The 1,091,101-nt window shown below is 45.7% G+C and overlaps 7 protein-coding genes, 6 long non-coding RNA genes and 3 pseudogenes across 37 annotated transcripts, besides 89 other annotated features; 8 read left to right on the forward strand and 8 right to left on the reverse strand.

The window, feature by feature from the left end:
- Window positions 1-34,110: 34,110 nt before the first annotated feature.
- LOC124904158 (uncharacterized) lies at window positions 34,111-37,136 on the reverse strand. The gene is made up of 2 exons (XR_007066026.1): window positions 37,035-37,136; window positions 34,111-35,165 (listed from the first exon to the last, which is right to left on the reverse strand). It is a non-coding gene; the product is annotated as an uncharacterized LOC124904158 (long non-coding RNA).
- Window positions 53,374-53,633: an enhancer, noted in NCBI's record as "active region_861". NCBI's record gives its function as "activates an Ori minimal core promoter by ATAC-STARR-seq in GM12878 lymphoblastoid cells {active_cell/tissue: GM12878}" and the evidence as "EXISTENCE:reporter gene assay evidence [ECO:0000049][PMID:35858748]".
- Window positions 54,043-65,790, forward strand: LOC124904159 (uncharacterized). Its single transcript, XR_007066027.1, has 2 exons — window positions 54,043-57,300; window positions 65,606-65,790. It is a non-coding gene; the product is annotated as an uncharacterized LOC124904159 (long non-coding RNA).
- Window positions 62,450-62,744: an enhancer, noted in NCBI's record as "tiled region #968; HepG2 Activating non-DNase unmatched - State 13:Ctcf, and K562 Activating DNase unmatched - State 8:EnhW". NCBI's record gives its function as "activates a minimal TATA promoter and a strong SV40 promoter by Sharpr-MPRA in HepG2 and K562 cells {active_cell/tissue: HepG2 | K562}" and the evidence as "EXISTENCE:reporter gene assay evidence [ECO:0000049][PMID:27701403]".
- Window positions 65,031-65,200: an enhancer, noted in NCBI's record as "experimental_8062 CRE fragment used in MPRA reporter constructs". NCBI's record gives its function as "activates a minimal promoter by MPRAs in K562 erythroleukemia cells, with activity observed for both the introgressed and non-introgressed 1:41799595 variant alleles {active_cell/tissue: K562}" and the evidence as "EXISTENCE:reporter gene assay evidence [ECO:0000049][PMID:34662402]".
- Window positions 75,653-75,712: an enhancer, noted in NCBI's record as "active region_862". NCBI's record gives its function as "activates an Ori minimal core promoter by ATAC-STARR-seq in GM12878 lymphoblastoid cells {active_cell/tissue: GM12878}" and the evidence as "EXISTENCE:reporter gene assay evidence [ECO:0000049][PMID:35858748]".
- Window positions 92,033-92,102: an enhancer, noted in NCBI's record as "active region_863". NCBI's record gives its function as "activates an Ori minimal core promoter by ATAC-STARR-seq in GM12878 lymphoblastoid cells {active_cell/tissue: GM12878}" and the evidence as "EXISTENCE:reporter gene assay evidence [ECO:0000049][PMID:35858748]".
- Window positions 92,170-92,464: an enhancer, noted in NCBI's record as "tiled region #246; K562 Activating DNase unmatched - State 4:PromP". NCBI's record gives its function as "activates a minimal TATA promoter and a strong SV40 promoter by Sharpr-MPRA in K562 cells {active_cell/tissue: K562}" and the evidence as "EXISTENCE:reporter gene assay evidence [ECO:0000049][PMID:27701403]".
- Window positions 92,170-92,922: a biological region, named in NCBI's record as "Sharpr-MPRA regulatory region 246".
- Window positions 92,263-92,922: a silencer, noted in NCBI's record as "silent region_744". NCBI's record gives its function as "represses an Ori minimal core promoter by ATAC-STARR-seq in GM12878 lymphoblastoid cells {active_cell/tissue: GM12878}" and the evidence as "EXISTENCE:reporter gene assay evidence [ECO:0000049][PMID:35858748]".
- On the forward strand, window positions 92,627-114,783 carry FOXO6 (forkhead box O6). Its single transcript, NM_001291281.3, is given in 3 exon segments — window positions 92,627-93,537; window positions 112,809-113,401; window positions 113,403-114,783. Coding segments are annotated over 3 exon segments (1,479 nt in total). The 5' UTR covers window positions 92,627-93,123; the 3' UTR covers window positions 113,875-114,783.
- Window positions 93,123-93,342: a silencer, noted in NCBI's record as "silent region_745". NCBI's record gives its function as "represses an Ori minimal core promoter by ATAC-STARR-seq in GM12878 lymphoblastoid cells {active_cell/tissue: GM12878}" and the evidence as "EXISTENCE:reporter gene assay evidence [ECO:0000049][PMID:35858748]".
- Window positions 97,449-97,508: a silencer, noted in NCBI's record as "silent region_746". NCBI's record gives its function as "represses an Ori minimal core promoter by ATAC-STARR-seq in GM12878 lymphoblastoid cells {active_cell/tissue: GM12878}" and the evidence as "EXISTENCE:reporter gene assay evidence [ECO:0000049][PMID:35858748]".
- Window positions 98,059-98,108: an enhancer, noted in NCBI's record as "active region_864". NCBI's record gives its function as "activates an Ori minimal core promoter by ATAC-STARR-seq in GM12878 lymphoblastoid cells {active_cell/tissue: GM12878}" and the evidence as "EXISTENCE:reporter gene assay evidence [ECO:0000049][PMID:35858748]".
- Window positions 101,769-102,668: an enhancer, noted in NCBI's record as "H3K27ac-H3K4me1 hESC enhancer chr1:41836248-41837147 (GRCh37/hg19 assembly coordinates)". NCBI's record gives its function as "activates a minimal SCP1, AML or CMV promoter by ChIP-STARR-seq in naive H9 embryonic stem cells {active_cell/tissue: H9 hESC(naive)}" and the evidence as "EXISTENCE:reporter gene assay evidence [ECO:0000049][PMID:30033119]".
- Window positions 102,669-103,567: an enhancer, noted in NCBI's record as "H3K27ac-H3K4me1 hESC enhancer chr1:41837148-41838046 (GRCh37/hg19 assembly coordinates)". NCBI's record gives its function as "activates a minimal SCP1, AML or CMV promoter by ChIP-STARR-seq in naive H9 embryonic stem cells {active_cell/tissue: H9 hESC(naive)}" and the evidence as "EXISTENCE:reporter gene assay evidence [ECO:0000049][PMID:30033119]".
- FOXO6-AS1 (FOXO6 antisense RNA 1) lies at window positions 106,197-106,862 on the reverse strand. The gene is made up of 2 exons (NR_135817.1): window positions 106,718-106,862; window positions 106,197-106,445 (listed from the first exon to the last, which is right to left on the reverse strand). It is a non-coding gene; the product is annotated as an FOXO6 antisense RNA 1 (long non-coding RNA).
- Window positions 113,430-113,479: a silencer, noted in NCBI's record as "silent region_747". NCBI's record gives its function as "represses an Ori minimal core promoter by ATAC-STARR-seq in GM12878 lymphoblastoid cells {active_cell/tissue: GM12878}" and the evidence as "EXISTENCE:reporter gene assay evidence [ECO:0000049][PMID:35858748]".
- Window positions 118,263-119,243: an enhancer, noted in NCBI's record as "H3K4me1 hESC enhancer chr1:41852742-41853722 (GRCh37/hg19 assembly coordinates)". NCBI's record gives its function as "activates a minimal SCP1, AML or CMV promoter by ChIP-STARR-seq in naive H9 embryonic stem cells {active_cell/tissue: H9 hESC(naive)}" and the evidence as "EXISTENCE:reporter gene assay evidence [ECO:0000049][PMID:30033119]".
- Window positions 126,126-126,695: an enhancer, noted in NCBI's record as "H3K4me1 hESC enhancer chr1:41860605-41861174 (GRCh37/hg19 assembly coordinates)". NCBI's record gives its function as "activates a minimal SCP1, AML or CMV promoter by ChIP-STARR-seq in naive H9 embryonic stem cells {active_cell/tissue: H9 hESC(naive)}" and the evidence as "EXISTENCE:reporter gene assay evidence [ECO:0000049][PMID:30033119]".
- Window positions 150,150-150,444: a silencer, noted in NCBI's record as "tiled region #9429; K562 Repressive non-DNase unmatched - State 13:Ctcf". NCBI's record gives its function as "represses a minimal TATA promoter and a strong SV40 promoter by Sharpr-MPRA in K562 cells {active_cell/tissue: K562}" and the evidence as "EXISTENCE:reporter gene assay evidence [ECO:0000049][PMID:27701403]".
- Window positions 150,150-150,444: an enhancer, noted in NCBI's record as "tiled region #9429; HepG2 Activating non-DNase unmatched - State 10:DNaseD". NCBI's record gives its function as "activates a minimal TATA promoter and a strong SV40 promoter by Sharpr-MPRA in HepG2 cells {active_cell/tissue: HepG2}" and the evidence as "EXISTENCE:reporter gene assay evidence [ECO:0000049][PMID:27701403]".
- Window positions 154,630-154,924: a silencer, noted in NCBI's record as "tiled region #3622; K562 Repressive non-DNase unmatched - State 20:ReprD". NCBI's record gives its function as "represses a minimal TATA promoter and a strong SV40 promoter by Sharpr-MPRA in K562 cells {active_cell/tissue: K562}" and the evidence as "EXISTENCE:reporter gene assay evidence [ECO:0000049][PMID:27701403]".
- Window positions 155,077-155,634: an enhancer, noted in NCBI's record as "H3K27ac-H3K4me1 hESC enhancer chr1:41889556-41890113 (GRCh37/hg19 assembly coordinates)". NCBI's record gives its function as "activates a minimal SCP1, AML or CMV promoter by ChIP-STARR-seq in naive H9 embryonic stem cells {active_cell/tissue: H9 hESC(naive)}" and the evidence as "EXISTENCE:reporter gene assay evidence [ECO:0000049][PMID:30033119]".
- On the forward strand, window positions 157,574-196,182 carry LOC105378678 (uncharacterized). 3 transcript variants are annotated; one of them, XR_007066029.1, is made up of 6 exons: window positions 157,574-159,481; window positions 159,871-164,494; window positions 185,370-185,445; window positions 186,464-186,509; window positions 192,278-192,541; window positions 195,732-196,182. It is a non-coding gene; the product is annotated as an uncharacterized LOC105378678 (long non-coding RNA). The 3 variants fall into 3 exon arrangements; XR_007066030.1 differs by lacking the exons at window positions 157,574-159,481; window positions 159,871-164,494 and adding an exon at window positions 180,933-181,560; XR_007066028.1 differs by lacking the exons at window positions 157,574-159,481; window positions 192,278-192,541 and having other exon boundaries at window positions 164,393-164,494.
- Window positions 159,095-159,285: a silencer, noted in NCBI's record as "fragment chr1:41893573-41893763 (GRCh37/hg19 assembly coordinates)". NCBI's record gives its function as "represses an EF-1alpha promoter that drives an FKBP-Casp9 reporter gene in an ReSE screen in HepG2 liver carcinoma cells {active_cell/tissue: HepG2}" and the evidence as "EXISTENCE:reporter gene assay evidence [ECO:0000049][PMID:32094911]".
- Window positions 163,833-163,942: an enhancer, noted in NCBI's record as "active region_865". NCBI's record gives its function as "activates an Ori minimal core promoter by ATAC-STARR-seq in GM12878 lymphoblastoid cells {active_cell/tissue: GM12878}" and the evidence as "EXISTENCE:reporter gene assay evidence [ECO:0000049][PMID:35858748]".
- Window positions 164,630-165,261: an enhancer, noted in NCBI's record as "H3K4me1 hESC enhancer chr1:41899108-41899739 (GRCh37/hg19 assembly coordinates)". NCBI's record gives its function as "activates a minimal SCP1, AML or CMV promoter by ChIP-STARR-seq in primed H9 embryonic stem cells {active_cell/tissue: H9 hESC(primed)}" and the evidence as "EXISTENCE:reporter gene assay evidence [ECO:0000049][PMID:30033119]".
- Window positions 165,360-166,144: an enhancer, noted in NCBI's record as "H3K27ac-H3K4me1 hESC enhancer chr1:41899838-41900622 (GRCh37/hg19 assembly coordinates)". NCBI's record gives its function as "activates a minimal SCP1, AML or CMV promoter by ChIP-STARR-seq in primed H9 embryonic stem cells {active_cell/tissue: H9 hESC(primed)}" and the evidence as "EXISTENCE:reporter gene assay evidence [ECO:0000049][PMID:30033119]".
- Window positions 182,267-182,826: an enhancer, noted in NCBI's record as "H3K4me1 hESC enhancer chr1:41916745-41917304 (GRCh37/hg19 assembly coordinates)". NCBI's record gives its function as "activates a minimal SCP1, AML or CMV promoter by ChIP-STARR-seq in naive H9 embryonic stem cells {active_cell/tissue: H9 hESC(naive)}" and the evidence as "EXISTENCE:reporter gene assay evidence [ECO:0000049][PMID:30033119]".
- Window positions 194,256-194,756: an enhancer, noted in NCBI's record as "H3K27ac hESC enhancer chr1:41928734-41929234 (GRCh37/hg19 assembly coordinates)". NCBI's record gives its function as "activates a minimal SCP1, AML or CMV promoter by ChIP-STARR-seq in primed H9 embryonic stem cells {active_cell/tissue: H9 hESC(primed)}" and the evidence as "EXISTENCE:reporter gene assay evidence [ECO:0000049][PMID:30033119]".
- Window positions 198,130-198,221, reverse strand: RNA5SP45 (RNA, 5S ribosomal pseudogene 45; annotated as a pseudogene).
- Window positions 208,125-208,831: an enhancer, noted in NCBI's record as "H3K27ac-H3K4me1 hESC enhancer chr1:41942603-41943309 (GRCh37/hg19 assembly coordinates)". NCBI's record gives its function as "activates a minimal SCP1, AML or CMV promoter by ChIP-STARR-seq in primed H9 embryonic stem cells {active_cell/tissue: H9 hESC(primed)}" and the evidence as "EXISTENCE:reporter gene assay evidence [ECO:0000049][PMID:30033119]".
- Window positions 209,968-215,876, reverse strand: EDN2 (endothelin 2). 5 transcript variants are annotated; one of them, XR_001737015.2, is made up of 6 exons: window positions 215,731-215,876; window positions 215,240-215,396; window positions 213,659-213,781; window positions 212,288-212,386; window positions 211,894-212,068; window positions 209,968-210,695 (listed from the first exon to the last, which is right to left on the reverse strand). XR_001737015.2 is itself a non-coding variant. In NM_001956.5 (5 exons), the coding sequence occupies exons 1-5, from the start codon at window positions 215,792-215,794 to the stop codon at window positions 210,602-210,604; spliced, it is 537 nt and encodes a 178-aa protein (NP_001947.1). In that variant the 5' UTR covers window positions 215,795-215,876; the 3' UTR covers window positions 209,968-210,601. The 5 variants fall into 5 exon arrangements, 3 of the variants coding, with proteins under 3 accessions (NP_001947.1, NP_001289198.1, XP_016856001.2); NR_126098.2 differs by lacking the exon at window positions 211,894-212,068 and having other exon boundaries at window positions 215,240-215,305; NM_001956.5 differs by lacking the exon at window positions 211,894-212,068.
- Window positions 213,148-214,134: an enhancer, noted in NCBI's record as "H3K4me1 hESC enhancer chr1:41947626-41948612 (GRCh37/hg19 assembly coordinates)". NCBI's record gives its function as "activates a minimal SCP1, AML or CMV promoter by ChIP-STARR-seq in naive and primed H9 embryonic stem cells {active_cell/tissue: H9 hESC(naive and primed)}" and the evidence as "EXISTENCE:reporter gene assay evidence [ECO:0000049][PMID:30033119]".
- Window positions 216,983-218,182: an enhancer, noted in NCBI's record as "P300/CBP strongly-dependent group 1 enhancer chr1:41951461-41952660 (GRCh37/hg19 assembly coordinates)". NCBI's record gives its function as "activates an origin of replication core promoter dependent on BRD2, BRD4, P300/CBP, MED14 and CDK7 cofactors, with strong dependence on P300/CBP, by STARR-seq in HCT116 cells {active_cell/tissue: HCT116}" and the evidence as "EXISTENCE:reporter gene assay evidence [ECO:0000049][PMID:35650434]".
- Window positions 218,620-218,869: an enhancer, noted in NCBI's record as "active region_866". NCBI's record gives its function as "activates an Ori minimal core promoter by ATAC-STARR-seq in GM12878 lymphoblastoid cells {active_cell/tissue: GM12878}" and the evidence as "EXISTENCE:reporter gene assay evidence [ECO:0000049][PMID:35858748]".
- Window positions 225,224-225,754: an enhancer, noted in NCBI's record as "H3K4me1 hESC enhancer chr1:41959702-41960232 (GRCh37/hg19 assembly coordinates)". NCBI's record gives its function as "activates a minimal SCP1, AML or CMV promoter by ChIP-STARR-seq in primed H9 embryonic stem cells {active_cell/tissue: H9 hESC(primed)}" and the evidence as "EXISTENCE:reporter gene assay evidence [ECO:0000049][PMID:30033119]".
- Window positions 227,348-227,896: an enhancer, noted in NCBI's record as "H3K27ac-H3K4me1 hESC enhancer chr1:41961826-41962374 (GRCh37/hg19 assembly coordinates)". NCBI's record gives its function as "activates a minimal SCP1, AML or CMV promoter by ChIP-STARR-seq in naive H9 embryonic stem cells {active_cell/tissue: H9 hESC(naive)}" and the evidence as "EXISTENCE:reporter gene assay evidence [ECO:0000049][PMID:30033119]".
- Window positions 227,420-227,609: a silencer, noted in NCBI's record as "silent region_748". NCBI's record gives its function as "represses an Ori minimal core promoter by ATAC-STARR-seq in GM12878 lymphoblastoid cells {active_cell/tissue: GM12878}" and the evidence as "EXISTENCE:reporter gene assay evidence [ECO:0000049][PMID:35858748]".
- Window positions 227,750-227,799: a silencer, noted in NCBI's record as "silent region_749". NCBI's record gives its function as "represses an Ori minimal core promoter by ATAC-STARR-seq in GM12878 lymphoblastoid cells {active_cell/tissue: GM12878}" and the evidence as "EXISTENCE:reporter gene assay evidence [ECO:0000049][PMID:35858748]".
- Window positions 233,654-234,154: an enhancer, noted in NCBI's record as "H3K4me1 hESC enhancer chr1:41968132-41968632 (GRCh37/hg19 assembly coordinates)". NCBI's record gives its function as "activates a minimal SCP1, AML or CMV promoter by ChIP-STARR-seq in naive H9 embryonic stem cells {active_cell/tissue: H9 hESC(naive)}" and the evidence as "EXISTENCE:reporter gene assay evidence [ECO:0000049][PMID:30033119]".
- HIVEP3 (HIVEP zinc finger 3) lies at window positions 237,558-767,127 on the reverse strand. Of its 4 annotated transcripts, NM_024503.5 has the most exons (9): window positions 649,606-650,115; window positions 432,109-432,188; window positions 359,942-360,140; window positions 310,930-316,511; window positions 306,737-306,882; window positions 255,928-256,103; window positions 249,595-249,681; window positions 244,009-244,943; window positions 237,558-242,459 (listed from the first exon to the last, which is right to left on the reverse strand). In NM_024503.5, exons 4-9 carry the CDS (start codon window positions 315,988-315,990, stop codon window positions 241,644-241,646), a joined length of 7,221 nt encoding a protein of 2,406 aa, NP_078779.2. In that variant the 5' UTR covers window positions 315,991-316,511; window positions 359,942-360,140; window positions 432,109-432,188; window positions 649,606-650,115; the 3' UTR covers window positions 237,558-241,643. The 4 variants fall into 4 exon arrangements, 2 of the variants coding, with proteins under 2 accessions (NP_078779.2, NP_001121186.1); NM_001127714.3 differs by lacking the exon at window positions 432,109-432,188 and having other exon boundaries at window positions 237,558-242,456; NR_038261.2 differs by lacking the exons at window positions 237,558-242,459; window positions 244,009-244,943; window positions 249,595-249,681; ... (3 more) ...; window positions 359,942-360,140; window positions 432,109-432,188 and adding exons at window positions 578,382-579,638; window positions 580,064-580,282; window positions 767,000-767,127 and having other exon boundaries at window positions 649,606-649,717.
- Window positions 244,221-244,721: an enhancer, noted in NCBI's record as "H3K4me1 hESC enhancer chr1:41978699-41979199 (GRCh37/hg19 assembly coordinates)". NCBI's record gives its function as "activates a minimal SCP1, AML or CMV promoter by ChIP-STARR-seq in naive H9 embryonic stem cells {active_cell/tissue: H9 hESC(naive)}" and the evidence as "EXISTENCE:reporter gene assay evidence [ECO:0000049][PMID:30033119]".
- Window positions 247,366-247,545: a silencer, noted in NCBI's record as "silent region_750". NCBI's record gives its function as "represses an Ori minimal core promoter by ATAC-STARR-seq in GM12878 lymphoblastoid cells {active_cell/tissue: GM12878}" and the evidence as "EXISTENCE:reporter gene assay evidence [ECO:0000049][PMID:35858748]".
- Window positions 249,951-250,000: an enhancer, noted in NCBI's record as "active region_867". NCBI's record gives its function as "activates an Ori minimal core promoter by ATAC-STARR-seq in GM12878 lymphoblastoid cells {active_cell/tissue: GM12878}" and the evidence as "EXISTENCE:reporter gene assay evidence [ECO:0000049][PMID:35858748]".
- Window positions 252,537-253,131: an enhancer, noted in NCBI's record as "H3K4me1 hESC enhancer chr1:41987015-41987609 (GRCh37/hg19 assembly coordinates)". NCBI's record gives its function as "activates a minimal SCP1, AML or CMV promoter by ChIP-STARR-seq in primed H9 embryonic stem cells {active_cell/tissue: H9 hESC(primed)}" and the evidence as "EXISTENCE:reporter gene assay evidence [ECO:0000049][PMID:30033119]".
- Window positions 272,153-272,367: a silencer, noted in NCBI's record as "fragment chr1:42006631-42006845 (GRCh37/hg19 assembly coordinates)". NCBI's record gives its function as "represses an EF-1alpha promoter that drives an FKBP-Casp9 reporter gene in an ReSE screen in K562 erythroleukemia cells {active_cell/tissue: K562}" and the evidence as "EXISTENCE:reporter gene assay evidence [ECO:0000049][PMID:32094911]".
- Window positions 273,261-275,341, forward strand: LOC100418723 (vir like m6A methyltransferase associated pseudogene; annotated as a pseudogene).
- On the reverse strand, window positions 316,499-360,009 carry LOC128125817 (uncharacterized). Its single transcript, NM_001415000.1, has 2 exons — window positions 359,942-360,009; window positions 316,499-316,511 (listed from the first exon to the last, which is right to left on the reverse strand). Exons 1-2 carry the CDS (start codon window positions 360,007-360,009, stop codon window positions 316,499-316,501), a joined length of 81 nt encoding a protein of 26 aa, NP_001401929.1.
- Window positions 354,319-354,408: an enhancer, noted in NCBI's record as "active region_868". NCBI's record gives its function as "activates an Ori minimal core promoter by ATAC-STARR-seq in GM12878 lymphoblastoid cells {active_cell/tissue: GM12878}" and the evidence as "EXISTENCE:reporter gene assay evidence [ECO:0000049][PMID:35858748]".
- Window positions 354,569-354,738: an enhancer, noted in NCBI's record as "active region_869". NCBI's record gives its function as "activates an Ori minimal core promoter by ATAC-STARR-seq in GM12878 lymphoblastoid cells {active_cell/tissue: GM12878}" and the evidence as "EXISTENCE:reporter gene assay evidence [ECO:0000049][PMID:35858748]".
- Window positions 393,296-394,175: a silencer, noted in NCBI's record as "silent region_751". NCBI's record gives its function as "represses an Ori minimal core promoter by ATAC-STARR-seq in GM12878 lymphoblastoid cells {active_cell/tissue: GM12878}" and the evidence as "EXISTENCE:reporter gene assay evidence [ECO:0000049][PMID:35858748]".
- Window positions 402,018-402,608: an enhancer, noted in NCBI's record as "H3K4me1 hESC enhancer chr1:42136496-42137086 (GRCh37/hg19 assembly coordinates)". NCBI's record gives its function as "activates a minimal SCP1, AML or CMV promoter by ChIP-STARR-seq in primed H9 embryonic stem cells {active_cell/tissue: H9 hESC(primed)}" and the evidence as "EXISTENCE:reporter gene assay evidence [ECO:0000049][PMID:30033119]".
- Window positions 403,791-404,380: an enhancer, noted in NCBI's record as "H3K27ac-H3K4me1 hESC enhancer chr1:42138269-42138858 (GRCh37/hg19 assembly coordinates)". NCBI's record gives its function as "activates a minimal SCP1, AML or CMV promoter by ChIP-STARR-seq in primed H9 embryonic stem cells {active_cell/tissue: H9 hESC(primed)}" and the evidence as "EXISTENCE:reporter gene assay evidence [ECO:0000049][PMID:30033119]".
- Window positions 409,524-409,573: an enhancer, noted in NCBI's record as "active region_870". NCBI's record gives its function as "activates an Ori minimal core promoter by ATAC-STARR-seq in GM12878 lymphoblastoid cells {active_cell/tissue: GM12878}" and the evidence as "EXISTENCE:reporter gene assay evidence [ECO:0000049][PMID:35858748]".
- Window positions 409,754-409,953: an enhancer, noted in NCBI's record as "active region_871". NCBI's record gives its function as "activates an Ori minimal core promoter by ATAC-STARR-seq in GM12878 lymphoblastoid cells {active_cell/tissue: GM12878}" and the evidence as "EXISTENCE:reporter gene assay evidence [ECO:0000049][PMID:35858748]".
- Window positions 421,739-422,239: an enhancer, noted in NCBI's record as "H3K4me1 hESC enhancer chr1:42156217-42156717 (GRCh37/hg19 assembly coordinates)". NCBI's record gives its function as "activates a minimal SCP1, AML or CMV promoter by ChIP-STARR-seq in primed H9 embryonic stem cells {active_cell/tissue: H9 hESC(primed)}" and the evidence as "EXISTENCE:reporter gene assay evidence [ECO:0000049][PMID:30033119]".
- Window positions 430,108-430,187: an enhancer, noted in NCBI's record as "active region_872". NCBI's record gives its function as "activates an Ori minimal core promoter by ATAC-STARR-seq in GM12878 lymphoblastoid cells {active_cell/tissue: GM12878}" and the evidence as "EXISTENCE:reporter gene assay evidence [ECO:0000049][PMID:35858748]".
- Window positions 430,268-430,487: an enhancer, noted in NCBI's record as "active region_873". NCBI's record gives its function as "activates an Ori minimal core promoter by ATAC-STARR-seq in GM12878 lymphoblastoid cells {active_cell/tissue: GM12878}" and the evidence as "EXISTENCE:reporter gene assay evidence [ECO:0000049][PMID:35858748]".
- Window positions 430,508-430,557: an enhancer, noted in NCBI's record as "active region_874". NCBI's record gives its function as "activates an Ori minimal core promoter by ATAC-STARR-seq in GM12878 lymphoblastoid cells {active_cell/tissue: GM12878}" and the evidence as "EXISTENCE:reporter gene assay evidence [ECO:0000049][PMID:35858748]".
- Window positions 430,578-430,627: an enhancer, noted in NCBI's record as "active region_875". NCBI's record gives its function as "activates an Ori minimal core promoter by ATAC-STARR-seq in GM12878 lymphoblastoid cells {active_cell/tissue: GM12878}" and the evidence as "EXISTENCE:reporter gene assay evidence [ECO:0000049][PMID:35858748]".
- Window positions 430,868-430,927: a silencer, noted in NCBI's record as "silent region_752". NCBI's record gives its function as "represses an Ori minimal core promoter by ATAC-STARR-seq in GM12878 lymphoblastoid cells {active_cell/tissue: GM12878}" and the evidence as "EXISTENCE:reporter gene assay evidence [ECO:0000049][PMID:35858748]".
- Window positions 430,938-431,007: a silencer, noted in NCBI's record as "silent region_753". NCBI's record gives its function as "represses an Ori minimal core promoter by ATAC-STARR-seq in GM12878 lymphoblastoid cells {active_cell/tissue: GM12878}" and the evidence as "EXISTENCE:reporter gene assay evidence [ECO:0000049][PMID:35858748]".
- Window positions 452,364-452,413: an enhancer, noted in NCBI's record as "active region_876". NCBI's record gives its function as "activates an Ori minimal core promoter by ATAC-STARR-seq in GM12878 lymphoblastoid cells {active_cell/tissue: GM12878}" and the evidence as "EXISTENCE:reporter gene assay evidence [ECO:0000049][PMID:35858748]".
- Window positions 452,454-452,503: an enhancer, noted in NCBI's record as "active region_877". NCBI's record gives its function as "activates an Ori minimal core promoter by ATAC-STARR-seq in GM12878 lymphoblastoid cells {active_cell/tissue: GM12878}" and the evidence as "EXISTENCE:reporter gene assay evidence [ECO:0000049][PMID:35858748]".
- Window positions 459,550-459,619: an enhancer, noted in NCBI's record as "active region_878". NCBI's record gives its function as "activates an Ori minimal core promoter by ATAC-STARR-seq in GM12878 lymphoblastoid cells {active_cell/tissue: GM12878}" and the evidence as "EXISTENCE:reporter gene assay evidence [ECO:0000049][PMID:35858748]".
- Window positions 464,451-464,952: an enhancer, noted in NCBI's record as "H3K4me1 hESC enhancer chr1:42198929-42199430 (GRCh37/hg19 assembly coordinates)". NCBI's record gives its function as "activates a minimal SCP1, AML or CMV promoter by ChIP-STARR-seq in naive H9 embryonic stem cells {active_cell/tissue: H9 hESC(naive)}" and the evidence as "EXISTENCE:reporter gene assay evidence [ECO:0000049][PMID:30033119]".
- Window positions 470,203-470,352: an enhancer, noted in NCBI's record as "active region_879". NCBI's record gives its function as "activates an Ori minimal core promoter by ATAC-STARR-seq in GM12878 lymphoblastoid cells {active_cell/tissue: GM12878}" and the evidence as "EXISTENCE:reporter gene assay evidence [ECO:0000049][PMID:35858748]".
- Window positions 470,383-470,602: an enhancer, noted in NCBI's record as "active region_880". NCBI's record gives its function as "activates an Ori minimal core promoter by ATAC-STARR-seq in GM12878 lymphoblastoid cells {active_cell/tissue: GM12878}" and the evidence as "EXISTENCE:reporter gene assay evidence [ECO:0000049][PMID:35858748]".
- Window positions 481,644-481,773: an enhancer, noted in NCBI's record as "active region_881". NCBI's record gives its function as "activates an Ori minimal core promoter by ATAC-STARR-seq in GM12878 lymphoblastoid cells {active_cell/tissue: GM12878}" and the evidence as "EXISTENCE:reporter gene assay evidence [ECO:0000049][PMID:35858748]".
- Window positions 483,044-483,203: an enhancer, noted in NCBI's record as "active region_882". NCBI's record gives its function as "activates an Ori minimal core promoter by ATAC-STARR-seq in GM12878 lymphoblastoid cells {active_cell/tissue: GM12878}" and the evidence as "EXISTENCE:reporter gene assay evidence [ECO:0000049][PMID:35858748]".
- Window positions 483,564-483,753: an enhancer, noted in NCBI's record as "active region_883". NCBI's record gives its function as "activates an Ori minimal core promoter by ATAC-STARR-seq in GM12878 lymphoblastoid cells {active_cell/tissue: GM12878}" and the evidence as "EXISTENCE:reporter gene assay evidence [ECO:0000049][PMID:35858748]".
- Window positions 531,123-531,182: an enhancer, noted in NCBI's record as "active region_884". NCBI's record gives its function as "activates an Ori minimal core promoter by ATAC-STARR-seq in GM12878 lymphoblastoid cells {active_cell/tissue: GM12878}" and the evidence as "EXISTENCE:reporter gene assay evidence [ECO:0000049][PMID:35858748]".
- Window positions 535,679-535,738: an enhancer, noted in NCBI's record as "active region_885". NCBI's record gives its function as "activates an Ori minimal core promoter by ATAC-STARR-seq in GM12878 lymphoblastoid cells {active_cell/tissue: GM12878}" and the evidence as "EXISTENCE:reporter gene assay evidence [ECO:0000049][PMID:35858748]".
- Window positions 537,199-537,278: an enhancer, noted in NCBI's record as "active region_886". NCBI's record gives its function as "activates an Ori minimal core promoter by ATAC-STARR-seq in GM12878 lymphoblastoid cells {active_cell/tissue: GM12878}" and the evidence as "EXISTENCE:reporter gene assay evidence [ECO:0000049][PMID:35858748]".
- Window positions 537,289-537,358: an enhancer, noted in NCBI's record as "active region_887". NCBI's record gives its function as "activates an Ori minimal core promoter by ATAC-STARR-seq in GM12878 lymphoblastoid cells {active_cell/tissue: GM12878}" and the evidence as "EXISTENCE:reporter gene assay evidence [ECO:0000049][PMID:35858748]".
- Window positions 537,699-537,748: an enhancer, noted in NCBI's record as "active region_888". NCBI's record gives its function as "activates an Ori minimal core promoter by ATAC-STARR-seq in GM12878 lymphoblastoid cells {active_cell/tissue: GM12878}" and the evidence as "EXISTENCE:reporter gene assay evidence [ECO:0000049][PMID:35858748]".
- Window positions 554,549-555,066: an enhancer, noted in NCBI's record as "OCT4-NANOG-H3K27ac hESC enhancer chr1:42289027-42289544 (GRCh37/hg19 assembly coordinates)". NCBI's record gives its function as "activates a minimal SCP1, AML or CMV promoter by ChIP-STARR-seq in naive H9 embryonic stem cells {active_cell/tissue: H9 hESC(naive)}" and the evidence as "EXISTENCE:reporter gene assay evidence [ECO:0000049][PMID:30033119]".
- Window positions 601,513-601,592: a silencer, noted in NCBI's record as "silent region_754". NCBI's record gives its function as "represses an Ori minimal core promoter by ATAC-STARR-seq in GM12878 lymphoblastoid cells {active_cell/tissue: GM12878}" and the evidence as "EXISTENCE:reporter gene assay evidence [ECO:0000049][PMID:35858748]".
- Window positions 619,307-619,516: a silencer, noted in NCBI's record as "fragment chr1:42353785-42353994 (GRCh37/hg19 assembly coordinates)". NCBI's record gives its function as "represses an EF-1alpha promoter that drives an FKBP-Casp9 reporter gene in an ReSE screen in K562 erythroleukemia cells {active_cell/tissue: K562}" and the evidence as "EXISTENCE:reporter gene assay evidence [ECO:0000049][PMID:32094911]".
- Window positions 622,650-622,949: an enhancer, noted in NCBI's record as "active region_889". NCBI's record gives its function as "activates an Ori minimal core promoter by ATAC-STARR-seq in GM12878 lymphoblastoid cells {active_cell/tissue: GM12878}" and the evidence as "EXISTENCE:reporter gene assay evidence [ECO:0000049][PMID:35858748]".
- Window positions 636,267-636,356: an enhancer, noted in NCBI's record as "active region_890". NCBI's record gives its function as "activates an Ori minimal core promoter by ATAC-STARR-seq in GM12878 lymphoblastoid cells {active_cell/tissue: GM12878}" and the evidence as "EXISTENCE:reporter gene assay evidence [ECO:0000049][PMID:35858748]".
- Window positions 649,051-649,345: a silencer, noted in NCBI's record as "tiled region #8090; K562 Repressive non-DNase unmatched - State 20:ReprD". NCBI's record gives its function as "represses a minimal TATA promoter and a strong SV40 promoter by Sharpr-MPRA in K562 cells {active_cell/tissue: K562}" and the evidence as "EXISTENCE:reporter gene assay evidence [ECO:0000049][PMID:27701403]".
- Window positions 649,397-649,446: a silencer, noted in NCBI's record as "silent region_755". NCBI's record gives its function as "represses an Ori minimal core promoter by ATAC-STARR-seq in GM12878 lymphoblastoid cells {active_cell/tissue: GM12878}" and the evidence as "EXISTENCE:reporter gene assay evidence [ECO:0000049][PMID:35858748]".
- LOC124904160 (uncharacterized) lies at window positions 712,725-728,211 on the forward strand. The gene is made up of 4 exons (XR_007066031.1): window positions 712,725-712,866; window positions 712,980-713,160; window positions 713,347-713,469; window positions 728,056-728,211. It is a non-coding gene; the product is annotated as an uncharacterized LOC124904160 (long non-coding RNA).
- Window positions 733,602-733,681: an enhancer, noted in NCBI's record as "active region_891". NCBI's record gives its function as "activates an Ori minimal core promoter by ATAC-STARR-seq in GM12878 lymphoblastoid cells {active_cell/tissue: GM12878}" and the evidence as "EXISTENCE:reporter gene assay evidence [ECO:0000049][PMID:35858748]".
- Window positions 766,615-767,384: a silencer, noted in NCBI's record as "silent region_756". NCBI's record gives its function as "represses an Ori minimal core promoter by ATAC-STARR-seq in GM12878 lymphoblastoid cells {active_cell/tissue: GM12878}" and the evidence as "EXISTENCE:reporter gene assay evidence [ECO:0000049][PMID:35858748]".
- Window positions 771,738-774,038, forward strand: HNRNPFP1 (heterogeneous nuclear ribonucleoprotein F pseudogene 1; annotated as a pseudogene).
- Window positions 776,416-782,971, forward strand: LOC124904161 (uncharacterized). The gene is made up of 3 exons (XR_007066032.1): window positions 776,416-776,491; window positions 779,825-779,916; window positions 782,285-782,971. It is a non-coding gene; the product is annotated as an uncharacterized LOC124904161 (long non-coding RNA).
- Window positions 811,864-812,762: an enhancer, noted in NCBI's record as "H3K27ac-H3K4me1 hESC enhancer chr1:42546342-42547240 (GRCh37/hg19 assembly coordinates)". NCBI's record gives its function as "activates a minimal SCP1, AML or CMV promoter by ChIP-STARR-seq in primed H9 embryonic stem cells {active_cell/tissue: H9 hESC(primed)}" and the evidence as "EXISTENCE:reporter gene assay evidence [ECO:0000049][PMID:30033119]".
- Window positions 812,763-813,661: an enhancer, noted in NCBI's record as "H3K27ac-H3K4me1 hESC enhancer chr1:42547241-42548139 (GRCh37/hg19 assembly coordinates)". NCBI's record gives its function as "activates a minimal SCP1, AML or CMV promoter by ChIP-STARR-seq in primed H9 embryonic stem cells {active_cell/tissue: H9 hESC(primed)}" and the evidence as "EXISTENCE:reporter gene assay evidence [ECO:0000049][PMID:30033119]".
- GUCA2B (guanylate cyclase activator 2B) lies at window positions 884,603-887,013 on the forward strand. Its single transcript, NM_007102.3, has 3 exons — window positions 884,603-884,733; window positions 885,873-886,059; window positions 886,728-887,013. The coding sequence occupies exons 1-3, from the start codon at window positions 884,644-884,646 to the stop codon at window positions 886,787-886,789; spliced, it is 339 nt and encodes a 112-aa protein (NP_009033.1). The 5' UTR covers window positions 884,603-884,643; the 3' UTR covers window positions 886,790-887,013.
- Window positions 887,014-893,882: 6,869 nt separating this feature from the next.
- Window positions 893,883-895,938, reverse strand: GUCA2A (guanylate cyclase activator 2A). Its single transcript, NM_033553.3, has 3 exons — window positions 895,831-895,938; window positions 894,596-894,803; window positions 893,883-894,163 (listed from the first exon to the last, which is right to left on the reverse strand). Exons 1-3 carry the CDS (start codon window positions 895,903-895,905, stop codon window positions 894,099-894,101), a joined length of 348 nt encoding a protein of 115 aa, NP_291031.2. The 5' UTR covers window positions 895,906-895,938; the 3' UTR covers window positions 893,883-894,098.
- Window positions 895,798-896,762: an enhancer, noted in NCBI's record as "H3K4me1 hESC enhancer chr1:42630276-42631240 (GRCh37/hg19 assembly coordinates)". NCBI's record gives its function as "activates a minimal SCP1, AML or CMV promoter by ChIP-STARR-seq in naive and primed H9 embryonic stem cells {active_cell/tissue: H9 hESC(naive and primed)}" and the evidence as "EXISTENCE:reporter gene assay evidence [ECO:0000049][PMID:30033119]".
- Window positions 903,611-903,905: an enhancer, noted in NCBI's record as "tiled region #9331; HepG2 Activating non-DNase unmatched - State 18:Pol2, and K562 Activating non-DNase unmatched - State 14:Gen5'". NCBI's record gives its function as "activates a minimal TATA promoter and a strong SV40 promoter by Sharpr-MPRA in HepG2 and K562 cells {active_cell/tissue: HepG2 | K562}" and the evidence as "EXISTENCE:reporter gene assay evidence [ECO:0000049][PMID:27701403]".
- Window positions 904,256-904,473: a silencer, noted in NCBI's record as "fragment chr1:42638734-42638951 (GRCh37/hg19 assembly coordinates)". NCBI's record gives its function as "represses an EF-1alpha promoter that drives an FKBP-Casp9 reporter gene in an ReSE screen in K562 erythroleukemia cells {active_cell/tissue: K562}" and the evidence as "EXISTENCE:reporter gene assay evidence [ECO:0000049][PMID:32094911]".
- Window positions 904,256-904,927: a biological region, named in NCBI's record as "H3K27ac-H3K4me1 hESC enhancer GRCh37_chr1:42638778-42639405".
- Window positions 904,300-904,927: an enhancer, noted in NCBI's record as "H3K27ac-H3K4me1 hESC enhancer chr1:42638778-42639405 (GRCh37/hg19 assembly coordinates)". NCBI's record gives its function as "activates a minimal SCP1, AML or CMV promoter by ChIP-STARR-seq in primed H9 embryonic stem cells {active_cell/tissue: H9 hESC(primed)}" and the evidence as "EXISTENCE:reporter gene assay evidence [ECO:0000049][PMID:30033119]".
- Window positions 907,741-1,067,073, reverse strand: FOXJ3 (forkhead box J3). Of its 16 annotated transcripts, NM_001198851.2 has the most exons (15): window positions 1,066,118-1,066,148; window positions 1,054,877-1,055,020; window positions 1,046,539-1,046,648; window positions 1,042,243-1,042,303; window positions 1,009,541-1,009,865; window positions 996,308-996,382; window positions 959,076-959,159; window positions 936,955-937,056; window positions 930,295-930,423; window positions 926,083-926,257; window positions 922,496-922,912; window positions 920,496-920,597; window positions 919,930-920,121; window positions 913,110-913,217; window positions 907,741-911,018 (listed from the first exon to the last, which is right to left on the reverse strand). In NM_001198851.2, the coding sequence occupies exons 4-15, from the start codon at window positions 1,042,284-1,042,286 to the stop codon at window positions 910,903-910,905; spliced, it is 1,869 nt and encodes a 622-aa protein (NP_001185780.1). In that variant the 5' UTR covers window positions 1,042,287-1,042,303; window positions 1,046,539-1,046,648; window positions 1,054,877-1,055,020; window positions 1,066,118-1,066,148; the 3' UTR covers window positions 907,741-910,902. The 16 variants fall into 16 exon arrangements, with proteins under 16 accessions (NP_001185780.1, XP_024309931.1, XP_047305430.1 ...); XM_024454163.2 differs by lacking the exons at window positions 1,046,539-1,046,648; window positions 1,066,118-1,066,148 and adding an exon at window positions 1,066,819-1,067,073; XM_047449474.1 differs by lacking the exon at window positions 1,046,539-1,046,648 and having other exon boundaries at window positions 1,057,787-1,066,148.
- Window positions 945,751-946,045: an enhancer, noted in NCBI's record as "tiled region #10195; HepG2 Activating DNase matched - State 5:Enh". NCBI's record gives its function as "activates a minimal TATA promoter and a strong SV40 promoter by Sharpr-MPRA in HepG2 cells {active_cell/tissue: HepG2}" and the evidence as "EXISTENCE:reporter gene assay evidence [ECO:0000049][PMID:27701403]".
- Window positions 990,637-990,686: a silencer, noted in NCBI's record as "silent region_757". NCBI's record gives its function as "represses an Ori minimal core promoter by ATAC-STARR-seq in GM12878 lymphoblastoid cells {active_cell/tissue: GM12878}" and the evidence as "EXISTENCE:reporter gene assay evidence [ECO:0000049][PMID:35858748]".
- Window positions 1,065,403-1,066,360: an enhancer, noted in NCBI's record as "NANOG-H3K27ac-H3K4me1 hESC enhancer chr1:42799881-42800838 (GRCh37/hg19 assembly coordinates)". NCBI's record gives its function as "activates a minimal SCP1, AML or CMV promoter by ChIP-STARR-seq in primed H9 embryonic stem cells {active_cell/tissue: H9 hESC(primed)}" and the evidence as "EXISTENCE:reporter gene assay evidence [ECO:0000049][PMID:30033119]".
- Window positions 1,065,403-1,066,464: a biological region, named in NCBI's record as "NANOG-H3K27ac-H3K4me1 hESC enhancer GRCh37_chr1:42799881-42800838".
- Window positions 1,065,945-1,066,464: a silencer, noted in NCBI's record as "silent region_758". NCBI's record gives its function as "represses an Ori minimal core promoter by ATAC-STARR-seq in GM12878 lymphoblastoid cells {active_cell/tissue: GM12878}" and the evidence as "EXISTENCE:reporter gene assay evidence [ECO:0000049][PMID:35858748]".
- Window positions 1,067,074-1,091,101: the final 24,028 nt, after the last annotated feature.

The following is a 1,091,101-nucleotide window of genomic DNA, read 5'->3' on the forward strand; positions in this document are numbered from 1 at the left end:
TCCCCATTCCTTTTTCACCCAGTCCACTCCAACAACCTCCTAATCCATTTCCCTGCTTCCATTCTTGCACCCTAGGCTCTGTTCTCTACAGTGATCTTGTGAGAAGGAAACCAAGTGGCAGTATTCTGCCTTTTTGCCGTTCAAAACACTCCAATGCTTCTGATTCCAATTTGAACAATGTCTGAATTTCTCACCACAGCTATGAGCGGTGCTGTGCTGGTAACAACCAGTTCTCAGAGGCAGAGAGCCCTGATATGTAGCATTTGCTAATTGTGGTGCATATTCTCCCTCCATGGCCAATTTCAAGCTTCCAAGGTAACATCACTGAGCTCAGAGTTGAGAAGGGATGTAAAGAATCGAGACAGAGCCAGTCTGAGTTGACACCAACGCACTGCTGCACCAAGGCTCCACACATAAGATCTGGCCTCAGACGCCTTCTCCAGACAACCCGCTTATTCTGCTACCCCTGTTCACTCTGCTGGATCACTGGCCTTCTTGCTGTTTCTTGAACATAACAAGTACATTTCCACCTCGGGGCCTTGGCACTTGCTTTCCTCTGTTTGGGATGCTCTTCCCCAAAAATGTGCATAACTTGCTGCGTCACTTCATTCAGGTCTCAGCTCAAATGTTACAGAGAGGCCTCCCCTGAGCATCTTCCCTAAGACATCCTACCCACTCCCACCCTCCATCACTTTTATTCCTTGCTCTGCTGTATTTTTTCTCTAAGGGCCTCAATCTCTATTTAATAATAAATGATAGACATTTAAACTTATTTGTCTAGGTCAGGACTGGATGGCCATCCCTAGAACAGACCTGACTCAAAGAAAGCACTTAATACATATTTGCTGGTTGATAAATGAGTAATTACTTTTCCTCTACATGTAATGCCTTTTTTTACTGCAATAGCCTTGATGTTTTCTCTTTATTCTTGATGTGCTATCGTCTCACTACACTGGGTCTAGGTGTAAATTTATTTGTTCTGTTCAGCACTGAGTGCGCATTTTGAATCTAAGCAATGTCTTTCTCTCATTCTGGACAATTCTCAGTCCTTATTTCTGTAATCTTGCTTCTCCTGCACTCCCTCTGTTCTGGAACTCCTACATAACAGTCTGTCAGTCTCTACTCTGTGTTTCGTAACTGCTTGGCATTCTATAGAATGCCAGTTGTCTCCCAGTGTCTATTCCACTTTTTCCTTAGTAATAGAATCTCTAACTTTCAGCTAGGCACATGCCTACTTGGGTTAAAAATGACATTTCTTGGCTGGGCGTGGTGGCTCATGCCTGTAATCCCAGCACTTTGGGAGGCTGAGGTGGGCAGATCATCTGAGGTTAGGAGTTTGAAACCAGCCTGGCCAACATGGTGAAACCCCCTCTCTACTAAAAATACAAAAATTAGCTGGGTGTGGTGGTGGGTGCCTGTAATCCCAGCTACTTGGGAGGCTGAGGCAGGAGAATCACTTGAACCCAGGAAGCGGAGGTTGCAGTGAGCTGAGACTGCGTCACTGCACTCCTGCCTGGGCAACAAGAGTAAAACTCTGTCTCAAAAAAAAAAAAAATTTCTGAGTCTTCCACTTAGCTACATTCGGGCATATAACTGAGTTCTGAACAATGAGTATAAGCAGGAGTCTTGTGGAACCTCCTTGTAATGTCTTTTAAGCAGGGGAGTGTGCTATTCTTTGTGCCTTCTTCCTGCTATCTGAAAAATACACGAGGTGGCTGGAGTTGGTGCAGCCATCTTGGACTATAGGGTAGAAGTCAGATAGAAGGAGCCTGGGTTTTGATGGCTTTTATGAGACTGCCCTCTTAGCTTTTTTTTTTTTTTTTTTTTTTGAGACGGAGTCTCACTCTGTCCCCAAGGCTGGAGTGCAGTGGTGCCGTCTCGGCTCACTGCAGGCTCCGCCTCCTGGGTTCACACCATTCTCCTGCCTCAGCCTCCCAAGTAGCTGGGATTACAGGGGCCCGCCACCGCGCCCGGCTAATTTTTTGTATTTTTTTTTTTTTAGTAGAGACAGGGTGAACCGTGTTAACCAGGATGGTCTCAATCTCCTGACCTTGTGATCCGCCCACCTCTGCCTCCCAAAGTGCTGGGATTATAGCCGTGAGCCACTGCGCCCGGCCGAAACTGCCCTCTTAGCTTTAAACTTCCTAGTGCTGGACCATTCCATGAGAGAGAAATGGACTTGTATTTTGCTTGAGCCATGGTTATTTTGCTGTCTTAGTTTGGGTATCCCAAAAGCAGGACCCAAGAGAAGGATTTGGATGCTAGTAGTTAATTTGGGAAGTGCAGTGAAGAAGTGGAGATGTGAGGCAAGGAAAGGAGAAAAGCCAGTAAAAGATTTGAACATGAGCAGTTTGCTGCTGGTGGCCAACGGAGGCTCAGCCCTGGTGTGGGGCCTGTGGGAGACTATGTGAAACAGACCACATAGTTGTCCTACCAATGGGAAAGGAAGCTGGAGTATTTATCATGAACTAATAATGCCCCTCTTGGTTGAGGGTCTTTGTTGGAACTAACTCCCCCAGGAGTCCACCTGTCCTTGTGCAAGCTTGAGCATGCTCCTGTGGCCAGAAACACTTAGGCAGAGATGTAGGAAGCTGTCTTCGTGTACAGAGCCCATCTTCAGGTGACTGCTGGGGTCAGCCAAGGGAATGTGGGCTGGGCATTAACAGTGTCTGCAACTTGTCTGCTGTATTCCAACCTCCTCTAACTTCTACAATGCTCTTTCCTATCATTTATCTCTTGTTGCAACGTAGGTGAAATGCACAATTCATTTGCTTCCAAATAATTAATCCTATCTTCTACCATGTCTAATCTAGATTTATTCTTTCTCTCCAGTTTAGTTCAACAACTATGTTTCTCATTCCCAGTGTTTCTAAATGGCTTTATTTAGTTTCTGCTTGTTTTTAATTTATAATTTATTATTCTTTTGTATGTATGGATGTTATTCCTGACTTTATTTGAAGAGTCTAAACATATTTATTTTGAAATTGTTTTCAGATAATTCTATTATTTCACTTTTGTCTGTAGTGGATTCATTCTGCCAATTATTAGTTTTGTTGACTGTCTACATCTGCATTCATTTTCGTCATGTGTTTTGGAATTTTAGTTTGCAGGCTTTTTTAAAGTGGGATTTATTTTTCTGTACATACTCACTCTGCTTAGTGGGTTGATAGCTTCTCCCCACACTCCTGGGACCCTGTCTAGAGCCAGGTTTTAGGCTGCTGACTCAAGGCTTTCATCCTGTAATGGTGGTGGGAATTTCACATGTCCAGTCACTGAACCAGCATCATGAGATTTGGCCCTGGCCTCACAAGGGTCTCATTTAGCCCCTCAGGCAGTGAGGGAGTCAAACTCCTGGCTGCTTCCCCTGCTTCTGGTGCCAGACCCCTGGCTTCCACATTATGTAGCCCCTTGTGTTTCTATTGAAATTCTGATCCACAAAAATGTTGATTCTGATTTTGAGCATGGCTATTCCTGTTTTGAATCTATCTTTTTATATAATTGCTGTGAGTTTGGTGCATGAATTTACAGCACCATCTTGATCTGAAGTTTCTGGACCCTTGAATCTCCCCAGGGAAGACACTCTCTGACTGCAGATAGGATTTTTTTTTTCCCCCAGCATCCAGGCTTGCAGATACAAGAAGGAAAGGAATCTGCCTTTATGGATCCTTCTCTTTTATTCCCCAAGGTGACTCAGGCCCTGGAGGATACAAAGAGCCCCCTGTAAAAAGTGTCTTTAGACCTCTTGGCCTCTAGTCTCCATCACAGGGCTTCCTGCCAACACTCCATCTCAAAGGTCTTCCCTGACGTGGGGCTTTAGGTGTTCACAGCCATATTTGCATTTCAACAAGGGACTCATAAAGATGTTTTCATCTTTAAAATGTACAGGCATGGAATTCAAATCGCGGAGTGACAGGCTGTGTGTGGGGCTGATTGTCTGGGTCAGAGACATCACAACTGGCTGGTGAGGAGAGCTTTCTGACAACAGGAGCTGTCCAACAAGGAGTGGGCTGCTGTCACCGAGGAGCTGAAGCGGCCGACGGCTGACCTTCCACTGGGCACTAGGCAGGGCCTGGATGGAGGGAGTCTTAAAGTAGGAGGGAGAAGCCAAGGAAATAGCTCTCTAGAAGCATTTTGTACACTGAAAAGTGTCATTGAAACGCTGTCACAGTTCTAAGAGGAGACATTGCTCCTCTGAAAACCAGCCTCACTCCCTAAGCTGATGTATTTCCAGAAGCAGGGCCTGAGCTGCCACATGCAGGCCCTGAGGACTTGAGGCACATCGTTCTTTTTTTGGGTCTCATCTGTGAATCAGCCACTCAAACCTAGTGGCTCTCAGCCTGCAAGTTCATTCATGCAATGCAGGGCTTCTCCACTGCTCCCCCAAACCTCCTCAGGCCACCCCTGCGTGTGCACCCACCGATATGGCCTGTTCTGAACAGGTGACCCTCAGCTGCCAGCATCACTGCCCTTCAAAACCTGACTTATCTCTCGTGTTTTACAGTTACCATAGCAGAAAGATTTATCTTCATCTTTTACCATTTAAAAATACTAATGGAATTACTGTTTTTGTCTGTTTCTGTTTTGAAGCCATACGATTTTTCTCTCACTGCCACCACATTTGTGATGGCCTTAAAAATTATTCTTAAAGATAAATATAATTCTAGAAAAACCTTCTCAGGGAAAAATGGGTATTTGTTTCCAACTGTTGTGGGGCTGAAAAACTTTTATAGCATGCTTGGTGGCATATATGGGATTCTAAGGGCCTTTCAGCACCAACCTTCCTTCCTGGTCCCAGCAGGTGAAGGCAGGGCCCTCCCAGGCCAGTGCACCTGTCACAGCCCTTGGCTGGCTCGAGGAAGGAAGGGACTTCACATCTATTGAATGTTGTGTGCTTCACAAGGGCTGTCTCCTTTCATCTGCACAGCAACTCATTGTACAGATGAGGAATTTGGGCCCGGAGAGGTGAGGTGACCCACCCAAAGTCACACAGCCAGGAAGAAGCAGAGTGCACTTCCCTCTCAATCACACTCTCCAAATCCTCCAGTTGGTTCCTGTTCAGCCTTCTGAACAGGGTGGATTTTTGCTTAAGACTTTCTATATGGATTATAACCCTTAAATTATGATATTTTGTCATAACTATTTTAGCTTTCATCTGTGTGGTACTTAACATTTTAGCATAACTTTTTGACTATAAGAAAAGTACACGATCTATTTTTTGTAACTTTTTTGGGGGGTGACTTTTAGTTTAAAATTATTATAAGTTCACAAGAGGTTGCAAAAATGGTATACAGAGAGGTCCCATGACATTCACTCAGTTTCCCCCAATGGTACCATATCAAAATCAGGAAAGTGACATTGGTAACTTGTGTGTGTATAGTTCATTGTCATTTTATCCCATGGATAGATTCATGTAACCACACTGCAATCAAGATATAGAACTGTTCCATCACCACAAAGGTTTTCTTCATGTTACCCTTTTTAATCATAGCCACCCCCTTCCCTCTCACCATCCCTAACCCCTGGCAACCACTAATCTGCTCCCCATTTCTACAATTCTGTCATTCCTAGAATGTCATATACATGGACTCATACTGTATGTAACCTTTTGAGACTGATGTTTTTCACTCAGCGTAATGCCCTTGAGATCCATCCAAGGTGTCCTGTGTATCCATAGTTCATTCTTTTTTATTGTTAAGTAGTATTCCATGGGTGATCTGTTTTTTGAACACTTGGAAACACAGAGAATATTTTTTAAAAATAGAAAAAAATCAAAACAAACTCAAACCTCCAGTTAGGAGGAGGGAAGTCTCCTGGTTTCCTTCTTGCTCATGTCCGAAGTGGCTTAGGCCCTGGGCTGACACTTTGAAGACCCAGGTGCAAAGACAGGAGAGAAAGACAGGGAGAAGACAAAGCCATTTGCCCCAAGCCTCTCTGCTCCCAATCTTCTCCTCGGTGGGACTCCATCTGGCTGCTGCGGACTCTCTGTTTGCATCTGTCTCTTTCCGTTTTTCCCCTCTCTTTCTCCTCACCCTGTGTGTCTCCATCTGTCTCTCTGAGTCAGTCTCTCTCTTTCTCAAACCACAAAACATGGCTAAATGCAATTTCCATTGAGTGCAGAATCTTGTGTCTGTGCTTCATTATTCTGTCTGGATTGGTACATGTTTTCAATTGCATAATTCCCCTCCTTCCTCATTTTCTCCCCAAGACTTTCTCCCACATAATATGAGCATTTGGGGGCCAGCTTTTGACAGTTCTGCTTTTGAATGCTGTGAAAAGTAGAGCGAGTGCCTTTTTCAGTCCTGCACCACCAGGGAAGCGAGGTTGGCAAGTTCCCCCAGGGTTCCTGCCGAGCTTTGTCCCTTAGGCCAGTCTTTGGGAGGAGTGTCCCTCTGCCAGCATTCTCAAAGCCAAGGCTCTCCCTGCAACACCTGCCTTGGGGGAGGGTTCAAAGAGCATTTTGATGGCCTGCTCAAGACCTTCCACCCACATGGGTGACCACGGCATCAGATCCAAACTTCCCTCTCTGGCTGTTCACACCCTTAAACATCTGGACTGACCCTATTCATTTATTTCTTCATTTTTATGTAACTGGGCAGTATAACTTCTTGCCCTAACAGCCATTGCAGTTTTGAAATGGGGTTAATAGAAAGTGATCTAAATATTCAACAAGAAGAGAATGATTAAATGTATTATAGGATGTCCCACATGACCAGACATTACAAAATCATTAGAAATCATGGTTTGGACAGTTTTCAGAGTGGGAAAATACTCATGATATATGGTACTGTTAGAACCCTGATGATATAAAAATACATAGGCATTGAAAAATGGCTTAGAGAAAAGGACCAAAGTGTTAGCTCTTATTTTTGAATAGTGGGATTGCAGATGACTTTTTAAATTTTTCTTAATGTTCACAATAAGCATGTTTTATCTTTATAATCAGAAAACAAATATGCATTATTAAAACTAAATGAACTCTATTGGACAAAACGTCTTGTCTACAGCCCTTTACTCAAGGGGTGTTATAGGGATTCAGCACCTCTTCTTCCCCATAACTCCATGGGAAGGCAAACCACTGTCCAGGCCCTTTTCCTTGAGCTCAGGCGCCTGCCAGGCGGGTGGAAAGCCATGCTCTGCATTGCAGTTGATGGCTGCCCTGTCCCTGCCCCCCGGCCATATTTTCGAATGTGATTTGCAGAATGGACAGGTCCTGGTTGATGTCCCCGCAACTCTGCACTGCATTTCCAAAGCGGGGTACTGCCTCATCCCGTGAAACAGTGTCCTTGTTTCCCCTCATCAGATGATCCCTGTGGCCCCTGCATTCCCAGCACACACCCAGTGCACAGAGCAGCCACGCATTCTGACCCCTGCCGGGAGCTAGCACAGACACTGGCCTTCCAGACCATGTGCATGGAACCCAGAGCTCCCTGGTTCCAGCCCAATGTACTAGAAAGAGCACAGAGTTCTAGAAGCTTCAACTCTGCCATTAACTCCTGCCTGAGAGAAGAGGACCAACAATCCTATTTGCCATATGGAAAGTTACATATAGTGTGTAGGACACATTTTTTTTTTTTCAAATGGATTTTTGAGCCAGTTCTGAATACAAGCAGCAGTTAACAGTTCAGCTGCTTCAATAATGGTTTGGGGTTGGGCCCTGTGTGCCTTGGGCACCTTGGGCAAGTTTTCCCCCTCTCTGTGCCTCTGTTTCCTCATCTGAAAAACAGAAGTAATAATATTACCTACTTCATAGGATCATCATAAGGATTAAACAAACTGGTTCATGTGAAGTCTTGGTGAAGTGCCTGTCTGAAGTAGCCCACAGTCAATGTTAGCTACTATTGTTTTTATTCCGAGATGCAGGATATTTGACATTAGGGCTCTCCCAGAAAAACCCAGATGTAAGTCTCTGTGATGAATGCCAAATGAGGATTACCAATTAAAAGCCCTGCCTCAAGTCTGTTCCCGAGTGAGGTAGGAGGTATAAAGAAACGCAGGCTGCTGTGTGAGGGGATCGGGGGGTGAACATGGTGAACATGGGAGGGCTGCTCAGAGGGAGCACCCTGTGCTTGGCCTCTGTGGAGACAAAAGTGACTCCATCTTGGATGCTAATCCTCCATGTTGACTTCTGATTAGCTCCAGTCCTGTGAATGCCCCCGATTCCCGTTTTATTTACTGTCCTTTGTGTAAGAAAGTCAACCTTGATGTTATCATACAAATTATAAGCTATCACACATACAGCATCTCACCTGTTTTAGAGGGCTGCCTTTAATAGTCTTGCTGAAGCACGTATACCCTTTTCCTGTGGTATAGAAGCTCTGGGTCTGGGGGGTTGCTGGGTGGAGATCCACCTATCTTGTGGCCATCCAAGACCATGCTTCTGTCTATAAGTTCCCATAATCAATTTCACAGTACCGACAAACTGAATCTGTCTGCCGCCTTTGGTTTCTTGGCTCCTTCAGTATTTGAGGCTGCTTTTCATATACGGCCCTTTCACGGAACAGCTTTGAAGGAGGAGAGTAGGCAAAGAAAGGGGCTTGGCTGGGAAGGACAGGAGAACCCCTGGAGCAGAGGGGGCTGTGGCAGGCTTCCTCGGAAATTGTGGAATTCCGGCTGGGGCAGGGGCCCGTGGGTGGGATTGGGACAAGGGATATTTTTGAATCCATACCTGTGATGTCTACCCTTTTCCCAATGGTATCTTTTTACAACCACCTTGCACAGCAGGCTTATTTATAAATGAGGAAGTGAAGGCTCAGACTGGGCAGTGGCTTGCTCAGCACTCTGCACCTGAGAGGGAGGGAGCTGAGGTTTGAATCCAGAGTCAGGGAGCCCACTTAAGGCCTGTGTTACTGCCTTCCCCAGGGCCACGGAAACCTCTGCTCCAGGAATGGGGTAGGGAGGACAAGGCCTCAGAGGGAACATCTCGCTGCAGGGAAGAGGGAGCGGCTGAGGGAAGCCCGGCCCCAGGTGTGGGAGAGACACTGGGCAGCCACGTGGGGAAAGAGCAGAAAGTAGGTCAGTCACACAGGAGACGGAGCATGAAATTAATGAGCGTGCGGGAGCTGGAGTAGTCACCTTCAGGGAAGGCAGAGAGAGGAATGCAGTGCCTTTGGGAGAGGTGGTGGGGCCCCCCCGGAGGGTTTGGTGCAGGTGAGAGAAGCAGGATTGTGTTTTGGTGTTTTCTCTCCTTGCCCCCAGCATTGGGAGGATGTCTGTGGGGCAGGATGGGGAGATGATGGGAGAGTATAAGGGGTAGAGACTGGCAAGAGGTACTGACAGAAGCTCTATGAGGGCAAGGATCTTGTTTATTTTCTTAATGCTGACTGATTCTTGCTGCCTAGGCCAGTGCCTGGCATATCACGGGCAGATTTGAATGAATACATGATTAGAGACAGCTCTGCTATGGACGTTATTGTGTTATTGTGTGAACTGAGGAAGTAAAGCTTTTGTTCCTTATTTTTACCAAGGAGCACCAGCTGAATTCAGTAGCCTTTGCAGAGTCCCTGCCATGTGCTAGCCTGAGCTAGGTGCAGGGGAGACGGGAAGATGTAAGGTAGAGCCCTTTCCCTTACAGAGCTCACCATCCACAGGAAAGACAGGTTTGCACATGACTGTGACATCATGTGCTGAGCACATAAATGGATGGATAGTGGGGATGCAGAGAAGGGGCAGTTTTGTTGGGGGTGTGGAAGGTTTGAAGGTTGAGGACAGGGCTACATTATGATTTTCTTGCATCCTAAATCATTTTAACTTTGTGGACCCTTTCCTACACATACACACACACACACACACACAGACACGCACACACACACATCCCTAAAAAGTATATTTACAACCTCCTTGGTTTAGAAAAAATATATCAATATTACATTTTTTTTTGAGACAGAGTCTTGCTCTGTCACCCAGGCTGGAGTGCAGTGACTCAATATTGGCTCACTGCAACCTCTGCCTCCGAGGTTAAAGGGATTCTCCTGCCTCAGCCTCCCAAGTAGCTGGGATTACAGGTGTGCACCACCACACCTGGCTAATTTTTGCATTTTTAGTAGAGAAGGGTTTTGCCATGTTGATCAGGCTGGTTTCGAACTCCTGGCCTCAAGTGATCCACCTGCCTTGGCATCCCAAAGTGCTGGGATTACAGTCATGAGTCACCATGCCCAGCCTAATATTACATATTAAAACATGTTTTTTGACCTAAAATTTTTTTTTTCCTCTAATTTTAAAAGAAATTAAAATATTTCTGTGGACCCCTAACAGTGTTGTTGACCCCAGGCACTGGCCTAACATATAAGTTGGTCTGGGTGAGAAGGAATGTGTATGGCCAACAAGATGGAGACAGGTATTCCCGGGTAAAGAGAGTAGTGTGTAGACACAGAGGTGCGAGGTGCCAGAAAATTCTAGGAACAGCAAATTGTCCTGGTGAGGGGACAGTAGGTATTTGAAGAGACTGGCAGGAGATGGAATAGGAATATCGGATGGAGACACATGACTTTGAATGCCCTGCTTGGCACATCCTTTCACTAAGGGTTTTTGCCTCTATCAGGGCCTCTGGAACAGGGTTCAAAGGTTGTTGGTGAGAGGGGCAGACTCCTGGACCTCAACTCCAGAAGCTCTGCCAGGAATGTGGTAGGTGTCCCAACTCTAGGGACTCCTCACACTGGCTAGGACATGGTTGGGGGTGAGGGGTGTAAGTGAGAATCCTGGCTGGCTCCCTTTGTCTCTCCACGGTGCAACATGGGGTTCCTTTGGGGTTCCTTTGGGGAGACATCTTCTGGATTGCCTCATTGGGGCTGGTCTCTTGCTGATTGTGGGTGTGGATGTGGGGGTTCCTGCTCCTGGGACATCTCAGTTGGCCGTAGCTTGACTGATGCCATGGTAAGCAGAGATTCTCCAGGAAGTTATCTTCTCCAGCTGGGGCCCCTGAAGCTCTCAGGATTCTCCAACTGCAACCTGCCAGCTTGTCACCTCCAGTAGTAAGATTTTCTTCATGCTGGTTCAGTACTTTGTGAATATTCACAAAAGTCCCAGTGGGGTAGAGCAGGGATTACGCCCCTGGCTTACAGATGAGGAAGAGAAGTGACTCCCAAGAGCACACAGAGTGAGTGCACGGACAGATAAGATTTGAACTCATGTTGGTCTCATTCCAAAGCCCAGCATCACCACTGAGAACAGGTGTGAGTGGGGGCAGAGCTGGGGGCTGTGAACCTAAGGGAGATGTGGCGCCACAGGGAACCCCCTTCTCCTGCAGATGCCCCTGACCTCCAGCCCCAGGGCCATCAGCCCTGCCAATGAGGAGTGTGAGGCCTGCAGGGTAGAGTCAGAGGGTTTAAATCATAGACTCCTAGAGTCAGGACAGACCAAGAGGTCTTCTGACCTGGCCTGTGTCCATCAGCAAACTCTTACAGGTGTCTTTACAGGCGCCACATTGGGCCCTGGGTGTGTAGAAAAGGCTCTGACACTTCTCACCCCTCCAGGGACTCATGGTCCAGAGCATGGCTTCTCTGCTTAGTACTGTTGACACTTTGGCTGCATAATTCCTGGGGGCACTGTGCATTGTAGGATGTGTAGCCGCATCTCTGGCCTCTACCCACTAGATGCCAGTAACATCCCCATAGTTGTGACAACCAAAGATGTCTGCAGACATTGCCAAATAGTCCCTGTCAGATTCCTCTTAGTCGAGAAGCACTGGCTTAGGGAGAGGGGCAAGCCAACATATCCACACAGAGCTGAGCATCCTGCAGCTGGGCAAGACAGGAGGAGCTCTGGGGAATGGGGCCTGCCGGGGGGAAGGCCATTTCCCGATGGATTTGGGATCCAATCTCAGCATCCCTGTTCTTTTCTCCGTGACTTGGCTCCTCTGGTGGAAGCAGCTTCTGCTCTGGGAGGCTAGCCATGCTGCTTTGATCAGTCTGGCATTCTGTGCCCTGGATTCGTCTCTTGGTCTTGCTATGGCAAGAGCTGGTGCCCAGTCAGCTTTCATGCGTGTTAAGAAAGGCTCTGCTTGTTCCTTGGGATAGCCCTCTAAAAGCTGACTGGGTGGCCACTTAAATACTGTGCTTATTCAAAGAACAATACTTCAAGCAAGTGCTTCAGCATAAGTACCTCCAGGTCCCCCACTCCACGGAAGCTGCAGTGTGGGAAGACAGCTCTGCAGCTCTCAGCCTGGAGACTGGGTTCTCCTGGATCTTGCCTTTACAGTGACAAGACCCGGGCAGAAGTCCTTCGATCCACAGAGCTTCCACTTCCTTATCCATGAAGGGCATGGCCATCCCTTCCCTGTCTTCTCACAGTGTCCTGGGGTAACATTTATTATTTCACAGGAAAAGATATTGTAAATGGAAAAGTATCATACATGTTACCTATCTTCTGAGTTTCCAAGTGGCATTGGGGGTCAGAGTTTTTTCTTTCTTTTAAAAATTATTATTTGAATAGTCATTCACACATTTAACAAATGTTTACTGAGCTCCCACTATATGCCAAGAAGTCAGCAATGAGCACATCAAATGGGAGGAGATAATAAATGAGTGAATTACATTCAGTGTAGTAGGTGAGATGGTCACAAAGGCTGAGGGGAAAGAAGCAGTCATGTGGAGGAGGATGGATATTGAAATTTTAGATAGGGAACACCCCTTTGGAAGGTGCTATTTGAGTAAAAACCCAAAGGCAGTGAGGGAGCAGGTTATGCAAGTGTTATTACAGGCAGAGGGAACAGCAAACACCACACCCAGGGTGTTCAGGAACAGTGAGAAGGCCAGTGGTGGGTGGTGGGTGGTGGGAAGGGGACAGGGCAGGAAGTGAGGTTGGTGGGTGGAGAAGGAGGAGAAAGGTTGTCGAGGGGGCAGGGGTAAAGGAAGGCAGGTCATGGTGGGGACTTCGGCTTTTAACCTGGGTTTGGAGGCTTGTGGGGGGTTCTGAGTGGAGAAGAGATGAGACAGTTCCGGCCATGGCATGTAGGACAGACCTATTGACACCAACCATGTGTTTCAGGAGTCACAAAATTTGTTAATAATCCTCCCAAGAACCCAGTAAGAAAGTTAATCCTGCATTGCAGCTAGTTCAGGGACTTGTTCCTGGAGGGGACATAGGGATGGCCCAGCTGTGTCCTTGATAGAGCCAGGACTTGGTCCCCAGTCTGTCGGGCACCCTAAACCCTAAACCTAACCCTAACCCTAACCCTAACCCTAAAAAGCTCCTGGTGTTTCCACTAGGCCACTTCACTGCCTGTTGTCAGACCTGTCCCATCCTAAATCCTTATTGAAGCAAACGAAAAAGTCTCTCTGTGATTTAAGATGACCTCTGTCCTACCAAAGAGTTATTGTTGAAGACTTGCCTCTTTTTAAAAAACTATTTAAAAAATTTTATAGAGACAGAGGTCTCACTATGTTGCCCAGACTGGTTTCAAACTCCTGACCTCAAGCAATCCTCCTGCCTCAGCCTCCCAAAGTGCTGGGATGACAGGAGTGAGCCACTGCACCCAGCCTTTCTCAGAGATGGAGTCTTGCTCTGTCGCCCAGGCTGGAGTGCAGTGGTGCGATCTCCGCTCACTGCAACCTCTGCCTCCTGGGCTCAAGTGATCCTCCTGCCTCAGCCTCCTGAGTAGCTGGGATTACAGGTGCCTGCCACCACGCCTGGCTAATTTTTGTATTTTTAGTAGAGATGGGGTTTCACCATCTTGATCAGGTTGGTCTCGAACTCCTGACCTGAGGTGATCTGCCCGCCTTGGCCTCCCAAAGTGCTGGGATGACAGGTGTAGGCCATCGTGCCCGGCCTTTACTAATCTCTTACGTGTCAACTGTCACTCCACCCAGATGTTCACTTGGACTGGAGGTTGGTATGGGAGGTAGAAAAAGCTTGCTGGAATCAGGAGGCCTGAGCTCTGGTTTGGACTCTAACACATCATTGCTGCTTCACCTTTTCAGTTTCTCTGTCTTCAAAATCCCCTGCTCTGCCCGCCCTTCTCAAGGTGACAGTGAGGACCCCGAGGCAGAGGAGGGTTGGGAGAGCTCTGGGAGGAGAGGGGAACCCTGGATCGCACCTTCCTCCTCTACCAGGCTGCAGTGGGGGCTGAGTGCCCCTAGGTGGTGCAGTTTTCCCAGGCTGAGCTCCCAGCAGCTGCTGCCAAAGGGGGCTGGAAGATCTGGGGGAGACAGAGGGGCAAAAGTGATACCGAAGCCCAATAAAGTGGAAGTTTGAGGTAAAAGCCTGCACTGAGGATTCCTGCTGCTCCTCCGATGGGCACTATGGGGATTAGTGATGCAGGGCCCTCTGGCTGCCCTGGCCACCAGATTCTGCTGTGGGATGTTGGCTGCAGTCCCTGGAGTTGTGGTATGAAGGCCAGGGGTGTATACAGTGTAGCGCCCACTCTTTCACAGATGAGGAAGTGGAAGGCTAGAGAGTGGGGGGCTTGCCCAGTCACCGTGGGGGCAGGGATAGCTGCTGTGGAGCTGGGCTGTCTGCGGAGGAGTTGCTCCCTGGCAGGACCCTCTGTAGACAGCATGTAGTGCCGCAGCTTTGATTTTGGTCAATTTCTCCTAGCTGGTGGCCCACCCCTCTCTGGCATCTCCTTTTGGGCTTGCCCTCCTTCCCGCTCCGTGGACACTCTCAGGAAAGGCCAAAGGAGCAGTCATTTGCTTCTCATATAAAGAGCTGTGTCCCAGGGCAGTGGAAGAACGCCGCGCAAGGGTCAGGAGACGTGGGTGTTCGGAGGCTCTGTCGCTACATAGGGCCCATGGCTCTTCTCTCTCTGGCCTTGCTTCCCTTATCTGTAAAGTGGGGTGGGCAGGAAAGAGAAGGTTGGAGAAGGAGAGGGCTGGGCTGGATAGCCCCAAGGTCACTTTCTAGCGTGGACATTCTGAGTAGCACTTGAAGCTTCCCTTCTGTTCATCAGGGGACAGGTGGGGGAAGGAAAGGCTTCAGTTCTCTCATTTAAAAAACACAAGGGAGTGGACGAGATGATGTGTCATTCTGGCTCTGACATCCGGCTCAGCGAAACTGAGAGGCAGTCATCAAGGCCAGAACCAGCCCCTTGGAGCTGCCCACACTTGATGGCACCTGTCTTGGGAGGTGCAGACCTGCTTCCCTCAAGGTGGACCGGCATGCCCCCCAGCGAGACCGGCCTCCTTCCGAGCTGGCTCCTGAGCCACTGCAGAAGTTCTTCCTCCCCTGTAGAGCTGAAGCCCATCTGCACATCCAAAGGGTGTTCCTTCCCGGGCTTCATTACTAACAGGCTGCCTCCCTGGCCAGATGAGCCTCTCGGGGACCTTGGGCTCTTTCCAAAATCAAATCTTCCTTCAAAGAAAGTAAGAGATTGGTCACCATGGAGGAAATTCAGAGAATGACAGCTGGAGGATTGAGGGGAAGGGGAGAGAACACCCACTTATTGTCAGCCAGCCATGCGATAGGCACCACTCAGTCCCCTTCCTGTATATTAACTCAGTTCATCCTATCAACCAGGAATTTATTATGATCATCCCCTGTTTGCAGATAAAGAACCACTGAGGATATGAGTTATTCTTCCTACAGTTGTACAGCTTGTGAACAGTAGAGCTGGGGTCCGAGCCAGGTCTCTGACTCTGCAGCCTACCCTTGTCCTGCTTGAACACACTGAGGAAGACAGGAATAACAGGACATGGGTCAGAAGGCTTGGCTTCTGCTCCAGCTTTGAAGTTGAAGGATTAGGTGACAGCTAACACTTGATAGTATTTTATGGTTTCAAAGTGATAACCATGTAATATTTTAATTGATTCTCAGCCCATTTTGTAGATGAGGAAACTGAGGCTCACAGATCTGATGACTTCCTAATTGTGGCAAACTACCAGCTACACAGTAGCTGGGCTGGCTTCGAACCAGGTCTTTTGACCCCAGAGTCTGTGCAGCTCACAAATAAAGCTGATTCTTTGACAAGTTAAGCCTCTTCTCTTGGATTCATTTTTCCAGTCTGTGAAAATGAGGGATTGGATTAGATTAGTAGGCAATCACTAGTTCCCAGGCCCTTTTATTTAAAGAAAAAAAGGAGAACCCATAGAGTCTGGCAACTTAAACTTTTGCTAAGTATGAACACTTAAAAAAAAAAAGAACATTTTGTCTTCAAAAAGCTAGGGGGATATTATCTCAGTGTAGTGGGGAGAAAAAAAATAGTAACTGAGAACACAATTCCTCTTAGGAATTAAGTGAGCTGTGTTTAGCATAACACTTTGATGAACCATTGTGGTTGTACCAAACTGCTCTCTGGGTCTGGCTGGAGCGGGCCAGAAGGGAAATGGAACTAGAATAATTCTCTGCAAAAGAATTGATTTGCAGTGGGGATTTGGAAGGCTGAGCAAGCTAGTGACATGAAGAGGAGATGCTGAAGGAAAGTCCAGATCCAGGGCAGGGATGAGAGTCCCAGAGACGAGCAGCAAATGTTCTTCAGGTGGGAGGCAGAGAATGAGCAAAGGGCCCTAGGGAGAGGAAGGTCTGGTATTCCATTTCCACAGGGAGGTGTCTGCTTTCCTGGTGTCAGTCAACCTGTGGATACTCTGGCTCTCTTGTCAAAGTGCCCTTGCACAGTGCAGGAGCTTAGTGAATGCAACCTTGGCAGTGTAAGTTTAGGGAGCCCTTGGTTAGGAATCATCCAGATCTGGCAGACCCGAGTTTGAGGCCCATCTCCATCATTTGGAAGTTCTATGAACTCTTTAATCTTCAGTTTCCTTCTCTGAAATGGATATAACACTCCGCACCTAGAAGGCTGATACAAGAAATAAGTGCGACCATGGACTTAGTACTTGGTGCTCAAGCCTTCAGTAAACAGCTACTTAGCTGCCTGTTACTATTAATCATGGTTATTTGGATATTCACAATTTTACTTACTGTGGCAAGCTTGTAGGAGGTTTTTGTTCTGTTTGGGAAGCGGGGTGGCTTTTGCTGCTGTTAATTCAGTGCAGGATCGGGCAGGAGTATCATCTGGAAGGGAAGGGAAATGGGTGGGGTACTAAATTCAACACCCTCAGCCCTTTCAACACTGCCAACACCAACCTCAGCCCTTTCTATGTTTTCAAGGCTGAGCACTGTCTACATCTGAGAATCTGCTTCCTTGGAAATGACAGCATATCCTTCCAGGGCTAAGCTCAGAGGGCAGATCTCCTGCCAAGGACAAGCTGAGGGCCAGTGGGGTGGGGGAAGACACAGGGAAGAGGAGGGAGAGTGAGTAGGAGGAGGTGTGAAGAGGAAGGAAAAGTGCTTCCAGGAACTGACAATCACTCACAGAAGCAGAGGGAGGTGCGTGTGTGCATGCACATATTTGCACCCACATAAATATGTAATCACAAGCATGCATCAGGTAGCAGGTGCATGCGACGTGTATGTGTAGGTGTGACTGTGTGTGACTGAGTGTGCGAGCCTGTCCATGTATAAGCATGTCAGTGTGTGACTCTGCCTGTAAGCGGTTGGCTCTGTGTGTGTGTTTTTGAGAAGTTCATATGTACATGTACCTCAGGTAAGCTTGGGCGTGCTGGACTGGAGTGTGGGGTTGGCTCTGTGACTCTCTGAGTGACAGTGAGAGGAGGCTTCTGTCCTGTAAGAGTATCTTGGCAGCACTCAGGGTGTATGTGTGCCCCTAATGCATGTGGGATGTCTAAAAGCAGGGACCTTCTACAGCTTCTTTGGGGAGACCCAGACCCCTCACCCCACCCCACAGCAAACTATGTCTCCCTTCCAGGTCCATACCAGCCCCACCACTGACACCTCCTGCTGGCTGCTGGCCTGGACAGTGGGGTGGGGAGGAGAAAGGGAGGAATGGAAGGAGTGAGAGGAGTGACCAGCCTCCTAGCCCCAACCCTTGGTGCTGCCAGGGAAACATCCTCCTCCCACCCCCCATCCCCCAATCACCGTGATTCCTGCTGTGAGGGAGATAGGAACCCTCCGTTTCCATGGCAACATAGCAGCCCTGCTTCTCAGCCTGAGCCCAGGCTCCTCTGAGCCATGGAAGTAGTGGGAAGAAAGCCCCTCCTCAGGTTTTTGAGCCCCCACCAAGTGCCCTCACCTGTATACTCCCTACCCCTACCCCAAATATCCCCCACGCTTCTGTAATATTCATGACCCTGCTGGGACTCCTGAGCGCACACCCACCACTGCCTCCACTCCCAGGGTCTGGGGACTGGTCTTGTAGGCAGGAAAGACCACATGTGAGTTTGAGCCCTGGAGAGTGGCAGGATGGAGTTGAATTCCAGTCTTCACCTGTAAAATGGTACTAACATTACTACCTCTCAGGGTTCTTGTGAGAGGCAAATAAGACGGTGCTGTGGAGGTGCTTTGTAAATTCAGGGTACGGGATGGGTGGGTGTGTCATGCACTGATGAAATGTAAATTGACTCTGCTTCTTTGAAGGGGCAACCCTCCCTCATGACTTCACTTCCGGTTCTCTCCCATAGAAACACACATGTGCTCAGAGAGGCTCACATGGGATTATTTGTTGCAGGCTGCTCTGAAATAGTGAAACTTGGAAACAACCCCAATGCCCACCAATGGAGAAGCAGTTAAAAGAGTCATGGTGCATCCATAGACCTACAGCTCTTAAAAAAGGCATCTATGTGTGCTGATGGGGCACACGCACTAAGACACGTTTCTAAGTGAAAAAAATCAAGTTGAAGAATAGATACAGTATGATCCTATCTATTAGGCATGGTTTTTAGCATGTGAGTACATGTATGGTCAGGCCAGACTGTTGGCAGTGGGAATGGGACTGGGGAGCAAGGCAGTGAAGGGGAACTTTGATTTTTTTCTTCTATGTGTCTGTCATCTGCTTGCTTATATAGCAAATGTAATTGAAAAGTTCTGGCCAGGCATGGTGGCTCACACTTTTAATCCCAGCACTCTGGGATGCTGAGGCAGGTGGATCATTTGAGGCCGGGAGTTCAAGACCAGCCTGGCCAACATGGCGAAAACCCATCTGTACTAAAAATATAAAAATTAGCCGGGCGTGATGGCACGAACCTGTACTCCCGGCTACTTGTGAGGTTGAGGCACGAGAATTGCTTGAGCTGGAGAGGCAGAGGTTGCAGTGAGCTGAGATAGCACCATTGCACTCCAGCCTGGATGACAGAGTGAGGCTCTATAAAAACAAACAAACAGACAAAACTTCTGTGTCACTATTGTTATAGTTGATGAGAGAAAACATACAGGAGACAATCGGAGAACAGGGCAAGAGAGTATAGAATCTAGTACCAGAAAAGCTTGGAGGAGAGAGGGGGAAAGTCAAGAGAGCTTCCAGGAGGAGGAGAAAGGTGAGCTAGATCTCAGAGGATGAGGAGAACTCAGAGACTTGAAGCACAGAGGAGGGCAGTCCAAACAAAAGTGAAAACTTGGAAGTGAGGAAGTGCGCTCCAGGCAGGGAGGCTTGGAGGTAGAAGAAAGAGCAGAGGTCTTGGCATCAGATGCCTAGGGGCTGATTCCCATCTTGGCCACATCCTGAAGCTACAGTTCTGGGTAAATCACTTGCATTGTCAGTGTCCTCATCTGGAAATGGGATAATAGTGCATATCTCACTAGATGGTTGTGAAGATTGGTTGATGTCGGTATAGAGGAAACCGTAAGATATCATATAGATGTGAATTTACTGTTGTTGGTTTCTCCCAGGGGACAATGAGGCACAGACATGACTATAGTCTACCTATTTGCCAATGCTTGGTGAACGCTAGTCAACCCTTTACCGATCTGGTCAGGTTCAGGCCCACGCTCAAGGTGCTGGGAGATACAGAGCCAGCATGGATTCTTCAGCAAGGGAGGGAAGAGAAGATCTAAAAATGACAAAAACCCTTGATTAGGACCCACATTATGCCAATCATGAGCTGGGTATTTTAATGTATTTATTCAATCTTCTCAGGTACTTTATGAGATGACTGTGCCTATTTTTCAGGTAAGGAAAAAAATTCAGAGAAATTCATTCATTCATTCATTCACCAAATACTCATTGAACAGCTTCCATGGCAGACACCATTCTGGTTGTTGAGTGAAGGAAAATCCCTCCCCTCATGCAGTGTACAGCCAGCCTGATAGGGGAGACAGACAATGAAACTAACAAATCTTTGAGGTTATGCCAGGTGATAATGAGTGCTTTGAAAACAAAGCTGAGAGCATGACGAGGTGGTAGGACAGGTCACTCTGACTTTTTTTTTTTTTTGAGATGAAGTTTTGCTCTTGTTGCCCAGGCTGAGTGCAGTGGCATGATCTTGGCTCACTGCAACCTCTACCTCCTGGGTTCAAGTGATTCTTCTGCCTCAGTCTCCCTAGTAGCTGGGATTGCAGGTGCCCGCCACCACGCCCAGCTAATTTTTATATTTTTAGTAAAGATGGGGTTTCGCCATGTTGGCCAGGCTGGTTTCAAATTCCAGGCCTCAGATGATTTGAGGCCAGGAGTTTGAGACCAGCCTGGCCAACATGGCGAAATCCCATCTCTACTAAAAATATAAAAATTAGCCGTCCTCCCAAAGTGCTGGGATTTCAGGCATGAGCCACTGTGCCCGGCCATGTCACTCTGACGTCTAAGCAGGGAACTGAATGAAGCCCATGTAGACCATCCTGAGCAGAGGCATAGCCTGTGCAGAGGCGCTGGGGTGGGGGCATGCTTGCTGTAATGAGGGCTGGGTTGGGGAAGGAAAGAAGGCAGGTGTGGTAAGAGAGTGGCTGAGGTTGGAGAGAAGTGAGGGATGTGGAGGTGCATATTATATGGGACTTTGGAGGTCAAAGCTAAGACTGTGGATTTAATTCTAAATGGGTTGAGAGGTCATTGGAGGGATTTGACCAGAGGTGTGACACCATTTCAGAGTTAGGTTTTAAAACAATCACTCTGGCCATGGAATGCAGATAAGACTGTAGGGAGCATGCATGGGAGCTGAGGGGTTAATTAGGAAGCTGCTGTACACGTCCAGGTGAGAAGAGAAAGACAGAGCACAGTGGCAGTGTGGAGGTGGTAAACAGCAGTCAGCTTTGAAATATATTTCAAAAACAGAAGCAACAGGGTTTCCTATTGGATTGAACGTGGACTATGAGCTAAAGGGAGGAGTAAAGCATGACTCCATGACTTTGGTCCTGAGCAACTGGGTAAATGTCAGTGCCATTTACTGAGATGGGGAGGATGGTGGAGGAGCAGGTTTGGGGGCAATTAGGATTCACTTTGATTTTGAGATGGCTTTAGACATCTAAACGGAGATGTCAGGTGGGCAGCTGGATGTATGTGATGGAATTTCAGGGGAGATGTCAGGACTGGAGCTATAAATTGGGACATTGTCAGCATATAAATGCTGTGGAAAACCATGGGATAGGATGAAATCGCCCAGGGAGAGCGTGCAGCTGGAGGACAGAAGAGGCTCCTGGGTGCTTTGGCTTTTGTAGGTCTGGAAGATGCATCCTCTTGGGAGACTTGCCTGGCATCTCCCTGGAAAAGATGCTCTCTTCTATCTAGGCAGGGAAGCCTGTGCAGGGCAGGGGTTCTCAGAAACACTCAGGCTTATGGAAACACATATTGCTAATCCCAGCCCCATGGGTCTAGGGAGACCACACTTTTAGGATGACTGGTCCAGCGGGAGAAGGACTTGCAGCGAGACCATAGATTTTGGAGCCAGGTAGAACTGGTTTCCAAACCAGGCTGTCCCACCAATTTGCTATGTGATCTTGGGTGAGAGTGCCTGTCCCTGAGCCTCGGTGTCCTTTTCTGTAAAATGGGAACAATAATACCAATTGCTCAGGGTTATTGTGAAGGTCAAACAAATTAGCATGTTTTCAGCTTTTAGGAACAGTGCATAGACAGGTGCGGATTGGGAAATGTCACATCTATCCTCTGAAGAAGCCCTGGGGCAGGCAGGAGTGACTGGTTTCTGTCCTCTCAGATGGCTCTAGGTTGTCAGCTGGAACCCTGGTGGGGGCAGCTGGGCAGACAGATGTCCCTGTTTTGATGCCTTGTCTCAGGATAGCTCTGAGACTTGAGTCCTGGAGGGAAGTAATGTCCGGCAAGGCTGCCTCACCCCTGGGATCCTGCTGTCCCCTAAGCCCTTCTGCTGCCCACTCTGTCTCTGTCTCCATGTTCCACCACAGGACCCTTCCAGTCCTGGTTCCTGAAGAGCTCCCGATGTCCCTTCATCTCCACCTGTCTCCAGTGACCAGTGACCACTTCCCCTCTTTCGCCCTCACTTCCCCTCTTTCGCCCTCACTCTCCCTCTTTTGCCCTCACTCTCCCTTCCTGGACCTTGTCACTCAGCTTCCCTAGAAAGGGAGTGTGGCCTGACCACAAGAACCTGGCCAGGAGTCAGGCAGATGAGGGTCCAGCTGCCAGGGACAGGAGCAAGCTGTCATCTCCATGGCCCAGCAAAATGGGGGTGATACGTGCCTGCCTGAGGGTCAGTGGGGGCCAGCGGGAGACAGCGTGTGCAAAAGCACTCAATTTCCAGCAGGGATGCGATACATGCTCCTTTCTTTTCCTCCTGTTCTCCACTCTCTCCCCACCACATGCCAAGAGCCTCCCTCTCCCATGGCTGCAGAGCCAGCCCAGGTCTGGATGCGCCAAGAGGAGAGAGGAGGCTGCCTCCACCCTCCCCGCTGTTGCTATTTAATGCCGCTAACAATGGATTCATTAACTGGGATTAATCTCATATACCAGCTCTCTATCCCCTTGGCTATTAATCACTCACTTCATTAACAGGACAGCATTAGCCAACCTGGGAGCCAAGACATGGTGCCCATACCAAGTACCTGTGTCTGCACCTCCTCATCTTTCCTCCTCACTGGTCCATCTTCTCCCTGCCTTTCTGCCTCTGGCCCGGTTCCTGTTGCAATCAGGCAGACACACGTGCCTCTCTCCCCATGTTTGCCACTGTGGCCTTGCTTCTGCCTCTGATGCCTTCTAAGCATCTGTTTCTCTTTTTCCTCCTAGCTGGAGCCTAACACGTAGTAGGGTCTCTTTACAGGCTGGCTGAACAAAGCACTAAGAGATACAAATAAGGAGATGCCAATTCCAGGAGGCTCATTTTTAAAAATTGCCTTTTCTGTTTACAAAGATAATATATGCTCACTGTACAAAATCCAAACAACACAAGAAAGGAAGAAAGGAGAAAATAAAAATTCCCTGAAATCTCCGCCATCACAAGATAATAACCTTTAGCGTTTGGTGAGCATCCTCTCAGATCTTGAGTGATATATATATATAGTTTTACCTAAATGGGATCATACTATGCATGCTGTTTTGCAACCTGCTTTTCCACTCAACAATATGTTGTCGAAATCTTTCCGTATCAGTGAATATAAATATACATCATACTTTTTAATGGTTGCATAGCATTCTGTTTTATGGAAGTAACATAATTTAGTCAATGGATTTCCTATTGAACATTTACATTGTTCCCATTTTTTCACTGATATATTTGACATACAGAACAACATTCTTATATATACATCTCTGTGCATTTGCCTAATTGAGTCCTTAAGATTAATTCCCAGAAGTAAAATTTCTAGGACAAACGATTTGAACAATTGACATTTTGGTATGGAATAGCATAGGAGAGCCACCTGCCTGGATTCAATAACAATTTTGCCATTTCCTAGCAAAAAGATCTTGGGAAAATTATCTTTAACTTCTTGGGCTTCAGTTTCCTCATCTGTAAAATGGGAATAATAACAGGATTTACTTTATGAGATTACTGTTTGGATGAAATAAATTCTTTATATGCAAAGCACTTAGAACAATGCCTGGTATGTCATAAAAGCTATATATATTAGCTATTGCTGTGGGGTCATTGGCCTGCTGGCCTCCAGAAACAATGAACCTTCCCACGTCTCTCCCACCATCAGCAGTGTGGGAGAAAGCCCCCTTTCTTACACCATTGTCAGTTTAAAAAAACTGGGCGCAGTGCCTCACGCCTATTATCCCAGAAATTTGGGAGGCCAAGGTGGGTGGATCACCTAAGGTCATGAGTTCGGGGCCAGCCTGACCAACATAGTGAAACTCCATCTCTACTAAAAATACAAGATTAGTTGGGCGCAGAGGCAGGCACCTGTAATCTCAGCTACTGGGGAAGCTGAGGCAGGAGAATTGCTTGAACTCAGGAGGCGGAGTTTGCAGTGAGCCGAGATCACACCACTGCACTCCAGTTGGGGCGATAGAGTGAGACTCTGTCTCAACAAACAAACAAACAAACAAACAAACAACTTTTGCCCACCTTATAGGTGACAATTGATACATCCTTCCACTTGCATTTTTCATCGATACTGAACTAGGGCATATACTTGGTTCTTAATGGACAAATGGACATTCTTACTTCATCTGTGAGTTGTCTGATCATGTTCTTTGCCCATTTCTCTATTGGAGTATTTGTTTTTTTCTTATTTGTGGGAGCTCTTTCGTAAGTTAAAGATAGTATTCCTAATATTTTTCTACTTCATCCTGACTTTCAACCATATGTATTTTTTGTCCCGCATAAGTACTTGATTTTTATGTAGTTAAGTCTGTAGGGTTTTTTCCCTTACTGCTTTTAGAGTTTGTGCTGGGCTTAGAAAGGCCCATAATACAAATATTCACACTTTGCTTTAGTACTCGTGTGGTTTCACTTTTTATACTATATGTTTTTATCCTTTTGAGTTTATTTTTGTGTAAAGAGTGAAGGACAATTCCAGCTTTATTGTTTTCCAAATGGTTGGTCAGTTATCCTGACAACATTTGATTTTCCATCTTTCCCCCAGTGAGAACCAGAGAGGGAAAAAGGGCAAATCAATACTGTTCCAAGACAGAAAGGGGAGCTAATGGGTCAAAGGGCAATTCTGGACAGTATTCCCCAGAGTCTGTTAGGAGTGAATCCCTGGGGGGATCCCTCTTCACTGTAGTTCTGCTTGCCCTTCATGGGTGGAGGCTGGGGGGTGCTGGGTGGGCTGAACCAGGCCCTGCAGTATTACAAAGCCCCTTTAGGAGCCTCTCATGTGCAAGCCAGTCTTGTTCCCAGATCTCAGAAATTAAGAAGAAAATCTGTCCTTCCCATTTTGAAGTCAATAGCCTTGTAACTTTGGATCTTTGTCCTCTAACCTCACCCCCATTATCCCCCCAGCCACTCATCCAGAGCCTCCATACTAGCACATCAACATATATGTAATCCATCTTGTCTTTCTCACCAATGCTGCTACTTGTCCTGGCAGGGAGCCCCAGAGATGATTTAGGATGCCCCCCCTTGGAAGGCAGCCCAGAGTCACGGCAGCCTGTGTGTATGTTGGAGATGGAGAAAAGGGAAGGCTAGGTGATGGGAACTGCAGCTTCCAGGTTGCCTGTGGAGGAATAAGCCTGGATTCTCACCATCGGTGCCTATGCCCCAGGTTTGGGCTGCTTGAATCCTCTTTGCCAATTTGTTTAAGGCAGCTTGGATTTGACTGTGGTCTAGGCAGAGAGAGGGGTTTGTCCTGGAGTTCTCTGGCCAAGTGCTCAGCACCGAGGATCCTGGAAGACACAGGGTGATGGAAACATCTCTGTGGTCCACTCTGCAGCCTTGCTCTTTCCTGGGAGACCCAGCCCTTATATGACCTCAGATCCCCAAGCCATCCCCAGCTCAGGGACACAGCTTGGCTATGAGGCCAGGAGGACAGGCACAGGCAAGTCCAGAGTCTGTGTCAGGCAAAAGGCCAGGCTGGGCAGTTATCCTGTGGGCACAGAAGGTGAATTATGGCACCAGCACCCATGGAGCAGACACAAATCACAGGGCTGTCAGGAACAGGGGAAAGGCAACGCCCGCCATCCTCCCCAGAAGGATTGATGGATTCAGGTCCTGGGTCTGGGTTCAAAATGATTGGACTTTATGATGTTTCATTTCCCCAGATGCTCCTGGTGAAAAGCTTGTCACCTAGGACTGTATGTGTGAGTGTGTGCATGTATTTATCACCATACATGCCTTGCTGGGACTATGCAGGAGAGTGACTTTCTACAGAGCTCGCTGTATGGTTCTGATTTTATTTTTGTGTGATTGAATTGTGTGAATGTTGTAGGAGTGTGAATTTTGTGTTAAATAGGACTTGGTGTGGCTCTTCACAAGGATGAAACAAGTTTTGTATGTGGCTATACAAGACTGTGTGTGTCTACTGGAGAATGAGTTAGAGATCTTGAGTTGGTGTGTCTGGGTGCTGATGTGGCTACAAATCGAGAAAGGGAAAAGAGGAGTGAAAGCAGATTGGGAAGGACAGTTTTGGTTGCAATGAGTCTGAGGTCTTGGCGGAACATCAAGGGGAGACATCTAGAAAAGTGGGACAGGAGCTCAGGGGACAGTAAAGGGCAGGAGGGCATTGGCTCGGGCTGCCTTCCAAACCCTTTCAGATGACAATGCCTTGGGGTGGTGGTATTTGGCTGGAATGAGGAAAACACACTCATGTGCACACGTGTGTGCACACACGCTTACACTCTTCTTTGAAGACTAAAAGGATACATGCTATAATTTCAGCTGGACAGAGCTCAATAGGAAATTTCCAAGGGTTGCTGGATGCGCCCGAGGGTGAGAGTCAGGGAACTCTTCCTGGCAGTGGTGAATATTCAAGGGAATCTCCTTGGTGCCCTCAGGGAACTTGTTGTCTATACACCTTGCTAGATTGCAGGCTTCTTGAGGTCAAGGAAGGTGTCTATTGTATGGTATGCTCTGCTGGCCTTCCTAAATGGTGCTTGGCAGACATTAGGCATTTGATAAATATTTGTTGAATGTATGAATGAATGACTCCTACAATTAGGGACAGGCTTGGTTCTGAGCTTTGGGCAGGGTTAATGGGTGGGGAGTTGATGAGGAGCCTGGTCTGTTGGAAGCCCCTGATGCTCTCTGAGCACAGAAATGATATGACCACAATGGGCTCAAGGGCAGTAAGGACACCAATGTGCACAGGAGGGGTAAGAAGGTCAGCCGGGACCCCGTGCTCATCATGTAGGCATTAGGTTCCAGCTACAGAACCAGTGTTCAGAGAATTGGCAATGCCGTTATGAAGACATGATAGGTTGAAGTGGTGAGTGTTGGGGGCAATATCTCTGAGTCGTGATGTCAGAGACCTATTGCAAAATAAGGATGGTAATAGCATCTACCTTACAGGGTCACTAAGAAGAGTACACAAAGTGTCCAAAGAACTTAGTCTAGTGTCAAGAGGTGCTCAGTAAGTAATTAAACCTTGGCTTTGCCTTTGCCAGTTTGTTTGTTTGTTTGTTTGTTTGTTTGTTTTGACAGAGTTTTGCTCTTATTGCCCAGGCTGGAGTGCAATGGCATGATCTTGGCTCACTGCAACCTCTGCCTCCAGAGTTCAAGCGATTCTCCTGCCTCAACCTCCTGAGTAGCTGGGATTACAGGCATGCACCACCATGCCTAGCTAATTTTGTATTTTTAACAGGGACGGGGTTTCACCATGTTGGTCAGGCTGGTCTCAAACTCTAACCTCAGGTGATCCACCCGCCTCGGCCTCCCAAAGTGCTGGGATTACAGGTGTGAGCCACTGTGCCCAGCCACCAGGTTCTTAACCTAAGCAATTTACTGTTCCAGTCTCCATCCCAAGGTAATTGTGAATTAATCCTGGTTCTTTCTCATTCCAACAAGAACTCCCAGAGTGCGATACACCAGGGCTATGCTCTCTGCAACTCTTTAACTTTCCTGAGCCTCTATTTTTTTTAATCTAGTTAAATGGGGGTAGCCTCCATTTCTTTATCTAGTTAAATAAAAGGGGGTAGTAACACCCTAAAATGTATTATATTATTTGACCCTCATATCCCCTAGCTGATATGAGGGTCAAATAACACATCTCAGTGTGCTTTAGAAACTGCAAAGGACTGTTAACATGTGAGGAATTACTGTTCCTAATATTTTGTTGGAGTTGGGCTCATTCCTGGGCCTGGCATCTGCTTTGACTTTCTCAGTTCCTGTTTCTTGCCAGTCTCCGTTTTCTCGTAGCCACCCACAATTCTGGCACTGACAGTGTAAGGATATAAGATGATATCCAGGGAGTCTGAATGTAGAAAGAAAAAGAAGGAAAGTGACAACAGCTAGCAGCCCTCTCTCTTGTTCCCAGGCTTACCACCTTTCCAAGTCAGCAGACCCCAAACCCGGGCACCATCCATGTGCCAGTTAGCTATTGCTGCATAACAAACCACTCCAAAACTCAGAGACTTAAAACAACCTTTTATTATCCCTCATGGCTCTTGGGGTTGATTCTAATGGGTAGTTCTACCTTTCGGACCCTTGTAGAATTGTAATCAGAGGGTGGTTGGGGCTGGAGTCCTCTGAAAGCTTGGCTGGACTGGACATTCAAGATGGCTTCTTTCACTCATATGGCTGGTGCCTGGGCTGGAATGGCTGGAACAGATCAGGGCTGGCCAGCTCTCTCTCTCTTTTTCTCCATGCAGCCCCTTTATATGGCTTCTTTGGGCTTTCTCATAGCATAGTGGTCTTGGCATAGTTGGATGTAATGGCAACTAGCTTCTCCCAGAGTGGGCATTCTAGATGACCAAGGTGGACGTTTTATGGCTTCTTCTGACCTAACCTCAGAAGTCACAAGGCCTCACTTCTAATGCATTGTATTAGTTACACACGGTCAACCCCGATTCAATGTGGGAGGGGAATACACAAGGGCATGACTACTGTAAGCCACAGCTCATCGGGGAGCTGTCTTTGGAGACTAGCTAGCAAGATCCTTGTCTGGTAATTGAAACACTGCTCCATGGTGCCCTCTCAGAGGCCAGGGTTTGGGAGGGGGGCAAAGCAGGCAGCAGTGAAGCACTGAGCAGCTAGGACTCCTGGCCCCCAACTTCATTTAATATGTATTTATTATTAATTATTATTTCATATTTTGAAGTTTTACAAAGAATTTAATGTAAATTGAAAGTCCTGAGGCTCATTTTGTCAAAGAGATACAAATGGTAAATAAGAATATGAAAATATGCTCAACAACATTAATCATTAGGGAAATGCAAACTAAAACCTCAATGAGATATCACCACACACCTATTAGAATGGCTAAAGGGATAGTAATTTTTAGAAAACCGATAATATCAAATGTTGTTGAGAATGAGAACCACTAGAAATCACACACATTGATGGTGGGAATGCAAAATGGGGCAGCCGCTTTGGAAAACAGTTTGGCAGTTAAACATACACTTACCATATGATCCAACGAGTCCACTCAGATATTTAGAGAAATGAAAAGATACATCCACACAAAGACCTGTACACAAATGTCCCAGGCAGATGTATTCATAATAGTCCCAAACTGGAAAAAAAAACAAACCGATCCATCAACTCGTGATTGAACAAACCTGTTGTGGTACATCCATACACTATTCCATTTAATACTTCTCAGCAATAAGACAGAATGAACTACTGATACACACATCTGCATGGATGAATAGCAAAGAAACTGAGTCAAAGAAACTGGATTGAAGGCTGTATACTATACAGATCCGTTACGACAATCTCTGGAAGAGGCAAAAGGGCTGTCACAGAAGGCAGATCAGTGGTTGCAGGGCCTGGCAGTGGGCTTAGGTACAAAGGGACACAGGAGAACTTGCTGGGATGACAGAAATGCTCTGTGACTTAACTGTGGTGGTAGTTTCGCAAGTGTTCACATTTGTCAAAATCCGTCAAACTGTCTACCTAAAAAAGGTGAATTTTTCTGAATGTAAATCATACAGTCCTGCAGCTAACAGACTTTGAAAATCCAGACTCCTCTTTCTCCCGCATGTTCCCTTATGCAGAGCAGGGCCTGTCTCTGGCCTCCAGTACTCCTGTGCGCCGCACAGTCCTGCCCTCTACCTTGGAGCCTTTGTGCGCTGCTTCCTCTTCATGGATTCTTTCCCATCTACTCTTCCCTACTGCTAACTCTTTTTTTTTTTTTTTTAAAGACAAGGTCTGGCTCTGTTGCCCAGTCTGGAGTGCAGTGGCACGATCATAGCTCACAGTATCACAGTAGCCTCTAACTCCTGGGCTCAAGCAATCTTCCTGCCTCAGTTTCCTAAGTAGCTGGAACTACAGGTAGGCACAATGATGACCGGCTAATTTATTTTAAATTTTTTGTAGAGACAAGATCTCTCTATGTTTCCCAGGCTGATCTTGAGCTCCTGGCTTCAAACCATCCTCCTGCCTTGGCCTCCCAAAGTGCTGGGATTACAGGCATGAGCCACTGTGCCCACCACTGAACTCTTATTTATCCTTCAGGCTTCAGCTAACTCTCACTTTCCCAAAGTGGCCTTTTGGCCCTTCCAATCTAAATTAGGTGTCTATTTTTACATGCAGATAACACACTTGCTTTTCCTTTCCTCTATTAGAAGGTAAGCTGTGTGCAGACAGGGACAATGCTTTGCTCATCTCTGGCACACAATTAGTTCTTAGTTTCATGAATTAATAAACGTGAGAGGGATATCCACATGTTCCTCTCTAAAGTTCTGTATTGCATGAATTTGTTTATCTACAAGCATGCACTACTTTTTTCATTTTCACTGTTTTAAACCTACTTGTTAAGAATAGAAATAATTCAAAAGTACATAGAATAAAAGATGAAAGTCTTCCCCATACATGTGTAGAAATCTCACTTCTTTTTAATAGCTATGTAATGTTCCAAAGTATGGTTATACCATTTAAAACATTATTTAATCATTAATGGGAGTTTTGGCTTCCCCACCCCCCACCAGTGTTTTAATGTTTTTCTATTTAAAGTACTGCATTATACCTTGGCACATATTATGTGATTGTTGCTGAAGGTTGGATTCTTAGAAAATTCAGCTATTAGGAAATAGGTCATGTGTATTTTAGATGCGGAGTTCATCTGTCTTATTCCAAAAAGATGTATGCAAATACCTATTGTCATTGCAGCAAATGAGAGAGCCCGTGTGGCCAAACTCTCATGAACTTTGCTTTTTTTTTGAGATGGAGTCTCACTCTGTCGCCCAGGCTGGAGTGCGGTGGTGCGATCTCTGCTCACTGCAAGCTCTGCCTCCCAGGTTCACGCCATTCTCCTGCCTCAGCCTCCCGAGTAGCTGGGACTACAGGCACCCACCACCACACCCGGCTAATTTTTTGTATTTTTAGTAGAGACAGGGTTTCTCTGTGTTAGCCAAGATGGTCTCGATCTCCTGACCTCGTGATCTGCCCACCTCAGCCTCCCAAAGTGCTGGGATTACAGGCGTGAGCCACCACGCCCTGCCGAACTTTGCTTTCTTTAACCAACTGTGGATAGCATCAACCTTGCCAAGTTTCACCACTCAGCTTAAAATGCTACCTCATCATTTTAATTTCCATTCCCTGCAACTGAGGTTGTACATATTTTCTTTTTTTGTGGGGGAGGGGGGTGGGGGACAAAGTCTCACTCTGTCACCTAGACTGGAGTGCAATGTCATGATCACGGCTCACTGCAACCTCCGTCTCCTGGGTTCAAGGGATCCTCCCACCTCAGCTTCCCAAGTAGGTGGGGCTACAGGCGCATGCCACCACGCCTGGTTAATTTTTGTACTTTCAGTAGAGACTAGATTTCACCATGTTGGTCAGGTTGGTTTTGAACTCCTGACCTCAAGTGATCCGTCCACCTTGGCCTCCCAAAGTGCTGGGATTAGGTTGTGCATATTTTCATATGATTATTAGCTATTTGTGTGTCTTGTGCTGTGAATTCCTGGTTATACTCTTTGCCCATTTTTATTTTTTGCTTTATTGATTTGTAGTAACTCCTTATGTATGTATGACATGGAAATAATTCATTGGAAAGTTATAAATAACGTTTAGGGGTGATGGGTATGCTCATTCTTTATTGTAGTGACGGTTTCACAGGTGTATACTTATGTCAAAACTCATCAAGTTGTACACTTTAAATATGTGAAGCTTATTGTATGTCAATCATATCTCAAAGCTGTTTAAAAAGAAAAGTTACAAAATTTGTAATATAAATATTGCCTCCCAGATGTCCTTTTTCTTTAGACTTCACTAACTTTTTTCTGTCTATAAAAGTTTTATAGTTACATGTCAATTATTTATATTTTGTTCTGGAGTTATCTTAGCTCTGTGACTTTGGCAAGTTACCTAACCTCCCTGTGCTTCAGTTTTCTTACATAAAACAAGGATAAGAGTACTTACTGCATAGGGTTGTTGTGAGGATTAAATGAATTAATACACATTAGAAGTTCTTAGAATGGTAATCACCACAGGACATGGTGCAATAAATACTAACTATTACCATTTTCTGTGATCTCAGATCTATCTTACTTAGGAAAACGTTCTCTGCCTCACTATTATAAGATATTTTCCTTTATTTTCTTCTGGTAATTTTATAGTTTCTAATGTTTAGTTCTTTTAGTCCATTTAAAAGTTACTCTTGTAGATTGTGTGAGAAACAAGTAAAATTGTGTTATTTTCCCAGTGGAGAGACACTTGTTCAAATACTATTTATGGCATAATCCATCATTTCTGCACTACTTTGAAACATCATCTCATTTAAATTATGCATGTCTATGTACAAGATGATTCCTACGTACAGATGTGTCATTTGCTGTGTATGTTCATTCCTCTGCTAATGCTTTCTACCGGTAAATTGGAAGAGCTTCTCTCCAATTGTAATTCTGCCATAATTATTGGTAATTTCAACATTCAAATAGACAATTTTCTGGTACCTTGGTGCTATGGTTTGAATGTTTGTGTCCCCTCCAAAATTCATAGGTTGAAACTTAATCCCCAATGTGATAGTGTTGGGAGGTGGGGCCTTTAAGAGGTAATTAAGTTAAGAGGGCAGAGCCCTCATGAATGGATTAATGCCATTATAAAAAAAGGCTTGAAAAAGTGGGTTCACTCTCTCTTATCCTCTAGCCTTCCACCACGTGATGACACAAGAAGGTCCTTGTACGATGTTGGCACCTTGATCTTGGACTTCCCATCCTCCAGAACAGTGAGCTAATACGTTTTCTTTTTTTTTTTTTTTTTGAGGTGGAGTCTGACTCCATCACCCAGGATGAAGTGTAGTGGCACCATCTTGGCTCACTGCAACCTCCGCCTCCCAGGTTCAAGCGATTCTCATGCCTCCCTCCTGGGTAGTTGGGATTACAGGCATGTGCCACCATGCCTGGCTATTTTTTGTATTTTTAGTAGAGACGGGGTTTCACCATGTTAGCCAGGCTGGTCTTGAACTCCCTGGTCTCAAGTGATCTGCCCGCCTTGGCCTCCCAAAGTGTTGGGATTACAGGTATGAGCCACTGCATGCAGCTAAATTTCTGTTCATTATAAATTACTCAGTCCCAGGTATTCTGTTATAGCAGCACAAAACAGACTGAGACACTTGATCTCTTGGTTCCTTGACTTCCTCTTTCACTACTGGTCCTCCACCCTGCTTCATCCACTCAAGGCCATCATTTTGCTATAGACCTGATCATGACCAATAGCTCTGACATCGCTATAACCTCAATGTAAGCAATTTACCTCTTAGATTGCCACCTCTAATTTTTCCAGCTCATTCCTCTTTTTCTACTCTGACAATTATTCAACCCACCAGGACCTATAATCTAATGACCTTTCTATATTTTCATTGCCCTTATATTCCACTCTAACCAGCTTATGTTCTATGGTTCATCATTGTCATTCCCTTGCACACTTCCTCAACTCTTGTGCCCTTGACCTACTTCTTCATATCACTTGGGCAACTCTCGACCATAGTTAACTCCAATTGTCCATATGCTCCCTGCTTTTCCTGTGCAACTGAATGAGTTTGGAGAAAAGCACAAGACAGGCTGACTAGTCTCATCTTATATTCATGGGCACTAAGCTCAAGTGGACCCTTGTGGTTGCAGGTAAAGCCCGTAATCCATTGACCCTCCTGTCCCATTTAACACTTTCTTATCTCTCCTCAAAAGACTTGAACAACCACTTCATAAAATAAAATATCCAAACAGCCATGAACTGTAGGAAAATATGCTCAACCTTATTGGTCATCAAGGGAATGAAAATCAAAACCGTGGTGTGGCACCATGACACAATCATCAGAATGGCCAAAATTTAAAAGGCTTATGACAGTACCAGGTGGGTAGGGAACAACTGGATTGCCCTTCTGTAGGAGTGGAAATTGGTACAAAACTTTTTTGGTGCAACAAGTAATTGTGGTTTCGAACCGTGAATTTTAAATCATTGTAACTAGACTCAAACACATTTTTATTAATCAAAATAGGAACCATTGCAATCAACACATTTTTGCCAAAGAGAAATAAATTTAATCCTGTAGCATAAAAATCTGTCCTTTGGAATTTGACAAACTCTTGGAAAGCATTTTCTGCATCCTGCTCATTGTGGATTGTCTTCCCTGCAAAACGTTGTTGAGATGTTTGAAGAAGTGGTAGTTGGTTGGTGAGAGGTCAGGTGAATGTGGCAGATGAGGCAAAATTTTGTAGTACAATTCGTTCAACTTTTGAAGCGTTGGTTGTGCAATGTGTGGTCGGGCATTGTTGTGGAGAAGAATTGGGCCCTCTCTGTTGACTAATGCCGGCTGTAGGCATTGCAGTTTTCAGTGTATATCATCACTTTGCTGAGCATACTTCACACATGTAATGGTTTCGCTGGGATTCAGAACTCTAAAGTGGATTAGACCAGACCAGCAGTAGACCACCAAACAGTGACCATAACCTTTTTTTGGTGCGAGTTTGGCTTTGGGAACTGTTTTGGAGTTTCTTCTTGGTCCAACCATTGAGCTGGTCGTCGCCGGCTGTTGTATAAAATCCACTTTTAGTGGCATGTCACAATCTGATCGAGAAATGGTTCATTGTTGCATAGAATAAGAGAAGACAACACTTCAAAATGACAATTTTTTTGATTTTCGCTTAGCTCATGAGGCACCCACTTATTGAGCTTTTTCACCTTTCCAACTTACTTCAAATGCTGAACGACCGTAGAATGGTTGACACTGAGTTCTTCAGCAACTTCTCTTGTAGTTGTAAGGGGATCAGCTTCAATGATTGCTCTCCATTGGTCGTTGTCATCTTCCAACGGCCTGCCACTACACTCCTCATCTTCAAGGCTCTTGTTTCCTTTGCAAAACTTCTTGAACCACCACTGCACTGTACATTCGTTAGCAGTGCCTGGGCCAAATGCGTTGTTGATGTTGCGAGTCATCTTCTCTGCTGCTTTACGACCTATTTTGAACTTGAATAAGAAAATCACTTGAATCTGCTTTTTGTCTAACATCATTTCCATAGTCTAAAATAAACATAAAATAAACAGCAAGTAATAAGTCATTAGCAAAATAAAAGCGAGAAATGCCCATTAAAATGATGTATAACATAACTACATTTATTTGAGAATGTATTCCAATATCAAATGGCAAATTCCGACAATGCAAAAATCTACTAAAGCCAAAACTAAACTTTCCTTATGATCCAGCAGTTTCATACATAGTTATATACCAAACAGAAATGCATACATTTGTGTACCAAAAGACATGTAGAAGCATATCCATAGTAACATTAAATACTGTAGCACAATCATTAAACAGGCCAAATGCTTATCTATCAAGAATAGAATTGGGAGGCTGAGGCGGGCAGATTACCTGAAGTCAGAAGTGTGAGAACAGCGTGGGCAACATGGCAAAACCCCATCCCTACTAAAAAATACAAAAATTAGCTGGGTGTGGTGGTGCGTGCCTGTAGTCCCAGCTACTCGGGAGGCTGAGGCAGGAGAATCACTTGAAACCAGGAGGCAGAGGTTGCAGTGAGTCGAGATCACACCACTGCACTCCAGCCTGGGTGACAGAGTGAGACTTCGTCTCAAAAACAAAAAACAAACAGAAGAATAGAATGGATATGTAAATTGTGGAATAATCATACAAGGATATGCTATATGTCAATGAAAATGAATGCACTGTCGCTACATTTATCCCACAAACAACGTTGAGTAAAAGAAGTTATACTATATTATTCTACTATATAAGTTTCAAAGCAGACAACAATTAACTTATGGTTAGAAGAGTGGTTACCTTTGAGAAGGAATGAGTGGGTAACACCTGAGAGGGAGCATGTGGAGTCTCTGGGATGCTGGCAATGTCTTTTTTCCTGATTTAGGTAGTGGTTACATTAATATGTGAACTTGTGAAGACTTCCTGTGTTGTACATTCATGATCTGTGCACTCCTTTCTATGTATGTTACACTTTAACAAAAAGTTATTATATATGTGTGCATGCATATATGTGTAGTATGTACGTATGTATATATATAATGTTTTTATATTCCTCTCCCCACTTGGAAATGACCCACTTTAATTTCCAGCTATTATGTCATTTATCTCCTTCACTTTACAGCCAAACTTTACAAATTTGCTAATGTTTGCAGTCTCCAAGTTCTTAACCCCAACATTCTCCTGAAATTGCTCTTGTCAGGGTCACTTACCAATGACCTCCATATTGCAAAACTCGCTGGTCAATCTCAGACCTTACTGTACTTGACCCGTCAGCAGAATTGGACACATCCAACCCCTCTCTTAGGCACATCTTCCTCATTTGACTTTCAGGATGCCACTCTTCTGGTTCTCCTCTTACCTCTCTGGACTCTCTTCTCAGACCCCTGTGCTAGTCTCTCTTCATTTCCCAGGCCTCTAAATATTGGTTTACTCCAGGGTTCAGTTCAGTTCAGGACCTCTTCTCTATCTTGCTCCATTAATGTCATCGATGGTCATACAGCTTCTACCTCTACACTGATAACTCCCAAATGTATACCTGCCTCTCAAATAAATCTCTTTCCTGAGAGGCCTCATATATATAATTTCAACTTGATGTTTAATAGGCATCTCAAACCCAGCATCCTGAAGAAAACTCCTCATATCCTCCTATCCCCTCAAATCTGCACCTCCTCACTAAGGGCTGACTCTGTTCTTCTAGGTGCTCAGGTCAAATACCTTGCAGTCATCTCTGACTCTTCTCTTTCTCTTACTTCCGAAATCCAGTCTATAAGCAAATCATTAGTCTCTACCACTTCTTATCACATCCACAGCTGTTACTCTGGGGCAAGCCGCCTTCATTGCTCTCCTGGACTGTTACATTCACCCCCTAACAGGTCTCCCCCTTTCTATCTTACCTCCTTCTTTCAGTCAGGATCCACCCAGGAAAACAGAAGCCATTCCATGAAGGGATGCAGTACTGGAAACTGGTTACAAGGTGACAGAATTGCTGAGATGCCAAACAGGGGAGGGGAGGCCACCCAGCGATCACCAACAGCAGGAAGTGGTGACCACCCCTAGGCTGTAGAGATAACAGGAAAAGGTGGCGTTACCCACACCCAGGGGCCAGAGGGACTCTGAAAGAAGCAGAAACCCAGGCAGGCCTCTTTAACAGGAGCTGGAGGCAGCAAGCAGAGACCAGGAATGCCTGGCTGCAGAAAGGAGGGAGGAAGAGCCAAGACTCCCTTCTCCCAGCCCTCTCATCTACTTTGGCCTCTCATTGGCCAGATGCTGTCAAACGGCAGTGGACACAGGATCCCTGGAAACAGGCCACAGGGTCAGTTCCCTGCCATAGAGCAAGAGAAGGGTAAGAAATGGATCCAAACAAAGACGCCAAGGGCTAGCACCCAACCCCAGCCATAGAATGCTCTTCCCCAGGGGATTCAGGTCTTGTGAGGGCTTAAGCACATGACATTTTTTATGGCCCTCACTAATAGTTAAAAAATGAAAAACAGTAAATTAGGCATGAAGGTAAATATCTATTTAAGATGAAAAAGAAATCACAGAAAATTACAAAATTTTTAAAAGCAGGCAATACCACAAATATCTTACCTAATCCGGAAAAAAGAACATAGTCTTTTTAATTTATTAATTTATTAATTGCTTGATGTATTGCTATATTACTTCTTCCCTTATATTTTTTGCCTTCATATTCTTTCATCACTTGTTTGTATGACATGATTTGTAATCCTTTTTTTTTTTCTTTTTTTGAGACAGAGTCTTAGTCTGTTGCCCACGCTGGAGTGCAGTGACGCGATCTCAGCTCACTGCAACCCCTGTCTCCCGGGTTCAAGTGATTCTCCTGCCTCAGCCTCCAGAGTAGATGGGATTACAGGCATGTGCCACCACACCCAGCTAATTTTTGTATTTTTAATAGAGACTGGGTTTTGCCATATTGTATTGGCCAGGCTGGTCTCTAATTCCTGATCTCAGGTGATACACCCACCTCGGCCTCCCAAAGTGCTGGGATTATAGGTGTGAGCCACCATGCCTGGCCTGTAATACATTTTTTAATAGAAAGAATACAAAAGTTTCCTCTACTGTAGTTGATTAAAGTTCATTTTTAAAATTATTATTATTAATAGCTTAGAAAAGTTTCCTCTACTTTCACAATTTGTTAATGGCAAAGTTGGATAAATTTTTAGAATTGTCAAACCTGAGAGAGCTCTATCAAGATTCTTTTATATATGAGCGGTAAGATTTCTGGGCTTTTCAAGTTTTCTTGTGCAGTGACTACTAATTTAAAAACTTCTGTGAGCTGACAACACTCTATTAAAGCTCTCACATCAATATCCTGTCGACAGAGTGGGCGGTGGGAGGGTTCCTGGAAGCCAATCTTGCTCCAGGATAGCTGGTAATAACTTCCAATAACATGGAAAGAGCTGTGAAACACACAAATATATCTCAGTAAACTCCAACTAAAGGTATCCCCAGCTCAATTTTTTCTAACTGGATCCCAAAAATATCTGTACCCACTCCAGCACCAAGAGAAGATATGGTAGAAAAGTCAAGAAAGAGATCAAGTGGTCTTAACTAATTGTGGCTAAGATATCTTACTTTCGTAAATTTTACAAAACATATGACCACCTGATTGCATGACTGGGGTCTTGGAAGGGATCCGTGCAAGCATAGAGTTCTGGGATTTGGGCTTCATTAGCTTTATGGTGAATTCACCCCGGTCACCCACAGCAGACAGTGGTGCTTTTAAAATGTAAGTCAAATTGTGCACCACTCTGCTCTAGGCTCTCAAAAGGCTTGGTGTCTTGTCCAGTGTAAAAGCCAAAGCCCTCACAATCACTTCTCAGGCTCACCGTGGGCTGGCCTCATCCCCATCACTCCTTGCTGACCCATCTCCTGGTCCCTCCTCCTGACTCTGCTACTCAGAGCACCTTGCCCTTTTGCTGTTCCTCTAGCATTCTTACCACGGGGCCTTTGCTCTTGCTTTTCTCTCCATCTGAAACCCGATTCTCCCAGATACTTGCTTATATTGCGCCTGCTCTTCCCTCAGGTCTTCATTCAAATATTACCTTCTGTATTCATCTCCAACTGCGGCTATAGCAAATTACCACAAATTTAGTGGCTTAAAACAACACAGATTTATGATCTTATCATTTCAGAGATCCGAAGTCCAAATTGGGTTGACAAGGCTGCATTCCTTCTGGGGGCTCTAGGGTAGAATCCATTTTTGTGCCTTTTCCAGTTTCCAGAGGTCACCCACATTCCTTGGCTCATGGCCACATCGCTCTGATCCTGACTCTCCTGCCTCCTTCCTTTCCCTTGTAAGGATGCTTGTGATTGCATGGAGTCTAGTTGGATAATCCAGGGTCATCTTTCCCCTTGAGATCCTTAACTTCCTTATACCAGCAGAGTTTCTTTTGCCATGTTGGGCAACATGTTCATAAGCTCTGGGGATTAGGATATGGACATCTTGGGGTTTGGAGGCACATTATTCAGGGTACTGTATCTTCCAAGTAGAACACTCCCTGACCATCTGATATGGTTTGGCTCTGTATCCCCACCTGTATTAGCCAGGCATTAGTCCATTCTCATGCTACTAATAAAGACATACCCAAGACTGGGTAATTTATAAAGAAAAGAGGTTTAATTGACTCACAGTTCCACATGGCTGGGGAGGCCTCAGGAAACTTACAATCACAGCAGAAGGGGAAGAAAACACATCCTTCTTCACATGGCGGCAAGAGGAAGTGCTAAGCAAGGGGAAAGCCCCTTATAAAACCATCAAATTTTGTGAGAACTCACTCACTATCATGAGAACAGTATAGGTGTAACCATCCCCATGATTCAATTACCTCTTACGAGGTCCCTCCCACGACATGTGGGGATTATGGGAACTGCAGTTCAAGATGAGATTTGAGTGGGGACACAGCCAAACGATATCACCACCCAAGTATCATGTTGAATTGTAATCCTCAGTGTTGGGGGAGGGACCTGGTAGGAGGTGACTGGATCATGGAGGCAGATCTCCCCCTGGCTCTTCTCATAATTGTAAGTTCTCACGAGATCTGGTTGTTTGAAAGTGTGTAGTACTTCCCTCCTTGCTCGCTGTCTCTCCTGACAGCCATGTGAAGAGCATGCCTCCTTCCCCTTCCCCTTCCGCCATGATTGGAAGTTTCCTGAGGACTTTCAAGTAGCTGATGCCTGTACAGCCTGCAGAACCATGAGCCAATAAGCATCTTTTCTTTATAAATTACCCAGTCTCAGGTATGTCTTTATAGTAGTGTGAGAATGGACTAACATACCATCCCTTCAAAATGCTGGGCATAGTGGACATCTTATCTTGTCCCTGCCTGAGAAAGAATGCTTGCTTTCTGGGGCTCACAGATATGTATGTTTTGCTGCAGTTATAGACCTTTATCAGTTGGGGTCCTACCAGACAAACAACCACTAGGACATACATATTAAGAGATTTATTTCAAGAATTGGTTTATATGATTGAGGAGGCTGGATAGGCATGTCCAAAACTTATAGGGCAGGTGGTCAGGAAGGTCCTGAGCTGTAGCTGTAGTCCAGAAGTTGAATTTCTTCTGGAAAGTCTCAATACTGCTCATAAAGGCTTTCACCTGATTGATTCAGGCTCACCCAGATTGTCTAAGATAATCTCGCTTAATTAAAGTCACCTGATTATGAACTTTACTTACAGCTATAAAATATTCTCACCACACCTAGGTTAGTGTTTGATTGAATAACTGGGACTATAGTTTAACCAAATAGACTCATAAAGCTGACCATCTCTGGATCCTTTATCTGGCTAAGGAAGCTTATTACAATTTTTTAAGCCATCTATAGAGAAGATAATTTAGTATTCTCTCTTTAATGTATCACTATAGTAAATTTTAAAAATAAAATTTTGTTTGTAATGTTAAGATCTATGCTAAATTCTTGGGATATACACCTATTTGCTCATGATTTATTTGTTTTATAATGTATAGCTAAATTAACTTTGCTACCATTTTATTTATGGGTCATATATTTATGTAATTGTGATTGGGCTATACTTTCTCGTGTGTGTTATCTTTGTTCCACATTGGTATGTCAGGGTTAGTGGCTTCAGCTGAAAATGACAATCCTGGCTGATTTAAACATTGGTTCATGGAGCTGAAGGGTATGGGGGGAAAGTGTACTTCAGGCGTGGTTGCAGTCAGGGCTCAAATGCTGTAATCAATGCTCATTTTTCTCTCCATCTCTTGGTTCTGCTTTCCCTTTATGTCCACTTTAGTCTCAGACTACACAAGGCAGGCAAATGGCTATTCCAGGATCTACTGCCTTAGTTTCAAGAGCAACTTTTTTTCCAGAAGTCACTGAAAAACCTCTTGGGTTTCATTACCCTTGGTTGGATTACATGCCCATCTCTGAATCATTCACAGTGGTGGGGAAAAACAAAGCTTGTTGAGGGTTGTGGGCCCAGTTCTGGAACTAGGAGTGGTGTCAACTTCCCTGGAAATACATAGACACAGAGTGGGGTACAGTGGGTTCCCTCCAAGGAAAATCAGGGTGTGGTTACTCGAAGGATGAATTAACACTGAGGAGCAAAAACAACAGATGCCTACTACAGTTGTGCTAGCCCAGCAGAAGGGATTGGGAAGTTTTCTGCCTTTGTTTTGAGCTCAGTAACAATTTAAATAACAGAATGTATTTGTTCCCAGAAGGTTTGATACAACTCGCCCTTAAGTCCATTCTGGGACTGATATCATTTTTAGAAGTAGATCTTTGCTGATTTGATTTTTTTAAAATGGTTATTAGTACTTTTACCTCTTCGTGAGCCATAAGGGGAATGACTAAATGAAAGAGCCAGCATTTGGTTTTATTTACCAAGTCTACATTTGTTTCTTGTTTCATTAATTTTGCTTTTATCTCAACTAATTCCTTCTTTCTATAGTTTTTTTCCTTCTAGTTTTCTTTTTCCCAGCTACTTGGATTCAATTCCTCTTTCCTGTTTTCTAATACATATGTTCAAGGCTACACATTTTCTACAAATACTGCATTGGCCTTGACAATTGGTTTCATCACAGGGTGCTGTCAGTAGCATTCATTTATAACATAATCTGTTGTTTTAATTCTGAGTTTCTCTTTAACCCAAGAGTTATATAGAATGGTGTTTATAAATTTCCAAATTGTTATCATATTGGTTTGCTACTCTTTTGTCATTGATTCTAGCTTTTTACATTGTAGTCAAAAAATGCAGTCCATATGTTTTTCACTTTTTGGAATTAAGATTTTACTTGTAGTCAGTTTTAGTGAATTGTCCATTTTTGTAAATGTGCCATAGATATTAAAAATGAATGTGTAAAGGTGTATCTTTGGTACATTGTTATATAAATCTCACACCAAAATTTTAAATTACTGTATTCAAATTATCCTATCACTTCACTTATTGTTTACTTGATCTATCAATTTCTGGGGAGGCATATTGTAAAAATCAAGTATCACTGCAAGTTTCACTTTCTCTTTGTTGTTCTAAAGCTGCTTGTCTCTATATTTTAATACTCCATTGTTTACTATGAAACTCACTTCATTGTCATAACTTCTTGGTAGATTGTACGTTTTATAAAGTCTCCTTTGTTCCATGTAGGGTTTTCATTTTGATTCTATTTAATCTGATATTAATATTTCTATGGCTTCATTATATTTTGTTAGCATATATTAATTTCTCATTCTTTTTTTTTTTTTTTTTTGGAGACGGAGTCTCACTATGTCACCCAAGCTGGAGTGCAATGGCGCAGTCTTGCCTCACTGCAACCTCCACCTACTGGGTTCAAGCGATTCTCCTGCCTCAGCCTCCTGAGTAGCTGGGATTACAGGTGTGCACCACAACACCTGGCTAATTTTTGTATTTTTAGTAGAGACAGGGTTTCACCATGTTGGTCAGGCTGGTCCCAAACTCTTGACCTCGTGATCCGCCTGCCTTGGCCTCCCAAAGTGTGTGAGCCACCACGCTCGGCCTCATTTTTCATTCTTTTAATCATTTTGTATCGTATTGTTTTAAATGTGACTTTAAAAAATATCTGCATTGTGTGTTGACCTGAGCATATACACATCTACTTATGGATGTTGGTGAGGGTTCTTCCCTGATTCTGAGAGTCTCTGTAGTTTAATAGGAGAGTTGAATCCATTAACTTTTATTACAATCTCTGATATGTTTGAATGATTCCTCTGCTTTTTGTTTGATTGATCAAATTTTCTTTATTTCTGTTTTTCTCTATTTGTTGGCAAATTATATATTTGTATGACACACCTATTACACTATTACACTAATAGTATGCATTATAGTATTTTATTTTTCTAGCGTCTTACATTTTAAATAGAGTTATTTAATTGTTTTTCTTCCAATAGTGTCTTAAATCTCCTCCTACTGCTCATACTTTGTTGAAACTTTAGTTACAAATGTTATTTTATTTTATCCCTATACTTTTAAAAGAAATCATTTCTTAAACACTGTATGAGGTTTTATAGATCCATTTTCATGTATTATTCAGATTTTAGATATTTACTGGTTTCTTTCAAATTTTTGTAACCCTATGAAATTCTGTTTCTCGGATTTCTTTTTTGTTTTCCTGCAGTACCTAATTATTTTTTCAGAAGCAGTGCATGGATAGTAAATTTTCTTTGTCCTTTATTATCTGAAAATATCTTGGATTCGCTTTCATGCTTGATAGTTTGGCTGATATAGAGTTGTAGGTTCAAAATAAGCAGAAGCATTGAGAATTTTGTTTTTATTTTGTAATTTAGAAATGTCACCAGGATGTGTGTCTTTTCAGTGTTTTCTGCTTAGCATTTGGTGGGTCTTTTTATAGTTTGAGGACTCAGATCTTTCTCTAGCTCTGCAATATACTTTAAAAATTATATTTTAAATTATTTTATCACCTCTAGTCTCTCTGTTATCTCAGCCTAGAACCCCATAAGGCAAATAGTAGGTCTTTAATTTCTCATATTTTGTATTTCTTTGTAATTTCACTCTACCTTCTAGGAGATTTCCTTGACTTTGTCTTCGTGTTTTTAATTTTCAAGGATTAAAATTTGTTAGCTTCTCTTCCATAACAATCTACTCTTATTTTATTAAAGCAAATTTCTTTTGGGTCTCTGGGAGGATATGACCTAGAACTCCTTTAAAGTTCCCTTCTGTCTCCCACATTATCTCCATTTCCTCCAGGATGAATCATTCTGGTTTTTCATCTTGGTCTTTCTCATATTCTTGATTTGCTTCCAATATCTGGTGATCCATAGTGGTCATTCAGATTTATAAATTAAAAACTAGGTGGACAAATGTATTTAAGAGACTGGCGTCAGTTTCTTTCCTAGTTGTGTAGACTTGCTTCCAGGATGGGTCTTTTCCTTGAAGGGAGGCTGCCTGCAGCTCTGTGCCAGGGAGAGTGGGAGGAAGAATGAGGGAACAGCACACAAGCAGGCCTCTCGATTGCCAAAGTCAGGCAGACTTTACTCTGTGTGTGAGGTCCTGAGCAGCACTGTGTCATTGGCTTTGCTTTTTCCCCCTTTTCTAGCATCCATTGCAGGAATTTAGCTCAGTTCTGCTTCTCTGGCCTCAACACCCAGATAGTCATCCCTCCTATATCAGCTGTCTAGTGCCACGTAACAGAATTCCCCATAACTTAGTGCCTTAAAACAACAATAATTTATACTTCTTTTGATTTGATGAGTTTCCTGGACTTGTTCTTCTGTTCCATGTGGCATTGGCTTGCCTTACTCATGGTGCTGCATTCAGCTGGCGGCTGGATTGTGTGGAAAGGCCCAAGGCTTCACACACGTGTTTGGGGCCTTGGTGCTGGCCGTCTGCTGAAGAACCTAGTTTCTCCACTAGGTGGCCTCTTTTTCCACATGGCTTTTTAGCCTCCAGGAGGCTAGGGTGGGCTTCCTTACAGACGATGGCCAGGTCCCAAGAGGACAAGCCCCAGTGTGCACGTGCTTATCCAGCCTCTGCTTGCATTATGCTTGCTAAGGGCCCGTTGACCAAAGCAAGTGAAATTGCCCATTACAAGGTCAATGTGTAGGGGACTCCACAAGGCTGTGAATACTAAGAGATTTGGTTCATTGCCACCAGTGTAACCATTTACTACACTTCCTAAGGTGATCTTCCATTTTGCTCAGAACGCAGTTCACCAGGCTTCAAGATCAGAGACAAAAGCCACAGCCAGGCATTGCATGTATGTTGGGAGAGGAAGAGGCTAGCTGGCCCATTGGCTTATTCAATAGTCCTTACCTGATGGTCGTGCTGTGGCCTGCTCCTTCTCCCCTGTACTTGGAGTTTCTCCAAGGTTCTGTTGAAAAGAACAGTTTACATCTCCTTAGCCAATTTCTTCTGTGCTGATTTAACCATTCTGGTTTCCTCTGTAGATTTGATTCTCTCTGCTTTTTATCTTCTAGAAAGTCCTTAAAATTTTCTGATTGACAGATGCTGCAATTTCTAGTTTGGGATGGAGGGCTTATATGAATGTATTCATTTTATGTCTCTGTTATTTCAAGGAAATATGTCTTGTAAAAAGGAAAAGAAAGCAGTGAGATTCCTGTCACTATAGGTCTGCTCTCACACGACAGGAATGCTAAAGGGAGGTGGTGGTTAGACTAGATGACTCTTGCTTTTTGCCAGTTCTGAGATGTTGGAGACGCCATAGCTTCAGCCATTTCTTCCTCAGGATTCCAGGTTGATGGAGCTAAACCTGATCATTGTGATTCAAGCACCTGCTGGGACCAGAACTGAGAACTCTGGAGCTGGCTTTTTAGATCATCGAATTCAGACTCTTGTGTTGCAGTTAAGCTATGGGAACAAAGGTCATCCAGCAACTCAGCTGCAGAACTGGGGTTGGAACATGGGCCCCCGGACTCCTGATCCCATGATCTTCCCTGCATCTTGCTCCAGTTTGCACTTCTGAGCACCCCTTAGAGAAGCCCAGGGTCTTACTTCTTGAGTGGGATCAGGCTGTGTCTCCACCCCAGGATACTCAGGGTTGAAGGACTTGAGGCTAGAATTGCCCCCAATGAGACAGATGTCTGTCTGGCCCCTCCTCCCAAAAGGCGATTATTTGAGCTAGAGACGCCAGCCGCGTTTGAATCCTAGATTCTCTTTCTCCCTCCAGCGCCCTCTCTCTCCCACTCGGTTATCTATTTACCTATCTATTTACGTGAGCTACCCCCCACCCCAAATGAATTACGTCTGCAAGGCAGTAAAATGTTATGTATTTGCAAGGCCCATAATCTTTAAAAGCCCAGTGATGCCAGCTCCAGACAGCAGCGAGCTCCCTCCAGTATGTTAATAGATAGTATTAGGGCAATAATGAAAACACTTGAGACAAGTAAGCTCCTATCAAAAGCTGAGTAATAGGGCTTTGCCGAGTGAATCACAATGCAGAAGAGATTAAGACGTCTGCCGTTGTGCAGTGTCTATTCAGACTAACAGCTGCTCTGTTTCTGATTAAAATGGGGTTGGGGAGACCTTTTCGAGCGAGTCCCCTTTTTATCCTGCACTGTCCTCACCCTTCCCACCTCCACCTCCAAGCACAGGCACCTTTATTTGCACTTAACTACTGCCATTCATAAACACACACACACACACACACACACACACACTGGAGTCTCAATCATGCATTGCATCATCACACACACGGAGCCTCAGAAGCACACACAGCCATTAGCCGACACACAGCTACACCGATATATCCAAGCACGTACACACAGTCACATCCTCACACACCGGTGCACAGTCACGCATGCAACCAGTCTCTCACACACTCATGGCCTCAGCCAGTCTCACACGCGCATTAAATTACAATCTGTCACAAACACAGTCTCACATATGCATTAAATTGCAATCTGTCACACATATACTCTTCACACACAGTCACAACCAGACACTCAGAGACAATCTAATCAGTGTCAAAAACGCACACATACCTGGCTGGTCATATCCACGTATGGCAAGTCCTTCATGTGCAAAATCACACTTGCACACTCACACTTGTGATGACTGTTTGTCATATACACACAGCCCTTCACTCACAGACTGTCATGTGCTCTCTTACCCACACACAGTCACCTTCATAAATAATCACACATGGCCATGTGCTCACTCACACATGGCCACAGCCCAGGCTCATATGAAGTCATGCTTTTCCTGCACCAAGATACAGAGCTAGTCTGCACACCTGCAACTCCCCAGCCACAAGTGTGCATGGAGTGCAAGGCACAAATACATATAGGCACACAGGCACAGACACCACTCTGCACACCCTCCAGGTGGTGACCCAAGATGCGAGACTTGACTATGAGCCCGATGGATGGCCCCGAGCTGGTTCAGCAGCCTCATAAAAAAGAAAATCCTCAGAGGTCAGGCATCAAGGTCACCATTCTCCCATCTCTGCAAGGCTGTAGTGTGAAGGGAGAAATGGAATCGTCTCTGTGGAGCCTAAGAGCACAGAGCTCTGACCTTGATTGGAACTGCAGATTTAGACCTAGGAGAACGCAGAGCTGTCCAAGAATAAGATGGCCAACTTCAAGAGAGTGAGTGCCCCATCAGTGGAGGTGTGCACAGGGATGCTGGATAGTCACTTGGTAAAGAGGACGAGAAGGGACTCCTGCATTGTACAGGAGTGACCTGGATGCCCTGGAGATCTGTCCCAGTCCAGATTTTGTGTCCTGAGGTCTGTGTATCCTCTTCCTCAACCCCTGTCCCATCAGTGACTCCCTTCCTCCAGCCCAATTCTCTAGACAGAAGCCAGGAGTCCCGGCCTTCTGCTTCTCTCCCTTATGTGATTTTTCTTCCAAGATCATCTTTAAGGTGATGATTCCATTTTTTTTCCCCAAACCTCCATGGCCCTTGCTCTAGGCTAAGAGGGAGATGCAGGCTAGAATCAACTCTTCTGCCTTCTGTGCTCTCACAGCCATTGCCCACCCCCACCCCACCCTGCACTGCTAGAACACAGCCCATCTCTCTTCCAGCCTTGGGGCTGGGTCAGGCGGGGTGGGAGTGCTCCTCAAGGGGATGGGAGTGGGAGGGGCCCAGAGCTGAGTTGAGAGGCCAAGTGGTCAGGAAGGAGAACCCGCTCCTGGCAGAGCAGACCCAAAGGCATAGGAGCTCAGATTCAACTATGGTGCCGATTTGGGGGCTGGAGATTGAGCCTGAAGGAGCTGCCTAGAGTGGGGTCCATTGGCTGAGGTTGCCTGAAGTGGAGGAGCTTGTTCTGTGGCCCAGAAAGCCAGGATCCTGAGACATCTCGTTGTCATGCCAGACCCTTATTAAATCCAGTAGGGATGGCGCCAGGTTCAAGAGGCCAAGGAAGAGACTCAGAGCCAGCCAACAAGACATGGGGTTTAATTAGTGGGAACTTACACACAGAGCAGACCAGCAGGGTGGGTTAGATGGAGAACCACACCACCTGTGAAAAGCATGCAGTTTATATAGCACCTTCCCTTAGCACCCTCCCCTTAACAACCTCCACCTGGCCACCTTCATTTAACCCAAAACAAAGGGCCTGGGTACCCTGTAGGGCCCGCATTCCATGGGACAGGCTGGGAGTTTAGATGTTCCTCATAGATAAAAATGAATCACTGGGTTGGCCACTCCCGGATTCCTTAGCTCAGAACTCCAAACACACATTCGGGTATGTCTCCCACACGGGGTAATTCTCCGGGTATGTTTAAGTGATGCTACTGCTGTCGGGTGTGTCTGCCATACACTCTTACAATGGAAGCAGGACCAGGATAGGACTGCAATGGGGGTAGGTTCAGAACAAGCTGTGGGTGTCCAGCATGCTGGCCAGGAGCTTGGTTGGACCTTTAGGGGCCTGTGTGAAGGACTGAATGACTGCCTTAAAGTGTCAGCGCTTAAGTGGATTCCAAGGGTCATGTCCAGAAGATCAGATGGCCAGAAACAAGAGAATTAAGAAGTGAGGTCAGAAACCAGAGACTTAAAACCTAGATGGCCAGGAAGAGCCCTTTGGACATAAGCTGATTTTCTTTCCATGGGGCCTGGTAGGATCTGGGATCCAAGAGCTTGTCAGGGCACTTAAAGGAATCTTACAAGGATGGCAGATACCATTATCGTGTGTTCCACTTCCCCATCCTCTGTGTCTTTCCCCCATTAGACAGGAGTCTCTCTGGGAAAGACCTTGTTTTATGCCTTTGGAGTCTCCCTTCTATGCTTCTCACAGTACCTGGCACAGAACACATCTCAGCAGGCTTTGTGACAGTTGAATTCTGCCTCTTGACTCTGTAGCTGTGGTCTAGACTCAACCTTCAGGCTCCACTGGTCTCTGAGGCCCACCTCCCTCTACAGCCATCATTATCTGACTCACCAGCAGTGGGTCTCCTCCCTAGTTCCCAGGACTGATCCTTCCTGGCCTGAGGCTGGAGGGGGTTAGGGGACCCAACCTGGCCCTGGATGCTGGACCCCAAGGCCCCTTGGCTGTTGCTGAACTGGGATCACCTTATTCTCTACCCATGTGGCCAGGTCCCATTCCAGATTCCATCTAACGCCCCAGTTCTGTTGATGGATTTTCAGTTTATTCTGTTTGTTCATTCAACAAATATTTACTCCTCGTCATTATCAGCCAGTTCTAAATCTTCATCTTACCTGAGCTGTCATTATCCTTAAGGCAGATGATCACCTCCTCCCTGAACCCTTTCAACTAGGGCACCGCACTGGCCTGGTTTTTCTCTTCCCTTCCTGACCAAACCCTCTCAGCCTCTACTGTTGGTTCCTCCTCAGCTCCCTCCTTCTTAATGTTGCAGTCGGTGCCACAGGTTCAGTCCTTATCCCTCTTCTCTTGGCCTACCCTCACTTCCCAGGGGATCTCCTCCAAGCTCATGGTTGAAGGACTCTCTCTCTGCCAGTGACTCTCAAGTCTCAGGTGCATTTCCTCAGCACACACCTCTGCCCTGAGCTCCAGACTGCGCATCCATTGGTTTGCTCATTTCCACCTGGATGGCTATAAGGTATCTCAGACTTTAACCAAACCCTGGATTTCCACCCCTAACCTTTTTCTCCCATAGTCGACTCAAACTTGACAAGTGGCAGCTCCATAAATGGTAACTCTTCAGTGACTCTCACCAAAGACCTAGGAGTTACCTCTCAACTCCTCAGGAAACTCAGTCCAAGCCACTATGATCTCTTGTCTGGGTCACTGCTGTGGCCCCACTCTTGTCTCCCTGCTTCTGCCTTTGTCTTCATCTCCCCTCAACAGCCTCAGATTGGAGGCTCTGCCACTTGCCCTGTTCTCACCTGCCGTGCCAGCCACAGACTGACGGTCTTGGCCCAGTGCTTTTCCCTTTCTCCTGGGTCAGCCCTGACCTCTCATTCCCATAGGCCTGGCTCCTGTTCCTACAACACTAGACCTCCTGATGGTGACATCAGCTCAGAAGTGACACAGACAACTCTTCTGTTCCTACCCATGCTATCTCTTCTATCTGTCCTCTGTCACTGCAGATCCAGTATTTTTGTGTCCACACTTAGTAGTCCTGAGGAAAAAAAAAAAAAAAAAAAAAAAACAGCCAGGCCTAAATCTCTAGGCCCTTGGCCAATATCTGGGGCTCAAGAGCCTGCCAGGAGCTGAAGGTCATGGGGCTGGGGATGCCAAGAGGGTGGGGTATTTCTTTTCTGTTAGGCTTTCACATTCCCTGTCTCCTTTAATTTCCCCCAGATCCCTGTGAGGCAGGAATAATTTCCCCTCCTGTGGGTGAGGGGAAGGAGAAAAGAGAACTCACTTGACCACAGCTGCACAGTTAGTTGGGATCAGAACCTGAGCCACCTGGCCCCATGCTCCTGAAGCTTTGACCTCCATGGTCATTAAAGACCAAGTCATATTCCTCCCACCCTTCATACCTCCCCCTCCTCATTTTTCATTTACAGAAGAGGTCACTGAAATCCAGAGGTGGGGAGGGCCTTTCCCAAAGTCACAGAGTGGCTCAGTGACTGGGCCTGAAGGAGTCCCAGGCCTCCAGGCACTGCTGTTCCCCAGTGGCCCAGAGGCAGGACGGGCACACACCCCAAGGCCGGCCCTCCCCCCACATGGCTCAGTTCCTGCCTCCCAGACTGAGGTCTGGAGCCCTAAATAGAACAAGCACCACCGTCTCCCTTCTCAGGGAGGGGAAGCCAGCTGTGGCAGTTGTGGCAGGCGGAGAGAAATTTTCCCTTTCTGTAGATTGGATCAGTCACTCTCAGAATTGATGGCAACGGCTTCATCACAAAGATCTAATGCTTTAATTATGTTGTGACATGACCTGACATGGGGGTGGCATTTGATGGATTCTCTGGTGTCATCAGCATGGCCCTGACATAGGAAAGTGGCAGAAGGCAGGGGGTGGGGAAGAGGAAGGGCTCTCAGTGGGAGACGTGTCCTTCCAGGGCCCCCTACCTTCCCCTGCTCTCTGTCTTCCAAGGCAGTCCTGCAGTAGTGGAGACTCAGGAGAGGAGGGGGAGCAGCCCCTGTGCAGGGGAGGGTGGCTGCGCCCTTCCGGGATGGACTGGATCCTGGGGGCCCCGTAGGAGTGCATGTGTGTGTGTACCTGTGTGCATGTGCCTAGATACACAGGGACATGTCGGAGCGGGTGAGAGGGATTCAGACCCATGTGGTAGAAGTAACAGCTGCACTGCTGTCTGGCCTGCAGAGGACTAGGAGGTGGAGGCCAGGGCAGGACACCTGGCTGGTCTGCATGTCCTGGGCTGTCGTGAGCAGAAGGAGCAGATGTACTCAGGCAGCCTGGGAGCAGGCTTAGCTCAGCAGAGAGAGGGCTCCCTGGCCAGGGAATGCACAGCTTTAAAAGGCACTGAGCAAATGTCTCTGGGAAGGACTGAGGGGTTGCTACAGAGCAGATCTTTTCCCTTGGTGGGCACTTGGTGACTCCCTACCTCTGGGGCTAGGATTGCATGTATCTGTGGGTGAAGGGGTTTGCCTCCCTCTTTTCCTCCCACCCCAGCTGCCTGCTCAGAGCCTTATGGGGCCTTCGGTGTGGCAAGAGTGAGAAGCAGGCTGCCGCCACCCGGCCAAGCTCATTTCCAGGATGCTGGCACACGCGCCCCTCCTCTGTCCGCCTTCCCATCCGTTCCTGTGGCAAGCTCTTCTTCCCCAAGGCCGGTGGGCTCTAGGGAGTCCCACTTCTCTGCCAGCCAAGTGAGAACGCAGGCTTGAAGGGGAAGGAGGAAGAGAGACTTGTTGGCGGGGCTCCCGCTGGGTCGAGAGCAGTGCCTTCTGGAGGGATGCAGCGTCTTGAGGAATCCTCATGACTACAGATAACAGGGGGTGAGCTGGTATCTCTCTCTTACACTGGAGGACAGTGAAGCTCAGAGACACGAAATTGCCTGCTTAAGACTACACAGCTAGGAAGGAGTGAATTGGTTTCAATTTAGCAAATGTTTGTTAAGTGACACCTGCACACCAGGCCCTGCCGAAGAAGTTGCAGGTCCAGACCCTGTCCTCAAGCAGCACAGCATGCCCGCAGCTGTCCCTGATTCCGATGACGCTGCCCCTTCCACTGCTCTGCTCTGCCTTTGCCAGGGGTGTCTGTGGTCAGCAGCCCAGGGTGGGGGGAAAGCATCAGAGCAGGTGACCAGGGAGTGGGGTCTGGCTCTGGCGCCTCAGTCACCAGTCCTGGTCTTTGGGGAAAGTACAGTTTGAGAAATATAAGACCGGAGGGTCCTTTCAAGCTCAGTTTAGTGCTCTCCTCCCGCCCCATCCCCATGGTGCAGAAGAAGAAATTGAGGCCCAGAAAAAAGACTAGATGGGCCCAGGGTCACCCAGGAAATTAGAATAGGAGCCAGGATTTCGACCTGGTTCTCCTGACTCCTGGGTCAAACTTGACCATGGCTGTACCCAGGGGCCGGTGCTACCAGGCATGGTCAGGAAAGGCTTCCAGGGGAGCCTTGCATTTCTTCTAGAAAGATAAGTTAAAGAAAGACCAGTCAGAAAGGAAACTCCCAATGCCTGGGAAGGTTTCACAGCCTGAAGAAAGCTCCACAAGCCCATGCTCATTCCTAAACCCACCCCAACCCAGCCTCAGAGAAGGGTGTGGGAGGAGGCCTGACTGGTGAGGCCCGAGGTTGCTTGCTGCTGGGGCTGTGTCTCAGAGATGTCAAGGTGGGGAGAAGGCAGGAGCTGTGCCTTGATTGGTCTCTAAAATCCCCTGCAGGACTGGATGCTCGAAAGTGATGCTTGAGCAAGACAGGAGAACAGAAGGGCCTCCCTGATATAGAAGCAGCCGCAACATGTGTCTGGACATGCACAGAAGCAGGTGCTTCTGTGTGTAGCCTGGGAACTGACTGTCCCCGGGTGGCAGGAAGACTTTTTTAGTAGCCCCATGAATGAGGAACTGACGGTCTGCACAGGTGAAGGTTTGTGAGCAAGAGCTGGGTCAGAGAGGAGGCACCTGTTCTTCCAGAGGGGCCTGGGTCTGGGTGTGATGGGGTAATGCAGTGTGTGTGGTGCGCCGCTGCTGGGTGACTACCCAAGGCTTAACTGTGGCTGGGTGTTGTGGGTGTCTGTGTGTCAACGTGTGGTCAGGTATAGCCATATCTGGCCAGGCTGGTATGGACACCTGTTCCTGTCTTCGTGTCCCATGGGTGTAGCTGTGTGTACCAACCCAAGTGTGAGTCTGAATGGAGCTGGACTTTTTTTTTTTTTTTTTGAGATGGAGTTTCTCTCTTGTTGTCCAGGCTGGAGTGCAATGGTGTGATCTTGGCTCACTGCAACCTCCGCCTCCCGGGTTCAAGCGATTCTCCTGCCTCAGCCTCCTAAGTAGCTGGGATTACAGGCATGTGCCACCACGCCCAGCTAATTTTGTATTTTTAGTAGAGATGGGGTTTCTCCATGTTGGTCAGGCTGGTCTTGAACTCCCGACCTCAGGTGATCCGCCCACTTCCCAAAGTGCTGGGGTTACAGGTGTGAGCTACCACGCCTGGCTGGACTTTTAGTGACTGTAGCTCCAGACATAGCCATAGCCCCCAACAGCTCTGTGTGCTGGAGCTGTACCTTTGTGTGGGTGTGTTGGAGACGGCCTCTGGGGTAGCCTTGGCCCTGTGACCTGGGCTGTTGGAGCTCTGTAGCAGGTGGCCCCCATCACAAGGGGGCACTGTGCATCTTCCTAAACCATCACCGCCGCTGGTGGCCAGTGTGTGGGCAAGGAAGGCTGGGAACTGGCACAAAGATGCCCTCAGCCAGGCCCAGCGCTTCTGCCCCTATTTCTCTGGGCAGTCCTGGCTCTCCTCAGAGTTTTTGCCCTGGGGGAAGGGAAAGGATGTCATTAAAAATCCTACCTAGTAAGTCTCATGGGAGGGGTCCATAGCGATGTCTCTCCCAACTGCCTCATTTGACAAGTGGAGAAACTAAGGTTCAGTTGGGAAATAACCTCTCTCAGACCCAAGCCCGGGATCACTTCCCAACCCTGAGATAAAGCCACATGTGCAACATGTTCCAACATGTGCAACAGCTTCCAACACAGGCCGTAAGTGCCCATTGCAAGACGGGTACTGACAGTGCATGTTGGAGCTGCTCTGGCCTGGGTTTCTGGTTCTGACTCCATCACTTACCTGGCGTGTGACTCTGAGTCTCTGATGCCTTTCTCTGGGCTTCTTTTTCCCATCAGTAAACTGAGAGGATTGATGCCTTTGCTCTTCAAGCCCCTCTTTTCCAGCATGGGCCTTCTAGTTCCTACAGGTTAGAGGTCAGTGTGACCTGGGAGCAGTGATGGTTCTGTGCACCTGGTGGGTAATTATCCTTGTTAAAGACGGCTGGGCATTAAGCATAGCCCAGAGAACTTAGGGTCACACATGACTTAGTGGCTGAGTCAGGATGAGAAGAAAGTCAGGCCTCCTGGTCCCTCACCAGCGCCCGCTGCCCTACCCCAGCACCCCCTGCCCTACCCCAGCAGCTATCCTGACCCTCTCTCTGGGCATAGGTATCAGTGCTTCATTGATACAACCCTGTGTTCCTCCTTGAAGTTGTCTTGCCATTTCCCAAGTCATCTGCCTCCCATATCCATGCCGGGCAGGTCCTGTGCTGGAGACTGTCCTCTCCACTCCCTTATTGAGTCCTAGGAGAAGCCCCATTTTACAGATGGGGAAACCAAGGCTTGATGGAGTTAAGAAATAATAGAAGCTATTATTTTTAAACCTTCTCTGTCTCAATGCCAGACTCTGTGCTGGACACTCACTAAAGTGGGCAGAGAGTGACTAGTCCAACCTCCCAAATTTTCCCCCAAATGGTGCCGAGACCTGCCCGGGATCTGCCAGCCTGATTTAGACAGCAATTTGCATACAATTTACCCAGAAAGCTGCACTGTGAAAAAATATAATTACTTTTTTAATATTCTCGCTCTGATGTGAATGCTTACTGCCCGGTAATGAATTACTTGCTTAATGAAGATAAACCTGAATTGGAGATGCACTTCGGACGGCTGCTGCGGCGTCCGGTTTGATGCCATCATTTGCAGCTGTTAATTTCTGAAATTGATGCCCTTGTTGGTGGGATCATAAATTGAGGGGGAAATCTATGAGCTCCAGCACTTCCAGTTTTTTACTCTGTGGCATTGGTGGAGCTACTTAGCCTCTCTGTGCCTCAGTTTCCTCATCTATAACAAGGGTATTGGGGTAAGTTAGAACTATATAAATGTGGGTCCATCTCACAGTAAAGTGATCTTTACTGGAGAATGATTGAGCATCTACAATGTGTCAGGTGAGAGACAGAGGGGAAGTGATTTATTCAAAGACACTCATGGACTCAGAGGCTTCTGAACTAGAATGAGTAGCCACAGCTTTGTGTCCAGGTGCTACACTTGGATCTCTTCTCCTAAATGGCCTTGAAGATGCCTCCTGACTGCTGGTGATGGGAAAGAGAGCCAGGCTGAAGTCAGACACTGGTAGGAGAAAAAAAAAAACAAAAAAAACTGTGGAGGTGTGGCCACTGGAAACTCTACCCGTTCCTTTACCTGATGCTAACCATGTCTGGGGACTGATCACAGAAGAGCACAGGGCTGGGGGCCAGCACAACAAGCCAACGATTCAGCAAATATGTAGTTACTGCCATCTATGGCCATATGTTTTAGGCTCCTAGCACACAGCCATGAGTAAGACCAGCAAGGTCCCTGCCTACATGGACCTGAAATTCTAAAAGGTGTGGTGAACACATAGCGATAATAGATGAGTTAACTAAGAATAAAGATAAAGTCAGATAATGATAAGTGAAATAAAATTTTTTAAATAGATAATATGAAACAGATCAATTGAGGGGGTAATTTTGACTTGGCCTAAAAGACTTCCCTAAAGAGGTGACACCTGGACTGAAATGTAAATGATATTAAGTCCCAGCATTTTGGGAGGCTGAGGCAGGAGGATTGCTTGAGCCCAGGAGTTTGAGGCTGCAGTGAGCTATGATTGTGCAACTACATTCCAGCCTGGGTGACAGAGCAAGACCCCATCTCTAACTAACTAACTTAATAACTAACAAACTGAATGAATGGATGAATGAATAAATGATATTAAGGAATCAGCCCTGTAAATATTAGAAATGTGATTCCAGGTGAGATCAGAAAAGTAGGTAGGAGGTAGATCATAAAGAGCCTTATAGGTTGTGGAAGGGACTTTGGTTTTATTTTTTGTGCAGAGGGAAGCCACTGAGGGCTTTCATAAGGGGAGTGATATAATTTATTGGCATTTATGAAGATTATTCCATAAAAGAAAATAGAAAATCTGGAAAACGATATCTATTAAAGAAATTGAATTTATAATATAAAAATTTCCCACCCAGATGGTTTCACTGGTAAATTCTATCAAATATTTAAGGAATAAATGATACCAATCATACACAAACTCTCAGAAAATATACGAGAGAACATACCCCAACTAATTTTACGAGCCCAGAGTAATCCTCCTGCTGAATTATTTAGTTCTCCATAGCTAACTATGCTGATAAGTAGTGGCTTAAAACAATAATTTGTTGTTATTATATCTCATGATTCTAGGGTCAGGAATTTGGACAGACCACAGTGGAGATGGCTAATCTATGCCCCACGGTGTCTGGGGCCTCAGCCGGGGTGACTCAAAGGTGTCTGTGATATGTAACAATTGGAGGCTGAGTAGGCATCTTTCTCTCCTCTCCAGGTGGCCTCTCGGTGAGCTTAGGTTCCCTCACAGCATGGCGGCCTCAGGGTGGTTGGATTTCCTACATAGCAGCTTGGATCTCCAAGTATGAGTATTACAAGAGGCCTGGGAAGAAGCTTCAAAGCTTCTTACAACTTTACTTTGAAAGGGCACTTCTTCTTCTTCTTTATTTTTTATTTTATTTCATTTTATTTATTTATTTATTTTTGAGACGGAATCTCACTCTGTCACCCAAACTGGAGTGCAGAGGTATGATCTCAGCTCACCACAACCTCCGCCTGCTGGGTTCAAGCGATTCTCCTGCCTCAGCTAGGTAGCTGGGACTACAGGTGTGCACCACCATGCCCACTATGTTTTTAGTTGAGATGGGGTGCCACCATGTTGGCCAGGCTGGTCAACTTGAGCAACTAGGCCATGATGGTGTGTGACTTACTGAGATGGAACAACTGGTAGAGGAATGGTTTGGGGCGAGAGGAATCAAGTCTCTGTTTCATATGTACTAAGTCTGGGAGACCCATGAGGCCATATGGAGAGGTGTTAAGGAGGCAGTTGAATATATAGGTTTGGATCCTGGGAAGAGATCAGGACTGGGGATTTATATTTTAAAGTCAATGTGTAGATGATATTCAGAGCCAAGAGGGTGCCAGGTGCAGTGGCTCATGCCTGTAATCCCAGCACTTTGGGAGGCTGAGGCTGATCATTTGAGCCCAGGAGTTTGAGAGCAGCCAGGGCAACATAGTGAGACCCCATCTCTGCAAAACATAGAAATTAGTCAGCTGTGGTGGCGCAGCCTGTAGTTCAAGCTGCTTGAGAAGCTGAGGTGGGGTGAATGCTTAAGCTGGGAAGTTGAGGCTGCAGTGAGCCACGACTGTACAGCCTGGGTGACAGAATAAGACCCTGTCTCACAAAAAAAGAAAAAAAGAAAGAGAAAGAAAGAAAGAAAGAAAGAAAGAAAGAAAGAAAGAAAGAAAGAAAGAAAGAAAGAAAGAAAGAAAAAGTGAGTTAAAGCCATGGGGCAGAATGAGCTCAGCTGGTGAGGGAGACTAGATAGAAGAGAGAAGAGAGCCAAGGCTTGTTCCCTGGGCCACTCCCACTTTTAGAAGAGGGGACGAGCAATAGAGTTTAACACAGGAGCCTGAGAGAGGTAGGGAGATGGACAATTGGGAGAATGAGGTGTAGAGAAAGTCACTGGGCTTGGGGAGGGGAGAACGGGGAATGTGGGAGGGGGCCTAACCCCCATTTTCCAGTGTCTTCTATGTGCCAGACGCTGTCTTGGGAGATTTACATGCACTCCTTCAGGACAATGTTGCCAAGTAGGGATTATTGTTCCTATTTCATGGATGATAAAACTGAGACCCAGATTGGTGAAATGACTTGCCCAAATCATACAAATAGGGATGGAGAGCCTGGATTAGCAGCCAGATCTGTCTTTGAGATTCTTTCCACCACCCTCCAGCAATCATGCCTCCAGCAGGGGTTGCAGGATTGGGGGAAGCCACTTATGGTTTCTCATCTGTAAAATGTTCACCTTTCAGGGTTATGAGGATAAAATGGGATAATCCGTGTTAAGCACCTGGCAGCGCTTAACCGGGTGGGCCCTTAGTAAACAATAATGACTGTGGCTATATGTGCAGAGTGCAACAGAGTCTCGCAGACAGTGACTGGTACTGGGGGGAGCTAGGGGGTGACGGGGTGAGGCTGTGGAGTAGGCTTCCTGTAGGAGGCCCAATGTGAGCTGAGGATTCCGTGGTTTGAAACACTGATCTGTGACAAAGTTTCCAGTGGTTCATGGGGTGAAATGAGAAAAAGGACAACACAATGGGTTTTATGTAAAGCTAAATGTGTTCAATGTAAAGGATTACTCTTTATCCTGAGATTATGTCCTTCCTGCTTTGTTGGTATTAAAGCATCCTTTTTATGAAACGATGGTGGTTAGAGGATGGTAGTTATATTTTAAATATCTTTACTAATGAAATGAAAACTTGGCAACCTTCGATCATTCCCCACACTTTCTTTTGAAGTTTTTAACTGATCCATGAAATTCAAAAGTCTGACAGCCACTGACAGCTGGAGCAGGGAGGGCATTCTAGGCAGAGAACTGCATGTGCAAGGGCAAAGTTGGCGGGAGAGGCACAGGCTGGTCTGGAACTGCAAATAAGTAGCAAGAGCAGTAAGGGCAGCTGGGAGGTCCAACAAGGAACCAGGAGGCCCCATCCTGGGGTGGGGTGGTCACCCTGTGAAGTCCCTACCCTCTCTTCCTGCTGCCCAGCATGGCAGGAGAATTCCCTGTGCACTAAGGCTGCTCCCCAGGGCATCCCATGACCATGTGCAATGTGTGCGTGTGTGTGCATGCGTGCATGTGTGTGTGCCTGCATCCTTGGTGAGGCAAGGAGGCCAGCCATGGACTGACGGGGTCTTGCCTAATAAATCTTGAAGAGACATACAGGATGGAAATAGAGATCAGGAAAGACACTGGGGAGAAAGACAAGAAAACCCGGGACTATCTGAGTAGAAGGAGCAGTGTCTGCATGTTGGGGCACATATGTGCATGTGTATGTGTGCGTATGTCCCTGAGAGCATGTGGACCGGTGTGTGTGTGTACATTTGCATTGTAAGAAAGTGTGTGCTATTTCTGGGTTATCCATGTGGGCAGGGGGAAAATCTCTGCTGGCTCTATTAGGCTTTGGCTTGAGTGTATGTCCAGTGTATGTTGGGGTGCTTTGCTGCTGGTGCAAATGTGGCACTGTTGTGCATACTGTACATATACAGATATGAGAGATAGGTGAGAGGTGTCAATACTGTGTAGCTCAGTGTGTCTGTGTGCTGTTAGGTGGTCTGTTCAACATGGGTAATGTCTCTGGGCTGTGTGTGTCTGTGTGTGGGCAGGAGCCACGGTGGGCGTGTACTGATGGTACTGAGTGTGAACTGTGTGTGTCTGTATGTGGGGAGGGAGTCTATGGTGGGTGTGTGCTGATGGTACTGAGTATGAACTGTGTGTGTCTGTATGTGGGGAGGGATCCCATGGTGGGTGTGTGCTGATGGTACTGAGTGTGAACTGTGTGTGTCTGTATGTGGGCGGGAGTCCATGGTGGGTGTGTGCTGATGGTACTGAGTGTGAACTATGTGTGTCTGTATGTGGGCAGGGAGTCTGTGGTGGGAGTGTGCTGCTGGTATTAAGTGTGAGCTGTGTGTGTCTGTGGGGAGAGAGTCCATGGTGGGCATGTGCTGATGGTATTGAGTGTAAGCTGTGTGTGTCTGTATGTGGGGAGGGAATCCGTGGTGGGCGTGTGCTGATGGTACTGAGTGTGAGCTGTGTGTGTCTGTATGTGGGGAGGGAGTCCATGGTGGGCGTGTGCTGATGGTACTGAGTGTGAGCTGTGTGTGTCTGTATGTGGGGAGGGAGTCCATGGTGGGCATGTGCTGATGGTATTGAGTGTGGGCTGTGTGTGTCTGTATGTGGGCAGGGAATCTGTGGTGGGTGTGTGCTGATGGTATTGAGTGTCTGTTGGAGCCCAGGCTCCCCTCCCTTCCCCCACTCTTCTGATGACCCAGGCTGCCAGTCTTGTTTATTTCCATATGTTGTCTGTCTCTTCCAGGCCTATGTCTGACTCTGACCAAGGGCTCATATACATGACCCTTGGAGATGGAGATTGGTACAGGCAAAGTCCTTGCTCCCTTCCTCTCCAACCCTCCCAGGCTCCGGTCAGCCCTAGGCTGCTAAGCCTCAGGATCCTACTTTCTGACCTGAGGAGGAAGAGGCCTTGTGGTTTAGGGATGGCCATTGCCAACCCATGTTACCAGCTTACTTTGGTCCTGTAGAGGCTCTCCATGCCTCTCTATATCCTTCCCATTCCCTGGCCCCGGCCAGCCTGTATTTCAGCTTTCTCCTGGTCCCTGTGGGGAGGCTTGGGTCAGCCTGCTCATCTCCAGCCTCCTCCATCATCCTTTCTGCCAGCCCCAGGCCCCTTCTCCAGCTTGTTCAGATTCAGGTTTCTGGACCAGGCTGGCTCATGGGGAACAAGTGTCTTCCCCAGTCCTGCCCTTTCCACAGGGGCCACTTGTCCTCTGCCCAGGAGCCTGCTGAGAGAGTTCAATGGAGAGAAAGAAATGCGGTGGGGGTGAGACAGTGTGTACAATGTAAACAAGGGTTCCCCCGTGAGTGGGTGTTTGTGAGTCTCTGCAAGTTGGGGCGTAGGAGGGGGGTGTCAGTGCTGCTGCCAGGGCCCATGCATGCAGCGTGTGCAGACAGACTGGGTGGGGGCGGGGCCTCACATTTATCCAGTGCTCACTGCTCGCCAGTCAGGATGCTAAGTGCTTTACTCAGATTATCTCATTTAATAAGTGTGACAGTGTGTGAGAGGGTGACAGAGACGGGGCAGAGAAGGGCAGGTGGTCAGGAGGCGGCTGCTTGCAAGTCCCTGGCAGAGTATTTCCTTAATCCATCCCAACAGCGTGCCCTGCTGGGTCTGACCCAGGCCTCAGGCTGGGGAGCAACCTCTTAGCCCCTCTCCATATGGAGACACAGGAGGTGGGAGCAGGCTATGCCCCAAGTTCCCGGCCCACCTCCCTGCCCTGCCCTCAGCCAGAGGATGTCCCCTCCCAGAACAGAGGGCTGCCTGCTCCTTTCCTTTTCTCCTGCGTGTGCTCAGTACAGGGCCCAGCACTGCAGGTGCCTAATTGGTCCCTACCCCTTAGCAGAGGCCAGGCCGACCTGAGGAGTTGTCTGTACATTCAATCAGCCTAGTCCCTACTCTGTAAATCTCATATAGAGGAAATGAGAACCCCCATGGTTCAGAGGAGCCAGGCCCCAGATATGAAGGAAGCAAAGGGGTCCAAGCTAAGGCCAAGACAGCTCACCGGTCATTCCACCGGAGGGAGCAGGGCTGCAGGCCCCACCAAAGTCTCGGAGTCCTGCCTCTGACACCCACTGCTTCACCTACTCCAATTCGTTGCTGGCTTTTAGGTAAGCTAATATTTGCCTGAGGATGCTTAGAAGTGAGGACTGGGGTCTCTTGTCATCCAGGTGGGATCGTCGCAGAGGTCTGATGGCAAGGATGCCATGGATTTCTAGAGGAAGAGGGACAAGGAAGGAAGGGAGGAGGGAGGGAGGGAGACCATGAACATGAATGGACTCCCTCCTATGCACAAACTACCCCAGGGGACCAAGCGGCTACCCAGAGACACTCAGACAAGTATCAGAAGACCGACCCTGAGCCGCAACAGGGGGAGGGCTTCCAGGAGGAAGTGGGCCTGGGACCGAAGCTTGGAGGGATTGCCATGGTGAGGAACACTGGGGGAGGAGCTGTGGGAGTGGCAAGCCCAGAGGAACACAGCCTTTCCGAAGAGCACAGCGCCCCCACCTTCCCCGGAGCTGCAATGATAACAGTAGCTATGAGCACCAAATGTTTTCGGGAAAACAAAAATATTAGCCATTATTTAAGGAGTATTTTGGGGAAAATGCCATTATTATTCACCCAAAGTCTGTGGCACCACCAGGTACTCAGGCTGAAAACCTCAGTCACTGTCCACGTCCCCCTCCACAACCCACTTCCACCCACTTCCAAGCAGTCACCAGATCCTGAGTATCCTCTTTCTCAGGGATTGGGGTCAGACAGACCTGGGTTCCATCCCAGCTCCATCACTTGTCTGCTGTGTGATCTTGGGCAAGTCACTTAACCTCTCTGTGCCCCAATTTTCTCTACTGTACTGAGAGGATGATAACAGTACTTACAGGTTTGTTGTGAGAATTCAACAAGTTAACACATATAAAGAGCTTAGCACAATGTCTAGCAGAATAGACACTTAGGAAACATGAGCTATTTTTATTTCCACTAAACTATGTGTTTCCCCAGATCAAAACTGTGCTTATAACACTGTCCTGCTGAGGAACCTGCCAGTGCTGCCTTGCACCTTGCAGCCCAGCAAGGTGGAACAGTCAGGTCTTCCTAAATGCATCATGCTACCTATATTAATTAGTCTTCCACAATGAAATAACACAGGCTGAGCAGCTGACACAACAGAAATTTATTTTCTCACAATTCTGGAGGCTGGAAGGCCAAGATCAAGGTGTTGGCAGATTTGGTTTCTCCTGAGGCCTCTCTCCTTGGCTTGCAGAGGGCTGCTTTCTCACTGTGTCCTCACATGTTCTTCCTCTGTGCACATCCAGCCCTGGTATCTTTTTATGAGTCCAAATTTCCTCCTTTTATAAAGACACCAGTCAAGGCCAGGCATGGTGGCTCACGCCTGCACTCCCAGCACTTTGGGAGACCAAGGCGGGTGGATCACTTGAGGCCAGGAGTTCGAGGACCAGCCTGACCAACATGGCGAAACCTTGTCTCTGCTAAAAATACAAAACTTACCTGGGTGTAGTGGTGCATGCCTATAGTCCCAGCTACTTGGGAGGTTGAGGCACAAGAATTGCTTGAACCTGGGAGGCGGAGGTTGCAGTGAGCTGAGATCGTGCCATTGCATTCCAGCCTGGGTGACAGAGCAAGACTCTGCCTCCAAAATAAATAAATAAATAAATAAACCAGTCAAACTGGATTGGGGCCCACCTTAGGGCCTAATTTTAATGTAATCACCTCTTTAAATGCCCCATGTCCAGATACAGTCACATTCTGAGGAACTAGGGGTTAGGGCTTCAACAAATGATTTTTGGGGCTGGGCATGGTGGCTCACACCTGTAATCCCAGCACTTTGGGAGACCGAGGCTGGCAGATCAACTGAGGTCAGGAGTTCGAGACCAGCCTGGCCAACATGGTGAAACCCCATCTCTACCAAAAAAACATACAAAAATTAGCTGGGCGTGGTGGTGCACACTTGTAGTCCCAGCTACTGAGGAGGCTGAGGCAGAAGAATTGCTTGAACTTGGGAGATGGAGGTTGCAGTGAGCCAAGATTGTGCCACTGCACTCCAGCCTGGGTGACAGAGCAAGACTCTGTCTCAAAAAAAAAAAAAGAAAAAAAAAAATTTTGGGGGGGGTCGTAATTCAGCCCATAGCGCCACCTTCCTTCTCTGCATCTTTCTGCATGTTGCTGTTCTCTCTGCCTGAAACACTGTCCACATTTTCTCTTCTTCTCCCAAGAAGTTCTCCTACTCATCATCTAAAACCTAGACAGAGCGTCACCACCTCCAGGAAGGCTTCCTAGCTAGACTGCTGCCTCCTCTGGGCTCTCACAGCCCACTGTGTTGACCTATATCATGACATGTATCACACTCTAAGAACTGTCATTTGCTGGGGTGGATGCCTGTTGTTTTGATCTGTACAGCATCCCATTCCCCCTCTGATAACAGCATCTTCTTCTCTTTGAAGAAGTGACGCCCCCTCACCCCCTCCACTCCTGTGACTGTGGCTCAGATGACTCAGTAAATTACAGTTGCTGCTTCTTGCCGCAGGAATGAGCATGTGATGAAGCAGAGCCAATCAGAGTCCTTCCCTGAGATTTTTATCTACAAATGTTGGGCAGGAAAATGCTGATCTTTCCTCTGGGGTCCAGAATGACGTAAACTTGGAGCTTTGTGTGGTCATGGCCCAGATTTGTCCTGCCAGGAAGGACGTCTATCTGCAGGGGAAAGAATCAGGCCCACGCCCAAGGGAAGCACCTATGAAGAGCTGGTCACTCTATGTAAATTTTAAGCTTTTCATATATAATTTTTTGTGTGTTTTGGGCAATACATTTAAAAGGTTCAAAAATCAAAATAATACACACAGCTATACAATAAAAAGTTTCAGTTTTATCCTTGTTCCTGTTAACTCATCTCCTATCACATGGATAATCATGTTTTAATATTTCTTGTGGGTCCTTCCTATGGTTCTTTATGAAAATATAAGTGGCCGGTCACGGTGACTCACGCCTGTAATCCCAGCACTTTGGGAGGCTGAGGTGGGTGGATCATGAGGCCAGGAGATTGAGACCATCCTGGCCAACATGGTGAAGCCCCGTTTCTACTAAAATACAAAAACAACAACAACAACAAAAAATTAGCCTGGCGTGGTGGTGCATGCCTGTAGTCCCAGCTACTCTGGAGGCTGAGGCAGGGGAATCACTTGAACCTGGGAGGTGGAGGTTGCAGTGAGCCGAGATCACACCACTGCACTCTAGCCTGGTAACAGAGCTAGACTCCGTCTCAAAAAGAAAAAAAAAAAAAAAGCAAAGAAAATACAAGGAAATAATAATATATATTATTTTTCTCTCTTCTTGGAAAAAAGAATACTATACATTCTGTTCTACACCTTGCTTGTTTTTATTCATTTAGCAATATATCCTGGGGTACTTTCCATAAATTACTCTGTGACCTTTCTCTCTCTTTTCACAGCTGCATAATATTTCATTGTATGGATAAACTACACAGTTCCCAGTGATGAAGACCAAGATTGTTCCCAATCTGTTTGCTATTATAAACAGTGTTGCAACAAACAGGCTTTGTGTGTATCATTTCATATGAGTACAAGAGTTTCTGTAGACTTGACAATAAAAAGATAACCCAATTGAAAAAACAGACAAAGGATTTGAATAGTCATTGCTCCAAAGAAGATATGATAAGTATATTAAAAAGTTGCTCACCATCATTACCCATTAGGGAAATGCAAATCAAAACCACAGTGAGATACTGCACATTCACTAGGATGGCTATAATCAAAAAGACACATAATAACAAGTGTCTTAGTTCATTTCAGCTGCTATAACAAAATATCGCAGACTGGTTGGCTCAAACAACAGAAATGTTATTTCTCATGGTTCTGGAGGCTGGGAAGTCCAAGATCAAGGGGCTGGCTGATTTGGTTTCTGGTGAGCCCTCTCTTCTGGGCCTGTAGAGGACCACTGTTGCACTGAGTACCTAGGACCTTTTTTTCCTCTGCATGTGTAGAGAGAGAGAGACAGAAAGAGAGCACACAAATGTATGCTGGTGTTTCTTTCTCTTTTATTTTTATCAACTTAATTTAATTTTTAGATTTCAAATTATGAAATATTTAAAGAATACAGTAAAGTACAGAAAAATATAATTGACCTCTATATAGCCCATTCACTTGATTTAACAAATGTGTGGTATTTTGCCATGTTTACTTCAGAACTCGCTCTTTTTGTAGAAAATAAAAATATTAAATACATAGCTAAAGCCCAATCTCATCCCTTCCCGCTCCCTCTCCTCATGTTAACCACTAGCCTGAAATTATGTTTTTATACTTTTATTGCATATTTGAATGAGATCATAAATAATACATTGGCAGCTTTTTTCCAATATTTTTATTGTGCTAAAATACATACAACATGAAATTTACCATCTTAACCATTTTAAAGCATATAGTTCAGTGGCATTAAACACGTTCATAAAGTTGTGTGACCGTTACCCCAATTCATCTCCATAACTCTTTTCATCTTACAAAATTGAAACTCCATTAAACAATAACTCCCCATTTCCACTTCCCCCTAGCCCCTGGAAACCACCATTGTACTTTCTATCATTATGATTTTGACCACTCTAAGTACCTTATGTAAGTGGAATCATACAGAATTTGTCTTTTTGTGGCTGGCTTATTTCACTAGTATAATGTCCTCAGGGTTCATCCATGTTATAACATATTGCAGAATCTCCTTCCTTTTTTAGGGCTGAGGAATATTCCATTGTATGGACATATCATCTTTTGCTTATCTATTCATCCACTGATGGACATCTGGGGTGCTTCCACACTGTAGCTATTGTGAGTAATACCGCTATGAACATGGGTTGATAAATATCTTCCTCTTCTTATAAGTGCACCTATAAGAGCCATATTAGGGCCTCACCCTTATGATAAAGGTATAACCTTTATCACCTTCTCACAGGTCCTATCTCTAATACAATGACATAGAGCTTCAACACATATATTTTGAAGGGACACAAACATTTAGTCCAAGACAATGGATGAGAATATGGAGAAATTGGAACTCTAATACATTGCTGGTGGGAATGTAAAATGGTACAGCAAATTTGGAAAACAGTTTGGAAGTTCTTCAAAATGTTAACATGGAGTTATCATGTGACCCAGAAATTATCCTAGGTATACAACTAAGAGAAATAATAACACGTTCATAAAATTGCACAAAAGCTTGTACATGACTGTTCATAGCAGCATTATTCATAATAGCAAAAAATAAAAATAATCCAGATGTCATCAACTGATGAATGGATAAACGTGGCATATTCATATGATGAAATATGATTTGGCAATAAAAAGAAATGAAGTACTGATACAGGCTACAACACAGATGAACCTTAAAAACATTATGCTAAGTGAAAGAAGCCAGTTGTGAAGGATCACGTACGATTCCATTTATATAAAATGTTCAGAATAGGCAAAACTATATACAGAGAAAGTAGATTAGTGGTGGCCTAGGGCTGGAGAAATTGGTAGAAAATGGAAGTGACTCCTTAATGGGTATGAAATGTTAGGGGAGAGATGAAAATGTTTTAAAATAAATTGTGGTAAAGGTTGCACAACTCTGAAAACAAACTAAAATTTGTTGACTTATACACTTTAAATGGGTGAATTGTGTGGTATGGGAATTAGATCTTAGAAGAGCTGTTAAAGAAAAAAAAAGTTTCTTGTAGAATAAATTCCCAGAACTGGGACTGTTGGGTCAAAGGGAAAATGCATTTAAAATTTTTTACATTTTTACCCTCATCAGCAATGTATGAAATAGCAAGGCAGGTACATTTTATGTAGGAGGAAACTGAGGCACGGACAATCCAAAATCACATAATTAATAACACCCGAGCTGTGACTGAAATCAGGTCTGTTGGACTCCAAAACATGTGCTCTGCTGCAGACAATTCATTTGGTATTTTTCCAATAGTCATTTGATCTTCTTTAAAAAAAAAAAAAAAAACGTAACTTTTGATTGCATTGATTTTCTTTGTTGCTTTTTCGTTTTTCTATATCATTTATTTCTGCTCTGATCTTTATTATTTCCTTTTTTTCTGCTGATTTTGGTTAAATTCACTCTTCTTTTTTCTATTTCTTAAGATAGAAGCTGATAACACTATTTGAGACCTTTCTTCTTTTCTAATATAGGTGTCTAGTCCTATAAATTTCCCCCTAAGTACTGCTTTAGTGGTATCCTACAAATTCTGATATGTTGCATTTTTATTTTCACTTGGATCAAAATACTTTCTAATGTCTCTTTTGATTTTTTTTTAACTTGGAGGTTATTTAAAGTGTCTTATTTTGTTCTCAACTATTTGGGGATTTTCCAGATCCCTTTTTGTTATTGATTTGTAATTTAATTCCACTGTGGTCAGAGAACATGCTTTGACTAATTTTAGATGTATTGAAATTTGTTTTATGGTCAGAATATGGTCTATCTTGATAAATGTTTTTATGTACACTGAAAAATGTGTATTCTTCTGTTGTTGGGTAAAGTGTTTTATAAATGTCAGTTAAGTTGGTTGATAGTGTTGTTCAAGTTTACTATACATTCTTGATGATTTTCTGCCTGCTTGTTCTATCAATTATTGAGAGAGGGACATTGAAATATCTCCAACTGTAATTGTAGATTTGTACATTTTTCCTTGTAATTCTATCAGGTTTTACTTAATGTATTTTGAAACTCTGCTATTAGGTGTATAAATGTTTGGCACTGTTATATTTTCTTAATGAACTAAACACTTTATCATTATGAAATGACTCTTTATCTCTGGTAATATTCTTCACTTGAAATCTACTTTGTATTATATTAATATAGCCATTTCAGTTTTCTGTTGATTATTGTTAGCACAGTACATCTTTACTCATAATTTTTACTTACTTTAACTTATTTCATATTTAAAGTGGATTTCTTTCTTTCTTCTTTTTTTTTGAGAGGGAGTCTCGCTGTGTTGCCTAGGCTGGAGTGCAGTGGCACAATTTTGGCTCACTGCAACCTCCACCTCATGGATTCAAGCGCTTCTCCTGTCTCAGCCTCCCAGGTAGCCACCACACCCAGCTAATTTTTGTATTTTTAGTAGAGACAGGGTTTTGCCATGTTGGCCAGGCTGGTCTTGAACTCCTGGCCTCCAGTGATCTGCCCAGCTCAGCCTCCCAAGTTGCTGGGATTATAGGCATGAGCCACTGAGCCCAGCCTAAAGTGGATTTCTTAGAAATCCACTATGAATCAAGATTCATAGAATTGAATCTTGCTCTGTACAAACAATCTGACAGTTTGGCTTTTTAACTGTGGTATTTAGACCATTTATACTGAATGCGATTATTGATATGATTAGGTTTAAATCTACCTGCTTGCTATTTGTTCCATGTATTGTTTCTTCTCTTTTCCCTCTTTTTCTGCCTTTTTTGGATTGGATATTTTGTGACTTCATTTTATCTCCTTTATTAGCTTAATTAGATACAACTACTTTTTAGTGGTTACTTTTGGGTTTATAGTGTACATCCTCAATCCCAAACCACTTTGAGTAATATTATACCACTTCACACAGAGTAAGAACCTTACAACAGCATGCTTCTCTTTCCTCCTTCACAACCTTTAGGCTATTGTTGTCATGTGTTTAATTTCTATATATGTTATAAACCCAGAGTACTTGTTGTTTTGCTTTAACCAATAAATTATCTTTTAAAGATACTTTCAAAATAAAAAAAATTCAATGTTTTCTCACATAACTACTTTTCCAGAGGCCTTTATTCCTTGGTGTAGATTAAAATTTCCATCTGGTGTCATTTTTGCTTCTGTCTCAAGGACTTTCTTTAACATTTCTTGTAGATCAAGTCTGCCATTGATGAATGTTTTCAACTTTTTATTTTGGAAAAAGTAATCATTTCTCCTCTGTTTTGAAATATATTTTCACTGGGTACAGAATTCTGGGTTGACAGGTTTTTTCATTATTTTTTTACCTTCTGTACTTTAATGATGTTATTCCACTGTCTTCTTGCTTGAAATATTTCCAATGAGAAGTCTGCTGTCATTCATTGTTCTTTTGTATATGATGTGTCTCTTTTTCTCTGCTACTTTTCAGATTTTCTCTTTATTACTGGTTTTAAGCAATTTAATCATTACATGCCTTGGTGCTTGATGTTTGTTGGTATTTTTGAATCCATGGTTTATGGTTCGTATCAAATATGGGAAATTATTGGTTATTTATTTAAATATTTTTATGCTCCTCTCCTCTTTGAGAGACTCTTAACTACATATATGTTAGACTGCATAAAATTATCCCACAGCTCACTGATGAGCTATTCACTTTATATATATCTATATATATCATTATATATTTTTTTCTGTATTTTATTTTAAATAGTTTCTATTGCTATGTCTTCAAATTTACTAGTCCTTTCTTCTGTGTTAATTCAAATCTGTATTAATTCAAATCTGCTGTTAATGCCATCCAGTGTCATTTTTCACTGCAGACATTGTATTTTTTTATATCTAGAAGTTTGATTTGGGTCTTTTCTCCCCTTTCTCTCTACTTAACATGATCAGTCATTACTCTAGTTTTCTGAGCTTATGGAATACAGTCATTATAATTGTTTTAATGTCTTGTATACTAATTCTATCTTCTGTGCTATTTTGGGGTATGTTTCTTTTCTTTTCTTTTTTTTTTTAGATGAAGTCTCACCCTGTAGCCCAGGCTGGAGTGCAGTGGCGTAATTAACCTCTACCTCCTGGGTTCAAGCAATTCTCCTGCATCAGCTTCCAGAATAGCTGGGATTACAGGTGCGTGCCACTGCACCTGGCTAATTTTTTGTATTTTTAGTAGAGACAGGGTTTCACCATGTTGGCCAGGCTGGTCTTGAACTCCTGACCTCAGGTAATCTGCCTGCTTCGGTCTCCCAAAGTGCTAGGATTATAGGCGTGAGCCACCACACCTGGCCAGGTATGTTTCTATTGCTTAATTTTTTATCCTTATTATCGGTTGTATTTTTCTGTTTCTTTGCATGCCTAGTAGTTTTTTGTTGGATGTGAAACATCATGAACTTTACCTTGTGTGCTGACCATTTTAATATTCCTATAAATATTCTTAAACTTTGTTCTGGGATGCAGTTAAGTTACTTGAAAAGTTTGATTTTTTGAGGCTCACTTTGCAGCGTTCTTAGGCAGGACTACTATGTTTCCTCCCACTGTTAAAGCAATGCCCTTTTAAGGAATCTGCTTGATGCTTTGTGATTTATGAAGTTTTCCACTCTGGTTGATAGGGAGGCAAACCACTCCAGGTCTTCGGAAACTGGTTCCTCTGCTCCTTTGGGATATTCTTTTCTTAAACCTGGGTAGTTTCCTCACATACAAATACTGTTCGATATTCACCCGAAGGCTTTCAGGGGGCTCTCTGCAGATCTTTGGAGCTCTCTCTCTGGGAAGCTCTCCTCTCCAGTTCTCTGCCCTGTGAACTCTAGTCATGTTGGCCTCTCAGCCTCTCTGTTCTGTCTCCTCCACTCAGGGAGCTATAATAGCTTGGATGCTACTCCTTGTGCTGCAGCCTGGAAACTCTCCCCAGGTAGAAGCTGGCAAGTGTAGGGCTTACCTCATTAGTTTCTTGTCTCGGAGGAATTGCTGTTTTGTATTTGCCTTATGTTCAGTGTCTGAAAACTGTTGTTTCATATATTTTATCTAGGTTTTCAGTTGCTTTAGGAGAGAGGGTGAATCGACTCCCTGTTATTTCTTCTGTCCAGAAGCCCTGTAACTACATTTCCACACTTAATTATCACACATATCTTGTATATTAGGTATGATTATCCCCATTTTATAGATGAGGAAAGTTGAGTCTTAGGGATTAAGTTGTAGTATACTAGAGTTGAGAGGTAGAATAATGTAACAGATAAAAAGATGGACTGTGTGGCCAATCTGGGTTTCAGTCTCAGATTTCCCACTTCTTAGTTATGTGACCTTGTGCAAATTAACCTCTCTGTGCCTCAGTTTCCCCACCTGTAAGAATTCAGATGCTAATAATAGAAATGACCTATAGAATTGCTGGGGGAATTAAATGAGTAAATATATAACTGGCTCATAATTACTATATATTAGCTATTATTAACAGAGTGAGTAGTTAACCATCTTCAGCTGGGTGACAGGAACACCCATTTTGAACTCCAGCTCCATCACTATCTTACTCTGGAAACTTGGCCATGTGTATCAGTCAGGTTTCAATTAGAGAAACAGAACCACTAGGGGATTCTAACCTGAAACATACAGGAAAGGGAATTCTGGGAAACGTAGTTCAGCTGAGCCTAGTTGACAATTACAAAGACATCACACCATGCTACCTAGCTGCTCTGAGGGCTTATTTCCTTGTTGGTGAGATGGGACAGTAACACCTCTCTTTGGATTAAATGGGATAGAACACATGAAGCATTTGGGTCTGGCACAGGGAAGTGTTCAATAAATGGTTCTTAGCATAGCTGCTCAGGATCCCACAGATAATAACTGCCAGAGGAGTGATCTGAACTCACAGTTGTTGTCCCTAATGCCTAATGCTCCTCCCACTTCACCCTGCCACCTCCTGTGCTGGGCCTGAGAGTGTGGAAATGAGTAAGACAAGTCCCTGCTCTCAGGATCCCATATTTCAGTAGGGGGTAAGCCAGGGACACAAATAAATACAATATAGGTCAGGAAAAGGAAGGCAGACACCATTAATGGGGGATTTCTATAAGACTAGCTCTGAGCTGGATTCCCTATACAGGGGAAGGGAAGGATGCAAGGGTTGGGGGGTGAATGGTTTGCTGCATAGGTCCTCTGTGCCAGGCTCTGTAGTAGGAAGTTTACGTGATGATCACATTTAGTCTTCACAATTAAAGAATGAGCTAGATATTATCCCCGCAATACAGATAAGAGAACTGAGACCCTGAGAGATTAAGTCATTTGCCCTAGGTCACAGAGTGACCAAATGACAGAACCCCTGCATCCCAGGAGATGGCTAGAGTGCAGTGGAAGCTGCAGCTCAGGGTCTGTCCCCCGGGTCACTGCCAAAGAAGGGTACTCCCCCTGAGCTCAGAAGCCAGGGCTGGCTATTTAGCCCCCTCCCGGGCCTGCCCCTTGCACCTGTGTGTGCCCGTGGGCGGTGGGCCCGTGGTGGCTGCAGTGCCGTGGTGGTGGCAGCAGTGGCGGGCGGCAGCAGGGAGACAGTCACACCTCGCTGTTTTGTAAACTGTTTCTCACAGCTTGTTTGTTCCGGGTTAGGGCTGGAGCGGCACCGTATGGAAGTGTGACTCATTGTTTAATGTGGCAGCTCATTAGCAGAGCTTGTTGCTGCCTCTGATTTCTCTGCTCTTGCTAATTGGAGAGCCCAGTGGGGCCCTGGCTTCCCGTGAAGAACCAACCCAGCTTCCCCAGGGCTCTAGCTGGCCCTTGCCCCTCCAGGCTCCCTGAGGAGGCCACCCCATGCCTGTGGGCCCTGGGATCAGCCAGACTGGGTTCAAATCCCAGCTCATCCTGGCTGTGTAACCTGGGATAAAGCATTCCTCCTCTCTGAGCCTCAGTTTCCTTATCCACCTAATAATTGGGAAATAGCACCCACTTCCTCGGGGTAGGCTAGAGACACAGTAATAATGTGTGTAAAGTCCCCTGGTATGTATAGATGCTCAATAAGCAGTTTTGTAGTGTTATTATTATTAGGCTGAAACCTCAGAGAGCCCCTCTGTTTTGGCCTACCTGGGGCAGCCACCCAGCCCAGAGGTGCTCCAGAGGCTCAAGGTGTGAGGACCTCTTCCACTGCAGATAATCTAACACATTTCTTTCTTCCGTGCTTCACCCCTCCCAAGGCAAATCTGCCAAGGGGCCCCAAATGCCATTCCCTCTCTGTGACCCCAGAAAAGGAAGCACAGCCTGGCTTTGGAGGGCCCTGGGCCTTCCTTAAAGTGGAAGTCTGCTCCCTGGAGCTCTCCCTCAAATTTCAGCTCTCCTCTTTGAAGCCACACAGAACACATCTGTCCCCAGTGTCCCGTGACTGTCCTTTGCTATTTGAAGACAGTGATCACATCCCCTCTCCAAGTCTTCTCTCCAGGTGGAACATGTCCAGTTTCTTCAACTGTCCCTTAAATGACATAGCTCATATGCCTGCTGGACCATACCATCAGTGGTGACCTTAGAGTTGTGCAATGCCGTGACCTCATTCTGAGTCCCTTCCCCAACCTCCTCATGCTCTGAGTCTACTCCTCTTTGCTTAGGTGCCTCCTGAGATGTGCAGTCTAGAATTCAGCTCAGTCCTCTGAACACGATAGGGCAGCCCCATCTCCTACTACGTCAAGACCTGTGCTATCCAGTGATAATATAATGTGAGCCATGGGTATAATTTTAAATTTTCTAGTGGCTGCCTTAATAAAAGGAGCTGGGCATGGTGGCATGCGCCTATAATCCCAGTGCTTTGGGAGGCTGGGGTGGGAGGATTGCTGGAGCCCAGTAGTTCAAGGCTGCAGTGAGCTATGATTGTGCCACTGCACTCCAGCCTGGGCAACAGGGTGAAATACCATCTCAATAAATAAATAATAAATAAGCACCCATCTTTTTTAAAAAGTAAAAAGAAATAGGTAACATTAACTTAAAAAATATTTTCACTTAACCAAATGTAGTCAAAATGTTATTTCAGCATGTAATCAGTATCAAAAAATCATTCATGAGATACTTGAAACCTTTTTTCATACAAAATGTTCAAATCCGGTGTGTTTTTATACTTAACAGAACATCTCATTTGGACTAGCCACGTTTCAGGTGCTCGGGAACTCCACGGAATTAGTGGCTCCAGTGCTGAGCAGTGCCGTCCAGACTCTACCTTTGTTAACATGATCTGAACTGCTGTGGTGTTGTAGCTGACACATCACTCTGGTTCAGGAGGAAGGAGTCATCAAGTGCCTAAGGGCTGGGGCCTCTGGGTGGTAGGCAATCGCGACCCCAGTCTTGGTTTCATCATTAGTTCACTATGTATGTGATGTCGCTCTTCCTTTCCAGGCCTCAGCATCCTCATCTGACAATCACGAGGTGGGAAGAAGAAAGCAGCGCCTGCTCGGTGCCAGGAACCCCCCGGGGCGCTCCCCATGTGCTGTGTTACATGTTTCTTGGAAAGCCCACTGTTTTAGGTTTTCTTATCTCTGTTTCATTCCCACTTGACCCTGAGACTTCCTCCAGGGCCTTGTGGACTCATAGCTGGTGTGTTGGTTGCTTCTGCCCTCCTGGCCACCATGGATACCAGTGGGCTCAGTTTTAGGCATGCAGCCCTCAAACCTCTTCCCTTCCTTGTCATGACTCTTTCCCTAAGTCGTAGACTAAGGACAGTGATGGCAGTGTTTTGATACGTGTCTGCAGGTGGCGGGCTCCTGCTGGATGAAAACGCCTCTGCCTGCCCAGGTGTCTGGTCTGTCACTTGCAGAGCCGTCCCTTCATGGTGGTGGTTGTGAGGCCAGGTCCCAGCCCCTCCCTGTGCCTGGTACTGTTCTGCTAGAATGTATTAGAGTGAAACCCAGACATCACATTGCCCACAGCTTCCTCCCTCATTGGCTTCCTCCCCAACTCCTCACATCCAGCTTACTTCTCCTTCCTGACCACAGGCACTCGTTCCCGTCCAAGAGCCACCTGTGTGACTTTGAGAACATCACTTCACTTGACAGAATCTCCGTGTCCATGTGTGAGATAGAGGAGAATTCCACCTTCCTCCTGAGGTTGGTGAGAATGACAACTGAGACTGTGTGATATGTGATATGTGACCGTGCCTCGCTCAGTACTTGGGGTAAATGTTAACTGTGACTGAATCTTTACCAGTCATTTTAAGAACAACTTAGCCTTACTCTCCTAACCTGAACCCTCTCTGGGGCTCCTCTGTGAGCTCTGCATGGCTTTCCTCTCATTCCCCAGCCATCTGGGTCTTTCTAGACTAGCCGGGAAAGCACCCCATCACTTCTGAACAGGGAGCTAATTGGCAGATGCCCACTTCCTTCCAGGAAAAGCCACTAAATCATGGTGCTGAAGGGGAGCTTGGTGGTCATGCTGGGGATACCCCATCACCAAGACAAACCGTCTTCGAAAATAAGACAGATGTGACTTCTACTGTGAATCTGTCTTTTCTTTTTCTTTTTCTTTCTTTTTTTTTTTTTTGAGACAGTCTGACTCTGTCACCCAGACTGGAGTGCAGTGGTGCGATCTTGGCTCACTGCAAGCTCCACCTCCCGGGTTCACACAGTTCTCCTGCCTCAGCCTCCTGAGGAGCTGGGACTACAGGCGCCTGGCACCATGCCCGGCTAATTTTTGGTATTTTTAGTAGAGACGGGGTTTCACCGTGTTAGCCAGGATGGTCTCAATCTCCTGACCTCGTGATCCGCCGGCCTCGGCCTCCCAAAGTGCTGGGATTACAGGCGTGAGCCACTGCGCCCGGCCTACTGTGAATCCTTCTAAAGTCCATTATACCCTTCCCTGTGTTTCCAAAAGAAGGGTAACTGACCTGAATGTAACTTTTTCTTGGTGATTCAGGACCATCATTAGGGATCAATATTTTTATATTAAAATAGTGGAGAACACTAACCTTTGAGTGCCCATTGTATACTGGGTATCTTATGATGTCATCCAATTCTTATGCAACCCTGATATAAAGTTTGGATATTATCTCCTTTTTGCAGATTAGGAAACTGTCTCAGAGCTATTTAGAGGCCTGCCAGGGTTTCACGGTCTCATACAGAGAGGTTCAGCCCCTCTCTTCCTCTACATTGCCTTTCGAGAGCCTTGAGGTTCCATTTTGAGGGCCCCTGGCTGACTCACAGTTCTTACGTGAGCTTTACAGGTTGGCCTTGCTTGGCTGGGCGCTGGTAGTATATACTCAGGGCAGTCACTGCCTCACTTTTTGGCCTGCACTGGCCTGAGAAAGCATGTACTGTAGCATATGCTTTTAGGCCTTTGATTTCTTGACCTTTCCATGACATATGTGCTATTTACTAGTTCCTTCTTTAACCACTCTCTTCTGGTTCTCATGAGTTCACTCTTTCTGAGCTTACTGGCTGCTCCTTCCCAGAAGCTTCCAGTCTGCCCTGGTTTTGCTCCCCCTAACATCTTGGTGTTCTTCAGCAGCCCCCTTTGGCTCTCTGTTCTTTTCATATTCTGCTCCAGCATCACCCTTGGGGTCTTCACTCCCCACCAGCCATGGTTTCACCACCTCTGTGCCAAGGACTTCCAAGTTTACACCTCCTGTCCAGACCTTTGCTCAGAGTTCCAGACTGTGGCCTCATGACCACTACCATATCAACTGCCTGCCAAATGGACTTCTTCCCTGGCTGACCCACTGGCACACAAACTCAGCTCCCCCAAACTGAATCCATCATCTTCCTCTGAAGCATCCACCCCTTCTTGTGATCTCTGTCTCAGTAACCACCCCTTCCCTCTGCCCCATGCCTTATAATAATACCGGCTAATATTTCTCAAGGGCTTACAAAATGCAGCCTCTGTGCTAAGTGATTCCATGGCTCTCACTTGATCCTTAATCAATCCGGAGAGGTTGGCATTATTTGATTGTCATCCTCATTTCACAGATGAAAAGAGGGAAACAGAAGTTCCTGGCACATGGTAGGCACTTGACAAGTGCTGGTTCTTTCTATGGCTTTTTGTTTCCCAACTATCTAAATTCATAAATTAAATCCACTATTCTCTTTTTTTTTTTCTGGGTCTGTTTTTTTTTTTTAATTTTTATTTTTGGTTCTGGGGTACATGTGCAGGATGTGCAGGTTTGTTACACAGGTAAACGTGTACCATGGTGGTCTGCTGCACCTATCTATGTATTAAGCCCGCATTAGCTATTCTTCCTGATGCTCTCCCTCCTCCAATCCACCCACCGACAGGCCCCAGTGTGTGTTGTTTCCCTCCCTGTGTCCATGTGTTCTCATTGTTCAGCTCCCACTTACAAGTGAGAACATGCGGTGTTTGGTTTTCTGTTCCTGTGTTAGTTTGCTGAGGATAATGACTTCCAGCTCCATCCACGTCCCTGCCAAGGACATGATCTCATTTCTTTTTATGGCTGCATAGTATTCCATGGTGTATATGTACCACATTTTCTTTATCCAGTCTATCACTGATGGGCATTTGGGTTGATTCTAATGTCTTTGCTGCTGTAAATAGTGCTGCAATGAACATATGCGTGCATGCATCTTTGTAATAGAACGATTTCTATTCCTTCGGGTATACACCCCGTAATGGGATTGATGGGTCAAATGGTATTTCTGGTCCTAGATCTTTGAGGAATCACCACACCGTCTTCCACAATGGTTGAACTAATTTATGTTCCCACCAACCGTACACAGCAGCTGTTCCTACCTGGGACATCTCTGGGTGTCCAGCTTGCTCAGTGACTCTAGCTTGGTAAATGAATCACCCAGGCTGGCTTCTTGTTCTGAGATATCTCATCCAAAGATCTTTCCCAGCTGAACTGAGACTCTGCCTCAGGAGGCAGCTGCTGTTGGTGAAGACAGGCAATGTGCAGAGAGTTACACAGGAACCCAATATGAGGCATGCAGCCACTAAACCTGCCCTTCCTCTCTGCCACTCCTCCCTCAAGTAACACCCTCAGGCAGGTGATAGCAGTTTTCAGGGTGTTTTTTCAGGTGGTGATCTGCTAGATGAAAACTGTTCTACCTACCCAGGTGTCTGGTCTGTCACTTCAGAGCTGTCCCACCCCGATAGTGGTCGTGAAGCCAGTTCTCAGCTCTTCCCCTGTTACTATTACCACTATTGTCACTGTCATCCTCACGACAATCCTGTGAAGTAGGTTTTTTTTTTTTTTTTTTTTTTTGAGACAGAGTCTTGCTCTGTCCCCCCAGACTGGAGTGCAGTGGCATGATCTCGGCTCACTGCAATCTCTGCCTCCCGGGTTCAAGAGATTCTCATGCCTCAGCCTGCCAAGTAGCTGGGACTACAGGCACTTGCCACCATGCCTGGCTGATTTTTTTTGTAGTTTTAGTAGAGACAGGGTTTCACCATGTTGGCCAGGCTGGTCTTGAACTCCTGACCTCAAGTGATCCACCCGCCTCAGCCTCCCAAATTTCTGGGATTACAGGCGTGAGCCACTGTGCCTGGCTGAAGTAGATATTATCAATGCTACCTTATAGCTAAGAAAATTAGGGCTCAGAGAGGCAAAGTGACTTTGCCAAGGACACAGAGCTAGAGCCAGGATCTAAACCAGGCCTGTCAGGCTCAGAGTATGTATGCTTTCCACATTAAGTTTCAGGGAGTTCATTTGGTCAAGGAGAGTAAAACTAAGTTATTCTTAAACTGACTGTAAAATGTAGGCATCCAAAAAAAAATAAGTCTTGTGAAGAAAAAGTCACAATGAACATTTACCCTAAGACGAGCGTTGTGCAGACACTGGGCAAGACACGTTCACGCATAGGGCCTCACTTGTCACTCCCACCAGCCCTGTGAAGAAGGAGGAATTCTCCACCATTATCCCAGGCCTGGAAATGGAGATTCTGTCAAGTGCAGAGATTTGTTCAAAATCCCACAGGTGACAGGGGATGCCCTGGGATTGGAAGGTGAGTCTTTGAGACTCCAAGCCCAGTGCTCACTCCTCCCACAAGACTGTGGTCAGAAATGAGGAGCTATGGCAAATAAAGTGGAAGGGGGGAGGTTTGGATGACGTGGTATCTGGAGTTTTACTTTATTATTTTTTAATTTTTTATTGAAACAGGGTCTCACTCTGTTGCCCAGGCTGAAGTGCAGTGGCACAATTATGGCTCACTGCAACCTCGACCTTCTAGGCTCAGGAGATCCTCCCACTTCAGCTTCCTGAGTAGTTGGGACCACAGGTGTGTGCCACCATGCTCAGCTAATTTTTGTAGAGACAGGGTTTTGCCATGTTGCTCAGGCTGGTCTCAAACTCCTGAGCTCAAGCGATCTGCCTGTCTCAGCCTCCTGAAGCACTGGGATTACAGGTATGAGCCACTATGCCCAGCCTAGAGTTCCACTTTAATATATCTGGTAGAGCAGGAACAGGCACAAAAATCAACTTTTTTAGTTAGGGAAACTGAGGCTTAGAGAAGGACAGCTGGAAAGTAGAGATGCTGGTATTTTGCTTGAATCTGTCTGACTTTTAGGCTTTTGCTCTCTTCACCACTCCACACTGTGGTTGCCAAAGCCAGACACCTCCTCCTTCTGACAATCTCTTCTCCAAGCCACAGCCTGAGGTCCACTGGGAACTCTGGGTCTTTTTCTCTCAGGTGGAAAAGATTTGAGCCTCTTTGCCTTACAACCCCTAATAGTGTCAGGCACTGTACTAGGTAATTTACAAGCATTTATTCATTTAATTCCCATAACAAGCCTGTGAGGTAGAAACTACTATTATCCCCATTTTTATGATGAAGGATCTCATGCCTGGAGAGGCCATATGATTAGAAGTGAGGGAATGGAATTTGCATTGGAGACTGACTCCAGACCAAGTTCTTCACTGCCGGGGTTGAGTGTAGATTTCACTCTCTGAGGTATATAATGCATGAGACCTAAAGACCAGAGTCCAAAGTCCCAGCTACCCTGTCCCTATCCATGAATTCCCACCCCCTCCTAAAGACACCCCTCATGCCCATCTTAACACCATGGATTAAGTCCTACTTCAGTTAGAGACTTCCTTTGGCCACCTTCGTACCTAATCCAGCTCTCACAATTACCCTCAAGAGAGGCATTATTGCTTCCATTTTCCTGAGGAGGCAGTTGAGGCCCTAGGGTCTCACAGCGTGGGTGTCAAGCTCCGAAACCACCTGTCTCTCTCTCTAAGACTCTTGCTCTCCCTGCTGGGGAGCCATGCGGGAGCCTGGGAAATCAGCTACTCCAAATCACGATTCCTGAATTCTGCCCCTGCCCATGTGCCTGACCCCCTCCCCACACGGAGGAGGGGCATTGGCTCAGTGATGTCCAAGGCTCCCTCTTTATCTCACAGCATTGGGTGCTGTCTTCATGACTCCATCAGGGCCCAGCTCTGGCAGAGGACCAACCTCCTGAGTACATACGGCTGACCTTCAGGCAGCTCTGGCCACCCCTGTGGCTCCACAGGGGTCCCAAGTCACATCCCTTCTCAGGGGAGGCCAATTCCCCTACCTCTGATTTCTGTGGGACCCTGGGACCTTCTCCAAGGCCCTTTCCATCAGACTCCATGTCTTCCTATCCCTTGCACTCATCAGGCCTGTCCTGGGGCGGTGGAAGTCACAAGGCCAGGCTGCTGGACCACACACTTGGCACCAAGTCACTGGACTTTTCACCGAGGCTCTGGTTGGGGCACTCATTCATTAATTATTCACTCAAGTACATGCCTTCTCTAGCAACTCTTCTTTTTCCCTTCAGTATTTTTAAATTTATTATAAAAATATTCAACAATATAAAACTATATAAAGTAAAAGGGGAGGCTTTCCTCAATCCACAATATCACTCTTGATTGGAACTAACTACTCTTAACAGATTTGGGGAATCCTTCCAGAAATGTCTATATGTGTGCATATATATGTGCAAATATAATGCACATGTGTAGTATTTACAGTCATGTAATCATATGACACATGTTACCTAGCATGCAATAGGCACTGTGACTTTTCCATCACTTCCTTTCTTCCTGAGTGTTGTCTCAGAACCACCTTTCTGTGTTAGTCCATAGAAGTCTACTTTATTACTTTTGAGGGCTGCGTAGTTTTTCTCTGTGTAATTGTGCCAACAGCACAATCTCCTTCAGATGACCTTCAGTGTTTTCCTATTACAACTATGGCTGTCACTTCCTGAGTTCCTATCATGTGCCTGTCACTACGGGAGGCCCTTTATGTACTCTTTTTTTTTTTTTTGAGACAGGGTCTCGCTCTGTTGCCCAGCATGGAGTGTGCAGTGGCTCACTGCAATCGTGACCTGCTAGGCTCAAGTGATCCTCCCACTTCAGCCTTCCAAGTAGCTGGGACCACACGTGCGCACCACCAAGCCTGGCTAATTTTTGTATTTTTTGTAGAGACAGGGTTTTGCCATGTTGCCCATGCTGGTCTCGAACTCCTGAGCTCAAGGGATCCACCTGCCCCAGCTTCCCAAAGTGCTGGGATTACAGGTGTGAGCCACTGTGCCTGGCCTACATACATTTTTTTAATGATATGGCATTCTTATTCTTGGATACTTCATGCCCAGCATATAATAGGTGCTCAGGAAATTACTGGAAGACCTAGCTCAAATGTTTCACCTCTGTGAAGCCTCTTATATTCCCTTTCCCTGTTCCCTCCCATCTCCCATTCAGGTCCTGCACTGGGCCTGACAGAGGAATGAGCAAGGCAAAGACCCTGGCTAGAGAAACTCACAGACTATAAACAGGCCTGGAAACAGAAAATTACAGCAGAGAATGGGAACAAGAAGCATACACCAGGAACATAGGAAGACTGACTGATACATTTGTGATGGTTTCTCGTATGTGTTAGCTTGACTGGGCCAAGGGGTGCCCAGATGAGATGTTATTTCTGGGCGTGTCTGTGAGGGTGTTTCCAGATGAGATTAGCCTCTGAGTTAGTGGACTCGGTAAAGTAGATTGAGCTCCCGAATGTAGGTGGGCATCATCCAAACTGTTGCAGGCCTGATTAGAACAAAGAGGAGGGAAGGAGAGGATTTGTCTCCTTCCTGCCTGCCTGCTGCTTGAGCTGGGACATCGGTCTTCTCCTGCCCTTGGACTGGCATTTATACCAGCAGTTCCCCTGGTTCTCAGGCACTTGGGGTTGGGCTGGAAACAATATCACTGGCTCTCCTGGACCTCCAGCTTGCAAGGGCAGACTGTGGAACTTTTTAGCCTCCATAACTTCTCAGTCTCCATAATTGTGTGAGCCAGTTTCCTCATTATCTATCTATCTATCTATCTATCTATCTATCTATCTATCTATCTATCATCTATCTATCTATCTATTCATCAATCAATCTGTTTAATCTATCTCCAGTTGGCTCTGTTTCTCTGGAGAAACCTAAGGCATCATCCAAAGTGATCCAAGGAGGCTTCTTAGAAGAGGTGACAGACAAGCTGACTTTCAAAGGCGTTGGTCAGGGATGTGAGAAAGCTGCCTGAGTTCTGTCTCACCCTGTATGTGGATTGACTTCCTGTATCTGTACTACTTTTCCTCCCTCATCATTTATGCCTCTACTTCCATAAAAAGGGATTTGGGTAGATTCTGATTTTTATAAAATGACACATACAATAAAAATACAACCATTAAGTAAGGAAAAGAAGTAAGAACTTTGTAATACAACGGGAAAAGAGAATGAACTACAAACCTACACTTAGAATAGTTCCTGTGTTTGATACAAGATTTAACTCTGTGCTTCCCAGCAGGCAAGAAGGTAGCATATCTGCACACATTGCAATGTGGGGACGGAGGGCCCATCCAGTGACATCAGGAGAGCGCTTGCTCACCCACCCCCTCTCTATTGATTTGTTCACTGTGTTAATGGCTCCCTTTTGTGTTTGGCTGGTCAGTGTTTTGAATTGGTCTTTAATTATATCTCATGCAAATGACTAAGGCATATGGAGAGGTTGTGGAGCCAAAAGTTTAGAAGCACCTATTATGTGCCACTCCTACTACTCTTCTCTGCAACATAAATAGAGGAAACTGAGGCTCGGAGGAGTTAAGTAAAACACTGGTCAAGTTGGCCCAGGGGCCCACATCTCCTGACCCCAGCATAGGCTCTTTATGAGTTTGGATGGATGAGATCTTTGGATGAGATATCTCAGAACAAGGAGCCAGCCTGGGCAATCCGTTTGCCAAGCTAGAGTCACTGAGCAAGCCAGACACCTACAGATGCCACAGGTAGGAACAACTGCTGTGTACTCTAGCTCAGCTTGAGAATAGTTGGTTTAATTTATGAATTTAGATGGTTGAAAAACCAAAAGCCATAGAAACAATCAGCACTTGTCAAGTGCCTACTATGTGCCAGGAACTTCTGTTTCCCCCTTTTCATCTGTGAAATGGGGATGACAGTAAAATAATGCCAACCTCTCCTGATTGATGAAGGATCAAGTGAGAGCCATGGAATCACTTAGCACAGAGGCTGTACTTAATATGTTCTTGAGAAATATTATTGTTATTTTCTTTTGTCTCTTTTTTTTTTTTTTTTGAGATAGAGTCTCGCTGTCACCCAGGCTGGAGTGCACCGGCACAATCTCAGCTCACTGCAACCTCTGCCTCCCAGGTTCAAGTGATTCTCCTGCTTCAGCCTCCCAAGTAGCTGGGATTACTGGCGCCCACCACCAGCCTGGCTAATTTTTGTATTTTTAGTAGAGACAGGGATTCACCTAAAGTGCAGGCGTGAGCCACCGTGCCCGGCCCACCTCAGCCTTCTGAGTAGCTAGACCACAGGCACTGGCCACTGTGTCTGGCTAAGTTTTTGATTTTTTTGTAGGGACATTGCCCAGGCTTGTCTGGAGTTCCTGGGCTCAAGTGATCCCACCACCTCGAGCTCCCAAAGTGCTGGGATTATAGGCGTGAGCATGTTGGCCAGGCTGGTCTCGAACTCCTGACCTCAAGTGATCCACCTACCTCGGCCTCCCAAAGTGCTGGGATTACAGGCATAAGCCACCACATCCAGCCTGTCATTATTATTATTATTATTATTATCATCCTCACAATAGTCCTGTGCTGTTGCTGCCAACGCCAGTGTTGTCTTACTGCTAAGGAACTGAGGCTCAGGGAAATGAAATGTCCAAGGTCACCAAGTTACAGCCGGGATTCTAACCCAAGCCTTTTGGGCTCAATTCCTGCACTCTCCATGTTAAGGGACAGAGGCCAGGAGATCAGGAGATAAAAATGAAGGTTCAGGAAAAGCATGTTAGGCAGGTAGGCCTAGGATAAGCACGCACGGCATGAGGTCTTTCTACTGGGTGAGAGGGCCTCTGAACGGCAGCTGCAGAGAGAATGTGGGCGGCACACGTGGCTGGCCTGGGCCCTGCGGGTAAGAGTTGTGGTCATAGTGGTGGGGCCCTGCTCAGGCCATGCCTAGCACCCAGAGGAGCAGCAGAGAAGTGACTGCAAAGCAGCCTGGGGCCGGAACCAGGTCCCAGGGCGGTCAGACCAGCTGAGGGACTATCGGCTGGTTGATGAGAGTTTACAAAGGGTAGGATGACAGCATTGGTGGGGACCACATTTTTGGCTTGTCCTCACTTACTCTAACCCAAATATTAAATTGCAGTAATTAAAAGTAGAAGTTAAGGGTGTGGGCTAAGCATGTTTCACACAACACAAAGGGGAGAAGAGGGCATGCCCCCTCTCTGCCAACCTGTCTGCTCCATTTGGCCTGGGAAGTCTGTGCCCCACTTATTTGGCAACACCCACCTGTGCAGGCAGCAACCAGGTGAGAGAAAGCAGCTGTAGCCATGAAAGCGTTGGCTTCGGGGCTGGAAAATATGGGCTGAGGTTCTGGCTCTGTGACCTGGGGAAATTTATTTTACTTCTCTGAGCCTCTGCTGTCCCTTCTAAAATAATCCCAGGCTCTAGGATTAATTTAGGATCAAGTGAGAGCCAGGGACTCACTTTGCATAAAGGGTGCACTTAGTAAGTGCTTTGATACATTATTTTCTCGTCATTGTCTTAGTCACGTGGGCTGCTATAACTGGGTAGCTTATAATCAACAGAAATGTGCCTCTCACCTTTCTGGAGCCTGGAAAGTCCAAGATCCAGGTGCTGGCAGATTCAGTGTCTGGTGAGGGCCTGTATTCTGGTTCATAGACTTTGACTTTTTGGTCCAACCTCACATGACAGAAGGGGCAGGGGGTCTCTCTAGGGCCTCTTTATAAAGGCACAAATCCCATTCATAACGGCTCCAGCCCCAAGACTTAATCACCACACAAAGGCCCCACCTTCTAATACCATCACCTTGCAGGTGAGGATTTTAACATATTAATTTTGGGGCGGACTTAAACGTTTCGACCATAGCAGTCATTATTATTATCATTCTCACAATGGCACTGTGAAGTTTCCTCAGGAGTGCTGCCTCAGTTTCCCCATCTGCAATGGGAATAGCTGTGGCTACTCCAGAGTGTGGCTTTCAGGATTAAATAAGATGGAACACACAACACAGTGCCTGGCACACAGGAGGCCTTTCCTCCCTCCCTCCGTCAGCCACTTCTGCAGGGCTGGTTGTTCTAATTATCTTAATTCACCAGGAGGCGCCAGCCTCTCTACCAGGGTTCCCTGTGTGGTGGGGCCCTGAGACCAACAGTCAAGTTGAGGAGGTGGTGACGCTGGCCATGCATCTAGAGGACACAGGGCAAGGCCAAGCTGTCAGCCAGAGAGAGAAATACTTACAATTTTTCAGAGGCCACATAGCTCCTTCCCTACCTCATTATCTCCTTTTATTCTTGTACCTCCTCTGGGGGAGTGGGATAGATGTGATCTTCATTTTGCAGATGGGGAAACTGAGGTAAGTAACCATTCCATGGCTACACAGTGGGTCCTTAATGGAGCTGGTACTAGCTACCTCCTTCCACAGTCACCTACCAGTGCTGGGGCTATGGCCGCCAAGGGGAGAAGCAGCAAGTCTGGGGGGTCCTCACAAGTGGAGGCTTACTGACTTGGGAAGGTCCACTGCCTCCATGGCCTGGTGGGGATTGGGAGGGCCTGGTGGGAGGAGGGAAGCTGGAAGGGGTAGCTTTCTCCTAGAAAGCTCACTCCCTTTTCAGTGACTTCTTATAGTGATGGTTGTGTCTTTAGAGTTCCAAACTAGTATTTTGCAAGGAGGTCTCAAGACTCTGTGAACATCACCCTCAGATGGAAGCTTCGAGAGTATCTGCCTAGGTCCTCCACCCATTTGACTGATGAGGCAACAGAGTTCCAGAAAGAAGTGACTTAGCCAAGAGCAGGGCCAGTAGCAGAATACTGCAGCCCAGTGTTTTCACACCACTGTTGGAGGCCCTGGGGACAGGACAATCCAGAGGAGAGGACATTTGGGCAGGACATGGCAGGCAGTGAGGCCACAGTGAGATACTAGGTCTTATTCTGCCGGGCACTGCCATCAAATCATCACTTATCTTTTCCCTGCAACAACCCTGGGAGGTCGAGGTTGTTGTCCTCACGTTACAGGGTAAGAAACAAGACGACTCAGAGAAGGCCAAAGTCAAATAGCTTCTTCGTGAAGGAGGCAGAATTCAAATCTGGACCTGCCTGTCTCCAAATCCTACACATTTTCTATTACATCTCTTGCAATGGGTTCCATAGTGGCCCCCCAAAATTCTTGCCTTTCCAGGAACCTCAGAATATAGACTTGTTTGAAAATAAAGTCTCTGCAGATATAATTAGCTAAGTTAAAATGAGGTCATTCTAGAATGGAATGGGCCCTAAATCCAATATGGTAGGTGTCATTACAAGAATAGGAAAGATACAGAGATGGACAGGAGATTGCCATGTGAAGACACAGGCGGGGAAGAACACCATGTTGAGACCGAGGCAGAGACTCGAATGATGCGTCTACAAGACAAGAAACATGCAGGATTGCTGGCAACTGCACGAAGCTAGAAGAGGCAAGGAAGGATTCTCCCCTAGAGCCTTCAGAGACAGTGTGGTCCTGCCAACACCTTGATTTCAGACTTCTAGCTTCCAGAACTGTGAGACAATAAATTCCTATTGTTTTAAGCCACCCAGTTTGTGGTACTTTATCACAGCAGTGCTAACAAATTAATATACCTCCTTCCCATGGTACAGAAGGGGGGTGACATACAGGCATCTTAGCTCCCAGGTGTGGTCCTGCCGAAATTTAGACTATCAGGACAAACCCAAGGCAGAGGAGGAGGACGAAGGACATGTGATGTTTGACATACTCTTTGCAGGGCTTTGTGCTTGGCACTTCACATATGGGATCTTGATGTAAGTGCAGCCATTCCCATTTCCCAGATGAGGAAACTGAGACTTAGAAAAGGGAAGTTACTTGCCCCAAGCTCATTTTTTCCCTGCCCCGCGGTGCTATGCAAGGAGCAAACCCAGACTCTAGTTTGAGTTCCAGGGAAGTAAGTTACTCACTTCCCTTCTCTCAGCCTCACTTTCCCCATCCAGAAAATGGGAATAATACTTTCTGCCTCTCAGGTGGTTGTGATTTCTTTTCACATCCCTTCACTCAACAGATATTTACAGAAGGTCTCCTCTGTGTCAGCCTCTGCTCTAGGCCCCAGAGACACAGCAGTGAACGAGATGTGCCCAGTTCTTGCTCCTAGGAGTCTGATTCTTTTGGGTAATGCCTGTCAGGTGCTCCACAGGGGCCAGCACTTAGTGAGTGCTTGGGGAACCTTATGGGGATAAGAATATAGGATTGAATGGGATGGTGTGCAGAATGGGCTTGGCCTGTAAGAGGAGCTCACTTTGGCATTCATTTCTTAATCACTATGCCAGTGATTCTCTACCCTGCCAGTGGTGGTACAGCCTCCTGGACAAGGAAGGTACAAGGTCCTTTGGGCCTGGGCTCCATGTTCTTGGGCACCCAGCAGTCGCTGCTGTAAGCTGCCTCCCCAGAGCCAGCAGAACTCTCTGCCCAGGCCTGGTCTGTGGTCTGTGCAGGCCGCCGAAGGGGCCTTGGGTCTTCTTATAGGGGCTGCATTGCTGCACTGTCCCCCTCAGCTGAGCCTCCTCAGCTCAGCCCCACCCACTCCCTGTCACTGTCCCTGCAGGGGCCAGGCCTGAGCCTGTCCTGGAGGCGCTCCCAGCTGTCCTGATATCCCCTCTGGCTTCTGCAGACACTCCCCCTTTCTGCCCCTGGAGGCCTCCTCTGGTCACCAGCCCCTTCCCCTCCCCTCCAGAGGTGTCCCCAGACATCATCTCTGTGCTATTCCTTTTTCCTGGCAACGGTGGCATTAAATATCAGCCAGGCTCTGCTCAGTGCTGGCAGGGTGGGGGTTCTTGATAACCATGTGGTTTAGGGGAGGGTCTTCTCAAGCTCCTGCATGATGGGCTAGGAATGATTGGGTTGATTGTGGTCTGGCTCTGTTCCCAACTCACTGCACTTCCTTGAGCAAACCTCTTCCTTCCCAGACCTGGGTTTCTCTGAGAGGCAGCCCTCTCTGCTTTCAGCCGGGGGTATGAGGACCAGGGCACACAGGTCCTGAGCAAGTGGCAGCAGCCAATCCCAGGATGGCTGACTTTTTCCAGGTGGGCTCTGGGGATGCAGCGCAGCTATGCCCATCAAGCCTCAGAGAAGCGCGTCCTCCTGTCCTCACTTGCCCTGAGTGAGCCGGGAAAGCTGGCAGCAAGCACTGGGAAGCAGGCTCTGGCGGGCCCTGATGGCTCAGCGGTGGCAGCAGCAGTGGTGGCAGGGGCTATTCTGAGCGCTGGGAGGGGCTGGGGAGCTGAGACTGGAGGAGGGGAAGTGACAGGGAGGAGACAGTCTCTTGAGGGCGAGGGGAGTGCCACCTTAGCCCCGGGTGGGGGGTGTCTGCCGATGGCAGTGTGTGTTGGGAGAATTGTGTGGTGTGTGCTCCTCACTGGGAGTGGGCGAGTCAGCTGAGGTATTGAGGCATGCGCTGGGATTGTTTGAGTGTATGTGTACAAGTTTTGTGATCCAAGCACGAGTTGAGTGGGTAACGCGCACATCCACCTGCCTGTGGGCAAGTGAGTGCGCGTGCACTGGAATGCGAGCATGTTCCAGTGTCCAGGGAGGTGTGAGTGAAGAATATGTGCCTGCATGTGGAAAAACGAGGAATGAAAGGGGAAGCAAGTGGGGGCTTGTTTGTGAACAGAAATGAATGTGGGCGTGGTAGGGAGGGTGGATGGGAGCTTGAGAGCCAGCCTGGGGGAGCGGGGAAGGGTGAGAGCTGGTGGTCAAGGGAACTGTAGGTAGAAACCATGGGTCTGTGTAATTGAGACACAAGCGTGAGGCACGTGGCGAGTGTGCTTGTGAGTGAGCCTACATGTGTGAGCGGCTGTGAGTGTGTGCATGGTAAGAGCAGGTGGGACTGTATGAGCTGGGCAAAGTAGGAAGGGAAGGTATGTACACACAAAAGCAGCAATAAAAACAGCTAGCATTTATTGCGCGCTTATTCTGAGCCTGGTGCTCACATTCATAAATGTATTTAATTTTTCAAATATCCTGTGAAGGTAGTGCTATTATGGTAGTCATTTGTAGAGTAGGAAAGAGTGGCTTTGAGCAGTTATGTATCTTGCCCATGCTCTTAATCACTATGTTATACTGCCTCAAAATGAATGTGTGAGCAGGGGCCAAGTTGTGAGTGAGAAGAATGTGAGTGTGTGCCATTGGGTGTGAGTTTGAATGTGTGTGTGTGTGTGTGTGTGTGTGTGTGTAGGAGCTGAGTGTACCAGACATGGGCCTCAGAGGAGAGTCCAGGCAGCAGCTGTGGACACCGGGCAGGGCAGGGGCCTGAGTCAGCCTCTAGTGCATCTCTGCCAACCTGGCTTCCCAGACCCATGTTGGCAGCCTGTGCCAGGGCCCCCAGCTAAGGATCCTCCCAGCAATGGTATGGCCCTCAGCAGGCCTCTGCCTCACAGCTCAGAGCTGGGCCAGGGCCGCAGACTGGCGGGAGGCTTGCTCGGTCTCCAGGGTCCCTTAGGGGAGCAGCTCCCAGTATGGACTCCCCAGGCATGGAGGGCATACGAGTGATGTGGTGGTGGGGGGTGGATTCAGCAATGATTTCAGGCTCCTTGTGACTCTAAACAGAATCACCTGGAGGATGTGTGTATGTGTATGGATCGGAGGGGTCGTCAGCCAGCACTTCCCATGCCCACCCTTGCCTTGGGATATGACTCAGGCAAATGCCACGCCAGGCATCTGCAAGCAAGTCCTGCTCCCACCCTGGGGAATGAGGAGGGGCTCCTCCAGCCCCACCCCCACCCTCACCCTTGGCCCTGCTCCTCAGGTCCTAAACTGGAAGGAAGAAATTTTTGAGAAAGGAGGCCATCTCCCATGGCCTGGGCTCAGCCCTCCCACTGCCCAGAGACCTTCGCATCTCCAGCGTCCTCAGGAGCAAGGTACTGGCTGGTAAAGAAATCAGGAGCTTGAGATTCCAGTCCTGGCCATGCCACCAGGGGAATCACCTGCTCATTCTGGGCCTCAGTTTCCTGATTGGCAAAATAGGAATATTGTGCTAAAGGGGCACAAGGTGTTGCTGGCAGCTCAACAAGTGGTCTGGGCAAGCAGAGAACAGAAAGTGTTGGGAGTTGGGGCTAGAGAAGGTGTCAGGGCTAAGTTGACATTTGCACGGAGCTTTGAAGAGTGGGAGAATCTCTGATGAGGGCCTTGCGGCGGGGAAATGGTGTTCTAGGCAGAGGGGATAAATACCCTGAGCGAAGGCCAGCAGGTGCAGTGGTGACTGGGAAACCTAGCTCAGCAGCCTGTAGGATGAGGCCACGGACTGCCCAACCTCTCGGCTAGCCTCGCCCTTCTGAGCTCATGTGATGATCTGATTAGCATCTGACTCCTGACTAGTCTATGCAGTAGGGGACCTCATTTGTTTCAGTTGCTGCTCTCACTGTAGAGCCCTGGACAGTGCCTGGTGCGTCAGAGGTGCTCAATAAATATCCAGGAACTGATTGAGAAGCATCTCCCCAAACACTGTGAACTTTAGACAAGTGCTTGTTCCAACAACCGCAGTAAGAACCTCCCACAGACTCTAAAACAATGGTTTGCAAGGTGTGGTCTCTCGTGCATCACCTGGGAGCTGGTTAGAAATGCAAAGTCTGGGGCCCCAACCCAGACCTGCCGAATCAGAAACTCTGGAGTTGGGGTCCAGCAATGTTAACAAGCTCTAGGGGATGATTCTGCTCTGCGTCAAACTTTGAGAACTGGAGCTCTAAAACTATGACCACAGGCACCATGAAGAACATGTTTGCGGATGGAGGAGCGAGAATTGTGGCAAAGCCTAGCCTAGAACCCAGGTATTCTTGACCCATTCTTTTTCCCCAGCTCAGTCCAGGGCACAAAGAAGAGCAGAGTTCGATCATCCTCCCTGTCAGAGTCCTGGAACGGAGACTTGGGAACGTCAGGAGTCTACAAACAGAGGGCGGGGCAGTCCTCTCCGGAGTAGAAGGCGGGGCCAGTGCCCTGAGCCCCGCCCCATCCCGTTGCCCCGGGAAACCCCGGGTTGTAACAATAACCGGTGACGCGCTTCTGGGAGGGATCCTGTCGAGCCCATGGGCAGGACAGTCCAGCCGCGGACCAATGGGAGTGTTAGGGCTCCGCCCCCTAGCCCCCCCGCCTCCGCGCCGAGCAGGGGGCGGGGTCGCGCCAGCCGCTCCGCCCCTGCTCCGTAGGCGGCGCTGTTGCTTGCAGGGGCTGCGGCGGGGTCGCCCCGAGCTGGGAGCTCAGCGCCCGGTCTCCCAGCCCGCGGGCGGGGCACCTGGGCTGGCTGAGGATTCCGCGGCCGCAGGCGAAACGCCCCGCCCCCTCCCGCGTCGGGCCCGCCCCCTCCCCGTCCCCCGCCCATCCCGAGGTGCAGCCGGCGCTGAGCGCGGCAGGCGCGGGAGCTGGCGCTGGAGCCGGAGCGGCGGCGGCGGCAGCATTCACCGGGCGGCGGCGGCGCGGGCTCCGGCACCGGCTCGGGCTCCGGCATGGTGCAATCCGGCCTCGTCCCGGGAGAGCAGGGCCCGTGCGCAGGGCCGGCGCCCGGGGAGCGGCGGCAGCGGCGGTGGCGGTGGTGGCTGCAGGCGCAGGCAGGCGGCAGGTGCTAGAAGCGGGGCTGGGCGAGGTGTGTGCCCGCTGGGCTCCCGGGCCGCCGCCCCCTCACTGCCCAGGTCTTTCCCTCCCTTCGTGCTCCCCAGCGCGTCCAGCCCCCTGCCTCCGCGCCTCGGCCCATGGCGCCCCGCGGCTGAGACAGCGCCGCCAGGGACCCCTCCCGCGGGCCTCCCCGGGGCGTGCAGATCCCGGAGCCGCCCGCCCACCCTCCGCGAAGCCTCCCTCCCCTCCTCGCCCGAGCCGGGCGGGACCATGGCTGCGAAGCTGCGAGCGCATCAGGTGGACGTGGACCCGGACTTCGCGCCGCAGAGCCGGCCGCGCTCGTGTACCTGGCCCCTGCCGCAGCCTGACTTGGCCGGCGACGAGGACGGAGCGCTGGGCGCAGGGGTGGCCGAGGGCGCCGAGGACTGCGGGCCGGAGCGCCGGGCTACGGCCCCGGCGATGGCCCCAGCGCCGCCCCTGGGCGCGGAGGTCGGACCGCTGCGGAAAGCGAAGAGCTCTCGGCGGAACGCGTGGGGGAACCTGTCCTACGCCGACCTCATCACCAAAGCCATCGAGAGCGCCCCGGACAAGCGGCTCACGCTCTCGCAGATCTACGACTGGATGGTCCGTTACGTGCCCTACTTCAAGGATAAAGGCGACAGCAACAGCTCGGCCGGCTGGAAGGTGGGGGCGTCCGGCTGGGGAGGGGGCTGGGGACGCCGACTGGGGCTTCCAGGGGCTGCTAGGTGTGTTGGGCTCCAGGAGGGCCGTCAGAAGGAGGGCTTTTTGGCACCCCCCGGGGTCACAGAGTGTGCGCCCAGGGCGTGGGGCCGGCCAGCGGACGGGCGGGGGCGTACTGGGAGCAGCTGTGTGCGTGCTCCCTTGCGGGGAGGGATGCGGGGTGGGAGGTCTGGTAGGGTGACAAGGGACTGCCGCTTTGAGGCGTCCCCGAGGCACGTCCCCACCCTGTCCTTGGGGGCATAGCAGAGGAACCCATTCCCAGGCCGCGGACATTGGGGAGCCTCCCCCTCCTCCCCCAAGTCTGCTTTGTGTGACTCTTGTTTTACCCTTTCCACCAGGGCACCCTTCTTAGAGCGCTGGAATAATGACTTGGGGCCAATGCCGGCTTTCCCTCCCAAATCTCTATCATTGCGCTTCCTGGAGCTGTCCCCAGGGTGAGGAGTGTGACCATGGGCCCACAGTTCTTCTTGTGGTGCCAGAGTTCACCCTAGGGCACCAACCAGCCTGGAGTGGGGAACTCGGCAGGTGACCTGAGATCTGAGTTCTCCATGGGGTGGCTGCTGCCCCCCTTACCTAGATCAGGATGGGGGTCACTGGTGATGGCCCCTGCTGGTGTGAGGACAGGGTGTTGAGAGCTGGGGATCTGTCCATACCCACCCAGGATGCTTTTTTCCACTTCCCTAGCTGTCGGAGCCCAGATCCATTTAGGGGCTGGGGGAGGGGCAGGGTACCCCAGGGAGGCCTCAGTGCCAGCCAGTGGAAAGGGGGGAGCCACCTTAGGAGGGGACAGGGGCTTGCTTGGATTGTGGCCTCTCGACCCAGCTCCTCCCCTGGCCATCTTGTTGGAGAGTGGGGATAGTCTATGCCTTTGGGGGAGAGGAGGCTGGAGACCCCTCCTGTGCCTAGGAGGCGAACTGTCAGCCTCCCTATGGGAGGAGTGGCCTCTGTGAGGGAGGCATGCCTATGTCAAGGGAGGGGGCTGTGCCCTGTGGTGCCTGTGAGCTGGGTCAGAGGAAGGAGGTGTGCCAGTGGAGGAGGGGAGACTTGTGGGCATGAACAGCTCTAGATACCCAGGGGCAGCATTGTAGAGCCAGGGTATCCTGACCTGGGAGCCCATGGCTCTCAGGGTTAGTGCTGGCAGCTTCTGTCCCTCACCGGCCACTGTGGGGCAGGAACACAGGCTGGAGGAGTAGACCTGGGTCTCTTTCCGCATCCCCTCTCCCATCCCCTTGGGCTCAACCCCCACCAGAACACATTTCCCCCAAGTGTGTCCTGCACTCCCCATGCCCTGGCTTACTCCTCCCTGTAGATGTATTCACTGTCCTCAAGGGTACAGAGTTCAGATGCCTCCTCCAGGAAGCCTTCCCTAAACCCTTTTTAGCTAGCTTAGGACTCCCCTTTCTCTGGCCCTCTCCCTGCTGGTAGCAGGTTTTAGTCATTTGTGTTCTGTCTCATTTCCCCTCTCTACCCTGCTTTTGGAAGACAGTGGCAGTGTCAGAACCATTCTGTGCCCACAGCACCCAGCATACAGTCTTGACACCAAGAAGCCACCAGTGTGTGTCTAGTGAAAGAGTAGGGAACTGAGTGGATGGTGCAGGATGCTGAGGCAGGGGACAGTACATTGGGCCAGAGTGGCTGGGAGGGCTTCTTGCAGGACATGTAGCTCCAGCTGGGCTTGCTGCATCAGGCAGCATGGGGAAAGATGGGAAGAGGGAACATGAGGCTGGAAGTAAGCAGAGAACTGCAGTTCATTGAAGGTCTTGGGGCCAAACACTGTGAGAGGCACCTTGACACATCTGCCTTTAACGCTCTCAGCAGTCCCTGAGGTGGTTTTACTGTGACCAAATGGTCTCCCTCCAGGGTCTCCAAAGCCGGCATTGGCCCCAGGTACAAGGAAGGCCCTGAGGCCCGTATTTAGGAGTGAACTGGTCACACAGTTAGTAGATGGGAAAGCTGGAATCCAGCCTACATGTGTCTCCCTCCAGGGTCCCCAAGCACCTCTGGAACAGTGTCCTGCTGGCGGGGGGGTGGGGGGGTGGGAGGGACACACTGAAGGCTTTGAATATGGGCAGGTATAAATCCTAAAACGTGATTGAGAATATGCTTGGAGATAGTTTAGACCCATGAGTTCATTTCCCAGACGGTGAGACTGAGGCCCTGGAAGGGGATAGGAGTCTTGCCACCGGCATCACTGAGCAGCAGGCCTTGGATGAGGGCCCAGGCCTCCCGCCTGCCCATTGGATGCGGTTTCCACAGCACCACACTGCTAGGGACACACCGATTCTCCCTGTGCCTGGGCTCCCAGTCACGGGCTGTGTGTTGGAGAGGGAGCCTAAGGCGTGGGCTCCTGACCTAGGTTTTGGCAGAGACCACCCAGGCACTGGAAAGGGGCCTGCCTGATGCTGTCCCCTTCCACTTCACCCTCTACCCAGCTCCCCAGCAAGCCTACTTCCCCACTTATTCCTGGAGCTTCCTGCATGGTGCCCTTCCCCATTCCCAGTCGTTTCCTCCAGAGGCCTGGTGAAAGAGCCGTCCCAGCTCCCAGCCAGGCTCAGGTTGACAGACAGAACACCTCAGGTGCCAGGCCTGGGGCCAGGGCCCACTGTTCTCTCCTCATTCCCCTCCCCTACAAATATACTGCAATTGAATCCCTGGGGTGTACCAAACCCTGTGTTAGATGGGGCAGGGGACCAAAGGAGAAGGCATTAATTGGATCTATTTCAGAATAATCAGGACTTAGCCAGTTCCACACCCAGGCTTGTGTTTTGTAGATAGGAAAGGCTGGGGATGGGGGTAGGGAAAGGTAGGGGAAGGGGAGTTAGATACCCTGGGGGAGCCAGGGAGGTCCTCACAGAGGAGGTGGCACTTGGACTGCACTGCCTTCACTGGGGAGGGGAGAATTTGGGAGATAGTCTTCCAGGAAGTATTGACTGCATTCCCAAAGGCAGGGAGGTGAAATTGTGCATGTCTGATTTGGGGACAGTTTGGGTGTGCCAGACTCAAACCAAGGGTGTCCAGGCAAGACAGGGAGGTGGCATGGGAAGGGTGGAATGGGCCAGATCAGGAAGGGATGACATGCTTAGCCTTATCCCTGTGGTCACACCTGTGATGCAGGGAGGTGGCTGAGTGGTGCAGGACAGCAATTGGAGAAGACAAGACCAGCAGCAGGCTTGGGGACACCCAGACTATGCTGAGGCCTAGAGAGGCTGGGCTCATTGCTGGGAACCCAACCAAAGGGGCTGGTCATGTTCCCCTCCAGGCCTAGGATGGGGGCTTGGATAGGCGGTGCCTCTACAGCGTCCCAAGACTGAATATCCAGGTAGAGCCTCCTACTTTCTCTCAGATGCTCCAGTCTCACTTTCCCTTGGCCCTGGACTCCTCTGGGAAGCCTTTCAGGCTGCTCTGAGTTCTGGCACACCTTCCACTTAGTGCCCCTGGAGTTGTTCTGCCTGCTTTTGTGTTTCCTGGCTGCCAGCTCCACTGGGAGCTCCCAGGCCAGGCCTGGGCGCCTCCCATTCCTGTCCCCAGAAGGAGCACTCTGGATGGGAACTTCCCTTCTCTCCCAGGGGCTGGGGCAGCCTGGGTGATGAGAGGTGGGATCAGGAGGGGTGGCACCACCCCCATCTGGCCCAGTAAGTTCCAGGTGGGGTGGGGCTGGAAGAGAGGGACTCATCTGAGAGGGTGGGGGCAGGGTCCTGCTACAGCCCTGAGCAGTGGCTGTCAGCTGAAGCCACCCGCTTCCTCTCCCCCCAGCCTGCTCCAGCAGGGCTCCCTCCTCCTCCTTTGTCCTCCGGGGATCCCCAGCCCCAAGGGCTGATGGGGGTGCGGGAGGAGGCGGTGTGAGCCCCGGTTGGGGGGTGTCCTCACCCCCCTCACTGCATGAGCGGGGGGCTGGCAGCTGCCCGCCTCCTGGGCACGAGCCCGTGCCAGCCGCTCCTGGCACAGTTGCTGGCACGCCCGGCAGACTCCCACGACCACCTGCTCACACCCACCCACGAGCGCTGGCGCGCTTCGGGCCCTTCCGGCTTCCCGGGCCTCCCGGCGCCCCTCCCCCGCCGCCGTGCCCAGCCCCCCCACCCCGCTCTGCTCCCCGCGGACCCCCTCGCTCCCTTCCGGCCCCACGGCGGCCGCCCCCGCCACACCCCCCGCGCAACTTAGGGAGCTGAGGAGGCGGGGCTCAGGGAGGCCCCTGGGGCAGCCACGCGGCGGGAGAGGAGGGGGCCTGGAGGCAGACAGACCGACAGACAGGGTGAGGGCCCCGCCTGCCACCTGGCGCCGCTCCAGCGGGACGATGGCGGGCAGCGCCGTGCCAGGCGGTAATTGCAGACAGACTAATTTAAAGAGATGAGACGGTTATTTTTAACTCGCGTTAAGGTAATGAACGGCGCGGGGGGTTTGCGGGTTCGAAAGTTCAGCGCCCCCAGCCCCCACTTTCTGCGGGTCTGGGGGGCCCCTCTCTGCACGCCCCGAGGGCTCCAGCCAAGGGACTGACTAGAGGGAGCAGGGAGGTTGAGGAACTGGAGAGGCCCTGCCAGAGGGGCGGAGGGCTGAGGGGGCCGTGACAGAGGCGCCCGCCGGTCCAGAGCACTCCCATCAGACCCTCATCGCCACCCAGGCGGGCTGGCACCCCTGTGTTCCAGGTGGGGAAGTGACTTTCCCTGAGGTCGCTACCTGTGAAGTAGTGGACCTGGGAATTGGACCCCAAGCTCGAGCTTTTTCTGTTCCATTGGGTAGGATTGAGGTGGGGCAGGGGCTGGAGGGAAGGGCTTGTTTTCGACTCTGAAAGGCTTCAGGGCTTGTTCCCTGCCGCCTACCTTCCCTGTCTTTGAGTGGCAGCTAGTGGTGACCACCACATGGGGTCCTATCTGTGACTTGTAAGGGTTGAGGGGTAGTCAAGTACTGGGTGGGATGTGGGTGCATCAGCTACAGCAGGGGGAGCCCCTTCCTCACCTCAGTTTCCCTTACCTCCCAGCAGACTCACTAGATCCCCTTCCCAACTCCCGTTTACCCAGAGTTGGGGGTGCCTCGGAAACAGGAGAGGGTGGGGCTGGGCCTGCCTATGCATTGGTGCCTGCTCCCTCACGTTCAGATCAGACTTGGGTTCTCCAAAGAGCTGCAGAGTCCTGGAACCCAGTCTCTGCACCCCTGACTCCTCCCCAGCTCAACCCCCTCTGACACACTCCCAGCGACTGGAAACTCACCGTCTCTGGGATTGCCCATTCTGTTGCTAGACAAGTCTTTTTTTTTTTTTTTTTTTCTGAGACAAGGTCTCACTCTGTCACCCAGGCTGGGGTGCAGTGGCAGAGATCACTGCAGCCTCGACCTCCTGGGCTCAAGTGATCCTCCCACCTCGGCCTCCTGAGTGACTAGGACCATGGGCACAGGCCATCCCACCTGGGCTAATTTAAAAAAGATGTTTTTGTAGAGACAGGGGTCTTCCCTATGTTGTCCAGGCTGGTCTTGAACTTCTGGGTTCAAAGGATCCACCTGCCTCAGCCTCCCAAAGTGCTGGGATTACATCGTGGCATGAGCCACCATGCCTGGCTGCTAGGTGAGTCTTAAAGCTTTTAGGACTTATTTCCTTCTCCCCAGCAGTACCCCATCCCCTTTCAGCATCACACAGGGTTTTCTAGTCCAGCCCTTTGGTGTCATTTGGAGTTAGCTGTGGAGTCAGGAGTAGGTGAGGGGCTGGACAGAACACCTACCTGTAGGGAACCTGATCCATTGCATGTGTGAGCTGGAGCAAAGTTCTCTCCCATTCTGGTTCTCAGTGTTCTCATCTGTGTCCAAAGGGCCTTAACTCAGTCTCTTACCGGTTCAGTGCCGTAACTGACAAGCACACTGGTTCTAGGAGCCATGAGGGGTTCATTGGAAAGAGGGCACATAGTACTGAGAGGACTTCTCCCAGGTGGACACATGTGAGTACAGGTGTGGGTGGACTTGACTTTGGGACTCCTGTTTAAAGATGCCTGTCCTGTCTGTGGCAGTACCCAGGTGGCAGATATGCTCTGGGTACAATGAAAGGAGTGTTTATGGCAGTTCCAGCTGGCCCCCAGAGCAGGCAGATGGGGGTTCAGGGTGTTGGGTGGGCATGAGCTCAGGCTCTGGGACCTGGGTAGGGTTCTCAGGGGGACAGCTGGATCTGGAGCACCCCCCTTCTCCTGGCACCCTGGTTACCATAGAAACCAACTCCTGTTTGGGAGGGTTTGGCTGTTTGCTGCCTCTCCCCACCCCCCAACCCATATGTGGAGGTGGGAGGGGGGCCAGGTGGCGTGTGGGGGACACCCTCCCCCAGGGGCCTCCCTCTTTGCAGAGAGAAACCTTTCTGGTCTCTAAGTGGGGGTGCTTCTTATGGAAAGGAGAAAGAGAGGTAAGAGAATTAATGTTTGGGTGCTAGGCAGTCAGTTGGGCAGTTCACATAAATTCTCTCATTTCATCTTCCCTGGATCCCTCTAGGTACACATTAATAACCCCATTTTGCAGTTGAGGAAACGGAGGCCCGGAAAAATGAGGTCATTTGGCCAAGGCAGCATAGCTGGGACAGGCGGAGCCTGGATTTAGCCGCGGACCCGTCTGTCTCTGCCACATTTCTGCATCTCCCCATGCTGGTGCTGTCAGCTCCACACGCCAGCCAGCCTTCCTGCCCCCAGGCTCTCCTGCTCCAGAACCCTCCTGGGCTCCTTGGTTCACCTGGAAGTCAACCAAGTACCCAAACTGCTCTGCTGGGACCCATAGGCCCTCAGCCCACCTTGTCCAGGCCCTGCCCTTCCTCCCACTTTTCCTGCTTCCTCTGATCTCAGGTCGCCCTGGCATCTGCACCTTCACACCTGACACTGGAATTCTCAACCCACACCCCACTGCCGTTGTCACACGGTCACCAAGGCACCTATTGATTCTCCTTGGCTGATCCCTCGGGATACCCCTCAGAAACTAGGTGGGGTCTTGGGTGGTTTGAACAAAGCCCTACCTTCCAGGTGATTCTGGAACGCAACACTTCTGATTGAGAATTCCTGCCTCAAGTCCTTAGTTGTTTGCAAACCTGGCTGATGATCAGAGTCACCTAGAAGCTCTGACAACACAGGCTTCCAGTCCCCAGCTCAGATCCTCTATATCAGCATGGGCTCTGGAATCTGTGTATGGCTGGTGACAGGTCATTCTGAACTGATGCCTTAGAGGGTGGTTTCCTCACCTCCTGCCTGTCCCCCTGTCTCTTCCTCCCAGCATGGACCAGCTTCTACTCCAAGCAGGCTGCCCAGGTTGAGGCTACGCCCCTCTTCCTCACTCCTTCTGGGTCCTCCAGAGTTCTGAACCCCATGCAGTCAGCACCCAGGGACTGGGCCACCACGTCAGCATCATGCAGCCACCCCATGGCTTAGAAATCACACTGTATAGGACATGGATGAAGAGAATGGAGCCACAGCCAGGGCTGATATGCTTTGCTACTAGGAGCCTTTGCTGCAGGAGGGAGGGAGCCCCTGGGGACAAGGCCAGAGTCTGTGTGGTTGTAAATACTCAGGAAGCCTCTCTGGAACTGGAATGGTGAAGAAACTAAAAGTCACAGCCGGGCGTGGTGGCTCACGCTTGTAATCCCAGCACTTTGGGAGGCCGAGGCGAGCGGATCATGAGGTCAGGAGATTGAGACCATCCTGGCTAACACGGTGAAACCCCGTCTCTACTAAAAATACAAAAAATTAGCCGGGCGTGGTGGCGGGCACCTGTAGTCCCAGCTACTGGGGAGGCTGAGGCAGGAGAATGGCGTGAACCCGGGAGGTGGAGCTTGCAGAGAGCTGAGATTGCACCACTACACTCCAGCCTGGGCGACAGAGCGAGACTCCGTCTCAAAAAAAAAAAAAAAAAAGTCACAGCCCCTGCTCTCAGAGAGCAGAGAAGAGGGAGAGAAGAGGGTCATGTGTATAGCTGCTTAATCCAGTCCTGGGGCCTTAGTAGGACACTTAAGGCCTGGCCACCAGCCCTAGTCAACCTTTCCAGCCACCCTCCCATCTTCTGACCCTTGCCCTAGCCACACTGAACTATTCCAGCTCAGGATTCAACCTGCCATGTGCCATTACGTACATTCTTTCATTTAATTTCCCAGCAACCCTGTGAAGCTGGTAGGGTTACTTTCCCCATTTTGCAGGTGAGGAAACAAAGAATGAGAAAAGTAAGCAGCTTGAACAGTACCCTACTCTAAGTGGCAGAAACGAAACTCTCCAGGACTAACTCCACCCTAGCCCAGGGCTCTGACCTTCCTCCCCTCTGCCCCTTCCCCCTCCCAATCATTGTCTCTCTGCTATCCCTTGGAGTTTGGCCCTCAGGCTTCTGGCCTGGGGAATGGCCCTGGGGTCCCTGGCTCCCATTCCCAGATAGAGAGCACCCTGAAGGTGGGGGCAGACCAGCCTGATGTTCCCCTGGTCTGCAGCCCCCAGGGCTGAGGCAGCTCCCTCCATTCCGTGATCCAGGGCTACATCCACTGGGTACCTATTATGCAGGGCTGCTGGGTGGGGACTGGACTAGCTCCTTGACCTTGAGATCCCAGCCTGCAGGGGTCAAGCTAGGGAGATAAAAGGAGGACACTGACTCTGATGCAGGGTAAAACCTGCTCAGGGTCATGATGGAAGGCCAGATAATGAGCTGAGTGTTTGGAGGTAGAAGAGGGGAAGGGAGACAAAGCAGACAAAGAGGGTCAAGGCCTCAGGACTGTGTGGGGAGCCGCAGAGGGTCTGGCTGTGCTTATGTGGGGCCCAGCAGGCGTTGAAACTGGGAAAGCAAGTGAGTGGCCTTGAAGAGCAGCATCCCACGCTCTGGGCTTCTCACTGCGAATTCTCCATGGGAATGACATGGGCAGAGGTCACTCAAGGGTGCTGTGGGGAGTGGACAGGAGGGAGAGGCTGGCCCAGGTGCCCAGTGTGGGCCTGCTACTGGGGTCCAGGGGAGAAAATGAGCCTGAGATAGGGCAGAGGCCCAAAGAGTCCCAGATATCAGGCCTGGCATAGGCAGCACCCCTTGGTGCCTTGAGAATCCCTTAGGTGAGGCCAAGCTGTGTGGTTAGGAGTCTTGGAGGCAAACAGGCGGGCATAGCCTAGCTCTACTTACCCTCTGCGTAGCCTTGGGCAACTGAGCCTCAGTTTCTTCCTCTATAAAATAGGATAATAATAGGGTCCTTCCTCTAATGCTTCCCTTTCTTGTCCCTGAGACCGAGGTGTCAGATATTCAGGATGTCCAAGTTCCCTCCTGCCCTTAGGTGGGCCCACTGCTTTCTAGCCTCCAGAGCCTTCTCCATAGCCTTGGATGACAAGCAGGACAGGTTTTAGGCACCCCATTTTCACAGATGAAGGACATGTCTTGTTCAAGGTCACCCTTGAACCCAGGACTGCCCGCCCCTGGACATTGGCTCCTCTTTGCCCCACTGGCAAGCTGTGTGACCTTGGGCATGGCCCTTCCCTCTTTGGCTCTGAGTTCCCCTCCCCCAACACTCTGGGAAGCTGTGAGGCCTCTTCCTTCTCTCTCCTGTCCCCTCCCTCTGTCCTCAGCTGGCCTCCTCCTCCTCCTCTTGTAACCTGAGCTGGGGCCCTGGGGGAAGGGGCTTGCCCTCTTCCTGAGGCACCTGCCAGCTGAACAGATGTGCCGAGATGGAGGGCCCCGGGAAGGGATTGAGGGCTCTTAGCCAGACAAGGCTGGGGCCGGGGCTGGGGGAGGCAGTGCTCAGCACATCCTACCCTGGCCTCTGGCCTCTGCCCCTAGGGCTTACTCTGATCACTTGTTCATTTTCCAGTGGACATTTGAGTGCTCCAACATGTCCTGCAAGGACCTCTCAGTCTCTAGGAGAAGACAGATGGCAGATGAGGGCTGGTGCCCCGGTCTGGGTGGGCCGCCCTGGGCTCCTGGAGCCCCTTGGCATGGGGACCAAGGGCAGCCCCTGGGGGCAAGGCCAGTGTCTGTGCGGGTGGCCATGCCCCTGGGAGAGCAGATGGTTCTCTTGGCACCATGCCCACTCTTCCTCTTTCTCCCCCAGGAGCCAGCCTGCAGGGCTGGGGCACAGCTGCTGGGCCCTCCCCAGAGCTGGGCTCAGGGCAGGGCTGGGTGAGGTCACTGCAGCTGCTCCCAGGGCCTGGGGCAGGGGAGTGGGGAAGTGCTGCCTGCAGAGGGAGGGAGGGGCTCAGACTGAGAGGGGAGATGGAAAAGTCTGAATGCTTTGCATTTAGGGGTTCTTTTTAATCCCGAATGAAGGAGGGTCTGTGAAGGGGTTGCTGAACTAGTATGGAGAGTCCCCTTGCCCCTACCCCAGGCTCACGCTGGAGCTTCTGCTTGGCTTTGGCTCCTCTCTGGAGGTCTCTCAGGGCAGGAGAAAGAGCAAGGGCCCTGGGTGTAAATTCCTGCACCACCACTTACACTATGCGACCCTGGGCAAGTCAGTTTGTCTCTTGGAGCCTCAGTTTCTCATCTGTAAAATGGGGACAATAAACCAACCAGAGGGTTGTTACAAAAATTCAATGAGATAATTTTCGAGTGGCAGCACAGGGCATGGCATGTGGTCAATGTCTCAGAAGCAGTAGTCCTTCCCCACTCACTGCCTCACTTTCCCAAGGAGGCAGGAAGTACTGGGGTCAAGTAAGGAGGTGGCAGAGGCAACAGGAGCTGCAGGAGAAAGCAGCAGGGAGGAGGGTCAGACAGGACCCTGGTAGAGGGTGGGCAAGCCTTGGAGCTCTGGCCTGAGATTTTGCTGAACAGAAACTACACAGAAATGCCAGGCATGAGCAGCTCGTGGCTACTGAGGGCTCCATCCTATCTCTTGACTTCTCTTGAGCCAAGGATTGCCCCACAGAGTTCGAGTAGGGAGGCCAGCTCAGACACCACTTTGCTCTGGTTTGCTGTTAGATCTCTACAGGAGCACTAAGGTGGGAGCATCTATCTTTGGGGCTTGCATAGGGGATGAGGAAGGTGCCACAGAGCTAGCCTTGATGGAGGAACAGGAACTGATAGAGCAGAGAAAGGGACAAGAGTAAAGGGAACAGTGTGCAAAGGCACAGGGATGGGGACATCCAAGGTGGTTGGAGGCCCAGATGGCCCTAAGGGAAGGGGGCGATGAGGCTGGAGGACATCAGAGGGCTCTTTAGTATCAGCCTGGTTTTGGACCCAAGCCCGCAGGTGACAAGGACGAATGGGCATTGGAGCAGTGTGAGGTTGGACTTTCGTTGGTGGTTTATTTGCTGCCGAGCCTGGGTGTGTGGGCTCTGCTTTCTCTGGGGGGTGCCAGAGCCTCATGCCTTCCTTTGGATATTGGTTCCTCCTGGCCCCAGGCTGCCCACTCTAGGATCCGCTGCTGATCCTGAGCCCACTCACCTGGAGACATCTGTGTCCCATGGTCCCCAGCTGCCCTTCTATCCCTTCTCCACTGCAGACCCTAGTGCCGAGGATTTGCACATGGCCTCGGGTCCCTGGCATCATCCAGGTCACATCTTTTGCCAGGAAGAGGCCTGGACTGAGAACCTGAACTTCACCCCAGATGGCAGGGCAAGTGACTCTCAGGGTGTCTGTGGCTCTGTCTGACACAGGTGTGTGTTCCTAGGCCAGGCTGGGGCCCCAGAGTTGGGTGGGGGCAAGGGGTAGGATGGGGAGGCTCCTGGGGCTCTGAGACAGGGATGGGATGACATTCTTGACATGTGAGGTTTCATCCAGGTCCCATATGTCCCTGTGGATGCTGGGATTGTTATCTTCGTTATAGTGGAGGCCCACTGTCACATGGATGAAGTTGGGATTCAGTCTCCTGTCTTTGACCTCTCCGTATGCAGGAAGGAAGGCCAGGAGGGAAGGAGGAAATGGGAATCATAGAGGGGATCAGAGCCCTCACCACAGCCCCACAGGAGGTCACTGCAGTAACAGGTGCTGGGTCATTTTCCCCATCAGGTAGTCAGGGTCAGTCTCCTGAGGGAGGGGCTGGGCTGAGCCTTTGACTGTGATGCAACCTGGACAGGCATCCACACCTGACCTTGGGCTTGGGCTGTGATGGGTGGACACAAGATGCAGGGCCGCACTTGGATCCTGAAAGACCCCAGGTACCAGGGAGGCCAGGAGGTAGCACAGGGTTGGTGGTAGGTGGGGGCACAGTCCTTGTCCCCTGTCTCTGATGAAAGCTAGGAGAGCTTGGGCTTGAGCGTCAAGGTGGAGATGGCCACTGGGGTGGACAGCAGAGTGTCCCCTGCCACATTAGGGGTAGGTGTGGGAGAGCTCTGGCTTTGGAATCCAGCAGCCCTAAGACCCAAGCCTGGCTCCGTCATTTCCCAGCTTTGTGGCCTCAGGAGTCATTTAACCCACCTGAGCTTCAGTTTGCCCCCTTTGTAAAATCGCAGTACCTACTCACAGGATGGTTATCAGGATTAAAGGAGCCTAGCCTATGTTAGGCATGTAGTAGGTGGTGCCCTTCTCTGGCTTCAGCATTTGAAGCACATGCCAGTGGTGTGCGAGAGCTGGTTTGCACTGGCTCATGAGGGCTGATCGTGCACACTTCTTCCCAATTCTGCACTCGGTGACGTCATGTGGCAGTTTAAAATTGGCTATGATGTGAGTATCCGTACCACAGAAAGCAGCAACAGCTACAAATCAAATCAGGTAGGTTTTTTTTTTAACTTCCAGAAGAGCTGGTGGTTAAACATTTGCCAGCACACCACTAAATGTGCCCCAGAAAAGGTAACTTCCCCTAGTCCCACTGCCCAGGATCAGAAGAAGATGGCACAGAGATGGCCAGGCAAGTTGGCTCACACCTGTAATCCCAGCACTTTGGGAGGCCGAGGCAGGAAGATCACTTGAGGTCAGGAGTTTGAAACCAACGTGGGCAACATAAGAAATCCTCCTCTCTACAAAAAATATAAAAATTAGCCGAGTGTGGTAGCGCACACCTGTGGTCCCAGCTACTCGGGAGGGTAGGGCGGGAGGATCACTTGAGCCCAGGAGGTCAAGGGTACCATGAGCTATAATTGCACCACTGCACTCCAGCCTGGGTGACAGAGGGAGGCCCTGGCTCTAAATAAATAAATAAATAAATACCCTGGCAAGAAAGAAAGAAAGAAAGAAAGAAAGAAAGAAAGAAAGAAAGAGGAAAAGAAAAGAAAAGAAAGAATGAACGAACCTGGCTATAAATAAATAAGAAGATGGTACAGCAACCATGAGTCCATGTCCCAGAATCCATCCTGTGGGCCCTCTGTAGCCATGGTGGGGACAGAACAGGAGGCAGGGCAATAGTGGAGTTCTGGCTTGGCCAAGCAGCCTAGAACTCAAAGTCCATGGCCCCTTCTGGGCCTGGAGAAATTGGATGGTTATAGCACCAGGCAGCCCTTGTGGGTGGGGGACAGCAAATGAGGGACCTCTCTTTTCTCTACACTCTCCTTTGGCTCCCGGAGATCTGGCAGGCCCTGGCTGGAGGCATAAGATTAGATGAGGTTGAGCTGTTGGAGAATGAAGCTGTGTTGGGAGAAGAAATGAGGTTGTACCGGAAGATCAACGAGGTTGTGCTGTCAGGGAATGAGGTGGTACTTGGGGGCAAGGTGAGGCTGCATTATTAGATAAATGAGGTTGTACTGTCAGGGGATGAAGTGTACTTGTAGTAGAGATGACGTCCTGCTGGATCAGTCGGCTTTTGCTCCATCAGAGAACACAGCCACACCACAGGAGGAAGGAGAGTGTCCGACTCAGAGGATAAATGAGGGTGTCCTGCTGGATAAATGAGGGGGCCCGTCAGGTGAATGGAGTGCTGTTAGCAAATGAGGTTGTACTTGCTGGATAAATGGGACTGGTGTGCTGGATAAATGGGGTTGTGCTGTCAGGTGAATGCATTACTGCTCGTGGGTGAAGGGCATCCTGGGAATAGATGAGGGTGTCCTGCTGGATAGATGAGCTGCCACCACCAAATGGATCAGACCCTGTCCATGAGGGAGGCACCATCAGCAACGACGAGGTTATCCTGTTCCCACTGGGGCTCCTGGAGCGTCTTCTGGCCCAGGGGAGACCTCGGTGTGTGCCAGCCCTGGGTTATCCAAGTCTCTCTGGGGAGCAGGGTGGGGGGCTGGGGAGGGCAGGCAGCTGCATTGTGCACCGTGGGACCTCTCCTTCACCCCCAATGGATGCCCTACTCCTCTCCCTGGCACCCCTCAGTGGGTCAGACTGCTTCGGACATTCTCACCCCACTGCCTGCTTCTCATCCTGCCTGTGTCTTCTTTCTGCCCAGTTTGGAAAAGCCCCTATTATGTGTCAGCCACTCTGCCCAGTCTTATTTAATCTCCCTACAACACAGTATTACTCCTCCTTGCACATACACACTTTCTCTTATTCATTCATCCATTCATTCATTTGACAAACATTTAAGTGTCTAGTATGTACCAAACACATGAGGTACAGTTTTAAAAAGGATAAAAATCACTGCCCTCATGAAACTTATATTCTAATATAAAGATAGGATAAATAATGTATTAATTTAGAATGTGAAAATGCTTTAGAAAAACATAGAGCAGGATCAGGGGGCCAAGAAATTCCAGGGAAGAGGAACAGTTTTTAAGAGAGGTCAGGATGGGCCCCGTTCCAAGAGATGGCATCTGAACAAAGACTGGAAGGAGAGGAGCGATCTCTGTGGATATCTGGGGGCAGGCGGGACCATGCCTGGCAGGTTTGAGGATGGGAGGGAGGGATGGAGCGGGGTACCTGCATGGTCACTGTGGGTCTTGTGGGCCATGGCAAGGCCTTTGTTCCTCACTGTGAGTGAGATGGAGGGTGTCGGAGGGATCTGGGCAGGAATGGACGTGATCTCGGTTATTTGAAGGGTCACTCTGGCTGCTGCGTGGAGTGCTATAAGGAGGTGAGGGAGGGAGCAGGGAGCCATTTGAGGAATGGAGCTTGAAAACATCTTGCCCCAGGGTCATAGCACTCACAGGTGATGGGGCTGAAACGGGGAATCCAGTTCGAACGCTACAGCTGATGTACTTTGCCCTACTCTAGCCTCCTCCCTGGTGGGGGAATCCCTGGGGGCTGGGCTCCCTGGCCCAGGTTCTGAAGGAGAACGGGGTAGGCATGAGATATAACCCACTGTCCTTTCCCTCTGCCCCCAGATGGTCTCCCTCGGGCCCTGAATCAGGTATGTCCTGACTCCCCTAGCAACATGCTCCAGGTCTGGATGTAGGTGTGGGAGGCATGAGGCCCCAGAAGCTGGGCCCAGCTCTGGGCACCTGGGGAGCCCGGGCATGCCAGGGCTGTGGCTGTGGTGGTGGGTTGCTAGGCGACTCTAAGAGGGAGCCCTGGTTACTGCTGCCTGGCAGAGGCATCTCCCTCCTCTGCCTCTTTCACCTCCTCCATGGCCTCTGGCCTCCCAGGAGGCCTTGTGGTGTGAGCCAGAGCTGTGATCAGTGCTTGCCACTGGATCTGGCAGGGAGCTCTGATTGGTACCAGGTGGCTGGGCCCTGAGGAGCCAGACTGGGCTGCAGGGCCTGAGCTTCTCTCATGGGGCACAGCCCTGGAGCATACCTGGTTCAGAGCCCAGCTCAGCAGTCAGAGGCCTAGGTCATCGCTCAGCTCTGAGCCACCTTGTCTGACCCTGAGCAAGGCATGGCATCCCTCTGTGCCTCAAAGACCCCATCCATCTGGCCTGCAGAATCCTCCCCAGGAGCTTCATTTTCTGTGAAAAAGGGTGCTGAGTGCACAGGGATCCAGGTACTCCTGTCCCCACCACCATTGGCTTGAGTGTGTAACGCTTAAGTTTTGCACTAAATCTCATTTACAGAAAGAGTTCCCCTATTTAAGAAAAATGTTTGAAAACCTCTGGACTGAATGATTCTAAGGATTTTCATTGTCAAACTGAAAAGGTTCCCAGAGTACAACTTGCCCATCTCCTTAGTTTATAGTTCAGGACACTGAGGCCCCCAAAGAAGGAGAAACTTCATCTAGGTCAGGCTTGGTAGAGTGGGAGGAACACGGGGCTGGGGGTCGGGAGGCCTGGGCTCACATCCCTGCTCTGCCACCAGGTCTCGGACAGCCTTGGGCAAGTCCTTTCTTCCCCATGGGTTGGGCCAGCCATGGTTTCAGGCTGAGGCCTGAGCTCCAGGGGTACCTGGCTGGATATGGGACAGAGCAGGGAAGGATGCAAACCTTCAGAGGCCTGGAGCTTGTCTTGGCGGTAATTCTAAAACATGTGAATAATGTGTATAAAGAAAATGTGGGTGGATTATGAAGTCTATGCAAAATTTCCTTGAAGTCTAAAAAGGAAGCTTAGACTTGCAGGAAATTTTGACCTGTGCAACATGCCCCCAGACTTCCCCTGCTGCCAGCTTCTAGGGATGGTTTACATGGAAAGTTTGAGGAGCACTGGAATACTGGCTTCCTAAGATTCTTTGGGATTCTCAGACCTGTTTCTGTCTTCCATGGCAGAATGTGATATCCTTTAGACTTAGAATAAGACCAACCTGTAATCCCAGCACTTTGGGAGGCCGAGGCGGGTGGATCATCTGAGGTCAGGAGTTCAAGACCAGTCTGGTCAACGTGGTGAAACCCCATCTCTACTAAAAATACAAAAATTAGCTGGGTGGCAGTGGCACGCACCTGTAATTCCAGCTACTTGGGAGGCTGAGGCAGGAGAATCACTTGAGCCTGGGAGGCGGAGGTTGCAGTGAGCTGAGATCGTGCCACTGTACTCCAGTCTGGGCTAGAGTGAAACCCTGTCTCAACAAAACAAAACAAAACAAAACAAAACAAAACAAAACACCAACCTGAAATCAATACATGGCACAGCACTTAAGCTGTGTGACCCTGGTAACTCACTTAACATCTCTGAGCCTCACTCTCCGGTTATGAGATAGGGATCACAATCCCTGACTTGTGTGGAGTTCATCTAATGATTACATTTGATAAAGTACTTAGAGTGCCCAGGGCTGAATGGGCAAGCGCTTGCTAGGTGCTGGTACCTGGTACTGTCCTTCCTCCAGGACATAATGACATTGATAAAGAGGTGTTGCCTGAGTGACCTCCAGCTGGAGAAATGGGGAGGTGGGAGGTGGAGCCTCTTGTAAGCCAGACAGTCCTATGGGGGAGGAGAACTGAGGCCTCCTAGGAGGCTGAACACAGGTGTTGGGGAGGGGCTGGGGAGCCAGGTGCAGGGGTGGGAACAGGAAGGGGGTATCTACTTGAGGGAGCACTGCTCCCTGGGGGCCCAGCTCCCCTCCCCTCAGGGTCTCCAGAGAACCAGGCAGGGCAAGGCTGGCAAGTCCCAGCTGTTGCCTTCAAAGGCCAGAAAGTGCCAGAGACAGGGAGCCTGGGGCCCTGAGGAGTCAGATCAGTGCCTGGAGCTGGGGGTGAGGGGTGGGAGGGTACCCTGGGCAGCAGGAAGGACCCCTCCTCCAGGAGACTGGTGGGAAGGAGGCAGGAGGGAGAGCCTCACAGAGCAGTGGCTGTGAGTGTGGCTGGGTGGATTCACAGGTTAAGAGCAGGTCCATGAGCTGGGCAGAGCTGGAGTGGTACCGGGCATCGTTGCCTAGCTGTGGGGCCACGGGAAGTTACATCATGCCTCTGGGCCTCCGGTCCCTAGTGTATGAAATTGGAGAATGCCAGCTTCCCAGAGTTGTTGGTGCCCAGCACAGTTGCACACAAGGCATGATGTTAAAGAGATGGAAACAGCAGGTCTGTTGGGGGACCGAAGGGGTGAGAGCTTCTGGCCAGAGTGAGGATATAACCAACGTTTATAAGCACCTGGTGTGCAAATACTTATTCATGCACATGTAATGATCTTACAGCCTTAAGAGGTAGTTACTGAATGTAGCCCACTTTTTCAGAGTAGTTCACTGAGGCTCACAAGAAACTGAGTAAACACCCCATGGTCACATAGCTAGGCAGCCAAAGAGCCAGGCATCCTGTCCCACCCTCTGATACCCAAGCCCCTGCTGTTTCCATAGCAGTACCTGGACCAGGAAGTTGAGGCCACCAGGTGGGAGGCCCCAGAGGTGGGGTGCCGCAGGCCCAGCAGAAGTTCTACTCCAGATTCCAGTGGGGCCAGTGGACTTCCTGCCTTCCTCTGTCCTCAGAACAGGCCTGGCAAAAGCAGGCAGTGACATGGGGAGCACTGGAGACTGGCACAGCAGAATTAAAAAGAGGATGTATGGAGAGATGGCAGAGGTGAAGCCCAGGGAGGAACCGAGGGACAGCAGAAAAGGCCACCTTGGGCAAGCCATTCCTCTCTCTGAGCCTAGGTCTTCTGGCGTGTGAATGGGGACTTTGCCACACACTGTGGGGATTTTGAGAAGGCTCCAACAGCAAGGGGCTTGGAGGGCAGGCAGGTGGGTCAGGAGAGGAGGGCAGGGTGCAGCCCAAAGGGCAGGCAGGAGAGCTGGGCTGGCCTGAAGGTGGGCACTGAAGAGGGTGAAGGCTGAGGTCTCTGTGGCAAAAGGATGTCTTTTGAGGGGCCTGCTGGAATCCAAACCCTCTGTGGAGTTCACAGCAGCTAAGAGGAGTTGGGGTGATACCTCCGAAAAGTCTCAGGCCTGGACCCACCTTGGGGACCCCAGCCTACTCTGTTTCCCCTGGCCAGGCCCTCCCAGCAAAGGGTTAACAGTCTTCTCTACCTGCAGTTGCATTTTAAAGACACGAAATTAAAGCAGGTAATTTATTCTCCCCACACACGAAAGAGCAATTAGTTCTAAACAGGGCTTAATCAGTCACCGCGAGATTGATTTCTGGAGCCCTGGGTTTTCGGGCTCCTGGCGCCACGCCAGGCTGGAGAGGGAGGGGGGCGGACAAATGAGCCGCGGCGGCATAAGCCCTTACGTAATCTGCTGGGGGCCCTGGCAGCCTGGTTAGCCCCGCGTGGGGCTTGGCTGAGCTGGGGAGACGGGGTCCTGCTCCCTGCTGCAGGCCCCCCGCAGGCTCAGAGTAGCCCACAGGGTTGGCCATGCCCCCAGGGAAAGGCTAGGCCCAAAGCTGTGGCCTCACCCTCTGGGCAGTCTCTGTGTGGGAGTGGGGAGGGATGGGGGGTGCAGTTCTGGGGCAGAGGGTGGGTACTCTGGGTTTGTCCAACCCGGTACTTACACCTGTCCCCTCCCTCTCCCAACCCCCTTACCTCATCCTCATCCCTATCTCCCTCCTCCTCCTACACTCTCTTATCCTCCCCCTCTTCTTTCCATCACGTCCCCTCTCTCCCCATGGCCTCCTCACCCCCCGACTCCCACCCGCGTCCTTGTCTCTGGCCACAGAACTCCATCCGGCACAACCTGTCGCTGCACACCCGTTTCATCCGCGTGCAGAACGAGGGCACCGGCAAGAGTTCGTGGTGGATGCTGAACCCCGAGGGCGGAAAGACAGGGAAGACCCCGCGGCGCAGGGCCGTGTCCATGGACAACGGGGCCAAGTTCCTGCGCATCAAGGGCAAGGCGAGCAAGAAGAAGCAGCTGCAGGCGCCCGAGCGAAGCCCGGACGACAGCTCCCCGAGTGCGCCCGCCCCGGGGCCGGTGCCTGCCGCAGCCAAGTGGGCCGCCAGCCCCGCCTCGCACGCCAGCGACGACTACGAGGCTTGGGCCGACTTCCGCGGCGGCGGGAGACCCCTGCTCGGGGAGGCGGCCGAGCTGGAGGACGACGAGGCCCTGGAGGCCCTGGCGCCATCATCGCCGCTCATGTACCCAAGCCCCGCCAGCGCGCTGTCGCCGGCGCTGGGCTCGCGCTGTCCGGGTGAGCTGCCCCGCCTGGCCGAGCTGGGAGGCCCGCTGGGCCTGCACGGCGGCGGCGGCGCGGGGCTGCCCGAGGGCCTGCTGGACGGCGCGCAGGACGCGTACGGGCCGCGGGCCCGCGCCCAGGCCCGGCCCGGTGCTGGGTGCGCCGGGGGAGCTGGCGCTGGCGGGCGCAGCCGCCGCCTACCCCGGCAAAGGGGCGGCCCCGTACGCGCCGCCCGCGCCCTCGCGCAGTGCCTTAGCCCACCCCATCAGCCTTATGACGCTGCCCGGCGAGGCGGGCGCCGCGGGCCTGGCACCGCCGGGCCACGCCGCCGCCTTCGGGGGCCCGCCCGGCGGCCTCCTGCTGGACGCTCTGCCGGGGCCCTACGCTGCCGCCGCCGCCGGGCCGCTGGGCGCCGCGCCCGACCGCTTCCCGGCCGACCTGGACCTCGACATGTTCAGCGGGAGCCTCGAGTGCGACGTGGAGTCCATCATCCTCAACGACTTCATGGACAGCGACGAAATGGACTTCAACTTCGATTCGGCCCTGCCTCCGCCGCCGCCGGGCCTGGCCGGGGCCCCGCCCCCCAACCAGAGCTGGGTGCCGGGCTGAGGGCCGCCTCCCGCCTCCGGGCGCCCCGTCCCGTCCCCAGGGGGCCTCTGTCTTCCCATCCTGATTCCCGGGTCCCTGCCCCCGACTCTAGCTCCCCAGGAGGCGGCCCCAGCCCAGCTAGGGACCCCTCTCGGAGGCCGGCCGCCGGGGAAGGGGAGGGAGGGGCCGGGGCACCCCACTGCTCCTGCCCACACTCCTGAGATCCACCCCCTTCTCCTGGGCAGGAAGCCTGGGAGAGGAGGCTGAATTCCAGGCTGGCTGGGAGTAGGGAGGAGCGGGGTGGGCCGCCTGGTGTGGACGGTGGTCGGGGAAGCCAACTAGGAGATGGGCCAGGGAGCGTTTACAAATCTTCAGTTTCATTTGCGGAGGCCTAGCCGTGACCCCGCGCCCACCCCAAACACGGATCTGATTCCCACTTGACACACTTTCCCACTGGTCTTAGTCTCACCCACCCGAAGCCAGCAACCCTCTGCGGAAAACTCACACCTACCTATATCCATCCACCCTGAGCAGCCCTCCACCCCCAAATCGCCCTCCGACGACCGCCACCCCCACAGTTCAGTCTCCCCCTCCCATCCCTGCCGGCCCTCGCTTCTCCCCTCCCCCGTCGGAGTCAGTCCCTCTCTTCAACCGCCCCCACCCCCTAGTACTGGTCTCAGCTTCTGCAGCGGGCCTCAGCCCCGTCCACCCCCAACCCCGACGCCCCTTTCTCCGCGCCAGTTCTGGCCCTTCTCCCATATTTATAAGTGTCCGGCCGGGACGGGCGGTGGGCGCGGCGTCCCCGGCGCGTATCGTAGGCAGTGTACCGTGGCCGTGCCGTCAGAGTGTGCGTGTGCGTGTGTGCCGTGTCGAGGCTGTGTAGAGTGCATTGTACAGCATATTTTCATGAATAAAATTGTTTTAAATATTTCCCGCGCCTTGGGCTAGAGGAAGGGGAGTGGTGGCGGAGGATAATTGACAGGGAACTTGGGGCAGGGGGAGGGTTCATGTGCCTGAGTCACTATTGTGGCTTTTTGTCTGGGTACTCGTCAGCCTTTGCTAAACTAATGCTCCTCTGCCCGGCACATATTGGTTAAGCGCCTACTGAGTCCCCCGTGCTGAAGATGTGCTTCGTCGAGCTCTGCACCTGTTTCTGTGAACATGTGCATGCACGAAGTTTTGGCCCAGGAAAATGCGTCCTAAATAAGCCTCAGAGATTGGGAGAGGATGCACAAATATTTACTGAGAACCTTTAGTGCCAGGCTCTGTGTTGGGCACGATTTTTGTTCCCATTGTACAGATGAGAAAACAAGGTCAGAGAGAGAAAATGACTTGGGAAGGAGGGTAGAGATGGTGAAAAGAGATCCCTTTGAGGTGCACAGACTGCTGTTGGAATCCATTTTCTACAGTTTGCCAGCTGTGTGACCTCGGGCAAATTTTCAGCCTCTGAAGCCTTGTCTTCCTGGACTACACCATGGAATAGTAGCATCCATCTCATGAACTTCTGTCAGGCATGAGGAAAGGTATGGAAAGTGTTCAGCGCAGGTCCTGCACTCGTTCATTCCAGGAAGATTCGGTGAGCACCTGTTAAGTTCTTATACCAAGCATTGGGGCTGCCCTAGAGCCACACGGACACAGTCTCTACTCTTAAGGAACTTAGAGGCTCCTGGGGAGAACAGGCCAGCAAATAGGCGATTATAGATCAAAGCTGTGCTGATCGGAGGAGGAGCTGGGGGCTGTCGTGGGAATGAATGATGGGGCAGCACTCATCTTGGACTTGAGTCAGGGAAGGTGCCTGGACTGGTGCTGCCTCAGCTAAGCTTGGTAGGAGGAACTGGCATTGGGAAGGGGATTTAGATGAAATGGCATGTTCAAAGGCCCAGAGTCAAGAGGTGTGTGGATTCCAGAACCAAAAGCAGTTGAGTGTGGCTAAAGTTCAGAGAGGGACAGATTACTGATGGCAGGGAGGCTAATGGGCCAGAGGGTTCAACAGTGGAAGAGGGACAGTGTGGCCCAGCCAGAGGTGCTGATGTGGCTCAAACCAAGTTATGGGGGAGGACAGTGGGGCTGCAAGGGAAAGGATGAATTCACATCTACTTTGGATATGGAGTCATTGGGGACTTGGTTGTGGATTGGACCTGGGGGATGAAGGACAGGGAAGCATCAATTGATGCTTGGTTTTTGTTTGGGTATCTGGGGAGACAGGGCCATTCCTTGAGATGGGGCACACCAAAGCAGGAGGAGCCCTAGGGAAATTGATGTGCTCATTTGAGCTATAGTTCATGAGAATCTTTGGGATTTGGAGCAGAGGGAGGGATGTTCAGGAGCATACACACTGCGTGAAATGACATTCTCTGGCACTGGGCAACATAGTGGCCCTGAGGTGTCCACTTGCATAGTGGGGTCAGAGCCCAGAAGGTGTCTGGGCTGGAAAGGGAGGTCAAGAATCAGGAACACAGAAGGTGTCACTGAGGGGTTGGAAATGGCTTGGGAGGGGGAGGATTGCAGAGTTGGAAGAGCAGGAAGTCCAAGTCTGCTTTGATGAACATCTTGGCACAGGAGGGACCCACTGGCTGAGAGGAGAAGAGAAGGAAAACCAGGACCCCAGGGGATTGGGGACGGTGTCCTAGAAAGGAATACCCAATGTTCTTGCCTTCTGGAGCCTCACTTTCTCGGTCTGAAAGATGGGGCAGTAGCACCTGTTTCACACATTTGTTTTGAGGAGTAAATAAGATAGGAATTATTGTGTGAGGTCACACTATTGGCAAGGGCCAGAGCCCCTGAGTGTGTACCTCCAACACCCAGGCTCTCGTGCAGCCCCCACTGCCTCTGATGAGGTGGCTGAGAGCAGAGGAGCAGAGGAACTCAGAGCCAGTAGAATCCGCACAGATTCTGGGCTCTGAGTTGGGGCTGAGACCCAACCTGGTATGGCGGGTGTCCCTGCCAAGTGGGGAGCACATAGAGGCTGATGGCCCCTCCCCTGGGACAGATGCCCCAGCCCCACCCTACAGCCAGCCTCTGAGACAGCCCAGCTGGGTGTGGGCTCCATATGGGCTGCAGAACTGCCCCCACCCTAGGCTGACGGAGGGTGGGCCGCTGGTGTGTGTGCGCAGGGCTGTGTGTTTCCATGTAGTCCCATATGTGTCTGTCTGTGTGGGCCTGTGTGTGTGTGTCTGTGTGTGTGTTAGGGGTTAGTGAGTGTGCTGGGCAGGTGGGGTGGTGCTTGAGGTTCTCCCTGCCGAGTGTGCACATGGCTGGGCGTGTGTGTGTGTGTGCGTGTGTGTGTGGTGGGAATGACAGTGGATCTGCCTCCAAGTGTGCCCACACAAGTGCCGGGGCTGTGCAGTCCATGCCTGTGTGAGGTGCTGTCTCTGTCCCCACATGTGCCATGCACACCCTCCTCTCTGGGCTTGCCTGCCTGTCTTGGCACAAAGCTCTCTCCGGGAGCACCAGCACTGGTGTTCCCCTGCCAGGAGTGTCTTCTGGGCTGCTCTGCTGTCTGTCGGAGGGGAGGGGAGCAGAGGGACACTCCAGACCCTGGGATCCAGCCCAGCTTATGAGCAGGGAGGAGTGGGACCACCTCAGAGCTCTGACCGAGCTCTGCCTGGCTCAGGCCAGGGATCATTCCAGACACAGCTTCTGTCCTGCTGGGTCTCATCAGGAGAAAGGGGGCAACACCCCTGTGGCTGGGGGGCTGCAACTGGCTCTTCCCCATCAGCTTTGGAGCCCAGCAGACGCGCTCCCCTCTATGCCCACTCCCTGGGAGGCGTCTGACACATGATTTATTCATAAAAAGCCATTATTTGTGCCAAAGAAGAACTGAGCCGCTGGCTTTTTAAGTGCTGATAATGCTTTCAGCCTCCCTGCCTCTCCTCCTCTCCCTTCCCCTCCCGTCTTCTCTCTTCTCTCTCACCTCCTTCCTATCCTTTCTCCTCCTCCCCTTTCTTCCCCTTCCCCTCCGTTCTTTCCCTTGATATTCCTTGATTGTTCTCCCCACACCTCCTCTCCTATTTCTTTATAGACCTCCCCTCTCACGCCACTCAGCTCCTTCTCTCTACAGTGAGGCTGGGTCAGGGAGGCTCAGAATCAATTGTCCCAAACTGGGTAAGGCCTGCACTAGCCTGGAGCCCCAAGGACCCCACCCCTCCACCTCATCCTTCACCTCCAAAGGACCAGAGGAAGGTTGGGAGGAGGGGGGCCAGGCTGAGAAAAGTGGCGGGGTGAGGGGGGTCTTTGGAGGCTGTCCTGACCAGCTCCCCCTATGCTAAAGGGTGTGATTTCAGCACTCTTATTAGCACCAGTACCCCAGACTCCCAAGTAAACATTCAGTCTTGGTAAAAACAATGCACTTGCTATACAGGTTCAAGGTAAGCCCCTTAGAATGCCTTTCTCCCCTAAAGAATGCCCCCATATAGAAATTCTGGAGTCACCATTATTGAGGTGGTGCCAGGAGAGGATGGCATCAAGGGAGGCACTTGGGCCCCATGACAGAGCATCCCCTGTTCTCAGAGAGGAGGCAGCAGAATGAGTGTGTTCACAGAGCTTGAACATGGACCCAGGAAAGGTTCTTAGAAGCAGACACCATAGACCTACATGTGTGTGGCTTCGAACGTGCACATGCACACACAGACCAGCATGTGCATAGCTGCATACTTGCTCAGGCAGATGCAGAGCCATTCCTCACCCCTTTCCAAAGCTTTCCTCCCCTGAGCACCTGCAGCAGGGGCTGGAACATTTTCCCCATTCAGACACTTGCTCATTCATTCATCCATTCATTCATTCACTCCATGAACTTTGGTTTTATGCCCCCTCTGTGCCAGCCTTTGTGCTGGGCACTGGGGAGGCAGAAATAAACATTATTGGGCCCTAGAGAGGGGGACTGGAGCAGAGAGGGCACTACAGGCCCTCCCCTGCAGCCTTGGGCTGGGGGTTGGGGGCCCAGCAGGTGAGGGGTTAAGTCATTTGGCATCCAGAGCTGGAGCCATTAGGCCTCCTAATTATGAAATTATCGAGGTCCTCAGGTGACTGCTAATTTCACACACACTGTTCCTCTCACGGCTAATGAATGCCCGCAGAACCCACACCTTGTCTTTCCTGCTGAACGGTGACCTGCAGTTAATGAGCTCAGGAAGGCAGACAGGCCTCCGGCTGGGTGGGTGGGGCACCAAGCCTGAGGAGGGGCCCACTCACCCCTCCTTCCCCTCCCGGCTCCCTTTGCTGGCTGCCTGCCCCAGTGAAGACTCCAGGGCCAAAGCCCAGCCCGCAGTTTCTGCAGGACAGGCTAGGCCCAGCGCTCTTGGGAACAGGGAGAGATAAAGATTTGGGAGGGCTTTGGGTCATATGATCCTGGAATGAGCGTGGGCATAGTGAGGGAGGGATGGACGAGGCAGGAGTGAGAAATGAAATGTGGATGGTGGAAGAGGACCATTTCTGCTTGATTCTTGGGCCATGTCAGGGACATTTATGAAGGGTGAGGGAGTCATGACAGCTTAAGGGGTGGGGATTTGCAGGCAGGGTACAGTCACACCCTGATGCTGGAGACGACGATGACTTTGGGGGATAGTGATGCTGATGATACTGGGGATGTCAACTGGTGAGGCTGCCGTGCTGCTGCTGCTGGTTGTGATTTGTAAAGTTTAAATTTTTTAAATTAAAAAAGTAACATAAAACATGTACCCTGCAAACTAAGAAGGATAAAAACAAGGGACACATACTAGTTGCAATCTTAGGTGGGGCAGTGTGGGAGCCCACGTCTAGAGGCTGTGTTCCCCCAAATGGAGGCACGTGGATCCTCTGGGCTGACCACCAGGTGGGTTTGAAGGTCCTGTGGCCTGCCCATGGGGAGAGCCCTGCCCTAGCCATGACCCACCAGCCAGGTCAATACCGTTGAGTGGCAGCATGGTGAACGAGGACAGCAAGACAGTGAGAACCCCAGTCTGGGACATAAGCAGCCTTGTTCTAGCTTTCTCCTGCCCTGTGGCCTTGAGCCAGCTCCATTCCTTCTCTGGCCCTCTGTTTCTTGGTAAGTAAATGATAGGGTTAGACTAGAGCTGTGTGTTTCGATCTGTGTTTACAGAGAGGCAGGGCTGGGCTCCCTGAGGTCCACACTCAGCTTGCGGCAGGCACCCCGGGCCAGGGTCAGTGGAAGAATCCCAGGTTTAGTATTTGTGCACGAGGCACATTAGAAAGGTGAAGCTGCCCCTTCTCCCTCAGGACTCAGAAGGACATCCTGGATTCCCACCAGCCTGGCTGTAGGCTGTGTCTGCTGACAGCAAGTTTCCGTTCTGCCACCAGCTTGCATCTACTTCTGCACCTCAGTTTCCCACATGTCAAAGGTAGGTAATAAAGTGAGAACTCTCTTTGGATGCAACAAAAATCTCAGAAGTCCTGGCTGTCACTGTGTGACCTGGGCCCAACCAGGCTTTTCTCACGATTCTTCCAGTTCTCTCCCCAAGTGCCCACAGGGTGTCTTTCAGGCAGCTAGCTACATGATGAGGCCAGGAAAAGTGTCTGCACTGTGGGTGTTCCCAGGGAGGGGGGAAGCATAGGGAGAGAGGAGAGTCTGCCTGTCTGCCCACAGGCTCGCCCCTGCATCCTGCCAGCCCTTGAGATGAATTATCCCATTTGACCTGCACACCAATCAGAGGAAGATGCTTTTATTATTTCCATTACAGATGAGAAAACTGGAGATTCAAGAGGTTAAGTGACTAGCCCAAAGTCACAGAGCCAGAAAATGGTAGAGCCAGGTCTCAAACCCAAAGCTGATGGGCCACTGACTAGGTTAAACTTTTTCTCTCCATGCCAGACACAAATGGCCAGGTACACATATGCTTGTATATACATTCACACTAAGATACAGATAGACACAGAACTTCACTAATCGCCACATCTTCCCTGTATTTACACAAACAAGTTTGTTCTCCCCTGTGCTAAGGCAGGCAAACCCACACACCCATAGGCACAGTCAGACATGAATATATTCCTCATTCGTAGACTTGTAAAAATTCACATGTACATGCCCCCAGGCAGATGTTTGCACACAAACATACAAAGCACTTCTGCACATGCCTAAACACACGAAAGCACTATTGCATGTGCATGCAAACACTACCTAGGAAAGTGTGCATACACACAAATTCACACTCCCACGTGCACAGATGTTAGTGTTTACCCATGCACATGCACTGACATACAAACACAGAGTTGTACAAGAAATATCCTCAAGGGAGCATTTATACACATAGGTGCACATAGGTGTGCCTGTACAGGCACATATTCTGCACATATGAAGGAAGGCATATGAGTACTCTCACATGTGCATGCAGGCATGCACACACTTGCACACATGCAGAGAGCACACAGGCCCGGGTACCCTGGTACAGCAAGGTGAGCAGCTTCCCTGTACCCTGGGTGTGATGGATGGACCCACATTCTAAGTGACTATCAAAGTGTCGTGGTGTGTGAGGTGCAAACACCAATTAGTGGGGCCTTTGAAAGCATCGGCTTGTTAGAGGGGAAGCAGAAGAGGCTGGAACTGGCATAAAACATGGAGCTATTTAACTCTCACAGGGCGGGGGTGTGTGCACTGTGGAAAGGCCTTTGGGCAGAACTCCCCCCTCCATTCTGCACTTGTTACTGGAGAAGGACCCTCACGAGAGGCCTTGGCAGCCGGCTTTGATGCTCCTTGAAAGTGGGGGGTGGTGGGGGAGCCTCCTGCCAGCACTGGGCTGGCACTGAAAGAGCGGGGGCTGCGCCAACTGGCGATCAATTTCATGCACATCGTAAACCTAAGTGCTTTCTGGAGAGTCGGGCAGATTGCACATAAAGTCCCCCTTCTGTCCCTAGCACACGGGTGGGCGGGTGAGGCAGAGGCTCACCCTAGCAGGCAGACCTCCACCAGGCTGCAGGAGACATGGGTAACCTGGTCCCCAGTAGGAGGTGTCCTTGGGGATGTGGGGAGCTCTCTCAGGAGGGCTGGCACTCTGGGGGCAGCTGGAGATGTGGACAGTGCATGAATCCAGAGTCTATAGGATTCTACTACTTGTTGGCTGAATGACCCTGGGCAATTAGCTTCTCTGACCCTTAGTTTCTTCATCTGTAAAATGGGTTTATGTGGGAATTAAATGAGCTCATGTCCTTGGCATGAGGTGACACAGAGCTGCAGAACTGATGAGGACAAGTAAGGTCATATTTACATTTATTCTTATGCCCAAATGACCCAGGATCAGAGTCCCCCCATGCTCACTGCAGGGCCTTTGGCCACCACCATTCCTGGCAGGCTTTGGGCGGTATGAGTGGGGGATCTCCCAGGGGGGCATAAACCTGTCTTTCATTAGAGGAGCCCACCTATTCTTCCATTCTGTTCCTGCCCAAACTCCTAACTGCTATCCTTGAACATGTCTGGAGAAGCCATCTCTCCCATCATGAAGTACTAATGCCAGCATGTTCTCCAAATACCCTGCCCTTTGGATGCCAAAGAGTGGTTCTGGGCTCTGCATCAAGGCCAGGGTGGCAGGGATGGAGCAGGACCCAGTCCAGAGCTTGGATCCTCCCCCAAACCCAACTACTGCCAGCCCAGGGGTCGACCTGAATGTAGCCATGCAGATGCCTGGGCCCCATGCTTTCTGTGGCCTGAGAAGGAAAGAGAGGTCTGCAGGGCCTTTCCTGTACTTCAAAGGCACCGGTCACACCCTCAAAGCAGGGTCTAGGCAGAGGGAAGCCTGGTTTTCGCTGGGCAGTCCAGGTCTCTGGTCACACAACAAACACTGGAACCTGAGCATAGACCGGCCCAAAGGGAGACCAGGATTGAAGCCAGGCCCCCAAGCCCACCCCTCACAGTCCCAGCTCCAGGCCCTGGTGGCCCCTGCGGGGCCTAGGCCACCCTGACATTCACCTAATTGTCTTCCTGCTTTGATGAGTGGATCCGCAGAGGCGCCGCCACGGATCAAATTAAATGTGAGCCAAGCCGGCAGCCCCGATGATGGGAGGGAAATACCACATTTACATAGCCCAGCACAGGGGCAGGGAGACCCAGGCCCAGAGTGACAGAGACCATGGACCCAGGAGGAGGCAGGGGAGGAAGACAGAGGTGGGGCTGAGGTAGGGTGGGCAGAGGCATCCTCCCCAGGGTCGCTGTCACTGTTGAATAAAGGGCAGGTGGGGAGGGAGGATCAATACAGAAAGAGGCTCTTCCCACCTCCAGGCAGGTGACTGCCTCTCTGCCAAGCCCAGCCCGTTGGCCTAGAGGTGGGAAGGTGGGGCCCAGGATGCAGCCTTGTGCCCCTCCTATACCAACTCCCATCTGGGTTTCCACACAGCTCCCTTCACCCCAGCCCAGACCCCACAGCTGGGCTGCAGCTGCCTCCCTCAGCACAGCCCTGGTGGGTGCGGCCTTGAGCTTCTCTTAGGTTCACTCGGGGACATCCTGGCTGCCTGTCCTGGGTGTGCGAGAAGGAACGGGCCCAGGAAGGGTGCGTGGGTGTTTGTGTGTGTGTGGGTGGGTGGGGGTGTTTGTGTGTGTGTATGAATGTGACAGAGTGATCATGTGTGGCACCTGTATGAGACCTTTGTGCAGGTGTGTTGGCTGTCACTAGGCCTGGGCACCTGTCGGACATTAGTGAGCTAGGTCTTCCCTCTCCTCGATGTGGAGTCAGGCCTGAAGGCTCTGGGTGGTCTGGAGGCATCCACCTGTAGACACTGAGTCTGTGTGTGGGACGTGTGTGGCACTGGTGTCCAAGTCAGAGTGATTGTGCCAATGGCCCCTCCACCCCAAAAGCATGTTCCCAGGTGCAAAGCACTGTCACAGCCTGCAAACTACCCTGGGAGGTAGGTATTATCCCCACTTTACAGAGAGGAAAACTGAGGCTCAGAGGGGGAAGTGGAAGCATCCTGATTCGTACCAAGGGCACAGCTCCAACACAAACCTAGAACTGTCCCACCCAAACCCAGTCGGTCTTTGCCTGCTCTGCTGCTGCCTGTCTCTCTGAGTATGAAGGCTGGGCCTGATGGGTCCAGAGCACGCAGCACAGAGGGCTTGTGCTTAGTAGGGATTGACAAATGCTTATTCATCACTTCCTTCAACTTCCTAAACCTATTCCCTCCCGAAACACACCCTACTTTCCTCCTTTAGCCTTGCAGGCATGGACTGGACACCTCATATAGTATTTTCATCATTAACACCATTTACTGAATGCATGCCATGCAGCAGGCAGGAGCCATGCCCTTTCCACATGTGTCCTTGAACCCTATGCAGTAGGCACCTTCATCAGCTTCCTTAACAGATGTGGAAATGGAGGCTCACACAGATCAAGGAAAAGCTTTTTTTTTTTTTTTTTCCCTTAGACGGAGTCTTACTTTGTCACCCAGGCTGGAGTGCTGTGGCATGATCTCAGCTCACTGCAACCTCTGCCTCCCTGGTTCAAACGATTCTCCTGCCTCAGCTTCCCAAGTAGCTGAGATTATAGGCGCTCACCACCACGCCTGGTTAATTTTTGTATTTTTAGTAGAGAGGGGGTTTCGCCATGTTGGCCAGGCTGGTCTCCAACTCCTGACCTCAAGTGATCCACCCGCCTTGGACTCCCAAAGTGCTAGGATTACAGGCGTGAGCCAGCATGCCTGGCCCATTTTGTTAAGAGTTAGGCTGTGCACCCAGATGTGCAGAGGCGTGTGGAAAGAGAGGCTTCCCATACGTGAATGTGTGTGTGGGCTTACACATTCACACAGTCGTGTGTGAGCACGTGCACCATGGTGTGAGAGTGAGGCCAGGGCAGGAGCAGGCAGGACCCCTTGCCCTCTGCCGGTCGCTGTGAGATGCTCCCACCAGCTCACATCATTGGCTGCTCACAACAACTCCACTACCTGAGAATTCTTAGTCCCCCATTTTTGGAATGAGCAAACTGAGGGTTGAAAATGGGAAGAGACGGCAAGTAGTACCAGGGCTGGTCCTGAGAGCCAGTAGCAGCCTCTAGATGCTGGTTCTTTCCAGAACTCCAAGGCTCAGCAAGGTGCGTCCTTTCCTTCCTGCCATCTTGGTGGGGCTGAGCACTGGGGTGGGGTGCATTCCTCTGTCTCTACCACCTGCTACTTGGCACTCCCTCACACCAGCTTCAGGGGAGCTAGGCCCACAAAAGTGCCTGTTGGCTCCACTGAGAAGCCCTTCCCCATCACCCACGGGGTCCAGGGCGGCTTTTACTGGGAAAATAATTAGAAATCTAATTCTTATTTCTCCCACTCTGCTAATTGTCTGTGGACAATTTGATTGTAACAGTCGTCACTGAAGCAGAAAAACCACCTTATTTCTGCCAGACATCCTCCCTGCAATTAACACTAGCAACTGCTTTGCTCTCTTCTCACCTGCAGAGACCCAGGGCCCTGAGGTTCCCTCACCTTTCTGCCTCCCAGCTCTGGTAAGCACATCTGGGGACCAGGCGTAGCCACAGGGTGGGGGGATGGGGCAGAGGCAGGGTGGGTGTCCAGGGACCTAGAACCAAGACGACAGAAAGAGAGAGAGAGAGAGAGGAGAGAGAGAGAGAGAGAGAGAGAGAAGATGAATAAATATGAATATTTGAGCATTTGGATAAAAAAGGGAGAGATGGAGGCCTAGGCCCAGTGGGCGACAGAGAGCACTGGGCCAGACCTGGGTCAAGAGAGATGTGGGGAGAAGGGAAGGCAAAGGAGGGAAGAAAGTGCCCAGTATGGGCCAGGGTGACAGGGCAGGAGCCCAGACTGTCCCTCTGCCAAGGCAGGGGACAAAACTTCTCTGAGACAAAACCAGACAGTGTGTTTAGGAGCTGGCTGTGGAGGGCTCCCCAGAGAGCCCAGCCCCCTGTGGGATGTGGCTGATTAGGAAAGGAAGGAGCTCGGGAGGAGGGGATGGGGCACGAAGGCGATGGGGGGATGGGAAGGGGGATGGATCCGGACCCAGACAAGACTGCAAATGGCAACGGCACTGAGAATGAAACAGCACAATCCTGGACTGACCTGTTGATCAAAGCTACGAGGCTCCATTCTCCGGCCGCTACCGCCCTTCCCTCGCTGGGAGCACAGCCCCTCTGGGGAGAGGGTGGTGGGTGCCCTCCACTGTTATGACCCCACTGTTACTCCTCACACATCATATCTTCAGATCCCCCAGCCCTGTCCCGGTCCCCCACTCTGCCTCATATCTCCCCTGCTGGCAGGACCCTGGCAGGGGTTCCCACATGGGTTGAGTCTTCCCTCTTAGGACACAGGGCAGGCTGAGAGCTTAGCAGTCCCCTCAGCCTCTGCTGAAGCCTGGTGCAGAGGGCAGGAGAGAGCCTGCTGACTGTTGGCGCCAACCTGGGCACACTAGTGCCTGCTGCTCTCAGATGCCTGGCTCAAGGCATCTTCCCCAGGGCACCTGCAGGTGCCATGGGATGACTCGCTGCATGTTCTGTGAAGGGGGCAGGTGTGGGCAGCTCAGCTCAGCTCATAGAGGAGCCCTGAGCAGCGTCCCCTGCCTTCACCCCAGGGCTGCGCATGCCTGGTGAGGGCTCTGACCCAGCCTTTTCTCCCCTAGCTCAGAGTCTTGTGGGGAGAGTGGAGGGAGAGTGTGGGGGCTGGCAGCTAAGTGGAGGGGCCTGGGGCCTGCAGAGGGGTGATGGAGTGAGAGAAAGAGAAAGGGGAGCTTCATCCCAGAGCCTCCTCTGTCTCTTCTTCCCTCTGCCGTCTCTCAGCCCTCCCCGCTCCTCACTCCCAGTCTTGTCAGGGGAGGATGGGGTGCCAGGGGCTCCTGTCAGTCTGGAGCTGGAGAGCTCCCCGGGCTTCATTAACATGCAAATTAGCAAGTTCTGACTGGCTGTGGCAGCGACAGGCAGCCACCCCTCCCAGCCCCAGGAGTGTGTGTGTGTGTGTGTGTGTGTGTGTGTCTCCTCTGCGGCAGGGCTGGATGGAAGTGGGGGAGCAGCTCTCATTGCCCTGGTCTCCACAGACAGCAGTGCATGTGTGTCTAACATACATACACACACTTATACACTCATACCTACAGAAAGACACATAATACACAGCTACATACAGCCACACATCACACAGTCTCAGGGACATTCATGGACACACAGTTACGCGTATAGCGTCACACACACAACTTCACACACAGTGGTCACACCCTAAACTGTCTCAAATAGGCATACCCTTTCCAAACACACTATTTTTCACACCCTCACCACAACCCTGCCGAGGAACAAACCCACAAACACACCACCCCCTACACAGCCACACACATACACACATAATCTCAGTTACACAAAATCACACACAGGCACAGTCCAGGGAGAGAGCGGGGCTGAGGCTCCACACTCAGCCTGGGAGAGCAACTGCCTCCACCTGGACGCCCTCCATGCCCACCTCACCCACCTTCCCTCCACCTGAACTGGCCAAGATCAGCCTGTGTCTCCCCCGGTCAGCTCTCAAGGTTGAATACTGTCTGGCCCCTCTGCCTGGATGCACCCTGAACTCCCTCACCCGGTCCACTTGCACTGTCTTCCAGCCATCACCTCTCCTGGCTGCCTGCCCTCACCCTCTATCCGTGGGGCTGGGCCCCTGCTCCGGCCGCCCAGGCTTCCCTTGAGAGTGGCCCTGGTCACGCTGCATTGAAATTGCCCGTTGATGTGTCTGCCTCCATCAGGATGGGAGCTCCAGGAGGACAGGACCGGCGTCAGTCAGTCTTGTTTATGGCTCTGTCCCAGCGCTCAGCTCACTCTGACCTGTCCGTGCTATTTCCGCAGCAGATGGAGCGAGGGCCAGCAGTGTTAACAACGGGAATGGCTAAGATTTTTACATGGCATTCGCTCTGTGCTGGGCCATATACACAACAGCCCTACGAGAGAGTTTCTACTATTCACCACCCCATTGTCACAGTCAAGGAAACTAAGGCACAGAGGGCTTAAGGTGCCTGAGCAAGATCACCCAGCCAGAACTGCGGTCTGAACTCTGGTTCCCCAGCTCAGAATAGCCCTGTACATGCTCTTCCCAGGACTCTAGGCAGAGATGTGGGGTGTTGAGGGCGGTCACAGGGGGCCAGAAACATTCCTTGGCGAGGGGAAGAGCAGCAGGAGGAGATTTCAGTTCCCAGGAATAGACGGAGGACACTAGATCTCTGAGAGGAAGGTCTGTGGTCACTCACCACCTGCACGGAGGCCCTGGGCCATGGGATCCTGGGACATCAGGGTTGGGGAGATCGAGCAGGACATCCATTTTAGAGAGGGGTTGACTGACGCCAGAGAGGTCCTAAATCACACTTGCCTTCCATTTCTCGAATATCTGTAAAGTGTGCCAAGCACACTTGTTTATCTACTTTAACCCTTGAGACAGCCCAGTGAGGTTGGCACAATAGTTAGCTCCATTTTACAGGTCAGAAAAGTGAGGCTCCATGTATCTCTATATGCCCAAGGTTGGTGTGGATATCTGTGGTTTTGTCTACAAGGAATCATTTTCAACCCATGTTAACCCTGATTTTAGAATGGGAGCTGCCATCGTTTACAGAGCCTACCCTCCTGGGCAATGTTGATTGGCTCAGTGAAGGACACGTGATTCACACTGGGCCAATCAGAAGCCCTGGCTTGAGTTTTTTTTATTTTATTTTATTTTATTTTATTTTATTTTATTTTATTTTATTTTATTTAGACAGAATCTCACTAGGTTGCCCAGGCTGGAGTGCAGTGGTGCCTTCTCAGCTCACTGCAAGCTCCGCCTCCCGGGTTCAAGTAATTCTCCCACCTCAGCCTCCGGAGTAGCTGTGATTACAGGCATGTGCCACCATGCCTAATTTTTGTAATTTTAGTAGAGACGGGGTTTTTCCATGTTGGCCAGGCTGGTCTCCAACTTCTGTGATCCGCCCGCCTCAGTCTCCCGAAGCATTGGGATTGCAGGCGTGAACCACCGCGCTCGGTCCTGGCTTGAGTTTTGAATTTAGGGTCAAGGTGAGCCTCTGGAGTTTTCAGCAGGCTGGATACTCCTCTGCAGTAGGAAAAGAGAAAGGCAAACATGCTGAGAACAAGGGAGGGAGGTCCAGCTATCCCCTGCCTGTACTGGAGCACCTTAGGGTGCTTCAGCACATGTTTTGTTGACTGGGCAGTCTCCCAACTAGCTCCACCTTCCCACATCTCTCCCCCACCCTTCCTTGTCATCTCTCTGCTTGTCTAGGGCCCCACACTTACACAGGGGGCTCACAACAAGTGTACTAGGGTGCTGAAGAGGGGCAGGAGGGGGCTCTGCCCATTGGATAATCCCGGTGGGCACTGAGCCAGGATTCAGGGCACAGACCACCTCTCTTCTGCTGGATGACTGGCGAATAGCCAGCTTCAGTCACTGAGTGGTCCTCATCCTCACACTGCCCAAGGCCCAGGCCCTTGTCTGCTTGTTCACTCTGCCCAGAATAGTGTCTGACATACAGTAGGCACTCACTGTCCATTTTTGTAATGAGTGGATGGATGGATGAATGAACGGACTGACATATGTCCCTGTCCCAGGCCCTGGCTGGGCCACAGAGCTCACTCAGCTGTGTGGAGTGAGCCTTGTCATTGGGCACACTTGGTTCCCATGTGGCTCCCTGGCTCTGGAAACCACTGGAGCTTCTGGGTGCAGCTCAGTATGTGGTCCTCCCTCTGACCTGTCTGTCTCATCCCTTTCTTCACCTTCTTTCAGGCTTTGGAGTCTTTTATCCAGTCTAGAGTGCAGGGATGTGGAATCTGTGGGTAGCACTCTCAATGCAAGCTGCATCCAATTTTTTTTTTTTTTGGTCTTAACTTAGAAGAGTATCTTTTGAACGTAAAAGGCCAACAGTACACACTTTTGTTTCTTTTGTTCCATGCAGGGGTGACCCCAGTGTCACTGTGTATGGTGGAGCAGGCTATGAATGGCACCCCCGTGTTGTGTAATGTAGCAGGCTCAAGACTGATGGCCTTACTTCCAAGGCTGGGAAAGACCCTTGGGGAGCAAGTAAAGTCGTTTGGTGAGAGTTGGTGGGAGAAAGAGTGGCCTATTAATTAATAACTCAGAATGTCATAAGGCCACATCAGCTATTGAGCTAGGGACTCCAACCTAAGGCTCCTGACAACCCAGGACTTCCAGGCCCTCATAGTTGCCTTTCTGAATTCCCCAGAGAGCATTCTTAGCAAATTTGACCATTTGCTTCTGAAGTTAGAATTGTCAGGGCTTTCTGAACGTGGCTGGATGCATCTTGCCCTGTCCCCTGGGCCCTTGTCTTTCCCAGATCCAGTGTGAGGCCCATGTAGGGCTCGGCTGTGACCTACCATCCCGGTCTGAAGGCCACTGTTAGGCCTGTCTCTTCTGTTCAGAGGTTTTTGAGCCAGGAGAGGATCCTAGGTCTCTAGAGAGAGAAAAAAAGTCCAGGCCTGCCTGTGGGCCAGAGTCCTGAGTATGCTTCAAGGCTGACCCCAAATTCCGCCGGGTGGAATAGAGGTGCTTGCGTTTCTGGCTCTGGTTCCTCAGCTTGGCAGCTGCCATGGGCATCTGGCACAGAGAAGACAGAAGCCAGCATGGCCAGCACACCAGGGCAGCCCTCCCAGCCCTGGAAGCAAAGGGTTAACAGGCTAGGGAAGGAGGGAGCAGCAGTCCTTTGGCTAAGGAGCCTTGTTAATTGATTCCCTCATTCCCATTTGTTCCTGCTAAAGAGAGACAGATGAGACGGAGCCCGCCAGGCCCGTCTTGGCACCCGGCAGCTTGGCTGGGCACAGCTGTGCTCATGGCTCTGGTGTCTCTGTGGGGGAGGGGCCGGTCGTAGCGGAGGTGAGGAAGTGGGGCAGTCCCATCGCAGACCCCCCGTGCCCCTCTGCTCACTTCCCTACAGGCAGAGATGATTTCAGAGCTCTTTGGAGAGGACAGATCTTCTACTTCACCTTGTGGCACCTCTTTGATCTTTCTGCCTGCGCTGTCACCACCATGGGCTGGGAGCCCAGCAGCCAACACCGGAGGCAGCTCCCTCACCATGGGCTCCTGGTGGGACCCTGCCAGCCTGAGGCCCAGGCAAGGTTTCTGCCTGGAAGAGGGTCAGCTCTGGTCCATGAAGTTTAGTTCTGTGCCTTGGTGAGGCAGGCTGAGGTCTGTGTCACTGAACCTCGCCATGGCTGCAGGCTCTGTCTGAGCCCCCGGGTCCTGACCTGCTTTAGACCCAACTTTTTATCTGTTCCTGCCTCGTCTTCATCTCAGCCAAACTCGCTGATGCCTATAAAATTGGGTTGTTTTGGATTGTGACAGACGAGAGCCTGCCAGCTTCCCCTAAGAGAATGAAGTCTGAATGTCACCATGTAGTCAAGCCTGAGACCCTGGGGTTCACATGTCTGCCATGCTCTACCTGCATAACTTGGTCAGGCCATTTTTACCTCCGTGAGGCTTGATTTTTCTCACAGGGAAAATGGCAGTGATATTAGTACCTATCAGTGGTAGATTGCAAAAGTCGCCACAATTCCCCATCCCTCCCTGAGTGCGCCTCATGGCAGTAAAATTTGGCAACTTCTCTCATTGCCTTGAATCTAGGATGATCTTGGACTTACTTTGGCCAACAGAATGTGGTGGAAGTGACAGAGCCAGTTCTGAGCCCAAGCCTAAAGAGGCCTTGTATGCTTTCCTCCATTCTGTTGGAGCCCTGCCCAGCTGCTGTGTGAACAAGCATGGGCTATCCTGCTGGATGAAGAGAAATGTACGGCTCAGTCACCCTCAGCATGCAGATGTCAGCCAGCCAACCCCCAGAAGCAGAGCCACTTAACTGACTAGCAGCTGACTGCAGATGCATGAGTGAGCCCAGCAAAGGCCGGAAGAAGAGCTCAGCTGAATTTCCAAACCACAGAATCATGAGCTTAATAAGCAGTGGTTGTTTTAGCTATAAACATTGGGGTAATTTGTTATGCAGCAAAAGCTAACTGATACACTATCACTAATCACTGTCGTGTGGATTAAATGAGAAAATATAGTAAAGGACTTAGCAAAGTGCCTGGTACAGAACAGATGATCAGATAATAGAGCTTCTATTACTGTTGCCCAGGGTAGAGTCATTGACCACATATTAAAGCCTCTTGTATTTGAGATTGTTCTCTCATTGGCACTCAGAAGTTAAGAGACCTATCCCCTCCATACACTTTTGTAGCAGTGATGAAAATAACAGATAACATTACTGAGCACTTACTAAGTTCCTGGCTCTCAGGCTTTGTAGCAGGTGTTTTTTTTGTTGTTGTTTTGTTTTGTTTTTGGTATTTTTTTTTTTTTTTTGAGACAGGGTCTCACTGTCACCCAGGTTGGAGTGTAGTGGCATGATCATGACTCACTGCAGCCTCCACCTCCCAGGCTCAATTGATCCTCCCACCTCAGCCTCCCGTGTAGATGGAACTACAGGTGAGCTTCACCACACCCAGATAATTTTTGTATTTTTTGTAGAGAGGGGGTCTCGTCATGTTGCCCAGGCTGGTCTTGAACTCTTGTGCTCAAGTGATCCTCCCAATTTGGCCTCCTAAATTGTTGGGATTACAGGCATGAGCCACTGCACCCAACCTGTAGCAGGTGTTTTAGATACATTTTCTCTTCTAATCTTCACTCAACCTTAAGAGACAGGCAATCATATTTATATGTTATTTCATTTTGCACACCCATCATTTTATTTTTTATTTTTTGTAGAGATGGGGTCTCACTGTGTTGTCCGGGCTGGTCTCAAACTCCTAGGGTCAAGCGATTCTCCCACGTTCGTCTCTCAAAGTGCTGGGATTACAGGTGTGAGCCATCATGCCCGGGCAACTCATCACTTTAAACCCAAGCAAATGGAGGCTTGGAGATGTGAAATCTAACTTGCCCAAAGTTATACAGCTAGTGAGCCTAGCAAGACCCTTTCACTCTTCCGAAAGCAATGGACTATCCTTTACTTTTGTATGCTTTGACAATTCAACTCCAATCAGCAGGCATATCCTGGTAACCCCAGGCTCTGGGCATATCGGAGTCATCCTCACACTTTCACCAGATGTTATAGTTAAGCTCAGTTAGATCCCCACCCCACACCCCACCACCCCACCATCCCACCATCTCACCACCCCACCACCCCACACCTGGACGCTGCTGAAGCTATATTCTTTTCTCTGTCAAGACAATGCGTTTAATCCTCTGTTCTCACTGGATGCCTTTTGGGGGTCACAAACTCTTCTCTGGCTGCCCCTCCTGGACCTCCAAATGACAAGTTACTGAGTTTTCCACCCTTCTGCAAACTTTTCCTTGTTCTCATGGTTTTGTTCCATCTCTCTAGTCAGAACTTCAGCTGACACTCAAGGCGTATAAGGAACACTAGGGACATTATCTGCTCAGCACCCTTCCCTTCTCTTGGGAATCACAGCCCATCCCAGCCCCCTCCAGCCCTGTGGTCATAGTGTGAGCTGCCAGGCTCTTATAGGAACCCCACTCCTGGCCACAGCTGATTGGCCCAAGAGGGGCACATGGTTGAAGCCCCGCCAATTAAAGTTCTCCAAGTTTTTGGACTGGAAATGCAAGAGAATGTCTTTCTTTTATATCCTATAATCATATACAAATTGAGAGGATGCCATTATGAATTTTTCCATATTTCCTTTTTCCTGTTTCAAAGGAATTTCATTGCTTTTGTGTGTGAATAGTTTTTAGATTAGTACATCTTTCTTTTTTAATATATGGATTTCTGGGGTAGTCTTTTCCCTCTTCACAAACTATACATTATCACATTTCTTCACATTTTTAGGCCAAAGGTGGCCAGGTCGGCCCTATTGAAGAGAAAAAGTTTAAGATAAAATTTGATTCTGATTTTCAAAAAAATCTAAGGGACTGTGGCCATGTGTCCTGGCTTGGGGAAGAAGCGGGTCTGCAGCTGGGAAGGATGAACTGGCATTGGAGAGACTCTAGAGGAGCTGCTCTCTGGGCCATTCCTGTGGGTTAGTTCCATGGATTCTGTGAGCCAGTAAATCCCTCTTCGTGCCTATGGGAGGCTGAGTAGTGTTTCTGTCACTTAAAAACCAGAGTTCTGATCGGGTTCCCTGCCATATAGCCTTTCCATACATTTCTTCCAGAGTGGCCAGGGCAACCCTCCAGAGAGTGAAGGCAAAGGGCAGCCAATGAATGTTCCTCCCCTGGAGAGAGAAGTCCCATAGGCTAAAGTCCCATCTTTAAAGATGATTCACAAATCACTCCTGTTTCCCAATCTTAGAAGTAGGCACCAGGCCAGGCACGGTGGCTCACACCTCTAATCCCAGCACTTTGGGAGGCCGAGGCGGGAGGATTGCTTGCACCTAGGAGTTCAAGACCAGCCTGAGCAATTTAGTGAAATCTTATCTCTAAAAAATAAAGATAAAAATAAGCAAATCCAGGCATGGTGGTGCTTGACTGTGGTCCCAGCTACTCAGCAGGTGGAGGTGAGAGAATTGCTTGAGCCCGGGAGGTCGAGGTTGAAGTGAGCTGTGTTTGCACCACTGCTGTGTTTGCCTGGGTGACACAACAACAAGACCTTGTCTCAAAAAAAAAAAAAAAAAAAGGAAAAAAGAAATAGGCACCACAACCAATCAGAGACCCAGATGTCACACTCTCCCCTTTCTTTTACCATCCATGTCTAGGCCATGAATGAGTCCTGGCAATTCTGTCTCCCTAAATTATCTCAAATCTGACCACCTCTCTCCATCTCTGTCACTGCCCTGGGCTCACAGCATCCTCATCGCGGCTCTGAACCTCTGCCGTGACTTCTACCTGGGCTGTTCCCTGAGCACGTGCATTCTCCACAAGCCAGCACAAGTGTCCTCAGCATGCCCATGGAGATCAAATCACATTGCTTCTTTTCTTAAAGTGCCAAGACTTTCCACCTCCCATTGCATCTGGAATAAAACCTCCCGTTCACACACACCCATTTGCCCTGCTAAATCCACGGTGGTCTCCCTCCTGTACTTCCAACACAGTCCCTTTTCTCCCTCCCCAGGACACTGGCCCTGTCCTTCCCTGGGCTTGGAGCTCTCTCCCCTCACGGAGAGTCCAGCTCCTTCTCTTTGCTTAGCTCTCACAGAGTCCATCCCGATCCTCCTTCCTAAAGTAAGCCTTCTCCCCAGTTATTCTGTGACCCTGTCTCTTGTTTGTATTCATCACAGCATCATTACAACCCAAGTTATTTTGTTTGTTTCCTTGCTTGGAGTCTGCCCCTCTCACTAGAATGTAAGCTCAGTGAGGGCAGGAAATGGGTCAGCCTTGTTCCTAACATAGCACTTGGTACATAGATGGGTTTGAGAATTTTTATTGCATGACTAAGTGAGTAGTTGAAACCAGGCAGGGAGGCAAATTATCCCCATTCCACAGAACAGAAAGTTGGGGCTGGCACAGAACCAACAAATAGCAGCAAGGGGTCTGAAGCCCGGGTGTGTGTGAGGAGAGAGCCTCTGTGCTTTCCAGAACAGCCAGCATTTGTGTCACGTTTGAATTTACAAAGCAAGCCCATGCCCGTTATTTTAATTGATGTTTCCCACTCAGTTCATTCTCCCAATCTTATAAATGAGGAAATGGGAGCTTGGAGGGGACTCATGCATGGCTGGTCCAAGGGGCTCTGCCTTCAGTGGGAACTTCTGGGGTCTCACAGGTTTCTGGTGCCCCTAAGCCTGTCATGATTGGAGGGACTCAGCCGAACTCCCCCTGCCCAACCAGGATCCCTGCCTACAGGGCACCACCTCCCTCTACCCCTGTGCAGCCCGCCTGCCTGTGTCTGTCACATCAAGTTCAAGTGATTCATGTGGCAGCAGCTCCTGGTCTGCCTGTCGGCACGTCAGCTAGTCCTGGTTACCATGACAACAGGATGCGAGGCACCAGGGCATCAGTGGGCTGTGGCTCTCTGAGGGGCAGTGCCATAGGCGAGGGAGGGGGCTTGTTTCTTCCTCCTGTGGGAAGCTTGGCAAGGGCTGCAGCCGCTGGGGGCTGGGTGGCCCCTCCCTGCCTCCGTGCCTTGGCATTTCCTTCCTGCCATCTGTGCTGGGAGCTGGGGGAGGGGCTGGAGTGCCGTCCCTGGTGGGAGGGGTCTGGGAGCAGATGGGTAGGAAGAGCAGCCCTTCCCATCTAGGCTACGCCCCCACCCCGGTTCCAAAGACTCTCCCAGGGCCCTCAGCACACCACAGCCTTTCTTTCCTTGGCATAAATGGGAAGTTCAAGACCCAGTGCAGTCAGAAAATTGGTCTCTGGTCTTGGAACAGAGCCTAGTGAGGGAGGAGGGGCTCTTCGCGGGAGGGTCCTGAGGGAGCTAACCTGCTCTGTGCCAGAGCCTGGCTGGGACCTTCTCTCAGTCAGTCTTCCCAGCAGCCCTGTGGCTGAGTGTCACCATATCCCATTTACAGAGGGGAGACTGTGCTTCAGAAATGACAGCTGGAAAGTGGCAGCACAAGGATTCAAACCCAGGTCCACCTGGCTCCCAACCTTGTTCTTGCTGGAACCCTTGCTGCTGCCTTAGAGAGGGAGGGACTCCTCCCTGCTCAGCCCCTCCATCTAGTCAGCCCACCCCTACCAGAGAGGTGAAGGCTGGGGGCGAGCCCCTGGAAGGAGCGCTGCTCTGCGATTCTGGTGCCTGGGTTTGGGTCACAGTTCTAGAGCAGGCTGTGAGACCCTGGCGGGTCTCGGCCCTGCTCCAGGCCACATTCCCTTGCCCAGGAACTTTGAGATGGCTGGAGGGGAGGTGAGGTGTTGCTCAACAGTGCATATGGGGCTATTGTCCTGTCCCAGGGAGAGGGCTGGGGCTGGGCCTAGGATAGGTGACAGGGACCGGGATGTGGCCAAAGAAGGAGTCTGAGTTAGCAGGAAGAGCAGTGGTTTGCATTCACAACGGGACGTCCGAATGGAACACTGCTCATTTGGAATTGCCTCTGAGAGTCATTGGTGCCCCAAACCCCCATGTTCTAAAGTGAGAGGCAGATCTCTTCAGGCCTCGCAAGACTGATGACCTCAAGCTGGTGTGGCCCATGGCACACACTTCTATGCTACCTTAAGGTAGGCGAGAGTGACAAGTGTGGGGAGGGGAAAGACAACAAGGATTCCTTGGTCAGTATGCTCTACCTGGGGAGGGGTGGGGTGTGCCCCCCTAACTACTCCCACCTTAATTTGGGTGAGGGGTGGTGCTTCAGGAGAAACACTGGCAAAAGCTGACAGAAGTGTTCCCTAGAATTTGCCCCTGGCTTGAAAAGAGTCTAGATGGGGGTGGTGGCTTGGAGCCCAGACTCCACCAAGCCCAGGTTCTTCCACGGGTCAGAGTATCCGTGGGTCAGAGTGGACGAGGCACACTGCACAGAAGGTTCTACCTGCCTTGCGAGGTGACTTCTTGGAGTCTGAGTGGAGAGAACCCCAGAAACAGGAGCTGGGGCAGGAACAGTGGGGTGATCTCTGCTGCAGACCCATTGCCCACGTCAGGGAAATGCCGGTTGAGAATCTCAGTGAGGGGCTCTGCAGAGGTCCCACAAGGAGTGCTCTGCAGAGAGGACCCCTAAGCCCTAAGCTTCCTGGAGGACCAGGCCTCCCAGCCCCATCACCTCAGCTTTCTCAGCCGTAGCCAGGCCTGGGCTAGAGAGAGGAAGGACTCTTTAGATTGAATGAGACATTGAAGTTTTGATGCTAGATGAGATTGGAAATTCTAACTCATCAAAATGAAATTGACAGTGCCTGAGAGTGCCCAGAAAAATGATGGGATCTGCCCCAGGAGCAGGACCCACAAGAGCAAGCTGTGAAGAAGCATCTTGGGCGGTGCTGAGGAAGAATCAAGGGGCTTTCCCATCTGGCCCTATTAGGGCCAGCCATTCCCGTAAGCTGGTCCCTTCGGTGGGTGTCCTGAAGAGGTGGCGATTTAACCCCTTTCCAGGCCCCTCGCCCTCCCGCTACTCCTCGCCTGTTTCCTCCCAGGACTGAGCCTAAACTAGGAGGGATCCTGGGGTGGCTGCCTCTCCCCTTCCACTGCCCCCCACAGGGCTCCTTTCGGCTCCCTCCCTGCTCCTCCATCCAGCCCCCAAATCCCCCAGCCACTCCTCCACTGGCCCTAGGTGGCTCTCCCTTTTTCCTCTTCTCCCCCTGCCCACTCTAGAGCTGATTTTGGCTTCTTGGACCTGAGTTCACCTTCGAAGTTGGGGCAGGCTGGGTCCCGTATTCACAAATGGACCAATATATCTAATGGTCCAATAGCCTCTGTTACAGATAGGGAGATTGAGGCCCAGGAAAGCAAGTGAACTTCCTAAGGCGATGCTGCAGCTATACTCCTGGCAGAGGCGGGTTAGAATCTAGGCCTTCAGCTCTTCTCCTGGGCTCAGCGGAGTATCTGGGGCTCCCTGGGAGAGATGGCTGGGCCAAGTCTTGGACAGATCCCACTCGCCACCCCTCCCTGCCTTGCAAAAGCACATCCAGAAAAATCATAGAGGACAGAGGGCTAGAAAGATCCCTTCCCAGGGGGCCTCAGGCTCCGTCGGCATTGGCAGAGATGTCAGCACCTGGCAGTCACCTACGCCCCATGCCCAGCCCTGAGGTTCAGTGGGCCACTGAGACCCTTGGGGAGCTGGCTGTCAGAGCAGCTTCTGCCAAGGGCTTCCGCAGTGCCTACTGCTGTGGACTCCAACCAGGTGGGGTTTAAAAGCACAATTCCTGGAGTTAGATCTGAGTTCAAGTCCTGTCTCTACTGGTTAGAGTTGTACCTCCGTGGGCAAATCATGCCACCTCTCTGAGCCCTGTTGTCTCACAGAAAGGAACAAGGCACTGGGATTCAGTAGTGAGGATAATGAACTGATGCACCCCAGGCAAGTATCCCAATGTCTGGCTTTCCAGGCATCTTCTAGTCCCCTGAAAGAGCTCTGTCATGGCAGACTTTCCTTGTGAACAGTATGGTGGAGATCCAGGGTTGTGGCTCCATCCATCCTTCTCATGTTCACCCTGCATGGAGCCCCCAGGGTCAACCCATCTATTTTAAAACTTCTTTTCCTCCCTCTGTCCCACCATTTCCATCCATTTTATCCCCCTCTCCCTTTTTCAGAAATGACATAATTAGAGGGGTTTAATGTTCTGCTGCTGAAATCTTCATTTTCTTGGGTAATTTCCACTATTTCATCAAGGAATAATTAATTGCATTGTCTTTAATCAATTGTTTGACAAATCCAGCAGCGGGAGGAATTCTCCCACCATCCCCGCAGCTGCTCTCCCCTCCTGGGTGAGGCGCCAGCTCATGCCAACAGGAGCGCTTGGCTGCCAGCGCTGGGGTGGGTGAGTGTAGAGGAGGGGCCCCCAGTTTCCCCAGCCTCCTGTGGGGGAGGGGAGCCCAGGCAGCCAGGAATCCACCCAGCAGCCACACGGGGAGCACCCAGCTGAGCTCAACTGTGAGCTCGGCCTCCTCAAAGCCCAGTCAGGTCGGCGGCGGTGGGGGGTGGGGGGATAGATCCCATTTAGCAGATGCAGAAGCTGAGGCTTGAGGAGGATCACAGGGACTGAGAGATGGAGAGGGACTCAGGTCTCTCGGGCTCTGAGACGCAAGACAGGGAAGATAAGATCCAAAACTGAATCTTAGAGATGGAGGCTGGTTACCAGTAACTGGTAACCGGGAGAGAGGAAAGAGGAGAAGGGAAGGACGTCCCCAGGCAGAGGGGGAAAGTGATAGTAGTAATAGCGAATGTTTTTATGGTACTCATGAAATGGCAGGTCCTGTTCTAAGTATTTTATCATCTCAATAACCCTGGGAGGTGGCCCCTCTTATAACCCCCGACTTACAGGTGAGGAAGCTGAGGCTCACAGAGGTTAAGTGATGTGCCCAAGGTCACACAACTAGTGAGGGGCGTAGCAGTTGTGCATTTATTCACGAACAGTGCTGCTTCCCCCAGCCACCCTGTGACAACAGACGAATCCTATTTCACTCGTGGAAAGCCCAGCCCCACTGTGGCCAACCACGTGCCCTCATGATCTCCCCTTCAAATGCCTCTTTCTCCTGTCCTTCCCACTGGCCCATTGCTCCAGCCTACTGATCTCCTTACTCTCCGCCCGCCCCAGGGCACTTGCTCCTCCTTCCAGGCTCTTCTTACAGGATTGCTCCCTGACTTTATTTACATATCTGCTCCAATGTCACCTTCCCAGGGGGACTCAGCCAGGCCCTCATCTCAATAAGTATCAGCCCTCCCTCTCCTTACGCTATTTTATTTGTCTTCCTGGTACTGATTCATGAATCTATCCATGGTGGGCGTTAGTGCTTTCTGCCAAATACGTCCTGCTCCCTATCTTCTGGGTATGAGTAGGACTGTACTTTCCCTCCCCTCAGAGATGAGTGTGACTTGTGATGGAAAGTGAAATAGGACAGACGTGTCCTGTATCATTTCCAGGGCTTCGGATGGGGCTTTTGGAACGATTGGGCCATTTGCCTTGTTCCCTGTTGTGGAAGTTGGGGATGGAGCCTCCTTCAGCCTGGGCCCTTAAATGAAGACAACATAGAGCAGACTCCCCTGCGGGGAACCCCCAAAGGGCATGCAATGTGAGCGAGAAACAATTTTTCATGGCTTTACACCACTGATCAAAAACATTGCCCATCTGACTGATCCATTACTTAATACATTCTCATTCATTTTTCTTTCTCCGTGAGAACAGGGGCTTTGCTGTGTTAGCCACCCTATCCCCAGTTCCTAGAGCATGGCCTGGCATGCAGTAGGTGACCAGTAGATATTTGTTGAATGAATGAATGAATGAAGATCATGTTCTCTTGTGCAGGACTTTGGCATTTACCAAGTTCCTACATCTATATTACTTTATCTTCCCTCCAGCACCATGATGTAAGAAATACTTCCATTTTATAGATTCTGGAGCTGAAACCCAGAGGGGTTAGTTGAGCTGTTCCTTGACATGCAGCTAATAGTGGAGGGACTTGAATCCACATGTCTTAGTTCACTGCTCCCCCTCCTGCCCCCATCCGTAAGGGGCCTGAGCTATTCCTGCATCCCCACCCGTACAGTGGTACTCTTCCCTTTTTCCCTTACACCAGGCATTTGGCCTCTGGTGGGAGTGTGTGGGAAGGGGTGTTTCCTTCATGTAGAACCCATAGGTCCAGAGTCTACCCCTTTCTCCTCCCTTGTGGAGTTACCTGCCCATGCATGGGGTCACCTGCCTGTAGGATTGCTCTGTTGATGAACATTTCACCCAATTGAACAACCCCTTCCCTTCCATCTCTTATCCCTGCACCTCTCATACCTGGAGTACAGCAGAGAATGGGAGGGTATGCAGAGCCCCTGCGCTCACGCCACGCTCCCCATGGGAAAGGCACTCCCAGATCTAAGTCCGGAATCATAACCCTTCCTTTCCACATGGCTCCATGAACTCGGTTATCTGGTGTTCCTGCCTCCAGTGGGTCAGGAATAATAATTAGAAGGATAAAGTGGGAACAAACACATGGGTACAGTGACAAGCTGAGACAGGAAGATCATAAAAACACGGAAAGACTGGAAGAACACGGACTTTGGGGCCATTTACTGCAGGGGCAAGGCAAGGGCTCTAAGCTCTTCAGTAAAGCAGGAAGCATCATTTACTGTAGCCCAGACATTAATTAAAGATCATCCCACAAGCTGCTTTCCTGGGAAGTTACTTGATCTCTGTAGCCTTGAGATCCCTCCACTACTGGATGATCTCCAAGGCTCCTTCACAAAAGCTCGGCATCTGTATTGACACAAATCATACAATCAGACAAGGTTAAGTCATGTCCCATGTACTGTTTTTAAAAAGCAGGGGAGTCTATAATACCTTTTAGCAATATATCCATTCAAAGTGGATTTTAAATGCATTGACTTTAAAGGTCAACCTAAAGGTCTTCCATTTTAAGAACTTGTATGGGCTTTGTATACTGGCCACTGAGCAAAGCACTGGCGATACAGAGAAAGACATATCCTGCTTTCGAGCTGTCAGTCTAGTGGGGTGCAAGGCATATAAACCGATCAGTGCAATCCAACAAGATGCAGTGGGGCCAAGAGAGATACTAGAGCTTTGTGGTGGATCAGAATGGCTGGGTCTTGACATATTGGTAGGAGTTTTCTGGGCAAAGAAGGGGAAGAATATTCAGATACAGAGAACAGTGTGAGCAAAGGCACAGAGGCATGAAAATCTCTTGTGTTCAGAAATTAGAGGTGGTTCAGTCTTAGTGGGATATTAGAGTTGAGACAAACAAAAACTAGAGATCAGGCTGGAGAGGTAACTGGGGGCAATGATAAAAGGTCTTAAATGCCAGTCCAAGGGGTTTGGACCTTATTCTGTAGGCAACAAGGGAGCCATGGAAGGCTCTAGAGCAGGAGCAACATGATCAGATCTATGTTTAATTTTAATTTTTATCTTTTTGAGACAGGGTCTTGCTCTGTTGCTCAGGCTGGAGTGCAGTGGCACGATCTTGGCTCAGTGCAGCCTCAGTCTCCAGGGCTCAAGCGATTCTTCTGACTCAGCCTCCTGAGTAGCTGGGACTACAGTGTGTGCCACCATGCCCCACTAATTTTCTTCTTTTTTTTTTTTTTTGTAGAGATAGTTTCACCATGTTGCCCAGACTGGTCTTGAACTCCTGGGCTGAGGCAATCTGCCTGCCTCAGCCTCTCAAAGTGCTGGGATTGCTGGGATTACAGGTGTGAGCCACTCTACCCAGCCCGGATCTATAGTTTAGAAAGTCCTCCCTCCAGCAGTCAGTGTGGAAGATGGATGGAGAAAAGATATTGGCTTGGGACTGCAGTCATCTGCAGGTTCACCTGGGTGAAAGCATCTGCTTCTAAGATGACTCATCACACACCTGCAGGCTGGAGCAGCTTGCTGGCAAGAAGCCTCATTTCCTTTCCACTGGGCTGCTTGAGTCTCCTCACAACATGGCAGCTGGCTTCCCCCAGAGAAAGTGATTTAAGAATGAGTGAGACGGAAGCCTCACTGTCCTTTTGCGACCTAGCCTAGGAAGCCACACTCTGTCACTTTCATAATATCCCATTGTGTACAAAGATCAGCTCTGTTCAATGACTACACAGGGATGCAACTACCAGGTGATGACAAGCACCGGGGACTTCTTGGAAGCTGCTACTACAGACAGAGGTCATCTTCTTCAACTCCTTTGTTTTTTGGATGAGGAAGCTGAGACCCAGAGATGGGTGGGGACTCACTCAGGGGCACGTAGCAAGTTTGGGCCATGACCAGGGCTACATGGTGGAGTCTACATAGGCCTGGGGGACTGGGATCTTCTTTCCTGGAAGGCCTAGAAGGAGGAGAGGCCCAGGCCAGGTGTGGTGGCTCATGCCTGTAATCCCAGCACTTTGGGAGGCCAAGGCGGGCAGATCACTGGAGGTCAGGAGTTCAAGACCAGCCTGGCCAACATGGTGAAACCCCATCTCTACTAAAAATACAGAAATTAGCCTGGCATGGTGGTGGGCACCTGTAGTCCCAGCTACTCAGGAGGCTGAGGCAGGAGAATCACTTGAACCTGGGAGGCAGAGGTTGCAGTGAGCCGAGATCGTGGCACTGAACTGCAGCCTGGGCCACAGAGCAAGACACTGTCTAAAAAAAGAAAGAAAGAAAGAAAGAAAAAGAAAAAAACAAGGAGAGGCCATCAGGAGGCGGATTCAGCCCCTGCTCACTTGGGAGGCTGAGGGACTGGCCAACCTCTCTGAGAGCTGGCTGGGGAGTGGGACCTCCTCCCTAGCCTGTCCCTGGAGTATGAGCACCAAGCCAGGGCTGCTTCCGCCTGACCTGGGCAGCATCTCCCACCCTCCCCACCATGCAGCTCTTTGGCTGTGCAGGTGTGGAGGAGGCACATCTTGCTGGTTCATCTCTCCACTCTTTATTTATTCAACAAGGTTTTACCAAAAATCTCCTATGTGTCTGGCATCTCCAGGACCAATGTTGGACATACATGTCCCTTGACTTCATGCATGAAACTTACCATCAAGTGGGGTAGACCAACAAAGACATAAAGACATATGTTTGTACAAATTGTGAAACGTGCCTGTAGGAGAATAACAAAAACACTTCATTTAGATGAGGTAGTTGGGGAATGTTCTCTGAGGCAGTGACATTTAGGTCTAGACCTGAAGAAGTCAGGCAGACAAAGAGTTTGGGTGACAGGGTGGGAAGGGTGTTCCAAGCACAGGGACCCCAGTGTGCAGAGTTGGCTAGGAGGGGTGAGTTGGGGCAGTGGACCTTCAGGGGTGCCCTGAGCGAGTTGGAGCAGGGCGAAGGGGCTGATGTGGAGAGGCCAGGGCCGGTCTGGGCTTGCCCTGCCACCAGGCTAACCTCAGTCTGCCTGCTGCATAGCAAGTGACCCCACGTGGCTCTGGAAAGGAAAACATGGGGAGTGGCATGCAGGCTGGACTGTCACCGAGATGGCCCTGAGCAGGACCCTTCGCCCTACAGGATGAACAGGCAGACCTTGCAAAGGACAGAGATAAGGCAGGTCTTTCAGCAGGCTGCTGCCAGGAAACTCGGGTGTGGGTGGAGGCAGGGGGCGTGGAAAGGGGACTGCATGGGAATTTGGGGCCCCAGAGCTCTGGTGGAGAGGAGACCCCAAAATGTCAGAGCCCTAGGATCATGAGCCTCCCCTGGGGAGCATCCCAATGCATTTCTTGTTCCCTGTGGCCTCAGGTGTGGGTGACGCCTGAGCTAAGCCAACTCTGGCACTGTCCTGCTGTGTGACCTCAAGGAAGCCTCTCTCTCTCTGAGCCTCAGTGCCCTTCACTGTCAAAAGGGCATTAAAATCCCCTTGCAGAAAGTTGTCAGGATCAAAAGATATAATGGATAGGAAAGGGTCTTAGTGGTTGAGAAGTGACCCTCCCAACCCCCACGAGGCTGCTGGGTTCATCGTTGCTAATGAACTGGTTGGGGGCTGGCTTGGACGCCCATTAGCCACTGCTCTGCCTCGGTGCCCCAGGCCAGCTGAGAGCAGGCAGGGGCTGCTCCCACCAGGGGGCTGTGGGGTTAAGTGGGAGCTAAGAGGATTAGAGGGTCCTTGTGAGTGGTGCAGCGTGATCATCTCCCACTCACCCTTGCCTCCAGCCTGGGCTGTCTACATATCTGGCTGCGGGGCCAAGGAAGAGGGATGGAGGGAGGAGGAGGGAAGGAATCAAAGGGAAGAGGGATTCAGAGGAGCCAGGGAGATCTGCTGCACCCCCACGTTCATGCACATGCACAAAAAGTACACGCACAAAAAATACACACACAACTACACACAAGAGCACATAAACACACACGTATGCAGTGTGCATATAGGTGTACTCGCAAGGATACACGCATGCATACATATTGCACACACATGCACATGAGTGTGTATGCAAGTACATATGCATGTGACAAGCATACAGCATACATGTGCACAGACACATGTGAGCACACATGCACATGCCCCGCACACCTGTGCATACTCACATGCATGTGTGGGTGTGCACAAACACACGTACACACTGGCCGGGTCATGCCCTCCCCCGCTACCCCAGTCTCTCACGCAGTTTGAGACCCAAGGCCTCACATGTCCCCAGGTCATAACTGCACTTCGGATGCTCCTTCAGTGTTACATCAATGACACACATAGCCTGTGACTTGCACAATGTCTCACAATGCTAGAAAGGGCCTGAGCCAGGATCTAAACTCATTTTGGAGGGTGGCGGGTGTGCCTGTATGGAGGGATGGAAGGTGAATCCAGGAGACCCCAAAGGGCTGCAGCCCCAGGAGCAGGAGGGGGCTGATGCTGGTAGAAAGAGATATTACACACCTGGCATGGAACTGCTCGGACATATGGTTACCAGTGCCCACCCCCCAGGCTGGCACATCACCTGCCCTCTGCTTCTCTCTCCTTTTAGCTCCCTGGACCCAGTCAGAGAGCTTCTAGCCAAGGGCCTGGTGTCTCATGAAGCGAACGGAGATCAGGCTGGCTGGGTGCCTGGTGCCCCTGAAGGAAGGAGGAAGGGAGCTGGCATCTGTGGAGGACCACTTCTGACCAAGACTGCCTAGTGAATGCTGGCCACTTTCATCTTGTTAAATTTTTAAGTGAAAGGTCAAGGGACTTGCAGGGTTCATGGGGCTGGAGCAGGACAAGGTGGGCCTTGACCTCAGGCATCCATCTCCATATAGCCATGGGCATGGCTGGACAGACATACAGGTTGGAGTGGCCTGGGCACAGCTGCCAACAGCAGCCCCCCCACCCAGCCCCGACTGCCACACTGCATGTGCTGTCCCTGCTGAGGCTGGGGGGAATGAGAAAGTGGAGTGAAGGCATGGAGAGGGCCTGGGTAAGGGGCTCGGGGCTGGACACCCTAGGCATAGCCACAGGTCCTTGAGCTCCAGAGTATCCTGGTGATGCCTGGGGCAGTTCTTGGGTCTCCCCCAAGAGACTGCTCTGGGGCAGGGTGAGCGAAGTCTCCCCCACTGGATGGCATGCTCTGAGGCTTCCTGGAGTTGTCCCCTGTGGCCTGCCAGGGGCCTGGCCGGTGCTGCAGCCTGAGATTTACAAGCCAGCCTGAAGGCGCAAACAATAAATCAAGCTTGAGTCTGGCCGTGGACTTGTCCTCCCACTGCCTTCCAGGCCTCTCACCTGCCATGTCCAAGCCAGGCACTAGAGCTGGGATGGGAGCATCGGGGAGGAGCCCTGGCCCAGCCTCCACCTTCCTGCTTCTCCCTGTGAGACCCTCTCTCTGGGTTTTCCAGGTACTGAGGCCTGGAGGTTAAGGGCTGGGGCTCTTGAAGCTGTCAGCCTGGGTCCAAGCACCAGAGCCCCTCTATTCCTGGTTGGGGAGCTTGTGCAGAGGCATAGCTCTGAGCATCCATTTATGGGGATAATGGTCACACCAGCACCAGGTGCCCTTGTGGGTTTGCTAAGGTGCTTAAAACAGGGCCTGGGAGGTAAGTTGCTCTTACCTGAGTCCCTAAAACAGAACAGAGGGACAAGGGTGTGGCTTTGCCTGTGCCCCAGGGTTTATCCCTCATTGTGTCTGTCCAAGTGCCTTGGGGAGAGGTCAGGGCAGCCCTTTCCCTAGAGGCTGCTGTGAATCACTGGGCTCAAAGCAGGGCCAGGACAGGGCTGACTGGGGAGGTGCTGGGAGGTGCCCCCAGCCACAGCCCTGCAGGCTCAGGGACAGGAACAGTGATAGAAACCAGCCTTTCCTGTCCCCTCTTCCCACTGTGGCTTTTCCTCCTCTGGACAACCCTATGAAGCAGATACTGTCCCTGTTTAAAGATGAGGTTGCTGATCTCATCCTTAGATGAGGGAGAAGAGGAGGTATGTGACTTGCCCAAGGTCACACAGCTCGTAAAAGGCAGGTGGAAATTTGAACCAGCCTCTCTGGGTTTTAGTGTCTCTCAAGAGCACACCAGGCCCAGTGGCTGGGACAGGACAGGACAGGGTGCTGGGAGTTGGTGAGGCCTGGCAAACCACAGGTGCTCACCAAGTATCATTCCCTCTGCCTTCGGAGGCTAGGGAGAGGGATGAAGGGTGCCTCTTCACTGCACAGGGGCCTGTAGGATGCCCAGCAGGGGCCCACCAGGGCTGAGTGGGGCGGGAGCTCAGGGAGGTTGGTGCCCCAGGTGAGTCCCAAGCCCTGCCCTGGAAGAGGCTCAGGAGATAAGCTGGGGCCCTAGGGCCGCATCTCCTAGCAACATGGCCTTGGGGACCCTGCCTGTCTGCCTCAGGTGCCCCAGGGAGCCCAGCTCAACCGCCATCCCCAGGTGTCTGGCTGAGGAACCTGCTGGGTGGGGGCGGAGCAGAGGGCGAGTGCCAAGCCTGGGCTTAGCCCCCAGGACAGGGAAAGAGGGTCCCCTCCTCCAGCCAAGGGTGAAGCTTCTGGGGTGTGGGGGGCTGTGGGGCTGAGAGGGGAGGGGTTTTCCTCTTCCCCTTCCAGCCGTCTCTCTGTGTCTGTCCCCATCTCTCTTCCTAGTGTGCTCCCTGCATCTGGGAGCTCTCCCTTCTCCCTTCCTCTGCCTCCTGCGGCCGCCCTCACTCCCCCACTTCTCCCTCAGGGTTCGGTTTCTCTGTCTGTCCGTCTATCTCTCTTCCTGTCCCACCCGTCTCTTCCGAATGTCTCTCCCACATCTCTCTCGTGCCCCCGCCCTGTTTCCCGTGTTGCTTTGCTCTGCCTCCCTCTGCCCCCCGCCCCCCTGGCTCTCTCCATCCCTTATGCTGAGGCCTCCCCACCCTCACACTTGTGGCTTCCCCTGTCTCCTGCAGCCTTCAGGGAGCCAGGGAGGCAGCGTAGGTGCTGGTACCCCAGCCTCGGTTGGGAGTCATACCACGGATGCTTAGGGGGTGTGCAGGGAAGCCAGCCTGAACAGGAAGACAAAAATTCACTCATGACCTGGGGCTGATCTTGCCTTCTCTTGGGCCTCAGTTTCCCCATCTGTGAAATGGGTCTAATGGCTTTGGTAGGAAGTATCCGTGTTCTCTAGGCTGTTGTGGATCACAGGCTGTGATAGAAATGGACAGAATGTCAGGCTGAGGTGGTGTAGGGCATCTTCTGGAGAAAGGGCTGTGGTGGTGGAAGCCCTTCTGGAGGATGGAGGCTCATCCTTGTCCTTCTGGCCGGCAGGCTTTGGCTGGCACTGCCCTCCTCCCTCAGGAGTGGTCTTCCTGGGGTGAGTCAGGGAGGCCTTGGCGCACTTGGCTGCATCATGGTGCCCTCTGGTGGCATGCGGCAGAAACTGCTGCCACATTTTGCTCTGCCCTCTGGTCCTGGGCGGGTGTGGACTCCAGGGCTTGCTGAGTGACCCTGGGCCCTGGGAATGCCAGTAGGAGCTAAACTCTACTGTGCACTAGGTGAGTGCCAGGCTTCTCTGCACCACAACTGCTTCTGTGCACTCTCCTATTTCGTCTTCACCCTGCCCCACTATTATCCCCATCTTACAGATGGGAAAGTTGAGACCCAGGGTTTTAACCCAGGCAGTTGGCTCCACAGCCAGCACTCTTGACACCACACTTGGAATTCTGCCTCTAAAATGACTCCAGCAGATGCTACAATCCCACTATCAGTGAAGACCCATTCTTTGGGGCTATTTATTTGTCTAACAAATATGTATTTACACTTGCTATTTTCAGAGCCAAAGGAGCTCACAGAATGCACTTAGCCTGATTGTGTCACTTTACAGATGGTGAAACTGAGACCCAGAGAGGGGGAGTGACTGTCCCATGGTCACATGTGTGAGTATGAGGGTGTATGGTAGGACTAATGGATGGCAGTGCGATTGTCAAGCCCAGCATGTGTGAGGCAGTGTGGGACGGGCATAGGAGACAAAACACGATGAGTGCAGTGTTCTGGGGTGAGGGAGGCCACAGTGGGTAGGAGCTAGGGGCCACCCCACCCTAAGTGGGAAGCACCGCTGGAGGAAATGCATGGGGCAAGGGTGGGTGTGAGCTTGGATATGGGCGTGGCTGGGGTCAGTGTCTGAGCTGTGTGAGGGAGAAAGCGGAAGGGAAATGTCTAGGAGCCAGTGGGAGCCACTGGAGGGGGCCACAGTTTCCCAGCACCTGCCTGGTGCCAGGCAATGCAAGGAGTAGGACAGCCTGTCCTCATGGAGCCTGCATTCCAGGGGCTGAAAGCACAGATCACTCCAGAAACAGGCCTCTCACATCCCATCCATGGTGATGGACTCAGAACAGTGTGGGAGGCAAGGCAAGGGGTCTTGATGGGAGCTCCCTGGGGTGAGTGAAACGGTCTAGAGCTTAGCCTGGGGGGTAGTGACCCGGAGGGTTCAGAGGTAGAAATACATCGAGCTGTTCACTTCAAAATAGTGCCCCTTACTGTATGCAAATCTTACCTCAATTAAAAAAGAAGAAAACAAAAAAACCTAGCCTTCTGCTTTGGGTGGGAGGGAAAGTGGGAGTGGCCAGTAATTGTGGCCTGGGTGGAGAGGACCTAGACAGAGAGGTGCTGGCAGAGAATTCTACGGAAAGTTTGCTGGTGGGAGTGAAAGCTGGAACTCGGCTCTAGGTTTCTGAGGAGCCCCAGGGGATGAAGCTGCAAAGATGTGGGGAGGCTCAGGGATCCTGGGGCATCCCATCTCTGGAAGAGCCTCCCCTCTGCAGAAGTGGCAAGAAGCCCTCCGAGAGTGTGGGTCTGGGATGCTTTTTGTCAAATCTGCAGGTGCCTGGGTCCGCAGTCTACTCCTCTGCTGGGGGTGGAGGGGATCCCCTAGATCTACATTTTCACACATTCCCAGGGTAATTTTGACACTGTCAGCTGCACACCAGTATTAGGAAATCACAGCCTGAGGTTCCTTCCAAGCCCTGGCTTCTGTGAATCCAGATTCTGAGATTTCCTGCACTGGAAAGTCATTTTAGCTAGGCCAGCACTGCCACCGCTGGCCATGGCGAGGCTGAGTCCCAGGGAGGGGAAGTGACGTGCCCATGGACTCACAGCCAGCTTGCATCCAGAGCTGTAACCGGAACCCTGCCTAGGCTGCCAGGCCAGGCTCCCAGCCCCGGCCCGGTCAACTTTGTCATGCCCAAGGAATTCCCAGCTGTCAGAGATGGGCGGGGACCGTAGGCAATGGCAGGGAGCCTGGCAGCTGTAGGTGGGCCCCACCCACCCTCCAGGTGCCCCAGGTCTCCCGGGTTGGTTGGGGGCCATCTCAGGCTGTTGGCTGCTCGGGGCTCAGGCCCACCTCCTGCCTCTGTGGCCCCAAATAGAGCTCCTGGGGGCACTTGGCCACCAGGGGAGGAGAGCAGAACCCTGACTCTGTTCCTAGCAGGGGGAGGACCTGTTGAGTCCTGTCATGTGGGAGTGCCACCCCAAACTCCTGCCTGCAGAACCTCATTGGGATGCTGGTGGCACAGGCTGAGCCGGCAAGGTCACTGGAGAACAGAGCGAGGGTGAGGGCGTCCACCGCCAGCCTGGCACTGCCCCCACTGGCGCCTGTTGGGTCTGAACCTCTGCCTAAGGCAGTTGCTTGCACCTGGCCTCACCTCTGCCAGGGCGTCCTCTGCCAATGACAGCCCTCCCTTCTGTTTTCTCTCCTCCTTCCCTTCTCTACCCCTCCCTCTTCCTTTTCTTGCCTACAGGATTGGGGCCCCATCTACTCCTCTTCCATCCTGAGCCCTTTGGAGACAAGCCGACCTGGTTTGAGCCCCAGCTCCTGCTCCTTCTGCTGCTTAGCTCTGTGACCTTTGGCAAGTTGCTAAACCTCTCTGAGTCTCAGTTTACTTATCTGCAGAATGGGGGGTAATAGATCCTATCTCATGAAGGGCTCGTGAGGATCTTTAAACTGTCTAACCTTGGTTGGGCACTTACTCTGTGCCAGGCACTGTGTGTGTGTTTTACCTGAGTTATCATCCTCATTTTATAGACAGGCAAAATGAGGCTCAGAGAGAGGGGGCAGGCTTGTTCCTGGTTGCTCAGCTGTACGTGCAGAGTTGGGCTTTCTGGATCTAAGATCTATGTTCTTCCCTAGGCAGGTTGGCACTGAGGGAGCAGGCAGGGCCATGGGCAGAGCTGTGACCTCACCACATAGGGAGGTGCTGGGCCTGGGTCACATGCGTAGAGAGATTACGATCCTGGGTGTTGTGAGTCAGGTATCGTCTCCATCTGTAGAATGAGGAAAGTTGTAACCATCCCTAGGTGCGATACCTGAGACTGGATCCAGCTTCCTGCAGTCTCCCTTGTCCAAAGCAGGGACTCTTGAGTTCCGTCAGTAGAAGGGGAGCATGACTCTGTCTTATGGAGACAGTCATACATAGCAAATGTTGACTGTAACCACTATCACAAGTCCTGAGATCTTTGCCTGAGGGATGAAAATGGGGGCGCACAGAATTTTAAGTCCTCACTTAAGGACTTGAACTTACCCCTCCTGAGTAGTACATAGTAGCCCCATCTCCAGAGGAAGAAACTGCTGCTCAGAGTGAGGCCCAGCTTTGTCCCAATCACACAGCCCAGTGGTGGGCAAGGTCCTGCCCCCTCCCAGCAGGCCTCAGAGGGAAGGCCAGGCTGGCTCTCTCCCCATCAGCGGCCGCCTTCATTAGCATTCCGAGGTGCACTGCCCAAGTTGCCATTATGTGGTTGGGTAGATTCACATCTGTAGGTTCTAATTCACCCTAATTGACCCTGCAGGGAATCTTCCAAACTCCTGGGTTTTTACAGCTTCTTGGAGTTTTATTTTGGCTTTTGAAAAATAGTGCATTCATGCCAAACACACAGGGCTATAAATCGATGCTGCTCTGATTGATAAAGTATAAAAAGGCCAGCATGCTGCGTGGCCAGGCCCTGGGTTGTCTGTGTATGTGTACATGCATGCATGTATGTATATGTTTGTATATATGTGTGGGTATATATGTGTGTGTCATAGCAACACATAGAAGCTGGCCTTCATTGAGCATTTCTGCGTTGAGCTCTGTGCTAAGCACTTCACAGGCATTAAATACAATCGCCCAGGGTCCAGCTGCTACTAATTGTCTGATCCAGAGCCCAGCTTGGCCAGGAATAAGAAGGTCAGGGCAGAGTCAGTGAGCTCATTTTGGTTGTGGCAAGTCTGAGGTTCTTCTGGGATATTCAGGGGAGGGAGCCTGGTAAGCTCTGAGGCTTACCTGCTATTTCACTTCAAGCAAATCGGTTACCCTCTTTGTGCCTCAGTATCCCTTCTACAAAATGGGGATAATCAATCACAGTACCTACTTCACAGGGTTGTTGTCAGGCTGTCTGCCTCTTGGTCAGGGTGAGAATGGAAAAGCACTCCCTGTATTTAACAACAATGTGTTGAGTGACTCAGTAAGAACCATTTTGGTGGAATACGGGGTGGACAGCAGCAGGCCTGGGAAGCAGACGGCAGGTGCAAGAGTGAGACTGGTCATAAAGGTAACCCTGGAATATGTTTTGCTGGGAAGGGGGAAGAAAGATGGGTCCTGGTTGGAGCCAAGTGTAGGGCTTCAGAAGGGTTTTTTTTTTTTTCTTGTTTGTTTGTTTTTTGAGATGGGGAGTCTTGCTCTGTCGCCCAGGCTGGAGTGCAGTGGTGCCATCTCAGCTCACTGCAACCTCTGCCTCTAGGTTCAAGTGACTCTCCTGCCTCAGCCTCCCAAGTAGCTGGGATTACAGGCACCCGCCACCACGCCCAGCTAATTTTTGTATTTTTAGTAGAGATGAGGTTTCATCATGTCGACCAGGCTGATCTTGATCCCGCCCACCTCGGCCTCCCGAAGTTCTGAGAGTGCCTGAGCCAGGCTGAGGTGCAGTGGTGCCATCTTGGCTCAATGCAGCCTCAATCTCCTGGGCTCAAGCGATCCTCCTGCCTCAGCCTCCTGAGTAGCTGGTACTACAGGCAGCTGGGACTATAGGCATATGCCACCACGCCCGGCTAATGTTTTTGATTTTTAGTAGAGATGAAGTCTCGTTTTGTTGCCCAGGCTAGAGCATGTTTCTTGATGCAGGGAAAGAGAAGGTGAAGAAGGGGGATAGATGGGAGGAGGGAAGGGTGGAGTCCAGGGCTCAGGGCACAGATGGGCTCCTCGGGGAGGGCCGGCTGGTTTATCCCATGGTTGCATCTTTGCAGAGTGGCAGGGAGACTTTTGCAGGGTGGGTGCCCAAGACTATCGCTATAGAAAGGCTCCTTGGGGTCCAGGTTGGAGAGGGAGGGAAGTGCCCCCAGGAGGAGAAGGAAGGTGCTGTGATGAGGTCAGAGAGCGAAGGAGGGCTAAGTGAAGGAGGGCCATGGATACAGGCCAATATGGGGTTGGGAGGATATGGGGTGGGGGAGGTAGTTCTGAGTGAGGATACCCAGGCCATGGCATGGGTGGGGTTGGCTGGGCCAAGTACAAAAGAGGGAGAGAGTTGTTGGTGATGAGGGAGAAGTAGGGGGTTGGCCAGGTCGTCAGGGGTCCAGGGAACTCCCAGGATGAAGGCAGGTGTTGGTGGAGAAGGCCAAGTCAGGCCTCAGGTCCTGGGGGCGTGGAGGTGTGGAGGGAGGCGCGGGGAAGTGGAGGAGGTGGCTGAGGGACGGGGAGAGGGAGGGCGGGGCTGAGGATGAGGGGTTCTTGCCCCAAAGTGGTGGCAGGGTGTCCTGGCTTGCAGCTTGAAGGGTTTTTATATTTTTGGCTTCTTGATGGGAATCTGGAATTAGTGATGGAATTGTGTCATGGATCAGGATTCTGTATTCACAGGGCCCTTAATGGCCCACGTTGCCCTGAATGAGTCCCCTGCTGTCTTGTCTGACTTCTCCTCTGGGTGAAGTCTACGGGGCTGGGCTATGTTGTCATTTACCTCTGCCGCCACCGAGCAGGCGAGAAAACCGCATCGGATGAACAGTTGGAGAGACGTGGCTAGGAGCTCCTTCCTGGAAAACAGTCTCCAGGAGATGTAGCATGGTGAGGGGATTGTGGGTTCCCAGGGCCAAAGTGTTCCAACCAGAAGCTGTGTGGCCTCTGGCAAGTTCTTTTCTTCCTTCTCTGTAACCCAGGGCACAGTGATGCTTCATGAGAGCGTAAAGTGTGTGGCAGTGGGTTCCTTCTTGTTAGTGATTACTATTACTCAGTGCTGACCAGAGAGAGGCCTGGTCTCTGTGGCAGAGGGGGTCCCTGGAGGGGCCCAGGACCAGGGTTTTGTCCCTGCTCTGAGCACTTGGGTGCTGGTAACGCCACAGGTTGTTTCTGGTGCTTTCTCCAAAGCTCTGTGGCAGACAGAACCAGGGGCATCACTGGCTCCATGCCTACCAGCTGTGTGACCTGGGCAAATCCCTGTAGGCACAGAGCTGCCTCCTTACTTGTAAAACACTGATTATTAATAATACCTCCTTCACTTCATTCATTCATGTGTGTACTCAGCAAATATTTCCTGAAGCAAGGTAGTGCTGCCATCAGATGAAAAGAGATGAAGAGTGGCTAAGGGGTTGCCTGGGGGCACACACAGGTAGTCTGCCCCCTCCCGCAAGATTCAGCTCCAGTTCAACCCCAACTACTCTCAGCCCCTGAACCCCACCTGGAGGCCTCTTGGCCGCGGCTCCCTGCTGGTTGAAGCTCAGATGCCCTCTTGTGGCCGCGGCCCCCTCGCACGTCGCCCTGCGCCCGGGGACCGGAATCCCCGACAAGGGGTGGTCAGCTCAGCGGCAGCACTGGACCCTCTACCTGCCCCCGCCCCCCGATTGTACGGAAGTCTGCAGCGTGTCTCAGGCCACACTGCGAGTTGGGGGTGGCCCTGGCCGCCAGCCTGGTGTCCTTGCCTGGAGGAAATGCGAGGTGTCAGATGACCCTGCCCGCCCTGCCCCTCCCAGGCCACCCTCGCAGAGGACGCCTCTCCCTGGCAGGACACCCTAGGGCCGTCTGGGCCCAGCATGCCCGCTGGCTCGTGAGCTGGCCCTGGAAACTAGCGGCTGGCGCAAGTGGGCGTTCGGCGGCACTGCTGGCTGCCAGCTGCCAGCCCCACACCCCACAGGCCCCTGCCTGGCCAGCCCCGGTGCACTCCTGGGATGTCCCCTGCAGGCCCAAGTGTCTCAGGCCCAGCCGCTGCCTCGGGGCTGTGTGCCGCTGGCAGGACACACAGCCTCCCGAGCTCAAAAAGCGGCTCTGCCCTTTCTTCTTAGGTTCAGGCTAAGGCCGGCTGTGCCGGAGGGGCACAACACCTGAGTGGAGATGAGCAGCCCAGGGGCGCCCTGCTGGCCCGCACCCTGCCCAGACCACATGAAGGCGAAGAGGTTGCTGAGTGAGTGGCGGGGGTGTGGGATGGAATTGTGTACGTGGTGTGGTGTGTGTGTGGCGTGTGTTGGTGCGTGTGTGGTGTGTGATGTGTGGTCTATATCTGTGTATGTGGTGTCTCTGTGTAGTGTATATCCATGTATGTGGTGTGTCTGTGTGTGGTGTGTGTGTGCATGTGTGTTTTGTGTGTGTGCTGTGGTGTGTCTGTGTGTGTTGTGTGGGTGTGGTGTGCCCTATGTGTAGTATGTGTGATGTGTGTGTGGTATGTCTGCGTGGTGTGTGTACATGTGTGTTGTGTGTTATGTGCGTGTGTGTGGTATGTGTGGCATATAGCTATTTGTGGTATATGTGGTGTGTGTGGTGTGTGTGTGTGGTGTGTGTGTGCGCACGTGTGTTGTGTATGTGCATGTGTGTTGTGTATATCTATGTATGCTATGTGCTGTGTGTGTCTGTGTGTGGTATGTCTGTGTGGTGTGTGTACATGTGTGTTGTGTGTGTTATGTGCGTGTGTGTGGTATGTATGACGTATAGCTATGTGTGGTATGTGTGGTATGTGTGGTGTGTGTGGTGTGTGTGTGCATGTGTGTTGTGTATGTGTGGGTGTGTGGTGTGGTGTATATCTATGTGTAGTAAGTGTGGTGTGTGTGTCTGTGTGTGGTGTGTCTGTGCATGTGTTGTGTGTGTGGTGTGATGTATATGTGTGGTGTGTGTGTCTGTGTGTGGTGTGTCTGTGTGTATTATGTTATGTATGTTGTGTGTGTGGTGGGTGTGGTGTGGTGTGTGTGTGCATGTGTATTGTGTGTGTGATGTGGTGTATCTGCATGTGTTGTGTGTGTGGTGTGGTGTATATCTATGTGTGGTAGGTGTGGTGTGTGTGTCTGTGTGTGTCTGTGTGTGGCGTGTCTGTGCATGTGTGGTGTGGGTGTGTGTGGTGTTTGGTGTGGTGTATAGATATGTGTGGTGTGTGTGTGCATGTGTGTTATGTGTGTATGTGTGGTATGTATGCATGCATGTATGTATGTGTGTGCATGTATGTGTGTGTATGTGTGTATATGTTTGCGTGAATATATATCTGTGTATGCAGGCATGTGTTTGTATATGTTTGTGCAAGCGTGTGTGCTAGTATGTGTGTGTGCACTTGCTGTGTACATATGTGTATGTGTGTTTGTGTGCATGTGTGTGTGCATATGTGTATATGTGTTGGTGTATATGCGTGTGTATGTGTGTGTATGTGTATATGTGTCTATATTGTGTTTATGTATGTGTGTATTTGTGTATGTGTTTGTGTATATGTGTATGTATATAGGTGTGTGTATAGATGTGTGTATGCATATGTATATGTCTGTGTATATGTGCATGTATTGTACATATGCATATGTGTATACGTGTATGTGTGTAGGTGTTTGTATATTTGTGTGTTTGTATATGTGTCTGTATTGCATCTGTGTATGTGTGTGTATATGTGTGTCTGTGTATGTGTGTGTGTGTATTGTGTATGTGCATGTATGTATATAGCTATATGTATAGGTAGCTATATGTTTATGTATATAGCTGTGTGTATAGATTGTGTATGCACATGTATATGTCTGTGTATATGTGTGTAGGTATATGTGTATAAATGTGTGCGTATGTGGGTGTGGGTGTATGTGTGTGTATGTGTGTGTATGTGTGTGCTAGCAGGGGATATGCTGAGCAGGGAAACATGACAAGGACCTGGCAGCAGTCCCAAGGGGTGATAGTGGTGGCCTGGATTCTGGTGGGCTGGGGGTGAGGAGCGGATGGATTCCGAGAGTTCGGAGGGGCTTGGGCAGGACTGGGTGGTGGTTTGGAAGTGAGTTCGGAGGGGCTTGGGCAGGACTGGGTGGTGGTTTGGATGTGAGTTGGGAGGGGCTTGGGCAGGACTGGGTGGTGGTTTGGATGTGAGTTCAGAGGGGCTTGGGCAGGACTGGGTGGTGGTTTGCATGTGAGTTCGGAGGGGCTTGGGCAGGACTGGGTGGTAGTTTGGATGTGAGTTGGGAGGGGCTTGGACAGGACTGGGTGGTGGTTTGGATGTGAGTTGGGAGGGGCTTGGGCAGGACTGGGTGGTGGTTTGGATGTAGGAGGTGGGCAGGAGGAGGCAGCAAGTGTCTGCTGTGGGAACCCGGGTAGTTGACGGGGGCTCATTCTCTGAGGTGGGAGAGAGGAGCAGACGGGGAAGGCAGTGAGTTCAGCCCTGTACCCGACATGTGGGGCAGAGCTCCTGCTTTCTGGGGGTTCTGTGGCCTTCTCTGAGTGACGCCCACACATGCACATACACACCTACTTCCCCCAGTGCACCTGGGCTATTCCCCAGCTTGGCAGCTGATGGGAAGAATCAGAAAGGGTCTGGAGGGCAGTGGCTGCATCCTGCTTCAGCCCGAGCTCTACCTTGACCAGTAAGTCCTGAGCCCCGGCCATTTCCGGGCTGTCCCCGGGCCTGGTGGGAGGAGGAAGACATGGCCACCATTCTATTAGAGGCCTGGCTGTGGCCAAGCTCTCTGAGGGACAGGAGCCTGTAGCACTGGACTTGGTGGCCCAAGCCCCCGCCACCGGTGGACAGACGTGTACCTCAGAATCCAGAACTCAGGTCCCAGCACTCTGTTCTAGCATTTGAGGCAGCCTCATCCTAAAGCCTGGAGTCCCTCCTCACCTCAGCCTTGGGCCCCTCTGGCTGGATCGCAGGGTGCTAGCGTCTTCCTCTTGGCAGAAGGCCAATGGAACCCCAAGAGGCGCTCTCTCTGCCCCCTCTTTTCAGCCTCTCTAAGTGTCCCTCCTCCATGCCCACTGCAGAGCAGCCCCCGTCTGATTTGCTGGGTCATCCTTGTCCCCTTGGAGCCTCAGTTTCCTCACCTGTCCATGGCAGAGCCATAGTGGGGGAAGTCCCCATGATGAGGAAGGGGCACATTCCTCAGAACAGGGGCATCTCTTGTCCTCCTGTCGGGGTCCCTGCCTGCAGTGTGGGGGGCCGCCTATGAGAAGGCTCTGTGGGCCCCTCCTCTGGGGCCCTCCCTGGCAGGCGGCCAGCAGTTCTTCTAGGCTGAATGAGTTATTTTGAAGCCAATGTGGGAGGTGGATTAATGAGCAGTTGGCTCTGGAACTGTGATCGGTGCCAGCCCCCAGCTCCCACCCTTGTGCCCACTGGCTCTGGAAATGCCACCGAGCATGGGCCTCCCTCCCCAGGGCTGAGCAGCAAGAGGCAGGCTAGGAGGCCCACTGTCCTGTCTCACCCATCTCCCATCCTCAGGCCTCCGGGGCAGGAAGGGGCGTGTGGTGGTTCTTCTCAGGTCAAGCCGAGCTCCTAGCGGGCCATCCTTGAGAGTCCCCAGCAGGACTTCGAGGCCCCTCCGAGGCTGCCCCAGTTCTCTGCTCTGGGCACAGTGCGTTGGTTGTCCAACATTCCTGTGAATCTTTAGCAGCAACAAAAGTTCGGAGCCCTTGCCTGCCACAGCCAGCCGCATTCCAAGAGGGACATGCAGCTGGGGTTCCTGCTCCCATTTAGCACATGAGGAGCAGGCGCAGCCAGTCACACAGCCAGGGGGTGGGGGAGTCCAGGAACCCATCTCCTGTGCGTGCCCGTCTACCATGACGCTCCCTCAAGCCACAAATGCTCCCTCCTCCCTCTCTCTCCCCGCCTCCCCGTCCTCCTCCTCTCACTCCTTCCTCTGTGGCCCTCATGCTTGCTCTGTCCCCCTTCTGATGACCCCAAATCCTTTCCACCCTCTTCCCAGGGTTTCCTCCCCATTGGGCCATGACCTCCACAAAAGCAGTGGCACAACAGACCCATCTCAGTCACCCCAGCATCCAGCACAGGGCTGGTCACAGCAGCATCCACAACTGTCCACTGTCCACTGAGTGACCAAGTGAATGAATGTGTGCAGCCCAGTGCGACCCGGAGCTCCCTTCCAAGCAATCTGTTCCTCCGGCTTGCATGCCTCTGGCTGTGGGAAGCTCACTTCCTTATGAAGAATCCGTTTCCACCTTTAGATGGTTCTGTCCATCTGGAAGGCTGGCCTTATGGTGAGCTGGAAGCTGCCCCTCTGGAGCTGCCCACATGAGCCACACAGAACAGACCTGCTGTCTTTCCCCACTTCATCCTTTCATCAAAACCCCACTGCTTTGTGCTCCAGGCTGAGCGGTGGAGATCTGGCTCCTGCCCACTAGCCTGGGTCACCACATCCCGGCCCCTGGCTTCTTTGCTGTTTCTCGTGCACATCATGCCTGATTCCCCGCCCAGCACCTTTGCACCCCTAGTCTTGGTGGGCCCCTTCTCCTCCATCAAATCTCCGCCCAAACATGTCCTCTCCAGCGGAAGTCAGCCCTTCCCTTGTTCTGTTGCGTCCTCCTGTTTATTTCCTTCACTTGCCAGCTCATCTCAGCTTAGCTCATCTTACTTCCTTAATTTGCAGTCTTTATTTCCAGCCACCATGAGAACAGAAGGTCTCTGGAGTGGGGACCTCATCTCTAACCCTGGAGCCTTCCACAGGGCCTGGTACACAGGCATTAATAACTGTGTGCCCAATGACATCATCCCCATCCCCATCACCATTCTCTTCATAGAGGCAGAAGAGCCATGAAGCGGCTAAAAACCAGGCCTCTGGGCCATACTGTCGGGCGCTGGGGCTGAATCCGGGACTCAACCAGTGTTTCCAAGCAGCCTCAGAGATAGAAGCAGGCAGGGCTGAGAACGCTGATTCCCCACTGCTCAAGCAGGCATCTTGATTTTGCCCAGAATTTAGGCTTTTTCTCTTAAATCTTTCTCATTCCCCTGTAAACACAGAATCCCTTCAGGATCTGCAGGGGAAAGGAAATTCATGTATAATGAACATCTCCTGTGTGCCTCGTGAGTTTGTTTGCTCTTCCTAACAACCCCATGATTGAAGCCCCTGCTTTACACATGAGGAGCCTGAGGCTCCTCAGAGAGGCTGATGCACTTGTTCAAGGACACACAGCTGGGAGAGATGAACCTGGGACTGCACCTCAGTGCTGTGCGACCCCAGGATCTTGGGGTTTGGAACTGGAGGAGTTCTGTGGAAGTTGGAGCCAGCATGTTCTGTAGAGCCAGAAACAGGCTTTGGCTGCCCCTGAAGCCTGATCCAAAGGTAGCGAGTTCCTCCACTGGAGGATACCAACAACATGCCGAGTAAGCTACCACGAAGCCTGTGCAGTTGACACGTGTTGGCTCCGTTCCAACAACTTTAGGAGGAGGGAACCATGCTCAGCCCTATTTACCCTGAAGAAATGAAGACTGAGAAGTCAGTGGAAGGCTCTGGGACAGAGTGGAATGAATATGCAGTGGAAGTAGTCATTACAGCAGTTCCAATGCGTGCGTCACTGCTTACGTGGGACACCGCAGTGGTGTAGCCAACCCTGGGCTCAGGGTGCTGCAAACAACACTCCACTTAATGTTTACAGCAACCCAAGGAAAGCCAGTGCCATTATTGTAGCCATTCTCCAGATGTAGAAATGGGTTCAGAAAGGTTAAGTAATTTGCACAAGGTTACACAGCTTGTCAGTGGCAAAAAAATGACAGTCACATGACCGACTTCAAGCCCCACGAGAAATCCCCAGCCGATGGGGCTGCTGCTTCTGAGATGAAGCAACTGTGAGCCTCTGTCAGGGTCAGGAGCCCCAGTCCTCTTTCTAGGGCCACTTGTGACGTCCCCATCCTTGTGGGCCTCAGCAGAAGGGAGAGTATCCCTGGGGATGTCCTCTGGCCATTTCAAGGACAAATTGTAGAAGGCTCTCGGTTTGAGGGGCCATCTTTCCTGTGACCGTCTCTGGCTCTCACAGGTGCAAAGAATCACCCTTTCAAGAGGGTCTTTGGATCTAGAACCTTCCACACTCCTCTCCCATCTGATCAGCCATACCACTCTGAAAAAGCAATCTGAAGGAAATATTTTAAAATTTGAGAACAGCTTTTGGCACAAAGGTATGCATCACAGCTTTGTGCAGAATAGCAGGAAACAATTTTCAGATTGTGAGCCATGGGATCAGCCTCTTGGAGGAGAAAGAACTTAGAATGAAAGGGAAATGCTCATGAAATCTTACATGTACTGAGCAGGAGACGACAGAGCACCATCTAAAGCACAGGGGTAAGCAAAGGAACAAAAGGATGTCAGCGAATGTCGAGGACGCTTGGGGTGAGACAGAGCTGGGGACTTTTCTATGTTTTTTCCTTATTGTCATATTTACCAAGTTTATTTAAACAAGCATTACTTTTATAGTGGGTCAGTGGGGAGAGAGATAGAGAGACCTCTATTTTATGCAACTAAAACCGAAACTGCTTCTGGATGCAGACAAGAACCAGGTGTGCCACCATGGCCAGGGTGCAGGCTCTCCCACTGCCAGATCCTGTGAGGCTGACAGATGTTGAATTTTCTAATGCTGCCCTTCTCTGAGGAACACTGGACATCTCAGTTAAAAATGTTGTACCTGGGTTGCCAGAAATTCTTTCCAAAGCACTTACAGTCTTACCTCAGGCTTGGCTGTGGGGCGTCTTGGCAGTTCTTTTGCCTGCAACTCTTGCACGTATTTTCCAAAGCACAGAATCGTTTTTAGTGGAAGTAGTAGCTTTCCCCTATAGGATCTTCAGCGCAAGGGCTGGGGAAAAGGTGGGCAGTGGGTGTGGCATTTCAGCTGGCTGATGTCCATATTCACATGAAGGGAGTTCATCTGATCCAATGGGCTTGACCAGGGAATTTAATTATTATTTGGGTGTACCAGGGCTGAGGGCCCTTTCCAAGCCAGGCCAAGTCTGCAATGTCCCCTGTGGCCAGGGGAGCCCCGAAGGTCCAGAGACCAAGGAAGGAGCCCAGAGCAGGCCAGGGTAGCCCCTGGTCCTGGGTCTCTTGTGCCCCCAGATGCTGTTTCTCCCCAGCTGGAGCTGGTCTGCTGAGGGCCTTCAGGAATCCTCCAGGGGTGCCCAGCACATCAAGAGAGCATCTCACTCTGGGCGCCTGTGTCCTTAATCTTCATGGGACCATGCCCGTGAGAAGGTGGAGGACCCTTCAGCACAGCCGCTGCCTGCCCCTGGGTGGGGGCTGATCCTGAGGGTGGGTCTTTGGAATGGAGCAAGTAGAGGTGAGGAGTGAGGGGGAAGGGGGTGTGCTCTATCCTGTGCTTTGTGATGAACTCCTAGCCCCATCCGAGGGAGGTGAAAACTGAGGCTTGGTACAAGAGACTTTCCCAAGATCATCCAATCTGCAGCAGAGCCAGAAACCCAGGACATGAGGTTTCTCAGGGGGCATCAGGACCCCCAAGTGCTCACTGTGGAAGGTTCTTCCAAAGCCTCCTTCTGGTCCTAGATGGGCCCATCATAGAGAAGGAATAGTGAGTCAGCTCTAGGCAGTGTGTACACTGGAAAGAACATGGGCTCTGGAATCAGATAAACTCGGTTTCTACTGTGTGATCTTGGGTAAGTCACTTAACGTCTCTGAGCCTTCCATTTTCTGTAGCTGGACACCAATACCAACCTCATGGGGTTAGTTTGAAGCAAAGGAGCTTTCCTGGGAATGACAGGGAAAGAGAAGTCATTGACACCAGGGGATACTCAGCCGGTCTCAATGCAGGACAGATGCTCCCAGGACACACCAGCGGGAGGTGCCCCCTGCCGGGGTCTGGAGGGCAGGACCAGCATGCCTCCTCCCCTGAAACCTCTGCGCCTGACATTGCCTGGCACGAGGCAGGGGCTTGATAAGTGTCCGCTGGTCAAATGGAGCGGATCTGGCAAGGGGCCAGCCCCATTCCTGGTGTTCTCCCTGCCTTCCTGGCTCTGGAGCCCCCTCCTGCTCCGAAGGCTCCGCTCTGCCATAAGCCAGGTCCCTACCCTGCCCTGTGTGGCTCAGGAGACGTGGACATCCCCGAGCTGGTCCAGATGCCTGCACCCCTGCTTTGCTCCTGGGGGAGGACTTTGCCTGTTTCTCATGGACGCTTACACCGTGCCAGAGGCTGGGCCTCACCTGCACGATCCCGTTAATGCCTCGCAACCCCACAGGGCAAGCGCCTTGAGGATCTTCACTCTACAGAGGTGGCAGCTGGAGCTTTGGAGGAAAGGAGTTGCTGCTGCGGACTGAATTGTGCCCCTGCTGCCCCCACATTCATATATGGAAGCTCTAACCCTCTATGTGACTATATGTGGGACGCGGTCTTTAGGAGGTAATGAAGGTAAAATGAGGTCATAATCCCACAGGACCGCGGCCTTATAACAAGAGGAAGAGGGACCGGAACGCTCTCTCCATGTGAGTGTACAGGGCAGGCCAGGAGGAGGGCCCGCTCCAGAAATGGCCCCGCGCCAGGCTGCCCAGCCGCCACCGCTGGGAGAAATGAGTTTCTGTTGCGAGCTGCCAAGTCTGCAGTACTGTGTTATGGCCGGGGCTGACCGTCACTCACCCAAGGTCACACAGAGAGGAGCAACCAGGATTCAAGCTCAGTCTGTTCTTGAGAACTCAGGCCTGTTCATGACCCCACAGTGGGTCTCCTGTGCTAGGGCTGTGCCTCAGTAGCCGGGTCTGTGGAGTGGGTGGCTTTTTTCTGCCCTGCTCCAGGGTCATGAAGCCTGAGTAACCTCTGACTCACCTCAGGCTCGGCAGGCTCCCTGCTGGCCATGGGGCCATTTCTGCTGCTGCAGCGCCCCCTGCTGGCCCAGACCACGTCTGCCTTGTGCCTGTCCCCTGGAGTTCGTTCCCCTCCCTCCAGATCTGGCTCTCCAAGCCCTGCCCCTTCCGTGCCATCCCTCAGGTTCTGCAGGGCACTGGCCACTTCTGCACAGCCAGGCCTTCCCACCCTACCCCCGAGATTCACACAGCAGGGTCCACTCCCTCCCAGGCTTGGCTTCCCCAGGCTGAGGGCTGGGCATTGGCACCCTTCCACAGACCACATGAGTCAGCTCCCTCCCCACCCAACAAGGCCAGTGCTGGCTCTGTCTGAGGTCCCTTTGTTCAGGTCTCTTCTGAAGAAAGGCACCAGAGGCTCCAGCTCTGGCCATAATGCCCCAGATGAAGCTTGACAGGAGAACTGGACACAACAGGCCAGGTGGGGATGGGACGCCTGGATACTGCCTTGGGCCTGAGTGGGCAGGGAAGAGGCAAAGATATGCTATCGTGGATCCTAGGCTGGCTACAAGGCTCTCAGATGCCAACCCACCTCCCTCCTGTCCTTTTACACTCCCTGGGCCCCCTGCCCCCTGCAGCCCAGGGCCCCTCACTGCCTCCTCCACCAGCTGCTCACTGAACCCCTTGCAGCTCTTGGAGAGGGCAAGCTGAGATTCTGGAGCCAGAAACTCCTGGGTCCTTTTCTACACTAACTCACTTTGTGACCGTCTTCTCTCTTGGCCTTCATTTCCTCAACTGTGCAATGGGAGCAGTGCACCCCTCTTGGGTGTGAAGGGCCCAGCAGAGGGCCCAGTGCAAAGCTGGCATCAGTGCATGTTTGTGCGATGGGCAGACGGGTTGGGGGGGTCAGTAGCCTTGACTACAGGGACAGGGACTCTGCTCACCTCCAGGCTGTCTTCCTTGCCTTTCTTTCCTTGAAGGGAGTGGTTCCCTCTGAGTGCCTATGCTAATGAGCTCCCTGCAGCCCCATCTGCATAAGGAGCTTCTGACTCGGTTTCTCTGGGTCAAGCTCAGGCCATGGAGGCATCTTAAGGTCAGCTTCAGGTGGGAAAAGTAGGTAGGGGTGTTGGGAGGCAGATCCAGTTCCAATCTTGATTTCACCAAGTTCTTATCGAAGAAACTCCTGGAAAACTGTTTTCCATTGTCTGAGCCTCAGTTTCATCTTCTGGAAAATGGAGCAATGACACCCTGTTAAAGGAGCTCCATGAGAAGGTGCAACTCAGAGTAGGTACCTCGTGCCCACACCCACCACAGTCTGGGTTGCATCTACACTTGCCCTCTCACCTCTCGGTCCCTAACTCCTCTGAGCTGCAGTAGCTCAAAAGCAGCTCAAACTCAGCTTATCTCACCCTCAGCTCCTTACCCCACCCTAGTAACTGCCCACCCTCCACTCACTGCACAGACCAGAAACCCAGGTGGGGTTTCCTTGATTCCTTTCTCTCCCTCAACTCCTTCCCTAGTCCCCAGACCCACAGCCCCAGAAGATTCCATCCTCACACACTCCTGCTGCCTCCTTCCTTGACTGCCCACTGGACTGGTGCAGGAGCCTGTTGGCGGTTCCCACATTCGTCTAGCTCCTTTCCAACCCTTTCCCCACACTGCAGCTAATGACTTTATCAGGCTCACATGTGGTTCCTTGCTGAAAATCCTGCAGGGGCTTCTCAGTGCTTTTAGGAGGAAGAACACATGTCTCTGCTGGAGGTCCTGCATTATCTGGGCCCTATGACGACCCCGTTAGATTTCAGGGCGCCTTCCCCTCACTTGGAGGTCCAGCCATCCTGGACTTCCTTTGTTGACCTTTCCCTCTGTCTGGAGTGTTCTTTCCCATCCCACCTCATTGCCTGGTTGCCACCTACTCACTCTCCAAATCTCAGCCCAGGCACAGCATCTCTAGAGAGGCTTGTCCTGAGCCCCCGGCAGGGTTGAATGCCTCTGCTGCAAGCTCCTGGCAGTCTGCGGCCTCTTCTTTGGGCCCTTTCTTGGTTATTACTAAACAAACCTTTGGGTGACCCTATGGCAGTCTTCTCTGTCCCACAGACCGCAAGCTCCCTGAGAACAGGGTTGCCTCTGTGCCTGCTTGCCTTGGCAGCTCCAATCCCTGCAGAGAATTTGGGATGAAACAGATGCTTGATAAATATGGTCATATCCTCCTTGAACCCCTGGAGGCGTTCATTCTATGTCCTGAGTTTTGCACAAGATGTTCAGGCTGATTATTGGTTGGAGAGCTCACGATGTGGTGGAAAGAATCTTAGTCTGGGATTTCTGGGATTCAGGAGTCTTGAGTTCTAGCCCTGGTTCTGCTGTGTGACTCTGGGCAAATCACTGCCCCTCTCTGAGTCTGTGTTCTCACCATAACATCAAGGGGCTGTATTGTGCAAGATCAGAGCAATCTCTTCCAATCGGATTGGTACAGGAAAATTTCTTGAATAAGACAGGGCCTGTGCAGGGTCTTGAAATAAGAGCAGGACTGAGTGAGGTGGAGAAGGAAAGGCATTCCAGATGGGAGGAACAGCATGAGCAAAGGTGTGAATTCCATGTGTGGCTGGATGGAGGGTGGGAGGTGAGGCCCGGGTGAGCAGGAATGGTGGGGAGCAGGGACTGAACTCCCCTTCCCAAAGTCCTCTGGGGCCCCCAGCTGACTAGGATCCCAGTCCCAGCTCTGAGAATGGCTGGTTCAACCTGAAGCTGCCTTAATTGCAAGGCCCCTCAATTATCCACCCCACCCAGCACCTCCCGCCTCTGGCGTGGTGGGTTAATTTCTGGCTCTCCAGAGTTGTCCTGTTAATAGTCTTGTCTTCCTGTAACCGACAGCTCCCTCATCAGATAGCGGCAAGGACGAGTCCTCCCGGGGGGAACCAGAGGCTCCTGCCTGCCGCCCTCTATGGCTAGGGAGATGGCGTCACCGCCCAGGAATGCTGCACCCAGGCCCCCTCCCCATTCCCAGCAGCTTATCTAGTCTGGAATCTTGTGTCTGGCTTTGTCATCTCCTGCCCTGTGCCGCCCCCTGCCACCCTCAGCCCACACAGTGTCCCCTAGAGCCGGCTCCTGTGGGGTTTTGGGTTAAAAGCCTGCCAAGATTGGTTTCTTGGTGCCTCGTTGGGCCAGGTCTGGAGCTCTGGCTTCTGGGGGTGAGGCTGGGTGCCGGCATCCTGGCTGAGGGATGGGTTGAGAGGCAGCAGTTCATGTGCAGGATACTGCAGGCTGGATTAGCAGGCTAAGATTGGGATGGGTGGGAACTTTTCCTGCCAGAAAGAGCCCGGGTCCCTGAAACAGTGGGGACTACGGGATGGGAAGCAGGGATTTCATCCTGAACAATCAGCCCACCCAGTGGGCCCAGCATCGAAGCAGTGGGGAGAGACTGGGTGGGTGAGATCAGCCAAGTGTTTGCAGCAGGTGCTGAGTCCTGGGGTAAGGTTTGCCCCTTGTGGTCACCTAAAATGAAGTGCCCATCAAAGGCAAGACTTCAAAGGCCACTGGTGCCAGAGAACAGAATTAAGGGCAGAAGGAATTCAAGGACTGTTTTTAATGGTACCAGACAGCTTAAAGAAAGGAAATGCGATGAAAAATCCCTAGAGCCTTAGCCCAAGGCATGGACCCAAACTCGAGAACTTTCTACGGTCTGGAAAAAGAATCTCATCTCCTATCAAGGCAGGGCAGACACGACCAAACACCAGATGCCTACTTTGATCTGGTGGGTTGCTGAGTTACAATATTAGTTGAATTCCCAAACTTTGCAGGGTTTTTACATAAATATCAGGAATTAATCCAGAAGAGGTGAGAGTTGAGAATCAGAATGAGGTAGACAGGATGGTGCACTCAGAGACCCAGACTTCCAAGCCCTACAGAGTGTCCCATGCTGGCCAAGCTGGCCCTTCTCCCCTCTTAAAGGGGTTGTTCTAGCTCCAGTCAAGATTCCTTGCCTAAGGGTATTCATTTGCAAGGCAGAAAACAACACTCCCTGCTTGTGCTTCCAGGCTTGTGACTAGATCAGATTCCAGCATGTTCCTGTTGACCAATTATAAAGACAAACTTTGGAGGAGAAAGTTTACTTACCAACAGAATTACAAGACTTTACTAACTTGTCTTGGCAAAATCCTGGGCATACCACATGCGGATGGTTTATCAGAAGGAATATCATTTTAGATCTGATGTCAGGAATTAATCCAGAAGAGGTGAGAGTTGAGAATCAGAATGAGGGCAGACAGGATGGTGCACTCAGAGACCCAGACTTCCAAGCTCTACAGAGTGTCCCGTGCTGGCCAAGCTGGCCCTTCTCCGCTCTTAAAGGGGCTGTTTCAGCTCAAGTCAAGACTCCTTGCCTAAGGGTGTTCATTTGCAAGGGGGAAAACCATAGAAAGTTCCCGGGTTTGGGTCCATGCCTTGAGGTAAGGACCTAGGGATTTTTCATCCCTGTTTTCTTTCTTTAGGCTGTCTGGTGCCATTAAAAACAGACATTTCAATTCACAGTTCTAGAATTCCTTCTGCCCTCAATTCTGTTCTATGGCACCAGTGGCCTTAATTTCTTGATGTCAATGAGCCTGTCTGAGCTGTGGATTCAATATGCTGGATTCAAAACTCCCAGGAGCTGGGAGAGATTTCTTGATGTAAGAAATTCAGGAGAAAGATGTCCTCCTATCCCAAACCCTGACCCTTAAGAGACCCCAGAAGTTACTCCCTTGTCTAAGACCTTATACATTATCATTGAGGAGGGGAGTGCCAACCTCTTTGAACCCCTCTGCCCCACCCAAAGGCTGTTCTCTGTGTATTAGGCATGCTGGTGGTAGTTGCCATTGTTAAATAAACCCCTTATATCAATGGAAAATAAGCCATTACAATAAAAAATGTCAGACCCTCACCCCACTCGATATGTCGTACCAGGCTGGGCACAGTGGATCGTGCCTGTAATCCCAACAGTTTGGGAGGCCGAAGTGGGAGGATTGCTTGAACCCAGGAGGTTGAGAGCAGCCTGGGCAATGTAGGGAGACCCCATCTCTACAAAAAAAAATAGAATCATAAAAATTAGTCAGGCATGATGGCATGTGCCTGTAATCCTAGCTACTTGGGAGGCTGAGGCAGGAGGATCACCTGAGCCCAGAAGGTTGAGGCTACAGTGAACTGTGATTGAGCTACTGTACTCCAGCCTGGGTGACAGAGTGAGACTCTGTCTAAAAAAAAAAAAAAAAAAAAAAAAAATTCGGAACCTGGATCCCTTGAATGGAGTGGTCAGCGTTGAGGAAACACTATCTAATAATATAATTTAGTTCCTTAAACCTTCTCTTGTTCCTCTCCAAAAGGACCTGTGGCCATATTTCAGAATAACAGTGTACTGGCGAAGATCCTAGATCTCTTGAAAATTAACCCTGAATTAATGCTAATTTCTAAAGACCCAGATTACCCAGAGATTTACCAATGAGAGTGGGGGTTTACAGGGATCAGATGCTGAATGGAATGTTGATCTGAGTCTGCTCCCTGAGAGGCAGCAGTACTATCAGTGGGTACTTCCCCAGGTTCTCAGTACAGAGTTAGAATAGATACTCTCCGGATTGGCAGATTTACTGCATGGTTCCCTGACCCATAGAGCAAGGACAGGCCAAGGGAAAGCCACTATAGGTTCCCAAATCACATCAAAATAGTAAGTCAAGGGCACTAATGCATATTAAACAGAACCACAAAGATAACATGACTGTGAAAGAAACATGCAGGGATTGTGCTTCCAGTTAACTTTCTAGTTTGGCCAGCGTGTAAATTGGATGAGTCTTGAAAAATGAAAATGGATGATTATAATTAATCAGGTGGTGATTCCAATTATAGTTCCACAATGTTCCAAAAGCGGTCTCATGATTGGAACAAATTAATGTAGATTTGACACCCAGAAACTATTTTCCCTCCTATATCCTGATCACCAGAGAACATCAGAACTACTTTATTTTCTCATGGCAGGGACAAACAACAGCACACCTGCCATCTTGCCTCAGGGCTGAGTCAACTCTCCAACTCTATGCCATAAGTTAGTTCATGGGGACCTTGATCATTTCATCTTTTTATAGGCATCACACTGGTGCAGTACACTGGTGATGTCATGCTGATAGGTCCTAGAGATCATAAAACAGCAGGTACCTTGAAATACAATTGTTTTCCAGAATGAGGGAGGAACAGCCTGTGAAAATACAGGGGTCTCAGTTAAGTTTGTGGACATAATGTCTTAGGAAATTCAGAATATTCCCTTCAAAACGAGGAACAAATAAATGAAGGTTGTTGAACTTTGCATCCCCGACCACTAAAAGGCATATCACTGGGTGGGCTATTCTAGATTTTAGAGGCAACATATACCACATATGTGTCTGCTACTTCAAACTATTTCCTGAGCAATCAAAAGTGTCTTGCTTTGAATGGGGTCAGAGCTGGCTAAGACTCCAAACCAAGTCCTTAGGATCCATTAGATTCAATGGTGCTCGAAGAGTCTGTGGCAGACTGTGATGCTGCACGGAGCCTTTGGCAAGGCAAGATAGGAGAACCGCAGTAAAGGCCCTTCATTTTTGGAGCAAGGCCATGGCTTCTTTGGCAAATAACCATTCACCTTTTGAGAAACAGTTCCTGGCTTGCCCCTTGGCACTGTCAGAGGCTAAGCATCTGACCATAGACTACAAGGTAACCATTTAATCCAAGCTACCCGCTATGTCGTCTGACCCACCTAGCCATTAAACTGAGCATGCCCAGCAACGCCCCTCTCTCAAGTGGAAATGGTATAAATGGGTCTGGCCCTGGGCACATCCTGAAAGCACAGGTACATTGCATGAGCAAGTGGTTCACTCTTCCAGCATGCTGTGGCTTTCTCAGCCTACATTTGTGCTCACAGAAATGCCCTATAGCCAACTTATCGAAGAGAAAAAATTCTGAGCCTGGTTTACAAAGGACTCTGCATGGTATGCTGGCACCAGCTGGAAGCAAGACCTTGTGATATTATAACCCCATTTAGAGTATCCCTGAAGGACAGAGTAGGGAAATCCTCACACTGGGTAGTACTTTGAGTGTTATATTTTACTCTCTTGATCTGGAAGAGCAGAAGGCCTAAGTTCTGCAGTGATTCATGGTAAGTGGCTAATGATTTGGACAGATGAACAGGGACTTGGAAGAGACAAGACTGAAGGATAGGTAAAAAGGAAGCTTGGAAGAGGCATGTGGTTGGACTCTTAGAATGGATCCAGCATCATACGCATACTTACATCCCATGAGAGCACTCACCAGACGCTCCTAACAACCCTGGAAGGATCTTAATGAACAGATGGACAAGATGTGACCCACTTTGTGGATGCCAATTAGCCTCTTTTCTCAGGCACCCCAGTATTTGCTCAATGGACTCAATAAACAAGTTGGCCAACAATGTCACTGGTGGTGGATGGATGACATCAGACTCCTTTCTTCCTGGAAGGGGACTGGGATCTGTCCTCACTGGCATAATCACTTATTCTGGATTTGGATTCGCTTTCCCTGCCTGCCATAATCCATAATTCTTCCAGCAGCATCATCTGCAGACTCACCAAATTCCTTCTCCACTGTCAGGGTGTCGCCTACAACATTGCTTTGGGCCAAGAAATTTATTTTACACAGAGAGAAGTACATCAGTGGACTGAAGCCAATTAGATCCATTGGTCATACTAGGTGCCCCATTGCCCAGAAACAGCTGGACCAATAGAATTACAGAATGACCTAATGACGAATCAATTCCAGAAGCAGATGGAAGAATACAAACCACTGTGAAGCTGCAGTGCCATTTTACAGGATGCCATAGACACTCTTAACAAAGCTAGATCCATGGCCAGGGGAGCCAGGAAGCAGAAGCAGGGTGGTGCCTCTCACAGTTCCACCCAATCACTCCTGAAACTTGGGGCTTAGAAGGGCTAGTACCCAAGGAAGGAGCACTTCTACTAGGGGATGTAAGTTGAATTCCAATTCAGCTTCCACTGAATTGGAAGTTGAGAATGCCAGCTGGTCATTTAAAACTCCTTATGTTGCTGAGTGAACAAGCAGAGAAAAGGAGTTATGATTTGGCTGGGGTTATTGACTTTGACTCCTAAGAGGAAATCAGCTTTCCCATGCTTAGTGGGAGCAGAGAGTAACAGTATGGAAACTGTTGTAATCTAAAAGTAACTGAAGACCTTTCTAGCTCTAGGTGGGCAGGCCCCGCCCAGTCTCAGATCCATAGGAATAACTGTTTAAGTCATCTTGCCAGGTAAAGGACCCTGCCTGGGAAAACAGGAAACTAATAAATGCCAACTGTTATGTGATAACCAGCAGCAGAAGGAGATGTAGTATTTCCCTTCATTTTCTTTTTCCTACCTTGTCATGTCTATGTTAGTATATTTTAACCTAGTGCTTCTTAATCTCTAATGTACATGCCAATTATCTAAGGGATCTTGTTAAAATGCAGATTCTGAATTAAGAGGTCTCAGTTGAGGTCTGAGATTCTGCATTTCTAAGTAGTCTTTCCTGACCTCTTTATAGAAAGCAGTCCTTCCTGAGCCACTCTTTCTATTTACCCTGCTTCCCCCACCTTCGTGACAGTGATCCTTGAGATTATTTATTCATTTATACATCTGTTCATTTATTGCCTGTCGCTTATACTACATGTAAATTGCATGGGGAAAGAAATCTTGAATTTCTTATTTATCTTCATATTCTCAGCACCTAAGACAGTATGTGGCACATAGTAGGCACTCTGTAAATATTCATGTAGGCTGGGCGCAGTGGCTTATACCTGTAATCCCAGAACTTTGGGAGGCCAAAGAGGGCGGATCCCCTGAGGTCAGGAGTTTGAGATCAGCCTGGCCAACATGGTGAAACCCTGTCTCTACTAAAAATAAAAAAATTGGCTGGGCGCGGTGGCTCACACCTGTAATTACAGCACTTTGGGAGGCTGAGGTGGGCAGATCACGAGGTCAGGAGATTGAGACCATCCTGGCTAACACAGTGAAACCCTGTCTCTACTAAAAATACAAAAAATTAGCCGGGTGTGGTGGCAGGTGCCAGTAGTCCCAGCTACTTGGGAGGCTGAGGCAGGAGAATGGCATGAACCCAGGAGGCGGAGCTTGCAGTGAGCCGAGATCACGCCACTGCACTCCAGCCTGGGCGACAGAGCGAGACCCTGCCTCAAAAAAAAAATAAAAATAAAAATAAAAATAAAAAAATTAGCCGGGCATGGTGGCGCACCCCTGTTATCCCAGCTACTCGGGAGGGGGAGGCAGGAGAATTGCTTGAACCCAGGAAGTGGAGGTTGCAGTGAGCCAAGATCGTGCCACTGTACTCCAGCCTGAGCAACATAGTGAGGCTGCATCTCAAAATATAAATAAATAAACAAATATATATATATAAATGTAAATATTTTTGGAATGACTGAATGTGTATAACTCATGCAATCAGTTGTATTTCCATGTGTGCCCGGAAACACCCACACACATACATAAGGGCAAACTCTCATGTGCAGCCACATATAAAATTAATTAGGAACATACACACACAAAATAATTGTAGATATTCACATACACAAACACACAAATACGTGATGCACATGTATATACACACACAGATACACAAACTCACATAAACACATGCCTTCTCCAGGAAACCGATGCCCACATCAGAGTCGAGGTGCCACTGGCCACCAATACAGTGACTCAGGCTAGGCCCTTCTTTGCCACTTTCTGATCCCCTGTAGCTGGTGAGAGTTTTCCTCACCAGGGCAGAGAAAGGGCTCAGAACATGGACCCCTCCCTGACCTCCTCAGAAGCAGCTGTGCCGAGCTTCTCCCTCCACCTGTATTGGTGCCCCCGAAGGCAGTGTTGATGGCTCCTGTCCCCCAGTGCTGGCCAAGGGCAGCATGGGTGTACCACAGGTCTCAGTCTACAGATGGGAAGCCTGAGGCCTTGCCCACCATCACCCAGAAAGGTGGAGGGAGCCCCAGAGTCTCAGAGGTGCTGAGTGGGACTGGTTCTCTCCATGACTCAGGGCCCTGGTGCCTACTCCTGCGTGCCCCACCCAGGGCCCCCCTACTATACAAAGGGGTGGTGGCTGCTGCCCAGGCCCCAGTCTATTTTGTTTGCAATTATCTGGCCAGTAAGCCAGGAAACTGCAATGAGCAAGTTTTGGCAGATAGACCCATGTCTCTGCCCAAAGATTCCTGCTCCTGATAATCCCCCAGGAAACCCTGCTGCTTCACTCCTCCTTGGAGCTCCCTCGGATCCCTGCTCTGAGTTCCCGAGCAGCTATAACCAGGCCTGATAGGTGTCCTCTATCTGTTGCCGGAGTCCTCTCTCAGCCTGCCCAGCGGGTTTTCAGGGTCTCCTGGTATCCACAGGTGCGGGAAACTCATTGCCTTTCACGGGGCCCAGTTCCTTCAAATCATGGATAGGCCTGCCTTTATTAAGCAACTCCTCTTTCAGCTTCTTTTGCTCCAGGTCCACCCTTCAGAATTCAGAGACAGAGCCTATGTCTTCCCTGAATCTTCCAGTTCCCCTTGTGACCATCTCCATATCTTTCACTTTATCCAAGGAGGACATATTTTTTTTTATATGGGGTCTTACTCTGTCACCCAGGTTGGAGTACAGTGGCATGATCATGGCTCACTGCAGCCTCCACCTCCCGGGCTCAATCAATCTTCCCACCTCAGTCTCTCAAGTAGCTGGGACTGTAGGTGCACACCATTATGCCTGGCTAATTTTTGTATTTTTTTTTTGTAGAAACAGGGTCTCACTTTGTTGCCCAGGCTGGTCTCAAACTGCTGGGCTCAAGCAATCCACCCATCTGGCTCCCAAAATGCTGGGATTACAGGCATGAGCCACCGCACCCAGCCCAAGGAAGACATTTTTTCAAGTTCCTATTATTCAGCTATTCAGTCACTCACTCACAAGTGCTTGCTGGGTCCCCACTATGTGCTCAGCACTGTGGGGTGAGCAAAAAAGATAGTGTGCTGGTAAACAACAGCAAAAAAAATAGTGTGCTTTTCCCCATAGGGCACACATTCTCCCGAGAAAGGCAGGCCAAAGGGAATTTTAATAATCATGCCTACTACCTACATACTTCCTCAGGCTTCAGTTAAAGTAGGCATGATTATTCTTATTAAATATATAAGGAAATTGAGGATCCAAGAAGTCAAAAAGCATGTGCAAGTTCACACAGCTGTTATATGTCAGACCTGAGGTTGGAATTTTCTCCTTTTAGTGGTTGACAGGTAAGGGCAGCAACCTGAGGTCAAGCAAGAAAGGGTCTTGGGAAGAGCCAATGAGATGGTCAAGTGCTCTGCAAGTGTAACCAGAATCACCTGCCTCACTAGCTTGGGAGTATTGTTTACACACATCTTAAAATTTTCCAGGTACTTGCTCAAAAACCTACCTGCACACTTAAGAGATGTCCTATACCTCCTGATCAAAGCCATTAACTGCCTTTGTCTGAATGAACCCAGGAGATTTCTCTGACCAGAGGAGAGACTCCTGCTCCTAATGCTGAGACTTGAGAAATTCTAGTTCTCATCAGCCTATCAGCGTTTCTGCTTCTATTGCTGCCGCATGGGGTCGCTGTTGAAGACATGTTCTGCACAGCTTTGTGAACCCTTGTCTTCTGTTGCAGTGGAGCCTGTGCTCCTGTGATCTCCACAGGTTGGCTCCAAGGTTATAGCTTCCTTAGACTCACATCTGCACCCTTGATGACTGGCCCCCAAAGCAAATTACTGTGCCAGGCCAAGAAGGGCTTCTAGCTTCAGCCATGTGGAAAACCAAAACCAGCCCTCTACTAACATCCCAGCCCCTGAACTGGGCCAGTGCCTTATTTCAGATCCTCCCTGCACTCGTGGAGGGCAGGAAGGTATTTAGTGTCTTCTCTGGACAATGGATTATCTCAACCTATAGGAGAGAACACTGAACATGGAGGATTTTTGGTCACTATGCAGACTTTCCCACCAATGCCTCAGAGACCAGCTCTGCAAACAAAGGGGGAGTGGGAGAAGCCTTTTCCAGGCCACAGTAAGTCCTGTCACATCCTTCCCCAAAACCACAGGGGCCTCCTGGCTCTGTCTGGAGAGCTAAGAGAGACATGCCTTCCCCACACTGGTCAAGTGACACTTCCCTGAACAGGGAAGGTTTGTTCCAAGAGGCAGCTCTACTTACACTTCAACAGAGAAATAGCTGGCAGCTTCTCTCACCACTTGCCAACCCTAAATTAAACTCTTCTTTTCCAGGCACTCTGGTATAGAAGCATCTTCCTCTTTCATCCTCACAAACCACCCTGTGAAGAAGAAGCTGTTGTGAGGATTAAATGGAATGATGCATGATTTGTGGCAGGAAAAGAGTGGCTACTTAAGGAATGATGGGTGCTTTTCTGGATGGAGTTTGGGTTCCTCTTCAGCACTGAAAACCCATCTTAGGCCCCTTGCTTAAAGATTGCTTGACAACTACTTTCTTGATTCGATGTAACTCCCTCCCTGGCGGGAGGATAAAACAGGCTCTTTAATGCTTCCCCAGGCAAGGCAGAGGTTGCAGTGAACAGAGATCGTACCACCACACTCCAGCCTGGGCAACAGAGCAAGACTCTGTCTCAAACAAACAAACAAACAAACAAAAACAAACAAACAAACCATGCTTCCTCAAGCTTCAGTTAAAAGGCCTTTCCCCCCTACTCCCCAACCATCGTGCTCACCCTGACCCCTCTAGATGGCACCACCAGGTCTGCCTGAGCATCTGGGAGAGGGAAAGTCTGTGGGCAAGATGTATCTGGAGTGGGTAAAAGGGAAACAGCAGAGCAGGCACTCCATCTGGCAGACAGGTGGGCAGATGGAGCCCCTGGGCCAGGCTGAGCAGAGGCCAGAGAGCTGAGCCCAGCTAGAGAAGGTGAGCAGGCAGTGCCCTGCCTACCTGGCTCCAAAGTCCTCATCCCTGCAAGATCTGAGTTGTGTTTGCAGCACTTCCCTGGATGGACTGCAAGTGGAGGCTGTGATCTGATCTGCCCTGTCATGGCATCACTGATGGGCAGTGCCACCCTGAGCTGGAGGGGGCTCATCCTGAACAAATGGCCTCCTGACAACAGGCCCTATGTTGGCATGGATGCCTCTGCCCTTCCCCCTTCAAGATCCCCAAATTTGAGCTTTTCCAACCAAGGCGGGTGACCTCTGAGTCCGGGGGTGAAGGAGCAGACACCTCTTGGTTCTCTGAAAAATGTCATTGGTGACAAGGGGTAGAGGGAAAGCACCAATTTGCTCTATGGCTTATCCAGATCCGGTTGCCTTCACAGGCCACAGTGCCCTCTCTCCAAGAGGACTGTTGAAGTTCCTTCTGGCTCTGACATTCAGTGGCAAAATAACAATGACCAACCTTTGGAGCACTCATCTAATTAAATCCTCCTGAGCTAGTACAAATATTATCCCCAATTTATTGACAAGGAAACTGCAGCTTAGAAAGGATAAGTAGGCCAGGTGCGGTGGCTCACACCTGTAATCACAGCACTTTGGGAGGCCGAGAGGGCGGATCACGAGGTCAGGAGATTGAGACCATCCTGGCTAACACAGTGAAACACCGTCTCTACTAAAAAATACAAAAAATTAGTCGGGCGTGGTGACGGGCACCTGTAATCCCAGCTACTGAGGAGGCTGAGGCAGGAGAATGGCATGAACCCAGGAGGCGGAGCTTGCAGTGAGCCGAGACTGCGCCACTGCACTCCAGCTTGGGTGACAGAGCAAGACTCCATCTCAAAAAAAAAAAAAAAAAGAAGGAAAAAAAGAAAGGATAAGTAAGTTGCCCAAGGTCACCCAGCTGCTTGGTGGCAAAGCCTGGATTCAAATCGGAGGTTCTCCAACTGTAGAGTCCAGCACACTTAACTCTTCTGCTATGCCATCCGTGCCCCCTTTGGACAGTGTGGAGATTAGTCAGTGCTAGTCTAGGCTGATGTTTTGCTGATGACAATGAATTCATCCTCTGTTCTGGTTTCGTGCTCTGTGGCTTTAAGAAAACTTTCTTCTCTTTCTGCTTTAGTTTCTGAAGAAACTGGCCAAGCTGGCTTCGAACCGGCAGCCAAGAGAACTCCGTGGAGTATGTCAAGCAGGATCTTGCCTAAGAACACAGATGTGCGTGTGGAGGGGAGAGCCCAGGGAGTAATTAGGGCAATATCTCGAAGGGGGAGACGTGCCTCCTCTCGGGGGAAGACCGTGAGCCCATCTGTCAACAAGCCCTCCTTGACTCCTTCTCTGGGCTGGGCACTGTGGGGGGTAGAGGGATGCAGGAGCACAGAGCTCCCTCCCAGGTCTGAATGCTCTGACATGAAGACACCCCTTCTGCTCTCCTTCCCCAGAAGCCCCAACCCCCATACCCTAGAGCTCAAATCCTGTGAGGAGAGATAAGATTTATACATGTGAAAGTGAAGGAACAAAGGGATGATTTGCTCCAAGTGTGTGGTCTATTGGCTCTTTAATAAGCATTGATTGAGCTTTTTCAGAACCAGGACAGGGCTAGGCAAGGGAGACCCAGAGATGGAAGGGGCTGAGTCTCCCCTCTTAGCACAGGCCAGATGGAGGACAGGCTTGTTAGCCAATCAGGGCCAAAGAGAGGAAAGAAGCTTAGAAGCTTCACAGTAGCACGCAATAGGTGCCCAAGCACTTGCTTAAATACTTACTGTGGATTTTTAAATTTTTAATGTTCTTAAAAATGGAGATGGGGTCTACACTATGTTGCCCTGGCTGGTGTCAAACTCCTGGGCTCAAGCGATCCTCCTGCCTTAGCCTCTCAAGTAACTGGGACCACAGGCATGAGCCTACACCCAGTTGGATTTCCTTATTTAATCCTCATAAAATTCTATGAGGTGGGGGCCATTACTGCTCCCATTTTATGCATGAGGCAGCTGAGGGTTTGTAACTTGTCTAAGACCCTGCAGCTTGTAAGAGATGGAGGCAGGATAGGAACCCAGGAAACATGGCTTTGAAGGCTAAGTCTTCGAGTGCTGGACTCTGGAGAGGGCAGACCTCAGCCCAGGGGCCAAGGACGGCAATTGGAAGAGAGAATGTTCGGGCTGGTCTCAAGGAGGAGTTTATCAAGGAGGGATGAGGGCCAGAGCCATCTGGGCAGGGAGTGTCTGGAGGCATGAAGCAAGGAGCATGTTTGGCAATGGGGCATTGCCAGAGGGGATGGGTGTTTATTGTGTGGGTAGTGTGGTGCTGAGACAGTAAGTGGGGATGGATGAGGAAGGGCCCCAAGTGCTTTGTGACTTCGTCCTGGAGATAGTGGAGGATGCTTGAAGGGATGGTGGGTGGGTGCTCTGTCGACCCAGGGGAAGATGGCTGTGTGGTCAGGAACGGAGGTGTCGAGGAGGATATGGGCTTGGGCTGGCTAGAACATCCAAGAAAGAGAGAGGAGGGGAAGTGGTGGGAGCAAAGGGGGGGAGGGGGAGGTCCCCAGTCTGGATAGGGGGAGGCATGTGGAAAGGGTTAGGGCCAAGGAGCGCTGGAAAAGTGGGTGGAGTCCAATCATGAGGCCCTTAAATTCCACACTAAGAGTCTGCTCCTGGGCCATCAGCACAGGCTGTATGGACAGGGAAGCCTGGTCAGCTGGGGCTCTGCGGTGCTATGGGCCAGGCACAGTGTGGTTGTAGAGTAAGCAAGACAGACATGGCCCCTGGCCTTCATGGAATTTGCAGTCCAGGAGCCGAGACAGACATGAATCAAGCAGCCTCAGGCACCCATGGCTGACTGCAAACAACCTGGCAGCTGATGGAAAACTCAGGGGCCCCAGGGGAGTGTGAGCTGGTAGGAAGTGCAGAAGCAACTCTAGGCTGCATCTCTTGGGGATGGGGAGAGGGGGAAGGAAAAGCATTCCAGGCAGAGGAACCAGCAAGCGCACAGCCTCAGAAGCAGCAAGGAATGGAGGCATTGAAAGAAAAGCAAAAAGGCCAGGGAGGCTGGAAGGCAGAGAGCTAGGGGGAGGGAGATGCTGAAGATTTGGGGGTTTGACTGGAGAAGAGTTGGGAGATGGTGAAGGGTTTTAAGCAGGGAAATGACCAAAAGATCTGTGTTGTAGAAAGATCCCTGGCTGCTGTAAGCAGAATGGAATGAGGGGGAAGTATGGCTTTGAGGGACCAGTTAGGCAGCTGCTGCAGACTCTCAGGAGCAGCTGGAGAGCCCCGGCTCAGGTCACAGTGAGGGAGTCAGAAGCAGGTGGGTGGCCCACACAGTGCAGGTGCTTGGAAGATGGATTCAGCAGGACTTGGTGACTGGCTGGGGAGGCGGGTGAGAAAGAAGAAGGGGTGGATGGAGGGGCTATCTACGGAGATGGGGGGGTCGGGAGGGAGGGGGTGGTCTTGAGAGAAAGAATCATGAGACAGTTCTAGCCAAGCTTGGATTGAGGTGCCTGAGAGACACCTGAGTGCAGGCAGCTGGGTGCCCAGGCCTGGGGCTCAGGAGGCGGGTGTGGGATGATCTAGGAATTATGAGCTAGAGATGGAAAGTCAGCTATGGGGGAGGCTAGGGAGAGAACATGGGAAGAGAAGAGGGCCCAGGACACAACGTCAATGACTGTTGGAAGAAGAGGCACCAAGGACACCGAGAAGCTGCTGGCGGAGCAGTGGGGGAATATCAAGTCAGAGAATCCAGAAGGCCCTTGGAGGGTGTGGTCTGCAGGTGTGAGGAGGCCGAAAGCCCAGGCAGGTTGACGACTGTAAAACGCCGGTTGGATTTAGCAAAATGGAGGTCCGGGGCCTTGAGCAGGAGCAGGTTGAGTAGAGGGTGGGGAGGGGCAGAGACAGCCTCGTGGGAGGTGAAGCCTAGGAGATGGGACTTGGAGATAACAGGTTACTGCCAGGAACTGGGGCTGAAGGAGGAGGAAAGGAATGGGACCGAGTTCAATTGAAGAGGATAGACAGGCTTGATTTGTTTGCTTGTTGGTTTTTAGGGTGGGAGGAACTGGGCATGTTTAAGAAGAGGGAGCCAGTCAGGAGAGAGAGGTTCAGTGTCTTTCCCAGAATAGACCCTTGAGGCTAAGAACAACAACAAAAAATCCAGTAGAGCCCCAGGAGGAAAGGAATTTGGCTTTTTAGCTGAGTAGTGAAAAGGCAAGCTGGCAATTGCCCTTTGGCTCTGCCAGGGAAGGTCAGAGAAAGGCCTCCCCAGTGATGGAGAGGGGAAGGAAGTGAGGGGGAGAAAAAACAGTGGAGAGATAAACAAGCCTTGGCTGGAAGGAGGAGAGAGAAGCCCCCTCTGAAGGTACCTAGGGGTATTAAAAGGGGGAAGTTAACAGTGAGAACAAATAATAAAGATTCTTATATGTAGCCAAGGTTTGCTCTTTGTGTACTCTGAGACTACCATACGTAAAGGCTGGTGTTTGAACTTGGCTCCTAGCAGTGGCAGCTTGTTAGGGAAGAGTTCTGGCTCGGGAGGCAGGAGATCAGGCTTCTGGTCTAGCTCTGCCATTAACCGGCTCTGGAGCCTGGGCCGCAGTGTCCCATATTTCAGTTGGGCTGGAGGTGAGTGTTTCTAATACTTTCATGGGGTTTTGTGAGTTGGCAACCTCGTTACATGGCTGGTGGCTTGATGCTCCAGAAAGTGTGTTTGCTGCACGGGACTGCATGAGGTAATAATAGTGTTGATAGTGATAATAATAGCTAAAGTGTACCGAGTGGCATCTCTGTGATCTGCACTGTGCCAAGAGGTTTGACTCCTGAGGAGGGATCATACTCCCCATTTTACATCATGGAGATGCTGAATGCCAGGTTGAAGGGTCTGAATGGGAGTATAAGGAAGGTTTGGAAAGAAGGGTCGGCAAACCGATAGCAGGATCCACACAAGACGGGTGGGACAATGCTGGAGTCCAGCAAAGAAGGAAGGCAAGCAATAAACCCAGAGGCAATCTGTGGATGAGTCTGCATGGGGGAAGAGGCAGAAGGACTGGCCTGAGGGAGGCATCAGCGTCTCCAAGTCTAAGCATGGGCTGCCCACTTCCTTGGAAAGGGGCAGAAAATCTAAGCAAGGCCAGCTCTGAGCCTGTCAGAGAGTTGGGTTGGGACACGCCCGGGGGTATTTGGCTCTGGGATTTTGTTGTCTGTTTACTAACCGCTCTCCTGCCTCTGGCTGCAGCGGTGAGCTTGCGAAAGTCTTGGCCTCACTGTGTCTCTGTCTCACCGTTGCTGGAGGAGCCCAGTGGGTTACCTGGCCTCCCCTCCCTCTGCCGGGTCTCAGTTCCCTGCCACCTGCCCTGCAGGGCAGGTGGCCACTCGGACCCCAGTGGAGACTTGTCCCAGCCTCAGCCTCCCTGCAGCCCCTTCATGCCACATCTGTGTGTTCCCTGCCACCACCCTTCTGTGCTGTGCCTCAGGGAGGCCCCAGCCTCACTCCACATTTCCACTGGTTTTCTTTCCAAGCAAGTTCCCATCTATTATCCAATTTAATGCTCCTCCAACCTTGTGAGATCATCAGCTGAGCCATAAGCCCCTGAATCTGGGTCCCACAGCTGGTTGTAAAGCTGGACCAGAGGCAAGGCTCCTCCTGGTTAAGTGCCATATTGGAAAAAGGCCTGAGTGACAGGACTCTGGATTCCATTTCTGGCTCTGACATTATTCCCTGTGTGACCCTGAATAAGCTCTTGCTCTCCTGTGCGGAAAGGAATGGGGTGGACGAGGTGACCTTTACTGTCTTCCCAACTCTGAAAGTCTTGGAAAGATTGAGCCGAATCCTTTAGTCAGCAAACATGCCTTGTCCCTTCCAGTGAGGCCAGCCTGGGCTGGAGCTGGAACCACTGTAGCAGGCCTGCCTTCTGGGTAGGGGTAACCCTAGCAAAAGGCCTGGTCCACAGATAAAAGGCCTGGCCACAGTCAAAGGGGCAGCATACAAAAGGCCTCTGAAGGCCTGGCGTGGTGGCTCACACCTGTAATCCCAGCACTTTGGGAGGCTGAGGTGGGTGGATCACAAGGTCAAGAGATCAAGACCATCCTGGCCAACCTGGTGAAACCCCATCTCTACTTAAAATACAAACAATTAGCTGGGCGTGGTGGCTGGGCCTGTAGTCCCAGATACTCAGGAGGCTGAGGCAGGAGAATCGCTTGAACCTGGTGGGTGGAGGTTGCAGTCAGCCGAGATCCATGCCACTGCACTCCAGCTTGGGGACAGAGCGAGACTCCGTCTCAAAAAACAAACAAAAAACCAAAAGGCCTCTGAAAATCATCACAGAGACTGCCAAGCCCTTCTCATGGCCTCTTTCTGTCCCCCTAAATTCTCTCACACCCACCCTGTCCCCAGCCTCTCTTTCACCCCCAACCACACCATCACATAAAACCACTCTCCACCCCAAGCCTGGACGTGCTTCTGCTTACATGATGCCATTACTGTTGGCCAGAAACTCACTTAATCCTCGCTACAGCCACCCTATGCCATGAACATTATTATCCTCATTTTACAGACGAGGAACCAAGGCCTAGAGAAGCTAAGTGACTCATCCAGGTGTTCCCAGTGGGAAGTTGCAGTGCAGGATGTGGTCCCAGAGTGCAGGGTCCCAGTGCCTGAGGTCAAACCCGAACTGTCCTGCTCACCAACTGTGTGGCCTTGAGCAGAGGCCCCCTCACCCTCTCTTGAGTTTTAGCTTCCTTCCTCATAGAACAGATCTCCCCATTTCTACCTTTGGGTGGCTGTGAACAGACCCATGTCTGTCACCATCTGTGTACTCTCGCAAATCGCTCACCCTCTCTGAACTTAGAGGTTTTGTCTAGAAATGGGGAAAGCAACACCCACTTCACAGGGTTGGTGTGGGGATTATGACAGAGTATTGAGAAAGAGCTAGTGCTCAATAAACCCCAATCTCTGAAGCTGCCTAATTGTAAAGCGAATAGGGCCCTGTGGTTGGACAGACAGATTGCTTCTGATTATCCGCCATATTGTAAATATGGCTGCAGGGAACATCTTTTTGGCTTTCTTGGATTCATTCCTATGGATAAAGTCCTGGGGATTGATTGCGGCCCAGGTCAAAGGTCATGAACACTTATTCAAGTTGGCAGCTTTTTGTTATGGAGCAGGATTCCGGAGTCAGATAGTCCTGCGGGTGAATCCGCATTGGCCTATTTCCTAGTCACTAGCCTTGGGTAAGTGACTCCACCTCGCTAAGCCTCTGATTTCTTATCTGTAAACCAGGGTAATAACATTAACTGTATTAAGGGATTGTTGCCTGACATGAAGTACTCATAAACCCTACCTTTTATTACGGTCCTGACTTGCTCTGATACCCATCCTTAGTTAATCAATACGGAAGCCGAGGTCGAGTGAGGGGAGTAGTCTCCTACCAAGGTCACAGTCTGTGTGCAGCTGGTAACCCAGATCTATCTGGGGCTAGTTTCAGCATCTTCTTTGCAAACCCTGTCAGACTCAAGCCAGGGCTGGAATTGATATGGTGCAGGGACTATGGTGGCCCAAGACCTCATCCAGGTAGCAGAGGGAAAGTTCCAAATTGCTCTCCATGTCCTAAACAATGCCTGGGTGAGCCCCACTGTTTTCTTTCTCACCTCTCACCTCCATGCTTTTGCATCTGTTGTTTCTGCTAGAATGTTCTCCCTGACCAACCCACTTTAAACTGCATGACCTTCTTACCCACTGGACTATGATGGGGCCCTGCCTTCATCTCTGTCCGTTGATTGAATAGAATGAACTTGGGGAATTTCAGAGCTGGTCTGGATCAGTTTCACGTTTTCTAATGGAGAAGTGGACGCCTTGCCCAAGGACGCATGGTCTATCCACGAATGCATTTCTTGTGTGCCTACTAAGTATTTAGGGTGGGTGCAGTGCCCAGCCAGGAAGTGTCAAGGTATGGCAGAAGGAACACGTGTTTGGGGATCAAAAGACTTCAAGTCCACTCTCTCTCATTCCTTCGCTGGGACCTCAGGCTTGCTTTGGCTCCTCTCTGGGCCTCGGTTCTCCCACCTCTAAAATGGAGGTGATAAGCTCACCCACCTCTTGAGGCTAGTGTGAGTAGGAGTTGGAGACGCTGTGCCAGTGTTACACCCAAGTGTCATGTGGCAATGGCCCCAGCTGAGAGGGGGACTTCCAGGAGACAGAGAGCGGGGTCAGGCCTGGAGTCAGGCAGGCCTGGGACCAAAGCCTGGATCCTTCACTTACAGCTGTGTGACCTTGATTGAGTCACCTCCCTCCTCTGAGTTCAGTTCCTCCTCTATGAAGTCACCTCCTCAAAGTGGCCTTCCTTGGCCCACCTCCCACCCTTCATTTCTTCCATACCTCTGATCACAGGCCACAGTTCTCTCATTTGTTCTTTTTATTGTCTGTCTCTTCCTTCCAGAATATGCATTCCAGGAGAGCAGGGATATTTGTTTTGTTCCCCGATGTATCCCCTGGATCTAGCACAGGACTGGCAGGTAATAGGCACTCAATGATATTTGTTGAATGAGTGAATGGATGAATATGTGAATGCATTGGAGTTAGTACTTCCAACCTCCCAAGGGCGTTTAGAGGCGAAGGGCGAGATGCATAAGGTGTCCGGCCCAGCACATAACAGGCTCGCTCAGTGAGGATGGAGCTGCTGTTACCATCCTGAGGAAAAACTTTGCAGCTGCCTCCCAGGAAACTGGGCTCAAAGTGGGGGGCGGGAGAGCTCAGCAACTCCCACAGTGTAGCTTCCACTTCCTGGCTGGGGCTGAGCCCTGTAATTGCTCCCATCTCCTTGGCAGCCTCAGCAGCTGTCTAATGAGTTTGCACCCGGCTGGCCCCTGGGCTTGGCCGCACAGCCCAGGCCTGCCTGCCCAACTGCAGGCAGACAAAGGCCCTATGTCCCTGGGATCTGCTTCCTGCCCGCCCACTGCGTCCCTGACAAACCGAGGTCCCCAGCTGCCAAGCTCTGCTTCTGCAGTGAAGGAGCCCAAGATTCCCATGTGGGCCAGGGGCACAGAGCAGTGGAGAGGGCATTTGTCCTGGAGGATGGAGCCCTGGGTCCACATCCCTGCTCTTCTCCGGCTGAGAGGTGCTAGGGGAGGCGGTGGGATGTCATGCCCAAGAGCCTGACCAACAGGGTTGGAACCACGCCTCCACCACCTCTAGCTGTGTGACCTTGGGCAAGTCCCAGACTGCTCTAATCCTCAGTTTCCTCATCCATCAAGCAGGGGTAGATTACAGGAGCTCACGGGTGTACAGCTGTCAGCATAGGTCTTGGCACATGGAAGAGCTATTATAATTATTGGGGACCCCGTTTGATCCAGGGTCCTTGGTCTGCTCATCTATCAAATCAGGATTGCTCAACCTTGGCACTATTGACATTGGGACTGGATGATTCTGTTGGGGCTGTCCTGTGCATTCTAGGATGTTTAGTAGCATCCCTGGCATCAGCTGACCCAGTTTCAAGGTTTCTGTTACACTCTGAAATTCCCTGATTTGCTTTAGGAACCCCAGATTCTTCTCCATGGTCGGAATCATTGCAAAATAACTGGTAAGTATTCCTTCACTGCAAAATAATCTCCCTAGTCTAGGGGCCCCAAATGCCTCAGGCTGCTCACAATGAGCATTGGACATGGAGGATGATGGCGACGTCTTTAATTATGCAAGAGCTGTAACAGGACCCAACCCTGAGCATCCTGGAAACTCCTTGAAATGTTCCCCATAACACTTCTTTGGAGCCTCCCATCTTCCCCCTGGAATACACATGGCCACCAGCCCATTGTCTTTGTGCCCCACTCTGCTCTACATCCTGCTGCAGTCCCCATCTCAGACTCTGCCAAAAGGGCCCCTGTGCCCAGCATTCACTGCTTGTCCCCATCTCCCTAAACATCCTTTCCCACCACACCGTCCCCTGCAGTTGCCGAGCTCTCTTTGTACCCTCCATCCACTGTGCCTTTGCTGATGCTGTCCCTTCTACCCCTAGAGCTCTCTCTCCACCCCTCCCCTCCCTCCAGGCCTAGCTGTGAAGTTGCCTCTTCCTGAGGTTCTCCCAGATTCCTACATCAGAACAGCTCTGCCTGCCCTGGGCACCGGAGCCAACCCTGAGCTCACCACTCTGCTGGAACACATGTCTGCCCAGCATGGCATCCAGTTTATTTATGAGGCTGTCTGTCTGCCCCCCGTCCCAGGAGCCCCAGGGCAGGGCCCTGTCTGATTCATTGCCAGGCACAGGGTCTGGCCAGCATCAGGGAGCATGTGTTGAGCAGTACCGGTGAGAGCTGTCTCTGGGAGGAGGCATTGTGGGGCTGGCTGGCATGGAGCACAGGCCCAGGGCTGTGGAGTGGCGGGGCCAGGCCAATGCCAGTGCTGCTGGAGAAGGCTGAGGGCCCTCCTTCCCAGGTTCCCTCATCTTGCCCTCTCTCCTCCTCCCCTCTGTCACTGACTCATTCACTCAGCAACTTCTCTTGCTCATTCATGCATCTGCGTGCTCCGTCACAGACTCATTCACTAATAGGGGAGCTCATCCATTCATTCACTTTTATATTTGTCCATTCATTCATTCATTTCTTCACTTACTCCTCTATTCATCCAACAAACTTTCCTGAGCTCTGATATTACACCCCACTCTGACCTCTAGAGAAGCCCTGGAGATTCAGCGCTAAAGACCTTTTCTTCCGGAGTGGTGGTGATGGGTGGTACACACGTATAAATGAACAACTGCAGTCAGAGTGAAAGGGGCTATGATTGAGGAATACGTGATGTGACAGCAGAGGAATCTACACAGGCTTCATGCAGGAGGTGGCATTTGCATAGGGCCTTGGAGATTAAGAAGTCCCAAGCAAGGCCTAGAGAGGCTGGGCTCTGAGCTCCGGGATGGGGAGGAGATGGTTTCTAGAGGACTTAGGGACTGCTTGGCTGGGTGCCTGGGGAGAGAGAGGAAGGGACAAGAGTTGCGTTCAGCCCTCATCCTCCATCCAGAAATCCCGAGCGCACAAATACATATTCAGTGCCTGCTGTGTGCCAGACAGTGGCTGGGGATACAAGAACAACACGGACAAAGCCCTGCCTTCAAAAAGCTTACATTTGAGTGTGGGGAGGCAGAAAACTGAAATAACTAATAAAGGATGTAATGTCAGGTGGTGCTAAGTGCTTAAGAGCCGGAGAGCAGGGGATGGCTTGCTAAGTAGCTTGTTCGTGGAGGGCCTCCTGACAAGGCAATGCTCATGAGCAATGCAGTGTCTGGTGAGGGTGTCCAAGCAGTTTCCTGCTGGGAATGTCTTCTGCTTGCCAATTCAGTATCATACCAGCAGCCAGCATTGGGCTGAGCACGGAGTGGCTGTGCAAGCCAGGGCAGTCCTGGCTGTGTTTTCCTCTGGGTCTCGGTCTGCCCAGTCCACCGGGCTGAATCTTCATCTGTGAACCCTCATGCTCAGCACAGGGCCCGGCATGTGTGGCCTCCCTGAGGACCAGGAAGCAACACAGGGGTCGAGGTGGGACTGTAAACCCTGGGCAGCTGCTGCCCATCCAGGCAGGTGTCAGGGTTGGATGGGGAGGCTCAGGGGGCCCAGAGGGTTCCGGGTGCCCTGGGGGATGGGGCATCTTGCAGTAGGAGCCCAGCCCTTCACTGGGGAGGGGAGCATGGGGGAAACGGGGCAAAATAGTCAGCCCTGCTTTTCAGGCCTGGCCTTCCAGACCCATCCCTGCTCCCAGGAAAAGCAGCAGGGGCAGCCCCGAGGGCCCCCATTCCAGTCTCTCTGAGAGTGGAGGTTCTGGAAGTGGGGCCCTTGAGGTACTCTCTGAGGATCACACTGAGGCTTTTTCTGCTCCTGGAACCAATGGCTCTGGAGAGGGACAGAGTCCAGGGACCAAGCCTAGAACTAGGCCCAGGGAGGAGAGGGAGCTGGGCAGGGGTGAGTAGATCCTGTGGAGCCCCTCTCTCCCTAGCTCTTAACGTCTTTCTTCCTCCCCTTCCCCAAGCTCTGAGCCCAGCCTCTCCAGCTCTTACTTGCAGGTATGGGTCAGCCCTGGGCTTTCTCCTGGCTAGTGGCAGAGGCTCCTTCCACCCACTCTGGGGCTCCTGGGCTCACCCAGCCTGGGGGAGTGTCAGAGACAGTCCTGCCTGCACTGCTTAGGACTAATCTGAGAATAGAATCCTGAAGCCATGGCCTTAGGGAGAGATGGGGACCCTGGGACAGAGCAGAGCACACAGGGGCTCTGGGGTCTGGGGTGTGGCCTCTGGTCCCCAGCGTCTGCAGACCCCTCCAGAGATGCTAAGGGGCCTCAGCTCTGACCAAGGAGAGCACACAGCACTGGAGGGGGTAGCGCCACTCCTGCAGGAGGAGCGTGAGCAGAGGTTGGAAATTTGTGAGGACACTCAGACTTCAGATGGGTGGGGTGCCTTCTGCCCTGAGACTCTGCGATGGGAGAGGAGGAGGATCCAGGCCTTGGCTCCCAGAGCCACAGCCCTGCCTCGGCCCCCAGGAAACAATACTAAAGTCCTACAAATCCCCATGTGGCAAAGTTTTCGTTGAGGCTTTCCTGTGGCAAGGAGCGTTTACTCTTCTGGACCAGCTAGGATCAGGCCATTGTAAATTGTTGAAAATCTATGTCTAAATTTTAAAGAAATATTGTTGCTTCTTGAGTCATTTCTTTGTCTAGCAGATAGACTTCCTGCAGAGCAAACACCAAGGAACTCAGGATGTTTTGGATTACTTTTTAATCCTTAGGATTTTAAATTACAAGTGTAATTAAAACTTACACTGAACAGTCAAACATTTTAGTCATACACAACCTAGAAGGGGAAATCTCTACCCCCACTCCCCTACAAATTCTCTTCCCCAGAGATGACCACTGTTAACAGCTTAGAAGTTCACCCAGACTTCTGTCTGAATATTAGTGTTATGTGGATAATTGCTCTGACATAGCAATGCATATTTCCTCCCATAGTTCTTGTATGAGATTTTCCTCCTATTCAGCCAGAAGCATCCATTTGCTTCAGAGAGGATTAAAATAGATAGACAGTGATATAAAGAGGACTAATGAACAAGGCTCAGTTAAAAATGAGATTCAAAAGAGAATCTCGAAGTCCATATGAGACAAAAGTCTTGAAAGCTGGCTTTGTTGATTAACATTTTGGTTAGGATGCTTTGGCTGCAGGTAACAGTAAGTACAACACAAACTTGATAAACAATGAGATACATTGACTCAGGTCCCCAGACTCCAGAGACAGACTAGGCTTCAGAGCTGGCTTCATCAGTGACGCTGGCCCATCTCTCTAAAGTTCCCTTGGTGTACCTTGCTTTGTCTAATGGCTTAATCTGTGGGATGGCATCCCTTAGAATTACCATGTGGCTGGACAGTACAATTATTCTGAGGAAAGGGGAGCACATCTGTTCTTAAAAGCAAGAAAACACTTTCCCCCAGGCTCCCAGCAACTCTCCCCTTGCATCGTGGCTAGGGTCACATGCCCATTCCTGGAGCCAAGAGTGTGTCCTGCAGTGGGGCTTAGGCCTGAGTTTCTGGACCAATCACCATGGCAGATGGGGTGGGATTTCATGGCACCAGTTAGAGCTGCCCTGGAACTGAAGTTGGGGTCAACTTTCCCTGAAGCTCATTGGTGATGTGAGGATGGGCTGGATTCCAGATTAAAAACTGGGGCATATTCAAGAAGAAGGACAGGGAAATCGAAGAAGGTAGAGAATCAACATCACCTACTGTAAGAGAGAGAAAGCAGATTTCTCTGTTCCCAAAGCTTCCCTGTAGATATTCACAACAAATCTTGGAGGACAGGACATGGAGTTTTACCCTAAGCCACAGGTAGAGAGAATTTAGGAGGTGATGTAAGGGAAGTCTCTACCAGCTCAGGAGGAAGTAGGGAGTCCTTCCACCTTTCAGAGGAGCCACCAAGGAGTTGGAAAAATGAGGCAAAAGTGACGTAAAGCAGCTGCCTGAAGACCCAGTGCCCCATCCTTGCCTCTGAGCCCCAGCCAGGGGAGGGATTGTGGGAAGATAGAAAGCCCAGATGGGGGCTTCTGCCCATTTCTAGAACTCTAGAACTCTGTAGAGTGCTGTCTGGAAGGATGCTTGGCCCATGCCCACAGGAGACTAGAAAGGGCAATGTGGGGTGTGTATCCATTTCCTGAGGGCTGCCGTGATGAATGACCACAGACTTGGTGGTCTGAGACCCAGGCGTCGGCCGGGCTGTGCTCTCTTCGAAGGCTCTGGAGGACAGTCTGTTCCCTGCCTCTTCCAGCTCCCCTGGTTGTCCTGTGGCTGCATCACGACTCCAGTCTCTGCCTCCATCTTCCCATGGCCTTCTCCTCCATCTCTGAGTCATCACCTCTGTGCCAAGTCTCCCTCTGACTTTCTCTTCTAAGGGCACTTTTCATTGGATTTAGGGCTCACCTGGATAATCCAAAATGAGCTCATCTTGAGAGCCTTCATTACCTGGGCAGAGACCCTTTTTCCAAATCACATTCACAAGTTCTGAGAGTTAGGATGTGGACGTATCTTTTTGTGGCCAACATTCAACCTCCTACGGGGTATTTAGGCAGAGAGAAGACCAGAGATAGTGCCCCTAGACTAGCTTGTCTCCTGTGTGGTGTGGGAGGAATGCCCCAAGGTCCAGTGTCTTGACAATGGGGGGACACAGAAGGACACTGAGAGCTCTGGTAGGCTGCTTGTCTGTCAGGACCCTGGCAGGGTCACAATGACCCTGAAGTCCCAGCCAGATCACAGGGGATTTGCCCTTGTGGATCCCAATCAGGCCAGCTGTGCTGGAGCTCTCAGTAGTCCTTGCCCAAGTCAGAACACACCCCAGGTTCCACTTGCTGCACTGGTAACAGCAGCTAGGACAGAAACCGACAGGATGAGATGCTCCAACAGGAAGATGACTTGAGGCCTGGAGGCCCTTGCCTTGATGCTATGAAGACACCGAAGTTTCCAGCTTGCAGACCCCATCTTAGGAGGGGGACTCCTTGTGAGGGGGAAACAGCTCTGATGGGAACTGAAGTTTACATCAACTGAATCCCCCAAAGAGAATGAGTTACCTTTCATAGGTCAGTTTAAAAAAAATTTTTTTTTTTAATTTAGGGTCTCACTCTAGCACCCAGGCTGAAGTGCAGTGGTATAACCTCGGCTCACTACAGCCTCAAGCTCCCGGGCTCAAGTGATCCTCCAGCCTCAGGCCCCTGAGTAGCTGGGACTACGGATCAGACGCATGCCACTATGCCAAGCGATTCTCCTGCCTTAGCCTCCCAAGTAGCTGGGACTACAGGCACGCATCACCACACCCAGCTAATTTTTGTGTTTTTAATACAGACGGAGTTTCACCATGTTGGCCAGGATGGTCTCTGTCTCTTGACCTCGTGATCCGCCCGCCTTGGACTTCCAGAGTGCTGGGATTACAGGCATGAGCCACCACGCCCAGCCTTGTTTTTGTATATTTTGTAGAGACAGGTCTTACTATGTTGCCCAGGTTTGTCTTGGAGCTCCACTCCAAGGTGGAGCTCAAGCGATCCACCTGCCTCAGCCTCCCAAAGTGCTGGGATTACAGATGTGAGCCACCATGCCCAGCCTTCATGGGTAAGTTTTTTTTTTTCCTTTTCTTCCAAATATATAAATGGTAAGTCTTCTGCAAATAATAGGGCCTCCAGGTTTTACTTGCAAAAACAGGCCCATGCTATACACATCATTCTGCAAACTGCTGAATACACTTCATACATTACAGACATATTTCTGTGACAGTATATTTTAGAGCTACCTTATTTTTTTTTAAATCCACATATTATAATTTGTTTAACCAGACCCTTATTATCATTATTTTTTAGAGATGGGGTCTCACTCTCTTGCCCAGGCTGGAGTGCAGTGGCACAATCATAGTTTACTGCAACCTCGAACGCCTGGACTCAAGCAATCCTCCCACCTCAGCCTCCTGCATAGCTAGGACTACAGGTGTGCACCTCCACACTCAGCTAATTAAAAAAAGTTTTGTTTTTTTTTTCAAAGAGACGGGGTTTCACTGTGTTGCCCAGGTGGTCTCCAACTCCTGGGCTCAAGCCATCCTTCTGCCTCCTCCTCCCAAAATGCTGGGATTACAGGCATGAGCCGTCACATTCAGCCAAACAAACCTTTATTTGATGAACATTCAGGTTATTTGTTGAATTGGATTGAATTAACAAGTGAATCGGTTAAACAATGTGCAACAATGCCTATTTATGCTGAGGTTGTAAAAATGAAGTATTTCTTTCCCTCTCTCCTAAATCTATATAACTCTGACTTCACATTTCAGCAAGTGAAAAAGTAGTTAAATGACCCCAGAATTATTAGTCAGAAAAATGCATCGCAGCCCTCTCCACCTTCCAAAACACTCCAGAAAGTGAGGTTGAGGGTAGCTTGCCAAGACTTGGCCCTTCTGGTGTGAATGACATTCTGGACTCTTGAACATAAACTGCTGGCAGTGTTAGCTTGCTTTGCATTAGCCAATTGTTGCTTCTCAAAGAAGGGCAGCAGGATGTGGATCTTTGCCTCATTACAACATTCTAGTTGCAGTGGCCCTTTTGAAAGGAACTCCCTGCAATCTTATGTATCTCTGGGATATGAAGGTGCAGACAGGGCTTGGCTGTGTTCTCACTTACTGTTTCAATCAGCACCCTTTAGACTGCAAGTGATAGAAACTCTGATCAAACATAAACAGAGCAGGATATACACTGGCTTATGTAAACAAAAAGTCCAAGGACTTTCAGTCATGGCTGCATCTGGGTGTTTAATTGACATCATTAAAACTCTTTCTTTCCATCTCTAATTTATGCCTGCCTATTTTTGCCTTTTTTTTTTTTTCTGGGCAGATTTTCTTGTTGTGATGCAAGATGTCCACCAGTTGCTACAAACTCATCCTTACAGCTCACAATCTCGAAAGAAAAATTTCTAGAGCGCACTAGAAAAAGTCTCAGGGAAGACTCCTATTGGCCTGGCTTGGGTCATGTGTTTATCCTTAAGCCAATAACTGTGCCCGGGGATGGGTGCTCCAGTGGCCAGTCATGGCTCAAGAGTTCCCCCTGCCTGGCTGTGTGGGGAGGCTGCCCCACTGAGCCACACACATGAACAGAGCAGGATTTATGTTTGTTTGTTTTTGCTTTTTTTTTTTTTTAAGGTAGGGTTTCACTCTGTCACCCATGCTGGAGTGCAGTGGAGGGATCATAGCTCACTGCAGCCTCAATCTCCAGGGCTCAGGGGATCCTCCTGCCTCAGCCTCCCAGGTAGCTGGGACCTCAGGCCTGTACTACCATGCCCAGCTATTTTATTTTTATTTGTAGAGATGGGGGTCTCTCTATGTTGCCCAGGCTGGTCTCAAGCTCCTGGGTTCAAGTAATCCTTCTGCCTTGGCCTCCCAAAGTGTTGGGATTACAGGCATGAGCCACCACACCTGGCCCAGAGCAGGATTAATGGGGGAGGGAGACATGCCTTGTCAAAGAAACCAGGTGCCCACTGTGCCTGTCCTCCATCAGGTTCCATCAGGACCACACCTCTGTCTATGGAGAAGATGCTTGTTGTTTGGATATAGAGTTGGATATGGCTTGGCTCCAAACCCATAGCTATCCAGAGCAGTTGGACCCTGCTCAGACCTGTCTTAAGTTCTCACTTCCCAATCTCCCTCAGGCCAAAACAGTGGTGGTAGTGGGGGTGAAGGTGGCCCCTCCAAGCTCACACTCCTGGGTCCAGCTGTTCCTTGATCCTCGGCCTTCCCTGTGCCGTCTCTGCAGACAGCACAAACAGAGGCAACTTCCTAACCTGCTAGAAGACCCCAGAGGAGAAGCAAGGTCTGAATTCAGGAGGCTGAGGTTGGACACCAAGTGGCTGCTTTTTGGTGTTTTAGGATACCCTCTACCTTGGCTCAGTCCTTTATCAGGCCCAACCCTTGCGGTCAGCCCCTGACCCCCCTGAAGTCTAGGCTGTGGTCTGGCCTCTGAGGGAGAGGAGCATCTGCCACCACTTGCCCTCGGGCCTGGGAAGGGGCCAAGTTTGGATCCTCTGCTGGGGAGATATCTGTGTCTCCTGGGTGCAGGAGACCTTCTTGGATTTGGGAGTGCTTGCTGTATGAGGAGCTGAAGTGGGGACAGTCAGAGGCAGGGGGGCAGGAGGGTGTCCCAGGAAGACAACATTCTTAGGGATAGGCCAGCTTGGGCTTCTGAGCAGCTAGGTACATAGATGGGGCACCCTCTCCAGAGCTCTGCTGACCCCAACCTGGTCTCCAATCTTTCCCCTTCCCTATGTAGCTGTAGGCTGGACACCGTGCTTCCTCCATCCTGGCCTTTGTCATGTTCTTCCCCTGCTGCAGTGCCTTCAGCTGCCTGGCCCATCAATATTCACTCTTCAAAGTCTAGCTCCACTGGATAAGTCACTTCATGACAGCCAGAATCCGACGTTGAATAGTGAAGCCACCCTAGCAGTGTGCTCCTTGCAACCGCCAGGGCCTGCAGCACTGGGCCCGAGGGTGTCTGGGGAGGCTGCACTGCTGCAAGGGCCTGAGAGTTAACACCTCTCTCCCAAGATCATGTAGAGATACCTTGAAATTGACCTCAATCCATGAGCAACATGAACTGGTGCATGATAATCCAGCTCCCATACTCATGGGTCAGAGAGCTCTAAGGTGTGTGGTTTGCAGTTTCCCAGAGGCTCCCTGTGGGATTAAGCTCCAGATGGCCAAGGTGACCACTTGCTTGTTAGCACACTGGCCTCCTCCTTTTCCTTGCTTCACTTTCTCATTTCCCTCTAGGTTTCCCTAGGATCACCAGCTGTCATGGACTGATTTGTGTCTCTCCAAATTCATATGTTGAATACTTAACCTGCCATGCGATTGTGATTGGAGATAATTCCTTTAGGGAAGCAATGAAGGTTAAATGAGGTCATAGGTGGGAGCTTAATCCAATGGGACTGGGGTCCCTACAAGAAGAGGAAGACACCAGAGCTCTCTGTCTCCACACACAGAGAAAAGAGGCTGTATGAGGACACAAGAGAAGGTAATAGCTGTCTACAAACCAAGAAGAGAAGCCTCTCCAGAAAATGAACCCTGCTGGAACTTGGTCTTGGACTTTCCAGCCTCCAGAACTGGGAGAAAATAAAGTTCAAAATAAAGTTCTGTTGTGTAAGCCCCCGAGTCCATGGTATTTTGTTATGGCAGCCCTAGCAGACTAATAACACCTGCTAATTAAACTGCTTGTTCTCCACTTGTTGTCTCAGGGTCTGTTCCTAGGGAACCTGGACTCAGACAGATGCTCTGCTTAATTAGACCCCAGGGAAATGTAAATGAAAACCACGTGTGATGCCATGTCACAAGTACTAGGATAACCAGAAGGAAATCTGACCACATCGGATGCTGGTGAGGTTGGGAAGCTGTCATATTTAGCTGACGGAGGTGTGAGTCGGCAAACCACTTTGGAAAACTGTTTGTCAGTATGAAATAAAGCTAAAGCTATGTAAACTATATGGCCTAGCAACTTCGCTAATAGGTACGCCTCAGCAGAAATACATACAGACGTTCACCAAAAGACAGGTGCAAAAATATTCGAAGTAGCACTCTTTGGGGTAACTCCAAATTGGAAGCAGCCCAACTTCCATCAGCAGACTAGATCAACAAATTGTGGTATAGTCACACAATGAAACACTATACAACAATGAAAAAGGAGAAACTTCTGTTACCTGCTAGGACACAGATGAATCTCAAAAATACAGTGTTATTCAAAAGAAGCCAGATGCAAACGAGTGCACACCGGAAGACTCAATTTATGTAAAGTTCAAAAGTGTAAGAGTCATACAAAAGAGGATACAAAACATTAATGTACAGCCCAGTGAGATTCACAGGCAGAAAACACCCATGTAGCTTGCATCTAGGAAAAGAAACAGGCTACAGCCACGACTCCCAAAGCCCCTCCTGCCCTCCTTTCAGTCACTGACTCCCCAGGGGCATCACCGTCCTGACCTCTAACACCACAGATTACTTTTGCCTGTATTAAAACTGTATAGAAAGGTAATGGTAGGGTATGTGCTATTTTGTTTTGTACTTCTCATTTGAGAGATCATCTACATGGCTTTCTGCAGTTGTAGTTTAATTTATGTAGTCATTCTACTATTGCTGGGCTTTTGAGTCATTTCCATTTGGGCTACCATAAATCATGCTGCTATGAACATTCTAGTACACATTGTTCTGGTGAACATGTCTAGGCATTTCTTTTCAGTATATACCTAGAAGTGAAATAGCTGGTCCATTGTTGGCTTTGATTTCATTTTTCACCTACCCATCTTCCCATCCGCACCATTTTTGCTTTCCTGGTTCCCACTTAGGGGAATCAAGGAGGTCTCTGATTCCCCTTCCAGGTTAAAGTCAGAGGGCCTCAGTTTCCCTCTCTGGCTAGGGCATGCCTGCTTACTCCAGGTGCTGTGAGGCTCCAGGACCTTCTTGAGTGAGCAGGAACAGCTTGTAGTCTCTTTAACGCCCTGGCCCAGTTCCTGGCATACCTGAGGCCAAAGGTGTCCCAGAGCATGGCTGATAACGGCAGGTGCAGCTCCAGCTGCTCCATGGGCCAGGTGCAGGGAGACAGGCAGTGGGTGAGCCTCGGGTCAGGGCCAGGCCAGGCAGGGGAAAGGCTGGAATGGACAGGGCTTGAGCCAGGCTAGGTGGTGGCTGGGGCTGAGAGGCCCAGGGTTTCCTGGGTCGGGGCTGGATGGGTCTGGGAACTCTGTACCTACCCAAGCACGGCCTGGCTTCCTCAGTGCCTGCCTCCTCTTCTCTGGGCCTTCTTCTGTCAATTGGGAATCAGCGTTGCTTCCTTGCCTGAGTAAGGATTAAAGGAGATTGTAGATGCTTACTTGGGGTCAGCAGGGCACTGGCTGCCCATTTCACCATCAAGGAAGTTGAAGCTCAGAGAGGTTAAAGGGCTCCTCTGAGTTACACAGAATTTGAACCCAAGTCCATCCGGCTGTGATGTAAAGACTGCAGTCTTCTAACTTCCTGAGGCAGCCTTGGGGCTGACATAGTGTGATTTGAGGAGTCTAAGGAAGGTCAGTTCCCAAAGTCAAGCTGTGTCTTTCCCAGTGCTCGAGTTTCCACCATGAAAGCTTCATTCCTCTGGGTTAATGAATGCCCTCTGCCAAAAGCATATAGGGATAAGGGGCAAGATCTCTCGTCCAAGTACCAACCAGGCTGGACCCTGCTTAGCTTCCGAGAATGGACGAGATCAGGCATGTTCAGGGTGGTATGGTGGTAGATGTGGGGTAAGATCTAATGTGGCATGTACAGATGACTCTGGTGGAACTGAGGAACGTGAGCTCTTGAAGGGGTGCTGAGATCACTTCATTCACTTTCTCATCCCAACCCAGGTCCTGTACCCAGAGAAGGGCACTGAGTTGCTCATACTCACATCCAAGGTCTTACCCCAGGCAGCCTCCCTGCACTCCCTGGAAGGACCCAGGCCAAAGGCGGCTGAGCCAGAGAGGGTTGCTGAAACCCGGGATTTTTCAGGTGGAGTCTGCCCTGGACCTACAGGGCATAGGTGCCTGGGGTGCACTTCTGGAGAAAGGAGGGAAGCCTAGGTGTGGTCTCAAGCCTGAGATAAGCCCTGCCTCTCATTGGCTGCCTGGCTTATGCCCATAGCACATGCCCATAGCTCATGCCTATGCCTTCTCTCCCTTGCAGCTCCACAACCCAAACTGACACTGTGCACAGCCCGGGGCTGCAGCTGGGCTGGCCTCACGCCTGCCAGCACTCCTGGGGTTTGCCCCAGACCTCCACTGAAGTGCTTCAGACCCTAACCAAGTCCCATGTCCTCTCTGAGACAGGGGCCCTTTTGGACCAAGGTTTTCTTGGCTGCTCAGGCACACATAGTCTCTGCACCTGCTGCTCCTCTGTCTTGGGTTGGGGGTCCCTGGAAACAGACCAGAACTAGGATTTGAGGGCAAGGAGTTCATTTGAGAGGTGATTCCAGGAAGCCACGAGGGATGTGGGAAGTGAGACAGGGAAGGAAGCCAGTATAGGCAAGTTCATGAGCAGCTGGCAGGCAACCGGGGCCCTGCCCACTTGGGACCTCTGGGAGACAGGAGATGGTGCAGAGCAAGGCTCAGAGCTGTCCATTCTGGGGAGGGAAGAAGCTGGGGCATTTATCCACCAACACAGATCACTTATCCATCACCAAGGGCGGTTCCTGAGCCCACAAACTCTGACCTCTGAGAGCTTTCAGGAGTCCTTAGGGCAGAATCACAGATACCTGCTTAGTGCCAAGGGGATGTGGGTGAGGCTCCGTAAAGGAGAGGGAGAGCCTGCAGCAGAGAGAACCTGAAGAAGGCCTTGGAGAGCTTGAATCTCAGGCAGCTGCTGACTCGTCTTCTCCGAGGGTTAGTTTCTAGAAAATGGGAGTGAAATACTGCTTTCCTGCAGGTGTCAGGTAAGGATCAAAAGCGATAAGGCCTGTAAACAGCCTGGGTGCTGCCTGCACGGGAGGAGGTTGATAAATGATACTCTGTCTGCCCTCCTCCGGGGCAAGGGCCAGGCTGACTCACCTGGTCTGGGGGCACCCAATGACCTGCTGTTTGTACCAAACATTGCCGTCCACAGAGCCCTCACCCTCCCTTCTTTTCCTTCTTTATCTTTCATTAAAAAAAATCTAATAGTGACTGCTATCTAAGGCATGCCAGGCTAGAGTGGGCTGTGGAGACCCAGGAGTGCCCTGAGCCTGTCCTTACCCTCAAGAGTTCACAGTCCAATTGGGAAGTTAGACGAGTATGTGGCCAGCTGGTGACACGGGCGTGGGCTTTGACAGGTGAGTAGATGTTTATGAGGGGCAAGGAGGCAGTGAAGGCAGGGGTGGGGTGGGTAGAGATGGTTCTGGGGACAGAGGGAGGTGAGTAGAGGAAGGTGGGCAGATGGCGGAGCTTGTGTTTTGAGCTCCTGTGCAACAGAAATCCCAGATGCTGCAGGTGAGGCAGCGGCCAAGCCTGGCCCGGTTGCTACCAGAGCAGGGCTGGCCTGCGGCCTCCTGATTCCCAGCCAGGGCTTGCCTGATACATCCCTCTCCCACCCTCCCTTGAGCCACGGGAGGTGAGGATGGAGCTGGGGGCTGGGCAGCCCAGGAAACTGAGGCCAGGCTTTCTGCCCTGGCTCCTCCCTCCTCTTCCCTGCCTAACCCCTGCTTGAGCTTATCCAGCACGGTTCTCCCAGATGCCCTGGAGGTTGGGGTGGGAAATCCATGCTTTTTATTCAAATGCCATCCGAATTTTACGTCTATGATATAGACATGTTTTTTTTTTTTTAAAAGAAATAACAGTTATAATGACTTACTAATTACTAGAATAATGAATCTACATGTAAATAAAACAAGATGTTCAGAATTTATACAGTGGTGTTGTTCCTCAGGGTGAGTAGAGGTCCAGGCCAGGGGCAGATGGGGGCCGGAGGAGTTGTCCTGTCTCACAGACCCTGAGGTGTCCTCTCGGGGGCGTCCCTCACTCACCTATGCAAATGCATGCTTGTGTGTATTCACATCTGCTGAGAGTCATGGGGCAGTATTGCCATACATAGTTAGGTCCACACGTGTACTCAAACACCTCTGGATCCACGTGCTTGGGTGCATGCCCCAATGCACACCCCAATCTACACTTATATATACATCACGCATGTGCCCTTACACATACTCAGACACCCTCCCTGGTGTGTGGGTTCATGTCACTCACGTGCATCCACACACCAGCAATCATGGCCTTTCATGCACATCCCACAGGTGCGCATGCATCCTCACCCATGCACACACATCTGTGCAGCCATAATCAGGCAAAGACATGCACATTGACGACACTCACATGTACATGTCAATATGGACACACATACACATGCAATAGGAAATACACATATGTGGGTTGTGCATGTGTACCCATCACATGAGACACAAACCCACACGCCTCTAGACATGCAGAAAGATCACCAGCTGCATGTACAGGAACTCATTTTACACACAGGCCACTCCTATGCGCATGTGTGCTCACACATGAATGGCTCGTATGTGCACAAGTACAATCTCATATTAGCCAGTTGGGACACTACCGTGCAAGGTGGTAGGGAAGGAGTTTCAGATTTCAGGCCCTGAGGGGGCATGGGTGCACTTCCTTCCTTTGCCCTCTCCGCCCCTCCCCTGCCCTCATCTGCCACCTCCCAGGAGGAGCCCTCCTCTCACTCTGAGAGTAATTATTGTGTGTGGCATGTGAAGAGACTTTAGAGGGACAGATTCTGCACCTACTCCCTGGAAGGAATGTCCCCAGTCTTGCAGCTGAGGTGGGAACTTGGAACCCATAGGGGACAAGGACCTGCCTGGGTCTACACAGCAAGGCCTAGGCAGAGGTGAGACTGAATTCCAGCCTTCTGCAACAAGCCAGTTTGGACTACAGGCTGAGAGGCAACCAGGACACACCATGCTCCCTGCCTTCAAAACACCTGCAGGCTCAGATACCCTAAAGTCCCCTCATTGCACATGCTTTCAGATGAAGATGTTGTCCCCAAAAGGTCCCTGTTAAAAGGCATGTTTATTATGGGAGGTGGGGTCAGCTGACAAGGAAGACAGGCCAGTCCCTCCTCCATGCCCAAGCTGCCCTGGAGGGAAGGACTGAGAGACAGAGGGGCTGAGAGCTAACATCAGCCACAGAGGGACAGACCTGCAGCCAAGCAGATCCTAGATACCAGCGCTGGAAAGCTAGAGGGATAGAGGGATCCTCTGTACCAACTCAAGATGGAATAGGACTCCATGCCCCTCACTCCCTCCAACCAGAATCCAACCAGGTTGATCTTTTACACATCAGGATTCCATGTTAATAAATGCTTTCCTCCTTAGATCAACAAATAAGAGATTGATAAAACCCAATGCTGGAAAGGCCGAAAGGAAATGGGCATTTATCCCCAAGTGGTGGTAGGAGTGCAAACAAGAGCCCCATTTCTGGCAGGATATTTAATATGTGGTGTCCTCTGACCCAGTGATTTACCTCTAACAATCTGTCTTTTCTGGACAAAGATGTATAAACAGGTGTTTACCGCAGCATGTTTGTAAAAACAGTAAATGAAGTCCATCCAAATGGCATCAGTAGGCAAATAGTTAAAACAAACAACAGTTTGTGTGCACTGTGGACCACCATGGAGCTGTTGAAACAAACGCTGAGATGGAGCCGTATGTACTGGGCCAGAACGAGCTCTGTGGTGTGAAGAAAGCAGGTCGCAGAAGCGTAAGATTTATGTTTCCATTTATTATTTTAAAACACGTCTAAAAAGTTAGATATAAAATACATACCTGAATCCATAGAAAAGGGCTACATATTCTACTTTTGGGCTGACAAGGCAAGGAGACTTTATTTCTTTTATTTGAGACTGAGTTTCGCTCTTGTTGCTCAGGTTGGAGTGCAGTGGCACCATCTGGGCTCACTGCAACCTCTGCCTCCTGAGTTCAAGCGATTCCCCGCCTCAGCTTCCCGAGTCGCTGGGACTACAAGCTTGTGCCACCACACCTGGCTAATTTTTTTTGTATTTTTAGTAGAGACGGGGTTGCACTATGTCGGCCAGGCTGGTCTCAAGCTCCTGACTTTGTGATCAGCCTGCCTTGGCCCCCCCAAGTGCTGGGATAACAGGCGTGAGCCACCGCGCCCAGCTGAGACTTTCTTTTTAACCCAGGTATTCCTATATTCTTTGCATATTTTTAGCAGCAGCTTTTGTTCATATATTATGTCACCCTTATAATTAAATAGAAAGTATTAAGCATTCTCGTCCCATTATTTAATTGATGAAGGCCCAGAGGAGGCAGAGACCTGCCCAAGATCATGCTTTGTGTTGTGCTGACTAGGACTGCAGCTCAGACCTTAACCTCACCCAAAGATCTACCTCTGCTGCCCGGTGGCAGGGCGTTGGGGCCCAGAAAGGAGCAGCCACGGCTTCCTAGGTAGGAATTGGTGGAGGGATGAGGTCTGGGATGCAGGCCAATGATGCTCAGTGGAGGGAGCAGGCCCACCTGGGTGTGAACGGATGTCCCCTTCCTAGGAGAATCACCTGTGTGCTGAGATGGCAATTCTTTATCACTTGTCCTGACATCCTTGTCCTAGCTTAGGGTCCTGCCTGGCAGCCTCTGGCTCTGCCACTTGTAGAAATGCTGTGGAGAAGTGCCACGCTTTGCTAAGTGCCCACCGAGTGCCTCCTTTTGTGCTGACCTCCATACACTGTGTTACTTTGACTGAGGAGGCAGTATGGTACAGTGGTTAAGGCCATCATCTCCAGAGCCAGACTCCTGGGGCAAATCTCACCACTGCTACTCACTAGCTAACTGACCTTGGTGGGTTACTTAACCTCTCCAGATCTCAGTCTTTTGTCTATAGGACACTAATAGAACCTCCCATAGGGTCATTGAGGTTTCAAGTAGAAAGAACCCAGATGTCTATTAACAGATGAATGAACAAAATATGATCTGGTGCTAAGATGAAATATTATTCAGCCATAAAAAGGAATGGAGTACTGATACATGCTACAACATGGATAAACCTTGAAAGTATTGCGGTATGTGAGAGAAGACAGACACAAAAGGCCGCATCTGGTATGATTTCATTTATATGAAATGTCCAGAGTCGGTGAATTTATAGAGGTAGACGTAGATTAGTGGTTGCCTAGGGCTTGGGAGCGGGGTAGTAGGGTAAAGGGAGTGACTGCTAACGGGTAAGGGATTTCCTTTTGGGGTGGTGAAAATGTTCTGGAACGAGACAGTGGTGATCCTTGTATAACTCTGTGAAAACAATAAATCCACACGTAACGTTGTTGATAGGTTCTTGGAAATGGTGACTTTAGCGGGAAAGAAATGTAGAGTAGATCCTCGAATAATGTTTCCTTCAATGGAGTTTTGTCGTTACATTGATGAGAAAAACATTTCGCTTGATGTCACAGTCCCTTAGAACCTATCAACGATGTTAAGTGAGGATTAAAATCCACTGAATTGTGTGCCTTGAAAGGGTGAATGTTATAGTGTATAAATTATATCTCAATTTTAAAATGTAGCCAAACAATAAATAGGGAATAAATAGAAAAATTTATGTACAAGTGTACCACACAGTGTTATTTTATTGGTGGTGTAGGGGAGGAAAAAAATTGTTTTCCTGTATCCTTTTATAGACTGTGACTGGGGCTTGCAAATTAAACTGACAAAAGACTAATGAACAGGAGAAAAGGCATACAGATTTTATTTGATGTTCCTACTTTAATTGTGATGTACATGAAGGCATTGATTGCATTCATAGAAAAGAAGTGAAGACCCTTTGTTAAAATGGTATATAAGCCCCCTACCATTTTAACAAAGGATGATACATTTGTGGAGAAATGACAAGATAAAGGAAAAGGGCTTTGTGTTCCTAGGGGTGGCAAATTGTGGGAAGATAAATATGTGGGGAAATTAATGGAAGATCAGGGTGATTTCAGCAAGATTGGTTTGTGCAGACTCGTCTTCTTACTGACTTTTTGTCTTCAGTGCTAACTAACGGTTGTTCTCTTCCTGCTATAAGAGAGGGAAGGAGAAGAATCTTCCCAAAGGAAAATTTATGTCCCGCTTTTGGGCAGATGTGGGAGGGCAAAGAGCTCTTTCTACACGTGCAGTTTCTTAATTGCCTTTAGCTCAAAACAATCCTGATGCAAAAGTGGCATATTTGGGGTGGCACGTTCTGATCTTCTTCAGTGGGAAATTGGACAAACTTAAATATACACCTACAGGGTAATACATGCCCACATATGGTATTTTATGGGGCAGCTGTATCATGATGTATTATGTAGCTATGAATAAAATTTTGGTTTTGGAAATTAAAAAAAATTAAATAAAGTACTTAGGACAGTATCTGACATCTACTAAGTGCCTTTAGTGTTGGCTGTTATTAATGAACCCGAGGACAATCCTGTAACCTTGGGCTCCTCATCCCCATATGGCAGATGAGGAAACTGAGGCTCGGAGAGGCAGCATGACATGGATGTTCTGCCCCTCCTTCCGGTCTGCTGTCAGGGAAGGGCAGGGTCTTGGCATCAGGCTATTCTGGAGCCCGCCTAGGCTCTGCCACTTTCTAGTGGCAAGGTCTTGGTCCAGCACCTTCCTGCACCACTCTGAGCCTCTGCTGGCCTCAGTGTCCTGCCTGTGGAGGGAGTCATAGCGTTGCAGAAGGATTCTCTGAGCATGTGCAGACTAGCCTGAGACTCCTTGGGTAATGTTGGTACTGTGCTTCTGTGACAGGCCCCAGGCAGTGGAACTAGGACCAAATAGGTAGAGACCCCAGAGACAGGATCACTTTCCACAGCCTGCCTCGCCTGGAGGTAGTGAGCCAGACATCCCTCAGGGGGACCTGCAGGCCAGGGAAGGAAACTTCAGGAGGAGGCAATTCAAGCAGAGGCCAGGGGCATGGCCTTTCCCCATCCAGCCAGTGTCCCCAGGCCCTTTTTAAGCCAATTGTCCTTGAGAAAGACACCCCGCCTCCCCAGGGCCTCAGTTTCCCTTGCTGAACCAGTCTAGCATGGTGGTTATGATTAATACAGTCTGGGGGCCCAGATTGCCTGGGTCCACATCCCAGCTTCCCTGCTTTTGCTTTCTAACTGCATGACCCTGGGCAGGGAAATTCGCTTCTCTGAGCCTCAGTTTCCTCATCTGCAAGATGGAGATGAGAGCAACACTTATCTTACTTCTTGTAAGAAAAGTGAATGCAATGTTCTCACTAGTACTCAGTGTACTGGCAGAGTCTGGTGCTCTGACAGCCTCAAGGCCTGTTGGCTATTACAGTTACTATGACTGTTTTATTAGCTGTGAAGGGACTGGAGGACACGTGTGTGCCTGGAGGCAGGGGCTGGCCCCCCGAGTCCCCGTCCCCCAGTTCCCAGCCTGCAGTCCCCCTCGCTGCTTTCAGCACCAAGTGATCGACAGGCTGGGCCAGTGGCATCCTGGCAGGCCTGTCCTGGCAGCTGCTCCCACAAGGCGAGGCCCTGTGAGCTGCAGAGAATTAATTAGGCTGCATTCCTCTTCCAGGGCTCCTGGCGGGCCCGCACACGGCCCCCTTCTTAGCTGCCGAGGGCTTTTGGCTTGGATCCCTGGCAGGCCAAGGCGAGGCCCACACTCTGCTCTCCCCTGAGAGGGGCTGGGAGGGCCCTTGTGAGCTGGAAGCATTGGCCGGGAAGGAGCCAACAATAAACCAGCCACCCAAGGCCAGCTCCCGTCCTGGCTCTCCCTCGTTTAGCAACCTTCGCTGGCTACCTATCACTCAAGTTCAAATTCCTGGCATCGGATGCTATTCCCAGCCTGGCCCCTGCTGATCAGGCCTGCTGCCCCTCCCTGGACTCTCTCATGCCCTGGCCAGATCTGCCTTACACCATTCCCACCAAGCCCTTTCCCTCATCCCAGCCTGCACAAGCCTTGCCAGTCCTTCACCCCCCATCCCACCAGCTACAAGGCCAGCTCCACCTCTGGACCTTCGTTTTGCTCTTGTCTGTCTTCCCTGCCAGGCTGTGAGACCTGAGCGGGCAGCCAGAGAGGTTTCCAGAGGCCTGAAGCCCTCATGGAGGGCATGCTGGGCATGGTAGTATTTTCCAGGGAGGCATTTTCTGAGGCTGTGGTGGGGGTGAAAGAGGTGGTGGCCTCTGCTTCCTAGAGCACCCCCATGCCAGATGCTCGGGGCTTGGTCTGGTGCTCAGGCATGCACTGCCCCTTCCTGCCTGCCCCTTCCAGCCGTTCCCAGGACCTCTCCTTTTACTCCCCAAAAGAGGCTGGGAATAGCTCCCTTCCTATGAAGACAGGAACCTTCACCTATGCTGTTTCCTCTGCCTGGAATGCTCTTCTCCACCCTCTTCCTTGACCGACTTCCCCCGAGTTGGCCTAGATGTCCCCATCTCCAGGAAGCCACCCTGGGCTCCCCCTCCTCAGGGGCTCCATCACAGTGTGGACATACCCTATTAGAGAGGTAGGATAGCACGGAAGTTAAGAGCCTGGGGTTTAAAACCCAGCTAAGCCACATCCTAGCTATATGATTTTGAGCAAGTTACTAACCGCTCTGTGCCTCAGTAACCTTTCCTATCAAATGGAAATAGTAATGACAGAATTTGCTACATAAGGTTGCTGTAAGGAACCAAGGAGTTAATATGTGGAAAGCACTTAGTAAGTGCTCAGTGAATGTTTGCTGCGATTCTTATCTTCATATTTAACTGTTGTTTTCTTGAATGACTGTCCTCTTGGCCTATGAGGCAGGAACTGTGTCTGTCTTGCTCACGAGAGTCCTCCCAGGGGTGATTATTCATAACTGTTGAATTAATGGATGGCCACATTCCAATAGTTTGTCACCGTGATTAGGCAAATGACTTTTCTGAACTGAAGACTTAGCTACCTGGACTCTATTTTCAATGAGAGAAAGAGAGAGAGAGAGAATTCCACAGGGCTCTTTCCTGAGTGAGGGCTGTGGAGAGGCTGCGAAGGGCCCCGTCTGCAGCCTCACAGCCCTGGACACAGGACCTAACTGCTCTCTGCCTCAGCTTCCTCCTGTCCACATAATCCGAATAAATCTGGGTCATCCTGTGCCCCCTTCTGGCCTGTCTCTGCCTAGTGTTCCAGTTAAAAGGAACACAAATTTGACTCAAAAAGCCTTGAAAAACGCTTGTTCTATATTTATGGAAAAGGCAGGAGGAGGGGAGATTTTGTCCCAGAAAACCCAAGTTTCCTGAAGCTTAGATGCCTTCTTCCCAGGGTTCGGTTTGACCTGGTAGCTGCTCCTTGTAGCTTTTTCTCTACTTCTTTCCAAACTCTAGCCCACCTTCCCCAACATGGCTGAAGTCCCAACTACCTGGAGTGTGGGCTGGAAGCAAGGACAGACTTCGGACATATGTGGCCCTGTGGCCCTGCAAACTTTTTGTCCCATAGAGAGGTATGGCTGGATGAGGGCCAGAACAGGGCCCCCCTGCAGTGCAGGGCCCCAGCCAGAGGCCCCTGTTTCCAAGGTGTATGGGTCTAAAGGACTGTAGTGTCACCCTTACCTGTCCCTGCCTTCTGGGCCTCCTCTACTACTTTAATCATCTCTGTTGCTCAATCATCTGGGTCACTGATCTCTGAACCCTGGCCAGGGTCCCCGGGGCCTGTGCCAAGGGCGGTGAATGCTTCCCTCCAACACACCCTCCGCCAGGTTTTCCTCATGCTGCTGCCAGGCCTCTGTCATAGCTGCGGCCCTAAGGCTGCCTTACCCAGCTGCCTGGCCTGGCCATGGGCTGTTGCATTTGAGTTTTTCAGGGGCAGGGTCATGTTGAATGGGAGCCTGTGATGCACTCCCAGGGAGCGAGGCTCCCCTGGCATCAAGCTCAGCTGAAACGTGAGAGGTGCGCTCTGGCCCTGGGCTGGAGTAGGCAACAAGTGCCTGGGCTGACCCCGTGACACCAGCCTCATCACCAGGATGCGCGGAGGATCCCTAAGGACTTATGATGACTGCTTCTCTGCCACTGGTCTCCTCATTCACTCAGCTCTGGCCAGCCCTCTGTGGCATATTTCCAAAGCTCAGCTCTGCCGAGGTCCCCTGCTGCTCACAGAGCTTTGTGGCTTCCTGTGGCCCACAAGGGGAAGTCGAGGCTCCTAACCTTGACCTTCAAGGCCTCTCTGGCTTTGTGTCCTGCTGCTGCCCCCTTGCCATGGTCCAGACACCTGAGGCCCCTCCTAAGGAAGCTTCTTTGTTACTCCCACTTCCATACTTTCATCCTCCCCGCTCCCTCTGCCTGGAATTCCCTCCCTATTTTCTTTCTATGTATTCAAGTCATTTGAGTGTTTCTTTTTCTTTTTCTTTTAAGCCAGGTCCTCCCTGTGGTGCCCAGGCTGCAGTGCAGTGGCACGACCATAGTTCACTGTAGCCTCGAGCTCCTGGGCTCAAGCAATCCTCTGGCCTCAGCCTCCTGAGTAGCTGGGACCACAGGTGTGCACCACCTCACCCAGCTAATTAAAAACATTTTTTTTTTTTTGTAGATACAGGGTCTCCCTATATTGCCCAGGCTGGTCTTGAACTGCTGGAGTCAAGTCATCCTCCCACCTTGGCCTCTTAAAGTGCTGGGATTATAGTCGTGAGTTGCCACCCCTGGCCTCTTTTGAGTCTTTCTATTTATTTTGCATATCTTTTGAGGCCACAAGAGTAGCACCTTTGTCCAGACTCTTCCTATGACCACCCACCTCCACCCCAGCTAGCCCCCATCTTGCCCCCCCATCAGGCCCCTTAGTTCTGTCCCCGTCCCACTCATTCCATAATCACCATTGCCAGCCCCACAAGCAGCCTCTGCCTCTTGTCAGGCCTTGGGCTGAGCCTGGTACCATCACTTCTCTGCTTAGTGCCCACAGCAACTCTGCGACGTGGGGACAATTGCTTCCCATTTTCTAGATGAAGAAAACTGAGGTTCAGAAACTGAAAGAGATTTGTTCAACATCATACTGCAGTGGTGACTCATGAATTCAATCAGCAAGTATTTATCATGTCCAAAGCCCAAGGTGAGGGGCCAAGCCAGGGCCAAGCTGTGGCTCCATCACAGCACCCCTCACTGACCAGTGGGGCACCCACAGCCTTGGGGTTCACCTGGTCTTCTCCCTCGCTGGACAGCTTTGCTCTGAGCCTTACTGTCAGCCTCTGCTGGGACAGAGCCGCTGGGGCGATGAGTCCCTCCACCCTCGTGTCTTGGCTTCTTCCACACACGCTCCTGGAAAAGGGATGGCCGTTGATTACTGGCCTGATGAGAACATAGCTCCTGGAATCCTGACGTCACAGCTGCAGGTGGCTGTCGAGGCACATGACAGACAAAAGCCCAGAGAGGGCAGGCTAGCAGCCAGAGACACCCAGCAAGGGTGGGAGTGGAACCCAGCGCTCTAGCCACCTGCCCCAGCCCTTTCCTTCTTGTGTCCTCCAACTTCCAAGCGGCCCCTTCTTGAGAGAAGCCTCCAACACCCTGCCTTGGCCAAGACAAAAAACCAGAGTATGTTTCCTCATTTATTATAAACACAAGTTCGCAGGTAAATAGAGGGTCTAAAAAATACATTAAAATAAATAATTGGGATTCTCAAAGTTCTTAGGGCAAATAAGTTATATACAGACAGGAAAAGCAGAGCAGGCCCTTCTCACTGGGAGGGTCCCGAGGGAATGAGGGTGCAAGAACTCTGGGGAGGGAAAGCTGGAGAGGACACAGCCAGCCAGGATGCCAGCCTCAGGGGAGCCATCCAGCCTCCAGGGCTGGCTGAGGCATGCGTGTTCGTGGCTGCACGGTTGCTCCTGGTTTGTAGCCCAGCAGACAGGACACTCCTCAGGACGCAGCCTCCAGATGAATGTACTCCCCATGCAGTTCTTCCAGCAGAGCTGTGGGCCAGCAGCCAGCACTGGAGGCTGCTCCGCAGTCTGGAGGCCGAGGGCTTCCCTGGGCAGTGCGAGGACACAGAACTGCCTTGGACGAGGCTCCCTCACCAGGGAGCTTGTGCCAATCCTGGCAAATGGGTCCAGCTGTCTGGGACCAAGGCCCCGGTCCAGGAAGCAGGCAGAGAGTCCACAAGCCCTGGCCACTTCTCTCCTCCTCTCTCCCCGCGGGCTTCCTTCCCAATGTTCCTCCAGCTCACGACACTATCTCTTCCTCCACCTGGAATGTGTGGACCGAGGCTCCCGCATGGCCTCCTGTTGTCGCTTGGCAAAGAGGCTCTTGACTGTGGAAATGTCCCTGGGAATCAAGAAGGGTCAACTTAGCATCTCAGGAGATATGGACTGTCCAAGAGCTCCCCATGAGAGCAGGGGCAATGGGGCTACAGCCCTTGCCCAGATCCTGGGGTCACAGCGGCCCTGGGGTCAGACAGTGACCACAGCCTGAAAACAAGGTCTGCACAACCAGCGCAGGCCAGCCCAGGCGTTGAAGCTTCTCTGCACATGGGGGCTTTGACAGAGCTAAGGTTCAACATCAAATGCTGCCAGAATGAGTGGACAGCCAAGCACAGCCCTGTGGGTCTCCCGTCATCTGCCTTCCCACTTCTTTCCACAGCTTTCCACACCTTTGCTCCTGCTCTTCCCTCCAGGCTGTGTGTATTCCCCTCACCCAGAAGCCACCTGCTACAATTCTACTCATTCTTCGAGGTCCAGTTCAAGGTAGTCCAGCCCAGAAAACAGGGCACCCCGCTGCCCTTTGAACCTGGCTGGGTGGCCACATCCTGGCTCAAAGAACTCTAAACTGGGAGCCAGGAGGCTGGCTTCAGTTCCTAGCTAAGGAAACTTGGGCAACAATCTCAGCCTCTCTGATCCCCTTTCTTAGCTTGTAAAACAAAAACAGGCCTGAACTGCTGAGAATGAGTACAAGGTTGGCCGAGCCAGCTCTGCACACTATGAAGTGTGCGCTTTTGAAAAGTCTTGTACTCATATTTTTCATTCTCAGAAAGTTCCTAAGTATATGTTGGGTCCCGTCCATCCCACCATCCTGCCTTTTCTCCTGTTTTTCTGCCGCCCCCAAAAGGTGAGAATCTCTGAAGGGCTGAGCTGGGCCCTGGGACCTGGCCAGCTGTGAGGAACCCTCAGTGACAGAAGTGGGAATGGCAAACCCCTCCACAGCTCCCACGGGCACAGACCCTGGTCTACACACTTCATGTGCGTCCACTCATCTGACCTCACAGCAACCCCAGGCGGGGATGGATGGCACAATTTCCCTGTTTCTCCTGTTCAAATCATAGGAACTAGAGGCACAGTGAAGTTGAGGGGCAAACCCAAGGTCACAAAGCTTGTACCAGGCTGGGCTGGGGTTCAGATCAAGCAGTCTGCCCCAGAGGCTGCCCCTACAGCCACTCTGCTGCCCGGCAGGTGCAAGTGTCTGTTCTTGAGTTGGTTTGGTTGAACAAGCATTCGTGGGCACCTCCTGGGGGCCAGGTCTGACTCACACTGAGGCACCAGGGAGGAGATGCAATCTGGGCAGCAGAGAGGGAGCAGGCTGGGCAGTTGGCCCCTCTGGACCCCAGCATGTGTGAGATGCTCCATTCAGCACAGCCTGAACGAACAACTGTGGTCCTTCCCAGTCATGAGCCTTCAAACCCTCTAAAAAGTCCACTTCCAGGCCTAGTGGTAACAAAGAGCACAGTGGGTAAGAGCACAGACTCTGGGGTCAGCCAGATGCCGCTGACTGCTGTGTGACTTTGGGCAAGTGGCTTTCCCTCTCTGAGCCTCAGTTCTCTTTGCTGCCCAATGAGGACCCAGGCCTGCCTCACATAGAAAATATGGGAAATGTGCAAGGCATACAGGAGGTGCTCAGTCTGTGCATGTGTCCCACGCCCTCACCTCAGCCTTTGGAGAAGCTCTCCTGTAGTGGCCCCTGTCTTGCCAGTCTGGAACACGTCTGCAGGGGACTTCCGGCTTGGGACTGCCCCGGCTTCAGTCCTACGTGAATAGCATTAGGGCCCAAGTGATGGACTGCCCAGGGCCCTGAAGCTACCTGGCTGCAGGCCCAGCCCAGCCCCCACCCCTTCCCCATCCCCACCTGCCTGCGGGAGCAGATCCATTTCCACCCCTGTGCACCTGGCATCTTTCCCTTTCCAGGTGGGGTGGGGACTGAGGAAAACTGAGCTACCAGGAATGTGTTCTTAGCCCCAGAAAGAGGCAGCTTTTTTGGCCTTCCCAGAATCTGGCCACCTGCAGCTGCAGGGGAAACTGAGGCAGGGGCGGGGCCTCAGCTTGAGACCCAGAGGAGGAGTTTCTCGTAAACCATCATGGGAACTGGAGCTTGGGATTTTTTTTTTTTTTGAGACTGAGTTTCACTCTTGTTGCCCAGGCGGGAGTGCAATGGCGCGATCTCGGCTCACTGCAGCATCTGCCTCCCAGGTTCAACCGATTCTCCTGCCTCAGCCTTCGGAGTAGTTGAGATTACAGGCGCCCGCCACCATGCCCAGCAATTTTTTTATATTTTTAGTAGAGACAGGGTTTCACCATGTTGTCCAGGTTGGTCTTGAACTCCTGACCTCAGGTGATCCACCCGCCTCGGACTCCCAAAGTGCTGGGATTACAGGTGTGAGCCACCGTGCGCGGCCGGAAGCTTGGGACTTTGAAGCCAGTTTGGTTTTCCCAAATTCTCCATGTGGGTGAGGGAAGGAACAAAGCCTCCCACCACTTTACAGATGGGAAAACTTAGGCTCAGGTAAGATAGGAGACATGGCAAAGGCTCCCCAGCAACTCTGGGGCCACCCTGGGATGGTGACATGGCTTCCCAACTCCAGATGCCATTTCTTCCCCGAGCAAGCTCCAAAGTCCCCCTGAACCTCAGGTCGGAATCCAAAGCCCAGTAGGACTCGATCAGACAGACTCAGGCCCAAGGCCTGGCCCTCCTTCTGACAAGCTATGCAGCCTGACGTGTCCTGCCCCCTCTCTGGGCCTGAGCTGCCTCAGCTGTCACTGGCAGACTCTCTCCTGCCCAGGAGTGAGGACATGAGTGTTCCCAGAAGCCCCCAGAGCTGGGCACCGGGAGGCCCCCATGGGTGACTGGTTCCTGCAAGAAGGGATGGTGCCATGGACCCAAAGCAGCCTGTGGGCCCCTGGGTCGCTTCTCACCCCCAACTTGCCAGTTCGCTCCTCTGCTAGTCTCCCAGACACCTGCTCCCCAGGGCATGCCCGGGCTTGCAGCTACCCTATGCCCCTGCAGGCTGGGTGCCCACCTACCAGGGCCTTCGAAGGCAGAAGGTGGCACAGGCGGGGTCCCTGGCACTGGAGCACTGACAGCGCCTTGGCAGGGAGCGGCGCCGGCGTCTTGGCGGGTTTCCCAGGCCGTAAGGAGCTGTCTGTCTGTGGGCGGGCAGCCAGCAAGGTAGTGGTGTGGGGTGGAGAGAAAGAGAGAGAGAGAAAAAAATAAAGAGAGAGAGGATTAAATAAACCACAACCATTGGCAAGCAGGGACTGTCCACACTGCCCACTGGGACAGCCACCCATGCCAGCAGGGTGCCAATGAAAGGTGACCAGCCCTTGACCTCAAGAAGTCACACCACTGAAGTCACAGGCTACTCCACAAGGGTCCTGGTAGCCCTTGGCAAGACCCTCCCCTTCTCTGGGCCTGGCTTGGCTCACTGAGAGCTCCCAGCATGGGGGCAAGGAAATCTGTGATCCTACCTGAAGTTGGGAATTGGGAACCTCCTAGTCTCTCTCCCCTCTCAGACAGGCTGGTCCCCCTGTTCTCAAAGAAGGCTCTCAGCTAGCTCTGGAGGAAGGGCGGCCACTCCATCTCACAGAAGTAAACACAGGCTCATAGCTAAGCTGCCCCCATCTGGTCCCCACTTGCCTGGAGGGGTAACACATGTGCCTTAGAGGCTTGACTTGAAAGTGGGGTGTGTGTGTGTGTGTGTGTTCAGATGGGATTAATTTCAGATTCAGAGTCTGATCAAGCGGGCCAGGGGAATGGCAGGGGCCCTGTGGCTGGCTAGACCAGCACTTTCGAGTGACAGAGCTAATTTTAGATGGTGTGGTTGGAGTCGCAGTGACTCCAGGTAGACTCAGCACGCAGGGACTGGCAGGGTTCCCGCCCTAAGCAAGTGTTTGGATGCGGATTAGCTTCACACACGCTTACGTGCAGGGCTTCTCTTGCCTTTTGCAATTTGGGGAGGGGAAAAAATCACAAACACACACAGAAACTTCAACTGAAGGTATGCAGTGGCCTGGAGGCAGTGCGGGTGCAGGCGGAACAGACAGCACGGGGCTCCCACCCGGGTGTAGCCAGTAGCACAGGGCAGGTTCTCATCTGTCGTTTGAGGGACTATCCTGCCTTATGGGGAGGATGGGGGGGCTCCTGAGATGATCATGCACGTGCAGTGCTTGGCAAAGAGCCTGGCATAGTCAAAGCACGGGTGCTGTCACTAATCGTATTATTATTGGAAGAGCATGCAGAGGCAGCATGACAGAGACTGTGAGCTCCGGCATTCCCCAACCGAGGATGGTGCCTACCCTTACAATTACCTGTGTGATCTTGGGGGAGGCGCTTAAGCTCTCTGAGCCTCAGCACTTGAATCTGGAAAACGGGGCCAACACTTGCTTACCAGGCTGTCTTAAGAATTCTCAGAAGACAGCCCTCTCTATGGCTCAGGTGGTCCCCACTCAGGAATTGAAACAATTAACTATTGATATTAGCCAGTGCCTCCATCTGGAGGCCCAGGGAGAGATGGAATGTGTCAACGTTCCCTAGCATGCCAGTAGCTTCCACCCTGACACCCTGCCCCAGAGCTCCCCCTGCCCCCAATCCCCATGGATGCTCACTCAGGAGTGTTCACCCAGATGATGTCCAAGTGGCAGAAGTAGACGCACTCCTTGTCGAGCCAGGAGCTGCAGGAGCAACGGCGAAGCCGAAGGTGGGTGCCTTGGGCATGAGATGAGGACGCTGGCTGCTCCAGGGTGGCAGCAGCCTGGCCCTTCCCTGCATGCACAGGAGGGAGAGAGAGGTGGAGAGGTGGGTTGGGGTGCCTGGCACATCCCAGAGTGGGGGACCCACCATGCCCCTCCTCTTGCATAATCGAGGGAGTTGGCACTCTTGCTGCTCAAGAGCTCCAGGCCAGCCCAGGGAAGTCCCAGCAGCCCGTGGGGAGCCTGGGCACCTCTGTATTTGCAGAACCTTTCCCCTGCCACCACTGCCGCCAGGCTCCCGCCCCTGTCTGCCCCCAGCTGGCTTGGGAGGCACTGCAGCCCTAGAGGGAGACAGAGATAGGCAGACCCAGGAGCTGTAGGCAGCAGGTGAGGCCAGGGCAGCTCACCTTCATGCAGGGCCACGAGCAGGGCTAGCGCAACGGAGCACCAGGTGGTAGGCACGGAGACCATAGCGGCGGTGGAGCGCGCAGGCTGGACTGGAGCAGGGAGTGCCTGTTGCCAGCGTCCTGCTATTAAGCTGAGCAGATAGCTCATTGCCTCGGTGCCCTGGCTGCCTCTTATACCAGGCACGGTGCCCCACCCCTTCTGGTCCAGCCCTGCCCCGCTGCACCGGCGGGCTGGGAGCCAGGGACACCGCCTCCTCCCCGGGCGCCTGGCCCGACCCAGCCTCTGCAGTGAAGGGGGGAGGGAGATGGAAGGCCCATTCCTCCCTCTGTGCCTGGAGCACCTCTGGGAGTCCTGAGGCTCCCTGGCAGTCCCCAGGGGCCCCTCGCAGTCCAGCTGGACTTCCTCAAGTCACCCCCAGCTGCCCCGAGCCCCCTCCCTCACTCTGTTGGCGGCTGCTCCACAGGTCTCGCCCAGGGCTGTGAGTGTGGAGGAGGAGGTTCCATGAGCAAAACCCCTCTCCTCGGAGAAGACTCTGCCATCTATCCTGCCTGCCCTCTGCCAACCAGGCTGAGGATGCCCCTCTGTTGTGTGGGATGTGAAAGGCCCACGCAAGGCTGTGTGGCCTTGGGCGAGTCAGAGCCCTCTCTGGGCCTGCCTCCCTCTGTGAAGGACACAGCTCATGCCTGACTTCTGACCAGCCTGGAACTGCTTCATCCCCACCTCACCCAGGAAATGCCCCCCTCAACCCCTGCCCTGTCACCCCAGGGCCTGGGGCAGGAGTTCTAGTCCCTTCCAGAAGCTGTTCAGCTATGCAGCCATGGCCAAGGGCATCCTTCCTGGGCCTGTTTCCTTGTTTGCAAACAAGGCCAAAACAAGAAGGTACTTCACCTGCTTGGCTTACAGGCTCCTTTGAGACTAAGAAGGTGGCTTCAGACCCCTTTCCAGAAAGATGTCCCTGAGGACACACACACAAAGCGCCCCTTGAACAGTCTCCTGTCCTGGCCATGACAGGATGTCTTGGCTTCCACCGGGGGCTACTGTCTGCAAAAGAAGTAAGCCAGGGGACTTCTCTGGGGACTGGCATTCTGCTCCTGCCCCTCTGCTGGCCCAGAAGCCTTGCCGGGGAGGGGAAAGCAGGGATGAACCACAGCTGTGCTGAGCAGCTCAGGGAACCGGCAGGCACCCTCTGTTCCTGCCCTGGCTGAGAGTCCACTTCCTGCTGGAGTCTTCTCAGGGACCCTGTCTCCAGGCACAACAGGAAAGGCCCTCTCGTTTCTTGGAATTCCCAGGGCCTGTGCCTCTCGTGCCTGCCTGACTCATCCCATTGCACTTATCTCCCCTGCAATCTCAAGGTCCAGAGCCCCAGAGGAGGCAGGGCCTGACACCTACCCTGCACACAGTAGGGGCCTTGCGAGTGCTTCCTGAGGGCAGGGGGGTCAAGAGATGCACACCTGGCTTTCCACTTACAGAACCCAGGATGCCCAATGCTCAGTTCCTGTATTCAGCAGCTCCTTTGTCCTTGGACATTTATGAAGGGGACAGTAGGTGACCACCAGGAACAGGCAAGTTTGCATCTTCCTAGGGTGTGCCCAGAGCAAGCGTGCATGTGTGAAATCCTGGAGAAACTGGCAGAACTGATGGAGGGTGAGAGCAGGATCTTCCTTCCTGGAGACTGAGCTGGCTCCTGTGAAAAAAACAAACAAATGTTTCCTGAGCACCTACTACGTGCTTGGAGCACTATCGACTCTTCCTCACCACAACCCCAGGAGGCAGCTATTATCACAGGGGAGTCAGCTCAGGACTGCCCACGAGGCTCAGAGAGGAGCAGGGCCTGGTCAAGGCCACCCAGCGGGCAGGTGGCTTGGTCTATCAAGCAAAGCACAAGGGACTCCCCGTGAGGTGCTCTCTGCCCTCCCACGTCGTGCCTCTCGAAGAATTTAGAAGAGTATTTCTGGAATGAGGTGAGCAATACTCACAGTCATTTCTATCAGCCTCTGCAAGAATATGAATACGGAATTAAGCAGGGCTGGGGGCTGCTTGGGGGTGGATAGAGAATTCAAATCGCTGGACCGTGAAGAGAAGAAAGAAGGAAAAGCAGGTCAGCGGGGAGACGGAGGGGGTCACGGTGGGGAGGAAAACAAACAGGGAGGCAGATAAAGACAGGCAGGGAGAGAGGGGGAGAATGAGGAAGCAGTGCGTAGCCAGAAAGAAAGAACTCAGATTTGAGAAAGTAAAAGAGGGAAACCATAGGGAGAAGAGGGAAGGTTATAAAGCGTCTAATCTTTACACAAATGCAAAACGCCTGCTCAAGACAATAGGGAACCAGAGGCTCCGAGCCGGGGAAACATAATAGAAGCATTAAATGAACCCAGAGACAGGATCCCTCCCGGGTGTGAAAGAAGGGTGACTACAAGGCAGGGGCTGCTGCCCGAGCCCCGCAGGGTCAGCACAGCCAGCTGCGAGCTGGGCCGGGCTCCGGTTTCTCTCCTTCTCTGCCCTCTGCCTGAGCTGAACAAGCAGGGCTCCTGTGAAATGGAGAGGACTGGCCCAGGAACCTAAGCGAGCACAGATCTTAGGGGATGAAGCCATTCCCGGAACAGCGCTGCTCCACTGACAAGAGTTAGTTTCCAGGTAGGGAAAATTAAGCTGAGTTAAAAATAGCCCCATCTCCCTGGGTCGCTTAGCCTGGGCCTCTGTCCGTTGCCTCTGCCCCTCGTGGCTGGTCGGACTGCATGACCCTGCCACCTATAACTGTCCTGGCCTCACTGTCCCTGTCCTTTCTAGGTGGCCTGGCTTCACGACCCCCTGGCCCCACTTCTCTGGCCCTGGCACCTGCCCGAGTTTGTTGAGGCTGCAGGGGGAAGGGCAGGGAGCCACCGAAGGTCACCCTCTCAGAATTTGAAGAGAATTGCTTTACTCGCTAAGCGATTTGTTTCCCTTATGCTTGCAGCAGCCCAATCCAAGAAAGAGGGATGTATGGGGAGGGAGGGCTGGCAGAAGAGAGCAGTTGAGTGTATTTCTGAGTCAGACACTGGGCTAGAAACTTCCCCCTAGAAATCCCCGTCTCCACTCCCATTTGGTAGATGAGATAACTGAGGTGCAAGAGGAGGAGCAACTGGCTCAAGACACTGATGGGGCTGGGTGTGTTCTCTTGGTTCCTAACCTGCCTCACCCTTTCCTGTACACCCGTGAAGCTCTCCCAGGGGTCCAAACTGAGCCCAGGATCCTGGGTCCCTTGGAGAAAGGCCGTCAGGAAGGACCCCACTGGCAGGAAGGCTGGGGCATTGGGATGAGGTTAGGCTGTCTCTCTGTGCACCCCAAAGCTCCCTCTATAGTCCCAGCTCTAAGAGCAAATATGGTCCCGTCAAGCAGCTGTCCAGCAGCTGTGGACACTGAGCTGAATGGAGGTTGCATGGGAGTGAAGACTAAGTCTCCTAGTGATGCCTGACACAACAGGGCTGGGCTGCAGCAGGTGCCTGGGATTGCAATCGAGGCCCTGGACCAGGAAGCTTTGTCCCAGCTCTGCTTTTCATGACATGTGGCCTAGGGCTCCTCTCCCTGGCCTCAGGTGTCCCGCCTTCCCATTGATGGCGAGAGATGCTTTCACCTCTGACTGCCTGTGACATTCAGGATCAAGCTGACCTGAGTTTAGAGCTCCCCAGAAGGAGGCCCAGGAGACTCCAGCAGCATGGCTCTTGCAGCTTGAGCCCTTCTGCTCCTTCACCTGTGCAAAACCAGTCATTTCCCCATCGACACCTGGCCCCACCGGGTTTTGGGAAGTTCTGTTTGCAGCCCCAGTAGAAGGGACACAGTGTCTTTGCTGCAGGCACACACTGTGCAGACGGCCTAGCAGAGCGAGCAGCTGGGAAGAGGGGCTGGCCGGGGGAGATGACAGGAGCTTGCAGGGGCTGGGGGTTGGGGAGGGTTTGGCCCTGGAGCCGCCTGGGCTGGGGCTTAGGGACTCAGGAGACTCAAACATTCCCATCACCACTTGTCCCAAATGCTGTGGGTCGGGCTGCCCCCACTCAGGCCTGGGGCCACTCAGCCTCAGGGCCTCTTTCTGGTGGGTGGTCTGGGCTTCCTGCCATCAGCCATAGCTCACCCTGAGCCAGTAGGACCAGCCACTACCCACACCACTGTCCTCAAACTGGGTCTTTGCAAGGGCAGCCTCAGCCTGCGGGGCCGGCTCCCCTGGTCTCCATGGCTTCCCTTGGAGGACACCCTTGGTCCTCTTCCCTCTGTCTCAGCCCATTTGGAAAGATTTATATCTCCCACATAAACTGTACTTTCAAAAGAATAATTCATGTGCTCTCTTTGTTATCAGTCTAAGGGTAATCAGAGCAGGGTCAGCCAGGCCTATGAAACTGCTGGAATTTCAGCCAAAAGCAAACATGGTTCAGTCAAGACACTCTTGTTAAGAGGCCATGTAAGTCCTCCTGGACTTTTTGAAATGAGGAAACTAACTCAGGACTCAGCATCTAGGATGGAAATCTCTGGACTCCAAGGCTTTGAGTTACCTCTAATGGGCTAAGGGCCAGATTCCCCACTTAGCCTTTTAGGAATAGAGGATAAATAAGCATTTATTGAGCATTGAATATATTCTGAGCCCTGTGCTAAGTGATTTAGGTATATTAGCTTCGTGAACTGTCACAACATACCTGTGGGGTAGTTACTATAATGAGTCCCTGTTTTATAAATGAAGAAACGAGGCTCAGAGAGGGTGACTTGCCCCATGTCAGACAGCTAGGAAGTGGCAGAGCCAAGGTTAGAAAGCAAGTCAGTGTAGCTCCAAAGCCCGGCCCTGAGCCTACGTGTCCCCAGTGTGCTTTCCTGACACCCAGCCCTTGGGGAGCCCTCCCGCCTCACAGCAACTCTTCTCCAGGGCACACTTCCCTGCTCTCAGCAGGCAGAGAGCCCTAGGCAAGAACTTTTCCCCTTATGCTTGTCTGCTATGGGACCAACAATCTATACCATGCCTATCCAATGATCCTCCCATCTATTCACCTACCTACCCATCTATCCATCAATCCACCCATCCACCCGTCCATCCACCTTTCCTCCCAACCACCTTCTTTCTATCCATTGATCCATCCATCCATCCATTCATCCATCCATCCGTCTACCCACCCATCCATCCACCTTTCCTCCCATCCACCTTCTTTCTATCCATTGATCCATTGAGCCATCCATCCATCCATCCATCCATCCATCCGTCTACCCATCCATCCATCCATCCACCTTTCCTCCAACCCACCTTCTTTCTATCCATCGATCCATCCATCCATCCATCCATCCATCCATCCATCCATCCGTCCATCTACCCACCCATCCATCCACCTTTCCTCCCATCCACCTTCTTTCTATCCATTGATCCATCAATCCATCCATCCATCCATTCATCCATCCATCTGTCCACCTACCCACCCATCCATCCACCTTTCCTCCCATCTGCCTTCTTTCTCTCCATTGATCCATTCATCATCAAACCTTTTATTCATCCTTCCGTTCACACATCTACTCAACCAGCCTCCCATGCACCCATCCTCCTTCATGAGAAACAAGATTGGACAGATTAGGAGGGTCGAAGCTTGAAGAGCTTTGAATGGTATATTACGCTGTCCTGGAAACATTATTTGGTTGCTTCCTAGAGCTGGGTGTGTCTCCCCATTGATATGATGAGCTAACTGAAACATGGTCTTCTCTGGAATTCCCGCCTCAGAGCCTAGCATGGGCCTGGACCCATGATCTGTGCCAAACACTGGGGTGAAATGAAATGCAACTAGATGGCTTCATCTCACCAGACAAAGCTTTGCATAGACACCCCTTCTAAGGAGGTCTAGGCCCCTTTTCCCATCTGATGCCGTTCTTCAAAATGCTCTAATGATGAAGACTTGAGATCATATTTAAGGAAAAAGTCAGAGATGAAAGGGCCCTTGGTCTACACCCAGATGATGAAGCTGGGGTCTAGGGAGGATGCTGCCAGAGGTCTCCCTGCCAGGCCTGGGTCCTGGAGACCCAGGATGTCTGCATGCTTTTCTCTCTGAGGCCTAGGCCCCTGTGCTCAGAGGGGCTGGAACCCCAACCTTCTCCTCTATCCCACCATCACCACCAGCCAAGACACGTAGCTGGTATTTTTTCAGAGTCACACCCACTGTGTTGCTTAGAACCGATGTTTTCCAAGGCGCACCCAGGGCCCCACCAGGAGACCGCCTTTCCCCTCTGGGAAAGGGTGAGCCACCAGGAGGCTGGGCCACGCAGGAGTACGGTACTTCATGCTAGAATGAAATGTCAGCTAAAAATAAGTGCTTGGTGCCTCTATCATCAGGATAACTTGGTGCCCAGGAGGCAGGCAAAGCCAGGGTTCCCACTGTGATTTTAGGCCAGCATTCCTAAGCAGAGGTGTGCCTGGGGCACCTCCTTGCCTGAAGGCCTTGGCCTTCCTGCGCAGCTACTGGGAATCCTGAGCCATGAATGACCTAGATGGGCACAGCTGGGCCCTGGTGGACAGAAAGGTGGTCAGGAGCTGAAGCCACTGTCCACAGGGAGCTCAGGGTGTGGGGGTGAGTCAGAGGCCAGCCCACCCTTGGCACCTCTGAGGGTTGGCAGATCCAGGTTCCAGCTTCAAAGCTCTGTGACTCAGGCTTGAATCCCTCCTCACCCACTGTCCCATTATGGACAAGTGCCTAAGACTGTGCCAGGCCAGGGGGTAGTCTGGGCTGGGGTTTTCCAGTCTGGGGGCTGGTTCTGTGGGTCACTAACCGTGTAACTAAGGGCACACCATGGTTTAGTCTTCCTGAGTGTCAGAGGCCACATTTGTCAAGAGCATCGAAGAAGAAAAATCCCACCTGGCAGCTGCTGGGAGTGCTTCATGGTGGAGCCAGTGTGAGAGCTGGCCTCTGCCTGGCTCAGGAAGGCACTGCCCACCCACTTCTGCTTCCCTTCCCCACTCACCTTGGGATGCAGGGTGCTGTGGGCCTTGTAGTGTGGACAAAGTCCTGGAAAGAAGTGGTGTGTGTGTGTGTGTGTGTGTGTGTGTGTGTGTAGGGTGTTATTAGAATGTGCCATCTTCATGCCAGGGACCAGATCCCCACGACAGGTCCCTCCTCTGCTCTGGGTCACCAAATCCCTCCAAGGCAAGTGGCCACCCTGGCTTCCGCTGCCCACTCATGTTTGCTTTGGCACACCATTCAGCGCCACACCAGACGAGAAGTGTGCGGAGATTTGGGAGGTTTCTAGGCAAAGCTGCCTTCCTGCAAGAACCAGGCTTCAGCTTGAAATCTGTGGTCTGATCCCAGCTTGGCACCAGGGTGAAATGTCTCACCAACTCGAAATGCCCACCCTGGCATTGGACCTGCCTGGGTTCTGACCCTCAGCTGTCTTTCCTGCCTCATCCCACTAAGGCTGATCTGGGTGTCCAAGACTTTAGTCCACCAGACCCCAGGGTGGGCCACACTCTGAATGCATAGCGGACTTCCTCACCTTATGCCTCTGGGCAAGCTGGGGCCTCCCATCCTCTTTCCATTCCTACTTACTTGGTTTACTCTGACCATTCTTCCAGGCCCGTCTCAAATGTTACCTCTCCCAGGAAGCATTCCTAACTCTGTCCAAGCATCTTCAGTGGACAGATGAGCTCTGAGACTCCTAGAGGGCCTTCTTGAGACTGGGAAGTGAGGGTGTCCTGGCTCCAGGCAGGCAGCTCCCAGGCTGGGAAGAGGGGGACATGGAGTTGCAGGCTTGGGCTTGGCTTCTGGCTGGGTGGCTGCTGGCAAGCCCCTTCTCCTGTCTGAGCATCAGCTCTGTCCTCCATGAAGTGACGTGGCCCTGGTGGTGACTTGGGGACTAAAGCGTGAAGTCAGCAGCAGCCCAGACAGACTTCTTAGAGCCTTTGCACCTACCTGGGTAAGTTTAGTGCTCGGCCTGCAGAGGGCGCTCCAGAGGGACAGAACCCCAGAAGCCCTTCCCTGATGCTACTCCATCAGCAACAGGAGAGGCCGGCCATCTACTCGCCACCTCCCCATCGTGCACTGAAACCAACCTGGCCTACTGTGTGCTATCATAAGAATCTATGTGAATCATAAGAATTCATCATAGCTACTGTTTACTGAACTTTCCAGTGTGCCAACACTTACAAAACCCACTATATAATACATATCATCACAATTAATCATCCCAGTGGGAAGGCACTTAGTATTATTCCCATTTTATAGATGAGGAGCCTGAGGAAGTGAGGAGACTCAGGAGGTGAAGTGGCTTGCTCAAGGTCATTTGAGTCTAGATCTCCCTGCTACATGGCCTGCATTCTTATCCACTATCCCAGCACATATGATCCCAGGTAGAATTTTCATAGGATGCAGCTTATTATTACCTTTAGTTTTCAGATGGGTAAACTGAGGTATCTTGTCCATCTAGCAAGAAAGGAGCTGGGATCTGAACCTAGGTCAGCCTGAGTTCTTGGCCTCAGCACGAAACCTCAATTTGGATTTTCTTGTCAGAACCAAAGAGTCCCCCAGAACAGGTCCTGGGGATCGACCTCAGGGCCTGAGTCTAGGGGCAGCAGGAGAAGTTCCTCCATCCCTCAGCCTGGTCCCAGCCTCTAGGAGCACGATCTCTGGGAGCTTGCCAGGAGGAGCCGGCCGTTAACGCAGTGTGCTGGGTGGTGAGGTGAGCAATGACTCAGGGTGGGAGGCCCTGAGCGGGGAAGGCACACAGTGGAGACAGTACTTGCCTGGTCACACCAATCCTGGGGTCCCCTAGGAGGAGGAGGTTTGGGTGAGGCAGGGCTGAGTCATGGCAGTGAGGTCAGACAGGGAGCTGGGGTGGCCCAATGATCTCACACCTTCATCTGGGCCTGTCAAGGGGCTGTGGGCCCAGGTGGGCCTGGTGGGCCCAACCTGGCAGAACAGGCACACCCCCTCCTTGGTTGTCCATAGCCAGGGGGTATCTGTGAGACCAGAGGGTCTCCCTTTAGGCTTTCTAAGGCCTCTGTTGCTGGAGCCCCTAAACCCTGCCAGATTGGGGAGGCAGCTGGTATAGGAGGCAGAGTGGGGAAAAAGGGACAGAATCTCACTCTGCCCCTTAGGATGTGTGCCCTGGGCAGCAATCACAGCTCCTTGAGCTTTGGCTTCCACTCTGTCCCATGGGTTCATGTGAGCATCTCAGAAGCTGATGGTCTTGTCCAAGCCCTGGCACATAGCTGAAGCTTGGGAGAGGCAGGTGGAAGAGGGGATGGCCATCACCAGCCAGGAGCCCACCAGAGAATGGGGGGCTGTAGCAGACTGACCTCGACCACCCTGGCCCAGTGCCACACCCCAGTGTCCTGGCCACTGCCTGTGTGGCCTTGGGTGAGAGCCTTCCAATCACCGGGCCTCAGTTTCCCAATGTATCAAATAAAAATAATAGCCTCAGACTCTCAATAGGAGATAGGGGATGATGTCGCAGGGTTCCTGAGAGTTCCCACCAACCCTGTGTACCAGATATGGTGGGGGTGGGGCGGGGGCGAAGAGAGCCAGAGCCAGAGCCATTCCTCTGGGGCCCAGATGCAGTGGGTGAGCCCCGGCCATGCCACTTGGAAGTTAAGCCTGGGAGCCTTGGGAGTCAACCGCTTGCCCCCCACCCGGCACTCCCCAAGGCTGATCCAGAGAGGCTGAGGGTGTCCAAGGTCACACAACAGCCAGCTGATGTCCACCACCTAAGGGGAGGGGGCCTTTATCTCCCCAGATAAGAGGGCCTGAGTGGGCTGGGAAGGCCTCGTGGCCTCAGATATGGGTGGAACCTGGGGGTGGGGAGTGGAGGGCCAGAGCCTGGCTGACCCATAACCATAAGGCAACCGCTTCTCCTGGTACCTCCTCGGCCTGCGTCAGCGAGGGGCTGTGGATGCTTCTGAGTTCATTGCCTGCCACCCAGCCTTGGAACCCAGGCCTCAGGCACAAGGGAGGTCTGTAATAATGACCCGGTGAGAATGACAGCTGTGTGGGGAGCTGTGCCCACGTGCCAAGCACTCTTCTTGCCTTCATTCATCTGGTCCTCCAAACAGCCCTAGGAAGAGGGCAGGGCCTGGGAGTGAGCTTCAGAGAGGCTGCATAAGCCGCCCAAGGTCACACAGCCAGGGGTAAAGAAGAAGGGTCTTCAGCTCCACGGCTATGCTTTCTGCCATCATGCAGCAAACATGCCAAGCCCACTCTGTGTCAGGCCCAGGGCTGGGGCTGTGGATCTCTGGCCCAGCTGGGATTTGGGGAAAGGTACCCCAAAGGCATCACTATTTGCCTGGGAGAGGGAGCTGGGAGTGTGTAGGGCCTTTCCGTGCTTGGCTCTTTGTTGGCCAAAAGGGAGGGACAAATATGGACCTGCAGAACCCCGGAGGAATGAGGGATGCCTCTGCCTGGAGACTCGGGAGGGCATTCTAGCCAAAGAGACTTTGAGCGAGGCTGTGGAGGTGGAGCGCGCATTCCTGGTAGAGGGATGGCCCAGGCAAAGGCCGGTAGGCCTGAAAGGGCATGAAGTACCCCAGGATAGGGAGTGAACAGCCTGAGGGATTCCGTGGTAAGAGAGGAGGTTGAGGCCAGACCACAAGGATCTTGAATACCAAGCGGAGGACCTGACCTTTTCCTGAGTTCAAAGTGGAGTCAGAGGAAAAGGTGAGGGTGGGGGCAGTGGCCTTGCATCTGTTCTGTTGAGGCCTAGGCCAGGTGGTCTCCAGCCAGTGGGCGTGGGGTGGGTTCCTTTGGACTCTCAGAAGGGCCCCAGGTGGGTGACGCCACAGCCCAGTCTGTCTTGGCATCTGAGAACAAGGCCATCTGCTGGCTGCCTCATTCCTGCAAACTCAGGGTCAGAGGACCTCTGATGAGCCCAGCACCCCACAGCTCCAAAGAACTCCACGGTCTCTGAAACCAGGCTGCAAGGGCGAAAGGGGAAAGGCTGGCAGAGACATCCTGGGCAGGGCCCCTCCCACTACCTCATTTTCCAGCTCTGACAAGTGCTTACCCTGTGGGGGACAGGCAGCTCACAGCTCGGAAGTCGCCTGGCTGCCCTAAGGAGGCCCATCCCAGTATGGCCCTGCCCGGCGGGGCTTAGCTCGCCCTTCTCTATACTTTGGTGTTGCCCGTATCACCGGAGGGTGCTGGGGACGCAGGTTTGTTAAACCCTTTCCCTCTTCCTTCCACCAGACAGTAATACTTGGATCCTCACTTGTGATTTTCCCAACAACCCCTGGGGGGCCCCCTTCTGCCGGCACCTACTTGATGGGTAAGAGAATGGAGGCTTAGAAAGGGACGCATCCCGGAGCCCCACGGACCAGTCTCAACCACCAAAGGGCAGGGAGCCTGGAACCCTGCGGGCCACAGGCTGCGCAGCTCACTTGAGGGGACACATGTAGATTCTGAAACCTTACAGCCCGGGTTCAAATCCTTGCTCTGCAGCTGACTAGCACCTCACCTCAAGCAAGTCAGTGTCCATGTCTCATTCCCTGCCTGGAACCGCCTTGTGCCTCAGTTTCCACATCTAAAATGGTGATGCTAATAGCACCTTCCTCGGGGTAGGTGTGCGACTTAGGTGAGATAACTCATACCAAGTCCTTACAGCCGTGCCTGGCAAATGCCCCCTCGGCAGATGGAGAAAATGAGGCTGAAAGAGAAGAGGGGCCCCCCGGCAGGGATTCGCCCCCCGCCACGGGCCCCACGGCCGGGCGGTTCCTGCAGCTGCCTCTCCCTCTCCGACGTGTTTGGGAAATCCTCGGGCTGGGGGCCCGAGCGCGAGCAGCCGCGGCGGACCTGCAGGCGGCGGCGCTCGGCCCGCCCTCGCCTCCCGACCAATTTTGGGCAAAGCAGGGGCGGCGGCGCGCTACGTGCCGGCCATGAGTCAGCGCGCAGGAATGCGCAGGACGCTTTGTTCCCTGCGCGGCGGACGAACGTGCTGGGACCGGGGCGCGGCGGGGCCTGACACGACCGCACGGGCAGTACGGCCACGTGCGCCCCCAACCCCACCTCCGAACCGCAGGGCCACCCGCGCCTCGCCTTCCCCTGGGGCCCGGACCCCTGCGGGGGCCCTGAAAGCCCAGCCCGGACTCCAGCAGTCCCCGGGGAGCTCCGGCACCCTCCCTAAGCCTCGGGCCGGGGGGGTCTGGTCTGAGTGGTCCTGGCCGCCCAAGCCCCTGGGTGGCTCGCAAAGAATCAGCAACTGCGGGGAGGGCTGCCCAGGAGGAGGGGGGGAGCTGCCCCAGAAAGACTGGTGGGAGGCACGGAGACCTCGAGCGGCCACAGCAAGACCTGACGCTGCCCTGGGGAGGCCGTGTGGGGCCCGTCACCCCTTCTCCACATGGAGGCTGGTGTGGGAAGGAAGCGGGGGCTGGGTCCCCCAAGTCCTGCCTCCAGCTTGCGGGGTGTTTCCCTGAAGCCACTCCCCTCTCTGGGCCTGGGCCTGTCCAGTGGGAAATGGGATGACCCTGGCAGTCTTGCTCTTCCCCAGAGTCCTGGGCTGTGTAACGAGGTCTCCAGCCCAAAAGTGCTTTGGAAAGGAGTGTAACCACCTTGAGAAGTCTTGGCAAACTCCAGATGGCCACGCAGAGGGCCTTTTGCGGGTGCCAGGCTATGTCTGGATCTGACCGGTAACGCTGAGTGCTGGGCATTGCTGCTGTGGAAATGCAGGTGCAGAGGGGGTGACGTCATCTGCCCCCAGCCACGGGAGGACTGGCAGGGCAGTTAGAGCCCCAGGGCAGTTTGACTGGGCACCCCTTCTCCTGGATGGGTGAAGACCCTTCTCCTGGGGAATGGCGGGGTGGCTCCCACAGCTGCTGGACGCTGCCGACCGTCAGCCCTGGCAGAGGGAGTGGGGAGTCTTGAGGCTCCACTGCGGGCTGCTCTGAGAGGGTGCGGAAGCTGCTGGAGTCGGGGTCCCTCCTGCCCTGTGTGGCCTTGGGCACCACTTGCCTTTTGGGTACTCCTGTGACTGCTCTATCTTCACAGGAGGAATTCCATTTTAGCTTCCCCATCCCTGGTGGGGGGCAGCGACTAAATGGCCAAGTCTGAGCTTAGGACGGGAGGTTCCTCGGAATGGGATTTTTTTTTTTTTTTTTTTTTTTTTTTAGAGACTGGGTCTCGCTCTGTCACCCAGGCTGCTGAAGTGCAGTGGTGCTATCATGAATCACGCAGCCTCTAACTCTTGGGCTCAAGCGATTGGATGGAATTTTTTAATGCTGTCTTCCTTCCCCCTCATCTGCAAGATCCCTAACACCAGGGCATAGCAGCCCACAGTTCTGCCCAGCAAACAGGGCTGGAGCATGGGGGTCCCAGCTGGCCTGGGGGCCCTTTGCAGGAAGCCACCTTTGTCACCCTTGGCCTCAGGGACTCCGCAATTGAGCAGGTCCTCACTGGGGTCCTTGCCAGCCCCTGGGACTCAGTGTATTCTGGAACTCTCTGGCTTCTGTCCCTCTTAGGCCACATGTTCTATATGGGGGACATGGATGTCCTCTAAAGAGGATGACCTGTCTTTACACCAGGTCCTATCTTTCATGGCCTTGTTCATACCTTCATGTCTGTCCTCTCTTGGTACCCTGACCTGGTCTCCACCCAGCCTCAGCTGGCCCCCTGTGACTGGCACTGGTAGAAGAGGCTGAAGCCCCCCCGCCCCTCCCTCCCCGTAACCATTGGCTCTGCCTGACTCCTCCCTGTGTGGTGGTCTTACCCATAGATAGCATGGCTGCACCTTGGGCAAGGTTGATGCTGTAGGGGATGGGGAGGCTGCTCTCCTGTCTGGGGCCAGAGGTCCCTGCATTTGGGAGAGTGTCTTTCATTCTGCCAGCAATACCGAGGCCTCATTTGCAAACCTCTCTGCCAGGGTGTGAAATGTGCATGGAGGCAGAGACCACACAGCACAGTGGTTAGCTGCTGGGCTCTGAAGTCAGCCAGCTCTGGGACAACACTTCTCTGCACCTCAGATTCTGCATCCATAATTGGGGGGCCAGCTCCCCTTTGTGAGCATCCAGGGAGTCAGTAGATGCAAACATCTTAGAACACAGTGATGAGTCAGCGTGAGTCCCCGCAAGCCTGCACCTGGAGTGTTATAGTGACTTCCACATCATCTTTACCATCTCTCTTGACTGGAGTCAGTGACACCAGTCCTCCTCCTGTAAATCTCTGTGGTCATAGATTCTTCTGATTTCCCAGCAAGGAAGACTGCTCGGTGTGGCCCCTAACATCTCGCACTGTAGCCTAGAGAGCGGCAGAGCCCTGCCACATAGCATGGCTGGGGAGGTAGAACCTGGCCTCTGCCCCCGGTACAGAATGGTCTCTGAGCCCTTTTGACCTCCAAGTCTCAGAGACTCTGAGGACACAGGGTGACAGGAGAGACTGGAGCAAGCAAGTATCTGCACGTGCCCCACCCCCTGCAACTACACAATTCCTGGCACTCACGGGCCCCGCCTTGGCCTGGCACGCCTGCTTGGGTTTCTGCCCGTGTGGTTTCCCCTTGGCCTTTCTATCACGTCCGCTGGCAGAGCATCCCCAGCTGTCTGCATTCCTGTGCCATGAGGACGGCCACCTTGGGGCCAGGCCTGGCTAGGACGCCCCCTGAGAGTGGAAGCGTGTGTGCTGGCCAGGATGTGCAGGGACATAGCTTCAGGCACCTGCTTCTCCATGCTTGTGCATGGCTGTGCCCGTGTGTCCGTGTGTGCATAGGTCTGTGCATGCATTGGCAGGTATGCACAGAGTGGACACAGACAGCTGTGTGGATACACATGAGTGCCATGCAGTGGAGGCCTATGTGGGAGGAAACATACAAGCTCCTGGGGGCCCCACGGGCCTGTGAGTGGGGACCTGCACTCATGCATGATGGTGAGGCACGCATGTTTCCCATACCTGAGGGCCCTTGCATATGTGAGGGTCATGTACCCAGGTGTGGCCCTTCTCAGGTCAAGCTCACAGCCACAGGAGGAAGTTGGAGGAATTGAAAGAAGGGGGTCAGGATGAAATCAAACGCAGAGAACCCATTTGCCCAGCAGAGCTGGAAGCTTCCCACATATTCCCCTATTTACTCTCATACCAATCCCTGGAGGGATAAATGCGGGAGAAATGGCCCTCTCTGAGCCTCTCTGTTTGAAGTTAGGGTTAGGGTTATGGCTATTTGAGGCTCAAAGAGGGACCAGTCACTTGCCCAAGGTCACACAGCCTGTAAGTGGTGGAGCCCCTGCCAACTGTGTGTCTACCTGACTCTAGAAGCTGTCAGTCAGGGAAGGGAGGCAGAGGAGCTGCTGCCAGGGCCTGAGAACAGCAGAGACCTGTCCACTGTGTAGCCCAGGGCCCAGCAGGTCCTTTGGAAGATGAGAGCCTCTGAGTGGCCTACCCAGGCTACGTGCACCCTGGACCCCAGCTGCTACAGCTGGTTACTATTCTAATAAACATGTGTAGCCGTTGCTCTGTGCCAGGCCCTGGTGTAAGTGCTTTGCACACAACAATGCATCTAATTCTCTCTAATGCCCTAGGAGGCCAGTGCTATTATTATTCATTATTATTATACTATGTATAAGATTTATATTATGTGATATGTAATAATAATTATTAATAGACTATTATTATTCTTATTTTTAGAGATGAGAAACTGAGGCACATTAGGTAAAGTAACCTAACTGAAGTCCCACTGCTAATACCTGGCACAGCTGGGATTCCAGCCCATGCAGCTTGGCTCCAGGGTCCGAGGGCAGCCCCCAACACATGCCACTCTGACTGGCATCTCCTTGTGCGTGAGACAGAACCCGACCTCACCCTCTTTCTGCTGGGTGGTCTCTACATTCAGGCCCAAGGAAGTTGAGGGCTGGGTGCACCAGCCTCTTACCTCACAGACGGGGAAACTGAGGAAACTGTGTCTGTACTGGTATAGTGCCTGGGCCTTCAAAGGTACTCCCGGTGCCCAAGCAAGCGCTGACTTTGTCTGTTCCTCACTTGCTATGGGAGTTGAGACAAGTGCTTGCCCAGTTCCCAGGGAGAGCAGGTAGGAAGGAAGTCCTGAGAGGAGGCGGGGCAGGCCTGGCAGCGGGCACTGCGTGGGCAGGCCAGTGAAGGCGAGGCTGGGCCAGGGCTGAAGTCAAGGCTCTGGAGCCGGTTTTCCCAGGCTGTATCTGAGTAATCCTGTGTCTATATTTATCTCCTCCTTTCCTGGGTGAGCAAACAGAGCCTGATGCCAGCCAGGCCCGCCAACGCCCCCCCCCCATGCCAGCACGTTTCCTTCACCTGTAGGGTGGCCCTGGAGAACACCGCAGTCTTGGCCCTCAGTTCAGCTTGGCCTATGTAGGACACACAAAAGGGTGCTTGAACCCAGTGGCTTCTGTGAAGAATCTAATTGTCAGAGGTGGCCAGGGATTATCCAGTCTGGGTTGCTGCAGACATGGGCAGTCATAGCCTGGGCAGTGTCGGTGCATTGGAGGCCTGGGAAGCACCCTCTACTCTCAGCACTCAGGAACAAAGGGTCCTCTTATCTCAGATGTGTCAGACATGCCTTTCATTCCCGCATTCACACGTTGCTCTAGATGTTGGTCCCATTTCCCTCCAGGATGGTAAATTCCAAGAGAAGGTCTGCGTGCCCAGAGGTCTAGAACACAGGCTCTAGAGTCAGACTGCTCTGAAGCTGGATCCTGGCACCCTGACCTTAAGCTAATAACCTCTTCATGACTCTATTTCCCTGCTTGTTAAATGGGACCCAATACTTCCTACCTTCCAGGGATCATATGAGTGTTAAGTTAGAGGCATTATGCGCTGACAGATTGGATGGGCTGTGCTGGGGAGGGGCTGTCTGTCCCCACCTGCAGGCCACAGGGGACATACACACATGGCTCTCACAACAGGCACACACTAATGGATACCCCTACTTTTGAGAGGAACATGCGGCCTGAACCCAGGGTGGATTAAGTGGGTTGGAGCTTGATCCCTGGGAAGACCCCAGAAGTTGCAGAAGCCGGATACTAACTTTGCTGAGAGCCTCTTCAGAGGTGGAGGAGGCAGGCTAGGTGGCCATTGTCAAGAGATGATGCAGCGTGGACCAGGCCTAGGTGTCATCACCCTGGACCCTCGCCAGGATCACCATGGCTAGCTAAGCCCCTGCCCTGACTCTGGCCTCTGCCCTGGTGGTGCCACCTCCCTGACCTTGGAGCGGCCTGGGTCTGGTGCACGTGCACGGCAGGCCCATCTGCTCCCAGGCTGGATTAGGCAGAGTCCGAGGACGTGCCGGGCTGGCAGGCTCAGGGGCGGGGCGGGCGCTGGTGCTGGGGCTGCCCTATGCCAGCTCAGGCCTGGGCTGTGGCAAAGCCTTTTATGGCTCTGGCGGAGAGCTCAGCCGGCAGCACCCATTGGCTGGACTGGCACTCCCAGCTGGGGCTGCCCAGCCCCAAACCACGGGTAACTAGAGACGCCGGGAGCAGGTGGATTAGCATGCCCGCCCGCCCGCCTGCCCGCCCGCCCCAGGGCTGTTCTTTTCCTTTCCTAAAAAGGCAGAGCTGGGCAGGAGAGACGGACAGTTGAACTCAGGCCTGGGGTAGAGGAGGGATGGGTGGGGTGGTGCAGGTGGCTTTGTTGAGGGATCGGGAATCACAGCCCTGACCTTGGGCCAAGCACTTCCCAGCTCTGGATGTCAGTTTTCTCATCTGGAAGGGAAGCAGTAGGCAGCGGGGTCCCCCTGAAGTAGGTGATGCCTGGAAAGGACCGAGGAATATGCATGTTGGGGTCCCCCAGCCCCAACCCAGGTTCCAGGGCTGCTTAGTAGCAAAGAGGCCCAGATTCTCTTTCCATAGGAAGCTAACCACTTCCCAAATATCGGGACCTGGTTTCAACTCCTGGCCCTGACACTTACCATGATGTCCTTGGGAAAGCAGTGTCACCACTCTGGCACCCTGAACCTGGGCAAATAACTTCACTGTGACTCAATTTCCTTGCGTGTTAAATGACGCTGATACTTCCTACCTTCCCACTCTAGAATAGATAATGAGGTTATAAGGCATCTCCTCCCAGGGTCTCCTGAGCAGTGCCCATAATGAATCCCAAGAAGCACAGCCCCATCTGCACCCTCTTCACCTGCTCTCTGTCCTCCACCAGCTCTTCCTTCTTCTCTGCACTCCTGCCCATCTCAGGCTGGCCCATCCTATCTACAGTGGCCCACACCCCACCGGAGTCTCCAGGACAGAGTGTGGCCTCCAGGTTCTGAGCCCAGAGAGGACCCAGGCCTAAGGGTGAGTGTAGGATCCCCGAGTCCTGCATCCCCAGCCCAGACTTGGACTTGGACCCAGACAAAGCTTGGTGAAGGCCTCAGCAGCAGCCAGCAGTGGCCACCACCCTCTGAGGCTGGGGTCAGGGGGACAGGTGAGTGGTCCTGCCACTTGCCAGGGTGTGATCTTGGGCTCTCCCCTTCATCTGCAAATGGGAGTGTGCACCCTGTCCTAGTCCACTCCAAATGGGAAAGTGCTTCATGAACCTCAGAGAGCAGCCTGGGAGGCCTGCTGGCCAGCGATGTGTGAATGATTGGTGGGCCTTGGGCCTGTTGGCAGCCAGTGGAGGAAAGAATTCACAGGCACTTTTCACGCTCTCAGTTACTGGAATCTAGGCCCTGGTGTCGGCTGGTCATTCCTTGCACCTGTGGCCTCAGGCACAGGGACCTAAAATGGCTACCAGATGGCCATACTGACAAGTCAGGAGGCTGCTGGAGAGAAGCCCCAGCTGGACCCTGAGTGGTCACAGCTGGACAGTCTGAGATTCCGGGCTCCCCTGGAGCCCGAGTGTGAGATGGGAGGAGGAGGGAGGACCTCAGTTTCCCTGAAGGACTACATGGGAGCCACACAAGGGTTTTCTAGTCCTCATACTGCCCCTACCTAGCTGTGCACCTTCGGCTCCTGGGGGCCCTTTGGAGCTTCTGTTTTCCTCTCTAAAAATGGGGACAGTAACTCTCATCTTGCTGGTTGTTGTAGGGACTACAAATCAAATTTGTAAAATGCTGGACACTGGGCCTAGCACATACTATGCTATTCTTCTTCTCCTTCTGGGGCTGATGCGGGGGGTCTACTTCCCCACTGGCCTAGACTGAGACATGCCCCCCGCATGACCCAAGGACGTGCTCCCCAGGCACCTGCTCCAACGATGGCTCTTCGTCCTATGATTCTAAAGCCAGCTGCCACGTTTGCTCCCAGGGCCTCTTCTGAACTGTATTTTTTTCACTCACTCACTGTAAAAATCCAGCACCTTTGAGGCTAACACTGTCAGGCCCTCCTCCCTCCCATCGCTGACATCTGCTCATCTCCTCTTCCAATTCTGAGAAGTCCTAGCCTTGTATGATTATCATTACGGCTGTTTCCAATTATTCTCATTCTCCTTCATTAGGCATGACCACGTGACTTGCTTTAGCCAGCAAAATATGCATGGAAGGGATAGTTGTAGTTTCCACGTAAAAGCATTTACTTGCCAGTAGGAGGCCACGAGTACTGTATTTGCCTCAGCCCCTGGGGTCATGGAAGCACAGGGAAGGAGCCTCTATCAGTTTAGGTTTCTGACTAGGATAAGCATAATTCCCCTGCTGACCCACAGTGAACATATAGTGAGGGAAAGAAATACACTTCCCTTTGCATTCAGCCACTGAGTGTCTGGGTTGCTGGTTTCTGCTGCGTAACAGAACCCATCCTGACTGTTAGGCCTTGGCTCACAGCCCGGATCTCCACTTAAGCCCTGCAATCCTCAGTGATGGCCTCATCTGCCACCTGCACAGCCCACTCAGCACCCTGGACTCTCACTTCCTGATCTCTTTCATCGCACCTCAGCCACACCTGTGGCTGACACGGTCTTCATCCAACGAGTTAAGACAACTCACAACATTTTCCTGTTTTCATCCAAGTGGTCACTTGACCACTGGCCTTTCTCCTTATCAACCAGGCCTCTTTGTTCCCTTCTCAGCGTGTGGGCTCAGTGGCTGGTGGCTTCAACCTCTTCACTCGCCAGTGACTCACCTCCAGTAACTCATTGTCCTTGTGTCCCATGGCCTGGCTAACCCTGGGCCACCTTCCCCATGCCTACAGCCAGCGGCTGAGGACTGCTGGAAAAACCACACCGCTGAGCAGACAGAGGGCAGCCGGCCCGTGATGCTATGCAGGTGCCTTCCCTGTTTCCCTGGCGGCTTCCTCTGGCTCCCCTCAAAGGTCATTCACTCCTACTCAGGTGTCTTTGATCTTCTCACCCAGCAGCTTCCTCAGGTGACTTCACTCTATTTCCCACATACAATCCATTCTTAAGAGTGTCCTCAACTTCCCGTCACCAAATAGACACACTGACTTCATCTGCACTTCCTCCCTCCCCTCCTTTTAGGCCACTGTGGGAGAGGAGTCTACATCTGCTCTTCATCAAGCCAGGCTGAATTCTCATCTCCTCACCAGCCAATCACACACTCAGCTTCCTTTCCCTGCACTCCACGCGCCCCCCAACAACTGCCCCAGCTCTCCCCTGTCTCTAGCCTAGGCCCCTAGAAGGTGTCTGTGTCTGCTACCTCCACTTCCCCACCTTGCCCTCACTCCTCAACCACCACCATCCACAGCCACCATTTATTCACTCAACACTCAGCAGCATCTATGAAGGGCCCACTGTGCGCCAGGAACTGTACTAGTCCAGCTTTCCCAAAAGCCGGCAACAATTCATCCTCTGATTGCTTTGAACGAACAGACCCTCTTAGGCTCTTAGCACTAAACTTCTGGACGGCGTTTACCCTGAGAATCCCCCTTGATCGTCCATTAATATCTCCTTCTCATGGCTCCCTTCGTCCTCCCGACCCTTAGGACTTTTCCAAGGAAAAGTCCCCTGGGTGATGCAGACTCACTCTGGATTAGCACTGTCATTCTCTTCCACCACAGCAGTGATGGCCGCTGTGATTGAGTAACTGATGATGGCCTCCCCTGCTACAATGTGAGCTCCTCGTGGTGGATCTGTGTCTGTCTTGCTCGCTGTTGTATCAATGACTGCCTCTCGTTGGCACTCGGCAAATCATTGCTGAATACAGAAGGTGAGGACTCCCTATCTTTTCCGCCCGTGTAACCCCAGAACCCTGTGCAAAGCCTGCTCGGAAACAAATTGTTGAAGGCTTACTATGTTCCAGGCTGTGTTAGCCACCCTGTATATGCCATCTCATTTAATCCCCACGCCAGCCCTTATAGATGTGGATCATGACCCTCCACTTTACAGATTAGGAAACAGAGGCACAGAGAGGTTAGGTGAGTTGCCCAAGGTCTCACAGGCAGTAAGCGCTGTGCCTCCCCCACTGCCAACACTCAAGAACCAATTCACTACTCATCTTGAAGTGAGGTGAATGGGGGTCCCCCCGAAAGTTAAGTTTATGTCCTAAAGCCTGGAATCTGTGAAAGTGGCCTTGTGGAGGCAGGGTCTGGAGTGATGAGTGTATAAACCAGGGAAGGCCAAGCATTGCCTGCAGCCACCAGAAGCTAGGAGGGGCATAGAATTGATTCTCCTTCAGAGCCTCCGGGAGGAATCAACTTTGCCAACACCTTGACTTTGGAGTTCAGGCTTCCAGAACTGTGAGAGAATAAATTTCTGTTGTTTAAAGCCACCTAGTTCGTGGTGATTTGTCACAGCAGACTAGGGAACAAATACAGGCCCCAAACCACATGGTGCTATATCTGGTGCTTCCTCGCGAGGCCTTTCCAGGGTCTGCAAGAGTGTCCTGGGCTGTGTGACCGCAGCCTAGTCACCTCCGCTCTCTTGGCCTGACTGCTCTGAAGCAAAATGAGCACTTGGGATGCCAAGTATCCTTCCAACTCTGACATTGTGGAACCCTCTAGAAAAACCATGAGCCAGGCAAGCAGGGCTATGTTGGGATTTTCAAATTTATTCCAACATGCTAATTCTTTTTTTTTTAAAAAATATCCTCAGGCTGAACACTCAGCCAGAGCTGTAATAAAGGCAATTATTATACTTGTAAAAACTTCTCATTCACAGTACAGATGTAATTTACAACAAAGGTCACACACATCAATACTGAGCATTTTTCCTTTTGTACGTCAGACTCTGTGCTTTAGACCTGCGTGGATTTTTGTTTTTTTTTTTTGTTTGTTTCTGTTTTGTTTTTTCTTTTGCACTGATATATACCATACCAACATTGCAAGATGCAAGTGTGGAAACTGGAGTTTAAATAAAATTACAGGCAAAACTACCCCATCCCAGTGCGGTTGCTGTACATATCTACAGTACAATTTTTGGAATGTATTGCCATTTAAGAACATAGAAACTTTCTACAGACAATTTCACATACAGAATACGTACACCTTTTAGAAAAAAAGGCAAATATTTATCTTACAGAGAGCATTGTATTTTACATTTGCCTGCACGTTTCTTTTTTCTGTTTCTTTTCTTTCTTTCTTTTTTTACATACTAGATTTATTAAAGTGACCATAAGTGCCGAAGCGGTTTTCTAATGGAAAGCAGACTGGATTCACAACACAGAAGCAGAATTGGTGGAACAGGCTTTCGGGAACTTTCTTCCCCTGGTCACACGGCAGATCGGTCCCCAAGGACAGGTGCTCAGCCAGGACTTTTGCTTTAAGAAGGATTTGTCTGGAGAAAGGACTAGAGAGAAATCCAGCTCAGATGTATTGCTCATTCCTCTTCAGAAGGACTGGGTGGGAATGGAGCAGGGGCTAGAGGAATCTGGAAGCTAATTCTTTTAGGCTTTTTCCAACAGAGGGAAGCAGAGGGACTTCTGGGTCTGGAAGTTGGAGCTTACGGAGGCGACAGTGCAGGCAGCTGGCTGCTGTCGGGCTCCTGGAGGGTTGCAGGGGTTGAGCCCAGAGTGAGAGCCACAGGTGCGGGCGGGAGCAGAGAGGAGTGGGGTTACTACCCAGGATGGCCCTGAGATTGCCAAGGGTGAAAGGCATCGTGGAGCGCAGGCCTGGGGGGCAAGGACTCACCAACCAAAGGCAAGGTTTGGCTCTGAAACCTCGACCAGTTGGTTCCTCCCCCACTGCCCACACCCAAGGACCAGGACTAGTCTGTACCGAGGAATGGCCACCCCGCGCATTTCAACAGAGCACGTAGCAGGCATCTGTGCCAAGTCAGCCACTGCCTCCTCTGCTGCTTCCCTCAACAGGCACAATAACATCACAGGCAAACAGGAAGCTTGGAAGTGACTGGGAGCAGGGCAGAAGGCCCAGAGGAGGGCGTGCATGGGGCGAGCGTCTTTCTCCAAATCATGAAGGTGTACCTGTGGGCTGGGGGCTCTGTGCGCAGAGGAGCGGGACTAGAGTCCGGAGGAGGGGGTTAGAGCTGTGCCCAGTGACATATACCCAGGCTGGTGGCATTGGTTCTGTCCCTCTGGGCACGGCATCAATGTGGAGGCAGCCCTTTGGTGAGATTCTATTTGTGCATTTACCCCCATCATTTAGAAATAGTCTCCAGTGACTCCTGGCCCCTGTGGCTTCTCTGCCTGAGCCTGACGGGCCCGGTGACTGCCGGGCCTCTGCCCTGCCGGCTGCACTGTTCATTGCTAGGCTGCCCAGGGAGGAAACCTTGGGTGGGTAGGCTGTTTGAGTACAGGGAGAAAAATGCCCAGGAGAGCTGGAAGGCAGGGTGGGGTGGAGTGGTGTGGGGCCCCCCACCAATGTCAGGGGCTAGTCCACCAGAGCCCCCGGTCTGCTGCTTTGTAGGTCTGGGGCAGGAAGAGCTTGCCCAGGCAGATTTCTAACCTGGGCTGAAGCAATGCCCTTTATGCAGCTCCCAGACCTCAGCCCTTGAAGTCTCCAATCCGTGGGCAGTCCCATGGGTTAGGGCTGAAAGGCAAGGATGAGAAAAGCCCTGGCCTCCTGGGACTTGGAGGAGTCACTTTCTGTCAGGCCACTGTCCAGCAATATGGACAGTGTGGTCCAGGCTGGGCTTGCTGCTTCTCTTGGGGAGGATGAGAGCCCTAGTCTCTGAGGGAAGCAGCCAGGAGCTGCTGGCTAACCCTGATTCCCCAGAACCCTGGAGCACAGTGGACTCCCAGGGAGCCCTGCCTTCTGTCTCATTTTTGTCTTAGCTCTGAGGCAAAGGAGAATGAGTGAACAAGGTGGTCTGGCTGCAGGCTGGACTGTGGCTGGTTTGTCTGTCTAGTAGGGACCAAGCAGGGAAAGGCCACGAATTGGAAGAGGCAAGTACAGCCCCGCACAGGGAACTCACAGAAGGGTCTTAACCCTCCCCACCTACTGTGTCCTGTACCCAAGCAGCTTCAATAGCTCAAGAGCCCTGGGGCAGGCACTTGATTCACACAGCCTGGCTGAGGACTGGGGATTAGCCAGAGAGGTCCCTGCTCTGTATAGGGTGGCATCAAACCCAGCCTTCACGGGCCTCAACCGTAGTCCCTGTGCTGCCCTCCCTTGTAGAAAGTAAAGAAAATCAGTTCTGAAACACTGGGAAAAAGCTCACCTCTCCCAGTTGGGGCGAACACGCTAGAGTTCAAGTTCCATAGTTCAATTTGGGATTTAAATTTCTGGTCCTATTATTTTTCTTACAAAGTAGAGTTTTGCCCCAGGAAATGCAGGGCAGCTTCTTGAAAGTAGAGATGTGGGTAAGGAAGAGGCACTGGCTCACACTGATTGCTTTGGAGAATTCCAACGAGTTAGGACAATTCAAAAATCCTCTAGGTCAAAAGAATCTGTGGTGGCTGGGTGAAGTATCAAACACCATCCTCTCTCTTTTTAAAAAAGAGGTGTAAGACAGCAAACAGGTCCAGGCCGTATCCACCAGCCACAGTTGTGGGTATTTCCTTGGGGTAGTGGAGACAGGGGCAGGGACGGGGGGAAACGGTCCTGTGGCAAAGTGGTCCTGAAACAGTTCCCCGCAAACCTCTGCTGTGGAGAACTGGAAAAACCCAGCCATGAGGGGAACAGGCTCCCTTGTACCCCAGGGACCAAGATGAAACAAAACCCAAAACCCAGTCTCAGGAACGGCCGCTAGGGCTCGGGCCCTGCCACTTCTGCCTTTGTGGGTGGTTTGGTGGTTTTAGAACAGAGGAGGCAACAGGAGAGTGAGGCCTCGGTCAGGGGCTTGGGAGCCAGGGACGGACAGTCAGGGCTCCTTCCCCAGCCCAGGGGGCCAGGGTGGGGTGCAGAAGGGAGGTGTCTGGAGTGGGGGTGCGTGGGTGGGGTGGCCTGCCCACCTGTGGAGTGCCAGGATGGGCCCATGACTCAGACTACCAGAGTATCCAGGAGCCCTTGGGGAGCCAGCCCTCCTCCTTCTACCTGCACCTATTATTTTGTGTTGAAATCCTAGGAAAAGTATCATTTTATTTTCTTGCAAAAAAAAAAAAAAAAAAAAAAAAGGAAAAGATTAGTTTTTCTGGGCCTGCCTGCTGGGGCCTGGGTGGGGGTCACCTGCCTGTGTTTGTGCCCCTCTGCCTGGGGACACTGGCCTTTCTGCTGGCAGAGAGGGGTGGCTACGAGCTGGGCAGGGGGGTGAAGTGGCAATAAACAGGAACCTTGATCGCATCTGTACACAGGAGTGCTTCCTTTTACATTTAATTCTATATTGTTTGAAGTTTCCTTTTCCTTTCTCCCTCAGTGTACCCCTTTCCCTCTGCCAGCCTCTGGGGTGGGTGGCTGCCAACCACAGCGGGGAGGGTCAGGAGGCTTCACCATCAGCCTTTCCCCAAAACCATAAACTATTCACAGCCTCAGACTCCTCGTGGGTTGTTGTTTTTTTTTTAAATGTATGTATGTGATTTGTTTTGTTTCTTTTTAAGCAACAAAAGGTGTAGAAAAAGGCACAGGTAACTGCATACATGGGAAGGTACAACAGATGGGGCCGTGAGAGCTCCTGGACGGAGGGACAGATGGGGCTGAGGAAGTGGGATGATTCGAGGAAAGTGGCTGGAAACGTCTGTTGCTGGACACTGGAAGCCAGATGCTGAAGCAGTTGGAGAGAGGCTAAGCGTTGGGGGGAACCCTGTCCTCAGGCTGATGTGGATGTGCCCTGGGCTCCCCACTTCCTGAGGGCTTGGGGGAGTCCTGCCTGGTCCTGGGTTCCCCGGAGAGGTTCCTCGTCCGGGCTGGGAAGCGGGCAGAGGCCTCTGCCAGGCAGCCCACAGAGCTGCTGCGGTCCAGCGGCGGGGTGGCAGAAGGCTCGGGGTTGGTCGGTGCACGCGGGGACTCCAAGCGGGGGCTCCAGGACTGCGCTGCCCGGCGTCCCTGGGGCGGCCGGGGCAAGGTGTCGGGTGGGGTGCAGGGGCTGTGCGTGGGTGTGGGCTCTGCAGGTGCCCCGGTCCCATGGGGTGTCCAGTCAGGAGGCCTGCCCGGGCCTCCGCCGGTCCTCTCCCTCTCCTTGGGGTAGTCCCCGCCCTCCAGCTCTGAGGAGAGTGTGAATTTGGAGACCTTAGCCACAGGCGACACGGAGGCTGACGAGCTCTCAGTGGGACTCCAGCGGCCTCGCTCCTGGGCCTCCCGGGCCCCTGTCAGGTCGCTGCCACCCCCGGAGAAGCCACTGACCCAGGCTGCGGTGGGCCCTGGCAGCAGGGTGGGGTGGGCTCCTGGCCGGGCCTGCACCATCTGGATCCCACCGATGGGAATCAAGGGACATGGGGCACGGGTCAAGTGCTGGGAGTGCAGAGGCAGGTGGCTGAAGATGTTCTCCTCTGTCCGGGCCAGGATGTGGCCGTGGAAGTCATGGAGGGCGGAGAAGGGTCGGGAGGAGAGAGGATGAGCAGGGCCGGGTGAGCAGGAGGGACTTCGGGACTCGGCCTTCTGCTGGGGTCAGAAAACAAGACAAGGTAAGGTGAAGGTTACATGCTGGGCACATGGGGAGCCGAGGCCTGGAAGTGGGAGGGGGACTCGCCCAAGATCACAGAGCGAGTCCAGGGTCCCGGCTGAGCTGAGCCCAGAACCAAGTTCCTGACTCCCTGCCCACAGATGCTGAGCCAGCTGCCATCTCTGGAATGGGCCATCTCCAGCTCGACAGTGACCATGAGTATGCTCAGGCCCCATGGTCTCCATGCCTCTAGCCAGCATATCTGTCTTCAAAGGAGGGGATACTTGAGCGACGTGGGGCCCTGTTGTCACCCATGAGCCTGGCCTCTATGTGGGTCTGCTGCCTGTCCTGTTCCTAAAATGGTCTTCACCCAGCTTCACTCTTGGACATGAGTTCCCACCTGAGGCTCTTTGCCCTTCTGCTACCTCCAGGAATTTGAATGTGAACCCAAAATTAAAAATCAAGGAAAGATTCCTAGATCAGTGTTCCTCCAGGAGTGACAGGGCTGGGTCATGGCAACACGGGGACAGAGAAGGTGTCGGAAGGGGGTCAGCTGACAATGATGGTGCTATCGGTGGAGGGGTCATGGCAGCTGAGGGGACAGGGATGGTGACTGTGCTCATGGGGTGGCAGCAGTGGTGTGTTGGTGCAATGGTGACAGTGGTGGTGCTGGCCATGGGGATAGTGCTGATGGTTGACAAGGATGATATTGGTTGTGGTGTCTCTGAGAGCACTGGTGACAGTGATATTGGAGATGGTGATGGTTTTGGTTAAGTTGTGCCATCTGCTCAAAGAACACAGGCAGATGGGGATGGGGTGGGGGATGGGGAATTGCACGAGTATTTACAACCTCATCCAAGGCCACACCCCTTGCAAGTGATATGATATCGTTTGGATATTTGTCCCCGCCCAAATCTCGTGTTGAATTGTAAACCCCAGTGTTAGAGGTGGGCCTGGTGGGAGGTGTTTGGGTCATGGGGACGGATCCCTCAGGGCCTGATACTGTCCTCCAGATAGTGATTTCTCATGAGATCTGGCATTTTGAGCGTGTGGCACCTTTCCCCCAACTCTCTCTCTTGCTTCCACTCTGCCATGTGAGATGCCTGTTCCCGCTTTGCCTTCTGCCATGAGTAAAAGCTGCTTGAGGCCTCCCCAGAAGCCGAGCAGATGCTGGCACCACGCTTCCTGTACAGCCTGAAGAACTGTGAGCCTATTCAACCTCTTTTCATTATAAATTACCCAGTCTCAGGAATTTGTTTATAGCAATACAAGAACGGACTAATACGTGGTAGAACCCATTTCCCATGAACTCCAGAGTCCATGCTCTGTGCTTCTGAGGCTAAAATAAAGTTTAATAAGCCAGCTGATTTAGGGCAGCCAGCATGGTGCATGGCACAGTAGGTGCCTAATAAATGTTTGCGAAATTATTAATAACTACTGAGCTGGCAGAGCTGTTTAGTTCCAGGTGTGATACCCAGGAGGGTGTGAACTTGCAACCCCTGCACCCACAGGGGAGAAGCGGCCCAGCCACCAGGGGCAGGAACTCACCCACGGGGAGGCGCAGGTCTCTGGGCTTCTGCTGAGGAGCTTGTGAGGTAGAGGCGCGGGCGGGAAGAGAACCCGTGGGTCCAGCCCCAAGCCTGGGCCATGCTCCCCCGCTGAGGGGCTGCCCGGCCCAGCCAAGGCCCACTTCCCTGGCGGCGCTGACCGTGGTGGTGACTCGGCCTGACCTGGAGACCATCTCCTGGTGGGCGAGTATCTGGGGAGGCCTGGGTCGGTGGTACCCTCGAGTTTGGAGAGCACATGTGCTCGAGGGGCCAGTTCTCTTCCCAGGGGGCAGAGGGTGAGAGGAGACAGCTGAAGTCTTGGAGACCCACAAGGGAGAGCGCCCATGCCCCTTCCTGGGTCCACGTGCAGGCCAGGTGGGCTTGGGGCTGAGGCCTGTGGTTCTCGGGCCGGGGAGCATCGCTGGGGAGATGAGTCGTTTTTGGTTAGCGAGTGTTTGCGGGCTAGTGGTGGACGGCTGCCTGCTTCTTTGCTTGGGGACCACGGTCTTCTTGGGGACACAGGCTTGTAGCTCAAGGCTGAGCCTGTGTCTTTCTCCACAGAGCCCAGAGGGGCCGGTCCCAGCCAGGGGAGGCCCGGCATGCTCTGGCTGGACATGGAGCAGCTGCTGGCTGTCAGGCGCTCAGCTTCCGAGACCGAGCTGCCTCGTGTAGCCTCCGTGCCAGAGGCGGGGGCATCTGGGGGCTGAGGGCCCAGGATGGGTGAGGAGTCTGCCCGCAGTGCATGTGGTGGGCCAGGCGGGGGCGCCTCTGAGGATGGTCTGGACAGCTCATCCTGGCTCTCCTCCTCATCCTCATCCTCGTCTTCGTCCAGGTCTGAGTCTGAGTCCGAGTCCTCCAGGTCCGAAAACTGGTGCTCCTCCACAGCCTCTGAACCCTCTCGTCCTTCCGAGTCCTGGAACAGGTCGTCACTGGTTCCTGAGGGCAAACACAGAAGACCCAAGGTCACAGTTGGGCCTTGGCCCCACTGCCCACACGGCTGCTCCTCTCTGAGCCCCAGTTTCCTTGCCTGCTGACTGGGCAAAATAGCCATCGCAAGGGCACAAGATTGTTGGGACAACCAAGAAACGTAACAGATATGGGAGCGCTTTGTAAATAATAATGAACAATAATTCCCTTATGCCTAGAATGTGCAATGTTCAGTTCTGAGAGCTTTAGGTATATTTATTCATTTAGACCTCAGAGAATCCTGTGAAGCTGGTACTGTTCTCATCCTCATGTTACAGATGAGGAAACTGAGGTAAGAGAAAGTAAGTAACTTGCCCATGGAAGACAGCAGTAGGGCTGGGATTGAGCCATAGCAAAGAAGACAGTCTTTGTTTGTTTGTTTGTTTGTTTGTTTGTTTCACTAGCATCTCAGTGCTGGCTTCACCATGGGCAACTTACCACCTTGCTCTGCTTGGTCTCCCCCTTTGTCGAATGAATGTGATGGTCTCACCTCACCAGGTTTTCTAGGAGGACTAAAATGAAGGCCTGGCACATATTGAGGGCTTAAAAATAATTATAGCTACCATATTAATACATTAATGATGAAATCTGTTATTCCAGGACAGGGCAGTCACACTGGCTGGTCCAGCAGCACAGAGCCATCCGTGGTCAGTGTACACACACATCTGCCACGGTGACCAGGCTCCCGGTGGCTGGCACAATGGCATCTGGCAGGTGGCGGACTCTGGCCTCTGTGGGCGGCTTGACTAAGCTGGCCTCAGGCTGCAGAGCAGGTCCCCATCCCAGCCACGCTCTTATCTGAGGAGCCACTGCCCTTTTGAAGTCCAGGCTGCCTCTAGCCTCGGGGCCCTCCCATTGCCTGCCAGCCCCAGCTCCACCCCATAGTTTTCGACCTACATGTGGCTGAATGCCCACTTTTGTCCACTTTGGACATCTGACTGCTGCATGTTGAGTGACTTGGAAGCAATTGTTCACAAGAGTAAACAAAAAACAAAATTGTGATACTTGTTTCAGATATTGTTGGACATTTAGGTCACTTGCACTCCTTAAACAGACTATAAGAATAATGACAGAGTTATTGAATAGAGTCTAAAAGTGGGGGTTAGGGCTCTGGAATACTAGCCTCCTGGTCTGATTCCTCTGGGATGACCCCAACCAGTCGGGTCACCTCTAACATGTCAGGAGTCTAGTTTGGGCATCTCTGAAATGGACAGCAATCCGGATGCTGGGGAGAGCTCCGCTAACATCTGGCCTGTTCGCTGGCCCATCACTAGACCATTGGAACCTGTTTCTGGTCTGCAGAGTGAGGTTGCTGACAGGTGGGTTGAGCTGGCCAGCCAGCCCCATCGCTCACACATATCAGTACTGCACCCACCTGACCAGGAGGGCTGGCACAGAAACTGACTCAGGCCGCTGGGGCAGCTAGGCTTTGGCTCTCAACCATGCCCAGCTGCCCCGGGGCCAGAAAGCCCGGAACTAGCACTTCCAAGTCACTCAATATGCAGCAGTCAGATGTCCAAAGTGGACAAAAGTGGGCATTCAGCCGGATGTAGGTCAAAAGCTATGGGGTGGAGCTGGGGCTGGCAGGCAAAAGGAGGCCCCTGAGGCTAGAGGCAGGGTGATGAGACCAGAGGAGGAATGAAGGATTAGGATGAGAGCAGGGCTGGGGATGGGGGTGAACTTTGTAGTTATGCCCCAGGCATTTACCTCCCTTGCCTAGGACTTTGGGAGGGGCCTAATTCAACACCTGTTCACCTGGCCCTGCCCCTCATTTACATACAGCAAAATCCAGGCACAGATGACCCAGTGAGAGCTGGTGGCTGAGTCAGAACTAAGGTTTACAGCCCTTGCATTATTACGCTGACAGTTTAAAAATGATGTGCTGCACTAAGAAGCAGGGAATGGTCGGGTTTGAATCTCAGCACTACCACTTCCTTGCTGTGTGACGTTGGATACTTTACTTTCTGTGTGTCTGGTTTCCTCATCTGTAAACTGGGTAGCAATAAAAGCACTCTAGGAAGCTGTTCAGAGGACTGTGAGGGTCTGGCACACAGTAAGTACCCAATAAACTTCAGCTCCTGTCATCCCATGATACCCTGTCCCCCCAGTCTCAGCAGGCAGGTAGCTGGGGTGGGATTGTCAGCATTTTGCAGATGAAGGTCACAGGGGTAGTGTTAGGAGTGAAGGAGAGTCAGGACCAGCGTCTCCTGATGTCCAGCAGGGAGGGCTCCTAAAGATCCTCTTTACTAATGTGGAAGTTGAGACCCAGTGGGGGTAATGGCCCGTCCTGGGCACTCAGTGCATGAATGCTGGAAGCCAAGAGTCCCCTGCCCAGCTCGGGGCTGGCCGGGGCCTCCACATCTGCGTTCCTGCAGGGCGCTGAGGGAATGCCCCTGGCTGGGCGGCCCCGCCCCTGCTGGGATCCAGGCCAACGCTCCACAAATGAGAGAGCTTGAGCGCGCGGCGGGCGCCGCTGGGAGAGGCCACACGGTGGCGCTAGCGCCCAGCCTGGCCAGCACCATGGGCAGGGCCGGGGCGCCTGGCTCCTTCCAGGCAGTTCTCCCACGCGCCACCTCGCGTCCCACAGACACGAACTCCTGCCGCTCCCCCCGGCATCTGTCTCGTCGCGGGAAGTGGAAACTCCATCCTTCAGTCTCTTGGGCCGTAATCCTTGGAGTCCTCCATGGCTCCTTTTCGTTCTTCCCCCTCTCTTCTGCCCCATATGGGGTCATCTGAGCCTGTGGGCTCTCCCTCCGGAACCTCCCCAGAATCCCGCCGCTTTTCCACCTCCTGAGCACACCCGTGCTCCCCGCGCCCACGGCACAGGCCAGAGGACGCCCTGCCTCTCTCCTCCGCTCCAGGGCACCCCCCCATGCCCTTCAGCCCTCAGGCTCTAGCTCTCTCTGAACCGGCTGCCCCCGCGTCCAGCGGGCTCCAGCACGCGGGCCAAGCGCCGTGGCCCCCGGGGACCCCACACCTGCTGCTCCCTCTGCAGGAGAGCTCCTCCCTGACCCCACGTGGCTCCTGACCCCGGTTCCTCCGGGTGGGTTCTCTGCTCACACCGCCCTGTCTAGCACAGCGGCCCTCCCCACGGGCCCCAGCCCTCACTTGGCTCTTCTGCTTTCTCTTTGGCTTCACAGGCAGGGCCCCTGCTCTACTCCACCATCGTTCCTTGCCCAGCTCCCCTGCCATGCCGACTGCCTGAGGGCAGGAGCTGTTTTATTTATTGCGGAACCCCCAGCACCCAGAACAGAGCCAGGCACAGAGACTGTGCCCAGTAATTACTTCTGGAATGAATGCATGGATTTCGTCCTCCGAAAAGTGGCTCTGAGCATCCTCGTTTGCTCCACTGGGAAAATGAGGCTGGGGCAGGGCAGGGACCTCAGGGGAGGGCTCTGGCTTAGGTTCAGGCTCCCCTGGTCCAGCCCACCAGGCAGTGGACTGGCATGCAGCCAGGGTTTTTGTGTGACCTTGGGCTATTTTTACCTGTCTGAGCTTTGACTTCCCTGACTTAACATGAGTGACACAAGTTTCTGCCACCTGTTTTGAGGACTCAATGAGACAACATGTGCATATGGCCCAGTGTATCCTTGACAAGCATAGTGAACCCCATTCTAGCTTTGGGGGGGAACAGCCCCAAGTTCACTGTGTTCTCCTCTATAAAAATGACTTATTCCACCTAAAAGGAAATATGACTTAACTCTTTTTTGTAAGACCACAAATACATCCCCAAATTGGAAAAACAAAAACAGAACAAGACACACAGTGCGTGCATACACACTCCTCTCTGTCACACTCTAAGTCCTGGGGCTGATTTCAGGGAATCAGTATGCTTCCTGCTTTGCTTGGTGCTGGCGAGATGGCTCCAGCCTCCTTCTGTTGGAGGGACTGCCGTCCACCACCAAAGCCCCTCTGGCCACCTGCCTGACTGCTGAGGCTGGGCAGTGCTCAGCCAGACCCACTGGCTTCGACTCCTCTGCCCTGTCTTCTCAGAGACTGACTCTAAGATGCCTCCTGGGGATTGACCACCATGGCCGGGGTGTGTACGGGGATGGGGCTGGGAGGTGACAAGCGGCTGTCAGGTCTGGTTTGGGCTTTTTTGAAACTCTCCTAGCTCCAAAAGGCCCATGTGTCAGGCCCATGCCAGAGTGTGTAGGCAGGAGTGTGGGTGTGGAGCTTCGGAGAGTATGTGTCCCACAGTGTCACTATGAGGGGTTGGCTGGGATAATTCAGGGCATGCATTTAGAACCCGCCTGACACATAGTGGGCACTCAATCAACGTTGGCTGTAAGTTCTCTTGTGTGCATTTATTCAGTAAACATTCACTGAGCACCCATGGGTGCCAGGCGCTCCACCTGCATGGCAGATGGTAATGCATGATAGCTAGGGCTGCAGAGCATATCCTATCAGCATGTGGGGAGGTGGCTCGATCATTCAGGGAATTTAACCTTTGTCTGATACTTGGGAGAACTGAAGGTGAAGCTATTGGAGGGAGAGAGGGGAGGAGGGGGAATGGGGCAAAGCAGACAGAAAGGAAGCAGGGAAGGCAAGCAGGAAAGGTGGAGGAGGATAGGGAAAGCGGACAAGGGGAAAGGGGACGGAGAAGGTTGGCAATTGTTACCTTCTTCGGCTTCCAGCTCCTCCAGCACCCCTGTCTCTTGGCACTTTTTGCTGTGGGCCTTCGACTTCATGTGCTTAGTCAGATTCCCTAGAAAGAAACGAGAATACTTAGGCTCTGCTATGGGGCAGGAGGCCAGGGCGGACCCAGGGCTCATGGAGGTAGCACCTGGCCGGCAGGCCATGGTTTCTCAGGCCAGTCAAGGCCCTGCCAGCTGCAGGGCTGGGCAGGAGCTGGGGTATCCCTCTGCCCCGGTGCTCAGGCCCAGAAGTGTAGCCACAGCTGCTGTTCAGGGCAGTGCACAGCAGCTAGGTGGGGTGGGCGAGGGCTGTGAGGGGACAGACAGTATAATGAGGAAGTGAGATGCTGGTTAAAAAACAAACAAAAAAGAAATTAAAAGACAACTCAAGTGCAATAGGTTTTTTTTTTTTTTTTTGCTTCTGATTTAAGTCTGGCCCTAGTAGCTGGTGACACTCATCAGGCAGGACTATTGGCCATCTCAAGTGTGGGATGACGTGGGAGGCTCCCATTGACCGGCATGACGGGTGAGGACTGAGCATGCCCTTCTGGCTGAGGACACCTCTAGGGCAGCTCACAGGGCAGAATTCTAAAGTGTAGGTAGAGAAACCAGGGCAAATTTAATATTAGGCATGGCGAGAGGGCAGAAGGTGAGAGTAGGGAAGTCTACTAGCCAGGGACTCAGGAGCCACAAGGCTGGGGGCCCAAGCTTGGTTTCCATAGAGAAGTCCCATTTCTGGGCCTTCAGTTTCCCCAGGCCAATCTACAGTGCAGACACAGGACCAGGGTGGTTCAGGGAAGGCCTGGGCAAGGCCTCTGTCCTGCTCCATGCCTACAAAGCCCTCAGAGGGGAGGCTGACTTTGCCCCAAGTTGTAGGTCCAGCCCACAAGCTGAAGAGTGGAGGCAGCAGCTCTGTGGAATCAGGGAACAGTAGCAACAGCTTCAGTTCCCCAACAGGTGCACAACATTTCACAGGCCACACAGCTCTGTGGACAGGAGCGTTCTAGGAAGGACAGGCAGAGCATCCCAGCCTGCCCCAGAAGAACACAGGCCAGATGCCTCAGGATATTCCTTTGGGCCCAGCAGCTACTCCCAAACCGTGATGTGCTCACTGTTGCCCTGGGGATGGCTATATTTCCATATGGTCATTAACATCATAAGTCATAAGTTCCCTGAGTCAGGTGCTCTGTCCCATTAGTCTAATGAATTGGTAAGTTTGAATGGATGGATGGAGGAGAGAAGAATGGAAAGAGCTAAGCCTCCTGGAGTGGATGAATAGAGCGATTGGTGCGTGGATAGATAAAGTGGATAAAGGAAATATAAAGAGAATGAAGAACAGGAAGAGGATAGACAGAAGGATGGAACGCTAGATGAGCAGATAAGGAGATGAATAGGCAGACGGAGGATAGGTGAGTAGATGAAAACAAATGGAAGGATAGATGGAGAATGGGTCAATAAACAGATGAGATGATGGAGAGCTGGATGGGAGGACAGAGACGTGGATGAATGGAAGAATGGAAGAATGGCTGGTTGGATGGATGAATGGATACATGCACTATTACATGCATGAGAGTACAGACAGAAGGATGAAAGAATGGGAAGTTGGATGGGTGGGAGGACAAATGGGAGAATGGTAGGAACAGATAGGATGAGCAGATAAATGAACAGGAAAACAATTAGATGAGATGGATGGATAGGTGACCAGGGAGAGGGCCCATGGATGAACTGAAGGGTGCTTCTTAATCATTCCTAGAATTAGAAGAAATATTTAGGGTTTTGCTAAGAGGTTAATGGGGGACCCTTAAGCTGGGATTCCCTGAGGTGTCCAAGTCAAGGGCAGCAGGGATGGGAGGGGAGCTGTTTCCTTTCCTCTTTCTTCACCTTGGTCCTAGTTCATGACTCTATCCTTCCCAATTTGGGTTTTCCTCCTACAACCGGAAATAAATCTGGATGTCCTACTCCTGGCCATAGTGGGAGCAAAGCCATAAATTTCAGAGTCATCTTGTAGCCAGAGGGTCCTCAGAGGTCCCTATCCAACCTTGTGGACTTCGGCCCTCATTGTCATGAGAAGGCAAAGCCAGAGTAGGACAGTCAAGAGGTGGGAAAAGGCAGCTGGGGTCTTCCGCGGATCAGAGATACCCACTGTCCTAAGGTCGTGGAGCCAGGCCCACCCTACCCTGACTACCCCAGGCCACAGGGCACTGTGGACACTGCTCATTCTGGCTATTACCTCACTTGTTGCACCTGTTCTGCCTGGAAGGTTTAGGTCTCTAATGAACCAAGCTAGACGCTGGGCACACAATGGGTGTACAATAGCCATGTATGGGAAATGCCCTTGTCATCGCAGGAGGAAAATGTTGGAAGGAGCTTCAAAGTCCATGTAATTCAACCCCCGCCAGGCTGAGGTTCTCCCTGCTTCTGATCTGACTCTGGGCCCAGGTGCTGATGGCACCATTAGACAAGATCACTGGCTGTCTTGGATGCTGGCAGGGCTGCTTGAACCAACACAGTGAATCAAGTGGTCCACAGTCACAGTGCTGGTTGGTGCCGAGTTCCATCTAGACCCAGGTCTCAAGACTCGGGGGGCCTTTCCCACTCCATGTGGAGGCAGAATGGAACCTAGATGGAACCTGGCAGCCTTGGGTTTGACTGTGGGCTCTGCCACTTGCCAGCTGTGGGCTCTTGGGCAAGTTCCTCAACCTTCTGAGCCCTGGTTTCTGCAACCGTGAAGTAATACCTACCTCGTGGGGATGCGGGAGGACTTGATGAGGTGACACAAGTAGAGTGGCAGCAGAGTGTGCCTGGCAGAGAACAGACCCCTGTCCCCATGTGAGTCACTCTATTGAGCAGCCCAGGGGCTCTGCCACGCACCATGCTGGGTGTGGAGGAAGAGATGCTAAGATGATGCTTTTGGTGAAATGGTTTTACCTTTCTCAGGAGAAGGCACCAGGGAGCCCCCCATAGGCCTCCCTCTCCTCTGCCCCCGCCACGGGGGTGCAGGGAGGAGTCAGGATCGGAGGTGACTTTGCGGGTCCAGGAGTGGACACTGGATGGGCAGCCCTGAGTGCTGTCCGGGTCCCTCTGTGACTTCCCCTCTCCAGGCCTGTCTCCTCCTCTGTGAAAGGGGAAGGTGGGGCACACGGCTGCAGGCACAGCCTGAACACCACTTCCCTGTTGAGGGCCAGGGCCTCAGCTTGTCAGGCAGAGCCACAGCTTCTCACAGTCATCCCAGACCCCACCAAAGCCTGACAGGCCTGGAATGAAGAGGAAAGGCAAGTGAGAGGTAAAGTGATGGGTGTCGGGAAGAGGCGGAACCTCCGATAAAAGGGCATCCACCAACAACCCTGCCTGCCTCATTTGGCTTTGATCAACCGCTCTGTCCCTGCCCCTGCCGCTGGCAGACCTGAGGCCATCTCTGTCCCCTGAGGCGATCGGTGCAAGGGCCTGGACATGGCACAGCCATCCGCTGGCCTCTGGGAACCATCTGAGAAGAGGAAATGGGACCCCCAGCCACCACAGGGCCACCCACAGGCCTCCCCAGCCCCACCTACTGACGCATTCCTTAGCCAGTTTCCAGAGGCCTGAGCTGCTGCCACGACGTCTGACACAAGAGACGAGACACACACGGCAGACAGAGACAGACAGGAAGGCAGGAGGGGCTCCCCAGGCCCTGGTGTAGCCGGGTGGTAGGGTCGGGAGGGCTGCCTGGGGCAGGCCTGGAGGTGGCCCAATGGGGAGGCACACAGCCCCGGAGACAAGGGGCCTGTGTTGTCTGAGCTGATGGCTGACGGGGCCCAGCACTCCACAAAGACACCTGGCCCCAGAAACAGACAGGAGCTCCAGCGCCCTGCTCTCCCTTCACCCCCATACTGCAGAGAGAGTTAACAGGGAGACTTCCCTGCTTCCATTGCCACCATCCCAACCTGGCCTTCCCTCTATTAGTCAAACAGTTTCAGATTCCACCATTTCCCATCTGCTCCCTTCGTTGGTTCTGGAAGGTTCTAGTCTTCTAGAAGCCCCTGTGAACAGTTGAGGAAGAGCTCAGGGCACTGCTTGATCACTGGTTGAGAGCACGGCCTCACAGCCCTGGCCTTCAGGACAGCAGGGGCAGCCTTACCTCGGGGGATGCTCTACACCCCTGGAAATGGGGAGGGCCTACAGCCCCTCTGTTCAGATTACGCCCTCTGGACCCTCCAAAGCCCTCCAGGGCCCTGGCTCTGTGCTGGCTCAGAGAGACCCAGGAAGGGACTGCAGACAGGCTCAGTGTGGCTTCCAATGAAGGCATCTCCTAGAAAGTACGGGCTCCTGCTAGGGACCCAAGGCAAAGGGAATTGAGTGGGCCCCCTGTGGGAAACTGCTTGGGCTGGAAACTTCCAGTCTCACGCGGCAGAGTGATGGTTTCCTGAGGCGATGGGCAGCCCAGGCTGCGTGTGGGGCACAGGTGTGCTCTGCATGGCCCTGGGCTGGCAGTGTGGTCCCCTGGACACAGGCCACTCCAAGTGCAGCTTTTTGCCACCCACTCCAGGGAAGGGAGGGAACTAACTGCTCACAGAAAGGAAGATGATGGGGTGATGCCCTGGAGCTCGGGGCCCGTGTTCTAGTTACAGCTCCAGCATTAACAGTTATTCTGTTTTCTGGGATCACTTTCTTCACCTTCAAGGGGACTTGGGTGATAAGTTTTCCACTTTTAGAGTTGACGACCGTCCATTGAATTGTCAGTCAGTTATCCCCGTCTTGCTCTTCCATAAAATCTCGACTGGCTGCAGAAGGCCAGAGGAAGTGCGGTTGGAGGGCGTGTCAGGGACAGCCCATGTCCAGGGCGACGCATGCTGGGCAGGGCTGCAGGGATGGAAGACACCTTCGAAGCACCCATGGGGTGGGTGGGGAGTCCTGGGCCAATGTGCCCTCTCTGGGCAACCTTTGGGACATTGTTTATGAGACACCAAGAGAGAAGAGGATGGGGGAAAGGCAGTGGGAGGGCAGGCACCTCTGTTTAAACCAAAACCTTGACAGGAAAATTTGAGCTCAACTTGCAGATGATGGCGAGGGGACAGAGGAGGGCAGGGGTTCAGTTAATGGGGTGAGGAGACCAGAAATGGGAACACAGTCAGAGAAGAGGCCACTCTCCCAGGGGATGTGATAAACTGGCCCCTGACCTGGTATAGAGAGAACGGAAGGGGCCAAGCAGCAAGAGCACGGAGGAAGTGAAGAAGGGTAGGGACCCTGCTGGGCCCCCTCCAGAGCAGCTGCCCAGCCTCGCTTGCTGGGAGCAACTTTGCCAACAGAAGAAAGGTCAACAGGTGGCACAGCTGAAGGATGCCCTTGAGTTTCACCCCCTGAGAAACCGTGGGGCTCCCAGAAGCCCCCAACTTGCTCAAAGGAGAAGACAGGACCCTGATGTCCAAACCCTGACCCAGGAATCTATCAAGCTCCAGAGGCTGAAGACACTGGGGTGCCGAGAGCCCTGGGTCTCCCTCCAAGGCGCTTCAGTCTGCAGTGAGCAAGCTGCCAGGACCTTCCCTGCCTATCCTGCAGTAGGAGAGTGCAATCCAAGAATCTCATGGACTCAGCTCCTTTGTCCACACCAGGGGCCTGGCCTGGGTGGCTGTGGCAGGCCAGGCCATGCCCATCACCCATCACAGCTCTCTGGGATGCATGCCTTTCACAGCAGGCCCCTCCTTTCACCAGTGACTGCCAGAGCCTATCCTGACCCTGATGTGGGGTGTGGCTGGGGCAGGGGTGACAGGGCTGTCAGTCTGGGAGTGGGGGGCTGGCCCTGTGCTGAGAGGTGCAGAGAAGCTGGGTGGAGCAGGGGCATGGTGGGAGTGGAGAGGTGGGTGGAGGTCGGCGCGCTCTGGCAGGAGAAGAGAGCATGCGAGTGTGTTAAGCAGCTGGGAGTGGAATGGATTTCCAAATGCAAGAGTGGCAGTGACGAGCATGGATGCTGGAGTGTCTCAGATCAGTGGATAAACGGCTCAGGAGACATGCAGAAGGGAGGGGAGATGAGAGAAGATGCAAAACCATGAACGGTGAGCAAGAGTGCCGCACCAGGCTGGGCAGGCCAGGGCCGGGTGGCCACAGGTGCAGGGGCTGTGTGTGTGTTCCAGGAGGATGGCTGGGGGCAGCCATGGGGAGCCACAGGCCAGTCTGGAGCCAGCTGCTCTGCCACTGGGCACCAAGCTGGGTGGGAACCCAGGAAATGGGGCTGCTCCAGGCCCCCTGCAAAGAGGTCTGGGCACCTGAACTCTGTGCTGGGACTCCCAGAGGGGAGCTCCCTGCAGCGGGCAGGGGCAGTGCCCCAGCTGACTCTCTCTTACCTTTGGTTTTAAAAGCAAAGTGACAGTGCTTGCACACATAGGGCCGGACGTCAGTGTGGGTGCGGATGTGTTTCTTCAGCATGCTGGGCTTCTTGCAGCGAATTCCACACTCCTCACAAACATATTTCCCTCGGCCGCGGCCTCGCACATATACATACTCTTCGTTTGATTTGTACCTATGAGCAACAGGCGTCATAGTAAAGGGAAAAAAAAGGAGAAGAGGCAGGTTCCCACCTCAGAAGACGCACGCGCTTCCTAGATTCATCCAGCCCGTTACAGACGCAAGGAATGGAGGCCACGGAACCAGAGAGGACCACGAGAGTGGGAGGAACTGAGTCACCCTGGTGATCCACTGCGGACCCCTGCGCCCCTCCCCCTCAGACGGGGGGTTGCACTATTCTTCCTCCTCCAGAGCAGCAGACACTGGCGCTTCCCACTGAGGGGATGTGGAGCTGCAGGGTGCCAGACAGCCTCCTTGGCACAGCCAGCCCAGCTACAGCTTCGCCCACAAAGAACAGCCACCGCAGGCCACCAGAGTCCCAGAGAGGGAATGATGATAATAAAACAGCAGCAGCAGCTCGGGCAGCCGCCATTCACCAAGTGCTCACTCTGCCAGGCACTTTACCCAAATCAAAGCACAACCACCTCACCATGGAGAGCCTGTGAGACCCCGAGATTTAGAGACAGTGAGAGACTTGTCCAAGATCCCATAGCCAGAAGGGGCCAGAATCAGGCTTTGAACCTGCCTGCCCCAAAGCCTGTCCAGTCTGCCAGGAAGCCGCCTTGATATTCATGGGAGGAGAAGGAACAGGGACCACCATTGCTTCCCTGGCTTCAGAGTTTGGAATGAGGAGTCCTGAGCTCTCCCCCTCACCTGCACGTCAGCCTGCAAGCTCTGCAGGATGCAGGGTCCCAGCCACCTGCCACATCGCTTGGGGTTCTATCTGGAAGTGCCACCAGCTTTCAGAAGCTGCGCCTGAAGCACGAATCAGAATGCTCTTATTTCCACTTAGAAGGAAACCCACGAGTCCCACATGCGCAACAGGATCACGATGAAGCTGTCTTGTTGGTCTAATGCTATACATGTGCAAGTCTCAGATGCGGTGGGGAGGGTGGCAGGGGGCGCGCCAGGAGAGGGGACCCTGGCATAATTCCAGGAGAAGAGCCTTCTGACTCCTGAAGCCTGAGAGGCCACTGGCACGGCACGTGGAGGAGGCGTGGCTTCTCAACCTGTGGGGCGCACCTTCCAACGCCAGCCAGAGTTGCCCTCACATACTCACGCCGCACCACCTGCCCCTGCCTGGTTCCAGCACAGAGGGGCAGGAGGTGGCTGGGAGGAGGTGAGCAAGGGACAGCGTGTCGGGGCGGGGGGGCTCCACCCTGCTCCAATGGGGCCATCAGCTTACAGCTGAAAGGACTTGGGAAGGAAGGGCTTGGAAGAGGGGACTTGAGGGAGAGAGCCCGCTGGCAGCAACAGAACCACCACCACCACACCCCCACCCTCACACTCGCCCTCACACATGCTCACACCCACACACTCACCCTCACACGCTCACCCTCACACACACTCACCCTCACACGCTCACCCTCATACTAAAACATGCTCACACCCCACACTCACCCTCACACTCACCCTCACACGCTCGCCCTCACACTCACACATGCCCACACCCCCACACTCACCCTCACACTCACCCTCATACGCTCACCCTCACACACATGCTCACACCCCCACACTCACCTTCACACTCACCTTCACACTCCACACCCCTGCCGTCACACTTGCCCTCACACATGCTTACACCCCCACACTCACCCTCACCCTCACACACCCTCACACATACACCCCCACACTCACACCCTTACACCTGCTCCCACCCCCACCTTCACCCTCACACACACCCTCACACCCCCACACTCACACTCCCCCTCATACCTGCTCGCACCCCCACACTCACCCTCACGCACACTCACCCTCACACACACCCTCACACACTCACCCTAAAACGTGCTCACATCCCCACACTCACCCTCACACTCACCCTAACACACACCCTCACACGCTCACCCTCACACATACACCCCCCCACACTCCCTCACACCCGTTCACACACTCACCCTAACACGCTCACACACAGCCTCACAAGCTCACTCTCACACTAAAACATGCTCATATCTCCACACACACCCTCACATGCTCACCCTCACACATGCTCACACCCCACTCATCCTCACACTCACCTTCACACTCCACACCCCTGCACTCACACTCGCTTACACCCCCACACTCACCCCCCACCCTCACACACCCTCTTCCTCACACACACCCTCACATGCTCATCCTCACACACACCCACACACCCACACTCACCCTCACACACCCTCTTCCTCACACACACCCTCACACACCCTCACATGCTCATCCTCTCACACACCCACACACCCACTCACCTTCACTCCCACTCCCACACATGCTCACCCTCACACACTCACCCTCACACACTCACCTCACACACACACACCCTCACATGCTCACCCTCACACACCCTCACATACACCCTCACACCCTCACACTTCACACCCCTGCACTCACACACACATCCCACCTTCACACTCACCTTCACACTCCACACCCCTGCACTCACACTCGCACTCACACTCCACACCCTGCCCTCACACTCACCTTCACTCACACTCCACACCCCACCCTCACCCTCACACCCCTGTCCTCACACTCACCTTCATACTCACACACCACCCTCACACACACTCACACACCCCCGCCCTCACATGCTCACCCTCACGTATACACCCCCACACCCTCACACTCTTTCACACTCCACACTCAAGCACTCACACTCATTCGCATACTCTACTCCCCACCCTCACACTCGCACTCCACATCCCCACCCTCACACACCCGTTCTCACACATTCACACATCCCACCCTCATGCTCACCCTCACACACCCCCACCCTCACATGCTCACCCTCACACATGCACCCTACACCCTCGCATTCACCTTCACACTCCACACTCCTGCACTCACACTCGTTCTCACACTCTACACCCTACCCTCCCACTCAACTTCACATTCACAATCCACTTCCCCACCCTCACCCTCACACCCCTGTCGTCACACATTCACACTCACACCCCACCCTCATGCTCACCCTCACACACACACCCCTGCCCTCACATGGTCACCCTCACACATGCACCCCACACCCTTGCATTCACCTTCACACTCCACACTCCCGCACTCACACTCCACACCCCGCCCTCACACTCACCTTCACATTCACACTCCACACCCCCCTCACTTACCTTCACACTCATACCCTTGCCCTCACACCTTCACACTCACACCCCACCCTCACACCCTTACCCTCACCTTCATACTCCACACCCCTACACTCACACTTGCCCTCACACTCCACATCCCCACCCTCACCTTCACACACCCCTGCCCTCACACCTTCACACTCCACCCTCACACCCTCACACACTCACCCTCACACCCCTCCACCCTCACACACCCTCACATACACCCCCACACTCACCCTCACACTCACCTTCACACTCCACACCCCCACACTCACACTCGCCCTCACACTCCACACCCCGCCCTTACACTCACCTTCACACAGTCCACACGCCCACCCTCACCTTCACACACCCTTGCCCTCACACCCTCAGACTCACATCCCACCCTCACACACACCCCACCCTCACCTTCACACACTCCACACCCCCACCCTCACTCACCTTCACACTCACACCCCTGCCCTCACATTCACCCTGACTCACACCCCACCCTCACACACCCCACCCTCACACACCCCACCCTCACACACCCCACCCTCACACACCCTCACACTCACACCCCACCCTCACACTCACCTTCACACACTCCACACCCCCATCCTCACCTTCACACTCACACCCCTGCCCTCACGTTCACCCTCAGACTCACAGCCCACCCTCACACTCATCCTCACACACCCTCACATACTCCATCCTCACACTCACCTTCACACACTCCACACCCCCACCCTCACACTCACCTTCACACTCCACACCTTGCCTTCACACTTTCACACACCCCTGCCCTTACACTCACCTTCACACACTCCACACTTCCACCCTCACACCTTCACTCCACACCCCGCCCTCACACCTTCGCACACCCCCGCCCTCACACTCACCTTCATGCTCACATTCCACACCCCCACCCTCACACTCACCTTCACACTTCACATCCCTGCCCTCACACTCACACCACTGACCTCACACTCTCCCTCACACATGCTCACACCCCCACCCTCACCCTCACACTCACACACATCCTCACCCCACACCCTCACACATGCTCACACCCCCACACGCCCTCACACAACTCACCCTCACACACACCCTCACCCTCACACATGCTCACACCCCACCCTCACACTCACATGCTTACACCCATACACTCACACCCTCACCCTCACACATGCTCACACCCCCACTCACACTTACCTTCACACTCACACATGCTCACACCCCCCACTGACACACCCTCACCATCACACATGCTCACACCTCCCCACACCCTCACATTCACACATGCTGACACCCCCACACTCACACGCTCACCCTCACATGCTCACCCTCCACACACATGCTCATACCCCACACCCTCACACACACCCTCACACATGCTCACACCCCACACCCTCACACTCCCCCCAAACTCACACCCCATACTCACATACTCCACACCCCATCCTCACACTTATGCTGACACCCCTACCCTCACACACCCGACTCTCCTCCCCCCACACCCCACCCTCACACATACGTCCCCACCTTCATACACATACATACACTCACATCACTCACCCCACACCCCCCACACCCTCACACACCCCACACTCACGCCCCTACACACTCCCACAACCACACTTGCATCTCCACTTGAATACTCATATACCCCATATTTACACATACACACGCCACCCTCACAACCATCCACACACACCCCCAGACTCACTTCCACATCCCCACACACTCATACATACACATAACCCCACAATCACACACCCCACACACCCCCACATTCACAGTCACCCCCACAGTCACACTTACATCCTCACACTCCCACTGATGCATACTCCCACAATCAAACCCACACACCAACACCCCCCACCACACGGACATGCACCCCCCACCCTAACACGCTCACAGTCACACACGCTCACACCCATGCACACACACCACACACTTAGACTCATTTGCACACTCAGACCACACTCACGCTCATACACTCTCCTGGCACACTCACCCTCACCTCACACATGGACTGCTGTCCACCAGTACAGGTGGACCCTGTTTTTTTGTCACCTCAGATTTGGCCAACTGATGCCGCCAAGGAGTCTAAAACTGCCCCTTCTCCACCATGGCTGCCCTGACCAGCCAGTTTTGGCCGTGTCCCCAGTGGGGGTCACCTTTCCACGGGATCCAGGACACGCGCCACCTTGCGTCCGAGAGGACGAACTGAAGGCCGTGGCGGCGGTACGCAGAAATGACTCGGTTCTCTTAGGAAGGGCACTCTGTGGCCAAGCACGAGGCATCTGCCTCGATGTGACAGCGGCTCACCCTCACGTAGCAGATCTCCAAGACCAAAACCAGTTGCTCACACCTGGATCTTAATTCCCATGTCCCTCCATGCCCCTGGGACCTGGTGGCCAGGGAAGATGGCTGAGATGGGGCCCCCTTTCCCAGCTAGAAGAAGACAGAGTGAGGACAGCTTGGTCTCCCCTTTGCACTGGAAGCCCCGCAACCTCCTGGACACTAGCCTTCACCTGGCCTTGCTTGTCGGGTCCATGGCACTTGCTCCCCTCCCGCCACCACCTGCAATGGTGTCCTTCAGCCTAATGGTGTCCTTCAGCCTAGCCTTCACCCTGCTGATCCCCACACAGGCCCACAGCCACTCTGACGTCTACTGGGCCTGTGTGCCAGCCAACCTAGAAGCAGGTGCCAGGGTCCATCTGCCCCAGCTGCTCTCCGACCCCTTCATTTCCTCCTCCACATCAAGCTTAAATGGTACATGGTCTTTCCAAATGGAGAGAGAGAGATAGGAAGGGGAGGGAGAGAGAGGACTCTGAGCCTTCAAGGTTGGTGCCTTGACTTGGGGCGGGGTGTACACAACCACGTGCAGCACCTTGTCACATCAGGGAGGGAGTGTAGCCTGCTGGGGAACACGAGGGAGGAGCCTGGGTTGGGTGAGGCCAGGGATGACAGGAGAGATGGAGGACAGGAGAGATGGAGAATGGGAGAGAAGGGAGGACAGGAGCGAAGGGAGGACAGGAGAGATGGAGGATGGGAGAGAAGGGAGGACAGGAGCAAAGGGAGGACAGGAGAGATGGAGGACAGGAGAGAAGGGAGGACAGGAGCGAAGGGAGGACAGGAGAGATGGAGGACTGGAGAGATAGAGGACAGGAGAGAAGGGAGAACAGGAGAGATGGAGGACAGGGGAGATGGAGGACAGGAGAGATGGAGGACAGGGGAGATGGAGGACAGGAGAGATGGAGGACAGGGGAGATTGAGGACATGAGACATAGAGGACAGGGGAGATGGAGGACAGGAGAGATGGAAGACAGGGGCGATAGAGGACAGGGGAGATGGAGGACAGGAGAGATGGAGGACAGGGGAGATGGAAGACAGGGGAGATGGAGGACATGAGAGATAGAGGACAGGGGAGATGGAGGACAGGAGAGATGGAAGACAGGGGCGATAGAGGACAGGAGAGATGGAGGACAGGGGAGATGGAGGACAGGAGAGATGGAAGACAGGGGAGATGGAGGACAGGAGAGATGGAGGACAGGGGAGATGGAGGACAGGAGAGATGGAAGACGGGAGATGGAGGACAGGAGAGATGGAGGACAGGGGAGACGGAGGACATGAGAGATAGAGGACAGGGGAGATGGAGGACAGGAGAGATGGAAGACAGGGGCGATAGAGGACAGGAGAGATGGAGGACAGGGGAGATGGAGGACAGGAGAGATGGAAGACAGGGGAGACGGAGGACAGGAGAGATGGAGGACAGGGGAGATGGAGGACAGGAGAGATGGAAGACGGGAGATGGAGGACAGGAGAGATGGAGGACAGGGGAGATGGAGGACAGGGGAGATGGAGGACATGAGAGGTAGAGGACAGGGGAGATGGAGGACAGGAGAAATGGAAGACAGGGGCGATAGAGGACAGGAGAGATGGAGGACAGGGGAGATGGAGGACAGGAGAGATGGAAGACAGGGGAGATAGAGGACAGGAGAGATGGAGGACAGGGGAGATGGAGGACAGGAGAGATGGAAGACGGGAGAGAGAGGACAGGAGAGATGGAGGACAGGGGAGATGGAGGCAGGAGAGATGGAAGACATGAGAGATAGAGGACAGGGGAGATGGAGGACAAGAGAGATGAAGGACGGGGAGATGGAGGACAGGAGAGATGGAGGACAGGGGAGATGGAGGACAGGAGAGAAGGGAGGACAGGGGAGATAGAGGACAGGAGAGATGGAGCACAGGAGAGAAGGGAGGACAGAAGAGATGGAGGACAGGAGAGAAGGGAGGACTTGGGTAGGCACCCCCCGGAGCAACGGCAGAGTGTTGAGAGCCTGGAGTATTTGGTTGCAGAGAGGAGATGAGGCTGGAGGAAAGGCAGGCTGGATCACCATTGGCCTTGAACACCATGCTAAGTTTGGGATTGATAAAAGCCTTAAAGAGAAATATAAAGTCTCTAAGAGAGGATATTCCCTGGCCATGGGAATGGCCTGGAGGAGGAGAGAATGAATCCAGGCCCAGGCTCATGTTCTAGAACAGCGATTTGAGATGCCTTCTGGGCATAGGCTCCACAGGCCTCAGTGGCCATTTGGATGGGGCAGGGGTCAGAACGAAGGAGAAACCAAGATCCAGAAGTTTCAACTTGGCTCTAGTGGCACCACCCCCGAGCTTGGGGGGAAGTGATGGAGGACTCTAGTCTTTAAGCATTGAGTATGAGATGCCCATGAGGAAGACATGAAGAAACGTCCTTGTGTCAGAAATCAGTGGGACTGAGAAGGGGATATGTAGATTTGGGAGGAGGATGACCCCACAAGACAGAAGAGGGTAGTGCCGACGGCAGAGACCTGGGTGGCACCCAAATTCAAGGGTGGGCAGAACAAATGGCACCCCAAACCCTGCCCTCAAAAAGAGAAAGGTCAGAGAAGCAGGAAACTGGGAGAGAACTGTGGCTTAGCCAAGAGGAGAGGGTTTAGAGGAGGAGGGGCCCATGGCTGGACATCCCAGAGAGCTTGAGGAAGACGGCTGCTGAGGACCCAGGACTTGAAAGAGGGCAGTCCTGGTTCAACGACCTGGAACCTGTGGCTCCTCTGCTCGTTGAAGGCCAGGACCGAGGCTTGTCCAGCTTTGAGGTTCCCAGAGGGTCCAGCCAGGGACAGGCCTATGGCAGCTGTCTATCAGTGTGGACCTCCCCAAGCCTGAGGTAGACCTGCCGGGCTCTGGGTCCAGCTCCTCCTGCGGTGCCAGAGCCCACCCCACCCACTGTCCTCTCCCACAGCTTCCCAGCAGTGTCATTGCCTCCCTCTCCTAGCCCCTTCCACCACCACAGACACAAGCCCAGCTCTCTTCCCATCACAAATCAACCAGCCCCAAGCCTCCCTGGGCCCAAATCCCGGGCCAGCTCTGCTGTCCCTCTTTCCTGCACAGCCCGGATCTGGAGAGGGCTGTCCACACCTCCTCCCCACTCTATGCTTTTGAGCCGCTGCAGCCCAGCTCTGATGACCAACTGTTCTTGCCAAGGTCACAGCTTGCTCCATTGAAAGTCCATTTGCCTCATCCTGTCCGCCCTCTTGCTGGCCTTCTGGAGGCACCTCATTCCCTCCTGCTTGTGTCTCCTTTGCAAGCTCCTTTTTTGCCCACCCTTTCCCATGCCGACATGGCCCCTGCCAGCCTCCGACCTGCACTCTTCTCACCACACACCTTCCCCAGGTGACCCTCCACCTGGGTGCTGATGGCCCCCAGCCACTTCTCTCTCGAGTTCCGATGCCTTTGCTATACATCTAACTGCCTTAGTATCACCTCTGGTGGTTTTCAGGCACCTCATACCTTGCGTGCCCAGAACCAGCCTTCCAAGTCCCTCTACCTGCAGTGTCTGCTCCTGGGTCCCCGTTCTCTCTCAGCAAGCAGCACCTGCACTCGTGTGGCTGGCCAGCCCACAGGCTGGGCTTCATCCTTGATGGCTCCATTTCCTTCATGCTCCATAATCAATCCACCACCACAACCATCAATGCTACATGCAATGCATGCTCCAAGGGTGCCACCTCTCTGTCCCCACCAGCCCTGGCCACCACCCTCTCTCCTATACCACTGCCTCCTTTCTTCACAAAACAGCCAGTAGGAGCTGTCCCCAAATCCATCCAGGCTTACCACTCCTTCCAGCCTAGAGGTCCCACTTCATGCTTCTCCCACTACCATCGGAGCGAAGCCCTGCATTCCTTGGCAGGAAAGGCCCAGGGCACCATCTGCCCTTGCCACCTCCCCAGCTCATCTCCCTCCAATTCCCACTGATCCCCCCATTTCCTGCTGCACTCCCCCTCCAGCCATGCCAAAGGTCACCTGGAGCCTTGCATCCCTGCCCCAGCACCACCCCCTCTCCTGTAAGACCAGCTCCTCCACTCTACCAGAAATTTGCACCAAGGTCCTGTCCTTCGGAGGCCTGTCCCACACCCCTCCTCTGGACCTGGGGATCTCACCCACTTCTGCTCCAGGGCACTTGTCAGACTGTGTGTACTGCAATGGCCTTTTCACAAGCACAGCCCCCATCATCCCTGCGCGGGTGAGGACCACATCTACCTCATTTGTCAGGACATCCCCAGCAGGTGCCCAATACATATTCATTAGCTGCACATCAGAGAGACCAGCGAGGCCTTCTTTCCTGGGGCCTGTGATCCTCAGATTCTAGCCTTGACTTTCCCACTCCAGGAGTTCCTGAGCACAAGTTTAACTCAATGCTGGGCTCCCAAAGGAGGCGGGACACAGGCAGTGCCTCAGAACCTTGATGGGCGCATACGCTGCCCACCTTCTGAGAGGAGTGACTCTGCTCAGAGCGGGAGAGGTGGGCAGGACACTTGGGTCTTGGTTCTGCTCTTGTTGGAACTCGCCAGGTGACCTTGGGCAAGTCACTTTCTTTCCTTCGGAAATAGTCCTCATAACCTGAGACACGGCAGAGCACGGTCACATGGCGGGCATCACTCGATCCTCCCATCAACCATTTTACCATCGTCCCCATTGTATAGAAAAGGGAACCAAGGCCCAGTGGGTTCATTGACATGGCCAAGACCACCCAGCCAGCAATTTTACCACGCAGCACCCTGTTCCCGCACATCATCTAAACACTTTTAGATGATGCCGACCAAGGTTTTGTTAGCATCTTCCCTCTCCCAGGGACCTGTTACACTGCAGACAAATAAGAATGGCATCACTCCCCGCCCAGCCCTTCCAGCCAGCGCTGGGGTGGAACCCCAGGTGTTGACAGCTGTAGAGAAATGCCGGGGAAGAGCCAGGGTGGGAAACCGGAACACCATGATGGGGGTCCCTGGGGATATAGTCCTGCTTGCCTGGTCTGCTGGCCTCTTCCCTCCTCCACCCAAGGCAGCCCTTTGGAGGCCTACGCCACAGGCTGCCCTTTATCAGGGGAGCAAGTGACCAACTTCCCTGCCTGTTCTGAGGCTGCAAGACGGTCCACTGCTGGTGGGTCTGGCAGGGCTGACTTATGGAGTAATTTCTCCCAGTGTCTGGAAGCAGCTTTCTGCCCATGCCTGGGGTCAGGGCAGGACAGAGGCTATGGGGAGGGGTATGGCGAGACCAGGGTCTTCATGGATGGATCTTTTCATTCTTATGCTGTGGCTCTAAGACTCATGGACTCAAAGGAAAAGAAAAAGATCCTTAAACAACCCCTTGATCAGGAGGGTCTTACAATCTTCACTGAATACAGAAGGAAGCAGAAACAGAGAGGTTGAGTGTCTTGCCCAAAGTCACAAGGCAGCTCAAAAGTGGTGACGCAAGGACTGGACCCCAGATCTGACTTGTGTGCCCTGAAGAGCAGCACAGTATGATCTAGTGTGATGTCCTCTCCTGCCCCCGGCAACTTCTCCTGCAATCCCCATGGCTGGTGATACTGAGCTGCCTGTGAACCATCAGCACATGATATCTTGGGTTGTAGCAGACCCACAGCTTCTGCTAAGCACAAAGGAACTCGGCACAGAGCCCCCAAAGGACGTGACACGTTCCTCTGCTCAAGATGTCAAAGAGGGGTTGTGGTGGAAATTGCATGGCATTTCAGGCAAGGTGATGGAGGAGGTTGTTGTTCCCGGACTCTGAATATAACAAAAGATGGAAAGAAGCTGCTCTGCCATGCAGTGGGCTCCCCGTCACTAGCACTGTCCACCTAGAGACCAGATGAATAGGCTATGAGGTCTTCTAGTAGTAGGTAGTAGGTAGAATAGCATTATTCTACTACTCCTAGCTAGTGGGAGGGAATTCATGACGTCTACGTGCTCAGGACACGTCCAGCACACCGACAGAGCGGCTTTGGGTGGATTAGCTTGTGTATGAGTGTCATAACATTGTAAAGTGGATATATTTAGTTCACTTGGATATATTTAGTTTAGCATATTTGTTCCAGTAAATATAAGTGGCTATATTTACTCCTAAGACCAAGTGGAGGCTCAGGGCACTAGAGGGGGATGGGCTGGCAACATGATCAAGCAAAGCAGGGGAGGCGTAGGAGGGGACGCGGTGGGGACTGTGGTGACCTGGGAGGCAGGGCATATCCCTCTCTGAAGGGGCAGTGGCTATTCCTGTCCTGCCAAATGTCACATGAAGTTGTTACATCTTCCAGTTTTTTCAATGAAACCACAGATTCAGATTTTTAAAAAAAAACTAAAAATATTAGCAAACTCTTACACTGGGTGCCAAGCACGATTTTAAATGCTTTACATGCATTACCTCATTAAATCACATGACAGCCCTATGTGATGGGGCTGTCATGATTCCCATTTACACAGGAGAAAACAGTCCCAGAGAGGTTAAATAACCTGCCCAAGGTCACACAGCCAGTTAATGGAGTCAGAATTTGAACTCAGGTCACCTGGCTACAAGGTTCATGTGCTTAACTGCTGTGCAATTCTGTTTTTTAAAAAACACTGTGTAAGTCAAATAAAATACAAGAGGCGGATCCAGCCTGGAGCTAAACTTCTGGCTCAAAGTAATTTCCCCAAGGTCATATAGCTAGTCAATAGGGGCATGTCTGACCTTCAAGCCCGTGACTTTTCACTCCACCAAGCTGCATTATTTTCTGAAATGAAGGGATGAACTCAATGGCCTCCAAGTTACCTTCTTAATCTGAGATTCTATGTATTAAGCTATTCTGCATTTATATTATGACTTTTCCACCTATTATTCATATTTAATTAGAAAACTCTTGCATCTCTTCCAAGTCTGGATATTTTAAAGGTTTGCTGCATTTCTGATTTTATTATGATCTGGTTGCCAAATATGCTTTCCTCCCAGGGGGCACACTTCTTGGGTGTAGTCAGTCATGCAAAGCAAGAGGAAGATGTGACGAGCAATGCACACACTGTTGCTCTGAGACCCACTTTGGCGGGCAGCCTGTGTCCGTGAAGTGAGGCTCAGGGCCAGTTCCCAGAGGTCTGGTACCCTGGGAGGTCCAGCCATGGTGAGCTGGCTGGCTTGTCCGCAGTGACACGCTGCTCTTCGAGTGAAACTCACAGAAGAATGGATGTCTGTGGAAAGAGAGGAAAGTGCCAGGTGGTACAGCCTGCTGAGCTGTGTCTCTCTTAAAAATATTCAGTGGCCAAGAGGTAGTAGACACATCCCCTGGTGGAAAGTAAACTGGGGAGGCCATGTGGGTCATGGGGAAAGTTCACACTGGTTTCTGGGTACACCCCAGATTCTCCTTTTGTTGGGGTTCTGCAGAAACTACATCATGTCATAACGCTCAGGCTGGGGGCCATTAGGTGCACCCTCAGGGACAGGCCACTGTGCCAGGAATTCCACGGCACGCAGGCACAGAGCCCACCAGCACAGTCTCTGTTCTAAACAGCGACGTGAGCTGCAAGCATGTGAATTTACTCAACAGTATTTCCTAAGGTCTGGTCTGAGCCTGGCGCTGGGCCAGGGCCAGAAATATAAAGCTAAATAAAACCCTGACCTTGGTCTCAAGTGTGACTAACAGGCACTTAAAAGATCGTAAAGCAAAGAGATGGAAACAGTAATACAGACAATGAGCAAAGTGCTACGGATGATGAGAGGAGGAACCAGTGGGGGTGGGTGTCAGGTGGCTTCTGCAGAAGAAACACCTTTGTCTGAGACTTTTTGGGTGCACAGGGTCAGACCTGAGACTCCTGTTTTATGAGTCTCCGCCTGAGTGCAGTGTGGAGGATGGTGTGGGTGGGGAGGTCTGGAGGCCAGGAGAGGCTATTGTGACTGTAGAGAGCCCAGCTGGACAGAGGCGAGGGCAAGAGGAAAGAGGACCTAGATATGAGACAGTTCAGCAGTGGCCCGACAGAAATAAGAGGGGAGAGTGGGTCAAGGATGCCTTCTTATACACCTTCCAGAAGGATTCTTGCTGATGAGGCAAGCTCTTGTCATTTTGCAGGCTTGCTACCTACAGTGGCATTTTCACCATTTCCTGGGTTTTACTATTGTGATTTTTTTAATACTAGGAAAACATCAGCTCCCAGTGGCAGCAGCTGGGAAGATGGCAGCAGCTCAGGGGTCTAATGCCCAGCACAGCTCTAAGAATAGCAAACGCCTTTATTCTACAGAATTGGATATGATAGGTGGAGGTCCTGTGGAGTGACTTCTGGGTGACGAAGAGCAGAGGCCTAAGAGCCAGCAAGCAGGCACCAAGCCTGGGCTGAAGCCAGCTTGGGTCTGTCAAACACAGCCGATACCCCATTTCTGACCAGATAGTGGGGTTAGGGAGGCAGGCAGGAATGGGTTGAAATGAAATGAAACTGTCAGAGGAGTGGATGCCTTCACTGCGAACATTAGGTGGAGTTGCTCCAGCCATGAGCAGCCCTGGCCTGCAGGGTTCTAGAACAGTGACTTCCAATCTGTGCTCCGGATTCATGGGGCATGGGGGTGGGGAAGCCGAGCAGTGGGGCCCTGGGTCCTCCTCCCCCACCCACAGCAGCTCTGGATTGCGTTGGTTTTCAGAGTGAGTATGTATGTAAACTGAACTTTGTAAAAAGGAGTTATGTGAATGTAAAAACAATTTGAAAATTACTGTTAGAGAACATTCATGCTTGGAAGTTCCTTAAAACCTCTGATGCAGAGAAGCCTGCTGCATCCTTGGATTAGGCCATTTTCAGGTGGATCCCGTCCACACCCTCCCACAGGTGCATATTCCTCCGGCACCAGGGGACTCACAGTTTCCCAGCAGCTCCTGCGACTTCTGGGCAGCTCTCTCACTATTAAGCTGAAGTTGTCAACCTGTGCTCACACCCATGCTCTGAGCTCTGGGCAGTCCAGCTCCTCCTTCACACAAGTCTCCAAAAGCCATGATGCTGCTCGAGACTTCTTTCCTCCAGTCTCAGCATTTCCATGTCCTCAAACAATTCCACATGTGAGAAATTCTCCCCAAACTGTCCATCTTCTCCCAGAATGGCCCAGAGCACAGAAGCCCTCAGGTGGGGCTGGACCTAGCCCAGGCCGATGCAGGACCATGGTCTCCTCTTTCCACTATTCCAGCCTCACTCCCTTATGTCCCAGACCCAGAATGGGGAAGTCACTAACTAGACCCTGAAGAGGCGGGAGCCTGTCTGGTGCTCCACACCACACAAATGGCCAGAGCTGGGAGGGCTGAGGCCTCCCCAGACCACCTGACCTCACAGTGACCAGGCCCTCGCTATGTGCCACACGCTTTCCGTAGGATATCTCCTTTCTTCTTGGTTAACATTTATGAACACTTCTTCTTCTCATTATTATTTTTGCTAAAAACCGCTAAAAAAAGTCAACCAGGGTCATAGGTGAAACCTTTCATCACATAAAAATAAACAGCTACAATTTGTTAAGTGCTGACTCTGTAGTAGGCACTTTTTACAGAAATTATATCGTAGAAACCTTGGTACAATTCTATGATGACAGTGCTGAGTACGAATAGCAGGTATTGAGGCAGAAAGGCCAGTTGGAGACTGGCTTAGAAAAGCCTCAGTGCCCGGCTCTAAAATTCAGCCAGCGTCTTACAGGTGGTGAAGGAGAGGAAAGGAAAGGTGTACTGTCAGAGGTGGGACCTGCGGAGCTGCAGCTGGAAGCCCCCCATTGGGGCTGTGCGGGGCAGCAGCCAGAGAGGACACTGACCAAGGCTCTCTCTAGTAGCAGCTGACACTATGCGTACACCAGGTGCCTGGCCAACGCTGGGCTACTACAACCTGAGACCTCGGTGTTCCTGGCTGCACAGAAACACACATATGCTGAGGTACACATTAGGTAAGAAAAGGCTGTGAACAGTTTTAAATCCTGCAATGAGCTCAAGGTGTCAGCACCATGAAGGCCGTGAAACAGTTTTTGATCTATCTGAATGGGGCAAGGTAGCCAGGGCTCATGAAGGCAGTTGGTTGGCATCTCTTGCAGCTGTCCTTACAGATTAAACCTGAAGAACACTGGGTTGGGGCGTGGGGGAGGATACATGCTCAGACCCCAGAGTTACTCCAATCTGGAAAGGAGACGGATAGAGAAGGCATTCTAATTTCTGCATGACAACAGGCACCTTCTTACCCCATACCCCAAGCAGATCTGTTCCCCACCAGTTAAGATTACAGGAGAAACAGGGACCAAGGAAAACCTGTCTTTGGACACCTCAGGTCATATCTGTGACCACTGTCTCAGCCTCCTGGGAGGTAGCTCAGCCAAAAGGCAGAACCAGGCATGGAGGAAGATCCGGGCTCCCTTTAAGAAAGAGTTTTCTGACCCCAGGGCTACAAACTTGGAAAAAAGCAAGCCTGAATGGTAGTGAGCTCCCCAACAGGTCTAGTATTCAAGCCCAGATTAAATGACAATGTAAGTCTGGGGCAAAATAGATTCTAATGGTAGGAGCTGGGCTGGACTCCAGGTCCAGCGGGTTTAGCTGGACTCTAAATGGACACTGCAACCACACTGGTGCTCCAGACATAAACAGCCAGTAGGTGAGTGGGTGGGAAAACAGGAAGGAAGGGAGGGTGTGGTCACGGCTCAGAGGACTGAGGTGGCCTGTCTGATTAGGACGCTGCGAGTGCAGTGGTTAGGCATGGGGTGTTGATGCATCAGACTGCCGAGTTCAAATCCTGCCTCCTCCGACCAGCTGTGTGATCCTGAGCAAGCACCCGCCCATGGAGGGTGTGCTGATGCTGCCCAGAGGAGACCAGCTATGGCTGTGGCTGTGGGATGGTTTTACTATTACACCTCCCAGCTGTTATTCTCAGACTGAGCCACCTCTTCCAATGAAAGCCCTATTTCTCTAATCCACTCTATGGAAATGTGACTTTCCCAACTCAAAGTGGGTTTTCCTTGCAGCGAGCTATTTAGGGATGCCTGTTGTGAGTCCTTTTGTGGAAGGAAGAATCCCTTTGTGAGCCCCATGGCTGCCCTCCAGTGACTGGTGAGTCTGTGTGTTGTGGCCGTGACAGGCTGTCCACATCGCCTCCCTCCTGAATCCCCACAGCAGATCTGCAGGCCTCTCAGCAGATCACCCTGCCTGGAATGCTCTCCTTCCCTCTTTCTGATGAAGCTCCAGTTCTCCCCTGAGCTCAGATCCAACCCCAGCTTCTCAGAAGCTTCCCCTGACCCTGAGATGGGTCATGCTCTCCAGGTCCACCTTTTCTATGGGCAGTAGAAAACAGAGCTGGGCTTACCAGACAGAACTCCTGAGGCGGAAACCAGCCTCTGTCCCTTATTAGCTGTGTGACCTTGGGCAGGTTACTTAACCTCTCTGTGCCTCAGTTTCTTCATCTGTAAAATAGGGATAATGTCCTATTTCTTGACCTGTGGGTAACTGGGCACAATTCCATAGGTATGTTCACTCTGTAATAACTCATGGTTGTATACTTATGACTTGGATTGTTTTTTGTATGTATGATCTGTTTCAATTAGAAAATTACTACAAAATAATAGCATATGCTCCAAGAGGTGTTGCACATTTTACTTAGTTAATATAGGTTATGTGCTTGGAAGAGTGCCTAGCACCGAGTGGGGCTCAATCAGTATTTGCTGTATCTGGCACTCTGCCTTGATAGCACTCATTACAGTCAGATTCATTCTTCAATAGTGGAAGGAAAACCAAGTGCCCCAGATTTCAATAGGTTCAGAAGCCTGGAGATGTCTCCCTCACCCACCTCAAAAGCGAAGCTAATGGTTTCGTGCTAAGAGGCTGGCTCAACTGTCTAGCCCTGGCAATATTGGGACCAGTTGATGGAGTAAGAAGTCACGATGGAGTCTCTCTACCATCTCCTCCTTCTCTCCAGCCATGGCCAGGTTTGCGGAGGAATCCATAACATGCTGATGGGGATACAGAAGCCCTTGGAAGCTCTCCAAGATCACAGCCAAGGGGACCATGAACTTCCCAGGACCCCCCCGCTGGAGGATGATGGAAATGACCACACTCATGCCAGGATGGGGTCCGAGGCGCAGGAAGCTCCTCACAGAGAAGATTCCTTTGTGCCCATCTCTCCTGATGAGAGTCTTGTCCCCAGGAAGGTCAATATTCCGATGAAGTAGAAGAGGAGCAGCATGAGGAAGAGGAAGATGATGAAGGTGACGAGGATGTAGAGGAAAGAGAGGATGCAGACAGAAACATCGTCACAGAGCCACAGTATCCTGCAGAGGCAGAGGCAGTGCAAGGGGATGATGGCAGGGAACAAATTCCAGGGATGAAGACAGAGCCGCCAACATGGAATGTGAAGCATTTCAGCTTCCAAACTTTGACACTGAATACAGTGCTGAAGAGCAGGCTTCAGTTCCTCCTATGACACATGATCCGTATGACACGGAGCTTGAACCACTCTTCCACTTTTAAAATGGCTATCAGTGGGATGCAGGATCATGGTCCAGATTAACAATACGCAGGGGGCAATAAAAGCCTCAGGAAAGTTAACCTAACTGTTAGGTTTCTATCGGGATAACGGAGGCGCAAAATGGGTGACATGTTTAGAAGAAACTCCAAGATGAAGAATAAAGGGGTTTGCTTATCTGCACTTGACAAACATGAAGCAGGAATCCCTTGGTGAGATGGTAGGCTGGACCATGCGCACTATAGATCTGTAAGTAGCCCCTCACCTACCCGCTGCCTTAAATGTCTGACCACTCAAAGTGGGGGCCAAATTAGTGTCCTCACCAGCAGAAAGTGGGGTCGAGGAGTCAAGGCACAGCCACGAGCTGGCGTGATTCAGCTCCTGCTCCTGCCTGCTGATCCTGTCTCATCTTCCCTTCAGTTCAAAGTACTTAATGGTTTGGGCAGTTCTTAGCATGACAGATGGACAGATGGTTTTCACGGAGGTAGGCAGGGTGAAAAATGTGGTTCTGAAAAGCTTCCAGAGCTTGTATGTAAAGATCAGACTGTGAGAGTTGTCACTGCTGGCCCGGCTATCCCTCAGGAAAGCCATTTCTATGAAAACTTGTCAGAGATTAAAGGAGGTGGTAACCAGTTAGCAGAGAACACTTTGTCTCTTCCCAGTCACATGTGGGTAACTGGCTGTGTAACCTAGGCCCAGGCCCTTGCCCTCTCTGGTCTCCAGCCACCTCACTGACTCTACAAGGCCTCATAGCTCCAGGGGGTGAGCATAGACCCCTCAACACCTGGGGGCTCCTTATTTAGGTCCTTCCTGGTGTATCCATATTGAGACTGGGGCTAGACCCTCTTGAGAGCTGCACAGTGAACCTGACCACAACCCAGATGCTGGAAACGAGAAAGCAAGATCAGAATAGGGAAATGAGGTGGAGGCTGCTATAGACGTGGCTCTTTGGTCTCCTCCAATGTAAGCGCAGGGGAAGTGGAGATGCTTCTTCGCCGTGTTGAAAGTTTTTCGTTGACTGGGATCAGCACCTCCTACAATGGTCCAATCTCCTGCTCAGTCTTTGTCATGCTGTTCTCCTCAGGCCTTCATATCTTGGAGCTGGTGGCCTTGCTGTTGTTCATTCCAGTCATAAGGGCTCCTCCTGGTGCTGCAAGCCATAAAGGATTTTACAGGTCCTGACACAGCCACCAAAGGGTCGTCTTTATCTTCTGTTGGAGTAGGAAGCAACACCTTTATTGATCAGAGCACCATGCCACCTTTATGATCAAGATGAAGAGGAACGTCTCTCCAGCCCCAAGGTATGCCTGTACCTCGTGGCTAACTGGACCCCACACTGCTCAGCCATTTTCTGCATGGGATAGACAGCAGCAGCCGCAAGAACACAAACGAACATCTGTGATCCTCTAGCACTACAGTGCATTCTCCTCACTCCAGGACCTCCTCATCCTTACTAGAAACCAGTGAGGGGGGTTATGTCAGTCCTCTTTTTCAAGTGAGGAAATGGAGGTTCAGAGAGGTAAAGTCACTTGCCTGAGGTCACACAACCAGTGGGCAGGAAAAGAAGGGCACCAATCCCCCCTCTTTGAATTGATTAAACACCCTCTGGCTCTCATGGTTGAAGATGTTGCTAGTGAGAGAACTATTCTCTAGGGCATGGAATAACTGGACAGGGAGGGGGATGTCTCTCCACAGCAAACCCTCACCATAGGCCCCAGTGAAGCACCACGACCACCTCTACCACCATCACTACCATCACCACCACCATCACCGCCACCACTATCATCGCTACTACCATCACCACCACCACTACCACCACTACTACCACCACCACCACCTCTACCACCACTGCTACCATCACCACCACCACTACCACCTGTACCACCACCGCTACCATCACCACCACTACCACCACCATCACCACCACTACCACTACCTCTACCTCCACTGCTACCATCACCACCACCACTACCACCTCTACCACCACCATCACCACCACCACTACCACCACCACCACCACCACCACCACCACCACTACCACCTCTACCACCACCATCACCACCACCACTACCACCTCTACCACCACCATCACCACCACCACCACTACCACCTCTACCATCACCACCACCACCACTATCACCGCCACCACCATCGCTACCATCACCACCACCACCACTACCACCACCACCACCACCAATACCACTACCACCACCATCACTACCACCACCACCAACATCACCACCTCTACCATCGCTACCATCACCACCACCACCACTACCATCATCACCACTACCACCATCACCACCAACACCACCTCTACCACCATCGCTACCATTACCACCATCACCAACACCACCACCACCACTATCGCCACCACCACCATCGCTACCATCACCACCACCACCAATACCACTACCACCACTACCACCACCATCACTACCACCACCACCATCACCACCTCTACCACCATCGCTACCATCGCCACCATCACCACTATCACCACCACCATCATCGCCACCATCACCACCACCACCACTACCACCACCACCAATACCACTACCACCAATACCACCATCGCTACAATCACCACCACCACCACCTCTACCACCATTGCTACCATCACCACCACCAACACCACTACCACCAGCATCACCACCACTACCACCATCGCTACCATCACCACCACTACCATCACCACCACCACCATCACCATCACTACCATCACCACCACCACCACCACCATCACCATCACCACCACCACCACCATCACCACCACTACCATCACCACCACCATCACCACCATCACCACCACTACCACCCCTGCCACAGCCACCACCACCACCATCACCACCATCACCACCACCACCACCACCACCACCAATACCACTACCATCACCACCATCACCACTGCCACCACCACCACTACCATCACCACCACCACCACCACCACCATCACCACCATCACCACCACCACCACCACCACTACCATCCTCAGCATTCACTGGACATTCCAGTCCTGGCCCTAGTCACAGAGAGGAACAGTAACAGGGTCTCACCAGAGCCTTGCCATGCAGAAAGCTGACAGTTGGAAAATGCAGAAAGTAGGGCTCCCAGTTAATGGCAGTGAGGTGTGAAGGAAAGGACACAGGCTTTGAAGCCAAACACGGCTGAGTGTGAATCCCAGCTCTGCTCCTTACAACCTGAGTGACCATGGCCCCTCTGAGTTTAGTGCTTACTTCTGTGCCTGGAGCATGTAAGTCCTTCAGTCAACAGTGACTGCAGATGGGGTGGAGGGTGGGCAGCAGGGCGGGTGACTACAGCTGGAACAGGCTCAGTCCCTGGGGACCACGTGCTGCACCTCAACCAGTGGTCCCCAGAGGTGAAGTTGTTCGAGGTCCCTCCTGAGTGTGCAAAGTGAGGACTGTAGTGGAGAAGGCGGGGGGCTCAAGTCTCCCAGGAGCTGCCTCTCTCTACCCCAATCTGTGCTCGAATCAGCTCCCTTCATGGCCTGAGAGTGGGAAATTCAGGGCACAGAAAAGCAAGGAGTGCTCTTCTCAGCAGGCTCAGAGCTGACAGAGAAGGGTTCCCGAGACAGAACAGATGCAGCTGTCCAGAGGACCTGGCATCATTCTCAGAACAGACATGCCAGGAAGTTTCTAAGTGAGGAGCCCCCAGGTGTGGAGGGACCTGTGCTCATCTCCTGAAGCTGTGAGGCCTTGTAGAGTCAGCAAATTGGCTGATGACCAGAGCAGACAAAGGCCTTGCCCAAGGTCACACAGCCATTGGCAGCAGAGCCAAGACTACAAACCTAGACTTCTGCTTCTTGAAGCAGGGCTGATGTAACTGGGTGTGGCCTTGCTACAGATGACCACTCACTCCTTACATGCCTCCCTGCATCAGGCCTGGTGCCCAGTAAAGAAATGGATCAATGCATTGTCTCCAGAAAGCTTGTAGGCAGCTCTCCAGCAGCACTGGCCCGGCCTGGATGCAGTGTCACTTGCAAATACTACTTAAAGCACGTGTAGTGCCTTTCAGAGAAGCCATCAGCCAGGAGGCAGCCCTGTGACTAGAATCAAGCCCAGATGCAGTCATTCCAAATGACAGAAAGAGAACAGCACTTGCTCACACTGACTGCAGATCTACGCAGTGCTCATCGGGAGTGGTGGGAGGTGCTGAAGTGTCCTCTAGTCTCCTGGCTTTTCATGACAGCCCTGTGAGGTAGAGAGAGCTGTCCCTATTCTGCAGATGTGGACACTGAGCTAAGAGAGGCACAGTGACTTGCCCTCAGCCACACAGCTAGTAGGAGGTGACACCATATCACACTGAAGATCATCCTGCCCAGGCTTGCGGATTTAAACTTCCATGTTTTAAAGCATCTACGGATTTTATTAACTGTACCTTCCCTGCCTGTGGGCTCAAAAGATGGCCAGCAGAAGAAGCATAGTTTGCCTGAAGCAAACAGAAAATAGTAAAAGTCAAGCTAAGGGAAAATAATCAGTCGGTCTTGGGGTTTGGAAGGATAGCTGTTGACAAGCAGGCAGTGGCAGGGTTGGGGAGGGCCAGGGAGGCTCCAGGGAATGGGGGTGCCTGGCCTGGGCTTTGAAGATGAAGAAGGGGAAATGGCCCTGCAGGTGGAGGGGATGGCAGGAGCAAAGGCACAGAGGCAGGGATGCTTGGGATCCACCGAGGGAATGGCTTGGCTGGTAGAGCGAGGAGCCCGAGGAGGTGGCCTGGGGCCAAGGCAGCCTCCGGCACTCTGGAGGGACCTGGGGACCAGCACAGACTCCTGCTGGGCCAGGCGTTAGGGCCAACCATGTGGCAGAGTTATAGCAATACCAGGCTTTGGGGATTTATTTAAAAAAGCCCACAGAGCATTTATAATTTACAATAATTGACAATAATTTTCATGTATTCATTGCCACTCTCCCCTCACAAAAGTGAGATGAGTGATGTGGCCTCTTCCATTTGATGGAAAAGAAGCAGATATCCTTTCCTCCACACTCCACGGACACCTTCCACCTGACCATGGGCTCCCAGGCCCCTCCCAGGCTGCCCACTGCTTCCCCTCCTCTCTGGCCATCCCCCACTCCAGCCTCCCTAGCACCCCTTTCCTGCACGGTGCTAATGCTCTGTCCAGCCTCCGACCTTTGACCCTGCCAGTTCCTCCAGATGGAACAATCCTCCCTCCCCTTCCATCCCCATGCCTTTGTTAACTGCCCCAATCCTCAGACCTCAGCTCGAATGCCAGGTCCTCAGAGGTGCTTTCTGAGCCTTCTGTGACCCTCCCAATCAATGGCCTCATGTGCAAAGCAGTCCAGGAGGTGCCAGAACTGGGCTGCAGGACTCAGACAAGCTAATGTGTGTATGTGTGTGTTGAGCATTGACATGTCCCAAGCACCATGCAGTCCTTAGAATGACACATGCTGTGGTAGCGATCACTCTCCCCACCCTGCAGATGAGAAAGGGATTCACAGGGGCATTAAGTAACTTGCCCATGACCACATGCCTGCGCTCTTGGCTCCCAGCCACTCCTGCCTTCATCCTGTCCTGCCAGCTTCCTCCAGGTGCTCTGCAACCTCAGCTTTGTGTGTCTGTCTGGGCTCCAAGCTGCTCATACTGCACTTTTTTAAGCAACTCTTTTTAAAATTGTGGTAACAAATACACAACCTAAAATGTACCACTTGAACCATTTTGGGTTTGTTTTTTTTTTTGAGACCGAGTTTTGCTCTTGTTGCCCAGGCTGGAGTATAGTGGCCCGATATCGGCTCATTGCAACCTCCACCTCCCAGGTTCAAGTGATTCTCCTGCCTCAGCCTCCTGGGTAGCTGGTATTACAGGTGTGTGCCACCATGCTGGCCAATTTTTTGTATTTTTAGTAAAGACGGGGTTTTACCATGTTGGCCAGGCTGGTCTCGAACTCCTGACCTCAGGTGATCCACCCCACCTCAGCCTCCCAAAGTGCTGGGATTACAGGAGTGCACCACTGCGCCCAGCCCTTGAAACTTTTTATTTTCCAACTCATTATTTTATTTTATTTTATTTTATTATACTTTAAGTTCTAGGGTACATGTACACTAAGTGCAGGTTTGTTACATAAGTATACATGTGCCATGCTGGTTTGCTGCACCCATTAACTAGTCATTTACATAAGGTAATGCTATCCCTAATGCTATCCCTCCCCCTGCCCCCCACCCCCCAACAGGCCCCGGGGTGTGATGTTCCCCATCCTGTGTCCAATGTGTTCATTGTTCAATTCCCACCTATGAGTGAGAACATGCGGTATTTCGTTCTCTGTCCTTGTGATAGTTTGCTCAGAATGATGGTTTCCAGCTGCATCCATGTCCCCACAAAGGACATGAACTCATCCTTTTCTATGGGTACATAGTATTCCATGGTGTATATGTGCCACATTTTCTTAATCCAGTCTATCATTGATGGGCATTTGAGTTGGTTCCAAGTCTTTGCTATTGTGAATAATGCCACAATAAACATATGTGTGCATGTGTCTTTATAGTAGCATGATTTATAATCCTTTGGGTATATACCCAGTAATGGGATTCCTGGATCAAATGGTATTTCTAATTCTAGATCTTTGAGGAATTACCACACTCTCTTCCACAATGGTTGAACTAGTTTACACCCCCACCAACAGTGTAAAAGTGTTCCTATTTCTCCACATCCTCTCCAGCATCTGTTGTTTCCTCACTTTTTAATGATAGCCATTCTAACTGGTGTGAGATGGTATCTCATTGTGGTTTTGATTTGCATTTCTCTGATGACCAGTGATGATGAGCATTTTCTCATGTGTCTGTTGGCTGCATAAATGTCTTCTTTTGAGAAGTGTCTGTTCATATTGTTTGCCCACTTTTTGATGGGGTTGTTTGTTTTTTTCTTGTAAATTTGTTTAAGTTCTTTGTAGATTCTGGATGTTAGCCCTTTGTCAGATTGGTAGATTGTAAAAATTTTCTCCAATTTTGTAGGTTGCCTGTTCACTCTGATGGTAGTTTCTTTTGCCGTGCAGAAGCTCTTTAGTTTAATTAGATCCCATTTGTCTATTTTGGCTTTTGTTGCCATTGCTTTTGGTGTTTTAGACATGAAGTCCTTGCCCATGCCTATGTCCTGAATGGTATTGCCTAGGTTTTCTTCTAGGGTTTTTATGGTTTTAAGTCTAACATTTAAGTCTTTAATCCATCTTGAATTAATTTTTGTATAAGGTGTAAGGAAGGGATCCAGTTTCAGCTTTCTACATAGGGCTAGCCAGTTTTCCCAGCACCATTTATTAAAAAAGGGAATCCTTTCCCCATTTCTTGTTTTTGTCATGTTTGTCAAAGATCAGATGGTTGTAGATGTGTGGTGTTATTTCTGAGGCTTCTGTTCTGCTCCATTGGTCTATATTTCTGTTTTAGTACTAGTACCATGCTGTTTTGGTTACCGTAGCCTTGTAGTATACTTTGAAGTCAGGTAGTGTGATGCCTCCAGCTTTGTTCTTTTTGCTTAGGATTGACTTGGCAGTGCGGGCTTTTTTTTGGTTCTATATGAACTTTAGTTTTTTCCAATTCTGTGAAGAAAGTCATTGGTAGCTTGATGGGGATGGCATTGAATCTATAAATTACCTTGGGCAGTATGGCCATTTTCACAATATTGATTCTTCCTATCCATGAGCATGAAATGGTCTTCCATTTGTTTGTGTCCTGTTTTATTTCATTGAGCAGTGGTTTCTTTGTAGGTCTCCTTGAAGAGGTCCTTCACATCCCTTGTAGGTTGGATTCCTAGGTATTTTATTCTCTTTGTAGCAATTGTGAATGGGAGTTCACTCATGATTTGGCTCTCTGTTTGTCTGTTATTGGTGTATAGGAATGCTTGTGATTTTTGCACATTGATGTTGTATCCTGAGACTTTGCTGAAGTTGCTTATCAGCTTAAGGAGATTTTGGGCTGAGATGATGGGGTTTTCTAAATATACAACCATGTCATCTGCAAACAGGGACAATTTGACTTCCTCTTTTTCTAATTGAATACCCTTTATTTCTTTCTCTTGCCTGATTGCCCTGGCCAGAACTTCCAACACTATGTTGAATAGGAGTGGTGAGAGAGGGCATCCCTGTCTTGTGCCAGTTTTCAAAGGGAATGCTTCCAGTTTTTGCCTATTCTGTATGATATTGGCTGTGGGTTTGTCATAAATAGCTCTTATTATTTTGAGATATGTTCCATCAATACCTAGTTTATTGAGAGTTTTTAGCATGAAGTGCTGTTGAATTTTGTTGAAGGCCTTTTCTGCATCTATTGAGATAATCATGTGGTTTTTGTCGATGGTTCTGTTTATGTGATGGATTATATTTATTGATTTGTGTATGTTGAACCATCCTTGCGTCCCAGGGATGAAGCCACGTTGATCGTGGTGGATAAGCTTTTTGATGTGCTGCTGGATTCAGTTTGCCAGTATTTTATTGAGGATTTTTACATCGATGTTCATCAGGGATATTGGTCTAAAATTCTCTTTTTTTTTGTTGTGTCTCTTCCAGGCTTTGGTATCAGGATGATGTTGGTCTCATAGAATGAGTTAGGGAGGATTCCTTCTTTTTCTATTGCTTGGAATCGTTTAAGAAGCAGTGGTTCCAGCTCCTCTTTGTACCTCTGGTAGAATTGGGCTGTGAATCCATCTGGTCCTGGACTGTTTTTGGTTGGTAGGCTATTAATTATTGCCTCAATTTCAGAGCCTGTTATTGGTCTCTTCAGAGATTCAGTTTCTTCCTGGTTTAGTCTTGGGAGGGTGTATGTGTCCAGGAATTTATCCATTTCTTCTAGATTTTCTAGTTTATTTGCATAGAGATGTTTATAGTATTCTCTGATGGTAGTTTGTTTTTCTGTGGGATCAGTGGTGATATCCCCTTTATCATTTTTTATTGCGTCTATTTGATTCTTCTCTTTTTTCTTCTTTAGGAGTCTTGCTAATGGTCTATCAATTTTGTTGATCTTTTAAAAACACCAGGTCCTGGATTCATTGATTTTTTCTGAAGAGTTTTTGTGTGTCTCTATCTCTTTCAGTTCTGCTCTGATCTTAGCTATTTCTTGCCTTCTGCTAGCTTTTGAATTTGTTTGCTCTTGCTTCTCTAGTTCTTTTAATTGTGATGTTAGGGTGTCGATTTTAGATCTTTTCTGCTTTCTCTTGTAGGCATTTAGTGCTATAAATTTCCCTCTACACACTGCTTTAAATGTGTCCCAGAGGTCCTGGTACATTGTGTCTTTGTTCTCATTGGTTTCAAATAACATCTTTATTTCTGCCTTCATTTCGTTATTTATGCAGTAGTCATTCAGGAGCAGGTTGTTCAATTTCCATGTAGTTGTGCGGTTTTGAATGAGTTTATTTATTTATTTATTTTTTCATTATTACTATACTTTAAGTTTTAGGGTACATGTGCACAACGTGCAGGTTACTTACATATGTATACATGTGCCATGCTGGTGCGTTGCACCCACTAACTCGTCATCTAGCATTAGGTATATCTCCCAATGCTATCCCTCCCCCCTCCCCCCACCCCACAACAGTCCCCAGAGTGTGATGTTCCCTTTCCTGTGTCCATGTATTCTCATTGTTCAATTCCCACCTATGAGTGAGAATATGCGGTGTTTGGTTTTTTGTTCTTGCAATAGTTTACTGAGAATGATGATTTCCAATTTCATCCATGTCCCTACAAAGGACATGAACTCATCATTTTTTATGGCTGCATAGTATTCCATAGTGTATATGTGCCACATTTTCTTAATCCAGTCTATCATTGTTGGACATTTGGGTTGGTTCCAAGTCTTTGCTATTGTGAATAATGCTACAATAAACATACGTGTGCATGTGTCTTTATAGCAGCATGATTTATAGTCCTTTGGGTATATACCCAGTAATGGGATGGCTGGGTCAAATGGTATTTCTAGTTCTAGATCCCTGAACTCACACCAGTTAGAATGGCAATCATTGAGTGAGTTTCTTAATGCTGAGTTCTAATTTGATTGCACTGTGGTCTGAGAGGCAGTTTGTTGTGATTTCTGTTCTTTTACATTTGCTGAGGAGTGCTTTACTTCCAACTATGTGGTCAATTTTGGAATAAGTGCTATGTGGTGCTGAGAAGAATGTATATGCTGTTGATTTGGGATGGAGAGTTCTGTAGATGTCTATTAGGTCCGCTTGGTGCAGACCTGAGTTCACGTCCTGGATATCCTTGTTAACCTTCTGTATTGTTGATCTGTCTAGTATTGACAGTGGGGAGTTAAAGTCTCTCATTATTATTGTGAGGGAGTCTAAGTCTCTTTGTAGGTCTCTAAGGACTTGCTTTATGAATCTGGTTGCTCCTGTATTGGGTGCATATATATTTAGGATAGTTAGCTCTTCTTGTTGAATTGATCCCTTTACCATTATGTAATGGCCTTCTTTGTCTCTTTTGATCTTTGTTGGTTTAAAGTCTGTTTTATCAGAGACTAGGATTGCAACCCCTGCTTTTTTTTCGCTTTCCATTTACTTGGTAGATCTTCCTTCATCCCTTTATTTTGAGCCTATGTGTGTCTCTGCACATGAGATTGGTCTCCTGAATACAGCACACTGATGGGTCTTGACTCTTTATCCAAATTGACAGTCTGTGTCTTTTAATTGGGGCATTTAGCCCATTTACATTTAAGGTTAATATTGTTATGTGTGAATTTGATCCTGTCATTATGATATTAGCTGGTTATTTTGCCTGTTAGTTGATGCAGTTTCTTCCTAGCATCGATGGTCTTTACAATCTGGCATGTTTTTGCAGTGGCTGGTACTGGTTGTTCCTTTCCATGTTTAGTGCTTCCTTCAGGAGCTCTTGTAAGGCAGTCCTGGTGGTGAAAAAATCTCTCAGCATTTGCTTGTCTGTAAAGGATTTTATTTCTCCTTCACTTATGAAGTTTGGTTTGGATATGAAATTCTGGGTTGAAAATTCTTTTCTTTAAGAATGTTGAATATTGGCCCCCACTCTCTTCTGGCTTGTAGGGTTTCTGCCGAGAGATCCACTGTTAGTCTGATAGGCTTCCCTTTGCGGGTAACCTGACCTTTCTCTCTGGCTGCCCTTAATATTTTTTCCTTCATTTCAAGCTTGGTGAATTATCAAATTGTGTGTCTTGGGGTTGCTCTTTTCAAGGAGTATCTTTGTGGTGTTCTCTGTATTTCCTGAATTTGAATGTTGGCCCTGCCTTGCTAGGTTGGGGAAGTTCTCCTGGATAATATCCTGAAGAGTGTTTTCCAACTTGTTTCCATTCTCCCTGTCACTTTCAAGTACACCAATCAAATGTAGATTTGGTCTTTTCACATAGTCCCATATTTTTTGGAGGCTTTGTTCATTTCTTTTTACTCTTTTTTCTCTAAACTGCTCTTCTCACTTTTTTCATTAATTTGATCTTCAATCACTGATACCCTTTCTTCCATTGGCTATTGAAGCTTGTGCATGCGTCACGTAGTTCTTGTGCCATGGTTTTCAGCTCCAACAGGTCATTTAAGGTCTTCTCTACACTGTTTATCCTAGTTAGCCATTCGTCTAATCTTTTTTCAAGGTTTTTAGCTTCCTTGCGATGGGTTCGAACATTCTCCTTTAGCTCAGAGAAGTTTGTTATTACCGACCTTCTGAAGCTTACTTCTGTCAGCTTGTCAAAGTTATTCTCCATCCAGCTTTTTTCCTTTGCTGGCAAGGAGCTGCGATCCTTTGGAGGAGAAGAGGCACTCTGATCTTTAGAATTTTCAGCTTTTCTACTCTGGCTTTTCCCCATCTTTGTTGTTTTATCTACCTTTGGTCTTTGATGATGGTGATGTACAGATGGGGTTGTGGTGTTGATGTCCTTTTTGTTGATGTTGATGCTATTCCTTTCTGTTTGTTAGTTTTCCTTCTAACAGTCAGGTCCCTCAGCTGCAGGTCTGTTGGAGTTTGCTGGAGGTCCACTCCAGACCCTGTCTGCCTGGGTATTACCAGCAGAGGCTGCAGAACAGCAAATATTGCTGCCTGATCCTACCTCTGGAAGCTTCATCCCAGAGGGACACCCGCCTGTATGAGGTGATAGTCGGCCCCTACTGGGAGGTGTCTCCCAGTTAGGCTACACGGGGGTCAAGAACCCACTTGAGGAGGCAGTCTGTCTGTTCTCGGAGCTCAAACACCATGCTGGGAGAACCACTGCTCTCTTCAGAGCTGTCAGACAGGGACGCTTAAGTCTGCAGAAGTTTCTGCTGCCTTTTGTTCAGCTATGCCCTGCCCCCAGAGGTGGAATCTACAGAGGCAACAGGCCTTGCTGAACTGTTGTGGACTCCACCCAGTTTGAGCTTCCCCAGTTGCTTTGTTTACCTACTCAAGCCTCAGCAATGGTGGATGCCCCTCCCCCTGCCAGGCTGCTGCCTTGCAGGTTGATCTCAGACTGCTGCATTAGCAGTGAGCAAGGCTCTGTGGGCATGGGACCTGCTGAGCCAGGCGCAGAATATAATGTCCTGGTGTGCCGTTTGCTAAGACCATTGGAAAAGCACAATATTTGGGCGGCAGTGTTCCGATTTTCCACGTACAGTCTGTCATGGCTTCCCTTGGCTAGGAAAGGGAAATCCCCTGACCCCTTGCACTTCCCGGGTGAGGCGATGCCCTGCCCTGCTTCAGCTCGCCCTCCATGGGCTGCACCCACTCTCCAACCAGTCCCAATGAGATGAACCAGGTACCTCAGTTGGAAATGCAGAAATCACCCGTCTTCTGCGTCGATCACGCTGGGAGCTGCAGACCACAGCTGTTCCTATTTGGCCATCTTGGAACTGCCCTGAACCATTTTTAAGTGTGCAGTTCAGTGGTATTAAGTACATTCACATTGTTGTGCAACCATTACCACCATCCAGCTCCACGACTGTCCAGCTCCAGAAAAATTTCCATTTTCCAAACGGAAACTTTGTATCTGTTAAACACTCACTCCCCATCTCCTCCTTCCTCCAAGACCTGGCATCCACCACTCTCCTTTCTATCTATGGATACGACTAGTCTATGTACCCCATATCAGTGAAATCATACAGTATCTGTCCTTTTTCGTGACTGGCTTAGTTCACGCAGCATGGTGTCCTCAAGGTTCATCCACGTGTGGCAGGTATCAGAATGTCCTTCCATGTTAAGGTTGAGTGGTATTTCATTGCATGACTAGAACGTATTTTGTTTATCTGTTTATCCATCAGTGGACACTGGGGTTGCTTCCAGCTTTTGACTATTGTGAATAATGCTGCTGAACACAGGTGTACAAATATCTGAGTTCCTGATTTCGGTATTGGTGGTATGTACTTGGATGTGGAATTGCTAGATCATATGGTAATTCTATGTTTGTGATTTTTGAAGAACTACCATACCGTTTTTCACAGCGGCTGCACCATTTCACGCTCCCACCAGCAGCGTACAAAGGTTCCAATTTCTCCACATCCTTCTCAACACTTATTTTCCATGTTTTTGATAATAGCCCTCCTAGAGGGTGTGAAGTAGTATCTCATTGTAGTTTGGACTTTTATTTCCCTCATGATTAGTGAGGTTGAATGTCTTTTCATGTGATGATTGGCCATTTGTATATCTTGTTTGGAGAAATGTCCATTCATGCTTTTTGGCTATTTTTAAAATTGGGTTTTTGGATTGAGGTTGTTGTTGTTGAGTTGTAGGAGTTCTTTACATATTCTGGATATCAAGCCCTTATCAAATATATGATTTGCAAATATTTTCTCCCATTCCCAGGGTTGCCTTTTCATTCTGTTGATAGTGTCCTTTAATGAATAAAAGTTTTAAATTTTGATGAAGTCCAAACTTATCTATTTTTTCTTTTGTTGCCTATGCTTGGTGTTGTATCCAAGAAATCATTGCCAAATCCAATTTCATGAAGTTCTTCCCTTATGTTTTCTCCTAAGAGTTTTATTATAGTTTTAGCTCTCACCTTTAGGTCTTTGATCCATTTTGAGTTCATTTCTGTATATGGTGTAAGGTATGAGTCCAACTTCACCTTTTGCATGTGGATATTCTGCTTTTGCATCATTCCTTGGAAAGACTTTCTTTCCCCATTGAATAGCCTTGGCAACCTTGCTGAAAATCATTTGACCATATTTGCTAGGGTTTATTTCTGGGCTCTCTGTTGTATTCCACTGAACTATATTTCTGTCTTGTGTCAGTACCACACTGTTTCAATTACTGTATTTTTGTAGTAAGTTTTGAAATCAGGAAGTGTGAGAGCTGCAACATTGTCCTCTTGCAAGATTGTTTTGGTGGTTCAAGGTCCCTTGCTCTTCATCTGCTTGTTCACTGTTATACCCCCAACACCTACAACAGTTGGCACCCAATTAATATTTGATGAATGAAAAGTAAACTATCTATGGCATCTGTGTCATGTGCTAGGTATTAGGGACCAAGACCAATCCGCTCTGGTCCCTGCCTTTAAGGAGTGACACCCTGGGAGGAGGTGGCTGGATAAACTGCTGGCTGAACAAAACAGCAGTGTGTTTGATGACAGAATGCACAAGTTCAGAGGGACACAGAGGTGGGCAGGTTGACTCTGATGGAGGGGTGGGTATGGGTGCGGAGGGAGATGAGGGCAGTTTCCCAGAGGGTGAAAACACTGCACTGGGCTTTGAAGAGTTTACTAGGTAGAAAATGGGGTAGGGGCACCTGCACAGAGGGATAGAGTGTGCAAAGGCATTGGGGAATGAAGGCGCAGGCTCTGGAAGGAAGCAACCAGCCTGGAGTCACCTTTGGGGGGATGGCAGGGAGTGGGGTGGTGAGGTTGAGGAGTGATGGGCAGGGAACCCAACCTGTGGGGCCCAGAGCCTCGTCTCTCTCCAGGGGTGGGGGGCAGAGGGGCAGCCCCAGAGGGCTTGACTTCTCCCATCTATTACAGAGGGTGTGCCGGGCACCCAGGTCAGCTGACCCAGTGGTTTTGGGGAAGAAAGAGAATAAAGGACAAAGAGTAAGATCTTGTTTCAACGGTGACCCCAGGGTTTGGCTTTGCCACTGGGGAGAGATTCACAGCCAGCGCTTGGTGAGGCATGGCGAGAACCCCCACCCAGCGAGGGCTCCTCACTTGCACTGAGAAAACAAGCCCTGCAAGCCTCACAGTGGCCTCACAGTAGTGAGGTAGGCGCTGTTCTCTCCCAGCTTACAGACGAACAAATGGAGCTACACGGAGGTGGAGGAATGTGCCCAGCGAACAGTAAGCGGCAGAGCTGGGATTGAACTGGGCACTCTGGCAACTGAGGCACCTATTTCTTTCCTGGGCCCCCATTTCCTCCTAAGTGAAAGGGGAGGGAGTGGCCTCTCAGGTGCCCCACCTCCTCCCTGTGAGTCCTCAGGAGAGGGATGATGCCCCCCGGCCCAGGCAGCATTGGGAACATTGGAGCATGCCCTATGCTGGACGGCCAGTCCTATCTGCAGAGCCTGTTGGAGCCCAGCCACCTCCTCACTCCTGGACCTTCCTGCTCTGGACCTAGAACTTGATTCCCATCCAGGTGTCTCATGGTTAGACTAGCGTAAGCTACAACCCTCAGGAAAATCACAGAGCTTAGAGCCTGGTCCTGAGCTCGCCAGCTACACAGCCCCAGAAACTTCTGAGGGGAGCCCTGGGGAGATGAGGATTTGGGGAAGCCTAGATGCTAGATCTGCTGACATTCTGAAAGTTTGTAGGAGCTTGACTCCTCCTCTTTGTGACAGGGTAGCTCCTCTTCCTTTTGTGTCAGCCTGCACCCCTCCTGGCCTGCTCTTGGGGGAACATGGCCCCTGAAGACTCCACCCTGGGATTCAGGCTGAATAATGCTCACATTGCAGAGGAGCTTCCCTCGGCCTCCAGGCCCTTGTCAGCTGCCTCCATTCCTTGTCACTTTCCCTGGGGATGCAGGGGAGGTGCCCAGCCTACCCTTGGCTCTAGTCTCTAAAAACTTTGTCCAGCCCCCTGGCTGGCCACATTTGGCCCAGTCTGCCAACTGCACCTGCCAGCTGGTCACAAGGCCTAACCCATAGCCTGGCTTCTCCCTGGCTGCCGTAGGCTCTTTTTGGCTCTCATGTGCAGCCCTGTCAGCTGTCACCACATTCTTGGGAGCCTGCCTGCCCAGTAAGCCTGTCCCACTCCATGCTGCCCCACTCCAAGACTGCTCTGTCTTCTGCTGGCTGCTGGGCCCCAGCACACACCTCCCTTGACTCTCTTGACAGCTGGGCCTGTCCATCTTGGGCCTGCCAGCCACTCATGTCAACAGATGACCCCATCCATAGCACAGATCCAAAATTCCGCTTGGAGCTTTGGCCCCGCTGCCTCCTTTGGTCCAAGGCCTTTCACCACCTCTCCTGGCCTCAGCAGACTCCACTTGTCCAGAAGTCTGCCTGGCTGGCTCCCAATGCCCTCTGTCTCTTTTAAAGTCTTCCCTCAATTCCTGGCTTCCCTGGTCCCCCTTCTTCTGAGTCGTGCTGTATTATCATTTAAGGTTTTTATTTAGAAACATCACAAACATACAGGAACATTTTTATCCTGAACCATCTGAGAGCAAGTTGCAACCCAACGTCCATTTCCCCTGAATTCATCAGTGTGTATTTCCTATAGCCGAGGCCACCCCAGGCCTCCCTGGCAGGACACTTTCCTCCTTTGCTCAGGATCTGTCTCCACGGAGGGATGCCCCTCTCAACCTGCTTGGAATCCTCTGGGGCTGAATATCCCTCTGCAAGGGAGCCGAAGGCACATTAGGTTTCCAACCTGATCCCACCACCACACCATCTCCTTGCCATCAAGACAGCCATGGAAGGATGGCACATGCTTTTGTGTACACTTATCACATGTTGCCTCCTACTTCCTTCCTCCTGTTGGCATATACTAAGCGGGGGTCAAGATGCTGGCTTCCATCATTAACATGCCATGTTAATGCCTCCCTGGGCTACAGTTTCCTTACTGGCAAATGAGGAATTACGATTAAGTGATTTCTGAGGATTCTTTTCTAATAATAACAGCTGAGTTTTATGAAGCACTTACTATGTGCCACGTACCGTGAGTACTTCATAGGTAGCATCTTGGTTAATTCTCATACCAACCCTCTAAGATATAATCACAGTACTGTTATCTCCATCTTACAGACTGGGAAACCAAGGCACAGAGCAGTTACATAACTTATGCTCAGGCAGCCACTCAGAGATTCTAGATTTTCATGCAGGTGGTCCAGTTCAGAGTTTATACTCTGCTGAAAAGTAATGGGGGCAGGGGGTGGCACTATCCGGAATTTATTATTTGCCTGAAGAGGCAATCAGAGAAGTAAATATTGATAATTCAGAAAAAGAGGTCAACTTTCTACATGCCAAGTACATTACACACAAATGCCATTTCACTTAATCTGCAACAACTTTGAGACACAGCACTATGATTATTCTCATTTTCTAGATGAGAAGACTGAGCCAGAGAGGTTAAACAACTTTTGTGTGAGGCGCAGGGCCAGGATTTGAACCCAGGTGTGCTGTTGTCACCTAGTGCTAAACTGGGACACATGCCGTGCTCAGAGGGCAGGTCTTCAAGGATGCAGGTCATTGGCTGTGACTGGCAACGGGGTTGGGGGCAGAGTACCAGGCCCTGGGCAACTGTTTCATGCATCTGATTTCATTTTATACTCCCAGCACTCCCGAGAAGCACCTCCACCCACAGAGCAGGGAAAGACACTCAGCCACACTAAGCAGGGAAGATGTGGCTGGAGCTTCATGCACCCTTGGGATGCGGCCAGGCTGGAAAACCTCTGGCACCGACTCACAGAGGACCTCATTGCCTCCCGGGGCCAGGACTTCACCCCGTGGACTGCAAGGAACTGCTGAAGCTGCTGGGTTGGGTCTCCTTTCTTCATACACCACAGCGGAGGCCCCTCCTCCAAGAGACTCCAGGCTGTGGGTAGAGAGGTGCTTTCTCTCTCATCCAGGCCTCTGAGGCCAGAGCACCCTCTGGAGACTTGGCATCTCCTTTGTGCTCCTCACCTCACCTGCAGGTGTTCCAGCAAGCTGATACCCAGCTCTGGGCTCTGGAAGGAAAGAATTCCCAGCAGATGCCTCACCTCAAACCAGGGTACACGGCCACGGTCCTGCCCAATAAGAAGCATCCTGCAGCAAGCTCAGATGAGGTCCTTTGACCTTCAAGGAAGATCAGCTTCCTCCTTATGGAGACAAGGCTTGAAGGAGCCTGCATAGCTCCCTCACCCAGGCCTTTTCGGTAGACTCTCTCTGAGCAGCAGCTCCCAGGATTTAGTGCCAAGCTCTGCTGTTTCCAGAGCTGGAAAGACCCTGCACATTCACATCTGGACAAGCCAGAGATAGTTCATCCAAACCACATGGCAATCATTCATTTCATGGAAGAGAAACTCACAAAGAGCAATTGCAGAGCTAGTAATGGCAGCTGGGACTCAAACCCCAGTCCTCCAGACTCTACAGCCCAAGCCTCATTCTTACATCTTCCAATTGCAAATGAGAAAACTGTGACCCAGAAAGGGTCACACAAAGTCTCCAGCTCCACGGCTCACACCACATGACCTCCCTCCCTGCAGAAGACCTCATTTCAAACAATGCCCGAAGATGGAAAAGGTAAAATGTTCTTGTGATTTGCAGCTAAGAAAATTCAGGTGGACCCACACTGAACCCCATTCTCAGACACTCCATCTGTCCAACAATCCATATGTCACTTTTTTTTTTTTTGAGACAGGGTATCACTGTCACCCAGGCTGGAGTGCAGTGATGTGATCATGGCTTACTGCAACCTTGACCTCCTGGGCTCAAGCAATTCTCCTGCCTCAGCCTCCTGAGTAGCTGGGACTATAGGCACACACTACCATGCCCAGCTAATTTTTTTTTTTTTTTTGTAGAGACAAGGCTTTACCACGTTGCCCAGGCTGGTCTCAAACTCCTGCCATGATCTCCCAAAGTGCTGGGATTACAGGTGTGAGGCACCATGCCTGACCCATATTCACTTTGCATTTTAGTTTTCATTGTTACTGTGCATGGGTCAATGCATTTACAGAGTTGGTGCAGACTTTTCTCTCTTCTATGATGTGCCGTCCACACATGGCCACCAAAGACACACAAAGACAGCATCTCTCTCCTCCTTGGGCAGAAAGACCACCTTAGCCTGAAGAAAATCAGAATCACGCTAGTGGAGGCAAGGAAGAAAGAAGAGGGAAGGAAGGAAAGAACTATGAAGGAGGAAGGAAGACTCCCTTTGCTGAACACTTGTATACTTTCTGTATGCTGGACCTGGGATAAACAAGCCCATGTTATCTTACTATTAGTTCTCAAAAGGACCCTGGAAACGGGTGTCATTATCTCTATTTAGATGAAGAAACTAAGGTTCAAAGAGCAAAGGAACTGGCCAGTAATTACTGGAAGTGAGGCTAGAATTTGACTCTGAATCAGTTCAAAGCCCAAAGACTTTCTACAACACTGTCAGGTTCCCACCTGTGCCTCCAAGTCCTAGAAGTTCAGGGAAGTGCCAATAGGCTCCTGGGGTCTGGGGGTGGGGCTGAGAGGGTGACCTTTCTTGAAGAGTTCTTTGGAAGAATGGGCTGCATGGCTAAAAAATATTTGAATACCACCTTACAGGCAGTCTTTAATTAAAGATAGTGGGAAAAACTTTCTTCCTTTTCTTTTCCCTTTCCTTCCCTTCCTTCCTTCCTCTCTTTCTCCTTCCTCCCTTCCCTTCCCTTCCTTCCTTCCTTCCTTCCTTCTTTCCTTCTTTCCTTCTTTTCCTTCCTTCCTTCCTTCCTTTCTTTCTCTCTCTCTCTCTCTCTCTCTCTCTCTCTCCCTCTCTCTCTCTTTCTTTCTTTCTTTCTTTTCTTTTGGGTATAATAAACCTACAAGGAAGAGGGGAATGGGATAGGAGACTAACAGTAAACTTTTGGAAGCTGGAAAGAGATGAATGACTGGAAGAGACAGAATCCCAAGCCTGCAGCAGGGAAATCTGGGAACCAATCTGATTTACATCCCAGGATCCCTCAAAGCCTCTGCAGGTTGGGGTGGAGGGAACCAAGGTAAGGACGATTGGTGGAAAGTCTTGTTAGAAGCTGTCAGACTCCCATCCCCGCCCCAACTCCAGCAGCTCAGGAGACTCTCCCCCCACCCACCCCAGAGAAAGCCTGGAGGTTTCTTCTCTGCACAAGTTGAAACTGAGCCCTTTTGAGGGGGGATGTCAGGCACAATGAGGGCATGGCAGGGGTGCCATAAAGAAATAGTGGGGGTCGGGCGCATGGCTTATGCTTGTAATCCCAGCACTTCGGGAGGCTGAAGTGAGCGGATCACTTGAAGTCAGGAGTTTAAGACCAGCCTGGCCAACATGGCGAAATCCCATCTCTACTAAAAATACAAAAATTAGCTGGGCATGGTGGCAGGCACCTGTAATCCCAGCTACTCAGGAGGCTGAGGCAGGAGAATTTCTTGAACCCAGGAGGCGGAGGTGGCAGTGAGCTGTGATCATGCCACTGCACTCCAGCCTGGGCGATAGAGAGACTCCATCTCAAAAAAAATAAATAGATAAAAATTAAAAAAAAAAATAGTGGGGAGGAAGTGAATGCAATGCATACAGACTGGCTGCAGAGACCCCTCCTTCTTCCCCTCCTCCCTGACTTTTTCCTGCGGCTTCCAGAACATGGGAAGCAGACCCTTTAACCAAGAGGGAGACTGAGTCTTCATAGGGATTGATTCTGCTCAAGAAGAAAGGCACCACTGTTGAAGACTCCCCGACGAAACAGCCCCGGCAGTCAGCTATGGGGAACTCGCCGTCAAAGAGCCTCACTCATCACTTCCAATCATCTTTGAGCCCCTCCACTCTTAAACATGAGAAGACACCAAAGGCTATCAGATGTCTGAGAAACGAGACCAAATAAACACACAATAAAGGGGCACTTGAGAGAAACAGAAACCACGCAGGAAAAAAACCTAAAAACAGAACAAGAACAAAGCCAAAAACACCAAGTAACATTAATAACAACTAACGTTAATAGCCTTAGAGAGATAAGATAGTAGAGTCTATCAAACAAGAACAGGATGCCATTAAAGGGACATTCAAGAAAAAAAAATTCTTGAAAACTGAAAATGTGACAGTAGAAATCAAAAACTCCACCTTGGGAGGCTGAAGAGGGCAGATCATGAGGTCTGGAGATCGAAACCAGCCTAGCTAACATGGTGAAACCCTGTCTCTACTCAAAATACAAAAAATTAGCAGGGCATGGTGGCGGGCTCCTGTAGTCCCAGCTACTCGGGAGGCTGAGGCAGGAGAATTGCTTGAATCTAGGAGGTGGAGGCTGCAGTGAGCCGAGATCGTGCCACTGCACTCCAGCTTGGCAACAGAGCAAGACTCCATCTCAAACAACAACAACAACAACAACAAGAAAAAACTCAATAGAATGGATGGAGACAAAAATGGAGGGACGTACTCAGAGAATCCAGCAAAAAGGCAAAGCAATGGAAAATGTGACAGAGGGTATGAAAATCAGAGAAAACAGATAGGAGGGCCAAGGCCTGAATAACAGCAGTTCCAGAGAGAGAGAAGAAACAGAGGAGAGGAGATAATCAAAGAACTCAAGACATTTTCTTAAAGCAGAAGTCCCAGGGTCACCAGACTGAAAGAGCCACTGAGTGAGAAAACTGACCCACACCAAGACCCATCACTGTGAGACGTCATGTTCTAGGGTTGTAGAGAAGATCCTAAGACAGGACCCTAAAGAAGGCAACAGGACTGAGAATGGACTTGGAGCTTTTAAGAGCAACCCAGGAAGTTAGATGGCAATGGAGCAATGTCTTGACAATACTGAAGGAAAATGATTTCCACCCCAGAATTCTATGATAGATTTCAATCTACTGCAAAATAGAATAAAGACATTTCCAGCATTTTCAGATATGTGAAGGATCAAAGTATTTCCCTCTCATGCATCTTCTCTGAAGAAGACCACACTGAAGGATGGTCTCTGTAAGATGAGGATGAAAACCAAGGAAAAGGAAGACCCAAGGTTCTGGAAAGAGAAGACCCAACACAGGAGGCAGAGAGGACCTCCGGGAGTGGGTGGAGGGAGCTCGCTGGATGAGAGTGCACCACCATGGAGAGGGGAGCCCCGGGGCAGTCAGGAGCCACCAGACAACTCAGCGGAGCCCCTGCCTCAGCAAGACAAGATGCACAGAGCGTCAGGTGCTGCTGAACATCTCCAATGTCTTGAGGGGAAATTTGGGTGAGGCGTGAATCTGGGGTTGAATTAGTAACAAATGTATAGAAAACAAAGTGCAGTTAAGCACACATACATACAATGATTATACACAGTGAAAACAGGAAAGGAAAGTAATCATGGTTTACTTTATGGCTTGGCTGTGAATTATTTATGATACAACACTAATGAGAGGATAGGGAGGTGGCCGGAGGTGGAATGCGAATGGCAAAGGCTTTGGAGCCTGCAGATAATGCTGAAGCTGAGAAGCCAAGTCATGGGCAACCCAAGCACATTATGTAGAGATATGGCAAACCAAGACAATCTGCCAAAAGAGATGAAAGGTACTGCTTCTGGGAGTGGTGACCGGTGGGTGGGTGGGGGTTGGGCAGAGAGAAAATGTGGGGCAAAGAGAAAGAGTACTGCTGTTTCCCACAACAAAATCTATGGAAATATTTGACTCTTTAAACTCCAGACATGTGTAACTTTGATAAAAACTGAAAGACACACACACACACACACACACACACACAGAGAGAGAGAGAGGGCAAGCGAGCACATATGCCTCTGTTCTCTAAGAAGCTGCTTTACCCACAGGAGAGAGACAGAGAGAAGCCAGCTTCCTCCTGGGAGCCCAGCCTGATTCCCCAGGACAGAAACAGAGGCCAGGATCCAGGCAGACAGTGTCCAGGACCAGAGGATGCTACATCCTCGTTGTAGCTCTCAGGGGACTACCAGGGGCTGCCCGAGACCCCCCTACCCAGGAACCTAAGGCTGTACCCGCTTGAAAAAAAGTCTCCTTTTAAATTTTAATACGAGGCAAAGAGATCTTCCCTGACAGGGCTCAGAGCTCTGGAAGGCTCTGGGTCCAGCATACTCAGACACTCAGTCTGCCCAATGATCAATATGTCTTTTTTCTTTCCACTTCGCTTTTCACATTTTTTTTTAACCATCCATGACTTGGGTTTCACAGCACATCATCAGTTGTCTCTGATGACCGGAGTGAGTGTTCCCTGGGAAGTCCTTTGAGTCCTCAGAGGAAATCCAGAAGGCCAGCACAGTCACCCTAACTAGACCAACACAGGAGATTTTTCTTGAAGGATCATCTTTATGGAGTAACAACTTTTCCAAGAGTCTAAGTGATTTTCTGGGTACAGAAATTTTCCACTCTGGTTTCAAAATAGTCATTCACAAATGCATGGTGGGTGAAGACCTCAAGCCCATAGGTGGCCTGGAATAGTGAAAAGAGGCCTGGAATGGGGCTGAGAGAATCCTCCCCACTGCCCACCCCCAAACCAGCATCCTCTCTTCCTCCTATCATGACCAGGGAAGTGTCTTCTTCTCATCAATGCCCCTGCAGGTCCCCAGGGCTTTGCTCCTGCCCCCTGCCCCTTCTCTCCTTGGCATCATCACCTGCCCCTTGCTAGAAGGCATTCCTTGCAGCAAACACACATGAGGACTTCTCAGTTCAAACACCTGTCTGCTCCAGCTCACACTCCCTCCAGGCACTGCTTCCCTGATTTGTGCTGCTTTCCTCCACAGCCAGTCTCTTAGGACAACGCTTACACAGGCACCTCCACTCCTCATTTTGGCCCATACCATCAGGGTTCCATCACTATGGAAACAGCGCCCATCAGTCACCAGTCACCTGCACAGGGCCCTGTTGAATGGGCACGTGCCACATGCCTGTCCTCACCGGGCTGAGCCTCCTTCCTCCTTGAACATTCTCTTCTCTTGGCATCCAGGATTCACACTTGGCTGGGTCTCTTCCTGCTTCTCTGGCGATTCCTCCTCAATCTCTTCTGCAGCAGTGTGTCTGTCTGCCCTAGAAATGCTGGTATCCTGGGATCAGTCCTGGATGCCTTTTTCTTTTCTTTCTTCTCCATCTCCCCCAAGATGGCCCATCTTGGCCCATAGCACTAAATTGCATCTATACACTGACAACTCTGAAGAGTGTATTCAGCCTCAGGCCTCTCCTCTGAGGGCCAGGCTCATCTATCCAATTGCCAAATGTCTCCCTGAACATCTCCACTTGGCCTGGCATCTCAAAAGTCACATGTCCAACAAGTTTTGATCTCCCTGTCCCCAGACCTATTTTTCACTTCCCTCCTCCATCCCTTCTCACCCCATAAAGGGCACCACCATCTACTCAGTGGTTACTACAAGAAATACGGTAGTCAGTCTCAAGTGGAGGCTTCTCTCTCAGCCTCCATAGTCATCAGAAGTCCTATAGCTCCTCTTTCCATCTTCACTGCCATGTTCCTGGTCTAAACCATTGATGTCTCACCTGGGCTTTCAGGATCCTGCTCTTCGTGCTGCCCTGACAACCACTACTCCTTCCCAAAGTCTGGGTTATATTCCCCAGGAGAGAGGGGGCAACAGGATTTGGAGGTATAAAGAAAAAGAGGAAATAGCCCAGTGTGGGCTCATGTGATGGGGGCTGGACACTTCACTCCCCAGCCCATTGGGCCATGCTCAGAGCTGCACATCTACATTTCTGGGGAGAAGCCTGAGAATTAAAGAGAGAGCAAGGTGCTGGGCCTCAGGGATAAGGCAGGGCCCTGATAGCCTAGACCCACCCCAGAAGAAGAGCAGCCCCTCACCCAGAGCTGAGAACGTAGGACCCATTTTCTCGGCTTCTAGAACACAAAGGGCTCTGCTCAGAGAAGGCCCTGGCCTGGGAGCTGGCCCACGAGCCATCCCTTTCTGGCATTATGTATTTCATTTTTACCTTGAACACCTGCAGAGCAGAATGGTCTGCAAGGAAGAGTCCTTGGCTCCCAACCCCAGAGCCTGCCCCATAACAGAGGCCATCTGACTTCACCTTCCCCAGACCAAGCCTGCCTTCAGGCTGATGGATGGGTTCTCACTGGCCTGGTTTCGCCTTCGTTGTGTCCTTGATCCTTCCTGAGACCCAGAGTCTCAATTCTGTTCCCAGATTCTAAGAGCTGCAGAGTTCAGGGACCTGCCCTCTCACCCAAGGTCTCAGTCAATCCTGAGCACATTGGAGGAAGATTCCTTCATTTAATAGATATTCCCCAGCACTGCCTATGTGCCAGGCACTATTCTCAGCACTGGGGACACAGCAATGAACAAAACATAGTTCCTGCCCTCTCACAGAGCTTACAGTCTGGTGGAGGAAACAGAAGCACACTAGTAAATACCTGGAGAAAAATAAAGCAGGAAAGGAAGAGGATAAGAAGTGCCATGGAGTGTGCAAATTCATCGTGGGTAGTGTGGGAAGGCTTCACTGAAGGGTGATGGAGAGAAGTGAGGGGGCCATGAGAGTCTCTGGAAAAAGAGCTCCAGGCAGAGAGCACAGCAAGTGCAAAGGCCCTGGGGCAGAAGCTTGTCTTACAAAGAGCAGAGCTTGGCCAAAGCCCAGGGAGCAGGGCGAGAGCCATAGGCAGAGGTCAGGGAGGAGCTGGAGCCGGCACATGCAGGCCCGTGAGGGCTTCGGGGGACACGGCGTAGGAGCGGCAGGGTGTGTGGACCTTAACAGGATCACTCTTGTTGGGCTGAGAACGGACCACAGTGGGGAAGGTGGGAGCAGGTGACTGTAGGACACTGTGATCACCCAGGTGTGAGCTACCAGTGGCCTGACCCAGAGGTTGGGAAAAATGGGCAGATTCTAGATACGGTTTCAGGGCCAAGCTGCCAGGATTTGCTAATGATGTAAGACAGAGTGGCTTTCGGTCCAAGCATCTAGAAAAATGAAACTGCCTATGCAGAATGTCCATCTTGCTTAACTGAATGAGTGACTTTGCCGCTCTCCTTCAGAAGATGCCTTTCCCCACTGATATGGTTTGGATCTGTGTCCCTGCCCAAATCTCATGTCAAATTGTAATCCCCAGTAATGGAGATGGGGCCTGGTGGGAGGTGACTGGATCATGGGGGCAGTGTCTTATGGTTTAACACCATCCCCTCTTCATACTGTCGTCACTATAGTGAGTTCTGAGATCTGGTTGTTTAAAACTTGTGTGACACATCCCTCCCGCTCTTGCTCCTGCTCCAGCCATGTAAGAAGCACCTGCTTCCCCTTCACCTCCTGCCATGATTGAAAGTTTCCTGAGGCCTCCCCAGAAGCCGAGCAGATGCCAGGAGCATGCTTCCTGTATAGCCTGCAGAACCATGAGCCAATTAAACCTCTTTTCTTTATAAATTTCCCAGTCTTCAGTATTTCTTTATAGCAATGCAAGAACTGACTACTATACCCATCTTTGACCACTTAAAAGACTTTAAAGAGATATAAAGCAAGTGTGGGTAATGGGCACAGTTTGTCTACCTATGTTATACATTTCCCAACCTCCACGCCACCAACCCTCCTGTGGTATGTGGTTTTGCTACTGTTTAGGTTCTTAGAGTGGCTTACTGACTTTATTTTTTACACACCTATCCAAAAGGCTCCAACTTATTACCACTTATTTAATTCATAGTTTAATCAATTTGTTCCCCAATAAATACACAGAGGTAACACATATTCCCAAAGACATAATTCTAAATCTGGAGTTCACAGCAAAATGGGACTAGGCACAGCAGATGATTAGGCTGAAAATCATGCTACACTTCTGGGTTTCAAAGTCCAAGAAGAAATGGATTTGTAAAAAAACTATTAGAAAAGAAAATAATCTTTAGATTTTTTAAAACTAACACTATTCTCTCCAAGCTACTATTTCATGAAACACACAGGTATGTGTGCACATACACAGGCACACACACACACACTTCAAAATGTACAAATGCACTGTCACAAAAACGTGCTGCGTACACTGCATGAACTCTTAAGACTTGGATAAAAATTAATTCAGCTATAGAAATAGATGAGATAGAAAAGTACACTCGTTAAAAATGTAACCCCTTCAACTGGAACAGTAATGAATTAAATAAACTTTTAAAATAATTTCTTTAAGGAATGTCAAAGAGGCCTGAGACACAGTTCTGCAGTATGCGCTGTGCTGTGGACAAAGGGTGGGTTCACTGATGTGCAGGTGGACCGCCTCCCAGATACGAAGTTGGATGCATGACCCGGAGTTCAGAGGAGAAGTCCTTGGAGATAGGGATCTGAGTGTCATCAACCTGTAGATGGTGTATAGATCACGTTGGGACTGAGTTTAGAGGAAGAGCACGGAGCCTGGGGCTGGGCCATGTGGAGCCCTAATGTTCAGAGATCAGGCGATGATGGGACTCACTGAAGATGGTGAGAAAGTGTAACCAGTCAAGGAAGAGGAGGATCAAGAAAGAAGGTGATAGGGTTTGTCTGTGTCCCCACCCAAAATCTCATTTGAATTGTAATCCCTATAATCCCCATGTGTCAAGGGAGAGACCAGGTGGAGGAATTGAATCATGGGGGCAGTTTCCCCTATACCATTCTGGTGACAGTGCATGAGTTCTCATGAAACCTGATGGTTTCATAAGCGTTTGGTAGTTCCTCCTGCATGCATTTTTCCTTCCTGCCACCTTGCGAAGAAGGTGCCTTGCTTCCCCTTCACCTTCCACCATGATTGTAAGTTTCCTGAGGTCTCCCCAGCCATGTGAATGAGTCAATTAAACCTCTTTTCTTTATAAATTACCCAGTCTTGGGCAGTTCTTTATAGCAGTGTGAAAACAGACTAATACAGGCAGTGTCCAGGAAACCAAGAGGACAAAGTCCTGCATGGACGAGCGAAGGATTGACTGTGTCAAATGCTGCCGATGGCTCAGGAAAGAATAGAAGTGAGAACTGACTACTGACTTCTGCAAGGTGAGGGTCATCATTGACTTGGATAAGAGCAGCTTCTGAGGTGTGAGGAGCCCAAAGGCCCACCTTGAATAGGTCTGAGAGAAGCCAGGAGGAAAGATACGGAGGTGAGCAACACAGTCACCTTCTTCTGGAGTTTTTCTTTAAAGGAAACAGAGAAATCTGGCAATATGGCCCTTCAGCCAAAGTATTTTTAAGGTGGAAACCTTAAGTCTGGGTATGCTTAAGGAGCACTCTCCTGGCCCAGGAGAGTGGCAATGGCTGGAGTGAGGTACTGGGGTAGGTGAGGTGGGATGGGAGCCAATGCCCTCCCATAGGAGGTGCAGCAGCTGAGTCCTGCAGCACGCAGGGTCTGGCATGGACTCCTGGGATCTCACCATCTGAACTTATCATTCCCTTCGGACATAAGCCCCAATAACACACCACCCAACTGGGCTTGGTCAGCCAGGTGGTTCCTATCAATTCCAGTCTCTTCCTCTTCCGTGTAAGCCCACTGGGCTGAATTCCCAGCTTTCCTTGCAATAAGTGAACTTGAGTTAAGACAATATAGTCATTACTCTCAAGGAACAACATAACTTTGTGTGTGTGAAAACAACACTGCTTAACAAAAAGCCATTCTAAACAACCAAGGCAAATGCACAGGTGCTGGGTGAGAGAGCCATCACATCCCTGATGGGCACTCCCAGGGGCTGCCTGGAAAATGCGGGCTTTGTTCAGGTGTGGAAGTGATGGGGAATGCAGAGGGGGCCATGTGCCAGGAAACTAGTGCAATAAACAGAGACTGATGCATTGTGTGTGCAAAGCATTACCCCAGGACCCAAGTCAAGAAGGGACTTGGGAGGAGACAGAAATGGATCTTAGCACCAGTGTTATGACAGAAGTAACACAAAGAACTACAGAGTGTGGAGGGATTTGGGAGGCTCGTTAGAGGAGCAGGGCTGAGTATTGGCTTTTGAAGGCTGGGTAGGATTTGGCAATGGCAGGGCCCAGCAGGCAGCAAAAGGTGAAGGGCGACAGGAACAGGTCAGATTCTGAGGCCAGCACTCACAGGCTGAGTTTAAACTGGATCCTGTAGGTGAGGCAGCCACAGACGGCTCTGGAGAAAAGCATGACACAGGCAGAATCATGTTTAGTGATGCTCAGTGGCACCAACTTTGGAGTTCTAGAGATAGGGTGGCCAGAGCAGTGGCAGAGGGAGTAAAGAGACCACACTGAGTCACTGACTACTTCATGCAGACACCAGGATTGGGGTCTAACTGGAAAGGGGGAGAAGGCGTCCAAGACAATGTTAAGGTTCTGAGTGTGAAGGGCTGGGTGTGTCATCTGAGATCTGGATGTGGAAGGAGATGCTGTTGGTGGGAAGTGGAAGGCTTGGTTTGCACATGCTAAGTGTGAGGTGTGAATTTCCCAGGCAAAAATGCTCAGGAGGCATCAAAACCAGTGTCTGCAGTTCAGGGGTGAGGTCCTGGCTGGAGACCCAGATGTAGCAATGTCGGCACAGAGATGAGGCCTGGGGCTAAGGAGATGGGTGACACTACCAAGGGAGAATGCTCAAGGCAAGAGGAAGTGAGTCTCACTGATCAGGTATGGGAGCTGCCATCACACCTGTAGCAGGTAGACTGCTGGGCAGCGTACCCTTCCTCTCCACTTGTCTGGGTCTCGCCCACCCTCTGGGCCCGGCCCCACCCACTCCGGGAAGCCCTCTCTAGCTATTCCATCCCCCAGGCATCCTTCCTTTGCTGTGAGCTTCTCAGCTCTGGCCATCCCCACCTTAGCAGTGGGTCTTGTGTTGCCACCTTGGTGTAGTCCCCAAGCACCTTGAGGGCAGGATGACAGTTAACCCCCATGGGACACTGCATTTTCTGACACAGAGCACCCAAAAGGCACTGATTAAGTAGATCCTCCTCCCTGATGAATTAATAAATTGATCAGTCACTGAAATGGAGGTCAAGAAAGAAATTAAGGCAAGTTTAATTAGAGATTAAAAGACTCATATAGCATCTACTCTTTTGTGTCTGGCTTACTGATTCATGATGAACTAGGTCTACATGTATCAACATGGATGCACGTCAAAAACACTGTTGAGTAAACATAACAAGTTACAGATGTATGTTAAACCAATTTGAATAGTCATGAGCACTATATCTACCAAATATTTCAGGTTCTCCCAAGCACACGGTAGGAATGCACTTCTCTACTCCCATGGAGCTAGGTGAGGCCATGTGACTTGCTTTGGCCATTTAAATGTGAGCAGAAGCTTCTGGGTGGAACCATTGTTTTCTTCTTCCTCTCTCAGCCTCTACTGGCCTGGATCTAAGGAACAGAGCTCCATAGCAGATCCTTCTCAAATGTGTACAGGAGTGAAATACATATGTTTGTTGTATTAAAAAAGAAAGAAAAAAAAGGAAGAACTGAGTCTAAGGCAAAACTGTGGGATTGCAGAGGAGTGTGCCCAGTGATTCTGGGTGTGGGCACTCTTGGCAATTTGGGGGAACAAGAGGTTGTAAGGCTGGTGGAATGGAAGGTCAGCATCTCTGGCCTCGTCCCTGAAATGCCAGTTATGTGGCAACCAAAATGCCCTCCCCCTCCTTCACCATTTCCAAACACTCTGCGGGGTGATGCCAGCCCCAAGAGAACCATGAATGTAGAAGAATCACCAGAAGTGAGAGTGGGAGGCATGGTCCCAGCTTGAGATAGCCAGGCTGGGGGAGGAAAGGATCTGACACTATAATCAGTTCCATACGTGCTCAAATTGCATGTGACAAGTTGAAAGGGAGAGGATACCTTCCATATCTGACAGAACAGATGGGACTGTCCCAGACAGAGATTGACAAAATGGATATACTAGTAGTAAAATGCACCAATGTCCATTTTTTGAGCAGCTATGAATTATAGCCTTCATATGGGGTCTCACAAGGTCCTCTGAAAATCCCACATGTTATTTTCCCCCTTTTACAAATGTTATTCTCCCCCTTTTACAGATAAAGAAACTGAGGGCGGGAGAGCTGGGGGGCTAGTCTCAGGCAGAACAGAGGTAAGTGGGGCAGAGATGACAGAACTCAACCGAGAGGATTCTGAAGCAGAGCAGGTGGGACTAAGTGAAGACCTGGAAGGAGGTGGAGAGGGAGTAGGACCCATACCAGCTGGAGGAAGAGAAGAGGACTTGTGGGTGATGTTCCCCCTCCTTCAGCCATTGCAGACCGTGTAGGTAGAGACATCCAGCAGGGAGCTGGGCACGGAGTGGCTCCTGCCAGCTGCCTTTCTGGAGGCTCAGGCTTCCTGAGGTCTCAGAGCACCTGCCTCTCAGGGAAGATGCGAACCTCCCCGGGCACACACAGACTGCTGCTGGGGCAAGCTCCTGGGACACCAGGAAACACTCAGCAGCCCTCAGAGACCACAGAGAACCTCTGAAGCAAGAAGGAAGAGGGCCAGTCGCTGTGAGCAGGCGCTTCATCAATCCTGCCTCTGTGTGGCCTCTAAGGGATCCAGTGGCATGAGAACACAGAGACACACGAGGGCGCTCTAACCAAACAGCAGGAGGACCCGCGTCCCTCCCCACACGGAAAGAGGGTTGGCATTTTCAAAGACCTTTGGTTCAGTGTTTTTTCAACGCAGCTGCTATTGGTATTTTAGGCAGTAGGTTTCAGGGGCATTTGCTACCCCTGGCCCCCTTCCCATCATTGACTACCCTGCTGCCCACATTTCCAAGCACCCTCTCTCCTGAGAGCCCCTGCTGGTCAGTGCCACCAGAAGATGCCAACTGGTGGCCCTGGGGAGGGTGGCAGTCTCTGTTGTCCCCCAACCTTATGGAGGACTCCCGTGCCTCCCACGCTGACCCTGTGAGTTAGGCGCTTGCAGGTGCTAGAGGATCAGAGGCCCCCAGTGACAGCCATGTTGGCCCCAGCTCATGGGGACTGTCCTGCACAGGAAGCGCATTTTCCTCTACGTTGTTGTCCTTCAGGGCTGTGCAGGACCAGGCCACCCTGATCACACCAGGGACACAGACACAGGACCCTGAGACAGAACGCCATGGGACCTGCTCACAGACACCCAAATCCCAGGAAGCAAACATGTGGCCACACAAAACACAGCTGGCACAAAACTTCCACAAAGCACGTCTGAAACACGGCACCCTTCCAGAGCCCAGACAGTCCCTGAAGCTGTGAGCTCTGAAACGTTTAGACCATTCGTTTCCCAAAGTCAAGCATCAAAGGTGAATAACTATGAATGAGATTCAAAATATTCACCAACCATTGAGCCCTGGGCCCCAGCCAGTCAGGATAGGGACCAGTGGAAACACCTGGTGCATACAGTGTGCAGTCAGCCCTGCAAACAGCCTAGTCGGCTGAGCCCAAGTGCCCCATGGGAAACCAGACATGCCAAGATGGCCATTGGGCAGTACAGAGATGACTTTTGGAGAATACATGTCAAGAGAGACAGAAGTCTGGACATTTGCTGGGATACTGGGATGGCAACTCCAATGCAGGAACTAGAAACCTGGCCAGGATCTGAGAAAATGAGGGGCTGGAGAAAGACCCAGACCTCTCCAGATCCTCAACAAATACCCAGCATCACCCATCCCCACCAAGAAGCCCCACGGCATTCTTAAACAGAGGGGCCTGAGAGTCCCAGGAAGGTGATGTCTGCTGAAAGGCATCGCTGGGACCACAGGGCACCTGTGGGCAGAGCCCTTGCCAACTGAGCCACTGCTGCCCGTGAACACCAATGGGCACCAGCTCTTATTCCACGGAAGCAGACGATGGAAACCAAACATGAGTCTTACCCTCCTTCGAAGATTTTGATCCTCGCCGGCTCCCCTCTCTGGGAGGCAGGAGCATCCTCCTCCGGCTCCCCTCTCCTCTCTTCTTCCTTCTCCACTCTAGCTAGATCTTTCTGGCCTTCCGGGGAAACCAGTGAAGGGAGGTGAACCTGGCCCACCGCAGGAATGACAAAATCATTGCTGGTTAAAAGTGCATCCTCAGTCACGAATGCAATGCTAATAATCATGCCTTACACAGTACTGCACAAGTACACATATGCAATCTTCACACTCCCCCATGAAGAGGTGCTATTAGCTCCACTTTACAGAATTAAGGAAACTGATCCCCAGAGAGAATTCCCTTATCCAAGGCCATGCCATTAGTTGGTGTTACAGCTGGAACCCTGTCTCTTTCATGTTAACCTCCCATAAGACCTGTGTTTGTTCTCTGTCTTTTACACTAGTCTGGGAACTCCTGGGGACAGGTCCTCATCTTGGTCTCCTTGGGCACCCCAGAACCCCATACAGGGCCTGTCTCAGAGAAGAGGCTTAAATAATGTTGAACACATGAACAAGGCTCCACTCTGCCTTTGGAGATGAACTGGTCCAGTTCTTGTTTATAGATCAGAAAGCTAAGGTCACCCAGCGAGTTAAGGGCAGAGCTGGGAGCAGAGCACAGGTCTCTTGCTTCCAGGATCTTGGCCCTCCTGAGCTAGTACCAAAGGCCAGGAGCTGGGCTGAGGACCCTGACCAGCAGGACGTCCCCAATTCCACCATAGAGACAGGCACAGAGAGGCTGTGCAGGCTCTGGGCTGTTAGTCCTGCAGGACCCACGCTCTTTACAGAGCCACACCTCAGTGATGAGAGCTAGCTTAAGGGGAGAGCTGGCATTGGCTTTGTGCTTCCTGGACATCTTCCACTATCCCAAGAACACGTCCTGTAAACACTGCAGTGTTGTCAGGGGTGGGTGCACTTTTGCCTAGGGAGCAGAAATGCTGTGCTTAGGGGCTGGGAGTGAGAATTTCCTCCTACTTCATGCCACTGTCATTAAGGTCATGAAAAACCATGCTGTTTCCATCCAGTGAATGAAGCAACCACATTTCCTGATGCTGGGGCAATCTAAGAACGGCAGTCCCCTTTGCCAGCCACCACACCTGCCCCCACAAGGACAGCATGGGGCTAGGTAGAAAGGTGACTGGCTGGGAATCAGGGAGTCTGAGTTCCAGCACCAGATAGGCCATGGCACACTGGGCTGCCGTTTGGTGGATGACTTCACCTCTCTGGGCCTCAGAGTCTGAGGGGATTTAGACCATCTTGAAGATCAATTCCAGGGCAACTTCTGTGACTCAGTGACCACCAAATAATCTCTTCAGATTTGGAGGAGGGGAGTGGAAACCGAGCAAGAATCTGGACTGCTGCTTTGGCAGAAGGCAGCTAGTTTTCTGCAATACCCTTGGGTTTCCAGAGCCTACCATTTCCACTGCACCCCGGCCTGAGATCTAGACTGTCCATGTAATGACCAAGGTGCCTCCCACAGGCAAACAGACTACTTCTCCCTCACAGCCTGCCGTGATATCTGGGCCACACTGGAGGAGGCTGGTTTGGGTGGCAGTGTACCACTTTCCCAGGAAACACAGTGTTGGAACTGAGCAGGGACCAGGGATCCATTTTAGCTTTTGATGACAACAATATGAATAAGTATAGTTAAAAATACTTACTGAGTGCCAGTGTGGCATACACTGTTCTAAGCACACTCCGCATGTCTTAACTCATTTAATTATCTCCACAGTCCTATGCGCTAAGTGTTATTATTATCCCTATTTTACAGAGGATGAAACTAAGGCTCAGAGAGGTGAAGTTATTGGCCCAAGGTCACATAGCCAGTAGGTAAGGTAGTGGGATTCAAACCTGGGCAACTTGGTACCTGAGTCCTTGTTCTTAATCACTTTGTGACAGTGCTGTGTTGTTGTCAAAATGATTCCCAAGGAGGAAAAAGGAAAGAATGTGGCTACAAAGTGGACTCTGAACAAGCTGGGGTTTCTCCAGGGTTTATACGTGGAAGAAAAGATCTATGACCAAACAAAAACATCATGGGGTGTCCTAGACCTGCATGAAGATGGTTTGGAAGAGCTTCAAAATGCTAAGATAGACCTAAGGACTTTTTCAGAACTACTAACAGAGAATGGAAGCCGCAAGCTGACAAATGTCAGCTCAGTACAGTAAAGAACCTTCTTAGAGCACTGTCCAAAGATGAATTGGACTGCATCATGAGATGGTGAGTTCCTCTTGCTGGAAGTATGCAAGCAGAGACCAGAGAGAGGTGTAGTTGTATAAAAGGCCTTAAGCCATAGACCATGTGGTTATACTAATGTACCAGATTGGTGCAATTCTGGAAGGAAACATGCCAGTGAACCAAACAGAATATTCCAAGAAAAAGTTCGCAGGTTTTAGGAGCACTATAAATAAATAATTGCCGAATCCAAATTAACACTTCCTTTCTCTTAAATGGCCTGTAACATTTTCAGTCATTAGAAACTAGAGGCAGCTTAGATAATTCAAAAGGGCATTGGAGTAAAATCTAGTTTTGATCTAGGCTCTGCCATTTACTGTGTGGCCTTGTGAAAGTTACTTAACCTCTCTTGTGTTTTGGTCTCCTCATCTATGAAATGGTGATATTGCACCCTAACTTTCAAGTTGGTTGTGAGGAGAAAAGTAACATTTAGCATAGTACTTGGTACATAATAGGTATCCAAAAAGTTAGCAGTATGAATAATTATAACAGCATCTTGGGAGTGGCCACAGCTAGTAAGAGACGCTGAAGAGGAAATTAGCAGGACATTAACACAAAAGTGGAAATCTTGGTCAGGGATGTCTGTAGACTGACAAAGACATCTAGGGAATAAATTTGGAAAACAGTTCTGTGAAGAACATCCAGTCAAGCTAAGGACAAATTCAATGCACAAAGTTCACTGAATGACAAAAGGGGAAGATATGAGAGCACAGGAAATTATAGAACACAGTTGTGCTCACTTATCTACAATATGAATTTGGTTTAGGGAATTTAGACCTAATTTGGTCAGAGCTTCTGGTCTGAAGACACACTAATAAACATTTTTTAATTTGCAGTCAACTTTTAAGATTTTCTCTCCTCAAATAATTAAAAGAAGAAAAATAGACTCTTTGGAGTCAGATAGGTCTGGGTTCAAATTCTGGGTTTGTTCAACATTTGCCAGATTATCTTGACCTTTCTCAGACTCTGACCCTCAGTTCCCTAAGCTATAGAAGGGAGATGGTTATGTTACTTCAGAGGTGGAGGTGAGCAGTGACCAGATTCAAGGGCCCAGCACAGTGTCTGGCACCATGAGGCTGCTCAGTAAACAAGACCAGCTGTTATTCCACAAATGCCAAGTCAGCACAATCCAAATCCCTAGGCTGGCCTTGTCAGGGTATGGTGGTGGCTTTTGTCTGACATTTGAAATTATTGAATTTCAAACTTGCTGAGCTTTCAGGGGACGAGTTCATTTTATAGCTCCTGATGTAGCCTCAGATCAAAGGCAATGAAAGCGTAAACATTAGCGTTTCTTGACCACGTAGCACAAATAGGTCAAACTGTGAGTGGCATTGCCATCCACTGGTAAGGAGGGATACTGCAGCTCAGCTCCATTTGCTGTCTTACTCCCAGAAAAGGAAGAAGGAATATTTCAGGAGTTGTTTGTGCCAAATTCTAGAATCTTGGAAATGGGAAGATTTAAAGTGGTACTAGAGAATGGAAACAGCAGATGTAAGAATTAAGAAAAGCAGGAAAAGACTAACAAGACAAGGGATATCCATATAATGAAGGAGAGGTAAAAAGTTCTAAAATTGCTACAGGCATTCCTGTTAGCCAAGTTTTCCAACTCAGTCTTTTGGAAAATTTCTTTTTTTTCTTACTGAGACTGTATCTTTGATTTCACAACAGAAATTCATGGCAGAGCAGGATCACTTTATGGCTAACTTTATTGAAGTGTATCTATTCCAATGATATGAGGGATACAGTGACAAAGAAACTCAATAAACATGTTTCCTTGTAAGGTGACCAGTCTCAGCTTTCAGAGAGGAAATCTGACTACTAGTCTGGCTCTAGTTCTGCAACTGGAACCTGAGGATACTGTGGCTTTAAAAGCTCGCCAAGTGCTTTTGCAAATCAGTGATGAGAAGAAAAACAAGGCTGAACTTACCTCTGTCATGCGGGGCTTGCGGGAGCTGGATGGCACAAGCCTTCCTGCCTCAGGATGCGGAGCTGTGGCCATGGTGTATGTCTCTTTGCTCACTTTCTGCTTAGACCTCAGGAGGGACAAAGCAGCTTTAGTGGAAACCCCCGGAAGGTTGGGGTTGTACAAACTTATGCACCAACCAGCGTAAACAGAGGACCTCCTATCTGCATGCTGGATGTGATTTGGCTTAATGTAGTTTAAATAGCACCAACTGACATTAGTGGTTGTGTGGAGGCTGGGGAACTGCAGTACCTTCTTTGAGTCCGTACCTTCTTGTGACTTGGCTGGTCTGGAGGACGTTTCTGACAGAGGCAGAGAGCTCGGAGGTGCCAAGGAGGGGAGATCAGGTTGTTCCTTGGAATCTTCTTTCTTCACGCTCAGTGGGGTCAACCCTCTTCGGTGAGGTTTGCCAGATGGCTGGGGATATTCCTTCAAAGCTTCTGAGCCTGGGGCTGTCCCATGGGACAATGCAGGGTGAGGGAGGGGAGGAATTTCCTTTGTGTCAGATGGATCTGAGGACAGGCTGGACAGCATTTCTAGCTCCCTCCTGCCTTGGCCCTGGTTGCCTAAGTGGGATTTCTCTGGCCTCTTCCCATCCTCGGTGCTGGTAAGGACCACACTGCATGGTTTTACCAGCTCAAGTTTTTCATCTGCCTTGGAAGCCTCCTCCTCCTTCACTCTTTTTTGCTGCTGGGTTTCCATGGTAAGTTCAAGGCTGCCAGCTGGTGAAAGGACACGTTTGCTTCCCCCTGCTGTTGATGAACTCCCCTCCAGGCTCAAGATACTCTCTGATGACAGGGAAGTGCCTTTTCTTTCAGGTAATGTCACAGGCACTCTCAGGTATGGAGTTGGGAAAGCTCTGCTTTGCTCTTCACTTAACCCAGAAGGGCCGGGCCCAACCTCATGCACATCTGCACCACATACAGTCGTCCCCTTTGATGGGGGTTCCTCAAACTTGGGAAGTGCCACAGTTGCTGAGCTGCCTTGGGACTGGGTGACCAAGATCTGGGAAAGGGTGGTGTACATTGCGCTCCCATAGGACGGCATATTGGTCTGAACACGGACAGGCACAACCAGGGACACCATGGTGTCTGGACAGGCAGGCAGGGCCAGTGGAGGAGCTGATGTAGGTGCTGAGGAGCTGGCTGGGGGAGCCACAGGGGGTAGCCGGATGTCACTGCTGTACTCTGTGCTGGGGGAGAGGCCAGCACTTCCTGTTGCCAGTGGGGCCAGGCTGGTTTTGATCTGGGGCAGATGGCTTTCCACATCACCAGGGAGCTGAAGTGCAAACTGGGATTGCAGAGGCAGGAAAAACCCAGAAGACAGTGCTGAGGAGGTCGGGTATGGCATGGGGAGGAAGGAAGGGGGCTGCCTGAAGGGGATGTTGGCTGGGTGAGGCATGAGCTGGGGGAGATGGAGTTGGCCTGGGTGCAGAACAGTAGGCTGGAGAGGAAGCGGTGGGGCTTGAAATAAGGAGGGAGGAAGTGGGGGCATGGAGTATGGTGAGGACAGGAGGCTGGACATGGCCTGGGTGGAGAAGAATTCTGGAGACTGTCCTGGCTCATGCTGCACGAGATGCTGGAAGGAGAAAAGGGAGACTGGTGGGGGCAGGTATGGCTTCTCATGCAGGGGTGTCTGGGCAACGGGGTGGTGGAACACTTGCAGTGCTTCTGTGTAGGGCACAGTGGGCCCCAATGGGGGCCTGTCCTGCCCTGGGCCCTTGCCTCCCGGGGGTCCACCATGTGAGGTGGCCGCAGAGGAAATCTGGGACAATGAGCTTTTGGCAGAGGGTTTACTGGATGAGGGCTGTGGTTCTTCGCTCTCCTGTCTTCCCTTGGGGGCAACCTCCAACTCAGATTCTGGAGGCCTGCTCAGAGAGGCCTGTCTCACCAAGAAGCATTTTCTTCTCTCTGGCGGGGCCACCCGCGCTGGTGGAGCCACTGGGGCTGGAGCAGAAGGGCCTGTCAAGGACAAGCTGCCATAGTCAAAGGATTTGCTGCGTGTCTCGGTCATGTGGGCAGAATGGGAAACGTTGGGGCTCTGCTCTGAGGCTGACCTCCGCATCTCTCGGGCATGTGGGTGGTGGCTGGGGACAGTCAACATGTGGGTGCCCAGGGGTTTGGGGCGCATGTCAGATGAGGGACTGGGGGCCTCGGCTTTCCCATGGTCATCCCTCTCAAACGAGGCTGAGCGGCTGGACCCACTCAAAGAGACATTGCTTTCCTGGCTCGGGCTGCGAGACAGAGGCACAGAGGACTCGAAGCTGGACTCCCCTGATGATTGGGCCATCTCTGCCAGGCGCAACCTCTTCTTTTTGGGTGGCAGCTTCTCAGCTGGGAGCTGGGCAAGTGTCTGGCTGCGCTGGGGCCATTGGAACTCCTCAGTCTTCTCAGGTTCCTTAGGGGGCGGCTCTGGCTCTGTGTCCGGCCGGTCAGGCTCCTCAGTTACTAGGATCTCAGGAACCTGAATGTTGGGCTGGCGGACCAACTTAGGCTGCAGGGAGTGAGCAGAGCGTCCGTGTGGGGCAGGTGGGGGTGATGGGAACTGGGCCAGAGGTTTGTCTTCCCCTTCCAAGCCACTCGGCTGCTCGAGAGAATCAGATTTCTCAAAGGAGCTGGTGTGCTGGATGACAGAAATTTCTTTGGACGTTGTTCTCCTCTCCTTCCCTGATTCTGAACCGGACCCTGGCTTGGGAGTCCTTGGCTGGAAGCCCGTGGGTCCCTCCAAGGAGGGCACTGATTTACTTGGTTCTGCTGGTGACTTGGTGGACTCCAGGGGAAGGTTCCGAGCAGCATCAGATGGCCCGGGGCTGCCAAACTGACTTTTTGTGGACTCAAAGGCAGGTGGCTCTTCCTCGTCCCCAAGGCTCTTCTCTTTCCTCCTCTTCCTCAGTGGAGTGAGTTCCAGGGTGGTTCCCAGTTTGTAATGCATCATTTGGGACCACGGCTCATGCTCAATCTGACTCTTTTCAGCTTCTGGAGATGTGTGGGTGCCTGCAGAGATGGGCTTTGCGATCTGAAGCTCTGAGCAGTAGTATTTTTTGTGGGCTTCGTAGTTATCCCTTTTCTTGTACCGAGCACCACATATGTTACATTCGTAGATCACCCCTTTTGTTTTCAAACCCTTCTTGGTCTTTTTGGTAAGCTCGCTTTCCTTGGGTTCCACTTCGTCCGAGGGCTTGGAGGCTGTGTCTTTGCTGCTTGGGCCAGGCTCCTCAGAACTGTATTCCCCTCCCAAAGGTAATTCGATTGCCGGCTGGCGCTTCAGCATCCGGGGGTGGGAGGTAAACACGTGACTGCTGTGGCTCAGGGCTTCGGAGTCGGTGATATGGTCATCGAAGGAGTAGCTACCTCGGAAGGGGTGGTGGGGGGTGCTGATAGTGCAGGCGGCAGAAGGCATTGAGTGGCTTCTCAGGAGAGGCACAGGGGGGGCGGTACTGGGCGGGTGCTGGAGGCTCAGCAGTGATTGTTCAGGCTTGGTTTTCTCACTGTGGGATGACAGGGGCTCCCGGTAGAGGCTGGATTTTGGGGACTCCATGCTGCTGCGCCTGGACAGTGAGCTCCGCCTTGGCTTCACGCTGTCGATCTCGCTGGTGTCCACCACGGCCTCGTTGATGGTGATGAGCTTCGTGATGTGCTCGATCACCTGCGTCCGGGGTACAGACAAAGGCACCAGGCTGGGCTTGTCTTCGGTGGACAGGGGCAGGAGGGGCTGGGTGGAGGTGGCTGTCAGCATGGCGGTCCGCTGTCCTATTCGCCCACACTTGCCAAAGATGATCTCAGCGTAGGACTTGGCGTTGGTGTTTGGGGGGCTGACCTGCTGCTCTGCACTCTCGGAGCGAGAGAAATACCCAGACTCAGTACTCCCTTTGCTGCCTGGGCTCAGAAACGCCTGCTCATCGATCACCTTCTTCCTCTCGCTTAAGCGGAGGGCCAGCTTCTGCTTAATCGTGTGGGTGTCTTCAGGTTTATGGCTCAGGGGGTGCTCAGATGAGGGTTCCACAAATGGAGGGGGGTCTTCGAGTGACTGGGCTGTGCTGGACTGGGACAGGGAACAGCGTTCGTGGCTGGAACTGTGGCTCCCAGAGCTGTATAGCCCGCTGGAGAGAAGGGGCTGCTTGGGTCTTGGGGAGAGCTCTGCAGGGTGACCAGAGGTGGCACTAGTCTCCTCTTCAGAATCTGTGCTTTCTCCCTCAGTGGGCTCCTCAAACTCTTCCCCAGGGATCCGCTCCATCTCCAGCCCATGTGGGTACATCTCGCCACCCATGCCTGAGGCCAGGCCTGCTTTGATGCGGTGGGCATGGGACTTCCTGTGCTTGTAGAGATTACTCTTGGTCTTGAAGGAGAAGCCACAGGGGCCGCAGGGGTAGGGCCTCTCACCTGTGTGTGAGCGAATGTGCTTCTGGAGCACGCTGGGCTTGGCACAGGGCCGGCTGCAGTACTGGCAGATGTACTTGCCTGGCTTCTGGGGCTTCCTCTCCTTCTTGTGTGCCTCTTCTGTGGGCTTCAAGGAGACCTGGGAAGGACGAGGCACGAAGACTTTGGGGACTCCAGGAAGGTCCTCGGGGGGAATGATGGAAGCGTGGGAAGGAAGGAGCTGGCTCTGAGGATGGAGCCCAGGGGCCACGAAGGAGCCAGAGGGTCCAGGTCTCATGGGGTCAACCAGTTGCCATGTGGACCCCTCCAGGAGATGCTCAGGTTTGCCAGGCGACATGAATGCTGGTGTCAGAGGGTGCTGCGGAAGCTGTGAGATGTGGACGGATGCTTCGATGGGGGGCCTTTTGGGGGGCTTCTGCTGCTGGCCCGTTTTCTCCTGAGAGCCTTCCCTAAGAACTGATGAGGGGCCCGGGAAGGGCTGCGGGGCTAAGAGCTCTTGGGCGGGGCTCTCTTGGGTGGCAGCTGTGCCGCTGCCTGGGTATGGGACGCTGGAAGAAACACTGGTCTGAATGGCCTCTCCTTTGGTCAGCCGCTTCCGGGGACTTCCCTCAGCCTTCTTGGTGCCCTTGACACTTTGTTCAGGATCCATGACCTTCACAAAGACTTCAGATGCTATTCAGGGAGAGTCAGGGCGGGCTGCATTTATGAATAATCCCAGTGTCCCAAGGAGGTGTCCAGCTTTGGCCACATTGGTCAAGAGCTGTGGGAGCCAAACCCAAGACGGCTTTGGGAGTTTTTTGCAAGTGTCACTGGCTGTGAGTGGACTCGGAGCAGGTCATCAGGGCCCACGCTATTCTATTGGTGAGGCATGGCCCTCTACTTTGCAGACAGAAAACGCACCAGCACTTTCTGCCTGAATGTCTGTCGGGAAAACGTCATGAAGGATGTCAGTATTGCCATTGTATTGTTTCAGCTGGCAGTGGCAGGTGGCCCCCACGAGTCCCCCGTGTGCTATGCAAACGGTTGAAGGTTGGAGACATCTGTGTCCATGGCCCAGTCATCCCTGGTCCTGGCACAAGAGATGCCACGCTGGATGCTGGGGGTGGCTCTTCTCCCCTTTAGTTCTGGGTTGGAGATCAACGGCCTTGGAGGAGAAATCACGCTCTTCTTCTGTGTGATAGATGTACACACACACAGAAATACACACACACAAAAGAGAAGACAGAGTTACTGGGACTCATGCACAGCCTGGGCAGCCCAGACTCGGTGCCACACCTGGCTGAGACCCCTCAAAAGTTAACCAGGGAAACTCAAGCAGAACCACAGGCTCCGGCTCCACATGTCCAAGCCCTGCAATTCTTTCCTCCCCCGCTCCCATGTCAGTGTTGGGTGACCTGAATGCCAGTGTGTTTCTGAGGACTGTGGCCATGTGGGATGCTGAGAACAGAAGGCAAAGTGGGCTCTGGGAACTGCAGGGTGGTTAGGGACAGAGGCCTGGGCTCTCATCTCTGTTTTGTGATCCACTCTGAGTGGGTCTAAGCTCTCTAAGCCTCAGTTGCCTAATCGGTAAAACAGATAACAAATCCTGCCTCGACTGTGCCTCGGAGCTGCAGTGGGCCCAATGACATTGGAGATGCAGATGCTGCTGGGTGAACTCTGGATGGGGCCATGGCTGGTGCAGGAGGGAAGTGCCTGTGGTTTATTCAGGGGTGAGTTTTCCAAGGGGTAGATTATTCTCAGGTTAGTATTTCTCTCTGGCCCTGGGTTCTGAAAGTGTCCACAAGGGACATCATTCACTGCTTTTTACCCCATTGCTAACCCGCACCCCAGCCCATGTTTGAAGACAAAACTGCAAACTACTGCCACAGCCTGTGAGAACTTACAATCTGACACAGCTGTGACCATTTGCTTGATCCAAGCAATTGCCAGGAGGATCATTCTGGAAGGTTCCTCTGGCTTTGCAGCCTTTCCTTGTCCAGTCAGTGCCCTGGGGATGCCATGGAAATATGGGGATCATTGCCCTCAAGTGGAGGAGCAAAGTTGGTCTGCATATAGCCCCAAGTGTGTGCCTCCTCCTAGGGCCAGCTGCAAGCAGGGCAGTCTCAGCTTCCTGGGCTCAGGTGCATCCTCAGGGCCCTCCTCCCCAGGAACAGGGTCGGAATCCCAAGGCTGGAGTCACCATGGACTCCATCTCACCCAACCACCTGACTTTGGACATCATGAAGATGGCTTACTGAAGGTCCCGTGTTGCTAACAGGCAGTGTTGCCACCTGGACCCAGGCCTCCCATGGCCAGAGTTTGTTCCCCAGCCCCTTCTCAGGTGTCCATCCCCTGGCATCCCTTGGCGAGGCCCTGGGTGAGTGATGAGCATCTCTGTGCTTGCTTTTTCTCCTGTGAGCATGCCCTACCCCCGGCATCCTGCCCTCAGGCTCCCCTCATGCTCACACTCTTCGTTTCACTAGGTGTGTGATGATACAGACTTGAAAATGCCACTTACTACATTTTTGCAGGTGCTCAGAAGACGAACAAGTCTTTAAGACTCAAATAATTGTCTCTTAAAGGGCAGGGCCCTCGGACACTGTGATATGCTTTGGAGGAGCAGGTGATTTGATCTTTTAGCTAAAAAGCATATCCTCTAAGTTCACTCCTTTTGTGTGCCTTTTCTACTTGGTGCTACAAAGAATTCAAAGTAACTATAACAAAACCATATTTATAGAAGAATGACAAACTATAAATATGAGAAAATCATAAATAAGAATAACAAATCAGAACAAAGAAAATGGAAATAAGGCAAAAAGTCAGGATTGGTGGGATAAAAAGAGTACTGCTATACCAATAATAAGGACTTATGGTGTTTCTATAATTCAGCTATATATTTATATATGAGCTTCCTGGCAGCCAAGGAGAAAAGGGAGATTTGGTCCATTATGGAGTCTTATAGCCAGACAGGATGGAACATCTAAGTTTCTTGCAAAACTTTTTCATGTAGCACTTCAGTCAGGAGCAGTGAATGATGCAGGAGATCATTTATGTCTTCAATGACACCCCTCTGGTCATTGAATACAGTGACGGATTCAATGACATCCCTCTAGTCATTGGATATGGTGCAAATACAGTGATTGATATTTGTCAATGAAAGACTGTGTATCAGCAGAGATTCTCCTATGAGCAGTCAAAGGCCTCCTGTGACTTGTACCAAAGCAGGCTGAGTGTGGGGAAGACAGACAAATCTCATTTCATTAGATTACATCTCAGTCAACAGGGTGGCCATATAAGATACCATCCAAACTGGGACACTTGGAGAATGAAATGGGAACTACTAACAGTCATCGAGGAACAACAGGAATAAACAAAGACAGTCCCAGGCAAACCAGGACAAAATGGTTACCCTTACAATTAATATTTGCCTTACGGCCAAAACTAGGCATAAGTGCCAACTGTCTCTGGGTGTCTCATACATACTTTTGATCTCTTCTATGGAGACTAAAGTTACACCGTGATCTTCTGATAGATTCTTAGAGACTGACTGTCTAGTCCATTCCTCTCACTTGACAGAAGAGACTGAAGGCTAGAAAGGTGATATGATTTTCCCTGAAAATCACACGGGAATGGTGGCAGGACTGGACCATCCTGTGCCTCTTGACCCCCCAGCCAGGACTGTCTCCCACCTCAATTAATAGAAGTTCTCTGTGGCTTCTGTGGCATGATGCGCACTGCAGTCTATGGCCCCTAGTCCTATGGAAGCACCGGCATGGCCCCAGGGGACATCGCTGTATCCACGGCAAGAGGGAGTAAGGAATTGTCTAGCATCTGAACAATAGAGTTGCCCTTTCAACCTATGTCCTAACCACACTGCAGCTGCTGGACAGAAGAAAGGGGAGCCCAGCAAAGGTCGGGGAACTCGTCCTGGCAGCCTTACCCCAGGTCTTGCTTACCTAAGCTAAGGCGGGCAGAAGTGCTGAGCCTTCTAAAAATCAGACATGGTAGACATGGTTTGCAGCACAGAGAGAACTGCTCTTTGGGCTGGGCTGGGCCTCCTCAGCCTGGCTGCACTGTGATGGAGAGGCCTTTGGGTGCTATGTGTGGATAATCAAGGGTTGGCTATACTTACTATTCTTATTGATCCTTTCATGCAAGGATCTGAGAGCAGCCCCAAAACACCAGCTAGTGGTAAGCTTTGCTTCTTCCGATGGATGGATGGGACCCTGCAGCATGACTGGGTGGTGAAATGATCAATCTGAGTGGGGGTCAGCTGGCCAGGCAGGACTCTACATTGCTTAGTCCTGCCTTCTCCCCTCACTGAGCCACAAGGCTCTCCTTGGCAGGTGGTGGAGCGCCCAGCAGCTGGGGTTTGGTGCAATTCCCAGGGCCAGGTGGGAGGGGCAGGGTAGATGAAGGAGACAGTCAGATGACTGCTGCATCATCAGATGACTACAGGGCCAGCACTGCCTGCCCAGGGTCAGTGTCCAGCCTGCACCTGTGGGCTGGACATGGTGTTTCTCCAAGCAGAGGCCTCCTACCCACACTTCTGAGTGGGGAGCAAAAAGGCCACAGGAGCACCGTTGGCTGCCAGGGCGCAGAGTGAGCGAGGCCTGTGAGCTGGAGGGGCCACCCTGTCATTCTGCACAACAGGCATCTGAGCCATGGTGGAGGGTGGCTAGCCCAAGCCACACTGGGGCTTGGACTTCTGGACTAGTGCTCTCTGCCAGCCTGCTCTACCACACCATGACAGGTCTGAAGTGCTTAAGAGGAGGGGCAGGGGGAGAAGGGCAGCCAGGACCACAGGTGCAGATGTAGGGGAACCTGCAGGACCTAAGGAGACTTCTGTCTTGGAATGGATTCCAAATGTGGTGCGGCATAAACCGAAGGACCGTTCTAATGACTGTGACCAACAGACACTAAGAAAATGGTTCTTTTCTACCTTCTGTGGTTCTGAGGGTATGTGTGAAATTTTAACACAAACTTGAAGTGATAAAGAAAAGAGCCACTTTTCCAGGGAATTGGTGAGAGCACCTGTAAAAGTCACCAGAGAAATGGGCCCAGGAGCTGGGCCAACAGAGGCCTGAACCCCAGACCAGAAGAGGATGGACAGCCTCTACTGATGGTCACAGAATGGGCCATGAGGCCAGTGAGAGCTCTCGCTCAGAGACCAGCTTATAACCCTGAGGGGAACCTGAGCTTCAGCAGCCAACTGGTTAGCTCCCACTTCAAGAAGCTTCCTTTGGTCTAGCTGTGGGAGCAGCCCAATAGGAAGGAGATCGGGACTTGCTGGGGTTGGAGCCACAAAAGCCTCAGGGGAGTGGGAAGTAATGGAGGAGCCCGGGGCCAAGGCAGGGAGGCCTGAAGCTCTGGAACCAAACTGGAAAGCACCTTCTGTATCGAAGGCGTCAGGACAACATGACCATGGCCCAGGGTGGACACCCCAGAGGACATTTCCAGAGGGCAGGTGGGAGATGGGCTCTCTCAGGTAGACAATTCCACCAGTCCTGGCAGGAGGCCAGCTTGAATCTGCCTTGGGCTCTAGACTGAGGAGCTGGGGTCCCCGGTCAAAGTTAGATAAGGCTGGGGCAAGATAGGGGCAGGGGCCTGATGTCCAAGGAGCTGTTAGGCTAAGCTGGCCCCAGGCTGGTGGGGCTTAATACAGCTCTTTGCTTGTAATTTACTTACACACACACACCCCCACATATCCCAACATGCCAAAATCTGGTCAAAAATTTTACTGGCAGTAATAAAACATACTGATGTCAAAAATATAAGAAAACTTTCCTATTAACTTTAATACCTGGGAACCCAGGGCACAAGGCCACAGGCTGAAGAGGAGGCACTCAGTAAATATTCTTATTTAATGACCTAGCAACAAAGCCAGTGCCCCTTCTAAAAATCTCTGTGTACAACACTCTGTGTGTGTGCATGTATGCATGTGTGTGTTTAAGCTGGAGCAGAATTCTTCACTTGCAAAAAAATACTAAAAGTGGCTGTGGGCTCAGGTGGTGGCAAAACAAGCCAGATATAAGCATATGGGTCTGGAGACTAACAGGGATTGGTAGTCAAAGAGTCACAGAAGGATGTCTGGGCAAAGAGAGAGGCCAAGGTCAAGGCGGAGCTCTGGCTGGGAACAGGGATTGTGGCAGAGACTGAATATTTCTTCCATTAGCCAGTTCTCTTTCTTGTAGTAATCAAAGGCCCCCAAGCTGGGTCTATGGCCACCAGCTAGAGGCTGCCTTTCCCAGCCTCTCTTGCAGCTAGTTCTGGCCAATGATGTATGCAACTTCTAGGCCACAGCCAGAAGGAAAAGTGCTTGCCCTCCACCTCTCCATTTTGTCAGGAAGGAACATGGATGTGGTGGGGGTGAGCCAACTGTGACCACATGGACAAGAACATCACCCCAAGGAACAGTGGGACAAGAAGACAAGAAGACAGTGTGAAGCAAAGCCACCTGCCCCTGAGAGAGACATACATCTTTGAGCTTGTTACTTGGTCCCTTTTGGAGCAGTTGAACAAATACACTAACTCATCCAGGGGATTGGAGTGTGATGTTGGTGTCTGGGAGGCTGAAAAGGGTTTGCCAGAACCCAGGTCTAGGTAAGTGGGGACACAGGGAGAGGTAGCAACACAGATCAGGGTTTAGTTCTAAAGCACAAGACAGGCACCTGTAGCAAGGTAAGCATCCAGCCACTAAACCCATGCATGCGGCAACACAGCACAGCGACTCCCAAGGTAGCTTTGAGACTCAGGCAGCCTGCAGCTGAACCCTGGCTCCTCCACCTCCTAACTGATGGTCCCCTAATCTGGACACCCCTCTAAGCCTTAGTCTCCCCATCTGTAAAAAGGGACAGTAAAACTGTCATGTGTGGTTTAAATTGAGTTGACTCATATAAATCTCTTGGCATGGCACCTGACATATAGTAAGCATTCAATAAATAATAATCATCATTGCTATTGGAGAAAGCATTTCTGTGGAGGGGCTGTCATGGCTGTGTGGAAAGATCTCTAGACTAGATTCCAGTCCTGGCTCTGCTGCTTTTAGGCTGACAGGCTGTCATAAGACTGACTGGGGTTACCATGTATGTAAAGTCCCGGGCACACAGCTGGTGCTCAAGAAATGAGAACCAAGGTTGAATTCGGAGGTCAAAGCAGGGCCCCCACAGAAACCAGTGTCACACTGACCCACCAGGATATTGGGAGAGACCTGAGTTCCCCTAAACAGGGGAAGCATTGGTTCTTGAGTTGGGCAGAGCCTTGGCCTGCATGCTGGAGCCAAGTGGTCCTAGCAGTGGGGATAAGAACACAGGCAGGCGATCAGGTGGTGAAAGGTCTGATGGATCTGACTTTATGGGATACTTTTCAGATTGAAGGCTTCATACCAACCCAGGGCACAAGCTAGAACTGATAATCATGGATGAAAATCATCACGATCCTGGCACACAGCTTTCCAGGCCACCAGATCCATCTTCCTGACTCCATGGAAGCCACACTAGATGGTTCTCCTACTGAGATTGAGACTTTGCAGCCTCCAATGTACTTCTTGGTCACTGGATTTTCATGAGATAATGACCATTCAGTGAGGACCATGGCAGAGCGGCTCTGTCTTGTCAGTGTCCTGAATTCTAGCCTCGATTACTGCCAAATAGAAGAGTCACATGAGCACATTCCTGTCCTCAAACTCACAACACTTGCATCCCTCTTATTGCCATTTGATTCTGGGAGACACTGACTCCCAGAGAAGAGGCATGACCGACCCAACGAGAGCGGGCTGGGAAGTCTTCAAGCCAAACTAAAGACATTTCTGAGTCCTCCGATCTGCTGTTTGAGGTCAATTCCTCCTGAAGAGCAGGTGCTGCCTGACGCTGACTTGACCTGCTTGGGAGCTCTACAGGGGCAGAGAGGTCTGGGCTGCAGGTGGGACAGTGAGTAGCACACCTGGTGAGAGCCAGGGGGCTGAGCACCTGGGTCTCCTCACCACAGGCAGCCGGCTGCCTCCCTGGCTTGCTTTCTTCAACTTTCTCTGGGGGTTGGTCTGTGGGTTTCTTCCAGCAAGGGCAGATCAGGAGGCCTGGAGTCACCTTGGCTGCCATGGGTCCGGTAACCTGTGGCAGGAAGCCCTGGAACACACAGGTCTACTGTGTGACCCTAGGTAAGGCACTTTCCTCTCTGGGCCTCAGTTTTCCCTTCTGCAACATGAAATTGGGCTGAATGATCTCAAGATCACTTCCTTTCTGACAATTTTGGATTTTGAAATCTAAGACCAGGTGACAGTGTGGCCAACTGAAAAATACTGGCCACATTTCCTAGTTTGCTCAGGCTGGCTGCAATATTGACCTTAAGCTGAGGAGAATTCCACATGGTAACTTATGCCTCAAATTCCTGTTAGACCTTGGTCAAAGTGAGCATCCATCTAGTGATACCTGCTAATCTTTGTAAAAGGCAACCCTCCCCGTGGGACTGACTGAGAGGTGGACTGGCAAGGTCAGGCCCACCTACTGGCCCACCATCCTCTTGGCTTCTCTGGGGGAAGGGCTGGGGAAGGATCCTGTGCTGGCCTGAGCTATAGTTGCTGACACCAGGCAACCTGCAATTGTTGGTGGAAGCCCTGCCTTTTCTGCAGATGCTTGGCTCACCTATAACATTCTAACCTCACTCAGGTCAGGGTATCCCACAGCATTGACCTACCAGCAATCAGGGGGTTCTGTGCAGAGAAAACTACCCCTGCCCAGGGATCCGCATGTATCCCAGCAAGCAGCCCAGGCCTCCTGGACACCGGCTTCTGCCAGTCTAGGCCCTGGCCAGGTCCTGACCTGCTGACCCTCTCTTGGGCTGTCACCACCTCCACCCCTGTCCCCAGCCATGTCATCAATCCCCAAATCTGGTTGTTTCTGTCCCCTGCCTCTCCTTTGGGCTTGGGTTCCTACCCCTAGTTTTGTCGAGACCAGAAGTTCCAAAGACCAACGACAGAACAGAAATGCTGGGGAACTTTCTCCTTCTTTTAAACGAAAATTCTTAAATGAAAAATTACTTGAAAAATTTTAAACCACTGCAGAATTGTACCATCCTTGGCTCTTTCCCCTGAATCTCCCTGTCCCCACATGCCCCTCCCCAGAGAAGCTACAGTTAATTTAATATATGTTCTTCCCGACGTCCTAATGTATTTATATTGATCTGCGACTTGTTTTTTTTCTTTTTTTAAATCTATGTATGGATATCTAGGTTTACCTCTTTCTTTTTGCGGGCAGCAGCACTGTATTCCATTTTTGGCTGTACTCAAACTCAGCCAGTCCCTTACTGATAGATATGAAGGTTGTTTCCAGCTGTTTCTATTCCAAGAAATGCTACATAGAATATCTTCTGCATACTTGTATGAGTATATCACAGGCTAACCTCCTAGAAGGGAGAATACTTGATTAAAGGGGATACACCTTGAAGCTTTTCATGGGGACTGGCAAATAGCTCTTCAAAAAGCAGAAATTTACACTTCCGCCAATGGCGGGTGAGCACTATTTCCCTAACCTCCTGCCTATCTGGAATATAAACTGTCTCTTTAACATTAGCTAATAAGAAAGGCAAAATGGTTGTATTTGGTTCCCATTGCTGCTGTAAGAAATTACCACAAATTTAGTGGCTTAATGCAAAATTTACTATCTTATAGTTCGAGTGGTCAGACGTCTGAAATAGGTCTCACTCGGCTAAAAGCAAGGTGTCAGCAGGGCCACTTTTCTTTCTGGGGGCCCTAGAGGAGAATCCCTTTCCTTGCCTTTCCCAACTTCTAGAGGGTACCTGAATTCCTTGGCTCATGGAAGGCTCCCCTTCCACCTGCAAAGCTGGTAACAGCCAGCCGCATCTTTCTCATAACAAATCATTCTAATATTGACTCCTCTCTCCCTCTCCTAAGGACTCTTGTGATTACATTGAGTCCACCTGGATAATCTCTCCACCTCAAGATCCTTAATTAAATCACATCTACAAATTATCTTTTGCCATAATGGGCAACATATTCAGTTTCCAGGGTTTAGAATGTGGATAGTTTGGGGGTCCATTATTTTGCCTACCACAAAGATATCTTACGTTTCAGTTATAATTATTTTATTATTATTTTTTGAAATGGAGTCTCGCTCTGTTGCCCAGGATGGAGTGCAGTGACTTGATCTCAGCTCATTCCAACCTCTGCCTCCTGGGTTCATGCAATTCTCCTGCCTCAGCCTCCTGAGTAGCTGGGATTACAGGCGTGCACCACCACACCCAGATAATTTTCGTATTTTTAGTAGAGATGGGGTTTCACCATGGCGGCCAGACTGGTCTTGAACTCCTGACCTCAAGTGATCCCCTGCCTCAGCCTCCCGAAGTGCTGGGATTACAGGTGTGAGCCACCCCGCCTGGCCGATATCTTATGTTTTAAAACCTGTTTCTTGATCTCTAGAGAGGCTTAGCATTTTTGCATAAACATATTCAGTTATTTCATTTGGGAGACTATTTTTCTGGTTTACATAAACTCTTTTGATATTGAAGCTATTGATCCTTTACATATAGGTTGCAGATATCTTCTCTTTATCATTAGTCTTAGCTGTACAGAATTTTTTTTTGTTTCCATGTGGTTAAATGTACCATTAATTTTTCCCTTTATGACTTTTAGGTTTCACATCCAATATTACTTTTTAGAATGTCACCCAAATTTTCTTCTAGTTCCATTATGATTTATTTTTTCCCTCCTTTCCTCTCTTCTTTCCTTTCCATTGTCACCTTGGCTCCATCTGGCACTTATTTGTGTGTAAGGAGTGAGGTAAAGATAAAGCTTAAGTTTTTTTACTCCCTAGCTAGCCAGTTGTCCCAACAGCATTATTGAATAGTCCACCTCCCCACCTCTGAAATGTCTGTGGTGTCTGATAAAAGCACAGGTTCTAGCCCTATTCCAAATCCACTGAAATAGAATTTGTGGGAAAGGGACCCAGAATCTATATTTTTGCTAATTCCCCATGTGAATATTGTAAATCTGGCATATACTTTTCTACTGGCATTTGGGGAAGCTGATGAAATTCCTCCAACTGCCTCCTAATCACCTTGCTTCCAGGTTTCTAGCCTTCTCCCAGTCCACCCCACTCCACTATTCATTGTGGAAAGAGAAATCTCTTCAGTTGCCAAGCTCACCAGACCTCTCCCCTTGTCAGTAATTCTCAGTAGCTCCCCAATGCAGAGAGATTCAGCCATTGGCGTTTCAGTCCTGTCAAAATAGGGCCCACCCAGTCTTCCTGGCCTCCTCTCTCTCCATCCTGCTCTTACACTTTGAACTCTCTGCCTTTACACATTGTTGTTCCTGGTGGGACATGCCGAGAAAGGAGTCTGGAGACTAATTCCACAGAGGAGTCAGCATACCCTTGTTTGAGCTGGGTTTTGAACTATGGGAAGATGTTGATGGTGAGATTTGCAAGAAAGAGACTCTAGGTGGGAGGCTTGTGATGATTAATATCGAATGTCAACTTGATTGGATTGAAGGATGAAGAGGGTGTTGCCAAAGGAGATTAACATTTGAGTCAGTGGACTGGGAAAGGCAGACCCACCCTCAATCTGGGTGGGCACCATCTAATCAGCTGCCAGTGTGTCCAGGATAAAAGCAGGTAGAAGAACATGAAAAGACTAGACTGGCTTAGCCTCCTGGCCTACATCTTTCTCCTGCACTGGATGCTTCCTGCCCTCAAACATTGGACGCCAAGTTCTTCAGCTTTGGGACTCAGACTGGCTTCCTTGCTTGCAGACGGCCTATTGTGGGACCTCACCTTGTGATTGTGTGAGTCAATACTCCTCAATAAACTCCCCTTTATGTATACATCTATCCTAGTAGTTCTGTCCCTCTAGAGAACCCTGACTAATACAAGGTTCAATGTACGCAAAGCACAGGGGGCTGGAATGTGGCCACAGGAAATGTTTCAGGGCTCCAGGCAGGAGCCCCACGATGTGCTGGGATGGCTTCTGGACACTGGGAGGTGTTTCCACACGTCCCCTCCTAGGCCCCAGAATGACGAGATAAAGTCCCAAACTGTGAAGCCTCATTATGTCAAGCAGATCTTCTAACAGAGCTGTGGTCAGTGACTGCCCTCTGAAAGCAGGTGGAAGGCACAACTGGGTCCCCATGGGGTGGGCAAGGGCGCACTGCTGCTGCTGGGCTGGGCCATGCTTCCAGGGTGACCAGCCCCTCATACCCTCTGACCTGGATTCATTCATGGAAAACAGGCACAACCTAGAGTCCATAGATAGCCTGTGTTGGAAGGAAGAGGTTTTTTGCTAATCCAATGGGTCAAACAGTGCTGTTCCCCCAAGAAGCCTGGGATGTCTGCCTTGAGCCAGGCCTGTGGCTTAACCAGTTCATCAGTGTCTTCCAGGTGAACCTGCCTCCCCCTGGCCTGGGCAGGAACTAGGCTCCATTCAGATTTGCATTTCCAGTGCCTGATACAGAACTCCACACTCAGTAAAATATTAAAAATATTTAAAAACACTTAACTGACCACCTACCATGCCCAAACAAAACAAACATATTGATTCTTACACATCCCCTTTTTATAGATGGGGGCAGGGCTGAGGCTAATTGCTTCAGATCAGACACAAAAAGGCAAAGGCAGGATTTGAACCCTGAGTGCTGGCCAACATCCAGGAAACCCCCAAGGGCCCTGATCTTGGTCAGAATGACCGAGTGGATCCTACCTTCCTTCCCTGTATCTGAGATCCTCCAGGAAGTCTTCCCTGGTTAACTGCAGCCACCTACATACACTTGCATCAAAGTCCTCCCTGCATGCAAGTCACTCTGCATGACCATGTTAACCTTAGGGCTGAGTTTCTTGTTAACTGCTTTTTCCCTCAATAATGAATGGTGGATTTTTCACTGTCTGGGAGGCTCTTAAATCATTTCCCTTGGATGACTGGTCTCTGTGTTCCTACTTTTCCTTCTCCTCCTCCCTCCCAACTCCAAGACCTAAACAGGGCTTGGAATTTCTGCACACTGGTCAAAAAGCAAATTCTATCGAAAGCAAACAGAAGCCTAGGCAATCCTAGACGAGTTAGACCCGGCTGGTATTTGTCTTCCTGTTAGAGAGCTCAGGGATCCAGGTGAAACTGATATCACCAAGGAGAATGAAGTCTCCTGTGACATCCCCATAGAAAGCAAAAACACATTTCACAGTCAAGATCAAGCAATGATGTAGCAAAAACTCTACTCTGCCAGACTTGCAGAGGCCCAGATTTCCCCTGATTGTCTGTGGGCATAATAATTCAGAGGAAGATCATCTAAACCAATGTCCTGTGCCTAGACGGAGCAAATGAACTCTGACTATGTGCCAGGGCTGTTCTTAGTATGTTACGCAAATTCACTCATTTATTCCTCACAATGACCCTTCAGGCGGGTACTATTATCATTCCCATTTTACAGGTGAGGAAACTGAGGCCCAAAATCACAAAACTGATAAGTAGCAGAGACAGAACCTGAACTTGGACCATCAGGTGACTCCTGCAGTGGTGACCCTCAAGGCAGCCAGGCCACACCAGCCTCACAGAGAGGACACAGATTTGAATCACAGTCCTGACACTGCAGGTAACCAAACACTGTTTTTAGCAGCCTTCCTTTCCTTCATAAGGGCTAAGCTTGTTAACCTTTTTTTACCTTTCTCCTGGAAAAGTATCGACAGTGTTTAAGCCTTGCTTCCATTGAGACCAAAAATGAACTGACATTAGCTGCTACAGCCTTACCTCACCTACACACATCTACAAACAAGGCCCAGATGCTTGTAGCTAATTCACCTACTAAGTTATCTAATGTAATGTACATAGCTAGCTATCCACCTACCTATCTCATTGTTTATTTATATCCGATTTTTCCCATGAGGATTAAAAGAGGCATCTGGACACCCATGAGAACTCAGTGGGCATCTATGAACTTAACTCAACCTGTTTATCTTAAATGGTCCAGGAAGTGCTTGTGGGTGAAAGAGCTTAGGGAAGAACAAAGCCTGAAATGAGAGTTGCGCAGGCCCAGCAGGCTTGTCTTCTGGCCATTTGTGTCCAGCCAGTCTCTCATCAACACCGCCTAAGAGAGACCCAAATTCCACATTTGCTGCAGTGGCCTGATCTCTTGTCAGTTTCTGGCAGGTCTCTAGTGGTTCCTTTGATGGCATTTTGTTTCTATACACGTGACTGTGGCACAAAAGGCACACCTACCTACAAGCTTCCTAGGTAGTTAAGGTTCTTGTGTCTACTATGGAGAGCAATACATAGAATACACAATAATATATACACACACACACTATAAGATGAACCACAGAAGAAAAAATGACTGGGAGACTGGGTGACATACAGAGTGTAGTCCAACAGAAGAGGTGGCGACTGCCTGTGGCTTCTGTCATTCTTGCCCACATGGCAGGATAGATATAACTGTATAGTAATGATAAAGCAGTTATAACGATCACTCTACTGCAACTCATTTCTTCATTTCTCCACTCAGTCTGCAAGTACTACGTGGGCCTTCTCAATGCCAGGCCAGTAAGATGAAAACAGACATAAATCATAGGCCTTACTATAAGCTACAGTAATCAAGACAGTATAGTATCGATACAAAGAGACACAAGAAGATCAATGGAAACAGAGTAGGGTAAGGAAACATACTCCCACACATACAGTCACATGATGTTATTTATTTATTTATTTATTTATTTAGGGACAGGATCTCATTCTGTTGCCCAAACTGGAGTGTAATGGCACAATTTCAGCTCACTGCAACCTCCACCTCCTGGGCTCAGGTGATTCTCCCACCTCAGCCTCCCAAGCAGCTGGGACTACAGACACGTGCCACCATGCTCGGCTAATTTTTATATCTTTTTTTAGAGATGGGGTTTCACCATGTTGGCCAAGCTGGTCTTGAACTCCTGGGCTCAAGTGATCCACCCACCTTGGCCTCCCAAAGTGTTAGAATTACAAGTGTGAGCCACCACACCCAGTCTCAGTCACCTGATTTACAAGAAAAATGCATCTGATAGAGAAAGTAATGGTCTTTTCAATAAATGGCGCTAAAGCTATTGGATATCCATATTAAAAAATGAACCTTGACCCCCGATATCATACCATACACAGAAAACGAATGTGAAATGAATAAATGATAGGCCTGAATACAAAAGATTAAACAATAAAGCTTGTAGAAGAAAACAAGAAAATATCTTCACGGAACTTGGGGTAGGCAAAGATTTCTTACTCGATTGACAAACGCGTAATCACATAATCATAAAGGAGAGAAGCTAAATTGTGCTTCATTAAAATTTAAAACTTCTGTTCAACAAAGACTCTAATAATAGAGTAGAAAGACAAACCATGGGTTGGGAGAGGATATTTGCAACACATGTTTGAAAACAAATTCCTAAAAATGAGTAAGAAAAAGGCAGTCAACGCACCTGAAAATGGCAAAAGTTAACTCAAAATGAATCAAAGACCTAAACTCAGAGATAAAACTATAGAACTCTTAGAAAACATAAGGAAGAAGCTTCATCACATTGGATTTGGCAGTAACTTCTTAGATGTGGCACCAAAAGCATACACAACAAAAGTACAAATAGATAAATTGCCTACATCAAAATTTAAAATCTTCTATGCGTGAAAGGACAACATCAACAGAGTAAAAAGACAAGAATGAGAGAAAACGCTTGCAAATCATATATCTGATAAGGGATTAACATGCAGAACTCCAAAACTCAACAACAAAAAGCCAAGCAAAACGATTTTTAAAAAAATGAGCAAAGGACTTGAAGAGACGTTTCTCCAAAGAAGATCTACAAATGGCCAAGAAGCACGTGAAAAGATGCTCACCATTACCAATTACTAGGGAAATGAAAAATCAAAACCACGAAGATACCACCTCACACACATTAAAATGGCTACAACAAAAAAAAGAAAAAGAAGTATTTGCAAGGATGTAGAGAAAGTGAGTGGAACTGTTGCACTCTGCTGGTAGGAATGTAAAACGGTGCAGCCTCTATGGAAAACACTGTGGTAGTTCCTCAAAAAATAAAAAATAGAATTACCATCTAATCCAGCAATTCCCCTTCTGGGTATATACTCAAAAGAATTGAAATCAGAGTCTCAAAGAGATATGTGTACATCTATGTTCATAGCGGCATGATTTACAACAGCCAAAGGTGGAAGCAATCCAAATGTCCATTGATGAATGAATGGATAAAAAATTCATTCATGTTGTAGCATGTGTCAGAATTTCCTTCTTTAAGACGGAATAATATTCCATTGTGTGTATGAAACTTGATGACATTATGCTAAGTAAGATAAGCCAGCCACAAATGAACAAATACTGCATAATTTCACTTATATGAAGTACTTAGAGTAATCAAATTCATAGAGACAGAAAGTCAACTGGTGGTTGCCAGAGGCTGTGGGAATGGGGGGCTGTTGTTTTATGGGTATACAGTTTCAGCTTTTCAGAATGAAAAGTAATCTAGAGATTGGTTGCGCAGCAATGTGACTGCTTAACACTACTGAATTTAAAATAGTAAAGTTGGTCAATGTTATGTCTATTTTACCACAATTTTTAAAATAGCAAAAGATTTTAACAGGCACTACAAGCAAGAGGTTATCTAAATGGTCAATAAGAATATGTCATGAAGTTTTCCCCTATGTTTTCTTCTAGAAGTTTTATGTCATAAAGTTTTCTCCTATGTTTTCTTCTAGGAGTTTTACAGTCTTAGGTTTTACATCCAAGTCTTTAATCCATTTTGAGTTGATCTTTATGTACGGTGATTTTTATGTATGGTTAATTTTTATGTAAGATAAGAATCCAATTTCATTCTTTTGCATATGAATATCCAGTTTTCCCAGCACCATTTATTGAAGAGACTACCCTTCCTCCATTGTGTTTTCTTGGCACCCGTGTTGAAGATCAGTCAGCATATATACTGGATTTATTTCGGGTTCTCTGTTCTGTTTCATTGGTCTACATGTCTGTCTTTATGTCAGTACCATACTGTTTTGATTAGTGTAATTTTTTATGCTTTGAAATTAGGAAATGTGAGGCTTCCAGCTTTGTTCTTGTGTCAGAGGATTGATTTGGCTATTTGTGTTTTTTGTGGTTCCATATAAATCACAGAATTGTTTTTTCTATTTAGGCAAAGTAATGTAATTGAGATTTTTATGGGGGTTTCATTGACTCTGTAGATTGTTTTGGGTAGTATGGACATGTTAACAATATTAATTCTTCCAATCCATGAACACAGGATGTCTTTCTCTTTGTTTGTGTCTTCTTTAATTTCTTTATTAAATGTTTTGTAGTTTCCAGTACACAAGTCTTTCATTTCCTTAGCTAAGTTCATTCCTAAGTATTGTTTTAGGTGTTATTATAAGTGACATTATTTTTCTAATTTTCTTTTCAGCTAGTTTGTTGTTAGTGTATAGAAATGCCACTGATTTTTGTAAATGATTTTGTATCCTGCAACTTTACTAAATTTGTTAATTAGTTCTAATACTTTTTAATGGCATCTTTAGGATTTTATATTATTTTGTCTGCAAACAGGAACAATTTTACTTCTTCCTTTCTGATTTAAATGTCTTTAATTTTTTTTCTTGCCTAATTGCTCTGGCTAGGACTTCCAGTACTGTCTTGAATAGAAATGGCAAGCAAGGGCATTCTTGCCCTTAGCTTCTTCCTGATTTTAGAGAAAAAACTTTTCCGTTTTTCACCACTGAGTATAGTATTAGCTGTAAGCTTGTTATATATGGCTTTTATTATGTTGAAGTACTTTCCCTCTAGTCTTAGTTTTTTGAGAACTTTGATCAAAAAGGGTGTGTTGAATTTTGTCAAATGCCTTTTCTGCATCTGTTGAGATGCTCATGTGATTTTAAGTCTTTATTCTGATAATGTGATGTATAACATTAATTAACTTTTGTATATTGAACCATCTTTGTATCCCAGGGATAAATCCCACTTGGTCATGGTGTATGATCCCTTTAATGCACTATTTGGTTTGATGTGCTAGTATTTTGTTGAGGATTTTTGCATCTATATTCATTAAGAATATTAGCCTGTAGTTTTCTTTTCTTGTGGTGTCTTTGTTTAGCTTTTGTATCAGAGTAATGCTAGCCTCATAAAATGAGTTTGGAGGTGTTCCCTCCTCTTCAATTTTTTTTGGAAGATTTTCAGAAGGATCAATGTTAAATCTTTAAAAAATATTTTGGTAGAATTCACCAGTGAAGCTATCTGGTCCTGGGCTTTTCCTTGTTGGGAGTTTTTTGATTACTGACTCAATCTTCATATTAGTTATAGGTCTGTTTAGACTTTATATTTCTTCATAATTTAGTCTTGTATTTTTCTGGGAACATATCCATTTCTTTTAAGTTATCCAGCTTGTTGGCATAGAATTGTTCATAGTAGTCTCTTATCCTTTTTATTTCTGTGGCATCAGTTGTGATGTCTCTTCTTTAATTTATAATTTTATTTATTTGAGTCTCCTCTCTTTTTTTCTAGCATAGCTAATGATTTGTCAATTTAAAAAATCTTTTCAAAAAACCAACTCTTAGTTTCATTGATTTTTTTCCTATTGTTTTTGTATTGTTTATTTCTTCTGTAATCCTTATATCTTTCCTTCTGTTAACCTTGGCCTTAATTTCTTTTTCTAGGTCTTTGAGGTATAAAGTTAGGTTGCTTATTTGAGATCCTTCTTCTATTTTAATGTAGGCATTTATCACAACGAACTCTCTGAGTACAGGTTTTGCTGAATCCTATAAGTTTTGGTATGTTGTGTTTTTGTTTTCATTTCTCTTGAGGTATTTTCTAATTTCTTTTTTGATTTCTTCTTTGACCCAATGGTTGTTTACAGTGTGTCATTTAATTTCCACATATTTTTGAATTTTCAATTTCCTTCTGCTGTTGATTTCCATTTCTATTTATTTATTTATTTTTATTTTTTATTTTTTGAGACTGAGTCTCGCCCTGTCACCCAGGCTGCAGTGTAGCGGCGCGATCTCTGCTCACTGCAACCTCCACCTCCCGGGTTCAAGCAATTCTCCTGCCCCAGCCTCCTGAATAGCTGGGATTACAGGCACGCACTGTCATGCTCAGCTACTTTTTTGTATCTTTAGTAGCGATGTGGTTTCACCATGTTGGCCAGGCTGGTCTCGAACTGCTGACCTCAGGTGATCCACCCACCTCGGCCTCCCAAAGCGCTGGGATTACAGTCGTGAGCCACCGTGCCTGGCCTATTTATTTTTTTAGATGGAGTCTCACTGTCACCCAGGCTGGAGAGCAGTGGTGTGATCTCAGCTCACTGCAACCTCTGCCTACCAGGTTCAAGCGATTCTCCTGCCTCAGCCTCCTCAGCAGCTGGGATTACAGGCACCTGCCACCATGCCCATCTAATTTTTGTATTTTTAGTGGAAACGGGGTTTCACCATGTTGGCCAAGCTGGTCTTGAACTCCTGACCTCAAGTGATCCATCCACCTTGGCCTCCCAAAGTGCTGGGATTACAGGTGTGAGCCACTGTGCCTGGCCTGCTATTGATTTCTAGTTTCATCCCATTGTGATCAGAATATATATTTGGTATGCTTTCAATCTTAAATTTGTTAAGACTTGTGTTGTAACTTAACATGGAGAAAAATCCATGTGTGCTTGAAAAGAATGTGTATTCTGCTGCTATTTGGTGGAATTTTTTGGCATTTATTTGTTAGGTCCATTTGGTCTATAGTGTTGTTCGAGTCATTTGCTTCTCTGTTGATCTTCTGTGTTGATATTCTATCCGTTATTAAAAGTGAGGTATTGAAGCATATAAAACAATGCTCAATACAATTTTGTCATTAGGGAAATGTTAATTAAATCTACAACACATTCACCATAACAGCTAACATGAAGCAAACAAAATGACGCCAAGTGTTGGCAAGGATGTGGTACAACTGGAACTCTTCTTGTGCATTGTTAGTGGGAAGGTAAATAGACACATTTGGACAATTGATTGGCAAAGACTAATGCCACACACCTACCCTCAGACCCAGAAATTCCACTCCTAAGACTATATCCTATAGAAATGCCTATGTATGTCCTCCAAAAAACACAAAGAAGAATTTTCATAGCAGATCTATTCATGATAGCCAAAAAAACTGGAAACAGCTCAAATGCCAGCAACAAATAGAATGGATAAATAAATTGTGGTATATTCATATAACAATTATACATAGTAATAAAAAAGAACAAAGTACTGCTACAGACAAAAATATATATCTTACAGATATAATAATAAGTAAAGGAATTCAGACACAATAGACTATATGCCGTGTGATGATGTGAATGTGGAAACTCCACAATTCAGGTATTGTCAACGTGATAGTATTAAGAGGTGATTAGGCTGTGAAGATTCCTCCCTAGTGAATGGGATTAGGTGTCTCATAAAAGTGCTTGCTGAGGAGACTTCATCTCACTTGCCCTGGTACCTCTCACCATGTAAGAATGCAGCAAGAAGGCCCTCACCAGACACCATATGTCAGCACCCTGATCTTAGACTTCCCAGGCTCCAGAACTGTGAGAAATAAATTTCTTTACTTTATAGATTACCCAGCTTTAGTATTCTGTACTAGCAGCCTAAGACATACTATATGATTCCACTTAATTAAAGTTAAAGGATAGGCGAAAAACCAATCTTATGGTATTAGAAAATAGGATAGCCCAGGCACAGTGGCTCATGCCTATAATCTCAGCATTTTGGGAGGCCGAGGTGAGTGAACTGCTTGAGCCCAGGAATTCGAGACCAGCTTGGGCAATGTAGGGAGACCTCATCTCTACAAAAAATAAATAAAATTAGCTGAGTGTGGTGGTGCACACCTGTGGTCCTAGCTACTTGGGAGGTGGAGGTGGGAGGATCGCTTGATCCCAGGAGGTAGAGGCTGTAGTGAGCTGAGATCACGCCACAGCACTCCAGTCTGGGTGACAGAATGAGACTCTGTCTCCAATAAAAAAAAAAAAAAAGAGAAAGGGAAGGGAAGGGAAGGGAAGCGGAGGGGTGGAGAGGGGAGGGGAGGGGAGGGGAGGGAAGGGAAGGGAAGGGAGGAAAGGAAGGAAAGGAAGGAAGAAAGAAAAGAAATCAGGATAGTGGTTTCTGATTTCTAATGGGGCAGGTGGGTATTTACTCCGAAGGGGCATGAAGCAGTTTTCTGGGTGTACAATTGTTCCACATCTTGATGTGGTTACATAGATATTACATACACACACGCACACGCGCACACACACACACACACACACACACACACACATACATATGTTAAAAAGAAAACTATTCCAGTACAGCGGTACACTTCTGGTTTGTGTACATAACTGTATGTATGTTATACCTCAATTTTTGAAAAGACATGGGCTTTACACCTGAAAAATACAAAGCTTATAGGGAAAGAGAAAAAAGAACCAAAAAGATAATAAGGGGTGGTAGATGCCATGATAGAAACAGGTTCCCAGTACAGGTTGGGAGAGGCTGACTCCTGGGGGTGGGGAGGGACGGCTCACCAGCGTAGGCTTTAGAGATACACACACTGGGCTCTGAAGGATGAACAGGATCTCACCGAGCAGAAAAGGGGATGAGTGGGAGAAAGACAGAAAGATGCTGGGGAAACCCTAATTGTGTGAGAAGGTCCAGTGTGGTTAGAGTGTTGGGTGTGCAGAGCATAGTAGTGGGGGGTGGGGCTGAGGGCATGAATCAAATCAGCTTTCAGATTTGTTTATTTAAATAAATTCCCCATAAACATTTTTTGAGTGAACAAATGAACCTTCTCACGGTCATGATACATCTGATGTCTGGAATGGTAGGACAGATGTGTTAGGATGGCAGCAAGTACTGAATGAAGAGATGTAGTACTGGTGTGGTTACAAAGTCCATTTCTTCTCAAATTATTAATCTCTCTAAAATCTGATGTCTTCTAGGCCCCAGAATGCCAAACCGTCCTCACTTGGTTATGGTACTGACTCTCTGCTGTGAAACTGCAGAGTTTTTCGCATTCAACCTCTCTCTCCCAATTTCCTTCCACCCCATCTCACAATTTTTGGTGGTTACCAATTTTTGGTGGTTCTGGCAGTTGCTTTTAGCATCTTCAAGTAATATACTTAAATTGCGATTTTCTGATCTATCAACTTTAGACAGTGTCTATTCACTTCCTACTATGAGCAATAAAATTTGTCCACATTCTCTACTTTCCACTTCCTTCCCTCCTGCCCACCTTCAGATTTTTGTTATATGTTATTGCTTTTGCATAACAATTACATTCTCATCGACAGTATAATTAAGTCTACTCTATAGGATAATTCTAAAAAGTGAAGCTAGTTAACAACATCATTATGAAGATATCATTGCCTGCGAAGCCACTCAGTATGAATGGACCCATGAGAAAGGCAAGTGGTTCCACGTTACTGAAACTTGGTCACAAGAAGAAAAATGGATAGCTTCCTTCACTTCTTCTTGAACCTCATTTAATAATTATTTTGGGTTCCTTTTTTGATTGATGAAATAACTCCAGGAGGTTTTATTTTCTTCCAGAAAATATAGGTGACTGAGTGACAAACTTTCTGAATCTTACACATTTAAAAAACTATTTTTTTCAAAGTTTGACAGGATGACTCTTAGTTTATCCTCCAGAATTGTGAAAGTACTCCACTGTACTGGAGCATCTTGCATGACTGGTGAGAAATTCTGAGGTAATTTTTGAGTCTCTCTGGAAGTTTTTTGTTTTTTATCCTTGATGTTCTGAAATTTCACCAAGATGGGTCTGCATGCTCATTTTACTAATTCCTGCCCTAAAGTCAGTATGATCTTTCTAGTTTAAAATCTGTGTGTGTTTCTTTTTTTTTTATTTTTATTTTTAAATTGAAATGGGGTCTCACCATATTGCTCAGTGTGGTCTTGAACTCCTGGGCTTAGGCAATCCTCCCACCTCAGCCTCTCAAAGTGCTGGATTATAGGTGTGAGCCACCAAGCCTGGCCGTGTGTATTTCTCAACTGAGAGGAAATTTCTTTGGCTATATCTTTCACTATTTCTACCCACCCCCTGACTGTCTGTGGCTTCTAGTTCTAGATCTCCTAGTTGATGGATACTGAACCTCTGGATCTATCCTCCATGGGTCTTAATGTTTTCTTCTTGAGACTTTGCTCTGCTTTCTGGGAGGTTTTCTTGGTTTTAACATTGAAATGACCAATCTGGTCTTCATGCATATCCATTGTGTTATTCAGTTTTTCCACTGAAGTTTTTTCCATAATGATATTTTACAATTTCAGCAAGTATTTCCTTTCCTCCAATTGTGCTATCTTCATAGCAACCTGCTCCTCTGATATTATAGGTTATTTCACTTACAGAGGTGAATGAAAGAACCTCTTACTTACTGTTAAGGATACTACTGATAATTTAGTTTTGGGCTTTCTTATATTCAAACTGTTTCCTTTGAAATAAGCTCTTCCTTTTTTTTTTCTTTTTTCCATTTTAGGCCTTCTCTTTCATTCTATTGGTTTGCTTCCAATGTTTGGTGATTTTGGTTATCCAATATATTTATGAATGAGGGATTATGTTGTAAAGTTAGGATATGTATTAGGATACAGGTTCTAGCTCCTATAACAAGGACCTAACTGCAGGAGTGGCTTAGACGAGACAGTTTATTTCTGTCTTATGTGCAATCTGAGTTTAAGTGGCCATGGCTGATATGGTGGCTTCACCGTGTGGACATCTTTGATCTTGGTCTTCTGATATCCACAGCACATGACTTCCATCTCCCACCATCACATCCACACCCTACTCAGTGGGAACGATAAAGGGGAGGGCAGAGCTGGGAGTTGCACTTGTCATTTCAGCTCACACGAGCCCATGGCCACTCCTAGCTGCTAGGAGGGTGAGGCAGTGTAGTGTTTAGCTGAGTGGCTGTGTGCCCTGCTAAAATTTCCATCACTACAGAAGAAGAGAAAAAAGATATAAGTGGAATACTAACTACATAGGGCTTCCCGTGAGGTGTCTCGTCTATTTCTCTGACCAGTTCAGTCTTGAATGTGAGGGTGGCAGTCATGGAAAGGTTCCCTGCAGGAGGGTGAAGCAGTGTGGCAAGTCTCCTAGTAATAACCGTGGACAGGAAGTGGCCAGGGAACTCCCACAATTGCCAAAAGAAGGACTTTTCTCCATGGTGGGCATAATGCTATACTTCACCCTGAGACGGAGCTGCCAATCCTTCTTCTGGCTCCCTGCCCCACATCCAGTCTGCTAGAGAGGTCTGGAATGCCCTTGCTCAGCTGCTGTCTCAGACTTTCCTTAGAGAGCATTTGTTGGGGAATTTGGCGGCCACTGGCTGCCTGCCTCTTTGTGAAGAAGGCGGGGAGGGGTCCAACTGTACTTGCTCTTCTGAAGGGCTCTCAGGGGAGAACACTGCTAACCCATTCCTTTTCTGTGCTTTGTTGGCTCTCAGCTTGAACTATGCTTGGCTCTTCTGAGACAAAAATCACTGAGACTTCTGGAATCCTGGGCTGCAATGTTTTCTGCTCTGATTGCTCTGTCTGTGCAATCTCATGGGCTTTCTATCTTCCTAAGATTTAGGAATGTTTCCGTCCCACGGATGACTTCCTATCTTGTTTTCTAATGCTGTTATGATGTCATCCTTTCAAAAATGGCTTTCAGCTGGGCACGGTGGCTCACACCTGTAATCCCAGCACTTTGGGAGGCCAAGGCGGGTGGATCACTTGAGGTCAGGAGTTTGGGACCAGCCTGACCACATGGTGAAACCCTGTCTCTACTAAAAATACCAAAAAAAAAAAAAAAAAATAGCCAGGTGTGGTGGTGCATGCCTGTAATCCCAGTTACTTGGAAGGTTGAGGCAGGAGAATCCCTTGAACCTAGGAGGTGGAGGTTGCAGTGAGCCTGGGCAACAAGAGTGAAACTCCGTCTCAATAAAAAAAAAAAACGGTTTTCACTGTCATCATACCAATTCCTAGGGAAGAGGTGGAGGTGGGCACTTGTGCTCCAGGACTTAGGAAATCAATGCATTCATGACTCATTGGCTGAGGCCAATGTCCCTTCCAGGATGTGGACACCGGAAAGGAAGATGAACCCTTCCCATGCAGGGCATCATCTCAGAACTCCATGGTGTCTGCCCTTAGGGGGAACACTTCTGATGTTCCTGAACCTGGGCCCCCACCGATGCACAATGCCCACCTAGTTCCACTGAGGGTAGGAACAGCCAGCCCTGTTTGCCTGGGCAGCCTAGTAGTTCATGGACACCAGTCAATGACCCGACTGCCTAAGGGCGTGCAAGCCTCCGTGTAGGCACCTGGCAGGCTGTGTTTGCCTTTGGAGGTGGATAATCAGCAAAGTCCCTGTACACTGTCAGCTACCACAGCTGAGATTCAGCGAGCTATCTACACTAAGTGTACCAGGAGAAAGGGTTCCACCCCATCCTCTAAGGTTGCTCAAAGGCTGTCTCCAATCCATAATGACACCCCTTTTTAAGACCCTTCAGCCTCCCCACTAGTTTAGGCCCCACGGCATGGCTCTGGAGGCCTCACCTCTCTCATTCCCTCCATCTGTGTGTTCCAGCCACATGGAGCTGGAGAATTCTCAGAACACACGCCGTTCCCAATGGCTGAAATGCCCTTTCCCTCCTAGACATGTGGCAAACTCCTCAATGTCCTTTAAACCCACCAGTGATGGTTAATTTTGTGTCAAGTTGGCTATGCCATAGGCCAAGACGCTTGGTCAAACATTATTCTAGATGTTTCTGTGAAGGCATTTTTTAGACAAGATTAACATTTGAATTGGTAAACTCTGAGTAAAGCAGACCGCTTTCCACAATATGAGTGAGCCTCATCCACTCGGTTGAACGCCTTAACAGAAAAAGAGTGCCCTCCCCAGAGGACAGGGGAATGATGTCTGCAGACTACCTTTAGCCTTGGCTCCTCCTTCCTGGATCTCCAGCCTGCTGGCCCATCCTGCAGATTTTGGACTTGAAAAGCCTCCACAACTGCATGAGCCAATTCCTTAAAATCTCTCTCTCTGTATACACACACACACCACACACATACACAATTGGTTCTGTTTCTCTGGAGAACCCTAATACACAACTTCAGACATCAAATCCTTCAGCGAGCTTTCTATGGCCCCCTTACACTCAGCCAGTCACCTCTGTACCTTAGACACTTTGCTGCTATCACATGTCTTACACCTTGTGGTAATGTATTTGTTTACAAGCTTTTCTCCTCCTACAGGACAGGGTTCTTTTAGGCCAAGGAGCCAGTCTCATTCACCATTACATCCCTAGGTGGGTGAATTTGTGAGAACAAGAGAGTACTGAGGCTGATGGCCTAGGGGAATCCTACTGGATGGTGGGAGGGGCATTCCCATTGAGCCTCTTGAAAGGCATCTGGTAAGACAGGCCAGAGAGGGACGGTTCCTGCAAAGCAGGCTAACAGCACTGCTCCTGAATATCAGTCACTGGTGGGGCAGTGGCCCACAGCCTTCTTCAGCTCTGGTGAGGAGAGGACCCCACAGGCCATGGTACCACCTGTCCAGCTTCTCCAGCTCCACCCAGGGAGCCCGGTTTAATTCAATAAATACTTACTGAATTCCGAGCGCAATTTCTTGTGAGGCATTCGCACTCTAGGTCCTGATCTGACCTCCAGATCTTCCTTTTTTGACAACATCTGAGCTCTCAAAAGCACTCAGGGAATGTACTGTTTGTGTGCCTGAGGGGAGCAGTCATCATCCTCAGCCTTCTTAAACTTGCCCTGAGACCCCCCAAGCTCCCACTCTGTGCTCCCTGAACAAGACGATGTTGTCAAGTATGATTTCGTGGGGCTGCATTTCCAAAAAATAAGCTCTTGCAGTTCATACAGGCTTTCTTCCATTCAACCAGGTGAACTCTGAAAATCCCACACTGTGAGAAAGAAGGCCGTAGGCTCAGGGTGTGGGGGCAGAAGGGTGACCCTTTGAGAAAATTACTAGTGTATGTTACACTCCTGTTCTAAACAAAGGTCACGGGTTGTCCAGGGAATTATGAGCAAATGAATGAGTGAATGGATGAATAAACAAACGCTAAGTTGAATGGATGATAACGTAACCCAGGCTCAAGTCAAGAGCATTTAATTGAGGAAACAGGAGAAGAGCCAGAAGATAAGCTATACACGGGCAAAGGGACTTCCTTAAACCAAAGGTGGTTTAAGGAAGGCAAATTCCATCTCGTAACAAAGACACAAACTGTGGAGCAACTGGGATAATCAATCATAAGAAATGCTGATGGGGACAGAGCGCCATGTGCCAGGCTCTCTGCCGAGAACCTGACATGTCCTCAGTCCTCAGAACGAGCCTATCAGGCCGGCAATGTTTTTACATCCATCTCACAGATGAGGACACAAAGGCACCGAAGGTTCCATCATGCGCCCAGGGGCACACATTCAACAAAGAGTGAGACTGCAAGCCAAGGCAGGCAGGGGGTCTGCAGTGTGTGTCTCAACCACTTCCCCATTTCACCTCCACATGTGGCTCTAGCAGCCTTTAATCAAGGAAGCAAGGGAAAACTCGAATGTTGTTCAGGCCTGGGGATCTAGAGACCCACCTGGCTTTCTCCCACTGTCCTGGGCAACCAGGCAAGTCCTCTGTGAGATTGTGCTGCCTGATTCCATATCGGAAAAATATGGTATTCACTAGAGTTGGGTTTCGGGGACCTTTCCCGCCCTGACATTCTGGATGCTTCTCCCTAGCCTGGGAACTCCGGTTGCCTGAGGTCGGCTCACCCCAGAGCACCTGATTCTGGCCCCAGATGAACCTCCTGACTAGGTCTGTGAAGATATAAACTCGCCCTTCTTGATGGCCCAGGCTTTTTCTACAGGACCCAACCTCACCTCACCTTCCTGCCTGGCAGTCTGGCTATTCCACCCTGTGATCCCACCTCCACTCCTCCCGCCTCCCCACCTTCCTCCTCCCACTCCCACCCACCTGTGCCCCAGCTCCTCTCACCCTTTCTGCCTCCTGCCAGGGTTCAAGCCCCTCCCTTGGCCTGCTGCCCGGTCCCCCATCTTCCCTTCTTTGTTCAGCCAAATCCTTCTTGTCACCACTGCCAGTTTCTCCCTGGGACCTCTTTCCATCTCAGACAGAACCCATTCTGCCTTCCCCTGGCCGGTGTTTACACCCCTGTTTCAGATGGATCATAATCCCAACAATGCCGCCTTACGTTAGTGCAGTGACTACAGCTCACCAAAGGCCCCTGTAGCCACTGTCTCATTTAATTTCACCCAAGTTCCTCCTTGCAGACCTCCTGTTCATGGCTCCAACTGCCCCCTAAGACTGCAAACACAATGTCTAACATACTTCATAACTAAGAATTTCCTCAAAACAGCCCTCTGGGAAGGGGCTTATCACTTCGTTTTGCAGATGAGGAAACAGAGGTTCAGAGAGGTGGAAAGTGGCTGGGCTGGATCCACAGCTCAGGACTCTGATTCTCCGTCCCATGGTTCTCAAGGATTCATGGTGTTCCCTGAGTCCTGCCTAGGATCAGACTCATTTCTGTATTCCTGAGCTATCCTTTGCTTGGACAAATACGGTATCCTGAACTCAGGGGACCAGGAGGGTTTGCTGGCTTAAAAAATGAATTCATCAGGGCCTAGAATCATCACCGTCCTAAGTGCCTCCTTCAGGGTACCACAGTGCCAGCCCCTGTCCCCTCCCTTCATCTTTGCATGGAAGAGATGGGCAGAGCTGGGCCCTTTAGGGTCTGAGGTACAACTGAAGCCTCAGAAGAACCGATAAACCATGTTTCTTGTTTGCCACACAGAAATGGGGCAGTCTCTGCCTCTCATTGTCCCAACCTGGCCCTGGCAGGGTGAATGCAGCACCTCCTTCCAGGAAGCGCCCAAGGAAGCTCCAAGGGACCTGGACAGGGCAGAGGATTCCCTGGGCAGGGAGCAGTGGAGGACAGCCAGGAGCACTGGGCGCGGAGTCAGCCGCTAGGGGCTCACTGCCTGCAGGGACACTCCCTCCATTCCCAAGAGCTCCAAACCCTTCTGACAAGCTGCGTCCTCTCCAAATGGGTTTCCCAATAGGCTTTGGCCTGAGTGAATGATTTCTTTCCAGAACAGGAACACACCCCTGCCTTCCAGCCCAGGCCACTCACAGCTCCCCTCTCCAGAGGCAATGACAGTTGTCAATTCTTGACTGCTTACTTTGGAACGCGTGGGGCGGGTCTCGTGACATTTTATATTGTATTCCCTCACTGTACTAATCTTTTCACATGCCCATCTCCCCAGCTACACATTTTGGAGAGCAGGGGCTGTATTTTAAACACCTTCATGTTCTCTGTGCCTGCCACATAGTAGGCACTCATGGGTATTTGTGAGTGAATAAATAAATAAATGAATGAACAAAGTTAAAATTGTGGAAAGCTTCAGTTAATAGTTTGCAGAAGTCACTTTAATTCCTTCTGAAAAAAGGGGTGTATTAATTTGCTAATGAGTAGAATTGTGTAAACTTTGAGTATCTTTCTCATAAACATAACTCTTTAAATGCTGTCTAGTCATTTGATTATTCAAATATTGAGATACAATTCACATACCATAAAATTCACAGGGTTGTGCAACCATCCCAATGATGTAATTCCAGAACACATGTATCACTCTGAAAAGAAATCCTGTACCCATTAGCAATCACTCCACATTCCCTTCCCTCCAGCCCCTGGCAGCCACTAATTCATCTAGTTTCCATCTCTATAAATTTGCCTTATCTGGACATTTCATAAAAATGGAATCACCCGCCATATGTCCTTTTGTGTCTGGCTTCTTTCACTTAGCATAACGTTTTTCATCATTTGCACTAAAAATATCAGTGTTTCCTGGTGTTTCTCACAGCACCCTGACGCCCAGGCCACAATGCCTGTGAGATCACGCAGGTTGGAGCTGGCCGCTCTGAGCCATCAGGGCAGTGTGGCGTCCGGCAGCAGATGTCTGTGACTGGGCAGTGCAGGGACTCAGATGGGAGAGGTAGCCACAACATGGGCAGTCTGAGGTCAGCAGCAGAATCAGAATGGTCAGAAACAGATAGCACATGGGACGGCACTCAATATTCCTCCCCAAGGAACAGCTGCCTGAAAATATAATTATCTGGTGGTGAGAGAGGCGTGTCAAGGGCCACCAGCCCTGAGTCTAAAGGCTCTGAGTCTGCAGGGAGAGTACCATTTCTGAGATGATCTCAAAGCTCAACAGAGGGTGCAAGTCCCAAGGGCTTAGATGGTTCCATTCTAGGGGTGGAAAACAGGCAGTGGCCATCCCAACTGCTTTGCCACCCTTTCTGCCTAAGGCAAGCCTCCTTTCTGCAGGGCTTCAGTTCCTCGTAGGAAGTCCCAACAGGCTGAGCAGAGCCAAGCATGCTTTGGTCATGTACAGTTTGTGCACAGATAGATTAACTCATTAGTTAATCCCCTTTTTGTCTTTTTGCAATTTTAACTTGATTTATTCCACAGTAGATTTGAGGTAATTTACAAAAACAAAATAGGAACACAAATTTAAAATGAAAAATCAACCCAGGGGAAATGAAAGACCAGAAGGGATGGAAGAAGATGGGTAAGTCACTTAGAAGGCCCCACATGGTAGCTCTCTTGGGGCCATGGATTTAGTATACAGCAGTCAGAGGAAGAAGGGCAACACAGTTAGCTGCACAGTCTCCGTGTTCTGATGATACGCTGGCCAGTTCCTCAGAAAAAACAAAGCTCTTCTTGGCACTAAGATCTGAAGGAAATTTCTTCCATGCTGTTTTAAGTAGGGAGCCCTCCATGAAGTCATCCTCCCAATACTTCCGGGGCTCTGACATCCAGCTCTGAGCTAGGCAATTGGCTCTCCCAGCATCTCAGAAGGCCAGGTGGGCCCCACCCTTTAAGTCATTAGCTCCTGTTTGGGAAACGTTGTGCCATTTGGTGACCACCGTTACAAGTTTTCTCAGAAATAATGCCATCGTATTGTATTGCTATTTATGTAATAGTTTAATTTACTTTGACTTGAATTGGACTTGTTTAAAGGTTACTTCTTCCTAAGCAATAGGGACCACAGGAGAAACTGCCAACTAGTATTTTTTACTGAATTAAATAAATAATTTTACCAGTCAATTAAAGAACTTCCAGCATGTTCTCCCAAAATCAGCTCATCTTCTACTCATGGTTTATGTCCTGAACTTGGGAAATCGGCCCGTCCCTCACCTTGGGATGCACTGGGGCTGCCCCCCATCTCCTCCACCTGGAGAACCCTCAGCCTGGCTTCCCCATCACACCACGCAAGCTTAGAGCTAGAGGGCACTTAAGTGGGGTCTAAAGTCCACGTTTGACAGGTGAAGATGCTGGGCCCAAGGAAGAGAAGGGATTCGCGCAAGACCACAAGGCCAGTGACAGGACAGGCACCAAGACTGCCCAGAAACAGTGGCAGGGCCGGTGGACATTTAGATGTAACCAAAGGCTGAAACTCACCAAAAGAGTCTAACAGGAAAAGACTGTGGGCAGAGAGGCACAGGGCCTCACCCAACTCAGGGCAAGCCCGGTGGGGGCAGGGTAAACCCAGAAAACAATCATGGGATGGTAATCCCGAGTTCAGGATGACGGTCACTCCTGGGAGCACAGGAGAAAGGGACCCACATTGTGGAAGCGATGCAGGGCTTCCACTGTATTTGACAAGTCTTTTTTTTTTTTTTTTTTTTTTTTTTTTTTAGCAGGGTGGTGAGTTCACTAGTGTTATATTATCATGCATAATATTGCTGCTTGGATGAAATATTTTGAAAATATTTTATATTTGTTAAATATATTAATAACTCCAAGACTCCTTTAACAAGTGTGTTTTCTCTCTGCTAAGATGACACTCTCTACCGCATCTCAAGTGGTTTAACCAAAGGGGAGAAGAAATGACTGATTTCCACAAGAGACATGCCCCAGGTGGGGAGCTTCTGTCACCTCTCCCTCCACTCCCAAAGCCTGTGACATGTGGTGGGTGGATCTGAGCATCATTGTACCTGACCAAGGTGGAGTCCATTTCAGACAGGTCATGGTGTCATGGTTGGCATGGCTCATACAAACCCATGGGTCTAGGAGGAAACTTAGAGCACCCCAAGTGGAACCATGTGGGCTCCACTGATGAATGCCACAGCAGGGCAATGGGCAGTGCTGTAGAATTAAGCCCCCAGCCAACATCTTTGTTCCCCACCTGCACAAAGGACGTGTCTTGGCATGTATATTTTTGCAAACAGCAGACTATCCCGTTCAGTTAAAGGCAGGGTAGGATGTACTTTGAGATTTCTAAGAGGGACGCACAGAGTCTCAGAGTCTCCGGGTTGAAGGGACTGCCAAGGACACTGACCCAAGCTCCCATTTGAGACTCCAGCCTTCCTTAGAGGCTGCTCTCAGGAGGCCACTCACTGCCTGAGGCAATAGCAATTACTTTTTTTTTTTTTTTCAAACAGGGTATAGGAAGTGGGGAAGATGGGGAGCCTTTTTTTTTTTTTTTTGAGATGGAGTCTCACTATGTTGCCCAGGCTGGTCTCAAATTCCTGGCCTCAAATGATCCTCCCGCCTTAGCATCTTGAGTATCTCAGATTACAGGCTTGTGCTACTGCACCTGCTCAATTTTTGTTTTTCTAAAAATGGTATCATCCTATGTACATTCCTCAGCACTCGGCCTTCCTCATGGACAGTCTTTCTAGGCTACAGGCCAATAGGTTGTGAGCAGTTATCCTGTACCAGGCACAGTTATAAGCACCTCACATAATTAACTCAGTTACTGCTCCTAACAAGCTTAAAGGACAGGCACTATTGCAATCCCTACTTTACCAAAGAGGAGTGTGAATGGCCAGAGGGTCAAGCAACACAGTTTGTAAGTGGTGGGATCCGGATTTGAACCCTGGCTGTCTGTCTTCAGACCCTGTGCTCCTAACCACTCTACCGTACTGCCTTTCCAAACAGAGACAGGATCTGTCTCAATCTTGTTACAGCTGAATGATGGACCATGGTTTGGATGGAATACCTTTAAATTTACTGTTAAGTTTGTATATTTTTTGTAAGTTTTCCTACTAGAATTTTGCCATAAACATCCTTTATACACATATCTTTACAGACTGATGCATTCATTGTTCCATAGGCCGGATTTCCAGAAGTGGAAACATGGATCAATGTGTGTGTTTTTGGTTAAAATACCTATGGGGCCTATTGTTTGGGCCATCGTCCTAATAATGAGCCATGTCATTTTCACTCACTGGTTTTGATTCTGTCCCGAGGACCACACAGAACATCTCTGACCCTTTTTCTCCAGACAACCCCTGGGGTGGTTGAGGACAGCAAGTCTGTCTCTCAAGTATTCTGTTACCCAGTTTCTTCAAAAGTTCCTCTGACAAGGGCTGCATGCTCCTGAGGGCTGGTCCAGATACCTCTTAAAGTGCGGCACCGCCTGGGGTGATCTGGCTTATGCCCCTTGCTCCCCATTCAAAGACACACAGAGAGGGACATTGACAGTGCACAGGAGATATCAACAGTGTTTCCTGACATCCATGATGCACGGGAGAGAACCAAGTAGGTAGGATTCAGACTTCTCATCTTCACCTCTCCCAAATCACACACATGCCTTCCTGAGAAAGAGACCCTTTGTGAGATATTAAAGACCAGCCAAATTCTACTCCCACATCATAAGAAACTGGAGTTCACTCTTTAATTAGAGAAGATGCCAATGGCTTTGGAACTGGACAGGCTTCTAAGCATCTTTTAGTTCAGTGTCTTCTTTTACAAAAGAGCCCTGGAGGGCAATGACCGCACCAGGCTCACATGTCATTGGGTGTGTGGCAGCATTTCCCTAAGCTGAGACCAGGGTCACTGGTGGGTGCATTTCCCCAGCTCTCTCTGCCTGCTGGTTCCTAGGAACCATCTTACTAGAAAGGCGTAGTGTAAATATTTTGCTAAGCAGCCAAGAGAGGAAACTTACCCAGGCTGAGCTGCCCTGTGCTGGGTGCTGGCCATGGACACAATGCTCAATGAGGGCCATTATCTGGGAAGGGAGGGCTGTTTGTTCCGCTGCGGGATGGTGCCAGAGCCCGGAGCCACCAGGCTTGCCACTCTGGCTGCCACACAGAAGAGTCTCCTTGCGCTCAGCAGACTCTGCGGTTATGCAATGCCGGGCCAGGAGGTTAACTCTCCCCAGGCCAGGAGCCAAGCCTTGTTCCTTCCTGCCTAAGCATGTCCATCTGAAAATGCTGAAAATTGAGGGCCTCAGTGTTTGCAAAATGTGCTCGGGCCCTGAACCTGCTGGTTTATTCCAAAGGGCGTAGTGTTGAGGAGCTGGTGTGCCCATCCTTGTGGCTCCTGGCAGCCTCCTACCGAGGCCCAGTGCTCTGACAGCAGCGTCTGCCTGCCATCCTCGGGCACCACTCATAGGCCTTGCAACCCTTTGCCTGGGTGCCCCTGTCCCGTTCTTTCCCTTTCGGTGGTGTCTGGTCTAAGTCCTTTCTTAAGCCCGAGTTCTACTCACTTGTTCAAAGCCTTCCCTGACCACCCCAGGCCCCAGTGACCTGAGCTCAAGGATGAGTTTCCCAAGACAAAAGGGACCTTGGAAGTTATCTATCCACCTGGCCCATTTTCCAGATGAGGAAACTGAGGCTTGAAGAAGTTGACTAGTCTGAGAGAAGACTGAACAGATGTGTCAGCCTGGCTCCCCTCTCAGAACTCTTTCTCTTATACCTCACGTCCCATCTGTCAGCAAATCATGTTGGCTTGACCTCAAAATGGAGCTGGAATCAGACCCCTTCCCATGGCCCCCGCAGTTGCCACCCTGGTGTGTGACTCTATCACCTCCTGATCTGTCACATCACTGCCTCCTAGCTGGCCTCGGGCTGCTGCCCCCGCCCCCTCCAGGGCAGCCTCCACAGCCTCCTTCGGCAGGACAGCCCACTCCTCTGCTCAGGCCTCCCAGGGCTTCTGGATGTTGTGCCTGCCTCTCCCTTCCAGCCTCCTCTGCTCCTGTGCCCCCACCCCCACTCCTCCAGCCACACCAGCTTCCTTGCTGTTCCCAGCAGGCTGATCTTGCCTCCGCCTGGAATACTCTTTTCTGATACCCCCAGCACTTGCTCCTCGCCTCCCTCAGGTCTTTACTCTCCACCCGTCCTGACTGCCTGATTTCAAAACCTTGACAACCTGCCAGCCCCGTGCCCCCTATTCCTTTCCTGACTGCCACCTTGTCACATACTATGTATGTTACTTAAGAAGATAATATATTTACATTTATTTTACATACACTTATGTTTTTAAGATCTCACAAAATATACAGTCTATAGAGAGTGTGCATGTGTGTGTAGTGACGATATGTTTGTCTATTTCCCTACCAGAATGTAACTCCAAGAGGCAGGTGTTTTGTGCTTTGTCACCCAGAATGGTGCTTGGCCCCTTATGTCTAAGTAGGGCCGAAGGTAAGGATGACCTACCTCTTTGAGGATGGATGAGGATGGTGATGGTGGCTGGGGTGTCACCTGACTGGTATGGGTGTTAGGAGTGGGGGAAGGGATGAGTTTGGTGGCATATGTAGGCTCAGCAGAGGGAGAGCCAGGGCTCCAGGGAGGTCAGCTGGGAGGCTGTCCGAATGCTATATTTTTGGAGCCATATGGAATAAACACCCAGACACCTGGGCCTCAGTCCCCCAACCCCAACCAGCCCCGGTAGAGCAGCTCCAAAATAGGAAATTCGCAGAGGTAGCCCCAGAGAGGCTGCTCAGATTAGGCTGCAGTGAGCACCTAGGCATGGCTGGCCACTCCCTGCTTTTAGGCATCCTGAATTTGCACGTCTAGGAATCTCCATCTCCATGTTTCAAGCTCTCTAGTGGGTGACTCACAGGCTCTGCAGGGGTTTGGGGGCTGCAGCTGAGTTCCTTTGAATATCTGTTGAATGAATAAAAGAAATGGAAGGAAAGGGGGAAAGGTGCTAAGGCAGACACAGGAGAAGAGGACAAAGGCTTGGGAGCACTGAAACGACCCCAGGGAGGCATGCCAAACAGAGCCCGAACAGAGGCAAGACAGCAGGGCTTGTCCTGACAGGTGGCACAGGTGGGTCCAGTTTCCACTCGCTTTCCCACACCTGCAGCTACGCTGGCCAGGAGCACAAACCTCAAGCAAACAGAAATTTTTTCTCGTGATTTCAGTTTTAGTTTGATTGACATTTTTATTTACCCATGACATAGTTTCTTTTAGGATAGCTGGCTTTATTCTAAAGAGCAGCCCAAACTAAGTGGCCTAGGTGATTTGGCTGTTCAAATCTCCCTTTTCTGATCCTCCTGTCCTGCCCTACCTCTCCTCTCACCTGTCTGAGCACTTCTCTGACTCTTCCATCCAAGCTTTTTCTTCCTAGATGCCTGTACTCAGTCCTCAAGCTTTGGTCTCTAATCCCCTGCTTTTCTCTCTCTGCACTGCTCACCTTGACTTGGTAGCAGCTTCCACAGCTGCACACATCACCTGCCCCACCCAGCACGCCCCAATCCTGCATTTCCAGCAGCTCTCACATTCAATATGCTTAGTGCCCCACTCATCTTTTCACCCCTCTGTCTCTGGTAAACCTTCAGGCTTGCGACACTAGTGCTACCTCTAAACTCCACTCTCCTTTGTCCTCATAGCACCCATTCACCCAGTCACTCACCCTCCACTCCTACCCTTTCCTTCAAGCAAACAGAAACCCTGATTGGTTCAACAATTACTGATCAACCACTACTGTGCACCAGGCAGTGCTGGGTACCGGAGGCATTTGCCTTGGCCTGTTCTTCTTCCACCTGCGGCACCTCGAGGACCACCCGAGGCCCTGAGATTGGGAGAGGAAGCCTGTTCCATAACTGGTCAGCCCCACACCTGCAAGTAATTGACAGTGTGACCCTGGGCAAGTCACTTGCCACGTTTGAGCTTGGGTGTTCCCAATTGCCCTTTGGGAGGATTATTCATTCCCGCCTCACCTGTCCCCAGTCCAGCTGGGAAAGGCATCACCCGGCTTCCTACAGGTGACACCAGTCTGAATAATACTTGTGGTGCACCCATAGCCATGGTGCAGCCTCTTCCTCCCACAGACCACGGCCTTGACCCCCTTCAGCCTCCTGGCCCCCAGTATGGGACAGAGCCCTGGAATCTGCATTTTAAAGAAACTCAAGGTAATTCTGTTATGGGAGGGTATGTGGACACACATGGAGAAATTCTGGCTCACAGGATAAAGTCTAAGCTTCCTCACCACCCCCAACTCATTGATGAAAACTTCGCCCTGCTTTCCAGCATTGGCCCCCTCTGTCTCCCAAGGGAGGGCCTGCAGCCGTGGCCAGACTGCTCTGTCCACTCCCCACCCTGAGCTCAGCAATGAGCCTGCTCTTCTTCTTCTTTTGTTTTGTTTTGTTTTTCGAGACAGGGTCTTGCTGTGTCCCTCAGGCTGCAGTGCAGTGGTATAATCACAGCTCACTGCAGCCTCCGTCTCCTGGGCTCAAGCCATCCACCCGCTTCAGTCTCAATATTTAGGACTACAGGAGTATGACCACCACATCTGGCTAAATTTTTTATTTTTCTAGTTTTTGAGATGAGGTCTCACTACCTTGCCCATTCTAGTCTCAAACTCTCCGGCTCAGGTGATCCTCCTGCCTCAGCCTCCCAAGTAGCTGGGATTACAGGCCTAAGCCCCCAGGCCTGGTCAGCCCTGCTCTTCTCTTATGACTTCCCCAACTTGGAAAGACTTCCTGACCTCCCTATCTCTGCAAGTCTCTTTCCCACCCTGCAACATCCAACTCAAATGCCTTCACCTTCCTCTATCAAGCTCAGAATCTCCACTTGACATCAGTTAGGGCCAAACACACAGACCATCATCATTTCCTGCCTGGATTGCTGGCTGGCTTTTGACTGGCTCATATCCTAGCTTTCTAAGCTGACTGTGAGCTCCCTGAGGCCAACCATCCATCTTGCAGATCCTTGGGTTCAATAACAAATGCTTACTGAGCACCTGCAGAAACCTATACAGCAGCACCCTGCTGGGTGTACAGAAGAGGAAGGCCGAATCCCTGCCTAGAGGGGAGCCCCTCTCATGGAGAGACAGATGGAACTTGCATATATGACCAGGGTAGAAATAAAGACAGGGTACCACAGAATCCCAGAGTAAAGGTCCTAATGCCATGGGGAAGGGGCACTCAGGGGGCAGGGAAGGAAAACTCAGAAAGAGGGAGCAGCACACGCAAAGGATTAAAGTGTGACATGTTCTGCACAAGAGCAGGGGTGGGGGAGGAAGAAGGATGGAGATAACGGGAACAGGCTGAACTGGGAATGCTGAGCTAAGGGTCTGGATTCATCCTGTAGGTCAAGGGTTGGCAAATCCAGCCGGCTGCCTGTTTTCGTACATAAAATTTTACTGGAACACAACCACGCCCATTTTTTACATATTATCTGTGGTTGCTTCCAGGCTGCAATGACAAAGTCAAGAGAGACTATATGCCCGGCAAAGCTTCAAATACTATCTGGCCATTCAGAGCAAAAGAATGCTCATTCCTGCCATAGACGCTGGAAGCTATGGGTGGATTTTAAGCAGCAGATAGCAGGGTCAGATTTGTGTTTCACGTTTCTATCACTCTCGGATCATGCTGGGATGTGCTGGAGCAGGCAAGCCAGGGGAAAGGGAAGGTGGCTGGGAGGCTGGTACAGTTTTCCAGGTAGGGGATGGAGATCAACAACAACATTGCTGTTTTTTATTAAGAGATTCATTAAGAGTTGCTATGTGCCCACACTGGGCTGTGCCCTTTACACATATTCATTTAATCTGCAGAGTAACTGCTGGATATAGCTAGAGTTGTTATCTCCATCCTACTGATGAGGCACAGAGAAGTGAAGTCATTTGCCCAAGGTCACGCAGCCAGTATGAGACAGAGCCCGGATGCAAACCCAGTGGTCCAAACCTGAGCTGGGGCCCTCAGTGCCAAGCTCCAGGGCTTCAGTGTCAAGCATGTTTTTGGCAACAGATCCCTTCGAGCCTCCCTGGGAATACACAGAACACAAATCCTCTAAAGGAGAAAATCTACCCCAGCCGAGTCAGGCAGGAAGTGGGAGGCAGCAGTGTGGCTATTTTGGAGAAGCGACACGAGAAACCACGAAACTTCCTACCTGTCCCGTTTTGCTCCCATCTGTCCTCAGAAACAAGGCTGCCCCTCTCCAAGATAAAAAGGTGTTTCTCCCCACACAGTGGCTCTGCCACTGGTGGTGGGAGAGAGAGCACTAAGCTTAGCACACACTTGCTATTTTTAAAGGGCTATATAAACAAACAGGGCTATGTAAATAAGAAAAAAATGAGGTCATCCTTTTAAAACCTAAAAATGTCCCTTTTCTATGGGGTGAGCAGCACAACCTCAGAAAGCACAGGGGTTTTTCTATCCCCTTGAGGCTTCTCTAGCCCATGGCCTCCAAAAACCACCAGGCCTGGCTCTCTTCCTTGCACCCACTGAGTGAAGGGCAGGTGGCCTGGGAGTCAGGACTCCTGGGTTTCATTCCTGGGTCTGTGGGCTTTGCCTCAAATGCCTAAGGCCAATGTGCAATCCCAGCCACCACCATCCAGGGAACCTGACATCCAACCCCACGCCGGTCTCTCACAAACACGGCCCATGCTCCAGGCCCTCCTCCTCCTGTGCCAGCCCTGGTTTGGCAAGCTGATTCTCCTGGCCCCTCGGGTATCCTTTTTCCTCCCCACTGCCTCACACCTTGACCTGTTGAATGGCCACAGAGGCTCTCTGCATGCCGATCAGAGTGACGTGTATGCTCCCCACCCCCACTTCTCTGCACACATGTTTACCTTGCTCCACGCTCTTCTGCACCTTTTCTTCAAAGGCGCGGGCCAGAGGTCATTAAAGCAGCCCCAGGAGCTGAGTTTGCTCATCAACAACTGCTAGGAGACTTCCCAAGCCTCAGCAGAAGCTCACATGGCCTCCCTGGGTTGCGAAGAGTACTATTTCCACTACTGACTGCACTCTCCACAGCATCACCTCAACTTCTCCCCTCCCCATCTCTCCTCCTTCCTCCTCTGCCTCCAACTCTCAGCATCCGTGGCCCCTCCATTATCCTCCAGTACAAAAATGAGAACCACCAATATTTGCTGAAGGGGTAGTCTCCAAATTGTGTTCCATGAAAGTGTTTCAGAGGCTCTCCAAATGTTCCACGAGCATGTTATTCTAAAAGTACAGTTTGACTCCTATTCTAACAGAAAACGAGCACGTACACACATTCAAACATGCTCTATAGCACATGGGAACACACTGAATATAGCCAACAAGTGCTGCCGGTTTAATTTGGTTTGTGCAGACCTCAGATGAAGGTCTGGGTAGATCTTGACCTTCACCGTTGAAATGTATCTTCAGTTAGGAAGAGTGGAGCTCTTCACTGGGTATCTTTGTGTTGTCATTTTTTAAATTCAGGACTCTATATGCGTACACAAAACCATACAAGCAAGTACACTCTGAAGCTTTCAATGACAAGACAATGTATTATGTGGATTATCATGAAAATATCATAAATGATTGTGGGGCTTCCTGTCTGACTTATGTGTGTAATAGGAAGGAATTCAAGCAGTTGTTGGATATTGTCACTGATGCAAACCAGAATTCCCTTCTACTCCTCCCCAAATGCCCAGATAATGTTGAACTGAAGACCATTCTGTGGCTTTAAGGCAAGCTGTTAACAATCTGTCACCATTCACATCATGTTATGGATGTTGATTTAGAATTCCTTGGCCAGGCGCGGTGGCTCACGCCTGTAATCCCAGCACTTTGGGAGGCCGAGGTGGATGGATCACAAGGTCAGGAGTTTGAGACCAGCCTGGCTGACATGGTGAAACCCCATCTCTAATAAAAATACAAAAATTAGCTGGTGTGGTGGCATGCGCCTGTAAGCCCAGCTATTTGGGAGGCTGAGGCAGGAAAATAGCTTGAACCTGGGAGGCAGAGATTGCAGTGAGCCAAGATCATGCCATTGCACTCCAGCCTGGCTGACAGAGCGAGATTCCAACTCAAAAAAAAAAAAAAAAAAAAAAAAAAAAAAGAATTCCTTAATACTTTGCAGTCAAGCCAAACGAAACAAGAAAGAAAAAGGAATATTAGATATTGCAGCTGATAAAGCAAGCAATACAATGATGATCTAGGGCAGAGGTCAGCAAACTTCTTCTGTAAAGGGCCAAATAGTAAGAACTTTAGATTTTGTGAAACAGACAGTCTCAAGCAGCCATAGATAATGCATTTAAAAAACGGTGTGGCTATGTTCCAATAAAACTTTACCGAATCAGGCAGCAGCCTGGATTAGGCCCACAGGCAAGTTTGCCAATTCCTGATCTAGAACCTCAGATTTCAATGTGTTTGTGCATCAAAACAGAGGTGTCGCTAATAACATAATAAATATAACGTTCATAATAAATAATAAATAAATGTCAAAAACTAGACAGCCAGGTGTGGTGGTCCATGCCTGTACTCCTAGCTACTCAGGAAGCTGAGATAGGAGGATCCCTTGAGCCCAGGAGTTTGAGGCTGCAGTGAGCTATGATCACACCACTATACTCTAGCCTGGGCAACAGAGCAAGACAGTATATATCAAAAATAAATAAATAAAGTCTTTTGCATCTGACTTAAATTAGACTAAGTCTAAATGGCAATAATTTGGAGATAAGAAATAAGAATAAAAATGAGAATTTTTAAACAATGTTAAAAATTTGAACTTAAAAAATAATGTATTCATAAACCATCATTTTAACCTGTTTTATATATTGACATTCCATGCAAGATTTGGCTTTTAAAAATAGCTTCTAAGACTATAAAAGTTTGAAAACTGCTCAAGTTTCTCATTGCTGAGAAATTGCTTCCATATCCATTTTCAAATGAGATCTGTCCTCTAGCTTCTCATTCAGAAAGCACATTTATTCTGGAGAAAGCCCCACTTCAGGCCCCTTCTGAAGAGTGGCTGTGACTCCATGTTTCCCTGCCCTCAGTAATTCCACACATAGCTGTGCCCAAGCCTCTGATGGTGCTGATGGGCCACCCCGCCCTCCCCAGCACCGGGGCGTTTGCAGCACTGCACACCTCTGTCTTGTTCGGATGCCATATATCCCAGCTCCTCCCTGGTGGCTGGGAGGGCCGTGCCAGCAGTGGCCGTGATCACCTGGACTCCAGCAGCACCAAGTCAGCACCTCATTAATCACAGGCACTTTCTTCCCCAGGGAGAACACAGGCAGAGGCAGGAGCCAGGTTTCTCGCTGGAACTGACAGCTCATTTCCCTCTGGGCAAGTCCCATACTCTACAGATTCTTCCAAGCAGCTGGCTGAGCCCACACGGACAAACAAAGAGTCTGGGCACGAAGCGGGGGGAGGGGAGGGAAATGCCAAGTCTGCAGAGGACCCCCCATCTGTACTCCCTGGACAGTTCCCCCATGTATCTGGCTTGCATCTCTCAGAGGGCTCTGCTTCTGGACTAGTTCAAGTATCTGTTGTACACCTCATGGAATGAACCCAGATCCTGTCCTGAGACTGCTCATGAGACCCCTAAATGGCTGTGATAGGCACAGAAGGAAACAAGTGCTAAGTTGAGGTACCAGGAAGTGCCCCAGGATGCCGAGCCAGGGGCATGCTGGGGCATTACAGCATGATCGATTCCTATGAACATGTGGACATTCCTGGGGAAGGGGTCATCCTTGGAGCTGTCATTGCTCTTCTTCAGGAAGCATCTTGGTGGAGAAAAAAGTGCTGGGTCTTTTGTAACCAGAGGCTCTGCCCCTTACCATCTGTGTAGCTGTCTTTAAACTACTGAACCTCTCTGTGCTCAGTTTCCTTATGTGCACAACAGGGGCAACAGGACCAGACTCACTGAGGTTTGGGAAGGACTCGAACCTGTCTGTAAAGTACCAACCATGTGGGCAGCAGCATCGGTCCCCGTGCTTCAGCCTGACCTCAGGGACACAGCACTGGGGCCAGAGGGCAGGGCATGCAGATGGCACAGGGCTGCAACTGGGAGAGCAGGGTGGTGGCCCAACTGCCCACACACGCCAGAAGGGTGACTCACGTTTGGGAGGTCCTTGTTAACGTGGCTGGCAACATTCTAGGGGCCTTCCCCAGCAACCCTGCGAGGCAGGTATCACTACCAGCCTCATTTTGCAAGTGAGAAGGATGAGGCAGAGTTGGAGCAATTTGCCTCTTAAACCAGTAAGTGCCTCACACAACCACTAAGAGTCGGGGCTGGGATTTGAACTCAGGGTGGGTCTACACTGTTAAGTACCACAACAAACATCCCCTCTTAAAATGAGGCTCCAATGCCCAGTTCTTCCTTGGAATCCAGGGAACGATTCCTTTACCTCCTCAGGAGAACCCTGGTCTAGGCCTAGGGCTGGTAGGCCCAAGCTGTCATACTGTGGGCAGAGACACAGGCTCTAGCCACCCCGAAGTCCAGGCAGCAACAGCGATGCCATCTCTGAGGGCTGCCTGTGGCCCCATCCCCTTCTCTATACAGTGAGGAAACTTCAGCTTTCAGAGAAGCGAAAGAGTCACTGCTCCTGGCATGCCAGGCTGGGAAATGTTGCCTTGGAAATCTCAGCTGGGCCCACAGACCCAAACACAGGCCCCCAGAAGGAGGCCCTGGAGTCCCCAAGCCTTGGCTGCATCAGAATCAATGTAGATTCCTGGGTCCCCAACCCCCAAGAGTCTGATGCAGAGGGCACAGGTAGGCCAGAGAACTCCCTCCCTCCGTCCATCCCTCCCTCCCTCCCTTCCTTCCTTCCTTTGTCATACCAGGCACCCTCTTTCTAATCCCCAGCTCTCTGGGTGATTCTGGCTCTCCACACCAGAGAAAACATCCAAGGACTTGTTCTTGACCCAACAAGCTTCTAACACTGCACACCTAACCTGTACTGAAGCCTGAACATCTAGCCAGAAACCACAGCACATACCTGAAGATCTAAATGCATATATAAACATAAGCTGATACCAGGCCTCTCCCCAGGCTCATTTGATCACTATTTCGGGAGCTGGGGCCCTGCTATTGAAATTGCTGAAATTCCAAGAATCATTGCCCCAACCCTGACATCTTTTCAATTCTTCACAACTTGGGGGCAGGTGGGGTGAGAAAGGGGACTGAAGACCTGCTGCTATGTCTCTAACTCCCGTGGTGCTCCTCTGACTAGGCATTGGGTGGGCAGTGGTGGTCTTCAGCAAGAACCATTATGTAGGAGAAGAGGGTAGACCTCTGGCTATCAGGAGCACACAGTTGGACTGGCTTGTGGAGGCTGTGGCCCCTGGAGAGGGGGCTGTGGCCCTTTGAGAGGAGCTGTTGTGTCCTTTGCCAGGACAGAATGGAAACTGAGGTACTGGGAGGGGGCGGACTGCATTTCATGGGAGACAGCATGGGAAGCAGTAGCCAGTTGCTGGCACTCAAGGTCTCTACTCCTGACCAAGGAAGGTTGAGGACTTTCACAACAACTTTCACAGAGGCACCAGAAAGGCAACGATAACACTAATAATAACAATAATACATTTTTCAGAGGAAGAACTAAGCAAGCTCATGCAAGACAGACCAACATGGCGCCTGGCAAGCATATTCAGCAACAGCCCCCATTTCCTACCTGTGCTGAAGGCACCACTTCCGATGACCAAAACTGAAACGCTGTTCTCTCTGAAAGCCAGCATTCATGTCCACTCCTACGGCAGCCACCCTCCACCTAGGCGCCGCTCTTCCCACCAGAGGGGCGGGCTTGCTTGGCCAGGACCCCGCGAGGCTCCTCCATGAACTAGGTTGAGGCTGCTGGGTTTGTGCCTCGAATCCTGCAGGAGATGATTGAGAAACATGGTCAAAGAACTTTCTTGGTCAACTTTTTTAGACACAGAACAATCCCTGCCTGGTCCCTGGAGGACACACCCCCCAACTACTCCCAAGCAGCTTTACTTGGTACAGGGCCTGATCCCCACATCCCCCTACTTTGCATCCAACACTTAACTTCTCTGAGCCTCTATTTCTTCACTAGTGTGGTAGGCAGAATTCTAAGATGGCCCTCAAGATTTCCGGTTCCCCTGGTGCACAGACCCTGCAAAGCCCCCAGGACTGTGAATAGGATGGATGGTTGGGTTATGTTACAGGGCACAACTGACCTTAAGAGAGGGGGATTATCAAGACCTGGCCTGGTATGAAAGCCCTTTAAAAACAGAATTTGCAGGAAATGCCATTCTGGTCACCAGCCTTGGGAAAAGTATTTATGGCTAAGTGCTCAAAAGCAATTGCAACAAAAACAAAAATTGGCAAGTAGGCCTAATTAAACTAAAGAGCGTCTGCACAGCAAAAGAAACTATCAATAGAGTAAATAGACAACCTACAGAATGGGAGAAAATGTCTACAAACTGTGCATCCAACGAAGATCTAATATTCAGAATCTATAAGGAACTTAAACAATTCAACAAGCAAAAACCAAATAATCCCATTAAAAAGTAGGCAAAGGACACGAATAGACACTTCTCAAAACAAGACATACAAGTGGCCACCAAACATGAAAAAAATGCTCAACGTCACTAATCATCAGAGAAATGCAAATCAAAACCACAATGAAATGCCATCTCACACCAGTCAGAATGTCTATTACTAAAAAGGCAAAAAAACAACAGATGCTGGCGAGACCGTGGAGAGAAGGGAATGCTTATACGCGGTTGGCAGGAATGTAAGGTAGCTCAGCCACTGTGGAAAGCAGTTTGGAAATTTCTCAAAGAACTTCAAACAGAACGACCATTCGACCCAGAAATTCCATTACTGAGTATATAACCAAAGGAAAATAAGTTATTCTGCCAAAAAGACACACGCATTTGTATGTTCACTCCAGCACTATTCACAATAGCAAAGACATGGAATCAACCTACATGCCCATGAGTGGTGGATGAGGTAAAGAAAATGTGATGCATATACACCATGGAATATTATGTAGTCATAAAAAAGAACAAAATCATGTCCTTGACAGCATCATGGATGCACCTGGAGGCCATTATCCTAAGAGAATTAACACAGGCACAGAAAATCAAATGCCATGTGTTTTCACCTATAAGCAGGAGCTAAACATTGGGTACACATGGACATAAAGATGGGAACGACAGACACTAGTAACTACTGGGTGGGGGAGAGAGAGGGAGGGACAAGGGCTGAAAAACTACCTAGTGCGTACTATGCTCACTACCTGGGTGACAGGATCATTCTACTCCAAACCTCAGCATCACATAATATACCCAAACCTGCACATGTACCCCAAATCTAATAGAAAAGTTGAAATTATTTTTAAAAAGCAGAGTTTTCTCTGGCTAATCACAGGAGAGGAAGTCAGAGAGATTAGGGTCTGGAGAAAGCTTCATCATACCCTCACCGCCTTGAAGATGGAGGGTTGTATGGAAAGGATTGGCCCGCAGCTTCCAGGAGCTGACAGCAACCCCGGCTGATGACCAGCAAAAAACAGGACCTCAGTCCTACCATTGTAGGGAACTGAGTCTTGTCAACACCTTGAATGAGCTTGGAAAGCAGAATGTTCCCCAGAGCTTCCAGATGAGAACCCAGCCCACCAACACCTTGATTCAGCCCTGAGCAGAGAATCCAGCCACTCTGTACCAGACTTCTGCCCTACAGACCCGTGAGCTAACAAATGGGTGTTATTCTAAGTCACTAAATTGGAGGAGATTTGTTATGCAGCAAGAGAAAACTAATACAGCCTGGAAAACTGACTCATATTCAGGCATGGGTGGCAATGAAATACAGTAATAGACATAAAAGCATATTGTATTCCCCAAATCACAAAATAAAACAGGCCAAGAGAGGCCTGTTTCAGGGCAGGAGCTCAACAGTGATTCCTGAATGAATACACAAATGAGTATTGGTTTTTAATAACTGACTTGCCAGGCTGTTGTAAGGATCAAATAAGGAAATATAGAGGAAGATGCTTTGTAAACTAGAAAGCCGAAGTTGTTTCAGTCAGTGGTGGCGTGGCGTGTCATATCCACGCCGTGCTCTTTGGAGGATGCTCTGGTTTGCCCGCTGCAGGCAGTGTCGTGGGATGGATGAGAATGTGGCTTCCAGGGCCAGGTATACCTGGTTCAAATCTAGCCCTTCCACTTCTGACGTCTGCAACTTGAGAAAGTTGCATTGCCTTGCTGTGCCTGGCAAGTGGGGCTAAGAATGGTGAGTGCCTTCCAGGGCCCGTACTTTAATGAGTCCGTACATGGAAAAAGGTTGGAACAATGCCTGGCACGGCCCACGTAACTGCTCTGAATATTATCTCAGAGTGGAACCCAATAATCTGGGTCTGGAGTAACCCGCACACAGGCCTGGGGCACTGTTACCTTTCTCCTCTTGGGCACCCTGCTTTTTATTCACACAGCCTCAGAATCACGTTTGGCAACCATATCGCACTGCTGATTCCTACAGAGCATACAGGTCACCGATGCCCCCCTGCTGTCCCCTTCCCAATGTACCTGCTGCTATGAAACCCAGCCAGCCCCCTCCTACCCCCAGGGCAGCATCGCAGCACCACACAGTGGAGAGGCTTGCTCTGTGGCTCTATCAATCAGTTCCTGATTCTGCCGTCCGAACCAGCCCAATTTCTCACTACTCTGTGGGTTTCTATCCTCCCTGATCTGACCTCATGCCCTCCAATAGATTGCAGTTATTAATCAAAATGGCCGTGCTCTCTTCCTCCCAGTGTAGAAACACTCACTTCTCAGAACACGCTATTCTACAAACACAATCTACAGTTTCCTACCTCTGAGCCTTGGCTCAGGCAGCCTCTTCTGCATGGGATGCTACTCACCTCCCTCTGCAATCGTGCCCACCTTGCTGAATCCTGCCCATCTTCCCTCAGGAGGTTCAGCTAGCTCCCATAAAACTGGACCTAAGTTCTGCCTCTCCAGAATACCCCAAGCACATTTGCTGTGCTCCTCCTAAGGTAAATAACAGCATCCACTGTGCTCAGCCACGGCTTAAAGCCCTTCTAGATTGCATACAACTCAGGCAGGGTCATTCTGACTCACTCCCTCACCCCGAGTATGGCCTGTCACACACAGTCAGTGTGGAACAATTCTCTTTAGCGCCCAAGTTGGTTGTTTATTCATTTAACAGATGTCCACTCAGTGCCTATTTTGGGTAGAGCCGGGTTGTAGGTGCCAGCGTTAATAGATGGCAAAGATTTAATCTCTATCTTCAAGGGGAGCACGGAGTAGGGGTAGTCAATTTTGATGGTGTCTGAATGTGTAAGAGAGAGAAAAAAGAAAGAGGATATTTAAAACAAAGGGAGTCATGTAAGAAAAGACAGATCTCTTGACCTCGTGATCCACCTGTCAAGGCCTCCCAAAGTGCTGGGATTACAGGCATGAGCCACCACGCCTGGCGGATCACGGGTTCAAGAGATCGAGACCATCCTGGCCAACATGGTGAAACCCTGTCTCTACTGAAAATACAAAAATTAGCCAGGCGTGGTGGCACATGCCTGCAGTCTCAGGTACTTGGGAGGGTAAGGCAGGAGAATTGCTTGAACCCAAGAGACAGAGGTTGCAGTGAGCCAAGATTGTGCCACTGCACTCCAGCCTGGGTGACACAGCAAGACTCCAACTCAAAGAAAAAAAAAAGAATAAAAAAAAGATAAAAAGAAAGGACAGAGGACCCCCAAATGGCCAGAATGTTCAAGAAAATTGCATGGTGTCCACATGGCTGGAGGTGAGGGGCAGCGACAGTGGGAGGTGCTGTGTAGGGGCCGGGACATGACGGTTTGACAGATGAAGTGGCCTGGATGTGGTGGTGCTGTGAAGTGAGGTCATTTTCATCAGTGAGGTCCTGCAGCCAGGGTGAGGGGTGTGGCTTGAGGAGAAAGGATCAGGTGGAAGGAGAGAGACTTCTTCTGGCTGCGGTCGTGAGGCTGGTGTCACTGACTGTCCCCAGTCTCCCCCTCCGTGGCAGGTCAGAGGGCTGCCCACCACACCCGTGTCCAGGTCACCAGAAAAGGTCACACACACCTGAGGGCCTAGATGGCAAACCGAGCCCATTTATCTCCCTCTTCTCCCCCCCGCAACACCCCTCAAATAAAAGGAGAAATGTGCAAATAAGAACAGATCTGCAGTAGCATCAGCTGGCCAGAAAGTCCGAGGGAAAACAGACGAGAGGGAGTGACAGGAAATCTAATCAGAGCGAAGCTAGCCTCACCCAGCCGGGCAGTGAGGGCCCACCTGCCAGGCACCCCAGGACTTGCTCAGAGCTCCTCCATGGCAGGGCGGGCTGGAGTGGGGTCCTGAAATCCCCCCCAAAAAGAGTGGATCCTCTCAGTTTCCAAAATGACCAAAGTGAGAGTTGGGCAGGGAGGTACTGGGAGCAGAAAGTACCTCCCCACACACCTTTCTGCCTTCAACTGCATGACTTTATTATCCCAGGAGCCTCTCTCCCTGGCAAATGGCTTCACTGTTCATCACAGAAACCTCCTGAAGGACCCATCTACTCTTCAATCAACAGCTGGTGCCCTACGATTCTCTGAATCCCTTGCCTGGCCTCAAAATCCCTCACCTCATGGCTTCCACCAGTCCTGGACTACTGTGTTCCTTACACAACCCTAACCAAGCCCCCACATTGACACACCCACCTTAAAGAGAACTGCTAGGCTTCAGAAAACCCAACCTTGCCTCCTTCCTCCCAGACAGGCCAAAGCCCTCTGGAATCAGCACCCTCCCTTCGGCAAGTGAGTAATAAACTCAGCTTTGCCTTACCAACAAGTTTGTAGATGATATCTGGGGAGCTGGCATTTGACAGTCTCTACAAAAATGCTTGGAATCAAATTGACATTCAATTTGGTATCTGCATCATTTACAACAGGGCAGACCTCCGAGCTTGGAGGAAAAAGGGTTAAAACCCTTAGATCCGTTACTCAGCCAAGTCTCAAAGCCAGAGAGAAGTATAAAATAGTGTGACACCCACCACCCACGCATCTTTTCTTAAAAAAAAAAAAAATTACTCGAGGAATCACTCAAAGGAAATAAGAATTGTACCAGAATAAGTAATTCAAAAAAGGACAATATAGGATATCCAAGAAACAGGGAGAAATAATAAAAGCAGAAAAAGGTGAAGTGAAGTCTAAACAAATGTTGATAATCATGATCCTATCTTGTTGGGAATTAGATACTATTTAATTCTTGACATCAATAGAGAAATCTGTGTAAAAACTAACCATTTCTAGAAGAAAAGCAAGATGCAAACCTTTTAAACCACTGTGTGGGGAGAGGGGAAGGGAGAAACAAAGAAAACTCTATTAATTTAGCCAAGAGTGGGAAAAGAAAAATTAAACAGGAAAGAAAAAGTGTAATAAACAAAAGACATAAAATAAGATGACAAAAGACACAATAATATGAATAAATTAAATTACTTTAAGTTAAGAGACCAGGCTGGATAAAAGGAAAAAAAAATCCAGCTATATGCTGTTTGGAAATAACACACTTAAAACAAACTGACAAAAAAGATGGAAATCAAATAAATGGAAAAAAGCAAATGGTAACGAAAATAATGCGAGAAAGCCAATATTAATATCAGACAAAATGCAAAAATGTTAATTAAATACACTAAACTGGGGCCTTTTATATTGCCGAAGAGTCTATTTCTCCAAGGAGATACAAAAATCACGAACTTTTACTCTCATCATAAACACAGAACCACAAAATGTATAAAATAAGACATTCTTGGAATCACAAGGAGGAGGTAAAGAAAGAACAGGAAATGTCTTGAGCATTATTATTTGAAATTTGGTGGTATAAGTAACCTCCAAAGAAGAATACAAAGGGTTTGAAGATGTAGTTAGTAAGTTTAACTTCATATACATTCAAGAAATAGAGAAAACACCTTTTTCTCAAATGTCCCTGTACTAGACTGCAAGAAAATCTCAAATTCCAAAATGCACGAATTGTACGGACCACAGCCTCAGTTCTTGATGAAATAAAATTAGACATTAACAAATAGCAAAAAATAAAAATACATAAACAAATGATGCACATGACAATTTAAAAATGCTTTTCTAAAAAAACTCTTGAATCAAAGAGGACAGCAACGCTATCGTAGGATAATTATAAATGTACAACATTGAGAACCCTACTTTTCAAAATCTGAGTAGTGCAATCAAAGCTGCATCTAGAAGAAAATACAAAGCTTAGATGTTTTCATGATAAATTAAGAAAGGTTGAAACTAAATGAGTTAAGCACATAACCCAAGAAACTAAAAAAGAATGAAATAAACCAAAGTAATCTAGAAGAAATGAATAAAGTTGAAAATAAAACGAGTGAGAAAATGACAGCAACCACAACTATATATATATATACACACACATATATACATATATAGCTGCATATATACATATATGCACGTATATGTATGTATATATACATACATATACATACGTATGTATATATACATACATATACATACGTATGTATATATACATACATATACATACGTATGTATATATACATACATATACATACGTATGTATATATACATACATAGCTGCAAGCTAAGCTTTCTGAGAAGACCAACAAAATGGACAAATCGGTGGCAAATCTGACTAGCAGTAATAGGCAAAGTCGCAAATAATCATTAAGAAAGGTGATGTAAACATATACGTGAACATTTTGAAAAATCAAAGAGAATTTGATACATAACTGTGTCAATGAATTTACAAGTTGGTGATTTTCTAGAAAAGTATAAATTGTAAAACTGAAGAAGAGGGAGAAAACCTAGGTAGACTCTAATAACTATAGAAGAAACTATAGAAGAGAAGGCTGTCGAAGATGGAATTCCAGATTAGCAGAGAAAGAATGGATTATTTAAATAAAAGCACTAGGACAACTGGCTGGCTGTTTATTCATTCAACAAATATTTATTAAGAACCTACTATGTGCTGGGCATTGTTCTGGGCACTGGGAATTCAGCAGTGAACAAAACAGAAAAGGTCTATGCCCTTATGGAGCTGAGAGTCTGGTGAGGGGAGATGAGTAACAAACAAATCCGCAGGTAAAACAAACCACATGGCAAATAGTGGCAGGTGTTACAATGAAAATTAAGCAGCAAAATGGGTACAGAATGAGGAAGGGTGGAGAATGCCATTTTAAATAGAATACACGCACCATAGACACACAGAAATGTATATGGATTAGAGATATAAACATCCTATAAAAGCAAGTTCATGAAAATACCAGAACTATTAAAATATTTCTATACTTTAGTGTTGGAAAATAACTTTCAAAGCCCGAATTGGACCTCAGTGCTCTTAATGGAAAAGATTAATAAATCTAACTACATAAAAATATTAAGCATTACATAAAACAAAAAACCCCAGTTAATCAACAGTTAAAAAGCAAATGACAGATTGGATAAAAATATTTGCAACATATATGAAAAAGTGTCAATATCCATAATATGTAATAAGCATCCACAAAACAGTAAGACATATAGCCAATAAAATGGAGAAAGAAAATGAACAGATCATTGCTTAAGAAATAAAAATGTCTAATAAATATATGCAAAATGCTGGCCTCGTTAATAAAGAATATATTTAAAAATGTGGATCACTTGAGGTCAGGAGTTCAAAACCAGCCTGTCCAACATGGTGAAACCCCGTCTCTACTAAAAATACAAAAATTAGCCCAGCATGGTGGCACATGCCTGTAATCCCAGCTACTTGGGAGGCTGAGGCAGGAGAATCGCTTGAAACCGGGAGGCAGAGGTTGCAGTGAGCCGAGATTGTGCCATTGCACTCCAGCCTGGGCAACAAGAGCGAAACTCCATCTCAAAAAAAAAAAAAAAAAAAATCGGTATCACCTTTTCCCATTTGGTTAGCAAAGAGGAAAGTGATTGCTACCATCAAGTGGTGGAGGGAGGAGTCGTCATCAAATACTTCTCAAATACTGCTAGTAGGTATAGATGAGGAGAATCTTTTAACCGTGTCTACCAAAATGTATGTTGACTCGGCAGCTTTGCAGTGTGCACACACATCATCATACACAAACATACACACACATGCACACATAGGGATGACCACTGTAGCACTATTTTAACAGTGAGGATGGATGCAGCCTTAATGACCATCAGCAGGAAATTGGTTTAATAAGTAAATGATGATAAATACACACAATGGAATAGTCATGGGAACATAACTTTTCTTAAAGATAAACATATACTCCTACCAATAACAGAGATTCATTGTGGCTTTGTCTATGTATCAAGCTTTGTCTATGTGACGTACAAGCTTCAGCGCTTCTCACAGGTAGTCTCCCTGCCCCCCTCCCTCAACAGTCTGCCGGGTGGAAGGTGCCACTTCTGCCCCCATTTTCCATCTGAGGCCTACAGAGGCTAAGGCCTGACCAAGCGGTGAACCTTGGTCTGTTAGACTCTGGAGACTGCACTCTCAGCTGTGACACACACTTCCTCTCAACGGGATGGTGAAAAGCAAAATCACAGACACACATCTATCTGTGTAGCTGTGACGGATGGAAAGGACCTGGGGGATGCAATCTTGTCCTGGAGGGCACTGCAGAATGGGTGGGGCTTGAAACATGCGTTCTTGTTTCTACATTTCCATACTGTTCTTTTTTTAAGCACTAAGCATGTATCACTTTTGTAATTTGAAAATGATATAAAAGTATAGAGACAGAAGGTAGAATAGGGGTTGTCCGGAACTGGGGCAGAGCAGAATGGGGGGTCAGTGTTTAATAAGCACAGAACTTCAGTTTTACAAGATGAAAACAGTTAAGAGGCCAATATCTTAAGTGAAACAACTAAGAAACAGAAAATCAAATACTGCATATTCTCACTTATAAGTGGAATCTAAATAATGTGTACACATGGACACGAAGTGTGGAATAATAGACGCTGGAGGCTCTGAAGTTGGGAGAGTGGGAAGGGTAAGGGATGAGAAATCACTTACTGCATACAATGTACATTATTTGGGTGACGGTTGTACTAAAAACCCACACTTCACCGCTATGTAATATATCCATGTAACAAAATTGCATTTGTACCCCTTAAGTTTATACAAAGAAAGAAGAGAAAGAAAGAAAGAGAGAGACAGAGAAATAAAGAAAGAGAGAGAAAGAAAGAAAGAAAGAAAGAAAGAGGAAGGAAGGAAGGAGAGAGAAAGAAAGGAAAAGGAAAGAAAGAAAGAAAGGGAGAGAGAGAGAAAGAAAGAAAAAGGAAAGAAAGAAAGGGAGAGAGAGAGAAAGAAAGAAAAGAAAGAAAGGAAGGAAGTAAGGAAGAAAAGGAAGAAAGAAAGAAAGAGAAAAGAAGAGATGGATGGTGGTGATGGGTGCATAACTTTTTGAATGTATTTAATAACACTAAACTGTACATTTAAAAATGATTAAGATGGTAAATTATGTTATGTGTATTTTACCATAATAAAAATTGAGAAACTGATATAAAAGTGTCTTCTTTTTAGAAAACAGTTGAACAGGGAGGGGGCTACTAGGGGTAGAGGGGCCCATCTGCAAGGTGGCACCCACCCAGGGCAGGAAGGACCAGGGCCAGCTCCTCTGCTGGCCCCACCCAAAATCATGAGGAGGGAGGGCCCTTGCTCTCCACTCTCCACCAACACATCAAAGCAAGGCCTTTGCCAGCAGCTGGTAGGGGCCGCATCCGGTCTGGGCACTGGGGGTTGGCATCACTGCAGCTGACAAAGGGTTAAAGAAAAATCCTGGATGCCTGGCAGGGGCCAGCCTCACTGGGTCATAACAGCTGTTTTCCAAGGGCTGGCAGGGAGGCAGGGGGGCTTTGGACTCTGGCACTGGGCCTCACACACTGATCCTAAAGAAAGTGGAGAAGAAGGCTGGCCCTGAGGCCCCTGCCACCCTCCTGACACCCTCCTGACACGTGGCCCTTCCCTCCACTCTGAACGGAACGTCTGCAGAAGGGGCCGGCACATGGAAAGTCAAATTTGATCTGTGTGGGGCAGGGAATTGTGGGATGAATCTTTCTATTTTCAGTTTTATTTGTTATTGTGGTCTGTGATCAATAAGAAAACATGAAAATCTAAGACATGGGTCACACATGGCAGAATCATATGGAATAATCCTGGTGGTTCATGCTGGGATACTGGCAAAGGGGTGGATGGGAGGGGAAGAGAGAGAATTACTGGCATGCCTCATTTACCCAGCACCACAGAAGTAGCATGGTATAGCATAGCGAGTTGGCCTTAACATCATCAGAAAGACATGGGTTCAGACCCTGGTTTCATCCATTACTAGCTCACTTTCCTCATGAGTCAGAAGTGAAGACTCTCACCCCCTCCCTGGGTTTGCCACGTGGATCAGATGCGACAAAGTGTATGTGAAATGAGTATGAACCCAGTATACAAAAGGCACTCAATAAATGCCTGTGCCCTTCTTCAGTTATGGTGGGACACCTTCCAAGTCTCTCTCCCTCTGTCAATCTCTCCTCCTTCTGGCTTCTGTTTTGGGGTTTGGGGTTGGCTCTGTGACCCACCTCCCTCTCTGTGGTCAGCCTTCCGGCTCTCACTTTCCTGAGGGGCTCACCTTTGTTTCAGCGGAGTGCGCTCTAGTCTGAGAATGCTGTGACATGCAGCTGACAGCCTGGAGGCTGCCTTGGGAACCTTCCCGGTCCCCAGCTGTGTTCTCCAGACAAGAGGCTTCTCTCTCACATGGTAGCTGACTCACGGATGAGTGAGGCGTCCCCAACAAGGAGAGTGGGCAGAGAGACAGGCAATGGAGCCCAGTCATTGATAGCGACAAGACCTGCTTTGAGGATACCCAGAAATGTTTTCCAGGAAAGACAGGGCATTTAAAAATAGAGAATGGTGATACTTTCCATTGTATGAAGGAGCAAAAAAGAAGAACTTCAAGTACAAGATAACATATTCCATTTAGTGGCAGGTAGGAATATACTGTCTCATAAACTCTACACTGGGATTTGGCAGAAGAAAAGTTCATGGTTTTCAGGCACTGCAGGGACAAGGAAGGGAGGTGTTGCTGGTGTATATGGGGAGCACCCAGCCCAGGAGTCGAGGAGAATACCGGAGTGGCGGGAGGAGGAACAGACGAGACTGGAGGAGCTGCACTTGGAGATGAAGGTTCTGAGAGCTGCTGGGGCGGGGGTTGGGGGGCGGGGGAAGGTAGGTGTGGGAGGAGCAGTGAGGTCGCTTCCTGCTATATCAGGCCACACCTCGCAGCCCTCTGTCACAGAAAGCCCCCTGGAACTAGGCACTCTACACAGGGGAGCAGAGAAGACACCGTGTTCCCTCTCTGGGTGCAATAGAAATCCCATGAGGCAGCCCCACATTTGAGGTCCAGCTGCACCCAGCTAAGTGACCTTGGACAAGACACTCTCCATCACTGGGCTAGACCCCAGGGTGCAAAGGTGAAGAAGACCTTGTCCATGTCTCAGGCTGTGATGGATCTAGCAGGGAAGATAGATAAGAAAATCAGTGGTTCTGGCCCTTTCTCCCAGGGAGCCCAAAACCTGAGCTGCTTCCCCGCAAGAAGGCTTCTAAATCTCCCCGGGTTGTAGACACAGAAGCCAGAGGTAGAGGAAGAACCCAACATTTGTTGAGTGTCTTCCACGTGCAAAGGCTGTCCCTGCATTTTTTCACAGTCATACTAATGCTACGGTCAGGCTCCATCATCACCATCTGACAACTGAGGAAACTGAGGCTTTGAAAACAGAGAGATGTGGACAGCCTTGCACTGCAGGAGGGCCCAAGGCTCTGGCATTAAATAAAACTGGACATTACTGGTCTTAGACACTGTGTGGCCTTCTTCGAGTCCTTGACCACCTGTGAGTCTGTTTCCTCACCTCTGAAACAAGAGCAAGAGTGCACGCCCTGGGCTGGGGTAAGAACAAAATGGTACGGTTGGCTTCCCAGAAAAATCCACCTTCTCCCTCTTCCTCTTCTGGTTACTTCTGATCTTTTAGCTTTACTTATGTTTATGATTATTTCATCTTCTAAAATAAGAAGATACCAGATCCCATAACAAGATTGCTGCAACTTATTCACAGCAAAGCAGGTGGAGGCCTCGGGAGATCCCGGGGACTACAGAACCTCCACCACTGGCCCACAGTAGGACAGGGGCAGGGAGTAATTCATGCCTACTAGGAAGACTGTGATAACAGGTGTGTGTTTTTGGAGGCAGAATTGCTTTCTGCCCACACGACAGCTGCCCCCTTAGCTAAGAGGGGAAGCCTGGTGACCCAGGGTCCTCCGGGGACCCAGCCAGGCTTCTGGTCTAGATCTCAACCTGCCCCACTCCTGCCCAGTGCTACCCCATCTTCCACCCCATCCCCACCTCCACCAGTTCAGAGATTCAGCCAGACAGAAAGGCTGTGCCAAAGGAAATTGTGTGCCACAGGGCCCACTTGGTCTGCTGTGGTGTTCTTCCTTTTTTTGGACTTTGTGGCTGTTTGAGTGGGTACCTTTTTCCATAGAAAGTTTCCATTGCATCAGTTATTTACATTGTCACCACCTATATGTGGGCTCTGGTTTCGAGTCGGTGAACCAGAGCAGGCCCTGTGGGGCCCAACACTGCTTACAGGGGGTGACAGGAGCCAGTTGCTACGGCAAGAGGACCTGCAGCTCTGGGTCAACCCTCAGAGCCACCCCCAACCCTGGCAGGTCCACTCTTAGTGTGCTCAGTCCCTTTGGGATGCCATTTTTAGGGTGAGATTTAAGAGAATTTAAGAGCACAGGCTACTAGGTTTGCATCCCGCCTCCTCCACCTCCTAGCTATGCTCTGAGTTATTGACATGACATCTCCGGGCCTCCGTGAACTATCATTTGTAAAGTGGGAATGACAGTGGCGCCTACCTGGCTGGACTTTGAGAAGGACTCAATCAGGTAGTGCACATAAAGTGCTTAGAACAGGGCCTGGCCCAAAGCCTCAATCCATGTTAATGAATGGACAAGGATTTCCTGCCCCCACCCTGGCTCAGACCCTACTGCCCATCCTCTCTTGTGTGAACCAACAGCAACAGCGTCTGCACTGTCCTGCCCAGCCCACCGATCCATAGACCCAGACAGACTGTCCTGATAGCCAGCTCTCACCAAGTCACTCCTCGCCCCAAATCCCAAATCCTTCAGTGGTTCTCCTTAGAGAGTAATGTCTGCACTTTACAAATATGCCAGGCTGCCTCGGCATCAACACTCCCCTGCAAAGCCCCGCTCTTGCCAACTGCCATGCTCCACATTCATGCCTCTTTGCAGTTGTCTCTGTCTGGAATATTTCTCTCCATTTTAACGTGGCTAAATCCAACCCACACCAGCCTGGGTGAGCCCACCTCATAGGCCTCCTCCTCCACAAAGCCCTCCATGACTCTACTCTCTCTCTGGCCAGGAATGATCTTTCATTTAAGGATTTGATCTCTTTGTCGTGGTGTTTACCTTCTCTACCTTGTATGGGTGCAATATAATACATACAAATGTGTGTGGGCATCACAGACAAACCATCTGATCTCTGAGGACAGGACTGGGATGTGTGTGATGCATCCGTGTCACTCACAGAGCCTTGAACATAATTGGTGACTGTGAGTGAATAAATACTGAATTCTCTCAATTTACTAACCCCGTCGACAGGGAAAGCTATTTGGGTGTGTGTTGGTGAAGATCAATCTGCAGCCCATCAGTGTCCACATGATCCTCTCGGTTCTTCTTGAGGGACCCGGCAGACTGGGGTGTCAGCCAGGGGCCAGGACCCCTAGGGGCTCACAGCTACTCAGACTCTGAGTCTCAGCATGGGACCTTGCATCTGAGGCATGTGTGGAAGTCCAGGAACCATCACTGACTTCTTCTCCCTCTTCCTCAGCCTCCACCTTCCATATGTCACCAGGTTCTCAGTGAATCAGCTCCCTAAGTTCCTACGCCCATGAGCCCCTCTCCACCCTACCGCCACCGTCTTGGCCTAGGCTTCAGCATCCTTGCCTCCTCCCTGGTCTCCCCATGTGACTCCCATCCTTTTCTGGGTCTTCTCTCCATGCTGCTGCCCCAAGCGGTACTTCTGCATCACAGCTCTGATTAGGCCACAATGCTTCTTGCCACTTCTGATGCCTGCTGACTGCCATCAGAAACCCAGATCCCCTAGGAAGGTGCTGGAGTGTCTCTCTTCTCTAACGCTTCTAACCCTCATCCAGAGCTTTGGTGTAACATCAATCACACTGTCCAGCGACATTTATTCCCCTGCACACGGGTCTTCCTCGCAGACAGGGAGTGCCTTCAGGGCAAGAACATGTCCCGTCTGTACCCCCAGTGCTTGGCATGCAGTCAGCCTGCTGTGAAAGCATGCTGAACAGACGAGTGCATGAATAACAATGAATTAAACACACCACCACTGCCCTGCCTTCCAGTGTTGCCCTGACACCACCATATTCAGGACCTCATTTTTGGGACCAAGCAACAGGTGAAGTTACTAAAGTGACAGATACACAGTCTGCCTGGACCAAAGGTTGCCCCAGGGCACTTGACATCCCTCTGTCTGTGCTGCAGCTCCCAGAACCCCTGATGGCCTAATGTCAGCAGGGCAGATGCTTGCCCTGGTGTTAGCTACATGGCCTAGGAACCTGGAGACGGACAGAGGTCTTAGGGTGTTTCCAGAAGGAGGGGAAGGAAAGTGAAGGGCGTTCCACCTCTGGTCGCTCTGTACCAAGACCTTCCATGTTGTTACCTTCCCCTCTGCCCACCCCCCTCACCCCCTCCCCAAATTGTGTCTGCCTTCCCATCCTCTTTTTTTTTTTTTTTTGACAGGGTCTGGCTCTGTTGCCTAGGCTGGAGTACAACAGCACAATCTTGGCTCACTGCAACCTCTGCCTCCTGGGCTCAAGCCATTCTCCCATCTCAGTCTCCAGAGTAGCTCGGACTACAGGTGCGTGCCACCACACCCAGCTAATTTTTTTATTTTTGTGGAGATGAGGTCTCACTATGTTGCCCAGGCTGGTCTCAAACTCCTGAGCTCAAGTGATCCACCCACCTTGGCCTCTCAAAGTGCTGGGATTACAGGTGTGAGCCACCGTGCCTGGCAAACCTTCCTATCCTCTTATTCCTCACCAGGGTCACCTCCCTGTTTCCCTGTCAGGCTGTGGCCACCTATTGTGCCTGAAGTAGCTAAACTCATGGACCTATGGGACAGTACGTGTGGTGAGGAGGTGGGTGAACAGGACCTGGGATCTGACCACACCCCTACCATTAACTGGCCACGTGACCAAGAACAAATCACATTCTCTTCTAGGCCTCAGTTTCCCCTCCTCTCAAACCAAAAACCTGAACAAGTCTGTCTCTAAGGACCCCTTCTGTTTAACTCCCTGTCAGGAGGTTGATTTCTTTACCAGCCAGAATAATTCTTTCTAATTAAAGGAAACAAACAGAGAGAACGATGTGTCTTTCTCTGCTGCTCCTGAAAGCCAGGATGGCCTCTAACTCTCAGAATATAAGTCAGATCCCCTTTTGATTACTGAAGGAATGTCTCCATTTGGTGGCAATCTTCATGCCCATATAACCCAGGGATTTAAAGCACACTTGCATATCTGTTCTTTTTTTTTTTTTTTTTTTTTTTTGGATGTTAACAATTGGGTAAGCTAGGCCTTTATCATTCTCATTTTGCAGAGTGAGGCTCAGGGAGGTGAGGATTATCCAAAGTCCCCCAGCAAGCAAGAGGGAGAAGAGGAACTGGCTCCCAGGATATTATACCACAGCTGGCCCAGGTCGTTGGCCTAGGAGCTGGCCTCACCCAACAGGCAGGCAAGATACTTTAATAAAACAATAGCACACATCTCCCTGTATTTTTATACAAGCTTTCTTCATGCATGCAGAAACACTCTGACGCATGGGTACCCAAAGCTTCACAGTGAGCTGGTGGGATGCCTAATTCCTAGAAGCCAGGCTCCACCCAGACCCAACATTCCAGAGAACAGGCAATACTGAGAACCATGCTTTGTCCAGGCAGAGAATCCTTGGTTTTGAACACTCCAGCCCCTGCTGCTATCCCAGGCCTCCAAGCCCTTGAATCGAATCCAGGCCAGCAGAAGCTCTGCTGCACAAGACAGGGCAATGCCTTGTTCCTCTTGGACCCCCAGGCCCTGCTGGCTGCAGGGCTCCTTCTCTGAGACTCCCAAGGGAGGGCTGACTGCATGTGATCTGACCGCCACACAGGGAGGGAGAGAAGATGAGGGCCTAGGGCCCTAGAAGAGAAGGAAGTAGGGTTGCAATTCTAGGCCCTTCTTCCAACCTGGCTCTCCCTCTTATTGCTCATGGTCTTGTACTGTTACTTTAAGAACATATTGATCCTGCCTTCCATATTTTACTGGGAACTCCTTAACAGAGTCTCCACAGTAGGTCCTCCACATGCACCTGTGCAGTGCACAGCCTGCACAACCATTCACAACCTATGGCTTCTGGCCATCCCCTGCATAGTATGTATCACCACTGTAATTAAAAAACTAATTGCATAATTACTTATTCTGCCTTCACAGAATATAAATCCTCAGGGGAGCACCAGGCCCTGTTTGTCTTGTTCCCAAGCTGTAGCCCAGCCTCCAGCACGGTGTTAACAGAGAATAGGTGCTCAGTAAATACATGCTGGGCTAATGAACCCAACCAACCATTCGTTCATGCATTCAGTTTGAAAGAGAGTGAACCTGCCCTGCAACTGAAGGTGACAGGCCTCTGTTGTGGCCCCAGCTCTACCAATGTGTGTCCCTGAGCAAGGCATTTCCCTTTCTAGGTCTGTTCCCTCATCTATAAAATAGTGTGGGGTTTACTCTCCATGCCACATTTGCACGACCCCGAGGAAAAGCACCTCCTTAAATTTTGCACCCCGGGCACCTTGCTCACCTCACCCATCATGACCTGACCCTGGTTTTCTACATTTTCCTGGTTTTGTCCAGACCTGGGCTTATGGGAGATGCTCGGTGAAGTCAGGAGAAGGGGGCTTCCAGGCAGCATTCAGGGGATGCCAAGGTTGGGAGAGGAGTTTTTACTCCTGGGCTGTATCTCTGGGAGAGAAAAATAACAGACAGCAGTACTTCCCCAGGAGAGCAGTGTCTTCAAAGGCCTTCTTCATCAGCCTTGTTTAACCTCCAGCCTATGGAGAAGGAAGGAGGGAAGGGTTGGCTCAAGATCCAAGTTACCAAGTGTCAGGGCCAGGGGCAAACCCCAGGCACCCTGTGTTCAGATCCAGACCCTTCAGCATGCGGACACAGCCTGGCTCCCATGAGTGCGGGGCACAACCAGTTTCAGCCGGCAGAGGCACACACAGTAGCAGAGGAAGGAGATGTTCCTTGCAGGAGATGGGACGGGAGCCTTGAGAAACAGGAGGGCTTATGGAGAAGGATGGGGTGGCATTCCTGGCAGAAGAGATGATGTCTGCACAGTGTGCCTGCAGGAGACCATGTTCAAGGGTCTATGACCACTTTCTTACTTGCAGAGTGGTCTGGCCAACGGGGACCCATGAGGGTGAGGCACAAGGCAAAGCTCAGATGGAGATAAAACAGAAGAGCACGACTACAGAGTCCTCTGCCTCCAGGGCACTCCAAGGACCTCTTCCCCATCATGGCCTCAGCCTCCCTGTTGTACTGCATACTTTAGTTTTGTAAGGCTTCTGTAACAAATTATCACCAATTTAAGCCAAACTTAATGGCTTAAAACAACACAAACTTATTATCTGAGAGGTCTGGAGGTCACACATCCAAAATGGGTCTCACTGGGCTAAAATCCAGGTGTTAACAGGGCTGCATTGCTTTCTGGAGGCTCCAGGGAAGAATCTGTTTCCTCCTTTTCCAGCTTCTAGAAGCTGTACTCCTTCTTTGGCTCATGGCCTCCTCAAAGACATCAATGGCCAGGTCAAGTCTTTCTCACACTGCAACCTCCTGGCACTGACTCTTCTGCCTCTGTTTACCACACTTAAAGGCCCTTGAGATTCCACTGGGACCTTGTGGGTAATCCAGGACAATCACCCTACTCTAAAGCCAGCTGATTGGCAATCTTAATTCCATCTGCTACCTTCCCTCCCCTTTGCCCTGGAACCCACCATACTCATAGACTTCGAGAATTAGGATGCACACACCTTTGAGTGGGGCATTATTCTGCCTTTCACACTGTGTGAGGCACATCTCCTCCAAATGGGGTTTTGGAAGGAAGGTGGCCCAGGATGAGAGAGATGGGGTGGATGGTGTGGGCAGGAGAGGGAGGCAGGCAGACACACACTCACCCTCCTGGCTGCCTGCTTAGCACACATCACCATTGAAAACTTTGTCATGTTTCCATGCTGAACCGGGCACAAGCTGTTTCCACAGTGACTGCAAGAGCAGAAGCAGAGCCAGAAATAACCCCACTGACATGGAAAGCCTCCCCTTCCCTTGGTACTTTGCTCTCTCCTTCTCCACTCTCCCCATCATAGTATGGGAGGTTCCAGTGGGTTCTAAGTTGGAGGCCCTTCCAGGGCACGCTGAGGCCTTGGGGAACACTCCTCCTGCAGCCTGGCTCCAGCAGGGGGAACATAGGGATCTGACTGTGGGGCTGGGCCTGGTCACCTCATTTCCACACCACTGTAGTGAGCTTGGAGTCTCCTCTCCTCAGCCTCACTGCCTCTGAGCCACAAGTCCCTACAAAGTCCCAATCGCTCCTTCTTGGATCTCTTGCCACCAAACACTGGGATCCGCAGAACACTCTTGGTCTCTTGGGCCAGAAGCCCATGGGATGTTCTGATCTGGCCCCCTCCTTGGGCCTCTGGGAGGCCCCTGACTGGTGAGGCCCTGCCTGGTGGGCCTGGGACCCACTCTCACAAGCCCTGCCAGCCCCCAGCCCAGTCCTTGCTACTGGTGAGCCTTGCCAGCCTGCTCAGTCTCCCTGCACCAGGAGCCCTATCTGGGAAGCTGGGCTCAAACCCTACCTTCTCCAAAAGCCCCTCTTTCTACAGGTTTTTTCCTTAGAACAAGATCTCACCCACTGCAGGGGCTGAAACATTTGCTGAAATATATAGACCAACGAATGCCCGGGCCTCACCATCCATACCACTCCCTCATATGGCATTGTGTCTCTATGGCCCTGGGAAATGTCCTCCACGACTGTTTAATTTCTCATGTCTTTCATCCTAGTCCGACAAAGGAAAATGGAGTTAATGCACCTCCTACCTGCTGGGCACTGAGCAAAGTATTAAACGAGCATGCATCGGCACATTTCATCCCTCACCTCCACTCAACCATCATCACCACCATCTTACAGAGACGCAACTGACTTGCCCAAGGTCACATAGCCAGAAGGTGGCAGGGCCCAGACTGGACCTCTGTGTGCCAGACTCCAAAGCCTGAGGCTGCAGCCACCATGTCCCACTAGGGGGGCCAGGGGAGGAGACACAGAGATGATCAATAGCAAATGCTAAACGAAATGTGTCCAATTTGCCTCCTAGAAAGCCCTGAGCAGCTCAAGGTGTCTCCAATTTTTGTCTCTTTGTATGTATTGGGATTTGGCCTAAGATTTTATTTGGGTTTTCAAAAAGTTGGGAGGATATGGAGGGGGGTTACATGAATTTAAAAGTTCGGAGGACATGGACTGTAGGCCAACCCCATCCTTGTACCAATGGCAAGACCAAGGCATGGAAGTGGAAGTGACTTGCCCAAAGTCATGGCCTCTGCCACTGAAGCCAGTGAACTCCACTTGTTTCTCCCACCCATTCCTTGATGGAGAGGACATCGTATGCTCCACTTAGCCCTTGGCACTGCTTGGCACAGAATTTAGAGTCCAATGTGGTATGGGTCCTGGATCCTGCTTTAACAGTGCTGCATAGTTGATGGCTTGGTAGCTCAAGTGCTCAGAGCCTCTGCGTCCTTGTCTGCACAGCAGAGCCTGTGTGGATTTATTCGAGAAGGCATAGACCTGCTTTGGATCATATAATATTAGGATCACGGGTAACAGAGCTGGGCCCTGAGCCACTTCTACGGGAAGATGGAAAGAGCTCTATATTTAGACTCAAAAGCCTCAAGTAGAGTCCCAGTTCTGATGCTCATCACTTTGTGGCCGGAGCCTCCCACTTGACTTCATTGAGTCTTACTCTGGGAGACAAAAATGTCTCCCATAAGGGGTTGGTATGAATTGAAATGAGGTAACACATGTGGAAACACTGGAGGCATAAGAATCCTCTGGGTTGCAGAATCCCAGGCTCCACCTTCTCCCACTGTCTGATTCTACAGCTGCGGGGCAGGGCCCAGGAATCTGTATTTCCCCAATCCCCTCATTCCCCACCATGATTCTGTTGCAGTTAGTCAACAGGCCACACTGCAAGAAATCCCTCTAAAAAGGGCTCAATATGTGTTTGTTAAATACACGAATCCTTGAACATCTGTTGAGCTGCATATGGCTGCTAGGAGACATGGGCCGAAGGAAATAAGTAATTTTCCCCAAATACATTTCCTATGAAATCTAAATGATGGGAATTGGGTTGGGGCTTCGAAGACTAGGAGATGATGCAATAATAGCTTCCTTCTCCAAAGAGCTCCTCCCCTTAGATGGGGAGAGACCTGGCTGGAGGGTCATGCCCAGTGGCTCAGGATCAAATGCGGGGAGGGGTGCTCTGGAGACGGAGTCCCCTGGGGATGAGTTCCAGACCCTGTTCTCTTCAGCATCTTCATGAAGACAGGAAAGAAATAACTGAAAATATGCTCATTAAATCTGCATCTGGCACCCAATTTGGCAGGGTTGCCAAAATTCTGTAAGACTAGAATTAAATTAGCAAATTGCAAGTAAAATGATTTTAAGCAGGCATGATGGAATTCATCAGGGCCAGGTGGAAGCTCATGGGGGAAGGGAGTCAGGAAAGCCCACATCCCCGGGGGTGGGAAAGCCTGGCCGGGAACGGAAACGGAAAAGAAACAAACCGGCAAGCAGAAATGACCCAAATCCTTAAGATTCACCCTTGGAATGTGGTGGTGACAGAGGCAGCCCCACACTGCAAGGTGGCTAGAGGCTCCTTCTGGGAGCCAGGAGGTGTGGCTGGGCAGCACCCGGTTAAGGATGGCAGCTCTTCAAAAGAGGGTCAAGAAGAAAGGACCCGAGGGACTGCTGGGGAATGGGAGGGGTGGGTCCTTTAGACTGGCGGCCCCACAAGGGCAGACACGTGGGCGGTGACAGAGCAGTGGCATGTGTTGACACTGCTGAAGCACCATTGCGTGCTTACTGATCTCACAGTCAGGGAAAAACACTGGCATGGGCATGGCGGGGGCAGGGGAGGTACAGACTCTGAGGAAGGAAGAAGAGGCTAGAAGCATTTCCTGGGCGCTTGCTAAGTGTCAGGCACTGTGTTAAATATTTGTCAAGTATTATAATCTCATCTAATCATCACAATAATCCTGTAATGTAAAGAGTCTTCTTTTCTCTTTATTTTCTTGGGTTTTCTTTTTTGTTTTCTGGGTTTTTTTTTTTTTTTAATGAAGAGATATTTAAAGTAAGAAGTAGACAAGTCCTGCTTCATCCTCTCAAAGCCTATTTCCCAGATGAAACCACCAAGCATAGTTCACTGGGCTTGTTCCCAGGCTGTTTCTCTGAGCGCAGAAACATTTCTACATGTGCATACACAGACTTAACTGTTTAACTTTTCCTGTATAAAAATGAGATTGTCCTAAACATATTACACAGAAACCTTTTTCCAGTTAAGAATACATTCTGAATATCCTCCCACGTTAAGACCTGAAGGATCATTTCTTTCTTTTGAAATGGCCACAAAGTATTCTCTGGCACAAATGCACCATAAATTTTTTAAGCATTGTCTCTGCTGGACACTGAGGTCATTTCCAATTTCTCTCTATTTCAAACAATGCTACAAGGGAGTACCTTTGTACACATATATTTTTGAGTACATATTTTTCTATAGCCAGGGAATTGCTGGACCAAAGTGGGTACAGTCAGCTCTATCTGTGGGTTCCACATCCATGGATTCAACCAATCGAGGATCAAAAATAGTTGGAACAAAAATTCCAGCTGGGCGCAGTAGCTCATACCTGTAATCCCAGCACTTTGGGAGGCCAAGGCAGGCAGATCTCTTGAGTTTAGGAGTTCGAGACCAGCCTGGCCAACACGGTGAAGCCCCGTCTCTACTAAAAATACAAGAAATTAGCTGGGCATGGTGGCACACGCTTGTAATCCCAGCTACTTGGGAGGCTGAGGCAGGAGAATCGCTTGAACTTGGGAGGTGGAAGTTGCAGTGACCCGAGATAGCACCATTGCACTCCGGCCTGGGCAACAAGAGCGAAACTCCATCTCAAAAAAAAAAAAAAAAAAAAAATCCACAAAGTTCCAAAAAGCCAAACTTGAATTTGTTGTGTGCCAAGGACTATGTGATCCACATAAATGAAGTGATATGTAGGCAATGTATTAGGTATCGTAAATAATCTAGAGATGACTTACATATACAGGAGGATGTGTGTAGGTTATGTGCAAACACTACACCATTTTATATAAAGGACTTGAGTAGCTGTGGATTTTGGAACCCTCAGGGCATCCTGGAACCAATTCCCCATGGATACCAAGGGATGACTGAATATGCATTTATAATTTTCATTGATACCAATTTAGATTCTCAAGACCCTTTGGCCCTTGCCAGTACTAGATCTTCTCTATTTTTTAAAAATTTTTTTACATTTTGCCACCTCTAGGCAGTAACAATCTCATTTTTAATTTACAATCTTTGGTTTTTTAGTGGCTAGAGCATTAGTCATATATTTATGGGCCATTTTTATATCTGTGTACTATCTGTTTATCTTTTGCACATTTTTAAAAACTTGGCTATGTTTTTAGTTAGTTGATAGAACAATAATTTTCTAACTAATAGTTCTTTAAATAATAACTAATACATAGCTTTCTATGCACCTGGCACTCTTCTGGGTTCCTGACAAACTTCACAGCATTGACTCAAAGCCCCGAGAGGTGGTCACAGCAGTCCATGTTTATAGCCAAGGAAAGGGAGGCTCAGAGATGTCAAGTAACTTGTTTGAGGTAACACAGGTCAGATAAGAACACGCCAGAGTCTGAAGGACTAGCTAAGCCAACCACTTCATCACGAGTTAGTTCTTTCTGAAGCCTTCCCATATGTCCCTTGCCATCTAATCCACAGAGAAAGAAAATTCCCCCTTAAAATTTCCCTCTCTGTTATTTATCCTTTGCTTCATTTGCAAAGCCTTTAAAAGAGTATTATTCTCATATGCCAGGTAAGAAACTGAAGTCCAGTTTCCAACGAGAGGCAATCATAGCATGGAATTGGCCCCTAACCCTGATATGCCTGGGGACGTGCCTGGAGGAGTGAGGAGAAGGATTTGGCATGGGGCAGGATTTACACATGGGGCCGAGGATCAGGGAAAGTGGAGGCTGAGGCAGGGCCCAGGATGGCAAGAGTTTTAAAGAGCAGGCCAGGCAGTCTACAGGACTCACCCTACGAGCAACGTGGAGGGGTGAAAAGCTGGGACAAGGAGTCAGGTGAAGATCGGCCTAGTGAGAAATCATCATCAAATCAGAGGGTGTCCCCACCTCACCGGCCATTTCCACTGACCAGGCACACTGACCAATAAAGAAGCCTGCCCTGCGGGGTAACAAACACACCTGTGTATATGCAGGTGCTGGCAACTCTATGTGTGAAAGCTATACATGACAAAAGGGTTTTTGGTCTTTAGTGGCATTTTAAAATAAGGTTCTTTTTTAGCTCCTAAACACCAATGTCACATGTGGGTTTCTGGGTTACAAACCCACCATTGATTTGTCACATGAGCTTGGTTACCCTCGTCTCAATGAGCACACACAATACTTCTGCCTCCCATGAGCACCGCACGTAGGGAAGGGAAAAGGATCATTTGCATGCCATTTTTCTTCTGAGGATAAAAGAAATTAAGCTAACAAAGTGGGAAAAAATGTGAGAAACTGACATGCTGAAACTAACATGCAGAAATAAGTTTTAAGTCACTGTTTATTCACTTTAATTTTTTTAGCTTTGACCTCAGATAACCTTAGCATTTCCCCAAATGTTTTTCTGTGGAACTCTTCTCCAGCTATTCTGTATGTGTCTAAATGTGTGTGCGTGTGTGTGTGTGTGTATGTACATAACATATATATATAACATATATATATATTTGTTCTCTGATCAATTAATCTTAAAAAGCTGCACACAGTACCCACCTCTACACACACACTCACATTCACAACCCTCACACACACATACTATTTTGCAGATACCCAATGCACTTCTGCATATTAAAGACTGAGAACTCCTGCAGGATAAGGGTCTTTAAAGTTTCCCAAATGTACTTGGCCATTGGACTTTCATTTTCTCCCTGTAACACATCTTTACACCCCATGGCACTTGTGGTCTACAAACACACCATGGGAAAAGCTGGACTTCTTTATTTCATAAGATCAGAGCTTGCTTAAAATAAAGAGCCCAGATATCCTACCCTTTTAAAAAACAGATGGGTTCTAATCAACCCATGATGATGATGGTTTCCTGCCCACCTGGGCATCTGGTGCCTCTCCTAGATTTCAGGGCGACACCAAATGTTCGCATGCCAAGGCAAGAAACCGTTAGGAGGCCAGGTGTCCTGCACAGGCTAAGCTGTGTGGCTCAGCAGTTGAAGGGTGGGTCTGGATCAATCCCTTGCTCAGTGGCTTTCAGCCCAAGGGTCCCCAGAGACTCACCTAAGCCAACTCACTTGTTCTGTGAATGGAGAATGAGGCACTAAGCCTCAAAATCCCCTGGCCCCTGTTCTCTTTCATCCACTCCATGAGACACCTCTCCCTGGGCCTAAATATTTTCTACTGCAAAAAAAAAAAAAAAAAAAAAAAAAAAAACCAGATTACCTTTAAAGGCCTTTCCAGCCCTCTGACTCTTCTGACTCTGTTCTCCTTGCACCTACTCCTTCCCAGCTATCGTCACTGCAATTCATTATATAGATATATAGTCACTTGATATAGCTCTACAAGTAAAACTATGTTTCTGTCTGTTATAGCATCAAGTGAAATTGAGTTGGTGAACTTTCACTGAATACAAAGGGCATACTTGGCCTAGGTTAAAATGTAAGTTATACGGTATACATGAAATTCACGTGGGGGCAGTCCCTGGGGAAGGAATCTCCAATAGAAAATTCCTCTGCCAGTGTTGTTACAGGCACTGGTTTATAATTTTGCTCCTTCTCACACAGGCAACTCAGGATAGTTGCTTAGGATGACCAGTAACAGAGATTTAATTACTTAATGACTCTTTATGGCTTTCCTAAGCAACCCTTAGGAGGACAGCTAGTGGAAGTGTATATGGATTCATTCATTTATTTTTAAATAAAATGTTCATTTTTGGAATAGTTTTAGATTGACAGAAAAGTTGCAAAGATAGAACAGAGACCCCATATAGCTTCTACTCAGTTTCCTTCCATGTGAACATCTTACATAACAAGGTATATTTGTCAGAACTAAGACATTAACATTGGTACATTACTAGTAACTATTTCACCAGTTTTTCCACTAATGTCCTTTTTCTGTTCCAGAATCCATTCCAGTATACAACATGGTATTAAGTTGTCATGCCTCCTTCATCTGTGGATTTATTATTGTTTTCAAGAAATAGACACCATTCTCTACTGCACGCAGGGAGGTATGCTGGGTACTACAGTGGATCCCAGCTGCCCTGCAGGGAGAAACACAGTGTCCAGTGGAGAGCAAGTCTGGGTTTGAGTGTCCATTCTGCCCCTCATTTCTGACACAGTCCTGGGCTTGTCACCCCACATCTATAGTTCTCAGGTTCCTCAACTGCGGTCTGGAGATAATACCTTCTAGCTTGTGAGAGAGCTGAATGAGACAGTCTACATGGAAAGACATTTTGAAGGCTTAAAGCCCTGTCCCATGCAGCTATTATTATTATTAAAGTTGCTGTAACGATTATCATTAAGCATATTTGATACACTGTTTCCAAAGCAGGACAGCCCAGAGTCTGAGCTGTCTGACCGAGCCGACCCTTCCAGCTTCAAATGAGATGTTTCCATAGACCTCCACGTGCCCCATAGAGAAAGGAAATTTTCCTTAGTCTGTTCAGTTCTACACTTCCTTTATGGCTCCATTCATGGGTCACCATATCAGTGATACCTTCTCTGACCATCCTACAGCAAAGAGCCTCTGAGGCCGCGCGCGGTGGCTCATGCCCATAATCCCAGCACTTTGGGAGGCCGAGGTGGGCAGATTACTTGAGGTCAGAAGTTCAAGACCAGCCTGGCCAACATGGGGAAACCCTGTCTCTACTAAACGTACAAAAATTAGCCAGGTGTGGTGGCGGGCACCTGTAATCCCAGCTACTTGGGACGCTGAGGTGACAGAATTGCTTGAACCCAGGAGGCGAAGGTTGTAGTGAGAAGAGATTGTGCCATTGCACTCCAGCCTGAGTGACAGAGTGACACTCCATCTCAAAAAAAAAAAAAAAAAAAAAAAAAGAGAGGGAGAGAGAGAGAAAAGAGCCCCTGAATCCCTCCCCACGGCATTCTCTAACTTCCCACCCTGCTTCATGCTTCTCCATGGCACTGAACCCATCTGACACATTCCCTATTGCCGTGTTCCTTTGTTCACGATTGGCCTCCCTCCACTAGTTTATGAGCTCCCTGAGAGCCCCAGTTGTGGTCTGTTTTGGTCAGTGCTGTACCCCAGTGCCTAGAGCAGCCCTGACATATAGTGAGGGCTCAACAGATGTCTGCTAAATGAATGACTATATGCTTGGTTTTACTCTGTAATCTCTTGCTTCCACCCTGGTAACTTGAAAACAACTCTTTACACCCAAACATACTGTTGAATTCAAATCAGAGCAAAGCTATTTGGTAAGCAGGTGGCTCAGAGCCCTTTGGGTCTTCTTTAAGAAAAAAAATAGGGTAATGCCTTTCTTTTAATTTAATTCAATGTCATGAACGTTTCTTTGCCTGCCTCCTCTCCCATGAGTGGCTCTGCCAATTAGAAACCACAGTCTCTTCCTTGTCCAGAGCCTGTCTGCTGGCCTCCTCACATAATCAATTCCAACAGAGTCCAGGCTAGAAAAAGCTGGTAAAATCCCCACAGCCCCACACGCAGCCAGTTCACTTCCTTACTGTATTCACTCAGCACTTGCACATCAAAGGCCCATGGACTTCTCAGAGCAGGAAGAAACCCAGGGGATCCCTCAGGCCAGCCTGCAGCTGAGGACATTGTGGTTCAGACAGGGGAGGGAACTGGCAAATGACACACAGTAGTTAGTGGCAGTTCCAGGAACAGAACCCAGGACTCCCAGCTCCATACCCTGGCCCCAATTCCTTTGTGGGCTGGAACCATCTCCCCATGCCCGCCTTTCACCAAGGAACACGTACGTGCTTATTACCTGGAGCTCTAATCTGATTGTCTGCCCACCCCTGACCATTCCTGGGTATTTGAACTTGGGCACTGATGGGCTGAGATGACTCTCCAAAGCAGCAATGCACCAGGCAGCAGAGTTAAGAGCCAGACAGAAAGGAAACGGGGGTTGCATTTGTTCAGAGCCAGGTACTTTACATGCTCATCTCAACTAACACTCACAGTGCCCTGAAATGAAGGCATTATAACTACATTTTATAAATGAAGAAAATGAAACACAGAGAACTTAAAAATGCAGCAAATTACACAGTGAGAAAAGGGCAGGACCAGCATCAGAGTCAAGTTCCTCCTGGTAAGGAAGCCCTTGTTCTCCTGCCCGACCACTCCATCAGAGGCCCAAAGGCCTAGACAGCACTCCAGAGCCTGTTGGGCTGGGTCCCTAAAAACAACAAAATATTCCTCTGGGGAAGTAACCAGAATGATCCCATTCTAGAGATGAGGAAACTGAGATCTGGAGAGGAAATACAACTTGCACATGGCCACGTGGCTTGTGGGTGGTAGATTTGCTCAACTCTGAGCTTCTTGGGGATGCAGACTCTCTCCTAGTGCTTAGCCCAGAGCTGAGCCCCCAGAAGGACCAATCCACTGTTGAATAAATGAATAAATGACAGCGTAAGGTGAGAAGCACAACCTCCCGACACTCCCACAAGCCGGGTGTTTACACCCCAATTGACCCACACGGTGGCCTCAGGAGCAAGAGACCAGGCTGATGCAGGTGAGCACAAGCCTAAACTCACACTGATATCCAAAGCTCACATCCTCGTCTCTGAGCCCATCGATGTCAGAGGCATGGGAAGTGATGCTGGCCCTGGTCCCCATTCAGCCCTCAGCTCTCCATGGAGCAATGGTTATGCAATGAAGAGGTTTAGGAAGATGGCGGAGCTGGTAATTCTTTCACCCAAAGACTGATGTTTATGGCATGGAATGTACCTTCCTCCCAAAGGCTGGTGTTTGGGGCAAATTGGTCTATTTTGTTGCCCCCTTTGGGAGCAGCTGATTCATTCACAAATACTGCAGTTTTTATTATTCTCAGTAATTTTTCATCCTAACAACTGAAACTAGTTGTTGTTTATGGTTCACCTACTAAGTGCCAGGCACAGGTATCTAATGAGACATCTGTCACCCTGTAGGTAAGTGTGAGCATTCCCACATCACAGATCAGGAAGCTGAGGTTTAGGAGAGGCAAAGCAAATAGGAAAGGCACAGGGCTAGAAAGCAGGAGATATAAACTCCGGTCTGTGGGACGCCATCGCTCATGCTCCTACCATGTGGCCTTTGCAGGTCCGGGACAAGGGGGTCGGAGCCACAGCCAAGGACAGATGGAAATGGGAGGCAGATGGAAGGCCTGCCTGACTTCCTGGGCCTCCTGCTGGCTGGGCTTCTCATCCCAGGCAGAACATCTAGCACCAGGGCACTTCTCCACATGCCCACATGCTGTCCCCAGACTCTCTGATCAGACAATCAGGGTGGAACTTGGAGCTCTTCTGTTCAAAGCCCTCAGGTGACAGCACCTGGCACCCCTGGTTAAGAACCACTGCTGTCAATTCTCAGACCATTTTCTCACAACTACACCCTCTTCTGGAAGGTTCGAAAATGTTTCTTAAGAAATCTGTTAATTGGTTTACAAAGAATATCACAACTCAAAACCGCTGAGACCTTCCAATTCTAAGATTCTCAACCAAGCAACAATAACTCATCCACAAATGCATGTGAAGGTTTGTCTTTGTTAATGGCAATTATTCCCAAACAGCGTGATGTTTATAAAAAGGACTTTGGAGCCCAAAGTCCTGGGTTTGAGTCCTAGCTCAAACCAGTTATTTGACCACAGGCAACTCAACTCAACCTAATAGTTATTAAAAGCCCACTATGGACCCAGAGTCCTGGGCTGGGAAGACTAGGGACACAGAAGCAGACAAAAAAAAGTCATGATCCCTCTTAGCTCCGAGTTCCTCATCTGTAAAACAGGAACCAGCAGTTACCAAGTGCCTGCTACACCCCCGGGCCTTGAAAGTGCATGTTCTCACTTCACCCCCCCCATGAGCCTCGGGAGGCAGGTTCTCCTGTGATCCTGCTCTGCAGCGGAGGAAGCAGGGGCTCAAGGGGGTGAAGTGGCCTGGGTGAGCCTGCGGCAGTGTGTGGCAGTGTCTGCACTCTTTCCATCCCATCCCCCGCTTGGCAGATTAGTCCACAGAGTGAACAGGATAATAAGGGAGAGTGCTCTGCAGCCGATCAGGAACCGCACAGATGTATGACATCATGGTTATTAATAATGGAAGCAGCACAACTAATTCACAATCCTTCCAGATGGACCACCTGAATTGTCTCCTAAAAACCTCCTGCAAACAGAGCATCGAATTCTATAACGGTAGAGCTAAGAGGGTCCTTAGAAGTCTGACCTTTTCCTCATTTACAGGGGTTGGGGATGGACAGATCTAGAGGGCAGCCCCGCCCCACAAAGCCCAGGATGCACTGTTGGGCTTTAGTGATTGAACCAGGAAGATAAGTAGGTCTCAGATCAAACACCAGCAGTTACCCCCTCCAAAGGGTGCTGGCAAGAATATCAGCAGCGAACTGCAAGTATGGCCTCTTCCTGGTCCCTAGCCCAGCTCCTTTCTGCTACAGGGCCTTTGTACCTGCTGTTCTTCTATGGCAAATATTCTTTCCCCAAAGCTTTGCAAGGCTGTCACTTCTTTATTACTCAGATCTCAAGATAAATGTCAGCTCCTCAGAGAACTCTCTGGGCCCCCACGTGTAGCTTCTCCCATTCCTCCCTGGCATTCTCCATCACACAGCTTTGTTTGAGTTTCTTCAGAGTGTATATGACGACTTAGCTTTATCTGATCCATTAATATTCATTATTTCTCTTCCCACTGGAATGCAAACTCCCTGAAAGAAGGGATTAAACAGTTTTCACTGCTGTAGTCCCTAGAATGGTGCCCAGGGCCCAGCAGGCACTCAGCAAACATGTTCATCAAGTCCCCCTGGATGTTGGCCTGGGTCATGGCCATCCTAGCATCTGGCAGACACTCATTCAATAAATGCTATTGACCCTCTCCTCTATGCCAGGCTCTCTGCTAGATGCTGCGGTCCTTGCCCTCACAGTGCTTTGACATTGATTAAAGCAAACAGCACAGGAGACGCCAGAGCTGTGGCTGTCCCATCACATGCAACCAAGCAATAGTCGGCCAATATCCACAAATATGGCAGAAAATGGAAGAAACTGGGAGACATGGAGGAAATGCGGCGTTGGGTTGGCCCTGCAAAGCACTCCCACATGCTCAGTACTCATCTTGGGGAGCTAGTGCCAGGCACCCCCTCACCAGCTCTGGGGACACGGGGACAAGGGGACATCCCCATTGCCACAACTACCTCATAGCTGCAGCCTAGAACACAATGGGATGAATGTGTGTGTGTGAGAGTGTGCGTAGGAGCAGATGTGTGAGTATGAACAAGTATACAGGATCGCATAAGTGAGAGTGCATGGGAGTGGGTGTGTGTAGAGGAGCAGGGTTGTGTGTGCGAATGAGTGAACAGGATGGCATGTGTGAGTGAGTTGGAGTGGGCTGTGGGTGTGTGCACGTGTAGGAACAAACTTGTGTGTACAAGTGGGTGTTTGAGTGTGTAAGAGTGCACACACGTGTGTATGTGTGCATGTGTGAGAGATGACTGTGGTACCATTACCAAGCTCTTCACCACAGGCTCCACATGTGGTTGAACTTTACATGCTAAAGTCTTCAAAATGAAAGGCACAGAGTTGGTAACTGGTCATCACTTAATTCATTCAACAATAAATCATTTGACTCTTTATGTTTTTTAAACACATTCTGCAAAGTGTCCATACAAAGCAGCAAGACTGGTTCTAGAGGAAAATTCTCAACTTCTGGATGTCATTCAGTGAGGTGAGAGCACTGGATGGGGAGTCATGTTGCGGTCCGTGCTTTACCACTAACTACTGGGTGATCTTGGGCCACTGTTTAGCTGTGTGACCTCAGATGAGCCTCTTAACTGTTCTGGGCTTCTGCTTACTCTCCATTAAAACAGACCAATTAGAATTTAGCTCTCAAAGTTTGGTTGCAACTGTACAACACTACATCATCTCTATGGGTAGCCCCTGAAGCACTGTTTCCTTGGAGAGCAAGCCTACTAACTTGAAAAGGGCCCGCAACTAGAAAAAAAATGCTGGGTTGGACAAAGTTAAAGAGTCTTTTATTGCAGGACTTCTCAGAGCCTTTCATTTGCCAGTATGGATTGTAATTGGCCAAAAGGGTAATAGAGAGCTTGCACAATTTGCCATTCTTACTCTAACAGGGAAACCTTTACTGGTGGAACAGCTTTCAGAACTAACAATCCACTGAACACACTGGGAAAATCTGCTACTAGGCACACAGGACACTTATTAATGACCCCTTTTTTGCAGATGATGGAACAGAAAGGGTGTTCTAAGTCACAGAGCAGAGCCATGACAACTACCAGCCCAGAAATCATCCAAACCACAGTTACTGGCACGTGCACAAGGCTTTACATCTACAAAACATTTTTTACTTACGTGATCTCAATCTTTCTTAAAAACATACCTCTGGGGACACTCATTCCATTTTTGATAAAACATAGCCTGAAAGAGACGAACGAGTCTGCCCAGAGTCACTAAGGGATAGACCCATAATTTGGCTCTATCAGTTTCCCCTATGTCCTTGATGAAACATCAATCAATACATTATATTTTTATAGATAAACAACTGTGGCCACTATGCAGAGATCCCTGCAAGATGCCAAGGCTGATGCTATCTGCACCTGTTTTGCAGCCACCACCACTTCTGTCTGAAGCCCAAGCACCCTGCTCTGATTAAGGGGGGTTGGGGAGGGTGCTCTCAGAAATGCCCCTGGAGTAGAAGCCGCTCTGGAAACATCCAGGCTGTGAAGTGGGAGTAGATCTCTCCCAGTCGCCACACCCTCCTGACCATGCCAGGTACAACCCGCTAGGATGTACCCCCAGTGCCAGCTGTCATTATGCCGGGAGGAGGGGCTCCTCGGAGGATCCAGAGCAATGCTAGTTTAACTCACTCCCAATGAGCCCCGAGGAGCCCCAGGCTGGTGGGCTCTGACAGACTGAAACTGCATGGCCTTGGGGGAAGCTAGGGCTGCCAAACCCATTCAGCAGCTCCCGCCGGGTGTGCCGTGTCCCACGGTATGCGTGGGTGCGAGGGGTGAGCGCCGCGCCGGGGTGAGAGTCTGCGCTGGACACAGGAGGCTGTGCACGCCAACGGCCGTGCCAGGCGCGAGTGTGCCAGAGAAGTGTGTGAACGCGGGAACGCTTGTGTCGCCCTAGGGTGGTGACAGAAGTAGTGTCTGGAAAACGCTGGCTGAGAGCGCGTGCATCAGGCCACCGCAGGCTGCGAAGAAGCCGGGGCCCCTCACTCCAAGGGTCCCGGGAGTTGGCACCGACGCACTACTGCAAGCGCGCCCGCGCCCAGCCCTCTCCCACCGACGCGGCTCCCTCCGGTCCCTCTGCCGCCCGCTCGGCGGTGCCCGGTCCCTGGGCTGCCAGGCCGCGGCGGGGGCGCGGCGCGCGGGGCGCTCGTTGCTTACCTGCGGGCGGCCGAGGCTCCGCTGCTCTGGGCTGGGCTGCGCCGCGCTGGACTGGGCTGCGCTGGGCTGCGCGCCCGGCCTCCGCGCGGCTCGGCAGCGCCCGCGCGCTCGGCTCCGCCCGGCTCGGCTCCGCCCGGCGGTGCCCCAGGCGCTCGCTGGCGGCCCACGCGGCGCGGGGTGGGCGCGGGGCGGGCTGGCGGGCGGGCGCCGGCGGCGGGCGCGGCTCCGGGCCGCCCCGCGGCCGCTTGGAAGCTCCTTATTTGGGCAGTGATGTCAGGGGAAGTCGCAGGGGCCGGACCACCCACTTCTTTCCATTCACTCCCCAGAGTTTCCTGTCGCCGAGCACGGGGACCCCGCCGCCGGCCCGGGGCGCCTCTCCCGTCCGCTCGGCCTCACTGCTGGCCACCCCGGGATGCCTTCGCGGCCGGGGTCGCAGATGGGCCCGGGCGCGGCTGGCGGCTGCCAGGGGAGGGTCTCCTCGCCCGGGGAATCCCTGGCTGCCGGCGGCCGCGGGGAGGGTCTGCGCGCCGGCCTCCTCGGTGACAGGCCGTGTCACTCCGGGCGCCGCCCCTCCCTCCGCGCCCGCCCCGGCTCCGGCGCTGTCTTTTCCTCCTGGGCCCTCTAGGGAGGGCAGACAGGGAAGCCCCTGTCGCCGCCGCCGGGGCCCTGCCACTCTGCGCCACGCCTTGGTCGCACCCGGGCCCAGCGGGAGTCCATCGCCGTCCCCAAAGTGTGCGCTCCCCGCCTTCCCCCTGGGTGCCAGCCGGGCTCCGGGAAGCCCGCGCCTCCCCAGGCGGGAATCCGCTTTAATGAGCTCTGGGCGGGGCGGGCCTGCCAGGGCCTCCCTGGGCTCAGGCCTGGGGTGGGGGCGGGGGACACCCCGGGGCTTCCCAATGGCTTGACTTTACCAGAAGCTGCTGGATCTCGGGATTTGGGCCTGAGTCACTCTGGTCCTTGCTCTGGCCAGGATCAAGCACACTTGAGCCAGTTCCCAGCCAGGCCTCCACAGGTCTGCGGGAAGGCCAGGACCCTGAGATCTCTCTCCGTGATCTGTTATTTCACTGATGCCCACCAGAGGTTATTTGGCAGAGGTCAACCCTCTGCCACAGTGGAACCAGGGCTGGCCCTGGGTTTGGCTGACTCCAGGAACAGCCTCAGGAGGAGACAATGGAGCTGGGGGTCGGGGGTGTAGAGTGGGGTTAAGCCAGGACTAGAGTGAGGTAAGTTAAGTGCCTAGGATGCAGAATTTAACCAAGCACTCCCTTTCAGGGTCATGAAAGTTTGAGGCCCCACAGGGGAACTAAGCACTATGCTGACCCAAGTTTCCAGGGGGATCCTTGGAGGCTCCAGGTTTCCTCTGGCTCCAAAGTCATGCCCTCAACTTCTCTAGGCCCAAAGGGCGGATTAGTGACCTTGGGCATTTGTGTGCCTTTATACAACAGCCTCTGATAGAGCTGCCACCCTTCCTCCAAAGCCAGATCAGAGCAAATAGACTCCTCCCAGACCCCCAGCTTTAATGGAGGGAACCCCCACCTTCTAAGAGGCACTACATTCCTAGGGGCAGAGAGGAGGAAGCTATGGCTCCAGGGCTTGCAGAGAGTCAAGGCAGGTGTGATTGCAGCTGGACATGGGTCTGCACACTCACGTACACGATTGCAAACCCACTGACCAGCTGCCAAGCTGCCCAGCTGTTCTGTGGATCACCACCACCCCAGTCTCTCTCAACTTCCATCAGCTCCCAGGGCCCAATCCCAGCTCTAATTGGGTCATCCTCCTTCTGACAAAGCCCCAAAGGGAAGGACCACACTTCCTGATCTGGCATGCAAGGCCCCACGGACCAGCTGCATCTCCCAGAGCTCAGCCCATCCTGCCATTTGCCCAGCCACCACCCCCAACACGCACCACTTTGCACCAGTTTCCACTTCTTGAGGTCTTCATACAGGCTTTCCCTTTGAAATGTCTTCTCCACCCCCTCCAGCTGTCCTTCACACCCTGAATCCAAGCCTGCCCTTGATACAGGTCCTTCTCTTGAGCAGGGCAACTGGGGTGGGGTGCCCCCTGGGACAGATTCCTGCTCCTCACTCCACTCCTGCCCTGCCCCCACTGTCCTGCTTCCCGTTTTCTGTCTGAAAGCAACTCCAGGCAGAGGAGGTGGGTGCCTTGTTATAATTCATATGCCCTGAGGGGTGACTTTCTATCATTCACACACACAGGCTCAGATGACAGCCTTGCTCCTGCCCCAAGTTGAATGACATCCTCCTCCCCTTTGAGAGGTGGCCTGGCCTCAAGGGACCCTCCCAATGGATTTGGTCACCTTCCATGATGCCACAGGCAACTCAATAGTTCCTGCCTCTACAGACTTGCCCATCACCTCACATTGAAGTCAGTTATTGGGGGCCTCCTCTTCCTCAGACTGGGAGCTTCAGGGAACTTTCCATCTTGATCCCTCTCCCCTCCCAGGACTGATAAGTTTACAAATGTTTGTTAAGTGAATGAATGGTCCTGAGGGGCAAATCCTAAGACAAACTAACCAGAGGACGGGGGAGAATTTACCCAACCCAGAACAGTGGCTGATGTCCTAGGGTCCCTGGCTGGGGGCTGGGATGAAAGGCGGGGTTCTCAGCTAGACTGGCTTGAATGCTCAGGAGACTGGGATGGCTTGGGATTTGTCTCCTCCTTTCTCTTGACAAACTCCTCTGCAGCCATCAGGGAGCCTGGGATATCCCCATGCCAACCCCCCAAAACACGGAGTCCTGAGCTGGCCCTAATGAGGTGGAGGGGAAGGATGAAGGAAAATGCAATTTGTCAAGCCCTTTCATTGTACCAGACACAGTCAGACTGGATGCCCCTGAGCCTTCCAAGCCATGCAGGCCTTTCCAGCGGTAGTCATTCCCCAGGCCAGGAGTGTCAGCTGGGGAGCCCTCACCTAGCTCCTCCCACAACCATCTGTCCCCACTTCAAGACTCAGCCCCCACCTCAGTTCTGGTGCCAATTCTCACTGGAAGCCAGAAGGTCTTCAGGACTCCAGCCTCAGAGCTCAGAGAAAGAAGGTGGGGGCAGACAGCCCTGCTTCGAGGCTACCAGCCTGACCTCGACTCTACTCTGTGAGCCCCCACCTGCAGACCAGGCCTCCACCAGTCTGCAGAAAGGCAGAGTTGAGGTGCAGGACACCTTTCCCACCATGTATCTGAAAGGCAGGTGGTACCAGGTGCCAGTTCCTTCCTATCAGCCCCATCCCCTGCAAGTAACTGGGCCAGGTCTTGAGAAAGTCCCAGTACTTGGCCCTGGGGGCCTTCCCACATTCCTGCATTCCTCAAACATGAATCAGGCACCATTTCTGTGTTGGGAACATGTAATACACAAGCCTGTGTTCATGGATGGAGACTGACAGGTAAACAGATATCCCATTGCTAAATGTTACACTGCTGTTTGACAAGGTTGGAGAGGGGTGGAGTAGGGGCATACAAGATGGAAAGATAAGATTCATTCTACTTCTGGAGCTACAATTCAAGAAAACTGTGATCCAGGTGTCCCGGGCTAGAATGCTGAATGCTTGTTTCCACGGAAATGTTATACACACACACACACACACACACACACACACACAGTCTGGATCTGCTGTAAAGCCAGCATCACACTGTAGAGACTTTACAAGCTAAAAGAGATTAGAGCAGAGGGCAGGTTTGGCATCTGATCTGCCATCTAGAAAGCTATCTCTATGGAATTTTGTTTCCAGCTTATAACAACAAAATTAGACACAATTTTGGAACCCACTGTTGCTCCCAAGGAGCTAGGGACCAGCACAGTGTGTTGGGAGCACTTTTAAGGTGGGGTGGGGCTGAGCAACCAGGCCCTGTGGGCCTTCTGGGTTATTTATGTTTAGGTCTTACACTGACTTAGCAACCATCCCCTCTCCATCCTCCATCCCCATTGCTGTGCTTTCCTGGACTCAGATGCTTTGGTTGTTTTCCTGTTTGGGGTGTGTGTGCGTGTGTGTGTGTGTGTGTGTATGTGTGTGTGTGTGCATGTGCACATGTATGGTAGGTGCTCTCTTCATAGACCTGTTGCACACATGAAGCTTCTGTCCTGGGACAGAGACTAGAGTTTGCATTTTATGGATATCACCTTCCTGAGGTCCAGTCCTCCAGACTCAGTTCCCATCCTTTCTCTCCAGCCTGAGAACTGTGTTTCCAGCTTCCTGACTTAACTTGATGCTGTGGATAACAGCATGGGCCTTGGAGCCACATAGACCTGGGTTCAGGCTCCAGCCCCACATTTACTGTGTCACCTTGGGCATGTTACTTGATGTCACTGATCTTGACGTTCTCATCTCCAAGGGCTGCTGGGAAGTTTTGACAAGACACTGCAATAGAACTCTTCAGTGTACAAAATAGTAGGTGCTCAATAAACAGTAGCATTGATTACTGTCCTCCCATATGGTGACTCAGAATCCTCCTCCTCTCATACTGCTCATCTTCATGGATGTGGGCATCAATCTTCTCAAGCCCGAAGCCAGAAGCCCTTCTCCATGCCTGGTGCCTCAATTCAGGCCACCATCACCAACAAGTTCCAACAGCCTTCTCCCTGGCACCGTGCCCAGCTTACCCCTGCAATCCATTCTCCACACAGGTAGAACTCTCTAGGACACCTTCAAGTGGGTCCCTGTTCAGCGAAACCACCCGGTCTATTAGGGCCTTTAACAACAGAGCCTCAGTTTACCAGTCCAAACCTCCCTCTCTCTGCACTATCCCCATCCACCCTATGCTCCCACCATACAGAATCTCTCACTGTTTCTGAGCCTTCCAAGCACATTTTGCACATGCAGTTCCCTATACTTTTCCCCTCACCCATCTGCTTGGCCAGCTCCCACTCAGCCTTCCAGGCCAGCTCAGAGGCCACTTCCCTTGTGAAGGCTTCCCTGGCCCCCAGGGAGTGTTGGCGTTTCCTTTGCCATGAGCCTCCAGCACTTGATACAGACTGTCCTGGCTTGTGCCCCACTATGAGAGTCATTTCTTCATGTGTCTGCTGCCCCCTTAGATTCTGCATCTCTGTGCATGACCAAATCTTAGCTCTAGGAATGTCACAGATATTCAGAGCATGCTGAACTGTTAACACACGGCTGCTCTGACCATCCTGCCTGGTAACCAGCAACTACAGGAGGCCAGTTGGCCTCAAGCTCATGGAATAGTTTTCCCCAAATGACAAAAGCATCCTCTTTTCCTATACTTCAGACTGAGACCTGGGTCTGGCCTAAGCTCTGAGACTGCCTCATTCTGGCTTTTCACCAGCATTTTGGGGGACTCCCACAGGGCTCAGCAGGCCCCAGGTGGGGAAGGCGGGGCCTTCAGTTCCAGGAAATCAGAAGATTAGTCAAGCCACACTCCCCTGGCAGCTGTGAGAACAGGTTTTCCCCAAGCCAAGGGACTTGCAAGATCATCAATAACAACAAATATTTACTCTGCCCATGGCTTTGTGCCCACCAAGGGAGGTGCATAAGTACAGCATCAACTTCCACAGCTTGGATTAAGATGGATGTGGGTGCATGTCCTGGTCCTGACACTTACTGGCTGCTTAACTCCCCTATACCTCAGTTTTCACAGCTGCTAAATTGGGAGAATAACACATCCCAGGAAAAATTTAGAGGAATAAATTAGAGCAGATAAAATTAAAAGAGAAAATGCATTTAAAGTATCAATAACAGAAGCAATATGTATTAGTCACTCAATAAAGAAGCCCCCCCCAAGCCCCCCAACTCAAGCTCTTTGGGGGATACTATGATGAACAAGACCTAGTCCTTGCCAATAGCTGATGAAGTGAGGGAAGGGGGACATGAGAATTAAATCAGACCCTATAAACATGAACACAAGGTAAACAGCAACAGGAATGACAAAAAAGAGTTCTGGGAGTAGCAGAGGGAGAGAAGAATTCTGAGATGCCCTTACATTCTTCTTCTCTCCTGAGACTTTCATCCAACTGATTGATATAATCCATGTGGCCAGCCCAGGGCGAAGGGCTGGGTAGGGCAGTGGGTGGGCAGGAAGGAATCCCGAGGCAAGACAAATGAGGCCTGAAGGATCCTGTGCTCAGGCAGCTCACAGTCTGGTTCCGGAGAGGCCTTGCACACTACAGAAAATAACTATGACAACAGTGGATGAAAGCAGTGAATGCTGCCGAAGACATGGGCGAGAGAGATGAATACGGGAGGGGTGAGGCCTGGTGCAAAGGCTACTTTCAAAAGCCTGCATCCACAGCAAAGGACTGTGGAAGTGGCCTCACCCCATCCCTGCTCAGGCTCTGCTCCCACTGCAGCCCTTCTGACCTCTCAAGGCCAGAGGTGAGAACCCCAATCCTTCAGCCTTGCAATCTTCCCACTTGCAGTCATGCCCAGGAAGGGAGTGGCCTGGGCCAGACAGCTCACTAGTCCGTAAACATAATGTGAATTTGGATACTCCACTTTTCCCCATGCTGTTCCTTCTACCTGGCATGCCCTTCCTCCTCCTATCCCCCATCCACCCTTCCCTCCAGCTCCCCTGTAAATTCTCTTTGCCTATTTAGTGAACTCGTCCTATAAGCTCTCCTTCAAAAGTCCTGTTTTTCTTATTTTTTCCTGACTTCCACTCTCAGCAGAATTGAAAGCACCCTTCTCAGTGATGTTCTGGTAATTAGCTTTGTATATACCATCAAAATATTTCTCACATTATAGTAAAGTATTTGTGTCTGGTGCCCCTACTAGGTTAGGAGAGCTCTGGGGTCAATGCTTGGTACCTACTAGGTGCTCAATAAACAGGGCACCTGGAAGGCTTTCTCCTGAGGCTTCCCGCAGCTGGGGTGGAATATGGCAGCCTCTGCTACTCTGCCTGGGAGTGCAGAGGAAGCTTCCATGATCCCTCAGGAACTCCAGACTCTTAGTCCAGTCAGCCATGTACCTTCCGGCCTGAAAACAAGCCCTCTGAGAGCTGTCTTCCCCAGGATTTTCTGCTGATCTCTTGCAACTTGCTCCTCAAACCCACCCTGAACTCTGACTGGATTAGAATCCCAGCAAGGGTCCTGGGCACCTGGCTGTGTCCTATTTAGAAAGGGCTGAGTCAGGCGAACTTATAAGCAGAGGCAATGTCCCAGAGGGTGGCAGGGTGGAAGCGCTGAGGGGAGACCTGGGGAGGGGAAGGCAGGCCTGTGAATTTGGTGGGTCTTGGTTTGAAGGTGAAAGATCAATAGCAGTCTGGGGGTGGGAGGAGGGTGTGATGGTTAATTCCATGTGCCATCTCGACTGGGCCATGGGGTGCCCAGACATTTGGCCAAACATTGTTCCAGGTATGTCTGTGGGGGTGTTTCTGGGTGAGATGAACATTTGGATCAGTAGACTTAAAGCAGATTACCCTCCCTAACATGGGAGAGCTTCATCCAATCTACTGAAGACCTGAATAGAATGAAAAGGCTGAGTGGGAGGAAACTCCTCCTGCCTGACTGCTTGAGCTGGGACATTGGTCTTTTCCTGCCTTTGCACCAGAATGAAACATCGGCTCTTCTTGGGTCTCAAGCCTACCCACTTGCAGAATGGAACTTATACCATTGGCTTTCCTGGGCCTCAGGCCTTCAGACTCAGACTAGAAATACACATGGGCTCTCCTGGATCTCCAGCTTGCTGACAGCAGATCATAGGACTTCTCAGCCCCCATAAGCACATGAGCTAATTATTTACAATAAGTCTCTTCCTATGTCTATATCTACATTTATCTCTATGCCTATCATATTGATTTTGGTTCTCTAGAGAACCCTTATAGATGTCTAAATCAGGACTTCCCTCAGATACCAGGAGGACCCCATATTCCTTTTTGGGGTCTCACATCTCCAACAACTCTGAAGTAAGTGAGCATTTCCTTCTTCCTCATAGCTAGCAGAGGCCTCACTCCCTGGGAGGGCCTCTTTGCAGATGGGCAGAAGCCGTCAGTCCTCTGTGGACTCCTAGCACTCAATATGGGTCCTGGCACCCAGTAGGTGCACAGTGATATTGACTGAACGAATGCATACCTCACACTTATTTGGGTAGCCCTTTATGGTTTGGGGCATAATCACACCCATGTCCTCATGGGTGTGATCCCAAGGCTCTGTGAGGGGCAGGGCAGGGACCATCAGCCCCAGTTAATAGATGAGCAAACAGAGGCCCAGAGAGGACCTAGAAGCAGTTCCAGCAGAAGGACCCTATCTCCAGGGCATTGGCTTTCTCTGGAGCAGCCATGGCCCATGTTTAGCAAAAACAGGATGCTGCCCTGAGCCCAGGTGCCTCCATCCCCCCTGAATTCATGCACTCTGTAACACATGTTCAGCCACTATTGGCTGGGCCCTGTTCTAGGGACTTAGAGTGCATCAGTGAACAAAATGAACAAAAATCTCTGCCCCATGGAACTTATGTTCTAGGGGAAAGAGACAGACAGTAAACAAGAAACAGAATAAGTAAGTAAACTATAGAGCATATTAGCAGGAGGTATGGACTATGGCAACAAGGCAGAACAGAGTAAGGGAACCAGGAATGCAGGGGTGGGAGATGAGTCACAAGTTTAAATAGGGTGGTTAGAGTCAGCCTCATTGAGAAGGTGGCATTTGAGCAGCAACTTGAAGCAGGGGAAGAATTAAGCCACGCAGTTACTAGGAAAGGCCTTTATAGGCAAAGGGGCAACCAGTGCAAAGGCCCTGCGTCGGGCATATTACACAGGGCCTGGCAGGCCACCGTGAGAGCTGTGGCTTTCAGAGAGATAAAAGAAGGCCCACACAGAGGCCTCCAACAGATTCTACCCTTCCTGGAGTGTGGGGCCTGCTCAGGCAGATAATAGGAGAGCCAGAGGATGCCTGAATGGAGGTGGGAACGGTAGACAAAGAAGAGGTGGGAAGAAATTTTCCCTGATTATCATCCCTTTCTGCTTCAACCAGACACCCCCAAGCAAAGGCAGCTCCTGCGGGTGGGGGACAGGCCCCTCCCCACCCTGCCTCTCCTAAGCCTCCCTCTCAGGGGACTTGTGAGGAGTTAATGAAGTTGAGCCCAGGAAAGCACCACAGGTAGACTGTAGAACGCTGGGCCCCCAGCTGGCTATCACCATCACTGCCCAGCCTCGACAGGGAGGCAGGGGCTTCGCCTTTCCTCTGCTACACACTGGCAGATGCAAGAAGCAGATCCGCTCCGAAGCCTAGATGAAGTCGCAGTTAGCAGCCTAATTTTAGACTGAGCATCTGCTCTTCCGTCCCAGAGATGCAGCTCTGTCTGGGATTTGCTCCTTCTGGAATTGCCGGAGAAACGAATCCTGCTCTCGGGGGCAGGCACTGGTGGTGTCCAGATCAGAGCTGACCAATAGGCCCTGCCATGGGGAAGGCCTCAGGAGCTGTGCCACCCTGGCCATCCTGTGTCCTCCTAGCTGAGCTCCCATCTCACACTGACATCTACAGAGTCCTATAGCTTCCATCTTGGAGTCCCACTCTGCCTTCTCAGAAAGCCACAGGTCAAATGAGGCTCCGCCTCACGCAGAACAGGGGACCTCCTGGACAGGAGTGGCTTTTATCCATCCCCACACCCACAGCTCCCAGCGCAGACCCCGAAGAATTCATCCCAGGTGAGTACGGCCCAGTCAGACTAAGACTAGGAGAGCACAAAGGAAGGACCAGTTGTTTGCAAATCTTCCCAGGAAAGCTTGTCAGAGGAGATGAGTTTTGAGTTGGATTTTGAAGAGTGGGTAGGTATTTATCAGTGGAAAAGCCAGGAAAAGCTATGGAGGCAGGGGAAACAGCTGAAAAGAATATGAAAGTTGGAGAATGGCCTGAAGGGAGGGAGAAGAAAGTGGGGAGACCCTGGTGGGGATTGGGCAGGGGCTGGGTGCAGTTGAGTTGGGCCACAACTCCAGGCTAAGCAGTTGGGGTTGTATCTGCAGGTGGGAGAGTCTATGGGGGCCCTTAGCGCATGAGTGTGCTCTGACAGATGGCTGTGGAAGACTTCCAGGTGGGAAGCCCATGCCCCTCTCACCTGGGAGAGCCACTTTCCCTGTTGACTTCCTCCATGGTTTGCCAGGTCCTTTGGGGCCCTCCCCACCTCCCTGGCACATGTGGGGCAGGCCCCATGTGCAGAGTACACTGTGGATACTCACTCCCCTCCCAGACCCCCACCTGAGCTCTGCCCACACATCTCCTGGCATCAGGCCCATCACCTCCCACCCTTCTGACCGCTGCAGCCACTGCTTGGTCCTTGTCTGAATCCCCAGTTCCCATGGGCAGTGTTCTTTTGCTTCTCCGGCCTCAGCTTCTCTGCCCTGGGGCTGTTATCTCAAGATTCCTCAAGAATGACTCTGCAGTCCCACGTGCCTCTCCCTACCTTTCTGTTTGTGGGCGGCAAGCCCTGTTCTCTGAGCTAAGGACTTTCTACACATCACCTTGCTTTATCCCCCAACAATCCTGGAAGATGTTTATTATTTATCCCTTTTTACAGGTGAAGAAAAGGGTTTGATGAGCTTAATTTGTGATTGATCACACAGCCAGGAAGTGGTAGAGTGGAGGCCGTCTGCCTCTCAGTCCTCTCCCACCAGGTTCCCCCAGCCTTGAGGGCAGGGCTTGAGCAGTGATGCCCAGGCCAGAGGCAGTCAAGACATCTGGCCAGTTCAGGTGGGGAGTGAGGAGAGTGAAAGAGGAGGAAGACTCAGCCAGGGACCATGCCTGGATTCCCTTGAGAAAGAATGAGTTAAACACTTACGTAAAGAGATTTGCAAATAGATTCTACAAAACAACATTTGGATGATTTAAGTGTTAAGGAATCAGAACCATATGGATTAAATGTCCCTGACGTTACGTATGGTTTTAAAAATTAGAAGGAAATGTACCGGGAATATACACATGTATAAAATATGTAAAGCCAGGCCACATTTTTAGCTTTGTGGACATGGAGTTATTTGAAAAATACGGCACAGCTTCTCCCAGGCTGGCGGTCCCCCTGCCCCCTCCCCAGGCCTTGTCTTCTCCCCCACCAAATGGGGCTCAGCTCCCTCCCTAGGGGCCCAGCCTGAGAAAGAGACTTCCTGGAACAGCCGGCTAGCTGCTCTAACCACAGGACAGTTGGAGCCAAACAGCTGGGTCAGGAACGACTGGGGTCTCCCAGAGGCCAGATGGGTGGTCTCAGGTGCAAAGAGGCAGTGAGAGAATGCAAGTTTCCCAGGAGGACCTTTAAGTACTTTATAGAGAAGATGTTGAGTAGCTCAGGAGAGGCAGACAGCATTTTCAGTTCATTATTGCTTTTGAACCTCACTCAGTTTCCCCAGCAGCCACAGGAGGAAAAGGTTATTACCCCCATTTCATAGGAGGGGAGGCTGAGGCTGAGGAGGGCTGGCTGCTCGGCTTAGCTTACAGGCAGTGCACCAGACCACGACCTGGATTTCCTGGTTACACACCCAGAGCTTCTCCTCACTGTATCTCACTGCTTGAAACAAACCAAAACCGCGAGCCTGAGTCCAATTTCTTGAACTCTAAGCATTTTTTTTCTTTCAAGATTGTGTTAGCTTCTCAAGCTTGAAGGTTTATCTGGCAGGGTATTTTTGAGGACTCCCTAAGTATGAATAAATCAAGTTTGGTTGTGAGTCTAAATTGCACATGCTGTTGAGCTAGGGAAGAAGGGATAAAATGTTCAGTTTGGGAAAAACCAAACCATCAGAAATTTCCTGGCCAAGTCCTGGTGGTGAAGAGAGAGGATGAGAACAAAAAGCCAGTTCGTTAAAAGCATCACGTTAGGTGCCAGGAGTGTGGGACCTCCCTGAACCCCCACCCCAGCCCGTGCAGAAGGTGGGGTTGTCTTTCTTCTGCAGAAAAGGAAACAGGCACAGAGAGCTTTGATGATGCACAGCTGCGTTTCTAACCCCTGCCTCTCTGACACCAGGGCGGGGCATTTCCCTAAACCCAGCTGGCTGGGGCCGACCTCCCCAGAGGGGCTTGTCAGATGAAGCCAGAAGCAGGTTTGTCAGGAGAATTGAATGTCACCCAGACATAATCCCCGTGTCGGGAAAGCTGGCCCTGAGTCTGTCTCATGCCCCGCCAGGTCTCCAATGCCCAGTCCAGTGCCTGATGTTTGTTAAATGATCATTAAACAAATCAATGGGTGAAGAGGAAGGAGGCATCAAGGAACCACTACATCCTCCCCTTCTCTTTCTTCCATTCCCCACCCATGCCACTGTTTTGTGGACACAAGGGATGGCCTTCCCACGAATGTATTCATTCTGGCGATGCTTCATCCTGTTCAGTGGCATTCATGCTTACAGCCTGTCCAGAGCTCTCAGGGTGCTGACTGGAACCTGGAGTATTTCAAGGACGTGGGATTCTCAGGGCAGGAACCAGGGGAAAAGGAGAAAGGGCAGAGGAATGAGGACAGAGAAGGTGAGAGACTCCCAGCTCTGGAACTTCCTCCCTGCCCCGTACCCAGGACCCCTCCGTAGAGTTTGCAGTAGATCTGCCCGTCGATGGGTTTCCTATAATGGCCTATTCACAGGTGTCCTTTGTCCAGGGTTATCCCAGCCCCACCCGGCTGCCGGCCACCAGGATGGAATCCTCACGCTGAGATCACATCCAGCCGCCTTTCCACACAAGCACCTCTGAGGAGTCCCTTTGTCTGCAGCCTTTCCCATGGTCAATTACGTTGGGAAAACACTGCCTATTCCACAGTCACCTTGGAGCTCCCCAGTGTACACAGCAATGCACAAAGCCCTGAGAGGGGCGGGTAAAGAAAACAGCTCATCTTTAGTCCACACTTATTGGAACAGAACAGGGACTCCCCTTTTCCCCCACACAGGTCCCATCCTCTGCACCCCATTTTCACAGCCATGGAATTCTTAAAATGCTGGCACAGGCAGCCTAGAAAGCCCCTCAGAGGCCTTCTGCTGGCTTCTCATTTATAGAACCATCCTCCCATGGGTGTCCCTGTCCCCCCACAGGTACCCCAAATGTCCTTGACTCCAGGCTTTAATCCGTACCCCTGTGTGCCCCATGCCTGTCCTGCTTAAATCCTCTCAATGGCTTCCTTCTGCTATTAAGACAAAGGCCAAATTCTTCCACATGGTGTCCAAGGCCTGCTTCAGTGACCCCACCTGCCCCTCCTGCCACATCTCCCCCTCGATCCACCTGGGGCGTAGGGTCTTCTTTCGGTGCCCCCTGCCTCAGGGCCTTTGTACATGCTGTGTCTGTGCCTGGGACACTCTGCTCGTACATCCCTTCCACATCCAGCGGACTCCTCTTCAACCTTTCCATTTCCCCTTGCATGTCACCTCCTCAGGGAAGCCCTCCCCTGCCCCCAACTAAACCAGGCCCTGTGCACATTCCCCAGCACCAGGCATCTCCTCTCCAGAGCCTCTCAAGTAGCAGCATTTGTAACTTTTATTTATGTGTGCAGTCTTGTCAGATGAGAGTGACATGTATGTTTTGCTCACCATGGAATCTCCAGAAACTGTCAGAGTAGCTGTGACCCACATGGATTGTTTCTCAATGCTGAGCCCTGGGATCAGAGAACTGATCACCCTGTGAGGTTAGTACTGAGGTGCTGTCTCCACTCAGAGCCTGCTGAGCCCTAGGAAGACCAGGAGAGTTTACCACTCATCGTGAATTCCCTGCACCTGGCATAGAATATGATTCAAACTCAGCCCTCAATATGGGTGTAGAGGAAAGTGTGCAGGGGTGGTGGGTGAGCCCATGGGAAGGAGAACCAGGCCACAGGCTCTGCTGATGATTGCGGCTCCAGGGTGTGTCCACACGGCCCAGCTCAGACACATAATGTTATGGAGCTGAGGTGACATAGGATCTTGGGGACCGGGGACAGGACAGCTGGGGAACTGCCAATGGCCGGGCAACATCTAATGCCACATCACCCCGCTTCCCCTCGACCAGCTCTGCCAACCAGGTGTTTCTTTTCTTTTCTTTCTTTTTTTTTTTGACGGAGTCTTGCTCTGTCCCTCAGGTTGGAGTGCAGTGGCACCATCTCGGCTCACTGCAACCTCCGCCTCCCAGGCTCAACTGATTCTCCTGCCTTAACCTCCCCAGTAGCTGGGATTACAGGAATGTGCCACCATGCCCCACTAATTTTTGTATTTTTAGTAGAGACGGGGTTTCACCATGGTGGCCAGGCTGGTCTTGAACTCCTGACCTCGTGATCCATCTGCCTTGGCCTCTGAAAGTGCTGGGATTACAGGCGTGAGCCACCGTGCCCGGCAACTAGGTGTTTCTCAGCACTCCCTGAGGCCTGGGTGAGGCTGGGGATGGCGGGGACAGTTTCCTCCCCATGCAGGAGAAGGTGGAAGAACAGGGGAGTCAGACTCCAGCCCAATGTCTCAGAAATTCACTGTGGGAGCATGGCAGGGTCACACAATGCTTCCGAGCCTCAGTTTCCCTATCTGTAAGATTTAAGGGATAAGCCAATATAGAATGATTTACATATTTTGCCTCACATTATTACTGACTCAGCGCTTTCATCCATCTCAGGGTAATGCACGACCATTCCTTTTCTTTCTCTGTTCAGTATCCTCTCTCCCCTTTCTTCTGGCAAGAATTCCTCAGGAAACTGCCCCCCAACTCCACTCTCAATTCAGGCAGGGCTTCCCTTCACAGGAGGCCACCATCCTGGCCAGGGCAGGGAGGGGCAACCTGTTTGGCCAAACACAATCGCGCAGTGACCCAGGAGTAGTCATGTGGCCCAAGACGGGCCAATCACAGCACCTCCCTAGGATTTTTCACCCTGCAACAGCTGGGAGGAAAGTCCACTTTTCATTCTGGAGTCACCAGCTGGGATGGTGAAGGCTAGGGAGCCAGCAGGGGCCATGGCCCTTCTCCACCCTGCAGAGTCACTGTGTTATGCCGTGTGGAGGATGACGCCCAAAAGCAGCAGATGAGACTGAGATCAACACGAAAAGGAGTAAAGATGAAAAGAATGGGGAAAATAAGAGTCTGGTGATCTGATGACATTATATCAGCTCCTGGATCTAGCCATGCCTGAGCTCCACCACCTACTCATCCCTATAAAATGAGACAATGAGACAAAACTCAGTTTCTCTCTTCCCACCCCAACTCTCACTTTTAAACAATCTCTGAAAAGGCAGGAGGAATGAAAATGAGCATGCACTGAGAGCCATGCACTGCTCTAACACGCTTCACACGTATAATCCGGTCTAATCCTCATGACAAGCCTATGTCGTAAGAGAGAAATACAATAGTGTGACAGAAGACAATGGATGCTAGAAAAGGGTGTTAAAGACCTGAGCTCTAATCTTAGCTCTGCCGTGCACCAGCGGTGTGACATTGAGTCAGTTCCTTAACTTCTCTGGGCTTATCTTTGCTTCACTATAAAATGGGGTAGTGATGCCTACCTCAAAGGCCATCAGGAGAATGATGAGACAAAACAAATGAAAGAGCCTAGAATGTTCTTGGCTAGGAGAACTTTAATACGTGTTAGTTGAGCCTGTGAAGTCCAGAAGCCCTACAGCTAGTCTTGTTTCTAAGAATTAGTGTTGGCCATGGGGAAAAGAAGAGAGGAATGTGTGACAAGCTCCCAGCTAAAGTCCAATATCTGGTTAATATCCAGCATTGGCCTGTAACTATCAAATCTCCGATGACGTGAGGTTGGCTGATGCGTCTGCTTCCCCGCACATCGGGCGGTCAGGTGAGTCCGCAGGAACAACAGTTCTGGTGAGTGGTGATGGGTCACCAAGGAAAGGGGCCTGTTAATAGTTTCCAGATGGGCCTAAGCTGCTTCCAGTCTCCCCTGCACAGTGTTGAAAAGATGGGCTAGGACTCTGAACAAAGCTGAACTTGACCTGGAGGCCCCAGCTAATGGGTTATTGGCTCTATTGGGTTGGGGACAGGGCATGCCTCTCTGTGCTGGGCTGTCTGAGAGGTTGGCCCATTTGTGTCACCTTCTGGAGAGCAATTCTAAAAAAATGCTGCTCTGAATAAATATTTTGGTTCCATTTTGCGACGTGGCTGTTGGGGAGATTTCCATCGAGTGTGGTTTGCAAGGCGATTCTCCTCTGTTGTTTACTCTCGGCGATCCCCACAGCCTGTTCCTGGCAGCATCTGCATCTGCTGCACTCCTGGGCCGCTGGGACCTGGATGCTCCGCTCCAGAGAGAGGCTGAGTTGGCCGGCCCCTCCATTGGGAGCCTGATTGCGACAATGCATTAGGCAGCTGGCCACCAGACCCACAGGGCCTCCCCACTCCTCAGCTTAACCTTGCTCTCCTTAGCCAGCTCTGGCTAAGGCTGGTGCTCTTTTAGAAGTCCCATTCCCACCAACAAGGAGGAGGCTGTAATTAGCCCAGCTGCTCTAGGCCAGGGGCTTGGAATTCCTGTGGGCCTAGAGAAGCAGCCTTGTCCATTTCCTCTTCCCAGGGGTGGCCTCCGGCTCGCGCTCCTCTCCACCCACACACCTCTTCCCCAGAACCACAACCACACAGCAGCAGGCACTATCCAGTCTGAGCAGTACCACTGTCTCCCACCCATCCCCCACACATCAAAGCAACTTGGAGAGAAACCCCAGCCCCCTTGGGCCTGAGCCCACCACACCTCTTGGTTACAGTGACTGTGACGACTGCCCTACCCGCTTGAGGCCAGGTCCCCAGGGCTGCCAAGGCTCAGCATGCCCAGCCCTGCTCAGATGATGACAGCTCTCCAGCCAGGAGGCCACACCTCATCTCAAAGAGGAAGCAGTTAGAGGTGGGAGCCTTAAGCACACTTTCAAGCCAGCTCATCTTAGACTCTGCTCCCTATCACCATGGCCAGATGTCCAGGGAGAAGAAGGATTCATGGGGTCAGGGTCTGGCAATCAAGACAGAGAAATGGCACAAAGTAGGGAGGGTGCTTTCCAGGCATAGAGTTTGGTGTCCCAGTACAGGACCCATGGCCCAGGGAGAAGGTGCTCCACAAGGGATACATCTCAAGGATCCTGGGTGGGAGGACTCATATCACGACTGGGCATTTGGAATGTTCAAGACCCTTGCCATGGAGGCAGAGGCTGGCACACACTGTTCTTTCTCCCTCCCTTTTCTTCTCACCTCCCCAAAGCCACTCCCCTACTCTTTTTGACATGCGTCCAATTCTGGTGGCTCAAGTTTTCATGATGCAGGCCTTCTGGGACCCTATTTTGCAGATGAGGAAGCTGAAACTCCCAGAGGCCAAGGTCCATGCCCAGGGTCACAGAGCAAGCAAGGCAGAGCCTTGATTTGGGCCCATTTGTCAGAATCCAAATCCAGCACTCATTCCATGGCACCATGGCTGCCTCTGAACATAGAAAGGACAGATCCTATCTCCCCAGTTGGGTGCGTGGGACTCATTTGCCTATACCTGCAATGGAAGCTGCTAGTCCCTCCCTAGCCTCACTCAGTGGTCCAGAGACCAGTTGCATGCATTTGGGGAGGGGACTGGTGGCAGGGATGGAGGACTGCTTTGGTATGGAGGGGAGCTGACCAGCCTACAAGGTGCTGCTGCCCAGCTGTGGCTCTGCTGGCACCATGTAGACCAGCAGTGTCCCTCCTTCTCCCAAGCTCTGCTTGGCTCCAGACTCTCAGCTCAGTGCCTGAAGGCTCAGCCCTGCCCATCACTGAATTCAGCCTGCCCAGACCTGGGAGGATGTGGGAAACCCAGTTCCATCTAGGGCTAGAATTAATTTTCTCACCAGAAGCCACATGCCTTGTGGATGCTCTGGGCTTGCCTCTACTCGCTTGCCACAGTCTTCTCCTAGTGCCCTTGGGAGGCAGGGCATCTATCTGGAGGTCTGACTTGAGCTCAATCCTGCTGCCTTAATGAGAACTTCAGGTCCACTTTGCTAAGGGTCTTTGCAGGACACCTGTCTGGCTCCACAGCCACCCACTCCATGACTATACCCTGTGCCTCATCCTTTTAGCAACCAAGTTTTGGATCCTGCCCTGAAGGGGAGATGGGCCAGGATGGTTGAGCCTCCTTCTAAGAGACACTGGCTCTCACACCTCAGGCACACACTGGTCCCTGGGATGACCATGTGGGCCAGACAGCTAAGGATGTGACATAGTCATTTCTCTACAGGTCACGTTGGCAACCAGGCCTGACATTGGGCCACTCCTCTCAGGCCAAGCAGCTGAGACCCCTGGGCTCCATCAGTACTGAGCATGTCCAAGGTATCTAAGAGGATACCTTAGATTCTGGCCTTGTCCTCAAATGCCAATTATCTTCTTCCTGTCCAAACTCTTACTCTGGCAGGGAGTCACTCAGAGTGCTAAAACAGTGGGAAGGATTGGGGGCAGTAAGCTTCAACCAGAAAGATCACTTACAGGTTCTTAGCCTCATCACAGTGTCCAGCTAGGTGGGGATCAGCCTATAGTTCCAAGGCCATAGTCCCACTTGCTTCTTTTTGAACCAGCTGATAGCTGTCTCAGTCCCACTCAGGGCAGGAACATTGTCTTTTATGCTGGTGCTGGAAACACAAACCACACCTCTGCATGGAAACTGCCCTGTGCTCTGCTCTGTGATTCTCATGCTGGCATCCCAAATCTTTTAAAGCAGAATGTGGAGTTCCTAATCAACCGGCATCAAGTTTCAGTGAAGCCAGATGAAGCAGCTCTGGCGATCTGCCGCACAATGTTGTATTAATACCTGTCGTCTACAACAACGTATTGTACACTTGAAATTTTGTTAAGAGGGTAGACCTCAAGTGTTCTTGCTAAAATAAAATAAAACGGTATATGGCATATAAATCAAACAGGACAACCCCCTCTCCGTGGAAGCTTTTATGAAAATAATCACAGCTACCACTTACTGAGTACTTGCTATGTGCCATGATCTGGGCTGACCATTTCACATTTATTTAAGCCTCACAATAATAATCCCTGGAGGGGGTATTAATACTATTCCCAATTTGCAGATGAGAAAACTGAGGCTCAAAGTCCATCCTATTCCAAAGCTCTTATCATTCCCCAGAAGCTAAGAACTGGTGTGTGTGTGTGTGTGTGTGTGTGTGTGTGTATAGACAGAGACTGTCTGCTGGAGTGCAGTGGCACAATCACAGCTCACTGAAACCTCAAACTCCTTGGTTCAAGGGGTTGTCCTGCTTCAGCCTCCTGAGTAGCTGGGACTACAGGTGTGCATCGCCATGCCCAGCTAATTTTTATATCTTCTGTAGAGACAGCATCTTGCTTTGTTACCCAGGCTAGTCTTGAACTCCTGAGCTCAAGTAATCCTCCCGTCTTAGCCTCACAAAGTGCTGGGATTGCATCCGTGCAGCACCGTGCTGAGCCTGATCTGTGTGTTTTATCAATGGGCTTTGGAGATGGTTCTTGAGGGCCAGGGGTGACTCACAGTTGAACTAAAATGAGATGTGCCCTCTCCCCGGCAGAACATACTAAAGTGCTCAGCTGGTGCTCACGTGGCTGCAGGCCTCCTGCCTGTGTGATCCCAGGGTTAGTTTGTGAGCCACAGAGGACAAGGCACCCTTGCACCACATTCTTTCACAGGCACAGCTCTCGGGGCACACATCCTCTGGGCCAGAATGGTGCAGCGCTGGCCTGGCCCCTCTCTCCTTGCTTCCCCAGAGACCATCCTAATGGGATGGGCAAGTGATCCAGTGGGCTGGTGGCACCTGAGGGAGGAGGGGCTGGGAGGGAAACCTTGTGTTCAGCTACATAAGTTCCACTGCCACAACCTTGTGACTATGTCCCCTCCTCCTGATATGGACTGGCTGCCCCAACTTGGATGTTCTTTCTGACTATGTGCAAATTCCGATTCATTTACAAATCTGCTCCCAGCTCCCCTCTGGGAATGGTGAAGCCCTGCTCAGGCACATCCCTCCTTCCTCTAACGCTATCCCTGATGACATTTCCCTGGCTATTACATAATCAAGGGAGCTCAGCCAGGACTTTAATTGGAAAAGCTCTTCCCCAAGGGTCTCCGCGGATATCACTTGTGCCAGCCCAAGCCCTCTTACCTCTCAACTCCTCTCTGTGGTCTCTTTCTCTCTCTCTCTCTCATACGCACACAGGGACACGCAGCTGAGGCCACATCTTCTGTGCCTGTCCTTGGCCACACTCAGTGGCTTGCATGCTTGGTGCTCACTGTGAACTATGCTGCCCTGGGTCTTTCAGGCCCATCCCCACCAGGAAGTCTTCTCTGAGCACCTCCACAGGTGGCTCAGGGCTGGCCTCCTCCTGGCTTCCGTGGCACTCTGTGCTTATGGCATTGCTGTGGATGTGTCTGTCTCCCTACCTAGGTCGTGAGCTCTCAAGGGTAGGCACCAAGCCTGATTCTTCCCTGTGCTCCCAGCCCCTGAATTGGCCCAGCCCCAAGCAGGCTCTGGGAGGGTTGATGGAACGGGTCAGTGAAGCAGAGGGAGGACCCCGCCGAATACCCTGTGGTTGGTGTCTTGGGGAGCTCTGCATTAGCTGCCTTACAGACTTTCCAGAAACACCAAGAAATACCAGCTCTAGACAAACCAAAGAAATGAATCCAGTTTTCAGAGTGGAAACTGACGCCCAGCCGGGGACAGGTGGTGCCTAGGGATGCAGGACCTCTTGGTGGTAGAGAAGTCTTAAGGGGGCTCAGTGCAAACTCCCTTAGGCCTCTCCACCCTCCTGCTGCCTCTGAGACCTCAGTAAGAGCCTGCGGAAGCTCACTCAGGGCTGTGCTCTGGGGGACTCATTTCTATTCCTTCCAATAGACACCTTCCAGGCCCTGGGCTTGGCCTGGGACTTAGTCCTGGTGCTCACGGAGCCGTACAGACATGGACCAAAAGAGCTGCAAAGCGGGGTGAAAATCTAATAACAGAAATGTGCACAAAAGTGCCACCACGGAAGATGGGGGAGGTCAGGGGAGACACCATGGAAGGAATGACATCTAAACTGGGTCTTAAATGAGAGTTTACAAGAGGACTAAGTGGAGATGGGAGATGAGAGGAAGTGGGTGGTTCAGTGAAAGAGAAATGTGCAAAGACAGAGAAACATGAAACAACACAGCAAAATGGGGATCTGCCCAAGCCAAGTGGTGGGGCTGAAGCCCCCAAAACAGAAGGGAACCTGCACTTTAAGGCTGAAGCAGTGGGCAAGGCCACATCAAGAAGGACTTGAAAGCTACACTAAGCCAACTGGACCCCAGCTGGTAGGAAAAGAGCCTTATATTTGCAGTCCGTGTGCCTCATGCAGAGCTCCCTTCCACCAACCCCAAAGTGGGAAAAGGCACTGGCATATGACATAATCCTATTCTATCCCTTACCCAGGCAACCCCCTAGGCCCTGTAACAAACACTTCACCACTGATGGGAACTCCTCTTAGCCACAGACATCCTTGCATCTCAGAGCTGGAGCTGTGAAGTGCTAACAATTAATCATTGCAGAGATGAGTTCACGGTGACTTCAGAATATGGAGTCCTTAGGGATAAGTTTTATAAACAGGTTTGGAACTTCAGCAAAAACAGCTTCTCTTGAGTCTGAGTAAAGGAAAGGGTTATTGCCTGGCTCAGGGCTGGTATGGCCATGGCTGGAGGCTGGGAGGAAGCCCACAATGGCTGTGTGTTTTCCCGTGAGATTTTACCTACACTGAAAATCCTGGAGCATCTTCTTGGACTCTCACTAGGGCCCAGGACTCAGTAAAAATTCAAGAGCATGAGTCAAAGCAGCCTGGCAGAGGATAGAGCTAAGTTAGAAGAGGCTCAGGACCTGGAGGCAGCCCTCTGTGGTGCTGCCCCTCACTGCCATCTCTATACCAGCACTTCGAGGTTCTTCCCATCACCACCCTCCTGGTCCTATCACTGCTGGTGACCCTCATAACCCATGGAGGAACTCAGCAAGTTGTGTGGGGTGCAGGGTGTTGCTACAGAGCTCAGATGACTATCAGTTCCTAATTGGTTAGCAGCTGTGTGGTCCTTTGTCCTGTCTTCCAAAAGCACTGCCTTTAAAAAAGACCTTTGCCTGACCTTGAGATCAAGTCTGCTCTTTTGACAAATGTGGAAACTGAGCCCCAGCAAGGGGAAGTGGTTAACCCAGGGTCATGAGGGGAGGTGGGGACAGGGGTGCGGGAGGACCCAGGTCTCCTCACTGTCTGCCTCACCACTCTGACTTCCTGGAGGTGACTCAGCGAGACAAGCAGCAGAGGAAGGAAGTGGGAAAGGGAAGCCCAGCCTGCTGGATTCCAGGTCACCACTTTGTTAGTCCAAAGCCACCAACCACCTTGGCCATGCAGCTCTGCCTGGTGCCAGTGACCTTCCAGCCCTTCCTTCCCAAGGCTGCAGCTGCTGACCATTTCCTCCAAGGCCAAGCTCACATGGCCTCTCCAGGGTCTCCAGCGACTCCCTGCTGTACAGTCCCATGGTGCTGCCCTCCTGCTGGGGTCAGGAGTCACCTCCATAGACCTGGCATCTGGCTGAACCTGTGCAGGCCGAAGGTTCATCAGTGAGATGAGAGGAGGTGTAATTACTGCCTCATGTTTAATAGCTGGGCTCTGGGGCCTGTTTTCAGTTTTCATCACTTGCTGGCCATGGGTGCTTTGATCAACCTCCCTGAACTCAGTTTCTTTAATCTGTAAAATGAGATTACATGCAACAGTATCTACTTTGTAGGTTGCTTGCAGGATTAGATGAGATAATGGCCAGCCGCAGACCATGAACTTAAGACACATTGGCTCTTGACATCATTGACTATGCTAGGTGTGTTTACATGCATCCTCTCATTTAATCTTCACAACAACCTGCCAGGTGGATACCATTATTCTCTTTCACTGGTGAGGTGAGGGCACACAGCTCATGGCCAGACGTGAACCTGGTTCTGTCTGATTCCAGAGCCTAAATATTCTCCTACCAGCTACAGAACCTTCTCTTACTGTTATATGGTCAAGTGCCTGTTTTTGCCCTATCACCACGTGCTTGTGTGGACAGGGCCTCTTCTCCTTCTCCCTGGATTCCAGTCCTGGCTCTGACACTTCTCAGGAATGAGACTTGTCTCTGAGCCCCCACTGTCCCATCCATACACTGAAAAATTGGCACTCCCCCAGCCTTCTTCTTGGAGGAACACACAAGAGGACGGATGTGATGGTGTTTTGCAAACTGTACCTTGCTGTTTGAATGCAAGGTGCTACTCCCCCAAACAGAAATGCTTTTGGGACTGTTGCGAGTGCAGCCTGAGGGCAGAGATCCAGGAGGACCAGGGCCTGTAGGAGTACCTGCCTTGGCCACCACAGGAATTGCTGCAGGTCCCTTCAGTTTGTGGCTTTCTATATGTTGAGAGCAGGTCCTTGAGAGCAAGGCGGGGAGGCTGCAGATACAGTACAAGTCTTTGTTTCCTTGCCTGTTTCCTCCACTGCACTGTAAGTTCCTCAAGGGAACTGGACTGGCTCACAGCACATCCCTTGGATGGATGGCATTCACCCCCCTCTCCAGCCACATGGGCTCCTGGGAGCTCACCAAGTGGGCCATGCTGCTTTGCCCCCATGCCCAGCTCAACTCCCCACGGGAAGAGATCATCTTTCTCTCATGAACCCAGGTCCCCACCTCAACTGTAGCACTTACTATATCACAAACCCGATTTCTACCTTGAATCCTTTTTGGAACAGAGTCAGGGTTTGAATAAATAAATATACTTGAACTTATTTGTTTTCTGTCTGTTTCTTTTGCTGGATTGTAAGTTCCCTAAGGCACCTTCTGTGTGATACTCATCTTTGTAACTCTCAATAACCAGCACCAGGAACCTTTGGGGTATGTGTAGCATGGTTCTCTCTCCAACCCGCCTCTCTGTCTTGCAAACTCCCCCTCTCTCAGGGGCTGGTGTGTGTTGGAACTGTGTGTAACAGTGGAAACAACAGGCACCAGTGGATCTGACCAGCAAATGGACTGGCTTATCATTTGGGGGTTGCCTCATGTCTTGATGAATTCTGGGTTTACTTTTGGGTTCTAGACTGTGGTTTTTTTGTTTGTTTGTTTGTTTGTTTTGTTTTGTTTTGTTTTGTTTTTTTTGAGATGGAGTCTCACTCTGTCACCCAGGCTGGAGTGCAGTGGTGCAATCTCAGCCCACTACAACCTCTACCTCCTGGGTTCAGGAGATTCTCATGCCTCAGTCTCCCGAGTAGCTGGGACTACAGGCACACACCACCACGCCAGGCTAATTCTTTTGTATTTTTAGTAGAGATGGGGTTTCACCATGTTGGCCAGGCTGGTCTCGAATTCCTGGGCTCAAGTGATCCTCCCACCTTGGCCTCCCAAAGTGCTGGGATTACAGGCATGAGCCACCACACCCGGCCATAGACTGTATTTTCAAAGTCACCACTTAAGTAATCTCCTCCAGAACAATGGGCCCATCGATGTTCAAGATACACAATGGGGAGAAAGCAAGGAGTAGGAATCCATCAAAAGCCCCGTACAGTTGTCTTCTTTTCTCCTTGACTTTGCCGTTGATGAGTTTACATGCCTGACCACTTCCAGGACATATCAAGCCTGGACATAGCTGGATTGTGAGAGTGTGCTGTGTACTTCTAAGTACTGACTGGAACCATGCAAAAGCCCAGCCTCTTTTATGGGTCAAGGAGTCCTGGTGAAGACAGTATCAAGCCTTCTGGGGGTGGGGATGGAGTATAAACAGACAGCAGTTCTGAGACCCCAGAACCCAGGAAGCAGTTCTAGCTGCTATGAGTCCCTGGTTCTCATCTGTGAAAAGGGAGAATAATAAAATCCACCCTGCAGAGTTATCAGAGGAGCAGCATGAGATTACAATATATAAACACAGGAGCATGGTAAGAATGGATTCATTCACTCCACAAATAATCATTTAGCATCTACTATGGACCAGGCCCTGGTCCAGGCACTGGGCACAATATACAGCCAGTGGCATGTGGGCTGGTCCTGAGTGCTATCAAGAAAGGTGAAGCAGAAAAAGGGAACACGGAATGGGGGTGGTGGCAGTAGGAGGTGCTGCCATGTTAAGTAGGGGACCAGAGAAGGCTTCACTGAGAAAGGGACATTTAAGTAAAGACCCAAAGGAAGTGAGGGATGGGCCATGTGCATATGCTTCCTAACAGAGGAAACAGTAAGTGCAAAGGCCCTGAGGCCAGAGTTTGTAGAACAGTACACAGTCCAGAGGATATGGGGGCAAGAAAATCACTGGGGCTGTGAAGGCATTTATGCAACTTCTGAATTTCACTCAGAGACAGGAAGCTATGGGGGGTTTTCCAGCCAAGATGACATAACCTGACTTTTAGAGCTAATCACTAAACTTTAGCTGCCCCTTCTCTTCAAAGCCTCATTTAATATCCAGACCTCTGCAACTCCAGCCTATGTGCCTCTCCTTTCTCAGATTTCTTCCAGCTTTCCACATCTCTCCAAACCAAGAGGGCTTCATCATGCTCTGCCACATGCAGGCTGGAGAGGGACCTCGCAGAGAGGCTGTAGTTGGGAAGGGAGAGAAACAGAGCAGTCTTAGGTAATGGATCTTGCTCTCCTCTCTCTGTGCTCTGAAGGCCTCTGGGCCTGGCCCAGCTGCAGCAAACGCACACACTTAGGTGCACGGCGATGCTGGGAGCAATGACAGAGTCCCCGGTGCCCCTTCATCATCTGAGAAAGCTCAGTGCAGAACTGGGAATTTCACTCCATGCTCCCTCACCCTGCTTATCTACCAAAAGGTGAAATCATTTGTTTTAAAATAAAACAATTCCCATATCTGTCAGTGGTTTTTAACCTTTTTTGGGTCACTGGCTCCTTTGAGAATCTGCTGAAAGCTATGAGCTATCAGAAAATGAACATGAGATATGTACTCATTTTCTTATCATTTTAGGGGTTTCACAGATCCTTGAAAATTCAGTGAAGAAACCATTATCTAAGCCAACAATTTCCCAGCCACAGCTCCAGATGAATGAATGAATGAATGAACAAATAAATAAAGAGGCTGAGTGCAGATGGAGGAACGATGGGGGATGAACAGAGCAGAAAGATGCATGTGCCTGTGGGCACCACGGTTCTTGTTGATAGTTCCTGACACCTTCAAAGAAGCCAACTGGGAAGTGATATGGGGTCAGGGTGTGCTTGACAGGTGACCTCCAGATAGCCAAGCCGATCTTCTTCAGTTCCTCTCGTCTGACCCCTTCTGTTGTTCTCCTCTGACCCCTTCTGTTGCTCTCCTCTGGCCCCTCTGGGTGACTATCGTCCTAAAAGGTATCAAAGCACACTTCCCTGTCTTTCTCAGGGTGTCCTGAACAAAACAGGACTCTTTTCCTGGATGGCTATGGGGCAAGAGAATGAACGTAAATTCAGATGTATAAAATGTAAGCAATCACTTTTTCTGGTCATATGGCTGACCTGGCTGAGGCCCAGAGCCCCCACATCGGTCCCTCCCCAGCCCTCTTTCTGGGATCCAGGTTTCTGGCCTCCCAGTTCATTTTAATTTTTGATACATCTCCAGGGAAGGTGGAATGAACACTTAACTCATTCTTAAAGTCACAACTCCCACTGTGAAACTTTTAACACAATCTCATTTTTTTCTAATCATTGTTCTACACTGTAACATAGGGAGACCTTAGGTGGACTAGGGTGGGTAGGAATCCGTCCAAACACACAATGGTCCCAGGGAACTCTTCTGACAGAGAAGCACCTCCAAGGCCCCGGTGATGTGGCTCCGCCACCTCTCCTCTGATCATTCTGCCTCCTCCTCGGCACCATGCTCCAGACATCCTGAGCTGGGAGTTCCCCAAACGGATCTGTTTTTTTTTTTTGCCTCTGTTGCTTCATGTGTGCTGTGCTGGCCACCTGGAACACAGGCCACCACCTGCTTGTCTCACAAGAAAGCTCTTACCTCTCTGCTCAAGCTCACCTCCCAGCCTCCTCAGAGAGCCCATTTCCTTCCCCTGGGAATCCCGCGTCCTCACCTTAACCTCAGCACTTAGGACACTGTATTTCCAACTTCTAAAAAAAATCTTTTTGGGAGAATAAAGTTACAGTTTAGAGAAAGACACTTACAAGTGTTTACTTACCGATTCATTTCATGAACTGAGTCTTATTTATCTTTGTTTCCCCAGCAAACAGCACAAGGTACGTATTGATGTTTCCGTAGGTATTTGCAAATAAATGTTTTCCTGGTAGAGTGGTTCTCTCTCTACCCTTCCAGCTAGATTGTCTGTTGTGACCTCAACCCCCTGCTGGTAGGGTCCCACCTTTCACTGGCCTCCCTCGGCCTCCACAGGGCACCTGTTAGAACTGTGTGCAAACCACGAGGGAATAGGCGCTGAGGGGCTCTCTCGGGAGTGAACTCGCCAACTTAGTGTTTGGAGGTTGTGCCTCAAGTTACGGCTGCCCTGGTGAGTCTGTGCTTTCTGGGATCCGGGTGGGTAGGGTCACTGGTGGGGAAACCTCCTCCAGCAAGTTGTCATAGTAACCAGGACTTTCCATTTCACGGGAGAGAGTCCCTGGGAGGAAAAACACACCAAGGGCTTGGGAGGAGTGGTAGGAAGCCATGAAAAGCCTTCTGACACTGTCCTCCTGTACCCTTTGCTTTGCTTCCTACTGGTTTACATGCTCAAGGTAGAGGCCATTATGTGTGGGCATCTGAGTAGAAGCTGCTGAAAATAGCCGCCCGACTATTTCAGGGAGCAGCTGAATATGCATGAAGCTATTTTAGAAAAGATGTCCCTGGCCCAGCTAATCCAAACCCCATCCTTTCCCTTAGAAGTGCCAAGACAAGTTGAATGGGACCTTTCTTAGTCTTTCCCACTAGGGTGGGGGTGCTTCAGAAGCCACAGAAACAACACCCTGGCTAATGTTGGCCTTGCAGCCTGTCGGCTCCGCCTCCCAGTCCCGTGGTCACAGAGGCTTCTAGCCAGACAGCTCAGCCTTCCACGGTCCTCCGGGGCCTTGGCAGCCTTCAACAACTACTTTGCCACAATCCCGTGTGCCTAGGTCCTTGGGAGTCTCAGATCTTAGATATTTCCACATTTGTTCATTTATTCATTCAATACACTTGTATTGCTGGATAACATGTGTGAGGATTGTTTTGGGTGCTGGGAAAAAATGGTTTCTGACACCAGCTTATGGCAGGGGAGTGTGGACAGGTGAGTAGAAAGACAATAACCATAAAGTTCCAAAACAGAGAGGAATCAGGTGTTGGGAGGTTGGGGAAGGAGCCCATGCTTCTTCCTGATGGCTGGAGAAAGAAGATGGCATTTGAGCTGAGCCTTGTCTGAGAAACATGGCTGGCTCAAGGGGCAGGGGATGGCTGGGTGTGGCAGGGGCACCCTGGTGGAAGGGTGTGCCTGACAGGAAGTGAGAAAGAAGGGCAGGAGATTGTGGGGACACTGAATGCTGGGCTAGCAATGCCTTCTCTGAGTCCTCAGGCTGGGATGGGGAGCACCCCGCTTCCACGAGCCTGAAGTGCCTGGTGCACCCTTGCCACTGCCTTCAACCTAGACCGGAAGTGCCTTGGGCCAGGAGCCTGGTCAGATCCTCCTGAGCATCTCCAGAGCCCTGTGCCAGGCTTGGGACTGAGTACACTTACATATTGTTGGCTGAAAGCATGGATTCTGGCCCGGCACGGTGGCTTACACCTGTAATCCCAGCACTTTGGGAGGCCGAGGCAGATGGATCACCTGAGGTCGGGAGTTCGAGACCAGCCTGGCCAACATGGTGAAACGCTGTCTCTACTAAAAATACAAAAATTAGCCAGGCATGGTGGTGGGCACCTGTAATCCCAGCTACTCGGGAGGCTGAGGCAGGAGAATCGCTTGAACCCAGGAGGAGGAGGTTGCAATGAGCCGAGATCGCTCCATTGCACTCCAGCCTGGGTGACAAGAGTGAAACTCCATCTCAAAAACAAAAACAAACAAAAAAAAGAAAGCATGGATTTTGGAGCCAGACTTCCTGGGTTCAAATCTGGGCTCTGCCCCTTACTCACTGTGACCTTGGGCAAGTTATCTGACCTCTCTTTGCCTCGGCTATAAAATGGGGATAATACTAGAGTCTATCTCATGGAGCTTCTTGGTGAAAAGACTCCATTACATGAATTAATATATGTCAAGGGCTTAGAAGTCTGTGTGGCACATAGCAAGCAATACATAAAAGTGTTAACTATATTATTCTAAAGAATATGGATTTTTATCTTGAAATGGAGTGCCATCAATAACAAGTTTTCCTTCTAAATTGAAAATAGCTTTATTGCTTTGACTGATCATATCATATGTACCTACTGTAAAAAGTTAAAGCATTATCAGTATAAAGAAGAAGAGAAAAAAATCCTCCCCTTAAATCCTGACTCAGATAACTACTGACATGACCATCTGCTATGGCCTGAATGTATGTATCCCTCCAAAATTCATATGTTGAAATCCTGACCATCAAGGTGATAGTATTAGGAGGTGGGGCCTTTGGGAGGTGATTAGGTTCTGGGGACAGAATCTTCATGAACGGGATTAGTGCCCTTATAAAAGAGGCCAAAGAAAGACTTCTCATCCTCTCTACCATTTGAGAACACAGCAAAAAGGTAACACCTATGAATCAGACAGTAGAGCCTCATCAGATCACGAATCTGCCTTGATCTTGAATTTCCCAGCCTTGAGAACTGTAAGAAATAGATTTCTGTTTTTCTAAGCCACTCAGTTTATGGTATTTTGTTATAGCAGCCTGAATGAATGAAGACACTATCTTTTTAGATACAGTTGATCCTCTTTATTCATAGATTCTGTATTTGCAAATTTATGTACTTGATCAAATTTATTTGTAACCTCCAAATCAATACTTACATTCATAGTCACTTGTGGGTGTGCAGAGTGGTGAATTTTTTTTTTTTTTTTGAGATGGAGTCTCATTGTATCTGTAACCTCCGCCTCCCGGGTTCAAGTGATTCTCCTGCCTCAGCCTTTCGAGTAGCTGGGATTACAGGCCTGCGCCACCATGCCCAGATAATTTTTGTATTTTAGTAGAGACACGGTTTCACCATGTTGGCCAGGCTGGTCTTGAACTCCTGACCTCAAGTGATCCACCTGTCTCAGCCTCCCAAAGTGCTGGGATTACAGGCGCGAGCCACTGCGCCCAGTGTGGTGAAAATTTTGAGTTGCCTAATGTGCGTGTTCCCAGATGAGGCTGAATGAGGCGACCTTCTGCCTTCTAGTTTCAGATCCCATATGGTAAACAAGTGTCCACGAAAAGGACACTATGGACAGTTTTCGCAGTTTTGCACTTTTTGTTTGGTGATTTTACTTTTTCAAATGGCCTCCAAGTACAGTGCTGAAGTGCTTTCTGGTGTTCCCAAGCACAGGGGAGCTACTGTGTGCCTTACAGAGGAAATGCCATGTTAGGTAAGCTTTGTTCAGAGAGGAGTTATAGCGCCACTGGCCCTGAGTTCAATATTAATGAATCAACAATCTATGTTAAATAAGGTATCTTAAAACAGAAATACACATAACACAAGGTTATACACTGATCAGCTGAGAAAAACATTGTAACCAGAGGCTCACAGGAATCTTATGCTGTAGTTCTCCTAGGAGCAACAGTTCAGTATTTGCTAATTCTGTGTTTGTGAGGACTTTATAGAACATAACTACTATGAATAACAAGAATCAGTGACATCTTTCTATATATATGGATGTACGCTTCTGTGCAATTTGGAATGGACGTTCCATACCCTTTTGATACTTTAAAAAATCATGTTAATATGTCAAAGGCATCTTTCCATTTTCATAAATACAGGTCCTCAGATGGCTGCATCACTGTGCACGTCTCTGTAATGAATAACCAGTAGCTCCCTATTGATGGACAATTTGGTTGCTTCCCATTATTTGCTATTACAAACAATACTATGATGAACATCCTTATTGGTAATAATAAAAGAGCTAGCATTTATTCAGCACTTAGTAGGGGCCCAACCCTCTGCTAAGAGTTTTATAAGTGTTATCTCATTTAAGCTTTGCCACAAGCCTATGAAAGTGGTATTATTATGCCCACTTTGCAGATGAGGACTTTGATGCTTAGAGATGTTAAGGAACTTTTCCAGGGCCAGGTGGCTTGAAACAAGGTCTCTCTGATCTCAGACTCCACACTCTTAACTAATGCTCTGCTGCTTTCCTACACACATAAACCTTGGGCACTTTAGGATACTTGTTTAGAAGTGAACTACTGAGTTGAAAGGTGGGGACATTTGAAAGTATCAATATATAATCTCCCCTCCAGAAAATGTGTATCAATTCGTGACCCACTAAACAGTGCTCCAGTGTTCCTGTTTCTCATTCTGCATTTCCCCAAGTATTTTCATTCTTTGAAATGGCCCCCAAAGGACACTTTGATTGTTTAATGTGTCTCCTTTGCCCCTGGGTGATGACTCTTCACATGCTTTGTATCCTCTGTATTTTGTCATTTATGAATTGCTTGTTCATAGCCTCTGCCCATTTTTCCGCTGGCAATTTGTCTTTATCTAATACTTCACTTACAAGAGCTCTTTGGGTATTAGTGCTGCTAACCTTTTACCCATCATGCCTATGTTGAAATACTTTTCTTAGTTTGTTATCATCCTTTAACCTGATTGTTGTGGGGTGGGGTGTTTGCCCATAGGGTTTTTAATTGTTTTCCTTCACAGTTTCTGGATTTGATATTACACGTAAGGAGGCATTCGTCATTCCGGTATGACACAAATATTCCCTCGTTGTCTTTCTTTTAGTATCATTATGGTTTCATGTTTTTTAATCTCCTTGGAATTTATTTTGGTGTAGGAACTGAGGTAGGGAGCCAGTTGTATTCCCTCTCCTCCATACAAATAGCTCGTTGGTTGTCTTTAGAACACATCAGGAATCACCTGCATTTTCATCTCTAATTATCAATGCCATGCATTCACATACCAATCCTCACGTACACTGATATCTACTTCTGGGCTCTCTGTTCCTTGAGCCACAGGTCTATTTCTGTACCAACACTGATTTTTTTTCTAGGCCATTCATCCATGTTTATTTTTCCAGATGTACTTTGTAAACATTTTATGAAAAATTTTTTTTGGGATTTCGAGATTCAATTTTATTTATAGAACAATTTATAATACCTTCTTCAGTTGACTCTTCATAATTTTATGCTTTTATTTCTTTGGAGAATGAAGTCTTTTTCCCTCTATGCTTTCTAACTGCCTTATTTTGGTACCACCTTCTTGATGAAAGCTTTTCTACTCAGCCCTGCAAGAGTCTTTTCTAATCTCTCCCCACTCAGCACTCGGCCTTTTGCATGCCCCACCCGACCTTTTTACCCAAAATTATAATTACTGCTTAGACAGTGAGCTCCTTGAAGGCAGGTTCCTTGCATGGCCTATTTATACATTTCCTACCACACCTGGCAGGTTGTCGGGGCTCTGGAGATATTTGCCGGGTGAATGAATGAATGAACAAGTGAATGAAAGACATCCTCCTGGAAAGCTAATTGTGAAATGAAACAAATCGATTACAAAAACCCTCTTTCATAGGCTTTCATTAGAAAACAAAATATTTGTCCTTGGCTAAATCTCCAAGAACGTGTCAGAATGAGAGAAGTGGCTCACTACTAGACTGCGTGTCATGTGCAACATGCCCCAACACCTGTCCTCAGAGACTGCCATCCTCACCAAGCAACAGGGCACTTCTCAGGCAGGCTCTCAGGCCCTAAAAGGCCTCCAGGAGAAGGAACACAATTATTCACCATGTGCCTGTCGCTGAGCTAGACTTTTACCAATAAGATACAACACCCTGAAAGTTGGGATCACTAGTCTCATTTTGCAAATGAGGAAACTGAGTCTCAGAGAGATGTAACCCTACCTAGTAAGTGGTAGGGCCTGCTGAAGTCAGGGCTGTGGGACTCTAAAAACCTCGCCTCTCCTATAATAACCTCCAGACCACCAGAGTCTGGGAGGTTGAGGGGCTGTGGCCCAGAGGGGAATGCTATACAGAGTCAAAGAGCAAGGGTCCTGCTGTCACTAAACCAAGACAGTCCCTAGAAAACTTGTTTCCCCCAAAGCTGTATGATGCCGCTTCTATAAATCATTCCTAAAGAGCTTGGGTCAAAGAGCTACTGTCAGGCAGGGGGCACATCACACAGGCATTATTGTTGCTATGGGACTGGGGAGTGGAGGTATGGGGGAGGTGGTGGACTCGCCATGGAGGCGGGGTGTTGGTCTCCAGTACCTATCTGGAGATGGCCCTCCAGAGTCCTCCTCCTTGCTTGCCCAGGGGGTTGTGGCTTTTAGACAGCCCTGCAGTTCCATCCTGGGAGTGCTGCCAAGCAGCCACTTCCTTATCAGGCTGGCAGTAGCTGGGCAGGCCTCAGCTTATTTCTAAGTCTGGATTAGAGCTCAGGTTTCTCATGGAGGACCATGGGTTGGGGGCCAATACATTTACTGGACTTGACTTTGTGCCTGGCCCAGTGTAGGCCCCAGGGACATGGGGATGAGCAGCCTACAAGCCTCCTGCTTCATGCAGCTCCATTCCAATCAGGAGGTGAATCACAAGGAAAACCCCCAACCCTGCCCAAGAGCCACAGTAGAGATCTCTAATGCTGAGGGTGCCCAGATTTGGGGGGTCAGCCGGCTGCAGACTGTGGAGGTTGGATGTCAGGTGAGGGCATATGGGCTTCATCCTGTGGGCAGAGAGAAATGCCCTACATTCTGAAGCAAGAGCCTGCCATGGTTAGATTTGTGCTTTAGAAACAGACCAACTAGGTATATTCGTTTTCAATAAACGTGAATTCTTTCTCAGGTGAAAATTAAAGTGTTTCCATTTTGGACAAATAATCCCAACGTAAGGAATCACAGCAGATGGCTATGGGCCTGGATGAGCCACTTACCTATGGGGCTGATGAATGGGAAGAGCCCTGGGCTTGGAGTGAGAGACCCACATCCACGGTCAAGTCCCTGCCACCATCTTGCTGTGTGACCTCCAGCAAATGACTTCCCCATCTCAACCTCGGTTTCCTCATCTATCAGACAGGAATACTGCCACCTAATACACAGGGCCGTCTTCAGGACAAAATGGGGTATCAAATGGCACTGTATATTTGTACCTACTTGACAAATGTGAGGCATGAGGGTGAGACTCCTGAAGACCAGTCCACACCCCTGAGGGCATTTCAGATGCCCCACAGCCTGCAATGTCTTGGGAAGTCTCTCTCAGCTGTTCCAGCTCCAGTCAAAGACTATCCTGTCAAAACATGACCCCATCCAGAGAAGCAATCTCCCGTGTGTTTGGTGGGCCACCTGCCCACGGGGCGCAGCCTGCTGGGCCACGAACATCAACAGCAGCCCCTTCCTGGTGGGAGAAGGAACAGGGAGCTGGCTTGTTCTCTAAGAGCACAGTGCTGGCGGGTGACGAGGCACATTTTAAGGTGGGATGCTTCTTCCTGCACCGTTGGCAGCTGTCTACATAAGGTGCCCATTATGTGCAGGCCCCAAGGCCAGCGGGCCTGAGAGGCCAAGCTAAAATTACTGTCAGATGTGCACCCGCCAGACACACTGAACATCTGAAGGTCAGATGCCTCCAAGCAGCCACCCGGGCAGGAGCGTGGCAGATGGGCACCAAACAGCTGTGGCAGCTGCTGCCTCTTGTTCCTCCCAAGCACAGAGACAGACGGCCCTGTGCAGCAGCCTGGTTCAATAGCCCAGCTTGAGTTAAAAAATAGAATGTAGAGTATAATCCTAATTTAAAAAAAAAAATCTGCGTAACTGCATAGAAAAAAAGGTGGAAGAGGAATTCACTAAATAGCCCAGTCACGGATGTGGAATAGTAGGTGAATTTTTTTTCCTCTACTTTCCAAAATTTTCTCAATACATATGTATTACTTTTGTAATCAGAAGAATACACAATAAGATGCTATGTTATATATTCCTATGAAATATATAAAATGATTAAATGGCATATGCTTTGACATGTGGTATATTTGTGTGTGTGAATACATTTATACGGCTGGCTGGTATTAAAGATCAACATTCTCCAACCCCGCGTTGCACAGAAGAGACGGAGGCCCCAGGAACAAAGCAGGAAGCAGAGAGGCAGATTTTCACTGAGGCTGCTGTTGCACTGGAGTTTCCCCAAGCCTTGCCCCACTTAATTCTGTAGCTGGTTTTATTCCCACTTGATGGAGATGGAAACCGAGGTACAGAGAAGTGAACTGATTCACTCAAAGATGACCAGCTCGGAAGCCATAGAGCCAAATCCCAACCCTAGCTTTCCACCCACAGCGCACTGAGCTTCAAGAAAGGAAAGGCCTTTGAAAAAAGAACAGAACAAAACAACAACAAAAACACCCTGCTCCTTGAAGTCTCAAACATTCAGAAAGCAACTCCTTAAGGGAGTGAGTTTTGAATTATTTCCTGAGCCCCTCCACGTGCACGCCTTTCTTAGCTCTGCGGGGCTCATGGTCATCTTCCCAGAGCTACCCATGGGAACCTTTGAGAGGATGGGTAACAAATCATGATGTGGGGGCACAAAAGGCACAGCAAATCCCAAGGTGGGACTGGCTGGCAGGTGTCAGGCCTTTGGGACAGGGTGAGGGAGAGCGAGTTGGCTGGAGAGGCTGCTGTCTAAACTCTCAGTCTTCCAGTGCTTTGGGAGGGGCAGCACCCCTCTGCAACGCCAGATGCCCTGATCTGAGGCCTTTGCTCCAGCTCTTCCCTCTGCATGAGTGCCATCTCTATCCCCACATGCTGCCCTCAGTCTTCCAGGGCCCAGTTCATCCAGGCATTTGTGCATTCTTATTGGTGAACACATTTTAATTGAGGGCCTGCTAGGTGCTAGAGCAAAAGACATAGTATCAACCCTGTAGGTGCCTCTAGTGCTCAGAGAAAGGCTACCCAGGGTCATTCAAGCATAGACTCTGGGGCCAGACTGTCTAGGCTCACCCTGGCTAAGCCACTTCACAGCCCTGTGTGTTTGGGCCAGTCACAGTCTCTCTGTGCGTCAGTTGTCATCTGTAAAAGAGGATGAAAAGAGCACCTGCCTCACAGACTAGTGCAGGTGGAGTGTACATCTGTGTAAAGCTCTTAGAGAACAGTGCCTGGCATGTAGTAAGTGCTCAATAAACCTCAGTTGCTATAAACATTCTCATCATTACCCTCTGGTGCAGATTCCCTCCTTATGATGCCCACCCTACTTTTGTCCTCTGGCTGGTACCTCCTCTATGGTCCCATAGCACTTTGAACACCCCTCCATGAGAGCACTGATGGGCATGCAGTACAGGTGTCTGAGGACCTGTTCCCTCCTTGTCTCTACCTGGGTAGAGACTAAGTTTATTCATCTCCATCCCAGCACCCAGCACAGATGTTATAACATCACCAGGTTTATGTCAGCATTTGCAGGTAATGTGTGCCTTCAATTCCAGTCGAGAAAAGTCTTAGAGGCATTAGAGGTTGTCTATCTGGCCTTATCATGTAGCTCATCCATGTTGCCCTTGAACTGTGGGGTCTGACCCTGGGTGTGATCTTTCCGATGAGAACCAAGTTGATGAGGGAGCTGTGTGCTAAGCTTCCATGAATGCTTCTCTGTGACAGGGAGTTCTGCTGGGCAGGACATCGAAAACACCAACTACTGACACCCCAACACATCCTGGTGTTTCCCGTGCCATGCCTTTCTCCACTGGGGCCCCATGACCCCACTGCTGATCTAAGAACTCCCATGGATCCTTCGGGTGCCAGTGCTCCTGGCCCCACCCCCCACAATGCTTCTGCTAGCCACAGCCCCCACTGAATGTAGCTCCCTCTCTCCTGGTCTTCTCTTGTTTCTGCCCTGGGCCTGTGGGGCTGCTCCTGCTCTCAGTGTGTGGCTGTTCCTTTGTCTATGTGTCCCTTCTGGAGAAGGGGCAAACTTGCTCTTGTTTGGGCCCCCAGTGTCCACCAATGCCAGGATCAGAGGGGTGTCAGGAAAGCTCTGCTGAGCTCATTTTTCAGAGGAAAGTCAAGCCCGCTGGCCTGACCTCCCATTAAGGCACGCACGCTGACTGATCACACCACCTTCTGAACCCAAAACTCACAGGTGGCTCTAGGCCAGCCCTGCCCATCAGTTGCCACTCACTCCATCGCAGGGCTGAGTCAGCAGGGAAGCCCCGAAAGTAAGTGCTGAGCACGTGGTGCATACCGTGCTGGCCTCTCGCTTGAGCTCTTGCGTTTGACTCTGGCACCGCTGCAGGAGGTGGGTGTTCTATACAGAGAGGCCTTCCTGAGGCTCTGATGGTTCCACCGCTCCTCAAAGGAGGGGCAGGGCAGGGTTGGAGCAAGGCTCTCTTTGGCCCCAGAACCTACTCATTCTACACTCCTGTGAGACGACAGGTGTGTGAAAGTGTTCTGAGTTCTACCAACGGAGGAAACTGTAAAACCATAGAATTGCCAGCTATTACCCACCACACAGAAATCACTCTAGTACAACCTTGCTATCAAGAAGAAGGCTTCAGGGGCCTTGGGAACAGCATTGAATCCTTACAGAATTGCTGCCCAGGAGGGGGTGGCCTATTGTCCTTCAGGGGTAGGAAAGGAGGAGAGTGAGTGGGAACTGGAAGAGCAGAAGAGAAGCAGTCCTGTGGCTGGAGTGGCAGCCCAACGCAGGATGGGGCCCCGGGGACCTGAAAGGATGCAGAGGGATGCTGGAGTCTGTGAGAGCCGAGGCCACAGACACTTCAGCACGGGGTGTCCTGCCCTGGGCCCCTATTGAGGTTCTGTAGATTCTGACATGTGCACCTCCTCTCATCTCGGCCTCCCCACCACTTTCCTCCCCACCCTCCCACACCCCGGTAGGGGCCTCTCTCAGAACCACAGGGCTGACTGTCTCCCTTCCCTGCTTGTGTAGGACCCAGCCTGAGCTCCTGGGTGACCAGAGTCCTGCCGCTCTCTTGGCCTCACTCCCATACTCCTCCTCTTGGGCCCTGCATCCCAGCGACTCCACTGCTCCACTTGCTGTCCCTTGGGCTCAGAATGCTCTTCTTCCATTTTTCACCCGGTGAACTTCTATTCATCCTTCAAAGCCCAGTTCAAGCGTCAACTTTAAATTGTCTTCCTTGAACTACCCCCACAACCAAACCCCGACAGAATAGAGCCCTCCTGCCTTCACAGGTTTTGCTGTTCTGTGGCTATTTGCACATCGATCTCCTCCACTGGAGCAGAAGCTTCTTGAGGATAATGCCATGATTTGTTCATCTCTGTGCCTCAGTGCCCAGCACAGAGGATAGAGCACAACAGGCAATAAATGATGTCCTGATGACGAGGTCATGAGAGGGCAGGCATGGGGCTGGTGATTGCATCTGAGTTTGACTTCCAGCAGCATTTACTAGGAGAAATACAGGCCCCCTCCCCAAAATGCACACGTACACATATAAGGTGAACACACAGCTCAGTCCAGGATCTCTGTGGCTGTAAAGTCCATGGAGCAATCAAACAGGAGACTGAGTTCTAAGGATGTGGTACACAGCTGCAGTGTCAGCCCCACTGTCCTCCCCAGAGCCCAGGGCCTTGGCTTGAGCCCTGCTGGGTTCACCGAGTCCCACTCCCTCACTTTGCAGACAAGGAAACAGAGACCCAGAAAGGAGATGCTTGCTTAAGATTTTCCTGAGCAATAAAGGCAGGCCTGGGGTCAGAAGCATTTCCCTTGGCTCCTGGCCCAGGACTCTCCCATCACCATATGCTGCCATTTGCAGAAATGCCAGCTGCAGGACTCGTGACATTTGGGTGGCTTTTTCCTAAAGTGTCGGTAGCGTGTGGGGCTCCATTCTCCTGCCCGAGGCTAAGGTCATTCCTGTCTACCTCCTGGCCTCAAAACACAGCCTAATGGCCTTTGGGCTGTGCTGAAACTGCCCTGTGTCCTGTGGGGGATGGGGAGGGCTCACCTGCCAAAAACCAGCCGTGGTCTCATGGTCAAGATGTGTCAGAGATTTCTAGAGCTTGGAGAACTGTGTTGGAGGGAGGCCTGTGGGAAGTAGAGAAAGTGAGAATATTATGCCACCGCCATCTGTCAACTTTCATCTGAGTTTGAAAAAGGCACCCAAAAATGGTGAGCACAGCCTTGCTGAAAGCAAAGCCCCGGCCACTACCCCTTCTCTAACATGGTTATGACGAGGTCAAGATCAGGTCCCTGCGGATGAAACCACAGCCTCAAAACCCCAGTACAGAGCTGCAAGTCACAAGTTGTCTGCCCTGAGGAACCCCACAGGTATGCTGGTCCTGTACTCAGGCCTAAGGCTGGAGGAACTCCCACTTCCAAACACTCCTCGGGGAAAACACCCTTTGTGGGTTCCCTAAGCACTGCTCATTGTAATTCACTCATTCTTGCTTTCATTATTCATTCATTCATGCAAGCATTCAACAGCCATTTGGGAAATTGTTAGGTGTTGGTATCAGGTCCTCATAGAGATGAAGTCTCTGAGTGTGACAGCCTAGATCCAGTAAGAAAGGCGTGTGTAGACCCAGGACAAATGCCACAGGCTGGTGGGTTGCCTCCCTTCTCCAAGTGACCTCTGTGCCAGGTGCTGGGCAAAGCACTTTGGTTAAGCTGTGCAGGATGGCAGAATGTTTCTACCATTTTCGGTACAAGGACCTCTCTTTGTATGAAATTATTTCTCCAAACTCCTGATGGTAACTGTATACCTATTATCTTCTCATTGAGAAAATAAACAATACAAAAGTTACAATGAACTAATGCTTTACAATTAACTTGTATTTTAGTAATTATAGCACCACTACATATATTTAAATTAAGGTTGGACACATACTCATTTGAGACATATTATTTATGTCTTCTAGGCTTAAGGCTTTGAGCCCTTGGGGATCCATTCATTCAATATTCATTCATTCAACAGACATTTATGGAGCATCTCTGAGATGCCCAGCCCTCTGGCTCAAAGATTAGGGATCCTGGTTCAAGAAGGAGCTCCAGCTCTGCAGTGAGGTACACTTAAGCTTAAGCCCAGGTAACACTGGATGTGTGCCCTTAGGGAGGCCATCTGGTCTTCTTCCAGCTCTGAGTCCTCAAGAGTAAGATGGAGATGTAATCCTGACATTGGAAAGTTGTTACGAGGAGTAAATGAGATAGTAGAAAGCATCCAGGTAAGGGCCTGGCACCAAGCAGAAGCTCAACAAATGGGCACCCGAGGATTATCATCATCACCATCATCCCCACCAACATCAACATCATTACTATCAACAACAGCAGCAGCAGCAGCACCACCACCATCTTGCTTCCCTTCTCTTACTGAACCTTGAGAAGCCTTTCCTTGTCCCTCTACTAGGGTATACAGTAGTTTCTACCTTATAATAGAGTTATTTGTATCCACACTTAAAATACCTTATAATAGAGTTATTTGTATCCACATTTTCTTTCTTTGGTTCATGCCCAGCTCTGTAATTTCAGAGTTGCGTGAACTTAGGTAAGTTATTTAACCTCTCTGAATTTGTTTCCCTGTATGTAAAATGGGAACTGTATTTTTAGTAATTCATTGAATTGTAATGACTAAATGAACTGATGTACATAAAACCTCAACACAATATCTGTCATGTGGTAAATGCTCAGATATTGCAGGTCATTATTATTCATGTTATTGTTATTATTATTAACATTAGTATTAATACAATTTCTCCTCCTGGCCTGTGAGCCCCTAGGGGCATAGTCCATTGAAAATTCATTTCTGTCTCCCCACAGAGTCTAGCACAAGGCCGGTCTCCCAGCAGATATTAATAAATGATTGCTAAAACAGTCTTGGAGGTTCACACAAATCAAGTGCAAAATAACTCAAAGGGCATGGTCAAGGGTAAAGAGCCTTGTCAGGACCCTGAAAAACCCCAACAGATGTCCTGAAGGGAGTTTTTTGTCACCCATGGAGCCAGGCTGCAGGACTGCTAGGACCATTCATTCATTCATTCGTTTATTCATCACACTGACACCCAATTTTCACTTTGGTTGACTAACAAACCCTTGCCCGGTGCTTTTTCCTATTGTGAAATCTCGTTTCCATCTGCTACCTCATTTAGTCTCCACGAAAATTTTGAGAAGAAGATAGAATAGGTACATTACTGACAATCCATTCTGTAAATAGATGAAGGCCCAGAGAGGTGACAAGGCTTGACAAAGGACATACAGCTGTCAAGGCCACAGTGGGAAACGGACCAAGGCTCTGCTCATGATCTTGACTCCTTCCTGCTGGCACTTTCCAAATCCAGGATCATTCATTCTTGATTCTCATTGTCCAGTTTGCTTCTCAGCAAATAAAACTGAATTAAATTATTTTTGGTGTTATTTTAACATGACTGTTGGAAAAGAAAGACTCTAAATTCCATAAGGGCAGAGACTATGAGAGCCCTAACAGTGTGGGGGCAGGTAAATGTATGAACTCTGATCCCAGACTGCATGCGTCCGAATCCTGATTCTGATACTTAATAGCTGTGGGACCTTGGGCAAATTACTTAACCTCTCTGTGCTTCAATTTCTTCCTCTATAAAAAAAGGATAATAATAGCTATCTATAGGGTTGTTGTGAGGATTAAGTGATCCAATCCGTGTACAATCCCTAGAACAGTACCTGGTGCATAGTAAGGGTTAGTTGTAATTATTATTTGTATTATTATTTGTGACGTATCTCCTGCACCTAGCATAAGACCCAACACATAAAAAATCCCTAATAAATATTTATTGGATTGTTGAATGGATAAAATACTTTCTGTAAAGAAGTAAGTATCTATGCTTTAAGTATTATTAAATATCTATGCTTAAGTATTATTGAGCAAGGCAAAAGAATAGCTGAAGCTCTGGCCCCAAAGAAGCTGGAGTCCCCCAGTTCCTTGCTCACAGATCTAGGCGGGAGGAGATTCGTGATTCCAGGATTCAAAGGCCTGTCCACCAACTGGCAGTAAATGTGACTCATGGTTAGGAACACAGGTTTTAGAGTCAGACACTTAAATTCAAGTCCTCACTCTTGTTCTGTCACTCACTAGTTGTATACTTACCTCCTGTACTTGCCTCAGTACCCTCATCTGTAAAATGGGAATACTCACACCTACCTTGAAGGGATGTTGGGTGGATTAAATGTCATATGCAGGAGGTGAAGCTTCCTGCACCTGGGCCCAGTCCACAGCCACAGTAACAATGAGCTTACAGGATCAACAGCAGCTCATCCTATGGGCCAACTTGTTCTGTGCTAAGCATCGCTTCCACCGCTTTCTCCCTCACATGGGATTTGGGGGCCTTCACCAGGGATGGACTCATTTGCATAGCCCAGGCTCCACCTTCTAGGCCAAAAGGCTGCTATGAAAAGGCACATTCTCTATTTGGCTTCAGCATGAACTGGGCTCTGTGGAGGCGAGACAGCTGCTTAGGAAATGGGCTCCTGGGAAAGGTGGTCTCCAGAGAATCAGCTTAGAGAATTCCTTGCAAGCGCCAGTGCCAGCAACTAGCAGCCTGTATGCAGCTGCCTCTGAGTCAGTCCCAGTCCCTGTGGTGGCTACAGACCCTTCCTTTACTCTGTTTCTCCCACTAAGACCCCAAGGCTGGCAGCCTGTCCTGCTTATGGGAAGGAGCTAACATCCATTGAGCCAGAAGCTTTAATTCTTTGCCTCGTTTAGACTTCACAATGAGTCTGCAGTGGGCACTTGAATCTTGCCACATACCAGCCATGAGACCCTGGGCAAACCATTCAGCTGCCCATGTCTGTTTCCTTAACTATGAGCACATGTCAATATCCTTGTACACTAGACCCATTTTGCAGAAAAGGAAGCTGAACCATAGAGAGGGAAAGGCATTGTCAAGATCATAGAACTAATAAATGACAAAGCTGGAGCTGTTTGACTTCAAAGTTCCATGCATTCATTCATCCATCAATTATTATTTTAGAGCCTACCTTATGGTGGGCACTGGCTCCATAGACTGTTTTTAAAAATATCTGTATTATCAATTTCCCACTGCTCCTAAGATACCAGTATGCAAGGCAATTCAATTTAACAAAGACATCAAGTCCTTCTATGTGCCCAGGCACTGTGCGAGGTTCTGGTATAAAGGATCACATTGAACCCTCATGACAATCCTGTGCAGTTGACCTTTTTATGCCCTTTACAGAGGACAAAATGGGTAATTCAAAGAGGCAAGAGAACGTGTCCAGGCTCACTCACGGAGCCTGGATGGACGCCTATGCCCATGTGATGCCAAAACTCACTTCTTTCCCTTCCCACCATGTTTCTTTCTCTACGCTCTCATCTCCCCACCCTGGCCTGGCCTGCAATGATGCAGCCTCTGGAAGTTCCATCAGTATCCCTGGCAGAGGGTGTTCTCCATCCAGCAGAGAAGGACAGCTGTCAGCCCTACCAGCCTGTGCCATCCACACTGGATCTTCAGGACTCTGCTTCTCCCTGGCTCCTTCCACTCCCTGAACTTGACCCCAGGATGACAGACCTATAAAACCCAGAAACATGTTTGCTTGTATCTTGCCTACTTCCAAAAAGGATGTGAGGAAGGTTAAGGAACAAAAGTGCAGACCGAGGCTCAAAACACTGGACAAAAGCAAAATCCAGATGTAAAAGAGCAGGGGGTGCTGGAAGCAAATGTTTTGAAGGACACTGCCCGGCGCTCACAGGGTGTGAGGAAATGGGTGCTCTCACATCGCTGCTGGTAGTGAAAATAGACAGAATGCTTTTGAAAGGCAACTTCAGAGCGTGCATCAAGAACTTTGCCTCACAAATATCCACACTTCTGGGTGTAGTCATCCCAATTCCCAGAAAGACAGTCTAAGAAAAAAAATTCTAAGCAAGTTCCATGCAGTCTTACTTCTAATACTGAGGCATTGAATACCGACAGCAAATCTAAGTGCTAACACAGGGAAAGGGCTAACACACCATTGAAAACTAGGGTACAGCTATATCAAGGGTTGATAGCCTGCAGTACAAATCCAACTGGTAGCCTGTTTTTGTAAATAAAGTTTTATTGGGACACAACCATGCAAACACATGGAAAGGGTTAACCTACCATTGAAAACTAGGGTACAGCTATATCAGAGGTTGACAGCCTGCAGGACAAATCAGGGTACATGTGCAAGTTTGTTACATGGGTATATTTTGTGATGCTGAGGTTTGGGCTTCAAATGATCTCATTGCCCAAGTGTGAACATAGTACACTATAGGTAGTTTTTCAACCCTTACCCCCTTTCCTCCCTGTCCCCTTTTAGGATTCCCAGTGTTTATTGTTCTCATCGTTGTGTCCGAATACATGTGTTTTATTTTTATTTATTTACTTATTTTTTTTGAGACGGAGTCTTGCTCTGTTGTTCAAGCTGAAGTGTGATCTCAGTTCACTGCAACCTCTGCCTCCCAGGTTCAAGAAATTTTCCTGCCTCAGCCTCCCTAATAGCTGGGATTACATGTGTGCACCACCACACCTCGCTAATTTTTGTATTTTTAGTAGAAGCGGGGTTTCAGCATGTTGGCCAGGCTGGCCTTGAACTCCTGACCTCAGGTGATCCACCCACCTTGGCCTTCCAAAGTGCTGGGATTACAGGCGTAAGCCACCGTGCCAGGCTGGAATACATGTATTTTAAAAAGAGAGATAACTAGCTGAATATGCTCTGGGCGTATTAGTGGCCACAGTAAAGAGTGAAGATGGGTTTTAATTGTCTGGCAGTAGGAGGGGACCAGGAAACCAGGAAAGTCAAACTCTCCTGGCCCAGATTTTGGAGAGGAATTAGTCACCAGGGTCTTTGTTTCAAGGAGTTTCTGAGCAACACAATGGACAACTTTCTCTACTGTTCCGCCGATGTTCTGAGGTGTTGCCCACATAGACAGCAAGTCCTGGTTATTGGTCCTCTAACAATGTCAAAGAAAGAATGTTAAGCTATCGTTCTATAAAGGCAATTCACTCAGTGGTCAGGGTGATATAGGAGTTCAGTTCAAATAAAATATTGCAGAATCTTCTAGAAAAAAGCATCATCATATCTAGCTGACCAGTGAGTTTTAGCCAGAGAATATTTTCTTTGAAAATAACCCTTAAATTGCAGATCAGCATGTAAGACAGATAAAGGCAGGGTACTCTGGTGGAAGCTGTGCTGGGTATATTTCATGCTGCTCCCCTCAGCTCCCCCGGGGCTGCCCCTTGAAGGGGTTCTGCAGGACCTCTGGGGCTTCTTAGAGCCCAGCTGGTGAACTGCTACATTAGACCATCCCCAGGGCACCTGCTGCATCCCTGGTCTTTTGCCAAGTCGAGGGCACTGGCAGGAGAAGCAGAGGATACTCTGCTACCCACAGAAGGCAGAACCATGTCCTCTAGAAACCAGAACTACCACGAGGGCAATGACAAGATTTCGTTGTGAAAATTAAAAAGTGCGACTTATGATTATGCTTCCATGGAGGGCCTTGGGTGGGGCAAGAAAGGACTTACCCTCTCTCGGATGGCAGTTCTGGAGCAGTTTCAAAGTCTCTTAAAGGGCCAAGGCTGAGGCCCAAGTCCCCGTACTGGGAAGGGTGAGGAGGGTCTCTGGCGGGTGGATATGCCTAGAGGACAAATGTGTGAACCAAGGTTTTTGATCCATTTTCATTCCAAGAGGGAAGAACAAGAAGCCTATTGGGAGTTGGGTGTAGATGGTACAGTGAAGTCACTAAGAGGGGGATCTTGGGTCAGATTTGAATCCTGCTCTGCTACTTATTAGCTGTGCCCATGAGAAAGTTACTGACTCTTTCTAAACCTCAGTTTCCTCATCTGTAGAAAAGGAAAATGAAAGCCATATATGATAGAGTTGTGGGAAGAATAAAATGATTTACTGCATGCCAAGTGCTTAGCACCTTACCTGCCCTAATGAATACATGCTCAATAACGGTTTGCTATCTGCAGCAATAGACCTGGCCAAGCCGAACCCTGGCCTGTCAGGAGTCAGTAAGCCTGGGGTTTGACCTTCAATTCATGTGGGCTTGAAGAAAGATTCAGGGATGTTCCGGGGCTGACACCAGTTTCCTGTAGCTGATGAGCAGAAGACTTGTTAGAATTTCTAGAGTGACTGGGAGATGCCAGGAGGGGCCATCCCCCAGGTGAGTGCACAGGGAGCCTCTAGAAGGATTCGATAGAATCCTCTGCCCTATCAGGGTGACATTAGGGAGGGACTACCTTTGTGGGGACCTGAGAGAGTGCTTCATGTACCTTCTGCTCTGAGTGACCAGCCCCATGCAGTTGAGATTGTACATCGTTTACCTCCACATGGGAAGGCATGCCAGTCAATCTCTGCTCTGTCTCTGGGTCAAGCATCATGTGCTACCGTGGTGGGCATTTGTTGACTTTTGCCCACTTGGCACCCCTTCTCCCCACTTTGGCAATAGCATTCTGATTTCATTTGGGGAAATCAGCTCTCCTGGTCTTGGTGGACAGTAAATCAGGGCTTCCTGCTTTCTCACAACCAAGGGGAGGGCATGAGCCTAAGCCAGGCATCTCAGATGCTCTTTGCCAGGCCCTGACTCTGCGAGCTCATTCTTCCATCTCTGTGGCCATGACAAGACCACTTCTGATTAGTTCCTGTTTTCTGGTCCCTGGAGGGGCCCTGGATCCTTTTCTGAGTCTGCTTCTTCAGCCTTCCTGTCAATTCCGTAAGATTCTCATTATCCTTCTGATATATTCCCTCTTTGCTTAAGTTATCTCAAGTCAGCTTCTGTTGCTTACACTGAAGAGCCCTAATGGTTTCTGAGAGGAACAAGTCAAATGGCTTCCTTTGGCACAAAAAGCTATGACCAGGAGCTCTGGCACCAAAACTGCAAACAAGAAAACTTCAAGTCAAGTACTAGAAGCAACCTAGTAGCCATGTCATCCCCCATGTCTTCTCTGCTGTTGGAGGCTGCTTTTATTGGGGTGAGCTCAGAACTGAATGAAACTCCATTCCATTTTCCAGTGATTGGCTCATATGACTCAGTTCTGGTCAGCGGGGTAAATTACTCCCATTTTAGAGTTAAGGGAAGCCTTTCTCAGGGGTTCTGGGAAAGAGTTTCTTTGCTAATAAAAAGAGAATCTGGGGAAGATGTTCCTCTTCTGCACCCCCTACCACCACATGGCATATGGCCCTGGACTGTGCCAGCTACCCATGGCCTTGGGTCATGACACTGCAGCTATGGAGGTGAGGCTGGCCAACGGGGAAGCTGGAACATGCCTGGATTCTGGATTTCTGGGCTGTACGTTTTTCAGCTTTTGAACCACTCCTACCTCCACTCTTTGGAGTGAAACCCCTATTGTGTAAGTCCCTTGTAGTTAGCTTTCTGTTACCTGCAGCCCAAAGCCTCCTAACAGCCAAGCGAGCTTTAAACCTGGGAATGGGCACCCCAGCAGCAGGCCAGGACAGCTGCATCCGGGTCATGTCAGGTGGAAGCCCAGAGAAAGGAGCATCCAGTGAGTGGGGCAGACCTGTGGTGGATCCAAGCAGGGCCATTCACGGGTGGGACAGAGGCAGCCTCCAGGCAGTAGCAATCTCTGAGGTCAGAAGAAAGGCAGTGTCATTTCCTGACGATCTTCCTTGTTTAGGGCAGGAAACCAGCCTATAGCTTGAGGACATGGAGAACAGAACCAAGCCCCAAGTGGGGTTTGGGTGGAATGGTGATCGCCAGTCAGGGGCTCACTGAGGACTGGAGTTCATGTGGGGCTCTGGCTTTGTAGATAATTGGAGTCTTAGGCAGGGAAATTGAGGCAGAAAGAGGCAAATCCAGTTATGCTGAGTCACTGACACGGCAAAGTTTAGGCGAGGGTGCAGCTCAGTAACCCCCGCCCTCCACTGCCATCCATAGGAATGCCAGATGCAGAGTTCAGGGCAATGGGGTCAATTGCAGCTTCTGCTGGCCCACTGGGAACTAAGATTCTGCTGGCTTTAGCCAGGTTCAGCTCAGGTGATGAATAGGCATTTTGGAGGGACGTGTCTGGAGTGGGGCAGGGGGAGGTAGGGACTTTCGGTTAAGAACCCACTTCCACCAGCAGCTGAGAAAGCCCTAGGGAAGTTTCTAGCTGTGCCAATCTGAGTCAACATGCAAGCAACCCTAATGCCCGAAGAGAGCTCTACTCAAGTTCAAGGCAGAGTGTTGGTCCAGCACTCTGCCCTCCATCCCATTCTTCGTGCATCAGCCAGGGGATTTGTCACTTCCTCCTGCCACATTTCTCATCTGCACACTCTGCCTCTTCAGAGCTCCCACCTCCCCTCTCCTAGCATGGAGCAAAACCCCAAAATAGTCCCTGGGGGTCATCTGCAGGGCTAGAAAGATTCTAAAAGTGTACCCTCTTCATGTGACCAAAAGGAAAACAGAAGCACAGAGAAGAGCAAGGGTGTTCTGTCATCCTGCTGTGTGACCCAGGGCAGCCAACACCATTTCTAAGGTCGCGCCAGCTCTGACATCCCATGGCTTTGCTTCAAAAGGACAAGCACATGTGAAGTGGTCAATGAATTCTTCAGAGCCTTATGGAATGGCTCTAACTCTAAGCCCTCAGTGAGGGTCTGACTATCCTCTCCCCCATCTCTTCTCTTCCAATGGCTGGTCCCCTGCGCCAACTGGCCAGCACAGTCCTACTCCTTGCTCTCAGCCCAGTCCTCCCTCTCACAATGAGGCGCATCTAAAGAGCCCCCGCCCAGGCTTCCCTGCCCTAATACTGTGTCCTGTGTCTAGAAACTATGTGTCTGTCTCGTTCCCAAGGCCAAGCACCCACCTTATTCCTGGGCACTGGTGCTGTGTCCTGCCGTGGCCTCACACCCCAAGCCTGACTCCCCAATCCCTGTGGCCGTGCAGCAGTGGTCACCATAGGATGGCGGCTGATCATAGCTTCTTAAGGACCTGATTCCTGCTAGGTTCTCAGCTAAGAATTTGACATGGATTACTCCACTGACTCCCCAAAGAGGGCCTTATCGTATAGTCACCATCGCTACTCTCACTTTACAGATAAGGAAGCTGAAGACCGGAGAAATCAACCAGCTTGCTGAAGGTTGCTTGGCTGGTAAGCGGTAGTGCCTCGAAGATGTCCCTGAGTCAGCCCTTTTCTCTGGACTCTCCGCTCTGCTGCGGGCCTAGACTGCAGTCCCCACTGCCACCCACCGGGCTGGCCTTCTAGTGCCCTCCCTTCCCTTTGCGCACTATTGGTCACAAGTTCCTGGCTTCTCTCAATTAGTAGCCCCAGGCCTATGCCTGGCCATGATATCTCCTTCAGAGAGGGGTGAGATTTGACAGGACCCAGAAGAACAGGCAGAGGGTACGGGGAGGCCAGGAAGAGGCCAGAAATCAAGGCTGGTGATTTGCAAATGCAGAGCCCATGGCAGCATCCATGGCGTCTACTGGTTCCCTCTCCAGCTCGCTCACTGGCAGTTGCTGGGCTATAGCTTCATGGGCTGATGGTGGCCGAGCACCACCACCACCCAGCAGACACTAAGGAGCACGGTGAAAAAGCCTGGGCTTTGGGGCCAGACAGTCCTGTGTTCAGATCCCAGCTCTGTCCCTTAGAAGCTCTGCAAGTTTGAGGAAGTTCCATGGGAAGGTGATCTCTTTGAGCCTTAGACTTCCAAGCAATAAAATGGGGTTGATAACACCGATCCTGCATAGCCTTTGTGAAGACATATGAAAAGCATTTGTCAAATGCCCGGCTTTCGGTAAAAGCTGGTTCCCTTTTATGCCTTCTCCTCGTCCTTCCTGCTACCCCTTGGAGCTGGCTGTCTCCCGATGCCAGAGACAGGCTCTCTGTGTTGAGCGGCCCGAGTGGTTCCAACGATGCCCACCACGTGGCTGGCAGGGGCCCGAGCACACTCGGCACACTGGAGATAAATACAGGGTCCAGGCACCTGACTCTAAACAATGGGCTATTCTGGGGTTTTAATTGCTCATAAAAGGGAAGGCAGGCTCTGGGCGGTGACCAACCTTGGAGGTCAGGACATGCATTGGGGTGGCAAACAGGGCAGCAAACACACCAAGGTGCAGGTGCAGAAACGCCAGCCAGCAGGTCGCTAATCCCAGAATGTCACTGAGGGAGGGTGGCTAACAAGCCTCTAGGATGATTACCCTCTCAGTGTACAAATGGGGAAACTGAGGTCCGGGGAGGAGAGCACTTTATTCTACTGCTTCAACAAGTACTCATCAAGCACCTGCTCCAGGCTGTGCTCCGTGCTCTGCCTCAGCATTTCACTGCGTGAAGCAGAGACAGATTCGACACATGCAGTTACAGTGCCCTGCGACAAGTGGCAGGAGAAGCAGGAACAGGGCCATGGTGATATGAAGGAGGCATGCCGCCCTAGTCGCATGCACCATTCATTCCGTAAAGATGCGCCCACTGCTTGTGCGCACCAGGCACTGCTCAGGTGCTGGAGACACAGCCCTGGACGAAGGCCAGGCCCTGCCTCTGTGGGGTTTCCAGTCTCCTGGCAGAGAAAGGCAGTAGTATAAATGAAGAGGTAGAGAATGTAACATCAGGGTGTGTAAGCACCGAAAAGGAAAACAAAGCAGGGTAAGGGGACACTGGGCACCTGTGGCTGGCCGATGGTTTAGGCAGATGGTCAGGGCCGATGCTAACAGTGACAAATTAACTTTAGCACATGAGATGCGCAGGACAATAAAGGCTCTGCCCTTCTGAGTGAAGAGGGAAACCAGCGTCCTGAGCTGACCTGCCTCAGGGGTCTCAGAAAACCAGAAACAGAGCCACAACCTGTCCCAGGTCTCTTGTATCACAGGCCAGAGCTGGTCCCCTGCATGGCCCGGCAGCCCCTCCCTTCATAGACACCGTTCCTCCCTCCATCCTCCCTGGGGAGAAGCAACAAACTGGTGCCCTCCCAGGCTGGAGGCCAAAGCCACCAGGCCTTTTCAGCCATCACCTCCTTCCTGGCCAGTTGCCCATGCTGGCCTCAGGCAGTGGAGCCTGACAGGAGATCCTTGGCCTCCTGACACAGCGGGGCAGGCTTGTCCTTCCCTCTGCCACCTCCCACCGATGTGGAAGTCTTGGTGTCAGACACACGTGGTCCTTCCACTTCTGAGATGTGTGACCTTGACAAGTTCAGCAGAGCATTTGTCAAAACTGGATGCTGGGCCATTCTCACAGAGCCCCTGGGAGGATTAAATAAAGTAAGAAATAAAAGGCCCCCAGGAGCCTATGGCCTGCAGCAGGCTTGGTAGGCACGGACACCTTCCCCTCTTGCAGTGTCCTCCCACCCCCGATCTGCGCCCCAGCCCAGAGCATCACTCCCTCTTCTGAGCTCCCACTGCCCTGAAAGCACTTGTTTTCTCTTTCTGGGTCTGCTCTTTGTCCCTGAATAGGACTGCCAACTCTCAGAGAGCAGTCTCTGGCTTCTGCAAGTCCCTGAGCCTCCTGCCTGGGGCTCAGCTCAGAGAGTCACATGCAGTCGCTGCTCAATAAATGTTCTTCCAAGTAGCTTTCAGCCACGAAAGTTTAACTTGGAGAATAATGGGGCATGTAGAGCTCTGGATTCACAGTCAGCCTCTTTATCAGCTAAATGACCCTGGGCAAGTTAACTTTTTATGTAAATGAGGATAATCACCAAATACCCCAAGGTTCTGCAAAATTATATGGTGATTTTAACATTATTGTTTCCATTATGGAATCATAGGTGGAGACAAGAGTCTATTAAATTTGTAACCTGGTACTACAGTTCTTCCCACAACATCCAGCCCCCTGGATGTTCGGCCTCTACTTGAACTCTCCAGTGACAGGGAACTCACTACCTGCTGGGCAGCCCATGCCATGTTTTGACTGCTTCTGAGCATTAGAAACTTGGCTTTCTATTGTTTTAAGACCTGCCATGCTGAGCTCTGGAATGCAGGGAAATGAGTGGGTGATGAGCAAGCCTGGGGGAGGGGCTGGAGAGAGCTGCAGGATGATGGTGGGAGGGTGGCAGGGAGCTGAGAGCCCCCCGAAACAATGCTGCTGGTCAGTGGGCCACAGGCTGTCAGCTCCCCTTCCAAGAGAAGCTCCTGATAATGGTGCCTCATCTGCTCATGGCTTCAGAACCTGCCAGCCCTTCCAGAAGACTGCCTCCTGCCCAGGGCTGCTCAGCAGCTGGACTACAGGGGCCCGGGTTCTCAAGCCCTGATGTATGATTTATGACTCCGATGAGCTCACCAGCTCAGGGAGGGAGGGTGATCCGAGGGGAGGCTGGAAGAAGGCTGGTTATGGATTTTAACCCTCTGATGTTACTGGCTGGGAATTTAACATCAATAATTCAAGGCAGTGGGGAGCAAGGGATGGGAAAAAGGCAAAAGAGAGAGGGAGGTGGGGATGGAAAGGGAGAAAAGAGGAGAAGAAGTGGAGGACGGGAAGAAGACAGGAAAAGAGGCAAAGATGCATTTATTGAGTGTTTCCCATGGGTACCATGCCACCTTCGCCTCCTTTAGCTCATTTAAGACTCACTGAAATCTATGAGGCAGATACTGTCACCTCTAATGACTGGATAAAGAAATTAATGCTCCAAGAGGAAAAGCAAAGATTTCAAGGACAGCAGGGGGGATGAGGGGATGGGATTTGGATCCATGTTTGCTGATTCCAGAACACGGGTTCTTTCTACTACACCTTGACTTTAGAGGGTAGCCAGGTCAGGGGACACAGAGGGTCCCTGCTGGCCTCAGGACACCTGGCCCCAGCTCACACTCTGGGGCTGACATGGGGAGAGATGAGTCTGAAGGGCTTGGCCCCTGGGAGAGAAACCAGCCACTGGCCTTCTGGACAGCACCAAAACTTTGTTGCTGAAGCTGAAAAAATTAACTGCTATATTTAAAAGCATTGTTCAGTTGCTATGGTAACAGAGGGGCTAAGAATAATATAAAAAGAAGATGATATGCCAGGTTGTCACTGGCAACCCAATTTTAAGGGTGTGTGTGTGTATGTGTTTTAAAAGGAGTTTTCTGGGGGGAGGTGTTGAGGTTCAGACTGTCTTCCCCACTCCCTCCGGCACCATCTGCCCCAGCGACATGTCCAAGGTGCAGCCAGGCCTGGCATCTCACTGGTCTGCTGGCATCGGGGGAGCTGGCACACCCTGGCCCTGAGCCTAAAGATAACGAAGGCTCTCAGCTCCCTAACTGCTGTCCCCTCCTGGCAGCCCCCCACTGCCTGGGCTGCTTCCTTCAGCTGCGGAACCCCAGCCGGAGGCACCTCTCAAACAGATGGCCCCCAAATAGCTTCTTCTCTCCGACCTGGGAGCTTTCAGCCAGCCTGGCAGACTCCCTGGGGACCACCAGGGAAAACAGATGGTCAGGAGAGAAGAGCAGGAGACAGATTTATTGATCTGCAGCATGGATGTCAGAGATAGGAGGCGGCTTGGCAGATCTGGGCATGGGGCTGCCCTACTCCCTGACGTGTCCTGGTGAGACATGCCAGGTCCAGCCTGAGTCTTCAGCCTGGGCCCAGGCGACCTGAAGGGGACCCACGGCAAGCCTGGGGAGGGTGGGAAGATGGATGGGGACTGGGGGTCCTCACGCACCAGCCAACTGTTTGTCAGGGCTGTGATGGCAGCACCCATGGGAACCATGGGAAGAACTGGGTGGCAAAAAGACAAAATCCCCAAGGCAGTTTATTGACAGCCAAGGATTAGAAAGAGGCCTGGTATTTTTACTGTGTCATGGTCATGCAATATGAAGGAGAGTTTTGAAATCAGACTGGGGTCCCCAGGCCGGCTTTGCTGCATGCTACCATGTGACCTCAAGCCAGGCCCTCAGCATCTTGGTGCTACCATAGGGAAAATGAGAGTGACCCTTAGGACTATGGTTGGGCCTCAATAAACTGAAGTTTATCAAACACCAGGCTTCATGCCTATAATATCCTCAGCAGGCAGCCCTGTCTGCCAGGAGAAACCTTCACCTTAGCATTTCTCTATGTCAGGCCCAAACCGAAAGCCACAGAGGAACTTGCACATATACACAGGGAATGAGACACAGTGAGAGGTGCCTTCACATGGAAGTGGACGGTGGGGCCCCGAGCAACCGATCATGCCTGGAGTGGGCAGGGAAATCTGAAGGAAGAGTTTGAGGTAGTCCTTGAAGCAGGAGAACGGCAGGGTGACAGAAGCACACTCCATGTGGAGGAAAGCAGCAAAGGCCGGGCAGGGTGCAGGGAGCACAGGGAGGGCTTGCTGAGGGCAAGTCTTAGCCTCTGAGGCCAGAACCTACCAGCAAGGTGGGCAGGAAGAAGGGAAATGATCAGAGCTGGGTGAGGCTCGATAGGGAGGCTGGCTGGGCTGGGTGAACCCAGAGGCAGGGAGGCCCATGGGGATGCTGGGCAAAAGTCCCAGCCAGAGATAAGGGGGCTGGGCCAAGGTAGGACAGTGCTTTACAGTTTACAAGGCGTGGCCATGTCCATTACCTCATTTATCATCACAGGATGGAGAGAGTTTGCTGCCCCACCCAAGCTCTCCCCCCATCACCACCTATCAGCACTTCCCACAGGCTGGGGGCACCCACCATGTACAGAAGGAGCTACATCTAGATTCCTGAGCATCCCCTAGAAGTGGAAGAGTCCAGAAGAGCTGGGGGGCCCCGATGAGGGTGAGATCTCATGAGTGGGTGTGGCCACAAAGGGCTTCTTGTAGGAGGAGCAGTGGGAGGGCCCTCTGGACAGACAGCATGCTTCAAACAAAGCTGGGGGATGGGACAGGTCATGGTGCATTGGGAAATAGTCCCTGGACCCTGCTGGGAGAAAGCAGGTTGGGGATCCAGGCAGGTCTGGGTCACGGAGGGCCCTGAATTCCAGCTGAGAGGCTGCATCCTCCTGCAGGCAGTAACAAGCCGTGGGGAGCTCAGAGGGGCTGGGGCAGGAGAGGGAGATGTGAACGAAGCCGGTTAGAAGCCAGGCTGCATCAGACACCACTGCCTTCCTCCTCTCTGTCACTCTCAGGCATGACTCTCCTTCTCCCCTGGCTGTCTGAGTGCCAGCAACAGAAAGCAGGCCTCAAGCTGCACGCACGTTGTGGAAGACGAGTATGTTTACTCAGCAGCACACAGCCAGCTCTGCCCAGGCCTCGGCCTGGCAGTCTTCTCTTTTGGGGAGAGCTGGTTGCCCTGTGTCCTGCTCTGAGGGCACGCAGTTGTGACCTTGGTTTCCCATGGTGAAGGCACCCAGAGTGGTACCTGGGGGAAGGTTCTGGGTCTCGTGGGAGTTCAGGCTGAGCCAGGAGAGAGCTGCCCAAGTGGCTCAGCATCTGGGGACCAGAACTTGGGCAGGGGAGGATCCCATGGAGCTTGCATTTTCCGACGCTCTTTCCCTTATTCCCTCCAACCAATATTTGTTGAATACCTACTTTGTGTCAGGCGCTATTCTAGGCGGTGAATCAGACAAGAAAAACTCCTGTCCTCTTGGAACTTAAATTCTAATAGGGGAAACAGACAACATTCAAACAAAGAAATGTTGTCAGGTGGTAATGAGCCCTATGAAAGAAAATACAGACAACTTGAGAAAGGAAAGAGAAAGTGACTAGAGAAGGTGCTTGAGTTGATGTGATCAGGGAAGGCTTCTCTAAGGAGATGAGGTTCTAGGGGTGACATCTGAGCAAAGGCCTGGGTGAAGTGAGGGAGCAGGGGCACAAGGATTTCAGGCACGGGGTTGGTACATGCAAAGGCCCTGAGGCAGGAATAAGCCTGGTGTGTTTCTCTGACTCCTTGTCTAGTGCTCTTGGGAAAAGAGAGGCTCAGGCAGGTTAGGTGACTTGCCTGGAACCATGCTGCAGATCAGTGGCTGAGCAGGACCAGAGGCAAGTTTTCTGCCTGTTTATCCAGGGGTCGCCCACCATATGTGGACTGGGCACATTTCAGGCATGGACCCTGGCCAGAGGATGGACATTGACTGTAGGGGAGGGTGAGTCAGTCATTCAGTCAACAAACGCTGACTGAGCGCCTAGCTCACGGCAGGCTCTGGCTGTGCTGGGCCCTAGCACACAGCAGGGCACCCATGGATGGAAGCGCATGTCCCCCTGGAGCCTGCATTCTAGTGGAGATCAGAGATTATGGGGATCATGGGATTCCAGGACCCTAGAATCTGTGGCCAGAATCTGGAAATCCCAGAATCAGAATGACCGGTATCTTAGCATCCAAGGATTCGGAATCCCCCAAGCACGGCTTCTCCATATGGGAAATTGGCAGGGCCCTTCAGCGGCATCCAGCCCATTTTAAAGAGGGGTGGAACCAAGGTCTGGTGCACTGAATGTCCCACATAGGGTGGCCAGTGGTGGAACCAGGGCCTTTGCCAAGGAGTCTGGGCTTCTGGGGCAGTGAGGCGACTGTGGGCAATGGGGATGAATACAGGCTTAGGCCAGACAGACTGGCCGTGGGTCTGTACCCTACGCTTGCTATGTCGTGGAATCTTTCTAAATCTCAGCTTCCTCATCTGTAAAATGGCACTAAGATGGCATCTACCTCAAATGGTTGTCGTGAGAATTAAGATAATCTACGTAAAGTGCTTAGCATGGCAAATGCTTCTAACACTTGCTGTTGTGCTGGTAATTATTAGTGAGACTTCAATAACACTGGTATGAAGTGTTAGATGACAGAGATTGAACCCTGCTGGAATGGGAACAGCGGACCTGCCCCAGCCACCCGGCTTAGCATCCCACAGAGGATCTGCCCAGGCGTGTCAGCTGATGGGAATAAGGGTTGTTTCACTCTCACCTCCAGAGACAAACATGGTGTGTGTGGCCTGGCACGAGTCCATTGCCCTCCTCTCTCCATCTCTCCTGTCTTCCCATTCCCTCCTCTGTCTCTGTCTCTCTCTTTCTTTCTCTCTTTCACACCCACACACACACACACACACACACGTGCACACACACACACACGTATGTGCTGTAATTATAGCCATAAGACCTTGACCCAGCCCAGAGCAGTGAAAGCTGAGACCAAAGGCATTAGAACGAAGGCGCTAGTGGATTTTAGCTGGGGGTCAAGGTACATGTTTTAACCCTTCCTCTTTGCTGGACTGAAACTAGGCTTGATGGACTAGGACCCACCAGGAGGTTAGAAGGGCAACAGCCCATGGCCAAGTGGGAGTAACAAGAAGCACATTCTTAATACTGTGAGAGATAAAGGCCAGATAGCTAAAATTGAGGGCTCAGAGTGTGCTGCTGCAGCTAAAGACAAGAGCTGCACAAAGGACAACCAGGTACCCTGGAAGACTTCCTGGAGGAGGAGAGAGAGGAGCTTTGAAGGATGGGGAGGATTTGACCATATAATTTATTGCTCTATATGAAAACAGCATTCAAGGACAAAGTCAAACAAAATCAAGTACAAAGGCACAGAGGCTCAAACTGTTAGGGTGCAGGAGACAGTGAAGCTCCTCTTACAGGTTAGATGGAAGTGAAACAGACTGGGAGGTGGAGCAAGAACTTGTTTTGCCTTTAGTTCTCGCCTTTACCTTGAAACAATGGTCATTCCTTCATTCATATGAATAACTCATCTATCTAAAACAATTTTAGGCAGCCCTAGTGAGCCCTAGTGAGTTTTCCTTCCCTTGGCTCAATTTCTCCATCTCCTAAATGGATTTGTCACTGACATGGAGAGGGAGACTGCCCAAGAGCAGATGTTCCTGAACTAGTAGTCAGCTGTTGGCTGCTCCACATCACTCAGGGACGTCCCTGTCCCCACCATGAAGTCTTAGGCTCATTGGAAAGCCTTGGGGTTCTTGAGATGTCCGTCTTTCTGGGGCAAGTTCACAATAACAGAGAAAGATGACACGGTGACCAGGCTCCAGAAGGAGACACACAGAGCCCTTCCTCAGGGTCACTTCAACCTCACAGCAGCCCCAGTGGGACTCCTGACTCATGTTAGCACCAACACAGGGAACCACTAAGCCTTGGAGAAGTTCAGTGTCTTGCCTGAGTCCTATATCTGGTAAACTGGCAGAGCCAGGCTAGGAAGCCCAGACGCTTCCTGGCTCCTATGTCCTTTCCATCAGGCCAGGCTGTCTCTTGCCCTAAGTTGCACAGGCCAAGAACAGAAGCTAAGACGGAAGTGATTTATTCCCAGGTACACAAGGACTCAAACTGTGGAGCGGGGCTGGGGTCCAGCCACACACTGAGCTCCAGAGGCCCAGTTCTGGTTTCAGCTGAGTGGCCCTACCAAGCTACTTGCTTTCCTACGTCTCCCCTCAAACATCCTCCCCACCCTCCATCTACATCGCAGATGCCAAAAAGTCATCAGAGCAGGCAGGAAATTCCATAATTGGCATGCTAAACCTGATGAGCTCAGGACACCACCTCTGAGTGGGCCTCCAGGGCTGCTCCCAGGCCCCAGACTGCAACTCTTGAAGGGCCTAAAGAAGGGAGATCCTATAATTTTCCCCATTTGGGACATTCAACAAATAGAATGGTTCATTCACAGATTTACTCCATTTGGACACATCGGGAATAGCCTTGGGTCTGTCTAGAAAGAGACATGTTCATCCAGCTCTGACTCACCCAGTTCCAGCACTGAATATACTACATTATTATTCTACCTTTTCAAAGCCTATTATGTGTGATTCCTATGTGAGGAGTTGAGGGAGCTACAGGTGAGACCAGAGTCAGGCTCTAATGTCAAGAGGCTCCTAAGACAAGAAATTAGAACACTTGTGCACTGCTGGTAGGAATGTAAAATGGTGCAGCCACTATGGGGAACAGTATGGAAGTTCCTCAACAAATTAAAAATAGAACTACCATATGATCTAGCAATCCCACTGCTGGGTATTTATCCAAAAGGATTGAAAACAAGATCTCAAAGAGATATTTGCACTCTTATGTTCATTACAGCATTACCCACAATAGTCAAGATGTGGAAAAAACCCAAATGTCCATCCAGATGAATGGATAAAGAAAATGTGGTACACACATACAGTTGAATATTATTCAGCCTTAAAAAAGAAGGAAATCCTGCAATATGTGACAGCATGGATGAACCTGGAGGACATTATGCTAAGTGAAATAGGCACAGAAGGACAGATACTGCATAATTCCACTTAGACGTAGTGTCTAAAATAGTCAAACTCACAGAAGCAGACAGTAGAATAGTGGGTGCCAGGAGCTGGGGGAACGGGAAATGGGAAGTTGCTGCTCAAGGAGTATAAATGTTCAGTTAAGCAAGTTGACTAAGTTCTAGAGACCTGCTGTGCAACATTTGCCTATGATGAATGATACTTTATCTACTTAAACATTGGTTGAAAGGTAGATCTCATGTGAAACATTCTTACTGCAATTTTTTTTTTTTTTGAGACAGAGTTTCAGTTTCACTATTGTCGCCCAGGCTGGAGTGCAATGGAGCGATCTCGGCTCACTGCAACCTCCACATCCCAGGTTCAAGCGATTCTCCTGTCTCAGCCCCGAGTAGGTGGGATTACAGGCGCATGCCACCGCGCTCGACTAATTTTTGTATTTTTAGTGGAGACGGGATTTCATCATATTGGTCAGGCTGGTCTCGAACTCCTGACCTCAGGTGATCCGCCCACCTCGGCCTCCCAAAGTGCTGGGATTACAGATGTGAGCCACCATGCCTGACCCTTACTGCAATTTTTTTAAAAGCTCATAAGCTAGAACAAGAGACGTAGGTAGGTGCATAGGTTAATCAATAGTGCTAATAGCAAATATTTATATAATCTGGATCCTGCATCAGGCACAGTTCTGAGTTTTTACCTGTATTAACTCACTTGACACTTGCAATGCTATTAATACTATGAAGGAAGTATCATTATCATCTCTGCTGTACAGAGGAGGAAACTGAGGCATAGAGGGGTTGAGTCATGGACTCACAATTGCTCTGCTGCTCACAGGAACAGAGCTGGGATGGGAGCCCAGGCAGGCAGCTCCAGAATCTGTGCTCCTAACCCCACACGGTGCTGTCCATCGGTGCACAGAACTGCCTTCCCTAACAGAGGTGTGCCCTGGGTAGCACAGAGGCTAGTGAGCGTGATCCACTCCATCAGAGGGAGGGGCATGGACATTTTCCTAGAGGAGTGATGCCTGCACAGACTCTCAATGATGAAGCTCTCCATCATCTCTGAAGACTAATGAAGCCAGCCATAAACATGCCATGGGAGGAACTGAGAGGGCCTCTGGCCAAGCAGGCTGCCCCTACCCCTGCCCCTGGGATCTCTACCTCCCCACCTGACCCTAGTAGGGTCTTCTTCCTCCCTCATGCAAGCTCCTGGAACTCTTGGTGTGTATCTCCTTCGCAGTGTGGACCACAATCAGCTTTGTCTCTGCTGCAGACTTGTCTTACCTCCCTCCAGTGGAGTCCTTGTTCCACCTCCCTTCACCTCTCTGACATCTCTAGCTCCCAGCACAGGCCTGGGATGTAGCTCGTGCTTGTGAAATACTTGTTGCACTGATACTAGTTTTCCACATATATCAGGGCTGGCCCTGGCTGGACCTGGAGATCAGCAAAATAAATTTGGCTGGCCTTCCTTCCTTCCTTCCTTCCTTCCTTCCTTCCTTCCTTCCTTCTTTCCTTCCTTCCTTCCTCCCCTTCCCTCTCCCCTCCCTCTCCCCTCCCCTTCCCTTCCCTTCCCTCCTTTCCTCCCTTCTCTCCCTCCCTCCCTCCCTCCTTCCCTCCTTCCCTTCCTTCTGCCTGCCTTTCTTCCCTCCACTTTTAGCAGGTATTTATTGAGTATCCATTGTATGTGGCAGGTGCAATGCAGCAGGACAGTCTCTATTCTGTGGGCACTCACAGTCTAGTCAAGGAGACAGACTAGCAAAAAGACAATTGTTGGTGAAATGCATTCTGACATGAGTCCAGGGAGCATAGGAGCACATGAAATCCACAGGCTTCCACAGGTGTGGAGGAAGTAATCAAGGAAGACTTCTGGGAAATGGCATCTAAACTGAGACTTGAATATTGAGTGTGCATGCATGTGCATATGTGTATGTGTGAGAGAAACAGGAAGAAAGAGAAAGACAGAGAGAGAGATGCATGTGTGTGTGTGAGCTAGGAAGCAAGAGGTTAAGGCCAGAGCTTTGAGGGAAAGAGGTAAGACCAGGTAGGAGATCCTGAGGGTCCTTGCAAGTTGCTCTAAAGGAATTTAGCATTTAACCCCAGAGGCCATGGGGAGCTATTAAAGGATTTTATTTGGGGAATGACGTGACCAGGTTTGTGTTCTAGAAAGATCCCCCTGGTGCACTATGGGGAACAAATTAGAGGGGGCATGGTGGTGGCAGATAAAAGCAGCTACAGAAATCCAGGTAAGACAAGGCTGTTAGCAGTAGGAGTGACAGGAAGGGACACATCTGCCAGATCTTGAGTCACTTGATTTTCCTTGGGGGTTGGGGGATCAGGAATGAGCCCTGAGTTTGGGTCATCTCATCCCTTCCATGGGGCCCCTCTCTTTCCTGCCACCATCCCCATCCTTATCCCATTGTTGTAACGGAAAGTCATGGAATTCTTGGGGGAACTCCATGAAATACTAAAGTTCTGGTTCCATCACAAGAACTGGGAACAATTTTCACTAGCAGAAAATGCACCCATACCATAAAATCATACACACACACACACACAGCCACCACACACACACACACACACACACACACACAGCCACCATAAAAAAATATGCTGCAAAACTCCGCAGAATTGGCTGGTTTTGATATTCCTCATTAATATTTGTTTGCTACTTGTACATTTCATTTTATTGCCTATGAGCACTCATTAGCAGTCAAGCAGTAGCAAGTGCCCAGAGCTTATGAAAAGCCAATGGGAGAAAACTAGAAGAATGAGATAATGATAAGTAATAACTTTGTCCTTTACTGCAAATTGGGAAGAGCTAGGTATTGGTTTAGTGTAGGAGTGAAACATCTCAGCACAGCCCTCAGAGCCCAGGGTCAGGGTTAGGATTAGGGTTAGCACTTTCATAGGTTTCTTCTGGTCAAGGCTGGAAAGCAATCTGATTAACTAGATCATGGTAAGGAATGAATGACCACCAGAGTAGCTTAATCCTGCCTGGAGGTACTAGCAGCTCGGCTTTAGAGATGGAGAGGAAGTAAGCTTTCCCAACTTCCTTCAAATGCTATAATCTGCCTGTAAACTCAGAGGATAATACAGATGTTAGTTTCTCTTGCGATAATAATATCATGAGGGGGGAGGGGCAGCTCGAGGATGAATCTTTTTCTCCAGGTTTGCAGCGGTAGCTTGAAGTAGTGTCTTGGGGTGGACTCTGACATCCCCTTCCACCACTATCCACTGTCACCTTCCGAAGCCACTCCAAATGAGCAAACATAAACTCTAGGTTAAAAGTGTGCTTATTCTACAAATGCAGCTTCAAGATAAGTCTTCTGTATGTTCCCACCCCTCACCAGAATACTGTCCCTGGGATCCTCCTCTGAGAACAGTTGGCAAAGCTGGTTGGTCCCCTTAGGGAGAAAAGGGCTGGCCTTCATATGGAATGCCTAGGGCTGAATAAACAATCAGATGGGGTTTCCTTCCTGACCTACTACTGCTGCCAAGTAAAGTGAACAGAAACGTCCACCACAGAAGGCCATTCTCCAGATGAGAAAACCAAGGATCAGAGAACAAAGACTTGGCTTGGATTACATATGCAGGAGGTTCCTGCACATCTGGCCACACCTACCCTTTCTGGCTCTTTGGGACATATGATGGAGACTGGAGGCTTCCAACTCTGAGCTGATGCACGGGTAATGGACAGGGGCAGCTCCACGTCAGTGAGACGTGATGCATTAAGATGCTGATACCATGGAAAAAACTGGGAGGTGTGAGCCCCTCCCCAGCCATCACACACAGGCCAAACATCTGGTCTGCACTAAGGGCACCTGCCAAATCTCGCCTGAGGCCATGAACTCCAGCCCAGGTGAGACGGTTCTGTTCCTTTGCAAGGGTGGCCCCTAGGCCTGGACAAGGCTGAGGTGAGAGTCCGGCTGGGGCTCAGCAGAAGCCTGTGAATGACTCCGGTTGTGCTCTCACACCAAGACAAAGAATAGCACTGGCATCTCCCACCTGAAGTTTCACAATGGTCTACTTAGCCTTTCTCACCCACAATCCCACACCAACTCAGGGAAGAAAGACCAGCTGTTTGTTTTCCTACTTGGCAGAGGAGGAAACTGAGGTTCAGAGTGGTCAAGTGACCTGCCCAGAGTCATACAGCAAGTGAATGAGAAAGGCAGAATTGAAACCCAAGACTCAACACTTTTTACCATCTTTGAATGAAACAGCTGACCCTAAGCAGGATGGGCACATAAGAGGCACCTCTCATGCTGTGAATGGCATCCCTGAATCAAGAACGCTTCGGGACATGCAGACATGCAGCTGGGCCCCTAACTGGTTGCCACTTATCAGCCGATGTCTCCTCACTCCTGCCACAAGCCTCTCCCAGTCACAGGGACAAGGGAATGATGGTTCCTTACAAGGAATAGCTGTCAAGAGGCAAGAGAACAGACATCTCTTTTTCCTGAATTATGTTAGAGCCCAGGAGGGATGTTCAATCTTCAAGGGCATGTGCGGACCTACCTAATGCAACAGCAATGGAATAACTAAGAATTCCCAGGACTTCCCACCTCCCAAAGCCCAAACTATTGTCTGTGCTGATGGTAACTGCTCGCTCCAAGATGAATGGGCAGAAGCTGGGATGAAAGGCCCAGACACATAGGACTGATAAAGCAAACAGGTTCAGTGTCCAGCATCCGTATGGAAACTCCATAAGAGGCAAGGGCCAACAGTCCTCTGTCCCTTCCTCCAGTGACCCCCAAAAGACAGGCAGGCACTATCAGATCTCCAGGATAGGCTCAACAATACTGGAAAACAGGTGTATTGTCCCCATTTTGCAGATGAGGACATAGTGGCTCAGAGAGATGAGTTGACCAGTCCCAGGGTCATTTTAAGACCCAAGCTGCATTACTTTTGGAAGCCTCCCCGACATTCTATAAAATTTATCCCTTGCTGAATGTAATATTTTGCTGGAAAACAACTATACATTTAAAAGATAATTTTGTTTTTGAAGTGATTTTCAGTGAGTAACCTGTAGTATGAATGATATGCTCTGATTTCTCAGCAGTCATTGTCTGCAATCAGGAACCTTGGCAAGGTGAGGCATGCTAACCCCCAAAAGGAGGGCTGTTTCTATAAAAACTAAATCATACAATTCATTATGCTTGAGTATATTAACTAAATATTAATTTTGATGAGCAGTTTTCATATTTTGAAACCAAACCTTTTTCTTTTCATGTCTCAAGCATTTTCATGAGCCCTCGAGAAGCCACATGGGCCCATGGTGTCTCCCGGGTAAATCAAACCCGGGATGGACCTGAGATTTGAACACAGGTCTACTTCCAAAACCAGGGCTCCTTCCTCAATGTCTGGCTGCCTCCAAGAGTCAAGGCACCATCTCTAAGTTGTAACAGGGAAACTACCAAATAGAACCAGCAGGCAAGCAGGCATGAAGGGGGCTGGAAGTGAGGCCCTTTGAGAAGCTGTTACAGATTTTGTAGATGTTTGATCATAAACAGCCATGGCAGTGGGTGACGTTTACACACCCGCTCATGTTAAGTCCCACAGTTACCTCCTTTTGAGCGTGGAGGGGTTAGGAAACTCCCAGTGTCACATAGATAGCAAGTGGCCTCACCACGATTTGAACTGGGGGAGTTGTGCTCTGGAGTCCAAAATCTTAACTGCTCTGGGATACTGGGACACTGGAGCAGAAGGATTTGGGGCAAGTCTGGAGAGGCCCAAGTGCAATACTGAGACATCTAGAACAATAGGAGAGAGGAGATCAGTTCTTTTGGGGAAGGTCAAAGATAGAGGACAGGTGTGGAGGCTGGCAGGTCTCAGCTGACTAGAGAGAAGAACTTTCTTAAAAAAGGCAGAGCTGTCGAACAATGGAGGGCTGCCCTACCCTGAGTGTTGAGTGCCTGGTGGCTGGCAGTCTGCAGGGAAAATGATGCCTCTGTGCTGGGCATGGGGGCAGGGGCTCTTGCTGTGGTAGAGGGCTGTACATATGGACTCCAGAGGGCGTAAGTGATAATCCTCTCTTCCTTTCTCAGAACCACCTTTCTACAGGCTTTGGTGTCTCAGCGCGGGAGGCACAGATGGCGAGGTCTGCCTTTGGCCAGGTGTGGGCGCCCAGTGTTGGGGGAGAAGACTGCAGGCACAGAAGACTGAACTCACAGGCAGGTCCGGAGATGCAGAGCTGGTGTTCACTGGGTTTTTCTATGTGCTAGTTACTGGAGCTTCACGTGTGTCATCTCCTTCTCTCCTCACACTCTCTGAGGGTGGACTTCCTCCCATCTCATAGATGAGAAAGAGCCTGGGGCCCAGAGAGGCTAAGCAGGGAACCTGGGGCTGCTTGGGATCCTAGGGCGATCTGACAGCCACCTCAGCTTCCCCACCACGAGGGATGAAGCCGGGAGGCAGCCCCTTCCTGTGCCTGACCCCTACCAGCTGGGAAATGTGGCCCAGGCAGGCAAGGCCTCTGGGGATCCCAAAGTGGCAGCAGGCAGTGGGAGCTGAGCAGAGAGGAGTAGGGGTGGGCTGGGGGGACACTGCCAGACGGAAATGAAAGTGGCCTTGAGAAAAAGGAACGAGGGAAGAAAAGCAGAAACTAAAACAAGTGACAAAGAAAACGAGAGTGTCCAGAGGAAGTGGCTGAGGGGCGCGGCGCCGCCGGAGGAATCCCCCGCAGACCGGTGTTTCCTCTCTTCTCAGAGGCCTCGGGGTGGAGGACTAGCTGACCAACTGCTCCGTCACTTTGGGCCAGAGGCAGCCCGGGTGACTTTGGCAAGCATGGCCTCATCCCGCCAGCCTAGGAAGGAGCACCAGACACAGAGCCCCAAGCCCTGGGCTGGAGTCGTAGTCAGCTACTTCCTGCTGGGTCATTCTGGGACATTTATTAGACCTCTCTAGTACCCAGTTTCCTATCTATAAAATGGGTATAACCATCCTGAGCCCACCACACTGCTGGAAGGATCTCCTGAGCAAATGCCCTCATCCAGGGCCTGACGGGTGCATGTTGGGGTAGGTGGGCTGTGCACACAGCGGCAGGGTGCACCTTCAGGATACCTGGGGAACAGACAGGGAGAGTATCCACCATCTTATTGTTGAACAAGAATGCATCAACGCTTGCTGGTCCTTAATCACCCTAGGCTTTGTCAGGCCTGGGAACAAAGGGCTGAATAAGGGCCAGTCTATTCCCAATTACAGACTCTGCATGCAACTCCAGTTCCTTATCCCAGCTCTCCTACTTGGTAGCTGTGCAACCTTGAGCAAGTGACTTGACCTCTCTGAGTATCTTTCTTCACCCATAAAGCTAGAACAATAAGCATATCTGTCTTCTAGGTTGCAAGGAATAAATGAGACCACACTCAATCCAAAGCCAGGCACAAATTCCTCAGCCCCAGCCCAGGGAGTGCCCAGCCTAGAGGGGAGCTGGAGTCCAAGGACATGAGCAGGCTGTAATGATAGACGGCACCCAGGCCTGGGGCACTCAGTGCTGGGCAGGGGATGCGGGGCTGGTTCTGCCAAGGCGACAGAGCAGGGGGAGTAAGGGGGGGTGAAATGTAATCCCAAGGGGACAGCATGAGCAAATGTGCAGGGGAGGGGCCAAAGGCGATATGCTTGGGATCTGCAGAGGGTGGATGAGGCCAGACTTGTTCTCAATCTACAGCCCCACTGACAGTTCTCAGACTGGCCCTGGAAGTGATACGGGCATGCCACTGGGGATGCTACAGTCAGCTCTTAATGCAGGGCTGGCTTCTAGGGTCAGCTTCTACAGCCAGACTTGCCTAGGCTGCAGTTTGTCTCCAGACAGACACGGGAATTCCCCCAAGGGGTGGGCATGGTTCTTGTGAACTGCTGTGGCCTGGGACTGGGCTTAGAGTACAGGCAGCTGCTGCGGTGAAGGTGTCAGAAGGCACAGGCTAGGGTCCCAGAGAGGTTTAGGAGGGGGTTTCTCTGCTGGGTGTTTGCTCAGTGCTGGATGGTGGGTGCTGAGGGCCTCATTTGCATAGGGAGAGCAGCTGCTGTCCCAGCCACACTGCTGCCCACAATCTCCACGTGGCTGCAATCTCGCTCTCAGTCACCATCTCCCACATGGACTAGGGGTTACCCAGGCTGCCTTGGCCACGTGCTTCCCCCAACACACAGCCATCCAGGAACAACCAGAAATCAGACTACTGTCTCCGCCACCCTCAGGGGTTCCATTCAGGGAGTCCACCTCCCAAGGTGGCTGTGGGAATAAAACGAGATCCTGGGGGAAGCAGAGAGCCCAGTGCACAGGGGTGATCAGTAACCGGCAGCCCCTTTCCCTGCCTTTCCCTCTACTTCCAACATTATGTTGTGAAGAACAGGGCAGACCTGGGCCCATGCTATCTCTCACCCTGGCTCTGTGACTTGAGGCAACTCACTCCAACTCTGTAAATCAACTGCTCATCTGCAAAACTGGCAAGAAACTGAGAAGGCACTGGTTCTCAGATTGGCAAAGCTCATCGTCACTGCCTCACTCCCTCAACTCTATGTCCAGGGACCACGGGTTTCCCAGGGTTCCCAAACTTGCTGTTGGCAAAGGGCCTGATATCCGTCACTGACCTTTTTATTCTGAATGGGTCCCCGTTGACTTTAAAGCTGGAATATTCTTAGAGGAATTCTAAACTCCTCCTTTCCAACTCCCTACTCATTTTACAGAAGGAGAAAGTGAAGAGAAGAGAGGGAGAAGGGCCCTGACCGAGGCCACCAGCTTGTAAGTAGCAGCCCTAGGCTTGGGACCAGGGCCTCCTGAAGGTGACAGTCCTTTCAGCCATGTGTCCTTGTTCCTCTAGTTACCTCCAATTAACTCTAGGTAACCCAGCCCAGTCTTTGATTCTGTGTTGAAAGGTGCGAGGTGCTGGAGCCGGGAAGAGGTGCGTTCTTGCTCTCGACAGGAAGTGTCATGTGAGTTTCCGGTTCCCTCTCCTCCACTACCACTCTGGATCCTCACACCAGCCCACAGAGGGAGACAGGAAGGGAGGCACAAAGGCAGGGCAGGGAATACTGTGCCTGTTTTCCAGATGAAGACACGAAGGCCAAGAGAGGGAAAGTGAGTCGGCCAAGGTCCTCCAGCTAGTCGGGGTTGAGCGTGTTTAACCTTAGGAAACGTGACTGCAGAGCAAGGGGCTTTCATCTTCCTGTGGGAATTCGCCCCCTTTCTCACAGGGGCCCTCAAGAGACTAGGCAGGCTCCTCCTGCAAAGGATTCCTCTTTGTCCATTTGAGAGGCCTCACCCCAGGCTCTAGGAGCTGACATGATTCAGCTCAAGGAAGACTCAGTATGAAGGGAGAACCAGGAACCTGGGCCTCTGCCCCTCACCTGTGGCCTTGAACAGGTCACTTCTCCCCTCAAGCCTTGGTGTCCTCCCCTGTAGAGCTGAGGGGGTGAGGAGTAGATGAGCTGATCCTTCAGTTTGCTGCCCTCTTTGACCCGGAAGTGCTGGGCCTGCACAACCCTGCATCCCTGGCACCAGTGCTCCTAGCCCCACCCTGCTCCAGATGCCCAGTGCCTGAAGAGCCAGCTCCCCATCAGCACTCAGTCCTGGGGCAGAGCCAGGCCTGGCAATGCTGGGGGAGACCCTGGAGGGGAACATCATGGGCCACCAGGGGCACGCTGCAAATGCAGCAACTAATGCACCAGGGGCGCCAGGGTGCAATCTATCTAAGCAGTTCTCTCACGCTCTTTGCACGTTAATAATGCATGGGCAGCCGGTGTGGGGGCCATCACAGGCCCAACGTCAGGTGGCATTAGGAGGCCTCTAATGGTCCTGATTATCCGGTGAAGGCTCCCAGTGGGATGTGGGCAGCATGGGCAGGAAGCCAGGATTCCGGGCACTTAGACCCCACAGGTGGGAGGCTGGGGGGTGGGGCAAGAGGACAGCTTCCATAGGCCAGGGTCCTATTCAGGGGATCTAATGGGACTAGCTGAGGCTTCCTGTGGGGGGTGAATTTGTTTGTGAAGAGGAGCAAGGACGCAACTCCCACAGCCAGATCACAAAGAAAGTGGGAAGTCAGAAACCCAGGGCTGAGTGAAACCTCTTAAAATCTCTCCTCTGTGGCGTCTCTGACCAGTGGCTCTGCAGCAAGTGCCTCTAGGGACAAGGAACTCACTACCTCCTAGAGTGACACATGCCCATTCTTTGAACAAGTGTGACTGCCGGGAAAAAGGTGTACTGCGTACAGCTGTCAAGAATGCAAATGCCACTGAGTGTTGGGGGCATGGGTAAGTTGGATAAAGGGGCTGATTTGAGAGACAGAGGTGCTGGGTTCTAATACTGAGGATTCTCCTTGTCCTCAGGCAGCTCCGGAGCCATCAACCTGGCCAGTCTTCACAGCCTACCCCAGTGGCAGACCCCCTGAATCCACCCCAGGGCCCCAGTAAGCCCCCGTGAACCTGTGAACTTTGCATTTCTATGCTCAACACTCAGGGTGAGCAGTCCAGAAAAAACAACCCATGCACAGCAGGTGCTGGGGGTAGTCAGGCTTCAAGATGCCTCCAAATGGTTCTCATCTCTGAGTATTCACACTGAATGGAACTGACCTATGTAACTAACAGGATGTCGTGGGAATGACAGGCATGACTTCCATGGCTAGGTCATAAAGAGATTGTGGCTTCTACCTTGCTCTCTCTTGGACCCCAGTTGCTGGAGGAAGCCATCTGCCATGTCAAACAGCCTATGGAGATGCCCATGTGGGGAAGAATGGAGGTCCCCTGCCAACAATCAGCTTTGACATGCCAAGCCTGTGAGGGAGCCATCTGGAAAGGGAGTCTTCCAGCCCCAATCAGGCCTTCAGATGACTGCAGCCCTGGCCAGCTCCTTGACTGCAACCTCATGACAGACCTTGAGCAAGAACTGCTCAGCTAAGCTGCTTCTGAATTCTTAACCTACAGAAATGTCTAATGCTTTAAGAAGCAAAGTATGGGGTAATTTACCACATGCAATAGATAACAAAACCATGTGCAATAAATACTGGTTAAACAAGTGAATGATTCCCCTGACCGAGTGTTTCTCTATGGAAGGGTCTGGCATGGAACCAGGCCCTCTGGGGCCTATGGGGGATGGAGAGGAAACAAAAGATGAGGACATGGTCCTCTAGGAAGGCTGTGGCATGTGGTGGGGAATGACAGGTGCAGACCAGAGGGAGCAGTGTGAGAGCTTTGGATGGGCTAGACTATGTGGGGAAGATGAGGAAGGAGTTCTGAGAGAGGGGACCACATGAGCCATGGTGCAGCTTGGGCCGGACGGGGAGCATCAGCAGAGGCGGGTTCTCCAGTGGCTCTCATCTTGACTGCTGTATCCCTAGCCTCCCTGAGACAGCTACTATTATCATCTCAATTTTGTGGATATGGAAACGGAGATTAAGCAACTCGCCCAGGGTCAAAACGCTGGGAAATGATGGAGCCAGGATTTGAACTGAGGAGACCATGGAACAGAAAACTAGCAGAGGGCGGTCTTAACAAGGCCCAAGGAGATGAGGCTCCCCAGCAGGGTGACTGAGGGGAGGGCACACAGGTGCTAGGGAAGGTGGCCAAGGAAAGGCCACTGGGGCTGGTACTATAGGAGCATAGAAAGGCAGGGGAAAGTAGCCTTGGGGTGGGGGGTGACAAAGGCCCTGCCTGAGTTGAGGACTACATGGCTTTGTACCCAAGCCACTCTTACCCCAGCTGGAGCCTCATGTCTCTCCCAGGATGCTCTTGCTGGGCTCTGTGCCTGGGCTGACCAACTCCCTTACACAGCTCTGCCTACTCCCCATCATACAGCACCTGGACCGCGACGCTCTATCCCCGAGGACAAGGCCTGCCTTCCCCCAACAGAACCCCAAACACTTCAAGCTACAGTCTCCAGAGACTCTCTTCTCCAGAGGGCCCTGCAGGGATCAGATGGGACTGGGGGTCGGTAGGAGGGCAGAGGACACCAGGTTTCAGTCCCCATGGGAGGCAGGAGCATCCCCAGCCTGCCTAGTCCCCAGGATCTGGTTCACCCATGTCCCTAGGACCCAGCCCTGGGCCTGGTACACAGCAGGTACTCAATACATGTGCATGGAATAAATAAACCAGCAGATGCAGAACTCCATCCTGCAAACACAAAGCAGTTCAGAGCACACTGGGAAATCACATGGAGGAAATGTTCTGGCCATGAATTTTCATGCTGGTCCCTGATAATCCAGGTCTTTTCTGTCATTGCCCCCAGGGACTGCTGGCATCTTCCCGGCTGCACTGGGCAACACTCCATATGGGGCTGTGCTGAGACATAGTGACAGAGTGGAGGGGGTGGGGAAGATGAGAACACAAGCAGGGGCAGAGCCAAGGGATGGGATGTCCTTGGATTCTGAAACCCGAGTGCTGACAGCCAATGTCCAACTCCCAGGTACCAAGTGGTAATTACTGTGAAAAGCAGACAGCTTGACAATGGAGGATGTAGATTTCACCCAAGGCCTTACCTTGAACCCTCCCCCAGTCACATCACAGGCCATAGGGCTTGTGGGAAGGGTCCTTAGTGGCCATCCAGCCTCTCCCTATATCCAAGAGGAAACTGAGGCCCGGCCAGGAGCCGAGACCCTCAAAGCTCACCTGAGAGTTGGTGGTGGAGTTAGAACTGGAAGCCAGAGCTCCCATCTCCTATTCTGTCGCTCACCAAACATGGCCTGGCTCTTGGGGCGTTGCCCTGGGAGACAAGCCTGTGCTCTGAGGGTCCACTGTGGCTGAGTGACTTAGGGGAATTGGTTCTGCAAAAGAAAGTGCCAGGCAGGGAAGCAGCAACCAAGGGACTGGAAAGAGGAAAGGGATGTGGGGAAGGCTCTGGGACAGGCCTCCCTGGCTCCTCACTCTCTTTGTCCCCCTGCCACCTTCTCAGAAGCACTCTCAGCATCCCAGGCCAGCCTCCAGCCCAGTCCTTCTCCCAGGCTGTTCCTCGGCTCTCAAGGCCTCAGCTCCTCCAGGTGTCCCACTCCTCTCAACCTCCAGCCCCTGCACAGAACTCACACTCCCCGCCCTCTCCCCCAGCACAAGCTCACAGTCCCCACTCCCTGGTCCATTCCCCTTCCTGCCTGGCTGCTGTGCAAGGTGCAACTCAGCCCTCACCCCCTCCTTGCTCTATTCTCCATGCCCCCAAATCTGCTGCTGTTCCCACCTCACCCCTCCTGGCCTCTCCAGTCAGTGAGCAGAGGCTGCACCCACCAGGCCTGGGGTGGGCTCTCTGAGGCTCATGTGCATTGCAGCTGTCTCTGCTGCACTGAGTGGATGGTGCCTTTGGCTTCAGAGCCCCCTGCATCTGAATTGAGTTGCTGCCACCTATTCTAGCTGTGTGGCCTTGGCCAGCCAGTAAACCTCTCTTTTCATCTGAAAAACGGAGCAGACACCTTCTGCACAGGTTAACTAAAGAACCAGCTGGCACGCACATGGCCCAGCGTTTGGCCCAGGGAAGGCGAGAGATAGACATACATTCAGTGACTGGACTAACTCGGCAAATGTTTCCAGCCACCCCCTCCCATGCCCAGGGTCCAGGCTGGTGTTGAACATAGTCAATGGCCACTAAGCATTTCACTGACTGATTCATTCTTGCTGCTGAAAGGTGTTCAGCCAAGGAGCGATGGGCCACTGGGTGATTTAGAAAGGCCCTTTGGGCTGCCATGGCGGAGGGCAGTCTGGGAAGGAGGGGACAGAAGCCAAGAGACCAGAGAGGAGGTGACTGCAGCTCTGTAAAGGAGTGGAGGGCTGGGCAGGTGGGTTGGGCAGTAGGAAGTCCAGCCAGAGACTCAGGAGCAGGACCCACAGCAGCCAGCCCCGGGGCAGGACGGCAGTTGAGGACTGGGGCAGAATAGAGGAAAATATCCACCAACGTGGGTGGCTGCTTGATGCCATTGGGTGAGACATGATCTAAAGAGGAAAGGCAGGTTTAGGGCTGTTGTCTGCAGCAGTGAAAATGATGAAATGAGGAATTGGGTTTTGCAGTGTTAAGAGAGTGCTTACAGGGTATTCAGGGTGTTGTCTGTGGGGTACAATGTTTGCGACACCAAACACATCCCTTCTTCAGTGCCAAGATAGTGCCCCACCAACATGCTCTGCAACAGCAAATCATTTGCCAGTACCATGACTTTTTTCAAGTAATTTATGTGCTTCAACACATTTGTCTTCAACAACCCTTTGCAGAAGGCACTATAATTATCATCTCCATTTCACAGATAAGAAACCTGAGGCTCAGAGAGGTGGAATCATCTTGCCCAACAAATTATCAACAAAGCAGAAATTGGAGTCAGTTGCAAATAATTTCTATTGAGTGCCTGCTGTTTGGGAGATCTCTTCCTACGTAAGGGCACGTAGAACCATGTCTAGCACACAGCATGCATATTAACACTTGCTCTGATGGTGACGATGGTGAAGAAGATGATGACGATGAAGGTGACAGGGATGAGGATGCACTTCTCACATCTGATTGAATCCATTTGACAATTCTAGGAGGAGGGCATGAGTCCCCCTTGTCTGTGGGGAAAATGAGCCACAACAGTGTGGGAGTTTGTGGCAGTATGAGGGCTGAGCTCAGGTCACAGAGGTCAGTGTCACCCAGAGCTCATTCACTGCTCTAAAATAGAACCATCCAGGCTCTGCTCACTCCCTTCCCCCAAATTAGCAACTTTCTACCACTCTGCCTTTCTCCCCTATGGCTGGCAGGCTGGAGATATGTCTCCAGCCTGGAGATTTGGGACTCAGGCATTGCTGGGGAATTAAACCCTGCTCTCCTCCTCCGTCAGCACAGGCAAACTCCATGACAGGCGGATGGAGGATGTCTGCCTGCTCCCTGGCCACCCACGTGCTATCTAAATTCACTGCCAGACAAAGCCGCCTCTCGATCTTGGCGCCTCCCTCCCTCCCTGCCATTCATGCACTGAGAGATTGCATTTCCAGTAAGTGGAGGCTGGAGAGAGAAGGAAGCAAGCAGGAGGGTGGGGGCTCTGGGGGAAGAAGGAAGAGGAGAGAAAAAGGCAAGAACACTGAATCAGGCCCAAGAGTTAGCCCCACCATCAAAGTGACAACCCATTAAAAAAATGATTTGTGGGTGTGCAGGGGAGACACCACCTCTGAAGAGCCACCTTTTCCATGCTCAATGAGGCAGCATCTGCAGCCAGTGCCCGCCCAGGGTGTCTGGGAGCCGATGGTTATCACAACAGCCCTTCACGCTCCCACTTAGGAAGGAATCTCGAGAGTTCCAATGTTCTGATCCCTCCCCACTTTTAGAAGCAAGGAGTGCCCGGGCTTCATGCCTCCATGGCATTCGTTCTGGGGGAAACCTGAACGAATTTCCAATTGCATCCCCCGTGGTGTTCAGATCTCTCCCTCCTGCAGAGCCTTGGCAGGTGCATTCTCTGTCCATAAGAAAACAGACCAAGCTCCTTTGACAAGCTACAGATGCTCAGCTCCCCGTGGAAGGGGTTGAGGGGCCAAGAAGGGTGGGTCCTGGGGCCCTGACAAGGCTTCCTGGCTTTGGGAGAAGGAAGGTAGGGCCACTGCTCCCCCAGCTCCTTCTGCCACAGAAAACAGCCTCCCCAGGTAACCTAAGCAGGGGTCTTGAGAAAAGTAGCCATCCTGGGTCCTGGCTGTCTTGTCTGTTAACTGAGAGGGCTGCACCACATGCCACCCTTCCATGCCCCAGATGCAGGATGAGCATTCACTGTGGGCAGATGCAGGCCAAGGAACCAGGGCGTGCATTTCTGGCTTCCCTCCGCAAACTTTCACTGCCTTCCAGACTCTGTACTGGATGCCTGGGGATTAAGGCACAAGGATGATCACATGTGTGTCCTTGGGTGGCTCAGAGTCCCAAGGAAGAAACAGATGGAGAGCAGAGGCCCCATCATGACCGGGGCAGGATGGTGGCCTGTCAGAGGGATGTGGCCTGAAGGAAGTGTTGAAGGACCAGGAGGAGTTCTGGCTCTTTTTCTACCCAGAGAAGCTGACACGGTTGGCCAGGGCACTATAGTCACTCCAGGGCTGACTCTTCAGGCTCCAGCCACCACCTACCCCTTCTTAGACCCTGGTGCCTACTACTCCTGCCCCACCTCCAGGCACCAGCCACAAATAATGTTCGAGGTCTTCTCCGCCCTTTCCTTTATCTGCTGAGAAACATGGCTCCCCTCGTTCCCCGCTCACCAGTGGGAGTGCCCACTCATGAACATAGACTTTTGGATCTAATTGGCCAGGGTTTGAAGACCAGCTGAGCCACTTACAAGCTACGTGGGCTCAGAAAAGCTGCTTAACGTATCTCAGCCTGGTTTCCTCATCTGCAAACTGGGATGAATAGTACTACTGGCAGGGTTGTCTGGGGGACTGATTAAGATACTGTGTGTGTAAGCAGGCACTTGACCGATACTCTTGCCGTTCCCACTGCCCACAGTGCCTCCAACCCCTGCAGTCCCATTTTTTTGTGTCTGGCTGTGGTCAACCGTCATATCTGAGATGAGACCTCTATCTCTGCCATGAAGGGTCCCTGACTCTCCAAGACTACAGGTTCAAAGGATCTGCTTCCCCAAAAGGCTGAGCATACCCCTGTCATTGGGTTTAGTGTCCTGGGCTACCATGGCCCATTGAATCATCTGTTGTCCCACCAGCTGCTAAACACCTGAAAAAGAGTCTTATTTGCAGTAACTCATTTGCTCCTTAGCATCCTTGGTTTACAGATGAAGGAATAAAGGCTCAGAGAAGAGAAATGACTTATCAAGGTCACGTGGTTAATTAAATAGAAGGTGGGGCGGGGAACTCAGTCTGGCACTTTATGTAAGAACTGTGTTTTAATAAGGGTCATCAACCCAAGGCCTTGGTGATGATGAGGACCTCAGGCTCATGACAAAACTGGGCAGGGAGATATATTTGGAAAGGGAGATTTTAATGTGGAAACGGCTTACAGATTTGTGAGGCTCTGAGGCCCTAAAATACAGCAGGTGTCACTTAACCTGTTCTGGCACATCCTACTTGCCAGGCCCTGTGCTGGGGCCTTTGCTGTACCTGTTCTGTTCTGTGTCACTGAAATTCTGAAGAAGGATATGGATCCATGCCATGTCTATAGAGGACCATGAAGCTCAGCCATGTGATCTGTCCAAGGCCAGAGCTGGTAGCACTGAAACTCAAATTCAGCATTGGCCACCTCTGGGAGGGCAGGGTCCTCTTCCATCCTGCTCTGGCCAGTGGGAGGGACACCCCATGTGGAGAAGGCCTGCCCCAGGCCTTGGCCTCTAGGAAGGACGAGCGGGAAGCAGCGTCCCCAGAGACATATAGACAAGCAGCTGGGTCTCACAAACTCTGGCCAAGCCCTTGTACTGCGCAGAAATCGCAGGCACTGTCGCTGAACCAGTCCTCAGAAATCAGTAAAGCCCTGGGTTTCTCAATCCAGGTGGCGGCCTCAGCACGGAGCCATGGGGTAGCGGGGCATCTTCTCAGACCATCAATTCTACTTGGAGATGTAGGGAAGAAAACAATTTAAAAATTCCTAAAGTAAGTTCTGATACATGCTATAGCATAAGAATGTTTAAAACTCAAAGAAATTCATTGACTCTTCTCTGTGGAAAAGCTTAAGAAGTTTTGAGTTAATCCAACCCTCCCACAAAGCAGAAAGATAGTAGAGTCTGAGGCATCAGGTGACTTGCTCAAGTTCCCATGATCCATCAGCTCACAGGACCTGGACTCAGGCTTGGAAACCAGCGGCTTTGTGGTCAGGAAGCCCTGGATTCCAGTCCAAGCTCTGCTGCTGTGTAACTGTGCTGTTTTGGCTTGATCAATTCCTTTCTCCATGCCTTAGCTTCTTCACCAGTAAAATGGGGCAGCTGTCTTGGCAGCTATAGGGATTCCTGGGCCCACCATAAATGCCCGCCTCCCTGTCTGCCTCTTTCCCTACAAACAGGGTAAAGAAACCTATGGAGAGAAAACTCCCACATCAGCACTCACATCCCCAAGAGGGTAGATTCTAAAATCTTTTCTCCGTTGGTAATGAACCATGGCGCCATTAGACCACAACATTTCACGTAGTTTCTGAAATCATCATCCATATGAAGATATTGTGCTTGGAATCATCTCACAGTCACCGGAAGGCTGAATTCCCTCGGCCACCCACTGCTTTTTGCGGAGGAAACAGAAATGTCTGAAAATAGAACGTGAATCGATGCCCCCGACTTGCTGCCGCAAAGTGTGGCAAAGCCCAAGGAGCCCGCGCCGCCTCTGCCCCTGCATGGCCCCAGACGGCTGGGGGTTTCCGGGCAGCCTGGAGTAGGATTTCAACATCTCAAGCTGGAGGTCACGTGCACAGAGCAGCCGGTGGCAAACGGGGAACTCCAGGAAGCCAGGCTGTTTCAGAGAAGTACTTGGAGCTGGGGGGCATTTAGGCAGGAGCCGAGTGAGGTCAGAGGGTCGGTGGCAGCCGTAGGCCTAACTTGCCAGAGAGGGAGGCCCAGTCTCAGTGGGTCACTCCTTCCAGGAGCAGAGGAACAGCGTGACAGCCCAGTGGCGGCCAAGTGACCGCCCACAGAGCACTGGGCACCCACAACTCTCTTTGCAGATGGGAACACCGAGACTCAGGGAGGGTGAGTAATGTGCCCCCAGGAGTTACCCAGCTCAGCAGAGAAAAAATTGGGGTTGCCCCCACCCCCTCTGCCTCTCTTGGAAGGAAGTCTTGGCTTCCTCAGGCGCTCCTTCCACTCCACCCACTGTACCCACCCACCTAACATCTACCAAGCATGTCTCAACCCCAGACTCCCAGTATCATCTTGTCTGCTTCCAGATAACCCTGTAAGACAGGCAGGGTAATCATGCCCACTTCACAGATGAGAAAAACTGAGGCTCTCAGAGACCATGTGACTTGTTTAAGGCAGAGGCTCAAGTCCAGGCTGTCTGGCCCACCTCCCCAGTGTGCTTCAGAAGAGAGCACTAGTAACAGCACAGTGGCCATGACATTCCTACATGACAGCATCTCAGCATTTCCAAAGTGTTTTCACTGCCACCCTAGCACCCAGCCACAAACAGCCCTTTCCTACCCACAACCACGGCATAACCAGGAAGTTGTCTATCCCCATTTTAGAGATGAGAAAATGGGATGAGAGGGTTGAAGTAACTTGCCCAAAGTCACACAGCTAAGAAGTGGCAGATCCAGGACTCAAACCTAAGTCCTCCAGGTCTCCCCATACTCAACCTACCCATCCACATTGCTGGCCAGTGGACGGGATGAAGATGTGGGCGCTGGCAATGGTGTGGCCACTGCCTCCCCGGCCACCACCAATGCTCTGGGCCCTAAGGCCCTGCACCCCTTTTCTCTGATGACCACTCAGTCTCCAAGGCCATCCTGAAAGCAGCTTATTGCAAGACCTGCTGGAGGCTGGGCAGCCAGAGAGTGGATGAGTTAATGTAGGTGGGACAGGACACCCCTGGCTTCTCTGCCGCTCTTCTATTGCCTATACACAGCTGCACCATGCAAACCTGGTGTGATTGGGCGAGGAGGGAACAGACACTGGGAAGCCCAAAGGTTCTGGAATGACATTGCCTGCTTTTCTCTCCAGTGCTGTCAGGGCAAGCCCATGACAGCAGTTTTGGGTGCAAAGAGTGGGGAAGAAGGTAAAAACTGCCATATACAGAGAGGCTGGCTCTGGGGCATGTGTCCTTCATATTTATTCTACAAACGTTTAATAAACACCCACCACTACACAGGCCCTGGCTAGGAGCTCTCACACTTCCTCCTTCACTCATCCTGACAACCAACGTGTGGGGGGACCCCACTCTGTGCCCCACCACCATGGCAGACAGGCAAGCAAAATGGGAACAGGAGCACTGCACAAGGAGTCTGCAGTCATGGGTACCAGCCCTGGCTCTACCATTCATCCACAGATGTGTGACCCAAGCAACCCCCTGCCCTCAGTGGGCAGAAGCATGGCTGGGGAGGACAGCCAGGCCTATACGAGGCAGGGAGGAACAGGGACAGCTGGCAGGGGGTGGGGGCTCAGTTTCCTGTGTCTGGCCAGAGGCTGGTGCTTTTCTGTCCTCTCATCAGACCTACCCAGAGACGGTAGGGCAGGAAGAGAACGATTTCCTGGACTCCTACCATGTGCCAGCCCTGGCCAAACATTTTCACATGTGGTATCTTGTCTAATTTCTGTAACATCCAAGTGAGGCAAAAACAGGCTCAGAGAAGGGAAATGACTTGCCCCAGATCACACAGCTAGAGCAGGGAGGAACTGCAAGAGGATAGAAACACAGATCTGTTTGCTTTCAAAAAAGGAGGGGAAGCTTCCCCTTCCTTTTTCTTCTCCCGGGTCCCCTAGCACCTTTGTCTTCCTCCTCCGCTTAGCTAGAATGTGTTAGCACTGGAGGAGCAATGGAACCAAGAGGCAGGTGTGGAGGAACTCATCTGCTTCCCACCTTTGCATTCTCCTAGCAGGGCCGGGGTCCCAAGCTGTCTTTCCATGGTGGGAGTGGGAGGTGCTCTCCTGCGGAGTCCTGACCCATCCCCACTCTCCCACCCACCCTATCTCAGTGACTAATGGGCCGTGCCGCTGACTAAGCTGCCCTCGCAGGGTGCACAGTGGAAACAAACCCAGGTTCCTTCCTCTCTAATCCTCACCCCCATCCTTGGCCTGGGGTCTCTAGCCAGGCCCTGTGTTACACAGAGAGGTAGCCCATGATACAGGTGAGTCACGCTGAGGCTGCAGCCACCTGGATCTGCTGCCTAAAGAAGTGCTGCCCTATCCATCTGATTTCCCATGGGGCGTCGGGATGAGAAGGGGCTGTGGAAACGAACAGCCTGAATTTTCATTTCTGGCTCAACCACTGATTGTGTGACCTTGTGTCTGCTGCTTCACCTATTGGAGCAGCCTAAACATCCCGATTTGTCAAACACAGGGCTGTTTTGAAAACTAGAAGCCATCCTATCTGTAGGATGCCAGAAACATAGTAGGTACTCAGCAAATCTGAGCTTTTCCCTTCAACTGTCTAAGATAGACTGAGGGCTGAAGGCCAAGGCATTTGTTTACATTGATTGTCCAATGAAATGAAATGTTTTCCTATTCCTGACTTGATTTGTGGCAAGATAATGCTTTTTAGAATTGATTCTGACTTGTAGTTTAGCCCTGAATTCTACACCATTGTGAATTGGACCCTGAATATATCCAGCCTCTACAGCCAGAAGTTCGAGGTGGGGCTGGTACCAAATCTTATCCACCCAACCATCTGTCCATCCATCCATCCACCCATCCACCTGTCCATCCATACGCTCATCTTTTCTTCCATTCTGCCATCTATCTGTCCAACCGTCTATCCATCCATCTGTCCATTATTCCATCCACCCATCCTTTCATTCATCCACTCATCCACTCAATGATTGAATCCCCAGCATATGCCAGCCACAGCAAGGGCTCCAAACAAAAAAGAGCTTCAACAGCTTCCGCATACTCTGCTGCTGTTGACTCAGACACACATCACAGGCAGCTAATAATTACTTTTCCATTGGTCGGATGTGGAGAGGAAGAGCACTGCCTCCCTCCCAGCATCTGGCTTGCTCGACATTGCCTTTCTCTGTTCCACATGCAAGTCTCCCAGTGACTATCTTTCTCGTGAATACTTATTCCTTGATGAACAGGGTATTCCCCATAAGAGCAGAGGTTTTCACTAAGGTACATATCCCTAATGTGCACATGTATATACTGCCTGCCTCATAGTTCTAATGGGGATTTAGGGCCTGTGTGGGGCTTGCAGTTGATTGTACTGTGTCTATCTGCCCACTGGGTCAGCATAAGGCTTTACACACAGGACACACTTCCCACTTTAGCTTCTCTCCCTCTGTCGCATCATCTTGATCCATTTTCACCATCACTCCCCTCACTGTCTAGAATTTGCAGTCTGTGTTGGTTTGAGAATCTGTGTAACAGGGGAGTGAGGAGTGCAGTCTCTAAAGCTGGGCCCCTAGGTTTCATATCCATCACTCTAACTGTGTGGTGTGGAACGAGTTGCTAAACATCTCTGTGTCTGTTTCACATCTGTAAAATGGGGATCGTAACAGAACTAATTTCATGGGGCTGTTGTGAGGATTAAATGAGATCATGTTGTTTTTCTAATGGTGGGCAATACCACATCATGAGGGGGCATTTTTAACTGTAAGTGGATATTAGGGGATGTTCCAAAGGCTGCGGTGGGGTATGGGGTATGGGGTATGGGGTATGGGTATGCCACTGACAGCATGAGGCAGGAACCAGAGGTGCTAAATCTTGCAACATGCCACACAGCCTGCACAACAAAAAACTTTCCCCTCAAAATACTAACTGCACCCCTAGTGAGAACTCCTGTGAAAAGGGCCTCAGCAGGGCCTGGTACAAGGTAGACACCCACCAACTGTGAGCTTGCCACCACGTAAGCTTTGTAAGTAAAGGAAAGAACCTTGTCTGTCTCTTTCAGTGCTACCAAATCCCCAGCACTTAGGACAGAGCCTGACATCTGGCAGACACTAGGTGAATGAATGAATGAATGAATGTTACATGTTCAGTCAATGACTGGTGAGTAGCTGTTTGGTGAAACATGTCAAATTTAATCACTACTAGTGTTTGCTATGCAGCTCCAAACCACAGGATAAGGAGATGGTGGGGGAACAGCTGCCCCTTTCTGAATGTCCCGTCCTATCCTTCCTTCAAGGCCTGAGACCCCTGGAGATGACGCTCAGGGACTCGTCATTTGTCCTTCACTGGTGAATACTATCTGACTCATAAAAGCTTCTCTCTTCTCCATGACTAGAATGTGGGGGTAGGATCTGCCTCTCTTCCCTCTCTGGTCCTGGGTATAGGGGACTTGGTCCCTAGCAGGCTCAGTAGACTTGTGAGTGGTTGCATTGAATGCCGGCCATCAGGCACCTTTGCGTAAATGTGGGCAAACCTGGTCAAGCAGAGTAATTGGGAAATGGAAGGGAAATGGGGGAGGGAGGGACTCCCTGGATATTCTGAGAAGAGGATTCACCAGAAATCTCGATTTCTACCCGTGTCAAAAATTCTTCCATCCTTAGGCACCTCCCCTCCTTGGTAACACATAGAATCTTTCCCTTCTGACTTGAGTTCAGAAGCCAGCCAGCATTTTTTTGTTTTTTTTTTGAGACGGAGTCTCACTCTGTCGCCGATGCTGGAGTGCAGTGATGCGATCTTGACTCACTGCAACCTCCGCCTCCAGGTTCAAGCGATTCTCCTGCCTCAACCTCCCAAGTAGCTGGGACTACAGGCGCCTGCCACCACGCCCGGCTAATTTTTTTGTATTTTTAGTAGAGATGGGGTTTCACCATGTTAGCCAGGATGGTCTCGATCTCCTGACCTCGTGATCCACCCACCTCAGCCTCCCAAAGTGCTGGGATTACAGGTGTGAGCCATCACGCCTGGCCCAGCCAGCCTTTTAAAATTTATGTCACTGAACTTTTGCTAAGTGCCTACTGCATGCAGTGGAAGAGCTGAATCAAACTAGTTCCTGCATGCTGGAGGTGCCAGTCTTTGGCGGGTGCCAGTCTTTGGCCATGATCAGGGTGTGCTGGCCAGATGGGAGACTTAGGAGTTTATGTCAAATGGGGTTGAGTTCCTGATACTCCTCAGAAGCTATGTTTTGGTATTTAATGTCTAACGGAAGCTCATGTTCTTGCTGGATTTTCTTGTTTGATTTGCTTTTGTTTTTCTGAAAATTCTACTCAGTCGATGTATTGATCAGTGAGATTGCGGCTAAGCGTGGTTTTATAGGGTGGGCTCATTCAAGGGGTGAACAAGAAGACAGTTCACCTTCTCATGGAACTTACATTCCAACACATACATATCTAACATATTACATTCCAACACATACATATCTAACATATTACATTCCAACACATACATATCTAACCTGCCAGGTGCTTCCAAGTGCTGAGAAGCAAACCAAGCCATGTTTGAGGATAACAGGAGTAGAAGGCAGGGGGCAGGGGGAAGGGTGGGAGAGGAAGGTCTCTGATTAGGTGCCATGTGAACAGAGGCTGAGGAAGTCAAGAAGCCAGTGGCGTGGATCTCAGAAGAGCTTGGATGTCAGCCAGTCTCAGGATTGTGGTTCTGGAAGGTGTAAGCTCCAGCCAGAACCTGGGGGTCCCAGCACTATCAAGGGAGAGAGATGGTTCCTTTCCCTCAGTTTCTTCTCTCTGGACTTTGGGCCCAAATGACTCAGAGATGGTGACTTTCTCTAACCCTCTCAAAACCCATACTCAAGACATTTCCCCTTTCTCTAACCTAAGTCTGCCGTGTCCTTTCTCACCCCACTGGGCAGGTGGAGCACAGGAGGTCACTGCCCCCACAGATCACATGGTGAAAAAGCAGCCCTAAGGTGGGAGGATGCTGAAAGATGTCCCTCAGGGAACTCCAGGGACATCCCCAAAGCAGTCCCCATAAGCCAAAAGGGCTTTAGTCTCCTGTTTGATCGTTAAAAGCCATGCATGTATAAAATTCTGCTTTGCAATCTATGCATGTATCTACCCATGTGGTAAAATATACATGTATTCAATTATTCACCTGAAAGATGGGCCAGGTCTACACTGAAGATCCACTAGGCCTCCAACACTCTGCTCTGACCCTGGAGACAAGGGCATCCACAGTCGAGAGCACAGGGCAGAGGAGACCCCTGGAATTCTAATCGTGACTTGCTATAGACATACCACGTGTCTTTCCTCGACAGAGGGAGGGGTCCCTGTGGCTCTTGGGCCCCCTTTCCAGGCAGCTGATGTCTCTGAGGACCCCAGTGAAGGGCAGGATGACGTGGATGATAAAAGCCTGAATTAGAGCAGGGTTGTGGGGGTGGGAATATGGGAGGAATGTTCTGGCCAGAGGCTCTCCTCTTTCCACCGGAGGGAATATAACACATCCCCTGAGAAAGCAGATGCGGCTGTTTCACAGGCCTCCTTGCTGAGGCTTCAGGGCCTGTCAGTGAATCCTAGCAGATCTGGTCCCTACCATGATGCCTGGCATCAAGAATCCTCAATCAGTATCTGTTAAATGAATAAATGAAGGAATGGTCAACGAATGAATGGCTAAGTCACAAAGCACCAGCAGCCAGCCCCTGGCTGAGATGATTCTGGGGCACTTCTGGCCCTAATCATGCATTGGCAGTGCCTCCACCACCCTTTTGTTCCACTCTGAAGCAATCATTTGATGGACTGCCTGCTGCCCCCATGGTTTCCCTCTGTGGCTAATGCAGTAAAAAGAGCCATAGATTATAAACCACTAATTGTATTTAGAGAAAAAAAAATCTTGCCATAATAATGGGTACCAAATGACTGGGTCTCTGCTAATCACCTCGCATTTATTATCTGTTTACTTCTCACACCAACTTTCCATCAACCCCGTTTGCTTCAGATTAGAAACCAAGGGCTTCAAAAGGTGACATGTTTGCTGGGGAAATGGGACTGGCTGTGAAGTCCTCTCTCTTCTTTGCTTGGCACAGGAAGAAAGAGCATTGGGGACTTGCTCCCCTCCCCATTTCAACTTCCCAGTCACATTCCTTCCAATAAGAAGAATCTAAGGCACTTAAATGCTATTTATTTATGCCTATGAGCATGGGGTGCAAGAGCTTCTGTCCAGGGAAGCTATGCATGGGGATGGCAGGTCCCAATTGGGCTTCGGTGGCTCCTGACTCAAGGCACTTGTTTCTAGGCTGCTGTAACCTATGAGTGGTCTGGTGTGGGGAGACACATGGCATGGGGCAATGGCACTTAGCTAAGCCAAACTGCCCAGGTCTGCAGCAGACACTGTTGGAGCTTGGCCCCTTCCCCTGTCTCTTGTCATTTCCTTGCACTCCAGCCTGACCTCTTGGCCTCAATTTTGCATGCACAGAGGACTGGAAGTTCTTGGGAATTAATGGCTGCCACTATCACTATCTCAGCCGTGGGCCAGCCCTCAGGTAACGGCTGCTGGGTGCAGGGTATAAATGCCCTGGTTCCCTCGCAGGTGCACAGAGTAGAGAATGAGCAAGTCAGGAGGGCCAGCATGTGACCTGGTGTAACAGCATCACCCCCGGCTCGAGGATCCATGGGTCAGGGAGCATGAAATCACCCTGGGGTCCTACAAAGTGGGCACTATGACTCCCATTTTGCAGATGAGGAAACTGAGGATTCCCACCTGTGAGAGGCAGCAGCAGGATAGGAATTCAGGCCTGTCAGATTTAAAGGCCAAACACCTGCTGCAGGAGAGAGGCAGGGGAGAGGGTAAGAAGCTAAGTGCCAATAGGCAGACCTCAGGGCTAGGAAGAAGGGCAGTGAGGGTGAGGGGTGGTACGCTGGGCCAGCACAGGCATTTTATTCTGAGAACATGTTGGGGCTGGTCAGTACCTAGAGAGGAGTGCTGCAGGACACCCCCAGCTCCCAACTGATCCTGCCAGTTCTTGCCATGCACCCATGGCAGTGCCAGTCACCCAGGACCCAATCTGGCAGCTGCCTACCTCCAAAGCTACTGGCAACTCTCACCTGCATTTCTGGCAGGGGGATGAGGAAAGTGGAAAGAATCCATTTTTTCCTGATTATAAAAATAGTACATACTGTGAAAATTTCAGAAAGTATAAAAAGAAAATAAAAATGACTTATGATCCCATCCTAGAGATCACCACCATTCACATGTGAGTGTCCTTCTGGTAGACCTTTTTCTAGACACATATGCAGTTTGATTTTAGTTTTTACATCTATCAGCTATACTACTTTTTTCTTTTATTGATATATTATCTGTATCTTTCAAGTCATTGAATATACACCTATGTCACCATCTTTAATAGCTGCATAGTATTGTGTTGTGTAGATGGCTCCCATTTTATGTAAATCAACCTTACTGATAGACTATTGCTGGTTTTACAGTAAACAATGCTGCTATGAGCATCTTTAAAATAGTGTCTTTCTGGGGTCAATTAAGAACATGGATCAAAAGGCTTAAAAGGATACCATTCCCTTTGACCCAGTGATTCCACTCGGAAGCACTTGATGGTCTTAAGGCAGTAATCAGATGGAAGAAGGCCACCAGCACGGATGATCCAGAGAATCCAGAGAATAGGAACCAGACAGCAATGGAAGGATCCCCCATTCTTGAGTTAAGGCCAGGGCAGGCACATGGTTCATATATAAACATTATATGTCTTTCAGTCTTGAGTGCCTGGTGTGGACTAAGCACCTAATAAATGAAAGGTGAGACTGGTCACAAATGCAAGGTGGGAAGCCCGTCAGAAGTCACGGCAGGGCCTTTCCACAAGCTGGATTGGTGCTACAACCCTGGAATACTGGCTTTAGGTTCCTCTGGGTGAGGAACTTGTCCCTCTCTTGTCCACCCTTGTTACTTTCCCTCAGCTTCAGGGAGAGTAAATGAAGAAGCCAGGGGCTAGGAAGGTGACCAGAAACCCTAGTTTCATGGAACAATGACATACCAAAGCCACACATATCTTTGTTCTGTTCATGACCATGGAGAGGTCATTTCCTCATCTCTGCCCCACCTCCTTCAACTATTGAATGGGAAACTGTGGTCCACTCACCTGCACAAAGCAATCAGGGGGCAGCGCTGTGAACAGAGACTTTAGAGTAACATCATCATGACTGTCATCACCATCATGGCAACAATAAGGGCGGTTAACATTTACTGAGCACTTGTCACCTGCCAGGTACTGTTCTAAGTGCTTAGGCTATGCTAATCTTCATGCTAGCTCTATGGCGTTGATACTATCACAGTCACCATTGCATGATGGAGGCAGGAGGCTCAGAGAGGTCACCCAGCTGGCTTGCTGAATTGTTGGGGTCTGAACTTAGCAGCCTTCTTCTAAGACACAGATATTGGTCAGAATGCCACAGACCCCCTGCCGCCCACCAGCGGGGTCCTTCAGGCTTCTTATTTGGCCTCTTTGAGGCTTGAGTTTCCTTGTCTGTAAAATGGGGATACCACTTTCCATCTCATTGGCTTTGAGGACTCTCAGGGGAGCAGTGCACACAGGAGGACCACCACTCAGCTGGGCTCAGAGTGTGTGTGCCTTCCGCAAGCATCTGAGACAGGTGCCACAAATGAGGGCTGCTTGCTGCCCACACAAAGATGATCTGCCCCCAGTCAATATACACTTGTCTCTCTCTTGTCCACCCTGTTAGAGACAGAACAAGGGGTCTCTATTTTCAGTCATGACAGGGATTCCTTCTAACCCTCCAATAGGCTGCAGACAGTGAATGTCACCCACTAGAAGGTATAAAGGCATAAAAAGGTATGATGGGTGTAAAAAGAGGTTTGTTTGAAATTTGTGACTTCACACTTGGCACTCCTGGTAGGGATGGGTCACCCTCTGGCATCCATGACCATTTACCCATGAGCCCCTCTCACTTCCCCTGGGTGGGTTTCAGCAAAGGCAAAAAATGCATATGATTCCTGACCTGAGGGTTTCTTCCAGGATTCAAAGGCTCTCTGGACTCTCTGAAACCTTAGAAAAAATTGTGTGTGTGTGTGTGTGTGTGTGTGTGATGGAGAGACAGAGAGAAGGAGACAGAGAGAATGAGAATAATTCTAGAGAGAGGGCCTGTAGCTGTCAAGCTGTCAACATAGTTTCACTGAGGCTCCTTCATTCCTAAGAAAATTTAGAAATGCTATGACAAAGGGTTTTCCCTGTGAAATGTCATTACATAGATCAGCCGTGTGCTCTCTGGCGCGAAATCCTCCCATCCCCTCACCCCACGGAACAGAGCTCACCTGGGGCTCACATAGCCCTAACTAATTTGGTCTTCATTAGCTATGTGATCTTGGATAAGACATCTCGCTTTCTAGCCCCTGTTCTTCCCATCTGCAAAACAAATAAGTTGGACTTGTGAGTGGCTTCAGCATGTGCTCTACGGAGCTCCGGGGGCACAGGGGAGAGTGGTGTGGCCTTGGGGGTGAAATGTATGTGGGGGTCACCTCTGTCCAACAACAGCAGCTCTAGCTCTCACAGAATCTGCATGAAATGTTACATGAGCAAATGGCTCTGTAGCCTAAAGCCAAAATTGAAACAAAACCCTGGCCCAGTTGATCACTTGGAACCTTTCTGGCTTGTGAGGTCTGAGCCCTGAGCAGCACCAAGCTGCTCTGGTTCTGTAATCCTTAGAGGCGGTGGAGCCTCCTGGTTAAGAGTCAGAACCTGGGTGGAATCTTGGCTCTGCCACTCATTAAGCGCCATGACCTTAAGCACGTTGCCTAAAACTCTCTAGCCTGCTTCCTCTTCTACAAACTGCACACACCTACCCCACAGGGTCTCTGTAATGATTAAACAAATTAATAAACCTACAACACCTCGCCAGATCCACAGCAAGCACTTGTAAGTGTTAGCAGCTATCTTCTGTCACAACTTCTAACATGAGTCCACAAACATGGAATTCATCAACAAATGGCAGCTGAATAAACGAGGGAGTGAAGGAATGAATGACTGGAGTCCAAAATTCCATTAGTTGATTCTCTAAGTGAGCCCACTCAAAGCATTAATCCAAGGCTTCCTAAGCTCCAGTGTGTGCATCATCTGGGAACCTTGTTACAAGGCAGAATCAGATTCTGCAGGTCTGGGCTGGGGCTGGGCCTTGGCATTTCCAGGTTCCAAGGCGAGGCCATTGCTGCTGGACTGAGTAGCCGGGCCTTGGTTCATTGCCACTCATATTCATTAGCTTGTAGGCTTCCCACCTGCAGTTACCAAACCACTCAAGACCCTTGAAAATCTCTGTAGATTGGGCACTCTTTATCACCTACTGAGCTACCAAGCCCAGTGCACTTTTTTTTTTTTTTGACACGCGTCTCGCTCTGTCGCCCAGGCTGGAGTGCAATGGTGCGATCTCAGCTCACTGCAACCTCTGCCTCCTGGATTCAAGTGATTCTCCTGCCTCAGCCTCCCAAGTAGCTGGGATTACAGGTGTGTAGGATTACAGGTATGCACCACCACGCCTGGCTAATTTTGTATTTTTAGTAGTGATGGGGTTTCACCATGTTGGTCAGGCTGGTCTGGAACTTCTGACTTCAAGTGATCCATCCATCTCGGCCTCCCAAAGTGCTGGGATTACAGGTGTGAGACACCGCACCGCACCCGGCCCCCAGTGCACCCTTGGACTAGGTTCGTAAGAACGGACATGGGCATCCGTGTTAAACCCGAAGTTCATGTCTAGGCTCTACCATGCAATGACCGGCCAAGTCCCTGGTTTCTCTGGGGCTCAGCATCCTCACTTGTAAAGCAAGATCAGCAACACCCTCCCTGCCCAGCCCATAGAACTGCTCTGAGGATAAAAAGTGACAACAGATGGGACCATCCAGGGGCCAGAGGTCGTGATTAACTGGCAGGCTTTATTTCCAACTTCTCCTCTTCACCCTTTGAATTCATCCCGAGGGAAACTGACACACATTTTTTTTTTTTTTTTTTTTGCATAATGGCATGCAAGGGAAGAGGAGAGGAAGTCAGCCTGCTAAATTTAGCAGATGCTTACGCCCCCTCACCCAGGGCTCAGCCCACGCATTTCACCATGAGTAGGTGCCTTTCTATATTTAACTTCTGCCTGCACCTTCCCCTTGAGCTCTGACACCAAAAACCCCAGGAGGATGTGGTGAGGAGGGAAGGGAAGTTCACGAAATGAGCAGGGTTGACATCACATGAGGCCCCACCTGCACCTTCAGGTGTGCGTTCTTCAACCTTTCCCCTGTCCTTCTCTTGGAGCTTAAGACTCACCCAGCCAAAGTGTGACCAGAGATGCTACTGCCCTTTGGGACAACAGCACTCAGTGGTGGGCAAGGGACCATGAAAAGCCCAACAGAAGTCATGGCGAGGCAGGAGAGTGTCTAATGCTTCCCATAGGCACAGCACTAGGCCCATCTGCACAAGTGACCAAAGTGAATCCACACAAAAGCATCACACAGATGGTATCATACTCAGGCTGCCGATGAGCAAGTGGGGGCCCCAAGAGAGGGAGTTGTCCAAAGCCTGTGATGGGTGGAGGGTCCAAAGCCTGTGGTGGGTGGAGGATCCAGGCCTGTTCTCCAACATGACCCTGTCCATATCACATTTGTCTTCTCACTCCACCTTCTTTATAGAAGACTGCTGGGGAGGTGATGGGTTCAAGTCTTACCTATGTCATCACTCAGGGGTGTGACTTTGAGTTAGTCCCTCTCCTTCTCTGGTTCCTCACTGCACAACAAGTCCACTGGACTGCCTTTCTGTTTGATTTCCGAAAATCTTCTTGATGACATCAGAATCCAACGATCAGAGGAAGTGAGAATGAATCCGGATGACTGACTTTCAAAACCACAGGGTGACCTCTGTGCTGCACCTCCCTGGTCAGCACACATGGAGTCTGTGGCAGTCACCCACGGAGGCTCCGCAATAGCTCCTCACCCTTCTGGGGAGCCCTCACTGAATGCCTCTGTGCCAAGCAGCTCAGCAGGCTCTGGGTGGACTGAGATGAACCAGGGGCCTAGACCAGGGTCCACCTCCAAAGAGGGGAAAAAGACCAGGGAAGACTGCGGCTCTGACTGTGATGTGGTCAGCACGGCGATGGAGCTCCCATGGGGCACAGGGGCTGGTGCCTAACCCAGCCTAGGGGGCTGAGGGAAAGACCCAGTGGGAGGCAGACAAAATACATCCAACACTCCAGGCCAGCAGTTCTCAAAGTATGGTTCCTGAACCCGGAGCATCAGCGTCATCTGGGAACTTGTTAAAAATGCAAATCCCTGGGCCTGTCCCAGACCGACAGAACCAGCAGTCTGTGTTTGAACAAGCCCAGGCCCTCCAGGTGATTCTGAGGCACTCTCAGTTTGAGAACCCTTGGCTTAGGGCAGGCCTTAGAAGACAGCAAAACCTTGAACTCTGACCTCTCTGGGTTCTATTCAAAGCTTGGCTAGGAAAAGTAACAATTCAGGAAAGTGTTCTAAATAATCTGGCGTCCCTTCTCTCCGCTGGACAATCTCAGTGCTCACTTTACAAAGTGTTAGGCTCAGGGAAAGATCCACATCTGAGTCTGGCTACTAGCCTGGCTGCTGCTCCACTGGCTACATCGCTGGGCACTGCCTTTGGGTTTTATTGAGCGTGTTTACAACCACAGAAAGACTGTCTCTGAGTTGCTGTAAAGCGGTTGTATTCTATCAAGTTACACAAAACTCCTTCTGTAAAAACTCACGTGAGAACAGTGGCAGGTAACTTGGCAAAGACTTTCTAAAAATGACAAGACCCAGCATTGGTGGGAGTGTAGGGAAAAAGACACAGTCACACATTTCTGGTAAGTATGGAAATTGATACTGCCTTTCTGGAGAAATACCTGTCAAAAGTGTTTTTTTAATGTGCATCCCCTTGACCTAGCAATTCAATCTTAGAAATTAATCCTAAGGAAATAATCATGACTGTGTATGAGTAATTCACTCCAAGGATATTCATGTTAGCATTGTTTGTTTTAAAAATTGGAAGCAATGGGCCGGGCACGGTGGCTCACGCCTGTAATCCCAGCACTTTGGACTTTGGGAGGCCGAGGTAGGAGGATCACTTGAGGTCAGGAGTTCAAGACCAGCCTGGCCAACATGGTGAAATCCCGTCTCTACTAAAAATACAAAAATTATCCGGGTGTGGTGGCATGTGCCTGTAATCCCAACTACTTGGAAGGCTGAGGCAGGAGAATCACTTGAACTCGGGAGGCGGAGGTTGCAGTGAGCCGAGATCACGTCATCGCACTCCAGCCTGGGACACAGGAGAGAAACGCCGTCTCAAAAATAAATAAATAAATAAATAAATAAATAAATAAATAAAAATAGAAAACAATGGAAGCGTTTCTAATGAGGGGCTGTTTACTAGGTGGCCGTTCATTTTCATTCATTCAGGTATTTATTGAGCAGGCATCATGTGCCAGGCAGTGTATTAGACATTAGGCATACAGCAGCCGGTGAATGAATGAACAAAATCTCTGTCCTCTGGGAGGGGAGACAACCAGGGAACCAGTAAGCAAGTGCAATATCCGTTGTGGGTCAGCGGGTGGTGGGGGTAAGAGGAGAAGGCAGCAAAGGCAATGCTGGAGGTGAGTGCCGATGGAGACTAGAGGGAAGGTGAGGAAGTGAGTGAGCTCTGTGGACAGCTGAGGAAGACATTCTGGGCAGAGAGAACTGTCTTCCAGACAGAAGGAAACAGCAAAAGAGCAAGAGCACGCGGCATTCTGGGTGGGTCTGAGGAACAGCAAAGACACCATAGCGGCTGCCGCAGGGTGACCCAGCAAGGAGAGTGGGACCTGGCCATCAGGGTCGTGCAGGACCTTGCAGGCCACCCAGGACCTTTGGCTTTCACTCTGGGTGAGAAGGGAGGATTTTGAGCAGAGGAGGACCCCTGATTTGTGTTTTAGAGGCAACCCTCTGGCTTCTGGGTGGTGAAGAGACTCCACTGCCCTTTGAGACAAGAGCACAGGAGACAAGGATCAGATTGCAATGCTGTTGGGAGGCTATCACAACAATAGTCTTTGCATGCTAGAGATAGCAGCAAGTGAGCCAAGGTAATGGCAATGGAGGTGAGAAGTGGTCAACTTTTGAGTACAATTTGAAAATACGTTTGGGCTTTTCTGCAGAGCGATGCCTGCCTGCCGTACGTGTGGCTGCCTGGACAGACGACTTAGTCTCCAGAAGCTGAGATGAGCGACAATAAGCAAGGAAGAGAGGGTGCAATATACCTTCAGAGGGAAAAAGGAGTCAGCAGGGGTCGCCACACAAACCTGCCTGCTCACTCTGTTGGACATTTCTGAAACCTCAAATGTGAATCTTGATATCACCAAGGTACCAAACTCTTCTACTCAGATCTGGGGGCACTGGCTGCCTGCTTAGGTTCAAAGGCAACCAAAGAAATGCAATTTAAAATAAGGATGTGAATAATTTTTCAGTTATCAGATAGGCAAAGATTTTTTAAAATGATAACAGCCGGGGTTGGTGTGGGTGTATGGAAACAAGCGCCCCTACACTGCAGCGGAAGTTTAAATTAGTACCACCTTTCAGGAGCAGTTTGGTAATACGTTATCACAAGCCTTGAAAAAGTACATGCCAAAGGAACCAGAACACTGAAACAATTTTGAAAAAAGAAAAATAAGGTGAGAAGCATCACTTTACCTGATGTTAAGACATGATATAGCTACAGTAATCAAGAATGTGTGGTATTGGCAGGACAGATACATAGGTCACTGGAAACAAATAGCGAACCCAGAAATAGTTCCACATGGCTACAGCCAACCGAGTTTGGACAAAGGCAAAAAAGCAATTCAATGAAGGAAGCATAGTTTTTTTTTAACAAGCGGTGCTAGAAATATTAGCTATCCATAAGGAAAACATGGACCTCAATGCAAACCTTCCACTTTATACAAAATTTCATCCAAAAGAGGTAATAGATTTAAACATAAAATGCAAAACCATAAAACATTCAGAGATAACACAGGAGAAGATTTTCAGGACCTAGAGCCCAGTGAAGAGTCTTTAGGTGTGATATCAAAAGCACAATCCATAAAAGAAAAAAAATCCACAAAATTGAATTTCATCAAAATTAAAAACTGCTTCGCATAAGACCCTGTTAAGAGAATGAAAAGGCAAGCTATGGACTAGGAGAAGATATCTGCAAACAACAAATCTGACAAAGGACTCATATCTAGAACATACAAAGAACTCTCAAAACACAGCAGTCAAAAAAAAAAAAACACCCAAAACAATAAACAATCTAATTAGAAAATGGGCTAAAGACATGAATGAACACTTCACCGAAGAGGATATACAGATGGCAAATAAGCACGTAAAAAGATGTTCAATGTCATTAGCCATTAGGGAAATACAAATTAAAACTACAATAAAATACCCCTACATGGCTATTAAAACAGCTAAAATTAAAAATACTGACAATACCAAATGCTGGAAAGAATGCGGAGAAATTGCATCCCTTGTCCATTGCCGGTGGGAATATAAAATGATATAGCTACACTGAAAAATATTAATAGTTTCTCAGTTTCTTTAAAAAAACTAAACATACAGTTAGCATAAGACCTGACAGTAATACTCCTGGGCATTTATCTCAAACAAATACAAATTGTGTGCACGTAATCTGTACTTGAATGCTCACAGCAGCCTTGTTTGTAAAAGCCAACAACTGGCCTACAATAGGTGATTAGTTAAACAAATTGTACACCCATACCAGGGAATACTACTCAGTGATTAAAAGGAACAGACTGTTGTTATACAGATCTCGGATAAATATTAAGGGCAATATGCTGAGTTTTAAAAGCCGATCTCAAAAGGTCATCTAATGTATGATTATAGAGATAGAGGACAAACCAGTGGTTGCCAACAGTCAGGGATGACTGGGGGATGGGAAAAGTATGACTATAAAGAGGAGCAGTAAGAAGATCTTTCAGGTGATGGAATAGTTCTGTATCTTGATTTTGGTGAATCTACACATGTGATGAAGTAACGTGATAAAATGACATAGACCTGTATGCCTACTACAATACAGTATCAAAACCACGGATTGATTCCTGGTTCTTTTTCCAAATTCCACTTTTACAAACTTATCCTAAGGTAATATTAAAAAGGCACCAAAGAGCCCTAGATCCCTGGATAAACAGGATCATTTCAAAGTTGTTTATAACAGTGGGAACTTAGAACAAACCTCTTCATGCCAATAATTGGTTAAATAGACTAGGATAAATATATCCAATGGAATATTATACAATCATTGAAATGATGATGTAGTTCTACATTCGTTGATATGGAAAGACTTTCTCAATATACTCTTAAAGGGAAAAGATTACTTAAAAGCACCATATGGTTCTTTAAAAAATAAAAAGTTATATGAATATATAGACTGCAAGCTCCCTGAGGGCAAGGATTTTTGTCCGTATCATTTACTCCAGAATCCCTGGATCTCAGTATAGTGCCTGACAGAAAGTAGGCACTCAATAAATATTTGTTGAATAAACAAATAATATACACACACATTTGCAAAGTCTAGAAAGTTATTCTGCAATAAAATATTAGCAATGGTTGGCTGGGGTCAGTGGCTCATGCCTGTAATCCCAGCACTATAGAGGGCAGGATCTCAAAGAGGAGGGCGGATCACTTGAGGCCAGGAGTATGAGGCCAGCCTGGGCAACATAGCAAGACCTTGTCTCTAAAAAATTATTATTATTATTATTATTATTATTATTATTATTATTTTGGAGATGGAATCTCGCTCTGTGGCCCAGGCTGGAGCGCAGTGGCGTGATCTCGGCTCACTGCAAGCTCTGCCTCCCAGGTTCACGCCATTCTCCTGCCTCAGCCTCCCGAGTAGCTGGGACTACAGGCGCCTGCCACCATGCCCGGCTAATTTTTTTTGTATTTTTAGTAGAGACGGAGTTTCACCATGTTAGCCAGGATGGTCTCGATCTCCTGACGTCGTGATCCACCCGTCTCGGCCTCCCAAAGTGCTGGGATTACAGGCGTGAGCCACCGTGCCCGGCCCAAAAAAATATTTTTTTAATTAGCTGAGAGTGGTGGTTTCACCTGTAGTACCAAGGAGGATCACTTGAGCCAAGGAGTTTGAGGCTGTAGTGAGCTATGCTCATGCCACTGCGCTCCAGCCTGGGCAACAGATTGAGACTGTGTCTCAAAAAACAAATAAACAAAAAACAACAACAAAACCCAAAACAATGGTTATCTCAGAATAGGGGAATGGAGGAATTTTGGTTGATTTGGTTGATTAATTACAGCCCCTTCAGTCTGTTTATATTTTCTACTTTGTATTTATTTATTTATTTATTTATTTATTTATTTTTGAGACGGAGTTTCACTCCTGTTGCCCTGGCTGGAGTGCAATGGTGCGATCTCAGCTCACTGCAACCTTTGCCTCCTGGGTTCAAACTAACCTCCTGCCTCAGCTTCCAGAGTAGTTGGGATTACAGGGATGCGCCACCACACCCACTAATTTTGTATTTTCAGTAGAGACAGGGTTTCTCCACATTTGTCAGGCTGGTCTTGAACTCCCGACCTCAGGTCATCCACCTGCCTCGGCCTCCCAAAGTGCTGAGATTACAGGTGTGAGCCACCGCTCCCAGCCTACTTTCTACTTTTTAATAACAATTATATATTCTTTATGGAATATATATTTTTGAAGTACACAATCACAAACAAAGTGGAGAATGTGCTGTGGAGATCTCTGGCCTGATTGGGCAAAGGTGGGGGTGGTGCAGTTGGATGACATCCAACCAAGGCTGCCTTCCCCGGACAGGTTTTGGTGGGGTCTGAAGACCATTCCCAGGGCTCTGGTGTGAGGGACACTATGTCTGGAGTGAGAACCCTCATAAGAGATCTTCACAATAGTGAGGCCCCCTATAAGCCAGAGAGATGATAGAATGATGAGCCAGGTACACAGGGAATGGGGAGAGAAGGCATCAGTCCTGGTCCAAATCTCCTCTGGAGAGGGGCTGGGGGAGGACACAGGACAGAAACCTGCAGACACATCTATCCACCAGGGCCTATCTTATGCACAGCCTTCCACGCTTCAATGGACCAAGGTAGTGGTTCCCAAAAGACCTGTCTGAAGACAGGCTGCATCACAATTCCTAGGAAGCTTTATAAAATATAGATTTCCGACCTTGGAACCCAAGTCTCTGGGGACCAGAACCCAAGTTCTAGAGACCATTGAACCCAAGTCTCTGGGCCGAGGCCCAGGAATGTCATTTTACAAATTCCTTGGGTGATTGTGATACATTGTGGGGTTTGGGAACCTCCAGGCAGTGGGCATAAAGCCAAAACAGCATCATGTTGGACAAACTGGTAGTAGTTATGCCATTTGTGATGAAAGGATATGGGAACTAGCAGTGATTGATTTGTAAGATTTTCTCTGAAGCACTCAGAAAAATTTAAAGACATTGCTAGAATCTTAGACACCTCCCTTTTAGGAGAATGGGGGGTACTGGCCCCACTGCTCCCCCATAGTGTACTGTGACCAATGACTCCCTCACTCCCATCTTTTTTAAATTGTCGTAAAAGATACATAACATTTGCCATTTTAACCATTTTAAAGTATAAAATTCAGTGGCATTAAGTGCTTTCGCAGTGTTGTGCAACCATCACCACTATCAAGGTCCAGAACTTTTTGATGACTCAAATGGAAATTCCATAATCATTAGCAGTAACTCCCCATTTCCCCCTTTCCAGCTCCTGGCAACCACCAGTCTGCTTTCTATTAGGTTGGTGCAAAAGTAATTGCGGTTTTTGCCATTACTTTTAAGGTCAAAAACTGCAATTACTTTTGCACCAACCTAATATCTCTGTAGATTTGCTCATTTTGGGTATTTCATATAAGTGGAATCACACAATATATGGCCTTTTGTATCCAGCTTCTTTCACTTAGCATGTTTTCAAGGTTCATCCATGTTGTAGCAGGTATCAGAATTTCATCCATTTTTATGGCTGAATAATATTCCATTGCATGGATATATTCTATTTTGTTTATCCACTCATCTGTTGATGGAGATTTGGGTTATTTCCACCTTTTGGCTATTGTGAATAGTGCTGATATTGTGAATAGTGCAGATATGAGCATTCATGTACAAGTTTTTCTTTGAATATCTATTTTCAAATCTTTGGGGTATAGACCTAGGAGTGGAATTGCTGGGTCATATGGTAACTCTATGTTTAACTTATTCAGGAACCTCCAAAAGGTTTTCCACCCACACTCACTCTTATAAGGCATCTGATACCTCAGTCTGTGCTCTGGCACAGGCACCCAAGGCATCCCAGTCTGTGCCTTGGAAGCCTGTAGCAGAGTCTTAGGGTTTAAAAGATCTGGGTGTAGGTCAGACTGTGATTCTACAAGCTGTGACACCATGGGTTGGTCATTTCTTTGTACTTTGGTCATCTTTGTGCTTTGGTTTCCACATAGGACCTCACAGGGTGGTCTAAATATTGAATCAGATAATAAGTGAGACTATGGATAAAACGAGAGGTGCCATATTAGAGTAGTAGGGGGTAAGGGCTCTACCTGGCCCTATTGTTCAGTGATGGTAAAACCTTGGTCAATTTCTTATAGCCTATGCTTCAGTCTCATCTATAAAATGGGGTGAATAAGCTGGGCATAGTGGTGCAAGCCTGTGGTTCTAGCTACTGGGGAGGCTGAGGCAGTAGGATTGCTTGAGCCCAAGAGCTGGAGGCTGCAGTACCCCATGATCACACCTGTGAATAGCCACTCCATAGCTCTAGCCTGGGCAACATAGTGAGGCCCTGTATTTTTAAAAATGGGATGAATAAGAGTACCTGCCTCATAGGACTCTAGTGTTAAAACAGTCAATTCATGGAAAGCATTCACTGGAAAGTGGTACCAACTTAGCTACTGCTAGAAAATGCTTAGCAATACTGGTGGGGGCCGGGGGACTGGTGCTCACATTTTCAGCTTGCACCTGGGTTCCTGCCCTCCCTTTCTCAACTTCTCTACTTCTGTCTCTGGGCTTCTCTGCTGGGACCCTTCTCTCTCACGTCCACAGGTCAATGCCCAGCCTGACCCCTTGGTTAATCCCTCTTCTGTGCTCCATGCCCTGCAGAGCTTACTTTGCTGAGTTTGACTTGAGTGTAGACTCTGGCTTGTTCATTTTATGGATCTTCTCTAGGGCCTATTATACAGTAGATACTCAATAGATACTTGCTGATTGAATAAATGAAAGAAAACATTTCTCTTCAACTGGGGAATTGGCTCATGGGGCTGATCACAGTACAGGGCCCTGGGGCTTGGGGGCCCTCTCCACAACTAAGCCAGGAGCATGCCCAAATGCTCCACAATGCCTCTCCCCAGTTTCACAGTCTGCCAAACAGCACAGTGAGAGGTCACTTCAGGATCTAGGAGTGAGTGGGGCAGAGCAGTGACAAGGCCCAGCCACCTGGTCTCCCCAGCCTTCCTCAGCTATCTTGGGCTCAGAAAGTGGTGATGGGTAGGCATGGACTCTCCTCCCATGACCCTCAAACATGTCCCGTCTGTCTCCCCACTTTACCTGTCCTCTCAAATGTAGGCCATTTGAGCCTACACTCAGCTCCCTTCTCTTTTTTGGAAATAAAAGATGCTCTGAGAAGAAGTGTACATTGCCAGACATGGAGGCACTGAGGCCTGCCAGTCTGGTGAGAGAGACTACAGGGCAGAGAGATTACAGGGACATTTGGAAGGAACATTGCTGGTGAAGGGGTTCTAACCAAGAGCAGTCCTTGAGCTAGGTGTATGCGCATGCATGTGCATATGTGTATGCACCTATGTGAGTGCCCAGGTGTGTATGCATATGTGTGTGTGCACATGTGAGTACATGTGTATGTATGCATGTGCATGTGTATGCCTGTGTGTGTATACACCTACGTGAGTGTGTGAGTGTATGGTTGTGTATGTGTATGCATGTATGTACCTGTGTGAGTGTATGAGTGTGTATGCATGTGTGTGTGCATGTGTGAGTGCATAGGTATGTGTGCACATGCATGTGCATGTATAAGCATGTGTCTCTGTGTGTATACACCTGAGTGTGAGTGCATGGGTGTGAATGTGTATGCATGTGTATGTGCATGTATGCTTGTATATGCATGCACCTGTGTGAGTGTATGAGTTCACAGGTGTGTATGCATAAGTATGTGTGCCTGTATATACATGTGTGCATGTATGTGTGCATGTGTGTGTTATGCTTATGTAAGTGCATGGATGTGGCTGTGTATGCACATGAATGTGCATGTACACATGTGTATACATAAGTGTATGAGTAAATAAGTGTGTGTGTGCATGTATATGCATGTGTTCATGTGTGTGTTATGCCTATGTGAGTGCATGGGTGTATATGTGTAGGCACATGTATGTGCATTTGTGCATGTGCACTTATGCACCCATGTGAGTGTATGAGTGGATATGATAATGGCAGGAGGCAGACAAATCCCAAGGCAGACAGGGGCAGATCCCTAGTGAAAAACTGACTTTCAAACCAAAGACAGTTTAAAGCCTGAAAGCCGAGTTACAAGTCCCAGGTAAATCCATGGACTGGATTGAGAACCTCTCTTTCCATTTGGCGTGCTTTCCTCTGATTGATCCCCACTCCTCACCTATTTTACACATACCTACCCTTCCCTAATTGGTTTTTTACACTGTCATGCTCACCTTTGAGTGGTGCCTTTGTTTTAGCCTTTTTTGCATACCCACAAACCAATCAGCATGCACTGCTCCATTCTGAGCCCATAAAAGCCCCGGACCCAGCCACATTGAGGGAGAGAGACCACCCAACTTCAGATGGGGGACCAACCTCACATCCCCTCTCTGCTGAGAGCTATTTTGTAGCTTAATAAAACTCTTATATGCCCTTCTCACCCTTCAACTGTCAGTGTAATCTCATTCTTCTTGGATGTGGGACAAGAACTTGGGACCCACTGAAGGTAAGTATGAAGAAAGCTGTAACACTGTAACCCTCCCATTCTCCATCAGCAGAGGGCAGCCACCCCATGCAGCAGGAAGCAGTGTCAGGGTCAGGCCAGCCCTGGATCCGCAGGCTGGAGCAGGGCAGTGGACTAAAGGAGCTGTTAGCATGCTCTAACACCTGCTCTGGGGCTTCAGGGTTGTGGGCATCCCCGTTTGGGTGCCACCGCATTCCCCTCATCTGGAGGCCAGAGTCCACCACAGCAGTCGGTCATGACATGCCTGGTCCAAATGCAAGCCCCACACAAAGCCTGCTCCTGTGCTGGCACTTGGAGCAGCTAGCCGGACCCCACACTTGCTTGCTCACACACCCACTTCTGCCATGGGCTGAGTGCGCTGTCCTTGTGGCCATGGGATCTGCGCTGGAGTGCAAGCCAGGCACAGCCTGGTGGTTTGAGTGAGCAGGGGCATCACCAGCCATGAAGGTCTCTGGCTGGCAAAGCGGCACTGAAAATATCCTGCATTAGATAGGCATGTATGTGTATGCATGTGCTTGCATGTTAGGGGGCTGAGCTAGGGGAATAGGTGGAATTGGCCACTCCTTCCTGGATGCCCACCAGCTTAATTTCACATGTGCAGCCAGGTCTGGGCAGCTGAGCCTGCAGGCCTGCCAAGGTGACTGGGGAATGCCTGAGAGTGTGAACACTAATACAAAAGCCAGATGCCAAGTGAGAGGAGAGTTCACACATCAGAGTGTCATGGTCACCTTGGGCAAGTCTCTTCTCTGGGGCTTTAATTTCCTGCCCATCAAATAACAAAGGGGTCAGAGACCCTCTTTTTCACATTGCATTAACATCTCTGCTAAGAGCTGCTCCAGCATGCTCAAGGAGACATGCTGCTGACAGTCCACCCCTCTCTCCCGAGGCTCTGTTTGCTGAGGACATGGGCTGGCAACTGAAGAGAGCCTGGAATCCTGGGGCAAGCACTATGCCCAGCTGCCGTCCCCCTCCTGCCCTCCTGCACAGGGGTCCCCAAACCTTTCCCCAACTGCCACACTCCATCTGGCTGCAGCAGCAGCCATCCAGGGAGTGCTCGTCCTCTCTGAGACCTGCCTGGCTCTCATGCTTGCTTCCATTCAAGTTGGATGCCCCACCCCTGGGAACAGCCCTGACTTCATGTCCCCTACAGCCTAAGCACCGTTCATTCACTAGACTGGTAGTCTCCAAAGTATAGTATACACCATTATTGAGCATAGGAGGAAAATACCAGGGCTACTATTTCTACTTATCACATCCTTCTGCAAATTCCTAATTTATATGTGTATGTGTTAGTATGTACAAAATATATCATATAGTAATGCTGGAGTACGTTCTCAAAAATACTTTTACTGGAAGAGTATGCAATTAATAAAGTTTGGAGATTGTGTTAGTGGAGGTAAAATACACAGAATGACGATAACTACAATTTGGTGTTTGGTGACAAATGTCACAATAGAGGTGAAGGTTAAATGCTGTGAAAGTTCAAGAAAGGATGTAATTGCTACTAACTAAAGTGCAGGAGAAGAATCAGTGAAGACTTCATCAGAGGATTGAGTTTGGGGCTGAATCTTAAAAGATAGGATGTGGCCATGTGGCCATGGGAAGGAAGGGCTCTCCCAGCAGAGGTCATCACATAAGCAAAAGCACAGGGCTGGAGAGCAGACAAGCACAGGACAGATGCGGGGCCCAGAGCCCTGGTGTCCCAGCTATAGATGGGAAAAGCAGTCGGATATGAGATGGGAAGGGTGGGTTGGGGACAAATGATAGAGAAGGGACTCTGAATACCCCAGGGATGTGTGGGGAATGTGCACAAAACTGAAAAAAAATGAGGGGAGCCAATGAGGATTGCTTAGGAGGGAAGAGACATGGCCCAACTGTGTTTGGAGACTTTTAATCTAGGAGGGGAGTGTAAGATTGGAAAATGGAAGGTGACCATCATAGCCCAGGCAGGAGGGCCTGAAATCAATCAGAAAAGAAAGGGAAAGAAGGAGGCAGGTGTAAGAAACATCGTAGGAGCGGATTTAACTGAGTGCCTTCACTGATGGGACAAGGTGCGGGTGGGGGGCATGAGGACAGGAGAAGCGAAAGATAAGTCAACCTTCAATGCTCAGTGACCAGAGGGACAGCTGCAGAGGGAAACCTGCAAGGAAAGTTCAGGTTGTGAGGTCTGTCTCCATTGTCTAGAAGTGACAATTAAAGGATAAGAGTCTGGGTGGTTGGTTGATTTTACAAAAAAGATGAATTCGCCAAGGGCTAAACCTGTCTGCACTTTTGATGGAAACAGGTCTTTATCTTCATTTGACAAACATTTTTGCATCCCTCCTACGGGGAAGGCATCATGCCAGGCACTGGGAATGTAGAGAGGAACCAGAAATACTGCCCCTGTCCTCAGGGGCCCTCAGTAGAGAAGGGAAACTACCACACAAAGAAGTTTTTGACAATCCGTCAGCTGAGTGCTCCAACAAGAGGCCAGAGGAGGGTTCATGGCAGTGACGCTCTCCCTGGCTCGGCAGCCAGAGCCATCTCCTGAGAGGAATTCCAACCTTTCTTCACAACTCAGGGCCATCATCACAGGTGGGGGTGGCATGGGATAGATGCTAGGTGCCCATCACCTTGCATTTTTAGAGAAAACTGTCATGTCAACTGTGTCACCCTTTACCAAGCAAGCCAACCTCAGAGTGCACAGCACCATGAATTTGGATCTTGCAATCTCTTTTATTCTTGCCTCTTGAGCTTCTTTGACCTCCCTTTATTTTTGGATTTAGGGGGCTCCCAGAAATTTGGTGGAGAGGAGAGCTCTAGATTTCTGAGTGTACTTTGGCTTATTTTAATTAATTAACGTTTTCCCTCCTGGCCCCATCAGCCTTGTTCCTTTTTCAGACTTCCTCATCTCCCCAGCTATTTATAAACCCCTGTTCCCTTGGCCTATGACTTTGTTCCTTTCTCACTGTTGAATATTCATGCTGTAAGGTCTCCCCAGAGAGGGAGGTCCCCATTATCTACCCAGGCTCGTCTGATGTTGTTTAACCCCGATGTGTCCTGAAACTTGGCAGAGTAGAAACAGCACAAGCTCTCAAGTCAGCCAGATGTCAACATCTGGCTCCTCCCCTGTTGTTTGAGTGTCTTTGGGCAGGTCTCCAAGGATCAGCATCCTTAAGAATAGGATGGTTCACCATACTGTTCCCTCTTTGTTTGGAAGTTAACCTTTAGTGTTGATTTATTTTGTATTTGAGTCTCAAATACTGTATTGGTAAATTTAAGGAAAGAAGAAAACAGAAATTAGCCTGTAAGCTGTAAGCCTTAGACCTTCTAAGCAAGGTCTACCCTATATATTATCACACCACCTTCCCAATCCCCTGGTACAACACTTGGCATACAGTAGGTGCTCAATAATGTCACCCCCTCCATCTTTCCTATCCCATTGACTTTCCCCCCACCTGTTTGATGGTTTTCATGGGGTCCATATGTCACAGAATGTCCCTGCCCTCAGGCAGTAGGGACTTCATGTTGTGGCCTCTCTTTGCGGGGAGCACCCCTGTCTGGGGTGTGCCTGCTCCTTCTTTCTCTCCAGCTGTCTCTCTGAGCCTGCCCTGGCCCACGCTGGCTGACATACACCTCCTGCACTGATAACTATTTGCTGCTGCACTTGCCCCTAGCTGGGCTTGGCCGCTGCTGCAGAGGGCCATCCTCTGCCTCACATCCTCTGATGAGTCCTGGGCAGGTTCAGGTGGGCCCTGGGCCTGAGCCATGGTATGTACTCTCTGGCTGCAGCCCCACCAGAAAAATACTCACTGTCTGAAGACCAGCACCTGGAGGCTCTGGAGTTAGTGCAGTGCTTTCAACTGGGGGTGTCTTGCTTCCTCTGATTCCCAGGGGATATCTGGCAATGTCTGGAAACATTTTTGGTTTTCACAACTAGAGGTTACTACTGGCATCTAGTGGGTAAAGGCCAGGGATGTTGTTAACTATCATACAAGGCACAGGACAGCCACCCCACATCAAAGAATTATTCAGCCAAAAATGTCAATAGTGCTGAGATTTAAAAGCTTTGGGCAGTGTCATTAAACATAACAATACCTGCCATTAATTGAGCACTTGCTGTGTGTCAGAGGCTGTGCTAAGTACTTTACATGCACTTTCTCATTTAATCCTCACCACCACGGTATGAGACAGGCAGTGCCATTTTCCCATTGTACAAATGAGGAAATAGAGAGACTGAAGGTGAACTCACTTGCACAATGATGCACAGCTAATCAATGGTGTAGGCAGGGTTTGCTCTTGTGTGCCGCTGGGCACATCTGGACAGCACCTGCATCACCAACTCCCTCTCTGCTGTGTTGGCTCAGTCCAGTGGGCAGTGCATCTACTTTGGTTTTCCTGATGAGCACTCCATTCTCCACTAGGCTTGGAGTCTGGCCAGATCCACTTAATGGACTCCAACATACCTCCAAACACTCTCAGCCTTGTGGAAGCCATGTCAAGAATGAACAGTCTCTTGGAAGTGTCACAGAGCTCCCCATCTGTCTGGCCTCCTTCCTGCTGCTAAGCAGTGCCCCAACCAACCCCGCAGGAGGAAAGACTCCCCAAAATTGTCCTACCCAATGGATACTCTACACCAACCCGCACTAGACTACAGCTTTGGCAGCTGGCTGAGATCCCAGCCACAGTTCCACTCAGCCCCAGATCCCACTTCCTCTGCCCCATCTGGGTCCTGTGTGGTCCACAATGGTTCTTACTCAGGTCCTGAACCTCTCATCTTCTGTCTGACACCCACATCTCATCAAATGCATCATCTGGGCATCCTTATGCACCCTGATTCCATCTCCTATTTGGACTCCTCCCTCTGGGCCCCAAGATTCCTTCCACATTTTATACTCAGTTCCACTCAAATTCTGCCAAGCTTTCACTAGGAAGGAAGCACTGTGCTGGGGATTAAAGAGGACACAGAATCAAAGCAGATACAGCTCCCCCAACCGCTAGAGCTCTGGTTTCATGGCGGGAGTGAATTTTCCACAATGGGATCACAGTAAGGTAGGCTCCCCTCCTTTAGGGACATGCACAGAGGCAGAGGTGTGGTTGACCTGTGAGCAGCTGAGGCTTCCCAGAGGAGGCAACACTGGGAAGAATGAGGGTGTGGGCCCCACCAGTTCTGATACTGGAGAGTTCCAGGGTCCTTCTGCAGCCCTGCCTTTGTCCTGAGGGCCTGGCTGTCACCTGGCTCTGTATCAGGACTCATGGAATCTTAGCCTGCATTTTTGCTGTGCTTCCCAGAGCTGAAGGACTCTCCCTTCCAAATACCCGCGAACAAGCACACTGCTTGACCTGCTTCTCCCTCACTCAGTTCATGCAGTTGACTTATCTGCATATAGTGCCTGTTTTATGTCAGGAACCCAGCAGCAGCTGGAGTCACAGATTCTCTGAGCTGGCAGGGCTTTTGTTCATCTGGCCCAAACTTGTCCATCCTTAGTACAGTTTCTTTCCACTGGATCGTGTTTGTCAGGAAATGAACAAGAAGCCTCAGGCTGAGTTTGCTCAGGATTCATTTTTACCTCGTTCTTCCTAGTTCTGCATTTGTTCCTTATAACAATCCTTCATGCTCATGAAGCCATGATGGATTGTAGATGTAGATGGCAGACATCATTCATTGTCATTTACAGATGAAGAAACGGAGGCCAAAACACTAAAAGCACTGCATTCCAGGCCTAGCTCTGTGGCTGGCTGCTCTTTCCCCTCAAGCTGACACCATCTGTATTAGTTCATTTTCACGCTGCTGATAGACATAACTGAGACTCGGAAGAAAAAGAGGTTTAATGGACTTACAGTTCCACATGACTAGGGAGGCCTCACAATCATGGCAGAAGGCAAGGAGGTGCAAATCACATCTTACATGGATGACAGCGGACAAGGAGAGAAAGCTTGTATGGGGAACTCCTCTTTTTAAAACCATCAGATCTCATGAGACTTATTCACTATCGCAAGAAGAGCAGGAGAAAGACCTGACCCCGTGATTCAATTACCTCCCACCAGGTTCCTCCCATGACACATGGGAATTGTGGGAATTATAATTCAAGATGATATTTGGGTGGGGACACAGCCGAACCATATCTCCATCTAAGGTAAGCTTCTTTTGGAGACCCAGTTAGATAGTTCTACCAATCTGTAAATTTGTGGAATTATAAAAAGGTGCTGGAATTGATCTTAGCAGTACAGCAGCTAGCTCCTTTGACGTATATAGACCCTTGTTAACCAGCTTCCCTTGTTGGGGTGTGAAACCCCCTTCGTGGGGATAAGAGGAACTCTTCTCGCAGGCTGGGAGGAAATCTACCAGTCCAGAAGAGGAACTGCCTTCACCTCCTCTACACTGAGGAGTTGCTGCTTCTGGTCATTCACAGAGAGGAAGCTGAGGGTTTTTTGCCTATGCTATTCCAAATTTAATGTAAATATTTCACTGCAAGTCTAAAACCCGCCCTGTTGGCTTTGCTTGGCCTAACCAGAAGTATTTCAGTGCAATCTGATCTCTGAGCTCAGGGCTGTTCCTCAGGACCTCAGGCCGCATCCGGCAGGTCTCCCCACAAGGCTTCCATTCCAACCCTTACAGAAAAGAGTGGCCTTGTGATATTATGAAGCCTGCCAATCTCATGTCCCTTGTGCTGCAGAAGCACTTGGCCAGCGTGTTGCAATGCAAGCGCTTTCTGATCAATATCTGTTAGCATCATGGCCCTAAGCAGCTAAAAATCACACACCAAATGGTTCCCTTTTGTAGCAAGAATCATTTCATTTGCTCCTTGACTTTCAGGTACCTTGGACACTAAAACAACAGTGTATCAAAAGCCAGCCACAGAAATCAGCCTTTACACTTGCAAAGCATTGTCCACTTTCCAAAGCACGTGCACCTCCCTCAGCCCATCTGGCCAACCCTACGGGGGGTTAGTGACTCAGGGTTACTGCTACATTAAGCAAAGGGTCATGTAGTATACAATCAAAAAGTAACTTCACTTTTATCTCCCCCTGTCCCACTAAATGTGTCCAGAAGAGCTGGCTGTTCTCTGCCCTTTGGAAGAAATCTAGGGCACATCCCATGATGTTTTCCATCCCTCTTTAGGTAATTAAAAGTCTTCTAGGAACCAAGATTCCTTAGAGAAAGCACTGATTCTAAGGCTAGGGCTCAGAAAATACAAGACCAGCCTGGAGAAACTTGTAGTGCCAGAAAATAAGAAAGAAGTAAAAAAAGAAGTTAAGAAGGAAGAAAGGAACAAAGGAAGGAAGTAAAAAGGATAAAACCTCTAACCTGAAAAAGCTTCCAATGATCAAAACATCCAATGACTGATATTCCAAAGGTAGAACAATTTGAGTAACAAAATAAACAACAATAGCATTGTATTATGACTCAAAGAATAAAAATCTTTGGGTCAATACTAATGTAAATAATGTATTGAATAAATAAATAAATGGATAAATGGGGAGAAGGGACAACTCTTTCTTACAAAAGAATTCTAAGTAATAAATGAAAAATTGAGGAAAGTAGAAAAATCACTCTTAGAATACCACAGTAAAAATGGCAGCAGGCAAGATTCACTGATAAATGCTAAAATTGTTTTTTGTTTGTTTGTTTGTTTGTTTTTTGAGACAGAGTCTCCCTCTGTTGCCCAGGCTGGAGTGCAGTGGCACGATCTTGGCTCACTGCAAGCTCTGCCTCCCGGGTTCACACCATTCTCCTGCCTCAGCCTCCTGAGTAGCTGGGACTACAGGCGCCCACCACCACGCCCGGCTAATTTTTTTTTTTGTATTTTTAGTAGAGATGGGGTTTCACCATGTTAGCCAGGATGGTCTCGATCTCCTGACCTTGTGATCTGCCCACCTCGGCCTCCCAAAGTGCTGGGATTACAGATGAATGCTAAAATTAAAAGGTAAAGCTTTAAGGAGAAACAGGATATCTGCATAGCCTCAACGTATCTCCCCCAGAATATTTTCTAATGACTGTGGTAGTTTTAACACGTGTCCGAAAATGATTTGATATTCCTCCCTGCAGCAGGTGGAGCTTCGTTCCCCTGCTTGAGCATGGGCCGGATGTATTGACTGGCTTCTAATGACAGATTATGGAGAGGGGACAATAGTGACTTCGCAATGAACCCGGCAGATACCACCTTAGCCAAGTGATTAACATAATGAGCAATAAATATTATTGTTGTCATGCGCCCCCCAATATAATGCAATGAGAAGGGGACAGCACTTCTACCATATTTTCCCTCAAAGTCCATAACCTCAGTCTGCTCATAAGAAAACATTACGCAAACCCAAGGTGAGGAATGAACATTCTATAGTATGCCCGATCAGTATGTTCCAAAAGTGTCAAGGTCATGAAAAGACAAGAAAAGACTAACTGTCACAGAATGCAGGACACTAAGGAGGTATGACCCCCACCCCCAAATGCAATGTGCAATCCTGGATTGGATCCTGTTCCGGGATGCTGTTGTGCTAATGTTAATTTCTTAGTTCTGACACACCTACCACAGTAGCTTTGTAAGATGGCTACATTAGGGGAGACAGGGTGAAAGGTACACCAGAACTCTCTAGAGCATGCATTGTCAACGGGGCATTTCTCCCCCAAGGGGAGAAAATTGTCTGTTGGGTAGAAAAAAAAAATCACAATGGTTTGTGGCCCTCTAAAGGGCCACAGTACATAAATAGATATCCAGCATATCTGTGGGACTAAAATTTTATGGGAGAAAAATCATAGAAATAAACACCTAAACAGACTCCTGGGGTGGGAGTGGAGCAATGATGAAAATAAAATTGGTTGAGAAATCCTGCTCTAGAGGTACCATCTTTGCACCTCCCTTATAAATAGAAGATTATTTCAAAAAATAATTTCAATTGCTGTTTCTAAAAGTTGGTCTGTGAAGACCTTACCTCCCCACCTCCCCCCACCCCCAAAAAATTAATTTACTAAAAAATAATCCTCTGGTCACTTGTACCTGTAAAACAGTTTCAATTTAGTAATTAATAAGGCTGACCTGGAGTAATAATAATAGGAGAAAAGAAGTTAAACTTTAGCCAAATTAAAGCTTCTCTCCTCCGGAGCTCAGGCCTGCCTCAAGCTGGCCCCTGCAATGGGAAAGCAGTTTAGGTTGACCTCTTCTCTCCTCTCCTCCCTGCCCCGCGTGTCTACCCCTCCTTGCTGGGCTGCCGCTGGCTGCTTTGTGGTTTTGGCAGGAGGGGCTGGAAGGGGTAAGGAAGCAGGAGGAGTTGGATTTGACTGTTGCTCTCAGGAACTGACAGTACTCTCGGGGCTTGGCAGGTTTTTTTGTTTTGTTTTGTTTTTTGAGATGGAGTCTCACTCTGTCGCCCAGGCTGGAGTGCAGTGGTGTAATCTTGGCTCACTGCAACCTCTGCCTCCCAGGTTCAAGCGATTCTCCTCAGTCTCCCAAGTAGCTGGAACTACAAGCACATGCCACCATGCCCGGCTAATTTTTTTGTATTTTTAGTAGAGATGGGGTTTCACCGTGTTAGCCAGGCTGGTCTCAAATTCCTGATCTCGTGATCCGCCCGCCTTGGCCTCCAAAAGTGCTGGGATTACAGGCGTGAGCCACCGCACCCAGTCCCTGGCAGGTTCTTAAGCTGACTCTCCCTCTCTTGGGTCCAGTTTGGGTTTTTCAGAGACTCCCACTTGCCACGAGCGGCCTCTACCTGCAGCTGCTGCCGCGAGTGATGCCACCTCAAGTAGGCCATGCTTGACCTCCTGGTTCTAGTGGTCACTCTTACCAGAAGCCACTAAAAAGGCACCCAGGGTTGTGCATTCACTCTTTGCACCAGGATTCCTCTATACACCAGGAAATCTACACTTGGGCATGAACAGGGCCACATTCAGTCCCATTTGCCGTCAACACCTTCCATCTTCTAATCATGTGGAATCCTGCTGAGAGGAGAACGAGAGCTGGGATGAACTAATCTCTTCATGGCTTTTTGGGGACATGAGATGTGCCCTCCTTCCTGGTGCATGACAGGCACATTTCCACACAGGTTAAGCCAGCTGCAGGTGGGTTTTCTGGCACTTGCAGCCAAATGCATCAGAGCTCTCAAAGCTAATACTATGATGCACGGGAGAGGTGGCAGGGAAAGGAACAAAGAACAACAGAAGAGGGAAGGAGGTGGCAGCCATCAGAAGCTAACAGTGAAGAAAAAGGTGGAAGAAGCCATCGGCATGGTTTCAGCAGACCCGATGTGGAGATCAGTGACAACAGAGAACAAACAAAGAATAAAATAGGGCCAGGCACGGTGGCTCATGCCTGTAATCCCAGCACTTTGGGAGGCCGAGGTAGGTGGATCACTTGAGGTCAGGCGTTCAAGACCAGCCTGGCCAACATGGCAAAACCCCATCTCTACTAAAAATACAAAAATTACCCGGGTGTGGTGGCAGGTGCCTATAATCCCAGCTACTCAGGAGGCTGAGGTAGGAGAATCGCTTGAACCTGGGACAGGTTGCAGTGAGCCGAGATAGTGCCACTGCACTCCAACCGGGGTGACAGAGTGAGACTCTGTATCAAAAAAATAAATAAATAAATAAAATAGGACCCATTTGTGTACTTACTGTCTACCAGGCACTGTTCTGAACACTGTATGTGCACTGCATATGCCCCACAGATTGACCCATTTTATGGAGTTTACAGGAAACAGGTTCATGGAATCAGTAAGTGGCAGGGCTAGGACCCAAACAATATGATCAAGTTCAGATGTAGATTCAGGAAACACCTACTGGTCAGCCAGATGCTGTGCTGGGTGCTTCCCTCACAAGGCCCCATTTCATCTAAATGCCAGCTTTGGAAGGTGTGGACTATTTACTGCATTCCACAGGTAGAGAAACTGGAGCACACAAGAGTGAAGTCACTTGCCAAGTGACTGGTGGAACTAAGCCCAGAACTCAGGTCTTGTGATTCGCAGTTCAATATTCTCTCTGCTGGGCAAGGCTGCCTTTCCTCATCTGCAGGAATGTGAATAAAAACATCACACAGGGATGGCGTTCAGTAGGGATGTGCTGAAATGACTGTACTGGTTGTGAAAGTGCTGAAATGCCTCTGTACCACTTGGTAATCAGCCACCGCTCTGAGCATCCTCAAACGCTGCCCTGGCTCCTTCTTCCCAGACACCCTCCCGGAATCCAGTATCTAAAGAATTTTAACTGAGGCCTCCAAGATGCTGTTTTGGTGCTCTGGCACACATCCACTTCAGCCAATTGGTAAATGCTTGGAATGTCATCTCTAACAACCATCTATTCCTCTGGTGCTTCATTCCTTCCTAAGCACTCTTGTACTGTTACCTCCTCTGATGTGCACAGATGAGAAAGCTGAGGCCCAGAGAAAGTAAAAACTGCCCGAGGTTGCCTGGTGATGCTGAGTTGAGCTAGGCTTAAGCCAAAGTCATCTGACTTCTGGTTAAGGGCTGTCTCCATTCTCCAGCTTTTAGTCAGTTAAATAGAAAATTTTATACTAGGTAGAGTTAAGAATTCTAAAATAGATAAAATTAGAACATGTCACAGATGAAGGACAAGTCTTTGTGAATGAGATTTGTCAATTAAAGACAAAATCAATGCTACTGGCAAAGATTCAGTAGGCCTGAGTTAAATGTAACACTCTTGCCCATTGTCATGTGACCTGCCTGAGCATCCTAGGAGCAGATGCTTCTGGCTTTGGACTTGACCATATGACACTTTCCAATGAGATGAGAGGGGATGTGCTGTGTGCTGGGTCTGAGGCAAAGCTGTTTCTAGTGATTGTGAGGTTCAGGACAGTCACTCCTGCACCTGCCTCTGCAACAAGAGAACAGCGTGTCTCGGGTTTGGCTGCACCTTCTGCCAAGGTCCCTGAATAGGAAGGCATACGGGGCCTTCAGAGCCCAGAGATGCCACCATCCTCACATCATGTGAGTAAGAAAATACATGTTTATTTTCATAAGTTATTAACATAGTGGGTTGTTTTTTCTATAGCACAAGCTGACTGATGCACTGGGAAGAAAGAATGCTTTGAAAATTTGAAGAATAAAAATGATTTGAGTTTAAAGTGTTAAAGGACTCTAGCTTCTAATTAAACATCATTTTGTGAGAAAGAATTCAGGCACATAATGGGCAAGTACTTAGAAGATATTTCGATTTTCCAGAAATACTTTTACATACACATATTTCAGAAAGGCTTGTAATCAATAAATCCTGGGCCATACATATTATGGAACTCCTAGGGCTATCTGTGCAGATTACTCAGAAATAGAAAATAAATCACATCTTTCCCAATAAAAGGAGTTGCTCAATTCACAGGATGATTAAATAATACATTTTAGAGTAAGATGAGATCTTAGGATCACTGCTTCTAATTAAAGTCATGTGTGAATTTTCACTTAAGTTTTCACAAGCATCTTTTATTTTATTTATTTATTTATTTATTTATTTATTTATTTATTTTTTGAGACTGGGCCTCACTCTGTCACTAGGCTGGAGTGCAGTGGCATGACCTTGGCTCACTGCAGCCTCGATCTCCTGGACTCAAGTGATCCTCCCACCTCAGCTTCCTAAGTAGCTGGGACTACAGGCATGTGCCACCACAACTGGCTAATTTTTTCTTTTTGTATTTTTTGTTGAGATGGGGTTTCACGATGTTGCCCAGGCTGGTCTTGAAATCCTGGGCTCAAGCAATCCTCCCTCCTCGGTCTCCCAAAGTGCTGGAATTACAGGCGTGACCCACCGCACCCAGCCACAAGTATCCTTATTTACTATTTTTGGTAAACTGAATAGCCACATCACATTCTGTTTTCTGGTGTTGAAACATGAATATTTTGAAACAAACTCCCTCCCTCCCTCCATCCATTCGTCCATCATATTCTGGATACAAGACAAACATCAAAAGTCTCTCCTCTTAGTCTTTGTGGAAGAAGACATTTCTGCGGAGCATATAAATTTGAATGGCAATATACTCCCTTAAGAGGGACTTCAGACACTATGCTGTTCTTTCTAGCAGAGCTGTTGGCTTCAGAATCTAAACAAAACTCCTGAGTTGCCAAAAACAGCCTTGCATTCTTCTTTCAGATCACCTCAAGGCTCTAAGAGGATGGAAGGAGTGTTTTTTGTTTGTTTGTTTGTGTTTTTGTTTTTTTGTTTTTTTGAGATGGAGTCTTACTCTGTCGCCCAGGCTGGAGTGCAGTGGCGCGATCTCGGCTCACTGCAACCTCCACCTCCTGGGTTCAAACGATTCTCCTGCCTCAGCCTCCCAAGTAGCTGGGACTACAGGTGCTCACCACCATGCCTGGCTAATTTTTTATTTTTAGTAGAGATGGGGTTTCACCATGTTGGCCAGGCTGGTCTTAAACTCCTGATCCTCATGTGGTCCACCTCCCAAAGTGCAGGGATTACAGGCATGAGCCACCGCACCCAGCCAGAAGGAGTGGTTTTGATACCTGAGCTTCCAACATGGAGAGTCCATGATTTCATGGATTCACTGTATGGCAAAATAAGCTCCTGACATCACACCCACAAAAAGGCCAGCATCCTACTCTGCAGACAACCCAACAGCCCAGCATTCTGCCTAGTCAGTTATGTGCAGTTACATGTGGACACAGTTATGTGCCTCCACATCCATTTTTATGTGTCCACTGTCAGTGAAGAATAGATCACAGAAGATCCACTGCAAGGGGAAATCTATAAAGATTTGGGTTTCCTGCAGCTGAAATAACAATAATAAAAGGGATGAGCTCCTTGGCATTTAAACAAAGCCCTCAGTCAGAACGTGAACAAAAGGAAAGAGGCTGCCAAGCAGGCCCTGCCCGTGCAGTCCATAAAAGAAAATCTTGTGGACCCTAGAGTTTACAAAGGCAAGAAACCTGTTCTTCTCATTGATGACTGGGCCCAGAACTTAAACACTGGCCACATGTCCATGAAGAAAAAAGAAAGAGCCTTCTCTTGAGACAGGTTTGAATTCAGAGGCAGAGACGTTCCCTGAGCATGCCCTCTGTGCCAGGCACCACTGGCCTTGTCCACGCTTGAGCCAGTGTTTTGGGCAGTGGGGTGTGTGCATATGCTCTGGGGGCAGGGTCAGGCTGACTGGGTCCTTGAGATAATCTCTTTCCACCAGTGGCCGTGGGACATCTCGGTCTGTCTTTGGGTCTGTCTGCTTATGAAAGGTGGCCCTTTGTCCTTATGCAGGTGAAGATGAGGCTGCAGACCAGCCTGTGACACCCATTCAGGTGGGTGTTGGCTTTTAGCCCCCCACTTCACTTTACCTGGATTTCTTGGTTTTACGATATAGTCTTCAGGGGTGGGGGTATGAGGTCATAGCTGTTGTCTGCTTTCAGCAAAGAAGGTGTTTCCCTCTCCATTTCTGACTCTTGTTCATTCTGGAGGCTTCAGAGAAGGAAGTTCTGAAAACAGGCACTCTCTCTGCCATCTTTCTGGAAACCCCTTCAGCTGCTTCAAAATATTTAGGGAACACCTGCTATTCCTCCCTCCCTTCACTCTTACAGCAGATCTTCACTGTGAGTGTAGTGGGTGACAGGCAGGGAACTAAGCTCTTTCTCTGAGCTCCCATGACAGCTCTGGGAGGGACCAGGGAGGAGAGGTTAAGCAACCTGCCCAGAGCCACAGACATGAGCAGTTACACTGGACTTCAGCCCAGGACTTGGACTCCTGGTTCAGGTTCTCTTCCCCTGGGTTACTCCCCGAGTCAACAGGAGGGCCGTGGGAGAAAAGAGGTCCTGGCTTCAGCTGGGCAGCCTAGGGTGCTGGTCGCCTGCCAACCTGGGTGCAGAGCCTGATCTGGGGCTCTCCCAGAGGCTCTCCTTGGCTGGCAAGCAGGAAGCTCCAAATGCTGGGCTGCAGCCCAGAGGGAAAGGAAAGGGGCTTCTCTATGCTTCTGATTGTCCCCGTGACTACCCAGGAACAAAGCGGGGACTCACACTGCCTCCTGCCACCAGCCTCCACCCAGCTGTTCCGGCCACGCAGCCCCATCTCTTCAGCCTGTCTGCAGGAACACTGGGCATTTGTCAGCTTTCAGAATCACGGCTGTGTGCCCAGGGCTCTCTTGACCCTCCAGCTCCAGGCCTCATGGGGCAGACCAACAGAGGCACAGGCCCTCTTTCAAACCCCCAAACCCACCACCCAGTGAAGCCAAGTCCCTGGTCCACGGTATTTAACTATTATATAGCCTAACACCCCACTGGGGAGGTTCACACCCTGATCTGATTAAGCTAAAACTGCATATAACAGTTCACATGCATTCGCTTTCCGTGTGTGCAGAGGAAAGAGCTTTGGGTTAAAAGTCAAGGCAGTTCATCGGTTAGACCTCACCAAGCCTGTCATCATCTCTCAAATGGGAACAGTAGCTGCCAATTCTAAAAGCAAACATCTGCTGGGGGCTTCTTAGTATCAGGCGCTTTCCTACATCCCACGTGTGTCATGCATTTAATCCGCACAGTAGTCCACCCAGCTCCTTGCCCTCTGGGAAGAGCGCAGATGTTGCTAATGGAATCTTGGTAAAAGGTATCATGTGGCCCCAGAATAGTGGTATGCATCAGATTACCGCGTGCTTCACGCATGGTGTGGTGGAGCTTGCAACGTCACACTTTCAACAAATCTATTCAATCGGCGGGGGTTCTTGGCAGCAACTATGTGCCAGTCACTGTGCACAACCAACCAAATCCCTGTCCTCCTGGGGGTGTTGTTCTGGTAAACACAGCAAAGGCTCAAAGACAGCAGATGATGCCATTAGTTGCACGCACTTCATTGACCGAAAAGTTGATTTTCTCCTTATCTTCGGTAATGAACGAAGGAAGAGGGGACAAGCAGAGGGGGTGCTTGTCATTTCCTGGCGTTTGAGTGGATGGCATCTGCTCTGCCCCAGCAGTACAAGGTACCTCCTGAGTGGCCCCATTTGACAAGGCAAGAGAGTAGAACTTGCTTTTCTCTTGTAGTAGTGCAGAAACTCAGTGTCCCAGTGTAGTTCAGGTGGCTCTCCAGGCCCTGGTGGTAGGGTTCCTGACACTCACCATGAGCCTGCCCGGCTTGGCATATCACAGTCCTCTGGCTACCACGGGTCCCTGATAAGAGCACCTGAAATGACATTGAATACCTGGGAGTGCAGCTGGGACTCACTGGTCCCCAGGTACAGGCTCAGCCTTGCCCCAGGCTCAGGGATCCAATCTTGTTGCTGGAGGGCGGGGCAGGTCAGCCTGACAGTTGATCCCGTTCTGACATAGTTTTAGGGGCTGAGCTCTCGCTTCATTCATTTATTCCCTCTGTAAATAATGTTTATTGGGCAGGACTATGAGCCAGGTACTGTCCTGGTGGCTGAGAAAATCCCAGGGAGTAAAACAGGCCAATCTCTGTCCTCCTGGGAGCTTATGTGCTAGAGGGGAGGTGAATTAATATGTATCATCTGGCAGTAAGTGGTAAGAAGAAAATACAACAGGGTAAGGAGATGGAGCATGATGAGGGGTCTATGTTACATCGGGTGGTACGGAAGATCTCTGGAAGAAGGAGATATCTGGGCAGAGATAGGAAGGGTGAGAGGGAGAAAGCCAGGCATGTATCTGAGGGAAGAGCATCACAGGTGGAGGAAACAGCATATGCATATGGCCTGGAGGCAGGAACGCTGAGAGACCAGTGTGGCTGAAGGGCCTACTCCATACCTCATACCTTCATGCCAGCAGCTGGGCCCATCAGTTCCTCCTGCATCTTTGGGCCTGGGCCTCAGCTTGCTGCTTCCTGCCCTCCAACCCAAGATGGTGCCCACCTGCCTGGATCACTTGCCTTCCTCCCACCCCCTCCTGCTGTCCCCCAACCAGGTGCATCTCTCTGTTCTCCACCTCTGCACGCTCTCCTTGCACCAATGAGAGGTGTCTGCAGTGGAGTGGTTAAAGTGCTGGGCTTTGGAGTCAGGCTGCCTGGGTGGATCCCAACTCTGCCATTCCCTACTTGGGGAAGCCTGGGTAAACTGCTCTTGGTGACTCAGTTTTCTCAACTGGAAATGAGGATATGATAGTGCCTATCACAGGGGCTATTGTGAGATTAAATGAGTTACATGTGCAAAGCACATATGGAATAGTACTCAGCAAATATTCATGAAAAAATATTAAGGTGACAGAAGCCCCTTCTTTTTCTTTTCTTTTCTTTTGAGACGGAGTCTCCCTCTGTTGCCCAGCAGGCGGGAGTGCAGTGGCACGATTTTTGCTCATTGCAACCTCCACCTCCAGGGTTCAAGCGATTCTCCTACTTCGGCCTCCCGAATAGCTGGGATTACAAGCATAAACCATTATGCCTGGCTAATTTTTGTATTTTTTAGTAGAGATAGGGTTTTGCCATATTGGCCAGGCTGGTCTCAACCTCCTGACCTCAAATGACCTGTCCACCTTGGCCTCCCAAAGTGCTGGGATTAAAGGCGTGTGCCACCGTACCTGGCCAGAAGCCCCTCCTTACCAGGAAGGGTGACCAGAATTGGGTGCTTGCTGCATGGGGAGAAAGTGGAAAGGGCACAGGCTTTGGGGTCAGACAGATGCCGATGTGCACCCCAGCTGTGTGTTCTTGGGCAACTAACTTAGTCTCTCTAAACCTCATTTCCCTCACTTCCACAAGGAGATCATGATCTGTCCCCCACAGGGTTTGAAAAAGGGTAAATTAAATGACAATGACAAATCACGGAGAGATTGGCCCAGGACAGGCAGCTTCACTGATGGGAAGAACCAACCTTGCTAGGGACGAGGTTGCAGATCAATGATCAGGGAGGAGAGAACCAAAGTGGAGAGACAAAAAGACTGGGGAGCAGACGCTCAGGGTCTCAAAGTGGGGGCCAAGGTGGGCCACAGCCAGTTCATGTTGTGCAGAGGCCCACCGCAGTGAGGGGAGAGCTGGGCCAGTCGTGGGATTTGTGGGGCGTGGGGGTGGGGCCTTGGCCACTCTGCCAAGGCTGGGGGCAGGGGTGTCAAGTGCCAAAGGGAGCACCAGGTGCTGAAAGCCAGTGCCAAGGGGTAGTGAAGAAAAGAGAGTCAGGACACCCATGGCCAAATCCAGACAAGTCAGACCTGAGCCAGGTGAGTGCTGAGCCAGAGCAGGGCAGGGCAAGGATTGTTCTGAGGCTGAGTTGGTTGTGCTGGTTTATTCTGGGGATGCTCCTTGCCTGTCTTAAAGTGGCCATGGTCAGGGCCCACCTCCTAAACCTGCAGATTGGAGCAGGCCCCTTGACATCCCTGCAGGAGGCTCTGGGGAAAGGATAAGGCAGGACCTTCCTGCCCCACAGAGGTCAAACCAGTGAATAGACACAAATGCAGGACCGAACTGGAGGTGCCAGCTGACCCAAGGGAGGCAAAGCTGCTTCTGTCTGGGGCTCGGGAGTCTGAACAGCCCAGATCAGCAACCAGGTCAAATCTCACAAACATGCACCTAGGGGCTTCTGGTGAGCAAGGAGGAAGGCTATGCTAAGCCAGGCATGGAAGGTAGTGCAGGCCTGATTCCTGAGACAAGAACAGGAATGACCTCCCCAGAGGCCACCAAGACAAGCATTTGAGAAAGAAAAGAATGCTACTGACTTAGCTCCACTGACATTTGAATGAAGAGCAGGAGTAACAAAAACAGAGAATTTTAATTACAAGTTCTTGTTCCCCCATTGTTCGTGATTTTGTTAACGTCTCTAGATCTCCCAGTGGTAATTGGCAATAAAATCTCTTAAAACAAACAGGGTTGTGCAGTAAGTGGAGAAATTTCATTTGGTTTTATAGCTGGCTGACCAGAGGAATGAGAAGGCCGTGTGCATTTGGGTGGATTGAGCACCTCTTTGAGCTTGTCTTCCCTTTTGAGTAAAATCCATGCTTGGACCAGACCATGCCTGAAGGGGTCCCTATCTTACCAGTGTACACAACCAGGTGGGGAAAGTTATCATTGTGACAATGTACAATGCTGTCCATGTTAGAAGCCTCAGAGTCACTCCCAGCTCCTCCCTCCTGCTCATTCCACACTAAACCCTAAATGCCATTTCTTAATGATCTCCTTACCCAGCTCCATAATTGCTGCTGAAATGAAATAAGTCCATCACATCCAAATGGCTCCTGGGTCCTGTCTATTCTACTTCCTAAAGGGCTCTTGAAATGGCTGCCTCTTTTCTAGCCAACTGCCATAGTTCAGACGCTCTTTCTCACTAGACTGAGGCAACAATCTCCCTCTGGCCTTCTAGCTGGAGTCTTTCTCACTTGAAGACCATCTTCCATATGGCCACAGAAGGAGCTCTTCTGCCTTCTAAAGGCTCCTGAAAACCCTACCATGGTTTCCCAGGGTCAATGGGATAGAGAAAGGTGTTCTGGCTCTTAATGATGGGCCCCATATCCACTGCTCCTCAATACGCCTCCTTGACTGTAGCCAGGCCTAGCTACTTGCAGGCTTGGAAGAAACCAAGATTTTCTTGCCTCTGAGCATTTGCACATGTTATTTCTTTTGCTGCCATGTCCTTCTGTCACTTGTCGCTCTTCAAGTCTCAGCTCTCCTGTCACCTCCTGCTGTTCTAAGGTGTCTCTCCTCTGCTCCCAGGTGATCTCTATGCATTATAAGGAGTCAGCCTTCCACCCATACCAGAAACCCCTCAAAAGCAAAGAATGTTCTAGGCACTGGGAAATGCCCAGGATGGAGAAGAGTGTGACACAATAGTCAAAAGGCAAGAACAACCCAGGCGTCCAACCTTTGATGGATGAATCGTTCAACCAAATGTGGCATGGATATATGCACACTCCAGATAGCACTCAACCTTGAAAAGGAAGGAACTTCTGACATGTGCTACAACATGTGTGAATCTTGAAGATATTATGTTAAGAGAAATACGCCAGTCACAAAAGAAGGACAAATACTGTATAACTCCACTTATGTGAGGTACCTAGAGTAGTCAAATTCATAGAGACAGAGAGCAGAATGGTGATTGCCAGGGGCTGTGGGCAGAAGGGAAAGGGAATCACTGTTTCATGGGTACAGGGTTTCAGTTTGGAGAGGCAAAATAAGTTCTGGAGCTGGAGGGTGGTGATGGTCACATAATGATGTGAATATGCCACTGTAATGTATGCTTAAAAATGGCTAAATGGGGCCGGGCATGGTGGCTTACACCTGTAATCCCAGCACTTTCGGAAGCCAAGGCGGGTGGATCACGAGGTCAGGAGTTCAAGACAAGCCTGGCCAACATGGTGAAACCCTGTCTCTACTAAAAATACAAAAATTAGCTGGGCGTGGTGGTGGGCACCTGTAATCCCAGCTATTCGGGAGGCTGAGGCAGGAGAATCACTTGAACCGGGGAGGTGGAGATTGCAGTGAGCTGAGACCAAGCCATTGCACTCCAGCCTGGGCAACAGAGCAAGACTCCATCTCAAAAAAAAAAAAAAAAGGCTAAATAGTAACATTTTAATGCATACCACAATTTTACAAAAAGAAAAGTGACTACAGAGGAGTTTAAGACCACAATATAATGAATGAATGAAGGAGGAGTTAAGCAAGGAAAATCTTAGGAGATGATGTGACCAGGTCAGAACGGAGGAGCCTGGAGGCTGGGGTGGGGGCCACAACACCTCACTCCCCCCACACTCCCTGTCAATGTCACTCCTTTTCAGATCAGCAGCGGGGCTTCAGGGTGCCAGGGCTGTGGTTTTCAAACCTGGAAACCAAACCAGGTTCCAGGGCTCCTGGGTTCCTCCCAAAACAAAAGGAATCTTTGGGGATGCAGCTGACTCTGGTGGGTGTTTGTCCTCAGGGCCCCTGCTAAGTTCTCCTGGGAACCGAGTACAGAGTCACCAATGGGACAGAATCACAGGAGAAAAGGAGAAACATGGTAAGCCCTTGGCAGAAGCTGGCACGGACTAGATTGTTGTCGGGTGTGGGTGTTGGGGCCAGGAGGAGCAGTGAGAAGCCACAGGAGGAAGGCTGGCAGAGAGGATTCATTCCGTATTCATTCCCCTAGTGAGCCACACGCTTCGGAAGGATCACATTAAAGAGATGAATCACACACTGACTCAAAGAGAGGGGGTGGCACGGTTGTAAATCAGAGGAATGGCTTTTATTTGTCAGAATGCTACAATAAATAACCTCTCCGTGTGCCACTTAACAAAAGGAGAGTGGGAGGGAGGGAAGCAATGTGGCATAGGCCGGAGGGCTCGCAGGGTGATGGGAGGGATGCGGGCAACCTCACAGCTACCAGGGCCCTTCAGGACACTCTTGCCAGTCACTAGATACTCTGTGCTCCTTCACACACACACAGAGACACACACACTCGCATAGATCATCTTTCCCTCAAACTTTCTGAGAGCACCAGCTTTATTTTATACATACAGGAGATGTCTTGCTGGAGATGACATTCGTGGGTATTACTTTTTCAGAATGAAGGGGCCAGAAAATCACCCAGGGCCCCTCGAGGGCTGAACCCCGCTCAGAAAGGGAGAAAGGTAAGGCTGCTCCCTAGAATCAATGAAGTTGCTGTTCTGGCAATGGTCTGTTAGGACAAGTGGTCATGCAGCAAAATCATGGAAGGAAACTCTTCCAAAAAGGGTGCAGCAGGGTGGCGGTATTATCTATTGTCCATTTTCTTGGGGTGGATTTAGAATCAGACTTCTTGGGTCGCCAGGAGTAAAAGTAAAACGCTTTAAAAGTAAAAAGCTGCCTGGCTCTGCAGGGAGTAGGTAGGGAAGAAGGATGGGAATTCTGGGTTTGCAGAGGGGCAGACAGGCACATGACAATCAGGCAGGAGGGAGGCAGCTGTGCTTCCAGGGAGAGCAGGGTTCCTGGGGGAAGCCCAGGGTCCCACCTCCCCTGCCCTAGAGCAGGGCTACAGGATATGGAAGCCACTAGCCACTTGTGGCTATTGAAATGTGGCTAGGCCATATTGTAAGGTTTAAGCACATACTTTATTTTTAACATGTAGTATGAAAAAATAAAGAATGTAAAATCTGTTATTAATTTTTTTAATATTGGCTACATGTTGAAATAACCTTTTGGATATGTTGTGTTAAAGAAAATAAGCTATTAAAATTAGTTTCAACTGTTTCTCTTTGCTTTTTTAAATGTGGCTACCAGAACATTTAAAATCACACGTGTGGTTCACATTTGTGGCTTGCATTATATTTCTACTGGACAGCATTGCTCCAGAGGAGTCCTGGGACCCAGAACAGGGAGAGCAATTGCTCTTGACTTGCTGCTTTTATACCTAGGTGAGTGGGGAGCTTACACTTATGCACTCAGGGATATTTTGGGATACAGGAGCAACACCCCAAACTGTGAGGGGCTGGGGCAGGCAAGCTGGTTACACACCCCATGGGACGGAGGCTGGAGAGTTTCCATGACTTACTCAAGTAAATTAAGGAGAAGAGCTTGGCCTAGAATCAAGCCTTGTAAATTCTATTGTAGTCTTCTTACAACCACATCTCCGTTTACATAGAAAAATGCTCTTTTGTAATTATTAGCCACAAAACAGGTTTCTGGTGAGAATGTAAGTTTTTACATTTTTTTTTCTGGCAGATAATTTACAAATTTTTATCAAAACCATATAACCTAAATAAAACTGGACCTAAATGCCTGTCTCCACATGGAGATACACCCAAAAGAAACACAAATCCAGTTCCCCAAAGTTTTGAAAAATACTGTTAATTGTTGACTGAGATCCCCCAAGAGGGCAGCAAAGGGAAACTGTCCTGCACAAGTCACGGAAAATCTTCTAAAAGGTCTTTAGACATAGTTCTCTCTTTTACAGAAGCTGCTCAAATCACTCTCTTTCCCCTCCTCAAACCTGCCCTGACTTCCTTCTTTAGTTCCCTCTCTCCTCTCTGGCCAAGCTCTTCTGAGCCCCTCTTCTCTCTGGGATCTGTTCTCTTTTCTCTTATTTCCATACCTCCAAGGCCCTTCTGTATGAGAAAAGTTGTTTTCAGTTTTCCTCTCTGCCCATCATCTGATCAGTCCCAAGAAATCCTAAAACCAACTGAGTAGGCAGAGAATGGGGAGGGTTGCATCGGAATTTTACATACTTCGAGCAAATAAATCCACTTACAGGGATTTAGGATGGATCAAAGGAGCAACAGACCAAAAATTTACATACAAAGATACTTATCATAGTATTATTTAACATAACGAAAAAACTAGAAATGACCTCAACATTTGACAAGGAATAGTGGTTAAATAAATTCTGACAACTCTATAAAATGGAATATTGAGAAGTCACTAAAATGTCTGGCTTTGAAAATATTTATTGGTGTGAGAAATTATCCATGATAATATTAAATGAGACGAAACCAAGAATATAAAGCTGTATACAAATTTTGATGCTAATTTCCTCTCAATTTATATATGAACATAGAAAAATTCTTCTCTGGGCTGGGTGCACTAGCTCACGCCTGTAATCCCAGCACTTTGGGAGACCAAGGTGGGTGGATCACCTGAGGTCAGGAGTTCAAGACCAGCCTGGCCAACACGGTGAAATCCCATCTCTACTAAAAATACAAAATTAGCTGGGCATGGTGGCAGGTGCCTGTAATCCCAGTTACTCAGGAGGCTGAGGAAGAAGAATCGCTTCAACCCGGGAGGCAGGGAGGTTGCAGCGAGCCAAGACCGTGCCATTGCACTCCAGCCTGGGCAACAAGAGTGAAACTCTGTCTCAAAAAAAAAATTAGGTTACTAAACCCCACCTCATAAGGGTGTTGGGAGATGTAGTGAGGGAAAAAAAGACAGCATGCGAGAGGTGGCACTGCATGCAGAGTCACAGCCGGCTGCCTGGGCATGGATCCTGGCTCAGCTTACACTGTGGTCCTAGGCAGGTCACCTGGCCCCACATTGCCTCAATGTTCTCATCTAAAAAATGGGAACATTAATGATACTTGCATCCACCCTAATACAGGCTTGTTGACGATGACAGGAGTCAACAGAGGTGAAGCATGTGAAAAATGCCTGGCACACACCAGGCACTCAGTAGAGATGAGTTTCTTGTCTTGTGATCTTTCTAGAGGGCCTTTCTTACCCTATCCTCTGCTCAGGGCCTGCCCCACTTCTCAGCCTAGCCCTGAGGCTGCTCATCTCTTCCTCATCACTTCTGATTTTACAGTCCATTACTGGTTGGCTGCCATTACTCTAGACTAAGAGTCTGCAAACTACAGCCCACAAGCCAAATCTGAGATGCTGCCTGTTTCTGTAAATAAAGTTTTATGGCAACGCAGATACACCCATTCATTTATGTACTGTCCCTGGCTGCTTCAGCCCTACAGCGGCTGCATTAAGTAGTTGTGAGACTGTATAGCCAGCAAAGCCTGAAATATTTACTACTACCTGGTCTCTTACCAGGAAAGCTTGCCGACCCCTGTTCTAGGCCAACACTGTCCAAAAAATGTATAATATAAGCTACACATGTAATTTTCTTTCTTTTTTTTTTTTTTTGAGATGGGGTCTCACTCTGTTGCACAAGCTGGAGTACAGTGGCAGGATCTCGGTTCACTGCAACCTCCTCCTCCCAGGTCCAAGCGATTCTTGTGCCTCAGACTCCCCGGTAGCTAGGATTACAGGTGCGCACCACCACGTCCAGCTAATTTTTGTATTTTTAGTAGACACGGAGTTTCACCATATTGGCCAGGATGGTCTCAAACTCCTGACCTCAAGTGATCCGCCCACCTCAGCCTTCCAAAGTGCTGGGATGACAGGGGTGAGCTACCACACCCGGCCTACATATGTAATTTCCTAGTAGCAACATTAAAAAAGGAAAAAGATACAGGTGAAAATAATTTTTATATTTCCTTTAACTCAATATTCCAAAATGCTATCATTTTATTGAGTAATAACCATAAAAAACTATGAATGAGGTACCAAAATAATGCCCGTGTCTGATGCATGCACTACGCCGCAACAGTATCTGACAGGATGCAAAGGTGAAAGTGAACTGCAGTACTTCCCAAACAGTGCAACTGTCTGTAATGGAAACATATTCCTCACTGCTTTAGCTTTTAAATGTAAATGTAAATGAAAACTAAAAGTTCAGTTCCTCAGTTGTACCAGTTACATTTCCAGTGACTACCATACTGGACAATGCCGATCTGGGCATACCCCCTCCCTACGTATACTTACGCCCCTTCCATGCACACAGCAGATGAGTTTTCACATGGCTTCATTGACATGCAAAGTGATTTTCTCTTTTCCTTTTCTTTCTTTCTTTTTTTTTTTTTTTTTTAATGGGATTTTGCTCTGTTGCCCAGGCTGGAGTGCAGTGGCATGATCATAGCTCACTGCAGCCTCAAACTCCTGAGCTCCAGCGATCCTCCCAAATCGCTGGGACTACAGGTGTGCAGCACCATGCCCAGCTAATTAAAAAAATTTTTTTTTTTTTTTGTAGAGAAAAAATAGAGAAAACTATGTTGCCTAGGCTGGTCTCAGACTTCTGGGCTCAAGCGATCCTCTTGCCTCAACCTACTAAGATGCTACAATTACAGGCGTAAGCCTCTGCCCCCAGCCTACAAGGTAATTTTCAAGGGGGAGGGAATTTTAGGTGAGGAATGGGGGCAGAGATAGTGAAAGAAATATGTGGGGAGGGGGGTGTGGATGTCCCCAGGTTCCCCTGGTGGGTTCTGAGCCCCTGGGGAGAGAGAAGTCAGAGACAGAAGCCAAGGGAACTCCTCAAAGGGATTTAATGTGACTTTGGGCTCAAGCAAAGCTGCTCTGGGGCTCAGGTGACCCGGTGCCACCCTCTGTCTACCCAGCCTCCCACCTCTGTCCAGAGTCAGAACTGCCCTGGGCCTGAGGACTGGAGGCTTCAGACTATCCAGACAACCCACCGCAAGGAGTGGCCACCCCCCGACAGTGAGGACAGGAGCGCAGCGTCTCCCAGCAGCTTCCAGGGCAGCAATGTGCCTCAGTGTGAGGCAGTGCAGGAACGCAGGAGGGGAGCAGACACCCATGGTCCCTGCGGCTAATGGTCCTGTTTGTGGGCATCTGTAAGACCGCTTAGAGGACTCCTCAGAATCACTAGGAGCCAGTCTGGGCTGCATCCAGATGAGCATAGGCTCAGAGAGGCGAAGTGGCCACCCAAGACCACTCAGCCAATGACCCCTAGTAGAAGGTCAGCAGCCAGGAGCCCCAGGGAAGGAAGGAGAGAGAGGCCTGAGCAGGAGAGAGAGCTCAGGCTATTCTCCCTCCCAGCCGGGATCAAAGCACCCTGGAGTCTGCTCTCTGATGCACTCTGGGACCCGGGCAAGCCCATTTGCTACAGAGCAGCACAGGTTAGGCACAGGCATCCTGCTAGCAGTCCTGGGACATGGTCCAGGTAATCAGTGCCCTGGCCTGTGGATTTCTCCATATTGTATCTCATCCAGGAGAGCAAAATTTGAAGAAAGCTGGGAATGGTAAATCCTTCTGCTAGGAATGAATGCTTAATGGAATAAGGAAAACTCCAAATAAGTGCCCAGGAACATCCCCGTGGAAAGGAGGGGTCATGTCAGCCAGCTCCAAGACCTTCTCAACTCATTCCTCCTTCTCAACTTGCTTGGTAGCTGAGCCCAGCTTTCTTCCCTCTGAGGCCAAATCCTACATCCTCTGCCACCCCTGTATCCTTTCTATCTGTGGTTCTTCCCAGCTCCATGGAACGTGAGAGCGAAAGCCTGCAGCCATCTCGCCCCCTGGCTCCTCGTCCCTCTAGGTACCCAGTGAGTCAGGACAACCCTGTGCTCTCCTCACCTGCTCCTCACAGCAGCTGCAGGCACCCTCCTTGGACACCGCTGTCTTCCCTGGACCAAGGTCATGGCTGGTCTGTTCATCTCACAGCTCATATGACCACACCTGCAGCAGCGGAGGTAGGTGTAGAATTGTGGCACCTCAGATGGAGCCAAAGTGGGGAGCACTTACCTAAAACAAGACTGTTTTAGGTGGATGTAGCCATATGATTGTGGGCATGTTATGTAACCACTTCATGCTTCAGTTTCCTCATCTGTAAAATGGGGATAATAAAGCATCTGCCTCACAAAGTGACTGAGGAGGGGAAATGAGTTCATATGCGTACAAGGCATGAGTTCAACGTTTGTGAGCTACCATTGTCATGAAAACCAATTTTAGCATTTTATTTGCAGCTGTGAGTTTATTTTACACTTGATCTTAGCCAGAATGCTAAGAAGTGATGGTTATGAGTTTATTTTAATATGACCTACAGAAAATTTAAAATGACCTACGGAAAATTACAATCAAGCTCATAATTTGGCAGACCTTATTGTTTAGGTCAAAGCTAAGTAAACAAATCAATGTAAACATATTTAAAGAACATAAATAAATACTAGTGTAGGTGATAGGCTAGTGTGTCATGAATTGCCAAGATGGGGCACACAGACTATTTGGGAGCTATTGATCTAGTCTGAGCCCTCTAGTTCTATAAGGAGGAAACTCTAAACAGGAAGTAGTGAGCTGAGACCTTGGTCAACAATGTAGTCACCGGCTGGGTTGGGACCAGACAGTTGCCCCATGCCCTGTCCTCCCTGTCCTGTCATTCTGCCCCCTCAACAGACTCATCAAGGTCACATTTAAATAAGTACACACAAAAGCAGCTTATGCATAGACAGCTTGTCATCAGACAGGATCACACGTAACACCCAGGTCAAATCCTCTGCCATGTCAAACAAGATAATCCCATGGAGTAAAAGCAACTCCTTTACAAAACAGGGTCAGGTGCTACTTTCTGACTCCAGGGTCAGAGAGGCTGGTGGAACTGGCTTCTCTGGCTCTGCCACTTCTTAACTGCGTGCTATGATTTGGATGTTCATTCCCCCAAATCTCATGCTGAAATTGGATCCCAGTGGTGGAGGTAAGGCCTAGTGGGAGGTGTTTGGATCATGGGGTGGATCCCTCATGAATGGCTTGGTAACCTATCCCTCAAGAGCTGGTTGTCAAAAGGAGCTTGGCACCTCCCCTCTCTCTCTTGCTCCCTCTCACACCATGGGATCTCTGAACATGCCAGCTCCTCTTTGCCCTCTACCATGAGTGGAAGCAGCCTGAAGCCCTCACCAGTAGCCAGTGCTAGTACCATGTTTCTTGTATAGCCTGCAGAACCATGAGCCAAATAAACCGCTTTTCTGTATAAATTACCCAGCCTCGCATATTACTTTATAGCAATACAAACAGATTAACACACCATGTAACCTTGGAAATGTTGCTTAATCTCTCTGTGCTTCTGTTTTCAGATGTACAAACTGAGATAAGAGGTGGTAAATCTAGTGCACAGAATGTGAGGATTAAATGTGAGTTTCCTTTCTTCTTCCTCTAAGAGCAAGAGCAAGTACCTCCCGCCAAAGATATGGGAGAATCCTTACGTAGGAAGCTCTTTATCTATCTGTGAGTTCACCCATCACTCTCTGACTACAAAACCTTCAGCCACTCCCTGTTTCTTACCACTGCAAATCTGCAGGCCTCAACAATGTGGCCCCTTCCCATCAAGCCAACTTTATCTCCTTGGTCCCTAACACTTGTCCTAGCATATCCCATGCTCCCTCATGGCCCCATGGACAAGATGCATCCATACTGACTCCCAACCCCTGTACCATTTTCTTCCCCACATTGGTGTATAGACTGATCTTGCAAAAACCCACATCTAATTAACCTTCCTCCTGAAAGCCTCTGCACAATTCACCCTTTCCTGTGGAATAAAGTCCAAACTCCCTACCACTGCAGTCACAGTCTCTCATCATCTAACCCCATTCCCTCTCCTGTAGTCATCCTTAGTTATCCATAATTCTCTCCCCACAGCACAGGCACACATGTGTACACACACACACACACACACACACACACACACACACACACACACGAGTCTACACTCAAGCCAGTCAGGTCCGCTCACTGTTCCTTCAATAGCTTGGGCTCCTTTGCACCTGCATATTTGTGCACTAGCTGCTTTTTATCCCTGGAACACTGCATTCCTTTCTTTGCTGGGTAAATGCCTTCTAACCCCTTAGCACTTTGCTGAAACAGAGCATTTTGTTTTGCAAACTCCCACCTCCACTCATCCCTTGCAGCTTAGGTGACTAAGTCCTGGCCAATAAGATGTAAGTGAAAATCACTGGGTGGAACTACCAAGAAGGCTCATTGAAAGGAGCACAGATGGCTGCATGGCCTTTCCACCTTTTTCTAGTTTTTTTATATATAATGGATGTGATGGCTGGTGCTCCAGCAGCCATCTTAGACACAAGGTCACCTTCAGAATGAAAATCATGCTCTATGGATGGAGAGGCCAAAGAGAGAAGTTGCCTGGGAATGCTGATATTGTGGTGCTACCATATACCAAGGCTAGACTGGCTCCCTTTGGTTCTTTTATGAGAGAGGAAGATAAACTCTTATGTGTTTAAGCCACTGTTATTTTAGTTTGTTGTTATATGCAGAAAATCGAATCCTAGCCAATATAACAGACATACAAGTCATTTCCTGATTTGGCTCCTACACACCTCTCTAGCCACACATTTCCCCTCCCCACCCCCAAACCCCATACTCCACACCTACTAATCTAATTTCAGTTTCCTCAATGCATCATGCTTTTCTCAGGCATCACACCCTTCCCCCTCTCCTCCATATCCCTCCTCAGACCACCTGGGAACACCTGCTCAGCCTTCCAGACCCAGCTCAAGGAACACCTCCTCCGTGAAGCCTTTCCAGATGCACTCTCTATACTTCTCCCAGGCAGAAGTGACCATTCCTCCCACTCCGTATGCCCCCAAATATCTACCATGAACCCTCTAACATGTCATCATTTAGTCATCCACCTGTACCTCCGAGGTCCTGAGTTGCTTGAGGCAAGAGCTATTTCAATCATCTTTGTCTCCAGCATGTAGCCCAGGACCTGGGAACACTGAGCACAAGTAAAGTTGTTCAGGGAAAGTTCCCCTGAGGCAAGGTTTCATCTGGGATTCTGGCCCAAGGGGCAGGGCTATGTCCTTGGGAGAGGATGGGGGCTCCTGCAGGGCAAAAGGGCTTGCTCTTGAGCATATTCTGCCCTAGGAGGCACCAGGAAATGTCTGTTGGGTGGGTAAATGAATGTGCAACTCAACCTCCCTTCAAGCTTCTCTCTCTAGGATGCTGACTTCCTCCAGCCGTGGTGGTGCTGCCTGTCACCATCTGACCCTCTCTGCTTCCCTTCCCCTGCCATACTTAGCAGGCACTCACAGCTGGAGGCAGGAGGCTCTCAAAGTGAAGGGAAAAACTCTTAGCTGCCACCATCCTGAAACCTGCCCTCCCCACAGCCACAAAAGGCCAAGGAGCATGGAAACAGCTGCTGCAAGGAGACCAGTGAGCAGGAAGGTGGGGCAGCCTCACAGGAGCTGCCCTGACTGGGGCCTTCCCTCTAGCAGTGACCTTGACTTAGAGAAAGGACACCTTCCATGGCCACTCAAACATACACATGACAGTTTCCCTCCACCTTCATTGCATACACTGAAGACAACTGGACAGAAAATAAAGAAAGTAAGGAGAACTTCCAGAACCATAGCCAGAAATGCAGAGTAACTTAAAGTAGCTCTGTTTTAATATATTGCTTGCTTCCCCCAAGGCCCTGCAGGGATGGAAGCTGTATCCTTCAAGGGCAATGGGATGAATAGTGGGGAGAGGAGAATGTTCAGGGGATCCTGGATTCTGCTCTTTCCAATGTGAATGGCCACCATATGGAAGAACGATTGGGCCACTCTCCCAGAAAGCTAATGATCAGTGTAGCATCAGCCCACACAGGAGTGGCCTGTCATGGGAGGCTCATACACTGTGTGCCATGAAGCAGTGGACATACTCAGAATCACATGCCACCACAAAGACTTCGGGTTCTGGGAACTTGGGACCTCCTGCCTTCTGGGGCTTCTTGGAACATCCATGCAGTCTGGCCCCAAGAATGCCAATTGCTCCTGATACCTGAGCCAACTTTCTGGGCTCCCCCTGTCTCATCAGGGATGCTCTCTATCTGCAGAGCACTACAAGTGGCTCAAGCCTGGTTCTCTGACTGCTTCAAAGGTCCTTCTCTTAATCTGGTTTACCTCACTCTTCTGCCTGCTTCTTGGAGCTCAGCTTCCTATGACTGGTGCCACAAAAGTTCCTAGGGTCACACACAGAGGGGCAGAGAAGCTGATCCACTGGAGAGGCTATTAGAACAGGTGGGAGGAGGCTGCACTGTGAACCAGGGTCTGGGGCCATGCCTTTCCCACCACATCATAAGCATTAATTCATTAATTCATTCACAAAATATATATTTAATGTCTACTACATGCTAGGCATAATTCTGGGAATAAAGCAATAGAAAAAAAACATGTGATGAAATATATTCAGGGAAATATATTTTGGTTTACCAAAGTAGAAAGATTTCTGTCCTGCAGGAAGGACTCAGAATTTTTACTATGTCAGCCACAGGTACTGTGACTTGCCCAGAAGGGTCTTAGCATATAGGCCCTTTGAGGAAGAAACATCAGTGTAGAAAATTTGAAAAACGTAGAAATGCACAAAGAAGAAAATAAAAATTACTGGTAATCCAACCACTCAGAAAATACTCTTATAAACATTTTTTGTGTTTGTCACTGAAATATTTTTATATACACATCTATAACTGCATAGATGTACCCACCATAACTTACAAAACCAATTCCCACATTCTTGTGTATTTAGATTGTCTCCAGTCTCTTAATATTGCAAACAATACAGTGAAGAGCATCCTTGTAAGTAATCCTGTATTAGTCAGTTCTCATGCTGCTAATAAAGACATACCCGAGACTGGGTAATTTATAAAGGAAAGAGTTTTAATGGACTTAGTTCCACATGGCTGGGGATGCCTCACAATCATGGTGGAAGACGTAGGAAGAGCAATGGGACGGCTTACATGGTAGCAGGCAAGAGAGTTTGTGCAGGGGAACTCCCATCTATAAAACCACCAGATTTCGAGAGACTTATTCACTATCACAATGACAGTAGGGGGGAAAATGCCCCCATGATTCAATTATCTCCACCTGGCCCCACCCTTGACACGTGGGAATTATTAAAATTCAAGGTGAGTTTGAGTGGGAACACAGAGCCAAACCATAGTAGATCCTTATCCATATCAGTGATTATTTTACTAGTATAAATCCTTGAAAGGGGAACTTATAGGTAAAAATGTAGAACTATTTGCTTTTATACTGCCAAAATGCCCTTTGGATATTTGAAGCAATTTATGCTCTTAACAGTGGTTGTTTACCATGCCTGGGTCCTCACACCCTAACAAACAAACAAACAAACAAAAAACAAAAAAACCCTAAGTATTTGGTTTTTATTTTTAAAAACTGCCATTTTGATAGGTAAAAATGGTTATCTCATTATTGTAACTTGCCTTTCTTATTACTAGGCAAACTAAACTTTTCCCATGTTTATTAGGCTTTTTGAATTTCTTTCTCTATTTTATATTTATTTTGTCCATTGCTGGGGAAGAATTTTTTTAACTTTTAATTTTGCAATAATCTTAGAATTACAGGAAAATTGCAAAGATAGTGCAGAGTTTCCATATACCCTTCAAACAATTTCATCTAATGTTAACATTCTCCATAACCATGGCACAGTTCTCAAAACTAGAAATTTATTTATTTATTTAGAGACAGGGTCTTGCTCTGTTGCCCAGGCTGGAATGTAGTGGCACAATCATAGCTTACTATAACCTCAAATGGACCTAAGACTATATAGTCATGTGCTACCACGCCCAGGTAAACTAAGAAATTAACACTGGTACAATACAATGAACTAAACTCTAGACTTTATTTGGATTTCACCAATGTTTTCTTGACTGTCCTTTTTGTCTTCCAGTATCTAATCCAGGATCTGACATTGCATTTAGATGTCACATCTCCTTAACTGTCCTCTGGTCAGTGATGGATTTTAGCCTTTCCTTTTCATGATCATGATATTTTTGAAGAGTCCTGGTACAGTATTTTGTATGATGTCCCTCAATTTGGATTTGTCTTATGTTTTCTCGTGATTAAACAGGGGCTGTGGGTTTTTGGAGGAATGTCACAGAAGTGAAATGCCCTTTTCTCCATTTCTGAGGTCACGTGATACCAACAAGGTGCATTACTGGTGATGTTAACCTTGACCACTTGGTTAAGGTGATGTCCGCCAGGTTTATTAACTGTGAAGTTACTATTTTTTCCTTGCCATACTCTATTATTTGGAAGTGAGTCACTAAGTCTAGCCCACACTCCAGCGGAGGGAATTTAAGCTCCATCTGCTGGAAGGGGAGTAGTATATATCTAGAATTCTCCTGTAAACAAGATTTGCACTTTCTTCCCTTATTTATTTATTTATTCAATTATTTATTTACAACAAATGTGGTCAGATTCTTTGGGTTATAGTTCAATACTATCATTATTTATTTCGGTGCTCAAATTGTTCTAGTTTTGGCTGTTGAGAGCTCTTTCTGGTTGGCTCCTGGGTCCTTCAGACATCCTACCATCTTTTTTTGTCTTGCTTTGTTTTTTGTTTTTAAACACTTCCTTACTTTCTGGAACTACAAAATGTTTTAGGCTCATTTTTTTGTGTGTTTGCTTTTTGTTTTTCCCTGCCCAGGCCTGGAATCAGTCATTTCTCCAAGGAGTTCTGGTTCTTTTTACTAGAGAATGGTCTTTAGAGACTAAGATCTGGGCAGTGAGTGTGCCCATTTCTACTAGGGTATTATTGGTTCTAGGCTCTTTCAGCGGACAGAACTGGAAAATATATGTGTGTATACTAATCCATGCATATCTCTACTTCTGTATACTTCTATCTGTACGTATATTAAAAATACATGATATTTTTGACTCTAATCCAGCACTATAGAGTTCATTCGAGCCTTTCTAGGGCAAAAATGTTAAACCTCTAAAGCACCTCTGAATACTGTCTGGAATCTCCATTTCCCACCCAATTCTGAGCAAAAATTAAATCAAGTAGAGCATTGATTGGCTATGACTGATCCCACGGCCATCTGCCGGGACCACACGACAGCCCCAGGATGGCTCCAGCTCTGTTCCTCTGGGCCTGGAGAAAGCAACAGAGGACAGAGAACTATATGAGGACAAAGAATAAGGCAGCCTTGCCCAGAGTTCAAATCCCAGCCCTGCCACTAACTACCTCCTGGTCGATTCTTTTTCCGTAAAATGAGGGGTTAAATTAGATGCTGCATAGATCTGGTATTCTGTGATTACAGAAGGCACTCGATTCATGTTGGCTGAGTGAATGAGTGGGTAAGGAGAGGAGTTTGGCACATGCCAGGGCCCCTCTCTAGTTCAAATCCACGGTCCATCATTATCTTGAGCAGGTAATTTACCTTGCCAGGCATCAGCATTTTTTATTTTATTCTTGGTACTTCTCTGTATTTTCTAGATTTTCTACAATAAACATGTTATTTTATACTTACTAAAAGAAAACAATTAGATTTTTTAAAAAAACACAATAGCATATACCATCCTTCTCCCTAGAATTATTATCAGTAAGTACTTCACAGGCTGGCACTGAGGAGCACTGTGCTCGTGTGGATGAACTTGAACCCATGCAAGCTTCAAGTTCCTGCCATAAAGTAGGTGTTCAACAGGCACTAGTTTCTGTCCTTTCTTTTCTCTCTCCTGCTGATCCAGAAGCTACATTGTGAAACTGGTGGAAAAAGTCTTCCTCTCCCTTTTTTCCCTAGTGTGAGTGTGATGGCCATGGCAAAAAAAGTCCCTGTCAAATGAGCCCCTTTCTTTCTCACTCAGAGTTCTCCCTCCCTGGCATCCTCCGTGAAGGGCCTCCTCAAGGTGTCTTTGCAGAAATGTGGAGTGTCCACCATCAAGGAAGATGGAGGGTCCATTCCCAGGTCCCACACCTGGCTGAACACGTCTCCCAGTCCAGCATGAAGCTAAGGAGCTTATGCTCCAGGAAGCTCCTGCTCATTTTCAACCAGGGCCCAGCTATGGTTGCTCCCCTGAGCCCTCATTATCTGTGCTGAAGACCTTAGGTTGCAGGGTTTGAAGCCTCACAGAGAGCAGAGCACAGTATGTGAGCTTCAGGCTACAAGCCTCCACCCCAGCAGTCCTGGCTTAAATTCTGTTTCTCTGCCTAAGATGAATTCCTCCAGGAAACTATTCCCTTCCCTCCTTCTGAGAGGAGGGAGGAAAGACGGCTTTTAAATTACATGCTTCTTCTTATTTAAAAAAAAATGATGGAGAATTTCTGGTAGGAGGAGGGGAAATATTTTGTACTTCTAGAACCAAGAAGGCACAGACGTTCCACCACGACAGCAAAAGTCCCAAGTCCGGAAAAGCTAGCATATTCAGCAAAAGCAAAGGGAACTGAGGGCTTCTCATGAAAACAAATCTAGAAATACTTGAATTTGTTTTAAAAAATTAGGTCAGGCACGGTGGCTCATGCCTGTAATTCCAGCACTTTGGGAGGCCAAGGCAGGCGGATCATAAGGTCAGGAGATCAAGACCATCCTGGCCAACATGGTGAAACCCCGTCTCTACTAAAATATAAAAAATTAGCCAGGCATGGTGCCTGTAGTCCCAGCTACTCTGGAGGCTAAGGCAGGGGAATCACTTGAACTCAGGTGGCAGAGGTTGCAGTGAGCCGAGATCGCACCATGGTACTCTAGCCTGGCAACAGAGCAAGACTCCATCTAAAAAAAAACAAAAACGAAAACAAAAACAAAAAACCATCATTCTCAGCAAACTATTACAGGACAAAAAACCAAACACTGCATGTTCTCACTCATAGGTGGGAATTGAACAATGAGAACACTTGGACACAGGAAGGGGAACATCACATACCGGGGCCTGTCGTGGGGTGCGGGGAGTGGGGAGGGATAGCATTAGGAGATATACCTAATGTAAATGACGAGTTAATGGGTGCAGCACACCAACATGGCACATGTATACATATGTAACAAACCTGCACATTGTGCACATGTACCCTAGAACTTAAAGTATAATTAAAAAAAAAAAAAGAGAGAAACACTCTTTTCCAATAGGGATTCCAAAATCCAAATCGTGGTCCCTTGTCAGCACCATTGAGTTCCTAACCATACCTGGAGGGAATATTACAAGTCCCTTTGCACTGATGCCAAGCCTCAAATTTGTCTGCTTTCTGTATTCATACTGAAGTGAACATAAAGCCATAGGCTGATGCCACACCAGGCTGTGCTGTCAGTGAAACCCCTGAAGAAGTATACCAACAAAGATACAACAGAATAATAAAATCAAGCTTGGTCTTTTCTCCAAAAATAATTTTAAAACCTCTGGGTAGCTGGTTCTCTTCTGCTGCCTTTTTTTTCTCCCCAATTAAAAAATGTATTTTTGCACCTACACTCTTAATGTTTTATTTTTATTGTCTTTGCTTTGTTAAATAATCTATTGTGTGTTTGCATTTGTTAAATCACTTTGGTCCATTCAATAAATGTTTATTGAAGAAAAAAAATCAGCATTTTGTCATAGAGCTCACTTTCCACATGAGCTACCTTCCTTTCTAGTGGATTTACAACCCAGACCCCTGCTTCTGATGGGGCTCCTTCAAAATTATTAAAGTGCTTGACTCTTGTAATATCATGTAGGGTTGGGTTATGTCTGCCCCAATGTTGACATGAAGAAATTCCTCCCTTTCTAACCCCACGGACAGACAGCACTTAGCATCTCTCACCTGGAGCATCACTTCAGCCTCTTGACTTGTCTCCTCCCTCCTTTTCTTTACTGCAGAACTTCTCAGAACCTTTAATATCCTGATGATCTTCCAAGAGGGAAATACAACACAAAATAATATATGTATTTCCTCAACTTATTTAGTCATGAAATCTTTTATTCAAAGAACATCTGTTAATGCCTCTCAGGCCACTAGGTTCTAGGAACTCAGTTTGGGAAACCCCACCCTCTAAAATATAATCCTAACTCCTCAGTAGGCATGTGAGCCCTTCCATTGTCTGCTGTCTGCCTCCCTCCCCAGGATCATTTTTCACCTCTCTCTTATACCTCTGACATTCGCCCTAGAACTGTTTGTGGTTCCTTAAACATGCTGTCTTATTTCAAACTTCAGTGCCTTTGCATATGCTATTCCACCAGCCTAGAATGCTGTTCCCTGCTGTCCTCTGAGTTCAACACTGCCAACTCTTTGAAATGTCCCCAGCTCCCTCAGGCTGACAAAGTCACACCAGCCCCAATGTTCCTGCAGTGCTAGCTTTATGCTTATCAGCACTTCCCCAGACTATAAATGTGTTTCTCGCCTGTAAATCGTCTTGCTTCTTGCTCTCTCCTGGCCTAATTCTTCAGCTCCTATCAATCCCATTAGATTCCCATCTCCCTTTAATACATTTCCTCTTTTTTTAAAAAAAGTTACCAAGAATGAGTTTCTTAGTTGCATGAGATCAAAAAAATCCTAAATTCTACACTCAGAAAGAAGAGTTTTAAAACACTTTTAGTCCAAAAAATGCATGTTAAAAATGGCACCCCCCCTTCCCCCCAACCCCAAGCATACAGGTCTCTTTTCATAGGGGGAATCATGTTCACAGGGCCCCAGGGAAAAATGCAGCAGGATCTGCCTGGTGCCTGAGAAGCTGCACACTATGCTGACTCAGATCCAGAGAGACAGCATTACTCAGGCCAATCAGAAAGGTGGTACCCACATCCCTAGGAGCAGCCTTACCCAACTCTACTCTGCAAATGGCCTCTTCCTGGGCTTTGGGGCAGGCAGGGACAAGAGCATCAATTCCTGAACTTCCTGACCATGCCACGTTCAGAATGCTTCCTTAGAAGCCATTTCACGAAGGTTTCCAAAAGGAGGATTTTTATCTTTCAAAGTAAATGAAAGAGGATATAGTAAACTATTGCTAAACTGTCCCAGGCCCTTTGCAATCTGACTTTGCCCCTCCTTTCATCAGGGGTGGAGTCTATTTCTCCCTCCCCTGAATCTGGCTGGGCTTGATTTTTCCTTTGGTCCAAAGGATGTGGCAGAAGGGATACTGCACCAGTTCTGGCCTCTGCCTTAAGAGGCATGGCAGGCTTGCTTCCGCATTCCTGGAGTCCTGAGCCTGCCATGCCATGGAGGAGCTGGGTCTGGCCCACTGGAGGACAAGAGGTCATGCAGAGAACCAGGCTGCTCCAGCCAAGAGCTGGCACCAGGCCCCTCGATGTGAGGGAGGCTCTCTTGGACCTCCCAGCTCAGCCCCACCACCAGCTGAATGCAGCTGCAGGAGTGAGCCCAGCCAAGACCAGCAGAGAACCACCCAGCCAGAATTGTGAGAAATAATAAATCATGATTTTAAGCTACAGAGTTTGAGTGTAGTCTGTTAAGCCAGCAATAGATAATGAAACAGAAGGGAAGGCTCAGAAGCCAGCAGGGAACTCAAATGTGTCCAGTGATAGAGGATGTGGGAAGTCCCCTTGCTATAGAAAATGCAAGAGCAAGGCAGGTGCCCCTTTCACTATATATGCAAAGTACCAAGGGTATCAGAAATGCAAGTGATCAGATGCCTCCCACATAGAGATGGGCTAGGATATGCCCTTCCTGCTTCTCCCATAATGTTCCAGACAGGGCCTATTACCCTGAGACAAAGGAAGGAATTCGTTACCTGCCTACCTAAACTCCCTCCCTCCCTTTCGTCTACATTATCTGGCCCTGAACCATGACTGTGCAGAGAACAAACTACAATTAATGCTATCTTTTACCCACAAGGAGCTACAATTACTAAGTGGAGTTAAATAAAGTCACAAAGGACTTAAAAGCAGGTACGATGAAGGGAGGTCAGAAGACAGGCAGTGTAACCGTGGGCTTATTAGGGCCCAGAAAAGAAGAAGATGCAAGGCTTTTTGCTGAAGGACCCTCTGTGCTGAGCCTGGAAGGAAGAGAGGTCCCTGCAGGAAGAGATTAAGTGAAGATATTATTAAGGTTGAGGGAGTAGCAAAGGGATAGCATAAGAGCAACATCCCCCTCCCTTGCCCCAGGTAATTCCTCCCTTCAATCTGGTCTCCCTTCTTCCCTTTCCAAGGTTCCTCAAGGCCATGCCACCTAGGCTGATGGGTTTTCTTATCTCTCTACTCCCTCCTGCACCCAGCCCTAGGTTGAGTTAATTGGGAATACTAATCATTTGAGAAGAGCTACTAAGACCTGAGAATGCCCCCCAGGTAGTAGTTCCAGCCTTGGTAATTTTAAGACTCTTACAAGAAATTACTGATACTTTTAGCATCTGTTGATTGAGAAAATACACATGTGAAAATAGATATCAGTTCTCCTTATAATAATGCCCCTAGGGAATCAGCTGGGCATGGCAGCATGCGCCTGTAGTCCCAGCTACTCGGGAGGCTGAGGCAGGAGAATGTGTGAACCCGGGAGGCGGAGCTTGCAGTGAGCCGAGATCTCGCCACTGCACTCCGGCCTGGGGCACAGAGTGAGACTCCATCTGAAAAAAATAAAATAAGATAAAAAAAAAATGCCCCTAGGGGTCCAGGAGCAGGTTGAATCCACCAAAAACCACTGATGAGAGGAAATAATCAGCCAATGAAACAGACCCATGCTTTTAGAAGGGCCTTCGTTGCTTTGACCCCAAAAGACAATGAGGGAATTGCAGGATCTGAAGCTGGTATGTCAAGGAGTGGGGGGCAGGGGAGAGGCATACCCTTGGCCCACAGGTCCTACTGGGACACCACTATCCAGCTGCTCTGGGAGAGAAGCAAGGTGTCCAAATGTAAATGCCATGGCGGCTGGGCCTGGCTTGCCTAGCCACAAGTTCAAACTCTGCTCAATGCTGGACTGGTATCATGTCCCTGCCAGTTTAGAAAGCATCTAAGGCAGTTTGGAAAAGCAGTAGACTAGAAACCACTAGTTAAGTAACTTTCAGACTCAGCTACTACCTAGCTTTGGGAGTTTTTCCAAGCTTTTTGTTTTTGTTTTTGGAGACAGAGTCTTGCTCTGTTGCTCAGGCTGGTGTGCAGTGGCGCCATCTCAGCTCACTGCAGTCTCAACTTCCTGGGCTCAAGAGATCCTCCCGACTCAGCCTCCCGAGTAGTTGGGGCCACAGGCATGTGTCACCACACCTGGCTAACTTTTTATTTTTCATAGAGATGGGGGTCTCCTGATATTGCCCAGGCTAGTCTCAAACTCCTGGGCTCAAGCAGTCCTCCTACCTCAGCCTCCTAAAATGCTGGGATTACTGGCATGAACCATTGCACCTGGCCCCAAGCTTTTTTCTTTTTTTGGCTTTCATCTTCAATAAAAAGGTGATGGAGGGTGGGAATAGGAGAGGAATGCTGAACTTGCTCTCCAAGGCATTGCCAAAGTGCCAACATCCTGAGCAAATGATTCTAGTCGACTTACTGTTTCTGAGCCTCAGGCTTCTTACCTGTAAAATGGGAATGACATGTAACAATTAAATGAGATACAAGTTGTGAAAATGACAGTCACATAGCAAGTATCAATTAACATGGGTTTTTCTCTCTTCCTCCCTTCTGTCCTTACAATGACAGATGGTTCTTTCTTCCCAGTCCCATCCCCCTGCTCTTACTGAGTTGCTAATTTGACCTCTGAGTATAAAATGTGTCCACTTTTAGTGACATGAAGCTAGTCCTCCCAGAGAGAGGCATTGCCAAAGTGAGTATGATGACTTCAAACACGCTCAGAAACCCTAGGAAGCAGCTGGCAGGGTGCCCCCACTCCCTGCCCCTGGCAATGCTGGGTTCCTCTTTGGCATTTGTACAGAAGGGAACTGGCCCAAGGCAGAAGGATGGGCCTAGGCTGGTGAGGCCACCTCCCTCCAGGCCTGGCCAAAGCCAAGGCAGGCACAGACAGCAACAACCACCCATTTTGCAACAAACAGGAAACCAGTTTACCAGCCTCAAAAATAGAACAGACAAAAACCCCAAAATATGAGGCTCTGACAGTGGGGCAGCTCAGCTTTCTCACATGGCTTCCTGACAGGCTGCGGAGTATGTGTTGTTATTGTTGCTTTAAATTTCACAGGCGAAAAAGTCTTGCAATGTCTTTATAAAGGTGACCAGCCTCTGGGGCCCAAGACCAGCAGGCAGCCCAGCCAATCATGCTTCCTGCACTGCCAAGGCCCCACCTTCTCAGTCTCTGATCCAGCTACTAATGACCCCAACTGCAAGGGCCACAGAAGCCTTGATTCCTGTCATGTCCTAACAGGATTGGCCCTGACATGTCTGCAAAGTGAGTCTTCCACACCCCAGCATTGCTTTTCCTGTGGCCCCTCACCTGGTGCCATGCCACTCACCCCAAAACTGCTTCCATAGGTACCCAGAGGCCCCACTGGGCCACATGGTCCAAGAGCCACACTGACAATAGGCCTGCAGACATTCCCTCCACGTGAAGCTGGACTCATGCTGTCCCCTCTGCCAAGAACAGTGTTCCTTGCCTGGTACACTCTCCTCAGAAGCAATCATACTGGAATGACATGGTTAGAACAGCAATGTTGCTAAGGACTATGTCACACAAACTCCCCTTGTTGAGGGATCACGGGGAAAATGTATCTTAGGTCTTAGCCCCAGGGAAAGCTGTGCACATCCTGGGCACTGGGTGCATTTTTAATCCTCTGGACATGATGACTAAGAACCGCCTATCGATTATGTTCCCTTTTTGTCTTCATTGTTAGGAAGCACAGTGCCAAACCTGTTCATCACCTCTAGCAGGTTTATGTCCTAACCTGTCCATGGCTTTATTTTAGTTTCTCCTCTTATTTTCCCTTGCATATTATTTCTTTATTAAATTTATTTTACCTTAATGTAGAATGTATATGATCTCAAATCTTTATTTGGAATAAAGTGAGGTATACATAAATAACTGAGCAAACAGCTCCTACTTACTCTGTAAAACCCACTTCGAATGTCCCCACCTCCGATTTCTGCCTAACGACTCCACAAAGGTGGGCTTCCCTCCCCAGTGGTCCCACAGCCCCTGCCTGTACCTGCCTGGATTCACACTCACCCACAGTTCTGTATTTTACTGTTTTCATGGCTCTCCCCACCAACCGACAGAAGGTTCCTGTGTGAAAGCTAAAAGCCCGCCCTCTGCCAAAATCTGCCCAGTGCTGCAGGCACACGGGCTTGTTTAATCCTCAAGACAAACCTGCCAGATAAGGCTGGCTGTGCCCATTTTACAGCTGAAGCAACTGGAGCTAGCCACCACCAGGTGCTCATTCAAGGTCATGTACTATTGAGTGGCAGAACTGATACAGAAGGCTTATCTCCCTAAGGTCACCCAAGACATGAAAAAGAGTTTTTATGTGAAAGAGAGAAAAGGAGAGAGAGGGAAGGGATTTAGATTTCCTTAGATTATCAAATCATTCACTGCAGATGTCAAAGTCATCTGCATCACTGGAACCATTTAAAATATGGCTTGATTCATAACAATTTATCCTCTACGACTATCTAGAAAAATCTACATGTATTTAATTGTGGCAGACTCATGCTGACCCTCCAATAGGCTGGTCAGAGCAAGTGGATTAGAGGAGTTACTCACATGCTAGATTGTTTTAGAGCATCTCCTATCCTCACTCCCTCACCCACTGTGTATACACACATTTTTAAATCCTGGTAAGTAGTTACAGGAAAAAAAATATATACTCAGAAGACAAGAGCTAATTCTGCAAGAAGCTTCTAGGAGAAAACAAAGCCTACTTTCCCGGTAGGCAAGTGCACATGACCCATGAGGCCAATCATTACCCTGGCTTTACAGTGTACAGACAATTAAACTACATGAAATGGCCGGGCGCGGTGGCTCACACCTGTAATCTCAGCACTTTGGGAGGCTGAGGCGGGCACATCGCCTGAGGTCAGAAGTTCGAGACCAGCCTGGCCAACATGGGGAAACCCCATCTCTACTGAAAATACAAAAATTAGCCAAGCTTGGTGGTGCGTGCCTATAATCCCAGCTACTCGGGAGACTGAGGCAGGAGAATTGCTTGAACCCAGGAGGCGGAAGTTGCCAGGAGCCGAGATTATGCCACTGCATTCTAGCCTAGGCAACAGAGTAAGACTCCCTCTCAAGACAAATTTAAAAATAAAAAATCAACTACATGAAACAATTTTTAATATTCCAATTGAGAACCCACTTGGCCTGAGGCCTTTAAATCAAAGTGGCCACTGGTATCTACACGTGCCCTTCCATGGAATGAGGAAGGCAGGACAACAGAGGCTGCTAGGGTCTGGGTTCAAATGGCCTTGGGCAAGCTGGGGGCTCTCCCTCTGCCCCTCGTTTACATGCGTGTGCGTGGGAGATGATAATGACACCACCTCTTAGGGTTGCAGTGAGGACGAAGCTGGCACAGGGATAATGTTGAATAAATCACTGCATCCCAGGCAAGAGGATACGTGACCAAGAGCTGGAGTCCTCTTTGTAGACCTTGTGTTCTTCCATTTTAAAATGAGAACAAGAGCCAGAGAGAAGGGAATAAGGCATAAGCTATGAATGGACGGGAAGGAGAAAGATTTCTGACCCACCTCTTCACAAAAGCAGCCCTTCCATCCTGATGGAGAGCACCTCTTTTGGGGGTCTGATTTGTGTCTCTCAGGCCACCTTACGCCTTGTGTTCTGTGTGTGTGTGTACACGTGCACGCACACACATCTCCTCTGTAAAGCTCATGCACCCAGGTCCTGAGCCTGATTCCCCCCACTCCCTCCCGTGTCTGGTACGTGGTTGAGATCAGTAAGCACAGGTTGAGTAAATCACAATGGTAGAAGCAGTACCAGCTGAGGCACAGAAGGGATCTTCAAATGTCAGTTCTCTTTGTCCTCCTTGCCAGATGAGGCCCCCAGAGCCTGCCCTCTGCCTTCCTTCCTGAATGTTCCAGGGACTCCCCTCTGCTCTCCAGACAAACACCCTCACTCTGCCACCAAGGCCCCTCTCAGCCTGCACCAGCAGCCACCCCCCAGGGCTGCCCCCTTATCATCCCCTCTCTTCCTGTTGACAGCCTTGGATGACATAACCTTAGGAGACCCAGCCACGGATCAACCTGACTACACAGCGTGGGCATGGTAGGGGAATAGGTGATTCAAAGATTTCCTGGGTGTGGTCCCCTGCCCTCTCCCTTCACCCCCTCTGAAGCATGTCACAGTGGTTGACAGATTGAAGGCCCAGCCCCGGCATGGAGCCCCTGCTATGCCACTTACACTCTTCTGGACCTTGGGAAGACAACTTCACCTCCATAAGCCTCCATTTCTTATGTGTGAATGGGGGTAAGAAGAGCATGGATGCATTTCACCTGCCTCTGAAGGTTGTCACTAGAATGAGAAGCACTGATCTCCACCCGGCACATGGCGAGGGCCAGCGCAGGTGGCTCCGTCCCAGCACCATGATGAGTAAAAGCTGAGCAGGAAGGGGGAAACTGTGCTTCCCCTCTGTGGCACTCCAGTGGGCAAGGAGGCCTTGGAAGGCGCAGGGCCGGGGCCAGCGGGACCACTCAGGCTCACCTGGGACTCCAGAGGGAAGGGGCATCTCAGGACGACTCCACAGGGTAGGGGGCTCCTAGCTCAACATCTTCCCTGCTTTACCCAAGAGAGGTCAAGACGACAGGACTGAGAGTATGATGTGCTCGCCACCCCTTGCCCTCACCCCACGCCCCACCCACACAGCCCCTACACCTTCAGGAGGATGGGATGAGTCATCATTAGGTCACTGGGTCATCGAGTAAGCAGTGGGGGCCACAGGGTGCAGTTTCCTCCCTTCCTCCCCGCCCAGCCCACCTACGGCTCTCCTCCTACTCTCTGCCCCCGCTACTTTCCTGTGCTCTGATGTGGGAGGGATATCGCTCATTGACAGGTTTCAAAACTAAAAGTAGAGCGCATTTAGTCTTCTCCTGTGGCTGAGCTCAGCTCCCAGCTCCCAGAACTTTGCCATGCTGCTGCAGGGCCGGCATGCCCCCTCCTCACCCTCACGGGGAGGGCCCCCATGGTGTTAGCCAGGGCTCAAGAATGAAGCTAGGACAGGAGGGGCAGAAGACGATGAAGGGAAGTGCAAACATATGACCCTGTCATCTGTTAGGCCTTGAGGTAGATCCTGGGACCCCAGACGACAGAAGAGTGGAAGGGAAATCAGAAACCAGCATACTTCACCTGTCTGGAGTGCCAGACCCTGCCAGGTACAGAGAGAGAGACAGAGGGAGTGAGGGAAGGAGGGACCTGTATGGAGACTGAATTACAGGGCAGACACAGGATCCCTACAGAATCCTGCCAGGCAGTTGTTCCAATGTGTAGCGATAAGCAGTGACAGGGCAGAAATGGGAGGCGATTTTCCCAGCCTGTCACCTCCAGCAAGGTGTGAGCCAGAATGCACACGCAGGCCTGCGTGTCTCTGGGGCTGATGACAGAGTCACAAGGAAACAGATCTCCATAGCACAGCGTGGAAAGGGCCAATGCTGTTGGGTGAAAGATGCTCTGGGAGGTCAAGAGAAGGGCCAATTAACCCCATCTGGGGAAGCATTTCATGACGGTTGTGATGCTTGCCCTGGATCTGAACAGCACATGCATGGGAATAGGTCAGGAAGTCAAGGGGACAAAGATCAGGGCAAAGGCACCAAGGTGTGTAGTCATGATGGGGGGCAGGGGGAAGGCATCAGGAGGCTCCAGCCAAGGAGGAGGCTGTGAAGGAGGCACTCAGCAGCCCATGCTGACTTTCCTTATAACTTGGACCCCAGAAGTCACTGCTATTTCCAGAAAATTAGAGTCACAAATCTGATAATATTATCAACCACTAACAGGGCATCCACTATGGGCTAGACATTGTCCTAAGCACTTCATAAACACTACCCCCATTTAATCTTCACAACAACCCTATAAAGTAAGATTACTACCCCCATTTGGTAGAGATCAAGAACTAGGCCCAAAGAGGTTGACTCACTTGCCCAAGGCACACACCTCTACAAGGGGTGGGGCTGGACTTGAACCTGAGGCTCCAGAGGGCATGCTCTCCTGACCACTCAGCTGGGTTGCCCCAAAGACCACAAAATGCCTTTCCTGCTCCCCAGAAGGTCCAGTTCATCCTCTCCACTAGGCTGCAGGCATCTCCAGAGCAGGGCTGTGTCCTCTCCTCCTTCTATTGAGTTCCCCTACCTGAGCCTGGCCTTTGTAAAGAAATTTGACAGGCACATCATGACAGGCAGAATCCAGGGGAAGAAAGCACTTGTCACAGTCCAGTTTGGGCTGGGAACCAACAATTTGTTGACTTAATCAGGCAGATGCAAAAAGGTGTTGTCATGGTGGCAAGCTTTCTATTCCAGGCGGCCAGGCCATAATTAAATGTCCTGACCTGCACACCTCCAATTACAGCACAAGAGCTGGTTTCCCAGGCCTGTTAACTAGCAATTATAGAACCTTCCAGTGAAATTCCAAATCACTTAGTAAAGGTCAACTTCCTTTATTTATTTTTCAGATTTGGGGGTAGAAGTGAAATGGAATTATTGCCCAAATTATGTGTGACATCCATTACTTAAAATAGGTTTATTCAAACGGCCCATATGGAGCAAGGGATGGAGCCTGCAGTTCTTACAAGTTGTTATAAGGGATCTCATTTATGGAGCACCTGCTATGTGGCAGGCAAAACCACAGTGGCTTTAAATGTGTTCTATGATTTAATTCTTATAATAAACTTAAGAGGTAGGAATTACTATTTCCATTTTGAAAAGGAGTAAACTGAAGATCAGAAAAGTTAAGTAACCTTCCCAGGGTCATACAGCTGATGCTTCAGAATTCAGGATTTACAGCCAGGTCTGTCTGCCTCTGGACACCAGGCTCTTCCCATTACTAGGTGGTCTCAAGCTAAGTAACACAATTTGGGGTTCAGAGCACAGCTCCTATGTGTTGTGCAAGGAGTGCTGAGACCTAAAATATTCCCTTCTCCTGGCCTATCCATGAAGGCACAGTTGAGGCACAGGTCTCTTCCAGCCTCTGGGATGGTTACCATGTTAGGGTTAATAACCCTTCATTGTTGACGGCTCAGACAGCTTTTTATATTGATAAGAGAGACTTGGAACAGTGTGAGGACAGTAGGCCTTCAGAACAGAAACAGGTGGTACCAAAGACACGGTCTTCATGCCATCACTTGCCACGTGATGCCCATGGCAGGTGCCACTAATCAACAGTGACCCCAGGCTCCTTCTCAATACAGGTGATTCTTCCAATGCATTGAACTGGCCCAGGAGATGCAAATTGTTTTCTCTCTCTGTCTTAGATATATGGTGACCATATTTTCTGCATGCAAAATTCTGACATGTAATTCAACTGAAGATTATTTCCCTGATTTATGAATTTATTTATGCTTTACAAAAGCTAAAGTCAAATCACATTCCCCCATATATTTAACAAATCACTTTTAATGAAAAGAATAAATGCCCCTTAATCAGAATTGTCCCAGATGATCTAGGCCATATGGTTGTTACAGTTGACTGTGGGTGCAGATCCTGGGCCTGTGCACAAAAAGACACTCAGTAAACACATGGGGAACAAGTGAATGGGAGGAGGGTTCAGATGAAAGAAAAAGGGGAAGGTCCCTGAGAATAAATCTGCTGACATCACCATCTCGCCGAGTCCATGCTTGACTGGGGACTTTCCTGAAGCTATAAATTACTTTTCAATGTCTCATTCCAGGAGAGAAATATCCAAACGACATGTCCATCTGATGAAGAGAACAGTGTACATGCACACACCAGATGCATGTGGGTGCAGCTGCCCAAATTGCAGCCAGTCAAGTTTTATACCTGACTGGCATAAAACTTAATCAGGCTCCAGTGTTCAGGGCCAAAAGCCACAACAAACATTTCAAAGTCAGGCCTCACCCTCCATCTCACAGATAGTCCCCCAGCTGCCCACAAGACCTGGACTGATTGGGTAATTGTAGAAATCCACATCCAAGAGGTTGAAATGGCAGAACTGCTATGAAGCTTGTCCCAGTTTTTCGATTCTGCCTTCAGGCAGCAACAATCCTTTCAGTTGCTTATCTCAAATAACTAAGTCACCTCCACTGAAGAAGTGCGATCAACCACTTGTAAGAAAGCAAAACTCCACAAGCATCCTAGCATCAGGGCCCACTAGTTGACTCCAGGATGAGTGCAATGATCTCTCCTGGGTACCAAGAAGACTCCATCCAGAGAGAGGGCAGATAACAAATGTCCATCTTAGGTCCCTTGCCCCCCATCCACCATCTCCTAGTCCCTGGGACCTCCATCTAAGAGGAGAAGCACCAGCCTTGGCAATGGAAGCCCACACCAGTAGGGGCTGGCCCCACACTGATCCTGGTAGGTTCATGCTTATGCTTCTGCCTCATGCTGAACTAGTGCATGCCTCAGCCCTTTGGAACCCCTTGGAGCTCTCCAAGGTACTGACCCTCATTCCTGGCTGGGCCCCTAAAAACAGTGTCATGGTGAAATGTGGTTATTTTGAGTTTATATATGGTTACAGTCTTTTAAAAAGAATCAATTCAAAATAAATTTGGCTTCACTGTTGTACCTCATTTTAAGAAGTAGTTTTCTAACTTTTCACCTCCAATTTATAGTGTGGATCTCTTTAAGAAGCCAGGTGGCCTATGTGGCATGTGGCTTATGGATTTGCCTGTAATGGCCCTGAAGCCTTTGACATCACCAAGTCCTCACTCCTTTGGATCTTGCCTGTCCTATTTCTTGGCCTTGTGCCCTTCCCAATCCCTTCCTATCAACTGCAGACTCCTAGGATGCCCTTTTCCAGCCCTTACAGGGCACTATGATTGTTTATTGACCAGTTTATTTCCCCCATTGGCCTGAGTCCTCCAATGACCAGATTTTTTTTTTTTTTGTACCTAATGCAGGGTTTGTGTCACCTGGGTCCTCAGTTGGTGTTTATTGCCCAGTGGGCAGCTAGTGAATAGTCTCCTGGGTGTGACCCAGGAGATCTTCCATCTCTTAAGCCCTTGGCTTTTCCTACTCCCCAAGGCCCACTCTGGCAGCCAGCCAGGTGTGCTGTCCTCCCAATGGTAGGAACAGTGGTCTGTGCTAGTCTCCTGCTCATAAGAAACTTCAGGATCCATGTCTTCTGCTTGCTTGTTTGTTGTATTTCCTAGAGGAAAACAGTCTGGTGTTAACCTTGGGTTTTACTGGCTACCTCACCCCATAGAAACACAACAATAACAACGAATGCTTCTTTGAACACCATTTTTCACTATTCTAAGCATTTTATATGCATTAATTATCAGTTACATTTGCTGTTAGGCAAATGCTACCACATCCTCTTTTTACAGATAATGAGGCAGACAGAGAGGTTATGTGACTCACTTGGGGCCGCCCAGCTGGTTAGTGACGGGCCCAGAGCACCCTCCAGAGACACTGTCCTGAACCATCGTGCTGTGCTGCCACCCACTGAGCTTGGAGCACCACGGGGAGGGGGTGGGGAAAGGCGAAACGTCAGGAGAGGGTGAGAAATGGGAATTTGGAGGCATAAAGTCAGGAAAAGGTTGAGTCCTTTTTATAATAAATTCCTAAAAGAGGGAATACGAAAATCGCAGTTGCTGTAGTTGTACAGATGAGTCCTTATCTAACTCCATACAATTAATATAAAGAACCATATAATTAATTTACAACTGGAAAAAAAAATACTTTATTCTAAAGATGAGCAAGCAGAGGCCCAGAGAAGCCCCCGAGTGCCCAAGTTACAAAGAAGAGTGTCCAGAGGCACTGGCTTAAGAAGACAGAAGGCACTCAGTTGAACCATTTTTACAATGGTATAAAGAACCCCCAAGGTGATATTTTAATAAACAAAATGACCCAGGTCATTAATCTCTCTGCTGCTTTGAGACATACACAGGTGCTCCCAGGGCTGAGGCTGTGGAATCCCAGCCAGCTATCCTCTAGGGGGAGCTAGAGGCAGTCCTTCCCTTTAAACAGGGCCTTCATTAAGCAAACTTAACAAACACGAGGAGCACAAACAGAAACCTCTTTCTCAGCTTGCAACGGACAGATGTTTAATAAGATGCCATGGGCCGGGTGCAGTGGCTCATGCCTGTAATTCCAGCATTTGGGGAGGCTGAGGAGGGAGGATCGCTTAGGGCCAGGAGTTCAAGGCTGCAGTGAGCTATGACCATGTCGCTGCACTCCAGCCTGGAGAACAGAGCAAGACTGTCTTAAAAACAAAACAAAACAACAACAAAAACAAAAAAATAAATAAGATGTCATGGATATGGAATAAATAGAGGATAAAGCCCACTGAGGAAATGCCTGAATTCTAGACAATCTCAGCAGCTTTCTTGCATTCCTCTGGAATGACTGGGCCACATCTGTATTGTGTTCCCATCTGGACACTTCATTTTAAGAGTGATAGTGACGCATTTATCCTGGGAAGGGAAATTAGCAAATACCAAGGCTGGTAGGGGGTGGGGGGGGACCTGGGCTGCTCACCCCAGAGAAGACTGGCCAGCTGGGCTGCGAAGCCACCACTCCAACAGTTCCCTGTCTGTGAAAAACAGAGTGTCCCCTTCCCTGAGGGTGCACTCCTCCTTGGGGGTGGGGGGACAGATAAGTTAGAACTGCCAAGGTTCTCTGCTCCTTAAATGCAGCCTAGCAGGATGGGTGGAGGGGGTGGGGGGCGGTCCTTGCAGCACTCAGAGCCAAGCGCTTTCTGGACCTGGTAAAGTGCCTATGCACTCTGGGGCCTCTGAGACTCCTACAGCAAGAAGGACCTTAGCTGTCTCCAGGCCCTGATCCAACCACTTCATTTCATTTTATCTATTTTATTTTATTTTATTTTTGAGATGGAGTCTTGCTCTGAAGCCTAGGCTGGAGTGCAGTGGTGCGATCTTGGCTCACTGCAACCTCTGCCTCCCAAGTTCAAGCGATTCTTCTGCCTCAGCCTCCCAAACAACCCCTTCATTTTCGAGATGAGGGCTCTGAGGCTCTGGGTTCCATGGCCAGTAAGAAGCAGAAGTGGGACTGGAGTCCAGTCATGCAGCCCCCCATCACCCTATCTAGTCCTCTTGCCATTTGGCCCACAGCCTCCACCAGCAGGAGCAACACTAGGCGCCAATCTTGCCCTGTCTTTCTGGTGATCTGGAAACAGTCCTATCATGGCAGCTGGAAAACAGTGGCTCACACTGCTGCCAGGCAATGTTCACCAGCTGGTCCTCCTCCCAAACACACTGGCAAGACCTAGTGACACACAGGGTGCCTGAGAGACTGTGCACCCACATACCGCCTTGCAATTGTCCATCCCCAGCCATTAACAGGTGCGACTTCTCTCCGCAGGACCACAGTGGATAGAAATCTCTGTGGAAATCTCCTCTTGGCTGCTAGCCATAGAGGACAGATCTTCTACGCCAAAGGGAGAAGGCTGAGAACCATAAAGCCATCAAGTAGGAGGGACCATGCAGTGCTCTCTGATGCCCAATATGTAACCATAATACATGAGAGACCATTAAAGGAGAAGAGCTGGGGAACCCCACCCCTGCCCCATGCCATACAACTCTTCCTAAACACAGGGTCTTCACAGCCAGCCTCGACAAGAGACACATGTAGAAGGGAACCATGACTAGCCATTCCACAGACCAGACCAGCACAGCCTGTTGTGGTGGAGACAGTAGCTTCTTCCCCAACCATTCAGCACTGCGGCCTGGGCTTCCTCACCTACAGATGTCTAGGGCTCTGATGCCTTCCTGTAGTTACCCACAGCAGCCCACAGCACTGCCCTTTCTCAATCTCAGCCTCCTCCCCACCCCTACACGGTCCATCCTCCAGTGGTGGGGGCTTCATCTCCTGATGGTCTTGACCTTGGGCACTCTTATCTTGCTGTCCAAGGGAAATCCCCAGAAGACACTGAGTAATGAGAGCTGAGAGAATGGGACCTTGCTTTTAGGCCATGGGTGAAATTCAAGCCCCAGTACGTCATGTCTGTGAGGCTTGTGGAAAGCTGGCTTCTGAGTGAGTGTCCCTCAGCCAGCACTCAGCAGACATTTATCTGGCATGACCTCTGCGCTCACACTGCCAGGGCTGGAGTGCAGAGCCACAGGAGAGTGGGGTCACGTGGGGACAGTTCTTCCCCTCTCCCTACCCTGTGCTGTATGAACTATATCCATCACCTCTTTTAGCTCTCATGCCACCATGGTGGTTGGTATGTTCCCATTCCACATATGAGTAAATGTAGACCCATGAGGGTTAAGGGAATGGCCCAAAGTCACATGGCTAAGATGCAGAACCAGAACTTGAATGCAGGCCCGGCTTCCCTAAGGCTAGTGCCTGCCACCAGATTATAGCCATGAATCTTGCATAACCTGGGTGAAACGCTTTTCCAAACTCTATTTCAAAATTATGAGTTGGCCTAAAATATGACTCCCACAGCATGCTAATCTTGTAATTACTATTCATTTATGACCACTCTCCATTGCATTTGCAACTGAAAGCTTTATTATGCATTAGTGTGTTTCGGTTCCACAAATATTTATGTTTCCATTCCACAGGTAAGAATAGGTACCCAAGAAATTCTTTTCCCCATTTTAAAATGGAGAGTTGCTCCTTTATGAAAGCATTCCTTTCAGTGAATCCATTTATTCAACTGCCCATTGATTCAAAAGCATTTACTGAGTGTAAAAGGCATACACGTTATATGCATGATATGCAAAATCAGCACTGCTCTGGGTTTTGGAGATACAGCAGTAATCAGGACAGATAAGGTTCCTGCTAAAATCAAACTTAGGTTCTAGCAGAGGAGACAGACAGTAAATAAGTAAATAAATAAATAAGATGGTTCAGGTAAGAGGTGCTATGAAGAAAGTAAAACAGGATGGCCTGGGGATGTAATAAGAGGTAACATCTGAACTGATACCTGTTACCTGCTGACTGAAAAGAAGTCAGCCATATAAAGATTAGGTGAAAGAAAGTTCTAGGCAGAAGGGGGTCAGGTGCAGTGGCTCATGTCTGTAATTCCAGCATTTTGGGAAGCTGAGGTGGGAGGTTACTTGAAGCCAGGAGTTCAAGACCTGCCTGGGCAACATAGTGGGACCCTTTCTCTACAAAAAATAAAAATTAGCTGGGCATGGTGGTGCATGCCTGCAGCCCCAGCTATTCAGGAGGCTGAAACAAGAGGATGGCTTGAGCCAGGAGTTTGAGGCTGCAGTGAGCTATGATCACACCACCGCACTCCAGCCTGGGTGATAGAGTGAGACCCTGTCTCAAAAAAAGAAAGAAAAAAAGAGAAAAGAAAAGAAAGTTCTAGACAGAAGGAACAACAAGTACAAAGCCCCTGAGGTAGGAATGGGAATGGTCACAGCCAGTGTTAATGGGACCTAGACAGTTCAAAGGGAAGCAGGGGAAGATAGGGAGGCTGACCCATAACAGGCCTCAGAGGCCCATGGAGGAGGCTTAGCTTTTATCCTAGTGGCATGTGGAGAACCAGGCATGAAAACACATATCATGAATCGCCAACAAGTGCCGTAGGAATCGATGCTTTTTTATTGTTTTTTTTTTTTTTATTGTTGTTGTTGTTTTTTGAGACAGAAGTCTCTCTCTGTTGCCCAAGCCGGAGTGCAGTGGTGGGATCTCGGCCCACTGCAACCCCTGCCTCCTGGGTTCAAGCAATCCTCCTGTCTCAGCCTCCTGAGTAGCTGGAGAACCACATCCCCAAAACTTAGAAATCAGATTGCCTTCAGAATTAAACCACTGAAGCCCACGTGCCGTTGATGCAATTAGTCACCTGTTGGTTCTGGAGTAAGTCCCCAAAGAGCTGTGGAGCATCCTAAACTAATCAAGGTGGCCTTGGAAGCAGGGCCAGTATTAGTATGTAGAAAGTGGCAGTACCAGCATTTGAACCCAGTTCAGCCTGACTCCACAATCCCAAGTCTTGTCCACTCCAGCCTCTCAGTAGCTTCCATAAAGCTTAGACACATAGCACACATAAAGATAACATGGAGAACTGTTGCCAGCATTGAACAGAAAGCACATTCTTGTGTGGCATTTTGCTTATGGCACAATCGGGGTGGGTACATGGAAGGCAGCCATGGAGTAGGCCATTCAAACCTGGTGAAACAAGAAGTTTAAGTGTTTCTCTTATTTCAGATCAAACCCAGAAGGCAAATTTTCATTAACTAACAACTAAAGGCATCTGTTACGGCTGGGTGCAGTGGCACACTCCTGTAATCCCAGCACTTTGGGAGGTCGAGGTGGGTAGATTACTTGAGGTCAGGAGTTTGAGACCAGCCTGGCCAACATGGTGAAACCCCATCTCTACCAAAAATACAAAAATTAGCCAGGCATGGTGGCGTAATCCCAGCTACTCAGGAGGCTGAGACATGAGGATTGCTTGAACCCAGGAGGCAGGAGTTGCAGTGGGCTGAGATCCCACCACTGCACTCCAGCCTGGGCAACAGAAGGAGACTTCAGCCTCAAACAAAACAAAACAAAACAAAACAAAAACATAGCATCTATTCTTACAGCATTTGTTGGTGATTCACGATATGTGTTTTTATGTGTGGTTCTCCTGCAAGCCCCATGAGAAAGAAGGGCTACAAACTTGCATTCCTAACACACCACTTGCTTCATCTTGCCATGCTCTTGCCCTCTGCTAGCACTGTCCACCTGGAAAACTCGTCCCCACCCTTCCAGATTCAGCTCAAGTGTCAGCTCCCATAAGATGTCTTCCTGACCATCTCTACCCACTTTTAGGCCAAATCAATCACTTCTAAGCACATCTTTTTGATCAACTCATCACACTGGATGCATCTGGTGGCTTAAATGTCTGCCCCTTCCTAAAGTGAGCAAATGAAGAGCAGGGATTACATCACTCACTGAGGAATTGCTGGTGCCCATCATAGCACTTAACACATAGTAGGCATTTACTGAATGCTTATTGAGGAGCCCGCTGCTGGCTGAGTAAGGTTTTCTTGCTACTGCTGATAAATGGCAAAGCTGAGACCCACATCCAAGCCTTAGACCACATTTTTCGGCCATGAGAAATGGCTATATAAAAGTAGCTAGGTCAGGACAAAGGTGATGGAGACATCAGACAGACAATAATTTGGGGTGGAGGGAAGTGATGCAGAGAGGAGGATGGATCAAAGGAGTTGCAATGAAACCTGACACAGCAGGGAAAAAAGGATGGGGCCGGATGGGGCAGGACATGGCAGAAAACGGGGTGGAAGTGAGCCAGAGGTGAATTACCTGAGGTTCCTTACGTGGGATGCTGGAGAAATGAGGACACTGCCTGCTGCATGGCTAGGCTGAGCAGGGGATGTGGGCACACTGAGGAAGTTTTCTTCACATATTCATCTTGGGTTGTCAGTGGGATCCCAGGTCACCAGGAGGACCTGTGGTTCAATGCTCCATTTAGAGGTATGTTTAACTTCTGATAATTACAGCCAGGAAGGTGACAGTTACCCCTTGCTAAGGTGGACGAGGAGAAATGAGAGCTTCCAACAGCTCCAGAAAAGGTCTTTTACAAATCACAAATCCTCACCCTTTAGGCATCAACATGGCTTCTGAAGCACTACTGGGAGGTTACCTTGTGCAATTTCTGGAGATGCACTACTCCCTCTCTTTCCAAATACCCACAGGCTGCCTTGACTGAGTGCAGAACTGCCCTCTTTGAAGAAAGCAGGTGGGGAGGGAGGAACACTATGGAAAGAGCATGAACTCCTGAGGGAGACTGGCCTGGGTTCCAATCCTGATTCCACCCTCTTGAGCTGAGTGACTAGGGGCCAGCTCTACTGTCCAGTCAAGGACACCTCAGCAATGTCACAGGCATATGAAGACTGGGAGAAGGCATCTGCGATGTCTAAACACAACATACCATCAATTTCTAGAATATACAAGGAACTCCAGAAAGCCAATCAGAAAAGGACAGGAAACTCAATTTAAAAAATGGCAAAGCATATGAATAGGCAATTCATGGAAGGGAGAATCCAAGTGGGTAACAGCGTATGAAGAGACCTTCAAATGTACTAGTAATTCAAAAACCCAAACTAAACACAACAAAATACTAATAAACTCCCACAGGTAAATATTAATAATGCCTGTGTTGGTGAGCAGGGTGCAAAGATTCCTGTTTCTTCGTGTCCTGCTGGTGGGAGTTCAAATGGATTCAGCCGTTCTGGAAAACAGTCTGCAGTATATAGTATTTCTTCTTTGTGACCCAGAAAGCTCACTCCCAGATGTAAATCCCTGGGGGCGGGGGCATTGATGAAGAAATGTGTTCAAGTATTGTTTCTCTTAGCAAGGACTGAAAGCAACCCAAGTGCTTTAGACTAGGGGTGAGGATAAGAAGAGGTTATGGGGGGATGTGAAACACCATTGAAACACCACGCAGTCATTGGAAGCAGTGGCCTGAAAGTACAAGGTTGTGGGGACATTGGACATACCATACCGAATGAAAACGAACCCAGTCAGTAGCAGATGATATTATTATTCCCGTCTATAGGAGGAAATAGGTATTCACATTTAGCACACTAGCCCATGCACTGTGGAGATTTAATAAATGCTGGTTCTCTCCCCCTTGTGCATTCCAACCTCTGCCCCTTCTTCATTCCCTCCCCACGCTTCCTGAGTGGCATCCCAAGCTCTCCAGGTAGTTTAAGCATTGCTGTGGAAGGTGAGGGAGAGGTGTTAAGTAATTCTGGGGCAACCTTAACTAGAGAAAGAGTTTTAAAAATCAGAGTGAATGAATCCTTGTCCTGAATTCCCAGAGCCTCATGAAGGAGGCAGTGTGGAGGTATGGGCCGGAAGCTATTATCACCTCCATTTTAAAGAGATGCATTTAAGTAACTTGCCCCTAAGATACTCACTAATAAATTGTAGAATCGTTGTTAAAATTCAGGCAGTTTGAATTCAGAGCCCACTCTCCCTTTTTTTTGTTTATTTGCAGATTTTATTTCATGTCTGTGTGTGTATGTGTGTGTTGAAATCTTTCAAATATACAGAAATGTACAGAGACTAATAAAATGAATACACTTCGCCCATCACCCAGCACTCTCCAGTGCTTTGCCATTTAACCACAAATCAGTTTCATTCTCAGTAGTGTCTAATTGTTCCATTTGTCTTTTTTTTTTCTTGGTCTGTCTTGCTAAAGAATTCTTTATCTTTTGTTTTCTGATTTAGTTGCTCTTTTCTATTGTCTCTTTATTTTCTATTTTGTTAATTTCCCTTCTGCTACTTTCTTTGAATTTACTCTTTTGTTCTTTTTCTTACTTCTTGATTTGAGTTCTTCTTTACCAATATAAATATTTACAGCTATACATTTCCTCTCAGAATTGTTTTAGCCATTTCCCACTCATTTTGAAATTCATTCAAATATATAATTTCCGCTAAGATTTCTTCTTTGATTAATTATTTCGAAGAATTTTTAAAATTTCAGACTTATGGGGGATTAGTTATCTTTTAATTATTGATTTCTGATTGAATTGCTTTGCGGTCAGAGACATATATGATATTGGGGGTTTTTCTTGTAGTTAGAGATGTTTATGATATTGGGATTTTAAAAATTAGTTGACATTTGCTACATGATTAATTTTTGCAAATGTTCACATGTACCTGAAAAGTATATGTACTCTTTAAAAATTGTTAAGAGTCAGGATTTTATATAAATGCTTTAGATCAGGGGTTAGCAAATGTGCTATAGTCAAGACTTTCAGCTTTGCAGGCCATACAGTCTCTGTCATGGCTACTCAACCTGCCATTGTAAAGCAAAAGCAGCCATAGACAATAGCCATAGAAAATAAGGAAATAAATGAATGGGGATGTATTTCAATAAAACTTTATTGACAAAAACAGGTGGTGGGCTGGAACTGGCCCACCACCTGTTAGATCAAGCTTTTTACTTGTGTTGATAAAATATTCCATATCCCCCATACATTTTTTGTCTATTTACTCTGTCAGTTGTAGAGAGAGTTATGTTTAAATCCCCCTTTATAAAAACGTATCTGTCCATTTCTACTTCTCATTCTGCCAATTTTTGCTTTATTTATTTTGAAGTTATGTTATTAGGTACAAACAAGGTCAGAATTGTTACGCTTCATGAACCCCTCTTATCTCTATGCAGTGATCTGTTTTATCCCCAGAATGACCATAGGTCCCTGTTTGCCTGAGATAGTCCTAGTTAACACATGCTGTTCTCACAGGTCTTATTAATAGCACCTCTTATATTAATACATGTTGTCCCCATAGACTTTACTAATAGCATCTCTTTTAACTCTGAAAAGAGTCCTCATTTGAACAACTGATTACATGGTCACTTTTAAAAAATATCCTTAATGTTCTCTGTTCTCCAAGGATAATGTAGTTATTTCAGCTTTCTTTTGGTAGTGTATGTCTGAGAAATAGCCATCCATTTAAATCCAAATGTTTTAAATAATTGTTTTATATTTACCTGTCCCTTGAATTTTCTACTGTCTTTTAGGTAACAGTCCTGTGGTCACTAAGACACAACATACAATATCAATTTTAAAGTGTCTAGTCCTAGATATTAATCCATTAAAATGTTAGCTCCACGAAGGAGGATATTTTTATGTATTTTGCTCACGGCTAAATCCCCAGTGTCAACCAATACCTAGCACAGAGTAGGAACTCAAATATTTATTGCATGAATGAACACTTGAATCTTCAATTCAAAGTAAGAAATCCTTTATCTCTACATAGGCAAGTTGCAAGTGGTTCCTACCCTCCCTAGCTAGCACCTGTGACAGGTGGGAACTTGGGGTCAGGGAAGGAAGGTACAGTGTGCTGATTTTCCCCTTTCCCCTCTTGCCCTCAGATTATGAAGCAGGGCTCCAAGCTCCTGAGGGGCTGGAGCCCAGAGAAGGAAAGGAAGCAGAGCCGTAAAGCTCTTAGGTGGCTGCTGACTGATAGGTGACTCCAGCTTCAGAGACTCCCCAGTTGTGGTCTGGCTGCAAATCCCCTGGGGTAGAGGCTGTATTCTATCCCTCCAGCTTTCCCACCTCTCAGCCCCAGAGGTCCTCATCACCGGTCCTCACTCCGTCTTCTCAGGCAGGTCTTAGATATTAGGGCTCCCATCTGACTTGGCATAATCTGCCTCTCATCAATCAAATGTAGGCATGCATCCCTTGTCTTGCTGTAGTGGGAATGGAGGCACTTCTCAAATGCCATCCTCTATTTCATCTTCCATGTGTCAAAGACCACTCGAGCTTTTTGGGCCTATGTCAAGCATCGGAGCAGATATCTCTCAACTGCAGGACACAAAACCAGGCTCTCTGAGTCATTCTGCTGAAGGGCTTCCCCTACTCCACCCCAGCCCCAAACATACTATAAGTTGAACTGAGAGATGAAGCACCATCTCACCTCTCTCCACAATCCAAAAGTCCTCCTCACAAAATCCTCTCTTCAAAATACTCACCCAGATCCCTTTTTACATATTGGAAAGAAGCCCTACTTCCCTTAGTTCCCAGGCACTGTCTGAATCCTTCCCTTAGAACAGGAACTAGAGAGATGGGTAATGGGTATTCATCATTTGTCCAGTCTGGTCCTTTGGCTGCCTGAGCAAGGTGAGAGAATGGGGCTGGGCCTTGGGCAGCCTCTGTCTACATCCTAGTCTTCAGGGTCTCACTTGCTTTAATTGTGTTGATCATGCTGCAACAGGACATTCCCTTGGGTCAGGTATACATCCAGCCTACGTGGAGTGCTGGCATCAGGATGCACAGGCCATTTTGATGTGAAGGTCCTCCTTCATTTATCCATTGCTGCCTAACAAACCACTCCGAAATGCAGTGTCTTAAAATCATCCTTTTATTGCTCCCAATTCTGTGGGTTAGGAATTAATGTAGGGCTCAGTGAGGGCAGCTTGTCTCTGCTCCATGTGTTATGGCTAGGGCAGTGTGACTCAGGTTGGAGGGTCCCAGCGGGGCACTGAGGCTGTTGTCTGTGTGGCCACTCTCTCTCTTCATGTGATCTCTCATCCTCCAGGGCCTCTCTCCCTATGTTGCCTCTCTCCAGTAGGAAAATCTGGGTTTCTTTACATTGAAGTTGGGTTCTGAAAGAACAGTAGTATAAGCCACGAGGTCTCAAAAGGTCTGGGCCTAGACCTGGCACAGTGTCACTTCCTCCAAATCCTATGGACAAAGTGAGTCAAAAGCCAGCCCAGGTTGAAGGGAATCTGCTTCTGGATGGAGGAGCAGCATATGCAGAGATGGATGGGGGAACTGTTGACTGCCATCCAGAAGGACTGCCACTGTCCTTCTTTGATTGATGCTCATATTCCTTGCTAATTGCTTAGAATTTTTTTCCCATCCTTTTCACAGGGATGAAGAAAGAATAAGAGTGGTTAGAGGTTCTTCTGGCCTAGGTCTCAGGATGCAAGTATCTGTCACGGAAGAAGCTTCAAGAAGGCAGTTCTGCATTTTTTCCCAGTCCAGCTATACCATGACAGTCCCCAGATTTGGGGGTTATCAGTGTAGTTTCTCAAGCTTTCCTATATTTGCTTTGCATCACACAAAACTGCTTGGTCTGGGAAGGGGACCTCTCCATCAACTCCAAGCGTCTTCCTACCATTTGATCTGCATTGTTCTGGATCTGGGAAATGGCTGTTGACAGCTGCAGAATGCGGCAGGGACCCATCCTTAGTTTCAGCATTCATGTTCTAGTCCTTGTTCTTTTTACTACCTTTTGATTATATTGTCCAATTCCACCCTTCATGACGCTATGGACTGAATTGTCTGCCCCACAAATTCATATGTTGAAGTCCTAACTCTCAATGTGACTTTATCTAGAGAAAGGCTCTTAAGGAAGTAACTAAGTTTCAGTGAGGCCATAAGGGTGGGGCCCTAATCTGAAAGGGCTATGGCCTTATAAAAAGAAGGAGAGCAAGAAGGAGATCTCTATCTTTTTCCACCATGTGAGTACATAGCAAGAAGGCAACCGTCAGCAAGCCAGGAAGAGAGACCTCATCAGAACCCAACCATGCCAGCGCCTTGGTCTTGGGCTTCTGGCCTGCAGAACTGTGAGAAAATAAATTTCTGTTGTTTAAACCATGCAGTCTGTGGCATGCTGTTATGACAGCCTGAGCAGACTAATATACCCAAAGACTGCATTGTATGCTTAATCTCCTCACAAGAACACCAAGATGCAGATACAAAAGTCCCCAGCTCACAGATGAAAGAAATGAGACCCAGTCTTAGTTAGACTGACTTGCCCCAGGTTGCACAGTGAGTAGCAGATAAGAACCCAGTTCATCCAGCTCCAAAGCCCATGTTCTGTGCCACATGCCAAGAGGCTTTTTGGCCATCTCCTTGTAATTTGCAGTTTGGAAAGAAGGCGGAGTCCCTGACTTCTCCCTGGCTGCTGGCTGTTTGCTCCTGGCTCTGCCCTCTACCTCATTCTACACTCTCCACAGGCATAAGCGATCCCAGAGTGGTGACCTCAAGGGGAGGGGCAGGGTGCAGAGAGGAATTCTGCCTGGGCTGCACATTCCTTCCCAGCCTCTGGGGAGGGCAACAAAGAAACCCAATTAGCACAAAGTGTGTAGGTGGGTGGGGAGACAGCCGCTTTTGTCCTTCCTTCTGGTGTCACTGGGGGTACACACAGCTTCGTTTCTAGGCCTGGATCATTCCAGGAGGGCACTAGGACTCTAGCAGACTCCTGTCAATGACACAAAAGCACTGAAACCAAATATTTTAAAAATCCATTTATTTCTGTCTTGGCACATAAAAGTCTGGTTACTTGCTATTTTAGAGTAGGCAGCAGAGGCAAATAAGCTGGCTTGTGGACTCTGATAACAGAATTAAGCTGTAGTGGAAGCACCATTGTGTAGGACTTTTCAGTGTTTCAAGCACTTTCATACTAATCTAGCTTTATCTTCATGTCAGAAGTCAGGGGAGTGAGTGCTTGCATATCATATTCCCATTTCATAGGTGAGGAAATGAAGACACAGAGAATGTAAGAAACTGGTCCCAGGATACACCAAGAATCCCCCCAGGCCTTCTCATTCTGAATGCTACACTCTTTTCATCCCCAAAGGCTCCGTCACCCTGGAGATGCATATTGTCTTTCCCCCAACTGCTTCAAATAGTCATTTCCACCATTTACTTTCCACAGTTCCTTCTCTTGTTTGATCAAAATTTCAATCTAACATTTTGAAACTTAATACAATCTACCATTTTGCAATTTAATAATAACCTAGTCTAGTCAGAAAGGTAATGCCTCCTTTTCAGTTCAAAACAGGATCACACAGCTAACGTTGTAAGTGGTCCGGACCCCAGCCCTGGCATTTTTCCTTGTGACCCACACAACCTCGCTGTGCACTGACAACCTCAACAACCCAGTTACCACTTAAGAACCCTCAAACATCCAAGCTGTTTGAACAACTGGAAAAGGTATGTTTGTGTCTGATCTATACTGTTTTTCGTGACAAGGTAGTCCCTCCTAGGAACACAAGGAACATTAACTCACATGAACAGGAATCAGAGTTAACATTTATATCACCAGATACCAAGCCCTGTTCCAAGTTAAATATATATATATATATATATATATATATATATATATATATATAGAGAGAGAGAGAGAGAGAGAGAGAGAGAGAGAGAAAGAGAGAGAGAGAGAGAGAGAGTTTATATATAGAGAGAGAGACAGAGACAGAGAGAGAAAGAGAGACAGAGAGATGGAGTTTTGCTCTTGTTGCACAGGCTGGAGGGCAATGGCACTTCTCAGCTCACTGCAAACTCCACCTCCCAGGTTCAAGTGATTCTCCTGCCTTGGCCTCCCGAGTAGATGGGATTACAGGTGTTACCCATGTCTGTATAAGAGACCACCTGACCAGGCTTAGTGTGAGCAACAAGGCTGTTTATTCACCTGGGTGCAGGCGGGCTGAGTCTGAGAAAGGAGTCAGCGAAGAGTGGTGGGATTATCATTGGTTCTTATAGGTTTGGGATAGGCGTTGGAGTTACGAGCAATTTTTGCGGGTAGGGGGATGGAAGTTACAAAGTACATTCTCAAGGCGGGAGGATGTTACAAAGTACATTCACGAGGGCGGGGAGGGCATATTGTCACAAGGGCAGGGAAGAATGTTACAAAGTACATTCACAAGGACCAGGAATATCACAAAATACATTATCACAAGGGCGGGGGAATGTCACCATGGCTTGACCATGGTAGGGCCAGCTTAGAGGACCTTACAACAGGTGCTCGCCACCACGCCCAGCTAATATTTTCTATTTTCAGTAGAGATGGGGTTTCTACTGTTGGCCAGGCTGGTCTCGAACCCCTGATCTCAGGTGATCCACCTGACTTGGCCTCCCAAAGTGTTAGGATTACAGGCGTGAGCCACTGCACCTGGCCAAAGTGAGATATATATATATATATTCATTTAATTCTCACTATATATATTTTTTGAAACAGGGTCTCACTCTGTCACCCAGGTTGGAGTGCGGTAGTGTGATCACAGCTCACTGTAGCCTTGACCACCCCAGACTCAGGTGATCCTTCCACCTCAACCTCCCAAGTACCTGGGACTACAGGCGTGTGCCACCATGCCTGGCTAAGTTTTGTATTTTTTTGTAGAGACGGGGTCTCTCCATGTTGCCCAAGCTGGTCTCGAACTGCTGGGCTCAAGTGATCTGCCCACTTCGGCCTCCCAAAGTGCTAGAATTATAGGGGTGAGCCACTGCGTCTGGGGAGTCTCACTATTTTTGACCTGACCTCCTGGGACCCCTTGGCCCCATGAGCAACTCCACATCCCTGTAGCCCCAAGAGAGTAATGAGTAATGAGCCATGATGTGAAGATGTTGCCCAAAACTGTGCAGTGCATGACCTGTGCAACTGGACATGGCTGCCCTGCTGGAATTGTCACTGTTACTCCCTTGCTCTGACATAGGACTATTTGCAGTCTCCTCTCTCATAAGTGGGGCCACCCTGCTTCTTTTCCAGAACCTGTGAGCCATTAGCATGTCTATTGCTCATTAACCGATATTTTGTAAAAGGCTTATTTCTCTTGTATATAGGTCACTGTCACAGAGGTAAGGGGCTGAGAACTGCCTGTCACTGGGAGAGGCTGAGTGAGGAATTTAGGGTCTCCAGGAAATGGGGGATCCTAAACAGCATGCTTGATTTTGCATTAGTAGCAGTACTCACTCAGCGCTTCAAGTGTGCTTGCATGGGTGTGAGATGCCCTGGGTGTTTTGTTTGTTTGTTTGTTTTTGAGATGGAGTTTTTGCTCTTATTGCCCAGGCTGGAGTGCAATGGCACAATCTCAGCTCACTGCAACCTCTGCCTCCCAGGTTCAAGTGATTCTCCTCCCTCAGCCTCCCGATGTGAACTGGACAGTCTGACTTCCAGTGGGGGCCCTCACAGACAGGGCACGGCTTAGGAGGAATCCCAGGCTGTGAGCATTCCAAGGCCCAGTGGCCAGGCTTTTGGCATTTGAAGCAAGGAGGAGGTTTTGAAGGAGCCCCTGGGAACTGTGGCTTGGATGTTCTGAAGGTTTTGTATGCTGGAGACGTGGTTGTGAGTTGTCTTACAGTTCATTCATTCTATAATGAACCTGTATTGCTTTAATAAAATCAGGGAGAAATGTTACTGACTTCAAAACCTGCTTGGGCAATGTGGACTGGACTAATAGTGACTGAGCCCTGCCATGCACTTGGTACCCAGCTGGCCACCTTAACTCACTCATTCTTCAAAGGAGGACTTATTACTGCTGTTTTACAGATGAAGAAACTGAAGCTCAAAGAGGCATGGCCTCTTCCCCAGGTCCCATGGAGCCCACATTCATCTGCTTAACTCTAAAGTCCCAGCTCTCTTCTCTACCTGGAGCTCTTTGCTGCCTCTATGGTAGCTGAACAGGAGAAACACCCAGGAAGATGGTCACCACGCTGCCCCAGAGCCCAGGGGACCAGGGGGCTGCTGACGGCCATAATCAGGGTATTCTTCCTGAAACAGGTAAGCGACATGAACCTGGCCCAATGGAGAGGCACTTTCTTGTTCCACCACAAATCTCCATTAAAATCGCCTTTTCCATAGTCACCAACAGTACCTTATTGATATCCTTCTGGCATCACCTAAAACCTAAAAACAGCCTGACAGTTTTTGTGAATCAGTTTCCATTCCTCATCCTCTTGGCTGGCTTGGTGACACCTCTTCCCTGCTGCTGTTTGCCAACTTTACCAATTTACCATCACCTGCAAGTGAATGACCCTCTTATGCCTAGTTCTAGATTAGTTGGATTTTACATTGTTTCAAGGTATCATAGAGGTTCCAGGGAAGATGCCTGAGGCACTGCTGGGGAGGGGGTGGGCTGGGGACAGTGAGGAATGGGTTGAGTCAATCCCACTTTCCCCTCCCCCATCCTAACCAAAGCAGCTGTTTCCATCTTTGGGTGAATACTGCCCTTTATTTGAGAAGGGATCCAAGTCTATAGGCTGATAGGGGGGCCACAGATGTAGATCATTAATAAATATATTAAATGCTCCAGTAATTAAATTATTCCAGTAGAACCACATCATAGTGAAGAACATGAAGAAGATTTTTTTTCAAGGCTGCACTTACAAATCATTGATCCAAATTCACTGGGCAATTTCATCAGGACCTCCCTTTTCCACAGGCTTCTTGGGAAAAGGATATGGGCAGGGCTTGGGGGGCATGGGGTAAAGTAGGGAGAGAGAGTCAATAGAGGAGGACCCCAGAGGGACAGGAGGCAGGGAAGGGAGGGAAGAGGGAGAGGAGAGGCAGAGAAGTCAGAGTCCTTGTCACTCCTAGGACAGCTCTCTGGCTTCTTCACACACTGACATCAAAGAACACCTTTGAAAAGTGACCATTATTTTATTTATAATTTCCCAACCAGTGAAGAACAAGCTTCTGCCAGCAGGAGTTCCTGGGATGATGCCGGGCTTCCCCTGCAACCCCAGTATGGAAGCAGTCACTCTGGACCCTAGTAAAGGAGCTGGTGTAGTTAAGAGTTTAGAGGGTCCTTGCAAGGTCACAGCCCTGGGTGGCCACCCAGTGTCCCTGCTGGACAGCAGGACTCCCCGCTGCCCCTCACAGCTGCATCATCATGTCTGCAATTCGCAGATGTTCACAATGATCTTTGGAAGAAACTGCCTTCCTCAGAGCCAAGTTCTAACCACACCAGGGATTTACTCTCCTTATTTAGAACTCCTAACTCACTTTTTTGGGAACCGTCCAAATGGCATTAGCTACTTCAGTTGATAAACTTTGCCTTTTGACTGTTTCCAAAATATGACCCCCTCCTTTAAAAGATGAATGGCCTTCCCTGGGGATTTCTTAGACAAGAGGTTCTGAAGGCATTTCTAAGAGATACTTTAAGCCAGTGGTTCTCCACTTTGGCTGACTGAATCACTGGGACCAGAAATTTATGTATTTGGTGCTGCACTCAGATGGTATTAGGTACTTCCCTGCACATTAGGAAAATCTGTAAGAGCTTCATTGTATAGATGAAGAAATGGAGGCTGATAGTGAACAGGTGCCTTGCCCGAGACCTTAGGGTGAGAAGTGCCAACTCAGGCTCCTCAAATATCATTTGTCCAGCCCCCTGCACCCTGGCCAGTCTCCTAATTCTCCATCCAGAATCCCTTTCATTGTGCCAGGGCTTGCACGTAGTGCAGCTCTTTAAAGTCTAGTTCATGGCATGTTTTATCTGGCATACACAATATTTTATAAAAGCCCAAGTGAGTCAGCTAAAAATCAGAATTTACAGTAAAAATCTGTAATTCTGGCCAACATTGCCCAACCCTCCTGCAAGGCAGAGTTCACCTGAGCTGGCTCAGGGGTGGCCTCCCTTGATGGTCCAGGCTCTCCAGGAGCCACCCCTCTCCCACCCCACCCCTATGACCCACTGGCTTGGCCTGCCTGGCCAGGCCAGGCACTCACATCAGTGACCCGGCACTATATCATGAATGGAGTGGAAGCGTCACAGGGGTATTATTCCATGGAAACAATACCCACTTCGATATGGCATGCTTACTAAAAAAGTCTTTGCTTTTATCTAAAGACACTGCAATCAGACCTGACACACATTTATAGAAGTCCAGATGATGATGACACACCAAAAATATCACATTGATGTAGTGTTTTATCACTTTCCAATTACTTTCATGTATATCAATTTATTTGAGTTAGAAAATCCAGAGAATTCATCCTGACCTTCCCTCTCTGTCTCCACCCTACCTCTGTTGCTTATCCCAGGCCCTGAAAATGGCCCAGATATAAATCCAGACCAGCGGCCATTAGACAGACAAACAGAAACCTCTGTGCATGGAAGTCATTGTTCTATTGCTTCTCAGAAATGCAGAATTAAGGGGCGGGGGGAATGTAACCCCAACATATAATAAATACAATTATAAATAAATAAATTAAATAATAATAAATATAACAAAACAGCAGATGTAAATGACAGAAGCAAGCACATACAAACCTAGCACATACAAACTGATAAAAACTATGAAATATATTCATATACATTGAACAAAGGTCAAAAGTAAATTTGAAGAGTCCATATAATTTTAGACTTGTTAGCCTTTTTTAAAAAAAAATGTTGCCTTCATGTTCCCAGTTAAAAAAAAAAAGCTCAAGAATTCTTAACTTTCTCTTATAATTTCCTCACCTGTAAAGCGGAAAGATCTGTATGTAATTTTCAGAACAGTATAAGCATTCAATAAGTATTAGTTACTTTTATTATCATTTGCATGTACAAGGCAATCTTTCCAATTTCCCTCCTTCATTTTCCCAGAAAAAGCTAATCAAATGGGTTTATCAGCTTCCATGATCTCTGTGCATTGAATGAAGGTGAACATATTCAGGTGTGATGCACTTCATGTCAAGGTCTCATTGACCCCGTAGATTTGAATGCTGAAGTGACCATCATATCCATCACAGAAGAAGTATTTTTGTACAATTCATCAGCTGGAAGAGCTACATGGAAATACATGTCTAACTATCTCTCTGTCTACTTGTGTCTCCACAAAGTCCTGCAAGCTCCAAGATGGGAAATTTGCCTAATTCATTTCTGCCCCTTCAGTGCCCATCCCATAAGTTGGAAGTCAGTAAATGTCAACAAGTATGTGACCAATAAATGAATATTCAAACAAGGCAAAAATAAGACAGGAGAAAGGTGTTTTTATGTCCTTCAGTGGGAGAAACCTGCAAGCAATACATCTTTGGTGCCCTGATGACAGGCTATGGTGGATGCTGCGGTACTGCCCAGGTCCCCTCCAGCATGGAGCCACTCATTCTTCTGGCTGCTGGGAATGTTGTCTGCTGACAGCTCACACTTGAGTCTCTCCCAGGAATTCTGAAGGGAGCTGTGTTACCAAGGCCATACACCTTTCCCAAAAGCAGTCTTTATCCACTGACTGATCACTCGCACAGGGACAAAGACCTGGCTCCTTTGCCGCAATGTGGGACAACTCTAAAGAGCCATTTCAGCTCCAGAACTCTGTAGCATGGACTCAGGCCCTTGTTGGAATTGCATCACAGTTCAACTTTTCCCTCTCCCCCACCCTGTGTCCCTCCCACCCCAGTGAACTTCCTACACATAGATCCATCATCTCTGAGTCTGTTTCTGAGGAAGCCAACCTGTGACAGTGGGTACCAGGAGTAAGAGCTGGGAGGTGGGAGTATGTTGGCTCTTGCTGGAAGCTTCTTATCCCTACGCGTTCGTGACTCACTTTATTCATGGCTTGTCTCAAATGTACTATCTCAGAGATGACTTCTCTGGCAGTGTTGTCCAACTATTCCCAAATCATTGCTAGCATATTTCCCCATTTTGTCTCCTCCTATGCAGTCATCCACATCTGAAGTCATCTTGTTCTTTTTTTCTTATTGTTTTTTCTCACTCTCACATGAGGATGTGAACTGCAGAGGACAAATACCTTGCTATACTGCTCACTACTATCTCCAGCTTCTAAACAGCACCCAGCACCATGTAAGCTCCTAAGAAATATTTATTGAATGAATGAATGAGAATCTGCACACACATTCATAGTGGGAAGAACTGGGCTGAGAGTGGGAAACCCTCATTTCCAGCTCTGTTTCTGCCATTAACCATCTGGGTGACCTCAGGCAAGCCACCTGACTTCTCTGAGCCTCAGTTTTCTCATCTGCGGAATGAGATGGTAGAATGTGATGATCACTAGAAATTGTGACAGCTCCAGCATCCTATAATTTTACATGGTTATTCAGCTTGGAATTGTTCTGTCTATAAACTACATTCTATGGGAATCATACAGTTTTTTATGCTGAAACGGAGCTTCCCAGAGCATTTCACAATATCCAATGAGTATCGGCTTTCAGATGCCAATTTCATTATTATACCAATGCTAGAAAAACTTTCATGTGAGACGCTGCAGTTAAGGATATGTTCAACATGGGGTTCATCAAAGCTTTAGAGCACTGTGAAATAACCATTCTCCTATTTGCATAAATATCATGAGAACTAAGTCTCTTTCTCAAGTCCCACGAGGTAATGAAAAAGTGAACACTGGTTGAGGCTGCCTGTGCACCAGGCATGAGTCTGTGCTCATGGGAGGCAGTGAACACCTCACCTGGCCTGGAGCAAGCATTCAAGGAATGCTGGCTCTTAACATCTGTCTCATTTAATCCAAACAACAGTCAGTTTGAGGTGGGACTCTTAACCCCACCTTGGAGTTAAGGACACAGAAGCACTGAGATTTACCTAATCTACCCAAAGTCATCGAACTAATAAGTAAGTGATGGAGCCAGGGTTGGAATCTGGACAGTCAGGGTCTAGAGCGTTGCCATTTATCCACTACACTAGAGCTGTCTCAATTTTCTTAAAATTCAGATTCTGAATCAGAATGTTTGGGGTCAGCCTCGAGATCTGCATTTCTAACTATTTCTAGGTGATGTTGATGCTTCTAGCCTATGGCTCAGGCTTTCAGTTGTAAAAGTACAGAAGAAGGAACTCCTGCTAAAAGTCAGAAACTAGCCTCTGGTCCAGCCCTGGCAAATGCTGGCAATGAGACCATGGCTAAGTGACCTCTCCTCACAGGCTCACTCATGCCTGTGATCCCAGCCCTTTGGGAGGCCAAGGTGGGAGGATCACATAAGCCCAGGAGTTCAAGACCAGCCTGGGCAATGTGGCAAGACCCTGTCTCTACAAAAATTTTTTAAAAAATTAGCCAGGCATGGTGGTGTGCCCCTATAGTCCCAGCTACTCGGGAGGCTGAGGTGGGAGGATCACTTGAGCCTAGAACACAGAGGCTGCAGTGAGCCAAGATCATGCCACTGCACTCCAGCCTGGATGACACAGTGAGACCCAGTCTCAAAAAAACAAAAATTACTGGGTGTGTGTGAAAGCACTTTATAAACCAGAAAACTCAAAAGCAAGGGGACAGAAATTTGCTTATCCACTCGTCTTTTTCCCTCTAGGATGTGAGTCTTTGAGCCAGCACAAAGCAGTGGTGCCTGGCACATAGTAGATATTTAGTAAGTGTTCAAAGTGCCAAGTACTTTAAATGTTATGTAATTTAATCTTCACAACAATCTCTGATTCACATTTTACAGATAAGGAAACTGAGACTGCCTAATACACCCTCAAACTACTAAAGCAGTAAATGCTGAAGCCCAGATTTTAAATGAGATCTGTCTGGTTCCAAAACCAATGCTGATTTTACCCTCCACTCCCATTATTCCTCCCACATAGGGGTCTGGCTGAGGTCTAGGAATGGATCCAGATTTTGCTTCTGCACCTGTCACATGGGCACTGGGAGTCCAACTCCTTCTTAGAACAAATGAGGGCTCTGGTCTAGGGACAGATCCTACAAATGCAAGTAGAAGCTCTTCATTTTAGGGGTGGGAGAAGGCACGGAAATAATTCAGCTAAAATAAACCCTTCAAGTATTCTGCAATGAGAAGCAAAGTCAAGGTCTTCCTATTATCAGGGCCCCCAAAGCCAATCCAGAATGTACAGGTTCAACAAGTTCAAAGGAGCAAATGCCTGGAACAGTGGCTCTAAAAGTGGGGTCCACCAGGGTCTCTGGATGGCCCTGCTGACCAAAGTATTTTGTTCTTGACATTAATTTATAGCTCCAGCATTGGTAGGAAACTTAGGGGTCATGGAGTGCAGCTTCCCACACAATGCAAAGCCACATGAGGGGGCTGGTTTTTGAGGTCTTGAGTCCACTGACCAACTCAATTTGAGGCTCAATGGCTTAGAGAAGGAAAAAAACTAAAGTAAGAGGTTGATACTGTTCCTATCCTAGAGGCAAGGAAACAATGCTCAGAAAGGCTAAGGAATTTAGTCCAAAGCACAAAGGCACGAATGGTAGAGATAAGGCCTGAACCTAGGGACAACTGACTCCAAAGTCTATGCCCTCTCCTCTGCCCCTCCAGGATTGTAATTACCATTATAAAAGCAGCAGAATCTGAGGGCTCAAGGAGGAGCTGGACATGGCTCCAGAGCCTCTCCTGAACTCTGCTGGCATCAAACATCATGATGGACACAAGAAGCACGCCTGAGCCCACAGTGATAAGGTCCACACACAGTGGCTCCTCCTTTCCCCAAGTCATTCTGTGGGTGGTACCCAGCTCATCTGGATAATAACTAACCACAAGCTGACCATGGTGGAAAATCCAAGATCTGATAAACACACAAAGGAAAATCCTTCAAAGAAGCTACCGAGCCTGCTCAGCGTGGGAGCCTCCAGCTTGTGAAATGGCGAGGGGGTAGTATTGTGACCCAGACTTGACCACCTGGTGTGACCCTAGCAAGGACCTCCCTCCTGCTCCCTGAGGGCTGCTTTCCTACCTGTAAGAGGTGTGACCAGGAATCCCCAGCATGGTCACAGAATAAGAAAGGTCAAGAGGCTGGAAAGGGCCTCCTGAGACCAGTGAGCCCGGCTCCCTCTGGGCCTGGGGCTGGGTCTAGCATAACACACCCTCATTTAATCCTCCTCACAAATGGGTCAGAGAAGTATGAAGTCTTTGGGGACAGGAGGGGTGATGGCCATCTGGGTGTCTCATCAGCTCCATCTCTCTGCAGAGACCACGGACATCTTCATTGACACCCCCATTCCCCCACTGTGAGTAAACCACTCTCTCAGGGGAAGGGGGAATATGTCCATGCCCTCCCCAAGAGGACCTTGGCACTGGTGCTGTTCTGTGGGCTCTGTCTGGCTGCCCCTTACCTTATGAAATACAGGGGTCACAGTTCAGTTTTCTTAACATCTAGTACATTCTCCAGCACACCAAGTGTTCAGTAAGTGTTGGCTATGACTGGATAATCATCCTATAAAGGGTCTGACTCAGGCAGAACACTATAGCTGTAACAGCTCCCCAATTCTTATTGAATAAGACAGCGATGTGGTGGTTCCTCCACAAAGCAGTGATTAGAATTCCAATTGTGAGGTTCATCATTTCATCCAGTATTTATTGAGCACCTACTCAGTGCCAGGCACTATTTGGGGATTCAGTGATGGACAAAACAGATATAAATCCCTGACTTCATAGAGCTTATTTTCTAGTGGAAGAGACAGACAAACAAAGACACAATACAGTATCAGTTAGTAATAAATGCTCTGAAAAAATAATAAAGAAAGATGAGAGAATGAAGTGTTGGGAACACTATTTGAGATGCATGGCATGAAAAGGCCTTCCAAGCAGAGAGAACAGCAAGTGCAATGGCCCTGAGGTGGGAATGTGCTTGGGGACAGGAGAGCAGTGACCAGGAATGATGAGCTGAGAATGAAGCTGGAGCAGCAGGCAGGGGTTTGGGCCACAGTGGTCATGGCAAGGACTCTAGATTTTATTACAAATTCCACGAAGCCATTGCAGGGTTCTGAGCACAGTGGTGAGGCCATCTGGTTTACATGATCTGGGGACCAGAAGGACTAATTCTTAGCATGTAAGCTCCAAGGAAATGTAAGTACATTAAAGAAACCCTAAGTACATGGAGAGTAACTTGTTTGAAAATACTATTGTCTTAGCCTACTAGGACTGTCATCACAAAATACCACAGACTAGGTGGCTTAAACAACAGAAATTTATTTTTTTCACAGCTCTGGAGGCTACAAGTCCAAGATCAAAGTCCCAGCCAATTAGGTTTCTGGTGAGGGCTCTCTTCCTGGCTTGCAGACAGCCACCTCCTCACTGCGTCCCAGCATGGCCTTTCCTCCGTAAGGGCATGCAAAGGAGAAAGTGAGCTCTCTGGTGTCTCTTCACATAAGGACATCAATCCTATTAGTGACTCTTATAACCTTATTTAACTCAATATCCAAAAGGTGCTATTTCCAAGTACACTCACACTGGGAGTTAGGGCTTCAACATATTTTAAAGTAACACGATTCAGTCCATAGCGTCTAGATTCCTATCAAATTAGATTTTACAAAATCTGCTCTTCCATGGTTAACTTCAGACAAACTGATGGACAAAACCAATGGTGAAGTCAGAGTTAGTCAACGCAGAGGAAATGGATGTAGATCACGCTAATATTCCTTAGGGCAGTAGCTCTCCGCCCTGGGATGATTCTGATTCAGAAGTGCTGTGGTAGGGCCCAGGGAAAGTGCATTTTAACAAGCCACTTTGACAGACTGATGAACAGTGGACAAATGCAGTGCTCCCTGGGCCCCTCTAAGAAGCAGTACCAAAGATAAAAGTTAATTTCAAGTCACTATAGATAGAGTATTATGCAAATAAAAGATTATTTTTTATGTTCCTCACACTTTCACCAAAAGAAACAGATACCCCTAACCTGCCATATGAGCTCCTTCTTATCCACCTGATATTTGTCTTTCTAGATTATGTGATTTTTGTGAACAGGACAGTCCATGAACCCTGTGGCTGCTATGTCTTCAGAGATTACAGGCAGCTCTCAGCACCTGAGCTTTCGTGCATGTTTTGAGTCCCATGATCCTCTGGCCATGACTAGGCCAAGAATATGTGCACATGCCAAAGACAATGACCTTCAGGAGAGACGTCAAGGACTCCAGCTGCCTCAGTCGGGGCCTGGCTGAGCCCTCTGCCCCGCAGACTTGCCCTCTGGTGAACCAGCCAATCCAAGCAGACTGTCCCTGCTGAGCAGCTGGGAGTGTGAGACCCAGAGAGAGAAGAACAAGGGAGGCATGGCTGCAGGAGAAGGACAGGCAGAGAGCACAGCTGGGTCAGGTTCAGCCTGGGTTAGTGGCTGGCATGGGAAGATGCCTGGTCTCCAGAGCTGCTGAGGGTGACAAGGGACATGCTGCAGTTCTCCTTGGGCGTCACAGGGCAACTTCCAGGATGTTTCAGAACGTCCTCATCTCCTTGATCTCCTTACGAGTAATCCCATCAACAAGACAATCTGAGCATGTTCTCAGTTCCCACAGCAAGAGCTAAGAAGCAGATCAATGAAACTGGTCATGTGGATTCCCACACTACTCCAAACTTACTGGGTCTCAGCTCAATTCTCATTTATTTCTCATGTTTTCCCCTTGAAGGAAATTCACAAGAATGCAACCAGTCCTTTGGAGTTAGTTGTGGTAGGATGCGACTGGCAAACCTAAGAGGCATCCTGGCTTTTCTCATTTCACCCACCCATGTCTAAACCCCTAGTGAGTCTGCAGTGGCTCTACTTCCAAAGCATCCCTATAACCCAACAACTCTCTCCATCCCATTGCCAAAACTCAAATCATACAACTATCTTCTTGCATGAACTATTGAAGTGGCACATCATGGTCTTTTTTCCACTGTTGCTGCTCTAAAATCCATCCCCTACACAGCAGATCATGTCCCTACTTAGAACCTTCTAGGAGCTTCCCAATACCAATCCTTACCAAAGCCTACAAGAGCCTATAGGATTGGGCCTTGCCCTTCTCTTCAGCTTCATCTCCCTCCACCCTTTCAATAATTCCCGCCCAATGGCCTTCATTTTGTTCCTCCAACACAACAAGCTTATTCCTGTCTCAGGAAATTTGCACCTGCTCTTCCTACTGCTAGGAATACTCTTCCCGACACATCTGCACAGCTGCTTCCATCTCATTTGGGGTTTCCCTCAAGGGTTACCTCCTCAGTGAAGCCTTCCCTGAATACTCCAGCAAAGGCAGCCCCTCAGTCACCCTGTCCTACTTTTTGCTCTTTTTATTATTTTTATTTTTATTATTTTTTTGAGACAGAGTTTCACTCTTGTTGCCCAGGCTTGAGTGCAATGGTGCAATCTCAGCTCACTGCAACCTCCGCCTCCTAGGTTCAAGCGATTCTCCTGCCTCAGCCTCCCGAGTAGCTGGGATTACAGGCATGCACCACCACACCCCGCTAATTTTATATTTATAGTAAAGAAGAGGTTTCTTCATGTTGGTCAGGCTGGTCTCCAACTCCCGACCTCAGGTGATCTGCTTGCCTTGGCCTCCCAAAGTGCTGGGATTATAAGCAAGAGCCACCACGCCCGGCCTGCTCTTTTGTCTTCTTCATAACCCCTGTTAGCACCGGACATTGCCCTGTTCACTTACCTGTTCCTTGTTTAATTCTATCTCCTATTCTAAAATACAAGACTTACAGGCAAGCACACTGGCTTTCTTCCCCCTGAATCCCTAGCCCTGGAACAGTGCCTGGTACCCAGTAGGTACTTGATGAGTGTCACCTGCCTGCCTGGCCAGTATTTATTCCACATGGCACCACCTCTGGGGATTCTGGCCATCTCTGTCTCTCCCATTGCCTTCTATCTTAGCAACAATCTCAGGAAGGTGGTTCCTCTCAGCCCTGCAGGGGCCCAGGCTAAGCCTCAGTGCATTGCATATGGACATCTGAATACACCTTTGCTTTGGAATACCATGTTCCAGCTCTCCTTTCAGTCCATGAAAGGAACAGGAATTCTGCCCCTTTGACACAGATGGCCCGGTGAATTCCTTGTATTCTTTTTGTTTTTCAGGACTTATATATATATTTTAATTGAACTTGTTGAGATAATTGTAGATTCACACAGAGTTGTAAAAAATAATACAAAGAGATCTCAGGTACTTTTCCCTCATTTTCCCCCAACGGTAACATCTTGCAACACTATATTATATCACAATATCAGAATCCACATAATGTCATCGACAGAGGCAAGATTCAGAGCATTTCCATCGCACAAGGATCCCTCATACTGTGCTTTTATAACCACTCCCATCCCTCTAGGCTCCACCAGGACAACCAAAAAGCTGTCTGTTCCCCCTTCCTATAACTGTGTCATTTCTTCACTCCTTGCCTTCTTTCCACACTTTCAGACCACATGGCATTGCTGTCAGGATGCTTGGCTGCCTCATATCCGCTTGTGGTCGGCCTCGGATCTGGCCTCCCCTTCCCTCCTGAGCCACATTGTCTCGTCCTTACCCATAAATGGCACCCTGATTTTTTAGGACCTGCTTTCTAATTCATCAAGAACATTTCAGATTTATCACCATCCTCCTAGGGAGGCAGCATCTCCCTGTGCAAAGAACACAGGCTTTGAATCCTACTCTCTACCTCTCCGAGCCTCAGTTTTCTCATCTATAGAATGGAGTCAATAATACCAGTATCAGGGATCCATGGAGAATAAATGACACAGTGAGAGGAAGGACTCTGCCCAGTGTCTGGCACATAGCAGGCACATGCTAGGAAGGGTAATATGCACAATTTAGGATTACCTACGAATCTCAGTCAGTCTGCGAAACAACAATAGCAACTAATCAAAACACCATTTCCTGATGGGATTAAAATCAGAAAGAGCATCTGATCAGAGAGCAGATATCCCACAGTGTTAATAGCTGACAACTGGACCAAATTATCTTCTTTCAAGAAGGGTGTCAAGGATGTCAGGGGGTTGGGGGTCCAGGAATAGATCCTCAAAATCTTCCAATTGACAATATTCATCAATTTGCTGTGTGACCTTGTCAAGTTTCTCTACCTCTCTGAACCTCCAGTTCTTGGTCTGCCACAGGGATGCCAGCCTTGACCTGTGATTTCCTCACCCTATGCTACAGGGTCCACAGAGGAGGGAAGGTGGAGCCCTGAGAAGGTCTCTGGCCTCCTTCTCCTCCCACCTCCCCATCCAAAGCAGCACCCACCTCTGTTACTGGCTCTACATATCAAGAGTACAGGTGATCTTTCCTTTGAAGAAGAGCCTCTGGTGGTTTCAGAACTTGCAAGACCATTGTCCCGATGATTGCTGGGGTTCCTTCTGGTTCTAAAGACCTGCAGTCCTAAGTTCTCAGCTCACTCTCACGTACTGAAAACAGACAGGACTCTGCAGCAGCAACTGGTCTCAGCTCAAGCATCACTTCCTCCAGGAAGCATTCTTTGACCCAGGAGATGAAGGTAGGGCCACCTGTGGGCACCCCCAAGGCACCTCCTTTCTAAGTTGCCCATAGGAGGATTCCAGGGATGGAACTAACAAATCGCAGGGCCCAGGGCGTGAGTACTCTGGAGTGGGGCATGGGATGCTCTGTGTGTGTGACTACACATGAGTGAGGTAACCACTCACAGCCCAGATTAATGGCCACGCCTGGGGTCCAGAGGACCCCAAGTGAAATGCAGCCTGGCTGGCTGTATGTCACAGAGGATTTTTCCTAATCAAGGAGGGAAACAGAGTAACGGTCTACCTTGCTTAGCCTTGTAAGCCCCCGGTGACCACCCTGGATGCAAATGACCTTGCCCAAACTATTAAACATTCAAACCCTCCTTCTCTTATTTTATTCTCAGGAGGGTTTAGAGCCTCACTGTCTGCCATGGTTGCCACTAGTCCTGTGTGACTATTTAAATGAGATACAATTTAAAACCCAGGTCCTTAGCCACACTGGGCATATTTCAAGTGGCATAGTGACAGAACTGTATCCCATCATCTCAGGAAGATCGACTGCACAGTGCTGCCTAAACTGTTTGGGAATCCTGAGCCTGGCTCTCGTCGCGCCTCCTTTTATGAATCAGTTTGCCACCGTCCCCGCCTCTTTGTCACTTGTTCCTGAAAAACCCGGACTGGGTTGAATAGTGTCCCCCCAACGTTCACATCCACCCAGAGCCTCAAAATGTGACCTTATTTGGAAATAGAGTCTTTGCAGATATCATTAGTTAAGATGAAGTCATATTGGAATAGAGTAGACCCCAAATCCAACATGACTGTGTCTTATAAGGAGAGGAGAGACACATGCATGGATTCACAGAGGGAGAAGGCCATGTGATGACAACAGAGGCCGAGACCTGATGACATCTCTACAAGCCAAGGTCACTAAGGATTGCCAGCAACCACCAGAAATTAGAAGAGGCACAGAAGGATCCTTCCCTAGAGACTTTGGAGGAAGCATGGCCCTGCTGACACCTTGATTTCAGACTTCTGGCCTCCAGAACCATGAAAGAATAAATTTCTGGTGTTTTAAGCCATCAGTTTGTGCTAATTTATTATGGCAGCCACGAGAAATTAATACAGGACCCCATCACGAGACCCTACATTCTCATCCAACTCTCTCCCTCAAAGACAGCCAGGACCTTCAAATCCCTTGGATATTAACCCCTGGCCAGTGACACCCACGGAGCCCATCAGATCCTGGCCGTGCCAGCCAGCCAGTCACTGGACGACATAACCAGAGGAAGCTTGGCACTGGAAGGAGGCCAGGCATGCTGGGCTGGTGAGGCTGCCTAGGAAGGAGCCAGGAGACTCAAGTAGAGCACTCAAATTCCATAACTTTCTCTCCTTTTAATTTTAAAACAATATCAGAAGGGTTCCCAGAAAGCAACAAGCCCCAGGCCATCCAGTCAGTGGTTAAACAGTGGAGCCTGATCACTTACTTTATTAACTTGCTAAATCAAAGGGCTGTTAAAGTCTCTGTCCGGTAATAAAATGCAGGAAGGAGCTGAATCACCCACCTATTAGTGGCAGTATTGGTGCAGTTAATGACTGTAGCCTGGAGGGCCGTGCAGACAACAACAAAGCCAGCCCTGCGTTTCCACCTACAAACCCCACCACTTCCTCTGCCCATCCCAGTGCCCCCAGCACACCTGCCCACACACACCTGTCTTCAAGAAGGCTGCATCAGAATCTGTGGTGGCTTGATTTTTAAACACACCCAGAATTTCTCCTGTCAAATACACTTCCATCCAACTCTTCCAGGATCCCACCTCCATGACCCCAAACAAAAACAAAGAAACCAAACATCCAGAAACGCGGTGTTTATTAAATCAATTCTTTAAACAGGCAGCCAACACCAAGTTTTGACAATGCATTACAAACAGTGCAAAGCCTCCGGAGCCGAATGCTCTGTGAATATCAGTGCAGCACTGATAAGCTGGACCCTGAACCAGTATCACCCTCTGACCACACAGAGCCAGGAACAGCCCTATTTATTTTCTTCATTCCACCTTCTCCTGCCACTTTAAAATGGGGGAGAGGGGAACGGCCTGTGTGCTGTTCTTCCAGAAGCTGGTGGAAAGACATGCCCAAAACCGCTGACTTCGTCCATGTAGCTTATCAGCAGGGCCATTTTGAACAAGTTATCTAAGCTCAGGGCCTCAATGTCCTCACGCGTAAGTGATGGCTCCAGAGGGAGTGTTCTTCTAAGACCTGGTGAGGTAAGTGTGCTTATGAGTTTGGTACATCATAAGTACTGCATTAATATTCGTTGTTGGCTGGGTGGGGTGGCTCACTCCTATAATCCCAGCACTTTGGGAAGCCGAGGCAGGTGGATCACTTGAGGTCAGGAGTTCAAGACCAGTCTGGCCAACATGGTGAAATCCCCCCATCTCTACTAAAAATACAAAACTTAGCCAGGCGTGGTGGTGTGCACCTGTAGTCCTAGCTACTCAGGAGGCTGAGGCAGGAGAATTGCTTGAACCCAAGAGGTGGAGGTTGCAGTGAGTCGAGATCACAGCACTGCACTCAGCCCGGGCAACAGAGAGAGACTCCATCTCAAAAAAAAAATTCACTGTTAATGATTATGATGAATAATGCACCTAGTATATAGTAAGCACTCAATAATAACAGCAATAAAGTGCTGTTATTATTTCTAAAGTAACATCTAACAAAACCAGGCTCCAAGTGCCATAAAAACTCATTATTAAATCTTTATAACAGATGCAACTCTAAAACTATCCAAATTAAACCCTTCAGAATATTCCCAGGACACCCAGAAAAGATTGAGCCTGAATCCCCCATTGGCACTAAAAACAGGACCCACAAAGGAGCCTCGAAGTCATGTGGAGCCAGGTTTGGCAACTCACTCCCCACTGTCCCATTACTGGCCCCTCATAAAGGCTTCCTGATTTATCACTGCAGTAGGACTGAACTCTTCCACCAGGAGGTTTGCTCCATTATGCTCCATTACTCTGGCCTCATTTGAAAGCAGCCTCTGGGGCTTTATCCATGCCAATCAGGAGGTCTTGGTGGAAAGAGCTCCACGTGCCCCTGAGATAACAGAATGCTAGCTTCCCACAGCTCAGACCCACTGAGAATCCTGAAGAAGGAGCCCAGCATGAGTTCATTCTCCTTCCCAAGAGAAAAGAGAGCAGAAAGAAAGAAAAGGAAGCAGCATTCTTTCTCATCCCTCGAGATGGTGAAGCTCCTTTTCATTTGCTTCTGAGATCTGCAAATCAGGTGGCAATTTTAGCTCTTTTTGCCCCCCGCTTCTTGCTAGAGTATCAGAAAGGCACTAAGGCCAGCAGCCTCTTTCTTCATCAGCAATTAGATCTATGGCTAGGATCTGTCTACCTGGCACTGACCTGGGGTAACCTCAGTTCCAATCTCTGCAGCTTTCCAGAAATGAGGCTTCAGTGTGGAGAAAGATTTTTGTTTCAAATAAAGGCTTTTCTTACGCTCAAAAGCAATGTACCCTGGAAATTGTTGCTGGGAGGACAGGAATGCAGGATGCAGGCCCTCAGCTGTGAAGTCCTCCCCTCCGTTCCCCGTTACCAAGCACCTCTACTTCCTCCCTAAGACCTGAGGAAACGCTAAAAGCAGGCACAAGCAGTACACAGCAAATCCCCACATTTCACGGCATATGCGCCTTCCCAGATGACTGCATGGATACACTCCATAACACATTGTTAAAGTGATAATTAGCGATAGACTTGTTATGAATATTCCAAATACAGTTTCTCTCTACAACAGTTGATGGAGACAAAGGACATCACACGAAATGTAAGAAGTAACAGAGGGATTTTTGTGCATATATTTTTAAAAGGTCCTGGGAAAATAGCATAAATCAGAAGTTGATTTCAACAAATTAAACATTTCAGGACCCATTTCCAATGAAAGATGCATGGGCATCAGTATTTCCTCCGCAATGCTTAGGGAACACGCCATCCTCCCACAAACTCCAGTAAAGAATGTGAAACCCAATTCCAGAAGCCACTCTTCTGTTGCCCTGTTTCACAGCAGCTAGGAGTGCTAAAGACGGGTAGTTTAAGAAAAAAAAAAAACAGAGGAAATGCTGAGGAATAAGGAAGAAAGTAACTACAGCCAACGTGACTCACCCTTTAAAAGTAAAAGAGAAAAGGCTTCTATTCATGTTTAACATTTCTCCCTCTAAATGAAATTTCTGGAGGCCCCAACTCTGCCCCCACACCTTTACACACATTCTGATTTTTTTTATTATACTTTAAGTTTTAGGGTACATGTGCACAATGTGCAGGTTAGTTACATATGTATACATGTGCCATGTTGGTGTGCTGCACCCAGTAACTCGTCATTTAACATTAGGTATGTCTCCAAATGCTATCCCTCCCCCCTCCGTGTGTGGGGCCTCCACAACAGGCCCCAGTGTGTGATGTTCCCCTTCCTGTGTCCATGTGTTCTCATTGTTCAATTCCCTGATTTTTAAATTCACAGTGATTTTGCTCCACATGGGACAATGTTGATACCAATGACACACTCCCTCCTCTCATTGCCTGCTTCACCAGGGTGGATGAAAGACTTCAGGCAGCCAAACTGAGGATAGTAAAGAGGGGAGGGAGCCTCTGACACCAAGGAACAAAAGAAGGAGACCCAGCCCCACCAAGTCCACCTCCACTGCAAACTGAGAATCAGTTCAGCCAAGGGGCATGGAAAACAACAACCCCTTCAGGGCTGAAAGGGAGCAGCACACTAAACTAACAAGGAGAAGAACGCAATGAACAGTGCTGCTGCATCTCCTCTGTGAACATCAGGGATTCTGGACTTACTCAGATAGAATGTTCTATTTTAAGGATGAACCTGAGCTCTTCTAGTCCAAGAGGGAGACACAAGTAGCAACACACGTTATCATGCACACAGAGTCCTCTGCAGGCAAAGGCGCCCTTCTCCTCCCCAGCAGTATCGCTAGACGTCATCCGATGCCGCTTCTTACCTTAACTGCTCGCAGGGTCACAGGGCTTGAAAACCACAGTGTTGGGGACAGCCCTAGAGCCATTTAAGTACACCCCTTTCATTTTCTAAGTGGGGAAACTACAAACCATAGAGGCTGAATAATGTGCTCAATTCAAAAGGCTTGAAAACAAGTGCCAAGGTTGGTGTAAAATCTAGGACCTTCAAGTCTCAATCTTAGTCCACCCTCTACAACAATGTTCCCCGCTTTTCCCCTTATTCAGACTAAACTAACATCCAAAGCATAGAATTATCTTGAAGGAGTAACATTAAACATCAGGATCAAAATATAAAGAAAGGAAAATCTAACATCTCATATAGAATAATCTCAGCACTATACCTAGAACACACCAGCTGACCTGGGCTTCTTTGGGTCCTGAGGGAGGCCAGCCAGGGGCAGAGGTCACCAGGAACAGCCTGGAGAGGGGAGAAGAGGGCCGCTGGAGGCCTTCAGGGCTCAAGCTTCTGCCACAGGGCCTTTGCACTGCCTCTTCCCTCTGTGGGAGCTCCATCCCTGGGCATCCACAGGGCTCACTCCCTCACCTCCTTCGCATCTATGCTCATAGGCCCCATTCTCTATGTAGCCTCCCCTGACAACTCACTTGAAAATTTCCCTTGATAGTCCCCATCTCTTGCACCCTACTTAAGTTTTTCCATGGTATTTATCACTTTCTAAGAGACTACAATATGTTTATTCTCTACCACCTTCCATTTTAAATAATATCCATGAGGACAAAGAGTTTTGGTTCACTCCTCTATCTCCTGGGTCTACAATAGTGTCTGACACATAATAGGTGCTCAGTAAATAAATACTAGTAGAATGGATAAATGAGTGCTCATTCCTTCACTGTCTCCATCAGCAACAACCACCTACACACCTCCTATACACACACACACACGCACACACACACACACACACACACACACACACACACACACGCCTCTTTCTGCCCTTTTCTCTCTTCTTCACCTATACCCCAGGCCTGCCACTAGGAACAACAGGGATAGTTTAGGTTAAACTTAGAACATTCAGTAATAATATTGCCAAGCCTTCCATTAAAAACTCATGTTTTATATACATATATGGTTTTATAGGCACAAAAACTCTAGAAGGATACACATTAAACTGATATCACTAGGTGTCCCAGGGAACTAGATGGCTGGGCATGTAAACTTTTCACTCTATATGCTTTTATACTATTTGAATTTTGAACTATATGAATGTAATTACCTGTCAAGTATGTTTAATTAAAAATAAAATTGGAGGCTGGGTATGGTGGCTCATACCTGTAATCCCAGCACTTTGGGAGGCCGAGGCAGGTGGATCACCTGAGGTCAGGAGTTCAAGACCAGCCTGGCCAACATGGTGAAACCCCATCTCTATGAAAAATACAAAAATTAGCCAGGCATGGTGGTTGGTGCCTGTAGTCCCAACTACTCTGGAGGCTGAGGCAGGAGAATTGCTTGAACCCGGGAGACAGTTGCAGTGAGCCAAGATTGCGCCGCTGCATTCCAGCCTGGGCAACAGAGTGAGACTCCATCTCAAAAAGAAATAATAAATAAAAAGTAAACTGGAAAAACCAACGCACGAATAACATTCATTCCTCAGCTCTCGTCCTCACATCATCTTAATACAAATTTTTCAGGGTGACGGTCACTAGAATGCTGTCAGCCCTGGATTAGATAGTGAAATATGGTAACATTCTCCTTTTCTCTCATCCCCCAATTTTCTGAAATGTGCATGTTACTTTTACAATGAAATATTTGAAAAAGTTTCCATTGTGCAGAAGGATATGAATTAATGCAAATTTCCCTACATACATAAAACATGGAGACTTTGTTTCAACTCATGAATCCATTTACCTTTCATTCTGTTAACTCCTGTTGGATTTTTCATTTAATAGATTTCAGAGGAAGTTGTCTAAGATGGTGCCAGGTCACCAGAGGTGCCAATGCAGGACACAGGCAATGCCGTCAAGGTTGTATCCGGTGAGGATGACCACAAGCAAGCCAGGCTCATAGCCTAAAGGATACACCTGAACGTGTTCGCTGTGAGGAATGGGCCAGAGGATTATGTGATGTTTCATATTTTTTCCTTGGGACTTTCAGATTTTTCCAAGTTTTCTGCCCTGAGATGCATTACTGAACTTCTGTTTTTCCTCTTACTACACTGTGAAGTAAATGTGTGTGATGAGTCACTGGCCTTTGCCAGGCTGTGATCTTCCCAAGAATGAAGTCCCTATTTAATTCATCTTTGTCTTCTCAGCCTCTTGCCTGGTGCCTTGCAACAGCGGCTCCTCCATAGATGGGTAATGAAAGAATGAACAAATGACTGTTTCTCAGCATCCAATGAGCACTCATGGGATATAGCCACATACTAACCCCAAAGAGACAACACCACTCCCTCATTCACTGCCTGCTCACCTCAGTCATCATTCATGGGTATTCCCTGTTCCAGGCAAGGCAACGGAAGCCAGAGCCACCCAAGTGTGGCTATATAAAGGCATCCAGGAAAGGGCATATGTGGCCTTCCCAGCAACCTAGTCTCTCATGCATTTGGGTTCTGAGCAGTTAATGCTGGCTCCATACTTTGACATCTTTGTAACTTTTGCAAATTTTCTTTTGATTCTTTTCTGGGGATTCATCTTAAGGAAATAATTAGTCATAGGAAGAGGAAACTAAAACCACATTTATTAATGCTGTTTAGGTGGAGAAAAGTTGGAAACAACCTAAACATCAAACCATAAGAGATGAGGTAAACAAAGGATGCTGTAGCTATGTAAATGAGTACTCTTACATTACAATTGCTGTAAACTAAGCTTGTTGCTCTAGAAAGTTGTTCATATAAGATATTAAGTGCCAACGTGTTTTATGAAAGACTATACATGATATTGTGACACTACACTTACATTAAAATATATGTGTACATATTATATATGTATGATACTATATGACTAAATGATCATCTTGTCTTTGGGGTAAGTAGGATTTGGAAGTAGCTTTTTCTTCTTTTTATTTGTCTACACTTCCAAAGTTTTTGTAACAAGCATGTGCTGCTTTGCAATAATGAAAAATAGCAATGCTAACATTTAACTGAAAAAAGAAAAGCACAATTATCCTGGAGTAGGGCAGGCACTAAAAAGGCGGGAGTAAGAGCGATGAGAGTAGAACGCTGAGCTGAGGCTGGCCTCCTTCACGGCCACCTTCCTCCAGGGGTGGATCCGTGTTCCAGTCACCTCCAAACACACAAAGATGTCAGTGCCACAGACCATACTTTCTCTCACACATCCAGTCAAAGCACCAGGAGGGGACAGAGTCACCACAGTGCAAGTCTCAGCTGGGATTGGGCAGGGGAGAGGAGAAGGGCATCAAGGAGCTGACCAGGAGACACACTGATCTGGCCAGGCAGCCTCTTGCAGAAGTGGATCCCGTTAACAATGAAACAGATATGACATGAACTTGGCAACTTCTGAGAACAGGAATGTCTAGTGGTGCTTCTAGCCTAAAGTGACCCAGTTTCAGATAAGACAGTTTAATCCAGAACTCAGAGGGAGAAAAGATTAATATTTTCTCCTAGGGAAGGATACCCAGAGCTACCACAGCTGAAATGGGAATAACATGCTTAAAGGTGGATATGAGATGGCCAAAGTCCCATGAGGAATGGCCTCCAGGTATGATGATGAAATCCAGTGCAGGAGGGAAGGTCTCTTCTCATAGTATCCAATTGCAAAACTGGTCAAAATTCAACCATTTTCTCAGGGTTATTCTAAAAGCTGTTGGACTTGTACTGCTTCTTTGGCTTCTCTGGCTCTTGTTCCAGCTTTTGCAGTTACAAAATGAGAAAGACCTCGCTGTGCTGTCCTCCATTCAGTGGGTTCTGGATGGATTGCCAGATGATGTGAAGGGCTCTTGGTCATGGCTGGTACCTGCAAACACGGAGAGTGCTTATCACCATTGGACTCTACTGTGCCATTTCCATCATGTCAATCATGGATAGACATGAGATAAGGAGGATGGAATCGGCAGTGGGCAGGACACAATAGGAAGCGAGGGAGGGGAGAGGGCAACAGGGTGGAAGGGTAGAGAGAATTGCAGGAAGAAGGAGGGACCCAGGAATGGCCCAACATCCTCAGAGATGAAAGATTACAGAAAGAGGGCAGAAGGCGAGAGCAGAGAGGCCATGCCAGCTTGGGCTGGAGCAGTCAGATTCCTCACCACACCCTTGTCCCTGCTGTGCCCATCTGCTGCCCTTTCTTTGCCTTCTGGCCCTGTAGGAGCCATCCCAGCCCCACATCCCAAGCCCTACCTGTGACTACCCCTCCCCTAAGCCCTACCAGAGAAATGAACTTACTTCTACCCTTCGTGGGCCGCATGCCTCCAGCTCCAGCTCTTCTTGGGGCTCCAGAGTGTGCCAGTTTCCCTTCAAGCACCAGTGTCCTCAACCTCTGGCATGGTATTGGAATCTGTGCCTTCAGAACCTCCTTTCTTCCCATTCTTCAGGACGTTTGTCCCTCGACTGGACAAGATCCAGCAGGAGTGGGCAACACAGGAACAAATCCGAGACACCAGACTGAGAGGGACAGGAAGGGGAAACACGGGGCAGTCCTGGGTGATCTGGACCATCTGGTCACCTCATTCTAGTTCACGAGTGGACATTTAGATAAGGGAAACCAAACTGAATCAGAACTCTAAACTCAGTGTGCAGCAGGGTCACCAGATTGCTTATTCTATGGCACCTGAGACCTTTCATCACCACTGATCTTCACGACAGATGCACGCAGATATATCTACCAAGGACTTAGAAACCCAAGACAGTTTCATACTTTAAAAATGTGTGGAAACTAACCATGCACAAACTTCTCCAATTACATCAGTCTCCCCAGAAGCACATCCAACAGCACTCTGTCACAACTTCTGGAAGCAGCCTGCCTCCTTGCTAACCCCTCCTCCATGCAGATGCTCACCTAGAGGAGTGGATGGGACATAATACCAAGGAGGAGAGTGTGGGTCCAGTCCTAGCACAGGCCAGGAACATTTTCTGCTTTAGAGTCACAGGACTGTTCACCAAGCCAAGCTGAATAAACATCTTATTGCAATATTTGCACAGACATGCAACTACTTGCTGTGACCATGACAGTGACTGGAATGTAAGGATCCATCAGTGGTAGACCCAAATCTTTTTTTTTTTTTTTTCCAAGTCTTGCCCTGTCGCCCAGGCTGGAGTGCAATGGCGCAATCTCGGCTCACTGCAACCTCTGCCTCCTGGGTTCAAGCAATTCTCCTGCCTCACCCTCCCGAGTATCTGGGACTACAGGCATGCACCACCATGCCCAGCTAATTTTTGTATTTTTAGTAGACATGGGGTTTCACCATGTTGGCCAGGCTGGTCTCAAACTCCTGACCTTGGGATCCACCCACCTTGGCCTCCTAAAGTGCTGGGATTACAGGCATGAGACACCACGCCTGGCCGGTAGACCCAAATCTTAAAGCACATACTCTACTCTAGTGGTTCCTAAACTTTAGCATGCATCAGAATCATTTGTAGACTTTGTTAAAACACAGAGTTTTGGTTACACTCCTACGGTTTTTTAATCAGTAGGTCTGGGGTGGAGGCTGACAGCTAGAGTTTCTAACAAGTTCCCAAGCCCAGCTATTGCTGGTCCAGAGACCACACTTTGAGAACCACTGGTCTACCACCAACAGTGTTCAATAGTATCACCTGTCTTATATCAAAGGAACCACTAATGACTCACTCGCACTCAGCCCTGTAACCTCATCCAAAGCAGAGGCACAGAAAAGGCCACCACACACACAAAGAAAAACTGTTTACAAAATGTTTTTATTTTAAGGTTAAGAATAAAAGGAGCCTTAGGGTTCATATAATCTAACTACCTCACTTAATATAATATTAATTAAACTAAGCTTAGAGAGGGTAACTTGCACACAGAAACAATGAAACAATCAATAGAACCCAAACCAGGAACCCCAGCAGCACTACTCTCAAAATCGCAAACGTGGAGTCCTAGAAAATCTCCTAATTTTTGTCGTCATTAGAGTCACAAGGCTCAAGAGTCTGCAACTGGCAAATTAGGGCTTCCCCTTCTGGTCCTCCATGCCGAAGCACTCAGGCCATGCCATGGTCATTTCTTAGTAAGGCTATGATGGAAGCAATTCTTGGTTCCCTCCAAGTTCAACTGTGAGTCCACTGCCTAGAACTCAGAACTGGTTTTCTCAGAAATCCCATAGCACACGTGGAGGGTTCCTGGGAGAACTCTTCCTACTAGGCACCACATTGTTGAACTGCAGTGATGATAGCCCACAGGATCTAACCATCATGAAGAATATAATTTCCTAAAATTCCATTCTGAGTTTCAACTTGGACCTGTGCTGGTCCCTCTTCCTGGAAAACTGCTGCCCCAGTTTTCTCATGTCAGGCTCCTTCTGTATGTTTCCTCTTGCAGAGTATCTCCTGATCATCTACCCAAGTAGTTCTCACTCCCCTCCTGCCAGTTACACTGCATCTCATCAGCCTTCTCTACACTCCTTATAGCCCTAGAACTATATAAAACATTTGTTCATCATCTACTTGCTCATTACCCCCTGAAAGTAGGATGTGAGCTTCGAGAGGGCAGGAACTTTACCTTTCTGTCTACCACTATAACCGCAGCACCTAGAACAGTGCTTGGGACACAGCAGATTCTCTATACATATCTGTCTAATGAACAAATGAATGTACAGAAGAATGATGAGAGAGCACCTTCTTCTTCTTCTTTTTTTTTTTTTTTTTTTTTTTTTTTTTTTTGAGACAGAGTCTTGCTCTGTTGCCAGGCTGGCGTGTAGTGGCATGATGTTGGCTCACTGCAACATCTGCCTCCTGGATTCAAGCAATTCTCCTGCCTCAGACTCCCAAGTAGCTGGGTCTACAGGCACGTGCCACCACACCTGGCTAATTTTTGTATTTTTAGTAGAGACAAGGTTTCACCATGTTAGCCAGGATGGTCTCAATCTCTTGACCTCGTGATCTGCCAGCCTCGGCCTCCCAAAGTGCTGGGATTACAGGCGTGAACCATCATGTCCAGATGAGAGCACCTTCTTTCAACGTGGTTTCCAAAGTTGGAATTTGAGACTTTCCTTCCTGTTTCTCTCATTTTCAATAGTAGGAGTTAGACTACTGAGCTTTAATAGAACGTGGAAGGAGAAAAACGTGCCCTTAGGCTGGTGTTCTCAATGACAGGACAGAGAAGAGGAAGTTGCAGGGATTGGGGGTGGTGTCGATTTACTTCTCAGCTCTGGTGTCCTTTCGCACAGAAAGCATGCTGGTGAGTCAGGTCTTCCTGGATACAGGGCTTGGGAGGCAATGAGGTGTACTGGAATGAGATGTTTTTGAGACCAAAGAGTTGGGTTCAAACCCTCAAAAAGTCATGTAAATCTCTCTGAGCCTCATGGGGCTGGTAGAAAATACCCAAGGGATAGGGTGTTTGTGAGGATCAAGGAAGTTAACATATGTGGACACTCTCTGTAAATAGTAAAATAATATAAGTTGCTATTAAATGATTATTGATAAGACCACATAGGCTCTGGAGAGATCCAAATAGGTGAAATTTCTCGGCATGCATCTCCATTCAGTCTTGCTGTTTTGCCTTCCTTAGTTCTACCAGCACTCTCAGACCCCAGGCTGCTGCGTGGGAGCCCCGGCTCAAGAGCAGAAGCCCTAAGGTGCTGGCATGGGCTCCTCAGAGCCCCGTGGGGCTGCCAGCAGCCACAGCACAGCCATGAGCAGGGCAGCCAACAGGAAGCCCAGGAGAAGACCACTGTGAGAGGCCACAGAGGGACACAGGGACACCGTCATCGGCCCTGAGCCAGGGGCAGGTGTAAGAAACAAGCCGGAAGCCCTCACTTTTGGCCCAAATGCTTTGGATAGGCCAGAATCCCAGAGACAGGAATATCAGAGAAGCCAGCTTCCCTCTTATGACCAGGCCCTGGCTTCTTCATGTCCTTAGGGTGGGTTCTACACTCCACTCCCAAAAGCAGGGCCTATACTTCTTCCCTTGCCAAGAAGGTGGGGTGGATGGTATTGGGATCTTTGGATGGATTCCCAAGATTGGAGAAGGTCTCCTTTCTCAGTCTTCATGGGCTGCACTGCCAATTTCTCATTGACCAAACTTTAATGTTCCAGGCAACGAGGCTCTTGGCTATAAGGTGTCCTCATGTTACAGAAATCACCTCCTCTGACCCAGTTACTCCCAAACTGTTTCCACTCTTCCTTAAGTGATAACCTTAATGACAAGTCTCATGCAAACAGTAATTTCTTATCCTTTCTTCCAAGAGTTCAGTTCACTCCAGCAACTGGCTACTAACTACTTACAGCTGAGCACAGATTTCACGCAGAACTGTGTAAAGTTGTCCTTGGGAAGACAAACACAGCAGCCAGTTCCTGCCACCAAGCAGCACACAGTCTGGGTGGGAACAGAGACTTCACGTCCCCACCACGAATGGCTGTGTTTTAGAGTTCATTACCTGAAAAGAAACAGGGTGGGAGGCATGTGGGGAATAAAGTGAGCAGGCTGGAGGAGGTCTTCTTCAAGAAAACAGAGACTGGCCCAGCTCTCTTCTGGCTCCAAAATGCTGTGTTTATTGGGTTGTCTGGATCAGAGGCAAATTCTTGGATTTCTGACAATGTTGCTATGATGTAATGAGGGCTAGAATCTTCTTGAATCAGGAAAGTTTCAGGGAGGTTCTATTAGTCTGTTCTCACACGGCTATAAGGACATACTGAGACTGGGTGATTTATAAAGGAAAGAGGTTTAATTGACTCGTAGTTCTGCATGGCTGGGGAGGCCTCAGGACATTTACAATCATGGTGAAAGGTGAAGGGGAAGCAAGGCACCCTCTTCACAAGGTGGCAGGAAGGAGAATGAAAGCAGGAGGAACTACCAAACAATTATAAAACCATCAGATATTTCGAGAACTCACTATCATGAGAACAGCATGGGGGAAACTGCCCCCACGATTCAATCACCTCCACCTGCTCTCTCCTTTGACATGTGGGGATTATGGGGATTACAATTCAAGTGAGATTTTGGGTGGGGACACAGGCAAACCATATCAGAGGTGTTATATAGTAAGGAGCTTAAAAAACAGAAGGATTTCAACGTGTAGAAAGGGAGAGGAAGGGAGTTCCAGGCTGAGAGGAGTGAGTGAGGGAAAGTAGGAGTGAAGAGGGTACCCAGAAACTGGATGATCCAGCAGCTTTAGTTCAGTGGGGTTTGAGGCACTTGGGAACTCACCAAGGCGAACCTGCCACAAGCTACCCAGGGTCTCCACCTGCCAACCTTCAGCAGCGGCTCTAGGCTGCTGATGCCAGCTAGAGAAGCCTGTCTGTAAATGATGATGAATGTGTGAGCTCACCAAGGGAGAAGGCCAGAGGAGCTCACACATCGAGGAGCTGGCTTTCAAGGGATGGGGAAAGAAAGGCACCAGAGAAGCAGAGCGAAGACGTGGAAACCATAGAGCCTTACTAAGTGTGTTCACTCACCCGGCTGTACCTAGGGCCACCTGTTGTCCTCTTGGATGGAGGCAGATCGGCTTTCTCTCTCCCTCTCTCTCTCCCTCTCTCTGTCCCACCTCCTCTCTCTCTCTCTCTCTCAGTTCTGGGCTGGGACAGGGAAGAACAGCAGGACTCTATTACTTCAGGCAAATTTTGACAGATGGGCCAGGACCTGCATACAGGGCCACCCAGCAGGCGCTGGGGAAGGGAGCCTGCTAAGGGGCTGACTGCAGAGCCAGGCCCAGGTCTGAAGGGCCACGGGTGCCTGGTTTCAGGTTGGAAAGGGTTTCAAGTTGGGCAGGGTTGGCAATGGAGCATCCCACTGAAAACAGAAGAGCCTCACCCCCACCCCACTGACTCCTGTTCGCTCACCCCTCTGAGCTTCTGCCCATGCCGATCCCTGTGTCTGGAGCACTGCTCAGGGCTCCCTCTTGGCATATTCTTGCTGCACTTTTTTTTTTTTTTTTTTTTTTATACTCTAAGTTTTAGGGTACATGTGCACATTGTGCAGGTTAGTTACATATGTATACATGTGCCATGCTGGTGCGCTGCACCCACTAATGTGTCATCTAGCATTAGGTATATCTCCCAATGTTATCCCTCCCCCCTCCCCCGACCCCACCACAGTCCCCAGAGTGTGATATTCCCCTTCCTGTGTCCACGTGATCTCATTGTTCAATTCCCACCTATGAGTGAGAATATGCGGTGTTTGGTTTTTTGTTCTTGCGATAGTTTACTGAGAATGATGGTTTCCAATTTCATCCATGTCCCTACAAAGGATATGAACTCATCATTTTTTATGGCTGCATAGTATTCCATGGTGTATATGTGCCACATTTTCTTAATCCAGTCTATCATTGTTGGACATTTGGGTTGGTTCCAAGTCTTTGCTATTGTGAATAGTGCTGCAATAAACATACGTGTGCATGTGTCTTTATAGCAGCATGATTTATACTCATTTGGGTATATACCCAGTAATGGGATGGCTGGGTCAAATGGTATTTCTAGTTCTAGATCCCTGAGGAATCGCCACACTGACTTCCACAATGGTTGAACTAGTTTACAGTCCCACCAACCGTGTAAAAGTGTTCCTATTTCTCCGCATCCTCTCCAGCACCTGTTGTTTCCTGACTTTTTAATGATTGCCATTCTAACTGGTGTGAGATGATATCTCATAGTGGTTTTGATTTGCATTTCTCTGATGGCCAGTGATGATGAGCATTTCTTCATGTGTTTTTTGGCTGCATAAAAAAGCAATGGCAACAAAAGACAAAATTGACAAATGGGATCTAATTAAACTAAAGAGCTTCTGCACAGCAAAAGAAACTACCATCAGAGTGAACAGGCAACCTACAACATGGGAGAAAATTTTCGCAACCTACTCATCTGACAAAGGGCTAATATCCAGAATCTACAATGAACTCAAACAAATTTACAAGAAAAAAACAAACAACCCCATCAAAAAGTGGGTGAAGGACATGAACAGACACTTCTTGCTGCACTTTTAAAACCTGCTTCCAAACTCACCTTCTCCATGAATTCCCTAACTCTTGAAGTCAAAAATCGATCTTTTCCTCCCCTATACACTATTCTCACAACACTTTTCATACACAAAAATCAGATATGGCTCTATCTCCCCCACTGGACCATAGAACTCCTCAGATTAGAAACGGCACTAGGGTCACAAATTCAAATGCTCACAGAGCCAGGCAGATAACATAAATGGGTGAAGCTGCTGGTTTAGGTGACATGGGTGGTAATTGTCTTGGTGATGGCCAGACAATAGGAGTCACTGGAAGCTGTGATGAATCAGAGGGGCTGGAATGATTGATTGATTGAGACAGAGTCTTGCTCTGTCATACAGGCTGGAGTGCAGTGATGCAATCTCAGCTCACTGCAACCTTTGCCTCTCGGGTTCAAGTGATCCTCCTGCCTCACCCTCCCAAGTAGCTGGGACTACAGGTGCATGCCACCAAAGGGGCCTGCTGCCCCTCCTGCCCATATGGAGAATACCAGAGCATGGGAATGTGACCTGTATTACCAGAACTGCAATTTTCAGGGAGAGGCCAGGTATCTGCATTCTTATATGAAATTACCCCATCTTTATGTGTCAGCAGCAAATCCAAATTTAAGACACCATGTTGCAAGCCAAATAAAATGCATCTGCAGCCAGATGCAATGAAAGCTTGTTGATTGAAAAGCAAATGAACAAATGAATGAAGGAATAGAAAAGAAGGAGCAGATGGGTGGGAGGGGGAAACAGGATGGGTGCCCAAGTGTCAAGATGCCAAGCGGTGGGCTGGGCACGCTCAAGGTGACCCCGTTGCCAAGCTGTCAGTGTGAACATCAGCACGGTCTTGCTTGTTGGCTAAGGGGAAGAGAAAAGCCTATGGCCCTGTGAACTTAGCAACCAGCTTCTCCAAAAACATTACAATCAGAAGCTCTTGTTGCAGCCAAAACACAGGTGCAGAAAACAAGCGGGCGTTCGCACATGCACGTGCACAAGGTGTGCAGAAGTTGAAGGCTCAGCATGCCACAAATTCCGCACTCCCTCCAAGCACACCTTATGCCTCATGTTACAGATGTCTTGAGGGAGGAAGGGAGGGACAATTTAGCAAATTGGGAGGTGCAGCAGGGGAAAAGGAGTCATCCAGCCAGAATTCTCCCCATCTCTACCCAGAAACTCCCTCTCCTTGCTTTGTTGACGGCGCTGAAGCTTGGGGGAGGCATAAGTGAGCCTGGTGTGGGACTGACCCTCAGCCTCCAGGAACACTATCGGCAGGAACACAGCCCGTGTGGGATGCCTGGGGTTGCAAAAGAAAAGTTATTTCAGGTTCAACTGAGTTATAATTTATTTTTTCTAACTGATCATTACTGCTGCGGCTCTATAAATAACCACCTAGGGAGTCTGCTTTTCTGCTCCCAAATCCTCAAAAAGCATTGCCAGGTTCTCTGTGGTTTCTGGCCTGCCAAGCACACAGCACATTTCTTTTCTGTGCAGCCCTTCAGGGAATCCTTCTGCAGTGCATGCCAAGGAATCTGCTGAGTTCTGCCCAACTCAGTCCTCCCCTTCCTGATCCAATTCCTCTCCTCCAAACTGGCCATCCAGCCCTCCTCCCCCATTCCACAAGAGGCCCCTCTCCCTGGACACAGGTGGTTCCCAAGCCAAGGTCCCGGCTTCTCTCTGTTTACTCTGCTTCCATCCAACTGCAACCCTCCATGCTTAGAAGACAAGAGTTATTTGTACTACAGAAATCCAGCTGTGGCATCATTTGAGGTCAAGCCCAGGAAGAAAAGAGGGTTGGTCTGATGGTATCACCAGTAAAATATCAAGGGTCAATACCACCCCAGGAAGGGTGGCTGTGGTTTACATGAAATCAATTTAAGTGATTTAAAGAAGAATGTATTTCAAGTACAACTCAGTTTAACCAAGTATAGAAAAAAAAAAATCATGTTCCTGATGATGTTCTAAAGGATGTACGTTTAGGCCCTTTCTAAATAACATGGGGTTTTCTCCTTAAACAGAGGAACTAGACGGGAACTAATATTCATCAAGACCCACTCCACACCAAGCAATTTTGTTTCATTTTCACAACATGATGCCTATGAGGTATGCATCCTCATGCCCATCTTGTAGATGGGAGTCCTGAGAAAAGGACTTGCTCAAAGTCATGCAGAAGGAAAGAGGTAGGGGTGAGACTCAAGCCCAAGTTTTTCCCCTGCTACCTCCTATTACCTCTCTAAGCTAGAAGACTGGAGTTTCAATGTATGTTTATTTTTCTAACTTTCAGATTACTTTTGCAGCTCAGAAAGCAAGGACAACCTGGATATTTCACCACAGTTCCTTAACAGCCATATAACTCTTTGGAGTTAGCCTCTCCAACTAGTTAACTGTGAAATCTCAATCAATCAATCAATCTCTCTCTCTCTCTCTCTCACCATTTATTACGACAATGACCATAAAGGCTATGGTCATTCAGGTTGCTTTAATGGTCTAAAAATGAGAGCTTATGTATTTTTGAATAGTTTTAAAAATGATCATTCCTAACATTTACAAAATAATGGAAAACATAAGTTTTACCCAGTAATCAATGCTCCACGGAAGGTTAGGTGGCCCTGCAGATGCTACCACAGCACTCTGCTCTGTTGGGACACCTTTTCCACCATATTGGAATGGACTGTTTCCTTGTCTGACTCTCCTTCTAGGCCGGTGATCCCCAAAGCTTTTTGGTCATATGCCCTAACAATAAACATTTGAGTGTACCTGCCTATGTGCACATTTGTTTATTTATAAATTATATTCATGCCCTGTCATTCACAAAAATGGGAAAAAGGATGAGATGTGTGTGGGTCATCTTCCTATGTGTCTATCTACTTCTCAATCATAATTTCTTCCTGCCCCACAATGGACCATCTCACCTTCCATGGTCTCCAACACCGACATCCCACTTTGGAGACCACTCTCCTAGGATATGTGCTCATCATCCCTCATTTATTCATTTCCCACTGTCTCCAGTAACACCTACCCTATGCTGGGTACTATGCTAGGTGCTGGGGATAGTGGGTGAACCACATGGACAAGGATCATGTTTTCCATAGAGCTTACAATCCAGCGGGTGAAACAGTGTCAGATAATGTCAGAGAGAGAAAACAGCCACAAGAAAGTAAAACAAGATGATGTGATGTTAAGTGATGGAGAATGTCTACAGGGGTAAGAGGGAAGTCACGATGGACCAGACCAGCAGCTCAGCAAAGGCCTCTGTGACCTGCATGAGGAGGGGGTCTAGTGGGAGAGGGGGTGCCTGGGCAGACAGAATGTCAAGTGCAAAGCTTCCGAGGCAGGAAAGAAGGCCATTGTGGCTGGATTATAATACATCAGTAAGAAGAGAGGCTGGAGAAGCTGGAGAGGTTGGCAGCTCAGGCTGGAGAGTCCTGACCCCACTGCTTACTGGCTGGGTGGCCTTGGGTATTAATGCTATATGCTGCCCAGGGTTATTAAAGGAATTATGTAAAGGATTGAAAGAGTAAATCTATGAAACATCAACATCAGTTAGAAGAATGCCCAGCACACAGTTGGCATCAACAAATGACTGCCCCTAGGGTCTGTTTACTTATTTATCATTAGTCTCCCCTGTGGCATGGAAGCTGGGCCTGGCCAGTTTTCTACCCTGCCGAACCAGAGTAGCTGGCACCATGCCCAGCCTATAGAAAGAACTCAATGAAAATTTGGTAAATGAATGGGTTTTAAAAATGGGTAATGGCTAAGGAAAATCAGAATTTGGCTAAATATTAAAAAATAGATTTTCGTAAACAATTTTTTCTAATTATAAAAGTAATGTCATGTCTTCAATATTTTAAACAAAAATGGGGTCATATTCTACATACCGCTTAGTACCTATTTTCCACTCCACATGTCTGTTACAAGAGGCAGGAGAATGTAAGGGTAGGGATGTGGGCTCTGGAGACAGATTGCCTGGATTCACATCCTACCTCCACCACTGGCCACCTAGAGCATCTCTCTGAAGTTACCAAGCCAAAGGACATTTGGGATTTTTAAGGCTTTTTAACACATATTGCCAAATAGTCTTTAAGAAATAGGTGTGAGCCCATCTCCTCAAACCTTCATCTACGCTGACTGCTAACCTTTAGACAATCTTTGCCAATTTGTTAGGGGAAAGAACAACCTTTCATTGTTCTAATTTGCCTTTCTTTAATTACCAGGGATGACTAACAGTTTTTCATTTGCCTTGTTCCTCTTGCGAATTGCCTGTTCATGTTTAAAAAGGAAGCCCGTTTTCATAATTAGATGCAGCAGAGTAGGTGGCCTCAAAGTGAACTCCCTACCGCTGGGAAGGGTTGAGCAGGGCCAGGTGGTTGCCCATCAGGGAACTGGGCATCTCTGTGCCTTGTGGACAGCAGAACTGGATGAGCTCTGAAGTCCTTTATTACACTGGGATCATTTCACTCTTGTCCAGACCAGCAAAGGTAGCAGGCAAACCTCAAAGAAAAGATGGCTTGCGGATCAACAACTGGATTCTGAAGACCTCCACCAGGATTTCCCAAGGTGGATTTGATGCCTAAACATCTCTCATAAGCTTCTGCATAAAGACACCCCAGTTATATCGGAGAGAAGAGTCAAATCGACATGGTTATGCCTCTAGTAGCTACAGCATGCCACAGTGGGGGAATTCCTTAAATCTCCCCCTTGACAAGATGGAAAACCTTCGTGGTCATAGATCAAATCCTACCACAACAAACATGTTCATAATCAAGGTCAGCATAGCACAAAGACTCCTAAGGTGGGGCCAGTGGTCTGTTTATCTCAAGCTATAACTTTTTTCCCTGCTTTGCATTTGGCTTTGGTACAAGAATTTGACATAAACACCCTCCTAACCCCACTCCCCTACAGGTATTTACATAGCAATTTTCTCCTGAGCTGGTCAAAACCCTGCTAGGACTTGGAGAATTCCATTGTGTTTGTAGTAAGCAGACACCTGGAGCCAGATAGCTCTTAGAGAATAAACTATTCTTGGATTGGAAAGGGATCTGAATGTATCTGACGCCCTCCTTTTGCAAAAATTTTGCAGTGTTTTCAGAGGACCTTCTACATTTTCACTAAGGGGATATTTCCCCCTAATATCTCCACCATTGCCATTGTTGGAGTTTCCTGCTGGGTCTGGCCCCCACAGGTATAATGCCAGCTGGAAACAGAACACTCACATCTCTTAAATTACTCCACTAACGAAGAAGTCACACGTGGAATTAGAATTCTGGCTAATTTTCCTGTGGGCACACCTTAAGCACACAAACCTGAAAGCAGCAGAGCAGCGAAACTGGCAGCCAAAATAAAGCAAAAAGAAGAACATCTTCCAGGAGGGAGGTGGAATCAGATTGAGGCAAAGCCAGGACTAGGTTCTTGGCAACGTGATTAAAATCCCGAACTACGAGGGAGGAGAGGCCTTGCTGCCAGCCCCTCAGCACACTCGAGCCAGGGCACTGGAGGTGGGTGGTGGTTAAAAGCTGTGTGCCATTCACAGCCTATAGCACTGCCTGTGTCCGTCAGTATGGGCAGAATGGCTAATGACTCCAAATAAAACTCCTACACCATGCTCCATCTGGGGACCATGTTATAGCTGAATACACAAAGTCACTTTGTAGCTTGCCCGATAAGTCCACTTTAATTCCTCCAAAATAATTCATGGAGGCCTGTGAGCACACTGCACCAGGCCAAGCACTAGGGTTATAAAAAAGAAATGAAAAAAGAAAAACCTAGTTGCTCTACTCTAAGGGCTTATGATTTAACCAAGGAGATGAGATTCACAATGGTAGCTGGCAATACGGTAAATCAAGGCACAAAGAATCCAGGAGTGTGTTCTGCTAGAGGCCCAAGAGGGCAGCTGGCATTTTCAGGAGGATGCAGGTCAGCCTTTATGGGAAAATGGATTGAGTTTACCTTGAAGGGTGGGGAAATTTTAGGCAGGTGGCTAAGAAGTGAGCTGGCCTCTGGGGATGTGGGGAGACTGTGAGCGCCGCATGAGACAGGCTCTGCATCCTGCACATGCTGCCTGCATTTCCAGCCCTGGGAGGAGGATTTGTGCAAGGGAGGCAGAGATGAGAGCGTTGATAGGAAGGAAGGAGGCCAGATTTCAGAGAGGTCTGAATCCCACACAGAGAAGCTTGGGCTTTCTCCAATAAGCTGCAGGGAGCAGTTGGAGACTTGTGAACAGCAGATTAACATAATTAAATAAAAACTTCAAGACTTTAGCTTTTTGTGGGGATGCAGACTAGACGAGAGGTGATGAGAACATTAGAAAGCTTTTACAGTGTAGACCAGGCTGGCCACGGTGTTGGCAACGGGAGAGAAAGAAATAGATCTGGAAGATACCACAAAGCAAATATCTAAAGGGCTTGGAAACAAATTTGGCCGGGGGGCGGATGAAGGATGAGTCAGGGGCAGTTCTGAATTTTAAAACTTGGGGGATGTGAGGTGGAGGTGGCATCGTCAGACATAAAGACACAGGTTCGAGCAGCTTTACAAGAACTTAAAAAGGCCAGACCACCCAAAGGTGGCACTGACTGGAAGCACGAGGCTACGGACAATGCTTCCTCATTTCAAAGGGGAGTTAACAAGTTAAGTGAAGTTTTATCCACCAATGAAATGGCTGTCTGTCCAAACAAATAAGCAACAAGTGTGGGCTCTGCACTCCTCTCCACCTCTCTTGCTCCTTCCGTTGATGCTCCCCTAACATTTATCTGACCATAAGCTAAGAGCAGTCATGAGAACAAGATAGAAATCCTCAGAAATCCAGAACTCTAATCCTTCCTTCTGCTGAAATACTGTAGGGCTTAGTTATTTTCACACTTATGCATATGCTTCAGTGTGTAAGAACTGAGTCATTGTTTTCTTTTCTCCTCCCCTCTCCCCTCTCTTTCCCTCCTCTTTGCCACCCAGCACCTCCTCTGCCTCCACCCCCAAGCCACTGCAAACATCCTGGCATGCATCTCTCCCCATCCATTTCTGCATGGCTGTCAACATTTCCCATTCCCTCCAAGCTTGCCTCCTGCCTCCTATTTCTTTAGACACACTGGGAGTCTAAGAAATGAACTACAGATTCAACAGGACTGTGGACCACAGATCTTGACAAAGACAGGCAGCTTGTTGTGAAAAGAGAATTGGAGGGCAGGTCAGAGACTTAGGTTTTAGGAGTCAGGCAAGGGAATCAGATAAAGATCCCTGAAAACAAGGGATATCATCACTGCCCAGCTTTACTGACGTAGAGACAAGTTTTCTCACTTGGCAGATATAGACGGAAGATAAGCAGGTTCCCTTTCAGATGGTAACCCCAAGTGCAGTGGCTCACAGCTGCAGTTATTCTGAATGGCAGCGGGAGGGAAGGAAACAATGAATGCACACACACACAAGAGCAATGCTTAAGGTGAAATGGACTTGAACAGTCTCAAATGCACACCTCCTCCAGTTCCTGGAAGGCAAGGATGAGTCAAACAGAAGTTGAATTTCACAGGCGTTCCTCCTCCACTGTCACATACGTTCCCAGACGCAGAGTCATCTGTGCACATGTCACCCAGCATCGACTGCTACCAGCAACTGCCTCCTGGGAAGTTAAGCTGCAGGGTCAGATCTGCTTCTGCTGGGGAGCTGAAAGTAAACTGCGTAAGGTGGGGGTGATCCCAGTAATGTGAGGGCAGGAAAAAGCAGAGAACGCTGGAAAAGGATGGCAGGAATTAACATGGCTCTGAAGAGAGGAGCCAAGGATCACCTGATCTGTAGAGCCTGGAATCTGCAGTTATTTCTAGTTTCCTAGACAACCCTGACTAAACTAGGAAGACATCTGAACTCCGGCTCAAAAATAATATAGGTTCTTGGAATGGGACAAAAGAAGAAAGGAAAGGGGAGGTGATACCATGTGCCAGTTCAGGGAGTGGGGACCAGACCTTCAGAGAAAGGAAGGTCTTCCCAAATGGAAGCTGAAATCCCAGTGGGCATTATGCTTTCTGTACTTTTGCATTTGTAGCCAAGAGCATGATTCTAATTCTGGTTCTCCAGCGGAGGTGCGGGCAGCACATGTGCATGAGTTCGTCAAAATTGATCTAACGGCACACATAAGATCTGTACATTTCACTGTATGTAAATTAGATCCTAGTAATTCTACCTCTCTCAATTAGTTGGTTGTGTGACCTTGGACAAGTCATTTAAATTTTTGTAGTCCAGGATTCTCCATCTGTCAAGCTGAAGCTAAGAAGCTGGCCTCTAAGTTTCTCCCTGGCTCTAAAATTTACGATTGTGAGAGCTGATTATTGCAGGAAATGAGCAAATACATCCAGATTAAGAAGGGCCGCAACTATTGATAGAAGCTAAGAAGAATTTCTGAATGGGATTAGCCATCTGCAGAAAATTCCCCCTAAATCATCCATCCTGGAATCAGACGTGGAGAGAGGTGAAGATTCCATCCTCTGCACCAAAAGGAAGTGGCAGCCCCTCCTGGCTCTGCATTTTCCCCTCCTTCCCATCCGCTCTCCCCTACAGACTCTCTAAATTCTTCCACTGGAGATTCCCCAAGGGCTCAGGATTGGGACAGGCCTTTTCTTCCCTTCCTTCCAAATTTCCTTTGGGTTTATAGCACCCTGGTCGGGTTCACAGGAAGGGAAAGGAGAGGGAAGAAACCATTCACATTTGGGTGTGCGTAGCAAGCAGAGAGCTGGAGGGTTACAGAAACTTAGAGGAGGTCAGAGCCAGACAATCATCTCCCCATCCTATGTCTTATGGATAAGAAAATGAAGATGCAGAAAACTAGTGTGACTTCTCACCATTTCTAAAGCCCCGGAAAGAACAGATCAAGGAGGCAGCTGTGGCCATCTTCAGGCTGGTTCTTTCACATAGAGATGCTCCTACTTACTCCATAAATAGTTTGTCATGGGCAACTTTCAGACAGAGGAGCTGGAACTACCCTAACCGGGCACTGGAACATGTGTAAGTAGACCACCTGGCTCACCTGTTTCTCTTCTCAGAGGGGCTCTGAGTCATGAGGAGAACCTCTGGATATGCAGAATGGATAAACTGCTTCTGTCAGGATGGAAAGGAATTCACAGATGTCTTGCCAGCAGCTAACCAGTGACACAGCTGAATGGTAGCAGGCCCATGGAAACACTCTGGATAAGAAAGACTATCAAAGGAGCATCAGGTCCAGATTGCAAATTGCTTTAGCAGCTAACATAGGCATAAAGACAGAACGACCCACTCTAATCCAAGGGGGTTACGCTTCAGCGCTGGCTGCCTCTGACTCTCACCCTTGACCCAGCCCATTCATCAGTATGTTGATAAGCAGATTCTCTTCACAGAGCTCCTTAATCTGGTTTCCCAGGGAGGTCTTGCAGAGATTAATGAGAGCACTGTGCTTCCTGCCAGTTTTTGAGGCTGGGACAGTTAAACAGCAAGGGTGAAGGAGCTTGTCATAAAGTACACAAACCATCCCATCATTGGACTTGACCCCATTAGGTGGTTAACTCAAACATCTTCTCAATGTAGACACTTGGATCTATTTTTTTTATTCACTCTCTCCTTGGTAGCCAGCAAAATTAAAGCCCTTCCTCATATCATCGTTCACGCCATCTTTTATAATAGTCACAGCCACAACAGCAGCTGGGGCTAAACAAAGATTAGGAGCAATAAGGATCAGATGGGACAGACAGGAGATCTGGTCCTACCAAGGGGCATCACCAATGAGCTGGACCCACTGTGCAGCCCACCTGTCAAATGCCATTTGCCACCTCTGGCGGTGATAGCAGGGGCAGCTGGGGCTGAATCCATGAATCCTGAGGTCTCACAGAAGTACAGCCACCCCTGTCATCTAGCCCCTCCCCTCAGAATATGCTCTGGGGAGCTGTCACATCCCACACTGCAGGCTGATGGAAGACACAGACACACTCTTGGGTCCTGGCATTATCGCTGTTTCCTCTGGTTACCTTTAAAGAAGGGCGTCTCTGAGTGCTGGGTCCTCCACTGGAAATAATGTGGGGAAACTGGATGAGCTCTGCAGAGATGAGAATTATTTTGAAGCAAAGTAAGAAATGACCAGGGAACTCTAGATTGGAATACAGCTTGTGAATTCCTAGGTAGGTGTAGACTCAAGAGTTTATAGGAACTTATATTTGCTGTTATTTTTTAAAAGTCTTAAAAGTTAAAATTTACAGCAATAGCAAGAAGGAGGACAAAGTGCAACAGCTTTAACTATGAGCTAATACCAAGGTTAACACTATCTGTCCATTACACGTAGCTTTGGGATTTGGCAAAAAGGAAAAAAAACCACATAACACGGAGCTTTGAGCTCATAAATAGGTCCCAAAGACTTGACAAATAAACTAACAAGGCTTTTATGGTAGAAGGGAGCATCGAAATCTGAGGCCTTCTGTGCCTTCTCTCCCCGCTGCTGTGATGGCAGCTGGCAACTGGGCCCTACTGTCCATTAACAAAACAGAGAGACGGATAACTATCCAGCCGAGGCCAGCTTCCTCACACCAGGCAGATCCACAGTGGACTCTCAGGAATCTTCAGCACCCTTTACACCAGCAGTGGTCAAAGTGGGGGGTGCAGCTGCCTTGGGACTGAGAGATGGGGATGGACACATCTGCAGGGAGGGGTCAGGCTCTAGCCCCTTTCCCCAGGCCACCACTCCTCAGAGGCTGGTCCTCCACCCCAGCTTCAGGGACAGGGGATGCATGGTGGAAACCACTGCAGCTGCTGCATTAGCAACCTTCAAGAGCCAAAGATTCTCTTCTCTCTAGCCAGAGAGGGAAGGCAAACAGGTTAGGGTGACCTGCAGCTCAGGGTCGGCCCCAGGCCAGGCCACTGCCTGTACTGACTCCTGGGCCTCTATGCAGTGCACTCCACTTTCTAGGGCAGGCTGCTTGCCAAGGATTCACAGTGGACCTGGCTGCTCCCTGTGGGACTCACTGGATCTGGACCCAGGACCAAGCCTGCTTGCCAGGAGCAGAAGGTCAGGTTGGTTTAAAAAGGTAACCTCTGTCCTTTCCCAGTTCCGTTCCTTTCTCTTCCCCAGCTACCTCCTCCTCTTCTCCAAATCAGCCTTCTCTTGGCTCAGTTTCTGACCTTGGGTATTTTCCCCAAGGAACACATCCGACCATCAGGCACTCAAAGGAGCATGAGCCTAGTCTTTTCCTCAAGCAAATCACCCCGGTACAGTCAGCAGCTGCAGAGCACAGGGAGCTCCTGGCATGCTAAAGGTCATTTACAGATCACTGAAAAATCTGGACAAGATGCTAATGTCCCAGCTCAATGCCCATGTCCTGACTTAAACCTTGACTGTGTCTTAAGGACACTCAACGTCAGGATACCTATGACAGAAAGAGGGACTTCTGAGTATTTCAGGCATAACAGGCAAAACAGACATCTTTAAAGCTTGCAAAATATATGATTCTGTCATTCCTCTGCATCCTCACCACCACCATGATGGAGAGCCAGGGCCAGTCTTTCCAATCATCACTCAAGCTTCCAGTGGCTATTGGGCACTCTCCCTCTTAGAGAGGGGACACTCCAGCAGGAACTCCAGGTAGAGAGCTGTTCTGCAGTGGGCATTTCTAGCTCAGGGCCAGCCTCCGAGACTCTCCAGGAGTGGCATGAAATGAGGTGGATGGGGCTTCCTTGTCCTGGCCATCATGTGCCTACAGCAGGCATTGGCAAGCTTTTTCTATAAAGGGCCAGAAAGGGTTATGGACCATCTTCTTTGATGTTTTTATTTTACAACTCTTTAGAAATGTAAGAATCATCCTTAGTTTGAGGTGCCATATAAAAACAGGCGGCAGGCAAATTTGGCTCACAAGCAGGCTGCAGTTTGCAGACCCCCTCCTAGAGGAAGATGCTGAGGCCTCACCAAGCAGCCCCTCCCCACCTTCCCTCTCTAGCCTGACTCCTCCAGACTCATTCCAGCTGCACGTGGCACCTGTACTAGGCCGCAGGATGGCCTTCTTGCTGCAGGCATTTCAATGAGAAAATATGCTGCATGGATCATGAGTGATTCTGTCTCCCTCGTGCTTAACCTTGGAAGCACAAGGCCCTGCTGGCCTCACCTCAAGGTCTCACCTGCCCATACTCATGCGACCTTGTCCACCATCTCTCCACTACGAGGTGCCATCTGGTAAATGGCCTAACTTGGGTTCTTCCTCCCACGCCTCCTGTGTAGGTTCAGGGCAGGGAGACCAAGGTAAATCCTGTCAGTTCTATCTGAAGGCAGAGCCTGGATCCAATCACTTCCCACCCCTCCAATGCTATCACCTAGAACACAGCCACAGCCTCCCATCTGGACTCCCTGCTTCGATCTCTGCCCTCCCCCCTCCCCTTCCAAAAGCTCCCAGAGGCTTTCCATCTCACTCAAAATAAAAGCCAATGTCTCTGAGCAGTGAAAGCCACCCACCATGGTCATCCAGGTCCTATCACTGACCTGCTGAGCCCCAACTGGCCCGCATGGCCACCTGGCTGGCCTCAGTGCCTCCTCTTTCCCCTAGCTGATACTAACTCCAGCCACACTGGCCTCCTTCCTACCCTGCTTTTCCTCTTAGCCATGAACACCATCAGTAGTTATATAATAGTTTGTGGGGGTTTTTTTTTTTTTGGTCTTGTTTTTCTCACTCAAATATAAGCTCTGTCAAATAGAGTCTGACTTCAGTGTTACACTCCAGGGCCCAGTGTCAGCCTTGGGTAGGTGCTCTACAAATATACAAATATTTGGAGAATGCATGGGGACAGGATGCCCTGCTGATGGGTGAGAGATGGTGGCACTGTCATGACACTGTGTATCAATTTGCACTTGGATACTTTTATGCAAATAAGTCTCTTGCTCTTAAGTCCCCTCCTCCCCCGCCTTAGTAGCCAGATGAACCGATAAGACACTGAAAACAGATACACCCCTGGAGACACTAGTCTCCAATTTTTTGTTTATATTCAACCCTAAAGCAATAACAACAAACTCATATTCCAACTGAACTAGTCAATTATCTCAGGGGAAAACAACAAACGATTGCTTTATGGTTTAGAGCACACCTGTGCGTGGCTCTCCCGCACTCACCACAACCACCCTCCCATGAGCACAGCAAGGAAAGAGAAAGCATGGGCTTGCTCAGCAGAGGTCTGGGTTTCAAATCCTGACACTGCCATCTATAGGTGGTCTGATTCTGGACATGGTACCAAGTACACTAGGCCTTAGCTTTACCATCTGTTAATTGGGGATACTAACACTTATTTCGTAAGACTGTTGTAAGGCTTAAGTGAACAATTAAAACAAAACAGACACCTAAAGCATAATGACTGTGCACATTAATTGCTCAATAAATAGGAATTTCTCCCCTTTTGTAAGTGAGGAAGCAACAGTTCAGAATGTGAAATGATTTGCCTGAGATCAGAAGGCTTGTTCCCAGCAAAGGTGGGGTTCAAAGCAATGGTTTCTGTGGATGTATTTTTTCCCTAGCATCCAGCCTCCTTCCTGTTCATGTCTACACCCTATAGGCTACTTATGTCAGTAGAATAAAACAGGTGATGGCTCTCCCATCGACCTGCTTGTTGAGGATTTTGGGACAGTTCCATTCTAGGCTAATGCTCATTACTAAAGACAATGCTCATTAATAAAGACAACGCTCTTAAGGAGGTCACCCCCTCACACGGAGAAATCTGTGTGTCACAAGCAAGGGATCAAAAAAGCTAAGAGAATTCACCTGCCCTGGATATCAACTGCCCTTAAGAGATGCAAACTAAAGGTGACTGCCTTCCTTTCCCCAAGAGACAAACGGAAACCCCACTCAGTGTGAGAAGAGCACATGCCATGGAGGCCCCAGACCAGTCAGTGCCCAGTGAGGAGATGACAGAGCCTGACGCAGCTACATCTGAGATCAGATGCCAAGGACACAGCAAAGACTGATGAAGCCATACGTGAGACACCAAAGTACGAAACTCACATTCAACTCAAAGGTTTCCATGTTTGATGACTGTTATCTCCCTGCACAGTGTTTTTCTTTAAGGAGCACATGTGTTCTATAATCCTATAAAGTAAATTTTTGAAAAAAACAAAATGAGAAACAAAGGGACACACAGAAACTCTTGCAGGTGACGGATATGTGTATTACCTTGCCTGTGGTGACAGCATCATGGGTGTAAGCATATGTCCCAACTCATTAGACTGTACACATTAAATCTGTACAGTTTTTTAATATCAATTATAACCTCAATAAAGTTGAAAAAATAAAGAAAATTTTTGTAGAACAAAAGCCTTCTCCCATTAGCTTTCATCATGACATTGAAATGTGTTCCTCTTGAAACATATTGGCCCCTGACATTATAAAAATATAAATTATTAAGGAACAAATCTTACAAGTAACACGTTTGGAGGACAAACAATAAAGAGATGGCCTAAACAATGTCTAAACAGATTTGAAACGGAGCAGAATGTGAGTGCGTCTGACTAAAAGAGGAGGCTTTTCTCAAGTGTCAGTCCTGAGACAAGGACCCTGGGACTGCTGACATCCCAAACATAGTGCCCCTATGACTCCAAGAAGGGAAGGTGCTGCAGGGGTGACGGTCCCTCCCCACCCCACCATCCTCATCTGGCTGATCCCTGCTCATGCCTCAGACCTTAGCTGAAATATCACTTCCCCAAAAAAAGCCCCCCAGCACTAGATTGGGTGACTCATTCACTCATTCACTGAGTCATCCATTCAACAAGTGATTACTGACCCCCTAGTATGAGTCACATTCGACTTATCACTCTCTCTTTTCAACGTTGCAATTAAATAATCACACACACAATACTGATTTACTGTCTGTCACCCTCCCTAAACTGTCAGTTCCAAAAGGACAGAGATTGTATCTGATTTGTCATTTCATTCCCAGCGCCTGACACAGTACGTGCAACATGGTAGGCATCCTGTCCATACTGGCCGGGTGAACGTACAAATGAATGAATTAAAGCATTTGAAAGCTCCATTCATATTCTAAAATTCCAAAATGCACCCTGCTGTCTACTTTACACAGGGATAATTGATGTTACAATCAATATGACTTTTAAATTTAACAAACGAAATTGTTTTATTTATTAATCTACTAGTAAGTGAAAACAATAAGATGTAAGACAACAGGAAGAAAGTTACTCTCCCTGAGAGGACAGAACCTGCAGGTGTTATCCTGGGACTGGCAGAAGCAGCATAGGGTCATCGCTGAGGGGAGTGTGGATAGAGTCAGGCTATCTGGGTTAGGGTCTTGACCCCTCCACTGACCAGCTATGTGACTCTGGGCAAGCAACTTAACCTCTCTGTCTTCCAGTTTTCAAATCTGTAAATTGAGAATAAGAATATCAGCTTCAGATAATTTCATTAACAAGTAAATGGATTACGACACGTGAACTGCTTAGAACAGTGCCTGGCACGTGCTAAGTACTCACTAAATGTCAGTTGTTTTTATTTTCTGGAAGAATGGGAACAAGATGGGTTAAAACCAAGGACTTGGACATACTGTCACTAAATTCACAAACCACTCAGACCAAATCTCCAAGATTTCCTATTACAAAATGAAGTAATTCAAAGGCAGGTGGCTGGATGGGTTATCTACTCCAACTTCCAGACTTACTGCTTTACCTATAGAGGTGATGATGCCTTATCCATCTGAAATTAAGGGCCAGGTCAAACAAACCCTCAAGGTTTCTCCAGGACTGGAGTCTGGGATTTGATTTTATACACCCCACAGTGCCCAGCACAATGACGAACATGCATTTAAAGCTTAGAAAATGTTCACTGTGTTAATTTACAATGAATACCATTTAAAGCTAAAAAAAAAAAAACCCCTGCATATTCTAAAGTATATTATCTAGCATATGTGCTAGCCCCAGAAGAATAAAATGCAGAAGTGAACAGGAGTTGCTTCATGGAACTGAAATTAATTATACACAATTATCTCTGAGATCTTTAAACAGTAAGTGAACAATGAAAATGTAGATTCAGAATTCTCCTGGTAATGAATAAGATGATGAACATGTTTCCACAGAGGGTGGGATCAGGTTGATCTGCTGAAATAACCAGATAGCAGGATAATTTCACTATCTACGTGAAACATTATCCAAGAATCTGTGCGTTACTCGACAATTAAATCAGTTCAAATGTCTTATCAATGATTTCATAGAACAACCTTCAATGAGTTAACAGGAACCCGTAGATAAAAGACAAGAATAGGGCTACGTCAAGAAGCTCAAAATCCTCAGCTGCTGATAATGCAAAACCTTGGCCACATTGATGAGCCCAAGACCACCAGATCTCTTTATACTGAGTCATTTTTTAAAGAAAACTTTTATTTTATATGTTAGTTTTCCTTATAAAAATAAGTTGTATTGAGGTATAATTTATATACAGTAAAATGCAACCATTTCAAGTGAACAGTGGGTTTTGACAAATGTATATACCCAAGTAACCACTACCCTAATCAAGATATAAAAACTTCCATAATGCCAGAAAGTTCCCTCATCCTTGATAAAAGAAAAACTTCAGCCGAATTAAATTTAAAGGAGTTTAATTGAGAAATGAATGACTCGCAAATCAGGCAGCCCCCAGAATCACAGCAGGTTCACAAAGACTCCAATGCAGCCATGTGGTGGAAGAAGATTTACAGACAAAAGAAAGGGAAATGACATAGTACAGAAAACGGAAGTGAGGTACAGAGTGGCGGGATTGGTTACAAGTTGGCATTTGCCTTATTTGAACACAGTTTGAACACTTAGCAGTTTATAAATGGTTGAAGTATGGCCACAGGGATTGGCCAAGACCCAGCTATTGTTACAGGCACATACTCCTAAATCTTGTCTACCTATTAAGCTAGGTTGCAATTCATCCACAAGAACTCAAATATAGAAGTACGGAGTCCTTCTCAGGCCATATGCAGTTTGCTTTAACACACTCTTTCTCGGTTAATCCCTGCTCTTATCTCCCTCTATCCCACCCCAAGGCAACCATAGTTTTGACATTCCCCCTATAGATTAGTTTTGCCTATTCTAGGATTTCATGTAAATGGAATTGTACAATATATATATACTTGTTGATATCTGGCTTCTTTCAGTCTAATGCTTTGAAAATCCATGCATGTTTTTGCATGTGTCGGTAGTTTGTTCCTTTTTATTACTGAATAATATCTATTTGGGTGGACTGCAAGTTGCTTATCCATTCCCCAGTTGATGGGTATTTGGGCTGCTTTTAGTCTTGGACTGTTTTGAATAAAGCTCTTATGAACATCCACGTACAAGTCTTCCACCAACATATGTGTTCACTTCTCTTGAGTAAATACCTAGGAGTAAAATCACTGGGTCATATGCTGTGCATGTTTAACTTTCTAGGAAAATGCCAGATTTATCCTGAATAACAGAAATGATCAACTGATTTACTATTAAAGGACTTACTGGATTTTATAAGGAAAAGAGGAAACGAGACGAAAGAAAATGTAGTGCATCTGAAAGCACATGGGGGCTGCTTTGCTGAAGGGGCTGGCAGGCGGCTTCCCAGGCAGGGTCTGCTCAGGACTGCTCTAGCCAGATGCCTCCCCTGGTGTTTACTTCACCCACAGGAAAATGGCCACCTTCACCCCACCTTCAGTGGACGTGCAGCCCCTTCGGTGCTCCTCTCTTCATCTGCCTTCAGAGGTAGTCCTGATTAACCTGTTGCCAGCAGAATTTTCTAGGAGAGACAGGACTTGGGGGTACCACTAGGCCCCGGGGACATGCACTCAGCTGGCCCAGGCACCGATAACCTAGCATGTCCTTTTAGAATTTGGGGGATCCCGGCACCCACTGTTCTCAGCTTTGGGCCTCAGCTAAGGCCAGGACAAGCATCATTTAATGTCATGTCATATAATTAGTATGGAAACTACAAAAACCTATATGTTTACAAAACAACCACTGATCTACATTATTTCAGAGGTAATGATACTTTTACATGAGATAACTTCCCAAGACACTAAGCTGAAATTAGATAAATTTAGGTTTTCTGTATTCTCGCTGACTTGTGTTTTTCACACTGGCTTTATCTTGGTTTCTGAGGGAGAATCAATTCTCTTTAACTCTCTTCCAGAATACCTCACTACCTTCAGAAAGGAAGAAGGAGGGAAAAAAGGACAGAGGGAAGGAGGAGGATTAGAATTCCTCATATCAGAGAATCCCAGAGCTTTGAAGCTTTAAAGTGAATTCAAGAGTGGGATTCAAGAGACCAAACCATGGGGTCTAGGGGAAATAAGGAACCCCTCTCCCAGAAGGTGGAGAAGCTTCTCAAAGCAACTGGCCCAGGCAGCCTTGTACTTGCTTCATTCTGGGGTCAGGAAGAAGCTGCAGGCCCTCCTTCCCACCCTCGCTTCCCTTCTCCTCCACACTGTCAACTCTGCTCCAGGAAGGGGCAGTATCCCCAGTGTCTGCTGGGCCAGCACAGCCATCTCTCACCCACCTGAGTTCATAATGACTCCTGTGTAGAGCAGACTTCCCTTGGCTTCACTGAAACCATTCCTTCTTGTCTTAGAAAGCAATCAGAAATATAGTTAACTGCCTTAAAGTTCCCTTATCATTGAAATGAACTAGATCACAGAAGTGCCTATTTGCATTTTTTATTCTTATTCACTGGGTTTTTAAAAGGAGCCAAGAGAGGGGAGAGGAAATGCATTTACTTGCTGGGATTTCACTTGGGATGTTCATGTTCGTCTGGAAAGCAAAATAAAGGCATGAAGATTGCCCACTGATTTCCTTTCATTTGGAGAATTCTGCTTGAGTTAGGCTTAGCTGGCTAGCACATAAACCTGTCAAGAGAAAAGTCTTCCTCTTCCTGGGCCTGGTATGTCTACCACCTGGGGCTTCAGAGACAGTATTCTAGGAGATTCACAGTGTCTAAGGTTCGAAATGTGGACTTCAGCAGCAGGGCAGCTGCCAAACGCTTTCCTGCCCTTGCAGAAAGCCACCACCAAACTCACCACCACCTCCCTCACCGTGGCCTCTCTGTTTCAGTATCTGAGCAGCGGGTGAGGAGGACTGGATTCTAGAAGATAAAGAGAGACTCCACGGTACAGAAAGTAAGCCCTCAATAGGATTCTATTAGAAAACAGCTGGAAGGAACTGTGGAGTCACTCAGTCCCATGGCTGATTTTACAGACAATAAGCAAACAAACAAACAGAGGCCCTGAGGGATTTAGTTAGCGGTCTCCAAGTGCCAGTCCCTGAGGAAAGGATTCTCCTCCCCAGCTACCTTTCCCTTCTCCAGTGTGTCCACCTCAGGAAAAGGGCTTGCATCCTCCCAGCTGCTCACACACAACTTGGGCTGGCCTTGGTGCTGGCTCTGTCCTTTCTCCCACCAGATCTGCCTTCCGCCCTCGCCACTTGTCTCTGCCCAGGGCTCACTTGGAAGGACCACATCAATGAACAACCTTGGCAGGTCACAGGGAGGGATGGAGCGGGGGAGAGAACAGCAAATAGGCTTCTGCCCTGCAAGAGAGGGAGAGCCAGAATACCAGCCTGGCTTGGGCTGCTCCCGAAGGTCCTGGCTGCTGCCTGCAATGCAGCGCCTTCCTTCAGGGCTCCAGCACCATCCCCTGTCCTCAGCCTTTAAGGCTCTACTGCTCTCAGCCCCAGCCCTGCCCTTGAGGCTCCCCTGTACCCTGTCTTTGTAGATGGTGCCTGGGAACTGTCCCGCTTGGAGAGTGCTGTTTGCTAGGATACACACTGACTCCCATGGCTCCCCTCCAGCTCCCCATCCATCCTGCTCCTGGCCACGGCCTCTGGCCTGAAGGGCTGCAAAACAGCCTTCCAACTGGGTTCCTGGCTTCCCTTCTGGCCCCTCTTCATCTGCTGTCCCCAGCAGCATACAGAGCTATCCCATGAAATATAAGTCAGACCATGTCATGCCCTGGCTTAAAACCTCTCAATGGTTTCCTCTGGCATCTCCAGTAAAAATCAGAACTCCTTGCTGACTTTTGAGAGCTGCTCTAGACAGGGCTGCTCTCTGCAGCCTCCTCTTGTGCCCCGAGCTTCAGGACACTCCAGCAGCTGTGGGGCCTCCTTTCCCTTACTCATGACCCCAGGCTCTGCCCTGTCTCTGGGCCTCACACATGCTGTCCCTGTGCCTGGCAGGTGCCCCGTCACTGGTACAGGCTGTCCCCACCCCTCTAGGAGAGCCTTGCCTTAGCAGGGTACATGCCCTGCACCTTCTTCTCTCCACGAATTTTTATTCTCTATCCCTGGACTGTGCTCATTTCTTTCCAAACACCTAACAAATTTGTAATTATGTGATTTTTTGTTTACTTTTTAAATGACTCTCTCCCCCACCGGGATGCAAGTTCCACATGGGTACGAACTAGGTCTGTCTTGTTCTCCACCTGACATACAACAGCTACTCTAGTCACATCTACAAAACAGCAACTGGGTTTGGGTTCCTATAAAGTGGACAACTCTCCTTTCTGGGGAAGGATTGCTTCATAATCTGAGATTATGTTCCTTCTACTTTGTTGGGGAGAGTGTTAAGTTTTTTTTTTTTTTCTTTTATGAAAGGATAGTAAGAATAAGGGGTATTCATCAAAAATTTTTAAATGATAACCTGATATAATTCTCCAAAATGTTTTTAAAATTTTTGAGTCTATGATATCCCAGATTAAGCAATGTTTTGGGAGTCACAGTGTTGGGTCCTAGAGAGGCAAAGAGATAGGTGAAGATAGTGACAGAGAAGAGACCGGCTTTGCAGTCAGACTGCAGGGCCTGGGTTCAAGTCCCAACTCTGCTGCTTGGTAGCTGTCAAACTCTGAGCGAGTTGCTTAAACTCTCTGTGCCTTAGTTTCCTCATCTGTAAAATAAAGATAATAATAGAACCTGTTTCAGAGGACTTTATAAGAATTAAGTGAATTAATACTTGTAAAGTTAATAAAACAGTGCCTGGCCTATAGACAATGCTTGACAAACATTACTGCTATCATTATTATCTATTATTATTATTATTGCTATTGTTATTATTACTAAACCCAGGTCTCCTAAATCCCCAACCAGGACTCTTTTCCCTTTAAAATGTTATCTCCCAGCATTGTCTCTTTAAATGTTATCTGGCCACTCTTAAATGTAAGACTGAAATTCAGCACTTGGAAAACTATCCCACTCCAGCCAAGCACATTTTTTGAATAGCTAAACACTAACCCTGATAAAATGTATCCATTTAGGATAGAAATGTTTCTACAATATGTTACATCTTGTCTACTTTCTAACTGGGTTTTTTGAGATGAGTATCATTACAGAAATTATCTGCTGTGCAGCCTGGAAACAGCAAAAGGAAAACTCAGCACGTTCTACAGACGTGGGTTCAAAGCCCTGCTCTGTCCTCCCTCCAAGCCCTAAACCCCTCCTGAGTTTCAGTTTCCTTACTGAAGAAGTGGGAAGGCCATGTGCATTGAGAGGTTACTGTGGTTTTGAGTCCAGTGAATACACACACTGCTAAATCCTAAAACTCTTCTTTCTTTTTTGGTTAATAATATTAAACTCATCCAGGAGAATACCTTAATTTAAGACTCCAGGCAGAATTCTCCTTTCCCCAAGCTCTGCCAACACCCAAACCCCTCCCCAGAAGACAGCCTGGTTCACACAACAGAGGAACAGACCCCTCACGACTCTGCAGGGGGAATTCCTTTCTGGGAGAGAACACATGTCCAATAGGGCCAGTCCCCACTCAGGCTGCTGCTGTCACTCAGCCAGAAGGCAGGACAGGCTTTTGAAGCTGTGATATTTCTGAGTTTGGTTTTGGACAAAAACACCATTCTTCCTCATAGCCTTTCACACCCTGATTCAAGCAATTTTAACTGAATTCTATTTCCCTTCAATAGAAGGCTATTTGAAGATACAAAAACCATATTTGTGAATGAATTCTAGGATTGTATTTGCAGAGTCACTCCTGTTGGATTTCGTGCTCTATACCAAGTGTATTTCTACCTCTGGGCCTCAGAACCATTTCTCACACCCCCCAACAATATCTCATGCCCTCATATCCCAAATATGCAATTACCTATCAGTTGTGAAAGGTAAAAATAAAATTCATATGGGTTTCATAGGTCAATGGTTCATGTTAAAGGAGACCCATATTAAATAATATTATTAAGTAGATATTTATAAGGCTAAGAATAAAAGGTGGGGAAATGGGTGGGATTCATCTTATCTTTCTAATGTTCATTACCTAGAACCTGGAAACCAAATCAATGAATTTTCTGACTACAGACTCAACAAATATCATTTGTTTTTAATGATAATCAGATAATTTAAATCAGATAATCTAAATCAGGTAATTTAGAAATATCTGATTTCTAAACTAGTCCTGGACTACACTTACAAAGAAACAGCACTGCTATAGAGAAAGGATGAAGACATAAATTGGAGACAGGAAACAGGACCAGATTCAGAACACTATTCCTGCATATGAGATTTAAAGAAATATACATACATAATTTTACAACTCCTACAAAGCCTAATTTTATTTGTAAAATATACCAGGGTATCTTAGCAAGTTTCTTTGGAACCACGCAACTAAGAGTGCTTTTTAATTAATTGCACATCTAGCAATCCACAAATACGAATTAAGCACCATGAGTTGGCACTGAGGAGAATTTAGGTCTGTTCTCCCACAGAGCAAGCAATTTGCGAAACTTTGCTCTAAAACACATAAAAACCCTGGCCTTAGCTACCAATTTTAAGGATGTTCTATTCTGCAAGGGTTCATCTTCATTCTCTCCAAAAGGATATGAGGGTCCTGCTGTATTTCAATGGAACCAGACCCCCAAGGCTCAGAAATCAATCATTTCACAAGAAAAAAAGGGTAAGATTATATCTAAACATTTCATTAGCATAAATCTGAATGTGTGATATTTGGTCATTTTGTCTTAGTTTACAACCACCTTTGCAAGTGATAAAATATAGATTGATGGTGGGGAGAGGGTAGGAGAAGAAAACACCACACTCACATCACGGGATCTAAATTCCACCAGCAGGGGTGGGAGCTGAACTGGCCTAACCTGAATGTATGTACAAAAGAATTCCTTCCTTCCTCTCTCCCTCCCTTCCCTCCTCCCTCCTCCTCCCTCTCTTTCTAACTCCCTCCCTTCCTTCCTCTCCTTCCCCCCTCCCTCCCTCTCTTCCTCCCTCCTCCTCCCTCTCTTCCTAACTCCCTACCTTTCTTCCTCCCCTTCCCTCTCTTCTTCCCTCCCTTCCTTCCTCCCCATCTCCTGCCCTCTCTTCTTCCCTCCCTCCCTCCCTCCCCTCCTTCCTTTTTTTTCCTACCTTTCCTTTCCATCAACAAGCCCAGGTGATGGCAGGGATACCGCATACTCCACTTGTCTCTTCCACGGCTGGGGATGGCTCTATCAGCACTTGCCCCATTTTTAGGTTTTACTTCCCAGGTCATCCCAGATTTATAATCCATGCATAATGCAGGCACCTAAGCACTTCTGGGCCCCTACTAGAAATCCAGAGGCGAACAAGGCCCAGTGCCTGCCTGTTCTCAAGTCTCCATGCAATGGGCACCCTAGCGGAAAGAACACACTCTGAGATTAATCTGGCATTGCAGGGGACTTGCAGGACCTGTTCCAGGTGCCTGACATTATCTATCTAGAAGAGGTCTCCCTTTCAGCACAGTTATTGCCTACATGAAGGTGGCCTCTCTCAACTGCACAGGATGTGCCATTCGCCAAGGAATACTAGGCATCCCTCCATCGTCCAGACAGATCTCAAGTGAGATGCTCAATCCCTATAAGGGTTGGTTTCCCCTCAGTGGATTACAACACTCAGATCCCAACTTTCCACTGCACAGGATACCTTGCAGCCATTTGGTTTTGAATGACCTTCTCTTCCCCTCTTCCTGAAAATATAAGTTTCCTTATTGAAGCCAATTAAAGCCAATTCTGCTTTAACATATTCTGGAGCACTTCACAGCATGCTTTAAATTAAGCAGGAACACCCTGGTCTAGTGGTACTGCCTCCAAGGCAGTCCTCCCTTCATCTCCCTGCCTCCAGCCAATACCCTGCTTCTCTGTCTCCTCAGTCCACCTCTGCCTGCTCTGTCCCTGGTTTCCTCCACCTAGAAAAGTGCATCCAACTGATTTTAAGTACCTCTGACTTAGGGGTACCACACTGTGAAACCTCTGCTTCTATTTCCTCTTCTATACCTTGCATTGCAAGAAAATCTAGGCTTTTTATTCATTTTTTAGAAAAATTAGGGAAGTCACAGCCTAGGTAGTTACTAGAAGAAACAGGCAAGGCCAAGAAAAATAGCCAACTCACATAGAGCTCTTCTTAGGTGCCTAGCATGGTCTTAAGTGCTTTATAGATACTGACCATTAAACCTCACCACAGTCCTATGATGTAGATATTATTAGTGTGCCCATTTTACAGATCATGAGCATGAAGCCCAAAGAGGCTAATTAGCTTGCCTGGGATCATCCTCTCTTTTTTCTTTTTTCTGAGATGGGTCTCACTCTGTTGCTCAAGCTGGAGTGTAGTGGCGTGATCATAGCCCACTGTAGCCTTCACCTCTCAGTCTCAAGCGATCCTCCTACCTCAGCCTCTTGAGTAGCTGGGACCATAGGCATGCCACCATGCCCAAGTAGAGATGGGGGTCTCCCTATGTTGCCCAGGCTGGTCCCGAACTCCTAGGCTCAAGCAATGCCCCCACCTCAGCCTCCCGAAGTGCTGGGAGATTACAGGAGTGAGCCACCATGCCTGGCCCATCCTCTTAATAAATGGTAGGGCTGAGATTTGAACCTAGGGGCCTGACTCAGGAGTGAGTACTGCTTACCAGGAAGGGAATGTGGTCAGCATGACAACAAAGGCATCTCTGTCCTCCTTAAATGCAGCACCAACTCTGTAAACACACAGCAGGAGCTCTAGATACACCACGTTTGTACACATTTACTGAGTCTACATTTCCATGTCACCTTCAGGAAGAGTGGATTGGCTTGGGTGAGGAGAAGGAAGAAGAGCGGAGACTTCCGCCCTTGAGAGATTCTATTTTAATTTTTAAGAAAACACTGAACAGACCAAGCCCTGGATTTCAAGATCAGTTTTCGAGGTCTCCAGACATGAGGCAGTCATCTGAAAAGGAAGACATGACAGAGGAGTCTGACCTCTGTGTGGCCTCCTTGCTCTCCCTGCACTGCCTTCAGATCTCCCAGTGAATAGGAAAGGAGGGGAGACCTGCATCTGTGGGGCGAGCATCCCCTAATCCTGATAGGCTTCAAAAGGTTGCGAAAGGGGCCACATTCTCTAGTACTAAGACAATGGCATTAAATCTAAATTTCTTGATAACCAAACTAAGGCATAAAGGCCAGTTAACTATGTCTAGTTCTAATATAACACTCTGGAACATGCCCTGTGTTATCTTAGCCTAGCTTCCTAGAAATACTGAATCGCAATATTCCACAATGCAAGTTCCTCCCACTAAAGGCCTCTTTGGAGAAAGGAGTTGGCTGTGACAAAGGCTGTAGTATATAGAGGATGATCGTTATGGTGGTGATGACAACAGTGCTGATAGATTAGACAATAGCAACAATGACCATGAGGGCAACGAAGACCATGAGTTGTGCAACATCTAATACAGGTCAGGGGTGAATACTTTTGTGCTGACTGCTTTTCAAGCATTATTATGTTATATCTTCACAACAATGATGAGAGGTGGGTATCAGCACAATGCCCCCTTTGAAGATGAGGAGGAGTTAGATGAGAAAGGCCAAGTCTCTGGGGCAAGTTGCCATAATTTGGGTCATAACATGAACCCAGGCCAATCTGACTCCAAAATTTCACATTCTTATCCACTGCTCATCTCTCTCTTCCTATTAGAAAACCTTATTATAGAAAGTTCTAAAAACGATATGCTGATTAGTCAAATTTTCTGGTAAATACATAGTAATCAGTTCCAAATACTCAATTGAAAAAAATTGCCAAAATGTTCATGGTCCCCAGTCCTGCCTTAGTAAATATAGCACACTAAATATAAATCTAGTTCTACTTTATTAATAGACACATGATGGACTATCTCCCAGCTATTTGCCAGAACAATCTGTTCTTATTGTAGAGTATTTCAGATGTAGGTACAGCATTGAGAAGGACCATACACTCAGCCCAGGGCATGCTCTGAAACTACGGTATTAAACATTAAAATCTTTTTAAAAATGTGTTTTATTATTTGCCTTTTTCTTACAAAACTTCAGTCCAAATTATTTGGGTTGATAAGTAGAAGTTTCACTGTAGTAAACTGTACCAATGGCTGCCTGTGGTATGTCCAGAGTGTAAGAGAGTTGATGAGAAACAACAAAAGAAACAAACAAAAACTTGAAAATATAACAAAACTTGGCATAAAAATTAAAATGACCAGCCCCCTGATCCTAAGGAAAGTCCATTTTCTCATAGGGGCAGTCAGTATATTTTTATCTTGTGGCTTAATGTTTTTGTAGACACATTAAATCATAAAAATCCAAGAAACCATATCTCACTCCCAAACCACACAATGTATTTTAAGGAATATGTCCCTTTTCTAAGAAACTGCTTGATTTTCAGGAAGTGGTAAAGTGGCAGGTGTGTTCCCATGATCAGCCAGAGAAACCAAATAAACGTTCCACTGGGCAAACCTGTTTCTCACAGATAAACAGCTGCGAGCTGCACGCGGGAGGGAAAAGGATCGTAAAGACTGCCCCTATGTCTGCCTGACACTTTCTGGTTTTCTGTTTCAATTGAAAAGGAAGATGGCAGCCTACAACTGAGCAGACCCTACTGTGGCCAGGCCAATCCCAGCCCCTGCATGGGACAGGAGTTTCAAAATCCCAGCACTAGACAGAAGGCTGTGGTCATCTCTCCTCTAGGTAGACCTGGGAAGGGATAATTAAACTAGGAGTTGCAGGAGAAGCAGATTTCCCATGAAAAAGACATCATCACACAATTAATAGCTAGGCTTGATAGGAAGGGGAAGGAATGTCCCTTTTTACTTACTTCCAAGGCAGCCTCCACCTTGCTTCTCATACCACCCATCACATTGGAAACAATCACCAGTCTGTATCCTCAGCAGACTGTGAGCTCCTGGAAGTCCCCTGGGCACATAACAAGCACTCAATCAATGAGAATTATTGTTATTACAGTGTGTGTTCAAGAAATATCTGTTGAGTGAGTGGAACAGAGGAAGGAATGAAATAACTTGACTTTCCATTTGGAAAGTGTCTTGCTAAATCCTTGCTGTTAGAGTTCAGGAGTTGGGATAGGATTTCCTATACTGCCACTTTGGTTTGTCATGTTGTAAGCAGGGTTAAAGGCAAATTTTTAAAAATATGAGACAGGGCTGAACTGGCTTTCTGTCTAGAAATTCTAGATTAAAATAAGGGTCTGTCTAGGAGCGGGGAGCCAGCTGGCTATTTAGGAGGCTTGGAGGTTAAAGCGAAGTCTAAATGGAGTAAGAGACACTATTCCAAGGGGTCCCCTGGTCACACAGAAAATACAGGGGCAGCATTCAGACTACCCAGGAGTCTGCAGGACTTGGTATGAAAGAGCAAAAAGAAAAAAATATATAGACAACCTAGGAGGTCTGAGGACTCACAGACACTGACTGGCTGGGGTGGGACTGGCAGGAGCTGCTGGGAAGGCTGGGGCAGCTTCTCAGTGGTCCTGGCAGTAAATACTATCCAGGAAAAGTGTGCCTTGCAGTGAGAGAGCTGCTGGGAAAACGGCCTGGACAATCAGACTGCAGTGCTGTGAGCTAGATTGCCCTTCCCCTAGCCAAGAGGTGTCTCCCACCACCCTTCCCCTAAGCAGCATAAGAGTGAAACGGGGTGGACAGCTAATGCCCACTGACCTCCTGCTATGGACCACAGGCACTCTCCTGCGAAATGCTTGTGAGGTTGGTGACATCAACATTACACTAATGACAAAACTGAGCCTGAGAACTGCAACTCACCTGCAATGGTACACCTGACAGCAGAACCAGAACTTTCACTGAAGGCTTACCTCTCCAGGGCCAAAAGAGAACCTGTGACCCCACAGGATCGAGCCTGCCCCCTCAATGCCTGTCAGAGGCAGCCTGGTGGGTGCAGAATGTGATAGCAAGTTGCTGTTGGCACGGCCTGCTCTTCTGACAGCTCTGCAGGTTATTTCTCACAACTTTGCTGCCAGCTTCTCCCTGCCTGTCGCTGACCCCTGTCCCAGAGCCACCTCCATCTGGAAACACCCACCCCCCAACTCTAAAGTTGTAACCATACATACTTAAGCTAGAAAATTTAAAAGGACAAAGCAGAAAGGAATTAAGAAAAAAATGGAGTAACCTATTATTTTACAGAGAAATAATTTTAACATTTTGGATTAATTCCTTCACATACTTTTCTTTTGAGATGGAGTCTCACTCTGTCACCCAGGCTAGAGCAGTGCAGTGGCGAAATCTTGGCTCACTGCAACCTCTGTCTCCTGGGTTCAGGTGATTCTCGTGCCTCAGCCTCCCTGGTAGCTGGGATTACAGGAGCACACCACCATGCCTGGCTAACTTTTGTATTTTTAGTAGAGATGGGGTTTCATCACGTTGGCCAGGCTGGTCTCGAACACCTGGTCTCAAGTGATCCACCCACCTTGACCTCCCAAAGTCTTGAGATTACAGGTGTGAGCCACCACGTCATGAGCCCCCTCCAGTAATTTTCTATGCATTTAGATGCAGATACTGTTTGCCTGTCTTTAAAATGGTGTTGCACCAGACTAACTGTTTAGAGGTCCACTTCCCTGCTCAGCTGAGCACTGACACATGCAACCTGCCACCTGGGAGGATGGGCAGGCATTCCCGAAATGCCATCATGGCTGCTGCTAACCATCCCGGGATTGCAGGCAAGTGCGGCTGATGCAGAAGGACGTTGGGGAATGCGGACATCAGGGGTTTGCAAACTTGTGTTTCTCCCTCCACTGCCCATCCTGCCAGCCTCAGAAGGTTAGCCATGGAGGGTGGGCCAATCCCAACATACTCAAAAATTTAAAATCCTGAAGGGTTAGCATTGGAAGGGATTTTAGAGGCTATCCAGCCCAATCCCCTCACTTGCAAATGAGGAAAGCAGAGCTGAGAGAGATTTAGCTTGTGCTGGGTTCTAACAGTGGCTCCTTGCCAACCTCAGGCTCCTCCTGGTCTACCGTCTGTGCCTGGACTCTGCTCCAGCACCCCCACCCACCCACCCACCTGCCCCACTTGGCAGAGGGCAGCAGCCAGAGAAGGCAGGCCCAGGTGGGGGACAAGAGTCTCAGGACTCACCTTTCAAATTTAAAGAATCTCTCGTTACCATCACCATAACTCTTAGCCCAACCATTCCTCTTCAGATCCAAGGATATCTAAGTCTGACTGTGGAATTTTGTTGCGGAGGATTGGATACAGCTGTCAAATTCCAAAGGCATCCAGTACCCATGCTCTCCACAGAGCAGTCCCTTATTATACAAGCTCTGCACCAGCTGAGAACCATGTTCCAGTCTCATATTGCTCAGAATCTCCTCTGAGCTTCACATAACTCAGGCACAATCTCCCTGAATCATATGGCATAGGAAAGTCATGAGCAGTAAGACTTGGTTCAAGAAAAAATACCAAGTTCTGACCACTCAAAGTACCCTTAGGTGCTCTCATTCATGTGAGCTTTCCGTTTCCTGCTCTCCAGCCCCATTTCTTATTTGGGTTAGGGATCCCCTAGGGCTGCTCAGTGGTAGGGGGCCACTGAATTCAAAGCAGGCCACTGTACTCGAAGTAGATGGCTAGGAAAAAAAAAAGGGCCAGTCACAGTGGTTCATGCCTATAATCCCAGCACTTTGGGAGGCTGAGGCAGGCAGATCACTTGAGGTCAGGAGTTTGAGACCAGCCTGGCCAACATGGGGAAACCCTGTCTGTACTAAAAATATAAAAATTAACTGGGCATGGTGGTGCATGCCTGTAGTTCCAGCTACGCGGAGGCTGAGGCATGAGAATCACTTGAACCCAAGAGGCAGGGGGTGCAGTGAGCTGAGATCACCTCTGCACTCCAGCCTGAGTGACAGAGTGAGACTCCGTCAAAAAATAAAATAAAATCCTTCCTTCCTTCCTCCTTCCCTTCCTCCTTCCCTTCCTCCTTCCCTTCCCCCTCCTCTTCCCCTTTCCCTTCCCCCTTCCCTTCCATTCCCTTCCTTTCCTTTCATTCCCTCCCTCCCTCCCTTCTTCCCTCCTTCCTTCCTATTTCTGAGCACTTCTTTCCCAGGCACAAGGTAAACGAGCTTTCAAATATAGCACACTGAATACCCATGATAATTCTATAAAATGGATCCTATTCTTCCCATTTTAAAGATGAAGACCCCAAGGCTCAGAGCAGTGAGGTGCAGATTTACTGTGATGCTAAGGAAGAAAGTTTCAGGGCCCTGCCAGCATGGACCCCTTTCAAGGCCCTAGCAATATATTCTTAGAATCATGTAATTTTTAAATGAAATTTGCAGTAGTAAGATATTTTAACTGCAATTGATGAAGAGCACTGTATCTTTCAACTCTGATGTCTCCTCCTGATACATTTCCCCTCATGTTCATATTGAATGGTGTTACAGTAGCTATAGGTGTTTTGGGATCCAGCATAAGGGAAAGTTAATTTGGGGATAAATTTAGTTTGGGTGTAGTGGGATTTATGTCTATTGTTCACAGTCACGTTAATGCAAAGTCAAGTGATTGTTAGCTGTCCCCATGGCTTCCAGTGCTAAGCTTTCCACAACTCAATGGCTTTGAGACTCAAAGGTGCAATACCTGGCACCTGAGACATAAAAATAGGGGAGAAAAAATAGGATTGAAATATACAGAGCGGTCCGGGTGCGGTGGCTCACACCTGTCATCCCAGCATTTTGTGACACCGAGGCAGGCGGATCCTCTGAGGTCGGGAGTTCAAGACCAGCCTGACCAACATGGAGAAACCCTGTCTCTACTAAAAATACAACATTAGTTGGGTGTGGTGGCACATGCCTGTAATCCTAGCTACTCGAGAGGCTGAAGCAGGAGAATTGCTTGAACCTGGGAGGCGGAGGTTGTGGTGAGCTGAGATCGCGCCATTGCACTCCAGCCTGGGCAACAAGAGTGAAACTCCATTTCAAAAAAAAAAAAAAAAAAAAAAAAAAGAAGGAAAAGAAAAGAAAAAAGAACTATACAGAGCCAGAAGCTAGAGCATAGAACTTTCTTCCAGTCTTTGGACATGTGGAATTGAAGGAAAATTTAGTTTTCACTGATGCCTATTCGAAAAAGAAAGTTTTCTCCTATCAGAAATGTATTTGATAATATAATGAATACAGTTATAAATATACCAGACATTTTCCCCCTTTTTGGTGGGAATTACACAAAATATATTTTATCAAAATTCCTGTATTGTAGGACCCAAACCTATGGCAGTAAAACAAAAAAAAGTGGATGTCTGTGTCTGAAGCCATGTTTTATGCAATGTAACTATCAATAATAAAAAATAAATATTGTCAGTCATGCTAGAAGAAAAGCTAAATTTTCTTTGCAACCTCCCTTTAGAAAAATTACAAAATCACTATCATATGAAGAGGTGATCAAAGTGTATTCAGCCAAAATATATTCAGGGAAAAAAGTATTATGGAGGTTTCACAGGCAAATAATAAAAATATTTTGTTATTTTTCTGGATTTTATAAAGTTTGTGATACATGTCAGGTTTTAAAAACGTATATTGAATGTGATTTATTTTCTTATTCTAAATAAATATTCACCATGGTACCTAATTTTGTATTTGTAATTTTATATTCTTTTTCTTAAAGAGGTCCCCCAGTTGCTTAAACTTCAAGCCCTACAAAATCTCAACCCATCCCTGGAGGTGAAATAACTTTCCCAGCCAGGAAGTGGCAGACCCAGGACTAGAGAACTTGGTCCCTGACTTTGGGATCCCCTGAACTTCACACATTTGTGCCCAGTCATCCATAGGGCAGCCTGGGCTACAAGGGTCAGGGTGCTAGTGGAGAAGGTCAAAGGATGATGAATTTGTAAACTGGATACCATCACTGCAGCCAGCACATGTGGCTTCTACCTCACCTGAGCAGACAGCAAGAGGTTTTCTGAAGACCTGAGTATGCAACTGACAAATCCCGACTCTGTTAAAACCAAGTGCCCAGATTAAAGATAAATAGCCCCAAATCCCCAAACAATATAATTGAATCTGGTTTGATTCTTCTGGGTGTCACATTCCCTAAACTTGCACTGTCCAAAATGGTGGTCCTGGCCACATGCGGCTATTTAAATTAATAAAAATGAAATGAAATAAAAAATCCAGTCCTTCAGTTGCAGTAACCACGTTTTAAATACTTAATAGCCACATGTGGCCAGTGGTTTCTGAGTCAGACAGTGGAGATATAGAATGCTCCCATCACACCCCCACCCCAGGCTCTACTGTTAAGCCCAGCTGAACTTTTTTTTTTTTTTTTTTTTGAGACTGAGTCTCTGTCGCCCAGGCTGGAGTGCAGTGGCGTGATCTCAGCTCACTGCAAGCTCCGCCTCCTGGGTTCACGCCATTCTCCTGCCTCAGCCTCTCAAGTAGCTGGGACTACAGGCACCCACCACCACGCCCGGCTAATTTTTTTTTTTTTTTTTTTTTTTGTATTTTTAGTAGAGATGGGGTTTCAACATGTTAGCCAGGATGGTCTCAATCTCCTGACTTCGTAATCTGCCCACCTTGGCCTCCCAAAGTGCTCGGATTACAGGCATGAGCCACCACGCCCGGCCTAGCCCAGCTGATTTTAAACAGTCTTTACTAAGACATATCTAAGCCCTTCTTCTCAAGAAGAGTGTTTGCAGGTGAGTGTGGCCGATATGTGAGGAGAGAGGAGAAGGAGGAGAAAGGAAGGCCTATCCAGAGAGAAGAGAGGGACAGCCCAGCTGAGAAGGGGCCAAAGAGGGGGAAAAAGGAAATAGAACCTAAAGTGACTGAGGTGTTAGGCCTTGTAGAGAATAAGGGCATCATCAGATGTGAGCCAAGGAAATGATTCAGATCACACCTGACAGAATAAGGAGGATAAATTAGCTCCAGAATCAGTTATCACATACCTCATGTACCCCCCAACATACACACCATATACCTCACACCCCCCACACACATACCACACACACACATGCCCCCCACACCACATACCTCACACATGCGCACCCCCACATACCTCATACACATACCAAACACACACACACCACATACCTCACACATATACCACACACACATGCCCCCATACCACATACCTCACACACACACCACATACCTCACACACATACCCCACACACGTACACCATATACCTCACACACCACATGCCACATACACACACAAAGACCACACATGCCACACACACACACAAAGACCACACATGCCACACACACACCACATACCACATACACACACCACATACCTCACACGCTACACACACACACACACACCACACAACACATACACCACACACACCACACATACGCCACATACCTCACACACCAAACACACACAAGCACCACACACACACCCCCCACATACCTCACACATCACACACACCTCCATATACCTCACAAACACACATATCTCACACACACACACACCACATACACCACACACCCCACACCTCACACAGTCCCACCCCACATCCCCTGCTACACACAAACTCACACACTTTAAAGTGTGCTTTGCATTCCAAGTCTTTGCTGGGAAACCTTAGTTGCAGCTTTACGTGGCTGGAATATCAAAAGGCAGGAGTTGTGGAGTCACTGACAATAACATCATCCACCTTCTCAATGTCCCCGACACTGCCACCTCATTACCCAAAAGCCACTGCCATTCCAGACCTACGCAGAGTCTGAAGGGCAGCACCCCCTTCTCCTTGGGACTGGAGGGACACCTTGCCTCAACTCTCCTGCAGGGCCTGAGGTTAAACTCTCCTGTATTCCACCATCAAAGGACAGCATGGGGGACTCTAGCCCTTTTAATGGGCTGCCAAGAGCAAAAATTCACGCATTCTAGAGTATGAAAGCCCGGCAGGGTGGGCCTTCATTTCCCATATGTTAGTGTGTATCGATGGAGAGGGTAGGGAGCCCTGTGGGGAATGAGGGCACCCATTGTCCCCTGCAGAGCAGTTGTGGATGGAGCTCCTGTAGGAATAACGGACTCTGATTACCACGGTGACACTCCCAAGGTGATGGCTCTGGATAGGGTTTGCAGTCTCCTTTATACTCATCACTCCCATCTAATCCTCACAAGAACCCTGCTCCCCACTTAATGAACAAAGAAGCAGGCCTAGAAAGGCAAGTGGCTTGCCCGGAATTAACAATAATAGTTTAACCATAATAACATTGCCCCATCTGCTCACCATCCAATGAACAACTCAAGTGACAGCACAGTGGTTAAGAGAACAGATTCTGAAACAGATGTACCTGGTTCAAATCCTGGCTCGGCCAATGACTAGCTTTGTGCCACTGGGCATGTGATTCAATTACCCTGTGCCTCAGTTTCCTTGTCTGTAAAATGGGGATGATGATAGTCCCTACCTCATGGGTTGCTGTGTGGTTTAAATAAATTTTCACATGTAAATTACTTAGAACCAAGCCTGGAATGCTCAGTCAGCACTCCTTAAGTGCTGGCTGCTTTGGTGCAGGCTCTGAGCACAGAGACAACCAAACATAGCACCTGCCTCCAAGGTACTTACAGCCTAAAGGGAGAAACAGAAAAGTGAACAAGAGCTAGGGTAGAAAAGATGCTCGGGGCACAAATGAGGGACCTGGAATCCAGGAAGGGCCTGATTCCTGGGCCAAGTGACAACTGGGTTGAGTTCTGAAGAGCCACAGTACAGGCACTGTGACAGCCCTTATTTATGTTTTCCAGCTTTTATTGTAGATTCATGTGCAGGTTTGTTACCTGGGATTATTGTGTGATGCTGAGGTTTGGGAGATGAATGATCCATGGCCCTTTTTATATAGTTTGTCATTTAATCCTTGGACCATTTTACAAATGAGGAGCCTGAGGCTCAGAGAAGTTAAGCAGCTTCCCCCGGAAAACCAACTTGGTAAGTGGTGGAGCTGGGATTCAAGCCCACATTTGTCTGATTCCAGAATCTTACTCCAAGTCTGGGCAAGGCGTGGGCTGGCCAGGCAGCTGCCTGAAGGGCAATTGTCTATAACCCTGGGGTCAGGGGGATGAGAAATGTGAGGCCTGTTAACCCAGGTCTCTGGGCAAGCTTCCTTATATAACCTGCACATTGTCAACGCTCCACTCAGGCAGCTCTCCCATTCCTTACTACATAATTATTAGATAATGCATAAGGGAGAGGTTTGAATGACTAGCCTGCCTGGGAGGCTGCCTCTCTACGGTCCTGCTTCCACCACACGGGAGCCCTGAAACGAGCAGGCCAGCTGGAGAGGTGGCCAACACATTCCTCACCCAGAGGCTCCGGGCTCCCCAGATGGCCACTGCCACCTGACCACACAGAGTCACTTTGCCAGAAGGACTGCCCTGCTTTAGGCCTGATCTGATCTTTTTCCAGGAAACTCGTCTGGTGTAAGATTTATGTGTCCAAACTTGCCAGCCTTCCCCTTTCACCCTGGACTAACAGGGACAAGAATTCTAATCAATGTGCAGGAACACAGAAAAAAAACAGGGAAACAGCAGGCAGGCCCAACCCCAAAAGCCCCAAACTTATTTCCCAATTTTGGGTTGCACATGTATTTCTACTCACATAAGACAGTTTGCATCCAACTGGGGGGAATTTTGAGTTTCAATTAAACTTTGCTAAAATACAAAACTCATTTCCCCTTAACTGTGCTTCCTGACAATGAAGTGGTGGTGTCACGGGGCAGAAGGGCTGATGGTGTGGGTTACCACAGCAAGGTCCATGCTGCAAAGACGGGCTGCCCCTCCTGCTCTGGGAGTCAACGCTTCCTGGGTCCACCAGGCCCAGCATTTCCACAGGCTGTCATCGGTGTGTCCCCAGCACAGCACCTAGCTAGATCTCAGCAAATGATTTGAATGTGTGGGGCTCCCTCCAGGTAAGAAAGGAACCCCTGCTCACGGCACTCCCCAGAAGTCCTTGGTAACTCACTTTCTCTTTCTGTTCTGAACATCCATTCGGGCTGGTTTAAAGCACAGCTCGCTCAAGAGGCAGCCCTCCAGAGGAGATCGGGGTTAATTACGTTTACTGACAGCTGTCTTCTTTCTCCTACAGTCACTTCTTCCCATGTCCTGATTTCATTGCTTGTGAAAAGAGATGGCCTTCCAATGGGAAAAGGCAAGGAGTAAAACTCACGAGAGAAAGCGTCCTGGAGATTTTAAGGAGAAAGGCACATCGGTTCTGCCAGCACAAGAGCTGCCTGTTTCCCTATCAGATATCAACACTCATTTAGTGCAAGGGTGAATATCACCTTTCTATTGAAAAGAAATAGAGTACCCTAGGAAAATAGCTTGCATCAAAACAAGAGAAAAGTAGGTTCTGAACCAGAACTAAAATATTTGGACACCGAAGCTGTGACTACTGATGCAAAGCCATTAACCCATAAAAACAAACATTCAAACAAGACACTGCATAGCTCTCTTTAAATGAGTCCAAACACCAGAGCTTTATCTTAAAACAAATAAACAACAACAACAAAAAATTCCTTTCCCCATCCCATCTCCACCCACCCACTAGGAGTAAAACATATTGCTAGCTCTGAGACTTTTCTAAGAACTTGGTCAGAGACACTGAGCGGCTGGTCAATATATTTCTTACAAATGGGGCTTTGAGAGCGGAACTAGCAGCTGGGTGCCAAGAACACAGTGGCTCTGCTCACATCTCACATATGCCCAGACGCTCTGAACCACAGCCTACCACTGCTGCCACAGGTTCAAGTTCTGAAACCCAAAGAGAGCACAGAGAAGGCAGGAAGAGAAGAAAAAAAGACCCAGATGTTGCAAATCAGAATAAGTGCTGAGTGAGGCAGTATCATGACATGGCAACGATAAATGTTGAACGTTGGCTCTCCTCTTGTCAGCTGACCCCTCTGCTCTGGGACCCTTCACACTGTGACTCCAGTTAAATCAACCAGCTGTGCCTCCAAGAAAGGCAGCATGGGTCAGTGTGGCTGCCTGGACTCTGCTGCTGACAGCTGCAGAGAGAAACTCAAACCAGCCACATAGCCTGGCCCACCTTATAGTCTGAACGTGCCCAGCCAAAAAGAAGAAAAGAAAACAGCTCAAAAAACAGCAAAGGCTGGGTACGGTGGCTCATGCCTGTAATCCCAGAACTTTGGGAGGTTGAGGCGAGCAGATTGCTTGAGCTCAGGAGTTCAAGACCAGCCAGGGCAACATGGTGAAACCCTATCTCTAAAAAAAAAAATGCAAAAATTAGCTAGGGGTGGTGGCACACATCTGTAGTCCCAGCTACTCGGGAGGCTGAGGCAGGAGGACAGCTAGTGCCCGCAAGGTTGAGGCTGTAGCGAGCCATGTTCGTGCAACTGCACTCTAGCGTGGGTGACAAAGCAAGATCTCGTCTCAAAAAAAAAAAAAAAAAAAACAGAAAAGCAAAAAACCCACAGCTGAGAAGCCTCTGGCTCAAACCCACATACAGAAGCTTGTCGGCTGCTGTGTGTACACATACCAGCCACCATGATCCTGGCCTTCTCTGACCATTGGTCTGTAAGGAAATAAGGTGATAAGTGGGAACTGGGCTCTGAACCCTGGAACTGAGAAGTCAGGCTGCTGCAAAACTCTCCAGGATATTAATCCCTCTCTCTGCCCAGTGGTTTTCAACTGGGGGCAGTTTAGCCCCCCTAGGGAACACTCATCAATGTCTGAAGACATTTTTGGTTGTCACATCTGGGGGTCAGGGGGTTGCTATCGCTACCTAGTGGGCCCTGGTAGAGGCCAGGTTTGCTACTATACCTCCTACAATGCCCAGGACAGCTCTCACAACAAGGAATCATCTGGCCCAAAATGTCAATGGTGCCAAGGCTGAGAAACCCTGCTCTAGAGCCTAAGAGTGCTGGGCTCAAATTCTAACATCACTGCTGACTAGCCCAGGGGCCTTTGTATAACTTACTTCACCTGTCAGAGCCTCAGGTTTATATATATGTGTGTGTGTATGTGTTTGTGTGTGTGTATATAGATATACATATATATTTATATTCATATATACATATTTTTATATATTATATATTTATATATTAAATATGCATATTTATATATAATACATTATATAACATATAATATATATTATATATGAATATGAAAAAATTATATATTATATATTATATATGAATATGCATATATAATATTTATTTTTTATATATATATATATAAATTGTCTTTCTGAGACGAAGTCTCACTCTGTTGCACAGGCCAGAGTGCAGTGGCATGATCTCAGCTCACTGCAACCTCCACCTACTGGGTTCAAGTGATTCTCCTGCCTCAACCTCCTGAGTAGCTAGGATTACAGACACTCGCCACCACACCAAGTGCAGGGATTACAGGCATGAGCCACCATGCCCAGCCTATTTTATATATTTAACAAAACTTATGTAGCAGTTTCTAAGTACCAGGCACTATTCAAAGCAGTTCATACATATTAACTCATTTAATCTTCCTAATCACCCTATGCTGTAGTGTTAACCTGACCTCCCCACTTTACAGATGAGAAAACTGAGGTGAAGGGAAATTAAGTAAATTGTCCAAGATGACCCAGCTAGTAAGAGGAGGACACAGGATTCACATTCAGCAATCTGGAGCCACAACCTACACTCTTCCATTAGCTCACTCACAGGGCTGCCTTACAGATCAAAGTTTACATTTATTATCTACCTTAGTCTCTCCTATCAAGGTGTGCAGCAAATGTGGCTTCTCAACCTTCATTCCATGTTAACCTTATACTGTTTACATTACCCTTGAACACTGAGACCAAGGATCTCACCACTTGCTTTTTCTATTTTCCTTCCATCACCCAGAATGGCAAACATTCAAACATTTCCACTCCCGAAACATGCAGCAACGCCAGAATGTTTATCCAGAAATTCAAAATGAGCTCTAGTGAGGCTGGCATGAATATACTCTAACACAATGTTTTCAAATATCGTGGCTCAACAACAATGACCAGTGCTAAGGTTGCTGCGAATGACATCTTAGGCCTGAAATTGCTCTCTGCTGTAACCCAGCACTGAAGGTGACTCTGGCCTTTGCATGCTGGCTTTGAAAGGTCCCAAGTCTGTCTACTTGGAAATAAATTAAAATGTTGTCTATATTTAACAGATAACCAGGCCTTACTAAGCAATCTAAAACACATACTCTAGAAGCACGCTGCAAGAGCTCCCTTCCTGGCCACTTTGCAGAAGAGAAACTAACCTTGCGCAGCAAGTCAGGACCCTCCCCCACAACCACCCCCCAGAAAACACAACAGTCTCACAAGTTTTAGTATGGTCGCGTCTGTAAGCAAAAGTAAGGAAGTCATAAGATAAGCCCCACGCTGGAAAACTTGATCCTTTTATGAAAGGATGGACAGGCTCACTGATTCAGGTGAGAAAGAAGCCCAAGTCCTGAGAGGTGCAGCTGCTGAAGACCAGGGTGGCCCCAAGCAGGCTATGTGCAGGCTCCCCTGTCCTCTACCTCTCAGTGAAGGATGTCCAGGAGATCCCACTCCTTTCCCCATGAACCCAGTTCCCTTCCATCTGCCCACTTTGGTCTCCCTGCACATAAACTCATCTCCCCCTACACACTCCACGTGGTCTGGCCCCAGCCTTCATTCCACCCATTTTAGTAGACTGCTTCCACAATGGGCTGTTCAGATCCAGGGGGTCCAATGTTCATATCAGGGCTTCAAATGACCTAACATTACCAGAGGCAAAGGTGCTTAGGTTAACCAAAAAGCAGGACCAGACTGTTGGCAACCCAGTGTGCTAATGCAGGCCACCCAGGCCAATCAGAAGTACTGACCAGAGAAAGGCACATTTCAGACTAAATAAATATTTATCTTTTTTGAAATTACTTAAAGATTGCAATTTGTTTAGAGGTGTAACTGGACCCCCCGCAGGCCCAAGGGAAGGCTGTTCTAGCTAACGGTAAGGAGAGGAGTAGAAGGCAAGGTGGAGGAGGGCCTTCTGAGGCAGGAAGTGAGGCATCAGGACAGGGTGTGGCTGGGAACATCCCCCAGGAACACATCAAGTGACTGATAAACATTTATTTGCTTTATATTAGGAGAATGAGAACACGGCCTATAGAAAACTGGGAGTGCTAAGGGCAAAGAAACGGCTTAAAGACAGAGAGACTATGTTTGAGCAAAGTGAGAAAGGCCATTCATTGGTACCCTCAGTTATTAAAATAATATATAATTCACCGCTAATCACGGCACTGCCCGGATGAATATTAATTGAATATTATATACAACATATTACACACTGAGTGACTCATAGTTACTTCTAATGAATATCAATATATTTTGACACATTTAACAACGTGGAGTGGTGGAGGGGGTACTTCTAGAGCCAGGCTTCCTAGGTGCGATTCCCAGCTCTGCCACTTACTAGCTCTGTGACATGTGGCGAATCCCTGGACCTTTCTATGCAGCAGTTTTCCACTCTGTAAAATGGGAATAAAAACAATGTCTACCACAAAGTAAAACTCTCAATACATAGTAGCTTTTGTTTTTTAAAAAGCTTCAGGATTCAAGTTGATGAGTGAAATGTATGGGCATCAACCAGATTATGAGCATTCCTCTTCTTCAGAAGTTAGTGCTGAATTATCTGGTCCTTCCTTAACCACTGTGAACTTGCGTGGTGTCCAAAGACAGAACCTTTCCTGTCAACACATGTGGAGGCAACTGCATTAGGTGCCCGGCCCACTGCTTTTCTGACTGCCACTTGGCCAGAGCTGAAATTCTACTCAAGTCTGTGAGTGAGGCCCAGCTCCTTTCCAAGTTCCTTGTAATCCCACTCAAAAAGGCATGCTTTTTACTTTTCTTTTCTTTTTTTTTTTTTTTGAGACGGAGTGTCACTCTGTGGCCCAGGCTAGAGTGCAATGGTGCGATCTCGGGTCACCGCAACCTCTGCCTCCCGGGTTCAAGCGATTCTCCTGCCTCAGCCTCCTGAGTAGCTGAGACCACAAGTGCGTGCCACCACACCCGGCTAATTTTTTGTATTTTTAGTAGAGATAGGGTTTCACCATGGTAGCCAGGATAGTCTCAATCTCCTGACCTCGTGATCTGCCTTCCTTGGTCTCCCAAAGTGCTAGGATTACAGTTGTGAGCCACTGCGCCTGGCCAAGGCATGCTTTTTAATGAACTCCAGTTCTCCTGTCTCAAAGAGGTCTATCACATGGTCTTTGGAAAGAAGTGGTCCCTGCTGTGACAGAGGATCCTGACAGCAGTCATGGAGCGCTCGTTAAAGAAAAAAATGATTCAATGGCGCTTGCTAACGAACTATAGGGCAAGCTTTATTTAGGGAAACCACCAAGATTGGTGTAGGGACCACCACAGTGGTGTTTTGCAGTCAGGGAGAGAGATTGGGATCAACTCCAAATACAAGGAAAAGTGGGAATGCATAGCCAACGAGAATGGTGAAGGTCAGTGGATGGAAAATTACTGCAGAAACATCAGAGGTAAGGGGGGATTCTGGCTAAATTGGCCTAACAGGATTCTTGCTGAAGGCAGGCAGGTTGAACAGACATCACCTGGGGCACGGTAGAGGATGATGCTATGGTCTGAATGTTGGTGTCCCCCTAAAATTCTTATGTTGGAACCTAATACCAGTGTGATAGAATGAAGAGGTGGAGCCTATAGGAAGTGATGAGGTCATGAGGGCTGGGATTAGTGTCCTCATAAAAAAGGTTGAAGAAAGCGTCCCTACCCCTCCACCATCTGAGGACACGTAGAAGGCATCTTTTCTGAAGAACAGGCCCTCGTCAACACTGAATCTGCTGGTGCCTTGACCTTGGACTGCCCAGCCGCCAGAATAGTGAGCAGTACATAAATTACCCATTCTAAGGTATTTTGCTATAGCAGCAGGAACAGCGTAAGACAGATGAGGAACCCAATCAGATATCAAGGGTGATCAGATATTGAGGATGGAGGATTCTGTCTAAACTGGATTCGTGCTACAGTTGGACAGAGACAAACACAGAAGCTCAAAAGTTGACCCCTAGTTGAAAAAAATCTCAGAAGAGCCTAACGTGTGGTCATGGAGAGAATCTTTGTCAGGCCCCAGATCAAGGACAGCATGTGGTGGGTGAGATCCACACTCTTAGGGAGAGGAGATGCTTTGAATGACCTAATTCTTTATTGCTGGGAGAAGGAGGACCCAGGGTAGAAGGAAAGACCTGAGAGAGAGGGAGAGAGAGAGAGAGAGAGAGAGAGAGAGAGAGAGAGAGAGAGGTGCTGGGAGAAGGAGGACCCAGGGTGGAGGGAAAGGGCAGACCAGAGCCTCAGAGCCTGCCATCCCCACTGGCATCATTTTGCTCTCACAGGGCCCCTGCACTCTGCACAATAAAGGAGTTGTTTAACCTCCCAGCATCCTGGGGGCAGGAAATATTGGTTTCATCTATTTGTTGTTTGTTTCAGTCTTGGTGCATCTTGGAACCAAAGTTCTCACTGTATGGACACAAAACTAATTTAGGTTCTTTTAATCCAACATAAGAAAAACTTAGTTTCCTCTAGCCACCATCAATCAACACAAAGCCAACAGGGCGGAAGGGAGGGCCCTTGCTTCCTGGCAGTCTCCCTGGAGGGGGAGGGGGCAGGAAGTGATCTAGAATCCAGTCTCAGAAGAACTGCTGACAACACCCTCACCAAAACGCATCATCATCTTGCACTCATCTCTAAGTAGTGCCTCCCACAGCCTAAGAGCAAAGGCTCATAACTTCTATCCACAGGGTTTCTGCCATTTACCATTACCTCCCTGTCCTGGCTCAGGCAAGGACCCTCAGGGCTGAGATGCATCTTCAGGTCAGCCTGCCCACATGTAAACAGATGATACATGCACACGTGCGTGCACACACACCCACCTCTGCATGCTGGAGATACACAGGACGTGGAATAAGTCCTCTCTGAGAATTTACGAAGGCACCTGGCTGCCATCAGCACAGAGTCATCCTCTGTCTGAGTTCTGAAGGTAGCAGTGTCTCTGCAGGTAGGAAGAGAGACAAATGGAGCTTCCTTCCAGCTGAAGCAAGTAGAGGCTTTGTTTTCTCTCTAGAGGGTTGTAAGAATTTATTGTTTTGGAGAAATAACATAAAATCTAAGAGCGCTGGTTCCCAGGCTAGAAGACAGACCAGATCTATTCATTCAGCAAGCATTAAAAATTCACTGCTTAATTAATACACCAATTGCTCCCTCCTTGCAAAGAGGAAGAACAGTTCAGCCCCATGGGCTGGCATCTTTGCCACTGAGGTCTGCACAAGATGCGGATGGTGAACACATGCTACGGCCATTTTGGATGTTTCCTTGTAGCATCAATGAGGAAAGAAAACAAAACTGTTAAAAATAAAACCTCTGCCACTATATCCTGAATTATATCAGCAAGCTCCTTTTTAACAAGATGTTATGTCCAGGAAATGTATCCATTTACTGATTGTTCCTGAAGAAATAACTTGTTCACTAGGAAATAACTTAAACCAGAAATGTGGGCTCTCATCTGATGTGGTTTATGCATCTCTAGGTGTTTTCAGTGTCTCTTGTCTATTTAATGGACTCCCAGAAGAGTAGGATGTCTACCTAAAAAGAAAAATTAACGTTTATACTCTCCTGATGATGTTTATGTGGAAGAAAACAAACATTTGTCAAATGTCTGTTTTTTATTTTATTTATTTATTTATTTAGAGATGGAGTTTCGTTCTTGTTGCCCAGGCTGGAGTGCAATGGTGCAATCTCGGCTCACTGCAGCCTCTGCTGCCCGGGTTTAAGCAATTCTCCTGCCTCAGCCTCCCGAGTAGCTGGGATTACAAGTGCCCGCCACTAGGTCCAGCTAATTTTTTGTGTTTTTAGTAGAGACGGGGTTTCACCACGTTGGCCGGGCTGGTCTTGAACTCCTGATGTCAGCTGATTGTCACTCATCCATTATACATCATTTAATCTGCCATGAGCTTAATAAGCATTATAGAGTCTAATCACCTAATGAGCACGCTCATGAAAGTGTCACCTTCATTGAATCATTTAACTCTCCTAGTAGCTCTATGAAGTACTATTATTACCCCCCAGCTTATAAGATAGGAAACTGAGGCTCTGAGAATAATCTGCCCAAGATCCTGTAAGTAGTAGGTCTAGAATTCAAGCCCAGCCTGATCTTTCTCCAAATCTACATTATTGTCCCTGAACCAAAACATTCTCAGGCCATGATCTTCTCCCCTGTCAGCAGAATCTGGAGCATCTCAGGGTTCATGTTGAATTACAAAGCCCTGCCCTAAAGCAGATTTATTGGAAGTCCAGTGCTTGTGAGAGTTATTCTGAAGGGAAAAAAAAATAAAATACATATATATATCTCAGAAAGCCTTCTCTGCCCAGGCCAATGCAGCCAGCTCCCTGCTTAAGAATAGCTGCCCATGGGCAGGGTTTCCTGGCCAGCAATTCAAGATGTGCCTGTGCCGGCTTTACTCTTTAATCTCAGTTTCCTCACCTTTAAAGTGGGTCCCACAAGCCCTGTCCTACAGGGCTGCTATAAGGATTTAATGTGATGAGAATCCTAACATAGCTAACAAAGTGCCTGGTACTGGGTGGTCAGTAAATGACAGTTATTGCTGCTATTACTTGGTAGACTCCCAAAAGTTATTCTCACATCCAGTGGAGGGAAGAGGAGGGAGCAATCCTCCCTTGGGGGTAGAGTATTTTGCATCAACAGGTTTTAGAATTTTTGGTGCAAGGTGAGAGTCAAAATCTAACAGACTTCGTTTATTATATTATTGCTTTTACGTTCTCTTCAGACAACGTACCCCCTTATTGCCTCTCCCTGGGCTGGGCCTCTCTATCCCTTCCCTCTCCCCACTCCCTGTGCTCCCACCTAGATCTCTTCCAAATTTCCCAGTAGAGAGGGAATAGAGAGGCAGTGGTGGTATCTTTCACCCCACATCCCAGTGGTGATCACAGCACTTCAGGGAAAAAGAAAGCAGCCTTCACACATATGGGCCTCCCTAAAAAGCTTCCCAGGAAAAAGGAAATGTGTGTGGAAAGGCCATAACTGGGAATGAATCATCTGTTAGGAAGGCTGAAGGAGAGGGAGAAAGGGGAGTGGCCGGAGGTGAGGCTGGAGAAGTAGGCAGGGCCCATCGCCTGGGGTGGTGCATACCTTGGGAAGAATTTTCAATTATCTTTAGTTCAGCAAGAAATTACAGACATGATTAGGGCCCATGCAAACATTCTGGAAGGGTCAAGGCAGGATGTGGGGGACCGGTGAGGAATCTCCTGCAGCAGTCAAGCAATGGTGGCCTGGAGAGGGAGTGGACGTCAGGATGGATAAGTGGATGGATTCATGCACTCGTCCTTAGGAGGAGGAATGCACAGGACTTGGTGACAGCTTAAGTGTAACAGGTGGTGGAGAGGAGAGGGTGAAGTCCGGCTTCTGGCCCAAGCAGCTTGGGGGACAGTGGTGCCCCTTCCTAAGACAGGGTGCATCTGAAGAGGAGAGACTCACAGGCTGAGGAAGGGGCTGGGGTGTGGGTTGGTCATGCATGTGGGAAGGTGCTGAGCCGAGTTATGCGTGTGTTGAGTCATCTAAGTGGAGATGCTAAGAAGGGGGCTGCATTTACAATCAGTTCTTCCAAAGAGGGGTCCAGATGAGATGCATGGAAACTAACACCAGGGGACGTGACACCTTCACCTAGGGGAAGACTACATTGTAAGAAGAGAAATCCTCAGACAGAGTCTAGGGAGCTGCGATCCTCAATAGCCAAGCAGAGGGGTGGTGGAGGCAGCAGAGAAGGCTATGCAGGAGAAGCCTGAAAAGCAGAGAGAAAACCAGGAGAGGCTGGTGCCTCAGAAGCCCAGGGAAGAAAACAAGATGCAGAGTTTTAAACTTCACAAAATGCCACTCAGAGGGCAAGAAAGACAAAGTTAGGACAATGTCACTGGCATTTATTAAGACGCAGGTCAGAGGTGCTCTTTTCAGGAGCAGGTGTGGCTGGGCATGCAAGGGCTGAAGCGGAGGAGGGAGGTGACACCATGCACACAGCCCAGGAGGCTGCCTCACTCACACCCCACTTGCTTAGCCCCACTCACTTAGCCTATTTCCTTCACAGCCATTATCTTAATGTGTGCTGTCTTGCTTCTTTGTTTACTTGTGAATTGCCTTCTTCCCTTAAGGTCTGTTAGGGCGAGCTCCTTGTCTGCTCTATTCACAGCTGTACCCCAGCACCTAGGAGGATGCTTGACACAGAACAGGGATTCAATACCTGTTGGGTATTGAATGAATGAAACAGAAGCAGAGTAAAGTCTGGCTAAGAAGTGAGGAGGGGGAGAGCTGCAAAGCCCAGAAACTACCCACAAGAATGAGCCAGTGGTGAGGAGGAGGGGTGGGTTACTGTCCCTGGGAAGTGGGACCCCCAGTTTAAGTGGAGGCTTAGGGCAGAATCCTGGACACTAAAAGGAATGCTTAAAAGGGAATTTGAGGCATTTTCTGGTCTGAAAGACATCCGGCCCACATTGCTTTCACTTAGGTCATGTTCCCCCAAAGGAAATCCTGAGATAAGGATTCCTAGATGAGTGATTCATTGAAGAAATGTCCCCAGAGTGGTCGGTAGGAGAGTGGAGAAGCAGGACAGAAAGGGGAGAGGCCAAGCCAAGCATGACCTCAGGCCACATCCCAGCCTCAGCCTGACCCCAGGGAGGGTCCTGGAATGTAAACCGAACCTCCTGCAAGTTTGTACACCCCCACCCCCCACTGCCAGGGCAAGGTGGCTGACCTTTCATATTCCCACCCTAATTAATATTGGCTACAGACTGTCATGGCCAGGACAGAAACTCCCAGCCACTCCAACTCTCTTGGCAAGAGGGTAATCCTTTGAAGAAGGCGATGGGGCAAAGCTTTAGAAACAGAGGCTACAGAAGCTGCAGGATGGGCACACAGAAGTGGCCGAAGTGATCCAACGCCATCTGAGCAGAGCGCCGGCAATGTCTGCTACTAAATTGGGATAGAGTTTTTTATGGATTACCCTGGAAGAGCACACCAAACAAACCACTTCATTCTGAGGGCCTGGACGGTGCAGGGATAGCTACCATTTAGAATCGTTTCAGTTTCTATTCCGGTAAAGAATCCTTCAAAGAAAGACATCGAGGCTCTTACAGTGCAGAGAGGTGCTCTTCTTGGACAACTATAGGGTGTGAACGTAGCACAGCTACTAAAAGTGAATGTGACACAACAATTAAGAGAGTATGGTGAGTATTTAGAAATACTTAGAAGTCAAAGCATAAAAAACTGGATAACTTGGGTTACATTCCTGAGACATGTTTATTATTATCACAGTACTGTGATATTGTAGAATCTGGAGAAATAAAATCAATTGAAATAAAATAAAATACATCTACCAACTACCATTTACTGAACACCTGCTATGGATCCAACTCTGTGCTAGAAATGAAGCAGCATCTCCCTTGCTCAAAGCTGATTTTCAGGCTGGGAACTAGATGGGGCTCCTGAAGCAATTCAAGAACAAGGCAAAAACAGATCTATGGAGGTCACATAGGATGATGATTAAGAGTTGAGCCAGGCTCAGCAACTGCCTAGGATCACTCCCATTTCTGCTGCCAGACTCTCTGTGCCTCAGTTTCCCCATCTGAAAAATTGAGATACTAAGAGTCTTTACTTCACAAGATTCCTGTGAAGGTAACAGGAGGTGATGTGTGCAAGGTCCTTAGTATGGTGCTGATGAATGCAGTGAGCACTGAGGCCTTGTTATTCTGCAATTATTACTGGAGGTGAGGCTAGAAAAGACCACACTTGCCCGACTTGTCCTACCTTTCTCTCCTCAGGAGGGACCAAGACATTTATGCCTGGTTATGAGGTGACATTAGAAAAGAAATCAAAAAGCATCTGTCCTTGTTTCTTGAAGCCAGATGCAACCAAGCTAAGCCTGAACCAAGAGTTGATGGGCAGCTGGGTGGTGTGCTCCTCTGTTGAGCTGGCCAGGAGCTAAGGCTGATGGCTTTCTGTCCAGGGAGCCGTTTAGACTCAGAGTACACACATGCTTGCCTCTTAAAAGAGTATTGGGTCAGCAAGGATGCACTGGGAAAGCCATCAGCATCTTTGCATCCCTACTGACCATTTCCTGCCCAGCACACTGGAGCCAGTGCTGACCATTTTCCTTTTTTTTTCTTTTTTTTTTTTTTTGAGACAGTCTCTTTCTGTCACCCAGGCTAGAGTGCAGTGATACAATCTTGGCTCACTGCAGCCACCTCCTGGGTTCAAGTGACTCTCATGCCTCAGCCTCCTGAGTAGCTGGGATTACAGGCATGTGCCACCATGCCCAGCTAATTTTTACATTTTTAGTAGAGATGGGGTATTGCTACGTTGCCCAGGCTAATCTCGAACTCATGGCCTCAAGTGATCTGCCTACCTCGGCCTCCCAAAGTCTTGGGATTACAGGCCTGAGCCACCGTGCCTGGTCCTGACCATTTTCTGATTGGCAGCAGCAGGAGGGCCCCAGGGTCAAACAATGCAGTCACACAGGCCTGTGCTTTAACTGTGCCTCCCCACACAGCTTGGTGACCCCGGGCCAGTGACTTTGACCTCTGAAGCCTCAATTCCCTTGACTGTAAAAGAGGTCCTGACCTTGGCTGCACATTAAAATCACTGGGGGAGTGTTTAAAAGTCCAAATACCCAGGGCTTGCCCAGACCAACAAAATCAGAACCCCCTGATGAGACCTACTGCTGTAAGGTAAAATGGTCATCTTCTACTCCCAGAAGTGGAATTAAGGGAGACTATCCATGGAAGGTGCTTACCGCCATGCTTTACACAGAGTGCGCCGTAAAAGGAGGCCGTGATATGGTACCATTTGGAGTTCCCAGACTCTAGAAACACCTCCCACAGGCCCACAGAGGATTGTACTTGAAACTTCATTCATTGTACTTTATGCCCCACTTTGGTGAGTATCAAAGATCAATTGTGCATTTTGATTTCTCTAGTTCTTTTGATCACCCTGGTCCACAATCATGTTATTCTTCAAGAGAGAAAATGGCCAGACCCAGGAAGTGCTTCTCTGGATTAAGGGCTGTGAGGTTAAATCTTTGTTTCCATCTCTGCCCTCAAGGACCTCCAATCCCCCATCCTAATAAGAGAGCTGCCATCCACAAGGGTCCTTGGCCCTTGGCTTGCAGAAGCGGGATGAGCATCTACAACCCTGGCTGTGATGAAGGCTGCCCTGACAGTTACATTCTTGATAGAGTTGCAGGACAAATATTTCTGAACCTGTGGTTCCTTTGCCGTGTCTCTAGTCAACATAGGGCTTTTAGCCCTGTGGAACATGAAGATTTTTGTGAACTAGGGTATAAGGATTTAAGAGTGTAGGTGGGGCCTCTCTAGGCCCTGCTTCCTACATAGTTGATGTGTCTGGACCCACAACTGAGAGAAGGAACAAAGCAAACAGGTGGGATCCCTTATAGTTTATAGTTATGTTTTTCAGAGTAACAGACATTCAGGGAAACAGAAACAGAACTTTAGCTCAAGCAGCAGGAGGGGGCAGCCAGCATCTGAGCTGGAAGAAGAGCTAGCAGGTGACAAAGGAAACAAGCACTCTCCATGCAGTGTTAAGGCAGTGCTTATCATCCAGTGGGAACTGGGGTGCCAGGGTGCCAGGCAACAGAGCAGTTGATGGAGACAGTTCCAGTGCCATTATGAGCTGTTAAAAGGGGATCTGACGTGTGCATTCCAGACCCTGATACTACTTCTTGTCCAGTCATTCAACAACATAGTATTCCCTATAGGCCCAGCATGTCTGTCTATGTATCTGATTTCACAATCCCATGACATAGGTACTGTTATCCTCACTTTGCAGCTGAGGAGACTGAGGCACATAGAGGTTAAGTAACTTGTCCAAGATCACACAGTTAGTATATGACAGAGTTGGGATTTGAACCCTGTGCTCTTAATTTCTATGCCAAATTGTCTCTAGCTTAGTGAGGGTGTCAAACAGGTCAACAGACAATTAGAATATAGTACAGTCTAAGTGACTGCTAGGGACTAGCACAGGTGGTGGCATCCAAAATCCCATTCTTATCTGATGCTCACTCATAGGAAGAAAAACAGAAGTACCCACCTGGTGACAGGCTAGCAGGCACAAGGATAGACAGAATGTGCACCTGAAGGAGTTCACCTAGGAGAGCTGAGGAGGCACAAAGACCTGCATGTGAGTGTTCGTGGCAGCTTCATTTACAATAGCCCAAATCTGGAAACAATCCAAATTTCTATCAACAGGTGGATGGATAAAAAATCTGTGGTGGCCAGGCGCGGTGGCTCACGCCTGTAATCCCAGCACTTTAGGAGGCCAAGGCAGGTGGATCATGAGGTCAGGAGTTTGAGACCAGCCTGACCAACATGGTGAAACCCCGTCTCTACTAAAAATAGGAAAAATCAGCCAAGCGTGGTGGCATGCACCTGTAGTCCCTGTAACTCAGGAGGCTGAGACAGGAGAATCACTTGAACCTGGGAGGTGGAGGTTGCAGTGAGCTGAGATCGCACCACTGCACTCCAGCCTGGGCAACACAGCAAGACTCTGTCTGAAAAAAAAAAAATCCTGTGGCATATCCAGACAATGGAATACCATTCAGCCACACAAATAATGAATTGCTGATCTACACAACATGGATGAATCTCAAAAGCACCATGCTAAGAGAAAGAAGCCAGAAGCAAAAAGGGTGCATATTTTATGATTTTAGCTATATGAAATTCTAGGAAAGGCAAAACTCTGGTTTTAGAAAACAGAGTTTTGCAAGGGGATGGGGGTAGGAGGGACGAACTAAGTGTGACAGGCATGAAGAAACTTTACGGGATGACGGGAATGTTCTATATTTTGATGGTGGTGATGGCTACACTGGTGCAGATACTTGTCAAACTCATTAAATTGTACACTTCAAAAGGTGAATTTTATTACATGTAAATTATACTCAATTTAGAAAATATTTTAACAAGAGACTTGATGTCATGCAGTCAAAAGTGAACTGTGCTATGCTCTGAAGCTAACGGTGAGAGTTACATACGTTCTGCTTCCTTTGTTTTTTGTTCCTTGTTCTTTCTTTCCCCCTTTCCTTTTTTTTTTTTTTCTCTCTCTCTCTCTCCCTCCTTTCTGTCTCTCCTCAAAGTCTACCACCTCCTTTTCCAAGCCAAGCCTAGGTGACAGGCCCCTGAGCTGCAAGTGTTTCCAGCACTGCCATTACAAATTAGTGGAAATGATCAGACCCCCAGGCAGACTGGTTCTCAGCCTGCTTCAGAGGGGCAGATGTTCTGCAAAACCAGCCAGTGACCCACAGAGAAGACTGGCAAGCCCGCAAGGCTCTCATTGGACCCCTCTGTGGCTTCTGCCTCCCAGGTAGAAAGCATGCATATATTAGATTTAAAAAGAGGAAGTGCCTTTCCAAAAACTACTCGGCTTTGGGAGGGATAGAGGTCATTTGTCTTTGTCCAAGAAAAACATGTTCCTTCCTTGTAATCCTTGATAACCCCTGAATTGTTTTCTCCAAGATAGTTAGGGACAGGGGTAGGGGAGAGGGGCTACAGTAAAAGAGAAAAGGAGGTAGAGAGGACAGAGGAAGCCAATGCCCTACTACTCTGCGGTAGCAGCAAGGTGAGCTCTTACCACCTTGAACTCTGGGAAAGATGGTAAAAGAGGGAACCCTTCACCAACCAGTGCCCACATGACTACCTAAGACAGCACCCATATGAGGTGCAACCATATGAAGGTTCACTTCTCGCTGGATGAGAAGTGAACAGAGAGGTTAACAGGGCAAAGAAGCAGCAGTAATGGGAAAAGAACGTGAGACTGGCACGGTTCCCTCCCCTGGGCCTGCGGGAGGCCCATGGCAGCCAGAATGTCCATCTGCTGTGCCCCACCACTAGTAGGCTCACAGGAAGGGAAGAGAACAATGACAACCCAACTGTCCCTTGCGCAGAAGTTACACCAAGAAGTGAGCAGCAGGACCCGCTGGCCTGGCAGTAAACCACATCAGAGTTATCAGTCGGAAACCTCTTGGACAAAGAGAGTTTATAAAGTCCCTTGGCCAAGAGGCATGGAAGTTGAGTTCAGCCAAGCGCAACTCAGACACATGGGCAATGGAAGGGGAGCTGGGGATGCCAGCTGCCATCCAAGTCCTGTTTGTTGGAAATTGAGAGAGATAGTATTGGAGAACTAGATGCTTTCACTTTATTTCTCCAAAAGAGAGCTGGTCTCCAGGTGGTGAAGCCTATAATTCTATAAAAACTGGAGATTGGAGAGATAGGAGGGTACAACTCTGGCCCAAGACAGAAATAAGCAAAAACAAAACAAAACAAAACAAAAAAATAGGCATCCATAAGAGAAAAAAGTGAGTGGTTCTGGGCATCTAGTAAGTGGAAGAGGAAAGAGACCATCTCTAATCCTAACTCACTCTGTTCCAGGTTTGGAATAAAAGCTGTATCGGGAGAAATAACCTGTTAAAGTAGAATTGTCAATGTGTAGAACTGAAAATCGGCCAAAAATCCATCAGCTTTCTCAATTTACTAAGAAAGAATAATTAACTCCCTAGTACCTGATATACTTTTGCATTTAAAGGCTAAACTACCTATATCTACTCAATATCATTCACTTCTAGTAAGACTCTTATTGGCAGGTTTAAAGCACCCCTACCCAACCCACTAGCACCAACTTGTCTTTTATCTTAGCCTGGAAAGAACATGTATGGGTTACATTACTAAGAACATAGTATCATTGAATGAATCATTAAATAGACCAGTCACTGTAATAAATACATGTGGATATATACATTCTGTTAATAGACTTGGCATAGTCTTTCATGGTTTCAAGTGTTAAGGTTTATTGTGGTATTAAAGAAAACCTTATAGACTTTCATTTTCTGAACGATAGTGGATTCAATATATAGCCAACTCTACTGAAAACACTAAGCAAACTGGATACTATAGAAAAACTCTTTTGAAATGACTGATGAGCTGGCAAGTTAGTAAGACGTATTCAGTGAGCAAAAACTAAGCAAAATCTGAAGCCTAGTATAAGAGCCAATCCCTGAAGCTAGCTTGAAGACAATAGCCAACAAAGTGACCTTCACTTTTATCTTTTGTGGCCTCACGGGAAGAGGAGACAGGATAAGAATTTCCCATAACATAAAGGATACTATCACATGGATCCAGGAACTCCAATGAATACCAAGTATGAGAAATAAAAATAAATATATACCTAGATACGCTTTGTGAAACTATAGAACACCAAACAATTTAAAGGAACCAGAAGGAAAACACAGATTATTCTCAAAGGAGACACTCTTGTCTGTAGACAAGACAGTAGATTTTAGAGGCAACAATGGAAACAGAGGACAGTTGAATAATATCTTCATTGTGTTGGAGAGAAAATAACTGGCAACCTAGAATTCTACCCTAATTCTACCCAGTAAAAACCTCTCTCAAAAACAAGGGGAAAAATAGTGTATTTGCAAGCAAACAAAATCAAGAAGTTGTCACCAACAGACCCTCAATAAAGAAAATTCTAAAAGCTGTACTTCAGGCTCTATTGGAAAATACCAAAATGAAGTTGGTAGACCTACATTAATATTAATCAGAATAGACTTAAAGACTAAAAGAATTACTAAGGAAACAAGTTTTGCTTAATTATAAAAGATTCAATTCACCAGAAAGATAAAACAATTCAAACCTATAGGTACCTAATAACAAAGGCTCAAAATATATAAAACACAAACTGACAGACCATAAGAAGAAACAGAAAAATCTACGATCATAGTGGGAGATTATAATACTTCTCTCAGTAACTGATTGAACAAGCATACAAACATCAGTAATGATATAAAAGACTTGGACAACACAGTGAAGAAGCTTGATCTGATAGAGTTACATAGAACACTGCATCTAACAATGGTAGGATCCACAGAACATTATGAAAAGTGACCACATACCAAGCCTTACAGTAAGCTTCAATAAATTTAAAAGGCTGGGTAGCACTCAAACAATATTTGACAACCATGAGGCAATTAAGTTAGAAATTAGTAACAAAAAGATAATAAGAAAAATAAACAAACATTCAGAGGATTAAAAAGAAACACAGCTTTAAGTCATAAGTCAAAGAATAAATCATAGTGAAAATTATAAAGTACTCAGAACCAAATTATATACAAATATTACATATCAAAATTTATGAAGTTAGAGTAAATATTGTATAGCTTACAATGCTCATAATGGGGAAAAAAGCCTGAAAATTAAAAAGCCAAACACTTACCTTAAAAAGCTAAGAAAGAAAAATAGCTCAAATGTAAATAAGTTAGATGGAAGAAAATAATAAAAATTAGTATAGACATTCATAAACTAGAAAACAAAAGATGGAGAGGATCACAAAGTCAAGGATTAGAGATAGTCTCTAATAACATTGAGAAAATTCTTAAAAGACCATTTAACAAAATTATAGAAGGTATTACAAATGAAAAGTGGACATAACCACAGATCCCACAGAACATTAAAAAATAACAGCATCTTATAAGTAGCTTCAAGGTAAAAATTTTGAAAACTCAGATAATATGGATAAATTTCTAGAAAAATCTAATTTACCAATATTGATTTAAGAAAAAAATTAAAACCTGAATACCCATGATCTATTGAAGAAATTGAATCAGAGGTTAAAAATCTTCAGGAAAGAAAGAACTCCAGCCTCACAGAATCTTTTTTTGAGAACAGATAAAGAGGAAATATTCTATAACTTACTTTACAAATTCAGCAAAACCATGATACAAAACCCTGCCAAGGATAAGATAAGAAGTGCAAATTACAGTACAACACACTCATGAAGATAGATATAAAACTTCTAAATTTTATTAGCAAAAAAACCTAGCAATGTATAAGAAATGAACCCATTACAACCAAGTCAGGTTTATTCTAGGAAAGCAAGGTTAAGTTAACATTGGAAAATTAGTTTACCAGATATTAACAAATTAAAGAAAAAAATTATATAAATCTCAATAAATGCAGAGGAAGTATTTAATAAACATCCATGTATATAATTTGAAAGAAAAAAAGCTCTTTGCAAACTACAGAACAGGAGTAGTTCCTTATCCTAATAAGGAATATCAAATCCATAAAAACTCTCATTCTCAAGGGAAAACGTTGAACATGAAAGGCAAAGCTTAAACGTTTAGAAGACCATACAAGAACTGTCCTTAAGGATGTCCTTTAAAAGACACAAAATGTTCAATGATAAAGGAAAGATTGATAAATTTTATTACATTGAAATTAAGAATTTCTGCCACTGTAAAGATACTAAAAAAGATGGTGAGAAAAAATAACACAAATAAGGAGAAGGTATTTTGGCAACACAGAGAAATAGTCTCCTGCATATATAAAGAACTCCTACAAATAAATAAGAGAGATGTAAACTACCCAATTTTCAAATAAATGGGCAAAAGGCTTAAAGAGGTACTTCACAAAAAAAGAAAATCCAAAAGGTCAACAGCGTATGAAAAGATACTGACCCTCTTTAGTAATCAAATGTATATAAATTGAAAGCAGATTAGATACTGTTACACATCCACAAGATGGGCAAAAGTTTTTGACAATATCCTACAAAATATAAAGTTTTTGCAAGATTAGAGAGCAGTAGGAGAAATTGCAGCTGGATATAGAAATTGGTTAAACACATTGGAAATTAATTTTTGATTAAAGTGAAACTCATATGACACCATAGAATTCTGAACTATCCTAGCAGCACTGAAAATGCCCATAGTCTGTGGCCAGTAATTTTATTACTATGTGTATTCCCTAAGTAAACTTACACACATACTTAGCAGGGAACTTGAAAAAAAATGTTTACAGCAGCACTATTTATAATAGCAAAATACTGGAAATAAGCTAAGTGTTCATTAATAATAGAATAGACATATAAACTGCCATATATTCATTCAATGGAATATTATGGTTCAGCAAAATGAAAAAATTTCAGCTACACCCAACAATGTGAATGAATCCAGGACGAAACATTTAACAACCAGTTGGTACAGAGTCCAATCAAATGAAGTCCCAGCCCTAGTGCCAGAGCTGGTACCCAAGACCCCCTGCCATGCCAGGTGTAATCCCTTTAGAAAGGAGTGGACTTGGAGAAGTACCATAGGAGCACCTGGGAAAGACCCAGGTAAGCAGCAATTTACCAACTGATATGGAAATATTCCCATTGTTTGTCAACCAGTGAGCCTTACTGGTGTGGTGTGCATGGACTAAACGTGAGCATTAAGAACAAAAGAATAAAACAGTGTGATTCCATTTATATGAAGTTCACAAACACGCATAACTAGACAATATATTGTTTAGGGATACAAATGCAAGAGGATAAGACAATAAAGAAAAGCATAGGGGAATAAAAGGTACAGAAATGTCCAGAAGATGGTAATCCCTGAGAAGAGAAGGAATGGGATAGGGTGGAGGGAGGTACACAGGGGATGTCAAAGGTTCAAGTAACATTCTTTTTCTCAAATTGACTGGTGAGTACATAAGTGTTAGTCATAATGTTATTCTTTAGACCTTTCTACACAGTTTGTAAGCATTCGTTTGCATCTAGGGGCTATTTCATTAAAGTTATTTCAAAAGATGGTCACAACACAAATTTAATAAGAAACTCTCATATCAAATTGCTGCAGTTCCTGCCATATCTTTTCTAGTTGCTGGGCAAAGATGCTCTCCTCAATTGTAATTGGTGTGCTCTTAAACCCACTTAAAATTCTAAGAGCTTCTCCCCAGACCACTCCAAAACATTCTTGTGAGAATCTTTCCAGTGAGGTACAGCAAGGCCCAACCTCCAGGGCACATTATGCTCTGGCTCATTTATTTGATACAATCATAATCATAGTGGGTTTTTTTCTCAAACTTTGAAATCTTCAAAATGAGGGCATGGAGCAAATGACTACATTCTGCTTCTCTTGCTAAGATTTCAATGGTGATGCTCTCATTTTAAGTTCTTTACCAGACGCTTCAGCTGTGCTATGCCCAATTCCCCTCATCAAGATTTGCTGACAGTCAGGGGAAGTTTCTAACACTGTATTAAGTGTATACTGAGGGCCAGGGAATTGGGGGGAGTTTGAGGGGCTGCACACATGTGCAATTTTTTAGCAAACCCAGCAGATGCTTGTAGATTCAACACTTTTTCAGTTATTTGTGAACAACCCCTAATAGCCACACCACATGGCAATTTGTCTTTTCTCTGGAGCACAAATGTGAACTGTATGTTGCAAAGCCACAGCAAAGAACAAGTCACTTAGCTAGAGAGGGAGTCTTCTCAAAGACCCAGTAACCCCATCCCAAGATGCCACCAGGGAAACAGAAACTCTCTGGAGGTGAAAGAAACTTAATTTCCTTGAGTGCAAATTGAAAAGGCAAATAATTGGTAGCCTGTGAATAGTCATAGGAACCTCTTCACTCTGGAATGGAACCTGATTCAGGAGGAAGTCAAGAGCCTATGCAAATATTTCTGCATTTGCAAACTTGGGGATTTGCCAAGGGCTTGAGATGTATCCACTGAAAATGTCAAGCGTCTACTGTGTAGAATTTTGATGGAGGAGGATTTCAAAATTCTTCTTCTATTTAAATCCAATCAATTCATGTTTATCAGGGCATCTCTGATCTTTTTGTTTTTAAGAGACATATTTGCTCTATTGTCCAGGCTGGAGTACAGTGATGTGATCATAGCCCATGGCAGGCTCAAACTCCTGGACTCAAGAGATCCTCCCGCCTCTGTCTCCTGAGTAGTTAGAATTACAGGTGTGAGCCACCATGTCCATAATTTTATTTTTATTTTTTTTAAGACAGGGTCTTGCTATGTCGCCCAGGCTGATCTCAAACTCCTGGGCTCAAGTGATCCTCCTGTGTCAGCCTCCTGAGCAGCTGGCATTACAGGCATGAGCCACTGTATCCAGCTCCTCTGATCTTAAGATAGTTTCAACATCTAATGCTAAGCCTGGAAGTCCAATGAAAGACTCAATAGACTAAAATTGGTGACTGAGATTCGGAGGAGCATATCGTGTGTTTATAACACTGCTTTTATTTTTTCCATATCTTTCTACTATTTGTTTATTAGCTTTTCTTTGGATCTCAGTTATTCATACATAACACATGTTTAAAAAGTTGATCCTAAACCCCAATTCAAGGGTCCACCGATGCTCAGAGATCTCAAGATTTCTGAGACTAGCTTCCCTATACTTCTCCCTGGCTTTGCTCCCCAAATCTGAAAGGCATTTTCAGATCACCCCTACTTCATATTTAGATATAAAGCTTCCCCCTTTATCCACAAGAATTCCAGCTGCACCTGGCATTTCAAAAACACTTAGTAATGAGGAGGGGAGACCCATCAGTCATGTACTCACCACTTCCATTGTTGTCCTGCCTCCCAAGCACATATTTCCAACTGTGAAACCTCCCAACAGGGCAGTCCTCTGGATAGTGTGGTTCAGTCACTTCCCACCACCATGCCTCACCTCCTCTGCCTTCCAAGCCCTCTGGGACTTCAGGGAATACCTTTTCTCCATCATATTACAATTAGATACAGGGAACCTTTGGAGAGTTCTGAGTATTTGTGATTATATTCAATAACCTGTTACTGACAGTTTCTTTTAGTTAAAGAATTTTTTCAAGTAAGTTACCAAAACAATGAATGTATGTACATCTAGAAACTGAGAAATACTCTTCCATGACTTTTAGTTAGGTCCTCACGTTTTCCACATATGTATTGAATTTTTAAAATACTATTTTAAAAGGGTCTACATTTATTTTCCTCTACTTTTGTTTTTCCTCTTGCCTTTGTTTTGGAGCAAATTTTAACTGAACACATTGTCAGAGGGTCAGGCCAAGTTTGGCACTGCTCGTGTATCTCAGCCACCTTCCAGTTTTCAGCACGATGTCTGAACTGAAAAAACACCATTGCTTACCATAAGGGTGTGGCCATGACAGCTTGAACAACATCCGGGTAGTGGTAAGTCTACATTTGCTACACAGATGTAAGAAACAGATAGCAGTAGGGTCTACCTCTCCTGCTCCATCTTTTCCATCACCAGGTCTCTTCCAACTCCAGAATTAAAGTCATCAAGTTGGAACAACTCTAAGTGTGTTTCCTGATCATAACAAGACAGGTTGAGGTTCATGAATATTTTCTTTAGTATTAAATGTTAGAACATAACCACTAATAATAACAGTAGCATAGTAGTTCCCTGATAAATTTTGACAAAAGATCATAAAGTTCTCAATTTCAACAGCAGGGCTTTATAGTTGTAATATAATTTTGACCAGTAAGCCACCGGCTATCCAGAAACCTCACAGGTGCCATTATCATGGATAGTTGCAGTTTTTTCTCTAAGAATCATGCAAAAAAAAAAAATCTTTTGGGGATACTTCAGAACTCTGTCTTTTTAAATTGGATGAACAAAATATAATTTTAACTTCTATGGATACATGTGGGTCATTGTGAGCATCAGTTACTATGTTATAAAACAGAGTACCAAAGATCCATCAAAATACATAAAATTTCACTGAATTGCTTACATTAAATGCTCATATCAGCTTTAGAATTCCATGCCTTGAATTCTTGTGCCTTTTAAATTTTTTTTTAGTTTTTCTGTTTTTTACTCTTACTTCTTACTGATACTTGATAAAAGAGCTTTAATAATCCTTGCACAGTACAGTATCAGTTGCTTCCAATTTGCTAGGTGCATTTGACAAACTAATAACCAAGCCTCTTAAAACTTGAAGTAAATGCAGAGGCCTGAAAGAGGGTATAAAATTTCCTCCAATGATCAAAATTCATAAACTGTAGCTCATGGACTTATGACCTTTCTCTTGATTTGCCATCTAGGTCCCAACTGGATAAGTGAAATTATGTAAATGTGAGTTCCAGATTGTTGTGGTATTATCCTAATACCTATCAACTACATAGCATGTTACTAAACGTATCTCATTTTTCTTCTCAAGATAGTTCAGTGGTCTTGGTAAGGTTATGATGGTTACACCTACTTTACAGATAAGGAAGAAAATTGGTCACGGGCTTTGGCCAAGTCTGACCCAGAATGCTAGTGCTGCCTGTTGATACAGCCAGTGTTTTCCAGCCCTGCCCGCCTAGTGCATCTGCAGATTTGTAAATACACTTTGACTCCACAGGAAACAGGATGGAGAACAGCATGTCAGGGACTCCTTGATGGGCAGGATGGAGGGCAAAAAAGAGCCTTAAAGACATTAGGGAATTCACAGAGTAGGGAGTGAGAGACAAGTTAAATGCTATCCAGTTGTCACACAGCTTTCTTAATGTTATCTTTCATCAAATCATGTCCTAGAACCTGCCAGGACTTCAGACTAAATGCATCTTCTTCTTGCCTGTACCTTTCACACACTAAATGTCTCAACAGCTCACTTGGCAAGGACCCAAAGGCAGCACACACTTCTCCACTCCAAGGAGGGTGGCTGCCACTAAACACAATGGGCGGAGACAGCTCAACAATAGTGCCAGTTGAGCACATCTTGATCCACTGCCACAGAGTTCACAGTAGTAGTTGGCCCTCAAAGCAAACCCACTGGGGTGTTGAGGGCAAAAAAACAATCTTAGCCTTAAGGGGCCAGACTTTGCCATCAAATTAACAAATCTGCCCAACAGCCCCAGGCTGAGGCGCTCAGGGGTGTGACAGGAGGGCCCCTGTTAACAATTCTGTATCCTGTGGGTGCCTTAACTAGATGGAGTGGAGAGGAAGCAGAGAGCTAAGTGTCACACCACCCTCTCCTCCTGCCTGCAGGTGTCTTAGTTGGACAGCTGTCCACCTTCCTTGCAAAAAACTCCCACAATCTTTAAATGCAACTATGTAAAGGGCCTCCAGCCTCTGCAAGCCATCACAACTTTAAAGAGCATATGTCAAACAGCTCAGACGGCATCTGAGGTCTATTCTTCAGCCCCACAGTATAGCCCAACCCCAGAGCACAAGTGACACCCTAGTGGACAGGAACTCCTCCCTACACTGGCTGCTCAGCAGGACCATGAAGAACAGCTGGGACCTGGCCTATTACCTTGGCTTCAGGATTCATTTTCTGCCTGGAATTGGGAAACTGGAGGCCCTGCAGGGGTCCTTCTCCTGGGTCCAACTGTCTCCAGGGTGCAAGAGGGGTGAAATTACCAAATGAAAGTTCAGATAAGCAATTACTGGCTGAAAGAGACACAGGAGGGTCTTCAGATCAACACTGACCCAGAGCTAATACCACACTGTCCTCAGAGGGACACACGATCACTGACCTGTATTCTTCACATTTAAGTTGCTAGAATTATTCCTCCTTGCCCCCACTCTCTCCCTGCCCCCAGCATACACATAATTACATAAAGACGTCTTAAACAACTGTAGCACCCAACTTCTTCAGTCTGGGGGAGAGCCAGGAGATGGTGGGGAGCTGTTTGGGCACACGTCTGATCATTACATAATCACACAAACATGGGCTGGAGAACACTGCCATGCAGATCAGTTCAGCAAACACCTCATTCTCCCTCTTTCCTCTTCCCTCCCCCCGTAACACCCAAAATGCACACCAGAGTTAACAAAACCGAAGCACTCCAGGTAGCCAGTGGGCACCTGGCTGCTGTGGTTACAATGCCAAGGGCTACCAGAAACGTCAGCGTATACCAGAAAGAGGGCCAGGGTGCTGCTCACCCAGCGACCAGATCTGCAGACCCTCTTCCTGCAACCACTGCCCCCGAAGTTCAAGGAAGGGCCTAGCCACAGAAATATTCCTGACCTGCAACAGAAACCAAACCAGCTACGTTAAAGGAAACCAATGCCGAGCCTCCAAGTTCCTCTGCACCACTGCCACACTCAGGAGTCCTCAGCAGCCTGGACAATATCATTAGGGACCATTCGGCACCATCAGTGTTTCCATTTAAAAGATAGTAAAATGTGGGGCATAACTTGGAGGGGACACTCTCTCTGCTAGCAGGGAGGCAAGAATCCCCTATAGAATAGGAGTTTGGTTTGGGTTTGGTTGGGTCAGGTTGGGGGTTGGGAAATGATTTTGCTTTAGGAATATTTTCAGGGGGCTAGGATTAAGGGGGAAAAAGAAAGCTATCCCCTCTGTCTCAGCAGCCAGCATCATACGAATCTCACTCTCAACCAAGCAGGCTACTGCAGTCCGCCTAAACAATCCGGAGCAGCAGCCAAGGCAGCACAAGAAAACGCCGGTGCCACGGAACGCGATGCCTAAGCCCCCCAGCCGAGGCTCCTATGGAGCCGGCCGCCAGTGCGCGGGTGCAGAGCCCAGCAGAGCCTGCTGCAAGCAGCGCTGGAGCGCACGGCGCGCATAGGGTTACAGCCCCGCCGCCGCCGCCGCCGCCGCCGCCTGTGATTGACGCGCGGGGGTCACTTGAGGCTCGCGCCGCTCCCCAGCACCAGGCCGAGCAGCGCGCTCAGCCCACCGGGGGCACTGGCCGCCACGCGCAGCCCACCCGGCCGGCCCCTGCGTCTCGGCAGCCGGACACCTTGCCTAAGAAAGGCATACACAAAATGGAATCGCAGCTCGCTATTCTGCTTCGCGGTGCGGCCTCAGGCAAAAACACAATCACAAGGTAAAATACAGCGCAAGGAATCCATCCGCCGAATAAAAACCCAGAGTCCCCTACCTTCGGCCTTGGGATGGCAAACTGGTCCTGTGTTCTCTGACCCACGGATCCAGCCCCTTCTTCATGAATTATTCCGGCCAGGCAGGATTTTGTGCATTTTTTTCATGAACACCTGTTTCAAGTAAGGGGTAAAGACCTTATTGAAAGAATTGTCCTTAAAAAATAACCTGTGCATACGTATGTCCATCCAGGCATGCATGCGTGTTTGTATACACACATATGCACACGGAATAGCCATGTACATTGAAGCACCAAACTAGGCAGCTGGATAATGGGAGAGTCGGCTGGTTGTGAGCATGCTCGCGCCGGGAACAGATCCACCCTCTGTTATTCCTCTGAATAAATATAAATCACGATCAGAAACCCAAACAGAAGCATCCCTCTTGAATTCGTGCTGCTGAAAAACACGGAATAAATTCAGCCTGCAGACACAGAATCTAATCAGCAGCTGTTTTCTGAATCCAGAGCCAACCCATGCCTCGCTTGTCTTTTCCACTAGGAGTCCAGACCTTTTTTGAAAGGGGGTTTAACCTTTTAAAGACACAGTACACCAATTATCACTTCGGAATAGCTGTCACTCCCAGCGCAGGAAGCCAGTCCCATGCCTAAAGGCACAGTAGGCTTGCACACAGTGATAAGGATTTCATTTATTGGTGCTTTTTAAAAAACAACATATATGTATAATATATGTGCATATATATGCACATATATATGCACACATATTATATATATATACGTGGAGAGAAAAAATGCAAATGCAAGTCATAAATATTTATTGCACTGATGAGCTTCTCAGTACTAATTGGCACGTTATGTAAACACTATGATCCTTCACTTCTGAACACCCATGTTCACGGGTCAGACGAGACAGGGCACTCTTGTCAGCAAGCGTGTCACACCTCACCAGCCTCTGGCTGCAGATCAGGGGCCGGGGAGCCTCAACAGTGCCTGAAGGGAGTGGGGTCTCTGCACCTGAGAGCTCAACACGGGCACTCCTTGCCCTGCCCTGCCTTGCTCTGCAGTCTCAGGGTCCATGTCCACAAATCAAAGAATAGTTCTGGCACTATTTCTAAAGTCGAACATAATCCAGAGCCACATCGCATTCCAAGACATACTTTCTTTCAACCAGAATCAGGAATCAGAACTACCACCTGAACCTTAGTTAGAGTCTTTACGATTCAGACTTAGGCCCTTCTTCAAGATTTTGTTATTGAGTTCTGTTGTTTTGTTTTTCACTTTTCTTTTAAGGGTCAGCATGGAGGTATGGAGGTAGAAAAACAGGGTAGGGGGAGAGACAACCTCCAGCCTAAATTTTTTTGAAAAAAATTATTCTTCGAGTACTTCAGCCACCCAGATGGTGTTTACTGCAGTTTTGTTCTGGCTTTTAAAGAGGTAGCGCTGAGAAGAAACAAGAGTCCTAACCTTGCTCACGTGTGTTAAGAAGGCAAATGTCTTTGACAGTTTCTTTTTCACCCCAGCCCCAGAGCTCCAGCATGGCGCTGTCTGCTCCTCCGCTGGTTCCCGCCTAAGAGCAGCGGCAGTGGCTCACCTCGGGAGCTACAGGGGCGCTCCTACAGCCGCTCCAGCATCACAGCCCATTCCCTCCCTTGCCTAGTCCTGCCAGGCAAACCGTGAAAACAAGTGCACTGTCACCCTCCCACCTCATCACAGGCGCTCCTGTGTGGACCCCTCCCAGCGACACACACACACTCTCTTCCTTCCCCTCTTCCAGGGCCCTTTGGCAGAAAATTATCATATTTCATGTGTCATCGCCCAAGCAAGCTGGGTCCATCACTGATTGGCTGGGCCCTGGCAGCCGGAAATGTCACCAGCCACACAGCGTGGAGCTGGCTCTCCCGCGGCCACCACAGACCTGAGCCCAGGAGGCTCTGTGACAAGGCACAGACCTACCACAGAGAGCCTGTCACTCTCTCCCTGGTCCAGCCCCTGCCCCCTGCTTCTCCATCTACCCAGCCCCCCGGGGAATAGGGGCTGCGAGGGGATGGTGAAGGAGTCTCAGTGACATTCCTATTTTCCCAGCATGTTTGAGAAGAAACTAAAGATGTCTCCAATCAGGTTTATAAATTTGGAGAACTTGTTTTTGACAAAAACATTCTGTCTTCACACTAAAAAAAAATCAGTAAGACTGGGTGAAAACAAGATGGTTTTTTTTTTTTTGTTTTGTTTTTTACCCCAGGAGAGTTTACTAGATGCTGCTGTTTATTTCCCATCTAACATCTCAGGCACCAAGGTATAATCATGTCACAGGGCTGTCCGATAATTCAGAAGGTGATTCGAGTCCATCCTCTTACCTTTAAAGAGAACAGCTCCAGAAAATGAGGCTTTGTAACTTGGCTTTGCAATGTATCATGATGCCACACAACTTTTTAAGGGTTAAATGATCTTTGTAGTGACCAACATGAATCACTTCAGCTGTAATTTAATCTTAGTCCCTCCTGCTGTATCTTCAGCAGGCTTAGTGTGACTCACCATTTAAGTCTCACCTTATTCTGTTCTCCTGAGTAAACTAAACTCTATCTCTCTGTCCTTTTCAGTAAAAGTTTTTCTCAACCCTTTAATTATGCTGCTTTAAAGAAAAAGCCTCCCAGAGTTACATGAGTCTGGAAGGTCATTTGGTCCATCTATCCATATGATGTGTCAGAACTCTCCACTATTTCCATACGGGGGCTTTTGGTTTGGGGAATGGTAAATTCACTGGCAATGCTGGGAACCAGGGAAAGATGCCATCAATAAAGCAGACATTTTGAATAATATGGGAAGATACAAAGTAGATGGGACATGGGAGGAAAAACTAATTAGTACTGATAAACTCATGATTCTGCAAAGACCCTGATATGGTTTGGCTGTGTCCCCACCCAAATCTCATCTTGAATTGTAGTTCCCATAATCCCCACATGTCATGGGAAGGACCTGGTGGGAGGTAATTGAATCATGGAGGCAGGTTTTTCTCATGCTGTTCTTGTGATAGTGAATAAGTCTCATGAGATCTGATGGTTTTATAAAGGGTAGTTCCCTTGCACACGCTCTCTTGCCTGCCACCATGTAAGATGTGCCTCTGCTCCTCCTTCACCTCTGCCATGATTGTGTGGCTTCTCCAGCCATGTGGAACTGTGAGTCCATTAAACCTCTTTTTCTTTATAAATTGCCTGGTCTCAGGTATGTCTTTATTAGCAGTGTGAGAACCGACTAATACAGACCCCTAAGAAGTAACTGTACAGGTTTCCAGAAAACAGTCTTGGAAAATCCCAAACTCAGAGAATCAGGATTGGAGGAGAATCATAGGCAGCAGTTTAAAGGCAAATTAAGGGACATCAGGAACATGGTCAGTTTCTCCACACAGAATGGCTGGACACAGAAATAGGTCCACAGCTTCTTTGGAAAGTGAGAGGTTTGTTCCAAATATAATAGAAGCCAAAGGTTGAATAGGGGCAGGATATCAGCTCCTTTTGAAATGCCACTGCTCTTCCCCAAAAAGTGCGCACACACACACACCACACACACACACACCACATGCACACAAAAGAGATTTAAAAAATCAGATAAAATATAAGATATAACAGAGAGATCCAGAATATCCAATCAATATTAGCCTAATAGGAGTTCCAGATGGAGGCATCATTAATGAAGAAGAAATCAATAATCAAGGAAATAACAGAAGAACATTTCCTTAACCTGAAGAAAGTCTTTAGGCCTTAGATCAAATGCTGTGCTAGGCAGCAGGACTACTGAAAGAATACACACTTCCAGATGTACTCTGATACTCCAAGAGCAAAGACAAACAATGACAAGCTTCCTCATAAAGGAGAAAAATCAGGTTGCTTAAAAGGAAAGAAAATCAGACTAATACCATACTTCTCATCTGTAACACTATGCTAAAAGACACTGGTATAATTTCTGTAGAATTCTAAGGGAACATTATTACAATTTAAGAATTCTACCAGCTGCCAAACTATAATTTCTCTTATGCAATGAAAAAGAAAGGTATGTTCAAAGACACAGAAATTATATCACCCAAACACCCTTTATTAAAAAAAATTTAAGGTTACTTGAAGATCTCTTCCAGCTGAGGAACAAATAAGGCAGGATAACAAATTCAAGAAAGGAGAAGATATGTTATATAAAAAATGTAATGAATAAAGCCAACAAAATATGTGGTCAAATATAAAAATAATTGAGAATATAGTTGTAAAATTTAATTGTTAGAAGTCTTGAAAGATAAGAGTATAAGTACATTTATTCCAGATTTGAATTCACATCTATATCTATCTCTTACATATATGTGTCTGGAATTAAACTTCCATATAATTATAACAAAAAAATAGAAAATCTCAATGGAAACAGGTAAAAATCACTAAAAAAGGAAGAAGGAAGGAGGGAGGGAAGGAAGGAAGGAAGGAAAGGAAGGAAGGGAAGAGAGAGATAAAGAAAAGGAAAGAAAGAGAGGATTGTTATGGCAGGCCAATAATTCCATCTGTTTCCTCTTCTTCCCAAGACCACATTAAAATGAAAATAAGGATTTTTTTTAGGTTGAAATAGATGATGACAAAACAAAAACAGTAAAAGAGTCATTGATCAAAAAAATTCACAAAGAATAATAAAGGAGGACAATTCATCAGTTAGAAATATATACTTTAATGCTACAGTAAACAAAATGGTATAGTACAAATAAAGAAGCCTACAAAGTGGATTGATGGAAGTCAAGAAACAAATTTAGCTATAATGGTTACTACATGGTAGTTAAGTAATAAAAACTGAATTTTAAATCAGTGGAGGAAAGAATGTGTTATTCAATAAATAGTGTTGGACTGTGGCTATGTATTTGAAAAAATATAAGTTTTACCTCTAACTGATATCTTGTTAAAAATATATTCTATTTTCATATAGGAAATTCTGCCATTTGTGAAAACACGGATAAACCTAGAGGACATTATGTTAAGTGAATTAAGCCAGGCACAGAGAAACAAATACTGTGTGAGCTTACTTATAAGTGGGATCTTAAAAAGTCAAACTCATAGGAGTAGAGAGTAGAATGGTGGTACCAGAGGCTGGAGGAGGTGGCGGGGGGAAGGGAAAGGAGCAACATTGGCCAATGGGAACAAAGTTTCAGTTATATAGGAGGAATAAGTTCTGGTGCCCTACTGTACAGCATGGTGACTACAGTTAATAATAATAATGTCCTGTATATTTCAAAATAGCTAAAAGAGAAGATTTTAAACGTTCTCACCACAAAGAAAGGGTAAATATGAGGTGATTAATATGCTAATTAGCCTGATTTGGTCATTCCATAATGTACACTATGCATATATTGATACATCACATTGTACCCATAAATATATACAAGTGTTATCTGTCAATTAAAAATAAAATAAGGCTTTAAAAATATTCTATTTTCACATACACAAAAATTCCACAAGGGAAAGATAGGTGTTATGATTGACCAATACTGTAAATCATAGAATTCTATGAAGTTTTTTTTTCTAATAGTGGAAAGAAAAGCATGTGGTCATCCAGTCTATGCTTAGATACCATTGTGATAGGCTAATTACTGGCCCCCAAAGATATCTACCCCCTAATCCCTAGAAACTGAATTTCACCTTATATGGCAAAAGATGTGACTACGTTAATGATCTTGAGATGAGGAGAGATCCTGGATTATCCAGGAGGGCCCTAAATGAAATCACAAGTATCCTTATAGGACTGACGTAGGAGACGGGCTAGAGGGCAACGTGACTACAGCGGCTGAGATTGGAGTGATGCAGCCACAAGCCAAGGAATGCCAGAGGCCACCAGGAGCAGAAAGAGGTAGGAATGGATTCTCCCCTGAGCCTCCGGAGGGAGCATAGCCCTATCAATACCTTGATTTTGGATTTCTGGCCTCTAAAACTGTAAGCAGAGAAATGGGTTATTTTAAATAACTGAGTTTGTGGTCATTTGTTATGGCAGCCATAGAAAACTACAACCACCATGATGAGAAACATAGTACTTCCTAGGGACTATCATTATTATTATTGCCAACAACAATACTTACTATGTACCTGGTGCTGCTAAATTATTTATATATCTTACCTCACAAGTCACATGCAAGGAGATGGTAGAGAGTTGGAGTTGTTACGGCCCTACCACTTAGTAGCAAAATGTCCTTGGGCAAGTTATATAACCTCCTAACACTGACTTTTTCTCATCTATTAAGTAGAGGTAAGAAAGGTACCTACCCACTGGGGTTGTTGACGATAAAGTGAGACCATCTATGTAGAGTGCTTAGAACAATGCCTGGGAATAAAGGTTCCATAAATGATAAGTGATCATGAGAATGTCCTTATGCAGCTGTAGTCTCTGTTCCAGAGCTTTTTCTCACTGATTTTTGTTCTTCTCTTTGGGTACATACAAAACAAGGGTATCTCCAAACCACCTGAATGTCCTTCAAATATCTGAAGCCATTGATCAGGTCATTAAGAGTCTGAGCTTCTCTAGGCTAAAAGTAACCAATGCCTCCAATCATTATTGTTCTTAGAAATTCACCTGGAGTCCCTTCCCTAACTTGGTCACCTCCCCTGAACACATTCTTGTGCATCATAAGATGTGACTCCAGACTCACCACCATGCTTGTTCTAGAACAGAGGTCTGCAAACTACAGCCCTTCGTGCAGGCTAATTTTTACAGCCCATAAGCCAAGAATGGATCTGACATTTTTAAAGGATTGTAAAAACAAAACAAAACAAACAAAAAACAGAAAAGAATGTATGACAGAGACTATACGTGGCTTGCAAAGCCTAAAATACAACTGACCCTGAACAACTCAGGGGTTGGGGCTCTGACTTTTCATGCAGTCAAAAATTCATGTATAACTTTTGACTCCCCCAAAACTTAACTGCTAATAGCCTATTGCTACTGGAAGCCTTAGTGATACCATAAACAGTCAACACATATTTTGTACATTATATGTATTATATATTGTATACTGACAAGTAAGCTAGAGCAAAGAAAATATTAAGAAAAATCATAAGAGAAAACATATTTAATGTTTATTAAGTGGAAGTGAATCATCATAAAGGTCTTCATCCTTGTGGTCTTCACATTGAGTAGGCTGAGGAGGAGGAAGAAGAGGAAGAGTTGGTCTTGGTATCTCAGGGGTGGCAGAGGCATAAGAAAATCTGCATATAGTGGACCCGTACAGTTCAAGCTCATGTTGTTCAAGGGTCAAGTGTATTCACTATCTGGTCCTTTCAGCAAAAGCTTGCCAACTCCTGTTCTGGCAGATACTGTTCTTTTATCAATGCAATAGAATATTGCCCAAAACTTTTTGGCAATCAAATTGCATGACTGTACATACTGTCTTAACTGTAAGGCTGCAAATGTTTCTGTCAGTATCTATTCCCCTCTCCCCTTCTTAGTAATAAAATTCTTAGCTAGGAACATGGCTACCCAGCCAAAGACTACATTTCCCAGCCTGTCTTATAGGAAGGTGTGGCCAGAAGAACAGGTTCTAGCCAATGGGATGTAAACAGATGTGAAATGTATAATTTCCCAGCCATACTCTTAAAGGGAAGGATCATGCTTCCCTTCCTTTTTCCTTTTGCCATTGGCTGAAATGTGGACCTGATAGCCATGTGGATGAGTGGTGCAGAGCAACGAGATAGAAGGATCCTATCCCTGGTGCTGCCATTTCACCCTATACTGTTTATTCTCAATCTGTGAGAGGGAAATAATTGTTTAGCTTATTGAAGTCATTGTTCTATTAGGTCTTTGTGACAGCAACTGTATCTGTGCCCTAAGCCATACAACTATCATTTTCAACTCCCTCGTACTTTTTATATTTGCAGCTACCAAGCCACACACCTCCCCTGACCTGCACTCACACAGTTAATTTCCTGGACCCCACTACAAGACCTTACATTTAGCCCTATTATGTTTCATATTATTCGAATCAGCCCATCATTTTGCCCTGACATCTGGGATCTAATTCTGTCACTCAAACTAGCTTCTATCCTTTGTAATTTCACATCATTCTTCAAAAGGCACTTTATTTGTGGCACTCAAGCTAAACACAGTGCTCATCAAAACACCTGATCAATATTAAGTATAATGCAGTGGGGAGGCTATGACCTCAGTTTGTAGGGGAAGGAAATAGCAGATCAAAATAAGGTCCAAATGAAGTAGAAGGAGGAAAGGAAGGAGATGAGCAGTTATGGAGAGCTTACTATGTTCCAGTCACTGTGCTGGGAACTTCCCCCATCGTGAAGTTTTAGTGCCTTAAGTACCCCTATTAGTGCCTTAAGTGGAATAGTCATAAATTTGTGAACAAAGAAAGGAATATTAAGAGAAATTTTTAAAGTATGTTAGCTAAAGTTTCTTGCAGCCTGAAGGTCCTACTTGAGGTTGTGTATCAAAAACCCTATGGAGTTTTAGGGAAAATATGGATGCTTCCAAGTTGCTACAGGAGGGTCTTGGCATATGTATATCTTTAAGGCTCCATGGCTAACTCTGACAACCCTGATAAGCCACTGTGAGTTTCAGCTTTCTAGCACACTAGAAAGTTTGAGGCAGAGACTCTGCTCAGCTACCAGCTCCTGGAGTCTGACTCAGCTTTCTGTCTCAGGCGAGGATGTAGCCTTGTCAGGCTGTTTGGGTTCAAGAACCAGGAGAGTCTGATGTTGGTAAGAATTCCCTTCTAGGAAGTATTAAGCAAAGTGATTGGAGTATTTCCCTGAGTCTTGTAAGCTTCTAGTACAAAAGGAGTGTGGTGTAGCACAAATGAGTTTCTCTGATCTGGTGAGATCCTCCTTTGGGTACCCATTTGACATCTCCCAATTGGGCACCCTTGGGAGCCACCCAATCCTGCACTGAGACAGGCCACCTGGCTCCTGGTCAGTTTGTGTACTCTGGCTAAACAAACTCTGTATGTGTGTTTTGGGGGTGGGGTGGAGTTCTCTTGTGGCAACCCATAGACTACCCAAAAATGCTGCAAGACAAACATACCAAAGTCATCAAAAAGTCATTAAAGTCATGACTAGAGAATAGTGAATAAACACCCCAAATCACATGTAATTTATTACATTCACCTAGGGTAAAAAACTTATGTGCCTTCAGGGCCAATCAAATAACGTAAGTGTGCAAAGTAGCTTGGCATAAGCAAAAGAGAACTGGAGTGTTCATGCCTCTCTACATATCTACCTTTTAAAAATGAAAAAGCTGAAAGCTGTGTAGCTAAAAACAATTGGAATCAGAAGATGGACCACCAGTTTGCAACCCTTCTCCCCGATAATCACAGTCCACAAAAGCAAGGAGAAAAAAAACTTCATACCTCTCTTAGAAGGATAAAAGAATTATCTTTTAAAAACGGCTTGTAGGCAGGGCACAGTGGCTCACGCCTATAGTCCCAGCACTTTGGGAGGCAGAGGTGGGCAGATCACGAAGTCAGGAGTTCAAGACTAGCCTGGCCAACATGGTGAAACCCCGTCTCTACTAAAGATACAAAAAATTAGCCAGGCGTGGTGACGTGTGCCTATAATCCCAGCTACTCGGGAGGCTGAGGCAGGAGAATCGCTTGAACCCAGGAGGCGGAGGTTGCAGTCAGCCGAGATTGCAGCATTACACTCCTGCCTGGGTGACAGGGCGAGACTCCATCTCAAAAAAAAAAAAAAAAAAAAGGCTTGTAAAAGCATGTATTGCTTTTTAAAGCAATTTTTAAGAAACAGTTAAATAATATCCCTAAAAATAGGATGTCTTTAAATGAGTTGGGTCAGATGACCCTATTACAGTAATTCTCAAATTATAGTCCAAAGACTACAGTGGGTTACAGGAGTGCCCAGGTGGTATGCAAAATGTTCTTCCACAAGTCTCACTCACAGTCTAAAGTGTCCCTTATAGCACAGAGGATTCTTCATTTATTTCTTTCAGGGCTACTTCATCAGATGCTCTCCCTACTTTTTTTCTTTTTATTTTGAAATAATTTTAGACTTATAGAGGAATTGTAAAGATTGTACAAGTTCCCATACACCCTTTACCCAGTTTTCACTAACAGAAACATCTTACATAACCATAGTACAATTATTAAAACTAGGAAATTGAGATTGGTACAATAGTATTAATTGACCTACAGAATTTTCTCTAATGTTACCAGTTTTTCCACTGATGTCCTTTTTCATTCCAGGATTCAATTCAGGATCCCACATTGCATTTAGTTGACATTTCTCCTTGGTCTCCTCTGTTCTGTGACTATTCCTCAGTCTTTCCTTGTCTTTCTTGCCCTTGACCCTTTTGAAGAGTACTTGGCAGGTATTTTGTAGACAGTCCCTCAATTTGGGTTTGTCTGATGTTTTTTCGTGATTAAACTGGGATTGTGGAGTTTTGGCAAGAATGCCACAGAAATGATGCACCCTTCTCAGTGCATCAAACTGGGGAAGGGAGACATGCTGTTAATATGTCTTACTGGCTGGGTGAGGTGGCTCACATCTGTAATCCCAGAACTTTGGGAGGCTGAGGCAGGAGGATTGCTTGAGCAACTTAGTGAGACCTCACATTATCCCTTGGTTAAGGTGGTATCTGCCAGGTTTCTCCAATATGAAATTACTATTTTTCCCTTTGCAATTGATAAATATTGGGAGTCTCAAATACTTTGAGACTATGCACACACCATGTTTCTCAAACTTATACCCATTAGTTTAACAGCTATCAGGTGAACTGTCTGCAGCAACTATGACTGCAGTGTTCTAGGGGTGATTTTCTATTTCCTCCACTTCTCTCTATTTATTCACTGGAATTCTTCTGGTAAGGAAAAACTGTCCTTTTTCCCCATCAAATAATCAGTGTATTCAACTTTTATTTTTATCAAAACAGACTCATGGATAGTTATTTTATTCCTTCAGTTATAACCCAATATATCCTTACTTATTTTTTTGACCTAAATTGTTCCAGCTTTGGCCAATAAGAGCTTTTTCAGGTTGGTTCCTGTACTCTGCATATTCCCATTGTTGTTGTTGTTGTTCAGCACTTTCTTACTTTCTAGCACCAGAAGATGCTCCAGGCTCATCTTGTAGTTTGCCTACCCAGTCCTGGAGCCTATGTTTCCAAGAAGTCCTGGCTCCTTTTATTAAATAATAGCATTTAGAGACCAAGATTGGGGAACCTGATGTGCTCACTGCTACTGGGATGTCAGTGCTTTTAGTGCTACAGTGCTACAGGCCATCTCAGTAGACAGAGCTAGGAAACATATGTATGTATATTTATCCATGAATACACACCTATATTTCCGTATCTATCAGTGTATATGTGTGAGTGTGTGTATATGTGTTTTTATATATATATATATATATATATATATGTTTAAACATGAGTTAATACTGATACCTCTGACTCTAATCAAACACCATGGATTCATTCCATCATTCTGCTTTGCTTATTAGTAACTTCTTTCTCAGACAGACACCTGCGTCTTATTATCAATAATATATTTGCTTATCTGTTCATTCCTAGTATATATGTAAAATAGTTTTAGAATGGTTAACACATACCCCTGTGAAGGACAAATTTATCATGTAGAGTACAGTGTCTGTGTACAGTTATTTTTGTCTTTAGCCTTACAGAATTCCAAAGTTACTTAGGTCAGCTCCCTTCTTCCTCATCATCTTCAATGAATTTATGTTATACACGTGCAATGCAGTTAGATTCATTTGTCATATTCTGCATTACATCTTAGGTTCCTCAGTATCCTGATTGATTTTGTTCTTAATTTGCACACGGCAAAATTTACACTTTATGGTGTACAGATCTATGGGTTTGACAAATACATAGAGTTTTGTGCCATATAAAGCAGTTCCATCAGCCACAAAGTTACCTCATGTTGCTCCCTTGCAGTCAACTCCAACCCAAACCCCAACCCCTGGCAATGCATTTTCCATAAATGTAGTTTTGTCTTTTCTAAAGTATCCTATGGAATAGTAAAATATGAACTTTTTGGGTCTGGATTCTTTCACTTCGCAAAATGGATTTAAGATTCATCCATGATGTTGCATGAATTAATACTTGTGCCTTTTTACAGATGAATAGTGTTCCATTTTATGGATATATCACTTCTGTTCGCCTGTTGAAGACCATCTCAGTTGTGTCCAGTTTGGGTGTTTATGTGTAGAGTTGTTACAAATATTCATGTATGGGTTTCTAAGTGAACACAAAATTTCAATAACTTGAGTAAATACCAAGGAGTGGGATTGCCGGGTCATATAATAAGTATATCTTTAATTTTATAAGAAACTGCCAAACTACTTCGCAAAGTGGTTGTACCATTGTGCATTCTTAACAAGAACATGAAAGAGTTCCAGAGGCTCTGCATCCTTGCCAGCACACACTTAGTGTTGTCAGGTTTGTTTTTTCTTAACTGTAGCTATTCTAATTGATATGCATGATAGTTCATTGTGGTTTTAACTTTGATTTCCCTAATTAAAAATAATGTTAAGTGTCTCTTCATATGCTTATTTGCCATCATATGCTTTCTTTGGTAAAACATATGTTCAAATATTTTGCCCATTTTTTATAGAGTTGTTTACTTTCTTGCTGAAGCTTGAAAGTTCTTTATATATTCTGGATACAAGTCCTTCATTACATATATGATTGCAAATATTTTCTCACAATCTGTGGCTTGTCTTTTTATTCCCTTAACATTGTCTTTCACAGAGCAAAATTTTTATTTCAAGTTCAATTCATTAATGTTTCTTTTATTGATTGTGCTTTTAATGTTGTATCTAAAAACTCTTTGCCAAACCAAAGGTCATATTTTCTCCTGTGATTTTTTTTCTAGATGTATTGTAGTTTCATCTTTTACATTTAGATCTATGATCTTTTTCTCAGTTGTTTTTTAAGGTGTGAGGTAAGTGTTGAGGTTCATTTTCTTTCTTGCATATAGATATCCAACTGTTCCAACACCATTTGTTGAAAAGACTATCATTTCTTCACCCTTGTCAAAAATGAGGTGATTATATTTGTGTGGGTCTACCTCTGGGCTCTCAACTCTGTTCCACTGATTATTGTATCTATCATTTTGTCAACACTACACTTCCTTGATTATTATAACTTTGTAACAAGTCTCAAAATTGGGTACTGTCTGAGTCCTCCAACTTTGTGCTTTTTCAGATTTGTTTTCATGGGGACAAACTGACATCTTCCAATCCATGAATACAGTATCTGTATTTATTTTACTGTTCTTTAATTGCTTTCACCAGGATTTTCTAGATTTTAGCATACCTATCCTGAATATTGTTTTTGTTAGATTTATATCTAAGAATTTGTGGGTTTCGGTGCTACTGAAAAGGCTATTGCTCTCTAAATTTCAAAGTCCATATGTTCATTGCTAGCATGAAGAAATACAATTGACTTTGTATCTTGCAACCTTACTAAACTCACTTATTAGTCCTAGAAACTTTTTAATGATCCTTCGGGTTTTTCTACAAAGACAATAAAGTTACACGTGAAAAGACATTGTTTCCTTTCTTCCTTTTAAATCTTTTTGCCTTTTTTTTTCTTGCCTTATTGTACTATAGGACTTTCCATATGAAGTCAGATAGGAGTCATAAGAGAGAACATCTTGCATTGTTTTTTATCTTAAGGGGAAAGTGTTTAGTTTTTCACCAGTAAGTGTGTTGCTAGCTATAGCCTTTTGTAGATGCCCTTTTTGAGGTTAAGAAAATTGCCTTCTATTCATAGTTTGCAGATAGTTTTAATCATGAATAGATGATTAATTTTTAAAGTGCTTTTTGTAAATCTATTGAAATAATCATCGTTTTTCTTTTCCTTGGTTCTGTAAATATATTTAATTTTAATTTCATTGGTTGATTTTTCCAGTGTTGAACTAGCCTTGCATTTTTTTGTTTTGTTTTTTTGTTTGTTTGTTTGTTTTTGGAAGGCTTTTAACTATAACTTCAATTTCCCTAGAAGATATGGGATTATTGAAGATATAATATTTCTTCTTGAATGAATTTTAGTATGTCTGTCCTTCGAGGAATTGATTCATTTCACCTAAGTTGTCAAATTTATGGGCACAGAGTTGTTTGTTGCACTACCTTATTATTCTTTTAATATCTGTAGGGTCAGCAGTGATGTCCCTTCTTTCATTTCTGATATTGATAATTTGTATCTTCTTTTTTCTTGGTCAGTCTGCCTAGAAGTTCACTAATTTTGCTGATCTTTCAAAGAACCAGCTTTTGGTTTGATTGATATATCCAAATTGCTTTTTTGTTTCAAATGTATTGATTTTTGCTCTTATTATGTTCTTCCTTCTGCTTGCACTAGTTTTAATTTGTTCTTCTTTATCTAGTTTTTTTCTTTTTAGGGTGGATGCTTACCTTACTGATTGAAGACCTTTCCTCTTTTGTAGTGTAAGCATTTAACTCTATAAATTTCCATCTATACACTACTTTAGCTTCATTTCCCAAATTGTGATATGTTGTAGTTCTTTTTCATTCAGTTCAAAACGCTTTTTTAATTGCCTTAAGACTTCCTCTGACATATGGTTTATTTAGATATGTGTTGTTTCATCTCCATACATTTGAAGATTTTCCACTTATATTTCTATTATTGATTTCTGGCTTAATTCCATTATAGTTCATGACCATGCTTTCTATGGTTTCTAGTCTTTTAAGGTTGTTAAGTTTGCTTTATGGCCCAGAACATAGTATCATTTGGAGAATGTTTCATGTGCACTTTAGAAAGAAGTGTTGTCATGTAAAGTATACTATAAATATCAACTGGGTCAAGTTGGTTGATAATGTTGCTCCAGTCATCTATATTTTTGATGATTTTCTTTCCATTTGTTCTATCATTTACTGAAAAAGGAGCACTGAAGTTTTCAACTGTAATTGTGAAACTATCTATTTCACTTTTTGATTCTATCAGCTTTTGCATCATGTATTTTGAAACTCTGTTGTTAGGTACGTACATGTTTAGCATTGTTATGTCTTCTTGGAAAATCAAGCCCTTTATAATTATTTGATGTTCCTTTTTATCCCAGATAATAATCATTGTTCTAAAAGTCTCACTTGTCTGATAGTAATATAAAGACTTCAGCTTTATTTTGATTAGTGTTTGCACAGCATATCTTTTTCTATTCTATTACTTTTAACCTATCTGTCTTTATAACTAAAGTGGGTTTCTTACAGAAAGTGTATAGCTGGTTCTTAATTTTTCATACAATCTGACAATCTCCATCTTTTAACTGGTATGTTTAGACCATTCACATTTAATGTGATTATAGATATGGTCAAATTAAAATCTATTTTGCTAGCTGTTTTTTTGTTCCTTCTGTTTTTTTCTTCTTTTCTTTTATTTTTCTGACTTCTCTCGTTAGCCTGGTTTGGGGGTGTGTGGAGGAAATGGTTTCTATTGTTCTGATTAAGCTGTAGTCTTAGGCAAGCACTATATCACTGAGTCCTGAAGCAGCAGCCTTCCCAGTGATCCCATCCCTCCCCTGCTTCACTTCTGAATCCAGAATGTATATCCATCCTTTCCCTAGGTGTTAAGATTTTTTTCCCTGTTCCCTTATCTCAGATGTAATGGGATTTCACCAGTATCCAAAGAGTGATAATGTTTGCTCCCTTCTACATACATGTCACACTAATTAAGGCTTTTGTTCATAGGGGAGGTAGGCAAGAAGGGTCCAGGTAGAATTTCTCACCCCTCTCACAGCAGTTTCTTTTCCTCTCCTCCAGCAATTCACTACAAGGGAGATTTTCTGTAGACTCTCCCAACCATTTTTGTGAACCTGTGATGGGGTTCATGGAGAAATGAGTCTAAGAAAGAAAGTGTGATCTCCTTTTATTTATTATCCCTAGGGCTTTGCCCGCTTCTACTAGAGTTCATTAAGCCAGATTCTGCATATTCAACAACCACCTTAGCTGAATTCATATAGGTATGTTTCTTGCTTAGGTAAGTCAGAGCTCATATCTCATTTCTCCCTGAAGATACCTATCTCTTCCTCGATTTTGGGCCTACTGGGTACCCAGCAACCTTAGGACTCCAGTGAGCTCAAGAAAAGTTGTGAACTTTCTATTCGTAAAGATTTTTTTTCACCATAAGTTTAGGAACAATCCTTCCCAGCTGTCTACATCTTTGAGAAGAAACTAGAAGTCTACCTTCTTATAGGTACTTTTGCATCTTTTGCAACAGCAAACAGAAGAAGGTACAGCAGTTGGTCAGGGTAATCACTATTCTCTTGGAAACTTGCTTAAAGAGCTTTAGGAATGACAGATGTTCCAAAAACACCTCTATCTGTTGTTTTTGAGAAATGTAAGATATACGGGGAAAATCCTATAGGAGTTAAGTAAAGTACAAATAATGTACCAATTTTTCAAAAAGTGGAGGGCAGAATCTGTATAAACTATCAGTCAGTTATAATTCAGGACAACTGTCTTGTTGAAAGCATCTACCAGCCTGCAATTGCCTGGCAAAGAATATGATGCCACATAGTAAACACCATGGATGGTGAAGAATAAAATAACTCTAGAGGCTTTCTAGTCCACTTAATTTCAGAATTGTTCATACATGTCACCATTTAGTGAGAAATATGACAGGCAACTAATTACTCAAAATTAGGCTAATGACAAAAACATTATACTTATGTTTTATTATTTATTCTAGTTTCCCCAAAGGTAAGTCTTGTCATTAATCATTAACTACTCCATATATTATTATTATTAAAAATGATAATGAAACAACTACAATTTAGTGACCACTCACTACTAGCCAAAGACTATGCTTAGCTAATAGCAAACATGTTCTCATTTCACCTTCACAACAACTCAGTGAGAGAAGTGGGACTCAGAGGGACTAAGAAACTCGTCAAATCCACAGAATTAACATATGTTAGAACTAGAATTAATTCCCAGGTCAGATTTTAAAGTCCTTACTTTTAACTTCTGAGTCAGACTATCCCAGATGATGTTAATTATTTCCTGTGGCCCATTGAGTATTTCCTGCTGTCATTTACAATGCTGGAAAAGGTCCATCCTTGCATAAGAACACAAAAGCATCAGAAATGCCTTATTAGCTGAGTCCAGTTGTCCAGCCACAAGGGCATTCAGTTTCAGAATGGCAACAAGGGACTATTTGTTGAGTGAACATGACAACTGACCTTTCTGAGATTGGTTTGCAAAGAGGGCATAACTGTCCTCCATGTTTTTTAAATGTCTCTCTCACTCTCTCTCTGTATACATATATATGTATGTAAATATGTGTGTTTGTGTAAAATATTCTTTTCTTTCCTGTAATCCTGTATTATCTAGCAATTTAGTCTTCTTGAAATTATATATATATTTATATTATATATTATATATATTTTATATATATAATATATATAAAATAAACTACAACTAACTCTAAGAATAAAGAGCCCTCTATAAGATTTCTACCATCTCTAATGAGGAAACATAATGTGATATTCTAAGATCATCTTAGATACCTGGAGCATAGCAACAGCACAGCAATGAGTTTCAAAGACAACAATGTGAACAGCTACCACTAAATCTTCAGTTAGGGGAGTCGAGCTATACTCAAGTATATTTCACCTAACCTAAACAAACCTGTGTAAAATAAGATAGCAGACTACATAGGAAAGACAGTAACAAGCAATGGCAATTGCCTGCAAGTAAAAAGGAAGAGTGCTACAAAGAACAAGGAGAAGTAGTCAATTCAGGGAAATTCAGTTCAAGGGTAAATGTAAATCACCCTCTGTAACCCCAAGATGGAGGGTCACCTGCCAGAATCTCTGAACTATAATACAAAGCAGTAACTAATGCTTCCCAACCTATTGCAAGTCAAGATGCACACAGAAAATCAATCTATTCAGATGACTCATGTGCGAGTCAAGATGCACACAGAAAATGAATCTATTCAGATGACTCAGCAAGAGGCAACTGATCCAGGGGCTTCTGTCACCCCTCAAGCCCGGCCTGGCTTCCCTGAGAGGTGGAGATGGAGGGATCATATTTCCACACACCTGTAATCCATTCACAACACACCACTGAGCTTTTGTCCACCAGGTGGAAAGCTCTGCAATAACTTGTGTCAACAAGAAGTAGTTCCATTATGTTTGGTCTACTCCACTTAAGAAGGTGGGAAAATATAAAATATCACAGAGTAATATTTCCATCAAAAGTAGTTAAATGTTAAAACATTTTGATGCTTAGAGGGCAAGCTTCAGTTAGAAAAATTAACTCTTGGAATGCCTCATTTCCTGATGATGCACAAATACAAAGTGTGACTACTCTGTCTTTTATTGGGGTTCAAGGTATATCTATCAAATCATTCTGTTATCTCAAGGTATTTGTGGAGTCTGAATTAACCATATCAGTACCCATGATGGTTTTAAAGTATTATTATACTGGATGACCATATGCTCTTATGATGGGACACACTGGAGGTAAAGGGATTTCTATTAATAATTACACTATAATCACTGGTATAAGCCAGGGCTGTCCTAGGAAAACCATTTGGTCACCCCAGTATTAGATCATTCTCCCTATTTGGTCCTAACCTTTTTACAACAAAGAAAGCTATGTTTATATTCTTCATTAAAATCATAAATAAAAATAAAACAGTGCATGCTAGTAGCAATAAACTAAAAACTGAAATTTATAAAACAGAAAATAAAAGTGGTACCATTTATAATACCTGGAATCATTCTTTCCAGAGATAACCTCCATTAACAGTCTTCTTTCCAGTCCTCTTTATGTGGGGAGAACTGATCCCCCAACATTATTATCCAAAGTCAGACAAATGGATACTGGGTGGCCAAAAATAATAAATATATATTCTATACACAGAGTTCACATGGAGCCTACCCCTCTCCTGCAGTCCTGGGGTACAGCATGCAATTTGGTTCTAAACTGCTGGGCACAACACTTTCTTCCTGGTCATGATGTTGGTTCAAGGTGGTCACAGGACTCTTTTAGAGCCAGTGAGACACAAAGAAACTTTTGCTCAGACTTCTAGGAAGACAATCTAGGTACTTATCAAATTGAAACTGAGAGGATCGAAGGCCTTGACCTGCACTATCCAAAATGGTAGCCACTAGCCATATGTAGCTATTGAACACTTGAAATGTGACCAGTACAGAAATGTGATGTAAGTACAAAAGGCACACTGCATCTCAAAGACTCAGAAGGAAAAAGGAATGTAAAATATCTCACCAATAATTTTTATTTTGATTACATGTTGAAGTGATGATGCATATGGCTCATATTTTCTCTCTAGTGGACAATGCCAGTCTAAAACATTGAACCATTGGTACAGCCAGGCCTGAGGGTATCCCTGGTCATGGACTTTTCAGATATGTCAACTAATAATATCTATTTTGCTTAAGAAAGTTCTGATTGGACATTCTAGCACTTGCAACTGAGAATCCTAACTGGTGCATTGTATATGTAGAGTCATGCCATACATTCAAGACTGAACAACCAATCATGAGCACTTGTTCATGCCAGCACCTTAAGAGTAGTGTGCCCAGATCTGCACAAAGTATTCTATATGTGGACAAATCAACCATTGTTTTTATCTGTTAACACCACTGTATGTGTCTGGGGTGTGTCACCAGCTTTCTTTAAGGTCTTCCAGTGCCAAAGTCTTCTTCTCCTGGCCTTTGCACATACTTTACTTTCTGCATGGAACACGCTTTCCTCTCTTTCACTTGCCTGGTTCCCTCTCATTACTCAGGACGCAATTTAAATGCCATCTCCTCAGAGCTGAGTTTCCTGACCACTCTATTTTGAGTAGGTCACCCCTGATATTGTCTCTCATAGCACCACATCTCCCCTATATGGCATGGACCAAAATATGTATTAACCTCTGTAGAAGGCTGTTTAACATCTACCTTCTCCTTCCCCACCATACCATACCGTGCATCAATGCAGAAGCCATGTATATGTGGTTCACCCATTTGTCCCCAGCACCTGGAACAGTAACTAACACATAGTAAATGCTCAATCAACATCTACTGAATGCCAGGAATGAGTGTTAATGAGTCCAGGAGAAGGAGGAAGGTCAGGGGAAGATGAAGTAATGGGGGAAGGGAACTAAGATAATTCAGTGTAACCAAACCACTGATGAATGTTGATTAATGCCATCTAGAACACTCAAAAAGAAAGTAAGGATGAGAACTGACAGAGGAAGAGCAAGTCCAGAATGGAAGGATTTGAGCAGTTAGTGGCTGCCTGGACCTTCCTCCAGGCATAAAAGCAAATGGTCAGAGATACAAATGATGAAGCCTGCAGTTCAAATGCATTTCTGAACTCCACACAATGAAAATTATGCTGAGATTTTGCTTTCTGTTAGTGACAATCTGGTTCTTAGTCTCATTCTCATAACCTAAATACAAAACTATGGGGGAATCTGAGTCCTACTCTAGGAATTTTCATCAGACTCTGCTCAAAGGCAAGATCACATTCTTTGACTTCTGCATTGTGGAGCTTCTCATGAGGCTGATTGAAATGCTGCTGTTCATATCAAAGCCAGCCTTTCTGGACTTCATCGAATATCTAGATCCCTTCTATTTTCCTCTTCACATTCTTGTTCTCACACATGATCTTTGCCACTACCCTGCTTGCTTACCTCAGCTTACCTTATACCTCGGAGGCAGCAGTAACGGTTTTTACTAAAACCCTTTAGGATTGATAGATGATAGCCTCTAATTATTTCTCTGGAGATAAGGCCTCTCTTTAAATGAGAATGGCTCTTCTTTTTGTTTTATTGTGATATATATTTTTAATTCATTTATTTTATAATGGAAAGTTGATCAATACAAAATAATTCATAAACCAAGCACCCAATTTAAGATCTAGCATTTTATTTTGGAAGCCCTCTGTGTGTCCCTCTTTGGTTTCATTTCATTTTTTAAAGAATGAAAACCACTTTGTTAGTGAACTCCAGAATTTGGGAATAAAGGGGTTAGAACCTTAGAATTTAAAGATGTGGTGCTGTCCACCAGGCAGGTGCTGACGAGTCTCCGGAAAGGTGGGAGAGCCACCGCAGTCTCTCAGAGGAAAGAAGAAAGTGCTTAGTCCTTTTTCTTTTTATTTTTCCTTCTCCCACTTTGATCTCTCTTCTTTCTTCCTTTTTAAGAATTACTACACCTCTTCTCTTTGCTGGTAAGACGAGGGAAGTCAACAGAGCTCCACGATTCTGTCTCCTTCTTTTTCTAACAGATGGTTTCCATTAGGGCTTACCAGGTATTTTCTCTGAACAGAATCAAACATGCATTGAAAAAGTAAACATCAGGATCATAGAACTAGCAGCCCTTTATTTATTACATAAATACAAAGATTTTATAGCTGGAAAAGAACTTAGAGATAACTAAATCCAATCTTCTTGTTTCAGACCTAAGAAAACCAAGACTCAGTACTTGCCTGAGTTATTAAGGTTATTAAGCTAAATATATGTCTTCCCTCTCCAAATCATTGTTTTTATTTCCCATTTTTCTTTTTTTCTTTTTCTTTATTTTTTATTTCCCATTTTTCAATTCTCATTATTAATATATTTTCATTATTGATAATTTGATCACATTATTGATTATTTTACTTTAGTCTGAGGCACCTAGCCTTAGGCTATTAGTATTTTCATTTAGCAATATTAATTACAAAATGATTTTTGAATGATACCTAAAAGATACCTCACATTAATGTAAAATACTTTGTTTTATTCTTAACAGCATTTATCTCAGAAGTCACTAAATATTCAATCATATTTTTCTGATACCCTGACATTCTCTGCCTCATATTTCTACTTCTAATGAAATATACAATTGAGCTGAATTTTAAAAAATATAGGTACTTCAGAATATTCCTAAATGATGAGTGAGTCATTAAGTTATTTGTCATATCAGAAATCTACAGATTGCTAACATTCAATTAGTTAACCAAAAACCCCAAATGCCCACTAGGTGCCCAACACTGTGCCAGGCATTTTTCTTATGCACCCTCTTTAAAGTGAAAATGTTTGAATTTCAGATTTTCAAGAATATTTGCATGTATATATGTATTTGCTTATTTATTTTATGCAATAAATTTTATTTCTGTTATTCTCAAGGCACTGTGCTAGGCACTGTTGGAGGTGAAATGAACTCTTAAGAGAACATACTATCAAGAAAGAGACAAAAATGTTTACATAAATATCTACAATATGTGGCTTAGGAGAGTGATCCCAAACACAAATGACCACAGAGGCCAGGTAGTCAATGTAAATGCAAGAAACACGTTGTGTATACGGCAACAGGGAATGGGAAAGTTATGGGGAGCTATAAAATGAATGTTGCCTCTAAAGAAAAAAATTGAGAATGAAAGGAGAGAAGATTTGAGAAGGTGGGGGAAGTGAGAGGGCACAAGTATAACAGGAGAGCATGAAGAGAGAGGATAAAGAGAGAAGCTGGTAAAGACAGAGGAGAGAGAGGGGGAGGACAGGCGGAAAGGGAAGGAGGGAGGGAGCGGGGGAGAGAGAGAGACAGAGAGAAAGAGAGAAAACATCAACACTAAAAGGTCAGGTAGAAGAGGAAAACCAGCAGAGTATGGTGTCCCAAAAACCACAAGAGGGAACTTTTCAAAATGGTCAAATGTGTCAAATTTTGCTGAAAGTATCTATTGGATTTGACATCACTGAGGTCACTGACAACCTTGACAAGAACAGTTTCCATGGTGTGGTGAGTTAGAGGCCAGGCTGAAACATGCTGAAAAGTGGATGGAAGGCAGACAGCAGGAAGGCAACCCTTTCAAGAAGTTTTACTGTGAAGGGAAGCAAAGGAATGGGGCAGTGGGTAGAGTAGGGCAAGCAGTCAAGGAAGAGGTGGTTTTTAAAAAGACAGTTGATGTCGTCAGGTTTGTCTACTAATGGGAATGATCCAGAAAAGCGGGAGCCATTGATGGCACTGGAAGACGATGGCCAAGGAGCCGATCCTAGAGAAAGGGAATAGAATCCAGGCACACATAGGAAGAGTGGTCTATGATCTAAGGAGGGACAGACACTTCTTCCATCACACTACAGAGAAGAAGGAAAGGGGGTGTAAATGCCTGCATGGTGATAAATTTGGTGGTGGAAGTATGAGGGAATTCCCATCTGATGGCTTCAATTTTCTACATAAAATAGGGAAGGACATGGCTTGAGAATAAGCAGGGAGGGTAAGTGAAATTTGCAGAAGGGGAAAAAGTGTGAAGTAATAACCTTGGGATTGTGAAAGCAGGCCCACTAGAGAAACACAGTAGAAAATACAGAGCACCCGGTTATGATCTGGAATTATAAATTTAAGGCACAACCAGACAACTTTTTATTTTGTCCAGCAAAGTCCAGCTGATCAAAAGGGCATGAAGAAGCCATGAATTGCCCACACATCTTGAGAAAACACCGTTTCTAAGCCATAGATCAGGGCTGGGGCCTGAACTTCTGCACTTCTAACAAGCTCACAGGTATCTCCCTGCTACTGGATCGCTGGATCACACTTTCAGTGGCAAGTGTAATCCGCCAATTTCCTTTGTCATTCTTTTCTCAAGTATTTCAGTAGGGGACACAGGAGATCTGTCACCTCTAAGTCTGAAAAAATAATATTAATAATAAAAATTAAAACCTCAAAAATAATAGAAAAAGGGAGGAAGGACATGGAGAAAGAAGATGATTTGGTTTATCCAACTGTGGCTGTATTAGAAATATATTTTCTTGCCCTTCTTCTTATCTACATTTCCAGCTTTGGCAGTCTCATGCAGTCTCACAACTTCAACCACCATCTTTATGTGGATGTACGATGTCTTTCTTAGATCCAAAGGCACAATTAACACATCCATATGGGTGTCCCATGAGCAACTCAAATGATAACTTGTCACCTATATTTGCTCTCCTTGATCTTTTCATCCTTTTACTCTTCTCATTCTCACTGGCCTCCACATTTAAAGTTGTTAAGGCCTACTGATTTATCCCTAAAATATCAGTAGTTTCTATGGATGCAAATTAGAACTACACTAACACATCATTTCCCCTTGTCAGATATGCAAGAATCCAAAAGTTTGATGACATACCCTACTGGCATGACTGTGAAGAGTCAGAGACTTGCATGCATTGTTAGCAAGAATGCAGAGTGGTATAACCCCTATGGAACTTTTTTGCAATGTATGGCCAAATTACCTAAGCCTTGATCCTTTAAGTTAGGAATCTATCCCAAAGACACACTAGCAATATGTAAAATGATACATGCACAAAGCTATTTGTCAAAACACAATTTGTAATAGTAAATAAATGAAAACAACCCCCAAATGTTCATGAATTAGGGACTAGTTGCATTCATAAAACTGAGAATTATATGAATAATTCTCAGACACAGAAAGGAGTGAGGAAAATCTCTATATATTGCTATGAAGGAATGTAAGTGAAAATACAAAATTCAGAAGAATGAACATAATATGCTACTTTTTAATATAAACAGGAAGATATATACATATTTGTTTATATTTTCTTTTTTTTTTCTTTTTTTGAGACGGAGTTTCGCTCTGTCGCCCAGGCTGGAGTGCAGTGGCATGAACTTGGCTCACTGCAAGCTCGGCCTCCCGGGTTCACACCATTCTCCTGCCTCAGCCTCCCAAGTAGCTGGGACTACAGGCGCCCGCCATCACGCCCAGCTAATTTTTTATTTTTTTTATTTTTTAGTAGAGACGGGTTTCACCATGTTAGCCAGGATGGTCTTGATCTCCTGACCTCGTGATCCACCTGCCTCGGCCTCCCAAAGTGCTGGGATTACAGGCATGAGCCACCACGCCCAGCCACATATTTGCTTATATTCTCAAAAAGAAGAAATGGAAAGATAAACCAAAAATTAATAAAATGGGTTACCTATAGGAGAAAGGAAAGAACAATGGGAAGAGGATTTAGGTGGAAGCTGGATCTCTTTGAATGTATCATATTTTATAGTTTTAAGTTCAAAATCATGTAAATGTTTTGCATAATTTTAAAAAATTAAATAGAAAAGAAACAAAGTAATCTATAAAAATCAAAACAATCTGAAATACTCAGTGGCTTCCCACTACCTACCTTGACTCCAAATTCCTGAGCCTGAATTCAATGATCTCTTTAGTCTGCCCAGCCAAATATTCCCACTTCACTTTCTGAGGCCCCCTTCTCCATCTTCTCTACACACAGACAAACTATTAACATTATCTGTGTGCCTAATTTATTTTGCCAGCTAGACCATACTTCTTTGAGAATGGAATCTAGTTCTGATTTATTTTTGAAACCTAAAATTCTCAGTGTCTAGAGTTATTACCAGAACATAAATTAGTACGGTTATGGCATCTGAAAGTTATTGGCAGGAAATTTTATGTTTATTCTGAAGAATTCAAGGAAGCCATAGCTTTTTGATAATATGTAAAATATCTGGCTAAAGAGTAACTTTCTAGTTACAAAACAGAAAAAATAATTGAAGCAATCTGATATCCATCAGCAGATGAATGGATAAATAAAATGTGGTATATCCATACAATGGAATATTATTCAGCCTTAAAAAGGAAGGAAATTCTGACACATGCTACTACACAGATGAACCTTAAAGACAGTGTGCTGAGTTAAATAAGTCAGTCACAAAATAACAAATACTGAATGATTCCACTTATATGAGGTACTTAGAGTAATAAAATTCATAGAGACAGAAAGTGGAATGATGGTTGCCAGGGACTGGGCAGGAGGTGAGAGGAAGTAGGAGTTATTGTTTGATAAGTCCAGTTTTAATTTTGTAAGATATAAAATGTTCTGGAGAAGGATAGTACCAGGTTGCACAATATGAAGGTGTTAAATGCCGCTGAACTGTATGCTTAACAATGGTTAAAATGGTAAATTTTGTTATGTGTATTTTGTCACAATTAAAAACAATTTTAACAAGGAAAACAAGACATTTGGGAATATCTTTTAATATTGGCTCCTTTTATTAATGTAACAAAGTTTTAACCAAGGCTATCCTCTCCAGAGCCATTAAGGATCACCTAGGGAAGAGACGGCTTTTTGCTTAGAACATGGTACCATGTTACCTACACTCTCTCTGAAACGAATTTGCATAAGAACTGTTGTTTATGGGAATGCATCTTGACGGGGCAGCTGGGTTGCTATGAAATACTCAGGAACCCAGCCCAGCTCTAGGACTCACCCCTGAGCACAAACGCAATGTTGGACACACTGGTAAAGGACCACTGGAATCCAGCAGCCCGGATCCCTTTCTTTGTGGTCAAGAAAGGCAGGAAAAGGGATGCAGGACTGCTACATCAGTGAGCATCACTAATCCGATAAGCAGAGGTCCATGGGTGGTGATGCACCCTGGAAAGGAAAAAGCATTAGGACCATAGAGGACGCTCTAGGACTAATGCTCATCGGAAAATGACTAGGGGTGCTGGCATCCCTGTGTTCTTTTTTCAGATGGGAAACATTCCCCCCAAGGCAAAAACACCCTGAAGATATATTCTGGAGAACTGGGGCCAATTTGACCCTCAGACGCTAAGAAAGAAACGATTTATATTCCTCTGCAGTACTGCCTGGCCACAATATCCTCTTCAAGGGGGAGAAACCTGACCTCCTGAGAGAAGTATAAATTATAACCCCATCTTACAGCTAGACCTCTTTTGTAGAAAAGAAGGTAAATGGAGTGAAGTGCTATATGTACAAACTTTCTTTTCATTAAGAGACAACTCACAATTATGTAAAAAGTGTGATTTATGCCCTACAGGAAGCCTTCAGAGTCTACCTCCCTACCTCAGCATCCCCCTGACTCCTTCCCCAACTAATAAGGACCCCGCCTTCAACCCAAACGGTACAAAAGGAGATAGACAAAGGGGTAAACAATGAACCAAAGAGTGCCAATAGTCTCCAATTATGCCCCCTCCAAGCTGTGGGAGGAGGAGAATTTGGCCCAGCAGAGTGCATGTACCTTTTTCTCTCTCAGACTTAAAGCAAATTAAAATAGACCTAGGTAAATTCTCAGATAACCCTGATGGCTATATTGATGTTTTACAAGGGTTAGGACAATCCTTTGATCTGACATGGAGAGATATAATGTTACTGCTAAATCAGACACTAACCTCAAATGAGAGAAGTGCCGCCATAACTGCAGGCCGAGAGTTTGGTGATCTCTGGTATCTCAGTCAGGTCAATGATAGGATGACAACAGAGGAAAGAGAACGATTCCCCTCAGGCCAGCGGGCAGTTCCCAGTGTAGACCCTCACTGGGACACAGAATCAGAACATGGAGATTGGTGCCGCAGACATTTGCTAACTTGCATGCTAGAAGGACTAAAGAAAACTAGGAAGAAGCCCATGAATTATTCAATGATGTCCACTATAATACATGGAAAGGAAGAAAATCCTACCGCCTTTCTGGAGAGACTAAGGGAGGCATTGAGGAAGCATAGCTCTCTGTCACCTGACTCTACTGAAGGCCAACTAATCTTAAAGGATAAGTTTATCACTCAGTCAGCTGCAGACATTAGAAAAAAACTTCAAAAGTCTGCCTTAGGCCCAGAGCAAAACTTAGAAACCCTACTGAACTTGGCAACCTCAGATTTTTACAATAGAGGTCAGGAGAAGCAGGCGGAACGGGACAAACGGGATTAAAAAAAGGCCACCGCTTTAGTCATGGCCCTCAGGCAAGTGGACTTTGGAGGCTCTGGAAACGGGAAAAGCTGGGCAAATTGAATGCCTAATAGGGCTTGCTTCCAGTGCAGTCTACAAGGACGCTTTAGAAAAGATTGTCCAAGTAGAAATAAGCCGCCCCTCGTCCATGCCCCTTATGTCAAGGGAATCACTGGAAGGCCTACTGCCCCAGGGGACGAAGGTCCTCTGAGTCAGAAGCCACTAACCTGATGATCCAGCAGCAGGACTGAGGGTGCCCGGGGCAAGTGCCAGCCCATGCCATCACCCTCAGAGCCCCGGGTATGTTTGACCATTGAGAGCCAGGAAGTTAACTGTCTCCTGGACACTGGCGCAGCCTTCTCAGTCTTACTTTCCTGTCCCAGACAATTGTCCTCCAGATCTGTCACTATCCGAGGGGGTCCTAGGACAGCCAGTCACTACATACTTCTCTCAGCCACTAAGTTGTGACTGGGGAACTTTACTCTTTTCACATGCTTTTCTAATTATGCCTGAAAGCCCCACTCGCTTGTTAGGGAGAGACATTCTAGCAAAAGCAGGGGCCATTATACACCTGAACATAGGAAAAGGAACACCCATTTGCTGTCCCCTGCTTGAGGAAGGAATTAATCCTGAAGTCTGGGCAATAGAAGGACAATATGGACAAGCAAAGAATGCCCGTCCTGTTCAAGTTAAACTAAAGGATTCTGCCTCCTTTCCCTACCAAAGGAAGTACCCTCTTAGACCCGAGGCCCTACAAGGACTCAAAAGATTGTTAAGGACCTAAAAGCCCAAGGCCTAGTAAAACCATGCAGTAGCCCCTGCAATACTCCAATTTTAGGAGTACAGAAACCCAACGGACAGTGGAGGCTAGTACAAGATCTCAGGATTATCAATGAGGCCGTTGTTCCTCTATACCCAGCTGTACCTAACCCTTATACTGTGCTTTCCCAAATACCAGAGGAAACAGAGTGGTTTACAGTCCTGGACTTTAAAGATGCCTTTTTCTGCATCCCTGTACTTCTTGTTTGCCTTTGAAGATCCTTCAAACCCAACATCTCAACTCACCTGGATTGTTTTACCCCAAGGGTTCAGGGATAGACCCCATCTATTTGGCCAGGAATTAGCCCAAGACTTGAGCCAGTTCTCATACCTGGACACTCTTGTCCTTCGGTATGTGGATGATTTACTTTTAGCCACCCGTTCAGAAACCTTGTGCCATCAAGCCACCCAAGCGCTCTTTAATTTCCTCGCCACCTGTGGCTACAAGGTTTCCAAACCAAAGGCTCAGCTCTGCTCACAACAGGTTAAATACTTCGGGCTAAAATTATCCAAAGACACCAGGGCCCTCAGTGAGGACTGTATCCAGCCCATACTGGCTTATCCTCATCCCAAAACCCTAAAGCAACTAAGAGCATTCCTTGGCATAACAGGCTTCTGCCGAATATGGATTCCCAGGTATGGCAAAATAGCCAGGCCATTACATACACTAATTAAGGAAACTCAGAAAGCCAATACCCATTTAGTAAGATGAACACTTGAAGCAGAAGTGGCTTTCTAGGTCCTAAAGAAGGCCCTAACCCAAGCCCCAGTGTTAAGCTTGCTAATGGGGCAAGACTTTTCTTTATATGTCACAGGAAAAACAGAAATAGCTCTAGGAGTCCTTACACAGGTCCGAGGGACGAGCTTGCAACCCATGGCATACCTGAGTAAGGAAACTGATGTAGTGGCAAAGGGTTGGCCTCATTGTTTATGGGTAGTGATGGCAGTAGCAGTCTTAGTATCTGAAGCAGTTAAAATAATACAGGGAAGAGATCTTACTGTGTGGACATCTCATGATGTGAATGGCATACTCACTGCTAAAGAAGACTTGTGGCTGTCAGACAACTGTTTGCTTAAATATCAGGCTCTATTACTTGAAAGGCCAGTGCCGCGACTGCGCACTTGTGCAACTCTTAACCCAGCCACATTTCTTCCAGACAATGAAGAAAGGAAAGAACATAACTGTCCACAAGTAATTGCTCAAACCTATGCTGATTGAGGGGACTTTTTAGAGGTCTCCTTGACTGATCCCAACCTCAACTTGTATACTGATGGAAGTTCCTTCGTAGAAAAAGGACTTCGAAAAGCAGGGTATGCAGTGGTCAGTGATAATGGAATACTTGAAAGTAATCTCCTCACTCCAGGAACTAGTGCTCAGCTGGCAGAACTAATAGCCCTCACTCGGGCACTAGAATTAGGAGAAGGAAAAAGGGTAAATATATATACAGACTGTAAGTATGCTCACCTAGTCCTCCATGCCCACGCAGCAATATGGAGAGAAAGGGAATTCCTACCTTCCGAGGGAACACCTATCAAACATCAGGAAGCCATTAGGAGATTATTGTCAGCTGTACAGAAACCTAAAGAGGTGGCAGTCTTACACTGCCAGAGTCATCAGAAAGAAAAGGAAAGGGAAATAGAAAGGAACTGCCAAGCGGATATTGAAGCCAAAGAGCCGCAAGGCAGGACCCTCCATTAGAAATGCTTATAGAAGGACCCCTAGTATGGGGTAATCCCCTCCAGGAAACCAAGTCCCAGTACTCAGAAGAAGAAATGGAATGGAGAACCTCACGAGGACATAGTTTCCTCCCCTCAGAATGGCTAACCACCAAAGAAGGAAAAATACTTTTGCCAGCAGCTAACCAGTGGAAATTACTTAAAACCCTTCACCAAACCTTTCCCTTAGGCATTGATAGCACCCATCAGATGGCCAAATCATTATTTACTGGACCAGGCCTTTTCAAAACTATCAAGCAGATAGTCAGGGCCTGTAAAGTGTGCCAAAAAACCCCCTGCACTTCAGGCCATACATTTCAATCCCTGTACCTGAACAATGGAACAACTTCAGCCCAGAAATAAACACCACTTCTGTTTTAGTAGGACCTCTTGTTTCCAATCTGGAAATAACCCATACCTCAAACCTCACCTGTGTAAAATTTAGCAATACTATAGACACAACCAACTCCTAATGCATCAGGTGGGTAACTCCTCCCACACAAATAGTCTGTCTACCCACAGGAATATTTTTTGTCTGTGACCTCAGCCTATCGTTGTTTGAATGGCTCTTCAGAATCTATGTGCTTCCTCTCATTCTTAGTGCCCCCTATGACCATCTACACTGAGCAAGATTTATACAATTATGTTGTACCTAAGCCCCGAAACAAAAGAGTACCCATTCTTCCTTTTGTTATCGGAGCAGGAGTGCTAGGCGGACTAGGTACTCGCATTGGCGGTATCACAACCCCTACTCAGTTCTACAAACTATTTCAAGAACTAAATGGTGACATGGAATGGGTCACTGACTTCCTGGTCACCTTGCAAGACCAACTTAACTCCCTAGCAACAGTAGTCCTTCAAAATCGAAGAGCTTTAGACTTTAGGCTAATCGCCAAAAGAGGGGGAACCTGTTTATTTTTAGGGGAAGAATGCTGTTATTATGTTAATCAATCCAGAATCGTCACCGAGAAAGTTAAAGAAATTCGAGATTGCATACAACATAGAGCAGAGGAGCTTCAAAACACTGGACCCTGGGGCCTCCTCAGCCAATGGATGCCCTGGATTCTCCCCTTCTTAGGACCTCTAGCAGCTATAATATTGTTACTCCTCTTTGGACCCTGTATCTTTAACCTCCTTGTTAAGCTTGTCTCTTCCAGAATCGAAGCTGTGAAGCTACAAATCATTCTTCAAATGGAGCCCCAGAGGCAGTCCATAACTAAAATCTACCGTGGATCCCTGGACCAGCCTGCTAGCCCATGCTCTGATGTTGATGACATTGAAGGCACCCCTCCTGAGGAAATCTCAACTGCATGACCCCTACTATGCCCCAGTTCAGCAGGAAGCAGTTAGAGCGGTCATCGGCCAACCTCTCAACAGGGTTTTCCTGTTGAGAGAGGGTACTGAGAGACAGGACTACCTGGATTTCCTAGGCTGACTAAGAATCCCTAAGCCTAGCTAGGAAGGTGACCGCATCCACCTTTAAACACGGGGCTTGCAACTTAGCTCACACCCGACCAATCAGGTAGTAAAGAGAGCTCACTAAAATGCTAATTAGGCAAAAACAGGAGGTAAAGAAAGCTAGTCATCTATCGTCTGAGAGCATAATGGAAGGGACAATGATCAGGATATAAACCCAGGCATTCCAGCCGGCAATGGCTACCCTCTTTGGGTCCCCTCCCTTTGTATGGGAGTTCTGTTTTCATTCTATTAAATCTTGCAACTGCAAAACAAAACAAAACAAAACAAACAAAAAAAAACGTGGTACCATGCTCTCCTCCCCCACCAGCCCCAAGAGTATTTCCAACAGAAACTTTCTTCCCTGGGAACACTTTGCACCTTGGGCTTTGTATAACCAGGAGTAACACATTGGTGATTAACTTAAGAGGTGTTTTAAGATTCTGATGCTTGTTTCTAATCAAAGCTTTGTATTGGCATGGATCCATAATAATTGCATTTGTGCTTCTGAGTAGAATGCTCTATCCCATCCATGCCTTCCCCTCTATTCTCACAGGAAAAATGACTATGCTGTGAGCTACTGCCACCTGGGAAGCATTTACTTCTGACTTTGTTTTAAAACTTTGTATTTTGTACTCCATTAATATAACATGTAAATAATAGGGGACACTATGTGAAGAGGGCAAAGAGATATGTGGGAACTCTCTCTGTACTTTCAGATCAATATTTTGTAAACCTCATACTGCCCTAAAAACTTAAAGACTATTGATTTAAAAAATAAAACTTTGCATCTGAAATTCTTTGAGTTGCTGTTACAGAAAATGGTCTTATTGGTCCATATAAGTAAAAATGATACTTTGTTAACAGGGAGATATGTTCTTGTTTAAACATGTAATATATCTGGCCAGAAACTGAAGGCATATTGAGCTAGTCAGTCACCATTCTAACCACATTTGAACTTTAAGGAAGAAAACTAATTAGAATGCAATCCCCTAGTTTCTGCTCCTGACTGTGCTGGAAATCCCCACGTTTCTAACACATAGCTTTGCTTCTGTATTGCCACTTAGAGAGTATGGTGAGACACATTAAAGTCTTTGACCATAAAAGCAATTAAATACTGAAAGAAGAAGGGGGCATTTGAAATGCCCTTCTAAGAATTATTTAAAACATGGAAAACAAGCTTACACTTCTAGCTATGATGGAGTTGCATCTATCCAACTCATGGTGATAGAGTTCATAACATAATGTTTAGGGGAAAAGGCCAAAAAGATAGCACACTGTATGATCCCATTTATATAAAGATTAAAACGAGACAAAATTAGAGTATGGCAATATAAGCCTAAATAGTGTTTATGTTTGATGGGTGGCAGACAATGACTGAGAGAGGGCACAAATAAGATTTCTGGTGTGCTGAAATTGGGAGTGATCTCTTCTTGTCTGGGTGGAGATGAGAGAACAGTGTTCATTTTATGTAAATTCTACAAACTGTAAACTTACTATATGTGCACTTGGTGTGTGTATTAGTCTGTTCTCATGCTGCTATGAAGAAATGTCTGAGACTGGGTAATTTATCAAGAAAAGAGTTTCAATTGACTCGCAGTTCCACGTGGCTGGGGAGGCCTCAGGAAACGTACAATCATGGTGGAAGGCACCTCTTCACAGAGCAGCAGGGGACAGAATGAGTGCCAGTAGGGGAAATACCAGATGCTTATAAAACCATCAGATCTCATGAGAACTCACTCACTACCATGAGAAAAGCATGGGGGAAACTGCCCCCATGATTCAATTACCTCCCACTTGGTCCCTCCCACAACATGTGGGGATTGTGGGGAGTACAATTCAAGATGAGATTTGGGTGGGGACACAGCCAAACCATATCAGTGTGCATACAATATATTTAAATAGTAAGTAACCAAAACATGTAGTTAGAAATAAATTACGTGAACAACTAGACATTCCCTGACAATGGAGGTGGCAGAAACTGGACTGGAAGATTCTGAAGGCAGCTTTCAACTGCATTTCACTTGCCCTTCCATAAAGCAGCAGCTCTCCTTCAGGGCTATCTTCCCTGAAGATACATTCTCTCTAGCTCATCTGTCTTCTATATCCAATTTGGATTTTGCAACAGAGAGTTAAATTTATTTTATCAATTTAACCCCTAAGTCAACATATTCAAAATCAAAATCTTCATCATCTCTTGCTTCTCACTTCATGAATTTCCTCCCATTCTCTATCACAGATAAGAGGGTGATCAACTTCCTCAATGTTTAATGTAGAAATCTCATCCTCGCTGCACCATTATGTGATTCCTAGTTGTCTCTCCAAAATCTTCCTCAAATTTATGCCCTCTTCTCCAACCACATTGCTTTCATTTTCTTTTGTTCATTCATTCATTCATTCATTCATTCATTGTGAAGTGTGTAGTGCCTGCGAGGCCCTTCAAGTGGGGTTAAGGATCAGCAGAAGCAAGTTACTTCTGGTCCCTGATAACCAAAGCCCTTGACTTTCACCAAAGCCTTGACATTCCCAGTTGCTTTCTATGTAGTCTCATGAAAGTTCCCTTCCCACTTCTCTCCTCCCTCTCCACTGCCACCAATTCACAACTCTCTTTTCCAGCACATATACCCTTTACATGTGTATATGCACATGCATGTAAAGGACATGCACATTATTTAAATAAGCAAGACAAGTTCATTAAAGATAATTTGGAAAATATATAAAGTAACAAAAGGGAAAAAATCCTATTATTCATATTACTGACACCCAAAGATCGTGTGATATAAAATATCATTTATTTTTAAATGATGATCATCTTTTTTAGTATACAAGTCAAATCATTCCCCTCTTTTCTTAGAAGGTGTCAAGTCATTCCACTGCCTATAGGACAAAAGTCCTTCTCATGAGCAATCGACTCAAAGCCCTTTGCAGTCTAGGCACAGCTGTCCAGCTGTTTTTCTGGTGTCTTCTCTAGTCCCCTGCCTGTCCCCAACTTTGACACATGGGTCCGTGACACTGCTCCTGGTTATGGGCTGTGGATACTGGATCTTCTGTGTTCCTGTCTCTGCTCACATTGTTCCCTAGGCCTGCAATGATCTTTCCTGACTTCCTCAGCCTTGAAAACTCCTATTCACTTTTCAAGACTAGGTTCAAATTTCACTTCTGCTGGATCCCACTTGTGTGACACTTGTCACTGTGTGCTGTGATTATGAGGGAGGCAGCGGCAGAGCTGTTAATAATACTGACTCTGGAGTCAGACTGCCTGGGTTCAAGTCAGATCTGTGGCCTGCTAGCTGTGTGACCTTGGGCCAATTACTTAATCTGTCTTTGCCTCAGCCTCATGTATAAGAGGATAAAATGCTAAAACTCTTCTCAGAGTGTTTCTATGAGGATTAAATGAGATGATCTGGTTAAAGGGTAACTTAGCACAATGCCAGGTACATAATGAGTCCTCAGAACATGTTACTTCTTGTAATTGTCAGATGTCTGCCTCTTCCCTCCTAGACTGTGCACATCCCATAAGAAAGATTTCTTACTTGAATTTGTAGCCCCACCCCATGCTCAGTTTGGAGTAAGTGCTTTATAAATGTCTGAGAAATGAATGAATGAGTACATGAATGAATGAGTGAATGATCTGCCAAATCTTCCCGACATACTCTCTTGCTCTACATACTTTTATTGTTAAAAGAAACCAAGGAGGAAAATTGGGATAATGAGAGGAAGAAGGAAGGAGATGCAAGAGAGGGAGAAGGAGAAGAAGAGGACAAAGAAGAGGAATACCAATGAATTGCCACTAATAATAATGGTATTTGACTTTTGTTTGCACAAAAAAACAGGCATCAATCACAGTACCCAAGGCTGCAGCAGCCCTTTTTTCTGCTAACTCTTCAGAACCCAGAACATATTGGCCCTTACACTTAGTGCAAAGCTCAGTATTCCATTCTGGCCTTTGGGGAAACTGAGTTGTGTAACTGGTTCTCTACCCAGAGAGAAGACCCTCAGATGGCAGACCACCCGAGGTGACACATCTAAAAGGACTGCGCAGGGCCCACCCGCAAGGTTCCAGGACATGGAATAGAAGAGTGTGCACCAGGCATCCTATGCAGGGCATCAGCTCATCCTCAAATTCCCCAGGACAGATGCAGCGCTGGATGTGTGGAATATTTAAAGGTTCCCTTGCAGCTGAAGTACCTTGGCAAAACCTGTTTTTACTGACTCCAGATATACTGGCTTCTACTTCTGTTCCAGAGTCAGTGATAAACCCCCAAGAACTCATTAGTACTTTCTAGCATGCATAAAAGGACAGTAAGCCTTTGTTTTGCTGATTAGGGAGGCCACATACATTTTTAAAAACGGATTATTAAGAAATAAATGCCAACCTTTGCAGAAAAAAACACATTTCTCTCTGTCTCTCATTGAAAACCAAGGAGGCCTTCAGAGACTTCACCTTGGCACAGGCCAGGTGGTTTCACCCCACCCTGCGGGGTCTGGCTCCAACCTGGCAGCTGTTTGCAAGGACAGGCCAGTCGTCATCAAGGCCCTATGTCTCTGAGCAGGGGGTCATGGCCATTGTGAGTCAAAACCCACACAGAGAACACTGGCCTTTCTGATGCTGGCTGCACCACTGCCTTGCAGCTTTCTGCAGAGCCATTAAACCATGAACTTGGAAGTCAGTCAGGCCAGGGTCTGAACTCCAGCTCCTCTGCCTACAGGCTGTGGCCCAGGGCAGGTTGCTTCATCGCTCTTAGTCCGAGTCTCCTCATTTGTGAAATAGGGGTAATAATAGTATCTATCTATCTCTCAGCGTTGTGGTCAGGATTAAAGATAATGCACAGAAATGGTTCCACAAGCTTGGGACGTGAGTCACACTCGGTAAATGATATCCATTGTTATTATTCTTTAGGAACCATTTTCTCAGCTTCCAGGTTTTTTTTTTTTTTCTCTAGTGTTTCCACTGAGAAGATCAAAATTGAGGCTGGGGAGGCTGAATTGAAAATTATAACATCTAATTGTTAGGAGCATTTTCAATGTTCCATGCACTCTGTTGGTAGTATTTACATGTTTTATCTCAGTTAATCTTCACAACAACATATCAGCCAGGTACTACAATGAAACCCATTTTACAACAGGGAGATCCAAGGGTGAAAGAAATAAAGTAACTTATCTTGGGAAAGAGGTAAGGAAGGAAAGAAATTGCTTGGTAGACTGGGTAGGGGTGGGGTGGGAGCCGTTTTAGAAAAATTGTGATGGAAAAAAGAAAGGGAATATTAAGAAGTGTCTCTGTGGGTTATGAATTGGTTCCCTCCTATGTTCTTTCAGAGGCACAAGTGAAGACTGGAATTCTTTTTAATTAGTAGCTCCATCATTGTTATGAGACCACCTAAGTTTAGAGGGCATAGTTAAATAGGAGGAAAGTACTTTCACCAGAATTGCAAACTGTGTCCTACAACAGCACACAAAAAAAAACCCCTCATATTAAAACCAACCACAACAATGACCTCACCGTATTAAGTCCTGTGATGCATCCTGCCATGCAGGGCACATCCTGAAAGGGGAGAAGAGGCAACTAAGGCCTCCAGCTACTCAGCTACACTTAACCACAGTAATCCACCCCTAAGTTTCTCCTGGGGCACAGTTCCTTTTTGTTCTCTCATTTTTGTCCTTTCTTTAATAATGAACGTGTGACTCAGAGGTTTAATGAGTTACCCGGAGAAGTTAACCAGAAGGGAAGCCCATTGAGCAGAGGCATAATTAAAATTGTGAATGGACAGAGGAATACAATCATTGTGGGAGACAGGGAGCACAGGAATGACTCACGGGTTAGGTTGCTTAGAAAAGGGCCTCCGGGACTTAAGTTATTTCTGGGGAAGATCTGGAAATTGAAGGAAAAATCTGGAACTCTTCTACAGTCAAAAGATAGAGAGGCGAGCTGGGACCTCTCCTTTCACTCCTGAATGATTTAGGCTTGTAGCCGGGACTCACTTCCAGCGGAAGGTGAAGAACAGTGAAGGCTGAATTCCCCAGGGAGTCATTACCTCCTCTGGTGCTAACACCACAAGTGTCTAATGTCAACTACTTCTTGGTTTGGACGTTTCTTATAGCAAATTATAACAGTCAGGAGAAGGGAAAAAGCAACGACAGCATCATACTGGATTTTCACTCTTTAGCCCAAACTCAGAAATATTTTGCATCTGTTGAGGCCTGACAGGCAGAGAAACTAAGGAACATAAGCACACACTGGAGATGGGGCTGTTGTAGTTAACAGAAAGTCTGCATGCAAACTTGAGGCCCATTATCTGTTTCGTGTATGAAACGGTCCAGGGTGCTGTGAGTTCTTAGGAGAAATGGAGGCTGATCCTAAGCAAGAAAAACAATACTCCCTAGGTCAGGATCTCTGTAGAGCACCAGCCACAGAAAGCACTTTCCACCTAGGAATCTATTCCAAGAATTTCTGTAACTAAAGCCAGTTCAGATCAGCCATGCTAATGGAGCAGCAGTACAACTTCATCCCAAATATCACATGGTCTAAGTATTAGGATTTATTGTCTTATTTCCATGCTTGTGTTGATGCTTGAAGAGGGCCAAGATTACCCTCTCTTTCCTCCTGGAATACAGAGGCAATCACTTCAGCAATGTGGAGAAGCAGCGATGAAAATAAAAAGAGACAGGAGCCCAAGTTAGGTATGAAGTTTGAAATCCATTTTTAATTTTGTTTGAATATAAGCTTATATGGTTTTTGAACAGCGCTGGGAGCAAATTATTGAAGCTACAATATGAACCATGGAGGAGAAGGAGTTGGAAGGTGCTCTCACTTTCAGATCTTGCTCATTTAAATAAATCCTCCAAACTCCTTTGTCTATGCTCAGAGTGGACAAGAAGTGAATTGCTTGGGTGGTCTAAAAGACCTTAGGATGGGTGAGAAGGAGCCTAAAATTTTCTTTTAGTCAAAACTATATGTTTATTTTGTAAATATATGTATGCATATATTTGGAAGTGAAATTAATATATGAAATGAATTATATTAGCATGAAAGGGCTCAGTGATTTATTTTTCATCCTTACTCAATAGCACCAAGGCAGTAATTTATATTTTTACTATACTTTCTTAAAGTCTACCTCCCACTAATCTGTAAGCCACTATAAACAAAAGTTAAAAGAACTGTCCAGAGTCCCAAAAAAACTAAAAGTTTTGCCAGAATAATCTTTATACAAATAAAACTTCATTTTATCAAATAAAGTAGAATAAAATCCAAAACTGTTACTATACTCATCCTGATACAATTCCCCCAAAGTCATAATTCTCTAAGACACTGCTAAACAAGTAGGGGTTAGTTTCTCATCAATAGCTGTCAGTAAATAGAAAACTATTGAGCACAGCCCTAGTCTAACACAGTGGAGCTGAACCACTTGGGGTTAAGTCCTGGCTTCCACATAAATAGCTTAGGCAAGAAAATTAACCTTTCTGAGCCAATCATGCCCTTTATGCTCTATAAAAGCATCTGGGAGAACATCATCATGCAAGGACAAACTGGGCAGAAGAAAGAACGAGGAAAGTTCAACGTGCAGTGATCCCTACTGTCTAGATTGGACATGGAAAGAAAGCTCAGAACTCTAGTGGAGGAGGATGATTTCAGAAGGGCTTGTTCATGGTCCAGATCTATTCTTAGCTAAAGGATAAGATGAATACCTAAAAGGTTATAATGCAATCCAAAAATCCTTCTAGATTTAGCCAACTCTCAGTCTGAATCACTCCCTGAGTCAGGGTAGGACATGGCACCAGCTCCCGTCCTTGAACAATGCAGTTACCTGAGTCAGAGGCTATTTTGAAAAGCTAAAACTGATCTACATCTGGCATTTCAAGGGCAAGCCAATTCACCCACATGCAATCAACCACAGGTGAGTTTTCCTTCTATTCATAGATATCCTGGAAATAGGCCTGAAAGTGTAGAAGAGGCAATGTGGAGAAGCAGAGTTTGGCATATATGGACTCCCAAACCACTATGAACTAGCTCTGAGACTTTGAAAAGTTATTCAATCTCTCTAAACACAAAACGTCTCATCTATAAAATGGGTAGCAGAAAAGACTGCCCATTTTGAGTGGCACCCAGGGCAAGAAAGAGCTGCGGCAGCTCCCGGCTGCAATACAAGCAGCCTTGCCATTTGGGCCACGTGACCAGGCACATCTCAAGGCACTAATGGCAGCTGTGGTGAATGAAGGTGCTGTGTGGTGCCTTGGGCATGCTCCAGTAGTGCAGACCCTGAGGGTTCAGGAGCGAGACAATGCCATTGTAAGTAAAGGATTATACACCATTCTGAAAACAGCTCCTGGTAGTTATTGAAACTTGGTGAAAACTGAACATCTGAACATGAAACAGCAAGTGACCATATGGGCAGAGCTGTAAATCTTGAACTAAGTACAGTCAGATCCAGCAAGTCATAAGGTCAAGAAGGCCCAGCAACAATCCTCATAAAGTAGAAGAGGTACACCCCAGGTTTCACATGAGCAGGGCCGGGGGTCACAAGCTGCAGGGGCAGATGACCAGGCCCACCCCCACTATGTCACTCACCACTGTTGCAGCAACCCTTCTTCCCTCCTAGATCACAACTATGGCCCATTCCTGGATGACAGAAAAGGAAAAATCCCAAGGCTTGGCTTGGCTCACAGATAGGTCAGCTTGCCTCCCAATGGGCAAAGCTTCAGGAAGCAGGACTGTTCACCCACTTTGCATGAAGAGAAAAGTGGCCCGTGGTAAAGACAGATGTATACAGACTCATGGACAGTCGTGCAAGGCTTGGATGGTGGGTCAGGGGCTTGGGTAAAACTAGATTAGAAGACTGAGGAAATGGAAGTCTGTCCAAGGGCATGTGGCTGGACCTGTGGGAGTGGGCACCAAGTGACATGAGCTCTGTGTTGTGTGTTAAGGCCAACCAGTGAGCACTGATGATGGAAGAGGTGCTTAACTACCACTGGACAGGAGACTTCAGCCGGCCTCTGTCCTTGGCTATCCAGGGCTTATGCAATGGCTCATGAATGGAGCAGCCATGATGACAGAGATAGACGCTACCCACAGGCCCAACAGCAGGAGCTCCTGAATTCTGAAGATGATCTAGCTCCTGATGCTGCTAAACATTCAAACCGCTAGCCACAAAAGCCAATTCTGAGACCCTGAGATGGCACCATCCTTAGAGGAGACCAACTGGCTTGATGGTGACAAGTTGATTTACTCCCACCCTGAAAAGGACAATATTTTATCGTGATTAGAATTGGCAAATATTCCAGGTATAGATTTATTTTTCTTGCCTGCAGGTCTCAGCCACCACTACTATCCAAGGACTCCAACTGACTGCTATAGCTGAGAGTCTGATCCTGCATAAATTCACTTCAGACAAAGAAATCCACCTTACAGCAAAGAAAGTGCACAGGAACACATGACCATGTGATCCACTGCTCCTGCTACTTACCACACCATCCAGATGCTGCTGGCCTGATCGAGCATTGGAACAACCTCTTAAAAGCATAGTTAAGGGGCAAGCTTGGACATAACACCCTGTACAGGTGAGGCACTGCCCTTCGGGAAGTAGCATATACTTTAAACCAAAGCCATAATATGGGGCTGGTTCCCAAGAAACAGAATGCATAGGTCTGGGAACTAAGGCTGGGGGACAAAGCAGGAGTGACCCCACTCTTTATTACTCCCAGTGTCCCTTGTGGAATTTGCACTTCCTACATGTAGTACCTTATGCTCCACGGGGCTAGAGATGTGTCCACCAAGGAACACAGTTTTTGCTAAAATTAAGTTATAGCTGCTACCTCCAGGTTGCTTTAGGCTCTTCATTCTAAGAGTAGGCAAAAAAACTGAGTTGTCTTACTGGCAAGGGGGTATGACCATGATCAATATGAGGAAGTAGAGAGACTGCTACCTAATGGGAGCAGGAAGGAATAGGTATGATGTGATACATATGACGGGTGACCCACTAGGGTATCTCCTGGTACTTCAATAACCAGTTTTAACTCATAAACTGGCAAGTACAACAACAACAGCCTGATAAGGGAATGGAAACCAGGGGCTCAGACCCCCTCAGGATGAAAGTTGGGCCAGAAAGTCCACCACACTAGCCACATTGGTTAGCCAGAAGTGCTAGCCAAGAAAGAAGAATCTAGAAAGGGTAGCAGACAAGGAAGATGATGAGTATTAGTATGGCCTCAGGACCAACTGCAACCATGGAGACGGTAGTTTGTCCCAATAACCCAAAAATTCTGACCAAGAAGAATCCTGCAGAAGTTATCAGAAGATAGAGTAAGCTTACAATGAGAAACAAGTGGTTCTTAATGGTACAAGCAGTAGCTGGTAGCAGAGGCAACAGTTGCCTTAACTAGAGACATCTGAGAAGTATATGCTCCCCACTCCTCCCCCAAGTGTCACTTGTGACAGACTGATACAGGGGAATAAGAGTTCAACTCCCTTGCCTCAAGACAGGACAACCTGTATGGCACATCTCACACTCTAGAGCTCCTCGAAGGATTACACTGAAGCCAGACTTCTTCTAAAACCACATTTTTTCCTAGTTTCTTCTCTGTCCTATACTGCTTTCTCCCTCTGTTGGAGGTTTTTCCTAAGAGCAATCCCTTAATAAACATCTTGCACAAGCTTCCCATCTAGGCCCTGTTTCTAGGTGCCCAAGCAGGATCCACTTTTGCACGCCCACAGTGTTTACAGCCCCATACGAAGTGCTAAAGGCATATGAGAGTTTGAGGTAATGTTTAGCCAATATCCACTCTCCTCCCCCTCCACTGTGGGCAGAAAATACTTCCCTGCCCCACTGTGGCAGATTGTTCTTTCCAAAAATGGCTGCAACACTATCTCTCATCCCTCATGTACTTTTCACAATGTGACCTTCATATCCATCCCATGGAGAGTTGGGATCCATGTCTCTTCCCCATGAAAGTGAGCAGGTTTTTGTGACTGTTTCAACCAACAGAGATTAGTAGAAATGATGCCATGTGAATTTCCAAGGCTGGTCATAAAAGACAAGGTACCTTCCACTTGGTCCTCTGCAACAATTGTGCCAAGTTCTAACATTCCTTGTAAGTGGCCTGATAGTCCTAAAGCCACCAAGCTGTGTGGAAGCTCAAATGAGTTCATGCGGGGTCCACATGAAAAAGCTGAGAGATACCTGGGCAGCTCCCTGCAATGCCAGCTCCAACCATCATCAGACTGTAACTGCATGAGAGACTCTGAGCCAGACCACTCAGCTAAGCCCCACCTGAATCCCTGACCCACATCAATCAAGAGACACAATAAAATGATTGCTATTATTTTGAGCCACTAAATTCCAGGGAATTTTTGCCATAGCAATAGTAACCAAGGCACCCAATGACAGTGAGCTTCGCCACATCACTGTTTTGGGTCAATAGCACTTGCATCTTGTATTTCTGCCATCACAATGAGAAAAGCATGTCTTGGCACAAGCATGACACTGGTACAAGAAAATTGAGAGATGTGTGTAGCTGACCTGGAAAAAACCTGCAATCTGGGCCAGCCCAGCCCAGATCAGCCAGACCTTAGCCAACTGCCTTGCAGATGCATAAATGACAAATAAATGCTCATAACTGTACACTACTGCAATTGTGTGGGATTGCATTGTTGTTATGCAGCATTATGGTGATAACTGATACAAGGAGAAATATGAAAGCGAGAGAAAACATTCCCTGATTCCAAGAATAGGATACTTCTTAACTTGTAATTAGGTGGGCTTTATGCTTATTATCAATAACATTGTCCAATAGCATCTCTATCCCGGAAAATAATATCACTCTCCAATTAGTAATACTGGTCCCTTTTCTGAGGTCCTAAATACATAAGACAAATGACTTCACAGGTTTTCCTTAATCAGGTGCCTTTGGCACCTCAAAAAGAAGACAATGGATAGATAGAAAATATTCCCAGCAAACATTAGCTAGAATTAGAGGCACCATAAGCCAAGAATTAAGTTACAAACCCCTGAGGTAAGAGATCAGGGAATCCCATAAAAAATTGGAGGGGTACTGATGCATCTAAGCAGTACATTAGGGTTATAAGTAAAAAAGCTTCAAGAGATTCACTTAAGCCAGAAATATAGGAAAATAAACTGCAATACAAAAGAGGAAAGGGCAATAAATATTTACCAAGAATGCTCAGGACCAAAGTGGGAAACCAAGAAAACAGAAGAGAGGCCAGGCCCAGATCTCCAGATCAAACCAAACCTCAAACCAGAGCTTACTCAGGTCAGCCTTGGCCAAAAGGATTTGACTTTTCCTGGAACCAGTGGTTTGAAAATCATTCATAGCACATAAAGAATAATTATCGCCCAGTGTCTTTTAAAAATGGAATACAAGTTGATCAGGAAAAATAAGGAAATGTCATACCAAATTACTCGACAATTCATATTTGGATTTTCATGTTAATTTCGTAAAACACATGTCATTTGTGAACTTACTAGGTACTCCCTGGGACGTCACTAGACATTGAGTGTATGAAAGTTATTATGCTCTTTCTCTGGTTCAAAAAGTTGGACCAGAAGGGATGCTGGAACTCTTACTCATCTTTGAATGGCTTTGGGGATACTGACTTGATTCTACATTCAAATTCACCTCATCACACTAACCAGAGTGGCAAAGGTGTTGAGAATATCAAAGTCTCTTGGAAAGACAATAATAAAAAAAATTTCTGAAAGAAAGATGTACTAGAGCCCCACCGAACTCAAGCCAAGCATTTTATCACTACTACCCTAGAGGTTGAGGTACACAAAACCCATTGTTGCAGGGTTTTTGAACAACAGTACAAGTGACATTTTGAACCAGATAATTTTTCATCATGGAGACCCGTCCTGTGCATTGCAGGTTGTTTATTTAGCAGCCTCCCTGGCGTCTACTAACTAGATGCCAGTAACACCTTCTCCTCACCTGCAGATATCAAAACCAAAAGTTGTTTTTTTTTGTTTTTTGTTTTTTTGAGACGGAGTCTCGCTCTGTCACCCAGGCTGGAGTGCAGTGGCGCGATCTCGGCTCACTGCAAACTCTGCCTCCCGGGTTCATGCCATTCTCCTGCCTCAGCCTCCCATGTAGCTGGGACTACAGGTACCTGCCACCACGCCCAGCTATTTTTTTGTATTTTTAGTAGAGATGCGGTTTCACTGTGTTATCCAGGATGGTCTCGATCTCCTGACCTCGTGATCCGCCTGCCTCGGCCTCCCAAAGTGCTGGGATTACGGGCGTGAGCCACCGCGCCCGGCCAAAAGTTTTTCCAAACATTGCCAATGTCCCCTGGAGGCAAAATCACTCCGAGTTTTTTATCCTTGCGATAGTTTGCTGAGAATGATGGTTTCCAGCTTCATCCATGTCCTTACAAAGGACATGAACTCATCATTTTTCATAGGTGGGAATTGAACAGTGAGAACACTTGGACACAGGAAGGGGAACATCACACCCTGGGGCCTGTTGTGGGGTGGGGGGAGCGGCGAGGGGGGAGGGAAAGCATTAGGAGATATACCTAATGTAAATGACGATTTAATGGGTGCAGCACACCAACATGGCACATGTATACATATGTAACAAACCTGCACGTTGTGCACATGTACCCTAAAACTTAAAGTATAATAAAAAAAAAATCACTCCAAGCTGATAACCACTTCATTGGTGGAACCTAGCCTTAAAGGGCCAGCTTCCTAAGCATGAAGAAGCAAAATGTCTTTGGGATGTAAGCAGATAACCAATGGGACAAGCTTATATTAAGGCAGTGATCCAAACTTTTTTTCTGCCGAACAGATTCAAGTTCACAAACAGTCACTCCCGGACATACTCAGATTCTGACGTAATATGACTAGAGCTTATATAAGCTCTACTGCTTTATTCTGACCCAAGAAAGAGTATTAAAATGCAAGTGAGTGAAAATGAAGGTGTTATGGATTGAATGGTGTCCTTCCAAGAAGATATGTTGACGTCCTTCCTAACGCCCAGTCGTTCAGAATTTGACCTTATTTGGAAGCAAGGTTTCTGCAAATGTAGTTAAGATGAAGTTATTAAAGGAAAACTTGTGGAGGAGGGGCCAAGATGGCTGCCTAGAAGCAGCTGCAGTCGGCAGCTCCCACTGAGAAGAACGAAAATGGCAAGTGAATCCTGCACCTTCAGCTGAGGTATCTATGTTCTCTCATTGGGACTGACTAGGCAGTTGATGTGACCCACGCAGAGCGAGGAAAAGCAGGCTGGAGCAATGGCCCACCTGGGAGCCACACGGGGAAAGGGGAGCTCCCAGCCCCAGCCAAGGGAGGCAGTGAGTGATTGTGCTACCCCACCTGGGAAACCATGCTTTTTCCACAGATCTGTGCAACCTGTGGATCAGGAGATCCCCTCATGAGCCCACACAACCAGGGTCTTGGGTCCCACACACAGAGCTATGCAGATGCTCAGTGGCCACTGGCAGCAGGCTGGAGACTGCCTAAGATGACCAAGTTCCTGGGGGGAAGGGCAGCTGCCATCACTGTGGCTTTAGACTGCCATTTTTCCCCACTGGTGCCGGGGAGACTGGGTAGTTTGGACCGGGAGGAATTCCCCCACAGGTGCAGCACAGCAGCTGTGGCAGATCATGGCCAGACTGCTTCTTTAGGTGGGATCCAGATCCATTCCTCCTCACCAGGCCAGAATGTCGGCAATTCCAGCAAGGGGTTTAGGACAAAACTCTGATCTCCCTGGGACAGAGCCCCTGGGGAAAGGGATGGCCACAGTATCTGTGGTTCAGCAGACTTACTCTTTCCTTCCTGCTGGCTCTGAAGAGTCTGGGCAGTCTGGGCAAGCGGGATTCCCCCAAGAGCAGTGCACCCGTTCTGCCAAGGGGCAGCCAGAGTGCTTCATTATGTGGGTCCCTGATCCCATGCCTCCTGACTGGTGAGACCCACCCCCCTCAACAGGGGTCACCAGACATCTTATACAGGAGCATTCCCACTGGCATCAGGTTGGTGCCTCTTTGGGATGGAGCTCCCAGGGGAAGGAACAGGCAGCCATCTTTGCTGTTCTGCAGCCTCCACTGGTGACACCTCTAGGGGCCAAGGTGAATAGGGTCTAGAGTGGACCCCCAGAAAACTGCAGCAGCCCTATGGAAGAAAGTCCTGACTACTAAAAAACAAAGAGAAAGAAACAACAACATCAACAAAAAAGATCCCACAAAACCCCATCCAAAGGTCAGCAGCCTCAAAGACTGAAGGTGGATAAGCTTACAAAGATGAGAAAGAAGCAAAACAAAATTGCTGAAAACTCAAAAAGCCAGAGTGCCTCTTCTCCAAATGACTGCAATACCTCTCCAGCTGAGATGGATGAACTGACAGAAGTAGGCTTCAGAAGGTAGGTAATAATAAACTTTGCTAAGTTAAAGGAGTATGTTCTAACCCAAGGCAAAGAAGCTAAGAAGCATGATAAAACATTTCAGAAGCTGTTAGCCAGAATAAACAGTTTAGAGAGGAACATAAATGACCTGATGGAGCTGAAAAACACATGAGAACTTCACAATGCAACCACAAGTATATCAATAGCCGAACAGACCAAGTGGAGGAAAGAATCTCAGAGCTTGAAGGCTATCTTGCTGAAGTAAGACAGGCAGACAAGATTAGAAAAAGAAGACTGAAAAGGAATGAACAAAACCTCCAAGAACTATGGGATCATATAAAAGGACCAAACCTACGACTGATTGGGGTACCTGAAAGGGACAGAAAGAATGGAACCAAGTTGGAAAACATACATCAAAATATCATCCAGGAGAACTTCCCCAATCTAGCAAGACAGGCCAACATTCAAATTCAGGAAATCCAGAGAACTCCAGTAAAATACTCCATGAGAAGATCAACCCCAAGACACATTATCGTCAGATTCTCCAAGGTCGAAATAAAGGAAAAAATGTTAAAGGCAGCCAGAGAGAAAAGCCAGGTCACCTACAAGGGAAGCCCATCAGACTAACAGTGGACCTCTCAGCAGAAACCCTACATGCCAGAAGAGATTGGGGGCCAATATTCAACATTCTTAAAGAAAAGAATTTCCAACCCAGAATTTCGTATCTTTCCAAACTAGGCTTCCTAAGTGAAGGTGAAATAAAATCTTTTTCAGACAAGCAAATACTGAGGGAATTTGTCACCAGCAGGCCTGCCTTGCCAAAGCTCCTGAAGGAACCACTAAAAATGAAAAGGAAAAACCATTACCAGCCACTAAAAAAACACACTGAAGTACACAGACCAATGACACTACGAAGCAACTCCATTAACAAGTCTGCAAAATAACCAGATAGCATCATGATGACGGGATCAAATTCACATATAACAATATTAACCTTAAATGTAAATGGGCTAAATGCCCTAATTAAAAGACACAGAATGGCAAGCTGGATAAAGATTCAAGACCCATCAGTGTGCTGTATTCTTTTTTTTTTTTTTTTGAGATGGAGTCTCGCTCTTTCACCCAGGCCAGACTGCGGTGGCGCCATCTCGGCTCACTGCAAGCCCCGCCTCCTGGGTTCACGCCATTCTCCTGCCTCAGCCTCCCGAGTAGCTGGGACTATAGGTGCCCATCACCGTGCCCAGCTAATTTTTTTTTTTTTTGTATTTTTAGTAGAGACGGGGTTTCACCATGTTAGCCAGGATGGTCTCAATCTCCTGACCTCGTGATCCACCCTCCTAAGCCTCCAAAAGTGCTGGGATTACAGGCGTGAGCCACCATGCCTGGCCCAGTGTGCTGTATTCAAAAGACCCATCTCACAGGCAAAGACATACATAGGCTAGAAATAGATGGATGGAGGAGAATTTACCAAGCAAATGGAAAGCAGAAAAAAAGCAGGGGTTGCAATTCTAGTTCCTGACAAAACAGACTTTAAACCAACAAAGATCAAAAAAGACAAGGAAGGGCATTACATAATGGAAAAGGGTTCAATTCTATAAAAAGAGATAGCTATCCTAAATATATATGCACCTAATACAGAAACACCCAGATTCATAAAATAAGTTCTTAGAGACCTACAAAGAGACTTAGACTCCCACACAATAATAGTGGGAGACATTAACACCCCACTGCCAATATTAGATCATTGAGACAGAAAATTAATAAAGATATTCAGGACTTGAACTCAGCTCTGGATCAAGTGGACCTGATAGATATCTTCAGTACTCCCCACCCAAAACAATAGAATATACATTATTCTTATCCCCACATGTCACTTACTCTAAAATCTATCACATAAATGAATGGAAGTAAAACACTCCTCAGCAAATGCAAAAGAACTGAAATCATAGCAAACAATCTCTCAGATCATAGCGCCATCAAATTACAACTCAAGATTAAGAAAGTCACTCAAAACCACACAACTACATGAAAATTGAACAACCTGCTCCTGAATGATTCCTGGGTAAATAATGAAAGGCAGAAATCAAGAAGTTCTTTGAAACTAATGAGAACAAAGAGACAATGTACCAGAATCTCTGGAATGCAGCTAAAGCAGTGTTTAGAGAGAAATTTATAGCACCAAATGCCCACATCAAAAAGCTAGAAAGATCTCAAATCAACATCCTAACATCACAACTAAAAACACTAGAGAACCAAGAGCAAACAAACCCCAAAGTTAGCAGAAGACAAGAAATAACTGAGATCAGAGCAGAACTGAAGGAGATAGAGACACACAAAAAAAACCCTTCAAAAAATCAATGAATTCAGGAGCTGTTTTTCTGAAAAACTTAATAAAATAGACCACTAGACTAATAAAGAAGAAAAGAGAAGAATCAAATAGACACAGTAAAAATTGATAAAGGGGATATCATCACAGACCCCACAAAAATACAAACAACTATCAGAGAACATTATTCATATAAACACTTCTATGCAAATAAACTAGAAAATCTTAGAAGAAATGGATAAATTCCTAGACACATACAACCTCCCAAGACTGAACCAGGAAGAAGCTGAATCCTTGAATAGACCAATAATTAATTCTGAAATTGAGGCAGTAATAAATAGCCTACCAACCAAAAAAAGCCCAGGGCCAGATAGATTTATAGCTGAATTCTACCAGAGGTACAAAGAGGAGATGGTACCATTTCTTCTGAAACTATCCCAAATAACAGAAAAAGAGGGACTCCTCCCTAACTCATTTTATGAGGCCAGCATAATCCTGATAGAGATACAACCTGGCAGAGATACAAAAAAAAAAAGAAAAAGAAAACTTTGGGCCAATATCCCTGATGAACATCGATGCAAAAATCCGCAATAAAATACTGGCAAACAAAATCCAGCAGCACATCAAAAAGCCTACTCACCACAATCAAGTCGGCTTCATCCCCAGCATGCAAGGCTGGTTCAACTTGTGCAAATCAATAAATGTAATTCATCACATAAACAGAACTAAAGACAAAAATCACATGATTATCTCAATAGAGGCAGAAAAGTCCTTTGATAAAATTCAACATCCCTTCACGTTAAAAATTCTCAATAAACTAGGCATTGAAGGAACATACCTCAAAATAGTAAGAGCCATTTATGATAAACCCACAGCCAATATCATACTGAATGGGCAAAAGCTGGAAGCATTCCCCTTGAAATCTGGCACAAGACAAGGATGCCCTCTCTCACCACTCCTATTCAACATAGTATTCAAAGTTCTGGCCAGGGCAATTAGGCAAGAGAAAGAAATAAAGGTTATTCAAATAGAAACAGAGGAAGTCACACTGGCTCTGTTTGCAAATGACATAATCCTATATCCAGAAAACACCATCAACTTAGCCCAAAAGCTCCTTAAGCTGATACACAACTGCAGCAAAGTCTTAGGATACAAAGTCAATGTGCAAAAATCACAAGCATTTCTATACACAAACAGCAGACAAGCAGAGAGCCAAATCATGAATGAATTCCCATTCACAATTGCTACAAAGAGAATAAAATATGTAGGATTGCAGCTAAAAAGGGAAGTGAAGGACCTCTTCAAGGAGAACTACAAACTACTGCTCAAGGAAATCAGAGAGGACAAAAACAGATGGAAAAACATTCCATGTTCATGGATAGGAAGAATCAATATCGTGAAAATGGCCATATTGCCCAAAGTAATTTACAGATTCCATGCTATTCCCATTAAACTACCATTGACATTCTTCTTAGAATTAGAGAAAACTATTTCAAAATCCATATGGAACCAAAAAAGAGCCTATATAGCCAAGACAATCCTAAGCAGAAAGAACAAAACTGGAGACATCATGCTACCTGAGTTCAAACTATACTACAAGGCTACAGTAACCAAAACATCATGATACTGGTACAAAATAGACACATAGACCAATGGAACAGAACAGAGAACTCAGAAATAAGACCACACACCTACAACCATCTGATCTTTGACAAACCTGACAAAAACAAGCAATGGGGACAGAATTTCCTATTAATAAATGGTGCTAGGAGAACCGGCTAGTCATATGAAGAAAATTGAAACTGGACCCACTCCTTATACCTTATACAAAAATTAGCTCAAGACGAATTAAACGCTTACATGTAAAACTCAAAACTATAAAAATTCTAGAAGAAAATCTAGGAAATACCATTCAGGACACAGGCATGAGCAAAGATTTCATGATGAAAACATCAAAAGCAATTGCAACAAAAGCAAAAATTGACAAATGCGATCTAATTAAACTAAAGAGCTTCTGCACAGCAAAAGAAATTTTCATCAGAGCAGACAGACAATCTAAAGAATGGGAGAAAAATGTTGCAATTTATCCAACTGACCAAGGTCTAATATCCAGAATCTACAAGGAAGTTGAATAAATTTACAAGCAAAAAACAACCCCATTAAAAAGTGGGCAAAGGACATGAACAGACACTTCTCAAAAGAAGACATTTATGTGGCCAACAAGCATGAAAAAAAGCTCAACAAGAGAAATACAAATCAAAACCACAATGAGATACCATTTCACATGAGTTAGAATGGTGATTATTAAAAAGTTAAGAAAGCAATGCTGGTGAGGCAGTGGAGAAACAGGAATGTTTTTACATTGTTGGTGGGAATGTAAATTAGTTCAACCATTGTGGAAGACAGTGTGGTGATTCCTCAAAGATCTAGAACCAGAAATAACATTTGACCCAGCAATCCCATTACTGGGTATATACTCAAAGGAATATAAATTATTATATTATAAAGATGCATGCATGCATATGTTCATTGCAGCACTATTACAATAGCAAAGACATGGAATCAACCAAAATGCCTATCAATGATGGACTAGATAAAGAAAATGTGGTGCATATACACCATGGAATACCATGCAGCCATAAAAAGGTATGAGATCAGGTCCTTCGCATGGATGTGGATGGAGCTGGAAGCCATTATCCTCAGCAAACTAATGCAGGAACAGAACACCAAACACCACATATTATCTTATAAGTGGGAGCTGAACAATGTGAACACATAGATACAGGGAGGGAACAACATACACTGGGGCCTGTTGAGGGGAGAGAGGCAGGGGAAATGAGAGCATCAGGAAAAATAGTGAATGTGTGCTGGGCTTAATACCTAGGTAATGGGTTGATAGGTGCAGCAAATCACCATGGTACACATTTACCTATGTAACAAACCTGCACATCTGGCACAGTACCCCGCAATTTAAAATGAAATAAAATTAAATGGAAGATGAGCTCATTACGGTGAGCCCTAATCCAGTATGATTGATGTCTTTACAAAAAAAAGTGGGGGAGAATTTGGACACAGACTTAGGCACAGAGGGAGGACTATATGAACATTGGAGCAACCCTGCCACAAGCTAAGGAACATCTAGGGCTACCAGAAGTTGGAAGAGGCAAGACAGGATCCTTGCCCTACAGGTTTCAGAGGAAGCTGCCTGGCCCTGCTGACACCTTTATTTTGGATTTCTGGCCTCCAGAACTGTGAGACAATAAGTTTCTGTTGTATATAGATTTGATGTAGAAAAAAAATATAGACCTGATTTAATTTTTAAATTGGTATAATTTCAAAACATTAGTGTTTTACTAGCTGCAATAAATTACTTGCTGTGCAGTTACAACTGATTTAAGCCACCAGTGGGTCACAACACAATGGGAAAAACTGCCACACCGCAGGGTATTCTGTGTTGTGCCTCAGAGAAATTTGAAATCGAATTTATAAAAGTTATTCACTTGGACCACAGTAATCTGGCATCTATAAAAATGTATACAGTCTATCAATAATCTTAACAGGATTGGGGAGGGGGTCAGAAAACAGATGGTCAAACTACTAGTGGCTCCCCACTTCCTACAGGGCAATATCCAAACTCCTTAGCCAAGCATGAAATGCCCTTTGCAATCTGATCACCGCCTATTTTCCAGATTCATCTTTGCCAAATCCCCTCACACCTGCCTTGTTCCATCTGGAGCTGATCTGGTGCCCCCCACCCAAGTGTTTTCATGTCAAGGTACACACAGAAGATGATAATATTTGAGGGTGCACTGGGAAAACAGACAAAGCTGTGTCTGATGACAGCTGGCTTGGGAGCTCCAGTCGCCCCAGACCCCACCTGGCAGCCCAAAAGGCTAAAAAGATCAATAAATTGGTAAACCTGTACATATTCAAAGCATCTCAGGATACCACCACACACTACTCAGTTAGGAAGCCCTATTCTAAATCCACTATAATCCTTCTCTAACCTATGATGGTTTGAATGTTGTGTCTCCTCCAAAATTCATGTTGCAACTTAACCCCCAATATAACAGTATTAAGAGGTAGGACCTTTTGGTGGTGATAGACCATGACAGCTCTGCTGTCATGGATGAATTAGTGCCTTGTAAAAGGGCTTGAGGGGGCAAGTTACCCTTCCTGTCCCTTCTACCATGTGAGGACACGGTGTTCCTGCCCTCCAGAGGACGCAGCAACATGTTGCCATCTTGGAGGCAGAGAGCAGCCCTCACCAGACACCAAATCTGCTGGTGCCTTGATCTTGGACTTCCCAGCTTCCAGAACTGTGGAAAATAAATATTCTTTATAAATTACCTACTCTCTAGTATTTTATTATAGCAGCACAAACAGAGTAGGACAGTGCCTTTGTTTTCATTCAGGAAGTCCTACCTCTCACCAAGTTCACCACTCCTCCACCTTGCAAACTGCTATTTATCCTTCAAAACCCAGCCCAATGACCATTTCATCTATGACGTCTTTCCACCTCCCCTCTGCTATACTCCCACTGTACCCAGTAACAAGATCCATGTCATGGTCCTTGCCATGTGGGGCTGCCATTGCAGCTGGCTCACCTAGAATGTGGTCTTCCAGGGTCCAGGAACCATTAGGAGCCAACTGGGCCTATAGTGATACAGCACATATTTATTGATCTCCTGTTAGAGGCAAGGCAGTGGGCCAGGCATAGGGACTCAAGGGTAGACATGGACAAGGAGGGTCCCTGCCCTCCTAGAGCTCATAGCCCAGTGAGGGAGATGGACATTAAACTGCCTTCCATGCAATTGATTACTTCATTACAATGGTGGGACATGTTTCAAAAGAGAAGTACAAGCATCAATAAATGCACATAAGTTGACCTGATCTACTTTAAGAGTCATGGAAAGCTTCCTTGAAGAGGTGGCATGTAACAGATGAGCTTCAAAGGATAAATAGGAATTAAGTGAAGAGAAAATGGGTGTGAAGTAAGCATTCCGTGTTCCAAACCAAGCATTCTGGTTCTTGACATCTTCACATCCACAGGCCTGGCCAAGGCAGATGCTAAATAAATATTTACTGATTTAAATTCTTTGAAAAGTTTGAGTACCTTTAAGCACTTTTTCTCTGAGTGGGTTCTTCCAAAATAATAATTATTATTTTGGAAACTCTTTTCAATAATTCAAATGTACAAATATTTATTGAAACATTATTATATAATGCAAGTCTCCTAGAGCTCAAGGCAAAAAGATGAGCAAGAATTTTCCAGGCAAAGAAGATAGAAGAAGGTATTCCAAGCAAAGTAGAAACCACATGTGCGTGCACACACACACACACACACACACACACAATTATGAAAGCAAGAAAGCACACAGTGTGGTCTGGAAATAGCATGGAATTTGGTTCTGATGAGTAAGGGACCTTGGTAAGGAACAAAGAGATCAGGGTGTATATAAGTTATCTATTGCTGAATAAGAAATTACTCCCAACAACACACATTTATTATTTCACAGTCTGTGGGGTCATGAAGCCAGGCATGGCTTAGCTGGGCGTTCATTACCAGCTTCAGGGTCTCTTGCAAGGCTGCAACCAAGGCCTTGGCCCTGAGACTCTCACAAGGCCTTACCCAAGATACCTGCTAGAGCCGCAGTCATCTCAAGATTTGATTGAGGTAGGATCTGCTTCCAAGACCATTCAGTGGTTGTCAGCACTCATAGGCTGTTGGCAGGATGCAGTTCCTTGTGGGCTGTTGGGCTGAGGGATTCAGTTCCTTGCCATGTGAGCGTCTCTGACATGGTAACTGGCTTCACCAATGGAAAGAGAAAGAGAGAGGCAGAGACAGAGACAGAGAGGCTGCTGGCAAGACAGAAATTATAGTCTTTTGTAGCCCAATCACAGAAGTGATATCCCATCTCTTTTTCTCTCTTTTATTCATTGAAAGCAGTTCACTAGGTTCAGCCCATATGCAAGGAATGATAGGAGTCAGAGGTCACTGGGGACCCAATGGAAGAATCGGAAGAAGAGGAAACAGCATAGGAGCCAGTGGCAAGGGCAGGGCAATCGGTAAGACTATCATGAGGCCCCAGTGACAGGAGACCCTGAGAAAGAGCATCCAAGAAAGGATGGCGTCACCAGCATCAATGCTGGAGGGAGGCCTAGGAGACAACTGCAGAGAAGGTCATTGAAAATGTCACTGATGTCACTGGAGGGAATTCAGTGGAGGGATGTGGAAACCAGATTATGCGTGCAGGACAGAGGGCATGCAAGGTGAGGGGACAGAGAGAAAACTAGTGTCTTCAAAGAAATGGGGCAGTCAAGGCAAGAGCTGGCATAGAGCAGCCTCTTAAGAAGAGATTCTTAGGCTGGAAGAGAGCTGGATGCGTTCACAGCAAGGAGGGCAGGGGGTGGAGGTAGAGACTGGAAAAAGCCAAAGGCACAAGAGAGAAAAGGGGCAATGTCTATTTTTGTGTAAGATTCCCAAAGAGCTCAGGCAGACTAATAACAGGAATTTAGACCTGGAGGGGACAGAGAAGACATCTGGTTTTCCTCCTCTTCCGACTCCTCAGTTACTGCTACCAGCTCTACTCTGTGCCCATCCTAGGAGCAGTTGGTTCTCTTCCCTCCCGTTCCTGTCCAAACCCTTCCCTTCTAACACTTCCTCTAAGCTGGCTTGGCCACTCCCATGGTTTCAGCATGCTATCACACCTGGCCCCAGCTCACCCCTCTGGCTTCACATACATCCATAACCCCACTCCACCCCCTACACACACACACACACACACACACACACACACACACTGTATCCTCTAGCCATTCTGAACCTTAATAATTCTTCAAAGCTGTGAAGCTCTTTGTCTCTGGTCCCTGGGATGTCCTGTGTGCTGTGCTCTCTGCTTGGAATACTCTTTTCACACCCCTCTTCACATGACCAGATCTCAGCTTAGATGCAACCTCCTCCAGGAAGCCTTCCTGAACCCCCACTGTGTAATCCCACAGGACAGTAAACTCTGAATTGCAGTTGCCTTTTTACTTGTTGGCCTTCTACTGGACAGAAAACTCTGTGAGAGCAGAGGCCGTACCTATGGTAGTCACCATAGCTTCAGCATCTAGTACAGCGGTTGGCTCCACACAAATTTATTGAGAGTAGCAGATGCTCTGGTGCATGGCCATTATCTCCACGCAACCTGCCCTTCAGGACTGAGGTGAAGGGCTGAGGTATGGAATTCTCTCCACTGCTGATGGCTCTCAGCTGAGTCCATTTCTGGGCATTGCTCCAGACTGAAAGGAGCTAGCTTCCCAAGGGCCACATCCCTTCCTGAGAGCAGCCATGGGTCCAATGCCTACTGGCACAGGGATGCAAGAATATAAAGACCTGGAGACCTGGCCCCCTTGCCTCAATTTGGGACAATTATGAGGAGCCATCCAAGCTTCCAAGCCTCCTGTGGGATCAGCAGGGGCCTCACTGTGAATAACATCACAGTTCAACTGCCCCCCTCTACCCAATCCTGCTTCCCTCATTCCCCCACAGATGTTGACCCAGAGAGCACTCCTCAATAAACCTGCAAATCTGCCTGCAAATCTTTATCTCAGAGTTGGTTTCCCAGGGAACCTGACCTGAGGCTAGTGGATACACACAAATGAATTTGTCCAAATCACTCCCCCACAGTAAGAATGCAGCAGGAATGCCCACCACAATGTTTCCAGGCAAGCTCCTATGGTAGCAGATAGTGGGCCTTCAGGAGATATTGATTGAATGAATCAATCTGGTCATTGAGCCCTTGAATTCTTCCTGTGACTCTCAACACACACTTGATGAATCTGGTTTGAATTACAGTGCTGTATTTCTTTGGAAGTACAAAAAACTTGATTTATACAATTTTTATAGTTCATTCAGTTGGTTGGTTAGGATGAGTCTATCTGAGCACAGTATAGTTGAATTCTGCTGCTATTGCTAGAAAAGAAAGCATAATGCCAAGGCCGCTCTCAAAGGACCTTTCTTTAGACCTAGTAAACCAAGACTGAAGGCAGAGGTTCCAGAATGGGTGATATGGACCAGAATCCTGGTGCTACTTACCTTGCCAGGGAGCACATAAAGAGAGTCTGTGGTGGCCAATGTCCATGGAGAGGTGTGCTTTTGGAGGACAGATTCATCCAGGAGTGGGTGAACCAGCACAGCATGTTCAGAGATCAAGGGCCCTACTGTTGGCTCACGAGTAGAAGAACACCCAGCCAGCACTTCCCTAAGGGCAAACCATTCTCAGCCCTGAATGTGAACAGCACGTACCAAACTCAGAAATTCATCTCAAAACTAGTGGTTTCATCCACTTGATTGATGTTCTCTTTGCCCTCTAGGTCAACCACGCTTACGTCTACATCTGTGATTAGAGCTATGACCCACTGAAGTCAATGGAAAAGAAAAGAGAGGATAATTTTTGTGTCTATTCCACGTGTGACTTGAAAGTTTACCACCACTCTTGCCGTACCTTTCATCTGAGGATCTCCTAAATACGTTTGTGGCGTCATTCATTAATTCCTTTCACTTCTCTCTAAAGCACTATTATTCTTCTCCTGAGACGGAGTACTTTCAGGCTCAGAGGGGATGAGCAATTGGCTCAGGTGGAAGCATTCGATGCCAGAAACACAACTCGGAACTCCCAATCCTTAGCCTGCCTTGCTGGGCTAGCTTGTTCTGGACTGCTTCCCAACTACAGATTCACAAACCTCCCGTCTGTTCTAATTCTGCCTCTAAGAATTCACACCTGAGGGTGTGACAACCCTTTCTTTGCCTGATAATTTATATAACATGCAATTTCCATATTTTGCTATCTTAAAAGTAAGCATGTTATACAAATTTATGGTATTTATTTTCAAGCATGTTCTTAGATACTGCAATTCAGACTAAATCTAAAGTTATTTATCATAGTAATTCAGAACTGCTGTTATAGCACTAGGTTTGCTGCAGATGTAATTAGTTAAGATGAGATTATACAGTAGAGTGGGCCCCTAATCCAATATGACTGATGTCCTTATAAAAAGGGGAAATGTGAACATAGACACGCACTCAGGGAGGACGCCATGTTATGCTGCAGTAGTTATGCTGCCACAAGCCGAGGAATCCGCAGAAGCTGGGAGGGTGGAACAGACCACCCCTTGTGCCTTGAGAGGGAGCACGGCCTTGTGGACACCTTGATTTCAGACCCCTGGCCTCCAGGACTGTGCAACCATACACTGCTGTTGTTCTAAGCCACCCGGTTTGTGGTACTTTGTTCTGGCATCTGGGAGACTAATACAACAGCAGTACTCAACATATCTCTAATGTTTGCAATGTTAAAACCGTAACAGTGGTCACCTGTTTATAACCAAAAGCGAAAGGATGGACATGAGCTGAGTGGTGGGGAGAATGAGTTGGGGCCTATGGAGTGTGTTATAACAGCGTGAGTGGACTAAGGTGGAGAGAGGGAGAGAAACAAGGTAAAAATAAAAATCAGACAAGGAGTTCAGGATAGGGCTTGACAGGGCAGTAGATGAAGGGTTAGGATGAGAACTATTACCTTCCATGGCTCCTCCAACTCCACAAGCTAGAGGCTCCAGGTGGTTCTTCCCTTGTGTGAGCTGCCACCTGCTGCTACCACCAAATAAGGGAACACAGCTACCCCAGGAGAGAGGTGTGCCCCACGCTCCCCCACTCCCCAGCTGCTTGCTTGCCTGCCTGCCTGCCTCTCAGCCTCAGGAGGTCCCACCTGCCAGCCGCCGGTGGAGGGAGCAGGTGCAGGCAGAGGTGAGTGTCACATCCCCCCATCTCTCCTGCAGCTCCCAGACTGATTGATGATTAAACCTGAGCATGAAAGAGGAAGAGGACTAGGAAGTTCAGAAAATGTCACTCATTCATCAGAACATCTGCGAATAAAGCAGAGGTCTGAGGAGTAATATATTCCTTGAAAAGCTGCAACATACAAGGACAGTGCTGTGAGAGGACCAGATGCTGTGAGACCCACAGCATAAGTGACACATTCCATGTTTCCTTCCAACACCCAAAGGCACAATAGTGAGACTGGCCTGCTGTGTGTGTCCCACTGTCTGATTCCTCCAGCAATCCTGCCTTTCCCTGACCCTGCTCATGGTAATACACCTCACGTGGATGCTTCAGCTCTAGAGTCAAACTTTAGAAGCATGCAAAGATGTGAGGTCTACGAACATCATGTAACTGGGGAATCACCTCAAACAATTTCATGTCAAGTAAAAAAGAATCAATCATACCAATAGGCAATGTCTCCGTAATAAAAGAACTGAATAGTTCCTCCTAGAAACTGTGTCTGCCAATACTTTTTATTCCTACTTTTTTTTCCCATTAAGACCCAAGTCTATGTCTTTACTTTCTGGTCTAAATTATAGAATGTATTAGTTTACAACCAAAGTGAGCACTTCCCTTACTTGGCTGGTGCCTCAGCCTCTCAGGAAGGTCCTAAGGAATCCACTAGGTTGGAGGTTCTCAACCCTTGTGGATCTCCAAGCTGAGAAATACAACCCCCTCCAGTCAGCAGCTGTGGGCAACAGCTGAACTGTGTCCCCCACCCCCCAAATTCATATGTTGAAGCCCTAAGCCCCGATATGACTGTCTTTGTAGATAGGGGCTTTAAAGAGGTAATTAAGGTTACATGAGGACATAAGGGTGGGTCCAGTACACTGGTGTCCTTATAAGAAGAGGAGGAGACACCAGGGTGCAGGTGCACAGAGAAAAGACCACAGGAGGACACAGGAGGCGGCTGTCTGCAAGCCAAAGAGAGCAGCCACAGGAGAAACCAACTTGTAACACCTTGATCTTGGACTTCCAGCTTCCAGAACTTCGAGAAAATGGATTTCCGTTGTTTAAGCCACCCAGTCTGTGGTATTTTATTACAGCATCGCTAGCAAATGAATACCAATGGTAATTTTCAACCTTCATTCATTCACTCAGCAAAGGAGCAGCCACTCAGTGCCAGGCACTCTTCTGGGTACTAAGAATACAGCAATAAACAAAAGAGACAGAGCCATGGAGGAGGAGAAGCATGGGAGCCTTCCTAAAATGCAATATTAGAATCTTCTGCTGGGGACAAGTAGAGTTTGAAAAGGTATGCATGCAGGATCTAGTTTAGACTTCAGGAGCCACCTTCCCAGTCCTTGCCCCTCACCCCTGCCCCAACGATCACTGCACCAGACTGACGTGTTGAGGACAGGAACTGCATTGTCATCTTTTTAAACAGAGTCTGGGATGCAGGCAATGTCAAGAAGGCATCCTCTCTTCCCTGTGCCAGGGACCCGATTCCCCAGCACCCCTGCTTTCACCTGAGGTTCTCAGCACAGGGCACCTGCACCAGCAACATCAGCAGCCCCCAGGAACTTGTTAGAAACACAAATTCTCAGGCCCCACCTCTACCCTCTTGGATCACAAATTCTAGGGACCCAGCCCAAGCCTCCAAATGATTCTTAGGCAGATGAAAGTTTGAGAACCACTGTTATCCACCCTCTGGCATTCACCCTGACCCACAACTTGGTTCTCGCTGCTCTCCTCCTCCTCCTTCTCATAACAGCAGCAATCTGTTTCTTCTGCCTTCTGTATGCCTGGCCCGGTGTGAGACATTCCACATGCTGGCTCGAAGACCATCAGTACTCACAAGGTTGAGAAAATCATCCCCATTTACTGAGGAGGAAACTGAGGTTCAAAGAGGCTTAGTCACTTGTCCACAAGCTCTCAGCTAAGTAATGGGATCTGGACTCAAAAAGGCCAAAGTGCACACTTTTTCTTCAGGCCTTTCCTATTTCACTGTCCTGTTCTCTCTCCCTATTACTGTCACTCACTCTATTTTCTTTTCTTTTTTTGACATATCATTGCACCACACAATAATCAGCTCCTACCTGGTCTAATGGGAATCAGCTCACCTGAGCCTTTTGTGATCTCATATCCAGGGCTTAGCAAGAGCCACATTCTGAAAGTAACACTGGTTGATTTCTGTGTACTCAGAAGGCCCATTTACACTTTAACATGAGCCCTCCTTCCTTGCTGCATGGTGCATTACTAAATTCCCTATAGATATTTGGGAAAATTTGATATTCTTCCCTTCTTTATAGGAGAAAAAGTATCTACTATAAAGAAAGAAACTAAAAACAGTCTGCTACTAGTTATGGGAGCAGGAATATGAATACTATAAAATCATATTTTCTATTGCCATTTTAGACTTGCATTTGGGGAGCAGAAAGGTCTGAGTGAATGAATCTGCAGTCTGGTGAAGGTGCAATGCCTAGCAAAGAAGCAAGGCAGGGCTTTGTGTCTGCTCTAAGCCAATCTTTAAGAAACAATGGTATGTATTGGAAGGATGTGGAGAAACAGGAAGACTCTGACATTGTTGACAGTAAGGTAAAATGGTGCAACCACTTGGGAAAACAATTTGGCAGTTTCTTAAAACGTTAAACATAAAACTTACCCTGGGACCCAGGAATTCCCTAGTAAGTATCTAAGAGAAACGAAAAAATATGTCCACGTAAAGACTTGTAATTGACTGTTTATGGTAGTATTATTCATAATAGCCAAAAGGTATAAACAGCCCAAATGTCTATCTACTGGTGAATGGATAAACAAAACAAGGGATATTCATCCAATAGAATACAGTAGGTAGTATAATGAAACATACTGATACATGCTACAATGCGATGAATGTCAAAGGCATTCTACTAAGTGGAAAAAAAGAGACACAAAGACTACCTATTATATGACTCTATATGAAATGCCCAAATAAGGCAGATCTATAGCGACAGAAAGTAGACTAGTGATTGCCTGGGTCTGGGGATGGGGTGAAGATTGCCTACAATTGGGCACAACAGATCTTTTGGGGATGACGGAAATATTCTAAAACTGCAATGTGTGTTGGTTGCACGACTCTGAAATCATTATATTACACAATTAAAATTGGTTAATTTTATGGTGTCAAATTATACTTCAATAAAGTTGTTATTAAAATGGGGAAAGGGTGTGAATGGAACCGTCTGAGGGCCATGGGCTCGAGCTGTTTGATTCAGTATAACCAAGGCTTATTAACCCTAAACCACATGTCAGCGACAAGAAGTAGCAAGCTGTTTTCTTCTTTGATAAATCCCTTGACAGACAATTCAGAGGAACAGTCTCCTTGGAGCAGAGGTTCTGCTGCCAAGCAAATACTCCATGAGGAATGTTAGGAGGATGGGCCTGCTGGTGTCTGGGCCAGCAGGAGAGAAAGCAAGGCAAGACCAGTGCAAACCGTGCCCAGCAGGGCTAAAGTGGGTATCGTTGCACAGCTGGGCAAGCTTGAGAGAGGCCTGGCTCAGAAGCACACATCAGGATTCGCTTCTGCAAGGTGTGGGTGAGCTCTGGCAAGCTGGGCCCAGAGGCAAGGAGAGAAGCAAAGTCCTCCCCTTGTGAGAACAGTGAGGGTGGAAAGCAAACAACAAGAGGAAGAAGGTACGTGTCTCCAAAGGGAGCAAGCTCTTACAGGGAGCTTGGCAACATTTGCATCAGCCTGGTAAAACATCGAAATAACAACACCTAAAATAGCCCTATAGGAACCTTGTCAGAAAATAAAGGCAAGATTCCTGAAGGACTCTGCCTTCATCCCCACGGAGCTGGGAAGCAAACGGGGAAATGCAAACCCCATTTATAGGGTCACATTTGGAGGAGCCGGCTCCGTCGGGGGCAGGAGGGAGGAAGTGGTGGGGAGGCTCAGGGTGTGTCAGATCCAGCCTCCCCACCTCTGCTGAGCTGGCGGCTGGACTCAAGGCCTGCCACGTCTTCCTGCTCTGCAGTGCACTAGCTGTGTGACCTTCTGCAAACTGGGTAACCACACTGCCTCCCCACCCCATCTCCTCCAAGGTAAAGTGGAGATTTTACCTGCTGCAAAAAGTTGGGTGAGGACTGATGAGAGAATGAGGGTTGATAAGAGAAGGTAAGGCATTAAAGGTAAAGGAAATTGCGTTTTGTTATATATATAAACAGCTTCTCACTGCTTTCGCTGGATTCATCATTCTGGGACTTTCTGTCTTCTACATACTTTTAAAGGTGAAGGAAGAGAAGGGAAAATGTGAAAGACAATATTCCAGTCTCCACTGAATGTGTGGGCACTTCAGTCTCGTGGCAAGTTCAGGCCAAGGGGACAGCTGCTGAAATGTGGGGGTCCAGGGGCTGCAGAGGGGTTCTGCTGCCTAGCATTTAAAAGAAGAGGGAAGTAAATATTTCTGAGGTGAGTCAGTAAAAGTAAAGAAATGCTTACTTCTTGTAAATGAGAAGGTGGCAGATGAACACATGAGGGAATGGGCATATATTCATCCCACTTGTAAAACATACTTCAAAGGAGGTAGTTCCAACATCAATTTCTTTATCGTGGTACTTTATAAGATTTCCTTGTTTGCTTGGTTTTAATTAACAGCAACCATACAGCATTGAAAGCGAAGCCTTATCCATCATCCACGTCAAAGGGGCTGGAAAGGTCCGAATCCACCTGAATGACAACTAAAGTTTCGAGAATGGGAATGCAAAAGGGGATTCAAAGGTAACAAAATCCTTGTCCTTCCATTTTCTTCTTCCGCACAAACAAAAGCAGTTTAATGGCATTGATGGAACTGCGTCCCTCTCATCTTCCCCTTGCCTGCTGTTGTACTCAAAGGTTCCAGAATACATGAGCGCAGCCCTACCTTATTTTGATGAACAGCTACAGCCACAGCAGAAATCAACAGGGTTTGGAGAATAAATCTGATAAATCGTGTCCTTCAAAAAGAGGAATTTATGTAATGCTTTCAGTTTTATCTTGTATGACCTACCCATCATGAAACTGGGAAACTGTAATTTATTTATCCAGTGAAGACAAAATTGATTAACAGGTCAGTGTAAATGTCAGCCTGGGGGAATTAACAAATGTAGTTCCACCGGGTCAGTTCTTGCCCAGTACTATTTAACATTTCCATTAATTACTTGCCGACAGAATTGGTGATAGAATAGGAGGTGTATTATTAAATCTGCCAATTTTTAAAAAGTTTAAATATGAATAGGTCTTGGCCAATTGAAAGACAGGGAGGGACTATTTGGTATCCTCAAGGCTCTGCCTGGTACAGAGTAGGTGCCTAATAAATGTTAGTTGAATGAAACAAATGCCAACAATACAAAGTCTAGTGTGAGGGAGTCCCTAGAGCAGCGGTCCCCAATCTTTTTGGCACCAGGGACAACTTTTCCATAGACCGGTAGCAGGGGAACGGTTTCAGGATGAAACTGTTCCACCACAGATGATCAGGCTTTAGTTTGATTCTCAAAAGGAGTGTGCAACCTAGATCCCTTGCATGCGCAGTTCACAATAGGGTTCACACCCCTACGAGAATCTAATGCCCTGCTCATCTGACAGGAGGCGGAGCTCAGGAGGTAATGCTCGCCCACCTCACAGGCTGTGCAGCCCAGTTCCTAACAGGCCACAGACCAATAGCAGACCCCTGCCCTAGAGGAAGAAAAGGAGAATCATTAACAACAGTTTTTATTAATATCTACTATAAATTTAAAGCCCTATCAAAAATTACTTACAGCAATGAAACCATGACCGATCCAAATCAAGAAGATCTAGACATCAGTAATGCACAAAAATCAAATTTAACAAGCGCAAACATAAAGTAAGGAACATACTCATAGTTCAAAACATGATCACACTTTTTGTTATCCTTTTCCTTATGTGCAGGCAGACACACACATACACATACACATGCATAAATATATATTATTTCTGGAATATAAATGAGAAGAAAAGGTATGGAGGAACAACCACCAAAGATTAACTGTCTGTCTTAGCAGAAAATAGCAACAGCTAATAAAGGTGCAGCTGGGTGGAGAAAAAAGAAAAACAGTCATACCTAAGCCAAACCCCTGAAGCCACAAGTCACGCACTCCTAAGTGGCCGACTCACCAGCAAGCAGGATGGGATGGGATGTCAGAGCTCAAAAGCCATCAGGATACCAGATCCACCTCTTTCTCAGCTGAGGGGCTCCTGGAGTTTTGTTTGGTTTGTTTTTAATTAAAAAGACAGAACAAAAAGAAAAAAAAATGTCCTGATGATAAGTAACCTACTGGAAGGCTCCGTCTGCTACCCACCGTCCATAGGCAACAGCAGGATGTAACAAACATACAGCCTCTCATGTACAAAAGGGAGAATTCAAGTGATGCTCAGATAAAGAAGTAGAACAATGAAGAAAAAAAATCCATACTCATATTTTTTTTGAGAGAGAGAGAGACAGCATTTCGCTCTGTTGCCTAGGCTGGAGTGCAATGGCACAATCTTGGCTCACTGTAGCCTTGAACTCCTGGACTCTAAGCGATCCTCCCTCCTCAGCCTCCTGAGTAACTGGGGCAATGAAATTATGCACTTAGCTAATTTTAAAACAAGTTTGTTTTGTAGATACAGGGTCTTGCTATATTGCCCAGGCTGGTCTTGAATTCCTGGCCTTAAGTGATTCTCCCACTCAGTCTCCCAAAGTGCTGGGATTATGGACATGAGCCACTGCACTGGGCCCATACTATGTATTTTTTGGCCAAATAATAAACCTGGATAGAACTTTTCTTGAGAAAAAAATGAGCAAGCAGACAATACAGAAGGGCTATTCAATAACAACATTTTGTTATCTGGAGAATATGACCTGAATGGGGGAAAAAAGAGATTGAAACTGTCATATCAAAGTTGACATGATAGCCCTAAGGGAGAAGTGAGGAAAAAAGCAACCAACTCAGAACTCAAAGGTGCACAACAAATATCCAGACGTGGAATGCACATTTCAGAAAGCAAAGTCTGAAGGAGCACTGACTTGAGAGAAGGGAAAAGCAATCACCCAGAAGCCAGAGAGAAGGGATCGAACGTTTAAAACACAACCCCCATGGAGGACACATGGCAGAGAAGTTTAGTTTATTGTAAGAAAGCACACTGACCACTACTAGAAAGATCTGATTTTGCTAATGGACAGATAACAGGGGGAAGGGCTACTGCTGGCCACAGGATGGAGAGTTTAGAGGTAACTCTGAGACATCATTTCATTATATATCCCACAGACCACTTTCACATGCCAGGCACCCAGCTGGGCCCACAGAACAAAACAAATGAGGCTCCTGCCCTCTAGGGGCATATAATCTTATAAAGTAGCAGAAAATAAACAAATAAATACAATGATTATAAATTTTCACAGGTGCTATGTAAGAAATAAACAAGGCACTAAGTCAGAGGACTAAAAAAAAAAAAGGACCTGCTTTAGACAGAATGGCAGCGAAGGCCCTTCCCAGGGGATGACTGATTGATTGACTGGTTGGTTGATTGATTGATTTTTCCAAGGAGACAACTTTCAAGTTGAGATATGAAGGGTGGGAAGGAGCTAGCCATGGGAAGAATGGAAAACTAGTTCCAGGTTACGGGCACGTGAACTATGCTAAGCATGGTGAGTTTGAGAAGAGGATGGATTGTAGTGAGCAAGATGACAGTACCACAAAATGAGGCCTAAGAAGGAGGCAGGAGCCAGGACATGTAGAATTTTCCAGGCCATAGTACAGAACATGAAGAGTCTACTCTTAGTTCAGGCTGCTATAACAAATTGCCAGAGACTGGGTGGCTTATAAACAATAGAAATTATTTCTCAGAGTTGTGGAGGCTGGAAGTCCAAGATCAAGGTGCTGGCAGATCCAGCATCTGGTGAGGGCATACCTCCTGGTTTGCAGATGGCCACCTTCTTGCTGTGTCTTCACATGCCAGAGAGAGAGGAAGCAAACTCTCTTCTTATAGGTGTCTCTTCTTATAAGGGCACTAACCCCATCATGAGGGCGGATTAATTAATTCCCAAAGGTCTTACTTCCTAATACCATCCCATTGAGTTTAGGGTTTCAACATACGAATTTGCAGGGACACGAAGATGAGTTCTGCTAAATATTTCTTGTAAGTCCATGAAAAGCTGAGTTCCTCCTGTTTGTCAGATCTGGGGGCGAGGAACAGCAATAGCTAGAAGGAGGAAATGCCCAGTACTATCCCAGTTAGCTACAAAGGAGAGTGGCTCAAAGGAGGCCCTTGTCAGATGCTTGTCCATGTCTAGTTGGCTATGGAGTAGATTTGACTCCTAATACTGAAATTTCTAAAAGTTTTGCCTGGAAAACTTTCAGTGCAAGGCTAAACATTAAGTCTCTTCTGTGAATATGAAAGTCAGTTTTAAAAAAAAAGATCCACCCATGTTAAACCTGTCACAGATTTAGTCAATCTATTTCAAAGTTAAGATCTTTATAGACTAGGAGGCAGCCATCTGGAAAGTTTGTGGAGCCAAGATCTAGATCCCTTATCCAATTACATGATGTGGCTCAAGTCATGCTATCTGTACCTTAGTTTCCTCATCTTTAAAATCAAGGGAAGAGAATGTCCTGCTCTCTAAGGCCCTTTCAGAATCTAATATGTAGAAAATGTCTAAAAGATGAGAGCCTGCTTATATAACTATCTAGCTGAATGTTCAGAAGTGGAAGGAAATTTTGGTGCCAAACTAAAATAAACTGCTCAGGTTTTTCTTGCACAAGATGTAAAATATTATTTTACCAAAACATTATCATATTCATTTTCATAATTACAAGGCTTCCATGCATAACACTGAAGTTCTATAAGTATTTGTTGAACAAGTGGTACAGCTTTACTGACATTACACTTTTGTGTTGAATAGGACTTTTTTTTTTTTTTTTTTTTGAGACGCAGTCTTGCTCTTTCGCCCAGGCCAGACTGCAGTGGCGCTATGTCGGCTCACTGCAAGCTCCGCTTCCCGAGTTCCCACCACTCTCCTGCCTCAGCCTCCCAAGTAGCTGGAAATACAGGCGCCCGCCACCACGCCCGGCTAATTTTTTGTATTTTTAGTAGAGACAGGGTTTCACCGTGTTAGCCAGGATGGTCTCGATCTCCTGACCTCGTGATCCACCCACCTTGGCCTCCCAAAGTGCTGGGATTACAGGCGTGAGCCACCGCGCCCTGCCGAATAGGACATTTTTAACACAAATGTATTTATTAATTGCTGCCCATTTCATAAACTATTAAGATACTGTCCTTCCAGCAGAGTATTAAATGAATACTATTTATCAAATATATTTAAACACGATTTTTAAAAATATGAGTTAGTATTGGAGACAGAAGTTTGTATTCTTTAATTAAGAGGATCTCTAAGGGTAATCAATTATTCTAGATACTGCTTTGTATTGCTCATATCCCTGATCGACAAATATCTGTATACTGTACTATACTGAATTGTGTCTAAAGGATTCTGAGTATCTGAGATAATACACATTCATTTATACATTCTGCTAAATATTTATTTAGTGCCTACAATGTGCCAGACATCATTGTAGGTACCAGGAATGAGCAATGAATGAAACAATGTTTCTGCCCTCTTGAAGCTTACAAGATAGTGATAAATCTATAAACATAGAAGAATTAATATCGCTAAAATGACCTTACTACCCAAAGTAATCCACAAATTCAATTCCTACCACAAGTCCCATGACATTTTTCATAGAAATAGAAAAATCCCAGCAAACCACCATGGCATATGTATACCTGTGTAACAAACCTGCACATTCTGCACATGTATCTAAGAACTTCAAGTAAAATTTTAAAAAATAAAAATAAATAAATAAAAAAGAAATAGAAAAATCAATCTTAAAATTCATATGGAATCACAAAAGACTCCAAATGGACAAAGGAATCTTGAGCAAACAGAACAAAGCTGGAAGCATCACATTATCTGATCTCAAAATCTGCTACAAAGCTAGAGTAATCAAAACAGCCTGGTACTAGCACAAAAACAGACATAGAGACCAATGGAACAGAATGGAGAGCCTAGAAATAAATGCATGCATTTACAGTCAGCTGATCTTTGACAAAAACGCCAAGAACCCACATTGGGGAAGTGGTGTTGGGAAAATTAGATAGACAATTGAAATTAGACCCTGTATTAGTCCATTTTCACACTGCTATAAAGATATAAAGATTGGGTAATTTATAAAAGAAAGAGGCTTAATTGACTCAGTTCTGCATGGCTGGGGAAGTCTCAGGAAACTTACAATTATGGCGGAAGGGGAAGCAGGCACCTTCTTCACTAAGCAGCAGGAGAAGTGCACAAGGGGAAAGAGCCTCACACTTATCAAACAACCAGATCTCATGAGAATTCACTCACTATCATGAGAACAGTATGGGGGAACCACCCCCATGATCCAATCACCTCCCTCACTCAACACATAGGAATTATAGGTCGAGATGAGATTTGGGTGGGGACACGGAGCCAAACCATATCAGACCCTTATCTCATCCCATATATAAAAATCAAGTCAAAATGGATTAAAGACTTAAACATAATAAACTATAAAACTACCAGAAAAAGACAAAGGAGAAAAGCTTCTTGACACTGGATTTGGTAAAGATTTCTTGGATATGACCCCAAAAGCACAGGCAACAAAAGCAAAAATAGACATGTGAGATTGCATCACACTATAAAGCTTATGCACAGCAAAGGAAATAATCAGCAGAATGAAAAAATAACCTGAACAGGAGAAAATATTTGCAAACCAATCATCTGATATGGGTTAATACCCAAAATATATAAGAAACTCAAACCACTCAATATTAAGAAAATAAATAACATGGGCAAAGGATCTGAAAAGGCATTTCTCAAAAGAAGACATACATATGGCCACAGGTTTGTGAAAAATACTCATCACTAATCATCATGGAAATGTAAATTAAAATCGCAATTAGATATTACTTCACAACAGTTAGGATAGCTGTTATCAAAAAGATGAGAAATAACAAGTGTTAGTGAGGATGTGGTGAAAAGGGAGTCTTTCTACACTACTGATGGGAATGTAAGATAGTACAGCCATTATGAAAACCAGTAGGGAAGTTCCTCAAAAAATTACAACTAGAACTACCATATGGTCCAACAACTCCACTTGCAGGTATATATTCAAGGGAAATAAAATCAGTATGTTGAAGAGATATATGCAACTCCCATGTTCACTGCAGCATTATTTATAATAGCCAAGATATGGAATCAACCAAAGTGTCCATCAACAAATGAATGGATTAAAAGATGTAATATATATTGGATGAATGGAATATTATTTGGCTTTTAAAAATAAGGAAATCCTATCATTTGTGAAAACACAGATGAACCTAAAGAATATTATGTTAAGCTAAATAAGCCAGGCACAGAAGGGCAAATACTGCATGATCTCACTTGTATGTGGAATCTAAAAGTCAAACTCATAGAAGCAGAGAATAAAAATGGTGGTCCCTAGAGGATAGTGGGGGATGGGTTGGAGAGATGCTGGTGAAAAGACATAAAATTTCAGTTAGATGGGAAGAATGAGTTCAAGATATCTACTGTACAATATGGTGGTTATAGTTAATAACAACGTATTATACACTTAAGCATTGCTAAGAGAGTAGATGTTAAATGCTCTCACCACAAAACAAATGATAATTATATGTGTTAATGGGTATGTTAATTAGCTTGATTTAGTTATTGCACAGTATGTGTACATATATATATACATCACAAAATATCATACTGTACATCATAAATATGTACAATTTGTATTTGTCAATTTAAAAAATTAAAATCTACAAAAAATAAACAAGGAATCATAGAGCAATCTATATGGTAAAAAATGTTATGAACAAAATAATGTGGGATAGGAAGACTGCACTACACAAGAATAATATTTTATAGCAAGTGGTCATGGAAGGCTTCATTGATAAGGAGATATTTGAACAGAGTTCTGAAGAGAGTTAAGAAGTTAATCAGGAGGATAACTAAGGAAAGGGAAAAAGGCAGCCCTAGCTGCCATTTCTGTCCAAATTTACCTTATCTGTGTAGGCAAAACAACAACAAAAAAAGCCATAGTTTATTTTAAAATTGTATTAGACCAGAAGTGACCTGAAGTACTCAGCAAAAGAAAAAAAAATCAGAGACTAGGATTGCAACCCCTGCCTTTTTTTGTTTTCCATTTGCTTGGTAGATCTTCCTCCATCCTTTTATTTTGAGCCTATGTGTGTCTCTGCACGTGAGATGGGTTTCCTGAATACAGCACACTGATGGGTCTTGACTCTTTATCCAATTTGCCAGTCTGTGTCTTTTAATTGGAGCATTTAGTCCATTTACATTTAAAGTTAATATTGTTATGTGTGAATTTGATCCTGTCATGATGATGTTAGCTGGTGATTTTGCTCCTTAGTTGATGCAGTTTCTCCTAGTCTCGATGGTCTTTACATTTTGGCATGATTTTGCAGCGGCTGGTACCGGTTGTTCCTTTCCATGTTTAGCACTTCCTTCAGGAGCTCTTTTAGGGCAGGCCTGGTGGTGACAAAATCTCTCAGCATTTGCTTGTCTGTAAAGTATTTTATTTCTCCTTCACTTATGAAGCTTAGTTTGGCTGGATATGAAATTCTGGGTTGAAAATTCTTTTCTTTAAGAATGTTGAATATTGGCCCCCACTCTCTTCTGGCTTGTAGGGTTTCTGCTGAGAGATCTGCTGTTAGTCTGATGGGCTTCCCTTTGAGGGTAACCCTACCTTTCTCTCTGGCTGCCCTTAACATTTTTTCCTTCACAGACTTTAAACCAACAAAGATCAAAAGAGACAAAGAAGGCCATTACATAATGGTAAAGGGATCAATTCAACAAGAAGAGCTAACTATCCTAAATATATATGCACCCAATACAGGAGCACCCAGATTCATAAAGCAAGTCCTGAGTGACCTACAAAGAGACTTAGACTCCCACACATTAATAATGGGAGACTTTAACACCCCACTGTCAACATTAGACAGATCAACGAGACAGAAAGTCAACAAGGATACCCAGGAATTGAACTCAGCTCTGCACCAAGCGGACCTAATAGACATCTACAGAACTCTCCACCACAAATCAACAGAATATATATTTTTTTCAGCACCACACCACACCTATTCCAAAATTGACCACATACTTGGAAGTAAAGCTCTCCTCAGCAAATGTAAAAGAACAGAAATTATAACAAACTATCTCTCAGACCACAGTGCAATCAAACTAGAACTCAGGATTAAGAATCTCACTCAAAACCGCTCAACTACATGGAAACTGAACAACCTGCTCCTGAATGACTACTGGGTACATAACGAAATGAAGGCAGAAATAAAGATGTTCTTTGAAACCAACGAGAACAAAGACACAACATACCAGAATCTCTGGGATGCATTCAAAGCAGTGTGTAGAGGGAAATTTATAGCACTAAATGCCCACAAGAGAAAGCAGGAAAGATCCAAAATTGACACCCTAACATCACAATTAAAAGAACTAGAAAAGCAAGAACAAACACATTCAAAAGCTAGCAGAAGGCAAGAAATAACTAAAATCAGAGCAGAACTGAAGGAAACAGAGACACAAAAAACCCTTCAAAAAATTAATGAATCCAGGAGCTGGTTTTTTGAAAGGATCAACAAAATAGACCGCTAGCAAGACTAATAAAGAAAAAAAGAGAGAAGAATCAAATAGATGCAATAAAAAATGATAAAGGGGATATCACCACTGATCCCACAGAAATACAAACTACCATCAGAGAATACTACAAACACCTCTACGCAAATAAACTAGAAAATCTAGAAGAAATGGATAAATTCCTCGACACATACACTCTCCCAAGACTAAACCAGCAAGAAGTTGAATCTCTGAATAGACCAATAACAGGATCTGAAATTGTGGCAATAATCAATAGCTTACCAACCAAAAAGAGTCCAGGACCAGATGGATTCACAGCCGAATTCTACCAGAGGTACAAGGAGGAACTGGTACCATTCCTTCTGAAACTATTCCAATCAATAGAAAAAGAGGGAATCCTCCCTAACTCATTTTATGAGGTCAGCATCATTCTGATACCAAAGCCTGGCGGAGACACAACCAAAAAAGAGAATTTTAGACCAATATCCTTGATGAACATTGATGCAAAAATCCTCAATAAAATACTGGCAAAACGAATCCAGCAGCACATCAAAAAGCTTATCCACCATGATCAAGTGGGCTTCATCCCTGGGATGCAAGGCTGGTTCAATATACGCAAATCAATAAATGTAATCCAGCATATAAACAGAGCCAAAGACAAAAACCACATGATTATCTCAATAGATGCAGAAAAAGCCTTTGACAAAATTCAACAACCCTTCATGCTAAAAACTCTCAATAAATTACGTATTGATGGGACATATTTCAAAATAATAAGAGCTATCTATGACAAACCCACAGCCAATATCATACTGAATGGGCAAAACCTGGAAGCATTCCCTTTGAAAACTGGCACAAGACAGGGATGCCCTCTCTCACCACTCCTATTCAACATAGTGTTGGAAGTTCTGGCCAGGGCAATTAGGCAGGAGAAGGAAATAAAGGGTATTCAATTAGGAAAAGAGGAAGTCAAATTGTCCCTCTTTGCAGATGACATGATTGTATATCTAGAAAACCCCATTGACTCAGCCCAAAATCTCCTTAAGCGATAAGCAACTTCAGCAAAGTCTCAGGATACAAAATAAATGTACAAAAATCACAAGCATTCTTATACACCAACAACAGACAAACAGAGAGCCAAATCATGAGTGAACTCCCATTCACAATTGCTTCAAAGAGAATAAAATACCTAGGAATCCAACTTACAAGGGATGTGAAGGACCTCTTCAAGGAGAACTACAAACCACTGCTCAAGGAAATAAAAGAGGATACAAACAAATGGAAGAACATTCCATGCTCATGGGTAGGAAGAATCAATATCATGAAAATGACCATACTGCCCAAGGTAATTTACAGATTCAATGCCATCCCCATCAAGCTACCAATGCCTTTCTTCACAGAATTGGAAAAAACTACTTTAAAGTTCATATGGAACCAAAAAAGAGCCCGCATCGCCAAGTCAATCCTAAGCCAAAAGAACAAAGCTGGAGGCATCACACTACCTGACTTCAAACTATACTACAAGGCTACAGTAACCAAAACAGTATGGTACTGGTACCAAAACAGAGATATAGATCAATGGAACAGAACAGAGCCCTCAGAAATAACGCCGCATATCTACAACTATCTGATCTTTGACAAACCTGAGAAAAACAAGCAATGGGGAAAGGATTCCCTATTTAATAAATGGTGCTGGGAAAACTGGCTAGCCATATGTAGAAAGCTGAAACTGGATCCCTTCCTTACACCTTATACAAAAATTAATTCAAGATGGATTAAAGACTTAAACGTTAGACCTAAAACCATAAAAACCCTAGAAGAAAACCTAGGCAATACCATTCAGGACATAGGCATGGGCAAGGACTTCATGTCTAAAACACCAAAAGCAATGGTAACAAAAGACAAAATTGACAAATGGGATCTAATTAAACTAAAGAGCTTCTGTACAGCAAAAGAAACTACCATCAGAGTGAACAGGCAACCTACAAAATGGGAGAAAATTTTCGCAACCGACTCATCTGACAAAGGGCTAATATCCAGAATCTACAATGAACTCAAACAAATTTACAAGAAAAAAACAAACAACCCCATCAAAAAGTGGGCAAAGGACATGAACAGACACTTCTCAAAAGAAGACATTTATGCAGCCAAAAAACACATGAAAAAATGCTCATCATCACTGGCCATCAGAGAAATGCAAATCAAAACCACAATGAGATACCATCTCACACCAGTTAGAATGGCAATCATTAAAAAGTCAGGAAACAACAGGTGCTGGAGAGGAAGTGGAGAAATAGGAACACTTATACACTGTTGGTGGGACTGTAAACTAGTTCAACCATTGTGGAATTCAGTGCGGCGATTCCTCAGGAATCTAGAACCAGAAATACCATTTGACCCAGCCATCCCATTACTGGGTATATACCCAAAGGACTATAAATCATGCTGCTATAAAGACACATGCACACATATGTTTATTGCGGCACTATTCACAATAGCAAAGACTTGGAACCAACCCAAATGTCCAACAATGATAGACTGGATTAAGAAAATGTGGCACATATACACCATGGAATACTATGCAGCCATAAAAAATGATGAGTTCATTTCCTTTGTAGGGACATGGATGAAATTGGAAATCATCATTCTCAATAAACTATTGCAAGAACAAAAAACCAAACACCGCATATTCTCACTCATAGGTGGGAACTGAACAATGAGATCACATGGACACAGGAAGGGGAACATCACACTCTGGGGACTGTTGTGGGGTGGGGGGAGGGGGGAGGGATAGCATTGGGAGATATACATAATGCTAGATGACGAGTTAGTGGGTGCAGTGCACCAGCATGGCACATGTATACATATGTAACTAACCTGCACAATGTGCACATGTACCCTAAAACTTAAAGTATAATAATAAAAGAAAAAAATAAAAATAAAGAAAAAAAATCCTCTCTGGAGAGAAGCATGTTATCTTAGGCCTCAAATAATTCCCACAAATTATTTTTTAAGGACAGTGATAGACTTAGCAAAAAAAAAAAAAAATACCCGAGCAGCCTAGGAAACAATGTATTATAAGCAGAAGCAACATCAGCAGAAACAGATAAGCCAATGCTAGCAATATTGGAATTATGAAATTGATGCGATTTGGCGCTATGTCCCCACCCAAATCTCATGTTGAATTGTAATTCCCAATGTTGGGAAAGGGACCTGATGGTAGGTAATTGGATCATGGGAACAGGTTTCCCCCATGCTGTTCTCATGATAGTGAATGAGTTCTTGCGAGATGTGATGGTTTAAAATTGTGTGGCATTTCCCCCATCACTCTCTCTATCTCTCTTGCTGCCATGTGAAGAAGGTGCTTGCTTCTCTTTCACCTTCCACCATGACTGTAAGTTTCCTGAGGCCTCCCAGCCATGCTTCCTGTTAAGCCTGCTGAACTGTGAGTCACTTAAACCTCTTTTCTTCATAAATTACCCAGTCTCAAGTAGTTATTTATAGCAGTGTGAAAACAGACTAACACAGAAATGCAAACTATAAAACAACTATGCTTATCATGTTACTATGTTCAAATATATAAAGTATAAGCCTATCTGCACAGAACAAGGATCTGAAAATGACATCAAAGATTTGAAAAATAACCCGAGAGGCTCCAGAAACTAAAAGAAAAAAAAGGATCAATGACTGGGTTTAACAAGAGATTACACATTATTAGAGAGAGAATTAGAAATTACCTAAAATATTTCAAAGACAGACAGTAACAAAAAATATAAAAGAAAGTCTAAGATACAGAGAGGAAAAAGTCCAACATACGTTTTATTCAGAGTATAAGAAGGGTGAGAGAATGGGCAGAAGAAATATTTTAAAAGATAATCACCGAGAATTTTCCAGAACAAATGAAAGATGTTGATCACGAGTACCCAGTGAAAGGCCCAGTGAAACCCAATCGCACTAAGTGGAAGAAACCCACTCCTAGACACATCACAGTGAAACTTCACAGAATTATGACAAAAGTAACAGAAGTGAGGGGGAAAAGAAAACCAGAGAAAATTAAGATTACCTTCAAAGAGTGTAGTTGTCTTCCCAGCAGAAACAGTGGAGGCTATAGACAATAAAATGATATCTTCAATGAATTCAAAGAAAACAATTGCCAATCTAGAATTGTATTATCAGTGAAAGCATCTTTCAAAAATGAGAGCAAATAAAGCCATTTTCAGACAAAAACTGAATTTGCTACCAGCAGACACTCTCTAAAAGAAATTCTGAAGAATTTTCTTCATGAAGAAGAAGAAAGGTGATCCCAGATGAAAGATCTGAGATACAATAAGAAAAGCAGAAAAAGTAACAAAGATGTGGATAAATCTAAATTAACACTATTTGCATAAAACATCAAAAATGCCTTGTCAGTTAAAAAAATGATAGGAATAAAATGCATGACAACAATAATTTATGATCAGGAGGGAGGTAAGTGGAGTTAATGTGTCCTGGGATCATTGTATCATTCAGGAGGAAAATAAAGGTATTTTGAAGTAATTTTAGACTTTGATGAGTGAGATATGCCTATTGTCTCTTTTTGGGTTCATCTCTTTTTCCTTCAGCTCCATCACAGCATCAGTCCAAATCAGCTTGTAACATTAACCTCCAGCAGAGGCCAAACCACACTTGCCTCTAGGCAGTGAGATGTTTTGCCTTGGTTCACGTATCCTCACCTCCTCCTCTGCCTCAACAAATCACCCCAAATTTACTGGTTTAAAATAGCCATTTTATTAAGCTCCTGGAATCTGAGGGTCAGAAATTTTGGCAGAGAACAGCAGAAATAGTTTCTCTCTGTGCCACTATGTCTGTGGTCTCAGCTTGGAAGATTCAAAGAGCTGGGGTCCAGAGGCAGTGGCTCACACCTGTAATCCCAGCAATCAGGAGGCTGAGGTGAGAGGATCAATTGAGGCCAGGAGTTCAAGACCAGCCTGGCCAACATATCAAGACGTTATTTCTATTAAAAAAAAAATAGCTGAGCGTGGTGGTGTATGCTGTAGTCCTAGCTACTGGAAAGGCTATAAGGTTAGAGGACTGCTTGAGCACAAGAGTTTGAGCTTGCAGTGAGCTATGATCATGTCACTGCACTCCAGCCTGGGTGACAGAGCAAGAACCTATCTCAAAAAAAAAAAAAGAGAGAGAGAGACAGAGCTGGCAGTAACTCTAATGGCTAAGGGCTGGACTCATAGAGTCCCATAGAGATAACTGATATATCTGACACCTGGGCTGGGGTGGCTCAAAGGTGGGGCTCCTTTGAGCAGCTGACCAGAGCACCCATGCACAGTTTGGGTATCTCATAGTATGGTAGCTGGATTCCAAGAGGTAGCATCCTGAGAGGAAGGATGGGAGGATCCAGGGAATGAACATTCCAGGAGAACCAGGCTTTTCCTGACTTAGCCCTGTGTATTAATTTCCCATTCTTGCTATAATGAATTATCACAAACTTAGTGCCTTAAAACAATACAAATTTACTATCGTACAGTTTGGGAGGTCAGAAGTCTCACATGGATTTCACTGGAATAAAATCAAAGTGTGAGCAGAGCTGCATTCCTTCTGAAGACTCAGGGGAAAATTTGTTCCCTTGTCTTTTCCAGCCACCTGCATTCCTCGGCCCATGGCCCCTTCTACCATCTTTGAAGGCAGCAGCATAGCACATCTTCGAATCTCTCTCTGGCCCTGAAACTCTTGTCTGTGTCTTATGAGGACCCTTGTGACTACATTGAGCCCACCCAGATAATCCAGGATAATCTTCCAGCCTCAAGATCCTTAACTCAATCACATCTGCCAAGTCCCTTTTGCCATATAAGGTAACACACATTCACAGGTTCTGCAGATTAGGATGTGAACATCTATGGCAGGGGGAGGGAACATTATTCTATCAACTACACCTTGGGAATCACATAGCATAGCATCATGTCCACAGTAAAGACTGGTCAAAATTGTCACAGCCAGCTCAGATTCTAGAGTAGGGGTCATAGACCCAACCTCTCAATGGAAGGAGTGCCAATAAATGTGTGGCCATGTGGCCTTGGTTTGAAACTACCACGCCTTTCCTGTTGTGGCTGCTCCACATTGGCTAACGGGGGAGGAGCTTCACCCCCATTTTTGACTCAGCAACACGAACATGAAAAGAGATGGACAGTCCAGCAGACATTGAAAGGGGGCAAAAGATACGCCATGCAGTTGCACTTCGTGTAAATTTTAAATAGTATCACATACAAAATTAATAAACCTTCTCTTTATGCACAGTTGAAGCCAAGAAAATCTTACTTTATATTTATTCCTAACTGAAAACTAGACTCGAATTGTGCAAGTTTTAAATTATGTGAGTTTTTTAGGAATGCATCCTCTGCATAAAATGTGAATATGCTGTACTTGTTCTAATTCTCTAAGGACCAAAACACCATATAACATGAAGAAAGAAAACAGAGAAGATGTGAAAATTACATCCAACTTTGAGCATAAGGATTAAAGAATCACCAAATGATTAACTTCCCTCAAAATACAAGTTTCCCATGCTGTTTGAATTGAAGGAATTTTTTTCTGTTGAAATCAAGCATTATTAGTAAACAGCAGTTGTGAGAACTCGAAGGGGCTAAATTGTAGGCTTTGTTGGAAACAGGCCTGAATAGAACATATTAGCATAAATTGTATTTTTATGGTTAAGCTGCAGTGTTAAATATCAAACTGTGCTAAACGATTGATTCCATACAGCTGCTAAATTGAACTACCTGTTATATCAGTTTAGTAAATTGTCAAACTTAGAGAACTCAGCAATTTAATGGATGTGTTTGTAAAATATCCTTAGGTACCCTGGCTTAACATCAAGAAACAAACCACCCTCTTAGAGTGTTAAAAGTCTGTCTGTTAAAAAAAAAGATTAACAAGGGGATAAATATAAGATTAATTTTTAAAAGGAAAGCCAATATACTATAAAATGAACATAATATGTTCAGTTCATAGTTCATGTCAAAAAAGTTCACATTCTATCTTAATTTTCTCTACATTAAGTATTAAATAATTTTTGCCTTATCACTATATTATCATTCAGGACACTGGATACTGAATTTTGCCCAGTTAAACTCACAATCACTATGTCTCCTTCCACTTTTGACTCTGGATATTTGGCATATTTAATCAAATGAGGGGTGAAAATTAAGCAAAATGATGTCATGTCATGATGTCATACTTTTTGCTAAATTTTATATATTCTTTAGGAATACTGAGCATTTCAGATAGGTCTCTGCCTTCTATCTTATAATGGATGTTTGTAAACCACACAGCAGATATTTAATATCCTGAGAATAAATACCTTGTGTATGGCTTAGTTCTGTCAAATGTAAAATTAAGCATAAATATTAGTATTGAATGCCAAAGCCAATTGTTGAAAATCAGATCATAAAAACCCTTATTTGAGGTCTATTAACAACTGACCATTTGAAATAATCAGGGATTAATTAATAAATGGTTTGCTTATGTCTTTTATATAACAAGAAGATTGTTAGAAAATAAAATAAGCTATCATTATCACTTCCTTCATGTGATTTTGCCACTCTTATTTTGATAGCATCTACATAATAGAGAATCATTTTTGCTGGTTTTTAATACTTTTCTCTCTCTCTTTTTTTTTTTTTTTTTTTTTTTTTGAGACGGAGTCTTGCTCTGTCATCAGACTGGAGCGCAATGGTGCGATCTCAGCTCACTGCAACCTCCACCTCCCAGGTTCAAGTGATTCTCCTGCCTCAGCCTCCCAAGAAGCTGGGACTACAGGTGCATGCCACTACACTGAACTAATTTTTGTATTTTTAGTAGAGAAGGGGTTTCACCATGTTGGCCAGGATGGTCTTGATCTCTTGACCTCATGATCCACCTGCCTCAGCCTCCCAAAGTGCTGAGATTACAGGTGTGAGCCACCACGCCCAGCCATAATACTTTTTTCTAAGTATAAAAGCAACGCATGCCCCGTACAGAAAGTGTAGAAAATATAAACCAACTAAACAAAAAAGTTAAAATCCTCCATAATAATTTATTTTAAACACCCTGAATCAGATTCTCATTCTTGATCATTAAAGGCAATTAGAATTGGAGAAAAGAAGTGAGTATAAAAATTAACTCATAAAAGTGCTAGAGGGAGATACAGGTGATTTTAATGGGCACCTCTCTACAGTCCCACCCCCAAAACCCTAATTAGGAGAAGACCAAGTTCGCAGCTCACATCAATGGGCATTCAAGTCAGTGCCATTAGAATCTCAAAGCCAGGATGATTCCAGAGGACACATGGGTCACTTGGACAATTGAGTATAACACACTACAAATTGAGATAAATAGAGAAAAATTAAAGTGCTATGGGAACCCAGAAAGGAAGGGAAAGGATCTGAGCAGCAAGATCAAAGATGATTGCAGAAGAAAAACATTTGAATGGAACTTTGAATGGTGAACAAGCCAGCAAGAACCTAAGAAGTCAAAGGGAACAGCATTTCAAAGAGAGGGAACATAAAGGAAGGCACAGAGTGGTGAAGTCCAATATGAATGGTTCCATCATCAGGTCACAGAAGTACCTTGCTGGCCCATTCTTAAAGCAGCAAAAGAGTCAAGCCACGCAGCAAATTGATCCATTCTTTTTTTTTTTTCAAACTTTTATTATGAGGCCATATTAGGGAATTCTAGAAAATCTAGTGTTATTAAATATGTCCAGACTCTACTAGTGAGGAATCTTTTAATCACAGTTGACAGAAACCCAATTTAAACTAGCAAAACAAGTGGGAATTCATTAATTCATAATTGAAAACTTAGTGTGTAGACTGGTTCAGCTAAAGCTGGACCTAGGTACTCAAATGATCTGGTTGTGTTTCTGTTTCCACTTCTCTTTCTCTGCTCTGCTTGTATCCACTTCTCTTTGCATGTTAGTGTTACTCTTTCCTACCATAGATACTCTTTCCATATCCCAGGAAAGGTAGCTTCTGGTGGGCCTAGGCCAACATCCTTACAACTTGCTAACATAAATGAAGAGAATAGTCTTCCCTCAGTAGATCCAGGAGAAGAACCCCCAGGGGGCACCTTTGTAGCCCAGATTGGACAAATTGCCCTTCCCTAAACCAGCCACTGTAAATGGAGGAATGTAATACTACAGCTGGCCCACTGCAGGTCACTGCCCATGTGCAAGGGCAGGAGGAGGCACAAGTCACCTTCATGGACAGCCCCACCAAGATCACATGAAGTAGAGGAGCAGGTTCCCAAAGGAGAAAGAGGAGGATGGGAGAGTATGCTCAGTACATGACAGCTATAACTAGCACAGTTGATCTGCCAGGTATCTGAGGACTCCCTTCCATCTCAGCAGTGGGGATACATCACCATAAGCCCCAGACAGTTACTTGGGAAGCACTGCAGATGGATGACAGTTCTCCTGCAATATACAATGATGAGAAATATACTAAAGACACTTTCAAATCAGCACCCAAAAACCCTCCTGACAAAGATTTTTCTCCCAATACTCAAAATGGAAGACTCTATTGAATTTTAAAATAGAGAAGCAGAGCAACCAATCGCTCCCCAGCTCCTCCCCTAGTAATAAGAGTCACCTGTTTTAGCTCTTGTGTCTTACATTAGCATATTTGAAATCTGGTCATTTAAAATTAGATCATAAATGGAACAAGCATCCATATGGCACTGAGGATGTGCCAGGCACTATTCTAAGTGCGTTACATATAGTAATACTTGCAACAACCCCATGAAGCATGACCTACTATTATTTCCATTTATGGCTGAAGACGCCAGAGCACAGAGAGGTCACACCACATTTAAGATTTGAATCCAGGTGGTCTGATCCAGAGTCTGTGCTCTTTACCCCAAGGTTAGACACAGAACCTCTACTCCAGATAGGTCATAATGTAAAAATGGTGAGCAAGGGAACAGGAAAAAAGGGACACACTGAAAAAGAAGAGTCTGCAACAGAATAAATAAGCAGATATAATATTAGTAACATAACCTAGACACTGAACTGTCAGCTCAGAAGCATAAGTCTGTCCGCGTAGCCCCAACATTGTCTATGGAGGGTGTGAGCAGTCTGGTTTAACAAATCCAGGTTAAAGACTCATCACACTCTACTGGCATGAAAATATCCTCTCCTTTTCCACAGATGCTGTGCCCATAAAGGCAGCCTGGTGTCTGGAGATAACCTCACTACACAGTGCCTGATACAGTGTCTGCTACATTGTCATGCTCAATAGTGTTCCTTTAATTTTCCTTAGGAGAGCCATAAGAGCTGAAAGACTAGATTCAAGGATCAAGTATTTATTGATTACCTACTATGTACCAGACCCTGGGCTGGGCCCCGAAGACACAGCAATGATGAGACAGGCACAGCTATGCACCCACAGTATCTTCCACCAAGCCTGGCTCATCACACACTTAAGCTGAGGTTAATCAGAATTTTTGGCATCTTTTACAAGCAGCCCTGGTATCTAGATGGTATACACCTGTACAGACATACTGCTTGGTAAAATATTGAAATATTTTGTACTACTTGATAAACAGTCACTGCCTAAGTCTCCGGGGTATCTCACCACTACCCCCACCCTGCCCTGACCCCACTCTCAGGAACCCCAAACATTCCCCATGATCCATCAACTGGGGGGTAGCCCGGGCCTGGCAGGGGACACCCAAGCCCCCATTCCAGCATATGTCCTGCACTTGTTCTGATTGGTGGGCACCAATGCCCCTGCCTGTAATCACTAAAAGTAGCCCCAAATCCCCCTTTCCACAAGCTTTTAACTCACACTTTTCTGATTGACTGCCAGTTCTCTTTAGAAACGGTAGGTCTTTATTTTTAAAAAATAAAATAATAAAATAAAATAAAGGAGAATCATCAGACACACAATGTGACAATTAGCAACTGTCTGACAATGACTCGCTGACGCAGAGGACATCATACCAAGATGGGACCAAATTACCTCCTCCTCCTCTGCCACCCACTGCAGCTTCTATCAGCAGATACCTTCAGAACAGAGGCCCCAGTGACAGGGACCCAGATGGCCCAGCAACCAAGGGAACGGGCAGGACCTTCTCACCTTCCCTGGCCTCTCACAGACACAGACTCCTGCTGGCTGTGTCAGTCGCGAAAGAGTGCAAACAACACCACTCAGGGAGTTTCACCCATCTGCCCACATGACACCTCGGTTGCTGGGAAATCCCTGTACCTGTCCAGGTGCCAGGAAAGATCAGGACTGGCTCTGACAGAGATCTTCAAAAACCAGACTCAAAGGTAGTAGGGTTCCCCATGAACACTTTGTTCTCAACCTTGGCTGCCCCTTAGAATCACTCAGGGGTGCTTTTAAGATATAGATGCCAGGCCCCAGCCAATTCCATCAGCAGATCCAGTGGGGCCTGCCATGGCTTAGGGGACTCCAGATATGGGAACTGCCTCCAAGGGCCAGTCAGATGGACCCCTGGGGTTCCACTCTCCTGTACAAGTCAGTAGCCCAAAAGGGAAACATCCAGACATCATTCTGGCTCCAGGTTCCCCCTCCCACCCTGCCCACATGCTCATACAGCAGATGGAGCTTTGAGAGGTGTCCCCTTTCCACTGGGGGAAAGGTCCTGAGAATAAAGGGTTCTGGCATTTTACCCGCACATGGTAGCTGGACAGTAAGGACAAGAAATACATTTATTCAAATCCTAATATGAGACTGTGAGTTTATTAGCATCATTCAGTATTATCTTTTAGAGATTTCTGGGTTTTTTTTGTTCTAACTGCTAACTAATATTTTTAAATATCTAGAAATTAATATTTAAAGCTGACTTCTCTTTTTTCTTTTTTTTTAATTTTTGAGATGAAGTCTTGCTCTGTTGCCCAGGCTGGAGTACAGTGGCACAATCTCGGCTCACTGTAACCTCCACCTCCCAGGTTCAAGCGATTCTTCTTGTCTCAGCCTCCTGAGTAGCTGGGAATGCAGGTGTGCACCACCACGCTCAGCTAATTTTTGTATTTTTAGTAGAGATGAGGTTTCATCATGTTGGCCAGGCTGGTCTCGAACTCCTGACCTCAGGTGATCCACCCTCCTCTGCCTCCCAAAGTGCTGGGATTACAGGCGTGAGCCAACGTGCCCCACCTAAAAAGCTGACTTCTCAAAAACAATATCATACAAAAGAATAAAACATAATATAAATGAGCCCCTGTTGTTTCTGAGCTGTTTTCCAAAGCACCCTGTCCTTTACTCAGCAAAGAGGTCCTTGTCCGTGCACATCGAAGTCGACTGACAGAGCCAGAAGGGAGAACAGTGGCGACAGAAGACAAACCACCTTGGGAGCAAGTCCCCCAGGCACTCCTTCCTGGCACAGATCCTGAAATCATGCCCCTCCCATGAGGCTGCCCAGATTGGCAGCAAACCAGGCCATTGAGTTCAAGAACCTCCAGAGGTCTCCTTTCTAAAGAAGGATCACATTTCCTGTGCTGCTGACAAGGATTATAAGGTGCAGGGAGGTAAAGGGGCCAAGTCAATAGGCAAATGTCTTTTTAGGGCAAAAAAAAAAAAAAGGCACTCTCGTCACCTCAAGAGTACAGTAAAGAGAAAAAACCTCGGACATGCCTCTGGGGGAGACATAAGCTTGAGATTTTTAGTTAAATTAAGCTGCTGTTAAATGTGTCGTTTTTCTGTCTCACAAATTTTGCCACCAAAAAAAGGAACAAATCAATGCAAATGTCTCAGGTTAGGTACTAAATCCGGGCAGAGTGACAAGGCATCTCATGTTGTAGGTCACCCCTCCACACTGCAACTGCCAAGTAAGGAAAGGAGGACACAACCTCACTGCCACCTCTCCCAGCAAGTCCGCCTTTGCAAAGTGGACACCAACCAGGTGGTGGAGCAGGCCCCAGGCATGACCCAGGAGGAAAGAGGAGAGGAAAACAAATCAAGGAAGCAAATCAGAGAGCTCAGGAAGAAATCAGAAGCACACATGTTCAAAACAGGTAGAGCCCACATCCATCCACTGTAGGCATTCTAAGCCTTAATATGTGGCAAAGACAGCAGGGGCTCATGACTTCTGATTTTCTCAGTCAAGGGCAAAATGTATCCTCCCTATTTTAATAAAAAAGCAAGATTTAATTATGTTTGCACATCCAGTGGTTCTAGAAATAAGGAAGAAAGGGGAGCTTTTTTTCATTACTTTTGTATATCACCGTCTTTCCAAAAACCTAACAACTAGGTGACGTGGGCAGCTGCAACCTCTCTGAGTTACTATTGCATCATGGGGCCAGAATGGTTGCTTGGAAGGCAAAGGGTCAGAACTGCCGACCGCTTGAGCTCCATACTGTATGATCACATGAACTCTTCAGGAATGTAAGTTACTTATATAAAGATATGTTCCCAAGCAAGTTGTCAATACATTATACCTAAAAATACACCATGGAACTATTAGGAAAATCCTATCACCTATTGAGCAGTGGTTCTCAAAGTATGGTAACCAAAGCAGCAGCAGCAGCATCACCTGTGAACCCATTAGAGCTGCAAATCCTCAAGCTCCACCCTGGACCTACTGACTTAGAAACTCTGGGGGTGAAGCCTGGCAGTCTGTGTTTCAAGTCACCATTGTGATCTTGATGACTGCTACAGCAACTCATTTAGTAAGCAAAATAGCTCCTAACAGATGTGTTTCAAATATTAGAGTTTGCTGTAAATATGTCTGTCGCCTAGTTCTAAATCCTTTGCTTCGAACGGTCAATATCTGTTTCAGAGGGGACAGGAAATCCCCACGCTGGCCTCCTTGCTGTCCTGGACACTCCACCTTAGGGACTTTGCCCTGGCCATTCCCGCTGATGGGAGCACTGCCCCCTCCACCCTACCCCATACAGGGCTTGGCTTAAATGTCATCATCTCAGCAAGGCTACCCTGTATCCCTGATTCCCCTTACCTTGCTCACTGTTCCCAAAGTATTTTGCCCTTCTAAAGATCTATATAATTCACTTACTAATGTACAGGGCTTTCTGTATGTCTCTCAAGTGGAAAGCAAGTTGCTGTCATGGCAGTCTGTAATGCCCAGCACATAGTAGGTGTACACACACAGACACACGCACGCACACATACATATATATGTATACATGCACATATACATATATATGACACACACATGTGTATATATATACACACATATGTGTATATATATATGTCTATGTGTATATATATCTACACAGATATATATAATGAATAAATGAGTCAGGCAAATTCCAGGATAAACCTTTGGGTGCACAGCCTTCATTTATTTTGTAAAGGCTCAAACGATGGGGGGCTACCTTTATAAACTGGAGAGAAGTTTCCATCGCCCATGGAGGACCCCAGTGTTGGTTCCCATGCTGCATCTTTCTGAAGATATCTGAATGGTTGATAACCTTGTTTTGCAACCAACATTCAGGAAAGAGTAAGTTGCTGGAATTGCACTATGAATCACTAGTGAAGATGCTGCTTGTAGAAATCTTTGCTATCAGTTGAATGCACTACTCATCTGACAATACTTTCTTTCAAATAAAGCCTTCAACCATGTTTAAAAATTGCACAACTATTAGAGGTAACTAAAATTTAATACTTTTGCTTCTAGCTTAAAGTGAGAAATGTAGAATTGTGCCAAAAGCTGATAATCTCTTCTTGGCTGGTTCAGTGAGAGTGGTTTAGAAGTAAGGTCTCCAGTCTTTCATAACTAGTTTCTTTTTTATGATTTTCCTGGGAATTTCCAGTTCCAGATATTTTTCTATAAAACAGTTCTACACAGATAGCTTTAAGGTCACGACAAGTTAAAAATGAATGCTGACCATTAGAAAAGATCGTTGGATCATTGCTAGATGTTTTCATGCAATCTTCCCCATTTCCTCCAGATGATAAAACCATATGAAGCAAAACTTGGAAACCAAGATATGACAGAAGACCAAGCTAAAAACTACAGGTGTGTCTTTCAGTGTGCATGTGTTGCATGTGTTGGTGTGAGGGGTGGAGGGTGGGGGGAGGCTGAAAGAGACAAGGAAAGAGACAGGGACGAGAGGAACCAATGAAATAAGGTGTGGGAAAGTACCCTGCTAACTGCAAAGCACCAGAGCAGCGGTTCTGAAACTCTCTGGTCTCAGGACCTCCTTACATTCTTAAAAATTACTGCAGACCCCAAAGAGCCTTTGTTTATGGGGTAATATCTATATTATTTGCCATATCAGAAAGTAAAACAAAAATTACTAAAATATTTATTAGTTCATTGTCAATAACCTCATTACATGTTAACATAAGTAACATATTTTATGAAAAATAACTATACTTTCCAAAGCCAAAAAAAAAAAAAAAAAACTGTGAAAAGAGTGGTGCTGTTTCACACTTTAGTGAGTCTCTTTAATGTCTGGCTTAATAGAAGACAACTGGATCCTAAAATCTGCCCCTGCATTAAGTTTGTTGCAATGTCATAGGTCCTGTGACCTCTGTAAAGCTTCACTGTACACCCGTGAGAATGAAAATGGAAAAGGCAAATTGCATCTTAGTATTATTATAAAAGTATTTTTGACCTCATGGATCCCTGAATGGGTTTCTCAGAGACCCCCAGGGACCCCTAGATCACAATTTGAGAATGACCGTACTAGCCAAATGTTATCGACTTATTTCCTATTTAGAGAAAGATAAACTGAGACTGAGAGAGAGGAAGTTCTATGATTTACCAAAGGTCACAGCAGGGAGTGGGAAGGAAGGCAGCATAACTTAGGCTAACTTCTGATGAGTACTCTCAGCATTGGACTATATGTGTTTCCACGTGTACAGAAGCTTCTGCCTAATCTGAGTTTTTCTGAGTAATAAGCACAATTATGAAATACAATAGAGCTGAGTCAGTCAAGTATTCAACTTACATGGACTTGGGTCTATGCCCTCTGCTTACCCCCATCTCCACCACAGCAGAGAGAGAGCCTGATCAATTGCATGTACCATTTCATTGCAAAAGCACATGCCCTCGAGTGACCGTGAGGTAGGGATGTGAATACCCCAGTCCTTCATGAGGCTCACTGCAGTTCTCTTCAAGTGTGAGCATTTTGACATCTTGAGTGGGATTCTAGAGATTAAGACATTTTTGTTCGGTTGGTTCAGTTTGGTTTGGTAGCATGTGGCTTGTGAATGCAAGAAACAACAATTGAATGGGGGAACACCAGCTTTACCAAGCTTATTGAAGGCAGCACAGTCTCTAGTGCTGCAGGTAGAGTATTTGATGGGCAATTTAAGGATTTTCAAGGGTAACTGGCTTTTTGCCATCTCTGAAACTTCACCCTCACTTAGGGGCAAGTCTTCTGACAAAGCTGAGTTCCAGTGTGATAGCAACATGTGAGTGATGGGGAGGCTTGTGATGACAGCAGAGGCGTCTGGGTGATGGGAGAAGACACTGACACAGGTGCAAGTGCACACTGTTCACCAGAAATACATGGCACTTCCACTGGGGCTTCTCAGCTTTGTCGGTGCCAATGCTTACTACTCAGTATTCTACTCCATAATATGCCAATATTTGTACTAAAATGGTTATCGCAAAAGTAATACATTCATTTGCTTAAAAAAATGAGTACGGAAGAGTAGAGATGTCTTACTCTGACTCCACCCCCATGACAGTCCATGCTCTAGAGGTAACATATCTGTTTCTCCCTTTAGTTCTTCTGATGGATTCCTTCATAACTCGAATGCACTTACATCTTTATTTCTTGCTGTATCCCTTTTAAAACCTCCCACGAAGACTCACCTATATTCCTTCCACTTCATCTCCTAGACTCCAAATGTGATTGATAAATTTACATCATATTCTGTTATTGTATTTTCCATGCTTTGTTTTTAAATTGACTCTAAAACATAAAAACTAGTAAACAGCACTGAAAATATGATGGAATGTACAGAACCAAGAAGTCTGACTGAACCCAAAAGAACAAAATGTGATCCTGTCACATGAAATCTGTGCCACTTGAAGAATAATGTTTCAAGTGTGAAGATCAAGTGGACTCTCTGTTCCTTCTCTCCACCAACTGCTGAGAACCAAGACACATTTTTGTTTCCTTTGTATGTGGATTATGACTTTGTATTTTTCCCAGAGTTCCCAAGAAGAAAAAAAGAAAAGGAAAGGCATATGCAGCATCATACGATAAAGCCATTATTAGTTCTCAGCTACACAGTTTCTGTAATGGAATCACTTTCTCTTTGAAGACACTGTGGCTTCTTCTGATTGTTGGCAGCTGCTTTCTAAATCGGCTCCACAATTGTTATACTGGGATTTCTTTTCATTGCCCTACTGGGTTATCATAGTTTGTTGGATCCAACATTTTAACCATTTCTTGATCATTTGTTGTTTGGCTGGAGATATCCTTTAATAGTTGTTCTTTTTTTGGAAAGGCTATATGGGAAGTAAACTTCCTGAATTCTTACATGTCTGAAAATGTTGATTTTACTCACACACTTAATTGTTCACATGGCTGGTACAGCAGACACTACTGGCTGTCACAACATTCATCTACTCCCACCCCAATACTTTTCATAATAACATCTTCCTTTGTACAGGTATTCTCCTTGTCCGTGTGTCCACAGGCAGTGGTCTACCTATTACCCTTACAGTGATTGGTTTAGGAATAGACACGTTAAAATTTGGTAAATAAGTCTTCCAGGAGTTCTGAATAAAAGGCATTCCCATTTTCCTCTGCAGACTGTTATTTCTGACTGTGGTTCCTAGAACTACCGTGGATATCTTGTCACCATAGAGGAGCTAGCCTGAGCACAAAGCCAACAAGCTAAGGAGACGCTGCAAAATAACAGAAGAATCAGGAATCCTGTTATTATTTGTCATTATTAAGCTGATAAATTTACCAACGCTGGTGATGCCCGACCTCTGAATTTCAGAAAACGTGAGTATAGAATTATTAGTTTACTTTCCCTTAAAACTTTGAAAGCATTATGCCATTGTCTACTGGTATCTATTGTATCGATTACTGAAGTAATATGTGAATCTACTTCCTATTTCTTTGTGAATAATGTCGTTTCCCCTGTTGCTGAGAGCTTTTATTCTTCTCTTTGGTACACACAGGTAGGGAGCAGGCAGGTACATCTGGAACTCCACCACCTTCAAAGGAAACTAAGGCATTTAAATGTATTTCCTTCCTAGTGGGAGATGACTTTCCTTTTTACCCTCTGGCTCTACCCACAGGATTTCCTTTTTGTCTGCTGGGTCTACATCAGATATTATTCTGCATTGCTTCCTTGCCCCAATTTCATACTTTTGGATGTCCCTTAGCAAATCATTCATAAGTTTGGAAAACCATTCTTAGAATTCAAATTGCTCTATACACATCTTAGAAAGGAAAGAGCTACTTAGCCAGTGTGTAACTTCATTCCCAGAGTATTGAAATTCATCATAATGTGTCTTGATCTGGATCTGTTCTCATTTATCCTGCTTGGCACTCAGTGGGTTCCTTTTGATTGAAGAATTTGATTCTTCCTTTAGCTCAGAGAAAAATTATTCCATTATTTCTTCATTTCTTTTGTATATACTATGCAGATATTGGACCTTCTCAAACTATTATATTGTCTTTTTACATATTTCTTAAATTTGCCACCTTTTCTAGTTTCTGAAAGATTTTCTCAATTTTGTCTCATTTACTTATTTGGAATATATCATGTCCTTTTAAAAACAAACAAACAAACAAAACAGGGTCTTACCTGTTGCCCAGGCTGGAGTGCCATGGTGCCATCATAGCTCACTGCCTCAGCCTCCTGAGTAGCTGGGATTACAGGCACATACCACCATGCCTGGCTAATTTTTTTTCTTTTGGTACAGACAGGATCTCACTATGTTGCCCAGGCTGGTCTCAAACTCCTGGCCTCAAGCAGTCCTCCTACATTGGTCTCCCAAAGTGCTGAGATTACAGGTGTGAGCCACTGTGCCCAGCCATAATAACATGTTTTTCATAGCAGTGAGTCATTGTTTTATTTATGTAAAAATCTCTGAATTGCTTTTAATATCTCCATATCCTCTCAAGTGACTTCTTGTTTGTTTATCTTGGTCTTTGTCTCTTATGTTGTTGATCTCCCTCAGATGTCTGGTGGTCCTTAGGAGATCCTTTATATTTGTTGCTGAAGGACTGTAGATTAGTATAGGTAGTTCATGTGTGTTTCCTTTGTAGTTAGGCAGGTCTATTTGCTCTGAATGTGAGGGCTGACTCTAGCCTTTGTGTGCAGAGATTCTTCTCTTTGGTACATGCAGGTAGGGAGCAAGCAAGTACATCTGGAACTCCACCACCTTCAAAGGAAAGTAGGGCACTTAAAAGTATTTCCCTCCTAGCTGGAGATGACTTTCCTTTCTACCCTCTGGCTCTACCCTCAGGATTTCCTTTTTATCTGCTGGGTCTACATCAGATATTACTTTGCAGTGCTTTCTTGCCCCAACTTCATACCTTTGGCTGTCCCTTAGAAAATCATTCATAAGTTCAGAAAACCATTCTTAGAATTCAAATTGCTCTATACACATCTTAGAAAGGAAAGAGCTACTTAACCAAAATGTCCCAAGGACATCTTTCCAGTTAACCACCAAGAGGAGGGATGTCCCTGCTCTTTAATTCATCCCACCCCACCTCCAAGGCTCAGCCCAGACCACTGTTTCAAAGCTCACTCTTGTCCTCCATATGTGCTAATTCCTAGCTTGGATCCTGTCTGAACAAGGTCTCCCTCCTCTGACACAATTCTTCATTTAGTTCTAGGACACGGTTTCCCACTGAAATAACAAACTGCAAGCCCATCTAGCTTGTCTTGATGAAATATCTTTTCTACCCACAGCACTGCCTGCTGTTTTCAGAGTTGTCACAAATTTTTTTTTTCTAGATGCCTTTAGCCACCATTTCAGAAGATTCCAAGAAGGCAGGGGAGGCAAACGAATGTACTTAGTCTGTCATCTTGAAAAAGAATCCTGTGTACATTTCTATTAACACAAGTCAACTTTCTTTCAATTCTTTTGACAATGTAGAGTTTCAGAGTATCTGGAAAACCAATATAATGTGGAGGGCAAGGGATTAGAAGTGAAAATTGATACACTGAGTGAAATATTTTAAAATCTAGACTCACGTGTATAAAGTCAAATATATTTTCTCTTTATAAAAAGAATTAGTTTCTGTATTGACCTCCTATTCCCTTCAAAGTTAGAAGTTAAATCTAGGTTATTTCCAGGTAAACTCAGTTACTTCTGGGTAAAATTAATCATTTCAAGCTTAACTTGATCAATTCAAGATATCACACCACCATCACCCTTCTTGTTAGGGTTCTAGCTAAGGTTTCTCAGGCATTTGGGGACATGGTGCCTGCCCTGGCCTCCATCAACTGCCTTCTTTCCACCTGGTCATTGCCCATTGGCCTCTATCCCTATCAAATCCTCCACCGATTCTGTGGTCCTCATGTTGGCCTCAAAGCCTCAAGGCAGAGGGGTCGCCCACATCCTTCTAATCTCAACTACGAGCTCCTTTCGGTTCACTGACTCCCTTATTCACAATTTCTTCCTCCATCTGCCTCTTTGCTATTTCCAAATAAATTATCTATAGACCAGGAGTTTTGGACACTGTCCTGTGCTACTCTCTAGTCTCTAATGAAGACATGCTACCCTGCCCTTTTGCACTTTCGCTGGTGCTGTACCATGTGGACACAAGGAACTTCTCTACAGGGCCTCATCCTGGGAAACAACAAGAATGGGAAGTGACATAGGGATGTCCCTGCTCCTCTCACCCCACCTCCAAGGCTCAGTCCACTGCAAAAAAAGACAGGAAACTAGGTATCTTTCCATGAACCCACTGGAATATAAACCCTGGAACATTTCCTCTGGTTCCTCCCTGTCCCTGACTTAGGCCATGTTTAGCTAGTTTACAGAACAGGGTACTTTTATTCTTCATCTACACTGCCATGTTTTATTGATTCTAAGATGTAGTACATTTCTTTAGACATAGATGTCTCTTAAAATTGGGAGGTACCTTATAATTGGTGACCTCTCACATGTTATGAATGGAGTGTTTGCGTACCCCCCAAATTCATATGTTGAAGCCCTAACCTCCAATGTGATGTTATTAGGAGGAGTGGCCTTTAAGAAGTAAGTAGGTTTAGATGCGTCATGATGGTGTGGTCCCCATGATGGGGCTGGAGCCCTTATAAGAGGAAGAGCATTTTGTGGGGGCCTAGGTGGGCGGATCATTTGAGGTCAAGAGTTCAAGACCAGCCTCACCAACGTGGTGAAACCTCATTTCTACTGAAATACAAAAATTAGCCAGGTGTGGTGGCAGGCACCTGTAATCTCAGCTACTTGGAAGGCTGAGACAAGAGAATTGCTTGAACCCAGGAGGTGGAGGTTGCAGTGAGCCAAGATTGTGCCGCTGCACTCCAGCCTGGGAGACAGGGCGAGACTCCCTCTCAATAAAAATAAAAATAAAAATAAAGAGAAGAGGAAGAGACTAGAGTTCTCCCTCTCTTTGCCATACTGTAAAAGGCAGCTGTCTACAAGCCAGGAAGAGGGCCCTCACCAGAACCCAACCATGCTGGCATCTGATCTTGGACTTCCAGCTTCCAAACTATGAGAAAGAAATATCTGTTGTTTAACCCACCCAGTCTATGCTACTTTGTTATAGCAGCCTGAACAGACCAAGACATTAGATGTGATGAAACACATTTCCAATCTGTTGTTCATGGCAAAACTTTATGCCTTGTGTATTAGTTTGATAGGGCTGCCATAAACTGAGTGGCTTAAACAACAAAAATTTATTGTCTACAGTTCTGGAGGCTAAAGTCCAAGATCAAGGTGTTGACCACATTTGCTCCTCCCGAGGGCTGAAGGAAGGATGTGTTCTAGGCCTCTCTCCTTGGCTTGTAGGTGGCTGTCTTCTCCCTATGTCTCTTCATACTATCTTCTCTGTATGCATGGCTCTGTGTCCAAATTTCTACTTTTTATAAGCATATCAGTCATATTGGATTAGAGCCCACACTAATGACCTCATTTTAGTTTGATTACCACTGTAATAGACCTTCTCTCCTTAATACAGTCACATTCTGAGATACTAGAAGTTAAGATTTCAACATCTGATTTTTGGGGAGACACAATTCAACCCATAACACCTCAGTTTCTTCAAAGATTTGCTTTTGATGTTCAAGCCCAAACTCTTCCATATGAAAAGTCTTGCTTTGTCTCTGCTATGAATTTGAAAATACAGATATTTAAAATCTCAACAGGAGCCCTACCTGTTTATTTATCTTTACATTCCTATTATAACAGTCCAAATGCTTCCAGCAATGAATTAATAACAGAATAAGGGGAGGGCCATGGGGAAATTTTAAGGGCTGGGGAAGGAAGACATCTCTATTAATATTTCAAAATTTTGTACAACTTCATTAAATCAGCCCAAGCTGCCAAATGTGCTGGGTCAAACCCATAGCAGTCTTCCACTTACAAGGAATACTTTAGGTGCTGCTCAGAAGTCTCCATTTTAGTCCTTCCCAACAGCAGAGAAGCAGAAAGACACCCCAGGAATTTTGAAGACATAACCCAAAGCAGCTTACCAGAAACAAGAAATTTTTACATCTCCTGTTTAATCCTTAAATGCCACATGAATTTTACATTGCCCTCCATAATATTCCTCTACCCATGTATGGCAACAGCTTTTACGAGGAAGAAAAAGTCAAAACTATTTCCCCCCAAAGTTTCAAGCAGCATCCGGGAAGATGCACCCAGTCTGTCCTATGATTTCATGTGCCCCTGGCATAATGCCCCATGTTGGAGAAGCACGGCTTTCAGTGGAGGAAACAGGAAGTTTCACAGATAAAGGGGTTTTGTTTTGTTTTCAGCAGAGAAAGATCTTCATTTTGGCACTGCCAGGAAGCCAGTCCTTTTCCACCCAAAGGACAGCATTTCCTGAAGAGCAGATACATGTCCCTTCCCAGCTGGTGGAGAGTCTGCCAGGTGGAAAGGAAATGGCATGCCACAAAATGAACAATACAGCTGCATTTAAGCAAGGATGTTCACATCACAGAGAAAGAAGGGACCAAAGGCAAGCAGGGTGAGAGTTCGGGGAAAGGAGAAAGTCACGCGGCTCCAGCACACAGCAAGGAAGGAGGGGGTGCAAAGCACAAGCAGGAGGTGGGGAAAAGGCAGAGAAAGGTGAGAAAATGGATGAGCTGATTCGGACTTGTGGCAAAGATCAGCAAATCTGAAATGATGGCGGGACAACAGAGCACAAATAAAGCTGCGCCAACAATATCCACATCCTGAGCTTCACAGAGTACCTAGAATGGCCACAAAGAAATAACCTCCTCTATTGTAGGTCCAGTGATGCCGATCTGTCCTCTCATTTCCATCAGCTTATTGTGTTGTGACATCTGCTCAGGTGAACTTTCTAGGCACCAATGAAGCTGAAGTTACTGAGTGATATCCAAAATTCACTCTAAATGCTATGATCAATAACAAATTTAGGTCTGAAAATTACTTAACCAACCCTTGAATGAATGCAAGTCAATGACAAGAATTTTCCCTCAAATTTAATACGTTAAAGAAGGGTTCCTTGTTGGTTTTTATTTGCATCTCTTAGTTTATTCAGCATCAACTCTGAGTGCATTCCAGGCTGGGCTCCTGTACAGTCATGTCCAGAAAGGTCTCATTCTGTGGCTTTCATCTTTCCTTACTCCACTCACATAAAGATGAGATGGCAAACACATCTGTGACTGTCAGGCCTGTTTTGGCCTCCAGAGGTCCGTGCTGCTGGTGGTCAGCAGCCCTGTGGAGAGGCAAAGCCAGGGAGAAAGTGAGACAGCTTCCGAGGATCATGCTTAAGGAAATCCCCGGGGCTCATGGCCAACATCAAAATCCAACCAGCACCACCACCAAAGCAAAGAAATAAAATCAGAATTCTTCTATTTGTTATGAGGACAATTCTCAGTTTTCAAGCTCAGGTATGTAAAGAATGCAACTTACCTGTTCTCTAATCATCTTAATTTATAATGCAACCCTCTGTTAGAGACTAATTCCATGCAATTCAAGGTCTCTCCTCCAACCCCATCTCCCCAGAATTAAGTCTACATTCCAGGGCCTTACTCAGTGAGTGCCAAAGCCTCTGAGCCTTGCCTAAATACAGGGGCATGGGTTTCCTCTGCTCTCTGGCATGCCAGACCTGTGAGGGGTTTGCATGGTCACTGCCCTTCAGAATTCAGCGTAGACACAGAGCAAGACCTGCCTCCTAAGGAACCACGGACATCTGCCTTTCCTCCTTCCCTCCAGCTCTCCTCCTCTCTTCTCACCAAGGACAATATCACCCCATTAGGAAGGGGCTTTAAAGGTACTAAAGAAGCCTTTTCTTACTCATGGGCATCTTTCTAAATGTTTTGTCTATGCATTGAGTCCTTTGGTGCCACACAAGAACCAGACTGTAGCAAATCAAAAGCTAAGCATCGATTTCTGAAATCCACTATGTCACTTGTCCCCTGAGGCAATGAGTAGGGAACACCCTAGCTGCCTAGGCAGGGGATGTGCCATCACTAAGAGAAACCAGAGGGATAAAAATCTCAGTGAATAACTGGAAACAGTATCCTGCCAATTCTCCATCATCCTTCAGCTGCCTACATGGCAATGGCTACGTCTGCTTTCCTTTCATGCTTTGTGCCTTTTGAACCTCTTGCATCAAAAGTCTTTAGGAAAAACATCAAATAATTAGACACTGTAATTGCTGGTTGCACAGGGACAGGAAGAAAGGGTAAAAGGGGCCTTTGGCTAGTTACGTGGGGCTGAAACAGCATGAATGGTTCAAGGAACAGCAAGTAATGGAATGTGGTTAAGATGGAGGAGGCAAGCATCCCATTTATGCTTTTAAAAAGACTATATTTGTATATACACATACATATGTGAGCAAACGTACAGAAAAAGGTCGAGTTTCCACGTTTTATTCTCTATGTGCTCCTCATTGTTTAAATTATTTCCAATAAGAAAGTATCTGTGTTCTGTATACAAACGAAATGCAGGGTGCATATGGAAGGTCAGTGCCAGATAAAGGTGGACAGACAGGCAGTAAGGACAGGAAAGAAATGCTTTCATTAGGAGTTTGATCTTTATCATGAAACTGGTAATATACAGACAAAATTTAATAATCCTATTTAGCATCTTCTGGTTATTAAATCAACATACACTCATTGTAGGGAATTTGGAATACAAAGGTATACAAAAATAAATTTAAATGCCTCAGTAATCCCCCGAGAGAGCCAGTGTTGACATTTTGGTATAGTTCCTACTGATTTTAATACATGCACATAAATATTTTTGACTATATGTGATCATTTTATGTAAATAGTTTGGTGTATATTTTCCCAGAATTTTCCAATGAAATATATATTTCTTTAAATGAGATCACACTACAGAAATGTTCATCAACTTACTCTTTTCATTTAGCAATCAGTATCTCCTGGCCATATGACTTCATCCACTGATACAGATCAACCTCATTCTTTCTACCAGACATAGTATACTTTATTAAACAGGGTGTACCTTATATAACCAGTACTCTATTCATAGACATTTAAAGTATTTCCAGTTTCGATATTATAAAAATGCTTTAATTACTATCCTGATATATTTATGTAGGCAAATATTTCCTAAGATAAAATTCCTAGAAATGTACTGTTAGGTCAAATAGTATGCACATTTTAAAGTCCTCCAAAAATGCTGTAGAAACAAATTATTCTAATAATCAAACATGAGAGTACCCTTTCACCAAACCTTAGCAACACTGAGTATTTTGTATCTTTTAATGTCTGATGGTCTGACTGGCAACACATAATACATTATTATTTTATAAATATTTTCCTCATGTTGATATTTATTTATTACCATTTTAATTTTCTTTTCAAAGAAATTTTTTCCAATTCATGTTTCTGAGATTATAAAAAAAAAGTTCATCCATGTTTAATTGTGGACCTTTCATTTTATATTTAAATATGTAATCTAGCTGTAACTTACTTTGGTTTAAGAATTGAAGTAAGGATCCAGGTTTTTTTAAATAAAAAATTTAATGAAGTATAAGATACATACAGAAAAGAGCACAAGGCATCATTGTACAGCTTGATGAATTTTCACAAAATAACCCCATCCCATACCATACACCCAGACCAAGAAACCAAATATGACTCACACCCTAAAAGTCCCCTTAATTCCCGCTTCTAGTCATTACCACCCCCAGGTAACCACTATCCTGATTTCTATTACCAGAGATTAGTGCTGCCTGTTTGAGTGTTTGGCTTCTTTTTCTCAGCATTATGTTTGTGACATACGCCCATGTTTTTGCATGTGATTATAGATTACATATTCTCATTTCTGTATATATTCCATATATTGATTTATTTATCTATTCTACTGTCTTTGGATATCTGGGTTGCTTCCAGTTTGAGGCTATTATGAATATTATGAATGCTATGTACCTTCTTATATATGTCTTCTGGCAAATATATATACTACATTTGTTTGTCATATACCTAGGAGTGGGGAATTGCGGGTACAGAGTGTATGTTCAGCTTTAGTAGATACTGCCCAGTAGATACTGCCCAACGGTCTTCCATAATAGCTGTATCAGTTTACATTCCCACCAATAATATATGAGAGTCTAGTTGTTCCATGTTCTTGTCAACATTTGGTATTGTCCGACTTTTTAAATTTAGCCATTCTGAAGCATATGTAGACATACCTTTTTGTAGATTTAATTTGCATTTCTCTGACAATGAATGCAATTGATATAACTTTTAACATATTTGTAAGCCATTTGAACATTCTCTGTGTAAAGTGTTTTTTCAAGCTTTTTGTCCACTTTTCTTTTGGGTTACTTGCCTTTCTCATATTGATTTGTAGTTATTTATAGTATCTTCTCCTACTCTGGGCTTGCTCTTTCATTCCCTTAATAGTATCTTTTGATGATCAGAATTTCTTGAGTTTAGTTTAATCTAGTTTATCAATATTTTCCTTTATAGTTAGTCCTTCTGTGTAATGTTTAAGAAATGTTTGGCTATTCTAAGGATATACAGATATTCTCTTATGTTTTCTTTTAAGAGCTTTATTGTCTTACCTAATATATATAGACCTACAATGCAGCTAGAATTGATATTTGTGAATGGCTTGAGGAAGATTCTTTTTTTCCCGTATGGATACTAAATTGAGTCAGCACTATTTATTGAAAAGACATCCTTTCTCTACTGTATTTTAGTGTCAACTTTGTCATAAATCAAGTGATCATATAAAGATCTCTTTCTAAATTCTCTAATCTGTTCCATTGGGCTTAAGGAAACAGGAATATGTCACCCCAAAATATGCCTCTGACATAAAAATTACTTTTTAGCAAAAGGCAATTAAGAAGCAGTAAACAGAGAAAAAGCTCACCCTATCCTACCTTCTGCCTACAGGCAGGATATAAGTTCTCCTTGACTAGAGAAAACTCTAGACTCTTTATCAGCCCATAGACAGCATCAGAGGAACCTGAAAATAAACCTCACTCCATTAGTTTCCTCCCATATATTTACCTTCCCATCATTTCCCACCCTTGGAAACCTAAAATCTTTTCATTTGTCCTTTCATTTGTCTACAAATGTATTGCTGTTTGTTGAAGATGCTATATAAGCCTGAGTTCTAAGCCATTGCTTTGAGATACTTTTCATTAAAGTTTGTCCCTCATGATGTGTGCTACACATGTTAATTAGCTTGTCTGTTTTTATCTTGTTAATCTTGTCTTTTGTTACAGGAATCTGTCTCAACTAAGAACTCATAGAGGTTGAGGAAAAATTATATTTCCTCCCCAATAGGGCCATTTGTCTATTTTAGCACAGATGCCACATTGACTTAATTACAATAGCTTTATAATAATTCTAAATATTTGGTGCCATAAGTTATCTCAGCCTCCTTCATATTCTTAATTATTGTGATGGCTTAACTCGGCCCTTTTCTTTTCCATGCAGATTTTATATTCAGTTTGTTGATATCCATTTAAAAAGCCTGCTAGAATTTTGAATGGCTTGTATAATATACAAATTAATTTAAGGAAAGTTGACATCTTCACAATATTGAGTCATCCATTCTATGAACATGGTATATCTTTCCATCTACTTAAGTTTTCTTCAATTTCTCTCAGTATGTCTTCTTGTTTTCAATGTAGAAATCTTACATCTCTGTCACATTTATTCCTATGAATTCGGTGTTTTCTGAGGCTATTGTAAATGGTATTGTTTTTTAAATTTCATTTTCTATTTTTATTGCTAGTATATGTAAGTATAATTGGTTTTTATATATTGACCTGGTATCCAGTACCCCTGCTTAAATTTACTTATTAATTCTAATAGTTTATCTATAGATTCTTTTGGGTTTTCTATATATACAGTCATGTTGCCTATTGATAATGACAGTTTTATTTCTTACTTTCCAAACCATATACTTTCTATTTCTTTCTCTTGCCTTGCTACAATGGCTAGGATCTCTAATGCAATGCTAAATTAAAGTGATGCTAGCAGATATCTCAAGGAGAAGACTTTCAACATTTCACCATCAAGAATGATGTTTAAGATATTTTTAGGCACTCATTATCAGATTAACAAATTTCCTTTGCTTAGGCTTTTTAAAAATCATAAATCAACACTGAATTTTATCAAATCCTTTTCTACATCTATGTAGATTGTATGTATATTTTTACTCCTTTATTCTGTTACTACAAGGTATTATCTTGATTTATTTTCAAATGTTAAACTACTCTTGAATTCCTAAAGTTTATCCCACTTGGTTATAATGTATTATCTTTTTTATGTATCACTAAATTCATTTTGATTATATTTTGCTTAGTATTTCTGTATCTATGTCCAGGAGAGTTTGGTCTTTAATTTTCTTTTCTTGTAATGTCTGTGTCAGCTTTTGATATAATGTTTTTTCTTGAGAATGAGCTGGGAAATGTTACTTTTTTTTCTATTCTCTGAAAGAGTATGTAAGATTGATGTTATTATTTATTTTAAGTGTTTGGAAGACTTTACCGGAAAAGCCATCTGCCCCAGAAAATTTATTTGTTTGTCTGCTGTTTGATGCGAAGGTCTTTAATAATGAATTAAACTCTTTACTAGATATAGCTCTATTCAGGTTTTCTATTTTTACTTGTGTTAGCTTTGGTATATCAGGTTTTTTGGAATTTGTTTATTTCATCTAAATTGTCAAGTATGTTGGCAAAAACTGTTCATTATATCCTCTTATTAAGCATACATCTTCTCCTAAAATGTCTAACTAGTTTTCTCAAAACCAGTCATTGGATAATAAATCTCTTACAAAATGATATGCTGTGCTACCTCTATCATATAAAAATTTCATTTAATAAGTCATTCAAAAATATGTATTGGCTCAAACTATACACCAGGCATTATTCCAATGTTAGGAATATACTATTAAAGAGGACAACATTCCTGCTTCATGGAGTTTTCATTTAATGAGAAGAACAGACAATAAACAAAATAGTAATAAGTGTTCTAAAGAACCAAGAAAGGTTAGGGTCTGGGGAGGTGGAAAGGAAAGGCCACTTTGAGGAGAACCTGAATAAGGTGAGGGAATGAGACATCAAAAGATCCAAAGCAAGAAGTGTAAAGGCCCTAAGGTAGACATGTATTTGGCATGTTGTAGGAAGAATGAAGAAGCCAGTGTGACTGTAGCAGAGTGAGTGAGAGAGAAGCAGAGATGATTGAGAAATCTAGGCAGAAGTCAGATTTTGCAGGGTCCTGGAGACCATGGTAATGATTTGGGATATTAAAAATGTCATGGGAAAACACTGGCTTTGAACAAGCAAGTAACATGATCTGACTTGTGTTTGAAAAGACTGTTCTAACGAATGTGTGTAGAATAGACCATAAGGGGGAAAAAAGGAAGTTGAGAAGCCACTTAGAAGCTATTACAATAATCCAAGCAAGAGATGGTGCTGGCTTGGACTATGTTGGGAACCTACATATCTACTTACCTCCTATAAGGAGATAAGAAGTGCTCAGATCCAGGCTGTGTTTTGAAGGTAGAATCAACAAGACTTGCTGATGGCCTAAATGTGAGAGTTATAGGAAAGAAAAGACTCAAGGGTAACTTCTAGGTTTTTGGCCTGGGAAACTGAGTGGACAATGCTGCCATTTTATGAGCCTGAGATTCTTAGGAAAGGAGCAGATTTAGGGTAAGGGGGGGTTGGGAGTCAGGAGTTTGGTATAGGACATGTTACACTTCAGATCCGTTTATACACTCAAGTGGAGAATCTTGGTGGACAAGTGAATATATGGGTCTGAATCTCAGAAGAATAACAAAAACTGGAAATATAAACTTAGGAGTCATGTGCAAACAGATACATCATACCACAAGACTGAATTCATTCATCTAAGAATAGATAAGAAGTCTAGGGCCTGAGACCTGGGATACTACAGAAGTGGGGAAGAGATTCAGAGCAAAGACTGAGGAATGTCCAGTGAGGGGAAATTCTCACGTGTATATCAGTCTGTTTCTGAATTCTTTACTCTGCTCTCCTGATCTTTCTGTCTGTCTATTCTTCTGTCAGTTTTCATTCTTCATTTCAAATGACAAAACCAATTCAAACTGGCATATGTACTAAAGAAAAACCAGGTAACCAGGTTTAGTACAAATGGGGTCACCTGGATGCAGTTTCTCTCCATCTGTCCGCTATGCTCTCTTCCATGGTGGCTTCATCTTTGAACCATCATCTTAACCTTTAGTTCCAGGTAATAGCAACAGGGCTGGGGCCCCACAACCAGGAGAAGAGCGAATGCTGCTGGGTAGCAAAATCCACAGATGTCTGGCACAATTCCTCTGCCAACCCCAAACTGGCTTAATTACTTTACTTACGGATACATTTATCATAACTAGTTAGGCTTTTATGTTCACATCACTACTATTCTTTCTCAGAAAATTTCCAGCTACTCATTCATATTTATTCTTAAAGAATCTATGCTTCTAATCTGTCTCCTTCCACTCTGATGAGATTGCCCTTTCCCCAAAGCACCTTAAATTTTTATTTCCTACAAAGCATCCCTCCCGTGGGATGCTTGCTTCCATGCTCTCTTCCTGCCCATAAACTTACCCTCCTTCAATACATAGATCAAATCTTTCCTCCTGCATGATATATTTCCCAATTACCACATCTGGAAGTGTTATCTCTGTCCTATGTATGGCTATAGCATAAATAGCATTATTTAAATGGTCCAGATTTGTCAAGTATTTTTTCATATTTGTCACAATCTCCCAAGTAGGCTGTAAACTCCTTTGGGAAGAGACTCTTGTTTTATATTTCTATATATTCTTCTCAGCAACCTGCACAATCCTGAACACATAGTTTCTACACTAAATGCATATTTTTAAACAATTGTCTGGTTAAGTCACCACTTTTATATATCTCTTCTTTTTTCTCTAAGGAATGAACAGCAACAGAAGAAAGCAATAGAATAATGTTTGTGGTTTATGATGTGGAGTCTTCTCTGTAGGTAAGTATCCATCATTTGGGAATGGTTGTAAGTACTTAAAGTATCTTGGGTGCTGCAGCTTTGATTTTAGGCACTACAGAACATGGTGAGATATAATGATGAATAAAATGGACACAGTCCCTGTCCTCACAAAGCTCACAAATTTCTTTTCCAGTGTTGTAACTTCTTATTCCATTATTTTCATAGTAGTTTTTCTTTTAAAATTTTTCTATTTTAGTGTAATAAATTTTCTCAGCTTTGATTTATTTTTATTTATTTATTTTGACATAGAGTCTCACTCTGTCGTCCAGGCTGGAGTGCAACCTCCACCTCCCGGGTTCAAGTGATTCTCATGCCTCAGCCTCCCAAGTAGCTGGAATTACAGGCATGTGGCACCACACCTGGCTAATTTTTTTATTTTTAGTAGAGACAGGGTTTCACCATGCTGACCAGGCTGGTCTCAAACTGCTGACTTCAAGTGATCTGCCTGCCTCTTCTTCCCAAAGTGCTGGGATTACAGGCATAAGCCACCACACCCGGCCATCAACCTTTTTTTAAGTTAATGTTTTTGGAATTTTATTTAAGCCCTTCCCTACGCAGAGATCATGAAGATATTCTCTTATATTACCATTCAAAATCTTCCATTTTTTTGCTTTCATATTTAACTTTTAAAAGCCCATTGATATGGTTTGGATCTGTGTCCCTGCCCAAATCTCACATCTAATCATAATCCCCAGTGTTGGAGGTGGAGCCTGGTGGGAGGTGATTGGATCATGGAGGTGGATCCTTCATGAATGAATTATCACCATCCACTTGGTGCTGTTCTCCTGATAGTGAGTGAGTTCTCATGAGATCTGGTTGTTTAAAAGTGTGTAGCACCTCCCGCCATTCTCTCTCTCTTGCTCCTACTTGGGCTCTGTGACATGCCTGCTCCTCCTTCACCTTCCGCCATGATTGTAAGTTTCCTGAGACCACTGCAGAAACTGAGCCGATGCCAGCATCATGTTTCCAGAACCATGAACCAATGAAACCTCTTTCCTTTGTAAATTACCCAGTCTAAGGACATCCATTGCAATTGATTTTTATGCATTGTGTAAAGTGATAGTCGAATTACATATTTTTCATGTCATATCCATGAATCCCAGTACCATTTATTGGAAAGTTTACCCTTTATCTGTAGTGTCTCCTTCGTAATAAATCCAGAGTCTGTAAATGTAAAGTAGTGTTTTTGGGCTTTCTACTTCGTTCTGTTGGACTCTTTGTTTATCCTTGAATCAATACCATGCCATTGTTATTACAATAGCTTTATAATAAGACATGATATCCATACAGCAAGTCCTCTGACTTAGTTCTCCTTTAAAATGTCTTAGGTATTCTAATTTGAAATAACTATGATCATGGATATTTCTCTTCCTCTTTGTGGTTCTGTCATTTTCTTCTCTATATATTATTTAGTTGTTAGGTACATATACATTTCAAACATATTTTCCTTGTGAACATAATTTTTTATCCCTAATAATGTTTTTAATCACAATCTCTACTTTATTTGATACATTGCTTATTATTTGACAGTATATAGTTTTCCATTCCTTTATTTTCACTCTTTCTGTGGTCTTATGTTTCCAATGAGTCTTCCTCAACTAGCTGGGATATTAAATACCCTGCTTCTATTCCTTTTGTGCTTATTTTAGAAATGGCAGCATACATTGTTAATTTATCAGCCTGAAGATAGTCATTATCTTTACTCTCCTTCCAGGTAATATAAGGACCTTAGAATGCTCTTGATTCTTTTTACCCCCTTTCTTAACTTATATGCTATTGTTGTCTTTCATTTCTAAATATTTTAGCCTGTAAGATATTAAAATTTTGTTTATGCTTCATTGTTCATCTATATTTACATTCACCCACATGGTGATCTCTTTATAAAATCCTTAATTCCTTATAGCATCTCAGCTTTTTCCATCTGCAATTGCTTTCCTTCTGCATAAAGTACATCAATTAAGATTGCCTTCAGTGAGGCAAAGTCACTAAAGTGGTGGCAAACTCCACATTGTTCTTTATATGAAAATGTTTTCATTTTGCCATTATTCTTGAAAGGTACTTTGTGCATATAATCCTAAGTTTTCAGCTATTTCAGTTACAGATTTATTCTACTGTCTTCTAGATTCCATTGATGTTGAGAAGTATGTAAAATGCTCTTTCCAAAGTCATATGTCTTTTTGTTGTTGTTGTTCCTGCTAGAATTTTCTCTTTGCCTTCAGTGCTCTGCTTATGAATTTTTGGCTTAATAAATTTGATCAATTCTGGAAAAAGCTCAAGCATCGTCTCCTTGAATAGTTGTTTCTGCCCCATTCTCTTTCCTCTCCTTTCCAATTAAATGCGTGTTAGATCTTCTCACTCCAGCTTCCATGTCTTTTAGCCTCTCTGTCACATTTTTTGTCTTTTTGTCTCCCTGTGCAGCATCTGAATAATTTCTTATGCCTCATCATTCAGTTATTCACTAATTTCTTTTTGATTTTGTCATATGTGCTGTCTAATGGGAAACCACTACATTTTAAAATTTCAGTTTTATATTTTTATTTCTAGTTCTGTTTAACCTTCTTAAAATCTGCCAAGCCACTTTTAATTGTTACCCATTCCATGAAGGTATTTATAAGGGTACTTTTATTTCTATGAACACAATAAGCATAGGTTTTTATTTGTCTCTGTACTCATAATACATAAAGAATTTGTGAGTCTGGTTTTCTTTTATTCTATTCATTGCTTCTGTTGTTTCTCGCATCACATTTTGTTTCCCTGTACGCTTTGTTATTTCTGACTGTACTGCTCATTGACCCTTGAAAATTAGGAAGAAGGTGCCCTCCTCCGGAGATTCATCTTTGATTCTGCCAGGTATCTGGGAGTGGGGTTAGGAACCTGGAACTGGTTCTACCTTAAACTTGGAACTACCTTAAACGAAGTTCATAGCTTGAGGTTCTCAGAAATTGAGGTGACATAAAACCATCCTCAAATCTGTAAAAAGGGGCCAGGCATGGTAGCTCACACCTGTAATCACAGGACTTTGGGAGGCTGAGCAGAACAGATCGCTTGAACCCAGCAGTTCAAGACCAGCCTGGGCAACATGGCAAAACCCTGTCTCTACAAAAAATATAAAAAATTAGCCGGGCGTGGTGGTGTGTGCCTATAGTCCCAGCTACCCAGAGGATGAGGTGAGAGGATCACTTGAACCCAGGAGGTTGAAGCTGCAGTGAGCCGTGATCGTGGCATTGTCTGCAGCCTGGGCGACAGAGCAAGACCCTGTCTCAAAAGAGAAAAAAAAAAAAATCTGCGAAAAGGCTTGTCGGTCACGATAACTTACTTTTCCTTTTTTTCTCTTACCCTGCTCAGTACCAGGGCAACCTCCCTGCTGTCCCAGAAGGGTAGAGAGAACTAGTTTTATTTCTGGTTCACCTTTCCCCTGAATAAATCCAGCTTTATATGGAGATGGTCTCCTATGAGACTCTCCACCTTGAGCAAGGCACGTACTTTGACAAAAACCTCCTTGTCCTGCAAGGCCGCCAAAACTAAAGTCTATATTTATTAGGATCGACAAATGTTCTCAGGGCAAAAAGAACTTAGGTGTTCTAGTGTTTTAGTCTCTCCTCATCTCTTTAGTGCTTTTAAGAAAATCTAAAATTTTTTCAATTTAAAAAATATATCCAACATTTTAATATTTTCAGTGGAATTTTGGTCCAAATAACCTATCCTACCATTATCAGAAACCAAAGCCTACAATTTCCTCTCTCCATTATCACTGAGCTGAGTTTTCCTGGACAAGCTACAGTATTTGCATGAGATTCCTCTTGGCAGGGGAGGAAGGCATGCCTAGGATACTCTTTCAGATGAGCTGTTTTTACAACCCAAAGACTCTCTTCTTCCCTGCTACCACAGAGACAGAGTACTTCCTACAAATATGGCAGCCTGCCTATATGATTCTTTACATAACCACTCTTCTTTTGCTCTCTGAAGCGAACTACATCTAGGAGGGTTTCTTCCACCAGCTGTACACTCAGTTCCCAAAACTATTGCAAGCAACAGATACAGCTTTTTCATGTCAGGGTGGACTTTTCATCTTAAAGAGCATGACTTTTCCAGTACTTTCCAAGATCTACTATCTCTGGGCTCTCTCACCATTTCTATGCTGCTTCCCTTCATTTCCTCAATGGCTTCTGCCTGATCTCATCTACTTGGGACAGTCTTTACATGTATTTTGAAGTTTATGGACTAAATTTCTCTCCTACTTTTGCTGTGAATAGAGTTTTCAAGGTTCTGTTGTTGTTGTTGTTGACCTTGCTTTTGAATGTTTCTAGGAAGACAAGTTGAAATGCCACCAAATGAAGCTATGTTTTTACACAAAGTTTCAAATAATCTTGACTCCTCTCTCTCTCACACACATAACCAACATCTAATACATTGGCAAATTCTGTCAATGCTACCTTCAAAATATATTCAAAACTTGTCCACTTCTTACCATCTCCAATTCTCTTTTAGTCCAAGCCACAACTGTATTTTATCAGGACTATTGCATAGCCTCATAATTAGTTTTCCTGCTTCACCTTAGCTGCCCTACAATCTGTTCTCCATATAGAATTTATTTCTAAGACAGAAGCTAGATCATGTCACCTGTGCTCAAAATCTTCTAATAGCTTCTCACGTCACTCAGAATAAAATCCAAAGTCTTTAATATAACTGTGAGGCCCTGCATTCCCTCCACCTCTCCTCTCCCATTATTTGTTGCATTCCAGCCACAATGTCCTCCTTGCTGTTCTTCACACAGGTCAAGCATACAATTACCTCAGGGCTTTTGCACTTGCTGAACCCTCTGTAGGTGTATTAGTTCATTTTCATGCTGCCGATAAAGACATACCCGAAACTGGGAACAAAAAGAGGTTTAACTGGACTTACAGTTCCGCATGGCTGGGGAGGCCTCAAAATCATGGCGGGAGGTAAAAGGCACTTCTTACATGGCGGTGGCAAGAGAAAAATGAGGAAGAAGCAAAAGCAGAAACCCCTGATAAACCCATCAGATCTCATGAGACTCACTATCACGAGAATAGCACAGGAAAGACTGGCCCCCATGATTCGATTACCTCCCCCTGGGCCCCTCCCACAACATGTGGGAATTCTGGGAGATACAATTCAAGTTGAGATTTGGGTGGGGACACAGCCAAACCATATCAGTAGGGAATGCTCCACCTCTAGATTTCTTCATGGCTTACTTTTTCACTTAATTTACATCTCTGCTCAGATATCACTTTATTAAGAGGCCTTCCTTGAACAATCTCTCTAACATAATGTTCTCTCCTATATCCACTCCTGTCTCCTGACCAAGTTTTATTTTTCTTCTTGGTATTTATTATTATCTAATATATTTTATTTTTTGTTGTTGTTGTTGTTTAGCGTTATCTTTTCTTCCATCAAAATCTAAGCTTTAGAAGAATAGGAACTTTGTCTTGTTTTGTTCACTGATATATCACAAACATCTAGAATAGTGCCTGGCATTATAGTAAGTGCTCAGTAAATATCACAGAATGTGTGCTGTGGACACAGAGGAACCCAATTGCAGGACATACAGTAGAAGGAGAGACCAGGAAGCACTTTTCTTTCTGCTGCCCATGATCTTCCACCTCCTTGACACACAGCTTCTTTACTCACTACTCCATTCCACCTTTCCAAGGTCACCACTTCCAGCTTGAGTCTATAAATCCTCCCTGCCTGAGGCTCCTCAGCTTACTGACTCGGTGTCCAAATCCCAAATCTGATTGGTCTTTCTTAGTCCAAAAACCTATCTAGAGTCCAATTAGCCATTGCTGGGGGTCAAAGGGAGGGGAATGTGAGTGTGTCTGTTTATATGCCAAGTATAGTTACCCTCCCCAGGCTTCTACAAAGAGGAAATAAATGCTGGGGATCTTTAATTAAAAACAAAACAAGCCTTCTCTAATACATCCCTGACACTGAAGAGAGAATATATATAACTTCTACTAGGTGCCTCTAACTCAAATGCCTTCAGAATCCTGACAGGTAAGATAAATGGGTGAAGAGGCCAGGGTGGGGAATATGGCAAACTCAGGAGCCTATGCTGCATCCAAAGAGGGCAGCCACTGTAACTAACTACTGCCAAGGGGAACATGGGGCCAATGTCACCAGATATTCTGATGGTTCAAGAGAAGGCAGAAATCTATATTTTAGTGTGAAATCTCCCACTTGTTAAATGACAACTAATCTAATTTTTTACAAGAAAAAACACTATGCAGACTGAAGAATATACATCCATTGAGCAAATCTGGCTAAGGAATACCAGGGTACAACTTCTGTTTTGTAAAGTCAGCTCAAAAACAGGACATCAGTAATTTATCACACTCAAAAGCAATGTTTCTCAGGGGGGTTCAGTGTGAAGATTTCATTAGTTGGAGTAACCGGTACTCTCAGTCCCCTTTCACAGCACCTGCCCCCATCTTCTCTACCAATCCTGGTACAAACTTCCACCAACTTTTAACCATGAGAGACAGAAGGCTTATTGAAAAGCATTTGGGCTTTGAAATCAAGTGGGTCTGGACAAAAAAACAAAACCTCAGTATTACCTCCTACCATTATTCTTAACCTCTCCAAACCTCAGTCTACTCATCTGCAAAATGGGGATGCTAATTCCTACCTAGAAGGGTTCTTGGGAATAATGATTATTATTAACAGACTAGGAGAGGCCCCTTCCTAGAGAAAGGCATGATACTTGAAAATCCGCAACTGTGATACAGAATGTTCATAATAAGCTAATGCCATCTACACCTCTTTGTGGAATAAGTAGAGGGTAAAAATGCATTTAATAAATAACACAAGGATGGAAAATACAGCTCTCTGAAGACCCAGGTCTTCACACCAATGTTGTTGCTTGTGAACCTAGTCCAGAATGTCTAACTTTGTAGAAACTAGCACTAATTAGAATTCATAGACATCAATTATGTGATTATTCAAGAACTCTCTCAACTCTTAAATCCATTTTTGTATGCATATTACAACACAACACTGAGTCAAGTAAAGGCATGCCAATTCTCCAATGACCAAAAAAAAATTAATCCTGTAGTTCCGGGAGACACAATTGGGAAAAGAAAGCCCTGTTTCCAAAGTGTCAGCTACAACGCTGTTTCCACCAGTGGCTGGAATGCAAGAGTCTTCCATACACTGATGAATGCAGAAAGCAATTGCTGCAAAAGGTCATTTCATAACCACTGGAAATACTGCCTTTCTCCCACCCGACCCTGCCCTGTGCTTTCTGGGGAAAAGTCACCCTGTGAAGAAGCCATCAGGTCAGAGGCAGAGGCTACAAGGAACCCTTGGCTTTATACCACACAGCACACCCTAGAGCAAGTTTGTCCAACCTAGAGCCCAGGAGAGCCTTGAATGCAGCCCAACAGAATTCGTAAACTTTCTTAAAACATTATGAGATTATTTTGCGATTTTTCTTTTTAGCTCATCAGCTATCATTAATGTTAGCATATTTTATGTGTGGCCCAAGACAATTCTTCTTCTAATGTGGCCCAGAGAAGCCAAAAGATTGGATAACCCTGCCCTAGAGGGTCATGCAACAGGAAAGGGGGCATCCCAAAAGGAAACATGAAAACTATGCTCCCTCCAGGAACTGAAAGAACTCTCCACAACTGATACCAAAAATACATTTCTCCTAGCAAAGAACTCTAAGTAGACTTCTTCTCTACCAAGGAGGTTTAAAAAGAAAGAAGTGTGTCTCTAATCACTGTACTTTCCCACCAAGAAGAGCTGAGCTCCCCCATTCCAGATTTGCCTGGGCCTATTCTTATTTCTCAGGCCCTCGTGGCTCTTATAATCACACATGTCGATTATCGGTTTTCCTCCGGGGAGGCCCAAGCATCAGAAAATCACTTACATCCTTCACTGCCAAGCCTCTCCTATTAGGCAGGCAATCTGTAATTATTTATGCTATTTTCTAGATTTTAAAAAAGGAGGGGTGTCTAAGATATAGGTAAATATCAGCCAGCAGTTGACAATCATTGAAGACAGGCATTGCGTAAACAGGGGTTCAGTATTCTATTTTCTCCATTTTTGTACATGTTTAAAATTTTACATAATGAAAAAGTTTTAAAAGGGAGGGTCGAAGGAGGACACAGATATAACCTGAAAACAAAACCAAGTGTTCTTCACCATTTACTCATGTCTAGATGCAGAAAAACCTGGGAAGTGCTCAGACTCTCTCATCAACAGCCTAGAGGGTTCATGCGCCCTCAAAGTGGAGACTGTATCTTCTAAGCACTACTCAATATCCTTAACAAAATAGCCTTTGAAAAATTCCCTAGAACTTTTCAAAAGTATTCTGGAAGAACCCAGTTTCCCTTCTTGACCTTCCCTTCTAGACCTGCCTCTACCAATTACCCCTACAGCCTCTTCCTCCTACAACGTCCTCTACTTCCTGTTCCAGACTGCTCTGCTGAACAACCCAGTTATTGAAATACCTCCTGGGTGGCAGGCAAACACCTGTGTTCCAGCAGGTTGTCTAGCTGTTTCTTCCTTCTGGATGTCAGATGGGATCAGTTTGTAGGAATATTTTGTATTTTCTTCTTCTTCCCTTTAAACTCAATTTGCTCCTAGTAAGGTTTTTTTTTTAATTGCCTACAGTGGAGTTTTCCAACTTCAACACTGTTAAGATTTGGGGCTGAATAATTCTTTGTTGTGGGGGCTGTCCCATGCATTACAGGATGTTCAGCCACACCCATGGTTTCTACCCATTTGATGCCAGTGGCACAAACACCACCGCAACTTTTGACAACCAAACTATCTCTAGGTATTGTCAAGTGTTTCCTGAGGGACAGAATCACCTCTGGTAAAGAACTACTAGTCTAAAAAATATTGAAAATACAAGAACAATATTGTCCTGGCCCCACCCCCCAAAAAATGAGATTATACAGTTTTTTTCCCACATACACAATATCTTCCAACTTATAAATTTGTAAATATAAATACTTTGTAAATGTTGTATCCTAAGCCAGAAGTATATAAAGTAACAAGAGTAAAATTAATTTAAAACCCTCACAACTATATTTTCTCTGTCTTCATGGTTTCCTGTGTGAATCTTATTTGTTTCTTCCAAATTATCCTGTTTTCCAGTCAATGTGGTAATCAAAATATTGTGCTCCAAGCCCTCTTTGAACGCCACATAATCTGTGTTTGAATTGGAAAGAAAAACTTCCAGTGACTTTCTCAGTACTCCCCATGACATGCACTGGCTCTCCAGCACCTATTTAACAGGTGTCACTGGACAACAGAATCCCCTAAAAGGACATCTCCCTACAAAATCAGAAAAAAGCGCAGCCAATGCGCCCCCGGCCCAACTCCAAACAGTCACACCCCAACCCCATCTCTGTGTAACCACAGGAAGGCAGCATCCTCTCACACACAAAATGCTCCAGCCCTACAGCTCCCAGTTCCAATTCTGTATTTAAGACTCGGAGTCAGAAAGACTCACTGGTGCAGGCGCCATCTCACTGCCACCTCCTTCACCTCTGAGTGAAGGAAGAATACCCGATTCCCAACCTGACCAAGAAGTGCAACGGGACGTTAAATGAGCCAGTGTCACAAGCTGCAACACCCGTTGGGAAATACTGCAATTTTTCTTCATTAGGCAGAGGGTTTCCCACCATATTTAAATGGTACACTCTCTTCTTAAGAAATCTGTTTTTGGTCTGCACAGGTCTTGCATTAGCCACGGTCTACGATACAGCTTTGGGGGCTATGCGTTCAAAACTGTCTCTCCTCTCCACCCCACTGGATTTCCCAGCTCCAATCAGGGGCTCTCCCAAGCCTCCATCCTCTTATTGCCCCCCTCCCCCACCATTCCCCTGGGAATGTCATCTTGTTCCTCCTCTCTCTTGCTTACGGACAGGCAGTTGCTGGGTGCAGGGATTTTGCCTTCCAGGGTCCATTCCTTCCTGGACCCATTTCATGCCACTGCTGGTCTCAGCCTGGATCCCCTCATCCCAGATTCTGGCCACGGCCTCCTAACTGGTCTCCCGGATTTGGCCTTTCTCCTCTAATATAGCTTTCACTCTGACAATTGATAGTCTTTCAAGAGCACAAGCTAGAACAGCCAGAAGCCTTCCGTGGTTTCCCATTCCCTAGCACCAGATACAATCCTGTCTTCTTTGGTGCACAGTTTGTGAAGCACACCAAATGTTTGACCCTGGAGGTGTCCAAGCAGGAGCAGAACGAGCACTGAGTGGGACAGGTGCCCGCATGCAGAGGGATTTATCCACTGGATACATGGTGGAGGGAGATGGGAGGAGGGAGTTAAACTAAATGACTTTTAAAGTTTCCTTTCAAGCCTGACTTCCCATGATTCTGGGAACTCTTTGGTCTGCCATGCAGGTCCTACCACCATCTGACCCCTGAAAAGTGATGCCTCCTGCAAAGTGATGCCAGACAGTCCCCTATAATGCTCCTCACATGGTCCTGCACATGGTTACCCCACCTCTATAGGATGACTTCTTTTAATTGTCTTTTTTTTTAATTACAAAAGTAACACTCCTTGGTGCAACAAAATAAAACAACACTGAAGTATTAACATGAAGTCCTCAACCACTGCACTCCCATGGGTAGCCACTGGTTTCAGCAGAATGTATGCCCTCCTAGTCCTTTCCTATGACACACACTCCATTCACTTGACACCTGGTCTTATGCTGTGCCTTAGGAAGAAGGATATTTAATTCTTATCTGCATTGACTTATCTCTCCAGTTCCCTAAGGTAGTAAGGCTAATTAGTTCATCTGCTTCAAATGCTGTTATTCCACCAATGAGGAATTGAAAGGGAAGGAGATAAGGTTTCTTGCTCAAAATCACAGATTAGCTGGTGGCAGAGTTAAGACCAGACCAAGAACTCCTAACTCAATGTTGGTTATTACACTGTAAAGTGCTCTTCTCCTCCCCACCGTGCAGAATATCATATTGTACAGACAGCAGGTAGAAATAATTGCCTCTTGAAAGCATAGGGGCAGGATAGTCCAGTGGTTAAGAACTTGGACTTTGAACTCAGGCTGCCTAGGTTAGAATCTGGCTGTCATTTACTTAACTATGTGACCTGAGTCAAGCAACTGGGCCTCAATTTCATCATCCCTTCCTTATAGGACTGTTGTAAAATTAGTAGCTTAATATCTGTAAACCCCTCAAAACAGTATATATGTTAATAAAACATGCTATCCTACCTCTAATGTAACACCCAAAATACAATAAATATCTTCCTTATTAAAACATAGGCTGGCAAATCAAAACCAAATCTTGTTAGCTCTGAATTTTGTCTAAAAATAAATTAGCATGGGTGAAAACTCACACAATATTAGTCCAAAACAGATTTAAGTGACACAAGAACTGTAATCATTACTACAGGAAGGAATGACCTCATAAAGACCTCATACATCAGAAGCATTGTAACATTTACTGCACCAAATAATAAATTTTTAAAAAAATCTTAACAGCCTCTATCAGTAATTATCTAAGTAAAGTGGGCTGCAAATCTGTTAGAGAACTGTTTTTGCCATGATAATATTTCTAGTAAATTGCTGCTTCTATACCAAAACTACTGGTGTTGCAGAACCGGCAGGCTAATAGAAAGATTATTATAGAAACACTATTAAAATGAATCAGGTATTATTAAAGATTCAACACTACAACGGCGCCTGATTACAAGAGATTTCAAGCTGTATTGCTTAACGAGCAGATAAAAGTGCTAATTAAGTCCACTCTTAGAGGTTATCCCTAGGCAGGACTGTACACTTATGTAGCAAGAGGTCTTCAGACTAAATGAGGAACCAGTAATGCCAACCCGGCTGGATACAGCCCTACTGGGAAGATAGGGAGAGAATGAGAAGAGCCAAGATTTTCTGCGCACGAAGGTAACCTGGTAAAGCAGACAAGTATCCAAACTTATTTAAACCTCAGTGTTTTTCTTAACTGAGGAACACTCAGTTAATCAGCAACACTTCTGATTCCTCCTTTCTTGAATGAAGAAAACCAAATAACCCACCATAAACTGAAGACCCTCAATAAACGGCACAATCAGCGGGAGGCAGAGAAAGCCGTGCCATTATTACCAAAGCCTCCTCGAGCAACCAGAAGACATGGAATCGCTCTCTCACCTTGGCCAAAAGCATCTCTCCATGCAACCAGAGCCTAGAGCTCTCAGAGGTTTTTAAAGAGTTGCCAGACTGAAGGCATTTCGTTCCAGGATCTATTTAGCTTTCCCACCTTGTTAATTAACTAATTAGGGATGGGAAAGCAACTCACCAATACAAAGTGTCAGGAAAATGCTAAGTAAATTTGTCCAACTGGTCTAAATGTCAATGCTAACTTAAGAAAGGGGGCAAGCGCGAGAGACTGAGCCGTCCCCAGACTGCTGCAATCCAGAGCTCGCTAACGTAGAGACGGAGAGACCCGGGCGCCCTGCAGCAGCAGCCTCCCGGCCCAGAGCCGGGATGCCGGCAGGACTTCTGGAAGGGAAACCTGGACCAGGGCCACCCCGGGCACAGGGAACGCGGCTGGCAAGGCGCATCCTCGCCGCTCAGTCTCCGTCTCCCCGCATCTCTCAGACGTCAACAAACCCCTGACCACAAAGTGAAACTTTCCCGGCCCCCGCTGTCGCGCCAGGTCTCTGCCCTCTGCCTGGGAGCGCGTTGCGGGGACAGGTGTGGGGCCCGGGCTGAGGAGGGGCCCCCGCCCCAGGACCGGAGGTTGTGTAATCGGCCCGGGAAGGGGGGCTCGGGACAGCTCCCTGCGCCGGAGCTGCGGAGGCCAGACGGGGGACCCCAGCTGAGGGGGCCGGCGCCCGGAGGCGTTGGGGGGATGGGGAGGGCTCTCGTCCCGCCCCCCGGGACCGCCCCCGGGCGCAGTCGGGAGCTGCGGCGCTGACACGGCCCGGAGAGGGCGCCCGCGCGTCAGACCGAGCCCGAGGAGGGGGGCGCGATGGCTCGGCAGCCGCGGCCAGCCTTACCTGCGCGCCGGGCCGGGGCGGCGGGAGGCGGCTTGGGATGCCGGGGTGGCGGGCGGCGGGCGGCAGCGCTGGCAGCCACCCGGGCCACGGCATGCGAGGAGCCGTGGCGCGGCGGCGGGCGCGGGACTGACAGCCCCAGGCCCCGCCTCCAGACCCCGGGCCCCGCCCCCTTCCTGGCCGCGCGGCTTGCCCCGCCTCCTCCGCCCACCGCCGGGGTCAAACTGGGTCCATCGGCCCGGAGGGCGGGGATGCTCGCTTTCGATTGGCCTCAAAGGTGCCCGCCCCGCCTACTCCCCGCCCCTTCCTTGGCAGGGAAGAGGCGCGTGCGCCGTGGCTGGGGAGGGTAGCGGTTACGCTGAGCGCCGGCGTTGCTGGTCCCCGACCCCTGGTACCCGGGCATCGTTTTTTCATCCCGGGCAGCTGGGACCCCGGGATGACCTAAGGAACAAGGATTCAGACGCAGACTCCACGGTGAATTGGCCTTATTCACGTGTGAACGAACGTCCAGGAGAAAACCAAACCCGAATGGGCCAGGCTCTAACCAGAGGAGACCCCAAAACTGTGATCTGCATCAGAAAACGAACCAGCCAGCCGGTTCCCGGCTCTGCCAGGTCTAGGGGTGCTTTATTCAAGCCCTGGGTTCGCTCCCTGGTCAGCAAGTATGAGGTATTTGCAGAGGGTCTAGAAGATGTGAAGGGAGATTAGCCCGCATTTAGGACTGTGCCAAACAGAGAGTGAGTGATGCTGAAGAAAGTGGCCTCCTCTGCTCCAGCCCTCCCTCCTCCTCCCCAACCCCTGGCTCTACCACCTCTCCCTCAGCACCGGCGCCCTACCCTCAGCCTGTAAACAGTATCAGGTCTCGCCCAACAAAAATCAATGGAGACCCAGCAATTCCACTCAAGAGAACTAGAAACATGTCTGTACTAAAACTTGTACACAAATGTTCATAGCGGTGTATTCAGAAGGCCAAAAAAGGAAACAACTGAATGTCCACTGATTGACAAATGGATGAGCAAATTATGGTCTATCCATACAATGGAATAGTATTCTGCCATAAAAAATAATAAGGCCGGGCATGGTGGCTCACGCCTGTAATCCCAGCACTTTGGGAGGCCGAGGCGGGCGGATCACGAAGTCAGGAGATCGAGACCATACTGGCTAACACAGTGAAACCCCGTCTCTACTAAAAAAAAATACAAAAAATTAGCCGGGCGTGTTGGCGAGTGCCTGTAGTCCCAGCTAAGTGGGAGGCTGAGGCAGGAGAATGGCGTGAACCCGGGAGTCAGAGCTTGCAGTGAGCCGAGATCGCACCACTACACTCCAGCCTGGGCAACAGAGCAAGACTCCGTCTCAAAAAAAAAAAAAAAAGAAAGAAAGAAATTCTGTTACATGCTACAACATGGATGAACCTTGAAAACACTATAGTGCTCAATGAAAGAAACCAGTCACAAAAACCCACATAGTGTATGATTCTATTTATATGAAATGTCCAAAACAGGCAAATCCATAGAGACAGTAGACTAATGGTTGCCAGGGACTGGGAGGAGGGGGGACTGAGGAGTGACTGCTTAATGAGTACAAAGCCTCTTTGGGGGGTGATTAAAATGTTAAGGAATTAGACGGTGGTGATGACTGTACAACTTTGTGAATATAATAAAAAACCACATAACTGTATAAAAGGGTGAATTTTATGGTATGTGAATGATATTTTAATTTAAACCAAAAATCCAAATGACCAAAAAATTTAAAAAATTAAAAAAAAAAAACCTCTCTTGACTCTGTATGCCCTCCAAGTTACCATGCAGTTAACCAGCCCTTCTCATCCAAGATTCTTGCAAGGGTAGCCCACACGTTTTTACTCCCACTTATACATTAGCTCCCTAGAATGTGGCTTCTACCTGCACCAGAGCTCAAATCTGCTCTCTCCTTGAAATTTTATCCTGTGGCTTTCTATGACCCTGCACATTCCTGGTTCTCCTCCTCCTTCCGTTCTTTGTCATTTGATCTTATTTTCTTGGCAAATCTATTTTAATCTCTTCAAAGATCAAAACTTATTTTGATCTCTTCTGTGGCTTCTTCCAGAATCCTTCCTAGGTTATGTCGTCCATGCCTATGAGTTCAGTTCAGTTACTATGCTTCAAATTCTAGCCTCCACCTGATGTCCCACAGAGTTCTTAAACTTGGCATGTCATAAGCTATTTGTCATCTCCCCTTCCCCATCCTCTATCTTCTCTCCAGTAATAATATCTACTACCACATTCTAGGACCTGGGAATCATCCTTGATTCTGTCGTCTTCCTTCTCCTAAAGTCAATCACCGATTTTTATCTCATAAATATTCATAAATCCCACAATACTACCACAGCCCTAGTCCATATCTCCACTGTCTTTTGACTTTTAATTCCCTTCGTCTTTAGTGCCCTTCAGATCTAGTTTCCACACAGCTGTTGAAGTGGACACCCATTACTTCAGCAAGCGTTAGCTCTTTCTTAGGGTCACATCACACTGATTTTCCTTCAGGAACTCACTCCAAGAGATATGGGCTTGGGGAGACTGCCAGTGAAGATGATGACTTTACCTGGCCCAGGCCTGGTGTGCCCCCAAGCTGGAGCACTATGACATCTTTCATTTGGAATTTGAATCCTAGGTGGAATAACGCTGGAGGCAGTTGGCCCTGATACTTCCTGACCAAGGGGACTTGCAGTTGATTCCTGCTATGTAGTCCCTGGGAAATTCCTTCAGAGCCTGGGTTCTTCAAATTTTTATTGGGTTTTCTGAAGGATCCCATATCTCTCCAATGCGCTCCCCTGTAGGAACTTAATTAGAATTATCTTCAACCAAAGAATCTGATATCGAAATGTGTCTGAGAAGCAAACCAGGTCTTTACTGAAAACTCATTAGAGGCATTCCATCACCTACGGGAAAGACACCAAGCTCCGTAATACAAGCCCCAAGACCCTCCATTACTCTGTTCCAGGCTGCCTATCTGCACCTTCTCGCCCTACTCCTTACCTTGCCCTTACATCTCTGCCCTTCTGAATTATTTGAGGTTTCACATAACCTATGAGGTTTCATGCCTCAATACTCATGAGTCCCCTCTGTAGAAGCCCTCCCTGCTCCCATCCAGCCCACTTGAGAAAGCCTTCCCTGGCTCTTCCCTGATCCCAACATTCTGCCTTCCTCTGTGTTCTCAAGGCACCTGAGTTTCCCACCCACTCACTGTCATGGTATTTCACCTACCTGCTTTGTTATCTGCCTCTCCCACCAAACATGGAGTTCCTGGAGGGCTATGCCTTCTTTTCTGTTTCTCTGCCTCCATAATTCGTGAGTAAGAGAAAGGATCCCAATACAGGACATTAACAAATCTTTTGACCAGAGAGATGAAAATCCAGGCTGGAGGCATCTCATATAGGCTATCAAAAAAATTTATTCCTGTTCTGAAATACATTCCAGAACACTGCCAAGACCCTGGTAAGACTGGCGGACACTTATTTAAATGATAGCTCTCATTCTCTAAAATCTGAATTTCTCCTGAAAGCCTTCATGCTTTAATGAGATTCAAAATTAATTAACTCAGACAATTGTCTTCATCACTGTGACTAAATGACAAAGTGTGTTTTTGTACATATTTTTGTACATATTTGAAGAATAAACAGAATGTAAGCAAGCAAATCCATGGTTCTGTTTGGATGGCTATTGTGAAACACGTACCTTAAGTGGAATTATATAACCATCCATCTGCAAACGTTGAGTGAGGAGAGCTGGATTTCAGTCACAGCTTATCCATGACCAGCAGCTTGACCTTGGATAAGTCATTGCCCTTGGACACCTGCTGTCAGCCTTCCCAGTATCCATTTCTTTATTCTCCCACCATTGGAACCCCCACCCCCCAAAAAATTTGGGAAACCACTTTTTCTCCATTCTAACCTATATGGTATTAAGGTTGTTCACCTGACCCCAGACTCCAGGAGTTGGGCCTGATTGTCTTAAAGCCATTGTTTCTATCCCATCCACCTGGCTACAGAAGTTAGTTTAAAGGCAGTCATGAAACCCAATCAGAGCAAAGGGATTTGAAACACACTTGCAAACGGCTTCTGGCAAAGAAAAGATTCCTCTGCCTGTAGTAGATCCTACCAATGATAGATTGATGATAAATCCATGATAATGTGACCACTTGGATAGAGATGAGATTGCCAGGCAGTGAAGGAATACTGAGGAAAGCAGAATGGGAAAAGAAGCAGAACGTTGGTTATACTGCTGGGCAGTGAACAACTGGATCAAACAACACCTGAAGCTGATAGACCTCTATACGCTTCAGTTATGTGAACCAATCAATTCCCTTTGTTGTTGGAATTTAGTTTTCTGTCTATAACATAAACAGTTCTAACAGTAACAATCTCTCTGGGCCTCCATTTTTCATAGATAAAAGTAATACGGATAACATCTAAGGAGGCTGCTGGAGTGCCAGGAGGAGGCCGTGGGAACACCGTCACCTGGTCCCAGGGCCTGGATTCGCTGCTTCCAGCCAAACACGCGCATATCAGGCCGGGGCCTTCAGACCTCACGGAAGGCATTCGCCCCAGGCCAGGTGGACTTCTGATGCAGGTTGAGAACAAAAAGAAGCACCTGGACATTCCCCGGAGCCCTCTGCGTGGTCGCGCTTCAGTGGAATTTGGGGACCCTTGGCTGCCAGCCATGCTTGCTTGATAGCAACAGAAACCAGTTCTGCCCGACTCTGTGCCACAAAAAAGCCACACCCCACTCACCTGACACCCACCCCATCAAGAGTCCATGCTGCTGGGCCCTGAGGGAGGGGAGGGCTTTGTGGTCAGGCTCCATGGCCCGCCCTGGCCCTGATCTGTCGAGGATGCGCAGGACGTCCTCTCCAACTGCACCATGCCCCATTGGGCTCAGGCGAGTTCCATCTACACCGGAGAGGGGTAGGCAGAGTGGTGAGGCTTTTGCTGAACTTGGATCAGAAGAGGACGTAAAAATGGCCCTGGAAAAAGACCGGGAAAGCATGGGACACTGGCGCATTGCGGTGTTCAAGTCCCACAGAACCGAGGTGAGTTGGGTGTTGAAGGAAGCACGGCGGTCCCAACAGTGCGGGCAGCGCCAACTACGGCTTCGCGCTCGAACTTTGAGGACTCTCATCTGGATGCACAAAGAAGAAATCATTCAGTTCTTCTCAGTGTTGGAAATCCCAAGAGTTGGCCTCGCAGGAGTTAGCTGAGAGGCTCTCGGAAAGCCCAAGGAGAGGACAGGGCACAGAGACATGGAGGTGTTCAAGAGCAGCCAGGAGGAAGTTAGGTCGGACTCAGGTCCCCCTGAGACTCATATCCGTGCTGCCCCGGACCCCTGTGACTGGCCCGGGCTTCCGGGAGCTACCCTGGCATCGTGAAGCAGGCAGGCGCAGGATGCGGGGCCACGAGGAGCATAGCGGCCTCTGCACCACGGAGCTGCTTGGTGGGGGGTGTGGGGGAACCTCAGCTACTGTCTCTCCGGAATGTATGACCACAAATATGGCGACAGTGAGTTCACAGGGCATAGCACCACCGGCCACTGCCTCTGCATGAGGGGCTGCCATGCAAAGCGACCAAGAGCGACATTTACAACCTCTTCTCTCCTTCCAACCTGGTGAGAGTCCACATTGAGATGGGCCCAGATGGAAGAGTGACCGGCAAAGCAGATGTTGAGTTTGCTACTCGGGAAGAAGCAGTGGCAGCTACCTCCAGAGACAGGGTCAGCATGTGGCACAGATACATAGAACTATTCCTGAATTTGACAACAGGGGCTAGCAATGGGGCGTACAGCAGTCGGGATGCGAGGCATGGGCTTGACCACCTACAGTGACCTGAAGAGCCAGTCAGTGAGCGGCTGTGATGGGTCTGGCCACAGCGGGCAGAACAGCATGGGTGAATAGGACTCGTTTTGTTAGCAACGTTTGAATTAATTCAATCAAATTTTCACAGGCCGCTAACAAGCAGTGAAGAGCAGTTATAATGAAGGAAGCTGTGGGACCCATTTTGCACAAAGAGTTTGTGAAATCTGGATTTAAAAATTACCTCTTTAGGCCAGGCGCAGTGGCTCAGCCTGTAATCCCAGCACTTCGGGAGGCCTAGGTGGGTGGATCACTTGAGGCCAGGAGTTCACAACCAGCCTGGCCAGCATGGTGAAACCCCTTCTCTACTAAAAATACAAAAATTAGCCGGGTAAGGTGGCAGGCGCCTGTTATCCCAGCTACTCGGGAGGCTGAGGCACAAGAATCACTTGAACCCAGGAGGCGGAGGTTGCAGTGAGCCAAGATGCACCACTGCACACCAGCCTGGGCAACAGAGTAAGACCCTGTCTCAAAAAAAAAAAAAAAAAATATATATATATATATATATATATATGCCTCTTCAGTGTTTTCTCATGCAAAATTTTCTTCTACCATGTGATATTGAGTAAACTAAAACTATTTTCAGCTTTTCTCAATTAACATTTTGTTAGTATACTTCACAGAGAAGTTATCCAAGTTTAAGTATGTTACATGTGGACCTATTACACCACATCACAGTGAACACACTGGGGAGATGTGCTTTTTTGGTAAACTCAAAGGCATCAGCTCCCTGATTCAAAGAAATGTTTCTCATGTTTGTTCATTCTAATTTATATTTTCATTTAAGATCCTTTAGGTTAAGTTGAAGCTTTTTAAAAGTGAGTTTTGAAAATTGAGACACAATACTAATACTGGAGGAATTGGTGAGGCCTTAACTTAAAACTTTCTTTGTACTGTGATTTCCTTTTGGGTGTATTCTGCCAAGTGAAACTTGTTAAATTTTTTGTTAACTAAATTTTTTTCTTAAAATGAAGACTTTTTCACAATGACTGGCACAGATTATCTACTCAGCAAAAGATAGCGAAATGACTGGGTGGTTCAAGATAATTCATTTTAATTGTAATGTATTTAAGTGTGAATTTAAAAATAGTTTCATACATTAAATCTATGATCTCCCTTATATTCTAATAATGAGGCTAAATAAAAGTCTAATAAAAATATTTTTAAAAAATAATTCTGCCAGTTCTCACATCCTATGAGTCTTTCTGAAGGGTAAATACACTCATGAAAATTTAAATGTATTGTCTTATACCATTAAGCACTAAGGAAAGTAGGACTGCCCAGTTTAACCCAACAAAAGAAAGCTAAGACTAGAAATGCAAACAGAAATCCTTCATCTTTGTCCTGTACTAGGAGTTACCCTGATCTCTACCTCCCCTGCTAGCCCCCTATACTTCAGCCACTTATTCCTCTACTCTGAGAATAGTTGGGGGTGAGGGAGAGTAATCTGGAAAGGAACCTTATAAAGTGGCCCTACTTTAGAAGACTTTGGATTCAGTCACAGACACTATTCTTGCTGATGCCCCTTGTTGGCCTTGGACTCCTTGTTCAGGTTCTGACCTCTTCTACCCAAACTCTTTGACATGAGTCTTCCCAGATCACTCTCCTCTGCCTTTTCTCCCTCCCCAGATCTGACGCCTGGATTATATATTTCGCTTGGCTGCATGCCCTCATGTCTGCATTCCCAGCCCTGACCACCTTCAATCAGTTGAAAGTGGTGATATATTAGTCAGGCAACTCCAAAGCACAGATTAGTTTATCTGTAGCAACAGGGCCTAAAGGAAGAAGTCCAGGGATGGTTATTTAGTGGAGCAGAGTCACTTAATAAAAGGCATTAAGCACCTTAGAAGCCTGAAGGTGTGAGCAAATTGTTTTATACACTGCACTTGCAATTATGTGTGAAAGTTTTCACACACCTGGCTTCCTAGATACATAGCCTTTTGAAAATAATGCATTTGGAAATGCAATTTAATCAACTTCTTAATTTGAAAAAGCATTATCTAGGTCCCTGACAGATATTGTGTTGGAACACTGGGGCCATACCTGAAGTTACGGGGACCTCAGGGAAGAGTTGATATGGAAAGAATCCTGGTTGGAAATAGTTTTTCTAGAAATAGTTAGAAATTAAAAAATTAACTAGCATGCTGCTAGTTAACTTTGTTCTTTCCTCTGGCCTTGCAAGATTCATGGGAAAAGACCTTCAGCACTGTTGTGATTGAATCATTTCACATTTTATGACCAGATAACCTTTGCATATAGAGATGACTGGGACAATAGTCCCATTCTTGAGGAGCTCAGGAGGAAAAGGACACTACATCAGTCAGGTCCAGCAGGAAACAGAGCTCACCCCATTTAACTCAATGAGATCTCAATCAAGGGAGGACTTAGAGAAGTGTGGGCAGAGCTGGTGACGCATCCAGATACCAACAACAGCAGAGAACCATTACCACCCCCAATAATGAAGAGACAAGCAGAGGGAACAGGAGAGTGGGAACCATGGAGGAGGGGCTCCCTCAGGAGCTGCAGTTAGACAAAGATCTGGCTTCTACCAGAGGGGAGGCTTCAAGGCTAGGACCATGGGAGAAACTGCCTTGACCTCTCTTGCCTCCCATTCTCTAATACCCTGCAAATGCATATCACCCACTAACTCAGACAGATAACCTACTAGCAAGGGAGTCCGGATGACAGTCTATAGGGATCAGCCTCCTGGGGGAAGAACTAAGGCAGATGTAGATAACCGATATGGCAGCATAAACAAAGAATAATCAAACCAGAACACCCCATTTTCCACCCAGGTCCCATTTTTTTTCCCTTCATTTAAATGATGAGAATCCCATCCCAAACACAAGGAGACACATGAGTCATCAGCCACTGTGTTATTACTGGTGACATCATTTCAAATGTACTCTCACCTGGACCCTAAATTTTGAGGTTGGCTACCATCAGCACTCTTCATGTAAAATAGTATGGAGAAGGGGAGGGGAGGGCAAGATAATTGGCATAAAATAAGTATGGCTTCTATGGTCTCCCCTTCTGTAGTCTTTCATGAGGCCGGAGCAAATAATCACCGCTTCCTTTTATTCCGTGATCACTTTATCCTCTACCAAACACTTATCACCTTATCTTGAGAAGGTCTGAGATCCAAACCTTCATCCCCAAATAGCTGAGCCCTTACTAGTCCTCTCTGCAGTAGGTGGTCAGTTTCCCACTGACCTTCATTATTGGACATGGAAGTCCTGGAAGTGACCCCAGAAATCCCCTGAGTTTAAAATATAGTCTTCCCAGCCCTATTGCATGGCAGCAACCCACTTTCTTCTTGGTACTCAATATAGTGATCCCTCCTCTTCCTATTGGTTCAATGGTGTGAGTTCCAAAATGGCCAAAGACAGGCTCAGCTTCCAATTCCTTGGTGGTAACATTCCTCCCTTAGGGATATTCAGGCTCAAGATCATGGAGATGGAAAGCAAAAGTTCTATTAAGTGGAGAATTAGCTGTGATAGTTACAAGGGTCACTCCTAATGCTTCCCCGTGTTTCCCAGCCCACAGGTCGTGCTAGGAAGGAGACGGGACCAGATATTGACTGCTGGTTTAAAGTATATGCTAATCCTACAGGTGAGCTCAAGCCTTGCATGGTGTCATATCCCAGTTGGCCTACTGAACCCTCACTACATACACCTTAGAAGCCCTGTGTTGAAGATGACAGCGCTGCAGTCAATCTTTGTCCTTGGATGACAATGTGGAGTGCAGCTGCCCACCAGTCTAAAACACTCATTTTGGAATTGTTATGTATGAGAGAAATGCATCCCTATCTAATTTAAGCTATTCTACTTTACCGTCTCCTAGTTACATTATTTTAACATTGCCCTAATTAAGACAGCCATCTTGGCTGTTAGCGTAGCCCTAACTTATGCTTTTTCTGGTTAAGTTGTGAGGAGTGTCGGTTGGGGTGGAGGGTGGAGAGAGGGGAGGGCCTCTGGTCTTATAATCTAGGCTTAAATATGCTGATTTGCTGCAGAGTCCCCGCTGGGCAACGCTGTGCCTCAGAAAACCACCCCATACCTTGATTCCAAGCGCTGCTCTTCCTCGGTGTCCTCCCTCTATGGTAGACAGCTCCCAGGTGATTCTTAGTGTCTTTCCAGTGGTTTTTCAGATTCCTCCCTCTTCTGTGGTTCCCTCTCCCTTCTGAGGCATTGTCAGGGAAGGGTTGAGTAACTGGTGCTGGTTCCCCATCCTGCGTTGAGATGAGGCCGTGGAGGGCCCGTAGCAGGGGGAGGAGTAGGAATTCTAGGAAGGCAGCTATATATTATATCACTTCATTCCTATGACATTTCCAGAACAGGTAAATCCATAGAGACAGGATGCAGATTCACAGTTTCCAGGGTCTAAGGGGTGGCAGGAATAGAGGGTGACTGCTTAATAGGTAGGGTTTTTCATCTGGGGATAGTAAGAATGTTCTGGAATAAAACAGTGGTGATGGTCGCACAACCTTGTAAGAACCACTGAATTGTTTACTCTAAAATGACCAAAATGGTGAATTTTATGTTATACTAATTTATCACAATAAAAAAACAATAAAGTGGTTGGATTTTATTCTAATTGAGTAAGAAGATGGTGGAGGATTATAGGGGTGAATCTGGCAGTGACTGAAGTAAACAGAGCTGTAAAAGAATCATTTGACCTTGTAGTCCTGCTTGGAACATCTGTTTCCTCCTGCATGGGGGGTGATGGGGATGGAAGGGAGTAGGGGGACAGCAGGCAGAGTAGAGGATGCTGACACCAGAGAGGGCAAAAGGCAAGCTGCTGGGCTAGGCATCATTTCTAGACTTTCCTGATTGACATGGATTTTTTGTTGTTTTTGTTCATTTATTTTTTTTTCAATTACTCAGCATTCTAATACCTTCCTATGTGGGGAGAATCCAAATGGGAGGGGTCCTCCTTTGTAAACCTTCGTTATAGGTAGGAATCTTCTCTCTGTGCCCTGTCCCACACCCCCACCTGCCAACCACACTTGGTCTCAGACATCTAACCCAGCCCAGCTAACGAGATATTCCTTCTGGGACTTGGAATCATGACGAGTGATGCAAAGACACAGATGAGAGCAGGTGAGAGTACACAGAACAGCTGCGCCACCAAGGATGAGAGTCCACTGGCTGCTGTGTTGTGCAAGATCTGGGGCTTTGGCATTGCATGTTCAGGGGCAGCTGTGCCTGGCAGCATCGTTACCAGACCAATTCTGAGGGGTGACCTTGGCTTTGGCAGCCGCTCCCTGACCTCTTGTTGTGGTTATTTTCTGAGCATAGTTCACCAGCCTCATTTCAATTCTCAAACTACCCAATATCCTTCCAATAAATTCCTTGACTGTTCAAGTTAGCCTGAGCTTGTTTCTGTTGCTTTGAACTAGGAACCCTGTTACATTAATGTAGTCTTAACCACCTCCCTTCAAAACAGAAAACATGGTACATCCCAGTTAAATGCCTATGACTCCTTGCAAAATTAAAATACTGTCTGCGCCTTGATTCTTGTGTGTGTGTGTGTGTGTGTGTGTATTTCACTTTAAAGATTACAGATGTGAAAACAAAATGCATTTCCATGTACTGAGTTATTGTAGCTATGGTGATGAGCAGACAGAGCACTGCTCTAACAATTAGAAGACCAGGCCACAGCTAGTTGTGTAACCCTGGGCAAGTCAGTTTCTTCTCTGTTCAGGCTGAGATAAACTGTGAGCCCTTTTCTAGTGTTTGAGATTCTGTGATTCAGGAATGCAAAAGAAATCATTTATATTAACACCATGCCTAGGAAAACAAACTATTTTCTCTCACAAACAGGCACAGTCTGACTCAATCTCATACAACTAAGATAACTTCAGTTGTCAATCTGTACTTCATCTATTAAATAATGCATATCATTGTAGACAAGCCACAAAAGTTAACAACAGCCTCATCTCTCTGTGGGAATGTCATCTGCAATGATAATACTAACAAGAGCTCACGCTTGGATTGCATTTACTACATGCCACAGCTCTAGGAGTATTGCATATATGAGCTCATTCAATCCTTACAGCAGCCTCAGAAAGTAAGTGCTATTATTATCCCATTTACAGATGAAGAAAGAGAAGCACAGAGAGGTTGGGAAACTTGCCCAAAGTCACTCAGTCAGTAGGTGACAGAACTCAAACTCAAATTATCTGGCTCTAGAATCCAACCACTTTGTGTGTGTGTGTGTGTGTGTGTGTGAAAATCCACATAACATAAATTCACCATTTTAGCCATCTTAAATCATACAATTCAGTGGTATTTAGTACACTCACAGAATCCATGCTTTTAATGATACACTATACTACCAAAACTAGATCTATCATCAAATAAATAAACTGTAATTACAATCAGTTTTACAGACGAAGAGATAGTGAGATAGGGCTGTCGTTTCTTTCATCCATTTCAGTGTATTCAATAGTAGTAATGTAATTTCCAAATGAAGATTATAGAGTTGTGATGTGATTCCTGGGGTCTTAGGAAGCTTTTAGCTCTAGTCTACTTTTTGCCTCTAAGAAAGCTGCATCTAATCTTAATCAGCCTGGAAAGATGAGTGTCCATCACATTTTAATACTTCAGCAGAGGATGGAGCAAGGGAATCCCAAGCTTCCTCTAAGGGCTGGTCCCACTATTTAAGGACACCTATCAACAGAAAGTCCTGACCTATGTCCTCATTCACAAATGAATGCATTCAGCTTTTCCCTGATTTTAGGGATGGAGAGGCAGGTGTTGAAATACGTTGGTCAGCATTTCCTCTGCAATAATAATTCTAATGACAGCTCACACTTGGATAGCATTTACTAAATGCCATTGTTCTAAGAGTTTTGCATATATGATAATCCTTTATGACCTGGCTGTGTGTGGCATTGGGTAAATTATTATTACTTCTTCTAAACAGTCTCTCTTGTGACAGTCATTCACTCAGCAACTCCTGATGGCACCTGTTTTGCACCAGGCGCTGAGCTGAACCCTGGAAGCAGGAAGGATTGCCAGATAGTTGGGTGGGTAAGTATTGGGCAGTGTTTCTCAGCATGGTTGGGGAGGGGGTTACCAGTTAATCTTTCCAAAATACAATGTTCACTCTCACTGGGTCCTGACGTACCACATAAGTTGTCGGGGCTAGAGTGGCAGGTGGGTTTGGGAGTGGTGCATTTCAAAAAAATCCCTCCCAGATACATCTCATTTTCCTTATTCTCCCCCCAACCACCATTGACCAAACCCCCAACCCAAGCACATCTATTCGTTTAGAACCATTGAAATTGGTGATTTCCGAGGCTACTTTGGGCTCTAAAATTCTATGGTGCATTCTCAATTCAACATTCCTTAGGCGTCTACTCTGTGCTAAGCACAGGAGCTACAGAGGAGAATAAGATCTTGGTAGACACAGTCCCTGCCCCCGTCCACTCTCGTTCTGGTTGAGACACAGACAAGCAAAACAACAGTATCAATATAACATGAGGGACCTGGAGTACAGGGAAGTATTTCATGAACTGAACATCCCCTCGGGTGACACTTCAACTTTCTCTTCTCCAGAATAAGTGATTCTTTTGCCTTCTTTTCTAAGCTCTTATTTCCCAATGATCAAACAATATCATCAACATCTGACAAGTTCTGAATCTGATGCATCTGCCTTCCTTCTGGTTTCAGATGCAAAGCATATTCTCCACACAGCCTCACACCAGTTCCAAACCCTGCATGCTAACATTTCTCTGCCGAAAGGCCTTTTTAATGAGGAACTTGGTTCAGGCATCAGCTATAGAACATTAATATTCATGGTTAGTATTTGTAAAAACCTTTATTTTAATCTTTTGTTTCTGTTGAGGGGGGAGTGTTAAAATGGCCAGAAATTCCCAATTCCCATTTATTCTATCCAGGCCTCTATTTTCAGAGTATTTTCTTTTTGGCTTCCATTATTTCATTGGGGTTGGCAATGAAAGTTAGTCCTACTCCTGTCCAAGTGTTAAATGGATACTCATGTGTCTTTTTGCCACATTGGTATACTTAATTTTATTCCAAATAGGATTTTTCTTTTTTCCCCTCTGCATGCAAATGTGTTACCCTTTCAGTGTTTGCATAATAGCAGTAATTCTTTCATTTGTACAAAAGGACATGCATTATTTTGGCAGATAGATGGAGCTTTGATGGAGAGATTATTACATTTCCAAAAGCAAAGAGAATAAATGAGAATTTAGCTAGACGCTGACTAAACACCCCCTTCCCCCAACTCCACTGATCATGAGCCAAGTGTCTAACACACTATACTTTCCTCCCAGACAACAAACCTTGCAGAACAGTAGGACCTTGCCGGCTGTTCTCGGTTCTCTGCCCTTCTCTGCGTGGCTCTGTGGACTGTATCACTTGGCCTCCCTTGCCCTACAGCTTCTGGCTGGTTAAGCCAATAGGAGGCACCAGCATGAGAATGGAGGATGGGAGTAGAGGGAAGCTGGGCTATTTATTTTCCTGCTCCCTCCCTGCCTTTCCATAGGTCAAGCAGTAGTTGTACCCCTCCAAGGCCACAGATCAGTTGAGGAGCCCCTCTTCTACAAGTCCAGCTCTCACTGGACTCTGGTAATCCCCTTCCTGCTCCTCACTGCCTCTAGCAAGATCCACAGAGCTTCATTACCCCTTGTCGACTAACCCTGCCCATATCCATGTAAATATTCCTTATACTCAACACTTTGAGTGTGCCATCTTTTTCCTTAGGACACTGAGAGAAGCATCATATTCCCAACACTTCACTTAGCTAACTAGATCCTCCCTCCTCCTCCAAAAACAAACAAATACATAGCACTGGGAAAGTAATAAAGAAGTCCAAAACCACTGAGGTCTATAGGTATCTACATGTCACCTCAAAGTGTTTAGACACTGCACAAGGCAGAAGAGGAGTTTTCCCTAGGCGCATCTAGCTTCACTGCAGTCATGTAGATGATTGGCATCTGTTGGTTTTGCCTGTCACTGGGTCACCTTCTTCTGGTCACAGTTCCCTGATTTTCCTTGGGGAGCTACCTCTTCAATTCTCTTAGTACATGTGGATTGGATGGGGCTGTTCTCACCCTCAGCTCAGAGAAAATATAAGACCCCCAGCTCGGCCACTCAGGCCATCATTTCCTCCAGGCCACAGCAATTGGTTCAGGGATGGGCAGGTGATCTAAGCCAGGCCAATGGAAACCAGTTAGATAAAATTCTAGGACTTTGGCTGGAGCAGCTAGAGAGGAGTAGAGCCCACCTGAGAACTGAAAAATCACAGAGAAAGCAGTCAATAAATGAGGAGAGGATAACTGGGCTCTGATCATGTCATTTGCATGCTGGATCAAGCCTAGCCTTGCTCTTGCAATTACATGAACAAAAGGTTCTGTCATTTCATTTGTTTCAGCTGGGTTACCATCAGGGAAAGAATCCTGACTACTACATTGAAGATGGAAGCTCTTTATACACTCAGAACCATCATGGACTGGGTAAGGGGGAGGCAGAGAAGAAAACAGAATTGAATATTTCTAGATCACGTATTATTGTGTGCTGTAGAATAGAGCACATATTAATGTAGGTTAATTCATTTAATCCTCAAAATGACTTTACTCAGCTAAATTGAGGAACTTGCTAAGTGCCATACAATTAGTAAATGGCAGAGTTAAGTTCAAACCAAGGACACTCTGCCTGCAAAGATATACTTGCTCTGCTCTGATGTGCTGCCATTATCATCATCATCTCCATCATCTGCCTCCTCACTGTTACCATCACCATCATCTTCAGGATGCTCCCTGAGGATCTGGACCATAGCGGTAGGAAGCTGAGCTTTCTAACTCAGAAAACAGACCTTCAAACATATAAGTAAATGAGTGTGCAAATAACTATAGCAAGAAGTACAAAGTGATCAGTACCACCAAAGAGGAGCAGATATCATGTTGAGAAAGATTACTTCCATCTGAGGTAGACCTCTAGAAATGGCTGAAGGAAATCCAAAGACAGGAAGGAGTCTCAACAGAGGCATTAGGGATAGGAATGTCAGATCATAAAAGATTCAGTTTGCACATTTACAACCTAAACTAATATAGTTCTGGTGCCCCAAGGTTCTGTCCTTGCCTCCCTTCTCTATTTTCTCTTGACGTCCTTCCTTAGCAATAACAAGGCCAGAAAGCTGACAACCCCCCAATCTCCCATTTACCACAGTGCTTGGCACAGTCCCTTTAAACTTCAGGGCAAAGAGTGGAGAGTCATACAGTCTTCCAATGTAAATATGCCTACTCTTCAGTGGCGTTCACCTTAAGGTCCAAGGAATAGTGAACTGGCAACTGGAACTGGTATTGAAGGTGAACCTAGAAGCCTCTAAACGTGTCCTTAAAGACCCAGCATGTCTAGGCTCCTATTCAGCTCCCAAAGAAAGAAGTGTCATATATCCTAACATTGACACTTGTTCCAAAGATGATGTGAATTCAGCCCTGGAGATACAGCCCTTTTTCTCTTTAGCAGAAACCCTGCTTCTGACCTCTCCTTTCCCCTCTAGATGTCTCATTACTCTTTGAATGAGACACAAGCTTTTCTACACGCATCACTGTCTTGTTTTAGCATACTTCCTCCCTCCATCCATCAACAAAAGGTGTTGCACTGATGCTAAACCAGGCACAAAGACCAACCCCCAAGTCAGTGTGTCTGCCAAGTAAAACACATGAAAACTTGGTGCACTATTTTTAAAAGCAAGTTAAATAAGGTGCCTTTAAAGTTGAGTCCCCCGGGATTGTACTGAATCCCTAGGTTCTTGGTTTTATGACCACAAGGGACCAAGCAGGTTGGCTTTAATTGTTAAACTAGGCCACTTAAGCCACGGAGCCCTTGTCTAACAGGACAATATTTATAGGGATTGCATCATCGCATAGTCGAACTGTTCTTCTCAGACTGAGATCATCCTTTAGTTTGCTGGGATATTTTTTAAACTCCAGGAGGAAGAAAGAAACCTTCTCTTCATTAATAGAAACTACTAATAAGAGTAGAAGAGTACAATAATGTTGAAATGATAACATTTTAGCCACATGAAAAGCAGGAACTTAATATTTTCTACCGGAAAGATTTTTGATTCACAGCTATTGAAAATTTGAAGATGATATTTTGGCCGCTGGAGGCTGGGACAAATTTGATTAAAATTACTAGACAAGGGCCGGGCGCAGTGGCTCACGCCTGTAATCCCAGCATTTTGGGAGGCTGAGGCGGGCGGATCATGAGGTCAGGAGATCGAGACCATCCTGGCTAACACAGTGAAACCCCATCTCTACTAAAAACACAAAAAATTAGCCAGGCGTGGGGGCGGGCGCCTGTAGTCCCAGCTACTCGGGAGGCTGAGGCAGGAGAATGCCGTGAACCTGGGAGGCGGAGCTTGCAGTGAGCCAAGATTGCGCCACTGCACTCCAGCCTGGGTGACAGAGCGAGACTCCATTTCAAAAAAAAAAAAAAAGAAAGAAAGAAAATTACTAGTCAAGAAAACTGAATGGAATCAAATTTTCTTCAAAAACCACATTCCTGTGGTTTTATATAACACTATTGTTCATGTGGTACAGATTGATGTGGTTTTCTTTTTTATTTTTTTCATCAACTTCTATTTTCCGGAGTACATGTGCAGAATGTGCAGATTTTGTTACCTAGGTCAACGTGTGCCATGGTGGTTTGCTGCACATATCATCCCATCGCCTAGGTATTAAGCCCAGCATCCATTAGCTATTTTTTCCTAATGCTCTCCCTCTCCCCACCACATCCCTCAACAGGCCCCAGTGTGTGTTGCTCCCCTCCCTGTGTCCACGTGTTCTCATTGTTCAGCTCCCACTTATAAGTGAGAATATGCAGTGTTTGGGTTTCTGTTCCTGCATTCATTTGCTGAGGATAATGGCTTCCAGCTCGATTCATGTCACTGCAAAGGACATAATCTCATTCCTTTTCATGGCTGCATAGTATTCCATGGTGTATATGTACCACATTTTCTTTATCCAGTCTACCACTGATGGGCATTTGGGTTGATTCCATGTCTTTGCTATTGTGAATAGTGCTGCAGTGAACATATGTGTGCATGTATCTTTATAACAGAATGATTTATATTCCTTTGGGTATATATCCAGTAATGGGATTGCTGAGTCAAATGGTATTTCTGGTTCTAGATCTTTGAGCAATCGCCACACTGTCTTCCACAATGGTTGAACTAATTTACGCTCCCACCAACAGTGTAAAAGCATTCCTTTTTCTCTGCAACCTCCCCAGCATCTGTTGTTTCTTGACATTTTAATAATCGCCATTCTGACTGGTGTGAGATGGCATTTCATCATGGTTTTAATTTGCATTTCTGCAACGATCATGACTGCATGAATGTCTTCTTTTGAGAAGTGTCTGTTCATGTCCTTTGCCCACTTTTTAATGGGGTTGTTTGTTTTATTCTTGTAAATTTGTTTAAGTTCCTTGTAGAATCTGGATATTAGATCTTTGTCAAATGGATAGATGGCACACTTTTTCTCCCATTCTGTAGGTTGTCTGTTCACTCCAATGATAGTTTCTTTTCCTGTGCAGAAGCTCTTTAGTTTAATTAAGTCCCATTTGTCAATTTTTGCTTTTGTTACAATTGCTTTTGGTGTTTTCATCATGAAATCTTTGCCCATGCCTATGTCCTGAATGGTATTGCCTAGATTTTCATCTAGGGTTTTTATGGTTTTGGGTTTTACATTTAAATCTTTAATCCATCTTGAGTTGGTTTTTGTATAAAGTGTAAAGAATGGGTCCAATTTTAATTTTCTGCATATGGCTAGCCAGTTCTCCCAGCACCATTTATTAAAAAGGTAAAAATACCTTTCCCCATTGCTTGTTTTGGTCAGGTTTATCAAAGATCAGATGGTTGCAAGCATGTGGTCTTATTTCTGAGTTCTCTATTCTGTTCCATTGGTCTGTGTGTCTATTTTTGTACCAGTACCATGATGTTTTGGTTACTGTAGCCTTGTAGTATAGTTTGAACTTGGGTAATGTGATACCTCCAGCTTTGTTCTTTTTTCTTAGGATTGTCTTGACTATACAAGCTCTTTTTTGGTTCCATATGAATTTTAAAATAGTTTTTCTAATTCTATGAAGAATGTCAATGGTAGTTTAATGGGAATAGCATTGAGTCTATAAATTACTTTGGGTAGTATGACCACTTTCATGATACTGATTCTTCCTATCCATGAGCATGGAATATTTTTCCATTTGTTTGTACCCTCTCTGATTTCCTTGAGCAGCGGTTTATAGTTCTCATTGAAGAGGTCCTTCACTTCCCTTTTTAGCTGTATTCCTAGGCATTTTATTCTCTTCATAGCAATTGTGAATGGGAGTTCATTCATGATTTGGCTCTCTGCATGCCTGTTGTTGGTGTATAGGAATGCTAGCAATTTTTGCACTTTGATTTTGTGATTGATGTGGTTTTCATTGTTTGGACTACCCATAATATACGTATACTGTAGAAGAGTGAGTTTATTTTTCTGTTACTCTTTCAGATGAACTTTCCAGTCATGTCATAACATCATGATTTTGTTGTTTTATTTATCAAAGCTAGTTGACACACATATGATTTACTCATAATGGTCACAATGGCTAACATTTGTTGGGCACTTCCTGTGTGCCAGGTGCTGTGCATATGAATTTCATACATATTATGTCATTTAATTCTCAAGCAGTTCTATCAGTTCCTATTATTACCACCACATTAAAGATGAGGAAAAGGAAGCTTAAAAAGTAGTGTAAGCTGCCCAAAGTCATAAACCTAGTAATCAGTGGAACTGGAACTTAAAGCCAAGACTGAGTGATTCCCAGAAATTCCCAAGCCTCTTCGCCACTATATCAGGCTGACTTTTATTGACAAATGGATTGTGCACTTTCTCTATCCAGTTCTGAAGTTGAATTGTAGAGTTTTTTAAGATGGTTTTCTGGGGGAGATGCCATGTTCTATGAAGGGCACAGAAATCCTCAACAAATACAACAGACTTTTGTGCTTACTTAGGCAGCACATATACTAAAATTGGAACAAATACAACAGACTTTTAAGTTGCCTTATTTTCGCTAAAACAATAAAAATGCTTATGCATTTGGGAAATTGTTAAATAATAAATACAAGTTAAATTATTTTAGTAAAAAATATTGCTTTCAGGCCAGGCACAGGGGCTAATGCTTGTAATACTAGTACTTAGGGACGCCAAGATGGGAGGATTGCTTGAGCCCAGGAGTTTGAGACCAGCCTGGGCTACGTAGGGAGACCCCCATCTCTATAAAAAAAAAAATGGCCAGGCATGGTGGCACATACCTGTGGTCCCAGCTACTTTAGAGGCTGAGGAGGGAGGATCATTTGAGCTCTGGAGGTCAAGGCTACAGTGAGACATGGTCATGCCACTGCACTTCAGCCTGGGCAACAGAATGAGACCCTGTCTCAATAACAAAAAATACTTTCAGTCTGTAGTTATCTAGCTATAACATGTAGCTTTCAGAAACTAAAATTACATGAATTTTCAAATAAAATGAAAAACTTTACAATGTGGATTGGACTTCTGGTCAAGAAAAAGCATCAAGAATGAATGCTTTGATCCACCTGCTCTGCTTCAAACTCATTAAATCCCTACTAAAATATAAGAAGAGAGGGTTAAAAAAATAAACAGCTTCACTGAACAGAACTAGAAATTAATCACAATGTGGTGAGTGGGTCTGAAGCCATGAGTCTGTTACAATCCAGGTCTGTAAGCATATAGTAGTAGCTTGAATCTTGACTCCTACCATGTAATAGAAATGAAAGTGCTTCATGCACAATTGTGGATCAGAAGAAGATTTACTGTGGAAGCCAGAGGCTTGAATGAAGCTCCTCCCTCTACAGAAAAAAAGTCTATTAAGATAAAGCAATTATTGACTACTTCCTGAGACTACATTTTACACAGGGTTCTTGGCTTGGAAAGCAGACTGTAGATGCACTTCCTGGCCAGGAACTCAGCCAGATACCTGCTGCCCTATAACTAGATTTGTGATAGTCCCAATATCACTGCAGAACAAATTCCACCTGGTGCTGCACTAGGGGCCTGAGAAAAGGTCAAATGGAGACAACTGTAAATTCCCAAAACTGCTAGACAAATAGGATGAGAGAAAAATATCACACACACACACACACACACACACACACACACTCTTTCAAGATGTAGCTGCTATAACAAATGAAGAAATCTGAAACTAAAGAAGAAAGCCTAGAAAACAATCAAAATTATTAATTGAAGCATGAAATGCCTAGAGATAAAATAATTTTTATCTTTGAAACAGTCTTACCAAGACTTTAAAATAAGGATGTCTAGACCGTTCAAAGGCATAAATTAAGGCATTGCATTCATTAATAGTGACGAAGGAACTATGAAACACAAAGCAGATATAAATAAAACAAAACCGGGTGGGTATTTAGAAAAACCAAATATACATTGGAACTAAAAAAAAAAAAAAAAAGCAGTTACCGGCTGGGCGTGGTGGCTCATGCCTGTAATCCCAGCACTTTGGGAGGCCAAGCCAGGTGGATCACGAGGTCAGGAGTTCGAGACCAACCTGGCTAACGCAGTGAAACCCTGTCTCTACTAAAAATACAAAAAAAAATCAACCGGGCGTGGTGGCAGGCACCTGTAGTCCCAGCTACTCAGTAGGCTGAGGCAGGAGAATGGCGTGAACCCGGGAAGCAGAGGTTGCAGTGAGCCAAAATCACACCACTGCACTCCAGCCTGGGTGACAGAGCGAGACTCCGTCTCAGAAAAAAAAAAAAAGCAGTTACCAAAATAAATCCTCAAAAGACAAGAAATACTCTAGATTAGATCCAAAGAGAGTAATAAATTCAGAAATAGTTTTGAGAAATAAACACAGAACTTAGTCCAGAGTGACAAAGAGATGATTTTTAGTACAATGGTTAGCAGACATGAAAGATTCATTGAGAGGCTCTAACATGTATCTGGTAGATGTTCCAAAAGAAGAGAATGGAGGGAATGATGGAGAAACATTAAGAGATTAGATATTAGGTCCTAATAGGAGATTAAAGCTGAAGATTCTCATGATCACAGATGTGTTCTCTGATGGAAAGGACACCGTAGACAGGGCATGACATGTGACAGTGAAAGTACAGATCATTGATAATAAGAAGAAACTCCTAAAATTGCTAGAGAGAACAGATAAGATATCCAGTAGGGACCATTAGGCTGACAGTGGACTTATTTTCGGTAACAACTGTGGCCAGAAGACAATGTAGTAATATCATTAGAAGGTTAAGAGAAAACAGCTGTCAACATAGAATTTTATATCCAGCTAAACTATTATTTAACAGTGAGGGCAAAAAGACATTTTCAGAAACATGAAGACTAAATGAGTCCGCCATATGCAGATGCACATTGGCACACTTAGTAAAGGATATACTTCACTAAAGAGAAATGTGAAACTACAGCAAAGGTAGGGGATAGAGGAAACAATGAAATAATGATGTAAAAATTAATTAAATATGTTCGTAGGTTTAAATATTGACTTGCATGATAAAAATTCGGTGTTTAGGCCAGGCGTGGTGGCTCACGCCTGTAATCCCAGCACTTTGGGAGGCTGAGGCGGGTGGATCAAGAGGTCAGGAGATCGAGACTATCCTGGCTAATGCGGTGAAACCCCATCTCTACTAAAAATACAAAAACTTAGCTGTTCGTAGTGGTGGGCGCCTGTAGTCCCAGCTACTCGGGAGGCTGAGGCAGAAGAATGGCATGAACCTGGGAGGTGGAGCTTGCGGTGAGCCAAGATTGCGCCACTGCACTCCAGCCTGGGCAACAGAACGAGACTCCGTCTCAAAAAAGATAAATAAATAAAATAAAATAAAATATTCTGTGTTTAGAAGAATAGAAATGCTAAATAACAATATATTTGTTAGAATACTTTTAAAAACTAAAGTAGGATATGTTGAGACTATAAGAAAAAACACTAAAAGAATAGATTAACAGGCTGGGCACAGTGGCTCACACCTGTAATCCCAGCACTTTGGGAGGCCAAGGTGGGTGGATCACAAGGTCAGGAGATTGAGATCATCCTGGCTAACACAGTGAAACCCCATCCCTACTAAAAATACAAAAAATTAGCTGGACATGGTGGTGCACAGCTGTAGTCCCAGCTACTCAGGAGGCTGAGGCAGGAGAATTGCTTGAACCCGTGAGGCAGAGGTTGCAGTGAGCCGAGATCATGCCAGTGCACTCCAGCCTAGGTGACAGAGCAAGACTCTGTCTTAAAAAAAAATAGATTAACAACCAACACAGGAAAAAATGAAAGACACATTTTTGAAATAGTTTACCAATTGAATACAAAGCCAAAAAGGACTGGGAGAAGAAAACACAAGAAAAATGTCAATAAAGAGAAAATATAAAGTTCATCAATAATCACAATAAATGTAATTAGATTAAATGCATCAGTTACAAAACAGAGATTAGCATATTAGATTGAAATTTTAAATCTAGCTGCTTGCTGAATGTATGATACATACCTAGAACAAATCAAAACAAGAAGATTGAAAGTAAAGAGGGGGGAGGTTCCAAGATGGCCGAATACGAACAGCTCCAATCTACATCTCCCAGCCTGAGCGACGCAGAAGACGGGTGATTTCTGCATTTCCAACTGAGGTACTGGGTTCATCTCACTGGGGCTTTTGGGATAGTGGGTGCAGCCCACGGAGCAGGGTGGGGCATTGCCTCACCCGGGAAGCACAAGGGGTTGGGGAATTTCCTTTCCTAGCCAAGGGAAGCTGTGACAGATGGTACCTGGAAAATCGGGACACTCCCACCCTAATACTGCACTTTTCCAACGGTCTTCGCAAACAGCACACCAGGAGATTATATCCCACCCCTGGCTCGGAGAGTCCCATGCCCACAGAGCCTTGCTCACTGCTAGCACAGCAGTCTGAGATCAAACTGCAAGGCAGCAGCAAGTCTGGGGGAGGGGCGTCCACAATTGCTGAGGCTTGAGTAGGTAAACAAAGCGGCCAGGAAGCTCGAACTGGGTGGAGCCCACTGCAGCTCAAGGAGGCCTGCCTGCCTCTGTAGACTCCACTTCTGGGTGCAAGGCATAGCTGAACAAAATGCAGCAGAAACTTCTGTAGACTTAAACGTCCCTGTCTGACAGCTTTGAAGAGAGTAGCGGTTCTCCCAGCACGGAGTCTGAGATCTGAGAACGGACAGACTGCCTCCTCAAGTGGGTCCTTGACCCCCGAGTAGCCTAACTGGGAGACACCTCCCAGTAGGGGCCAACTGACACCTCATACAGCCGAGTGCCCCTCTGAGACAAAGCTTCCAGAGGAAGGATCAGGCAGCAACATTTGCCATTCTGCAATATTTGCTGTTCTGCAGCCTCTGTTGGCAATACCCAGGCAAACAGGGTCTGGAGTGGACCTCCAGCAAACTCCAACAGACCTGCAGCTGAGGGTCCTGACTGTTAGAAGGAAAACTAACAAATAGAAAGGACATTCACACCAAAACCCCATCTGTACGTCACCATCATCAAAGACCAAAGGTAGATAAAACCACAAAGATGGGGAGAAACCAGAGCAGAAAAGCTGAAAATTCTAAAAATCAGAGCGCCTCTTCTCCTCCAAAGGAATGCAGCTCCTCGCCAGCAACAAAGCTGGATGGAGAATGACTTTGACAAGTTGAGAGAAGAAGGCTTCAGATGATCCGTAATAACAAACTTCTCCAAGCTAAAGGAGGATGTTCAAACCCATTGCAAAGAAGCTAAAAACCTTGAAAAAAGATTAGGCGAATGACTGACGAGAATAAACAGCATAGAGAAGACCTTAAGTGACCTGATGGAGCTGAAAACCATGGTAGGAGAACTATGTGACACATGCACAACCTTCAGTAGCCGATTCGATCAAGTGGAAGAAAAAGTATCAGTGATTGAAGATCAAATGAATGAAATGAAGTGAGAAGAGAAGTTTAGAGAAAAAAGAGTAAAAAGAAATGAACAAAGCCTCCAAAAAATATGGGACTATGTGAAAAGACCAAATCTACGTCTGATTGGTGTACCTGAAAGTGACGGGGAGAATGGAACCAAGTTGGAAAACACTCTTCAGGATATTATCCAAGAGAACTTCCCCAATCTAGCAAGGCAGGCCAGCATTCAAATTCAGGAAATACAGAGAATGCCACAAAGATACTCGAGAAGAGCGACTCCAAGACACATAATTGTCAGATTCACCAAAGTTGAAATGAAGGAAAAAGTGTTAAGGGCAGCCAGAGAGAAAGGTCGGGTTACCCATAAAGGGAAGCCCATCAGACTAACAGCAGATCTCTCGGCAGAAACTCTACAAGCCAGAAGAGATTGGGGGCCAATATTCAACAGTCTTAAAGAAAAGGATTTTCAACCCAGAATTTCATATCCAGCCAAACTAAGCTTCATAAATGAAGGAGAAATGAAATCCTTTACAGACAAACAAATACTGAGAGATTTTGTCACCACCAGGCCTGCTTTACAAGAGCTCCTGAAGGAAGCACTAAACATGGAAAGGAACAACCGGTACCGGCCACTGCAAAAACATGCCAAATTGTAAAGACTATTGATGCCAGGAAGAAACTGCATCAACTAATGAGCAAAATAACCACTAACATCATAAATGACAGGATCAAATTCACACACAATATTAACCTTAAATGTAAATGGGCTAAATGCTCCAATTAAAAGACAGAGACTGGCAAATTGGATAAAGAGTCAAGACCCATCAGTGTGCTGTATTCAGGAAACCCATCTCACGTGCAGAGACACATATAGTTTCAAAATAAAGGGATGAAGGAAGATCTACCGAGCAAATGGAAAACAAAAAAAAGCAGGGGTTGCAATCCTATTCTCTGATATAACAGACTTTAAACCAACAAAGATCAAAAGAGACAAAGAAGGCCATTACATAATGGTAAAGGGATCAATTCAACAAGAAGAGCTAACTATCCTAAATGTATATGCACCCAATATAGGAGCACCCAGATTCATAAAGCAAGCCCTTAGAGACCTACAAAGAGACTTAGACTCCCACACAATGATAATGGGAGACTTTAACACCCCAGTGTCAACATTAGACAGATCAACAAGACAGAAAGTTAACAAGGATATTCAGGAATTGAACTCAGCTCTGCACCAAGCAGACCTAATAGACATGTACAGAACTCTCCACCACAAATCAACAGAATATACATTCTTCTCTGCACCACACCACATTTTTCCAAAATTGACCACATAGTTGGAAGTAAAGCACTCCTCAGCAAACGTAAAAGAACAGAAATCATAACAGTCTCTCAGACCACAGTGCAATCAAACTAGAACTCAGGATTAAGAAACTCACTCAAAACTGCTCAACAACATGGAAACTGAACAACCTGCTCCTGAATGACTACTGGGTACAAAACAAAATGAAAGCAGAAATAAAGATGTTCTTTGAAACCAAGGAGAACAAAGACACAACATACCAGAATCTCTGGGACACATTTAAAGCAGTGTGTAGAGGGAAATTTATAGCACTAAATGCCCACAGGAGAAAGCAAGAAAGAGCTAAAATTGACACCCTAACATCACAATTAAAAGAACTAGAGAAGCAAGAGCAAACACATTCAAAAGCTAGCAGGAGGCAAGAAATAACTAAGATCAGAGCAAAACTGAAGGAAATGGAGACACAAAAAAAACCCGTCAAAAAATCAATGAATCCAGGAGCTGGTTTCTTGAAAAGATCAACAAAATTGATAGACCGCTAGCAAGATAATAAAGAAGAAAAGAGAGAAGAATTAAATAGATGCAATAAAAAATGATAAAGGGGATATCACCACTGATCCCACAGAAATACAAACTACCATCAGAGAATACTATAAACACCTCTACGCAAATAAACTAGAAAATCCAGAAGAAATGGACAAATTCCTGGACACATGCACCCTCCCAAGACTAAACCAGGAAGAAGTTGAATCCCTGAATACACCAATAATAGGCTCTAAAATTGAGGCAATAATTAATAGCCTACCAACCAAAAAAAGTCCAGGATCAGACAGATTCACAGCTGAATTCTACCAGAGGTATGAAGAGGAACTGTTACCATTCCTTCTGAAACTATTCCAATCCATAGAAAAAGAGGAAATCCTCCCTAACTCATTTTATGAGGCCAGCATCATCCTGATACCAAAGCCTGGCAGAGACACAACAAAAAAAGAGAATTTTAGACCAATATCCCTGATGAACATCGATGCATAAATCCTCAATAAAATACTGGCAAACCGAATCCAGCAGCACATCAAAAAGCTTATCCACCATGATCAAGTTGGCTTCATCCCAGGGATGCAAGGCTGGTTCAACATACGCAAATCAATAAACATAATCCAGCATATAAACAGAACCAAAGACAAAAACCACATGATTATCTCAATAGATGCAGAAAAGGCCTTTGACAAAATTCAACAGCCCTTCATGCTAAAAACTCTCAATAAATTAGGTATTGATGGGATATATCTCAAAATAATAAGAGCTATTTATGACAAACCCACAGCCAATATCATACTGAATGGGCAAAAACTGGAAGCATTCCTTTTGGAAACAGGCACAAGACAGGGATACCCTCTCTCACCACTCCTATTCAACATAGTGTTTGAAGTTCTGGCCAGGGCAATCAGGCAGGAGAAAGAAATAAAGGGTATTCAATTAGGAAAAGAGGAAGTCAAATTGTCCCTGTTTGTAGATGACATGATTGTATATTTAGAAAACCCCATCATCTCAGCCCAAAATCTCCTTAAGCTGATAAGCAACGTTGGCAAAGTCTCAGGATACAAAATCAATGTGCAAAAATCACAAGCATTCCTATACACCAATAACAGACAAAGAGCCAAATTATAAATGAACTCCCATTCACAGTTGCCTCAAAGAGAAAAAAAAACCTAGGAATCCAACTTACAAAGAATGTGAAGGACTTCTTCAAGAAGAACTACAAACCACTGCTCAACAAAATAAAAGAGGACACAAACAAATGGAAGAACATTCCATGCTCATGGATAGGAAGAATCAATATCGTGAAAATGCCATACTGCCCAAGGTAATTTATAGATTCAAGGCCATCCCCATCAAGCTACCAATGACTTTCTTCATAGAACTGGAAAAAACTACTTTAAAGTTCATATGGAACCAAAAAAGAGCCTGCATTGCCAAGTGAATCCTAAGCCAAAAGAACAAAGCTGGAGGCATCACTCTACCTGACTTCAAACTATACTACAAGGCTACAGTAACCAAAACAGCATGGTGCTGGTACCAAAACAGAGATATAGATCAATGGAACAGAACAGAGCCCTCAGAAATAATACCACACATCTACAACCATCTGATATTTGACAAACCTGACAAAAGCAAGAAATGGGGAAAGGATTCCCTATTTAATAAATGATGCTGGGAAAACTGACTAGTCATATATAGAAAGCTGAAACTGGATCCCTTCCTTACACCTTATACAGAAATTAATTCAAGATGTATTAAAGACTTAAACGTTAGACCTAAAATCATAAAAACCCTAGAAGAAAACCGAGGCAATACCATTCAGGACATAGGCATGGGCAAAGACTTCATGACTAAAACACCAAAAGCAATAGCAACAAAAGCCAAAATAGACAAATGGGATCTAATCAAACTAAAGAACTTCTGCGCAGCAAAAGAAACTACCATCAGGGTGAACAGGCAACCTACAGAATGGGAGAAAATTTTTACAATCAACCCATCTGACAAAGGGCTAATATCCAGAACTTAAACAAATTTACAAGAAAAAATCAAACAACCCCATCGAAAAGTGGGCAAAGGGTATGAACAGACACTTCTCAAAAGAAGACATTTATGCAGCCAAAAGACACATGAAAAAATGCTCATCATCACTGGCCATCAGAGAAATGCAAATCAAACTCACAATGAGATACCATCTCACACCAGTTAGAATGGCGATCATTAAAAAGTCAGGAAACAACAGGTGCTGGAGAGGATGTGGAGAAATAGGAACACTTTTACACTGTTGGTGGGACTGTAAACTAGTTCAACCATTGTGGAAGTCAGTGTGGCAATTCCTCAGGGATCTAGAACTAGAAATACCATTTGACCCAGCCATCCCATTACTGGGTATATACCCAAAGGACTATAAATCATGCTGCTGTAAAGACACACACACACGTATGTTTGTTGCAGCACTATTCACAATAGCAAAGACTTGGAACCAACCCAAATGTCCAACAATGACATACTGGATTAAGAAAATGTGGCACATATACACCATGGAATACTATGCAGCCATAAAAAATGATGAGTTCATGTCCTTTGTGGGGACATGGATGAAATTGGAAATCATCATTCTCAGTAAACTATCGCAAGGACAAAAAACCAAACACCGCATGTTCTCATTCATAGATGGGAATTGAACAATGAGAACACATGGACACAGGAAGGGGAACATCACACTCTGGGGACTGTTGTGGGATGGGGGGAGGGGCGAGGGATAGCATTAGGAGATATACCTAATGTAAATGACGAGTTAACAGGTGCAGCACACCAACGTGGCACATGTATACATATGTAACAAACCTGCACATTGTGCACAAGTACCCTAGAACCTGAAGGATAATAATAAAAATAAATAAATAAAAATAAAGAGATAGCATAAGTTATATATATAATAACTAGATAAAGCTACTGAGATGATGTTAACTTAATGCAAAAAGCAAAAAAGTTAAGACGAAATAAGAGGAGAATTATATAAAGTAATAGGAACAAAACTGCCAGGAATGTATAAAAATTATAAATAATGCATCTAAAGGCATAACTTCAAAATATACAAAGCAAAATATTAGAATTAAATGGAAAATGGAAAAATCCATAACCAGCATTCAAGATTTTCTAACACTTGTATCCAAAACTGAGAGCTCAATCAGGCAAAAATTTAGTAAGGCTATAGTAAATGTGAAGAACAAAATTTAAAACCATGATATAATACCGGACTTTTCAAACTTTTAAAACGTGACCTCTTTAAGAAATATATTTTATATCAACATCCAGTGTATAAATGCATGTGCATGCATGCACACACCCATTTAGATAGGTAGAGAGGTGATAGATGTTTAACAAACAATATTCACCTTTCACATGAGTAGTACATTCTGATACTATTTATTTTATTCCCTTTGTTAAAAAACATGAGTTACACTATGCAGCCTTTAAAAGGAACTATATCATGTCCTTTGCAAGGACATGGAATGGAGCTGGAAGCCATTATCCTCAGCAAACTAACATGGGAACAGAAAACAAAACACTGCATGTTCTCACTTATAAGTGAGAGCTGAACAATGAGAACACATGGACACAGAGAGGGGAACAACACACACTAGGGCCTTTCGGGAGGTGAGGGAGAACATCAGGATAAATAGCTAATGGATGCTGGGCTTAATACCTAGGTGGTGGGTTAATAGGTGCAGCAAACCACCATGGCACACGTTTACGTATGTAACACACCTGCATATCCTGCTTCTGTATACTGTAATGCTAAATTAAATTAAATTGTTAAAAAACATGAGTTACAACAAACTAAATTGATTTCACACCCAATAATGGATTGTGACCCACAATTTATGAAACACTGATCTTAGAAATATATACATCTGTGCATACAACAAGTAACAGTTGCACATTGTTTTCAACCTAAAGTAAATAGCATACACAACGGTGAAACCACAGAAGCCTTCCCAATAAAGCTAGGAACAAACAAGAATGCTTGCCATTAACACTTCTGTTTCACATTGTAATGGAAGTCAAAGTCAATATATAATGGGGGTAAGAGGAATCAGAGGTATATGAAATTTGAAAGTTTGAATATAACAAACAGCAGCTGATTAATTATTGTCTAAATAATCTAAGGTAATCTAATCTACACACAAACTTTTAGTACTAACAAGAGAAGTCAACAAGGCTCCAAACACAAGAATAACAAGCATTAATGGTTTTCCTAAATGCCAATTAGATAATGTAATAGAAAACTTATTCAAAATAGCAACAAAAACATAAAGCACCTAGGAATAAATCCAACAAAAGATGTGCATAGCCTTTATGGAGAGCATTACAAAGTACTGTGGATAGGTATAAAGGAAGACCAAAACAAACGGAAAGACATAACGTGTTCAAGGTTGATGAAGACTTTATATGGTGGAGGTGGTACTTCTTTCCAAAATAATCTAAAATTGAACACAATTGCAATCAAAATTCCAACAGAAAAAGCCGATCCCGAAATTCATTTAGGAAAGCAAAGAGAGTCAAATAACTGGGATAGTTTTGAAAAAGAAGGTTGGGGCCGGGCGCGGTGCTCACGCCTGTTAATCCCCAACATTTTGGGAGGCTGAGGCAGGCAGATCACGAGGTTAGGAGATCAAGATCATCCTGGCCAATATGGTGAAACCCCGTCTCTACTAAAAATACAAAAATTAGCTGGGCGTGGTGGCAGGCGCCTTTAATCCCAGCTACTTCGGAGGCTGAGGCAGGAGAAGCGCTTGAACCCGGCAGGTGGAGCTTGCAGTGAGCCAAGATCGCGCCACTGCACTCTGGCCTGGTGACAGAGCAAGACTGTCTCAAAAAACAAAACAAAACAAAAAACAAACAAACAAACAAACAAAAAAGGTTGGGAGGCTCACATACCAGATAGTTAGGTTATCTCAACCCATAATAATGAAGACAATGTGAAATTGGCTTAGAGAAGGATGAAGACATCAATGGAGCAGGATAGAGAGTGTAGAAATGGACTGATATGAAAACTTGATCTATGACAGAGGCAGCACTATAACTAGTGCAGAAAGGATGGGCTGTTTAATAATTTATGCTGTGACATAACCAAAAGGAAAAATTAAAATTCAATCCTTAACTCACATTATATAAAATAAATCTTAAGTAGATTAAAGATTTAATATGAGAATTAAAACTACAAGATTTCAATAGAAAATATAGAAGAATATCTTTATGGTTGTAGAGAAATAATATCGTTTAAAAAATAAGATTCCTTACATGAGAAGCAGAAAGTACAAAACATAAGGTAAACGATTGATAGATCTGTCATTTAAATTAATGTATGCCTAACCAAAGCTATCATGAACAGGTTAAAGACAAGATAGAGGAAACATTTGTAATGCACACAGCTGACAAAGCACTAGTGTCTAAATTCACACAGAGCTACAATTTGATAAGAAAAAAATACATAAGAAAATGAACAAATCACATAAACAGACAACTCACAGAAGAAGAGTAAACTTAAACCATAAATCAATGAAAAATTTTGAGCACACTGGGAATCACAAAGTTGCAAATAACATAACACTTCACACCCTCAGTTTGTCAAAATTTTAAATTTCGATAACACCAAGTAATGAAGACTACTTGTAGCCACAAGAATGTGCATATGCTGTTTATGAATGTATCAACTGGTACAATCACTTTGGAAAATAATTTGGCCTTATCTAATAAAGGCGAAAATGAGCTACTCTGTAACCCAGCGATTCCACTTCTGAGTATATACCTCAGAGAAACTCTCACACGTGTGCGAGCCAACAAGAATGTTCATTGCAGCATTGCAATGAAAGTAAAAGAAAATGGAAATGACCTAAATATCCATAAACAGGAGAAAGGATAAATAAATAGTGGCATGTTCATTCCGTGGACTGCTCTACAAATAGGTAAATAGATAACCTAAAGCTACACATGTCCACATGGTTAAATCTTAAGCCATGATCCTGAGTGCAAAAGCAAGTACATGATGAAGTATTCAGGATGATGTCACTGACAATAAGTTTGAAAACCTGCAAATTATGCTGTTTATTATTTATGGATACATACAAATATAGTAACAATATAAAAATACACATGGGAACGATAACAAAATGTATGATATTGATTATCTCTCATCAAGGAAAGGAGGAAAATGGGGTAAAGAAAAGATTATCATAAGCAAAATTGGAAATATTAGGTTTTGACAGAGCTGGATTCAAGTACACAAGGTGTTTGCTGTTGCTCCTCATACTTCTCTGTATTTCATCTTCAGAGTTAACTCTGTCCTCTCCCTTTTTCTGTTTATTTGTCGACGGTGCGGTTGTTTTGGTTGAATAAATTCTGGATTAATACATTGAAAAACCCAAATACAACAAACAAAATCTTTCTTGTATTATCTGTTCTCAAATATTCTTTGCCTTCAAAAGATGCTGTTGCTATGAAAACCTGTACTGTCATCTCATTTATGTTACTTGAATCAGGATAACTCCCACTGGTGCACAAGGGTGAATTTCTTTATACTCTCATCAGAAATATATTTTCTTGGTTGGTTCTCTCTTTTTAAAAAGCATAGAAGCAATATAACAAAACCATAGAAAATTTAGGCAATAGAATTTTTAAAATCAATCAAAATCCTCCTGTCTCCAAAACTCATATGGTCAACTGTCAGGATTTCAGTGTAGTTCTCACTTGCTTTTTATCCTTATGTATATTTTAATGCAGTTGTAACCAATTTGCACACATAGTTTTGTAGCCTGCATTATTCTTTTAAGTTGATACTGCTAAGTGGTCTTCCTAATCTTCCTTTATAATGGCTACATAATGGTCCATCCCCTCTTTCTGTGATTATTTACTTAACCTTTCTCCTATTTTTGGACATTTAGGTTTCTTTCCATTTTTTGTTTATATAAATAAAAAGCTATGACAAAAATATTCATGGAAATATATTCTATGTATTTTGAATTATTTCAGAAGTGGGAATGTCCATGTTACAGAGCATGAAACTTTTGACGAATTGCTTTCCCAATGTTTCCAATGCCCAATGGCAATGTTTGACACCACTGAGTAGTTTGCTCTAGCCATGAACTCTAGTTGGAATTCTGTGATGATAACCGCCATATTCAATGATTACTTTCTTCCTAAAAGATTGGAAGAAAACACAAAAGATGCAAGAAGACACACTAAGTCCCCGTTTTGACCATTTATAAAATTTTCTAAAAGATGATATGAGACAATGGTATCACAAACACTATGTATACAATAAGAAATAACTCTTCATTATCATACATTTGAGTTTGCACTTCTTAAATCAAAACTATGCTCAGAATTTGGGGCATGAGGGAGAATATTTTTTAATCCAAATCATAAACAGACTTCTTGAAAGTTGAGTTTTTAAAACCAATGTGCTGGGACTCCCGTATCTTTCTTTAAGAATAAGAGGAACATACTGAGGGACACCAAAATATGATAAATTAAATATAACTAAATATAATAAAAGGCCAATCTGTTCTCTGGGTGATTAATTAAACAACATTTTATAAAAATCAGAACACATTTTTGTTTTTCTACCAAAACAGGTTAACTGGAGCATATTTTGGAAATAATTAAGCAGTGGTAAAACTTGTAGAGACATATGTATAAGGATGTTCTTTGCAGCACTCTGCAGGCAGAAAAGCTAGAAACAATGAAAGACTGTAGCTGGGAAATGGTCGAATAAATGTCGCCAAATGCATGCTATACAATATCATGTAGCAATTGAAAAACAGACTTAATCACTGGCCACTTAGTTGGAGAGATTTCCATGAGTTACTCCTAAGTGAGGAAAGAAAAATGTTGAGAAGGCGATATAATAAGAACAATAGACAAAATGCTATGCGGGTATAGACAATTTTATATGATTATATCATTAATATGAGTTACCTATAGGTAGGAGGAAGAAGGAGGAAGTTGGAGTAAAGATGGGAGAAGAGACAGGAAAAAAGAAAAAAAACTATTCTTACAGAAAACTTGGACAAGTGTTTAAGTAAAACTCTGTGAATGGGTAGTATAAGAAGCAAGAAGGAGACATGCCACCCAAATATGGTGGGAGAAGCCCAGTTCAGAACTGGCCCCAAACAATTCCCCTAAGTCACATTGTTTAAAGGTTACCTGTATTGGAAACTGATATCAGATTTCATTTCCTATCTTATATATTTAGTTGTATATAAGATAACATAATAGACATCATAAGGTTCTCATTTAAAACAAATTAACAAAAATAAAATCTTATGGGATAAAATTAGAGTGACCAAGCAATATCATTTCAAAACCACCAAGCCAATCTTACTTACTTTTTTAAAATGGAGCAGAAAGAGATGACCACATTTTCCTTTAAGTTACATTAGAAAATATAATCAGAGCACACAACATAACATTTAAGGTTCTTGTAACTTGGCCTTGACCCTGATTTCCTTCACTGACTTGGCCAAGTAGTTAGTGTGCATTTACAGAACTTGAAGAATTTGAAGGTGTGTATATCAGGAAATTTATTGAGTATATTATATGGACTTACCTAGATTAGAAGTTATCCCTATGTGCCTTTCCATGGGATTAGTCATATTTCTCTGACTTACTCTTCCAGCCATTCTTATCTCTCTTTTTCCTGGCTCAGAAATTCCTCCATGCAAGAGTGTGCTTAGTTTTGTAAAAAAGCTGCCAAAGTATCTTGCAAGTGACTGTACCATTTTGCATTCCCACCAACAATGAATGAGAGTTCCCATTGTTCCACATCCTCACCGGCATTTGAAGTTCTCAGTGCTCTCGCTTATGGCCATTCTAATATGTGTGTAGTGGTGTCTCATTGTTGTTTTAATTTGCAATTCCCTAATGACATATGATGTAGAACATCTTTGCATATGCTTATGTGCTATCTGTATATCTTCTTTGGTGAGGCATCTGTTCAGGTCTTTGGCCCATTTTTTTTTAATTGAGTTGTTTGTTTTCTTATTGTTGAATTTTAAATACTCTTTGTATATTTTGAATAACAGTCTTTTAGCAGATATGTCTTTTGCAAACATTTTCTCCCAGTCTGTGGCTTGCCTTCTGATTTTCTTGAAATTGTCTTTTGCAGAACATTTTTTTTTTATTCTCATGAAGTCCAGCTTAACAATTACTTCTTTCTTGGATTGTGCCTTTGGTGTTATATCTAAAACATTATTGCCATAGTCAAGACAATCTAGGTTTTCTCCAGTGTTATTCTCTAGGGGTTTTATAGTTTCACTTATTACATTTAGGTCTATGATCCATTTTGATTTAGTTTTTGTGAAGAGTGTAATGTCTGTGACTAGATTTTTTTTTTTTTTTGCATATTGATGTCCAGTTGTTCCAGCACCATTTGTTGAAAAAACTACCTTTACCTCATTGTATTGCCTTTGCTCCTTTGTCAAAAATCACTTGACTATATTTATATGGGTCTATTTCTGGGCTCTCTCTTCCGTTCCATTGATCTGTTACCTATTCCTTCACCGCACCACACTGTCTTCATTACTGTAGCTTTATAGTTAAGTCCTGAAGTCAGATGGTGTCAGTCCTCCAACTTTGTTCTTCTCCTTTAGTATTGAGTTGGCTATTCTGGGTCTCTTGCCTCTCCACATAAACTTTAGAATCAGTTTGTTGACGCCCACAGTACAACTTGGCAGTTTCTGATTTGGATTGTGTTGAATCTATAGATCAAATTGGGAAGAACTGACATCTTGACAATATTGAGTCTTCCTATTCAGGAACATGAAATATTTCTCCACTTATTTAGTTCTTCTTCAGTATTTTAAATCAGAGTTTTGTAGTTTTCTTCATATAGATCTTGCACACATTTTATTATATTTATATCTAAGAATTTCATTTCATGAGGTGTTAATATAAATGGTAGTGTGTTTTTTATTTTTAATTCCACTTGTTCGTTGCTGATATATAGTAAAGTGATTGACTTTTCTATATTAAACTTGTATCTTGCAAATTTGTTGTAATTACTTACTAGTTCCAGCGGGGTTGTTTCATTTGTTTGTTTATTCCTTAAGATCTTCTACATAGAGAATCATGTCAGCTGCAGACAAAGACAGTTTTATTTCTTCCTTCCCAATCTGTATACCTTTAATTTCCTTTTCTTGTCATATTGTATTAACTAAGACTTCCTTCCAGTACAATGTTGAAAAGCAGTGCTTAGAGGGAACTTCTTTGCCTTATTCCTGATTTTAGCGGAAAAGCTTCAAGTTTCCCATTAAATTATATTAGTTTAAGTATAATGTTAGCTGTAGGTTTTCAAAATATATTTTGCTTATGAATTTGAGGAAGTTTTCTTCTATTCCTAATTTGCTGAGAGTTTTTATCATGAATGGTGTTGAATTTTGTCAAATGCTTTTTCTGCATCTTCTGATATTTTCGTGTGATTTTTCTTCTTTGGCTTGTTGATGGAATGGATTGCATAAATTATTTTCAAATGTTGAACCAGCCTTACATATCTGGGATAAATCCTACTTGGTCATGGTGTATAATTATTTTTATACATTGTTGCATTCTATTTCATTCTCCTTCTATTTTCTGGAAGAGATTGTAGACAATTGGCATAATTTCTTCCTTAAATGTTTGGAAGAATTCATCCGTGAATGCATCTGGGCCTGGTGTTTTCTGTTTTGGAAGGTTAATTTGATAGATAAAGTCCTCTTCATATTGTCTATTTCTTCTTGTGTGAATTTTAGCAGATTGTGTCTTTCAAGAAATTGGTTTATTTCTTCTAAGTTATCACATTTGTGGACATAGAGTTGTTCATAATATTCCTTTATTATCATTTAAATGTTCATTGGATCTGTGGGCAATGTCCTCTTTTTCATTTCTAATATTAGTAATTTGTATCTTCTCTCTGTTTCTCTCAGTTAGAGGTTTATTGATTTTACTGATCTTTTTTAAAAAGACAGCTTTTGGTTTTGTTGATTTTCTGTTTCCTGTTTTCAATTTTATTGATTTCTGCTGTAATTTGTATTATCTCTTTTCTTCTACTTCCTCTGATTTAATGTGCTCCTTTTCCTAGTTTCCTAAAATGAGAGCTTAGGTTATTGATTTTAGACCTTTCTCCTTTTCTAACATAAGCATTCAATACTATAAATTTCTCTCTAAGCACCGCTTTCACTGCATCCATAAATTTTAAGTTGTCTTTTTATTTTCAATTACCTCAAAATATTTTTAAATTTCTCTTGAGATTTCTTCTTTGACCTGTGTTATTTAGAAGTTTGTTGCTTAATCTGCAATAATTTTGGGATTTTTCAGCTACATTTCCGTTATTGATTTCTAGTTTAATTCCACTGTGTTCTGAGAGCAGACATTGCATGATTTCCATTATTTCAAATGTGTTAAAGTGTGTTTTATGGCCCAGAATGTGGTCTATCTTGGTGAATATTCCATGTGAGCTTGAGAAGAATGTATAATCTGTTGTCATGTGATGAAATAGCCTATAGAAGTCAATTATATCCAGTTTATTTATAATGTTATGTAGTTAAACTATGTTCTTACTGATCTTCTACCTGCTAGATCTGTCCATTTCTGATAGAGGGGTGTTAAAGTCTCCATCTATAATACTGGATTCACCTATTTCTTCTTGCAGTTCTATCAGTTTTTGCCTCATGAATTTTACACTCTATTGTTAGGAACATACACATTTAGGACTGTTATGTATTCTTGGGGTATTCATCCCTTCATCATTGTGTAATATTCCTCATTATCCCCGTATCTGTTCCTTGCTCTGATGTCTGCTCTGCCTGAAATTAATATAGGTACTCTCACTTTTGTTTGATTCGTGTTGGCATAATATAATACATAACGTTTAAAAAACATTTTATTGTTACATAGTATTTGTACATATTTACAGTATATATGTATTTATGATTTCTATGTCTTGGGAACATTTCAAGTCCTCTCTTCTAGCTATTTTTGAAAAATACCATACATTGTAGTTAACTATAGTCACCCTACTCTGTAATCAAACATTAGAACTTATTATTTCTATCTACCTATATGTTTGTACTCATTAACAAACCTTTCTTCATCACTGCCCCGACCACCACAACACACACCCTTCCCAGCCTCTGGTAACTATCATTTTTCTCTCTACCTTCTTTAGATCTCACATATGAATGAGGACATGCAATATTTGTCTTTCTGTGGCTGGCTTATTTCGCTTAACAAAATGACCTCCATCTATGTTGCAACAAATGACAGGATTTCATTCATTTTATGGCTAAACAATATTCCCTTGTGTGTATATATGTGTATATATTTTCTTTATCCTTTCATCCACTGAAGGATACTTAGGCTGATTCCATATTTTTGCTATTGTGAATAGTGTTGCAGTAAACATGGGGTGCAGGTATCCTTTTGACACAATGATTTCCTCTTTTAAAAAAGTATCTAGTAGTACGATTGCTGAATCATATGGTACTTCTACTTTAGTTTTTTCAGAACTCTCCATATTGATGGCTGTACTAATTTACATTTCCACTAGCAATTAATAAGTGTTCCCTTTTCTCAGCATCTTTGACAGCATCTGTTATTTCTGTCTTTTTGATAATAGCCATTCTAACTGGGGTAAGATGATATTTTACTGTGGTTTTGATTTGCATTTCCCTAATGATTACTGATGTTGAGCATTTTTTTCATATTCCTGCTGGCCATTTGCAAGTCTTCTTTTGCGAAATGTCTGTTCAGATCCTTTGCCCACTTTATAATGGAACTATTTGGTGTTTTTGCTGTTGAGCTGCTTGAGTTCCTTGTATATTCTAGATATTAGTCCCTTGTTGGATGAATATTTTCTCCCATTCAACAGGTTGTCTTCAGTCTGTTGATTGTTTCCTTTGCAGAAAGGTAAAACCTCTGCAAAAAACATAGTCCCATTTGTCTATTTTGGTGTTTGTTGCCTGTGCTTTTGAGGTCTCAGCCATAAAACCTTTGCCTAGCCCAATGTCTTGGAGTGTTCCCCATGTTAGTAGATATGTAGTTTGGGGTCTTACATTTACGTCTTTAATCCATCTGGAGTTGATTTTTGTACATGTGAGAGACAGGAGTCTAGTTTCACTCTTCTGCATATAAATACCCAGTTTTACCAGCACTACTTATGGAAGAGGTTGTCATTTCTCCAATGTATGTTCTTGGAGTCTTTGTCAAAAATCAATTGGCTGTAAATACATGGATTTATTTCTGGGTTCTCTATTCTGCTCTATTGGTCTCTGTGTGTGTTTCTATACCAATACCATGCTGTTTTGGTTATCATAGCCTTGCAATATATTGAAGTCAGGCAGGGTGATGCCTCTGGCTTTGTTCTTTTGCTCAAGATTGCTTTGGATCTCTTTTTGTTCCATACTAATTTTACAGTTGTTTTTTTCTATTTCCATGAAAAATGTCATTGGTGTTTTCATACAAATTGCATTGAATCTGTAGATTGCTTTGGGCAGCACAATCATTTTAACATTACTAGCTTTTTGATCCATGAGCATGGGATATCTTTCCATCTGTTTGTGTTCTCTTTAATTTCTTTCATCAGGTGTTTTGAATCTTCCTTGAAGAGATCTTTCATACCCTTGGTTAAATGTGTTCCTAGGTATATTTTTTCTGTAGCAATCATAAATGGGATTGCTTTCTTGGTTTCTTTCTCAGATAGTTTTTTTAATTGGTGTATAGAAATGCTACTGATTTTTGTATATTTATTTTGTATCCTGAAACTTTACTGAGTTGTTTATCAGATCTAAGAATATTTTGGTGAAGTCTTTAGGTTTTTCTAAATATAAAATCATGTCATCTGAAAGAGAGAAAATTTGACTTCCTCTTTTCCGATTTGGAAGGGCTAGGACTTCCAGCTGTATGTTAAATAAAAGTGGTGAAAGTGGGAATTTTTATCTTGCTCCAGTTCTTTTAGCTTTTCCCCATTTAGTATGATGTCAGCTGTGGGTTTTTCACGTATGGCCTTTATTATGTTGAGGTAAGTTCCTTTTACGCTTAGTTTGTTGAGAATTTTTATCATAGAGAGATGTGAAATTTTATCAAATGCTTTTCTGTATCTGTTGAAATGATCATATGGTATTTCTTCTTCATTCTGTTGATGTGGTATGTCAAATTTATTTATTTGCATGTGTTGAACCATCCTTGCACCCCTGGGATAAATTACACTTGATCATAATGTAGTATCTTTTTGATATGTGGATTTGGTTTTCTCATGTTTTGTTGAGGATTTTTGCATCTGTGTTAATCAGGGATATTGGCCTGTAGTTTTCTTTCTTTTGGTGTGTCCATGTCTGGCTTCAGCATCAGAGTGATACTGGCCTCATAGAATGAGTCAGGGAGAATTCCCTTCTCTTTAATGCTTTGGAATAGTTTAAGGAGAATTGGTGTTATTTCTACTTTATAAGTTTGGAGGAATTCAGCAGTGAAGCCATGCAGTCCTAGACTTTACTTTGTTGGAAGAATGTTTATTACTGATTAATCTTGTTACTTGTTATCGGTCTGTTTGGGTTTTTTATTTCTTCCTGATTCAATCTTGGTAGGTTGTATGTGTCCAGGAATTTATTCATTTCATCTAGGTTTTCCATTATGTTAGTATATAATTGTTTAAAATAGTGTCTGATGATCTTTTACATGTCTATGATACCAGTTGTAATATCTCCTTTTTCATGTCTGATTTTGTTTATTTGGGTCTTCTGTCTTCTTTCCTTGGTTAGCAGTTTATCAATTTTGCTTATCCGTTCAAAACAGCAATTTTTTTTGTTTCATTGATCCTTTGTACTGTTTTTTCAGTCTCTATTTTGTTTAATTCTGCTCTAACATTTATTATTTCTTTTCTCATGCTAGTTTGGGGTTTTGGTTTGTCCTTCCTTTTCTAGTTCCCTAAGGTGCATCATTAGATTGTTTATTTGAAATCTTTCTACTTTTTTGATGTAGACATGTATTGCTATAAACATCCCTCACCACTGCTTTTGCTGTATTCTATAGGTTTGGGTATGTTGCATTTCCATTTTAATTTGTTTCAAGAAATTTTTTAATTTTCTTCTTAATGTTTAAATTGACCCAGTGGTCATTCAGGAGCATGCTCCTTAATTCCCATGTATTTGTACAGTTTCCAAAGTACCTCTTATTACTGATTTCTAGTTTTATTCCATTATGGTCTAAGATACTTTATATTATTTCAATTTTTAAAAATTTGTTGAGACTTTTTTGTGGCCTAATATGAGGTCTGTCTTAAAAATTGTTCCACGTAATACTATGCAGCCATAAAAAAGGATGAGTTCATGTCCTTTGTAGGTACATGGATGGAGCTGGAAACCATCATTCTGAGCAAACTATCACAAGGACAGAAAACCAAACACCACATGTTCTCACTCATAAGTGGGAATTGAACAATGAGAACACTTGGACACAGGATGGGGAACATCACACACCGGGGCCTGTCATGGGGTGGCGGGAGGGGGGAGGGATAGCATTAGGAGATATACCTAATGTAAATGATGAGTTAATGGGTGCAGCACACCAACATGGCACATGTATACATATTTAACAAAACTGCACGTTGTGCACATGTACCCTAGAACTTATAGTTTAAAAAAAAAAAAGAACTAATTCAGCAGATTGACTTTTTTGGAAAAAAATTGTTCCATGTATATTTGGTAGCTGTTTAATAACATTTTCTATAAATGTCTGTTAGGTCAATTTGGTCTACAATGCAGCTTAAATCTAATGTTCCTTTGTTAATTTTCTGTCTAGATGATCTGCCTTATGCTGAGAGTGGGATGTTGAAGTTTCCAACTGTTAGTGTTGGAGTATGTCTTTTGCTTTAGACTGAGTAATATTTGGTTTACATATCTGGGTGCTCCAATGTTGGATGCATATATATTTAGAATTTTTATATCTTATCGGTGAACTGATCTTTTTATCATTATGTAATGACCTTTGTTTCAGTTTACAGTTTTTGGCTTAAAGTCTGTTTTATTTGATATAACTGCTCCTGCTTGCATTAGGTTTCAATGTGTGTGGAATATCTTTTCCCATCCCTTTACCTTCAGCCTATATGTGTCTTTATAGGTGAAGTAAATTTCTTGTAGGTAGCATATAGTTAAGTCATTTTTCTTTATTCATTTAGTCAGTCTATACATATATATGTGTATATATACACACATATATATATACATACACACACACACACATATATATAATATATATATAATATATATATTTTTTTGAGACAGAGTCTCACTCTGTCACCCGGGCTGGAGTGCAGTGGCACAATCTCGGCTCACTGCAACCTCTGCCTCCTAGGTTCAAGCGATTCTCATGCCTCAGCCTCCCGAGTAGCTGGAATCACAGGCACACACCACTATGCCTGGCTAAGTTTTGTATTTTTAGTAGAGATAGGGTTTCACCATATTAGCCAGGCTGGTCTCAAACTGCTAACCTCAAGTGATCCACCCACCTCAGCCTCTCAAAGTGCTGAGATTACAGGCGTGAGCCACTGTGCCTGGCCCAGTCTATATCTTTTAAGTTGGAAATTTTAATTTGTTTAAGTTTGAGGCTATTACTGATATGTGAAGACTTATTCCTATCACTTTGTTAACTGTTTCCTGGTTGTTTTGTATGTTTTTTTTCCTTTTTTCTTTCCTATTGTTTATCTTTGCAGTTGGGTTATTTTCTGTACTGGTAACATTTAAATATTTTCTCTTCCTCATCTGCATACTAGCTCTATCAGTAAGTTATATATTTTCATGATGGTAGATATTGTTATTCTACTTCCAGATACAGGACTCCCTTAAGCATTTTTTGTAGGCCATGGTCTAGTGGTGATGAATTCCTTCAGCTTTTGCTTGTCTGGGAAATACGTTATTTCTCCTTCGTTTATTAAGGACAACTTTGATGAGTACAGTATTCTGGACTGACGAGTTTTTTTTCAGCCCTTTATTATATCATTTCGTTTTCTGCAGACTCATAAAGTTCCTGCTGAGAAATTGCTGTTAATATGAGGGAAGTTCCCTTGCATGTGACTAGATGCTTTTGCTGTTTTTAGAATTCTGTCTTTGACTTTTGACAGTTTAACTATAATGTGGATGGAGACAACCTTTTGGGGATCTCTGGGATTCCTATACCTGAAAGTCTATTCCTGCACCTCGATGTCTAGACCTATTGTCTAGACCTATTGCTAAGTGTTCAGCTATTATTTTGTTAAATAGATTTTCTGTAACTTTGGCCTTCTTTTCATTTTCCAGAACACTCAACATTTGAACATTTGGTCACTTTGTGGTATCCTACATGTCATATAAGCTTTGTTCATTCTATTCTATTCTATTCTATTTATTTATTTATTTATTTTTGTCTAACTGGATTACTTCAAAATACCTGTCTTCAAGTTCTGAAATTCTTTCTTCTTCTTGATCTTGCCTATTGTTGAAATTCTCCATTGTATTTTTTACTTCATTCATTGACTTACTCAGTTCCAGGATTTCTGTTTGATTCTTTTTTGTGATAGTTATCTCTAGTAAATTTCTCATTCACATACTGAATTGTTTTTCTGATTTCTTTATTTTGTTTACTGTGTTTTCTTGTATCTCACTGACCTTCTTTAATATCAATTTTTAAAATTCTTTTTCAGGCATTCCATAAATTTCTTTTGCATTGGAATCTACTGCGGAGGAATTATTGTGTTCTTTTGGAAGTGTCATATTTCCTTGATTTTTCATGTTTCTCATGTCCTTAAGTTGATATCTATGCATCAAGTGTAACAAAAATTTCTTCCAATTTTTTGAATTGGCTTTTATATGAGAAGATTTTTTTCTCAAGATGTATCTATGGTGTTGATTGGGTAAAGATCTTTACCTTTGACTCTGGATGTGCGCAGTAGCATAGTCTCTGTATGATTTATTTGGCTGTAAACAGTGTCAGCAGTGTCTGTGATTTCCTCAGTGTGTTTGGCTGCAATTGTTAGTGGAGGCTGTGATGAGGCTTTGCTGGGGATGGGGATGCCAGGTGGGCCTGTCCTCTGACCCTAGTGCTGACAGTGGTGGGCTGTATTAGTCGGTTCTCACACTGCTATAAAGAACTACCTAAGACTGGGTAATTCACAAATAAAAGAGGTTTAATTCACAATTCCACTGGCTGTACAGGAAGCATGGCTGAGGAGGCCTTAGGAAACTTACAACCATGACAGAAGGTGAAGAGGAGGGAGTCATGTCTTACATGGCTGGAGCAGGAGGAGGAGAGACAGTGAAGAGGGAGATGCTATACACTTTCTGACTACCATATAGTGTGGGAACTCTATCATGAGAAAAGCAAGGAGGAAATCTGCTCCCATGATTCAATCACCTCCCACCAGATCCCTCCTCCAGCACTGGGAATTAAAAATCGACATGAGATTCGGATGGTGACAGAGAGCCAAACCACATCAAGGGCTGATTCTGTCTGTCTTTGGGGCCCCAGGTGGCAAATGTGGGCAGCAGTGTCAGTGGGTCCAGGTAGGTCAATCCTTGGACCTCCAGATGCCAGCAGTGACAGCAGTGGGCCAGGAAGGTGGGCAGATGTTTGGGCCCCTGGGCAACATATATGGTGTGGGCGATGAGAGTACCCAGAAGGTGGCCCAGTGGTGGACCTACCTTCGGACTCCCAGGCAGCACACACTGGTGGTGGTGGCTGCAGCAGGCTGGCTATTCCAGGACCCAGGCCCCCAGGTGGCACATCCAGGAAGTTTTCAGAAGTGGTGATAGCTGCAGGCTGGGTGGGCTTGTCCTCAGGCCCCTTGGAGGAGTGCATAGCTGCCAATCATCATAGACGGGGTGGGGTAATCCCCAGGCCCCTGGGCAGCATACTTAGGCAGTGGGGTTGGGTACCAGGTTGAGCGGGCCTGTCCTCAGGCCCTTCAGTGATGTTCATGGGCACACACTGTGGCAGGAAAGGTGGCTATCTCCAGGCTCCTGGGTGGCATGCTCAGGGGGAGGGATCAGTGGCAGCAGTGGGCAGGAAAGCATTTCCAGAGTGTGTGAAAGTATACAGCATCCATGCTGCTGGGTGGCAGGGTTGTTGTCAGTGGCAGCTGTCCCAGGGAGGTGACTCTCAGTCTCTGGGGAATGTGTACTTTGGCCCCCGGCAGGGTGTTGGCAGTAGCAGCAGCAGCAGTAGCAGGCCAGGATTGTTGTCCCTCAGGGCATGTGCAAGTGTGCAGTGGTCTTGCTGCTGAAGGGGGTGGAATTTCTGTTGGTGGCAGCAGGTCCAGGCAGGTGTATCTCAGTCTCTGAGGACCACACTTCGTCCCAGTGGCAGTGGCAGCAGTGGCTACAGGTGGGGAGAGCCTGTCCTTAGGGTGCATGCATAGGCACCCTGCCCTGCTGCTAGAATGGATGAGGTTGCTCTCAGTGGCAGCAAGCAGAGTGACTTTCTTGTGCTGGGGAGTGCATGCTTTGGTTCCCTTTGTCCCAGGGATAACCTCTCCAATGCACTATACCATCCATTCCCTGGGGTATAGTACACTGTGTAAGCTGGAGTGCTGAGGACCCTGCTGCACTGCTGGGTCCAAACAACATTGTCCACTTCAGCCCTCTGGGTGGATGTTGGGGGATGTCACTGGGGATTCAGAGACATGAAGTTACAGAGGCTCTTGGGCCCCAGGGCAGTATGCAGTCTTGTGGGGGCTGGGCTTTCAAAATGGTGTGTGCTGCAGCTGCTTGAGTCTCAGAGGATGTATGGGACCCAGCATGAGCTTCCATTCTGGAGCAATGCCATTACACAGACTCCAGACTGCTTCTGATATTAGTCTCAGGGCCCACAAGGGTCACAGGGCTCTCCCATGGCTAGGATTACAGGAATGTGGGCTGCTGGAGATCTCTCACTTACCCTTTCCCACATGGGGCAACCTCACGGGGCTCACAGGCAATCCTGGCTAAACTGGCTGCCTCATTTCCCTTTCTTTCCATGCTTCAGATGTTTCCTGTCACTTTTCTTCTGAATTCCAGTGTTCTATCTTAGATGCTCCATTTGAAGGGCTATATTGGTTCTTTGTGGAGAAGGTGAGTACCACATATCTGTAGTCAGCCATCTTGAAGCCTCCTTTAAAGTGGGTTTCTTATACACAACGTATTATTGGATCTTGAATTTTTTTTGTTTTGTTTCACTTTGACACTCTCTTTCTTTTAATTGGTGTATTTACAGCTTTGACATTTAAAGTGATTATAATATAGTTCAATTAATATCTACTATATTTGTTTACTATTTTCCCCACCTTACCTGCCACAGTGTGTGCCTGTGTGTTCCGTATGTTGCCTTTCTATATGTTGCCTTTCTTCTTTGTTCCTATTTTAGTCTTTCACACTTTTTCTGCCTTTTCTGGCTTTAATTGAGCATTTTATATGATTCAGTTTTCTTTCCTTTCTTAGCATATTAGTTATACTTCTGGTTTTACATTTTTTTAGTGGGTGACCTGGAGTTTTCAATGTATGTTTACAACTAATCTAAATCCACTTTCAAATAACACTATACCACTTCACAGGTAGTATAAGTACCTTATAACAATAAAATAATCCTAATTCCTCCCTTCAATCCTTTGTATCATTTCTGTCATTCATTTCACTTATATATAAGTACATGCAAGCATATATATATTCATGTAAATAAATACATAAGATATATACATAAGCACATATAATTAAATGCATTGTTATTATTATTTTGAACAAACTATCTGTTAGAACAATTAAAAATAAGAAAAATAAGTTTTTATTTTGCTTTCATTTATTTTATTCTTTCATGCTCCTTTTGTTATGTAGATGAAGTTTCTGACCTATATTATTTTTCTTCTCTCTAAATAACTTCTTTGAACATTTTTTGCAAAGCAGATCTACTGGCAACAATTTTTTTTCAAATTTTGTTTGTCTGAGAAAGTATTCTTCTTCACTTATGAAGGATAATTTCTTAAGGTACAGAATTCTAGGTTGCTGGTTTTTCCTCTCAACATTTTAAATACTTCATGCCACTCTCCTCTTGCTTGCATGGTTTTTGGATGTAATACTTAATTTTGTTACTCTCTGGATGTGTTAATTTCCCCCCTCTGGCTTCTTTCAGGATTTTTTCTTTGTCTTTGATGTTTGCAGTTTGAAAATGATATGCCTTGATGCTGGTTTTTTGTGGGTTTTTTTGTTTTTGTTTTTGTTTTGGCATTTATCTTGCTTAGTGTTCTCTGAGCTTCCTAGATCTGTGGTTTGATGTCTGCAATAATTTAGGGAAATTCTCAGTCATTATTTCTGCAAATATTGCTTCTGTTCCTTTCTTTCTTCTCCTTTTTATTTCCCCATTATATGTTTGTTACATCTTTTATAGCCATCCGACAGTTCTTGGATATCCTGCTCTGGGGTTTTTTGGTCTTTTTTCTCTTGACTTTTTATCTTTGGAAGTTTCTATCATCATATCCTTAAGTTCAGAGATTATTTCCTCAGCCATGTCCAGTATAGCAATAATCCCATCAAAAGCATTCTTCATTTCTGTCACAGTGTTTTTAATCTCCAGCATTTATTTTGTATTCTTTCTTAGAATTTCCATCTCTCTGTTTACATTATCCATCTGTTCTTGTATGTTGTTGACTTTATCCATTAAAATTCTTAGCCTATTAATTATAGTTTTAAAAAATTCCTAGTCTGGTAATTGTAAAATTCCTGTCATATCTGACTCTGATTCTGATGTATCTTCTTTTTCCTTGAACTGTGTTTTTGCCTTTTAGTTTGCCTTATAATTTTTTTTTGAAAAGTAGACGAGATGTGCTGGGTAAAAGAAACTGTAGTCAACAGGCCTTTAGTAATGTAGTGGCAAGGTGTGGGGAGAGGGGAAGCATCCTATAGGCCTGTAATTAGGTCTCAATTCTTTGGTGAGGCTGTGTCCCTGGACTGTGAAGTTCACCAGTGCTTCTCAGGATTTTTTCCACCTTGGGTGGGACAGAATAGCTACAGAAGTCTGGAGTTGGGTGTTTACCTTCTCCCAGGTTTGCTAGGCTCTGATAAAAACCTCAGCAGGTTAGGCTCTGGTAAAATTGTTTCTCTGAAGGACAGGTCTTATTAAGAAGAACATGTATACATATACACCATAAAATATAAACATATATCAGAAGATAGGAACATATAAAATAGGAACAAATATATCACAAAATGGGAACATTTATACCTTCTCTCCAAAAGGACAATGGAACTTTTCTCTGATATTCACTGTGAGAACCTGGTAAGACTCCTGGAGGTAAAATTCAAAAAACCATGTGGCCCACCTATGACTGGACCCCCCTGGAGCTTTTAACTTACAGACTTGTCCTCACTCAGCCTCCAACAATTCATCAGTTGCAGTTCAGGTCTCCTTACCCTGGCACTGGTTCTTGTGGAAGTTTCTGCTTGTGAGTTTCTGCTCTGGTAAAGCTCTGATTCTCTATATCTGCCTGTCTGTCTTTCCAATTTTTAGGGCAGTGGTTTGTCCTGTGACCTCATTTCTCTGACAGATTTTGAGTTGCTGATTTTTCCGTTTGTTTAGCTTTTTACTTGTTATTAGGACAGGGTGGCGACTTCTAAGTTTCTTGCATGCTGGACTAGAAACTAGAAGTCCCCTACTGTGCTATTTTGATTTAAGTGAAAACTAATGTCCCCAAGGCAGCCCTTAATGAGGACTTTAATGATCTCATACATTTTCCACCTAAATAAACACATTTGGTGTGATTTTCTTAACTCCTAATACTCCCCTTCCCTTTCTCTTGGAACTACCTCTGCTTCACCCAGCATAGGCTGCTGGCAGCCATGTTTATACCATATGACTCTGTACCTGTCCCTAGGACAATTAGATTTTCTCTGATCAGCATTGAGAAAGCCAGTAAATTTGTCTCTGCCTGTAGCTAAAGTTGGGAGCCATATTCTCTCCCCAGAGTGAAAGAAACAGAGTTTGTCTCCAATGACAAAGACTAAAACAGAGATAAAGGGTGGAATGAAAGAGAGTCTAGACGCTTTCCAGCTCTTAGTTTCAGTTTTTCTGAAGTGGCCACATTTCCAGTTTGGGGTTCCATGAGACAACCCTAGATTTTGTTGTAATAAAGTCACACTTTTCTGGTTATGCTCATTCAAATGGATTTCTGTTCCTCATAACCAAAAGGCTCCTACTAAATTTACCAATCCATGAAAAGCAAGAGCAGGAGTTCTCCAAAAGTCCTTTACTGGGCAAAGGATCTGATTACACAATCGTCCTCATGCTTTCTTTCCTAAGCAATTCAGCAGGGAGGGGGAAGAAGAAATGCCTGGCAGACTCCTTCCTGATATCTTAGCTCTACTGGATAAACCTCACATATATCCCTGCAACCTTGTCATGCTTCAGTTTTTTCCAACTGTGCAAAAAGATAATGTTTGCTGAACCTTCTCCACACAAGTGATATGAGGCTTAAGTAATAAATGCTTGCTATGCATGTTGAATTTCTCAGATTAAATAAAGACAAATGATACCCAGTATTACTTGAAAATTTACCACTCAGGGAAATATATTTTCCAGTGACACTACCTTGAGAACTTGGAATATTCTGTTACATATTTTACTTAAATATAAACCAAAAAGCTGAGACTATCTGTGTGACCCTTTGACCAACAATTTCCCCACTTACAATATCAAGATTTGACACTTGCAATAAATTTTGAATTACCCATGATAATATCAGCAAGGGAAAATGAATTAGTAAAATTTACATACTTTCCAGAGTCTTTGTTTCAGGCAGAATCATTGTCCTCCTCTCTAGCAAATGCTAGTTTCTCCCAGGGAAAGCAGGAAAGGTGCCAACTTTTCCACTTTAAGAGAACAGAGCAGCTGGGGTAGGAACAACCATAAGTACAAAAAGCCCATAGCAAGTCATAGAAAAATCACTGTCCTATAGTTTCACCACCTAGGGGTCTAAGAATTGACAAGGAGAAAAGCCTGAATAGACTTGAAATGAGAAAGACAATCAGCAGAAACTGAATTACATGAAGCTAATGAGACTTAAGCTTCAGGGCCCCTTGCTCGTGTAAATCCCTGTGACAGCTGAGAAATACTGGGAGTGATAGAGGGCTCTGGAGAGAGGGAAAGCCAGGTAGTGATCGGGAACCATTTATAGGTGTTTCCGGTCAATTGCCTATAAAGGTTTCAGAAGAAAGGATCATAGAGCTCCTGGACACAGTAATTTGTTATGATTTCTTTTTTTTTTTTTTTTTTTTTTTTTTTTTTTTGAGACGGAGTCTCGCTCTGTCGCCCAGGCCGGACTGCGGACTGCAGTGGCGCAATCTCGGCTCACTGCAAGCTCCGCTTCCCGGGTTCACGCATGATTTCTTTTTATCTAAGAAAATACTATGTACTTAATTTTTCATTTGTAATTTCATGTCATTTTTTCTGAAGAAGGTACCCTAAATTCTAAATTGTATAAACCTCAGACCTCACATTTCTGTATGTGCAATGATGATCAGGACTGTCCCTAAACAAAATAGTAATGTTCTTTCTCCATCCCTCCCACCTGTCCCCTTTTCATCACCTTATTCTGATTCCTACCTTCTCGGACCTTGCCCAGGTCAAGCTCAGCCTTGTTGCTACAGTTACACCTCATTATTCTGATTTGCCCTTTCTGCTTCTCATCAAAACCAACGTATCCGTCTAGTTCTCTTAGGACCATGCTGACCCACTTACATCTTCCCAAGGTGACAATTAGTTGTCTAACAGACTAGTGCTCTACCAAGGCATTGCAGCCTAGAAATGGGTTGGAATAATGGGCTATACTAGAAGATGGAGTCTTAATTCAGTTAATGAATTTTGGTTGAATTAAAGAAAAATAAGACTTTCATTGTTTATTTAATATTACAAAAGTCATATTTAATTAAGAAAGTTTAGAAAATACTGAAAAGCCCAAAGAAGATGATCAAATTCACTCTGAAAGAAAAAAGCACTTATAATTCCATCACCATTTGCTAATCCCCAGTAATATTTCTTCTGGGCTATTTTTTTTCCTAAGCATATATCAATGTATAATATATGATTACTGTAAAAAATGGAATTAGAATAAAATAATATTTTGGAGCCTAATTTTCTCACTTAATCTACTGTGAACATTTTCTCCTATCATTAAATATGTATTTACAGGATCATTTTAAGTGGTTGTATAACACTCTATTACATCAAATTTTTTATAAATGCCAGAGAGGAAATATTATAATCTTTGCCAGCCATATAGTCTCTGTCAAAATAACTCAACTCTACCATTATAGCATGAAAGAAACGACAGACAATATGTAAGGAATAAATGTGGCAATACCTCAATAAGCTTTATCAACAACATCATTTGAGTTTCATATAATTTTCATGTGTCATGAACTATTATATTCTTTTGGATTTTTTATTCAACCATTTAAAAGGTAAAAACTACTCAGTTCATGAGTGGTACGAAGCTGTGGACCATAGTTTGCCAACCCTATATTACATGAATATTCCCTAATTTATTCCTCAATCTCATATTGTGGTAGATTTAAATTGTTTCCATGTTTCCTATTATACAAAATACAGTGATGAACAAACTTACAGCAAAACATCTGGACCATTGGTGATCATTAAAGTTTGAATCTCTGTTGATAGATTTTTCCTATGGGTATGTAATGGGTTGTTGGCTCAGAGGGCTCTTTGGTGTCCCTCAGATTGCTCCTCGTTGGTTATTACCTACTTCTCCTTGGAGTAGAGTTGACTCTAGTGGTTGTCAGTTATGACCCTTGTTTTTTCCTCTCTAAGAAAAATGCATAAAGTGGCAATGACATAACACAAAGATATCCACCTATCTGTGTTATATACCCAATGTTTCCCAAACATATAGTCCCAGGACATGGGAGAACCCAGGGAATGTGTCCAGAAACCTAGAATGAGCTCAGAAATCTCCTGACCCCTTTTCAGGATTCTAGACCAAGATCATCAGTGTAAAACAGCTGGGACATCGTTGTGGAACACTGAACTGGGAATTTAAAAGCAAGTGGGAAAAGTAGAGAGAGACTTTAAAATATTATGCTGTAGTAATAGGGGACTAGCATGGTTAAAATCAACCCTCTGATTGAAAACAGTTTAAAAATCTGGGGGATTTTTTTAAGAGAGCGAGAACTTCCAGAGTATGACTTGCAGGACAAAAATCTCAAATAAAAAGGAAAGTCCAGAGAGGTATACCCAATATATGGCTCCACTTTCCTTATTGACACATATGTTATTTGAAAGTGGTTGAGAAACAAGAAGCTGGGCATAAAGCAGCAAGTGAGAGGCTGAGAAACTGAGCAGGACTTTGGTCAGACTCCTTGGGCTGGTAGGACAAAAATAAAAGTTCAGAGTCTGCCAAGATCAAGGAGCCCTGGTGAACACCTGAGGCTTTCATTTGGAATACTGAAGAGCTCCTAGAAGTAAAGCTGAAATAAGACTGATGAAATTTTATGAAAACCAACACTAGTCTTTTAATCAGATATGCTCCTTGCTTGGATTAAGTGGTATGCCCCAACGTAAGTGCCTGCCAGAGTGAAAATTTTGCTATTCATCTGAACAGAAAACTGACAGTACCCATAGCTTCCAATTCTCTTATAATTTTCATATAAAATGTCCAGTATTCAATCAAAAATAACCAGACATACAAAAAAGAAGAATTTTCTAAAATTCAAGAGAAAAAAAAGCAGAAAATAAAGTAAAAACAGACCCACAAGATATCTAGATATTGGTATCATCAGCCACTAATTTTAAAATACCAATGATTGATATATTCAAGAAACTAAATGACAAGGTAGAGAATTCGGCCAGAGAATTGAAAACCAGAAAGAAGAATTAAATGGAAATTTAGAACTGAAAAATAAAGTAAACGAAATAAAAATTCAATGAATGGTTTTAATAGTAACATACATACAGTTAAAAAGAGAATTGGTGAAATAGAATAAAGGGCAGAATATAATATTCAATTTGAAGCACAAAGATACAAAAAGATAGAATAAAAAACAAAAAAATGTATAAGAGAAATATGGGGCATGGTGAAAACATCCAATATAGAAATAATGGGGGTCCAAAAGAGAAACAATAATATAAGGAAGAGGTAATATTTGAAGAGAAAACGGATTCAAATTTTACAAAAACAAAGAGATCAGTCCACACATTAAAGAATTTCTATGAACTCCAAGTAGGAGTTAAACAAAAAACAAAACAAAACAAAAACTTCTAGGTATATTATAGTTAAATTGCTGCAAATAGAGATAAAGAAAAAATGCTAAAATAGCCAGATGAAGTGGTTTTAAATATATGTCTAAAATTTTTTAATACTTTTTTCTTTAAGACATGAAACTTACTTCCCTTCTCTTTTAGTATTTGTTGAATTGACTTCTAATAAAGACAATACAGGAAATGTGACAATGTGTCTCCTTTGAGATGAGGTTATGAAAATACTGTAGCTCCCATCTTGGGCATTCTCTTTCTGTCTGTCTTGGATAAACTAATCTGGGGGAAGCCAGTTTTCATGTCATATATAGGCTGTGGAGAGGTCCATGTGTTGAGGAACTGAAGCTTCCAGCCAACAGCCAGCCAAAAACGAGGTCTTCCAATACCACGTGAGTGAGCTTGGAAGCAGATTCTCTAGTCCCAGTCAAACTTTGAGATGACTAAAACCCTTACAGACATCTTGATGGTAACCTTGTGAAACAGGTTACAGAAGCACCTAACTAGTCATTCCCAGACTACTGACCATAAGAAACTATGTAAAATAATAAATACTTGTTTTTTAAGCTGATAAATTGTGGTATAATTTGTTATGCAGCAATGTATAATTGATACACCAGCCAAAAAACACATGTTACTTCAAGAGCAATAATAAAACCAACAGATAAATTTTCAATAGAGTAACAAAGCCAAAAGGAAATAGAATTATTATCTTCAAAATACTAAAATGAAACACTACAACCTAAACATCATACCTGATAAAAATATTCTTCCCAAATAAAGGTGAAATAAGTACTATTTGGACAAACTAAAACTGAGATAATTCATTAGCAGCAGTCCACACTAAAAGAAATACTAAATGGTAGAAAATAAGTGATCCAAAGTGGAAGCATAGAATGAAGAATGAAATGGATACATATTAATTAATATTGATGGTTTGAAACATAATAGTAATATCCTATGGAGTATAAAATAAGAACAGAATTAAAGTACATGTCAATAATGGCATAAAGGCAGGAGGGTGGTAAATATAGCTGAGGTATTCTAAAGTCTTGCATTGTCCCAAAAAGTGGGAAAAAATATTAATTTCTATTAGACTCTACTAAGTCAAGAATGCTTATAATCTTTAAGGACACCTCTAAAATAACAGTAAAATAATGTATAATTAACAAGTTAATGAGGCATAATAAAAAATGAAGTCATAATAATAAATAATTAAGCCCCACAAAAGAAGGAAAGGATAGTGAACAGAGAACAGGTAGGACAAATAGAAAATAAATAATAAGATAGTAGATTTAAACACAACACTATCAATAAGTATATTAAGTATGAATGCAATAAAAACTACAACTACAATTAAAATACATAGATTGCCATACTGAATAAAAACATAAAACTTGATTATACATCTTATATATAAAACACTGTACCCCAAAACTGAAATATAATCATTTTTGTCCAATGCACAGAAGACACATACCAAAATCAAATATATTCTGAGCCTCAAAGCAAGCCTCAATAAATTGCAAGGAAACAAAATTGTATTCAGTATATTGTGTGACCACAGTGGAATTAAGCTACAAATCAACAAGAAAAGATAAGAAAACCTCCGAATGTTTGGAACTAAGCAATGCATTTTCATGTAGCCTGTGTATCAAAGAACAAATCATAATAAAAATTAGATATTTTAATTGAATGATAATGAAAAATTACATAATTAGAGAATGCAACTAAAGAAATACATTAAAGAAAATTTCTAGTTTTAAGTGCATGTAGGAGAAAAGAATGAAAGCTGAAAATGAATAATCACAAAAATTTGGACAAGATAACAAATTAAATCCCCCCAAATAGAAAAGAACATAATAAAAAACAAAAATAATAAAATAAAAAACAAATATATAATATAAAAATGTACATTAGAGAATTTTTTGAGTAAAAAACTGATTTCTGAAAAGTGACAAATCCTCAGTGAGACTGATCAATAACAAAAGAGAGTAGAAAAAAATAATATTACAATGAAAAATGGGACATCAATATAGACTCTGCAGATACTACAAAAATAATAAAGGGATTATTTTGAGCAATTTTGTGGCAAATTTTTTTAAATTTAAAATAAATGGATAATTTTTAAAGCACAATTTACCAAAATTGAAATAGAAATGTAAAATCTGAATATGCCTGCATCCATTTAAAAAGGTATATCTACAATTTAATACCTTCCTACTCAAAAAATTCCAAACCTAGATTTCTTCATCAGGGAAGTTGTTCAAATAAGTGAAGAAGAAATTGAATTACTCTAACAACAACAACAACAACAACAACAACAAAAAAGGCAATACTTTCAATTTAACTTTCTGAGGCTGGCATAATCTTGCTACCAAAACCTGACAAGGACACTAAAGGAAAGGAATAGTATAAGCTAATTTTGCTAATGAATATTGATTTTAAATGCCTAAATGAAATATTAGCAAATGAAATTCAGTGTATATAAAAATCAGAGCACATCACAACCAAATTAAACTTATTCCAGGTATGCAAGGTTGTTATATAATTCAAAAACAAATTGCCATCGTCTGTTTTGTGTTCTATAAAGAAATACCTGAGGCTGGGTAATTTATCAAGAAAAGAGGTTTATTTGGCTCATAGTTCTCCAGGCTATACAAGAAGCATGGTACCTGCATTTGCTTCTGGTGAAGGCCTCAGGCTGTTTCCACCCATGGTGGAAGGTGAAGGGGAGTGGGCTTGTGCAGAGAGCACATGGTGAGAGAGGAAGCAAGAGAGAGTGGGGGAAGATGCCAGGCTCTTTTTAACAAACAGCTTTCATGGGAACTAATAGAATGAGAACTCACTCACCTCCACCCCATTAAGGGCATCAATATAGTCATGAGGGATCTGTCGCCATGACCCAAACACCACCCATTAGGCCCCCACTTCCAACATTGGAATAAAATTTCAACATGAGCTTTGTGGGAAACAAACATCCAAACTATAGCATTCTGTCCCTGGCCCCACCAAAACTCATGTTTTCCTGATATGCAAAATATAATTATTCTATCCCAATAGTTCCCCAAAGTCTTAACTTGTTGTCAACATCAACTCAAAAGTCCAAAGTCTCATCTCAGACTAAAGGAAAGTTCCTTACAGCTATGAGCCTGAAAAATCAAAAGCAAGTTATTTACTTCCAACATACAATTGTGGTACAGGCATTGGGTAAATATTCTTATTCCAAAAAGGAGAAATTGGCCAAAAGAAAGGGGTAACAGGCCCCATAAAAGTCTGAAACCCAGCAGGACACACATTAAACCTTAAAACTCCAAAATAATCTCCTTTGACTCCATGTTCCACATCCTGGGCACACTGGTGCAAGGGGAAAGCTCCCAAGGCCTAGGGCAGCCCTGCCACCATCACTTTATTGGGCACAGTCCACATGGCTGCTCTCATGGGTTGAAGCTTAAAATGCCTGCAGCCTTTCCAGGCTGAGGTTTCATGCTGCTGGTGGTTCTATGATTCTGGGGTCTCAGCAGCAGCCCTGCTCCCAAAGCTCCACTAGCATTGCCTTGGTGGGGACTCTCTGTCATGGCTCCATCCCTGCAGCAGGTTTCTGCCTGGGCACCTAGGCATTCCAATACAACCTCTGAAATCTAGGTGGAAGCTACCAAGCCCCCACGGCTCTTGTATTCTGGGTGCTTGCAGACTTACCACTACATGGATGCCACCAGGGCTTATGGCTTGCTTGCATCCTCTGGAGTGGCAGCCCAAGCAGTACCTGGGGCCATTTGAACCAAGGCTGCTCCAGCTGGGAATATATACCCAATGCCTGTACCACCATTGTGGTATCCAGGGAGCTGGGATGCAGGGAGTAGCAGTCCAATGTGGTGCAGGGCAGAGGTGTCCCAGGCATGTCCTCCAAAACAATTCAGTCCTACTAGGCCTCTGGGCCTGTGATGGGATGTGCAGCTGTGCTGATACATTTTACATTGCTATAAAGGAATACCTGAAGCTGATTAATTTATAAAGAAAAGAGGTTTATTTGGCTCACAGTTCTGCAGGCTGTGCAAGAAGCATGACACCAGCATCTGCTTCTGGTGAGGGGCTCAGGAAGCTTATAATCATGGAAGAAGGCAAAGGGAAGCAGGCACATGAAATAGTGAGAGAGAGAAAAGAAGAGAGAGAGGAGGAGGTGCCAGCCTCCTTTTAACAATTAGATGTCACGTGAAGTAATAAAATGAGAACTCACTCATTACCAAGGGGAGAGCATTAAGCCATTCATGAGGGATCCACCCCCATGACCCAAACATCTCCCACCAGGCCCCACCTCCATCCTCCAACATTGGGGATCACATTTCTTTTTTTTTTTATTTTTATTTTTATTTTTTATTTTTTTATTTTTTTATTATTATTATACTTTAAGTTTTAGGGTACATGTGCATAATGTGCAGGTTAGTTACATATGTATACATGTGCCATGCTGGTGTGCTGCACCTGTTAACTCGTCGTTTAGCATTAGGTATATCTCCTAATGCTATCCCTTGCCCCTCCCCCCATCCCACAACAGTCCCCAGAGTGTGATGTTCCCCTTCCTGTGTCCATGTGTTCTCATTGTTCAATTCCCATCTATGAATGAGAACATGCGGTGTTTGGTTTTTTGTCCTTGCGATAGTTTACTGAGAATGATGATTTCCAATTTCATCCATGTCCCCACAAAGGACATGAACTCATCATTTTTTATGGCTGCATAGTATTCCATGGTGTATATGTGCCACATTTTCTTAATCCAGTATGTCATTGTTGGACATTTGGGTTGGTTCCAAGTCTTTGCTATTGTGAATAGTGCTGCAACAAACATACGTGTGTGTGTGTCTTTACAGCAGCATGATTTATAGTCCTTTGGGTATATACCCAGTAATGGGATGGCTGGGTCAAATGGTATTTCTAGTTCTAGATCCCTGAGGAATTGCCACACTGACTTCCACAATGGTTGAACTAGTTTACAGTCCCACCAACAGTGTAAAAGTGTTCCTATTTCTCCACATCCTCTCCAGCACCTGTTGTTTCCTGATTTTTTAACGATTGCCATTCTAACTGGTGTGAGATGGTATCTCATTGTGGTTTTGATTTGCATTTCTCTGATGGCCAGTGATGATGAGCATTTTTTCATGTGTCTTTTGGCTGCATAAATGTCTTCTTTTGAGAAGTGTCTATTCATATCCTTTGCCCACTTTTTGATGGGGCTGTTGGTTTTTTTCTTGTAAATTTGTTTGGGTTCATTGTAGATTCTGGATATTAGCCCTTTGTCAGATGAGCAGGTTTCGAAAATTTTCTCCCATTTTGTAGGTTGCCTGTTCACTCTGATGGTAGTTTCTTTTGCTGTGCAGAAGCTCTTTAGTTTAATTAGATCCCATTTGTCAATTTTGGCTTTTGTTGCCATTGCTTTTGGTGTTTTAGACATGAAGTCCTTGCCCATGCCTATGTCCTGAATGGTAATGCCTAGGTTTTCTTCTAGGGTTTTTATGGTTTTAGGTCTAACATTTAAGTCTTTAATCCATCTGGAATTAATTTTTGTATCAGGTGTAAGGAACGGATCCAGTTTCAGCTTTCTACATATGGCTAGCCAGTTTTCCCAGCACCATTTATTAAATAGGGAATCCTTTCCCCATTACTTGTTTTTCTCAGGTTTGTCAAAGATCAGATAGCTGTAGATATGTGGTGTTATTTCTGAGGGCTCTGTTCTGTTCCATTGATCTATATCTCTGTTTTGGTACCAGTACCATGCTGTTTTGGTTACTGTAGCCTTGTAGTATAGTTTGAAGTCAGGTAGGTAGCGTGATGCCTCCAGCTTTGTTCTTTTGGCTTAGGATTGACTTGGCAATGTGGGCTCTTTTTTGGTTCCATATGAACTTTAAAGTAGTTTTTTCCAATTCTGTGAAGAAAGTCATTGGTAGCTTGATGGGGATGGCATTGAATCTATAAATTACCTTGGGCAGTATGGCCATTTTCACAATATTGATTCTTCCTATCCATGAGCATGAAATGTTCTTCTATTTGTTTGTATCCTCTTTTATTTCCTTGAGCAGTGGTTTGTAGTTCTCCTTGGAGAGGTCCTTCATGAGATTTGGAGGGGACAAATATCCAAACTGTATCAACAGCCTAGAGACTTCTGAAATGTTTTGGGTCCTTTTCCCCATTGTTTTGACTATTAGCACCTGGCTTCCTTTCATCCATGCTAATCTCTCTAGCAAATGTTTGCTCTGTAACACCCTTGGATCCCTCTCCTAAAAACTCTCTTTTATTTTCTACCATATGGTCAGGCCACAACTTTTCCAAATTTTTACACTCTGCTTCCCTTTTAATTATAAAGTCTACCTTTAGGTCATTCTTTTGTTGCCATATCTGACCATACATTGTTAAAAATAGCCACACCACTTCTTGAATGCTTTGCTGCTTAGAAATTTCTTCTGCCAGATACCCTAGGTCATCATTCTTAAGTTCAGCCCTAAAGCATGGACACAATGCATCCAAGTTCTTTGCAATAGTGTGACAAGCATGACCTTTGCTCCAGTTACCAATAAATTCCTCATTTCCATCTGAGACCTCATGACCTAGCTTTTACCATCTATATTTCTATCAGCATTTTGGTCCACTTAACCAATCTCTAAGAAGTTTCAAACTTTTCCTCATCTTCTTGTCTTCTTCTGAGCCCTCCAAACGCTTCCAACCTCTGCCCATTACCCAATTCCAATGCTGCTTTTACACTTTCAGGTATCTTTAGAGCAACACCCCACTCTTCAGTACCAATTGCCTGTCTTCTTTGTTTTGCATTGCTATAAAGAAATATCTGAGGCTGGGTAGTTTTTAGAGAAAAGAGGTTTATTTGGCTCATGGTTCTACAGGCTATACAAAAAGCATCTGCTTCTGGTGAAGCATGGCACTAGCATCTGCTCAGGCTGCTTCCACTCATGGCAGAAGGTGAAGAGTAGCTGGTATATGCAGAGATCACATGGCAAAAGAGGAAGTAAGACAGAGAGGTTGTTTAAAAGAGGTGCCAGACTCTTCTAAACAACTAGCTCTCATGGGAACTAATACAGTGAAAATTCACCTACTCCCTCAAGGAGAGCATGAACCTATTCACGAGAGATCCACCCCCCATGACCAAAACACCTCTCATTAGGACCTACCTCCAATATTGGGATCAAATTTTGACATGAGGTTTGAGGTTACAAACATTCAAACTACAGCATAAATTAATATAGTTCAACACATTTATAAAATAAAGGATAAATGTCATTGAACCATCTCACTGCATGAAAAATAAGCATTTGATGAAACTCAAAACTAGTTCCTAATTAAGTAAAACAACACATTTCACAAACTAAAACTAGACTTCATATGATAAAGAGCAGCTACAAAATATTTATGGTAAAAGTAACACTTAGGGTAAAGTGTTAAAAATTTTCTGCCTAAGCTAAGGAAAAAGAAAAAATTCTACTTCCGTTATTTCTATTTATCACCGTACTAGAGATCCTGGCCAGTGTAACGTCATCAAAAGAAATAAAAGATGCAAGAACTGGAAATGAAGGAAAAAACTGCCAACATTAAAGAAAATATAATTGTGTATGTAGAAAACACAACAGACTCTACAAACTATTAGAATTAATAAGTGAAAATGGATAAGTAAGGACTTCTTAAAACCTACTCTTCAAAAAAAAAAGCAACAAAAACACTGGCAAAGGAGACTGTAAAAATCAACTTCTTCAGAACTCAGAAAATAATCAAAGGTTTGACGCAATCTGAAGAGCATTTGTTAAAAATACACACACACACACACACACACACACACAGCTAAATCTCAGTAAGAGCAGTATGGTTTGCAGTACTTTAACCTGCCTTATTTCCATACTTTTCTCCCCAACTCCATGGTAGCCTTAAAAACCAATCGACTTACAATCATGGTAACCATGAAACCAGCAGCCTAGCCGCCATTGAGGGGGTAGAATTAATTTGGTGCTCCCCAAAATCCCCATCCTCAGAAATATATCATTATCTGGCTTTTCTGGAAGTTCCCTGAAAGCCCCCACTCCTGGAGCTAGTCTTTACATGCACACATATGTTCATTGCAGCATCATTCACAATAGTAAAGACATGAAATCAACCCAAAATGCCCATCAATGATAGACTGGATAAAGAAAATATGGTACATATACACAATGGAATACTATGCAGCCATAAAAAGGAATGAGATCATGCCCTTTGCAAGGACATGGATGGAGCTGGAAGCCATTATCCTCAGCAAACTAACACAGGAACGGAATACCAAACACCACATGTTCACACTGATAAGTGGGAACTGAGCAATGAGAACACATGGACACAGGGAGGGGAACAATACACATCGGGGCTGGTCAGAGGATGCAGTGGGAGAGAGAACACTAGGATAAATAGTTAATACATGCGGGGCTTAATACCTAGGTGATGGGTTGATAGGTGCAGCAAACCACCATGGCACACGTTTACCTATATAGAAATGCAAATCAAAACCATGATGAGATACCATCTCATACCAGTCAGAATGGCGATTATTAAAATGTCAAGAAACAACAGATACTGGTGAGGCTGTGGAGAAATAGGAAAGCTTTTACACTGTTGGTGGGAATGTCAATTAGTTCAACCATTGTGGAAGACAACAAACCCGCACACCCTGCACATGTATCCTGGAACTTAAAATAAAATAATAAAATAAAATATGCCATTGTGATTTTGATGCAAACTCAATGGGAAATAATATCGAGTTTCCTCAAAAAAAGTTAAAAATCGGACACCATATAATCCAGCAATGTCCCTTCTGGGTAGATATCCAAAAGAATTGAGATCACAATCTCAAAGAAATATTTGCATTCTCATGTTCATTGGAGCATTATTCACAACAACCAAGATATAAAATAACTTAAATGTCCCCAAACCAATGAATGGATAAAGAATATGTGTTATACATACAATGGAATATCTTTCAGCCTTAAAAAAGTAGAAGGTCATGCTATATGTGACAACATGGATGAACCTGGAGGACACTATGCTTAGTGAAATAAGTCAGTCACATAAGCACATATACTGCATGATTCCACTTATATGAGGTATCTAAAATAGTTAAATTCATAAAAGCAGAGAACATAATGGTGATTACAAGGGGCTGGAGGGGAGGGGAAATGGGGAGTGCAGCAGGGGAAAAGTTTTAGTTATGCAAAAAGAAGTTCTAGAGAGCTGCTGTAAACACTGTGCCTATAGTTAACAATACTTTATTGTACACTTAAAATTTCATTAAGAGGGTAAATCTCAAGCTAAATGTTCTTACTGCAAAAAAGAGGCAACTGTCAGAGGAAACTTTTGGAGGTGATGAATATGTTTATTATCTTGATGGTGATGATGGTTTTATGGGTGTGTGCATATGTTCAAACCTATAAAATTGTATACATTAAATATGTGCAATTTGGAATAACAATTATATTCCAATAAGACCACTCAAAATATTTTAAAACAGAGTGTATTGTACAAGAAATAATTTGACAACCCTTTAGCTATACTCATCAAGAAAACGAAAAAAGAGAGAAACCTCAAATTACTAAAATCAGGAATGAAAGAGAGGACATTACAACTAACCTCACAGAAATAAAAAGATTATAAGGGAATGCTATGAAAAATTGAATGCCAACAAATTTTAAAACCTGGATGAAATGGATAAATTCCTAGAAAAACACAAACTACCAAACTGACTCAAGAAGAAATAAAAAATCTGAATAAACCTATAACATGTAAAGAAATTGAATTAGTAGTAATTCACACAAAGAAAACCCCAATGCCTTAACTAGTGAAACACACCAAACTTTTAAAGAAGAATTAATATTAATCTTTCACAAATTATTCCAAAAACTAAAAGAGAATGAAACACTTTCCAATCCATTCTATGAGGCCAGTATTATACCCTGACACGAAAACCACATAAAAACATCACAAGGAAACTGCAGACCAACATGGCTTATAAATATAGACACAAAAATCCTCAACAAAACACTAACAAACCAAATCCACAAAATATTACATAACAGGATTATACACAAGATCAAGTGGGATTTATTACAGGAATGATAGTTGGCCCAACATATAAAAATCAATCAATGTCATGCACCATATTAATGGAATAAAGGATAAAAACCTCATGATCATCTCAATAGATGCAGAAAAAGCATTGACAAAACTCAACACCTTTTCATGATTAAAAAAACACTAAGCAAACTAAGAATAGAAGGGAACTTCCTCAACCTGAAAAAAGTTGACTACGAAAACCCACAACTAACATCATACTTAATAGCAAAAGACTGTAAGTTATCCTCCTGAGATCAAAAACAAGACATAGGATGTCCACTGTCACCACTTCTACTCAACATTTCACTGGAGATTCTAACTATGGCAATAGTCAATGGAAAGAAATTTTTTAAATTCACATTGGAAAAGACATAAAACTCTCTGTATTCATAGATGACGTTATTCTATAGACAGAAAATTTTAAGGAAGCCACTAAAAAGCAAATAGAGCTAAAAAACAAATTCAGCAAGGTTGCAGGACACAAGATCAATATAGTGAAATTAACTTTATTTCCACACATCAGCAACAAAAAAATCCAAAAAGGAAATTAAGAAAACAAATCTATTTATAATTACATCAGAATGAATAAAACAATTAGAAATAAATTCAGTAAAAGAAGTATAATATTTATATGATAAAAGTTACAAAAGATCATTGAAAGAAATTAAAGATCTAAATAAATGGAATGGCATCCCATGTTACAGGATGGGAAGCTTTAATATTATTAAGATGGCAATATTTCCCAAATTGATCTACAGATTCAATGCAATCTCTACCAAATTCCAGTTGTCTTTTTTGAAGACATTGAAAACTGATCCTAAATTTATATGGAAATATAAGGGCTGCAGAATAACCAAAACAATCTTGAAAAAGAAAAGCAAGTTCAGAGGACTCACGCTTCTCAATTTCAAATGAGCCAAGACAGTGCAGTGCTGGTGTAAGAACAGATACAAAGATAAACAGGATAAAAATAAAGAAGGGAGGAGGGGAGAGGGGAATTGGGAGTGACTGCTAATGAGAACGGGTTTATTTTTGGAGAGTTGAACATCTCTGGAATTAGATAATGGTTGCATAACTTTGTGAAACCATTCACAAAGTTTTCTCCATTCAGCCCAAATTGGAAAAAAACAAATATCAGTGGTTTAAAAAAAAAACCACTGAATTGTACACTTATAAAGGGTAAATTTTATGGTATGTGAATTATGTCTCAGTTCAAAATGAATAAATGAGTTTAATAGGTACATAATTTCAGTTTTACAAGACAAAAAGAGTTCTGTGGATGAATGGTGGTGAAGATACAACAATGGGAATGTGCTTACTGCCACTAAACTGCACGCTTAAAGATAGTTAAGCTTAAAGTAGTTAAGATAGTATATTGCGTGTTATATGTATTTTACCACAATTAAAATAAAGTCATTAAATGACTGAATGATAGAGAAAAATAGTGAATTTAGCAAGGCCAGTGCATACAAAATCAATATGTTTTTTAAATTTTATTTATATATACCAGCAACAAGCCTTTAGAAAATAAAATGTTAAATGACGAGTTAATGGGTGCAGCACACCAACATGGCACATGTATATATATGTAACAAACCTGCACGTTGTGCACATGTACCCTAAAACTTAAAGTATAATTTAAAAAAAAAAAAAAGTTAAGAAAAATACTATTTACAATAGCATCACAAAACAAATCAACCTAGAATTCGATTCAAAATAGATGTGTAAGACCTCAACCCAAAAACTCAAAAATATTGTTGAAATATGTTAAAGACTGAATAAATAAATGGAGAAATATAATATATTCATGATTAGACAATATTGTTAAGATGTTCACTCTCCCTCTATAGATTCAAAATGATCCCAATAAAATCCCCAGATGGTTTTGATTTTTGTGGAAATTGACAGGCAGACTCTAAATTTTTATTGAAATGCAAAGAGTCAAGGCAATTTTGAAGAGAAAGAAGAGCAGAGCTAAAGGATGTATGCTATCAGATAATGAAACTTATTATAAAGGTACAGGAAATAGGACAGTGTGGCATTGGAAAATAAACATAGACAAATAGACCAAACATAAACTATCTATAAACAAATTCGTGCACATATGGATGCTAGATTTAAGACAAAGCTGCCAATACCACCCAATAGGGAGAAGAACGCCTTCTTAGAAAATGACATAGGACAAGATCTTTATGACCAAAAGATTGATAAATTGGACTATGCTAAAATGAATAACTTTCTTTCTTCAAAACATGCCATTAAGGGAATGAGAAGCCATGGAGTGGGAGGTATTTACAAAAGAGAGCTGATAAAGAGCTCACAGTCATGTATATTAAAAGTCCCTACAAATCAGTAAGAAAAAAGACAGACAATATAATAGAAAAATGGGCAAGAGACTTGAATAGGCACTTCACAAACAAGGATAATTTCAAATGGCCCCCAAGAAACCTATGAAAAGATGTTCAACAGCTTTAGTCATCTAAGAAATGCAAAATAAACCCAAAATGAATTACTACTACATGCTCATCAGTATAGTTAAAATTAAAAGAACTGGTATTACCAAGTATTGGCAAAGATGTGAAAAAAAAACCTAGAACTTTCTATGCCGCTGGTGAGTGGGGACAATTGTACATTCACCTTCAAAAATGGTTTAGCAGGATCTGGCAAAGTTGAACATATGCATATCATAGGATCCAATAATCCCAAGTATAGTTCCAAGAGAAATGTGTGCATATATGCACAAAAAGACATATATAAGAAATCTATAGCATCATCACTTGTTATCACCCCAAACTGGAAAAAAAAATGTCTGTTAATAGCAAAAGAAATAAATAAACCATGGTGAAGTTCTACAATGGAATAATATACAGCAATGAAAAAGAGTAAACTACATGCAAGAGCATAAACAAATCTCACAGATGTAATGCTGACCAAAAGAAATCAGACACAGAACACACAGTTTGGTTCCATTGATTCAATTTCAAAACTAGACAAAGATTTCTATGGTGTTAGAAAGCAGAATAGTAGCTGCCTTTGGGGTGAGGGTTTGGGACTGGCTGGAGACACAAGGAGCTGGGGGTCTGGAGTGGTCTTAACATTATGTTTTTTGACCTGGATGGTGTCCGAACAGAAGTTTTCATTTTGGAAGATGTCACTGCACTGTGAACTTATGACTTCTGCTCTTTCATGTGGTATGTTATACTTCAATTAAATAGCTTGAAAAATTAAAGTAGATATATTCGACTCTGATGGCATCTTCAAGCTAAGTCCATCCAAGTAGTGTGGCCCTGGTATCCACTGATGTGCATTCTGGGGTCTAGAGAAACCCACTGATCAGCTCCTCAAAACCCACTGAGATCCATGGGCTTTGGCTCCTCATCCCAAGTCTGCAGCTGCTCAGTGTGCCCCACCGCTACCTGCAAAGACAGGTGAGGGGCTCCATATTGTAATCCTTCTACCCCTTTCCTCTTCTTGGACCCAAAGCACTCTGAATATATGGCCCCTTGCCTCTCAAATTCTGCCCCTTTAATCCTAAAACCACGCATGGTTTTCCCCTAAGCCATGTGAATCCAAAAGCCTGAGAAAGTGTCTCACCTCATGAATAAGGAAAGAAAATCACATAACTTCACCTCCAAAAAAAAAAAAAAAAAAAAGCATCCTACATTTGAATCCCATCTTGGCAACTTGCTAGCTTAAGTGGTAGCCTTGAGTAAATTATTCAACCTCTCTCAGGATGAGGGTTAAAAATAGTATCTGCCTTTCAGATTTATTTCAGAGAAGAGAAAATACATGTAAATACTTAGCACAAAGATTTGTACTTTGCTCGTTAATTTCATTTTTGGAAAAATCAAAAGCAGAAACAAAAAAGCACACCTTTTCTAAAGCCTGGCCTTATCTTGGCTTTTGGTGTTAACTCTTTATAGATAAGGTAGGGAAACCATGCTAGAGCATAAAGCCATGAAAACAGTGGGCAGAAAGGAAATGTAGGCACCACGTAGCCAATCTTCCAGACAAAGCGAGACCCTCTGCGAGTCCACCTCTGGGACCACCTACTTCCATCCTCCTTGTCACAGGAAGCTCACCCCTTCATAGTACAGCCCACCTAGCTTGATTAAGATGTATTAATTCATTCAAGGGCTACTTATAGACTGCGTGGTATATGCCAGGCACTGTGCCAGGTGTTGAAGATGCAAGGAACAAGATGGATGCCAGTCTTGCCCTTTTGGCACTAAGAGCCTAATGGGGTAATGAGCTCTAATTTTTAGGAAGTTCTCTATGTAACAGTGTGTTGAACAAGTAGGACTCATGGTCCAAAGCACCTGTCTTTTTGTCTTCCACTCTTCAGGTCCTCCTTTGACTTTTCTAGCCACTTTTGGGTGATACAAGTCCTCCAGTCAGTCATGAGGGTGTCCAATCTCAGGTAGCTGTCAACTCTCCCAAATCCATTCAACATTACAGCTCTTCACTGCCCCTCTGCTGAGCTCAGACCAGGCCCAGGTGGAAAACCCAACCAGGCTTCTTTCCCTCTTCCTCCCTCGCCCACTGGCTGGCTAATACTGATGCCCCCCACCCGAGACAGGAAAGTTCTTAGGTGCTGGGTACTGTTTTTTGCTGGCTTTGGGCTCCCTGGGTCTGGCAGGTGTTTAGAGTTGACCCTTCCTTTCCATGGGTGCTTCTGTGGTTTCTTTAGGGCTAGCCACTCACCCATCACTGAGTGATTCTCTTGGTACAAGCATCTTGCTGCATGTTTGCCCCTCCAGCCAACCTTCCCAGGGGAGGTGGAGGCTGGGGACCTGTTGTGACTCCACCCAAGGCTTTTTGTGCATATGGCCAGAAACTGGTCTATGCAAAACACTTCAGCATCCTCTGCCCTGACATTCTGGGGCTGTAGGATTCCCCCAACACACCCTCCTCTTTTTCCACTTACCCACTGGCAGCTGGCCAGCCTGACCTGCTTCAGATTTCTCAGATGGGAATCAGACCCCAGTTCACAGCCCTTCTCCCCTCTCAAACTGCAGATGCATAAGTTTCTCTTATAATGGAGAAGAAAGAAAATAGCATTTCTCTCTTGACTTATGGAAGACAAAGATTCATCCCTCCAGCAGCATCCTAAGGTTCAGGGGTGATGGGAGCATTCTGCCCTGGGTACAGGCAGTGAGGAGGTGCAGTGTTGCAGAGAATTTTTAAATCATAGTGAAACCAGCTAAATGCTGGTCTAATTTTTATGATCAACATGCTCTGGCAATACTAAACAGTGTCTGTGACAAAGTACCTCCCCCTGCTGGGACAGACTCTTCCTGCCCCACCCTTTGGTACATCACTGCCCCCACTCTCTCCCCTTTGTGTTGGGGTTGGGGGACTTTGGAGCACACTTATAGTTCTCTCCAAAAGTCCTCTCCACCAATGGTTACACAACCTGGCCTCTTACTACCCTTGAGGTGAGTGGTAGCATTTAAAGTCATTGAGCCAAAATTTTTATATCACCTTTGAAAATGAACATGTTGGACTGGCCGGTGCATGACTTTAACACATGGACACAGGGAGGTGAACATCACACACTGGAGCCTGTCAGGGGGTGGGTGGCTAGGGGAGGGATAGCATTAGGAGAAACACCTAATGTAGATGACAGGTTGATGGGTGCAGCAAACCACCATGGCACATGTATACTTATATAACAAACCTGCACATTCTGCACATGTATCCCAGAATTTAAAGTATAATTTTTTAAAAAATCCAATTTAATAGGTTGTTGCCCTCACAGCAAGCTAGAATATGCCTTCCTATAACTCCTGCTCCCATCCTGGAGATAATTATGTTCTTCAGGGGCAGGAACATACTAAGGATTCAGTGAGTTAAGAGGCAAAGCACCTGACTCAGGAGTGGCCAATAAGTCCTAATCGCAACTCTCCCACCCTGCATCTGGGCGTGTGAAGGACTGATGGAGAAGTGGTGTCTTCCTGACCTCCGCTAGAGACTCATCTAAAGAGTCTCACACATCCACCTGTCTGCCTGCTCTACAAACAGAAGCTCCTTTCATCCTTTCCCACCTGTACAAACATCACTGAGTCTTTTATTTTTAATTTTTTGGTTAAAAAAATTATAAAATCAAGAGTGTTCTTTAAGAAAATTAAAACACATATCTCACAGAGAGCTAATAGCATTTAATAACACTGTTAATCACATTTTGGGGTACCACTGTTGTGTTTATTTATATGCATCTATCTACTTGGACGCACACATCCTCACTAGCATCACACTGTGTACAGAATCCTATATTCTGTCCTTTTCATGTAATTCTGTTCTCTTTGCCTCTTCAGAAAGCCTCCTTCTACCTCTTCAATGCTGATTGATCTCCCCTCACCCTAACTCCTGTGGCATTTGAGATATCCCAAACTTTTTGCACTTAGTTACATTTTCCTGCAACGACATTTCATGGTTTAATGCTTTATCTTTTTTAAATTAATTTTCCTCAAATTTGTATATTTTACTACAAAAGGGATGCGTATTCATGCAACATCCCAAACATTACAGATGTGTATAAAATCAAAAGTGAAAACTACGCCACCCAGCTTGTAATTCCACAGCCTGGAATTACAGCTAACACTGCAGACTACACCCTTTCACATTTTTCTATGCATATACAAACATACGTGGGTATATATGCAAACATATACGTGCATATTTTTTCACAAAAATGGAACATTTCTATGTGTACTATTCTCAAACTTGCTTTTTTAATTCATATCGCTTGGACATATTCTGTATCAGTATATATTGATCTACTTTTTTCTTTTCAATAATTGTATACCATTCTATTATGTACATGCACCATAACTTTCTAAATTTGCTCCCTGTTAGCTGGGCACAGTGGCTCACACCTGTAATCCCAGCACTTTGGGAAGCCAACGCAGGTGAATGGCTTGAGCCCAGGAGTTTGAGACCAGCCTGGGCAACATGGGGAAACCCCATCTCTACAATAAAAAAATTTTAAAAAATTAGCCAGGCATGGTGGCGCACAACTGTAGTCGTCCCAGCTACCTGGGAGGCTGAGGTGGGAGGATCACTTGAATCCAGGAGGTCAAGGCTGCAGTGAGCCATGATTGCCCCACTGCACTCCAGCCTGGGCAACAGAGCAAGACCCTGTCTCAAAAGTAAAATAAAATAAACTTGCTCCCTCTTGATGGGTATTTAAGGACTTTCTGGTCATTTGCTATCACTAACAATGTTTCCATGAACGTCTTTATAGATAAATACTTAAGCATGTTGCAGGATGCTTCTGTAGGATAAATTTCTAGAAGTGCAATTGCTGGGACAGAGAGCATGCACATCTTAAAGAGTGACTGATGCTGCCAAATTTCCCTCTAAGAAGCTTACATCAATTTACACTCCTGTCAATATTGTATGAGGGGACCAGCTTACCCACATACTCACCAACATTGGATGCAATCACTTTAATGTTAGCAACTCTAATTGGTGGTTTTGTTCTGCTGTTTTGTTTTGTTTTTTGAGACGGAGTTTCGTTCTTGTTGCCCAGGCTGGAGTGCAATTACGCAGTCTCAGCTCACTGCAACCTCGGCCTCCTGGGTTCAAGCAATTCTCCTGCCTCAGCCTCCCAAGTAGCTGGGATTACAGGCTCCTGCCACCACACCCAGATAGTTTTTTTTTTTTTTTTGTATTTTTAGTAGAGATGGGGTTTCACCATGTTGGGCAGGCTGGTCTCGAACTCATGATCTCAGGTGATCCACTCGCCTCGGCCTCCCAAAGTGCTGGGAGGATTACAGTCTTGAGCCACTGCACCGGGCCTCTGTTATTAAGTTCAATGATGGGACAGAGACTGCTAGTCCCCCTCTTTAATCCAATTCCCCCTTCCTCCATACCAATATACATTTTAGCTGGGCAAATGTTCACTCAACTAAAGGGACATTCCCTAGACTCTCTTCAAACTGGGTGTGTGGCTGTGTGACTAAGATCTGACCATATACATAGCCAGACATAAGTGTAAGAGGAGTGTGTGATTTCCACGTTGTGCTATAGAAGGGAAGAAGCATTCCTTCCCCTTCCCCTGTGCTAGATAGACTACTAGATGCAGTAGGCCCTGTGCCAGCTAAACTATGGATGCAATGGCTGAAACGTGCAGCCACCATGGAGGATGACATGGAATCTGAATGTTGAGGATGGCAGAGAAGCAAGACATCTCAGATCCTCAACACTACAGAATCACCATACTAGCTCTGGGCCATCTACTCATATTTTCACACAGGAAAGAAAAAATCTTCCTTTAAGCCACTGTATTTTGACCTTTCTTTATTACAGCCCCCAAACTTGTATCCTGACTAATAAAGGTGGGAATTTGAGAAGACATTTTAAAATGCATTTACTTTGGTTTTTTCCCCATCAAGTCCTGCCAGCTTTTTTCCCAACTGAGTTGAAGTTCCTTGAGAGCCTGACCTTATCTCACTAGATGTTTACTGGTTGATTACAAATGTTCTGCCGGTGTTCCAGCCACTCACAGTGGAGAGAACCCGCTTTCATAAACTTGAAGTATTCCTAAGGGTGACCTGTTTTACAAATACTGGCCCACACTGCACCAAGATCAGAGGTGAAGTAGAAAACTTTCCAAAATTTTCAGCCGAACAGTCATTGTGCCTTAGGCAGTCTAAAAAATTCTTGTGGAATTTATTTCGGTATGATTTCTCAGAGCTATATATGTTTTTTGTTTGTTTGTTTTGTTTTTTGAGTTGGAGTCTCTCTCTGTCACCCAAGCTTGGGTGCGGTGGTGCAATCTCGGCTCACTGCAAGCTCCGCCTCCCAGGTTCATGCCATTCTCCTGCCTCAGCCTCCCGAGTAGCTGGGACTACAGGCACCCACCACCACGCCCGGCTAATTTTTTATATTTTCAGTAGAGATGAGGTTTCACCGTGTTAGCCAGGATGGTCTCGATCTCCTGACCTCGTGATCCACTATATGTTTTTAAAAGTTAGAGATTTGATAGACCATGAGCACCAATACTACAAGTCTCTTGTTATCTGCCTTTTGCACATTCATATGGTTCCTAAGTAAAGCGGGTGAGAGGGTCGGGGCAACTGATAATTAGAACCACATACATTGATGCACTAAGTTATTTGTGAGATGCTTCTCCTAAAATTGTAGGTCTGCTCAGCTGCCAGACACACCAGCTGCGATAGAAGTATCCATAGAATCTGGAGAAAGTAGCTTGGAATCTTCTGAAGCCCAAATAAGTCTAAGTCACAGCTATTGATGGTAAATATCAGGAAGGTTTGAGCTGGGTTTTAAAAATAGACATTCAGGGTGAGCTGGGAAAAAGGATTTTACTAAAGCCTAAGAAGAAAATCAGGGCCTGGTGAGTGATGGCAGTTACAAAGTTGGTGCAAATTTTGGGGAGATGAATTTCAGTTCTCTCTGATATTTTATAATTTGTGAGCTGCCTTGTTAAGGTGTTAGTTTGCTGAAAATATTTAAGGAGAAATTAGTTGATCATTTTCAGGGAGATTGTAAAAGGGCTTGCCTCACTTATGAATGGTCAGTGTGACTTGGCCCCCTGTAATTATAAACTTCCGCATCCCTATGCATTACCCCAGTGACCTTTATTTTTGACCAAGGCATTATGAAGGTCATGAGAAAGGAATTTGTATTTGCTATGGTATGAATGTATTCCCCAAATTTCATGTGTTGGAAACTTAGTCCCCAAATTCGTATGCTGATTGAATGTGAGGCCTTTGGGAAGTAATTAAAATTAGATAAGGTCATCAGGGTAGGGCTGTCATGATGGGACTGGTGGCTTTGTATGGAGAGGAAGAGAAACCTGAGCTGACACCCAAACACTTGCCCTCTCACCATGTGATGTCCCCCACCATGTTATGACACAGCAGGAAGGCTCTCACCAGATGCAAGCAACATGCTCTTGGACTTCCCGGCCTCCACAGCTATGAGCTAAATAAACTTCTTTTCTTTATAAATTACCCAGTCTGTGGTATTCTGTTATTGCAACAGAAAATCGACTAAGACAATATTCTTTTTTAAAATATCTCTAAGACTCCTAGGACTTCCATGAGCTAATGCCTATTACCTAGAGGTGATTTGCTGTCAGATATAAGGTCTTTTAAAGACCATGTATATTTAGGCTGGGCACAGTGGCTCACTCCTGTACACTCAGCACTTTGGGAGACTGAGGTGGGCAGATCACTTGAAACCAGGAGTTTGAAACCAGCCTGGCCGACATGGTGAAACCCCGTCTCTACAAATATATATATATATATATATATATATATATATATATATATATATATATATATATATTAGCCATGCGTGGTAGCTCACGCTTGTAATCCCAGGCACAAGAATCGCTTGAACCCTGGAGGTGGAGGTTGCAGTGAGCCAAGACTGTGCCACTGCACTCCAGCCAGGGTGACAGAGTGAGACTGTCTTAAAATAATAAGAAAGACCATGTGTATTTAGAAAGATTGACAACATCAACAATACCTCTTAGAGCTCTATTTCTTAAGCAACTTAGAATCTTCTCTCCTACATTTATCAAGGCAAATACTTTGCCAGCATTACAGAACTTACTGTAACCACCAAAAGGCAGAGGTGTATGTTGTATTGCTTTGAGGCCATTCATAACAGTCTTAACTGGGATCAGTATGCCCCACCTAACATAAAGGTAGACTCAGGAAGTAATCCATGATTGCAGCAGCGACCATGTGTGGTGGGTGCTCATGATCTTTGCAGGATGAGCACATCTCTTCAAAGCTAACTGTACTAAGTTTTTGGCTTGGGATCTCCCTCACCCTACCTCCATACCCCAAGACTCCTTTCTCAATAATAACTACACTTTAACCTAGTCCTTGTATTCACTAAATTACCAGTAAGTCATAAAAAGTGAACATAGGCACCCAAGATGGACCTCTGCTCTGAAAGAACAAAACACACTCCCCAGGGACCAAGCGTCCGTTGGTAAAAACAGAAATGAGCAGCTTCACCAAAATGAGCCAACATATCCCAAATCCATTCAATTTTCTCCTCTACCCAGTGGCTGTGTGGTCAGCCTCACCCACATCTTCTTCAGGAAAGCCCGTAATTGAATCATTAAATTCCACCCTCTCATGTTTCACTTGAGGAAACGGAACCAGAAAAGCTGGGTTATTTTGCAGAGCTACATACCCCTTATGTAGTAGAAGGAGGCATGGAGTGGAGACCTCATGCATCCCTGTTCACTGCTTCGCCCATGTCATCCTGCTGCCACCAAATAAATGTATTTTCTATAGTGCATCTGTAGTTTCTTGGTAGAAGAAACTGTAAAGACTGCCTTCTGCCTTTGTGCTTCCTGAAATCTTGATATTTTGGTGAAATGATGTGCAGCAGAATCCTTAGGTTCTATTATGGCAGTCAATAAATATCACACATTTTAATTCCTGTTGATTTTACAGTTCACGCCTACATAGAATAAAAAAATGCATGCTAAAAAGAAGAATTAGGAAAGTTGGCAAAGACTTGACCATGGGTACATTAAGATTATATAATATCACATTAAAAGTGTAGAAGTGAATATAATATAGAGGATAAGGAGAAACACTTTTGGAAATCAGATATACCCAGTAGAGAGCTGGTAAACATTTAACAACAGATGGGGGGCAGGAGAAAGAAGAGATCTTGCTTGTAGTATCTGCCAATTTTCACAGTACAAATATTGTCACCCTCACTGAATTCAAGTTATCATAACATCACTGAATGCAAAGTTGGAAAAAGAGGTCCACAGTCAGCTGTCATGAGTAGGTACAAGCCAGCACTGCCACTGGATGTAGCCCAGTTAAAGTTTGTGGTAATTTATTATTCATTTATTCTTTCTTTCTTATATTGAGTGCCTACAATAAGCCAGGTCTTGTGCTAAATTCTGGGGTTAAACAGGAAGAAAAAGGAGACTTGGTGCTCATCCTCTTGGAGCTCACAGTCTAGTGGAGAGATAAGCATTTAATCATAAAAGTATGAAAAAATGTAAAATTGTAACTGTGACAAATGTTAAGGAGGGACAGTATATGGTGCCAAGAGGTCGTGGAACTGGAGGTTAGGTAGGGTCAGTTTTCCTGAGGCTTTAGAGCATCAACATGCAGAAGAAAAGAGAAGAGATCAAGCCAGTAGCCAGAGCATGTGCAAAGGTCCTGTGGTAGGAGGGAATGTTGCCTATCACAAGATAATACCTAGACACGATCATCTTTGTCCTGTTCTTTTCTATACTCCCTTACTTACAAAGATTTCAAAAATCAGTCAGAGGCCAGGCACGGTGGCTCACACCTGTAATCCCAGCACTTTGGGAGGCCAAGGCGGGCGGATTACCTGAGGCCAGGAGTTCAAGAGCAGCCTGACCAACATGGTGAAACCCCGTCTCTACTTAAAATACAAAAAATTAGCTGGGCGTAGTGGCAGGTGCCTATAATCTCAGCTACTTGGGAGGCTGAGGCAGGAGAATTGCTTGAACCCAGGAGGCGGAAGCTGCAGTGAGCTGAGATCACACCATTGCACTCCAGCCTGGGCAACAAGACCGAAACTCCATCTCAAAAAAAAAAAAAAAATCAGTCAGAAACATCCTGGATGCTGCTGCAAAGATAATTAGGATTTTTATATCAGGAATACAAAGACAGAGGTAGTGTTCTTTTTCAGCTTTTTAAAATAAGCTTATGTGTTGAACTCCATGTCAGAAATAATAGTCCTAAAGGCCAAAGATTTGGATTTGCAAGGGTTGGGTTTTCTTGGGGGGGAAAAGTGTCTCTTGAGACTCCAAACGGAGAGGATGTCGAATTTAAGCCTTTGCTATGGAATGAATAAAGAAGAGGAGAGATGCATCCCACCCTCCCCTGAGCATGGGATGGGAGCCACACAGGCTGTAAGTAGAGTTGGATGAGTAGTGTTCCTTCATGAAGAAAACCAGTGGATCTTGGAGAAGATGATCAGCAAGGAGAGGAGGAGATAATGAGCAGGAAGAGGCCAAGCCAATGGCTGCAGACCATCATCAAGCCAGTCCCGGGAGTCCTTCCAGCTGAGGGGCCACAAAAGCAGTGCCATCACCGCTCTCTGGAGAAGACCTTCCATTGACAGAAGCCTACAAGACACCAATGATGAACCAGAAAAGTGACAGTCTCCTGGACCCCAAACTTGTGCTGAGTGTCATTGGAGCTGCCCCTTGGCCAACAACCCGAGGTGCTCATAAACTCCCAAACATAGGATGGTATTCCTGACACCCAGAGGGGAAGTAAGAAGCACAGGAGGAAAAGCCCTTAACTATGCTGGGCTGTCACTTGGGAAAACCTGCCCCAGTTCACTCCTTTGGGAAACAGAGAGGTGGACCATGTGGCTGGAGCATAGTGCAAGCTAAGGGTGAAAGGACAGAGGCCACATCATAAGGCCTTGTAGACTCTGCTCAGGCATGTGTCTTTAGATAAAAGTAATAGGCCATTGGAGGACTTTAAGCAGAGGAGAGACATGAGTTGCTTTGTGAAAAGAATCTAGAACTGGAGTACTTTCTGCTGGGGCCGGGTAAGGCGCCAGCTTGGAGAGAGGTCCATTGTCCTCTCACTTTCTCTCCCCAGTGCTCTGCCCATTATGTCCCAGCATTCCTGATGAGCTTTAGGGACTCCTTGACTCTCCTGATCCCAGGCTAACCCTGGGGTCCTCATTCTCTTTCCATCGGAAAGCAGATATGTAATATGCACTACTGGTGAGAGTGTGAGGAAACAGGTTCCGTCTACTTCTTGGTAAAAATTAAAATTAGTACCAAATTTTGGAGGGCAGCCAATGGAGATGCACCCTAAAGAAACAACCTCAATGACTGTTAATAGGAAATTAGTTAAATACAATATGGTACATGGTGCATCCACATAGGGAATATTATGCAACAGTTAGAATGGGGTTGTAACATTTATTGACACGAAGAGTCCCAAAAGAGACTGTGAAGTAGAAATGGCAAGTTACAAAACTATGTAACTCATGTGTGTCGGTGAGGGGCAAAAAAAAAAAAAAACCATGAAAGACTATTTCAAGCTGATGATGGTGGCTTTCTTTAGAGGGGAAATCATGGGGAATTTTCACTTGTTACAGAATGCATTTTAGTAATAGTTGACGATAATGCACTGCATTTGAACACATGAAAAGCAGTAAAAACGTAAGGCCATTTGGGAGGTTGGATGAAATGGATGCTTTGACGATTGGCCGAGAGGCTGTTGCTGAGGGGGACCACAAGGACGAGACCGCTGGTTTTACTATTAATATTTCCTCTGACTATTTTACTATTAATATTTCCTCTGACCCTGGATAAGTCCTTTCTCCTCTCTGGGCCTCCATTTCCTTGTCTGTAAAAGGCCGAGGGCAAATGTAAGTCTCCTAGGAAAAGCCAAGACCTGCAAATGGAAGAATCCTGATTCTTCCATTTAGTAGATGAATGACTTTGGCTGAATGACTGACCTCGTTGAACCTGTTTTCTTGTATGAGAAAGGGCACCACCCCAACAGAGGCCCTGCCCCACCCTGGAGCAGGGTGGGTGCTTAACACAGACTTGGATCCCTTGCTCAAGTGATCTCCAGAGCTTCTCCACCTCTGCGGTTCAGTGATTCCATACCAGTGAGTGGTCTCACCTTAAAGTGGGACCTCAGTTAAACCATTTTCTGCTGTGGGAAAGCGTTCTTTTATCACAGCGTATTTAAGTTACAAAAAATTTTTTATGCTACTGTGTGTCCAGCTTCAGGAATTCAAATGAAATGTTAATCTCATGATTCTTCCCTTGAAACAATTTGCAGTCTAAAATAGGACTTGGGGCAGGGAGAAAGAGCTCTTATTTCATCAACTTAAAATTAAAAGAATGCTTCTTTCTAGCGCCTTTTTTTTAATCTCAAAAAATCCTTTCCTATTATACAAAGTCTTGTCAAAAAAGGAGCATTAATTATATCAAACACTAAAAAGAGCTTTTAAAACTCTGAATTTGAGCAAACTAATTGAAAATAATTATATTTCAAAGAATTCTTACATTTCACAAGAGCCAGTCAAGCTCAGTTAACTTCAATCATTCACTCACCTTTTCAATGGGTATTTTAATTTTGAGTGACTACTATGTGCCTAGGTGTTATAGATAATTATTTTCAAAACATACAGGGATTTAAAAAATCCTGGCCAGGCGCGGTGGCTCACGCCTGTAATTCACAGCACTTTGGGAGGCTGAGGCAGGTGGATCACGAGGTCAAGAGTTCAAGACCAGCCTGACTAACATGGTGAAACCCCATCTCTACTAAAAATACAAAAATTAGCCAGGTGTGGTGGCAGGTGCCTGTAATCCCAGCTACTCGGGAGGCTGAGGCAGAGAATTGCTCAAACCCAGGAGGCGGAGGTTGCAGTGAGCTGAAATCAGGCCACTACACTCCAGCCTGGGCGACAGAGTGAGACTCTGTCTCAAAATAAATAAATAAATAAATCCTGACCTCCTGCAGCTTACCCTCTAGCAGGGATGGGAGATGAGGGAAACAGACAATAAACAAACAGTGTAGGAAAGGTAAACAGAAAAGATCAGGAGATGAGCACCCTAATTTTAAATGCAGGGTCACTTAAAGCTTCACTAAGGCTTTCCCTATTAATTAATTCCCCATTAATAGGCATTGAGGTTATTTCTTTAGGAGGCACCTCCATAGACTGCCCTCCAAAATTTGGTACCAATTTTAATTTTCACCAAGAAGTAGACAGAGCCTGATTCCTCACACTCTCACCAATAGTGCCTATTACAAATCTGCTTTCCAGTGGAAAGAGAATCACGACCCCAGGATCAACCTGGGGTTGGGAGAGTCAAGGGGTTCTCAAAGTTCATCAGGGATGCTGAGACATAATGGGCAGAGCACTGGGGAGAGAAAATGAGAGGGCAATGGACCTCTCTCCAAGTTTTCCAGACCGAAAACCTGGAAATATGGAGAAGCAGGTCATGTGGGAATAGCAAATGCAACATTCAATGACAGCCTGGAATATTGAAGAAAGAGCCTAGAAGCAAGACAATGTAGTCAGAGCAGAGGGAACAAGGAGCAGAGCTGGCACAGTGGGTCAGAGAGGCAGGCCCACGATGGAGCATGCCTGGCTCATTAAAGAACAACAGGGAGGCGGGGTGGGGAGTGGGACTGGGGCAGGGAGTGGACAGGCAGTAGATGAGGTCATAGAGAGACAGGGACCAGTCTGTGTAGACTTGCACTGGCCACACTAAGGACTGGTTTTCACTTTGAGTGAGATAGAAGCATTGGAGAGGTTTTTTGTTTTTGTTTCAAGATCGAGTCTTGCTGTATCGCCCAGGCTGGAGTGCAGTGGCACAATCTCAGCTCACTGCAGCCTCCACCTCCCAGGTTCAAGTAATTTTCCTGCCTCAGCCTCCCTAGTAGCTGGGATTACAGACACCCACCAGCACACCCAGCTAATTTTGTATTCTAGTAGAGATAGGGTTTCACCATGTTGGCCAGGCTGGTCTTGAATTCCTGACCTCAAGCAATCCACCCACCATGGCCTCCCAAACTGCTGGGATTACAGGCATGAGCCACTACGCCCAGCCCATTGGAGAGTTTTGAGCAGAGAATGATGCAATCTGAGTTTGGTTTTTAACTAAATCACCCTCACTTCTGTTCTAGGAGCAAGGATGGAAACTGGAAGGCTGGGTAAGAGGCCCCTGCAGGAATATCCCAGAGAGAAAGTTGAGGTTAGATTAGAGCAAGGTCGGATACTGGAAGGCTGGGTAAGAGGCTCCTGCAGGAATATCCCAGAGAGAAAGTTGAGGTTAGATTAGAGCGGGAGCTGGGGGTGGTCAGATTCCGGGTATGTTTTGCTGGTAGTGACAACAGGCTTTACTAAAGGATAAGATACGGGGCGTGAAAGAAAGTGAGGGAAAAAGGGTTTTGGCCTGAGCCATGGAAAAGGTGGACATAAGAAAGAGCAAGTTTAAGGGGGAAGATTAAGAGCTCATGGGCATTTTTTATTTGAGATGTTTAGTAGGCATCCAAATGGAAATATGGAAGTAGGAAGTTGAACCCATAAGGGAGGAGTCTGAGTGAGACATAAGGTTTGGGAGTTGTTAACATATAGTGGCATTTAAAACTCTGGTGGATGAGATCCCCAAGTGAATAGGTGAAGAAAGGAGAAAAGCTCCAAAGACTGAGCCCTGGGCACCACAACATTTAAAGCCTGAGGTTGTGGAGACGCTAATGAAGGTGACTGAGAATGGGTGGCTTTTTAGTGGAATATTAAGGAGATTGGGGTGTCCTGGAAGCCAAGGGGGAAATGTGTTTCAGGAGAACAAAGAGATCAGCTGTGTCAAATCATACTAAAAGGTCAAGTAAGATGAGGACCAAGAATTGACCTCTGGATATGAATATGTGGAGGTCCCTGATGATCTTGGTGAAATCAATGTCTTTGAAGGGGCAGAGAGGGTTCAGGGGATCAGGGGAGAAGAGGAAATGGAGACAATATGTTACGCAATTCCTCAATGAGTTCTGATGCAAAGGGAAGAAAGGAAGAGAGACGTTTCGGCATGTTTGCATGATGATGGGAAGGATGGAGTAGACACAATTGACAATGGATGCAGGAGAGAGGGGAGATCAACAAAGGAGCCGGGAGCATTCAAATGCATGAGGAGGCTGCGCTCCATTGCACCCATGGTCAACTTGGTCATAGATGGGAACACAAATGCTTCATCCACGGGAAGGAAAGGAATGGCAGAGCGGCAGGTACAGATGCTGGAAGGTGCTGCCGGTGGCGCAGGGAGGTCGCAGAAACTCTCTTCTGACAGCTTCTGTTTTCTCTGAGAGTAAGCTCACAGAGCAGGTGCTGGAGTTTGGAGACAGATGAAGAGGCATGAAAGAGGAGAGCAGACTGGGGACGGACGAGGGAAAAGCCCCACTCACTGAAACTGGAGAACAGTGGGCTTAGAAAACATCCCAATAAAGTAATTTGCAAAAAGAACAGCAGAATTGAAAGGGGTGAGGGACAAGGGTAGAGTGAAAACTGCTATGTCATTTTGGATAAGTCAGACAATAAGAGCCACAAGTACTAGCCTTGTAGGTGGAGGGGCGATTTGAGCTGATTTACTGAGAACAGTGAATTTGAGTATTTATCGAGAAATTAATAATAATGCCAAGTACTTTACATTAACTAGTTTATTTAATCCTAACAAAACCCAAGTAGCTATTTGTATCATCATCACCAAGCACAGAATCATCTGCTTTAGGTCACACAGATTTAATGGTAGAGCTGGTACTGAATCCAACTCAGTCTGGCTCTAGTGTCCCCACTTCTAAGCTCTCCTTCAACCTACCAGTTAAAAAGTGCTTGAGAAGCTGCGGTCTTGATGTCAGCAAATGGGAATTCAGCAGAGCTTACTGGCAGGATGAGTTCCATGTGGACAAGGCTGGGTAGTCCACCAGGGCACACTTCACTCACTTGTGAAGGACAGAATAAAAGGATATTGTCTCTTTAGAAACAGTGGACTTTCCAGAAGAATTGTATAACTCATGAATATAACTGTTCAGGGTCATAAAGGCACAAAGCCACACACTGCATTTTCTTAAAGCAAAGCATATTTATATTTAGAAACAAACTGCAAAGAGCCAGTGTAGGAAAATCCAGAGGAAAAAGTGTACCCAGGGGCCTATTGTTCATGAAGAGGAACACTGACTACTCCCTGAACTTTGTTAAATATTCAGGTTATTGATATTATAATTCTACTAAGCTAGCATCATTTTAAACCTGAAATCATTAACATTCTTCTCAGTCACCCAAAATGCATACAAAATACAAATCATAACTGATGGATTTAGTAAATTAGGTTTCCACAAGCACTCAAAAACTGACTACTAACTTAGTCTTCTGAGGTGTTCAGGATCATAACTCTCATATCAGATTCTCCTAAATACCTTAAACACCCCCAAAATATCACAATTGTTTAAAGTGTGATTATTACTATTATATTAAAACTATTTACAGAAATACTAATGCCCCTGACTTAAATTTATTTCTCGGTCATCTCTATTTTTATCTTTTACCTATTGTTATTCTTGTTTTTTCCCTGTTCTGGGGGGTTACCTCCTAGAATTGTAGTAATTTTACCAGCTCTGATATATACCTCCTCTGCATAATGCAGTAGCCAATAGCCATTTAAATTATTTAAATTAATTAAACTAATTAAATTTAAATTAATTAAGTTTAATTTAAAATTCAGTCCCCGGCAGTCACATTTCACGTGCTCAATAGCTACATATAGCTGGTAGCTACCATATGGGCAGTACAGATAAAGAAAATTTCCACCATTGAAGATGGTTCTTTTGAACAGAGCTCATCTATACCTTCTTCGGGATGTAGTCATCTTACTAGACTCAGAAGAAGAAACAAACACCATCTCAGAGGAGCTAAGTTTGCAAGTTCTGGGATGTCAACCTATTAGCTCTCAGTTGAGAAACAGGACCTGGTTGCACAGTGCAAGGAGACTCAAACCTGAGCCTCTATTCATTGGCCTAATCTTCTTGTATAATAAAGTTTCACTCATTGCATCAATAGGACTTATTTCATGTAAAATTTGTAATTTTGACATTTGGTATCTTTCCCAGATATGATATACTCTTTAAGTCTCACAAGCTCAGAATTACCTTATTAATTGACTGTCATTGCGATCTATTGACCCACTCTGTGAGTAGTATTGAAATTTTAAGTAGACTTCATCAGACTCTCATTATAATTAGCTAGAACAGCTAGAAGAGAGATAGAATCTGTGCAATGATTTCTGCTGTTTGAAAGACTTGGTTAATTTATCATCTTAGAACTGAATTTGGTCGTACTGTAGACGACCATTGATGCCGAATGATTGCTGACCTTTTGTTTACCTGGATAAGTTGCTTGACCCATGGCTTCAAACAGTCCTTGTTCTTGGTACCATTCTTACATTTTCCAAGATTCTTGGTCTATTCATGTATGTTTGTGTTTGTTCTTTCTTGCTTACACATATTAAAACACTAAATATATTTGCTTTATAACCCAATATATGTTTTAAAAGCATCTGGCCAGGTACAGTGGCTCAAGCCTGTAATCCCAATACCATGGAAGGCCAAAGCAGGTGTATCACTTGAGCTCAGGAGTTTGAGACCAGCCTGGGCAACATGGCGAAACCCCATCTCTACAAAAAATTGCCAGGTATGGTGGCATGCACCTGTTGTCCAGGCAACTCAGGAGGCTGAAGTGGGAGGATAGCTTAAGCCAGGGGGGTGGAGGTTGCAGTGAACTGAGACTGCACCATCGCACTGCCGCCTGAGCAACACAGTGAGACCCCATCTCAAAAAACAAAAAGCACCAAAAACTCTAAATATCAAGTCTTCTGCTTATTGAAAGTAATGAAAATTGGGCATATTCTATTATATCCATCCCTCCTTTTGTATTACAGTTACTTTTTGTACATTTACTTTTAACTTTTATCTTTTGGATATCGTTAGAAACTTATGGACTTCTATTAATTTATTCCAAATAATTACATTCATAATAATGATATGTATTCTTTATGTTCAATTGTTATAACTTATTGAATGGGAGTTTCCTGAAGTCCTTTCAGTTCAAACATATTTGAAATTATTCTTGCATCTGGAAAACAAAGTTTTCCAGAATTATTTTGATTTTTCCTAGTTCTTTAAATAGAGAATGATACTAAAGACCAAAATCTGTGTGCTAGATTGCTATTTCTTCATAGATAAAAGTGTTTTTATCACTGTTGGGCCACTTTTATTAACAGAGCTTAAAAAGATATTTTTTAAGGTCATAACCTCACATTGATTTTTTTCAAACGAACATTTATTTGCTGTACTCTCCTAAAATTATGATGTTTCATTTACCACTAAGACTTACTAACATAACTGAACAAAACAGATTTAAATAGTCTTTCAGAAGGTCATCTTTCCCATAAGAGCCGTTCAGTACAATTTTCAGAAGAAAATAGAATTCTTTTGCTTCCATTATAACAGGCTAGGTTATTTGGACCTAGCAGAGCTTTCAAAGGGCTACTTCCTCAAGCTAAGAGCGAACCAAAGTAAACTATCCCTCATGTACTGGAAGCCCTAATTCACTTCACCTAAGTGGTTCAATTTTTTTAAAGCCATATATTTAATTAAAATAATGCCCTTACACACAAGAAAGAAACAAAACATCTTTGGAGAAAGCCTAGAATGACCAGAAATAAGCAAACAATGGCCCTCAGGCCAAATCCAACCTATGGCCTGTCTTTGTAAGACCCACAACCTAAAAATAGTTTTAATATATTTAAAGTGTTGTCAGAAGAAGAAGGAGGAAAGGAGATGCAGGAAGAAAAGGAGAAGCAACTGAGACTGTATATGGCCTTCAAAGCCTAAAATGCTTATTATGTTGTCCTTACAGAAAATGTCTGCCAATCTCTGTACATGCCTTCACCTTAGGTCACTGAGCAATACATAATCATAAATAAACAAGAGCATAAAAATCAATAAGCCATGAGTAAAATCAACAGATGGCACAGACAACAGAACAAGATCTGCAAATATTTCTGACACTGGAATTATCTGGAAACTCTAGATAATTAAGCTTAATGTTTTTTAAAATAAAAGACAAGGTTTATAAGATGTAGGGGAGAAGAGGAAACTATAGAAACTTCTAACTATGGTATAGAAGATAGGAAAAAGAACCAAATAGAACTTTTGAAAAATAAAACATAACATCTCAACAAATGGGTGGACTTTAGAATTTGACATGTTGCAATGGGAATTTGTGAATTAGAAAATAAGTCAGGAGAAATGCAAAATGGGAAGACAGAGGAGTGGGAGACATACAAAATAGGCTAAGAGATACGGAATATAAAGTGAGATGGTCTAGTAAATGGCTAATGTTTCTTGTTCTAGAAAGAGATGGAAGAGAGAAAATGACTCAGAGAAATATTTCAAGAGAAAATATTTCAAGGTAATTTTCCAGAACTGATAACACCATTCCAAATATTCAGGAAGCCAAGCAAATTCCAAGCAAGACAAATAAATATAAATACACTAGACACATCATAATGAAACTGTCAAACATTAAAGACAAAGAAAGGAGTCTTAAAAGCAACCAGAGAAGACTTTTTTTTCCTGAGACAGAGTCTCGCTCTGTCACCCAGGCTGGAGTGCAGTGGCACGATCTCAGCTCACTGCAATCCCTGCCTGCCGGGTTCAAGCAATTCTCCTGCTGCAGCCTCCTGAGCAGCTGGGATTACAGGCATGTGCCACCACACCCAGCTAATTTTTGTATTTTTAGTAGAGATGCGGTTTCACCATGTTGGTCAGGCTGGTCTCAAACTCCTGACCTCAGGTGATCCACCTGCCTTGGCCTCCCACAGTGCTGGGATTACAGGTGTGAGCCACCGCATCCAGCCCTAAGAGTTGATTTCTAAACAACAATGAAAACCAGAAGACAATAAAATCATGTCATTAATGGCCTGAAAAAAATTGCCAAACTGGAATTATATAGCCAATGAAAATGTTTTTCAAGAACTAGAACAAAATAAAGATATTTCCAAATAAACAAAAACTGACAGAATTTGCCACCAGTGAAATCACGCTAAGAGGAATTAATACAGGTTGTGCTTCAAGCGGAAGGAAAGCGAGCCCAGATGAATAATCTGAGATTCAGGAAGGAATGATGAAACTGATAATACCAAGTGTTGGCAAAGATGTGGAGCAACTGGTACTCTTATACATTGCTAGTGAGAATGTAAAATGATACAGCTACTTTGGGAAAAAGTTTAGTACTTTACTATAAAGCTAAATATGCACTTACTATTCAACCTAGTAATTCTACTCATAGTTGTTTACCCAAGATAAATACAAATATATAACATTTGTAACCAAATGTTACAGTGGCTTTATTTGTAATAGCCAGAAACTGGAAGCAACCAGATCCAACTCAAATGTCTATCATTTGAAGAATGAATAAAAAATGGTGGTATACCCACACAATGGAATACTACTCAGCAGTAAAAAGTAATGAATTACTGATATATGCAACAAAAGGAGTGGATCTCAAAAACATTGTACTGAGCAAAAGAAGGCTGAAACAAGAGGGAATATACTATATTATTCCACTTATATGAAGTTCTAGAAAAGACAAAACTAATCTATAGGAATAGAAAACAGATTAGTGGCTACTTAAGGCCAAGAGTAGAGGGCAATTGACAATAAATGGCACAAGGGATATTTAGGGGTGATGGAAAGGTTATCTTAATTGTGGTAGTGATTACATGGGTGTAAATATTTATCAAAACCTATCAAACTCTACACTTTAAATGGATACATTTCACTGTATGTAAATTCTACTACAATAAAGTTGTTTGAAAATAAAACAAAATGATGGCGCCAACGAACATCAGATACCTAGAAATAAATGTAACAAATGTGCAAGTCCTCCACACTGAAAACTATACATGAGAAAAATTAAAGACAAAAGAATGAGATGGGATATTAAATATTACACAAATTCTTTAAAGCTCCTTCCATTAAGAAGCCAATTCTATTGTCCTACCTTTTGAATCTGGGTGGCCTTGTGATTTTCTTTGACAAACAAAATGTGGTGGAAAAGATGTTGTATGAATTTCAGAGTAGAGGCCTCAAGAGACCACCTTTGACCTCTTGGAACAGTACTCTGAGACTACCATGTTTAAAAAAAACAAAAAAACTGGCCTACGCAGGATAAGAGGCCACATGAAGGACAACCAAGAGACCCCAGCTGACAGCCTGCACCAATTGCCTGATGTATGAGTGAGGCCATCCTGGACCCTCCAGTCCAGCCAAAACTCTAACTGAATACAGCCACAAGAATGAGCCCCAGTGAAACCACCAGAGGAAGTGCCCAGCCAACCCACAGAGTCATGAGAAATAATAAATTGTTGTTTTAAGCCACTACATTGTAAGGTAGCTTCTTACACAGAAATAGATGATTTTTAGAAGTGATATACTATGTGCATGGATTGAAGACTACATATTTTAAAGACATCAATTATTACCAAACCAATTTGTAGATTTATTGCAATCCCCAAAAAATACCAATGGGTTAACTCTGTGACAATATATTTCTAAAAACTATTTGGAAATCTCAAGTGCCAAAAGTAGGTATGTTATTCTTATAGAAAGACAAAGGTTAAGAAAGTGCTTTATGAGTGATCAAGATTTCTTATAACAATACAGTAATTATGAGAGTGTGGTAATAGTGCAAAATTTTAAAAATAAAACAATGGAATAGAATAGAGAGTCCAGAAATGTGTGTGTGTATGTGTGTGTGTGTGTGTGTGTGTGTGTGTGTGTGTCTGTATGTCTGTGTAGACAACTGGTTAATGATAAAGGTGACATTGCAGAGAATTGGAGAAAGAAAAACTTTTAAAATAAACAATATGGAGTTAATTGAATACTCATATAGAAAAATAACCAAACTCAATCCCTACCTCATAACCATATACAAATATGAGTTTCAGATGGACTGTATATATAGATGTGAATGGCAACAATAAAGCTTTTAAAAGTGAATATGGGGGATAGCTTTACAATATTGGGGTAAAGAAAAATCTTCATAAACTGGATATAAAAAGATTAACCGTAAAGAAAAAACTACAATTCAATGACATAAATATTAGGAATATCTCCTCATCCTCAAAATATACCATTAAGAAGTCTGGATGTCATGGCTCACACCTGTAATCCCAGCACTTTGGGAGGATGAGGCAGGTGGATCACTTGAGTCCAGGAGTTTGAGACCAGCCTTGGCAACATGGCAAAACCCCATCTCTACCAAAATACAAAAATTAGCCCAGCGTAGTGGCATGCACCTGCAGTCCCAGCTACTTGAGAGGCTGAGGTGGGAGAATTGCTTGAGCCCGGAAGGCAGAGGTTGCAGCGAACCAAGATCGTGCCACTGCACTCCAGCCTGGGTGACAGAGTGAGACCCCATCTCAAACAAAAATAAATAAATAGATGTAGATAGATATAGATACCATTAAGAGAGTGAGAAGATAAGCCACTGGGTGGAGAAAATGTTTGCAAAAATATAACTGACAAAGGGCTTGTATCCAGAACATTTACAAATCAATAATAAAAATAGAAAAGTGAAATAGAAACAGTAAAATAGAAATACAGACAAAAGAATTAAATAGGCACACCACAAAAGAAGAAAAAGAAATGGGCAACAGCATACAAAAAGATACTCAACATCATTCGTGATCAGGAAAATACAAATCAAAACTACAATGATATGCTCCTACATGACCTACAACCCCACAATACTACTCCACCTAGATATATACCCAACAGAAAGTACTAGGTTGGGGCAAAAGTGATTGCAGTTTTTGCCATTACTTTTAATATATATGGCTGCACCAAGAAACATGTATAAAATGTTCCTGACAGCTTTGCCTGAAATGACCAAAAACTGGATACAACCTAAATATCCATCAACAATAGAGGAAATAAATACATTAGGGTAGATCCAAACAAAGGAATATTAAGCAGTAATGAAAAATGAATCCACTATGGTTACATAGAACAAGATGGAAAATTTCACAAACATAATGTTGAATTTTAAAAAGCTATGCCCAAAAGAATAAATTATTTTCTTCTATATACATATTAAAGTTTTTTTAATAGGCAAAATGAAACTTTAGAATTTAGGAATATGAAGTTGGGTAGTAAAGTTTTAAATAAAAGCAAACGCAAGATTACCATAAAAGTCAGGATAATAGTTACCTTTGGGTGAAGGGAAGGAGCAGTAATTAAGAGGAGATAAAGTGGGGTTTTGGAGAGGGGAAGAGACTAGCAATTGTTTAGTTTTTGACCAGGCTAGTCATTACACAAATATTTGCTTTGTGATAAATAACTAAGTTTTATACTTTTATGCACTTTTCTGCAAGTGTGTTATATTTCACAATAAAATTATGTTAAGGAAAATAAAATGAAGGGCATCAGACTTTACACCAGCAAGTCTGGATGATAGAAGATAATAAAGCAATGCCTTCAAAATTCTAAGGAATTATTTTCAGAGTCAATTGTTACAAATAAACAAGATATTTATCAAATGTACGGGTAGTATAAAAATATTCTCAGACATACATGGACCAAAAAAATTACCTTCCACATGCCCTTTCTAAGAAAGCTTTTTGAAGATGTGGTTTAGTAAGACAAGAGGTAAACCAAGAAAGAAGCATCCATTTCTGGAAATAGGGATGTAATCCCTGAATGCAGTGAAAAGTTCCAGGGTAACATCAGTACAGCTAGTCTAGACTGAAGCAGGAGAACGAGGTTCTAAAACCCTAGAAGGGAATTCTCTTGGGAAACATTTTTTCTCCAATAGAATATCTGATATTAGTAATAGTTTAGAAAGATAGAGTGAAAGAAAAAGAAAGGCCACTTAAAAATTTAAATTCAGTTGGGAAAATGAAAACCATAGCGCACCATTTGGCTATAATGGAACAAGGTCTTTGTTATAATAATGTAAACAGTCTTAATAATGTAAATAATTTTGTTGATCTTCAATTCTAAAATTCATCTAGAGTTAAAACATGGATATTATAGTTATAGAATAAACATCACTGACCTTGACAATATGCAAGTTAAAGTATATACAGAACTTGGGGTATGAGAGAAGGAAGAAGAGAGAAGGAAAGAGTACAGACACTAATACCCTCATCTTACAAAGAGGAGAATCAAAAGGTTCTAGCTACGTTTGATAAAACAAGAACTAAAGGCATAGCCTCCCTGGTCTATTCCCTGTTTCCTCCCTTCACCCTGTCTTTCGCCCTCCTCGCATTACCTCCTCCCTTCAGTGCCTCAAAATGTCCCACTGCCTCTCTGCTCAAGGTCTTTGTGCACGCTGTTCTCTCTGCCTGGGATGTTCGGTCCTCTTTTTTGCTCGTTTAACGATCTTTATCCTCAGTCTCACTTTGAACATCAGCTCCTCAGAGAAGCCTTCCTTTAATGCCCAGGCTTAATCAGTTTCTCCTAAACCCTCAGAGTCTACCACACCTTCTTTGTCATTGATCAGGTCAGAATTATTCATCTATGTGCGCGTCAGTCATCTTTGCCACAATAATGCTGCATAACAACTACAACCAAACCTAAGTGGCATACAACAATAAAAATTTGTTCTAAGAAGCCTGTGGGTCCATTTGGATAGTCCTGATCTGAGCAGGGCTTGGTGGGACTCACCTGAGCATATGCAGTCAGCTGCTGATCTTGGCTGAACCCTTTCATGGGTCTGAGCCTTGGCTGGGACAATCTCTCTTTCTCCAACAGGATCCCAGAATTGTTCTCAGTGCCAGCTTTCCAGGAGAACCAACAGATGGACACAAGGCCTCTTGAGATCCAGGCTCAAAACTGGCACACCATCACTTTTGCCACATTGTGTTAGCCAAAGCAAGCGCAAGGCTAGCCCAGATTCAGGGAATGGGAAATAGACTTCACCTGCTTGCTGCTGGGAGCACTGCAAAGTCACACTACCAAGGGTACAGATACCGGGAAGGGGGAGAGGAACGTGGAGGACTGGGTCCATTTTGGCAATCAACCTACCATAGCAGGATTTATTTGATTAATGCCTGTCTCCCCAAGAAGACTATAAAAGCATGATAAGGTCAGGAAGCATGCTTTGTTTGTGCACTGTTTTATCCTTGATGCCAGCACAAGTGTCTGACCTATAATAGTTACCCAATGACGATCTTAAATCTGTGTCTGATAATTCTAATATCTGAGCTTCCATGTTTCCATTATCTGTTTTCTTCTGATGGATGTCAGTTATATTATCAGGTTTACTCACATGCCTGATTTACTTTGATTTGATATCCAATTTTGTAGTAGAAGAATTGTTTATACGCATAACTTGAGGTCTCAGATGATCGTATCTTCCACTAGAGAAGATTTATATTTGCTTTTGCCAGTTGCCTGAGGGGCACTAGCAATACAGGACTATCATCATCCAGTGGCAGGAACTGAGATTTTTCCGGGCCACCGAGATGACTGGAAGCTGAGCCGCAGTCTGGGTAAGGCCTGATTTAGCTCTCGGATACAACAGACCATTTTTTTTAACATGTCCAACCTTTCTTGTTGTCCTTAGCCAGACAGTTGACCCTTCTATTCCTAGAGGTGGAAATTCTCCCTCAATAAATATTCATTCAGTAAGATGCTAGATAAATCTAATGGCCTCCATTCTTGGCCTTTTTGCAATATTTAATATTATAGGAGGAATGAAAACGTTGCAGTTTTCAAAGATGCCTGCAGCTGTTTCTGCATTCTAGGGGTGGCAGCAAAATTCATCTTTGGGAGAAGACTGCTCTTTTGTTTGGGAAAATGTTTTAATGAGTCTCTTGAGTGTGCAAAGGTGAGCTGAGAAATTAGTCTGGAGGGAGAGGTTGAAACAATGAAGAGATACTGTGCAGCTAGAAAATGCCAAAAGGTTGTCTTCCTAGCACAGAGGTTGTAACAATGCAAACTAGATTTTTGCCTTCTTGAGTGGGGGCAATTGGGGATTTGGGACCCCAGGATTGGAGAAAAGACATTCTGGGTTTAGCATGCTCTGCAGTAGGAAGGAGCCGTAGAGCTCCTGTGAGAGGGAGTGGCTGGTCCTGCCCTATGATCTCTCTGTGTTAAGGACACTCAGATCTCTGCTCCTTTGTTATCCTACAGCTGGTGTCTGCGGTACTGAAGGGAACTAAGAGATGAGCCTGTGTCCACACTGGGACAGACTCATCAGGGGAATGTGACCTTTCTCATGCCATGCCTTCCTCTGGAGCCAGCATGAGGGTGTAGCAGCATCTTAATGGAGGAAGGTGGTCCCCACATGCCAGCAGCCCAGAGCAGTGGATCAGAGCTGGCAGCTGCAAATGGCACCCAATCTATAAGCATCAGCCATTAACAACTCCTGTCATCCTCCCAGTTACTCCCCTAATCCTGCCCATTTTACTCCTTATGTAATTCTTGAATTTTTCCCCTCTTCTCCAGCCCTTCAGGTCTCCTCAGGTCTTGCCTAGACAACTGCAATAGCCTTAAACCAGCCTTCAGTTTCTTCTGCTTCTAGTTCATTATTATAGCTGCTAAGATGATTTTTTTTTTCAAAACATAGATCTGGTTGCAAGCTCTCCTACGCAGAATCCTTCTGTGCCTACGGGGTAAAGTCTCAAATCTGACAGATGGCAGACAAAGCTATCACCATCTAGCTCTAACTTACATGTCAGATCTTTCCTAGCTTAGCTTCCTCCACTCCCACATCATGCTCTCATGGTACATGGTGACAGAGTGTAGTGGTGAAGCCCAGGCTCCAGAGAGCCGGGCTGCCAGGGTTCAAATCCCACCTCTGTTCCTAACAAGCACTGTGATCATAGGCAAGTGAGCCAATCTCATCTGTACATAAGATTGTGTGAGGATCAAGTGACCCAATATATCTAAAATCTAAGAACAGTGCCTCGTGGTGCCTCATTAGTATTTGCTAGTGTCATCATCGTTACTGCTATTCCCCACACATTCCTATTTACTATCAATCTATTTTTTTCCCTCCCAGCCATTGAGACGGAGTCTCGCTCTGTTGCCCAGGCTGGAGTGCAGTGGTGCGATCTCAGCTCATTGCAACCTCTGCCTCCCGGGTTCAAGTGATTCCCCTGCCTCAGCCTCCCAAGTAGCTGGGATTACAGGCACCTGCCACCACATCTGGATGATTTTTGTATTTTTAGTAGAGACGGGGTTTCACCATGTTGGCCAGGCTGGTCTGGAACTCCTGACCTCAAGTAATCTGCCGGCCTCGGCCTCCCAAAGTGCTGGCATTATAGGCATGCTCCACCGCACCTGGCCACTATGAAGCTACTTCTAATATTCCATGCCCACCTCCTTCCTCTCAAGAATGCTTGGCATCCACTTATCATTTGGGATCACAGTTCTCTTCTCACATGTCTGTCTCCCGTCAAGTTATGCATTACAAGCAAGCAGTGCCCCCATCTTACTATCTCTGTTTCCCCAGTGCCTGGCACATGGTAGATGTGCTTTACATATCTGTAGAACAAACGTTCCTCTCCCATCCTGGATGGTAGAATCCCCAAAATGGGATCACATCTCAGTCATCTTTGTGTTCCTCAGTTCTTAATCCAGCACGTTGAATTTCATCCTCCGCCTGCTGCCAACACTCTCCAGTGATCCCTGTGAGAGCCACAGGTCTCCAACCAGTCTCTGAACAATTCATTTCTGATCTTAGACACTGGGTCATGCCTGGTGAACACCAGAACAGTTAGTGTGTGACCTATCACCCGCTCTTGCTGTGTGCAAACCCTCATACTGCTATGTCAATGTCTTATAGCCCTAGGCAGGGAATTCGGAGAGTGTTTGCAGGATTGACACAAGGAGAAAATGGGCAACTTTTGTTCTGACCCCAGTTCCCACAGAATTCCAATATGCATATGATTTACTCAAATAGGGCTTGGGTTAGCAAAAGTCTAGAGAATTTGATGGGTGCATGGAAGCAGAACCAAATGGTCTTTGGCAACAGAACACTTCATTGCAAAGGAAAACATCCACTTAAATAAAAGATAAAACAAAACAGCCTGCCAATTTTATGACCTTGAATACTGCGTATGATCATCTCAAAAGAATGGTCAAGAATATCCATTTCTAACACATTTTTGGGTCTACTGAAACTGAGGAACAAGACAAGTTCAGCAAACACTGAAAATATTAATTGCTTGGTTCTGCCAGATGGCCTGACTCTAATGTTAAATCATCTCCCATCAGTGAGCTGGTGGAGTACACACTAGCCCACCGGCTCCCCTGAAGATGGTTTATTATGGATGGTGACCAGTGTCAATCTGTGTTTTCTATCACCTAAGAGTCAGAAGACTGATGACCCTGGCTTTTTTTAAAACCAATTACCCAACATTTCAAATGTCTTTTACCTGCCTAGGAACTGGATAGGAGAGACCCAGGGTGTTTTGAAAATCATTTCTTAGGGCTGGGTGTGGTGGCTCATGCCTGTAATCCCAGCACTTTGGGAGGCCGAGGCAGGCAGATCACAATGTCAGGAGATCAAGACCATCCTGGCTAACACGGTGAAAACCCATCTTTATTAAAAATACAAAAAAAAAAAAAAAAAAAAAAAAAAAAAAAAAACTAGCTGGGTGTGGTGGTGCACGCCTGTAGTCCCAGCTACTCGGAAGGCTGAGGCTGAAGAATCATTTGAATCTGGGAGGCGGAGGCTGCAGTGAGCCAAGATTACACCACTGCACTCCAGCCTGGGTGACAGAGTGAGACTCCGTCTCAAAAAAAAAAAAAGTCATTTCTTAAAGAGAAATACCAAGAGAGGCCACAGAGACAGGAGGACTAGCTGCTCACGGGCACTGGGAGGAGACAGTGCTTTAGAGCAACCACCCCATTCCTGGGTCTTGTGCCAGCTGGGAACAATGTTGTCTGAGCACCGATGCTAAGATGGGATTTTAGTAAACCAAATCACAAGATCCCAGAGCACATCCCAGAGCACCAGTGTGCTCATTTCCTGTGGAGATTACTCTTCCCAGTCCCTGGCCTGGCTTCCCAAAGGCTCTGAAATGCAGGCTTCATGGAACAGAAGGTGGTCACAGAAAGGTGTCTTCAGCCTGTATTGGGGGGTATCTTAGGATCCCCTCAGACTTGAGCAGCTCAGGTCTCAAGTCTTAGGAGGCTCAGGGGTAAACCCCTCCATCTCTGTCTATTAATCAGGGCCACCAGCGATTGTCTCCACTCCCTTTATCTTAGTATGTTGTTCACCTGCCTACACAAAGAGCTTCAGGCAGGGAAACAGGATGGCCGGAGGACAGGGTGAGGGGGCACCTGTTTCTTGTAACTTCTTTTTAACTTCTCAAATTTTATGCCATATATAACATATTCAGAAAATAAATATAATTAGAAAAAGAATACTCATACCCTTGGCCTTGTGAGCAAGTGGGGAAAAGCATATGCCCTAAGGAAGGGCATAGTCCCAGTGTTTGCCAGAGCCCAGGAAAAAGGCATGTGGACCCTCTTGGGATGTCCAATTGCCAGGGCCTTGTAACCCTGAGGCTGCTGTGGACAGCTCCTGCCTGAGAAGGAAGCTGACACCCAGGAAAGCAGGATGCAGAGAGGGAGTCCTCATGACAGCATTGGAGCACCTCCATCTACCCTCCCTCCCACTTTCCAAGCACAGAAACCTTTTCTGCTCTAAAAATAAATAAATAGAATTTGTCGTATAACAATGCAGCAGAGAACTCCTGAGCCCATATAGAGGGTCATCTGCACAACCTCTAGGGGATTCGGCACCAAAAAAAGCAGCAGGAGGGCCAGGTGTGGTGGCTTATACCTGTAATCCCAGCTCTTTAGGAGGCCAAGGTGGGCAGATCACTTGAGGTCAGGAGTTCAAGACCACCCTCGCCAACATAGTAAAACCCCATCTCTACCAAAAACACAAAAATTAGCCTGGCGTGGTGACACACACCTACAGTCCCAGCTGCTAAGGAGGCTGAAGCAGGAGAATCACTTAAACCCAGGAGGCAGATGTTCCAGTGAGCCGAGATCGCACCACTGCACTCCAGCCTGGGCGACACAGCAAGACACTATCTAAAAACAAACAAACAAACAACAAAAAAAAATACAGCAGGAGAAGTGCTCAGGCCTTTTGGGGTCAGAGACATCTAGAACTGAATCCTGGCCTGATCAAATTGTTTATTAAACATAGAATCGGGGCAAATGACTGGGCTTTTCAGAGCTTTGTTTTTTTTTTAGATTATAGGCTGGGACTAATAATGGTGTGTGTCCGCTAGAATGTAAGTTCCAGGAGGGCAGGGGCCTGCCCTGTCTGTCTTCTTTACTGTCTACATCTCAGGGCCTGTACAAGGCCTGGTACAGGTGCTCGTTAAACAGCTTTTCAATGAATGAATGATGAGTGTCTCATAGGGTTGTTGTCAGGATTAAACAAGAAAATGCATGTCAGGTACTTAGAAGAGCAAGTAGCCCTTGTTGAACATGAAACAAAGATTGCCTTTTATTGTTATTACTGATTTGGGTAGAAATTTGTGGAGATTGGGTTTTTTTTTTTTCATTTTGTAACTTGTTACTGAAGTATAACACTCATGCATAAAATTACAAAATTATTTATATTATTTGGCCCAACCCCCACCAATTTCTCTTTGTCCCAGGGCACTTCAGCCAGGTCATCCCTCCTGCGACATCTTGTTCTGTCCATCTACACACTTGCCATACCTCAGGCTGATTGGTTCAGTTAGATGGTGGCCAGTTGGCTTCACTTCCCCAAAGGAGAAATCGATGTGGGAAAGTCTTTGTTCCCTGCAGATACCAGTTATTGGAGAGCTGATAGTAGTGCATGTCAGTGTAGCAACGTCAAGAACACGTCTTAGCTCCAGGGCCTTCGTGATTCCCAAGTGCTGCCTGCAAAGGCAGCCACCAAGCCTGATGGTTTTCTCATCTCCTCTTCTAAATGGGGATCCTGCCTTTCATCATGATGATGCCAACAGCTATTAGAAATAAAACACCAAACAGATAGGGATAAACTAGGGAGTGGTCTTTTGAGTTACTCATTCATTCATTGCACATCCGCTTAGTGTTATCACTGAGTTACATGCTTAGCATAAAGCCATAAACAAATTATAGTCTCCGCCTTGGAGGATTAATTGTCTTATAGGCTAAATAGATACTGAATGAATCATTACAGATCAAACGAGTGTTGTGAGAAGGGAGGTCTGGAGTTCTTTGTGCATATGGAGAGGAAAGGGCTAACTTAGCGGAGTGAGAGTGAGGGATGAGGGAAGGCCTTCTCGACTGTCCAAGCTGTCCAGAGACAAGAATGGTGGGATCAGGTGAGGCTGCTTTGGGGACCACCTTTCTGAGGAGTCTTCCTGGGCCACTGCTAGCCTGCATCGCTGAGCCACATTTGAGCAGTACCAGGCCACACACAAGACATTCTGGGTGTCTTGAATGTCCCTGAGCTATGCCTGGCAGGCAGTTGGGAGTTCTGACTCTGAAGGAGAAGCCAGGATGCCACTCACACCCAAAGTTCACTGGGCCTGCCCGCCTCTCACTCGAGGGACTTTCCCTAGTACCGGGTGGCAAAACCGTCCCTGTGACATGTCCCCATCCTTCCTCCTCTATGCAGAGTCCTCCAAGCTTTGGATTCTGGCACGTAAAAATGCAGCTCCAGATATTCCAGGAAAATGCCTGCTCTCTCCAAAGTCTGCCTTTCTCCACTAGAGTCAACAAACTTTTTTTCTGTAAAGGACCAGATGGTAAATATTTTAAGCTTTGTGGGCCACACAGTCCCTGTCACAGCTGCCCAGCTCTGTTGTGGTAGCATCAAAGCAGCACAGACTCTATCTGAGCACACAAGCGTGGCTGTTTCCAATAAAACTTTATTGACTAAAACGCCACAGGATCTGACCCACACGCCACAGTCTGCCAACCCTGTTCTAGACTATTGTCTTCTGCAGAGTTTTAAAGTCTAATTCCATGCTCAGCAATGTGTTCTTTGTTTTAGGAGGTATTCCCCCTCCTTTCCCTGGAGCAGCTCGGCCTCCCAGCCCAGCTTTAAGGGCTGCAAGAGGGGCAAAAAGCAAATTACTAAGAAGGGAAAAGATATCAGGATGTTTTTCAAAGCATTATTCTGCAACGTATTACAGCCTGAAAAAAGTATTAATACTTATGGCACATAAAGTGCAATCCTGTCTGAGTCTACCTATTGGGATAAAAGCCTGGACAGCCAGGAACTAGTCTTCCCACTTCCGTTCATGCTTCCATTCAACCTCACTCTCTTGCCAAGATGACTTCTGACAACACATTTTTGATCACGTCACTCTTCTGCTTAAAGCCCTACAATGGCTCCTCATTGCTCTTATGATAAAGGATCTATAGGACAATAGAGTTCCTATCCCACTTCTTTTTTGCCACCAAAGCCCAGTGTGCCTGGGCCCAAGAGATGGATCATGGTGGTCTATGCCAATCATGGCAATCCTATGCCAGTGATTGGCCTGGGGGAGGACCAGTGTCACAGTTCTGGTCAATAATACACAAGCAGAGGTCTGCTGGGGACATTTGGGAAAGTTCTTCTCTGATAAGACAGCCGGCAAGGAGAAGGTTTGTTCATGGCCCCTTCTTTTCTATTTGGGAAACAGGAATATAGGGATGGGATGCCTGGAGCTGCAGTGGCATGCTGGATCATACTGCTCCTACACTGTGCCTTAGAGAGAATGAAATTCACCAAGAGTCCCTTGGGACCCCTGATGTCTCAAGTGCTCAACGTATATCCCAGACTGAGCAAAGTTTCTAAGACAGCCCAGACCAAATTCAGTTCTTAATGGTGCGGGAAGCAGGAAGAGGAATGGGTAAGAGCAGGTCTCCCCACCTCATGGCCGACAGGAGCCTTTCTTCCTCTGCTGCTGGTGCACAAAGGATCAATGTTATCCTCCCAGGAGATAAGTTTGATGGATGGTCACCCAAGCCTGCCCACTGATGGCAAGTCGGACCTATGGGTAAGCACTTAGGAAACTTCTACTTGAATTAACATGAGGAGCTGCAGAAGTACTTGGTTTTATTTACACAGCTCAGCACCTAGATAGATTTTCAAGATTTTGAGCTCTTGTGTAACATGTCATGCCGCCAAAGTTGCTATTAACTCTTGGGCAATTTGCAACATATCCTAGACGAGTCTTGGCTTCCAGTGGTCACCCTCCAAGCAGGCACTGCTGGGTTCTTGGAATGTGGTCAAAGAACTCAACAATCAAGGACTTCTCCAAATATGTGTGTAAAGTTGTGAAAGCTGTGCCTTCTCCCCACCTTCTGCCAGCAGCATGGGGCATTACAATGGGCAAGAGCCAAGGGGAGTTCATTTTTCTTTGCCTTCCTGTGAAGAAAGCACCTCTTTCTTCAGACTTACTGTGAAAGGAAGCATTGTTGGAAGAAACTGTCAATAATCTTGCTGTCTGTCAAGGAGAAGTTGGAATCCAGGTTTTCATGGGGTTCTCTCCTTATGTCCCCTGAGTGCCCCCCACCTTCTTCCTTTCTGTTCTACAACCACCCCGTGGGACAGAACACAAGAATGCCAATCAAGCTGGGATTTCTCCTGGGAGAAGAAAAAGCCTAATAGAAAAGAGAAACATACAAAAAAACCAAATCTTTCAACTCATATTTGTATGTGTATTCAGAATGAGAAAAGCCAAGATTTCTAAAATGGAGTGTCCCCCAACCCCAGGAACTTACTATTAAGTAACACTGAGTGGTGACCATGTGTCCAGTCCTGTTCTAAGTGTTCATCACATAATAACTCATTTAATCATCACAACAAGCGTATGAAGTCAATGCTATTATCATCATCATCCCCATTTTACAGATGTGGAAACAGGCACTGAGAGAGTTCATGCCCAAGATTACAGTTAGGAAGTGACAGAGCTCCAATTTGACCTGGAAGTCTGATTCTAGAGCCTTCTGTAATCTCTTAGGAGGGGAGATAAAACATCAAAGACAGAGTGAGCTATTTAAAATGTGAATTTGATCATGTCACCCCACCACTTAAAATCCTTTCAATGGCCTCACACTGCTTTTAGGATGGAGGCCAACTTCTCACCCTGCCAGCCTCCCTGGCCTCCCTGCACTCCACCATGTGGCCTCTGGTCTGTGTCTCAGATGTGCCATGCTCCCTCCCACCACCCAAATTTGGTATTAGCTGTTTCCTCTACATAAATCCATTTGCCCTTCTCCTCCCCCTCCTCCTCCTTCTCTTCTCCTTCCTCTTTTCTCCCCTCCTTCTATTTCCTCTTTCTCCTCCCCCTCCTCCTTTTTCTCCTTCTCCAGTTCTTCACTCTAGCATCTCTTCCTTAGGTGAGCCTCCCCTGACACTTGATCTTTGACCCTTGTCTACCCCACATACTGTCATGGCCACACCACTGTCCCTGTCAGTGTGCCACCACACTGATTCATGGTCATTTGAGTAAACTTTGTTCCTTCTCCGCACCAGCACTGTCCAATAGAAATATCATATGAGCCAAACAGGACATCTGACATTTTTCCAGTAGCCATATTTTAAAAAGTAAAAGAAACAAATGACATTTATTTTAACAATGTATTTTATTTAACCCAACGTATCCAAAATATGGTCATTTCAACATGTAATCAATAACAAAATTATTAATAAGATACTTTCCCTTCTTTTTATTATCCTAAGCATTCATACCCTTAGGATACATGTCAATTCAGACCAGCTGTGCTCCAAGTGTCCAGGATACACATGTGGCTTGTGGCTATGCTATTGAACAAGGCAGGTCTCATCCCATCACTGTTTTTCAGAAAGGTCAAGTGTGTGGCCGTCTCTCTGGTGATAGAACCGAGGTCAAAGCAATCAGTCCAGTGGCTCTCACCCAGCAGGGATTCCTACCCCAGGGAACATTTGGCAACATCTGGAAATAGTTTCGATTGTCTTGATCAGAAAGTGAGAGGGTGGGATCGGCTATTGACATCTACCGGTTAGAGGCCAAAGAAGCTACCAAACATCCTAAAACGCACAGGACATCCCCTCACAATGAAGACTGATTCCACCAAAGCGGTCCAGGGCTAGATGAGCTCTTGGACTCCGCATGTGTTCATACGCTCATTCATTCATTTCCCCCCGCTTCTTGGGGCCTGTTCCTTCTGTCGTCTACACTGTCAGCTGTGCTGGTTAAAGACTAACAGCCTACTTAATGCCGAGCCTGCCTTTATCCATCAGTCCAGTAGACAGGTTCTTCCCGACAGACTGCCAAGCCAGGAGGGGAGAATTCCACATCTGCCTCCTGGAGGGGTGTTGGGAGCCAACTGGCATTTGCCTTGGGTTGGAATCCACCCCCAACAACACACAGACACACCAAGAGGCTGGAGAGTGAGATTTAGTCATTATTTCCATTGCAAACCATTTCTGAGCATCATTAAAAATCTTCACTTGAGTTTGTGCAAGGAGGGCAGGTGCACCAGACCGTGAACAAGCACATTGTCAGCCTGGCCTTGTCTGCCCAGTCGGCCTCAACAGGAGACAAGCTAGAATATGCATGAGACAGCCCGACTTCCCCAGGGGAGCTCGAAAGTGACGCGAACCCCGCCTGGGCTCACCCAGGGCTCTGCCTGCCTCGACAACCCTTCCCTCCCTCAGCTCTGTGCCAGGGAGGCGGGCACGACTGACAGCATCCACTGAAACACATTTATCCTTTAACGCCCTCCTCATTTTAGGAGATTTAGGGAACACAGCTCACTTTCTAAAAGGGCCAGAACAACACGTTTGTAAGCAGAAAACTGGATTGAGATTTGAAGGGATTTCCCCAAGCCCTCCTGGCTCTGAGCAGCCCTTCACCACCCCATTGTCTTTTGGGGGATATTTCCTTACACAGGCTCTGACCAGGCCCTGAGAAAACAAAGTGAAAGTTTCTAGTACAGGGCCTGGCCTATATTGGAGATTTTATTTTAAAAATAACTTTTTAGTTGACAGCAACCTAGAAGGAGCCTGAGTTGAACCATCTGGGACCTCTATGAGCTCCCAAACTCCTTACTCTTGGCACACGAGACACGACTTTTGTTTTTTACAGCTTTGTTGAGGTATAATTAACATGTAAACACCGAAGATAATTAAAGCGCACAATCCGATAAGTCTTGACAAATGTGTACACCTGTGAAACCATCACCACAATCAAGATGGTGAGCAAATCCATGGCTCCTAAAGCTTCCCCAAGGCCCTTGGGAATCCCTCCCACTCTCCCCATACCCAGGCAAGTACCCATCTGCTTTTGGTCAGTGATATGGTTTGGCTGTGTCACCACCCAAATCTCATCTTGAATTGTAGTTCCCATAATTTCCACATGTCGTAGGAGGGACCCAGTGGGAGGTCACTGAATCATGGGGGCAGGTCTTTCCTGTGCTGGTCTTGTGACAGTAAATAAGTCTCACAAGATCTGATGGTTTTATAAAGGAGAGCACCCCCTGCACACCTTTCTTGCCTGCCGCCATGTAAGGCATGACTTTTCTCCTCCTTCGCCTTCTACCATGATTGTGAGACCTCCCCAGCCATGTGGAACTGTGAGTCAGTTCAACCTCTTCCCTTTGTAAATTACCCAGTCTCGAGTATGCTTTTATTAGCAGTGTGAGAACAGACTAATACACTCAGTATGGGTTGGTTTGCATTTTACATAATTTTATATAAATAAAATCAGACATCTACTCATTTTTTGCCTGGCTTTTTTCATTCAGCATAACTATTTTGAGTTTCATCCATGTTATTGCATGTTCTCTTTTATTACTGAGTAGTATTCCATCGTATGGATATACCAAAATTTGTTTATCCATTTACTTGATGGGCTATTACAAATAAAGTGGCTGTGAACATTCATGCACCAGTCTTTGTGTGGACATGTCCTTCCATTTCTCCTGGAGAGAAACCTAGGAGGATTTATCTAGAAATGGCTAGGATCATAAGGTAGGTCTAAATTTAACTTTTTAAGGAATTGCTAAACTGTTTCCCAAGGTGGTTGTTCCATTTGATGTTCTATCAGCATTGTATGAGAGTTCCAGATGCTCCACATTCTTGCCAGCTCTCAGTGTAGAGCGTAGTCGGACTTTTTAATTTTAATATTCTAGTGGGTGTGCAGTATCTCAGTATGGTTTTAATTTGCATTAAGACCATGAGGATTGATGTGCCTTCCATGTGCTTATTTGTCATCCATTTATCTTCTTTGTCGAAGTGTCTGCTCAAATCTTTTGCTCATTTTTTTTTAGTGTGATTATTGTTTTCTTGTTATTGCCTTTTAAGAGTTGTTCATGCATTCTGGACCTAATTGTTTTATCAGCTATGTGATTAGCAAAATATTTTCTCCCATTCTGTTGCTTGTCTTCTCATTCTCTTAATAGCATCTTTTGAAGAATAGGAGTTCTTAACTTTTAATTTAAAAAAGAATATTCACCTTATTGGGAGGTGGTTTCCCAGATGTTGGGGTATATACTAGGATGCTCCACCAGATGATAACAGTGAGTTCTCTCATCCCAAACCAACCTGCCCCCTTGCTGAGCAACCTGCATCCAAATGGAGCCTCCCAGGAAATTTCTAAGTGAGACCTCTCTGTGCCTCAGTTTCCTCATCTGTAGAATGAAGATGATAATAGATAATAATACCCGCATCATAGGGCTGAGGAAGGAATTAGTTAATAGAGTTAAAGCTCTTGGAACCATGTCTGGCACTTAGTAAGTGCTATGTAAGTGTTACCTTGGTATTGTTACTTCACACTACAGATTTCCACGCAAAACAAATATATCACCTTGGGGCAAAATACCTGGACAGTCTTCTTTACTTTGTTTTATGTTTAATAAGTATCTGTTTATTTCTTATGCCAGTCCTGGGCTGAATGCTTACCTCATTTACCCACTAAAACAACCCTAAGAAGAAGGTACAATCATTATCCCCATTTTACAGGTGAGGAAACTGAGAGCCAGCATGGTTAGGGAGTGGCTAAGCTAGAACTGAAACTAAGTTCCTCTGGCCCAAACACATGCTGGAAACCATCAGTCCGCAGTGACTGTCCTCCAGGAAAGAGTGGGCCCATGAGTGGAATGGGCCACTCCTAGAATCACATGGGGCTGCTGCCTCAGGGCTTTGCTTGTCCACTCGTCCAGGTGTGGAATTACAAACACACCAGAGAACACAAAAGGAAGGTGCAGGGACATCTGCCATGTTCTCCAGGCCTTTTAGAAAACATGCAGTTTGGCGGGCGCGGTGGCTCACTCCTGTAATCCCAGCATTTTGGGAAGCCAAGGCGGGCAGATCACGAGGTCAGGAGATCGAGACCATCCTGGCTAACATGGTGAAACCCCATCTCTAGTAAAAATACGAAAAAATTAGCTGGCTGTGATGGTGGGCGCCTGTAGTCCCAGCTACTCGGGAGGCTGAGGCGGAAGAACGGCGTGAACCCGGAAGGCAGAGATTGCAGTGAGCAGAGATTGCGCCACTGCACTCCAGCCTGGGTGACAGAGTGAGACTCCAACTCCAAAAAAAAAAAGGAAAGAAAGAAAACATGGAGTTGTTCCTTTGGCCACATACATGTGACTCTACAAAAAATTGTGATACTGTAGACATCAAGGGAATACGCACTGTTAAAAAATGGGAATGCCCCAAAAATGTTACCATGGCAAAACCAGAAAGTCTACAGTGTCCCCCAGTACGCTGTTAGCATTGTTGTAAACAAACAAGTTAAGGACCAGAGAATTAATGTGCATATTGAGCATATTAGGCACCAGAAATGCATGAAGGAAAATGATTAGAAAAAGAAGGAAGGCAAAGAATAAGATACCTGTGTTTAACGAAGCGCCAGCCTGCTCCACCCAGGGAAGCACACTTTGTGAGAGCCAGTGGAATGGGGTCTGGGCTGCTGGAACCTATTCCCTATGCTTCATGTCATAATAGGTATTAAATAAAAAAGGCTTCTGGACTGCAAAAGAAGATAAAAAAATAAAACATTTATTGACCACATTCTTTTTTCTTTCTTTCTTTTTTTTTTTTTGAGACCAAGTCTCGCTCTGTCGCCCAGGCTGGAGTGCAGTGGCACGATCTCGGCACACTGCAACCTCTGCCTCCCGGGTTCAAGCAATTCTCTGCCTCAGCCTTCCGAGTAGCTGGGACTACAGGCACCCACCACAACACCCGGCTATTTTTGTATTTTCAGTAGAGACGGGGTTTCACCATCTTGGCCAGGATGGTCTTGAACTCCTGATCTCGTGATCCACACACCTCGGCCTCCTAAAGTTCTGGGATTACAGGTGTGAGCCACCATGCCTGGCCTGACCACATTCTTTTTGCCAGCACTGGGTTAAGCATTTGGGGGGATACAAAAATGAATACTATCTAGTCCTTAACCTTGAATAGTACTAGCTTATACTTTTATAGCTTTTACTACATGAGGTTTTGTGTATGTGCTTTACATATATTAACTGATTTATTTCTCAGAGCAGCCCCATGAGAAACAGGGCTATGAGATGGACACCCTCCTAAATCCCCATTTTATAGATGGAGAGGCATTCAAAACCTTGTCCAAAGTGTCACAATCAGTAAGGAGTAGAGCCAGGATCTGGTTCCAGGCAGGCAGGCTGCAGAGTCCATACCACGCTCTACGTGGCCACTTGAGCTCAGGGGGAAGGTGGGAGGGGCATGAACATGCAACTGGACAATGTATTTGGAGGACAACCAGGTACCCAATGAGTCCTCGTAAGCTCAGAGGTGTTCCACTGAAAAAGCTGAGTAACTCTACTCTGGAAAATGTCACCTACACCAGCCCATTTATTCAAGAAATACTCACTGAGCATGCACAGTGTGCCGGGTTTGTGCCCAATGGGAGAGACACACCATGAGCACATCGGACAGGGATCCTGCCTTGCAATGGAGAAGGCATACCTGGGCTAGGAATCTCAAAGGAGCTGAGTGCCACTGGGAAGTGCAGAGGGATTTGGGACCATATTATTTGGGGGCTGACCTCCTCCTAGCATTGGGGTAAGCTTGCTGGAAGGAGGGACGTTCAGCAGAGAGCTAGCTGTGTTATGTGGCGAGGGGGCATTCTAAGCAGGGGAAAGAGAATGAGATCGTAATGATGGAGACTTCTTGGGCATTCAGGGGCTTAAAAGAAATCCAATGCAACTAGGATGTAGAAAGAAAAGGGGAGAGACGTGCCAGATGGAGCCAGACGGCATTCAGGGGCCAGATTTTTGTGGTCCCTCCATCCTGAAGCAATGAGGGAGTAGTTGTGGGGCACGTGAACCAGGGTAAGAAACTGCTATTACAAATCCACTCCGAAATATACAACCCTTCAGTCACAGTGCAAATATCTCGCACCTAACAGTCTGAGGCATGGATTCATTCCTGGTCGGTAAACTGCTGTATCAGTCATCTATTGTCCTAATGCCATGTAACAAACAACCATAAAGTTTCAGTGGCACACACAATCGTATTTATTGCTCAGGCATCCAGGGTCAGATAGGGCTTGGCTAGATACTCTGCTGATCTCCCTGCACCCACTCCCATGCCTTGGGTTGCTGGCTAAAGGCTGAGCTGAGCTGCACAACTGGAGTGACTTGGCTCCATCCTGTGTCTTTCCATCTCCAGCAGAACAGTCAGGAATGTTCCTGTGGAGATGGCAGAGATGCAACAAACAGGCAGAAACATGCAGGATTTTTTGTGACTTAGCCTTGGAAATGACACACCATTGCTTCTGCCTCATTTTATTGCAATGGAGAACATACGCCATTGCTTTGGCCAGTGTACTCCAGCTTTATGGGAAGGGCTCCAAGTCCACATGACAATAGACACAGATACAAGGAGAAGTGAGATGCAGAAGCATTTAATGCACTCTGTCTACCACGATCTCCAGCCCAAATATGTTGATTCAGGAACCCTGGCTCCTGCCACCTGAGGAGCCTTGTCATCACAGGAAACCACTCAATAAAAGGGGAAAATAAGAATGGAGGAGGCACGTGGCCTCTTAAGAGCCTTGAGCTACAAGTGGCACACATCACTTCCTCTCACATTCTGCTGATGAAAACCAGTCACATGACTAAGCCTACCTTCAAGTCCCCAGCCAGACAGCTGCTTTCCAGCCACAACTGTTTAGTTTGGAAGGGCAGATCAACTTTGATGGACAATCAGCCATCTCTGCTGCAGGGAGTGACCCACCTGGTGCTACCCTAAGTTCCTAAAGGAATGAGGATCAGAGTAAGATTTTTCTGCATCACAGCACTGCCGCAGGCAGAAGTGATGGCAAACCCTTCATCATAACCCGAATCACCTGCCAGATGTGTCAAAGAGGCACCAAAAAATAGCACATGTGCTCAGGCATTAGTCTACACTAAGTTGCTGCAAAGATGCTTGTCGTTGCAGAGTTAACGCAGCAGAGAGAGAGATAGAGACTAGACACATTACATTGTTCCTGGACTCCACCTCCCCTCCTGAGGCCACACCCAAGTACCCGGTGGGACATATGTGAGGGGATCCCCCTCCCCGGCCTCAGACTTCCCTCTCCCACCTCCTGTGGAGGCTGCCAGCAAGCTCTGGGCATGCCCAGCCCGTGGAGAGAAGGAATCCCAGCAACCTCTGCCCTGCCTCCCTCTCAGAACGATGCCCCCAGGAACGTGAGTCTCTGGAAAGCCACGGGTCGGCTTGTCAAGCCTCTCTCCAGAAAACAGAGACATGAAGTGAATGCCAATGATCCCCACACCCGTGAGGAGGGGGATGCAATTATAGAAAATTCTGCTTACAGTTCAGATTCAATATTTGGAAGGGATAATCCTGAAATAAGAGATTGCCTGATTTCTTTCCCAAGCCTGTGAATGGTTCATTAGCTCCTATTTGACATTTGATGGTTCCATCTGATTGGCTTTATTGTGGAGTTGGACTTTAAGAAAATCCCCAAGACAGAGCAATCAAGTTTCACAATGATCCCTAACTGCAAATTTGAAAACACAAATGGCAGCTGCGTCTTGGACATCAATCCCATGAATGCGGTGGGGGATTTGTATTTCATCCCCACTTAATGAAACTCAATCCTGCTTGGCAAATCGGGGCCCCTGACTCAGCAGTTAGGATCTCCTCTGCAGCTCAGCCCGGGTGCTGCAAACAAAGAACCCCCAGACTTGAACATCAGCAGAGATGCGGTGCATCCTGATCTTGGGCAGGGCCACTTAGGCACTGGGGCCCTGGAGGAAGGAGAGGTCTCTGAGGAATGTGCAATTGAGGCTGTACTCTCTAGAGGATGCAGTCTAACTGTGGAGGTGGGTCCCTTGCACCAAAAACAGAAGCAATAAAGACAGCAGATGTTCAATTCCATGGTGGGGGCCCAAGGCTGCAGGAATTCCCCAGAAGGGGAAAGTAGGAAAGGCTGTGGTCTGGGCGGGCTTCCTGGAAACATGATGTTTGCAGAGGGCAGAGGGAGGCAGCCCAGGCAGATGTCAGCAAAGGGCTGGAGGGTTCTGCTCAACAGCTCCCCCACTTCCTGGCTGGAGATGGTGCCCCTTCTGGATTCCCACCACCTCCTCGGCTCCCCCATTTGCTACGTGGGCATTGTCCTTATCTGTGCATCTGCCACGTGGCGCGGTCCTCATCTGTCCTCTTCAACCACAGACCCTTTGCAGGCAGGGATGAACGTATCCATTTCTGAGCCCTGGTGCCCTACAGGGACTTGGAACCCAATAAATATTTGATGGCTGAACGGAAAATGGCACCTAACTGTATTACATGCCCTCAGGTCATTGTTATTCCTGCGGGGGCGGGGGGTGGACTGGCCTCCTGGACCATCTTCTGTGCCACTTCTTTGAGATCAGGATTCCAGGAATCCAGGGCCTTCCATGGGGCAGTGTTCGTGGGAGATGAACACTCAATTGTTTTCTTTAACCCCTGGAAGGGACGTTCCAGGCTGGAGGGGACGAGGGGATACCTCTGGAGGATCTCAAACGTGAGGAGGGCTTTGTATCTGCTGACCACCCACACAGGCCCGGTGTGTGGTGCTAGAGACAGCCAAGGTGGCCTGCCCCTCAGAAGCAGGTTAGTAGCCCTCCCTGCGCTTTAGGGTTCTCTCTGTAAAAAGGGGGAAGTTCCATGCTTCCTGGGGCTGTGTGAGGAACCCGCATGTTCACACTTTTGCAGCCTTGAGACCACAGATTCCCAGCAAGCACTTCCTGGCACTACTGCGCCTTCGTTCCACCCTCCTCACTGACCCATTTCAAGGCAGAGGTGTCATTCACGTCTCACAGTGCAGGGCACAGACACTCAGAGAAGAGAACAACTTGTCCAAGACCCCTCATTCGTGTGGACCTCTGCTGTACCTGACTCCAAAGCCCCAGCGCCCGGCCGGCTGCTGGGCGAGACAGGGAGTTGAGGAAGGGCGATCCTGCTGGCGCGGACGGTGTGGGCTAGGCGCGCTCCGGGTCCTCCGTGAATTCCCAGTTTCCAGGCAGCTGCGCCCGGGCCCGCCTCCCCGAGTCGGCCCCCACCTCTGCACGCAGAGACCTCTCCTCACCTCCCGCCCGGCCAGATCACAGGGCCGCCGAGTCAGATGGGATCCCTGCCCCCATCAGCCCTTCTGCACTGCCCAGCACATATGGCCTCCCTCCCAGCCCACCCACACACCACACAGCCTCACATCCGCACGGTCACAGACACACTCACACACACAGCAAAAACCACTCGCACACGCTCCCATATGCCACTCACACACACACATCCACGCACACAGGCTGACACAGGCTCACACACACATGCCCATACTCTCACATGCAGATACACACACAGACACAGAAAGCACTCCCATATACACATACTCCCACACACCAGCACACGATCCTCACACACAAGGACACACAACACGCTCCCCTACACACACGAGAGCACTCACAAGTACACACGAATATACACAATCACTCTCACATGTGGACACGCGCGGACACGAAAAGCACACCTGGATACACATGTTCCCACGCACATTCTCACCAGGGCTTGGGGCATGTACACACATGCTCACACACAGATACAACCCCCACCCCCACCACACACACACACACCTTTCACACCTGCCGTGTGGCCATGGGCGAGAAAGCCGGGTCAGAGCCATGCACCTCTCCTCCTCACAGAACACTAGGGCGAAGCTGGTCTCTGGGGGCCCCGTGTCCTCCTTGTAGTTCTCCCTCTGCCCTTGGCTGCCCCCAAGACCCGACTTCAATGCAGGTCCCACTTGGGGCCTGAACTTCCTCCTCTCCTCCCCTCAGCCCCACTGTTCACCTCCGCATCTCCTCTCTGCAAACCCCAGGACTCGGGCATTAGCAGGAGCTTTTCGGTAACGACCCTGCACACCACCTCCCCTCCCCGCACCCCCAAGGCGCATCGCTGATGCTGACTGTCACGGTCATGCTGGTAGGACCCCCAGGCGCAGACACGGGGACAGGGAGGCTCTCCGTTACCCCTCAAAGCAAAGCGCAGAAATGACTGCTCACCCCATTAACTCTCAAGGTGGTGCCTCAGGGAAATGGATTAGGACTCATTCCCCGTCTGCAGTCTTCCCTGCCATCACCAGGGGGCAGCCCTGATTCACATTTGTGTTAAATACCTGTTACCCAACCCCAGGCCAGAAAGGTGTTACACCTTGGAAGCATTCCTGTAAACAAACCTGACGGGTGTGTGTGCGTGTGTGTGTGTGTGTGTGTGTGTGTCCGCGCACATGCTTATGTAACAAGGTCAGTACAATATGGGTAGACTGGGAAAGTAAGTCAAAGGGGAAGACACAGATTGAATGAGCTTTAGTACAGTCACTGATGTTGGAGCAAAGTTTGGTTCTGAGTTTCCTGGTGACCATAGCAAAAATAGAACCACTCGTTAGATCACCCACCTCTCCGGGGAAAAACCAAATTCATCTGGAGGGCTTCTGGGAATTCTATCACATCTTGGTTTATACAACTCTCCCTACAGAGTCTTCCAGATCAACTGTTCATGTGTTGATCCTTCCTTAAATTTTTCATCTCTCTGTTTTATGCTTTGATGTAAAGTGATAGTTAAGGGCATTGGGTCCACTTTCCATCCTCCTATCTTTTCTTGAACTCATTCCAATCGGGTTTTCATCCTCCCCACTGTTAGAATTGGTCTTATCAAGGTCAGCAGTGACTTCCATATAGCCAAATCCAAGGACAATTCTCTGTCTTCATTTTACTAGAGCTAACCACATTTGACCAAGTGAGCATGTTCTTGCTCCTGAAGCCCTTTCTTCATTGGGCTTCAAAGACGCAAGTCTCTTTTTGTTCTTCATCAACTGTTCCTTCCCCGCCATCCACTCTGCTGGTTCCTCCTTCTCTGCCTCATCTCCAGGTATTACAGTGCCCTAGAGCTCAGCCCTGGGACCTTTCCTCTCCGTCCTGTCACTCTCTCAATCCAGTTTCAGGTCTCTGAGCACCAGATACACTTGATGACCACGCTATCTATATCTGTGGCCCACTCCTTTACTCACATCTCAAACAGGCATCTCAAGCTTAATGTGTCCAGACCCAGCTCTTGATAGACTCACCTGACATGTTCCTTCCCATTTCTCATCTCAGTAAATGGCAGCACCAATTGACTTGGGGCCACCATAGAGTTGTCCTGGACTGCTCTCTTCATTCACTCTTTCCATCCAAGCACACAAAATCTGAGGCCTCTGGCTTCAGAGAATCTCTAGAATCCAACCCTTTCTCATCATCTCTATTCCCACCTCCCTATCCAAGTCACCAAACTGCCCTGTGGGCAGTGGTTTGTCTGTTTTGTTAAGTGCTGTATCCCATGCTAGTACATAATAGGCTGTAAGTTAATCATTTTTGATTAAACAATCGAATGCCCTAGGGGCTTCTATGCACACAAAACACAAAAAGCATTCTGTTTCTCAGTAAACAAGTGATTTCACAACTATGAAAACAATAATAACATACATTTTTTGAACACCTACCACATGCCAGCAAGATGCTAGATGAGGTGATTAAGGCTCAGAGAAATAGGAAATGGCCAAAGGCTAAATATCTAGTGCTTGGTGGAATAGGTACTTGAATCATATCCATTTATTCAATTCATCCAGTATTTGTTGAGCACCAATTATGTGCCAGGTATTGTTTTGGGAGAATAAAACTGGCAAATTCCTTACTCTAATAGAAAGATGCAAGAAATGAGATGTGTATATATGACAGGTGCTATGAGAAAGAAGAGAATTAGGAGTGATGGGGAAACTCTCTGAGGGAGGAAGATCAAGAAAGATCTCTGAGGCAGTGGCATTTGAGCAGAGACCTGCATGAAGAGAGGGGTGAAGAGCAAAGACCTAAAGGTAAATAATCTTCGTGTGTTTGGGGGACCTCAAGGAAGCTAGGGTGGCTGAAACTCAGAGAGTGAAGGGCAGAGTTTTTGGAGTTGAGGTCAAAGATAAAGATGGGATGCCAAATGGTCCTTGTAGGCAGAAGCCTTTGGGTTTTCCTCTGAGTGAAGTGGAAAGCCACTAGTAGGTGTGAGCGGGGGAGAGACATGATGATCTGACTCAGAATTTAATAGGATTCCTCTGGCTGCTACATGGAGAAAGGCCTGGAGAAGGTCCAGGGAGATCTGTATGGATGCTTGCGATGGTTAATTTTATGTGTCACCTTGGCCAGGTCATGATGCCCAGCTGTTTGATAAAACACCAGTCTAGATGTTGCTGTGAAAATAATTTTTATGTGATAAACATTTATAATCAGTAGACTTTGATTAAGCAGATGACCCTTCATAAATGGTAGGTGGGCTTCCTATCCAATCAGTTGAAAGCCTTAAGAGAAAAGACCTTGGGAGGCCAAGGCGCGTGGATCACCTGAGGTCAGGAGTTCGAGACCAGCTTGGCCAACATGGCAAAGCCCCATCTCTACTAAAAATACAAAAATTAGCTGGGCATGGTGGCGGGTGCCTGTAATCCCAGCTACTCAGGAGGATGAGGCAGGAGAATTGCTTGAACCCGGGAGGCGGAGGTTACAGTGAGCCGAGATCACACCACTGCACTCCAGCATGGGTGACAGAACGAGACTCCATCTCAAAAATAAAATAAAATAAAATAAAGGCTTTCTTCAGGAAGAAGCATTTTGCCTCAATGACTGCAACATAGGAACCCTAAGTTTCTCACCTGCTAGCCTGCCCTGCAGATTTCAGAGTCAAGACTGCAATATCAAATCTAATTTGAATTTCCAGCCTGCCAAACTTCCCTACAGATTTCAGACTTACCAGCTCAGCAGTCATGTGAGCCAGTTCTTTAAAATAAATTTAGTTAGATGACACATAGATAGATCTATCCAATAGGATAGACGTGCCAGGTATTGTTTCAGGAGAACAAAACAAATTCTTTACTGTAATAGAACTTACATTCTAGGAGACAGAAAGATGCAAAACTTTAGATGGATATGTATGACAGGTGCTACGAGAAAGCAAGTTAAAAGAGTTAGGAGTGGTGGGAGAAGCTCTCTGAAGTAAGATTTTTTTCAGTGTGATTAACATTTACAATCAGTAGACTTTCTAGTAAGAAATATATATCTCTATATAGGATGTATGTGTGTGTGTGTGTTCTGTATCTGTGTGTGGGTGTGTGTGTGTGTATGTTCTGCTTATCTGGAGAACCCTGCCTAATATAAGGCTATTGCAATAATCCATTCAACCTGTGATGATAGCTTGAACCTTGATCATAGCAGTGGAGATGATGAGAAACGGGTGGAATCCAGAAATATCTTGAAGGTAGAGCCAACTGGATTTGCTAGTGAATTTAATTTGGCAAATAAAAAAGAGACATCAAGGATGACTCCCAGATTTTTGACTTGACAACTGGGTGAATGGTAGTACTATCAACCGGTATGAGAGGAACTGAGGAGGCCGGTAGATAAATGAGTTTGGGATTGAGAAGAAAGGCCAGGCTATGGAGTAAACAGAGTGTTGATGGTATTAAAGCCCTTGTGATGGGATAAATCGCCAAGGGGGTGATTACAGACAGGAAGAAAGACGTCCAAAGACAGCCTTGGTGCCCCCTGGGCACTCTAACACCTAGAGGTCAGGAAGAGAAGGAAAAACCAAGGAAGGAAGCTGAGAATATGGAGCCAGAGAGATTGGCAGAAAATGTGGAGAGTCCCAGGAGTCAAATGGTGAAAGCACTTTACTCCAAGAAAGATGGAGTGGTCAGCTATGACAAATGCTGTGGGGAACTGAGCAGTTTGGGGCAGGGAGAGCCCTGGGCTCTGGGCACCATAGCAGTGGGCACTGAGCAGCGAGGCCAGGGTAGAGAGCGGAGCTGCCCAAATGCACATGGGCAAACTGTCACCCACCCCACATCTGTGATTGAGGCTTCCACACAGGGTGAACTCCAGGCTCTTGTGACAGTCACTTCCCACATCCCTAAAGAAGGAAGTGCCCTGATAATACCACGTCAATGCACATGGGCTGGCCAGGGGTAGCGTCAAGGATTTGCGTCTGTGGCCAAGTTGGTTGTGATGGATGGTGGGTCATTTAGAAAGAGATTAGGAGGAGGTGGGTTTGACAAATAAACTTGAGTCATGTTAGGCAGATAGGGAAGTCATACCTGGTTCCCAGGGAAGACTGACACATGACGGGCCCTGGCTGGAGGAGCCACAGGGCGAGGAAAGGACAGACACCATGGCCAAGGGGCCCCCAGACCCTACCGCTATGTCCCATTGATGTGGGGGTCAAGGGAGATGAGCTTCCTCTCGTGGAAAGACCATAGATTTAGGTATCAAGCAGCCTCATAACAACCTCAAACACTGGAGACGTCACATTATTTTTACAAATGAGAAACTGAGATCACAGAGGTCGTCGCTTGTCCAAGGTCCTACAGTTGATCAGACCCAAGTATGGACATTCCAGCCCAGCATTGAGTTCAGCCTGTGCATGTCAGAAAGCAGCACTGGTCCTGCTATAGATTGAGAGATGGGGCTTGTCATGGGAGTTACATAAGGAGAGGCAGGGAAACCCCCCTTCATGACGCATCCCCCATAAGCCAGGCACATGCTGGGGAAATGGTTGGTTTTAGGGAGAGTCACAGGCTCTCCTGGGACAGGTATCGTTCAGTTTTTCCTTACAACAACCACTATGAGGTCTTTTTAAAAATTATTATTACTATTTTCTCTACTTTACTGATGAAGAAGCGGAGGCTCAGAGAAGCTAAGTAATGTACCAAAGATCACACAGCTGGTAAGTGCTGTCATTCGGGTTTGAACCCAGCTCTCCTCATCTCTAAGTCCTCAGTTCCTTTTTCTATAACACCACAGGCTGAGCAAAGGCAAGAATTCCAGGTAGAAAATCTGCTTACCCCTCTTGCTCCCACAGTGACAACAAACATGGTGCTTCATTGGGCCTCAGGTTACTCATCTGTAAAATGGGAATAACCATTATGCCTATCCTTTAGGATTCAATGGGATTACGACTATAACATAGCTTTGTGCACAGTATTCAAGAAATGAGAGCTATTATTCCCAGATGGTTGTTTTCATTTTACAGATTAGAGGGCATGTAAGATTCCCTTCATTTCCATAGACTCTAAAGAGCAAAGGCTGAAGTCTGGATTCAAAGCAATACATAAGAAATTCCAAAGTTCACTTGAGCTTCTTCTTCATTTCAGTCTGAGATAAGAAAAAGGAAGATGGCATTTCAGGCAGGTGGAATGAGTAGGCAAAGACATGAGATGGGATTAGACCTGTGCAAATAGGGTTGGTATGGGGAAGCACGATGACATCAGATTTTAGCCACTTTTGGGAGTGGCATCTTAAATGCCAAGGTGAGCTATCAGGGCTTCAATCCAACGTTCAGGCTCAATGTCAGGGGAGCCTGCCACATGCCAGAGTCTGTGCCTGGCAGAGCTGAGCCCTGGCACACGCACTGTTTACAGCTGCCTGGTATGGCAGTGGTGATATCACCCTTAGAGACTTTGCCCTCTTCTCTCTGACCCAACCTTCAACCACTGGGGCAGTAGGTTATGCATTGCCTAGAAGGCAACTGTAAGATTCAGGGGCTGCTATGGATGCATTACCCAGGAGATAAGGGCAACCTCAGGTGGGCCGGGGCCCTCACAGCAACCTTACGAGAGGGGTTGTATCATGCCCATTTGATGGAAGAGAAAACTAAGATTCCATTAGAATTGATGTGACGTATCCTAAATCACACAGCTGCAGCAGGACTAGGATTTGAATGCGGGTCAATCTGCCTCCAACACTACTGCCTTTTCCTCCATGCTGGATTAGGCTATTGGCTTCTGAAAGCACAGACAGGTGAGATGGGTCAAACATGGCCTGAAGCACCCAGGCACAGGTGGGAGATGGCAAGCAGAGGCAGGTTCAAAACGTGGGGCCAGGACTGGTCTGAAAGATAGTCGTTAAATAGCACTGAGGAGAGGGAGTGAGAGAGATGTGGGTCTTGGGGGAGTGGGGTCTTGAGAACCCTGAAATCAGCAGTGTCTGCCCACTTTGCCCTGGACCAGCCTCTCTGTCTGTATCCTTCCCCCAGAGAAAGGACCATGGGCTGACCTGGGCCAAGGACACCTGGCTGGAGCCCCTTCTCTGACATTAACTAGCTCCGTGACCTGGGGAAAGCCACCCTCCCTCCTGAGCCTCACTTTTCCTGTCTGTAAAATGGCCTCCCCGTCATCACACCCACACAGGTGTCTTGAGGAGTGAATGATGGTGTGCTCCAAGGCCCCCATGGAGAGCCCGGCACATGGCAGGCACTCGGTGTTCAAGCACTGTGTTCCCATAGACTCTGGGCTCCTGCCCTCCTCGCCCCCAACCCCCTTCCTAGGAACCAGCCCCGGCTTGTCAGAGAGCCAGCTAGCTGTCAACCCCACCCCAGCTGGCCAGTTAATGAGTGACCAGGACTCCTGAGCCTGACCTATAAGGAGGTGCTAGGCAGGGACACAGATGGGAGACGGTGGACAGCGGCAGGGGGAACCCAGGGAGCGCGATGGGCTGCAGGGCTGCATCAGGGCTCCTGCCAGGAGTGGCCGTGGTCCTCCTGCTGCTGCTGCAGAGCACACAGTCAGTCTACATCCAGGTGAGTCCCTTGGCCAGCGTTCCCTTTGCCTGAAGGGCCCCATGGTGGGAGGCTAGGCTGGAGAGGGTGTACTGGGAATTCAGAGGGGCACCGGGGGAGCACGGGGCCCGGGGCTCAGCCCAACACCCATCACAGCCCAGAGACCAAGGCAGCTGGTGGGTGGGGGCAGCCAGATGTTGATGGCAGTGATGATGGCAATGACAACACCAAACTGATTCAGCGCTGCTCCCCTCAAAGGCCCGTGCTGGTCACAGAGGTCAGGGTGTGGAACAGAAGGCTCCTCCTTGCATGGGAGGAGGCCAGAAAGGGAAGGAGACACCCTGTTATGCTCCCACAGTTCCGTATATTCACCCACATGTAGGTGGAGGAGGACAGGCTCCAGAAAAATTTTCCTGAGAAGTAACCCTTGAGCTGGCATTGCAAGATGAACAGGAGGTTGCCAGACACAGATGATGGGGAAACTGTTCCAGGCCAAGGGGCACAGCATGTGCAAAGACCAGATAGAAGACTATGGGGGTTCCAGTGCCCTTCCAGGGGGCATGGGAGAGTGGCAGTAGTCGTCACAGCAGGGCCTGTCTGCCACGTCACAGGGGATGCTGCTGGCCTCGCCCAGCATAGCAGAGACGTCTGTGGCCCTGGGTGTCACATCCCTGACTCTGGGCATGGTCTCCTTGGGAAGAACAAAGTGGGTCCCAGAGAGGGGTGCAGGAGACTTGGCCTCCCCAACAGCCCTGGCCTCAGAGACCAGCTACTTGGGGCTGCCATCACTCTGCCATGTGAGCTCAGGCAGGCGTACTCAGTTAGTGATTGTGCCCTGGTACCAGGCCCCCACGGGAGATGTCAGATGAGGGAACTGAGGCTGAGTGGGGAACAGACAGGCAGCCGGTCATGGGCAGAGGTGGGATTTGAACCAGGGCTTGTCTGTCTCTAAAGCCTCGAACCACTGTGCTCCACAGCCCCGCTGCTTCTTCCTCACACCTCTCACCGCAGCGGCTCTTTCCAGTGTGGCCCTGGACTTCCCATAGAGACGGGGAAGGCTCTGGAGGATCTGCAGGGTTTGAGCAACCCTGGGTGTCATGGCAGTGCCTGCCCCTGGACCAGGTCTTGACCTGCTCCTATCTCCTCTCCCCTGTCTGTAGTACCAAGGCTTCCGGGTCCAGCTGGAATCCATGAAGAAGCTGAGTGACCTGGAGGCACAGTGGGCACCCAGCCCCCGCCTGCAGGCCCAGAGCCTCCTGCCCGCCGTGTGCCACCACCCTGCTCTGCCTCAGGACCTTCAGCCTGTCTGCGCCTCGCAGGAGGCTTCCAGCATCTTCAAGACCCTGAGTAAGTGCCCCCGCTCCCTGCAGAACCTCGCTCTGTCTCCTCCCACGCCCAGGCTCCTCCACCTGGGTTGTTTCTCTTAAGCACCCAGCGGCTGAGGATGGGGAGATTCAAGTAACTCAGGCCCTGTCCCACTGGCTCCCAGGACTCCCCGGTTTGGGCACTGTGAGTCAGGCATGCCTGGAACCTGCTTCGTCCCCTTAGTCCACGCCAGGCACAGACCCATCAACAGACAATGGCTGCGTGGAGCAGAGAGGAGAGCTGGCTGACATCTGCGATGGGACAGGGGTGTGAAAGGCTTCCAAGAGGAGGTGTCAGCCAAGCTGAAACCTGAGGGATCGTGCAGAGCCAGGCACGAGAATGTAGCAACTAGCTAGCACTTACTGAGCACCTACTGTGTGCCGGGACTTGTCGGTCCTGCATTATCTCCTCACAGTGACCCTGTCCATTTAGCAAACAAGAAATCTCAGGCACAGGGAGTGTGAGTGACTTGCCCAGTGGCCGCTAGGAAGGAGAGCATCTGGGACTTGAACCCAAGCCCTCACTCCACCTCTAGACGTTCCTGCTCCCAGTCTGTGGAAGATGCCGCCCATTCCCAAGCAGACCTCTTCTGCTGCCTGGCCACAGAGGGCCCAGGTTCAGGTCAACTGACCAGTTCTCTCCCTGCCCAGGGACCATCGCTAACGACGACTGTGAGCTGTGTGTGAACGTTGCGTGTACCGGCTGCCTCTGAGATAGCCCTGGGTACCCTGAGCCCACCAGGGACACCTCGCCCTTCAGCCCACCACCCTGGCAGGCTTCCATCCCCGTCCATGCTCAAGATGGGTCCCTGGCCACCATGGTCATCACCACCCTTCCAGGGCCTGAGCAGCTGGATCTGGTACAAAGCAATCGGACATAGAGTTGGAGGGGGAGGCCCCTGAGGCAGCCCAGCTCCTGAATAAAGATTCTACAACACACGAGTCCACGTGTCCTTTGTTCATCCCCAGGAGCCATGGGAGGAGCTTCTGGAGAAGAAGTGTGGATTGAGGAGAAAGACGGGACTAAAAATACCAGGCAGGAATTTTCCTGAAGTTTTCAAGGCCCGGGGAGTTGATTGAACCCCATCCCGAATATGAGGGAGCTGAGGCTCGGAGCAGGAATGAGGCATCCAGGATCACAGAGCTCAGAAGCCCCAGAGCCAGCCAGACCTGGCGACCCCCAGGCTGAACTCAAGGCCTCCCCAGCTTCGGAGCAAGAGCAACTGTGCTCCTGACGCAGGAGTGGGGTTGGGGCAGGGAGGAGGTGAGACAGAAGGAGAGAGTGGAGGGAAGATTCAAGCAGCATGTCCTCCCAAGCTGTAATCAGGGCCGACTCTGCCTGGGGTCTGCGTGAGAAGATCGGCCCTTGGCCTTCATCCTCATTCCCAAGCTCCCACTTTTCCCAGCCCCACAGGGACCATCTGGCCAGCTCCAGCTGGGAGGCCTTCCCACCCTCTCTCCATCCTGGCAGCCTGAGGAATATTAATAATAATTAATAGCCAACAAACGCCAGGCACAGTGGCTCACACCTGTAATTCCAGTACTTTAGGAGGCCATGATGGGAGGATTGCTTGAGGCCATGAGTTTGAGACAAACCCGGGCAACGTAGGGAGATCCCATCTCTATGAAAAAATTGAAAGTTAGCCAGAAGTATTGGCACTTGCCTGTAGTTCCAGCTACACAGGAGGCTGAGACAGGAGGATCACTTGAACCTGGGAGGTTGAGGCCATAGTGAGCTGTGATCACACCACTGAACTCCAGCCTTGGCAACAGAGCAAGACCTTGTATTTAAAAATAATAATAATTATAGGCTGGGTGTGGTGACTCACACCTGTAACCCCAGCACTTTGGGAGGTCAAGGTGGGAGGATCACTGAGGTCGGGAGTTTAAGACCAGCCTGGCCAACATGGCGAAACCCCGTCTTTACTAAATACAAAAATTAGCCAGACGTGTAATCGCAGCTACTCAGGAGGCTGAGGCAAGAGAATCACTTGAGCCCAGGAGGCGGATGTTGCAGTGAGCCGAGATTGCAGCACTGCACTCCATCCTGGGTGACAAGAACAAGACCCTGTCTCAGAAAAAAAATGAAAAAAAAATAAAAATAATTATTATTATTATAATTATAACAGCCAATGTTTATTGAGCATTCACTCTATCCCAGGCACTATCCTACTCACTTGGCACTCATGGTAACTCATGGAGTCCTCACAACAGACCGATGAAGCAGATACTGTTATTATCACCCCACCCAGTCTAAGAAGAGTCAGGTACAGAGAGAAAAACTAAGCCCAGATCATAGACCAAGCAAAATGACAAGACAGGGCACTTCCCAGGACATGTGGGCCAGGGTCCATGCTCTGACCACCATATTACTCCCTTGCTCCAGCGGATGATGCCTCATGGGGACCCAGTGCAGCCTCCACATCCTTGCAGCCAACCTCAGTGCCTTTATTCAGGCTGGGAGCCATGCTGGGAACTTCTGGGAGCAGGGCCTTTCCAGAGTGGGGTCCCCCAAAGCCTTGGTCCTGGACAGCCGCGGAGGAGCAAAGTTGGAGGCCAAGAGGCTGTGCCATCTGAACTCAGCTCCCGAAGACCCGGGTGCATGCCCAAGACAGCAGCTTAGTTCTGCTCATGAGTCCTGCAATCTCCCAGACTACAGGTTCCTCCTTGCCGTCACCCCACAGGCAAGGCTGGTGAAGGGCCTTTGCAATGCCTCCTGCAGTTCTCTGGGCCCCTACTTCTCACCCCTCCATCCTCACTCACTGGGGCCTTTATCACTACCTTTGGGCCAGGCCAGACCTTCCTTCCTGGCCCTGCGTCCTGTGGGCCCTCCATGCCCACCATGCCAGAGGAGCACCGCAGCACAACTCTGATGGTGCCCCTACTCCTCCATGGCTCCACACTGCCACCTACCAAGTCTAACCAGAGCTCGTGCACTAGCTAGATCTAGACTTATCTCCCACTGCTTCCTGCAGCTACGCTGGCTTCCCACCTGCCTGCTGGAGACAGCAAAGAGAAGTGCTGCTGTCTGAGTCCTGCCATGTGCCAGCCACACGGCTGTGCTGCTGCCCAGAAGCAGTGATGATACCAGCATCAACGAGCTGCTCTCTGTGGGCCTGGCGGAGCTTCTTCTTTTCCTTCTTCTTTGTTTACCATCTCCCCACTTCCTCCCAAACCCCAACCCCTGGTAACCACTATTCTACTCTACTTCTATGAGTTCAACTTTTTTAGATTCCACATTTCAGTGAGATCAAGTAGGATTTGTCTTTCTGTGCCTGGGTTATTTCACTTAGTGTAATGTCCCCCAGTTTCATCCACTTCGTCACCCACAACAGGATTTTTTCTTTTTTAAGGCTGAATAGTATTTCATTGTGTATATATATCACATTTCCTTGATCCATGCATTTGTTGATGGATGCCTTGGTTGATTCTATATCTTGACTATTGTGAATCATGCTGAAATAGATATGAGACTGTAGATATTTCTTTGATATACTGATTTCGCATTTTTGGCTATATGCCCAGAAGTGGGATTGCTGGATTGTATGGCATTTCTAGTTTTAATTTTTTGAGGAAACTTCATACTGTTTTCCATAATGGCTATGCTAAATTATCTTTCCACCAACAGTGTGTGAGGGTTCCATTTTCTCCACACCCTTGCCAACACTTGTTATCTTTTCTTTTTGCTAGTGTGTGTGTGTGTGTGTGTGTGTGTGTGTGTGTGTGTGTGTGTGTATTTATTTATTTATTTATTTGAGATGGGATTTTGCTATGTTGCCCAGGTCGGTCTCAAACTCCCTTGCTCAAGTGATCCTCCCGTCTCAGCCTCTCAAGTAGCTAGGATTACATACAGGTGGGTGCCCCCATACCCAGCAAGCATCTTTTTTTTTCTTTTTTGACAAAAGTCCTTCTTACAGATGTGAGGTGATATCTCATCATGATTTTAATTTGCATTTCCCTGTTGATTAGTGATGTTGAGCACCTTCTCATATACCTCCTTGCCTTTTGTATGTCTTCTTTTGAAAAATGTCACCGGGCGCAGTGGCCCACCACTGTAATCCCAGCACTTTGGGAGGCCGAGGCAGGTAGATCACCTTAGGTCAGGAGCTCTAGACCAGCCTGACCAACATGGTGAAACCCCATCTCTACTAAAAATACAAAAATTAGCTGGGCATGGTGGCACATGCCTGTAATCCCAGCTACTCGGGAGGCTGAGGCAGGAGAATCGCTTGAACTCAGGAGGCGGAAGTTGCAGTGAGCCAAGATCACGTCACTGCACTCCAGCCTGGGTGGCAGAGCAAGACTCCGTCTCAAAAAAAAAAAAAAAGAGAAATGTCTATTCAGTTGCTTTGCCTGTTTTTAAATTGGGTTGTTTTCTTGCTATTGAGTTGTTTGAATTCTGTATGGATTTCGGATATTAATCCACTAGCATATGTTTCATTTGAAATATTTTGTCTCATTCTATAGATTCTTTTCATTCCTTACCTGTGCAGAAGCAGTTTAATTTGCTGCACTCCTTTTTGTCTATTTTTGGTTTTGTTGCCTGTGGTTTTGGGATCATAGGCGAGAAATCTTTGCCAAGACCAATGTCAAGAAGTTTTCCTCTATGTTTCCTCTGGTACATTTTTTGTTGTTGTTGTTACTTTGTTTTGTTTTGGGTTTTGGTGTTTGTTTGTTTGTTTTTGGCAGGGTCTCACTGTGTTGTGTAGGCTGGCCTCAAATTCCTGGGCTCCAGTGATCCTCTTGCCTCAAGCTTCCGAGTAGCTGGGACTACAGGCATTCACCACTGCTCCTGCCTTCTTCCAGTAGCTTTACAGTTTCAGGTCTTAAGACTTTAATCCATTTTGAGTTAATTTTTGTACATGAGGTTAGATAAGTGTCTAATTTCATTTTTCTGCATGTCCCAATACCATTTATTGAAGAGACTGTCCTTTCCCCATTGTGTGATCTTGGCACTTTTGTCAAAGATCAGATTGTAAATGTGTAGATTTATTTCTGGGCTCTCTCTATTCTGTTCCATTAGTCTCGTTGTCTGCTTTGTGCCAGTACTATGCTGTTCTACAGCTCTGTAGTAGATTTTGAGATCAAGTAGTGTGATGCTTCCAGCTTTTTCTTTTTTGCTCAACATTGCTTTGGCTATTTGGGGAATTTAGGATTGTTTTTCCTATTTCTGTGAAAAAATGTAATTGGAATTTTGATAGGGATTGCATTAAATCTGTGGATCATTCTGGATAGTATAAACACTTTAAAAATATTAATTCTTCCAATCCATGAATATGGAATACCTTTCCATTTATTTGTATCTTGTTTAATTTCTTTCATCAATGTTTTATGTTTTTCTAGTGTTTGATTCTTTTCCATCATTGGTTAAATTTATTCCTAAGATGTGTGTTGTTGTTGTTGCTGTTTAAATGGGCTTGTTTTCTTGATTTCTTTTTCAGATCATTCATTGTTAATTATAGAAATGCTACTGATTTTTGTATGTTGATTTTGTAATCTGCAACTTTACTAAATTTGCTTATTAGTTCTAATAGCTTTTTAGTAGAGTCTCTAGAGTTTTCTATACATAAGATGATGTCATTTGCAAATACAGACAATTTAACTTCTTCCTTTCCAAGTTGGATGCTTTTTTATTTTTTTTCTTGCCTAATTGCTCTGGTTAGGGCTTCCAGTACAGCACTATGTTGAATAAAAGTGGCAAGAATGGGCACCCTTGTCTGGTTCCTGATGTTAAAGGGATAGCTTCCAATGCTTTTGAGTATTCTCCCTTTTTCTTAGTCTAGCTAAAGATTTTGCAATTTTATTTATCTTTTCAAAAACCCAACTCTTACTTTTGTTCATCTTTTCTATTGTTTTTCTGGTTTCTATTTCAGTTATTTCTGCTCTGATCTTTTCTTCGTTAACTTTGGGCTTAGTTTGTTCTTTTTAGTTCCTTGAGGTAAAACAATAGGTTGTTTATATGAAATCTTTCTTCTTTTTTGATGTAGGCATTTATTGCTATAAATTTCCCTCTTTGAACTGCTTTTGCTGCACCCCATAAGCTTTTGTATGCTGTATTTTCGTTTTCACTTGTCTCAAGATACTTTTCAATTTCCCTTTTGATTTCTTATTTGACCCAGTGGTTGTTCAAAACCAGGGGAGTTTTAAAAATTTTTCCAGCATTTTTTCATTTACTCTTCACTCAACCCTATGATATATGGATTCTTATCTTCCCCATTTTACAGATGAGAAAACTGAGGAGAGAACAGGCTAGGTAGCCTGCCTAAAGGCACATAGCTGTAAAAGACAGAGCCAGGATTTATACCCAAAGAGTCTGGCTCCAGAGTTAGGGCATTAAATGATTCTACTCTACCATACATCTCACTTAATCCCCCGCCAACCTTGGGAGGTAGGGTCTGTTATCATCCTCACTTTCAGATGAGAAACCAAGCCTCAGAGAGGGACACTCAGCTTGTAAATGACACAGTAAGGCTCAAACTCAGTCCTGTCTGCCTTCCCAAGCTCCACTCTGTCCTGACTGAACCATTCCTATGTCTTTGTGTCTGTCTGCACCATTCCCACCTTCTGCAACACTCTCTTTCTCCCTACTTCCACACTGGTTTTGAAATTCCCTGCATCCCAGTGCAAATCTCGAGGGGTGATGCAAATGCACTTGCCCTTCCCCTTTCACAAAGCCTTACTGATCTCAACTAGAAGAGACCTTATGTTTTGAATTCTGAAGCCCATGGAATCCCCCTTGAGACACTTCCCCTCCACCCCACTCCTCAAGATGGACCCTTGGGAGTTCTGCCTCCTCTTTTTTTTGTTCCCTCTACCTTTGCTAATAGGCCTCACTTCCACACCCTGCCTCCTCACCCTGTCTGAACCACTTTCAGCCTGATCCTGGTCCCCTTTTCTCTAGTTTGTTTTACCACTTATTGAATTCCTCTTACGTTTGTGTCAGGCCTGAACTGAGGGCTTTATATGCATTATTTCACCCAGCCTGGGAGGCAGGAAATATTAGTGTCCCAGTTTTATAGAGGAAGAGGTGGAGGCACAGAGAGGGAAGGTGACTTTCCAAAGATCACACAGTACTTGGAAAAGCTGTGGCTGGGCCCCTGCCCTGTTTTATATCCTCATGCAATTATCCATGTGGGTCTGGAGGTCAGAGAGACTTCCCCAGGCACAGAAGCCATTACACAACAGGGTGGCCACAGCTGTGCAAGGGTTGTGGGTGATCACAGTGCCCAGAAAGCACCAAGGTCAAGGTCACAATGGGAGCACTGAGACTCTTCCTGGGGGGTTGAGCAAGTTGTCTTGAGGAGAGGCCGTGGAATGAAAGCCTTGGACCCTGAGTAGGAGTTTGCCTGGACAGTAGTGTGGGAAGACGGGCAGTGGAGAGGTGAGCAGCAGCAGAGGAAATGGCAAGAGGTGTGGTTTGGGATGTGGTCAGGGCTGGAGGCCACACTAGCATGGCTGGTGGGAGCCAAGTCCTTGAATACCCAAGAGTTTGGTGCCAGTCTTCTAGTGGGCCAAGTGCCTGTATTGGTTGTCCAAACCAGCTCAGACTGGCTCCCGTGCTCACATGTGGCTCAGTGAACTTGGTGACCTCAGGAGATGTGAAATAAAAGCAAACCCTCCCCACCACCCGCTGCCTTGGTGGTTTGGAGATCCAGATCCTCTCCACGCCTCTGTGTTGTGGCAGCCCCAGGGACAGTGAGCAGCTTAGCAGGGAGAGTGGGGTCCTTCGCTTAGTACATTACATCCCGAGCTTCCAGGGCAGGATAGACTAGGGGATGAAGGAAGGAAGGAAGGCAACACCCAGAGTACTCTGGAATCTGGTTTATTAGCTGGGGGTTGAAGTGGCAGGGAAGGACAGTGTTGGGGCGAGGCCTCCAGTCACCCAGTTCCTCCCCGGGCTGCTCCTCCCGACTGGACCAGGGTAGGTTGAGCTGCTGGGAGTGGAGTATCATGGGTGGCCCTTTCTGCAGGAGAAAAGAGCTTCCCTGCTGCGGAGGGGAGGCAGGCAGTGGGCAAGCCCCCCTAGCATCCGGTACAGGCAGCGTAGGCACAGATTTCACATGTGCCCGGGTCCTCAGCGATTTCCTCTGCACAACAGAGATGGAGCCTCGTGAGAACCAGCATTTCCTCGCGAGGCCCCTGCCGCCCTTGGCCCAGAGCTTGTACGTCACCACCCAGCCCCAGGAGAATCTCAGCAGGCCCGTACTCTGACCTACTGGGCTTTTCGCCCCAAACCAGGGCACACAGACCACTCAAACCAACCAATCAAAGCAGAGATTCCACCAGAAAGAGAGGAAACTAAGACCAGATGAATGGTCTTAGTTCCCAAACCTCAGCAGTTACAACTTGGAATTGAAGTGGGCATGGAACAGACCCACCAATCAGAGCCAAGCTCCCTAGTTCCACCAGTCAGAGCTGAGCCCTTCCTCCAAATCCCACCAATCAGAGCACATCTCTTCCTCAAGTGCCACCACAGTATTCCCGAACCCCACCAATCAGAGAGGAAGGAGGCTGCTCACCCAGCCTCTGAAGTATCTCCTGGGCATTGGGCTCCTTGCAGAGAGGCTTGAGTTCTTCTGGAAAGTTCGGGTTGCTACAGAGGATGGGAACCACAGGTTCACCAGGGATGGGTGCAAAGTTCCTGAGTTTCCCAACCCTGGGCTCCTGGGGCTCCTGGAGGTCTTTGAGCTTCTTCACTGACTCCAGAGAAAAGGAGAAATTTCCATCCTGGAAGAGAGAAGCCCAGAGCATGAGGCCAGGCTGCAGCCTGCTTCCTGGCTGTGCCCCCCGTGCTGGCCCCGGTCCAGCCCAGTGGTGCTCACAGGCAGTGTTCGTGGCATATGGGAGCCAGGCGATCCACAGTGGGGCACTGTGAGGGGCAGAGTTCAGGCCCCACGTCCTGGCTTGGCTCCGTGATGCTGGACACTCTGGAACCCGCAAATTCTGCATGTTGTATGGGGAATGGAGAAAATGGGTGTGAAGCTCCAGGAACACCATAGGTGCCTAATGAGTAGGAGCCAGTGTGCTGATTTTTAGGGAGAGGCAAAGGACCAGCACCCAGGCATCGTAGTTCCACGTGGCCAAGCCCAGGCTGTCTTTCCCCTGCCTGAGAGCGGTGCGGCTGATTACTGGGCCCCCAGCTCCAGCCTGCAGCCTGGTTTTGGTTTGAGAAGCAATAAAAGGCCTCCCGGAATCTGGCTTTGATAGAGATCAGGGCCCCCGCTAGGTGCCAGCTTGGCCTGTCGCCAGCATTGGCACTGGTAGGCATACCCATCTGTCAGGACCTCCAGGGTGTCCATGTGGTTCCTGGGACCCACTGAGGAGTAAGGTCTGGATTTAAATCCAGCTCCTGCACTTCCCACAGCCATGTGCCCATGGCCTGTTACAGAACCTTTGTGAGGCTCAGTTTTCCCCTCTGTAAAATGGGACTAATGATCCCTTTCTTCCAGGTTGATAGTGGAGCCACAGTGAGGGGCTGGGGAAGGAGCCGGCACATAGGACACTCAGTAAATTGGCCAACTCCCCGCCTTCCCCATATGGTTATTCCTCTTCCCTCCACTGGGTTTCTTTCTCCTCCAAAGTTGAAGGGAAAGGTGTGTGTGTGGCTGGACTGAGCAGGAGCTCCTCGAAGAAGGCCAAGCCTGGGACACACACCCTCAATCCAGCCCCAAAGAGGAGGTACTCTCTCAGGGGACCAGACCTGGGCACTAGGGGCAGGGAGCCAGCTGGGCCGGGGTAGGGACACAGGACTCACCTGCACGGTGACCCCTCCTGCCAAGGCGGCCCAGGCCCCAAGGAGGCACAGTGCGGAGAGCAGGAAGGCATTCATGGCAGCAGTGCCCGAGAGAGGGGTGGCTGTTCTGGATGCCAGGGGGAAGCGGCGGGACTTTTAAAGAGGGCAGGTTACTGAGTAACCTGGAAGCCTCTGTCAGTCTCATCTGCTCACCTGTCAGGCCTTATCAGATAAGGCTCGAGACAGCCCTAGGAGATAAGAGCCAGGCAGGGGGGGCCCCGGCCCCTCCCTGAGCACCTACTTTGACCCACAGCCGGGCTGGGTCCTGCATTCATTCACCAACAAGGCACATTCACTCACGACTGCCCTGTGCTGCTGTGTGGGGCCGGCAGACCCTGCCCTTGAGGAGGGGGGCCCAGCCCGACAGTGAAACGCAGGGCGATTAGGGTGGGGTGATCCTAGGATGAGGTGACGGGGCTGCACTGGGGGCTGAGCTCTGGAGAATGGGTGGAAGTTTTCCCAGAGAAGGGACTGAGGACAGAAGGCCATTTCATGCCAAAGGGACAGCCAGGAGGTGAGACGGGCCTGGAATATTCAGGGAAATGTGAGAAATTCCACGGGGGAGGCTGCAGGGCAAGTCAGGGTCTGGGTTTGATTGCCGCGACCTCAAGGAAGCCCTCCGCACAGCCTGGGTTCCGTTCCACCTACTGCCCAGTTGTGAGGCGTGTGAACTTGGGCCAATGCTTTCCCCTCTCTGAGTCTCGTTGTCCCTTGTGTCCCCTGTGGGAACCAAAAATAATACCTACCTCATGGGGTAGGTGTGTGGTAGGCATTACTGTTTGGAGAATCAAGTGAGGTTTTAAAAACATTTAGCTCAATGCCTGGCACACAGAAGGTGCTCAGCAGAGGTCCATTCCCATATTATTAGCAGCCACAGCAGCTCCTGGTCCTCCCTGGCCCCTCTGGTGACCTCCTGCCTGTCTGAGTCACAGGCTGTCCCCATCCTGTGCTGGTCCCCATCCTGTCCTGCCTGCCCTGCAGCCTCAGGGTGTCCTCGAATGAGCTCCTCCCCAATCCGCCCGCCCCCCTTGCCCCTGCAGATACAGTCCCCTTTCCGCGGATCTCACTGGGGAATTGCTTGGGTGTGCCCGCGCCCCTATAGACTCTGACCCCATTCAGACTGCGCCCTCAGGGCAGCGTGCATTCACTGTGTGCTGTTGTGAGCAGGAATCCCCAGGACACAGGAGAAAGGGTAGCCCTGGGATTGTCATCTTTCTACTCAGCCAACCTGGCCCGATGCCAGGACAGCCCTAGGGCGGGAGGTTGGGCAGGAATTCCTGGGTGGGGAGAGTCAACACTGAAGAGGGAATTGGAGAGAGCAGGGCCTGACCAGGAGGGAACTGCAGGGACAAGGCCCTCAGGGAGGGGCAGGTAGCTCCTGGCCCAGCTCCCAGGGCAGTCCTCACAGCTGCACTGGATTTCCCACCCCTTTCTGGTGAGTGTGTGTGTGTGTGTGTGTGTGTGTGTGTTAAGGGGGGGTGTGTCTGCGGAGATGTGTATGTCTGTGTATGCCAAGGTGTCTGTATATACCCTGATGGGTGTGTGTAGCCAAGGTGTGTTTGTATGTGTGCTTGTGCTGAAGGTGTGTGTGTGCTGAGGCATGTGTGTACACTGAGGAGTGTATGTGTATATATGCTGAGGTGTATGTGTGTGTATGCTGAGGGGTATATGTGTGTCCGTGTACACCAAGGTATCTGTGTCTGTGCAAGGAGGTGTGCATATATACATCGAGGTGTGTGTGTGTCAGTGTGTATATACACAGGCGCGTGTGTGTACACCGAGGTGTGTGTGTTTGCTGGGATGTGTGTCTGCTGGGGTGTCTGCTGGGGTGTGTGTATGTGCACTGAGGTATGTGTGTGTGTATGCTCATGTGTGTATATGCACTGAGATATGTGTGTGTATGTGCACTGAGGTGTGTGTGTGTATGCTGAGCTGAGTGCATCTGCTGTGTTGTGCGTGTGTGTGCCGAGGTGTGTGTATACACTGAGGTGCATGTATGCGCTGAGGTGTGTGTGTGCTGACGTGTGTGAGTGCTGACGTGTGTGTATACACTGAGGTGCGTATGTGTGCTGAGGTGCGTATGTGTGCTGAGGTGTGTGTGTGCTGACGTGTGTGTATACACTGAGGTGTGTGTGTGTGCTGAGGTGTGTGTGTGTGCTGAGCTGTGTGTGTGCTGATGTGTGTGTATACACTGAGGTGTGTGTGAGTGCTGATGTGTGTGTATACACTGAGGAGCGTGTGTGTGCTGAGGTATGTGTGCGCTGATGTGTGTGTATACACTGAGGTGCGTGTGTGTGCTGAGGTGTGTGTGTGCTGACATGTGTGTATACACTGAGGTGCGTGTATGTGCTGAGGTGTGTGAGTGCTGACGTGTGTGTATACACTGAGGTGTGTGTGCGCTGACGTGTGTGTATACACTGAGGTGTGTGTGCTGACGTGTGTATACACTGTGTGTGTGCTGAGGTGTGTGTGTGTGCTGAGCTGTGTGTGTGCTGATGTGTGTGTATACACTGAGGTGTGTGTGAGTGCTGACATGTGTGTATACACTGAGGAGCGTGTGTGTGCTGAGGTATGTGTGCGCTGATGTGTGTGTATACACTGAGGTGCGTGTGTGTGCTGAGGTGTGTGTGTGCTGACATGTGTGTATACACTGAGGTGCGTGTATGTGCTGAGGTGTGTGAGTGCTGACGTGTGTGTATACACTGAGGTGTGTGTGCGCTGACGTGTGTGTATACACTGAGGTGTGTGTGCTGACGTGTGTATACACTGTGTGTGTGCTGAGGTGTGTGTGTGCTGACGTGTGTGTATACACTGAGGTGCGTGTGTGCTGAAGTGTGTGTATACACTGAGGTGTGCGTGAGTGCTGACGTGTGTGTATACACTGAGGTGTGTGTGAGTGCTGACGTGTGTGTGTGCACTGACGTGTGTGTGTGCTGACGTGTGTGTATACACTGAGGTGTGTGTGCGTGCCTGGACATGTGTGTGTGCCCACCAAGGTCAGCCACACACTGGTCCCCTCGCTGAGGGCAGGTGGGAGTGGGCGTGGGAGTGAGTGGGGTTAGGGGAAGGAATGGGGCTGAGGGTCGGGGCGTGGGACTTGGATGCTGAGCAACAGGATGTCGGGGGATGGAGCTGGGGGAAAGGTGAGGGGCAGGAGTTTCGGAGGCTGGGGTGGGGATGAACACCGGGAGAAGTTCGGGAGTGCGGCTGAGCTCCATGCTAGACTGGAGCCGGGGCTTGCGGAGACCGGAGCGGGGTTGGGATTGGGGTCAATTCGGGCGACACTAAAGTTGGTTTGGATTAGGGTCAGGTTGAGATGGAGCTGAGGTTGGGCAGGGGTAAATTAGAGTTAGGTGTGGAGCCGAGGGCGCAGTCCAGATTGAACTGATGTGGTGCTTGTAACTGACGTGGAGGCTGGTTTGGGCTAGGTTAGGGCTCATTGGCAGGACTGGGATTGGAGTTGAGTTTGCAGCAGAGATTGGAGGTGTGACTGGGTTAGGTTTATGATGGGGGTGGGTCTGGCTTAAGTGTGACGCTACAGCTGGGTTGGGATTTGACTTTCAGTTAAGGATGGGGCTTAGGTGGGGCCACCAGGCTGAGGACCTGTTTTTTCTGACTCATTTTGGTCTTTCCCCTCCCAAGCTGTGGCAGGAATGGGGGTAAAGGGCAGGGGCTTTCATCCCTGAGCCTCTTTCTCCCACAGCCCCCCTGGCCAAGGCTTGCCTGCTATAAGGCAGGGATGGAATGGAGTGGGTTCAGGAGTGACATCACTCCACACTGTGGGAAAGAGGAAGTGACTCCTAGGCCATGGCCCTTAGGGTCCTCCCCTACCCAACTCCACCTCTGACCTCTACCCTGGGAAATGGGAACCAACTCCCCTTCCCTTGTTCCCCAAGCCCCTCTGCCTAGTCTGGCCCCAGCCGTGAGTTCAGGCCCCCTCCCCTCTGAACCTCCAGGGTGCTCAGGACCTCTGCAGCCTGCTCTGAAGCTGCTGGAAGTTGGATCTTGGGCTCTTCCCAGAACTCCAAGCTTCCTGCCTCCCACCCCAGCCTACACCCTGAGTCCTCAGGCCCTGGTCCCCAGCACCCCCACATCCCTCATTCTTCCATATGGGCAGAAGGAGGGTCTGAGGCTGTTTGGGTTTCCCACACTCCAAGACTGCCTTTTCTGGCAAACTCTTGCTCCTAATAGCCTTCCAGGCCATGCCACCTGTCCTGCCTGCCTCCCCCTCTGAAAACCCATCAGTGGCTGCCCAAACCCTTTGGAAGAAAGCCAGCCTCCCTTGCCTGGCATTCAGGGTTTTTGTGATCAGGCCCCTGCTGAGCTCTCCATTCAACCAGGATCCCAAAGGACTCCCTGGAGTGGACCCAGAAGGAGGGACTTAAACCTGGGGTGCTGTGGCTTCAAGGGCTCAGGCTTCGGAGCCAGGCAACCCTGTATTAGAATCCAGTGTCACCGGCCAGGCTTGCGATGGCTCATGCCTGTAATCCCAGCACTTTGGGAGGCAGAGGCGGGTGGATCACGAGGTCAGGAGTTCAAGACCAGCCTGGCCAACATAGTGAAACCCCGTCTCTACTAAAAATACAAAAATTAGCTGGGTATGGTGATACATGCATGTAGTTCCAGCTACTCGGGAGGCTGAGGCAGGAGAATTGTTTGAACCCATGAGGCAGAGGTTGCAGTGAGCCGAGATCGCACCACCACACTCCAGCCTGGGCGACAGAGCGAGGAAAAATGCTCCATGACCTTTCTGAGCCTCAGTTTCTGCTTTAAAAAATGGAGACAATAACAGCTAGATTGCAAATTTCAGTTTTTCTGGAAGACTCTCCTAACTGACCCCAGCCCTGGCAAGCCCGAGTTAAGACCATTTCTACTCCTCTGAGCTCCACCAGCCTCCTACACCTTTGCCATCACAAAACTTAGCAAATTGTCTGTCTAGCCTACTGCCCTGGGAGCTGCTTGAAAGCAGAGACTGTGTCCTACTCAACTGAGGCCCTGTACTCATACAAGGCCTGGCACTTAGTAGGTACCACTGAGTCTTTAAAGAATGAGGCAGGTTGTAATGTTTGCAATGATCATCACATTAATGACAGCAGCTAATATTTGTCAAGACTCACCCTGTGCCAGGCTCTGGCCAAGTGCTTTACAAGTGTGGAAGCCAGTCTTGCTCCCTAAAGCCCCGCCACCCCTCACCCACTTCCAGAAGCTGCAGAGGTTCTGCCCTGCTGTTGGGGCAGCCCTCCAGTCTCTGTGAAGATGCTGATGTTTGATTCTTGTGTCTAGGTGATCTTATCATGGCTCCTGTGTGCACATTAAAATTGGGACCATTAAGCCTCAGTCCCCCCATTCCCACAGGCCCAGAGGCCTAATCGGACCTCAGCAGGAAGGCCTGGAACAGAGCCCAGGTGGGAACCTGAAGACTCCAATACAGATCTGTGTAACCTTGAAAGGGGTGTGGTCCACAATACACAGCCTCTCCAACCTGCTTGTAAATGTGTCTTGGAGGGTGTAACAATCTCTGGTTCCTATAAGAATCCAGAACTGCCTGAGGCAGACATTACAATATATGTGAACCTCCTGACAGCACTGGAAACACCTAAGAAATAACTACATAACCCTATTTTATACATGGGTAAACTGAAGCTCAGAGAGGTTAAGAAAGTATAATTTTCCCAAAGGTGCATACAGGGATGCTGTGTACAGTTGTATTGGTTGTGCACTGCACAAGGGTACCCGACCAACAGAGAGCATAAGTGTGGACACAAGCATGCGACTACCTCAGCCTAGAGGAAAGCACAATACTTCAGACTCATTGCCAGGTGGACTGGGTGGCAACTGTGGTCACGTAGCTAGAAATCCCAGAACAGAATCCATTTCTTTCAACTGCCAAAGAAAAGCCTAAAGTTCTATTGAGTCCATCCCATTCCTCTGCACTGTCTTCCTGGTCCCAAACACCCATTTTTGCCCCCTTCTAGGGAAAAGGAAAAAGAAAGGAGTCGCCACTGAGTCAGACCCTGTGAGGTAGGTCAATGATGTCCATCTTAGAGGATGAAACTGAGGCTCTCAGAAAGAGTGCTCAATGTCACACAGAAAGTGGATGGCTGAGTTGGAATTGGAAGCCTTTTGGCTGAAGCCCAAGTCCAGGCTAGGGTGGAGGGATCTCTCCCCCACCCCCAGGCCCTGGGTGGCCCGGCTCTTTCCCTTGATGCTCCAGGGGGCAGCTGGGGAGTGGGCAGGGGGCGTGCCTGGCTGTTTGCTCAGCGATGTCATCTCAGGGCCCTGTGGCCTCACCAGGAAGAGGCGGTGAAGAAACTCCGTTCACCATCTGCTCCCCCTCAGTGGGACAGCAGCTGCAGCCTTCTCCCGCATCCCCCAGCCTGCTTTGGGCATTGGCCACCAAGACAACCTCCCACACCCAAAGGCTGACAGGGAAGGAGAGCACAGCTGGAGCTCCCTCCACCTGCCCCCATAGAAGACGCTCGCAGAGCCCACAGGCTACAGGGAGGGTAGGGCATGGGTACAGACTCCCTGGGATGAGGGAGGAACAAGCCGAGGCTACCAGTCCTCCTGGCACCAGATCAGAGAATGCTTTACCTGACAAGGTGGCATTTGCAACAGGTCTTGATCAATGGGAAGATTTGGACCCATCGAGGGGAGAGCCGCGAGGCAAAGGCCTGGCAGCAGGAAGCATAAATGGCAAAGCGGGGGCGGCTGAGGTGAAAGCAGAGGGTGTCTCAAGGACTCATGGGCCAGCAGCCCAGAGAAGGCGGCTTCACACACTGGGCTGAGGAGTTTTGCCCTTCACCTGGTGACAGCAGGGAGCTACAAGAGTTTTCAGAGTAGGGGAGGCCTTGGTAAGAGTCATGATTCAGAAGGAGTGCCCTGGCACTTGGCGTTAAAAGTGGACTGTCTAGCGATGGCTGCTGCATGGGTCCAGGAGAGGTCTGTGTTCCACCCCTGGCAGTGCCCCAGAAGGGCAGGGGGTGGATTGGAAGCATAGAATGGCAGGAAAAGCAACTGGTCTTGGCAACTTGGCAACAGATGGAGAGGAGAGGGAGGGAGACAGAGAAGGGAAGACCGCCCCTGGGAACCTAATATGTGCCAGGGCAGCTTTTGCCATCTGACTCCTCACTGATGGTCTCAATAACACGTTGAGGTGAAGTATTGCATCCCCATTTTACAGATGAGCAAACTGAGGCTCAGAGAGGGCAATGTCTTACCCAAACAGAATTCTAGCTTCTTCTGACTCCAAACTCTGAATTCTTCCCATTGCCTCAAGTATTTTGCTAGCCTATGGGACCTGCAGGGAACATGCAGGCTAAGCTGCTGTTCTTGGAGCAACTTCTGGTGTAAAAGCTTTAGGGCAGCAGGCGGGGGGATGCCTGGGGGCAGGAGCCGGTATAGATCAGGGATCTAGCTCAAAGGGATAACGGAGGGAGGAGTCCTCAAAGCCACAAGGACAAGCCAGGGATGTGATAAGAAAATGTGTATCAGACCCACAGGTCTAACCCTGACAGTGCCTGTGAACCCAGCTACAATCCAGGCAAGCGTCTCCCTCCTCCTGCAAATTCCCCTATCCTAGTGGGAGGAGGGAGTGGCTATCAAGTCATCAAATTTGAGGAGCAATCTTCCTGTCTCCTGTCTCCTTTATGGGCACACACAGATACACAAAGTCCCAGTCACTATCACACAGGCTACAACGTATCACATGCTCAGCCACAGACTCACACGCTCACACAAGCACACGAGCACACGCACACAAGGCCTTGCTCACATATGGTCACACACACACACACACACACACACACAGTCACACGGAAACAGAGGGCTGTTCCAGGAAGGCCTGTCACTCAGGCATGGGAAGGTTGGGAAGTGTCCTTGGACATATTTATTGCCATTGTCTGGGACAGGAAGTTGCCTCTCTGACCTTTGGGGGATGCGGGGTGAGAGTGGTGCCATCCGTCTACCATGAGGCCAGCTCAGGCCTGCCTCTGGGGTAGGGTGACCAGAGGGTGGTCAGGGCAGCTGGGAAGTGCTATGGAAGAGACAGCACGCCCTCCAGAAGAGCAGGCACGCCTGGGGCAGATGTGGGTTCCTGTCCTCTTGCCAGCCTCGCTCGCTGGCTTTGACCTTGGGCAAATCACTTCACCTCTCTGAGTTGGCAATGTCCAGCCATAAAAGATAATGACACCAACCTCACAAGGCATCTGGGCATGCTCACTCAGATAATCGCTGTCCAGTGCCAGGCAGGGACCTGGCAAATGTGGCAATAACCATCGTTGTTTGTGACAGCCGCAGGAGTTGGTGTACAAGTGGAGACAAGGCCTGCTCCGGCTCAGAGGCAGGGCTGGTGGGGGTGGCAAGGGTAGCTGCCCAGTGGGCAAGGCGCATGGCTGGCTGGACCACAGCCCTCTGTATGCTTGCAGAAACCATGCCAGCCCCCAGCATTAGCTGGCCCCAGAAGAGGAAGGAGCAGAGCCTGAGGAGCCTCAGAGTGTGGGGCTGACACTGGGCACCTTCTCCCACCTGAGTCCTGGAGCAGGGGAGCCATAGGCACCAGGAGGCTGGGACGGGGCAGCAGACTTCAGAGGCAGCTCTAGAGTGGGCCCCAGCAGTATGTGGCCGAGAACTAGACAGGCTCCTTGGCTTCCTCCAGCAAGCTCTGACACAGGAGAGGAGGAGCACAGATTCTAAAGGCTGGCTAGTGGAATCCCTACCTTTCTTTAGGAGCACCAAAATCTGGGGGCTGCAGAGAAAGGGAGCACAGCCCTAAGTAAGGGTAAAGGAAACCCTCCAAAAGAGGAAAGGTGCACAGCCGGCAGCCCCGCCCCCTAGTGGCCACAGGCACTCACTACAGCCTAATTGCAAAGTAGCTTTGGCTTTGTTCTAAGGCCCTCATTCTCCGCCTGGTCGCTCCGGGAACAGGGCCTGAAACAGCACAATGTGGTGGTGAATGGCGCAGACATTGGAGCTGAATGGCCTAGGTTCAAAACCCCAGCTTTACTGTTGCTATTATTACCTGTGCCACTTACAAGCTGGATGACCTTGGGCAAGGGACTTCATTTCTGTGGCTCTGCAAGATGAAGTTGATAATAAGAGTATCTACTACACACAGTTACTTCAAAGAGTAAGTATGATAATCCACATCAGGTGCTTAGGATAAGTAATATTAAGTAACAGGAACTTTTAATAAAGAGTAGCTGTCCAATTCTGTACTTCTGAGGTCAGCATCGCTTAGGGGTACTGCAGGAGAGCTGGGGGTTGAAGCCCTGACCTAGGGTTGAATTCTGGTTCTGACGCAGTCAGCTACCAAGTCTCTGCTCTGTACATGTTGACTAGTCACATATATTAAGGGAAGAGTCCAAGGAGGTAAGCTCAAAAATCACTCTTGAAAATCCTTTGGGAAGGCAGCACTTTTGTGGATAAACATGTCTCAATAAGCCCAACCCGGCCAGTTTTTCTAGTTCTTGGTTGAAGTCTGTCTTTGAGCATTGGAGGAAGCTGCTGGCTTGAACCCAAGACAATGCTGCACGAAACACATGTCTCTTTATCCACCGGAATTGACTCAGTAATGAGATGCTCACGCAGAAGGTACATGGAAGCAAATACCAGTTATAGACTCAGATTTGAATCTTCCATCTCACACTCAGGGGCACATGTCCATCACAGGTGGATACTCCACCATTACATTATTTAAAATTTCCATTCCTTCTCTCTTTGGCCAAGTATATACAACTGAATTTACATGCTTTGATTGAACGCATTCATGATACAACTCCATTGTGTCTCACCTCTCCAAAGCTGTTTCTTCTTCTGTAAAATGAGGGCAGTAACAGTACTACATCATCAGACTATTGTGCAATCAAATAAGACAGTATGTGTAGGAATTTTAAATCGCTGCCAGACAAATGACTTTCATTCCCTTCCCCCAAATTTTCCCTAACTAACTGTGTGAAACGTGAGCAGACCCTTCCCTCTCTGGGTCTCAATGTTCTCCAACAACAAAATGTGGGGGTTGTGTTAGTTGATTTCTAAGGCCCCTTCCAGCTTGAAGCTTTTAGGATAGTGCTGTAATTCTAGGGCATTTAATGCAGTCAAACCTTCAATGCATTTGATCTTAGCCAAAAGGCCAAGAAGCTATCAAGCCTTCAGTGAATGTTAACTGATGCTTACATGGTTTTTCCAGGACTCCTTTACCCAACTGATAAGGGTCACATCTATAAACAGCAGCCCTTTGCACACTGTAGTATCTTAAAACCTTGAGAATTACACATGCATCTTAATCGCCTTTTCATTTGATCAGCAGAAGTATACTTCAGCTGCATCTGAATCAGCACAAGGTGACTACATTTAGTGGTGCCCTTACTACAGTCCTTCAGAGGCACCGCGAATGACAAATGCTTACCTGTGATGGGAGTGAAGCACAGCTTTCCCTCCAAGGAACACACACGGACACATGGACACACACACGGAGGATAGTCACTATCCTTGGCTTTGGGAAAATTCCTCTTTTTAGATAGCAGTGAGGTAAAAGGAAATGAACTCTGGAGTTAGGTCTGGACTGAATTATTCCAGCTCCTCTATTAGCTGTGAGAATTTGGGCAGGTTAACTTTTCTGGGCCTTGTTTCCCTATCTGTAAAACTGCCAAAGATGTTTCTGGTGGCATTGTGTGGGTTACGTTAGCAGCAGCCTGAGGCTTTGGGTAGATCATGGGATTGATGAAAAGGTCCCCCTTCTAGAGTGGGAGGGACTCCAGGTTAATCTCACTTCCAGCCACATGGCTGGTCTGCCCGTTGCTTAGCCTCTCCGGGCCTGTTTCCACATCAGTGAAGTGGGGACAGCATTTCTCACAGAATTGCTACGCTCAGCTCTTGACCAGCAGCCCTGCACTTCTCTTGCCTCAACCCACAACCCCCATGCTAAGGTAGCTCCCATGCCTTGCCCAAGGTAATGGTATAAATGGCAATACCTCCTCCCATCTGTCTGGGACCCTTTGAAGACTCAACTTGGTAGCCCATACCTGGAGCCTCTCCTAAACCACGGCCCCAATCCTCAGTATGACCTAACTCCGCATCACCAGAATCTTGCCTTACCAGAGCATACCTTCAGAATAGCCTCCCTGGGCTGGCATTTGCTACCTGTCCTGGGCAAGTCTGCACCCTCTAAAGGCAGGAACTGCGGCTTCCTCATCTCTGGATTTCTCATGAGAGGGCTTAACACAGAATATGTGCTCAGCAAATGTAAAGCCCCACTTTCACCTTTTGGAAATAGCTCTGGGAAGGCAGTGCTGGGGACAAGATGGGGCAAGGGCAGGGGGTAGGGAGAGGGGAATTCCCTCAGTAAGTATGAGAGGATTGTGCAAAAAACATGATGCCTGGAATCAAATGACCTGGATTCAAACCTCTGCTCTATCACCTGCCAACTGAAGAATCTAGACAAGTTTCTATACCTCTATCTGAGCTGTTCCCATGTCGGTAAAAGGAGGACCACAATATCTACTTAGCACAGCACCTGGCACATACTGAGTACCAGTATGCTTTATGTCCCATGTGCTGTCCTAAATGTTTAAATGTACTGATTTATGTAAATCCCACTACAACTCTAGGAGGCAGATACTATCCTCATTGTACTGGCGCTGCAAATAAGGAAAATGAGGCCCAGGGAAATCCAGTGACTTCCCCAAGTTCATGGAGCTAATAAGATGCTCACTAAATGGCAGCAATTACTGTCCTCAGGTAGTAATGCAAAGGACACAATCTCAGTGACCCCAAGGACTCTGGGGTCCTGGCTGTGGGGTTTCTGCACCTGGACTAGCTCCATTCTCACTTCTTCAATTACAGCAAACAACGGAGACCAATCAGTGTTGTAAATAGAGTTAACATAATATATTTATTTTAAGTGCCATTCATGCATATCAGTTCTGGCAGCAACAATCCTAATGACACTTGGAATATTTCTTTACAGCACTAAACAGTTACAAATAATGGTTGCCGTTCATCATAGAGGCAAAATATGAAATCGTGCAATAGCAAAACTGTAGAAACATTAAAACACTGACTGTCCAACAGCAGTACAGAGAGCAGGTTGTATCTGCACAAAAAGCCAATGCATTTTCATCACATATATACAATATAGATATGTACACATCACCCTCTGAATGAACAATATCAAAATACTCTATTCCATTTGAAATTATCCCCGGATTGATTCCCTCCCACTTCAAAGGACATCTGAGCGACACGTATTTACAAGAACACACATGAATACATTTACATTTCAAAAACTGCCACAAATGCCAGTCGGATTATTCTCCTGAACAGAGTGTCCCCATTTGTTTACATGCATTTACTATTCTTTCCCCCTAAAGTCTTCAGTCAATTTAAGCCCAAGACAGAACTTGTTCTGCATTAGCAACTACCATACAAAATGGCCACTAGAGGGACTCTCTGCACCTCACCAGGTAACCCTGTCTGGCCAGGGCCCACAGAAAAGGCCTGTCCTGGGCTCCTGGACCACCTGGATCACAGGAGAGTGGGATGGGTCTGGGTGAAGGCTTTGCCTCCATGGCCATTCTTGCTAAGTTTAAATTCTCATAAAAATATTCATCACTGCAAATCAGTAAATGATTGCCAAATGGGAAATTCGCTTCACACAATTTATAAAATCATCATCAGTGGTTCTACTCAAATCACTCAGTATGAGACTGCATTCCAATATCCAAATTGTTTAAAGTGCACATTGCTACCCAAGCAATTAAAACAGTTTCAAAACAGCTATTTTGGTGTCTAGAAAACAGTGACTTAAGCAAACCATTGAAAATCACCCCTCTTTTTTCAAGCATTTACTCTGCAGGCTGCCATCTCATCTTGCCTCTGATCCTTCTAAGAGGCGCAAGTTGGCTGCCTTTCCAGAATCCTCTGATTTTCGTTGATCCAAGGGGCTGGAACTGAGCTTCCTTTTTCATGCCAAGTAGGGTCCAAACAACAGAGAAACATAAAGCTCTTCCTTTCTCCCCAACCTCACCAGCCCTTACCATGGCTGGCTTCCCAGTGATTCATTCAAGGCAACACTCCATTAAAACACACACACACACACGCGCGCGCACACTCTCACACACAGCACACACACACAGAAACAAAAGATGTTTGTTTAGTTCAAGTAGAGATTACTCAACCATAGAATCACTAAGGCTAATTAAAGTGATTTAGCATGGCTGATAAGACCAGAGATGCTAAAAAGCAACTAGTGAGCAGTTATTACTCTTTGACTTGATGGAATATATTTCCCCATTAGAACTGACACTTTTTGGGGGGTCTAAAGAATCAATTCAAAATCTATTCATTAAAAAAAAACCCTCATTTCTTCTAGTTTTATCATAAAACTAAGATAATCAGTCCATGCAAACTGTGATATGATATGAAACAAAACAAACCACCACCACTAAAAAACCCGTAAGAGGGGCTGCATTTCAAAGAAAGGGACCAAATGTCATGCATACACAGACATACAAGACAACAGAAACAGCAGGCCACATAATATCTACATTAAACACTGAAGCAAATAAAACTGTAAGTGGCTCTATCCTCCTTTCAAGACAACCTAGATGAGTGGGGAAACCTGCTTTAGAAACCCTGCCCTGCTGTTGTTGCCCAAATGAAATCTGATTCAAATTCCAGAAAAATCCGATTTAACTAATAAGTCTGAATCAGCAAGAATGCCAAGACAGAGAAATCTATTCACATGGTAAAAGGAGTGATGATAGAGAATGACACAATGTCTCTCTGAGTGTCTTATCTGTAAATTCTTATCAAGAAAAGTAACGCTGGGCCAGGCGCAGTGGCTCATGTCTGTAATCCCAGCACTCTAGGAGGCTGAGGCAGGCAGACTGCCTGAGCTCAAGAGTTTGCAACCAGCCCAGGCAACATGGTGAAACCCCATCTCTACTAAAATACAAAAAATCAGCCAGGCATGGCGGTGTGCACCTGCACTCCCAGCTACTCGGGAGGCTGAGGCAGGAGAATTGCTTGAACCCGGGAGGCGGAGGTTGCAGTGAGCCGAGATCGTGCCACTGCACTCCAGCCTGGGCAACAGGGCAAGACTCCATCTCAAAAAAAGAAAAAAATAATAATAGTTCTGTGCTTTCAGACACATTTCTCCTTAATGAACCCGACAGGAGCTAAGCATTCACAGAAGGTAGCAATAAATATTAAAATGACACTTTTGAATAATAAATACATAGGTGAATGTGGAAGCACTGATGTGTTTAAAGAGCCAAGCAATGCCCAATTTCTTACCAATCAACAAATTTTAGAGCTATTATAATGCAGATTTAGAAAAGCAGACATAAATACTCTATGATCCCCCAAGCATCAAAACCAATTTGGTCAGTTCTTCATGCTGCTCAGGAGCAACATGCCCCTTCGGATTGTTGGAGTGTGTCAAATTCTGGTTTCCTTGACTTATTAGATAGAATTCATTACCCACATTTCTAAAAAAGATTAAATAAGGGGAACTGGGTTTTGGAAAAAATCTATTTCCTTTCAGTTTCCTACATCAGTTAAAAGCATCCTGCAGAAAATAGCCTAACAAGGAATAAAAACTGACAATAACTTTCAAGACATAATAATCCAATTAGAAAAAACTGAAGCCTTTCAGTAATTTTTGTACATATATTTACACATATGTATCTTTATATAAACTGCTTGCAGCAAAATAGGCTCCGTCTGAAAAATCAGTCTGGCACTTGTGGTTAACATCAAACTGACACAAATATGCAAAAAGCCGTCCAAATCACACAACAGTTAGGAGCTACATAGGGCAGCTGGCAGGGAGACAAACATGTAGTACTTGCTTGGGTCAGATAAAAGCAGTAAGTTATCCAGCTAAAATCCTTCTGATTGTCTTCAAAAGTAATTTTGATAACATTGGTAAAGTGATTAGCAAGTTTGTTTTCTCAACTGGATTCTCTTAAACCTTTCCCTTCACTGCACAGAAAGGTAACGTTAGGGTCTGGTGTCTTGCAGAAACAAGCCCTACACAATTGAATCCCAATCAAAGTCATCCTGGATGTCATCTGGAGGCAGGGAACGCCGCATCTGGAAGGCTTGGGAAGGCATCATGTGCTGCTGGTTCATGGCTCTGTGATGGCCTGGAAGGAAAGAGGCAATAATAGCAGCGACTTGGGTAGAGAAGAAAGTAAGAAATAAACTAACCCCTACTGTGTACTTCCTATATGCCAGGCACACATTATCTCACTAATTCAACCATAAGCCTTCAAAAAGTGGCTCTTATGATCCTTATTTTATAGGTAAGGGGATACGGTTTAAGAGGATGAGTAAATTACCCAAAGTCACACAACCAGTAGGGGACAAAGATAGGATCTGAGGTCAGTTCACTTGATCCACACTCCTTCCATTATACCAGGCTGCAGTAAGGAAGACACGAGAAAAGTGCCAATGTAGCCACTGCTCTTACAGTCTGTTTTGCTCCAATACGTTGTTTCAGTAACATGAATTGGCTCCCATGAGAATGGTAAACAGGATAATGATGGCAGTGCACCAATGACGTCATACTGAATTTTCCCCAGCAAGCTAATTTCTGTGCCACCAAGTAATGTCAAGTGAACACAGAGGACATCAACAAGGGAACACAGGAAACCAGAAGGAACCACAGCTGAGTACAGAATGCCCACCTTCCCATGCTCTTCTTGTACCAGTTTGGCCATGTGCTGTTTATGCTCCCCAATTTTGATTCATTGGGTCTGTGTCTCCACCGTATCTTGACAGACCCCCCCCTTCTAAACCAGCTGCTTTTTAAAAGTAGAGGTTGATATTTACTTGTAGAATTCTTTCTTTTATTACAAATTATACATATCCTTTTAACTGTTGTGGAAGTTTTACTGGATTTTTTTTTAGTACTCTGATTACAAAATTTCAAGTAGTCTGCTACTCATTTTTCTCATATGCCCTGAAATATTTTCTTGTACAATTATTTAATGCTAAGGTTTTCAGTATATCACAATATAGGTAAAATGCCTCCATTTAAAAAAAACTTATAAGTTCCTTAATGTGGGTCAGGCACTAATTTACATGATTCTCATTCAATCCTAACAACTCGAGGACACAGGTAGTTTTATTAGCCCCTTTTACAAACAGGGAAGCTGAGGTAGGAGGGTTAGGTAGCTTGCCTAATATCACACAGCCATTAAGTGGCAAAGCATGAAGATTCAAACACAAGCAATCTGGCTCCAGAGCCTTACCACCTTATGGTGCCACTTACAAATTAGTAGTAAGCACTCACAACAGGTTAACATTCCTTCCCCCTTCAGCAAAGGACATATCACTTGATCCCAACTCCTTCCTCACTGCTGTCTGCCACACAGTTCTTCAAGGTTTTAAATCCACCCCCAACCCCATTACCTTTATGTCTTTTCCTCAAATAGCCTAAGTAAAGGATTGTGTGGTATGTGAGAAAAACAACGGACTCTGAATCCAGACACTGGGGCTTGAGTCTTGATCTGGCCACTCACTAAACTGGGTGGCCTGGGCAAGGCATTTCTCCTTCAGAGCCTCCATTATCCTAAGTGATCTTTAAGATACTTTCCAGCTCTAACAATGTGCCGTATTCCGCTGGCTAAATGAATCCTGCATTCAAGAACCCAGCGGGAAAAGTGTATGAACCACTTAACACCTAAAATTTACCTTCTCTACAAGGTACTTCCCTGGAAACTATAGCTGGGGGAACTCCATAGGAATGAATGAAGCAGAATCTACAGGAGCTAATAAAGTAGGTTCCTAAAACCTGCTAAAGTCCTGTCAAACACCCTCAACTATGACCCCAGGACTTCTTAGAGAGGCAAGACAATAAATAACTAGAATAAGTAGAATCATTGCATCTTGGGCTAATAAGGACTTCAGGTCCTACAGTCCAAACTCCAACTGATGCTTGAATCCCTTTGCTAGCACAAGTGCCAAGTGGCTGTCCAGACATTGTCCCCTAGCCCCTCTTAACAGGGAGTTCACTCCTTGAGGCAGCCTCATTCACCATCGGGAAAGCTAACGCTTCTCAATATTAAACTCTGGGTAACAACTGACACACACACATGCTTCTCAATATTAAACTCTGGGTAATAACTGACACACACACACACACTCTCTCTCTCACCTGCCATCGTTGTTCCTGGAGTGCTCACACACACACACACACACACACACACACTCACTCTCTCTCTCTCTCTTACCTGCCATCGTTGTTCCTGGAGTGCTGAGTGCCTGTGGGATATGAGGATAACCAGGGGGTGGCATCACTGAAGGAGGGAGATTTTGCCTAGAATCTATGTACAAATTTCCTAATCAGATTAAAAGCAGAAAGAGGGAAAACATGTTACCACAAATAAAACAAATGGAGCACTAAAATCTTAACAGAATTGTTACTCTGAAAGTAAATTAAGCAGGTAAAATAAGGAGAAAGGGGGAAGAAAATATTACTCCTTTCAGATGCTAAAATTGTGGTCTTGGCCTTTTGAACAGGGTGCCAGGCCGGGTGTGAACACACTGAACTAATGCTAGCGCTGCCACTAACTGTACGCTGGTAGGCAAGTTATGTCTATTATTGTTGCTATCACATACCTCATTACAATTCAAAAGTATTTTTGTATCCATTACTTCATCTGACCCTCCCACTAAGCCCCAAAGGAGGGTAAGACAGGGATTGTTACACCCATTTTACAGATGAGGCAACTGAAACTCAGAAAGGCTAACCTGACTTGCCCAAAGACACATTAGTTTGACAGTGCTAGGACTACAATCCAGATCTCCTAACTCATGGACTCTCTTTTTTGAGACAGGGTCTCACTCTGTCACCCAGGCTAGAATGCAGTGGCGCAATCTCGGCTCACTGCAACTTCTGCCTCCTGGGTTCGGGCGATTCTCCTGCCTCACCCTCCCAAGTAGCTGGGATTACAGGCGTGCACTACCACGCCTGGCTAATTTTTGTATTTTTAGTAGAGATGGGGTTTTACCATGTTGGCCAGGCTGATCTCAAACTCCTGACCTCAAGTGATCCACCTGTCTCAGCCTCCCAAAGTGCTGGGATTATAGGCATGAGCCACCGCACCCAGCCACTCATGGACTCTTTCTACATCACCACCTATTTCTCTACTTCCCTGATGTTCTCACCCTCGAAGCAGGCCTAACTATGTGTAACCATGTGTGCCCCTGTTAATTAACAAGTACCTGGGAAGCACAAAGTAACAATAAAGATCTGCACATGGTAAAAGAGCTACAACAAGCAATGATGATTAAAAACATTATTCTGGGCAAGGCATGGTGGCTCAGGTCTATAATCCCAGCACTTTGGGAGGCAGAGGCGGGCAGATCACCTGAGGTCACGAGTTCAAGATCAGACTGGCCAACACGGCAAAACCCTGTCTCTACTAAAAATACAAAGAATTAGCTGGGTGTGGTGGCATGAGCCTGTAGTCCCAGCTACTCAGACTTGAACCTGGGAGACGGAGGTTGCAGTGAACCGAGATTGTGCTACTACACTCCAGCCTGGTTAATAGAGTGAGACCCTGTCAAAAGAGAAGAGAGAGGAGAGCGGAGAGGGTGGAGCGGAGGGGGCGGGGCGGGGTGGGGGAGGGGAGGGGAGGGGAGGGGAGGGGAGGGGAGGGGAGGGGAGGGGAGGGGAGTATTATCCTAGAATGTGAGGATGGGGACCATGGATCTCATTCAAATTTTACTTCAGAAGGTTCTTAATATATTTTCATTAACAGGAGACATCAAGTGTTATCGCCTCCAAAATGTCAACTACGTTACATCACAATGCAAAAGAGAGAACAAACATGACCCCTCCTCCAATAACTCATGAGGAATGATTATAAAAGCGGTTCACATTGTAAGGAACATCTGGAATTCTGGAAAGGCTACTTCCCTAAGTTTATCTACTATTTCATGTAAATTACACTTGAATTCTAGTAATGTTGTAATGAAACTAAAAAATAGTAATCATTTTCCCAGAGGAAACTAAAAAGAGTAGAAAAAATCTTCCACTTCTATTAAGGTAAGGCATTCTGTATTTGGCTGCTCACAAGTCTTTACCCTCCAGTGGAAAGCCAGACTATCCAGGCTTGAGATGGCCTCAGAGATAATCTAATCTGACCTTACCTCTGTCCATGCAGATAGGGAAACAGGGACAGAGGAAATGAGACAGAACCAGGACCAGAATTCAAGACTTCTGACCCCCTGTCCCTGCCTCCCATGATAACATGCCTTTTATCAGTGAAGTTTATAGTCAGAACTGACCTCTTTGACTGACTGACCATACTGATGATTTAGAAAGAAAAAAGAGGAGAAAAGTTATACTAAACTACAGCTCTAATACTGGTACGAGTGACGTGGGGCGGAATCCTGTCTCCAAATGCTGATCGGTCTTCACATGCACGCCTAGTGTACTTTGTAAAGACTGCACCAAGCTGGAAGGGCCACACCACTCAGAGTAATAGGGTCACTCATATACCCACAACTTCCCTGTCTCTGTCCTTCAAAATCTTAGCTCTCACTCTACACATCTTTCGAGTTCATGTCATAATGAAAATGTAAAACTGATTTTTATTGGGAATTAATCTTTTACCACTTCTCTTTTATGGCTTCGTAATTCTTACCTTAAAGGCAGAGGGGAGAAAGAATTACAGGATTATGACAATAAACAAACATCTACATAAAAGTCTTAACTTTCTGTAATTCCATCATATGCGTAACACTTTTATTTTCATATAGAAATTCCCATTAATTCTCATTTTTTCCCATATTCTCAATATAGAGTCTGAATGAGTGTATTCCTGAATTTCCTATGTAAGAAATTAACTTCCAATGCAGTTTCCAAAGATTTCAGGCACTGCTCGAGGCACTATGGATACAGCAATGAAAAAACACAACTCTGCTTTTCGGGTGTGTATTCTTGGGCATGTTGGGTAGGGGCAAACAAAGTAAATTAAATAGTATGTAACATGCTATGGAAAAAAAGCAGAGAGAGAGAACAAGGACTGCTGAGTAGTGGTGCCATTTAAATAGGATGACCAAGGAAGGCATCCCCTGAGCAGGTGTTTTTTGAGGAAAAACAACGGAACAAGATGAGGAAATGAGTCATGTGTCTAACTGAGGGAAGACCACTCTGGACAAGAGGAAATAGCAAGTACAAAGGCCCTGTTTAGGTAGAGTGTGCTACCTAGTGTGTTCAAAGAACACCAGGGAGACCAGCAGTGTTGAAGCACAGGCGTGGAGGGGAGAAGGCAGAAGACAAGATCAGAAATAATCAGTGATCAGATTGTGTAGGCCATATAGGCCATAGTAACAACATTGGTCTTTACTGAGAAAGATGGAGGGTTTTGAGCAGAAAACAGACGTGACATGATCTGACCTCTCTGTCTTGCAAAATCCTACTTAACCTACAAAGTCCAGCTTAAATATGCTGTCTTCTAGAAAAATTTTCCATCTTTCCAAGAGAAGTATGCACCCCTTTCTCTGAATTCTTATTGCACTTAAACCCTATGGAGAAGTGTAGCCCTCAACATACTGAATTTTTTTTTTTTTTTTTTTTTTTGAGATGGAGTCTCGCTCTGTCGCCCAGGCTGGAGTGTGGTGGCGCGATCTTGGCTCACTGCAAGCTCTGCCTCCCTGGTTCATGCCATTCTCCTGCCTCAGCCTCCTGAGTAGCCGGGACTACAGGCGCCTGCCACCACGCCTGGCTAATTTTTTTGTATTTTTTTAGTAGAGACGGGGTTTCACCATGTTAACCAAGGTGGTCTCGATCTCCTGACCTCATGATCCGCCTGCCTCGGTCTCCCAAAGTGAACATACTGTATTTCTTGATGGATCTGTCTCAACCACTAGGTTGTGAACTCTTTTAGGTAAAAGCTACTACAGGGGTCATGTCTTTATTCTCAGTGCCCAATACAAAGCTAGACACAGAAAAGGTGTCTAGTGTGTGCTCAATGACTGCATTCCTACCTATATTTAATGATGACCTTTAAGCAACGCATCAAATTAGAATAGTAGAGCCAGAAGATATAAACAAATTATAACCACAGGTAAAAAGATTTAGGAAAAGATGTCATAGACTGTGTTCTATAACAACCTTCTCCCCTTCCCCCTTCCACACTAGCACACTACACCACTAATTTCTGGAGTCTACAGGAAGCTCATGGAGGTGTTTACCAAGCGGGTCCTTGAAGACAGGAATGACAGGAAAGGTTTAAGGAAATGGAGAGACTATATTCTGGGACTCAAGACCTACACCTAAATGAATTTTACAACATTGGGTAAGTCACTTTCTCCCCCTGGATTACAATGTCCTTATCTGTTAAATAAAGGGATAAAATTAACAGCTCTCTGAAAGTCTCCTCTTGACTATACTTCTAAGAAATTATGACAAAGAATTACTGGGGTGCAGAGATGAGGGAAGTAAAAGATCTGAATGGATGTGATACACAGGGATGTAAGACAGAGAAAAAAGGAATGACAGAAAGACACTGACACTTAAAACAAGAGGAAGCAGGCTGGACACGTAAAAAAAATCTGAATATTTGTGAACAGACATCAGCAGGCATGAAGTGATGAATACTTGGAGCACCATAATTGATGAGAGAACAACTGTTGTCAGAGGCCAAAACAGCTTGGCAGGCATGAGTCAGAAGGAAAATACAAAAGGGGAGTGAGAGTAGAAAGAATTGAATAAACACTGAAGAAAAACTATAGTTTTTCTACCTTTGATAGGCTGTGACTAGGGTAGCACTGAGAATCACGAAGGTGTCATCGGGACCCTAGAAAGGAGGAGGGCCCTAACAAAAGAGATGACAGAAAAAATTAACAGAATCACAGAACACCAGAACAAATAACCAAGGTCAAGGCTCAAGAATAGATGACTACAGAAGTTGAGGAACAAAGGGCTTCAGGAAAATAACTCAGGATCTCAGTCTAGAGAGAATCTAGAAGGAGTGCCTGGGTACTCTGACAGAGGACAGCAGCAGATAAAGTGTTTTTTCCATGACAAAACTACCAAGTTCCAAGACCAAAAGGTACACATAGACCTTTCTTACAGACTTAGGGCACAAAACTGAAATTCACCAACATGAGAGCTGCTGCCTAACATGTACACTGGCTTTTGAGATTGCCTTCTTCTTCTTCTTCTTTTGAGACGAAGTCTCCCTCTGTCACCCAGGCTGGAGTGCACTGGTGTGATCTCGGCTCACTACAACCTCCGCCTCCCAGGTTCCAGCGATTCCCCTGCCTCAACCTCCCGGGTGGCTGGGATTACAGGCATGTGCCACCAGGTCCGGCTAATTTTTGTATTTTTAGTAGAGACGGGGTTTCGCCATGTTGGCCAGGCTGGTCTCGAACTCTTGACTTCAGGTGATCAGCCCGCCTCGGCCTCCCAAAGTGCTGGGATTGCAGGCATGAGCCACCATGCCTGGCCGAGACTGCCTTCTTCTAACACTGACCCACATCATCTTCTACTTCTCCTGCCTACGGCAACAATCTATGAGCAACACAGGTACTTACCCCCAAACACACAAGACTAGTGATATATACATAAGCTATTTAATTTCACTTAGTACTTTTTGAGGCTGACTGAAATGGTTAGAGATGGAGTTAGCAAAGAAGTGAACAGCATGACAGCACTCAGAAGCAACAATTTTGGATGAACACAGAAAGAAAAGAGGAAAGGAGAAAAAAGGGACAAAAAACAGAGAGAGGTGGTACACCTGGTCTAAGGAGGACTTAAAGCAAGTTGGAAAAATTAAAGTGATATATCCTGAAAGGGACAAAGTATGGGCTTAGAACCCATGAGAGAAACAAAGAAGACACGCTGTCCATCTGCAAGAAAAGATTTTAAAAAAAGAAATGGAAGAAGGGCACATAAGTGAGGATACCTGAATTACAGAGATCTTGATGCTTAAAAATGAATATATATCAGAAAGATACCAAAAAGAACTAACAAAAGGAGAGAGAGAGAGAGACAAAGAAGCTATAAAGTTATCAAAAACTAAATTTTAGTGTCTGGCACAGAGGGCAATCAGCCAGGGACTGAACAAGGCCCTTGTGTGGATGTAATTTACTGAATGAATAGGTCACCAGAATCAAATAGTGACTGAAGGTTTCAGGCAAGGTAAGCTATTCAAAATAGCTTAGGAAAAGCTATTCAACGTGGAAGAAGAAAAGATAATAGATTTCCACTACATCAAAGGATACAGGAATAAAGATTTCATGAAAAGAAAGACACAGACTGATAAGCTTGACTTGAATAAACTCAAACCATGGGTGAACGAAAGATGTGAAGTAAGATAGAATAATGGTTAAAGGAAGCCACTCAGGATAGAGAAGAGAGAGCTTGTTGGCATAAAATGTAAAATCAATATAACATACAGAAAAGAAGTAAACTTGATGATAAGAGAAGGTAAGGAATTAAAATGAAGAAAGAAGTAACTTGGATATGAAATTCCTACAGAAAAATGTGCAATCAGAGTAGAAGACATGGCTGCAAGGGTAAAGAATGAAGGAAGAAAGCGAGATTTAAAAAATATACAGGAAAGATTTTGGGTCTAAAGTAAAACATCAGTGAGACTATTTTCCATTACGTCTACTCTTCAAACACTTCGAATTGTTCAATTTTAACATTCTTAGGAGATACACAAGACACGTTGATTTCCATTGCAGATCTGTACAAATTTAAATATAATTTCATAATTATGTTCCTATAAAAACGTAAGTATCTCCAATATATTTCTTGTTTGATAACTTAGTAAAAGGATAATGGTTACAACAGTTAACTGTAAATAATAAAGCAATCATATAAATCACAACAGAAAAACATAGTCTCATTACCTCAATTTTTCTAAGATATACCCTACATATAAATTATTTGCTTTCATTCATTTCTTATAAATAAAAATTTGTAAACAGATCACTGTCACCATTAGCAGCAAACCAAGTTGGTTAAGACAGTTACTAAATTTCGTACGAATGAGAAAATGAGAAAAATCAAGAAGATAACTAACCCCATACCTGTTCCAATGTGTTGGGAAGGTTTTGTTGGATGCATGGCACCATGACAAACATTTTGTTGAACATTACTCTGTGAATGTATAAGGCCAGTTTGTGTAAAGAACTGATTAAGAGAAGAACAAAGATCGGCAAACTGAACCTGGTCTAAAGACCAGTTCTTGAGATCTGCCTGTCTCATACTCTCCATCAGACCTATGAGGAAAGCATTAAAAATATGTTAGCACTGTTATGCAATAAACATTGCAAGGAAAATAGCAAGACATAATTTTTTTCAGCTCTCAAAATTTCCACTCACTCCACTTTATGGTAGTGATTTATCCACGCAATGAAGAATGACCTTTTTAAATTATTCAAAGCCCAATTATTTTAAATGTGGTCAAATTTCTTTCAGAACTTGTCTGTGACCCTCTGCTATACCAAGTGGCCAAAATTATTATGAATTTTACCAACTGCAAAAGAAATGCTATATAAGATGATGTTTATTTCTACTACAAAGAAAGTTATAATCTAGCAGAGAAACAGGATCATGTGTATTTGGTTATATGTCAAAAAGAACCAACACTCACCTTGAAACTGTGAAAGGTCTACATCTGACCAATTAACACTGCTGGCAATTCGACAGCTTTCTTTTAGCATATCAAGTGTCGCATACCAATCATTTGAAACACCTATAAAATATTGACAACAGTGTAATTCCTGGATGGTGAAAGGGTGAAGTGTGGTAAGGGAAAACGATGAGCTGCCCTTATTCCTGAAATTGGCTGATTCTTGTCCCGTCTTACAAGGGGATTTGTACCCATTATATCACGTGTTGGGCAATCTGCTCTGTGAGACAGGCAGAAAGGTATTATTTCTCTCCATTTTACAAATAAAAGAAACTGAACCAGAGAAGTGACATAACTTAGCAAGGTTATCATGATGAATCTAAGACTTGAACCCAGGTCTTCTAACCTCCAGTCTAGCAGTTTCCAAATTGCCACATCACCTAGTAATATCAAACTTGATACTGCTCTTTACATTACAGTACCAATAAATGAACAGATAGGAAATGCCACACAAATCTGTATTTTCCCCTATATAAAGTTCATTTTCCTGTCTTCTTATGACCTTAAAAAACTCAAGAGAGGCAGGTTCACATTTAGAGGCAACACATAGTACAATTTAATGCAATGACTTAACGCAGGTGGATTAGATCATATAGTAAGAGTAAATGCTTCTTCCAAGGCAACCTTAGGAGAAAAAAATTTAACATAGTCCCCCTGCCAAGGTAGCGAAGGAAGAAGGGTGAGATCTCTGCAAGAAATGCTGATGAATCCACGTCAGGGCATTTTTAGTCAGAAATGGTATCCTCTGGTATGACATCAGAAGAGTTTAAGACTCCATAATCTGTATGTCAGCAAACCAGTCATTAGTCAGAGGCCATGCAGCAAGAGTTACCTTCAATGAGACAGCAGTGCTGAATAGTGGAAGAAAATTCTTCATTTCAGTGACTGCTGTCAAGCCACTGTTTCTAGGACCTCCCCCGGATGGATGAAGATAAAGACCAATAAAAAGGGCTGGTTGGTTTGCTTTTGCTACATCAAGGCAACTCTTGGCTATATCAACTACTGGCTACTTGATTACAAAATTCTGCCAATAATGGATTTTTAAAATAAACAATCAACTAGAGACAACATGACCCTGCCATGAAGCAAGTCGTAACTTAGGAAGAAATTTGTTAGGTGGGAGGGGATTAAACTAATATCCAAATGAGCCACGAACATGCAAGTCTACCAGACTCAGATCCTTTAGTTCAAGAAGAACTTCATGGATAAGGAAACCAAGGTTCAAAGGAATTATATGATTTAAGTCACTTAGGTAATACAACAGCCAAAGCAGTACTAGAATCCAGATCTCTTGAGGTAAACACAACTCAGGTAGTCAAAAGGTCAGGGTAGGAAAAAGGTTAACTGAAATGAAATTATGAGCAGGAACCAGGACATTTGCCATGACTAATTTGTTGTTGTTGTTGTGGGTAAGAGGAAGAGGAGGCTCCTTTAATAAATAGTGACCTGGCAAATAAAAATAAAGCAAACTCTGCAGCGACTGGGTGAGCAAACCCTACCCACTTAGCAAATGTCTGCTAATTTTAGTTCTTTTAGAATAACTGGTGTTATAAGCTTTGAAGTCAGACATGTCAGAATATAAACCCCAGTTCTACCACTTACCACAGTATGATCTTAAGCAAATTACTTAAAATTCTTTTAGTTGCACTTTTCCTATATATAAAATGTGGTCATCTATACTTGATTTGGCAGGATAATGTAAGATAATGTATCTAAATTATAAACAAGAGTTAAAATAAAAACCTGCAAGGGTTGCTGGGTTTGCCTATGTTGCCACAATAAATTTTAATCAAGAAAGTCGCCAGGTCAGTCTATGAATTAAATGAGTTACAACTATAGGATTATAGCAAGGAAACAGATGTAAAGAGGTTTTGGTAGTAAATACTACATGAGCTCTAAATAACAAAGGACAGATCCTAATTCACAGTTAGCCAAACACAAACCAGGAGACAAAAACTTACCAGAATTACAGGATACCTGTTGTGGGGGTGGGGGTGCCTGATGTGTTAACGTCTGATGCTGATGGTTCGGATGGTGCTGTATGTGTTGATGTGGAGAGGGATGCTGGGGGTGAGGGGACTGGAGCTGGCTGTGTTGCTGTGGGTGTGGTGCTGGGTGTGGGGAACGCTGCGGATGCTGCGGTAAACCATGCGGTCGATGGGGAGGATGTGGAGATGGCTGTGTGTGCATCTGGGGGTGAGACAGTGAGACCTGTGCAACCGAATTACTGCCTGTGGTGTTGAGGCCACTGCCATGACTGTTGGACAGGCTGCTTTGGTTGCTGTGTGGGTGAGTGCTCACTGTACTGCTGGGAGAGTGCTGATAGGTACATGAAGTGTGGGACTGCTGGGAAGATTCAGAAGGGATGTTCATCAAACCTAAAAACAAAGCAAGATCATTTATGGTCAGATTTCAGTTGTATTTTATGACAAACATTTGTAAAATTATTAACATAACAAAAGCATATGATGCCAGGAAGCAACACTGGTTCAATTTAATAAGTGTTAATCCAACATCCACTGCACACTAGGCTCTGTGGTTATTGAGAAGAAATATAATGCCCCACCCTCAAGTGGAAGAGAAAGACAAGATTATGACCAACAATTTAAGTACTAAAGCTAAAGTATACAGAGGATTATGAAAACTGCTCCTTGTCTGTTCAGCTAGGAGAAGGCTGAAAATATAGAGAAGCCTTTCTTTTAAAGACAGTGCCTGAACTGAGTCTTGAAAGATAAGGAAATGTTCGGGGAAAAGTGGGAAAGGTGTGGGGGTCACACTCAGGATGGCTCTCTGTAGGCATAAAGACCAAGGCTTTGATAGAAGACCGCACAATCTAAACTAAATCTCGACTGGCTAATAGTTTAAAACTTTTCCAAATAGGTAAAAGTAATGGAAAGACAAAGGAAAAGAGGAAGTTGTTTATGCCAAATAGGGAAGGGGCATAGGCTGCAAGCTGGAACATGCCTGTGAGCACGTCCAGCACAAATATCTCAGTTAAGGTACAAGGACATAGAATGTACTACGTGCCTGTGAGCATGTTTAACAGCTACACAGGATAGGGCCCAACAAAAAGTTATTAGCATAAAGTAAGGAGGCTTAAAGGAAGTTAGTTTTTAAAAGAAACTATTATTTCTAACACTTATGATTTACTCTTTAACAAGAAGGGAAACTATGAAGAGGAACTTTTTACTTTCTACATAGTGAAGGTGTAAGCTGCAGGATGAGCTCTGTAAATGTTAGCTGCCATGATGATGATTAAGCCAAAAATGTTTAATGTTAAGGATAATTTATGTTTGTTCTCCAAGTAGTTAGATAACCTTACTGCAACATTTGGTTCTATGTAACTAGACTATTTTCAAATCCTAAAGGGTAGCCCATGCAATGTTATGCTGAACCAAACATAAAAATAATTTTATTGAATGAAAAAAAAAAACACAAGATAATATCAATCAATAAAAGAATCAAGCTTTTTAAAAAAGATAAAATTATTCTATTTGTCATTAGTAGTAAAACTGTATTTGTGTTCATTGCAAGATAATCTTAAAAGCTACCAAGTTTTACAGGCAGAAGAGTTAATAAAAGTTCTTGCCTTGGTCCTAGAAAATAGTCACATATAAGGAATCTATAGGGTTATTACTGTAAGATCAAAGAAAGCAGTAATTTATCAATTTTCAATAAAATCCTAGCATTTTACAAGGGAACCAAGGTCTGATCTGTATCAACATTTTCAATCTCAAATTATTTTTAAATAAAAGAAAGCAAAATATCTCTCCAGAAGCCCAATATATAAAACTGATAAGTATAATATAGTTTTTTTTTTTGAAGCTGGGGAAGGAAGCTTACTAGGTCTACCTCTGCATCTGCACAGTTCTCCTCCTGCAGTCCCTAAGATCTTTACAAAAGCCAAGGCCTCTGAAGAGAACAATCTGAAAATCACTGATCTAATCCAACCCTCTTTATTGTACAAATGGGGATACTGAGGTCCAGAGATGAGAAGTAAACTCAGTTGACTTAATGGCAGAACCTGGACTAGAACCCAGACTTCCTATCGATGTTCCTTTTTTTTTTTTTTTTAATAGTGTGATGGAATGGAATTATGGGCTTCAGAAATTGTCATCATTGTTATTTCAAAGCCCTTATTTTTCTATTGTGAATACCAAGGTTGGATTTGCTTAGCAAAGTCTTCCATTAGTTCTTTTTATACTTTTATAGATGAAAAATTTAAAAGTTGGAAAACATATGAATCTTACTTTAAACTCAAATACTAACCAGAAAAAGCCATTTCACACACACAACATCAGTATACATCAATATAAATAACAGTATATAACATTAACTGACAGTAAGTATTAAAATGCAAACAGTATAAAGACAAGGATTTCTGTTCATTTTTGTTCACTGCTGTGAACATGGAAACTTTCTGAGTTGGGGTGCCACAGTTTGAATGTATGTGTCCCTCCAAAATTCGTATGTTGGAACTTCAACCCCCAGGTGATGGTATTAAGAAGTGGGACCTTTAGGAGGTAATTAGGGATTAGGCCTTGCAAAAGGGGTTGAGAGAACTAGCTACTTTTTGCCCTTCCATGTCGTCTGCCACATGAGGACACAGCGTTCAGCTCCATGTGAGAATACCGCTAAAAGGCATCATTTATGATGTACAAGCCCTCGCCAGACACCATATCTGCTGGTTCCTTGATCTTGAACTTCCCAACCTCCCAAACTGTGAGAAATAAATTTCTGTTGTTTATAAATTACCCATTCTAAGGTATTTTGACACAGCAGCAGGAAAGGAATAAAACATGGGGTGTAAATAGTTAATGTGCCAAACAAACAAGTAATTAGGAAATGCTTCAACAGTAGAGTTCCCAACAATTTCTGACAATTCATCTCTGGGGAAAAGATACTGTGACATTTTTACCCTCTGATTAAAATTAAACCAGCAGCTAATGGGAAGAGAACACATTATAGCAAGAATCTACCATTTGGTCAAGATGCAACAGTGTATCTCAACTAAAGTCACTTTTAATATTAAAATCTGACTTAAGTATATCGTGTACAACAATGACCTAGCGTTTACTAGTAGCTGATGTATTCACTTCTAAGTGCCACACTCAAAATCACAAATTTGGCGCTACCACATTCCGATAGTTATCTCTTTTTGCTAATACCAGTCAGAACAAAAGCAAGGCACATCTATTCTTGTGGTGCAACATTCACCACTCAAACACTTCATATGCCAGATATCACTAATTAATTATAGTAGTGTTTCCCATATGGTATAGATGCAGTGTCAGAATTCTTTAACACAGTGTTCCTGGATGCCACTAGTAAACAAGTAAGTAGGCATGCAACATAAAATTTATCTGCCATTTTTGTGCTATGATATAAATAGAACACAGTAAAGGCACAAAGGGCAAAATACAATTACCTGATTCTTATTGTGATGATAATATTCTAAGATTAAGAGTATAACAGCTGCCATGTGAAATAATTTAAAAACCTTTTTCCAATAAAACTTTGTTATAAAAAAGATTTTAAGAAAACTCACCTTGTTGACTAAGTGACTGCTCAAAAACTGACTTATAAAGGCTCCGAAATGAGGCACTAAGATCTTCAAAATTATATTCTGAGAAAAGTAGTTGCTTGTCTCTTTCTGGAAGGTTGTACTGTGGTTGCTGCTGAGGAGTTAATGATTGAGAGACTGATTCTGGATGGCTTGTCACCTAACATTAAAAGAAAACACAACTAATTCAGCCTCTCTACTAATTACAATTGGCTTGTTATATAAAATATATAACTGAAAACAGTGTCAACATTGGAATTCAAAGAAAATAACTCTTCTGTCTTAGGCTTTCCCATCCTCTGTTAAAGCATAATGGACAGAAAGCAAAACAGCTAAACTGAATCTTGAAGAACTGTAGAAGTCTAACCCAACCTCCATACTTCACAGAAGGAAAGAATTCAAAGAAGTTAGATAACTTGCCTCAGATCATACAAATAAGTGATGAGTTAGGCCTAGAATCCTTCTAGCCTTTCTGTAGAATCTTCAATCTTGATTTCTACATAAGGTATTTTATCTCAAACTCCACTAAGCCATAAAACTACTAACATTTCTTTCATTTATTCAATTAACTTTTTAGTATACAAACCCAAATACTGTGATTACTATGAGTCAGATGTATGGCTCTGCCCAAAGCAACAAGGAGCTTAAATATGCCTAACTCTTCATTTCCAGGGAAAACTTATCTTTAAAAGCAGGAAAACTAGAAATAAAATCAATAAAAGATAATCATCTGTATTTCTTAAAGACTACGTACTACATGAAAGGGTGGTAAACTACCATTTGTTTAGTGTTTTGAAAAATTAAGGTATGAACATTGACTAGAAACTTACGCAGCCATTAAAAATAATGCTCATAAGGAGTCTGCAATAACGTGGAAAAATATGAATTTTTACATAGGAAAATGGCTCCGCCACTGGCACCCTAGTGTCCTTACACATCTCCACACAAACCATATAGGCAAGGCTCCATGGCAGGATGACCTAAACCTTGGTGGAACACCCTGTGATTATCCTGGAACAAGTGGTTTTGAGGCGAAAATTCTCATCTGCCCTTATGTCTTGTAGGAGATGGCCATGGGGCAGTTACTCATCTACCTTTCTATTTTGCCAGAGGTTGCCAAGAAACAGTTTCTCATCTACCTCCCTGGCTGAGTGAGGCATGGGACTTTCTGCCTTACTCCCTTAGGGTACAGCTGCAGGTTATAAAACTGCTTAGTTGCACTATGGAATTTGTTCCTCTATTACAGAGTGAGCTACTACTCGAGTAGTCTGTCATTTGGTCCTCTGTTTTGGTACTGTCACGTGGGATGTAGGGAGCTGACACCATGCTAACCTGGTTTATACTGTCTGTATAAGTAATAAAATTATCTCAATCCATGTGGGCTCATTGTGGCCTTACAGGATCAAACTATATAGATGTGATAAACCCAACCAGCAGCTGCCATTGCACTGTTGCTTAGGGACCGCTCGACCATTTGACACCTTGTTGTTGAAAGAAAGTAGCAGGGCCGGGTGCAGTGGCTCAACGCCTATAATCCCAGCACTTTAAGAGGCCGAGGCGGGCGGATCACCTGAAGTCAGAAGTTCGAGACCAGCCTGGCCAACATGGTGAAACCCTGCCTCAATTAAAAATACAAAAATTAGCTATGTGTGGTGGCTCACGCCTGCAATCCCAGCAACTTGAGAGGCTGAGGCAAGAGAATCGCTTGAATCTGGGAGGCAGAGGTTGCCATAAGCTGAGAACACACCATTGCACTTCAGTCTGGGCGACAGAGAGAGACTCCATCTCAAAAACAACAAAAAAAGCAGTCTACAAAGTCTAGCTTTAAACACGGCAGTTTAACCCTCTTACATTTATTGGCACAACGAACATGTTAGCTGTGTCTGTCATCTAGTTCTATACATGCTTCTTTAATTTGTCCTTTTATAATGTTTTGTGATACTGGACTGTGTGCTTTGCTTTCTTTTGGTCAAGATTTTTTACACTTAAATTACTTCAAAAAGCAACTTAAAATCATTATATCTTTGCTTAGTTTGCTTCAATGTTCCAACTGGTTGTTTTATAACTCCACTTTGTCATTATTATTTAATTTAATTAATCTTGATCACGGGTAAGTAATTTTTTTCAGGAAAGACACATGAAAACAAGGGCAGGATACTTTCTAATCTCTGCATATCAAGGAACGTCTTTCTCTTGCCTTCACATATGAATTAAAATTTGGGCATAATATTTGTTATTCCAAACCCATTCCCTCAAAACTCTGCATACAATGCTCCATTATCTTCTGGCATTTAGTAGCATCAAAGAGAAGCCTGAGGCCAGGCATGGTGGCTCATGCCTGTAATCCTAGCACTTTGGGAAGTCAACAGGGCAGGAGAATTGCTTAAGCCAGGAGTTCGAGACCAGTTTGGCCCACTTAGCAAGATCTTGTGTCTAAAAAAAGAGAGAAAAAAAGGGGGGGAGGTCTGATTTGTGTTTCTTTATATATAATTTACTCATTCTGTTAGAGTATTTTTATGGGTAACTACTTATGAAATTTTAAAATTTGCCATAATGTATCTAGATACAGCAGTCCTTTGGTATCCACGAGGGACTGGTTACAGGAACCCCAACCCACTAGGACACCAAAATCTGCACATGCTCAAGTCCCTTATACAAAATGCTGTAATATTTGCATATAACCTATCCTCCCATACACTTTAAATCACCTCTAGATGATTAATACCTAATACAATGTAAACAGTTGTTAAACTATATTTTTTTCTTTAAAAAAAAAAAAGAAAGAAAGAAAGAAATAACAGTCTCGCTCTATCGCCCAGGCTGGAGTGGAGTGACGTGATTACTCCTGGGTTCAAGTGATCCTCCCTTCTCAGCCTCCTAAGGTGCATGCCACAATGCCTGGCTGTTTCATTTTTTTAAGACAGGGTCTCACTATGTTGGCCAGGCTGATATCAAACTCCTGGCCTCAAGCAATCCTCTTGCCTCAGCCTCCCAAAGTACTGGGATTACAGGTATGAGCCACCTCATTCCAGCATGTATTTTTTATTGCTGTACCTTTTTTTTTTAATTGTTTTTTGTTGTTCAAATATTTTCAATCCAATGTTTGGTTAAGTCTGTGGATGTGGAACCTACAGATACGGAGGGCTGACTGCATAGATTTTTTCCCCATTAATTTCTTCTAGAACTCAGTAACCCTTTAAATCTCTATTTCTTCTGAAAACTGCTTCTATAACAACTTTTTCTTCTGCAGGGACAACTATAATTCTCAGTTCTCCACATTTATTGTCTTCTTTTACATAATTTTTATTCCATTTTCTTTCTTCTCCATTGTGGGATAATACTTTATTTTTTTTTACAGAGCAATAATAATTTTGCAGAGGCAACTTTTTCCCTACATTCAATGTGAATTTTAATTCTGCTACGTTTTTCTTTCCCGTGTGTTATTTTCTTTCGGGTCCCTCCCTTTATATCTTTGTCCCGTGTAAGTTTTTTCCTATTTACTCATCCTGGAACAACAGGGAGTGACCTGGTAAGATCAAATTTACACTGACAAACAATGTGGTGTGTAGCTCTTGGGCTCTATTATCTGCTCACTGAGGAAGACCAGTTGCCAGGTAGTTTGAAAAGAAATAACAGATAACCTAAGACTCATGTTCTTGTAATAGGTAACAAATTAGCATAGGAGCAAGAATACATACACACAGGTCCCTTTATAGCATGGCTTTTCCCCCCGTGGATCCAAACTGAAAATACATGAGTAGTTAACAATTGAGTGTACCAGGCCACCCTAACCTCTGGGGTTTACAGAATTCCCTTCTCAGATCTACAGCTGGAAACCATGTTGACACACACATCTTCTAAGCTCTAAGAAGTACAGAATATCACCAACTATTGCTCTACTAAACTAAAGTGCAATTTTTTTCCTGTTCCAATTGCTTTTCTCTTGGACACAGGACAGAATAAAGTAGACCAAAATCTGTTAACACTGCACAACCATTTTTTAAAAATCTAATATGGTACCAAATTAAAACACTAACAAGCTACAATCTCCTCTAATTTTGATCTACTTACTAAGTTAATAAATTTATTAGTGAGAAAAACATACCTTCATTTTTAAATTTGCATTTCAATTATGTTTGGTTTAGTTTTAAGTACTAAATGAATAACTATTAACATGTTAACTTCATCAAGACTTACCGGTGTATAACTATGCACACTTCCAACACTGTTCAAATTAACAGATGCCAAACTCTGGTCTGAGAGACTGTTGTTAAGGCTACTGCGTGGGCTATCACTACCATCCTGATCAGTGTTATACAATGTTACCTAAAATGAAAAAAGAAAAATGACAATTGAATATAAGGGTACTTCTTAAGCAACTCTGCAAAAATACAATTGAGCAGGCATATGGCAAGAAGAAAAAAATCTCAGTGGCCTTTCCCTAGGTGCTCACCCCAATTCCATGCCCCATATGGCTAAGTTCGTGTTCATCATAAAATAATTTTCTCAATACTCAAACTAAAGGACATGTCTTTCAGAGGTATAGAAATTTAATTTATAGCATAATTTACCAGGTATAATTAGCCCATAAACATTTAACAAGAGAGGAATATAACAGATTTTTACTTTATTAAATATTTCTATAATGCATAAATTTTTGCTCAGGCTTTAAGCAAAATTACTGTCTATCAGAATTTTAGAAATCAAAACGAAGCACATAAAAAAAAAAAGATTTTTTTTTTAAAATCACAGGCATCACAGTATTTTTAATACTGAAGATTGGAAACAACTGTTCAACACATTTATAAAATCATAATTATATGATCTAACTTTTAAAAAATAATATGCTAATATATGCATTAGATGTGAAAAACTGTCAAACTGTTGTTAATGGTTATCTAGAAGGGGCTGAGGATTCCTGAAGACTTTTACATTTGTGTATATTTTTACAGTGCTTGAGTTTGTCTATAAGTATTATAATTTTTAATTAGAAGCAAACAAACAAAAAAAGGTATTTTTGGAATAGAAAACTAGCCTATTTGCAGTGAGCCAAGATCACGCCACTGCACTCCAGCCTGGTGACAGAGCGAGACTCTGTCTCAAAAAAAAAAAAAAAAAAAAAAAGGCAAATATAAAGGAAGAAAAAAATAATACATATTATCACGAATAGGAGTTTTGACCTCATGGACTCTCTACAAAGGTCTCAGTTACCCAGGCATCCAGAAACCACACTTTGAGAACCACTGATACACTGTATGACCAGCACTCTAGAAGCTCATGTACTCTCCCATTCATCATGCACGTAAGTCATTATCCATCCATATCTCCTGTCCCAGGTAACCACTTCTATCACTACTGATTGGTTTTCCTATTTTTGAACTAAGTATAAATGGAATCACATAGTGTATATCCTTGTTACAAGGCCTTGTTTTCTATTGCATTAATATCTACTCTTTATATTTCCTTCTTTCCTTTTTAAAATTCATTTTTTTGTGCAACAGAGCTTTATTGTTTTATCATTTATGTATTTGGAAGTATAAATCCTCCATGTTTTATCCTTTTCTTCAATATTTTCTCTTTTTTTCTCTTTTTGAGACGGAGTCTCGCTTTGTCGCCTAGGCTGGAGTGCAATGGTGCGATCTCGGCTCACTGCAACCTCTGTCTCCTGGGTTCAAGCGATTCTCCTGCCTCAGCCTCCAAAGTAGTTGGGATTACAGATGCGCGCCACCATACCTGGCTAATTGTTGTTATTTTTAGTAGAGACGGGGTTTCACTATGTTGGTCATGCTGGTCTCGAACTCCTGACCTCGTGATCCACCCCACCTCAGCCTCCCAAAGGAGGCTTTGGGATTACAGGCATGAACCACCGCACCTGGCCTTCAATATTTCCTTTAGCTACCGTTGGTCATTTAGATTCTCATTTTTGTTTTACTATCAGCTTATTTTCTACCCACCTCCTCTCTCCCACAAAGAACATCTGGACTGGAATCACATTAAATTTGTATATCAACTTTGGAAAAACTGTCTTCTTTACAGTAGTCTTCTGCATGAACATTATATAATCTATGTCATTTTCTTTCAGTAATTTTTATAGTGTTCTGTGTAGAGTTCATCTTTCATTTAAGCCAAGGTATTTGATGTTTCTGAATGCTAACATAAGTGTTATCTTTTAAATTTTATTTTCAAGGCAGAAATAAAATTGATTTCTGAAGAGAATTCACTAAATTCACTTATTAATTCTAAGGCTTTATCCGTAGATTCTTTTCAATTTTCTGTGATCATCTGTGGCAACTTTATTTCTGTCCTTCCAAACTTTATGCTTTTTATTTCTTGTTTGTAACTTCTAACTGGCAAGGACCTCCAACACGATGTCAAATAAAAGTGCTGATGGCAAACATCTTTCTCTTCTTCCATACCTCAAAGAGAAAGTTTTCAGTATTTCACCATTTAATATAGCATTTGCTATATGCTTCTTTGTAGATATTCTTTACCACACTGAAAAAATTTCCACCTATTTACAGCTAAGAGTTTTATTAAGTCATGACCTCTGAGTATGCCTTTGTAATATTCCGTATAAAATGTGGAGTATACATGTAGCACTTCCAACTATGAACAGAAGAACAACAGCAGATTTCCTAGTGCTAGACCTAGCTTGCGTTTCTAGAATACAACTGTGTTTGTGATGTTATCTTTTTTATGTATTGCTGGGTTAAATTAGACAACATTTTGTTTAAGATTTTAATACCTATGCTCATGAGACTGGCTGAAAATTTCCTTTCTTGTAAAGTTTTTGTCAGGTTTTGCTACTTAGGTTATGATGGTTTCATAATATAAATTGGGACATGTTACCTCTTTTTTAAAATTCTCCTGAAGTGTTTATATACAATCAATATTATTTTTTCACTAAATATTTATAAGAATTCCTTGAAGCTTGCTGGGCCTGAAGTCTTCTATAAAGAAATATTTTTTAATTATGGGTTTAATATATACAAAAGTATTAACATTTTCTATTTATTCTTGCGCCAGTTTTGATAAGTCATTTTTTATGATTTTGTCTATTTCATCTAAAATTTCAACTTTATTTACATAAGATGTTCATATCTATCCTTCATCTTTTTAATTCTGTAGAATCCATATAGCTCCTTTTTTCATTCCAGATATCAGCAAATTGTATTTCTCTTTCATTAACTTTAATAGCACCTTTCTGTTTTTTCATTTTTGAAAGCTTTTTATTGCTGTATTTCCAAATTTACTAATCTTTCCTTCTGTTTAGTCTGTTATTAATCCCATCTAGTGTACTTTTCAATTCAGACACTGCAGTTTTTATCTCTAGGAGTTTGCTTTGGGTTTATATTCCATGTGTCTACACAGATTGTTTAATGTGTCTTTTAGCTTCTCCATAAAATATAGATAAAACTGCTTTAATGTCCTTTTCTAAGCTAATTCTATCATTTCTATCATTTCTGGGTCAGTTGTGACTTTTTCCTCACTATGGGTTGTTTACTGTAAAAAAAAAAAGTAAAGAACATTAGTGAGCTTTGGGGACAGTTTCAAGCAAACTAATAAACGTATAAGTTGCTGGTGGCAATCCGGATCTATGCAAAGGAATAAAGAATAGCAGAAATGGTTAACTATGTGGGTAAATGTAAAGCCATTTTTTTTCTGATTTAAATCTCTTGAAATGATAATTGATTGTTTAAAGCAAAAATAACAAATACGTATTGTAGGTTTCTATCACAAGGAGAAAAAAATGGGAGTGTACAGTAATAAAGTTCTTATACATGATATAGTACAGTATCTTCATATTTTTAGTATGAGATGGGTTTTTGCCATGTTGGCCAGGCTGGTCTTGAATACCTGGCCTCAAGTGATCCACCCACCTCAGCCTCCCAAAGTGCTGGTATTAAAGGGGTGAGCCACCACACCCAGTCCAAATATTGTATTTCTTTAAATGAGGTTGTTTGTTGTTTTGATTTGGTCTGCATATTCTATGAGTTACAGAAAGGCATGCTTAAATCTATTACCACGATCTTCTTTATTCCTTTTTCCTCTCCTCCTGCACACTAAAAACAACCTTGTGTGACCTTTTCCCCATGTCCCATTTACCTCTTAAGTTTTTCTGAATTTTCCACCCTTTTTTCTTTCTGTGCTTCCATCTGCACGTTTTCTACAGACCTATCTTCCAGTTCATTAAATTTCTCTGCTGATGTGTCTGATCTGCTATTAAATCCATCTACTGGGTTTATTCAAGTTTCCTCTTGATTCTTCCATATAAATTCCAATTCTCTGGTAAATTTTCTATAACTCATCTATTTTCTTGACCATATCAGTTATAGTTATTTTGCAATCAATATTCAATCACTTGTTTACATTGTCTTCCCCCAACTGCATGTTTAGTTATTCGAACTCTCTCTCCTAGCATGCCTGGAAATTTTGACTGAATGCTGCACCCTATACTTATGGAAAATTACAGAAGCTCTGGATGATGTTATCTTCCTCCAAAGAGAATTCCATTTTCTTTCGGCAGATAGAATATTAGCATACCACTCTAGTAACTGTTGAGGCTGATCTATTTTGGTTTGCTCTTACTCTCAGAACAAAATTTTTCTCAGATATCAAGTTGAAAGCCTAGGGTGTATTACCATGGCTCTCTCCTCCTTTGAAGACCATAAACTACAATATTTGTCCCTCCTATTCTGTGAGAGTGTTGAATTTTGGCTAGTGAAAAACTTTGTGTCTGAGCCCTAGCACACACAATTAGGAGTTAGCAAATGCCTTAAGTGGATACTACTTACAAAAAGTTGAACTCAGCCAGGTGTGGTGGCTCACACCTGTAATCCCAGCACTTTGGGAGGCCAAGGCGGACAGATCACCTGAGGTCAGGAGTTTGAGACCAGCCTGGCCAACATGGTGGAACCCCATCTCTACTAAAAACACAAAAATTAGCCAGGCGCAGTGGTGGGCACCTGTAATCCCAGCTACTTGGGAGGCTGAGGCAGGAGAATTGCTTGAACCCAGGAGGTGGAGGTTGCAGTGAGCTAAGATCACCGCACTGCACTCCAGTCTGGGCGACACAGTGAGATCCTGTCTCAAAAAAAAAAAAAAAAAGTTGGATTCACCCCTGATATTCCTCAGGATCTCGGCTCTGCAACCCCTGGCTCTTTGGTAACCCCAAACTCCAATTTTGTCTCCCTGGTTGAATGACTGCTCTAGGCTACTGCTCTCTGTGTAGCCCCTATGCCATGCACTGAGAATCGGGAAATGCACCAAAGGAAAATATACAAAGCTTATCTCAATGTGTTTAACTATTCTCTGGGCTCCTGACCCCTGAAGCCCTGGTTGTCTTAGTTTCCAATACCTCCCTCTTCTTTTTTTTCAATCAAGGAGGTGGGTGGGGAGGGGTGTGTGGCTATGTATGTCTGGTATTTTACACAGATAGGCAGAAAGGTTAATCTAATACCAGTATTCTGTCATATCTGGATGCAGAAAACCAAAATCTTCAGCTCCTTTGACATCCACATTATTTGGTCATAAAGTCCCATCATTACTACTTCCTAATTGTTTCCTAGTAACCACACTATCATCTATGTTTAGGTCTTCATCACCACTTAGACTACAGCACAGAGCAGTATTAGGTATTTCTGATTCTAACCCAACCACTTCACCAGAAATTCTCACCTAGCTGGTCACCATTAGAGATCATTTTTTAAAGGACGTATTTCTGGGCCCTATTCATGACACAGTAACTGATTTGGCAGAATTGCAATGGAATCCTGGGATTACCACCACTACCACCACCCCCCACCCCCCAACTGCCCCATAAACCCTCTCTCTAAGTGACTGTGATGTAATTATTCCAGAGACTGCCATGTGGGAAGAATCATTCCTCTATGCCTAGGCTACCAGTTTCCTTTCTGAACTAGAAATCTGAATATGTCACTCTGATTATAATCTGTCATCTGTTTAATCATTATCTTTCTACAAGTAAAAGGATCCTAGGAGTACCATATTAGTGCAATGATGTATGTGTATGTGTTCATATTTATGTGTGTGCATGAAGTGGAAGAATGAAAATGAGAGAGAGGGAGAGAAAAAAAGAGGGTGAAAGCTAGAGGGAGAAAATGAAAACAAGACTGAAAGAGAATCTAAGCATAAGTGTGAGAGATATATGGCTCTGGAGTACTCATGGTCTAGTAGGGAAGAAAACAGATGAACAAAACTGGATTCATGAACCTCCCAGAGTCTTTTTAGGGTTTTGAGATGTAAGATTAAGAAACTGTCTTATAAAGAAGAGACAGATATATACCTGTATCCCACTAGGTATATAATGACCCATCACAAAGTTGTGACTCAACCATCAAAATGTAGCAAACAACCATGTACTATTTCTGGCTATATTCCTAGACTTGAATATCATGAAAATAGGTAGACCACCATCCCAGTGAACTCTATGAGGCTGTCCAATTATTTATTTTACTAGATTCTGTTAACTCCCCAGAATTTGACAATCTTTTTTTCAACCACATATCTGGAGAGGTAATTAACAATTCTGAAACAAATTGACTCAATAAAATGCTGGCTCACAAATTCTATCAATGGGAACTGTGAGAGCCAAGAATTTTTAAACAAGTATAGAACTTCTCGGTAAGGACCTTCCAATCTCTCCTGAGAGATATTTTGTTCTAATTTGTGCATACCTCAAAACATTCTGAATTTAGCCTTCAAGCTACCATGCATAGGGTAGACAAATTTATATAATCTTTAAACTGAACCATATAGGATTCTATCATTATTACAAAGGCAAATTAAATGTACTACTCAATGACATTTCAATAATGTTTAAAAAAATGAAATTACTTTGTTAGTCACAGTGTTGATTGCCAGAGTTGGAGAGGCACTTCCCGAAATAATACACTCCATTCCCAAAGAATCTGAATCTATGCTATATGGAGTTGAGGCCTAAAATACAAGAACAAAATAAATAATTATTAGCTCATATATCCAGCAACTTTAACACAGTTTGAAGGGATCTCATCAAATTCTTGAACATCCAGTTTTGTGCTTTGTTTCTGAAAATGAATTTAAATCACTAGTGAAATCTCTTCTACTAAATTTTAGTATGCTACTGACTTGATATTACAAAGTCCTTTGGTATGGCTACTCTCTAACAACTCTTAATTTACTGCAGGATAGGCTGACAAAAATTACAAATAAACTTCTGTAGTGAAAATTGCTAATGATCCCCTAATATCCATTCTCCCCTCATCCCTTTCAGTAATAGATATTTACAGTATCTACTCATGTCTGCCCAGCCACAGACTACCTTTCTAGATTCCTGAGAAGCTGCCTGTGGCCATGTGACTACGGTGTGACCAACAGGATGTGAGCAGGAGTGATGTGTGCCACTTCTGGGTCATGTCTTTGAAAGAAACCTGCTTGCCCACCATTCATTCTTTCTCTCTTATTGCAGATTTAAGACAGATATGGTGGTGGTGATCTTGCTTAACCATAAATAGCTGAGGGTAATACCCTGGGAAAATACCGGAAAAACAGGATTAGAAGGAACCTCGACATCTGAATGACCCTGTGAAACAGAGCTGTTTATATCTCTGACCCACCCATGAGTTTGGGCTTCTACCTGACAGAGAAATAAATCTCTCTGGTTTAAGCCAGTTATAGATTTTTAAAACTTTTGCTATTTATTTTTATTGATACATATTAGATGTACATATTTTGAGTATACATGTGATAATTTAATACATTCATATAATCAAATGAAAAATGAGATATCCTCAAATTTTATCTTTTGTTTATACTAGGAATATTCAAATTATTCTCTTCTAAGCTATTTCAAAATATACAATCAATTAATGTTAACTACAGCCACCCTACTGATTTATCAGACATCAGGTCTTATTTCTTCTTCTTCTTCTTCTTGTTTTTTGGGATGGAGTCTCGCTCTGTTGCCCAGGCTGTAGTGCAGTGGTGCAATCTCGGCTCACTGCAACCTTCACCTCCCATGCTCAAGCGATTCTCTTGCCTCAGCCTCCCAAGTAGCTGGGATTACAGGTGTGTGTCACCACACCTGGCTAATTTTTGTACTTTTAGTAGAGACAGGGTTCACCATGTTGGCCAGGCTGGTCTTGAACTCCTGACCTAAAGTGACCCACCTGCCTCAGCCTCCAAAAGTGCTACTACAGGTGTTGAGTCATCATGCCCAGCCAGTTCTTATTTCTTCTAAGTGTATATTTACATCCATTAATCAACCTGTCTTCATATCCCTTCCCCCTACCCTTCCTGGCCTCTGATAATCACCAATCTACTTTCTATCTTCATGTAATCCACTTTTTTAGCTACCACATATGAGTGAGAATACGCAATATTTGTCTTTCTGTGAGTGTACATCAGTTATAGTTTTATTTTTCTTCCTTTGCTAGAGCAACTGAACGATCCCCTAAATATACCTCATATGTACTGTTTAGAGTTAACATGGGTGTTAAAAACAATACAGAAAGTTTTCTGCTATTAGAATTCTGAATATATACATTGTGATAACTCCTCTCTCTAAGAAACGGTTTTTATTGCTTTATTGAGCCTTCAAAAGTTCAACTTCAATGGTAAATGTTAAAGAGGGGCAAACAGAAGTAATTTATGATTATGATGCTAGCTACATATATATTCCCTCTCTGGCAAAAACTATTTGTCCCACACATGATCCTAATTGTACATGCATTTCTAAAAGATCATACCAGATGAGCGAGAGAGCAATTTCACCAAGACACATTTTTGAAATTAATCTATCCTTTAATCCCTCAGCATTTTTCTCATTCCAGATAATCTAATCAACCTTCGGGCAGAGAATAGGGATCTTGATTGAAAAAGACCAGAGCTACCCCTACAAGCTAGAATCCAGCACTTAGGTCCCAGGTACACATTGAGAGCAAGGTGAAATAGAAGAGCTATAAAAATAACTCTTATTTATGCCTCAGTTTTGGTGCCAGCCAACCAAGCTATAATTAAGTTAACACAGAAGATTACTTTAGAAAGGTACAAATCTCATATTCCCTTAATTCAACTCAGTCATCTCAGTCTGAACTATTGGTTCACTAATTCTCATTCTTCCCTTCTGGTAGGAAAAGGGAAACTTTTGTTATCTGATTTCATGTAAATTACTCGAACTTTATGCTTGTTTTCTCATCTATAAAAAGATGATTATGCTACTTCCTTTAGAGATCTGTTAAGAACATCAACACAGTATTTCATGTAAAGCGCTTAGCATGGTAACTGAAACACACAGTAAGTGCTGGCCACTATGATGACCACTAGAATATATCTGCTACTGATGTCAAGGATCTGCTGATACAAAGAAATACTCATCCCTCAACAAAATACTAGCAAATCATATTCAACAGTTCAGTAAAAGGATCATTCACCATGATCAAGTGGGATTTATCCCTGGGATGTAAGGCTGATTCAATATACATGCATTAATAAATGTGATTCACCATATTAAGAGAATCAAAGACTAAAAGAATGAAGGATCATCCCAAAGATACTTTAAAAAGCATTTGACAAAATTCAATATCCTTTCATGACAAAAACGCTCAACAAAAAAGGTATAGAAGGAACATTCCTCAACACAATAAAGGTCACATATAATAAGTCCATAGCTAACACCATACTCAATGGTGAAAAGTTAAAGGCTTTTCCTCTTAAGACCAGGAACAAGACAATGATACCCACTGTCACCATTTCTATTCAACATAGTACTGGATGGCCTAGCCAAAGCAATTAGGCAAGAGAAGGAACTAGAGATGCTCTTCGACTTATGATGGGGTTACGTCCCAATAAACCCATCATAAACTGAAACTACCATAAGTCAAAAATGCACTTAATGTACTTAACCTACTGAACATAACAGCTCAGCCTAACCTACCTTAAACACGTTCAGAACACTTACACATTAAGCCACACATGAGCAAAAGCATCTATTTTATAATAAAGTGTTAAATATCTCATGTAATTTATTGAATACTATATTGAAGGTGAAAAACAGAATGGTTGTATAGGTACTTGAAGTACTGTTGCTACTGAATATGTGTTGCTTTTGTACCATCAGAAAGCCAAAAAATTGTAAGCCAAAACATTCTCTAAGTCAGGTACTATCTACAAAAGGCGTCCAAATAGGAAGCAATGAAGTGAAATTGTCTCTGCTGACATGCTCTTATATAGACCAAATCCTAAAGACTTCAACAAAAACAGAACAGTATTCAGTAAAGTTGTAAACAAATTCAGTAACGTTGCGGGATACAAGATTAACCTATAAAAATCAGTAGCATTTCTATACACTAACAACAAACTATCTAAAAAAGCTATTAAGAAAACAATTCGTTTTTTCTTTCTCCAAGATGGTAGATTAAAGGGATTAACATGCCCCTCCCACTTGGAAAAATAAAATCATGTGTAGAGATTCATGCTGTGAACTTTTTTTCCTAGAAGCAACACAGGAACTTAACAGAAAAACTGAAAGAAAATGCAGACCTTTTGAAATAAGTGGCGGGCAGCAGCCTACACCATGAAACAGGTAGAAAACTGTGTCTCTAGAGCTTGAGTGGGAGAGAGACTTCCTCCATGACACATACTCCCACTAGGGAGTCAGGCCAGTGGGAAATGCCTTAACCCTACCCAGGTATAAAATTCCTTAACCCAATCCAGGCCACGGGGGAATGCCTTAATGCTACCCAGTGCTGGAGCTGACTTAATGAGCAGTGGGGAGAATATGAGGAGAAGCAGCATCACGACATGCTTTACATCCATTCCCAGACTCCAGCAGGCCCGGAGGGAAGCCATTCCTAATCCTATCTCAGGGAAGACTGCCAGCTAATTCAGGCAGAGGTCACAGGTTGAGAGACACTCCCAAATGAGACTTGTGATATAATCTTGAGTGCAGATGGAACCCCTTGGCCAGAACCAAGGGGCAAGTGAGAAGTGTGCTACAGCCACAGGTGCAGGAGCTGGGTGTCCCTGCTTTGCAGGCAGACCTGGAGGGATATGGCCTGAAAACTGTGGTTTCTGTCTTGGCTGGGAAGGCTTATAGCCTGGGGCAGTTTTGAGTTCTAAGTGCAGGCTGCCTACAACCCAACTAGCTGCTGCTAGCAAAACACTGGGTGTGAGACCTGTGTTGCCAAGTCCGTGGGAGCTGAGTGGGGCTTAATGCCATTTGCTACACCCGATGCCCCATGCAGATTATTTTATGCATCAGAGGCAGCTGTGCTCCACCCTGTAACACTATCCCAACAGCCACGGAACTGCCCTCTGACCCCCACTGGGGCCACTGCTTGCACCCACATGTGAAAAGCCAGAGTGCAGACTTGCTTGACCCGGCCCCCATCTGGCTTTGTCCCTTCACTCGCCCTGGTAGCATAACACAACAGACTGGGACTTTGGAAAGCTCCATGGCCCTGCCTATGGCCTGAGACACCAGAGTACCTTGGGTAACATAAGGCAAGCACAAATCCCACCACTACCACCATAGTTGGTGTTCTTTTGCAAGCATCACCTCTTGAAGCCAACCAGCACAGCCCATTACAACATCTGCAGGGACAATAACACCACTCTGAGGAAGGAGAAATTTTCTGCATGACCTCAGCTATCGTCATTGCCTGTATCACCCTGGCTAACCAGAAGGTCTTGAGTCTGTCCACGTGCCCAGTACATTACTACTACAGTTGGCATTTGAGAAAGCCAACACAAGCTGGCATTTGAGAAAGCCAACACAAATCTCAAGGAGATTTCCTTGAGATAACCAAGGAAATCTCATAGTCTACATAACTCCCTTCCCACCCCCATCAGAGCTGGTGCTGGTACCCGCTGCTGGGAGACTAGAGGACAGGTCACATCACTGAATCCCTTGCATACATTCCCCAGCACCAGCCTGGAGTGTGGCAACCCCACTGAGCAGCTACACCCAGAAGAGCAGCAAGCTCCACAATAGTCTGGCCCTCAGGGACTGCTACTCCCAAGGGAGGGGGTGGGGCGGGGAGTGTACATCATTAAGGGAGCACCTCATGAGACAAAAGAAGCCAGACTGCAGGCCTCAAGTCCTTTAACTTTCCACTTGTGGGGGAGTTTCTTTTATCAGAGAAACATGTGCAGTGCTAGGCTCAGTGGGGAAAGTTTGTTTGGCTCTACCCCAAAGTCAGGCGGCCCTGGTGCTCGTGAAGGGTCTTGAAGAAGATTGGGATTTCTTCTCCTCTTGCCCATCATTGTAGACACAGCTGGGGCCTCTCCCATGGAGCTTGGCATGGGTGCATCTGTAGATACTCTTCGTGGAACACTTTGGGGTAACTGCATCCTTAAAGGAGGTGTGCCCTCCAGATTCAGGCTTCCATGAGAGGTAGAGTCATAATCCCTCTTTACATGGAACATCACATTCCTGCAGATGAAATGAGATGCCTGTCTCATCTGAATAGCTGGAACATCTGGTCAGGAGTGTGACTGGGAGGTGACTGTTTTCCTGCTGGCCTGAAAGACAGCTTTGGTGGTTTCCTTCCTTCCCCTTGAGAAGACCTCAGTGCATTTCACCGAGAGCTTCCCTAGCAACCTCTGCCAAGGCTGGGAACTTTGCCCACCACTGGGGTATTGCCTTTACCACCTCCTTTGGCCATACCTGTGGATACCTCCTATCAGCCTGAAGCCTAAACTATTCAACTCAGTGAATAAAGTACTGGAGGAGAAAATTTTTAAATGCACGCCACTGGGGAACAAGATAAGCTTCAAGAGACCTCTGCCATTCCAGCTCCACTGGAGATAGTGAGCCTGCTCACACATCCAGCACAATGCTACTACAACCAGCATCTGAGAAAGCCACTACACAAAGATTCTCTGTAACCAAGAAACTCATATAGAGTTTTCACCAGGGAAAGCACCCAGAACCAAAGCTGGGTGACAATAAATTATAAACATTAAAGTTACATCCTGGAGTACTGGGGGTGAGGAGGGCCAGGGGAAGCTAAGAAATGAAAAGACACAGTTGAATCAAAAATAAATTAAAAAACAATTAGAAGTGTCTGGGCACAGTGGCTCACGCCTGTAATCCCAGCACTTTGGGAGGCAAAGGTGGGTGGATCATTTGAGGTCAGGAGTTCGAGACCAGCCTGGCCAACATGGTGAAACCCCATCTCTACTAAAAATACAAAATTTGGCTGGGCATGGTGGCACGTGCCTGCAGTCCCAGCTACTCAGGAGGCTGAGCCAGGAGAATGGCTTGAACCCAACAGGTGGAGGTTGAGCCAAGATGGTGCCACTGCACTCCAGCCTGGGTGACATAGCAAGACTCCATTTCAATAATAACATAATTCAAAAAGTTAATTGTGAGTTTACTCAAAGAAATACAAGGTGAAAATGCAACAGAAAAAATTTAAAAAAACAATTCAGGATATGAAGGAAAAATTTTCTAAAGAGACAAGTATTTTAAAGCAAAGCCAATCAGAACTTTGGAAATAAAAGACCTATTTAGAGAACTACAAAATGTGGTAGAAAGTTTTAACAACAGACTAGACCAGGTAGAAAAAAATAATTTCAGAGGTCGAAGACAAGGCTTTCAGGTTAACCTCATCAGATAAAAATAAAGAAAAAAAATGAAAAGAAATGAACAGTCTCCAAAATATATGGGATTATGTAAAAGAGCCAAACCTAAGAATCATAGGTGTTCCTAAGGGAGAAGAAAAAGTTAAAATTTGGAAAACCTATTTGAGGAAATAATTAAGGAAAATTTCCCTGGTCTTGCTAGAAATACAAGAAGCTCAAAGAACTTCTGGGAGATTCACTGCAAAAAGGACATCACCAAAGGCATGGAGTCATCAGATTATCTAAAGTCAAAGTGAAAGAAAGAAGTCTAAGAGCAGTTAGACAAAAGCATCAGGTAACCTATATAAGAAAACCTATCAGACTGACAGCAGACTTCTCAGCAGAAACCTTACAAGCCAGAGGGCTTGCGGTCCTACCTTTACTCCTTAACATAATAACTGTCAGCCAAGAATTTTGTATCTAGCAAAAAAAAAAAAAACAAAAAAAAAACTAAGTTTCATAAGTGAAGGAGAAATAAAGTCTCTCAGAAAAGGAAATGCTAAGGAAGCTTGTCAATAATAGGCCTGCCTACAAGAAATGCTAAAAGGAGTTCTTGAAACAAAAGGTTGATGCGCAAAAGAATAGAAACTCCTGAAAGTATAAATTTCACAGGGCTTGTGAAACAATAACACAAGGAAGAAAACAAAGTCACTATGTAACAATCAACAGCATGACTGGAACAGTCTCACATTTCAATATTAATGTTGAATGTACATGGTCTAAATGTTCCACTTGAAAGATATACACTGGCTGAATGGATTTAAAAAAAATCACAAACCAAGTATCTGCTGTCTTCAGAAGACATACCTAACATGTAAGGATTCTTAAAGACTCAAGATAAAGGAGTGAAAAAAGATATTTCTGGCAAATGGAAGCCAAAAGCAAGCAGGAGTAGCTATTCATATATCATATAAAAAAGACTGTAAAACAACAACAGTTAAAAAAAAAAAAAAGACACGATTATATAATGATAAAAGGACCAATTCAACAAGAAGATATAACAAACCTAAATATACATGCACCTAACTCCAATGCTCCCAGATTCATAAAATCACTAGTACTACAGCTAAGAAAAGAGACATGGTACACATACACAATGGAATATTATTCAGTCTTTAAAGAACAGGAAATTCTGTCTAGGGGGTATTATGCTAAGTGAAATAAGCCAGCCACAGATAGAAAATACTGTATAATTTCACTTACATGTGGATTCTAAAAAAAACCCCAAACTCATAAAAGCAGAGAATAGAATGGTGGTTACCAGAAGTGGGAACAGGCAAAGAGGAGACACTGGTCAATGGGTACAAAGTTCTGGTGTTCTATTGCACATCCCAATGACTACAGTTAATAATATATTGTATATTTCAAAATAGCTGAGAGGATTTTAAATGTTCTTACCACAAATGATATCTGAAGTGATAAACTAATTAGCCTAATTTGAACATTCTACAATGTATACATGTGCTGAAACATCACACTGTACCCCATAAATATATACAATTATTGTCAATTAAAAATAAAATAAAACAAAGTAAAAACAAAGGAATACTCAATGGTGACTAATAAGAAAGGTGACAGCTTTGGTATGAGGCACTGTACTCCCACATAGCTTCAACTATTACAAAACAGTAAATTAAACAAACAAAAAAAAAGCTTTTAATTATTTTTTCATGAATACTTCAGTTTCAATAGAGAGAGTAAAGGCACTCTCTTCACATACTCTGACATTCACTCAATAGCATGGTACATATTTTTATTTATAGGTGCACTGATTCTATATTCTTAATAGGCAAAAAGTAGTCTGATCGGTAAAGCCAATAGATCCAGGCATCCCAAAATGTATTTGGATAATTTATTACAGCAGCCATCAACCGAAATTCTGGACAAAGAAAGTATCGATGAATCTAATCTGGTGGCACCAGTTAGCTCAAGAAAGGTCCTTTCTGGAGTTCCCTAATCATACCCATTTGAGTTCCACTTCCTGTTTGGCAGTGTGATACCCCTATAGACCAACCTTCTGCTGATAACTATAAAGTATTATGGTGAGAAAAAAAATAGCTTTCTGAGCATTCCAAAGGGTAAATACAATAGGCAGGTTGGGAAGGTAAGTCAAAACTTGGGAAGAATGTGGGTGAATTTCCTGTTTTGCTGCAGCTTTGCCCCAAGATTAGGCAATAGATGTGGAGTGCAGACAGCTAAAGCTGTTCTTCCGTCAGGAGGAACTAGGGCAAAGACCCAAGGTAAACACAGCCAGCCACCAGAGAGAAAAGGCAATCCTGTAAGAGAGAAAGTTGAAAGACATAATACATAATCCTGTGTATAACACAGCACAAATGTGCCAGGCTGAGGCCTGAACCATGCATATACAGATCTGCATCAAAGTAGAGGCTTAAGGATCAAATTGAAATTGGAACCACTACTCACAAAAGGTGAAAGAGAAAGCTTACAGTGTAACACAGTTAAGCCAGCTAAAGTACAGATATCAATATTCTATAGATTATTATAGAACCCAGAGTCTATAAAAACATAATATTCACAATGTCTAGGACACAATCCAAAATTACCTGGCACACAAGTAACAGAAAATACAGCCCATTCTTGGCAGAAAGGGAAATCTACAGATGCCCACTCCAAAAAAGACTGAGTTGCTGGAATTATGAGACAAGGATTTTAAAACAGCTATTATAATTATTTATGCTCAATGAAATAAAGTTAAAAAAAACTTGAATGGAAATATAATAAAGGAAATCTCAAGAGAAAAATAAAAAAATCAAAATTTTAGAATGGAAAAATATCCAAAAGAAAAATATATCAATGGATGGCCTTAATATTGAAATGGAAATGAATAAGTAAAGAATCAGTAAACTTAAAGGCGGATCAGTAACCAATCTGAAGAATCAAAAGCTTATGAAAAAAAGAACAGAGCCTCAGAAAGCTGTGGGACAATCTCAAAAGGTCTAATGTATATCTGTGATTTCTGGAAGAATAAAGAGAGAAAAGGGCAGAAAAAAATAGAAGAAATAATGACTAAAATCTTTGAAAATTTAGTAAAAGACAAATTTAACAAATTCAATTAGCTCAGTAAACCCCAATAAAAATAAATGGAAGGAAAAACCACACTTAGATACATCATAATCAAATTCTTGAAAATAAAGATAGAAAAAAGCTAGAGAAAAACTACATATCACATGCAGGTAAACATCGACTAGGAAATGACTGTGGATTTCTCATCAGAAATGATGGAGGTCATAAGACAGTGAACATCTTTAAAGTGCTAAAATAAAACAGAATTATCAATCCAGACTGTATATCTAATAAAAAATACTCTTCAAAAATGAAGGCAGGCTGGGCGTGGTGGCTCACATACCTAGCACTTTGGGAGGTTGAGATGGGAGGATCACTTGAGGCCAAGAGTTTGAGACCAGCCTGGTCAACATAGTGAGACACCCATCTCTAAGGGGGAAAAAATTTATATAACATATCATATACATATATATGTGAAACAGAAAATTTTTTAAAAATGAAGGCAAAATAAATACATTTTCAGGGAAAGAAAAACTAAGTGAATTTGTTGCTAGGAGACCTGCACTATAAGAAAGTTCTTTAGGCAGGGGGAAATTATAGCAAAGAAAAAACCTGGACCTTCTGAAACAAATGAAAGCACCAGAAATGGTAGACACTGGCTAAATATAAAAGACTACTGTTGCCGGGCGCGGTGGCTCACGCCTGTAATCCCAGCACTTTGGGAGGCCGAGGCGGGCGGATCACGAGGTCAGGAGATCGAGACCATCCTGGCTAACACGGTGAAACCCCGTCTCTACTAAAAATACAAAAAATTAGCCGGGCGTGGTAGCGGGCGCCTGTAGTCCCAGCTACTCGGGAGGCTGAGGCAGGAGAATGGCGTGAACCCGGGAGGCGGAGCTTGCAGTGAGCCGAGATCGCGCCACTGCACTCCAGCCTGGGCGACAGAGCGAGACTCCGTCTCAAAAAAAAAAAAAAGACTACTGTTTTCCTCTTAAGTTTAAAAAGTCACATAAATTATTTAAGGCAAAAGTTATAACACTGTCTTATGAACATCTACAGATGTAACACATATTACAACTATGGGGTATAGCGAGGGAAAGAACAAAGAGGATCTACATGGTTGGAAGATTTTTACATTTACATGAAGTGATACACTAATAACTGAGTAGACTGCAAAAGGTTAAGGATGTACACTGAAATTCCTAGATATAAATAAATAAATAGGAATAGCTAAAAAGCCAACAGATAAATAAAAATGAGATACTAAAATATATCCAAAATAATCTAAAAGAAGGCAGGAAAAGGGAAAAGAGATGAAACTAAAAACAGAGGTCAAACAGAAAACAAAACATAAAGCCAAATCAGTCATATTAATGATTTCATTAAATGTTAAGTAAATGCTCCATGAAAAGGCAAAGACTTTCAGAGAGGCTAAAAAAGCAAGACTGATAAATGCTGTCTGCAAGAGCCACACCTTCAAATATATAGATCTGGGGTGGAGGGGAGGAGAGGAACAGGAAAACTGTCTCTATTTGCAGATGACACAATTACTTATGACAAATCGCAAGAGGCATCTTCAAATAACTATTAGAACAAGATAATAAAATACAAAGTTAATATACAAAAATTAATTATATTTTTATATACTAGCTACAAGCAATTGGAAAATGGATTTAAAAATACTCTGCAATGGGCTGGGTGCAGTGGCTCACTCCTGTAATCCCAGCACTTTGGGAGGCCGAGGGTGGCGGATCACAAGATCAAGAGATCAAGACCATCCTGGCCAACATGGCGAAACCCCATCTCTACTAAAAACACAAAACTTCGCTGGGCGTGGTGGCATGCGCCTGTAGTCCCAGCTACTCGGGAGGCTGAGGCAGAAGAATGGCTTGCACCCGGGAGGCAGAGGTTGCAGTGAGCCGAGATCGTGCCACTGCATTCCAGCCTGGCGACAGGGCAAGACTCCGCCTCAAAAAAAAAAAATCCTTACAATACCATTGAAAAACAAAATACTCCGGATTAAATCTAACTGGAAGCATCCATGTCTCTATGCTGAGAACCAAAAAACACTCCTCAGAGAAATTAAATTAGACCTAATGAATGGAGAAATACAACATTTTTATGGATTAGAATATTCAATATTGCTAGGATGTCAATTTTCTCCAGATCACTGCTTACCTGGGGACAAGAGTTGAGTGAATTTCTGGGGATGATGAAAATGTTAATGTGCCACTGTTGATAATTGCACAGTTGTATAGATCCCAAAACTCCTCAACTTATAAACTTTAAATACGCAGTTAACTGTACAACTATCCCTCAATAGTGTTGTAAAAAAACAAAAACCTACCCATTCATCACAATGATCTCTTATGAAACTTTTCATGATCTCCATCTCTAACCAGACAGGATTTCCACCATTTTTAACCCCCAGGAAATTCTACTTAGACATATATATTGGAGACAACATGCAGTGCTCCCACATAATGTACACTCAGTAGTTTTCCCAATTGAAATAAATATTTATTCAGTTCTACAGCTAAGAGTAGGCATGTAGATTGCAATTCTTCCTGTGCTCACTTACACCCTTTCCTTTAACTAAATCCTCACTCTTTCTCAGACTCCACCTCAGAGAGGGAAGGCACACAGTGAGGGAATCACTTAATCAACAAAACCACTCTGGTATTATAATTGAGAAACTGAATTACAAATAACAGCATGACAACAATTTCAGATACATGTCCAGATGGAGAGTATCCCACCTAGAAAAATGTTCTGTTTTCTATTTATCCATCTATCCTCCAGTTCTTTTACTGATTATACTTGTAATCACCTTCAGGTGATTGTAAACAACTTCAGGAAAAAGTAATGTGTATTTCTTCCATCTCTGTTCCAAAAAAAGCTGGATAATTGTAGATAATGTGTTGATTTTTCCGCAAGGGCCAATATGTTTAGGATAGTGAGTTGACAGATCTGGCCTCTTCTCCCTTATGTAACTTTTATAACAATGCATTATAAGATTTTAGGCAAAACTATCCACAGCAATTTCCTCCTAACTGATCTTTTGCCCTTGTTCCCTTACCACTTATATTCTACACAACAGCTAGAGTGACCGTGTTAAAATTTAAGTCACATCATGTCACTACTCTATTCATATCCCTCCAATGGCTTTCCACCTCCCTCAGAATAAAGATTGTCTTTAAAATGGCTTACAAAGCCCTGCACAATTTGCCTCCTGCTCCCACCCCTTACTTCTCAAATGTGAAGTCCTATCACTACTCCTCCCTCCTCAAACACTGTCCAGCCACAGTAGCCTCCTTGTTGTTTCTCACCATGCCAAATATATCTCTACCTCAGAGCCCTTGCACTTGCAGGACAGCAGATTCCCAGGCCTGTACAGCTGACAATCCACTTACATTTATATAAAGAAACTACAGCCAGAAAAATTAATACATATTCTAAGTTATAACATACAACTTTAAAACTAGGTCTCCAAACTTCCAGGTTAGTTCAGGAGTCCTCTCTTTTCCACAGTTTCACTTTCTGCAGTTTCAGTTTCCTGTGATCAACTATGGTCTAAAAATTTTAAAGAAAAAAATTCCCAAAATAACCAATTCATGTTTTAAATTGCATGTTATTCTGAGCAGGGTGATAAAATCTTGTGTCACCCCACTCTGTCCCACCTGGGACATGAATCATCCCTTGTCCATCATATCCACTTTGTATACACTACCAGCAGCCCTCTTGGTTATCAGATTGACTGTCGTGGTATCGCTTTATTATTATTGTTGTTAACCTCTTACTGTGCCTAATTTATAAATTAAACTTTATCATAGGTATGCCTGTTTAGGAAAAAAACATGGTATATATAGGGTTCAGTACTATCTGGTTTCAGGCAGCCACTGGGGGTCTTGGAACGTATACCCCTCAGGGAGGTCTACTGTACCATTTCCCATAAATCTTGTACCAAATAAAAATGATACCCTCATGACTTTATAACATAACTTGGCCTTGCGCTTACTATGTAAAAACATGGAAAAATAGTAACCTAAACAGAAACTTTAGGTCTTTAAATGATGCTAAAACACAAAGCAATCTAAAGTTTTGGGTGCCCAGCATGGGGGCTTATGCCTATAATCCTAGCACTTTGAGAGGCCAAGGCAGGAGGTCTCAGCCAGGTGTTTGACACAAAGAAAGACCTGTCTCTACAAAAATAAGAAAAACTAGCTGGGCATGTACCTATAGTCCCAGCTAATCAGGAAGCTAAACAGTTGAGGATAGCTTGAGCCCAGGAGGTCGAGACTGCAGTGAGCCATGGTCACAACACTGCATTGCAGCCTGGGCAACAGGCTGAGACTTTGTCTCCAACAAATAAAGTTTTGGAGTTTTCTTTTTAGAATTTCCATTTTCTACCACTGGCAACACCCCTATCCTCACTCCTAGCAGCTTTAAATGTTCAGACAGTTTACATTTCTAACAAGTGCATTATTTCCTAATTATAACTCTTTCAAAGTACCTTACCTGGGCTAAGCATACAACAGAAACACAGTAAATATCTGAAATCACTACCCATATGCAATAGTCACAGAGTTCCAACTTCTTCCATAAAAGTGTTGAATGCGTCACTTATATTTTTTAACTCTGAATATGGAACTTAGGCACACTAAGCAGTGACCAGGAAGAGACTATTTCAATTACACGAAACAATACACTCAAAAACATACACCGTGAGTCTACTAATTTAAGAGGAACAGTTGTGCACATACACACTTGAAAAGAGACAAAGTATGTTTTTAAAGGATTTCTTGGGCTAGGAATTGAAAATCCAGGAGGCTGCAAAGGGAAAAACAAAAACAAAGGGTCTGAAAACACACTCCACCAATAGAAAAAAAGTAAAGACATGGCAAAAACCATCCAAACCCTCCCATATCCCACCTACACTCTGAAGGTTGCTTACTACAAATAACAGCAACTTTCTCCTCGAGGGCTTTTTTTCTGATTGGGAAGCATGCTTTGGCTTCATGCAGGGCAAGCCAAAGGTGCTGAAAAGCTAAAGCCCCTAGAAGCATCACTCAATTAATGAGAAGGAAGAACCGATGGATAAACATCCCACTCGTTGGCCTGCAGTTCTAAACTGCCTCCCGGAGTCCCCAATGAGATCGAGCTCTAGGTGCTAACAGTTTTAACTGACTGGGTGATTTACCCTTATTGGCTTCATTCCCTTGTCCTATCTCCTTGCCCTACTTTGCAAGGATCATCCCTCAAACTACCTGTGCTCAATTTCTTGTCTGCTTCTGAGGAAACCCAAACCATGGCAGACATCTTTTCCTTTTCTCAAAAGGAAAGTCTCCTAGGATAGATACAAAATCTTTCTTTAATGCAATAGTTCTCAAATTTTTAGTCTCAGGACAATAATCATTAATTCATTTAAAACCAACAAGAATAAACATACATGTTAACATAATATTATTTTGCATAAAACATTCTCCAAAACAAAAATATTTAGAAGAATGGCATTAATTTACGTATTTTTAATTGCTTTAATGCTTGCCATTATAGAAGACACATCTGCCTCAGCATTCAATCTATGGCAAAATCACATGTCATGTAGTCTCTAGAAAAGGTGTGAGTGAGCGATAATGAATGAAAAAAGCAAAGAACATCTGAGTTTTATTATGAACACAGTTCTGACCTCATGTGCTCCCTGAAACAGCCTCACACACAGAGAACTACTGAGACAGCATCATAAGTTTCTATAAGCAAAGAATAACATTAGAAAATAGCCAAGACAAAAGATTTAAGTTAAAAAGGGGGTTGGGGGGATCAAAGAATGAATAGACAAGAATATGATTTCTTGATTATCAAGATGATAAAAGTAACTTGGAGCACTCACTGTTTTGAGGCATTTCTTTCTTTTATTGAGAAAGGGTCTTGCTCTGTTGCTCAGGCTGGAGTATAGTGGCACAATCATGGCTCACTGCAACCTCAAACTCCTGGGCTCACGCAATCCTCTGGCCTCAGCCTCCCCAGTAGCTGGGACTAGAGGCAGGTGCCACCACACCCACTATTTTTTTTTTCTTTTGGTAGAGATGGAGAGGTGGGTCTTATCTTGCTGCCCAGGACTCTCAAAGTACTGCGATTACAGGCATGATCCACTGCTAAAAAACTACCTAAGATATATGTTCCCTCTTCTACTCCTTGACACTAGTTTCCTTGGAATAGTTTAATTGCTTGCAAGCCCAAATTAAAAAGCAAAATGCAAAAAGGTCAGGAAACTGGCCAAACACAGGTGGCTCACACCTTAATCCCAGTACTTTGGGGGGCCAAGGCAAGAGAACTGCTTGAGCCCAGGAGTTTGAGACCAGCCTGGGAAATGTAGCAAGACCCTGTCTCTATTAAAAAAAAAAAAAAAAGAAGAAGGGGGAGGGGGAGGGGGAGGGGGAGGGGGAGGAGGAGGAGAAGGAGAAGGGGGAGGGGGAGGAGAAGGAGAAGGAGAAGAAGAAGAAGAAGAAGAAGAAGAAGAAGAAGAAGAAGAAGAAGAAGAAGAAGAAGAAGAAATAAAAAGTTGAAAAATAAGGAATTACTGTCTTTCTTGGATTCCATGCTCAGTCAACCATACTGACCTGTCTTGCGCTTTGAGGGCATTCCTTTTTACAACCAGTTTTTCACCTTCCAAATCCCACTAATCTGCCCTATTTCAGTTCATCCATCAGGCCTCCAATTAACGTCACTTCTTCAAGAAAACCTTCCCTGATTATTAGATTGTTATGCCTCTCTGCTACATGGCCCCACAGTTCTCAAAAACCCTTATCTTTCTGTGACCACATAATTTATCATCCACAAGCTATTTGGAGAATGAATGCAGAACTAGTAGTTATGCTGAGACAATAAGCAACACCAGGAATGTACATTCATCCTACCTTATCAGTTTATCTTCCCTGCTTGAGTGAGGAGAGGGTATGACTGTCTTGTTTACCAACTGTTCCCTCAACACTTAGTGCTTAGAATACAAAAGGTGTGGTCTGATAAGCATGAATTTTTATAATGCAAATTAACTTCAAAAAGGAAAATCTTATCCAGACAAAATTAACTACTGTGTTCCCACTCAAATCCTAATACTTTTCTACCCAATACCTTTAATAAAGACCTCTTATCTTGTGTTTACTCCTACCTTTCTCACTCTAAATTCCCTCCCCTCAATCAGAACATAAACTTCATGAGGACAGGAAGTAGGTTTTGTGTTTTGTTCATTGCTGTTTCCTCAGGATCTAGAACAATACCTTTTAATGATAGACACTTAACCCTCATTTATTAGACATATACCCTGAATGGTATTCTCTCTACTTTGCTCTGCCTATCACCACCTGAAAGCTAAGCCACATAACCTATGAAGCCTTCTCAGACAGTACTAGTAAGAAATAATCTCTCCTTCCTCTGCACACAATAGTTTATCTTTCTTAAAATACCTTCTATACTTTACCCTTGTCCTAAAATTATGTGTCTTACGTCTTATTCTTCTTGGTATGCACCACAGTACCCTAGTACAATGCCTGGCACACAGTATCTACAGAATAAAGATCTGTCAAACTGATAAAATGACACTACATATAATTACAGGTATATACAGCATTCAGAAAGCATGCTAGTTTTCCAGAGAACCTCATTTATGTATATATCCCTAGCTCAGGCCATTACTATTGCAACACCATCTGTATCTACTCAGCATCTTCCTCTTGCAATGGGTTATGTGAAGACTATGTACCTTAACTGTTTTGATTCACTTCTCAACACTATGGGCTGTCAAATCAAAGTAAAAGTCCTGATCTCATAACTTTAGTTTATCTAACCAAATCTGTCCACCCCTTATCTAAATATCCACACTCCAGCCTAAGTTCTTCACAATAATTTAAACGGTCTTCAATTATGCCCACCTGTACTTCTTACCTACTAGTCAATCATGCATGCTGTGTCTCCAAGTGGAACATCCTTTAGCATTTTCTACGCAAAAACAGCTCCACTTTCGCACCAAAATTACTAGTCTCAAAGTCTCATTCCTCTTCCTTAGAGGCCTTCCCAGACAGCATTATGTATTCTGAATCACTTCAGTTGGTCTACCAAATTCATTACTTAATATTTGCTCTGTCATTTATAATCACATTTATGTTACTTAATTATATATGTTTGAATTAATGGAGGGAATTCTGCTTTAAATCAAGGATGATGAGCTCACAACAGAATATGCATCTGTAAAAAGAATTTTGATTCAGTGTTGTAGTCTTCAGCATAACAAATACCAGTGGAAGAATAATGTAGTTGTAGACAGCACAAACTGTGAAGGCAAGACTATCTGAGTTCAAATTCTGGCTTTGGTATTTTTTAGTACCTTGGATAACTCACTTAACATCCATGTTCATCAGCTTCATCAGAGTTATTTTAAAAATTACATGAGTTAATACACATAAAATCCTTTAAAAAGCATTTGACACATAAATTCAGCATAATCTTCTATTGTTTTGACTTTTAGCCTCTTACTTATAGCTGAGAATACTGAAGTGCAAAGAATTTAACAACTTGCCAAAAGTCACAGGAACTAGTAAGTTGTGAAGTCAGAAAAGAAATATGAGATTCCTACTAGAGTCTGTCCATTTTATTCAGTATCTTTTCAATAAACTGAAATTTTATTCAATTTGTTTAAGGTCTTCAGGACCATTATATGATTAAAAAATGATAAGATGAAATAAATTTTTAAAAGGAAAAGGAGATTTATAAACTAACTCATGGATTAAGAAAAGAAGAAATATAATAATAACAGAACAGAGAGCACACACAGGCTTATGCTCATGTAAATGGAGGGGACAGGTAAGTATTCCAGAGAACTGGGTTAAGCATATTAGGATGGAGCCAGCCTGGCCAACATGATGAAACCCCATCTCTACTAAAAATACAAAAATTAGTTGGGCGTGGTGGTGAACGCCTGTAATCCTAGCTACTCGGAGGGGCTAAGGCAGAAGAATCACTTGAACCCAGGAGGCAGAGGTTGCAGTGAGCCAAGATTGCACCACTGCACTCCAGCCTGGGTGTCTTTTGAGACTCTGTCTCAAAAGAAAAAATAAATAAATAAAAATAAGAAAGAAAAAATAATATTAGGATGGAGGTAACTGTCAAGCTTTATCTTCCGTTTAAGACATAAAGATGCTCTTGCTTGCATTTTTTAAAATCACTTCTCTTTAGCAGTTTAGAAGTCTTTTTTCAGCTGGGCCCAGTGGCTCACATCTATAATCCCAGCACTTTGGGAGGCTGAAGTGGGTGGACTGCTTGAGCCCAGGAGTTTGAGACCAGCCTCGGCAACATGGCAAGACCCCATCTCTACAAAAAATTTTAAAATTAGCTGGGCGTGGTGGTAGTCCCAGCTACTCAGGAGGCTGAGGCAGGAGGATCAACCTGGGCCCGGGAGGTAGAGGCTGCAGTAAGCCAGCAGCACCACTGCACTCTAGCCTGGGTGACAGAGTGAAATCCAGACTCCCCTCAAAAAAAAAAAAGGAAAGAAAGCCTTCTCTGTTCCATCAAAAGCTCATCACTTCAAAATTAAAAATGTGTGAAATAATTTTTATTTTTTTCACACAGAATTTCAATGTTTACATGTGGACAAAGGAATCACAAATTTCAGAAATTTAATACGGAACTTAGAGGGGTATCAATTTATTTACCATCTACATTTAACTTTTATCCTTTAAATGTCTGAAGGTCATGTTCAGGACCATCACTATTTGCCCTAGGCATTTTCTTAGATAAAACCCAATGGTTACTTAAAATATAAACTCTGTCCTAACAAAAATACTATATATTATATAACCTCTCACTTCCCACTCTAAAAAAAACTCTAAAGGAAAAATACAGGTAATTCAGTTTATCAGGGCAGGAAATTATGTTCCATAAGAACACTATATTTTAGTATATTTGTTAAATAATATCTGTCCCCCTAATTATATGCCCTTTGCTTACAGCTAATCTCTTTGTATGCTCCTACAGGGGCAACCAATATCCAGCTTAGGCCAAAATGAATATCAGTATTAGTAATCGAAAGGCCCTGGTATGTTTATGAATACTTTGTGAAAATATACCACAAAAGTAAATTTCTGAATATTTTACATTTTAAACTTAAAGTGATGATCAAAAAGCAGTAGAAAATGAATACAGAAAATATATGTCCAAAATGTACATTCAATAACACATGTTTTTGTAACCTGAATCCTGTATTTCTTTAGGCCTCCACTATAAAACTGCCAATACAGTCTCAGAAAAAAAAGGAAGACTCTCAAAAATAGGGAGGGATTGCTTTAATAAAACAAGGTAACAAGAATAAAAGGCAAGCTTAATATCCAAAAGACACGGACAGTTGTTCGCCCAATTCCAACTTCCAAAAATAACTGAAATTCCAGGAACTTCAGAAGAAAAAAGCAAATAGAGAAGAACGCAATTCTTCAGCTCTTCAATCTTTTCCAAATTGTTTAACAATGCTATGTGTTTTTTAAAATGTGAATTTTTCTCCCCTTCCTTCAAATTCTGGCAACAGATGCTAAATGTTTTATACTCCACACATTCATATAATGTCCATGCATTAAGCCTACTTTAAAAGGCAAAGGCTAGGTATAAGCTGAGAGGAGTGCTTAAAAAAAAAAAAAAGGCAAAGGCAAGAGAGCAGAAACTGATGTTCGTTCCTTCTCAAATGATAACATACTGAGCTTATCAACATCTCTTGTAAAATTGTCTAGCTCTGGCCGGGCACGGCGGGTCACGCCTGTAGTACCAGCACTTTGAGAGGCCAAGGTGGGTGGATCACCTGAGGTCAGGAGTTCGAAACAAGCCTGGCCAACATGGCAAAACCCTGTCTCTACTAAAAATATAAAAATTAGCCGGGCACAGTGGGTGCCTGTAATCCCAGCTACTTGGGAGGCTGAGTCAGGAGAATGGCTTGAACACAGGAGGTGGGGTTGCAGTGAGCTGAGATCATGCCATTGCACTCTAGCCTGGGTGACAGAGCGAGACTCCATCTCAAAAAAAAAAAAATTTTGTCTAGCTCTGTTACCAGAAGACCATGTCACCAATACTAAACTTTAACTTCTTAAACTCTGGTTTGTGTAAAGTCAAAAGTTGTTCTGGCCTAAGAATTCATTTTATATATCTTGATAACTGGCTTACTGAATTCCCTCTGCTGAATCCAATAAATCTTCCTTACTAAATCTCATTGCTGCTGTACCTCATGAACTCATGTGATCCCAACCTAATCCCAGTTTGAGATCTTTATCTTTGAGGCTCAAAAGTTTTAACCCTTTACTGGGAATGGGCACAGAACAAATTTATTTGACAAGCATTTACTCCATTTCTTCCATCTTATCCTATTCTCTTTGCCCTGATTCATGCTGCAAACATTTACTAGTATCTATTATAAGCTGTGAAAAATGGTAACACTGGAGATACAAATGAAAGGTATTTTCTCTGCCCTTAAGGGGCACATATTCCAGTAGAGGAGACAAATATAAAAACAAATAATTTCTACAAAGTGTAAGAAATTCCATAAAAGAGTTTTATAAAAATTCTACAAGAACAAAAATGGAAGAGAGTAAGCGAAGCTTCACAAAGCAGTTAACATTAGAAATGGGTCTTGAAGAACAGTAAGGTAGGATGGATATGTGTTTGTATGTTTTAGTTGAGATGCTGGAAATGCAGAAAGGATAAGGAAAGCTGACGGCAGTCAAAGTGCTGACTAAAAATATGTTAAAATAGACAACTTAGGATATTAACTATAGTTCCTTTTTACTTTCACTCTTGCAAATTAATTTTAACCATTAATTCACAAGTAAGAATTATCTTACAAGCAATACACACGCACCCAACTTAGAAATGTTGTGTACAAAGTGACTATTAAATGGACAGAACCAGGAAAAGGTATTTTGAGGACAATGGGGAAAATTCAATGCAACCAAACTGATCCTCTATAATAGAAGGGAATAGTTGTGTTACATAAAACTATTCCTAAATGTTGTAGAGAAAAGAATACCAAATTAAAACTCAAGAGAGCTGGATTCAAGTCTCAAACGACACCTGCGCCCTAATTATGACAAAACCTTTTACTTAATTCCTAAACTGTCCCTCAGAGTTAAGATCAAATAAAATGAGTCTGAAAAGTGTTCTGAAAAATGTAAAATGCTACACAAATAAAATCTTACCATCATTATAGTTACATGTGCTAGACTGGAAAAGAACTTTCAAAATCTGTATTTCAGACATATTCAATGCATTACACTAAATTTATGATAAAGAGCCTTTACCCGTTCTACAGATCGTGCCCTCTTCTTTGGCCGAGTAGGCAGCACATCTTCCTTCGGATTGGTGTCTATTGCCCAGTAGGACCCCTAGAGGTAAAGAAATTATATTAACAGTATATTACAGCAAACCTATGATATTAAAATGGATTTTTATAATCCTTTGCATCAAAAGCAAACATTCTGCAAATACAATGGAAAAATAGCACAAGAAACACTTGTTTTGAACTGAGAAAAAGATTATATAAGAAAATATATCCACTTATAATTACATTATTAAAAGAAAACTTTCATAAACTGAAGAATCCAAATCCAAGAACTTCTGCCACACCAAAATTTAGAAAGAAAATGATCAACAAAACACATTTTTTATAGTAATTCTCAATTGAACAGATGATAATTATATGACAATAAAAGAATTTAATGTATAAAGATACTGTAGTTTCTATAGCCCAGGACCTCACAAATCTACATGGTTAGTGAAACATTTTTAAAGACAAACTGCTTGAACACATTTTATATAGTAAGTGTTCCTGAGAAGCAATGATACGTACATAAACTTTTTACTGCTTACTCTGTCGTGACTTAACTATTCTCTCTTACTTTTTGAGACAAGTTATCACAGCATTCATTTGAAAATATGTATGGAGCACCTACTGTGTTCCAGGTACTCAGAAACTGTGACTCTCCAAAAAAAAAAAAAAAACTTTGGAAAAGCATAGATCCATAGATAATATAAGTTTGCAAATATTATACAAACAAGAAGAGCAAAACACAGAAAGATAAAGTGGCTTTCCCATTCAAAGTTGTGAGAACCAGGAACAAAAACAAACAGAAACAAAGTCTGGATTTTTAGCTCTTTTTCCCTCAATTATCCTGCCTCTATACACACACACATGGGGGAGGAAAGCATGAAAGAGGGGAGTTCAAGAAAGGGAAAGAGGGAAGGGAGGAAGATATGCATTTCAGAAACAGAAACACAATGTATATCCTAGTTTTACAATTAATCCCAGTGATCATATCCAAATTTAGTCTTCACCTCTACTATCTCATTAATCTTCCTAGGCCGTTTTTTAAGGCAACGCTTAACAATGAGGGGAAATACAACCCTCACCTATCAATCCTCACACTTTATGCCCAACACGAATCATCTCCTTATACTTTCTTGAACATACCATGTTGTTTATCTGTTCCTGTCCTACACGCTGACCTCACTACTTGTAATACCTACCATACCAATGACAAACTCATATTCCACCTTCAAATTTTACCTCGGATTATCCAAAGGAATCCTTTTCTGACCGTCCTGCCATACCCAAGAATTCATCACTCTCTCCCTCTGCAAGATCTCTACACTTTTTACACATTTAGACCATTGTTTGCAAATTAACATTCAATTCTGTTTACAGGTCTGTATCCCCTTCTAGGCTATAAATTCCTTATGGATAGGGACTATTTTACTCGTTTCTATATCCACAGTGCCAGTCACAATGTCAGACACAAAGCAAGTACTCAATTAACATCTGTCGAAATGAGAAGGGAAAAAAAGCTGTTTAACAAACTGCACCAAGAATATCAGTGTACAGGGTACTACTATGTACATGTCAGTGTACACTGTTGGGGTACAAGGTAGGTGTGTACGTCTCAGATTCTGGTCTATGTAGGTACCTGAGCTTAATGTTCATTTCATCGCCCAGCTACTGCTGGGGTATTTCTATGTTATCTTTTCAAAACGGTCACTACATTTCAGCTAAGGAGTCTACCAGATGTGGTAAGAACCTGCTAGGTAGGAACTACAAACTTGCCAAGAACCCTATAAAATGCAGATGCTACAAAAAGCACTAAAAATGGGAAAACAATGATTTTGGGAATAGGTTTGGCTAGCAAGTTTCAGAATAAATGCAAGGGGGAAAAATTTTATACTGAGTTCTTATAAAAATTAAAAATAAAGTAGCAGAGAAAATACCAAAACTCATTGGACAATAGTTTAAAAACCACTTTTCATAGAAATGACAAATTCCAGCATTTAGTTTTGTTTTGGATGGGTGTGTATATGTGTATTAATCTGGGGAAACCATTCAATGTCCAAACTTGACCCTGATTTGTTAGTAAACCTTTCAATAAAATTACAAAAACAAATAGATAACTCTTCTTCCACACAAAATACGAATGGTTGTGGCTTGTCACAAATAAATCAACAAAAGGGAAAAAATTTGCCCATAGCCTACCTATCCACTAGGTATTCATAAAATCCTGAACGCCTAAATGCAAATTCTAATAATTAAAAAGATTCACAAAACTAATTGTGAAATCTTCCACCAAACAGTTCAGGCTAACACAGTATTTGAGTTTGATCTCTGAAATCACAGGTTTGAATAAAGAGACCTTAAAATTCCTCTTCACATATCAAAACCATAGTAAGATAACACTTTATACCCACTAGCATGTCTATGATCAAAAAAAACAGAAAATAGCAGGTACAGGCTAAGTATCCCTTATCCAAAATGCTTGAAATCAGAAGTCTTTTGGATATCAGATTTTTTCAGATTTTGGAATACCTGCATATACCTAATGAGAGATCCTGTGGATGGGACCCAAGTCTAAAGCTCAAAATTAATTTATGTTTCATATAAATGTTTATACACATAGTTTGAAGGTAATTTTTTGTAATAATTTTAATAATTTTCTGCATGAAAACAAAACGTTGACTGTAATCCATCATATGAGGTCAGGCATGGAATTTTCCACTAGTGGCATCATGTTGGCGCTCAACAAGTTTTGGATTTTATAGCATTTGTATTTCAAATTTTCAGATTAAGGATGCTCAACCTGTATTGGCAAGCACATAGAGAAACTGAAACTCTTATGCACTACTGATAGAAATGTGTGACGGTGTAACCACTGTAGAAAATATGGCAATTCCTAAAAAAATTAAACAGAATTACCAAATCATCCAGCAATTCCACTTTTGGATATATATCCAAAAGATACGAAAGCAGGAACTCAAGTATTTTAACACCCATGTTCATAGTAATATTACTCACAACAGCCAAAAGGTAAAGCAGTCCAAGTGTGCATTGAAGGATAAATGGATAAACAAATATGCCACATACATACAATGGAGTATTACTCAACCTTAAAAAGGAGGGATATTCTGGCCAGGCGCCGTGGCTCACGCCTGTAATCCCAACACTTTGGGAGGCCAAGGCAGGCGGATCACAAGGTCAGGAGATCCAGACCATCCTGGCTAACACAGTGAAACCCCCGTCTCTACTTAAAAAAAAAAAAAAATACAAAAAATTAGCAGGGCATGATGGCAGGTGCCTGTAGTCCCAGCTACTCGGGAGGCTGAGGCAGGAGAATGGCGTGAACCCAGAAGGCAGAGCTCGCAGTGAGCCGAGATCACGCCACTGCACTCTAGCCTGGGTGACAGAGCGAGACTCCATCTCCAAAAAAGAAACCAAACAAACAAAAAAAACGAGGGATACTCTGACACATAAGCCAGTCACAGAAGGACAAATATTGTATGATTCCACTTATAAGTACTAAAATTCTTAGAGACAAAGAGTAAAATGATGGTTGGTAGGGGATAAGGGGAAGGGAATGTAGGTACTTATTGTTTAATGAGTGAAGAATTTAAGTGTGGGAAGATGAAAACGTTCTCGAGATGGATGGTAATGATAACTGCACAAGAATGTGAATGAACTTAATATTACTGAACTGTACACCTAAAATGATTCAAATGGTAAGAATTATGTTATGTATATTTTACCACCAAAAAGTACCTCTCAGCCGTTTCTATTTTTATTTTTTTTAAATACAGTGGCACGACCATGGCGTAATGCAGCCTTGACCTCCAAAGCTGAAGTGATCCCGAGCCCCACAAGTAGCTGAGACCACAGGTCCACACCCCACCCCCACGCCTGTTTTTGTTTTGTTTTATACTTTAAGTTTTAGGGGACATGTGCACAACGTGCATGTTACATATGTATACATGTGCCATGTTGGTGTGCTGCACCCATTAACTCGTCATTTAACATTAGGTATATCTCCTAATGCTATCCTTCCCCCCTACCCCCACCCCACAACAGGCCCCGGTGTGTGATGTTCTCCTTCCTGTGTCCATGTGTTCTCACTGTTCAATTCCCACCTATGAGTGAGAACATGCGGTGTTTGGTTTTTTGTCCTTGCGATAGTTTGCTGAGAATGATGGTTTCCAGCCTCATCCATGTCCCTAAAAAGGACATGAACTCATCATTTTTATGGCTGCATAGTATTCCATGGTGTATATGTGCCACATTTTCTTAATCCAGTCTATCATTGTTGGACATTTGGGTTGGTTCCAAGTCCTTGCTATTGTGAATAGTGCTGCAATAAACATACGTGTGCATGTGTCTTTATAGCAGCATGATTTACAATCCTTTCGGTATATACCCAGTAATGGGATGGCTGGGTCAAATGGTATTTCTAGTTCTAGATCCCTGAGGAATCGCCACACTGACTTCCACAATGGTTGAACTAGTTTACAGTCCCACCAATAGTGTAAAAGTGTTCCTATTTCTCCACATCCTCTCCAGCACCTGTTGTTTCCTGACTTTTTAATGATTGCCATTCTAACTGGTGTGAGATGGTATCTCATTGTGGTTTTGATTTGCATTTCTCTGATGGCCAGTGATGATGAGCATTTTTTCATGTGTCTTTTGGCTGCATAAATGTCTTCTTTTGAGAAGTGTCTGTTCATATCCTTCGCCCACTTTTTGATGGGGCTGTTTTTTTCTTGTAAATTTGTTTGAGTTCTTTGTAGATTCTGGACATTAGCCCTTTGTCAGATGAGTAGATTGCAAAAATTTTCTCCCATTCTGTAGGCTGCCTGTTCACTCTGATGGTAGTTTCTTTGGCTGTGTGGAAGCTCTTTAGTTTAATTAGATCCCATTTGTCAATTTTGGCTTTTGTTGTCATTGCTTTTGGTGTTTTAGACATGAAGCCTTTGCCCATGCCAATGTCCTGAATGGTAATGCCTAGGTTTTCTTCTAGGGTTTTTATGGTTTTAGGTCTAACATATAAGTCTTTAATCCATCTGGAATTAATTTTTGTATAAGGTGTAAGGAAGGGATCCAGTTTCAGCTTTCTACATATGGCTAGCCAGTTTTCCCAGCACCATTTATTAAATAGGGAATCCTTTCCCCATTGCTTATTTTTCTCAGGTTTGTCAAAATCAGATGGTTGTAGATATGCGGCATTATTTCTGAGGGCTCTGTTCTGTCCCATTGATCTATATCTCTGTTTTGGTACCAGTACCATGCTGTTTTGGTTACTGTAGCCTTGTAGTATAGTTTGAAGTCAGGTAGCACGATGCCTCCAGCTTTGTTCTTCTGGCTTAGGATTGATTTGGCAACACGGGCTCTTTTTTGGTTCCATATGAACTTTAAAGTAGTTTTTTCCAATTCTGTGAGGAAAGTCATTGGTAGCTCGATGGGGATGGCATTGAATCTATAAATTACCTTGGGCAGTATGGCCATTTTCACGATATTGATTCTTCCTACCCATGAGCATGGAATGTTCTTCCATTTGTTTGTATCCTCTTTTATTTCATTGAGCAGTGGTTTGTAGTTCTCCTTGAAGAGGTCCTTCACATCCCTTGTAAGTTGGATTCCTAGGTATTTTATTCTCTTTGAAGCAATTGTGAATGGGAGTTCACTCATGATTTGGCTCTATGTTTGTCTGTTATTGGTGTATAAGAATGCTTGTGATTTTTGTACATTGATTTTGTATCCTGAGACTTTGCTGAAGTTGCTTATCAGCTTAAGGAGATTTTGGGCTGAGATGATGGGATTTTCTAGATATATAATCATGTCATCTGCAAACAGGGACAATTTGACTTCCTCTTTTCCTAATTGAATACCCTTTATTTCCTTCTCCTGCCTCATTGCCCTGGCCAGAACTTCCAACACTATGTTGAATAGGAGTGGTGAGAGAGGGCATCCCTGTCTTGTGCCAGTTTTCAAAGGGAATGCTTCCAGTTTTTGCCCATTCAGTATGATACTGGCTGTGGGTTTGTCATAGACAGCTCTTATTATTTTGAGATATGTACCATCAATACCTAATTTATTGAGAGTTTTTAGCATGAATGGTTGTTGAATTTTGTCACAGGCCTTTTCTGCATCTGATATAGATTTGGTCTTTTCACATAGTCCCATATTTCTTGGAGACTTTGTTCGTTTCTTTTTATTCTTTTTTCTCTAAACTTCTCTTCTCACTTCATTTCATTCATTTGATCTTCCATCACTGATACCCTTTCTTCCAGTTAATCAAATTGGCTACTGAGTCTTGCGCATTTGTCACATAGTTCTCATGCCTTGGTTTTCAGCTCCATCAGGTCTTTTAAGGACTTCTCTGCATTGGTTATTCTAGTTAGCCATTTGTTTAATTTTTTTTTCAAGGTTTTTAACTTCTTTGCCATGGGTTCGAGCTTCCTCCTTTAGCTCGGAGTAGTTTGATCGTCTGAAGCCTTCTTCTCTCAGCTCGTCAAAGTCATTCTCCGTCCAGCTTTGTTCCGTTGCTGGTGAGGAGCTGTGTTCCTCTGGAGGAGGAGAGGCGCTCTGATTTTTAGAGTTTCCAGTTTTTCTCCTCTGTCTTTTCCCCATCTTTGTGGTTTTGTCTACCTTTGGTCTTTGATGATGGTGACGTACAGATGGGGTTTTGGTGTGGATGTCCTTTCTGTTTGTTAGTTTTCCTTCTAACAGTCAGGACCCTCAGCTGCAGGTCTGTTAGAGTTTGCTGGAGGTCCACTCCAGACCGTTTGCCTGGGTATCAGCAGCAGAGGTTGCAGAACAGCAGATATTGGCAAGCAGCAAATGTTGCTGCCTGACCGTTCCTCTGGAAGTTTTGTCTCAGAGGAGTACCTGGCCGTGTGAGGTGTCAGTGTGCTCCTACTGGGGGGTGCCTCCCAGTTAGGCTACTCGGTGCCTCCAGTTAGGCTACAATTGAGGAGGCTGTCTGTCCGTTCTCAGATCTCCAGCTGCATGCTGGGAGAACCACTACTCTCTTCAAAGCTGTAAGACAGGGACATTTAAGTCTGCAGAGGATTCTGCTGCCATTTGTTTGGCTATGCCCTGCCCCCAGAGGTGGAGTCTACAGAGTAAGGCAGGCCTCCTTGAGCTGTGGTGGGCTCCACCCAGTTGGAGCTTCCTGGCCGCTTTGTTTACCTACTCAAGCCTAGGCAATAACGGGCGCCCCTCCCACAGCCTTGCTGCCGCCTTGCAGTTTGATCTCAGACTGCTGTGCTAGCAATGAGCAAGGCTCCGTGGGCGTAGGACCCTCCGAGCCAGGCACGGGATATAATCTCCTGGTGTGCCGTTTGCTAAGACTGTTGGAAAAGTGCAGTATTAGGGTGGGAGTGACCCAATTTTCCAGGTGCTGTCTGTCATCCCTTTCTTTGACTAGGAAAGGGAATTCCCTGACCCCTTGCGTTTTTCGGGTGAGGTAATGCCTCGCCCTGCTTCGGCTCACGCTCGGTGCGCTGCACCCACTGTCCTGCACCCACTTTCTGACACTCCCCAGTGAGATGAACCCAGTACCTCAGTTGGAAATGCAGAAATCACCCATCTTCTGCATCGCTCACTCTAGGAGCTGTAGACTGGAGCTGTTCCTATTCGGCCATCTTGGCTCCACCCGTTTTTTTTTGTGTTTTTTTGTTTTTTTTTTGAGACAGAATCTCACTCTGTCAGCCATGCTGGAGTGCAGTGGCGCAACCTCGGCTCACTGCAACCTCTGCCTCCTGGGGTCAAGCAAGTCTCCTGCCTTAGCCTCCCAGGTAGCTGGGATTACAGGCGCCCGCCACCACACCCGGATAATTTTCGTATTTTTAGTTGAGACGAGGTTTCACCATGTTGGCTAGGCTGATTTCGAACTCCTGACCTCAGGTGATCTGCCTCCCAAGTGCTGGCATTACAGGTGTGAGCCACTGCACCAGGCCTAGTTTTCTGATTTTTTGTAGAAATGGGGTCTCATCATGTTGCCCAGGTTGGTCTCAAACTCTTGGGCTCAAATGATCCTCCTGCCTTGGGCATCCCAAAATGCTGGGGTTACAGGTGTGAGCTACCACACCCGGCCATCTAAGAAGCAGTTACCTTTGCTCTTCCTTGTTAGACAATATAGAAATCTCACAAAAACTGAACTGCCATTTTAGACAGTCAATCAACGAACACAGGATCAGTCCAATTTCCTCCCAGAGTAGGATCTACACCACTAGACTCATGTGGAGCAAGTAGGAAACAGGAGGTTTTTGTTTAAGTGGTTTTGGTTTTGTTTTTTGGCAAGGAAAGGGTGTTGAGGCAAGGTCTTGCTTTGGTGCCAACACTGGAACACAGTGGCACACAATCATAGATCAATGCAACCTCAAACTCCTGGGCTTAATCAATACTCCTTCCTCAGCCTCCTGAATAGGTAGGACTATAAGTTCCTGTCACCAGGCACAGCTAATATTTTCCTTTATCTTTTTGTAGAGACAGGGTCTTGCTACGTTGCCCAAGCTCATCTTGAACTTCCGGCCTCTAAGTATCTTCCCACCTAGGCATCCCAAGCACTAGGATTACAGGCATGAGCCATCACACTCAATCTAGTTTTATTTTTAAAATCAACTTTGCCGAAGTATATTTAAATAAAAATAAAATGCACGCATTTTAAGTGTGCAATTTAAGAAATTTTGACAACTGTATACCTTCATGTAACTAACACTAAAAATACAGAACACTAAAAATCTCCTTTGCGTGACTCAGGAAGCAATTCCCTTTCCTTAGCCTTCTCTCATCCCATACAACCACTGATTCCTATCATTGTGCATTTTCTAGCATTTCATACAAGTGAACTCAAACTGTGAAACTATTTTCCACTCTCGACAGCAGTGTATGACAATACAGCTTTTCCGTCCTTGCCAACACTTGGTATTTTAAGCCTTTTCAATTATACCCTCTCTACTGATGTGTGGTTGTGCCTCAGTGATTTGCAAGTGCATTTCTCTAACAAAGATGCTGTACATCTTTGCATGTACTTATTTGCCACCCATATATTATCCTTTGTAAAGTGTCTATTGATATCTTTTGCCCATGTTTTATTCGGATTATAAGAATATAGGCTATTTCTGTTATTAGACTTTTTAGTATTCCAAATATCTTTTGCCCATGTTTTATTTGGATTATAAGAATATAGGCTATTTCTGGGCCAGGCGTGGTGACTCACACCTGTAATCCCAGCACTCTCGGAGGCCGAGGGGGGTGGATCACGAGGTAAGGAGATCGAGACCATCCTGGCTAACACGGTAAAACCCCGTCTCTACCAAAAATACCAAAAATTAGCTGGGCATGGTGGCAGGCACCTGTAGTCCCAGCTACTCTGGAGGCTGAGGCAGGAGAATGGCTTGAACCCGGGAGGCGGTGCTTGCAGTGAGCAGAGATCATGCCACTGCACTCCAGCCTGGGCAACAGGGCAAGACTCCATCTCAAAAAATATATATATATACATACATACATACATATATATATATATATATATATACATACATACATATATATATATACACATACATACATATACATATATATGTATATATATATATATGGGCTATTTCTGTTATTAGACTTTTTAATATTCCGAATAACGAGTCATTTCTATGTGAATATGTACTGTATTTTCTCACAATCTGTGGTTATCTGTTTTCATAATGGAACCTTGTAAGGAGCAAAAAGCTTTTCATTCAATAAAGTCCAATTTATCAAATTTTCATTTTACGATATGTGCTTTATATCTTTTTTTTTAAATTTGCCTACTCCAAGATAGCAAATATATTCTCCATTGTTTTCTTCCGGAAGTTTTATAGTCTTAACTTCCATGTTTAGGTCTCTGGTACACATAGGGTTAATTTTCTGTATAAGTGTGTGATAAGGAGCAATATTAATTTTTTGTTCACTCAGATATACAGCATCATTTAAAATATTGTAACATTTCCCTACTGAATTACATTGGTACCTCTATCAAAATACACACACACACACACACACACACACACATATATATAGACACACACACATATATATATGACAGTCTATTTCTAAACTCTATTCTATTGATCTACATGTCTATCCTTATGCCAATACCATTTTTTATTTTTTTACTTTTTGAGACGGGAGTCTCACTCTGTCACCCAGGCTGGAGTGGAGTGCTGTGATCTCACTCACTGCAACCTCCACCTCCCAGATTCAAGCAATTCTCCCACCTCAGCCTCCCAAGTAGCTGGGAATATAGGTGTGCACCACCATGCCTGGTTAATTTTTCTATATTTTTAGTAGAGATGGGATTTCACCACATTGGCCAGGCTGCTCTCAAACTCCTGACCTCAAGTGATCCGCCCACCTCAGTCTCCAAAGTGCTGTGATTATGGCATGGCCACCATGCCCAGCCGCCAATACCATTTTATCTTAATTATTGTTAACTGTATAAAAATCAGAAATCAGGCAGTATATATCCTACAACTTTGGTTCCCCACCACCACGGCAAGCTGACCTGCGGGCTGGCAGTGGTTTGCCCAACTTCAGTTTTTTCCAACATTATTTTGCCTATTTTAGGCCCTTTGCATTTCCACATAAATAAGAGGACCAGCACGCCAATTTCTAAAAATGAAACCTATGAGGAATTATTTTTTCCCTTTTTGAGATAGGGTCTCTGTCACCCTGGCTGGAGTGCAATGGCACAATCATGGCTCACTGCAGCCTCAACCTCCCAGGCCCAAGAGATCCTCCCACCTCAGCCTCCCACGTAGCTGGGAACACAGGCATGCACAACCATACCTGGCAAATTTGTCTTCTTCTTTGTATGTTGCCCAGGCTGGTCTTGAACTCCTGAACTCAAGCTATCCTCCTGTCTCAGCCTCCCAAAGCACTGGAATTACAGGTGTGAGCCACCGCACCCAGCCTAGGATTTTTTTTATTGGGTTTACATTAACTCTATAAATCTACCTGGGGAGGACTGGTATCTAACATTGAGTCTTCCACTCCACAAACATACTATACATGTCTCCATTCATGTAGATCTGCCCTTATTTCTCTTGGTAATGTTTTGCAGTTTTCAGTGAACAGGTCAACATGTATTTTGTTAAAATGTATCCCTAAAGTATTTCATTATTTTGCTTTTGTTAACTTCATTTTCCAAGCATTCCTTCCTAGTACAGAAAAAAATATATATTGATCTTGTATCCTGTAACCTTGCTAAACTCACATATTATTTCTAGTAGTTTTTCCCATAGATTCCTTAGGATCTAATGTTTGCAAATAAAGACAAGCTTACATTATTCTTTTTCAATCTGGATGCCTTTTATTTCTTTTTCTTGCCTTACTCCATTGGCTAGGACCTCTAACAGGATTTTGAATAAAAGTGGTTGAATGTAAACATCCTTGCTTTGTTCTCAATCTCAGAGTATAATATAAACTGTAGATTTTTCATAAATGCGTCTCATCAAGTTAAGGAAATTCTCTTTTTATTGGTGGTTTGCTGGATGAGTGTTAACCTTGGTCAAATATTTTTTCTATACCTGACATGGTATGATTTTTTTTAGCTATCTTCTACTCACTTGATGAGTTACTTAAATCTCCCTGGTTTTAAAGGTATATGTACCAAAATGGACAACATCTTTTGAATGTAACTAACTACTCATCAATTGTCACACATAAAACTAAAACAAAAGTACCTATCTTGTAAACACTGATTCCAGATTTCAAATACAACTCTAATAGATTCTAGAGTATTATTACTCTGGCTTTTGTATTTACATTTTCAAAATGCCAGACTTATGAAGTATTTGATGGCCTATAATTTTGTTGAAGGATAGTCATCTCTGCTCCACAATCGCAAAAAATATTCTCCTGTTTAGATTTATAAATTCCAAGTAGAATGATGAATCCAACCAACTATTTCATTTTTTTATCATCTATTCCCTTGCAAGCTAAATGAAAACACAAATCTTTTGGGGTTAGCCAAATTACCTTTCCCAGGCATAACTCTCTTTAGTAATTATTCTCCACAATAATTATATAAAAGTTGTAGTAGATGATTTTAAAGGTCCTTTTCTGCCCTTAAGATTTAGGATTTGCCAAATATTTGTGTGTTTGCTCTTTCACAGAAATTGTAGGAGGTAAGAAAGAAGAATATCTTAAGATTAACACAAAACAATATAAGGTCAGATATTGGAGGAGGGAATACTTTGATATATATTTTGCTTAACACTCAATATACTATTTGGGTCCACTGAACTAAATTTAGTTTTTTGTTTGTTTTTATAGAGGTAGGGTCTTGCTCATCAGCTTTTTAAAGACATCATGTGTTCACAGATGGAAGATTTAATGTTAAGATGGCGACACTCCCCAAATCAATGTATAGATTCAATGTAAGTCCTATCAAAATCCCAGCTGGCTTTTTTGCAGATATTGACAAGATAATCCTAAAATATATATTGTAATGTCAAGGAACCCAGAATAGCCAAAATAATCTTGAAAAAGAAGAACTTGGAGGATTCACATTCTCAGACTTCAAAACTTATTATAAAGTTGTAGTAATCAGAACAGTGTGATGCTGGCATAGGAGCAGACATACAGATCAATGGAACTGATCCGACAGTCTAGAAGTAAATCCATGTATTATATATTTATGGTCAAATTGTTTTCCACAGACTACCAAGACAATTCAACAGGGAAATTGTCTTTTCAACAACTGGTGCCAGGAAAATGGTCCACATGCAAAAGAATGAAACTGGGTCTCCTAACTCACACCACACGTAAAAAATAATCAAAATGGATCAAAGATCTAAATGGAAGGGATAAAACTGTGAAACTTTTAGAAAAGATAAATGTAAATCTTTGTAACCTTGGATTAGGAAATCTTTTCTTAGCTATGACATCAAAAGTGCAAGCAACCCAAAGAAAATTGAAGAATTTATCAAAATTGCAAACTTGTTTTGTCAACAGACACTATTAAGAAAGTGAAAACAGATCTGATACTTGGCACCTGCACTTAGAAAAACCAAATAGCAAGCAGATAATCACATTTCAAACATAGCATCTAAGACAGAACACTAGAATTTAACAAAGAAGTAACAGGAAACACCTGAGGCAGGGAAGGAGGCGAGGGAAGCAGGCTGCCAGCTCAGCTGGAATCTTGGAGAGGCTGCCCACTGTGGGAAAAGGATAAGTGAGTGATTCCCAGAGGTCCACATTCTCATTATGAACATTTGCAACCCTAACCACAGAAGAATCCCTACGAGGGCCCTGAGACTAGCATAGGGAGCTTCCTGACAGCTCCACCAGGGTCTGAAGCACACACTCTCTGAAGCCTAAGAACTGCCTGCAGCTGCAGCCACTGACAACTCTGCCACCCCTAGCAGCATAGCCACAGCATACTTGTACACGCCTTGAGGACAGACTTCCCCAGCCCACCCCAAACACCGCTCCAGCTACCTGAGCACACTGCCAAAGTGCCTGGGGATCACCCCCACTTTGCCCACCAAAGCTAGTGCCCAAGTACACCTAAGGACAAGCCACTCTGGCTGGAAACTTCCCCTCCAAGTGCCAAAGCACACTGCCTAGGGGACCAGGGATTGCCCCACCCACCATGGCTGGCATCTGTACATACTTCCTGGGGCCCTGAGGACAAACCCACCCAGCTTGCCACTACCACAACCACCAGCCACCTATGAGTGATACATGAGGTCTGGGGAATGGCCCTCCCACACATCACAGCCACTGATAACATCAATGCATACCACTTCGGATCCCAAGGGTTGTCCCACCACCATTACTGCCATCACCCATGCTGTCCAGGGGAATGAGGACACACCACCTGTACAGCCCACTGCTGCCACTGTCGGCAACCAGCCAAGCTGCCTTGAGGCCGAATGGCCCAATTGGACCCACTAACACCACCGTCACACTACCCAGGGTCTCAAGGACAGTAACATCCAACCCACCACTACCACCACCAGGGCCCAAGAACTGGCCTACTGAGCATCCACATCCTTAGCACAGCCTCGCCACAGCCTCCACTAATGACTATAGCCCAAGTCACTGAGAAAAACACAAAAATCACTGATGCCATTTACAACTGAAGAAATCATATGGAGACTACACTGCTACATACACCCAGAATCAAAGTTAAAGTGTTCTATGTGACAGACGTCTCATAGATACATCTTCAGGAAAAAGTCTTACCCTAGGAAATTCAATCTAAAAATGGAAGAAGTAACTGCTACATTAGATGCACAGACAACATAAAAACACAAGAAATGTGAAAAAAAAAATACAACACCTCCAAAGAACACAGTAATTCTCCAACAATAGATTCCAATGAAAACGAAACTTATTAAATACCAGAAAAGAAATTTGAAATAATAATATTAAAGAAGCTCAGTGAGATACAAGAGAACACAAATAAACAGTACAAAGAAACCAGAAAAACAACTGAGGATACAAATGAGAAATTCACCAGGGACAGATATCATTAAAAAGAACCAAAAACAGATCCTGGAATGAAATAATTCAATCAATGAAATTCTAAAAATTCATTTGAGAGCTTCGACAATAGACTAGATCAAGCAGAAAGAAGAATCTCAGAACTTGATGAGAGATCTTTAGAAATAACTCAATAAGACCAAAAAAAAAAAAAAAAGAATGAAAGAGGGCTCTCCTGCCACCACTACTGCCATCATTCATGCCACACATGCTGCCCAGGTGACCAAGGACACGGCAATCTACCCGGCCCACTGCTGCATATGTGACATATGGGACACCATAAAGGGACCAAAGTAGACAAATTCTGGGTGTTCCAGAAACTGAAGATGAAAGGCATAGGAAGTTTATTTAACAAAGTAACAGCAGAAAACTTACCAATCTATTATAGCAAGAGATTTAGACATCCAGATACAGGAAGCTCAGAGATCCCCCAATAGATATAATCCAAAAAGGTTTTCTTTGTGATACATTATACTCAAACTGGCAAAAGTCAAACACAAAGTTCTAAAAAAGCAAGAAAAAAACTAGTCTATTATAAGACAACCTTCATCAGACTAACAGTGGATTTCTCAGCAGAAACCTTACAGACCAGGAGAGAATGGGATGATATATTCAAGTGCTGGAAGAACACAGCATGTAGGTAAAAAATACTGTTCCCAGGAAAGTTACCCTGAAGCAAAATAAAGTCTTTCCCAGAAATACAAAAACTGAAGGAATTCATGACCATTAGACAAACCCTACAAAGAAAGGGCTTATGGGAGTCCTACATCCATGAGCAAAAGGATGGTATTTACCATCAAGAAAACACGGAGAAGTATAAAAACTCACTGGTAGAACGAACATACAAATGAAGAAGAGAAAAAACTCAAATGTTACCACTACAGAAAACCACCAAATTGCAATAATAAGCAACAAGAAAGAAAGGAAAGCAAGATATAAAACAACCAGAAAATAATTAACAGAATGACAGAAATAAATCCTCACATATCCATAACAACCTTGAATGTAAACAGATTAAATTTTCCACTTAAAAGGTACAGACTACCTGAATGGATTTAAACAAAAAACAAAAACCATGACCCAACTATATGCTGCCTACAAGAAACTTGCTTCACCTGTAAGGAAACGTAGACTGAAAGTAAAGGAATGGAGAAAGATATTCCACACAAACAGTAACCAAGATAAGTAGAGACAGTTGCATTAGATTAAAACAGACTTTAAGTCAAAAACAACAAAAAGAGACAAAGACAGTCATCATATAATAATAAAGGGATCAATTCACCAAGAAGATACAAAAACTCTAAATATATATGCATCCAACACTGGAGCAACCAGATACGTATAACAAGTATCAAACAAAGAAACACTGGATTTAAACTGCACTTAGAACAAAAGGACCTAAAAAACGTCTACCGAATATTTTATCCAACAGCTGCAGAATACCCGTTGTTCCCATCAGTACATGGAATATTCCCCAGGATAGACCATTTGTGAGGTCCCAAAAAAGTCTCAAAAAAATTTTAAAATCAAAATTATGCCAAGTATAGTCTCAGACAACATGGACTAAAACTAGAAAGCAACAACAAGAGGAACTTTGGAAACTCTACAAATACATGGAAAGTAAACAAGATGCTCCTGAATGACTATTGGCTCAATAAAGAAATTAAGAAGGAAATAAAAAACTTTCTTGAAATAAATGAAAATGAAAACACAACATACCAAAACCTATGGAGTATAGCAAAAGCAAAAGTAGAGCTAAAGGAAAGTTTATAACAATAAATGCCTACATCAAAAAAAGCAGACAGATTTCAAATAAACATCTAACAATGCACTTCAAGAACCTGAAAAACAAGAACAAACCAAACACAAAATTAATAGAAGAAAAGAAATAATGCAGCCTGGGAAATGGGCTGATCTCATCTCTAAAAGAATATTTAAAAATTAGCCTGGCATGGTGACATCTGCCTATAGTCCCAGCTACTCAAGAGACTGAGGTGACAGGTATCCTGTTAGTCCTGGAGTTCATGGCTGCAATGAGCTAGGATCGTGTCACTTCCCTCCAGACTGGGCAATACAGCAAGACCTTGAATCTAAAAAAATTAAGAAAACAGAATAAAGGTCAGAGCAAAACTAAACAAAAGAGGTTTAAAAAATACAAACTGTCAACTAAAAGTTGGTTTTTTGAAAACATTAAGAAAAATCAATACACTGACAGCCACACTAATCAAGAAAAAAAAAAAGAGAGAAGACCCAAATAAAATCAGAAACAAAAAAAGAAGATGTAACAACTGACATCACAGAAATACAGATCATCAGACTATTATGAACAACTAGATGCTACCAAACTGTAAAACTGAGAGGAAATGAATAAATTCATGGACACATACAAGCTACTAATACTGAATCAAGAAGAAACAGAAAATCTGAACAAACCAGTAACAAGCAATAAGATTGAATCAGTAATTAAAAGTCTTGGCCAGGCGCGGTGGCTCACACCTGTAATCCAAGCACCTTGGGAGGCCGAGGCGGGCAGATCATGAGGTCAGGAGTTCGAGACCAGCCTGACCAATATGGTGAAACCCCGTCTCTACTAAAAGTACAAACATTAGCTGGGCATGGTGGCGTGCGCCTGTAATCCCAGCTACTCAGAAGGTTGAGGCAGGAGAATCGCTTGAACCCAGGAGGCGAAGGTTGCAGTGAGCCAAGATTGCACTACTGCACTCCAGCCTGAGACTCGTCTCAAAAAAAAAAAAAAAAAAACAAGTCTCCCAACAAAGAAAAGCCCAAGATTACAAAGCCTTCACTGCCGAATTCTGCCAAACTTATAAAGAACTAACCCAATTCCCAAACTGTTCCCAAAAATTAAAGAGGAAGGAATTCTCCTTTATTCATTCTATGAGGCCTGCATTACCCTGATACCAAAACCAAACAAGGACACCACAAAAAAGAACTGCAGGCCAATTATCTCTGATGTTCACAGACACAAATATCCTCAACAAAATATTAGCAAACCAAATCTGACTGCACATCTAAAAGATAATACACCATGCCCAAGTGGAATTTACCCCAGGGATAGAAGAATGGTTCAACATAGGCATATCAATAAACCTAACACATCACATCAACAGAATGAAAGACAAAAATCATATGATCATTTCAAGAGATACGGAAAAAGCATTTGATAAAATTCAACGTCATTTCATAAGAATTCTCATGAAATCAGGCATAACAAAAACACACCTCAACATAATAAAGGCCATTTATGACAAACCCACAGCTAACATCATACCAAACTGAAAAGCTGGAACTTTTTCCTCTAAAAGCTGGTCAAGACAAGGATGTCCACTTTCACTACTACTATTCAATATAGTACTGAAGTCCTAGTCAGCACAGTCAGGCAAGAAAAGGAAACAAAAGGCATCTAAACTGGAAAAGAGGAAGGCAAATTGTCCCTCTTTGCACATGACATGACCTTACATCTAGAAAATCCTAAAGACTCCCCCAAAAAACTCAATGGTCCTAGGAAAAGTGAATGTCCATAGGCAGAAGAATGCTCCTATATCTCACCATAAACAAAATTCAACTCGAAATGGATTAAAGACCTAAATGAAAGACTCAAAACTAAAAAAACTACTAGAAGAAACACAGGGGAAATACTTCAGGACATTGAGTAGACAAAGATTTTACGACTAAGACCTCAAAAGCACAGGCAACAAAACAAAAATAAACAAATGAGATTATATTAAACTAAAAGACTTCTGCATAGCAAAGTAAATAATCAACGGAGTGAGGAGACAATCTGTTGGGTAGCAGAAAATATTTGCAAACCATTCATCTGACAAGAGACTAATATTCAGAATATACAAGGAACTCAACTTCAATAATTATTTACATGCACATACACATACACACACACACGTACCCATTAAAAAGTGGGCAAAAAAACATGAATGGGCATTTCTCATAGGAAGGCATACAAATGGCCAAGAGGTATATGAAAAAAATGTTCAACATCAATAATCATTAAGGAAATGCAAATCAAAACCAGAAGGTGATATCCTCTTACAGCAGTTAGAATAGCTGTGATTAAAAAGACAAAAAAATAACAGACACTGAAGAGGATGTGGAAAAAAGGGAGCTCTCATATACTTTTGGTGGGAATGTAAATTAGTACAGCCATTTATGGAAAACAGTATGTTGCTTTCTAAAAAAAAAAAAACACTAAAAATAGAACTACCATATTAAGCAGCAATTCCACTACTAGGTATTTACCCAAAGGAAAAGAAATCATTATATCAAAGGGATACCTGCAACCCCATGTTTACTGCAACATTATTCACAAAAGCAAAGATATAGAATCAAACTGAATATCCATCAATGGCTGAATGGGATAAAGAACATATGGTATATATACACAATGAAATACTATCATAAAAAAGAATGAAAGCCTGTCATTTGTAGCAACATGGATGGAACTGAAAGTATGTTAAGCCAGGCACAGAAATACAAATATCATATAGTATCATTCATATGTGGGAGGTAAAAAAGTTAATCTCATGGAGGTAAAGAGCAGAATGACAGTCCCCAGAGGATGGGAAGAGTGTAGCAGTGCTGGGTGAAAATAAGTTTATTAATGGGTATAAACACACAGATAGAAGAAATAAGTTCCAAAGCAGGGTAGACTGGCTATAATTATCAACAATGTATTGTTTATTTCAAAATAAACAGAAGAAAGTACTTGAAGTATTCCCAATACATTAAAATGATAAATACTTAAGGTGATATATTCCCTAATTACCCTGAGTTGATCATTACACATTCTATGTATGTAACAAAATACAAGTACCCCATAAAAATGCACAAATAATATGTATCAATTAAAAAGTTTTAAAAAAATTTTTAAGAAGGTAAAAAAATACAACCACACAATAAAAGGAAATACTTGCAAATTATATTAGCAATACAGGATCTGTATCTAAAATATATAAAGAACTCTTACAACTGAGTTATAAGGGAGAAATAATTCCATTTAAAATGGGCACATAATCTAAATAAACATTTCTCCAAAGGAGATGTACAAATGGTCAACAGGCACATCAAAATTTGATCACCATCAATTGCCATTAATCCAATGAAAATCAAAACCATTACAAAATGAGGTATCATTTTATACCCGCAAGGATGACCATAATAAAAAAGACATTTAATAACTACTATTGGCAAGGATGTGAAAAACTGCAACCTCAAAACTGTGCGAATGTAAACGGTAAAGCTGGCTGTTCCTCAAAAGATTAAACATATGACCCAGCAATTCCATTCCTAAAAAACTGAAAACATACACAAGAAAAATAAAAACACTGAGTCTATCCTAAAGTGTATACACAAATACTCACAGCAGCATTTTTGTTTCAAAGTACAAACAATCTAAATGTTCTTCAGCTGGATAAAGAGACTAACAATTGTGGTATAGCTATCCAATGGAGTATCATTCTGGCATAAAAAGGAATGAAGTACTATTACATGCTACAATATGGATGATCCTGAAAACCTTATGCTAAGTGAAAGAAGTCCAAAATGCCACATATAATTATTTTATATGAATGTCCAAAATAGGTAACATGTCCAGAATAGGCAAATTCACAGAAACAGAAAGTAATGTAGTGGTTGCCAGGAACTTGAGATGGTGGAAATGGTGAGAGACTGTTAATGGATAGGTTTCTTTTTGGGAGGGATGAAATGAAAATGTCCTGAAATTTGGTAGTGATGATTGCACAACTTTGCAATTATAATAAAACTACTGAATTATACACTTTTAAAAGACAACATTGGCCGGGCGTGGTGGCTCATGCCTGTAATCCCAGCACTTTGGGAGGCTGAGGTGGGCCGATCACGAGGTCAGGAGATCAAGACCAACCTCGCTAACACTGTGAAACCCCATCTCTACTAAAAACACAAAAAATTAGCCGGGCGTGGTGGCGGGCACCTGTAGTCCCAGCTACTCGGGAGGCTGAGGCAGGAGAATGGCGTGAACCCGGGAGGCGGAGTTTGCAGTGAGCCGAGATTGCGCCACTGCACTCCAGCCTGGGCGACAGAGCAAGACTGCGTCTCCAAAAAAAAAAAAAAAAAAGACAACATTTATGGTATGTAAATTTTTTCTCAATAAAAAACATTTTTTTGATCTAAGAGAAAAAGGAATCAACAGGCTCTAATCAAACACAGGGTATGTCCAATACAGTCAAAAGTCACCTTTCACAAAGCAAAGCCAGTGATATTGTCCAGAAAGAACTCAAGTCTCCTGTTTTTTCTTTTTTTTTTTTTTTTTTTTTTTTTTAAGTTCCAGGATACAAGTGCAGAACGTGCAGGTTTGTTACATAGGTATAAGTGTGCCATGGTGGTTTACTGCACCTAACAATCCGTCACCTAGGTTTTAAGCCCTGCATATATTAGCTATTTGTCCTGATGTTTTTCCTCTCCTTGCTGCCCCCGCAACCCAATAGGCCCCGGTGTGTGTTGTCCCCCTCCCTGTGTCCATGTGTCCTCATTGTTCAACTCCCACTATGAGTGAGAACATGTGGTGTTTGGTTTTCTGTTCCTCTGTTAGTTTGCTGAGGATGGTGGCTTCCGGCTTCATCCATGTCCCTGCAAAGGATGTGATCTCATTCCATTTTACGGCTGCATAGTATTCCATGGTGTATATGTACCATATTCTCTTTATAACTGATGGGCATTTGGGTTGATTCCATGTCTTTGCTACTGTGAACAGTGCTGCAATAAACATACATGTGCATGTATCTTTAAAATAGAATGATTATAAAGATATGCTGAGTAAAAGAAATAGACGTAAATGAGTATATATTTCTTTGGGTATAAGGCTCCTGATTTCTAGCTGATTCCTGGCTCTCCTCTGGACCATGTTAGTCTGTGATACAAGTTACCTAAAGTAGTCATTAAGAGAAAAATCAAGGAATTCACCTACATGAAGGTTAAGAACTCAAAGGATTCTCCCAAATTTAAAGTAGATGTGAATCAATGTCAAGAAGTGAAATAAGTTTTCTGGCCCCAACCTACTGATCAAAAATCAAAGTCTGAGTAAAATGAGGCAAAGTGACGATTTCTAGAACATTCAAAGACCAATCTTAAAATGGCAAAAAATTAACGTACAATTTGAAAAGTTTCTTTTGAGAATAGAACAGCGACTTCTTAGTTAACTAGGAAAAGACAAACATCACTTTTGAGATAAACATTTATTAGGCATCTACTGTGTATCAGACACTGCTGGGTATGATGGAGGTATGAAAATGTCAAAGACCTAATCCTTGTAAACGAAAAACTCACAATTGAATGGAACAGATCAATACATAGACAGCTACATCATTCGGGAGCTATAATAGTGAAATTCTCCAAGAACCATGGGAGCAAAAAGAAGAGAGCAATTAATTTTGAAAAGTTAGAGTAGGTTAAAAAAGGAAAATAACTTCCTTTCCGAGTTATTATACTGAAATGTGAGCTGGGCTTTAAAGGATAAAGAAAATGAAATACTATTTTAGATACCGTGTATCATAAATGCAAGAAAAATAGTACAGTATAGCTTGAATATAAAATTTAGAAGCATGAAGCTGGAGCCTGGACTTGAAAATAGGACCACGGAAGTAGACTTGGGTTTTTACTCATGTGCCATAACTTAAGGCAGCAATGTAGAAGGCACAGAAAAAGTAAACAGAGACTAGAGGAGACTAGTGGAAAGTGACATAGTATTTTAGGTTATTTATTGTTAAAATCATTTTACTTTTTAAAAAATCTCAACTCTTCTAATTATTTTGTTTTCGTATAAAAACCAGGATCTGAAAAGATCAGTGATGACGGAAGGAATCACATGAGACTGAATTAGGTTCACAGGATTGCTAAACACTATACAGATAAGGATAATACGTCATACCCTCTTAAAATAACACCCCAAAGGGAAGCAGAGTCTCCTATGCATGTTTCATGTCCAGGAACTATTAAATAACTGGTCAGGGACATCACATAAGTCCTAATTCTCTAGCATCAAAACAACTGCTTGAATCCATTTCACCAATTACCTATGCATATACACAAGAAGGACCAAAGGGAAGCTCTATAATTAAAAAGTCCAGTAGGCCGGGCACGTGGGAGGCTGAGGTGGGCAGATCACCTGAGGTCGGCAGTTTGAGACCAGCCTGGCCAACATGGAGAAACCCCGTCTCTACTAAAAATACAAAATTAGCTGGGCGTGGTGGCACATGCCTGTAATCTCAGCTACTCAGGAGGCTATCTGGGAGGCAGAGGTTGCAGTGAGCAGAGAAATCACGCCATTGCACTCCAGCCTGAGCAACAAGGACAAAACTCCATCTCAAAAAAAAAAAAAAAAAAAAAAGTCCAGTAATTGAAATAAAAATTCACCAAAATATTAGACAGAATCAGAGTCAGAGATCCTGAAAATAGATAAGTAGAAACTAACAAACCTGAAGAACAAAAAGATGAGAAAAATTAACACTCTCAAGGACTTGTGAAAAAATTTCATGTCTTATTATAACTGACCCTAAAAGAAAAAGAGAAAAGATGGGGCCAAAAGAATTTTTAATAAATAATAACTGAAAATATCCCAAATTTGGATGAAAGCCTCTTCTTATTGATCCTAGATGAGCAGGCCTGGAATAAATATAAAAACACTACATCAAAGCATATCACAGTCAAATTGCTGACATCCAAAGAAAAGAGAAAAATTACTGAAAGCTACCAAAAGTGACAGGGGTTTGGGGGTGCAACACTCATTACATATAGAAGAATAAAAATAAGAATGACAGCTGACTTTTCATAGAAAATAATGGAGGCCAATGGAACATCTTCAAAACTGAATATATTGAAAACTCGGACAAGTGGGAATACCCTGCAAACCCAGGAATCCATACCCAGAAAAAAGTATACTGAGGATGAAATAAAGATATTTTCAGAGGAACAAAGGCCTATAGAATTTGTTGCCTGCAAACCTACACTACAAGAACTGTCAGATGATACCGTTAGGCTGAAGAGAAAGGATACCAGATGGAGAGTTTTTAGCATGAAGAGTTGTTGAATTTTGTCAAAGGCCTTTTCTGCATCTATTGAGATAATCATGTGGTTTTTGTCTTTGGTTCTGTTTATATGCTGGATTACATTTATTGATTTGAATATATTGAACCAGCCTTGCATCCCAGGGATGAAGCCCACTTGATCATGGTGGATAAGCTTTTTGATGTGCTGCTGGATTCGGTTTGCCAGTATTTTTTTTTTTTTTTTTTTTTTTTTTTTTTGAGACGGAGTTTTGCTCTGTTGCCCAGGCTGGAGTGCAGTGGCGCGATCTCGACTCACTGCAAGCTCCGCCTCCCGGGTTCATGCCATTCTCCTGCCTCAGCCTCCCCTGTAGCTGGGACTACAGGCGCGCGCCACCATGCCCGGCTAATTTTTGTATTTTTAGTAGAGACGGGGTTTCACCGTGTTAGCCAGGATGGTCTCGATCTCCTGACCTCGTGATCCGCCCATCTCGGCCTCCCAAAGTGCTGGGATTACAGGCGTGAGCCACCGCGCCCGGCCGGTTTGCCAGTATTTTATTGAGGATTTTTGCATCAATGTTCATCAAGGATATTGGTCTAAAAATTCTCTTTTTTGGTTGTGTCTCTGCCCGGCTTTGGTATCAGGATGATGCTGGCCTCATAAAATGAGTTAGGGAGGATTCCCTCTTTTCCTATTGATTGGAATAGTTTCAGAAGGAATGGTACCAGTTCCTCCTTGTATCTCTGGTAGAATTTGGCTGTGAATCCATCTGGTCCTGGACTCTTTTTGGTTGGTAAATTACTGATTATTGCCACAATTTCAGATCCTGTTATTGGTCTATTCAGAGATTCAATTTCTTCCTGGTTTAGTCTTGGGAGAGTGTACGTGTTGAGGAATTTATCCATTTCTTCTAGATTTTCTAGTTTATTTGCGTAGAGGTGTTTGTAGTATTCTCTGATGGTAGTTTGTATTTCTGTGGGATCAGTGGTGATATCCCTTTATCATTTTTTATTGCGTCTATTTGATTCTTCTCTCTTTTTTTCTTTATTTGTCTTGCTAGCAGTCTATCAATTTTGTTGATCCTTTCAAAAAACCAGCTCCTGGATTCATTAATTTTTTGAAGGGTTTTTTTTTTTTGTCTCTATTTCCTTCAGTTCTGCTCTGATTTTAGTTATTTCTTGCCTTCTGCTAGCTTTTGAATGTGTTTGCTCTTGCTTTTCTAGTTCTTTTAATTGTGATGTTAGGGTGTCAATTTTGGATCTTTCCTGCTTTCTCTTGTGGGCATTTAGTGCTATAAATTTCCCTCTACACATTTAGGTATTGATGGGACATATCTCAAAATAATAAGAGCTGTCTATGACAAACCCACAGCCAGTATCATACTGAATGGGCAAAAACTGGAAGCATTCCCTTTGAAAACTGGCACAAGACAGGGATGCCCTCTCTCACCACTCCTATTCAACATAGTGTTGGAAGTTCTGGCCAGGGCAATGAGGCAGGAGAAGGAAATAAAGGGTATTCAATTAGGAAAAGAGGAAGTCAAATTGTCCCTGTTTGCAGATGACATGATTATATATCTAGAAAATCCCATCATCTCAGCCCAAAATCTCCTTAAGCTGATAAGCAACTTCAGCAAAGTCTCAGGATACAAAATCAATGTACAAAAATCACAAGCATTCTTATACACCAATAACAGACAAACAGAGAGCCAAATCATGAGTGAACTCCCATTCACAATTGCTTCAAAGAGAATAAAATACCTAGGAATCCAACTTACAAGGGATGTGAAGGACCTCTTCAAGGAGAACTACAAACCACTGCTCAAGGAAATAAAAGAGGATACAAACAAATGGAAGAACATTCCATGCTCATGGGTAGGAAGAATCAATATCGTGAAAATGGCCATACTGCCCAAGGTAATTTATAGATTCAATGCCATCCCCATCGAGCTACCAATGACTTTCCTCACAGAATTGGAAAAAACTACTTTAAAGTTCATATGGAACCAAAAAAGAGCCCGTGTTGCCAAATCAATCCTAAGCCAGAAGAACAAAGCTGGAGGCATCGTGCTACCTGACTTCAAACTATACTACAAGGCTACAGTAACCAAAACAGCATGGTACTGGTACCAAAACAGAGATATAGATCAATGGGACAGAACAGAGCCCTCAGAAATAATGCCGCATATCTACAACCATCTGATTTTGACAAACCTGAGAAAAACAAGCAATGGGGAAAGGATTCCCTATTTAATAAATGGTGCTGGGAAAACTGGCTAGCCATATGTAGAAAGCTGAAACTGGATCCCTTCCTTACACCTTATACAAAAATTAATTCCAGATGGATTAAAGACTTATATGTTAGACCTAAAACCATAAAAACCCTAGAAGAAAACCTAGGCATTACCATTCAGGACATAGGCATGGGCAAGGACTTCATGTCTAAAACACCAAAAGCAATGGCAACAAAAGCCAAAATTGACAAATGGGATCTAATTAAACTAAAGAGCTTCTGCACAGCAAAAGAAACTACCATCAGAGTGAACAGGCAACCTACAAAATGGGAGAAAATTTTCACAACCTACTCATCTGACAAAGGGCTAATATCCAGAATCTACAAAGAACTCAAACAAATTTACAAGAAAAAAAACAAACAACCCCATCAAAAAGTGGGCGAAGGATATGAACAGACACTCCTCAAAAGAAGACATTTACGCAGCCAAAAGACACGTGAAAAAATGCTCATCATCACTGGCCATCAGAGAAATGCAAATCAAAACCACAATGAGATACCATCTCACACCAGTTAGAATGGCAATCATTAAAAAGTCAGGAAACAACAGGTGCTGGAGAGGATGTGGAGAAATAGGAACACTTTTACACTATTGGTGGGACTGTAAACTAGTTCAACCATTGTGGAAGTCAGTGTGGCGATTCCTCAGGGATCTAGAACTAGAAATACCATTTGACCCAGCCATCCCATTACTGGGTATATACCCAAAGGACTATAAATCATGCTGCTATAAAGACACATGCACACGTATGTTTATTGCAGCACTATTCACAATAGCAAAGACTTGGAACCAACCCAAATGTCCAACAATGATAGACTGGATTAAGAAAATGTGGCACATATACACCATGGAATACTATGCAGCCATAAAAATGATGAGTTCACGTCCTTTGTAGGGACATGGATGAAATTGGAAATCATCATTCTCAGTAAACTATCGCAAGGACAAAAAACCAAACACCGCATGTTCTCACTCATAGATGGGAATTGAGCAATGAGAGCACATGGACACAGGAAGGGGAACATCACACTCTGGGGACTGTTGTGGGGTGGGGGGAGGGGGGAGGGATAGCATTAGGAGATATACCTAATGCTAAATGACGAGTTAATGGGTGCAGCACACCAGCATGGCACATGTACACATATGTAACTAACCTGCACATTGTGCACATGTACCCTAAAACTTAAAGTATAATAATAATTTTAAAAAAAGAAAAGAAAAAAAAAAGGATACCAGATGGAAACTTAGATTTCTAGGAAAGAACATCAGAAAAGGTAAATAACTAAGAAAATATTTCCTCCAATGTAATTTCCTTAAAAGGCAACTAACTATTTAAAGCAAGTAACACAAATCCTAAGACGGGATTTACGGTATAAGTAGAAGCACAAGATATGACAATAGCACAAAGAAAGGAATGTAGATAAACGAAATTATACTGTTGTAACGTTAATACATTTTTAAATGGATGGCAAGAGGTAGAGTAGGCGGTATAAAGTGTAAGGTATGAAGTGGAGGGTAGTATAATATTACCTCCAAATAGACTCTGATAAGTTGGTGATACATATTGTTAAGCTCTAGAATGACTACTAAAAAACTAAAAGAGGACACTAAGAAGTCAACAGACGAAATAAAATAGAATCCTATAAACTATCTGATTAACCCCAAAGGTTGCAGAAATAAAGCAACGTTAAGAACAAAAGAAAAACAAACAGCAACAATACCAATAATCATATTAAATACAAAGACTAAGTGGTCTAAATAGAAGGTGGAGATCATCAGACAATTTTAAAAGCAAGAGCCAATGGCCACATGTTGTTTACCAGAGAAACGCTTTAAACACAAAGATGTTTACAATCTAAAAGCAAAATACTGGAAAAAGATACACCATGATGTTGCATAAGAAAGCTGGAATGGCTAAATTAGTATCAGACAAAGTAGGCTTCAGGACAAAGAGCATTTTAAGAAATTAAGTGCCGGATGTGGTGGCTCATGCCTGTAATCCCAGCACTTTGGGAGGCCGAGGCAGGCAGATCACAAGGTCAGGAGTTCAAGACCAGCCTGGCCAATATAGTGAAACCCCGTCTCTACTAAAAAATGCAAAAATTAGCCAGGCATGGTGGCACATGCCTGTAGTCCCAGCTACTCGGGAGGCTGAGGCAGAAGAATCGCTTGAACCTGGGAGGTGGAGGCCGCAGTGAGCCGAGATCGCATCACTGCATTCCAGCCTGAGCAACAGAGCGAGACTTCGTCTCAAAAAAAAGAAATTAAGAAGAACATTTCATAAAGATAAAAGAACAATTTACCCTGAAGAATAAACACACTATACATAAATAGCAATTTGCAATGGGCCTAAATGCAACATCTAAAATTATAAAACTTAAAAAGAAAATCTTCATGACCGTACTTGATTTCCTGATGGCATACACAAGTCACTTACCATTAAATTAAAAATTGATAAATTAGACCTCACCAAAATTCAAATTTTCTACTTTTTAAAACACTACTGTGAAAGCAAAAAGGCAAACCATAGTCTAAAAAAACATTTAAACAACAGAAATCTAAGGAAAGACTTGTATCCAGAATATATTTTTTAAAACGCTTACAACTCAGTAATAATGACAACCAATTTTTTCTAAGTCAAAAGAATTTTAAAAGAACTTTCAGAGGAGAAGATACACAAATGCCCAGGAAGCACATGAAAAGATGCTCAATATCAACAGCCATCAGGAAAATTCAAATCAAAACCATGATGAAATACCACTTCACACCTTCACACCCAGTAGAATGGCTACAGTTAAAAAGACAGGTAATAACCAACTGTTGGCCATGGGAAGCAAAACTGCAACTCTCAGGTATTGCTGTTGGGAATGTAAAATAGCACAACCACTTTGGGAAAGGGTTTGGCAGTTTCTTATAAAGTTAACCTTCCATCTGCCCTCTGACCCAGTAATTCTATCCTTCAGGAAAAATGAAAGCATGTCCACAGAAAACTTGTTTAAGAATTTACTAGTAATTCTTTATTAATAGCGTAAAACTGAAAACACCTGAAGTGTTTGTCAACAAATAAATGTATAAACAAATTGTCATAGATTCATATGATGGAATACCACTTAACAATAAGAAACAAACAAGTGATATATGTAGCAGCATTATAGACATTATGCTGAGTGAAAGACACAAATGAGTATATATTGAATGATTCCATTTACATGTAGTTCTATTATGTGAACTTACGGAAAAAAATCTACTATGCACTCAAGGATCACTATCTAAAACCGGGGCTTGACCACAGGCTTATTTTGAGGATCAAGATAATGCATGTAAAATGGCTCTAAATTCTTTAAAGCAATATACAGATGCAGATATTAATTTATATCAACAATTCTAGTACAACACAGTAATGTCCTTTCTGACGGAAAAGACTGCAGTGGCTTACCCTGTAAAATCCCAAAGAAAGATCACAAGAATTCTACAACTTTGACCACATTTTCCAAAAATCAATCAAGATACCCTAAAACAGAAGTTAATTCCAGAAGGAAGGAAAGTGGAACCCAACTGAAAACCAGGTGTCACTGTTAAGTAGAAGAGAGCAAACAAATACCAGCAATTCATAAACTTCAGAAAAAAATCAAGGTAATCAAGATATAGAAAATCCATCAGAAATGGCTGTGCACAGCGGCTCACACCTGTAATCTCAGCACTTTGGGAGGCCAACGCGGGTGGATAATTTGAGGTCAGGAGTTCGAGACCAGCCTGGCCAACATGGTGAAATCCCATCTCTACTGAAAAAGAAAAAAATACAAAATACAAAATACAAAAATTAGCCAGGCGTGGTGGCACACGCTTGTAATCCCGCCTACAGGGGAGGGTGAGGCAGGAGAATCATTTGAGCCTGGGAGGCAGAGGTGCAGTGAAACAAGATCATGCCACTGCACTCCAGCCTGGGTGATGGAGTGAGACTCTGTCTCAAAAAAAAAAAAAGAAAGAAAAGAAAATGCATCAGAAATGAAGATGTGTCAAAGATCAACAATAAACTTAAATGTTGTTATTCCCATCATTAAAAAGTATTTATTACTTCAAATAAAGTGCATTTTAACTATTCCAAAACTTTATTTCTAGCTAAAATTTTATGTCAACACAAAGTACCCTGCATATTTATCTTAGGTTGAAAATAGCCTAACAAAAAAGCCATTACCTGATTAAGTACAAATAAACCAAAAATGCTAATATTAATTTCAGACTCCTGGGGAGAGCAGTCCCTGTCATAAATAGCTAAACATTCCAAATGGTGAAATCTATTACTATTGCCAAGTATATGCCCGTTGGTAAAGGGAATCATCATAGACAATTCTCTGCTCTTCCTTAGCTTTCAATGCATATTCATCTCAGGAGCTGGATTCCTCTTGTCCCTGACTTCTTTGGCTTTATACCATGCCTTCATCTTTTATTTTTTTAACCTCTCCCAGTTTATTTTGGCAATCCAACTTCAAAAGATTTGTTTGCCTTGTTTTCTCCCAACTTCTTAGGATGCTGTTCCTGGTAACTGCTCAGGCACAGCATTTGCATGCACCACAGATCTAGAGCAACCATACTTGGAGTTTCAATCCTGCTTTATAACTGTTCCCCAAACATAGTTAAGAATAGCACCACTTTCATTCTCAGAAGTTTCTAGCTTGGACAATAGGTTAAATAGCTACTGAGACCACAACACACAGTAAGTACTCAAAGGCAGTCTGCTTGTCTGGCTAGTTGACCGAATGAACATGTGGATAACAACTATTCCAATGCCTGCTTAGGTCCTTGAAATACCCTTTTTGAACAAATACAAGTTTTTATTACTTTTAAATACATTGATCATCAAATTAAGCCTAGAGTGTTAAGAAATTTACTCTTAATGGATTAAAATATGTAATTGGCATATTGACTGTGGTATAGTAAACAATTCCCCTAAATGTTAAAGATACTTAAAAAGTACATCCTATTAAGGGATTAACAGACATATCTTGCTTTTAAATCATAGTGCCAATCAATCCTTTTAGAAACTTTAAGTTAGAGATAAAGTTTTACTATATCATAACGAATTCCCAAGAAACAGATGGCTCACCTACATAATCCACTCACAAGGCAGCTTAACTTGACTATTATGTTACTACTTGAGTGTTATAGCTCAATATCTGTCAAGTCTAAGCCGAAAAGAAAGTAACTTGATGGTCAAATGATCATACAACTAACAAAAACATGTCTTTCAAATAGTGATTAAACTCTGATAAATCCGTGTGATGGAATATATGCAATGAAATGAAACAAAACTGCTGATATGCACAACGACATGGATAGCTCTCAAATACATTATACTAAAGCAAAAAAGCCAGACTCAGAAGGCCATGTACTATATGAGTCCCATTTATATGGCATTTTGGAAAAGGCAAAATTATAGGGACACAAACAGATCAGTAGTTGCAAAGGCCTGGGGATGAGGGAAAGGGCTGACTACCAAGTGACAATCTGGAATACTGTTCTCTATTTTGATTACAGTGATGGTTACGCTGTGTTTGTTGAAACTAATAGAATTACACACCAAAGAGTAAATTTCACCATATATAATTTTTTTTAAATTTCTAGGTATAATGTTATTTTTTTAAAGTAGTTTAGATCTGGAAAAGAAAAAAGAGGCCAACAACAACAAAATGTTCTCTTCCAACTTTAAAAAGAGAACAGAGAACACTGTATGTCTCAACAAAAGGCAGCTGCAACCACACTGCTCAAACAGTATTAACGTCAGGGCTCTAGGCCAAAACTTCTTTCAGCTTCTGCAGTGTTATCTCCCTGAATCAGACTCTCACTTCTATCTAACTCAATCTTTCTAATCTTCTGAATACCTTAGCTTTCTAACCTTGGTTTGTCTAATGGAATGCCTCACATTCATAATTCACCTCTGTCTCGACAATCACTCAATGGCACTAATCCATTTCTTCACTCTTGGATCTCACGTTAGTACTTATATTAATTCCCTTAATTCCTGATTCTACCCAGCTTTGCTCTGACTCGTCCCTCAGCTAAACTTGATCATATCCTCTTCCAGCCTTCAACTCGAGTTCTTATCTACCATGAGTTAAAATGACAAATGCTAGCAACCTCATCTATTCAAGTGCTTCAGAAGTGACAAACTCTAAAGTCTCCCTTGGGAAGCTGTATCAGTGTTTTTTCACTTCAATAAATATGACATTCTTATTTCGGTCCAACCAAACTCTTGCTTATCCTTCAGTCCTACTTCCTGTTTAGTTTGTACAGAAACACAGATAAACAGTCATCATCTTCTTTACAAAAATCATGCATTTACTTAAGACTAGCATTAAAATTATACTCTTATCTTCCTTCTTTAAGGTAATACCTACGACTCCTACAACACTGTTCATCATTTAATGTTATATTTTATGTTCCCTCAAACCTCTCCAGTTTTTCTACATATTTTTTAAAGAAAATGACCAAAATGGGATACCAGAGATTAACAAGCAATTTACAAATAAATATAACATAATACTAATATAGCCCCCCCAAAAAGAATACCCTTTGAAAAGAAAGATCAGTCAACTATGTTATGGTCCCTTATACTAAGCTACAGAATAGGAATAGAAAAAAATTCATAATTTGTGAGACGTGGTGGCTCACACCTCTAATCTCAACACTTTGGGAAGCCAAGGCAGGATGATCACTTGAGGCCAGGAGTTCAAGACCAGTCCAGGCAACATAGTGAGAACTCCATCTCCACAAAAAATTTCAAAAACTTAGCCAGGCATGGTGGCATGTGCTGTCATCCTGGCTACTCTGGAGAATCACCTGAGCCCAGTAGGCTATGAGAGCACCACTGCACTGGGCAAAAGGGCAAGATCCTGTCTCAAAAGAAATTTTTAAAGAAAAAAAAATCACAATCCTGTAAGTTTCAAAAGTTAGTCTCTTAGCAGTGAATTTGTTATTTCCTCACAAACCAGGAGAACCCAATCTCTATGGTCACTGAGGCTTTACAACTTCCCATTCCCAGGCAAGACAAAGATTCCCCAACCCCTACACCCCTAAAAACTCTTCTATGAATTAACTGTAGTTATTTCCCCAGGATAGTCAGGTGGCCTTCATGTGGTTTTAAACTTCTTAGCTATTTTCTCAGTTCTATTAGAGCCCACTGCTACTAAGTTTAGATAACTGTTGAAACTAAGCCCTATAATCCTTTAGTTCCTTTCAAGTCAAAGATCATTTCTCTGAACTGAAGAAAGGGAAACAAAATTGAGAAAAGGTTAAGCTGAAAAGCAGAGAAAGAAAATTATATTTTTTAAACTATATTTAGCCAGTAATCTGCTTTTCCCTGATGTAAATATTTACCTTTAAGATAATTAAGACACATGTATGAATTACACAATAAGACTTATAACCCAAAGAATTTAAAAAAAAAAAGACAAATATAGAGAAAACAGAACTAATGAAAAGAGAAGAGACAAAAGACGGGATTTAAAAAATGGAGATAGACTGCAGAATGTATAGACAGGGTAAAAAGGGTATAATCAAGAGAAAAGAAAAACAAATCTGTCCCCAAAAAAGCAGCAAAGTGGATGCAAAACTGAATTTCATTTTGTGTGTGTGTGTGTTTTTTTTAATAAAGTGGTAACATAGCTGCTTGAAATTAGTTGTAAAGAGGTGAGAAAAATGAATCTCAGACCACCAATGTACATAAAGGGTACCAAATTTTAAGGGCTTTTACGACACAATCTTCTTGAAAATGAAGGATTAAGTAAGGAATAGATAGCCACATAAAAACATCTATGATTCAACAATACACTTCAAGATTAGGTTGTTCTTCACACCTCTCTGGTAATACAATGAACAGAAAGCTGTATCGTGAAAATACAGAGAAGATGCTATACGAGCTACTTCTACCTCTTGACCTAAGTCATGGCAGCAGCTAGCAAAATCCTAAGGGGTTATAAAGTCCGTCCCATACCCAAGACCAAAATCTACTCCCACCCCAACTTCGCTCAATGGTTTTCTCCCACTGTGGTGAGGGTGGTTTTGGAAAAGCTCCTCAAATGTCAGGAAACACTGTAATACAAAAAGAAACAACAATTCATAAGTACCAAAACTTAACTAACATTTTGGTCTCCCTCTCAAGGAAGACTGATATCATGGAAAAAGTACTAATCTAAGAACTAAGAAACCAACTGTGCTTTGCTTGTTCAACATTCATTCTAAGACTTTTTCTGTAATTCCAGGTGATTTGGGGGGTGACGGGGTGAACACCAGGCCTACTCTCTCTGTTAAGTGTTACTCAGCTGGTGGAATATAAACCAGAAGCTGCTGAAAGACATACTTGCCACTAATTGGACTGAAAATGAAGCTATCAGAGAAGTTAGCACAACTAATGGATGAAGAGACATTCCTGGTGATATAATTTAAGAACCTGGCTCCAGTTCTTCCTTAAGTACTTTTCCCTTTAAGTTAGTTTGTATTGAGTTTCTGTGACTGACAAGTATGTCTGGCGAATATGCCTGGGTTCTAATTCCACAATGAACCTGAGCAAGCTGTTCCTCATCTACTGGCCTTAGTTTCTTCTTTTATGAAATGGGCTTGAGCTGAAGTCTTCAAAGCTTTTTTAAAGCAGTGGAATTTTGTGTTTTCTTAAAAAACAAAATCTCATTTTGAAATCAAAAATAAAAATGACTTTATTCACATAAATGTATTTTATAAGACCAAATTTACATCTATGTCTGACCAAAATCAAAGAGAAAAATGTATTTAAACCTCGCTTTGTGGCCAGGTGCGGCAGCTCACGCCTGTAATCCCAGCACTTTGGGAGGCCGAGGTGGTCCTATCACTTGAGGTCAGGAGTTTGACACCAGCTTGGCCAAGATGGTGAAACCCCATCTCTACTAAAAATACAAAAGTTAGCCAGGCATGATGATGTACACCGGTAGTCCCAGCTACTCAGGAGGCTGAGGCAGGAGAATTGCTTAAACCCGGGAGACGGAGGCTGCAGTGAGCTGAGACTGCACCACTGCACTCCAGCCTGGGCAACAGAGTGAGACTCCGTCTCAAAATTAACAAACAAATAAACAAACAAATAAAATAAACCTCACTTTGAGACTGAAAAGAAAAATTACTACTACAAATGTACTTTATAAAATCAAATGTATGATATTTACTTATTATGACCAAAATCAATAAGAATGAGGTGTTTTAATACATACAAAACCTTAAAACTGAAAACTACTGGTAAAAGATGAAAGCTCTCATTAGCCTCTCAGGACTCAATTTATTTCTGTATTTTGTTTTAGTTGCACATTGAGAATCCTGATTCAAAAAGAAGAGTTGCAAAGAGTAACATGTTTTCCATATCTGTCTTACCCCATATATTAAAGATGAACAAAAGCTTAAACTTCTACACAAAAGAAAAATACCTGACATGACACATTTTTAAGAGTCTCCAATTGGTTAAAATCAAGTACATGATAGAATTAAGCATTCATGTGTACTGATTTTTAATTTTTTTTAATTATTTCAAATTCATTTAAAAATCCAATCAGAACCAAAATGTTTACAGAACCCAAATAGTAACTTCACAGGACTCTAGTAAATAATCTCTGAAGTCTCTTAAAAATATTTTTCAGTCTGATTCATATATACTCATTGCCTATAGGAAATGTGATAAAGAATTTATTTTTAAAATCTAATTATCTTTTTGTAATAAGCCTCCTTTCCTTTAAAGGAAAAGGTGCACCAATTCCTATTCAGAATCTCAAAGTTAAAAACATAGAGAAACAATTTCTTACAAGACTATTATAATAATCTGTTCAATCTTACTGAGAACCAACTTGACGGAGCAGACAGATGATAAAAAGTGCTATAAAATGTTCATTACTTCAGAAAAACTGCCTAAAGATAGAAACGAATAACTCTTCATCTCTAACTTCAAGAAGTTAACAGTCTAACAGAGGATACAGTATATTCATTCATTCAACAAGGGTGTCTCCTCAGTGCCATCAGCCACTGTGCAAGCAACTGGGTCTAAACAGTGAACAAGATACACATGAACCCTACTTGCATAAATTTAGATTTTAAGGGCAGTAGATAACTAACAAAGAGCTTGAAAAAAAGAGACCATATGAGTAGGTTAACTTTTTTTTTTTTTTTTTTTTTTTTTTTTGAAGATTGCTGCCTACTATGTGAAAGTTAATATAAACTGGAGGGATCGAGCCCAGCCATTGAGAGTCCAATTAGGAGCTACTACAATGATGACGGTCGCTACAAAATAAAAAGAACTCAAAAGAGGGAGCAACAAATTCAGCTGAAGTATGGGGAAACAAAAAAGCCTCAGAGAAGTCATGTTGCAGCTCAATACTGAAAGATAAGAAGCAGTCTAGACAAGTAAAGCAAGGAAATTTGTACAGAAGACCATATGAATAGCATGTTTGGAAAACTTCAAGTAGTTCTTCATGATGAGTCTTGAATGAGGTGAATTATAGCTAGAAAGGCAGATTGAGAAAAAAACAGTAAAGAATATTTTACAAGAAGAGAAAGTAAACACCTCCTGGACACTAAGGAATACTTTTAAGCAAGGTGCTTACATGACCAGGGTTACATTTTAGAAAGATTCTTCCAAAATCAGTTAGCCTAAAAACAAATATAAGAAGTCTAGCCACCTAAACAAGCATCGTGCTTCCCAATAAATACACTGTCTCAAAGTCCTAATCTAGTAACTTACCTTGACAACCAAATACAGTACAACCAAGTACTCTTAAGTTTCAGAGACCAAGCAACTAGGACCAAGTTCAGGTCACACTATAGTTGACTAGCTATTAAAACAACAAAAAAAGGGAGGAGTCACCATAGAAAAAACGCTAAAAACGTGAAAAATGCAGTGGTGTCAGGAGATAAGAAGAGTCAAGTACAGAATACTCTTCTTGATTACACTCAGAAATGGGCTAATAACAGAGAAACTGTTTTATTCCAGTGTAAGAATACTTCCACTTTTTGCCAGTTACACAGAGATGCACCCCTTATATGTAATAATGAATTATGGTTCCTGACAAGCAGCTCAATCACCAAATTTAATTTAATACACAATACTTCAACCAAAGATTAGATTAGAAACAGCAAAGTACAACAGCACTGTGGTGTGCAACAGCTATACACTAGTTAGGTTCCCACAGCTTAAAACTCTCTAACAAGCTTTAGAGCAGGGTGGGGGAGGACTTACTATTTTGCAGAGGTTCCTATTCAATGAACTGGAAAAGTTCTTAATTCAAACATGACAAGTGACATACTGAAGAATTCAACTGTTTTAAGAAGATGAATCCTACCTTTCCAGGGTCATCCTTAGATCGAGGCACTTTAAGGAAACATTTGTTCAATGACAGATTATGTCGTATGGAATTCTGGAATTAAAGAAGAAAAGCCATAAGGTCAATAAAATCCAAAAAACATAACCCAAATTTAAAAACAGAATTAGAAATCTAAACATCTTTATGCTTTGCAAAACAATTACAAATGGAATAAACTTTTTAATCAGCTTAAAATTTAAATCTTTCTGACTTTCAAATTATGAATGCTATGAGGGGAAGCTGTTACTGGAAAATAATTTCTAGAGGATTTCATAAAATGTAATATATGTAGCATTTTAAGTGCTTATGACTTTTATTGATACAGGAAGATGCCTGTAATGTAATGTTAAATATTAAATTCCAAATATAAAATTGGCATATTATGATACATATTATGACTTTAATTGTGGTACTTATTTTATTTATTTATTCTTGGAAATAAGCCAGAATGCAAAATGTAAGAAGTTACTCTACATGAAATTAAAGATGATGACTATTTTCTTCTCTTTACTTTTCTGCAAAGTCCAAATGGTCTGCAAGACACATGTATTACCACTTATTAATTAGTTTAAAAAATGCTTTAAAAAAACATTCACTGCTCTATTACAAAAAAACATATAGAACCCTATTAGGTTCTCACCACAATCTGTAAAAAAGAAAACCACATGGAAAGATACTGGCTACAGGGAGCTGGGAAGAACATCTAAATTCTTCATTGTAGCAGGGAAGAACACCCAAGGTGGGTAGCAGGAAAATGCCCTTGGAAACCTGCAGAGTCTGTGAAAAAGAAATTTGTTCATGAATAGGTAGGACTGTACCCCAATTCTTACAGAATATGCCCCAAAGTCCATTTCTTCTCAATTAAATGCTCCAAAACCCATTCTCAAATTATCTTGGTTTGTTCCCAAATGGCTAGTATTTGGGAGAGAAGAGGTCCAACTGCATTTAGCCATTACTTAGAATGGTACCTTCTGGGATCATATTTTGACATAATATCTGCTTTATTGTTTAATATAAAATTCAGTAGTCTAACAAGAATGCCTATAATAAAACTTATCTCCCTCAGGCACAATATTGGAATTTTAAACGTTTTTAAAAGATGACTACAGAATATAAATTCAAGACCATCTATTACCAAAGCAGAAATTTAAAACTTATGCTTGGGATGTAAACAGCTACAAAGAATGATGCTCTCTCCCAAAGAGAAAACCCTAGGTAAGCTTTAAAAAAAATAAACAAAAAAAACCTATTTTTAAGCCACATCAGAGAGCTCAGGTTGCAAGGCAACCAAACCACATTCCTAAGAGGAGCAAGGCTATTCAATGAGAAACTGGACACACAACTAAATCACCTTTGGCAGAGCACAGGAAAAAGAGATGGCCACCATCCAAGCAGTTAAAAAGAAATTAGCTAAAATTTTAAAGGCCAAGCGTGGGGCTGTCACTTTAGAGCAACAAGAACCCCAGACACGAGAAGTTCCCACACACTCTTAAGCTCTTCTCCATAGGTCTTTACCATGTGTTCCTAAGAAAAAATAGGGGTAGGAAAGGAGACCCAAGAAAGTCTCCCCTAGTGGCATAAACAGGAAGAAAGTGATTGACAGTGACAGGCAGTGAGGAGACAAAGCCCACCAACCTTCCATAGATTTTACAAAGCAAAAAAACAAGTTTGCAGTAAAGGCAGCAAAACCTGTCACCCATAGGACTCTGGCAAAGATTCACTGCTTCTGGGGGAAGAATGGAAACAAAACCCTGGTGCCTCTAGGAAGGGATAGGAAACCCTTACCCAGTACATAGGCAAAGATGTTCTGCTGCTGGAGGAAAAGTAGAAGCAAATCCCTTGAACTCTGGGAGAGGTATAGGAAACTACCTTGGGCCCAGGATCCTATACAGATACCATGTAGAGGTCTGCTACACCTGGAGAAGAGGCGCGAAACTCTCACCCAAAAGTAACTACAGATACACAAGACTAGTCTGGCTGAGGGAAGAAACACTGAAACAGCCCACCCTAAGTTCGAGGGTCTGCATAAGACTAAGGCTGGACCAACACAACAGAGAAAACTCCTTGCCTCTACCAAAAGCATACCACTGAATAACAAGCAAACACAGTCTACTGACAGAGAAGGGACGAGAAATCCCCATGTGTAAAAAGGTGGGCAGAGACAACTAAAATCTAAAGAGATGAAAAAACAAAAAAATCCTACCGCACCCTCTCCAAGCACAAATTAACAGGAGCCCACTGCTGGAGGAATGTAAAGTTTGTGGTATACTGAAGATAAAGACATAAATTTTAAAAAAATCCACATTACTGACAGACAGACTCAATCCCCACAAGAACGGCCTGAGAAAAAAGATGCTTGTCCATTCACAAGTACAAGTACTATTTAACTCAACGTCTACCATTCTTCTACACAGATATCTGGTCTCAGGCAACAATTATAAGACATAGAAAAGAAAGGAAAACTTACTGCCAAGAGATAAAATAATCAACAAAACCCAAGAGAAGACTCAGGTGTTAGAACTATCAGAAAAAAAAAATTAAAATAACCATGCTTAATATGTTAAAGGGTCTAGCAGAAAAAAAGTGGACAACTTGCTTGCATAAAGAGATGGAGAATTTCAACAGAAATGTGAAAACTAAAGAAAGAGACAAATATAAACGATAGAAATAAAAAACATTAAACATGATTAAAGATTTTTAAAATTCCTCAGATGGGCTCATCATTAAACTAGACACAACTAGGGAAAGGCTCAGAGAATTTTGAGGGTAGAGTAACAGAAATTTCCAAACAGAGACTGGCACATTCACAAAGAGCAAAACAAAAACAAAACAGATCATCCAAGAACTGTGTGATGATAAATGCAATTAAAGTCCCAGAAGGAGAAAAAAAAGGAATGGGGCAGAGGGAAAATCTGAAGTAACAGTCAAGAATCTTCAAAAAAATAATGCAAGACATCAACCCAAATATGCAAGAATTTCAGAGAACACCAAGCAGAATAAAGTAAAAATCCACATCCCCATATTAATTACAGTGAAAGGGCTAAAAATCAAAAAAAAGAACATCTTGAAGGCAGCCAGAGAAAGCAGATTATATATAAAGGAATAAAGGTAAGAATTACAGTGGACTTTTCAAAAACTATGCAAGCCAGAAGGCAATGGAGTGACATCTTAAAATACTGAAAGAAAAAAAAACCTGTGCAGTGAAAATATCTCTCAAAAATAAAGGCAAAATAAAGACTTCCAAACAAAAGCTGAAAAAATTCATTTCGGCTCACTGACACTGTTATAAGGAAGTTCTTTTGGCAGAAGTATGAAATCAAACAAAAATGCAGATCACAAAAATAAATGAACAGTGCCGGAAATGGTAAAAAATGAAGGTAGATTTAATGCTTTAAAAAAAACTGTATGAAGATATTCAGACTGTAAAATATAAAAAATAAATTGTATAAAGCAAATATAATTTATTACGGAGTTTGGAACCATGTAAAAGTAAAATGTATGACAACAATAGCAAAAAGGATGGGTCAAAGGAACTGGAAAGACGTGGTTTATAAAATTCTTACATTATACATGAAATGGTTTAATACTATTTGAAGGTAAAGTGCAGTAACTTAAAGATGTTACAATCAACTGAATATCTGCGTCCCCTCAAAATTCTTATGTTGAAACCTAATTCCCAATGTGATGATATTTGGAGGTGGAGCCTTTAAGGTGATTAGGTTATGAAGGGTGTCCTCATGAATGAGACTAGTGTTTATAAAAGAGGCCTCAGAGAATTTATTTCCCTATTCTACCATGTAAGGTTATAATGAGAATGGGATCATCTATGAGCCAGGAAACAGGCCATCACCAGAATCTGCTGGCATCTTGATTTTGGAATTCCCAGCCTCCAGAATTATGAGAAATAAACATTTGTTGTTTGTAAGCCCCCCACTCTAGGTTTTTGGTTTTCTTTTTGTTGTTATAGCAGCCTGAATGAACTAAGATGTATATAGTAAACCCTAGAGTAATCACTAAAAACAATTTAGAAAGGGGATAACTAATAACAGAATTGTGGCGATAAAATGGAATCATAAAAAATACACAATTCAAATCTAAAATAAGACATGAAAAAAGAAAGAGGCATCAGACAAACTAGTTCACCTACCCAGCTTAAAAGTTCAAGATGAGGGGAAAATACAAATCAAGATGGTCAGAAGAAACAAGTATCATTAGTAAATGGCTCAGTGTGAACTCATCACTTCAAAGGAAGTACACACCTCTACAGTCTTCCTCCTCTACAAAAAGCTTAAATGTTGGAAATCTTCAGGGTTCTGCCCTATGTCTTTTTCATTTCTACATCTGCTGCCTAGCCAATCTCAGTTACAGCCAATTGCCACCTGTGATAAATCACTTAAATCTGTCTAGATCCAGCACAGACCTTTCTCCTGAGTTCCTAACGTGTATTTCCAACTATCAACTGCACATCTCCAGAAACTCCTCAAACTCAACATATTTAAAATTAAACTCAATCTTTATGCCCAATGTGATCTTATTTCAGTTTTCCCTTCTCAGTTTAAAGACATTATTATTCACATAACTGCTCCAATGAGAAACCTAAAAAACATCCTTAACTCCTGTCTCTTCCTTACCATCTAAAACAAATCTATCACTAAATCTTACTAAGCCTACCTTAGATCTGCCTATCTTACCCCATCTTTTCTGTGACTATCTCAATCCAGGGAACCAGTCTCAGCAAAACTAGTACAACAGCTTCCTAACTGGTGTCTCCCTTCCTCTCAGCCCTGCTTCCATCATTCTCCACCCTGCAGAGAGTTATGTCTTCACAATGCAATTTTGGTGTTACCCCTTAACTTAAAAACTTCCAGTGCACTTAGGACAAAATCCAATATTCTTAAGCCCCCAAAGACTCTTCATGATCTGACCCTATCTTGCTTTCAACATTCATCCCCTCCAATGTTCTCTCTCAGGTTCTAAGCTTTCCACAAATTGCTACATCTGCAAAGATTACTGCCCCCAGCCTTACTCCATCTTCTTTACCTAAATCAATCTACTCAGTTTTCAATTCATTCTTGGATTAAACTTCAGTTCTTTAGGGAAGCCCTTTCTGGTGTTCACAGATATAAGTTCCACTGTAATAAACTTCGTCATCCTGAATTTCTCATCACCTTTGCAATTGTTTGTTTAATGGTCTTCCCCCTCCATGCTGTATTCTCTACCAAAATGTAAATAGGTTCCATGAGGGTAGGAACCTTGTCTTTTAACCCAAAAGCTAGGATACAATGTTTTTCAAAGGGTAATCACATATCTGTTGGAAAAAAAATACCTAACACCTATTTAGAATGTAAAAACACTGAGATACGAAAGCCAAGACTTGTACATACACATAAAACCCACAAAGAAAAGAGGTTACTTCAGACCTTACAGCTTGGGTAGTCCCCATCTCCCATAACCCCAAGAAAAGAAGTTGGTGAAGTGGAGAGGCAGAAATAATTAGGTGATTTTTTTCAATCACCTAATCAATCAATATGATGAAGCCATGCTGATTGGCCTTAAAAACACCGTCCCCAAAAGCAGTTTCTCAAAACTACAGTTTATCTGCACTAGAATTACTTGAAATGTTATTTTAATGCAGATTCCTAGGCTCTATCCAAGGCACCTAATTTAAAATCTCTGGAGTAGTGACCTGACAATTCTAATTTTAAAAGCATTCTATGTAATTTTTATTTAAAGCTGAGTTTAAACTGCCACCTCCAATCCAACCAACTGCTACATTCTTATCCATTCTTTCTTCTGTGAGTCCTGGTTTCTGTCCCCACAGGTCCCCCCAAAAATCAATATAAGTACTCATTTGTTCTACCCTACCTAAAATGGTTTCAGAACTGCTCTCAACTTTCTAACTTCTTCCCTCCCAGCTTCTTTCCTAGGGGTTTTTTGGAGATAGAGACTGCCTCTACTGAAGTTCCACTACCGGACACAAATCTACTAAGTTGATGATTTCTTTGTAACTATTTTTGGCCTTGGAATGTATGCCATGAAGGTATATAAGGTATATACCAAAAGTTTCTTCAATTTGCTTTTTTCTGTGTGATCACATTATTAATTCAAAACAATGTTAGGCTTGTTTCTGCTTGCATTCTCTTTGAGGGTTTCCTTTTTTCATCCCTTTTCATTTTTTTTTTAAATATGTAAAACATGTACATGGGTTCAAAAGTTAAAACCATATAAAAAGGTATATTCAAAATCTTATTTCCTTCTACATCCTTTCCACCTTGGCTCCCAACTATCCCCTAGGGGTAGTTATATTAAATACACTTCTAGTTTAAATTCCTAAATTTCTTTTCACAACAATGACCAAACACATAATGTATAATATTATTCCTTTTTTACCCACACAAAAAGTAGCACAATACACCCACACACCACCTTTGTATTTTTCTTTTTTAAAATTATCCTAAACTTCAACAACTTAATAAGTTAACTTTCCTCAAAGTGAATACCATGAAATTTTATTTTTTATTTTATTCTTTTGGAGACAGGGTCTCGCTCTGTCACCAGGCTGCAGTGTAGTGGCATGATCATAACTCACTGCAACCTCAACCTCCTGGGCTCTAGTAATCCTTCCACCTCAGCCTCTCAAGTAGCTGGGACCACAGGGACACGCTACCATGCCCGGCTAATTTCTTTTTTTATTTTTTACTTTGTGGAGACAGGGTCTCGCTATGCTGGCCAGACTGGTCTCAAGTGATTCTCCTGCCTTGGCCTCCCAAAGTGCTGGGATTATAGGCATGAGCCATGAGCCCCCACTGCACAGAGCCTGAAAATTTAATTCCTTTTCCTCTAGTTCAGAATACAAAATCATTCAATTATGGAATATCCAAAGAGGTATTTTTAATATGTAATCTCCCTTCAAGGCCCTGACACAAAATGAAAGGGAGTTTACTAAAATTCTATTTGAGTCCTTTTAAGCAACAGGGGCAACATAATGTCCTCTGTGTTGCATCAGTTCACTCTGCATTTCTGGAAAGGTGGTGACAGTCACTTTAAGGTCTTTCTCCAAACCTCTCTTCAACCAATACAAGCTAACTTCACAAGCTCTAAGTGACCTCCCATTTTCCCACATCCTATCGCCTCCATACCTGAAGAAGAGTTAGCAGCAGACTGCTGAAGTGTTCTAAACAAAACTAAGGAGAGTGAATGGGAAGTAAAATAGAACAAGGCCTGCGCAAAGGAGAAGATAAACTAGGTTCCATCTGTCTCCACTCGAAGTGTTCAAAATATTTCTATGTTTATAAAAATAAAATTAAAAGTGATCATGCCATGTGCTAGGCACCAAATACTTAAAAATTGGGTAAAGGAAATTTTAATAGTAATCTCTGGAAATATTAAAAGTCTGCCTAAAGCAGTAGATTGGACCAGATCATCTCTCTCAGGATCTTCTAGTTCTAAGAGCAACATCATCCTTCTCTACCCATTAGTTCTCTATTTCTTTTTCTTCCCATTGAAACTTTATCACTACATCTAAAACAGTTTCAGACCCATGACTTGGGCTGGCTATCGGCAAGGAGTATCAGCAGAATGGATTTGGCATTTTTAGGTAGACGTCATCAAAAATGAAGCCAGACAAGTTAATGAGGAAAACAATACTCGAACTTTATATGCTATTCCTTAAATTTGGACCAAGCTCTTCAGTTTGGCATTCATATATTCATAGGATCTCCATATTCTGACTCTATCACGTTCTCTACTGCAAGCCACTATAACCAAGTGCTTCCTAACACTTGAACTTTGAAAAACACCTCCACAAATCTTAACTCTTCTTCAAAACACAGCTCAAGTCCCACTTCCCTCAATGGTTATCTAATGATTCCCCACTTCCTTGTACTCTAGTGGCATTTACTCTGTACCACTCAATTTAGATTATCATACTCCCCATAAACTCATTAACTGTACCCTTCATTTAACACTTTTTACTACGTCACATACACAATGGATATTTTTATAGTTTACACACAGTAGGTGTGGCCAATTAGTCAACTATTTATAGCACAGCACTCTGGATTCCTCTATTACAGAGCTTTTTACACAGCATAATTACTTGTTTATATGTATTCTTCTCATCTAATAAAGATTGTAGCTCCCTTAGGCCCTGTGCTATGCTTCCTAGTACTGCCAAAGCCTAGCATACTGCTTCACAAGAGCAGATAATAAATAAATCCTTTTCACATTATCAAATGAAAGACGAAATCAGCTGAGGACCAGGCGTGGTGGCTCACACCTGTAATACCAGCACTTTGGGAGGCCAAGGTAGACAGATCACTTGAAGTCAGGAGTTCGGAACCAGCCTGGCCAACATGGTGAAACCCCATCTCTACTAAAAATACAAAAAAATAGCTAGGCATAGTGGCATGCGCCTATAGTCCCTGCTACTCGGGAGGCTGAGGCATGAGAATCACTTGAACTAGGAAGGTAGAGCTTGCAGTGAGCCGAGATCACACCACTGCACTCCAGCCTGGACAACAGAGCGACACTCCATCTCAAAAAAAAAAAAAAAAAAAAATTGCAGAAAAGAGGAGGATATCATGTAGACCAGATATTCCAAATTAGTACTCCCTAGGCTGAACCCAGACACAAGATTTATGTCTGGCCTGCAGAGATTCATGAAAATCAGAATTAGTTGACAACAGTTAAAAATTTGAAAATTACACACAAAATCCAGATTTCCCTTTTCTTGGGGAGCGGGGTAGACTGGAAGATCTGCCATGTGCCCTAAAAAGCAGTAACTGACTAGAACATAGTTGCTCCTTTTACATTAAACACACTCTTTAGTCTGGCACCTTTTTTGCTTTCCCCATTTACGTCACCTACCTGGCATCTGCAGGCACTTAGGTTTACAATCAATGATACAGACCCATGAATTCTTATTGGGCTTTCTAAGCCACATACTCAAATTTTAGCCATTTCTACTCCCTAGCCACCATGTGTGTTCATTGCCACACAGGTTTATCAAAATTTTCTAGCCTTTTCTCAGGCTAAATATTGACAAAGAAAGTCTACAGTACCCAGGGGTAAAGCCAGAAAGCACAGCTTAAATAGAGCCACTACTACTTGCTTAGAATGATGCATTGATTCATGTTTCATTCAAGTTTTATTCGGTATATCCTCCACTGAAACATTCTGTTAGGATAGACTCCTATTCAAAATATACTGTTAACAATCACTTCTCATACTGAGTCAGCCAGTTGAGGGGAGTTTATCCTGGAAAATTAAATTTATTAAGTATTTAATATAGTTTTTGCAGAATTATGCATCTTGTGTAATGGTTAAGAACATGAGCATTGAAAAAAATCTCTACATCTACCAAGTCTGGTACCAAATCCTGACTCTATCATTCTCTAGCTGAGAAACTCTACAAAGTTACTTAACTTCTCTAATTCTCAGTTTTTTCACCTTTAAAATTTGGAAAATAATAGTACCTACTTCATAAGGCTATTGTGTGGCCTAAAGAGACAATGATGGCACTTAGTATAGTGCCTGGCAGACAGAAAATAATAAAAGCAGCTATTATTTGAGTATCTAAGTACAGAAACAAAAACTAATGAAACAAGATTTCTGAACAAAAAAACTCTAAGTTTATAATACTGTTATTAATAAAGCATATGGTAACACAAGAGACTGATTCTATAGGGAGATGAGAAATAATACATGAGCTGAAATAATAGGGCAATATCAACTAAAAAAAAAAGGCGGCGGGGGGGCAAAAGAGACAAGGTCCAAGGAGAAATAAGAAAAAAACAAAAGCAAGAAGGAAATAGATGTGCTTACTTACAGGGACAGCTAGTAGGCTGGAATGGCGAGAAGTATATGAAAGGAAGGTACAAAAAATAAAGCTGAAAAGGTAGATTGGGACCAAGATTCATGCTTTCATTCAAACTGCACTTATTGAAGCTTACTAAATGGAAGCACTCTGTGCTAAGGTATGGAAGAGAAAGAGATACAAAAACTTCAATGAGGCACAATCCCTTCCCTTACAAGGGAATCACGCACAGCACATCCTTGGTGCACGGTAAATCAGCAAATGTCTCTAATAAATCCAGTCAAATGAAAAAGGCAAAAGTGTTGAAGTAGGAAGGCCTAAGAGAAACTAAAGAGTAACTACCATCTGATGATAGACCTAAAGCCCTATAACTCCCTTCCTCTACATGTATACACACACCCCACATAGCACACGACTTGTTAATTCCTATGTAAGAATATGAATATAACATGTGCAGGGACGAAAGAAAGCAGTGGCCCACATCTATAATCCCGGCACTTTGGGAAGCAGAGGCAGGCAGATCACTTGAGGCCAAGACCAGTCCAGGCAACATAGCAAGACCCTAAAAATTAGCCAGGTGGGCATAGCAGCACCCACCCGTAGTCGTAGCTACTCAGGAGGACCACTTGAGCCCAGGAGTTTGAGGCTGCAGTGAGCTAGGATCATACCACTGAACTCCAGCCAGGCTGACAGAGAAAACAAGACTTTGTCTAAAAACAAAATAAAACTTAAAATAAAAATTTAAAAAAAGAAAGTTGAATGATTTGTTGTATAACATAAATTAGCTAGTACCTCAAAAGTCTCCTTAAAGAAATGGTTGATTCCAGGGGCAAGGAAGATACAATATAGCCCTGGAACATCTCAAGGTGCCAAAAAAAAGGGCTAAGCAAACAGAAGTATGGGGCCAGCCTGTAAGAGCTCCCAGTGGCCAAAGTTGCACAATTTGAATGACAACAACAGCACAAAGAATAAATATCTATGAGTGCATACTATTAGAAATAAATTATTGAATGAATAAAAGGGACTAAAGGAACAACTCATCTTTTCAGAAGAATATCAATTAATAAATGTCAAAGGAATTAAGGAAAAGGGACAATCACCATTTAAAAACAGTAATAATTGGCCAGGCACAGTGGCTCACACCTGTAATCCCAACACTTTGGGAGGCTGAGGCAGGTGGATCACCTGATGTCAGGAGTTCGAGATCAGCCTGGCCAACATGGTGAAACCCTGTCTCTACTAAAAATATAAAAATTAGCCAGGCACAGTGGTGGGCGCCTGTAATCCCAGCTACTCGAGAGGCTGAGGCGGGAGAATTGCTTGAACCCAGGAGACGGAGGTTACAGTGAGCCGACATGGTGCCCCTGCACTCCAGCCTGGACAACAAAGCAAGACTCTGTCTTAAAAAAAAGGGGGCGGGGGAAAGGGGAAGAGAGGGGAGAGAGTAATAATTGCTACCGTTATAACCTACCAATGAATGCTAAAATTAATGGATAAAAGTTTAAGAAATAAAGTACAGTAAGTCTTCATTTAGCACTACTAATGGGGTTCTTGGAAACCGCAACACTAAGTCAAACAAAAGTATAGCACGTCTTCAAATAACATCATTTCGTTATAATGTTGATGAGGAAAAAAAATTGGTCTCATTTTATGTTGTTTTGCTTAAAGTCAGTTTCCAAGAACCTATCAAAGTTGAGGACTTACTGTATTTGCATATGCTCAAAGCATCCCCCCAAAACATATTATTATTTACAAAGTGATAAATAGTAAACTTTACAATGAAGAAACCTGGCAGACATCCCCTTAACCGAAGAATCACAGTTAACATTCCCATTAAGACATACTTATATTATCTATCCTCTGATATGTTATGCACAAAAGGCCATATCGGTATTATTCTTCCCAAAAATGTATTACCTCATTCTAATTACAAGAAAACATCTAATCATGAGCAACATATATTGCCCAGGCTGGTCTCAAACTCTTGTCCTAAAGCAATCCTCTTGCCTTCACCTCTCAACGCGCTGAGATTACAGGCGTGAGCCACCATGCTCAGTCAATTTCTTAGTTTTGATAATTGTACTATGGTTATGTAAGATGTTAACATTAGAAGAAGCTGATGAAATATACATGGGAACCTTCTGTATTGCTTTTGCAACTCTTGCAATAATCTAAAATTCTTTCAAGATAAATATTTTTTAAAAGTCTTGGCCAGGCACAGTGTCTCACACCTGTAACCCCAAAACTTTGGCAGGCCGAAGCAGGAGGATCACTTGAAGCCAGGAGTTCGAGACCAGCATGGGCAACAGAGCAAGGCCCCATCTCTACAGGAAATTTAAAAATTAGCTGGCCATGGTGGCGTGCTCAGGCACTCGACCTTGGGTAACAGAGCAAGACCTTGTCTCTAATTAAAAAAAAAAAAAATCTTGGCCAGGCACGGTGGCTCACGCCTGTAATCCCAGCACTTTGGGAGGCCGAGGCGGGCGGATCACAAGGTCAGGAGATCGAGACCACCCTGGCTAACACGGTGAAATCCCATCTCTACTAAAAATACAAAAAATCTGGCCGGGCGCGGTGGCTCACGCCTGTAATCCCAGCACTTTGGGAGGCCGAGGCGGGCGGATCACGAGGTCAGGAGATCGAGACCATCCCGGCTAAAACGGTGAAACCCCGTCTCTACTAAAAATACAAAAAATTAGCCGGGCGTAGTGGCGGGCGCCTGTAGTCCCAGCTACTTGGGAGGCTGAGGCGGGAGAATGGCGTGAACCCGGGAGGCGGAGCTTGCAGTGAGCCGAGATCCCGCCACTGCACTCCAGCCTGGGCGACAGAGCGAGACTCCGTCTCAAAAAAAAAAAAAAAAAAAAAAAAAAAAAAATCTGCTGGGCATGGTGGCAGGCGTCTATAGTCCCAGCTACTCAGGAGGCTGAGGCAGGAGAATGGCGTGAACCCAGAAGGCGAAGCTTGCAGTGAGCCAAGATCGCGCCACTGCACTCCAGCCTAGGCGTCAGAGCGAGACTCCATCTCAAAAAAAAAAAAAAAAAAAAAAATCTTGACTGATAAAGACAGTTAGTACTAGTTGCAATACTACGTTGTTTTTCACTTTAGGCTCACTGTCAACTCACCTGAACTGCAGGTATGGTTTCCAGTGAACGCTACATTATCCCCGCTCTTACTTTATGCTACATCAGTCCTATAACATAATCAAGCTTCAACACACTAATAATCTACCAAAAATAAAGTTATTCACCTAAGCTAAAAACTTTTTGACATCCTAAAAATCACTAGAGATCAAAATTTCATATTCAATTACATGAGCATTCACAAAGCTTTATTTTCAGTAGAAATCAACATCATTGCTTACTTCATAAAAGTAATAATTTAAATAAAATCCTTACCTTCCAACCACTGCCAGCCTCTCTATAATATGGGAAGTTATCACAAATCCACTGATAAATTTCACTTAAAGTCATTTTCTTTTTGGGTGAGCTATTAATTGCAAATGTAATGAGGCTGGCATAACTGTATGGAGGTTTCCCATCTTTGTGCTGTTGGACTTCTTCCTGGTCCAGAGTTGTATTTGGGTCAAGGAGTGCATTCTTCTTAGAAATTCCTGTTCCATGTGCATTTTGTGTAGCATCAGATTTTTGGATGGCTGCTCTCATGGTGAGCTGTGGTAACCAGTCCATAGACGTTAGGCTGCTCTCCAGTTCAGATGTCATCCTGAAGGTAAATAGACTCCTTAGTCAATATCAAGGAAAGAACCCCTGCTTCTCAAAATATCCAATATTCACAAATCTAGGAGTTCCAAAGTGAGGGAAAGCCTGAGTTACATCTGGAGGAAAAAGATTGAGTATGTTAATGAGCAAACCAAATATTTAAGGGATCAACATTCCAATCTTTTTTCTTAATTTTTTCCTCACCAAAACATAACAAACTTGGTTTTAAAATTGTTTAAAATACAGAATATAGACAAACAAAGTGGTTCCGATGCCAATCTTTCTAAAAATCACTGCCTGTTTCTTTAAGAGGGCAACAGGATCTTGGTAAGAAAAACCCAGCTGCAGCCCAACTCTTTTACTCACCACCACCACAAGCCGTTAAAAGCTTAAAATGTACCTCTGGCATTTCTTTTACACAAATTTTAGGAGAGTCATAAAAACAAATTACCAAAAAGTAAGGTGGAGGCAAGAGGTCAGAGAAGTAACTGAGAAACTGGCATAGGAATCTGCATGAAGGAAAGAAGGTAGAGTTTATGCAGGTAGGCGGTAGGAAGAGTAAAGCAGGGTATACAAGAATAGCAAGGAGACAAGCTAGCTGGGGGAGTTGACCGAAAAAAGGAATGCAAAGTCAAGGACACTGATGAGTGAGAGAAAAATTAAATTAGGCAGTACCAGGGAGTTACTTTTTTTAAAAAACAAGTCAAGGAACAGGTTTACAAAAACTAACTGAAATTGTGGGAGTACAGAATCTAAGGCATTAAATCACATAAATGGTCAGCAAGAAAAGAAGCATTAAAAACTAAAAGACAGGTTTGGGCAAACGTCCAGTGATTTGAATTCTGTAGTGTATTTCTCTCCAAAGCTGAAAAATTCAGACCATTACCACACAAAGAAAGAAAACTAAATCTGCCAGGTTAACACATATCCTCGAAAAGGGAGAAAGCTGCTCTAAGAATTGAAGATAAGAATATAGAAACAAGGCTTGACACTTCACATTGGAATTGTTAACTTTCAGCAGAGGACATAAGCCCTTCTATTCTGGGATCAAAGAAGCAGGAATAATGACTGACAATAAAGTAGAGAAGAATGAAAAGACTTCTAAGTGATATCAAAATAAAGGAAAAAAGGACAACAAAATAAAAAAAAACTTAAAGGTTTCTTTTGACTTAAAAGTCAAAAGAAAACATTTGTAGCTATGAAAATCCCATATAGCCCCTTCATTCCAAATGGCTCCTGACAAAAAGCAACCTTGAATATTATGTATAGGATCTGAACAACTTGGCGGCAACAGAGAATAATAAAGAACAGGGAGTTTGGGGTAAGGAAGACCCAGAGTCTAAGTACTGATTCTAACAGTTATAAGCTGTAGAACTGTGAAGATGTTAATTACCTCTACCTCCCAGTTTCCTCATCTGTAAAATGCAACAATAGTACTTATGGTCAAAATATTACTTTGAAAATTAAATGTATTAAAACATGCACAAAAAAATATTCAGTAAGTGCTAGTTAATAATATTAGTCTAGGAGTATCTTGGGAGGGCACCAATGCACTATAAAGTAAACCACATTAAGCAAAAGCAATTATAAATCAGAAGACAACCACGAGGATTCTACCTGCACTGCCAGTAAATTGAGTCCTCTTGATTTTCAGGTATGTTGATCCATAATTTTACCTTACTCATTTTCTCAAATTCCCTCCATCTCTATTGTACACATTCCTCTGAACCTGAACTTTAAATTCATCCATATAGCATCTTCAGAGATCTTAAAAAAAAAAAAAAAAAAAAAAAAAAAACTTACTATCCTACTCTACAATCTCAACCAGAAATGCCTGTTCCCAGCAAGAAGTTATAGGGACTTGTAGAATAAGAAGATAGGATAATTTAGAGATCACACAATGTCAAAACAGTAGAGAAAGTACCCTAGAGATCAGAGATGAATCCCTTCAGTAATGAAAAACTGCAGTTAAAGCTCATCCAATTTCACACAGGTAGTTAGCAGTAGTACAAAAACCAGAGCCCAGATCTCCTGATACCCAATCTGGTAGTTTTGCTAAACATACCTCATCTGTAAGATGAAAAAATTTAAATAGTTCCCACCTCACTGATGTAAAGTATTCAGAACAGTGCCAGGCAAGTAATAAGTATTCAACAAATGTTAACTACTCGTATTGGTAATAAGAGTAGTTGCTTATATTATTATTCACATTTCATTCAATAAAGATTGGCTATTTTATACCATGCTGTCATCCAATTTACCTCAATCAAGTCTCCATGGAGTAGAGCTTTATTTTGTTCAAATTCCCAAAGCAGCCAGTTACATGCATTTTCATACAAAAGCATATTACAAATTGGAATATAATTGTTATTGCAGGTGCTCCCTACTGAGAACCATCTTTGCCTTCTGCTCCCTTCCACCAGTGCCAGTAATGAGACTTTATAAGAATCTCAGTAATACAGGTATTTACTATGTGTTATATATTTAACAAGGATGCATAAATTATACATGTGTAAAGAGCTATGTTACAGTAAAAAATAAAATAAAATAAAAATACACACATACCTGTCCTCCAGGAACTTATAATCCAATAAAGAAGTTCAGACACAACAAAGAACTGAATAAAAGTACACAGCTGAGCTGTGGGTGCTATGAAGGTTCAGGAAAAGGAATAAACAACATGGACTAAAGCCTTGAGGGTAAAGAAGGAAGAACTTAGCAAGTCTTCAGCTAAGTGAAGATTGACTTAGCTGAAGAACTTCAGCTAAGTGAAGATTTAAATAGACTGGAAAGAAAAAGGACCCTAGTCTTCAAAGCCATCATGTGTAAAAATTATTCCACTGTGCTTATATTCATCAGTTCCACAAGAGCAAATTTTAAGTACACTATAAAAACATCTCAAATTTAAACTCTAAAAAAGTGGGGCTTCTGTTCTGTTTGCAATTTCTTAAATTTTATATACAGCATTCTTGGTAGTGAAGCAAAAAGTGTCCCCACTGTTGATACTTAGGCTGGTGGCTACTGTGGTTCTCCATCAAGCGTGGAGAGCACAAAAGATGACCATTAGGTTTGGCCAGATCACCAGTAACTTTAGACACAAACTCATTAGGGCGGGTGCGGTGGCTCATGCCTGTAATCCCAACACTTTGGGAGGCCGAGGCAGGCGGATCACCTGAGGTCTGGAGTTTGAGACCAGTCTGACCAACATGGTGAAACCCCGTCTCTACTAAAAATACAAAAATTAGCTGGATGTGGTGGCACATCCCTGTAATCCCAGCTACTTGGGAGGCTGAGGCAGGAGAATCACTTGAACCCAGGAGATGAAGGTTGCAGTGAGCCGAGGTTGCACCACTGCAATCCAGCCTGGGCAACAGAGCGAGACTCAGTCTCAAAAAAGGAGAAAAAAAAAAAAAAGAAACAAACAAACTTATTAGTGGAATGGTGATGACAGAAGTCCACTTGTATACGAGAACAGATGGTGGTAAATTTAAAAACAGCATGGGAGGCTGGGAGAAATCTGGTTATGGAAATCTGGTTAAGAAATGTCAGGCCCTCATTACCTCACCTCATTCCAAAAGCTTCCTAGCTGGCTTCCTGGACTCTGATGTCTCAACCACTCCTCCCTACTAATCATATCCAGTCCATGCATACACTCCAAGAGAAACCTATCAACACTGCTTTCATGTCATTATGCCTAAACACTTTCAATGGCTCCCTAACTCCTACTATACTACATCTAAATTCCTCATTTTCAACTACTTTAGCTTTTACTAATCTTTTATTAATCCTTCTCTAAATTCCTAGAGCAATTACAACCTCAGTTTGGCAACTGACATGTTGTTTCACATGCATAGTTGAATCATATGCTTAAGCTTTCTACCCTCACCTCCTCTCCCCCAACCACTGAGGACAGTGACCATACATTAGTACTTCTGATGCTATCCAATACCGTGCCAGGTACAAATTATCTGAAAAATAACATAGTAACTGGATAAGGAATAAGGGCCTTCTGTTCTGGAATGTCCTTTCCTTCTCTGTCTGCCTGGCTGGCTTCTACTTCAAGACCAAACATCTCCCGCTACAGAAAGCCTGGTCAATCCCCTCTTTCCATCCTCCATCTCCTAAGCTAAAGGAGCTATTATTCCTAAAGCAGAGTATAAATACACCTATCACAGAATTTATATGTAACTGTGATTATCTTTATCTACCTCTCCCCCAGGAGATTCTGATCTCCTTGAAAGAAGAAACTTTCATGACTGAAATAGTAACTATCCAATGAAGGTATGCGTGTGCTCCTCCCCAAACAAGTGAGACTGTAACAAGTTCAAAAGTTAAAGAGGTGAGAGTACTAAGTAGCAGAAAGTAAGGGTACTCATAGGTTTGAAGTCTTTCGTAAGACAGAAAAAAGTATGACTCAGAGCACAGACTGACAGGCAGCTTTATACAGGAAAAGAAACCATTCTACCAGAATAACAAAGAAAAATGAGAATATGGGAGTAAGATGAAAAGCATATACTGTTACCTGTGGGAGAAAGCAAAGCACAGAGAAGAATTTGTCTGCAGTTCTTAGATCTATGATGGTAACTATTACTTAAAAGAAGTTCCATACAGAATTTTTTTCTTCATAAAATTAAAGGATAAGGAGCACCAGGTTCAGGCTATAACAACTCAAAACTGAGTCATAACACGGGGGTTTTAATCCCACTTTATGAAACAGGGACACTCATATGATCCCATGTATGCTTTTTAGCTACTTTAGTACACTGCGTGGCCTACCTCTGCAACTTTCCTAATTCCCAAAGTGTAGCAAAGGCTTACTCAGAAAGTTTTTCAAGTTTCAACCGTATCAAAAAGGGGGGCAAATGGGTACAGATAAAAGAAAATAAAAAGAATAAGAATAATGAGGGTAACAATGTTGTGACCCAAATATTACTGAATCCTCCCACTTCATTCCCGGCACATGGCATTTCATCTTAAGACCTGCGGCACATAACAAAACTGAGCAACTTAGAACTCAGGAGAAATTCTTGTTATTACCACAGGACTGATTCTTGAATTATTCCGATCTCATGCATCTCTTTGGGTCAATATGTGCTACCACTCCTATTACAGTGTTTCAACACCCAAAGCAACCAGAAGCAGGGACTATGGCAGAGACTCCTATTGCCACTTAATATCTGTTCTTACCTTTTACCTTAGGAATAAATCCCAATTTTATTCAGGATGGTATTGCACCTTTTGCCCTGCCTGCCCTCTGGAATGCGGACAGAATTAACTATTGCTCTAGCGTCATCTTGGATCGTAAGATGATCCTGAACATGGAAGCCAGATACTGAGCATATGGAAACAGAGAAAAAGTCTGGGTCCCTGATTTTTTTTGTGAAGTAGATTGTGAAGCTGCCATCCCAGCCGCAGACTGCCTACCCTACAGAATTTTAACGTATGTAACGACTATAAAAGAGTCTCTATTAGCAGATGAATGTAGTTCCTAACATAGAGAATTTAGGACATGGCAGTGTGGTGATACAAGTAACATAACCTAAACTAGCACACTCTCTTAAAGATGAATTAATGAGTTAATAAATTCCGATACTGACGGTTGGAAAGCTGATTACAAAGAATTTGGTCGAACTGTTATCTGTGGAATTTGAAAAGCAAGCCATATGCCAACTGAGGCTAGTGCAAAAACAGAAATGCAGGAAAAATTTAGAATGTTGGCATGTGTTGGCTCTTTCTCGCCATTTAAAGTGAAGTCCTAAAAGAGAAATAAACTTTGATTAGAGTTACAAGAAGAGACAGAGAAAGTACAGATTTGCTAAGATAGGTACTGCCTACCCTTGTCCTGCAATTTCAGCTAAGAGTCCTATAATCTGAAGTCTTTCTTGCAAGGCTGAAAAAACCAAGTGCTTCTGAAGTCCCAACTGAGGTAGGTGAGTGTACCTACAAAACTACAGCATTAGCAGTAGAGAAGACTGATACCTTACCACACAAAGGTAATGTTAAGGTGTTGTCTTTCCACCCAGACTATTGTTTCAGAAGGCCTCACGAAAGCCACCTTTTCCTTAGGAGCTAAAAGAGGTCAAATAACTTGGATGAAGGAAAATATCTTCTTTATTTCCACTAACTTGTGACTGAAATTTAGCATTTCCTTTAACTGTGACAGCAGACAACAAATCACAGTAACATTAATAGTATCTGTAACTCTGCCACCAATAAAAATCACAAATATAACCAATGAGAAATGTTGCAGAAATCTAAAATTTTTATTTAAACTCATCAACTACTTCAAAACTGACTTTCTTAGATTTGTCACTAGATCTTTTGTTTAATGTGTTATTTTAAAAGTATATATTACTATGTCACAAAGTTAGTATTTTGATAACTGTATTTTGATATAATTAACTGGTTTATTTTCAATCTTTTGTATTTTATGATTTTTTTCCTTCAATTTTTATTATAAGTTCAGGGGTACATTTGCAGGATGTGCAGGTTTGTTACATAGGTAAACGTGTGCCATGGTGGTTTGCTGCACAGATCAAACCATCATCTATGTATTAAGCCTGGCATCCATTAGCTATTCTTCCTGATGCCCTCCCTCCCCCTACCCCACCCCTGTATTTTATGAATTTTGAAACATTATTCTGAGAAAGATGCACAGGCTTCACCAGACTGTTAAAGATATTCCATGGCACCAAAACAAGGCATCCCTGAGGTAAGTAGAGTACAAATGGCAGTCTTCACATTAAAAAAAAAAAGTGTCTGGGCAGGTCCTTTGGCTCTAATTACTCGAAGGAGCAAAAAGTCTAGAAATTAAAATTTTTAAGCTAACTACATGGGAGGGTGAGAGGTGAAAGAGTCTAAACTGCAAAAGTCTCTTAAGTTTCTAAAATACTCCCCAAGGCTTATCAACGAAGAGAGCTGTAAAAACTGTGCATTTCCCAGAAACGGCATCTTTATCAATACCAATCTAAGATGTGGCCATTGAGGATAGTGGACAAGGTAAGATTCCTTGAAAGACCATAAAGGACAATGAAAATCTTCCCAAAGAGCAGATTAAAAGGACTTATTACTCTGCCAGGGAGTCTCTGCCACTCCTATCCAGCAGGATTTTATGATCAATATGGACTAGTGACTACTGAGTTTCCCATTATCCTCTTTTCTGAATAACACCTTTTATTGTTGTTTTCCTATTCCTTCTCCACCACTGTATTCTGGATATGTAGAGTGCATATAATTCATCTTTGGTTTATATAGGTTTTCAAATCACAAGAAGTCATCCTTGGCTCTGATGAAAGGGACTGTATCCAGAGATCTTATATTTTCCGATATAGTAAATGGTAGAATCTCTGGGTTGTCTCCCTTGAGGAATGGGCAAATGAGTATTAGATATAAGAAGAAAAGTTTATGTGGATGCTTGGGTAGACAAAGGAGTCAACTATGGAAGAAATCTAAAAAGAAATAAAATAATTTACTACAGACTGACTTTATATTTTGTTATCATGTAATGTAAAATAAATTTTTTTAGGTTTGTAAATGAAGAAATAACTTAGGCTATTTCCAAAGGAAAACAGCTGGTGTTAATTTTTTCTAAATTAGTTATATACAACCCAAATCAAAGTTTCTATTCTTAGTATAATTTCCGCAAAATAAGAGTCAATGTCCACATATATGGGAAAAGACATGGCTTTGTGATTAAGAATAGAGGCTCTGGAGCAAGACTGCCTGGATTGGAATCCAAGTTCTTCCCTTCAGCTATGTGGTCCTGAACAAGTAAATTAACCTCCTTATGTCTCAGTTTCCTCATCTGTAAAATGAGGATAAAATAATACCCACCCCAAAGGACTGTTGTAAGATTAAATGAGTTAATACATATAAAGCACTGAGAACACCTTCCAACACATAGTAACTGCTCATATTGTTATCAAGTTAATATTAATATGAAGTTCATACTCTTCAGGGTTTCCTAAATTTTTTTTCTTTTTTGAGACGGAGTTTCACTCCTGTCGCCCAGGCTGGAGTGCAATGGCAGGTCTCAGCTCACTGCAACCTCCACCTCCCATGTTCAAGCGATTCTCTTGCCTCAGCCTCCCGAGTAGCTGGGATTACAGGTGTGTGCCACCACGCCCGGTTAAATTTTCTATTTCTAGTAGAGACGGGGTTTCACCATGTTGACCAGGCTGGTGTCGAACTCCTGACCTCAGGTGATCCGCCTGCTTCGGCCTCCCAAAGTGCTGGGATTACAGGCGTGAGCCACCACGCCCAGCCAAGTCCTGGTATTAATTATTTTGGAGACCAACAATATTTCTTAAAATCTCCAAGGGAAGAAAAATTCACAATATATTCAATCTGTTCTAGGGTATACAATTCATTGTGGTTAAAAGAAAAAGTTGGCTGGGATGCGGTGGCTCACACCTGTAATCCCAACACTTTGGGAGGCCAAAGTGGGCAGATCACGAGGTCAGGAGTTGGAGACCAGCCTGGCCAACATGGTGAAACCCGATCTCTACTAAAAAATACAAAAATTAGCTGGGCATGGTGGCATGCATCTGTAATCCCAGCTACTTGGGAGGCTGAGGCAGGAGAATCGCATGAACCCAGGAGGTGGAGGCTGCAGTGAGCCAAGATCCCACCACTGCACTCCAGCCTGGGTGACAGAGTGAGACTCCATCTTAAAAAAAAATAAAAGTTTTAACAAGCTGATCTAAATTACCCTTGCTACAGAGAAGTAAATTTCTATAAATTCTATCTTGGAAAATGAGAACTGGTCAGGGTTCTCTTCATAATGACTGTAACATATTCTACAACAGTAACACTATTTGGGTTCCTTCTTCTCTAAGTTAAAAGTCCAGAACTTCTCCAACTCTTCTCACAAGATCTGTTTTAAGAATCACAATATGTTTATTGCTCTTCTCTAGTCTCTCCAAATCATTCCACAATTATTTAATCTCAGATTCATAAAACTGGGTTCTGAATTTATACAATCTAAAGCCTTCCTTAGAATTCCATTTAGGGCCGGGCATGGTGGTTCACACCTGTAATCCCAGCACTTTGGGAGGAAGAGACGGGCAGATCGCTTGAGCCCAGGAGTTCAAGATCAGCATGGGCAACATGGCGAAACCCCGTCTTTACAAAAAATACAAAAAAAATTAGTCAAGTGTGGTAGTGTGTCCCTGTAGTCCCAGCTACCCAGAAGGCTAAGAGTGGGAGGATCACCTGAGCCCAGGGAAGTCGAGACTGCAGTGAATTGTGATCACACCACTGCACTCCACCCTGGGCAACAGAATGAGACCCTGTCACAAAAAAATAAAATAAAAATAGAACTCCACTTAGAATACAAACCTAAGGATCATATATGGTCAAAGATATTTTATGCTATAATTCTCATCTTCAAAATATTTCACTTTACAATTTAGGGGAGGAAAAAATAAAGACTGTTGAACATTAACCAAATGTTTATTCTGTCATCAAGTAAATATTGTATTTTGCATTTAAATCTCACCCTATTAAAATGTCTATGTCTCTGAGTAGTTGTAAAGATTGATGAACACAACCAGTCTTTCGCATAAGAAGATTCAACATCATCTTTGCAGCCGTAATTTAAAAACTCAGAATCTGCTCCAGAATGTTTCTTATATCCAGTTTAGAACACACACACACATCCTTCAAGTAACATATGTCCACTAATTTTGTTTCATTAAAGTGGTTATCCTGACCTCTGTTTGCAACCATACTACTTCAGCTCACCAGCCAACATTTACTGGATATTCTTTCATCAGTTTTTTTCTCTACTTCTGCTTCCATGGCATTATACAAGTAAGTATGGCATCAATGCTGGCAGAGGGCTAACACGGTGGAAAGTGATCCTGTCTTGTCTTTTAGTGTTAAGTATGATGTACAGAAAATGCTAAAGAAACAGTTTAAGCTGCTATATGTGGTGTTTATGGATCAGCAGTTCTCAAAGTGTGGTCCAGAGACCCTTCAGGCAGTCTGAAGAGTCAAAACTATTTTCATAAAACATTATTTGCCTTTTTTCACTCTTATCCTCTCATACAGTGTATAGTAGAGCTTTTCAGATACTATGTGGTGTGTGATATCACAACAGATTTAATGCAGAGAGAGATGAGAATCCAGCTGTCTTCTATTAAGTCAGATATTTAAAAGATCTGCAAAAATATAATGTAATGCCAATTTTCTCACTAAATTTTGTTTTGGAACATACAGTTACTTTACATAAAACTTGTTATCTATGTTGGCAAAGGGTTTTTTAAAGATCCACAATGTAGAACTGAATTCAATTATATTTGTTATATGCTGTACACTACGGAGACTTTTGTTATTTTTTATGTGAATATTTTAAATTTTTCTTAATTTTAATTTGTAATACAATAAATATTGACAGATATAACCCACATAAACAAAAGCTCTTTAAGCACTAATTTTTTAAGGGACGAAAAATAAGCAACACTGATCTTCAGTCTTTTGGTCTCTTCTTATATTTAGACATGTGTCTTAATATAGTATATACAATATTTATATATGAATATGTTTCTTAATATATATAATTATGTATGTGTGTTTCTTATATATAACAGAAAGAGTAAGGACTTTGAAGTTACTGTGATACCTAGGCTTAAATTCTTACTCTCCCACTTATTAACTATGTATCCTTAAAGAAGTCAAATAAACCTCTAAGCCTCAAAGAAGTGCTCTGAGGAATAAATGACAAGATACATGTGGAATATTTAGCATACAGTGAATGCTTGGCACATAGTAAGCATTCAATAAATGAAAAATATTATAATCAATTTTGTTAGAAACACTTTTAAAAAGACATGCTTATTTTCCCTTTGTCAAAAGTCTCCATAGTGTACAACATATACAAATACAATTCAATTCAGTTCTATGCTGTGGATTTAAAAAGACAAAAATCTTCCCTGCTCATGCACATGTCAGGCTTTGCATGAAATGCACAGCATCTGAAGAGGCCAAAAAATAATCTCTGAATTACCTATAAGTCTTCTCTGATACGCAATCTGACACAAGCTATTTAACAATATAAAATGTCTGAAATAATAAATATTACAGACCTTCCATACTGCTCATTATGATTACCTGAGTTGGAGTTATTTTCAGAGGATCATAAATACATTCTATCTACCTTTAGATTTCTTGTTATAATTTCAAGTGCACTAAGGTTCAAAGAAAAATTAGACTGAGTCTTTTACACAAAACCACTTTAATTTTTATTTAAAAAAGGACAAAAAGATAAAAAGGGGTAAGTAGAGAAAGCTGGGTAAAGAAAATACATTCAACTAGAATTAAAATGTTAGAAGATAGTAAATAAGTACGTTCCCTTGAGCACATGGTAGAATATGAGTAGTTGCATCAAGAAAAGGCTATGATGTTTTAAGGAAAAAGTTCCTATGCTGGAGGAGAAGAAAAAGATAGTTAAAGTCTATGTTAAAATTCACTCAACTCTGAACTTTAAAACAACAGTTATCAAAGAAGAGAAAAATTAGAGGACTACACCACCAGTCAATTCATTGGAGGAATTCATATTCATTGAAGGAGTTCAAAAAAATAAGTAGGAATAAGTTAAGCTAGAATCCCTTAAGGTTATGGATCTCACCATGAGTCAGCTGACCGTTACCTACTACTAGTTAATATCTAAACAAACAGACCTTCTGTTGTAACAGTGCATCAGTCATTATCCACTTACATAAAACATCAACACTGATTATCATTAAAATTCCATGCATGGTATGAAAAGGAGTGAAAAAATGTGAAGATAACTGACTTACATGAAAATCCCAGCACTATTTGGGTTGTTCACTAATAATCCACGTGTAAAGATGCTGCAGCTTATACTTACCCAGACTCTAAGAATCTCTCTGCCTAAAATCCTTCTTATTCTTCTTTATTCTATTATACTGGCTCCTTTTAAAAGATCCCACATTTTTTGTTTCTATTTTTTATTTCTTGCCATCACTTTAAAACATCTGAACTGTGCTGTCTTTATCACAGACTTTATCTTTTTCTTCTTATGAAGTACAGCAATTTCTTCCTTCAAACATCACAATCTTTACTTGATGGAACTACTCAACCCCTCCCATGTGCTCAAAGAAGCCACAGTTATTTACTATCTTTTAAATTTTTATTTGGTAATTTGTAAATATGAATACCCTAATTTTCAACCCTCCACTAAGCAGATATGGGATATCAGGCTCTTTTCTCAATTTCAAAAGCATAAAGGACTTAGACCGTCAGATTTCAAGGTTTACTGTAAAATTCCAATGACCAAGTTTTGGAGAAAGGACAGACATAGATCAACAGAACAGAGTCCAAGAAAAGACCCATATAGATAGATAGATAGATAGATAGATAGATAGATAGATAGATAGATAGATAGATAGATAGACAGACAGACAGACAGATAGATCCACAGTCACTTAATTTTTGATGAAGGCATCAGACAAGTCAGTGGGGAAAGGAAAGACTTTTCAAAAAATTATGTTGAAACAATTGTCTGCATGGGAGAAAAATTAACAATGACCCTTACATCACATCATACATAAAAATCTGAAAAATGAACAACAAACCTAGATGTAAAAGCTAAATCTATAAAACCTGCAGGAGAAATCATAAGAGAAAATCTGGTTAGGCAAATATTTCTTAGATATGACACCAAAAGCAATCACAGTTCATAAAACAACTAATAAACTGGACTTTATCAAAATTTAAAACTTTTGTTCTTCAAAGACAGTGTTAGGAGAATGAAAAGGCAAGCCACAGACTGGCAGAAACCATTTGCAAAGCATATATCTTAAAAAGGACTTGTGCAGGGCTTAACCCTACAAATTACAGGGCTCACATCTGTAATCCCAGCATTTGGGAGGCCAAGGCAGGAGGATCACTTGAGGCCAGGAGTTTAAGACCAGCCTGGGCAACATCGCAAGAACTCATCTCTAAAGAAAAAAAAAATTTTTGTTTTTGTTTTTGTTTTTGTTTCATCAAGGCAGGAAGATCGCCGGAGCCCAGGAGTTCAAGGCTGCAGTGAGCTATGATCATGCCACTGTACTCCAGCCTGGGCAACAAAGCAAGATCCACCTCACTGTGGGTGGAGGGGATGAACCAACAGGACTTGTATCCAGAAAATATAAAGAACTCTCAAAACTCAATGAGATGAGAAAACCCATTTTTTTAAAGGGCGAAAGACTTGAACAGGTACTTCAACAAATAAAATATAGCAAAGATTCAGAGGAGCCGAGGGCAGGAGCCGGATGGGGCCAGGAGGACGGGAGCAGGCTCAGGGTCCCGATGCCGGTGGGAGGAAAGGCAGGAGTGGGAGCCAGGGGATGGGACCCTGAGGAGGGGGGTGCAAGGCCAGAGGATGGGACCCTGAGGAGGGGGGTGCAAGGCCAGGGGACAGAACCCTAAAGAGGGGTTGCAAAGAAAAAGGATTCATAAGAAAAGATGCTAAACATCATTAGTTATTAGGGAAATGCAAATTAAAACTACACTGAGATATCACTACACACCTACCAAAAAGGCTAATTGAAAGACTGACCATACTAAATGTTCACAAGCATATGGAGCAAATGGAACTCTTACATACTGCTGGTGGGAGTTTAAAAAGGCATAACTGCTTTAAGGACAACGGCTTGGCAGTTTCTTAAACATACACCTACAATATGGCAGTCATTTCACCCCCAGGTATTTAGCCAAAAACTGAAAACAATCCAAATATCCATCAACAGGAGAATGAATAAACAAACTGTTGTGAATATACCCAATGGAATAAAAAGGAATGAACTGCTGATGCATGCAGCAACACAGATAAATCTCAAAATAATGAAACAAAACCCAGATAAAAATAAGAATACATATTGTATGATACCATTTATGTAAAAATCTAGAAAATGCAAATATATAATAAGGAACAGAAAAGCAGATCAGTAGATACCTTGCAGACAGAGGGACAGCAAGGAAGAACTTCACAGAAGCACTTCTGGCAACTGCTGGGAATGACGGGTATGTTCACCACATTGATGTGGTGATGATTTATGTGTGTATGTATTTGTCAGACTTATAAAATTGTACTATGTCAATTACATCTCAGTGAAGCTGTTTTTAAAAAACAAATATTTGTGGGCTCAGCATGGTGGCTCACGCCTGTAATCCCAGCACTTTGGGAGGCTAAGGTGGGCAGATTGCTTGAGCTCAGGATGTCAAGAACAGCCTGGGCAACATGGTGAAATCCATTTCTACAAAAAAATACAAAAATTAGCCAGGTGTGGTGGTGGGCACCTGTAGTCCCAGCTACTCAGGAGGCCGAGACAAGACGATTGCTTGAGCCTGGAAGGTGGAGGCTGCAGTGAACCAAGATCACACCACTGTACTCCAGCCTGGGTGACACAGTGAGACTCTGCCTCCAAAAATAAAATAAAAAACAAGTATTTGTGATTTGGAATAAGTAAAGATTTCTCAGCTTGGACATAAAAAGAGACAAACAAATATTTGTGATTAGGAATAAGTAAATATTTCTCAGCTTGAACAATGAAAGAAAAAATTGGTGGTCAGATGTTACCAAAATTTAAAACTTTCTTGCTCTAACAAAAAAAAAACTTGTATCCAGAGTATTTAGAGAACTCATATAACTCAATAATTAGAAGACAAACTACCCAGTTTTAAAATGTACAAAAAATTTAAACAAGGACATACAAACCCCAATAAACACAAGAAAGATGCTCAACATCACTAGTTATCAGGTAAATGCAAACTTAAAACAACAAGATACTATTCCAAACCCACTAAAATGTCTAAAAAAAATCTGAAAAGCAATAATAATAATCCTCCTTCCTGAATTTATTTTAAGCATACTGGGTTCTTCTTGATATCAATAGCAAAAAAAAATTTGTGCTGCGAGGTAAAGCATGAATGAGTATCTCCATTTCATATGGCTTCCAATCCAGTCTCACGAGCTTCTCTTAGTTTTCTATTTCTTGAATTATCTATAGACCTATCTTGCACTATACTAAGAAGCACTATCTTTTTCTCAGCCTCTATTTACTCAGATAGTCTCGTCTTTCCATAACTCCATGCTTTGTGCTTTTTAACATAGCTGATACATCATTTTGCAAGCTCCATATATATGTGAGACTGGCAAGGTGTTAATAAAACTGTGAAGAAATGGATCCCTACACTAAAAGCCCCATTCAGATCTAACCTTCAAAAGAGACCCAGCCAAACACTTATCCATCAGGTTCTCAAGTAAGCACTAGTAGGGGGTGGAATAATCTTTTTGTTTTCCTTTTCTTTTGTTGCTTTTGTGGACTCTTGAACACTAGTAAGGACGTAAGTATTCAATATATATTTGTCAGATTGAATAGAATTGAGGCAGGAGTCCAATTCCAAATCCACAATTATAAGGATACTCTGGATGTTCTAATACAAAGCTGGGAATCAAGTCTCCCATTCAATACCCAATGATCATAAGGAATCCTAAAATTATCCTCTCTTGAAATCCTTTCTCAACCAAAAGTGGATACATGCTGCTTTGTCTCAAACGCTTTCTGTAGTGTTTTGCCTAGCTCATACCAATGCCCTTTCTCAGAGGTGTCTCCATCCCCAGGGCTCTGAATGTTGTACTATACTTTGTCCGTACCAGTAATACAGGAACAAATTAAAGGATCTGAACCAAGGGTGCTACCTGATTCAAGCTGTTTACCTAAATTTTCTCCCCCAGGATTTAGAATTAGAAGTGAAACAGTTTGGGCTGCTCTCCTGAATAAAGAAGCCATGAACTTGAGGCCAGGCGCGGTGGCTCACGTCCATAATCCCAGTACTTTGGGAAGCCGAGGAAGGCAGATCATCTGGGATCAGGAGTTCGAGACCAGCCTGGCCAACATGGCGAAACCCCATCTCTACTAAAAATAAAAAATAAATTATCCAGCTGTGGTGGCGGGCACCTGTAATCCCAGTTACTTGGGAGGCTGAGGCAGGAGAACTGCTTGAACCCGGGAGGCGGAGGCTGCAGTGAGCAGAGATCACGCCATTGCACTCCAGCCTGGGCAACAAGAGCGAAACTTGGTCTCAAAAAAAAAAAAAAAAGACGCCATGAACTTGAGGGATAGAATGGCTATGTGTAAGAAAATCAAAGAAAGTTGCCTGTAGAAATGAAGAAATAAATTAGATTCAGAGAAATTCAACACAGAAGAGTAAGTACAATGCCTAGGTTTCTAACAGTATTTCATCAATTCTTAGTTCCATTTCAAGAGAATAAACTATCCTTGTATTCTGTAAAATACAACCATGTTTTCTAAATTCATTCCATAAATTCTTTTTATTTTTTGCTTGATGTATCCAGAGTTAGTTTTCTTGAAACCAAGCGAAGCTTTTTTAAAACTTTAGATTCAGGGGGTAAACATACATGTTTGTTACATGGGTATATTGCATATTGGTGGAGACTGGGCTTCTAGTGTACCCACAATCCAAAGAGTGAACATTATACCCAACATGTAATTTTTCAACCCTCATCCTCCTCCCACCCTCCCCCCGGTGGACTCTTCAGTGTCTATTATTTCCATCTTTATGTACATGCATACCTATTATTTAGCTTCCACTTATAAGTGAGAACATGTGGTATTTGATTTTGTTTCTGAGTTATTTCACTTAGGATAATAACCTCCAACTCCATGTTGCTGAAAAGTACATGATTTCATTCTTTTCTATGCTGCATAGTACTCCATGGTATCTGTATACTACACTTTATTCAGTCAACTGCTGATGAACAGTTAGGTTGCTTCCATGACTTTGCTGTTATGAATAGTGTTGAACATGACTACAAGTGTCTTTTTTTTTTTTTTTTTTTTTTTTGGTGAGACACAGTCTCACTCTGTCCCCCAGGCTGGAATGCAGTGGCGCAATCTTGGCTCACTGCAACCTCTGCCTTGCAGGTTCAAGCGATTCTCCTGCCTCTGCCTCTCAATTAGCTGGGATTACAGGTGTGCACCACCTTGTCTGAGTGATTTTTCTATTTTTAGTAGAGACAAGGTTTCACGATGTTGGCCAGGCTGGTCTTGACTCCTGACCTCAGGTGATCCGCTGCCTTGGCCTCCCAAACTGCTGGAATTACAGGCATGACCCACCGCACCTGTCCAGGTGTCTTTTGTATATAGTGATTTATTTTATTTTGGGCAGATACCCCCAGTAGTGTGTTTACTGGATCAAAAGGTAGTTCTATTTTTAGTTCTTTGAGAAATCTCCATAGTTTTCCACAGAGGTTGAACATTCCCGTCAGCAGTGCGTAAGCACTGCCTTTTCTCCACAACCACACCAACATCTGTTATTTTTTGGCTTTTTAACAGCAATTCTGACTGGTATAAGATGGTATCTCATTGTGATTTTAATTTGCATTTCTCTGATGATTAGTAATGTTGAGTATTTTTTTCAAGTGTTTGTTGGCACTTGTATTTCTTCAAGAAATGTCTCATGTCCTCTGCCTAGTTTTTAAAAGAAGCTGTTTTTTCCCCGTTATTAGAGTTCCGTGTAGATTCTGATGTTCATCCTTTCTGAAAGTAATCATTTGCAAACATTTTCTCCCATTCTATAGGCTGTTTAATCTGTTGAGTATTTCTTTTGCTGTGAAGCTTTAGTTTAATTAAGTCTCATTTGTCTATTTTTGTCTTCCTCATAAATTCTTCGCCTAGGCCAACATCCAAGAGTTCTTCCTAAGTTTTCTTCTAGGACTTTTATAGTTTAAGGTCTTATGTTCAAGTCTTTAATCCATCCGTCCTGAGTTAATTTTCATACATGGTGAGACACAAGGGTCCAGTTTCCTTCTTTTGCATATGGCTAGCCAATATCCCAGCACCATCTATTGAATAGAGTGTTAATGTCCTTTCTCCACTGTTTATTTTCATCAACTTTGTCAAAGATCAGTTGGTTGTAGGTATGTGGCTTTATTTCTAGGCTCTCTATTCTGTTCCACTGATCTCTATGCATATTTTTGTACCACTATCATGCTGCTTTAGTTACTATAGCCTTGTAGTATAATTTGAAGTCAGGCAATCTGATGCCTCTGAATTTGTTCCTTTTGCTTAGGATCGCTCTGGCTGAGTGCTTTTTTGATTCCATATGCACTCCAGTGCTGTTTTTCTAATTCTGTGAAAACTGATGTTAGTAATTTGAAAGGAATTTCATTGAATCTGTAGATTGCTTTGAATAGTATGGTCATTTTTGTGATATTGATTCTTCCAATCCAACAGCACAAAATGTTTTGCCATTTGTTTGTGTCATCTGCAATTTCTTCCATTGGTGTTATATAGTTCTCCTCGTAAAGATCTTTCACCTCCTTGGTTAAATGTATTCCTAGGGGTGTGCGGGTGTGGGTGTGTGTGTGTGTCTACTGTAAATGGGATTGGGTTCTTGATTTGGTTATCAGCTTCAAAGTTATTTATAGAAATGCTACTGATCATTGTACATTGATTTTGTATCCTGAAACTTCAACGAAGTCTAGGAGTCTTTAGACTTTTCTAAGTATACAGTCATGTTATCAGGAAACTTCCTCTTTTCCAATTTGGATGCCTTTTATTTCTTTCTCTTGCCTAATTGCTCTGGCTAGGATTTCCAGTACTATGTTGAACAAGAGTGGTGAGAGTGGACATCCTTGTCTTGTTCCTGTTCTTAAGGAGAATGTTTTCAACTTCTCCCTTTCAACATGATGTTGTCTGTAGGTTTGTCATATATAGCTATTATTTTAAGGTACATACCTCCAGTGCCTAGTTTATTGAGGGTTGTTATGAAGCGATGTTGGATTTTATCAAATCACTTTTCTGCATCTATGGAGATAATCATACAGTTTTGGGGTTTGGTTCTATTTATGTGGTGAATCATGTTTATTGATTTGCATATGCTTAAACATTCTTGCATCCCTGGAATAAAACCCACTTGATCATGATTTATTATCTTTTTGATGTGCTGTCGGATTCAGCATTTGTTGAGGATTTTTGCACCTATGTTCATTAGGGATATTGGCCTGTGGTTTTCTTTTCTGGTTGTGTCCTTGCCTGACTTTGGTATCTGGTGTCCTCACCTGACTTTGATACTGGTGTCCTCACCTGACTTTGATACTGGTTTTGTAGAATGAGTTAGAAAGGAATTACTCCTCCTCAATTTTCTGAAATAGTTTCAGTATTCTTTCCTAAATACCAGCTTTTCTTTATATGTCTGGCAAAATTCAGCTACAAATCTATCTGGTCCTGGCCTTTTTTATTGTTAGAAGGTAATAAGGTTTGGCTGTGTCCCTACCCAAATCTCACCTCGTAGTTCCCCTAACTCCCATGTGTCATGGGAGGGTTCAGTGGCAGGTAATTGAATCATGGGGGCAGTTACCCTCATACTGTTCTCTTGATAGTAAGTTCTCACGAGATCTGATGGTTTTACAAGGGGCTTCCCTCCACTTTGCTCAGCACTTCTCCTTCCTGCCGCCATGTGAAGAACATGTCTGCTTCCCCTTCTGCCATGATTATAAGCTTCCTGAGGCTTCCCCAGCCCTGTGGAACTGTGAGTCAACTAAACCTCTTTCCTTTATAAATTACCCAGTCTCAGGTAGTTCTTTATATCAGCATGAGAACAGACTAATACAGAAGTTTTCCTTTATTACTGATTGAATTTTGTTACTTGTTATTGGTCTGTTCAGGATTCACATTTCTTCCTGGTTCAATCTTGCGAGGTTGTATCTTTCCAGGAATTTGTGCATTTCCCCCAGCTATTTCTAGTTTATGAGCACAGAAATGTTCACAGCAGTCTCTGATGATCTTTTGTATTTCTGTGGTGTCAGGTGTAATGCTGTCTTTATCATTTCTGCTTATATTTAAAACTTTTTTTTTTCTTGGTTAACTTAGCTAGCAGGCTGTCAATTTTGTGTATCCTTTCAAAGAACCAACTTTTTGTTTCACTTATCCTTTGTATCATTTTTTTATCTCATTTAGGTCTGCTCTGATCTTTGCTCTTTTCTTCTGCTAGCTTTTTGTGTGGTTTGTTATTTTTCTAGTTCCTTGATGTATGGTGGTAGCTTGAGATCTTCCTATCTTTTTAATGTGGGCATTTAACGCTATAAACTTTCCTCTTAGCACTGTCTTTGCTGTATCCCAGAGGTTTTAGTATGCTGTGTCTCCATTTTCATTTATTTCAAAATTGTTTTCAATTTCCGCCTTAATTGCATGTTTACCCAAAGTTCATTCAGGAGCATGTTGTTTAGTTTCCATCTACTTGAATAGTTTTAAGAGTCCCTCTTGGTATTTGATTTCTAATTTTATTCCACTGTGCTCCAAAAAGATACTTGATCTGATTTCAGTATTTTGGAATGTATTGAGACTTGCTTTAATGGCCAAGCATATGGTCAATTTTGGAGAATGTTCCACGTGCAGATGAGATTAATGTATGTTCTATAAATGTCTATTAGGTCCATCTGGTCTACAGTTTAGGTCCAGAATTTTTCGAATTTCTGCCTCAGTGATCTGAATAGTGATGTCAGTGAGGTGTTGATGTTCTCCACTATTATTGTATTGCTATCAATCTGTTTGCTTTGGCCTAGCAGTATTTATGAATCTGGGTGCTCTGGTGTGGAGTGCATATATATTTAGGATAGTTAAATCTTCTTGTTGTATCAAACCCTTTATCATTATATAATGCTCATCTTTTTTTTTTTTTACTGTTATTGGTTTGAAGTTTATCTGATACGAGAATGGATACTACTGCTGGCATTTGTTTTCCATTTGCATGATAAATCTTTTTTCACCTCTTTGAGTCTGTAACTGTCTTTAACCAGTGTGTGTGGGGGGGTCTCTTGCTGGCAGCAGATGGTTGGGTCTTTTTTTTTTTTTTTTAATTTGCCACTCTGTATGTTTTAAGCGGAGCATTTAGGCCATTTACATTCAAGGTTAATATTGATATGTGGCTGGGTGTGGTGGCTAATGCCCGTAATCCTAGCCCTTTAGAGGCCAAAGTGGGCGGATTACTTGAGGTCAGGAGCTCAAGACCAGCCTGGCCAACATGGCAAAACCTCATCTCTACTAAAAAATACAAAAGTTAGCCAGGTGTGGTGGTACACACCAGTAATCCCAGCTACTTGGGAAGCTGAGGCAGGAGAATTGCTTGGACCCAGGAGGCAGAGGTCGCAGTGAGCCAAGATCATGCCACTGCACTCCAACCTGAGCAAGACAGCAAGACTCCATCTTAAAATATATATATAGGACAGGCACAGTGGCTCACACCGTAATCCGAGCACTTTGGAAGGCCCAGGTGGGCGGATCACGAGGTCAGGAGTTTGAGACCTGCCTGGCCAATATGGTGAAATTCTGTCTCTACTAAAAATGTAAAATTAGCCAGGTGTGGTGGCACACACCTGTAGTCCCAGCCACTAGGGAGGCTGAGGCAGGAGCATCACTTGTACCCGGGAGGCAGAGGCTGCAGTGAGCCGAGATCGTGCCACTACACTCCAGCCTGGGTAATGGAGCAAGACTCTGTCTCAAAAAAAAATAGAGACAGAGATATAGATATGTGAGGTTTTGTTCCTGTCACAGTATTGTTAGCTGCCTTAGAGTTTCAACTATATAACTGCTTTATAGACTCGGTGAGCTTTTTATTTTTATGATGGTAAGTACTGTCCTTTCGTTAACATGCTTAGAACTCCTTTCAGTATTTCTTATACGATCAGTATAGTGATGATGAATTCCCTTCACACTTGTTTGTCTGGGAAAGACTTTATTTCTCCTTCATGTACAAAGCTTATTTTTTTGGCAGGATATAAAATTCTTGGCCGGTGGTTGTGCACGGTGGCTCACACCTGTAATCCCAGTATGTTGAGAGGCCAAGGCGGGTGGATCGCTTGAGCTCAGGAGTTTAAGACCAGTTTGAGCAACACAGCAAAACCTTGTCTCTACAAAAAACACAAGAAAATTAGCCGGGCATGGTGGCATGTGCTTGTAGTCCCAGCTACTTGGGAGGCTGAGCAAGAGGATCACCTGAGCCTAGGAGGTAAAGGCTGTGGTGAGCTGTGATCACGCCACTGTACTCCAGGTCTGGCCAGCAGACTGAGACCCTGTCCAAAAAACAAAATTAATTCTTGGCTGGTAATTTTTTCTTTAAGGCCGCTAAAAATAGGCCCCCAATCTCTTCCAGCTGACTTGCAGGGTTTCTGCTGAGAAGTTTGGTGTTAGTTTGATGGGATTTCCCTTATAGGTAATCCCTTCTCTCTTGCTACTCTTAGAATTTCTTCTTTTTCCTTCACACTGACTTTGAACAGTCTGATGACTATATGCTTAGATGAGGTTCTTCTTGCAATTTATCTTTCAGGAGTTCTCTGAGCTTGTTTCTGGATGTCTAAATCTCTTCCCAGACTAGGGAAGTTTTCCCTAATTACTTCCTGAAATAGCTTTTCTACACTTTTTACTTTTTCTTCTGTAGAATATCTATAACCTGTAAGTTTGGATGCTTTATACAATCCCATATTTCTCCAAGACTTTTTCACTTTTTTTTTCTTTTGAGATGGAGTTTCACTCTGTCACCCAGTCTGGAGTACAGTGGCACCATCTTGGCTCGCCACAACCTCCACCTCCTGGAATCAAGCGATTCTCCTGCCTCAGCCTCCAAAGCAGCTGCAATTACAGTCACACGCCACAATGCCCTGCTAATTTTTTTTTTGTATTTTTAGTAGAGATGGGGTTTTCACCATGTTGGCCAGGCTGGTCTCGAACTCCTGACCCTCAAGTGATCCACCCGCCTCCGCCTCCAAAAGTGTTGGGATTACAGGCATGAGGTACCACACCGGACTTCGTTCACTTATTTTACTTCTTTTTTTCTTTAAATTCATCTGACTGGGTTAATTCAAAAGACCTGTCTTCCAGCTCTGAAATTCTTTCTTCTCCTTTCTCTAGACTAGTATTAAAGCTTTCAACTATATTTTGTAATTCTTTCAATGAATTTTTCATTTCCAAAAGATGTTTGGGTTTATTTTTAGTGATATCTCCTTTCATATCCCAAACTGTTTTTCTGATGTGTGTGTGTTTTCAACTTTCTCTTGGATCTCATTGAGCTTCTTTAAAACCAACATTCTGAATTCTTTATCTTGTATTTCAAAGATTTTAATTTTGGTTAGGATCCATCGCTGAAGAGTTAGTGTGATCCTTCTGGAGCATTGTTAACACACTTTTTTCATAGTTTCAGAGTTGTTCCTCTGGTTGCTTCTCATCTAGATAAGCCGTCTCTCCTTATTTTTTGAATTTGCTTTCATTTGGATGTGATTTTTCTCCCCTTCAGAAGGTGTCTATAATATATGTTGCGTAGGGTCTTTTGGCTTTAGTTCTGGGTGCTTTCAGTGGCAAAGAGTCTGCATTAAGTTCCATGGTTGTAGACAGCCTTTGAATGGTAGTTTTCCCAAATGCTGGTTATATCAGTGATGTACTGGGCACGTGAGCAGGCTTACTGCATCTTGTGGGGCCAGGGTGGTGGAGGTCTCAGGAAGTTTATCTAGATCCCTAGTGCTGCACACTTGTGTCAGCAGATTTTCTACTGTGTCATGCAATTAAACTTCCAGGTCAGTTGGTGGCACTCACAGGTTAAGAGCCAGCTGAAGCCATTGTAGATGGGTATATATGTGATCCTTGTTTACAGAGAAGCTCTCTGTTGCCTCAAGCAATGGGGCTGATCTGCAGAATGCACAGGTGTCTGAGCTCCCTGCCCAGCCCTGGAGCAGGAGACCAAGACAGGTGGGTCCAGACCAGGCAGGCCCACCTACAGGTCTCCCAATAGCAGGGCACAAGCACCAGGTATGGGGGGCAGGGGAGAGCTGGGGTCCAATGGGCAACCACCAGTTACCCAGAGGTATGCCTAGGCATGGAGCTGGGAAATCTCCACTGCCCCAAGTTCTCTGTATGGCAAGTAGAGTACAGCCTAAACCCTAATCTAGAAAAGTGGGTGCTCCAAATGCCTAAAGATACATCTCTGCACTAAGTGCCACTGAACCATAAAGCTTGCCTATGATAAGCTTATTATATCAAATCATTTAATTTTTTTATTTTTCAGTAGTATTATTTTGCACTATATATGCACTGTTAGTAGGCATGTGTTTTATATTTAACTCTTAGTATATTCAGTGATGTTCTTTATTCCCTATTACCTCTGATATATGATTCCCCCTCATAAAAACTCAAAATTTCTCCATCTCCCTGAAATAAAAAAAAAAACCTCCTGTCTTTTGCTAACAAAAGAGCAAAATATTTTATCAATTTTAAACAAGATTTTTTTTTCAATTTTAGTATTCCAAAATTAAAGTGCTGGTTTTCTATTACCTTTTTCCACAGTCTCCTACACTGACATTTCTCTTTTTTACTTATTTTTTATAGTACCCTCAATTAAGAAGAATATTGTTTGGCAGACTTCATTTAAGAAAAAAGCCTGAAATTACAATAAATACTTATAGCCAAGAGGCAGTAGAGTTAAATGGTTAAAGCATGGGCACTGGATAAGGACCTATGTATGAATCCCAGCTCTATCCCTAATTACCTATATATCTTTGAGTTACTTAACTTTACCTCAGTTTCCTCACTTGTGAAGTAAGGATAATAATGGTACTGACCTCATAGAATTGTTGGGGGAACTTAATAAACTTAAAGTGCTTAAATAATGCCTGGTCTAATAGTAAGAAGAGAGAGATGTGAACCTGTATCTACATTATCTTAAGTCTATACACCACATCTGCTTTATCAATACCAGTATGCTTCCAGAAATGAGGCAGCAAGAAGGCTTGAAATAAATCTGCCTCCTTCTGGTAGTTCTAAACAGCAGGGTCATCAATTTCAAGAGGAGGGAAATGAGGAAACAGACGAACGGGAAATTCATCTGGGGCATTCAACTATTTCTATGTGTTCCCTGGCATACGCTAAGTAGACAAATTAGATCAATAATAAAAGGCATCTTTAAGGAAGAAGCGTTAACAAAAATGAGTGATAAAAAGGGATAAATACAGAAAAATGTGAGCAGAAGTGATCTCAGGTAGAAGGCATTAAATATCACCAGAAACTACTACAAGTACTACTGTGTCCCAAGCTGTATACATGTGAGAACCATAAAATAAACCCTCTAATAAATGTTAGGTAATTCAGAAATGCAGAAAGTGTTCCATTTCAACAAGCCCTAAGAAACAGCAAACCTATTTTGCTTTGACCGAACCAAATTAACGGAAGTCCTAGCTCAAGTAATCGGACAAGAGAAAAAAATAAAGGGCACACAAATTAGAAAGGAAGAGGTCCAAATTATCCTTGTTTACAGATGATATGATCTTATATTTGGAAAAACCTAAAGACTCCACTAAAAAACTACTAGAACGGACAGCTGCAGGAGACAAAAATCAACATACAAAAACCAGAGTTTCTATATGCCAAGAGTGAACAATCCGAAAAAGAAATCAAGAAAGTAATCTCATTTACAATAGGTACAAATAAAATAAAATACCTAGGAATTAACCAAAGAAGTGAAAGACCTCCACAATGAAAACCATCAATTATTTATGAAAGAAGCTGAAGAAGACACCAAGAAAAGGAAAGATAGTCCACGTTCATGGAGTAGAAGAACCAATATTGTTAAAATGTACATACTACACAAAGCAAACTAAAGATTCAATGCAATCCCTATCAAAATACCAATGACATTCTTCACAGACATAGAAAAAAAAATCCTAAAATTTATACGAAACCACCAAAGACTCAGAATACCCAAAGCTATCCTGAGCAAAAAGAACAAAACTGGGGGAACCACATTACCTGACTTCAAGTTATACTACAGAGCTATAGTAACCAAAACAGTACGGTACTGGCATAAAAACAGCCATACCAATGGAACAGGATAGAGAACCCAGAAACAAATATATTTATCTACAGTGAACTCATTTTTGTCAAAGGTTCCAAGAGCATACAATGGAAAGGACAGTCTCTTCAACAAGGTGCTGGGAAAACTGGATAACCACATGCAGAAGAATGACATTAGACCCCTATTCCTTGCCATATACAAAAATCAAACCAAAATGGATTAAAGCCTTAAATCTAAGACCTCAAACTAAACTACTAAAAGAAAACATTGGGGAAACTATCCAGGATGTTGGAGTGGGCAAAGATTACTTGAGTTACACCCCACAAGCACAGGCAACCAAAGCGAAAATAGACAAACGGGATCACATCAAGTTAAAAAGCTTCTGCACAGTAAAGGAAACAATCAACAAAGTTAAGAGACAAGCCACAAAATGGCTGAAAATATCTGCAAACTACCCATTCGACAAAGGATTAATAACCAGAATATATAAGGAGCTCAAATAACTGTATAGGAGAAAGTTTAATAAGCTGATTTTTAAAATGGGCAAAAGATCTAAATAGGCATTTCTCAAAAGACATACAAATGGCAAACAGGTGTATGAAAAAGTGCTCAATGTCACTGATCATCAGGGAAATGCAAATCAAAACTATAGTAACATGTCATCTCACCCCAGATAAAATGGCTTTTATCTAAAAGACAGGCAATAACAAATGCTGGAGAGGATGTGGGGAAAAGGGAACACTGGATTTTGTACACTGTTGGTGGGAATGTGTATTAGTACAACCACTATGGTGAACAGTTTGGAAGTTCCTCAAAAAAAACTAAAAGTAGAGCTACCATAAGATCCAACAATCCCACTGCTGGGTATATACCCAAAAGAAGGCAAATCAGTATATTAAAGAGATACCTGTACTCCCATATTGTTTGCAATACTGTTCACAATAGCCAAGATTTGGAAGCATCCTAAGTGTCCATCAACAGATGAACAGATAAAATGTGGTACATATATACACGAGATCCTGTCGTTTTCAACATGGATGGAACTGGGGGTCATTATGCTAAGTGAAATAAGCCAGGCACAAAAATATAAACTGCATGTCCTCACTTATTTGTGAGAGCTAAAAATGAAAACAACTCGGAGATAGAGAGTAGAAGGATCGTTGGTTACCAGAGGCTGGGAAGGGTAAGCGGGGTATCAGGGAGAGTGAGAATGGTTAACGGGTACAAAAAAATAAAAGGAGTGACTAAGACCTTGTGTTTGATTGCACAACAGGGTGACTACAGTCAGTAATAATTTAATTGTACATTTTTAAATAACTAAAAGAGTGTAATTGGATTCTTTGTAACACAAAAGATAAACACTTGAGGTGATGAATATACCCCACTTACGGATGTGATTATGCACTGCATGCCTGTATCAAAATATCTCATGTACCCCATAAATATACATTTTACCCACAAAAATTAAAAACTGAAACAAAAGGAAGTTACAAAAAATAGTCTATTGTTACAATATGTAAAAGAAGTATGTCATATGAGATACATACATATTCACTTGTCTACATAAAGCAAACGATCAAGGAAAGCCTTTGCTTTTTCAGTAAGCTGTTGCTCTTACTGCATCTGTACTTGGAAATAAAATACAGGTACATCTGAGGATTCAAATCCATCTTATCCAAACTCAGGAAACAAAAAGATTCTGCTAAACTTTTAAGATTGTACTGTTTAACAGAAATTACATCCATCACTCTCTGAACTTTTTTCTTTTTTTTTTTTTTTTTTTTTTTGGAGACAGTCTCACTCTGTCACCCAGGCTGGAGTGCAGTGGCACAATCTCAGCTCACTGCAACCTCCACCTCCCAGGTTCAGGCGATTCTCCTGCCTCAGCCTCCCGAGTAGCTGGGACTACAGGCGAGTGCCACCACACCTGGCTAATTTTTTATATTTTTAGTCGAGACGGGGTTTCACCACATTGGCCAGGCTGGTCTCGAACTCCTGACCTCGTGATCCGCCCACCTTGGCCTCCCAAAGTGCTGGGATTACAGGCATGAGCCACGGTGCCCGGTCCCACTCTCTGAACTCTCACTCTTGCTATCCAAAACTCAGGAATTGAACAGATGTGAATGGCCTGCTATCCCTCACTATCCAGACTCTTATCACCCAAACTCAGGATATAAATACAATAGATTCAGACTGCAAATACTTGTGAATCTTAACATAAATTTTTAATATAATTTCACAGTGTTTAAAAAACTTTTGAGGATTTTTTAAGTAATATGCAGTACTCTACTAAATCTCATAAATACTAGCTGTAAAACATCTTAGAAAATATCTTCTTGTACCCTATTTCTCAGCAGTCTGTTGGAACAAGGATGGCAGCTATTTAAGCTGTTGCCCCTCAGCTCCAAACTGCAGCACCCCTACCCGTATTCTGCTTTGTGGTGCTTGCACTAAGACTCTCTGTGAACCACATTCCTGCTTTGCCAGCTGGCTTCCTATAAAGCTCTCCCAAGAAGAGGCACTAAAGATGGACTGAAAGGTTGGAGGAAGAAGAAAAGACTATCTTCCTATCTAATCTTCAGGTTTCATAAGAGCCATTTCCCCAGCAAAGGCTTCTTCAGCCCTATAGCAGCAGGTCCTTCCAACAGCAACAAGTGAATCCAGCTTGCAGTGTTTCCAACACTTGCAGAACTAGCTTCATCATAAACCACTGAGAGACAGCAGCATCAGCCAGCAAGGTCTGGGTCCCAATCTCACAGAACCCCTCTGCCAAGCTCAGATACCATCATCAATCATGCAGCGGCTTCTCAGAGGTCTAAGTGTCATTTCTTTGGGGACTTTCCTCTAAGTTCCTAATGTTTTCTCATTCCCTTTGGTCCCTGAGCCCTATGGGCAGCAGCTGCCGCCTGTTATGTCTATCTTTGTGATACTTTAGTTTTGTTTTTATCCTTTATGTTACTTAGTTAACACATTTATATCTAGTTATCAATTCTATTAAAGTATTATCTCTGTTCAAATACTGGTATGGTTTCAGCCTCCCTAGAGAACCCTGAATGATAAAACAGTCTCATGTAGAATATGATGTTGTTACAGTGACTTTTGTTGAAATGCAATTCTACCTATACCAGCAAGTAAAGTAGACCAAAATGTCAGAGCAATTTGGTTAAAATTACAGAGTATACTTAACTATCACTACAAACTACTTTGCAGCCATTTTTTTAAGGAAAATTTAGAGGGTCTTTTTCTAATTCACATATAATATCTACTGGTATAAAAAAGGCAAGTTCTGTCTTTCCAAATTTTCTACAATATGTACTACTTTTTAATCATAAAAATACAGTAAGTCTAATTTTAACAACAATTCTAACAGAGTCAGGTTAAACAAGGATCCACTATCATCCACAGAAAACAATACTTGTTTACCTTACCCAAAATATTTAGAGAGACTGGGGGAGAGAGTTTTAATTCACTTACTAACTACCCTCTTCTAACCAACAAATTTTTTATACTTTCCTTCTATTCACTACCTTCACTTATACACAAATTGTCCACTCCCACTCATACCTGTGCCTACAAACTCCCACCTGCCTATCCATTTTCTGATTCCCAGCCATATGTCCAGTTCTTCTCCACCAACTCATTTGCTTCCTGTCTTGAGGTTAGCCACTTTCTAGATATACAGATAGTATATACAAGGTAGTATATACGAGAGAGAAGGCAAACAAGCAGTGTTTGTCAGTAGTTTTGAGTTACCTTAAGAGTTCTGGCTCTACTCCTATTGGGTAGTGTAGTGTGCAGGGGCCATTTCTGGTTTGGGGAAGACTCTATGGGAAAGTAGACTAAAATTTATTGTGGTTATTAAGTAATCCAGTTTTTCTTCCCTTCTTCGTCTCAAAACAATACTGGCTTCCACTAAGAAAAATCGGTGACAGACAATGGTCTTCTAAACATACATCTAAGAATGAGATTCCTCTGTTTCAGAGGTGGACCACACAGAATATTAGAGAAATGAAAGACATATATAAGGACACTAAATATCATGACTCCGAATGCCGTAGGGCTTCTCGGTTTATAAATTAAATGCTAGATACCATGATTAAATATCATGACTCAGATGTCACAGGGCTTCTCAGTTTATAAATTAAAGGCTAGATATATAGCTATATCCCAAAAAATTCTGATTCTAGAATATTGTGCAGAGGAATTACAACACAATGAGTAAATTATAACATAACTTACGTTACCTCTTCTCTTTCATCAAACAAAAGTTACACACATATTATTCCTAACCCAATGTCATATAAAGGCTTAACCCAAAGATAAACATAGTATTCACATATAGAGATTTAAAATTTCAGTCAATTACATTAATATATGAGTGTTTCAGCATTTCCCACAACTAAAATATCTTAAGGAAGTCTAATCGGTAGAAAGTGGACACTAAAGAAATAACAACAGTCGTTTTACAAAAAAAAAAAAAAAAATGCTTTTCTACTGAGAAATAGGATAGTCAGCCTTGACTTGTGAAAAGTCAAATATGTAAAAACTACAAACGTAACTTCATTGTTCATTTTGTGTGTGTGTGTGGCATTCTGGAAAATCAGGATTTCTCTCAAGCCTAAGGATTCCCTGACTTCCCAATCATGGCTCTGGCAATTTTGTATCTGTCCTCTCTCTCCTTCTGCCCTCCAAAGCTGGGCAATTGTAACACTTCATCATCTAGGCTGCTCCAACCACACTGACCTCCTCCACTCCTCCTCAAACATACAAGGCAGCCTCCTGCCTTGGACCTTCCTGCACTCCCTCTGTGCCTAAAGAATGCTCGACTACCACTTATCCAATATATGGCTCCCTCCATCATACTTTAAGATCTTCATTCAAATGTCCCCTTTTTCAGTGAAGCCTTCCCTTAGGACTGGCCTGTCTAAAATAACACATACTCCTATTATTTCCTATTCCCCTTCTCTATTTTTCTCCTTAGCCCTTTATCATATCACTAACAAATACTTATACTATTTTGTTTATTAATTGTCCCTCCACCAAAATATAAATTCCATGATTACAGGATTTTTACATGTTATGCTCATTGCTATGCCCCAACATTTAGAATAGTATCTGACAACAGTAGATGCTCAATATGCTAGATGAATAAATGATATGGCTGACTGCACAACCACATGTAACTAGTAGGTCCTGCCATCAACACTTCATATTCTAAGATTTCAATTAGCAGATTAGGTTTAGATTATTTTTCACTCTGGGAACCACGACAATCCCTCAGGGGCCAGTGTGAAGGTAGAACATGGAAGCTTAAACCAGCAAAAAGAAGTCATATGTTTATCTGCTTTACTAATTTGACTTCACATATGAATTGATTGGCAAAACTCATCTGGTGACTTCAAAAATCTGAAACCACTGTGTTGTACACAACACAACAGTTCCTACTTTTTACATTTCTCATGTTTTATTGTAAATGAGAGAAATCTAGATATTATGTTTTTACCATCCCTTAGAAAGAAATTAAAATCAGTATCTTCAGTCTTATTTAATAATCTGCTACAAAGGCAACCAAATTTACTATGTTCTAATTAAATTGAGTAGAAAGCAGGTTTAGGTTTTTTTTTTTTTTTTGAGATGGAGTTTTGCTCATCGCCCAGGATGGAGTGCAATGGCAGATCTCGGCTTACTGCAACCTCCACCTCCCAGGTTCAAGTGATTCTCCTATCTCAGCCTCCCGAGTAGCTGGGATTACAGGCACGTGCAAACATGCCCAGCTAATTTTTGTATTTTTAGTAGAGATGGGGTTTCACCATGTTGGCCAGAATGGTCTCAATTTCTTGACCTCGTGATCCGCCCGCCTTGGCCTCCCAAAGTGCTAGGATTACAGGCATGAGCCACCGCACCTGGGCTTTTTTCTTTTTTTTTTTTTTTAGGACAGAGTCTTGCTCTGTCCCCCAGGCTGGAGTGCAGTGGCACGATCTCAGCTGACTGCAACCTCCGCCTACCAGGTTCAAGCGATTCTCCTGCCTCAACCTCCTGAGCAACTGGGATTACAGGTGTGAGCCACCACACCTGGCTAATTATTTTGTATTTTTAATAGAGACAGGGTTTCGCCATGTTGGCCAGGCTGGTCTCAAACTCCTGACCTCAGGTGATCCACCCGCCTCGGCCTCCCAAAATGCTGGGAGTACAGATGTGAGCCACCGCGCCCAGCCCAGATTAGTCTTTTTAAAAGAAACACAAAAAAGTGTTAATTATGTTGTTTCATTTACAAATTACCACCACACTATACTCAGTTCACTAAATGAAGATTAAAAGCATATCCAAATCCCATTACCACGAAAATTTCAGTAAGCAGAAATATCATTCCATTCCGCCAAATTGCACTACTTGACAAAACAAGCTACAATATTTTATTCTGAATCTCACCTTCAAATTCATTGTAATATGAGGTGACCAGTCTAACTTTTAAAATGTTATATGTTCTAATAAAGAAAAAAAAAAAGAGCACTCACCTTAATGAAGTTACAGATGGACAAGCCTGTCCATACAAACCCATCTGGCCACAAAGAGAATCTGAAAAGCAAAGAAGAGTTAGTTATCAGATACTGCAAAGTAAATTAAACCATAAGTCTCACTTTAGATTTAATTTAAAACACTCTGAAAACAGAAGTAGAATGTTCTACTAAAGAATTCTACTAAAAGAATCACCCCATCAGAACACAAACTTACATGAAAGAAAAATGCTACTGAGTCATAAGAGGGATTACACTCAGACAGACAGACATATCAGGAAGCCTACAGACATATCAGGAAGCGTAACAGAAATAGATACACTATAACTGTAACATCTAAAGAAGCTGAGATTTCATAATATGTAACAAATGATTATGGCTATGTCATAAAGTGTCCAAACTGTTTTAGTAGAGTCCTAGGGATTCTAGAGAGGTGCCCAAAAGCTACCACAGAGTTAAGCATGCAAGGTTCCAACCCCCAAGTAAGTGCCCCACCAAATCTATTCTTCCATCAAAATAGTGCTACCTTTATTGGTTTTAAATATTGGACTTCACAAAGATTTCATCTAAGAAACAAACAGTTCCATTGCTTTAAAAAAAAAGTAGTAGTAGTAGTAGTAGTAGTAGTAAAGAGAAGCACTGAAACAGAAAGAACTTTGAATTCAAATTCTAGATTTTAGGTTCAAATTCTAACTGTGGCACTATAGACACCTTAAAGGATTTATATAACTTCAATGAACCTCAGTTTCTTCATCTGTAACGTGGGGCTAATACCACCCACATAACTTTATTCAGAGGGGATTAAACTGCAAGCTTGTTGTTAGAATTAAATAAATCAACAAATGTAAAAGTGTCTATCAGCACTACTATGGAGCACATGGGAGGGTATCAATATTTTCATTGGGCAGAACGATGATTCACAAATGCCTAATGGTAACACATAAATGGGATAAGGTAAAATGGGTTTAAGTGTATACATACGCATACACTGCACAAGTGGCGGAAACTGTGAGCAACTGAAGAGAGCAAGTTCAGTCTGAAGGGATCAGGGCTATTGCCAGTTCTAGTCAATTGTTGCTAGGCAGGAGTATTATAGACCCAGCATTTTAAGAACTTCCAATTTTTCAAGAGAAACAAAAAAATCCAAAATTTTACCTGCAATCTCTTGATTTTTTAACGTTTTAAAAAAATACAGATGGGGTTTTGCTATGTTGCCCAGGCTGATCTTGAACTCCTGGGCTCAAGTGATCCTCCTTCCTCGGCCTCCCAAAGTGCTGAGCTTACAGGTATAAGCGACTGCACCTGGCCCTGATTTTCATTTCCTAAATACTATGTAGGCCAAACAGAAACTGGATTTTGCTGCAAGTTTGTAACCTTTGGTTTAGAAGGTGATTGAAGTCCCTGCATCTAATAATTATCCCTGCATACACTGAAGAGAGACGCAGATAGACACTTCTATTTCTTCCAGAATGACAGGGTGGATGGCTCAATCTCGTAACCACTGAAAATAACGAAAATGCTGAGTAAAGTATCTTAAAATCTTTACATATAAATCAAAAACTTGACAGAAAATGAGGTATGATCAGAATCCAAAAACTAGGTGAAACAGTGGAAACTAGAAAGGTATGCAGAGTACTGACAATAGCTTTCCTTCACCTTTAGGGCATTATGCCAAGCACTATGAATTCTGGCTTGCAATTCCAAGACCTTGTGGGACACAATGTACAAGATGCAACAACGTTCAGATCTTAACCAAGAGAACTGCCAGGAAAACTGCTTTTTTAACCTTAGCACTTAGGGCTGGTGAGGGGATCCAGGACTATGACAGCAGCAATGTTCAGTTCTTAACCAAGAAAACTGCCAGGAAAACTACTTTTTTAACCACAGCACTTAGTGCTGGGAGGGGATCAGGGACTGTGACAGCAGTGCAAGGGTGTCTTCCCTGATATTTCACAACCACAAGCTGATCTTCCCCTAGATTATGGTTTTAAAACCTTCATACCGGCTGGGCGCAGTGGCTCATACCTGTAATCCCAGCACTTTGGGAGGCCGAGGCGGCCGGATCACCTGAGGTCAGAAGTTTGAGACCAGCCTGACCAATATGATGAAACCCCATCTCTACTGAAAATACAAAAAATTTAGCCGGGCATGGTGGCATGTGCCTGTAATCCCAGCTACTTGGGAGGCTGAGACAGGAGAATCGCTTGAACCTGGGAGGCAGAGGTTGCAGTGAGCCAAGATCACACCACTGCACTCCAGCCTAGGCAATAAGAGCAAAATTCCGTCTCAAAAAAAAAAAAAAAGCTTCATACCTAGAATTGTGTTTAGGGTAGCCCTAGGATGGTTGTATCCCCCACCCAATCTTGACAGAAGCAAATGTACGTTCTCTCTGGAGGAAATCACCTTTGACCTAAGCCTGGAAAAATTCCCACAGGTAAGATCTCAAAATAAATGTATTCATAACTAAAAATCACAAAACCCAGAAGGAAATCAGCCACTCACAGCAAAATACAGCAGAAACATCAGTTAGCACAATAAACCACAAGGAATGCAGATATAGAAGTTACTAGACATCCTTGGGACCAGGGTCCAGTGTGGACTGCCCCTCGTCCTGGGAAATGGGGTGTGGCTAAAAAGGCAGCCGTCCCCTTGCCTGTCACGGAACACACTTTCGTGGGGAACCTGGCGCTAAACCACTCACAGACAACCTGCCTCTGGGTCATGGTTTCGTACACAGCAGAGCAGCTTTCTTTATTTAAAAGAAAAAAAATTACTAGACATACTTCTTTACTGTTTTATGTGTGATTTACCTAGTCTTGTATTTTAATTGCCTGAAGGTAGATAGATCTCAAATCTTCATCTCTAGCAGAGATCAATCTCCTAATCTCCAAACAAATATCTAACATTCCCTCCTGGAAATCCCAAATTTACCATGTTTAAAACTGAATTCATCATCTTCTCTTAATATACTTCCTTCCTGGATAAAATGGCACAGCCTTTTCATCTAAGAATGGCTTTCAGGTTTCTAGCTTAACTCTTACTCTTTGTTAGAGCAGACTAATTTTTTTTCCAACTCTTAGTCTCTATGAGGAATTACTTCAGTAAACACTCCTGGCCTCTTAGCCCATTCCTCTCCAAAGAGGTAAACTGGTTAGTACATAGAGCTAACTTAACAAAAGAACTGAGTACCAGGGACTCAGAATCTTTTTATTTTTCTGAGACGGAGTTTTCACTCTTGCTGCCCAGGCTGGAGGGCAATGGCGCCAACTCGGCTCACTGCAACCTCTGCCTCCTGGGTTCAACCAATTCTCCTGTCTCAGCCTCTCAAGTAGATAGGATTACAGGCATGCACCACCATGTCTGGCTACTTTTCTGTATTTAGTAGAGGGGGTTTCACCATGTTGGTCAGGCTGGTCTTGAACTGCTGACCTCAGGTGATCCACCTGCCTCGGTTAGGATCCCAAAGTGCTGGGATTACAGGCGTGAGGCACCACGCCCAGCCCTCAGTCTCTTTCTTTTCACTCTCCATCCAGGATTCTACAAGGCAATGATCTGAGTGTGTCTGCTCTGCTGACCCAAACATCCTCTAGGGTGCACTGTCCCACTGACAGATGGGCATGAGGGGCTGCAGAAAGTCAGCCAACTCATTTGGCTCTTAAACCTAAGTCACGTTCTACAATATAGGTTTTATCAAAAACAAAGGCAACTCCTTTGAAAGTTAAACACAGAGTTACCATAAAACCCAGCAATTATAAGCATATACATCTCCAAGAGAATTTAAATGTTCCTACAAAAACATGCACACAAATGATCATTTGCACACAAATGTGCAGCACTACTCATAAAGCCAGTAAGTGAAAATAACCCAAATGTTTGTCAACTAATGAACAGATAAACAAAGTATGGTTTATCTAAGTAACAGCCATAAAATATACAATGCAACTTTATTCAGCCATAAAAAGGAATGAAGTACTTTTACATGCTACCACATAAATGAACCTTGAAAGCCTCATGCTAAGTGAAAACGACACAAAAGACCACATGCTGTATGATTCCATTTATACGAAATGTCCAGAACTGGCAAATCTATAGAAATGAAAAGTAGATTGGTGGTTGCCAGGAGATGGGGGAAGAGAGGAAGATTGCAGATGGGAAGTGACTGCTAGGAGGTTTCTTTTTAGAGTGATGAAAATGGCCTAATTGATAGTGGTAATGGTTGCACAACTTTGTGAATACATTAAAAACTACTGAATTGTACACTTTAAAATGGTGAACTTCACAGTATGTGATTTTTACCTGAATAAAAAGCTAATTTTTTTAAAGGTACTGTCTTGCTTCTTCATCTGTAGGTTCTTATTTCTCAATCAGCTCAAAACTCAGGCAAGGGAAAATGATCTCATACTAAACTGTCCAAACACCAACACCCTTAGTACCTCCAATAAGTTACCATTTACTATCAAATTCTAACTTCTAGTTATCTTTCCAATCTGCTCTAGCTTCAATGCTTTAGTTCCAGTGTTATTCATTTTTCCTCTAGATTACCGTCCTTAAATGACGTCCTGAACCCTAGCCTTGTTGACTGAAAGAACAAACATATATCAGTCTTCTCCCTACCCAGGCAACTGAACAGCAACAGGGAAATCTCACAAAAGAAGGCTAAGGTTCACATTGAAGTCAGGAAATTTCAAAGTCCTCCAAGTCACAAACAAATCTCTGTGGCATCAACTGTAGTTGAACAACTATATTAACTCATTCAGTTACATCCATAATTTATTTACATGGTTTTATTTGGTGCCTACAGCATAAATCTCCAAATCTTTTGAAAACTAATATGTATCAAGAAAGAGTAGAATGACACAACCAGAATGAGTACTAAAAGCCAGGCATTAGCTAATGAGTATGCTGCAATACAAGCTATTTACTGTATTATATTCCATTACCAACAGAAAAGCATGGAATTTCTTTTAACATAAGCAGTATTCAAGTGTACATTAAACTGAGTTACAAACTATCCACATTTAGGAAGCAGCCATCGCAACACACTAACAGTTGTATAATAACATATTATCTGGGGGCATGGAGTGAAATAGAACTAAGTATTTTGAAAAAGCTCTGAATAAGTTCGTTTTGTTTTTAAGAGACAGAGTCTTGCTTTGTTGCCCAGGCTGGAGTACAGTGGCCAGATGATAGCTCACTGCAGCCTCGAACTTCTGAGCTCAAGCAAACCTCTTGCTTCAGCCTTCCTAGTACCTGGGACCACAGGTGCACACCACTGCATTGGGCCTTTTTTTTTTTTTTTTCTGTAGAAACAAGGTCTTGCTGTGTTGTCCAAACTGATGTCAAACTCCTGGCCTCAAATGATCCTCTCACCTCAGCCTCCCAAAGCACTGGGATTACAGGCATGAGTCATCACACCCAGCTCGAAATACTTACGAGCTCTCTCCCCTCTCCCACCTACACAGAAATGCAATGCTTTATAATTTACAAAAAACTTACTACCATTCATGACCTTGTAGCTGAAGACTCAAGACTGGAATCCCAACTATTGACAGTTACTGTGTGACCTTGGATATGTTAACTTCCCTAAGGCTTAATTTCCTCCTTCATAAGAATGGAAAAATGCAGTAAATGCCTCAGTTACTATGACAGTAGCTTGAGTGAAAGCATTAGTGTAACACCAGACAAAGGTAAGAATTAAAAATTTGTTAAAACTATTACACTTAGGAATGGAAAACCAAACGATGTATGTTCTCATAAGTGGGAGCTAAGCTATGAGGATGCAAAGGCATAAGAATGATACAATCGACTTTGGGGACTCAGGGGAAAGGGTGGGAGTGGGGTGAAGGATAAAAGACTACACATTGGGTACAGTGTACACTGGTCGGGTGATGGGTGCGCCAAAATCTCAGAAATCACCACTAAAGAACTTATTCATGTAACTAAGCACCACTTGTTCCCCAAAAACCTACTGAAATAAAAAAATTAAAAATTCATTTTTTATTTATTTTATTTATTTAAAAAACTGTCACAGCTCTAGAGGTCAAGAAGCTATTCCCTTTTTTTGCTTCTGAATTCAGCCATATCTTTCCAAAAGACTTGAAAGTATAACATTCACTAACATTCATGAAGAAACAACCCCTTTGATTCAAGAAACTTGACTGAACATTTCAGATTATTATACCATTAGTAACAGGTAATCATTAAAGCAGTCACAAAAATAATCTGTATCCTAATCAACCCAAATAGAAGAACTGTGCCAGAGGAAAGAGTAAAGGGAAAGAATCCTGATGAGTGAGAAGCAATCAGTTGTTCATCCCAGCCACTCTAGCTAAACCTGAAGGCAGAGGTGCATCTTGAGCTAAGAAGTCATCTGCTTTCAGAGAGCAATTAAAATCATGAGGATCTGCAATTCACCACAGAGTATCTATCAGAAGAGAGGCCACACAGATAATTAAGAGAAACCATAAAAAAAAAAAAAAAAAAAAACTTGAGGAAGTTGGACTGCAGATAGCAGCAAGTGATATAAGAGAGAGAAAGGCAATCATGTTCAGTGTAGATCAAGAAGGATAAAAACTGAAAAGAGAATACTGGCTTTTAATAGAAGATAATAATACGACAGTGGGTAAGTTTTGTGGAATAGTGAAGGCAAAAATTAGCATGGATAGGGGTTAAGAATCAGGAGTGAAAGAAAAATAAAAGTTTAGCTACAAGTTGTATTAAATAAAATTAAGTAGAAAATGTAAGAACAGAAGGTATAGATTAAGAATTCAGGAAAGGTAGAGAATGTTAGAATTTTCATCACATTATCTCTATTACCTTATTTTATTCTTCATAAATAGAAATAGAAAACCGAAAAGCTCATCACCATCTGATATGATTTTTATTTCTCCCCCATCAGAATGTGAGCTCCATGTTTCATTCTCTGTTATATTCCCAAAACCTAGTATAAAGCCAGCACTCATATTTATTCAGTGAATGAATAAACCAGATTCTTCAAAAATTGGGGGGAAAAAAGAAACTTAAAATGAGATCTGACAACTCACCAGGTCTTTACTTAATACAGTCTTTTGTATCCATCACTTTATCTCTAAGCAATTTAGGACCAATCTGCAGTTAGAAGACCAAGTTAGGTATCCAGAATATACAAACAACTCTTACAACTCAATAACCAAAAGACTAATAATCCAATTTAATAATGGGCAAGAATCTGAACAGACATTTCTACAAAGAAGATATATGAATGTCCAATAAATACATGAAAAGATGTTCAGCATCATTAATCACCAGGGAAATACAATTTTTTATTTTGGAGATGGAGTTTCGCTCTTGTCACCCAGACTGGAGTGCAGTGGAGTGATCTTGGCTCACTGCAACCTCCACCTCCCAGGTTCAAGCGATTCTCCTGCCTCAGCCTCCCAAGTAGCTGGGATTACAGGCATGCACCACCATGTCTGGCTAATTTTTTTTGTATTTTTAGTAGAGACAGGGTTTCACCATGTTGGTCAAGCTGGTCTCAAATTCCCGACGTCAGGTGATCCGCCCACCTCGGCCTCCCAAAGTGCTAGGATTACAGGCGTGAGCCACTGCACTCAGCCGGGAAATACAAATTAAAACAAGACACCACTTCATACCCACTAACATGGCTATAATCAAAAAGACACAAAGTAACAAGTGTTGCAATGACGTGGAGAAATTCAAACTTTCATGCATTGCTAGTACAAGTGTAAAATAGTGTTGCTACTTTGGGAATGTTTGGCAGTTCATCAAAAAGTTAGACATAAGAGTTACCATATGACCCAGAAATTCTATACCCAAGAAATGAAAACATACATCCACAGACAAATCTGCACAAGAATGTTCATAGCAGTATTAAATCATAATAGCAAAAAAATGAAAATAGGCCACGTGCAGTAGCTCACACCTGTAATCCCAGCACTGTGGGAGGCTGAGGCAGGCAGATGGCTTGAGCCCAGGAATTCAAGACCAGTCTGGGCAACATGGCAAGATCCCATCTCTAAAAAAATACAAAAATTAGCTAGACATGGTGGCTGGTGCCTGTAGTTCCGGCTACTCAGGAGGCTGAGGTGGAAGGATCAATTGGGCCCAAGAGGTGGAGGCTGCAGTGAGCTGTGATCGTGTCACTGCTTTCCAGCTCAGCGACACAGCAAGACCCTGTTTTGTTTTGTTTTGTTTTGTTTAAAAAGTGGAAATAATCCAAATGCCCATCAACTGATGAATGGATGTGTTATATCCACATAATGGAATAACTGTTTGACAATAAAAAGGAATAAATGTTACAACATGTATAACCCTTAACAACATTATGCTAAGTGAAAGAAACCAGTCATAAAAGATTACATATTGTATGATTCCATTTACATCAAACGTCCAAAATAGGCAAATTCATGTGAGTAATTAGATAGCAGTTTCTTAGGGTTAGCAGTAAGAGAAAAAGTAAATGGAGAATAGAGATTGACTGCTATTAGGTATGGAGTTTCTTTTCAAGGCAGGAGAAAAACGTTCTAAAATTAGACTGTAGCAATGGTTGCACAATCCTGTGAATATACTAAAAAACACTGAATTTTACACTGAACTAGATGAACTGTATGGTATGTGAATTATATCTCAACAAAGCAGTTAGGAAAAAAAATAAGTTCAGAACCACCACACACAAATGTTTTTATTCTGTCACATTCCTGCTGCTTCTCTCACTAGTGCCACAGGATCCACCCCCAAACCCCAAAGCTGGAACAGGAAAGGGTGAGTAAAAGTAACTATCTCACCAGAAAACAACTCTAGAAAAAACAATTACTTACAAATCTATAACTCCTTGAACCATTCAATAGTTTTCTGGTGGCCTCCACTATTTTTAAACCATATTGTTTATTCACTAAACACGTTTAATGAAGATACATGTACAGCCAATAAAAAAGTTTCATACACCTGAAAAAATTATCAAGGAAACTACCACTATCTACAAATCGACTACTTCGGCTATACTCCTCTCCTCCTAAAACAAGACCAGGGGCAGGAAGAGACTAATAGAAGATGAAAAAAAATCAGCTTCAGCTTTTAAAGACTGTTTTAACAGTAGGAAATATACGTAACTGCCTCTTTTCCTCCATATTTTAGGACTAGTGTCAATAAAAGAGGTGGTGAGCGTGGGGGAGGGGGGGCTTCCTGGCCAAACATCACAGAGCTATAACTTCTTCCAAACCCCAAACCTTACTTCCTGCAATTTATGTAAACAGATCACAGGCCACCCTCTTCAAACTAAATCATAACCCAAGCAAACAGCACAAGATTCTATTTCTGGGTCTGTCATTAACTCACTAGATAATCCTGAGGCTTCAGTCTCTCTACTTTGCTCAAAAACTTAACTACCTAATATTTGGTCCCAAAATCGTATCATGTGGTCTAATAAAGAACCCTTTCCCAATTTACACATTTATTTTTACAGAAAACCTGAAAAAGGTATATGAAATTAGATCACACCGTATGTTTAAATACTGAAATTATACAGTATATGAAATTAGATCACATTATATGTTTAAAGGTATATGAAATTAGAGGTATACGATATTAGATCACATTATATGTTTAAAGGTATATGAAATTAGATCACATTATATGTTTAAATCACCTTTATTGAATATACATGAAATATGAAAAATTCAAAAGCTAATCTACTGCAAAAATGTTGAACTCTTACATTTTAAGCAACATTTAAAGGTATTCACTAAACAAAGAATGAGTTTTTGGAGGGCTAAAGGCTGTGAGGCTTTAAATTTGAGCTCAGTTATATTTAGAAAACCAAGACGCCACTTCCCTGGATCCTGTATCTTTATCTTGGGCATTTGATTCATGTGCTTTGCCTGGTGGAATTCAAAGCAACAGATCCTACCCATATTGCTGAAAAGTCCACTGAACCTAACAGAACTTACTGGCTGTGAGAGGAATAAAATGCTGTACTGAAACTGAAAAGATAGGAAGCTATAAAGCCTCCGCTGCCAGAGATGTTTAACAAAATAAAAATTACCTGCCTCATTCCCAAAGTCAGTAAACAAACCACTGCTGACTTTATAATCATTTATATCCCATTCCTGGAAATCCTGATTTAGGTGAAACTTGGGAAATCTATTAATTAAAAGTTATCTCAGCTGATTCTGATGTAGTCTGATTCCGGAACTACTGGTTTAGGACAACGGTTTCCTATCATTTGTCAATAATGCTCAATAGGTAGTGGCTGCCTGAAGTGCTACAATGAAAAAATAATGTCTAAACACAAGCAGAAATTAGTAGTCTGCCAAGGACATGGTGATGAGCAATTGGTAACATGAAAATCATTTATCTATCATCCCTGATTCAGTTAGACCACTGAATGGACTGTTTCTAAGAAGACTTCTGAGGTAATTAGAGATCCAGGTCTGGATTATTTACTTTTAACTGGCAGAATCTCCAGCTGACTCTAGAAAGGTAGGAAACAGAAGAACAGACCTGATGTATGTACCAGGACTCTTCAAAAGTACTTATTAAGCACCCAGTATTACAAAGAAAAAGAAGACAGTATGACTTTTGCTCTCCAGATGTTTATAATCTTGTTGGAGAAATGAAAATTCTACATAACATAAACGTGGGTTTTTTAAATAAAGTAAATAAAAAGATTTTTGCGCCACTTTGGATAACAGTGGGAGCCAGTGGAAGAACTGAGTGACAGGCCAAAAACAGTCAAGTATGAACCGACTCAAGAGGAAACCAAACGTGGGTTCCTGATCAGTATATGATTAAAGAGATGTATGAGGAAGATTCCATTGGCATCATTTTCCAGGGAAAAAAAATGGGAGACTTTATCATCAAGGCATGATGCATTGGAGGACAAATAATCCATTTCATGTTGTTTCTGTAAACATCTGTCCCTACCACTGGAATATCGAATTAACTTGTTATCTCCCATAATGCCTAGCACATGTTCTACACATAATACTTCAAAATGATGGCTGAATTGTCATAAAAGAAAAAAAAAATCTAGCAGATATTTCAAAAGGAACAGAATTTGGTACAGATAGAGACGTGAAGGGCCAAAGAGGTCAAATTATCCAAAAGGTGGGGAGAGTGGGAAGTGGCTATGGTTCAGTTAAAGGAGATTTAAGAAATATAACAACCAAATGCAGTCTATATACCTTATCTGGATCTTGAGTCAACTAAAAACCAACTGTAAAGAGATGTTTTTAAAGAATCAGGACATTTTATTATGAACTGGATATTAGATGATACCTAAAAATATTGTCTATTTTGTTAGATACAATGATGGCATGGGTAATATAAGAAAATATTTACATTTTCTTAAAGATGCATACTGACATAGGGGTGAAAAGACAGTGTCTATGATTTTCTTTGAAATACTTAAAAAAAAGGTATTTGAGGCATATGTGGCACCTATCTTAATTTGTTGAATCTCGATGGGTAAAGGGGGATTCTTCATATTTTATATATTTCTAAGTATACTCAAAAGGGCAGTTGGATTAAAGTTGTTTGGTGTTAGTTGCTCAACAATACCAATGGATAATTAATTTTTTTCTTTCTCAGATTTCAGGAAGCTAAGGATGACTAGTACTTCTGAGAAAACAGCCTAGACTCAATCAGAAGAAAATGGGCATTCATTAGTTAGCTCTACTAATAGGAAATCTCTCTGAATCTACTCAAAGAACTTGTTGTAAATTAAGATGAGAACTGAATATGAGCCAAGAGAGTGACTCAGCTGCTAAAAAGAAACAAAATGCAAACTTGGGCTTCATTAGAAGAACAGTATCCAGAAAAGGAGGGTAACAGTACCATGTATTCCTCACTACTTAGTTCACAACTGGAGTATTGTATTCTGAGGGTTTTTCGTTTTGTTTTAATATAGAATTAAAAAATATCACCTATGGAGGGAAACATGTTCTGTTCTGAACACCACATTTTAAGAACACTTACAGGACAGAATCCTTGGAAGGAGGGATATCAAACTAGTGAGGGATCAGAAACCAAATGTCAAGTGTATAATGACTGAAGAAACTGGGTGTGTTTAGCTTGGAGAAGAAAACACTTTCTAGCCTTCCACCTCACCTCTACCATACAGACCAGTGTAATATTTTCCAGAGGATTTCAAGAGTTGTTAATGCACATTCCATAATTAAAGAAGATTGAGATAAACACTTTTTTTCTCTAAATGACTTAAAGTGTTCAATATCCTAAAATGCTTTGTTAATGTCCAAGAAAATGATGATCGGTATTTCTCAAATATGACCATTCATTCATTCATTCAACAAATATTTATTAAGCACCAATTATTAGCCAACCACTCCTCCAAGTGCTGGGGATACAACAACGAACAGTTTTAATATCCTGGAGGATAGTGTGGGGAACAGCCAAGCTGGGTCTCTATTCCTCTAACTTGCATTGTGCTTCCTCATTTCTAAGTCTTTGACTATGCTCTCAGCCTAGAATGCTCCATGTCTAATCTTAATCCAAACACTATCTCATCCACGAAGCTTTTGTCATCATCATAAGCAAAAAACACTCCCTCTTCTCAGTAAACCCATAGCTCTTAGTATCTGTACCCATTTCTTGCTAAGAGACTATGCCTCTTAATTACCTTTGGATCTCTCACAATATCCAGGACAGTGTCTTGCATGCACAGGTACTCAAGAGATATATGCTGAATAATCACCTTCAAATAATTGAAGGATTATCTTGTGAAAGAAGGCAGACTAGGTCTCTACTGTTCCACAGGGAAGAACTAAGAAAAAAAGATGACGTTAGATGCATATTTTGCCTCAATTACAACTAACAACAAACAGGTTACCTTATAGCTATGAGTGACCAAAGGTGTTCTAAAAGTAGCCAAATGACTATATATCAAGTGTTTTAGCGATATATTTCACTGACCTGAATGATTAACTCTTAAAATTCTAGGAACTACTAAATATATATAGTATATATATACACACTATATATAGTATATACACTGTATATACACAGTGTATATATAGTATATATACTGTATATATACTGTGTATATACACTGTATATACACAGTGTATATACAGTATATATACTATATATACACTGTGTATATATAGTATATATAAATTCTAGGAATATATATACTATATATATACTATATATATAAATTCTAGGAATATATACACACTATATATACACTATATATACACATATATACACTATATATATTATACACATATATTATATATATACACTATATATACACGAGATATATAACATATACACTATATACTATACATAACATATATACTATATATACTATATATAACATATAAATACTATATATACTATATATAACATATAAATCACTGTTTTAGACAAAACTATCTGTAGTAATATTAAAATTCTCAAAATTAAGTTTAAACACGCAACATCCTTTATTAGTACAGTGATGCATCGCTTAACAACAGGGATACTTTCTAAGAAACGTGTCGTTAGGCGATTTCATCACTGTACAAACGTCAGAGTGTACTTCCACAAACCTAGATGGTAGAGCCTACTACACACCCATGCTATATGGTACAGCCTATTGCTTCTAGGCTACAAGCTTGAATGGCATGTTACTGCACTGAATATGGTAGGCAACTGGAATACAAAAGTATTTGTGTATCTAAACACAGAAAAGGTACAGTAAAAATACTGTATAAAAGATGGTATGCCTGTATAGGACACTTAACAATGAATGGAGCTTGCAGGACTGGCAGTTGCTCAGAGTGAGTGAGTGATGAGTGACTGTGAAGGCCTGGGACATTACTGTACACTACTGTAGACTTTATAAACACTGTACACACAGACTACACTAAATTTTTTTTAATTACACTACAAGATTATGATGGCTTTGAGGTCACTAGGCAATAGAAATTTTTCAGCTCCATTATAACCTTATGGGACCACCACTGTATATATATGCCCCACAGTTGACCAAAATGTCATTATGTGGCACATGACTGTATAATGGCTATATAATAATGTCTATTATGTATCACACACAGTGTTAAGTATAGAGGATAAGAGTCAAAAAGACACTGTCTCCATCCTGGAAGAATCGATACAATGTTGTTTGATTAAGTTCCCAAAGCAAACCTGAATGCCCAGGTCATCTACCTCAGTAACAATTGCTCATTAGATGAGGAAATTCCTTAAATTTTCAGTATTTTGCAATCAGAGAAATAACTATGAAGCCATCAGCTTCCCTTAAAGCCATCTATTCATATCCCTAAATCCATTAAGTTCTTTGAACAAGCTACTCATTCTGCCTTTCTAGTCGAAAAGAAGAAAACAGAAGAAATCACAGGATACTTCCAGATGCCAAGGACATCTCTGATTTTTCTCCCAAACTAAAAGCTGTAGTCTTTGCTGGCAGGGACCCTGCCTTAGTCGTGTCCCCAGTATTCAGTACTGTGCCCAGGACACAGCAAAAGAGGGAACAGATGAGCAAGCGAATGAGTGAGAGAAATGATGAGTCCAATGTACCTGGATGAAAAACACTACCTTAAAGAAGCACTAACAATTTGGTTTTTTATTAGAAATCTGCCAAGGAATGGAAGCTTATAAGTAGATCCTTAAGTTAGTTTTCAGGATTTAAATTGGAGTGCTATTTCTAGATCATTTATTGATAAATAATTACTGTAAGTAAACTTAAGGTCTTGGTTGCTTCCAGGGGACTAAAATTAATTTCTTGATCAGCAGAGCTAAATGACCAACTTCTAATGCAAAGAAAAACCCAAACCACTTAATACACTCACAACTTGACCCATAAGATAATCAATAATTTATCAAACTGATTTGTTAACAAACTGCTTAGAAAGCAAAACAACTTCATAGCATCAAGTGTTTAAACTGCTCTTCAAAAGTCCCAAAATCAGGCTGGGCACTGTGGCTTACACCTGTAATCCCAGCACTTTGGGAGGCGGATCACATGAGGTCTGGAGTTTGAGACCAGCCTGGCCAACATGGTGAAACCTCGTCCCTACTAAAAATACAAAAATTAGCCAGGCGTGATGGCAGGCACCTGTAATCCCAGCTACTTGGGAGGCTGAGGCAGGAGAATCACTTGAACCCAGGAGGTTGAGGTTGCAATGAGCAGAGATCACGCCACTGCACCCCAGCCTGGGAGACGGAGTGAGACTCCAACTCAAAAAAAAGTCCGAAGATCCACATTTTTCCAAATTCTCACTTGAACCATAAAAATCAAACTGTATACGTTTTCTTTGAGTACAAAAATGATATATGGTCACTGTAGAGAGCTTAGAAAATATATACAGGTTCAAAGAAGAAAATTTAAATTACCCATTATGATGCATTCTCTCCCAGTCTTTTTTTTCTATGCAGATATAACTTCTCTATATACTGTTACTCTTCCCAACCACCAGGCAACAGACAACACATCTCCCACTGTGGCAGTAACCTAGGCATCCTTAGTGGAATCATGTTCCAGGGATACTTTTTCAATGTCTAAATTTTATAGATGTATACTTACATAAAACAAGACCAAATCTGCTATTGAGTAATCCTTTAAAGTTTCCCTTAACTCCTGAATTCTACGAAGACAAAGAATGCAGATTCAAGTAAAAATGCTTCCAATGACTAGAAATGGACCTAAATTTAACAAGGGGAGAAACCGCTCCCATTGGTTTTATGTACTCTAAGTCTGATATTATCATATGTTCTGCTCCAAGTAGGCCAGGTCCTTTGGGGTCTATAACCTTCCATTTTTACCTCAAAAATCCAGAGCAAGTTCCTCACCAAAACTTTGTCAGTTTCATACTAAGAGTAAGAAACAAGGAGAATGCAGGGTCTGGGTTCCAGCATCTGTTCCACCACTAAATAACTGAGTGGCACTGAGTCCTACCTAGCTTCTATCTCATCTTCTCCATTTGCCAATAGGAATATCACTATTAACACATATCACTATTAACACATATCACAAGGCTGTTATAAGTCTCCAAAATCCAACAGATCAGATAAAACACTTTTGAAAAAATATTATTCAAATGTAAGGTGGAAATCTTTTGAAAATACACATCCCCTACAATAATATAAAACACGACTTCCTCTGATACACAAAGGTGCCATTTCTGATGGTGACGGCTACCCACGTATACACAGTGGGACAATACCATCACCAGTTCTGTACACAGGGTAGACAAGTAAGGTGTCATAGACTCACAGACCCAACTATCCTAGCAGAAAGAGACGCCATGTATCATTCACCTCCTGCCGTAACAGTCTGCTCCATCCTCATTCAGAAAGGCCAACCTGACCCTGATTGCTGCATGTTTGACTGTTGTGTCTGTAATTACCCAAAATTTGATGGCCAAGCCACAGAAACTTTTTAAAGTTAATTTTAATAATTTAATAAGCACCCATGTACCACCAGCCAAAATCTAGAGTCTTTATGATAACCTACTTCCATCATATTGAATCCCCTCTCTCTGTAAGCAAACAAAATTTGCAACAGTTAGTAAGTTCTAGCAGTCTTTCCTTTATTATCCATTCCTCTCACAAATCTGTTTCAACACAATAGTGCTAATTGGAAACAAGGCTTATTAGTGGTGTCAAAGGTCAGGTCCCAATCTTAAAAAAAAAAGATGATTCCAATTTACAAGGTTTTTAATAAGGTCACACTGGCACCACACTCTACCAATCAATCAGAAGATCAATCTTATTTCCTTAGTAAACACTATACCACTGAGGAGGACTCTAGGTAGGAGAATTCCGTTAGAACTTTTTGTTTTATACTCCAGGTGAAAACTCTGACTGAAAGTCAGTTTACTGGGTAAAGCTCATCCTAGAATAGCTGGCCAACTCTATGGAATCCACAGACTCTACATTGATTTGAAGACAATAAAAATAGATATCATGCAGTTTCTGGAGAGACTCTCTAAAAATTCCCACCCAGGCCAGGCCTGGTGGCTCACGCCTGCAATCCCAGCACTTTGGGGGACCAAGGAGGGAGGAAGAGGCCAAGAGTTCAAGACCAGCCTAGGGAGCCAGCATAGTCAGATCTTGTCTGAATTAAAAATAAATAAATTAGCCAGGTGTGGTGGTACGCACCTCTAGTCCCAGCCACTTGTGGCGCTAAGGCAGGAGGATCGCTTGAGCCCTGCAGTTGGGAGGTTGCAATGAGCTCTCATGGAGTCACTATACTCCAGCCTGGGTGACACAGCAAGATCTTGTCTCAAAAAAATAAAAATTCCTACCCAAAGACCCAGTCATCTTCAAATTATTAGCGTTCAATTCAGAACAGAGTTCTCTAAGTCTGTGTTCTAAAAACAGTTCCTCTTATTGCACTCTAAGTTTGAGTCCCACTCTACAAGTATGAGTCTTGTTACAGACTATTTCATCAATTGATGATGGGAAACAATGGTCAGACAGTGTGGTATTAATGTAGGTCCAATTACATCAAAATCAAATCACTTTAGATTTAGGGTAAAAATTCTTAGAGCAACCAAGTGGCTTAGTAATTATTAGAAACGAGGCCTTTATTAATAGTCTCAAGGTCAGAGCTCTTATTTAATATGGTCCTAATTATCTCATATCACATATTCATACTTATCCTATTTTTTTTTTTTTTTTTTTTTGAGACAATGTCTTACTCCCTTGCCCAGACTAGAATGCAGCGGCATTGCAACCTCGGCCTCCCAGGTTCAAGCGATTCTCCTGCCTCAGCTTCCCAAATAGCTGGGACTGCAGGAACCCACAACCATGCCCAGCTTATTTTTGTATTTTTAGTAGAGACGAGATTTCACTATGTGGACCAGGCTGGTCTCAAACTCCTGACCTCAAGTGATCCGCCTGCCTCGGCCTCCCAAGATGCTAGGTTTACAGGCGTGAGCCACCACACCAGGTCATTTTTCCTATATTTTATCTTGTTATAGCACTAAAGTTTGACACTGTATGAGTCTCATTTCCTTTTTGTTTCATCTGTGTTGTCCTGATCCCACAGAATAATAGCCACTTTGAAAGACATCACATTCTCAGGTTATCAGTTGATATACATGTCAAATAGAATCGCAGCCAAAGGTACCTAACTACAAAAGGTTACTTAAAATAAGTAGAATGTCATTGTTATAAATATAAAAACAACATCTGGTTCCATATAACAAAGCTATTTCCATATTCCAACAGATGGCCCACAGTAATAATGCTCTGCTGATCTGGTTATAACAAATTCTATTAAATCAAAAATCCTGTACAGCAGATGCCTTTTCCAATTTCAGAGTAAGTCAATCTCTTTAACCAAAACACTATGCTTTGGTTCTTATTTGTGCACTAAAATCATGTTATGCCAATTAAGATGGTCAAATTTTGTGACAGTTGTTATAAAACGCCACTGTGGTGTTTTCTGGGTTTTGGAGTGGAAGAGGTAAAGAATAACCCCCTCTAGGACTGAAAGGCTAACTGTTCAAAATGGAAAACAAAAATTCACAGTTAAAGGAAGGCTGAGGAGAGAGGTAAAAGTGAGCTTTAGCTGTCTCAAGCCAAGGTTTCTGAATAGTGGCAATGTGGAAAGCTAAGTGACTAACAAAGCCAACAGTGAAGATCAGTGAAAATAATGTAATTTCTGAGCTGAGAAGTTTTGAGCAGGGACAAACAAAAAAATGTCTAAACAATATGTATCTTTGTACACTGTAGTGTTAAGTCCACTTTTAAAAGAAATGCGGATGCGATGTCAAGTTAAAATTGCTGTTTAACTGTTTCCCCAACTACATTCAAAATCAAATCTTCATATTCTATCATGCCCTTACTTGAAATATTATCCTCTATTAATTCGTAACACAGTAAACAGAACAGTGTAGTGATTAAGAGCCACAGAGTTCTGAAAATAGACTACAAGGGTTCAAATCCTGGCTCTTTCCATTCCTAGCTATGTTCCCTTAGTCAAATCAACCTCTCTGTGCCCATTTCCTCATCTGTAAAACTACCGTATTTATAAAATTTACAACTACAATAAACTTATAAAATCTACGATATATTTATAAAACCTACTTATAAAATTTATAAAATATTAAGGGTTGTAAGATATGGATAATGAATGTAGAGTACTTAGAACACTTTTAGGCCCATAGTAAGGCTTCAAAAAATGTTAGCTATTATTATCATTACATTATCATCACATGAACTCCATGAAAGTTCTGAAAGAAAAGAAATATGAAATGATTTGTCTAAAACACAGAACAAACAAGTGGCAGAATCTAGGGAAAAAAATCTTCATTTTAAGTCCGGAAGAAAATCAGTGGGCTGACTGCAGTGGCTCACGCCTGTAATCCTAGCGCTTTGGGAGGCCAGGGTTGGCGGATCACTTGAGCCCGGGAGTTAGCGACCAGCCTGGGCAACATAGCGAAACCACTTCTCTACAAAAAATACAAAAATTAGCTGAGCATGGTGGCGCGCACCTGTAGTCCCAGCTACTTAGGGGGCTGAGGTGGGAGGATCACTGGGGCCCAGGAGGTTGAGGTTGCAATGAGCCATGATCGTGCCACTGCACTCCAGCCTGGGCAAGAGTGAGACCCTGTCTCAAAAACAAAACAAACAAACAAAAAAAAACAGTGATTCTTTGAGTCAGTACATTTTCCAGTCCCTCTAAGTCTCCAGGAAATTACATGAGAATTTTTAAGTTAAAACAGCAGCACAGAGTAGTGGAAATAGCACAAATATGAACTAAGAAGACCTACCTGCTCCACCAATTACTTAAGTGTACAACCCTAAGCAGGTCACCTAAACTTCAAATTGCTCATCTTTAAGATATTCTGCCTTTATCACAGGGTTGTTGAGATCAAATTAGAGAATGTATGAGAAAATGTATATAAACCAATAAAACACTATATGAATGTTCAAGGGCCATGTCTTATTCATCTTTATATCCCCAATGCTTAGCAAAATGCATGGCAGAGGTTATAATCTAAAAGAAGGCCATGTGAGGGGTTGGCAGGGTGAAGATTCAATGAAAATGGGGAGGAGTTTAAAAGAATTAAGAAACTTGACCAGGCGCGGTGGCTTACACCTGTAGTCTCAGCACTTTGGGAGGCCGAGGCAGGCAGACCACTTGAGGTCAGGAGTTCAAAGACCAGCCTGGCCAACATGGTGAAACCTCGTCTCCACTAAAAACGCAGAAATTAGCGGGGCATGGTGGTGCACGCCTGTAATCCCAGCTACTGTGGAGGGTGAGGTGGGAGAATCGCTTGAACCTGGGAGGCAGAGGTTGCAGCGAGCCGAGATGGCGCCACTGCACTCCAGCCTAGGCGACAGAGAGAAACTCTGTCTCAAATAATAATAATAATAATGAAAGAATAAGAAACTCAAATGTCCATCAACTAAAGCAATGGCTATCAACGTAGTATATACATACAGTGGAATATTATTTGGCAATAAAAAGGAATGAAATACTGATACATGCTACATGGATGGGCCTTGAAACATATGCAAGTGAAAGAAGTCAGACACAAAAGACCGTATGTTGTATGAAATGCCCACAACAGGCATTTGGAATTATCAACATCTCTACAAGATTGTAAGTACATTAGTGGCTGCCTGGAGGTGAGGGTACGGGGAGTGACTGCCAATGGGTACAAGGCTTTTTTTTGAAATGCTGTCCTAAAAATGACTGTGGTGATGGTTGCACAACTCTGTGAATACACTAAAAACCACTGACTTGTATACTTTAAATGTGTGAATGAAATGGTATGTGAATTATACTTCAAGAAAGCTTTTTTAAAAAAAAAAAAGAATAAAAGTTTAAGGAGAGAAGCGTTAAAGTATAAAATCACTGGCTTTGGAACATAAGTTTGTTTCTTTTTTTAAGGAAATACTAATAATTACCATATCAGATACTAATGTCTCTACAAATCCTGTGAAAAACAAATCTGGCATCTATTCTTACCCCTCCTTTCAATTTTCTCTCTAAGTTTACAAATTATCTCTTCTGCTTTAATTCAATTGTCTTTTCATTGTAGTCACTGTTTCTGAACTTCTACACCGCATTTGAAACTGTCAACACCCTGCCCTTGTAGAAAATCTTCCTATCCTGGAAATGATGCACTTTCTGGTTCTTCTCAGAATGCTATTAGCCTATTTCAAGACCCAAAATTCCAAACCTCAAAGCTCTTTCTTCATTATACTACTACCCTCCCAACACACATCTACTGATGTGTTTTACTAGCATCTATATCCCTGGTCAGTGCAAAATCTACCTTTCATCTAACCGTTCATTGTATATGGGAATAATTACATGCATAAGGTTAAGCAACTTGCCCAAAGTCCCTTCTGATTTTAATACCTTATTATGAAGATTTAATGAATTAAACAAACGTAGGCGCTTAGAATACCTGTCATACAGTAAGTAAATGTTAGCTATTATTTTATTCCTACAACCACTATCTTATATCAGACCCTCATCAGCTTATTCCTAAAATTCTCCATAAGCACTCTAATCAGTCTCTCCACTCCCAGGACACTCAGCTGAAACAAAAACCTTCCTCAGGAACAAGATGCATCATCTTACTCTCATTCTTTAGAACCCATTGTGGTACCCTATCAAACTAAACCCTCTATCCTTGAAAGATCCTCCATCAATACCCCCTCACCAATCCTAAACTCATTTATTATTATTCACCAACACAGATGATCTGACAGTCAAGCTCCTTGATATCATTTGTACATTGCCACTTCTCTCGCTTTGCACAGGCCCCTTCACTCTCCTGAAATACACCTCTTTCCCTTTGGAAATTTGTATCTTTCTCAAATGTCCCTTACACTTTTGACCTTGGTTGTACTGTTATCCCAAGGAGAAGTTTGATGCAGTTTGATAATTCTGAATGATGTACATGTTTCCCGAACAGAAAAAGAAACTCTGTTCTTTCGATATAAGTTGAAGCTTTCCAAGAGACCACGTATCTTATTCGTCTCTTCATACAGACTTCACACATAGATAACTCGGTACTTTACAGAAGTACACAAATGCTGACTTACCAAAAAAAAACAAAAAGCCTCAGTATGTATCAGAACAACATTCTCCATTTTCCACTGCCCCACCCATACTTAGCATAATGAAAAAATATAATCTAAAATCTATATTTAAATATTTTCATTCTACATAGAAGGAAAGGGAATATACGAACTGTACCAGATAAAAGGAAAAAAATGTCAAAAATATACTCAAAGAATGTACAATGTGAAAAAGTGAGAATGCAGGCCACTTTGGAATCTAGTAAGTGACTTTGAAACATTAAGTTTTTTTATTTTACCCAAACTAATGAACAAAAAAGAGCCAAAATAAACACGTTCTAGCCTCATCCAAAAAAAATCTAATGAAAGCATGAGAAACTTCCCAGTTTTGTCCTCGGCAGCACAAAACCAAGAAGATTCACCTCAATTCTGAGACACAAAAGCAAAAAGAGAAATCCTCCTATTTATCTAAGAAACTAAAAAACTTAATCACGTCTATATAATATATACCACTCAGAAAAAGAGAGGAGTTACTGCTTTTCTATAAATATTTGCTAGGGACCAGGAGGAATAGGCTTCTCTCACTGTTATTGCGGGAACAATCTGTGGTCTCAAAACAGCAAAACAGAAGATGGAAACCCTAATCTGGAAGAGACATTAAGAAAAAAACTACTCAAACCATGTTTCAAACCAGTTTCAAAAAAAGAGTGTGCAATGGGTACTCAACAGAGTAAGAGGAAAAGTGAAGTAAAAGAGCTTCTACAAAATAAGTGACTAGGTGAAACTAGTGCTGCCTTGTGAGAAAAAGAGCTATGCATATAACGCTCCTATGACATCACGCTTTTTCACTGGGAAACAAAATAGAAGGAAGAAAACACACACAAATAAATCTCAGAAAAAGACCAAAAAGGTGCCCACCAATCTCTAACTCCTTCAGGAATTAGAGTGAATGGCTCTAACTCATTCAGGAATCCAACCAGGGACAACACAGACGTGGAATGCACCAACACGGAATAGTAAAACCTTTGCTAACCAGACACACAAAAAGTAAAACAGAGAAATGAAAACTATACACCTGAATGCATCGGTAGCAAGCGCTTATTCTCTATAATTAAGCAACAGAGAAAAGAATAAGAGCAGCTAATGGAAGAGGAAAAAAGATGTTAATGAAACTAAGCCCTGTTATGTCCCCTACTGGCCTCAATTTCAGAGTACAACTCTCGATTCTTCATCTAACCAACAGCCGGCCTCGGCAAAGCAAACTGACCCTAACACCTTCCACGCCACCCGGAGGAAATCACAGAGGAAAAACCATCCCGTTAACCTCCCTCCTCACCAGCTGCAAAAATGGAGCTGGGAGGGGGGGCGGGAGACACTCTACCACGTGGGCAGGATGCAACACACACAGGACAGCAACACGTCCGCATGGAACGGCTGCCTTTGCCCTAATCCCAGCAAAGGACACAGACACAGGATGGGCGGGAACGCAAGCACCCTCGCATGGGCCTCCTCTCCCCAAAGGGCCACTCCAAGGCGTGAGGTACAGCCCGCCCTGCCGGCAGAAAAGCGCCCCCAAGCTTAAAGGGAAGAAGCCGCAGAGTGCCGGGGTCGGGGGCTAGCCCAGGCCAAGGGACAGGTCATGGAGGGAAGGAGACGGTCGCTGCCCTCGGACTAGGCGCCCCCGGGATCCACGTCTGGTTCCCCGGTGCCCCGCCTGGGGGAGGGGCGGGAGACGCGAAGCCGCTGCTTCCCAGCTGAGGGGCAGCAGCAGCTGAGAAGCGCCGCGGGGGAGGGAAGGACCCAGCCCTCGGCGTCCGCCAGGCCCCAGCCGGGGCCCAGGCCCCCTGCCCCACCCGCCGCCCACCCCGCAACGCGGCTGCGGCTGGAAGAGAGAGGGCGTCTCGCGGAGGACAGCCCCTGCCTCCGTCCCGGGAGATGCCACAGCCCCGCCTCCTCGCCCGCCGCCCAGGCCCGGCCGCCCTGGCGGGGGGCACTTACCTCAGGCTGCGCAGGCCGGGACGGCCCGGCCGAGCCCCCGGCCGCTCCGTGCGTCTCCGCCCCCCCGGGAAAGGTCCCAACGGTGCCTACTGCGAGCGGTCGAGGCCCCGAGCAGCCCCGAGAGCGGCGGCGGCAGCAAGAGCAGCCAACATCCGGGGCCGCGCACCCGGAACTACTTCCCGACCCGCATCCCCCGCCCGCCCTCGCCGCCACCGCCTCCTGCGGCGTCGCTGCGCCGCCGGCCCGGCGTCAGCGGCGTCAAGTCCCTGCGCGGTCACGGTCGCTTCGACGCACGCAGGATCCCTCCGCTGGGACAAGTAGTGCCCTGAGACTCCCGAGGCTCTGCATCGGCGCAGCCGGTGTCATCTAGCGGCCGGCAGTTCCGAGCGACTTGGGGTCCTTGTGCCTCGGAGTGGCGTCTGGGAGCAAAGGCGGCGGAGGCAACCCCGCAGTTGAGGACAGTAGGGATCGGTGGCTTTGGACCCTGCCCACGGATACCTGGGGCCCCATGCCCCGAAGGAATGGTGCCTTCTGCCCTCCCCCGCCCCCCAACATCCGCCACCTCACCGAAGCGCCCGGCACCTTAGCCTCCTCTCCAGGAAAGCGGACGCCTTTTCCGACCTGGCACACCGCGGATTCCGGGACCCCCAACAAAGGCGCCTTGGACCTTCAGGACACCCCTCTTTTCAGAACTTCATGAGTCCCAGGTGCTAGACTCATGTCTGCGGAGGCCTTTCCCGTGCCTGGTCTTTCTTTCTTTCTTAAAGGAGTTGGACCTCTAAAGGCCCTTCTAATTCTCAAGGTAGCTACCCAGGTTATGGTACTACTATCAGTAGGTGGAGCGTTTAGAAGGGTAGTTTGGTCGACGAGTGAACTTTGGAATTTACTTCTACGTCAGTCTTCACTGATTCTTTCTCTAAACTATTAGCACTGATAATCTGCCCTATAATTTCACACTTAATTACATTCCAGTGTAGTATTTGCTGTTGCTTCATTCGCGTTAGTCACATATTCCCCTGCAGCGCCAAACACGCTTTTGAACTCACAATGGGTGGCTCAATATTTGGAGACTTAGATATTTGTTAGATGAATACTAGGCTGATTGGATGAGAGGAAAAGGAGAGGCATGAGTGAATTGGCCCTGGGTACTTTTTTGACATAGTCTCAAAGGGTTCAGATAAAGACCTCCAGCAGATCTGAGCACACAATTCCTTCAGTAAACATTGAACACCTGCCGTTTGGTCAAGCATTTCTAGGCACTGGAGATTCAAAGTATTCACATATTCCTTTTCTTTATAAGACTAGCAAGATTCTGAAGATTCATGTACTCATTCACTCAACAAATATTTGCCAATCACTACTAAGGTTGCCAGACACTATTTTAGTGCTTGGGATGTATCAGTAAACAGAAGAGAGAGAGAAAACAAATACCCTTCCCTGTTGGAGCTTTCATTCTAATATAAGGAGAAAGATGATAAATGTAAGAGAATTATGTAATATGTTAGAAGGCATATGGGGAAAAAAAAATACACCAGGGTAAGGGGTATGAGGAAAACTGGAGGAAGGGGGTTTGCAATTTTTTTTTAAGAGGGAATCCTGCTCTCCCGCCCAGGCTGGAGTGCAGTGGCGCGATCTCAGCTCACTGCAACTCCCGGGTTCAAGTGATTCTCCTGCCTCAGCCTCCTAAGTAGCTGGGATTACAGGCGCGCGCTACCACACCCGGCTAATTTTTGTATTTTTAGTAGAGATGGGGTTTCACCATGTTGGCCAGGCTGGTCTCAAACTCCCGAACTCAAAAGTGATCCGCGCTCTTCGGCCTCCCAAAGTGCTGGCATTACAGGCCTGAGCCACCGCGCCTGGCCTGCAATTTTAAATAGAGCCGTCAGCATGGGCCTCATTTATAAAATGACTTTAAATCGGAGACCTGAAAGAGCTGAGGGAGTCAGCCATGCAGTTGTCTGGGGAAGAGTGTCCCAGGCAGAAGGAACAGCTAGCTGGTGGAAAGGCCTGGAGACAAAAGCCTCGGGAAGTGTTAAAAATAATGAGAAGGCCAGGACGGTTGGAGCCGTGAGCAAATGGGAGCCTAATGAGGAGATAAGATCAGAGAGAGGGGTCTCAAGTAGGGAGCTGTAGGAATCTTGGCTGAAACAGAACCACTGCTGGGCTTTGAACAGAGGAGTGATAGGATCTGACTCGTGCTTTCAAAAGATCACTCTGGCCGCCGTGCTAAGAGCAGAACTAAGAGGACAATGGTGGAAGCCAGAGGCTCCATTACCCAGGTACAGAATGATGGCTTGAACTAGATAGTAGCAATGAGTAAGATAAATAAGATGCAGTCTCAGCCGGGCACAGTGGCGCTTGACTGTAATCCCAGTTATTAAGGAGGCTGAGGCAGGAGGATAGGATCACTTGAGCCCAGGAGTTCAAGTGCAGCCCGGGCAACACAGCAAGCCCCCATCTCTAAAAAATAAATAACGTACAGTCTGTCTATGGTCTCCCAACACTTAGGCAGAGGCGGAAGATTGCGTGAGCACAAGAGTTCAAGACTAGCCTGGGCAACATAAGGAGACTGTCTCTACAAAAATAAAAAAATTAGCCGGCAGGGTGGTGTGCATCCTTGGTCCCAGCTATGTGGGAGGCTGAGATGGGAGGATTGGGCCCAAGAGGTCAAGGCTGCAGTGAGTTGTGACTGCGCCACTGCACTCCAGCCTGGGTAACAGAGTGAGACCCTGTCTTTAAAAAAAAAAAAAGAGAGAGAAACTAGACTTAGCTCCAAGTCTGGAGCTTTTGGGGTTTTCTTCCTTTATAAAAATTTTTTAACTTTATAGAAATGGGATCTCACTATGTTGCTCAGACTTGTCTTGAACTCCTGTTTAGCACCACCTCTTACAAGTGTTGGGCAGCTCCGCTTCTCTCACTTGTCTGGAATTCTAAGGCACTTCCCTGAAGTGCTCATCCTGAGCTAATATGGGATAGGGCTGGAGAGAGAACAGAGGTGGATAGCTGCCAGAATGAGGTGGGAAGGTGGGGATCAGCAGCCTTTGGGAAGGAAAGAAGTATGAGTCCCAGGGTATTAAAAGGTGGAGGGGCAATAAAATTTATTACATATGGGATTCATACTAAATGAGTAGATTTTAGCTTCTCTTGCCACAATAAACAAAAAAAATGGATAACTGTGTGAGATGATGGCTCTGTTAATTTGCTTCACTATAGTGACTTTTTGACTATCCCATAACATCATGTTGTGTACCTTAAATATATAGATTTAAAAAAGTGGAGGAGTATCTCTCCTCAAAAAAAAAAAAAAGAAAAAAAGAAAGAAAGAAAGAATAAAGCAGGCCGGGCATGGTGGCTAACGCCTGTAATCCCAGCACTTTGGGAGGCCCAGGTGGGAGGATCACTTGAGCTCATGAGGTTGAGACCAACCTGGGCAACAAAGTGACACCCTGACTCTAAGAAAAATAAAAAATAAATAAAAAGCTAGGATGGCCAAAGCAGCAGGGGGAATTCTGGAACATTGTGAGGAGGAAAAGCTTAAAGCCTAGATTGAGAAGGCAGACCTAGATTCAAGTCTAATATTCCATAGCTTACTTCCTTTGTGCCTACATCAGTTATTTAGTTTCTCTTAGCCTCTGTTTCCCTGCCTATAATATGGGAACAATAATCATAGCTATGTAGCAAAAGAGACCATGCACAGGCTGCCAAAAATAAAGGTCCCCAAGACAGCTGTTATTATTTATAAGGTCCCAGTGTCAGCACAGAAAAGAGTATAGTAGTTGACTGTCTTGGGAGACGGGAGTGGACTAGAAGGGAGGGTGCAGAGCAGGATAGCCTTCAAAGAGGAGATATTATCCAGCTCAAGGGACAGATCCTTAAAAGACACAGATTGCCCAGAGGAATGAAGTAGTGGTTTTATTGTTTTGTATTGTTTGCAATCTTGTCCTAGCTTCATCTGAATTCTGAATTCTCTGAAAGGAACACAGCCCAGAGCTGGGCTGCAATAGCCCTACAAAAACCTTGATTGGACACTGGCAGTGCTTCAACAGCTGAGTGTTCAACACTTCACATGACCTAGACGCTAAGATAAATGAGCCTTCACCTGATCCTTTTCTCCCTCTGTATTTATTGTAAGAGGAAATCAGAAAATGAGAAATGAATTTAAAATGAGCCAAGACTTGCAAGAGGGAGAGGGAAAAACACGAGAGAGCCCCTTCTATTATTCCTAGCCCGGGAAGAGCCTTCCAGATTTCCTGGGTATCTTTATCTAATATTTTATAATTCTTGAATTAGGTTTTTTAAAAGGCTATATGTAGGCCATCTGAGAGGTCTCAGCACTACTGACTGCTATTTAAGGAAAATGCTTGGGCATTGGTCGCTATGCACACTTAAAGAGCATTCAATAATCATTTAGCAAGCACCTACTCTATACCAGATGTTGTACTAAATACCAAGGAGTCAAAAGAGAATAAAAGAGAAGCAGACATGTAAACAGTTAATCCCAATGCAATTTGGTAGAAATTTATACTTGTGCCATGGAAACAGAAAAGAAGCAAAGCTTAATTCTGTCAAATTGGATGAGGTGGAGGGTGGGGCACAGTCACTGGGGCCAAAGAAAGCTTCATCCTTAAAAGGTAAAGTTAAGGCTAAATTTTAATAAATGAGTAGGAATTTGCCACGCAGAGATAGAAGCAAGACTGGGAGTAGAGAAAGGCAATTGGGGGCAGAGAACAGCTTGTGCAAAGTCAAAGAGGTTGGGTAGATACAAGAAAAGTAGAGGCCACAGAAGTGATAGTCTTATAAGTAGTCATTAAATATTGGTGGCTGATGGCAATAACTAACTCATGCAGCTAGACCACATCACTCTATGTAAACCATCAAGTTCCTGTCCTCTGGTAGCTTGGTGTTAACTTCAGATTATATCAGTAAAGGCAAAATGTGATCCTTCCCAAAGACTCTACTACTTAATCATTATTAGTAGAAAGGAGTAGCTTAGTTTATTTTTTCCCAGTAGAAGGCATTAGCCTAAAATACTTTTTTTTCCTAGGCTGTCAATGATTTTGCACTAGTGCATTCATAACAATCTGCCATCCCCCACCTGCAACCCATCTCCATGTTCCTTGTAACCACCTGGTTCAAACCTTGGCTTACCTCCACTCTTAGAATCAGCCGAGCTAATTAAAAGCACAGTGAAAGACACAAAGGCACCAAGACAGCTGAGCAAACATTAACAAATGCGTAAGTAAATAAAGTACTTGTATTATGTGTAAGCAATGGTGCAGATGAAACTTGGGTGGCACTAGGAAGGGTGAGTCAGAGGATGTTCAAACAGAGTAGGATCAAGGAAAATCTCTCTGCCAGTTAGTTAGCAATATCTTTTGGGATGATAGAAAGGAACCTGGTTAGCAGGAAAAAGTAGCCAAGGTTTGCAGCCCAAAGGAACCTGAAACTCTGGTACAAACTCAGTAGTAAGAAACAATTATTTAAAGTTGCAAAGATAATTGGCTTACTTCATGCCTAATGAGCTAAATAAGAACCATCAAGAAACCCCAATGCTAGATGGAGTTTGGTGGGGGAATAGTTAACATTTACTGTTCTTTGTGTGAGTAGCAACACAATAGGCCCTTTGCATCTGTTTGGTTTTTTTAATCCTTACAGTAAAACTACAAGATGGTCATCGTGTGAAAGAAGAGGAAACAGGCTCAGTACTTTAAGTGTCAGAGGCAGGATTTGAAGCCAAAATTGTCTGATCCTAAGCCCTCTCTCCTGCCTTCAAAGACTCTAAACCAGCAGGATTGTTTACACCAATATGCGAGTCGTAAGGTCCTGGGTGAGGCACTGTGAGAAGGTGTGTTTACATCCAAGTGTCACAAATAAAGGGTAAAGAGACCCTGTGGAAGACTATATAATTGTTCCCAAACACTTACTGTGCCTTCCAGAATTGGATTGTAATTTCCTATTGACAGCAGGCTTGGCTGTGTGACTTGCATTAGCTAATGAAATGTGAGTGGCAGTATGAGCCACTTCTAGCTGGAAGCTCTCAGTCAATGTGCTGCACCATGTTTTCCTTTCCTGCTGTCCTCATGACAAGCAACATTCTGGATAGAGGCTAATCCATCAGCCTCAGTCCCAGAGTGAAGACAATGTGCAGCAAAGCCACAGCTGACCTGGGAAGGACACAGCATAAGCGAGAAAAACAACCTTTGCTGATTAGGCCACTGAGATTTTGGGGTTGATACCATAGCATAACAGAGCCTATAATGACTAATGCAGACACTTTCTGAATCTTGCTCTTTAGTGACACAAATTTCTGGTGTCATCTTCAGGTAGAAAGATTGCTTGGGGATTATGAGAAGATATAGAGAATGGGATGATTGGTGTAGTATAGTGAAAGGCTTTAAAATACAGTATTTGAGGTATTTGAGGCAGCGCATGGTGGCTCACACCTGTAATCCCAGAGCTTTGGGAGGCCAAGGCATGAGGATTGCTTGAGGCTAAGAGTTAGAGACCCGCCGGGAGTGGTGGCTCATACCTATAATCCCAGCACTTTGGGAGACCAAGGCGGGTGAATCACCTGAGGTCAGGAGTTCAAGACCAGCTTGGCCAACATGGTGAAACCCCGTCTCTACTAAAAATACAAAAATTAGCTGAGCGTGGTGGTGCATGCTTGTAATCCCAGCTACTCAGGAGGGTGAGGCAGGAGAATTGCTTGAACCCAGGAGGCAGAGATTGCGGTGAGCCGAGATTGTGCCACCGCACTCCAGTCTGGGCGACAGAGCAAGACTCTGTCTCAAAAAAAATAAAAGAGAGAGAGAGACCCTACCTTGAGCAACATAGTGAGACAGTGCCTCTAAATAAAAATAAAATAAAATAAAATAAAAATACAGAATTTGAAACTCAGTCAGTCTTGATCTGTGGGCTCAGACAACCCTTTATAAATGCCATGGACCATGTCATGCCCCAGAAGGTGGGGAACTTACAAAGAATGTTAAGATATAGCTCCTGTTTTTCTTTTCTTTTATTATTATTATTTTTAATAGAGGCAAGATCTCATTATGTTGCCCAGGCTGGTCTCGAAATCCTGGCCTCAAACAATCCTCCTGCCTCAACTTCCCAAAGTGTTGGAATTATAGGTGTGAACTACCATGCCCAGCACAGTCCCTGTTTTTGAGATAAGGGCCATGCTCATTTGCTTCTATACCTAGCAACCCATCACTGTATGTGGCAGCCTCTAGGCCCTAAATAAGTAAATTTTTGTCAAATTAATGCTATGGAATAATCTGGAACTATAACTGAAGTCTCCTAACTCCCCACAAAGGCTCTTCCTGTGTTGTGACATATTGCTAACTTGGGTTAAGGGATTATTAGTAGCTAATTTTTATATAAAATATTATGTGTACCTAATTTATTTGAAATGCCAAATAAATGAAAAATATCTGGAACAATAGGATCTGCAGGCCCTGGAGCATGATAAATATTCAGTAAAGGCACTCAGTCCTCTCTGAAGGAATCACAAAGCATGGAAGACACTGAAGATCCCAAAGGACTTGGCAATGAGAAATCTAGCTTGAAGGGCACTGGGGACCAAGTTTTTAATGGGACCAGATTAAGAGAACATGTAGGTGAAGGTTAAATTTAGGTAAACAGGCTGGGCACAGTGGCTCACACCTGTAATCCCAGCCTTTGGGAGGCAGAGGCGGGTGAATCGCTTGAGCCCAGGAGTTCAAGACCAGCCTGGGCAACGTGGTGAAACTCTGTAGTCCCGGCTGCTTGGGATGCTGAGGTGGGAGGATCACTTGAGCCCGGGAGTTTGAGGCTGCAGTGATTTGTGTTCGTGCCACCGCATTCCAGCCTGAGCAACAGAGAAAGTACCTTGTCTCGACAAAAAAATTTTTTTTTTAAATTAGACAAACATAGGTGCAAAGTCCTAAGTCTTAACACTTTCCAGACATTTCCAAAGCTTACTGGGCAGTAATTGAAAAACCATCTGTGGAATGTCCTTGATGCAAGCATTGAAGAGAGTCCTGAGAACTAATTAGGACTGCTCAGATCTGTGGATCAGTTCTTCAAAACTAGGAAGAGATTCAACCTGTTGTTTCTACTATTCACTTAAGAAGTGACAATACTGCAAACATAACAGGCATCTAATTCTGGAGTATGACAGTGTTGGCATAATTAGAATTTGAGGGCCGGGCACAGTGGCTCACGCCTGTAGTCCCAGCACTTTGGAAGGCTGAAGCAGGTGGATCGCTTGAGTCCAGGAGTTCTCAACCAGCCTGGGCAACGTGGAAAAACCCCATCTCTACAAAAAATACAAAAATTAACTGGACGTGGTAGCACACACCTGTAGTCCCAGCTACAAGGTGGGAGGATCACTTGAACCCAGAGGCTGAGGCTGCAGTGAGCCTGATCATGCCACTGCACTCCAGCCTGGGCAACAGAGATCCTATCTCAAAAAAAAAAGTGTGAGAGAGATGAAACAAGACTGGCAAAATGTTGATGTCTGTAGAAGTTCAGAGGAGGGAACGATGGCTTCCGTCAGAATCAGGAAACAGAAAAAGAAGTAATATTTTATATTAATAAATCCCTGTAATGTAAGAGTTGGAGATTATCCTCCTCATTTTATAGGCAAGGGAAACTGAGGTCACTTTGCTAGTGAATGGCAATATAAAGACTTGAGCATCAATTCATGACTTTGAAATCCCTCCTTTTGCTAACACACCACACAGACTGCTTAAATATGTCATCTCATATTCTATTTCAGTGAAAATGAAGAAGAGTTGCTTTACTACGTAAAGGAAACTTATTTGTAATTCCTATATCTTTCACCTTTCCTAAAGGATCTCATTTCCACCTTTTAGCAACTATTTTGAATACTTACTGACTTATGCTGTTTTCATTATATCTCATCTAAGTTCATGATTCATCCATGGCTTGCCCCCACTTTAATATGGTAGAATAAATAAGAAATGTTTCTTTTTGCAATGATTCTTAAAGCAAAATATGCTAAAAAGGCATGTGCACACACACACACACATGCGCACACAAAGACAAAGTTTCTTTTAATGTACTTAAGTAAAGTATTTCCCTTTTTAACTATTTAGCAGTTAATTTATGGCCTATACTATGTCCACTGCCCCCCATCAGATCTCTTTTTCTGCAGTGTTAAGTATAGCCAAGCTTAACTCTTCTAGTGGGGTTTCTTGTTCCATGCTACCATGAAATATACCACCCTTATTTCTACAAATTTCATCTGGAGTTGATCTTTTTCTAAAATGAAATTTGCTAGAAATGCTGGTGAAATGAATATTTATTTATTCAGTAAATATTTATTAAGTGCTAATTCTAGGTTAGGTATTGTGCTAAGGGCTGGGAGTACAAAGATAAAAGCAGTAGCTAGGGGGCAGTATAGCATAATAGCAATTAAGAGTAAGGGCTCCCCGCCAGCATGGTGGCTCACGTCTGTAATCCCAGCACTTTGGGAGGCTGAGGCAGGCGGATCACTTGAGGTCAGGAGTTCAAGACCAGCCTGGCCAACATGGCAAAACCCTGTCTCTACTAAAAATACAAAAATTAGCCAGGTGTAGTGCCGCGTGCCTGTAATCCCAGCTACTCGGGAGGCTGAGGCAGGAGAATCGCTTGAACCTGGGAGGTGGAGGCTGCAGGGAGGCGGAGGCTGCAGTAAGCCAAGATCACGCCATTGTACTCCAGCCTGGGCAACAAGAGCAAAACTTTGTCTCAAAAAAAAAAAAATGTGGGCTCCCTCGTCTGGGGTTAAATGGCCAGCCCTGCCACTCACTAGTTCAATGATTTTAGTTAGGCAAATTGCTTAATCTCTCTGAGCTTCAGTTTCCTCATCTGTAAATGGGGATAATAATAATACAGACAGTCCCCGACTTAAGATGGTTTGATTTAAAATTTTTTGACTTCACAGTGGTGTGAAAACAATATGCATTCAGTAGAAACTATACTTGAATTTTGAATTTTGATCTTTTCCCAGGCTAGCAATATGTGGCACAATACTCTTCCATGAGAGATTCAACATGTTATTATAAAATAATACATTTATTTTATTATTTATTATTTAGGCTTTATGATCGATGATTTTGCCCAACTGTAGGCTAATGTAATTGTTCTGGACATGTTTAAGATAGGCAAGGCTGATCTATGATGTTTGGTAGATTAGGTGTATTAAATGCATTTTCCACTTAGGATATCTTCAACTTCTGATGAGTTTATCAGGATGTAGTCCCATCCTAAATGAAGGAGCATCTGTACCTACCTGTGTAGGTATGCTGTGAGTTAATTGAAACCACGCACAGGTAGACTGCTTAACACAGTGCTTAGCACATGAGAAGTGCTATAAATGTTAGCTCTTCCTATTCCCCTGTATGGTTCATATAGGAAGGATAGTGGAAGAAGGAATTTGATCTGACTGAGGGTGAGCATTTTTTGTTGGTTTTTTTGGTTGGTTGGTTGTTTTGAGATGGGATTTCATTCTGTCACCCAAGTTGGAGTGCAGTGGCACCATCTCGGCTCCCTGCAACCTCTGCCTCCCAGGCGAGAGTGAGTGTTTTAAGGAAGAGTTTGCAGATACAGAAACACTTGACCACATCCTTGAAAAATGAGTTCAAGTTTGTTGAGGCAAAGTAGGCAGAAGAATGATTCCAAGGATAAAGGCCTGGCTCCATTCTTCAACGTGGGACATATTTGAAAAGCGCCTTCCATCTCTCAAGCTCCCTAGGGGTTGGGTGAGGTGAGATCAGATGAGATAGGTATGGCAACTGTATCACTGCTCAGATCCTTCCTCCGCCCATTCCTATCCACTAGGGTTGAACACAAAATCACACCCCCGCTTTACCCTACCCGACAAAAAACTTCTTGCCCACAAAACTCCCTCTCAGAGTCTTTTTCTCAAGGAATCTAACCTAAGACATCATGAATGATACTAACTATAATTTGCAATAGAAAAATATCATTTATGGCCGGGCGCGGTAGCTCACGCGTGTAATCCCAGCACTTTGGGAGGCTGAGCCAGGGGGATCGCGAGGTCAGGAGACTGAGACCATCCTGGCTAACACGCTGAAACCCCATCTCTACTAAAAATACAAATAATTAGCCAGACATCATGGCACTCGCCTGTAGTCCCAGCTACTCGAGAGGCTGAGGCAGAAGAATCGCTTGACCCCAGGAGGCGGAGGTTGCAGTGAGCTGAGATTGCTACCACTGCACTCCAGCCTGGGCGACAGAGCAAGACTCCATCTCAGAAAAAAAAGAAAGAAAGAAAAATATCATTTATGTATATAATGTAGAAACCTGGCTATGAAGGTCTAGCTAGGGGAAATACACATTAATTTATTCATTAAACCATCACAATGCATTTGTCCAACATTGTATTAAATAATATTCTGTATTTCCTTATATCTAAGTCTTTATTGTTCATATAATCTTGGATAGACGCACTTAATGTTTTAAATATAGAGAAACTTCAGATATGCAAATAATATGATAAATCCTCATATACCCATTTTCCAAAGTCAACAGTTATCAAGTAGTAACTAACCTTATTTTTTTTTTTTTTTTTTTTTTTTTTTTTTTTTTTTTGAGATGGAGTTTCGCTCTGTCACCCAGGCTGGAGTGCAGCAGTGCAATCTCGGCTCACTGCAACCACTGCCTCCCAGGTTCAAGCAATTCTCCTGCCTCAGCCTCCCGAGTAGCTGGGACTTCAGGGACGTGCCACCACACCCAGCTAATTTTTGTATTTTTAGTAGAGATGGGGTTTCGCCATGTTGGCCAGGCTGGTCTCAAACTCCTGACCTCAGGTGATCCACCTGCCTCAGATAACTAACCTTTTTAATCTATATCCCTACCCTCATCCGCACATTGCCCCTTCTGTGTTACTTTGAAGCAAATTCCAGACTTCATACTACATCAATACACACATATTTTAAAAATACATCTCCAAAAGATAAGAACTCTTTTATTAACAAAACATACCATTAACTTATCTAAAAATTAATGAGAATTTTTGAAGTCACTAGTATTAAGATATGTCTTTGTTCCTGTCAGTATTTAAACTTTCAATCACCTTATGAATTTTTTAAAATTTTGTTTGAATCAAAGCTCAAGTAAGATCCACACGTGGAAATTAATAAGTCTCTTAAATCTTTTTTTATTTTGTAAGTTCCTTTTCCATTATTTTTTCTTGCAATGTATTTGTTGAAGAAACCACACCATTTTTCCTGTAGTATTTCTACAGTATGGATTTTGCTAATTGTTTCCCTGTTGTGGTGTTTAACATGTATCTCTGCCCTCCATTTTTTGTTTGTTTTTTGTTGTTGTTGTTGTTGAGATGGAGTCTTGCTCTGTTGCCCAGGCTGGAGTGCAGGGATGCCATCTCCGCTCACTGCAACCTCCACCTCCTGGGCTTAAGCAATTATCCTGCCTCAGCCTCCCGAGTAGCTAGGATTATAGGCGTCCGCCACCAGGCCCAGCTAATTTTTACATTTTTAGTGGAGAGGCGGTTTCACCACGTTGGCCCGGCTGGTTTCGAACTCCTGACCTCAAGTGATTCCGCCTGCCTTGGCCTCCCAAAGTGCTGGGATTACAAATGTGAGCCACCACGCCAGGCCTTTCTGTGTTTTGTGTAAATAAGTACTTGGATCCAGAGGCTGGATCATTCATATGTGATTTTTCTCATGTTTCTCCATCAAGAAGGCACAAAGTATCTGGTTCTCTTTCCTCTCATTTTTCTTAAATACTTAAAAATTTTTCCTCCCAAGAAGTTACAATTAGCATAACTTGGGTTGCAAGTTAAGAATTGCAGCTGGTATATAATTGGGCCACCATAGGACAACTGATCTTTAAGAAACCCTAAAATTAATCTAGTCCTACTGTTACCATGGTATTATTTGTCATCATTATCTTATTGTTCATCAGGTATTGCTAAGTACTGATCATGGCATCCAGGACTGGGCTAGGAACCATGTTGTAATAACTGGCACCATTTATTCAATTCTTGCTGTAGGCCAACTACTTCATTTCGGATATTTCTAATCATCATAACAACCCCACAGTGCAAATTTTAATATCCCCATTTTATAGAAGAAAACTAAATTCAGGAAGATAAAATGACTTTCCTAAGTCCATTAGGAAATATCTAAGGCAAATGGCAAAAGCAGAGGTGGCATGTAACCCAGATATGTCTGGTGCCCAAGGCATGTCTGCTTTTTCCCTCTAACTCCCAGTCCTTTGAAAATACAACTAAATTATAAGAATAATCCCTGCCTTCAGTGGGATTATATCTGTTTAGGAGAAAGAGATTAAAGTACTAAAACAATTAAGGAATGTCAGATAAGAAAGCAGTATGTAGAAGATGAACAATGAAAATGTGTGCATTTTGCATGTGGCTTGACTGCTATAAATGAGCAATAAGGAGAAGGGGACATCAATGTTGATTGAAGTTCCTGAAGGAGGCTTCATCAAGCAATGCAGAAATCATTGCAAATATAAAAGCTTTACCAATGAGTGAAGGGGTCCTTTGCACAAGCATTCTCTCCCTTGGGATCCATGTCACACTGACACAAAGATTTTGTCACCATGGCAACTGGTCATTGGACCAATGAAATAATCAGTTGTCATGGTAACATGATCTCCATCTTACTCCCACCAGGCACCTGTTCTAAATCATCACATCCTCCAACAACCTCAAACCACCTCAATGCTCCTTTCTTCTTTCTCTTAGTCACCTTGCTATCCCCAGCCACCTATGATGGCACCCCTAAATTTATGTTTAGATGGATATATGAGACTGTTAAAAAGCCAGAGCAAATGAAAGTGACTTTGTAGTATAGAGCTGCACTTCAGAGAGGAGGGAAAACCTCTCAAATATAAGAGTTGAATGAGCCAGAGCACTGAAGAAGAGCCTTTGAAATTTTCATCCCTACATTTCCCTAATAAAATTCTTTTGAATTTTGAGACATTGCACTATCTTGACTATCCTCCTATGTCTGTTTCTTTCTTTCTTTCTTTCTTTCTTTCTTTCTTTCTTTCTTTCTTTCTTTTCTTTCTTTTTTTTTTTTTTAAGATGTCTTGCTCTGTCACCCAGGCTGCAGTGCAGTGGCACCATCTCGGCTCACTGCAAACTCCACCTTCTGGGTTCAAGTGATACTCCTGCCTCAGCGTCCTGAGTAGGTGGGATTACAGGCGCATGCCACCACACCCGGCTACTTTTGTATTTTTAGTAGAGATGGGGTTTCGCCATGTTGGTCAGGCTGGTCTCGAACTCCTGACCTCAGGTGATCCGCCCACCTCTGCCTCCCAAAGTGCTGGGATTACAGGCATGAACCACTGTGTCCGGCCCTGTCCACTTCTTTATTGCCTCCTTTTCCTTCTCCCGTCTCCTAAATGCAGGTGTCTCTCAAAGCTCCACCCTTTGTATCTGCTCTTTCTCTAAACTGCACTGCCCAGTACCATAGCCACTAGCCACATGATAGCTATTGAGCCCATGAAATTATTTATAGACATGCTGAACTGAGATGTGCTGTAAGTGTAAAATGCATATCAGATTGTAAAGATTTTGTGTAAAAATGTAAAATATCTAATAATTTTATATTACATGTTGAAAAAACAATTTGGATATGTTTAGTACAATAAAATACATAATTAAAATTTAATTTCACTTGTTTCTTTTTTTAGATTTTTAATATGGTTGCTGAAAATTTTAAATTGCATGTGTAGCTTGCATTCACAGCTTGTGTTATATTTCCATTTGACAGCATTGATCTAAATGTTTTTCCTAAAAACATCTCACCCATGCTCTAGGTGTCAAATATCCCCTTTATGAAATGATTTTAAGGTTCCAAATCCCAGCCTGTTTTCTGATATTCAAACCCACATTTCCACTGTCCTGCTGGCCTTTCACAGACAGGCACTAGCTCTTCAGCTCAACATGAGCAAAGCTATGACCTTTCCTTCCAAACCTGTTTTTATCCTGGTTGGCTTTATTAATCTTTTGTGTTAGTTCTTATTGCTGTTGTAACAACTTACCACAAACTTAATGGCTTAAAATAACATAAATGTATTATTTTACAGCTCTGGAGGTCAGCAGCCTGAAATAGGTTCCACTGGGCTAAAAGCAAGGTTTTGCAAAAGCTGCATTCTTCTGGAGGTTCTAGGAGACAATCTATTTCCTTGATTTATTCAACTTCTAGGAGCTGCCAGCATTCTTTGGCTCATAGCCCACTTCCATCTTCAAAGCCAGCAATGGTCGAGTCTCTCTCATGTCACATCACTCTGACACTCACTCTCCTGCCTCCCTCTTTTATTTCTAAGGACCATTGTGATTGCATTGGGCCAATACAGACAATACAGGATAATCTCTCCATCTCAAGATCAGCTGATTAGCAACCTTAAACTTCATCTTCAATCTTAATTCTCCCTTTCCATGTAAATTAATATATTCACAGGTTCCAAGGATTAGGGGATGGACATCTCACATGAAAGGGCTGGACAGAAAGGGAGAATCTGTGCGCAAGTCCAGCAAGAAAAGAAGTGATCATCAGAACACATCAGATGGGATAGCTCTCATTGCTTTTAAAGTGGATTGCTGAGACTAATAGAGATCAGTTAAAGGGGCTGGCTGCGATAGACACCAATGGTCTAACCTCCCACTTAGTTCACTGCAAAATCTACCTTCTCCAAAACTCCATTCCTGATTACTCCTCTCCCCAAGTTACACTTTCCCTCCATGATATGTGATAACCTTTGTATTTCCTCGGACATCTGTCTTACTCTGCTTTGTATTTTGATGAGATATTTAAGCACTTGATCTTACTTAACCTGTCTACTAGTTTGGGAAATATTTTGTGAATAGAAACTGCTTGATTCACCTTTGTGTTTAGCCATGATGCCTAACATGGTACTTAATATATAGTAGTTTCTCCATAACTATTTCTTGAATTTAGTTGAATAGAAACAAATCATGTTGGCATATAGTGGGTATGTTGCCACAATCACTAATTTCCCTAAACAGTGGACACTTTCTAGTTGACTTCCACTTAACTGATACTATTTCTACTATCTTAAAAGAACCATCAGTGTGAAGCCTTATAGATAATGGGCTGTTGTGCACTTGAGTTTCATGCTCATCTGGAGTCATTTGTATTTTATTTAATAACCTATTGACATCATGTGTAGTTGATATTCTAACTAATTTATTTAATATAGTTATATAGACCAATGTACTATAAATGTCAAAAGGATGAGAGTTGTTTCTGTAAAGACTGTGTTGATTATCCTAGAAATGCAAGGAAGTGCAGCATCCTAAAATCTATTGATGTAGTATACCACTCTAACAGATTAAGAGAGGAAAAACTATGACCTTTTCAATAAATACAGAAAAGGCATCAACATTTAACACTCATTCATGGTTTTAAAAAATCTTTAGAACTGGAATTAAAAGTCTAGCTATGGTCCTTATATAGAGATAATATGATTGATTACATACAAAGCCCCAAAATAATCTATAAAATAGAATCTTTTTTTTTTTTTTTTTGAGATGGAGTCTTGCTCTGTCACCCAGCCTGGAGTGCAGTGGCGCGATCTCGGCTCACTGTAACCTCCGCCTCCTGGGTTTCAAGTGATTCTCCTGCCTCAGCCTCCCGAGTAGCTGGGATTACAGGCATGCGCCACCATGCCCGGCTAATTTTTGTATTTTTAGTAGAGACAGGGTTTCACCATGTTGGTCAGGCTGGTCTTGAACTCCTCACCTCAGGTGATCCGCCCACCTCAGCCTCCCAGTGTGCTGGGATTACAGGCTTGAGCCACCACACCTGAGCTAGAATAGAATCTATTAAAGCTAGTAAGGGAGTTTAGCAAGTTTGCCATATTCAAGACCAATAAAGAAATCAATAGCCTTTCTTTTTTCTTTTCTCTTTCTTTATTTGTTTTAGAGACAGGGGTCTCACTACATTGCCCAGGCTGGAGTGCAGTGGCTACTCACAGGTGTGATCACTGTGTACTACAGCCTCAAACTCCTGAGCTGAAGTGATCCTCCTGCGTCAGCCTCCAGAGGAGCTCAGACTACAGCTATATGCCACTATGCCTGGCTCAATAGACTTTCAATATCAATAAATAATTAAAACCTGTATTAGAAATGAAGATCTCATCCACAATACTGATACAAATAAAAAGATTATTAGAAATCAACCTGACAAACATTATGTAAGATCATTGTGAAGAAAATTCCAAAATTGAAGAACAAATACAAATACATACACAGATCTGAATAAATGAAGATATCCACCAGGTTCATGAGTTCAATATCATAAAGATATAAATTCTTCCTTAATTTGTCCATAAATTCAATACAATTCTAAATTAAATCCAGCTATGACTTTTTGTGGAACTAAACAGTCTGATCTTAGGATTCATTTGGAAGTAGAAAAGGACAAGATAATTTTGAAGATGCGGAACAACATAGAAAGACTGTGCCACCACATATCAACTTATTTTATTTTATTTATTTATATTTTGAGACTGAGTCTTGCTCTGTCACCCAGGCTGGAGTACAGTGTTGCAATCTTGGCTCACTGCAACCTCCACTTCCTGGGTTCAAGTGATTCTTGTGCTTTAGCCTCCCGAGTAGCTGAGATTACAGGCATGCGCCACCATGCCCGTCTAATTTTTGTGTTTTTAGTAGAGACAGGGTTTTGCCATGTTGGCCAGGCTGGTCTCGAATTCCTGACCTCAGGTGATCCGCCCTCCTCAGCCTCCCAAAGTGCTGGGATTACAGGCATGAGCCACCGCGCCCAGCCTTATTTTAAAGTTATAAGATTTAAGATGGTATGACATTAGCTTAGGGATAAATTGTTGAATGGAATGGAAAAGAGACCTTAGAAAGAAGTCCATGAATATACACAGACTTGACATGTTCAAAGGTGGTATTACAAATGTAGAGGGAAGGAATGAATTAGTCAATAAATGGAAAATTGGTTGTTCTAAAGGACCAAAATAATACACCTGCCCCCTGGGGAGCCCCAGGGGCTGCTGACATTCCTTCATTTCCCAACACTTCTCAATCTCCCCACAGAGTGAGAGCCTGGCCTCCGTTGCTCTCAGTACATCAGAAGACACAATGACTCTGGTGCCCAGGTCCCAACCTACCAGACTCATAGAGAGTCTTCCCATCCCCATAAATCTCAGATAAAGCATCAAGCACCATATAACAGCACTGAAGACTGGTTTGCCAACTGGTTACACAGAGAAGCTGTGTAACACAGCCCAGAAGTTAACTAACTCCCCGTAGAGCAAACTTCAACCAAGAACAAACAGAAGTGGAGCCAGAAAATAAATTATTTGCCCTTTCTCCTGTCTCTGATGCACAATTCTGAGGTGTAGCACTTCCACGAAACCTATCTGGAAGATGTCCTGGGTAACAAAGCCACAGGCTGAATTTCCTTAGGAAGCTGTGCCCAGCTTCTAACATGGTATCCTGCATTTGCTTTCTTTTCTTCCATGACTTATTTCCCTTTTCCCCTCACTCTTGTTGGCCTGGGATTGCCCCTCTCAATACCTTAGCATGGAGGTGGTACTTCAGGCTCTGTTTTTCAGAGAACCTGGGTAAGACAGTTGCGTGTATAGAAAAAAAAGAAAGTTAGGTCTCTACGCCACACCATATCCAAAACCATATGTAAGAGGAATAAAAACCTAAATATGTAAAATAAAGCTTTAAAACATTTTGAAGAGAATGTAGAAAAACCTTTCTCTCAGAATAGTAAATTTTTTTTAAAACAAAAAAAGCATAAACCATGAAAGAAAAGTTTGATACGTATGATACCTATAATTTAAAACATGTATTTAACAAAAGATGATATGAAACAGATGAATTACATGCTGCACTCTGAGAGAAGATATTTGTAATTCATTTAATTGACAAGAAAAGGTATGCAGAATTTATTTATTTATTTATTTATTTATTTATTTATTTATTTATGAGACGGAGTCTGGCTCTGTCGCCCAGCTGGAGTGCAATGGTGCGATCTCAGCTCACTGCAACCTCCGCCTCCCTGGTTCAAGCGATTCTCCCGTCTCAGTCTCCCAGGTGTCTGGGATTACAGGCACGCGCCACCATGCCTGGCTAATTTTTTGTAATTTTAGTAGAGACGGGGTTTCATTATGTTGGCCAGGCTGGTCTCAAACGCCTGACCTCGTGATCTGCCCACCTCAGCCTCTCAAAGTGCTGGGATTACAGGCATGAGGCACCATGCCCGGCAGGTATGACGAATTTATAACAAAATTCCTACAAATCAAGAATACAAGATAAAGAGCAGAAAAAATGGGTAAAGAACAGAAACTGGGAATTCCTAGAAGAGGACTTCTGGATGGCCAATAAACATATAAAAGATAATGAACCTCATTATTGATTAAACAAACCATTTGGGATACCATTTCGCACCCATCTAATTGGAAAAAATCTTAAGAGAATAATACCAGTGTTGGGGCGCGCGCAGTGGCTCACGCCTGTAATCCCAGCACTTCGGGAGGCCGAGGCGGGCGGATCACGAGGTCAGGAGATAGAGACCATCCTGGCTAACACAGTGAAACCCCATCTCTACTAAAAATACAAAAAATTAGCCGGGCGTGGTGGTGAGAGCCTGTAGTCCAGCTACTCGGGAGGCTGAGGCAGGAGAACGGCGTGAACCCGGGAGGCGGAGCTTGCAGTGAGCGCTGAGATCGCGCCACTGCACTGCAGCCTGGGGGACAGAGAGAGACTCCATCTCAAAAAAAAAAAAAAAAAAAAGAGAATAATACCAGTGTTGGATATAGAGCAACAAACTCTCACACACTGCTGGTGAGAGTGTCAATTGTAATAACTTATTAGAAAATGACAGTGTATTTGTGAAGGTGAAGATGTGCATGTGCTTTGACTCAGAAATTCCATGTCTTGTTATATTTGCCAGGCTAGAGAAGCCCTCACGCATCCGTATACAAGGAGATGTATATAAAAATGATAATTGTAGTGTTGTTTGTAATAGAAAATATTGGAAACAACTCAGATATTCGACAAGAGAAAATATAAATAAGTTTTAGTATATTCACAAGATAGAATATTATGCAGCAGTTCAAATGAATTAACCAGAGCTGCATACATCAACAAGGATAAGTCAAACACATAACGATGAGAGAAAAAAAGTCAAGTTGCAGAATAATGCATACAGTATACCACTTACATATAGATTAAAAATATGTGGCCAGGCGTGGTGGCTCATGCCTGTAATCCCAGCACTTTGGGAGACTGAGGTGGGCGGATCACAAGGACAAGGGATCGAGACCATCCTGGCCAATATGGTGAAACCCCGTCTCTACTAAAAATACAAAAATTAGCTGGGCGTGGTGGCGCGTGCCTGTAGTCCCAGCTACTCGGGAGGCTGAGGCAGAAGAATCGCTTGAACCGGAGAGGCAGAGGTTGCAGTAAGCTGAGATCATGCCACTGCACTCCAGCCTGGTGACAGAGTGAGACTCCATCTCAAAAAAAAAAAAAATATATATATATATGTAAAATAAAGCCATATATTTATGACACACGTATTTGGAGTATAAGAACACACATGGGAAAACTAAACACAGGATTCAGGATAGTTGTTATGGATGGGAAAGAGGGACAGAAATGAGATCAGCATGGAGTGTACAGAAGATTTCACTTCTACCTGAAATGTTTATTCTTTTTTGAAAAATCTGAAGTATGACAAAATGTTAGCATTCATGCAGCTGGGTGTGGGAACAGGTGTCCATTCTGTTTTTGTATGTTTGCAACATTCATTAATTTTTTAACTTTGCACCATTTCATTAATTTTTTTTAACTAAGTGGAATGATTTTGAAGGAGTGAAGAATGTGCCATCCCAAAATATGCCAGATTGGTATGTTTATTATTTCAAGTTGAAAACATTGGAGACGAGGCGCATGGCTCACGCCTGTAGTCCAAGCACTTTGGGAGGCCAAGGTGGGCGGATAGTTTGAGCACAGGAAATCGAGACCAGCCTGGGTAACACAGTGAGACCCCATCTCTACAAAAAATATAAAAATTAGCCTGGTGTGGGAACACGTGCCTGTAGTACCAACTACTCAGGAGGCTGAGGTTGGAGAATCACTTGAGCCCAGGAGGTCAAGGCTGCAGCAAGCTGTGATTGTACCACTGCACTCTAGCCTGGGTGACAGAGCGAAAACCTGTCTCAAGACAAAAAAAAAAAAAAAAACCATAGCAAGATCCCATCTTTACAAAAATAAAAACTTTTTGTTTTGTTTTGTTTTGAGACAGAGTTTCACTCTTGTTGCCCAGGCTGGAGTGCAATAACGCAATTTCGGCACACTAGAACCTCCGCCTCCCAGGTTCAAGCAATTCTTCTGCCTCAGCCTCCCAAGCAGCTGGGATTACAGTTTTGTGCCACCATGCCCAGCTAATTTTGTATTTTTAGTAGAGATGGGGTTTCACTATGTTGGCCAGGCTGGTTTCAAACTCCTGACCTCAGGTGATCCACCCGCCTCAGCCTCCCAAAGTACTGGGATTACAGGGATGAGCCAATGTTTCTTAAAAAAGAAAACATTGGAGAAATTGTAGTTTCAGAAAGGGTGAGAACTGACAATTTTCTTCCTGCGTGTAGCCAGATTCCTCTGGGAGGGGTACCCTCTCTATACCAGAGCAAGGAAATAGCCCTTATCACTAGAAACTTGGACTTGAAGGCTGCAATGGGCCTGAATAAATACACCTAGTGAAGTTACCCTTAGCTTTTACCTGTATTACACCCCTCCATGTATTTCCTAACGACTCCCCTAGAAAATTTTACTGCCCTAGCCAGATTTTATTTTCTCTCAGGTTTGGGAAACATTTTTGTTAAATAGTTTCAAGCTCTCCTGAGAGATCGGCAGATATTCAAACATATTTCTCTCTTGGAGCACAGTTCTGGGTCATTTCTTCTCAAGTTTATTGCTCTTTGTCTAAAAAGTATGAGAGTATCTTGCTTTGGCCATTTCTTCAGACTTCACTCATAAAGATCCCCATGTACATGTAAAACTAATACAATTTGTATACTTTTATTCATCTGCTTGGTGTCAATTTGGTTTCCAGATCCAGCCAAAGAGCCCACTAGGAGCTAGAAGGGGGATTAGGGGGATTGGCTGTGATCTATGGCTCCCTTATTCACTGGAAAGACTCAGTGAAGACTGAAGACTGACTGAGTTGCTAAAAAAAAAAAAAAAAAAAAAAAGAAAGCAAAAACGACTGTTGAAATAAATGTAAGCAAAACAACTACAGAGTTGGGTAAATAATTTTAAGTAATTTAAAGTCCTACACATAGATATCTTCCTAGGTGTGTTTAAGTTCTTGCACATTAAAGAAACCCAAAATGAAGAATCATAAAAATGCATATTGTGAGTGGTTTGTTCAAGAATGATAATACAGAGTTCCAATCAGTGGACTATTGTACAAAGAAAAACAAGCTTGCCTCACATTCGAAGGCCTATGAATGGATGTATATAAATGGGTTTGAACTTAAAATATTTAAAATAAGTACAGATCATATTTTATGATTCCCTACTTTAATGGAATGGTTCCATTTCTAGACTGATCACATTGGATAAATGGCCTTTGTGATAGTCATTCTAAGGTCTCTCAACACAGATTAAAGGCCCCTATGTTATTCATTGACCTCGGTGCTGATGGTTTTCTAGAGGACTGAGTGAACCAGAAGAGGTGGGGTACAAACATCCTAGGCAGAGGAAAAAAAGGGAGCAAATTCAGCAAAACATGGACATGGCATAGAGCATCAATTTCTTCTACTGGAGGGTATAGCAGGAGGGGAGTGGGAAAGTTGAGAAAACAAGTTATGGTAAAAGAAAAAAAAGAGGCAGTTGAATTTAGTCTCCATTTTCACATACTGGCTCTCTAAGCTTTGTTAAATAGTTTCAAGCTTTCTGGGATTGGCAGATATTCAAAGCTAACTATTTCTCTCTTAGGACACATTTACAGATTCTGCAGAAGACCCAGTAGGAAGATTCTGTTGTACCTTATATAATTCAGGTGATACCATCTCCCTTTCATTGGCTACTCTCATCTCAGCCTCTGTTTTTTGGTGGTCCAGTCTACACTGGGTCTTTCTGTTAGGAGTTCCATGGCTCTTCCAGGCAATCCTCCTAGGCAAGATTTTAAAGGGTTTAAGCCAGCTCTCCTTCCAAAGAAACCTTCCACCCTGACAAACTCTTGGAGTGCAGGCCACTTGATATAATCATTTATTTGACCTTCACCCCTGTAGTTGGAACAGCTAGCTAGTCCACCACTGCCTTTCACATGTCCTAGGCAAGAGTTAGATATTGGTCCACTGCATCCCATTACCTGCAGGAGTTACATATCAAGGTCTCCAAGTGGTCCCATTGAAATGGCTCCCCCTTGGCTTAAGAATAAGAAAGTATCACCCAACCCTGCTTATTGGGAGAGAGGGAGGAGAAATCCTCACAAGCTTATGTCTCTCCAGAAAAGTCCTCTTCAAAGAAGCCCTACAGCAACATCTCTTTACCTCCCTGAGGATGAGGGGCTTGAGAACTGTGCAACTGGTTTTTGATTATCTACTTTGAAACTCCCACAGAAGGGTATGCTGACAACTTTGCCATCTAATATCTATTGCCTTAGGGTTTCTGGTGGACACTTCCTATTTGAAATCTATTACACTTATATTTGTGGACTAAACAATACTTGGATGTGATGTATTATTCTTTTACTATCCTAATGGATTAAATTTACCAGTGTTTTATTTAAGATTTTGTAATCTATGTTTATAAATGAAATTGACCTATACATGTGCTTTTTTTGTACAGACCTTGTGTCATGTAGCAGGACAGAAATTTGCATACTATGACTCAGATGTGCGAAAGAATGTTAACATTTGTTACTTTCTGTAATGACTCCTATTTTAGACTCAAGCCTCAATTCCTACTAATAGCAGGGGGAAATTTTTAAATTGTGTTTATGTCTCTGTGAGTTTAAATAGAATTTAATTCATTCAAAATTCACACTCCCAGCTGAGTGCGGTGGCTCGTACCTGTGATCCCAGCACTTTGGGAGGCCAAGGTAGGTGGATCATTTGAGGTCAGGAGTTCGAGACCAGCCTGGCCAACATGGTGAAACCCTGTCTCTACTAAAAATACAAAATAAATTAACCAGGTGGTAGTGGCGCATACCTGTAATCCCAGCTACTCAGGAGGCTGAGGCAGGAAAATCACTTGAGCCCGGGAAGTAGAGGTTACAGTGAGCCGAGGTCACACCACTGCACTCCAGTCTGGGTGACAGAATGAGACCCTGTCTCAAAAAAAAAAAAAAAAATTCACACTCCCTGCTGGCTATTTTCTCCCCTCATAAAAGCAGGAGGAGAATACCACACTGTCCTGTGGCCTTCCCTGAGATGTCCCTCATCCCACTGTTGAAGCTGACAGAGGGAAACTTGGCTGTATCTTATCTTTTGTGGCATCATTTTGCTGCCTATTACTGAGATTCTTCATTCCTGCATTCTGTGCTCTGCTTATGCAACCTAAGGCTTCCTGCAGCCAAGTGGTTCCCCTCAGCACCATCTGTCCCCTGAGGAATCCAAGGAACTCTTGACTGCTTTCTCCTTGACATGATGTACTTGTGGGATCCTGGGAGGCTGCTCTCAGACTTCTCCCTCATCCGTTACTACCTGAGTCATACTGAACATGGTACCAACCCCAATACAGGGTTGTTCCAAGGAACCTGCATCATCTGAAACAAAATCTGGAAAGTGGGCATGAGCCATGTTTTGGAATTTCACCAGATCTGTATCCCCAAAT

The sequence above is a fragment of the Homo sapiens genome, chromosome 1, assembly GCF_000001405.40.
Source record: "Homo sapiens chromosome 1, GRCh38.p14 Primary Assembly".
Taxonomy (NCBI): Eukaryota; Metazoa; Chordata; class Mammalia; order Primates; family Hominidae; genus Homo; species Homo sapiens.

What these genes read in the sequence shown, in the direction of transcription:
- EDN2 (NM_001956.5), bottom strand. Translation starts at nt 215,794, where the DNA reads ATGGTCTCCGTGCCTACCACCTGGTGCTCCGTTGCGCTAGCCCTGCTC. An exon ending in GCTCGTGGCCCTGCATGAAG is followed by an intron (nt 215,397 to 215,730) that starts GTGAGCTGCCCT and finishes CTGTGCATGCAG; the next exon opens with GGAAGGGCCAGGCTGCTGCC. An exon ending in GAGCTTCTCCAAAGGCTGAG is followed by an intron (nt 210,696 to 212,287) that starts GTGAGGGCGTGG and finishes CTTGATTCCCAG; the next exon opens with GGACATTTCCACAGTCAAGA.
- HIVEP3 (NM_024503.5), bottom strand. Translation starts at nt 315,990, where the DNA reads ATGGATCCTGAACAAAGTGTCAAGGGCACCAAGAAGGCTGAGGGAAGT. An exon ending in GCAAGCCCCGCATGACAGAG is followed by an intron (nt 306,883 to 310,929) that starts GTAAGTTCAGCC and finishes GCGGTGGGCCAG; the next exon opens with GTTCACCTCCCTTCACTGGT. An exon ending in AGACCTGCGCCTCCCCGTGG is followed by an intron (nt 242,460 to 244,008) that starts GTGAGTTCCTGC and finishes TTCTGACCCCAG; the next exon opens with CAGAAGGCCGAGTCCCGAAG.
- LOC128125817 (NM_001415000.1), bottom strand. Translation starts at nt 360,009, where the DNA reads ATGAATGCTGGCTTTCAGAGAGAACAGCGTTTCAGTTTTGGTCATCGG.
- GUCA2B (NM_007102.3), top strand. Translation starts at nt 884,644, where the DNA reads ATGGGCTGCAGGGCTGCATCAGGGCTCCTGCCAGGAGTGGCCGTGGTC. An exon ending in CACAGTCAGTCTACATCCAG is followed by an intron (nt 884,734 to 885,872) that starts GTGAGTCCCTTG and finishes CCCTGTCTGTAG; the next exon opens with TACCAAGGCTTCCGGGTCCA. An exon ending in CAGCATCTTCAAGACCCTGA is followed by an intron (nt 886,060 to 886,727) that starts GTAAGTGCCCCC and finishes CTCCCTGCCCAG; the next exon opens with GGACCATCGCTAACGACGAC.
- GUCA2A (NM_033553.3), bottom strand. Translation starts at nt 895,905, where the DNA reads ATGAATGCCTTCCTGCTCTCCGCACTGTGCCTCCTTGGGGCCTGGGCC. An exon ending in CAGGAGGGGTCACCGTGCAG is followed by an intron (nt 894,804 to 895,830) that starts GTGAGTCCTGTG and finishes TCTCTCTTCCAG; the next exon opens with GATGGAAATTTCTCCTTTTC. An exon ending in GGAGATACTTCAGAGGCTGG is followed by an intron (nt 894,164 to 894,595) that starts GTGAGCAGCCTC and finishes TCTGTTGTGCAG; the next exon opens with AGGAAATCGCTGAGGACCCG.
- FOXJ3 (XM_005270632.5), bottom strand. Translation starts at nt 1,011,546, where the DNA reads ATGAGTAAGGTAAAATTATGGATCAACATACCTGAAAATCAAGAGGAC. An exon ending in AGGCTGGCAGTGGTTGGAAG is followed by an intron (nt 996,383 to 1,009,540) that starts GTAAGGATTTTA and finishes CTTTAATTCCAG; the next exon opens with AATTCCATACGACATAATCT. An exon ending in ACAGGTATCCTGTAATTCTG is followed by an intron (nt 920,598 to 922,495) that starts GTAAGTTTTTGT and finishes AATATTTTATAG; the next exon opens with GTGTTTCAAATGATTGGTAT.